The sequence below is a fragment of the Aptenodytes patagonicus genome, chromosome 1 (genome assembly GCF_965638725.1).
Source record: "Aptenodytes patagonicus chromosome 1, bAptPat1.pri.cur, whole genome shotgun sequence".
NCBI lineage: Eukaryota > Metazoa > Chordata > Aves > Sphenisciformes > Spheniscidae > Aptenodytes > Aptenodytes patagonicus.
In genome coordinates this window covers 221,694,377-222,847,809 of record NC_134949.1, presented here as the reverse complement: position 1 = coordinate 222,847,809, position 1,153,433 = coordinate 221,694,377, and the positions used below count along the sequence as shown (strand labels likewise).

The following is a 1,153,433-nucleotide window of genomic DNA, read 5'->3' as shown; positions in this document are numbered from 1 at the left end:
TAACTTCTGAATACATTATTTTTGTCCCTTAGACCTTGCATTGGTGACTGCATTTTATGGTTGGGCTAGTCTTAAAGTGGATGGGTTTTTACTTGGGATAAAGTTGTGTCAAAAACGTGTTTGCCAGAGCTTTGGGAAAGCCTCGCATGCGGGAACCTGTGCCACATATTGCAAAAGAATAGATTCATGCAATTCAAGCATTCCCAGATATCTACTTTGGTTAGAAATAACTTTTTATAGCATTTGAGCTTTTTCAGGCTTGCTCAAATCTGGGAATTACAGAACTGTGGAAATATCATATTATTGCATATAAGACCATTTGAATTAGAGTCCTGCTGTGTTAGGCATTGCACACAAATTACATCCAGATTGCCCTTTAGCCCTAATTGCTCTCAGTTTTTATTTATAGGTTTAAAAGAAAAGACAATCAGCCATACCAAGTTCTAGTCTTCCTTAATAATTACTTACAGATACATCCCACTGAGAACAAAACCAGCTGCCGTTTTCCATTATCTGTGACAATCGTTCACAAAAGAATAGAAAGCCACCCTCTTAAAATAGTACCTCTGACCTTCAGAGAAAGCGGAGATTTGCACCAACAGCTTAAAATAAAAACTAATGTAGCCAACTGGAGTCCAAGAAGAAGTGAAAGTGAGTTTTGAGTCATAACTAAGCAATAAAATCATAACTTTTGCCATGAATTTCAATACTTACAGCAACATAACTACACGAAACCTTAAGATTTGTTGTATGGAATGTGTTTATTGATTATTTTGCACTGAATTCTCAGGACTTACAGGTAACGCTCTACTGAATATGTCTTGTTTTGCCATGTGGACAAGAACAGAAGGTAGAGCACGGTTGGGAAAATGGATAGATAACTCTACATCATGATATCACTGCTAAAAGAAACATTTTCTATGATAAGTGGCTGCTTAGAAATGTGATTTTGACTGGAACTCCGTTTAGAGTTAGATGATGTAAATTTTATGGAGATTTTTCTTAAATTAAAAAGTCAATAACATGTGACTTCAGAGAGTCTAAAAGGCAGTTCAGTTGACTGGCCAGTAAAGACTCAGCCCAGTTGCCTTAGCATGCTGGTCCTCTGCCATTAAAAACATAATAGGGTAACCCCCCTTGCCTTCAGCTGCTGTTCCTAAAGAGCATGTCTCTCAGAGATCCTGCATCATATCTCCCAACATCATGTGAACAGCCTGGATGTACCTGCAGTATCTCTGGAAGGGCAGTACACTCCCTTATTCAGGCCTCTATATCATGCCCTAAATGTCTATTTTAGGGAGAGCTGAATAGTTTAGAATCACATGACTGCATTGATTAGAGGTGGGATCCAGATGCCCAGTCATAGGTAGATAAGAGATGTCTAAGCACATTCTACTTGGCTTCCAGATGCTGTTCCAGAAGGCTGTAGGCCTTCTGAGAATGTCCTGGATATAGTTAGGTGAGTCAAATGGTACTAGAAACCTGGGTTTAGGCAACTGAACTGAACCATTGATCTCCTCTGTGTTGGGAGCTTAGACATGTAGCTCACAAGTAGATACTCATAAGTAGGCACACGCATCTGATATATAGGTATCTAAACATGAAACTAAATCCCACTTGGAGAGCTTGACTCAAGTTTGGCTTAATAAAAACACCTAGAATCAAACGAGAGATTTTAGAGTATCTAGTAAACCTACAGATGTGGCAGATACCACACGGGACGTATAGAAAAACATCCTTTGGCAAGGCAACTGAGGGCCAAGGCACCTCACACGGTCGGGGCACCCTTGGACAACTACATCAAACTTTCACATCGACATCAAAGATGTACCTTAAACCAAAAGAGATGATTTCCACACTTTGAAACAGTCTTTACTGAAAAAAAGCTGAGCTGAAAAGACAAAGAGAAGCAACATATTTACTTTCCCACAAGGAGTCAATGATGATGTTTGCTAAAAAGGCATCCTTTTTTTCAGATTCTAAGCATTTATCCAACAGGGATTAGCCCGCTTTTCATGGTGATGGACAGACTGTATTTCTCCTTCCTGAACCAAGGTAAAAAAACCCAACAAACAACTTGCCAGAAGAAACTGAGTAGGATATTGAAGATGCTGTATTTCAAAGAAATAAGGTGGTGCTGTTCAAAAATCTATTGCCTCAAAGTATAGCGAAACTCCTGGTTATACTGAGTTTGCAACTTGGTGAAAGGTTTTCCCAGAGCGCCTTAATTTGGAGGAGCATGCTGGGTTTCCTGCCTGTGTTGTCTTTGAGAATTGTACTGTAATTTGTTACCAGTTTTTAAGACATATCAGACCTTTATACTGTTTATCTAGGATGGGGTTAACAATCTCAGGCATCAAGATGTCTCAGGATTTACAAGTACTATTGCAATGTATAACACTTAAATATTCACAATGACTAGTTAGAGAAGTAACTAGTGGAAATCAGAAAAATATTGTAAGCAGAACAGAGCAAGGCAAATTGCGTGGTCACTGCTCCTCAGTAAGCTGTAAAGATCTCTTCTACGACAAAAGCCGAGCTAATACAGCTTTGAGCAACATCAGAGATACAGCTGATACTTGATAAATCAGGCCTGCTTGCAGAAGATGTCAGTTCTCATTTTCCTTCCTGTAACCTTTAAATAAAAATAAGTGACATTCTGACTTGTACCAGAATCTCTAATGAAACTGAAAGGCTGTTGAAATAATTACCTGGCAAATCAACATGCGTATATATATAGATCATTCTCCTGCACCTTCTCACTTAGGCACCTAATTTCTCCTATCCATTTTGTTATTAAGTCACACACGTGGAAGAGGAAAAAAAGGAAGATAGACTAGGAGCACAGCATGAAAGACGTTAGAGCTTTAAAGCAGATGTAATGAAATGAAAACCTTGAATTTTCTTCCACACAACTATCTGTTGTCATTCAAGTTACTCTAGGGACCGAGGTCACCCACACTTTGATTCCTCTTCAGATTTTTTGGCTGACAAAAGAAGTATTAGAACTCTATGTACTTCAAAATGAATTTATATTTACATCCATTTTGCCTGTGTATTACATTAAGTATGATATGAAGGAGCAGCCTCTGTTTAAAGACCTAACAGTAGGTATTTACACGTATTACTTTGATATATCTCACAGAGGGATATTCACAAAGGCTAACTTAAGACTTGGACAACTAATTTCCTCAGGCTTCCATTATAGTCAGTTCAGGGAAGGGATCCTCCAGGGAGTGATTCAGATTAGGAGACTAACTTTTGTTAGTTTTACTGACTGTCCCCCAAAGAGTATCATCTTATGACTAATTGACATCCTCAGTCAATTCTTTTGCAAACAAACATCTACCTCAAACATACAGACTGCATAAAATTGGTCTCTTGCTGGCATTCTCAGTGTTGTTTCACAGTAGCATCCATTCCTCTCAAGTTATTACAATTATATTGCAAAATACCACTTTAACAGCAGGGTTGCTGTATTAAGCATCACTCAGCACTTGAATCATCACTGCATCACTTTTTTCAGCATCACTACATTGAAACGTCAAACCATGCTCCACCTACTCGTCTAGGTGACCCACATTTAGAGATCTCTAAGTCTGATCAAAGGCCAGGTTAGGGATGAGGCTTCTTGAGCTAACACTGCACGGAAGAAAAGATCTTAAAAAAGCTGTAGAAAAAAAAAAGGCGACTGGACAACTCTAATAAATAAGCACTTACTTGCATTCACACATCCAAATGAAGATCCAAAAAAGGGTGATCCTTAGACAGTGAAGAGCAATGCACCTGTACTCTGTGAAACTTCTTCACTCTGCTGTTGCTGCTCCTTTATGTGAAAAAGAAGTTTTTTCCTCTGAGTTTCATATAGCATGGCAAAATGCTCATGAAACCACCTCTGCTAAGACAGCTCAAAACCTGTTATCTAGTAATGTGAAGAATCATGTATTCATTTCCAGGATTCATCTGTGCTTTAAACAGAAAGTCTTGAGCTCCTTGTCAGCAGCTCAGATCTCCTTGTGAAAGCCATATAGATTTTATGGGAAGAGAGGGACTGACAAACTGCATGTGGTGATGTATCTGGTCACTGTAATGACTCAGTTATGTATTACTAACTGGCACTGCTACTGTCAGTTAACACCAATCCATTCATAAAATGTATTTACTGGCAACTAGTCTCTGGTTTACAATAGAAATCTGTCACTCATGCTGCAAAGAGAAGGAAAGCAAGCTTCTCTTCTTATGTGTTACATATTTACAAAATGAAATCCAATGTCCTACATTTCTTAAGTTCATAATCATATTTTTTGTTGTTTTCTGTATTATTTTCCTGAAAATAGACTAAAGCTCTGTGCTTTATGTTTGTACGAAAATTAGTCCAACAGGCCAAGTTTTAACTTGGAAGAAATGGCAACATAAGATTTTAAGTATTTTAAAATATTAGTAAAAGGAGAAGGACGCCTATGAACACAATGGAAACTGAACTGAAACCTTCTGTGATTTGAGAAAATATGGGCAACTTTACATCCCTCTCTGGGCATCTTTGTATTTTATATCATCCCAGGCATTGAAAGTGGGAACAAATGAGTGTTGTTATAAAATGAGATTATATACAACTCATGAAAAAGAGCTCAGGATTCCTGAGTAGGGCAATAGTGTAAAAGTCTACGGCAGTGTGGTTTCCAGCTCAAAAGTTCTTTCATCACTCCTCACAAATGCTTGAAATGGCAAAAGTTTTATAATGGTTTAAAGCCATAAAGATATCAGGCTTCCTGCAAGGCCTATTTCCAAAAGTTTGCAATCTGAAGAAGGCTTATTTCTACAGTTAACAAGGAGGGACACCAGAGACCCTAGGGAGAGATTCATCACACCTAAGTTAGACATCTGCATCTGAGCTAGTCACCCTAGGCTCCCTTTCCAGTCAACAAGAGTGAATAGCACTGTTACAATATGAGACATCTGTCTCTTTTAGACCTCTTTTTTAAGATGACATGTTTTTCACCCTAAAATCCACTGTTTCTCTTCTTTGATTACAACTGGAGTTTGGATAACTAGCTCAGATAGTAAATGTCTAAAATCAGATATGGAAATCCTGTCTCTGCTACGTCCAAACCCTTCCAGAGTGGGCATGGTGTACATGTGAACGCGGGCTACATTTCTCTTATCGGCTGCCATGCTGAGCATACAGTAATATATCACTGAAGTCGAACTTTCTTACAACATTTAAGAAAAGCAAAGAGGTTGAGCTCAATGCAACTGACTGCTTAATAATAATATTTAGCTAAATAAATGAAATTCATTTTTCTTGTCACATTTGCTAATGGTTCTGATGAATAGACACTTAAGGGACTTGATCTTTTACAGTTTTTTTGGAGAGCTCATGTAATGGACCAGAAAAATATCTACTGTTAAGTAGAAGATATATGTCAAGACTCCTAATGTTTATTCCTCAGTGACTACCTTCATATCTACAACTCACAGTAGGGAGATTTTCCCTCTCCCTGTTTTGCATGATGTTAGTGGGTCAACCCTTTTGAACACATGTGAGTTCTTAAAATGTCTCCTTATTACCCCTTATACATGTTGTTATTCTGCAGCTAGATTGCTCACAATTATATTTCTTTTTAAGAAATGTTATTTTACATCCAAACCTTCATAAGACAAAAAAGATTATGTATTCTGTACATACCCTAAAGAGACAAGAAAAATACTCCTTGAAGAAGCATTAGGAAAAAGCATCTTTTGTGATTAATTAGATAGTAACTAAACTAAACAGATTCAGGAAATCCCCTCAGCTGAAGATGGTTAGAGGGAAAGTATTAGGTGGAAGCGTCAAATATGCATGTTTGGTTCATCCTTTTCTCCTGCAGTCTGCTTACAGCCACTGCTGGAGAAGGGGCACCGTGCTAGATAGGCCCAGACCCAGCTCAGCCCTTCTTAACATAAATTGAAAAGCTGAGGACGTACTATATGAAACGGTGACAAAATAACACAGAACACTCTTGTGAGCTCTAATCCAACTCCTGCGTCTAATCCAAACATTAGCGTTATTGCTTTCTAACATTGCATCGGATGTTCTTCAGGTGCATACTTAAATAGCAATGAAATAAAAATATTGGAAGTTCTATTCATGTCTACATATCCCAGTTCAGGTCTGGCCTTTTTTAAAATGTTTGTGACTCATTAAGTGGAATCAATAACGTTATTTAGTATGCGATTGTTAAGAAAGGCTAAGTCCTTGAACATTTTATATAGCATCTCTAAAAACTGAGTTAGATGCATCAGTTCCTGTATCTACAAAATAGACCTAAAGAAGATTGCTTGTTTCTGTGTGCAGGTGAGTATCTAAACTCTATCCTTTCTGAGAGAAATCAGGAGCCAGTAAATTAAGTGGGCAGAATGTTTGTGTATCGATCGAGCTAAACTAAAAAACGTTGTATTGTATTCTTCAACAGAAAGATTAGGATGGATTCTGATGGATATCCTTGTAGGAAGAAAAGACCTACCATCTCTTTTCTTCTTTCACCCAAACAGACATTGTAAATAAAAAGCAAGAAAAGCTTCTGATTTCTAATTCCATTGATTCAGTCTTCAGTCTCAGACTGTGTATTCATCCAGCATTTCCAACACTAATCTCATGAGTCTTTTTTTTTTTTTTTTTTTTTTTTTTTAAGATTAGATAGATTAGAAAAAAGGAAGAAGAAAAAATACAGATTTACAGATCCTGGCCTTGTAATAAAAACCTCAATCATTACTTTTGGTGTCGAATCTACAGTTTTCAATGACATTTTTTTCCTCGGTCGGAAAAAAGGAAAACATGGTAGGGATTACAGTGTAAGACATAGCAAGAGTGTCCAGAGCTGAATTCAGCAATGAATCAAGTGGCAGTGGGAAATCAATGTTGGTGGTTTCCTCCATTCATCCTCTGTATTGTGAAGACTTGTATATCTATCTTACACGCTGGAGAGTCATTACAAGAACAGACTTAATTCTAGTGTTCCAGATAACCGTCTTGAAACCTGTGTTAGAAAGCAAGCTCAGAAGGGTAGAAATATGTCACCTCTTTTGTCCGGCATACTTTGTCTTACACTGGTGATCTTTCACAAAACTCTTGCTACAGTCTCATTATGTGCAAAAATCTGGGGAGTTTCTGAATAATGTAAAGGAATGTATTCAACGTTTGCCTAGTCTCGTAGATTTAAAGTCAGAACAGACCATTAAAATGCCTGTCTGATCTCCGGGCAAGCACATGACAAAGAACTTCACTCACTAATTCCTGTATCAAATTTACAGCTTCTGTTTGAACTATCACAAATTTAATTGCAGGATATCCAGTCTCAACTTTTAGACTTCAGGTGCTGAGGAATCCATCATACACCTAGAAAAGCTTTTCCAACACATAATTAGCTTTACTTAGTATATGTATGTACCTTGTTTCTAGTCTGGGTTTATCTAGCATCAGCTTCTACCCACTGAACCTCATTATGACTTTCCAGTAAATTAAAAAGCCATTACCATCAGATGGCTTTCCTCACTTAAGGGTTGTAGACCATGATGAAATCACCTCTTAAACTTCATTATAAAATAAATTGATTGAGAATTTTTACTATATCTACTTAAAATACATTAACTGCTTGTTGAAGTTATTAGGTAGCAAATATACCGCTATGTTCTCTAAAGACTTTCATAGCCTCTCTAGTGCATCATAAACCCAATATTCCTGAATGGTAGTTCTTTCTTGAAACACGGGATAACACAGAGTGAAAGCAGAAATATGCACTGAAATACTGTCTCACACACCTTGTCAGTGTACACAGGGACTTTCTCAGTCTGCAGTACATTTCAGAAAAGAGAGGCATGCTTTTACATTCTTCAGCTGTAAACTTCTTCCTCTCTTTCTGCCTCCCAAGCCTACCAGGTTGTTTTCCAAAAGCTCCCAAATGCACCAGTTCTTGTCTTTTTGAGAACAGAAGCAGTTAGGCTCTCTCAAAGAGTTTTGAAAATCCTGCTCAGGAAATCCATTCTGTGGCTCCCTTCCAGCTAGTAATGTTCAGTCTTCTGTTAATAAGGGAATTTCCCCTTCTAGTTTTATAGATAGGAAACATATCGTCTAAATACTAAAGGTTTGACACATCTATATGTGAAAAGAAACCAACTCCCTCACTCTGCAAATTGTTATCCTCTCTTGTTATCCAAAGCAAGTCAGATATATAAACCTTTTCTGTTCTTTTCTCTTATGGACTTAGGCAGAACCTCAGTGTTATACAATTAGCTAAGAGCTACAGTTGTCTTCAATAAGCCCTATAGACTCTTTCAGCTCTCTCTCAATCCATACATTGTTGTAAAACTTGTTATTTGGGAATGTCTCCTCCAGCAAGAGCATGGTTCAGCAGTGAAAAATAGTTGTCACTAGTTTTGAGATCAATTCATGGCAGCAACAACTTATTCCAGCTTTGAACAGTGTTCAGCTAAGGCTACCCCTTGCTTCCAACGCCTGCTACTAAAAGTGTTTGCTATACATCTGATTTGGATTGATCTGGCTTGGACTGCAAAATTCTTTCGTATATATCTATAGCAGTATTTTGTGCCACTTTCTGTAAGAAAGAAGGGGATCGATATATCTTTCTCCTTTGTGATGGTATAGCTCAATGGTGGCTAGCTTACAACAGTCATGGTTTGACTGCTGTTAGCTGTTGCTGAGGATTATAAACCTATCACTCTATGGTTAATGTTGTACACCTGGGAAAAAAACTTAATTCTGGGCAACCCTGGCTAACTTCTATGGGTGGGGTTGAGAATATCAGGTCTGAAAAAAAGGAAAAGTTCCATAATCTGGAAGGTATTTTCATTTTAGCACTTTATTATCTTTCAATATGTTTTAAGATGGCTCTGAAATATGAAGCCGGAATTGCACCAACCCCTGCCTTGGTTCCAGAGTGGAGGTGGTGCAGTGCAGGTTTCAGACTGGTGCAGTCGTATCAGGGTATGAGGTTTCTAGGTCCAGAGGTATAAAATAACTTGCCTTTCAATGCGTTGTGCTGTCTTGGCATTTTGATATACATGTAGTTCCTATCCAATAGGTTTGGATAGGTACCAGCTTCAATTCCTCCTTCAAACCTGATGGAAATTTCAAAAGTTGTGTTATGATGTCTTGGATTGACACCATCTCACAGCTAAATGGAGTGAATTTTATTTGTATAGGGGTATCCAAATATTTAGTGTGTTCACCTTGTCCCTCATCCTTGCTTTAGATTTGTTTGCTAGGTTATTATGTAATACATCTATTCATGCAGGCATGAGAATGGTAGCACAAATAGTTACTTGTGCCGATTTGACATGACAATCTTTCTTGCTTCCTTTTTTCTAGTACTTTTTTTTTTTTTTTTTTTAACTGTTTCTCTTGACAGAGCTCCAGCTACTTCTCTCAGCTTCTAAGTCCCAAAGCTACCATCTGGCCTGTATCTTGGAAAAGTTGTTCTCAATGTAGAATCTCCCTTATTTGACACTCCAGCTAAGACTTCTTATACTCTCTACTCCCACTATCTTAAGCATGCTAATAAAAAACAACAAATATTACTAAATGAAACTGAAGTGAAACTTTTATGGCAGGAAAATAATTCATGCCAAAGATGCTGAACAATTTTGAATTTACTTCAAATACTAACAATCTTCCTACTTGGAATTAAAAAGAAAAACAAAAAACCAAAAAAGACCTCCACCCCAAACACCAAAAATCCCACCTCACGTGATTCTGCAGTGGATGCTATGGGAAGAAATACCCACTCCATCGTGGCACTAGAATACTTGAGCCGACATTCTACTTCCTGCTGTTATACTACTAGAGAGTATGACAAAAGGACCAATCAGTCTTTCCATTTCTTACATGAGGCAATAAAGCTCATGAATTTTTCTTTAGAACATTTGTATTTGTATTATAGCATATTAAAATATCACCCTTAGCTTCATTTTTTTCTCATGATTTTAAGGACCGTGAGTGAATCATTATCACTTAGAAAGAGGTAATGCAATATACAATACTAATTGTACAATTTTCCCCCAAGTGAACATTTTCCAAATCTGATTTGCAATACTCATACCCTGATCTCTGATTTGTCAAGAGCTAACTGCACAGTAGTACAATAGCAAGCAGGGGCAGAGAAGCAAATCACATTAATTCAATTGTGACAGAGACTGGTTGTAGTATTTTGAAAAAAAATGACTCTCACAAATTGAAACTTTATGGTGAAGATTAGTTTCACAGAATTCTGCAAGAAGAAACCAAATCTGAACATTAACTGTGGCTTGAGAAAAAAAAAATGCAAGCTGAATGCTTTTTACTCTAGCATTTTACTTTAGTTTTTTAAATAGTTCTGCGTGTGATCTATGGATTAGAAAACATATAGTTCCAGAGATCAAAGTCTATTGAAAAGCCCCCTAAATCATCACACAGAGACAAGAATTTCTTAGAAAGTCATACTGGGTCACTGATTAATGCTCTTGTGTTCAGAGACTTCTGGAGAACTGGTCAGCACCAGATAAATAAAAGAATATGTAAACCTCACAATAATGGGTGTTGCAGGGTCAAAGAGTTGTGATCAACAGCATGAAATCCAACAAACTGCTGATTGCTAGTGGCATTCCTCAGGGTTCAGTCCCGAAGCCAATTCTACTTAAAGTTAGTTAAAGATCTGGGCAGTAGGACAGAGTGCACCTCAGCAAGGTTTTGGATGAAACTAAATTGATGGGGGGAGCACTCAATAAGCTCGAGGGCAGGGTTGTCATTCAGAGGGAACTCAAATGGCTGGAGATACGGACTCAAAGGAACTTCATGACGTTCACCAAAAAAGTAAATGCACAGTCCTGGAGCTGAGATGGAATAACCCCACGCAATAACACAGGCTGGGATCTGGTTGTGTAGAAAGCAACTTTGCAGAAAAGGACCTGGGAATCCTGGTGGACAAAGTTGAATGTGAGCCCTTGTGTTGAAGAAGACCAGTCACATCACATCACATCACATCCCAGGCTGTATTAACAAGAGTGTAGCCAGAAGGCCAAGGGAAATGAATCTTCCCCTCTATTCAGCATATGTGGGACCAGACCTGGAGAACCATGTCCAGTTCTGAGCTTCCCCATACAAGAAAGACATTTACAGTATCTAGGCCACGAAAGGGCAATCGAGATGGCAAGGGGGTTGGCTCACATGGTATATAAGGAGAGGTTGAGAGAACTGGATTTCCTCAATCTGGAGAACAGAAAGCTAAAGGGAGACCTTACTATTGTTTATAATTATCCAATCAAAGAGAATAAAGTGGATGAAACCAGACACTTCTTAGCGATACAGAGCAGAACAACAAATGCCAAAGGACAAGTTGCAGCATGGGAAATTCTGCTCATATATTAGGAGAAACATTCATAAGAAAGGTAATAAAACATTGGAGACAGTGGTGTGAAGAGGTTGTGCAATCTCCGTCCTTGATACATTAAGAATCCAAATGGAAAAGACTCCAAGAATTCTGATTTAAGTCGGCCATGCTTTGAGGTGCAGACTGGACAAAATGGTCTTCAGAGATCCCTTCCAACTTACATTACTCTATGACATCACGTCTTAGTGATTTAAAGCCTAAAAAAATGCTGTAATTTTATTTTCTTATAAATTCTTCTTCTACTTTAACTATCATCTCTGGATATTCTTGTTGGCAATAAATGCAGCTTAATTCTTCTCTCCAGTCACTTGATAACAGCATTCTACTTATGTCTAGAACAAGTTTTCACTTGGATGTTCAATCTGATTGATCTGATATCCCATTACACATTCAAATGTCTATTTGTTTTATTTGATTTTACTGCGCAGTGGTATCTTTTTCTATGGCAGAAATTTTACTTTTTTGTTTGAGTTTTTCCATGTTGCTCATTTCTTCTAAATCTCTGCTTCTGTAATATACAATGTGAGACTAGTGGTATCCTCTACGTATAAGATGGGACAGCACTGGTATGTAGAATGGCATAATCTATGTCATGCTGTTGTCCATTCCTTTCCTTATTTAGTCAAAAATCTTTTGCTTTTTAACAGCAGCTGCACCTTAAGGAAAAGGTGCTATGCATAAATATGCTATGCATAAATAAAATATATTAAGGCTGGATTTCTAAGAGTAGAGACTTCCATTAGGGATAACAGGCAATAAGGGGGGAAAAAAAAAAGAAAAAAAAAGAAGATCTCAATTGCAAGGTCCATCTGTTACCTACAGGAAAAAATAACATCACTTTCCTGTGGAAATAATTCCTGGCTGAGAAAGAGTGTGCAAAGCCACAGCATAGTCTCTGCTAACTGAAGGTTCATTCTGCTTAGTATGAAGATGTATGAATGTAAATCTGACTGACTGCTTGGGCTTTAGCGGTGATCTTGTTTCCAGGCTAAATGGGAAGTGTTATTCTGTGGTTATTCTGTTCTTGTCTCCAGTATGTTAATTTCTCCTAGACTACAATCCTTATCTTTCTATTAATCTTGTTAGGAATCCATTTCATGAAGAAAGAGACAGGGTATAAGTCTTAATATCTTAATATCTAATTTGGATTTCCAAGAGACTTTGAGTCCTGATCAACACCAGCTAAAATACATTTGCTTTATGTGAGCTTCTTAGGGCTGGCCACACCTCCAGCTAGAACATGGTTGTTAGGTGGCTTTGTCCTGGTTTCGGCTGGGATAGAGTTAATTTCCTTCCTAGCAGCTGGTACAGTGCTGTGTTTTGGATTTAGGGTGAGAACAAAGTTGATAACACACCGATGTTTTAGTTGTTGCTGAGCAGTGCTTACACTAGTCAAGGACTTTTCAGCTTCCCATGCTCTACCGACTGAGAAGGCTGGAGGGGCACAAGAAGTCGGGAGGGGGCACAGCCAAACTGGCCAAAGGGACATTCCATACCATGTGACGTCATGCTCAGTACATAAACTGGGGAAAGCTGGCCGGGGGGGCCGCTGCTTGGGGACTGGCTGGGCATCGGTCGGCGGGTGGTGAGCAATTGTACTGTGCATCACTTGCTTTGTGTATTATTATTATTATCATTATTATTATTATTACTATTTTACTTTATTTTATTTCAATTATGAAACTGTTCTTATCTCAACCCAGGAGTTTTCTCACTTTTACTCTTCCGATTCTCTCCCCCATCCCACCGGAGGGGGCAGGGAGTGAGTGAGCGGCTGGGTGGTGCTCAGTTGCCGGCTGGGGTTAAACCACAACAGGCTTATATTGCATAAACTTTGACAACCCAGCAACTCTATCAATTGAATCAAATCACATTTATCTTAATAGTTTGAGCTCTGCAGTTCATAGATCTGTATGAAAGAGTTTTTGGGAGACTGTCAAATAAAATAATCACATTTGCTTGACCATGGGCTTGGTAACTACCACTACCTTTGCTGGGTTAATACCCATAGCTCCAGTACTCATGTCGGACCACCTCTGTGAGCTCCACAGCGTGCAAGGCTCACCAAAGTAAGGGATACAATGCAGATATCCAGAAACTAAAGCCACTGGAGCTGCTGTGCCGCATGATGCAGTGTGAAGAGGGTCTAGCCTGAGTTTTGAAAGTGAGATTACCGTACTCAGACCACTGCTATATCAGAGAAAAAAAAATCCATTGAGAACAGAAGGCATGAAGCCCTGTTATCTTATTCCCCTCTGAAGCTGCTCATGGGTTAGAAAAATAAGGCTAAAATTGCTCAGCGGATCATTTTTAAAGACAGATTGGAGGCTGTCACTGCGAATTTTATACATTTATATGTATATGTACATATGTAAAATATTAATTTATGTTTCTTAAATTCCTTTTTTTCTACAGATTACACAAAATAGTACACAATTGTTGTGCATGAGGGCACAATATTACATAGGCTGCAAATTTAACAGAAAGAGACTATTAGTACAATGTCATAGTTCTTTGACAAGCACATACTTTTGCAATGTATTAAAGCAAGGTCAACTCAAACTTTACATTGCTTTTCCTGGAAAATGCCAAGAAGCAAGAAAGTGTAACATAACATCTCTGTTGATTTTCTATCCAGGCTCTCATAGAAGGAAAGGGAATTAAGCACTGAGTGCAAAATGTTACCATAAATATGTATGTATAATTTCTATTCATTGAGAACTATCTAAGGAAAACTTGATTCCCAAGTCGTAAACTTCCGTTTGCCTTTATAATTAGGTGTTCATGTCCACATAGTAATAAATCAGCACACAGTATTTTAGCATCAACACACCTGAAATTATTTATGGAAGAAAACATTGCCTTGTTTCACTGAAACTCACATCAATTAAAAACAATCAAAGCTACAAAAAAAATAGAGCTGTCCTTTGCCCTTCCACCTCTCCTTTTTTGTAATGTTATTTTATCATTTGGGTCTCACTGAGGTTAGCTACTCCAGACCAATATCTTGATTTGTTTCAGAAGTCCGCTGTGAATATCTTGGTGCATTAAATTATCGAGCTGGTGTATTTTGAGAAGTTTAGTCCCTTCAGCTGGGGTGCTGTGAATGACCATACATCATGTAGTTGGTGATGAGAAGTATGCAGAGTTATTTCAATAATCTCCAGCAGTCGTGAAAGGAGGTATCAAGGCAGCTTTTGAGGAAATATGGAGAACCCTGCTCTAGTCATGTTGATCCTGAAGTGGCCACTACAGACACAACAACAGGACAAGCTGGTGGGATTTTATTTGGACAAACAAGCATAAATCTGAGTCTGTCATTTCGCAGCACAGTGGGAGGCAAATTTATATTTAATGACATTACTCAGAAGAAAGTGTAGGAGAAAAGAAGGGATGCAAAATAGAGCCTTGCAGATGACTAGATGAAAAAGAAAAAAAAAGTTGGGAATAAACCCCAAAAAACTCAGCAATGTGGTGAAAACAGTTAAAGACCAATCAAGTGAATGAGTACTTCAGTGAGGGGGGAATTAAAACTGAACATCAAAAGAAGACAAGAAACAAGTAGGTGGTGGCTGATCACAGTAAGGAAGCTGAACACATTGCAATTAAACATTGAGTATAAAAAGTGGGATTCAGAGGAGAAGGTTTTGCCCCTAAATAATAGTTCATATGTGCATTCATAGACAAAAGAGTTTTTAATGAGACATTCCTTCAACTCCTTTCATTAGGAAATGACAAGTTTCATTAGAGAAATATTTGGTGATATTTTTTCTTCTCTCCCTCCCTTTGGTAATTCAGTCCCACTGATGTCAGATTCCATTTTTGTCTTTGGTGAATTTTCCTGTTTATCACAAAAGGAGCAAGACATCAGGTCTTGGTAACAGAAGAAAGTTGATAGGATGGAAGTGGGGGAAGAGAGCTTGTTAATATGGAGGGAAAGAGCAAGAAAGAGTTAATGAAACTTCACTCAAAAGAGGAGAAAGCCCAGGAGGGGGAAAACAGCTAGGATTAGAGACCTAGGGTGTTCGAGGGCTAATAAGCAAGAATTCTACTCAGTTTGGGGGGGAGTTTGTTTTCTGGTTTTTGTTTGGATTTTTTTTGCAAATGTTTCCGTTTGCAGAGGACATATATGCTAAAATATATTTTTTAAAAGGTCATTGTTTGATATTTTTACAGACAAAATGTAAAAGAAGTGAAAATATAATTTTTGAGCTGGAAAGGGCCACTGAGGTCAGTGATCAGAGAGTGAACATATGATAATATAGCAAATAAGCTAAGAAGTTAGAGCTAGACTGCTATTATTTCTACATTAAAGACTCAGATATCCGGCAAGCAACATTTATATCGAAACAGTATATTGCAATGCAATACAGGCTGCTGTACATGATGAGATCCTGTGGAGTTTTGGGTTTTTTTTTGTTTGTTTGTTTGTTTTCTCTCTTCTCTCCACAGACTTTATCTTGCACATTGCCAGGTACAAGAGAGAAAGGTAACCCACAGAGGACCCCATGAGAAAGCCAGCTGGTGCTGGCCTGGGCACAGTGACTCTGGTCACACTGAAGACGGCACCTCAGCAGCTAATGTAAAGGTTAGGAGAATAAGGTGGTAGCACTAGTCAAAGGGGTGGCAGGGCTTGCATAAAATTAAAATCAACTTATATACGGTATTTTAAATTTATCTTTGTAAACTGAGTTGAGAATGATAAATCCAGGCTGAAAGAAAAAGGGAAACTCTACAAGCATTAAAGGAAAAAGACACTAAGAGTGATTTGCAGTTATGTTAATCTGTTTATGATTTTTAATTGAACTATTATTTATAAGGTAATAGTACCTAGTGACCACATTTTTCCTTGGAACGTGTTGAACTACACAAGACAAAAAGAGTGCCTGCCTCATCGGCCAGATGCAATTTTGGATGATTTCTCTGTTCCTGATCTAATCCTGATCAATAATAGCTCACTGAATTCCTACAGCATCTGCATAGGAAAAAGTGAAAATATCGAGTACCACTGTGTCTTATGACGAAAAAAACCTGGATGGGCAATCATTGCAACTAATATTTTTATATTGTTTAGTCAATTATAAATCCTATGTCTTATATTTTACAAGTTGGTGTTTTAAAAAAAAAAGAAATAAAGTCACAATACTTAAGTGAATATCCCAGAATAATTTTAAAAGGCATTATCAGAGCTACCTTTCAAACTCCAAATTCCCAACTCTTCGTCTACCCACTGGAACTGCAACTGGCTAAGTGGCATAGCTTTCACTAAAATAGCAGCATTTGAACAGTATTTCAAAAAATGGCTACACAGCTTTTTTGGGGAAACAAATGAATTATGCATCTTAAATATCAACAAATGTTTATACAGCTAACAATCTGCAGCTTAAGTGGTCTCTAGAAATTTAAAGAAAGGGCATATTGTAGTTCTCCATGATAAACTCAATAATAATTAGAATTCCTACCAGGCTGTTAACTAAAGCAGACATATTAAAGCATATTTTTAGCCGAGCTTATTATGTTCTAATAAAATTTAAAGAAGCATAGCTGAAGGGTAAGAAGCAGCAGCATCTGGTCTATTACCAGCTCTACATTGTGCTGTGCCATTTAGATACTGCCAGTGTGTATGTTTTTGAAATGCTGAAATGAAGTCCTAGATTGATCCGCTAATACTGCTTTAAAAATAGTCTGTGTATAAGCCTCTGCTTTTAAATTCTGTGATACAGCTTTTTTGGAGGGATGCAATCCCAAAAGTAGCAGCCTAAAGTATGGACCCAACTCAGCAGAAGTAATGGCACTTGATCCTCAGGGCAGCCTGCTCAGAAACCAGCTTCCACCACGCCAATCGCTGAGTATAGCTGTGGCCCTCTCTTTGACGTCCAGGCTCATTAAAAGCAGATTTTTTTTTTTTTTTTTAACAATAGTTTTTTACATCTAACCTCTAACCGCTGCATGACAGATGTCCATTTCATGGCTGGGAATCTTCACTGCTAAATGGAAATGGCACAAATGTTAAATGGAAGACGACTAGTTTTGCTGTTACTGATGTTTCTTAAGTGGTACAGATTGCTCTGAAGGACAAAAAATTTCAAGGCAAAGAAAAATTTGGGCCTTTACATATAATTTTGGGGAATTATTGTTGCATGGAAAAACAATTCTTGAACTCTTTGCAAACATATAAGTGATTTGCATGCTTTCAGTCCTCCCCGACATCTGCTTGCAGGCTGATAGAGTCAGGGAGTCTTGTCAATGGCACATCTAAATTTTGATGGGCTTATTCTCATCTCTCTGGGCATCACCAGTGCTTGACAAGGTGTGAGATCTGAGGGCGCACCGTCAGTGTGGAGCACGTTGAGCGCCTCGGACAGTGTCATTCAGACACCTTGAAGAATGTCTTCCCTGGGCTATTTCACAGAAATGGTGTTATAATCTGAGAATTTGTTCCACCAGATTTTATTTCCTTTAGGAATCAGGAAGAAACAGTATCTAGTTGACTTCAGGCAACAGTGCAAAAATCTTCAAAGAGTTCTCACAAATAAGGAAGACAAAAAGAAACAGTAGTCCTATTTACCGAGTATTGCTTGATTTAGGGAGCAAGGTAACATGAGAAGGGGTCTAGTCACTTTTGGGAAGGCACATGCACAAGAACCAGTTTAATGATTTGCAAAGTACTAAAAATAAATAGTTTCAATTTGTTTTCTTTTCTAATGTCAATTATATTTAATCTACAACGTGGCCCTGTTAATGCAGCCCTTTTTCCTGAAATATGTTCTCTAGGGATGTCAGTACATGAGCATTCTTTATTACTATGTAATTTGCGTACAATAGGAAAAGGGAGGGGAGGGGAGGGGAGGGAAGGGAAGGGAAGGGAAGGGAAGGGAAGGGAAGGGAAGGGAAGGGAAGGGAAGGGAAGGGAAGGGAAGGGAAGGGAAGGGAAGGGAAGGGAAGGGAAGGGAAGGGAAGGGAAGGGAAGGGAAGGGAAGGGAAGGGAAGGGAAGGGAAGGGAAGGGAAGGGAAGGGAAGGGAAGGGAAGGGAAGGGGAGGACAGATGACCCAGTGCAACAATCATCAAGTTACAACCAGGGATTGAACAGGGCACCTCCAAAACAAAGCTGGGAATCCCGTTCGTTCTGAGAATGACTGACCATTAGAGACTGCTCAGGGGGACATAAAACACACACACAAATGTGGATTATTAGGGGAGCCGCTTGTCAGTGCCGGGTCAGGATAAAACTTGTTGAGCTCTCTTTGTAAGACTGTTTTGAAAGCCTGACCAAGCAGAGCATCCTAAGTCATCATTAATACAAATAAATAAAAGCCTAGCAGGAACGTGATCCATGTCATAATGGAACTAATGGGTGCCTAGAGACAAGAGAGTGTTTGAGTCAGAAAATAAATGAGAAGGTTACTGATGACTCCCTTTTCTCCAGAGAAATGATCTTCAACACCTTTTAGTTTTCAACACCTTGCTCATTTTTCCAGCAGGGATATGGGTCCTCTATAGTAAAGTTAAGCCTAGTGCTGACAGCTTTGCTTTTTAATTGCCTTTCACAGGGGCTTTAATAGGAGTGCAGAGATCACAGGAGACCCCCAAGAGCACAGGATGAAGAGCACTGAGGTAGCGCTGTCTGCCCACAGATGACACTAAGAGAGCAAATATCCCATATAAGAAATCCAAGAAAGATTACACCACACTTACAGTTTCTTAATACCATTACACTGCTACTCAGTGCAAGAAAGTAATTCCATGACTATTAGCTCTTAAGTGAGAGCACCTCTCCCAAGGCACTCTAATTTCCCTTTACTCGTCCTCCTCCTGTGCTGATTTCTCTCCATGTCCACTACCCACTTTCAGTGGTGCATCCTTTCTCAGCAGGCACAGCTGTTATCTGCATGAAACAACTAATTTTTTCATTTTCCATGTTTATATAATAATGCAGACAATTATTTTTTTTTTTTTTTTTTTTTTTAGTTTAGTGGAAAAGTTGAACTCTAGTTTCTATGCGGCTACACAAAATGACAAGTAATATGTAGGTGTAATAAATTATTTTGTATTTCTCAAGCAAATGTTTATGTAGAGATTTAGAGCTTACAGTGTACTTTATAAACAAGTTTACTGTTTGCGCTCTTATTTTTTATTTATTCTAGGTATTTATACAATTTCTATAATACCTCAGGGCCTCAAAACCCTTTGAAACACTTTGTAACTCTGGAGAAGAAAACAGTAGTACTATTATACTTAGCTAACAAAGGAGGATCAGAAGCCCAAGATCCTCTGACATATGTATCTGCATCTCAGTTGCAGTTCTGTGCATTTACACCTATAAGGATCTACAAGAGCAAGTGGAGGCTGATGTTTTCAGGGTATCTGAACAGCAGACTATGCATCTCAGAGCTTGAAGGAATTTTCAGAAACTACTACACTGGTTTAAATCGGTGACGACCATCGATTTCAGAGACCAGAGCTGCTTAAAAAGTGCCCACCAAGGCTTTCTCTGTAGCTCCAATTTCCTAACAACTTTAGAAAAATCAAGCCCTTTTTGGCTTTTTTAAAGACTTGCAGAAATCTTAGGTCAAACAGTTAACGCTGGTTTTCTGCTTTCTAGACTGCTGGGCTGTACCTCCTAGTACAATATTCACAATTCTTTGAATGTGCTTATTTTTCTTTGTCTGAGAGAATTTTAACCAGTCTCAGAACTTCCAGAGATCCAGAGAACATCATTTCCCCCTGAATGCTAATTAGCTTGATAGCTTTGTTTATTTAAAGCTTATTAAGGAACCTGATAAATTAATACGTAGCATCATAACATGTCTTTCAGGTTTCCTGCAGCTGATTACTTGGAAGGTTGTTTAACAGAGAAGCCGTGGCTGACGGAATGATAGTCTTCTGGGATTTGCAAATTACTGAGGGAGCAGGTTTTTTTGCACAAGTTGTATCTGTGGCTCACTGAATTGTGTTAGAAGCAAGGTGTTAATTGTGTCGATAAACATAACCATAGTGCCTTTCACAGGCCCCACGATAGCCACTTTTGCCTCAGCTGGGGTTCTTAAAATGTTCTTGGACTGTGTTTTTCCACAGTTGACTTGTACCACACAGCTAGTATTTCTCCCTGAGTCATGCACCAATAAATTGAAACTGCTGGTGAAACATCCACAAGGCCCACTCTGCACCAGGCATATAAGGGGTTTCAAAAGAAAAACAATAAATTATTCCCACAGACCACCGATCAGTAATAAAATGGCATTTTCATCAGTAATAACATGACATTTTTGCATTCAGGCAAACCCCACCTTCATTGCAAATTCATTTGGATCTGCTAGTCCTTGTTAAAATATTTTTAAAATTGTAAAACTGGATTCCAATTTGCACAGCCTCAGATTTATGATTGGGGGGAAAAGGCAAAGGGGTACAGGCAGTTCTGCACATATGTAAGGTTTTATGAGGAGTTCCTCTTGAAATGAACTCTGAAATACTCTGTGTTTTGCATTATGCTCTTTAGCACTCCATTACTGTTTCAACCACTTCCAAGATCTCCCATAATTAGTTATATTGAATCAAGGATATATTTCAGAAGAGCTTAACTTCATATCTCAGATTTTAGGGAAAGCACTTTAATAAGCGGGATCTGAGTGGAAATACTGTTGGTTATTGTAGAGAACACTCTAAATACTTACAAAGGTCATTTTTCAGTCTTTTGTTACACAGCAATTAACACGAAATTGGAACAGATTCTATGCAGTACATCTTATCATTTTATAGCTGGTTAGGTAATGGTAAAATATCTACATAGCAACAAAGTTTATAAAACATTATACAGAAAAAAAAAAAATCATTATTAATAGAGTGCTGAATAAGAGCTAAATTCTTCTCAGTCACCAGCATAATGCAGAGATTAATAAACCAGGTGAATCAGATATCAGATGAAGAAGCCACTACAATCCTTTCTATTACCTAGAAATTCAGTGGTTCTTCTTTTTGTTTTCTTTTTTTTCCCCCCTACTTTAAGAAATTGTGTTGATACTTAGCACAACCTGGTATATGCCACTCACTCACTCACTCACAAGGGCTTTTAAAAATTATTATTTTTTTAATTGATGTTTAATCAGCCAGAGTAAAGAAGGCAGCGTGGCCATCCTGGAGCCTAGAATATTTGCCCACATATGAACCTGGGATGAAGTAAGATGGTTAAGCAAAGCCCTGGTTTTCCCGGTCTAGTCTTGGCCATGGTCCTCTCTGAGCTCAGAGATGTTATCCAGATGTTACCAGTTATCCTCAGGGTACTTGGCCCCCCGAGCTGGAAGACGGGGACGGCGAGCAGGATGAACCCCCCGTAATCCGAGAGGAAGCAGTCAATGACCTGCTACGCCACCTGGACGCTCACAAGTCTATGGGGCCGGATGGGATCCACCCGAGAGTGCTGAGGGAGCTGGCGGAGGTGCTCGCCAAGCCACTCTCCATCATTTATCAGCAGTCCTGGTTAACGGGGGAGGTCCCGGATGACTGGAGGCTTGCCAATGTGACGCCCATCTACAAGAAGGGCCGGAAGGAGGATCCGGGGAACTACAGGCCTGTCAGCCTGACCTCGGTGCCAGGGAAGATTATGGAGCGGCTCATCTTGAGGGCGCTCACAAGGCATGAGCGGGACAACCAGGGGATCCGGCCTAGCCAGCACGGGTTCATGAGAGGCAGGTCCTGCTTGACCAACCTGATCTGCTTCTATGACCAGGTGACCCGCCGAGTGGACGAGGGAAAGGCTGTGGATGTGGTCTACCTGGACTTCAGCAAGGCCTTTGATACTGTCTCCCACAGCATTCTCCTCGAGAAGCTGGCGGCTCACGGCTTAGACAGGTGGACTCTGCGCTGGGTCAAAAACTGGCTGGACGGCCGGGCCCAGAGAGTTGTGGTGAATGGAGTTCAATCCAGTTGGCGGCCAGTCACGAGCGGTGTTCCCCAGGGCTCAGTACTGGGGCCGGTCTTGTTTAATATCTTTATTGATGATTTGGATGAGGGGATTGAGTGCACCCTCAGTAAGTTTGCAGACGACACCAAGTTGGGTGGGAGTGTTGATCTGCTTGAGGGTAGGAAGGCTCTGCAGAGGGACCTGGACAGGCTGGATCGATGGGCCAAGGCCAACTGTATGAGGTTCAACAAGGACAAGTGCCGGGTCCTGCACTTGGGCCACAACAACCCCATGCAGCGCTACAGGCTTGGGCAAGAGTGGCTGGAAAGCTGCCCAGCAGAGAAGGACCTGGGGGTGTTGGTCGACAGCCGGCTGAACATGAGCCGGCAGTGTGCCCAGGCGGCCAAGAAGGCCCATGGCATCCTGGCCTGTATCAGAAATAGTGTGGCCAGCAGGAGTAGGGAAGTGATCGTGCCCCTGTACTCGGCACTGGTGAGGCCGCACCTCGAATACTGTGTTCAGTTTTGGGCCCCTCACTCCAAGAAGGACGTTGAGGTGCTGGAGCGTGTCCAGAGAAGGGCAACGAGGCTGGTGAGGGGTCTGGAGAACAAGTCTTATGAGGAGCGGCTGAGGGAACTGGGACTGTTCAGCCTGGAGAAAAGGAGGCTGAGGGGAGACCTCATCGCTCTCTACAACTCCCTGAAAGGAGGTTGTAGCGAGGTGGGTGTTGGTCTTTTCTCCGAAGTAACAAGCGATAGGACGAGAGGAAATGGCCTCAAGTTGCGGCAGGGGAGGTTTAGATTGGATGTAAGGAAAAATTTCTTTACTGAAAGAGTGGTGAAACATTGGAAGAGGCTGCCCAGGGAAGTGGTGGAGTCCCCATCCCTGGAGGTTTTTAAAAGACGTGTAGATGACGCGCTTAGGGACATGGTTTAGTGGGCATGGTGGTGTTGGGTTGACGGTTGGACTCGATGATCTTAGAGGTCTTTTCCAACCTCAATGATTCTATGATTCTATGATTCTATGGTTTCCACAGGTCCCTTCCAACTGTCCCTCCTATGACCCTCTGATGCTGTGACAGGAGGGGGAATAACCCACATTTAAAATCTTGGGCTTTATGCAACTGGTTTTGCATTGTTTATCTTTTTTATTTATTTTATAATCCCCCTTCAGTCTCTTTGCTGATATTACCCATCAGTTATCACCTACCAGAGAACCGTGTCAGTCCTCCCAGCGTGCAAACTCAATAGCTTTTCTGCATGGCTTCTCCGATGTCAGAACAAAAAGGAATTAATCTGTTAAAAATACAGTCAATTGAAAAGCAGGTTGATTATTTTGAGTTCAGTATTTTTTTTTTCCTAATGCTACACAAGTCAGGGTAGGAGTCATGGTTTAATTCTTTCTGGATTACAGTCCAATCAGGACTTGTTTAAATTGCTCCCATGTGGAAGAATAATCCATAAACCAAGAAAAAGAGGAGTTGAGCCTGCATTTCAAGGACACCCCCCACTACTTTGAAAACCAAGGTAAAAAAAAAATAAATTTGTTTTTCTTTTCATCAGTAGGAAAGGTTGTAACATACATAAGCAATGCACAACTTGGAGAAAGTCTGTTCAAATGGCATTATGAATACTACGCTGAACCAAAAAGACAACTGTTGTGTTTTTTGTTTTTCTCTCCCCCCTTCCCCTTCCCCCTTAAGGAAGGCTTGCAATGTATGGTATAATGAAGAACTTAGAAAAAGTCTGTTCAAATGGTATGAATACTGCGCTAACAGAGAATCCACTTTCCATGCCTACACGGAAATAAACCAGCTGCTTTCACTAGAAATGGATGGGGTTTATTGTTATTCTATCTCGATTCAGAAAATCCTGACATTTCCCTTATGGTAGAATTTCAAATATATATTCTGGGGGGAAAAAAAAAAAAAAGAAAAAAAGAAAAAAACTTTTTATTTTTTCAAAAAAACTTACATAAAGAAAGTAGAAATTCCTTTGCTTTTCTTCCAAAACCTGTTCCTCACAGACAGATATAAACCCGACTATTCAGTGCAGCCCTGGACACCTGATGATATTTAATATAACAGAAAACATTTGTGTTCTGCTCAAAAAGAGAAGCCATCTCCATGTGGGCTTGAAGACAAATACCAATTAACATGACAGGCAGAAACAAACACATGCTATGCTGTATGCTAATGTGTCCTAATTCCCTCTTCATCTAAAATGATGGATATTCAAAAGATCACAGAAATCTATACTGTTTTTTAATTATAAACATAGGTCTTAGGTTATTCCAGAAGTGTGCACTTCAGTGACTGGTGCATTTAGTAAATGGACAGATAATTAAATGATGAATTTTAATTTGCTCAGATTATATGCAGTCTGTTCCATTTTATATAATGCTGTAAGTTTACCGACTGTAATAAGCAATATATACTGCTCAGCAGTTCCTATTTTTCACTTCAACTGAGCTTCTGTGATATTAGCAATTTCTAGGTGTTCACATTCTAGTACCCTCTCCAGGTATCAGTGTACCAAATTAGCTCAAAAATATAAAATAAATCCATCCATAAACTATACACACCCTGGAAAAGCTCACATAGGCTGAAAATCCAGATATTATGAGACATTTAGGTAGAGCATAATAGCGACAAACACTGCAATTCTGTTCCTAATGAACACTATGGGCGTTCTGTCAACGACTTCTGTAAGAATAGGACTTTGCATAAGAAAGACACCATTGTACGGTCACCCACTATAATCTGCATAAACACGCCATAGAAATCAATCTAGTAATATCTTCATTGAGTCACTTCTCGTTATACTGGAGTATAACCTTTAAATCCAGTTTGGGCATAACATTGTTAGAATAATAAATTCAATTCCATGTTAAATATATTTTATTTGTTTCTACTTTGAATTTGTGTACTTTCAACTTCCAGGCACTTGATCCACCTGTAATACTCTTCTGCCACAAGAAACCTTCCAGTCTGACACCACAATTTCTGTCTTATAATCTTCTCTAGGATATATTTGCTAAAGTGAGATGGCTTGGTGTAAATCAGCTTCTTTTCCGTCCTTAAGGCTGATTCTTAATTGCATTATATCTTCCTTTCAACAGCTGGGTAACACAAAGGGATTTTAAGGGTAACAACCACACTTATGGTCCCGTCCCCCCGTCCCCGTCCCCCCCCCCCAAGAATATGTTTATTATCTAGGTACACTTAGAGAAAATTACAGGAAATGCTGGTTTTCCATGTGAATTAAACTCAGTGGATTTCAGTAAGTAAGCTCTCCCTTCCTTCTCCCATATGCCAGAAAGACATTCCTAAGCTAAGGAGATCCACAAAAAATAGCACTACGTGTAGTTGTAGGTCTTGGTATAAGCCATTCTGCAAAACACCTCACCTAATGTGAGGTGTGTGCGGCGGATATAGCTGCATTTGAGCCAGTAACCCCAGACGGCCTTTCCCATCAGTGAGAAAACCAGACCCTGCTAAAGTTCAATTCGTCTCTCCTAAAACAGACATCTGAACTCAGGCAGATGAATCGTGCCCTAAAAGCACCTCCATTGACTGTAAATGGAAGCCAGGGCAATAACCTCAGATGGAGACATCTATAGAGGGGGTGCATACAGTTATGTCAAATTAACTCCACCCTCAATGTACTGCTTTTGAAGAGAAAGATTTGGTTTAGAAAAAAAACTACCAAAATCCTGAATGCATTTCTCATGTGGAGAACGGGGATGTTTAATCAAGAGTCCCCGATACTTGAGGAAACAAATGAAACTCCTGGTTTCTCAACAGATCTTGTTGGAGGGAATAGCACATCTCAGCGTTTGCACAGGGAATTCATAATGGCATAAAGGGTCAAGATGCTAACATGACTAGATCCTGTAAAAAATATTTTTTCTAGGTGAAATTATATAGAATTATCAGAATTATTAAAAATGTGATCCACTCACTAATAAGTGTTTTCTTCTTTATGTGGGATTCCTTTAGCATTAGCAATAATTAGATTCAGCCAATGGAGTATGAATATGGATGAAATACCTAAGTATTTAGGATTCTGAAAGTAATTTGCTTTAATCCCTGGGTTTTGCAGAAAATCTGTTTTCATAGGTAAAAATGTTTTCCTAGATACAAACATCTCATATCAAAATCTTACAGAATCTTATAGTTTGTTTTGTTTTGTTTTGTTTTTTAGTTCTTTCAATATTTCATTTTCATTTTAGGAGTCATTTTTCAGAGTTAGTTTACGCAACTAGGTTTTAAGGTATTTGTTTCCAAGACAAAACAATGAACAAGTAAAAGAAAATACTTTTCCTCACAGGACCAGTAGAATACCTGGGTTAGGTATATTTAGAGTTATTGTAAGATTTATTTAAAGACAATAACAATTTTATATAATCAACACATTAGCTTAGAAGTCAAGTAAAAAAGAAGCAAAATGGCACTTAGAATGGAACAGATCTTCTAATTATGCTCTTTCCTTATAAATGGGAAAGATATAAATCCAAATCAGAAAAAAAATACTGTATTGCAGTGAACCTATACAAAGTAATTGAACGACAGATGCAGAACTGAACCAATAAATAAATTATTAAAAACCCACAACCCCAAACGAACAACTAATTGGCATCTGTTGTAGAAAGTGGATTTTGTCATCATACTTAGATGTCGGTTTTGGTGAGTTTGATTGGTAGAGAAATACTGTTAATGTAATATATTGGACTTCTACAAGACATTTGACCTGGTATCATGAGAGATCCCATTTAAAAAAACTCTAACAACAATAAAACCCCCACAACCTATAATATGCACATTGTATTAAAAACTCCTTAAACTATCTGTCTGAAAACATCATTACTAATATGGAATTGTATCTGAGTACCTGTGTTTCCCCTGGGTTTATCAGAGAACCTTCTTGCTCCAAGTTATTTGGAATTTTTAAGAACAACTGGGAAAATTATATTATCACTGAGAAAAATCTGTGGGTGACGTGACAGGAGGGAGACTGGTTAATGACAAATGATATAGAGAGTTTGGTTTCAGTCAAACAATACTTATTTCAATATGGCCAAGGGCCATGTATATAAGAATAGAGAATGCAAGCTACAATAATGGTATGGGTTTGCTACCTGGGAAATAGTGACTCTAAAAAGTACTTAGGGACATGGTGGATAATCAACTAATAATGAGATCCCAGGTGACACCGCAGTCAAAAGGAATAATGGATAGAAATATGGAATAGTGAGTAGGAGTTGTGAGGTTACAATAAATCTGCTTTTGACGATAATGAAACCATTCCCAGAATATTTTGTCCATTTCTGGTATCAGTGCGTTAAGAGAGATGCTAAAAACCTGGAAGGGATTGAGAGGGGAGCAGGAGGAGTGACTGAAACCTGGACAGCAGTGTGGTGTCCTGGGGGACAGGAGGTACTCCATCTTTTCAGGGAGAAAGCTACAAGGTGACTTGATCGTGTGTCTCAGTATCCCTGCGTACCATAGAAATTCAATAGAAGTCCTTTCAATCTAGAATACCAAGGCAGAAAAAAAAATAGTATTGGAAAGCCAAGATGACTTAAATCCAGCAGAAAAAAAAGGAAAAATTAATGAAGAGGGTTAATCAGTGGAACCACTTTCTAACTTTTGTGGTGAATTTTTCATCGTCAGAAACTGTAAAGCCAGGACTGGATGTTTGTTTCATAAGACACCACACGCTTTACTTCAGCTCTGGCTATTGCACTTCAGGGAGGAATTAGTGCATGCCACTCCTATGGTTTGAACTTGTCATAAAATCAGAGTGTTCCCTTAAGCCCACCAAAATCCATGAACGGTGTTTATTGATACAGAGAAAATTAGCTGGCACTTCCAGATTTAATTTGGAAGATTGCCTCCCATTGTGAACAAAAAAATCCTTTGAACATTTATTAAAGACTCCAGTTTACAGCTTACATATGCTTAGCTTAAGATATGATTACCTGGAGGTCGAGGTCTCTCAGCTGCAGGCAGTAGATCCTGGGCGTGACTTGAACTTACAGATGCTACACACGTGGACGCACACATCAAACTGAGAGCATGGTAGAGCTGCACATGCCCTCAGCTTGGAGGGTGCAAAATTTGAGCAGTTCTGGTCCTGATGTCCTGTGCTCACACTGGGAGGAAACTCTGCCTAAGCCTAGGACTTTTTAAACAAGAATATTGATGTGGAAACTGCTGCGTGGTATAACCAATGGGCAGTTTTTGGCACAGACCTCAACAGTCTAGGAAGACACTGAGGCTGGTGACTTTACTCAGAAGACCGTCACCTGGTTCCCCTTACTCTACAGACATACTAAGTAACAGTACTTTTAACTAGGACAGACTCGAATGTCTTCTGCTCTTGCCCACTGGGGTGCAGAATCTGGCCCCTTTGTAGGAGTCCACAGTCCACAATAAAGAAGATGACAGCAAATGCAGCTTTGAAGGAGAATACTGCTACTTTAAGCCATGGCCATTTAAAAAGACCAGTCTGATTTCATAAGATATTGTTCTACTTCTTCCTTGCCACGCCAGTGGTTTGTTTCCAATGCCTGTCCCCATGAGGCTGAGCCTGAATTGTATTCCAGGGGCAATTCAGAAACTAGAAGGCAACCTGGGTCTTATTTCTGAAAATTAACATTTAACTTTAATTGTTCCTTCCCACACTTCTTTGGAAATTATTCCTCTGTGCAAACTGAATGAGAATGAAAAAGGTCATGTTCAATTGTAGATTTTAAAAACCCCTGAACCAGTTTAGCTCTAGTTTACCACCTTGTCTTCATCTTAAAAATAGCAATAAAACCAAAACAAAACTTGTCTGCATGCCTGCTTTACATTAGAACCTTACGAGGAAAGTTATAATGTTGTCTGTTGCTCTGCTGAAAAGAAAAATAACCAATTTACTCTTGTGTGGTTCAGGGGAAAATAGCCTTGAGAAAATGTTATTGATGTAGTGTATTTATGTAGGGTTGCAAGACGAATTATGCCATCAGCAAATAAGGTCAGAGTAGCAGAGTGAATTACTGGCAAAAATAGGTTGCTTGCAAAGGACAAAGGTTGTTTTAACTGCATGTAAACCTTGAAGCCAGATGAGAAGAAATAATAACAGACTCAGTGTGGAATGTAATATTTTAAAGATCCCCAAAATTTTTTGTGGATGACTATTACCTTTTTAGGAAGGATGAAGAGGGCTGCATGACAGAATATCTGCCTGTGATTATCGGGAGCCAGTTTAAGGGCCTCTTGTGAAGTACAGTGTAGCTGCTTCAGTCAGCAGACTTTGGACCCTGCCTTTGGAGATGAAAATGCTGCACTTAGGGATCTGCTTTCCCATGCAGTCCTAAAGAAGTTAATGTAGTTTTCTACAGCGGGGAAGAAGGAACACATCAATAGGCGCTGAATAATCTGCTTAACCACAAGTACATACAGGAGTACACCGCATAGAGGAGCACACTATTTAGTTTTTAACGGAGCAGAATTCTGTTTTACAGTTCTGGATACTTTATGTAATTCCTCATCTGTTTGAAACATGTTTAACACAGGTTCTGCTTTATCCAGGGCTGACAATGAATGCCAGAAATTGCTAATTTATTCCTAGCACACTTCAAGATTTTCAGTCGTTCATAAAAATGAGCTTTGAAGGTTTATTTCTGGACTGTTTCTGGGGTAGCCAAATTATAGCATCAGTTATTTAAGAAAAAAAAAAAAATAGTCATATTAGTTTGATAAATAAACTTTAGATAAAGCATCATTAAGCATGTCAATATTGCTTTGCAGTTTTAATTGGCATTGCTTGTATTTTTCAAAAGAGCAAGCACGTGGCTAGATACACCCTGGGCATTAATTGCTCTCATGCTATGCATTTCACACTAGTCGTTAGTGACAATGCAACTTTTTGGAGAAGAGATCAGAGTGGAGATCTTCCCCTTTTTAGGGGTGCCCTAACTGCTGGTATAGAGCAACACACAGGATGAGTGCACAGGTACAGCCAAAGCCATGGCTGTACTTACACCACTCACACCATGACTCAAGACCATCTGCCTGCAGCGAGCACCACCTCAATAGGACTTATCCTGAAAAGGGTGAATTGGAGTGGCCCAGAGCTGAGCCTGGGAATGAGCTATCATCATCTGTGCAGGTGGTGAAGGTCCCCTGGTCAAGCTCAATCCTAAGCCCATCCCTGACCGGCAGCAAACCCCATGGTTGCTTGTGTAGAGCTGTTCCACCACACGCAGGCTTGAACCCTGGCATGCAACAAACTCTTCTGTTCTCAGCATGGTCCCCATGCAATGTTCCCAGGCAACAAACAGGCACTGCTCATGGTCAAGTACAGTCCAAGGACCGTTCCTGATAGGCGGTTTGGGTATCAACAGCTTATTTTCAGGACTTAAGAGATTTGTCTGGACATCACTGGGCTGCGTCTGAGCCTGGCTGGGTGTGATGGGATGAGCCCTGGCTGGTGAGACCCTGCTCAGCTGTCCCTGAGTGGATCCCTGTGTCTTCTGTCACCCCAGGAGCCACCAACCCTCTTGCCCCCAACTCCTACTGTGGATGGCCATAGTCTCAGTGGGCAGTTTGGAAACATAAACAATTAACAACTATTCTTTCCAAATAAGAATTTTCTCATTTGAAACCTTTAAATATCACTGCTGAGCTAATCTATCATGACAGTAAATCCTACAATATGGTCACTGATGTTAAACTGACAGTTACAGCTGCTTTCTCATGCTTTACACTGCTCATTTTTAGCTTTCCAAAAGTTTACTTTGTAATATCACCTCTTACTTCCTGGGCATGTACAAAACATTGTCACTGTGCTTCTGCTTTCCCAAATGTTACTTGCCGAATAATACGAAAGAACATTTGTGTCCCTCGGTTGGTGGTTTAAGAAAAAAAATCTGTGAAACAGGTTTCTACAACAAAAAAGTAGAAAAGGACTTTAAACAGTGTGACTGAGAAGGAATTATCTTCTTTACACAGGAGGTAGATGCTTAGATATATATACTTCATAATTATAATCAAGGAAATAGACCCGGAGAGTTCTGTTGTGGATCAGTGGTTAAAGTAATAGCCTGTGAGACTGGATTCCTTGATTATAATCCTGATCTATCAGCAGCTTCTAGGTTAGTGGCAAGTAAGCTCTTTTTGGGCCTGATTCCAACATCTTTTAAAGGTTCTTTATGCTGATGTAACTCAATTGATTCTAATGGAGTCACTTTCACTTTACGTCAATGAAAATGAAATCAGGATATGATTACAGTCTCAGTTAACTCACCTACCAAGTAGATTCAGTCTATTGATTAGGGCTAGGGGAGAGTTTAGAGCTGGAATTTTTATTTTCTTTTTATAAAAATACAGCTTTTTGCAATTAAAAAATCGGTAGAAGACATGACATTGCTGTTACTTGAAAGGACGTGACTTGAAAAGGAATGTATTGGACTCTTGGACTGACAAAATGCATCATTTTGAGTCCATGGGTCTTCAAACTAGATACCATGTAGTTGCCTGCCCTTAATTTGGGTCCACCTGTGATGCCGTGGGCCTGGTTGGTTGGCTGGGTTACACCTCAAATGCAGAGCTAAATGGTCTCAGGCCAGGCAGCACTGTCCATCGCACTGCGTACAGAGGAGCACTGCAAGACGTTGAGTAGCTGCTATGTTAATCTTGCATGGAAGACAGAGTCAACAGGCAACCCAAATTAAAATGCAAGTGCAGCTGAAATGAAACATTTTGGATCAGTTAAACAGAAATTTAGCGTTTTAATTCAGTAATGCCAAGCTATTGCCTTTCAATATGAATTCAATTCTGCAGATTGCAAAAGACAATAGAAAAAAAAAAACTGCTTATGGGACACAGAACAAACAAAGCACCATTTTCTAGAGGTTTGTTTCTTAAGTTCACTGCCTAAAAAAGTCCTTAACACCTTCCTCACTCCGTAATTTCCTCAAATATACACACCTTCACCTTCCCCTGTGATTATTAATTTAATGTCTATGTTGTAAAATGCCGTCGTTTTCGAAAAAGGCACAAGCTGCCTGGCCAGCAAGGACCAGTGTCTGATTAACCAGGGGATGCCAAAGGAACAGATGACTGCTGAGTCCATGCTGCAGTTCATGTTCTCATTGGGACATTCATTTAAATTCTTTCTGTAAATCTGAATTAAACCTATGGGAACTTAAAGTCTCTGAAATCTTTGGCTGTATTAGCTGAGGGATTCAAAACTGCTTTGGGGAGGAGGAAGGAAAGGTGGATGGAGGAGCAGACTGATTTTCTGACTACCCAAGACTTTTCTTCCAAAAGCAGGCAAGGAAATGTGGCAGGAAATCACACATTTTACAAATTGTGATTTTTTAGAACTTTCTGTTCCTTGCGAATTTTGTTTGTTTGTTTCAGCTCACATTTCAAGATGAGAACAAATACTGAAATATCAAAATTCTCCTCAAGGCAAAATTTTTTATGTTATTTTCATCTCTAGCGCTTATTTATTTACTTTACAGAGGTGTTTGGAGGCTCAATTTAGGTCTAAAAAAAATTAAGAAATCTTTGGGTAAAAAGAACTTAAAAAGAGTTAAGCCTGTATTGTATTACAACCTCCACTAAACACCAGTTACCCACGTTCACCCTTCCAGCTTTCTTGACTGCTCATGGGACCTATTTCTAGCATGTTCCTACCCCCTTTAGGCTGCATGCTTGCTTCAAAAGTGTTATATACATCGTGACACGGAATCCGGCTTTTCTGGAGAAAAAGGCAGTCGAGGTAGGAGGCGGGCTTTGACCTTTCAGCATGGCTGCGGTTGTGCCTCTCCCGCAGCATGCTGTTATTACAGCTTCGTGCCTGCCCCAGCCTCGAGCGTGCTGCAGGGCTGCAGCCTGGCCATGCCAGGAAGAGCCTGTCATCGCTGCGTAGCGGAGAAACGCGCTCCTGTCAAAGGATATTTCTGCGGGGAACACAAGTTAACAGAGCGGGAAAACCTAATGCAACATGTGCTGCGTTTGACTTGTTTGCAGACATCTAAAACAAAAATCTGCAGTTTTCTGCCTGGAATGCTCTGTGTTGATTTTTGTTCTTTTAACTTCCCTAAGCAAGGTGTAAATTTTTACATCTCCACCCCAGCTGCAGGAAGAGTTGGAAGCAGTTTGGGTTTCTCTCTTAATGCTAAAGAGGAAAGGACTAGCATACATATCTTGATGTGAAAGGGACTATCTCATTTGCATTCTTAGTTATAAGAACTTGTCATTGTGGTATATAAAAACACTATTTAATATATTTACTCTCCAGGGAAGTAGATAAGTACTTTATCCCTGTTCTACATATGGCAAAGGAAAAACAGACAGACTGTAAGCTAGATATTTAGAATTTTGAATGACTAATTTTCAGAAAGCCGAGCTCAGGTGTCTGCTAAAATTAGCCTTGTTTAGGTTTATTATTATCATTATTAGGATGATAATGACTGGACACCTGCCCAAGCAGCAGGTTAAATTGTATTAGTCAGTGTCTAAATATACACAGAAAAGAAAATAATCTTCTGATTATAGTGCTTATCAACTCAGGATGAAACAAGAAACCAAACTGAGATATGGACAGACTGAAGAGCTACAGAGGAGTGAGACCCAGAACTACACAATGTTTCCAATCCAACACCCTCAACAGGCATCAGAGAAATTTTATGAGTTATTTGTGCAATCAATCTGAGATTCCTATTATATTAAATATATTTATATATTTATAGATGAGTGTACATGCACATAAAAATATGCATTATGCAATTTCACAGAGGTTTGCAGGAAGCTCTTTCCACTCATGAAAAACACCAGATGAAAAGCACAAAGGTGTCTTTTTGAAAGTACGGCATGTAACCGCTGAGGGTGGACATTTCTAGCTGGTAAATAAGAGACGGTGGGTTGGTGATAGGTCATGACGATCCTTGAATCTGAAGACTGACGGCTTTGTTTAATGCTATGCAGAAGCAAATGAAGGAGTGTCTGTAAGGAAACTGAGACTATAAGGAAAAAAAACATTTCAGGAGAAGGCTAAGGGTAGCAATATCCTTAACGAAAGCAAAAGTTATCAGATTGTACTTCACACGACCAAAAAGGTGGCTATGAAATAAATGAGATGTTGCTTGACCACAGCAGGCAAAATTCAACTAATGTGAATGGAAGATACTGAAAAAGGCCTAGGGGTTGTCGTGGACACCAGGCTGAGCATGAGTATTTGCATCAGATACAGCAAAACTGCATAATGGGCTCCATTAGGACAGCAAATTAAAAGAAGTTAGTATCTTCCTTTACTTAGCCCCAGTGAGGCCACACCTGGAATAATGGATCCAGTTTTGGACCTCCCTAATTCAAGGGGAGAAATTGGAGGGGATGCTGCAGAGAGCTGCCAAGATTATTACTGGCCAGGGCAAGTGAGTTGTGAGGAGGGTTTGAGAGAACCGGGCTTGTTTAGTCTGACAGAGAGGAGGCAAAAGAGAGATTCAGTAGCAGCCTACAGCTTTTTGAAAGGGATGGGGGAAAAAAAGTAGTTACCCAGAGTGGATATGGAATCCCAATCCTTGGAGATTTTCTAGACTTGCCTAAAGTCACGGCTGACTTGATCTGATGTTGGTGATAGTCCCAGTCTGGGTGGGAAGACACTCCAGAGGTGTCTTTCAAACAACATTTCTAGGAAGACAGAGCAGTAGCTATTTTGCTGTCAGTGGTTCATCTTTTCCAGGGAGCCAGAGAAAGCTGTCTGACCTGGACATCTACATGTAAGAACAGTTCTGTTCAAGGGCTAAAAATTATGAAAACCATAGGACTGGTGTTTATTAAAAGATTCTAAAACATCACTTCATCACATAGCATTCATGTGTTGAAAGGGTACGTTACTGCTGTGCCACAAACCCCACAGTAACATTATTATTGAATTGCCTGTCAGGTATGGGTCAAGTCACCAGAGAAAGCGCATGGGCTTTTAAGGACAATGGTACCCACCTAATTACTAAGAATTCCTGACCAGTTCTGTTAGGAGCAACACCTACCAATAGAATGCAAAGAGAAGACCATATGTGTTCCTGCACAAGTTTAAAATACTGGAGACTTGCAAAACATCAGTGCAGGGAACTTAAATCTGCATTCACTCAAAGTGGAAGTTTGGGAGACTGAGTAATCATAAAAGCAATGAAGAAGTTGATTCTTTATGTCTGGGAGGTTTAAAATATGATTGAACATCTTTGTGGGAGATACTAATGAAACACTCAGTGACATATTTACAAAGGAAAATGGACAGGAGGGTCGTACAGGAGGACGTCTTATGATGATTCCTTCAGGGCTTGTATATGTGCAAAACTATTAGGGACATGTCTAATAAAACGTACAGCATCAATTAGCCATGCAGCCCAATTCAAGATCTGGCTGCCAGCCTAAAGTCAGTCCCACACAGTGACAAACAATACACAAGGAAAGTGAAAAAGTGGAGCACAGAAGTTGAAAATGAAACCTCAAAAATGTGAGAACAATCCTCTGACATAAAGAAAGCTGAGGTTTGGCTTCCCGCATTACCCAAGGAGCATGATGGCCTCTCAGAGATCTCTTTCCCCAGAGGCACAGGTTTCAATTTGCACCAAGCTTCCAGAAACAATTCAGTAAAATATCACAAAGCTACTAAATCCTCCAGGGCTGAACCAGGCCCCCATTTAACTCCCACTGGGTACAGGGAAAAAGAAAGTGATAATTAAAAAAGAATGTGGGAAACAAATGGACATCTATTTAAAATGTTGCCTGGTGTTTGGAAAAGAGGTGTGTTAATGGCCAAAAAATATATGAAATAATACCAATGGTAATAATGGTCTTCACCAGAAGGTACTCTTAAAGGACAGCTCTCATCCAGAATTAAATGGAATGATTTACCTCTAATGCCAATTGCCAATGTTAATTAGCACAGTCCTTAAAAATCTGTTCCTTGAAGAAGCCCTTTAGATGATGTAACATGCCAATATGATTCAAAGCCCTTACTTTTTCATGCTGCAGATTTTTAAAACATCCACCCTCTGTTCAGTGCTGGCATTGCCAGGAAGAGTTGGAGCACCAGCTCATGTAGGTACAATCTCTCTGTAGCAATTAATCAAAGGTTGGTAAGAGGAAAGGAACAGCCTTTTGAAATAATAATAATAACAACAGTAATAATAACCGTGGTGGTGATGATGATGATGATGGTGATAAGAGATGTACTAAACTACAGAAAAAAGTTCAAGTAATGAAATCTACCAAGGCAATAATAAAGAAACTGAAGAAACTATAGAAACTCGTTGAGGTGGCAAAAACGTCTAGGCAACAAACTACTTTGTCTAATTCAGACTTCAGGAATGGCTTCTCAGTCTTGAACCGTTTCTTCATGCAGACGACCACCGGCTTCAGTGGAAAGTTTATGTATCCATGTGGGCACGTTCCTTGCAGGTGTCTATAGATGCTGTATTTGTGTTCAGAGAAGTGATGGCAATGTTTGGAAAAATTGATGCTTTAGGGATGAGTCAGTTTTACAGTACTTGTGCTACTGAACTGTGCATACAGGGGAAAATTTCACTTCTTGGATGTGGCAAAGTAACTTTGCTAAAACCTGCACAGTAAGTGGGATGCCTCCAGGAAGCACCACACTTGCTGTGTGCACACAAACTGTACGGTTGATCTCTACACAGTAAGAGCAGGTAAACTTTTAGCTGTCTGGCAGCTTAGCCAGAACTTTAGTGGATTGCCAGTCACCTGTAAAGCGTAAATACCTGTAAAATACCTGTAAAAACCTGTAAAATACATCTAAAAAAAGTGATGTTCTTTCAGGTCTGAAGTTTGTCTCAGTGACAGAAGAGGACTTCTGTGAAGTCTCTCCTATGAAGAAAGGCTGAGACAGTTGGGGTTGTTTAGCCTGGAGAAGAGAAGGCCCCGGGGAGAATTTATTGCAGCGTATCAGTACTTAAAGAGGGCTTATAAAAAAGATGGCAGCAAACTTTTTAGCAGGGCCTGTTGCAACAGGACAAGGGGGAATGGCTTTAAACTAAAGGGGGGTAGATTTAGACTAGATCTAAGGAAGAAATTTTTTACACTGAAGGTGGTGAAACCTTGGCCCAGGTTGCCCAGAGAGGTGGTGGATGCCCCATCCCTGGAAACCTTCCAGGTCAGGTTGGACGGGGCTCTGAGCAACCTGATCTAGTTGAAGATGTCCCTGCCCACGGCAGGGGGGTTGGACTAGATGACCTTTAGAGGTCCCTTCCAACCCAAAATATTCTATGATTCTATGACTTGCCTATTGACACCTGAATGATTGCAGTCTATATTTGTGTTTTTGAGCCCTCGTCTTCTGCACATTTATTATTTAAAATTAAAAACAGGAGTATTAAAAACATCCAATTACTGTAAGGCTACAACTAGTAACCTATGGGTACAGAAGTACCTGCAAAGGTAGGTTTAGTTGCTGAAATCTTATATTTCCCTAAAGGTAGACAGAGGTGCAAAGAAAAGCAAGACAGAAAGCCAGAGAACGGAGAACCTATTTTATGAGAAGGGACTAAAACAGTTTATTTGCTTAACAAGATGAAGGTAGATATGGGATATGATTGCTGCATGTACAAAATATCCTTTCCCCTTCTTGCTCTTTATAATTATTCAAGCAAAATACAATCCTAACACAAATAAACTGGTCATCCACATCTTTGGAGTGGATACTGGTCAGATATTCATTGGTTCGGGAGCAGGGTGACACAATAGCTCTCCAATAAAAAGACTAGGGAAGGGAACAGACACTAGCAAGGAACTAAGATCTCTAGGAGTGAGCATACTGCAAAATCCAAGGCAGCTTTAGGATGGAACTTGACCACTGTGACAGGACATCCATTTCTGCATTCTGCCAAAATATTGTTGAATCCTGAGATTTCCAAGGAACTAGCTTTTCTGGCTTGACACGTTCTGGTTCGAGGTTGCGCTAGAGCAGGGAGATGATCTAGTTTTAAACATAACACCAGAGAGCAGCAAATAGACTATGGGGTCCTGCAGAACCTGGGTAGGCTTAGCTCAGCTATCATGTTTTCTTCCATCCCTTGGATGGCTGTTGGATGACATTACTGGTCTTCTTTCCAAGCCAGCGCCATTCCAAAGTGAACTCATAGCTCTTCACAAGCTCTCCTAGTTTGTTCGAGAAATATTTTTTTCCAAGTGGCAATGCTTATTATTACTGAACTTTCCAAGTGCTTCCCCTTTGGTGTCTTTTGCTTCTGCTGTCTCTCTCATTTTTAACATGATACCCAGAACCTCACACTTTCAGGAGTTGTTTTTCAGATAAACTTCATATAGCAGTGCCCAAAGCCTGGAAGCTCTTCAGAACTCACCAGCTGAGATTTCTCTTGGCATTATAACATCTCTCGCTGGCATGCAGTCAATGAACCCTGCTAATATACCATCAATCCTGTCTGGCCCTGGAGAAAGGAGAGTGCCGGGACTTGGCCAGAATACTACTGTGTTTGGCTTATTCCCAACTGGAGTTCTTTAAAACAGTCCCCAGGCTGCTTTAACGCATGCCAAAGACAGCTTGAAAATCAGCAAGCTGACTGCCTGAGCCACCCCATTTCCTGCACCTTCTGTGCCTGATGGTCTCTGGGCACATCAGGCAACAGGGGCCAGGCAGCTCCTCTGATCCACTGCCACTGACAAACTTCAATATCATCAAAGCTTCTCAGCATACCTATCACTCTGTCAAGTAGCTAAGCATTACTGCACACGAGTAGACTGAATTCTACAGAAACTGTGAGACAACCTTGAGTTTAAACTTCCAGATATGCAAAACACTGTCTTTGTACCATTACGCTTTAGAACGCTGTGAAATAAAATTATACCCTGGACTCCACACACTGCTGGTGCATGTGTGTATATAAACCACAAACTCCCCTTTCTTCAGATGCATTAATTGCCCCTCAGTAATTTTTCTCTGCCTGCAATAAAACAGAGGTGTGTGCATTTGCAGAAACATTGGCTATTATCTTCTGTAAGTCCCCTGGCTATTTTTTCAAAGATGAGTTATCATGGAATCGGTGGAAAAATTCAGCCTGTGGAGTTTGAACCTTGTTCCTTGTTACCTTGGCTTTGTAGAGATATTTTAGAAAGGTGCAAAACGAGTGTAAAAAGCTGTTGTTACTATCTGTGAGCATTTTACACTCCCTGTGCACTCTCCACATGGATGTAAGGGATGATATAAGGTAACAAGGTGTCCTGGCTGAAACTTAGCAACAGAATATATTAAAAAGTCATTCATTCCCCTCAACTAAACTCATCTGATTTATTCCTTAGATCTGCTGAAATCAATATGAAAGGGCTAACTTTTAAATGGAAAAAGTTCTTTTTTCAGACACCGAGCCATCACCATGACAGTGTCCATTTTCCATGCTCGGTTGAACCTGTACATGCCTGCCTGGCATCTTCACTGACTTAGCATGGGCTGGGAACGTGCACTTAGCATTGCTGGGAATGTTTATTCTGAACATCATTGCGTTTCTTTTTTTTTGCCAAAGAACACAGGAGGGCTTGTTTTTCCTGAAATTCAACCTGCCACTCTTTGAACTCACGGATTAACCTTATTTTGCCAGTGGGTTTTGGCAGCTGTAGCTGGTAATTCTGTAGCTTTTTTTTTTTTTTTTTAATAAAACCACAACAATGTCTGTCTTGGTACTCTAATTCAGGTCTTATCCTATGAATAAACCTATTTAAAGATAGTACCGTGGTGTGCTAGCTAATAGTGCTGGAGATGTTGGAAGCTGACTAGTTCTGTGATGTGTTCTCTGTACTCTGCCCCGAGACCGTAAACTCTTCAGGGCGTGGACCTTATCTTCTCCTATTTGGTTTTTCGAATTCTGTACACACCTATAATGTTAGGAATAAACACTGGCTTTGGGCAAATGCCATTCAATATTCAACAAAGTGTTAAATTCAAATATCCAGCAATATATCCAAATCTGCTTCTACCAGCCTAATCACCATTAAAATATCAAATCCCTTGAATAAGCTATTTGATTATCCATTGGAACTGCAGTAATCTTTTTAAAAACTATTTTTAAAAATTCTTTATCAAATTCTCTTTCATTACATAGATGTGCTTTTATTATGGTTATGTCTTTTTTCTACTAACCTTCCTTTTTTTTCCTTATTTCATTCCTCTACCTGCAAGAAACATTTTCGAGCTCTGACCATCGTTTACTTTTGAATCCTTGGGTAAACCATTTGCCATGCATACACCTTAAACACAAATATACACTGAATGCTCTGACATAATAGCACTTTCCAGAAGGACAAATAAGCTAACGAACAAAAATTTAAAGAGGGTTAATCAAACACATGGGCATTTGCCTCTTAATGACCTAAGCCTTAATTCAGTGTTGGCACAGCATCATATATTTACATACCACAATCTGCACAAAAAGATTCAAAATAATTTTACAACAAACAGTCATCTGAAATGCAAGACTCTCGACGTTTGGGGGTGAGTGCAATACTTTAGAGCCAATTACTAAATAAAATAATGAAAAGGAATGTCCACAGAAGACTCTTCCTCTTGTTTGCAGTGAGTGAGCAGCACAGAATAAACTTTTAAGCCAGAACATAAGCGGTCTGCTGAGACCTGACAAGCCTCCCTAGCAATTCGAGCCTGTAGTCCTGAAAAGTTTATAACAGGCAGCAGAGGACTTGTCAGGTGCCATCTACTTTCTGTGACAGACAGAAACCTAACTTAGATTGCAAAAGACACAACTAAAGATTGGAGATAGGTCTGAGAGGAGTCTTGAACTGGCTATACATCTGCATATATATTATTCTCCTTTTGTTATCTGTGCCGTCCTGAAATTCCTCATGTTGTTATCTGGTGAGAGGAGCCACAAGTCAGGATAAGCCTGGCTGTACACATACCTTAACAGACACAGTCAAAACCAAGGCAGGATCTGTGGGGCGAGCAAGAGGAATAATTATGAAATCATACATAAATACATCGCTTTCGGTACAAAGGAGTTTCTGCTCTGGGTCAGACCAGTGACTCATTATATTCAGAATGCAGTCTCTGGCAATAGCAGACACACACTGCTTTTGAGGAAAATATAAGAAGTCTCTGACAGTACAACTCCCTTCATTCTAACAGCTAATGCATAAGCTTATGCCCTAAAGCAGAAGTTTTGTGTCCAAAAAGAAGGGAGGTGTGCATGCAGCTCGGTCTCGTCCCAGCACACATTCAGAAGGTGGCTAAGGCACGCACCCAGCCAGGGAGCCAGGCTTTATACCCAGTCCCAAAGGTGTTCTTCTGGCAATGTGTTTCACAGGCTACGTATGCTCCTTATACCACATGCTTTCTGCCTCCTTTTCATTTCATAGTTTGCTTCTTTATTTCTTTTTTATGTGATGAGATATTTTGAAATGTGTTTTACTTTCCCTGTGCCATTCATTGTTTTATGCTTGCAGCCTGTATTGTACATCTCTGAAAACATATCCTACCAAACCTTGCCATTTCTTGAGTCTTATTGTTTTCACATCCAAGTAAAAAAGTTAAAATTTGCTTATACTGTGTTTTTAAATCACAAGTCAGGTGAGGTGGGTGAAAGCTTCCATGCGGCATAGGAAATAATAAGAAATCACCTCTTGCAAATAATTAAACATAGCCATGAAGTGTGGCTGTGCTTCTTTTCAGAGAAAAAGGCCATAGAGAAACGTGAGTTTGTGGGAGTCAGAGTCACACAATCTATGTCTGGCATTTGATGGATTACCTATTATGCTCATTTGAATAAAATTGATAAGTTGTGTTTAAGAAATCCTTCCAAAACTACTTCTGCTTGAACTAGAGAATAAGAAGACATAGCAACCAAAAGCTGAAACTATTTTGTTTTGGCAGCCGCGAAGCCAGAAGACTTGTGAGCAGAAGCCAACGGACAAGGAACATAAAACACGGAAAGACAGCGATCGTCTTACAGAGCCGCCGTTGTGCACGGGAATATCTTGCGGGGTCAACCGTGGCCTGCACACGCAGCAATGCCTTTAGTACCACAGGCAGGCGTATGGGCAAGACACGGGCAGCACTGAGGAATACCATACTGGGAAAAATAAATGCAGGCTTCAAAGGGAGTCTTGTAAGGGAGACAGAAAGAATGATTCAGGAGGAAACCCAAATGCATACCTTCTTATTCAGCAGGGTCTTTTAAAGTAAATAAATAAATAAATGCATATATAAATAAAATGTATAGAAGGAAGCTGGACAAGATAAAGCAGGCTCTCTGCTTCAGCTCTCTGTTTTATCACACACAGCCTACATGTGAGTAAGTCTGTAACTAGCTTGGTTCATATTGTAAAAAGCAAAGCACTTCCATTTCAAAAGCCTTGCAAAGACAGTCTACAAGGAAATCATCCTTGGGGGAATGCAGGCTAAAGCTGACTTGCTTTCAAATACTGCATTTTGGGTTTGCTTATGGCTCCTAAGGTCATTGCTTTGGGCAACTGGGACCCTCCGCAGCCTTTTGGCACTGATTTATAGCCTGTCAGCGCAGGATCCCTCAGCCTCCTTTCTGAGCTCCCTGCTGGGGACATCGGTTGCCACCCCCCATGTTCTCCAACAAAGCTTCGGAGTGGTGGTCTCTGAGACACTCCCTGAATCTCTTGCACTATCACCTCCATGATCAAAACGTTTGGTGCTCACCAGTGATACAAAACTAGGCTGCAAGGTTGCAATTGCTTGCACTTTGAGGAGAGACAAAGGTAAAATAGGTCCTAAAAGAATAAACCTTATCAGAACACAGTGATTGCTTTCTGGATAGCTGCAATGTAGTTTAAAGATTGTAGCAATGAAAGTACCATCAAGTGCCTCAGAGCCGGGGTTTGTTTGCTAACTACCAAGGGTTTGGACATAATGAAGTGAATACAAGTGCCTTTTAGACCAGAAATCTCAGTTCTGTCTGCTGCCAGCTAGCCTATCACCCATGCAGACTGGACAGTTATAATACCAGTAACACATGCTTTATGTCAGATGCATCACATGTAAAACCTAAGAACACCAATGCGCTCTCTAGATCAGATATTCTTTCACATCAAAATAATAGTAGCCTACGTTTCATGTGACACTCATTGCAATTTCCAATTTACTGAATTTTAATTTCCCTCTTGCGTTGCACTTTTCTTATGACTAAGTCCTAAATTCCTGCCTGCATCTGTATGGTTTGGTACTTCGCTTCTATAGATTTTCTGCCAGCTTTCTTTTTTCATTTTATGTGGTATTCATTTTATGAGATTTCCTATGTTTTAGCCGCTATCTGCAAGCCAGGAACATCAAAAACCACCTCGATTCTTTGCAATATAACAGAACCTTGAGCAGATAATGATGAGATATCTCCAAGTAAAAGAGAGAGGGAAAGAAGTAAAAATTCCCTTATTTATTCAGAAGCCTCTGGGCCATCCTGTCCAAACAGAATTGCTGGCCAAAGCTCACAAGAAAAAGAAAGAGAGCTAAGAAGTCTCTCAAGGGTTTTCCAAGGTGGACAGGATTCAGGCAGTTTCCTTGAGGCTCTGGGGTTCATATCTTTTTCTAAAGGGCTGGTCAAGGCCTCTGCATGAATTGTCCCTGCCTGTTGCTGATTGTGTCCCTAGATGATTAAATCACTTCACTGCTTCAGTTGCCCAGGCAGTTTTATAGATGCAGCTGTCAACCCCAATACAGGAAAGGTACCAGCACGCTCTCCTTCAAGCCAAATATTAAGTATATGCTACGAGCCCCGAGGTGCTGAAATGCACACTCAAACACCATCCTGCAGAAGCTCAGGGGATGGTTGAAGAGCTCATTCTTGTGGTCAGAGCACTCAGCTGAGGCTTTATGAGCAAGCAGTAGGAAGGGTGAAGGGTATCCTCTGTGGAAGGCTCACTTCATCCATCTCCTGTGATGGTGTGTTCATTTTTCTTCAAAAAGTAAAGCAAAATCAACTTGCAGAGAGTCCTTAGGTCACATTGCTTCTTGGATTAGCCTTCACCAGGGTGCACGAATGAGCTCTGTGTCTGTTGCTCCCGTTCAGACTGAAGGCAAAGACACCCATGCTCGTATCTTTTTCATACCAGTACATGTTCATGCAGAGCACTGTAGCTAAAGATTTTTCTGTGCCACATTGACATGGAAGAGTGCATTAGCAGTTAGGAGCAGCAGACAGCTTCCAGATAGTTATTGTCGCTTGTTTCTCTGCGCTCAGTGAGATTCTCGTACCAATGGTCTGTCTGCAGCCTCAGATGTTGTCCAGTTTTCCAGGAATGAGGCATTTTTCATCCTGAATTTCCCTTATCACTGCTGCTCATTCAGCTGCATAATCCTCTCCTGTTTTGCCTTGTACTCAGAACCAGCAACCGACAATCTGCAGCTGGTCCCAGACTAAGCCTTTCTCAATTACTATCAGGATATTTCTTCTGGCAGCTTGCAGGCGTGGGGAAGGGAGGCAACATAGCTTTGCAAACGCTGTGTAACACAGCATCTCAGGTCCAAACCCAGTGCCAGTGCTGCAGCAATGCTCCCTGCTGCTGCTCGCTGGTGGCAGAAGTCAGGGAAGTTCCATGTAGTTGCAAGGAATCAAATACATTTTAAAAAAAAAAAAAAAAAATCATATATATATATATATAAAAATTGCCATATTGACAGGTGTGTAGCAAGCTGGGGAAATTTAGAGTGAAATAGCTTCCTGATAATGGGAGAAAGTCCAAGAAAGATGGTGTTCTGAGCACTGGGGGGGAGTGAGTCATATACAGTGAAGCTGGAGCCTTCTGGGATTGAAAGAAGATGCCCATAGTGCATCCAACATTGCCCTCAATGAAATGCCTCAAAAGACACTCTTTACTAGGTAAAAAACTAACTGGATGGCTGGGCCCAAAAAGGTGTGGTGGAGTTAAATCCAATTGGCAGCTGGTCACAAGTGCTGTTCCCCAGGGCTCAGCACTGGGGCCAGTTCTGGTTAATATCTTTATCAATGGTCTGGACGAAGGGGATCGAGTGCACCCTCAGTCAGTTTGCAGATGACACCAAGTTGGGCGGGAGTGTTGATCTGCTCGAGGGTAGGAAGGCTCTGCAGAGGGATCTGGACAGGCTGGATCGATGGGCCGAGGCCAACTGCATGAGGTTCAACAAGGCCAAGTGCCGGGTCCTGCACTTGGGCCACAACAACCCCATGCAGCGCTACAGGCTTGGGGAAGAGTGGCTGGAAAGCTGCCTGTTGGAAAAGGACCTGGGGGTGCTGGTCGACAGCCGGCTGAACATGAGCCGGCAGTGTGCCCAGGCGGCCAAGAAGGCCCATGGCATCCTGGCCTGGATCAGAAATAGTGTGGCCAGTAGGAGTAGGGAAGTGATCGTGCCCCTGTACTCGGCCCTGGTGAGGCCGCACCTCGACTACTGTGTTCAGTTTTGGGCCCCTCACTCCAAGAAGGACGTTGAGGGGCTGGAGCGTGTCCAGAGAAGGGCAACGAGGCTGGTGAGGGGTCTGGAGAACAAGTCTGATGAGGAGCGGCTGAGGGAACTGGGACTGTTCAGCCTGGAGAAAAGGAGGCTGAGGGGAGACCTCATCGCTCTCTACAACTCCCTGAAAGGAGGTTGTAGCGAGGTGGTGTCGGTCTCTTCTCCCAAGCAACAAGTGATAGGATGAGAGGAAACGGCCTCAAGTTGCACCAGGGGAGGTTTAGATTGGATATTAGGAAAAATGTCTTCCCCTTAAGGGTTATCAAGCCTTGGACCAGGCTCCCCAGGGAAGTGGTTGAGTCCCCATCCTTGGACGTATTTAAAAGACATGTAGATGTGGTACTTAGGGACATGGTTTAGTGGTGGACTTGGCAGTGTTAGGTTAACGGTTGGACTTGATGATCTTAAAGGTCTTTTCCAACCTAAATAATTCTATGATTCGATGATTCTAACAGTCCATTTTTCTTTTTCCCTCTCCCTTTCACTTGTTGAAGTAACTTGTAAGAAATATTGGCACGTTGTTACGCTGATGACCACTGAGCAGTGACTGCCTGTTTCATCTGTGGCTGTCACACTCCAGTTTGGTACCATAGGAGTATTTGTGCCTGGTTTTATGATGTTTTAGTAGTATATTAGCAATAAAATAGGTTATCCCTATTCCACAGGGGTTGATACATGTGAGAGTTAACAAACACACAACGGTATCTCTGGAGTAACAGATTGCCTATAATCATATCTCTAAAAGGAGACATTAAAGTTAGTGCAATTCACAAACTCTCCACTGCTCAGATGCTCCCTGAGGCATGTGCTGCCAAGATTTACCTTGACATGCAGCCATTTTAAACTTTGCCCTGTAAGGACATGAGAAACCCATACTGGGAATAGCTGCCAATTTTCCAGAAACCAGATGGTGCCCTTGCACCCTGTTACAGGTAACCTTAATCTTTAACAACATACCCTCTCTCTCATGGAGAGGTCAAAGGATGCACAAAACTGTTGTGTCTCTGTCTTCCCCTGAATATTCTGGCCAGAGAGCAAACCTGGAGCAAATAAAAATAAGAGTGGAAATGTTAGGTATTTTGGAAGTTAGCCACAGCACAAAGACCTTTTCTTGCAGCAGAGTGCCAAAAGCTTGGGGTGTCAGTTTTAAATCTTATCGAAACGATAAGGGAATATCTTCCTGGAGCAGAGTAGTACAGATTGGAGATTCAGGGACGACGGGGAAAACTGAAAAAGCTGAGACATGATTTTGGATTTTAGGTATCACTTGAATTTCAGTTTCTTACCATTTCTGTCCTCCTCCTAACTGTTTTTTACAAGTTGTGCACTGATATTTTTGTTCTTTTCTGCTCTACCCATCTCCCCTCCCATTCAGCCAGTAGAGTTTATCACTAAGATTTAGAGTTTTATGAGTTTATGACTTCCTGGCAGAGGGGAAACCTTGCAGCAATAAATTCCACAAAAAGGCCCAAACATGGCTAGTTTTGGTTTTCAGCTGGAAACTGGTCACCACTTTATGAAACCTCTCCTTAGCCATCCCACGTCAATCACTCCTTTTCCTACTTTCCCTTTACCCGGTTAATACAGCTTGACCTGCACACTGAGCTCCTTCACAGCATCTGTTCCCCTCTTTATAGGTTTAATCTTTGCCTTTCTTGATCGCCCGTAATTTCTAAACAAGTACACATTTTCCTCTATAAATACCTCCCTGGTAAATCCTTCCTCTCTTAGTACAGAAAAAGGAGAAGGCATTTTTCTCTTATCTTCTTAGGCAACCACACATGATGTATCTTTCCTCCGGGAAAGCGCAAGAGCCAAGGTTTGGGGCAACACATTGAAGAAGGTGGTTTGAGCACGTCTCAGGGGAGGTAACACATAAGGAAGCTCTTCCACATGCTTCTGGCTGTGTGCTAGCCATCAAGGCACAGCAAGGTTATCCATTAAGGGGTTTAATGCAGAAGAAACCTCCAGTGTGGTAAGACCAGAAGCGCTTTACATTGTTAACCACTGTATTGCACAAAAAAAAACCAGTAAAGGAGACATTTTATCTCCCTGTGCTGAATAAATGCAAAGAAAAAAAAAACAGATTTTTTTTTTTTTTTAATGTAAATGCCAATACTAGCGATGACATCATCTGCATCTAGGATCATCCACTAGGTCACACAGAACATTTTGGGAGGTGGAAGCAAACATTTTCTTCTATATTAGACAGCAGTTTGTGCCCACACAGCCTCATGAATTTAATGGAAGCATATTACGGGTGTTCCAAAAGAGGTTAATTAAGCATTTTATTCTAGGATTATAGAGGTCAAACAAAACACATACCAAGCTTTAAACGTACACAGAACTTCATGGAAATCGGACTTAGTTTACTATAGGTTTTGCTTCTTTGCCAGACAAAAAAAAAAAGCAAAAACTGAAATGTTCAAGTCAGATACAGCCTGCTTATAGGCAGTAAAGATAATTACATGGTGCGAATGTAGCCATCCATATTACAGTGAGAGGAAAACAGACACACAGAACGTTTAATAAAGAAAACCCTTTAAGGTTTCAACTCACAGCCTCCCAAACCTAAGGCAGGCAATTTATCTCCCAGGATACACATTCTGCTTAAACTCTATGGGAATCTGAAACTAAGAACTGCAAGTGTTAAATTAGCTAAAAACAGGAGTGGGATTTTTTGTCTCCATGTAAAAAGACTTATGAGCAACCAGAACATACTAAGAATTGTAAGAAGGAGTCACATATGAAGGGACTTGAGTGACTCAAACTAATAATTTCACAGTTTGTATCAACAGCTCTATGGCAATATAAGCTATGATCGGTTATTTTAATCCTTTAATATTAATTATAAAAGCTGTGCACAAAAGAAAGTGGTAATGTATTCTGTATTTTTTCATGTTGAGGTTAAATATTCAAATAATTAACCAGGCGATGTTATGGTCAATTATATACATGGGGCGAGGGGGGGAAGTCTTAACACTTGTTCTTGTCATGAGTAAAACTCATTAAGCCAGAAGGTTTGGTACTGTTCCTTTTCACTAATTTGGCTTGATCTGCTGCGGTGACACTGTTCTGTTATGTAAATTCTGCACAGGATAATTAACTGTGTACATTTTTAATAAGGTAGGGTACACTTTTCTAAGTCAGGCTTTGAGTCGCTAGAAGATTGAGAAAGTAATTTGTTTTTAAATAATGGTGGGGCAAGGAAATAACATAAGTTCTGGGACTTACAGGCTGTTTGCACAGTGTTATTATTGTACTGTGTACATTATGGCTTCTACAGCACTGTCTATAAGTGAGAGTAGAAAAAAGGAAAACTGCCAGCTATTACACACATACCCTGAAAGCATTCTGTTCGAAATCACCTTGTTAACTCACTAAATGAAAACAAATTAAACCTATTATGGAAACTTCTAAGGAGATTTCCTTCTGTCTGGGTTCTTGCAATAATAAACAGAAGAAATAAAAATTCATGAAAATTCATGAAAAAAACCCAACCATATTTCTTGAAGGTTTCCAGGTAGATCTTTCAGATATAAAAGGTTTCTGAGAGCTAAACCCCCCTATTTTGGTTGTTGTGTGCTTTCTGGCATCAAACGCTCAAGCTTATTTGCTTGTTTGTTCGTTTATAGAGGGTGTACGTAATAGTTTTGTTGGATTCAGTTTATGTCAGCTGAGGGAAAACAATTAGGAACCATTTTTACTCAGGAACATCCCCGAGAAGGAGTTGTCTAAAATGGTATTTTTGATGTGTATAAACTCAATTGTTATATTTTTAACTATTGTTCACCCAAGGATTTCAAGAAGACTTTACACACATCCCTTAATTAAGCCTCACAGTGAGTGCTCTTGGGTGAGCAGGCAGGTACTATCAGAGGAGTTTTGTGTGTGAGGGACCCGAACCAGAAGGAAGATGGACAGGCAAGATGGCAATCAGGTCTAGTGACCACCTATCCTGCGGCTCGAAGGCACAGCAATCCTGTGGCTTGAAGGCACAACAATCTTTTCCAAGTATTTCATTTAGGGAGAATCATTTTCCTGACATAGCAAAGCTAGAGAAACCACTGGAGTTCCCAGGCCACTTCTTGCAAAGCCTGTGTTTTAATTAACATTTAGCTAAGGGAACTTGTGCAAGTATTTTTATGGGCATAGCTAGAATCCTCCTGCCTGATGACTGACGATATTACATCCCTCTTCAGCAGATGGATTAAATGGGAGGTATATTGGGATTCAAATGACGATCTTGGCTTCAGAGTATTAACTATTTCATACCTAATACAAACACTATATCACTTCACTTCCCACTGTCTCTGTTACAGAAAACAATAGGTGGACATATAGGTGGGTTTTTTTTTGGGGGGAAGAGCTTTGAATGGATAGATCGTGAGAAGAGGTACAACCAAATACATTGGTCCTGTTGGATCTGTCTCCTGCAGTTTGTATGTCTGAATATAAGATTGATAGCGCTACAGGGACTGGCTTATACTCAAAATTTAATACCAACTCCTCCAAGATTATAATGCTATTAAGGGATTAGAGCCTAAAAGCTACCTACAAAAGTGGCAGGCAATATTTTTGTCTGAAGTGTGCAGATTCAGGTTGGTCAGAACATTTCCAAATTTACTTACCCATTTCCGCTAAAACCTAACCTCACCCAAACTAAAAAGCTCTATAAAAGCATTTTTTTAAATGCTCTTTTTCAACATTAAAACAATATGTTCTGACTGTCCATTTCCAAAAGATGTTTCTTGCCAAAATTCAGTTCAATTTCTTAAAGAGAGTTTAAAAAAAGGTGAAGGGAGCTTGAAATGAAAGGTGATGTGACAGGTCAAACAAAAAGATTTTTTTCTGTCTGAAATGCTTTTTCTCAAGTTGCTGGAACCACCAAAGAACCAAATCTGCATTTTTTTATACCCAAATCTACTCTACAAAATACATAGTCTGTAAATATCAAAGGGCTGATTCTGGCAAGTTACAAAAGGCATGTGATAGCCCATTGACTTCAGCGGGATTTGGCAGCATTCAGTGTCCCACTGGAGGACAGAAAGAGTGAGAGAAAGTGTTTGGGGAGGAGGTCACACAGAGAGAGAGTATTTTTTTTTTTAAACTGACCTGAGGGAAAACTTCATATTCTGAGAAATCTGTCAGACTGTGACCTTTCACCATGGCATTTAAAACTAAAATGTATAAAGGACTGGAAAAATATAATACGTGGATCAATCCTGCAGTAGGAGGTGATGAGGCTTGAGAATAAAAGACTTCTCGAGCTTTGCTTTCTAAACCACTGTATACCGTACACAAATTAAATAAAGCATTCATTTCCATCCTATTTCTGTAGTTGTTCCTATCACCATAAAATTGAGCACCATCCAGGAATACAACAATAATAAGTCTGGCATCTTAATTTTGTCACGGCATTAAATAAAAAGTCTGGGATTCATGGCGTCTATGTAAGATATCCGTCTCTAGGCTAGTGACCCTAAATTCAGTCTTTGTAAAAGGAATCAGCACCATCATGAGACAATTCTTCCAATCAAATGTAGAAATCCTATGAAATGCACCTTTTATTCTTTTAAGTGTATTGATGTAACTTGCTCAGGTGAAGTTAACGTGAAGTATTGCTTCGTCTTATTAATACTTGTCAGCCGTAGGAATGCTTTGCCAAGTCAATAAAATTGTTATATTGACCATTAAAGCATGCCAGCTATGTTTAATCAACAGTCTTGTACTCTGTGCTGATAAAATAAAATTGTCTGCCTCTGGATAAAACAAAGTATAGCAGGAGAAGGATCCTTTTGCCAGCAAAACCTGTGGCTGTTGCTGGTGCTTCTGCCATTGTGGTTGTGTCAATCAGGGATTGAACACCTGTACATCCTTGTCTGACACAGCTATGCTGATAGAAATCTGCAGCCCACAACTGACTTGCAATATAGAAATAACTGCATTAGGTGCGTGGTTGTCCCAAGCAGAAGCTGTTTCTATGTTGGATAATTCCTATTGCCTTCTAACTTGGCCTGCTAACCCCGAGCACTTAGGATCCTGGAGAATTGCCCTGGTTTCTCTGCCCTAAACCTAGCTCTGCAACATGGCATTAGTAAATACAGACCATCCCTCTGCAAAGATGGTCACAGTAGTCCCTTTAAATCTACTCAGCTATAAACTTCTTGTACCTGTGCCAAACCCTGCTGTTTAAGGAGATGTAAAAAGGCACAATTAAAACAATGTAATTGAATTAAATATAGGAAAGAATTAGGTTGAATACATGGGAAAACTTTCTAGTGGCAAGAAACTGACTTCAGAGGGGTTGCACATGGGTGTAGAGTTTGAGGCACTGGAGAACTGGGTCCTCAGGTAGAGGAAAATGGAAGAGGGCAAAATAAAGTCAAGTCTAATTAGCTTACAGAGTCACATGGGAGGCAGCCATATGGGTCTGTGCAGCTACAGCTCTTTGAAGTGAATTAATTGCTTTGACCTGGTGCTGATTACAGCTTGTAGAGAAGGTAGGATAAGTCTGGCTTTTGGGGAAGCGGCTTAAAGGAGGAAAATGCCGAACCCTGAAAAACGAAGTGACCACAGGAGTCCTGGGGAAGAGAGCAACTTGAAAAGCAACACATCTTTAAATCCTTAGTACAAAACACCTTTAATAATTCAGTAATTAGGCTGGATGGTGACATATCATAATCCGTTCTCTTACCTCAATTATCTAACCTACCTTCAGCCAGAGCATCCCAACTCAGAATGATGCTATAACTGCTGTGTCATCGAGGACTTAACTGTGTACTAGTCTTTACAAACTTCTCACTAAAATAAACCTTCATACACCTTTGTAACTCTCTATTTGCTTAACATAAGTAGACACCGCCTCAGTAACAAAGACTGCCTCAGTTTCACATAACAAGGTTTAGCTTATGGTAGTTTTATTACTCCCAGCTCTGCCCAAGATCAATTTGACCAAGCTGGTGTCTCTAGGACGTTCTCCTAAATGAGATGCATATCTCATTTTCCCCAGTGGCAAAATAAACAGGCTTCTCTCAAGTGAAGTTTGGAACAAAGCATCTTGATTGTTTTTGTGAAGTGGGGAAAACCCTGATGAGCTGGGACTATCGCACATGCTCTGCTTTGTGACAAAGTGTATTAGCTTCACAACATGAGATCTAATGCTCCCCAGAGGTAGCTGGCTCGGTCACCTGGGGAAATGTAAACACCATTTTATCCTTGTCATTATATCCCTCTTGTTCTTTAAGCAAAATGGAAATGCCCATTGATACTGCTATGTTACCACCAGTTCTTCCTCCATCTTCCCTGGCCAGACTGAGACTTAAGTAAATTGGGGGGGCAGAAATCAGAAAAAAAACCCACCCAACAATCCAGAGACAATTTCCTTACCAAATTTACTCCTTCTCAGTTGCTGGGGTCATTCTACTGTCGTATCTAGCAAAATCAGGAGTGGATCAAACATTGATTGGAACAAGAATATTGTTTAAAATTAGAATCAAAACACTGGCAAATTCACTACTGCATCAGGGTATCTGAAACCAGCTTAGTGATTTCCTTTAAAAACTACAAGGAATGCAATGATTCCTATTAGCAGCTGATCAAGATGAAAAATCAATTATGAAGAGCTTTCATGGATGTTTTTTACCAGGTGCCTATTTTTTTTTTCCAGTGAATGAACCCCACTATAAAAGGGTAGATTCACATCATCTTTTGTGAAAGCACGCCTGAGGAAGGAAAAATCTACAATTAAAGAGCTTAAGTTAACACTTGCCTATGCTTTCATGCATATTTAAGGCTCAAACTAATCTTGAGCACAGCCTAATTCTATGGCTAGTTTGGTGGATTATAACACAATTTCTTGAAGGGGTTGGTTGTGTACCCCCAGTGATAAGACTTAGCCTTTCTGTTGTGTTACAAGACCGCCAAAAACTGCTTCTCAGACCCTGTTCCCCCCTGATTTCAGCTTGGTTTGGGATCATCCAACTCAGAAGAGATTTCTCAATCCAGCTGTGGGCCTCTGCTAATGCACAGTTTCATAAAAGTACCTTATGAATAGGTGATTCTTTAAGGATACTGCTGCAAACAAAGTGCACTTCTCAGTTTACTATTTCTAGGAAATCGTTTACTCAGAACGACATACAAGTTAATTAAAATATCACCTCAAATAGGATTAAGTTAACCTTCCTTTGCATCCATACTTTTTTTCTCTTATCTATTTCTACTGTCAGCTCCAGGGCACAGCAGGGCTGCCTTCCCCTTCTAAGCTTCCCAGCAAGGTGAGGTCCCAAATTCAGTGGGGTCCCCCATATTGCTGGAGGAAAAATCAGTGTGTAATTAGTAAAATACAGGCCCGGAGAGGTGAGGAGGCCACTCTCTGCCAGGAGGGGGAAGTCAGATTCGTTCCACAGTGAAAGCTGAGTGGGCTCACAGGACATGATTCCTGTAGCTGCAGTTCATGTACCCAAATTCCTTAAATCATATTTGTTTCTCTGTTATAGGCAGGATAATAAAATCTCAAATCAGGATGCTAATGTTTAACAACTCTTGTGGTTTCTTTTATTACTATATATTTGTGTTGGGGGGTTTTTTTGCTTGTTTTTTTTGCCAGCAATTTTTTATTAAGAACTTCACTTCTGTAAAAAAAAAAAAAAAGAAAAAAACACCTAAGAAAAAATATATATAGAAACTAGAAATGTATTTGCTTTGGATAAAGGGGTTTTTTTGACGCTTTTAAAAAGAATATTTATCTAAATCTTCTATCTGGAGTTAGGTAAAGTAGAAGACCAGGCAGCAGTTCAAGAGTTACAAGCATGGCAGAGACTTGACATATCCCAGGGCACATGTACCTTCAAAACCTACCACAAATTTCATGTACCTATTGTGCGAAAGGTGTATAAACACTGTATTTTTTTTTTTGCCACTAATCTACCTGCTCCTTGTCCTACTGAGACTATACTACACTGTGACATTTTTGAGCTAATTCCCAGAGTGTATAGTTCTATCACATGCTCTACAAAAAAAAAAAAAAATCCTGCCTGCTTTTTTCCTTGTTGCTTACTTTTCCAGCAGGCAGTACATTTCTAAGGTTTGGGTTCCAATTCTGTAATTCCCATGACTGCTCTTATTTCGTCCCCACCTGCTTTTGGCGCATCATCCAGACCTGTTTCCACAGACCTGTTAAGATATATGGAAGAAATATTTGCAAGTGTTGCAAGGCTCATAGTGAGAATATAAAGCATATTGAAGGTCATGCAATTGTAACAGATAAGAGCAACCAGCACCTAAACCAGGCAAGGACGGGTCTGCGGAGATGCTCTTCTGGGCTCAGCTGAATCCAGCCTTCAGCAGGACAAGACCTGATGCGATCAATAAAGGTGCTGGGAGGCAAGGGGTTGCACAGGATAGGAACTTCATGGCACATCTAGGAGAAGGATGTGGCATCCGTTATCCGGATACTTGTCCTTGCTCTTTCTTAGTGGCCAGTTTGGTGTTTGTCAAATCCCTGCAGTGGCTGCAACTACCGTAATAAAGTGGGAACTGCTAGAAAGAAGGAACTGACTTCTTCAGGTTGCAAGGCTATGTTTGCATGGTTGTCATAACCAAATTGTAAAGCAGAGGACTTGGGTTTACAGCTTGTGCTGGTAAACCATCATTGTTACTGACCTAGTTAGACTAACGTATATTCATGTTGTCATTCCGCTATTTAATTATACGATCTCTGTTGAAATAACACGTCAACTAGGAAGACATTTCAATGGTATATATAACAGGACTGTAGAAGGCAAAGATAACTGCAAAATGAAAAGTGACCTCACTGAACACTTGCAAATGGACAGTAAAAGAAGGACCTCTTCTCATATATTGCTAAGTAAGAGTTAGAGATAGCTATTTGTCCAAGCTAAGCACTATAAAAAAATGAAGCTTGATTAAACATAGCATAAATCGGGGGAAAAAAAGCCTGACTGAGACACATCACCCCAGACATGAATATATCAGTCTTCTCCCTAGGGAAGAAAGCCGATGTTTAAGCTTAACATTCTGCTAGTAATTTAATGGAAAATCGTAAAAAAAAAAAAAAAAAAAAATCCTTTATGCTATTTAGGGCAAAGAGCCAAGTCTTTATTTAAAAAGAAATATATAACAATTATAATTCACAAGAGGCTGTTTTTATATACTTGTTCAGCACAATGCTTAAAGCAGCCCTCAGGAAAAAAAAAAAAAAAAAAAAAAAGAGCATCCTTAACAGTTTTTAGAGCTTGTTTTCTTCTTTCTTCTCTTTCTCTGAGAAGGGGCTACTTTCAATTCTGCAGGAGGGACCCAATCCAGAAACCTCTGATAGAGTGGGAGCCTTTCCATTGATTCCCACTAGGCATCGGGAGGTGGATCTGGTCCTCAAGTCAGTGAATCCAAGAGCGTCATCCAGCCATAGCAGCCACCACACAATGAATCCCATCGTGTCAGACTAGTACCTGTATTTGCTCTTTGAAGCAAACACATCATAATTGACAAGAAATCCCCCACTAAACACTGAGGCGTGCATCAAACCCTCTCTTGGGCCAGAAACTTATAGCTGCTGGAATGGATATTTTATGTGAAAGAGTCAACCACCAAGTCTGGGTTTAGTGATGTGCAACCTGCTTGATTTGGAAGGGATAATCCAAGCCTTCCATGAAAAAATACCACATAAGTTGAGATCATTAATCTGTCTTCCACTATTCCCACATCTTATAAGCAAGGTAACTGATGATCTAAAACTTCAACCTTGCAAGTTACCCTGAACAAAGGAACCTGTTTTTTTTCAAAGGCACCTAAAACCAGTAAACACTGTGCAGCTTTCAAAGACCATCTCTCTCAAAATCCCGTTCTTTAACTGTGTAATTTAAACACAGTGGAAAGTAAAGATGCAATTGGCTATTGCTAGCAAGTATAGGCAGATACCTTGTGCAACACTTTCTTACCTCCCCGGTGAATTCCTACCTGCAGTGGTAGGTTCTGGCTTCATTAAATTGGAGTGCCAAAACAAAAAGGACAAAGTTCACGTAATTAAAAGCCCTGCACTTCCTTTGGTGAGTGATTTGCACTATCCTTGATCTCACTGACACAAATGGAAGAAGAAAATCTCAGATTCAGTGAGAGTAAACAAAACAACCTTTGTGAAATCTCTGCATCATCAGTCAGCTGCTGTAGTCCATCTCTCCGTTGGATTTATGTCTGCCATCCACCCCGTGTTCAGAAGTGTTATCTCCTTCCCTTTTGGCAAATTTCCAGAGCACAGCAAAGAAAATGCCTCAACAGACGGAGAAAAGAGGTATCTCCTCATCTGTAGGAAGCATTTTTGCTCACTGATAGCAAAGAGGTAAAAAAGGGAAACTTTTGTAGAATAAAGCACAAGAGTTAGTGATGAAGGATGAGGAAGAATGAAACCTACTGAGAGGACTAGTTTCTTAATGAGAATTTGTTGGGTTTTTGCTGTTTATTATTGGTATACATGACTTCTTGCTTTACAAAAGACACGATCTGCGGGTACAAATGATTTATGCTGTATACTTAATGGATGACTGGAGCTTTTTATTTATGGACTAAACAACTGTTAGTTAGTTAATGAGCTGTAGTAACCTCAGACAGTTAACACTGCGTGTTCAACATTATTAAGTTTGGTACTGTAGGTTAAGCCTTGAGTTTTGCAGTGAAACACAAAAGTGGCTACAATGAGCTCACTCCAGCTAATGTCAAGGTGGCTCTAAGATTTTGGGGACTTCAGAAAGGCTTATTTACTATGCAGTTTATTAAGCCTGAAGACCAATTTTACGCTTTCAAGTTTCAAAGTTATGGTTTTGGGTAACCACAGCAAGCACCTCTCCCAGCCTGGCAGAAGTAGGCGTGTGAACCCTCACACCCGTGCTATGAGTGTGTACAGGTTCACGGCACTTGATTTCCTGCGCAGCAGCAGCTAGTTCACAGCATGCCCAGAGGAACTGTGGAGTGGAGACCCCCTTGCTTGCTCCATTTCATGTCTGTTCTTCAAACTACTTAAACCTCATTGGTGGAGAACAAGTCTTTAACCCATCTTCTCCAACCAAAGCCAAAAAAGACTCTGTTTTTGCTCTTACTTAGACACATCATGCTAGATAAATATCATTGGCCATAAATAGATAATGCATGGTCAAAGGCTCTTTTCACATACTACAACAGTGATGGAGGTTGGGTTTAACACTGACCAGAGGAGACTTGCAGACTTCAGGTTTTTCAGGAGGTTGGAGTTTCCTTCAAGTTATCTGAGATCTGCCTTCATACCTTTGTCCTTCACACACTTCCCAGACATTGGCCCAGTAATACACTGAGGAGGGATTTGCAAACCCAAGCTCTAGGCTTTCATTTATGAGACTAAAAAGAGAAAACTTGCACCAAAATATTTAACATTAATCTTTGTGCAGCTGGGCAATCAGATGAACCAAGGAACAGGTTAATTTTTTTTTTTTATTATTATTTTTATTTTCTCTCCAGATTAATGTCAGGTTAGAGGACTGTGCCAGGACAGAAAGGGAGAAAACACAAGGCATGGAAAGAACAAGACTGCCTATTTCAATAGCAGTGCTGGTTTCTCTATTTTAACATGATTATGAATCTATAAGACACCACTAGAATGACCTAGTTGAGTGACTACAGGATTAAATCGCACAGGTAGGCCATCCAGCAAAATATGTCACTCCTGCAAGAAAGACAGTAGCTTCAAAATGGACACTTCCTCAGCAGGCTGAAGATGTCACCAAACAGTACTCGCTGGTGGTGTAAAATCTGATCAGAATCTCCTATTCCTTGCCCCTTTTTCCTGTCATCTCTTTGTATCTTGATCCTGCGTATTCATCTTGATTATTCATTTTTATCATTTTCTATCATCAGACTGGCTCTTTTATTTTCCCTTTCATTATTTACATGAATAACTCTGTCAGTTGCTGTGGATGTTGCATAGTATATATTACAGCCTATTGCAAGGACAGAAAATAACCCTGAAATTTGAGCAGATGTCTGAGAGACTCACTGTTTTTATTGGTAGCTTGAAATAACACTACTGGCCTCAGTTTTTCTTCTTTCGTATTATATATGAATCTACAAAAATAAGCAATACAACATTCAGGCTGTATGGAAGACAGACTGAGCCCTTCAATGAAAAAAACCACTGCAAGTACTCAGCCATTTTTTAAGTTTCTTGGGGTTCTGCTATGCTGTTTGAAAGCTGCTTTTCAGGTCAGTCCAGCCACGACACAGGACCTGGTTATACACTGCATTGCATTCTCCATAACTTGCAGGAAATGTTAAACCTCAGATGGTGCACATATGTCTTCAACTCTGGATTTTATGGGTTTAGTAGTTGTTACTGGTGCATTCCCTAGAGTTGCAGCAATAATTCTACTCTGTTGGACTAGACATCCTCTCAAACCCATGGGTATGCTTTAAATTTAGAGCACTGTGCTGTTGGATGTTGAAGGCAGGATTAGGCAAAATTCTGAAGGATTGTTCCTATTGCTTTTCATCGAGGTGCTCTACCTATTCTTTTATATTAAAAATGGCCAAACAATTTTTCTTTCCTGTTTTTGGCACATGAATCACTGAACCCAGGACTTACAGAGTTAAGCAGCCATCCACAAACATGTTTTCCGAGTGTACTAATTTGAGCTGCAAATGACACAAAACTATTCCTCTGTATTTAAAAACAATAAATTTGGAGGAAAATAAACAAGACTTTCTCTACTGACCGTGTAAGTAAGTAATTATGCAATAGAAAATATTTTACAAAGTGAATGGAAAATGCATTTGACTTATTTAAGCCTATTTCAGAGAAAAAGCTAAATACATATTTTTGGAAAAAAGGCTTTCATCAGAAGTAGTAGACTCTACAACAAAGTGTGCTGTTAACTTGTAAGCCTTTATACATAGGTACAATGTGATTCTGATTTATTTATTTATTTAGAGCTTCTAGATGCCTTTGTAACAAATAATGATAATAATAGTCTTGGTCATGCACTATTGAAGCTAATGGTACAGATCCCATTACTGTTAATAGCAAAAAATCAGGCGCTCTACTATTTCCATTGCAAAAGTATAAAGAAATGCATAACTACACAACAGAGTACACATATATAAAATTACTTTTAAGAAAGAGTTGGAATATGATATTTCAAAATCAGTATTTGCCACTTAATATTTTCTATATTATTCAAGTTTATCTAATTTCAAATGAGTTCACGCTTTACATGTACTTCTGTCCCTAAATAGATACTTGTATTTTCTTCCTGTATGATGGTTCCAATATAAACATGTTTGTTCCAAACAAAAGCACAAAATTTCTATAGTCTTAGAAGTCAGTTTTTTCTTCTACTCTCAAAAAATGTGATCATCAACATTCATTTTATTTGCTCTGAATAAATTATTCAGATCTTATTTACCATATTATTAAATTTTAATTGTTCCATTGCATTTTCTCAAATGTAAACAAACCTGTACGAGAACAAAACACTGCTTAATTATGGCAGCTTCAATTGCTCAACAAAAGAGACATTTCAGAGAGGAATTTTTAGATTGTCTAATTCTTCCCTAAAGGCAAACTCAGCTTTCTTAAAGATATTACCTACCCATTTTATTACATAACCACAAAGGTAAATTTTCTAAAGAAGATCTTACAAAAAAGAGCATTTAAACTCTTGAATATTTTTTTCAGTGAAGATAATTGCATATTAGTAGAATCTTCCTTTGTTTAGCACTGCCCAGAAACCTGTATTAAAAATGATGAGACATCCATGTAAGCCAGTATCAAAAAGAAAGAACACAAGAAAACCCCAAAACGCTGGAACAGGCTGGTTTGCACTGGCTGATGTGGATTTTGACTGGTGTCTCCACTTGTGTATCTCTAGTTACTCCACTGTCTGGGGAGAGAAAACAACGGTTTGCAAACCTCTCTACTTCTTTACAGTGGCTGCGTTGGGATACTCCAGCAATGTGGGAATAGAAATGATCACCAGGCTAGCAGTGGAACAGAAAATAGCTGCGTTTTGGCTCTGACAACGACTGAAGGCATGCAGACCTCATATGCTCCCTGATACGAAAATTGAAGTCATGGCACAGTAAGGACTGGTTATAAGATTGACACCGTATCCAATGTACTAAATCCATTCCCATGCTGGAACAAAGCACAAGCCTCACTGAAGTTACACTCACAGGGTTTATTGGAAGGCAAAGCTTTACACACGTAGCCCATACCCAGCAAATCAAGCCTGCATTTCACCTTAACGCCCATAACACATGGTTGTGTGCTTTTCCAGGGGCTTCAGACAAGTAAGATGGTGCATGCGAGTGGTCTTGCAGCCCTGTAAGATGAAGCAATGACCATTTATTTATTTTTGCATTGCTTCCAGTAACAAAACTCTAATGACTGAGGAGTGAAAGCTGGTCCCAGCTATATGTCAGTGAAGGAAAACTCTGCCTGCCCCAGTGGAGTCAGTCACGTTAGTGTAGCACTCTCCAATGGTGGAACAAGAGCCAGCAGAAGTCTGGGTTTGGCTTAGGTGTGTAATTACAGAATGTGCATTGACGGGTAAGTCCTCTGAAAGCACTATAAACAACAGTGAGACCACAGTGGGACTCATTAGTGAGTCACAGACCTAAGTCCATGTGTTCAAACAGTTTCTGGGCTGGGTTGGACCACAGGAGGAACTGTCACGCAGTTGTCCATCCTCAGCTCTTGCTGACATGCCTGTAGAAGTCCTACTTGCATGGACTACCAATGACTTAGGGCCCTGGGGTGTCGACAGGTCAGTTGGAATTTTTTGTTATTAATGTTGAGAAACATGGGGAAAATAGGTGAATACTTCAGGGACAGAGCAGGAGGATTTTGTATATGGGGAAAATGAACAGCATGCTACTGGAACAGGGACTCCAACCCCTACAACATTGTTTTTTCGCTTAGTGTGTTATACTCTCATTTCATATGCCTCAAATTATGGACAATGGAGCAAATTTTTGTTCATATTTAGCAATGATTGTAGAGGGAAGAAAAAAGCTAAAGATGCTGTCAGCAAAATCCAGCTGTAATCTTGCAATCACAGCTTCTCAGAAATAGTCTCTTGCACTATCAGAAAATACATGTGTGGTCTGATCATAGCCAGAATGTTTGTCTGGAATTTCTCCGCTGTTCTCATCTATGGCTAATGTTTATGACTGCTTTTGCAGAGCCTTGGGGGCCCTCTGTCCTACCAAGTATGCCTTTTTCATGATGGTAAGCTAAAGGACTCTAGCTGTAACCAAGTGGTCCGGTATCCCACTTTACTATTGGTGTGCAATGTCTTTCTGATACAGAAAATAGACCCGATGTTCAGCAAAAATGTGTTTTCCCTAAATTTGTTAAAGAAATAGCAGAAGGCTAACAGAGCTGCAGATAGCTGTCTGCTGAACATTCAGACCTCAGTGAATGGGTGCCTGCAATTCTGTGTCGTTCTGATCTCCTGCCTCTGTAACTCGCCTGGTTGTGTCAGCATCAAACAATAGGTCTGGGGAAAAAAAATAATGTACTTCAGGGCTGGATCCTCAGGTACAAGCTAAGAGAGAAGTACTGCAAGACTCTAAATGAGAGCTCAAGGCTGCAAAGTATTTAGCAGAAATAATCTAACAACAGCCACTGAGAGCGTCCAGGAGGTGACACCCTGCAGAGCTGCCAGAGCCCTCAGGTGAGTCCAGAAAGCAGATTACTGCCTTTTTGTGATCTACCCCAGTCTGTGCATGTACAAATTAAAGTAATATCACTAATCAAAAGAGAAATTTCTACCCCTGCTGCCTGGGATCAGCCCCTCACCACAGAGTAACACTTGCTGTTCTTTTCTGGATTACCAAGAAGACACAAGAAATGAGAAGAAACAGTAGAATTAAACCTTCTTACAATAATTTTGAGGGGCTTGTTCTAGTTTGTCGGTTTTGCTTTGGCCGTCTAAGGCCCAGGGGAAGTAGGGTGAGGAACTTAGAAAGCAGAGCGACCTATGACCATCAGTGGCGCCACTCCCTAAAAAAAAGGATTCAAGAATGTCCCTGCTACCCCATGGACACTGCGCGGTGCTCTGCTGATGGGCTTAAGTCCCAGCTCCATAAGGTGTCAATACAACCGTACAAAAGATTAGTTCAAATACTGGGGAAAAAAAAAATCTCCTTTTGCTAGGCAGTGTACCAGGGCTAAACAAGAGGTCTGTACTGTCATTTGAACTTTGACGTTTCCATATGGTCTTGGGCAATGCAAATTTTTAATGGAAATTTCACAGCTAATAAATGGCTAACAAGCAGAGCCGCCATGTCAGTGGGAAGAGGTGAAGACCTCCACTTTTTTTACAGCTCTAATTATAACATGTGCAGTACCTTCAAACCTAGATAAGAAATATTCATTTCAGCCCCACTGCCAGCCTGGAATAATCAAAATAGCTGCTCTCTGTCTGTTGTAGTTGCAAATCTAAATATGCTGCACAAGCCCATGGGGTTTGAATTGCATCTGAAGAGGAACCCAAACCCGACCTCAGACCTTAGCCCTTCTGTAATTTTATTTTGGAGTTGGGAATTTGTGTCTGGACGATTCCAAATACAAATGACCTTTCCCTGAAATTCTTTTCCCAGTCATTTAAATAAGAATGGCCCTAAAATTCAAGTAATAAACAGACCTGCATGACTGCTGCATTTCTGAGGCTTGGCCATTGAAAGAAATGAAAAAGCTAAGATGAGAGTAGAGCTTAAAGTATATTATTTTCTATATATATTTTTCTCCCAAATATTTTGCTTTTTTTGGGGGAAAACTTCATATATTTCATTTTTAATTCAGGTGGAACGCTCTATTTTATTGCCATAATATTTGTCATTTAAAATTTTCCTCTACCTTTCTTTTTTCCAGCGTAGGTCTTTTTAAAGAAATGTGGGAATATCTAGAAAAAATATTCCTAATAACTTCTTACTTAATCAAACTTGAACCAAATTTGCAGATACTTCTTCCTTCCAAACTTCTATTTTCAAAGAAATCTCATATTTGTCAAAAATGTTCCCCAGAGCTAGCCACATGCACCTGCCAGACTGACTTTTTTATTTAAAGCTTGCAATTTTAATCCCATGTGCTCGATAACACTGACCTCAGATCATAATTTATGTTGCTAATAATGAGCTCCTGTAAAAAAAATACAAGGTGAGGTTGAAGGAAATGTTTGCTTGTCAGATGCCACAGCAGCAAGCGGAGTTTGACAGCAGGGAGCACGGGGTGAAGAGAAAAGAGCCGGCTGTTATTATGTGTTGTGTTCCTCCGTGAAAGGGGGAAGATGGACCAACTCCTGCAGTTTCAGCTATTTCCCCTCCAGCCAGGGTGCTTCTCCTTGAACTGTGACACCGAGCCGAGAAGTAATGACGTTATTTTGCAGGCTGGAAGCTCAACAGGGCAGGGACTGTCTCTTTATTTGTACTCACACGGCACTCAGCACAACGGAGGCTTGATGGAGACTGTGGCCTCGGGACAGTGCAAACTCCACATACGCAGGAAAGCCGAGCTGGAAAGTTTAATTGCTGTGACAGTACCAACATCTCCTCTGGTAAAATCTTACTTAAATTCCAACACTGCATTAGCAATCTGGGATGATTCTCCTTGCACGTTGGCATCTAAAGTATATTTTACATGGCCTAAAAAAAACCCCCTTGCTGTCAAGTATTTCAGCTTTGCTACTATCTAACATTTTTATTCTAAACACACGTTTTTAAGTGCAGCTGGGTCTAAGTGACCAGCAAATCTGATTACCGTGAGCATACAATGCCTGACACCGTTAATGGACTTGATTTTTGACTCAACACAGTGGGGGCTAACGGGAGTTGTGAGGCTAATGCCCTGTGTAGCAGGTTGAGAGCATGGCTCTGAAAATTAACATCGGAGGCTTTCCATCTTCATAAGGCTGCTTTGCTGGCAATGACAGTGATGGGTGGTGTGTAATATCAGGAAAGATCAGACCATGGCACAGGCAGAAATCCTGTGACACCAATGTAGAGGTTCTTAAGGACTTCAGCTGTTGTGAAGAGGACTTGAAGTCTGACTACTTTCTCAGGAAATAAATTAAATATTATCTGTAAAAAATTACACTGATTAAAAAGAGGTGACAGAGAATTACCATAACAAAAGAAGTTTTTCTTTTATTCATCACAAAAAGGATGGCTGTGGGGGTAAAACAATACACGGGGAGCTAGAAGATTTATTCTCTGGGCTTTCCACAGATTCTAATAATCTTAAGGACAGCCACATTTCTTCTGTCTCACCCTACTGCAGGATCCAGTTAATTTATAAATTCTTCAGGGAAGGGGTGATCCCTTGTTAAGTGTCTGGCACAGTGGCACCCTGGCCCATGAACATAAGCTGGTATTTTTAATAGTTCCACTGTGAGATTTGTTGTAAGAATGACTCGGTGAGAATATAATGCTTGCACTGTGTGGGAGGTCAGACTAGATAATTTTAATAGGTCCTCCTAAACATGAAATATATTCTCAGACAAAAACACAGTGATAGAGGCAGCAATAATTTTCATAATGAGAACTGGTGATTGTGTGGACAGCATTGAGTAAAAATAAATGAGACCTGGAGACTAATAAGAGGCTTCTGTAACACTAAGAGGAACAAATATTCCTGTAAACAGAATTAGTGTTGCTAATACTTCATATTCACACAGCATTTCGCAGAGCTGTCACCTCTATTTTGCAGAAGGAGCAAGCAGGGAACAGAGGTGAAGTGGTTGCCCAACACCACGCAGTGATGCACTGGGTAAAGACTGCTGGACCACCTCTGTCGGCCTGTCTTCCCCTCCTCCGACCTCTTGCACATCTGGAAATGCCAACGTACGCAGCACCGATGAGGTGCCCCTCTCCTGACCCATGCTGCTCACACTCTCTTGATCCTGGTTGACACCCTGGGTACCTCTGACAGTCACTTTCCTTCCCATCAGTCCCTCCAGCTCCTGCTGGCCCCATTTCAGGTGTGGGGTCTTCTTGGGGCAGGTCGGACAGAGGGAGCCTCGTGGGCTTCAAATTAAGCATGTGATGACCTTTACCTGCAGCTCCATCTTGTCTCTGAATGCACCCTTTGACAAGCCCTCTCTCAGAAATTACCAACACTGGTACACACTTGGGGGTGTGAGGGTGTGATTGTGCATGTCTGCATGTGAAGAGATAGGAGAATGACTCAAAAATACATTTTTATTGCCCTAATTTTTGTCTTGCTCTTTCCTCCCTGACCTTAACTGAGTTTACACTGACTTCTTTTACTTGGAAAGCTTGTTGCTTCTTTGATTTTGGATTATTATTTTTTGCCTTTCGTTGCACACATCCTCACTGGGTAGATTTTCAGTTACCCTCACTGGCAACTTGAGACTAATTTGCAGACATTACATACAGTGCCTATAAGGCCAGGAGCCAAGTTCCCAGCAGATGTAAATAAGGATTTGTATCAATTTACATCAGCAGATTATCTGCTATGACACTAAATTTCTCCTTCCTCCTGTCCCCGATACAGGATGCTCTGTCTAGCACATGCAATAACAGTAAAATGCTGGTAAGATTAAAGGCCCATTCTAGTAATCTTTTACAATCTGATTTACTAATTGGGCCATGGGACTCACAAAGCGGTGTGATTCTACCTCAGCTACTAATTATCTGGCACTCAAATCCCAAATTAAAGACCTTATGCAGTCGATTGGAGTCTTAGGGGGATGTGATTCTCTCCTGTCATTTTAAGGAGACAGATTCTCATATACTTATGTACAAAAATGGGAAGAAAATGACAGGAGCAATTTTGTTTCCTTGCTATTAACATTCATGACACCCATGCTATCTGGAAAAAAAAAAAAAAGAAAAAAGGATTATACTACAATAGCGATGTTTTGGCAGTCTGTGAACAACTGCACTTATAAAGGGCTATTAATAGATTAAGATCGTGTCTACTGTACTCCCAACAGTTACCTAAGGATCTTGAAGTGTACTCGTAATAATAGCAATGCTCAGTACTTATAGAGTTTTACATCTTCAAAGTACTGTACAAACATTAACTAATTGATCATCAGCACCACAATGATCTGTCAACATTAATCAGAAATGCCTTTTGAAAAAAGACCAACCCTGTATTTAATTTGTTCAGGTGGCAGGTCTATTCTGTAGAGGGCCTTACACTCTAGAGGCTGAGTGCCTTCCTACTGTAAAATTAAGCGTTACAAGGAACACCTGTCATGGATGCTCTATTTTCTCATTTTGACCTCATGGGAAGAAACGTTAGAAAGTGGAACATTTCCTCGGTAGAGGTTTTTCTATTGCGTATGAAGGTATTATTTGCGGTTTTAAAATATATGCACTCGTATAAATCTATAATAAAGACAACACTGACAAAAATTTATATAGTGTGCTTTTTGGTAATTCTTGTTTTGTGGATGAACATCCTTCAGCCATGTTCTTAGATGATTGCATTGTCCTAAGAGAACAAAGTTCTTCACTATTTGGTGCCTTTACACCTTTCCCTTTGATTATTAAAATTAAGTGGACCCAGAAATAGGAAATATACTTTTCTTCTTTTCTTATTTTTGATGTGCCATGATGTCATTTCACTGAGATACCAGAGGGAGACAATTCTCAGTTTGCCTTGTGCGGTTTCTAACATTTAAGTGGTTGTGGAGATGCCTTTTTAGCACAAGACCAAGCTGTTGCATCTGTCTCTCCATACCAAAGCTGATGTAAAAGGCTGCCACAGGAACCATCTGCAGTTGTTGAAATAGGTCATATATCCTAAATAACATGGGAAACAAGCTACAAAGCACTATCTATTAATGCTGAACTTAGCAACTACTCGTAATACATACACACACCCCGACACAAGCAGAGGTAGTTATCCGTCCTCTGCATCCCAAGCTCCACTGAAAGAATAATATTAACGAACAGAAGGTCAAGCTCTCCAGAGAATTTTAGTTGCTTGTGTCCCCTTAAATAAACTTATATATGTATATACAGGTCTTTAATTATGTGATCATATAGTTTTTTTCTGAATGACTTGGTCTCATTTGGCCCAGAAATGCAATGATACAGTATGTCGTTTCCTCTTTCTTATGCAGTATGTGGCTTTTTTTTTTTTTTTCCCCTGAACAGTATCTAGCCAAGCTTTTCTGTTCATTTCCATATGGGATTTTCTGTCATCCTAAGTGCTTCAAAAATATTAATGAACTCCAGCTGTATTCCAGTGCAGGGTGGAGGGCGAGAAAAGAATAAGATGATTTAAGGTTTCTTGTGTATTTAACTATTGCATGTCTGATTTTTGTAATCTTCTTATAATTATGTTTTTAAGGAGGATTTTCACATGCAATTTACTACATTTTCAAGAATGAAATTAATAAAAAACAAAATCTCATTCCTTGGCATAGTATATTAAAACCCGCATGTTTCGTTGGTAACATTGGAAAGCTTAGTTACATTTCACAGACTCCTGTCACTAGAATAACAGCAACAGCAGAGAAGCTCGTCTTAAGGGGTGGTTGGCACACGTTTTGCAAGCCTCATGAGGCTCTATGCTGCAAATGTGGCTTGCAGAGTTCCCACTGGTGGAGTCTCTGCAGGATGCGAAAAGGAAGGAGCAACATGCCAGTAAACCAGCTGCTCATGGGTGTGCAGACTATCAGCGTGGGCTGATAGTACCAAGCACTGCCTGATTCCCCATTCAGACACCACCACTGCTATGAGCAGGTTGGCTGGATGACCAAAAATATCAGCCTTTCTGAACTGCTGTTCATTTTTCCCTATTTATTATGACTCTACCAACGCAAGGGTCTTGTTCCAGTCTTTCCTAATGCTGCTCCTAGACTTCTAGCCCAGAGAGCCTCTTTCTGCCCTCCTATTCTCAGCCTTCCACTTTCCTCCTTTCTTATTCAATTTCAATATCTCCTCTTGAAACCTCTTTTTTCCCCTTCAGTAACTCCAGATTTGCTTTCACACGCTTCTCATTAATCCTAATCCCATCCGACCAATTTTGTTCTCCCAGTCCATCTTGTTCCCTCTTGCTTGTTATCTGACCTCAGTTTCCTCACCAACCTATGGTCCCACAGTGTTGTTATACCCTTCTTCTGGGTCCCACACCTCTGCGATGCTCACAGAGTACCAGGCTCGCTTACCTCCCTATACCCAATCTCAATCTATACTCTCAGTCTCCTGTTTCCAGGGCTACTGCTCTTCCTTTGTGTTTTAATTCCCTAAACTGTCCTCTTTCCAATCTGTTTTTGAATCAAATAGATAACTCTTCCTTCCAGCTTGGCTATCAGTAGAGAGAGAGAAAAAGAAGTTTTTCACTTGATTGCAGAGCATGGATCATACCAGGCTAGGAACAGATAGACATGTCCGTAGAGGACTATCTAGTTTACACCTCAAGGGCTGTGGAAATTCAGAGTACGCTTGCTCTGTGTTATGGGCATGATGAAGAACTCCTCAGGCTGACTCTAGAACTGAAAGCAGTATGACAGCCTCAGCAAGGTGCTGATGTGGAGGGTTACCACCTTAAGCCCCTGTGTTGTTTCGGTATAACTACTCTTTCCGACATTCGTTTTCTCCCCACCTAACTCAGAACACGCTTAGGTTTCCCCAACACGTCACTGAATCATTGTCGTGGTTTAACCTCAGCCGGCAACTAAGCACCACGCAGCCGCTCGCTCACTCCCCCCCGGTGGGATGGGGGAGAGAATCGGAAGGGTAAAAGTGAGAAAACTCGTGGGTTGAGATAAAGGCAGTTTAATAGGTAAAGCAAAAGCCACACACGCAAGCAAAGCAAAACAAGGAATTCATTCACTCCTTCCCATGGGCAGGCAGGTGTTCAGCCATCTCCAGGAAAGCAGGGCTCCATCACGCGTAACGGTTACTTGGGAAGACAAACGCCATCACTCCAAACGTCCCCCCCTTCCTCCTTCTTCCCCCAGCTTTATATACTGAGCATGACGTCCCATGGTATGGAATATCCCTTTGGCCAGTTGGGGTCAGCTGTCCTGGCTGTGCCCCCTCCCAGCTTCTTGTGCACCTCCAGCCTTCTCAGTCAGTAGAGCATGGGAAACTGAAAAGTCCTTGACTAGTGTAAGCACTACCTAGCAACAACTAAAACATGGGTGTGTTATCAACATTGTTCTCTCCCTAAATCCAAAACACAGCACTGTACCAGCTACTAGGAAGGAAATTAACTCTATCCCTGCCGAAACCAGGACAATCATCATGTTCAGAATTGCCCTCATCATTCAGTGGAGGGTGAGCTACTTCTCATCAGCCCAGGGAATGGTGGGCATCAGTGAGACACCTGAGGAAGGTGTTTGGCTCTTCAAAGAATCAGGTAACTTTTAAATTACTTGTACTTTTAAGTTACATGCAACTTTCAAGCACGTGTTTTGACCAAGTCTGGGTATGTACTTGCATACTGATGCCACAAAGAATGAAAGGCTACCTGTCGTGCTTTAACCCCAGTTGGCAACTGAGCACTACACAGCCTTTTGCTCACTCTGCCCCCCCGCAGTGGGATGGGGGAGAGAATATGAAGAGCAAAAGTGAGAAAACTCATGGGTTGAGGTGACAACAGTTTAACACTTGAAATAATAGAATAATGACAATAATGGTAATAATGATATTATGATGATAATGATAATGATAATGATAATAATAATAATAATAAAAATGTAATGGAAAGTAAAACAACGAGAGAGAGAGAGAGATAAAACCAAAAACCCAGGGAAAGGGGGAAAAAAAAAATGATGCAACCGCTCACCACCTGCCAACCGACGCCCAGCCGGTCCCCGAGCAGCGATGGCTGCCCCCCGGCCAACTCCCGCCAGCTTATATACTGAGCATGACATCACATGGCATGGAATGTCCCTTTGGCCAGTTTGGGTCAGCTGTCCTGGCTGTGCCCCCTCCCAGCTTCTCGCTGGCAGGGCATGGGAAGCTGAAAAGTCCTTGACTTAGTATAAGCACTGCTTAGCAACAACTAAAACATCGGTGTGTTATTACATTACTCTCATCCTAAATCCAAAACACAGCACTGTACCAGCTACTAGGAAGAAAATTAACTCTATCCCAGCCAAAACTAGGACAGTGCCCAAAAGCTTGGAGTCAGTAAGAATTATCAGGCATCTCATGAAGCTCTCTCTTGCTCGCTATGTAGCCAAATAATCAGTGATATTCAGATAGGCTTCCAAGAGCTGAGCCTCTCCTGTGGAGCACATCCAAACATCCCAACTCTGCAGAAATCTCAGGAGAAAGTGAAATTCCTGACAGTCACGTAAATCCCAGTTTCAAGCAATACAAGATGATCTTTTTTCTAATCCCAGATGGAGTCTGAGAGTGAAAATGAAAAGAAAAACTTTCTGTTGGATACTAGGGGTGGCTGTAAGCCTTAAACACCCTTGGAGAGGCTATTTCTTATTTAAATATGTATTATGCCATTCTATTGGGAACTGTCTCGGTATCACTTGAAAATTCTGGTTTGATTCTAGGAGCTGTCTGTATATTTCTACCTTTGTGTTGTCTCTTGGTGTATTTGTTAGATGAAATCACACCAAGTCTGTAGCTGAAGGGGAAAATGAGTACAGATCTTCTGAAGCCCAGGTCAGACCTCTTTCCATTAGACAGCCTCTCCACACACTGCCAGTAAAAGTGGATTTTTTTGCTTGATATGATGTCAAAATACAGGTCACTTCAATGAAACAAAACCAAAACTTTATGGTTTTAGCTTTGAAATTTCTCAGCATTCATAAATTAAATGGATATTATGAAACTATTTTGTTTACAATCCTGTACTGTGGCAAAAAAAATAGCTTAGTGAATTTTCACAGAGAAAATGCAGCCTCTTTCTTCTTTGTTTTAACTGAGTGCAAAATGCAACAGAAGCACTTTTTTATTTAACGTAGTTTAATGATTGGCTAATCTTAGACTCTGGGATTAAAAAAAAAAAAAACAAAACCAACATCCAAGAACCTGTAGAGAAACAAGTATTTTCCTAGGAAATAGGCTTCCTGCCAGACAGATCTTTCTGTGTGGATAACTCCTGTTTTTAGGGGAAAGAAACTCTAGGATATAAAGAAAAAAACACCATAAGGTTTTTTTTTTTTCCTCTGGAAAACATCTTTTTTTTTCTGACTACTTAGTGTCCGTCCTCCCTCCCTCCCTCCCTCCCTCCCTTCCTTCCTTCCTTCCTTCCTTCCTTCCTTCCTTCCTTCCTTCCTTCCTTCCTTCCTTCCTTCCTTCCATTTGAAACACATTTCCAGTTGGTAGGTGGTTGTAAAGAGCAAATTAGACACAAGTTCGCAGTGGCAGCACAAAATACCTGGGTAATTTCAGAAAAGTTTACCTTTAACCTCCAAAGGAGCAGCATTGCGATGCAGAAAATTGCTACACATAAATTCCTGTTTGATCTCTATAACCAATGCAGACACAGAAGTAAATGTATTTTAAATGGGGCTACTTCCAAGCTGCTATAATGGATATTTTATCATGGTTTCCATTGTAGAAAATGCTGAGAATGGAGCACGAGGATGGGACTGGCAGTGCAGAAGCACTGTGTTGTTTATACCCTGTTAGGGAGGGGCGTGAGGTGACCTGTGTATAGGACTGGGAGTAAGGAATTGCGAGCCGGCTTTTGTGCTGATTTCCCTGACGTTTAAGGCAGGAAACAGGTTTCATTTTCTGCCTTAATTATTCTTATTTGTAAAATGAGCGTGAAAATGTTTTTCTGCTTTAGAGGATAGATATGAGGGTTAAGAGCGAAAACTAAAGACTGAAAAGCTGAGACTGAAGATACGGTAAGGAGAAATATCACTGTCCTGCCTCAAGCATTCTATTGCACTCTTTATATGTTTACAAGTTACCTTTGATCACGTCTAAGTGCGTATCTCAACACAGGTTGCACTTTGCATGACACAATCTTAAAAGATGCTGAGATTTGAAGGTAGAGCTCGTGGCTGGGCTCCCAGTGACCAGGAGGAGCAACTCTCAGACCTCAGGATCCCACCAGGATCTTTTCCAGTGAACCCAACCACATGCTCTGTTTCTGGCATGTGTTTGAAGTACACAGCTCTGCTGAACGCCAGCTCTGCTAATCTTCTGTTAGGGACTCAGCTGACTCCAATGTAAAAACACTGTGGCTCCTTGTAAAATGTTTGCTGTGTTTCAGCTGTTACGGTAACTAAGTAAATCAAATCTCTGTTCTTGGATGCTTTCCCCCTCTCTATCCCAAACTACTCTTTCAACTCACTGTCCCTCAAGGATTCTAATATTTTATGCATTTAACGATGATAAATAAAAAATACAAACATGGAACATGAATGCATTCCTGAAGGATAAAATAACACTATGAAACCTCAATTTTGCTTCAATTTTGACAAACTATTTCTTAAGAGGATAAAAGGTGTACCTAAGGAAATGCCTGCCAGCCAAAAGTTTAAATGAAAAACAGAACAAGAAAACACGCAAAGCTTTAAAGTTTTAACTAACTTTGTACAAAAGCTACCTTGGGGAAGTGAAAGTAAGACTGGTATGTGTCCATCAAAAGATGCACATGTAACCCTTGACTTCTTTTTTGCAGAGGATTTTGAGATGATAGGAAGATGTTAAGAAAATGGGATTACATCAGCCATACAGGGATTGGGGGAGAAGTCAGTCACTGGAAACACTTGTCTCATTTTTTCTCCAAGATGTTTCAAGTGCTCTGAATCTAGTAAACTGATGCATTAAAAAAGTCTCAAAATAGTAACCACTGATATATTTGAAGATTTTATTTTGGATGCAAGAGGATATCCCGGCAGTGTCACATTTCTTGTCAGAGAGATTCTGCAAATATAAAAAAAAAATAAAATTGGGGAAAATAAAAGTTGCAGAAAATATCCAGAACACTTTACATACTGTGTGGGAGGGAGGGAACAGAGAAACGGTGCAGAAAGGTCTCTGCAGCCTGGTCTCTTCATTCCCTGTGAGCTAACAAAAGCTCTTGGCTCTCTGGTGGAAAACTTCCAGTTCTTTAGAGGCGTGATGGAGCCAGACTTCTAGTCCAGGTTTAGTGCCAGTGTGAGATATTAATGCCACCTGATGCTTCACTCTGCCTATTGCATGTCTTCCTTCCATCATTTCACAGATGTTAAAGTCTGCTATTTGTCCTCCTCTAGAAGGTGAGCAGCCAGTAGTAACAACGGAGCCCATATCCCACAGTACGGTGTCGTTCCTAACTTGCCGTAGACTTGTTTTAGCAAAGGAAGAAAAAAATCCTAATCCTGAGATATTATGAATTTTGAATAACAAAGTCCCACCTAGGACTCTGTAACTAATACTAAAGCCGGACGGAGACCTTGCATTTTACATTATAAATTGGCACAAATGGTGCCACTTACAGCACCGTGTCAGGCTTCAGCAGGAGGTTTACAAATGCCACTTGTAATTAATAAAAACTCCGCTTTCGAATACATTTCGCAGTTCATTCCAAGGGAGAAGTGCTTCGCACTTTTTGAACTTTCAGGCTGATGGGCTGAGCGCACAATTGGTGCAGTTGCTTTTCAAGTGGATAATCCAGTACACGGCTGAGCAAATGACAAGCCAGATGCAGAATGAAAGGTACCCCTCGGGGCTCGGAGAACCAGAGAAACAATGGAATCCGCAGGACATTTCTAGTGAATCAGACCCTTGTTCTCCTCCACAAAGGAGGAGGAAAAAACCCACAGTGACACATAAAACATGTGGCAACAAATTGATGGCAACTTCTACGAAATGGGAACATGAACTACATGGCATGTGGATAAAAGAGAAAGCATCTGCAAAACATGTGAGGAAAATTGTGAATATAATTCTAGCAATTATGATTATAGTGTTGTATACGCTACTGCACTTAATTACAATTCTCTGTTCTTTTCATGCTATGGAAATGGCCTAAATGGACTACAAAATATATCTCAAAAGACAAGCAATCTGTGGCATGAATAGGAACCTCCTTTATCTTAATACAATGAGGCCTACATTTCACAAACATGGCAGCGTCTCTGTGATAATTCTTCAGAGCAGAATTTTGATTACAAAAAGAACATTGTGAAAAAAATTAGCAGCCTTTATTATTTCATCTGGGAACATGAATAGGATTATTAGAAGTATTAAGAAGAGTGTTTTTTTTTTTAAAAAAAAAAAAGTAGTTTACTTTAGGAGCTACATTAAAATGGTAATCTTTCCTTTTCTTAAAAAATCCAATGTTATTTTATTGAAAGAAAAAGAGGGGTGATTTTAAAAAAAAAATCTTCATTTGTATGCTTAGAGCTTTCCTCATTTTTTTTTTTTAATTGGAATGAGAAGGTGTGCAAGTTTTGTAGTACACACATACTCAGTTAAAAGTTAAAACAACAGTCATAATCATTAATCTTAAACTGGGAACCAGAACGGTTTGTCTGTGTAGATCTGTGAAATATTTTGCAAATAATGAATTCTATTTAGGAACATTGATCTAGAAGGGACCCCTCGGGGAACTGAATTAATTTGAAGGGTTTTTTTTTGTATGCATTTTAAAATGTACACTCATGTTTTAAGTGTCGGTTTCGGGCTGTTCAGATGCTCCACTGAATTAAATGAGCCAGTGCAGATTTACAGGGCCTGAAGAAGTAAGCCATTATACGTATTGATAGGAGGAGTTATATGAAAGCATGGTGTTGTACAGCATAAGGTTTTCAGTGGATGGATTTGGGACAACAGCATACTTGGGAATAGTAAAGCCGCGAGTTACACGGTTCTCTGTAAAGATGCACTGATAAAACTTGACAGTTCATTGCCCCATCATGTATACTGCAAGCCTCATTCATTTTATAGATTTTTTTTTTTTGAGTGTTTAAGAGTGCAATGAGTTGGATAACTTGCCTCTAAATGACTCAGGAATTCTGGTTGTGTTTTTGGAGACGAAGACTTTGCTGCAAAGGAAAGCTGCTGGAGGCTGTCAGGGCTGTGCCGTGTGACTCCAGGGTCAGGAAAAATGTTGGTGAGCCTGGATGACTCTCATTTGGGTGGGATTAGACTGAACAGTGAGATGGGTGGGGACTGAGGCAGAAGGAGGCTGAATCTGAACCCTGACATTTCAGCAGTGGCAGAACAAACTGCAGTATTGGTACAGCTCTTGGCAAATGCAAAGGCTGTGAAAGTATGTGTGTGTTTGGGGAGCTGGGGGAACCAGAAGATGCAAGACCGTAAGGTGAGAAGGAAGAAGGCACCAGGAAGTGTCAAAGTTTGGACAGTTTGGTTTATCTAAAGGGGAAACCCAGGAAGGAAGGGAGTGGCTATGAAGAAGGAAGAGCGAGGTGTGAGCAAAGCAGAGAGAACACACAGTTTAGAGGAGAAGATGGATATAATTGCAGGGCCATAGCAGCCTACCGGGCCATACTGGCCATACTGAACATTCCCAGACCTACCACCTGGGAACACTCAGGAGAGTGAAGAAACTGAGCCAGAGATATGCACATAACCCATCCCTGGAGGTATTTAAAAGACGAGTAGATGAGACACTTAGGGACATGGTTTAGTGGACATGGTGGTGTTGGGTCGACGGTTGGACTCGATGATCTTAGAGGTCTTTTCCAACCTCAGTGATTCTATGATTCTATAAGTGTGCTTGTTATGTCATCTAATCATGGATTTTTTTTTTTTTTCCTGCTCAGAAAGACGTATGAAGGCTGGAGGGAGAGTTACTTTCAAGTAAACTTTTCTTCAGGATTCATTCTGGAGCCACAGACTTGCCTCCTACATGCTTAATCTAATGGGATTGAGCTCTGTAAAAGTCTTAAGGTCCATGGACAAGTGGGATCATGCTCTCTGAAGTACAACATGTAAGGGTACCAAAGCCAGCAAGCACCCATGTCTAGTGATCAACCATTCAAACACATCTGGACAGCTATTCAGTGTCCACCCAACAAAAGCTCTATGTAGGCTGCGTTTGAGTTGGTAAAACCTGGGCTGAATTTATTTCTTAAACACTTTTCATTATAAATTTAAATTCCAGGTTTTCTATAGAGTTCAACTAGACTTCTCTTGATTTACACCATCTACTATAAGTCATTGGTAAAGCCAGTACTCCTGTATATGACATACAGTAGGAGAAAATTAACCCTTCTTCTTCTGGCTGAATTCGTGCTAATTTTGACCATTGCAAATGTCCAATATTTACATTGAAAAATTAATTAACATTCAGATTTCCTGCCTGCCACTTGCTGTTTATTTATCAGCACTTTCTTCTTTAGTCTTCCTTCTCTGACCATCTCACTTATGAGCGAACTGGTTCCTATTGCTACAGATCTTACAAAAGCTAACGTCCTTGCTTGAGGACATCTAGCTGAGCATTTCTTTCACCCCCTACTGCCTTCCACAGAGGCTTTGTCTAGACTTAGAAACACAAGATAACTGAGATTGATTTATCCCAGTCTGGACAAGCTGTACAGCTCTCAATCTCGAATTTGATCTCTTCCTGTCTGTATTTTATTGGACTCGTCATAACCCTCCCTCTGTAATCAAGATACCCATGTTTCAGTACTGAATAGCAGGACTCCAGAACCTACCACACCTTTTTCACTCTTTGACTAAACTTGTGTTTCACCAACAGTCTGAAAAGGACTTGTCTCCAGAGGCTTTTTCTTTTTGTGCATTTTGTTAATATTTTTTTCAGGAAGATAAAATTCTTCCTCTGCAGTACTTAGTCCTTGATAAGAAACAAAAGATGGTGCCTTTTTTTTTTTTTTTTTTTTGCCATGGACAGCCACATCTAGGAAAAAGCTGACTCCTAAAAAGTTAGTTTGAACATATATAATCAGATTACAATAATTTAATTAAAGCCCATTTAAAAATCTAATGTTTATTATTAGCTTGTATACTTCCTAATTATTTTATAGGCTTTTATTTTTTATGGCAAGAATCCAATCATTACAAAGCTGTGGAACTTGATACATATACAAGCAAAGAAATGCATTTGCAAACTGTTTAAAGAGAGAATTGTCAGAAATGTCAGAACATAACAGTTCACAAAAAGAAGAATAACTTTGCTTTTAATGATGTAGTGCTTCTCTTCCTTGTTAATATATTAAAGACTACATCACCAATTTTGGAGGGCAAGAGGGGAAAAGGCACTGCACTTAGAAAGCATAGGGCTGTGTAATGTCATCAACACCAAGAGATTAAGAAGTAAAATCAGTATGTCAGTGTTCACCCAATGCGTTGTCTTTTCCAATTTTTCTTGTGGACATCAGAAATAGATTCTGATCTCAGCCGAATCCTGATCCTGGAAACACTATCCTTACCCACAAAGAAAAACAATTTAACTGATTTTGAATGAATAGCAGTTTATAAAACGGGACTCCTGAATACAAACATTTTTCTAAAGACTTTCTGGGACAACTCTGTGTACTTAATTAGGTAATATCTTTCTATCTGAATTAATGAATTTATTACATAGAACCCTGACAAATACAGTAATGTCAGCTAAAAAGGAATCAGCCCTGTCAATACAAAATTTTAATTCCATTAGTTCTGATTTCTGTAGAGCTCCTGATATCTTGATATCATCCTTGTTCCCTCAGAAATCAATGGAATTCTTGCAATGATTTTAAGAGGCATGGAATGTCAGAAATAAGCATTTTCTACTGGTTTTGGGTTAGGAATTAAAAACGAGTGTAACACATATATAGCTTATACAGCTTTAAATCAGGCTTTTGTAGTCTGAAAATCAAATGCAGGCACTGTAAAAATAATGATACTATAGTTACCTGGGGAATTCAACCCAAATGGAATCAATTTTATTGTAAAGATCATGCTTTTAATCCACCTCTACCTGAGTGCCAGATGGTCAAACAAAAAATCAACATATTAAACAGATGGACTTGATATCTGATTCCCAATTACTAGAATTGCTTCAGGTGGAAGGTTACTTCTACTGATCAGAGAAATGATTTGTCCCCAGATGGTGGCAAAAAATTGCTCACTCTGCTCTTTTAGTATTAAAGTTTCCCACTTATCTTTCAAAGTTAGGGAGTAGCATTAAAGATTTGATCTAAGGTTTTCAGAAGGTAGCTATTCAGGTTAGTAGGTTTTGGATCAAGCCTTAAAGGTGAGCAATAAAAACTTAGGGACAAGAAGTTGTTAAGGTATGCAAGCCAGGTGACTAGCCTCTGCCCTAAAGTTGAGCAAGAAAAAACACTGGACGTGACACAAGAAACCACAGGACATAACAAACTACAGTGTGAGAACTCAGCCAAAGCTTGCAGGGGTGGATGGATTTCATGGTTGGTTGAAGAGGAGTTAGGTGAGAGGCAGCCAGACCCCACAAATACATGGAGAGAGGTGCTGAGGGCCTTTTGTGGAGCAGAGTCTTGTGAGGGCTACACATAGTGCCCACATAGCAGCAGCAGTAAGAGCAGATAGGGCTGAGATTACATGAGTAACCATACCAGAAATATCGTATTTGGGTTCAGATTTGGCAAAACTGGGGCCAATAGGAAGAAACAATTAGGTGCGGATTGTTTATTTGTGAAGAGACAAGGGCAGAGAAAGGGTGGATGGAGGAAGAACCGGCACAAAGAAATGGAGAAGCAGTGGGATATGAAATGGGGGTAAACTTGAAGCCTGACCAGCTGGAAAGGAAAGCACAGGATGGGGCCATCGATGTTATTGAAGTCCATGTGACATTTTGCTGCTTCTATTTCTGCAGGTGTTGGTAAAGGTGTGGTTCCCTGATTGTGCTGATCCGAACGACCAGCTGTGTTCATCTCCAATGTGTGCATTGGGATTACGCATTCAACGTCATTGATGGCTGGACCCCAAAATGGGAAAAGCAACAGCCTCACATCTAGCAGGCCAGGAGAGGAGGAATCCTCAGGTCTCAAAGACCAGCAGATGTGTCTTTCCTTTAACAAAAGTGTCAAAAGTATTTAAAATAATCTTAGTAGATAATAGAGGACAATAGACCTGAAAACAATAGAGCTCTGTGAAAAGCAATAAAGCTCCATTAAACCTTGTTCAGGCTTCTACAGACAACCATGCATTAGTTACCAGCTGTACATAACTATTTAGTCAAAGCGTCTATTTCAGTGACAATTCCCCATCAAAGGGATAAATGGAAGTATTGTTGTGACGGATTCAACAAGTTGGCTCTGTAGATTTCTGTGCATCCAGAGGTGAGAAGTGGGTATTGTTCTGAACATAGCTCATGCCTTCCCAAAGCTGACACAATCGAACCGGATTCCCACGTCCCTTCCCCCATCTCATGTGCTCATGACATTTACATCAACCCACAGCTAGAAATGAGAGACTATTTGTCTTGATACCCAAAATAAAATAAGTAAATAAATAAATAAATATTATTTTTTAATATAAATAAAAAATTTATATATATACATATCTATAAACACTATATATTCTTTTTGGGTCAAACCAAAATGCACACTTCTTTTGAAAGTGCACATTTCCTTTGAAAAGAGCATTCAGGCCAATAAAAATCATTTAATTTAACTGAAAATTATGCTGTTCATTTTAACGTTGTTTCTCCATTTCAAACACTGTCAAGGTTATGAAATTGTTAATTTCTGAAACAAAATTCCTATTGCAAAACAAAGAATTAAAAAACTTGTACTGAACATCAATCTTTGGTACTTGTAAAGGTTTTCCTCTTCTTGTTTTCGGCTATGGTTATTCCCTCAAATAGTGAATCTTGTGAATATAGGCTCAGTCCCTCGCAAATTCTCTCTCCCCACTCCCAAATCTCCCTCTAACCTCAAAAAACCACCCTCTGTACCACCTGTTTATCTGCAATTATCTGCAGGGGAACAAAGATGAAAACTTCCACGACTGCTGGAGAGCGCAGATCATTTGACATCAGGCGGATGCACGATACACTGCACATCATGCTTCGGGGTTTTTTATAAATCGCAATGAAATTTTACTCCCCAGCCCAACTGCTAAACTTGGTCCAGTTGTAATTAAATCCAACCTTTTGTTGTTAAAACAGGTCAGGTTTCTAACCTACATCAGCTTCATGGACTGATATTTCTCTTCAGTGACCAGGTTTAGACAGGCAGGAACCGCTGCTTCTCTTCACCCTAAGGGACTACTTTAGTTTCATACAAACACGGCCTGTGAAAGTAAAGGATAAAATAACCTTTTTGCCAGAAAAGGCTGGAGAAAGTCAATTCCCCTTTGTAAATAAAGGGTAAAGACCAGGTTATTTAGTTCTTCTGAGGAACAGTTTGTATCTGTTTCAGTTGCATCTGCCAGCAGAGAGAATTTTAAACGCAAGCACTTTGCAACTTTGACAGTGATATTAGTTAGAAAATGCTGGAACACAAACACGACAATAGATTGGAAAATCTGAAAGGAAATTGCAGTGATCAAGAATGGAAGAAAAATATTTCTTTATTGCAGATGTGTGTTTTCTTTGGCTAAATATCCTGTTGAAATTGTCTTAGCTCAGTAACCAGTGCCCGTTTGTATTGAAAGGGAGGCAATAAAGAATTTAAATAGTAAAGATAACACAATTCTTCTTTAAATGTAAACTGCTTTAGAGTAGAAATAATGAAGACTTTTCTTACACAGAATAGTTGTCTGGGGAGGCAGTGAGGGTACAGGGCAATGCTACAGCTGCGTGATGGAGATGGCATCGCCTTGCAGATTTACTGCACTGCATCATAAACAGATCGAGGAGAAATGCAAACGGCTTTTTAGGTGAGCAGGTGAGACATGACATTGACCAGACACTTTAAAGATAGTTTACCAAAAGAGAGAGGATTGGTATGACCTTCTCCTGACTCTCACGTTATTTATCCTATAACGACAGGTTAGTGATTCTCCATGGCAATGACCCCAGATTGGTTCAGGAGTATCCGTGGCTCCCCAGAGACTTGCTTGAAACAACCCCTCTTTCTACGCAATCGTTCACTGCATCTCAGAGTGGTGTAAGAAGTAAGGCTATGAGGTAGGCTATAGAATAAATATGATAGAAACTTTATTGCTGATATCTTCATTCCCAGGTAGACCTGACTCCTTGGGATACGGGAGAAGCAGCAATGGGAAGGCGAAGGAGACCAAGAGCTGACAGGCAAAGGAAGGGGAGGCAAGGAGCAGAAGCAGTGGAGTGGCAAATGGAGATATTTATAGTGGCTTTATGGCCTCCTGCTTCAGGGGGCAATTTTCTCTGTGGGTCTGGAAAGTGTCTCTGATGAGTCCCAGAGTCAGCCAGGGCTTGGAGCGGGGTTTGTCTGCACGTCCTCCTTAAACAGAGGGCCCCAAAAAACACCAAAAGGGCTTGACAAACCTAGAGCTAAGTTTTATAAGGATATAAAGGAGATTCTCAAACTTTGTAAAACAGAGAAACCACAGCACATGTTTAGTAAAAAAGCAAAAGGGTTTGAAACAAATCCCCTCCTGTCCAGTCTCTCTCACAAAAGAGGCCCCTTTCTTCCCACATTCTCTCTACGAGCTCTGCGTCAAGAGCCTTCTCATTCTCTCCATCACTCCAAACCCTGGTTTTGTGTTTGCTCCGCTGGCTCCCAGTGCTTGCAGCAGCCCATCTCTCTCCCCGTTTGCCCCATCCTGCTCTGTCACTCTTCTGGAAGAAACAACCTCACCCCGGTCTGGGGTGCAGCATCCTCCTGTCCTGCTTCTCAGCCACGTTCAGTGAAAGGACATAACAGACAAACACTGACCCCAACGTCCTCTGCATCTGCTGTCTCGGCTGCAGGGATTCCTGGCAGGGTGCTGGGCAAGGGATGCCTCCCTATATAGTCACATGGAAGACACGATGCAGGAGACCCTGACCCTTATAGAGCAGGGGCTTGGGTCCAGCTGGGATAAGCTGCACGGCTAACGTATCACCAGCCACCTATATAGCAGTAACTAAATCCCGCCCTTCTGGCAATGATTAAGTAATACGAGTAAGGCATTTTCTTTCCCTGCATTTGCTCTACCCAGTTGATTACAGTTGGATAAAAAAAGTTTCAGCCTGTGGATTTTATTTTCTTGGTCCTTTGCATAAGTTTTTCTGCAGTGTTAATGCATTTGGAGAAACTGCTGTTGCAGAACTTTTCCAGAGGTATGACCATGTCTATGTATTTTAAATAAAGTGTTTGCAAGGCAAGAAGGACTTCTTTAGTTGTAGACTCTGCCTCCATACTTAGGATAGGCCAATGATTTGAAGAGAAGAAACTGTATATATAAAACCCAACGCGTTATTTTAGAAGACATCCATTAAAAATGAGAGTGCTATGGAAATATTAAGTGCAAATAATTTACAAGAGCACATGCACATAAAATCAGATAAGGATTTGAAACCTTTCTTATCATGTCCTTCATCATCTCATGCAGTGGAACAAAAGGAAAAGTTTGAAATTTTCACTTTCTGGCATAAGGTATTTGGCAGTGCTGACTCTCCAGCACCGAAAGGTCTCTTACCACAGGAGCAAAGCCTATCAGCACTGAATCATGAGAGGCAGTTTGGTTGCTTGTCCAAATTTGGATACAAATTAAGATCATCATAAAAGATTTTCATCCCTTCCCATCCATTGAAAAAAACATCCATGGGCATATTCAAACCATTCACTGCTTTGACTATGCCCCAGCCAGAAGAAATTGTTAAATTCATTGTTACTAGGCTGGACTTCCTATCTATCACAGGCCATGAAATGTCACCTTATGCACTTCTAAATTGATCTTAGAGTCAGTCACCAAGTGATCAATATGTTGTTTAGGACAAACATGATCCAAATACAACCCACTGCATATGGGGAAGGAAGGACAATTTTATCTTCCTGATCCCTAGCTGAGGTCCAAAGCATGTGATTACTCTTGCAATACTTCAAGTACTATAAAACTTATAAGGACAAAATTTCCTGGTTTAACCCCCGCTCTTAAAGGAAGGTAATCACTAAGGATGCTCTGAAAACCTACATTTCTCTGCACACAGTAGCATATAAATATGTATATGAAAAACCTCAAATGCCTCTCTCAGAAACTTTGTACGTGAGCAGTCAGCCATAAAACAAGGACAAAAGTGAGAGTGAACTTTATATGACAGTTCAAGTATGACTGCAAGTTGCTTGTATGGTGGTACAAAATCCTTGTCTGATTTTTTTTTTTAAATTTCAAGCCTCTCTTCAAAAGAAAAGACACCAGCAACAACAGCCAGTTTCCTGTCACATGGATGAACTGTGTAAAAACAATTAGAAAGACACCAGGTTTTTTCATATTCATGGGGTGTGCTCCAAGCTCTGAAACAGCTCGGAGGTGGACAGAGGGACTGTAGCTGCCCAGGGTTCAGGGCTTGCAGATAAACATTGAGATTATCACATCTTAGAATTTCTTCTTCCCACCCTCTATAAATATGTGCTTCTCACCATTCAGTTTATAAATTGCCTTGTTGATAAGGATGCTGTTGACTGGAAAGAGGGGAAAGGATTCAATTGCCTAAATACTGAAGTGGCACTTTAGACACACCAGGGTATCCAAAACATCCCCATGGAGCTGGTAGATATGACTGGGCATCTTCTGGAACAGCAACTCGAGACCAAATGGGATATGCCAAGGAATTTTCAATAATACTAAACAATTAAGTTTAAGCAACTGAATCCCATCCTGTGGGACATGGGTGAGAAAGGTACAAAGTGCTTTATCAGACATGCCTCAAATGTTGCACCAGGTTTGGCTAGCTGCAAAACTCTCTTTAGCACAAGCAGTAACTTCACACATTTTTTGGAAGATATTTGATACTGAAAAGAGATAAGATTTTTTTTTTTTCTTTTATTTGAAATAATCATGTCTGGAAAATGTTGGATGAAATATATTCTTTGTGGAAGGAGACAGTATCCTCCAGGAGGTGAGTCAGTACCTTTAAGATTTAATTTGTCTTTCAAAGGGAGTCAAGGGTGAGAATATTACCAAATGAAATGCTGCAGGCAATGCCAACAGTGAAGTTGTGGGAATTCAAGACTTAATGTTTCACCAAGGTTCACTAAAAAAATAGGATTGGATTTAGCAGGCTGAAGCATGCATTTCTTCTTCTCAGAGAGAAGATACTTTGAGAGAAAAAGGACAATATCAGTGCAGGGCGGGAGCACGTAAGTTGTTGTTGCTTTGGTGTGTTTCAGACAAGGTTGCCATCTTTCTTTTCTTTCAATTGAAGGAATTAATTTTGGTCACTCTCTCCTCCCTCCATTCTTTAAATGTGCCCCAGGAATACATCAGTAATCCCCATGTCTCCCGAGCAGATATTTTGTCTGAAACACAGTAAAGTAGGGGGCAGGAGTGCTTCACTGATATTAAAAAGCAAATCTATAAAAATTGATTAAATGGCTAATTAAAACTTTTCTGAAATTGATGGTAACTACACAGTTTGCCTGGTAAATGGTAAGACACATGCACTGCCTGAGCACAATGTTCCCACTTAGGCACAACAACAAGCCATTAATTGATAGATTGCTGGTAGTTGTATTAAAGATTCTGTTGCTGTTGATAAAGTCTTTATAAAATTATGTTCTGTGAATATATAAATCCAAGTTTAAATGTTTAAATCCAAGTTTAAATGTTTCAGACAGAAATCTCATCTTCAGTTTGCAACTTGATTAATTATATTCTGGTAAAGGAACAACACAATCAGAAGAGCATGTTTTTACACTTCTCCTCTCTATTTGCCTTTGGCTATCAACCCAAGATACTGACAAGGCAGGAAGTTCAGTTTTATTTCTCTTTCCCCTTCTAATTCTTTTTCCCAGTGGTAAATCTAAAAAAGATATAAGCTTAAAAGAAACTACTAAATATCTGGTAATACTTAGGTATCATGTAGTGCATACAAAAGCTTCTCAGAACTGGCAGTGACTTCCTGACTTGTATCTGGCACTGTTACTGAGGTTTTGGTTTATACTTTTTTTGTTTTCTAATGCTACTTAGCACTTAAGAAAGGCCAAAGAACTTCTTACATAGTTTTGGATCAACTTTATAGCAGGGATCAAGGCTGTATATGAGACTAAGAGTCAATGTGTTCAGATCTCCCAAACAGTCCTTTTTTGAAATGGCCTCAAGTTGTGCCGGGGGAGGTTTAGAATGGTCATGAGGAAAAATTTCTTTACGGAAGGAGTGGTGAAACATTGGAACAGGCTGCCCAGGGAAGTGGTGGAGTCACCATCCCTGGAGGTATTTAAAAGACGTGTAGATGAGGCGCTTAGGGGCATGGTTTAGTGGACATGGTGGTGTTGGGTTGACGGTTGGACTCGACGATCTTAGAGGTCTTTTCCAACCTTAATGATTCTATGATTCTATGAATGAAAACTCCATTCAGCCTGGCCACTCCATGAAAAGGTGATTATATATAAATTTATCAATTTTGCTTTGAAATACACAGAATGGCCAAAGTATCAAAGTTACAGCAGAATTACTGCATAGGTACTGTGTAGCTGATCTGTATATGCACAGCAAATCTTGATGTGTCAGACATGGGATTTTCCCAGTTTTCCCAGATGCAAAATATGATCCTTTATAAGAGTGATCTACAGATATAGTGTACAGATTTAACACGTACTGTTTCTTAGAAACTTATCTTCTGCAGCCCACATGGCATACTGCAAGGTGCAACCACAAGCTATTGCATGATCTTTTAGTTTATGGGCAGAAGACAACAGTGGCATGTGAAGGGTAACAAGTAATGTCGTCAGCATTGTGGTGGTTGTTTTGATACAGGGCCATTAAGAGCTGAATAATAATGGTAAATGATTACATTTTAGGCAGTACTTAGTAACAGCTCACCTGTGCTAAGCAAAGTTTGAATAGAAGACCCTGCAGCATGAGACTTTTTTGGTCTGTCTTAAAGTCCATCCTGATTGGAAACTGGAAACAATTCCTTGTTCATATTTTTGTTCCCATTGCAGAAATACTAAATGACCATCTGCAACTTTTCCACAGTATAAACTCACTTAATTACTTCTGAATAAGGAATCACTATCCTTGGTTAATGAGATGTTTTACAGACCACAACTGCAGGGTGTTCATTTCTGTAAGGAAGACAGAAAGCACTGTAAAAAAAATATAGAATTTGACTTCAGACACACTGAACAGTTCAGTTTGGGTGATTGAAGATGAAAGGCTGAGACTGCTGTCTTCTGTCTGTATCCATCTGGGGTGCATCTGCACCTTAGCTGATTACCGAAGCTCCCTTTTTTGTCACTGGAGAGAGATATTTCTATGCTGTGATTCATCTGACCTTTCTTGGATGTCTGTGATGAGATGAATTGAACCTTTGGAGGGCCCATATGTGGTGAAATGAGCCTAATGTGACGGGTGCAGGAGCGGACACCAACACTCTGAGTGCCTGCATCAGTCATGTGAATTCCTCCCTTTGCAATAATTACTTTGCTGGTGGCCCTGTTCCTAAATCCGCTGTGGGGTCTCTAGTGTCCCAGCTGGCCTGACACTACCATAACAGCTAGACTTGTCTGGTGATAAAGAGGACCAGATCTTCTCTTATTTCCTCTTCCTGCTCTCAGTTTTCCCTCTTTGTTTTATATTCCCTGGTGTCTTCAGAGGCAGGGGCTGTCCCTCCTATTGTCACCTGACAACAAAATTTAAGCTGAAGATTTTAAAAATACATTTAATAAATAAATCCCTAGATTTTTTGAAATTTCACCTTCTTAAAGGTAAATGTCTGGACTCCGAGTCAGAAAATGTGGATTCATGTCCCTCAGGCTTCCTTTTGCCCAAGGGGTAGCTCAGCACAGTGGAAGGAGATGTGCCTGTTTCACTCGGTTCTGCAATAAGCATATGAGAAACAAAATTAAAAAGCAGAAGCCTGGAGGCAATGCTGCTTGAATACTGCAATTTGTCTAGGTACAGATCTTAGAATCGATGCTCAAATCCCCTCTAAATGGTCAGAGCCATTGACATAAGTTGTCCCAAGAATGCTACTGATGGTAGAATGACACTAAAAAGAGAGAGTTTTGTCTTTTAATTAATTTTATTCTGATTTATAAACTGTGTGGCTTAAAAATTCCCATCTTTTATTTTAATTGAAAGTTCTCTTGTTATATAAATTTGTGGGAAACAAAAATCAGAACAACAACAAAAAAAGACACTTTCTTTTAAGGACTTACACAAAAAAAAAAAGTTCCTAAACTTCATCAAGTTGGAAATTTTTTGTTGAATACTGGAAATTTTCTGTGTTTAGATTTTTCATCTCAAAATACCTTTTTGGGATTTTGCTCTTTATATACAGACTGGAATTTTCAATGGAAACACCTCTGACTACATCTATTCTTAAGACTTTTGGGCATGGCTTTTCACAGCACCAAAGAGAACTGTCACTTCTGGAAGTCTCATGGCTCATCTCTACAGCAAAAATCAGGAAAACTTATCCAAATTACATAACTATATGGATGTAAAGTGATTTAAAGTAAGCTAAATTATATCCATATTGATTTCCTAATAATATGTTTTTACATTGCTTCCTTAAACCATTAAAAATTAATTTGGAATTATTTTCCTGCAATCTGTGCAAACAAATTCTTACAGAAAGAGGTGATTGCTCCTCTTTGGGTTGGCATGTATCTAAGCTATCTGCCTAGATATTTAGCATGCACTCACTCATGACAGATTAAAAACTTTAAAAAGATACATGGACAAAAGCAGTGAAGATATGAGTTTTATCTGCCTGTGGTCTGTATAAGAGTAATATTCCAGTGCTTGCCACAGTACAGTAAGTACTTGCTAAGTCCTACGGAGAGGTGGTGTGGTCATGGGTCACCTCTGTCCATGCTCTAAGCTGCAAAGCGTGTAAAGTTCATTTAGGGGAACTGGCCCAGGGTCTGTCCTACACTAAGTTTTCTCAGACTTTTTACTATTTTTAGTAACGTCAAAACAGATTCTAGCCTTGAAATAGTTCACTTTCTTATAGACAGTGGGTGGAGGCAGTTTATTCCTGTCCGAACCTAGCAGCAGATGCATTATATTAATTTGAACTTGAAGTTATATCTACCTGACCATGCAGTTTTTGGTCTGCCTGTAAATAAGCAGTGCGTGTTTGCCTCTGCGCTCGGTGTGTTGTGAAACACACACAAGTGGGGGATTTAGGCGAGGGAGAACTGCAGCTAAATGGCCAACAGGTAGCAGGCAAAGCAGAGTTGCTCAAAGACTTGAAGGGAGCACAAGGAACCTGAACAGGTGTGAAGTACAGCCATAGGCATGGTGCAAGAGAAGGCAGAAGGCCAGTAAAGTGGGAAATGCAAGAGCTGAAGTGAGAGATGATGAAAATCTGTACAACCATGCTGGAGTTTTAAAGGGGAGAAACACAGGTCTGAACAATGCTTTGGCCTTGCACATTTGATAGGAAGGTCAATGCTAAAAGAAGTCAAATGAAAGGGTTTTTTTTTTTCAATTGAAACCAACCCTTCCCCTTCCTTCCTTCCTTCCTTCCTTCCTTCCTTCCTTCCTTCCTTCCTTCCTTCCTTCCTTCCTTCCTTCCTTCCTTCCTTCCTTCCTTCCTTCCTTCCTTCCTTCCTTCCTTCCTTCCTTCCTTCCTTCCTTCCTTCCTTCCTTCCTCCCCTTCTTTCCCCCTGTTCTACAGGAAAATTTCACACCTAGGGCTCAACCTCTACTAAAATTGCAGAACTGAATTAAGCGGTGGAAATCACCTGGCTTTGCTGATGTACCTTTTTTCCTATGACCACTCCTTTGCCCAGTAATAATTAAATACTGGAAGTGACACTGGAAACAGCATTGCTCACTGTTGCACTTGAGAAAGTGTAACAATATTTTACATTTCCTGTTGCTTCCCAGAAAAGACATCTCTCCATGGAAGGCAGGGCACCATTGCCCTGTTCCTCTGGACAGCCGTGCCTTGCAAGCTGTGAGAGCAACCCAGCATTTCATGGAGGGTGGTGCAAGCAATATTTTAACTAGTCATCTTGTGTTCTCTGAATGGAGGATCATTGCCTTGGTAAATTGCCTTCTGTGCTACCATTTGTTCTTCTTGCTGAAAGGAGAGGCAGTCTTGGGGCTTCAGAGGGCAAGCAGCAAGAACCAGTTTCTTTCTCCTGTGTTATAGTTTCTCAGGCAAAATGTGCAATACACTTTTATTGTCATAATAGGTTATATACTTTCCTCGCTGCCGAGAAGAATGAAATCATCACTGATTGCTTTTCTAAGATTGCCTCCTCAAAGATGTATGTAAGTATTGATTTGGAGCATCCCAGTGCAGAACAAGGTATAGGATCATCAGAAACGTCACTTGATTTTGGAGGTCCTTGTGCCTAGGGTACCAGCAACTAGAGCGAGAGCAAGTGCAGACGGCAGTGTGTCATCGCCAGCAAATATCAAGCCGGACTAGCTGGTGAGTAGGGTGAAGTGGCCGGGAGCCAACGGGGTGTGTGTGTTACTGGGAGTGAGACAGCTGGAGGACTTGGCTACCAGAGGGACTGGGGGTCCAGGCCAACTGCTGGAGAGTTGACCGAGATAGCAGCTTGTATGTGTGCGTGTCTCTAAAGAGGGAAAGTGGGAGACTGGTGAGCCGGGGCAGCTACCAGGCAGACTGAGGCCACTTACTGGACAGATCCACATTGTACATATCTATGTATATAGATTTTTTCTGACTAATGGCCTTTCCCCTAGCTAGAGAACAAGATGAGGCCATTGGTGTTGTTTGTGTTCATGTGAATGCTGAGTCTGCCTGACTGTGTTGTTTCATGTGGCCAGGCACGTGCTTACTGGGAACACATGCCCAGACTCAGTCCTGGCTGGACCTGGGGACGTGGAGCTGCAGCTGTCTCACCTCTATTGGGTTATCGATCTCAGCAACCCCTGCCAGCATGCACGTAAAGTTGGGTGAAACAGGCCATCCAGAGTGCACTTTTCAGGTGCTTCTCCCTTGTGATGGACAGGCAGTTCTCAAAAGCAGAATGAGTCTACTCTATTTTCTACGACTTTGACTGTAGCAGTGGTGATGTTTCCTAAGATGCCTCTCTCTCCTTACAGCTGTGCCCTCGCGGGCAGCAGAGCAGAGAGGGAATGCTAAACATTTTCCAAGCTGTCAGAAACTGGCTTGGGTATCTCATTCGGTTCTCCTTGGCCTGTTATCCATTTTCAGCACATGTGAAGATTTTTTTTTACCCTTCATTGGCTTTGATGATTCCCAATTCCCTTTGTTCTGTTCTTTCCACGTATCCTCCAAAGGACCTTCCTCATTCTGGATCAGCTCAGATCTACTGCCTAGTGTCCAGTCACCATCAGCCCCCTTCCAGACATGTAAAAGATATTTTTGTGACCCCTACCACACAGCCTCCTTGGCTGATGAGGGCCCTGCAAAATCTTCCACAAAGCACTACGTTCTTGCAAATCCCTTATGAAGCTCTTTACCATTAAGTCTGCTGAGAAAAAAAAAACAACCTTGAGAAATTGGCCGATGTTTATCAGACTGACCAAGAAAGAAAGTTTCCTTGTGTTGTCCTGTCTATTTGCATGAGGCTGTTTTTTCTTGCCTTACACTTTGCATACAAGCTCTCAGAGACAGAGACTGTCATTTTAATCTGTATTTTTCAGTGCTTAACACAATAGTTCATGACGAGGCCTCTGGGCATTACAGTAATATAAACAGCAGTAACAAAATACATACAACGGCTATTCCGAAGGCGTGGCTTGAAAAAACTGCCTGGTCGCTTCACTTGTCTGGACCTTTGTTCATTCAAGGTCAAAGAGGTGTAAGAGCAGAGCTTTCTCACTAAAATCTCTCAACCTTTCCTAACCCAAGTAATTTCTGCAAGTTCTTTTTATTGTTACTTGTCACATTACAGTTCCGCACAGTTAAAAAATATCGTAGAAGCTACAGTTATTATAGTTATTAACATTTTATGGCCTTGTTATTCATACCTTAAGCTCCTTAAAATGAAGTGGTGCATTTTAAGAGAGCAGCATGTATTTAATTGATTCCACTGTAAAAAGATTGCCCTACTTCAATGGTTTCCAATCTTTTTCCTTGGGTTTTGCTTCTATTAATGATGACAAAATCAATTTTATCTCTTTAAAAGAAGTGATACAAAGCAGCTCAAATTTTCTTACTGTGCTCTATATCTGTGCTTGGTTTAAACATTTTTCCCTCTTTCATAATTAAATACCGTGGAAAGATTTGCAGTGCTCTGAGCTACCCGTTCATGCCCATATCTTCCTCCACTTTGGAGTACAATGTCATTGATTCATTGGCAGTATAATTAATCTTGAATTATACACATTTGTTATGGTGTAAATGCATATCCTTGGAGAGCTACCAGCAAGTTGCTGATCTCCGTGGGAGGAGTTTATGTCACCTAACTTCAGATATCTGTAGAGTAGATGCCTATAGCTACATCAACTTATTTAGAATCCACTTCCAATCGCCGTAGAGATACAGGACTGCTCACTTGAACAACCTTAGGAATACATTGCACCATAAGATCAGTCTCCCTCTAGACAGGCCCCCTTTTCTCCCTTGATTGTGTGGGAATCCTAGAGTAAAATAGTTGAGGAGATAAGCCATGATCACAGTTAGCTCTTGTGTGGTGGCAGCTTCTTTGTATGCCAAAGTTTCTCCATGTTGAGCCCCAAACTCTAAATATTTAGCACACATTTCCCTTCTGTTTTGTACATCTTCTCTACCAAGAGACAGGGACAACCTTACTCTAAGTGCTTATACAGATGGAAGCACAGGGGTCTTTATTCAGCACAGGGGATTGTAATCACTGGAACATAAAACTAAACAATTCTGGTCACTCAGGAGTACTGAAAAACAGCTTCCTTATCTTTTCTGACTGAAAGAACTTCAGACACCTGCATTTGGACAATGTAAGCTTGTATTTCTATGAGATCAGGAAGGTCAAACCCAAAGAGAATGAAAAAAACATAGGCAACTGAATTACAGAGCAGTGATAAAGTCAAAATAGTGTATGTTCACATTATCTTTCCCAGACTGCATGAGTCATTACAATTTTGATACTTTAGTGTCCTGGCAAAGACTGATGGAATAGGAAATGGCCACTCATAAATTCATTGTCATAAAAGAGGGTAATGAGAAAGGAAAGCAGTACAAATGTAAACCATTCTTCTCTGCATCACATACCCATACACCTGGCACGTTTCTGCTCCATTGGCAGCTTCTGCTCTGAAGAGAGCCAGGAACTGAATGTGGCATGGCTGTTGCCAAACACACTGAACAGGACAGAGGTGTATTGTAACTTACACAGCACAGGCAGCACGCCAGGACAGTGTCTGGAAGCTCATGTAACATCTGCCTGTATGTTTCAGTTAATCTGAAACCCCCAAATATGCTTAAAGTATATATATTTTTGTTTTTCTATTTTTAAGACTTAAAAAAAGAAAGGAAAAGTGGAAACAGTTCAAAACTTAGTAACTAATTGTGATGGCACGATAACAATACAGTATACAAGGCTTGCTGGACCACTAATCTGAAAATCTTAAGGTACTTTCAAATACAGATTAATTCTCTTTGCAAGTAGGTGGATTTTTTTCTCCTTATTTTACACACACACACAAAACAAAACGGAGAAAAAAATAAACTGCTGTACCTGAGTTGTGTTGCATTTCTAGGCCTGAGCTAGGTAACCTGTTGACCTGACTTGCTCAACCCAAGTCAGAGGACGACGCTTTTGTTCAATGGGAAGAAAACTCACCTAAGTAGTCTTCTCCTGAGTTTACTAATATAATGAGTAGTCTAAAAAGGGATACAAAAAACACAAGGGAAGTTATGAAGAACCTAGAGTATTTAGATCACAAGATCATAGAATCATAGAATAATTTGGGTTGGAAGGGACCTTTAAAGGTCATCTAGTCCAACCCCTCCTTGCAATGAGCAGGGACATCTTCAACTAGATCAGGTTGCTCAGAGCCCTGTCCAACCTGACCTTGAATGTTTCCAGGGATGCAAAACATCCAAGATCTTGTAGCTGTTCTTTGATTATCTCTGTTTATTAAATGAAGCATCTCTATTCTGATTATGGTCTTAGTATTGCTGCCTACATAAGATAACAGTGAGAGATTCACAAATGAAGGCATTGAGAGGTGGGAGAGAGACACATGCTGACCACTACTTTTGGCCTCTCTTTCCACCACCTGCTTGGCTACTGCTTGGTGCCTGCAATCCTCTCAGGTGTGGGGCTCAGCCCTTGGCCAGCAATCACTGTCAATGCTACTGATCCATCAGTAACTCATCTACTCATGTTCCCAAAGAAGCCAAGAGGCTCAGGCAGGTAGAACAGAACCAGACCTCAAGCATCATAAGCAAATCAGTTGGTAGTTAGAAGCTAGTAGTGGAAGAAGGCTTTCTGAGCGTTCGGTCCTCCATGCCACCTCTCCACCACTGTAAAATTGGTCTCCTTAAAATATTAATTTTGCTGCAATGGTCCTAAATTCACCATGAGTGTAGTGTGCACCTGTCGTGGTTTAACCTCAGCTGGCAACTAAGCACCACACAGCCTTAACTAACCACATTAACTCTATCCCTGCCGAAACCAGGACAGCACCACAGATTACAGCGCTGCAAAATTGGTGGTGACTTTTCTGGTGGGAATTCATTGCACCTGACTTTACCCGACCAAAAGTCAGGCCTCTATTCCCACCTTGTCATCTGGGTCCTTTGCTAAAGGTAATAGGTCCCTTTGCATGATTACTGCCTTTAATTAGAGAGGTAATCCCTTCCTAATAATGAAATTATCACCATGACAGTTCTTTCTGCCTGTTTTGGGCTAGCATGAACAGCCCTGACTTCTTGCACAGATTATTGAAGAAAAGTAGAGGACTAGCTAAGGACTGGTTTGGATTACCAAAGGTAAATAAACTGAAGTCATCTCTGAGAGGTGTCAGTGTTCAGGAGTGTCTCTGTCCCTCAGCTTAAATGAGAATGTAACCCCATTAATCTTTCCCCATAAACTGTTCCCCCTGGCCCTCAGATTTCTTCATCTGTTCTTCTTTGCTGTTCTTGATTTGCTCTTACTCTATGCGAAAAAGTGAATATGGAAGGCCACATTTTTTACTAATATTTGCAAGAAAACTATATTAATATCTTTTTTTTTCAAATGATATAGCATAGAACATCATGAGATTGAAAACTCACATAATTTCTCTGTACTTTAATATTTCCTCTTACTCCTTTCTTTCATTGGACTATTCCCTGTACATAAATTACTTTACTTCTCCCAAAATGTGAATCTCATTGTTTGCTGGTTTCTGCCTATGCTTCTAACCCTTGTTGGTCCTTTTATCTTTCTATTTCTTTTTTCTTGTTTTCACAACTTCCTCCCATATCTGTGAATTTAGTCCCTGTTCATCATCATTAATGAACATATTAATTAAAATACTGACACACTTTTTGAGAAGCTTGTTTGACACCTCTGCTGTATCTAGTATGCGCTGTTACTGACTTTGATGTTGACAAACGCAGTACTTTTATAATAGCTAAAATATTGTATTGTTCATACAGTTGTAGTTTTTACAGGAAAAGTTAAATAATTTAACATTATTTTACCACTTGTGCTCTTTCCCTGAAAATAAACAAAATGACATTATTAACTCCAACTGAAGTATTATTATATTTTCTTGGTTCCTCCTCAAGGGTATTGCATAAGCACATGGGGGTCAAAGAAGAGAGCTGCTAGGAAGAAAAGAAAAGTGTCTGCCAAATATTGTTGAGCAATGTATTAACATTATTTAAATTCCTTTTAAAGAGCAGTCCTTCCGCCCACAGTTTCTTCTTGACAGGTGTCAGTTGATGAAGAGATGAGTGCGGGGGTGGGTGTTCTTATCTAAAAGGATTTTAAATAATGCTACTGACATTATTTGAATCAAAATTACTGCCTAAGTAATGTTATAAGGAGTTTTGTCTTTTAAAGGATATTCAATTATGTTACATTTCTCAGTAGCCCTACCTTTCAAATTCCCTTCCTCCCCGTGTGGGACTTACGTGTTTGCATTTTCTTTGGGTGTATGATGCCATAATGGCACATGATCGGTCACAGTTATTAATTGAACATTTCACAAATATTGGTCTAAGGAGGCACAAGTGAGCTTCAAGGGTTTGAGGTGCTGACTCGGTTTGCTGCGAACCTGTGGCAGTTCAGCAATTCTGCAGCTGTGGAGTGATGAGGGTCCTGAGGCATTGGGTATGAGTGATTGGGTATGCACTGTGCTTTAAGAACAGCTGAAAAATAGCAGAGGATCTCTAGCTGAGAATTTTAAGTAAACTTAAGAGAGCTATAGTTCTTCTCTGTGCCCTTTCTCCCCTTGTTTTTCTTTCTGATCTATTAAAAAAAAAAAACCCACAGTGTTTTTCAGCCTCTTTGCATGAGTGGCCCTCTTTGAAGTAAAACTAATAGCATGTTTTTTCCTTAAACTTGCTCTAAAAGTAGGAATAATAAATCCGTGATGTATCCATTGAACTTATTTGCGCATATCATTTGAGATGTCAGCAAAGAGGCTGGCATAAAGAGTGGCAGATGATGTGTTTGAGGAAAAGTTTACATTTTAATAACTGTGTCCAAAACTAGCTGCTGTTATTGATAAACATGAGAATTGTGTTCTTCTCAATACATTACACAGAATAATTAACAGGTGAAATGGTGAAACTAAGAATAAGATTTCTTTTAATTCTACGCCTGCTTCTGTTGGTAACTCATTACAGAATAGCGCACCATAGAATAGGTTAGGTCTTGTTCCCATAACCTCTGTGAACTGGTGTAGCAGGGTTAGAGGTGCTTGGAGGAAGACCCCAAGGTAAGGTTAAAATATCTTTCCTAATAAGGGTTTCCAAAATTTGAAATGCTGAGGAATTGCGGGTGTTTTTCAGAAATTATTAATGTCCTGTATATATAGGGGAAAACAAGCATTAAATAGTGCTAAACTGAGAGAGTATCAATAGAGTTTAGGGTTATCATATCATACCTATCAACTAATATGCAAACCATATAGTCATATAACTATAATGGTTCATGACTGACAACAGTTGTTAGCTGAACAGCTGAGAAATGTTGGTATGAGTAGATGTAACTTAACAAACTAAAACAAAAGTTAAACAAAATTCTTCCCCAATAATAAAAATTCAGAGAACCACTGAAAACCTAAGATGTTAAAAAAAAAAGTTTCCCTAGTAAAGTCTCATCTTCGTATAAGATGGTTCCCTATGGCAAATTTCCTAGATGTGTAAAAGAATCCTCCAACCCCTCCAAAAGGAATTCTATACATTATGTATTTCTTTTCCCTATATTGAATGAATCCGGAAAGAAAAACAGTTAGTACACTTTCCCTTCCATAAGCCGAATTTCAGGGAGGCTTAGAGATGTTGTTCAACCTGATTATGCGATTTGCAGTATCCTGGCTGACTGCATAAACAGATCAAAAATTATTTCTATGTTTTGCGTGATTTAGAGATTTCATTTTTAATACATATGTAAATATTTATCCTATAAATGTGGGGAAAAAAAGTTCCTAGAGCTGCTGTGATTTTCTATTAGACAAATAACCACCTAGGCAGATAAATATGCTATGACATGGCCAAGTAAGGAAGGCAGTAAACAAAGCAATAAGCAGAATCTGGAACTTGGTGTTTGAAAGAAGCAGACCTAATGCCCATTTTTCTTCTATTTCTCCAGAAAGGTCCATAGGGAATAAGTTTTTCTAGATGGGTGAGAAAGCTGAGCTGATCACAGCATGCTTTAAAATGTAGAATTATTTTGGAGAATTTTACTTCTCCTCCTCATCCTCACTAATAACTATTTATATAGCATCCTATGTTTATGAGGTTCTCTTCAGAAATTATGAAAAAGACACAATGTCTGGCTCAAAGTAGAGAAGCAAGGATCATAACAAGAGATGAAGGAAAGTGGGTGGGAGGAAGAAGGTTTATAACAAGTAAAGGTAATTGGGTCGTAATTGCAGATAGATTTCAGCATTTAAACTTAGAATCAGGACAGAGAGAAAAAGAGGAGTAGCTTGAGTTGAGTGCTAAAAATTACAGCTCTGGAGAAGGCATTTGAAAGCGGGGAAAGTAACCCCCAGCTCAATAGAAAAGAGTGAGATACAAAAATGTATATGGAAAAAAGTGGAAGAATTGGGACTGTGAGTTTCTAATGGTCTGCACATCTCAGTAGGCCAGAAAATTGTCAGAAGACTGGGGTAAAAGACGGGACTTAAGATCTTTAAGTCCTTCCCTTATATTTTCCTCCACTCCACTGATATGTTTATATGTCTTGCTTGGTATCTAGCACCTGGAAATGCAAAAGATTGCCAGCAAGACAGTGTCTAAGTTGTGGGGCTGTAATAATTTACATGTTTTTGACCCTGGCAGATCCCAAAGAATACAAGGAAGGCAAATGCTCTTCTCTGAAATCCGTCACACACACGAGGGACCCATGCCAAACTGTCCTCCACACCGCCTTCCTGCAGAGAAAGTTACTAGCAAGAGATCAGCTGAAAAATTAGGCTTTCATTCAGTGTAAATTTGGAAGAAAAGTTTAGGAATGTGTAACGGAGAGGAATCTCTTTAGTCAGCGTATCCAGTACTCTGCACACTCTATCTCATAGGATCCCTTTTGTGAATATAAGCTACATCTTGAAATTAGCTCAGAGGTTATTTCTCCCCTACTGTTCTGGCTCCATATTTGCTCTAGTGTTTAGGTTTTCTTCATAGTTCCTAATTAAAACACATTTATGACCACTTTATGACCCGTTCGACCTTGTACTTCTAGTTCTTTTTCTTCTTCTCTGATACTTTCCCATCCAGTGTATTTATAAATACACTGGTCTCCTGCCTTAATAAAAGCTTCTCATTTTCTAGACTTCCAAAGCAGACCTCTTGTGCACCAGACTATGCACATGCTCCTGCTCAAGTTCATATTTGCAGGTAAGACCTTTCAAAGACTTTTTCCGTAGCACAAACACTTTCTTACCGTTGCAACACATACCTTTCTCTAAGTATCATATTATTCATCCTATCTTCTTGTACTTCCAGCACCTGAGAATCTTTTCCTCACTCTCCCACAGAAGAATGTAGTTATGGTGACATGTGCATTTTTCACCTCTACACTGCACTGCTGTTTTTCATTGCATATATTGCTGAATGGAAGAAAATAATGTACAGTCTCAGCTGGTTACTGACCTCCCCCATGTATCAAGATGAGCCATAAACATATCTGTTGCTCCCTTGGCTGTTGGTGAACTCTGCTCATCAAAGCAATTAATAAATAAGGCTGCAAATACCTTAGAGATTCTCCTTCTAGGTGCCTCAGCAACTGCTGGAATAATTTTTAACTATTTAAGCATAAATCATACAGCAGACAGAAAAAAAAATAATTTCACTGGAGATGAACAGGTTGACTAAGATTCCAGAAAACATCAGCACTGAATCGAACCACTTGTTGACCGCATCAAGAGATTTCCCTGTTTGATCAAATCTTATCATAATAAACAGAATGAAATTTGTGACAACTATCCCCATACGAAAATGACCTTACCCTGAACGGAACTTTGCCCATCTATTATCTGCTAAACACTCAGATATTCTAACAATGGTAACCAAAACAAAGGCCATAGAAATGTAATATAGACTCTACTCACGGCAAGCAAGTCACGGTATTTCTGCTTTTCAGATCAGTATATTTTATTTCACAAGCAGAAAGAATATGAATATTATTGTAGTCCATGACATTTGCAGGGGTGTCCAAAATGGATATTTATTAAAATCAAAATAAAGCTTCTCTGGAGTCCAGGTGGTGTTTACTAAGCTCTTCCTTTAAAAAAATTACTTGGACCTTTTCTTGTGTTTACAAGATGAAAAAGAATGAAGATATGTAGCCAAGCAGGAAGCAAAGAGAAAAGCAATTCAGAAATTCTTGTATTAAAAAAAATATGTTTTTTGAAAGAATTTTTCCCTTTTTGTTAAACCAAGATTTTTTCTGTACACTGAGGTCTCACAGGGTGATATTTGGAGTGAATTTCAGGGAATTTTAAAGAAAGTGTTGTGTATCTTTCTTTGATTATACTTAACAAAAGATGAAAAAGTAAATAACTAACCAGTAATTATCATGTGGAGCTCACTGCCACAAAATAGCTGAGCCAAGCACTTAGCAGGATTCCCAGGGATACGCACAGTACTGCAACATACAGCAGTGGAAGAGTCAACAAGTGTGCACGTATATTTGCAGGAATGGGTGGTAAAAGTGGATCATGCTGCCTACAACCTAACAAAATAAATGAAAGATAAGGGCAATACTGTTCCCTTCCTATCCCGCAGTGTGGGGGAAGCAAGGAGAGACCCACACCCGCTGTGTGCAGATGTCAATGCGCACAGCTGAGCATTAGGGGACTGTAGGTACTAGTGTGGGTACCCACAGGGGTACAGTCTTCATGTCTCCAAGAGAAGGGGTGTGAAAATGGGGCAAACAGCTCTGAGAATCATAGAATCATAGAATCATAGAATCATTAAGGTTGTAAAAGACCTCCAAGATCATCGAGTCCAACCGTCAACCCAACACCACCATGTCAACTAAACCATGTCCCTAAGCACCACATCTACACGTCTTTTAAAAACTTCCAGGGATGGGGACTCCACCACTTCCCTGGGCAGCCTGGTCCAATGTTTCACCACTCTTTCAGTAAAGACATTTTTCCCTAATATCCAATCTAAACCTCCCCTGGCGCAACTTGAGGCCATTTCCTCTCGTCCTGTCACTAGTTACTTGGGAGAAGAGACCGACACCCACCTCGCTACAACCTCCTTTCAGGTAGTTGTAGAGAGCGATGAGGTCTCCCCTCAGCCTCCTTTTCTCCAGGCTAAACAACCCCAGTTCCCTCAGCCGCTCCTCATAACACTTGTTCTCCAGACCCCTCACCAGCCTCGTTGCCCTTCTCTGGACATGCTCCAGCACCTCAACGTCCTTCTTGGAGTGAGGGGCCCAAAACTGAACACAGGATTCGAGGTGCGGCCTCACCAGGGCCGAGTACAGGGGCACGATCACTTCCCTGCTCCTGCTGGCCACACTATTTCTGATCCAGGCCAGGATGCCATTGGCCTTCTTGGCCGCCTGGGCACACTGCCGGCTCATGTTCAGCCGGCTGTCGACCAACACCCCCAGGTCCTTTTCCACCAGGCAGCTTTCCAGCCACTCTTCCCCAAGCCTGTAGCACTGCATGGGGTTGTTGTGGCCCAAGTGCAGGACCCGGCACTTGGCCTTGTTGAACCTCATACAGTTGGCCTGGGCCCATCGATCCAGCCTGTCCAGGTCCCTCTGCAGAGCCTTCCTACCCTCCAGCAGATCAACACTCCCGCCCAGCTTGGTGTTGTCTGCAAACTTACTGAGGGTGCACTCGATCCCCTCATCCAGACCATTGATAAAGATCTTGAACAAGACCGGCCCCAAAACTGAGCCCTGGGGAACACCGCTCGTGACTGGCCGCCAACTGGATTTAACTCCATTCACCAAGAGGTATGTGTGCTTGTAACCCCCATGTCCCTGGTGGGAGTTTTGTGCAGTCAGCGTTGTGTGTCTGCGTGGGTGCATGTGGATGTGATTACAACTTTTGGGGATTAGTTACAGGAGGATGTCTTGAAATGCGTAGGCGTTCGTTAGCATTTTGCAAGTGTCTAATGTTGTGGTTTATTTTTTTTATTGCTGAATTGATCCTGACTGTATAGCTCATTGATTGCAAGATAATGATGTGTCGCTAATGAATCGACGTACCTCCTTGATACTGATTTGATTCAAACCACATGAATTGAACAGGTTTTTTTACCCCTGCAACACCTAGGAATGGAGGCACTGGTTTTAAGGCACAGTGATAAGCTACACTCTTGGGCCACAAATCAAATATAAAGGGAACTTTTGGGGGCATATTTGTAAATAAGATTTTTTAAAAATTATGATTTATAGTCATTGCACTAATCTTTAAAGTAATACCATATGACAGGACGCTTCCAGACCTTTTCAGCTGAACTAAAACAGAAAGCCTCTCAGAAGTGGCTTTCTCAGGACATTTCTAACTCAGTATCGTAGAGACAATTCTGAATTTCAAAGGGCTCAGCTAAGCTTCTGCACTTCTTGTTTGGTAAATCACCCTGGCCTCCTAGCTGGAGAAATCCAGACCAGACTTTGGATCAATACTCCATTTCATGATTTTAAGTTTATCTCCAGCTGAACTTCAGAAGCATATATTGCACAAAGGATAATTAGTAGAGATCAACAAAAAGATAGACACTGATAAACTTAAATATGAACAAAAGCTTCTGCAGTGATGCTTTTCTGCACATAAAGTAAATGAAGGTGGCAAGCTGTGAGATACCCACAAAATGGACTACCCAGTAAGTACCGGAATGAAAAGGACAGCCAGAGGTGGTGGTGCTGTCAGAGGAGAGCTGTGGGAAACAAATAAGCAGAAATATAAATATATATATATATATATATATTGGGGGTAGAGAGAGTAAAAGAAGCTGAGAATTCAGAAATATACCAGAACACCCACTGAGTTTGTTTTGAACTAATCCAATCCATTTTTATTTTTATTTTATTATTTTTTTTGTGTCTGAAAACTAAAACCACTGATTCTTTCCTGCTGGTCTCTATGCCTCCTTTAGCTACTTAAAAAAAAAAAAAAAAAAAAAATCAAAGAATTACGGCACAGCACCATCTATGGTTACTAAAACTCCTCAGAACCACAGCATTAGAGGCGCTGGGCTGTGTTCGGCAGAAAATGGGCTGTTATTTAAAAATATATCAAAGAAGAGCTGAAGCAGCAGTAGTGGCGGGGGGGGTGGGTGGGTGGGTGGGTGGTGTCTCCTGTGTAAAACGTGGGTTACAAAATTATTCTCTGATGTTATTTGGGACACATCCCAGGAAGGTGAGATAGAACTTCACAAAAAATGTAACCAAGTGCAGTTTATTTAAAGAAAAGGAGGAAGAAAATATTTCACTGACACAGGGAAAGAGTGAATGCAATACTAGTATGAGCAGTCTGGTAGCTACAATAAATGATCTGGAGTCAAGATATCGTTTCACTGTGTCACCTTAAAAAAGACCATCTTCAGCAAGCCTTGTAACCTCTAGCTATAAGCAGAGATCCTCTATATTTTTGGAGGTTTCAGTGAGACCATTAATTTCTTAGAAGAAAGGTTATTAATATGCAATAAGCTCAAAAATGGTAAGACCAAAGCATTAGGTTACCTAACTGAAAAATAAAATTAGAAAGCAACAGTTTCTGAAACATACAGATAATATTCTTGGCCAACTTCTTCCTATGTGACACACTTTTTTCTGCTTTTTCCTTTTCTCCTTAACCTTTTCATTCATGTCTTTAAGTGGATGTATACATGTCATGCCTGATATACCTGTCGTAGTAGTTGCTCGCTTTAAAAAAAAGACTTAATTCTGCTCTTGCACAAAGAGTTATTTCTTGGTTCACTGAATTACACCTGCTTTGCTTCAGTGTGAATGAAAGGAGTTTTAAACTGCTTCTCAGGACACCACAGAGGCAATAACAAACTCCTGCAACGGGGTCTACATCAGGCAGACAGACGAGATGTCAATCCACAGATTCTGGCAGAGGAGGTTCCCATGGAATCACAGATACTTCCTAGATGTGAAAAATGCTATTTTGATGTCTTTTGAATTGGATAAGGAAATATTTGTCAGTAAGGCTGGGATTTACCTCATCAAAGTTTAGCTCTCTAAAGTTAGGCATTATTTAGGTCCTGTCTATGGTCAGTAGGAAAACAGGGGCCTCCTCAGAAGGTATGGTCACACTCATTATCATGAATACTCAGGTTAGGATGGTTTTCTAAGTGGCATCTCTCTCCACTGAGTACAGAAGGAACCCCAGCTTAGCCTACATACCTATTTTTTCACAGTCTAAATTTCAGTGAAATGGATTTCACGTTTCACCTTATTTTAGGAGGGAATTAATTAGTGTTGTAGGTGCTTAACCTCTGAAGGCTAGAATACAGCAAAATGGACTTCCTTGGGTCTCAGATAATCTGTATGAGGAGAGACTCCACTCATTAGTGACTGGGTGGGAACTCCAGACTTAAACACCCTGTGTAAGTGAAAAGTAACAGCATCTCAAGATTAACGCAGGATTCTAAAAAACTGAACCTCCCATTCACAAGGTGTAACAGGATTTGGGTAAAATGTTCTCTTACGTTATTTTGAAAATTGTCCTTAAAGACAACTCACAAACATCCTCAAAAATTAATCATGATCACATACCAAACAGTAGAATGGCAAACTAATCTCTCTTTCAATTTTGGGCTATATTAATAATATGCTTCAGCATCAAATTTGTTTTCAGACAATTGGTTTAAATGTAACTCATCTCAGAGGCAACTAAAGTTTGTCATGGAAGTATCGGTTCAGTTTCAGGAGTGTATAACCTCTGATCATGACTGCTGTAGTTTAACTGTGGGCAAAAATATTTGACTACTTTTGATCAGACTAAAAATACAGAAAAATCCAGGGAAGGCGACAGCCTTGTTCATCAAGACACACAGTCTTCATTTCAGTTAACGATGCCAAGTAATGGCATGCAGAAGATCATTTCAGCGACACAGAAAGAAGAGAGAGAATACTTCTGTTGTTAATTACAACAATTAATTTCTGATGGATAGAACATTTAATGGAACAAAATAATTACAGGAGGATTGCCTAACTTAGTTATTTGATTATTCACAATTTTGAGAGAGAAGCTTTTCTGCTCTGCACGGTGCACAGGCCTGCTCCCATGGATTTCCAAGCTCTGCTCACAAAGCTGAACAAACTGGAGATTTGGCTCTCCTAAGGTACTTGAAAACAGGAAAGTTCTCCTGAATCAGGGCCTTGTGTCTAGCTAAAAACCACGGGCAGTACTTTTTGAAATTCCCAACCACTACAAGATGGGAAATGCCTAATTCCAAAAAGCATCCTCTTGTGGTGGGAGGACCCTTTGAGATCCAACAGTAAGAAGGGGTGTAGGAAATGGCTGCCGAGTTATAGCTCCAGTCTGAAAAAAGCAATTCAACAGGATTTTTCTGTAGGCAATCTTTTCACAAGATGAGAAACTGGAAAAAAAAATAAATAGCCTCTCACCAATAAGTGTAGTCACCTCAGCTAAACAGAGTCAAAATCTAGAAAGTGTACTCTGCAAAAGTGATAATCATATTGTGTTTCTTTATAAGCTTCTCTGAAGCTTTTAGGAGGCTAAGCTTGACATTACTAAAAAAAAAAAATAAAGAAAAAAAATCAAAAGAAACCAAGTAGCCAGAGTTTACATCAGGGAACAAAGTGAAATCTTTCCTGAACAAGCGATTATCAAATTACAAACCTGTCACTACAGTTTCCTGCAAAGGGTCAGCACCTTCTCTTTTCCTGACAGACAAAGAAAGTGTGACAGGCTTGATCAATATTTCAGTTAACTAAACAGCTGGCTAGTAACAGGACTTGTGACAGACAAAAGTTCATTTCAAAACAATAAAATAAATGTCTTCTCAAAGCTGTGTTTTAATTTTGTCTTGTTTTCCTTTTCTTGCTTGTTGAACAGCTTGCGTTAATCTGAATTTTCCCTCTTCAAGCTTGTGATTTGTGTGATCGAAAAGAAATTTGCAACGAATCTTAGATGTGGAAAAAAATAATCAGAAGGCCATGTAAATTAAAACAAGAACATTTTTGGTTATCTGTCAGTTGTAAAAGGACAGCTATGTTGAAAGGGATTTTTAGCACATTAAATGCATTTTCATGTCACTCTCATGTGATGAGCCCTCTCCTGTTTTCCCATCTGACTCATACCAAGGAAAGCCTGGGGGTTACAGGGCCACGCAGGCAGATCTGTCTGGCAGAAGAGAAGACAATATCCATTGTTATTTTCCTTGCATTAGTGCTGTCTGAATTCCAGCTGATGAAACTCCACGGAAACTTGAGTGATTTTACAATACTTTTACGTCTTGCAGTAACATTTTTTAACCTAGCAGCACCCTACTTTAGAAACCCAAGCCCTTTCCCATGGGTTTCCAGGGACCTCCGATGGGAGTGAATTTCAGTTCAAGGCAAATGCGATGGGGTCTGATCATGCAACTTTCTCCCTTTGGAAGCAAAATATGTTCATTGCAAGGAGAGTGTGTGTTTAAAATGGAAACGTGTGCGTGCGTCAATGGTGCACCGTAATAAGAGGAATGCTGAGAACAAAAGCCGTGCAGAGCTCGATGATATCCTAAGCTCTGCCTTTGCAAACTATTTCCCTTAACTGCTGCCCTTACCAGCATTTGTTCTTCGGTTGGTCACAGCCGGATTTAGAGGACAGCATCAGAGCTCCCGCCTATTCTGCCGTGCACAAAGAATTCTGAAAAGGATTATATTGCAGATTTCTCCTTCTGTATAGTCATAACATTTAAAATGCCATTAAACCTTTGCTTTTGCTGCTCTGTAGGTTCCTGTACCCTACAGCTTACCACATTTCAGAGTCTGCAGGGGTTCATATTGTACTCCAAGCTTTGTATAATGTTGTAACGTTTCTATAAAGCCATTATGTGGAAGAATGTTGCAAGCTTTGTTTCTTATTTTTCTACGGCATTTTTGTGTGACACTTATTTATATACCTTATTATGTATTGTAGTCCCTAGTGATCATTTTTCATAGTGATCTAACTTGTCTGGTATTCTTTCCCTAAAGGCCCTAAACACAGTGGCTTTATATAATCTCAAGGCTTTAAAGCCGAGCTGTTCTGATGCTGCGTTCAGCAGCTAAAGCTTTCCACTTGAGCTATCATTTTTGTGTGCAGAGTGTCAGCTGCATCTGATACGACTCACCCCTTCGTGTGACAAAAGCTGCACTTCTGGAAAGAAGAACCACCCCAAAAGGTGCCTCTTGGCAATGGCACGCATTGATCCGGCCGAACGCACCAGGTCTGTGCAGGGGGACAGATAGACTTCCCACCACCTCAGCTCCAACCTGCCAGAGATGAGCTACAGCCTTTGTTTTGTCAGAGACTGCTAAACCTGAGTTACACTGATGTGGCCAAAACCACGGTGTTCAAATAGGGGTTTAGTCCCATTTGAAAATATCTGTGTCCAAGCTTGCTACACGTAGATGGAGTATTACCTTAACAAGTGCTCCGTCATAGAAACTTTCTCTCCAAGATGACCAGTCTATATTTCTTCTTTTTTTTACCATACATTATGATGCTAAGCACCTCATGACAAACTGATGCTGGGGAGAAGGAAGAGAGCTGAGAGGGAAGGGAAAACTGGAGTTTACGTTGCAGTGGCTTCTGTTTGTGTTTATGTTCCCACCCCCCATGGGCTTTACTTAATGCCTCGAGAAACCTTTTATCAAGCCAGAAGAGTGCCAGCCCCAGCGGGTTATGGTAGGGCTTATGCTTCTTGATTCAGACTCTCATGCTGATTCAAATTACTTTCTATCACACATCAAAGAAACCTCTAAAATTTGGCATGTTCAAATTACTGCACTATTTCTGGGTGTTGTTTATTACCATTAAACACTCAAAGCCTCCAGGCTCAATTAGCTGTTTCATTTTATAACAGCCTTTAACATCCGTGCATTCATGCATGAATCCATCCCTCCGTCATTGTAGGTTCTGAAGGCTTTTTTCGCGAAGGCTCCTTCTGAAACTTATAGCCTTTCAACATCCCAAGTGGACAGGGCTTTCTACGAGGCAAATCTCTCAGCGGATGCTAAGGTGTTCTGATAATCACCAGAACTCACATAGGTGAGGTGGAATCTCAATCTCTCCTTGAAAGCCAATCTGCCTCAACTGCCATTTATTCTGCTTAACTTTGGTCATAAAAAATTTGGGCAGCTAATGTAACGGAGTTGCTTAAATTCCCCATGAATGCAATGAAGAGATACAGGCATCAGTACTGAGCAATTCATTCCTTTCAAGGGTAGATGTCTGCGATATGTAGGATGGATTGCCCATGGAGGTGCTACATTCTCTGCGTTGGCTGTAGATAATTACCTTTGATGACTAACTTTCATATGGATAAAATTAGACGATGTGATGATAGAATGACCTTGCACATCAATGGCTCCCAGTACAGGCAATTTTTAAAGCCTATGAGCATTTTGTTATACAAACGCTGAGATATAAACATGAGATGATAGTAATAACGGTGGTATTTGCATACTTCATATTTTTCAGACCACTTGAAAACATCTAACAGTTGTTGAGTTTTATGTTTTGGTTTGTTTTTTTTTTTTCTTAAAGTTCAGGCTTATCGGAAGAAATAGACTGAATCCAATGGCTACATCTCCAGGTCCACATTACCCACATATGTGCAGTTTTTCATAAATTATGTTTGAGACAAAGGACTGTTAAGACCTTGAGTCGGGCAGAGATCTGAGAAAGATCTGCTACATGTTTTCCTTAGAATGAGCATTCAAAAAACACCACAAAGACTTTAGTATTCTGAAGCGATTTTTTTCATTTGAAAACCTAGTAGAACAGTGAGGTTTAGAAGTGGAGAAATTCAGACAGTCCATAAAAGAGAAATGGTTTGAATACAAGTCTGCTCCCTGCTCATTGTGCCCTCTCCTCCCTTTCCACTTGCTTATTATCAAACAATATCTGGCTTTGGGGCGTGTAATAACCTCCAATAAACTCCACACATTCCCCTTGAGGCCAGAGGTCCATAAATGCTCCTTTCTCTTTGTGGGAGAGAAGAAGATGGGAACCCCATCTCAGGTTAAATTTATGGAGCACTTGCTGCTCCCCAGCTGTTTCCCAAAGCCTGACGCTTCCCAGCGGTCTTGGCATTTCAACTCTTCTAGAGCGCACAGCTAGCACTAAGGAAAAAAGACATCCAGTAAAATCCCTTTAAATGAATATTATTGACCGTTGGAATACTATTGCCTTAATCTCACCTGGTAATAGACACAGTTCAGAATTTGTTGAGCATTTGGTAGATTTTTGAAGAAAACAAATGCTGATTTCTTATCTTCTGCTGCCAATAACTATCTAATTCAAAGAAAAAGAATAGCAGTATAAAATAGGTGTATAATGGCTAAAAAATGGTCATGTTGTGAGTAGCTAGAAACCCTGTCTTGCCTGTCTGAAATGCAGATTCAGAAACACCAAGGAATCCCACCAATGTGGAATTCCAGCAGAACTTAGGAGGAAAATTAATGTTTGTCCCTGACCTAGCTGAGCTATGAGCAAACTTCACGGAAAAGAAAGAATAAGTGAATGAAAAGGGGAAAGCATCCTCAAGTGACAACAGGTATCAGGACTTTTCTCTTAGGTTAAGTTTCCCCACACCAAAAAACTTATGAAGCCCCTGCCTGCTCCTGGATCACTAACCGACAGCAATGTCAAAGACTTCACTATATTTTGTCAGGTTTGTTAGCCTGTCTTTCCTGGCCCCCATTGCAAAGACACATATTTGGCTTTGTGATGAATTGGGAGGATGTGAACCGCCTGGCATTTGATCTAAGACACAGTATGTGATGAATGCATGGGTATCAAATAGCCTATGACAGATGTGAAGCATCTGAGAGGGAGAAAAAGATGTTCCATATCAAGAGAAAGGAAGTTTCTGTGTTATTTCTCTTTTTATGTTTTCATATCCCATCTTCAAAATCTCGTGTTTCTCATTGGATGTTTGATGCCATATTCAGGTACTAGCAAACTGCAAGAGGAAGAATCTCATTGATGAAGGCAATCTGATCTGAAAACAAAACCGGTGTTAGCAGGCAGCAGTGAGGGGTATGTTTGCTCAATATCAAAGTGGAAGAGTGGGTTTTATGAATGACTGCAGAAAGCCAAGTAACCTCTCAGGGAGAAAGAATAATCTGAAAAATTCCTAATAGAAAATTATAAGAGAGACTTTCAGCTGGTGTGCAATGGCAGAGAACCATTAACACTGCTGCTAATATTTAGCAGCACTAAATATTACTTAATATTAATATTAATTACTTAATATTAAGCACTGCTCAAGCATTCAAAGGCTGTGCACATTTGTGAGGTTTGTTCTCAGAGGTTAAGCTTCAGATTTTCCTAAGGTTTCATAAAATATGCACCTATTTACTCTCAGAAATAAAACAATGGAATTAATATTAAGAATATTGGTATAATTGTTCTTATTTAAGATGAAAAAGTGCTTCACCATTTTTGGTCTTTTACAGATAATGTTTTTCTGTATTTAATTCAAGTACGATGTAATCACATAACTTCAACACTGGCTGTCCAGAGCCCCTGGTGTTAGGTGAGACACAGACAAAAGACTTGGTAAATACCTTAGCTTTTCTGTGCTTCTATTTTTTCCTGACATATAAAATGGAGCAACAGCAATTTCTTATCTTCTTAGTAGGATGCTGTGAGTAAAAACTAACAAATGCCTGCAAGGTTCTAAGAACTTTAATCCTATTTACTGGAGAGGTCAAACTCTTGTGCTTCCAAGAGGAAAGAAAGATTTTATAATGTGAAAAAACAGAGGTTTGTTCCAGTGCATGCATTAGTCCTGAAGAGAGCCAGGTATCCTTCCAAGCTCATGGCAAAGAGCTGGAATGTGTGGTAGATAACTCGATACATCTTTCTGTGAATTAAGATCATGCAGGTTTTGTTTCCAAACCATTTGTTATTCAAACCGATGCTTTGTTGCAAGGCTATGCATGTCTATATGTCTTTGCTCCAAGGCAATTCAATAAGAGTAAACTCAGATCTGAAGGTGCTTCTGCTCTCAGTGAGGACTACTTTATTCCCTGGAGAAAGACAGCCTGGTCTGTCAGACCACCTTACACAGAAGTGTATATATATAAAAGGAAAAGGGCCATGCAGTCATGTTCAAGTGCTGTTATTTAGACTGTAGATATGTCTGGATGCATCTTAGATATTTTGAGGACCTCTGTTTGAAGTTTAACATGGTGTTGTTATTCACATGCAGCCCTCATTCATGCACATGATAACTTTACTCTTTGTGCTAGCCGGTTTTAACTTTTCTGGAGGGGCAATAAAAAAAAAAAGGTCCCAGAGGGTCATGTGAGAGCGTATTGTTTATTAGCTCTGAAGCAGAGACCAATCCTCTTGCATAACCCCTTCTAATGGCAAAATAACAAAAAGGAGGTTTGTGATGGAGGTAGGAAGTACAAACGACTGACTACCTGAGAGTAGCATGCTTAGTAGTGACGGTGCTGTCAGTCGAGAGACTTTGAATGAAGAAAGTGTCCCAAGTCCTGCAACCTTTGCCCTTACACTCAAACTCCAGAAAACCCCTCCAAGTTAAAGTCCGTAATGAATTCAATGCACTCAAGCTATAGAGGAGCTATATGCAACTTAATGCAATAATTAGATTACACAACTCTTACTTACAAAAGTAATATTTAATCTGAGCTGCCTGAAAACGCATTGGTAAGATGGTAGACTGTATTATTTCCTAGATATTTAGAACAGTTGTTGTAAACTGTCATCTTTGATAACCAATAACCATCACTTTGGGTTATTTTAGGTTGCCCATCGGAAATGAAGGGTAAAAACCCAGTCTGAAAGCAGTGTATTTTTTACATCGTTGTCATATTACATTGTGTCATTTCATTTGATATTAAGAGTTGTCACATCATATTATGCTGTAGGTCAAGTAAATGGTAATATGATGGGACACACCAGATACAGATAACAGGAGCCCAATCGGAATTAATTTGCATATCCTCATCGACTTCATTAGCTGGTTGGTATCTCAACATGATCACAGTACTTTTCAGAAAAATAGAAATATTTTGTCTAAGTACATGTACTCCAAGTAGGAGTACTGAGAAGTTCATGATTAAAGGGAGATTTAGGTTACATATTGTGAAAAGATGCTAGTTTTAGATAAGTATATATAAATATATTACACGCACACACACTTACATGGAAAATCTTATGCTGTGAGAGAAATTTTTTAAATAATACTGGCCCTAAGATAGCTTTTCATGTTCAATAACTCTAAGGTCTTTTAGCTTAGGAAACAGTTTTCCAGCAGAGTCTCATCAGTGGAATCCTATAAAACTTGATGAAAAAGGCATTTATGAAAAGACTGAATGTAAATACATTGAGATTTTCAGTGTCATCTAACATATTTTAAATTCTATTCTCAGGCTAGATAATACATCTGTTGGGTTTTGGCTGGTTTTTGTTTTGTTTTGTTTTGTTTTGTTTTTTTTTAAGGGATGGTACACTTAATAAACATTAAGTCTTTATATGCCCGTCCCAGGACCAGTGTTTATGATAAATACACCAGAATTTCTTAAATTCTGTCAGTTCCCTTCTATGGCTTAAATACTGAAGATAATCTTATGTCCAGAGAGTTTAAATCCATTCTCAACTCTGAGTTGACAATCAAGATCAAGAAGATTCATGAAACACTTAAGCATGTGCTTAACTTCCAAAGAAAACAGGAGGCATGAGATACTTTTTTAAAATAAAACTTCAAATAACTTGTAGCTTTAGCTATGAGTCATCAGTAGAAATAATATCATAAAAAAAGAAGGGCCTAATACATCTGGCTAATATTTAAAATAAATTATATTGCATACGATGCTCTTTTCTGACTGGCAGTCTCAGAAAGAAAAGCATTAAAGGGGCCTGCATATCTGCTTACATTTCTGGTTTCCAAAAAGACAGGAATTTAGTGAGTCTAGGATGTGTCTCCCTTACCATGCACTTTGAGCCATGTTGATTTGTGCATTTTATAGACTAACTCTGCAATGTCTGTACAGTGAATACAATATTTCCAGGACCAGCTAGGCCACTGTACATGTGACATAATGTCACCATTTCCCTTAAGAGATTTCTGAAGCAAACAATATCCAGCAGCAAAGAATAATTGCCAATCAGGTCTTCTGACAAGATTGATGGCAAGTCAGAGAAGACATTAAGGATACGGAAAGGGGCTATAGAAGATTCACAAAAATGGAAAACATGTTAGATATGGGCTTATTTATACAAGGTTTTTAGCTATAGCTGACATGCTACGATGGGGTTACACAGTCAGATTTAGGTTTCTTTAAGCACTAAGCCTGTAGATCTTCTTCCTACCAAACTAAAAATGTTTGATGCTTAGCCAAATTACAGTTTCACATTTTATGTTTGATGATACAGCAATGCATACAACCTTATACACATAAAGCATCTGACACTGTAGAGCCATAATCTTGGTTCAGTTCAGTAATTTACCATTAAATAAACAATAATAGTAATAGGAGAATATTGTAGTAGTTATCAAAACACCATGTTTCTCTAATTTGTAATGTAATTTTAAGGTTAGTTTGAGTCTCTTGGAAGGTTACTTCAGATACATAAGATCTTTGGCTGTCAAATTCAGCAGTTAATCATTCCCATATTTATTTATTTTTTCAAATCTGGCCTGCCATAGCATAGATAACGCTATTTTTTTGTTACATAAAAATAGAAATCCTCTGAAAACCAGCTTCTGTCTGAAACTTTGTTTAGCTACTGCATAACTTGATATTATGACTTAAACTTGAGCCATTGTGGAAATTTAAGCATGTCATGCGCTTAATTTATCCTGGCTACCACCTCTGTAACCTGGAGAGTGTTAATAACATTAGGCCTTCAGTGGAGCTCTTTTCCATACCTGCTGGTCCTGAGCAGTTTCTTTACTCTCATGTAGAGTAGCATTGGTAAAGTACCCCAGCATGATAAAATTGTGCCCTCCCTAACTCCCTCCCTGACTGATTGGGGTTCTGGCTCTAGAGCTTTGCATTCATGATTGACTAAGGTCCAGTTTGAGCCGGAATGAAGCAGACTTCCCACCTAACGTCAGCCGGCTACAACCGATACCTGAAATTGAAGCTTTTGGCATGAATTCCTTCCATCTCAGAAAAGTAGCGAACACAAGTCGCCAGCCTCCTGGATCACCCATTTCCCCTCTAGATTACTGTGCAAAAAGAAATAATATTTCTGAATAAAAGCAAGCTGTTGGTTCTTCTAGACTTACTGTTATTTCCATTTGGTTTAGCCATCTCTTCAGTGAGTTTTGGTGCCTCTCTGCCTCAACTCTGTATTGCAAGCACAAGAGAGAGAAGGTGATCGACCTAAGAGTGAGCTGTGCTGTACCTGTGTGCCATAAAGTGGTTGCTTACAGAGTTTAGTACCTGATGTAGGTCAGGTTTTCCTTTCTTTCTTTTTTTTTTAATTCTTTTTATTCTTTTTATGTGTGTAAATGTGTCCTCAGGCCCCATTTTAGCAGCAAGTTTTGATTTCGATAGGTTGTCAACAGAAATTAAAAGGTTTTCCTACCCTGTTGGAAGCTCTAGTTTTGCAAAACACCCAGATGCTAAAATTTCAGGACAAGATCGGTTCCACTGACGTGGGTGCTTACGCACATTTCTGCATCAGGTCTGAGGTGGATCAGGTACTACAGGAAAACAAAACCACCCACTCCACCCCCAAAGCTGTGCTGAGGTGCCCAAAGCAGGATTGTTTTTCTTGTTGTTTCAACTGTTGGCAAAATGACTGACAAGAAGGTTTGTCATGTTTCTTGAGCAAGTTGATCAGTGACTAATGGTCCCCTTGATAATCACTGAAATACTGCACCAAAACAATTTAGCTGTTAATTTGTCAGATCTGAGCATTCTTCTGAGTCATAAGGCAAATTCATTTTATTTGAACATCAATTAATAAAACAAGGAGAGAAAAGAGATTTAAGCTTGATAAAATATCTCATTAGTCTATTTATATTACTGTAAATAGACATTTTTCCTCTTCTATTGTTTAAATTTCTTTGCTATATTACAAGGCTTCTTTAATAAGGGAGTTTATCTTAAAGAAAACCCCACAAAACACAACAACTCTTGTTGTTGAAAAGTTTTTTTTTCTTTCTTTCTTTCTTTCTTTCTTTCTTTCTTTCTTTCTTTCTTTCTTTCTTTCTTTCTTTCTTTCTTTCTTTCTTTCTTTCTTTCTTTCTTTCTTTCGTTCATTCATTCTGTAAATGATGTTAACAGGCAGCTAATGAATGCTTCAATAAGCAGATGTGTTGCTTAGCATGCTCGGTGTGGATACATACAGCCAGCCCTCAAAATGACCTCACCACACTGAGCTCTGTTATTTCTCAGCAGCAGCAGCTCTATGCCATGTCCCGCCGGTTCTTTCTCATTGTGTATCCCAAGTGCATGTCTACGTGTGATGTTTGTAAATAAAAATGACCCAAGAGGCTCCTAACTTACCCTGTAGATATGGAATATCCAATCTGGGCATGTAACTCCTGGTTATTCAGCTCTAGTAATGGGGTTGCCCCTTAAAGGACCGGAGGAGAAGTAGATCCTGCAATAACGGAGGGAGCGGTTGTCTGTGCTACATATCTTAGACCCAATTAACTGCGTGGCAAGCACACCTTGCTTTATCAGACGTGTCTCTTTATACTGCCCGAGAGCTCTCAAAGATAATTGATTCTGGCACTTCTATTACTACCCAGAAAAACAAGGGCATATTTTTTACAGTCGCTCAGGCAGTAGTTTGAGAAGAACGGTTTTCCTACAGGATATTGCTTACACTACCTATTTGTGCCTTCACTGAGACTGTGTGCAGACTTGGCACTCTCATACCACGGTGATGAGCATAACATAAAAGTGATAGATTCAGGATGCTTTTTGTTGCAACTTTTTTTATTTTTTATATGTCCATCTGTGCTCTGTGTTCGGTCAATGAGACAGCCTTTAAATTAAAGAAATTCCTAATACTCCAGCATCTAGAAAAAAGGGATCTGTTATTTATCTGATATCTTCTTCTTTTTTTTTGCCCTTTCTGCACTTTTCATGTTTGTAACTAAACATGGAATAGAACTTGCTCTCCAGTTACAAAATGTCATAGATTTCACAGAGAAATAAATACAATTACGTATGTGCATTCATGAGTGGTTTCATCACAGAATACTTGTGGCATGCAGAGATAAAAAATGTACACACAAAAACTATATATTTGGTATTATCATTCCTGGTTGCCGTGTCCAACTGTGTGCTTGTACACAGAGAAAGGATTGTGCTGTGAGAATTCAAGAAAAGGGGAAGAACTAGAAGGAATGTACCTTCAGTGACTACGTATAGGTAAGCGTCCCAGCATGTACTTAATTTTCCTTCCAGTACCTTAAGACACAGAACTTATGAATATAAATTTTATCAGTGGATTTTCCATGAAGTAGTGGAAAGAAGAAATAACTGCATTACATTTGAGCAATGCAAACCTAAATCAAAAATTAGTTTTCAAAGCTGATCGGCCAAATATTCACAAAAGGTCTTATTAAATTACAACTGAAAATCTACACGCAGACAATGAACTGCATATGTGTCCACAAAAACTCACTTATACTCAGTTTCTCCTATTAACTGTAGGCATGAGCCTGTTTGCTCATAAATAATTGAATCTGGGTCAAATTTACTGCAGGAGGAATGTGACCATACTGATAGATTTAGTGCTTGCTGAGAGCCGCTGCCTTGTGCCTCCGTCTGAGCTTAGCACAGACTGCTCTTTCAATACTTCACTTTGGTGGGGGGTGAGTTCAGACCCTTGCAACTCAGATTTACTTAGGGGCAGAGGACTGGGAAGAGTTTGGCTAGTGGAAATGGCCACTGACTCCTCCTTATTAGCTGCCCAAACAGGCTGAGTGATAACTAATTTTTGAAAACACATCTGGATGAAGCAAGCCCTTTTGGTGTTTCAGGAGCATAAAGCTCAGAAACTACTTGAAAAATATTGGTCCATCTCAGAAAGATGGGCTAAAGTATACTTTCTTGTGCTGCCAGAGGTCTTGCAGTGGAGTTGTTTGAAATATGGGATCAGTAAGATCAGAGGCACGTGGAAGATACTATAAAGCATTTGAGTAGGTGCTTCGCTATGACTGGGGCTAATCGTATGAATGTCGCCCTTCCCCTGCTGTCTTAGCCTCACAGACTGTCTTGTCTCTACCTGTTGTCCCTCAGAGGTTATGGTAGAAGAAGATGCAACAGTAGCATCAGTATTGCCAGGGGATGGGGCCATAAAGGGAGCCGTGCACAGGGACCATGGGCAGCAACACAATGCTGTACAAAGCTTCCTCATCACTTTTTTTTTTCCTCCTTTCCACCATCCCTGAACTCTGACACCCACACACACGCCTGCTGTGCAGGGATCAAAGGAAGCAAATCTCAGCTAACAGTGAGACATGAGAAAATTATACATGCACTGTATGCATGTACTCATTTTGTTGGGTGGTTTTTTTTTTTAATATTGAGGGCATTTATATCTGTTGATAATTAGAGATGTTTATGACATGCATTAACAGTAACTCTCCATGCTACCTTTTTGGAAACATGTGACTTCATGTTAATGGCTTGAGTTTGCTAACAATTTACAGGCAGACACTTACCACTCTAATACGCCACTTACTCATTGTTCTTCATATTTTTAATTTTATGTATAACCCTGCCTGAGCTCCAGAAATTATTTACTCCATCACCCACAGTGCTTCTCCTACTTAAAGATGTAAATGGGTCCCAATTGTACAAGAAATTTAGCATATGCTTAATTTTAAGCACATGAATACTCCCACTGAGGTAGAAGGGACTGCATACTTAGAGTTAGGTTCACACTTAAATTGCTCATTCAGAGGTGAAAAAAAATCGCATACTTGGCTTCCTGATTCCTGCACAGTCCAATGTTACCCCAGGATTCTGTTGTGTTTTGTGACTTAGTGGCGTGTGTTTTTTTGTAAATCCTCCACTGAACAGTCATCCTGCTAGGATCTCTCTCTTCTCTCTTTCTTTGCTGAGGTGTCAAACATCTCGTTCCCCTGCTTGCAAGTTCTTTTCTCTAACGCAGCTCTGAGTGAAGAATCATTCCCGGAGAGCCCAGACTGGCACCCAGCTGCAGGAGCACGGCATTAGCTGTTGTTACAGGTGTTATCCTCAATGTACAATGCACATTGGTTTTTACGCAGTGAAGTGCAATCTACCAAAACGGTGTTTTTCTCTGCTTTTCACGCTTTTTCCAACCAGTGGATGCTTTGGATGATGGCTTTAAGAACAGTGAGGTCAGCAATGCAGTCTGTGCATATCTTAAGTGTTCTGCACATAAACACACCTGAGGTCTTGAAAAATGCACTCAGACAACACAATCCTTATTTCAGGAAACTTGACTCCAAACTGCTTTCTAATTCCCCAGAGACTTACCCTTTAGGAAACCTGACTCTGTTCAGAGATCCAGGGAGAAAGAGCTCTCCTATTACCCTTAATGTTTGTTCTCTGAGGATCAAAGTGCTTATATACACTCTTGTACAACCCTGATAATACAGAAAGATTTCTAAAAAAAAAAAGCCTGGCCATTTATTCACAGCTTAAAATCCAAAATATAATCTGAACATTTGAAAGACTATTTGTCTAGCCCTTCTATTTTTTCCTTTATACTTTTCAGTTCTATTCTCTTTTCAATTTTTAGAGTAGGGAATTCTCCTTTATTGTGTTTTCATAGAGAACAGATAATAGGAGCTCTCTTTTAAATAGGAGCTCTCTCTTCTATATATGATCATAATACGTGGGTCTTAACACAAACTGAAAACAATTACAGCTGCACATGCATTTTATTTTTTTACAGCTTTTCACATGTGCTTCTAGAGTGCTATGCAGGAATAATTCTTACTATAATATTCACAAAATTATGTTACTTAATGTACCTGTCTGTTAAAAAGTCTTTGATAAAAGCAAAAGATTCAACGTTGCTAAGGAAAAAAAATACAAATTTCACAATGTCCTAATGTACTAAAAATAAATTTTCATTGGAAAAAAGAAGACAGCTTGGAGGTAATGTTAAAAGATAAGGAGGAAGGATTATCAGGTAATATATTAATGTCTGAAAGCATCAGTCCTTGTTTTAGTTCTGCAGATAATCTTTTATATGAAATAGTATTTTAGTGGTTTTTACATTTTCTTTTGAACTGTTTTTGAAAGACTATTAACAAAGTAAAGAAAACAACATTTTTCAAACTGCTCCACATGTTAAGTAGGAATGGAAACCAAACAGAAAAAAAACCTACTTTTTGTTCAATGGGAAACTCTACTGTTAAGGCAGATTTTTGGAAGGAAAATCTTATTTGGAATAACAGTCATCAATCCCTCCAAACTCTACACTGAGATCCCACAGCCCAAAGACATCCAGGCAGGCAGAGAAACAGGATAAATGGAGGAAACCAAACATGACTGAAGAAAACCTCATTTTTACAAATGATAGTTGTAAACTATCCAAACTGTTCTATGATTCTATTATAAAAAAGATGGCGGCAAACTTTTTAGCAGGGCCTGTGGTGACAGGACAAGGGGGAACGGCTTTAAACTAAAGGGGGGTAGATTTAGACTAGATATAAGGAAGAAACGTTTTATGCTGAGGGTGGTGAAGCACTGGCCCAGGTTGCCCAGAGAGGTGGTGGATGCCCCAACCCTGGAAACATTCCAGGTCAGGCTGGAGGGGGCTCTGAGCAACCTGCTCTAGTTGAAGATGTCCCTGCCCATGACAGGGGGGTTGGACTAGATGACCTTTAGAGGTCCCTTCCAACCCAAACTATTCTATGATTCTATGATTCTATAGTCATAGAATGGTTTAACCTTAAAACAAGTACAGGTTTCTTGAAGCTCTGTGGAAGTCAGAGGTATCAAGCATATTTGAAGTTGAATTTTTTGAAAGTCAAATCACTTATTATCTTCACACTTTAGTCTAAAAATCAGTCCCTCCACCACTTATTCTATTGACCGTGTTTAACTTAAACTATGTGCGGATGGACACAATTCAAAGTCACAGTAAGACAAATTGTGTAATAGTAATATGTTCAATATCTGGATAGATGCCTATCTGATGTATGAAAACATCGCTTAGTGTGTTGTTTGCAGGTTCAAATTTCAGCAGAAATGCATAAATGCATCAATAATATTGCTTTTTTACTTACATATATACAAAGGGATCATTCATTGCAACAACAGAGAATATGCGTTATTCCTTTACCGCATATCTTCTCTGGAAACACTCTGCTTAACTGGTGAAGAATTCAGGGTCTGTATTTATTGTTCAAGATAGCCGTTTCTTTACAGCAAATGGATTCTGGGAAAATACCTCCTTAGGATTTAACTGCTGGCTACAGGTTACTCTGAGAAATAAGATGATGTATCTTTTTGAGTACTTCACCTGCCATAAACAACCTTCAGATGTGTAGATAAAAACTATTATCTTAGCGTATTTGATTTACAGAGCTATTAGAAGTGGTTCTGTATTTAGCAGAAGGCCCTCTTTGCAGCACAAGAACCTGCTTCACCTGCCTGACATCGATCAGAGGGAGCTAATAATGATCGTAATGCCGTTGTAGTGACTCGGAGGATGGTGGTGTGGTCAAACCCTGGGAAGACAATGGGTTCATGATCTTCACTCTTTCATTCTCCCACTCCTGTCAATGAAACTCATCTTTTAGTGAAGTATATTCCCTTTTTACGTAATAGGTGCTAAAAATGGAGATGAACAACAGTGGAATGATGATTAGCAGCCTGCAGCTCATTCATACAGCACACGATTCCTATTCTTCCTCCTTAGAAAAGGAATTTACAGAGTCTGATTTATCTGCGGGTTGAGGCTTGCAGCTGTGACAGGTACAGCCCACTCACTGAAATGGGTATGAACATAACATATCAGGTTTGCAAGAACAAGACCTATAAATTGGCTTTTATGGGTGTTTCTTACTTGATTGTGTTCTCCTCATACACAATTAGCCACAGCTTTAAAATAAATAAATAGAGAAAGGCAAGCACCCCCCATTATAGCCATTAAAATAAATTGTTTAACTCTCCTTAATCACTGACAAAACTCTAATCAATTACTGGATTCTTATTCCAATTCTGTGTGTCACTAAACCCCTTGGCAGAAGATCCATTGGCCCAGCTGAAAGCCACATTGAACAGCTCTATCATGATCAGAAGCAGTTGAACTCTAGCAATCATGGGATATGCAAGAAAATAAATTCCACAGGTGAGGGATCTGTACCCAAAATATTTGTCTACTCAACTCCAGGAATGACCGAACACAGACTAAAATTTTGGAGAGTAGTGTATGTCAAAAACCAGAGTCTAAAAACTATTGGAAAATGTCAGAATAACTTGTGTGAGAGAAGAAAAGATTCTGAGTGTGAAAAAAATGTGGTTTTCCAATGCATTGATTCTGTTTTGGTTTTTTTTTATGTCTGCACATTTCTGTTTGCACTGCATGTAGGATAAGCAGTCAAATATTTACCAAAAATGAATGTTAAAATTGTACATGGAACCATAGTGATAAACACTCATGCAAATGTGTTTGTGGTTGAATAGATTGTGCCTTTTTGCTGTTAACCACAAAAGCAAACCCCTGTGACTGATTTAATAAATCTCTGCTAGGCATCTAGCTGGAGTTTCGCGCAGTGAACACAGGACATTTGAGGCTTGCCTTTGTATATAGACAGGAAAAAAACCCTAAGTATATGTGAAAAAATATGCGAGTAAACTCATCTATTGGAGGGTACTATTGTATGAATGGAAAGAGAAGATAAATTTGTCAGATAAAATATTTATTGAGACTTTAAAAAAAAAAAAAATTATTTTCAGCCTGGCCAAAGGAGATCATAACTGAACTGTGTGCAGCTGAGACATAATGAAATGGCTTTCGTTAGATATCCAAAACTTATACAAACTTATTTAATATTTTATAGTCCCAGTATGACATTTCATGAGATCAGACTGACTGCCTTTGACAGTATCAAGCATACTGCAAGAACAAACACAGACCAAACAAAAAATGCACTGAAGAAACCAGGAAAAGTTCTGGAAGTAAAAATAGTATAGCTTTCCTATTAATTGATTTTGTTTGAACACATAGAAAAGACAAATAGTTAAATGAAGATGTCAACCAAAGTTAATCATGTTTCAAAGGAGGACGGTACCTGATCTTAGCAAAGATTGAAATAAGTTTGCATATCGTCTAAATCAGTTCATTCCTTGATAATAGGAGTAAACCACACCAAGAATAATAAAAAGAATTCCCTACTCTATTCTAACAGAACTTCATAATGTGTCTTTCAAAATGAAATAATAGCTGATTTTTCAGTAACATGAAACTACATAGCTCTAGGATAATATTCTTGTATTATCCTACTGGCTAGACATTATGAAGAACTTCTCAGTGCATATTGATGAACTCTGATTCAGGTGTGATCAAAACTCAGCTGCTTCTCTGGAATCATGGATTCTTAAAAGGTTTAAAAAATAATTTTTTATATACATATATATAAAAGAGATTCTGATGAGAAAATAACAGAAACCACGATGTGTGGCTTCTTCTGCCTTAAGAAAGAAGAACATTAGTATTCTACTAATAGATAAAATGTCACCAGAAAGTTCACCTTTCTTCATAATACTGTAATTAGTATTTCATATACTATAATTTTACTCTTGATGAGATAAGCACTTTCTGAGGAAATTTCAATATCTATATTGCCAGTGTTGGCAAAAAGGCAATTTAAAATGACAAATTTTAATACCTAATGGCCGTCTGAACCTTTTGATATAGTGGCATGAATATCAAATATTTTAGGTACCTTCAAGGTTTTAGTGACTTTATAGCACTGCAAACATGCCATGCTCAGCCCTTCCTAATTTTCCTCTATTTTCCCTATTTCTTTTTGTTGAAGTCATCCTTCCGTGTGGCTCAGCTTTGCAGAAAAACTCTATTTTCTCTACCCTAGTCTGAAAGACTGAGTGTCAGTTTTGTTCTGATCTAAAGAAATCTGAGACCATCACTCAGAGATCCCTTTCATCAGCAGGTGCCAACTGAGCAGAAAGGAAATGCTACAGAAAACCTTCAAAAATCCAGGGTGCATATTTGTGTAAGAAGTTGCAGCCAAAAACAATATATTTCCTCTTATCTTGTTGACTTGCAGGGACCTGTGTCTGTAATTCCCAGACATGCTAATTCTGTTCCTAAATACCAGCTCATAATGACTGAATCATACCCCAAGGCATTTTTAAAGGACTTGGTTTACTCTGGTACTTTGCAAGGCCTAATTAAGTTGCCATAAATTTAAAAAAAAAAAGGAAAAAAAAAAAGACAGACAAAGAACGATTAAAACATATATTTTTAAAAACATATTGGAGATCAGAAAAGTATTATTACTTCATCTTTGAAAAATTCCCTCAAGGCAGCCAGAAGCCATGAAAACTTCATGGGACTGGGTTCTGTTATGGATCAACCCAAACTCACCACAAGGGAAACAAGAGCTCTGCAAATATTTCAATTAAATCTGGGCCTCTGTTTTAGCTTAACCTGAGACAAGCTTCTGGGTTTCATGTCCAAACCAGGAGGAGCTGGGTGCTTTTTAACTGAGAGTATTATGAGGTTCATCATTGGTTCAAAGCCAAAACCCAAAGTTAACAGGTGTTGACCTACATGACTCAAAGGCAAAATACATTTTTGCTTTGTCACAATGAAGATAAATGCCCAAATTTTACAGTGCTGGAGTGGTAAATGTCAGATCTTTGCTCTTGTGAAACACAAAACAGACAGAAACAGAACGGCACTTTCCTGCTGGCTAGGCGTATCAGCTGTATTTCTCAATGGAAAATGTGGTCTTTGATTCCTAATTCACTCCAGCAACAGCTTCCACCCTCAGTGAGGGGCACTGGGTGACAAAGGACCTCTCTAATGGGGTGCAATGTCCCATGCTTTGCTCTGAAAATAGGGCTCTGCTCCCACCACTGCAGAACAAGCTCATTTATTTTGAATACAAGCCTTCGCAGGGGTACAGGTGGCCAGCAGCGGGGAGCAAGGGGGCAATGCCTTAGGGACAGGGAGTGATAATCCACCAAATTGGGCAAATCTGGGTTGTACAACTTGAGTAAGGGGTGTGGTACAGTGCTTACAGATCCCAAAAGCTTTGTGCCAAAAAATCCTGTTGCTAGTATAGCCAAGAGAAAGTTCTTTAGTTGGCTTCAGTGAAACCAGCACGTGTTGTTTTACCCAGTTCAGCCACAATATGCTATAATAAAGATAACGTGGAGATATAACGCTTCCTGACACAACTTGTAAAACTCAGAAAAATAACGTCATATGAAACTTGAACAAGTTTAGTGACAATCTGAGCTGACCTAAACTTCCTAAACCTCTCCTTTTTCTTTTTTTTTTTTTTTTTTTGTTTTAAGAGAAATTACATGTGACAAGTTAATGAAACTGATATCAAGGACTATGAAAAATGACCCTCTACAGATATGACTCATTTTAAAAATCAGCAGTGTAACATGCTGTCCTAGTTTCGGTAGGGATAGCATTAATTTTCTTCCTGGTAGCTGGTGCAGTGCTGTGTTTTGGATTTAGGGTGAGAACAATGTTGATAACACACCGATGTTCTAGTTGTTGCTAGGTAGTGCTTACGCTAGTCAAGGACTTTTCAGCTTCCCATGCTCTACCGACTGAGAAGGCTGGAGGGGCACAAGAAGCTGGGAGGGGGCACAGCCAAACTGGCCAAAGGGACATTCCATACCATGGGACGTCATGCTCAGTACATAAACTGGGGAAAGCTGGCCGGGGGGGCCGCTGCTCGGGGACTGGCTGGGCATCAGTCGGCGGGTGGTGAGCAATTGCACTGTGCATCACTTGCTTTGTATATTTTTATTATTATTATTATTATTATTATTGCTCTTTTATTTTATTTCAATTATGAAACTGTTCTTATCTCAACCCATGAATTTCCTCATTTTTACTCTTCCAGTTCTCTCCCCCATCCCACCGCGGGGCAGGGGTGAGTGAGCGAGTGGCTGGGTGGTGCTCAGTTGCCAGCTGAGGTTAAACCACGACACAGGCAGAAAACAAAATGGAGACACATTTTCTTTTTATGTATCAAACATCTCTGGAACTGTGTGTCCTGCAACTGCTTAGAAACATCTTCAAGCCTAGAGCAGGAAATTAGTCATTATACTTGGCTAAAACTGGCCCACGTTTTACCAAAAATATGATTGAAAAATTAGTTTTGGGGCTATTTAAATTCTTTGTGAATTCATGAAATACTTTTATGAATAGATACAGATGATAAAAGGTGGCCATTTCAGAAACATTAGTTTTATATTGGAATAAAAAAAAAAAGACAAGTTATATTTATTTTAAAAGAAAACAGACTTTTAAAAAGCATCCAAAATAGCCTCACAACCCACAATACATATGGTCAATCAGATATGAAATTGCTAAGTTTTTCTTCATTCATCAAAACAACCAAGCACTCCCCAAAACTCAGTGATGAACATTGTAACAGGATTCCCTGAAAAAATTTCTTAACAAATGGAAAAAAAAAAAGTTACTGACATGTTTTTACCCAAAGCTCTTATATGACCAACTGTGCCACGGACATCCACGGAGAGAAGTTATGCTGTTAAGACATGTTAACTCGTGTCTGTTAAAACCCTAATGTAGACAAAGCATTTATATTCTCCTTAGGAGAGTCAGAATTTTTCCAGAGGTCAGAAAATGTTAATCCGTCCAACTAAAAATGTTCTGTAAGAATGTGTCTATGTCTGCATGAGTAGCTTCACTTCGAGTTTAATTCCCCTAACTGCCTAAATGCTCCAGCAATCACCTGTAAAAATCTATTGCGGGGTAAATTCGAGTTACGTTGGTTCACTCCTTGTTTGAAATGTACCAGCAGGGTTCCACACTGGCAGGAAATGCTGTTTAAGAGCATTTTTCCTGGGCTGCCAATCGGAGACACGCTCGGAAAGATGGGAGCATGGGGAGGAATTGCTATTTAACAGCAATTTCACTGTGTTCACCTGTTAGTAGTAGATTGGCAGAGTCCAACATCAGAGGGGAATCAGCGGATGTTATTTAAAAACACTTTTATTCCCTGCCTGGGTAAACATAGAAATAGCCATTGCTGATCCATCTCTAAAAGGTGGGTAGAGTGAAAGTACTTTTAAATAGCGTAATTTCACAGCAACTAAATCCATGCTCTGAACCAACATTTCAGACTAACTTTTATAAGAAAGTGTTGGTGTAAAAGACTTTCTACACTTTTTACCTCTTCTGCATTTTAAAATCATTGAATAGAATCTGTGTTTGAAATTTACTGAGATATATAGCTGTACAGATGTATACTGGGATACACAGTTGTAGATGTGGAGGGGAACAGTTAGGTCTAGCACATTAACTGTTGCCCGTACAGTTTAATGCATGCTAAAAAGCCAGGATTAGGCATAGATTTGGAGTTTTTCATTGTGCACTGATTGTGGTCATGCGGAGGCAAGTGTGTGTTTAACTCCTAGCGCTGACATCTTGCTTGCCTGCCGTGGTAGGGCAGCACTTCATCCAGGAGTTGGGGCTCTAGGGATCATTGTTCAAAGAAACATAAAATGACTTACTTATGGGAATGCCTCAGCATTTTGGAAGCCTTGACATTGTCTAGGAAGACCTAGTTTTAAATTGTTTATCAGTGGATTCAGCCATGCACTCTTTGGTGGTTGCCTACTTGAAAAAGTTTTTTTCCTTATTTAGAATCATAGAATCATTAAGGTTGGAAAAGACCTCTAAGATCATTGAGTCCAACCGTCGACCCAACACCACCAGGCCCACTAAACCATGTCCCTAAGTGCCTCATCTACTCGTCTTTTAAATACCTCCAGGGATGGGGACTCCACCACTTCCCTGGGCAGACTGTTCCAATGTTTCACCACTCTTTCAGTAAAGACATTTTTCCTCACGTCCAGTCTAAACCTCCCCTGGTGCAACTTGAGGCCATTTCCTCTCGTCCTGTCACTAGTTACTTGGGAGAAGAGACCGACCCCCACCTCGCTACAACCTCCTTTCAGGTGGTTGTAGAGAGAGATGAGGTCTCCCCTCAGCCTCCTTTTCTCCAGGCTAAACAACCCCAGTTCCCTCAGCCGCTCCTCAGAAGACTTGTTCTCCAGACCCCTCACCAGCCTCGTTGCCCTTCTCTGGACACGCTCCAGCACCTCAACGTCCTTCTTGTAGTGAGGGGCCCAAAACTGAACACAGTATTCGAGGTGCGGCCTCACCAGGGCCGAGTACAGGGGCACGATCACTTCCCTACTCCTGCTGGCCGCACTCTTTCTGATCCAGGCCAGGATGCCATTGGCCTTCTTGGCCGCCTGGGCACACTGCCGGCTCATGTTCAGCCGGCTGTCGACCAACACCCCCAGGTCCTTTTCCACCAGGCAGCTTTCCAGCCACTCTTCCCCAAGCCTGTAGCGCTGCATGGGGTTGTTGTGGCCGAAGTGCAGGACCCGGCACTTGTCCTTGTTGAACCTCATACAACTGGTCTTGGCCCATCAATCCAGCCTGTCCAGATCCCTCTGCAGAGCCTTCCTACCCTCGAGCAGATCAACACTCCCGCCCAACTTGGTGTCATCTGCAAACTTACTGAGGGTGCACTCAATCCCCTCATCCAGATCATCAATAAAGATATTGAACAAGACCGGCCCCAAAACTGAGCCCTGGGGAACACCGCTCGTGACCGGCCGCCAACTGGATTTAACTCCATTCACCACAACCCTCTGGGCCTGGCTGTCCAGCCAGTTTTTGACCCAGCGCAGAGTCCACCTGTCTAAGCTGTGAGCCACCAGCTTCTCGAGGAGAATGCTGTGGGAGACAGTGTCAAAGGCCTTAGTGAAGTCCAGCTCCATGAATATACTATATTGTCCTGACTGTATTTCATAGAGTTACATGAAGCAAAACAGTCCCCTCAGTGTGCGCATAGATGTCTGGGACTATATATCGTTCTTTTTTCATGTTAACAGTCAAGATGGTATAAAACAGCAGTGTAACTAGACAGAAAAGGATTGTACCTTTTCACAGTTGTGCAAAGCCTCTGTGAGAAAGATCTTATTAAACATCTTTTAAATAGTAAAAACATCCTGGGCTGTGAGTTAGGACAGTGTAAGGCAAGAAGGCTGATGGACTGGATTAGACAGATGCCTCTTCTGGGAGATTTCTGGGGATTAGAGGCCGGTGTGGCAGAAAGAGTGGGAGGTTGTGCCTTCAGGACTGTGTGGAGTTCCAGAGAGAGAAGAAGTGGAGTGAAGGAGGAACACTAAATCCCGGCCCAACCCAGCCTGTACACATCTCACCACAACCTTGATATGGAAATAAGGATATATGTATAAAATGTTCCCAACTGTAGTCCTATCTGAAGCAAACTCTTATCTGTCTTTTTCTTCATTACACTGAAATTTAAGGTAAGAATTAATTGCAGGGACTGAGTCCCCTAGTTGAACTTAGGAGAAGCTACAAACACATAGCCCAGCCTTCAGATACTAAGAGCTAGTCTCAGTCTGAAGTCACAAAAAAAGAAGTCCAGGAAGGATAAAACTTCAATTTCACAATGAGAAGTGTTTTTTAATTATTAATTTGTTGGTTTTTTCATTGATGCACGCCCACCTATAATCGTGACCATACCATCGATGCCTGCAAGTAAGTACATGCCATATAGAAACATGTGGCATGCCAAGTACACAAGAATAGCATCCTACTACCACTGGGGAACTGCACATCCCCTGCTTTGTGTGAATATTGTCTGTGTATATGACGTGCATAAACTTGCACTGCTACTTTTACATAAAAAAAACCCCCATGATAAGATGACAAAAAGAAAAATAAATTACAAAGACATAATTTTAGTAACTTCTTGACAAGCACTTAATGTCTTCCAGTCAAGCAAGAACAGAAAATATGTTAGTGGCTTTTTAAACTATTATTCCAATAAAAAGTAATTATAGTGATTAATTGCATAATGATTACTGTAATCACAGCCTATTCTTAGTTGATTAAGAAAGACAGAAGCAGCTCACAGAAAGCTTTCCACTAAAACTATCTGTGTTTATTTTATATGCCCTTTGCTAATTTTCTTATCAGAACCCATGAATGGTGGTATTTCAAAGACAACCTTGCCTGTTGCTTTGAGACTAGTCCACTGTCTGTTGATTAAAACTCCCTTTAAGAGATTGACAAATGTCTTAAGTGCTATTATGGAGGCAAGAAATTCTTTGATCTTAACCATTGCTGGGTTTTTTTGTTGCTATTACATTTTTTTCCTGCTTTTTAATTGGGTACTTCTGCCTCACTAGAAGATTTTGAAAGAATTTGCATGTACTTTTAAATACATATAATTTTTAGCATAATACATACCTGAAGAAGGTGTATGAACGCTCTGAAGAGATGATAGTGGGGTGACAGATGTGGGATTTTATTTTGGGGGGGTGGAAATCTTGGATGCATCAGCTGGGGAAAACCTTCACATTTCTATCAGCTTGGATGGAGTTGTCATAAGTGATACCATTTAAGACTCCGCTCTGTCATGTTGTTCTTCCTCACAGTCCATTGGGACACTGGCTTTTGTTTATTTGGTGTGTAATGAGATCAAATACTACTATGACAGTCAGCATCATAAAACCCTAAATAGAGAGGCAGAGTGATGGACAGAGATCTCAAAATATTATCTACTTTTGACTGTTATTGGGAAATTGGAAGAAGAAAGCAGCTAATAGGCAAAGCAGTCGCTTTAGTTAAAACTTGTCAACTGCAAGAAGACTCAATAACACCTAAGTCCCATCCGTAAGCTTGATGTTGCTACACTCCTCTGTTGATTGTAATTGAGATTTTTTGGGCATGGAAGTACAGAATGGGGATGTGTTCCAAGGATAAATGGATGGGGTGCTGAAAACCTTTGTGACAAGTATCTTAAAAAGGCTGGAGATGCAAAACAAACAGAGAAGGAGCTATGATAAAAGAGGACCAAACTGCCTAGAAGGGAGTCAGCTCATTCCTCGGTGCAGTTTAGCAACACGAACTTGACTCTGTGAAAGCCCTGCTGAGTTGAGGGTGCTGCTCAGATGCAGCGTCAGCAACACAGCAAGATCCTCTGTGAAACTGCCCGAAGATGTTTCCCCAAGATCATACAAGTCTGTAACAACCACAAAATGAACTCATCTCTCCTAAGTTTCATCCCAACCCTTCAACCAGCACTGTCAGATATCCTCTCCACGATGATGCATTTCAAGACAAGCTATGGGGCCTTCGCCAACTTTTCATATGCTGACTACAGTCAGGAATGCTAAAATCTGTTCAGATAAATGTCAATGCACACCACAGCTATTACAAAGGGAAAACACATTCTTCTGTATAATTCCTCCACCTGGTGGCCAGGTCAGGGATTTGGCTAGCCCACGTAATGGACACAGGGCAGGCCAGTTCCCAGCTCAGTCATACTTGCCCTTCTTGCTTAAGGTGCTAGTTGCAATTAGGCTGGGCAACCAGGTAAAGATCAAAAGGTTATTACTCACCTGGGGGGCCAGATCTTTTGGGTTCTGACCCAATTGGCCAGGCACGTGCTTTACTGATATAGAATATCATCATCTTCCAGAAATGCTTTATCCTTTTTTCTCCCCTCCCTACCCCTGAAAATAACGATTTTCTTCAAAAGTGAAACCATTTGCAAAAAGGCACCTGTTGTGAAAAATACCACATTTCAATTTTAAAGAATATATATCATGGTTTGCAATTGTCAAAATGCTCCGTTTTGACATTTGAAAATGAAAATAAAAGAAACTTTGAAAGGTCACTATCAAAACAAAATGCTTACCAATTTTTAAGTGAATTCTTAACTCGATTTCTTCCAAAGGGTTCTTTTTTATTGTTTTTTTCTCTTGGTTTTTCTCTCCTCCTTATTTCCCAGATATTCAGTACTGGAACATCTGTAAGGCAGAGACATATTTAGACATCCTGTAGACCTTTCAAATGTACCAGGATGCATAACTGTTTTCATAACTAATGAGAGCAAGGAGCTTTACATCCTACATCTCTAAATCCTGAAAGTACTTGCAAAACGGAAGACCTGCTTCCCACCTGGCACTCATGCGTATATTCCATCACGCTATTTTATGGCCCTCTTGAGTTAAAAGACATGCAATTATAACAACTGCCTGTTATTATAAATTCATACACGAATTAGAGGTGCATTTCTCTCTGTCTCACTCTTTTCCCTTTAGCTGTAGCTTTTCAGTTTGTTCTCTATTACTTATGATTCCTCTAAATATATCCTTTGCAGCAAGGATATATTGAACCTGTCAGGTTTGTTTAAAGAAAAGTTAAACTGGGGAAAAATCAGGAGTATGTTGCCTGGCCAGGGATGGTAAGGTATTCAAGACAAGGCCTCGCTCCACTTAGCAGACTACAAATCCTCCAGATGTCGAGGGAAGCACAGAAAAGCAGATGATAAATGGCAAGTGAGAAACTGTACATTGATAAATGAGACTGCAAAGGAAGAATACATCTCCAGCAAATCCTTCATTGTTGCCTGCAACTCTGTTGAATTGCAGAGTGATATTTATATAATCAAACCTGCCAGTAATCAGTCAACGGGAGGCATGGTCCTACATTTGTATGACTCCAGAAAGTGAAAGGAAATTGTAACAGAGAGCAGGGAAAATAATCAGGTTGTTCCCGTCCCCCAGCAGATGCACATGTTCCTTGTTAACTGTGGACTGAGTGTCCTTTAGGGAAGGGACAGGAACGATAAACCCTGAGATGAGAACAATCAAGGGGAAGGTGTTTTGAGGACTCTAGTACCAGCTGCCTGTTGACGTATAAAATGTTATTGAAGAAATGAGTCAAAGACTTCCTCCATAATTATATGATACTTGTTATTACTTGGTGTGTGGTCTATTGAAGGAGGTGTTCATGTCATAGACAGGCTAAAAACAGGTTTCAAGAATTGGGTTGTCTTTCAGACTAAGTCAGTATCCTTCAGTGGGCCTTCTCTATTAATTTATTCCCCAGACACAATCACATTTGAGTGTTTAAGAGGAAGATGCAGTCAGCAGAGAGCTATACCATGACTTAAAGAAAATCAGTAACTGGAATTTGTGTGGGTTTTTTGGAGGACATCCGTTCTTTGGAGTCAAAATCTGAGGAGAACCAGACATTCAGGATTTGGACTGCACAAACGCTTCAAATGGCCCAAAAGTCCAATCTGAACATAAATTAGCAACTGCAGTTTCTTCCTCAGAGACAGAAATCTGATCTCAGCTCCCTCCACTTAAACATAGTCACTTTGAGTAAAACTTTGTCATTCATGAGTGTGATTTTTGACCAATAGATTGATGCAACCCCTGCAATGGGCAAGTTATGGAGCTACAGAAGTACTTTGTATTGGTGTATCTTACATTCTTTATAAGGGAAGGGGTCATTTTGGTACAGGTGCATTTATACCAATATAAGTATATCCTCACTTGCGTGACTGAAGGGCTTCAACTATACGGGATAGTTAAAGCGGTTCAATCGGGACACATAGACAGCTTTGTTCTATTGTCTATAGATATCTCTGCCCACAGCCACTCCATACTGAATGCATCCAACATAGAGGCTCCTGTACCTTGCTGATAACTGTGCGAGGAGCACATGAAAATCTCAGGTGCTATAGGACCAAGCCAAAAATATTAGTCAACATGAAACCATAAAACCCAAGTGAGTGGAAAGATTTCAATGAACTCCATTGCCATGGCTGAACAGCTGGATAGGAATTCAAAAGGAACAAAAAATAGACATCTCTTTGTATCTGCACATGTTCACAAGTCATACCCATATTTGTATAGATATACGAGACGTTTCATAATATGATACTCTGAGGTCTTAAAAATTGAATGATACGGTTCCTTGTTTGTAATCCAGTTGCTGAAAGAACCTCAACTTGCCATACAGAATGTTCATTCCTTCTTTTATAATTCAATTTTAAATACCTTCAGGAAGTTTAAACTCACACATAATATGCAAATTATAGGTACTCTGAAACGTCACATTGATTTACATTGTAATTGTTCCATTAGTGATGGTAATGGAAGTTGCATGTCCACGAGTACTTATTCTTATTAGGCAGGAACTCTGCAAAATAGGCTGACATTGCCTCGCTTTTGCAGCAGTTATTATAATGTGAATGGAAGAATCATAACATCCCAGCCATATTGTAAGATATTGAAAAGTATCCTGGAGATAGTGATATTTCTCAGAGGTTTATTGTTAGGAAAAAAAAAAAAAAACAAAATAACAAAAAAACCCACCTCATCTATTCTTGACTTCATGGCTACAACTACAAATACAATAGTAAATATTAAAATACTAGTGATATGGTTGATGTGATGAAAATTCATACTTAATAGCAGCAAAGCTATGGAAAATAGTGATGGGGAAAAAAAATTACATCTAACCTAGGTCTAACTAGTTCTGACAGTGCTGCCTATGTTAATCTAGGACAAAATGATTCATGGAATGGAATTTTTTTGCTTTCTCTTTCTTTCTTTGCTCTTTCTTCCACCATTTTGCTGCCCTTCCTTCCCCTCAGTGAATGTAAGACTGTCCGATAACGTTACAGATGGACCAAATATAGGCAATATATTTTGCACCCATTCTGGGTGTAGAATCTCCGATGAAGAAATAAGTGAAAAATGAGATCAGAAGAAACAGCAAAGATACACAATTTAACTTATGACATTGTTAACACAGCTCAAGGAAAAATATTTTTGCTTTAGTATCAGTAGTATGCATGCTAAAGAGGAAGTAAAAGCCAAGATACAACAGTACAGAATTTCTTCTTTTCATTTGATAAATTTGAAGCTAACTTTTATTTTTAAGGTGTGTGAAACTCAGTAGAAGCCTTTTATTGTGATCACCTGATATTTGTAATCACATCATTTCTATTTGAGGGTCAGGTGGAAATGAATATAGCCTACATATCGTGGTTTCTGTATTCAGGGGCAATGTGATGATGACCTTTGGAGGATGACCTCTGAACTACTCTGAATGATGACTCAAAGATTGAGTCCATTGTGGTCTCAGCCAATTCCTTCGATTTCTATGTGTCTCAAAGACACATAGTTAATATTTGTACATAAGACGAAGATGTTATTTTCATAGAATCATAGAATAGAATCATTTAGGTTGGAAAAGTTCCTTAAGATTATTGAGTCCAACCGTTAACCTAGCACTGCCAAGTCCACCACTAAACCGTGTCCCTAAGTGCCACATCTACAAGTCTTTTAAATACCTCCAGGGATGGGGACTCCACCACTGCCCTGGGCAGCCTGTTCCAATGCTTGACAACCCTTTTGGGGAAGTAATACTTCCTAATATCCAATCTAAACCTCCCCGGCGCAACCTGAGGCCATTTCCTCTCGTCCTATCGCTTGTTACTTGGGAGAAGAGACCGACACCCACCTCGCTACAACCTCCTTTCAGGGAGTTGTAGAAAGTGATAAGGTCTCCCCTCAGCCTCCTTTTCTCCAGGCTGAACAACCCCAGTTCCCTCAGCCGCTCCTCATCAGACTTGTTCTCCAGACCCCTCACCAGCCTCGTTGCCCTTCTCTGGACACGCTCCAGCACCTCAACGTCCTTCTTGGAGTGAGGGGCCCAAAACTGAACACAGGATTCGAGGTGCGGCCTCACCAGGGCCGAGTACAGGGGCACGATCACTTCCCTGCTCCTGCTGGCCACACCATTTCTGACACAGGCCAGGATGCCATTGGCCTTCTTGGCTGCCTGGGCACACTGCCGGCTCATGTTCAGCCGGCTGTCGACCAGCACCCCCAGGTCCTTTTCCGACAGGCAGCTTTCCAGCCCCTCTTCCCCAAGCCTGTAGCGCTGCATGGGGTTGTTGTGGCCCAAGTGCAGGACCCGGCACTTGGCCTTGTTGAACCTCATACAGTTGGCCTGGGCCCATCGATCCAGCCTGTCCAGGTCCCTCTGCAGAGCCTTCCTACCCTCGAGCAGATCAACACTCCCGCCCAACTTGGTGTTGTCTGCAAACTGACTGGGGGTATACTTGATCCCCTCATCCAGACCATTGATAAAGATCTTGAACAAGACCGGCCCCAATACTGAGCCCTGGGGAACAGCACTTGTGACCGGACGCCAACTGGATTGAACGCCATTCACCACAACTCTCTGGGCCCGGCCGTCCAGCCAGTTTTTTACCCAGCAAAGAGTGTGCATGTCCAAGCCAAGAGCAGCCAGTTTCTCCAGGAGAATGCTGTGGGAAACAGTGTCGAAGGTTTCACTAAAGTCCAAGTAAACAGCATCCACAGCCTTTCCCTCATCCACTAAGCGTGTCACCTTGTCATAAAAGGAGATCAGGTTAATCAAGTAAAAAAAATTATTTTAACAATTCATTTAAAATCAGACAGCTCCAGCATTTTTTTAGTTTCGTGGTTTTTGGAAGTTTTAGAGTACCTCCACAACCACAATGCCTTGTGACGGTCATCCCCTCCTACATGTGACATGAACACAATTAACTACAAAGCTTCAGTTTTCTGTAACTATTTCAGATCCAAAAAGGAGCCATGTGTGTAAAAAATCATCTCTCCCTCCCTGTGCCTCCACCCCCAAGATACTATCAGTTAGTCTAATAAAAAATACTATTTTTCACTAGAAACCTTGTCTCATAATCTTACAACATCACAAACACAACACCACTACTAATAAATTTGTTTACATACAGTATTGGTAACTCATATTGCTAGTGGAGTAACTCACATTGCTGATAGGTTACTCACATTGCTAATGCAGATACATTTGCACTTGCGCCTTTCTGTGACACACACTGCTTCAGGGATTCCTGCTATTAATGTGTGATGAAGCTGCTATGGAAGTTGAATTCTTCTTGCTTTATTTTAGGCGTCTAAAAGTTAGGCATCTTGTCTACGCCATCTGAATAGATTCTCTCTCTATTCAGTGAAGGAGGTTACTCATCCCAGCCAAACCCAGGTAACTAAGGAAGGGTCAATGAATCTTGCTGAGGAGCTCAAACTAAATGCCTAGTTTCTGTTAGGTGCAATGAGTTCCCTCTTCTTGTTAGAGTCTACTTTGTACTTCACTAATACAGGTACATACAAGGGATCTTGACCCACTACTAATGGTTTAGAAACAATTTAACTGTGGAGGAGGCTTACAGAAAACCTGAATCTGCCCAAACCTTCTAATTTTTCAAGCACTATCCTGAGAGCCGCAGGAACACAGAGGTGATGCTCTCCAGGTTGAAAATATAAAATAAATGTGTCTATGTGTATGTGCATGTTTGTATGCAAATAAATCCGTGTTTCTACTCTCTCATTAGGTGTTCTTTTGATTAAAAAAGTCTATAATTAGGAAGTATAAATCCTTAGCCAGGTAAACTATAATCACACACTAGCAGCTTCTGTCAGACTTCTGTAACTCAGCTAATAAGGCTTAGATATTATATACATGTGATGGGTTGACCCTGGCTGGATGCCAGGTGTCCACCAAAGCTGCTCTATCACTCCCCCTCTTCAGCTGGACAGGGGAGAGAAAATATAACGAAAGGCTCATGGGTCGAGATAAGGACAGGGAGAGATCACTCACCAATTGCCGTCATGGGAAACACTCGACTTGGGGAAATTAATTTAATTTATTACTAATCATATCAGAGTAGGGTAATAAGAAAATAAAAACTAAATCTTAAAACACCTCCCCCCCTCACCTCCCTTCTTCCCAGGCTCAACTTCACTCCCGATTTTCTCTACCTCCTCCCCCCCGGCGGCACAGGGGGACGGGGAATGGGGGTTGTGGTCAGTTCATCACACATTGTCTCTGCCGCTCCTTCCTCCTCAGGGGGAGGACTCCTCACACTCTTCCCCTGCTCCAGCGTGGGGTCCCTCCCACAGGAGACATTCCTCCAGGAACTTCTCCAACATGAGTTCTTCCCACGGGCTGCAGTTCTTCATGAACTGCTCCAGCATGGGTCCCTTCCACGGGGTGCAGTCCTTCAGGGACAGACTGCTCCAGCGTGGACTCCTCTCTCCATGGGTCCACAGGTCCAGCCTGCTCCAGTGTGGGCTTCCCATGGGGTCCCAGACTTCTTTAGGCGCATCCACCTGCTCCGGCGTGGGGTCCTCCATGGGCTGCAGGTGGATATCTGCTCCACTGCTAACCTCCATGGGCTGCAGGAGGACAGCCTGCCTCACCATGGTCTTCACCACGGGCTGCAGGGGAACCTCTGCTCCGGCGCCTGGAGCACCTCCTCCCCCTCCTTCTTCACTGACCTTGGTGTCTGCAGAGTTGTTTCCTCTCACATAATCTCTCTCCTCCCTCCCTCTGCTGTTGTTCCGCGCAGGTTTTTTCCCCCCCTTCTTAAATATGTTATCACAGAGGTGCTACCACCGTCAGTGATGGGCTCAGCCTTGGCCAGCGGTGGGTCCGTCTTGGAGCTGGCTGGCATCGGTGCTATCGGGAAGCTTCTAGCAGCTTCTCACAGAAGCCACCGCTGTAGTCCCCCCGCTAGCAAAACCTTGCCATGCAAACCCAATACAATACATTTTTGCTGGATCTACTTTCGACCAGGATCATACCTGTAAAGAAAATCCTGACTTCTCTCATGGCTTCAATAAAGCTTCTGCTCACAGAAAAGGAAAGAAACTTCCCCAGTTTATGATGTAGAACAGGGTTTCCCTGGGTTATTTGTGCTCTGAATACGTAAATCTAGTCTATGTATTTTCATTTCTTTATGAATTAGCAATGGAATTTGCTGGGGGGTTTCCGTTGTTCTATAACATCAAGCATTTTTTCTGTCACTTTTTTTTCTTTCTTTTGGGGAGCAGGGTCCCCATAGGATGTGATCCTCAACATATGATCCTAATCTGAATAATTGAGAAAAGAAAGGAAAAGACGATTTCCCACAGAACCTGCAAGAATGCAGGATTTTTTAAAAATGTCTATGTGCTTCACACAATCTGCTATTTATTTTTGCCTTAGTTAGTGGTAATTCGTTACAAATATATGTGATGATAAGAGAAATTAGTTTGAATAGAAGAGGCCTCTCAAGTCACTCCTGCCTCTTGCTGCATTTGTTTGTGTTTATGTAAGCAAAAAAATGGCATGCATTATCTTTTTATGAGCCTTGTGATTTATTCTGTTTTGTTGTCAGGCCTTTGGGAATGCATTCTATAAACTTTATTGAGACAAGATATCTAGAGGCGTTTGCATATTTGTGAGCTCAGCACAATATTACTTTTTAATGTACTTTTGACTTTGCATGGAGAAAATGGAGTAAGAAAATGTAAACCAGCAATATTTCAGGTGGCTTTGTTTTTATTACCTGTTTTTTGTTTCCCTAGGTTAAAAACAAATAAAGACTCAATCATTTAAATGTAATAAACACTGAGATCCAGTAGTTTAACTTCTGACTATTTCTGTGGCTAAAAATTCAAATTACTAACTGAGGCCTCCACTCAAAAAGCTATTAAGGATACTGCTAGCTCAAGCACGTATTTAAGTATGAAGTTAAACTGGCATGCTTCTTGAATTAGGCTTTATGACACATGTCTGTTTCCAATAAAAAACTTGTAAATTTTTTGTTGTGATTTTAATTCCCTATGTTCTACCTGAATTTTACTAAAATTGCCATGAGCTCACCTGCAGTACCGTGCTCAGTTGTGCACAGGTATTGATATACAGAAGCAAGTCCAGTGGTAGACTATGAAGATGGTCCAGGGCTGGAGCATGTGTGCTGTACAAACGGAGGCTGAAAGAATTGTTTATGAACAGCCTTAAAAAGAGGAAGTGAAGGGAGATCTTTTTGTGGCCTTCAGCTACCTAATGGGAGGGTTTGGAGAAGATATAGCCAGGCCCTTCTCAAAAGGATCCAGAAGGACAAGGGGAAGATGCAACAAGGGAAAGTCTGATTAGATATAAGGCAAAACCTTTTCACTGGGAGGGTAGACAAACACTTGAAAAGGTGCCCAAAGAAGCTGTGTCTTCTCAATCCCTGGGAATAAGGTCTTTAGCAATCTGATCTAGTTGACCCTGGTCTGATCAGAAGGTTGGACTGCATGACCTCCAGAGGTCCCTTGTAACCTGAATTACTCTAAGAGTCAGTGACTATATATATTTCTATTGAGTGTCAGTGGTATATAACTTACCCCTGTGCTTTTGACAGTTTCAGCCTCAAATACTGGCTAGAAATTTTACGAAATCAACGTAAATTCATGTATTGATTACAGCAAGGTTGAGGTAATCTATCATACCCCCTTAATTGATGGAATATTAAGTCTTTTTTAAAGTAGATCTTAAATTATCTATACCTATTTTATTTTAGATACTTTATTTACATGAGTCGTTTATCACTGTCAGAAGAACAGGCCTGGACTGTCAGGTTTAGATACTAAGCATAATTAAACATGTATTTGTTTTATTTCCATTCTTTGCGCTTCAGTCTGTGCTGACACTCAGAACCCTCCAAGGATGTCAAGGGTTTAAAGAAGGGAAGAATTTGCTCTTTCTGGTTTCCTTCAAAGGACATCACTGGGAAATGACTGTGGAGTCAAAGTCCCACTGGCTTCCATCTTTCTCTTTCTTGTCAGCTCATTTCTCTGTCATGATTTGTGCCTTTTTTCACCTCAACTGTCCCTTAGTAAGTTAGAACTTATGAGAAGTCTTAAAAATAAAAAAAGAAAAAAAAAAAAAAAAAACAAGATCAGATTAGAGAGTATTTATTGAAAACATCCTTCTATCATACAGAAACACTTGTGATAGAATCTGGAGAATGAAAAGTTCCAGCTATCATTTCTACTCTTTCTGGAAAGATTTCTGACTTGTTACGTTTCCCTTCCCTGATGAATCACTTGATGTTGAAATAACATCTTCGCTGACAACTTGGGTAAGTGACACAAAGCATCCTCTGTTCCCCACGGTGTAGAGGTTTCTCTGAACAATTTCAAAAGAAATAAAGGTTTTTTCTTTGTTTTCTGTTCTAAAAGAGCATAATGACTTTCCTGCTCTCTCCCTGCACTGACACCCTTCTCTTTCCTCAATTTGCCAAAAGGGTTGACTTAACAGATGGGCATTCCTGTAGTTGTGGTATTGGACCATGTTGTGACACAAGCTGTGCACCTGTTGTAAACTCATTTCATTATGCACACTGAGGAACTTTAAAAAAAAAAAAAAAAGTAAATGATCGGTTTTCCCATTTAGGCCTTAATTCAGCAGTGCACTAAAATGCATACATCATCATTATTCAAGAAAACATGCAAAGAACGTGCTGATGGATGTGCTTAGGTGTTATGTTGAATTAGGGACTTAATTACAAAAGACAAGCAGTAGAGCTGAACAGCTCATATTTGGAGAATCATGTCCCCATAGACCTCAAATGTTAACGATAAGTATATACTGACATCATAGGGAAAAAAAAAAAAAAAGAAAAGAAAAAGATAAATAGATTTTGAGAAAACTGCAATATATGTTGCAACTTTGCAAATGATCATAATCCCTAGAAAGGTTCAGACTTTGTTATGAATATTAAAATCCCTGGATTTTGTTGAGGGTAAAAACACATATGAGGGAAGCAATAACGTGCTGGAGCTTGTTGCCAGAAGAGATTGTGGAGACATAGAGTATCAGGAGGTTCAAAAAGGATTAGAGAAATTAGGCAGACAAATTAGACGAGACAAATTAGATATTAAACGAACAAAGTCAATACTACACTATTGAGTGACTGACAAAACAAATAAAAAGGTCTCAGTCTAGAGGGATTTTGATGAACTGTAAGGTTGAGTGAACAGAAACTTTATGGAGTTTGACAAGGAGAAGAGCAAAGTCCTGCACATGAGCAGAATAAAGCCATTTATCGTAACCAACAGGCTGTATAGGAGTTCTGCTGAAAAGGACCTGAGCATAGTGGGTGTACACTGAGTTTACCAGGAGCCAGGAGCACTCTCACTGTGAATAAGGCATGTTCCATATTTGCATACAGTAGGAGGAGCATGGCAAGAAGACTGAGAATTGGTATCATTCTCCTTACCAGTGCAGGTGAAGTTACATCTGGAACAGTGTTCAGTCTTCGACCCCTCAAATTCAAGAAGCATGTGGAGAAACCAGAGGCAGCAAAGAGCGACCAATGTGATTCAGGGTTTGGAGTACACAAAGTAGAGGGTTCAAGGGAGATGGGGTGTTTAGTGTGACTAAGATGAGTGAAATAAGGAGTCTAATGACAACCTGCAATTACTTCAAGAGGAGTTACAAAGATGATGGGGTCCAATTCTCCTTAGTAGTGGCAGATGGTAAATCAAAGTGGAATGGACACAAGCTGTGGCTTGGGAGGTTCAAACTAGATATTAGAAAGATCTTTTTCACTGAGAGGGTTGCACAACACTGGAGTGGGAGGAAAGGAGGCTGTGGAATCTCCATCCTTAGAGGTTTTCCAGATGTTAAACAGTCACTGCTAACCTGATCTAGCTTTAGCAACATTCATGCTCTGAGCAGAAGGTTGGCTAGATGACCTCTAGAGGTCTCTTCCATCCAGCGTTTCTATTTTTCCATTAAATGGACAACAGGAAGGGTTAAACGGATACAAAAGGGAATATGGAAGTATGTACCCTCTAACTTTCCTAATGCAATAACTGTGGAAGGAGTCATCTGCATATAAGGGTTAGACTTGCATACCCTCCCTAAACAGCCTTTTCTACTGCTACTCTCAGAGAAAAAATAAGTGTTGGAACTATTGGTAGGGCATTTCTTGTGTTTAAGAAGCTGACTAAAAGATGGTGCCTCCCTCTCTGCACACCTCCTCTCTTCCAGGCATAACACATATTTCTGGTCAACTATGTGTACACTGTTTAGTATTGCATGAAGAAGACCATTTTCAACATATCTGAACACCACTTTCACGGCAGATGCGGCTTACTGACTCCTTTTGCTGTATGCCTGTGTAAAATCACATTTATGCCAAGGGAAGTATTTTTCTTTCCTACCCATACTACATATATTTCTTTTTCATTCTGTTTTACCTGGGGCACTATTAGGAATAAACAAATAGGGAAGAGGAAATGGAATTGTTCAAGGTGCATCAGTGTTATTGTTTTTCTTCTGCATCTGATGAGAGCCCAACACGTCTGGAAGAAGCTACTGCCATCTTAAAACTTATTCTGTTAAGGTTCTCTTTGCCTCATAACATGTAAAGGAAAGTGAAATCTATGGTATTTGCCCAAAGCAACATTTAGCCCAGGTCTAATGACATCACATAGGAAAAGACATTATCATACCATGGACCTCTTCCTTGCCTACTGATGTCTTCCCTTACAGTGTATTGATGTATTATATGTAGCAAAAAAATCAGCTTGTTAGCGGAAAATAATAGCCTCCCGAGCAAAGCATGAAGAAAAGACATTTGCAAAGGACCTTGAGGAATTCAGGATATGGAAACCTAACAAAATTATCTATAATACCAGTAAACATACAACCATACCTGCAACCATCTATACTATTTCAACCATCAGAAGCAAAAATCTATGTAATCTGTTTTTTGCCTTCTGTCTACAGAGGTTCCAGAATAAGTCTGAGCAGGACAAAGCTCATGGATAGAGGTAATTTTTTATTTTGGTTTGTTTTTAGACAAAGTAACATAGCTGGAAAAAACCAAAATTTTTCAGGCTTATAAACTTCAAGTCCCTGTATCCACAGTGTCAGATGTGTGTCCGTAGGTTATCCCAGATGCAACCTACCAGAGTAACTATAAAAGAATCTAAAGATTTTCATTTTGATTCTAGAGATGGTGGCAGAAGTCTTGGAACACTAGGAGTCTTTGCAAATGATGGGTTTGCTGTATATCTTTGATTTTTGGTAGACATATCTTTTCTGTCCATTAATCTCCTTCCCTCTCCCCTTGAAGGATCTTCAAGACCCCTTCTTGCTGATCTGGCACTCCATGCAAGAGCAGTGCGTCAGTACAAAATAGGACGGAGCTTTATCTACTGTTTACATGATAAAAATAATTCTATTCCACTAGTAAATCACTATTACAATGGAGGTTCAATTCACTTATCAAGCCACGCTAGGCCGGTGCTGTGACTGCGCAGGTATAATGCTATCAGTGTGATTGCCTAGGGAGTATAAATGCATTAACAACTAATAGGATTATTGACCTCATGTCACAGGAATGAAATAATTTCAATTTTGCAATTCCGCTCTAATTGCTGTAATTAAGAACTCTTTCCCTCCTTCCTTGACTTTCACAGCGAGCAGGTGTATGTACTGAAGAGAAAGATGTGTATATAATTGCTTCATAAGGCTGGATGGGTACCAATAAGAATATAGCAAGTTGGCAACTGGTATGTACGCTATATTTTTGAGAGTATTTCATGAGCAGTGAGTAATTCACCAGTATATTTTTTCATATAAGAAAGCAAGTTTAAGAAGTTCCCTTCCTGCTTTGTCTGTGGTAATGTATCTCCGCCTTCACGCCAGTGCTCACTACCCTCCTCTGTTGCACTGACAAAAATACCTGTGGATCCCACAAGGTAATATGGGCCAGAGAAAGGATTCATGTAATGAAAAACATTATTTTTATACTTTTGTTTTTCTTTTCAACTTCACTCATTTCAGTTTCACTTGTTAGACCTGTTTTATAAGGCTTAAAAACATTATTTAAAAAAATAATATGAAAATATAAAAATAACAGTAAGGATCTGACATACTAGTTGTAAACTATGAATACATGTCTGTTGTTTGCCGTGTTGGCTTGGATCAAGATGAATTTTTCTGGCTTGCTTGAGTTTTAGGGTTAGAACAAATGTATGGAGATCTTTGTATGGAGATTTTATATACATAAGAAAACATACTTGTTTCTTCCTTGGTTGCTGAACAGAGATCCCTTATTATTTAACCTCATATAGTAATACAGACCCATTTTTTAGTAACTGGGTTCTACCTTGGCAATTAACGGCTGAGTCCTTTCAAAGAAGATGTTCATCATGAGTCATCTTCCAATGTGCTTATTAAGATTTTTTTACAGCCAACTTCACAGCTGACTTCAGAATTTACTCCTGTGTTATACCACAGGCTGAATTTGGCCTGGAGCTGCTCAGCAGGACCTGTGAAAAAGACTTTTTTTTATGAAGAGGCTTTTTAACTGCAGGGATGATGTTCCACGTGATACACTGGAAAGAGCTGATATATTTGCCACTTTGTTTTTTCATGCAACTAATGGATTTATACAGTCATAAAAATCCTGAACAAATCAGAAACTTCACAAATGTGGATGGAAGGCAGGTTTACATGGGTGTTCCCCCCTGCCCATTTCTCCAAAAGCAAAGGGCAAGGGAAGAGCGAATGGGACGGAAAGAAGTTCCTTTTCTCCATTTTGGAAATCACAGAATCATAGAATCATAGACTCATAGAATGACACCATTAGCCTAGAGTAGTCCTACAATTAACACTTTATTTGAGATCTCCTTCAACCTCAATCAGGAGATAAGTCTCATTTTATGATTACTGTCATCCACTGGCTGTTTCCAGTGCCCAAAAGACTTTTGAAGCTGAAAGTGGGCTGTTCAAATGCAGAAGAGTGTCACTGAAGAAACCTAGACACCTGCTGTGGGGATGACATGGACATAAGATCCTCTCCAATTATAAATAACAAGATCATTTCTCATGTTTTAAGAAGGCAGAAGCAGATATACTTGAATCAGGGGGATGGCTGTGAGAGAAGAAATAAGAAAGGTGTTTTTCCTTCTTTTCTGATTCTCTTTTATTGCAATGGTCTTGTTCATGTGAGCCAGATAACATGTAACCTGGCGGAGGCAGCACCTCTGCCCAGGACCCCAGTAATGTAGGTGAAGCCAATTCTGTAACGCAGTTTACCATATCTCAAAGGTGATGAATGGGGGATGATTTATTAAGTCACCCAGTCTGTTCCCCGCTACCCCAGGGTTAGTTCCAATGATGTTTCTGTGTGCTTAATGGATTAATACAGTTCACTGAAGTTTATTCATGAAAGAGAAACCAGGCTCAGCATTTTCTCCAAGTAAAGTGTGCGAAAAACCCTGCATAACAGAATTCAGATTTTCTTTGGCAGGAAGGGGACCCAAGAGGACTAATTCACTAACCTTTACAGCACACCTTTCCTTTAGCACAAGTGACAGAAATGAGATACTTAATGCAACTCTTGTTTTTTAACAATGCAAAAAGGGCCAATTTTAGTCACAACTGCATGTCCCAGACCAGCACTTATGATACAATAAATATTGATTTAAAAAGTTTTAGAAATGTACACTTCATTTTTGGAGCAGGAAAGGTGGAAAAAACAACCAAAACCTGAAACTAAAAATAAGTATATTTTCTGGGTATATGCTGACACAACAGAGCTTTGCAGTAAAAGTTTATAGGCTGCTGTGTTTTGCTTCCTTCGGTGTAAAAGATGCCAAACAAAAATCAAAATTCATAGACCTGAATGTTTATCCTCAGAATGGCGGATCTTGAGGGAATGCAACTGATGATTGAAAAGATCTTTTTAAAATGTTTAAATTTAAAGGATTTTTCTAAGTGTGGAAAAATGGAATAACTAAAATAAAATTAAAAATCTGTCTCAGTGGAGTTATTATTAAAGCATGTAAACATTTCAGTATCTGCTACACAGAAAATAAAACTGTTAGAAGAAAAACACTGGATCATTATATAAAATGAACTGATGAGACACATCAGATAAGAGCAAGTGGGAAACACATTAAAAGCATAAAAAGGAAATCCCCTTCTTATCTCATTTCTTTGCTTCTAGTACTTAATGAAAGAAAGAACTTTTCCTTCAGATTTGCAAACCAAAGGGATTTCAATAAGTTCTGGATCAGTATTGTTTCAGGTGTGTAGCATGAATAAATCTGAAGGTTAGGCTTAGGATACCTGTAAGTACTGGTTTGTATTCCTAATTCTGTTTTTTATTGATTGTTAATCATGAAACAATCAAAATAATGATAAGGACTTATTCCATAACTAGTAATTTCTTAAGTGTTGTATTGCTTTACAAAGTATTTTAAGGTCATAAAGGGATGGAAAATAAATGAAACTTGGGATTCTTTCTCCTTTTCTAATCTTCCTGAACTCTCAAATTTTAACCCTATAGGTGTTTGGAGAGATGATACATCTGATTGTCAGCCCTCCTTGTTCATCAAGAGGGAGCAGCATTTTTATTGTCTCCAGAGCCTTCCTCTACACGCTCATATACAATGAAAAGACAATTATTTTTTCATGCTCTATGACATGTAGCACTCTTTATACAACAGCCGTGCCATCTAACTTTGGTGTGCAAAGAACAGTATGACCAAATCACAGAACAGAGTATGTCTTCAGCAGGTATACTTCAAATTTATCTTGTGAAGGAGACACCTGACACCAAAGTAAGGTCATTCACTGCAGAAACCAAGAAGTTTCTACCTGTCAGTAGTGTTACTTATTCTAAATAATGTATTGCTTATAATATCATTATTCCCATTGGTTATAATATTAACTACTGAGTATGCGCTCTGTGCTGCTGTTAGGGACCAATCAAGAATACTTAACACAACACATCGCTTAAGTCAGACGGACACAAAGTAGACAATTTTTCAAAAGGATGCAAATTAGAAAATCATTCTGGAAATCCAGAGACGGAAACCATCCATTGAAGTCACAGCTTCTGCATTTAATCCAGCTCGGTTTCTTCATTCTTGCCAGTAAGAATGTCACCCATTTATCCCCTGAAGAACAGAGAAGATCACGGGGAAGGGGAGTTAAAAGTGGGTTGTTCCTGCAAGTAAGAATGAATGAACACGGGAGCTGATGAGTGTGGAAAGTACAGGGAGTTGCCCCAAAGACATTACTTCATCATCTTGCATGGCGTAGACCTTAGTTCAGTGCACAGCCAGAACGCTGTACTGGGGAATGTCCTGAGACACCTGAGCTAGGACAAGAGAGGTTGCCTTACTCCTTTAACTTATCTTGTCCCATTCCCTTTTATTCTGTTTTTATTATTCCGCCTTGCATCTCCAATAAGTTTGAAAGGACTCTGAACAAGTAAGGGGATCACCAAGAAGGCAGAGAAATGTCTTGATTTTCTCAGGGTTGCATATAGGAAACTAAACTCCAGGAGAAGTCCTGCGTCCATCCTTCAGGCCAGCTGGCTTTGTGGCACTCAATCACATGTCAAATGCATAGATAGTCCGTAGCATCTCAGTGATTTTTAGTGCAATGGGACTAGAAGCAAAGATTACAGAAGAAACATCACAGCATGCAGCGGGAGGAGCGAGCACCAAAATGTGTGGATTTCTTGTTTTACAAGGCGGTGTGTCTGGGCCATCTCAGCTAATTCAAGGGATGTTGTCTACAGTTTGGAATGCTAAAAAGGAGGAAAAGTAAATAACATATTCCATTTCAGACACCCATTTGTAGTGTAGCATGGAATAATATTTTTTGTTCCATGTGTTGACATCTATTTGACATATGAAGATTTGATATGTATATATACATTTGTTATTCATCACTGCAAAAGATAGTTGAATAAATACGAATAAAAGAAATACACAAACCAATTTCCTCTTAAAATAGTTCTGTCTAGATGGGATTTTGCATCTTCAATATATCCTTTTGCTATCTTTTGGATTAATAACTCGGTTGTAGAACTAGTAAATCTACAGCTTTAAAGAATGATTTTTTTTGTTCTTTTCCATACTGAAAGGAACATAATGGAGGAAATAATGTAGGAAACAATTTTTGTTTCACTCATGGAGTTACACTGAAAAAATACAAAAAGTTTGATGGTTATGAGTATTAGCATTTCTTGTTTGGGCATTAAGTATTCTTACCCTGTCAATCTTATAGAAATGAAAAAGGTGTGAAATAGGTGTTGAAATTAAAGCCATTTCATGTAATTATTGAATGTGCCACTCCATTCTGAAAAGGGTGTAGCATTAAATGGGCTTTGTTTGATATTAATCAAACTTCCCTACCTGAAATACCTTCTAAATTTAATTACTCTGGTCTCAGTCAATATCAGCTGTCTTTCAAATTCAGTCTATGGGTGGATATGTCTTTTTTTTTTTTTTTTTTTTTACTATATGATTACTGTACACAGAGCCAGAGAAAGTTTCACAGAAATAAAAAGTAATAGTATGAGGTGAAAGACAGAATAAAACTGTTGGAGAGAATAAAGGTATATCATTCGATATCTCATATGTTCTCTGTCATGGAAGTGTTTTCTGCATTTGAAAGAATGATTTACTGAGTGTTACATTCTTCCTTTGCTATAACAGTATTGTACTCTTACTGTGCATGTCATGTAGCTGAGGCTCAGCAAAAAGAGAAAACAAAAAGGAACAAAAGTCTCAATGGCAGAATCTCTTCTATGTCGCTTTAACAGGATGCTGCATGAAAGTCTACATTGCAAAAGATGTGTCCTTTACAAAAATCAAGCATCTAAAAATGTGAAGAAGTTGTTATAAATCATCAGATTTTTATTGAAGTTAAGTTTTCACAGGAAGGAAAATGTTAGATAATGCAAGTGAAGTGAATTTTGCTGATTTACATCCTCTGAGAATCACAGAGAAACAAATTATGGCAATGGGTTAGCTCTACATACCACAGGGAATTTTTTGTTCTCTTTCTGATTTTTCCCATCTCAGTGAAACTGAGCAAAAATCTGCCAATTTTCTTCGCTTCCCCTGACCAAAAGTAAATATAAGGGGCAAGATCAAACAAAACCAATACAGATTTGATTTGCCTTTTCCTGGAGAAGGAGAGAGAAACTCTTTTTCTACCTACTGATCTAAAACCAACCTGACACTCCTGGGGTGGGGGTGTGCGAATGAGTCATAGAAATGGAGCACATACAAATGAAGCAACTCTTCAGTTAAGAGAGCAAGTGTGGGCTTTGTCCTTCAATTGCAGAGGTGAAGCTGATAATTCACATGCTATTTCTTTGCGGTTGTCCTCCATTTCAGAGTTCATATCCTTTTACCCAGCTCTGTGCTCTCTAAAATTATTTTAATTCATCGAATTCTTGTCTTTGGTCAGTAAGTTGGTCAGGGACAACTGGCGCCGTAGCATCTACGTTAGTGCCGCTCCCTACGGTGTACAAGTTCTGGCTCGCAGGATGCAGAAATGACCAGTCCCCCTCCTGCCATATTCACAGCATGGCTTGAATTTTTATATTAAAGTTCCATTTATAAAATTAATTAAAGTTATAACTCTAGCACAGGAAATTGAGGTTGTTAATAAAAGAGCTGGCTGGAAAAATTCCATGCAAATAGTTTTCTCTCATTCAGTGCTATTCAGAGAAAACCAGTTCAATTTTTTTTAATGTGAAATGATGTCAGCTTGGACAGAATTGTATTGTATGGTATTGTACAGAAAATAAAACACTTTGAAAATGTTATAACATGACTTTTTGATTTCTTGGAACAAAAACTTGCATAATTTTGAAACATTTTTGTTTCAAGATGAATATTACATAACAAGTGAAGAAATATTAAAATGATAAAATATCTAAAAGACATTATTAAACCAATCTAATAAAGCCATAGAGGAATTTTACTCTAATTTCAGCTGAATGTATTTTGACACCCTAATGTTTTTCTAGTGAACAAAAATCCATTCTTTTTCCATGTCTAGTTGTCTCTCACCAAGCTATTAAAATTTAACTCGCCATTTTAACTTGACTTTATGAACATATGGGAAATGTCGTATACCCTGATTATATTAGACCTGTTGGTAGGATTCCCTGTCCTGGAAGTTTATCCTCCTACTGATCTTTTCTTCATAGTCTCCACAATTTTCCAGTCACCTTCTCACTGTCTCCCCTTACCTTTCTATCCCTGCTCTTCTGCCCTGTTTCCTGGCTCTCTTTTTAACACCATCATTGCTTCTGTGTTTCATTTTGTGACTGTCTTTCCCAAATAAATGTAGAATTAATGCAGTAGTTTCCAAACCATTTTTCCATACATATGCTATGTAATATTCCATATTTTCCATTAATCTTTTGCCTGCTTTTCTGTTTAGATTGTAAGAAATTTAGGGCATGACTGTAAATCATTCTCTCTTCCCAGTGCCCAGGACAGCAGAACTATATACATGTCTGGTTGCTCCAGAAGTTACTCTGTAGTAAACATTATAATAAACAATGTCAACTCTCTACACCATTTTATCATTGCTTATTGAAGGTTAATTAGCAGTAATTTTATGTAGATATTTTAAAACAAAGTTTCTATACATGAGAAATCCTTTCTTCCTTTTAAAATTATAATTCCCATTCCAAAAATAAGGATAATTGAGTTTTTTGGTAAGGGAAGTGCTTTGGAAAGGTATACATTAACGGTAAGCAGTAGGACAACTGCAAAAGAATAAATGCTGTGATGCACTCACAGCTGAAGTTTTCACGTCTGTATTTACTTCCCCCCCCCCATTGCATTGGTCTTTTATGTCTCTTCCAGTTTTCCATCCTAACATTCCTCCAAATTTTGCATCAACTTTGCAGACTATCTCAAGAGATGCATTGTCGTAATGAGATTAACAGCCTTTCCCCTCTGCTACACCAGTTCAAATGCAGTTAAGGTCAATAACGACAGAATGTGGTTGTCGTTTTCTAATAGCTTTGGACTAAATGAAATGAGCCAGTGGTCCCAAGGCAGTTCCTATCAGTTGAGTGGGCATATAAATACAGTGAACATCACTGCTGTCAGTCTCAGGAGACAGAAGTATGAATGGACCAACATGAGGAATGACTTATTCCTTCACTTTCATGAGAAAGCCCTCCAGGTGTGGGACAAGGTATGGAGAAGCGGGAGAGCCATGCCTCTTGTTCACCTGTGCGTAAACCCCTCTGTGGAGCAGCTCAGTTTTCAGTCATACAGATGTGATAACTTAAACATTTTACAAGGAAAAGAGATCAGAAGGAAAATAACAGGTAAACCAATCCATGAAGTGTTACTTCATTTTAATGGTTAAAAAAGCCAGAAATTTGTAGATTGTTTAATTGTGTGTTTGTACATGGAAATTCAAGACAAGTCGTAGCCAAAAAGTTCAACCATGGGACTGAAATTCCAAAATCTTAACAAGTGTTTGGATCTCTGAGTATGGGTTGAGTTTATTCCTAGTAGAAAATAAATATGCTTTTAAAAAAAACCCATACCAAACAACTTTAACATGACAGCCAGACTTTGTGGCAATCAGAACATGGTCTAAATACTTTTCTGGGAGACTTTCTCAAATTACCATCAGAAGATCATGGCAAAACAACAATCTAGAAAAAAAAATTATTTCCTTTTGGACAACAATCTTGCTTTTTCATTCTCCTTTGATCATAGTCCACTTTACATGTACGGAATATACACCTGGACTGGGGACAGGAACATTTCCATCAGTCGTAATTCTCTCACTAGTTTAAGGCATGGGAATGTCAAACTGAGGGTTACTACTGCTGTGGAGATACCATCACAATAAAAATATTTGTCTTATTCAGCTAAGTTATGTAGTTTGGTTAGCTTAGTTGGTCTTATCCAAAGAGAATTAATAGATAGGGTGATAAACCACAAAATGTCTAGTCTGATCTGCCCTTTGCAAGATACCTGCTTTTCTTAACAAAGGAAGTGCAATAGATCTAATTGAGGCTTCAGTGATGTATCTTATAAACTGTCATGTGTGTAATTTATGTAGAAATTAGAAAAAAATTAGGATTGGTAAAATATTTTTAAAGGTAAGCAAAGGGCTTGATAAACAGAATATGGTACGGAAAACAGGAAAGAGTCTCAAGAACTGATCTGGATAAAAGTCTTATGAAAGCTTTGTTAATGATCTTGGCATCAGAGGTTAAAAGTGAGTTCATAGAATTTACTGATGATTCAAAGCTGGACAGCACCGCAGGAATAAAATCTAAGTATCATGGAAGAATTATTATATTAAAGGAGGAAAAGAATAGAAATGACAAAAAAAATAGGATGCCAATTAGTCAGGGATAAGTAATCAAAATTTCTCAAATGAGCTAGAAGCTTTTTGCTCAGAAATGGCATGGGAAGAAGACCTTAATCCACCATAGGATGTCTGAAAGACGTCACTATAAGGCCATCAAGAAAAAGGCAAATGTGAAACTAAGTGCATTAAGCAACACATTTTCAGTAGAAATCAGAAAGTAAATTCAGGGAAAATAGAATGGTTTAAGAAAAATAACAGATTATTTTACCACAGGAGACTAAAATTATTTTCTCATTTTGTCAGGCTAAGTAAAGCCTGAGTAGGGAATGTGATTTCTTTTTGTAAGGACATCATGAGTGAAAATAATTATCTCAGCTGAAGAGTGAGGTTGGCTAAAGAATAAAAGTATAAATTTCCCATAAAGTTGGGTGAGTTCAGTTCTTTTTTCTTTTTTTCTTTTTTTTTTTTTTTTTTAATTTAATCCACTTAGGTTTCTACGCTGATTTGGTAAAACATACAGAAAAGACACTACTAAGTGCAAGTTTTAAGAATAACACTGCAGCAGATATAAATTCTGTTGCTATTTCTGCCTCTGAACTGCATATTCATCATGTTTTGAGATTCTCTTTATTTCCCACCATCTAGATGCCACTTAATTAATGCCACTTAATTAAAACACCTAATTTAAAGAGACTCCTAGTTTACTAATATTTTATGCATATTAATATTGAATCCTAAATTTGATAAAAAATTTTAAAAGTCAGAAAAAATTGGGATGCCATGATTTCATAAGGGACTAACACTTAAGGTGATCCTGTTTTCAGTTGCAAAATACTGGACATATTAAAAATCTTACATTTAAGAAACACTGAGCATGCTATCCTGTGACTTGGTCTTTTCAGATGTATCCTGGGCTAATTTTCAAAATTAGCATCTTTTTTGAAAATCTTTTCAAATGTTATTCTTATGGGGTTGTTATCATTTCTATATTTAAAATAAGGAGGAGTTGAGGTATAGAGATGTCCCTGCAAGTTAATCCATTCCTTCTCCTCCCAACCTTTCCAAAACCCAGGAGAGGACATTCCTTTATTTCTTTTCCTTAGTGAAACATTAGGAGTAGCTCCTAAAAAAACCTATCAGGATATTTTTTTCTATTTTAATGAATCCTCAGACTTATTTTGAAAAGTGAATTAAACAGACATGGATAATATAATCACTCATGCTGTTTTCCAAATGGTTCAGTTGCAGGTAGAACTCTCATGGGAGACAACATTTACATTCAGTGATGACTCTGATAATTATTTTCACATTTTGGTTGAATAACATAATAATTTCTGTATTTCATGGGGACATCTGAAAGAAGACAATAATTGGTATAGCATTATTGTCTTGTCCTTTATATCCTTGATCTTAAAGAATAAATGTCCCTTAAAATGTGATTGAACGAAGAATCATTAATGGAAGTTATGAGAGCTAATCAGACTGTCAGTCTGCATTTTTTGGTGTCCGGAAAATGAAAAGCAAGCAAGACACTTACTAGAACAAGTGAGACATGCTTTTTACTGTGATAAAGATGCAGTCCAATACAAATCTACTGAATGTCATCTTCTCTTGGAGTCAGAATGACATCTCTATTCTCCACACTTTTAATCCTGAGGCACCTCACAGCAGCAACTGTCAAACTAGTGCTAATTCAAAAAAAGCCCTGGAGGTGAAAACGTTTGACAGTCTCTCTGTTATCCAAATGAAAAATCAGGTTATTTTCCTTCACCATCCTTCTTCTCCACTTCTGTACACACGTCCTTTAATTTGCCTTTCATTTTCTTTGTCATTGGCCCCCCAAAATTCTTAAGATTCCTCTTCCTCTGCTGTTAATGATTCAAATATAATTATCTGCAGTACAACTCCAAGAAAAGGTGTGAATCACCTTGTACAACAGGTGAAGGTACTTTGGTTTTAAGCTGTAGACCTGATCTGAAAAGAAGAAAACAGCCTCAGCCTTATTTTTGTTTCGCAGGAGGTCTCCCTGCTTTCTGAATATGTTAATTTACATAATTAACATTACAGTAAAAGTTAAATAAAGATTAAGTAGAAAGAGTTGTTAGTGCCAGAGAAACTTGGAAATAATCTTAAAGATCTTTTGCTGGTCTTGGGTTCTAACTAATTCTGTATTGGCTTTCTATTAACTGTTATAAAGATGTGAAATCTGGACTAGTCCTTTAAATATCATGCATTTATGATCATTTTGCATCTCTGTTGCTATGAACACCATTAATTTTATAGTATGCAGAATAGGCAGAAATTAAATATGCAGAATAATTGCTTAATCATTCCACAGTATTTAAGGTCATTAGGTCACAAGGTCACTCCTTTGGTAAATTACAAGTCATTGAGTCTCACTCAAAGACCCAGAGACTCTCATTATGGAGATGTCAACGTCAGGAAACGTGGGATGGCATGGAGAGCCCCAAGCAAATTTTAACTGAATTAGCGTGGCTGTGACATGTGGAGCACCGCAATGCAGGCATTCTAAGGTGGGTCCCAAAACCAGTGTGTATGAGATGAACTCAGGGTGAACCTAAATTAAAAAGTCAGCCAGCAAAAAATTTGGCGTATGGCTGCAGTCCTATTTTTTGAGATGGCTCAGGCATCCCATCAGTGTGGAACGTGTTCTTGTTCTCATGGACTAGGTGTGAATAGCCACACAGCAAGAGAGACCAAAGTGCTATCTAAACTTAAGGTCCCTGTCATGGCTGGGATCTGATTTGAATGGGTGCCTGGGTGACAGTCATATCCCAAGGTTCCACAATCTAAAAATTAAATTATTTTATATCAAAATCTTTCTATTTATCAGTAGAAATAATTGCTTTCAGAAGCCTGCAAACAACATAAGACCTGGAAAGCAAGTGACTTTCTGTATTTCTCTTGCATCTTAACCAACAATCAAGATTCAATGGGCCAAATTTTGGCCAAATTGCCCCACTGCTGGGCAAACTCTGACAACTACAAAAGATATGGTTGTATTTGTGTGTATTCCCTGAAGACTTAGGGAAGAATCTCATGTCTAGAAAGTCCCTTGTTGGGGATGATAAGAAAGAAGCAAACTGTACATTTTTCCACAAAAAAATGCTGATTTCTTGTTCTTTTGTGAATATTTTGTACTCATAACCTGATTAGATTGACTATGGAGGAATTAAATTGCTAACACAATGCTCCACATTACTGTTTTCAGAAGATCCCTTAAAGAACTTTCATCCAAAGATCACTGACATCAATGGGAGTGAGATTTTCCATTAAGCTCAGTGAGCTCTGGATCATTTTCCATGTGTACAAGTGATTTCCGTGTTATTTTTTAAATTGTTGAAGCTTGTTTGTAAGGTTGACATTAAGCTGTGAAGAGCAGGACTAAATTCACCATCTTAGAGCCAGTAGGTTATCTCCAAAAGGATGTCATGGCTCTGATTCATTCATGAAACAAGGTTCACACAATCTGTTATGTATCACAGTTCGCCTGGCTAGATTTTCTTATTTGTATCATGGCCAAGACATGTTCCTTTGAGACCCTCTGGTTAAGTTGTGGGTGATTTCCAATGCAGAAAATTATTACTGTAATTAATTAATTGCCAACCAACTCTTTGTTAATAAACCCACCACTGAAATTCTAAGTTTTGGTATGGGGGCTTTCACTTAAGTTTTATTTTCTAAAGTATTTTTTAATTGTGCATGAAAAAAAGAAAATGTCAGGGTTAATTTTGCTTCTTGCACGTTGCTCCTCTGGACCTACCATAGGAAATAAATAGGAATAAGAAAGGGAGGATAGTGGTTTTCTGAAGTAGTCTCACTCCAGACAACCTTCAGACCAAGGAAATGATATATTTTGTCGATCAGCAGTGAAATTCTTGGTTTCATATCCCTACAGTAGTGCACGAGGGAATGTTCCCATTGGGTGTACCACTACTCCTTCGCTGACATGGTTATTTACTTTCCATTTGTTGTTTTCAAGAGAAGGATGAATTAATCTTTTCATCTTTTAAAACAGGCTGCTGGGAAGATGCAGCATTCTGCATAGAGGATTCTTGCCTTTGTAAATCAAACTGTTTTTTTAAGAAGGCATTCTAAAAAAATCTGCCTTCCTGTGTGTGAGGCTGTGTGTGCAATGCATTCATGGCATGCATGAGTGGTATACTAACATTTATGAGGAGTTTAACTCCCTTTTTAACTGCCAGAACCATAAAGTTCTTTGATTCAGTGCCATTCTTGAATTTCAAGGGGTGGTAGAGTCCCTGAGGAGACCATTCTTGCTGAGCCCTTGTGCAGAGGAGCAGTATTATCGCACATCATCCTGTACCTGCAATCTTAATCCCCTCCTCTTGACGTCAGGGCGATTACCAGTTCTGTGTAAATGAAAATCCATAAGGATTTATCATTTGCCTGGAAATGTATATTTTGGCCTCAGACAACTAAGCACAGAATCTTGATTTTTTTCAAAAATAACATGATTTGAAGAACAACCAGGATAAATAGTGCTGATTTTCTCATTTTATTTTATAAATACCTCAGAAATGTCACATTCCTGATCTGCATGTACTATCAGTTTTGAAATTCAAATGTTAGAACTCTTAGAGGAATAAAAAAAAAATCTAATTCTACTCAATACACAAGCCTAACACCACCCCAGCTACCAAAGGACAATATAATTTATTTTTTTTTCTGCATAATTCTGTTATATCATTCTTCAGGCAGGTTTGCACAGAGAGAGTAGAAGCAAAGCTGTCAAACTCCTTCTTCAGCACTGGCACCCAAACTGGGACCGGAGCCCAAATAATGTCATGGCACTTACAACTGGGTCCATAAATCTAGGACGAATTTGACCGTAGAAGTGAGGTTAATCACCAGAATTGCAACTGCAACTGAGAGTATAATTGAGGAATCACCCTACTTTAGGAAGGGACGTTTTAAATTTTCTTCCTTAGAGGTGTTGTGTGGCTATATTGACAGATAACCTGGAGTTGTGGTAAGAAGTAGTTATTTGACCATTTAGGAGTTTTCCCCTGGTTAGAAGTCGCTAGTAGCCTTGCTTCATGCATTGCTGTTCCTTACACACTGTTATAGACGTATTCTTCACAATTCCTGGCTGAAGAGCACTTAATATCTTGGTTTTGATAATTAAAATATGAAATAATGGAAAAGACTTGGTAGTTTTCTAAGGACCTCTCTCAGCATCAGAGTGTCTGGCCCACAGTCTTACAAAGGTAATACTCTGGGCTTTTAGTTAATTTAGGACCTTGCAGTAGTTATTTGCCTCAGCAACATCTAACTCTTATCAGCTGAAATAGTCTTTTAAGAATAACTTAACTGAGACAGAATTTAAATGATGATTCATAGATTTAGGAAAATGACTTCGAGCATAATGAGCAAAATGAAGCAGCACTAACGGTAAGGGGGAAGGTTGTCTTTGTCTTGCTTCTGGTATGACAGAGGCAGCAGGTGTGGGCTGAAGAAATCCAGACCAGAAACATCAGAACAACTCAAATTATTTCACTGTGAGCATTTCTATCAATGGGGCTTACTCAGTTTATTGATACATATGAAACTGGGCCCTGACTCATGACATTGCCTACATTGCAATGACAGTGCAAAATTATTTATTTTGCCTAAAATAAATCTTCTTCTCCACTTTCCTTAGCTACAACTTCCAGTTATCTGCTTCTATAATTATAGGGTATAATGTCTTTAAAATAAAGATCATCCATTTTAGTGAAGTCTAATCTCAAACTACATTGTCAAACACCCTCCATCCTAAAGCTTATTTGCTGATCAACTGTATAAAATAATTACTGGTTTAGTAGCGTGTTTTACTTTTCTTTCAGGCAGTTCAGATATTCATTGCCAGTGAAGCTGCTTAAAACTATAGAATCCTTATGGGGTTTATTCATCACTGAAGTCTTATTTTCTGAAGTAAATTAATGATTTGCTATTCCTGGAGACTTTACTCTGCTTATCATTGTATTAACTTGCATCAAAATATCACACTAAGCCATTTTTCAAACCTTGACAAAAAATAGCCTAGAGACATTCTGGTGAATGAAGGTCTTGAGGGGGAAAAAAGCAGGTATATTTTGAATAATGGAAATGTACTCAGTTAACATCAGGTATAGCTGTCAGAGGTTATTACTAACATTCAGAATCAGCTCTCCTTTCTATGGACAATATGTCAGAACACAGTGAGAGATGACGTTGGGAGGATCTGCATAAAGAAAAGCTGTGTTTAGCTGTTAAGATTTTGGCTTAGCTGTGAAAATTACCTGGGTGCCAATTCACATTGGCATTGTGTAGCTGACACTTGGAGACAGTTCTAAGAAATCCAGCAAATGCTTGCAACAGGCGAGATAGTAACATCTCAGAGAAACATCTCTAACAGAGAAAAGAGTGTAAATGAGAGAAAAGTTTTTGAAATGAACAGGTATTTGGTTAATGAAAACAGAACCTGGAAAAAAAGCAAAAATGAAGGACAGTGTTGAACAATTATCTGCCCCCCCAAAAAAGAAAAAGGTATCTTTTTTCACGGAAAAGGGATATTATATCATCTTTTTTCTTCCATGAGGTAGTAGTTAAAAGCCACACTAAAAGAGATCTCTGACAAACTAATATCCTTGGAGGTATTTTTCCAGTGGAAACCAGCACTGTGATGGGTATTAGCAAGAGTCAAAGAACTGAACTGGGAAGAACAGGTGGTTTGAAGACCACTTCTTTAATTTGAAGGTTCCTAGGAAAAAAATCTTTGATCAACTGATCTTTAATTTCATATAGTCCCCATCTGTCAACATCCTCCTTCTTACTTGGTCGGCCAAAGAAATTTCCATTTTGCATAACAGATTAAATGGGCAGGTTCAGTTTAGCCACCAGAAAATCCTTCACTTGGAGACTGAAGCACTGGGGTCATAGCTGCTGTTATTTGTTCTGTGGGACAGCGCAAAGACTCCTGCCACATGGACATGGACAGACACTGAGCAAAACAGCGATACCCTGCTGCCAGGAGCTTACAATCTGAATTGAAAAAATGGGCAACTACAAAAGAGCAACCACAGGACATTGAGTCTTGAGGGATTTGGAAAGAAACTGAAGCTGGCTAAAGACTTCTATGATTTTTAGATAACTTTTTCCTCTCCACAATCTTCTACCTCTTCTCTTGCATTTCATCTAACAGGCCTATGTATACTGAAAGCTCCTTGTAACAAAAACTCTTGTTACGTGTGTGTTTGGTAGGTAGTACAACACCTGGCATCTTTGGGCTGTACTGTAATGGAAAGATTAATCACTGAGCTACCACATATCAGAGACAGTGAAATAAGCAGCAGCTCATAGAGACTGGCAAGGACATGCAAATTCCAAGACATGTGGACAGTTACAAAGTTGTAAGATTGGCACAAAATAGAAAAAGGGGTGAATTCATACTTGGACTTCACCTATCACGCTTATGCAGATTGTGATGTACCCACCTAGCACTAGCTGAAAAACATCAAAGAAAAAGTCAGAGAACTACTTGAAAATAAGTAGGAAAAAAACAGTCCTTCTGACACCTCTGGCATCTTTTCGTAAGAAATTTAAATAAGCATCAGAAATTAGGTGCCAAATATTATGATGTAATACAACAGACAATAGGTCAAACACATCCTCCCTCAAACGTTCTTGTAACTGTACTACAGGGATGGTGCTTAATTTGCTGTTTGGCTGTTACCAAAGATCCAGTTAAAGTGAGATTTCTTTCCTATTTCACAGTTTACTTGAATCGTATGCTGGGAAGAAGAGTTGGGTCTAAGGAATTTGTTAAATTTGGAAATGACAGTGTTCTGTGTAAGAAGAAATAAATAGTATGTTTAGTACTATCCCTGATTCTTACAGGTTTTATCATTATGTTTTATCATTATGTTTTCTTTCTGTTGGCTATTGTGGTCAGTGAACTGAGAATATCATAAAAATCCACTGAAATGGAAATAAATTATTCAAATAACTGTGAACAAATACTGTAATTCAGATTTATTTTAGTACGTGATCTGGTTGGTTTGTTCTTTTTTTGATGATATTTACAATAAATTTTCAGGCGGCTCTGGTTTCAACAGTGCAGTTTGGATTTACTGCAAGAACGATTGAAGAGACTAAATGTATTCTGTTCCTCAAATCAAGTTAAATATATCCAGAAATTAAGACTGAAAAGATAATAATCATGTGTTCCGAGAGTCTAACTGGAACACTGAAAAATGAAATGGTCTAACTCATGTGTCTCTTATGGTTTATAGCATTTAATGTTTCCCTTCTAAGTTAATTAGTGATATTTGGAATAGAACACAATTAGAAATACAACCTAAAATGCAAAGAAATGCCCATATGATTGCTTTACAATTCAGTGACTTATCCCCGTAATCCCTTGTCTATGATTTTCACCCTTGTGGCTTGATAAATAATTTCTTTTTCATTTCATATACCTGCCCTGATTAACAGAGAGTTCATTATTTCCTAAAACAGTTTTGTAATTAATACCAAAGTCACACTCCATCCCCCTTGTTGATCCTTGCCTCTATATGTTTCTGATAAAATATAATTGTCTTAATTCTCTCTGGATTGATTAGATATAATGTGCAAAGGGAAATCTATTTTATTACTGACCTAACATACCTTTGCTAGTATGAATTTTTTTTTACCGCACTTCAAAGATGAAAGTTTCTTAATTAACAGCAGAAGCTTTACTGAACCAAGTCTATTACAGTCACATCACCATTTCCTGGGGCTCTATTATTTTCTTTATTAACAAAATCCATTGGAGATAAAGGTCTGAAAATAATATTTAGACACAATGAAAAATGTACGGCTCTGAACACTGCTAATACTTTTTAAAATCAAAGTTTAAGAACTAGAGGTTTTGTGTAATGAAGAACATTTAAAATCTGTACTTGGAGTGGAGTTCACCACTTAACTTCCATTTGGAGGATTTAAATGGGATTCGAGTGGTGCACATGCCTTCAGATCTGCGGGGGGCAAATTTCACCCTTAATCAAGGCAGTTTTTACTATGCTATTTGGAAAGTGACATTTGCTAGCTCTGAAATTCCTCTCAGTATTTTTGTTTAGTCAATAATGTGCTATTCTTAAGTTTACATTTTTGGTAGTCAAGGTCAAGAAAAATATTTGCCAGGAAGAAACCTATGCTGTAACCATTCCAGCCACTATATTTTAACAGTCAAATAAAACATTTCATACAGTATGCCACAATACTCTGTTTAAGTCATCTACACGGAAAGGCTGGCCAGAGGCCCTTCAAATAACTTTTATTTATCCATATTGATATTGACTTGGCCATTTGTGGTATCTGAAGAGTACATAAGCATTAATGGCCCATCTTTAACTACTGCTCTTTTAACATTGTCAGTGCCTACTATTAAATAAGAAAATAAAAGAAATAAAAAAAGGAATGACATTCTTTGTGTTTATCTGTTGACATAGGAATATTGGATTTTAAGTTTTCCGCAGTGACCCTAAGGTTAAAAAATCTAGTCATTTAAGGATAGGAAAAATTTTGACAAATTTAACACTCTGGTACTCAGTTTCTTATAAAGAAGATCAAGTATTGTGAGAGTAATGAAAAATATAGGTGGAGTTGACAACACTGGTTCTTCCAATGAAAGAAAAAAAGAAAAGTGTAAAAAAAAAAGAAAAAAAAAAGAAAAAAAAGGCATTGCTAAAGAGACATGTGAAACATTGCACTCTGAAACAAACTACCGTAAAATTGAAGCCTGGGTATTAGAGACATGAAGTAAAGTCCCAGACTGTAGTATCTGTTTTTCAGTAAGCAATACTGGCAGCTCTACACATTCATGATAATATTAATTAGGCCTAGAAAAAATTGCAAGTATTATCATTAGCATGTTGTGACATTTAAGCCATCTCAAATTTGAAGACTGACATTGACCTCTAAAACGCATAGAATTTATTCAAATTATGATCTCCCAGTTCAATATGTAAAGATGAGGGAGAGAAAACTGGAATTCTCAGGACTGAAGTAGTTAAGGGTTTAGTAATTTTGCTCTGATATTGTTGAAAGAGTTGCCAACAGTTTTTTAAAAGTTCCCCTTCCTGGAACATAAAGAAGAGACAGCTGCTTTAAAATGGATTTTTATTATTTTAAGAAGAGGACTGATGAGCTTGCCTGAGAGAACCTAAGAGATCCTTTATTGTTGTACATTTCTATGATAGCCTACCTTTTTATACATCTTTTTTGCTTGGAGAGCATTAAAAAGCAAGGGAAGAAAGCAAATATTCACTGAAAAGAGCTGTAATCTACTAGTTATCACATAGATTGTATACATTTTAACTAGGAATGTATGTTGGATATTTACAAAAATCAAAGGAAATCCTGGAAGAATAGAATACGTTTGGAATGTCAGTAAAATCATTCAGATAAATAAGAAAAAAAGTATAAAAATTCCTCTGTTTTTGGAAATGGAAAATCTTTTGAGAGTATTAAAGATACAGACATATGCATTATTCATATGTAGTTTGGTCACAGTATTTGTCTTCTTTTATCTCTCAGAATACATGTTAGTACGGAAAATCACTTTGTTCCAGTTTGTCGTCTTCTTCTGGGGTTTTGAGTTTCAACTACCTACATATCACTGGTACATTTTAATTTAGATACCACATGCCCAAATACAAAATGGAAAAAGTTTGGGTAGACAGCAGCTCACCAGAAAAGGTACTGGAGATTAAGAAAGACTGCTAAGCACAACGATATGCTGTCACACACACACACACACACACACACACAAAAATGTAACTTCAGACCAAAGTCATAAACAGGAGTGTTAGAGTTAAACGACATGAAGCAACCTTCAGTTCCAGTCAACTGTCAGAAAGTTGCACTGGTCTGGTATATTCCGTTATGAGTGCTGTGTTCCAAGAAAACTTTAAAACACTTAGGTAGGATCCAGAAAAGAAAAACAAATTAAAGGAATAAAACCCTTGACTTATAAGGAAAGTCTACAAAAATCAGCATGGTTGAATGTATGTGAGGAAACTCGCATGGAGACATCCTAATGATCTTCAAATATTTTAAAGGTTCCACAGAGAAAGAGATAATAAAATATTCCACATACCTATTGGGGAGAGAAAAGTTGCAATGGGGTTAAACTGCAGCAGAGGAGATCTATGTCAGATAGTAGGAAGAAATCTTTTTAATTATTCTTAAATAATTAAGCACTGGAATATCCAAGGATGGCAGTGGAATTCCTATCACTTGGGTTTTCCAAAGAGGGATAGAAAGGTATCAGATGATAACAGGTCAGTATGACTCTACCCTGGGGCCACGGAGAGATAAAATGATTATTGGAGTTCCCTTCTACATGTATCTGAACTCTACTAGTTTGATCTTAGAGGTCTTTTCCAACCTTAATGATTCTATGAGTCTATGATTCTACGATACTAATCTAGGATACTACCTCTGTGACTTTATAGGCATCAGTTTTTGTGAAGATGTTCATTAACAAAATTAAAACACAGGACGTGAAACTATTTCTGTTGCTGATGTATTTTTGAGAGACAACTAAACAATAAGAACTCCTTGTATGTATCTCTTCAGGCAGCGATAGAAAGGTAAGGACACTGTAGACAGTAGCAGTACGGCAATTTTCTTAGGTCTCTGAAAAGACAGAAAGTCAGAATGTATGTTTTTCTTGTCTTGAAACCATTCATCAGCCAGTGGCTGTACAGAAGATAATCTACTCTTAGACGTGACAAGACATCAGATTGAAAATAATCTTCCCATTGTTTGTTTGTTTGTTTGTTTGTTTTCCCTATAGAAACAACTGAATACTTTGGTGGTAAGTGCAGGAAAGCAGCAGATTTGTTCAGTGCATTTAATGAATTCTGGGGAGACCATCTGATGGCCTCATTAGAAAAGGGAAGGTCACCAAGAAGAGAAACTATTCAGAAATGCTGAAGTCAGGATCATCAGCGTTACTCCTTACTAGGTAGGTAATTTGGAGCTATTGCTCGGAAAAGTTGGTATTCAAGCTTTTGACCAAGGACTCTACCATAAATTAATAAAGATATACGTTATTAGAATTTAATTTTAGAAGTTATTAACAACTAAAGGTTGCTGCTGACCACTCAATAACTGTAGGAGATGCAGAATGTAATTCACTTGCTGTGAGTAATTAATCATAAGAACAATATTACATCTATCTTTTTAAGATGAAATAGGTTTTCAGGTACAAAACACAGAATTTTAAAATCTAAAGCTCAAAGGTTTATTTGGGTTTAACAAGCTATAGAGACATGAAAGATACCTATTCATTGCCATTTTGATTCAATGTCTTTTCAACGAATTGTAAATACTTCACCATCTCAGGCTCAACTATGACAGACAAAATCTCTTTCCATATTGAGACTGACATGACCACTATTGCTTCCAGTCCCTTCAGGTCAAGTCCAAATGTGACCACGTTCGTTTTAAATGTTGAGGTGGGACTCATCTCGCTTAAGCTCAAGTGTCTATAAAGCAATTCCTAAGCCCCCAATTCCTAGGTCCACATTTTAGTCCGTGGTGAGATAATCAATACAGTAAATGGAGTCCAGAGAGGGATTCGGCTGACCTACTAGTAGGGGCTTGATTCCGTTGCCTTATCGCAGACAACAGTACCATTTGAGATGCCTTAGGGTGTCCCATCTGACCTCCAGCTGCAAGTCCAGAAAGGCAGGGGTCTCCTCTAGGTTCTGCATCATGGCTGTCACCTCTCTAGATGTCTTGAATAGCTTAGGGTATCTTAAAGGGCCTATGTTTAAGCAACCAAATTGAGAATTGGGTGTTTAGTTTATGAAGAGATAAACTGCTTTCTGGAGTCAACTGACTAGATCTCCACTGACTGTAACGGGAGCTTAGACATGTACCTTCTCTGCAGGCACCTCTACTGTTGGAACCCACAGATAGGTGAAACTATTTTCACATTTCGTATATTAATTCTAAGCTCACAATGGTTGAGAACAAATTTCCTGGAAGTTCTTCTATTTTTGATTTTTTTTCCCCTGTTAAGAGTCAGTATAGGCTAAATCTGTTGACCCTCTGGGCACATTGAAAAACCCCTGATTGAGGCTTTTGCCTTAGGGGAGAGACAGGGCATTGGGCAAGGGCTGTATTGTATTGTGCAGCTGAGTCTCTTTCAAGTTAGTTTTACATCAGTCAACCATTAGTCATTGCTCTTAATAATTTACATGTGCACCCAGAGAGATTGTGATGAGCATAATTTTTTTAAAAAATGAATAATTAAGTGAAATAAAGAAAGAAGTAAATGAATGAGGATGTCATACTGAAAATGATCTATTGAGGATGATGTATATCACAACGGGAAAATCAGATACTGTGTTCTTATATTGTTAAAACAAAATGATGCTTCCCTAGTGATGTAAAGTAATCTGAGGCTTTAGAAGCCTGAACTTAACATGTGAGGGTTTTCTTCATTCTCGTTTAGGTTGAATAAGAGAAAATATTTCCACTGACGAATCTGTAGCATCCTCTCTGTCAACAGATATAACAGGAGTCCTGTCACAAGGATTATCACAGGTATTGTCACAAAGATTACTTGAAATTGTGTCAGTCAAAGCATCGCTGAATATACTACATGCAAAAAATGTGCACCAGTGAATCATGATAAATAATTCCTTTTTCAGGTAAGTATCGTTCACTCAGGACCCAACAGTATTGCAAACACCTGAACATGCTTATCATTCTGTGCCCTCAGTAGCCCTGCTGAGATTCAGCACATATGTAACTTTTCAAGATCAATGAATTTTAAGTTGAAAAACTGAGAACAAGACAATGATAAAACAGAAACAAGAAATGGGGAGAACCAAAGGAAGGAAATAATAGTACAAAACAAAGATGTTATGTGTTTTGTATCAGTTCATACATGTCTTCGTGATTCATTAATTTTATAAGCATATTCATCTTCATATATATATAGTTTTTCTTTAAGCAGAATATATTTTAATTGCTTTTGGTGTGCGTCAGTAAATATTATTAAAGCATGATTGTTGCAGGTTCAAACTATTTCACCGCAACTCTTGACTGACTTTACTGTCATACTACTGCTCGCCCTATGGGCTTCATTCTTTATCATCTAGTTTTTCACTATTTATCATTTTACAGCTTCACTTGTGAACAACAGTTCTTACATATTCCTCTTTCTGTCTTGTCCCTATGTTTTTTTCCTATTCATGCATGTGTAAGATGAAAAACTGAGCAAGACAGAAAAAACAGTGTATAAAATTACTATGTCCTAAGAGGAGAACCAAAGTATATGGATATACAGGTAGGTATGCACATATTTATATATATGATCATTGTACAGGAATACAAGTACTTATATAAAGAGGAATATTCCTTAAATTAATCTCAACATCATATTGTAAATATGTATATATACATACAATGTAAATATTGTAAAATATTACATTGGTGATATGGGAAAACTCCACCTCAACAGTAAGGGAAGAATTGACCTCTTCCAATTTCTAGTCTGTCTTCTGGAAACAATTATTTCCAGCGTGCACAGGCAATAAGGGAACTCAAGCACTAAGCAGTGTGCCACATTGCACAAGGCTGGAGGATAATCACCCCATGTATTCTCTTCTTAATTATTAGTATTGCACATTAGAACCGACTCATATAACTTTGTAATGACGGAAGTCAGGAAGGGGAGAGAGCAAACATAAAAAGTCTTAATATTCTGTAGATTTCTCATACAACAGCATATATTTTTTTTTATATATATATATATAAAATCATGATTTAAAAACTTATTTCAAGCTGTAACTTTGGGGATTAGTGATGTTCAAATCTTTTATAGATTTATAATTCACGCATATTAAAATAGTCAGAAGAGGCAATAAAACCCTTAGGGAATCATCCATGCAGTGACCATTGCCCCAAATTGACACAGTCCTTTCTACAAACCCCCTTATTATGGACATCAAGCATCCGCTGGTTTATCCCATCTTCAATCCCAGATGCTTTGTGTTAATCAAGATTCTATGAAGTGAATCTACACCCACAATTTCTTAAAAATTTAAAATATTAAGCCCTGTGTGTTACGGGTATCAACTGTGTCCTTCGGAGAGGTTAACAGGGCTAGTAAACTGTCACTCCTCGTAGCTGTGAATGCATTAAAGAGGGGGAATATTTTGTACTGTAGTGCAACAGGAGTGCATGTATGCTTTATACTACATTTTGGATTCAAATGACCAGAAGAGGCTCAAAAGTAATAGAGTTCCAAAACGCAGTAATGTTTTGCACAATTGTTTGTTTTCTAAAGGGTCATGTAGCACAGGATAACTGGGGTGATGAAAGGCTGGAATGCCTGCACCGTTGACACTGGATGGCAGACCAATGTCTTGGAAACACCCTTGAAGTTGATGCCTAGGACAGAAGTTGATGCCTAGGACAGCTTTCCGTGAAACATGTGGGGTGTGAGGTGGTCACATCAGGTGAGATAATGTCTAGAATACAATTCTGCCATTTCTGGGCTGAGCACCTGACTCACTCAACTGCTATATGATAAAATACATAGACATGTCATAATAAGGTTTTTAAAATTCCTCGGGGGTCTGGGGGACAGAAAAGTACTCGCCCACTCAATACGGAGTTTCAACAGCCCTGCAAGCAGAAATCATGCATTTTGGAGCACTAACTGCCCACTAAACTAGAATGTTGAAAGAGGGTTTGTGCGTCAAATTTAGGTACCTTTGCAATTAGGTAGTCCTAGAACGTGAGCAGACCAGATTGTTTGCCGATTGTAGGTACCCTTAGATGTTTAGATCTTATTTTAGGTGTAAACAAGGTGTGCTGCATCCCAGACCATGAAAATTTAGGAGAAAATAGAATCATAGAATCATAGAATCATTAAGGTTGGAAAAGACCTCTAAGATCATCGAGTCCAACTGTTAACCTAGCACTGCCAAGTCCACCATTAAACCATGTCCCTAAGGACCACATCTACACGTCTTTTAAATGCCTCCAGGGATGGGGACTCCACCACTTCCCTGGGCAGACTGTTCCAATGTTTAACCACTCTTTCAGGAAAGACATTTTTCCTAATACCCAATCTAAACCTCCCCTGCCGCAACTTGAGGCCATTTCCTCTCGTCCTATCGCTTGTTACTTGGGAGAAGAGACCGACACCCACCTCACTACAACCTCCTTTCAGGGAGTTGTAGAGAGCGATGAGGTCTCCCCTCAGCCTCCTTTTCTCCAGGCTAAACAACCCCAGTTCCCTCAGCCGCTCCTCATAAGGCTTGTGCTCTAGACACATTCCAGGCAGTTTCAGAATTGAAACAAAACCTCCATTTCCAGCTGTCCCCCTTCCCAATTACCTGTTCATATCCCATGAGGTGTTATGTTATAACATAACAGAGAGACATGTTTCTACGCTATGAAAGAATGCTGGATGAAAAGTAGACCTTATGTAGGGAATAAGCATCAAGTGCAGTAGACAAATGCTCTACTCTAACATTATCAGCTCATTAAAGTTTGATGTGAAAGTTTACAGAATGTAAAGGTTATACTTCAGACGAAACTAAGAAATAATCAAATTAACATTACGGCAGAGATAAACCATTTAAACTTGTTCGTATGCCTGTGATACATAAGCAGATGTAAGCTCTTTTTGTTAAAAAAAAAAAAAAAAAGGAAAAAAGTGAATAGATGAGAACTGCTTCTTCCTGGTGCAAATAAATGACTTGCTGTGGGCTGCTGTGCTATGGGCTGTGCATGTACGTAGCCTGGTATGAAATCCTTACAGGGGTTTTTGGCTCATTTCCTGCACAAAGTTTTCAAAATTTCCCCACTATATTGGCATCTTCCGGAACTTTCTTGTTCATTTTTCGTTTCAGTTTGGATCTGGTTCTTTATTTTTTTCCTTTAGTATTCTCATTTTCCTTTGTTGTTCTCATTATTAATATTTTAAGGTTTATTTAAATTATAGATGTTTTCCTTTTGTGAGGTGCAAAGAACATTATTAGAACAGTGCATGAAGGGGAAATCCTGCCTGGCCAAGCTGACAGCCTCCCATAATGGGATGACTGGCTCAGGGGATGAAGGGAGAGCAATGGATATTGTTTCTCTCACACTTCAACGAGGTGTTCTGCCCTGTCTCCCACAACAACCTCATGGACGAACTGAGGATGTACAGCCTAGAAAAATGGACAGTCACTGAAAACTGGATGAATTGCCAGGCTCAGAGGGAAGTGATTAGTGGAGCAAAGTCCACTGGAGCCCAGCCACCAGTAGTGAACAACAGAGGTGAATACTGGGGTCAGTACTATTTAATATTTTCACTAGTGACCTAGATTGTGGGACAGGCTGCACCCTCAGCATGTTTGCAGATGGGTCAAAGCTGGGAGGAAAAGTTACACACCAGATGGGAATGCCACCATTCAGAGGGACCTTGACAGGTTGAAGAAGTGGGCAAAAAAGAATCTCATGAAGGTCAACAAAAGGAAATGCTAAGTCCTAACCCTGGGGAGGAATAACATTAGGCACCAGGACAGGCTGGGAGCCAAGCAGCTGGAGAGCAGCTTTGCAGAAGTGGACCTGGTGGTACTGATAGATACCAGTTAAACATGAGCCAGCAATGAGTCCTGATGGGAAAGAAAGCCAAGAGCCTCCCGGTCTGTACTGAGGAGCATTGCCAGCAGGTAGAGGGAGATGACCTTTCCCCTCTGTGCAGCCCTAGTGAGAGACATCTAGGGGACTATGTCGAGTTCTGGACTTTTTTACTATGACGGAGGTCAACCGCTGGAACAGAAAGATTGTGGATTCTCTATCCTTTGAGATATCCAAAAGGCAACTAGACACAGCCTTGGGTATCTTGGGTATCCTGCTCTACGTGATTCTCTTTAGTAGGGGATTGGGCCATGGACTTCCTGAGGTACTTTCCAACAAGTCTGTGATCCTACGCTCAGCTCTTTACTTGTGCTGACCCAGATTAATTACTAGAGTAAGTTCAAATGAGTGAGAAGTTTTTATCTTAACATTCAAGATGCAGAACATCAAAGGCTCCGGAGACCGAGAAATGCAATACAAGGTGAAAGGCACTCGGAATCTAGGCTATGTAAAGGCTTTTATGCTGGGACTGAAAACACACTAAGAAGTATTGGTAGGTCTTTCCTTTCCCGGAGCAAATCGTGCTGACACACCCTCCCATTTAATTCTTTCCTAAAATCTTATTTTATCATTCAGGATCTGCTGAAAGTCTGGTAACAGTTTTCAGGAAATATCCTATATTTTATATTTTCTGCACTAGGTCAAATGGATGAGCAGTTTCATATATGCTTATTAATATCTTGGACACTGAATAACAACAAATCTAGAAATAAATTATTGTTAGCAAAGTCCTTGATATATTGCTTCAGGAAATAATCATTTGTTATGTCAGTTGTTCCACATGCCATCAGCCAATATCTCAAAGGTTTCTCCATAATTATTAGGGAGGCTAAAATCACCCATAATCACAATCTTACCTGTCTCCCTTATCTGATCATATAGTATTTCATTCTCCTGCCTTTCCTGTCATGTTGGTCTCTTGCAGTCCCCTGCTATTAGGCCTTAAAATACTATCTATGAGCTCAATCCAATTGATTCTCTGGAGTTACAGTTCTTTTATGTGTTTCCTCGACAGATAAGGGCAAATCTTCCATTTCAGATCTTTTCTTTGAAACATCCCATAATCATGTATTCAACATTAAACCTTATTTTCAGGGGGAAAAAAAATAAAAAAATAAAAAAAACCAAGGCCCTCGCTGTACTGTCATTTCCATGCATTTTCATACACATTTCTGATTGTGAATTGTTAATAAAATGTTCTTCATCAGAGCATGTTTACATCAGCAGCTTATTTTTACATTTTAACATGTTCCACATCATGCAGTTTTAGCCTGGTTCTATAAGCTTACGCAATCCTAATGGGATATGTACGCGCCTATGTGTGCTTGTCTGGGTGTCTGCATGTTTGCATGACTGCCAATTCTTTAAATTGTTTTGAGCCATCTTGCTGATTTCAAAGTGAGTTCAACAATTATTAAGAGCTCTGAAAAATAGGAATTTTCTTCATATTTCATGAAACTATGAAGGGGTAGAGAGATATCCTTTCTAATGCTTTTACTCAAAATTGAATAAGCTTAAGCTATTAAATAGCAAAGAATCTACAAGGGGGAGATACCATGGAAACGTGCACTAAAGTGGCGTAGCTTCTGCTGCCCATGTTTAGTACTTCTGTGTTGATTATCATACTTTGCTTTCTTTTCGTTACCAGATTTCACTCCCCTTCCTCCTTCCCTTCTTTTATTTGTTTTCGTTTATTTGCTAGAAATAGATTTAAAAAATTGAGAACAAATATAAAGAACATTGGAACAGAAATGTTAAATATGTTTTCCCCAGGACTTTTTAAGGGAAAAAACCAACAACAAAATAAATTCTTTTTTATTCCCCCTTATTCCACCATCACTGTTTTGCAGTTTTTTCTAACAAGGACACAGACAGTCCTTTCTGATGCTGGCAGCTTTTAAGCTGCATGCAAGCAATGTAATGCATTCGCTGAGGAAGGCTATGGCAAAGCACTGCCAATCACTTTAAACTTAGCTCAGTTGTATGCTTTAGATAATGACAGAAAGCAATAATCTAACACAGAGGTGATGTGTGAGACAATGCCATTTTAGCTGTACTTGGACTGTAGTACTTGATCTCCTCCTAACATATGAGATCTATGGATAGAAAAGACATTATACATTCCATGTGTTGTCTCCTGCACACTTTTGAGAGATCCCGTGTTTCCTACTATCCTGCTAAGTTAACACTCTTGGCATGGCACACAGCTATGACTTCTCCCTTGAAGGTGCTTTTTAGGGCTTCACTGGCTCCTCAGACCTTCTCTGAAGTCCTTCAAAGATATGTGAAATAGCAATGGGTGTATGGAGAGCTGACATAGTGTTGGGTGAGTCAGTTTGCTTCTGGCAGCAATATAGCGAGATTCTCAAAGTGTTGTCTATGCTCAGACACCCTGTTCCTCAGTTACTTCATCCACCTCTTGCCACAATGCACTGTGTGGGCCAAGTGCCTTGGGTCAGCTTTACATCTGGGGCTTCTATCTACCACGCATGGTTTATACACTCTTGGAACCCTTCCAGAGAATTCGTTCACATAGTGTATAAATGTCAACCGAAGTCAGCCTAAGGCTGCTATATGGCATTTAAATCTACATATAAACAAGATAGAGACACAGCCAGGAGAGGGTGCCTAGTTTAGGTTTTCTGCAGATTTGTGTTAATCTCTGAGTTTGGTCATAAAAAACTGCATCTCAAAAATTCAGTTGAGCTTCCACGTTGCCACATGTCCTCCTTTCCTTTGAATGTTACTTTATCACACCAACTATGTGACCAAGGCACATGACTTGATCTGTTCGGTAGCTAAGCAATTTGGCTGACCTTATCATCCTCGTATCAAACACCATCAAGAGAAACTGCTTACCTTTGCTTAAGTAAAAAAGAAACTTTTTGTCTCTTGAAAGGTATTAAATGTAAAATTATAAAACATCACTAGAAAACTGAGATTGTCTGTCTCCTGTGGCTTCTTTTTTCTATTGCTATAGAGAAAAATAATCAATGAACAACTTGAACCTGATATTGTTCTGCCAGTCTTGGAAAAATCCAGAAAGCCCAGAACTACATGCAAATTAATTATTAAAAGCAATACTATACAGTACTGTCATTATGTTTCATGTTGTAGAATATTTTTCAGACAAACTATGTCTTGAAAAGCTTTTTGAGGTTGTAATATACACCTTAGAGATCCAAATAATAGCAATTCAAAAGAGATAGCAAAAGGGCAAGAGAAAACCAGTGAAGAAGAAATGTTTTCAGATGTGGTTTGCAAGTGGATGGAAAAGCAGAGTGTGATGCAAAGAGCGTTTGAAACAACAGGAGCAAAAAAATGCAGTGACAAAGTTATAGAACGACACCAGAGGCAGGCGCTACATGAATGAAAAGGGAGGACACTGGGGAGGTTGCTAAAGTCCTGTGATATCAATAAAGAGTTAGACTGATCCCTACTGGGCTTTCTCTTTCAACAGTGCTGGAAATGTGCAAGTAATTTTGTTGGAAACACATCTGCCACCTAAATAGTAAATATTTTTCATATTCCCCCAAATTGTAACAGTTTTTCATAGTTGGTTTATAGCAATACATACTGATGGAAAGCTTTCCTTACAAAAAGAAAAAAAAAAAAACAAACATTAAATCTATTGAAATCCAGATTTTTGCTAAGCATTTTTTTATTACGTTAGTTTATAATAATGCAATAAAAAATAGTTCCACATGTTGTGAAATTCATGAAGACCAGGATAAGAGTTATCTCACCTAACTCAGGCATTTACAGTGGAGATTCTGACATCCGAGCTAGCCACCCAGGGGTCCTTTTATAGTCACTGAAGAGACACGGACAATTTTGGGTCATGGTTCGTCTCTCTCTGGACATCTAAAATAGGTCAGATGAATGGTGCCCTGCAGTGATTCTTCTTCCCTGTACAGAGGGCTGAGGACAATTCATTCAGACTTCAGCACCTACTCTGAAAACCTCTGTAGGTAGATGAGATGAAACTTCTGCTAGGCACCACAGGCTCCACAAACCATCGGATTGCTTATTTCCCTCAGTATATACTGCCTGAAATAGTCAAATTTCTAGCTGGGCTGTCTCGTATTTGACCCCATGGTTGGGCAGGATTCAGGTCCTAATGTGTCGTAGGGGCTGGCAAAGGAAAAACGTGTCTTGGATGAGTTTTAGTACCATGCTTTTAACATGATTTTCAAGGAAAAAAAAGGTTGCCTGACTCTCACACATAGGCTTGACTAACGGTCTACAGATCTGAATTTTTAATTTTAACCCAAACTGCTTTCCTATCACAGTACAATATCTGATCATTGCTGAGCTTAATTTGACAGCTCTGCTGACAGTCACAGCTCTGAAGTTAACAGCAGCGTGTATGAGAAAAGACCCATTAGCAGAATCTGTAGTTAGGATAAAATAGTTATAGGTGACAGACATTTTCATTTTAATCTGTGGCCTATTGCCTTGACACTGACTTTCTCAGGTTCAATTGTCAATTAATAAAGTCAGGGTGATTTTTTTTAAAGATGTTTTGAATGGTTTAAATTACGCTCATTTTCCTAGGTTTTCACAGTGACTATAAACGGAATATTCTTGATACAATCTCTTTTTTTTTAGGATTGGACACATTTAATCCTGAGACTGCTTGAATATACTTCGTTATAATTGTCTTATATTCATTAGATATATGCAGTAAAGGGAGGACTGACATTCAGAACCTCCATCTGAAATGACTTAATCAAACTTTAAGACAATGATTTCTGACAAGAGATTTGTCTTTTCAGGTATGGACTGTTATACTCTCTATTTGCATACGGAAAACTGCTTTGGGATGTTGGTAAAGTTGCATATAAATATACAATAATTAGTGATAAAGCTAGACAATGTAGCACCCATGAATCCAAGACAGTCTCCGCATCTTCCTATCATTACACTGATAAGCTTTGTACTATATGCCACAGGAATATTTTACAGCTGAAAACCTACAGACATTTTTGTAAAATTGGTTTCCACCATCACTCCCGCTCCACACATATGCCTGTACTGTCTTTAATTTTATGTTTATTATCTCCAGGACATTCCTTGAAACAAAAAGAAGGATGAAATCTGCCTAGCTTGAGCGTGACAGACCTCTTCATCTGGAACAAGCTAGTTTTATTAGTATTCTGTCAGAAAATGGAAAATAAAAGAATATTCTTGGTGATAGATTGGAATAAAATTTACGATACACATACAAATTTGTTTTGTTTCATACACCAGCATCTGATTCTGCTTCATAAGAATATTGAACTTTTCCTTGTGTGGGAGTTCCTTACCAAAATGCAGAAAGGCCACATAATCCAAAACGATCATCCAAAATGCTGCTGTGCATATTAAGAGCATTTATTGCTCATTAGATGCATATGATGACCCAGGTAAGAGTCCTGTTCTGCAGTGTTTGGTGCTCTAGCCAGGGTGACTTGGGGTGATCTGTGCCTTCCTTTGCCCGGCACACCAAGGGAAGTAATTTGTGGGTTTGGGTGTATTTCAGTGCCCTTCTTCCTTCAAATTAACCATTCAGATGGGAGTATTCACTCAGTCCATCCCTATATTGGGCAAATATTCTTTAGGATGAAATGATAAGCTCCTGTTTGGCATGTGAAGAGCACGACCCTGACTGCCATCAGTGAGGACATGAGATAGACTTCATCTCGGTTCGTCTTGAGTGTATTTTGCCTGTGATTTCCCTCATCACCAGTGAACATCAAATTAAGGGCATATAGAGGGGATTTAGATAGAATTCTGATATTTATCAATTGTCAATTCAACTTCTACTGCAGAGAAACTAATGCCACACGTAGGCACAACCACCACTAGACTCTCAGTTTGACTTTTTAGAGAGAACTTTATGGATTTTGTGATTTAAATTTCCTTTGACATTTTTTATTATACGGCTTTGAAAAAATGCCAAAAGGTAAAAAGAGAACAATGAGTAATATCAGAAAAATGGAGAATGTCACGAAAGAGGCAGACTTTTGGGTTTCAAAGGAAAAAAAAAAAATCTCTGCCATTTTTATATAAACAGATAATAGGTATTAGAATGGTCTGCATTAAACGTTACTTAATGGGAAAATAAACAAGGTTACAAAAATGTTATTAAGGTTGCAAAACTGAGCAACTGTCAATGATTGCCCTTGCAAACTTAATTCTGTGTCTCAGTTCACTAAATGTGGTAGGGACCCCCTGTGATTTTGTAAAAAATGTCTGTGTGACAGTTAATTGAATGGTCTTACTGCTTCTCAGAGCAGTATGGAATACCTCATGATGAAATGTGTTAGGCAACCTAAATGTACTGATTGCTGCCAGCTTCCCCTACAACTGATTATATTTGTGCGATTGTTAGAATATGGCTTATAATGAGAAATCAGCTCAACCCTGACAACAGAAAGATGTTAGTTTCTCTTTAGTTAACCTCTGAATGTTATAAATTATTATATAGAGATTCAATCGTAATGCATGCGGATCAAACCCTTGTTTCTATTATTTTGTCAGTCATTTACAGCACATCAACTTTATACCTATCAGGGGTTTTTAAACTATTGTTTGAATAATTATATCATACTGCCTCCCCTGTACATCCATTCAGGACTGAGTAACAACAGTGTGTTTTCCCAACGTTTGCTGTATAATACATATTATTTCCAAAGATTCTTTAAGCAACATAGTTCTGCTCAAAGAGTTTCTTACAAGTTTTTTTTCAAGCTCGTCCTATTTTCCGTGGCAAGGCAATGCATTTTATAATGCGTAACAATGTGTAGCTGGTATTTTAATATACAAACAGAAGCTTTGCTGCAGAAGTTTCTTCATTACCCAGTTTTTGAAAGGTAGCTATTTTGTAATTTGAGGTTTTGTGCATTTCACAGGCTAGAAGTGTGAAACTGTTGCAAAACTAGATGTGTTTCGTGTGTAGATTTCTGCCTGGAATCACTGATTTTTCACCCAACAGGGACTTTTTTCTCAAGGTTAAGAAAATCTTTCAAAAAAATAAAAGTTTTTTAACCAAACCTATAAAGAACACCTTATCAACAGCAAAACTACCTTTATTTACTGTGCAACATAGGTTGTACAATTTACACACCGTCATTTCTAAGTCATGCTGTTCAACTACCAGATAATACCAAAATCTGAAAGATGCTCTTGTAATATGTGGGCCTCAACGTTGCAGCACTGTGGGAGGCTATCACTTCAGTCAGTGGTAAACACCTCAAGAGGATAGTTGCAGCAATGAGATTTACAGTCCTTATCTAGAAATCTGCTGTTGATGATGTTAGACCTCCACTGAATTGTTGCTTTTGTTCCGACTTAATTGCATCAATACAGGAATTTTAAGGCTGAGGACATTACAGCGGTTTAACTGAGAAAATATATGTTAGGCCCACCTCTTAAAACTGAGCAATGAAAAGCAAGAAAGAGAAGAAAAATTGAAAAGGAACTTCAAATGTAATTTTTTTTTCAAATACCTTGACAAATTCAGTGTTATTTTTTCATTGTCCTCATGCCACTCACTGAAAGTTAATGTTAATAACAGTTTTAAAAAAAAAACAAGCTGAAACTATAATGTTGTGTGTTCATATGTTCTGAAGATTTTGCTTATCTGGGTGGGAGTAGAGACAAATTAATGACTGAGTTGTGGTGGTCTCCTTCATCCAGGAGTTTCAGTGGTAGTCAAATAGATCAGATGCCAATGGCAAAAAGTCTTTTCAGCACTGAGTATCACACTTTCTTGTCCTTGTTTTTATTACTGCTATAGCAGCTTAGTATTTCATTGAACACCCATGCAAATTTATTCAATAAATAATAATCAGCCAATCTGCAAGTCAATTTAAAGTATTAAGATGGTAAACTTTCATATTGGGTCAAAAATCCTCCCCCCACAAAAAGAAGAGAACCCAAACTCAACTTTATTGAAAAAAACCTGTGAAGAGCTCCCTCTCATAGCAACACTAGTGGGTGCAATTGTAATATTAATGAGCTTTGGGAATTGATGATTTTAGAATTCCTAGCCTCTCAGCTTTGATCCATTAGTGGGTATAGATTCAGTGGGAGTTAGCACAATTGGGCGAACGCTGCCTAAGTGGAAAATTGATCCTGGTAAGTGCTAGCTTACTTGTTTGACACATTAATGTTTCCCGTTTTAGTGCTTTGAACTTTTGCTCTGTGATAATGTGAGTTCAAGTCCCACTTGGGATGTTGAACTTTCAGTAAAGACTTAGAGTGAGCATGGGGGATCTGTCATTCCTTTACGTTTTAATTAAAAAGATAAGTTGAAACTAATGGAGAAAATATAATGAAATTACCATCATCATCATCTAGCTCTGGAACTGGGAAATAGACCTTTTCTGTCACTTAGTCAAGGGAATGGTTGACTGGGGAGTTAAAGCAGGTACTGACAAGTATTGAAAGGTGCTATATTCAAAGTCTGAGCTCTTTAGTCACTGTCTCACTTTTCACCCAGCTTGCTGGAAGAAAAAAAAAGTAAGAAAGAAAAAAAAAGATAAATCCAATGACTTTGAACGGAGTTTGCACCTCGAGCACTTTTTAATCAGACATAATATAAATAAAATGAAATAAATGGATAGTTTCAAGAGCACCTTACAGCCTAATTAAATGGTTCTGTGAGAACTCTTGGGAGATGGGCAATTAAGTAATTTCCCAAACAGATAATTTAGAAAAGTCTGGTAGAGAGATGAACTAGGGAAAGGCACCCAGGGAGTCAAAGTTAATGATAAAGTGGAACTTCCCCAGGTCCCATCCTGAGCTTAGATTAGTTGAATGTGACTGAATCTACAGAGAAAAACTGCATTTACCTAAGTTATTAAACAAGGATTTTACAAGGAGGAAAATAGTATCATATTTAACAAGATTTAGACATTCCCCTGCCCCCAATCCATTTCTAACCTCAGTATAACACAAAATTTAGCCCTTTAATAGCAGAAAGCTTCGAACCCTCTCTGAGGTTAGTACTGATCACTGTGCAGGTACCATTTGAGGAGTTTAGTGCGGAAGCACAAGATATATTTGTGTCCCTGCATAAGCTTTCAAATTTGGTCTGTTACAAAAATTTATGCGTATGAAAACCTTCTCCTTGAAAACCTTACCTAAATTTCAGGACAAAAAGGTACAAAGTTTCCAAATTATTTCTTAAGATCAATTTGAACTTCTATTTCTCAGTTGCTAAGGAAGGCACCAGAAATCTCCAACCAAGAGACTTCTGGTTTCTTTTGTTTTGCAGACTCCCTAGCTGTGGATAAGCCTTTGAAATTTTGGATGTTTATCCAAGCTGAACTTGAGGTTTATCCATACCTCATAGACGTGCTATTGCATAAAAAAGGACAACAATTTTGAATCTGCTGGCCACTGGTATCTAGTATTTTTATTTGTAAAATGGTCCGTGTTGAATGATTACAACTTAGTAACGTAAGCGCTGGTACTTAGGTTGGTCATCTTCCTGGAAAGATGACTAGGGCAAATGAAAAAATTATATGTGATTACCTCTGGCATTTAGATGTCAATGCCACAGCTACTGATAGGTAGACACCACAAAAGAAAAGTCTCCACTGCATAGCACTTGGCATAGCAGCAATTCCAAAAAGACAAATAAAACCCTCTACGGTTTGAAGGATTTTCCACATTTTTAATGTCATTTTTTCTTCTGAAATAACATCTTTCAGCAGACAGACATAACTGTTTATGTGCTGTTCTCCTCACAACTGCTTTTCCCACACTGAGTCCAAGAGCTCAGAAACAGGTTCTAATTAGATTTTTTTCATATTTTTAACCACCTTCCAGAGTTGTCTTATCTGATAATCTGTTGCCAAGCTCATAAAATTCATTTGATCCCCATTGGTCTAGAAATTGGTGGATGTTGTAAGCAAAAATGACAAATTAGTTGGATCCCAGGAAAAGTGTCTGGGCGAAAAATTATGGGAGGAAAACAAACAAAAATCCCTTCCTTTCTTTATTTTAATGCTTGATCCCAGAGCAGTATGAGTTCAACCATGCTACCAATAGGGTGGAAGGGCTGGAAGAGGCGTCATGTACTGTGGGGCTAACCTGTAGCTATTGGCTTCTTGGTCATATCAGCTTGGCATGGCTTGATTTTTAGCCCGTGTGAAGTCCCATCAAACTCAATGAGAAATGGCTCACAATTACATGGAGCACTGCCTCAACGCTAAAGCTGGCTTCCCGCTACCACTCAAGCCCTCTTCCTAGACATTGCTCCAGTGACACACATAAATACCAAGGATTATCACCAGTTTGGCCAGCTCAACTGTTTATCTAGTATTTATTATCAAGGAGGTTTTTGGGGGCATGGGGAAGAGTTCACTCCAATCATTCCAGAGATCCTGCTAAAGAGACAACACCACCAAATGTTTAATCTATAACCACTCAGTAGAATAATTTGTACCTTTAAGGATATGATCAAAACTAAGCTAGCATTTATAATTTTTGCTAAGCTGTGCTAAGATTGGATATATAACTAGTGTTAAATGTCCAGGTAAATACTTTCCCAATGACAACCCTCTGGTGCTGTTTCCAGTGACACTTAGGCAAAGCCAGACATCTGCTTTGCATCAGGTGGTGCACATCTGAAAAGTAAACCGGGCTACCAAATAGTGGATTTAGAACATCCCAGAGGAGAACTGAGCCCGCAGCATTACGAATTGTGATCAGACGCATCCTTTCATTCCTCCTTTTCATCCCAGAACTTAACACAGGCCTGTTTAAGTGAAACAAAATAAATAAATAATAGAAAACAATCTGGATGCCCTCTGCCCTCCACTCCCAGCCAATATTTACTCACATTACCTGACAGAAAGGCCAAATACAGAGAAAATGAATTCCTGGTATCTGATAAGTAAGTGGGATTTATTTACACAAATTTGTTTAATTCTGATCCCCTGCTTGTCTGCTAGTTCATCTGCTCTATTTCACTCATTTCATGCAGCAGAGGGTTTTTCAATTATAAATCCAGGCAGCACAGTATATCTGAGCATTCTGTCAGCTTGATTTGTTTTTACACCCGTAATGAATTTTAAACTCTCTCCTCAAAAGTCATCACATACGATTTGGAAATAGAACTTCTCTGTTGTTTGGTGGGATTACAAATAACTGGATAAATGGGAAAAGTCGGAAGATAACTAAATCAACCCTGCAGGAGCCAGTGATGAATCCTGAGAGACTGAGAAGAGCAGGGAGTTCCTTCTCATGCTCTTTATTTTACTCTCTATCCTCCTTAGTTTCCTCCTTCTCTTTCTTATTTAATCCATTTTATTTATTAATCAGTCTTTGATCATTGTTTATATGCTACACTGAATACGACACTTGCTGCTCTGTGAAAAGATAAGCAACAATTGGCTTAAATAGTTACAAATTCCAGGCTTGATTATTTCAGTCATTGGAAATCAGGCTACAGGGTTCCCCTTTGGCAACAAAATCACCCGTGGGAAAGAGCAGGGCAAAGCGTCTACAACTTTGACTGGGCAAAGTGCCCTCATGTAGGATGAAGCTATCCCAAGCTGAGAAGGTGACAGCGTCAGGGCTGAGCAGTCTTTCCTGGAGGAGACCAGGATGGGGCTCTCCTAAGGAAATTGGGATTTTTCCCCTGGTCATTTCTCTCACCTCAAGACGTAGGAGGAATGGAAGGTGCAGGTATGCAACTGCATGTGTGTGCACACACATATTTTTATAAAACTATTCCCTGCACCTGTAAGGATTACTCAAGATCTAAAGTTGTATTTACAATATCTGTGGCAAAGCTGTCAAAGAACCGAAGCAAAAAGCTTCATCAAAGGCAAATAATTAAAGCACAGCATCTAAGCAATGTTTATGCTGCCTCTGAAGTCTTTTAGCTTCCTGTGCAAATCTCTCTGGTATCCTATAAGAATATAGTCTCCTCAAACACTAAAATTCCCCTGAGGTATGTGCAGCATTTCACTGATGAGCCTTCTATAAGGTGAAGGCTAGAGGTATGAAATGCTAGTGAATATTCAGGGCAATCTGACCCATTAAATCTCACAGTGGCAACCTGACGACGTCCTTGTGTTCCCTGTGCCTGACAAACAAGGATGTGTTTCTTGCTAGACCTGTTAAATTTATTGACAACCTTAAGCAGTAGAAAACACACTGCTATTTTGAAAGTTGGGACATTCCCAGGACAATCATCAGTAAGTGGCTAGCAACCTGAATGGCAAGACAAGTCTGTAAGAAATCAGAGATCACCAAACGTTCAATACTTACTGGCTGGAAAGTGGATAGCTAAGAGCTTTGAGAAATCAGGTAATTAACCTGAAATTCTCTCTTGTCAATAAAAAGTACTTGTGATGACAAGATACTTTGCTACATGCTAATGCTGTTATACCTTTAGTGTTGGTCAAAAATCAGTAGCTTCTTTCTTCATTGTGACAGAGAGAACTGCAATCTCCTTAAATCTGTGCCTTTTTTTGGTGGTTTACTGTGCACATACTAAAAATACTGACATCTTTGCAATCTGTGTTTTTCCATGTAACTTCAAGTTTCTGAATGTACATTTGAGTGACTGAAAGCAAACTTTTCAGTTTATTGAGCTCTGAAGGCTTTATTTTATTTTCCTGAGTCGAGCCATAACTTTAGCCTTTATAGGAGTCCTCAATATAATTCTTACTGTAACCACGGAAAGAGTTTGCTGGCTCTCTGATGGACCTAGAATGAGCCTTGCTCATGCTACGATCTTCTTTCCTGCCCCTGCCAGCAGCCCCTCATGTTTCTTGCTGCTCCAGTTAAAGCGATGGTCACAGGGAAATGGTGAGGGAAACCAAAATTCTCCGGTGGGTTGGAGGAAGTGAGAAAGGCAGGAATTTGGGACTGGTGAGCTGAGTTAACACTTTCTGACTGCTGCATCACTGATGTCCTCCAGCTAAGCCAGGAAGGAAAATATTACAGAGGCCTGTCCATCTTGGGTATGTGCCACTTTTCACAAAGAGGAGAGGAAGGCACCTTTCACAGTCTGAAAATCCCTGGATTGCTAAAAGAGCATAGGTGGCTTAACTGATAGCATTAGATGATTAAGTTTGAGGTAAAGGTACATGACTGGAATCCCACTGTTACCGAATGAGCAAACTCAGGTCAGGAGAGCATGGTGTGAGTGAAGGCCTGCTTCAACAGACCCTTGTTTGCATATAGGACTTTCATTTACCTTGAGAACAGATGAAAGGAGTAAGTTTTAAGCCTGCCAGAGGAAGAAAGAGCCTGTCAGCAAATGTGCAGATAAAAGCGTAGATGCATCCTGACAGCAAGAGATAAGTGACCTTGTCACTCTTGGATTTTTTCACTAAAATACTTTTCAAATATATTCAGAATAGAAACACTTATTCTGTAGGACAAGATAGCGCTCTACCTGCAAAAACAAACGTAGGACATGTATGATGCTGCAGAAGCATCCTCTGTAGATGTGATAACACATGGATGAAAGGCAGATGGACCAACCCCCCCCAAAATGAATCAACACAAGGTAAGTGGGAGGCTCACAAAATAAAATACAACTGAGCCAACACAACATGGGGCAAGGTGCTTGGATGAGAAACGAGACACAGCTCAGGACAGGAACAAGTTTTGCAAAACATCCAAGGAGGCAGTGAGATGAACAGAAGCAGAAAATTCACTTTATATGGCAGAAGAAGCCTTCCCCTCCCATTCTTCAAGGTTTTGAACTCCAGGCTGGATCCCAAAATTTTGCTCTGTGCGTATTGTTCAAATGAGAAATTCCTTCATTTGGTCCTTCTGCATATTTCTTCAGCTGCCCAGTTGTATGCGTGCTTTGGCAGGTGCTCTAGCTCTGCTCTCAACACATGCCCAAAGTGCTCATATCATTTTCTCTGGATGACTTGTGGAAACAGGGGTCAATGAACCATCTGATAAAACCTGGCATGTTGTATACATTCAATCCATTTAGTGCCTCATTTTGCTGAGGAACTGGCTTTGGAGTGCATTTAGGCACCTGCCTGTACTTTGGGTAAGTTTCCAGCTTTAATGTTCTTATATTAAGGTGGAAATAACATTTGTATTGAAATGTTAGTTATTCTGATGACAAAATCTTACCTAAGTTGGTTGAATACAGCTACTGCTTTATCTTTTTATGGCATTATTTTCTTCCAAAACTCTTATGGCATTATACAGCACTATTGAAATATGTGAACTCATGTCACTCATGTCTTGTTGCTCAGGTCTGAGGTGGGATCTGCTGGGTTTCTTATTAGATTTGTCTTCTATTCGTCTATTTAACTGAAGTTTCGCTATGATGTTGGGCTGTAGTTCATGTCAAAACTCATTTGGTAAGCAGGAGAGATCTCCGTAGATGTCTGCGCCAGAGCTAATCATGCTCGACACCTTTTATGATTAAGAGAGAGAAACAGGCACTTGAAGGGCATGACTCATCACATCCAGAACAGGTGAGCTAACCTGAGCCATAAGAGACCCTATTTCTGTTCATGACCCTGAGAAGAGCCTAGCTCAGCTGCAGACATCCACATTGCTGACATCTATGAGTAACTGTGAGTAATCCCACAGCTACCCTTCAGTAGCCACACTGTGGCCTGCAGAAATGACTTTAAAATATTTTCTAATTTTCCTAAATGATGAAATTAAGACCTGATTTATAGGGTCAAATCAAAGGTCCAGTTGGCTCCATATTCTTCTTTGTGACCAGGATACTTTTATTGCTTCCTATGCATATTTGTTAGTTTTGAAGTTAGAATTCCTAAAGGTATAAAGCTGTTGGAACTTTCACAGCTGAAATGTCTTCAATGAACGTAGTCAAGAAGACGGATGTTTTAATCTTAAATGGAGAGTATGGATTCGTTTTTCTTATCTCTATTACTGAAAGTGCTATGAGTGGATTTTCCAGAATGGTGCTATAAAAACAAAGGTTGATTGATTAATTCTAAACCTACAGCTAGGAAATGTTTTCCAGGAATACTTAGAGGAAATGCACAATAGTCTACGAATAGAAGCAATTTACTGCGTGCACGCTGACGGCCAAATTTACAGGGATCTGATACATTTGGCTGTGGCAATGACAAATATGATGAAATAGTGACATTTTTCTATACTTATTCCTTCCTGTTATGCTGAATCAGAAGATGAGGATATCAGAATTACAGACTGTCTTAGTGAGATTCCCTAATTATACCTTTCAAACATTTAAGTCTATAGGAAACATGTGAGTGTACAGGTAAAAATACATACAAAGGTTGACTTCACATTGCAGCAAGCTCAGTAAAAACTAGCCCTGCTAAAATGAAAATACCTATCAGTCATACCTATCTTACGCTGCAAGAACAGTAACCACAGGGAGGGCTTTTTTGCCAAAACTTAATGAAAGCAATGAAAGTTTGGCCTTTGACTTCGGAGGTCTTTGAATCAGGCTGTACCTGTTTCTAAAACAATTTGCGGATAAGCAAAACAAGAAAGGAGTGTTAATGGTTTTGTATCATATACCTAAGAAGTCGGTTAGACATGAAATGCTAACAAAACAAGAAACTGCAGGGAATTTACCTGGGAAAAAAATGATAAAGATGAAACAAAAACCTCCCTGAATTGTTCTTTTCCTGGTGTGGTCGTGCTACTCAGGATATTTTTCCTGCATCTGCATTTTTTACTCTTCCACCAATCTATTTACTTCAGTCGGTAGGTTTAGATGTGTCCAGCATGTTTCTCATGAACCATTTTTACTAACTTTTTTTGTAATTGGAGTTAGACCATTAGTTATTTTCCTGAATCATAGCAACTTGCTTCTAATGTAAAAGGTTGTCCCTTTTGACCTTGCTGAGATATAGAAGAGGACAACTGGCTCGCTGACTTCACCCTCCCACTATCAAAAGCATAACCAATTTTGATGTCTTTTAGAAATATATTGAACTTGATTTAATTTTGCTCAGTGATGACACTACAGCTCCGGAACCTCACCCTTCTAAAGGCTAGACACCAGCTTTGAATTACCAGCTGAAATTTATTAATGATCAATTTATACCAAGGTATTTTTTGTGTCAGTTAAACAGCTCCTCTTCCTTCCTAACATAAACACAGTTTTGATGTATTTAAAAGGCTATACCACCAGTTTAGCTATCTGAATTCAAACTTATGTGTGTACTGTAATGAATATAATTATTCCAAATGTTTGTAAGGCATGAGAGAATATTCATTGTAATTTCCAGTGAACAGAGAAATAAAAATATTTTTAGTTAGATCCCATGTGAAGAAAAAGATATATCTATTAAATCAAAATTCCAGGAGAAAGAAACAAAAAATAACACATGAAGCCATTTATTCTTTAGTGTACTTCTCTCTAGAGGAAAACTCTTTCTCAGGTTTATTGATATGGGTGAATAAAGGTTTAAGAACAAACATTCGCTTCTGGTATGACATTATTTCATGGTTAGTTAACAACATGATGGGCATCGAGAAAAGAGTAGCATATACAGCCATCTAAAAAAAATGTAATGAATCTGCTCCTCTAATACAAATACATAATACAGTTCTCTTCCCCATCTTCATAAAATTATTGTTTTCTCATTTGTGCTATAGTTTCTTTGTTTGCTTTCTTGGTAGTGCTGTAGATGTATGGATGTGAAACACACATCAGAATTTTTTTATTTCCCTTTTTATGATAAAATGTGCTAACTTTAAATTGAAGTTTGTCATAATGAGGAATAGGAAATCACCAGTCCCCGGTGCCGGTATTACTGTGTCTGTAATTCTTTGAATTACTGTCTGTTCCTGAGGCAAAATGTCTTAATCTGATTATTTAAAATTACATCATTGATTAGCTGTGAACGAAGAGGCTCATGAAATGAAAGGATATACAACATGTCATGATGAGATTTTCAGATGCTCCTGGCAGCATGCAGGTTTAAAACTTCTTGCATCTTCCCCCGGCCCCCCCCCCCCCCCCCCCCACACACACTTTAAGAGATATAGTGTAGTTCTACTGGAATCCAATGTAACAGATGCTTAACAAAGATGTCTTAGGCTACTTTTATAAAAAGAAAATCCATTACAGTAAAGCACAAATCAGGACTTTAAAATAGCTACTGAAAATCTGATTTTGATAAAAATAAAGATAACACCTAGGCGAGGCTCCTTCTGAAAATACTGCTTAACATGTTAACCAGGATTACTTCACTTCTTCCTACTCCTCTCCTATGCATGTATTTCACTTGATGCACCTATAATCTATGTTTTAGGTTTTAAACACGTTCTAGACAAGGCTTGTACTTTGTTTTATGTACAGCACTTAGCACATTTGGGGAATAATAATAGGAAACATAAGGATGAATCTTACTGAAAATAGGACATCGGACTTCAATTTTCCTTGTGCCTATATATTTGAAAATAAAAAAATGTTTCAGAACAAGTTTAAACATGTCCTTCTGAATAAAGGGGAATGTTTCATATCATTGGCAAAGTCATAAATACTCATATTCTGTTATTACATCATCCATATAAAATCCAACGATATAGATGGTATGCGCTGAGAATACAAAAAGCCTGTGCTTCTTCACAACCCTTGTACGTACATATTTCTTGTGCAGGCATATTATACTGCTTGGGTTGTGGGTCAGGTGCCAATGGCTATGAGGAAGAAGAGCACAGAGGCTGATGTGGAGGGGAAAACTGGTTTTTGGCACCCACCAGGTTTGGAAGTCAGCAGGCACTGGGAAAACCAACCCTGGAAGGTACGAGGGAGTTTAAGCTACTCAAGTGTTCCCTCTACAGAAAATGAAGCAAGGAAATGCATGTCATCCCATCTTAGGTATCTAAAGTTAGGAAAGTTGAAACCAAACCTTAGTTTTTAACTCAGAAAGGAGAGAAAGTCTGGAATACTGCACCAGAAAGCTTCTTAACCCCAGATCTAAATGATATCTTACTGGTTTATGGGCAAACTTTAATTATATAAATAAATATACATATATATATATATAGTTATTTATTTATTTCCATTCAGATATTGTTTACAAATTATAAACATACTATTACAGAATATAACAATTGTCTTTAAGGAATTCTCAATTTAAATTAGTTAGTGAAATGGTGCTATGTCAGTATTTTATGTAAGATTTTTATACGAAATAAATGTAAGAGCAGAAAAATTGCATTTAACCAGGTCATGTGCTTTATTGTTATTCAAGGTAAAACTTAGAAGCTGCAAGGTTAATTACTATAATTTGGAAAAAGACAGTATTAAGTAAAATGCAGATGCTGTAATATCTATGTAATTAACTTGTAATTGCAGCATAATTGCACAGTGGTTTTACTTTGCAGTAGATTGCTAAACTGGATTCATACGCTTACTTATGAATGGGTTAATTATACAAATCTTGACATCATATTAAATTTATTTTTGTGACAAAATTCCTTCAAATTATCAAATAGGGAGTGTATATTTTTTTTCAATTTCCTCCTCAGAAGAACATTTAACTGTATTTGCATGTTATATGTAGACAGCATGCAAAAGTTGTAACAAGTTAAACATGAATCCTAAAAGCCTTTACTTTATACATTATTCATTTTTTCTCATAACACATAGCTCATAAAAAATACATATCACTTGGGCTGATAAAGCTGTAAGCAAAAGAAGGAAGACTGAAACCTAAAGGCAAAAATATGCTAATGAAATGTAATTAAATACACAATAGAAATAAAAATCAAGTCATTTTAGAGAAATAGTGGAAGTGACAGAGTCATCCACTTTCTCATGTGATCTCCTGATAGCCAGTTACAGAGAATGATGGACAGCTGCATCACTAAGTGGAAGTACCTTGTACTACAGAGGAAACAAACTCTTCTGAGCAATTTTTCTTGATAGTTGTAATAGTCAGGGAAGAAGGAAAGGAGAGAAGAACTCTTCAGAGCATGCCATCCCTTGAGCAAATAACAAAACCTACAAGGTGGTTTCAGAATCTTGGTGAAATGTTGGAGCAGCTAAGAAGAAGTTTTAGTATTAGTTAATGTTTTATTCGTGCAATTAGTTGTTTATTCAATGTTTTGGGCTAAATATTCTTTTAACCTCTGTGGAGCAATACAGCTGATTCTGATCACAGTCTTTTGCCATGGCTGTGGTGAGTCCTAAAACTGGACTCCTTCCAAAATAGCTGACAATGCAATTCTCCAGGGTGTTCCGAAGGTAACGGTGTTGTGCTTCTAACTTTAGAAGGCTAATTAGAGAAATTATAACACAGACATCTGAGGGCATATGCTGGTTAGCCTCAAAGGTCTCTGGCATGTGTCAATGCATCAAAGAGCAAGCACGAGCATCAGGGCCATGCATATCTATACTGGTAACCTGAATGTGCCCAGCACTATCCTTGGGTAGAGGCTAGCTAGCATGAAGCAACCTGCTGCCTTGCCATTAAACCTAGCTAGCCTCCTGCATCCAAACTGCATGCAGGGAATCATCCTTAGCTGTGCTAATTTCCTAACACTGCCTGAAAGTTGTTTGACACAGTGTGATTTGGCCAGCCGAAAACCAACCAGGGTGTCCGAACTCTTTCCTGGCAAGCATTGCTATTATCTTTATATTCATTTCATTGTATTTACACCATAAATGTTTTTTATTATAAAGAACTTCCATGTTCTGGGACACAAAGCACAACAATGTAAGTGTGATGTGTAATCTTAGTTAATTATAATTAAGGAAACAATTCTTTAACACTTTAATTGATAGATACTGAAGATGCCACAAGTAAGAGTGAACAGTTCAAGCAGGTATTTGCATAGGAAATTCACAAATCAAATAATATAATGGTAACATCCTAAAAACTTTTTTTACTAGAAGAAGAATAAAAAACCAATCCTCTCAAATTAAGCACCAGTTCACTCAAGTGGATTAAGGCATCTGTGTAAATCATTTACACTGGCATTTAATAGAAGCTTAGATTAGCAAATTTTTTGAATTTTGCTTGAACACTAAGTGCATCTGCAACAGCAATGAGAATCTGGTGGGCGCCAACAAACAACACATCAGGCACTGATGCACAGGGGAACTCATGATGCAGTTTCAGCCAGCAGCTTTGGCAAGGTATTGACATAATGAGGTTTTAAGAGAAATAGTCCACAGAAATTAAAAAGAAAAAAATGAAGGAGAAAGCTCAGTGGAGACTTCCATGCATTTTTAATTATTGTTCCCAGGGTTTCCATCTAAATTTTTCATAGGAATTCAGCACAAAGCCAGTTATCCCAAATGTTTGAGCCCACTATCAAGCTGAGCTTGAACTTTTAGCTATCTTGAAAATACCTTTGGAATACCTTGCTTTGGAGTAAGCAAGGCCTCTTGAAACACTCCATCTGTCAGAGTGAAGTTATAGGTCCTCTGTGCCATCATGTAAGTATTTTAAAAAATAAAGAAATCTGAAAATCAGAGACTCATGAAGAAGCTGCCCTTTGAAGAAAGGTAAAAGCAGACAGGGAAGACATTATTGCTGAACAAACTATATTTATGAACAGCACTGTAACTGATGTCTCCCTTTAACGGCAGTCATCACCACCTCCTGTCACATCACAGAGACACAAGAAAACAGGCCTTAGAAACCTGATTTTCTATCAGGCAGTAATAGCATAAGCCACCTTTAAGCATTTTCTCTTTTGTAGCAGAAGATTCAGTAAATTCTTATAAATTTTTACCAAAATTAAAATTCTATCAAACAGGGCTTCATTTGCCAAGAAGAAGTAGCAATATCCGTTAAATATCTGTTAGACTGGTATGCTGCTGGAATTCAGAAGGAAGAACTGATATTATTTGCCCCACAGCTCAATAATGTCCTAGTGGTTAGACACTCAGTTATCCTGGTTAACTTTATCATAGCACTAATTTACCAACCACACCATGAAAATACCAGCATTTCCTGACAATCATACAATGAAACCACATCATGAAAATACCCAAATTCTTGTCAGGAAGATAGGATGTATAAGCACTAGAAAAAGCTGATTTTACATCCTAACCTCAGGATCTGTCCCAAAATACCCTATTTCATGAACTTTACGGACTTGAGAAAGTAGAAATTTGGCAAAAGAGCTGTCGCCTTTAGCTCTTTCTCTCTCTTTCAATCTCTCTTTTTTTTTTTCTTTTTCTTTTTTTTTTTGTGGGTGCACACATAATGAATTTGGTTCCAGATATTGACCTGATACTGCCATTCTCCATATGTACTTAAGTACAGAAAATTATGACTAAAGCTGTCATTAGAATTAAATGGAGTATGAAGAAAGATTATGAAAAGAAAGCACAACAAAAATTCTCTTGGAAAATAAACTAAGAAGGCTTTTGAATTACACATGCATCAATGGAAGGAATAAGAATATAGCACATCTTGGTATAATATAATCATATGTCTCTTATCTATATAAAATTTCATGCAAAATGCAAGGAAGCCAATGGCATTGTACATATACTGTGATTTGATATATTAGCGGAGATATATCTAGTATAAAATACCAATTATCATAATTAAGTTTGTTTATACATATTATTTATATAAATAATATATTATTTATATAAATAATATAAATATTATTTATAATTATATAAATAATATATAATTATATAAATAAATATTATTTATAATTATAATATAATTCATAAACTGCCGTATAATGAATATAGGAAGCTAGAAAGGACTAACTTGGTCACAAAGTCCAATTCTAGATACTGTCAGAAAATCATGATGTAGATGTTTAGCAGTGGAAAAAATAATGATAGACCTGCTACAGTGAGGCTGATAAAGAAACCAGTCAGCTGGATTGGTGATCTGCTAGTTGCTATGACATGCTCTCTGATTTTGTCACACCACCAATAAACAATGTTGTTTTTCTAGGGCAATGTCTTGTTTTAGTTCGGTTCTAAAAGCCCTGTAGCTAGTTCATTGCCCTGCCATAGCTGAAATCATCTTTTCTGATAATAGCCACCAAATTAAATAACAAAAAAAAGAAGAAAAAAAAAAAACCCAAGACAAACCCAAAAACCCACCATAAACCCCCAAACCCTTTACTTATCCTATTTGGAAGTTGGCTGCCATCCCCCAAGTTGTAGGTCACTAATCCCTCCTTATTCAGCAAGAAACATAAAGATAAATTTGACTCCCTTACAATGTGCTTGAAGGATTGCTGAACAAGGGATTGGCTGGATCATCTGCCTCGATGTTTTTCTGAAATTACTGTCCTGCATAGAATCTAATATTTTAGCACACTGAAGGCCTGAACTCTCCCTCTGGTCACCTCAGGAAGAGCCCAAGGAAGCCAGCTTCTTCGTACAAGACCATAAACTGGTTGGGTTAAGTCTGGTTTCCAGTCATGCAAAAGCCAGTCCTCCAAAACTGGTCATCTTCTAGGGCATCCTGGTGCCTCTTTAACCGGCAAGAGAATCACTTGCGACCAACACAGAAAAAGGAAATCTGAACTTTCAGCTCTATTGGTAAAACCGTTGTTGAACAGAGTTGAATGCAGAACAAATTCTCAAAGAGATTTGTTATATTTTTCTTAATTCTGACTAGAAATAAAGAAAAAAAAAAAGATCAAATTGTTACAGAAAGAATGCTGAGGGCACCTCAACTTCAGTCAAAATGACTTCTTTTGCCAAAACAACTTGTTTCATTCAGTACTGCATATATTTTCATTCCCAGAAAATTATATTCCCTCTCTTAATGTCTAAAATTATTTCGAAGCCAAAATAAATATGATTTTTCTAAGCTTCTGGGTTTCACATAAAGCGTACTTTCTCATGGAAAACAGTTCCATCTACTTTTTCTTTGCCAAGTCATCACGATGTTGTCAGTATGCACAGTCACAACTGTAGCCTGGTGTGGGAAGGACCATGACTCCGGATCCTGCCCATTCCCTTTGGGTCAAGCCTTTGGAAAAGCTTTGAAAAAGCAGCTGCTTAATTTCACAGAGCACAATGACCACAAACGTTGTTGGCCTTAACATGAGGAGTACATTCAGGGGAGACTCCTTGCATCTGGCAAGTAAAATCCATAACATGACCCTAAATAATATGAATGTGAGAACAACTTGTTCTTGATAAACAGATAATGATTACAGAAGGATAACTTATTGTACAGCAAACAAAGCTGAGTTGGATAGTTACACATACACTAAGGCAAGTTCTTTTCTTGCCTTAGAGCTTAGCTAAAACATAGCCAAAGTCAGAAGACACTGTGAAGACACGGCTTTTGTTGTTACTGGGTTCCAAATATCAAACAGGCTGTGGTTTAGGGTGATTTAACTCACAGAACAGGAGATCACCTTTGGAGAAAGGTATCCTTGAATAACCTGTGCATCCAATAGATCCCTTTCCTCCTTCATATTGTCTCATTCTGTCAATGGCTACGTTCTTAGGAAGAACTACGAACAGTTATCTCTGAAGTGCAACACGGTTTGTTTTGTAACGGACCAGATGGCATCCAGTGACAGATATATTCAAACAATACATTCCCAGAAGAGGACACTTCTGTTCCTCTGACAGTACCTGAATGACATATACTATCTATAGCTTCACTAAAATATCCAGAGATTCTCTAACAGTTACATGCAAAACTGTTTGCTTCTGTTCAATAAAAAAGCACGTTGTTTGGTGGTATGCTTTTCCTTTTTTTCCTTTTTTTTTGTTTTTATTTGTTTGGGTTTTTTGTTGTTGTTGTCCTAAGAGGGAAGAGGATAAACAGATTGTTGTTCCTTTCACTGGCAGGAGCACCAATAAAGTCACTTACATCTTCCATCTAACAGTCTGAAACAGCCTGGATGTATAATAATACAATTAGGCTTCATTTGATGATTCAACTTTTTTTAAAAAAAAGTCAGGTGATATGTTTACGTGTATACTATATTTAGTGACATCTGAGTGGGGTCTGTGTGACAAAGTCTGTGTTCTCTTGCCTTGTCTTGCCTCAAACAACAATCAAAGTGCCATCATTCACAGTTATGGTTGGGATTCAGGGTCTCTAGAAGTCTGGCAATAAAGCATATTGAGGCTTGAATACATTCCTTCCATTTGTGGCTGAATGCCTTCTAATCACTAAAAATCTTCTAATTAGTCGCTGCCAGAATAAAATAAGGTTTTGTTTAAAGTCTGAAATGTTTTTTTTTTTATTTTAAGAATCATGTGTTATTTTAGTTCCATAGTTCTGATTCTGTTCCATATTCAGCAGCAATTTATTTCTTAAGGAAGGTCTAACTTAAGCTCTGGGTTTAGGAAAATAATCAGCTGCAGTTTGTATGATTCTGCTGTACGCTATTTCAGGTGGGCAGGCAGGGACTATGCTCAAACCCCAGAGGTTACATCCATTTTACAGAGATTACTTTCTAACCACTCTTTGAAAGCAGCATCTTATAAATCTCTGATGTTTCACTAGCTCACCCAGCTAACAAGGAGGATTGTGTTTTTGTAAAAATGAAATTCTTCCAATTCTTATCCTACAATTAAAAACACATTTTGTTCTATTCTCATACTTCCAGAAGGTCTCATTCTAGATCCTGCTAAATATGAACTTACAAACTTAGCCTTTTCTCTCTTTCATGATAAAAACAGTTTGCCACCCAAACTTCTGGCTACAGAAACAGCCAGAAGTTACTTGAATGTTACTTGAAAGAAATAAACTGGTATGTTTTAGAAACAGTGGATTTAAATCTTAATTTTAGTAATATAAGTCCAATAAGTTGATAGTAAATTGATGTAAAGATTATATAATGAACATAAAAATCAAGCAAAATAGCACTTTGATATGTTTACACTCAAAACCACATTTCCAGTTTCACACATTACATATAAATTATCAGATATCACAATGCTGCTAAGAACTGATAATTCAGAAGCTGTGGATTTAGTTCAACAAGGAATGATAGTTTGTGTTCTCACACAGGAATATAGAAACATCATCTGAAGTGTAGATATATGCTTCGAAGGACAGACTAAGAGCAAAAGATTCTCAGCATCTTCTAACAACTGTTGGGATGCTTGGGTTAGATCATGGATATAATCTGTCAAATTGCATCAATCAAGTTAATTTACATTTCAAGATGTAATGAAATGTGACCAACACAATTAAACACAATAAAATAATATAGCAGAAAAAATGCATTCTTGATGATAGTGGGTAAAGAAATTGCAGTTTTGGTTGAACTCAGAAAATATTGCTTGATTTTTTGGAGTATTTTTAGGATACAACATGTTCTTTGCTGAAGGTTTTTGGCCGTTCTCATAGAAATTTAAAAGGGCATGACATTCACATTTGGTGAATGGAGTTACATCCAGTTGGCAGCCGGTCACGAGCGGTGTTCCCCAGGGCTCAGTACTGGGGCCGGTCTTGTTTAATATCTTTATTGATGATCTGGATGAGGGGATCGAGTGCACCCTCAGTCAGTTTGCAGACAACACCAAGCTGGGCGGGAGTGTTGATCTGCTTGAGGGTAGGAAGGCTCTGCAGGGGGACCTGGACAGGCTGGATCGATGGGCCCAGGCCAACTGTATGAGGTTCAACAAGGACAAGTGCCGGGTCCTGCACTTGGGCCACAACAACCCCATGCAGCGCTACAGGCTTGGGGAAGAGTGGCTGGAAAGCTGCCCAGCAGAGAAGGACCTGGGGGTGTTGGTCGACAGCCGGCTGAACATGAGCCGGCAGTGTGCCCAGGCGGCCAAGAAGGCCCATGGCATCCTGGCCTGTATCAGAAATAGTGTGGCCAGCAGGAGTAGGGAAGTGATCGTGCCCCTGTACTTGGCACTGGTGAGGCCGCACCTCGACTACTGTGTTCAGTTTTGGGCCCCTCACTCCAAGAAGGACGTTGAGGTGCTGGAGCGTGTCCAGAGAAGGGCAACGAGGCTGGTGAGGGATCTGGAGAAGAAGTCTTATGAGGAGTGGCTGAGGGAACTGGGGTTGTTTAGCCTGGAGAAAAGGAGGCTGAGGGGAGACCTCATCGCTCTCTACAACTCCCTGAAAGGAAGTTGTAGCAAGGTGGGTGTTGGTCTTTTCTCCGAAGTAACAAGCGATAGGACGAGAGGAAATGGACTCAAGTTGCGGCAGGGGAGGTTTAGATTGGACATGAGGAAAAATTTCTTGACTGAAAGAGTGGTGAAACATTGGACCAGGCTGCCCAGGGAAGTGGTGGAGTCCCCATCCCTGGAGGTATTTAAAAGATGTGTAGATGAGGCGCTTGGGGACATGGTTTAGTGGGCATGGTGGTGTTGGGTTGACGGTTGGACTCGATGATCTTAGAGGTCTTTTCCAACCTCAATGATTCTATGATTCTATGATTCTATGACTAGGGCATTTCTAGCTATGGCACTACTGAGGATTTAATTTGCAATTAAATAAGGAAAAAGAAACTGATCATCTGCAACTTTCTGTAAACAATATGTTCTACCATCCTGTTAATACAGATTGCAACCTAAAGACTGTATAGAGGGTGTGTAGTATTGCTCACATTTAAACATATTTACACATACGTAACCTTAGACAGTTTTCTTATCGATTATAATTGAACAATGACGACAGACTTCTTGACCAAACTTTCACAAAAGCTTCATTGCTTTATTCTGCAGCCAAACCCTTAATGAACTTGTGACTGGACATTGGTTAATATAGTAATGATAACCATGCCAACACCACCTGGAGAAGATGATCCCAGACAACAGCAGCCAGCAAAACACTGCTCTCATGAATTCATCTGTAAAAAGGTTAAATCTACAAGATTCACTTGAAAACAGACAAGTCTTGTGTGTGACAGAAATGATCTGTCAAGATTGGGTCACACCTTATGTATCTCCATATATGTATTTTGTTCAGTAGATACCACTGATTTTTTGTTATTATGTGTATGTATATTTATGTATAATCCTTAAAAAGTTTATTTAGGACATCTGAACAGTGTTTCAGTTGTATTGCTTAATAATCAGCTCATTTCCTGATCAGTAAATAAGTGACTGATATAAAGAAAAGCAACACTCTTACGTCTTCTTTCTCATACCCGTGCACTGCAAGCCACACATGTGATGAGCTACACATAAGACTGAGCAGGCTGCTAGACCAACTCCATGCTGTACATGCTGGTGGTAATCCCACCACACAAAGCGTTAAGAGGTTGGTAAATCCATTTGTTTCTGAGTTCTGGACTCCCATCAATCCTGTGTTTATCTCAGTTTAATAATTTGATTTGATTCACAACGCTGCTTATAGCAAGGATTTGCAAAAGCGCTTACAAGAGAGAGCCAGATCCGCTCCCGCTGGCTTTTGTTAGTATTTGTGCACTCCACTCCTTTAAAGTGCTGCAACTTTATGTTTGTGATGCCATGCCTCCAGAAAGAAGTGTATAATTTTATCTCGATACATGAACATTGCCTATTCAAATCCGAGATGTACAAGAAAATGCACCTCAGCAGAAAACAATGCAACCTAGAGATCAATCCTTAAATTAGTTGTTGGGGAGCGGGGGGATCAAAAGCTTGTAAATCCCATGTCTTATTTTCTTTGAGTGGGAGTTAAGGGTCCTAGTTTATATAGCTGTTTTTCAAATTTTATGCCAATTGTAGAGTGTTCAAAATCCAGATTTAGATCCTCAGGCCTTAAAATTCCTGCAGGGTGAATTTCTTTACAAAAAGAATTATTTTCTGTAGAAAGGTAATCTCTTCCCGCAGGCTGGTAAAATTTAAATCTGCGATGGCATCTCTAACAACAAACCCAAAAAGCCCACAGGTGCTGTTATAGCTAAATAAGCTGCTGTAACAACAAAGTCTTTATGGCATTAAAAATGCAACGAACTAACTTGAAAGTCTAAATGAAATATAAATAAATAAGTACAGAAAGAGAATTTCAGGCACCACTTCTCGAGCCATGAGAGGCTGCAAGACTATGAAATTGTACAAAATTTGAAGTTACCTCTTTCTTACCTTAGTTACAGCTTTTCATTAATGTCCCAGAAGCAGAGAACATCCCATGTTTCAAAACAAAGAAATATATCCATCCTACAAAAAATAAAAAAAAAAAGAAATTGGAAAAAGGCCTACAATTTCAGAAAGTTTGTTTCTCTTGTACCATACTGGAATTAGAAAGTAATACTGAAGTCCTGTTCAGCGCCAGAAGAAAGGAAGTTTAATTATATTTGCCATGAGGAGATCATAGCCATGTGAAACATTTAATGAGTGTTAAACTGAGAAGACAGCGCAACAGGACTGACGGCCCTTCTTGTGTCACTGATTCAAACAGCTTTTAGAAAGTCACCATCTTTTTATATCATTGATTTATACAGCAGATTTTCTGACCTGTTATTCACACAACACAATTTAGTGCACTTTTTTTTTTAAACATAGTATGTTACACTATAAACCAAATGGATATATTTGCCTGTAGTAAGGTCTGTGAGCCCCTACTCATTGGCGAAAACAGAATTAGTGTTATATACATTCAAAGGAAAAACCTGGTCCAGGTATACATAACTGTATTAAAACATATATCTAAAAATACGTCTGTTCACCTTTGCTATCCATCCCGTTTCTCACCAGGCCAGCAAAAATACTCCATCCACTTAAGGAGGTAATACTTAATATTCAGCACACACACATGTATATACACATATACATATAATTATAAATATATACATATATCTATTTAAGATGGTGATATGGAGTGGGAATGTAAAGCCAAAATATTTAACTTCAAGCCAGGACTCTTCTGATATCATTGCATCTTAGAATCATAGAATCATAGAATCATTGAGGTTGGAAAAGACCTCTAAGATCATCGAGTCCAACCGTCAACCCAACACCACCAGGCCCACTAAACCATGTCCCTAAGCGCCTCATCTACACGTCTTTTAAATACCTCCAGGGATGGGGACTCCACCACTTCCCTGGGCAGCCTGGTCCAATGTTTCACCACTCTTTCAGTAAAGACATTTTTCCTCATGTCCAATCTAAACCTCCCCCGGTGCAACTTGGGGCCATTTCCTCTCGTCCTATCGCTTGTTACTTCGGAGAAAAGACCAACACCACCTCACTACAACCTCCTTTCAGGGAGTTGTAGAGAGCGATGAGGTCTCCCCTCAGCCTCCTTTTCTCCAGGCTAAACAACCCCAGTTCCCTCAGCCGCTCCTCATCAGACTTGTTCTCCAGACACCTCACCAGCCTCGCTGCCCTTCTCTGGACACGCTCCAGCACCTCAACGTCCTTCTTGGAGTGAGGGGCCCAAAACTGAACACAGGATTTGAGGTGCGGCCTCACCAGGGCCGAGTACAGGGGCACGATCACTTCCCTGCTCCTGCTGGCCACACTATTTCTGATCCAGGCCAGGATGCCATTGGCCTTCTTGGCCGCCTGGGCACACTGCCGGCTCATGGTCAGCCGGCTGTCGACCACCACCCCCAGGTCCTTTTCTGCCCGGCAGCTTTCCAGCCACTCTTCCCCAAGCCTGTAGCGCTGCATGGGGCTGTTGTGGCCCAAGTGCAGGACCCGGCACTTGTCCTTGTTGAACCTCATACAGTTGGCCTTGGCCCATCGATGCAGCCTGTCCAGGTCCCTCTGCAGAGCCTTCCTACCCTCGAGCAGATCAACGCTCCCGCCCAACTTGGTGTCGTCTGCAAAAAAAAATCTTCACAAACTGTTAAACCACCATAGGAGGTGGTCTTGATACGGGAAGAGAACAGAACAGAAGATCTGATACATCATTTTCCCAGATCTTTTTGGTAATATGTATGAGTGCAAAGGAGGGTGGAACCTGGACAATCCTCCAGCTTCTTTTTCTGCTGAATAGACATAAATCAATGGGTAATCAACTGCTGGCTCTAGGACCGCAGAGGTGAAGAGGACAACAAACTCACCTGCCTACAGACTCACCTGTTTTTAACTGTTCTTCCCATATTCTAGTCAACTGTATTAAACACACTGACCATTTTTTCTTTTGTGGAGCAGAAGAGTATTTGCTGTTTTCCCTGAAATTCTCAGAGCAGAACCTGGTCCTTTAGTTTTGGCTATTTGTAAAGTCAAAACCACAAGAACTCTTAGCTTCCTAAAAAGTCCCAGAAATGACACTAGGTCATCTGATCACCAGATGCTGCTCTCATTTGAGACTGAAATGGGAGATTTTGATGCTGCTGACTCTGAACCTAAATCTGATCTGGGACTTGGCCTCAAACCTAACCACCCCAGTGCCTGAGCTTTTGTGCTTATCTAAAAGCAACCAAGCCCTCTCAGTAGCTGACGTTCAGTCACCACTGTCATAGCAATGCTGGTCACACAAAATAAATTCACAGGTAAAGGAGACCTCTGCAAGTAGTTGGCTCCTGCTTGTTCTGTCCCTGTTTCCCAGCTGTTATGCTTTAAGCAGCAGGCTATTGAAACCCAGCAGTGACAGCGAAAAAAAAATGACAAACTGCCTGAAAAAACCCCAGAAGCGGCAATTTACAGTGACAATATTTGTCACTGAAGTTTTGTGGATTGTCCTTCACACTTAAAGGGGCAAGCCTACGTGTTGCCTTTGCCTATGATAGGAAGGTGATGAAGGTAATAAAGATGAACCAGAAGAGAAAATGTGTCTAGAAAAAGGTTTCTTTTACAGAAAAATTGCAAAACTTTGTTTTTCTTCTTATAATTTGTGCATTTATCTGATCAAAATTTTATTTATTTGAAGTTTTTTATGCTGAGTTCTTCCTATTTGCACTACATATATGAATCATGACTATGTCAAGTGATTACTTCTCCCTCAAATTAATAGTCTGGAGATCAGGGTTGGCTGAGTAGACTCAAAAAAAGAGAAACCCTGATATAGCCACATGCTAAGATACTACTAACACATAGTATATACCAATACATCCCCATAGAAACCCTCTTTCTTGAAGGCATTTGGCCCCAATTTCCTCCTACCAGCATTTACATAGTTACCGACTTTTATTCTTTTATTCATTACCTGAAAAGATGCAATGTAACATTTAGGAAAATGTATAAGCAAGAAAACCTTCTCAATAAATGTATTATTTATCTTGCCCTAACATAAATCTTAGACAAGAACAAGGATAAGAATGCACACTTATGAATATGATAGAGTTATAATGATTTAATGAATTACAGCTTATCAGCTGAGTTGCTATGAGTTACTGTTTGCATGATTTTCAGCTCTCCTCTCCTTGCAGGTTAATGTAAAACTTCAAATGTAAGAAAAGATGCTTTAACTAAAATAGCTTGACTTTGTATTCAGTATGGTTACAGGTGAACATGCTGGCAGTTATGGGGGCTTAGCAAAGAGAAAGGTATATTTTGTTCAGCCAGTGTAACTGAAGTCTGTACCTAAAGGAAACAGATTTTTTTTTTTTTTCCCATGGTGGATTTTAGTAAAATGACAATAGCTTGCACTAATATGAATGAAAGAATTGGATAAAAATGACTTATGAAATCTAGGGGGTTTTCCTTCTTTAATTTCTACCATTACATTTTCTTCTCTCTAATTTCTGCTACTCTGACAGTGCTTTTCTTTTTTTTGACTTGCTCTTAAAAGTTGACCTTAGTTGCTTCTCACACTGCGGGGACTACATGGCTGTGCACCAGTTTAATGTTAATGAGTAAAAAGCTCTAAAGTCTAACAGTAATTAAATGGGCACTTGCACTTGATGAGCACTTGGGGGAGAATGCTGATCTTTAACTCAGAGAAAAATCAAATTCTTGACCTGGGTTTGGAGCAGGAAAAAATAAAAAATAAAATGAGAAAAAAATGTCTATCAGAGCCGCTGAGAAAAAAACCCAAACAACTAAATATAGTAATTTCAAAAACTGCTGCTTAAACTTCTTGTTTTACTTTCAGTTGTGGAGTCCTCCCTGGAACACAAGATAGTCCTTCCAAGAATTTGCATTCACAGAGTATATCAGAGTTAAAAGGGAGACGAAGCATTAATTATATATATAAGAACAAGCATGCCAGAAGAACCCTATCTTTGCGGGAAAAAAGCTACATACGGTGTTGAATTCAATTACTCAAAAACATGGCAAACACCTGTACCCTGTCTCTGATCTCATTCTAGCCTTTTTGCTTCTTCTGATCCCCCTTTTAGGGCAGCCCTTTCCTTCGTAAGGCTTCTTGTCTTGTGGTGAGGAGTAATTGCCAGGGAAATCGTGGTGAGACTGGACTAAGCAAACTGGATTTTGGTCTTTCCCCTCCTTTCCCCCGGGTAAACTTCCTGTAGGGCATAAAAAAGTGACTTTGCTGATATATCTTTAACTTCCTTTGTACAACAGGAAAATATATGAATTGCCCTACCTTATACTGAGTTTTACAAATCAGAGAACATAGGGTGCTCACCCAACATAGACTGCAGTACCTATCCGCTCTCATGAGCCCTGTAACATACACTTGTGAGAAAAAGAAACAAATGCGTCATGTTTCATGCTCTATGCGTGAAGTTTTTGTTTGATGATCCCTTTCCATGACTCCCAGATCACACTTTTTCAACACAGTTGAATCCTGTGATTAATTAACGAACAAACTGTGCCTGCCACGAGGTCTTGGTGCAAAACAGAAGCTCCAGCATTGCACAGCAGCCAGGGAGTGCCTACCCCAGGTTGCTCACCACGGCTGCAACCCTGGTTGATGAACCTTCCTGACTGTATGACTTATGTTAGCATGTCAACAGGGGGAAAATCCTATCTTCTCATCAGCTGCCCTGTGGTACAGTACGACACCATTGCTCCATGCTCAGAAATCTTTATCTAACAAAAAACATTGACAAGTTTGCTTGATACTACAGGGCAAATTACTCCGAAAAATATTTCAAGTTCTTTCCCCATAAGCCTCAGCTATACAGGAAAATTCATCCAACTAGCTATGAGAGGAGTCTGGAAGACATTCAAGATGCCATTTTTTGCATCATGATATTGGATAAATGGCAAATACCAGCCCCAGGCAACCACAGTGCTTGTAAGAAGTACATTTTCCTGGTCTGCTTTCCAATTTTTTTTTTTTTCCTAATTCTCTTTGGAAAATTGAATGGATCTTACATCTCTAGGGAGCAACTTTCTCTTGCTGAGTCGTATGTTGACGTCAGAGCCCATCTATTTTTCTGTTATCTCTGCTATGATGTTTTCAGATTGACAGACTATAAATAAAATTAGACTGGACCACTCTAGAACATCCGACATGATTTTGCCCATAATGCAGATTTAAAAAGATCATAACTTTTTATCTGATTGTTGTGTAAACTAAAATAATCTATTTACTAAACTTTCTTCTGCAATTTATTTTTCTTCGTAGTCAGATCAACATTTGCTATTGCGTTGCAGTTCTCCACTACATTATACTCTTGCTGCTCCAGTTTAGTTACAATCATTAGTGGATAAACTCCATTACAGATGCTTCTATAAGCATCTCAGTGGTGAAGCTGAAAATCTAGGTCAATTTTTTCACCGAAAAGTGAATCAAATTTCTTTCTGATGATATTGGAAAGTGTGATAGGGAAAAACTCTACTGTATACCTTGGTAAACTTCAATAGACTCCTAAACCTTGATCAGCATTATTAACCAATAGCATGAAATCACACAATTCTGTGTGCAGCAGCTACTAATAAATGCGCATCCAGCTAATGCTTCATTACAGGTTGGGGCTTAGCAACTCTAGGAACCACACGCCACTCTCATTTTCTTCTGTGTACTTCCAAATTCTCTCATCTGTATGACAGCGTGACCAGGCAGGAATGTGAGGACAGAATTTAGCCCCATGAGTCTATCTCATGGGGGTATTACATAAGTAAATGAATATCACTGAAAACACGGATTAAAAGAATCCTAAATAAGGTGTTATAAATCCCCTGCTCTCCTCTGCAGTTTCAGCACCTTCCCTCTTTTATACTCGTAGTCTGACTATCTTAACAAATATAACATTCCTATGAGGCCACTGTGTTTCTGGACATAAAATCACTATCTAGTGGTTATAGTGCTTTATGGAGGGAAGCAGAATAGGGTTTGGATTTCACTAATTTCACTTTTAATACTACTATCTTGCCAAGCAGCTTGGTGAGTTGTGCGGGCCAGCACTGTTCTGCCTTACATTTGCAACCTTTTAATCCTCAGTCAGTCCCATAGGAGCAAATGGACGTGTGTGAAACGGTTGCTATTACTCAAAGTGAAGATGGGTTACGCAATCAGAATTACTGATGCATCTGGTGCTGTCTAGCTTTTAGGACAATCTTCTGGTCAAGTAGAATGGTTTTCTCCTATTTCTGCCCTCACTGATGGTGTGGTGTTAGGCAAGGAGCACAACATCACTGTACCTGGGCTTCTTCCTTCGTAAAATGGGTATAAGGCAATCTCCCTGCTACCCTTTGTGCCGTTCTTTGAGGTCTTCTGATGAAAGGTGCTAAAATAAGCACTATGTATTATTCATATATTAATTCGCCCTGGCATATTGGTTTCAGGAAACTTCATTTAAGTGCACTGGGAAATCAACATCAAAGAAATGCAGAGTTACACAGAGTGAATGCACTCAGCAGTGGAGCAGACCAGGCTTGACACAGCTCCGAAAAGCAAATAAAAACTGAGCATAGAAACTCTGTAATCTCCTTCTGCCCAGAAAAAGAACAAAAAAAAAGGCCCTATAATAACTTTTCTACAGCTTTTGGGGCAGTCTTGTACAGCCTAGTAGTGAATTAGACCCTGTTAATAGAATTTTTTAGGGCAGCCCAAAATATTTATGGAGATAATTTAATTAAGGAAATGATGGTCCTGGACAAAACATTAAGTGATTAAGAGCCCCTGGGTTCCTTGGCTTTCAGCCTGATTTTTTAGGGGGAATTATTAGGCGAGTTATATATTATTATTATATAAATATTATTATTATTATAATATAAGAATCTAAGGGGAACTCTTAGAGAGTTTTGAGATGCTGCCGTTATCTTTCAGTCTTCAAAATATCTTGTGTGGGACACCCAAGAGCTGACTATTCCAAAGACCAACATCACTTCTGAGATTGTGGAACAAACTACCAGCACAAGAATTTAAAAAAAAAAAAACCTCTTCCGTATTCGTTCACCAGGGTTTTTCCTTAAGAGCATTTACTTAACCATTTTCAAAAACAAATTAATATATATATATGGCAATATTTTTTTTGTTTTTCCTCACTTCTCTCCATCACTTTGAAAGACTGTTTTCATATATGTATATAAAATGAAACACTCTGAACTGTGGGGTAAAAGTAGAATTTCACCAGGCAGCACCAAGATGTTCCCAAAAAACTTTATAGCATAATTTCTTATAATGAACCTTGACGCTTAAACTCTCAGTTCCGTAAACAAAGGCAGTATATGTGCACTGAGGGAAGACAACTCATGGTAATTTTGTCAGCAAAATTGTTACAGTAAAGGCCTAAGAAACACTTCATCTACCTGTCACTTGTCTTGAAAGGGCAGATTACTTTTTCCTCAATCTTGGCACATCCAATTAAGGTAGACTTACAAGCCAGGCAGGTGTAAAGTGCAAGCCAGCACTTGTTCACATTAGCAATTATCAATGGAAAAAATACATAAGTACTGAGGCTTGGCACAACAGTTACCCTGGCAACCGTTAGCACTCAGAGCCTCAGCAGAGACTAACATGACAGTTTGACATCTTTTCCCATAAAAAAGATGATTGCATTCTCTCTTTCACTCTCTGTTTTTTCCCTTCCCCTGTTTTTGTGCTGTTTTTCTAAAGCTCTCCGCAGTAACCCTGCCTTGTTTAACTCTAGCTGCTCACCTACCAGGGTGTAAGGCGTAGAACTGAACTCCCCTGTTTTGCCAGCCATTAGAGCATCCTCTATGGAAACCAAATGTGTTTACCGTTTACCTGGCCAAGCCTGAAGAGCAGGAAGGAAAGGCGGAGAAGCCTCATTAGTGCTATTGACCCAAGATAGCCAGACACCTGCTGGCCATGTCAAGTTTACTCCTTGTTATCCTTTTTTTTATGCTGATATTCTGGAATATCCAATAAGGGTTATCATTCATCCGTGGCAACTCGCCTCAAGACACTGTCCCCTCTCGCTTATGCATGGACCTTTGCAAACAGTTCTCTCTCTGTTCACCAACTTCCCAAAAAGGAAGAGAAAGTCAACCAGAAGGAAAGTATATGTATTTTGTGCACAGGGAAAAAAAAAACCTCATCCTCAGTTCCACCAAGAAACTCAGTCCAAGCGAGCTCTGCAGAAAGTACAACTTCAGAACATACCCAATTGCCCAGCCCTTGAGGACAGAAAAGCTAGAAGAAGGCTAAGCATCTCTTTGGATTAGGCTTTGCTCTGTGGGACGCTTGTGGACTAAGTTGTTTGAACTTGTTGATTGTGTTAGCTGCCAATTCTGTTATTTCTATTTGGCATTTTTATGTCAAATAAATTTAAAGAGTGATATGCCTACATCAAAATTTTGTTAATTAGTGACTGTTTCAGTTAAAGTTTACCTGACTTTCCCTTTGCTGTTCCTCAGGAGCCATTTCCTTTCTCTGTTTTTTGATGTCCCTTTTCTAGGCAGTCTTTCGACATCCATTGTTTTCCTTCAGTCTTACTTTCTCTTTAATTTTGTTCACATCTTTCAATTTTAAAAAGTTAAATTAAAATCTTAAAGATCTAGATCTCATTTAGTTTTATTTTCAATGGTTTATTTTCTTCCCTCTTTCTCCCCTGATGTATGTTATTCCTGTCCTTCAGCTCTTTGTATTCTCACTCACTGTCATCTCCAAATGGAGAAGAGTGGAAGGACTGGGGATAGTCGTCTTCTTTTCTGGGTGGAGGAAGAAAACATTTGAGAAGCTGTGTATACAAGAAAAGGTTTCATGGTGAAATCGAGCTGATCGTCTGGTCCTTACTCTTAAATTCTAGACAAACTGAATACATACTCTGAAAGATATGCAGAAAATCAAAGTAAACATCTCCCAGTGTTTACAAGAAAATTCTGCATTTGCTTATTATTGCATATGCTGCACCCTTAGACCTCACAGATTTCAAAAGAGTAGGTTTTGGCTGTGGAATAACATTGTCCTGAAAATTCAAGATGCGGAGCCAAATCTTACTGCCTGTGTTCCTGTGATCTGTTCCCATGGGCAAACAGAATCTGTGGTGTAACTTTAATTCTGTCAGCAGGATGAAGGCATAATAAATAAAAGTAATAAACATTTTACAACATTAAACAATCTTTCACAGCTAGTCAATTTGACAATTTTGACCAGCATTAAATTTACTGGAATGTTTCTAATCATGAACAAGAAACAGTCATACTTCCTCTGGTACAGTTGCACTGATTAGAAGAGTGAACCAATAAACATTATTACTACTTTCAGATTCTGGGACTAACAGAAACTTGTTCCTTTCCCTGCTATTCTGTGGACTGCATTGCAATGTCTTCCACAACAACACAATTTAATTTAAAAATCATGATGCTATAAGTACTTGAGAAGCAGCTACAGCCATTCAGTCAGAGAAAGGTCATGTTAACATAAATATTGAAAAGAATGATAATTAAGCAAGAAAAACAGCAAAACACATTAAGGAGAAATGAGGCAATTTTTAAATGTTAACATCTCAATTCAGAAATGTTTACACTACATTTAATGATTCCATTTTCAATGAGTATTCCAATAAAAGAAATTACTGAGCAAAATTATGGAAGAGAATTACAACTAAAAATGACATTGTATACATTTTATCATCTTGAGAGAAAATGAATTGTCTGAACCTTGTTAAACACAACAGAATTCAAATACTCCAAGCATGACTTACTGCAGAATAAAGCAAAGTACTCTCTTATTAAGAGGAAAGTACTTAATCTTTTGATGATAGTTTGTAATTTAAAATTCTGAATATTTGAAGTAGTTGCAAAGTATTTAATTGTTACTATAAATTATCCAACCCATATAGGGTTAGATAAAGGTAAGAATGTCACAGCAATGTTAGCAATTTCATAGCCTGAAATACACTGTGGCTGTTTGTATTGTTTTGTATTGCTTTTCACATAATCAAGCCTTGATATCAGGAAACACACACTTAATGACACACTAAAAACTCCCAAACAGGCTAAGCTTATTGCTGTTTCAGGGGGACCTCCAACTTACAGTATATGCTTTTCAAGTTTAATTTTGGGGATGGTTTTATCTTAATTAAAAATAATACAGGAAAGCTTAAAACTTTTATCAAAAGATACCTGGATTTTACATAAGTTCAGTTGATATTTTTTTCTTTTCCTCTCATTTATAGCTGTTACCATTCGAATATGTTCATTTTAAAAGAACTTTTAAAGTAAAAAGCTAAAATTCCCTCCCAGGAAAATGTGAATTGTTTTCCAGTTAGGTTTGTGTAATCTACCTAGACACCACAACCTGAGTCAGAGTGCCATGATAATGCAGCAGTAGCACGATACAGTCCCCAAATCAAGGTCGTTACGATACAGCTAAACCAGGCTGAAAAAGTAAAAGGATAGACAGAGGCACAGAGCAATAAAGAAATGGTCTTGTAACTTAACTTTTTTTTATTTTATTCTCGGTGTATTTGCCACAATATAAAGCCACACAGTTTAATCTGCACTTTTATCAGGTCAAGGAAATACTTTTTTTTTGTTTATTTTCGAGTCAAAGGGAAGGAGGGATTGGTAACACAGGAGTCAGAGATTAGGAAGAAGTGATTAAGACACTGTGAGAAGGGACGAATTTAACTAAGAATTCCTTCTTTAATTACAACCTCCTACACCCTTCTTTAAAATGCAAATGAATCTACTTAAGTGAATTTACTTTAAAAGGGCTGTCATGTGAGACGACCTTTATTTGCAGAGACCTGAGAACCTGAAATTTAAAGGAGAAGAGCAGAAGAGATTTCAGAGAGCTAAGAGCTTTAAGTGTATATAAAATGTCTTGACAAAAATATGTTCCTGTGGTTTTCATTCCCAGGGGCCAGGCTCTCTTGCCCTCATGAAGCGTATCTGCCAGCAATGTAATGTCAACACACATCAGTATGGGCATCACAACAGGAGCACGAGAAAGTTGCTTGCCATTGTAAACAGCAGGCCGTGATTCTAGCAAGGAAAATCCTGGATATCAGAAAGTCCAGCTACCTGTAACACTTCTTTACCACTTTTGTCTCTAAGCTCTTACATCTGAATTTTATCCAAAAAAAGGATAGACAAAAGGTGCACAAAATTATAACAAACCTACGTGAAGGAACAGCAGCAGAAGCAACAAAAGCCATATCAAACTATCGCTGTATTTTTCTGCTCTTTGGTACAAATACACCTATTTACCCAGCATTCATCACTGACAGTATTGTTGCGTCAATTTTCAGGATACCTAAAGGCAGAACTGCTGTGATTTCTGTAAATAGGCTATTAGTTTACAAGCAAAAAGCTGATTTTTGGTTTTGACTGGATTATGTCTCATGACAGCATCTATCTGCAGAAAGTTTAATAAAAATTTACTTCTACGAAAGAAATTCAATCCCAAATTTCTCAGCATTACTGGTACTGGGAAATAGAGTATGGAAAGTTTGTCCCTGGGAAAAACTGAAAAAGTAGAGCTTAGTAGAAAATAGTGTAAAAAAAAGCAGTGTCAAGAAATTATTCCTTGGTAACGTACACAAAGGATGCAAAAAACCCCTTCCTGGTCCATGTTTTGGGTCTTTCTGTAAACCTCTCTGGGGGAGATGTCACAGCCTCCCAAGCAACCTCGTCCTCTGTTTTGCTTTCCTGTTAGAAAGTTCTCCCAGAAGTTTCACCCAGACCTCTCCGATGCAGTTGAAGCCTTTGCTTCTTACTCTATTCAATGAGGACAAAGAGAATGTTTTATTCCTTTTCCCTTTGAAGGTCTTTTCTGCATATTTGGAGATGATTATCCTGTCTTCCTTCAATCTTCTCATCTCTAGACTAAACAGCCTCAGCTCTTTCAAGGATTACACTGATTTCATAATGTCTGGTTGCCATTTTTGGAATTTGAACAAACTCAACAGATGTATAATGATCCTAGGTTGACCCAACAGAATCTTTAAAATGTAAATATGCTTTACACACTAGTATTTGTTGATTCTTGTAGAGGAAATTGCTGTTGACTAATACTGATAAAAATAGCAGGGAACAAATTGTGTGAACTGACATGACTAACACTGCCCAGTGATTTACCATATCAAATGGTGAGTCAGAACTACTTTTATTACTTATCACAGGTCAGCCTTTTGGGTGCTATCATTCCTTAGCTCAAAACCTTTTGACGACCAATATACATGTGATTTTCAAAAAAGGAACTGTTCTATATCATTCTTTTGTGTGTTCATCTATTTCTGGTATAACAACCATCGGAAAAAACTCTTGAAGGGAAGATTTTGTCAATGGCATATAACTGCCTCCTGAGAACTGGGCTGGAGTGATGATATGGACCCTTAAAACCTTAGCTTTTACGCTTATTTTAAAATCAGGATTTGGTGTCTGCACAAGCCATTTGATACGGGGAAGCAGCCTTTTTCCAAGGGGATTGACTATGCACGCAACAACTTAAATCTGTGAAAATGAATCAACTGAGTCAGCTGCCGATGACTGCAAAAATGGCTTGGATGCCATTTACTGTTACCTTTTCAAGCAGGAGCTTGAAATTAGGAGAATTATAGCAAAACTGTCATTGAGGAGAGATCAACTGCCTGGAATTTGCAACGCAAACCTATTCTTATCCGTTATGCAGGAGAAAGATAAGTGGGGGGAAAAAAAATTAACAGCCATAAGAGTTCTCTCCCAGCTGCAGTTTCATCTTATTTATTGTTGCTATTTATTTATATATATATTTAAAAGCTTAAATGATTTGTTAGCTGTGCATCAAGCTAACCCATATAAATACATGTTTTACTGCAGCTGCTACAGCTTTTAATATTGTTTATTATTATTCTCTTAGCACCTAGAAACTAGTATCAAGGTTTAAGGCCCCACTGTGCAAGTCTCTGTATGAGCAAGTCAGACAAGAGCAGTTGCTGCCCCAGGGTGCTCACAGCGTAGGATTTTGAAAAGATGAAGCACATGACCAGACAGACATCAAGCGGGACAGGTGGGGTGACAAGGTGATGTAAAAGTCAATATATTTACTTGGAGAAGCAAGCTTTGCTGCAGAGATAGGTGTGTCACTGCAGAATAGAGTACAAGGAGAAGTCTTTCTCTTCCTCTGCTTCTTTCTGTTTTGTGTCACGCCTGCTTCTTGCTTTGTGGCTTCAGGTAAAGCCCTATCCTGTGACTGGCTCTTCCTGGGCTCCTCACTACATCTGCATGGAGCCTGCGATGGAACGAGGGCAAATTACTTTCAATAGAGACAAGCTCTGGGTTTACCTAGCACCACCAGGGAGTCTTTTGTACAGCCAGAGGAAAACATTGATACAAATACCTTAGATTAAAATTACCAGCATCCATCTTGTGCTGTGAGCATCTACTCCCTAAATGAAAAAATATAACATCGGCAAAGGACTACAAAACCTCCAAAGCCTTAAAAGATCAAAGAAAAAAAAAAAAAAAAAGAGACATCTAGCTGGTTAACAAATGCAGGCTGGAAAAGCAAGCGCTCTAGCTGAAACAGCTCATAGAAAATGCCTGTCATCTGTTCCATTTTTTTCACACTGTGGAAGTTCTAGCCTGGATTCCTCCTTCAAGTTTGTCATGACAGAAGAAGAGATGATTTATTAGCTATTCGTGACCTTTCTGAGTCTTTGTAGGTTAAAGCTAGCGTCCTGGTTTCCAATGACTTTCGCAGAAATGTGCATTCCCTGTTTTATAGTTTCTGATGTAAAGTCTAGTCCCATGGCAGATCTGCTGGTTGCTGTTCAGCGTTTTATTCAAAAGGATGTTGTATATGCCTATGCATATTCTGAAATCATCTACTACCTCAATAAGCCATCCCAGGGTCTGAGATCAACTGGAGTAGTTTCAGAAGTAGTTGATGGACAGAAAAACATAATGAGTGCTGGTACATTGTGTTCTCAATGGGTGGGCTCCCAGCTATGCAATTTAATCCACTTTGTCACCCCTCTCACCTCTCCCTAGCACCCAGAAAAGGTTCTGATTCAACAAAATAACAAAACATCTACTGAAGTGCCGCTTAATTACACCCATAGTATGCTAACTTTTAGGATCCATTATTAAGGTCATCTGTTCAATGAGAGAGAAGGCAACATGAAAAAACAGGTCAATGAGATCTCACTGGGGAGCAATTAAACTTTAACAATATCATCTGTGGTCCTGAAGGTTAGTATATGCACTTGGCTGAATAGCACAAACTACGGATAGAATCAGTAAGTTTTGATCTGGGTTTTTTTCCCCACAGGAAATATTTGGCCAACATACTCTATCGAAAATAGTGTGCTGCAAGTGGTAGTTGGGATTTTCCGTCTTACTGATCATGCTGCTGCTAGAAGCCAAAAGTACAGGGGCTGCCAAGACTTGCATTTGTTATCATATAGATGCTTATCATATTGAAATATGCACTTTTGCAGGTTTATAGAGCTGAGGTAGTGAAAAAGGCACACTGCATATTACTATTTGATTTTGCTTAAGTCAAAAGAGCCCATGTTAGTCTGAAAACTAGAGGTGAATTTCAGATATCCAAAGTTAGGTGTTCAGATGTAGCATCTAAATGTAGACACGGTGTCTAATCCATATTCTCTGGAGATCAAGGCAATACACTCTGTAGAATTGGCATTCATCTCCTAAAGCACAGTCCAAACCGTGTCTACAAGATAATACCCTGGATACCTCGACACTCAAATTAGTCGCTGTAACTTAGTCACCTAGTGCCATTTGAGATGGCTATCCCACCTGATCTCAAGCAGCCACTTCAGAAAGGAGATCTTCCATACACCCTGTGACAGGCAGACGATTTCAATATCACAAATTGTGTTGATAGCTGCATATAGACACCTGAATTGTGTCTTGTCGAATCTATTGACTCTGTCTCCACTGACTGAAATGGTAACTTAAATACCTAACATACAGGTAGATCCTTGCCTGTAGTGTAGGTACATAACAGACACTTGAAAGCAGTAGGATGAATCTGAAGCTACATTAGGTGATAAGCAGAAACTGCTTTAGTTTATTGTTGGAAAAGAGCCTCCACTTCAGTGAAATGGACAGCTGTTTATCAGCTGAACAGTTGAACAACAACTGAAACTAAGTGATAACACAGAAATTAAAAATATGTCAGCGCAATGCAAAAGGCAGGTAGGCTTGGATGATATCTATGAACGACTTTATCACAGCACCAGCGTTAACCTGTGTCCTGGTTTCGGCAGGGATAGAGTTAATTTCCTTCCTAGTACGTGGTACAGTGTTTTGGATTTAGGGTGAGAACAATGTTGATAACACACCGATGTTTTAGTTGTTGCTAAGCAGTGTTTACACTAGCCAAGGACTTTTCAGCTCCCCATGCTCTACCGACTGAGAAGGCTGGAGGGGCACAAGAAGCTGGGAGGGGGCACAGCCAAACTGGCCAAAGGGACATTCCATACCATGGGACGTCATGCTCAGTGTATAAAGCTGGGGGAAGAAGAAGGAAGGGGGACACGTTTGGAGTGATGGCGTTTGTCTTCCCAAGTAACCGTTCCGCGTGATGGAGCCCTGCTTTCCTGGAGATGGCTGGACACCTGCCTGCCCATGGGAAGGAGTGAATGAATCATCTTGAGGGCGCTCACAAGGCATGAGCGGGACAACCAGGGGATCCGGCCTAGCCAGCACGGGTTCATGAGAGGCAGGTCCTGCTTGACCAACCTGATCTCCTTCTATGACCAGGTGACCCGCCTAGTGGATGAGGGAAAGACTGTGGATGTGGTCTACCTGGACTTCAGTAAGGCCTTTGACACCGTCTCCCACAGCATTCTCCTCGAGAAGCTGGCGGCTCACGGCTTAGACAGGTGGACTCTGCGCTGGGTCAAAAACTGGCTGGATGGCCGGGCCCAGAGAGTTGTGGTGAATGGAGTTACATCCAGTTGGCGGCCGGTCACGAGTGGTGTTCCCCAGGGCTCAGTACTGGGGCCGGTCTTGTTTAATATCTTTATTGATGATCTGGATGAGGGGATCGAGTGCACCCTCAGTAAGTTTGCAGACGACACCAAGTTGGGTGGGAGTGTTGATCTGCTCGAGGGTAGGAAGGCTCTGCAGAGGGACCTGGACAGGCTGGATGGATGGGCCCAGGCCAACTGTATGAGGTTCAACAAGGCCAAGTGCCGGGTCCTGCACTTGGGCCACAACAACCCCATGCAGCGCTACAGGCTTGGGGAAGAGTGGCTGGAAAGCTGCCTGGCAGAAAAGGACCTGGGGGTGTTGGTCGACAGCCGGCTGAACATGAGCCGGCAGTGTGCCCAGGCGGCCAAGAAGGCCAATGGCATCCTGGCCTGTATCAGAAATAGTGTGGCCAGTAGGAGTAGGGAAGTGATCGTGCCCCTGTACTCGGCCCTGGTGAGGCCGCACCTCAAATACTGTGTTCAGTTTTGGGCCCCTCACTACAAGAAGGACGTTGAGGTGCTGGAGCGTGTCCAGAGAAGGGCAACGAGGCTGGTGAGGGGTCTGGAGAACAAGTCTTCTGAGGAGCGGCTGACGGAACTGGGACTGTTCAGCCTGGAGAAAAGGAGGCTGAGGGGAGACCTCATCGCTCTCTACAACTCCCTGAAAGGAGGTTGTAGCGAGGTGGGGGTCGGTCTCTTTTCCTAAGTAACAAGCGACAGGACGAGAGGAAATGGCCTCAAGTTGCACCAGGGGAGGTTTAGATTGGATGTAAGGAAAAATGTCTTTCCTGAAAGAGTGGTGAAACATTGGACCAGGCTGCCCAGGGAAGTGGTTGAGTCCCCATCCCTGGAGGTATTTAAAAGACGTGTAGATGAGGCGCTTAGGGACATGGTTTAGTGGGCCTGGTGGTGTTGGGTTGACGGTTGGACTCGATGATCTTAGAGGTCTTTTCCAACCTCAATGATTCTATGATTCTATGATTCTATGATTCTATGAATTCCTTGTTTTGCTTTGCTTGCGTGCGCAACTTTTGCTTTACCTATTAAACTGTCTTGATCTCAACCCACGAGTTTTCTCACTTTTACCCTTCCGATTCTCTCCCCCATCCCACCAGGGGGGAGTGAGCAAGCGGCTGCGTGGTGCTCAGTTGCCGACTGAGGTTAAACCACGACGGTCCTTTTTGGTGCCCAACGTGGGGCTCGAAGGGTTCAAGATAATGACAGGTTTGATTGGAATGTGCTAGATCGAATTTTTACCTGTTATAGCTGTTTAGCTATTAATTGGCAGGCTCCTGTGCTTGCCATGGGGCTTGCTTGCCTTGCTGTATATTAGAGTCTAGTGCTCGTTAGTGGCTGCTTTTTGCTTTCACTGCTTGCTGTACTGCTGTACTGCTGATCATGGCCTTACTCTGCTGCGCCTGGGAACATTTTGATAACAGCAATGGCGATGTGCCTGGGCTGGCAGATGGCCAGGGCATCGCTGCTGTTTCTGTGCTGCTGTACTGGACAGGCTGGAACTCCAGTGTGAACTCGAGTCGAAGGGACTGTGACCTGTGGATGAGTCCATGCGGGAGCAGGACACCCCAAAGCATCTGTGGCCGTGGATAAGCCCATGCCAGAGCAGGTACATCTTGAAGCATCTGTGGCCGCAGTTATGTTTGTGCTACAGCAGGTTTACTTCTGAAGGGACTGTGGCTGTGGGTAAGGCCACGCTGGAGCAGGTATAGCCCTGAAGGCATTGTGGCCCATGGAGAAGGCCACGCTGGAACAGGTGCACCTCAAAGTGACTGTGGCTGTGGATAAGTCTATGCCGCAGCAGGTATACCCCTGAGGAGACTGTGGCGCATAGATAAGGCTCCACTTGGAGCAGGTACTACCCTAAGGGACTGCAGTCTGTGGATAAGTCCAAGCCGGAGCAGGGGCAAGGGGAGGAGTTCATTGCAATGTTAAACCCTATGGTTTGATCCGAAGGGACCAGGGGTGGAGATTGTAATAAAAATACCTTTAAATTGTTGTAACCCATGATTTGAGTTGCATGTTATAGGAATTACTATAGCAGAAACCCCTTGTTGCTAGCCAAGCTAGGAGCAAGGGGAGGAGTTCATTGCAATGTTAAACCCTATAACCTGGCCCAAAGGGACCAGGGGTGGAGATTGTAAGGGAAATACCTTTAAATTGTTGTAACCCATGATTTGAGTTGCATGTTATAGAAATTGCTATAGCAGGAACCACCCGAACGAGTGGAGGACAAGCCTTACAAGAAGCAGTGCAAGTGCAGCAGTGACCTGACCTGAGCTGGCTTTGGTGCCCAGTAACTCCACACAACACACCACCTCTCCTGGCCTGAGTGACCACCATCACAGATGGAGCCCAAAGTCACGGACTAAATGAACTCAATGGATATTTCATGGACATTTCTGGACGTTTTACAGACATTCCACAAGGGTGGCCCATAGACTAAGGGAATGATATCTGTGTGTTATATCAAAGGATGGAAAGCGAGGCGGGTGATTAATGAAGTTGTACCGGAAAATATGGGACTTGAGCATGACGTAGATGGTATAGAATAAGGGGTGGATACTGTCCTGGTTTCGGCAGGGATAGAGTTAATTTCCTTCCTAGTAGCTGGTACAGTGCTGTGTTTTGGATTTAGGGTGAGAACAATGTTGATAACACACCGATGTTTTAGTTGTTGCTAGGTAATGCTTACACTAGTCAAGGACTTTTCAGCTTCCCATGCTCTACCGACTGAGAAGGCTGGAGGGGCACAAGAAGCTGGGAGGGGGCACAGCCAGGACAGCTGACCCCAACTGGCCAAAGGGACATTCCATACCATGGGACGTCATGCTCAGTATATATAAAGCTGGTGGAAGAAGAAGGAAGGGGGGGACGTTCAGAGTGATGGCGTTTGTCCTCCCAAGTCACCGTTACGCGTGGTGGAGCCCTGCTTTCCTGGAGATGGCTGAACACCTGCCTGCCCATGGGAAGGAGTGAATGAATTCCTTGTTTTGCTTTGCTTGCGTGCGCAGCTTTTGCTTTACCTATTAAACTGTCTTGATCTCAACCCACGAGTTTTCTCACTTTTACCCTTCCGATTCTCTCCCCCATCCCACCAGGGGGGCAGTGAGCGAGCGGCTGCGTGGTGCTTAGTTGCCGACTGAGGTTAAACCACGACAACCTGAGATACTTAAAATTAAACCAGAACGTAAACCACTATGACAAGTCCGGAGACAAAAAGGCACCCAAAGCCAAATGAAAAGAATGCTATTGACCATGAAACAGAAATTCTTAGATGCTGCCTAGAGAAATAGTTACTTGGACTGACCCTGCTGTGTCCTTGAAAATAACTGACTTTGCAGCAGATGATGACAAAAAAGCTGTCTGGGATGAAGACAGGATTAAACTCCTTGAACGCTCAACCCATAGAAAGCCTTGCCGCCAGATGAATGTCTAAGTTTCTTTAGAAAGGCATCTTTTTAGAACAATTACGATTTTTGTCTTTTCAGTGTATAGCTGAATTATCTTGGACAATAGAGAGATTGTAGATAACTAGCTTAGGCTGGGTGCCTAAGGGCAAGATGAATCTCACCCTAAATTGGAGACTTGGATTTAATTTTCTCCCTGTGCTGAGAGCATCTAACTTAGGGCTGGATCCTCATTTCAGTGGATAACGAGTGTGTTAACACCTTTGGAAATTTAGGTGTCTGCTCCTTTGTGCTGCAGTTCGTTGTCTGTCCAGCATGGGTAATCTGTCAGATAAAACTGTCTCTACCCTGCAATGGTATTGTAACGGATAAATATGAAAACATTGTTAAATGCATAAAGATTAAGGTAATAGAGACTACCTTAGCACATTAGCCAGGTGGCATCATGAATGAATACAAAAATCAATGCAAATTTAGGCTTGCCAATGTGACGCCCATCTACAAGAAGGGCCGGAAGGAGGATCTGGGGAACTACAGGCCTGTCAGCCTGACCTCGGTGCCGGGGAAGATTATGGAGCGGTTCATCTTGAGGGCGCTCACAAGGCATGAAAGGAAAAAAAGGAGAGTTTACCGCTTGTGGAAGAAGGGGCAGGCGACTCAAGAAGAGTACCGGGATCTCGTTAGGTCGTGCAGAGAAGAAATGAGAAAGGCAAAAGCCCAGCTAGAACGCAATCTGGCCGCTGTCGTTAAAGACAACAAAAAAAAGCTTTTACAAATATATTAATGACAAGAAGAGAGCCAAGGAGAATCTCCATCCCTTATTGGATGCGGGGGGGAACATTGTCACCGAGGATGAGGAAAAGGCTGAGGTACTCAATGCCTTCTTTGCCTCAGTCTTTAACAGGCAGACCAGTTATCCTCAGGGTACTCGGCCCCCCAAGCTGGAAGACAGGGATGGCGAGCAGGATAAACCCCCCGTAATCCAAGAGGAAGCAGTCAATGACCTGCTACGCCACCTGGATGCTCACAAGTCTATGGGGCCGGATGGGATCCACCCGAGGGTGCTGAGGGAGCTGGTGGAGGAGCTCGCCAAGCCGCTCTCCATCATTTATCAGCAGTCCTGGTTAACAGGGGAGGTCCCGGACGACTGGAGGCTTGCCAATGTGACGCCCATCTACAAGAAGGGCTGGAAGGAGGATCCGGGGAACTACAGGCCTGTCAGCCTGGCCTCGGTGCCGGGGAAGATTATGGAGTGGTTCATCTTGAGGGCGCTCACAAGGCATGAGCGGGACAACCAGGGGATCCGGCCTAGCCAGCACGGATTCATGAAAGGCAGGTCCTTCTTGACCAACCTGATCTGCTTCTATGACCAGGTGACCCGCCGAGTGGACGAGGGAAAGGCTGTGGATGTGGTCTACCTGGACTTCAGCAAGGCCTTTGACACCGTCTCCCACAGCATTCTCCTCGAGAAGCTGGCGGCTCACGGCTTAGACAGGTGGACTCTGCGCTGGGTCAAAAACTGGCTGGACGGCAGGGCCCAGAGAGTTGTGGTGAATGGAGTTACATCCAGTTGGCAGCCGGTCACGAGCGGTGTTCCCCAGGGCTCAGTACTGGGGCCGGTCTTGTTCAATATCTTTATCAATGATCTGGACAAGGGGATCGAGTGCACCCTCAGTCAGTTTGCAGACAACACCAAGTTGGGCGGGAGTGTTGGTCTGCTTGAGGGTAGGAAGGCTCTGCAGAGGGACCTGGACAGGCTGGATCGATGGGCCCAGGCCAACTGTATGAGGTTCAACAAGGCCAAGTGCCGGGTCCTGCACTTCGGCCACAACAACCCCATGCAGCGCTACAGGCTTGGGGAAGAGGGGCTGGAAAGCTGCCCAGCAGAGAAGGACCTGGGGGTGTTGGTCATCAGCCGGCTGAACATGAGCCGGCAGTGTGTCCAGGCGGCCAAGAAGGCCAATGGCATCCTGGCCTGTATCAGAAATAGTGTGGCCAGCAGGAGTAGGGAAGTGATCGTGCCCCTGTACTCGGCCCTGGTGAGGCCGCACCTCAAATCCTGTGTTCAGTTTTGGGCCCCTCACTCCAAGAAGGACGTTGAGGTGCTGGAGTGTGTCCAAAGAAGGCCAACGAAGGTGGTGAGGGGTCTGGAGAAGAAGTCTTATGAGGAGCAGCTGAGGGAACTGGGGTTGTTTAGCCTGGAGAAAAGGAGGCTGAGGGGAGACCTCATCGCTCTCTACAACTCCCTGAAAGGAGGTTGTAGCGAGGTGGGGGTCGGTCTCTTCTCCCAAGTAACAAGCGACAGGACAAGAGGAAATGGCCTCAAGTTGTGCCAGGGGAGGTTTAGATTGGACGTGAGGAAAAATGTCTTTAGTGAAAGAGTGGTGAAACATTGGAACAGGCTGCCCAGGGAAGTGGTTGAGTCCCCATCCCTGGAGGTATTTAAAAGACGTGTAGATGAGGCACTTAGGGACATGGTTTAGTGGGCATGGTGGTGTTGGGTTGACGGTTGGACTCGATGATCTTAGAGGTCTTTTCCAACCTCAATGATTCTATGATTCTATGATTCTATGAAATATAAAAATAGAGTATGTTTTCAACTGGCATGTTATTTGACTTCTGCTGGCTACGGTAGGACACAGAGATATGCCATAACTGTTTATTTTCATCATCTTGGTCTTTTTTGCACACTCTATTCTCATTACTGTAAAAACTCAGCAACAATTTTGGATTTGCTGTCCACTTAAACTCCTCTGTGTAGCTAATCATTTGAAACTCCTGTCATTTTTGCTACATTTTTTTCTTGCCTTAATTCTGGGTCATCTGTCATTTTTGAAGGATCTGAGGGAGACTGGAAGGGAAGGAATATTGCATTTTCTAAGACCAGGCCCACAACCATATCTAGAGATCTGTATTATCTTGTAACTTTAATGAAGGAGTTCCATTATCTACTCTCTTTAGTCCTCCGTATCCTTAGTGAGCCATACAAATGTTTGCCAAAGGGCTTTCCTATTTTCTCTGCTACTTTCCTTAGAATTAGTGTCTAACACATTTGAGATCCAGTACTTCAACAGTTTTTAATAGTTCTAATTACCTTGTTATCTGATCTTGGGGAACAGGAGATTTTTTTAACTTCTTCATATCCCTCCAGAAAAATCTGCCTTTCTCTCAGATGCGTTATCATAACTTGGCCCTCCTTTGTGAGTACTGATAAATAGCGGAGGCCCTCAGTGACATCAAGCTCAATTTTATTTGTGTCCTTTAGAGGTAGGGCAGAACAGGATTTCACACTATTTGACTGATAAGAGATGGCATCTCATAGAGATGCCATTCTTCTAGTTTCCATCTGGAAAGTCTGGGAATATACATAGTATTCTAGTACATATTTGTACTTACTCACCTGAGTAGGCTATATTGGACAGAGACATACATGAGGCTCACAATGAAAGAAATCTATATTCTCTCCTATATCATTTTATGTTTGGAAATCAGTCAACACAGACATCCCAGAAGCTGGCACACAAGTCCGTACATTTTTTGATCATCCCATGACACCCTGTTCAAAAAATGCCTGAAACTATACACATGCTAGAGACGACAAATTTTCTCTTTTAGCTGATTAGTGGTGCAAATTTAAAGCACACTGCCATAAATCACCATCACCCATGTATTTTCTGGAATTATGTTTCTGGGAATGGTTTCAACAAAAAGGCAGCAATCTTGCATACAGCTAAAAAGCACACAAAAAGAGAAGAAGAGGAAAAAAAAAACCCACAACAATAAAAATATCCCCAACCCCGATGCATTTGTCAACATTGTTTTCCAAAAAATTATTATAATCTGTTTTAATTTTGTCTTGGAAAGTGTTGGACTTGAGCTTGATAGACCCAGCTCAATTCCCAGCCCTTCCAGTGTCATCATGTGTAACAGGGTTGTGGGACCTCCTCAATCTTCTGCTGTGGGAAGGTCTTTCCTTTAAAGCAATGTTCTGGAGGGACATAAAGGGAGGGTTGTAATACACCATAAGAATAGGAGCCACAGCTAATTGAGGTAGACAAATGCACACTTCGGTGGTCATTTTCTTTTTCTTTTCTTCCAGTCAGCAGGGTGTTCCAAAATTTGAGAGATTTTAAATTTAACAACTTTCATAGTGGATTTTCAAGACTTGTTTCTGTGAGTGGCAGAGCTCACAAAGATTGGTTCCTTGGGGATTTCATCTTGTGGTAGGTCTGTTTTCCAACAAAATCACTGTGCTGCTGCCATGTGAGCTTGTCTTACTGCCCCCCAGGGAACCCTCATGGAAGAGAGGTTTGCCTAATGCCTTGGCAATGGGAAAATCTTCATTTGATGTTCATGACTTATTAGGCACCAGAAAATTCACTCTGAAATCAGTGAGGTGCATGCTCTCTGCTGTCTGCTGGAGCGTGGATTGAGGCTGATGGTCTTCCTGCGATTAGGGTATTCATGATGCCTTCTCTGTGTGAATCCTCTGGTCTCTAATAAGGGTTGCAGTACTTGCCTAAGGACTTGAGGTTGTCAAGGTTCATAGTCTATTTTGTTAGTTCAAATGATACTGTTAGAAAGACCAAAAAGTTAGCTTTCAAATTGCATGCACTCTCTTTAGATCCGATACAGAGGAAGCCAACTTCAAAAAAAGTACAGGTAAAGATAATTAACGATTAAGCACAGTGATTGTAATCTGTTAAATAGTCTGAGGAAAAAAAGTGAGTCCTGCCTGTGGAAAGCAATGAGAGCAGGAAGGAAAGGGAAGATGCCAACTACTGATAAAAATCAATAAAATCAGGTATCATATGGGAAAGAATAAGTGGATGATGACTTTTGATTATTTCTTCCAACAGGGGAACGAAAGTGGGGCCAATGACAGGAAGAGACACCAGGTTTAAAAGAAAGCAAGAGGAAATACTTATGCATGTAACATACAGTTACAATTTAAAGCTCTGTTACGGCAGGGCAAAAGCATAACTGAGTTAAGACACAGACCAGAGATATTCATGTAGCTCTGAGAGATCACAGTTTGGACATGATCTCTTGCTTTGGAAGTTTCTAGATGCTGACAGCCAGAAGCTGGGAAGGTAATAATCCCTCTATACATGCCCTGTTTCTCATATTCGTCTTTAGGTGACTGTCACTGCCTGCTTCTAGAGACAGGATTTTGGCTTGGTGGGCCCCGTGGTTTGACACAGGGTGATGGCTGTCATGTTCTTCCGTTAGCAGTTTCAGTTAGCAAAACAGTGAGAACATTGACAATTTCCAGCTCCAAAGTGCTCTTTGTGAGTGTGAAATGTTATAATTTAATGTGCACTCTCGTTTTAGCTGGGCCATGCAACAGTACTGGCAAGCTCTCTCACAGCTAGGGGGAACTCGAATACGTAGAAAAGTCAATTGGTGTAGTTATTAATTTTGCTTTCATCTTCTTGGGCTTCTAATGCCTACTTCTGTCAGTTTGGTTAAATGTGCATTTAACAGACATATCCTAAGTTAGCCGGAGAAGATGAATGACCCCTTCAAAGAGAAATTCTCCGTAGGTGGTCTGCCATTTTGCAAAATGCAATTAGCTGAACATCTCCACCATGTGAAATCAGCATATCACCAACAGTAGAGGCACGTCAGCAGCTGAGCAAAGGAGAAAGGATGTCTCTTCCCAAGGGGCAGGCAAGGTGGAAAAACAATAGGAAGATGAGCGTACACCACCAGTGAAGGGAAAAAAAAAAAAGTCTTTAGTGATAGTAATGAAAAAGGGCTGAAATGATTTTCCATCAAACTACACGCCCAACTGCAATGAGGTAGCCTGCCACCCGCCTTTCTGCCTCCCTTATTTCCTCCCACGCACTGAGGTCAGTCTGCTCCTTGTGAGAGCTGCAGGTAGCAGGGCTGAAGCTTATCTCTAATTTCTTGGTCACCCCTTTTGGCCCTTGTTGCTGTAGCTTTAACGACACATGTTCCCCTCCTTCAAGTCTTTCTACTACCTCGACAAGTGCTCTTCCTAAATGAAGTTTACAAATGTATTTAGCTACCAGCTACACACCATTTCCTTTTTTACTGAATCTGCAGTCTTACTCCAATTTTATAATTGGAGAATTTGTGAGAAATTTGTTTAAACTTCTTTTCATTAACATTTTTCAATCTGGAAATTATGAGTAACGCTTTCCGAGATACTTTTCGGTAATGGAGCAGTGAATAATGAGAATTTATTTCCCTTTTCAAAAGTAATTAATAAACAAAGAGAAGATACTGCTTCCCTACGAAATCAATAGATTCGTAGAACATTTTCTTCCTGGCAGCTATAAAAGAAATGTGACTTAATGTAATGTTAATTCTCAGAAAATAATAAAAAAACTATTACAGTCACTTGAACTAATGTTACATGTACAATAGAGAACTGGGAGCAACTCCTGAACTCTCTACAGGAAAACAATAGGTGTTGTGGTAATGGAGAGGTGCCTTTGCTTTTTAAAGAATATTTTAAGAAATATATCAGTGTTTGAAACGTGCTTGCTAACTGTGTAAGCAATTGGCTTTAATGGTCGTCAGAAAAAGCCATCTTATACTTTCTGTGGTTCAGCTGATGGAAACAGAAGTTGAGGCAGGGATAAACAGTCAAGCAATATATTTTTTGAGAACTGGAGGCTCTTCAGAGTATTTGCTGTGATTCTAGGTGAAGTGCATGGCAGAGGCAGTGCAGCAGGGGAGTTAGGGTCTGGGAAGCATGAGGACAAAGACAGTTCAGGAAGAAAGGAGATAACAGAATCAGATTTTAGATATTCAGTGACCAGACTTTGATGTTAAAGTGCATCAGAAAGAGGGTTTGAAATGAGAAAAAATGTGTTTGCATGGAAAATCTACTGCCATAGTGCTGAGAAGTGTTAAAGAGCAAGAGGGAGAGAATACAGTCTCTCCAGTCAAAATTGGAATGTAGAAGCAATAACAGAAGGCAATCATGTTCAGTAAACAATTAGGGACAGGACTAAAGACAGGCTAAAAACAATTTACAAGCCATATGAACTAGAAAGTAGGAATACAAAGTGGAGTAAGAAGCAAAAGCAAATGATTAGTTGTGTCCAGAAGAAAGAAAAATATTAAATAATATAAATACAGCAACAAAAGTGTGTTGAGATATTTAGATTATGATTTATTTTTTTTTTTTTCTCCTTTTGAAATCCATTGCATAGAGTGAGAACAGTTCACATGTTCAGGTAATCAAAAATATTCCTAAGCAGAGTAGCTAAGAGCTTGGTCTAAATTAACTATCAAAACTTGACAAAGGGACAGAGACCATGCAGACAGGTCCAGAAAATGCTGTAATCAGTATGCGGCTGTGCTACAAAGGCTGGCACACTGTTACTATGCAAAGGTGGAAGAATCAGATTCCCATTTGATGTGAGTATAAAGGAGAAAAGCAAAGCAAGAATTCTGCAATTTGGATTTTTGTTTTTGGAAGACTAAATGTTTCAAAACCTTCTTGAATTCCAATGTAGGAACAATGACAATAAAAATCAGATATCAGATGAGTAGAAATGTTTCAGTAAAAAAAAAGAAGATATAATGCTACACTGATTTCAATCTGTTTTCATTGTATATTAAAGCACAAAGTTAAACTGGGGAAGTGAAAAAAAAAAACCCAACATATTTTGAAGTGGAAAAATTTAAGCACTCCAATAGTCAAGCTGAAACCTTTGCACTTGCCAGTGTACCTCTCCCTCTGTGCACTGCCCCTGCTCTCAGCCCTAACCTCCCAATGCTTATTTCAGAGCAAAACATCAAAGGCAATAGGATTTCCTCTTGAAAAGCGCGAAGCATCTCCCCGCTCGTTTCTCAATGTCTCCAACCCCACCTGGAGGCATCAAACCTTCTCTGGTCATGCCATCAGAAACCCACACAACTAGTCAAAGCTTTTTGGTTCTGCCCCTGTTCCCAGATGCCTGGATACCCTTGAGCCTTAGCCTCAAATAGCGTCATGGGTGTCACCCTCTATGTCAATGACCAGGTGGAGTGCATGGAGCTCTGCCTGGGGATGGATGAGGAGCCGACCGAGAGCTTATGGGTCAGGATTAAAGGGAGGGCAGGGACAGGTGACATTACAGTGCGGGTCTGCTACAGGCCACCCGACCAGGAAGACCGAGCGGAGGAGGCCCTCTATAGGCAGATAGGAGCAGCCTCACACTCACAAGCCCTGGTCCTCATGGGGGACTTCAACCACCCCGATATCTGTTAGAGGGACAACATGGCAGGGCATAAGCAATCCGAGAGGTTCCTGGAATGTGTCAATGATAACTTCCTTCTCTAAGTGGTAGAAGAGCCAACGAGGAGAGATGTTATGCTGGACTTTGTTCTCACCAACAAGGAGGGGCTGGTGGGGAATGTGAAGCTCAAGGGCAGCCTGGGCTGCAGTGACCATGAAATGGTGGAGTTCAAGATCCTTAGAGCACCGAGGAGGGCACACAGCAAGCTCACTACCCTGGACTTGAGGAGAGCAGACTTTGGCCTCTTCAGGGATCCGCTTGGTAGAGTGCCATGGGACAAATCCCTGGAGGGAAGAGGGGCCCAAGAAAGCTGAGTAATATTCAAGGATCACCTCCTCCAAGCTCAGGAGCGATGCATCCCAACAAAGAGGAAGTCAGGCAAAAACACCAGGAGGCCTGCATGGAGGAACAAGGAGCTCCTGGACAAACTCAAACAAAAAAAGGAAGCCTACAGAGGGTGGAAGCAAGGACAGGCAGCCTGGGAGGAATACAGAGAAATTGTCCGAGCAGCCAGGGATCAGGTTAGGAAAGCTAAAGCCCTGATAGAATTAAATCTGGCCAGGGACATCAAGGGCAACAAGAAAAGATTCTGTAGGTGCATTGGGGATAAAAGGAAGAAGAGGGAAAATGTGGGCCCTCTCCAGAATGAAATGGGAGACCTGGTTACCTGGGACATGGAGAAGGCAGAGGTACTCAATGACTTTTTTGCTTCAGTCTCCACTGGCAAGTGCTCCAGCCACAGCGCCCAAGTCACAGAAGGCAAAAGCAGGGACTGGGAGAATGAAGAACCACCCACGCAGGAGAAGATCAGGCTCGAGACCACCTAAGGCACCTGAAGGTGCACAAGTCTATGGGACATGATGAGATGCATCTGAGGGTCCTGAGGGAATCAGAATCATAGAACCATAGAATCATAGAATCATAGAATCATTAAGGTTGGAAAAGACCTCTAAGATCATCGAGTCCAACCGTTAACCCAACACCACCATGCCCACTAAACCATGTCCCTAAGTGCCTCATCTACACGTCTTTTAAATACTTCCAGGGATGGGGACTCCACCACTGCCCTGGGCAGCCTGGTCCAATGTTTAACCACTCTTTCGGTAAAGAAATTTTTCCTCACGTCCAATCTAAACCTCCCCTGGCACAACTTGAGGCCATTTCCTCTTGTCCTATCGCTAGTTACTTAGGAAAAGAGACTGACCCCCACCTCGCTACAACTTCCTTTCAGGGAGTTGTAGAGAGCGATGAGGTCTCCCCTCAGCCTCCTTTTCTCCAGGCTAAATAGTCCCAGTTCCCTCAGCCGCTCCTCATCAGACTTGTTCTCCAGACCCCTCACCAGCCTCGCTGCCCTTCTCTGGACACGCTCCAGCACCTCGACGTCCTTCTTGTAGTGAGGGGCCCAAAACTGAACACAGTATTCGAGGTGCGGCCTCACCAGGGCCGAGTACAGGGGCACGATCACTTCCCTACTCCTGCTGGCCACACTATTTCTGATACAGGCCAGGATGCCATGGGCCTTCTTGGCTGCCTGGGCACACTGCCGGCTCATGTTCAGCCGGCTGTCGACCAGCACCCCCAGGTCCTTCTCTGCTGGGCAGCTTTCCAGCCCCTCTTCCCCAAGCCTGTAGCGCTGCATGGGGTTGTTGTGGCCGAAGTACAGGACCCGGCACTTGGCCTTGTTGAACCTCATACAGTTGGCCTGGGCCCATCGATCCAGCCTGTCCAGGTCCCTCTGCAGAGCCTTCCTACCCTTGAGTAGATCCACACTCCCGCCCAACTTGGTGTCGTCTGCAAACTTACTGAGGGTGCACTCAATCCCCTCATCCAGATCATTGATAAAGATCTTGAACAAGACCGGCCCCAAAACTGAGCCCTGGGGAACACCGCTTGTGACCGGCCGCCAACTGGATGTAACTCCATTCACCACAACCCTCTGGGCCTGGCTGTCCAGCCAGTTTTTGACCCAGCGCAGAGTCCACCTGTCTAAGCTGTGAGCCACCAGCTTCTCTAGGAGAATGCTGTGGGAGACAGTGTCAAAGGCCTTACTGAAGTCCAGGTAGACCACATCCACAGCCTTTCCCTCATCCACTAGGCGGGTCACCTGGTCATAAAAGGAGATCAGGTTGGTCAAGAAGGACCTGCCTCTCATGAACCTGTGCCGGCTGGGCTGGATCTCCTGGTTGTCCCGCTCATGCCTTGTGAGCGCCCTCAAGATGAACCGCTCCATAATCTTCCCCGGCACCGAGGTCAGGCTGACAGGCCTGTAGTTCCCCGGATCCTCCTTCCGGCCCTTCTTGTAGATGGGCGTCACACTGGCAAGCCTCCAGTCGTCCGGGACCTCCCCCGTTAACCAGGACTGCTGATAAATGATGGAGAGCGGCTTGGCGAGCTCCTCCACCAGCTCCCTCAGCACCCTTGGGTGGATCCCATCCGGCCCCATAGACTTGTGAGCATCCAGGTGGCGTAGCAGGTCGTTAACTGTTTCCTTTTGGATTATGGGGGGTTCATCCTGCTCGCCGTCCCTGTCTTCCAGCTCAGGGGGCTGAATACCCTGAGGATAAGGCTATTCAGGAACTGGTGGATGAAGTTGCTAAGCCACTAACCATTATATTTGAGAAGTCGTGGCAGTCCGGTGAAGTTCCCACTGACTAGAAAAGGGGGAACATAACCTCCATTTTTAAAAAGGGAAGAAAGGAAGACCTGGGGAACTACAGGCCAGTCAGTCTCACCTCTGTGCCTAGGAAGATCATGGAACAGATCCTCCTGGAAGCTATGCTAAGGCACGTGGAGGACAGGGAGGTGATTCAAGACAGCCAGCATGGCTTCACCAAGGGCAAGTCCTGCCTGACCAACCTAGTGGCCTTCTACGATGGAGTGACTACATAAGTGGACAAGGGAAGGGCTACAGATGTCGTCTATCTGAAATTCTGTAAGGCCTTTGACATGGTCTCCCACAACATCCTTCTCTCTAAACTGGAGAGATACAGTTTTGATGGGTGGACTGTCTGGTGGGTGAAGAATTGGTTAGACGGTCACATCCAGAGGGTAGTGGTAAACAGCTTAATGTCCAGATGGAGGTTGGTGACGAGTGGCGTCCCGCAAGGGTCTGTATTGGAACCAGTACTGTTCAATATCTTCATCAATGACATAGACAGTGGGATCGAGTGCACCCTCAGCAAGTTTGCAGATGTCACCAAGCTGAGTGGTGCGGTCGACACGCCAGAGGGATGGGATGCCATCCAGAGGGACCTGGACAAGCTCGAGAAGTGGGCCCATGTGAACCTCATGAGGTTCAACAAGGCCAAGGACAAGGTCCTGCCCCTGGGTCGGGGCAACCCCCGATATCAACACAGGCTGGGGGATGAAGGGATGGAGAGCAGCCCTGCCGAGAAGGACTTGCGGGTACTGGTGGATGAAAAGCTGGACATGAGCCAGCAACGTGCGCTCACAGCCCAGAAGGCCAATCGTATCCTGGGCTGTATCCAAAGAAGCGTGGCCAGTAGGTTGAGGGAGGTGATTCTTCCCCTCTGCTCTGCTCTGGTGAGACCCCCCTGGAGCACTGCATCCAGCTCTGGAGCCCTCAACACAAGAAAGACACGGACCTGTTGGAGCGGGTCCAGAGGAGGGCCACGAAAATCATCAGGGGGATGGAACACCTCTGCTATGAGGACAGACTGAGAGAGTTGGGGTTGTTCAGCCTGGAGAAGAGGAGGCTTTGGGGAGACCTTCTTGCAGCCTGTCAGTACTTAAAGGGGGCTTATAAAAAAGATGGGGGCAAACTTTTTAGCAGGGCCTGTTGCGACAGGACAAGGGGGAATGGCTTTGAACTAAAGGGGGGTAGATTTAGACTGGATATAAGGAAGGAAGTTTTTACGCTGAGGGTGGTGAAACCCTGGCCCAGGTTTCCCAGAGAGGTGGTGGATGCCCCATCCCTGGGAACATTCCAGGTCAGGTTGGAGGGGGCTCTGAGCAGCCTGATCTAGTTGGAGATGTCCCTGCCCATGGCAGGGGGGTTGGACTAGATGGCCTTTAGAGGTCCCTTCCAACCCACACTATTCTATGATTCTATGATTCTATGATATCATGTTTCTCTTTACCTTCCTGTAAAATGGGTCTTTCATAACCCACATGTAAAATGCCTGTGAAGGGAGAAGATCTCTATTCTTGTGCAGTCTTCTCAGATTAGATGTTTTGTAGGAGTAAAACATGATATGTACATTTACGTGCACATGTGCATGTTGGACTAAATGTATATATACACTGCAGTCATTGTGTACCATCATAAAATGCTAGAAGTAATGGCTAAATGAAAAGAAAGAGGGAATATCACTTAAAGGTTCCTTTTTGGAGACGACCATACTAATAAGTAACTGCACAAATCAGTGTTGGCTCTTGGACGTGATTGTCTAGGTGTCAAATCTAACTTCTTCCGCAGTTAGAAAATCATGTTAAATGGGATGTGGAGTAATGTGGGTGAAGACCAAAGAACCAAGATTACTTTATTGACTGCCCTAACAAAAACCAGTAACAATTATGACGTTTTCTGTTAAAAAGGCATAAGTTTTATAGTAAAATTAAAAAGAAAAAAGACAGACAGACAGACAAAGTATGTAAATTAAGACTTACTTTAGCCAACTGACCAAGAAAAAGATTTGAGAATTATTGCAAAAAAGTCTCTAAAGCCTCAGCTCACTGAAAACTGCAGTGGAAAAGCAAACAGTGTGCAGGGCCACGACAGAAATCAGAGAAGATAGTGGTTCTGCTACGATAATAATTCAACACTAGTTTCCTGATCAACCCAAGCTTTATCCATAATCAGTTGCCTCAACTTATACAAAAAGATGAGAAGCATTTCTAAAAGGAGACAGTGTAGAGCAGGAACAATTTCAGTCAAAAAATTATGTTTTAGAGAACCCAAATTACAGTGAAATATGTACAAGCACTGTCCCCATCCTGTTCCGGCTGAGGGAACTAAGGAGAGATTTATCTGTAAAATGCTGATGAAGGAGATTGATAAGCATGCACTTGGGAAGAAAAAATGCAAATTAAATCACCAGTAAGCTGCAGTCAAACCAGCCGGGGCTGTGCAGCTATGGGTGCTGCTCTCAGCAGCACTTACTTTGCAGCCACACCAGCTCCCTGATGTAGTTCACTGCGTGTCCCCAAACTGCTGGACCGACAGCACTGGAAGCAGGCTGGGGACAGGCATGAGAGAGACAGCAGAACCTGGTGCCAATTTTTCCCAAAAAAGGCAGCAGAAGGAAATAACTTGATAGAAACATGAAAACAACCTGCAGGTAAAGACAGTGACTGCAGAAGTTGCAACTTATCTACTTTCTATCTGCTCTTTCCATCACCACATCATTTGTTTAAGTCTGCTCAGGACACTTGCAGGTCCTCACTTGAATTAAGATCTCCCTGGTTCGGAAAGCACAGGTGACCAGCTTGCAACAGGATAAATCAGGATATGAGGCATGGACTAGTCTATACCGTGAACTTGAGCTGATCAACAGAGGTGGGGGGTTACAGTAGTGTGTGTATGTGTGTATATCTGGAGGAAAAGATACTCAAAACCCATTTTTTTAAATAAAAACAAGAAAAAATATTCATGCAAACACTTGTTATTTAGCAACAATGAGCCCAAAAAATTATAGAATAGGAAATTTTAAATATCAAAACGTTGCCAGCAAATTCACACTGATAGAAGAGATGATCAGCTGGATGCTAAACAATACTAATCTAAAATGTGGAACAGGTTTTGTTTTATTCTTTTGGCAGTATGTTCCCCTGTTTCCATTTTATTATTTTCCATTTCATATGTTTGTGCTTAAAATAATTCAGCAATTCTTTTTTTCTTCCCTCCTGCATAAAATTCTACTGACTTTACAAATGCAAGTAGAAAATTCAGTTTTGTTCACTCTCAGCTTTCAGAGTAACAGTAATTAGACACAATCAGGAATGATACAGTTAGGATAACTACTTCTTTGGGTATTTTTATTTGTCCCTTACATCACAATATTACTCTTCACAGTTTCAGGACATTGTGGCAATAATGAAAAGTATTGGTTCATCCGTAGCTCATCGGACTGCGAATCCAAAATCCCACTATCAACAAGATGGGGGGAATCCTCCCACTTGCAAGCTCACTCATATCACATTACTTACAGGATCCTCTGCCCACCATTTCAAAGCAGCCATCTACCCAGGAGGGCTGAAAAGCGGTTTCACAGTGCAAATCAACAGCTTCCAGCACTGCAGGGCAGGATATAGACGCTATCATCTATAGCATTTCATAAAGAATTTAGGAAAGAACATTATTTTTTTATTGTTTTAAAAAGTCTGTATTATGAGTGCATCTAATTTTTTGACTGATATCATTTGAGAATGATGAGCTCAACCTTGCTATTTCCTACAGAAAAATGTATTTTTTTCATACAGCTAATACAAGCTCCATTGTTATGTTATCTCCTACACTTTGCAGAAAGTGAACCACAGCCCTGCAGAACCAAAATGGCTCAGTCCCTACGGCGCGAGTATGAATGTAAGCATAAATGATCAGAAATACAGCTCTTCATGCAGCCTCCGTGGTCTGCTTGTGGCGCTGCTGACTGTAGGGATGGCATTTGTTCTGAAGGTATTTTTGTTATGCTATTTCAAACACTGTGTTCATTTTGTGATCTGAAGTGGGTAATGTATATCAGACATAGTCTGCTCTCTCTTACCTGGTCTGGTGCATGAGAGACACTTGTTGCAATAGTTTGATTCACAGATCTCAAAGCAATATACAGATATTAATGAAACCACAGCACATCCAAATAAAGTACTTTAATATTTCAATACCATTAGAAATGGGGCATGCACAACTCAAACACGTTATGCTTAGCACAACATTTTCCTGCCTAATTAAAAGGGAACAAAGGAAAAACACGGCAAAGATTATTGCCATGAAGTAATAGCTCGTCAGCTTAAGGGAAAGGGCTTCTTTCAAAGTCTGTGCTTCATTTCTTAGGAGCAAAATCCAGACCAACTTAAGGCTGTGTTTAGCTTTAAGCATGTCTTACTAATTCAGATACTTCATTCCTATAGTGAACAGGACCTAATGTTGCTTTAATTAAGTGCCTTGCCCTCCTCCCAAATAATGTTAGACCTTGGTTAGCCTGGAAAAAAAGGAAAAAAAAAACAAACCACCCCAAAACTACATTCATTTTCTTTATGCCTCCCCATTTCATTTACAGTGTCATTTGTCTCTGTGATGATGCAGCAAAAATAAAGCCTTGCTCGGCTAGTTTGCATTCCACCTCGCTGCGCCGCTCCAACTCTCCATGCTTTCCTCCTGATTTACAGTATCTCGGCTCATCCCACCACATCAATCACCGCATCGCTCATCATTGAAGGAACAGTAAGGAGGAAGATGCAAAAGCGGAGGTGGGGGAGGAGGGGAACCCGGCACAGAAATGCCGTGTAAAGAATGGCTGGTGTTAAATTTCTGTCTGCAGAGACAGGGAGATAAAATCTGGCATGTGAGGCATCTTAGCTGCGAATGACTGTTCTAACTTCATTAAACTGCGATTACTAGATTCAGGGGGGAAATGATGCCTCCTTTAAGGGAACATATAATCACTAACACAGCTTTTTCCCTAAAGGGAAATCTGTATGACAAATAGCTTGCAAGATAAGTGTGGTATTTCTGTAGTAATTCTATGTTGTCCTCGACAGTCCAAAGGCAAATGCAGGTAACTGTGAGGTAGATGAAATATAAGCCTGACATTTCAGCATGTTATTAGCTACGTGCGGGATATGCAGAACATCCCTGAAATACAGATGGTCCCTGCTTCTATGGGTTTGCAAATTACCAGTTCTCATCCCAGCATGGAAGTACAGACCGAATGTTGCTCTCGAGCTATGACTTACATTTTAAGACAGCTTTCCTCTCTCACTGTGGTATTGCCATTTCCAATTAAAGGCACTTTATGCTAAAACATCGATTTTTTCAGTTTCTGTTCTCTGCCAATCACTTTCCTCTCATAACAGTTAACATCTGTTTTCTTTCTGCGTTGCTTTCTTAAAAACTAATCACGGGTTTGGACAATATTCCCAGTGCAGATATCTTTTCCCATCTGAAACATAGTGGAAATGCAACTCCTGCTCAGAGCTTTGGAGCTCAGATTTCTCTATTATGATAGGAAAAGTGGAAAGTCAAGACATAAACATGCCTGAACTTCAAGTGCATTTTGTTTTCCCAGCGTTGTTCTTGGTCTTACATGATTTTAAATCTGCTGATTCCAGTAGAATTATTCCTGGCTTAGACTATCATAAGGGAAAGGGGGAATAAAGATTAATGTAAAAAGCATTTAAAAAAAATAAAAATCCAAGAGACTTTGCTACCTGTGTGGTCAAATCTTGGAATCTTTTCTTGATACTTAGTAATGCAATATTTTATTGAAATGATATACTGCTTTGGATCAAGTAAAAATTAAATAAAGGATTCCAAAATTTGGATATATACATGCAGTCTGGACAAGGTTTTTCTCCCTGCCTACAAGAAAAACAAAATCTGAATTATTTTTTCAACTTTTTTGTTTTCCCCAGCTCTTATATTCTTTTAAATTGACATTTCCAATATGTTACTTAGAAATTTAAAAATTGTTAAAAGAAAACTGTTAACTCTTCTTTAGTCTCTCTTTCTCTTCCTCTCTCACATGCTTATGTGCAGATACATAGGACATCTCAGATGTGTGAGGAGCCAGCCCAATTAGGATTATGGAATAAACTTAATCTACCAAAAGGATGTCAAAATTCATAGCAGGCAGAAATTCTAGGCCAAATTTAATGATGGTAAGTCTTTCTATCTTCTACCTGAATAAAGTTTTGTCATTTAAGTGTCATCACTGCTCCCCTTTAGGATGCTACCAGAGAGTCAGGAGGATGCACAGACAACACACCAGCTCTGGACTGATTATGTGTCCTAACATTTCACCTTCTGCATATTTCTCTTTTGCTTAGTAAAATATACAAGTGCCCTTTCTGGATGTAACCCACATTATATTTTGTTTAAGAAACTCAGGTTACTTTCTCCATGCTTAGACAATTTCCTGTGTGATTTTTAGGTGTCATTTATGAGAAGAAATTGGCACAGTGTCCTCTAATACTAAGAAGTGGGAACTTATCTTCATAATTTGTGGAAATAATACTATGTATTATTAGTCTCTCTTTCTATATTTAGTCTCTCTTTCTCTTCCTCTCTCACATGCTTATGTGCAGATACATAGGACATTTCAGATGTGTGAGGAGCCAGCCCAATTAGGAATATGGAATAAACTTAATCTACCAAAAGGATGTCAAAATTCATAGCAGGCAGAAATTCTAGGCCAAATTTATACTATGTATTATTTGGCTTAGAATAACGACCCATATCTGACCCCAAACCCGGGGTTTCTGAGCTCAGGTGATGGGATCACAACAGTAAGTGAAACAGCTAAAGCAAAACACTGGCTTAACCAGAATTTCAGGATCACCACTTGCACTGCTAAATGATGAGGGCCCTGGGACCAAACAGCTTTGACTGGCTTGTGTCCACACTGCTCGGGAGTAGTCCCCTCCAGAGGAGATTTTTATTGGCTAGCGTTAATTGGAGCAGAGCAAAGAGCCTGGGAGAAAGCTAACAGTTTTGCAGTTTGTAGATTGAAGGTCCAGGCTTGCTCCCTGGCTTTCTGGAGAGGGGTTCAGAGTTAGCCTTCCAGAATGGTTCCTTCCAACGAGCAAATCACAGTGACTCCACTAACAAACAAAAAGGGAAAATAGCATCTGTACCTCCCATGTTGCACTTGGCAAGGCTGTATACCCCAAAATGATCTGACTGGAGTATTGCCAGACAAGGAACTGGAAAGAATAGTTGACTCATTAACAGAGAATGTGTGATTTATATGCAGCCAACCCAATATTAACAAAAATGAGAGCTCAACAATTTGAAAACTTCGGGGAAAAAAGGGAAAGGGCAAAAAGAGTGGGGCACATGTCAATCAAAAGCACAAGAGGTGAGCAATCAGGGTAGATGTTGTGGTAGATGAGACCCTGTGACCAGACAAAGAGAAATTCACCTTGCAGAGCAACTCAGGATCTGTAGAAGATAAGAAGATATATACTTAGAAAGCCTACAGATGGGTGAGAGGGAAAACAGAGAAGAAAACAAAAGAAAGGAGATTCATTACACCAAAAACATAATCTATGTCCATGCTGTACATGTTGTGACTGGAAAAGGGCTTCAGGCTGTCGTTTCATAGCACTTCTCTCTGCCACTAAACTCACAATGCTGACAGCTGTGGTTTTTGATCCATTTGACCCTGAGCTTGTAGAAAGATTTGGATTGTGCTTGTGCTAAAATGAGATTTCCCTTCCTAAAGCTTAGGTTTAAACCTTAACTCAGTTTGTTTGACATTCAAATGCTTTCTGTGAATTTCTGCCTCCAAGGCTTAACCTTCCTTCTCAGGACAGTTCTCTTAAGCAGCTGATTTGTGGAGACTTGGGAGCTGTGAAGCAGAAGGTTGGAATCGGACATAGCGACACTCACACGAGTTCAGAGCAAATCCCTTAAACCCCATTCTCGGTGAATCCACGTCTTAGACCTAACCCACCACCATGTCCCTCCTGTTCTACATGACTGTAACCTTAATGACATCCGTGGGGAGCCGCTGATGGAAAAAGGGATTCATGCAGTTGAATTTCAGGCTGCAGACTATTGCGCTTATGATGTATGCCAGAGTCATCATGAAAATGATGAATTGTGACTGATCCTTGGGAAACTTTGGTATTCATAGTCCTCCAGCCACATATTTCCTCTTATACTCAGTTAAAATTGCATGTGTTCTCCCTCTAAGTAAAACATACTAATGTCTGCCTGTAATTTCACTAGGATAAGCAGGGTGTTATCCCTGTACTTAGGTGGAGTAGCATGTGTCAAACAGAGTAATACCTGCGTGCTGTTGATCATACAAAGGTGTTTTAATGTCTGTAATGGTGTGAACAGGAAGATATTGTGCCCTGAGAAGTGCAGTTGGTTGGAATCCTTGCTAGCTGAAATAACAGAACACAAATAGGGTTGCCTTGACATGGCAGAAGGTGGGTTTTTTTATAAAATATGGCATCATGTGTATGTTTTCTGGATTACAGCATGATTAGGAGATTCTTTAGTAACAATTTGTCAGGCAGCTTGAATAAGATATTTGGATTATCCAGAGATGGGTAAGTCAGGTCATTAAGTGTAGAGTCAACTCTAGACTGTAGACACCTACATTTGGATGTCTCAATATGCCTACAGGGGAGCTAGATTCCTAATTTTTCATTATACTCAGCAGTAACCAACACAATGAAAGGAGTTCAGAGAATTGCTCAGCTCACTCTAATATAGACACATTCAGCTAGGCTCCACTGACTGCATTAACTAGCTCCCAATTAGCTAGAAAAGTGAATTAGGTGTCTAGTTCAACACTTGCTCGTAGATGTCTACAATCCAGAGCTAAATCCCAGGCCAATGGTGTGATGCTGCAATTAAAGTGACATAAATGCACTGTTGTTTAATCAGTGGGATAATCAGTGAGATAGTCATGTTTTCTCAAGCCAAAGAGGTTGTGCATATAGAAGGGATGTCAAATTATTAGCAAGGTTTTCCATTGCAAGACTGCCTTTCTAACACCAATCAAGAATGGTAATTACATGTTCTTGATTTCTGCCCAAGTAAGCCTAGGACTTGCTATAATAACTGTAATAGGACTGGTCAGCATTTAACCTAGTAGAAGTAACAAGTGCTAAATTAAGGCTTGAGCAAATCTGATCATCAGCACAACTGGCCTGTCGAGGGAAGAATGAAGATTATGGTCCACAGTGTAGACATCCATGCCTGAAATACTGGTTAGACACTAACTGCTATAGTGATTATATGTATTAATCCAGTTATTATTTCAATTCACCCACTAACATTGTAATACATCTCAGTTTGCCCTGGGGAATTTGGTACATAACACCTCGTTACCTATTGATTCTCTGAGAAAAGAAAAAAGCTGGCTTTCAACTAATCTAATATTATGTTTAAAATCCCAGATATGAATTATCGGGAATCTTTAAAGGGAAAAACTTACGTAATTTAGTTCTAATAAGCAGACTATTTGTACTAAAGATAACATATATATATGCAGTGTTGCAGATATTTTTAAAATGGGATGCAGAAAAGAAAAAATAAAAAATAGTTTTGACTTAAAAATAACATTGAATTAATTCACAGAAGGTGTTTGTTTCATTTAACTTTCTTTGGAGTTCTTCTATATTTCTAGAAAGAATCCGAGACTCTCCTTTGCCTACATCCTAGTCTGTACATCAACTGTTATTTTCTTTTTGGCATGTTCATGGCAAGAAAAGATTTAGCATTTATGATCTTTGTGTAAGCAGGAAATATATTTTTGTCCTGAAGGCCGAAGGAGGAATTGGGAAATTTTTCACAGCCATAAATATTTATTTTGGGGCAAATTTCAGTATTGTGACAGATGAGCCTGGGACTGCGCATTTGCTCATGCAGGACAGAATCAGCTCTTTAGCTTTGAGTTTCTCTCTTTCGTGATCAGTGGCTGAAGACACTCAAGCATTGAAGTACAAAACAGGAAAATAAACTTGACAAATTTGGAATGGAAAATTAGAAAGAGGGATGTACATCTGGGAATGAAAGGAACTCTCTAGCATACAATTCCATGATCATTTAGGCTTTCAATGATAGAAAAGAAACTAGCACAGACCTGGAATAAAATATAAAAAAAAAAAAGAATATCGGTTAGAAGTTGTCCTTAGACTGCTTAGACTATGGAAGATTTTCATTGGAATTTTAAAGTCTTGATCAAAACCACTAAAATATCTCTGGATTTTTCACTTTACAGTTTCAGTTAATGTGTTCCTATAAAAACTGATTATTTTCCAGGGAGCTAAGGTAAATAATGAAAATAAAATCAAACAAAGAACGCAAAAGGGATCACACAGACAATCAGTAGCATTTTCAGTGCAACTTCTGTTTCATTTTAGTCAGCTTGTGGACAAAATTAACATATCTAAGACAAAGGGAGGGCGGGAAGGTACATCTATCTGCTCCTCCTCCGCGCTGGTGACAGGATTTAACAGCTAAATCATGACTTCACTCGTTCTGGTTGTGGTAGACTAAAAGTGGTCACCTGGAGGTCACTTATTTGTAAGCTGGCTGGCAGTTAATAATAAAATCCAATGCAGAGCCTGGTCGTGATAATGACTGGCAAAAACAGAAGGATGAACCACGAACACTTTTTTTCTTTTTTTTTCCCAAATCAATTTACCAAGAATCAAAATTTAAAACAAAACAAGGTACCAGAACTGCAGTTTGGTGCAACTGAAGAGGGGATGCAGAGAGAGGCAGGAGGAATATAATAACCAGGACTGTGAGTTCAGAGTATTTATATCAGAACTACTTCACGGGGGCAGCAGAGCAACAGGAGAGTGTGGTATCATAACCATTTTTGGTTCAGGACCCTTAAATAAGCAAGAATAAGTAACGTGAGGCCTCCCAGGCTGGGTCAAGCACCAACATAAAAGGTTCATTAGTATGGATGTAAGAAATTCTCTCAGGGAATTGGTCTTTATTTTAAAAAACGAATATTGAAAACTATTTCTAAGCCTAGGTCAAGCTTCGCAAATAGAAAATACAAGTGGGAAAAAGAAACTGTCACAGGCTACATAATTAGGCACTGAACTGGGGTGTAAGTGGTGAGGTTCAAGGACCTTCAGCTGCTTCATTGGGAACAAAGACGTGAGCTAAATTCATGTCCCCCTTGGGAATGAGGGTGGCAGTTCTGAGGTGCTTTGTAGTGAGAAACTCAGGTCCTCAGAGTTGTATTAAATATCAATATTTATATTATATATAATATATTATAGTATAGTAAATGTAGTATATATAATATATAAAATACCTAATTAAATATAGAATCATAGAATAGTTTGGGTTGGAAGGGACCTCTAAAGGCCATCTAGTCCAACCCCCCTGCCATGGGCAGGGACATCTTCAACTAGATCAGGTTGCTCAGAGCCCCCTCCAACCTGACCTTGAATGTTTCCAGGGATGGGGCATCCACCACCTCTCGGGGCAACCTGGGCCAGTGCTTCACCACACTCAGCATAAAAACTTCCTTCCTTATATCCAGTCTAAATCTACCCCCCTTTAGTTTAAAGCCATTCCCCCTTGTCCTGTTGCAACAGGCCCTGCTAAAAAGTTTGCCCCCATCTTTTTTATAAGCCCCCTTTAAGTACTGAGAGGCTGCAATAAGGTCTCCCCAAAGCCTCCTCTTCTCCAGGCTGAACAACCCCAACTCTCTCAGCCTTTCTCCACAGCAGAGGTGTTCCATCCCCCTGATCATTTTCGTGGCCCTCTTCTGGACCCGCTCCAACAGGTCCGTGTCTTTCTTGTGCTGAGGGCTCCAGAGCTGGATGCAGTACTCCATGTGGGATCTCCCCAGAGCAGAGCAGAGGGGCAGAATCCCCTCCCTTGACCTGCTGGCCACGCTGCTTTGGATGCAGCCCAGGATACACTTGGCCGTCTGGGCTGTGAGTGCACATTGCTGGCTCATGTCCAGCTTTTCATCCACCAGTACCCGCAAGTCCTTCTCGGCAGGGCTGCTCTCCATCCCTTCATCCCCCAGCCTGTGTTGATATCGGGGGTTGCCCTGACCCAGGGGCAGGACCTTGCCCTTGGCCTTGTTGAACCTCATGAGGTTCACATGGGCCCACTTCTCGAGCTTGTCCAGGTCCCTCTGGATGGCATCCCGTCCCTCTGGCGTGTCGACCGCACCACTCAGCTTGGTGTCATCTGCAAACTTGCTGAGGGTGCACTCGATCCCACTGTCTGTGTCATTGATGAAGATATTGAACAGTACTGATCCCAATACGGACCCTTGCGGGACGCCACTCGTCACCAACCTCCATCTGGACATTGAGCTGTTGACCACTACCCTCTGGATGTGACCATCTAACCAATTCTTCACCCACTGGACACTCCACCCACCAAATCCATACCTCTCCAGTTGAGAGAGAAGGATGTTGTGGGGGATCGTGTCAAAGGCCTCACAGACGTCCAGATAGATGACATCTGTAGCCCCTAGTACTTACTGTGCTAAGAAAGATAAATGAAAAGGTTATTTTTTGTTAAGCCCCTTTACTTCAGAGAGGAGATTCATCACTGCGAGTCCCCTTATGCAGCGAAACACTTCATACAGCAAGAAACACCGTCAACAGCAACAGGCGAAAGCAGTCCTCATCTGAACACCACACAGCTCAAACCAGGCTGGTGCACATCCCTTCTTGCAGACAAGAAAATCAAACCAGTGGTTCACTTGTTTTTACAGATTACATTTTATCAGACCAGAATACAACTAAGCAATCAAAGGGAGAAAAAATCCAGAATCCTAAATGTTGTTATTTTGGTGTCACTTTGCAGAGTGTAATCTCATTTAAGAATTTGCAACAATTCCTGTTATTGTTGTATTGCATGCAACTCCTACTTTGTGCTGTATAAAGACATATTTCTGTGTTATGCAGCTGTCTAAAATCTGCTTTTGCTTTAAAGACAGATGCAAACAGCTGTTTAATGAATCTGTCATTTCCTTATCTTCTCCATTTCTGCAGTCTGATTATTTCTAAGTGCTGCACTGTCTTTTAGAGACATTTCTTGTAGGAAGAATAAGTCACATTTTCTTCTGTATTTCTAATATTTATGTCAACTTGGGAAAAATATCCTCTCAACATTAAATCTTAGAACTAAAAAAAAACCCCAAAGTGAGGGAATAAGTTGATACATTAGACATTAAATCTGATGTGATGTTTTACAAGTTTGATCTCACAAGGAGCATGTTGTCAAAGGAAATTCTTCAGCTTGTTCACATGCTTGTGAACTGAATGCCATTTCGCTGCTTGATGGAAGTAATTTAGAATAATATGTTAAAATGCCATATATCATAGGCAAGCAGTTTTCTCTGAGACCTGCTGCATACAGTCTAGACTGATTTTTAAAAATCCTGTCAGTTACTGCTATAGTCTAGTACTCCTCAAGTTGACATATTCTGAATGGCAGATTGAGGATAAGAGTGAAATACATTTAAATGTGAAGATAAAGGAAAAGGAGAAAAAAAAATGAAATTGCAGAAAGATTCAGGGAATATCTAAAAAGCATTCAGGTCTACAAATTGCAATCAGGATGAGAACTGTAAGAAGCGTACTAAAGCACGGCCTGATAAATTATATGTAAAAACCCTGTGTGAGTGATATGTGCACGCCATCTTCTTTCAAAAAGGTATAGCTGAACATCTTAAAGAAAGTGAGCTATAATGCAAGAAAGTGATAAAGTTTGATTTTCAGTTTAGGATTAGTGTCGAGGTTTTTTTTCTATTGTGGAAATGTGAGCCCAAGGTTTGAAATTCCATTTTACTGTAAGCTGGACTCACAATGTGTTTCTATCTCTAAGAATTGTATTTGAATTACGAGCTTTGGAACAGAAATGAGCCAGAGAAAACACACACATGAAAACTGGATCCATTCTGACTAAGTAATCAATGGTTCCCTGATTAGATGCAGCCTGGTTATTTTTTGGGTGGCCACAACCACACCGTCATTGGGTGCTGTCTTCTAGCGAGATGAATCAATAATACAGTGATGCCTCTACCTCCGAGCGCTCCCCGGGGTTGTAGATGCACTGCCTGCCACTAGCATGTCCTGGGTCACTCAGACATTCCAGAGTACTCATAGATTAATTAAAAAAAAAAAAAAAATTTTCCACCTTTCCTATACTTCAGCTGACCTCCACATCAATACATGGGGAAGTTCTGGTAGGATACATTCTCCTACGTTTTCCCATCATGAGTGCAGGCAGGCTGCAGTGGAAAAGCGTCTCCCCTTCCAGCTCCTTCTCAGCTGTTGCCAAATCCCTGCCCTCCCTTGGCCAATGTGCTCTTTTCTGATTTACATGGGATTTGCACATTCTTGAATACTAGTTTTACCTGTAATATCAGTAATTCTTATTATTCTCCTGCTTATCTTTCAAATGAATATTTCAATCTTGCAATATAGCGAATGCTTGTAATCCCAGTGAAGATACTGAGATTACTCACAGGGGAGTGGTTACAAGGGGGTCTTATCTTCCTTTTTTTCTTTATATGTAAACTTGATGCCAATCTAATTTGCAGATAATCCTTCCCCATTGAAAAACCAGAACAACAAAACCAACCTCTTAAGTAGTACAAAAATATTGAGTAAAAAAGTGTACATGTACACACTGGCATACATTATTGGAAAACATCTAAAGTAACTAGAAATCCAAATATTTCACTGTCTTTTTTTGTGGCTGAGAACCTGTTTTGATGAGACTAGGAAGGATGCTGTGAAACAATACACAGTTAGTGACTAGCACAAACAAGAGATGTTTGCCCACCGAATGAACTGGGAGTCGTTTGGCTTGTACATGGTTAACTGCTTCTACACATCAGGGCTGGAATTCCTTTGTCTCAGCTTGCAAGTCTAGGAAGTAGATATCTGAAGCGATGATAATCCACTCCCCCGTCTCCCTTGTAGTCAGTGGAGATAAGGAGTCACTTTCAGAGTGTGATCTGTCTGACCTATTTTGGACATCTGTTTTGGATGAGATACTTTAAAAGTGCTTGTCCTTTCCCTTGGACTTTAAAGGCAACCTGAGTGACCAGCTCAGATGCAAGCGTCTCTAGGTTGTTCAGATGACTTTTATTGCAGGTCATCATCTAGGTTAATGTTACTGCAAACCAAAGTCCTTATTAATGGAGATATTAAAGATCTTATACAAGGAAGAGCATGACTTGCAATTTCTTAGACAAATTTGATTTAACTGACTGGTATGACAGCATCAAAGAATTATATATAAGACCTGATCAGAAATATATATATATTTCTATGAGCATTTTTAATAAATTGTTCCCTGTATTACCTTTTTTTTCAGAAGTTTTATAATTCTTATTAAAATATTAAGTACCATTTTATTTTCTTTAACTATTCAGCATATTTTAAAATGGAATCTCTAAATTTTACATGGAAGTAAGGAGGGAGTAAAAAAAGTTATTGATAACAGAGTTTTCCCTCAGAACTTTTTCAGTAACTGCATAGTACTCAGCATAATACTTTTACATGGTAGGCTACGAAGCAAAAAAAACCTCAAGTGAAATCCCATACACAGAAATAAATGACGACAATCCCACAGACAGCCACTGAGTCAGGACTTTATCCCCAGCTCACAGTGAAGCACTTACACCCTTAAGCATGCAATTATGTCATCATAGCAGACTCCTTAACCTCCTCCCCATTATTAAATGCCTCCCAAATTTCGCTTAGCAGTATTTTGCTGAACATGGTGAATTAAATGGTCTTTTCTCTATGACTTATCTGTATATAATTTTCTATATGTTTCATTAGGTTTGAGAAATTTTTTGAAATTAAATTATGAAATTAATGGAACTTATGAAAGTAACAGTAAGCTAGAAGAAGAAAAAATACAGTTTTTACAAGGCAAACTGAAGCACAAGAAAGGTGTTGTTAATGGAAAGAGAGGATTTGTGGCTAAGGCCTTTTTTCAGAGGCTCAAATGTATACTGACGCTCACTAACCTATAAGGGGTTGTCCTGGTTTTGGCAGGGATAGAGTTAATTTCCTTCCTAGTAGCTGGTACAGTGCTGTGTTTTGGATTTAGGGTGAGAACAATGTTGATAACACACCGATGTTTTAGTTGTTGCTAGGTAGTGCTTACACTAGCCAAGGACTTTTCAGCTTCCCATGCTCTACCGACTGAGAAGGCTGGAGGGGCACAAGAAGCTGGGAGGGGGCACAGCCAGGACAGCTGACCCCAACTGGCCAAAGGGACATTCCATACCATGTGACGTCATGCTCAGTATATATAAAGCTGGGGGAAGAAGAAGGAAGGGGGGGACGTTCAGAGTGATGGCGTTTGTCTTCCCAAGTCACCGTTACGCGTGGTGGAGCCCTGCTTTCCTGGAGATGGCTGAACACCTGCCTGCCCATGGGAAGGAGTGAATGGATTCCTTGTTTTGCTTTGCTTGCGTGCGCGGCTTTTGCTTTACCTATTAAACTGTCTTGATCTCAACCCACGAGTTTTCTCACTTTTACCCTTCCAAATCTCTCCCCCATCCCACGGGGGGGAGTGAGCGAGCGGCTGCGTGGTGCTTAGTTGCCGGCTGAGGTTAAACCACGACAACCTATTAAACTGTCTTGATCTCAACCCACGAGTTTTCTCACTTTTACCCTTCCGATTCTCTCCCCCATCCCACCGGGTGGGGGGGAGTGAGCAAGTGGCTGCGTGGTGCTCAGTTGCTGTCTGAGACTAAACCACGACAGGGGTCTGGCCTATATTCTCAGTAGGTTTGTTCTCATCTGTACCATATGTTTCTTGGAAGACTTTCAACAGAGTGTTTCATGCCTTGATTTCCACTCTGGGTTTTCTTGGTGGTGCTGTTAGGCGCAACTCACGTGCATTTCTGGAGAATTTGGTTGCTACATTCACAAAAGATTTGGAAATGGATAATCCTTGTGAACTACCTAGGAAGGGATGTACAGAGATGTACATCCAGACTCTGATGTTATTCTACCAGTTATAGCCCCGCTCAGCCCCCAGTAGACTCATTTTAGCTGAGAGCTTATTTCAAATAAGTAAAGAGACTAAAAAAAATGACTGGATTAAAAGACAGTATTTAAATTATTTTTCATCCTGCTTTCATTGATCAGAAGGAGTCTCTTACTAGAAATATTCCTACTGGGAAATGAATGTGGTTAAGTTATTTGTTCATAAATGTGCTGCAATAAAAGGAAGGAAATGATATTTTTAAGTCCTTTGAAGATGCTGACATATCTAAAGAGTGGGAATTGCTCAGCAGGGGAGTTTAGGGAATACATCTATGAGTATCCCCAATAATACGTACAACAGCTTTCAACGATATGCTACATTTGCTGTTTTATTAGTCATTGTTCTTATATGTCAGAAACTTATAACATTTTAGTTACCACTTAAGTATTCAAAACTTGCAGTTGTGCAAATTTCTGTTGCCTATTTTCACAGTCGTCGGTTTTATTGTTTGCAGGGCTGGGGCGCAGTTTATAATAGGTCACTATAAACATTTCAGTACAGAAATAAACTACATTTCTACACTCTGCCAAATTAGCACAAGAGCATCTTTTAAACTGTAGTTTTTGGGAAAACATATAAAATTGTGGTTTTAATATTTGTTCTACTTCAGGTAAAATCTGGAAAGGGGAAATATATGTGACTTTGTGCCGATTAGACTTATATCAACTTAAATCCTTGGCTTCCCCGCTAAGGGTGCTAAAACAAAGATCAGTTCTATTTTGGTTTACGAGAACTAAGGAAAAGCAAAGCCCACACGGCCTGCCAGGTAGCTAAAACGAAATGGCAAACACAAGATGAAAGAGTTGCCCTGCATGATCTCAGCTCCCGTCTGTGGGAAGCACCTCTCAACTTCTTCCTTAGACTTCTTTAGTCGCTGATCAAGATAACTCTTGGAAACCAACAGTCCCAACGTCGGTAAAAAATTAGATACTGCACAACTTTGAAAAAGGGCACATCAGTAACTCAAATCTCTCAGCCCCTTACTCAAGCTGGGAAAGTGGTTTCATTATGGCTTCAATTTTTTTACTCACACAAATCTTGGTAAGGACTTGGCTGGACAGTACTCCAACTCTTACAGTTTTAGAAAGGAAACTATCTATCTTATTACTTCTAGTCACTCTTGAATCCAGGACTGTACTTTATGTAGAACCAAGAGGCAGATTTTCACAGGGTTTCACAGGTGGACACCTGATTCCTGGCTGCTGTCGGTACCGTGGGTTTAGCAAGTAAGCCTTAAGGCTTCTTCTGCATTTGTTTCATGACCAGCTGATCCGTTGCAATGGCTCGTCTCATCATTTCCCATCTGGTATATATTTTCTTGGCTAGTTGAGACAGCATGTGGTTTACTTTTGCACATGTTCCTTGTTCTTTTTATATCAGTAATGACACTGTGTCATAATAATAGGAATAAAAAATAACTGCAATTCTCCCAAAAGTGAGAGCACTGATCTCTTAACTAAGAGATATTATTGGCTTAATTTGCCTAAGACACTCTGCGGTTTGGTCCTGCTGACAGTGCTGGAGATTTTCCAGATGCAGAGGATTATGAAGTCTTGGACAGCATTGCCATTTCCTGCAGTTTTTACTAGGAAACTTACAGAACTGACATCACTAAACAGCCCAGGTCTTGGAGTCATGTGAAAATCTATTCTTCCATTTAAAAAAAAATAGTTTCAGCTGTGGAGTAAACATGCAGTACCTCTTAAGGGCTTTCTAAATAGCTCAGAAAGCAGAGGGTCCAAAAGGCACTATCACTATGACAATTGCAAACAATGATACTACTTATGTTAAGCTGGCTCCGCAACTTTCCTTCCCTTTCTTTTTTTTTCTGATAGAAACCAAAAAATCTTCCTGTAAAAAATTATTGTTATTCTCTGTTCCTTCATCAACCAGATTCACTGTAGTCACCACGTTGGCTCAGACTCCTCATCCATGTTAGTTCTGCATCCCAAGTTCAGCACTAGCCAGTGCTACAGTTAACTGGGCAATGATTTAGATTCTGACATCCATCAAAAAGAAAAACAGAACAAAAAACCCAAACCCAACAAACAAATAAAAAACCCAAGGAAAAAAAAAACAACAACCCCATAAAAAACTGTTTTCTTTAAAAATAATTGAGGCTTCAGTCAAAATATGGTAATTTAATTTTTTTTTCAGACTTTCTGAAACTCATGAGCACGTATGTTACCTTGAGTCACCATGGGAAAAAAAAGGACAAAAGAACAATTTTGTTGAAAAATATGAGTGATATAGTAAAAAATAAAAAAGCCATGTTAATGTCCATCTTGCTAAAAAAGTTCCATGTATTTTTATTAGCTTGTATCTCTCACTCCAGGGGAAGGTACAAGGAATCCAGAAGCAGTCATATGCAGGACCCAAGAAGCACTGTAACAAGTTTTGGCTCTATAATCTCTTAAATTGTGATGGCTTTTATTTCCAGTAAGTTTTGAAGACAGAACTGCAGCTGGTGAACATTTGTTCTCTGCAATCTTTGGAAATATAAATAAAAAATAACAAACTGCTTGGCTGAAACCTCAAATGCCAAGAGAGGATGGCAGACGTTTCAAAGTAGTATTTACAATACTAATGAGGCAGCAATGACTAATAGCTCAAGGAAGCTTATTTAAGAGTCAGTTCACAGCTGGTAATGAAAGCTTATAACAAAAAAACAATTACGAAAATTATGAACATAAAAATCAAAATTTAGTAGAAAACTCCTAACATTAATGTTTTACAAACTTCTCAAGAAGGACTCTGTTCTCAAATTTTTTTTTCTAAAGTGAGTGCTGGTTTTTTTGTACTTTGTTTCTTGGGCATCCAGATTTGTCCAAACTAAAAATCAGGTCTTAATATGGTGTTGAAGTTGAGTATGTAAAAATCAAACCATGCAATGTCACTTCTGAAAACAGAACTATTGTAGAGGAGTAACAGATTTTACTTCTGACTTTGTTACAGGTTTTCAAAAGTTGAAGCTGGTCTCATAATTATAAAAACCATCCTTCCTCACCTGCTCACAGTTAGTTCCTTCACTTTATATTTGCAATTTATTTTCAAGAAGTCATGCTAACATAATCATGTCCAGTAAATAACAGCTAAAAGGAAGCAGGTGCCATGCATAATGAACTTCCAGTCTCACAGTAGCTGAACTAGAAATGTTTTTGGTCAGGATATTTAAATAAGTTGAGAGGAGATAAAGTGGAGATAAAGCAGTCATTTTCAGTAAAACCTTTCCAGATCCACTTTGGAATCTCTCAAACAGCTGAAATATTCTCCTCTTTCCCTCTCTTCCTGCTATTTCTTTCATCATTATCTGTGTAAAATAATATTTGATACGTGAGAACATGGATGAAATAAACTATTTTCTTTCATGCTTGAGAATGATGCCAGAAGAACATCCGTGGAAACTAATACTTTATTAATCCACACAGCAGATGCAGACAGGCTGAAATAGGAAACTTACTTTAGTCTCTTGCTGTGCCTTGCAAGGGATTAAGATTAAGTAATTAAAAAAAAAAAGCAAACAAAAAATACCAAAACAAACGGAACCCCAAGAACATCTTATCCAGACGTTTAGAGTTTTAGGTTTGTACAAGAATTTATGAAGTTTTGGGGTTTTTATTTTTCGAAGCTCTTTTTTCTGGCTCGACAATAAACCTAAACAGAATTCTTCAGAGCAACCAGACTTAGTTGATATTCTCTTTCAGACACACTAAAAAACATTATAATTCTACCCTCTAAGGAGTCAAGCTGTGAGCAATATAATTTTCAAAATGGGAAAGAAGGATATACATTGGTTATGGGCAATCTGTTCTTGTCACTTCTGTAATCAGCCAAGATGATGAGCTATGGCCTTCCTCATTATAACAGAAAATCAGATTTACCTCTGCCAAAAGAAATAGTAACACTTAGCATTTATATAGCTCTTTATCTCTTAAAGCTTTTTAGAAATATTAACTAATTACAGGCAGAGTTTTGAATTTTCCTGAAAAAAATGCCACAACCTAAAATTTTATGAAGGGAAGTAAAATTCCTACAGGGAAAAGGATCCTGGAAATGCATTTATACTTATAATATTACTTGCAGAGAAAAAAAAAATCAACAGCATTAACATCAATCCTGTTACAACATTGTATTTAGTGTTTGCAATTGCTCTGTAATTATTTTTAGTCAAAAAATTTTAGTCATGAGGTTATCAGAAGGATGACCTGGTGCCTTTACCATACAAAACTTGATTTGGTCACTCAGTATGTTTTTTTTTCCAAGTCTGTGTTGCATTATTTATGTGTGAGACATTTGGTCTAGTGAAGAGCTATGATTTAACTAGTACAGCTTAACGGTGTAACTGCTCTTTTAAATCATTAGTATGGTTTAATGTTCCAGGATGGACAAGCCTTTCAAGCAGAAGTATTAAAGGCAGATGTAAAAATGTTAGGGTAATAATCTTTGATAAAAATTTGTAAGGTATTCAAGGTACCTGAGCTATTTTACAGCCGACAAATGGCATCCTTTGGAAATTTTCCAAATGATGATTTGGAAAGGTCATTTATAAGGAAATTCTGGGGTTGGGAGGGAATTCGTTGTGGTTACTTTTTCTTTTACATGTAGGTAGATTTATACTTCTTATCAGTGTCTTATTCAGTAATATGCACCATCTACCTGCTAAGGGGTTCTGTAATGAAACAGCTGTCATTTCTTTTCTGTTTGTATAGTAGAGTGTTAGAATTCTTTTTTTTTTTTAATTATTTATGCCCTTATGCCTGTTAACATCTTTGAAAGCAGACCAAAGAAATACCACTTACATTTATACTTCTTCCTCAACTCTCCCACTACAGTACTCTCATACTTATGATAAAAATATGTCTATGTGTAAAAAAAAAAGATTCCATTCCATATGACAAGTCCATAAGACTTGTCAATCATAGTCTTCATCCTAGACCTTTAGGTGTTACAGCATAGCTGGGCATTTTGTACTCGAAGTAGGTTCTTCAGGTACTTCATGCTTAACTCCAGCATTGCTGTAGTTCACGTGGATGGGAATAGCAGTATTTATGGCTTGGGTCAGGCTAGCATCCAGCTAGAAGGAAGTCATTTTCTAACCTGACAGATGTCTTATTCATATATATTGTTATATGAGAGAGCAGCGTCTGTATCCAGAAACATTTCTAAGACATTATTTCATTGCAAGCCTGTGTCTTCAGCCAAAATAAACTATTACTTTCCTGAAATTTCCTTTGCTTGTCACATTAATCTCTCACTTGCTTAGGTTCACCCAAATATTATTCTCTTATAAATCGGTCTCATCTGAGCATTACTTCGGGTTGGTTATGATGGTATGGTTGTATCTGCTAAAAGACTGGGAGTCACTTTATGTGCTTCCTTCTGATATGTTTGTCTGTGCATCCAAGGAGGTACTTGGTCCATTTTCATAAAGCCAGTGTAGGTCTAGCTAACCTTAGGTACTGCAAGAGGAATGACATTTATTAACCTTTAGCATCAGCAGAAACCACAATGCCAAAGTGCAACAAAACACAACGCACAATCTATTGGCCTCTTTTCCTTGAATCAGGACAAAAAACCCCAATCATCAAAACTGTAATGTGCTAGTGATACAATGCCATTACAATTGCTATCCAGACAAAAGAAAGGAAAGGTCTTAGGAAATAAAGGAAGATTTTGTTCTTCCTTTTTTCCCCAATTTCTTGGATACAAGCTCTGTGCGGGAAGTTATGCAAATTCTTGGAAATTAGGTGCCGCCAGTGTTTCTGAACATCCTGCAGATGTTACTAGTTCAGCTGTTCTCAAAGATACTCATGAAGTGAAATTCCATAAATTCTCATGAAGTTCTGTTTCCATAATTCTATAGATTACATCTCCTTGTAAATGGAAAGTAGAAAGATGGGAACAATGTAAAATAAACCCCATTAACCTTACAGTTGGGTTACCTTACTGCAGGCCTACGCTTTTCTTTCAAATCGCATAAACCTTCCGCACCAAATTATCATCGTTACCCCTCTACAGAAAATCTAGTAGGTTTTTTTTTCTCCCAGAAAGGTTTAAATTTATCTCCAAGCCATTGACACAGTTGCTCAGAGTTGAATCTACACCAAAGAAACAGAATATAAGGACATGGAACAGCTGCACCAGGCTTTATTTGTTCTTGATTTAGTAATTGCAGCGGTGCTACTGGAAACCAAAAAAATCCTGAATTCGACTGCGAGCTGCAGGAATTATCCCAGCATGAAGCCTGACAGATGCTTCATCTCTTGGTCAGAAACACATCTATGGTCTTCAGTTTGAGAAACACTATATTTTGACACTATGTAAGTGCTATTCCCATATTCTCAACAGCGAGCTGCATTAGCAGAGGGCTGCAGTGTGTTTTAGTATGCATTCTTGACCATTGTTCTTTATGCTAAAATACTTTATGGGTCCCATGAAATGTTGATACATGATCAAAATTTGGGAAAAAATATTTTTTAACTAAAAAATTTAACAGAAAACATATTTCTCTCACAATTTTCCAGTTTGAACACAAAATGGCAAAAAATCTATTTCTCAGTGTAATATTTCCTTCAGATTCAGAAAAACACAGGAAATATATGCATGCAGAAAAATGAGAAAAAGTGGTTATTTGCATTAATTCCATGGTACCGTTAATTAATTCCATGGTGCCATGAATACCATTAATTAAATGGTACAACTTTTTCACCATAAATAGTTGTTAACAAGTGCTTTCCAGCTTCCAATAAAGCTCAAAGCCACTTCTCTTTGTGTGATCTTCATCTACGATATACAGGGGGGAAAAAAAAAATCAGAAGAAACTATGAGAAAGAACAAGATATGCCATGCAGGTAATTTTCTCAATCTGACTTAACAACTTAAGTCATAATGTTAATCAGGCCATGCTAGTGCCATTGAAGATAATATCCTTCGCGGTATTAAGTGGAGAATCCCCCTCCTTTTTCCAGTTTGCTCTTTGCACAGCCTTCTTTTGACTTTACTGAACACAGGGAAGAAAAATAGACAGATCACCTCATCTGCTGCTGAGAGCTAATCACCTGTAAAATACTTAAAATTCACTGTTATGTAGTTACCATCAGCTCTCAAAGGACTTAAAGCTGGTTTTAAAAGCTGAAATTGTGTGTTCTCTAATCTAGGATGACAGAGGACTTTTGGCATGATCCCGTATGACTCAACCCAGTGGGAGTTTCAGCTCTGATTTAAATGGAATGGGATCCATGAAACCAAGTTAGAAAATCACTTCAGTACAGCTTTAGCCTCCCTCTGGTTAAGAAACAATGCAATTAAACGTTGCTCCTCCTTCTGTGAGGGTAGTCGTCCTGATTTGGGGTCTATCTGTTCACACTAGTAATACCATAACAGCCAGAAACTCTCATCAGTTCATGTCAGATTATATGGGGTGTTCTAGAAACACACAACCCCCCCCCCCCAAAGCCAAACCCACACACCTGAGTGCCTGTCCTCAGACTTTTACAGGATTTCCCTTTATGCTGTACATACCCTTGTACAATGTCTCCAGCACATTACTGATGTTAGAGATTGAGGGTATATACACCTATGAGAGTTCTCAATCTACAAATGCCTATTTTTTATTTTCTTTTTCCACTGGGGCTAGGAGCAAAGCTTATCGTGATTTAAACAATGAAAGCCTACAGAGAAAGCTGCAAGGAAAATCAATTTAAATCCCAAAAGTCTGAACAGACTGCAACACACAGAAAAGGAAAGAAAAAGGGAGGAAAATAAAGAGGTCCTAGTCTGGTTTATGTTATCTGTTTGATAATGCTGCTATCCAGGTACCATACTCTTCACACAGTATCAAAAACCTACTGATTATTGGGGAGATTGGCATTTTACAGAAATAACACAAACCAACCCTGCCACATCGACTGTGCTGCTGCAATTAACCGTTTCCAAACAATACACTTCACTGAACAACTTCTGCAAAGACTAAATGGCCCTTTCTGTCCCCACCCATCTTTTTTCTTCTTCCTTATGTTCTGTTATGTCATGCTATGTTCTGTTATGTTCTGTTACGTTGTTATGTTATGTTATTTTCTACGCTTGTAGCCCTTTGGGGATGTATAATGAGAATAGCAGCACAAATGAGAAAGCAGAAAATACAAAGCAGTGAGCGTAGGTTTAGGTAAAGTGACAGCTGCCATTAGAGATAAGGTAATTCTACTAAAAGGCTCCAGCAGAGATTAAAAATTAGCCCACACTGCCAAGCTGACAAAGAAAGAAAAGAGCTTGTTTCTAGGTCTTTTTTTCTGCTGTTGTTTCTTTTTTTTTTTGGTGGGAGGAGGGAGGGCTGGTGAAATTTGTAAGGAATTTATCCTCATCTTTCACTTATATCCTCCTACTAATAGCTGGGGGGGGTGGATAAAAACATCCTCTTTTCCTTTAAAGAATATAGTTTTCTTTTTCTACGGACGTTGTTCTCCAAGCCCAGCCAGCTCCTGCCTTTTCTTGTCATGCCCCACGGAAAAAGAAAGACAGCACAAGAAAGGAAGAAATGTGGCACACAAACATGGTGAAATTTAAAATGCACATTCAGCCTTTTGTGAGCGTTTGAAAAAAATCCATGAAAAAATTCCCTGCTCATTATTCCATATTTGCATGAATTAATGACTCCCCCTTCAGTCTCCCTTACCTTCCGAATAAAATAAGAAAATTTTAAACAACCAAAAATTACACAGTTAGGAAAGTACAGTTATAAGTTTCTTGCCCAGCTTGCTCTTCTTACAGAACAGCCTGAATCATACAACCTGCCTTGATGGTTGGTAGTTAAAGGTGTAATATTGGTCAAGAAAAGACAGTCCAAGGATGAGATTTGAGAACATAGCATTTCTTGTGAGATCTTGGGTAAATGTGTTATCCCCATCTATCTCCATCTTTCCATTTGTAAAATCAAGATAAAATACCCCTGCCTGGACTATTCTCTGCTGTGTAGATTGATTTTTAGAAGGGGAAAAAAAAAAAAGGTGACTCATAAAACATACTGATGACAAAGTTCCCGCTTACTGAATATATATTTACAACTCCTGCAGGCAGTTCACTGCTAGCCATCTCCAGGCTTTTTGCAATGCTCCCGCTATAGTAGATCCAGTAGCCTTGCACCTCTATACTCCCTGCTAGCCAGTGACTAATGCATCCTTAACGGGGATTAATAACCTAGAAGTGCAAGCTGCAGCAGATAAATATGAGGAAAAGAGCAAACTGATTAAGTTAATTGGAGCTGATCTACCCATCAGTGTAATTGGCTAGGATTTTCACTTTAAAGATGGAAACTTTAAGCAGCCACCTTAAAACAATGCCTTGTTTTTTATTGTACCTTGGAACAATAATTTCTAAGAATGCTTAAAACACGATAAAATCCAGCTTTGATCCGATTTGAATACTGTGAAGTTTGACTTTGATAGGAAGGAGCAATTAATACACACTCTAAGGGGCAAGCTCGAGGCAGTGAAGATGACTGTGCTGCCTGGAATCCTCTTAATTTAAAATCCTTACATATTATTACCTCATAAAGCTCCTGGTTTTGTTTTGTTGGTTTTTTTTCCTATGCTTTTCTATTATTCAGACATTTTACTATTATCTTACCTTCTATGTGTGCTCTAGTACACTTTTGACAAAGAAGTTCGTGTACTTCATCTACCCATCACAGATAAATGCCATGACTGTGAAATTAATGCTTTTCTGTAGTTTTTTGGTACAGAATTTTACTACAAGAAAGGTGTATGTATGTGACCATGAGGGATCTCATCCACAGGGAACACTAACCTGGAGTACTCCTCAGTTGGAAACTTTGACCCGTTAGCCAAATAAGCACATCCCTTGCATATTCCCTGCAGTGTTGGCCAAGGTGGACATCACATATACCTGTATATACACTCGGAGGTATAATCGACTGAAAAGCATTTGTAAAAGGTCATTTTTTTGGTGATGTAAACAAAAAAACAAAATTCAAGGAAATGGAGCTCTTAACTGAAGAGACCGATTTAGTACTCTTGCACTTCAGCAAATTAGCCGCTCTATTGCAGTCATTGGAGTAGTTTTCAAGTGGGCAAACACCTGGCTGGCACATTTAGAAGGCAAATTTAACCATGTTTAGCTGTCACATCTCTAAACCCAAGTATTTTCCTTTTTTTTTTTTTTTAAATAATTGAGGATATTACTGAAATGACTTCTATGCCTACCTTAATTCATCTAATGTCAGAGTCACCACATTACAGAGCAAGCTTGTGCTTAAAACAATATATATATATATATATATATATAATTTAATCTGATTCTTAACATCACAAGTCTAAATCATGTGTTTGGTGATGGGACAGTCCCTTCTTTTCAAACTTTAGGGAAATGTAGAAGATGGAAAAAAGCTGCTATGGGCAATATCTTCCACTGAGACACATGATTAGACATCTGACAGACTTGAACTGGAATAGTATCCCCAGGCAACCAAACCTATTAACCTTTTTCCAGCAGCTGGCTAAATCTAAAAAGCTCAGCAGTATCAATTTATACATCTGTACAGTCCTCGATGAAATGGAAGTGGAGTGATTCAAAAGGAAAACCATGTGCTGATCTACAATGTAATATTAATAGCCAAGCTTGGGAGAAAATTGTGCAGAAATATCAGCATGACTACCCGGAATTAGGCATTTGAAGATAATTAAGCCACACATAGTATTTACAGATTGCTGGACATCCTCTCAGATGATGTGAATGTGTATAGATGGTGGAAGTACGATAAAGAAAGAAGAGATGTAACCAGATGTTTCAGGAATGGAAACACAGACAAAGTAGGTAAGAAACTAAGGCAGTGTAACTCTATATATAGAAAACACGTAGTTCAGAAGTTCTCGACCATTAGATTTAATGACGTACAAGTCAGCATTTTAAAAAGGGCTTTACATACTGCAATGACATGACTACAATTAGGAAACAGTTTGATTCATGTGCCAAAGGACAATGCCTGGCCCAATTTTTTTATATTATCATCATGTCACGTCACACATGCAAACAAGGGGAAATGTCAGTGAAACGAACGGAAGATCGTACGTATTCAAAATTGAAGAGTGGTTTCATACTAAGCTTTTTTTGCGTACAATTAACTGCTGATAAGAAAGAAATCCATATATGGTTTTGTTTTCCTTCCTGTTTCCAAGCTTTCCCTTTCCCTTCCCTTCTTCATTCCTTGCATACACCTCTGAAAATAAGTCATAAAGTTGAATAAATCCAGCAAAGAACAAACAACTGTCAGTCAAACTAGTCACGCTGCTGGTATTTTTGAGCAAATTTTTTTTTTTTTTTTGGTTTTTATTCTTTTTTTTTTATGACAGCTGATTATCAGCTCTGATTATCATTTGTATTCTTTGCTGCTAACAGCTGTCAGGCTTCTTATTCTCAGTATGGATGATCTCAAATAGCTAGAAAAGGCCTATCAAATCAGTTTTTGAAGTCTGAAGAGCAAGAGATCTGCATGTGGCACTCACATTTGCAGACGTCTGAATACAGAAATTGATATTTTTAAGAATCCAAGCAAGCTGGTAGGCAAAGCTGAGCAGCCACCATGCCCACCAGAGAGTGAGCTCTTTCTGCCTTTCCACCCCAGCGCCAGGACACCAGCCCAACTTTTTTGGACCCTCATGCAGTCATGAGCACTGCAGCAAAAGTGCTATTATTTAACTATATAATCCACAGGATATGTAAGATAAAAACACTGTAAAGAGTCAGTCTGAGCCCGAGTTCCTTAAAAAAGGAGAACCTGGGAAAAAGCATCAGAAAGAAATGATGGCCTGGGGACAATAAATTCCCTTCCTGCTATCTTACTGCTCACAAAGGGAAACATGCCTCTGATAATTCATACAGAGGAAAACTATGAGAGTTACAACTTCTATTATAGCAAGTCTGTTGTATATTAACAGATGTGGTGTCGCTAAGTAGCGCAGAGACCACAGAGCTGCTGTATGTTGTACAGCCGGTGAAATCTATACTGTGTCCTGCCGTTAGCGCCCTTCGGTAGCACCGCGCACACCGAAGCCTGGTTCACATCCCTGTTCACTACAGACAGAGACGTAGTTACGCTGACTGGTTAAAGGTGGTGCAGGGATGCTCCAGCCAGCTCTGGTCATTCCAGTTCTTGAAGAAAAACAAATGTGTCAAAGCAGCATTGACTTCATAGTTTGGCCCAGTACCAAAGCTGTCCTAGGGTACAAAATCTGTTATATTATACATTCAGGATGGAGACCAGTGTTTTTACACACAGTGACAATAAGAAAGCTAAGCATGAAGTTATGGTATAAACATTATACAATATATAAACTTTAGGTTTAGCTTAGCAATAACCTGGCAACTGTATTGATGTTTATTGCATTGGGTGGACATGGACAACCATGTTTTTCCTTTCCTATACACTTTCAGCATTGAGTGTATATAATAGATAGAGTAAGCAGCTTAGACATAGATGTCCACATTTGCTCTAATGACTCCCATAAGTCACCTCGTACACGTGATGTATATGAAGTCCTACAGCAAATCAAAATCAGTATGAGATGTCAGGTGTTTTCTGTCGCTGTTCCCACATCTAACCCAATAGATCACTGTGACCTTAGACAAGTCATTTAATCTCTGTTTCTATTTCATGTTCACACATTAATGGACCTGAATGAAACTGCAGTGAAATAGAAAATAGTTTGCTATTATTCTGAAATATTCCTGCATTAAAAACATTTAACATAATGATGCCATAAAAGAACTGATGTAGGACTGCTGCGAAGCTGGAACACAGATTTTTGTGATCGCATTGCCTATATCACTTAGATGATACCTTGAGGGTGCTTCCTGTTTATGAGGTGATAACCATTTCCTAAGCTATATAACTCCCAGGTTTATTATGCAAGGACACAAATATTCCAGCGTAACAGCAAGAGCTCTTAAGGCATTACATAAAAAATTGGTCCTTCTTTTCATGATCAGTCATACCCTTCTTGATTCCCACATCACCGCAACAGACATTGTGTCCCTATTGTTCAGGAAAGTTAAGCGACACAGAAAGAAAGGGACAGATTTTACTTTGAGGTCCATGGAACAAGTTGCATAATGTTGCAGCATATACAAGGTTTGCTGGCAGAAGAAAACCTGTGAATAAAGCCATATATTACTGAGTACAGACATTTACAAATTCAGGAATAAAAGGACCTGATCCTTTAGCGTGAGGGATATTTGAAAAAAATGGCTTTTATGCAGCCTAAGTAGGTAGGACTGATTACAACTCTCCAGTCCGCATCTGCATTTAAGTCATTGCATGATGAGTCAAAGTTCAATATAATTTTTATAAAATAATTTTATCTGGTGGAGACTATGATGATTCTGGACTGGAGAAAAAGATGTCTTCCAGAGAGCAACCCTGATTTATCTTTGTAACTTGAGTACACTAAAGTACACTTTCCTATGGTTAATCCTTTTTCTGCTGAAACTAGGGAAGTAAGGAAAAACTTCAATATGATAAAAGAAGAGAAATAATTCCAAACAAAGGTGTGATAGGGAATTTTTCACCTATGTGTACTTTTAAAAAAAACCAGTTTGTACACTTTCTGTCAAAAAAAAAAAAAAAATTGACAAAACTTCAGAAGTTCCATGAAAAAGAATGTTTTAATCAGTCTCAGGAGTTCTTTACCTTTATGTATTTATCAGCCTTCCAGGAAATACGTATTTAATATGCCTAATTTCAGCGTGCCTGGTTATTCCTTTTTGAAAAGTATCTTACTTTCTAACTTCAGGTGGGAACACTGAAACCAGCTTGCTGGACAGCCAATACCAGGGGCAATATCGAACCCCGTCTTTACTGGACTTCAGACAAAGGACCTGAAAACATCACAGGATGTTTTCAATGGCTGCTGATCTGAAATCCTGCAGGCTGAGGACTCACGAGGCCACATCATCCCACGTCCTCTGCTGTCTGCTTTTCTGCCCACAGAAAGGTCTGGATAGGAGACTTTTTCATGCCCTATTTGTAAAGGGATCAGATGCCAAATGCCATTCTTGCTTTGGAGGCTCTGTTGTAGTTCTCCCATAGACAAGCACGACACAAGATACAGAGCTCAGCTGCGGCCTGTCAGCTCACTTTAGTACTTAATGTCAAGAACTTAAACCGTGTTTTTCATGTCTAGTACCATGTAAAATTATTCAGCCTTTCACTGTGCCTACTTTACAGAAAAAAAAATATAATTCTCTCTCCTTCACCATAGTATGTATTGCAGTCTTTTAAGTTATGCCAGTCCAGGAAGCATTTTTTTTCTTTCCTTCTTTCTTTAAGAATGCAGAAGTTAAAGTTTACTCCTCCCACCTTTTTAAGTTGAAGGACATGAAAATTTAGTGCAGATATTTGTTCCCATGGTAGACTTCCTTCTCAGCATGCAGTAATGTGAAACCGAACGCTCATTTGATTATAAATTCACTAGAAGGAATTGCAAAAATAATTCCCCACAGCAAATGTCTGGAAAGCTCAAGCTGGCTTAAATTGAAACCTAAATCATTCTCTGTTAACAATAGTTTTCCCTTGAGAAATACACCTGCCGGGTTAGCTTGCATGTGGGGGATGAGACCTGAAGACCAGCAGCAATAAAGTCACACTCAGCTGCATTGGCTGCTCTGCTCCTTTGCTTCCTAAGTAAGTGGACTGCCAAGACACTTCAGCATCAGACACAGGATCTGAATCTAAGGCAGGCAGGTAAAATTTCAATTCCAACTGTCAATGCCGATAGAGAAAAACAGCAAAAAAGGCATAAAAGATATTCCATTAAAACAGGAACTTGTCCTGATAAAATATGAATTTATCCCGGTGACCATCTGTTTTGTGTTTAAGCTGTTTTGGCAAGCCTGAAAGAAATGGTAGTGTTTCCAAATTTCCTATAGCGAACTTTGATATTATATGCTAACTTACAAGAAAGAGGGGGTTTAAATCCAGAAGGCTTTCGAGCTGCAGGACAGCCTGAGTTCTGTGTCATCAGCTCTGAGCACCATTACACTGAAACAAATAAGGGTAAAATTTCATATAGTTCTAGCACCCAGTCTGGGAATTTTGTTGCAGAGAAGTCTAGTGATGTTCAGGCCCTGCCTGTCAGACTGATGCCTGTTTTTGAGAGCTGGATTAATAAAGAAAATAGAAAGAAATTAAGGAAGCTTCACAGAGAGGTAAATAATCATTGTGCTTACATTCCAAGACATAAACTAACCTGGACAAGAGCATAAACTAAGATAGAGTTAACAAATCCACAGCAATAAGGTGGAATTATCTGATGTAATGAGTTAATGGACCGAAGAAGAAACTTTTAAGGTGTGATTCATCTAATCATTGTACGCATGTTTACAAAAGGTCAGAGAAATTACCCTAAAGTGCCCATTTTTCTCCAGAGATGATAAATACAACCTAATGGCATTACTGCAAATGTAATCATCTCCAGTAAATATAATGAACACCAGCATTGGTATCTACACTGTAAAATGCAATGATTTACAGGTTTGGTTTACAGGTATTTGGGCAATTTTTTTTCTTCACTTTCCAACAATTTTATTAGATTATTTAAGAACGATTTGATTTATAGATTCATGGGATAAAATTCCTCAAACCTCTAAATAAAAAACAGTTGGGTTTGTGAATGAAAAATAGGTATCAATTACTTCCCAAAGCTAAAGTAGACTCATTTAAAATAAAAAAAATACACATGCAATACCTGGCTAAGTTGTGAGTAGACAACAGGTCCCAGTACTATGAAAGAAAAAAGAAAAAATAGACTTCCTAGCTACAGTTGCAGGGACTCTAAACCCACAGGAAGGAAATATGAAAGTGTGCAATTTACTTCAGAAAAGGCATGACAGGAAAAATAACAAAAGTGTACAAAATAATTAGTCAAAGAAATTGCATAAGGCTTTTTTTCGTCCTTTTTTCCCCCCACCTTAATAACAGACAAAAACTCAGTGCAGCTTCAGGGTGGCAAATGGGAACTGATGGAGGAGATGTTTTCACATAACTCAGCATTAACCTCTGGTATCAACAGGTCATACCCCTTATAAAAGAGAAATACAAAAAAAGTTTGGCCAAAATAATCATCCTGAGTTGTAGCAATAAGTGCAAGCAAAAAAGCATTTTGATAGGCACATTAACCTTCAACCTTCAGGATTTAGGTCAATTGTGTTGGTGTGGTCAGCTGTTAACAATTAAGAGCAAGGACTAAATACTTCTTTGAGGCAGTTTTTCTCCAGGAGTGTCTGGGTAGTCGTGATGAAAGGTCTCCTGTGGTAGATCCGGACAGTCACATGCCTCATCCAGGTGGTCATATGCCAACTCCAGCCCAAGACAAGGCAACAGCTATGCAGTGTCATTAGCTTGCCACTGAGCTCACGATGTGGGACAGCTAATATAACCTGCTTTTGTGGGCTGATGTAACTTGGTTGGATCTCTTTGGTCCAACGTGCGCAAAGCAGGCAGTCACCAGACAGTGCATGACTGCATGCATATGCAGGCATATAGTAGCATCAGATATTGACCATAAACAGTAAAACTTTTCAACTATCCTGGATGTAGGATGGACCATTCCTATTTTCCTGTCCCTTTCCTTCCTCACTCACTAGCAATACCAATGAGAACTGCTGGATATATCAAGGGTATATTCAGCCAGTTATTAAGCCCCAGGCAGCAGCAGGAAGGTGGTTATAAATCAAAGAGTCTTCTGGAAAGTCAAAACATGCTTTGGTAAAAGAGAGGAACTTACACTGCTGCGTAAGGAAGCAGATGTGTACATTGCTGTGACACCAGAGAAATCAACTGCCTATAGATATTGCTATATCACACAGTAGCCAAAGAGGCTCAGTGGCTGGATTAACCTTGACCCAGATTAGTCTTGGTTAACCTCAGCTGCAGGAGGGTCTAAGCCTCTGTCAGACTGTTCTGCAGACACCACCATTGCTGTCAGGGTGTTATAAGTGAACGTCCATGTGAAGGACTTCTAAGGAAATGTTAGCTGAAGGCCTCCAATAGCTGTCAGAGGGCTCAAGACCCCTTCTGACTTGCACACAGACAGCAAGGCTACAATTAGCAGTTAGTTTTCCCCAAATTGCCCATTTGGCTTAGGAGGCCAAGACCCCTTTTGACAACTGGTATCTACAAAATTGAATGTAGAGTTGGGCTTTCTCTGCCAACTCTTCCACTTGCCTGGATGCAAGTCAGAGGCACGCTAAGCACAGAGCTACAGCTCTGCATCTGCATCATGTGGTGTTTCAGCTGAGAATTTCTACCAAAGAGCCAGCTGTGTCAGCAGGGGCACTATGTTGGGCTGGTGCAGTTACTGGAAACATCAGCCTTGTCCCTGGCAAGCTTGAAGCATGTGGAAAGGCATTCTTGTAGGGAACTGTAGACATACTCATTGGTAGTTTGATGCCTAATTACTAAAGATTCTTCTGACTCAGTGTGGAGATCTACAAGGTGGAGAGGTATATCTAATAAAGATGTCCCATATAGTCAGAGAAGAGATGTAGAAACTTTTAGGGTGCCCAGAATTGGTCAAATGAACTACACTGAGGCCTCTTTTTTTCCCTTGACTGTACATGGAGCCAAAGGCGACCACATTGCAGAGGTCTAAAATATCGCTGGAAATATCCCACATCAGCAATTTTTGAAAGCAGGACTCTGAATTTCTTTTTGTCTGTCTTAGAAGCATTGAGAATATAATCCTGGGACTACTTAGGTTACTTTATTTTCTTTCTAATGGGCTTCATTTTCTGAAATGTACTTTCAAATCCATTTCTGTCATTAGTCCTTTAAAGTAAATATAATATTTGTAGAAAATAATTATTCATTGTTGGTAAAACACATGTATATGATCACTCTTTTGTTTAAATTAGATTTTAAATTATTTGTTAACTGAGTGATTGCACAGTATTACTGGCTAATGACCTTAAAGAAGTCAGGTTTCTGTTTCAAGCGACAAAATCATAGGCAGTTATAGTCAAGGCAGCAGAGAAGGTGGCTATCTTCCTCCAAAACAGGGTCAAAGGAAGACCTATAAGCACTAGTTAATGTACTACTGATTAATATTAGGGCCTAACATCTTCATATATTTGTCAAAATAAACAGAGCGGATTCAACCATTTTTCTATGATTAACTCTATTCTAACAAACCTTTACTACTTTTTCCTGTTGTTGTTGGCCACTTAGTGTACTGGTTTTGGCTGGGATAGAGTTAATTTTCTTCATAATAGCTTGTATGGGGCTATGTTTTGGGTTTGTGCTGAAACCACGTGTATTGGGTTTGCGTGGCAAGGTTTTGGTAGCAGGGGGGCTACAGGGGTAGCTTCTGTGAGAAGCTGCTAGAACCTTCCCCTATGTCCAATAGAGCCAATGCCAGCCGGCTCCAAGATGGACCCACCGCTGGCCAAAGCCGAGCTAATCAGCGACGGTGGTAGCACCTCTGTGATAACATATTTAAGAAGGGGATAAAAAAGCCTGCATGGAACAACAGCAAAGGGAGAGAGGAGTGAGAATATGTGAGAGAAACAACTCTGCAGACACCAGGGTCAGTGAAGAAGGAGGGGGAGGAGGTGCTCCAGGCGCTGGAGCAGAGATTGCCCTGCAGCCCGTGATGAAGACCATGGTGAGGCAGGCTGTCCCCCTGCAGCCCATGGAGGTTAGCAGTGGAGCAGATATCCACCTGCAGCCCATGGAGTACCCCATGCTGGAGCAGGTGGAAAGAGGCTGTGACCCTGTGGAGCATCTGTGCTGGAGCAGGCTCCTGGCAGGACCTGTGGACCCGTGGAGAGAGGAGCCCATGCTGGAGCAGGTTTGCTGGCAGGACTTGTGACCCCGCGGGGGACCCGCACTGGAGCAGTCTGTCCCTGAAGGACTGCACCCCATGGAAGGGACCCACACTGCAGCAGTTCGTGAAGAACTGCAGCCCGTGGGAAGGACTCACGTCGGAGAAGTTCCTGGAGAACTGTCTCCTGTGGGAGGGACCCCACGCTGGAGCAGGAGAAGAGTGTGAGGAGTCCTCCCCCTGAGGAGGAAGGAGCGGCAGAAACAACGTGTGATGAACTGACCACAACCCCTATTCCCCATCCCCCTGTGCCGCTGGGGGGGAGGAGGTAGAGAAAATCGGGCGTGAAGTTGAGCCCGGGAAGAAGGGAGGTGAGGGGGGGAGGTGTCTTAAGATTTAGTTTTTATTTTCTTATTACCCTACTCTGATTTGATTGGTAATAAATTAAATTAATTCCTTGAATCGGATCTGTTTTGCCCGTGACGGTAATTGGTGAGTGATCTCTCCCTGTCCTTATCTCAACCCACGAGCCTTTCGTCATATTTTTCTTCCCCTGTCAAGCCGAGGAGGTGGAATGGTAAACTGGTTTGGTGGGCACCTGGCATCTACCCAGGGTCAACCCACTACATCGTGACACTTAGGAAAGTTGTTTTTTTCCAAAGATTTTGCAAAAGCCTTCAAACAAGGACAGTTGTGTAAATACCCACGTAGCTCTTAGGTATATTTCAATACCTTTATTATAAGTCATGGCATAGCACAATTGCTTGAGAGACAAAAAGTCCTTGATCGAGCATGTCCACCTAATCCTATTTGATGATATAAATTAAACCTGAGCAATTTTTTTTTTTTTCCAAGCCAGGAGGTATCTGAAGCTCATAGACTTCAGGACAGCAGACTTGTTCAGTTGTCTGCCTGGAAGAATCCTATGGGATATGGTCCCAGAGGGAAGATGGATCCAGAATAGCCGGTTGATTTTCAACGAACACTTCCTCCAAGCTCAAGAAGGGTCCATCCCAATAAGTAGGAAGTCAAGCAAAGTGATAGAAGGCTTTCATGGATGAACAAAGGAGTTCCTGATTAACCTCAAACATAAGAAGCACTCAATAGGTAGAAGCAGGGACAGGTCATTCAGGATAAATATGCTATTTAAGTGTGCATGGTTGGGGTTAGGAAAACCAAAGCTGACCTGAAGTTTAATCTGGTGAGGGATTTAAAGGGCAACAAGCAGGGTTTCTATAAGTATTTCAACAACAAAGGGAAAAGAAAGGAAAATATATACCTACTGCTGAATAGGGCAGGGGACCTGGTGGCAAAGGAGATAGAAAAATCCAGTGTACTCAATGCCTTCTCTTTGCTAAGGCTTGCCTCAGGAATCCCAGGTCCCTCAGACAAGCGGAAAATTCTGGAGCAAGGAAGACTTATCCTCAGGTTATGGAACATTTAAAGGAACTGGACATGCTCAAGTTCATGAGTGGTGAGGGACTGGGCCAATGTCATTGCAAGGGCACTCTAGACTGTCTTTGTAGGGTTGGCAATCAGGAGATGTTCCTCAGGATGGGAAGAAAGCAAATGTATCTGAATAGCGGTTTCAAAACAGAACAGTGATTTGTAACGCTGATTCCTAATCTGTTTCACAATACCAGTCACCTATACATTTGCAAAAGGCTGAGCAGGCATTTCAAAAATTTTGAACATCCCTTTTGACATCACTCAGTATATCTCATTGAGATACTCTTAATCACATCCAAAACTTTGTTTAGAAAGAGAAACAAATGACCCAAGGAAGTTCCTACACTGATTATAATCAAGCTGCTTTCCCAACATGATTCAAAGCCAGAAATAAGGGAGAACGTGTCATGTGACATACACAAAACAAACTATGCTTGTCTTTGTATGGAAGCTACAAAAGTGGCGGTAGTCACCAGGTATTTTCACAGTCTGGAAGGCACGATAGGCTGGAACAGCTTCCTTTTATTGAGAAAATTAGTAATCTTTATAAGATTGCTCCCATAAATAAAGTAAATAATTTGGTGGCATTTTCACAGCTTTTTGACAAGGAATAGTAAGTAAATCATAAATATTTGTTTTAAGAAATTGTACTTTTGTATTTACTTTCAAGGTTTTGATGTCTTAAATTTATTTTTTGTTTTTTCTTGAAACAAAAATGTTTTCAATTAATCACAAAATATATCACCAGAAGCAGTGCTAAAGGCTGGTTTCTTCCCTACATTTGTTCAAACTTACTTGAAAAGAATGCCATTTTTTAGTGATTTTTTCTTCTTATTGTCGAGTTTGTCCTCTATATCATGATGCATGACACTGAAACAGCATGTTTCTTTTAAATTTAAGTTACAACTCAGAAAATATATTATAACATAACACAATATCCTTGTAAAAGAAAAAAAAAAATGCTATTTCTGTTTCCATCCCATCAAAGACAAAACAAGAAGCAGTGCAGAAGTGAGCAATTAACAATCTAACCTGGCCATTGTAATCTAATAGAACGAATTAATTTTTAACATGTCTGGTTTCCTTCTAATATAAATAGGTATTTTAAGATGAATGATGAAAAATCACTAGGTATCAGTATCATACTGATACTGCATCAGTATGCAGTAAATCACTATTTACTGCATAAGTGACATTAACATACCTCTTTCTTCTCTCCCCTTCTGCCTTTGATTTAAAAGGAAACAGGTGAATGAATGAGGCAAAGAAAGTGCAGTACGTATCAGCTTAGATTCTGATGTTTCCACTCACAGCTCGTTACTCAGAGAGTAACCCTGTTTATTTGTATAAGAATGCTTAAAGAATAAGATAGAGTCATGACTAAGGATGGAAGATTGTATCTTCCAGTGGCCAACCAAGAAATAATACCAACGTATTTTTTTCTGCATAAAGTCATCTGCTCATAAGTTTTTCTTATGAAGCACCTGTCATAGCCCATTTTCTGGCATGTAGCTCATTCAGCATTACATTTTGGCTTCAAGGTCATTCTGTTATTGCTAACTATATCATCTTCTGTACTGAAAATATATTCTTTTCACACAGTTTAACCCCCCTGTAACCAAGGCTTACTGGATAGCCTCAGATACTCAAAGATTATTTCAGTTAATGGCAGTCAAAATTTGCTTTTCTCCTTCTCTGAATGAGGAACCCTTAATGGCTATTTACTGAGAGAGTTGGATATTTTCAGCTGGGCATTTGGAAACATAAGCTATCCTCAACTCAATAATCAGGTTTGGAACATTTAATAGGGTTTTGAATGTGCGTCCAAAGAATGACCGATTCTCTGTTCTGCTGATTAAGTTGCATATGACAGGTCACTCAAAGCAATGAAGTTATGAGATAAAAGCATGTTGCAACACTGAAGAAGTCCTATCTTCCACCAAGCTGGTAATTTTAGCTCATGTCATAAATTTTCAAGAGTAGCAAAGTTTGTTGGCATTGATTCTGCATATCTGCCATTATTATATCATCCTACTGATCGATCTTTTATTTCCCCTGAGACTTTCTGGACTGTTTCATTTTCAGGATCAGGTATTTTTCTTGAGGCCATTTAACTCACAGTTCTCTCTATTTTATTTGGAAAACATTTTCTCTCCCAATTGCTGTAAGATGACATTTGTTTCAGAATGTATCATCTTAGTAGAGACAATTCTTGATGGTTATTTGATAGACTGCTGTGTGATGACACTAATAAGAACAACGGGGTTAGGTAACTGCTGACAGCTTATGCACCAGAAGAAAAGATCACGGAGTATAATACTGGCTGTAGGACAAACCAAAGGAATTTAGCAATTCTGTAGTTAGTAGCAATACAGAACTCTTGGACAGACTAGATGGGTAGAGTCCAGACAACATTTTTTCCAGCGTATCTCACCATTCACACTAACAGATTACAACAGAGACATTTAAGTCCCCACTAAAATTTCTTGTAATTTAAATTTCACCTGACATTTATATTCCAAACATTCTTTCTTATTTCAATACTGCTTCCTACTAATTTCCTTTGTCACTTAGATCAGCAGTAGTCCTGCCTGCCTTTAATAGCAGTTGGGGATGAAAGCTTTGAAATGTTTCTGAGGAAAAGAAAAAAAAAAAAAAAAGATGAAATAAAACTGAAAACCATTGTGAAATGTTTTAAAGAAAACTGTGAATGAGAACAGGCAGCTTTAATTTAATCACAGATATTAAAAGACGATCACATAAAAAGTCCAGCCTGATTTTTAACTGGGCAGCTGCAGGTATTTCTGTGGAAAAGGCTGGACCACTTCGGTAATTCATAAATGTAGGCCTGGCCGTATGGCTAAGATTACAAATTACCCTTTCTCTTCTGATGTCAATAGAAGCCGGGGGCGGGGGGAAGAGGCTAAAATATAGCATTTATGCTGTTGTTCAGCTATTAGCTATTATCACTGATTCCCAACTTTCCTGGTACTTTATTGACCTATTAAGTATTACTTGGAAAAAAAAAACATGATAAACTGATCTCAAGGCTAGAAAAGACCTTCATGATTCTTCAGTCTGGTTGCCTGAAGAACACAGACCATAAAAATTCATGGACTAAGCTGAGACTCGTGATATCACTGTGTTCTCTGCTTTTATTCATCTCTCTCTTCACGTCTTCTCTGATTCTCTCTTTCCTCCCTTCTGTTACCCCCATGACTTCTCCTCATTCTATTTACTTATTTCATTCCTTCGGTCAGACACTACACCAAATAAAAATGATCAGCAGTTCAGTAATAAATGATGACATCTGTGTGCAAGTGCCAAACAGAATTAGCACATGAAGGAGAATACAGGGTCAAGGAGAATCACAGATACTGGGGCCATAGCTCTTGGTTGCTGGTAGACCCAGGATGACAGCACTGCAGTGACTACATTCATTTTCCTTTAAAATAATCAGAGCTGGAATGCTTTCAATTTATTGATTATTTTTTAATTTTTATTTTAAACATAATGAAAGCTGTATATGTCACCTGGGCCACTGAAAAAGCTCAGATGAAGTTAATGCCTGACCTACCTGTTCTGCAGCGTTCAGTTAGAACAGATGGGTCTCATGTCCAGCTCACTTAAATTTCTGTGACCGTGTTGATGACAAAAATGGTCAAAAATGATGAAAAACACGTCAAAACTGGCCAAGAATCAGACCTATTTTTCCTAAGACATCATAGCATCCTCCATAGTGGTATCAGTGTCCCAAAACACTAACACATACCTCCACAAATAACTTCCTGCTGGAGACAAAATAAGTTTTTGGCCAAGTATTCTTAGGTGAAACCAACCAGACTGTCTTTTCTTTCTCCTCCTCGTTTTTTGGTCATCATATATCCTACTGAATCTAAGGTTATCTTACTAATAACAAAGGAGTGGTGATCTCATCCTCTGCTAGTCCAGAGGAGCAGAACTGTACTGGTGTGTCTGAGTCTTATAAGAGAAGTGGAGTAACGTTCTTCTGAGAAAGGAGATAGGCTGGTACGTAGGTAAGTAGATAGCTCGATAGAAAGTTTGTTTAGAAAATAATAAAAAATAATACAACAGAGCCATATTTTACCACATCTTCACCTTTCCAAACTACCCACAAGATCACCTGTTTATATCAGTTCTCTCTTTCTTGGCCAGGACAAAATAGGAAAAAAAAAGGAAACACTGTGGCAGAAGAAATACAATGGTTACAAACCTTTATGATCCTTAAAACAGCCGCCACCACCTTCAGTATTTGTCGGCCCTAGCGCTAGAATACTATTTAAATTTAAGTAGTTTTGTTGCTTGCTTGCAGAACACAGGGCACTGTGAAAATAATACTTTCAATGATATATTACAAGACCAGAAATATTGTTGTAGGGGCAAAAAAGAAAAGAAAAAAAAAAAGACCTGATTTTTCCATAAGAGACAAGTCTCCTGCTGGTATCTTCATCCTCATTCCATTTAAAGCTGCCTGCGGCTTTCAGGTGTCAAGGAATCTGTTTGTTACTTTTTTGTTGGTTTGTTATTTTTTTTAAATCAGTGATTATATCTGAATAGTCTATTTCAAAAGGCAATTCCTCTACGTATCTTCTCTGTTTACTTATACGATGTGCCAAGGGATACATTTTTTTGTTTTTGATGGTTTTTTTTAAAACACCCTGAACAGTGAAGTAACTGGAAATTGAAATAATAAAAAACTGTAATGAAAACATTAATGTTTGGTGAAGAAGGAACTTAAAATCTGCAAAATCACTTGAGTGGCAGTGGACCCAACCACAAGTGACTTGGGCAGAAAGCCCATAAAGTTTCTGGACTTGTAACATAGACAGAGGCCACTGTATGCTGGCTCCACCTGAGACAACATTAGGTCTGCAAAAGTGGCAAGGATTTGCTGGAGGACTTAGGATGCAGCCTGACCCTGAAAAACTAGTTGAAGTCTGAACAACAGGTATCTGCCAGAAGATGTTCTGGATACATACTGGCGAATTTACTCAAAAGTTCCTATGGATTTACTGTGTTGGGTCAGCATCGGTTCAGTATACGTTGTAGATACATTCATTAGCTCCAAAATCCTTTAAAACAAACATTGTTTATGTTTCTGAGTCACTTCAGGCAATTTTGAAAATGGTTGTGAAAAACTGAACAGTTTGATTGTTCAATTGTTAGACTCTTCCCTGACGTGGTTTTGGACTATGCCAGCTCCCTCTCAAAGAGTTTCCAGACAGTTCAGGAACTAGAATAGGCCAGGGGCCATTCCCAAGAGGTAGTCTGAATGTAGTTTTGGAATACAAAGGCACATTTAATGTGTTATTATAGATGTAAGTTATTTGACCTTGGTCAAACCCCTTGCTTCTTCCAGTTTCCTTTCTGTAAAATGGAATAATAAGATTCTTCCAACTCTCCAAAATATATAGATGCATCCCTAAACAGCTGGCTGATACATAGCTATGAGGGTGGAAATGGGAAAGTGAGGGTGATTTGTATCTGTTAAACATATGGGTTTTCAAATGAACTGCTTGAAATCCCACATTTGAATGCAGGGAAGAGCTAAGCATTGCTGAAGATTGCATCCTTTTTCATGTTTGTTAGTCTTCTAACATCAACAAGGACACAGTGGCACCAACATTTTTCTTTCAGCTACTTCCACTAACAGAGCTGCCGAATCAATAGCTGGGGGAGTCTGTGGGTGTTTTGGAAGGCACTGAGGAATTCCAAACTTTGCTATGAATAATAGAGAACTATTCATATGTTGCCTGCTGCTGGCTTCTTCTGAGGTCTGGGTATCATGCTTCCTTAACAAGATTAAAAAGGATGGCTTGTTTATAAAATAAGCTTGTCCCACATGACAGGTTCTCAACCAGCAGGGCTAAAGATAAACAGTCTGGGCTCAATCTAGAGAAAAGAAGCACCAAGAAGTGTGTTTCCTGAAGGTTTGTTCCACAGCTGCCCACCCCTTTCTCCTTGCATATGCTACAGGCAAACCCAGAAAAACGAGCAAACCCAAATGTAGTTCTGGGCACCCCTGACACATACAACACAACACAAAGGTAGCTGTTTGAACACTTCTGGATATTTCTAGATTGGCTTTTATTGTCATTTATTAAAATATATACATTTTATGCAAATTCCCTTTTACATACACTCCAGCTCACCCATTGCCCATCTGGATATAAGCTGGTGGAAGAGGGGCTGCTGCTCACTCTGCACAGATCCCAGGACTCTCCTGGCCATTTCTCATGCTACATTAATGGCTAGTGGTTAATAAAAGCAAGCCACCACCTTTCAACCCACTGAACAAGAAGCAGTGTCCACTGGTGCTAGCAGCCTTTTTCAAATTTATATTGTTACGTTATACACACGTCTTGGTTATTACAGGCTCCCTGCTCCCATCAACAACAGTAATTGCAACCTATTTCTATAAAGTCCATTGAATTGGTACATTTCAGCAATGCCCCAGAAAGAAGGCTACTCCAACTACTGTATGTATTTCTATGGCTTATGAATCAACTTTATGATTTTAATTTTGAAACTGTTATTAAAGAGACAGATTGCATTTAATAACAATTTTAGTATTGCCTGCTGCTCTAACCAGCAAGCAATAAAGCAAACTAAAATTAAAACAGGAATCCACTGCTAGGAGGCAAGCCCATACAGAAGGTGGCGGTTTGTTGTTCTAACCTCCATAAAATATCGGCAGGCATAGTATTTCTGTCATTGTGGTGCTTATTCTCATGGCTGCAAAAACAAGCTGCATGTCCTGGGAGTCATTTTCCAATTTAAAACAAAAAACCCTTTCTCTGGCTCTGTCCAACACTTAGGCTTATCATGTAGACTAGCTGCATGAATTATGTACACTCAGGTCCATGCATGCCCAAACCGTCTTTGCTATTTTTGCATGTGTTTTTTGCTCATTATTCAGCAGCAATACAGAATTTACTACAAAATGAATTTCTGAGTGCCTGGTGCTATAGATAGTGACTCCCTGTCAATCATAGAGTTTCTGAATTAACACTTCTGAACTGGTCATAACTCAGTACTAAATGATACAGTGGAAAAGGTTTTTCAGAGAACATTCTATTGTCAAAAATCATTTCACTGCTCAAGCCCTATGCAAGCACTAATTTCCTGGTACATTAGAATGAAACCACTGATAACGTCTATCTTTATGTGGCAAAATGTTTAATAATCTTCAAGAGGCTTGGTTTACCTGGAATATATTGGGATTAGTGGACCTCCTGTATCAAAAAGTTGAGATGAAAGATCTCATGGGAACAGAGTCCCTCAAGATTACCGCTGTGTTGCTATCAGGCTGAGGGTAAGAACTATGGGGTCCAATTCAATGTGATCTTATGTTTGGTTTCACGCCAGGGTAGAACTGAGCAATGATATGGTTTTGGCCGAAGTCAACTCATAATCTCCCAAGCAGTTTCCAAAAATGGCTGGGGAGTTAGCATGGATAAGGACCAATTCCAAAAGTCAGTTGCTGTGTTAATACCTTGTTTGGAGTGTGAAAGCATTTGACAGCATGGATAAAGGCCATTCTGTATGTATTGGTTACAGCACCAGAGGATGGTCCTGAGGATATTTTAATGGATAGAAATTAAATTCTTCAGACACACAGTCTTTCATATGGTATTGTCCCATTAAAGCCTCACTTATTTCATGCCTTTTGGGAGTAGTAAAAAAGTCAGTTTGTAATCACTGGGAAATAAGAAATGAGTCTGGCTAAGCTCTGCATTATGCAAGTCCTAAAAGGTGAGCTAAGGAAATATAGCTCTTTGTTGTTTTTTTAATCCCTATAGAACCCTAATCATCACTGCCCTGTGGACAACTAAAGCACTACAGAAAGGCTCAAGCTTAACTGTTTCTCAGTGTTCAGTGCTACCCACAACCATAGGAAATTAAAAACTTCTGGATAGTACACTACTGATAGTCATGACTGGGGACCACCGCTCTTGGGGTGAGGCAGCTTGATCTTCACACAATTTCAAGCAGCTCTGGGGATTCGGTGAGTTCTGGAAGCCTCAAAAGGATTTGGGGTGAAAGGGAAACTGGCTCATAAGTGATACAGCTAAAAGGACTTCTTTTGTAGTTGGAAGCATGAGCAAAGAATGGCAGAAAGGTGCAGCTGAGGTTAACCAGAATCTCCTTTCTCCATTTGTGACCTCAGTCCCTTGCTTTATTTAGGAAAGACACAGTGTTTCATAACTGCTGCCACAATGGAGAATTCTGAAACTTGAGTTGCAATGTTACAGAATGATTCACGCAGGAAAGAGCTGCTCCTTTAGAGCAAGGCGCTAATCTCCAGTGCCTCTGTATATGCATAAATATTACTTTTAGTTTCCCACTTTCTGTTTGCTTATAATAAAATTTCAGTTAGAGAAAAAGGGAGAAAGGTTCTGTTTGCACGCATACTCGAGCAATTAGTGACAACAGGAAGGGGATGCCAGATAGTTTAATAGGGGTTTTAGCAAAATATTATTTTCTCTCAGTTTGCCTGAGAATACCAATAATTCTTTAAGTAAATATGAATTATTATACATGAATCATTTGTGTACAATTTTCTTTGTGAGTCAGGATTAAAATATATAAATATTCTAGATGTCACTCTTCAAAAGAGAGTAACTTGCATTCACAGAAGCCCTTTATTCAATTGGAAATTGAGATGACACAATATGGCACAACAATAGGAACTTGCAGTGCTGCAGTTGCTTAAAATAGAAAGGCAGAAAAGAAATGTGCTTTTTGATTCTTGTGTTGCTCTGGTTCTTCCTGATAACAGGACATTTTTCCTTTGTGTGGGAAAAGCTAGGGTGACTCTTATGTCCTACTTGGCACCCCTTTGTTCAGGGGCTTGTGCTGTTCTCAGGGCAGAGGTAATTCCAAAAAGTAAAAGAGATGGATCCACTAACGGCTGAAATCAATGGGAGTTCCTTAAATTGACATCTGTGAGCACTGGATCAAATCCTATTTTAAATGAGCGGCTGAGCCATTGCCAGGCAAATCCTAGAATCAATAGGTTGTGGTGTAAAGCCAGCTTTGGCAGTCTCTTGAAGAAGTGCATCTACTGGGGTCAGCAGGGGATATCTCCACATGCCAAATTCAGCAGTTGGCAGAGTGAGCTTGGTTGAGTGAACATTGAAATGTCCAGCAGAATAGTATAGAGACAAACTAGATTTACTGAAGATCCTTGAAAGCAAAGGTTTTGTGCTTTTTTCACTTATTGTTTTCCAGTAAAGCTGATGAGACCCTTACCAAACAAAGCCCATGTAGGAGGAAAGGAAGGACTGCAATATAAAATTGCTACTTACAGCATCAAAACATTTCCAATCCAAATTGTGCAATAAAGATACATTGCACTGAAGCATTGAAACAGTAGGGAAATGTTCAGTGAAGCTACTCGTGCAGTCCTGATTGCTCATTCTACTTCTTTCTCCGCCTGCATGTCCAAGTTCCCTTCCAAAGGAAACTAGTCTGGAAGGAGATGATACAACAAGTCTCTGTCTTATACCCGTTATTCACCCAGGCTGTACTTCCAGACCCAAGAAATGCTTCCAGCTCCAATACTGTAAATATGACAGTAATATTGCTCTCACCCAACCATGGGAAGTCAATAAATGATATAGGGAATATCCTTCCATTTTTCAACTATTTTCTGGGCTGAATATGGTACCGTGCATTAATCAGCTCAATCCACCAACAAGCACTTCACTAAATACTTCAGAAAAAAACGTGTTCTTCAGTCAGTAAACTGCGGTGACAACTTGGGCCACGTCTGCGAACAGAATCCTTTAAATTACAGACAAGTCTCACTACTGCATTGCAAAGGAAGATGGACGCAAACTGCTCACATATTCAATGCTAAAGTAACTCTGTTCCTAGCAGACTGAAAAGGGAGTTCCCTAGGGATTGCAATAAGGTACCAGTAAAATGTTGGGTTTGGGGTTTTTTTTGAGATTCACCTTTATAAATATGCCTTTTCCTTTTAAAGGAGAGAAACCAGGTATTGTGTTGAATAGGGGCAATGAGGTTAAACTGTTCATTCCTCAGTCAGAGAAACAAACTCTGTTGATGGGTCCCATTAACATCTTAGAGTGTTTGTTCTTTCCAAACAAGGTACAGTGTAGCTTCAGTGTCAGGTGAAGTTGTGCTGCTAAGGTAAAAATATCTCCAAATCAGAGTTTCTGCATAACGCTGATGGCTACATTAGACATGTGGACCATCTCATGGAGATAGAATAGAAATCTAGGAACTCTCTACTCTTTCAACATGTTATTTCACTCATCATTTCATGATAGTAACACCAGAGTGATAGTGTTATCCATTGACTGCAACCATCAGATGCTGAGCAATAAAAAAAATGAAGTCCATGGCCTGGCACTGAGAGAATTAAGGTCTGCCTAAGAACAAGAAATCAAACACATTCAAATAATATTGCCTAAAATCCATCCATGAGCAGTTTGGTTGGGAAAAATCTGCAATTTGCTGGGATAGCAAGCTGTGGGAGAAACAAGTCATATCTCTGTATCTTGCTAACAGAACAGCGCTGCAGCAAAGAGCTTCACTAGCTGAGATACTGATTAACAGGTGACTCACAAACAGGTGACGTACAAAAACACCTCTCAATGCTAATACCAAAAGATACCAAATACCCTTGGGCAAGACAAGACATTCACACGGTAGGTGCATAATGTGTCATTCTTGTGACTGGTCTGTGTAAGGGTTTCACAGAGAGTTAAACATGGTGACACGCCTTCATGCTCAAAGCTCAAGTGGCAAATAAACCCCAGCCTTTCTGGAGTAAATAGGGTAAATACTCTGTGTTTAAACAAAATTGAAAAACCATGGCATAAAATACTCAAGACAGGGTAGGAGATAGAAAGAAAGAGAGAAAGAGAGAAAGAGAGAAAGAGAGAAAGAGAGAAAGAGAGAAAGAAAGAAAGAAAGAAAGAAAGAAAGAAAGAAAGAAAGAAAGAAAGAAAGAAAGAAAAGAAAGAGAGATAAAGAGAGAGAAAGAAAAAGAAAAAGAAAGAAAGAAAAGAGAGAGAAAGAAAAAGAAGAAAGAAAGAAAGAAAAGAAAGAGAAAGAAAGAAAGAGAGAGAGAGAGAAAGAGAGAGAGAAAGAAAGAGAAAGAAAGAAAGAAAGAAAGAAAGAAAGAAAGAAAGAAAGAAAGAAAGAAAGAAAGAGAAAAGAAAGAAAGAAAAGAAGGAAAAAGAAAGGAAGGAAGAAAAGGAAGGAAGGAAGGAAGGAAGGAAGGAAGGAAGGAAGGAAGGAAGGAAGGAAGGAAGGAAGAATTTTCTGACAGATTTATATAGAATTTGATACAGGTATTGTATAAAGAATGGAAACATGAATAATTTAGGACTTTAAATGGTGAGAAATACTACAGTTTTTAGATGGAGAGCTTGAGTCATGTTGATTTGAGAAAGGAGACATACAACAATTGAAAGTGGCAATTCTCATTGGTTTCAAAGAACCCCAACAAAAAAGCCAATCATTTCCAGAAATCTGGATCTTTAAGCCTTAAAATTCTGTCATTGTCTCTGCATAGCACTCCAAACACAAGAAATAAAAGATACCCTGCAGGTCATGTAAAGCTTTGCAGCTCCAGGGCTGCATCTCTTAAACTGCTGGATGAAACAAAGTGAAAGAGACAAAGAGAAGTTATAAAAGAAGTCAAAAAATCCTGCAGAAAATACAGTCTACAAATCACTAAGGTGCAGAGACTATAAACAATGATAAATACAGTGTACCAGGGAGACAAGCAGGTAAAGCACTATAAGAATCGTGACATCTGCTAGGAGAATCACTGGAGAACAACCTGAGCTGATAACACAAGTCATGTTGCTCTGTTACCAGTTATTTTTTAGATCTGATATTATACATGTTACTGGTAAGTATGAGCTGGAAGCCTCTTAGTGATAACACTATCACTCTGGTGTTACTATCATGAAATGATGAGTGAAATAACATGTTGAAAGAGTGGAGAGTTCCTAGATTTCTATTCTATCTCCATGAGATGGTCCACATGTCTAATGTAGCCACCAGTGTTATGCAGAAACTCTGATTTGGAGATATTTTTACCTTAGCAGCACAACTTCACCTGACACTGAAGCTACACTGTACCTTGTTTGGAAAGAACAAATACTCTTTAAGATGTTAATGGGACCCAACAACAGAGTCTGTTCCTCTCACTGAGGAATGAACAGTTTAACCTCATGATTCTCATCCTCTTGAAGATCCTTTACTCACCTCCTTCACTCCAGATTTAGACTCAATCAGTTTTCTCCTCCATTATCCTAGATTTGTACACCAGCACCACTCCTACCCCTGATGGTTTGGGTGTTGTTGGGACTGATCTTTCCCAGCCTGGCCACCACCAAGAATACCAATGCAATAAATGCATGACACTGGTCATGGAGGTCTTACCTTCTCATCCTCCTCATTTTCTTAGGTATTCTTCCATCAAGATACAGTCATCAAAAACTGTGATGCCTTTCAGTACTCTTTTGTGATTGTGTGTCACTATCTTGAATGAATGTAGGACTTTCTTGGAGTTCCTCTCCAGAGTGATTTTTCTGGTGCATATAGCCTATAAATTACATCAAGCTTTCTTTAGTGAAGAATTTATCCGTAAAGAGGTAGAGTGCCTCTTCAGATGAATTCAAGAGTTTTGACTGTGTGAGGAAGAAAACTCAACCAAACCAATCCTTACCCCACTATATCAAAATGGTGCTGCTCAGTCCACGGAGAAAGCCTGTTTGACTTTCCTACTTTACTGTTGAGGCCAGGATATCCAGGCAACTCCACCATAGTGTCAGTAAACAAGACAATCAAAAATAAGATCATATCTTCTATGTCATGTTTCTGTTATACTGTGAAGCTGATAAAGCAGCAAGCTATTATCCACCTTTCATCAGCTCTGAGTGTCATGGATGATCTCAGTCACAATGGTTTTCAAATTGCAAGTAGATGATTCAGTTTCCAATGTCACTTTCAAGATTGAAGATATCCCAACACTGAACTCTTTACTTCAGACTCTAGTAGGAATTGCCCACTCTTATTTTCAAAGTAGTCTGAACCCAGATTTTTCAATGAACACCTTCCTGGACATGACAGAGATTTGCCATAGATTCTCCTTCCAGACCCTCTAATTGTTGGCAAATTTTAAGAACTGTGAGTAGTTGAGGAGCCTGATCACTTTTTATGACTAATACATTTGCAGCGGTCTTTGGAGCAAATAGTGAATAAGTCCTCTCCTCCCCTTCGCCCATTCGTCTCTCATGCAAGATTTAATGGTGCAGTATTGAAACACAACTTTATATTCAGATCATGGCATTCTGTATCTCCCAGGTTGCAAGAATGGCTCCCCTCATTGAGGAGAGCTTGCTTTTCACCAGAAGGAAGAAGGTTCTGTGGTAGTCATGGAAATGTTATTTTTGTCTTGATACTCATTTGAGCCTCTCCTCCTATTAAAAGCACCTATTCCAAACATATTTTTACATTAAATGGGACTAAATATCTTAAACTGAGGTTCATCCCTATCACAATGAAGTCAAGGCTACAGTGACTTCTGTGCAAAGACTGGAATAGGAAAACATGCAATGCACAAAATCTGCTAAAAACAAGACACTTCCTTTTAGTCAGGGCACTGGAGTTGCAATAATATTGAAAAGTCTGATCAAAAATGTTTTCAGCCCGAACGTTTGAAGGGAAGCCATAAGAAATTCTATTAATATATTAACAAAGACCAACCAAAGTCCAACTCATGATACTGCCTTTAGCAGGGCAATGTTGAGGGTGCTGTTTGCATCAAGGACCCAAGACCCACTTCCCATAAAGGAGATTTGGGGAGATAACTGCCAGGTGTTATCAACAGTTAGAAAGGGCATACGGACTATGACTTAAAAAGCAGGATAGTTATCAGTGATCTGAAGTCTTTGAGCTGTATTTTCCACATATCCATTTAACAATTATTCCTCCTTCCTGCATTGTTCCTCATAGTCTTCACATCTTCAGGTTAGAGATTGACTGTGACCAACTGTAGGGCAGAGAAGAGGATGGGTGGAGATGCTAAGGCACTTAGAACAGTTGATTTTAGAATACCTATAGTACACAAAACTGGTGTAGAATACGCAGCTCAAAGGGTTGTTGAGATGGATAAGCAATATCATCTTTTTTTTCCCATAGTGGAAGGAAAAAACTAAAACGTTTTCAGGAGCATGAGAACTGCCATGAAACAGTATCATTATTGCTCGGACAGTTCTTCAGGAGACCTCTCACAGATCTCTGGGGTGTCCGTGCACTTGTACTGACACCTGGTGGCAAAAAACGAATAAGAAGAAATTGAATAAAGATGGCTGAAAATTTGTTTTCTCTGGGATTGTAAAATCAACCAGTTTCCAGGTTAACTTACATGTCCATGCTGAAAACGATGTTGATGAAATGCATTCTGGCATCTACTCTTTCTGAAGCTTGCGTTGAGTTCCTTTAAAAGTCATTTGGCAAGACAAACGTATTTTTTGAGCAGAACCCTGAGAATGTTGGTTATGTTTCTCATTTTCCATGTTATCAAATTACAAATGCTTGTGATCAAGGTGTGATGAATTGCAACAGTACTGATCAACAGACTCAGTGCCACATTTTTCTGCTGCTGGTACGCTTAGCAGTATTTACAATGTCATGTTTGTAGAGCAACCTTGCTGGAATATTTCCATGGTTTTCCAAGGGCTGAATCCCAAATCTTGGTCACAGGTTAGATGCTGTAATCTCTATTTCTTTTTTTGTCTTTCTTATAATTAAATTTAAAACCAACTCAGGATTCTAGGACTGATGTTATTCTTCTTATGGGAGAAGCAGCAAAATGGTACCTAGGAATATGCCAAGGGTAGTTTGTTATATGCTGACACTGGGGCTGGAACAAACCCAGTCATAAAGTGCTTGCAAATTTTCAGTGCTTCCAGAAATCTCACATACCCACCATTGTTTCCTAGGAAGCTACTTCATCCTAAAACCTAATTCCATGTGTAGAGGAATAAATAAGGGCCGCTGTCCATGAAATCCCATAGCTGGGAGCCATAGCCCGAGCAAAATTAACCATCTCTCTTCCTTCCAAATGTGAAAGATGTGCCTCAGTCAGTAACTTCTGCCACCGTTACAGAAGCCTCTAACTCTTGTTAACTAATTCATTTCAGCTTGCTCCAACAGTGGCTATTTAATGTAGCGTGTGTTATGCAAGTATAAGAAATGCGATCTGTCTCTCCTGTTTGGAAAAAAAATCCAGCATAACTAACAATTAGCTGCAACTTCATCAGCACTGTCAAAACTGAAGGACAGGCATGAATTTGAACCACTCCTGAACAATGTTTGTTTCTGAGCTGAGATATATTTTATAGAGTACGAGTATAAGCTCTGTGTAGAAAGGAGTATTTTCTGAATGAAGTTTGTGAAATGGTTATTTACTTGGTGTCTGAACGGTGTAAGGCATTACTGCTGAACATGTAAATAACTTTTAATAAACTATGTTCTGTCCCAGGTAACAGCAGAGTCCATTTGGAGGTAACCTTATTTTCTGCTGTATACATCATCCAGGTCTATAAAGAATTGGATCCAATGTCATTTCTTCTAATGAGTTGAAACTGTAATTGATTAAATCTACTAACTTAGTACCTTTCCCAAGAAATCTACGCACATAAAATGTTAAAGGAAACAGGAAAAAACACACCTCTCATTGTAAATGAACGAACAAAAAGGCAGTCTCAAACTACACTTTGACCAAGGAATCACAAACCAGATTATATTTCCCAACTGAAACCCTTATCACAAAAGCTCAATGCAACTATCTTCTTGTTTACTCTGTGTTTCCCCAGGGAAAATGAGGGATGATAAACAGTGATGTGACCCAAATGACAAGGAATTTCAGCTAACAGATTTACCTTGTTTTGCTTCTCCCCACCCCACCCATTTTCAGGCTGCAAGAATAACACCAAGAAATGAAATAATTTGTGACCTAGATTGAAATGCTGACATTAAACACAATAATTTTTTGTTTCAAGTAATTTTTGCTTTCGGAATTAACTGTTAACCAATACATAGCAGAGAAGGTTGCAATTACAAAAGCATCTGAAGACTAAGAATTTGTTCATGTTTGGAGTTGTATGTATAGGCAGATAGATACAAATCCTTTAATGAAAACAATACAAGTGGAAGGTCTAAATTCCACATATTACAGGCCTCAATCACACACGTGGACCTCTCCTACAGCCCTGTTGATAATCTTCATCAGCAACAGTTTTAGCTACTCCTAACTCCGTAGAGCCAATGATCTGAGTCACTGCTCCATCTGTACCATCCTTGTGGAAATGTCAGTGGCAGATGCTGCTAGTTAAACAGGATTTAAGTTAAAGGAGACAGAACAAGATGTCAAAATACTCGACAGGGATTTCAGCTGGCTCCTACTCTCCTTGGAGTACTATATTTTGGAGTTACCCCAGAATACAGTTTTACTTATGTCACCTGTGGGAAACACAAAGCTCCTATCAATCCTGGTAGGACAAAAGGTTGACACTTAGAGACACTTGCATACTTGCTGGTCTATACCCTGTATTAGGGCTTCAGTCATTGCAAATTGAACATGAAACACAACTGCTGGGAACGATATAACCTCCTCCAACACTTGGAAAGGGACTCCTAGAGAAAAGAGGTGGCTGGTTTTGGACAGAATCACCACTGAGCAGTAGCGTTCTCTTGTGAACAAACTTAGGGGAGAACATAGCCTCTGGGCCTATGCATTGGATAGCACTGGGGACATCCCTACAATCTGTCTGAGTCCAGCAGTCTCCACTAAACAAGCCCTCTGAGTTTCCTCTAACTCTTTTGGGATGCAGTGAGGGTTTTTGCTGTTGTGACGGGAGAGAGGACTTTTTATATTGGTTTTGCAGGTTTGAGTCAAGCTAAGCTAGCCATAAATTTGACCTGAAATCCTTAAATACTTTAATTTAAATAGAAGTTGAAGGAAAGGAAGAATAAGAAATGCTGAAACAGTTATTTTTTTGCATTTTACAGAATAAAATCTGTTACTTTGTAGGAGGTTTGCTTTGCAGTAGGATATAGGCACCCTTCACAGGAAAGGAGCTGATGGTCATTAAGCCTTTTCCTACGAATCCCGTAGGAAAGAACACTCTCCTGGAAGGAAGAAAGAAAATTATTTAAACGTGCAAACTGGACAAGTACTCTAGCACTGGGCTATAGGATTTAAGAGGAAAATGAAGGATACCACCGCCTATCTCATTATTGATTTTTCTTCAGTCTCCTTATCAGTCTAACTTGAAGACAAAGAAATCTTGGAAAGCTACTTCCTTTTTTTATTCTCCTCTCCCACAGTATTTTAAACAGTTTATTTGGTATGTTCCAGCATTAAATATTCTTGGGAATCATATTTGCAGTATAAGGTAGGAAACATGCACGGAAGACTTTAAGTTACACTCCACATCCTCCTAGTTAGGACTTTATTCATCCAGAGGCTGGAAACACAAAGTCAGATTCTCTCTTATCACATGAGGATCCCAACCACTACCTCTGTGGTGTTTTTCCCTGTCATTCTTCTCTGCTGAGGCTGCTCTAGTTTGTCAAAATGAGATCTCAATATGCAGGGGAACAGCAGGGGGAATCCAGAAACCCTACTCTTGCAGGCATCAGGCATCAGGGCACAAAACTCACTCACTCACTCACTCACTCACTCACTCTCTTTTCTGCTGACCCAATAAATACTAAACTAGTCTAGCTCTGTATTCCCAGGTTGTTCTAAAACTTTATTTGTTCAGCGATGCATACGTGAAGAAGCCTGCTTCTGAGGAGAAAGTTTAAGGACCTTCCCATAGCTACCAGAAAAAAAAACCCCACCAACCAACCTATAGTATCACTCTTGTACATTTTACTGCCAACCACATTCTGAAGGTACATACTTATTGTTGCATAAAAGTCTATAGGCAGTTACACACTGCAGTCAAGCTATTTCAATTGGCTTCCCCATTGCTGACAGCAATCGTTGGATCACCAGGTTCTTTCACATCACACATATGCCTAAAGAGATTGAAATCTCTTTAAAGTCCAGAGGCTTTTTGTACAATATATCTAACAGGCACACAGATGCTAGAGTTGTGTTGTTATGGCTCTTTGAGCAAGATACAGATGCCTGGATGGGATATTCCCTAAACACAGTCAGTGTGAATTAGCACAAGACTGGGAGTCAAGAACTATATGATCCTGAAGAGGTTATTTAAAATCTTTGTGTTGTTTTCCCATCTGGAAAATTGTCTTCCTAGTTACAAAGATGTTTCTTTCAAAAGTGTTAAGCACTTATCTAGAAAGCACTTTAGGTTCCTTCAAATTTAATGAATTCTCTTTCACCTTTACAATACCTAAAGGCTCTGCAACTTTCTTTTTGGTGCTAACCCTGGCTCTTGTTAAATCTGTGGTGTAATCTGCTTTAAAACTATGGACAAGATTCTTTTAAGAAAAAGGATTTTCAGAAAGTGGTATTAATAAGATACTTGTAGGAATTCATTATTTCTTCAACTACACTTGAGTTACTTGTGTTTCAGAGTGATAAGATGTACTTTCACTGATATTCCCTTGGTATGACCCTATGTTTTTATCTATTGAAAATGCTGCAAGCCAGAGCTCTCCAGAAAGAGAGCTGAATATGTCAGGTTGTTTATATTATGATGAATGTAACAAGGCTCTTTTCTCTCCTAAATGTAAGTACATGATTCCCCTCACTAATAGAAATGGCACATACACATCAAGGAGCAGAACACAAGCTTGTAACATTAATATGGTCTTATATAAACGGATTTTACCTGTAAAGAATCCCTAAAGTTTTATAAAGTCCCCATATTATTTATTCAATAACCATTATTGATAGACCAGGCAGGAAGACCAGACAATATTTAATTACTCCTAGTAGGATTTGACAAAGGTATCAGAGCTCATAGCTTTACCCTTTCTTATGAAGTGCTCAGTTCACAGGAAGTATATGTAAAATCATTCCAATAGGGTTATAATTATTGTCCTTTTGCTTCTAGTTGTAAAGAAAAATACTAGCCCAGAGAAGGCTGGCTACTTTAAAATATCATTTACAAGGTTTCCCTTCCCTTCTAAGGGGAAGAAGTGAGAAAATCACACTTGTGCACATTCACATTATCATCAGTGATTCTTTCATTCATTTGTCCAAATGGAACAGTTTGGGGAGGAAAGATTAAGGGTTTCCCTCAGAATTCTGTATAGCTCAATGGGCAGGATGATTTGTCGCAAGGCAGGACTTTGAGTGTCAACAAATTCAGAAGAGCCTAAAATCTACAAGTCTGCACACGAGCATAAGTACCCATAAGACAGGGCCATCGTGCAAAGATGGAGCTCCTCTTGCAATGGTCCTCTGTTCAGCACGCTCTGAGCATGCACACTACACCACAATCCCTCAGCTGAAACGCATGTTCTTTTCGATCCTAACGTGACTGAGGCGTGAGGTATGAGATGCTTGGCAGCATGAAGCAGAATATAGGAAACAGAAGTGTCTGTGAGCTTTACAGGACTCCGGGTTTAAGGGCAACTCTGCTGCCGTTCTTAGGAGTTTTGGGAATCACTCTCCTGAAATGAAAGTTAGGCAAGACTTGCTCACAAAAGTCTTTTTTGTGAATCCAACCACAACTGCTCAAAGCTGGATTTTCACCTCAGAGGACTGGAGACAGAGGTTTTGGAGATGAACACAAATAAATACCTGTCTGATTTATCTGATCTTACAGGGAAAAGGCAGTGTTTGATACGGCCTTATAGAGGTTCAGAGAGTGGATATTTTTAAAGCCAGTACAAATACCTGCATTGCCTTGACTACGGTCTAGAGATTTCTGCTTCAGCAACTGAAGACCAGTCAGCTGTTAATTCAAAGTTAATTCAAACAGCCAGAGCCCTGACTGTTTACTGAAAGGGGTCTGAAACAGTTGGAGCAGGACTGAGATTCTTCTTAGAGCTTTGCACCACCCATGAGACACACACTACACATAACAGCCATGTCACACAAGCTTAGATTCATCTCAGAAAAGATCAGAAAAAGCCATGTTTCTACGTGTCTCAAATTATAGAAATGTCACTTTCCCACTGGAGCCTTAGGTTTAAACATGAACAGAGACAAAATAAAATGAGAAAAGAGGAAAAAGCTAGAAGAAAACCACCAGTTGGTTGAGATTTTAATATTTTTTGTTTACAATTGTGGATGGCTTTTCAAATACCATTTATAATATCATCGGCTATTTACAGTGCTGAGTGAATTAAAATTTTGTTTTAATTGTACTTGCTTTGCAAATTGACAATTGTAGTTGACATTTGCAAATATATGGCTATTTGTATGGTGACTTACTTATAAAATAGCCCTGTGGTTTATGTGACATTTTGCTACAGCCTTGATTGTTTAAGAGGGCTTTTGTGCCTGAAAGCTTGTCAGATTTTTCCCAAACATACCAGTCAGTTTAATAAAAGATCACAGATTTTTTTTTTTTTTTTTTTAGAATAGCTGAGGTTGGAGAGACCTCTGAAGATCTTCTAGTCCAACCCAGTGCACAAAGCAGGGTCAGCTAGAACAGGTTGCTCAGGGCTGTGTGCAGTCGGGTTTTGAATATCTCCAGGAATGGAGGCTCCATAATTTCTTTGGGAAACTTGTTCCAGTGTTTTACTACCCTCACAGTGAAAAAGTTTTTTTCTTATGTTTAATGGAAGTGTCCCGTGTTTCAGTTTGTGCCCATTGATTCTTGTCCTGTCACTGGACACCACTGAGAAGAGTCTGGCTCTGTCTCTGTTACTCCCTCCATTAGGTGTGTATATACATTGATAAGATCCTCCTGAACTGTTTCTTCTCTGGGCTGAACAGTTCCAGCTCTATCAACCTCTCCCTGTATGTCAGATACTCCAGAACCTTAATGTTCTTCAGGATCCTTGGCTGGCCTCACTGCAGATGTGCCTCACCAGGGCTGAGCAGAGGGGAAAGATCATAGAATCATAGAATCATTGAGGTTGGAAAAGACCTCTAAGATCATCGAGTCCAACCGTCAACCCAACACCACCATGCCCACTAAACCATGTCCCTAAGTGACCCATCTACACGTCTTTTAAATACCTCCAGGGATGGGGACTCCACCACTTCCCTGGGCAGCCTGGTCCAATGTTTCACCACTCTTTCAGGAAAGACATTTTTCCTTACATCCAATCTAAACCTCCCCTGCCGCAACTTGAGGCCATTTCCTCTCGTCCTATCGCTTGTTACTTCAGAGAAAAGACCAACACCCACCTCGCTACAACCTCCTTTCAGGTAGTTGTAGAGAGCGATGAGGTCTCCCCTCAGCCTCCTTTTCTCCAGGCTAAACAGTCCCAGTTCCCTCAGCCGCTCCTCAGCAGACTTGTTCTCCAGACCCCTCACCAGCCTCGTTGCCCTTCTCTGGACACGCTCCAGCACCTCCACGTCCTTCTTGGAGTGAGGGGCCCAAAACTGAACACAGTATTCGAGGTGCGGCCTCACCAGGGCCGAGGACAGGGGCACGATCACTTCCCTACTCCTGCTGGCCACACTATTTCTGATCCAGGCCAGGATGCCATTGGCCTTCTTGGCCGCCTGGGCACACTGCCGGCTCATGTTCAGCCGGCTGTCAACCAACACCCCCAGGTCCTTCTCTGCTGGGCAGATCACCTCGCTTGAACTGCCAGCAACACTCTGCCTAATGCTGCCCAGGAGGCTGCTGGCTTTCTTTACCATGAGTGCGACATGGACAACTTGGTGTCCACCTGGACCCCCAGGTCCTCTTCTGCACAACTGTAGGTGCTTCGAAGAGGTGCTTCTGATTTCACAGATGTTGGAAGCTTCTTTGTCATGTTGTCCTGTCCACACTTTTTAATGTGCATGTGCTTGAAATGGGCCCCCTTCAGCCCCATTTTGCTGATTACAAAGTTTTCCTTGTCCACACCACTATTCACCCTTTGCTTTCCAGCCCAATCCATCACTTTCTCACTTGACTGTTCATCATCTCCCTCCCTTGCTGTTCATAGTTTGACCCACCCTCACCAGCGTGGCAAGACTGTTGGCAGAGATGTTGCCCTGCTTAGTAAGGTGGTTCCCTCCTTAGCTTTCCTCTGCTCTAACCGCAATGCTGGATCTATAATTCAAAGAATATTTTCTTAAAAGATAAACCCTGAATGATGCTGAAGAATAAACTAATCTGAGGCACGAGAGGATGGGGTCGTAATAGTTATGCATAACTAATGGAAATTCAGTGGGAGGGATTTTTAATGAATCTGTAAATTCAAGGAGTAATACACTGCCTGAAGAACAAGAAACACAATGGGCTACACAAAAAGGGAAAATAAAGGTGATCCCTGCAATTACAGGACTCTAAATTTGACTTAAATGCTTTGTAAAGTATTATAACAGTTCTTGAAAGAAAGAATAATTAAGGACACAGAGACAAAGGAAAGTGAGTAAATTGCCCACATGGTTTTATCAAAGGTGTCAGCCTAATCTAATACCTGTATTTTTTTAAGCACTGATATCTTAGATAAGGTGATGCAGTGGATTTAATACATGTAGATTAAAAAAAAAAAAAAAGAAAAATAAAGAACCAACCCCAAACACTAGATATGGTTTCCCACAGGAAATTACTGCTCAAGGAGGAGATGATGAACATTAATATAAGAATAGTAAGCCAATAAAGAGCTGGCTAAAGAAGAGACTGTAATAGCTTATATTAAAAGGGGTGAACCGGACTGCAGAAGGACTGCTACTTGTATTCTTCAGTCATCAGTCTAAGACTGGTTCCACTTAGTTTACCAGTGACCTGGAGATAAGAAGTAGGTATGTGTTCATCAAAACTTTTGGCTGGCAAAATTAGAACTCACTGCCAAAATTAGGGAGGACTGAATCATCATTTAAAGAAAATTGGTGAAGGCTGTTGAAAAGTTTAGATGTGGGATGACATTTAAGAATGCAGGTAGAAAAGTCATGAACTTTGGTATAAACAGGAAAGACACTACTTGAAGGTAGAAGATAAACCACCTGCAGGTCGATGTCCTGCCCTGTCCTTACCCTGTCCCCATCGCCATGGACGTGCCTGATGCCCACGGCTGGGGGGGCGCAGCTTGCCCCCTGGCTGCCCTCCTCCTGACTGGAGTGTGGTGGGACAGGCCCTGGCTATGAGGCCCTGTTCTGTCCCCCATCACATCCCCCAGGAAGCCGCTGGCCCTCATGGCACCCTGATGCTGACTTGAAGTATTGCACATAATTCTGGTCCATTACGATCATTACATCAGCTTTGTCAGTAAACTGCATGTTTACATCTTTTTGCAAGTTTTGATATTTGTTAAGCATGCAAAATTACAACAAATGTTGTATCCTTGATTCCTTGGAGGTGATTTCAAAATTAAATAAGTCTGCGATAACAATTAAAGAGGGTTTTTTTAGTATACATTCAGGTTTTAGTTGTCTCCCCTTTCCATCCCTTTTCTGCAATGGTAAGGGCTAAAGCTGCATTTGAAAATTAATCTTGAGCTGATCAATATCTACAGTCCAACACTTGTGGTTCTAGCAAAAAGAAGAGCGAAATATCACAAAACTCTGGATAAGAACCATAAGAATTGGTCACATAACATTTTTCACTTGTTTAATCTGAGACCTAATCCTCAAGTCCAATGGCTCAGTCTCACCCAGTACAGCACTGAAATGTGTGCATATACCAGGGAATAGCACCTGTTCTACGGGTGATAATATCAGGGTCTTACTTGAAATGTATAAACTTAAGTATGCAATCAGGCTCAGCCTCTGAAGAAAAGTGAGATTAAATTTTAAATAACTATACAGGTAGACCATGTGAGACAAGCTGCCAATTTACACATTTGAAGGCATCAGAGGGAAAATTTGCACAACTTTCCATTTTTCACTCTAGGCAAAAATGAGAAAGGTCAGGTATGGAAGATCCAAATCACCTTGAGATTTCAGCCAGCTTTCATGAGCATTTCAGCCAATTTTTATACTCAAGATATTTCAATAATATCAGAGATGCTTATCCTACAGAATCATTTTGAGCTGTATCTTGATTTTTCCTTGGTTCAAAACTCATTCCCATGTCCACTAGGGATCAGAATGTGTGTCGATAATGAAGGCTGTTTGTTAAAACCACAAGTAAAGTTGTGCATCAGTGAAAATTATGTAAATGTCTTACAGTTTGAATACTCATCCTCTAAAACCTGCTTTGCATATGCCAAACTCATTTCACCTCTGAAAAATCATTGGATTTTAATCAAACTTTACTCCTCAATCCTCAGTTGGATTTGAACCATGAAACTAAGTTGCAAGCTTTGTATCTTGTATTAGACCCCAGGACATATCCAGTCCAAAGCATTCTCTCCTGTCAAAGCATGGAATTTTGTAACGGGATCTGGAAAAGGCATGACAATCTTTACTCACAAACCAAATTTGGCATTGAAATGCCTGGCGGAGGCTATATAACACAACTCCATGCTGCACTGGTTTAACCTTTGTGTTACTTTGTGTGCCGATCTTTCTTTTCGTCTTCATTTACACCTCTCTCAAGTCAAAGAGGCTGAAGAGCTAGGGAGGGTGCACAAATCAATTTACAGAGCCCTGTAAAGGTCAGCTTTGTATGCTTGCCCATTACCTTCTCTAAAATATACAAGGGATTTAAATTGTGGCACCTAATTCTAATGAAGATTGCAATGCAAAGAGGAAATGAACAATATGAATTTCTTCTCATGACAAGGATAATAATGAGAGCAGAAAATAGTACAAATACACTGTAGAGTCATTACAATTTTAAATCTCCAGTCGCATGGTCTACATAAAGTGTACTGTGGTGGGCATGGTATTTTATATCATCAAGTCCATTTAATTTGCTTTAGAATATAAATACACAATTCAGGATTAATTCAAATTCTGAAGGAATTGTTGACTCTTGATTATGATTTCAATTACCTGCATTTCCTAACTGTTGATTTGTACTTATTGCTATCAAGTTCTTTGCTTTTTTATTCATTACATATAATTGCTACTTTCACTTTTTCTCTTATCATTAATCACTCTATAATTACTCTGTGATTGTGTGTTTGTGGAGAGGGTATGTTTCAGGCATTTCCTAGGGGAAAAAAACCATAGTTTTAATCCATTGGTCATTCTGAAATAAATTTGACATATACATAAAGGTTTCAGTGTTACTATGTTCCCATAAGTTTTATGAAATAGAAATTTGCGTAGAAGCTAGGACCTCATTAAGAGAAAAATTGCTTTGTGAGTTCATTTTTTTATTAGATACCAGAAAATCTCCTTTGGAGAACACTTTTCTGAATAACCTGGGAGAAAAGCTTCAATCAGAGATCACACGGTATTTGATATAATGTCCTAGAGAAGCCAAGTTTCATCAGTTCAACTGCTTTTAGCTGAGGAAAACTTCTGTTGGAGCTGCAGAAACTTACAGGGGTTTTTGCAGTGTATATGAGAGAAAAGCTTTCAATACCTCTTCCACATTTTATAATAAGTCTTATCTTGTCTAACTCTATCCCATATCACACCATGACAGCTACCACTGTAGCTTTGGAGCCAGAGACCATCTCCAGATACATTCTAACAGAAACTTCTCAGTCAGCACATATTAAACTTATAAAGCCTGTATATCTGCATTTTTTAGACTGGAAGAGCAGCTTACAAATACTCAATTCCACTGCATGCCCTTGTATTGGCTTTATGGGGCAAGGTTTTGGTAGTCAGGGGGGCTGCAGGGGTGGCCTCTGAGAGAAGAGACCAGGAGTTGCCCCCATGTCGGACAAAGTCAGTTCCCACCGGCTCCAAGATGGACCCACCACTGCCCAAATCTAAGCCCATCAGCAGCCCTGGTGACACCTCTGTGATAACATGTTGAAGACAGGATAAAAAATGCTGTGCAGCATCTGTGAAAAAATGTGAGAGAAACAACCCTGCAGACACCAAGGTCAGCGAAGAAGGAGGGGGAGGAGGTGCTCCAGATGCCGGAGCAGAGATTCCCCTGCAACCAGTGGAGAAGACCATGGTGAAGCAGGCTGTCCCCCTGCAGCCCATGGAGGTCCACGGTGGAGCAGATATCCACCTGCACTCCATGGAGGACCCCACAGCAGAGCAGGTGGATATGCCCTGAAGGAGGCTGCCACCTGTGGAGAGGAGCCCATGCAGGAGCAGGTTTTCTGACAGGAACTCTGGCCCATGGGGGACCCATGCTGGAGCAGTCTGTTCCTGAAGGACTGCACCCTGTGGAAAGGACCCACGCTGGAGCAGTTCTTGAACTGCAGCCTGTGGGAAGGACCCACACTGGAGGAGTTCATGGAGGACTGTATCTCCTGGGAGGAATCCCACGCTGGAGCAGGGGAAGAGCATGAGGAGGAAGGAACGGACAAGATGAAGTGTTATGGACTGCAACCCTTGTTCCCCATCCTCCTGTGCCACTTGGAGGGGATGAGGTAGAAGTGAAAATGAGCCTGGGAAGTACAGGGGGTGGGGGGAAGGTGTTTTTAGTTTTGTTTTTGTTTCCCACTATCCTACTCTGTTATTAATTGGCAATAAGTTAAATTAATCTTTTCCAAGTCAAGTTTGTTTTGCCTGTCTTGGGAATTGGTGAGCAATCTCAAGGTCCTTCTCTTGTTCCACAAGTTTTTTCATGTGATTTTCTCCCCATGTCCTGCTGAGGAAGGGGAGTGAGACAGCAGCTTGGTAGGCACCTGGCAGCCCGCCAAGGTTAACCCACCACAACCCTTCCCTATCATGGTCAATGTGGCAGAAATTCTTCTTTCTAGGAAGTGTTCATACACACCCCAAATGGCAAAGTATGAAACACCCCAGTCAGCCCTGAGATGCTCAGGTTTATGCCCTTCCTATCCCCAGCCCCACCAATCTTGCGAAATCTTATGTTTAAATATATATATGAACTGCTTGCGCCTTTTTAATATAGGCTTCTCAAAGTAAAGACTGATTTAGTTTATGTATAGTGGTTCTATATATGTAGTAATAAATACAATTACATTGCTGAACTCTTCGATTCTAATAGACAAAGGTAAAGATTCGACACGTGTAATTAAGCCAAGTCCCTCTATAGGCTCTTCTACAAGTGTTCATCCAACTCTAGTATCTTTAACTTGTTGCTACAAACACAGTATCTTCTGTATTGACCAGTGGGAGGAATTGCATTTGGTCACATCAGCACGGCAGAACAGGAGATAATAAATCTCAGAGGTAGGATGTTTACTCTGTTACACAAGAGTGCATCACTACATTCCTTTACATTGATTAAGTCTAGTAACATCGGACAGGAAAGGAGGTCCTGGGCCACCAAATCCAGTTTTTCTGCCATTATCATGGAGAACTGCATCACATAGTTTTTTGGGGTTTTGTTTTTGGTTTGGGTTGGGTTGGGTTTTTATGCTTTTCACTCTCCATCCTAAAACTAGTAAAAATTTTGTTCCCACTACTCTGAACAAAATTCTGCCCTATTGACATCAGTGCTAGTACTACCGTTGACTTCAGTGGATCACTTCTAGATTCAGAAAGGCATGGAGAAATAATAGGAGTGAGGTAGGAAAAATGGTATTTATTACTGCAAAACCTTTTCAAAAATAACCAATAAATATAAATGGGAACTTCAAGAACACATAAAAAATGAACAGATGAATTGATAAGAAATGTCAAATCTATTTTTATATTATTGTTCTTAGTAATACATAGAGAAGGAAGAGAAATGGTGAAAAATGGTATTTGAACAGAATTATTTTTCAGGTGTTCTTAAAACCCTAACCAAAGCAGACACAAAATAAGCTTTAGAATTACCATAATGAAAATTACTTGTTTTGCCAAGTATAATTATGATCCTATCCCTGAACTCAGAAGACAAACAAATACAGAAGAGACCTAGAATGTATAAGAGAGATTTTAAACACAAAATATGATATTGTTTAAACATTTCATTTAAAGATGATACTTGATCACATTCAGAAATGCGATTACTTCCTTACTTGGAAATTGATAATGGCCTTTGCTCAGCAAGCTGTACCTCAAGAAGAAATAGGAATTATAAATGGCTTTACTCTCATGACTTAATAAGAGTAAAATATGTAGTACACCTATTGGTTGGCAACTGCCCTCCGTGGATAAAGTGACTGAATCTTCTTCATCATATTCCTTCTCTCACAGAAATTCAAGTTCTGACCCTGAAATAAGATTGTAGCTCCTAAGGTTGCCTGGATTTATATTTATTAGCTGAAGAGCATGCTTCAAACATTTTTCAGAAGCTTTCCTTGTTTGTTTTTTTGTTTGTTTGTTTGTTTTTCTTTCCGTTGTTTTTGCTTTGTTATTAATTAAAAGAGAGGCTTCTAACTTAAAACCAAATATAAACAGTTCTATAGAGCATTAATCTAATCTACATAGCCACCCTGCAAGTTTGCAGGTTCCTCATCCTATCAACGTTCTCATGATGTATGGAAGTAAGATAACTCTTTTTCAGGGATAAGGAACCGATGTACAGAGAACAGCATCTAAAAATCTGTCTGCCCAAGGTCGGTACAGCATGATGAAGGTAGTCAGGCACTCAGGAATTGCTAGCCACACCTGCGGTAGGATACAAAAAGGAAGCAACAGGGAAGAGAGAGAACAAAGACTGTGGGCCCTCTGAGATGAGTATCTTACCTGTTCATCCGCAAAGCTGCACTCATTCTTATTTTCATTCTCTGGCCCAACAAATATTCCAAAAAAAGTAGAAGACTTTAGGAAGATCACAAAGCTCATTTATCCTATATCATTCTTTAATCCAAAGGCATCAACAGGCACCAGCCATGCAGTACAAACTATGTAAGAACCTTTTCTCAAGATGGACATTGTTGGAATGAAATAATGAGGTTTCCAACTCTCCTAAATAAACCACTAGATCAGAAAGCAGTTGTTTTCCTACAAAGGCATAAGCACAGATCCTCCACTCCCTTCTCCAAGAGCATATATCGAGCAGAGGGCCACTGGGTTCAGCTGCCTGGAGGCACAAGGGAGGTGCAATGTGAGATCACTGTAGTAAGCAGTATGCTTCAGTCACTTGTTGCAGCCTTTGCAAGCGAGTGCAATTTGTGGGTGCCTGGAGGCTATTGTAACTGGGGGAACATAACCAGCACACCTTGGAGGGGTATACAAAAGCGTCTTTAAACTACACTCCTCTTATCTGCTACACTAGGGTTTTTTTTCCACGCTTGTAATAAACAAAACCAGCCCTGCTTACCTCTTACTTTTATCCATTAGACCCAAGTAAAATACCTAATTTAAGGTAACCGAGAGAGAATCAGACCCACTATAAGCTCCATAATTCCCCAGAAACCCAAGCAAAGTGTAATTTAGTGCAAAACTAGGCCTACTACAATTGCAGACCAAGTTTTATACAATTCAAGACCCTGATTCCCTAGTGCATTACTCAGCAGTACTGCTGTCAAACAGCAGGAGCACAGCTGAGAGTCATTCCCTAGGTGTTGTGTTAGCTCCATAAAACATGCCTTAACAACTCAGTCCACAATGGTTTCATACACCATGTGCGCAAAGTGGAGACACGGAGGGCCAGAAGGTCAGCATTAATCATTTCCTCATGGACAACATTATGAAGTGATACCACTGATATTAATTAAATAGCTCACAGAAATAACCAGTATAACAGAGGAGTTTCCCCAGCATTAGACCAGGTACTTTAATGGAACTGTCAAACATTTTGTCTGACTCTTTGCTGCCTGGCACCTTGACTAGCCATTTACGCATGAGCTTAGGGACTGTAAACAGCCATAAAATCAGACCTCGCCATTCATACAGGATTAACATTTTATATCAGTAACTGCGGTGGAAAGAGCTGCAGATTCAGAGGTTATGAACTTATGCAATCTTTTCCTTTTACCTACAAGATAATTAGAAGAATAGAGCAGAACCATTTGTGTTTAATCATATCAGAGCCACTGTAGCTCTCTAATGATTTAACTCCTCCCTTCTAAGCAACCGGTGTTGAACATATGCTAAATCTGCAACGTCACTGATGCCGTTCTTAATAGTCTCCTCTGTTACTAAAAAGTCTCTTTAGGAGCATTGCTGTGTGTACAAGGACTCAGACTCTCAAGCCCCATGCTGGGCTATTCCACTACCTGTTTATTACATGTAATTAGAGAATGCGACACTGACTTGAAAGTGCTGGATTGCCTTGAAAAGCATAAATATATTACTTCTCTGTTTCTGAGCACATAGGCAGTAAGCTCTATAATTTTCTTAATTGTCTTAGACCTTTTTTGTTGTTGTTGATTCTTTTTCTCCAGCAAATGAACATAAATCTCCTACAGAAATAAGAAATGCCAGCTTTATGCTTGAGCTTTCAATTCTCTTTTCTAGTAGAAAGCTAGCAGGAAAATACCACACTTGTGAGAATAAGTGTACAAAAGCACACATATATTCCTATATTTTATTTTGTTTGGAGCAAATATAATAAGAACAAATACATAAGAGAATGTAATGAGTTAGGCAGGCTTGCAGGGTTTCTAAGAACATTTCTCTTTTTTGTTTTAGATCACCTAGAAGTATGTTTAAAACTTCACAAGGGTACGGAGTTGCAAGAGCTCCAGAAGACTTTTAGTATAAAAGCCAAGTTTATATACTTTGGTATGACAGTGTCAGCCTAAAGGTCAATGCACACGTAATCCTGATGACTTTATGACCTACTTACATTTTCATAATAGTGTAAAGGACGTTTACTATACATGACAGTCAGTCTCTGAGATCTCTGCACATGTACCTATGTTTATGTCTGCGAATGTGAAGACAGAAGATGAATATTTTCAGTGGAACTCTGTGGGGATATATGGATACATCTGATGGAAGGATACCCCCAACAAAAGTCTCTAGGAGCAGGACCTATATAGTGATGCATAACTTAGACAGTCAAGGGCAGGAAGGCGAGGAGACATGAATGTCACAGGACCAGAACAACTGGTTACTCACTTATAGAAGGACACGGTCTTTCAGACACTTAAACCCCCCCCGATAACGAATATAAGCAGTGTTGCTCTTAAATGAGGCCAATTTTCAACATTTTTTTCTGAGTGTGGAGAGTTCATGTGCACACACATGATTTTCTGATACCATTCCTTACTTTCTAGCACAGGTACCAAGATGCCAGATGGAGCCTCTGTGTTCTTTGGTCATCAGTATTTGCCCTGTGGTTGGTAGCAGTGATTGATTCCTAATGTTATGAGACAAATGTTGTAGAAGGTCCTTTCAGAAACTAGAAAGCAACAGCACGCACAAAGCTATGCATCAAGCACTGTCAGAAACCTAAGATGGCAGAAATAAATGAGGTCCAAAAAAGCCTTTACAAGCACATGGAGCTACAGTCCCCTTACACAGGTGATACATAGGATATTACTCCAAAAGCAGGAGACTCTTGAAAATGTTGTACTTCAGTAAAATTATCTTAGCTCCAGAAAACAGGAGCCTCGCTGTAGGTCCAAACTCTTCTGTCCCTTTCATCTCAAGGGTGTCTAGTTCACATATAGACGTGTGAATCACAGGTGTCTAATATGGCAGAAGAATTCCACCTTTGATGTCACTAAGTGATACCATCTTCATTACTGAAATTTTGATGCCCAGTTCATATAATGACCTGGACATGATAGGGTACCACACAGGGCACAAATTCCATGTTTGGTTCTTTCCTTTTGCTATGACTTTATATTGTCTATATAGGGATTTCAACCTCACAGCTCCTGTGAAAGAGTCACCCCATATACCTTCAGCTCATATATCCAAACTCACTACGAGTCACAACCCTCCGTCCATCTATGATTCTATTTTCTGCTCATCACAACACAATCCAAGGCCTGAGCAGGTAAATCATGACATCTGCAGTTTTCCCATATAGAATAGCATTACAGCTTTCTCCGTTCTCATTGCTTGTTACTTATAACTCTGAATAACTACTTTGGATGAGAATCAGGTTTCAGATTAAGGAAAGCACCTTCTAACACTGAGCATTTTTATAGGGTTATGGCTAATGGTGAACAAAAAGCGAGAGATAATGGAAAGACTTCAACATACGTGACCCCTCCCTGCCACTAGAATGATATTATTTCCATGACGTTATTTTTCTATATTACATAATTTGTAGCTGAGGAATCTATAAAAATATAAGGAGGGAGGAAACATCATGGAGGTGAATGAAAATGCCAAACACAGAATATATATTCTTGTTCCAATTATTGAAATTTTGTTTGGGGGGGTATATCAAAAAGTTGGTTAAAGAAATAAACTTTCACAGACACTGTTCCATCAAAAGAAACATTACATCTTCTTGCTCTCACGACTGAGAATCCATATTGGCTAATGCAACCTCTCTCTTTCCAGTCAGCTCTTAGAAAATGTTTGAAAATGTTTTAAAATATTTTAAAACATTCCCCCTGTACTCGGCACTGGTGAGGCCGCACCCCGAATACTGTGTTCAGTTTTGGGCCCCTCACTACAAGAAAGACATTGAGGTGTTGGAACCTGTCCAGAGAAGGGCAACGAAGCTGGTGAAGGGTCTGGAGAACAAGTCTTATGAGGAGCAGCTGAGGGAACTGGGGTTGTTTAGTCTGGAGAAGAGGAGGCTGAGGGGAGACCTCATCGCTCTCTACAACTCCCTGAAAGGAGGTTGTAGCGAGGTGGGGGTGGGTCTCTTTTCCCAAGTAGCAAGTGACAGGATGAGAGGAAACGGCCTCAAGTTTCACCAGGGGAGGTTTCAATTGGATATTAGGAAAATCTTCTTCCCTGAAAGGGTTGCCAAGCATTGGAACAGGCTGCCCAGGGAAGTGGTTGGAGTCACCATCTCTGGAGGTATTTAAAAGACGTGTAGATGTGGTGCTTAGGGACATGGTTTAGTGGTGGACTTGGTAGTGCTAGGTTAACGGTTGGACTTGATGATCTTAAAGGTCTTTTCCAACCTCAATGATTCTATGATTCTATGATTCTAAAAATGAAGATATTTAGTTTGGGGCCTGGTCCTGCACTCACCTTCCCTAACCTTCCCCTTTCACGATCTGAGGTATTAACTGTGTTTAATTTTCAAAATTAAAGAAAAAATAAAAATCAAAACCTGGGAAAGGTTGCCTAGATATGCATCTCATTAGTGTCTAAACATAAGCCAGATTTTAAAATTCAGCGTAAGCCAAGTTTTGAAGAGGAAACGGTCAAATTAAGTTCAGCAATGAATCTAAGCTAAAAGGCTGGTTTTGCTGGACTTCAAGCAAAGCAAAGAAAAATACTTGACAGTTTCAGATGAGTTTTTATTTAAATTTGAGCTCTTTAAAGTTCACATCACATTGATGACTAAGTGGTGGAAGGTTGATTTGCAGTCTTTGCAGCTGCCAATTTTTTCCCTCAAGAGGTTTTTTTTCTGTTTCTTTCTTTCCTTCTTTCTTTTTGCTTTTTTTTTTTCCCCCCCTCCCTGCCGGATTGTACAAATCAGTGCTTATTCCAAACATGAAAAGCATTGTTTTGAAAACCAGTTAAGGTTGCCAAGGAAACTACAGTGTTGTCACTCTCACATCATTTACAAAACCTATGCACTTTATGGCAAGGAAATGAATAGTTAAAGGCATTATAAATCTTATACTGACAAAACAATGAACACATGCATTATTTTCCTTGGGAATACAGAAATGGAAAGATAAGACCTCTGATCCTAAGAATCCAAGAACATGGGGTTTCCCCTTGCAAGTTAATAGTAAATTCCTTTTAGCGATAAACTATGAATAGATGCTTTTTCGAAGTTTCAGCCAGCCAGAAATATGTTCAGAAGAACTTACAAATTCAATGTTTTAAAAAAATGACCACCCAGCTAGAGAGAGGCCGTCTTTGCTTTGTTCAGGAATGCTGTGAAAATGCTTTGATTATGAAAATTAAGCCCAAGACATCTCAAGCTGTGCAGCCAAATTTGGCTGCCCATGTTTGGCTTAAATTAGAGCCCACACTTGAAAATATTGATAATTGTGCCTGATCTTGTTCCCACTCAAGTAGATGGTGAAAGAAAAATCCAATTGACTTCAAAGAGAGAAATGTTATGCCCACACTTCCTACCAAAATCTGTGACAGCAAGATTACTTCAAAATGCCGCAGCATTTTCCATTGCTGTGGGGCAGTAATTAAACCACTGTGATTGTCTAAGACAATGTTGTAGGAGGAGAAGAAAATCACATTTTAACCAGTGCTGCATTTATCAAAGGGCTAATGCCTTTCCATTATAGCTCTGAAGAATATGCACAACCCTCAAAGTCTTTGTTACACCATTTCCCTTGTTTCACAGATGTTTGACGAGTGAAAAAACAGTATTCGTATGAACTTCTCCCTGATACTTACCCATATTTCATTCCTGTATCCCAATCTTGGTTGAAATATTTAAATAATTTTCAACTTCAGCTCTTTCTTATATGATATTTATTTCCATTCAGTCTCAGCTGCTGACCTCTTCTGCTTCTATTCTTATTCCTTTAATCTCTTTCCCCTGCATTTAGTTTTGGTTTTTAACCTCAGATCCAAAGAACCAAGATTTTACCCCACCTTTTGCTCTATTCCCCTTTCAGCTTTAACATCCTTCAAAGACTTATTAGAAAATAGATTCCACCCACCTTTTACCAAGTCAGAGATCCTACTTCTTGGACTGTTTGACATGACTGGCAATTTGTGTGATGACAATACCATGTAGAGCTTGCACACGATAAGCTGATGTGAGGAGTAGTGACATCTGTGCTACCCTAAATATCAGCTGCACTTTAGTTCCATGTCTCATTCCATCCTTAAATTTCTCCTTCGGTTTGCTTTTATATCTGACTTTCCTAGGACTTCCATGGGTTCTTCCAAACATTACTAGTATTTCTACCTAAGCAGAGGTAGGACCATCTTTTTCTTATGTTTTAAGGAGGCATACCAATATGCATCGGCAGTAGTGCTGGACAAATGTACACAACAGACTCCTGTGGGTTTAAATTTCTGTTGTAACGGAGGTCAACAGCAGAGCCCTCCATCACAACGTTGTATTATAATTTGTTTATGACTCTGCTCCCTTCTTTTTTAAAATACTCTCTTGCATTTCGTGTGCTAGGGGGTTGCTGAGTGGTGGCAGCCTGCAAAAGAAGCACTTCCTGGAGTCAGAAGGGCTGAGGCCATTGGAGTTAGATCAGATAATTCTGGCGGTTTAAATGAGGCAGTCATTTTCATGTTGTTTTTATTTAGGTTTGTTCTTTTTTTTAAGTATTATTGCCAAAGTAACTCAGAATGTTAAAAAAAAAACAACAACAAAACTTTAATTTGTTACTTTAGAGCATTTGTAGGCAGCCACAAATGTGTCAAAGACCTTTGTTTAAGAAGTATACACAGTACATTTCTAGCCTAGAGCAAGACCTGAAGCTAATGACACATTATTTTTCATCGGTTTATTTGAACTTTTGGCTTGGCAGTTAGCATCACAAAAGACAATGTTGCTTACCAGATATGGTAAATAAACTGTGTGTTGACCCAAACCTGCAATGCATTAAGAGAATGATGCTATTTTCCTATCTTTGAAGTGTCTTCATAAATAATGCTCTTGCTTGTGCTTAACCTCCACCCCAAACAGCCAAACAGAAGTCAAACTTATGCTTACTGTTCGTTCAACTCTTCAGTAGTTTTTGGAAGGAGATCAGGACATCTCTGCAGGAAGATGCTTTAGCAGTACTTTCTACCCTGTGCCAATATACATAACACTTAGATCACAAATAGTAAAATAAAATAAGCTGTTAATGATGGACTTTTCAATAAGACAATGAGGATTACAGATCACAATAATTGAGTTCTGGTGAATTAGTAGAATGAGAATATAAAACAGGATAACTAAGAACAAATGATGTTGAAAAAAGCTTAGTGCTGAAAAAATAAAGCAATTAAAATGACTGGATGCAAAGCATAAATGGCAAAGAAACTAACTGGAAATACACTGTCCTTCTGAATGCGAAATCATAGAATCATGGAATGGTTTGGGTTGGAAGGGACCTCTAAAGCTCATCTAGTCCAACCCCCCTGCCACAGGCAGGGACATCTTCAACTAGAGCAGGTTGCTCAGAGCCCCGTCCAACCTGACCTGGAATGTTTCCAGGGATGGGGCATCCACCACCTCTCTGGGCAACCTGTGCCAGTGCTTCACCACCCTCAGCATAAAAAATTTCTTCCTTAGATCTAGTCTGAGCACCACTACTGAAAAGTTTAGTTACAGCTCATGTATCCTGCTCCACAAGAACAGAAACATATCTACTCGACATGTTTCTACATCCAGCAGATGCATCCAGTAGTTGCACCAATTCATATATCTCAAATGTACACAGATTTCTGGTTATGAAATGCTATCACCTGTACCAGGATATTCTTTTCCTTAAGTTGCATTAAAAAAACCCCATCAAGTCTCCAGCTTGGAACATGAATTTAAGAGACAAGAAATTCCTGAGTTATTCTAAAAGTACATCTACTCAGATGGAGTCTTGACACATGGAGCTATCGAATGAATTATCTATAGCACTTTACATTCATTCACTCTAGATTTGTTTGATCAATGCAGATGAAGTGCTGCATTGTGTAAAAGGCAATGCAGCTGTCAATAGTGATGCATTTAGTAGGGGAAAGTCAATAGAGATATGTGAAATGTTACTGATTGATATATATTTCACCAGGCTCTTGAGTTGTTCGATCTGTACTTTATACACAGGCACTGTATATCTCAAAAAGGTGGTCCTGAGGGTAAGGTGTTGAGCTGGGACTGAAGGAGATCTGACTTCAGCTGCTAGTTTTGCTGCAATACTCTTTGTGCATGCGTGTATCTTTGTGTGGATGATTCAGGCCTAGATCCACAAAGAAGCTTTTTATGTCTCAGACTCCCTGAGTTGTATAAATATTACCATAATATAAATATTGCAAGTTACATATCGGAAAGTGTATGTGGTTCACCTCAATTTTTTCTCTTTTCTTTCTCTACTGTACACTACATTGAGCATTTCATATTACATATTTTTTTTCCAACTGTTTAATTTTATTTCTCAATATTTGCTTTTGAAAGTAGTTGGAAGAGCTTTCTGTGGAACTTCGTGTAGACAGAATCGACAGCAAAAAAGTACATGAGGTTGCTGTGAATTAAGCACTTAAAACTGATACGTAACTAAGGGGATTGAAAGACAGCTATAAACATCTCTTTCCAACATACAGTTCCATGTTGTCTCAAAGAGGAAGCTTTGCACTTCGAGTAAGTAAAGCGTAATGATGCTAAAAATGCAAATAGAGACATGTGCTCTGGGTTAGCTGTTGGAATTTACAAAAGCTTGTAACTAAACCAAAGTGCAAGCACCTAACCCCGCATTCTGCACAGGAAGCCTGCGTGTCCTGCCAGGTGTTTGCAAGGTCTCTGCAGAAAGAGGGCAACATTTTAGGTTGTCATTTGTGGAATGGACAATATTGCTTTTCTTAGTATTTACTGAGGAGACCTAAAATAAGTTATAATCTTGGCTTCCTGTAGAGTGTGTATAGAAAGTTGACACGTGGAGAAGCTGCTTCATTTAATCTTACAGTAAGTCTTTGATTGATGGAATAGATTGTGTTATTTCTTCCCATTGAGTGATGAGTGAGTCTGGGCAGCTGCCTTACAATAGATGTCTAAAGGTATATGGGAAGGCTCCTGGCACAGAAAAGTTTACCAATGTTAAAACTTCAATGTATTTCATTTAGTACTAGTGAAAGAGGAGTGTAATTGTCTCAGTGTATATGAAAAATATTTAATTGATCATCATAAAGGGTAAAGGACAGCTGTTGAAAATTATGAAAGTGATGTAGAGAAAATGTATGAACTTCATTATACAGGATTTTAAATACAATAATATCCCTGGTGGCATGAGTTCTGTATTGTTATCCAAAATATACATTGCAATTTTCAACAATTTAAGTTAATTTGTACCACTTTTTCTTATAAAAGTAAGGATACTTTAAATTAAGGAAATGAAAATGCAATAAATTTTATAAACACCTCAAGAGAAGATGAATAAGAATGCCACAGAAAATGTCATGGGGTAAGAGAAATGCTGTGTGAACCAACATTTTGTCATAAAAATCGCCATTATGAATACAAAAATGTTTTGTAATGCCTGCTATATCTGTTGTAGTAACAGATGTGAATTTACTGAAGGAATTTAGAGTGATTGATCTTTTAAATTCTCCTGTTGTCACTGGTGTGGTGGTATTCACTCCCATATCGAGTGATGCAACAGCAGCTGCATGCTACTGCTGCTCAGTAGGTCCATTTGGCGCTTTGGTCTTCTGTAAGTAACATGGCGCCCACCCTTAGAATAAACTCAGTCTATATTTTACCTGCTTGAAAGCACACTAAAACTGGTGGAAGCTCATTGGTAATGTAAATATTTGTCTACTACGCTTTGACCATCCATTCAGCTTCCATGAAGAATTAAAGAAATACACCTACTACGCTCAGTGTTAGAGAATTTTATCTTATGCCGGCTTTAGCAAAATGCCAAATATTCTAGCTGTATTTGGTCTCTTCAGCACAACCCAGTTAAATATACATTTGACACGGTACCCATTAATCTTACAAAGCACAGTCTTGAGTTACTCAGTCTTGTGACATAATGGATTCCTTTCCTACACCTTGGATGAGCAATCAAACGGAGATTGACTTTCTTCATTTAGTCAAATAGATTTATCTAAGCCATGTTTCAAATGACTAGATTAAGTAGGGCAATGTGGGGTTTTTATGTCTGAAGAAAAATCCATTTAATAGAACTGTTCCTTTGATTTTAGAGTGAGCATTACTATCAAAACACTGGACTCCTTCCTCTGTAGTTTTTTGTTATAATGATCTAGACAGTCTTATCTGCCTGTACAGCAATTGAGGGTATTAATACTCCTGTGACACGTCTGCAGTGAAGTATGTTCCTGGACAGAAGAGACAAAGAGACTCCCCACATGAGGCCATTTATGTACTACGGTATGTGTGGTGATGAGGACAGTGAACAAATGTCCTTTTGTTATTATGTCACAGAAATGATTTTCATGAAGGATTAATTCATTAAAAACAACAAAAGGACATTTTCTTTTCCCGCTCATAATTAATTATGGGAGGACAAAGGTTCTGTGCAATAGAGAAGCGTAATTAGTTTTCAGCAGGGAATTTAACCACTCCATTGCACTGTGGAGGTGATAAAGACAGAAATTCCCCAGCCTGTGTGTATTCTGGAGCCCTCTGCTGAACTGAAGGAAAACATCTCAACTCTGTCAAGACCCTATTATGGTAATGGACAACTCAACAGCATTTTATCGTGAGAAAAATCTCAAGGGCAAGAAAAAGAAAATTCCTTGAGATTTTCCCTGAGCCTTTCACAGAAGAGTAGGGAAATATGTATTTATTAATTCAAGATGAGTCTAATATGCTTCATTTCAGATTATAGGTGAATTTTGATTTGAAACATGATCACTGGAGATATTCTGCATTGTATAAAAGGAATCTATTACAGTCTTATCTAATACAATTTGAACACTAACAGAAGTTACTTTTCCTAAGATTATAACAACTTTTCCGTGAATTCAACATTCCAAGCAGACAATACTAAAACATGTTTGAATTTTTTTTGTTGTTCATAATGTTAAAACAGGAAAAACAATCTGTTTCTCATCCAACATTACAGAATGACCTTAGAGCAGTAAACAGAGTACTCAGCTGAGAGTTAGGAGTTTCCTGAGCTCTGACCCCTGCTCTTGTTGAAACTTTGGTTTGTGCAGAAGGTAGATTCCCACACTAAAATGGGATGGGCTTCTAGTCCATCTTTTAGTTTAGTGTTAGAGAAGCACATTGCCTGACGTGGTAGACGTGAGAACACTTAAAGGACTGTTCAGACATAAAATTGGGACTTTAGGGCTGTGTAGCACATGAGAAGACTGGAAGTGCTGAACATTTCTGCATCCTATTCCTTATGATTTTCTCTTGCCTTTCTAAATCTTGGAACTCTAAAGAAGACTTTCTGTGGGATCTCTGGGAGGAAGGTGGTTAGCAGATTGTCATATCCACACGGGCTGGAGAAAATACAGAAGGAAGCAGTCAATCCATGACCATCTAGAAGAATGGTTCCTGAATCAAGAGACCACAAATAATTACCTATTCTGACATAAAATGTGACTCCAAATGAATTCATAACATCTGAGCGTTAGTACAGTTGCCCCCAAAAAAGCAGTGTCTGCAGCTTAGTGGAGTCCCTGCTCTTCCTGACTGAGCAGAGCCCACGTTTCCATAACTTCCAGGATGTTCCACACATCCATGGGAAAGACCAGTTCTGCATGGTAATATTGGTGTGTCTTGATTCCAAGTACAAAATAATCAGAAATTCCACAGAACTCCAAAAACAGAGTGAAGGAATTGTTTCTAAAACAGCCAGGTTTTGTTTCCTGACTTGTTAAATTATATTAATATTTTGGTGTAGTATAGGTCAGATATTAAGTCATTAAGTCAGATATTAAGTCTCATTCACAATTTCTTAGATGGAAGCTACAACCATAATACCATATTCTAAAACAGCACAAAAAATATTCCCTTGTAATATTTTATTCATTATTGGGAGAATGTTATTTACTAGTAGGATATAAAGTGCCAAATGACACTTGGTTTTCTTCAAATCTTACAAAATTAAGTTGATAAAGAACAAATTGAATAAATGGTTTATGCTTCCAGTGAAGAAAAGCTCCAGTAACATAAGCCTAGAAACATATTAGAAAATCATCATTGCTACACCATCATCAAGATTTCTTTTTGTCTTCTTTTAAAGTATTGACAAGATCTAAACCTACTTGGTTGATAAAATCTGATAGGTTCATATGCTTTCTGGAAGCCTGGTTTTTGGAAACAATGGATGAAACAGCTGTTGTAGTCAGGAAGGCATAATTATATCTTAGACACATATGAAGTGCTTAATCTAAAGGTGGTGTTAAAATTAATCTAAAAGTGTCTCCAAGTACTTCGAAACTGTGGCTTCTTCAGGAATGTAGATTCAACAGAGTGACATCATAACCCAAACCTATTTGTCAGTGGAAAATAACAAGAAGTCCATATTACAGGTGCCCTACTGTGCAGGTCATTGTACAGCACCAGCACATCAGAAGTACAGTGATTTACATCCAGTGATGATCTGACCCACATAATCAAATGAAATTGTAATGTTAGCAATTGAAATGTAATAATAAAGCTGAAGATCAGGAAAACTGAAAACTATTCATTTAAATCTAAACCTTGGAAATTACAAGATAGTGTGCATTTTTTTTTTTTTTTTTTTTTTAGAAGCAGCAGCTTATATGATCTGGGATGAGCAATAAATAGATGGTTTGAATGACAGCTGAGGCATAGTTAATATTATCTCAGTTAATGACACTCGTGATTTGAAAGAAAAACACACTTTGAACATGACTGACCATGAAGGTATCCTCACAGCTGCAACGGCTGACCAAAGAAGGCAGCTTTGTCTTGTTCACATATTTCCTTTCTGTACTGCACAACCCTTTTCTTATTTACATTTGAGATCTAATACAGCTGGTTTGGGTTAAAAAAATAACACAGACTAATGCTGAACTAAATATGAAGGCTTTGGAAAAAAGACTATAGTTCTACAAGCTTTCCCCTCCCAGAGCAGCAAAACGCCATAACAGGGGATTTCACTAGTCCAGCAATAGCATTTTCTTTTGCCAAGACCTGTGCTGCTGTTTCACAAGGCCCTGTGCTAAAAAAAAAAAAAAAAAAAAAAACATAGACACTGCTTGATAATAGCCTTCATAATGTCGACCCAAATAAAATGAGATATATTTTCTTTTCTTTAAAGGATGTACACCAGTCTCTAAGGTTTATTGTTCAACACTATCCTGTTCTAAGGTAAACCTCAAATGTAAGATACCACCAGAATGAGGTACTAAATCAGTGGTGCCTTTTCCAGTAGCCCTGGGGATCAACAACAGTGGAGCACAAAAGAAAAAAAAAAAAAAGTAAAACTGGATGACACAACCTACTAAACAATCAAAAGATACCTTATTTTAATGTCCACAGACAACTCCTTCAGCTGCTTTTTTTCATGAAGACTGATTCATCATAAAGCATTCAGTTATAAAATGGAGAACATAATATTGTTGACCACTAGTCTGATATGATTTTCTGCTACAGCATATGTAGAAAGATAATTTTAAGATTTGATTGTACTTTCCTCAAATTAGACACTTAACTAATAAGAAGTGCAGTTGTTTTTGTTTTTTTTTTTTCTTTTTTTTTAATGACTGGAAGGACACTTCTAAAGAGCACTTCAGATTTTCATGAAGATGGATGCCATGGTTTAACCTCAGTCGGCAACGGAGCACCACGCAGCCGCTTGCTCACTCCCCCCCGCCCCGGTGGGATGGGGGAGAGAATTGGAAGAGCACAAGTGAGAAAAACTCGTGGGTTGAGATAAAAACAGTTTAATAATTGAAATAAAATGATAATAATAATAATATGATGATAATAATAATAATACACAAAGCAAGTGATGCACAGTACAATTGCTCACCACCCGCCGACCGATGCCCAGCCAGTCCCCGAGCAGCGGTGCCCCTGGCCAGCTTTCCCCAGTTTATGTACTGAGCATGGTATGGAATGCCCCTGTGGCCAGTTGGGGTCAGCTGTCCTGGCTGTGCCCCCTCCCAGCTTCTTGTGCCCCTCCAGCCTTCTCAGTCGGTAGAGCATGGGAAGCTGGAAAGCCCTTGACTAGTGTAAGCACTGCTCTGCAACAACTAAAATATCGGTGTGTTATCAACTTTGTTCTCATCCTAAATCCAAAACACAGCACTGTACCAGCTACTAGGAAGGAAATTAACTCTATCCCTGCCGAAACCAGGACAATGGATCACCCTTGGAAGTTTCTCTCTTTTACCGCTGATTGAACAGCTTGCAAAATCTCCATTCTTGGAGGTACTCAGAACTTGACTGGACAAGACTCTGATCAACACAATCCAATTTCAAACTGAGATCCAGCTTTGAAAGAGGACCTGGTCTGACTGGTTTTGGAAAGGGTTTGATCAGATGACCTCCAGAGGCCCCTTCCAGTTTAAACTGTGATTCTGTTTTCCTTTCTTTGGCACTTCTGTAAGTATCTAAGGACAGGCAGGCTGAACCTGAGCCTGTGAGTGGAACATATAGCCCAGAAACCTAAACCTGCTGGAAAAGGAAGAATGTAATTTTTTTCCTTAATAGGCAATACTTTATTACTGTCACATAACTGTAGTTAGGGGGGACAAGTCTTTCAATCATACAGTAAAGTGCTCTTAGCATCACAATAGGATATGTGGTCAGAAAGATCGTATACTACCTTTCCTTTGCAATGGTAATGAGAATTCTTTTTCAGAGAACACTATTGTCCGTATGAATTATTCACCAGCAGAATAGGCTGTATATAGATTTCTTCAAAGTAATATTTCATTAATATGACAAATTACATCTTTAGCCATGAAATGCTTAGTTACCTCCATTAATTTAGTTGGAAAAGACACACCGTCTTATATTTCACACTATGGCAGTGTATTCAGTAGAACTATTTAAAACCCCTTGAATCAAACATCCTGGGGTCCAAGCATGTATTGTCCAAGCATTAATTAATTTAATTTTATTGTACTACTAGTTTTACTGTCATATAATAAATACAGATAAATGTCTGTTGGTTTCACTTCATTTCCTTTCATTTTTTTTAATACAAATGGACTTACTCTGATGTTTAGATCAGAATGTAGGGGTCATTGACTGTATTTACTACTTCGATACTAACTTGATATGAAAAAAGATAATTAGATTTAAAAAAAAAGTCTCAAATTGCTGCTTTATATGTGACTATTATTTCCCAGCCCACTTTAAACATGTGGACTTCTGACAATGCCCTGATTTTCTTAGTGATCTGCTTGTAGCACCAACTGTGGATGGAACAGTGGCATTCTTGGAACCTTGATGACTTTAATTCTTCAGAAATCAAATGTTTCATTTTAAAAATTTTTTCTTGATTAGGATATTTTAAACTGTACGTAGTTCGCGTATCCATAAACCAGCACAGCTGTGGCAATTTACCACGTGTGTATTCTCAGTTCCTCCAAGTGTGAAGGAAACCCCATTAACGGAAAACATCTTTTTTTGAGGTTTAAGCCAACACATTTGGGGGGGGCTTAGATCATACGTCAGCATATAAGTCAGTTTCAATGACAATTAAAAAATGGTAGCTGTGCACACTGCCATATTCAGCCTGCATGTAGCCCTATGCTTATCTCCTCAGTTTATATCAGTACAGCAGAATACTGACAGTTTTCTAAAGGTTAACCAACCAATGCTTCCTAGGCATTTGGAGATGTTAGATGAAACATGGAACATTAATGGAAGGAGCTTTTACTACTACTACTAAATTCAGTTTCATTTGCTTTTTTAAAGGCATTTTAAGAGTGTTATGTATATTCTGATTTAAGGAACTCTCAGCGTTCAAGCATTTTTATCATGCAGCTTTTGTGAAAAGGTTTGCCATCTTTTTGAAAAGGTTTGCTGCTTCTCATCTAGTGCAGCGTTGTTCACTTCCACCTGACACACTGCTAATTTAAATATTTTAACCATGAGATGCAGGTCAAGGTGTACTGTTAATTACAAAACTCCCATTGTTGTTTCCTTTGAAAAAGCTCTATAATAGAAAAAAAGATGAAAGGCAATGCAGTTGGCAGTGAAATAGCACGAAAACACTGCTTTCCTTCTTCAAAGGCCTTGTTTACAAAATGTAAGGTCACTTTCGTTGGAATTGAAAATACAAGCACAATAAGGCAGCTCCAAGGAATCACTCTGAAGGCAAACTAAACTTCAATTAAATGCCTTTTTTTTTTTCCTTTTTTTTTTCCTGGAATGAGAGCAATTGGAAAACTTGCTGAACAAAACTAAACTTCACATCCACTTTTAAGGTGTTTTGTGTAGATACATACACAATGAATTACAGTTATCAGTTAGGAAAAAAACAGTGACAAGGTTTTTTTACCGTGAGTTTCGCCTCACATACTTGCTTCAAATCTGATGGCACAATAGTTTGAAAGCCTTCAGATTTGTTTGCCTGTATCGGGTGAACTCTAAAAGAATATCAGTATTCTAATTATACAGCGAGTTAAATTATCTGTTAGAGCTAAACACTCACCAAATAATCAACCTACTTTTTGTTTTGATTGGCCATACCAGCAGATTAAGCTGCTAATATAGAAAAAGACAGATGTCAATCACTGCAGCATCTCAGCGATCTGCTAATGACTAAGCTTATGCACTTTAATAATCCTGCTTATTTTAATGGCAAGGGGTGGAAAAGCTGAAAGAAAAACTGATTAGAGCAATGAATTGCTTATTTTGAAAGATGTGATTTTAGCATAAATCTATTTTTTAAACCATCTTATCCTTGATTGCATATCATTTTTGTTACCAGTGTGGTATTAGTAGTAATTTTACTTAAAAAAAAAACCAAAAAACCCAAACCACAGCAAAGGTAAAAAAACAAACCAAACCAAAACGAAAATGAAAAGGAACTTTTTGAAATATAGTAGATACAACTCAGCTGTTTAAGAAAACATAGTTCTGTCTTGTCTACTTGTTATGATTTGTAAAGTAAAGAGAAGCACTGGGGTAAAGACAGAGCTTCCACTTTTGATGCTCAGCATAGGTGTTTTAGTACCAAAAGTGTACACGTGCCCCTAGCAGAGTGATTATTCTGGGTGCCACTCAGGTAGCTAGGCTTCTTATACATGTGATGGGCACATCAAAACTGGAAAGGCAATTTCAAGGCATCATTTTTTTTCTTTTTTTTTTTCTTCTTTTTTTTTTGGATCCAAGGTGAAGTATAGCAGCTAGGATGTTGGAAGCAGCGATGCCATTAACTCCACACTCCCGTAATGTAGAGTTGCAGCAATAGCAAGCCATTAGTCACTTCCTTCTGTACATTTTACAGACTTTTCCTGCAGTACCACAGATGCTCAGATCTATCACCACATTACACGCGAGTATTTAGACATGCGTGTACTGGCATTATGCAGGGCTCTGCAGCCAGTTAGTAGGAAATATTGCCTGACAAGGGAGGCTTGAACCTCACTGAAGCACAGGGGTCTGACTGAGGGCTGTGTACGGGCTAGCTCTATCTGCTCTTATTCCAGAGAACCGAGTCCTCTTCTGAGGGTATGTGCTGAACGGAGCTAGCCTTGCTGGCTAGCCTGGAGGTCGTTCATCTACTCTGCAAAGGGCAGGAAGCAGTTCCAATCTCTGATCTGATGATTATTTCTGTGAAATGACTTCCAAGCAAAACCCATAAATTATCCGAAGAAGGTGGATCAGAACACTGGACTCCTGCTCACAGCTGAGTGGCTTAATCATTTCATAATGTGGCCTCCTTCTGTTTGAACAGAAATTCAGAGGAAAGTCGCTGACATATTCTTTTCATTCATGGGTCTCAATTCCATTCCATCCTCCTTTTAGGTGGTAGGATCACTCTACATAAGTAATCTGTATAAAGTACCTATCCCTCTACAGATTATCTTAAATATTTATATGGCTCCAACTAATTGTACTCAGAAAGAGAAAGGTAATAAACCAAACTAGAATAAATTACTTCCATACCTCTAAACACAAACTTTCCCAAGCTCAGGGGATCTGAAGTCCGAGATAAGTGCCTAAAATGCTTCTAAAAATCTGAGTCTTATGACTCGTCTCCCTGAGGTCATACAAGAGTCCTCCTCCCCTGGAGCCCTCAGCATAAGAAAGACATGGACCTGTTGGAGCGGGTCCAGAGGATTTTGTGATCATCACAAAAAATGATCAGGGGGATGGAACACCTCTCCTGTGAAGAAAGGCTGAGAGAGTTGGGGTTGTTCAGCCTAGAGAAGAGAAGGCTTCGGGGAGACCTTATTGCAGCCTGTCAGTACTTCAAGGGGGGTATAAGAAAGATGGGGACAGACTTTTTAGTAAGGCCTGTTGCGACAGGACAAGGGGGAATGGTTTTAAACTAAAAGAGGGTAGATTTAGACTAGATATAAGGAAGAAATTTTTCACAATGAGGGTGGTGAAGCACTGGCCCAGGTTGCCCAGAGAGGTGGTGGATGCCCCATCCCTGGAAACATTCCAGGTCAGGTTGGACGGGGCTCTGAGCAACCTGCTCTAGTTGAAGATGTCCCTGCCTGTGGCAGGGGGGTTGGACTAGATGACCTTTAGAGGTCCCTTCCGATCCAAACTCTTCTATGATTCTATGGTTCTAAGAGTGTACATCAAAATAGGGAATTGCACACAATGGAGCCACTTAAGGCCCATATAAGTGTTCTTAATGCTATTTTTCCCCTCATCCCCAAACTTTTGCAATTAAGAAAGGGAAAAAACACAGAGATGTCACTAAACTCTAGTGGGGTGCCTTAACCGCACTGTTTAGCTTTTTCTCCTTGGTGAGGTAGATGGAGTAGCAAACTGGCTGTCTTGGACAAGGTGTTAATTAAGGAGAGTCTGGGTTTCTGTATGTCCCAGTTTTCTTTTCTCTAAGCTCATGACCCCCATCTACAGTCATATTCCTATTCTACAGCCTCATCATGCAAGGATAGGGTCATTTTGAGTATTCACCTGGGTTATAAACATTATCTGATCACCTCACAAACATTAACTCATGTAAAGCTTTTCTTGGAGGCAATTTTCAACCAGAAATACAATTGGATAAATATTTATCCAATTATATATACCCAATCTATATGTATACATATATAAATATATGTATGCGTGTGCATACTCTTTTTACAAAGAAAGCCAAAACTTAATATATTTACAAGATTTACCAAAACTAATGAAAATGTTATGGAAACAGGATCAAAATAAGGTTTTTTTTTCCTGTGTCCTGGTCCAATACAGAAGTGAAAAAGCTTGCTTTCTTTTTCTTGTGGGAGCAAGGAGCTCTACTTTCACTGCCTGCCTCACAGAGAATGAGCCAATTCCCTGCCAAATGACTGTAAATATCGGATTTTGGCAGTGAAGCTAGGATGCAGGAAGACATGAATTTGTCTAGAAACTCCTTTTACACAGAAAGACAGGGTTGTAGGAAAGTCAAAGTAACAACAGCATACTATCAGAAAGTGGGAAGAGCAAAGCTGAAATGAAAAGATGTGACAAACATAAGATTAGACTGGCAACACATTTCCCAAGATAACAGAATCATCAAACCTGGAAAGGTAATTTCAAGACATCAGGGTTTGTTGTTGTTGTTGATTTTTTTCACCCGAGGTGAAGTGTAGCAGGTAGGAGGTTGGAAGCAGTGATGCCGTTAACTCTAAATTTCTTTAAGGCAGAAATAACAACCAATTAGCCCCCTCATTCTGTACCTTTTACCAACTTTCCCCATAGTATCACAGATGCTCGGATGTTCATATCTCACCAAATTCCTCATGAGTATTTAGACAGATGTTTATTGGTATTGAATCTCCCAGACATTGCCTGCAGCCCCAGTTGCCACCAGGTCACTCCACAGCTTGATTCTGTCTATCTGCTCGCTTCCCTCCCAGATCAGTATCATCTGTAGACTTGCTGGCAATTGAATTGACATAGGAGGAACATCCTTGCCAAAGAACAGCATGAAAAAAGGCTGCCTTAAGGGACCAAGTTGGTCTAAATGTCACGGAGGAACTCCAAGAACCTCCAGTTTATCTCAACAGCCTTATTTTTTTGCTGAGAGCATTTCCTTTTGAATGGTGATAAACTCAGCATCGGTGACCACAGCTGAAAAACCTGATGGAGGTAGCTATCAGTTATTGCCAACTGCGCAGCCTGGTTCACACCTGTGCTGCGTTCATCGTGCCTCAGAGTGAGTCAGTGATGTTTTCAGCTATAAAAAATGAAGCGAGGTGGGAATCGGAGAGCCCTCTGACTTTTTAGATTGTGTTATACTGCTCTGTCTCTTAATTACTAGTTAAGCAGAAGCTGATTAATGCTGTGAAATCTGAAGCTTAATAGAGATAAAGCAAATGTTATGCATAAAATGAAAAAGCAGCGAAAGTTTGAAAATGCACTAAATCTTCTTTGTTACCAATAAGTAACCTCAACCCCTGTGTAATCATTAAGTGTCCCTAAGGATTTCAACACTAATTTGTTTGACTTTTAGTTAAAATTATGCAATCAATTTCTTCCCCTAGGTAGTTGCTTAAGGCCACTCTCATTGTACATCCAATTTGCTCAACTTCTGTGAAGAGAACTTTAACAAATTAACATGAGTTAGATGTTGGGCCTGTTAGATTTGGAAATTACGGTTCTTTCCTTATTTACTCTGAATTTAACACTTTCAGATGGGCACGTTGATGTTTCATGTCTGCATATGTTTATTTATTTTTTACAAGATGAAATATCAGTTATTGGGCTTAAAACTCGAGTATGTGGGTTGTATCATCTGGCTTTCGCTATACAGGAAATCAGATTAGGTGATGGCAATTTTTATCTTTACAAGCTACAAATATTTGGAATATCTTCCCTTGCAACAACTCAGAAACTATTACTAAATGTCTGCAAACATAATTCCTTCCATTTGAACAAAGATACATGCAAAACAAATTCAGATTCCTCATGCCTTTCTGAACACTCCTACCTGGAAAGCTGGAATTCATCCGTTGACCTCAAGTATTTTTACTTATTCGTATGTTCTCTCAAACACAGGACACAGAAATAAATAAGCAGTTAGAGCAGATAACTTTCATCCCTTGAAGACTCAACCTTTTATTAATTGCAGGAATGGTTTCACTGAACGCAGCTAAAATACTGACTGCGTGAAGAATTCAGGGTCAAACTCTAATGCTATTTAGCTGACATTTATTTCTCTTATTTCTAAGTTCACATTAAGTAATTAACTGCTTAAATAATTGCTTGATTTGAATACTTGCATTTTAATATTAATCAATTCAGTCATTTTTAAGGAGTATAGTACTCAAAATGAGTTTCAAACATGACACCAAAGCAATTTATTAAGTAATTAAAATTACTTTTAGATGTGACAAATTACGCACTTTAAATAATTCAATTAAAATGTGATTACTGCCTCAGTCTAAAGTTTTAAACTACTGTAGACACTCTGCCATTAAGTGATAAATAAATAACCCCCCAAAAGATGACCATAAAAGTTTGTGTTCTTTCTTCCTTTTGCCATTGGTGCTAAGAGTTTGAGGATTTATTTTATTACCATGGGTTTCACTTCTTTGAGACTGCAAGGTATTCTGCTGGTTAACAATGGCAAAGCAAACAGCATTTCAAATGGGAAATAGCGAGATGCTCCAATAGCTTCTTTGCTCCAGCCTGTTGCTTCCCTAATGGGACATGTTGTGTTGCGGATCACAAAATGGATTGGTACCCAGACCGCTGATTCCATGAGTCGGAGCCTTAGAAAAATGAGCAAAACTAACAGACCATGGGGGATAAGGACAAAATTTCACATATCTTTATTTATCACTAATCACTATTGAAATGAGCCACTTGGTTTGCGTGACTTACAGATGTGAGAAGTAGTCGTGGGGCTACTTGCAGCAGAAAGGCAAGCTTCGCAGTAAGCACTTTCTGCAGCATCTCCACTCCTGGCTGTACTGCTGGGAGGTTAATGATCTGGAGTCTGAGCTGCCTCCTCAGCTGCTAGCTGAACTGATCACGGCTGAGATACACAAACAGGTAGATTTGACTGGAGAGAGATTTTCATAACAGCTGCTATGCATGTGAATACACCGGGTGGGATTCAGCTCACTGAACTTTAGCCATTGCAAATAAACTTTCTTTAAAACTATTATATGGGTTTTCTCAATGTTCAAAAGAGCTGGACAAGGACACCCGGGACATGATTGGTCCCATCTTGCAATAGCATACAACTACAAGTACAGTGATGATGGCAAACAAAGCAGATCCCTAGTTTGCTCCCTGATTGTACACTGTGTTTATTACTTCCCAGAATATTATTCCCAGGATAACTTTTTTGAGTAAAGTAACTAAGTCTACCTAAGAAGAAGCCTGGATATGGTTTTACAGAGAGTTTTCCATAAGTCTTGCACCCTAGAGGTAGCTAAGACAGGTTTACCTTGTGCACTCAACTGATTCCTCAACCCTTGTCCAGTAGCCCGTGCACATCTGTGCCAAGTCAGGACACTCTCCAAGGCATGTAACACAAGTCCGAGCATCAGGCTGTAAAAACATCACTCTGGCAGACTAAGAAATAGCCCTCCTTGTCTTTCAGGCACATGCACGTTTTGGGGTGGAGGGTTTAGAGCTGCAGGGAAGGCCCAGGTCACAGGCATGTTGCCAGTCTGTTAGCTAGCTCTACACAGTGTGAATACCAGGCTCTTTACGACCTGGCCTTGGAGTCAGGAATTACCCCATCTGGGCAATGAGCATAGATTCAGAGACAAGAGAGGTCTTTCTCTGAACAGAGTTTAGAAAACTAAGCTAGGTTAGATGCCCAACCTCTAAATAATCTCATTAAAAGCAGTGCTTCTTACCTTGGCAACCAGAGGACACTTGATAATAAACCTCAGATTTTTTCCTCCCTTTAAATTAGTTCACAAAGGATGACAAAAAACCTCCCCACAAATATTGTTAGCTGGGTCACATAGCATGCAGGTCAGGAATCATTTCACACTAAAGTGTCCAACAATGGTCTGCTGCATTTATCATCTGACCAGTAACTGCTCAGAACTGCAGAAAATGAAGCACTACAAAAAGTAAAGTGCAGTTCAATTTGCATTTTAATCTGCAGCTCTAGAAACAAGCCAGATCTTCAGATTTTGAGATAGACAATATAAACTTTGTGCATGTATATAAATGTATATATGAATACATATATAGTCCAAATTCTACATATATACTTGTCTGCATATATATACATATACATATATGCATATATATAATTATATATATAGGTTTAAATAAATATATTTGATTTTGTTTTTTTTTTTTTTCAGAGGAATTCTTCCATTGCCCTACAACTAGCATTGGTGTCTACTTTCTGCATGTCTTAAATAAAAGTAAGGAAACAGATGCTGCTCTTATTCTACTGGAAAATTCTATGGGAAATGGCAAGAAATTACAGAAAACATTCAAATTCTTTGAAATCTATGGATTTCAGCTGGATTTCCAAGGTTGCCTGATCGTATCTCAAGTACCAGCTTTAGTTGGGATTTCATCACTGCAAATGATTTCAGAATTGGATGCATTGTCTTCCATCTATCTCCATTTTCAAATACTTGTCATAATACCTAGGTACATGGAGGAGACTCCCAGTGCTCTGAAGCAGCATTCAAGAAATATGTTTTAGTAGTGAGAAGGAAAAGACCATCTGGAAGGGTCTTGCCAGATGAAGAATCTCTTTGTTCATTGCACGGGTAACATCACATTAAAAGATGTAGCTGCTTACCTTAAATCTTTATAAGAAAATATTTCCCCAAGAGGTATTTATATTTACTTTCTGGGGAAAAGAACTGTGAAAAAGACAGAAGGTTCTTGCTTTACAAAAATCCTTTATTCAAGTAATTGCTGTTTACATAGAGACCAAGCTTGTGGTTGTTCTTTTGCTTGACAGCCTTCCATTTAAATGCATGACTGTGTGTCAACACCTTTAGGAATTTCTAAATAGCTTTATTTTCACATAATAACAATAATAATTTCTTTCTCTTAGGCTCTGCTTCTCTTCTCACATGCATCAGCTTTCCTCCATTGAGGAGCTGAGGTTAGTCCTACGTTGAATGATCTCAGTAAAGGAGAAATCGCCATCGCTACTCTGTCCTGATTGCAACACCATTGAACAGATGCTTATATTGAAATTCTGACTTACTGCAGCATAAGTAATATCAGAGTGAGTCCACTATACTAGTCATAATATATTGAGCCATTGTTAGGTATACCGGCATAGGGCAACAAAACACTTTGGTAAAGATCTCTGAGCTAACTCTGAGCATGTTAAAATATTTCTATGAGTCTGTAGTTCTAGCTCAGACCCCGAAAACAAAATACCAAGGCAGTGTGGTACAGAACTAACTAATGTAATAATCCCTACCTCTCAGCAGAGATAATGACTTCAGGTGCAACTGTGCCAACACAACCATAAATGCTTTTGGTTCCAAGCCTAGATCTCCTTGAGGCAAATCCTATGTATGACAGAGACATTCCTGGTGATGTCAGGGTGTTGGTGGAGCTTATTTACATTGCATCTGCAGTAATAAATAGAATTAGATTCAAAGCATTTATATGATTCACGGGAGATTATTCCCACCAAATTTCCTGCTCTACACTCTGGTTTTAGGGTGAAGATCCCTTTGGAATCATGCTAAAACATTCATTTGAGTTTGAGAGGCCAGAGTTTCACCTGGAGCTCCAATATTTTCTGTATTTACTTCCAAAACTTTTGTATGGAAAGGTAGCAATAAATAAAAACTTCTAGAGCATATATTAAGAACATCTTTCTATTTAACTATTTATGTAAAATTAATAATTCTGAATTCAGCCCAACCTTAGATTCAATTTATTGCTGAAAGAAGAATTATGTGGTATCCAAGCTATGATGCTGGAGTAGTTACAACAGTGTAATTGTGGCATCAGTGAAGCATGAATGCTGTTTAATTATCATAATTGAAGCTCTTGCAATTATGCTGTCAGTTCATTCATATTAACACATTTGGTCGAGGTACCAAGGTATCCAGGTTCTATAGATTAAATCAAGATTTACTTTTCTGCGTTCACTTCAATAAACCATACACTTTGCCACATACTTGAGATTTAATTGTGATTAGTGAGTGTTTTGCACAGACGGGAGGCGTTCTGCAGGAATGGTGACAACAGCATTTTGAAATTTAGTCAGGTCCTCATTCTCTGAGATATGTCATAACAATAAGTCTAGAAGATGCTTTCCCACCCCTTTGGTTGATTTAGATTACGAATACGCCCTTTTGCCTACACATTGTAGCAACGCAAAATCATATAAAGCTTGTTCATACCAGTAGCAACTAAACCTTATTATTATCTCAGCACTGATTACTATGGAATGAGTGTGTTATCCAGAACTCTAGTTAAGTGCTGTCCTATGAAAAAACACCATCACAGAAAACGTTAACTTGGTGCTTATTTGATGGCTTGTAGACAGGTGGCTTTGCTTTTAATGAGGTAAAAGCAGTTATTGTGCTCAGGTCACAAATCGAAACTGAAAGGTTAATTTTTAGAGGATGTTTCTAGATTTTTCTGCTGAGGTATTGGAGCTGTGACCTTTTCCGGGATGGCTATAAAATGCAGGTATGCTAATGAGTATTGTCCCACTGTTTTCTTGTTCTCTAGTCATCCTTTTCTCTCTGTCTCTGTGGCTTCTTGTTGCCTTTTTCTGTTGGCTCTGAAACAAATAATAACTCTTCGTTATAGGTTTTATACAAAGCTGAGCACATAGGATCTCTGATCCCTGGCTGCAGTTCCTAGGTAGTACCACCACAAAATACTTCGGCAGATGAAAGCATTCATGTTTTCAATATACCCCGTTTCATCTTCAAAATAAGCCTGTGCACCTTTGGAAAGCTGCTCTTAATAGGGGTGTAGTGCTTGTTGCTCACCGTCGTTATCTGCGTCAAAGTGTGATGCAGTTAATAAGAGTTACTGGGGATCAGGAGACGCCTACTAATTGGATTAACGATGGTAAATTGACTGTATTCTTGAGCTCTAACTTCAGGCAAGCTGAGGCTGTCTTCATTGTTACACCATTTTTCAGGATGGTGGAATTTGTTTTCCGATGTCGTGAGAGCTGTAAATTGTTGCTGGAAATACAGAGCGAGAGTTTATGCAGACCTAAGAGTTATGACATCAGAGGGAAGAACAAGACGAGGTCAGAAAATAAAAGATTCCTGCAAGTAAAGGCATCTCAAAATCTCAACTTAAATTTAGGAACCCTTAATAAATTAAGGAAAGAAAAGAAGAGAACATCAAAAACTAATGTCAAATGTAAATGTTATGATCTCAAACTATATTCCTTCTTCAGTGTGGAAGTGGTATCTAGAAAATGGAATCTTTACTATTTCAGATGCATTTGCCTAAGGTCAGTGTTATGAAGCTGAACCCAATTAAAATCTTCTGACTAGAAGTCTATTGTCTTAGCCACACAGTGCTCATTCCAGTTCTTGGACCACTAAAAAAGCAATTTAATTTTTTATACCTACCCAATAACAGGAGGTAACACCGGGATAAGACTAATCCAAATAATGTAAAAGTCTACAGTACAGTTCATCTCATCCTAAATCAGATATCTTAATGAAGTCAAGCTGGACGTGCCTCTAATTGTTCCTATTCTCTCCACTGATTCTGATGAGACAGTAGGAAGTAAGAGAGGTGAGATGAAAGTCACCCAACATATTGCTAGAGAAACACAGAAAATAAAAAAATCCTGATGGCATTTCTATATTTGATTTAGAGCAAGGATCCTAGAAATTTAAGTGATAATTTTAGAAATGCTGTTTCTAAGGTAAGAGGAATATGTCCCCAAGATGCTCTTTTATCATATACAAGTTGATTTCTGCTCAGGTTTACAAAATATAGGCTGGCTGGATTAGTAGCTGACCAAAAAAGCTGAAATTTAAGGACGGATAGTCAGAAGTGCCAGAGGTTTTAGGTTTTAAGTGAAGTAGCTGTGAAGGAAGATGGAAGAATATGTAAATAAGGGTTAAAAAGAAGAAAAGAAGAGAAAAAAATGCCCAAGGTGAAATGACCTGACTTAGCCAAACAGTGATTCAATGCAGAAGAGTGTAAATGACTGATCCTTGTGTCAGATGGCGGAAAGCAAAGGAATTTTAAAGCTTATGTGAGGAAAAAAGTATATTGGTTAAACTAGGATATTCTGCTAACAAAAGCAAGGAAAGAAGCAGGAACTCTCTGTTTGTTAAAAGCACTAATGCCACACAAATTCAACGATAGCTGAAGGATGGGAAACAGGCACATTTTCCATTTCTATGGTTTGCAAGTGTTAGAAAACAAACCGGCTCTGAAGTAGTACCTGTCAGAACAGGACTCATGTACTAGCCCTGCACACAGACTGCAGAGTACTTTCTGATATTTTTCTTTCTTTTTTGGGGGAGGAGGGAGATTTTCGCATTGCTTTTCCAGCTGTGTTTTTAAAGGTGTCTTAGCAATTGAATTTGTTAGCTCGAATGATCACAAAGACTAAATCCTAAACTTGAATATGCCTGAAAAGTAAATGATGAAATTTTTAAGTAAAGACGCTTCAGATTTCAATTCATTCATATGACATTCAAAGATGAATACAAGATTGTTAGCCCAATCAGGGAGCAAAACTCATGCCTAATAATCTGACTCTAAGAAAGCAGAGCATTTCTTGTAGATCTGAAATATCTTCATTGCAGCTGTATGCAAATACTCACCTACCAATAACTATTTTTTCAAGCAAACTGTAAGCATGTGTTATAAAAAGGACGTGTAAGCATTTCAAACAAATATTCTTGGAGAAGTTTAGGAACAGAATAATGGGACTGTGTAGAATATAAAGTTTATTGAGCATTCATTATAATACCACTAAGCATTTATTTATTTTTGTTGGCAAAATAGCTTTTTTTTTTTTTTTTAATGCAAATGCCAGCATGTTCCCATACCAAAAAAACAGAAAATTCTGGATCTCAGGAAGATTTGAATCTCCCATGTGCTCCGTAAACCTCTGACAAGGTCTGCATGATATAGAGTCCAAGAGTCATGTGTTCCACCCAAAGGCCAGCCAGGGGCTAAAATGCAGCACAGGATTTCTGGCTCATAGGAAAGACAGTAACATGAATTAGACAAAGTTGCTTGTGATTCCCATTGATTTGTCTGGTCGATGCGAACGTGGGCAACTCCTGACTTGCTCGGTTACTTGTTCCTGCAGCAGGGTGAGCTATCAAAGTAGTAACCAATAAGCACAAGCATAACTCAGGGCTATACATAGCATATATTATACAGGAACACTGCAGTGGAGGAGAAAAGGCAGAAGGGGGGAGTTTTGTGCACAACACAGTGGGGAGCAGGCGCTGAATAGTAGGAGGGTGGCAGCAGTGGAGATGGAGCTTGGGTTATTACCCAGCCTGTGATAGATCTGGGAGTAGTTTCATGGGTGTGTGGGGAGTACTGAGGGAAGATGGGAGAAAATATAGATGCTGATGAGAAAAGATAGGCGCCGTCAGAAGGTTTGGGGTTACTGTCCATGAGGAGGGTGTTGAGCCTGGGACATCTAGGAAACAAGGAAAAGCTAGGGATGTAAGAGAGCCAGAAATAAATCATAATAATAAAAATGAGAGAGAGAGAGGCTCAGTGTGGTTATTGTCCCACTTACTCGTTTGAGTTGGAAGTCACTGCTGTACACAGAAAGTCTCTGAAATTCTCCTTTTGAAGATGTTCCAACTGACGCAGTTGCTTAGACAGTCCTCAAGCATGAATGAAGGACCCAATACTGAAGGCTTCTTTCTTAACACTTGGTCTCCATTGTATGGGGGTCTTCTGTGTCTATAGGCTGACTTAAGGAGAAATACCCTGTGCCATAGAATTTGAGCAGACCACGCCTTCCAGGGATCAATATTTTAATTTCCCAAAAGTCAGGATGGAGGGTCATTCATCCTTCAGTATGTCCCAATCTTGCTATATCCCCATCTTACTATGTACCAGAATTTTCTGGTTAACATCACCTCTAATATCTATTAAAGAGTAATGAACTACGTACATTAGTCTCTTTGACATGTTTGTGATAAATTTAATAGACCATGTATATATTTGTATGAAATTGTGGGGGTTTTTAATGTGCATAAAAGTCACATACTGAAGTTCATCTCAGATCTTCCAGTCTGTTGGAGATATTTCATGTGTAGTGTGTACCCAGTTTGTTCAGTCAATTTAAAGACAAAGATAGATTTAAAGGGTTCTTTTTTTCCTTCCATTTTCTTTTCTTTTTCTTTTTGCTGCATGGTCAGGAGATGATTGTGCCTCAAGACATTAACATTTCTAAAGCTGGGCTTTGGCAACTGTTCAGGAAAAAAAAAAAGAAGTTGTTAAAAACAAGATTCTTGATGAAATATTGAGTTTAGGAAGAAACAGATGAAGAAAAGAAAAAATCAGTGGTAGCCTTAGGGAGAAAAGGAGTACCTATGCCTTGTGTAGCTCTAGCTTGAGACTAGATCTGATTCAGTGATCCAAAACAAAATCTTGACTAAAGACCGGGTTGTTGTACTCTCATGAAAGCTGTGTACAGGTTCTGATTGTGTTTTAGCTGGATGAATTGCAGACAGACAATCTCTTGGAAAGTTCAGATTTCTCTAGGTGTAGTTTTCTCTTTGTACACCGGTCTCTAAGAAGAGTAACTGTTTTATTAATCCTTGTACTGCTATTATTTTACTTTTGCTTCAAGGTTTTCCAATTTTTGAGAGATTTTTGAATGCTGGTGAGACATTATTTCATTTGTGAAGCTGGGAATTCATTCAAAAAAGAAGAAGTGGTATAGTTCCGAAGTTCACAACACCTCATACCAAATTAGGGAAACCCAGGAGTAGGCAGAAGGCTTTACCACCAAGCTGTATGAGCTGCTGATAGCAGTAGACATCTTCTAGTGACAAGTGTTAATGAATGGCTTTTTGTCACGCAGTGTGCGTTGTGCCTGAAACTCAACAGCTGCTATCAAATTGTAATAAATGGATGTAAAATAACATATTTAAGTCCTGACCTTGAATCTGGACCACCTGAGTGGTCCATCTGAGTTGAACCACCTTGAGTGGTTCTTGTCACCAGGCTGACCCCAGCCCTCAGGAAGATCCTACAGAACTTTTTTAAATGTGAAAAGATTTTTTTTTTTTTTTTTTGACAAAGGAGTTCATTCCAAATACACAATTAATCCAGAAGATACCAGTCAAGCATTTTGACAACACAGAGCTTTCTGTACAGTAATGAAACCTTCAGTATCACCACTCCAGCAGGTTACTGTACTTGAAGAGGGTCAATAAATAGACAGATAAGCTACTGATTAATAAGACAGTAAAAAAGGAAGGTATAATGCTATGTAACGGACAGCCTTAATTTTCACTTTAGGAATAAAAGGACCAAATCTTGCCCTCACAGTAATAGAAAGCCATAGAAATCCTCTGCTTTGTGTTACTCTTCATTTAAGGATATACCTGAAGCTGCTTTATGTTTATTTTGTTTCTAACTGTCTTAAGTAGAAGTTGATCTTTCATGAACAATTGTTGCCTAGCAATGACACTTCCCCTGTAATTTAGTGAGTACGCAGGTTCTTAATTATGCACAAATTATTTTTGAGTTCTTGTGTTGTTTCTTTTTATCATCATCTCTTCATTAATAGCAGGCCTAAATTGGGATGCAAGCCAACTTTCTACCCTCTTTTTCAGTGTAGTAATAAGTAGAATTAGGACTCAAATATCTGCCACAAGAACACAGCTAGTTTGGTAAAATTCTCATTGATCTTGGTCAGTCAGAATTCAGTTTTCTACCAAGGAGCTACAGGGTCATCAAAGCTGTCTGTCTTCCTAGAAATGGTGACAAGGTACTTGCTGGATCCATGGTGTCTTAGGTTTTTCACTCTTTGGGAAGAGTTAGTCTTCTGCCACCGAAGGGTCAACATGGCAGTTCATTAACATCTAGAAGTCAAGGTATGCGGGTATAGAAAGAAGATAAAATCATATTTATCTTGCTTCTCTTGGAACCTGGACAATCGTTATCCTATGGGATAGTCGCAGCACATGGTGTGCGTGTATATGTACACCTCACCCAGCGTTAGGTGTTTAAAGAGGTTTAAATAGGCTGTCATCCCCAGCAACAAAGGTATGAAATGCCCTAAAAACTGCCCTTCCTCGACTGGATATAGAAAGGGAGAAAAGACAGCAGCGTCCTTCAACATTCAGGATCTGTTCTTATGGAGCTCACCAACCCACAGGTCTTGTGGATAAGATAAGAGAACTTAATGCAAGCACTATCTCTGTCTTCTTGAGGTGCATCACATGTACTGCACCTGTCGTGGTTTAAGCCCAGTAGGCAGCTAACCCCCACACAGCTGCTTTCTCCCTGGTGGATTGGGGGAGAGAATCGGAAGGGTAAAAGTGAGAAAACTTGTGGGTTGAGATAAGGACAGTTTAAGAGGTAAAGCAAAAGCTGCGCACGCAAGCAAAGCAAAACAAGGAATTCATTCACTCCTTCCCATTGGCAGGCAGGTGTTCAGCCATCTCCAGGAAAGCAGGGCTCCATCACACGCAACAGCTACTTGGGAAGACAAACACCATAACTCCAAACGTCCCCCCTCTTCCTTCTTCTTCCCCCAGCTTTTATTGCTAAGCATGACATCATATGGTTTGGGATATATACACATATACGATCTGACCCCTTTGGTCAGTTGTAGTCAGCTGTCCCGGCTATGTCCCCTCCCAACTTCTTGTGCATCCCCAGCCTACTCACTGGTGGGGCGGTGTGAGAAGCAGAAAACACCTTGATGTTGTGTAAGCACTGCTCAGCAATAGCTAGAACATCTCTGTATTATCAACACTGTTTTCCACACAAAACCAAACCAAAACACCATACGAGCTGCAGTGATGAAAACTAACTTTATCCCAGCCAAAACCAGTGTAGTACCTCAAAAAAAAAAAAAAAAAAAAAAAGAAGAAAGAAATGAACCCTTAGCCTTTCAATTCTGCGTCTCTGAAGGCTTAATAGGATAAAAATCACCGCCTGAATTTAGTGAACTGTTCAGAACTGTGCAGTAAGGATATGCAGTTAGTCCAAGAATGTCCCAAATTTCTAAACTATTATTATGCCATTATATAAATTGATGGCACGTCCTCCCTTGAATCTTGTACTCAATTCCGGTCATACCATCTCAAAGAAAGAGATAACAGAAGTAGAAAAGGTCTGTAGTAGGGCAATGAAAATTATTAGAGGCATGAAAATACTGCCGTGTGAGGAGAGATGAAAAAGATCAAGGCTGTTTAATTTCAGAGTTAAGTAAGAATTGATGTCACAGGGGCTTATTAAATCAGAGATGTCATGCAAGTCAACTGATGATTGTTTCTATTTACTCCTTCATATAATATCAAAGGGAAATATAAAGGAAAAAAAAAAATCCATCATCTGAAAGGAAATATAAATTTTGTACAACACAGTTCAGAAAGAAACCGAGGAACTCACTGTAACAAGCTACCAAATGACTCAGAAACAGAGCCTCCAGTACTCTGAGAAATTATGATGATATCTTTAGCTACATTGGATGGAATATAAAACTGGAAAGAGTAAGAAGGACCAGAGAAAATATAAGACTGAGTCAATCATGGCCCTTCCTGAGGTTCCCCAAGGCTTCAGGGGCTGTACCGCACCTTCTCTCACCCACATGCATGGTGTGTACGAGTTGTTCCTTGTTGTTTAGGCTTTTCAGATATTTGCACACAATTAGAGGGTGCATCTGGTGAAGGTAAACCACAGATGTTTAGTTCTATTATTTTTGCCTCTTAAGTCATTGCCATCATACTAATAAGTCTGTTGCTGCTCTTTATATATTCTCTAACCAGTTAGAGCTATTATCTCAGGGATATCACCTCCATATCATCTTCTGTTTCACATTTGCCATCCCAGCTTACTCAAACTGCTTGCCAAAATTTGCTTCTAAATCTCTTTAAAATAGAAAACCCCTTTCAAACAGATTTAGTCCAACTCAAACAAAGCAGCAGGAATTCTCTTATGCAAGGATTCCCTAGTTACACTTCTCTTGAAAATGAAGGTACATGTACGTTAGAGCATGTTGAAAAAAGAACAATTTTGAGGCTGCTGTCACATGTCAGAGATTCAATGAAACTATTGTGGCCTAACTGCATTCATACCATTCTCTTGGAATAGGGTAAGAGCTCCCTGTACCAAAAGAGATTCGCAACTCATTAACTCAATATTGTAACATTGCTTCAACTGAGCAAAACAAAATGATTGAGAGAAGAGGGAATGGTGACTTGAGTGTAAGCTATAACTATATAAAAGAAGATGAATGTCAGGCATGCATCTTCCCACTATTTACCCAAATCTTACAAATGAACTCAGATACCATCTATCATATTTATTGTCGCTATTTTCATTTCCAAAATCTGGTGAAGGTTAAAACTCAAGTTCAGTCTTGAGGAATCACTGCACTGGGTTTTGTACAGAGGCAGACAAATATGCAGAGCCCTAACATGAACAGCTCCAGCAAGATGCTTATTATTCCCAGATGTGATTTTATAACTGAAAGGTGCACGTTCCAACTTTCAGTTTGTTCTTTTATCTTATTTTTCCCCTAATAACTAATTTACTTATCTTAATTTACTACATTTGGAAAGTTGTTATATAAACATTAGTTGTTGTGTTTCATATGAAATATTTAATAGAATGTTTTTGTTGCAAGTAGAAAACACACTGCAAATGACAAGTCATAAAGCACAAGGCCGGATTAGTCAGAAGTCAACTGCGCTACACGGAAGAAAAAGGTACATCTCTAATGTGGAATACTAATTAAAATAGAGAACATCTTAGAATAGAAAACAGGAACAGTGAAAAAATAAATTTGTTTTACTTTTCTGTGCTAGAAAAACACTGACTTTAAGGGCAAGATCACTCTCAGCATACCACGAGGGGAAGTATTGATGACAAACTAGCTCTGATAGAGAAAGTATTATAGCCATTAGCCCAAGTGCAGCACGGCACACACGTGGTATCCTACTCTGAGACATGAACATCCCTCTGTGGCACAGTTACACAGTGTCTAGCAGGTTATTAGGAGCTAGGGCAGGGATCTCACATTGCAAGAGAGAAAGCAAGAGAAAGCAGCCTTCCAGTAAATGAAGAAAACCTCTAAAATACCAGTCGGATCAGTGGGAGAAAGTTCGTTGAGCACTACCAATGAATTAAGTTTAGTTATTTTACTAGGATAATGCAATGTTATTGTATTTTGCAGTAGCTTTTGTATATAGATGAAAGTTAGAATGATTAGAAAAAGACCTGAGTTCTCATCAGTATACCTTTGCTCTCACTCAGTAGACTATTATATTCTTGTCAGTAACTAAGGTACTGGCTTTGCTTTAATAGGATTTGGGATTGTTCACTAGTGTCCATGTATAAACTATTAATGTTTTTAACAACCCTGGGCCAAAAATGTTTCATGTGGCCATTGAGCTGTTTGTGGAATACTGAAGTAGTACCCCCAAATAACTTTAGGAATAAATTACTAACACTTAGAATTTACAACCACACTCAGAGGTGCAATTTCTGTTAATAGCTTTTTACAAAGCAGCATATAAAAGCAATTGCAGATGATGTAACCATTTGTAGCTGAGCTTAGAATCATAGAATCATAGAATCATAGAATCATTAAGGTTGGAAAAGACCTCTAAGAACATTGAGTCCAACCGTCAACCCAACACCACCATGCCCACTAAACCATGTCCCTAAGCGCCTCATCTACTCGTCTTTTAAATACTTTCAGGGATGGGGACTCCACCGCTTCCCTGGGCAGCTTGTTCCAATGTTTAGCCACTCTTTCAGTAAGGAAATTTTTCCTCATGTCCAATCTAAACCTCCCCTGGCGCAACTTGAGGCCATTTCCTCTCATCTTATCATTAGTTACTTGGGAGAAGAACAGAAGAACAGCTTCCTACAGAGGAAGAATCACTATAATTGGGGAATTCTGCCTATTCAAATGTTCATTTAGTTTTCATACATTTAAAGCCTGTCTACCACTTTCAGAGAAAGCTGACTGAATGGATGACAAGTCAAAGATAATCAGGAGCTATGGGAGAAGAAAGAGACCTGAAAGTGGTCAAGCTGAGGCCAAGGCAGCAGCCTGAGACTATTAGACTCCAGAGCATCCACAGCAGCACAAGCCCTTACAAATATGCCAGCTTCAGATGCTTCAGAGTTCACTCCTTACTGAAAAAATAATTTTAAAATGAGTCATCAAGCAATGGGATATCAGGGTACCTTCATGAATTTTGGTGCTCATTCTACTACTTGCTTTTTTATTTTTTTCTGTTTTGCTGCATTTCATTCTCTTTTTTTTAATTTTAGGTTTTTTTTTCTATTCCCAATATCAACTACTAGATCATTTCTCTCCACCATTTAGTTATGTTTACATACCATGCAATCCTGCCTACAAATATTCACTAATGAGACATTAATAATGAGGCACTGATAGCGTTTCATGGACTGATTCACCATTCCTCAGCTGAAGCATTTCAATAACCAGAGAGTTATTAGGAAGGAAAAAAAAAAAAAATCAAAGATCAAATATGACAAAAGATTTGCTGAAGGAGCTCTTCAGGAGGCAAAATGGATCATGCAAGTAAGGCACATTATGAACTTCTAAGTTATCTTATTAAAGAAAGAACAAACAAGTGACTGCCGTAGCACAGCACAAATCACACCATACAGGCTGGCTTAGTGCACTGTAGAATTTCTGAGCTGTAATAAAATGTGGGGGCTTAGGTACATTTTTCTCCTCATTGATTTTACAAGAAATGTATAACAAATAATCCCCAGATTTGACTTTTAAAACAGCAGGTTAGCTCAGGGAAATGTTTTTGTGAGAAACTGGAGGAAGCAGAGTTGCAATTGACATTGCCTGCCCTCTCAAAACTTTTCTGGGTTTATATTAAAGGCGTAGAAATCTAGTAGCTGCAAGGAAGACTTTGCTTTGGGTTATTTTTTGTTTTGTTTTGTTTTGGGTTTTGTTTTTGTTGTTTTTTTTTTTTTTCTTAATGTTATATGATGTTTCTCAGAACGATTTAATGCATTGCAAGATGTTTCCATCATATGCATTGCCTTACATTGTTGCACCCTTTATGTTCACTGAAGGGAGAACCTACAGCTGTTGTTTTAAAATGCAGAAGAAAGACACATATCTGGCAGTCAGCATTACAGCTTTTTCCAGGAGGGATTTGCACTGCCTTGTATGCTGAATTAATAGGTGGTTTTGTGAAGGTATTCCATACAAGCTGGTAATGGGGGCTTTGGAGGATGAATGAAAGAGGGAGTTTAGAAAATCTCTTGAAGCTGGTTAGAAAGGACTTTTTCACACAAATGCCTATTGCTTCAGTAGAAAAAAAAATGAAAAACATTCATCAAGATTTCATTCTGCGGTTAATGCACTTCATGGCCCAACGTGTTACCTTATAATCTTGGCTTTCTCTGGCAGAATTTGCCTCTGGCTCCAGGCTTTTGCAGGGGTAAAACTGATATATGACTATGAACATTTGGCCTTACCTGACTGTACCATGTCAAACACTGCAATTTGTGTGAGTGTGTGTGTGCATGCGTGACTCATTGTGTGTGTAAACTACCACATATTATATTTGTCCTGAAGATAAAGAGAAGAACTGGAACAAAAGTTAAGTAGTAAAAAAAATCTAATGAGGAAGTGTCATGCTAGACTGAAAGTGTTCTTAAGTCGTTACTGCTGTAGCTGTAATTACTATCAGTTTCTTCAAGTACCATGATTTGACTTCTAATTTCTTCTTCTGAACAAAGGTCCAAGTAATATATAATCAGTTAAAAACCCTTGAAGGAAACTGAGGCCATCATGAGCTCAATTAATCTTCATGTTCCTTGCACTCTTGAGAAGTTTATATTTCCTACTAAAACCCCCACACATCAAACTCCTGTAGTTTCTGATTCATTGTTTATTTTCTTTGCATGGGATTTAAACCTCTGCAAAGGCCCATTTATATCTTAAGAACCATTTAACCCCACCAGGGTAAATCTTACCCTTAAGGCATGAGATATAAATAAAACTATCTTTTCCTTGTTCAGTTTTTCACTTAGATCCATTGGAGTTATAGTACTAGCTCTGTCTTTCCAAATGTTAATCAACTTTAGGTACAGAGTCCAGGAAATTCAACAAAAGGCATGGACTTTTCCTTTCTTCAATTTTAGGAAGTTTTCACACCATCTACCTCTAGGTTTCTAATATAGGAGGCTACTCAAAGTTAGATGATTCTCTGCACGGCCAGTGGAAAAACGTGCTTCTCTAGGTCCTGGTTTGGAGCACCTATCTGAAGCTCCCACAGTTTTGGACAAGTCCTAGTGTTCAACTAACATTGAGCATCATCAAGAAAGGTGTTGCAAGCAGAAGAGAAAGCATCCTTTGATGCAATATAAAAGCCTTATGTACCCACACCTTGAAGTGCTATGTGCTGATCTGTTCTCCTCATCTCAAGAGGGATGTTGTGGAGTTAGAAACAGGTTCAGAGTAGCTTAATCACAATGACCAAGTGAATGGAGCAGCTGTCCTGGAAGGAGAGTGGGGCTCTGGACAGGAGAAGGCTGAGGAGGGATATGATCATGGTTTACAAAGTCAAAAGGGAGAAGATAAGGGGAATGCAGAACTGTTTGTTTGTTTTTTCACCCAAAACTCACAATACAAGAAAGATGGGACACTGCAGCCAGCTTGCAGGAGATGAGTTTAAAACAGATAACGGAAACTCCTCTTTACACAATGAAAAGTGAACCTCCAAAACCTGATGTTAAGAGAAACTGGTATAAAAAAAGTTTAAAAAATTCAGACAGTAGACCCATCAAAAGAAACTGAACGGGCAAGGATGTAATCTCTATCTCAAAAACAACAGTTCTGGATGCTGGAGGAATGCAAGAGAAGTGCACTGCAGGTAGTGGTCAGGATTTGATGCTTTCCATAGGCAGCTTCTCTTATTACCCCTCCTGGAGGCCAAATACAGGGCTAGATGGTCCCTGCCAACAGGGCATTTCTTATATTCTTTTAAATACTGAAATTGAAATTATTTCAGAAATAAAAATGAAGTATGCTTATTAATGACCTGGCAACTGAGTAAAATAAAGTTCCTTGACAGCAGTTTTGCCTCTTACCTTTCCTTTAAAGAGTCCTAAAGGAATGTGTGAGAGAAATGAATGGTTATATTTAGATTTCTGGTTGGATCCCAGTGGTTTCACATCAGGGGTCAAAAGGTCATGTGAAAAAAAATGTTACAGTAAGTATCCTGCTAGGACATTTCTGTAGATTTATTGCACGGCATTGGCAGTTAACACTGTTTTATGACTGTCCTGGTTTTGGCAGGGATAGAGTTAATTTCCTTTCTAGTAGCTGGTACAGTGTTTTGGATTTAGGATGAGAACAAAGTTGATAACGCACCGGTGTTTTAGTTGTTGCTAGGAAATGCTTACACCAGTCAAGGACTTTTCAGCTTCCCATGCTCTACCGACTGAGAAGGCTGGAGGGGCACAAGAAGCTGGGAGGGGGCACAGCCAAACTGGCCAAAGGGACATTCCATACCATGGGACGTCATGCTCAGTACAGAAACTGGGAAAGCTGGCCGGGGGGGCCGCTGCTCGGGGACTGGCTGGGCATCGGTCAGCGGGTGGTGAGCAATTGTACTGTGCATCACTTGTTTTGTGTATTATTATTATTATTATCATATTATTATTATCATTTTATTTCAACTATTAAACTGTTTTTATCTCAACCCACGAGTCTTTCTAACTTGTGCTCTTCCAATTCTCTCCCCCATCCCACCGGGTGGGGGGGAGTGAGCGAGCGGCTGCGTGGTGCTTAATTGCCGACTGAGATTAAACCACGACAATGACATAATGCATTTTAGATATCTACCTTAAGATGCACTGAATCACAGCCTGAAAGTGCCTATTTGTCTCTATTGAGAATAAGGTGTGGATTACTAGCTCTGATGTAGACATTCACACTGGAGATTTCTGCAGTGAGGTGAGATGAATCATGACAATTCAGTTTAAACAGATGCTGATTTAACTGGATAGACTGTCCTTGCTTTGGAAAATATGTTTTGTTTATTTAGTTACAAGAAATTACACAAGAATAGGAAAAAAAAAAAATCATATTGAGTCAAACCAAATTCCCATCAAGCCCAGAAATCCATCTCCAAAAGAGCTATTAGTAGATGGCCAGAGTACAACAACCACCATTTCCAATAGCGTGTCTTGGAGAACACCTTGAGGACCTTGTGAATCAGAAGTGTTATTTTTGTGCTCAATAGCCCTGGACAGTTTGCAACTATGAATTAGACCACAGAAACATCCACCCATCACCGTAAGAGTTAATGTAAAGCATGTAATATAAGAATGCAGTCTATACTGTACCCCGATGTAGGGTCTGGTACTATTGCAGCTTTCTGGAGCGCCTTGAACTCTCTGCCCTGGTCAAAACACAAGTTATGGTCTTTAAGCCAAAGAAAGCATTTATCAGGCTTTAGTATAACTTCATTGATGGTTTCGATTTTTATTTTTCTGATCCAAGAGGTTTAGTAAAGAAGCAGATAGCATAGAAAATCCAGCTTGCTTGCTTTCTTCTTTAATCAAACATGTTTATTTTCGGGTAGTCAACACTGATAACTGAAAAAAAAATTGAGTCCTGAAAAAACCGTAAGTAAATTACAGGTTTGCAGGTTTTAGCTGTCTACACTTCATCTTTTTTTGTCAAGAGACAAATATCAGTTTAATTTATAAAATTACCATGAACTTATTTTCGCTAGTTCCTTATACATATTCTCATGTCCAAAGTAGGTAATATTCATCTAGCAATTACCTTTGACAAATTCTCTGATTTTACTACTAGGAAATTGAAACAAATTAAGCTGTTTTCCAACCCCATGGCTACACAAATGAATGTGTATATGATCTTAATTAAATATATACCTTTACATTTGAACTCTGCATTTTTTCCTTCCTTTTATTGATGCTGGAGACCGCTCACTCATACAACTATTTTAAAGAGTGAGTGAGGTTATTCATGTAAACAGCAGCTCACCAATATAAGTAAAGATTTCACATAAGGTCAATACTATTATATTTTAAAATAATGCAAGGCAAATCCTGGGTGGGTTGCATTTTCTTGTGTATTTAAACATCTTGAGCACCATAAAATGTATCACTATAACATTATCACAACCGGTACACTTGTTCAGTATCCAAGCCCTTCATCAATTTTTCAGTTCTTTTGTGAAGCCTCTATTAAGAAGAAAATATTTCAGACTGTTCAGATATTTTCTGGATCAGTGAACTACAAAGTATACAATATGATATAGGATTCAAAAGCTGTTATCTTTGCTGACTGTTATTCCATTGAACAATGTAGAAAAAAATTAATTTGTAAAAATCAGAAAAGGTAAAAGAAAAAAAGTGAGGTCATGACACTTCCTGTTTTTCTTGCTTTTCTTGGGACAAAAATGCCATGAAATAAGCTGATTTAATATTTGGTTTGGGTCAGAATTGGAAAGCACAACAGAAAAAAAACCACTAAATTGAATAATGACAACTTTTTGAGACAAGGTTCAGGCCTGAGAGATTTAATAGACATATCAGTTGAAGTAGCAGTAGCTTTTTGGCTTGCTTTTCCCATCCCAAGTCAGTGCTCCTTTATTATTTATCACTTTGTTATTATTTATAACAAATGATTATGAATAGGAACACCTGTTTCACTATGTCTAAACATAGTCCTTCTGATTCTGTTCTGCTCCCATTACTTTGAAGTTACTTGGTTAAATCATTATTGCCCGCTGGCCTGAAAAAGGCTGAATTAAATAAGTTAGCTTTATGAAGTGCTATGTTCTTTAACAAGAATTACTCAAACACAAAGAGGTGTTAATGGGTCCCAATGTACATATCTGCTAATCGACATTTAAATTATCGTGATCTGCCCATAGTCATACTGGAGAAGAAATAAGTAGGCTCCTCAAAGCTCTCCTACTGGATCAGCAAAATTGCCTCTGACTATAGAAAAAGGAGAAAAAATGTCAGGGCAAGGCAGAGATCCAGAAGGACACAGTGTCCTGCTTACTACCTGAGTTAGCTGAGCATACACAGGACAGCAAACCTGTCTGTTTACAAAAGAAGGTTGATGAAACTAAGCTGATGGGGGAGTGTGGGAGGAACTATGACCTCTGAATGGCAATTAATTTGTCTTGATCCTGTGATAGTGCAACAGGCATACTAGCATTGTAACGTAGACATTGACGTTGATTGAAAGTGGAAAGCATAGACATCATAGACATCGTACCTCATATTGGATATTTTCACCCATTGCCATGGAAGATCTGCCTTGATGTGGTCTCTAAATGACTGCCATGTCCGTTCTCAATTAATAGAAATGATGAGACGGTCTTAGAGCATATGAAAAGCTTCTGATTAGTATGCATAGGATGAAGGGTACGCTGATGGTAGACATCATGATTAGTATGTATTCTTGAAATATGAATCATCTGGCTGAATTTTTGAATTCATGGTTTGGGTTTATGCTAGGTCAGCATTGAGATTCATATTGGTCTCTTAAAAGGTATGAATCCATGACAATGGGTGTTTGCAAAAATCTCCATTTAATAGAAGTCCATTGTCTGCACACGTCACAGGCACAACATGTGATGAGATGTGTCAGGATGTTAAAAAAAAAAACAAAAACAAACCAAGAGAAAAAAGGAGACTGAGAATCCTATTTTAGATTTTAAAAGAATAAATTATTTTTAAGCAATGAGTACGTATTTGTCACAAAGCCATTTTAGAAGTTATGAGGAGAGTAGACACAATATGGAGTAAAATAATGAGGGGAAAAAGCATCTGTGCTCCTGCAGTAGGTAAAAGTGTTCAGCCGTTTAAGTATATTATATATGAGTAGAAAAATATAAACACCCATTGAAATCTCATATAGCTCTTTTAGCAGAGTATGGATGGTAGCTAGAGCTGTTATTGCCTCAATACAATATTTGTTAAATGTTGTCCTTTTTTGGTCTCCATGACCTAATCATGAGTCTGTTGTCTTATATGCAGGCATATTCATCATTTAACAAATGAATCTGCAAGTACATGAAACCTGCACGTGCAGACAGATATAATTCTAACAAAGTTGTGTAAAAATTATCCTGTGAAATTTGGAATGTAAGCTTATTTCCCAAAAATGAAGAAAAATTGAGTGAAAATGTTGGAAAAATAAATTAAAAAACCAAACAAACTGGGATTTGTAACAATTTTTACAGCAGCTAAGTACATGAGAGCTACACGACAATAGGCCAAATCTCGTCCAATAGCTTCTTTCCAGCCACGATGAGGAGCTGAAGCTTAGGAAATGATCATTTCCTAAGCAAAAAGAGATAATAACTGATTCTTTCTACAACATGCTCTTCTACATTCCAGAAGTAAACAGTTTAGACTTCTTGGGAACTGTAAGTTTTAATATCCCCCAATGGAATTTGTCTACTCACAATTTCAAGGGTGAAGGGTAGACTGAGAAGTGATAAATTTCCTTTTTCCACTGTTCTGTGGACCTCATTTATGATCCTACCAAACACCTTTCACTCATGTCTTTTTCAAACTGAAGAATCCTTCATGCAAGCTATTCCATTCCTCTGATCCTCCATGTCATTATTCTCAGTACTCTTCTATTTCTTCTAATTTGTGTTGTGGTAGTAGTACGACTAGTACATGTGCCATTAAAAATTCATACAAGGAACCATCCAATGAAATAGAGATGTTCTTTTGTTCTTTACCCCTTTTCTAATTGTAGCTCAATATTCTGTTTGTCTTCTGACCATACCAAGGACTGACCTTAGTCTTTCAAAGAAATACCTATAGCAATTCCAAGATCTCTTTCCTGAGTATTAACAACTAATTTAGAGGTCCTTATTATATACATACTGTTATAGGGACCTTTTTTTTTTCCCCTGTGTGTTTCAACAAAAAACAGTCAAAAAGCCATCAAAATTTGAAATCTACAAAACAGCATAATACACTTAACGCAAATTTGGGAACAATTCATAAAACCTGAAAAATGAAGCAGTAAGCAATTATTCTTGAGGTGTAGAACCTGGTAGTGTAAGCTAAAGGCAAGAAAATAAAATCTGTGGTTTAGAAGAACGTGTTCAGTATATGTTGAGGAAAAAAAAAATCTACTGTTTACTAAGTGGATAATACTGTTAATAACAAGGTAGATAAGTCAGAATTGTTTGATAAATATTTTTGTTCTCTATTTGGAAAAAGAAAATCAGGATAAAATGCTACAACACAATGTAATGCTTTCCACTCCATTAATAACCAAGGAAGATGTTAAAATTCTATTATTAATACATATTTGTTACCAGAAAGCTTGGATAACAATTTACATCTGAATTTTGCAGAAAGGAACACTTTTAGTTAGTGTCCTGAGACATAAGTAAGCTCCTAATGACATTTTGAAAATGCTTAGGAGCTGAAGTCATTCTCATTTTATTGGAGATAGGTGCCTATGTATTTAAAAAAAATAATCTGATGAGCATCTACCTACATTTTACACACCTAAATACTTTATAATTCTAATTAAAAATCTTTTACAACTAATAATTACACCATTAACTCATCCCTTCTGGTGGCTAAATTGAACACCTGCCTTTAATTATGATGACTTGGAAAAGAGAAGCAGCCTGAAGATTACAGGATTGTAGAATCGGAAATGCAGTGTTACACGAGTACATTTTGTTTAAATAAAACCATCTTATCAGACAAGTGCCCAATTATCATTTGTATCAGAAAATATTTAATTTTACTCTTATTAGCTTTCAGCAAACATTAATTTCAGCGCATGTAATGGGGAAAAGCAATGATCCTGAAAGCAGAAATCTCAGTTAGAGATGATTTAGAAGCTTTTGGGGAATCAAAATTACTTCTCTTCTGATTGAAATGATTTCTGTTTTCTGATTATGCTCGTAGACTATGGGCAAATGCTCAACAACATCAGCCTGTATTAATCTGTGAGCAAGGCAGCTTAGTGAGAAGCATACTACAGAATAGAAACGTTATAACAGAACAAAGCAACTTGATCCCAGACAGTGTTGTGTAAATCTGAGTAAAAAGTACTCTCAACATTTGGCCAATGGAGCTGTCATTTTAATCTATCCTGGAAAGTTTAAATTATACCTGAACTTTTGGCAATCAAAAATATCCCCACAACGTGGGTGAAGAGTGCTATCAAACTGAAATCACTTACTCCTTCTATATGGATTGATGCCTTGTATTAAAGAAGCAGGCCAAATACGTTCGTTATACCATGAACATTGCTGCTTTTTAATAAGAATGTATAAGAATGACCTGAAAAACTGTATCTCAGCTTAAATTATGTGCATTACTAGTGATTGTCATAGGCTGGCAGAATTATAGGCTACATCTGTAACATCTGTAAGAGGAAACTAGATGGTGTCAGGGCTCAAACTTAGCACTGGCAAACAACCATGTACATGATTGCAGACCTCAGGCTGCAGGGAGTGCCTAGACCTCTCTCCTGGGGCAGGGACAGGCAGCAGACCTGCCTGCAAAAGGTGTGCCCAGGTGGAGGACCTCCTGCAGCAGGTGGCTGAGCTGCAGGAGGCGGTGAGAAGGCTGCGTAACATCAGGAGGCGGAGAAGGAGCTAGAGAGCTGGTTCCAAGCGCAGTCTGCAGTGGACCCGCAGCCCACGGCCAAACAGCCAAAAACTTCCCCACCGGCACACACAGAAGGGAGCGGGGGTCAATAACGCAGAAGAATGGACGGTTGCAAAGGCAAGGACCAGCAGGAGGAAGACACTTCCCCCGAAGCCTGAGGTGCCCTTGCAGAACCACTTCACCGCTCTGCAGGCCGAAGAGGACAGTCCTGTCACACTGGGAGAAGCGCTGGAGCTGAGTAATGCAGCTCCGTCTGCCGCCCGTATAACAACCAGCGCCACTAAGAAAAGGTGACAGGTGATAGCAGTAGGCGACTCTCTTCTGAGAGTACGGAGGCACCCATTTGCCGACCTGACGCACCCTCTAGAGAGGTGTGCTGCTTACCGGGGGCTCGCATCAGGGATGTCACCGAGACGCTACCAAGCCTCGTACAGTCCACTGACTATTACCTGCTGCTGCTGTTTCACGTGGGCACCAGCGACACAGCCAGGAGCAGTCTGAGGACTATCAAGAAGGACTACAGAGCCCTGGGAGCAGCAGTGAGGGACTCGGGAGCGCAGGTAGTTTTTTCATCAATCCTGCCGGTCAAAGGGAAGGGGTTTGAAAGGGCCAGTCAAATCTGGCGAGTCAACAAATGGTTACGGGACTGGTGCCACAGCCAGGGGTTCGACTACTTAGACCATGGGACTCGCTTTGAGAGACCTGGTCTACTGGGGGCTGATGGGGTCCATCTGTCAGAGAAGGGGAAGAGCATCTTGGGTCATAGGCTTGCCAAGCTGGTGAAGAGGGCTTTAAACTAGAGATGCCGGGGGAGGGGAACCTCAGTCCATCCCACTCCTACCAGTTTGATGCCAGGGCCAGCAATACATGCCCAGAGCCTGGAGAAGGATCACAGGTCAGCAGGAGAGCTCCTGAAGAGCAGCACAAAGGAACTCCAGCCAGTAAGACAGCTTCATTGGGGGCCCAACTCAAATGCCTCTATGCGAACACACGTAGCATGGGGAATAAACAAGAGGAGTTAGAGACGTGCACACGCCTGCAGGGCTACGACCTTATTGGCATCACAGAGACATGGTGGGATGGCTCCTATGGTTGGAGTGTTGGGATGTAGGGATACAGGCTCTTTAGGAAGAACAGGCAGGGGAGACGAGGAGGGAGTGTTGCCCTCAATGTCAATGACCAGCTGGAGTGCATGGAGCTCTGCCTGGGGATGGATGAGGAGCCGACCGAGAGCTTATGGGTCACAATTAAAGGGAAGGCAGGGACAGGTGACATTGCAGTGGGGGTCTGCTACAGGCCACCTGACCAGGAAGACCGAGCAGATGAGGCCCTCTGTAGACAGATAGGAGCAGCCTCACACTCACACGCCCTGGTCGTCATGGGGGACTTCAACCACCCCGATATCTGTTAGAGGGACAACATGGCAGGGCATAAGCAATCTGGGAGGTTCCTGGAATGTGTCAATGATAACTTCCTTCTCCAAGTGGTAGAGGAGCCAACGAGGAGAGGTGCTATGCTGGAGCTTGTTCTCACCAACAAGGAGGGGCTGGTGGGGAATGTGAAGCTCAAGGGCAGCCTGGGCTGCAGCGGCCATGAAATGGTGGAGTTCAAGATCCTTAGAGCACCGAGGAGGGCGCACAGCAAGCTCACTACCCTGGACTTCAGGAGAGCAGACTTTGGCCTCTTCAGGGATCTGCTTGGTAGAGTGCCATGGGACAAATCCCTGGAGGGAAGAGGGGCCCAAGAAAGCTGAGTAATATTCAAGGATCACCTCCTCCAAGCTCAGGAGCGATGCATCCCAACAAAGAGGAAGTCCGGCAAAAACACCAGGAGGCCTGCAGGGACGAACAAGGAGTTCCTGGACAAACTCAAACAAAAAAAGGAAGCCTACAGAGGGTGGAAGCAAGGACAGGTAGCCTGGGAGGAATACAGAGAAATTGTCCGAGCAGCCAGGGATCAGGTTGGGAAAGCTAAAACCCTGATAGAATTAAATCTGGCCAGGGACATCAAGGGCAACAAGAAAAGATTCTGTAGGTGCATTGGGGATAAAAGGAAGAAGAGGGAAAATGTGGACCCTTTCTGGAACAAAGCGGGAGACCTGCTTACCCGGGATACAGACAAGGTGGAGGTACTCGATGACTTTTTTGCCTCGGTCTTCACCGGCAAGTGCTCGAGCCTCACCGCCCAAGCCACAGAAGGCAAAGGTGGGGACTGGGAGAATGAAGAGCCGCCCACTGTGGGAGAACATCAGGTTCGAGACCATCTAAGGCACCCGAACACGCACAAGTCCATGGGACCTGATAAGATCCATCTGCAGGTCCTGAAGGAACTGGCAGACAAAGTTACCAAGCCAATATCTATTGTATTTGAGAAGTCGTGGCAGTCCAGAGAAGTTCCCGCTGACTGGAAAAGGGGAAACATAACCCCCATTTGTAAAAAGGGAAAAAAGGAAGACCCGGGGAACTACAGGCCAGTCGGTCTCACCTCTGTGCCTGGGAAGATCATGGAACAGATCCTCCTGGAAGCTATGCTAAGGCACGTGGAGGACAGGGAGGTGATTCGAGACAGCCAGCATGGCTTCACCAAGGGCAAGTCCTGCCTGACCAACCTAGTGGCCTTCTATGATGGAGGGACTACATCAGTGGACATGGGAAGGGCTACAGGTGTCGTCTCTCTGGACCTCTGTAAGGCCTTTGACACGGTCCCCCACAACATCCTTCTCTCTCAACTGGAGAGGTATGGATTTGATGGGTGGACTGTCTGGTGGGTGAGGAATTGGTTAGATGGTCACATCCAGAGGGTAGTGGTCAACGGCTCAATGTCCAGATGGAGGTTGGTGATGAGTGGCGTTCCGCAGGGGTCCATATTGGGACCGGTACTGTTTAATATTGTCATCAATGACATAGTGGGATCGAATGCACCCTCAGCAAGTTTGCAGATGACATCAAGCTGAGTTGTGCGGTCGACACGCCAGAGGGGCAGGATGCCATCCAGAGGGACCTGGACAAGCTGGAGAAGCGGGCCCGTGTGAACCTCATGAGGTTTAATCAGGCCAAGGGCAAGGTCCTGCACCTGGGTCAGGGCAACCCCCAGTATCAATACAGGCTGGGGGATGAAGGGGTTGAGAGCAGCCCTGCCAAGAAGAACTTGGGGGTACTGGTGGGTGAAAAGCTGGACATGAGCCAGCAATGTGCGCTCGAAGCCCAGAAGGCCAAGCGTATCCTGGGCTGCATCAGAAGAAGCATGGCCAGCAGGTCGAGGGAGGTCGATTCTGCCCCTCTACTCCACTCTTGTGAGACCCTTCTTGGAGTACTGCATCCAGCTCTGGAGCCCTCAGCACAGGAAAGACACGGACCTGTTGGAGCGGGTCCAGAAGAGGGCCATGAAAATGATGAGGGGGATGGAAAACCTCTGCTATGAAGAAAGGCTGAGAGAGTTGGGGTTGTTCAGTCTGGAGAAGAGAAGGCTCCGAGAAGACCTTATTGCAGCCTATCAGTACTTCAAGGGGGCTTATAAAAAAGATGGTGGCAAACTTTTTAACAGGGCCTGTTGTGACAGGACAAGGGGGAATGGCTTTAAACTAAAGGGGGGTAGATTTAGACTGGATATAAGGAAGAAATGCTTTATGCTGAGTGTGGTGAACCACTAGCACAGGTTACCCAGAGAGGTGGTGGATGCCCCATCCCTGGGAACATTCCAGGTCAGGTTGGACTGGGCTCTGAGCAACCTGATCTAGTTGAAGATGTCCCTGCCCACGGCAGGGGGGTTGGACTAGATGACCTTTAGAGGTCCCTTCCAACCCAAACTATTCTATGATTCTATGATTCTATATGATTATGTTGTTAATACAGACCCTCTCATAAAACATAAAACAACAGATTGGAAGAGACCTCTGGAGCTTGTCTGGTCCAACTTCCCACTCAAAGAAGTGCCAGTTTATATGTTAAAACACTTTGCTTGGGGCCTCATCCAGTTCAGTTTTGAAAACCAGCAAGGCTGAAGATTGCACAACTTCTCTGGGTTCCTGGTTTGGTGCTCAGTCACTCTCATTGTGATTTTTTCCCCTTTCTCCTTATATTTAACCCAAATTTTCCTTTTTGCAGCCTGTTTTCACAGCCTCTTGCGCTTTACTGTGCACGACTGAGAAGAGCCTGGCTTTGTCATCTCTATAGTTCTCTGTTAAGTAGCTGAAGACAAAAGTCTCCTCCTTGTCATTCTCCGCTCACAGCTGAATTAAAAAACTCCTTCAGCCTCTCCTTGTATTTCTTAAATCCTTTTATTTTCCTTGGCATATTGAATTACATTTACTGATGTAGGCCATCACTTGTGTGATAGGTTCTCTAGCCATCATGCTCTCAGCTGTGACTAACATCCAAGCATCCTTCACTCTGGAAATTTTGCAATTCAGATACAAGACAACCCTTTATTATTGTGAAATCCTATTAGAACATCTGAAAAAGAGCAGAAAAATATTTTTGTTGCTTCTAGTATAAAATCATCTGAATTTCACCTCAGACTGGATATTTTAGCTTTGAAATACTATGCATTATTAAGCTGTGTAAATGTCCTTTGCAGTGTTCAGCTTTGCTTCTGTGTCAGCTGTCTCGTAATTTCTCCATAACTCTGCTCTCTATTCAGCCATGGAGTTCTTGCTTTATTGTTCAGTGCTTTGATTGCTATTGCTATGAACCCTCTATTCCCTCCACTTGTGCTTCCTTCTCCTAGAAAGCTTGGAATACTGAATCAAGGGTTATAAACTCAATATAAAAAATATCTTGCAGGGTTTTTATATATTTCAATAATTCACTACTGCCATGGAAATGAGGAATAGTCTACAAAAATAATATTAAAAACAGAAGCAAAGGCAAAAGAATATTGGAACCAAGGGTGAAGCCATCATATTTCACCAGTTGATGTTATTTTGATAAAACAGCTGATCTGCACAATAAACACAAAACATAAAACAGATGCTTCATCCATCCCTTCAAATCTTTAGGACTAGCTAACCAAAACCTGAATTCAGATTTGAATTTGACCATTGTTTCACATTTTCTCAAGTAATGATAACAAAGTGCTGGATGCCAACATCTTTAACTGTGGAAGATTCAAAATCAGGGCCATGATCACGTCTCAGAGACACTTCTAGAAAATAAGTTGAATTTTGGTTCATATTTTTTTCTTTAGCTTACTGTGACTGTGTTAAAGGTAGCATACCTGGCCCTGTGCAGATGTCCCTCAGCACTAAAGAATCCTTGGATGATGAGGAATGATTGAAAAGACACTTTTAATTAGTTATTCCCCATGAGAGGGAGGATGATTGTCCTCAAACCCAGGAAATTCCAGCTGTCGGCATGAAGGGATTATTTGAAAAAAGTACATATTAGACAGCTGTTAAGACCCAAGTTTACTCCTGAGCTGCATATTTAATATGTTTACAACATAAATAAAGATTTATCCTGTTCTCTTTCTGCAATCTCATATTTCAGTGATGACCCAGAGAGCTGTCACCTGAGCCCAAAGAAATAGACAATCAAAAGCACTCAAAAAACCAGTTTGGAAGGATGTGACAGGAGATCTGTTTGTGATGTGAGACCTCACTCCTCTTGGAACGTCAAATTTGCTGGGGTAAATTCCTTGGCTCTTTTTGGTTTGTGCTGTACCTTCCTCAGACACACCACCCCCTTTCACAAGGTCACTTTGAAATGAGCCACAAGGAAACTGCAGTTAGAGAAATTGGAGGAAAGTAAGAAACTCATGCAACGCTCCTTGACCTATAGAAAGTGATGGGTATTGCAGTGGTGACAGTAGAGTGAGCTTGATGGGAAGTTTCAGTAGAGAGGCCCACAAGGAAATATAAGAAAATTTATACATATTGGAAAACTCCAGGTGTAAAATATTGCTCTTCCTTCAAAGAAAAGCACAGCGCACTATGAAAGAAATTCCAATTCTTACATCTAATTACAAAGAAGTGTGAATCACCATAGGTTTTTATTTCTAAATCCAAACTCTAATAAAAAGAATAATTAACATCTACACAGAATATTCTGGTGCAGCCTACCTGAAACATTACATTGATTTCCAGAGTATCATATAGCCTGGCAGAAATTAATTTTCAGTAAGAAGCTTAGAGAGAAGAAACTGAAAATATGAGAGGGCTACCAATATTTATTTGTGAAATGTCCCAATTATGTATAGCTTCATTCAAAGGATAAAAGCTTTTCCTCTAATATTTCCTCCCAATAAGGTTAAGGCCTTGAATCAGCAGTGCACTTAAAAGCAGTTTTAAAATTTCTTTGCAGCATAGGGACGGATTTTAGCTTGTGTTTCTGCATTTTGCTGAATTAAAAAGAAAATTACAAGAGTACTTAAGAATGTATAAAGTTATGAAGGGGTCAGAGTGCCATGGGGTACCACGGAGGAAATATTTAGGATGTTAAATAAAATTTATAAAGGAAGGAAAAAATGCTGAATATAGAAAAAGATCATGGAAAAATCCAAAAGAAAAGACATAGTATTTCATAATCTTTAAAGCAGGATATTAAGGCACTGGGAAATATTTTATTCTGTCTGGAAAAGTAATGATCTAATACTAAATCTTTTCTTTCCTTCAGATGCAATGATATATAATTAGATGTAGTGATATACATCTTATTATAGACAACATCTAATTCATGAATGTTTATATTAATTGAATAGGAGCTGCTATACTCTGGAATTTACTCTGAAGACTGAATACTAATAGAAGGTTAAACAGGCACACATCTGGGAGGTTGTAATGAGACCCCTTGTAAATATACAGAAGGGTGAATTTTCACACTGAAACACTGAGTATTGAGTCAATCTAATCTAACTCTTCCTAACCTGATGCAGCTCCATCTCAAAACCACATGGTTATAGCTGCTAGCTAGTGTTTTTTGTACCCTTACTACTCCAAGAAGACTGTTCCCCACTTCACTGCTAAAATGATTGGTAATCTCCTAATTTCCATATACCTTCAGGGTCAGAATTACTGACAGCTAAACACTATTCAGAGATGCCTTGGGGCTTCCTGAAAGGCACCAGAAGCTAAACCACTTCCAGCTTACCCAGAAATTGTTTTTCCATAGTTATTTATGCTTCCCTTCTCTATCTAGCATATCACAGATACTCCTTGTTTTAAACGCACAGTGAGCAAGCAGTTTTGGCAGTAAGATTTTTAGAGGGAGATTGTAGTAGGCTCTGTGAGCCCACGTAAAAAGGGCTGACGTAATGTGCAATTACAGTTGTAAGTGATTAACACAATGGAAAGGTTCTGCCCTATAACTCTTAAATGACCTTCAGCTCTGATATGTAAATGTGTAGCAAAGCGGATCAAGGAGAATTTGTATGGCTAAGAAGGAAATTCTCTTTCACACAGAACATATAAATTATTCAAGCATTGCTTATATCTGTATTTACCACTCAGCTATCTCGGCCTTCTTCCCCCACGGGTTTTGTTTTCTGCTTCTTTTGAAGGCATTGCTCTTTCTTTCTGAGGTAGTAAGGAGAAGCTGTATCCCTGTTTCCAACAAGACATGCAGATTTCATTTTTTGAATTCTCTGTAATCTGCCACTGAAGTTTGATGATGGCTTTACCGCAGCAAATACCTTTGATTTTGGATGTTTTAAAGAGGAAAACCCTTTCCTTCCTTCCTTCCCTTTCCATTTCTATCAACAGAAGATCCCAGTTCAGCCAAGTACATAAATATATATGTAATTTTACACACCTGAGTGCTGATGCTGACATCATTTACCACGTTTTAAAACTGGTGCAGAGGACAGTAGTACTCTCCTTGACTTCTTTTTCAAATGGGCATGTGGATTTGATTTTTTCTAGCAGGCGGGTTAGGCGTAAACCCCCACAGCAACTCAGCAATTTTGGCATCCTCTTATGGCTCCCTACTTTCTGAGGAGCCCTACAACTAATGTCTAATGCACATACATATCTAATGTATGTGCATTAGATCATGTAAACACTGACCTGAAGGTGATATGAAAAAGCAGTCACAGGCAAGGCTGTGGCATGAAGCCCTTGAATGGGTCCATGGACGTTCCCACTGTATTGAAGCCAAGCAACTTACATTCAAAATCAGAATTTTCTATAACAAAATGTTAGCTAGGTGGGTGCGAAAAGATTAACTGCTGGATTAAAATGGATGCAAACAGTGGATTCAGTGTATAAAGGTAAATTCAGATTTCATTAAAGTGATCAGGAAAATATTGCCTCTAACATGATCAGGATGTGGTCTGGGCTGAATTTGGACAATGAAATTTGTCTATTTAAGCTGTGCAGAGCAACAGACATTTAAGTGCATTGTAATGTTAAAAATACCTTCACTTCTATGGTGATTTTAATCTTACTAGAAATGTGTTCAGTAAAAGCATGAGTTCAGTTAAACAGCTATTCCTTCTCCTTCACTTTTATCACCACTGATAGAATAATAATAATCAGGAAGCAGATACAAAGGTAAAGCCAAGCTGTTATGAAGCTAAACCACACAAAATAACAGTGCTTTCTGTGGCTGTACTTTTCTTCATATTTTCTACTAAAATTTTTTATTATCCATAAACAACAGTACTTCTGAAGAAATAAGTAAATCTTGTGAAGATGTTTCCATAAACATTCATTTACCATATGAAATGTATTCATGCTATTATTTCTTGCCCTGGTGGATGTGCTTTCACAGACAACTGTATATTAGTATAATGCTGGAGGAAAGAGAATTTTAAGCTTCCTCGATTTCCCTGAGAAAAAAAAAAAGAATTTAAAAGAAATCACACAGCTTTCTCACAAGCTTATTGACCACTTAGTAATGACAAAATTATCAGGTGATTTATGTAATAACTCATAAGTATGTATAGACATACACAGTGAAACGCACACGAACAAAGTACACTTGGCTAAGCAATAAATAAAGGAAAATAACAACCTGCTTGATGTCATCCTTATTCTTATATTCAAATTCAGCTATGCTGTTTTCAGGCAACAAAAATATCAAACACAACAGAAGTGGATTTGTATTGAAAGGAGTCATCATGGTATTTATGATGAATGAAAATTAAGAGCAAGAGACCAAGGCAAAACCCCCACAGGTGGAATGACAATACATTGAGCCCAAAGAAGCCTCAGGCCCTATAACCTGTCACAGAATAAAAATTGTTTACTTGCTTTGTCCCTTTACGTGCAGGACGCGATCAGCTGTGACTGTCTCCCTGTCCCCAGGGTACAAGGGTGAGGATCATCCCTGCTCCAAGTACAGCGGGAGGAAATTCAGGGGCTGTAACATGCCCTCTCTGATTAGTTCCCAAAACATGGATGCTCATCTCCACAAGCCTGGCTTTCACAATGCTAAAAGTAAGCCACTGCGATGAGAGGACATCGAAAGCCAGATTTGGTAGGGGGAGCCTTTGAAATCAGAAGCTTTGGGACAGCGTAGCACATCCAAGCATTTTCAGACCTGTTTTTCCAAAGGCACAGCTAGGTTTATTCAGACCATCCCACTTTAGACCATGGGAGGTGCTCCAAATCCTACGCTACAAGTGTCAGTCTCCCCAGAGTGACTTGATGGGGAGCCAGCAGAAGCCACATCCCTTATTTGAAACTTAGCTGCCTAATAGTTGAGTAGCATATCTAGTTTCCCAAGAGAGCGACTATGAATTTAATAGCACAACAATTTATGACACTATAAACATTCCACCTGGTCAAAAGTGGTGTCTGGTTTGAACCCAAATAAAGTCACTTAGGAAGCTAAGTAATCAATCAGCAGTCCTTCCTCCTTTCATCAGCTGCACTTTAGCTTCAACATAAAAACTCGCTGTGATGGACCAGCAAGGACAGGAAACGTTTGCATTAGGATTCAAAGCGGATACTTTCAGATAAAGCATCAGGGCAGAAATTTAATCCTCATGCAAACTGCTAAGCTGGATATTCCTCAGCCAATTCCCATGCCAAAGAAGTCTCGCAGTCAACTATGTCAAACACAGAGTGGTGATGCTCTGGCAGCTTTCAGTGTGTGCTGTCCAGGACTGAGATTCTGGCACTCCAGTGTGAAATCTGGAAGCACACTGGCTAAATAACAAGTTCAAACATCTCAATAGGCCCCTCAGCCCTCTGTTTCACTCCTCTTTTCTTCCTCGTTGCTTATATGCTATTATTTCTATTCCCAAGTTCATGTTTTTAAAAAAACAGTGTGGTAAGTACTACCTCTATTCCTGGTTTAACCTAATTGAAGTTAATAATAATATTAAAGCAAGCACGCATTTTCTTCACAGTGTCTTGGCTTTTTGCAGTGTCTTAGCTTTCTACATAATTTTGTAATTTATTCTAAAAATCCACTAAAAGCTTAGTAATTGGCAATGAGAACATTATCATGAATATTCCTGTACCTAAAACCTTTAAAATAGAATAGGTAAGAGGGAAAAACAAAACTAGCAGATGATTGTTGCAGATGATTGTTGCAGATGATTGTTGCAGCTGGACCCTAATATCTGCTTATAATTCTTCTGATGTTATTAATTCTATCACTTTAATTCTACTGATATGATTTCACTAGGAAATTCAAGAAGGTCACACCTCAAATATTTTCTTTCTTATTAGCGACTACAGAAATATTGCAGGATTTATGGAGTTTTTTGGGCTTTGAGGCAGTAACTACTGATGGATGAAATGTTTTATGTATTGGAAATGGAAGGGAAACAGACAAAACAGAGCAATGCATTTCTGCACAGTCTCTTGAGAGGAAAGCATAAATGTCTGGTTATTATTTCTGATTTGCTTTTAACTTTTCAACTCAAGTTTAAAGATGCTACAAAAAGATTAAGCCTTAGAATTGTCTGCCTCAGATGTTATAGATGTAAATGTATTTCATTAAAAGAGGAATGTGTTTAAATAAGAAAAGTAATCAAGTGAAATCTCAGCTCATAGACATCAATGGAAGCTTTCACATTGCTTTCAGTGGAGCCAGCTTTTCACCAAGACATTTAATTTAAAAATCAAGTCAAAACCTCTTTCTTTTTCTTCACGTCTCTGAATTTCAGAAAAAAATGAGTCACTGAAGCTCACTGAACAAAGAAATATCAAAATTCCAAATGAATCTTATTCAACCATGTAGCTGTGCCAGTGAGGCAGAAAAATGGTTTTGGAAATTTCCCTACACGTTAACACTATTATTACCTGTAGCCCCTAGGTGGTGCTGCTACAAACAGTCTTGCAAGTCAACGAAACATATAGGCAATTAGCTCTAGGAAAAACTATTTATCAGTTGTGGTGAAGTTTACACCAACATTTACCTTGTTCTTTACCTGAAAATCTGTCCTTAATATTTGGTTTTTTTTTTTTTCAGTGTATAACTAGTGTGCAAAAGTCATATTCATGAAAATAATATTAAATGATGTTAATGATGTCAAACTTCACACTAGAAATGTGAAAATATCTGCATCATCTTATGAACCCCATTTAGTGTCACAAGATGGTTATGAGGCATAATTGGCTAAAAGCTCCCATTGCAGTTTTTTCTAAGGGTAGGATTGATCTCATCTAACTTTCAGGATGGGGTTCAGGTCTGTATTCATACACCAGGGTTTATATATCTCTATGTAAACTATGTGAACTTGTCTTTCAGCTAGTGCTCCAATGGGATACAAATCTCCTGTGTTATATCCGTGACCCCCATGAGGATGTCTCAGGTGTATCAGGATATCTCAAACAGTACAAGAAACCTGTATATAGACAGCTGAATCCTGATCCTGACATTAGGTTAAATGAATTCCACATGTAATTTAAAGAGAGTGAGGAACTGAATAACCAATGCTGTGCTGGAGAGCTTGGAAATCAATGGCATAAGATAGTAAAAACGTGCTCATGCTTATCCTAAAAACAAAGTACTTCATATTTCATAGAAACACATTATACAGCAATACAAAGCCATCAGCTTTGATTGTCTCTCTACCTCTTTCCCACCTCCTAAACTATAAGAACCAAGCTCAAGAGACAAGCTGACTTTAAAATCTAGCTATTAAATTTGCTTGCAATCATCTGGAAAGGGAATAGCATGCAAAGAAACCAAATTATAAACACATTCCCTGTAGACAATTTTAGGATAGGACATTGTCACTGCCACAGAAAGCTAAAGAAAGGAGAGATCTCTGCATTGCAGAAGACAACTCCTTTCCCATGGCTGGCCATAAGATTAGATGGATTAGGTAACAAACAAAGTGTAAAGGAAGGAGTGTGTTAGCATTTGCCAACAATAATTGTGCCCTGCTGAAAGTGTAACTTGGAAAGAATGCTCAGCTGAATTCCTCAATGGGAGGTGATGACACACATATGCTTATGTCTACCCTAGAAAATAGCGTTAGCCAATGTTGGTTTTGGACATCATAAATTTGTGTCAGAAAAAGCTACTCAGAGGAAGTCCAACTGATAACCCATTGGTCTGTACATTATTCGCCTGCCTATAGTGAATGCAAAACAGATTGAAAATATTCCTCTTTCTCAGTTGTAACATTTTTATAGCTATTTTGCTTGAGTATCCTTACACAAGGTTTTGGGGATAAAATGGTCTACTGAATTTATGGCAACGTAAGGCTTCAGGTCCATCTTCCACAGGATCTTTATTTTATAGCATTGTGTCAGAACACCAGAGGCTGTAAGACATAGTTGTCATCAGTCTCTTAGAGCACCTGACAGGTTTTCCTGTTCTTTCTCCAATGACATTTTGACATTTTGGAATTTTTGTTCTGATCTGTGAGAGTGTAGGTGAATGAGTAGCTCATGTGTAAGTCTTGAGACAAGACTGAGCAGCAAGAGCAAAGGCCAGCAGTGGTACCAGAGATGAGCCCCCTCCCTCCAAGCTAAAAATGCATAAAGCAGTCTGAGGATGAGTAGGTAACATGCCTACTATATAAAATACAAAAATGTACCAATAGCTACCACATCTCTACCTAGATAACCCCATTTCCTATATAGCTGAGAAGAAAAAAACAGCTAACATTAAAAAGCACAGATTTTTTGAATGACAGTCATATTAAAAGAAAAAGAAACATCATCAAGAAAAAGACTAGCTTGGGAAGCAGGTCTGAGAAGTCTGAACATGTCATGCATAACAATAAATGCAAGTGGCATCAAGTGCCAAAGGAAGGAAAATGTCTAAGAAATCTACACAAATGTCACATTTTTATAGGCTGAGCTAAAAGAAAACTATTATGTCATAGAGTCCATCTCTACCAAACCCACCCATATGAATAAGGATCCATTTTGGGAAAAAAGAATAAAATAAAAATTAAAGTATCTGTAAAATTTTGTTGCTATTTTGTACATCCTGATGTGATTTCGATGATTTTGGGTATTTTTACCTTTGCTTTTTCTTTAATTTGCCATGACAAACCTGCAGCCCCACTTAGAATGGAAGTGAAAGACAGGAGATATACGTAAAAGTGACAGGGACATGCCAAAACTCAAAGGATACTTCATACAGCACCCAGACAAAGGTTTTTAAAACATTTTCTAAAGGCTAACCTGTCTCTAGTCCCTTCTCCCACAATGACTGTAATGTTATCCAAATGAAGGTCATTCTGGTTGAGCAAAGGGCAAAGCACCACAAATATTTCTTTGCAGTATGACGGGTAACATAGATCAGAAATGTTTTCCATGTATCACTTGTGCAGGATCTATTGTGTGAGATTAGGATGTAACAATATATACCCAGGCAACCTCCAAGGTAGAGCGACGTTACAGCCACCCTCAGGGAAGCTCCCTCCAAAGAACATGGAGAAGGTGTCCTGGCTATGACTCCTGGTACGGGCTGGACCGCATGCCAGAGTCAGAGCCAGAGCACCAGCAAGCACATTAACCGCACTGAGCAGTAAAGTTTAACATTTCCAGCCTACAGCCCCCAAAACCTGTTGTTACCACTATTGCTTTGAGATAACACCACACCGCACAAGGAAAACTCAGCCCGGCTCACAGTTAATCCATGCCAATGCAGAGATGCCGATAATTCGCCCTCTACAAGCTGCCTTGAGAAGGCAGAAGACGGGACAGAGCACAGCTGACCATCCTGTAATCCCGTCTCTTACATTTTGCAGAAACGAGGCCCACGTGCGCAGCATAGCTTAGTACTGCACTCCCATAGTGTCAAATCTGCGAACACAAGGATGAGATGTGGCCACAGTCAGTTGGTGGTTTTCACCCCTTGAGCCCTTCCCGTTTTACATATAAAATATAAATTTTATATATAAAAATATAAATTTTATATATAAAATATAACATGCTATAAAGCATGCTCTTTCTTTGGGGTTAACCAGATTAGACTTCAGCGCTAATGCTACAGCTGTTGGCCGTGCTGCAGAGAGGGTGCAGTGTGGGTGAGTTACAGCACGAGAGGGCTGTACAGCACTTCAGGTCAGAGATCCGCCTTCCCCTGTGTTGCTGCTTCAGCTAGGGCCAGCGTTGAATATGTAGAGAGAAGTAAAAGAAATAGGTCTGTTATAAAGTGATCCTCTTTCTATACCTCTCACATTCTGGGAATCAGTTTAGGATTCCCGAGGTGAGAGGTAAGGCCTCTCCTATAAGGATAACTGGCAGTTTGAGATACTTTTTGTCTGCTAGCTCTTTGGCAGAGATTATAGTTCATGTTAGTGATATGACGGAATTAAATGTGGGTGTATCTCCCATCATTAGGAAGCTTGTCTTCCCATATTAATTTTTGAGACTATAGGAAGCCTTTTTTCCCATATTCATTTCTGAGGCTATAGTGTGACTTTGACTCCTTTTTAATGACTGGAAAAAGGATGTTACACACCTGGCCAGTCACTCGAGGAGAAGAGTGTGAACATGTGCATAAAAAAAAGCAAATTTTCAGGGTGGGACTATCTGGTGGAAGGTTTTGACAGCCAGCTACAAATATTATTTCAGATCCAAGCACCTTACAATGCTCCACATTGTGTAACACTGATCAGATGAAGCTCCGTGTCCACAGTTGTATTTTCTTTCTGTCTGTTAGGATTATTAAGCATTTGTCCTACCTTCTGGTATTACTCAGCTGCCAAAGCTGAAAATAACTTCTGTGAGTCATACAGCTAACACTTTGATACCTGTATACTCAGCCTCCACAATGCTGTTAGCCAAAACCTACAGATGCTTAAAGAGAGGCTCATGAGATGTTGGCATTCTCAAAAAAAAAAAAAAAAAAGAAAAAAAGAGCTGTTCCCACAAACATTGACTGTGGTCCCAAAGCAGTACGCGGTTCCTTTTACAGGAATCCCACCTGAGCTAAGCTGAGATAAAGATACCGTGTTTGTTCTGATGTGAGCGGTTCACTCTGTGTACAGAAACACATGGCATGCTAAGTTCAAAGCCAGGACTATGATTTTACCAGAACACACTAAGGAAGGATTAGTGTCGGAGTTTGTGTTTCTGAAAGCATTTATAAAATGAAATCAAATCGTTACACTTGGTGTTTGTAGAGTACAAAGGAAAACGTATTGGGTTTTAAAGTGATGGGGTCAGACTTTTAAATACAGACATCTAAATTGCACATTACACTACAAAAACCCCATTAGTTTATGCAATCTGAATAAATGAATGTATGTATTTTTTGCAATCTTATTTAGATATGGACAGTTTTCTTTAGGATTATACATGTTATGGACTCAGAAGATACCCTTCCGTCATCTGTCTAGGTATTGTACTGCACTTATCCTCTGCTACATGTTGAAGGATATCATAGGATAGAATCATAGGATCATTAAAGTTGGAAAAGACCTCTAAGATCATCGAGTCCAAGCGTCAACCCAACACCACCATGCCCACTAAACCATGTCCCTAAGCGCCTCATCTACACGTCCTTTAAATACCTCCAGGGATGGGGACTCAACCGCTTCCCTGGGCAGCCTGGTCCAATGTTTAAACACTCTTTCAGTAAGGAAATTTTTCCTCATGTCCAATCTAAACCTCCCCTGGCACAACTTGAAGCCATTTCCTCTCGTCCTATCACTTGTTACTTGGGAGAAGAGACCGACCCCACCTCGCTACAACCTCCTTTCAGGGAGTTGTAGAGAGCGATGAGGTCTCCCCTCAGCCTCCTTTTCTCCAGGCTAAACAACCCCAGTTCCCTCAGCCGCTCCTCATCAGACTTGTTCTCCGGACCCCTCACCAGCCTGTGATATCAGTATCACTGCTCTTTGTTCTGCTGGCTCCTCTCTGACAAGACCATATGAAGCCCCTCAACCACTTAAACGGTAACCCTAAAGCTCAGATGCATATGAAAGTAAGAAGGAAAGAATAACTCCCCTAGCTCATACTGTACAATGTGGTCATTCAGAAAAAAATGTGCTTTGTCTCTCCCAAAACCCCAAATGGGTATCCTGTCTTAAAGGGCTGAATGTTCCTCCTCATTTTGTAGGCCTGGTAGATCATGAGGATGCTAGATTTGAGTACCAGAAGGTAATTCAGACTTGCAACCTGTCCAGTCAGGTTGAAGAACGTGTGAAAAGAAATAGGAACTCCAAATCCAGTATCAAGATAGTGTCTAATAGCTAGATTCCCAGTACTCCCTTGGCTTATACAATATGAAAATAATTTCGCCATAATTGCAGTAAAGGACATCAGGAGTCTGATGCAATTTAGAATAATAAGACGGCCTCAATGCGTAGGAATGTATAAGATTCTGCTACTTTAACTCACAAATTATGCCTACTTAGTGTGGCTGTAAAATAAAGAATTCACTTTAGATAGAAGGAAACTAGAAGAACTTTCAAAAAAGAGTTAACAAGATATTTTAGTAAGTCCAGGTTGGAATACCCTATAAGACAATTCATAACATCAGCACTCAAATCTTTGGTTTAATTTATTAGTGGAAAATTGCAAATTACTCCAGAAATATAATCCTAGAGGTTATTAATACAAAACTGGAGTAAATAGAATATGAGATCTATTTCTTGTGGTCAAAGCCTTCGAGGAAAATAGTACAAGAGAACAACTTATCAGCATGTCCTAAAGAGGATGATGAATATACATTCAAGTAGCACGTATGACACCAGCTTTTAGTGTCCAATACTTTAATGTAATGGATGTCACTTTACACTACAGGCAATAGGCACACCTGATGTTTTAAAATCCGATTCTCTTCAGCTTGTTTACCTATTAGTAACATCTAACTTGGAACAGTACAGAGACTAAAACAATGAATATAAAGATTTCCTTAAACCTGGGTGATCGAAAGGTTTTGATAAACTGGATTACATTAAATTGGTGTTATTATTGCATGCCCGAAAGCAAATCTGCAGCTGGTTTAAATGGGCCTGTGCTAACAGACGCCACTGGAAGATTCGGTAGACAGATTCTGTGCAAATGAGAACAGCCCTTGTTGCTCTTAATCTTCAGTAAATGTGCTAAATAAACAAGTAGCAACTGTTTAATATATAATAACTTTCTTTTTGCTGTCTTTTAAAATCAACTTGAATGCTCATTAGGGAACCTGTACTGAGATGTGTTAATAGGGGTGTCACATTTTCAGGCGACAACCCCAACCATTAGCACGTGTCACTGATACAAATTTATTTGTTAAACTACATTATAATTCTGAAAGAACTTGTAACCATAACAGCAATAAGCCTTCTTGTAAATAAGCTGCTTGTTTATGTCTGGGGAGAACAGGGGGATACAAACCATGCCTTGTTAGCATTATTTTGGAATTTTTTATTATTTTCTGAAATTTAAAATATCCCAGGATTACGTGTTCTGGGATATTTAGCATTTTTTAGTCCAACAAATATATTGTGAGAGCAGCTGTTAGTACAAATTTAATACAAACGATCATGCTTCATTTTCTGTGCCGGTGGACTCGCAGAAGGGCTAACCTCAATTAAGGGTGTAAGCTTCTAAAACAATATTGGAGGAGACATCAAGGCAGCCAGATCCCTAACTGAATGCCCATTCCTGAATCTCAAACCACTACCTTTCAAATGAGACTTTATCTTATGGAACTCCAACAAGTGGGTACACGAACACATTCTTCTGAAACTCCCTAACTTTCTGTTCCCAACCATATACATTTAATGATATGTTTTAAATGAAAGGACTTCTGGTGTGGAATGTAAAATTTGCCCACCAACCAAGAGTCCTTTTGGTTTGCTGGCAGGAGTGATACCAATATGAAATAAAGAAAAAAAAGTCTATAATTAATTAAATTTACATTAATCAAGCCCTATGTCAGGACCCTGAGAACAATAATTAACCTTAATTGCCCTGACCAGCCTCACCTGGGGCCTTCGCCTACCCTCTTGGCACAGGGTTCTTAGTCCCTTTCTGAGCTACGCCATGGGTGCGCCTGCCTTCAGCCCTGTCCTGGCCGGACCTTGGACCTATGGTTTAGGTAGTCTATCTCCAGTCTTTGGTCCCAGCTGCTGGATGGACCTCTGGCCTACCGTGCAGCCTTGTCTTGTGCTGCTCCTGACAACTCCTTAGAAAGACCCTGGACCTAGTTATAATTATGTATATATATATGCCATGAATATGTAAAATGTATGTATAAAACCACGTCTGACTGCACCTATCCATCACTTCCCTCCCCAAGTTCACTGATTGGCATAAAGGTGAAAAAAAAAAAAAAAGAGAAAAAGAGAAGATGAGAAGAAATATCTAAAATTAATTAGTTTCATTTATATGGGTTTATGGAATATACACTGAAAACACATAATTCTCCTTTCCAAACTTTTTTATAGCTTCTTACAGGGCAAGGGCCATGGCTTCCTGTGTGTTAATTATATTCCATCCATTCCAAAGATTTTTGCAGTTCTCCAAGGCCTCTTTATTTCCTACGGAAGGAACAAATTTGCCTGAGGTTGGGGTCAAGGAGTGGACACAAAGAATAATCTCCCTTATAGGAGAGCAAAAAGAAGATCATGTGAAGACTAAAATCCAGTTGTTTGACTCCTAGATGATTTTAAGTCCATAAAAGCCACTTGCTTTAACATGGGAGCTCATATATCTTCTCTCTCCTGTGCTTGAGTCAAGGCTCTGTTGAGCTTGACAAACCATAACAAGTTTCTAAGTCAAAATTCTTTTCTTCCCATCCTTTTGTACAAACCAAGATCCTCCCATTGCCACCCAGGTTTCCAGTTTTACTTGTACACCTCACTGCATTGACAGTCTTGTGGGAGGACATGCGATGCAAGAGTGACGTGTTTATTTATGTGCTTCATCTGGGAATATTATGTGACAAGTGGAAGGGATGTAATCCCCCTGCTACATGCCTTCCACTGAAGCAGTCTGGTTTGTGTGTCAGCTCTTTATTATAAGGCACAACATGCTGTACTTACTGCATTTTCATTCTGTTTGAGCATCTCCTCATCTTACAATGCGTTAACTGTAATTTGTGAATTAATTCTACTTTTTGGAATACTTTGAATTCCGTGTAAATTCGCTGCAAAATTATTCATGTGTCACAACGCGCAATGGCTTGAGGCTTTTTTCTCAGACTCTCTAGGCTTTGGATAGAGGGTGAATGTAACTTCAGTTTAAATCACTGTATTGATTAAAAAGAACGTTTGGTTATTTTTAACTTCAGCTGTTTACATGCCACTGGACAGCTCAAGTGGCCATTCTGCAGCTAGAAACAGCTCTGGTTTTTGAGAAACAATTGTTGCACTGGACAGCCAGGCCAATACTTCTCATAGCCGTGAAACAGGCTGAAGCAGTGATACACGATTCGTAACTGGGGCATTTAGCTACATCTTTCTTTGCATCATTTCTTCTTAAACTAAGTGTTGGGTAGATATGATTTTTTTTCAAATAAAATATTGTGGTTCTACAGATACATAAACATGTACAGATCAGTCTGTTTGCAGAAGAAAAACACACAATATCTCCATTTAAAAGAAAAAAGAAGAAAGATAAACAAGTTAACTCTTCTTTCAAAGACATTTCTCTGCATCCAGCCACTTCAGAGCACCGCTGTACGAAATGTCCGCAGGGAGCTCTGACTCTTGAGGGAACTTACAGAGAGAAACAAGATGATTTAACAAGTTGAAATTCAGCCTTGTACCATACGGTCAGAGGGACAAAATAAAAGACAACAACCCCTTTTAAGCAGCCTGCTCCTCTTGTTTTCCTGCTGCAGTAATATATGTTTGGTGGTTACATTATTCTCTTACATCTGTGATACAACTGGGGCAGTTTCAGCATGTTTTGGTTGGGTTTTGGCTTGTTGTTTGTTTGTTTTTAATCCACACAAATATTATTAAAGGGATGGAAAATTTATCTGCACGGCTTTCTGCTTTTTCTTTCCTCTTCATTAATTCATCTTACCTCCAGGGACTATCAAAGAGTAGCTAGAACTGAGATGTTGTAAAAGACCCCTGGAAAGTTCTCACGTTTCCTAACACCGCTGTACAAATATTTTCTTTTGCGTCCGTTTCCTGCAATGATTCTATTTATTCTTTTCACCATCAGCAATACACATTATCAATTAATATCCTGTGTGCCTTTTTGCCAGCCAGCCATCAGGTTGGGATAAATGAACTCCTTGACCTTATGTTAGGAAACATTCAACCATAATTTAGGATATCCAGACCCATTCCGTCCCCCTGCCTTCTCCTTTCCCTTTCAATCCTCACAACGCTTCTGAAAGCAAACGTGTTGGAGAAATCTTTTTCTCAGGGACTGATGCCATCTCAAAGGTTCAGAAGGGCTGGAAACTACAATCAGCATTTGGCTTTCATGAACCCCTGGAGAGCTATTTCTGTCACACATGAAATGCACAACAAATAGCACAATCTCTGGTCTTAGAGTAGTCTTTGTGGAGGTGACAAGTCTATTGCAACAATGTAGGGTAACCAGCATGGGTATTCTTCCTTGAAGTGCTATTTTAATTCTCTGTTGGTAAAAATCAGCATTGTTGTTCTGACTTCAGTGGAGCTATTCCTGCTGACAGCTGCTGAGCTTCTGGCCAGCAGTTTCCAATTGCTTGATTTTATGGTAATTTCTGAATCAGAGAGGTACACGGATGGTCCCAGACTGCAGAGCTTTCCCTTCCATTTTAGTAAATCTTTTAGTAAATCTAAATAGAGTTTGTGGAAAAACAAGAATTCGGTACTGAGTGTTGCTGTCCTGCAGATTTCCATAGGAACACAATGAGTTATCTCCCTGGGTAGTCATTTGATACAGTTACGAAGTAATGCACCCTAGAAATATCTTTTTTTGTCATATTTATAGCAATTATGTCAAATAGTGAGTTTAAATAATTTGAGTTGATTACTGCTGGTTTGTGAAAACACACAGTTTGACGTATTCACAAGTTTCAATTACCATATGTGGAATGTAATTGTGTGGAATACAAAGCTCCAGGGGAAGCTCTGTTTGCTAGATGCACCTTGTCTGAAATGTAATGATTTTTACTTTTTTTTCCCCAAAAAATTTGAAAATACCATAAATTTTGTTCATGGCTGATCATCTAGCAGATCCCACTTTTCAAAGCTGAGTAGACTGAGTGCAAAGAGAAAATAAAAATCGTCAGCAACTTATCTGCTATGTGAACATATAAATGCAATAATTCTTTAATTTTGTTTTATATTTTTCTGGCCACTGTTCAAGACCCCCCCAAGTTCTGTTTTCACTCAGTGAAAGCTTAGAGTGTGACTTCATTTGTTTCAAAATAAGTCTTTGTAACAAGAAACTTGGTAATTTATCAGCTGATTCATTAAGGGTTCTTTAGGAGTCATTTTCTTAGAGGTGTTGTAACACTTTTAGTGGCCAACAGTTCCTTAAGAAAAAAAGACTGGAATGATCATCTGATCATCAAATCCTGTCACCGGTGATTGAAGGAAACATACAGCAAATGTCCTGTCTTCCACATATATCCTCCCAAATCCCACTCCGCTCAGAACTTCCAAAAAAATCATGGCTATAATGTGCTACAGAAAAGGAGCAGGAGGGCTGAGGTCTATGGAAGGCGGCAGGGGATGGAAGTCAGCATCTTGCCATGGTACTGATCCCCGTGTTTATAGCAGCTTTCCTTTTTGTCCTTGTGAGACGTTTCTTGTTAGCCCCGGTGCCGCAAATGCTGCCATAAGCGGTTGTATTTCTGTGAGCTCCACAGCCCCATCCACAGAACTCCCCATATGGAAATGCCGATTAAAATTTATATGATGGTTTTAAACATACAAAGTTTTAGAGTTGTTAAATTTGATCTTCTCTAAAGCATCTGTGCATTTCATTTACATCTCACAAAAACAGATCGACATTAAAATCCATTTTATTTGGGTTGCTGTGTAACCCCAAATAACCCTAAACTACTTCTGTTCATATTTACTCACATTCATGGCTTTGGAAACTCCTTATCCTTCTGATGCCTTTATTTTCCTTGCTAGTGAAGCTGGTTTCATATCTAGCAGGGGATGCATATCTGTTTATTTTATTTTTGACAAATAGTGCAACCGACATGAAGGAAGCCATTGACGATTATTCTTTCTCCTTAAACAATTACGTGCCCTTTCTATTGTGTCATTTATCAAAACAATTCCAATTATTATCATTAAAATTTCAAATTTCCTTCTTCCTAAAGAGCTGAAAAATATGCTTTTGACAGGTTTGACAGTGGTCGGATTTGAACTTCTGCTTTAAAGGACCGATAAAAGCCTTTTTTAATATCTGGGTAAATAGGACTTTCATACCCACAATAGGACAATTTATTTCTGATTATCTGGAAATGAGCAGGGTAAGAAGTGAGGGAAAGCTTTCTTTTTGAAGTAAATTACGTACCCCCTGGGTGTACTCAATTACAATTTTGCTTTGACACAAGACAGCACTTTCCTATTGTCCTTCATTACTAAACATTTTATTGCTGTATCCTCAGCTGATATATACTCTTAGAAAGGAATCAGGGCGGCATGTCACTTTCCAATGTGACCACTGTGCCCCAGTATAATTCTGAAAGAACATTGCTCTCGTGTTCTGCTCACATTGGTGTTATGTTTTGAAAAAGATCATCACAATAGAAAATCAAAAATGAAAAAGTGAAATCTATAATAATACCATTTATCTTCAAGAGCCCTTGAATTAGATGAAAAATATGGCTAGAAACAATGTCTTCCCTATTGACCATTTTCTACATAACAACTTGGTTTATTGCCATTTTTTTAAATATAGTTATATGAATTTCTAGAAAAGAGGAGTCTATATAAATGGGAATATATTTCCTTGCCTGAAGATGCGAGCAAGGTTTACATAAAAGTATATTTCCTTGTTCAGACATTTGGAAATTATAGAAATCTAGAATTATCTGTATGAATAGACAAGGAACTGGTGCCACTTTCATTTATACAGCATATTAGTCCAAATAATGCAGTTAGTGCAAATAATGACCTGACTACACGATCTTCACACTCACCTTCTCACATGATAGTATTTTTCCACTGATTTCAATTGCTGACCAATTAGTTAAAAACTCAGCAATGAATATATAAGATGTGTATTTCTGGGTTTCTAAAAAAGCAAATGAACAAACTGGTACATGAGAATTAACCATAGAGAAAAAAATTTGTGATGATGCACTGGCCACAAATGCATGTATGGTCCAAACACAGTATGTGTTGTTGATATCGCTATTAGCCAAAGAAGAGATATCAGAAATAAACATGGATATATACAAATAAATGAGTGCTACAGGGAAAACAAAGCAGGTGCTCTGCCACGGGGACCTTTGGTGAAACTGGGATAGTTCAGGGAAACAGCAAACCAGAATGTCAGCATATTAGGGGCTGCTAGGGCATCATGACCTAGGAAGAGGTCAGCGATGACAGTAATTTCCTGCATCTATTGAAGTCTTCTTGAAGTCTGCTGGTCCAAAGACTGCATCGTAACTGATTTTTCCTCCAAATATTGTTAGATCTCTTTTGCAGAAGTGTTCTTTATCATATCCTCCAAGGCAACATAAATACCAAGTGTGTCTAAAAACCAAAAATAATTCTTTGCCTTGGGAAAATCTCGGATTCCTGGCTGAGTGGAAATAGCTGCAGTTCACCACACTGGCACCCACTGTCAATAATCCCAGCAGCAAGACTCTTCAGGCAGCGAGGCACAGATGAAGAAGCGTTTTCATCCCAGGACTTCCAGTAGGGCTCTAACTACAAGTTACTTCAATCAAACACATTCATTATAGACCTATATACTGTACATTTCTAAATTAAAACCAACCCAGCTCAGGTTAATTCAGGTTACCTGTTACTTTTCGCTCTTGTGTTAGAAAAGAAGTAGGGGTTTTTTTCAGAGCAGTGGTACAAAACACTGATTTATCTGCCTGTATGGTTAAGAAAAAATTCCTCACATATTTCATCTGTGCTGCCAGGAGTCACCTTTTCCCTTTATACAAGCTCCTTCTCTTTATGAGTGTGGACACAGATCTTAAATGTAATAATTTGCCCTCCTCTCCTGTCTTGCAATCCTTACGAGCAGCTAGATAGCCTGACTCCTCAGTAACGGATGCACTCTTTCTGTTTCATTTGATTATTACATGTTATGGTAGTTGGTGTGGAACAACAGCATCAAATATAACACTATAGGAAGGTCATATCTTGGCTTTTACTTTAAAGGATCTAATGAATTAGTTTAGCACCAATATCAAATACTATGCCAACTGCACCTTTTAATTAACAAGAAAAGTGTATTATAATGAATAAATTATCTTAGAGGCATAAATCATTTAATGACTTGAAGGTTAGAGATCAGTATACACAAAAAGAGATGTAGGCGTGGAAAGCATATCAAAGGTTTAATAACATTTTTCTTTTCACATATATGGAATAAATTCATATTTAACCTCCCTGAGAGGTAAAAGCACTTCTGCCACAGGATAACTGGGCTGTTCATGTGAAATGAATTGATAAACCCTGTCTACCTTACTGGATCCTTGGATTAGTGAATGGTTTTCAAGTGATTTCTGTTCAGCAAAGGAAAGGTTTAAAGGAATTGAATAGCTGGAACATCTTCAGTGAACATAACTGTTACTAAAATTTCTGTTCAAAAAAGTGAAAATAAGGCTAGGTATTGCAACAATCAGTAGATGTGCACTAGGTTTCAAGGATAACAGTTGTTTCATCTTAGAATCCTGCTTCATTTGAATTTCAGCCAAAACCTACTGAAGCTACTAGAAGTTTTGAATTTGCACTATGAACTTTATAGCATGCCCCTGAACCATCCTCTCAGGCCTAAATTAATTTCACCTAATTTAAGGCAGCTGAGATGCCCGTACCTGGAGCCAAGTTACAAACTGCTACAGAGAATGATTTCTTTTTTTTTTTTTTTTTTTTTTTTTTATGGTAGAGCCATGACATTTCTAAATAATCCTAATGACAAGTGTGAATCCCCCACAGACTTGCAGAAAATTGTGATTTATAGGATAAACTTAGCTACCTAGATCTTTTCACTGCTGCTACAAGACAGTTCAAAGGGAGACATTATTCAATTAATACAGAATAATACAGTGCAGTCACAGGCTATCAAAGAAAGAAAGAAGATGAACACTTGAAAGAAGAAAGGAAATATTTTAGGTTATTTACTCAAAGTAACAATATTTAACATAATACAGCACCAACTATTAACAAAACTGGAGAGCATTTCAAGTGAAGAATTGAAGGGGAGGAGTGGGGTTGTAACTACTTTTTCAAAATCTGGCTGCCTCAGTTTAAAGGCCAAATTTCTCTGCGAAGTCCCGAGTAGAAAAGCTGAGATTCTTTTCAGCAGGACAATTTAAAATGTTTACAGCAAGAGCCTAGGTCTCCTGTTTGATCAACAAGAAAAGTGTCTCATCTATGGTTTTTCTGCACCCACCTTTACTGGTCTCTGTAACAAGTTAGGATGTCTACACATCAAACTTAGTAAAAATCATCCCTTTTTTTACCTATTGGAGCTCCAGAAGTAGAAGCAAAGATGCTACCATAAACAGGGAGAATCTAGACCAGATGTCATAGACACTTGAGGCTGTGCCCACTCTGAGGAGGGCAGCAGAATGGGAACAGATGATGTTCCAACAATGCAGCAAGTGGAGACAAATGGGAAATGTTCATCCTGGTATGAAATAGAATCAGGATTTTAAGGTCCCAATTCACTGTAAATTAATCAGAAACTCTAGATTCACACCGCACAAAATTTGAAACATCTAATGGAAATCTCTCCAAGTGAAGTTGAGCAGTTTTCAAGGTCAGGCTAGGTCAGGCAAGGTTTCTTTATTTGTATAAATAAGGTAACACATTTGAATTTGAAAGTTTTGGTTTTGTCATCAAAAGGTGAATACACTTGATAATGAAAGTGCAAATCCAGTCCTGAAATGCAAATTCATGAACAGGGAGACAAAGAGGTTTGAAATCTTTCCATTTTATTTTAGATCATTTCAGAATTGTGTTCAACATTTTAATTCTAGGGCAAGAGTTTAAAGAGCTGCTCTTGTTAGTTCTGACTTTGGATGCTTTCTGGCATACCCAGTGGCAAATGATCTCTTCCTCTCTCCTTTGGGCTGAACTTGAACGTGGGTTTTGGCACCGTAAGTCAGCAGCAGACCAAAGACTTTCCCCCTTGCCCTGCAGCTCATCTCCCACTTAGTCCCAGAGCCCAGTAAGTGACCTGATTTAATCTGAGTGGAAGTACCAGCCGCTAACAGGCAAGTAGGAACAGTACTTGTTACGTTGCCTCAAAGCTGCAAGACACCTCCTGTTTAAAGATTATGGTAGTAGCGGGCCAGCATGTCTCAGCAACCTCAGAGTACAGGGGCCTGCCCTGATGTGGTCTGGTCTATGAATGAGGTTTTAACAACAAGGAATGAGTTAGAATTTAAACCCTGACTCTGGCACAGGTTAAATATAAATGCGTGTATAGGCAGGTCTGGCCCAAGTCAAATATAAGCAACCACCCTTCTTGTATGAATTAGAACATCTTCCAGTCCACGCTAATTTACACCGGCCATGACATAAATTATCTGTCCAACATAGGTTCACTCTTTTGGTGGAGAATAGTTTTTGATTAGAAATCTTTAGGTGAAATTCAGAAGATCTCGTCCCCTGCTTTAAAATAAATAATTTCTAAATTTTTCAGCATAGAAATGAGTATTCACATTTAGGCACCGGAATGGTGATCAAAGATGTTTCTGTTTAGGATGATCTCTGGCCTGAGATTTTTCACAAACTTTACCTCTGGTTCCCAAATGAGCTCAGCTTAATCAGTGGCTTATTAGAAAGCTTCGAGAAACAACATGTCTTCTCCATCTGCCTACAAGGTCAAAAAAAACTTCCAGCAGGATTTAATATACGTACACAAGGTTGAAGGATTGAAGTGCTGCATTTTTTTACAATGCTAACAGTTTGATGAGAATATCAATTAAACATGACTGTGTAGTTAAGATTTCCATCTCCAAATGCAGCTGCAGCAAGTAACCAGACTGCTAATCAAAGCAGTGTTACAATTTAGCACTGATGAGGAAAGTGGTAGCCATCAGAAGGGAATGACAGAAAGGAGGCAGCTGCTTTCATATCATTTTAGTGTCCATTTCTTTAATGAGCCTGAGGAGACAATTCCCGGCTGACTATTCATTAATTAATGGAATTTATGAGAGAAGAGCTATCAGCATGAAAACAAGTAGAGAACAGGTGATGATGGTCATCTGCTTGCAGGGAACGAGCATACTGAGGAAAGGAAGCTTTTGAATAAAGTAAATGATCTGAGAGGGATATTTAACAAAATGTTAAGTTCTCAGTTCTTCAGTGTGGCAGCAGCATTGTGGCTTACAGCTTAACAGAGGTATATTATTAAACTCAACTTCTGAAATATCCATGGTCAGATCAGGAAGAAAGGAGGAAGCGACCCAGAGTATTCAGCAGATGGCTTTTTTCCATTCTGAGTGAATACCAACATTTTGCCCTAACTTGATTAAATTAATGAACGGATGGATAGATCCTGCTAGGAAACACTGTTTCCTTCCAGGTTGGTCTTTCAAAGTTAACCCAGTGGCTTGCCCTCTGCTTAGGAAGTCTGAGATGCCTTGAGTGAGTTTTGCAAGGAAAACCAAACTCTTTCCCAGCCATAAAGATCTCAGGGTGCAGAGCAGATTGTGCCAAAACCAACCTGCGGAGATTAATAGAGAGAAGACAATATCACAGTGCTGGGCATCAGCCACCCTTCTGTCAGGCTGGAGACCCTTTGCATATGTATGGCATCGTAGGGTAGCTGAGATTACACAATTGGTTGTAGTCTCATGGTATCAGTTCACAAAGGGATTCTTTGAGCCTCTTTGCACAACTTGAATTCATGTAATATTAAACACTTTCAGGCCAGATTCCAATTTGTTCTCTTTGTTCTGATCAGAAAGTGTAAAGTAGCTGGATTTAGACACATTTGTACTGAAGAAAACTGCCGATAATGCTGATTCTGTCCATTTTCTACCAGGGGCACTTCGTGTAGGATGCGTGAGGAACATGGTGGAGCTCAGTTCTGCAAGTGCAAGCTCCTTAAAGACTTAATTTTAGCAGCATATGTCAGAGCAGCCACGAGTCTGCTGTAAACAGGATGGGCTGAGGCAGCAAAGACTGGACATGCGAGATCGACTCCAATAGTAAAAGCTCCAAACGGTATCCCATCGTGTTTTGGGGATTTACATTAGAAAGGCCATAGTGACAATCACACTCATACAATATGCCACTCTTAGAAGTCTGTTCCACAGGATCTTGCATCTCTTGCATATGCAGTAGCCAAACACAAGGATTTCATTCTTGACACTATATACTGACACAAACTGCTCCACATATGTTTGCAGGGTGGGTAGCTATAGCACGTTCTTTTTCTACTGAAGTTTCTAAATGTCAGGAATGTTACACATTTTTCTCACTGGCTCTTCTATCGGGTGGATGATGGAGAAATAAACAAACAACAAAAAGAACTGAGCAATTTTATCCAAGGTCATAAGCAATGACAATGCAAAACATGTCTGGAATGCATCATAAAAATAAAGCAAGCATGGCAATTAATATGAGAAAATACGGAACACAGGAAGCGCCCCTCCCTTTATATTATATTGTTTTATCAAATGTGTAATATCTTAGGGGGAAGAGGGAGGAGGATTTCAATAACATCGTGAAGACTTGGGTAACTGGGGATAAAGCATAGATAATAAATAAATATAACTCTTTGATTCCATCATAAGTATATATGAAATTAGGTTTTAAATTTGTCTATTAAATATTCTTAATTTTATTGCACTGCTCACATCTCTGCATTTTTTTCTAAAATCTGTATCTCCAAGAGTCCTATGAAAACCTCATTTTATATTATAACATAAGTTATAATTAAAAAAACCCAACACCAAACCAAACCTATCTTTTTGATAGGATAGAAAGATGAAAGTAAAAATGTTCATTTTAAAACATTGTCTTAATGTTTAAACCAGTCTTGGGTTTCTGTTTGATTTCTTTTGTATTGTGAGGGGTAATCTGCTCAACGCCTCTTCCCGGCTCCTTGGAATGACAGTACCAGCTTTCTGGGGGAAAGGACTGTAGTTATACAACATCTTTCTGCCTGTGTGAAATTCATTCATCGGCTCCGGCCCGGTTCGAGACTTCAAAATAATTTCAGTACAAACATGAAAAACCAGAAAGTAATAAGAGTAATTAACAAGTAAGCAAATTATAGTAGTCCCCTTCTCGCTACATTCATGCAGGACTTTGTGGTAGAGAGTGGAAACCTGTCTTGTTTCACTGCAGAATATTTCATTGACTTGTAATAATATGCAGCTTTTTGGCCCAGCCCTTTCATTAGTAAGAATGAACTGTAAACCCCCTTGAGATTAAACCACATACTGTTAATTACAAACAGGCATTCAGATTTGAACTTTGGCTTCTGCATTTTGATGAGAAAGGTTGAAAGTTTTGACCATTTATCTCCTTTCATGGCTAGAAATATATGTCTCATGTCATCTCTAATCCAGCCACCAGTGAAAATATCACACACGGGAATCCATACATCTTTTAAATTAGCTGACATGAGTATTACAGCAATGGTGTCTATCAGAAAGGACAAGTAATTGTAGACAGCTGGATTGCCCAAGGTAGCACACGCCGGACCCTGGTGCCAGGCTGTCAAACCATTACAAATATTTCCCCATACCTGAAATGGCAAAACTAGCAGAACTTGAGAGTGATGGTTTCCAGAGGAACCTGGGACAAATCTGTTTGCAAGTCAAAAGGATTCTGCCACTCTTAAGTTATAACCAAAAACCATATCAAGGCTAATAAGGAAGAAGGGAGAGACATTGTTTTCAAGGGGAGAAAGAAAAAGAAACAAAATCACTGTTTTCCACCTTTTTCTCTGTTTTACCATTGACATCACCAGTTGAGCAGCTCTTTCACACCTGCATGGCATGACTGTGCTGAGCACCAACAATCTGGTCAAGACAATAGGAATGGAGCAGCCATCAAAATACAAATGGCAGGTGGATATGGAAACCCTGTCCTTCCCTCTCTTGTACTTGGCGGGTGCACAGAGTACAGACACCCCGACGCTTGGTGCAGGAGCCATGCAGCTGGCGCACGTAACGGTGACTCAGACCTCCAAAAACATCTCACCTGCTTGTGACACATTACAGCATAATATTAATAGCCTTATCCACTCCTTTCATTTGGCAACACTTTTTCCTCTGACACCACCTGCTTCTCCCACATAACAAAATCTCCAACATCATCCGTAAACAATGAATTCTTAATTGATTTTATACTCAGTTGTACATCAAAGTTGATGACAGGTGTTTTTAAAGTACACAGAGTCCACATCTAGTACTCTTACCTTAATAATGGCAGCAGGACGTCTGAACAAATCCAGTGGAAATGCAGCCAACTTCCTAAGAAAAAGAAAAAAAAAAATATATATATGTAAAAATAAAGACTGTAATCATAGAATCATAGAATAGTTTGGGTTGGAAGGGATCTGTAAAGGTCATCTAGTCCTTATCAAAACTATGACTGTGACATATATGAAGATAGCCAGTCTGGTGAGAACTTTGTATGCCAGCAATACATGAAGATAGACATCCTGCTCCCCTCCCCAGTCTTTGGTTAACCTCAATTGTAGATGAACATTTAAACATATTTGCTGCTAATATTAATTTTCTTGTCCCAGGTCTGATCAGCATATGAAACCTGCCTATATATTACATCAGAAATAATAGAGGAAATTAATAGTGGTTGAAATGCTTTCTGGTCTTATCTTTTATGATATAAGTAATAGGACAACTAATCTCAAAAAAAAAGCTGAATATTCTCTCCGGATTTCTGGAAGATTTTTTTTAGTTCCACAGTTTTTTCATCATTCTTGAGGGTTATAATTATTTTCTTTTTATATTTAATGAAGGCCTAAGACTAATGAAACTAAAAATTTCAGATTCTTAGAGGCTAAAATAAAAATTACTATTAGTTTAAGTTAAAAGTATTAAAAATAATCATATCATCTTACTGTTCTTCATGCAATTTTAAGACAATAAGTAAAAAATAAGGGCATATAACTCCAAGAGTGATGAAAAGATCAGACTGTTGGCATTACTACTCAGGTTTTAGTCATGATATAAAAGCAAGAGGAAACTGAATTGAAGGAAAGAAAATGTAAAGCTTGTTAAGAAACACATTTCTTCGTAAGATTCTTATTGAGCTTCTAAAACCCATTGCTACCAGATATCTCTGAAACCAGAAGTGAAAGAGGCCTCATCTCTGATTTCACAGAAAAGTAAAAATTAGTGTGCTTTAAGTCCTGCCTCTGCTCTCTGACAAATTCTTTCAGTTCTGATTGGAGAACTTCTCACTCAAATACCTTGGCCTCTGTGTTTCTGTGATGAAAGGACCAAATGAAGTATTATAAGGACAGGTTTTGGCAGTTTTTCAATGGCTCAGACATGCATCACTAATTGTTCTGAGATGGATGAAAAAGCCTAAAAGTGAGAAGCTGAATTATCACTGATTTACCTTCAGTTTCCTTACACCGATATGTCCTAAAAGGTTGAGAGTATGAGTCCATAAATGCAACCTGTATTTCAGTGCAATTGTACTTCCCACCCCAGTTATTACAGAATAAGCACCTAAGTGACAGCACCCGTTTTAAGACCCTTTTAGGATATATTTTTCCTGGTAACTCAACTAATAGCCAAATATAAAGTTCAATCTAGATCTTCTCAAATTTGCTGCCCACAGAGATAGATCTCCTTGTTTCAGATCCAAGTTCCTGCTTCCCTTTTTGCACCTCATTTTGCTTTGATTTAATTGCATAATTAAGAAATACCTTTACAGCACCTTTTTGCAGAGTTGAAGACCCCAGTCAAGAGATTTCTCTGATGACATCCCATGCCTTCCTACACAGGCTTGTAATGCCTACTTTCCACTTACAGATTGTTTGCAAATGTATTAAGGCATTGACTTCTGCCAGCTATACCATGGAGAAATAGTACATAAAGGGAACATGTGCAAAGAGGACATTAAAGCTGCAGCTGGAACCCATAAAATATCTTGAGGAAGGAAGTTGTGGGGAAAGTACAGGCATTAGGTTTTCTGAAAGCTGCAGACTGATGTGACCTTCACCAGGAAAGTTTCTCCAGCTATATTAACAGCAGGAGGAGACAAGACCGGGACTGGGGTATTTGAAACAGATGTGGATGGGAATGAAGCTCTAAATTCATCTCTAGGGAGTAAAGATGGGGTTGACCATGTTTTCTGTATTTTATCTAAGGCTGGCTGCATTTTTTGTTTTGTTTTTCAGTTTCTGTATTTTTCCATTTTCAGATTCTAAAGAAAGATAGGAGGCTGTCAAACAAACAAGCAAACAATACACTTTTTCTATCATTCCTTTTTAAAATTCCTGTTATTAGAATTGTAAATCCTGGAGGTCCATTCACTCAGAAGGAAGGATCAGCAGGTGTTTTACATATGAAATCTGCAAAGCTTTTGTTTGATTTTCAACAGAAAAAAAAAAGTAATTTAGTGTAGATCACAGAGTTAACCAGTAAAAAATGAAAAATAGTCCAATCAATCCTCCAACACTGCAGTGCTGTATTCGGTGACTGAATAACCAGATCCTTCAGACTCCTCGCTAAATTTTACTCTACAATTTACACCGGAGTATAAACTCCAGGTCCCTGTCCACCCCCATTTGCTTAAGTTTAATGTTAGCATGGCTATAATATTATGACAATGTCAAAATAAATTCTGAAGTCACGTGGCACATGTGAATAGAATTTATGAATCAGATTTGGGAGGCAACGAGCATGCGTATTCCTCACTCGCATTTCCCTGCGCAATATTTCCCTCGGATGTTGAGGTCTTTCCACTTAATCCAGTCTTTTTGTTGATTGTAAGTAACAGGCCAAGCCTATCCAGAAAACTATAATTTCCACTTCCTGACACGTGTTTATACATGTTTATATGTGTTTTAACCAACACGTTTATATCCAGTAGACTCGATGATCCTAGTATTTACTGTAGCTTTACACTGTTGTGCATTTATTGATTTCAGTTGTATTTACTCCAGTTCACCTTGACATTACTGGGAAGAGAGTCATGCTCACAGGCTTTTTGATGATTTGGGATCTTTTCAAATAGATGTGAAGCAAAACACTGCTGTGAGCAATTTGGCATAATTTATGCCAGATATTACTTTACTTTATTTTCCATCTATTACAAATGCACATGACTTATTGGGGATGTTGGTTCTTGCAGAGAAAAAACCCTCATAAATTCCACCGAGTAACAAACTATTTTAAGTGGCTGTATATTTGAGTAGCTCATAAATATGCCTGATTTCAGCACTGGATTTATTATATTTTTAATTTTACAACAGATTGGCCATGGTTTTAAAGGTTTCATCTGAAGCCGTCTGGTCTATTTAAAGGGCACAATGTGCTTAACTATTCAAAAGGCACTTGATCCCATGAATGCACTTTGCTAGTAATGGGATAGCCATTTTCCAGGCCAGTAAAAAGCTATTACTCACTGGAACACAAACAGACTGTGAGAGGGAACGCTCATGCTGATGGCTGGCAGCCTGAAAAAGGGAAAAGGGAAATATGGCCCTTTCCTGAATTAAGTTGCATTGACTCTATCTGTTCCAAACATTTGACTCAATTCCTTTCTTCTCATGATACTTATGACAATAATAGGATAACAGATTTATGACATGAAGGCACTGACCTTTGTCAGAGGGAACATTTTGACAGGAAAAGATGTGATATGCTGCTACGCTCTATAATTTTGACAATGACTGACAGTGTGGCTGTATGTCGACATGGCAAAGCTTATGCTTGTGTTTTTACATTGTCATGCTTGGATTAACTCCCATTTTTTTTAGTGTCTTTGATCACATAAACCTCTTCTAATGAAATTGCTAGATGGAGCCAAATCATGTTGCCTGGAAGCCTTGATTCACCCCACACCCATAGAAGTAACTTGTGCTCTAGGGAAAGATGGGTTTTGGGTAAAGTGACAGGTAAACCTAGTGAACACTGATGCTTCTTCTGTTCCTTCACTCCAGGGTGAGGATACTCTCAGCTTAAGAAAGTCCAGTTTATATTGCCTGCTTTATTGTTGAATGTTGTATGAACATTTGATTCTGCTCATTTTTCCATTGAAGACATGGATTTGATGGAATGTGAGCAAATTTTAACTTTAAGAAAAGAGGTGTTACTGCATGGAATTTGAATACTTAGGATATAATCAATACATTAATGAAATAATTTTTCTTTGTCTTCAGGATTGGTGGATAGAGGCAATCCATCACCATAGTAGCGAAGGATCCCATCCATAAGAAAAAGCTATATATCCAGGTCGTTAGACATGGTGAAAAGGAAAGAGACACAGAAAAAAACATTTGTCCAAAGATAGGGTGCGAATGTTCAGTATCTTTTTTGGAATTAGAAATAATAACTTCCAATTTACAGTCCAGTAGTCAAACTGAACTGTTTATACTGCCTGTTTTTCCTACCTGAGTAATGACCTCTTATTTTGGGGGTATTGCAGTATAGCAATGTGGTATGGCATACAGTGTTCAACTCTTTTTTTTTTTTTTTTTTTTTAGTGTAGCATGAAGAATGTCTTCAGTGCTGTGCAGTGCAAGCAAAATTGACAGCCTCTGCCCTAGAGGATCTTATCTTGCAAACTCTTACACATGAGTAATTTCATTCACTTGGAGTTTATTTCTGTTCCCAGTGAAATCACTGGTGAAATTCCCAGTAACTCCAGCAGAGCAGGGTCAAGACCAAGAATATTAACATTGACTTATGTGAGAACTCTCAGAGAACAAATCAAACCGGAATACAATCAAAGCAATGAAAACTTGTTTTCCGTCTTTCACCTTTCATGATTTAGGTATAAAATTGCCTAGATGTAGCATCACTTTTCATTCAGCTCTCTGAGTGACATATAATGAGGTTTCATTGTTCACTATGACACTTTGACAAATGTTGTTTTACTATTGCTCTTAAGAGTGGCTGTACAAAACATCCCCACTCTGGAAGCGTAGTGCAAGTATAGTGAGAACCCAAATGAATTATGCATGAAACATGAGAAAGGAAGCAAATGTTAACTAATTTCAAAATGGGTCAAAATCATGACAATTTAGTTAGGGACAAGTGAAGTCATTTTTCTAAAATATTAACCAACTGTGTCCCTTCTGCTAGACTGATTTGCAGAGCAGAAAAGGTCATTTTCCAGGCAGATGGGGAATTTCCCAAGCAGAGGGGAATTCAGCTTCAACATGCCAGATATAATGAGAACCAATAAATTAGGTAAAGCTCCTGTTTACCTAAGCTGAAATATTGATGGCCAAGCCCACGAGAATGCTAATGTCTACATTCATCATTTTTTTAAAGTCTTGAGATTTAGAGCACAGTAGCACATGTTGTGATAGATCTATATATCATAGATACAGTAACATTAGAAAAGGTACCAACCATAGAATACAAATATAATGCAACTGAATAATTTCACTTTCTTCCACACAAATTTCACTTTTATCAGCTAAAATGAACTGGGATGTAAAGCAGTACTAAGAATAAAATGTATGGCTTGAAGTACTGATAGCAGATTAGAAGATCTTTTCACTTTTATGTTACCAGTGACTGTAAGCTGGTATGCAAGCTACGTGACATGATCTGGTGGTCTTCATCCAGTTCCCAGATTGTGACACCATATGGCTCCTTCATATGTCAGTGTAATCCAGGCACAAGGATTGTAACAAACCTTTCAAGACAGAAAGGTACCATATGACTGGAGAACAGCAAGTTTAATAGCTTAAGTTAAGAGAAAAAAAGTAGTCCATATAACTAAAGGCCTTTAACACCAACTTCTGAAGAATGAATTCTGAAGGAGAGAATTAAAGGCATGAAAACAAGTGGAAAATAGGTTAAAATACAAAAGTCATTTACCACCAGAACATTACATGACAATAACTGGGTAATTTAGACAAATGAAATGGCCTGTAAGAAACTGTAGGCCCATCTCAAGGGCGTGTCAACATGTGCAGGGGAAATCAGAGAGGAAGTTTTTCTAAAATTTTGTGCATAACTGCACAGCTATGCAATCATTGGCAGGAGAGCTTGTAAAACCAGAGTGTGGTGATGGAGTGTGGTGGTGGATGGATACAAGGATGGATGCACATGTGGAAGACGTATGGATGGACAGCATGTGTATGGATAACACATATGGAGTTCTGCAAAAGAACAGGCCATAAGGCCTGTTGAGACCGTATGGGTCAGGATCAGAGGGGAGGTCACGAGAAAAAAAGGAAGTTGTGTCAGGCATTTGCTGGACACTGCCTGATCAAAAACAGACAATGAATGAAGCTCCTTGAAATCTCCTGATCACTAGTCTTAGTTCTCATGGAAGACTTTAACCATATTTGCTAGGAGGGTCACAAAGTAGGGCACAAGCAATGCCAGAAATTTCCACACTGTATTGACACAGCTGCTGGTGGGTTGAATGGAGTAGCTTTTGCTGCACACAACTGTATGTGGCATGGGAAATAAATGGGATCCGGATCTGCTACTCATGAACGTAATACGGATTCAGGGATGTAATGTAATGAATGTAATACAATTCAGGGATGTGATAGTTGGCTGCAGTGACCTTGAGATTGTAACATTTAAAATCCTGAGAGAACTGAAGAAGGTAAGTAGCAAAACGAAGACATTCAGGACTTCAGGAGATCAAACTACAGTTTTTCAGAGAACTGTTAGGTGGCATCCGATGGGAAATTGCCCTGAAGGGCAAAGAGGCTTAGGAAGCCTGGCTGATCTTATGAGGTACAACAAGGCCATGTGCAAGGTCCTGCACTTGGGTTGGGGCAACCCCCAGCATCAATACAGGCTGGGGGATGAAGGGATGGAGAGCAGCCCTGCCGAGAAGGACTTGGGGGTACTGGTGGGTGAAAAGCTGGACATGAGCCGGCAATGTGTGCTTGCAGCCCTGTCGTGGTTTAACCCCAGTCGGCAACTGAGCACCACCCAGCCACTCGCTCACTCCCCCCCCCCCCCCGGTGGGATGGGGGAGAGAATCAGAAGAGTAAAAGTGAGAAAACTCGTGGGTTTTCAGTTTCGTAATTGAAATAAAATAAAATACTACCACCAATAATAATAATAGTAATAATAAGAAGAAGAATAGACAAAGCAAGTGATGCATGATGCAATTGCTCACCACCCGCCGACCGATGCCCAGCCAGTCCCCGAGCAGCGGCCCCCCCGGCCAGCTTTCCCCCAGTTTATGTACTGAGCATGACGTCCCATGGTATGGAATGTCCCTTTGGCCAGTTGGGGTCAGCTGTCCTGGCTGTGCCCCCTCCAAGCTTCTTGTGCACCTCCAGCCTTCTCAGTCGGTAGAGCATGGGAAGCTGAAAAGTCCTTGACTAGTGTAAGCACTGCTCAGCAACAACTAAAACATCGGTGTGTTATCAACATTATTGTCATCCTAAATCCAAAACACAGCACTGTACCAGCTACTAGGAAGGAAATTAACTCTATCCCTGATGAAACCAGGACAAGCCCAGAAAGCCAACCATATCCTGGGCTGCATCCAAAGAAGCGTGGCCAGCAGGTCGAGGGAGGCGATTCTCCCCCTCTACTCCACTCTTGTGAGACCCTTCTTGGAGTACTGCATCCAGCTCTGGAGCCCTCAGCACAGGAAAGACACGGACCTGTTGGTGCGGGTCCAGAAGAGGGCCACGAAAATGATCAGGGGGATGGAACATCTCTCCTATGAAGAAAGGCTGAGAGAGTTGGGGTTGTTCAGCCTGGAGAAGAGGAGGCTTCAGGGAGACCTTATTGCAGCCTTTCAGTACTTAAAGGGGGCTTGTAAGAAAGATGGAACAACTCTATGCAACAACAGTCTGAGGACCAACACTGAGGAGCATCTTTGCAGGAACAGATGTAATGCCCTGATGGGCAGTAAGTTGAACACCACTATCTGCAGCATGTCCTTGCAAGCACTTCTGGGGCTGCATCAACAGTCAGCTGAGGAAAGCGATGACTCCCCCAAATGAGCTACCATAAGACCATATCCAGAGTACTATGGCTAGTTTTGGGTTCCCCAATATGAGAGTGACAAGCTGAGGAAAGTCCAGCAGAAGGCACCAAGAAGATCAGTGGTTGCAGCACATGGCATACAAGGAGGGATGGAGAGAGCTGGAGTTGTTTAGCTGAGGGAAGTCCTCAGCTACAAAAAAAGGGTGATAGAGGACATAAGCAGGTTCATCTCTGAGGTCCAGAGTAAAAATACAAGAGGCACCAAGGGAAATTCAGTTTGGATATTAGGGTAATAGCTTTTGTGATGAGAGTAATTAAGCACTGGAGCAGGCTGCTCAGAGAGGCTATGGAATCCCCATCCTTGGGGAGGATCCCTGTGCATCCCTGAGAAACCTGGTCTAATTTTGAAGCTGGTCCTGTAGAGGAACTGAAGAAGGTTGGACTAGGTAATCTCAGAGAGCCTTTCCAACCTTAATTACTCTGTGATTCTTTGACTTCAAGTATATAACGAAGAACGGATGAGTGAGTAGTGAACCATAACATCCTGGCAAAAAATCTGTCCCAGCAGAAAGAGGTTACCAGGACAATTTTCTTAAAAAATTCCCATTGAAGTTTTGGTAGAACAGTACCTGGAAGCTGTGGTACGGTGATTTACTGCTTTCTGACATGTAAAAAGACGGTTTCAACTGGAACCTCATCCTGAAACAACATTCTGAAACCTTCAGCCAGTATTAAAATGGAAAATTCTTCTCTACCTATTTTTTTTTTTGGGGAAAAAAACCCAAACAAACCAAAAAACTGAAAAGCAGAAAACTTGAGAAAACAATTTGCAAGTAGAATTGAATCTGGTGTAATATGATGGGATACAAGCTATTTTGATCCAAATTTTTGGCTCCTGGTACAGCTCCTTTGCACTGATCTGTTGTCTTAATGCTAAGCTAGTAAAACTCCTGGGAATTCTCCTTCTGTAAGAAATATCCTAGCTGTCAGAGAAAGCAAGTATAGCTGGCTTTGCTCCAGGCTACTGAAAAGAAGGCCATTTCCAGGGCAGGGGTGGGAAGCTAAAATAGCTCATTATAATGGATACTGGTTTTGACAGTAATGAAGAAGACTATCACCTCTCCATACAAGTACCTCAATATGTTGGGTAATGAGACTACCAAAAATAGATATGCATTCCACATAGTTTGGGGCAAAAGTTTCACCTTTTTTTAAAACAACAACAACAACAACAACAAAAAAGCTCAGAATAATTGATTTTTAGAAGCCTTTAAATTTATTAAAATAAATTAATAGGATAAAATAATGCTAGAGGAAAAAAATACCTATATTACTTACTATTGGAATTATTTCTTCTGCGAGACTTACATTGTTTTCCATAGCAATAATTGAAATGTGATGCTGGATTCTGATTTTTCTTCTAACTATATAAATCCAAAGTAGCATAATTATTAAAGTATTTGTTATGAATATTTACACGGTTTTCTGAGAGCAGACTTAGTTCATACATTTCCAGTCTTCAATCATCTTTTTTACAGCAAGGGATAACTGACTGCAGCACAGAAAGAAACAATATAATCAGCATTTTAAAACACACTCCCTTTGAAATTATAGCCTTCTAACCATTTAGAATCACATTTCATGAAACACACGAAAGAACTTATTTGCTGAGACTAATGAGAAAAACATCAAAACTGTATAAGCCATATATTTGTATTTTCTTAGGACACGCTGCTGAATTCTAGACAAACCTGTCCTGCTAATAAATTTCATTTATGAATAATGTCAGGCTACAAAACACTGCACAATTTTCAGTACAGCCCAGAGACTAAAAAGTCTTCCTCTGCCATTCACATTCAGTGTGGTTCTGGATTCCAGACGAAATTCCAGACAGGAAGATTTATGCAATGTGCACAGAGTGCATTAATCCACTGCACTGCAAAGTCCATTAATTTTGAATACTGCTATCAATTGCACTACATGACATGGTGATAACTACATTATTACCTTTATAAAAATGCCTTTCCTGATATTGAGGGCCTCGTTTCTACTCTCTGGATACTTTGTGCAGTTTTGTACGTGCACATGTGTAGGCAGAAATCTCAAACACATATGCATATATGTTAAGTATTCACATTAATATTTATTACATCTTTAGTATCATAATATCAGGATGCTCATTTAATTAAATTAGAGACCCATCATCATTTTTATTTGTTTATTTTTATTGTTGAAAATTGTAAATTAAATTATCCATAAATGGAAAATAATGAAGTTAAAGGCCAACAATAGAAAGTAAAACCAACTATTCCATCCCATTTTTTTGATTTATTGCTCCTTTAACCTCCACACAAACAAAACAAAACCAAACCCTCTTTTCTGTCAAAAAATGGTCCCAATTAAAAATTTAAGAATGGATGTGTAATAACAAGAACAATCCTTCCTCAATCAAATGATGAACTGAATTCTGCTTTTGTAGACAGAGTATCTGTTTCGTATGGTGCTGAAAGTGGTGTTTTTAACCGTGCTTAAGAAAGAAGCTACATAAAAGCCATGTGGTATAAACCTAATGTCAAGCAGCACTGACATATTTAGTCTGATGAGGGTGAGGAAAACAAACTACCGGCAAAATATCAGAGCAGATGGCCTTTTGCCTCCCACATGTCAAGCTTCTCGTACACCAACTGCCATGGTGCCATTTGTCTTTGTTAGTAGGACCCTAGGTTAAGTAAGCATCAGGTTAAGAAAAGAGATTTTTCTACGTGAATTAATTCCCGAAAGCGGAGATTACATCCTTGGGGCCATTTATAGATTTGTTATCCGTATTGTAGGTTACTGCTTACAAACCACTTACAGCAGCTGCTGGGGCCAAAAGTCCCATCACACTCTCCATTCCGTGAGCACAAATAGCTGATACGTAAATATTTCATTGGCCTGCAATTATAGACTGTATTTTTCTTTGATATGGCCTAAATATGAGTTTTATGTGTGTATGAGCTAAAGAAAGCTCCAAAACTATTTTCACAAAGAAGTTTGAACCTTCAAAGAGTGATTTATAAGCTTATTTTTATTTCTGTGAGTAATCTCACTGAAGTTAATTCATTAAGCACTAGGTAAATTCAGAGGGGTTAGTGAGACTGGCGCTTTAGTGGTTAACCTTGGTGTGTTAAAAATCTTATATTGGGTCATGAGGGGGTGATGAGGAGAATAGAACAGAAAATTAAAGATTTTTCCTTCTGTTTAAATATAACATTTCTTTTTGATTGTGTTTGTCTCTTATTTTTCAGCTTTAATGGTCTTAACTGCAGGCTTTCTGATGGATCGAGCTCCAGCACAGTGAAATAAAGTCAGGGTAACAAAAGTTGAATTCTTTTAGTGTAAATATATATAAAAACACCCTAGGAATGGGTAGCACTCCCCATTCTCTGTCTCTCAACATTCTTTGTACATTGGGTTCAAATATCCAAAAATACTCCCTGCCTGAGCTTTGATTTTTAAAGCATCTTTACTGTCACTGTTCTGATACTGCATCCGCAGTCAAGGGAACTGCTGCCTAATGGTGGCTGCACAAAATGACTCGTAGCTCTTATACGTGGTCCATTCTCTCACCCCCTTCCAGGGCAGACATACAAGCATTCTTTTTAAATTCTTTATTTTTTAACACTTTATTTAGGCTTTTTTTTTCCCCCTTATTTTTATTGACTTCTATAAAGTGAGATGATACATTTTAAACCTAAACCACCTCTCAGCTTAGCTTGTTCTTATAAGGTATCTGCAAAATATTTTTTCCCTCTGGATCACCAGTGTCCTGGTTTCGGCAGGGATAGTTAATTTCCTTCCTGGTAGCTGGTACAGTGCTGTGTTTTGGATTTAGGGTGAGAACAATGTTGATAACACACCCATGTTTTAGTTGTTGCTAGGCAGTGATTACACCAGTTAAGGACTTTTCATCTTCCCATGCTCTACCGACTGAGAAGGCTGGAGGTGCACAAGAAGCTGGGAGGGGGCACAGCCAGGACAGCTGACCCCAACTGGCCCAAGGGACATTCCATACCATGGGACGTCATGCTCAGTACATAAACTGGGGAAAGCTGGCCGGGGGGGGCCACTGCTCGGGGACTGGCTGGGCATCGGTCAGTGGGTGGTGAGCAATTGCACTGTGCATTACTTGCTTTGTGTATTATTATTACCATTATTACATTATTACTGTTATTATTGTTTTATTTCAATTATTAAACTGTTTTTATCTCAACCCACGAGTTTTCTCACTTGTGCTCTTCCAATTCTCTCCCCCATCCAACCAGGGGGAGGGGGGAGAAGCGAGCGAGTGGCTGTGTGGTGCTCAGTTGCCGACTGAGGTTAAACCACAACAGTCCTTTTTGGCGCCCAACGTGGGGCACGAAGGGTTTGAGATAATAACAGATTAACTGGAGTGTATTAAGGAATTTATATCTGTTAACAGTGGTGGGTCACAATGTTGGTTCCTCTGTTCTCGATATTGATTTGTCTAATCTGCATTGTGCTCGTTTTTTTGCTGTACATGTTAAAGATTGGTGTTGTTTTTTGCAGTTTGCTGTGGTCTGCAGTGATTGGTGACATTCCACTTGGGATGTTTATTTTTAAAACATTGACCTTAGGCTTCATTCAGTATGTGAGTTTCATAATGAAGCCATTACTATACTACAGATACCACTTCGTGGAGACAACTAGCAATTACAGTTCTTCCTCTGAGAGTATTTTTATTGAGGAAATACAGAATGGCAGTGTCACTACCTTCTGCTATGGTGTTTCCTCCTTCATTACAGTAACTTTTCAGTATTTTGAACAGCCTTGGGTAGTTAAGATACTTCTGTTGGTACTTCTTGGGAATATTGTTTCGGTTTTGTCTAAAGTTGGTAAGCAATTTAAGAATATCATCCAGAGATCTGCCCCAAGGCTGAATAATTATGAGTGGCAGGGTGTGTGGGAGAAGATGGGCAAGTACCTAGGCCAATGGGCACCCCCAGTGTTTTGGAACTTCACCCCTGAGGAAGTGCAGAATCCTGAAAAGTTAGTAGAACATTTGGACAAGGTATGTTGTCGCCCTGGCAACTCCAGAGAGATGCAGATCATTGCAACGTGCTGGGGCCTGGCCCATGCCTACCAAGCCCTGTTCAACACCATTCAGTGCCCTCAAAGGGAAGAGAAGGTCTCTGGCTCTGACAGTAAAATGACACGCACTGCGGCCACTCCGACCCCGGCGACATGCCCTGTGGCTAAACCAAAAAGCCAACCTGTGCTGGTATCAGTCGCCCCTGTACACAAGAAGAAATCTTGGAAGCGTAAGTCGGCTCGTTTAGTAAGGGAGGAAGAAGCTTCTTCTAAAACGGAGCCAGAGGAAGAAGTGGAAGAGGCAGACTACCCTGGAGAAGGGCCATCACGAGAACAGGAGGAGGAGGACCAGCAACTGCTCGGGGAGGAAGAAGAGGAAGAACTCATAAATGAGGCAGTGACCACCCGATCTCTATCCCTGAGTGAGCTGCGAGATATACGGAAAGATTTCAGCCGTCGTCCAGGCGAGCATATTGTCACCTGGCTGCTCCGATGCTGGGATAATGGGGCCAGTAGCCTGGAATTAGAGGGTAGGGAAGCCAAGCAGCTGGGATCCCTTTCTAGGGAAGGGGGCATTGACAAAGCGATTGGAAAAGGGACACGAGTCCTCAGCCTTTGGAGGCGACTCTTGTCAAGCGTGAAGAAAAGGTATCCCTTTAAGGAAGATGTCATATGCCGCCCAGGCAAGTGGAGAAGGGTCTCTAGTTCCTGAGAGAATTAGCTGTGCTGGAGGTGATTTATAGTGACCTGAACAATGAACAACTATCCAAAAATCCAGATGACGTCAAGTGCACATGACCCATGTGGCGGAAGTTTATAAGGAGCTCACCATCATCATACGCCAATTCATTGGCAGTAATAACCTGGAAAGATGGAAAGGAACAAATAGTGGATGAATTGGCTAGTCAACTCCGGCAATACAAAGAAAGTCCCTCTTCCTCCCTCGTCTCGGCTGTGGAGAAACTGTCCTGGGAGTTCCAGCAGTTCAAAGAGGATAGGTCCTACTCCCCACCTGTATGGACCAATATCTCAGCTATTAGGAGTCAGCGTTCTTTTGCTCAAGAGAGATAGTATAAAGGGTACACACCACGGGGCACCCTATGGTTTTATCTGTGTGATCACAGAGAGGACATGAGGAAGTGGGATGGGAAACCTACTGCAGCCCTAGGGGCGCGGGTACGTGAGTTGCAAGGGAAAACAATCACAGAAAGAGGTTCTTCCAGGAAAATTGCTGCTCCAGTTTCCAGCGGGCAGTTCCCCAGAGAGAGTAGAAGGGCTGATCTTACTTCTGATCTTAATGAAGAAACTTCTGACCCGTACGTACAAGAAATGAGAAATGAGTACTGTGATGAGGATTAGAGGGGCCCTGCCTCCAGCCAGGGGGAGGAAAGGGACAACCGGGTTTACTGGACTGTGTGGATTCGATGGCCTGGCACATCAGACCCACAGAAGTATAAGGCTCTGGTAGACACCGGTGCACAGTGTACCCTAATGCCATCAAGCTATATAGGGGCAGAACCCATCTGTATTTCTGGGGTGATGGAGGGATCCCAACAGCTAACTGTATTGGAGGCCGAAGTGAGTTTAACTGGGAACGGGTGGCAGAAGCACCCCATTGTGACTGGCCCAGAGGCTCCGTGCATCCTTGGCATAGACTACCTCAGGAGAGGGTATTTCAAGGACCCAAAAGGGTACCGGTGGGCTTTTGGTATAGCTGCCTTGGAGATGGAGGAAATTAAACAGCTGTCCACCTTGCCTGGTCTCTCGGAGGACCCCTCTGTTGTGGGGTTGCTGAAGGTCGAAGACCAACAAGTGCCAATCGCTACCACCACGGTGCACCGGCGGCAATATTGCACCAACCGAGACTCCTTGATTCCCATCCATGAGCTGATTCGTCGACTGGAGAGCCAAGGAGTGATCAGCAAGACTCGTTCACCCTTTAACAGTCCCATATGGCCAGTGCGGCAGTCTAATGGAGAGTGGAGACTAACAGTAGACTATCGTGGCCTAAATGAAGTCATGCCACCGCTGAGTGCTGCTGTGCCAGACATGCTAGAACTTCAATACGAACTGGAGTCAAAGGCAGCCAAGTGGTATGCCACAGCTGATATTGCTAATGTGTTTTTCTCAATCCCTTTGGCAGCAGAGTGCAGGCCACAATTTGCTTTCACTTGGAGGGGCGTCCAGTACACCTGGAACCGACTGCCCCAGGGGTGGAAACACAGCCCCACCATTTGCCATGGACTGATCCAGACTGCACTGGAACAGGGTGGAGCTCCAGAACACCTGCAATACATTGATGATATCATCGTGTGGGGCAACACAGCAGGAGAAGTTTTTGAAAAAGGGAAGGAAATAGTCCGAATCCTGCTGAAGGCTGGTTTTGCCATAAAACAAAGTAAGGTCAAGGGACCTGCACAGGAGATCCAGTTTTTAGGAATAAAATGGCAAGATGGACATCGTCAGATCCCAATGGATGTGATCAACAAAATAACAGCCATGTCTCCACCAACTAGCAAAAAGGAAACACAAGCTTTCTTAGGCGTGGTGGGTTTTTGGAGAATGCACATTCCAAATTATAGTCTGATTGTAAACCCTCTCTATCAAGTGACCCAAAAGAAGAACGATTTCAAATGGGGCCCTGAGCAACGACAAGCTTTTGAACAAATTAAAGAGGAGATAGTTCACGCAGTAGCCCTGGGGCCAGTCCGGGCAGGACAAGATATAAAAAATGTGCTCTATACCGCAGCCGGGGAGAACGGCCCTACCTGGAGCCTCTGGCAGAAAGCACCAGGGGAGACTCGAGGTCGACCCCAAGGGTTTTGGAGTCGGGGATACAGAGGATCCGAGGCCCGCTATACTCCAACTGAAAAACGGATATTGGCAGCGTATGAAGGGGTTCGAGGTGCTTCGGAAGTGATCGGCACTGAAGCACAGCTCCTCCTGGCACCCCGACTGCCGGTGCTAGGCTGGATGTTCAGAGGGAGGGTCCCCTGGACACATCATGCAACTGATGCTACATGGAGTAAATGGGTCGCACTGATCACACAACGGGCTCGAATAGGAAACCCCAGTCGCCCAGGAGTCCTGGAAGTGATCATGGACTGGCCAGAGGGCAAAGATTTTGCAATATCGCCAGAGGAAGAGGTTACACATGCTGAGGAGGCCCCAATGTATAATGAACTACCAGAAAATGAGAAGCAATATGCCCTGTTCACTGATGGGTCCTGTCGTCTTGTGGGAAAGCATCGGAGGTGGAAAGCTGCTGTATGGAGTCCTATGCGACAAGTTGTAGAAACGGCTGAAGGAGAAGGTGAATCGAGCCAATTTGCAGAAGTAAAGGCCATCCAGCTGGCTTTAGACATTGCTGACCGAGAAAAGTGGCCAGTGCTCTGTCTCCACACTGACTCATGGATGGTGGCAAATGCCCTGTGGGGGTGGTTGCAGCAATGGAAGCAGAGCAACTGGCAGTGCAGAGGCAAGCCCATCTGGGCTGCCGCATTGTGGCAAGATATTGCTGCCCGGGTGGAGAACCTGGTTGTAAAAGTCCGTCACGTAGATGCTCACGTACACAAGAGTCGGGCCACTGAAGAACATCAAAACAACCAGCGGGTGGATCAGGCTGCTAAGATTGAAGTGGCTTAGGTGGATCTGGACTGGCAACATAAGGGTGAATTATTTCTAGCTCGGTGGGCCCATGACACCTCAGGTCACCAAGGAAGAGATGCAACATACAGATGGGCTCGTGATCGAAGGGTGGACTTGACCATGGACACTATTGCGCAGGTTATCCATGAATGCGAAACATGTGCTGCAATCAAACAAGCCAAACGGTTAAAGCCTTTTTGGTATGGAGGACGATGGCTGAAATAGAAATATGGGGAGGCCTGGCGGATCGATTATATCACACTCCCACAAACCCGCCAAGGCAAGCGCCACGTGCTTACAATGGTGGAGGCAACCACCGGATGGCTGGAAACATATCCCGTGCCCCATGCCACCGCCCGAAACACTATCCTGGGCCTTGAAAAGCAAGTCCTATGGCGACATGGCACCCCAGAAAGAATTGAGTCAGACAACGGGACTCATTTCCGAAACAACCTCATAGACACCTGGGCCAGAGAGCACGGCATTGAGTGGGTGTATCACATCCCCTGTCATGCACCAGCCTCTGGGAGAACTGAACAATACAATGGGCTGTTACAGACTACACTGAGAGCAATGGGTGGCGGGACGTTCAAACATTGGGATACGCATTTAGCAAAGGCCACCTGGTTAGTCAACACTCGAGCAGGCCCTGCCCAGTCAGAACTTTTACGTACTGTAGATGGGAATAAAGTCCCTGTAGTGCACATAAAAAATATGCTGTGGAAGACAGTTTGGGTTATTCCTGCCTCGGGCAAAGGCAAACCCAGCCGTGGGATTGCTTTTGCTCAAGGACCTGGGTGCACTTGGTGTGTGATGTGGGAGGATGGGGAAGTCCGATGTGTACCTCAAAGGGATTTGATTTTGGGTGAGAATAGCCAATGATCTGAATTATGTGATGTTAAGTGCTACATAATATTATATGCCATACTAATGATATTACAACAAGAATAAGCCAGATTAGTGAAGAATAAACTTTGATGAAACCAAGCAAAGCACAGTGATGATGGTACCAGAACTGACTTCAACATGAAACAATCCAAAGCCACATACCGTCTCCATCTTTCCTGCTCTGGATGATTATTACAACAGATGGAGCCCGAAGTCATGGACTAAATGAACTCACCGAACATTTTAGAGGGGTGGCCCATAGACTAAGGGAATGATATCTGTGTGTGTATATATATATATTAAAAAACAAACAAACAAACAAAACACAACAGGAAAAGGAGTGCTGATTAATGGAAATGTACTGGAAAATATGAGACTTGAGCATGACGTAGATGGTATAGAATAAGGGGTGGATACTGTCCTGGTTTCGGCAGGGATAGAGTTAATTTCCTTCCTAGTAGCTGGTACAGTGCTGTGTTTTGGATTTAGGGTGAGAATAATGGTTATTACACACCGATGTTTTAGTTGTTGCTGAGCAGTGCTTACACTAGTCAAGGACTTTTCAGCTTCCCATGCTCTACCGACTGAGAAGGCTGGAGGGGCACAAGAAGCTGGGAGGGGGCACAGCCAGGACAGCTGACCCCAACTGGCCCAAGGGACATTCCATACCATGGGACGTCATGCTCAGTACATAAACTGGGGAAAGCTGGCCGGGGGGGCCGCTGCTCGGGGACTGGCTGGGCATCGGTCGGCGGGTGGTGAGCAACTGCACTGTGCATCACTTGCTTTGTGTATTATTATTATTATTAGTAGTAGTAGTATTACATTATTATTGTTATTATTATTTTATTTCAATTATTAAACTGTTTTTATCTCAACCCACGAGTTTTTCTCACTTTTACTCTTCCAGTTCTCTCCCCCATCCCACCGGGGGGAGGGGGGAGGGGAGTGAGCAAGCGGCTGTGTGGTGCTCAGTTGCTGACTGAGGTTAAACCATGACAACCAGACATTTTCAAGCTCCTAAATAAGGGAAATACAAAATATATAACATACATATCTAAATTTCTAAGTCGATGCTTAGCCAGTCTAATGAACAATTCTATGGGACATTCTATGGGACTTGGGACATCTTATATCTTGGATTGTATCTACACAAGGGTAAAAGCAGCACGGGAATTTTTTAATCTTTCTCACTGTTTCTCGTGACCTTTCAAAAGTGTGATCCCTCCTGACTCACATGTTTTCAGGCAATCCTAAATAATCCACCAGTCCCTAACTGTTTTTTAAGGTGTTGGGGAATGCTTACCTGTGCAACAGCTATATCTTCAATTGCAATGTAGACATACCCATACTGTGCTACTAGCAGCCCTTCGGTGTTACCAACAGTACACATGAGTACAGAATAATGCTTTTCAAAATGATCAGCAGACATGAAGGGAGAGATTCAGTAGGAGCGGAGAAATCAACTACAGTTCTGCACTCTAAAAATATATTCAAGTGACTGCAGAAGAGTCATCTGGCAGAAGATTCTCTGATTTAAAAGTGACTTTCCAGCCACCAGTGACGAGTTGTTATGCAATAACTACTGGACATTGGCTGGGGGTCTGTGGTGCACTGACAGCAGGATGTTACACTAAATTACAATAATCTCCCTGTTAAATGTCCTTCCCATTTTTCCATTTGCTGTAGCTACACACCTTTTCCTCATGTGACTAAAACTGTGAGGTAGGAATTCTTTTTTCCTTATGGCTGGGTACAATTCCCAGTGCAAGGAGCACAGATCTCTAAATGCAGTTTCTAAGTGTTATAATAATATAAATCAGTGTCACAATAAATGCGTTGATGATTGTGCAAATAGTTCAACAATCAGTTGATACAGTTTGATACAGTATTGGATTTTCATCTGTGAACTCCGTGAATTAATTACACCTCTCAGTTTTAATGTAGATTGGTAAAAATTGTCCTATTTCATATATCAATTGCACAGTAAAAAAAATTACCATAAAAAAACTTACTTTGGGGCAGTGCGACCCCACCACATGAAGTGAGACAGAATTATGCAATTAAACTGTAACTGGAGAATATTATGGATTTACATCACAGGATAATCAGGATCGGAAAACATTATGCACATTCAGAAACCTTTCCTGCCAGTATGTGCAGCGTGACTCAAACATATTGATAGTGAAAATGGTGACAACATTATCCAAATCCCACACAGATTTCCACTGTTGTGAGAGTGCTCCCAGGATGCATTTAAGGGTAATCAAGAGTAGCACACAGAGTAAACTGAAACATATTGCTCACTGCTTTTTGCTTCCACTTGTGGGCCTACAATTACTTCCCCTTGTTTTATATTCTGCATTATGTGGAATGACATCATTGAGTAGACTTACAGTTTATACTGCTGGAAATGGTAAACTGTGCCGGAGATAAACTAGATTGTTGCCTTGTCACAATAAAGGTCACATCTTTCATCGTAAAGGCTCCAAATTGTCCCCCAAGAAAGGAAATACGGGCAGTGATAATTTAGAAAAGGACATTATTAAAGAAACAAGGTAGAGGAACTCTATTCAGTCCTTCCAAGTCCGAAGCCGTTTGGTTTTCATCACCCAGTGTTTGCTGGCCACGCTCTGTTATCAAATTGGCACAAATCTCACTGAATTGATTCAGTTCAATGGCACACTATAAAGTGTGCAGGTTATGGCTCACATTATTCTCCTCAAAGAATACTACTTTTATGTCGCAGTCCCTCATCCTCCAGCTTTGCTTCTCAATAGCCTCCATACCATCATGACTGTTTTTGCCCAAGCAAAATTAAAACAGGAGAACATATCTGTTTTGTAGTAGCTTCAGGATATTTGTATAAAATTCTATCTGAAACATCAGAAAATCTAATGATAGAATAAAGATGATATTTGTCCTTCCTGCAGGACTTTTCTTAGTTGGATTTCTTCTTTTTTTATTTTTTTATTGAGACCTTCTCTACTGTATGTTAAGTAATATTCCTTCTAAAGTCCGTTCCACAGTTCATTGCATTCATTAAGCCTTCCACTACAAAGAATACTAGAATATGGTGTAAGGAGATATAAAAATGTGACCCACACCACCGACAATCATTTCAGTTCCTGTTGTACTTTTATTAGCACTGAGGTTTTAACTTCAGTATCCTTCTCACATTTCCTTTTGTATATTTGTGTTCTTCTACAAAAATGAAATCTGCAGGTTTTTCTCCTCCCTTCTATACTTAAACTGTATCATAGATTTGCTGTGACCTCTTTGGCATATTTAAAGTGAATGAAAAGCTTTCTGTCTATTGAACAGAGTAGTGAAAAAAAAAAAAAAAGCAATATATTTAGATCATGGCTGAAGGGGCTTCCTTCATATTGCTTCTACTAATAATATGAATTTTAATATCAAGTTTATTTGCATTTATAGCAGTATGAACTTGATGCAATGCCAATGACTTCAGTGAATTTACCGTGGACTTTCAGTTAGTAGAGGCTCTGACCCTTGGAGATCATTGAAGTTGCTCTGGATTTACCTCACAGTAATATATCAGAGAATGAATCTGAGTTTTGTTTACAGGAGTATAAAAGGGTAAGTTTGCAGAGGACAATACAAGGACCAATTTAATTAACATCAGCAGCATCCCTAAGAAACTGTTGGCTTGCCTTTTATTTGCTGAGAACATTTTCTGTACAAGCTGGATGGATTCTTGGAAGAAACAAGAGAGCGCAAAATCCCATTTACAAACACTAACAGTCCATTGTCATATCTCTGACACATTTCTATTAAAGTATTAAATACAGCTCAGCCTTAATGACTCTTTCAACAAAGAACTGGCAGTCCAAATAGCCATCTTTAGGGTCTTGTGTATTACTATTTTTTTTTCCTGAGCTATCTCCCATGGCATAAAACATTACTTATCATGTAGCAACCTGAACAGCTATTAAAAACCCATCTGAAACAAAGAACGAAATGAGGCAGCTACACCTGTTTATTATGTCCATTTCCATATGGCATCGGCTACCAAACACACCCAGTCTTGGGGGCAGAAATAAATCTTGTTAATTTAATGACTGGACAATAAAAGAATATGTCCTGCTCATTTTTAATAGTGTAACATCTAATAAAATACCCTCTAAGCTCTGGCTTGGAGGGAGAAATTTATTTTCCTATTCTTCACAGTGAATTGTTCTTGATATTAATTACACAACAGCAATGATATTGGATCCATTGCTCTTTAGGGCCCATTGTACCCAGTAGTCTGACTGGTTTTCCTTTTGTTTTCACAATGTCTCAGGGAAAATATGATAGTTATAATACAGAGCAGGACACGTACAAGCAGAAACGATCTGAAGTAATCCCTAAGAACATCTACTGAGCTACAACGAATGATGCTGTGTTCAAGGAGACTACCAACGGATGAAATGGAAACAAATCTAAATGTTGATAACGCAAGAGAAATTAAGGAACTGACACAGAAAAGCCCTCGATAGCTGCATTCTGCCTTAAACTTGTGGTTTAATTTTTCTATCTAGTCTCATTTATGGTTTCTTAAAGCCAGGGTGACAGTTCCATTGTCCTGCTGGGATCAGTGGTATTTTCTATCAAAGTAAGTTTGGTATAGTTCTTAACTTATAGTAGATGCTGTAAACTGAGCATAGTTAAAAAGAAAACAAAAAAACACCCAAAACAATGTTCAGTCCTTACTTAGTAAAGAAACTGGTTTTGACAGCTCTTGAATAATAAGAGGCTGGCGGGGTGAGAGATTTAGAAAAAAAAAACCTGGGAAGATGGATAATTTGAAGAGTTCTTAAAACAAGTTGAGAAAAAGCTTGAAGGTAGAAATAAAGGAAGAAAGGATGAGAAATTTCAGAAAACACTTAAAAGAAATTGAAGAAGCAATTTGCCTACTTATAAATGATAGCAAGTTTTTTATAACATAGATAAGAAAGGAGTTTTCTATTAATTTGTTTCTGACTTCGGCAAAAAAGTTCTGCCCAAGTGAGGAATCCTTTCAAAGAAAGACAAATGAAGTCCTTGGTACTTCGCTGTGAAAAAAATTGTACGCAATTAAAGTGGGTGAATCAGCACCGTCTAGAAAGAGCTACTCTAAATTATACACACTGACAATCAATTCACATATATAACTAAGATATAGAAAATTCCAGTAAAAATTTCCCTATATTGTGAAACAGAAACAGTTTGTGTTTGGTTTTTTTTTTATATCTGAGAAAACCCTCCCCATTTAGATAGCATGAGGTAAGAGGAATCACAATATAGAAAAGCCACAGAGAGCATGAAGATTCATGAAAAGTCTCACATTTTGAGGCAGATAGATTTCAGGTGTGCACTCTAAAAATGGCCCACAATCCTTACACAGTGATACGAAAATTGCAGGTTTCTGGTTAAAAAAATTCTCAGAGATGTTTCTATCTGTTGATTAGACATCATAATCAACCTATGTTGCTGCATTCTGGAACTTAAACGTCACAATTTACTGAGAATGTGAACTGTCAGGACTTGGCTTTGAGTTTTCTCTCTTATGTACGCACTTATAACAGTAAGGAAGATGAATCTTTTAAATGGAGATAACACCTGTCATCCCACTAATCATACATGTGGAAAATTTAGACAAGCTACTGGACAACCATGTCCCTCTTCCAAGCATCAAACTTCAAAGCTAAGAAAAGCTAAGGTTAAGAAAATACGCTCAGTTTACTTAGGTATAGGTTAGGCCATCCCTGAAATCGGTGTAGATCTGAGAGGACGTTAGTAGGGACATAAGATAATTATCTCTCATGAGAAACAGGAAGACAGGTAGTCATTGTCTGTGGTTAGTGTAAGGGAAGGATATTATAATGTGTGAAAAGATTAATATCTCTACTTAGCTCATTGTTTCTGGTATTCAATAGAATTAGGAATTTTCCAGACTCTTCATTTCAAAGTGGTTTTTAAGTCTTTATTGAGAATCAGGAGCGGGATTGACTGTTTTGTAAGAAGTGTTCCTTTATTGTCAGTGGGGTGTTTCTGCTCTTTATTGATTGTGTGAGTTCATCCTGCTGTATAATTGTTGCTTGGCTTATCCTATGTTGCTACCATGAGGACACCGCTACCCAGAAGGAAATGTCCATCCCAGGACATGCAGATGCAAGATCCATGAATGCTGACATTTCTATTGTGGGGTTATTTACTGTGGCTGTGGTGGAGATCTGTTGGCATTAAGCTCTATGTTACACAAGTTACAAACAACTTGTCTCCTTTCTCCTAGGAAATAACTACTTTATCAACTTAGTAACATCACATAGCCACCAGCTTCTTTTTCCTTCAAGGTAGTCCAACTGATACACGTGTAATTAAACCATGACCAATTGTTCCCAGCTTGAATTTAGGTTTGAAGTTTCTTGTTACTCCTACAGATACAAAGAAGGGCTCATGTGCCTGACAACTCAACCGATGTTTCACTTCTAACAACTGGTCTAGTAAAAGATAAGACCTCTATCTGCAAACCTTATCTCACTACTAGCCTTGAACTTGCATCCAGAGGAGGGCAACAAATCTGGTGAAAGGGCTGGAAGGCATGTCCTGTGAGGAACAGATAAGGACTTTGGGCTCATCTTCTTTGGAGAAAAGGAGGCTGAGGGGCAACCTCATTGCTCTCTACAGCTTCCTGAGGAGGGGAAGAGGAGAGGGAGGTGCTGATCTCTTCTCCCTGGTATCCAGTGATAGGACACGTGGGAATGGTTCAAAGCTGCACCAGGGGAGGTTTAGACTGGACGTTAGGAAGCATTTCTTTACCGAGAGGGTGGTCAAACACTGGAACAGGCTTCCTGGAGAGGTGGTCGATGCCCCAAGCCTGTCAGTGTTTAAGAGGCATTTGAACAATGCCCTTAATAACATGCTTTAACTTTTGGTCAGCCCTGAAGTGGTCTGGCAGTTGGACTAGATGATGCTTGTAGGACCCTTCCAACTGAAACAGAAGAATAGAATTCTATTCTATTCTATTCTATTCTATTCTATTCTATTCTATTCTATTCTATTCTATTCTATTCTATTCTATGATGTAACTATCATGGTTGTTACTAAATGTATTCAGACACCATTCCGCAAATTTCCAGCACCTTATTCTTGTCCTAGCCTGTTACAGTGGTCATATTCCTGTTTGCCTACACCCTTTTCCTCTACTGTCCCCAAGAGACACCCAGAAGTTTGTATATATTCACCAATTTCCAGACAGAAACCCGTGTTACTGAAACAAAGTTCAGAAGCTAAGTTAATTCCCATAAACTATATATGCTTCACTAGTAAAGAAAATGTGTTTGCTTTTTTGGGGGTCTCTGAGATTTCCTCTCTCCTCATCCAAAAACCCTGCAGCACATTCCAATTTGTTATTCTTAAAAAGGTCCTATGTCAGTGTGCTTAAATCCTGCTTTTCCTGTGCAATACATATAATACAGCAGCACATCCATTTCCAGTTTCTCAGCTATGCTTTAAAAAAATGAGATTCTTGTAAAAGATATGCCTTTAATTATTTTAAAACTTTAAAATATATTAGGGGTTTTCAGTCTACCTTTTTCTCTTGGCTGTCAGAGCTGCTTTCAGAGCTGCTTTTGTCAAAAAAATGTGATTTGATATAATAAACATAATATTATTTTCCTTATTGATATATTTTGTTTGAGAGCTGGATTAAGACACTTGCAATTCCTACTCCCAGACTAACATAACCTGAGTGATCTTCCACAGATTTCAGGGCTCAAAGGTATCCTAAAATTTTTAGTGACATGTTTTTATACAGTGTTTAATTAATTGGAGTTTTTAGTTATAGATTAAAAAAAATATTAAGAGAGCAGAAAAGTGGTCTGGTTTACAGGTATCAAATTATGCCATTGAGAAACCCAGACAAATCAGTCACTGATATGAGTATTATTAAGTTTACCCTATTATGCTTTAGTTACTTAAAGCATAAGTGTTTATGATCTTTAATAAGATATTTTTATCTATTGCATTAAAAATCTCCTATCATACAATTTCAAAAGAATAGAAAGACAATGGGAAATGCTACATGTTAATTAAAAATGTGGTTCAACATTAAACAATATATAGATTTTTACTAACCTATATTGTTTGCTTTAGCCAGCAGTGTTCAAAAAACCTTTTAAAACTCCACAATCACAGGAACAAATGTGTTATTCTTCTATACTGATCTCACATGTTTATATGCCAGTTTCAGAATAAATATGTGTTTCCTGGAAATCCAGTTGTGATTTCTGTAAAATTAGACTTGGGGCATAGTCCCTTTCCAGGGATCTTAATCTGACACATAAAATAGGTCAGATCAATTTTATCCTGACAGTGTTGCTTTCTTTCCAAGACTTCTGAAGGAGCCCAGATTGACGAGCGAGGGTAGAACGTCTGCGTTGTGGGGAAGTGGATTGGATGTGACGCATTTCCACAAGCCATTTGCTAAGGACAAGTTAGGAGTCCTGTGTCTACTTTTCAGAGGAGACAAATAGTTGTGGATCCCTTGGGTTCTTGGTACTTAATCTCAAAAAAAATCCCTGATTCTACTCTCTGAGGTAATCATTCCACTCCCTAAGTATATCGGGTGCCTGCAAACCTGCCTCCTGAAACTATTGTTATTTTGAGTAATGCTTTAAAGAGACACAGTATCAGATGGTGGTGACACCTTCTTCATGCAGAAGAAATGAGAACTTTTTAAGGGTCTTTAATATTCAGAAGGTGCAAACACCTAAGGAAAAAAGCACATTTGTCAGAGTGAAGAAATACATTCAGCTAGAAGTAATGAGCAAAGAGATAGGGCTGATTCTTTCTCCAGTATATGTCAGATATATTTATCAACTTGTAGTTTATTGTGCCTAAGAGTCAACCTTAAAAAGAAAAATTTTAGCAAACAAGAAAAGTTTTATCACAAAAAGATCTGTTGAGCTTTGGAAAGCATTTTTGTTTGCCAGTCAACAACTGCATTAATTTTAACAATGCAACCTTTGTAAAAGATCAATTTTGCTTTAGCAAATGAAGAGACAGGTTCTGTAATGTTAATGACTGACTTTGAACCCATCAAACAGGCTTTAAAGTGCCATTACTTCACTGCAGTGTCATTAGAAATTTGTGCAGAAGGAAACTGGTGTAAGGTGAGTTTGTCATTTGTATTCAGTATAAAAGAAAGTAGCAGAACAGCCAGCGATACTTTCATTTTGTCAGGTCTCTTCCCTAATTCGTCATAGGCTATTTTTGAAAACTTACAAATATTTCAATCCAAACTGCTGTCACATTTTAGTACCTGAAAGATAAGATCAAAGACTATCTGATGGAGAAATGTTAGCTGAGTACCATCTGCTTGTATGTAAAACGAGACATCAAAATTCTGTGCTCTACCTTGGTTAAGCAGGGTACAAGCAGCCTCACTCTTTCCTTCTGGAGTGGACACACCACCTATTGAGACCCAAGTACTGGAAGTAGCTAAGAGGTTTCTGAATTAAAATCCCTATCTCCTCTATATTTAATTGTGCGCAGTAGATCATTAACAGAGTTGCATTACCCAGGGAGAGGTAGTGTTGTGTCATTTCCATACCCAACTCCACATCATGTTGTATTGTTGCTTTCAGTAGTGAATTGAAGAAGTGGACAGTACAGCCAGGGCTCCCTGCTCGTCTGAAAGGAGTTAAATCTTTTAAAACTAATGCTGTCGGAAGTATTTATTTTTGTCCTTTTGAACTAGTTTAGTTGAGTCAGTTAATTATGCTTTAGTTTTATAGTTAACAGATGTGCTAAGAGTTTTGCTTTATCAGTTACAGATTATAAGAATTAATGCCATTTCTCACATATATAGAGAGACTTGAACTGGTTCAACTGTGAATACGTGTGAAGCTGAAAATATGATTGAAATGGGCTAATTATTAATCACAGAATTGTTGAGAATGGAAGGAATATCTTGAGATCATCTAGTCTGACCTCACTACTGAGGCGGGGTCGGATAGAGCAGGTTGCCTGGGACCGTGTCCAGTTGAGTTTTGGATATCTCCACAGATGGAAATGCTATTTTTTGGCATTGGTCGTGGATCTGATGTGCTTGGTGGGCCACACACTACTACTTATATATACTGCTATATAGTGTCTAGATTTATCTCAATGGTTTGCAGATGGGAAGGAGAAGAAAGGCTCATGGTAGCTGTCTGTGAACAAGCACTGAAGAATTGCTGAAAACTAGTAGCAGAACAAGCTGCTTTGAACCCTGCTTAGTCTGTAGTACTCCAGCATAATTGCCATTATTGGGAATGATCCCATTCTCAGAAATATGTAAGACAAAAATAAAGCCAAACAAATCAGGGAAGTTTTGAGGGGCAATGAAAAGTAGAAGAAAGCCAGACAGTGGTCAAGGAGACCTGAGTATCTGTCAGTTCCAAAGGATGATAGGATTTTAGCAGATGGATACGCTTGTCTGCTCTTTTGAAACTATGTTTATTTTTCTGATGCTGTACTTTAATTACTGAATAGGAAAAGAAAATAAATTATTAACAAGAGGTGATTTGACCAGTATATACCATCCTTCATCCCTCCCCAAAGGGAAGGACTGCAAATACTCAGATTGTCTCAGATACAAGGAAGCTGCTAACACAGAGGGCAGTATAGCTCAGATGTCAAAAAGCAGAGAGGGCTTTGATCTAGGAAAGCACTTTTTATCATAGAATCGTTAAGGTTGGAAAAGACCTCTAAGAACATCGAGTCCAACCGTCAACCCAACACCACCATGCCCACTAAACCATGTCCCTAAGCGCCTCATCTACACGTCTTTTAAATACTTGCAGGGATGGGGACTCAACCGCTTCCCGGGGCAGCCTGTTCCAATGTTTAACCACTCTTTCAGTAAAGAAATTTTTCCTCATGTCCAATCTAAACCTCCCCTGGCGCAACCTGAGGCCATTTCCTCTCGTCCTATCGCTTGTTACTTGGGAGAAGAGACCGACCCCACCTCGCTACAACCTCCTTTCAGGGAGTTGTAGAGAGCGATGAGGTCTCCCCTCAGCCTCCTCTTCTCCAGGCTAAACAACCCCAGTTCCCTCAGCCGCTCCACTTAAGCATGCAGTCTAAATTTGACTAAATGAACTACTGAAAGTCTATTAAAATCAGTGGGGATTATAGGTGTACCTGATTTCTGATGTGCTTAAATACATGCTAAGCACTGAGGTGTTGTTCCCAGTCAGTGAACACTGAAACATCCGAGGGACCTTACAAAAATGCAGCGGTCCACTCACAGGCAACCTCTCCACTGGGGACTTCTCTCTCCTTACTAAGTCAGTATCTTTTGTAAACTGGGGATGACAGTATTGCCCATTTTCCAACCTTTGTCTAAAATCAAGGTTTCTCAGGACAACAGTACCTCTCAAGCACATAACCTCTGCATAACACCAAACAGAATGGGTATAGTCTCTGCATGGGGATTCTCAATGCTTAAGGAAACATAACTCCAAGCAGCTGTTAGCAAAAAAAACTCCCTGTAGCTCTAATACACCAACATTTTATTCTCTTACTGAAGTTGGATACTCTTTAACTTATTGTGCTGGTTTTTTTGTAGTGTATGGAGAATTTTGAATGTAAATGCGATCTTCACCTTTGCTTTCACATGGCTTCAATAATAACTGCTAAACTGTAAATTGAGTGTACATAGGAATCAATTCTTATATCCTCACAGAAGTGACTATAAAATAAGGAACATAAAATTACACAGCTAGATACTCAGTAATTACAAATAATTCATCTTCACCTTCAGCCTTCACAACAAAAGCGTTAGTTTGGGTTTAAGGAGCTGAGGTAGATCAGTAGCTGAGAGAGATTTGAGCCCTTCTTGCCTCTTTTGTTCATGCTTCCATCAGTCTAAACCAGTAAGTCATTTCTAATTGCATAAATAAAACACACTTCCATTGTTAATAGTCCAAGTTCATTTCTAACAAATAAAATACAGAGACATTTTAAAATATTCACCGATAGCTGGCTGAACTGAGCAACTTTCTCTAGTTTTTTTGAGTACTACTCAGCAAGGATAAATATAAAGGTACATCCTCAAACAGAAACCAAGGACAGACTGAAATATCCTACTAATCTACCTCAGGCAAAAGCCTGTCTGAACAGATGGGCTTTTCTCTATGCCTTCAGGTTTTGCTGCATTACTGGTGGAAATTAGTTCCAGAGGGGAGAGCCTTCTCTCGAGAATTTGTCATCACCTGTCCCGAGATGTTAAACTCAGTAGCACAGAAGGAGAGAAGCTTTTCCCCAGAAAACTGGGACCAAAAGCATCGTAGAGAGTAGCATGAGTTTATTGGCATGTAGTTTGCAGGGGACTCTTTTGAGCTGTAATGACAGCTTGTGCTGTCCACAGCTAATTCTTCCTTTGCAAGCAGTGTGGGAGAAGCTGTCCTGAGCAATGTGCTCACAATTGTTCTATATTTGCAGTGTCATACTCCGGACCGGCCAGAATTACCAAAACAGACTACTAGGAAACTTATGAATTTTCAGCAGCTGAGAAATCTGGATACGAAGACTGGAAATTAGGTTCAGAGAAGTTGCATACTGCCATAAAGCAAGAGAGTAACTAATTTCTGTAAAACAAAAAATATTTTTAGTGTTCCAACTGTCTGTAAGTTTTAATAATTGGTGTTGTATATAGCACCCATTTGACATAGCCTTTGATTCTGTGAAGACTCATGGGATTTGGTTATTTGCTTAAAGACAAATATAGGTGGAAGTTGCTGTTGGCCTTTTATGCGCATCTGCCTGACACATTTATGTTTAAGCAGAATTATTTATTTCTTCCTTTTATTTTTTAATCAAAGTGTTCATTATAAAACCACGGTCCTACTGTTCATTTTATATACAAGTTATTCTGAGTGTGATGTCATTTTAATTAATATTTTTCACAAAAAGGAAGACCATAATCAATTAGGGCTATATAAAAAAGCATTTTAAAGCAAATACAATCAACAGAACTTTTCAGAAAATCAACTCCTTTTCAGTAAATGGCGTATTGATTTTACAGCTTCGCATGCGTATTGTGTCACTTAGAGAAAATGTCTATTCCAAGTGTCTGCCTACTCCTTGCGAACACGCGTCTGAAAACCTAAATAGTTTGCCAAGGTCTGGTCTAATTTATTTATATTACACATTGCCAACAGCAGTAGGTGGCAATCACCATGGGACCAAAAAAAAAGGCACTTTGAGAGCAAATATAAAATGGTGAATGAAGATGGTGCTTGCATACAAGATGGGATTGATTCTGACTTTTACTGGGTCATTATGAGGGTGAAAAAGTATTTTCAGTCTTAGTGAGTTCACTAATTTAGGAAGGCTATGGAATTTAAGGGAGAATGGTGCTTTTTTAAGATAATATGAACTCTGTGGTCTGGTTGCCTAAGGAATGGACAGCTTGCCATTCTCAGTGACGGGCACAGAAAGGTCTACATTGGCATGCAATGGTGAGGTGGGGCTGTCAAGGTGTGGGTGCAGTCCTATACTGTGACATCAAGGAGCGTCTGGGCGATGCTCTTAGTCATATGGTTTAGTTTTAGGTAGTCCTGCGAGGAGCAGGGAGTTGGACTCGATGATCCTTATGGGTCCTTCCCAACTTGAGATGTTCTATGATTCTGTGATTAGGGCATCTGAGCCAGACTGACAATGAGGATGACAGGGCACGACCAGTGGTACTGTTGCACTTGGCTAAGTACCAGATTTCACAGCGGCAGAAGTTATTGAGACTTCAGAAATGTGTCTATGCTGCATGGGGTCAAACCCAGGACTTTGAATTGTCTTATATGAGTAGAAAAAGCACAGTGCCCACGTGATGAGGATAAGCACTTAGAATGGCAGAAACCACGATACAAATATCTGCTGTACCTAACTGGGATCAGGGATGTGAAAGTGGGGCATATCCCACGTGCTGGTTAAGGATTCAGGCATCTAAGCTGTCAGCTATGCTGAAGTGGGATATTTTTATCTTATTCTGACTTGTCATTTCTCTTCTGGACCTAAGGAGCTATCCTAGTCTTTTGGTGTTGGTAGATATTTCTCTGAGGACATTTTAAGTCAGGCAAAGCTGAAGAGTGAAGCAGGGTAGATGAGGTGCTCCAAAGGGAAACTCCCTAGTTTCACAACCAGTGGATAAGATGTCAGAAAGAAAATGTGCATAATTGACCCTTTTTCTGCATACCAAATCAGGTGGGAGCACTAAGATATATTCTGAAGATATGTTTCTATCATATTCTGTGGGTTAAAAAATAAAAAAAAAAAAAGAAGCAGTGAACTCTTGTGAGCTCTCCCTGTTCTCTCTGTAAGGGACAGAGCTGCAGACTCAAAGCAAGGCTTAACTTAGTGTCACGTTAAAGAACTATCTCATTTTAAAACTAGGAAATAGAGAGTTGTTTTTTTCCCCTAACATGTAGTTTTGAAACCATACCACTCAATTTCCATGGTCTTTTTTTTCTCTCTCTTAACCTCACAATATAAGCTTTATTCTTTTCTCACTTTTTTATCTGCTTTAAAACAAAATGTAACTCCGCTGACTTTGGCGGACTCATTCCTGAGCTATACCCTGGGGTAATGAAGTGAATGACAACCCAATATGAAACATATGATTGTGCAGAGTGAATTCCATATTGGCCTGTACCCTGCATAATTGCATTGAAGTCAATCTAAGCTGTGTAAGTTATTGCAGATTTTTTTGCATGCAAGAAAAAAAATAAAATAAAATGAAAGAGCCCATGCCTAGCCTTGTGTTTTATCCTAAGCCAAATGGGTAGACAGCTTGCATTTGCCAGCCTTCTCAGAAAGAGCCTAAAGGGACCTGTTTGCCAATATTTGATTCTCTGGCAGCAAGTTTTTGTACTTCTGTTAATTAGCCAGCACAGGGTGTTTTCTGTTTCTCTGGAATACTCTAGCCAAGGGCAGACTCTATGGACACACATCAGAAAACAGCCACTGACTCTACAGAAATCCACCGAAGAATCCCGTACTCATTGCTTGGAGGATTGGAACAGATGCACGAAAGAGAGGAGTCCAGGAACACAGATTTTTATGTATGGTTTTATCAGAGTTTAACAATCCTATAGTGGCATTCGTTTGACTTGCCAAGCAGAAGGCAATGGTTTCATCTGTATCAGGCACTCAGGCAGAGCAGCTTGTTAGATATTATAAACAAATATGCTACAATGAAAGCAGACTTTAATTTGTTAGAAGCAGAGCTAATTTTGTACCAGAGCAGTCTGAAATATCAGCACTTATTTAATGGATATATAGATGCCTAAGCACACACATTTTGAGATGCAGGCACCTCCTTCAACACAAAATTACCTGAACTACTGAACTACTACCCAATAGTACTCTGCTGTTCGTGACACGGAAATTTAAACATCCTGTCTAATAATCACAGTGGCTTAAAGAACACAAGCTGTGGCAAAAACATAAATATATTTAAGCAAAAATAAATAAAAAAAAAAAGAGATATGCAACTTCTTTTTTATTTATCAGAAATCACAACTGTAGTACATGAAAATATGATCTCAGTATGTTGAAACATAGAAAGCAATATATATGGAATAAAACTTGACACAAATGTATTGCACAACAGCCAAAATGCCTGCTAAGCTTTCTCCAAGATTCAGACACTTAAAAGTGACCAAATCAAGCAAGCCCACTAAATCCACTAAATTTCCCCCAAAATGAGGAAAGTTCAGTGGATTGCAGGAAAATAGTAAATTGCTTTCTACACAGTGAAAGCACACCTGCTAACAGTATTGATGTGTCAGTGCTATCTGGTTTTCAATGACTGTTATCTGAACAGCAATGTTCTCTTCAGAGGAATAAATAGAGAGAAAAGAACATCTTGAAAGATTCAGAATCTCTTTAAAAATAATTAGAAGGAAATGGAAGTTTCTAAAAGATTCATTTAAAACGATCATAAAAAAAGAAAACTTATTCTGGTCCAGGTCTTCCCAGTGGTCCTGTGAGAAAAGGATGTGCTTAGTATTCCATATTTCTGACTCCAAAGGAGAAAAAGATCTACTTACTTTTTAATAAAATCCACTTTCCTCTGTATGCACACTTTCAAATACCTGCCATTTTTTCTAGTAATTAGACATTCAATCTGAAGCTACTTTTCACCACATCAAACACAGAGGAGCAGATCATCACTTGGTGTAAACTGTTCCAATTTGATGCAAACTTGCCTCTGGAACTGTTGCAATCTTGATGCCATTGTTTCAGTAATTATCGTATTCTAATGCATTTACTCCAGCTGAGGACTGGTTTCCTGCAAAATTTTAAGGAATTTTGCAGACAGGAGTGAATTTCAGCCACAACAAATGACCGCATAACTTTGTGAGAACAGTAATTTTCTGAAAAATAGAGATTGTGATATATACAAATGTACTTAGCCCTATGTCAAATGGAAGGAGATACATTATTTCATCTTATTGTACAGCTGTCTGAGAGCTAGAGGTGAAAAGCAATATACAGAAGCATACACCATAACAAGCCAATGGACCAACTAATATTTTGACTTTGACAGTGACCTGTAAAAGTGCTTCAGAAGGGGATCTGAGATCTTTGTGACACACTTAGTGAAATAACATGTCCACAAAAGGAGAATTTCCCCTATTCTCATCATACTGCTGGTTGAAAAGTATGATTTTTAGGTAAAGCAGTTGCATCAAATCAATAGAGAACAATTAACTTAAGAACCATCCAAAACCTTTGCAAAAGAAAGCACAAAAATTAATTTTGCCCTTGATTTATAAGTAATTTGTGTCAAATAAAAAAAAAATAATATGAATTTCACAGCTTTCAAATAGACTATTTCTACAAAAGCAAAGAGAAAAAAAATGTTATTAAACTTTATAACAGTCACTTAACCCTACGTATTCTGTGTCTTTCTACACTTAATTTTCCTTCCCCTTGAACATGCTGTATCAGCAACACTGTCCATTGGTGACTACCAGATCCCTGTCCCTGGAGTCCAGCTGAGGTTGCAGAAACTTTCAGCAAGTTCAGGGACAATGGCCTGAGAGAAACCACACTGGCTTTTTTCTTTTTTAATTTTGCTTCTTTTTTTTATTAAGATTTAACTGAGCTTTGTTTCAGACTAGTAGACTGTGAAACTAGGATAGGAAGATTAGACTTTGCTGGGAAAAAGTTATGTATGAAATATTACTATGACAAGGTTGTGTGGATAGTTTGTGATGTGTGAAATGAAATCCCTACTCAATGTGCCTAGGCAATGCAATTAGTGCTATCCTGGTCAGGGATTTCTTTTTAGAACTGAAAAGATTTGTCCTGAAAACCAAGTACCCAATATATACTTATTTAAAGCCCCAACTTAGGAAAGAAAAAAAAAAAATCTTAAGATATCCGCTCTGATTTATCAATTTTATGCATCTATAATAGGTTAAAGTGAAGGGTCCTTTGCAAGAAACTTTGGTGGCTAAGTTCTGAATATCTGGCAAATTCTTGATCCGAATAGTAAATACAGAAGATAATGAACTTTGTCTGGGATTCAGTCACTTTGCAGAGGTGGGGAAACTCAAGCTGACTAGGAGATTCCCATTCAATTCACTTTCAATAGAATGTGCCATCTTAAGAAAAAAAAATCAATGATTTCTACAGATTTTTTTTTTTTTCTGAAAAAAAAAAAGCCCAACAAAAAACAAAACCCAAACCAAACAAACCAAAATAACAACCTTGAACTTTCTCCCAGGAAAATTGAAACACTGGGTACTAGACAGAAATTACTTTTTCCTGGAGAGGGAAGACAAAACTGACAAAAGTTTTTCCCAGCTGAAAATATGAATTTTGTTTCTTCCTTTCTGATAATGAAATGTAATCTTTTTTTTTCCTGTTTTCTTCCAATTCGTAACAAAAGAAAATCTTTTCAAAGGCGGCACTGGTGGAAAACAAATGCATATCTTCCAGCTAAGCATAGCTATCAGAAACCATACAAACTGCTCACCGAGACTGAAGTGGACAGGCTGCTTCAGCAGTTAGTCTTTCTCGTAACCTTAAAATTATTTAGGATAGAGCTACTTATTCCTGGCTTCAGGGCTTGAGTGGTTCATAAAGTTTTGTTCTGACCCTGTGCACAGAGATTAAACCCATATTTACGTTATGATGTCCTTGCTGTAAGGACAGTTTAGAACAATGAGATAAAAATATTAAAAGCTTCTAATAATTTAAGCCTGTGTCAGAAATGTGGCTGAACTAATTTTCAGATGAAAACAGAACAAAGACTGCAGACAGTAGTAAATCACGTGGGCTCAGGAAGGTTCCTGGGCACTGGAGTGTGTTTGCTAGGTCATTAAGCTGTTAATATGTTCTTTGGCATGAATTTCGCCAGTCTTTTTGTACAGTTGCCTGATACAGTTTGGCTGTCAAAATATTCTAAAGGTGCTTCCCAATAGCCAGTTTCTACACAGCCACCTTGTATCGAAAGCCAAGACATGGTACTTGGCCTCAGTGCCTGGAAACATTTCTGCTCATGTTCAATTTACTAGTAGCCAAAATGTCCTGGCTTTTGGCTGTCCAGATGTGTGTGTTCCCTGCCTGTGTCCATAAGGGTAGGCAGAAAACACAAGTTTACTATGATTATCTCTGACTGAAAACATAAAGGGGGTAGAAAAGATGTTTAAAAAAAAAAAAATCTTTAAAAACTGAAAGCAGGGTTGAAATCAAGGTCTCCAAATTCTGAATCTCTAGTCATTGCAACGTAATCCCGTGACTCAGTCCTTAGTGCAGCCTGGAGTGGCACAGTCAGAGAAATATCCATAACCAAAGAAGTAAAACAGAAATCCGTGTGGGAACAGGTCTGGAAAGGAGCTATGTATTCCATGTTCGTCAAAACATTTTGAAATGAGATCTGAAATGAATAATTTAATTCAGAGGGTTAAGGTTAGATGGAAAGGACGTGTACTTTGGTCAGAATAAAGGTTAAATTTTTGTCCTGTGTAAGTGATGTATTTATGTGCCTATATCTTTGTATTATTGTCAATGATATTTAATAAAAAAATAACCAACCAGGAAAGCCGTTTCATAACACAGATTCTCAGAAAGATAAACAAAATTCCCTTTATTTGCATACTTTTAAATACAGTATCATCCTACCTGTTTCTTTTTTTTTAAAGATAAAGTTTTAAGTTATCTACCAATAAGCATGTTTTCCTTACTGTACATTGCCTAGCTCAGGAGAGCTCTGATTCTTATTAAAATCTACAGGTGGATTGCTGATATTAATAATTCTAATTTACTACAAGTTTAAAGAGTAGTGCTATCTTCAAATTAAGACAACTGCTTTTTCTGTTTGGACTCTTCGAATCAGGAACTAGAACTCAGAGACTGTGTTCAGCCTAACACAAACTGGTTCTCATCTTGGTTGGATTTTCGAGATGCTATCAAAATATGTATTCTCAGGAAGTAAAAATTGACAATATTTCTTAGTTTTGATGACATTGAAGACAAAACATGAGACAGGTACATATAAAGGGGAGTCTGGCTAAATGAAAATGGGAATGTTGAAAGAGAGATGCTGGAGAGCAGTAAGTCTCTGATGACTCGCTGGGAATAACCCTGCATTCCAAAACAGGGGGAAATGCAGTTCAAAGCAATTTCAAAACTAGAAAATGAGTAAACATTCAGAAGAATCTTGCTTTGGGAATTAATCACACAGTTCTTTGCCAGAAGTAATCCTACTGAAACTACTACTGTGGAATGGTAATATTTATAAAGAGGAATAGGTGGTTGAGATGAGATTACAAACCTTAATCTAACACAGGTTCCTACTGTGGCATATTTACCAGGTAGTTGAACAAATCTTTTATAAGGAACTATTTGCAAGCTTGTGACCTTTTCCTTCTTTTCATTCCCATTTCACTTAAATTATCACTCTAAATATATCAAAGGGACTCTCAGCAATCTGACAGGCTAGAACTACATATTGAATAGAGGAAGCATTGATTTGAAAAGAAAAAGAAAAGTAATTTCTTAGAAGTTCTTCTCTGCAAGGATTTTGCGTCTGCCAAGAGTTTAAGAATTGATACATACTCAATGGAAATAGTGATTATGCAAAGAATAAAGATTCTATCAACAGTTTGTTGTTTGTATGCTAATTATGGTTTTCATACTTTGAAAATGCTTTACAAACAAAGATTTTGAATATGCAAACTAGGGCTAGCTGAAATGCTTTTTCATTCAAGTGATATTCAACAGAATTGAGTACTAAATAAAAGCTTTCTGTTTGCTTTTTTTTTTTTTTCCCTAAAAAAAATTATCAACCTTTCTTAGGAAAAAAAAAAAATCATCCCAAATGGCTAAAAATTGAAAAAAATTGATTTTTCAAGACCTGAAATGGTTTTGATTGAGTGTCTTTACTGTATCTCAGGGAACTCACCATTCAAGCCATCACTCTTGTAGGACCATTTCCTGCAAAATGCCTAACAGTCCTGTGACTAACACTGAATGCAATTCGTTCTTTCACTGCCTCTTGATCTTTTCCATATACTTTCTCTCCTGTAGCCTCTGTTGGAGGCTTTCACCTCAATGAGTCATATGGGAAAACCTGGTTGGGTAGACTGCATGTGCTAAACCCCATATAAACAACCCTTAACTTCAACAGTTAAGATGTCACTAGAAGATACCACAAGTACTGTATGTATAGCTGACTACTGAAATTGTCTGCAGGTCCCATCACCTGAATAATGTATGTGACGAACAGACTTCAATGTCTTCACTAAATCACAAATTGTCTTCTGTTTTATGAACTTTATCTGCAGTTGTAGAAATCACTATGAATTATACAAATAGCAACAGAAAAGAACACTGCTTTTGCTGCAGAAGAACTTAGTTTGGAAGGGACCTCAGCACATGATCTAGTCCAAACCTCTGCTTAAAGCAGGGCCAACTTTGAAAATGTTGCTCAGGGCCTTGTTTGGTCAAGTTTGAAAATCTCTGAGGATGGAGATTCCACAAAATCTCATCGTTGAACCGTTTCCCTAATACTTAATCAGAATTTCCCTTGTTGCAGCCTGTGCCCATTGCCTTTCATGTACACCTCTGAGAACAGCCTGGCTCTATCTTCTCTATATCTTCCCATTTGATAGATAAGGACGGCAATAAAATCCCCCCTCGGCCTTTGAACTGAAGAAGCTGAACTGAACAAACCCAGTTCTCTCAGCCTCTCCTTGTACATAAGTAGTAGTGTTTGTGTCTCAAAAGTCATGACAAAGAAATCAAAGGAGCATCAGAGCCTTAAGAATTTTACTCATTTCTTCAGCAGACCCTTATGCTTTGTTTTTTTTTTTTTTTTCCCCTGTAAAAAGCTGTTTAAGGAGAAAAAGTTGGAATTCTACATTTCCTGAGGAGCTGTACATCTCAAAAAGAAGTTAGAAACATTTTAAACAAGAAGACTTCTCCAAGCCAAAACTATCACCAAAATTAAATAAAAATAAAAATAATAATAATAATAATAAATAAATAAATAAATAAATAAATATAATAGAAAGAGGGAGGGCAGGGGCAAGGGCAGGGATGATATAATTCAGTCCTAAGAATTCTCCTGTGCTACTTATGTATAAAGAATATACACATAATGAAATACATTACAAGGCCTATGACACCGTATGTATCTAGCCTATCTCTGAAGAGTCAAAATATGAACCAGAGGAAGTCTGCTAAATGAGCTGGAGAGTTGTAGGAGGATAAACAGGATTCTGGAGCTCCATGTCCTTCCTCAGAGATGCAGAGAGGATACTTGCACTTCAGAAAGATGGTTTGGAAGTTAAAAAAGGTTTGAGCTTCCCAGGCTTAACTGATTGCAAGGAAATCTTAAGGTGTGTCTGGTTAATTTACTCTATTCTTCTGCCAGAGCTACAAGCAAACCATAATACTGTATTGTAAACCCTTTTTATAAACCCTACTGAATTAGTGTAACTTGACAACTTGATGTACTTTCAGTTTGTCCTGTGTGTTCATTAGAATGGCTTGAATGTGAAAACATGATTTGTTGAGGTCTTTTTTATGATTCCTGGTGCGGAATTTGGTGTCAAACTGTGCTAGCTGTGTTTCATAGTTTTTTAACGAGTACTGAGTATTAAAAAAATATGTATGTAAAGCCTGTAATTTTCACCCCTTTCATTTCAAATAAAAGTGTCCTCATCATGTGAGTTGGAGAAAAGATTATTTGTTTTCTTTCGGTACTTTCCCGTGTAAATAATCTGAATTTCCTGAAATGGCCATCAGAAAAAAAGGGGGGGGAAAGATGTTAATACAACAGGAATGACAAGTGGACCACTGATAGGAAAAAATGGCATGTTAATAACTTGTGAAATGTATGTTTGCAAATGAAGCATTTGTAGGCAACAAGTCCATGAAAAAACTTAAAAATGTGCATTGGGCAATGCCCATGTTCTTAAAGGAAAACTCACACTCTAGTAAGATAGAATAAAGTAGGTACGCTCATGTGTGTGAGTTTTTCATCAAGTGAGGCTAGAGAACGTTTCAGAATTGAGTTCGTTGAGTGGGGCTTATATCATCTAAAATGCAAACATCACCAATGCAGACAGCTGGGGCTCAATGCAGTTGACCCACGCGTACAGCTAGAGCCAACTGACACGTCCCGAGGAGACCCTTCCCAGCTCCCAGCTACCGCTCCAAATAGGCATGTTCTCACAGAGGTCCTGGCTCACCTCTGCCATGTTTTGCAGATGCCTTTGGGCATTTCAAATGGCTCTAGGGGCAAATCCCTTGTCAATGCCATCAAACAAGTCCATGCATCAATTCAGCTAATCACGTGTAGGTGTCTGCTTCAAGGAGAGAAGCATAGTTCTCTGACCCGGGGATACTGGTTACACTAGAAACCTGGCTCACATCAGGTACTTAATGAAGACAGTGGCATTGAGATGTCCTGATCTGTGAAGTGAACTTCACCTATGGTCCAACAGAGTTGTCAAGTTTCCTTCTACCTTTTTTTTTTTGAAAAGGACAGTACTTCCAGAGAGCAATTCACCCTGCCTCTTTCAGAGTCCCATTTTAGGATGGAATTAATCAGTTTCTGAAGATGTTGCTCTTTTCCGTCAGTTGTAAAGACTAGTTTAGAGTAGATGTCCCATTTTTATACAGCTGAAATTAAATGAGGTTTATTCCATCTCCAGTCTATGTTGTTCGTTAAAACAACTAGTAGTGTGGGTTTGTTGTGGTTGCGAATAGTACAACACAAAAATCTGAGGTTGTTCTAACTTATGCTAATGGATTGGTTAATTAAACTAATCCCTAGTTCTGGGGGAGCCCAGGCTGAAGGGAGAAAGCAAAGCTGCTGAACTAAACCTCTGGATCTGTGATAACAGAGAAAGAGAGAGAGGGAACAGACTTTTATTTTTATTTTATATAGGTCACTGCCTTTATATTATAAATTCCTGAGGTCACTGACAATGTGGGACATATCTTAAGTCATGCTAAGAGGTTTAACATCTCAATTCCACTACCCTGGGCCTCACTACTTTTAGCTTTTTAGCATTCAGGCTTTGGGTTTTTGCTTGTTACTTTTTTTTCATATTTGTTTATTAGCATTGCAAATGTGTTTATAGTACAAAGCTTACTATTCCTTTCACTGTGTTTCAGGATTGTCTCTAAGGTGTCTGTAATTATATGAAAACAAACTTCTTGTCACAATTCTTGTTTCAAAAACATACAACATTTTCTGAAACTGAAGGTTCCAAAGCAACTAGTGTTTTCTGAGTGATAAATTACATTACTTTTGCATTATACATTTTTCACCATACCTTGTTTTGTGTTGCTGAAAGATAAGATTGTCTTCTCATTTAAAATATATATGTTTTTAAGATGGGTGAATACATAAGGGAAGAACATAGGTTTGGCATAATTATCTGCTGTTTTAAGTTGTGCCCATGTCTCATTTTTAAAAACTGTTGAAAGATTATTTCCCATGGCATGTTGCCTGAAGTACATTTTATTTTAAATGCAGATTTAAATAAACAGCTGGTTTTTTCTCTTGTAGTCTTTTAAGAAGCTGCCAGAGTGCCTAACAAAATGTCTTCACCTGGGCCTAAAGCTGTAAATATTTAGGGAGCAGCCAAAATAGCAGTAGAACATTTACTGCAGTAAACATAAGCTGAAGCATTATTATAAATGGAAAAATACTTATTAAAAGGTCGGACTAAATTAAATGGTCATGCTGTAAAAGTTAGATTTCATCTAAAAAAAAAATTTTCTAAATATCATTATGGGCCCTGTAAAGAAAGAAAACTTGGCTGTGGGGAAAAAAATAAATTGGCAAATTATACCTTCAAAAATGAAATGATGGTATTCATCTGAAGATAAAGAGTGGATGGATGGTCCAGGTATATCTGACCTACCCACTGTTGTTGTATTACCTGCCTACTTAGAAAAAAACTAAAATACATAAAATATATATGGCAATTTGGTTTGGTAGATGGTGTTTGCCTGCTCAGTCAGGGGCTATTTATTTAAAGGTCCCTCAAGACTGGAGCATTGGAGCATTTTCTGAAAAAGTAGATTAGAAATAGCAGTGGGTCTCTCTCTCCCTCATGTATCCTGCTTTTATCAGCAAAGCTTTGATCAGATTAAAATGTTTGTGTGTTTTTTAAAATTATTCAAGAAAAATAAATAACTTACATTTCTGAGATCTGATCCAAAATTCATTAAAGCCCCTGAAAAGATTTAAATGATCTTTGGGTGAGGCAATAGCTGTTAATATGGTTATTTCAGTGACTGATCCAGTCTATCTAATCCTACAGACTAATTCTGCTTACTCCACCTACCATCTGTTTTCCTTTCCAATAGCTGGAGTTTGCATAATTAGAGCTGAAGGTAGCCATAATGACAAATTATGAAATTTCCTTGAAAGTCTTGAACTGAGCTTTGTAATTCACTAAGAATAGAAGTTTGGAATGTTCATACTGAGAAATTTCATGCTAACACTATAGACTACTGCATTTTATAGTCATGATGATGGATGGCTTCTTTTGTAAAATATTAAATTACTATGATATTAGTGCACAAAACCCTTATATATCACACTATACGAAAAAAACCCCAAATCCTCCAAACCTTCTCAAAACCCAACAAAAAACCTCAAAACAAACAAACAAACAAAACCCAAAACCCAATAGCTTCTCAATATTCACAACATGCAGCAACGTGCTTAAAATGACTGCTGTACTTTTCTTCTGGGTGATGTTAAGAGAAACACTTTCCTGCTAGTTTAGTTATAACCACATCTCCAGAAAAAAATCTTTCTGGATTTTCTCTGTCAGAATTATTCCCAGCAGGACACTAAATATGAGAAACAACAGTGCAAGTCAACACATGAACTCTGGAGACACTCTTTTGAGTACTGTAGTAAGAGAACACTAAGAAATTGGTATAAATCTGAGGTTAACCACAATCATTAAAGAAATCAATTTTATAATTTTCAGTGGTATCACTGACAAGTTTAAGGAAAGGTTTTTAAACAAGATAGTCCATATTTTAAATTTGGAATTACCAACATTTTACTGGTGTCTTAGATGATATGCATAATTTTTGATGTTCAGAAGTTGTAAATCAAAATTCAGGTCTGAGAGCACCTTAGACTAACATAAAAAGCCGTCAACATAATATAATGAAATTATTTCTTGTTTGAGTGGACATAATGTGAATAACAAGAAAATCATAAAGCTGATAATGCTTTAAGGCCTTTGCTTGCTTTTTTTGTGAATAATTATTCTTTTAATGACACCAAGAACTCATGTGTCTCTCTGTCCTTTATCTACACGTGCAGGGTTTTTTTTTCTTTTTATGTTCCTACCTTCGTTTTTATTGGTGATTATTTTAATTAATTACTGTTTGGACAAAAATAACACTGTTACATCATCCCAAGAAGAACACTAAGCTTATTTTTGGCATAAGAATGAACATAAGATTCAGATCACATGCTGTATGGTTCCAGAAGGGCAACCAGGAGGACAGAAAAAGCTTCTTTTCCTAACTCTACTGCTCCTCTGCTTACACTAAGCTAAGACAGACCTTCTAGTGGCACCCACCACAGCCAGACTGTTGTGATTTTTTTTTCTCCATGTAGACAGTGGAAAACCTGGCATCCTTCTGTTTTTTCAGTAATTTGGTGTTAAACTGTCCTTCACAGAATCACAGAATGGACTGGATGGAAAGGTACCTCTGGAAATCATCTAGTCTAACCTCCTGCTCAGTAGGAGGTTAGATACTCAGGCAGTATCTAGTCAGGTTTTGAATATTTCCAAGGATGGAAATACAACCTCTCTTGGCAACCTGTTCCAGTGTTGACCACCTTCACACATCAAAAAAAAAAGAAAAAAAAATCTCATGTTTAAGTGGAATTTCCTGTATTTCAAATTGTTCCCATCCCCTCTTGTCTGCCCACTTGGTACCACTGAGAAGCTTCTGGCTCCATCTTCTTTATTCCTCCCCACCAAGTACTTAAACACATGGATACAATCTGCCTGAGCCTTCCCTTCTCCAGGTTAAACAACCCCAGTTCTCTCAGCCTCTCCTCATAAGAAAGATGCTCCAATCCCTAAATCATCCTTGCTGCCCTTTGCTGGACTTGCTCCAGTATGTCCATGTCCGTCTTGTACAGGGGAGCTCAGAAAGGGACACAACACTCCAGATATGTCTCACCAGGGCTGAGCAGCGGGGAAGGATCACCTCCCTCAACCTGCTGGCACCTTTCTGCCTAATGCAATCCAGGAAGCTGATGTCTTCCTTTGCCACAAGGGGCAAAGCTCATGTTCAAGTTGGCATCCACCAGGAGCCCCAGGTCCATCTCTTCCAAGCTGCTTTGCAGTTGGTTGGTCCTCAACCTGTGCTGGTACATGAGGCTGATCTTCCTCATGGCCAGGATTTAACTTTTTCCCCTTGGTGAACTTGAGGTCCAATTGAGACTGTTTCTGTAGCCTGCCAGCTCCTTTTGATTGAGAGCACAACCATCTGGTTTATCAACCACTTCTCCCAACTTTTTATCATCCACAAACTTGCTAAGGGTGTTAGCACACACTGCTGATGTGCCCCATCATCCAGGTCATGAATGAAAATGGAATACCGGCTCCAGTACCAACCCCTGGGGTATACCAGTCATGACAGATCTCCAGCTGGACTTTGCACCAGTGATAACAACCCTTTAAGGCCAGCAATTCAGCCAGTTTTCAGTCCACTTCATGGTTCACTTATCTGGTCCGTACTTCATCAGTTTGTCTGTGAGGATGCTACGGAAGGCAGTGTGGAAAACATTGCTAAAGTCAAGACGAACTGTATCCATGCTGTCTCCTTTTCCCGTCATCTAGATTCAAGACTGCTAAACTGAATTCCTGGCTATGCCATGTATTTGTGGTCTTGTCAAGATAACTATTTAAGAAAATTAAATATTTTGTTGATGTAAGACATATAAGTGCCCAAAAAAGTATTTTGCAGGTTATCTGGATTGCATGAAGAATATATGTTTTCAATATATATCTACAAAGGTTTAAGAAGAGAGATTCAAGACGCTTTATCAATGCATATGCTGCTTTGATCACTATTCATACTGGTTTGAGGGTAAATATCTCACTGTGATGAGTTGACAGACTTCTTAATGTGTGCTTTTTAGGGAAACAAATTTCTGTAAGATAGATATCTCTATAAACCTACCATTATGAATGTGCACTAACGTATACAGCAGGATGAATACATTAAGAACAAAAATCTGCCACTCGTACCCCTCTGTCTCTTTTTTCACTTTCCTTTTTAGCATGGCAGGGCAACCAGATTGAATAGCCCTGTAACTCTGTTCCCTTGTGTGATCTTGTTTTTTATTTTCACATACATTTTACTTGAGATTGCTCATAATTACAGTGCTAGAAAAATTTTTCTTCTTCTGAAAATGTGCTGTATTATAAAGCAGTGTGGAAATGCGTAACAAGAAGAGTTGAGTGCTACAGAAAATAAAAATGACTGTCAATAGTGATAGTATTAGCCACAACCCTTTTTCTCTGAACATCTTTGATTATTCTTGTTTGAAGAGCAGTCAAGATACAGAAGATCAAAATCTGGTCTTAGTTACACTGATTTAAATGCAGGGTAACTGCACTGCATTTAAGTGTTCCTAACAAAAGAACTGAATTTTAATTTGGTTTCTAAATACAAAAAGTGTATTTCACTAGCAACCTGCTAGGGTGAGGCTTTGGGATTTTTTTTTTTTTTTCTTCCTTCTTAACTCCTTTGATTCATTCCTTCAAAGTATGTTTATTTACGCATTCTTTTATAAACGCAATCACAGCTCATTTTGCATTTCTCATTGGGATATCATTTAAGCATAAGTCAAGCTCTGCCACGTACAGTCAGATGGTTTAATAGAAAAGATTACTTAAATACCAGAAGAACTGATTAAAACAAAGCCCTGGTGGATTCCTCGGTAAATATTTTTAGAATATTATACATACCTTATAATGTTTTGTTAAAAACTGTAGGCATTATCTGGGCCGTGGGACAGATTAAGGTCAGCAATCCAGGCGCAAAACTGCGGACAAAGTAAATTCCTGAACCCAGCTGTCTGTTTACGTAGACTGGAGCCTTTGTTCTCTTAGCCATCATTGGCAGGACCTGGAATATCACTTCATTTTTTTGTTCCTTTCTGAATATGGGAATTTCTGCTTCTCCAGGTGATGGACCAAATCCGAGCCCATGAACTAGCACAGCCAGAGAACTGCAAACTTGCGCTACTGGTTCTAGCTCTAGGGAAGAGCAAAATTCATATTGTGGCTGTGTGTCACAAGGTGGCTGGTAAGAACACAGGCAGCTGCAGAGCAGGGTTATACAAGACGTGTAGGTACTTTGGTTGGTTTCAACAGTACTCCCACCTAGTAACACCATCTGCAGCCAGCCCAGAAGGAAATTATCGAGCAGTGTTATCCACACTGACTTCAGTGCTGGTGCGTGCACTTTTCAGAACACATGACTTATTGAGCCTTTTGCTGGAAAACTTGTCAAAATATACCCTCGCTCTTCATCTTCTGAGGTTTCTCTTCAATTCTTCTATCATCTTTTATGTACAAAAATTACTATGGACATAGATTTCAAACCAGAAGGAAAGGAGGATGGGTCAAGACCTATACCCATTTAGGACATTGTTAGATTATAAGGAAGGTGGTATAAAAAGAGACCTAATCTTCTTTACCTCTTCAAAGTATCTGAGATTTCTATTCCCTCCAGGTGATACCTAACCATATGCTTTTGGTGACGAGACTTAAAGACTACTTGATCACTACTTTTTTTTTTATTTTGGTGTGTCAATACAGCCTCCCAACATCTCCCATATCCTTGGAGACTGCAGTGACTTCGCAATGATTTGCAGAAGTACACTTGGAAGTTCACATTGCAGTGGAGACCTCTAGAGCAAAGAGCTCTATTTCTCTAGAAAGCAAGAGAAATGAGAATTCAATGACTATGTGAAGGCAAGATGTAAAATCATGACAGCCTTTATAACTGGCTGATGAAGTTTGGAAATCTTCTTATGAAAACAGACATCATCATGTATGCATGAAGGAAGAACAACAGAAAATAAAAGCTTCTAGGTTTTTGTACAAACTTTGTAGACATAAACAGCTCACAGAACATTGAAGTCTTCTCTTATCTTTAGACCTTGTGACTTGAAGGAGGAGAAAGGGAGACACACAGTTACCAAGAAAATACGGTTATTGCTGATAATACCGGATGATATCTCATCAAAATTTTGCCTTCCAAAAAAATATAGGAGAACAAATTATTTTTTCTGATGATATTTTTCTGTTGGTTATTTTTATGATGGTACAAACTTGTAGCTCACGCAGTACCCTATCCTCTTTAAAAATTGAACTTTTACTTAGTTTACAAAAAACTGGGTCTACGAAATCTGCTTGGCATGAATGAAAAAACTGTGTATGTGTTGATGTATAAAAACTAGACTATTACCTGCAAGGACTACATTAATGTTCCTGATTGAGTTAATGGAGGGGTAAAACTATAATGCTATAGATAAGTGAGAATATTTGGATTGCTTGTTTCTATTAGCAATGTGACATAAGGTATTGTCATAGTTATACAACAATAGTAATCCAATAATAAGGCCTGATATAAACTTGATATAAATGAGTAATTTGAATAACAGAAAAGTTCTGGTCTTTGAGGTATTACTCAAATATAGCTTAGAAATTCTTTGTAAAAAGAATTAATAAATACAGTCAAAACATTAAAAAAATAAATAAGCAAAGTTCTTTGAAGTTTCCCTCAAGGCTATGTTTAATAAATCAGACTGTTAATATGAATATAGTTAGCAGAGTTATAGTAATTTTGTCCCGGTTTTCCCTATTTTATGTCTTTATTGGATACATCAGATTTGATTTTATACAAAAGCACTCATCGATTGTTTACTGAAGTCACTTTTTGACTTCCTATAATAACTCCCACATAACTGGTTAGACATTCATTTTGCTAAGTAGTAAGTGCTTAATTGGCTTTATCCAAATGTAATCAGACAGTCAACAGAGCAGGGGACCCTCTTAACCAAAAGGTCACCTAAAGAAGAGATTGTCTGTGCTTCAGTGGCAGCTTCATTAGGGTTGCCATAAGAAGATTTCGTAGTGTGGAAAGGGACTTCTGGTTAGTGAAGAAAATCAGAGAAAACATTTTAAAAACTGTCTGCCATGAGATTAGAAAATAAGTGTCCCTGAGCTGAAGGATGTATGGCTGCAGTCACAGCCAAATAAACTGTTACAGAAGTCGCAATCATGTTTCCTATAGACAGAGCAAGTCATTTAAAGTACCTTTGGATACTGGTTTCACTCGGAGTTGTTTTGTGGCTTTGGACCAGGAGAAATCTTATTTTCTCCAGTACGCATTTCTAGAGAAAAAATCCCTTATTCTAGTCGAACTTTTTCCATTTCACTAGGAATGGTGTATTTTTTTAGGCTCTAGCTACTTAACAACTATGTTATAAAATGAAAACTCACAGTTAGAGTGGAGGACTAGATTCTAATGCAGGAACACAACAGACTCGTCTTCTGACAGCACCAGTGGCAGCAGAAGTAGTAATCTGAGCAGGTCAGGGAACAAGGCTATCTCAACCATGTTAAACTGTCACATTTATCTTCATACTGTCCTCTTTCAATGAAAGAATCATCTTTATTGCATGCAGAATTGAAACAAGTTATGGGAAGACGGTGGACAAAAAAATGATACAATACTTGTATTAGATTGCATTCCATTGAATCTAACATAGCAAGAACACAGAAACTGAGCAGAAATCAGTTCTGGAGTGATGCATGTGTTATTCCTTGTTCTGTGAGAACAAGAAGCGAATTTGGATTTGACAGTACCATTCTAGGTTCGGTCGTGAACCTCTCAAAGTCTTCACCTGAGATGATAACCAACTAAATGCTTCTATAGTTCTTGAATATGCAAGACCTGAATTTCTGAATGCAAAACTTCCAGTCCTGGTGGTACTTGGCAGGGATAACTGATCTGCATTTTCCCATCTCTCTAGGAAAGACACTACGTTAGTATTATCCATTTAGCCTGAGTATTCAGTTCTTTGACATAAGAGAAGAGGAATGAAATTTCAAAATCCTCAAAACTTCTGAAATGCTTTAGACTCCTGTGAAATATTCATTGCTACCTTACACAAGCTTGTTCACAATGTGTTAAGCTCTGAATACTGAACAATGAATCTCCAACCCTCCCCAGGACAATATTAAATAAAATATTAACAAATCCCTAGGATAATAAATACATAAAAATAAAGAGAAGTACTAATTTGCTTAAAAGTTTTTTACCTGATACTGTACAACCGTGCAGAGCTCCAATTTGCTAGAAAAGTGGTGTGAGGGAAGTCAGTAAAATGTGAGAGCACAGGAATGTCCTTTCCAAACAGGATCAGAAGTTTGTATATTTGTGTATTCTGTTTTACTGTGTCAAATGGCAGGAAACTGCAAAAAAGCTTAAGAATAAGACACAGATATGACAGTGTTTTCACAGTATATTTCCCAGGTGAATTCAAATAATCTATAGCTTGGAGAGTTTTTGAGCTAGTGTTATCTTTTATTTATTAGGTCTGGAAAGATTTCGTTTCTTATTAATCTAATCGCTTTTTCAACACACGTAAGCTACTGGCACAAGTTTCTGTGGCACTGAGTTCCACAGCTACACTATATTTTTTCATAACAGCACATCTGGTTTGCTTTAACTTGGCTACTGAGTAAGATCATGTAGATTTAGTTATTTCACATCCACTTTTCTATATTCGTTATGATTTCTTGGTACTTTATCATGCACATACTCCATGGACTCATCCAGTCTGGAAAACTGTGATCGGTTTAGTCCCTTTTGACTATTCACTACTTACAGTTGGAAGCTGTTCAGTACTTAGGATTGACTCAGTCCCCTTTAGCTTTATCTGAATTTACAAGGAGACACGGAGCATTTGCAATATCTGTCTCATAACTGAGTTCAGTAAGGCACAAGCAATCAGGGAATATTCTGAAACTGGGAGATGCATAAATATAGATATAATGTATAAAATACACAAAAACGTACACACACCTAAAGATTTTGCTAGTAGATGAAATGGGACTTTGAAATGCATCACATAGTTCCTAGGTTTTGTAAGACCAACCAGACCTTCTGGTCTGCACTGCAAATAGCTTTCTCTTTGTAGTGCCTTAAAACAGTTCATATTGGTTAAAATACAGAGACGCCTTAGCTTGAGAGACAAATCATTTCACTGTGATGTTTCTTATTTAAATAAGGGACACTGAAGGATGGAATTCAAATGTTTTTATGACCAGCTTTGGATCTGAATTTAGACTAGTTCTTAGAGGAAAACGATGACTTTAACTCCTTATTCATCTTGCAGGTTCATGGAATGAAATTCAAGAGCAATGGAAGTATGTTTACAGCTTTCAATAGATTGAAAAATAATGCATGTTTGCCTTCTTCTGTACTGCTCCTAACCAGGTCATTCAAACATGGACTCTCTCAATTTTGAGCCATGCGGTTAGGCACTTATGAGATACTTGGATTATGTTGAAGTTCACTGAGAGAATTTACCATGGTTGATGCAGTCATGTAAAATGTGCCACCTGGTTGAACTCAGTATGAACTTGGAGCTCTTTACTAAATCTTCGCTTTGGGGAAAAATCAGAGATGTAAAACTTGAAAAGGATTTATAAATCATAACAAATTTAAATATGACAGAAGGATTTATAAACTTTATTATTATGGCAGGATTTCAGAACCCATTAATAGCCTAAATCAGATATATCTCAAGAGTAAAATAAAGTGAGGTAGCTGAAATCTTTCTATTTAGGGATGTTTTACATGATTTGTAGATCTGTCATTGAATTTGTCTATCTTACTTGAGAAGCCAAAGAATAGCAGATGAGTCTGGATTTTTAAATCCACTTTGGAATGAGTTACAAGCTTTTATTTTAAAGATCATATTTACTTAAAATAATTTCTGAAAGCTTGTAAAGTAAAACACACTCCTGCAGATTTATTCAGAAGATTTATAAATCAGAACTAAGGAAATCTTTAGGAAAAACATGCCCTGAAAACATTTAATGCTTAAATGTTCTTATGTTTAAAACTGTTTTGTTTCTCCAATCATCTCTTAGTTCGAGACAGAAATAAATCCTCTGAAAGACTGAGCGTTTCTGAAACATGTATGGATTCACTCCAGCTACAGCCTAAACCATGAATCCCAGCTTCAACACAAACGAAAGTATGCATTAGGACACTAATTCATTTAACATTAACCGAGGTCCTGGAATACTAGGGTAGAGAGACTAAATATTTTCTGACCACTTGTGCAAACGCTTCATGCTGCCATTCCTATACAGGCGTGTAGGCTTTGCATATAACACATCTTCTTACCCTATTTTCAGTATTGGTTCTTTCTTATGAAGGCGATGGACCCTATTCTCCGACAGTTTAAGTTCAAGTCTCAACAGAGTTATGATGAGGTGAGTGGCCTAAGGAAAGCTTATGGCACCTCGTACTAATTCTAATTAATCTGCTGTGGCACTCTGGTCAAGTCACTTTCTCTGTACCACTGTTGATCTTCTAATTTTTTCTTTCTTTCATCTATTTGAATAAAAAAACCTCTCCCTCTTTAGGGCAGAGACTGTCTTTCATGCAGATCTTGTCAGGACAGAAATGTTCATACACAAAACAAAAATAAATAATTGTATTAAACACTTTGTATTCAACTGAACTTTGAAATGGGTCACAATCTTTGTCTGAGGAATTAGTCTGCTACCGATAAGCTCACTTTCTGCAACAGCAGATAATTCTTATCTTGAACAAGTTGTAATGTCAGCCAATATTATCATTATCACACTTCAAAAACAGGAGATAGATGAAAGAAAGTAATTTAAAAACAAATAAACTGAACTCAAAAAGTGTGGCAGCAGCCTGAAAGAGTAATTATGGGGCTCTACAGTCGATATTGCCTCTGTATATCTCAGCTGATTGATTGACTGGCAAAAATATTTTTAGCTACTTCTGTCATTTTAAATTCAGAAATATTTTTCTTTCTTAATATACTTGGAATTGCTCCTTTTGTGTTTCAAATCATCTTTCTTCTACCGAGATCCTAATTTGGCAAAATAATTAATTGTAGACCAAGGATTAAGCAGAATATTCTTTTTTCTCTTTGTTAATAAGGCACAAAACCACTTCTGTGAAGCTGGTTGTGAGCAGAACAGGGTGGGAAATAGTTTCAAACAATAATCCATGTAGCCAGCTAGTCTGGGCTCAAGGCAAAACCCAAAGCTTTCAGGGCTGTCAGCAGACATACAAAAATAATCTTGATTTCAGTGACACAGGCTCCCATGTTAGAGGTATCAGATATGGGTTCAAATCCTTGATTAAATGAAAAAAAAAAAAAAAAAGAAAAAAAAAAAAGAAAAGCAGCCCTTGAACGTGAGGTTCCCTTCCTAGTCATGCAACCTAATTATACAGATGTCTGGAACGGGATGGGGCAGTGGAGTGTTATTTCTTTGAGAATAACTTCAAAAAAAACCCAAATTTAAAAAAAAAAAAACTTTAACTGAAATTGGCATTCTTCTTTAAAAAAAAAAAAAAAAAAGAGTAGTTTCAATAGACTTCCATTTAAAGCAGCATTTCAGAGCTTTTATTCAGCCTGAACATATATGAACTAGGAAAATGATAATAAAATTAGTACATAGTCCCAGGCAAGTATCCTATTTTATATTTTATTACCATAAAACAGTATTGAAAACTTTGAGACATTGATTTATTCTTGACCATCAATAGAAACCAAAATAATATCTACCTATATATAAATACTTGGACTGAGACAGGGATCTCATTACTACTTGGCAACGGATGAACTGATGTCTCAAGAACTGGGTTTTAAAATTTTATATAAATATATATGAAATCCAGTCACTAGGCACAAGGCAATGACCATTCAGAATTGTTTCAGTAGTTATGTCAGTGAGAGAGTCTTTATTACTTAAATAAATAAGAGAAATGCCAAGCAGTTTCTCTTTTTCAAGAGTGTTTTTAAAGGGTTAAGATAAGGCAATTTTAATAAAAGATTGTTCTTGCCTTATACTGCATAATTCCTTGGAGATCTTCATACCTCTAGAAAAATAACACAACACCTTATTTTTTCATACAATGCTCTCCACTGATTTTATCAGTTGCAATTGATGTGCAACAGAGTGGCATTTAGTAGGGTAAAATCACTGACAGAAAACTTGACTGTGTTGAATATCTTTTTCACAGGACATTCTGGCTACTCTGGCATCGCAGGTGGACCAGGTATAAGCCAGGGCTGAGTCTTCTCAGTAGTGAAAACAGTCCCTTTGTTGTAGGGACTCAGAGAGCAGAAATCTCTTACTCTGAGATTCATCTCACCCAATTTTAACTATCTACATTGTACGTATGTAGATCTGAATTAATTGTCTGAATTCTTTCTAAAGGTAATTGAGAGAAAAAGGCATTCATAGAGCACATTTTTTCTCCTCTCAAGGTAGATAATTAAAACAAAATATATAAATTGCACTTCCAAAACGCCTTTTTTCTTTCCAGCAGCTGTAGAGTCTGGACATCTGATTCAGGTGCAGATACCTACATTTAAAGGCAGGCAAGATTACTCCAGGTCCTCTGTGTATCACTCCCTCAGTGACTTAGTTCAGTAATTCGTTACCAACTTCCACAGCTGCCACACGGTCATGACAGTTTGCCCCACCTGAGTTTTATGAGAATTAGTACCTTTTTCTAAAGGCTAATACAAATCTCAGGAAAGTGATAATGATTTTACAGTACCCATAATCAGATTTCGGAGTCTGACCGTGCTGAGCACTTTGCAAGCAGCCTCAGTGATCTCAGGAAAAAAAGCGCCTGGGTAAGAATCAGAAAAGCGACTTCCAGGTATGTGCTAAATTCACAGGGTGAGCGGCCCTTCTGCTCGCAGAGGCAGCCAAATATCTGCTCCCAATGGTTCTTTCTACACTGTTTGTAGGGCTGAGTCAGGGAGCTGTACTGCCCTGCCTCTGCGCTGCGATGGATGGTTATGGGACATCAGTCTGTAACTCCTAAATATTCAGGAGAAGAAGCTTTTGTTTATAAAGATGTTTTGGTACTAACAAAATAATAATGTAAAGGAATTAAAAAATGGAAAAATATTTGCTTGTAAAAATCTATGGCACAAAAGAAGGTACCCAGCAAAGAAGGAAGAAATCACAGCAACTCTGTTTGAAATTAATTTTGTGGGATTATTCTCTATCTTAAATTTTATCTAAAGATTTATGTAAAATTGTTAATTTACAGATTTACAGAAAACCCATGAAGAAACTCTTTACCTACTTCAAATAGTAATTCTGCAACATAAAATCCAAATAATTCTGTGTTGAAAGACTTAAAGAATTACAGACAGGTGGAATTTTGGCAAAAGCCAGAAAGAACTTTAGCTGAAGAAACGGTATCATACTACATGAGCCTGCCCCTCTTTCAGTTAAAAATATATGAACCACATCTGTATAGGTGTTTACAAAGCTCCGTCCCCTGATAAACATAATGCCCCAGGTGGTACATGCATCCCTTTAACTAATGGGGCTTTAGAAAAAGATCTTCATGAAATGTTTTGCGACCAAGTGTATTAAAGTTTGATATGAGGAAGGACAATGCAAAAAAAATCTCTACTAGCTTCACCCTGAGTAACAGTAGCAGAATAGCAGTATTAGTACTTGTCATTCAAAGCTTCCATGGGTGGCTCTGCAGTAGGATCTTCCTTTCTACTAACGTGTCTACCTTGACTATGGCTGAGAGTGAGGAAGGAGACCTTATTCCATAAAGACAAAGAGCAGTTGTGTTAGGGGTCTTTGGTGCTTTGTTTGTTTGTTGTTGTTTCTTTTTAATCATCTTGTTTGTTGGTTCTTTGTTTTTTTTAATTACCTAAAATGAGACAATTCTTTTTACCATAATTGTACTACAGATGTAATATTCTATGTTTGTTTTCCTTAGAATCCAAGGCTTCATGAGTAAGCCATTTTTAACAGAGTATAATAAGCTACAAAGTTTTAGCTCTGTTGATTGGGATAAGGCGGGGGGGAAGGGGGAGCAACTCAAAAATTTGTCCTGAGCGAGTCGTAATGTCTCAAACACCAGAAAGAATTTTCAAAATCCCAATAACATAAATATGCATGAGAACTAGCAACAGTTGCCCAGCAAAAGAGATATCAGTATGGAGTAGTTTAACCTTGCAGAACCAGTTTTCTTTTATTTTCTAACTTCATGAGGCTTCAGCCTCATACCTATAAGCAGACTTAGCAAGACACAAGGTAAATTAATGAAAAAAACTACCAAAGAATCTACATTTTCATACTTTTCATGCCTGTGTAATATTTGTGCATGTGCAAATGAATCTATCAACAACTGCAAGCAAAAAAAATCTCTGCTGGAAAAGTAAAACTTGCATTAGCTGTGTCTCTTTTGGTGCTAGTTGCTCTGCCAGGATACAGAAAGATCAAATCCTGCTCAGGGCGGCTTTTACATGAGGATGGAAACAAACTCAGACCCAAACAGATAGCAGAAAAGAAAAGGACTGACGTAAAGAAAGTGAACTGGGTCATGATCTGGATAGGTTTTTGTACAAAGTTAAAAACTTACAAAGCTATGCCAATGTAGTTTAGTTTATAAAGTAAACATTAACCACACACATATTAACTTTAATGAAATAAATGTTGATTGATTTAAAGTGTATTTTTCGCCTTTTCCTCTCTTCCTGTCCCTCTTTTTTCCATTGTTTCTTTGCCACTCAGCCTTCTTTTTCTTATGACATTTTGGGTGTTCTGTTTAAATATGTCATAAATTACACAATTTACTTGGAATTATTTGTAAATGGTTTTAAAATATTTGGGGTTTAATATTTTTTACATTAACTCCCTGATTGCTATTGTCTATTTGTGAGCAATATCAAACACTCACAATATTGATTTGCTGCCACTTTCTTCACATTCTTTTCATTAATTATCAGTAAATGTACCCAATTATCTCAGACTGAAAAACTGAATTTAGTCCTATCACTTGCAATTACGAGTCACAAAGTCTGAGTCTGTAGAAGACTCTTCTCTTTGAAAAATAAGGTCCACCACAAGAGTTACCTATAGCATATCTTGCAAAAGCAGCATGAGAGCAGAAGATGAGGAAAGCTCCCATTTTTCCAACTAGGTGAAACCTAAAAATTATCAAGGAATATAAACAAAAAACAATATGAAAGCAGGTTTTTTTCTTCTTTTTTTCCCCCTTCTTTTCACCTCAGCTAAAGGTGTTAGTTGAATGTGACTTAATCATCAAATTTCCAGGTGTAACACAAAACCTCTTGCAAAGATTCATCCACAAAGAGAGATTAAGAAGTTCAGGTTGTCCCAGTGATGCCAGTGCATTTAGTTTTGGAAAGGAGTTCTTCTCACAAACCTTGTGAGGGGAAAAAGTAAGAAAACTAAAGTGCCCCATTGCTTCATGCACTCTCCTGGGATGCAGAGAAGTCCCAGTGTCGTGGTTTAACCTCAGCCGGCAACTGAGCACCACCCAGCCGCTCACTCACTCCCCCCCCCAGCCCCCGGTGGGATGGGGGAGAGAATCAGAAGAGTAGAAGTGAGAAAACTCATGGGTTGGGATAAAAACAGTTTAATAATTGAAATAAAATAATTAATAATAATAATATACAAAGCAAGTGATGCACGATGCAATTGCTCACCATCTGACCGATGCCCAGCCAGTCCCCGAGCAGCGGCCCCCCCGGCCAGCTTTCCCCAGTTTATGTACTGAGCATGACGTCCCATGGTATGGAATGTCCCTTTGGCCAGTTTGGCTGTGCCCCCTCCCAGCTTCTTGTGCCCCTCCAGCCTTCTCAGTCGGTAGAGCATGGGAAGATGAAAAGTCCTTGACTGGTGTAAGCACTATCTAGCAACAACTAAAACATCGGTGTGTTATCAACATTGTTCTCATCCTAAATCCAAAACACAGCACTGCACCAGCTACTAGGAAGGAAATTAACTCTATCCCTGCCGAAACCAGGACACCCAGATAACCCCTATTCAGAGAAAGAGCTTGGATCCCTCGTATGCAGGTAGATGACTGTTGTGTGTGCATATGATTGACAGCTATTTTGTGATTACCTCTTCCATGGCCTTTACCAAAAAAGTGATTCTGAACTGTAAACTATTTCCCAGTCAACGCCTCATCCAAAGAGGACAGGCAAAGAAAAATATCTGAGTAGGTAAGTCATGTTTTCTATTAACAGTAACAATAACAAAATCTGTGGGAAAATTCTAAGTATCTTTTTTTCAGTAGTGGCCCAAAATGTGATTGACTTCATTCTGTAAGGAAATTATATGCACAAAAATCAACAATAAAGTAGACAACAGAATGTCACAGACAATCTAAAATTATTGTAGCAGTCAGTAACCAATGACAGATAATTTTCTACAAAATTAGTTTCCGATCTCTTGGTCCTAATCCTCAAAGGAGACTGAAAAATTTCTTGAAAAGAGGAGCTTGAGAGCAAGTAATCATAATTTTGATACTAACCATCATGAAGTGAATAAATATATTTGTATGTGTATGACATATTACAGTTTAGCCAAGTCCCTCGCTGCTAGGTATTCTCTCTTCCACAGATACTAATTTTCTTTTTTTTTTTTAGCAGGATCTGTATTGTGGATGCGGTTGTTTCAATTTGTAAGACACAGCATTTGCAAAATGTTGCCCATGCTGATAGGTGTGATTGTACTGTTAGGGGTGGAAATTTTGGAGGTTATGGTAGTCAAAGAGAACTAATGACCTAATAGATGAGTAGGAATCAAAATATAATTTGACTGTGCTTCCAAGCTGATATGGGGTTGTGGAAGGGGTTTGGTTTTTTTTTTTCCTTTTTTTTTTTTTTTTTTCTTTATTTTCCTATGACAAGCAGCATTAGCTTAATCTGACGACATGGGAAGTGGATACAATTCAGTGGCAATATCCACAGAGAAAGTGTAAATGTCCTTAGCTGATAGATGTTCTCCACTGGTTTGTGAAGCACAGCTGGTGTGTTTAAGTCTTTGGTTCATCGGCTTGCAGACCCGTGACTCTCAGCATGCCCCGGGTCTGTCAGCTGCAGACTTGAGCCCATTAGAAATTCCCACTGCATGCACACACCGTACAGCAGACCACCGGAATGAGCTGTGATGTTGATTTGTTCTAACGGAGCAAGTGCTCCCGCAGAGGGGACTGTCCAGTGGTTATCACTGAACTACATCGGTAAATTATAATCTTGGTGAGAACACTGATTTACACCTCAAAAGATAGCTTACGGAAGGGGATTTGCTCCACCTGTGCACTTGTGTTTTGCTTGTTTGTTCTTCTCTTTTCAATAATGTTAAAATGCACTGAAGGAAATTCAATAACAGGAGTTATACTTTTTGCAAGGCCTGGTGGCCTTGCTCTTTGGTTACAGGCAGTATGAAGTGTAATAAAATAACTAGAAAAATCTGTCAGATAATTGAAAAAGACTTTCTAAAATGTTGAGAAAGTCTGATTGGGAAGGCCACATAAAAAAAAAGTTTGTTAAATAGTAATGAAATGCAGAATATGCATTCTATACTGCAAGTTATTATTTTCTAAATTTCAAAAATGTTTTTCAACTTCTCTAATGTTGTAAAAGTAGTGACAACTCATCTTACAGAAATTGTGAATGTCAAGTATTTCTCACAGCTCCCTGTGTAACTTTCAGATAGTGAGTATCTCCAGACCAATCCACAGTTATTCATTCTTCCTCACACCTCTGTAGAATAAAGTAAAACTCACTTCTGCCTTTTACAGAATGGAAAACAAAGGAACTGGGACTATTTATCTAACACTACAGATCTTTTGCCAATGAGACATTTCAGAATGTGGGAGAAAAAGCTTCTATTCTCTGAGAGGGTAGCAGACACCTTAAATTAAGAAAATAAATTAAAAAAAAAAAGAAGCATGCATGGACATCAGAGAGAAAAGGAACAAAAGCAAAATAGCACGGTCTTTATCTATTAGAAGGTGTGGACTGTACAATTAAATAAGAAAACTGTCACTGAACTTTGTCATTGAGGCTACATCTCATACACAAAGATAAGTGAATAACCATGAAACATGATAGCTGCAATCTCTGTCTTGGTTTGCATTCTCAGCATAAAAAGTGTTTATTACAAATGAACACATTAGGATCCAAATGAACTTGTATGAATTTGAGTGACATTACTGGTGTCAAAGCGTGATGTTACTGGCATCAGACACAATTCAAGGGCAAGTGCAACCTACTTAGTAAATTATGTGACTACCTTTTCTACACAGCATTACTATTAAATGGTTGGATGAGAAGTAAATTGAAAACTAAATTTTTTCATAATCTTGAAAATATAAAATCTTTGTCTGGAAATATATATGTGGTGATTGTTAATCAACAAATCAGATATTTCTCAGACAGGTGTGAGCCAATGCCATTGCAGCTTCATATCACAATCTTCTGCTCTGCAAAACTTTTTTGTAAGTGTTGTAGGAATAAGCATTATTCTGAGTTTCCGTTATTCTTTAATTTTGGTCAGACTAAAAATAACTCCGAGAAAGAGCTGCTTGCAATATGTCAACGCGTTTTTAGTCCACCATAGAAACAAGGATCACAATGGTGAAAAAAAAAAAAAAAAAAGACAGATATCTCTAAAAAGCTAATGCAACTATTATCAGTAAAGTTCTTTAACGCAAAAGATTTTTTTTTAAATTAGTTGAATGTCTACACTAGTTATTTTTTATGGTAGAACAAGTTTTTTTCTCTCTTAATCGATTATAATAATTATTATCATTACTCATTTCCATTACAGGAAGCACCTAGCTGGTCAATAAAAGATCAGGCTTTATTATTTTCAGCACAGAGAAGTAATAAGACAAGACTGTTGCTTTCCAGAGAGCTTGTAATATGAGTGACAGAAACTAAATCTATACTAATAAATTAAAAAGCACCAAGAAATATTCCCAAGCACTGGAATTTAATGGCTTATGCTGTGAAATTGTCAGAGTGGTCTTTAGTATGTTTCTGGACTACAGAAACAGGTCCAGGTAGCACTTTTCAAAATGATCCTGAAGTATGGATCAGGAGGTGGTATGAACCAGAGACAATTCCCAGTCTACGTTTTGAATTCAGCCACCTTTTATTTTATTTTATTTTATTTTATTTTATTTTATTTTATTTTACTTATTTTGCAAGCATGAACAGGATGCTGAGAGTCAGAGAAAGCCTTGCATATGTTTAGAATGCTAACGTGGATGTAGACAGAGAGGACTCAATACTTCGGCGAAAGAGACAAATGGACGTGAGACTTAGAAGAGAAATACAACGTAACAGAATTTAGGCTAAAGAGCTCTTCACAGAGCATGAACAGAAATTTCACAGCACTGAGGATCTATGCACTGTCCAGGCTCTGTTCCCCTTGAAAGACCTTCAGAGTGAGATAGTCCAAAAATGTCCCTTCGAAGTCTTTACCCTTCAGTTAGCTTGAGACATCCAAGAAAACCTTTTCACTTTTTGTAATTGAAATCTGGGACAATAAAGTACCATTTTTTTTCTAGCGTTCCAAATGATTCACTTCCAAATTGCTACCATAATTCTCAGCTTGTCCATGAAGTAGAAAAATCTCATTATTATCATGCCCTTGCTCTCCTCCTCATCTGGGCACAGCAGGAACAAGACTCCATGGGCTCTACCAATCTCATAGTTTGCGGGGGACCAGTAGTATCTCAGGGAGCCATGCATTCACAGTCATCCTCCGGGTTGCTGCCTTCACTTCCCTGAAGTTCACAATTAGGAGGATACAATTTTGGCGGTTTCTATTCTTAGCATACACCAGTGCTTTTTACCTAGACAATTACACCTCTCTCTGTGCCTCTGCTCAAGCTTGTAATCCAACTTAGAAATGTGTTTTTCAAAGGCACTTCTGCAATGGCAGTGCAGGAACATAGTTAAACATGGATTCTTCTTTAATGCTATGATTTATTTCCATTTAAATAGTCCTGCTGAACTCACTAGACCTCCTCATGCTCTAAAACTGAGGAAATTTTTCTGTAAAGGGAGAAAGAGGGCAAATCTTGTAGCCTTTATCTAAATACTTGATGGTGAAGTAGGTTACAAAGTTTGTTACACTTTATATGCTTTAGGTGGTTTTTTTTTTTCATTTTCTCACTTAGCTTAGTATGGCATGCCTACTTTGGGATTGCCTGCAGTAGAGAGCAAACTTCTTCCCTTTCTATTTTATTGGTTAAGGCAGTAATGGTGGATTTACCACCTGAAAAGTGGGTAATCTCTGTGGATGAGACACGGATAATAATACATGTTCTGAAGTTGCTAACATAAAATCCACTTGCGTGATTAATATAAAATAATGCATATTTCTTAGCATTAGAGACACAAGAAGAGATTTAACTTATTAAACTGTAACGAGATGAAGTTTCATTTTCATCTGCCATTTCTTAGTTATAACAGGTAATAGCGGGAAAACCAATTTAATTAAACTTCAAGAAAGGCTAATCCAATAATGTTGTGAAGTGGATTTACCTTGACTACATGTCAGAAATCTTCTCCCAGCCTGCTCCTCTGAAATGAATCTGATCTTAATGTTTCTACAAATTCTCTCACTGGAGTCATGCAGGATTCAGACTGGAGGGTCCTGCTGATACATCAGTTTTTATGGAGGTACACCTGTGACTTCTCAAGGCCATGTGAATGGGTGAAACGGGACAATCCTTCCAGCCCAGAAAATTATAGAGACCCTGTGACTTTTATAGGCTCTGAAGTTTTATTTCTAGACAGATCCACATCCTCTTTTTGTTCCTCTAGATTACATTGCATCTCTCTGTGACATCTGTAGCTTATTATAAAAGTAGCTTTGTTGTGTCTGGAACGAGTTTCTCTACATGTAAAAGATTTTATAAACTGAGAACTTACAGTAAGTATTTGAAATATGAGTAATAGGAATAGAGAGGTTGCAGTTACTGCATTTTCACTGATCAAAACTGGTTGTATTTCTTATCATTGTTACATATTTTATGGTAACTTTAATACACATAAATCTATTAACTGGAAAAACAAAACAAAACAAACCCCAAACCACGTTTAAAACATGATTATTTCTTAGTAACTAAAGGAAAGCAGGAAACAAAACCAATGTGTGTTCCCACACCACTAGTTCATGCATTTACTAAATCAGAAAGCTTAAAATTACAAAAAATGGTGCTTTTTGCCCAATAAGTTTGACAACTCCAAGTGAATGTTATGGCTCTGCATAGAGGACATGGATTCCACCCAGCACTAACAAGGTTAAAATCAGTCACGGTATACCTATTTTGTTTGTATAACTTATCTCAGTCTTTTAATGCCTGCAAAGCATTTTTGAAATCCAATCATTGCAAACACAACATGGGAATAACCTCGCTGGTTCTTCTAGCGGTATTAAAAAAAATTGTGTCCTTTCTCTGACCCATTATGAATGCCATAGTACTCAAATGAGAAGAAAGAACTGGCAGGCAGCTTTGGAGGCACTGACGTAAGGACAGTGGATAAGCACCGGCAAATAGATATTTAGGCTTGTATCGCCTGGTATGTCAAACCATGAGGAGAAGGAGAAAAAAATCATATTGAACCACTGAGAATGTGGGAGCAGAGCAGCAGCAAGTCCCCACTGATGGGTTACAAGGATAGATAGGATGCGATATTACCAACAGGAACTAAAAAGAGAGAGAAAGAGAGAGAAGAGGAAAAGAAGAGGCAGAAAAGAGAGAGAAGAGTAAAATAGATTTGGAGAAAGTATTGAGTATTGTTTAACCTTATTCCAATTACCTTGCTACTCAGAAAAAGAGGGATTTATCTAAAGAGGCAAAGGAGAGCTTAGAGGGAAAGAAACAGAAAAAGGTTTTTTTTGCCATTTATCGTTATAAAAGGCAATTTTTTTACTTTTAATTTCTTAAAAGAAAGCTAAAACAGAGATTCAGATAAGATTAAGTTTACAAATGCTTGCAGATTATCCAATGGGTTTCATTCACAGTGAATCAGCTAAATAAATTAGGGTGGGATTAAATCACCTAAAACAACAACTATGAACACATTTTCAAAGCTATACGACAAGGTGCATTTGCATCCAGCAGTTCCATTTATGATACTATTATTCAAAAATAGCTGCAGACCAGAAGCACTTGGATTCTGGAAGGAGAGCTTATCAAACTTATTTAAAATAAAATAAAATTAAATTAAATTAAAATGTACAAGCCTGGTAGGTACAGTATAGTTGAATTTATATGAAGAAGTTAGCACAGTATCACATAGCATCATGATTAAAAGTTAAATTTTATGTGAGACAGATGGATTAAGTCCTGTGATAGAGGGATTAAATCTGCTTTACTAACAGATTGCAAAAATGCAATTGTTAATTTTGTGCAAGAAGAACTCATTACACAAGGTCACCCAATAATAGCACTCTTGTTTCACTGCTATTTAATATTCCTAGTCTTGATTTGGATGACAATATAAAGGTATTTCTGATTAAGTGAATGGATAAAACAAAAAAACAGTGGGACTGTAAAACATGAAGGACACTTGGTTGCTGTTATGAGACAATCTGAACTGCCAAGCTTAATGATCACAGTCCAAGGAAACATGATGATAAAGGTTTGGATAAAGAAATAAATTGGGAAACAAAGGAAAGTATCTATCCAGCTGGGAGATTATGGCTTGGACCCAAAATATTCTGCAGGAAAACAGCATGCAATCATGACTGGAGACGACCTGAAGTGCTGGTAGCTGGTGCACCCAAAGGACTGCTTGATGAACACCTCATTGTGTGCAGATCAGACTCCACTATAAGAACCAGGCTTTAACCCAGATATTTACCCTGTATCAAGTTAAATTACATGACCACAATGATTTGAGTTTAGAGTGGGCTTCCTGTAACCTAGAGATTAGATGTCACCTAGAGGTTAACCAGCTAGTTTCCCAATTCCCTCAGCAGTTAATGGAGACAGTAAATCTGCCTCCAGATTTGTCCAATGAGGACTTCTGAATAATCCTGAGCTTCACTGTTTGAAACCAATAAACCTTGTATAAGTAGTATGTTCTCTCTTTGTGCATAAGAAAATGTAACATGAACTTGTTTGGCTTTCTTCATTTGTTGATTAGGTTGTAGGAAATATTTCTGTGATGATTGTCAGCTTATTCACAACTGCCCACCAGATGGGGGACCTTCCAGAGGGTCTTGATACATAAAAGGATGTATTTGCAGCTTGAGATGTAAAAAGCAAGTTCCCTAAAGAGCTGCTAAGACTCAAAATCCTTATGTCAGGGAACAGAGGGAATTGCAACGCAGAGATGAAGTAACAGTGTTTTTCTTTCCACTTGTAAGGAGTACATAGAAACCTGTGTGCATAGAAACTTCATTTTGAAATATGCATCCTGTACAGTTCTGATTATAACCTCCTCTGAAATGTTTAAAACTTACAGTCTTTCAATACTTATCTTTCACATTTTGTGAATAAGCTCCTTTGCAAAAAGTCCTTCTAAAAGAAAAAAAAAAAATGGGGGGGGGGGGGGAAGAGGGTGTTTTTCTTCTAAATCACTTATCTTTGACTTCTGTTAAAAAGAAATTCTAGATTTCAAATAACCGTGTAATGTCCTCTGTTGAATAAAGGAATTCTTTCTATCTGGAGGCTTTAATGATGAGTTTAAGGATTTCATTTCATAGAAATAAAGCACCTTGTTTCCCTGAAACCTTTTCTTGAACTGACATCCTCTTATTCAATAATGCTTTCTACAGCTGCACTAAAATAAGTATTTTTATTAACCATAGGTAACCTTGAAATATGGTGAGCAGCTTTAGAGTACCATAGATTAATGTTTTTTATTTGACTTTTATTTGAGAATTCAAATCATATAGTGTAAAGTTCTTGTTATTTATTTACTGAATGTATCTTTCATTGTACTGAAATGCTTTTTAGCTCGTGTGTCCTGATACTCACACATTCTTAAGGATGATGACAACCATAAGGTTGAAATACTGAAGGCCATCAAACAAGCAAATGTGAAATGCTCGTATCTTCAAGCACTTAGAGCATAGGAGGCATCAAACAAGTAATAGGAAAGCAAACAGATGCATCTCCGTGAATGAGACTGAAAACAGCACTGCAGCTTACAAACAGAGGAAAATTTGGGCACTGAATGCAGCTAAGCTGTTTTTTACTGAAACTATGTGTTTTAATGGAACAGAGTGATTTGTAGAAAGCAGGACGTCGTTTTTGCAATAATTTTTTTCAGGCACATATCAGTTTACAAAAAAGGTCTGGTGGGACTTCCTTTGGGAAGTGGGAGACCGATCTTTCAACTCCCAAACAAATTACAGCATTAATGTAGATGAATACTTTAACCATGTGCTTGCCAATGTCCTTTTTAATATGTACCTTAGGTACCTGCCTTCCATAAGGCATTAGCTTTTGGTTTACTGATTAACTGTTTTACTTTGTGTTTCCAAGAACATTTCCTCATGTTGTTAAGTGTCTTGAACACCATCAAGATAACTACATGCCTCTGATACAGACCCATCAGTTGCCATCTACGTGGGGCAGATGTCATAGGAAGTGTCACCATTCAGACATGAATGTCTCAGGGCTCAAAACTCATTTATGAGAGCAAGCTGCTGATAATAATTTTCCGAGGGTAAGTTTTGTCTATCAATGCTAAGACAAGTTATTAAACAATATTAAACCTAAACTACCTCAGTCTGCTCAGTTCTGCTCTGCAGGCAAGAAATTATTTGCGTATGAGACCATTACAGATCTTTGGGTTACTGAGTACACACAGATAAGGGACATCCAAATAGATGTCTTCACTGTTGAATGACACCTGTAAAGAAAGGTTAGAGCTGTCGGGGGAACCTAATCATTTGAAAATGGAAACCTTTTGCACTCACAAACCACATCAAATTCCAGTTACTGTAATGAATACAAACAGCTGTGAACGTGGTCCACATGGAAGTTTTTGAGTCAAGTGCCCTATGACTGAAGTTCATTTATGATCACTGTGAAAGTCTTCTAGAAGATCCTGAACCGCTACCAATACCTTCAGGCTGGCACCAGTGCCGCTAAGTTGGAAAAATAATAGAAAATCACAGGACACTAGTTAAGCAAGTTCTTGGCTGTGGAGTAATTCTAAAGTCTCTGGCAAACTAAATGCCATCATACCTTACTGGCAGATCTCTCAAAAATAACCTTGTTCTTTCTTCATCTCTGTTCAGAAGATAAAGATATAAATTCCTGATGTTCAGAATTTCCTCTGTACCTGAGACCTTCTTCAAGAGGACGAGACATGTGAGGGTTAGGAAGGATAGTCCAGGACAACTTGTTCCACAGTCCTATAATTTCAAAGCTCAATAGCTATTTGCAAAAGTATTTGTAATGTTTTGACTAACCCCGAACCTGGCTAACTGTGAGATTAGAGAGGATGTCAAAGTGTTAACAGTGTCCATATCTTAAAAGCACTTTGGTCCAGAGAAAATTTATTCCAAACATGAAAAAAGAAAATCCAGTCATTTTCCACGTAAATAAGGACTTCTGAGGTTTCATTGCAGGCGTTTCTGTATTGTCGGGCAAGCACCAATACCTGTCTCCTCACTGAAACATGCTGACAGCTTCTCAATGCATTTGTAAAGGTTCCTGTGGTAAAGTGCTCATTTACTATTTTCCATAAACGTCTTTCACAAAGAGAAGATAATAAAATATAACCAAATAAATGATTAGACTCATAAAACTGGTCATGACCTCATTACCAACTATAGGACAGAAACTGGAAGACAGTTGTCAGCTCAGAAAATCACCAGCTTGCCCAGTAAAGCCAGTGTTAGTTTTGCCAGAGAGAGAGTGCCTTAACTTTGCAATGTACTTGAAATACAGAGAAGGATTTATGCTGTGAGACAGGTTTCTAATTATTGGGATGTTCATTCTGAGAGCACATAGGATACAGTTCTTTGAAGGTTATGGGCCAGACCTCAAGATGTTGCCAAGTACCAAACAGTTATTTTCCATGCAGCCTTGGCTGGAAGTCCTCCCTCTCCAAGAGATAAAGTTGAAGTTTTTGCACGCTTATTTTATAGAATCATAGGATCATTAAGGTTGTAAAAGACCTCTAAGATCATCGAGTCCAACCGTCAACCCAACACCACCATGCCCACTAAACCATGTCCCTCAGTGACCCATCTACACGTCTTTTAAATACCTCCAGGGATGGGGACTCCACCACTTCCCTGGGCAGCCTGTTCCAATGTTTCACCACTCTTTCAGTAAAGACATTTTTCCTCACGTCCAATCTAAACCTCCCATGGCGCAACTTGAGGCCATTTCCTCTCATCCTATCGCTTGTTACTTGGGAGAAGAGACCGACCCCCACCTCGCTACAACCTCCTTTCAGGTAGTTGTAGAGAGCGATGAGGTCTCCCCTCAGCCTCCTTTTCTCCAGGCTAAACAACCCCAGTTCCCTCAGCCGCTCCTCATCAGACTTGTTCTCCAGACCCCTCACCAGCCTCGTTGCCCTTCTCTGGACACGCTCCAGCACCTCAACGTCCTTCTTGGAGTGAGGGGCCCAAAACTGAACACAGGATTCGAGGTGCGGCCTCACCAGGGCCGAGGACAGGGGCACGATCACTTCCCTCCTCCTGCTGGCCACACTAGTTCTGATACAGGCCAGGATGCCATTGGCCTTCTTGGCCACCTGGGCACACTGCCGGCCATGTTCAGCCGGCTGTCGACCAGCACCCCCAGGTCCTTCTCTGCTGGGCAGCTTTCCAGCCACTCTTCCCCAAGCCTGTAGCGCTGCATGGGGTTGTTGTGGCCGAAGTGCAGGACCCGGCACTTGGCCTTGTTGAACCTCATACAGTTGGCCTTGACCCATTGATCCAGCCTGTCCAGGTCCCTCTGCAGAGCCTTCCTACCCTCGAGCAGATCAACACTCCCGCCCAACTTGGTGTCGTCTGCAAACTTACTGAGGGAGCACTCGATCCCCTCATCCAGATCATCGATAAAGATATTGAACAAGACCGGCCCCAAAACTGAGCCCTGGGGAACACCGCTCGTGACTGGCCGCCAACTGGATTGAACTCCATTCACCACAACTCTCTGGGCCCGGCCGTCCAGCCAGTTTTTGACCCAGCGCAGAGTCCACCTGTCTAAGCCGTGAGCCGCCAGCTTCTCTAGGAGAATGCTGTGGGAGACAGTGTCAAAGGCCTTACTGAAGTCCAGGTAGACCACATCCACAGCCTTTCCCTCATCCACTAGGCGGGTCACCTGGTCATAGAAGGAGATCAGGTTGGTGAAGCAGGACCTGCCTCTCATGAACCCGTGCTGGCTGGGCCTGATCCCCTGGTTGTCCCACAAATTACAACCTAAAGGGAGATTAGGGATTTGTGGAAACAAAACTAAAGCTCCCATGAAGAAGCCAGGCAATGATTTAAAATAGAAATATCTTTCCCCTAATCAAAATATTTCGGGTTTGAACCTTCATTTTCTACACAGTGGTTGATTACCAGAAAACCTCCAGGAAATTGAAAACTCATTTTTCCTTTAAAAAAAGCAGGAAAACATTTGACCAGCTAATTCTGGCTTGTGCAGCTATTCATAATGTTTATGGCAAGCCATAGCTAATGCAAACGGAGAAATGATTATGAAGCTCATTTTGTATTTGAATGCTAAATTAAGACACATTATGTAGAAATAATGGCATAGTAAGCTACAGGTGCGTAAAAGCATGGGTCCATTCCTCCCAAATATAAGTCATAAAAAGCACAGCAACACAGAACCTGCTCTCTGCCAGACCTGTAAATGAAGACATGACAAAAAGCAGAGGCACCATGCCATGAGTGATGTCTCCTAAAGTCCTGCATAGCAATTCTGCAGACAATAGGCTGCCCTCTCGGTGGTAGAATCTAACTGATTCATCCCTTGAAAGTCAAGTATGGATTATTTCAAATAAAACTGACAGCATCAGCCATCTGTGAACAATCCAGCTACGTCTAACTCCTCTGACCTTTTCTCGCAGTACCAACTGCCTTGGCAACTCTAGTCAAACCTCAGTAGAGCCTTTACTCAGCTCCTGCACATGCTCTAAATCAATCAAATACTGTAAGGACAACACCAGCCTATTTGTTTCCTTCTCTGATGCTCTAGCTTCTTCTTTGGGCACTTCATCCATCATTAATGCATACATTGCAGAGGAGATTGGGTAGCTCTGAAGGTTATTAATGGGCAACTGAACTTTTTAGGTCAGATAATACGACAGATTTTCAGAACAAATTAGTGATTGTGGCAGTTCAGCTACAGACAATGGAAAGTGCTGCTCTCCAGATCAAGAATATTCCGTGGTTTTTTGCAACGTAGAGTCCTCCCAGGGGTCTTAAAGTAGGTGAGGCAAGGCTGGCAGGAAGAAGCTGTGTTTTCTTGTAGAATAACTAATAAGTTTGGGAATAACAGACAGGTCTTAAGAAGCAGCTCTTCAGGGGCAGGTTTCCATTAGTCATTTTGTAAAACACAGGTGACTGTTGTTTACACCTTCCTATATTCTCTTTTCATACAGCCTTCTCCAGCAGAGTGCATGGTTTGATTACAGACTGAGAGATATAGTTATGAAATAGGAACAATAAATGTATTAGGGTCACTTATCTAAAACTAGATGTCACTAATTGGTGACTGTTTTGTGCCCAAATGATAGTATCAAATTTGAAGAGGAGCCTCTCATTCATTTGCCCACACAAATGTAATGCTTTTATTTATACAACAATGGACTTGAACAACATGCTTGTAAAACAGGAGTGGAGTGCACTCCTGGAGAAACCTAGAGAAAATCTGGATTAATGTCATTTGCAAAATATCTGTTTGAAAAAAAAATGTCTAGATATAATAAGTTTTGGCTTTTTTTTTTGTTAAAAGCTGTGGTAATTCTTGTTACTGGATGTAGTTGATTTTTATATTTCATTTTGAGAAATACTCATCAGTAAAATATTTTAGGAATACTATAAAAATGCAGGTTATATTTGATGCATGAGTGAATGCACTTTCACACACATGAAAGTCATTGTATATAAGGTATGTGTGTAAATCTACATTCTCACGCACATAAATAAGCATACATGCCCTGTACAATTCTGTATCTGTGTGCTTATGTGTTTGTTAGTAAATGTGAAAATATTCCTCTGAAATACATGTTTATCTGGACAAGAAATATGCAAATTTACCCATGACCTGGTGAATCTGGAGGTGACCACTCAGGCATTTCCCCTCCCTCTGGGCAGATCCAGATGTGCTCCAGTTTACAAATTTGCCCTTTCATTCTCCATTCACTTGACTTTTATGCAAACATTGGGGAAATGTGGATAGGATAACAAGGCACACACGCACATAAAGGAAAATTGTCAAAAATGTTATATAATTAGGTGGTTTTGTGTGGAGATTTATGATGACAGTAAGGATTGGGATAATGAATTGTTTCCCTACACTTTTGTATGTAGAGAACAAAGGAAAACAGACATAGACATTCCAGGGTTTCTCCTACAGTGCAGAAATTTTTTCCAGAACAGGTTATTTTCAACTTTCCCTCCTCCCATGTGGTTTACAATTTGCAAAAAACCAAAACAAAACCCCCCAAAAAACCCCCAAACCCCAATGCTGTTTAGTTTAACTTCAGTATGACTCTCCCTACCCAAATTAATGCCATTATTCAAAGCCTGAACTGAGTGAGAAACTATTAATTGTTTCAGTGGTGCTTCTCTAGTATCTCAGCCTAACAAACATTAATAAATCTATCTTCCTAATGCCCTTATGAGATAGTAACTGTACAGAAGAAAAAGAAATAAGTAAATAAAGCCCCTTCATTATAAAAGCATCTTTTGAAAAGGTCTTTACTCATTTAGAGTTAAGGATATAAATCACAAGCATCCACCTGTTTCCTAAAAAGCAGTGACTCTAATAATGACACATGGTCATTAAATATCTGGTGAAGGCCTTTGATTTATTCATCCACATTAGCCCTCTACAATACAGAGGTGCTACTGTTCCTATTTTATGCAGTTTTTAAGTGGTTGGTTCAAGGTGACCCAGGAAACCACTATGCCACCTTTACCAAAGATGGCTTAACAGATCCCTTAAAAGAGGGAATATGGAGCAGTTTTGAGGAGATGGTGCATGAAATCATAACTGAAACATTACTTCCGATAATGGTACTGACCTTTTGTAAGTGCTGTGATAAAACTGAACAGGATCTGGAAAATATCTATGAGAATCGCAAGTCACCTTGAGAATGCCTCTTCTAGATGCCCATTATCTATATTCTAATGTATGTCCTCATTCAGCACAAGCTGTCCCCAGAAGAGGATACAGTGAAGAGTATGACAAGTATGGAAATGTGCTGATTTAGTATTATGACTATGCAGCCTTTGTGTGAATTATTCCTCTGGATCCCCTAAAGATGCTCATCTTGCTCTGTTATTTCTGCTTGGAGGCTGCTGAAAAAATTGCTTTGAACAGTATATAGCAAATAAAAGCCCAGAAAGGCAGACTGTGCCCAGTGATGTAGTTCTGGACCTATGATATTGTGCTCCGCTTTTTTATGACAAACATGAGAGGACTAATGTGGGATTTTTTTGTTGGTTTTTTGTTTTGTTTTGTTCTGTTCTATTGGGGTTTGGGGGTTGTTTTTTCCCCCTTAAGTATATCTTACTCCTATTAGTTCTTGCCCCTTCCTTATAAAACAGGAGAAATCTTTCCTTGAGCTTGTCCTAGGCTTTATAAGCTCAAGAGCACAGAAAGAGCAAGGAGACAAAGGCGATTTTGTGGTTGCACAAGGTACACTCTTTATAGCACCTCATTCTTGCTGCTATAAAAGGGTTGTTGGGCTTTTTTTTAGCATTGCCACTATAAAATGTTATTTGAATGGTTTAATGCAGCAGACATTTTAAGTCACTCCAAGCAGAATTTCTTATATGTCTTATTCAATCAACACCACAGTTATTTTTCTCAAAGTCTACTGTACTCTATGGAAGTGAAACTTTTCTTAGAATGATTTTGGAAATGACTAAAGGTAACTTTTTCTTCTCCCTCTGAGAACAGTGTGCCTGTTTCAGACACCCATTTTCTCTAAAATAGGTAAAATATACTCAATTAGAGCAGAAACCACAAATTAATATTCTCTCTTCCTCTCCTCTCTAGCATCTTCACTGTGTGGAGGTTTTCTCTGCTTTGGACAATGTACGGAATACATACAACAGAAAAGATGGAGAGATGTCTACCATAACCTACCTGGAAGAATTGGTGTTACCTTCTGAGATAAAAGGTTATTATTTCAATATCTGGCTCTGTGCAAGGGGGTATGAAACCTAGTTCCAGACATCCTGTGTGAGGACACGGACTGTTGGAGAGGATCGATTACTTCCTAACATATAAGTTCATATAAAGCCTTTTAAAATATAGTTAATTTCCAATTTAATGAATATTTGATTTGCCCAACATATAATTATTTTGTAATTCACTGAAAGCTCTGAAGAATTTGGTCTGGGGACAACTTTGTTACTTAAATTTGCAGTTTTCTCAGTCAGTAACAAAATCCACGTTACGTTTTACATCCTGGGCGATAACTAGTTTACAAAGTAGACTTACAAACTTCCTCGGCAGCTTGTCTCTAACGCTTTGGTAATCTAACACTGCACAGATCGACAAAGTACTGCATTTCCAATAGGATTATGAAAAATTAGACTGAGCTGCATATTTAAGGGGGCAATTTTAAATAAACGATGAGTTAAAAGTAGCTTTGAGGTGCTGCACATTCCTCCTTGCTCTTTGCTCTCCTGCCAGTTTTCCATGCATTGCCCAAGAGAGTCACAGAACAGCAGGACCTGAATCTACAACACTCACCACATTTTTATTTTCAAGCAAGAAAGAAGCCCTGTTGTGTCAAGAGGGCTCCTAGTATGCTAACCATTCAGAGTTGGTGTGGTTTGTACGCGTGCTTGTGATTATTTACTGGATTGGAGCTAGGCAAAGGAAAGAATAAATCTAACAATTAAAAAGTTTAGTCAGATGCATGAAGTACACTTGCTAAACTCATACTTAGATTTATTTTTCCTTTATTCATTTAAGAGGGAAACATCTTAAGAACTACTATATCATTAAACAGTAGAAATATAAAAACAAACTGACAGCATCTTTTTAAAAGACCCTGGTTTGGAATTTAAGATTTTATGCCAGAATGCAAGTTTTCCTCTGTACATCAAAATGGCTAACACTTTCAGTGTCAGATTTTACCTTCATGACCTTCTAATTCGTATAGAGCTAATTCCCTTTCTGAGTTAATTTTTTTATTTGCACACAAGACTGGGCTATAGATTTCATTAATGAGGCCTGAGAACTTCTGTTATTGTGAAAGGGAAAATACTGGAAAGAGCTTGGACATTGGAACATGACATATAACTGCTGTGTGCAAAATCTTCGGTGCGTTTTTATCCTTGAAATGATTCTCTCTGTGCTCTCAAGGAGCTACAAATTCATAGTCTGACAGCCTAATATCAGCCGTGATAGCCTTCATTCTGCCACACTCTCTTGGACAGGGTAATTAATGTAAGCATATGAGAAACCATAACTGACATTCTGATCAATAAAGGTCTGCTTGGCAAACTTGCAAACGACATTGAAGTGGGTTTCCAGGAGCTATTCAAATGTCAGCAGAGGGGTACATCACGTGAACGCCTTCAGCTGCTCTGCGTATAAGCATAGCATAAGCTATGGTGCAGTAGGTCATTAAGACTCAAACATTTTTATCATCTCCTTCTCACAGCAATAGCTGCAGTGGGTTTCTACCTGAAGAAAACAGCTCACACAAGTTCTTTTTTCAAAATAACATGCAGACATACAGTAGTATAATGAAATGGGGCGTGCTTGTCATTTAACATTGGGTTACAGCAGCCAAATTATAAAACAAAAACATTAAAAGAAGAAAGCACTCTGCTCTTCTATCTGATGAGATAAATCTTTTCTCCCCTGGCAGATTGAAATTCCCGAATACTACAGCCACTGTATCCCACAGAGCACCTATTTCAACCTTGACTCTGACCACAAGAAGTTAAAATAAAGGCACAAATGTCTGTTTTTAAGATCTAAGGGAGACGCATAACTGTTATATGTATTTTTGATCACAGTTTTAATTTAGTTTTAAAAGGGACCATCTATTTTTTGTGTTGCTAACAAAAAGGATTTGGGGAAGGGTGAGCTTAAAAGATGAAAGAAAAATGTTTAGCCGTGCACATGCAAACTTGAGTAAACCCTGGTATAGCAGCATTAACTAATACAATACTGATTTTTCTTGGTAAATGGAAAGGCAACCAGCAGATTTCAAATTCTCATCACTGTTAACCAGGCACATATCCAGCACAACTCCAGTGTCTTTAATGAAGTTATGATGAAAAAATTCAAAACATGCTGTATTATGCAACTTTCTTGGGATTATGACTTCAGCAAAACACGTAGGTGTGTGATTAGACCTGCCTTGGGAAGTGTACCGAAATGTTTGTTGAATCAGGGCCCTGACTGATTTGCTCAAGATCACACTGTGAATAAATACTCAGCAGGGAACCCAGACAGAACAATAACTTAATTGCACCTGAAACAAATGAATAAAGCTATATATATTCTTCTCTATTGTAGAACCTGCACCTTAAATCAACCAGCTGTGTATAAGCAGGAATAGAGAGAGACCTCTTTTCTACAGCACACAGTGACACAGATAGCAGCTGCATAATTTGCTGGATAGAGGTTTTGTTCTCTTAGTCTGTAATTCCAACACTTAACAACATGCAGGATTTGTGTGTGCGTGTGTGTGTGTATTCCGGGAACAGGTGGGTTTTTTCCAAGACATAAAGGGAAACTCAGTAAATACACCACGTAATAAATGACAAATCCCAGGTTGCTTTTTAGCAGCAGGACAGGCTGAGGGCATAAGTGTGATGAAAGCTGTGCACAGCAGAGAGGTGTTCATGACTTGCACAGGTTACAGTCTCAGCAGCTCGCTCTGCTGAGATTCCTTTGCCTGCCCTTGCTGTCTGCTTTCCATAGAACCTCAACCCCAGCCTGGTGGCAAACATGAAAATGGTCGAGGAAGCAGTTGTTTTGGGCATGGTGTAATCACAGAGGATGCAAATAACAAGCAAACGGATGGAAAATACACAGAAGGAGATTTGATTAAAGGTACAAGCTTGCTTTGAAGCAGTCTGGAGAGGTATGGGGACAGGGGAATATAGAGCCACAGCTGACGAGGGACTGGGGGATACCTCCGAGTGATGCACTCGGGACAATACGGGCTCTAAGGGTTAAAGAGGTAGTTGCAGAAAGGCAAATGAAGAAACCACACAGAACAGAGAAAAGGAAAGCAGAGATACTTACTAGGCATAAATCAATGTCTTAGAAGGTCTGCTGGCCTTCCTGGGACGGGGAAATCGAGAGTTTCCTTTCCTTCAGATTATTACTGCGAAATGGCTGGTGTCTCAACCTTTACAGGGCCGCTAAATCCCACTCCCTGAGTCTGCTGCCTGAGCTCTTAAATTCCAATAAATCAAGAAAATTGACATTTCTAAAAATAGCCCTTTTACCTATCCTGAGATAATTACAGCCCAGGAGAATTAGAAGCATTAAGCATACATGAAGCCTCATGAAGCCCCTGGGGTATGATTCATCTCACAATAACCACACCTCTCACCTGTCTCATCCCGGCTAATCATCAAATATCTCCCCGTTTCTCCGCCTCCCTATTCTTTACCCCTCTTCTCCTCCCTGTAGAGGATACCTACGAAACTGAAAGCTCATACAAAGAAATGGGAACAATAGCTCAAAAATTTCCATTGTTCCATTTCTGGTGGAACAGTTTCTGGGTCCTGTAGAGCGAGAGAAAGAAAATCCCCAAACAATTCTCTGGCTCCTTGTTATCAATCTCACTGCACTGACATAATTTAGGCATGGCTGGGAGTAAATACAGAAAATGGTAACAAATGAAGGATTGAAAAATGGAAATGTAATGGATGGAGAAAACTAGCTGGAGTTTCATTTTGTGGAGGGATGAGTGCTGACTCCAATAGGAAGCTGTGGGAATAAACACTTTTTAAATGAATCCGGCCTGTAGAGGTGCTGAGTTTCTTCTGAAATTGAAGACTTCCTAGGAAGTAGATGATATTTTTACTTCTCTTACCTGACGGAAGCCTATAGCCTTGGTGTTTCAGTACAGAAGACAACTTCTAAAATACGGAAGCTGGTCTTTAAGGGCAGTCCCTCTATATGCTGGCACATGGCACAGTATAGTTAGAGCATCTTATACCACAAGGGCACGTATGGCTGAGAGCGAAATGAATTGCAGTGATTTTTGTGACTACCAGTTCCACTTACAAAGTTAAGGAATAGAAAGACATGATATGACTTTTCACTACTGGCTGGGAACATAACTGGTCAGCAGCATCAGCAATCAGTTAACATGTATTTCTCCAAATTCTTTCAGAGAGTTGTTCAATTGTTTATTTATGAAGCAGACTGTAATGCTACCTGCCATAAAGCAAAACTCACTTCGAATGTAACCTAATTCTGAAAGGATAAGAGGAGAAAAAAGTGCATTTACACCATGTAGGATAAAGATTTAAGGACAGCCAGCCTTATCTTCAAGACAGCAGTGAATCTCCTTGATATATGTCCTCACCTGGAAATCCACAGTTGTCTGTTACGGTACTTGCCTCTGAACTAGCTGCCAGTGGCCATGGCTGGAGGCCAGATACTGCATTAGATAAACCTGTCATCTGATCGACAATGACGATAGTTTTCCTAAGAAAACTGAGTTTTGTACATATTCATCAGTTCAGCTGGCTGCAAGAACTTAACTTATTATTACTGTAATATTAAAAGATATCTAATTAATTCCATCCACTCTCTTTAATATCACATATAATAATTACTTTAGTGTTGCATAAAATTGTTACATTTCTGAATGTTAATTCAAGAACTAACTTTTGTCTTCCCCGCCTCATTCTCATCCTCACCCACATGTTTATGAAGAAGTATTGGCAAAGTGTTTTTCTAAGTTGTTAATTAGACCACTGTGTACAGAATATAATTCCTTCATTACAGGAAATTACAAGTACGTTCTTTTCCAGCAGAGACAGAAGAGTGACTTCAATGCACACTTTCCTTTCTCATTTGCTCTAGGAATAGTTTTCAAAACCCACAGGAACCAGGAAGCAGTAACATTGATAACGCAATGACTTCTTTGCAGTTGGACCTGAATAATCAAAAAGCTATTACTGAACTCAAGCTGAGACTTAGCCAAATTTGTTCAATAGCCACACGTCGGATGATTAACTTCATATTACCAGTTTAGATGCTCTGACTTTCAACCAGAACGGTTGAATAATGCCACTTCATTAAATTAGGAAGAAGATAGCCCATTCCTATTTCTGGATCCTCTTGCAAGCCTTTGTGAATAAGGCTGGGAGTAAGATAACAGCTCTGAGATATTGGCATTTAAACTAACTTCAGTATCTAAAGGCGAACTGTCTAGTGCAAGTGAGGCTCCCTTTACAAACAATGGAAAAGACAGTAAACAAATTCCCTATCTATAAAACCATAGATGAGAAAAGGTATTCAGTACAAAGGGATTCTCTTCACGGGCCTTTTTTTTTCTTTTCTTTTCTTTTTTTTTCCCTGTTTACTATTTCCTATGCAGCTGGCATTATCTAAACTTTTAATACATTAGTAGTAAAATTCAGAACATTGTACTGATGGCATATTTTATACACCGTTGTACTTACAAGAGGTAAGTAAATGTGAACTCTAGATACTGAAAGTATAGAAACTACTGTAAATGTCCGTAAATGGTATTTGGATATCAGTGTTGACTCTTTTAGCTATATTCCTGCTCTTATTTTGGTGCTTTTTTTCTGAAGATACCAGCTTATGGAATCAAGTGAGCTCTGCATCTATACACAGATTTAAAACTAGTTAATAGATAAGGTCCCATTAAATAACATTCCTCAATATGTGGCCCAGTCTGAGTTTGTGAGGATGTGCCAGAAATGTTGTGCCCCACAAGAACTTCCTCTCCATGTCCATTTATGTCAACATTTCCTTTCACATGACTTTTTTTTCCCCACCAAGAAAGTTGAGATGAAGTGGTGAAACACTTGGAAAATGACTTGAAGGTTCATGAACTAGAATACAAAATTAAAATAGATCAGAATAACACGGACTTTGGAAGGGCTGAGTTTCATCTAGTGTATTCTTGTATTTTATGATACTGGTGCATGATACTCAGACTGGAATAACGTTTGCTGCCACTGCTTACTTAAAGTCATGAATTTCATGGTCGGGAGGATGTCTGAAACACGTGGATAGACAGACATAAATTCAGGTGTGCTTTTATATATATCCCTTTTCCCTTCTGGAAAAATAAATACAGGCATTACTGTACTTAGCTATTTTGATTCAATTCAAAAGTTATCTTTGAAGAGTTTTCAGTGAAGTTGAACTTTATTGTGGAGCTTTTCATTTGGAAGACCCCATTGGAGACAGTCAAAAAATCCAGGAAGGTGTAGAACAAACCTACCAGCTGAAATGTTATGAAAAAACATATAAGCAATGGCAAGAACTGAGATGAATTCTTAAAATGGTGGTAGGGAAAATGAAATCAGTAGTTACTTTAGAGGTCAGCCATGCAAGTCTAAATTTCAGTGCGAGAAGTGACTTTTATTATCAACATGACGGACAACTTCTGCATCAAAAGTGAAAGTAGAGAGCGCAAAACAAGTAATTCCCCTGCGATGGAGACCTTTTTTAAAAAGGAACTGAATTTTATTTCTTGGGGGGTACAGAGACAGGAGGGATATCTTTTCAATAATGTCAGGCGGGTTTCCTGTCCTGAATCCCCAAGATGCCTCAGCATCCCCAGAAGCTTATAAAATCCTTCCCAGTGACTTGTGTGGATGTTGGATCGGTCCAACAGACAGGAACGTGCAGGGGATAATGGCATTGGGCAAAAAAGTCCAAAAAGGTTTCTAATGACTCTCTTATGAACCTGGGGATAGTTATATTAATTTAATAAAGGGTGGGACAAAGTTTATTTTATGCATTGTAAAATGACTCTCCAAGCCTCAACGTGTTTTTGTAGGATCACATGCTAATTAAGTAGTTACTTGAAGCTGTGCTCTCTGACTTTTCCCTAAAATATCTTTTTCTGTACATTTTTATGTTCAAACATTTTATTAGAGATTAAACAAGTTACCAATTGGAAAAGAGAAAATCAGTACACGATCAGGAATAATTAATAATATATAAACAGGGTTACCTTGAGTAACCAGAATCAGCACTCCTAGTTCAGGGAACCCTCTGTATGCCTCATACATTCAAATGTTAAGTCTACCTCAGCAGGAGAAAAAAAAAATTAGTACTGTATCAGTCTGTACAAACTGCCAAGTGCAGCTGAAGAGAGCCTTTGAAGAGAAAAACAATGTCATGAATTGCTAAATTTCAGAGCTACCTCTTATTTTAGGTATGTTAGCTGCGCACAAAGATTAGAGTTTTAGGAAGGATTTTACAAAGCCCAGAGTTGTTCAGATCCATTGGCTGCTCTTGAAAATCTCAGCCATAACTGTTTCTTTTTCAGCAGGGTTGTGTGCTATGCTCTGTTTACATTCTGAAATCAATGATGGAAAAACATTGTTTATTTTGGGCCAGAGTTAAGGCTGTAGTAGTGTGATGAAATATGTATTTCCATCTGTTTGATCAGAATAATCCTCTTACATCTATAATGTATTCAGCATAAGCATTATGATATCTTTAGCCATTAATTCTCCTGACATTAAGTGTTTGGGATTTAAATATGAGGCAGCAAATTAATGCATGGTTGCACTTAGCAACTACACTTAGTTTTCAGCAAAAATTATTTGTTTGTTTTTTTTTTCTTGGAATTTCCCGGGTTTTGTTTCTTTCCTTAAATAAAAGAATGATGAACCAATTTATTGAATCAAAAACCCTGACAAAACAGTGATGATAAAGCATATTTTATTTCCTTTTCTAATTTTGAGGTCACCCCTGGAGGAGTCCGTGGGTTAAAAGGCACTGCCTGCAAGTATAAAACCAGCACGCTTTTCAGAAAGTTTGCACCGACAGGACTACAATACCGAGAAACAATTCATCCCCCAGGTACCTCACCTTTCACTTTTGATAGATTTCATCAATAGCAGAATCTCTTTTCCATTGCTACCTTTATAAAACTTTGGTGCAGACATGTGACAGTACCTTCCCATCTCACCTGTCCCAAACTCCTTAATGATGTCTTTGCTCTCTCACTCTAGGAGCCACCTTCCTTCCTAGGAGAGGAACTAACGGCTCATTTAACTTTTTAATATTTATTTTAGAGCTGCTGTCATAAAACAGGGTGTCAGTACTTTCCTGATTTATTGACTCAGTTTTCTTCACTGTCTTTCTTTCCATTTCTTCACTGCATTGCAATCAAACTCTACACATCTTTGAACTCACAACTTTGAACTTGCATGAGCAGCTCTGCCATAATTTTCTCCTCATTCTCCATTTTCTTCTATTTCTCCTAATCTCTTTTCTTGATTCTCCTGCTGTCCTGATTTTTTTTTTTTTTCCTGTTGGTATCCTTCATCTCACATAATGTTTAATGCCTTCCAACGAAAAATCTGTCCTGTTACAGGCCAAAATCTTGTGCAATAGATTCTTTTGTTACCAAACATAGGACAGGAATGAATTATCAAAGTCCAACTATACCACTGACTCTAACTTCCACATGTTCACAGAAAAGTTCTGAGGTTTGTTTCTGAAAAAACCCCACCTATCACTCAAAGGCCTTTTCCCCAGGAATAATTCAGTCTCTGCATTCAAGGACATAAGAGAGTCACGTAACAATTACATGATTTCTTGAAATCTATGTCATTCTTGCATTAATTTTAGTCACTAGAGGGATTCTCAGGGAGTTCTCCAGTTTTGGATCATGTTCTTAGCATGGTCATGACAAAAATAAGAAGAAGCTATATAATTCATAGGTAGGGTTTTTTTATTTCTTTTTACCACAGTGTAAATGAAGCCTTTTGAGATTTTAACAACCCATCTGCTCCTTGCCAGAGGAGATGAGACTGCAGTGAGACTGGCCCCAGAAACAAGTTGCAATTCCCTTTTTAGTCTACCTGAAACATTGATAGCATTATCAATAATGTCAGCACAGTAATGGGCTTTGTTAGTTAACTTGTGGTTCTCTGCAAGCTGACTGGCTATGAACTGGGAAAAGATCTTAGCATTGCCAATAAAGAACAGCTATTAAAAAAATACTTTGTTGACAGTATTAGTATTTGAAATGAAGAAAGATAAACCTTATCAGAACAAAATGCTCATTCATATCCTGTCCTGCCTCCGGAAGATAATCCTGTCTTAAACAATTACTTTAATGTAGCTCCCAAGATTTCCACTGTAGTCTTCTATGGATTTAGTTAAAGGTCATATGCGGTAGGTGACCAGTTTTTACTGATTTCTTGGGTAGTGGCTTGAGACAGGATTCACTCTGTCACACTAGGTCGGTCAGACGTTCGGGGTCAAAGATAACTGCTAGTCTCCTTTGAAAGAGGAGCACTACCAAGGAAAAATGGTAGGTTTGTGAACATAGCTAAGAGACAACATACTAATTGTCCGTTATTCAAGCTAAAGCATGTTGCTTGCTCATTCAGTACACACTGAATTAACAAAATGGAGGGTCAGAAATTTAACAACCCTCCCTCTCAAATAGTATGTCACAACATTTTATTTGCTTAGTCTACAAAAGCAACTCAATAATCTAAATGCAACTCCTCTTTAAAAACACCACTTTACAAAATCCTAATTATTCCTGTGAAGGCAAAATAAACTAGTCTAGTTACATATGATTATTAAGATACTGGACCAGATAATATCTATTATTATTGTGTCAATCTTCTCAGCAAAAACTAGATAGGTGTATATTTTGCCTAGGCATGTAAATTTTCATAACAATCTCTGCAGCATGGATTTTTGTGTATAAAGGCTAAATATTAGGTGTTTCTTATATACTTCTGAGAAGTTAAAAGACTTTTTGCCTCTCATTTTCTACTTCTATCCCTTTCTTATCTTCTCTTTTTATGCTATTGGTAAGAACTGAAATACTATGAAAAAATATTTTGGTATAATGTGTCTGCTCAGATAGAACCCTCTTAGTAATATATATATGGGGATATTCCTTCCCAAAATCAGCTACAATTAATTTACCACTTTTTTTGCAATGGATGTTGGGAAATTAGATTTGATTTTGTTTTATTCACTGTGCTCAGCATATACACAACTTATCATTTCCTTCATCCAAACTGTCCTTACACTCTTAGCCTGAAATGAAGACTTTTTTTTTTTTTTAGTGTTGTGATAACAGAGCTGCTCTTAAGGCATACAATAAGATTTTACAATACTTCCATTTTTTACAGCATCTATCAAGTCTCTTTAAATGGATCCTCTACTCTGTGTCAAGCATGATTCCAGAAGATTACACAAGCATCCGTATTTTTCTATTGCTCCTCTGTAGGTTTGTAGGTTAAACTAAGAACTAATAATTAACATTTTATGCTCCTTGTAAACAATATTCTATCAAACCAATAAAGAGTTGTGCATAAAAGAAATACTGTTAAGATGTGTAGTAATACCTTCTTCACCATGAAACGATACTATTTTGAATCATTAGCAACCTAATTAGGAAAAAAGCTTGGCACAAAGTAATTTGTAAATATACTTCAATATCAAAGGTTTGGGGATGATTTGGAAATCTTGATAAATAGAAAATGTGCTTGTGGATCTGAAATTCAAATTTGCATTAAGATTTCATCATGAATCACTGACTAAAAGACAAATGGTTTGAATTTCTATCCACCCCTACCAATTTTTTTTTTGCAGTGTAACGATATTCACTATGGTTACTTTATTTTTTTTTTCTCTTGAAATAAGGGAAACATTCGGTTCTTAAAATGTCTCCTCATAGTGTTTGAATCAGATTACAAAGTTTTGAGGTTTTTACTTAAAAATATAAAAAATAATGCAATGAATCAAACAACCGACAGCAGCTAATAGTAATGTTCCTATAAAAGGATAAGAAGGACAGAAGCAGACTGATGATTTTCTTGGCATATTTCTCCAGCCTGCAGCAGTTTGGAAGTTTCTGCAACAGAGTTTGCACTTAGATCATCTTGTTTAATAGTCACTGCTGGACCTATCTCCCATGAATTTTCTAATTCATCTGGAACCTATTTATGTTCCTGGTTTCCCCAATATCCTGTTGCACAATTTAATTATGTAGCATCTGACAAATAACTTTATTTGGTTTGAAACTTTCTTCTTGAATTTTAATCATATTCTTATTAAAATAGTGAATATGCATTCCTTAGTGACCTTTCAGTATCTCTCATGATATCTTTTTTTTCCTCTGATACTGCTAAAAGAGACACACAGTGGGCAGACCGAAACCCAGAGAACCCTCATCAGTGCCCTGAACATTTCAGGGACTCCTCAGGAGGTTTTCTAAGATCTGGTAGCTCTCACATTTGATGTATGATACTGAAATTGGTGTGAATAGTGTAAAAAGCTCATGAAACCTGGATGTATTGGAAAATTACATGGACAGAAAAAGCTGGTGTGAAAGAAATAATGTTTCCAGATTTCCTCAATCTTGAAATTATTTGACAAATCAAAAGTGACTAATGTTATTTATCAACAACAGAAAAAAAGACTCTCAAAGAAAAGCATCAGAACATCTCATCAGCTGACTGGTGTGCCGAGTCACAACAAGCTGCATCTCTGAATTAATAATTTCTTTTAGACTTGTACGAAGAAAGCTAACAGTGGGATACTTTTGCAAAATAAACAAGTTTCAGCCTCGCAGACATTTTTCATTCAACTGCAGTAGTTTTGCCTTCCAAGCTTGGTGCCTAGTTCAACTGCAGTTTTCCCCAGCAGAAAGTGAGGAACAGGGAGGGAAAGGGAGACACCCCTTCCCCTGTCCTTAAATAATTTTAATAGGAAAATTATTTTTATGCTTTTCTGTGAAAGATGGAAACATTTTCCATGAACACATTGGCAATTGCCTAAAATTCAGTTTTCATTGAAAGGATGAAAGAAATCAGCATATCATGGACGCAGACATGACAATCCAGACTCTGTCATGGACTGACTAAAGAAAACACTAAAATCCCTCTATCACAGCTATCCATCTGGGAAAAAGGAGTATCATGGATCTAGCATGCAGATTCACTAGAGTTTAACTGGATATTAGGGTTCAGCAGAAGATGATAACTGTATTACGAAATCATGAGGAAACGCCTATAACATCCACATAAGTTATGATTAATGAAATGTAGTTGAATTATGAAAGTCAAATAACTTGTAGTCAAATCTTTGAGAAGAAATGCCTTCTCTCTTGATTTAAGTCTTAAAACTCCATCTAAATGTCACTTTATTCACGTATGCTCTATCTAGCATCTCACCTTGAGCTTCTAAAAAACTTCAGAGCATTTACATAACGTGTTTCACTGGCACCTGATACATCCTCTCCTTTGCCGGCCAGTGTTGGTGTCTGACTTGCTTTTGCAGGCTTGTTTCATGCACTCAACACTCTTTATAGAGCTTCTGTTCAATGAACGAAATAAATGCTTGAGTCTCAATGGAAACACCGACACATATCACAAGAGAACAGTTACTGACAGAGCAGTAATGTGTGGAGCAATGCTAGAGGCGGCTGGCTTCTGACATCCTTTATTTTATTCTCAGAATGAGAACTAAACCACTGGCAAAGTCATCTGGTTGGTGAAGGAGCCAACTTGGAACATTTCTCTATCTGAAACATGTTGCTTACAGCATGAAACAGGAAAGCTGAGCAACCGGTCTGCACTACAATTAAGTTTGAACAATAACCAGTCATGGCTTGATCACCAGCTTATTTTGTCCAGCCTGGAATTTGCCATAAACTCAAAAGCCTTCCAGTATTGCTTCAGCTGTGAGGAGTATGTTTTGTTCTGTTGGAAAATAAGAACCTCTGGTCTAAAAATAGCAGGTCAAATTCCCTGCTGGCATAACTCCATTAATTTCAGGGAAGTAGCACTGGAAGAGAACTTGGCCAAGAAGGCCTAAATGAAAATCTAAATTACATGTGAGACATCAGTAAAGCTTTCTACCTTCCCCCCCCCCCCCGCCCAGCATCACTCTCCAGGGACCAGATCCTCAGCAGGTATAAATTGCTATAGTTGCACTAATTTCCAACTGAGCCATGACAATTTGCACAGATTGAGGATGTAACACGATGTAGCAATATTCTTTTCCAGGAGTGAATAGAGGAACACTCCACAGTGCTGTCAGAAGAGGTTGCATTTAGTTAATGTGAGATATAGAGAACCATAGGACAGATAGTGCCACAATGCTATCAGTTAATAATAACCTTTAAATAATTTGAAAATTAATCTCATTTCAGGGAAATGAAATGGTCTTTTGATTTCCCATAAATGGCCTTCCTAGGTAAGGTCACAAGTCTGCCTAGTCCAGTATCCTGTTTCAAACTATAATGAAAAGTGAAGATGTGGTGAAGAATTGGAACAACAGGGTAAACATGTAGCAATCCTTCCCCAGAACGATTCTACAGACTCAAATAATTTGGGGTCAGAGGAGGTACACTGTAAGCCAGTGGAATCATGGTAGTTGTAAGTGAAAAACTCAAGCCATGTTCAGGATGAATATATAATTCATTCTCTAAAATTCAGCCACTGCAGAATTCAGATTTTATTGCATGTTTTCAACAGAGTTGCTTATTTTTATGTCTTACAGTTTTTTCCAGATATAATGTTATAACAGAAAATAGCATTTGGCATGAGTGTGTAATCAAAAGCGATTGATGCAATTAATTGATGTTACTGAAATACTTAAACCAAAGTAAAAATTCAAACCAAGTTAATACAATGCAAGATTGATGATGAAGTCCTTTCTCTCTATTTCAATGTGATTACCATTTTATACTAACAAACACTCTTTAGGTAACATGTATTAAACAGTTAACACGCAGTGTATCTCAAGCTGTTTAATTCGAAAATCACCTAAAATTCTGGGGAGAAAAAAAAAAAGAAAGAAAAAACCCCCAAACATCCAGTATGCTTGAAAGTGGTGAACTCAGGTAATTAATATATGTAGAAGGCTTAATGTTTCCTCTGATGATTCTGTCATGTGGTCTGTATCTTGTGACCTTGCTAAGGCATACTTTTACAAAGCTTTCAGGTTTGGAAATCCATCATGCCCTTTGTGGGTTCTACTTTTGGGGGTTTAGCAGACAGAAGTGGCCCATGAACAACAGGATGACTAACATCTCTCCAGATTAGTGAAAATTAAATATACATATGATTGTAAAATCTGAGAAATCCTGTAACGATATATAAACAATAAGTGGAAAAGAGTGGGCAAAATGAACTAGTGGGGGGTTTGGTTTTTTTGGGGGGCGATTCTTTGTGGGTTTTGTTTGTTTTTTTTTTTTAATTTTACATGGCAAGCTCACTTGCAACATCACAATAAATTTATGAAGGTTAGAGTGAAAACGTTGTCCATAACAAGAAAAACAAAGTCAGTAATGGTAGATGGCTTTGGAACAAAACTTGAAGGCCACTGTTGTTCACAGCTAAGAAGTGCATCGCTGTGGAGGGCGGTGAGATAGTGAGAAGCGTGAGAACTGGTTGTCTGAATTCATTCCATCAATTTTAACCATTTAACATTGTGCCATTTTTTTTCTTTCCTTTGAAAAATAAGAAAATACTTATTCGTTAGAAACAGGTTACTTTATTCACTTTCCATTCGACATCCCAACAGATGTATTTAAACAATACAAAACTCAATGAAACCGGAGAGAAAAATAATATACAGACCCTCGTATGCTGATAATAAATGAGAGACTAGAAAAGTTTGTTGGCTGTGTTAATATTGCTCTAAGAGTTAACATCAGCAGGGCTGGACAAACTTTTGAAAGGCTACAGTCAAAAAAAAAAGTTACTTCCATTAAGGAATGCACAGCTTGCTTAAAAATATAATAAAATAGATGTAAGTGAAAGTAAAGAAGGAAAATATTGTATCTGATGCTGCACGACATTCGGTGAAGATGCTCACGTTTGCTTTAAAATATTTTAGCAAGATAATATTCTGTATTTTCTGATATACTTTTAGGAAAGTACTTTTGAATTAAGATCTTGCTGTGCTGTTTCAGCTATTTGAGTTTCCATACAATTTTAGGCTAAATGTCTGGGATTCATTATATAGATAGTATTATATCTATAATGCCTTACCCCCTTGCTCAGAAATAAATTCCTTCTCGGCAAGTATAATTTGTCTTTGGGCTATTATTTCCATCAGTTATTTTCCTATTGAAATAAAAGTTCACTGCTGACTGGAAGGACCTTACATTTAGAAGGTCTTCAGCAGCATTGGCGAATAAAATAGCTTTCACTGGAAGGCTGCTAAAAGGAGCAGAGAAATAAACATGATGCTTGCTGTAATATTCAGTATTATTTGTATGTCTAGGGCTGTACATCATAGTACAAAAATATTGTATTTAAGCATGCAAAATATAATTTAAATTGGTTTAATTAAAGAATACAATTATACTTGCTCATGTTCAAAAGGGAAAATAAATAAAATGAACCATTGTAGAGGCCTCATTGATTTGCACAATGACAGAAGTCATTAACTGAGCTATGGTTAAATGGCACTCATCTGCTTCCAGAGGAAATGGGCCTGTGCTGTAAGTCTGTGATATATTTCAAAGTATTTTGCTTTTCATGCATGATATGTATGAAATGTGCATTCTGTTGACTGGTAGCACAATCAGCAGGACATATTTTGACAGCTAAATGGCAAATTTAAATGTGACTTTCTTTTTAGTGCTCTGGATTTTTTTTTTCTTTTTTTTCCCCCCCCCCTGTATGTGTAATATAGCCCTGCTGAAGGTTTTAAATATCTCACGCGGCTTACCCATAATGTATCACTCCCTGCATCTAGATAAGTGTCATCATGTCCATTAAGCGTAAGTTGAACGTGCTGCTCTGTTATGATGTATTGTCTCAGGAATGTCTTCAGACTTCATCGCACGGTAACTGTCGTACCGATTACCGCTGGAATGCGTAGACGAAGCAAATTCAAAGGACTAAGGAGTTTTCCTTATCTGAGAGAACAGAGCATATTTTATGTTTAAATGGCAAAGTCAGTTAAAATGCTTAACTTTGCATGAAATTTTGTTTGGGGGAAGATCTAACTCTACAGTTTTAGTGGCTAATTAAGAAAAATCTGTTAGAAGATACTGCTTTGCAGTTTTATAGTGCTCATTACTGAAGGGTTTCAAAGCACTTTACAACTACTGGACTGGTTCCTCAGCTAGCAGGAACTGCTTTCATGCACAGATTTCATGAAATTATTTTAATGGAGTTATAACATGTTCAAGAAACTATCCTGATGTCAGTGTGCTTGGTATCATTACATCCATTTTACAGAAGAGTGGAATGAGGGAGAAAGAGATTAAAAAGCAATACTAATCTCACCTGGGTTTAGGGGTGGGATTCAGTTTAAGATTAAAACATCTAAATTTAATGATAGTCCAACATGGGGCTTAGATACACACATGTAAGAGGGCTTATAATGCCCTAGGATATCAGACATCGGCACGGAGCTGGTGCAGGAATTACAAGAGAGTTATCTGTTTGAATGGTACCTAATCATGATGAATCTCAAAGGTACTAGACATGTATGTTTGTGATATGATTTTCACCACAGATATCTTCTGTAGACTGAGCTGAATTAGCCTCTGGGTGCCACTGACCATGTGCTCAATGCAGTTGCCCAAATGCATGTGTCTGGTGCCAGTTAGGTTGCCCTAGGGGCTTCCGTCTGGCATGCAGCTGCCACTCTGCAAAGTCTAAATCTCCGTCGGTCTCTGTCATTTCTGACAGCTCCATACAGGTTTCCTGGGCACCCTAAGGCAATTCAATTGGTCATTTTGCATTTTGGAGTTGACACCTAACTTACATGCAGACATCTATGTTTAGTATCTGGAGCTTAATCCCATCCTAGATGTTTATATCTGAGGCAGCCAATTTGAGGTCACTTTGCAGTTAATGGAGAGGAATAATCACTTTTGGGATATGAATCATCTGTCCAGTTTGTGCATCTACCATAGGATGAGAAGTGTCTAAAATCAAGTCCTATGAATTCTGTCCCACTTGACTAAAATAGCATCACAATTCTCCCTGAAAGCTAAACATCATCTCTGCGTGACCTGGTATTTGAAGTGAAGATATGTCTACTGCAAACCATACAGTAACTGCAAAAGAGGACAACAAAACCAAAGAGAACCTATAAGGGTCCTGCTAAAAGCAGGTGAAAGGAAACTGAACACATAAGTATGTGTGGCTGCAGCATGGCTGAGGAAATGAGAACAGACTTTAGAATAGTACAGCGACTGTGAATACAGCTAAATAATTCTATATACAGGTTCAGAAGTTGCTACCTGCATTTCAAAACTAAAGAGGGGTTTGTCTGTCTGTGCCCCCTCCCAGCTTCTTGTGCCCCTCCAGCCTTCTCAGTCAGTAGAGCATGGGAAGCTGAAAAGTCCTTGGCTAGTGTAAGCACTACCTAGTAACAACTAAAACATCGGTGTGTTATCAACTTTGTTCTCATCCTAAATCCAAAACACAGCACTGTACCAGCTACTAGAAAGGAAATTAACTCTATCCCTGCCGAAACCAGGACATGACCTAGTAAAATATATCAGGTTTCCCTATAATCTTTGTCTCACTGAATAGTTCTTCAATCAGTACAAGGTCTTATACCTAAGAAAACAAAACATTACAGAGTGGTCAGTCAGATGTGGTGTAACCTTCACAGCTAGCCTCTCTGAAGGTTTAAACCCTACCTGCTTTTGTATGTTAACCAGGTACTTCCTGAAAAAGATAGATGAGTAAAACTATTCAATTCTATTTATTCCCTAATACACGTCTATTAAAGTGCAGTACAAAGGTGTCTCAGTCTTGCAAGGAAAAGTGTTACCTGAGCCGTAAGAAACAAAATTAAACTGAAGACAGGTGGAAAGGTAACCTTTTTGTTGTTCTGACTGCAGGGTTAGGTAGGATGCTTGGGATGCTTGTGAGCTCCAAAATGAGAGTGACTGAATTCTTGATGACATTTGCCTAGGTCTGTCTTGTCATGATGTGGATATGATTACATTATTTATTGGTCATTACCTCCTTGTTTACACAATAAAAAGCTGGAAAGTAGATAGCATGTAAAGACAAAAATACCAATGCTTTATAACACTACAGAAAGAGACATACTGTCCTTAATTATAATTTATATCTCGGACTTCCCAGCATTTGGAGGAGGTGAGAGATTAGGAAGGAGAGTTAGGAGGGAGCATAAGTTTTGAAATTAATACCAGTCCCAGTCAGGAAAATGGGGTATCCTTTTCTCAAATCAGACCTCTCTGTTCACATCAAAGTAATAGTAATTACATTCTTTTCCACGTAATTCAAAGCACTGTCTTGTTCTTACAACACAGTACACCTTAAAATACCCATTGTAGAGTTTATGTGAGGTTTGACTCTAAGACTGGAAAAACTACAGAACATTTCTTTAAGGAAATTAAAAACCGTGTTTATTGACATCTTGGCAGAAAAATATCTCCAAAGGCTTGCAGCTGATCTACTACTATGTACTAAATCACACTGAATTTGCTTATACTTCAGTTATGTTCTCTCTCTTCAGAAGTGAAATGCATATTTCCAGATCTTTAATGATGCTTTACCTCTCAGCTCAGAAATTACTCAGCACTGAAGACTATGCAATAAGGTTGTGGTACGAAACTTTCTAGTAAGTAATGAAAAGATGGTGATACATTCAGACTTGCCTTTTCATTTGGAGGATAATAATTTAAAGATTATTTCAGCATGCCCAGCATTTTCTTTTTATATTTTATAGGTAAGTAGAAATTCCCTTGAACATACAAATAAACAAAGTCTTGGTGCTGTCTCGGAAGGAAAAAATTGGACAGGCTTGAACTACGTTAAAGAAGATTAAAATTATATTGAAGACACACAGGAAGATAAACTTTCATGATTATTACTTCAGGTTGCTTAGGATATGTATTAAGGGGAAAGCCAGAGGTAGGAAGCCCAAAATGTATATATGTAAATGCCCAGATAAATCTATTGTTTGGGCACATTTTCATGTCTGTGTTCTGGTGGATGCTGTTTCCACTTCATCTTCTAAATCTTTTCCCTACCACAGAAAGCCAGGCTGGGAATTATCTTGTCTAGTTTTAAGCATCAATGTTACAGACATCTACAAGTGAGCCATCACATGCTGAGGGTGACTGACTTGCTGTAGTCATCTACATGTATTGCCGCCTTTGACTTTAAGGGGAGTACAGAGTGATTAACATACATAGTACACGTTTAAATTTCATCACATGGATCTCGCTCTAAATAATGACAAAGGCAGTCACCGCAGTACATATATAATACCCAATTTATGAAAAGCATCAAAATCACTGAAATGAAAAGCTATAGGTGTTCCTATTTGGAAAATAAACCTATGTACAACTTAAACACCTGTTCAAAGCAGTGTATGCTGTGCAATTGTGTCAAACTGAAAAAACCTATTAGCTTGTGGGTTTATTTGCCCATGCTGTTGTTTCTGTTGTTTGCATGATATCGAGAAAAAATTCAGTAGAAATCCCTAGCAACCAAAGGCAAGCAAACCTTGATGGAACAGGCGGCAATCAGGGGACAGTATCTGCCAGCTACTAAGAACTCATTTAGACCCGTAAAAGTTTAAAGCACGCAGGGTTAGTGCTTCAGTACCCAGCATCTAGTGCATGATCAGCAGAGACGGTCTAATAAGGAAGAGTGTAATAATTCGAGCCTGTTACAAGCCAGTAATGGTCCAGAATTATTCTCTCACTACTGCTATTTTATATCTTGGGTTCTGACCTGTAAGCATCAGCCTAATTTGAGTTTGACTAATTTATCTTTTCCAGTTATTAGTAGTCCAGCAACCATGCCAAGTAGATTTACAAAGAAGTTTGCTCTTTTCCTTGTTCTTTAGGAAGGACTGAAAGCAGTACAATGATGAAGCAATTAACAAGGAAGAAAGAAAGCAGTGTGTTTTCTTTGTCTCCCAAACAGTTACAAAATTATATCATATAAAACTAGGATCAGGGGAGAAAAGATAGTTTCAAAGGGAGATTCAAGAAAATTGCTAATCCCCACCCTATTCCTAGGGGGAAAAAGAAATCAAATAAGTAAGCAGGTCATTGCAGGCCACAAGGAAATTCTCTCAAGCATTGGAATTCATTACTTTCAGTTTAACATTTTGTATTTTTTTCTTTCATTCTAACTACAAAACACTTAAAAATCTGCAACAACAAACATAAAATGGTTTCAGAAACCATGGAAATTCTGAAGCTGTGCTTTCCCAGCAGCACAGTACCTTCATAATGACTTAAATGAATTTGACCTTCTTGTTATGCTTACTGTGGAAGTTCTCAAGAATGACAATTGCTTTAACTACCTCGTGAAGGTTCAAGTCTTTATAGTTAATCAGGATGACATATGAGTTTGGTTTCAAAGTTTACAGACCCTTTGTTCCATGACCATTTGGGGATACCAGGACAACAAACATTGTTGAACTCAAAAAGTGGGAAAATGAGGGCTCTGGTAACTGGCACGTCTCCAAAGCTTTCAGATTTGCCAGGCACGTAACATAGCCTTCTGGTAAAGACGTGAAAAGAGGCCCTCTGAAAATATAGGCTCTGGAAACTCTAGGTTCCTGGTTCTAAGTTTATAGAGACTATTTAAAACCCAACCACTTCAGTATCTCATCAGGAAACTGGGCAAGTTTCAGTGGAATTCAGCCTGTAATTCAGTCAGGGTTTTGTCAAGCTCAAGATATTTAGTAGAAACATCTAGAGCTAATAAAATCAATGGGTTTTGATCAAACTTCCCTTTGTAAGAAAAATTCTGATCTTCTTAATAACTGGAAGTTTTATAACACTTTGCTATTTTTAATTATGCAAGTGTCAAATACCAGTATGAAATTATGGGTTTCTTATAAAATAATGGAGAATTTAGTTACAGTGCATAACCAGTATTCACAAAACCAGAAAAAAATTCATACCATAGAGGCTTATTTCCCTTAACTTTTGGTAAGATTCAGATACATGATCAGAGTTATCAGTGAATAGCAGAAATAATTTTTATGTTTTAATATTTTTATGTTTTCTCTTAGCTAACAATTTATGCAGGATTATAAAAGTAGTTCAATTTACTTGAAATTTATAGGCATTTGGCCATTAGAGAGATGATCAAAATATCTACTCCCATCTACTGTCCATTATAAAAATATCTCTGTCTCTGCTCTGAACTGGCATAGACACATTTCTGGATGGTTCTTAAAACACTTTGAATCCAAGCATGGATGGTACTTTAAAGTTTTTTGCTTGATCCCATCAGCTTATCTAATATCACTCAATCAGTTTATCTGACAAATGATAACTTGTTAATCACCATAATTTTGTCATGCACCTGAGACTTAACTCTCCCAAATGCATAGGACACTTTTGAAAATATTACATTTATGTCCCTATGGCTCTGAATGTGGGTATTGGCCACTTGTTTCTCTACGTAAAAGCAAGTCTGAGAGAGAAAGAAACAAGAAGAATACGATACTAAAATAAAAAGTGTATATCTCTAAAATATATAAATACATATAAAATAAATATAAATTAATATTAAAATATAATGCTCTGTGAACATCAGATGAAATGCTCAAGAACATCAGGAATTACTAGCCTCCTTAATGAGTCTGGTATTGTATTTTAAAAGAATCTTACAAGCTGGTAGTGATATATTTAAAATTGTCTGTTCTGCTAATCTGGGTTGTTTGTTTCTGCTAAGAAATGGGTAATTAGTAAGCAAAAACCTTCTACCTCCTTATGGATATTCCCATTAAACGGAACTCTGCAGAGTTACTGTTCCTAAAATGTCATATATTTACATCAGCATCTTGATGACACAATCCTGTATTTTTTGCTTTACTGTTAAAAGACTGCTATGAAGCAGTCAGATACAGTGATGATGAACTAGAATAAATAACTAGCTTGCTAGCTATAAATGCCTCTTATTGCCATCACTTTAATATTCACTTTTATATGCTTCAAGGAGGATAATGTATTTTCTAATAAGAAAGTATAAAATGAAGGTCTCATTACTGTAATGCAGTAAAATGTAATGCCAATAAACATATGAAAATGCTAAGAACAAGGAAGTTCTTCCAATAGCTTTACTTCAAAGTCAATGGAAAAGGTTCTTATCTAAGCACAGCATGATCTTTTTTCACAACTGGTACTGCCACATGCAGAGAAAAAGAACAACTCATGAAAGATTGGTAGCCTTCTTACTATGAAATGTAAAGTAGTTCCATTTATTTTCCTTAAAACCCCACACCTTTACATCTCTCTTCCTCCAAATTTGAGTGCCAAATTAATCTTTGGAACACATACATTTTCTCGTTTTCAAAGACTGAGTGACAATTTCTTTCCCTCTGGTAGGCAGAGGAAAATCTCCTGTTAGCTTTCAGGACTTTGGGATAGAAGAACCAATGCTTTTGGTGATGGAAATCACCCCTCAAAGTCCTTACACTAAGAAATTCAGGAGTCAATCCCCACTAATATCTCACCCTAGGACGTCAGAGCAGAGCTGATTTTAGTTCTCAGCTGTACCAGAAGATCTGCAGTTTCTCAACATTTATAGACAATAAATGCCGAAAGCCCTTCCAGCAGCCTTGTGGCACTGGTGTTACCCAGGCCCTTGCAATCTACTTCTGGAGCAGCGCTCCATCAGTTCTTCTATAAGCAGAAGGCTTCAGAAACTGTCACTCAAGACAGCACTTCTGTTTTATCTCGCTCTTAATTTAACCCTGCAAATGATAAATCAGCTAAAGAGGTATAAATGAAGGCAGATTAACCTTTGAAACTGCTACTAGGAGCTGCTGATTACCTTATTCAAGTCAATGAATCTTCACTAGAATCTGCATTACACATACAAAGCTTTTAATACCAATATATCGAATACGCACATATTGTTACATGCCTGCACCATCACAATCTTTTTTCAATATTTTCTTCAAATTTTAAAAAGACTCTTTTTTTTTGGCATTGTTTTCTTATTTCTTTTATTTCAATTTACTGGGGGAGGGGGCTTGAGAGACAACACATTTTCTTTTCTTTAAGGTATAAATACCCCCTCGGTAATCATATGGACAATATCTTGTGCAACAATATTATAATATACATGTATCTTTTTTTTCTGCTTCTGTGAGGTCTGCAAAATATCAGTATTTATGTTGTACCCTTCCTAGTGACATCTATGTCAAATTACTTCCTTTAGCTTAACAGGAATGAAACTGAAGTGCTGATTATTAGCCCTCATACTAAATTGCTGCGGACTGACTTTCCTTTTCAATCAGCCTTTTCTCTTAAAGAGCTGCTGATGAAGCCTGACTGAAGAACTTGACAGCTATTCTATTTAAAAACAATTCTATTTATATACCATATGATTACATTTATGGATACACGTGACAGAACCTGGTTACTTATGATTAGAGAACCTTGTATGAGAACAGGACTTTGCTATTTCTATATTTTCCTTTCAGTGAAATGTCAGATACAAAACACAGATCTCTCCCTCTCTGAAACCATCATTATTTCAAATGCTTCAGTAAGAGAGAATGGAACATGAACTGCAGGCCCCATAGTGATAACTACCTGTGGGGATGGAGGCAGAAAAAATAGTAGTTTAGACATACAGGGCAAAAAAAGGGGGCAAAAAAAAATAGTGTTTTGAGATCTGGCAATTATTCTGTAGCACATATCTCCTCAGTAATATGAAAGAAGGCAAGATCGTAGGGTTTGTTAGTTATTTCTTAGGTTATTTTTGAAAATGTAACTTGGGTTTCTACTTCGCATGGGATTTGGTCTATGAGATTTGTATAGTGATACTGAAGACCATTATACTAGGTTTTAGACTCTGGCTCAGAAATTAAATTCATAGCCCTTAGTTTGGCAACGATGTTCCCTGTACAGTGTATGTAGGAAGTTAGAGGCCAAAAAAAAAGAATTCCCAACAAGCAGCTCAACTAAACCAGCCAGAAAGAAATGTTTAAGAATTGGAAATGTTTAAGAATTGGCTATTTCTTCCCAGATTTGAGAGAGAGAGATATATATGCACCAGATTTGAGAGCCTTTTTGAGACTGTCACTCACAATCCCAAACCTCTTTTAGCTTAAAGTCAATTCTTTTTTAAGTACAATGAGCTCCTTCACTTCACTTTACCAGAATGAAGAAGGAGCAATCACAATCTGGAGATGACAACACTTTCCAAGGAGCTCAGAAATCTGGTTCATCTGCGTGATGGGCCTTCAGAAATGAAAATATGTACCTTTACCATGCCAGGACAATATCTTAAATCAGTATTAATAGTCACTTAATCATCCTTACTCTGAAATAAATCCATTAAAAATGGATTTATACTGGAAGCTGAACTTTATAAAATCAAGAACAGACTTAAAATAAACTGAACTAGGTGACTGAGGAAAAGGCTGTAGAAGTTGTTTACCTGGATTTTAGTAAAGCCTTCAACACTGTTTCCCACAGCATTCTCCTGGAGAAACTGGCTGCTTATGGCTTGGACATGCACACTCTTTGCTGGGTAAAAAACTGGCTGGACGGCCGGGCCCAGAGAGTTGTGGTGAATGGAGTTAAATCCAGTTGGCGGCCAGTCACAAGTGCTGTTCCCCAGGGCTCAGTTTTGGGGCCAGTTCTGGTTAACATCTTTATCAATGATCTGGACGAGGGGATCGAGTGCACCCTCAGTTAAGTTTGCAGACAACACCAAGCTGGGCGGGAGTGTTGATCTGCTTGAGCGGCTGAGTGAACTGGGGTTGTTTAGCCTGCAGAAAAGGAGGCTGAGGGGAGACCTCATCGCTCTCTACAACTCCCTGAAAGGAGGATGTAGCGAGGTGGGTGTCGGTCTCTTCTCCCAAGTAACTAGCGATAGGATGAGAGGAAATGGCCTCAAGTTTCACCAGGGGAGGTTTAGATTAGATATTAGGAAATATTACTTCCCTGAAAGGGTTGTCAAGCATTGGACCAGGCTGCCCAGGGAAGTGGTGGAGTCCCCATCCCTGGAGGTATTTAAAAAACTTGTAGATGTGGCGCTTAGGGATATGGTTTAATCCAATGTAGCAGTGTTAGGTTAACGATTGGACTCAATGATCTTAAGGGTCTTTTCCAACCTAAATGATTCTGTGACTGTATCATTCTATGATTCTATGATTCATAATTTACAGTAGAGGATACACTACAGAGTTTTGGTGCTGTTGTTCTCTGGGTGTAGGTCTGAGTTCAAAAGCATTATTGTACAGCTTATTTTCTATTAAGCAATTTCTAAAATGAAAAATTGCTTTAGCTGCTCTCTGTGCTCATCCCAGATTCATTGGATTTCATAGGATTTTTTTTTTTTTTTTCCCCAGCAGAATATTCTCCCCCATGGGCAATAGCAATCATAAATAGTTCTGTGGTAACATATGGGCAATTGAGACCCTTATGACTCAAACACTCATCTAAGGAAAAGACGGAAAGTTGGTCCCTACATAAGGTGGTTCATAATATCTGGCAAGTTATGTGAATCACACTGTAGAGAAAATATTTCTCAAAATTATTGAGAAACTGAGATATAAATGAATGAGATGCGTAAGTATCTCTCTGGGGATACAATTTCCTGTAGTAAAAGGTCTTTAATATAGCAAAAACAAAAGAAAAATAATCCCTAAATGCCAATAGCAAGATTTAACATGCAGATTATGAAGGTAGAAATATTCAAATGAGGAATAAATAGCAGTACTGTAAAACTAATTATAATTAACCAGGAAAATAACTTAATCTAAGAGGTGGTGTCTTCTCTGTCACTTGGAAGTCTTGAGATCAAGTTTAGATGTCTTTCTAAGGGATAGGTCCATCAAGAACCTCCAGACTAAAACCTACTACGTGGGTGGTCGAACTGCTCTGCCTTAATGTCTTACATGTTTGGGCTGAATTTCAGCCTTTCTGAACTCAATGGAAGAATTTTGTTTAATGCACTGGGGCCAGTGTTAATTCTGTAAATTATGAAGACTCCTGTGCCTGCATAGACTTCTGCTGAATAGAGAATATTAATTACAGCTAATTAGATAAAGACAGGAGAGAAGGGAACATGGGTGCAAGGCAGTAGAAATTATCATGATTAGAAAAAATTGAAACCACAAAACAGTTAGTGCTTCATGCTAAGATACTTAGTGCTGTTAAAGCATTTTGAGAGCATCACACAAAGCCATATTCTGAGAAGAGAAATTAGAAAGAAATTACATTCATACTTTCACAAAATGGTGAAGAAAGCTCCTTTTCATATGTGCTACTATGGAAAAAATTGCATAATGATTGAGGGAAAATGGATTGATTTAGTGATATAAAGTAGAATGTGATTTTCATTTGGTCACTCTTCAATTTTACATCAAAAAGGTTCAAAGATGGTTGGTATACTACTAAATAATATTTAAGTTTAAAGAGTATTTGAGTAGGTTTTCATTTTGAAACACAATATATAAATATGCAGGGTGATAGTACTATGACTAGTTGCAGGGTGATAGTAGTAGGCAACTCTCTTCTGAGAGGTACTGAGGCACCCATTTGCCGACCTGACGCACTCTCTAGAGAGGTGTGCTGCTTACCGGGGGCTCGCATCAGGGATGTCACCGAGAGGCTGCCAAGCCTCGTACAGTCCACTGACTATTATCCACTGCTGCTGTTTCACGTGGGCACCAGTGACACAGCCAGGAGCAGTCTGAGGACTATCAAGAAGGACTACAGAGCCCTGGGAGCGGTGGTGAGGGACTCGGGAGCGCAGGTAGTTTTTTCATCAATCCTGCCAGTCAAAGGGAAGGGGTTTGAAAGGGCCAATCCAATCTGGCGAGTCAACAAATGGTTACGGGACTGGTGCCACAGCCAGGGGTTCAATTACTTAGACCATGGGATTCGCTTTGAGAGACCTGGTCTACTGGAGGCTGATGGGGTCCATCTGTCAGAGAAGGGGAAGAGCATCTTGGGTCATAGGCTTGCCAAGCTGGTGAAGAGGGCTTTAAACTAGAGATGCTGGGGGAGGGGAACCTCAATCCATCCCACTCCTACTAGTTTGATGCCAGGGCCAGCAATAGATGCCCAGAGCCTGGAGAAGGATCACAGGTCAGCAGGAGAGCGCCTGAAGAGCGGCACAAAGGAACTCCAGCCAGTAAGACAGCTTCATTGGGGGCCCAACTCAAATGCCTCTATGCGAACACACGTAGCATGGGGAATAAACAAGAGGAGTTAGAGACGTGCGCACGCCTGCAGGGCTACGACCTTATTGGCATCATGGAGACATGGTGGGATGGCTCCTATGATTGGAGCGTTGGGATGGAGGGATACAGGCTCTTTAGGAAGAACAGGCAGGGGAGACGAGGAGGGAGTGTTGCCCTCTATGTCAATGACCAGCTGGAGTGCATGGAGCTCTGCCTGGGGAGGGATGAGGAGCCGACCGAGAGCTTATGGGTCAGGATTAAAGGGAGGGCAGGGACAGGTGACGTTATGGTGGGGGTTTGCTACACACCACCCGACCAGGAGGACCTAGTGGATGAGGCCCTCTATAGACAGACAGGAGCAACCTCATGTTCACAAGCCCTGGTCGTCATGGGGGACTTCAACCACCCCGATATCTGTTGGAGGGACAACACGGCAGGGCATAACCAATCCAGAGGTTCCTGGAATGCGTCGATGATAACTTCCTTCTCTAAGTGGTAGAAAAGCCAATGAGGAGAGGTGCTATGCTGGACCTTGTTCTCACCAACAAGGAGAGGCTGGTGGGGAATGTGAAGCTCAAGGGCAGCCTGGGCTGCAGTGACCATGAAATGGTGGAGTTCAAGATCCTTAGAGCACCGAGGAGGGCGCACAGCAAGCTCACTACCCTGGACTTGAGGAGAGCAGACTTTGGCCTCTTCAGGGATCCGCTTGGTAGAGTGCCATGGGATAAATCCCTGGAGGGAAGAGGGGCCCAAGAAAGCTGGTTAATATTCAAGGATCACCTCCTCCAAGCTCAGAAGCGATGCATCCCAACAAAGAGGAAGTCAGGCAAAAACTCCAGGAGGCCTTCATGGATGAACAAAGAGTTCCTGGACAAACTCAAACAAAAAAAGGAAGCCTACAGAGGGTGGAAGCAAGGACAGGCAGCCTGGGAGGAATACAGAGAAATTGTCCGAGCAGCCAGGGATCAGGTTGGGAAAGCTAAAACCCTGACAGAATTAAATCTGTCCAGGGATGTCAAGGGCAACAAGAAAAGATTCTGTAGGTATGTTGGGGATAAAAGGAAGAAGAGGGAAAATGTGGGCCCTCTCCGGAATGAAGCAGGAGGCCTGGTTACCTGGGATATGGAGAAGGCTGAGGTACTCAATGACTTTTTTGTCTCGGTTTTTACCAACAAGTGCTCAAGACACACCACCCAAGTTGCAAAAGGCAAAGGCGGGGACTGGGAGAATGAAGAACTGCCCACTGTAGGAGAAGATCGGATTCGAGACCATCTAAGGCACCTGAAGGTGTACAAGTCCATGGGACCCAATGAGATGCATCCGCGGGTCCTGAGGGAACTGGCGGATGAAGTTGCTAAGCCACTATCCATCATATTTGAGAAGTCGTGGCAGTCCAGTGAAGTTCCCGCTGATAGGAAAAGGGGAAACATAACCCCCATTTTTAAAAAGGGAAAAAAGGAAGACCCGGGGAACTACAGGCCAGTCAGTCTCACCTCTGTGCCTGGGAAGATCATGGAGCAGATCTTCCTGGAAGCTATGCTAAGGCATGTGGAAAATATGGAGGTGATTGGCGACAGCCAACATGGCTTCACTAAGGGCAAATCATGCCTGACAAATTTGGTGGCCTTCTACCAACAGTGTTGGTAGATAAGGGAAGAGCAACTGACGTCATCTACCTGGACTTGTGCAAAGCATTTGACACTGTCCCACATGACATCCTTGCCTCTAAAATGGAGAGACATGGATTTGATGGATGGACCACTCGGTAAATAAGGAATTGGCTGGATGATCGCACTCAAAGAGTTGCAGTCAACAGTTCAATGTCCAAATGGAGACCAGTGATGAGTGGCATTCCTCAGGGGTTGGTATTGGGACTGATACTGTTTAACATCTTTGTTGGCGACATGGACAGTGGGATCGAGTGCACCCTCAGCAACTTTACCGGTGACACCAAGCTGTGTGGTGCAGTCAACACGCTGGAGGGAAGGGATGCCATCCAGAGGGACCTGGACTGGCTTGAGAGATGGGCCTGTGCAAACATCAGGAAGTTCAACAGGGCCAAGTGCAAGGTCCTGCACCTGGGTCAGGACAATTCCAAGCACAAATACAGGGTGGGCAGAGAATGGATTGATAGCAGCCCTGCCAAGAAGGACTTGGGGGTGTTGGTTGATGAGAAGCTCAACATGACCCGGCAATGTACGCTTGCAACCCAGAAAGCCAATTGTATCCTGGGCTGCATCAAAAGAAGCGTGACCAGCAGGTCGAGGGAGGTGATTCTCCCCCTCTACTCCACCCTCGTGAGACCCCACCTGCAGTACTACGTCCAGCTCTGGGGCCCCCAACATAAGAAGGTCATGGACCTGTTGGAGTGAGTCCAGAGGAGGGCCATGAAGCTGATGAGAGGTCTGTAGCACCTGTCCTATGAAGGCAGGCTGAAAGAGTTACAGTTGTTCAGCCTGGAGAAGAGAACGCTCCAGGAAGACCTTATAGCAGCCTTCCAGTACCTGAAGGGGGCCTACAAGAAATCTGGAGAGGGACTTTTTACAAGGGCATGTAGCAATAGGACAAGGGGTAATGGCTTTAAACCGAAAGAGGGTAGATTTAGATTAGATGTAAGGAAGAAATTCTTCACTATGAGGGTGGTGAGGCACTGGAACAGGTTGCCCACAGAAGCTGGGGATACCCCATCCCTGGAAATATTCAAGGCCAGGTTGGTTGGGGCTTTGAGCAACCTGGTCTAGTGCAAGGTGCCCCTGCCCAGGGCAGGGGGGGTTGGAACTAGCTGATATTTAAGGTCCCTTCCAACCCAAACCATTCTATGATTCTATGATTCTACAATTCTATGAAATAAAGCCGTCCTCCATGAACAGAGATTGTGAAGAATAGTGTTATTTCCTGGAGAAATTAAACAAACAAGAGGGGACATAATAAAGTGTTAAAAACTAAATGTTGTGTGGCAGGAGGAATGGGGACTACTATTCCCCCTAGCATAAAGGAGACCTTCAATCAAACAAGAAGGGACAATTGCTGATTATTTCTAGACAATGAATAATTAAGCTGCGCAATACACAGCTGCATGATACAAAGGGAGACTGGACAGTTATATGACTAACAACACTACTGACTTAATGATCCAAGTTTTGGGTGGGGACATAAAACCCCATAATTTAAACCAGTGTCTGTTAGCTATTAATAGCAAGTCTTTTGGAAGTAAGCAGTCTTTTTTATCTTTTTCAGCACGTATTTTTTTGTAGCTACTTCTCTGCAGCTACTATTGAAGACAATAGAAGATGTGATGAACCATGGATTTGATACCTTATGACTTGTACCATACCCCCATGAAATGCTACAGCATATTTCACCACAGTATGTGATAGACTTCTAATTTTGGGTACTGTTCATTGCAAATATATTGCCCTGGGAACAAGATGTAAAATGATCTAGTTCTTGTAGAATTATGCAGAATTTAATAATCTCCTATTAAGTCTCACACTCAAACTCTTAACTGCTCATCCAGCATCACAGACATGAATATCTTCAGAAGTAGCACTTTCTGTCATAAATTTCATAACTAACAGGGAGTGCATGTGCTAGAGATACAGAAATCAAGCCTTAAACATTTCCACAGTCCTCTTCTTTCAGCTTAATAGGCTGACACTTCTACATTGCTCAGCTGGATGACGGTACCTCTGTCCTGATCTGACCTCCAGGACACTGCAGTCAGCTTCTGATTTGCCTTCTGGTGTTGTTCAGAAAAAGTCAACTTCTGTATTGCATGTACACCTCAGACACGCTGCACAGAGAGTTAATGTGGGTGGGCTGAGCACAGTTTTAATAAACTCTGCTATTTTTCCTGTTGCTGATATTTCCATGGTCCAGCAGTTCCAGGAACTGAATTTCACATACCAATTCACTTCATGGTTTGGCTTTTCCCAAATACTTCTGTTTCTGCAACTCTTCTTGTTCAGCAGAAATTTATGAGTCAGAAAGCATCCAGGAGATGCAGAGCAGAAGATTTGACATTTTAGGGATAAACATTACCATTCACGAGTCATGCACTTGCTAGACAACTGTCATGCTGCCACTGCTTGCTTGAAAGCAATAGAGCAGTCTAGATCCCTGAGGATTAGTAGGACCTTTGGATAATGAAGCACTTATTAAATTGGCAGGACTGTACACCATGCTGGCTTTAACTCTGTAGAAGTCCAGTGAGCATCACTCCTGTAGAGTTAATCAGCTGGCGAGCTTTCACAGTGCTCTTGTCCTTGAGTAACCTGAAATGCTGTTTTTTGGCCCTATTCCTCAAAGCAGTCTTATCACGGGGAAAGATTTGAACCTCTTTTTCCTAAGTGCAGAGAGAATTAGCTCTCTACCTCAGCATGTGGGTGGGGGTTCAGTAAGGAGACCACTATCACCTCAAGGGACATAGCAGAGTGGCTGAAGCAGAGTTTATTAGGGTTTTATTACAGGTCATATTTTTAATCCTTCCTGGTCCAGGGAGAGCTCGCTGAAATGTCACAGAAAGTGCAAGCGTGTTAACATCCATTACCTCCTCTATATAACACCTTTGGTCAGCACTGCACAATGTTAATCACCTAGGTTGCCCAGGGAGGTTGTGGAGTCTCCCTCATTGGAAATATTCAAAAGCTGTCTGGACATGGTCTTGCGCAACCAGCTTTAGGTGGCCCTGCCTGTGGGTGGGGGGACAGGATGGGTTGGACAAGATGACCTCCAGAGGTCCCTTCCAGCTTCAACCATTCTGTGATTCTATAAAAGCAATGACAGGGCAGTTAATTCTAATAGTTTACTTACAATCAGCTTTTCTTGTGGAAAAATACTTTGGTTTTTTATCATCACCATTTACTATCTATGTTATGATAGTCCCAAGATTAGAGCCCAATGTCAGAGACAGCATCAAGACCCCACAGTCTTGTAACACTAAGGCCAGGCTAGTGAGGCTGACCATTGCCTCTCTGCCGCACTGGTGGTTATAAGAGCAGGGGAGAACCACGCCCTACAGCCCCTTCCACATCAGCTGATTGCACATGCATTACCATTCAGTGGTACAATGCTCCTACATGAAGCCAACATTTTCCCCACCATGAGACAGGTAAAAACGTCTCAGTAGCTGGGAACCTGCTCTTTCCACTGTTGACTTCTTCCCAGAAGAAAAAGGGCTGCAGGAAGGAGACACAATTACTCCTCAGACTGATGACTTCCAATTCAACTTCTTCAGACACAAGCTAGTAAACTAAGTGTGTAGCCCTGAACAACTCAACCCTGAGGGCAAGTAAATCTTCATATAATGGCACAAAAATTACCACAAGAGAGTAATACTGCATCAAAATGGTATTTGCTCCAGCATCAGGTCTTAGAAAACTACCACCCTACACAGTTACCTAGCACATAACACTGGAAACAATACTGTTTTATAATGGCAACTTCCAAATTGCACTCTTTAACCAGTAATTAACCTTTCAAAAACAGAAAGCATGTACAGAAGATGGAATGCTTTCATTTGCTCTAATCAAAACCACATTTTCATACATCTATATACATACAAACAAATGAATGAGATCTCTTAGGAACACATCCTGGATATTATGCAAAAACAATATTTTTTAGTACAAAATATTTGCAATGAAATTCTCATTTAATTGCAGTCATCTGGGCCAAATTTGTTTTGAAAGGATGAAATGTACAGGTTTCCTTGTTGGGAATTTCTCTCTCAGTATTTTGATGCAGGATTGGAATATCTGATTACTACTTTGTTGAGTTGTTTTGCAACGATGAAAAGCTACACTGAATACAGTGTAATCTGGTGTTCTGGGCTGGGGATCAGACAGCCTGGATTCACTCTTTCTATGTCTTTTGACCTGCTATGTGATCCTAAACAAGACGCTTCACTTCCCCATGCCTCTCCTTCTAGACATCCTTCCATGTCATTGTATTTTTTGTTCAATTTCTCATCTATCCCATATGCTGGTTGTTTCAGTTGCCATACATCCAGTATTTATAGTATACATATTAGACACCATTGCTTTTAGGCTATAAATTCTTTGTCTTTTACCAAGTAAACATAGTCCTGATAGAAGAGCTCTAAAGCCCATTATTGATGATCCATCATGAATCACAAAATATACACTTAAAGAGGAATATGCATAGTATAAATTGGGGGGGGGGGGGGGGGGAGTGGTGTACTTTCAGGGGCAAGCTGGGGGGGGGGAGGCGGGGGGGAAGGAGGGGAGAGGAAGCCATGTGCTTCTTCCAAGCCTTATGAGAAGATTTCATAATGAACTATAAATGAGTCCCTTATTTCAGTGGGAATTTCTGGGTGCTATTGTAATACAAATAGTAAGTACCATTGGATATACAATCTCAAGTTACGTTCCAGGTTTAGTATTTTTAGGTTACAAATGTGGCCCTGATAATTTTTCCTCCACTGATTTTTAGAGCATTTATAATTAGCTGCCAGAGCAGTTTTAGCCACTGACTGGAAATCTCCCAGCAAGGTCCCTATAAATAAACGGTTCAATAAATCATGGGATCATCTCTCCATGGAAAGATCTGCTATTATGAGAAGCAATGACAGTAGCAAATAATTAGAAAAATTACATTTATTATTTATTAAATACAAAGAAGACAAAAAAAGTATTTAAGACATTATACTTGCTTAAACCTTACCAATTTTTTATTCATGATCCCTTCTTCTATACAAAATTATAGCTTTTCTTGGACATTTGTATTATATTGATTTTATATTGATTATTATTTTTTATCATGTTTATGACATTAAACGATGTTCAGAGCACAAACATGGCTCTGTATCCAGGGCTTAAAATGCTTATTGCAGGTATGCACAAGTACTACTCTAGGCTATCTTAAAGCACATCTGCCTCAGAAAGATCAATACCACAGAGGAAAATAATAGTGGGTTGTTTTTTTTGTGTCATGTCTAGGTAGGTCAGCAAAGATGGGATTTCAAGGATCATGGTGAAAAGCGTTTCCCATGTCCAAGAAAAAATGTACTGCAGCACAAACATTGAAGAGTTGTGAAAAGCCTGCATTTTTTTCCCAGCTTATTAAAGTAAGTGATGATACAAATTAAGTAGTAGTGAGGAAAAAGCAGCAGGCTTATAATCTGTAACAAGCTCTCACCAGGCCTACTCATAGTAGAAGCATCTTTATAATGCAAAGGCCTCTTAACATGCCTGAAAAGCATTCAGTATGACTGACACAGTGAAATGTGTTGTAAAAGCACAATTATCTGTGAACATATCAAGTCTGATCAAGCTCTTTTCATCCTTGTTTCTGAATACAAGGAATTGTTTGTCTACACACCTTTTCATGCTGTTCATTCTTTCCCAGAAATACATCCTTTTCACAAAAGCACATGTCAAAACACACATATCCACAACAAGTGTATGCACACATGTTTAAAAAAGCTGGGCTACAAGACCCTTTGTGGCAGGGAATTTGGGGCCATGGAGCAGGGGGACATGAATTGGGTGTTTCAGTCAAAACCTAGGCATTAGGTCAGGGCAGATTTTTTTATCAGAGCTGAACAGACAAAGTGGTGGTGGTGAGGGACCATTGAACCAGAGCTCTTGTTTGACTGCAGAAGGGGAAAGAGAAAGTTTCCTTGGCCAAAGTGGAGGAGGCTGGATTTTGCCCTACAGTACCTAATTAACCATCACCGCCTCTCTGGCTTTTATCCAGCCTCACAGTGAGCTCTGGCAGCAGCTAATACAGGACTTATCATTCTTCCATTCACCCATAGCCCCTGCTAACCCCACCTTCACCTGAAGAAGTGAAGAGCTAGCAAATCTCCTCTTCTGTCCCCCTCTCACCAGCAGAAATCTACATTGCAGCTCACAAGCCACATTTCTCTCTAATAAACTGTTCAGCCTATGAGATATCCTGAGGGGTGCTGAAGCAGCAAATGCAGGAAGCCCAGCAGCACGCAACAAGGTCAAAAAGGGCACAAACAGCAAGGGAAGACACATTCAGCATAACCACACTTGTCCAAAAGACATTATGGATTGAACACCTCTAGAAGGAAAGGGAAAGGTAAAGAGATAGACATAAAACCTGTTGTTTTTTATCCCTTCAGTGCCATCTGCCATCCCACCAAGTCTGCTTCTTGCTCCTCGGTGGGAAGCCTGGTGATCATTTCCCTCTGCATTGAAGGCAAAGATGACATGGGTACTAGCTGGCAACATTTGGGAACTGTGATGAGGACTGTTCATGCAGTTGCTGAAGATACTGGTCCTTACTCTTCCAGTTCGGATGGAAGAACCCTCCTGCAATCTCACAGAAGTTTTGCAGGGAACAGCCAGCACCCTCTACTCAGAGGGCATTTGTGACAGCGGTGACCAACCACCCACGTGCAGTAAGCTTATCAACTACGTATTTCCACACGGCATGCAAAAGAACAGAGGCAAACCGTGTATGCACTCCTGTGCTGACCAGGTACGGTAGCATTACCCAGCAGCACAGGGGTAGGCAGCCTTTCTGACAACACAAACAGGTACCCAAATGCCATAAAAGACTCTGTCCTGGCATGGAAACAAGCAATCACTTCAGGCTGGAAATCAGAGCAATTGGGCATTGCATGTTCTCCTGCAAAACCTCCCTAGATATCTGTAAACCTGCCTAAGTGTTTCACCAAGGCCCACAGAACAAACTACAAGGCTTGCACTGAAATGAAGTCACAGCTGCACTGGACTGTACTGGAGATCATGCCAAGCAGTGCTCATACACTTCAGGGATGGACACAAAGTAAAGGCTAGGTGGCTTTGTATAAGAGGGAGGTGGATGTTGGCAATCAAAGGGACAGTGTTTGGATGATGGCTAAGGAGACCTCAACCATCTCGAGCACAGCCAACTTGCCAGTCTCAAACTAGCTAATCGTTAACCAGTAGGTGTCAGAGACCACAGCTTGGGAATCTGTGAAAATCGTGTTCTTTAGCTTAAGTATGGGCTCCCAAAACTTTGCTCAGCTATTGCAAAGTTGTGGTGACAGCTTATAGCAGAGGGCCTGCCTCTCTGCCCCTTCCCATTCTGCACTGAGGACGCTACATTTCCACTAGCCTAAGCTCAGCTCCTATATCCATAAACTTCCTCTGTCTGGGACAGAGCAGTGCTATTGAGAAGGTGCAAGAAAATGAGCCGTAAAGAAGTTTAGGAACATTGGTCACAGGTCATCAAGAGTTTCCTCCAAACCATATTCTGCAGACATATGAGTTACCCCTCACTGCTGGACCTGCCTGTGTCCAATGACCAAACCAGGAGCTTGGCAGAAGAGGGGAATTAGGTGACAGTGTCATGGTATTGCTCATGAATCAGGAAGAACAAGACAGCTAGGATCTGGAACAGAAATAGGCCATGACGTTAGCCAGGAGTAGAAATGGAGCTTGATTCCATCTTCTAAAGGGGATGACACCAGAAAGAAAAAAAAAAAAACAAACTCCCACCGTCACCTCCATAAGACAGATGAAAGGGCAGCATGGCACTGCTGAGGATGGTCTGCTGACAGCTCTCCTGTTCTGAGAGAGGATATTCAGGGACATAATTTCATTTTGGGCAGCTTCAGGCTACATGTTTATTGGGGATATTTTGCCCGCAAACCAGACTAGAGCTAATCTAAGGTAAAACACCTGAAATGTCTGAAGCACATACATTAAATTTTTGGCATCACCTGCTTCAATGGACTTGATCTGCTCTTGCTGTGTTAATGAAAGCAAAGCCTGGCCATCAGTCTAAGACCCTGGACATCACTCTCTGCATATTGGTTAGCTCGCAGGCTTAGGTTTTGAAGGAACCAACTAGTTCCCTCTGAGGATAAAAAAGACAGGAGAAGTGTTTCAGATGGTCCTCTTTCCCTCCCACACTCCTAAGGAGTGATCCATGGTGCTTTTTCCTCTCAACGATCCGATTCATCTGCTGCCACAATCCAAAGCATACAAACATTTGGCTTTTGCCAAGTCTGGCACTTCTGGCAAGTTGTGGCAGAGGACTTAGCCTTTTTGGGTGCACTTTGAGCTGAAAAAGTATAAAGATATGCCCTCCAGGTGCACTTACTAGGACCTGGAGGAGATCCAGGCCAGGTGCTCTATGGTGTGAGTATACACTTTGTGCTCCGTAAGGAGCTAGTCCTGAGCAGTGTGGGTAGAGTGTGCAGTTCTGCACCATGGCCTGAATAGCTCAGTTGCAGACACCTTTAGCATTGCCAAAGTCTTCTGTTTTCTTGCGATTATTGTCTGCATCTTCCTACTTAAACAATTGCAACAACACCAAACAAAGCCTGCACACCCACAAAGAAAAATTTCTAAATATCTGAGTTTCAGGAAATGGCTCCAGCGATCTGTTTCAAAATGATTAATCATTTCCCTTAGTTTCCAGTCTGGGGAGGAGGGACAGTTTTCACATTAATTGGCACAACTAACATTTCAGCAACTCTACACACCAAGCTTCAATGAATTTTAACTCAGTTCCTATTATAAAAGATTCACATTGTCTAGGAAGGCCCTCCACAAAAGGCTTAAGTGTGTGTTGTAAATATATATTTTATATAAGGTAGACATTACATATTTTTATCCATGTACACTGCCCACGCAGAACTTAACTTACCAGTATGATTCTTTTGTTGAGTCTACTCATGTTTAACCAACTATGTGCAAGAAATCAAAACAGACACAGCAAAACCATTACTCTGGCAGGGATCTCTTCTCTAATCATTTCCCAGGAGCCCATGCTTTTCATCCACATTAATGGTCACTCAATAGGCAAGTGAAAAAGCAGGGAAACCTCTTGAGAAAAAAGTGTAATTTGAGTGCCAACATCTCTCCTAATAAGTACATAGCAATTTTACACAGAAACTGGGCACTGTAATGAATGTCCAATAAAACAAAATTGTTGTATAAAGTGCACAAGCAGGCATTTGAAGAGGCTCTGAGTGGATGGATACTAGCCAAGAGCAAGTAACAGGGGAAACAAAACACCCAATGATACTTAAGTGATGTGTTTCCATGGGGTTGGACTGTTAAGTCTGTGCTCTTTTGTGCACTGAAAGATCTGCTATTTTGTTGAACTTGCTGCAGCTGCATGACCTGATGGCAGGAGGAGGTACTCTGCATGCCCAGTGTTGATTCCCTCAGCTCCAGCTGATTACTTTGCCAATCAGTCAGATGCAATTTACAATCAGTTTTAAGATTGCTCATCATTTCCTACGACTGGCATGCTGACTCTTTGACAGAACAACAAATTATGGCCCATACCAATCAACAGCATAAACTGGTTTCAAGCCTTCTCCCTTTGTTAAGCAGTGGTGTATATCTCCCTTTCTCTTCTGGATAAGTTGGCCACCCTTTGTCAGTGGAAATGGACACAATAGAAGTTCATACACACTGATAGCATGAATTATTGAATGCGTATACACTTACCACACTGTCTACATTTAAGGTAACAGCGATAAATCGAAACTTCCTAAACAAGTTCTGTTGTTTCCCAATACAATTAATAGAAAAATAGCAAACTGCTATAAGCAGCAGCTTGAGAGGCAATAGTGGGGTTTCTCTCTGATTCCCCTGGTTGGATGCCACAGTCTTGGGTAGAAGAGTATTTCAATTTTCTTTAATCTCTTGATCTCATATACCATATGTCCTGGTTTCGGCTGGCATAGAGTTAATTTCCTTCCTAGTAGCTGGTACAGTGCTGTGTTTTGGATTTAGGGTGAGAACAATGTTGATAACACACCGATGTTTTAGTTGTTGGTAGGTAGTGCTTACACCAGTCAAGGACTTTTCAGCTTCCCATGCTCTACCGACTGAGAAGGCTGGAGGGGCACAAGAAGCTGGGAGGGGGCACAGCCAGGACAGCTGACCCCAACTGGCCAAAGGGACATTCCATACCGTGTGACGTCATGCTCAGTATATAAACTGGGGGAGTTGGCTGGGGGCAGCGATCGCTGCTTGGGGACTGGCTGGGCATTGGTCAGCAGGTGGTGAGAGGTTGCATCACCTGGTTCCTCCCCCCTCCCGGGCTTTGTTCCCCTCCCCCCCCGTTGTTTTATTTTCCATTACAATTTATTATTATTATTAATTATTATTTAAAGTATTAAACTCTTATCTCAACCCACGAGTTTTCTTACTTTTGCTTTTCCGATTCTCTCCCCCATCCCAGCGGGGGGGAGCGAACAAGTGGCTGTGTGGTGCTCAGTTGCCGTCAGGGGTTAAACCACGACACTGTAGTATCCAGTAATGGTCATGATGGATGCTATTAAGTGCATGATCTGCTGCATTCAGAAAATCTAACCTGAAACTTCACGGAGGAGAGGCCTGACGGTCACACCCTCATCACTTTTAGCAAAACTACTAGTATGCCCCTACAGCAAGGATTAAAATATTAACATCTTGGGTACAACTTACTGCATTAAGCGCTGTCATTCCTTACAATAGCATACTCTCAGCTGCAAACGGCCCATGAAACAATAGCAACCTGAAGAGGTTATCCTGCCAGCAAAGAGCTGGCAAACTCTCATTAGAAGTGGACAACAATTGTGAGAAGGTGCTTGTATATTTGACCAAGATAGACCCTTCTTTTAGGACTTGAAATAGTTTTGTATCTCCATAGTGAAAAATTTTCTACTGCATTTGAACTGTTGGTCATTCACTGAGTGAGGGGGTTGCACCCTTTAAGAGGGGATTTTCATCTGAACTGTTGGGTAAAGAACACACAAACATCTCTGCTATTTTCTTCTAGCTTCTTATCCTTTTTTTTTTCTGATTCTTCATTTGCTCTGCTTAGGAATCATTTTCCAAGCACTAATGATTTAGACTACCTTAACTGGTATTTTCTTCTTTTGAAGGGAATCAAGGCTCTGATAGATAAGGCAGATGATTCAAATCATTTACTGAATTGTACCTCAGTCCCCTGATCTGTTTTCAGAATTGCCTGGCAATGCAGGAAATGCCTGGTACAACGAACCTCAGGAGTTAAGTTGCAGACTATCCTAAATCAGTCGGACTTGAGCCAAAAACTTATTCAGGGGCATTAAAACAATTCAATGCACTGGTAAGTATTTGGGACATCTGTTTTATTTGCTGCAGGTGCTTCAAGCTGGAGGTATGCCAGGTAGAGATCTCTTATAACACTCCTTCACCCTATGTAAGCAAGGACACACTCCTTCAATACATATAAGGGTTGGGAGAATCAGAGCATCAGGATGCTTCAAATACTGAGGGAAGCTCCAGTGACTCCAGCCTTCCTGATCATCAGCAATAGCAACAGCAGCTGTGGCTGTGGTCAATAAGACATTTGTCTAACAGAATGTTAAGCTGCTTTCCTTTATAATCATTATGCAGTTGACTGATTCAGATGTTCTCGTATAATTGTCTTGCTTGATGAGGAGTTCATTCTTGTCTCCTCATTTAAGATAATTTCTCTGACAACCATATGGGCAGGATTTGTTTGTTAAAAAGCCCACCCCTACCGTGAAATGTTTTTTGGAAACAGGAACCTTTTTTGTTTGTTTGTTTGAAGAAGAGGTGGAGTAGGAGAGGAAAACCTCCTTTGTTGTTTATCTGTAGTTTGACTAGATATTTTGGTCAGTTTTGTCTGTTGGCTTAACCTGGGCTGGAGATTTTGGATAGAATTATGCAAAAATAACATGATGCTTTGAAAATCAGTGTACTCTAAAAACAAAAAAAATCACACCTAAAAAATTTCCTGCAAGAATGGGAATCTTGCTACTGTAGACAAATATTCAAAACAAAGCATTCAAGCCCCTGTGACAAGGCTTCTAAATCTATATGGTAAAGAAAGTCTATAATGACATAACCTAGACAGGATAAAACAAAAGAAAGCATGGAAAGGAGATGTTGTCACAGGGTAAAGCCTCTATTATTTTTGTAACAGCCCTTAAAAATGTTCACAGTATTTACAAAGAGGTTTGGTATTTAAAGGAGAGCTTGGAAAGTCAAGGTGGTTGAATTATTTTCCTATCCTTCGTATTCCTTTGTGATATGATCTTGGGCAAGTCAGTCAGCATTTCTGTGTCTCAGCTTCCTATGGGTAGGACAGAAATGTTTCTCTCACAACTAAGTATAAAAAAGCCACATACACCTAAAACATATCAGAAGAGGAGCAGGAGTAAAATCTCTATCAATATAACATCATCTAACCTGTCAATTTAAGCTAGGTAAGGGCTTAGCTGACCTTGCCTCAGTCATAATGTGGAAGATGCATGTACCTGTAAAGAGAACACCTTTTCAGTCACATCAGTTGCCTCATTTAAAACAACTGTTCGGAGGGGAAGTGAAAAATAGTGTTTCTTATATTTGAGTGTCAAGAGTATTTGCCTGCTGTTTTCCAAGGATCCATTTTTGCAATATCGAGAAAATACCATGCAGGATGCATCTTTTCTGTGTATTGTATACAGGCAGCCTTCTGTCCTGCCCCCTCTCAGAAAAGGCAAAAGTTGTATATAAGTATTAAAGAATATTAAAGTGCTAAAGAGTTTTCTAATTTTATGTGTGTGTCTTAAATGCAATGACATAACCAGGGTGTGGGCTTATGCCAAATTTCCATAACAACGAGTATTCTTGTTTCTGCATAAGTAGTAGTTATAGCATGAAAATCAACATTAAAATACATTACAACTTCTCAGTCAAAGTTTCTTCCTGTATTACTGTACAACAGGACAAAGTAAACCCATACATACTTCACATGCAAATCACCGTGGAGTACTATCTCCTAACTCTGCAGTTTACTGTACAAGTGTTTTAACATGGAAGACAATTTTTTTCTGACCCTACAGATGAGTTCCTTCTCTCCCCAGCCTTCCCAAGGAGGATCAGCTCTGATACAGCATCTACATAATTTTCCAGAAGAACACAATCCTATTTATTATTTCTATTGCAACTAATGTCATAGCCAAGCCAAGAAAATATTGACACCAGTAATAATTCTACATCTCCCACACTCTGCACTAGAAAACTCTTTCCACCTTAAAGCTTTTTATGTGATTTATTTTCCTTCAACGTATTCTTTCCTTCCCTGTTCCCCTGAGGCACCAGGTAAGCACTTCTTGAAAGTTACTCCAGGATCACCTCGATGCTAAAGCACCATTTTACCCTCAGCCATCCAACCCTCAGCTCCTTGCAATTAAAGTCTGAACCAGAAGGCATTCAGCTTCCACTTTACTCTCTCAAGCATGAACAAGTGCAATCACTTCAGGAAGCTGAGCATCCTTGTCAGAAGCAGTAGGAACCTCTGTCCTTAAAATGTTACTGTCATGACACTGTCACTTACCCTGGACTCCAACATGCCATGATGGGGTGTCTGGTGTCCTGGGAATCTGTCCCAGTCATATTCAGCAAGGCTAAGAAAAGACTTTGCCTATTAAAAAATTTCCTTCTAAATGGTGAGTCTTGGCTCATCTGCTGTTGGACTTGGTGTACTTGACTGTAGTTAAGAATTTGGGGCAGCATTCTGTTATCAAATATATCTTTTCAATGCTTCTCATCTAAACACACATTCTTTTCCACCAGCTTATACATAAACCCCCTGATTTAGCATGTTCCTTAACATTCACCACAACACTTATCATTTATTGTGTAACGGATAAGGTTTTTATTGGTGGGATAAAATGAAAGAAGATCTGGTCATCTTTTCTATGAAGACTGAGAATTTACTTAGATCTCAGAGATATAAATCAGGATGAGACATCCATCCTTCTAAGCTCCAGAAAACACTAGATTTCCCCCACCTTGAACAGTTCCTTTCTTTGAGATTTTTATGTGTTCGGCATTTGACCAAATGTTGCTCAGGTGTTCTTTTTAAACAAAATTCATTGCAGTTTGCTCATTGGAGAGAAGGATCCCGAATGCAAAGCGGACTTTTCCATTGGCACTCGCTAAAATGCCAATCATTCCTGGCAAGCTTTTTTGCTTATTATAAGATTAAAAAATGTTATTTGAAAAAAAAAAAAAAATAGTTCTATCTACTGAATTTTAGCCAACAAAATTTTAAAAGGTATTTGTGTAGCGCACAGGAAATTCTACAGATAATTTTAATAGTTTGAAGTCTTGGCTGAGGTTCAGTTCACATTTTGATGCAGATTGTCTGAATGATTTTATGCTGTTTTGTCCAGAATAAAGTCTTTTAGGCAACTAAATATATAAGGCTTGTAGTTGGAATTCCTCAATATTCACATCACTGAAAATATTTGCTAAGTTACAGATGATATTATGAACCACTCAAAACAGTAGCAGCAACCACGTGAGTATCTTAAAGAACAGTAATCCACCCTAATGATGATCAACATTAGATGTGTCCATTACATCATAGATGTGTCCTTTAATGTCATAGGCGTCGGTCCAAGGACATAGTTTGCACTGTATTTCCAAAATTCTTGACACAATGAGGCTCCCAATTTGGTGAAGCCTGCAGTCACTACTGCAAAGCAAAATAATAAACAGAAGAAGAATGGAGATCAAGAAACAAGTAAAGCTGGAAAAAAAACCCTTAGAAAGATGCATGAGGTCAAAAATCAATTAATGGAGCTGAGATTTTCCCAGAAATCTTCAGTTCAAGAAGAAATCACTTATTTTTTTCCCCAAAGTGCAGTTCCAACACACTGAAGTCAGGAAGACAGTTTTCTACTGACAACTTGCTCAAAAGAAGGTGACTCACACAGGGGAGGAAGCAATAATAAAACCAAATAAGTCCTTTGCAGATAAATGTATAAACAAAACAACTTAAAGCTAGAGGTAAATCTGATAGAAATTAAAACTAGTCAGAAAGAAACATTAATTGGAATCAATATGTGGTTGTGAAAATGTTTGAAAGACCTAAATAATTACAGCACTTAATGCTGTTGTCTTAAAGGAAAGTAGAAAGGTCAGCTAATTAAATTGTCTTAATGTGAACAATAAGGAGTAAAAGCTGCAGCTTTTAAACATGTTGGAGTAGTACACAGACAAGTGTGAGAAAGTAAATTATTCAATGCCAAGAAAATTAAACTCAGAAAAGAGAACCCTACATAAATTGACATTTCTTGAAGCACTTAATGTAAACCCCTAACAAAGCAAATTACCGATAAAATGAAAATTGATAATTTGCTTGGCTCAAGTGATTTGCAGTTCTTCACATATCGTGGAAAATTGTATCCTAATTCACAAGAGCACTGGCAATTACCAAAGACACAAGACATACTGCACCACGTAGGGAAAAATGCTGCTTACTCCCTAGTGAGGTAAAGGAGATCCTTTCATTTGTAGTTTCCCAGTCAGTTTTGGATAAAGCACAAACAGTTGGAGATAAAGGAGGGTGAGATTTAGTTTTCTCTCTGGCAGGCAGAAATACTAGGGAGAAGAAATGTAATCACCCTTTAAGAGGGCTTTTGCTTTTCATTGTCTAGCCGCCTTCTAATATTCAGCCATGTGCACACCAACCCATCCCATCTACCACATTCTCATCCTCAGATGGATTAGTGTACTCCTGGGAATAAGAGACTTAATTGAAAATAACAGAATGTCATCATTAGTTTTAATGGCTTAAGCTGGTACAACCTCTGTTCAAAGGATTCAACCAAAAGACTCTGCTACATTCAAAGAAGTCTTGCTGGAACTGTGTAAAAAAAAAAAAAATCATCTCAGTTTTGTACCAGTTTCCCACACACACACGAGTCTTCTGGCCAGACTGTGCTGCAGCTTCTGCTACCTGGTATCATTTAGCAAAAAACATTGAGAAGTAGTGACTTGGAAAACTGTGTCTTTCTTTGAAGAAAGATTGTTTAGACTCAGCCAGTGAAGTCCTTGGTACATCTACATCGAGATATAAGGAAGAAATTTTTTATGCTGAGGGTGGTGAACCACTGGCCCAGGTTGTCCAGAGAGGTGGTGGATGCCCCATCCCTGGAAACATTCCAGGTCAGGTTGGAGGGGGCTCTGAGCAGCCTGCTCTAGTTGAAGATGTCCCTGTCCACGGCAGGGGGTTGGACTAGATGACCTTTAGAGGTCCCTTCCAACCCAAACTATTCTATGATTCTATGATCTGAGCTTCACTTAGAAGTGAGGCTTATGAATACCTGGTTAGTACACGGAATAAATCAAAACCATTAACGTTCTGTAGTAAAATAAAATTAAAAAAAAAAAAAAACAAAAACAAAAACCAACAAAATCCATGTTTGTTTCACAAGGTGTATATATATATATTTTAAATGCAAAAAAAATCCCTTTAGCTGGAGATTATGGGCACTTACTACATATATGCTGTGGAAAAACATTATATCGGCTACAGCTCATAAAACACCCATGTATATAAGGAGTGAAGGTAAGGATACTTACGCTACATTTAGAGAGCATGGAAGGTGAATTCAGTAGTCTGCCCTGGTGTTCTACATACCAGTCACTCCCACTGAAGGAGCTCTTGGAATGCTTCAGGGCTCTCATTTTTTCCCCACATCTTGACCCCAGAAGGTCTAGACTCAGCAGCTGGGAAGCACCCCATGTCAAAAACCTGGTGTTGCTTCCTTGTCATGAATTTCAACATTTAATTCTGCTGCTGCAAGACTGGGTAAGACAGTTTGTTACTCTAACTTCAAGTCTTGATTAAAAACAGGTACTCTTACTTTAAAAAAGAGGAAATTCAGCACCAAACAGTGGTCAGACTTGCAGATATTTTCTCTCCTGGATCTCTTGAATTGTCACACAGCATCTTATTGACCAGTATGTCAAAATGACAATTTCTTGCTTGGAATGTTGGAACTAAAAAAGCAAATCAATACCAGGAAATGTCACTCTTTCGATTAAATAGTTATAGTTCCTTACAGAGTGTGGGAAAGAATTAATTACAACAATGAAATTAATGTAGGGCTTTTTTGTTCAGAAAACAGTTAATTTACTCCTTAAGAAGTCCTACATTTGAGCTATTAAAAAAAAATAGAGGCTTCCTTTCATTTCTAAAATAATTTTCTTTAAACAAAATTATGAGAGCTGCTAATTTGTGGGGAGAGGGGGAGTCTTTTTAAATACTTTACTCAGCTCCGGTCAAAGCATTCCAACAGTCTCTAGTTTTGAGCAATGATACAATAAAGTGTTCATTTATACCAGATTTCTGCCTTCACATGGAGAGTGTTTTATGAGATATAATTTAAGAGGATGTTCCCTCTGTGCAAGTGCCACAGAATTGATCTATATGCTGTTAAAAATCTCCTGACCAAGAGAATAAGAGATTTAAGGATAAATTAGAAAACAAAGCAAAAAAACCCAACAAAACAACCAACTTGGCAGAAACAAAAAGTAATTTTATCTCTCAGAATGATTCAATGCAAGAGAACCCAGGATAGCGTGATGCAAAAGAAAACCAGACAACCAAAGTGACATTGGTCTTTTCTTCCCAAAGTGGGAAATGAGGACACTTGGATTCTCACTACTTGAGGTTTAATTTTGGACAAGCCACTTTTAACTAATCCTGCCACAAACCCCAGTTGTGTCTCATTTGCCTCTTCTCTTAATGGTCTGCTTGTCTTTTGCCCTCTTTATAGCAGAGGGATGGAACACCTCTCGTATGAAGAAAGGCTGAGAGAATTGGGTTTGTTCATCCTGGAGCAGTCTCCGTGGAGACTTTATTGCAGCCTTTCAATATATAAAGAGGGCTTATAAGAAAGATGGAGAGAGACTTTTTACCAAGGCCTGTAATGACAGGACAAGGGGCAACAGTTTTAAATTGAAAGAGGGTAGGTTTGGATTGGACATAAGGAAGAAATTTTTTATGGTGAGGTTGGTGAGACACTGGAAGATGTTGCCCAGAAAAGTTGTGGATGACCCCTCCCTAGAAGTGTTCAAAGGGGCTTTGAGCAACCTGATCTAGTGAAAGTAGTGACAGATGGAGTTGGACCGGACGATCTTTAAAGGTTCCTTCCAACCCAAACCATTCTATGATTCTGTACTCCCTGGTATATGTGGCTTGGTATGAGGTGATGTTGTACTTCATCATGATAGCAAAATGAAGAGGGAAACAAACTCCTCAGAGGCAGACAATATAATTAGGTTCAAAAAACAATTAGACAACTTCATGGACAGCAGGGATTAGGGGTGCACATCTATAAGCCCCCAACTCTAAAGCTGGGGATTGGAGGAAGCCGGTGGCCAGGCTGGTATACGCTGCCTGTGTGATGTCTCGTACCATCTCCTGGGGGGGCAGTGACCCAGATGCACCATTGTGCAGATTCTAGGTGCTTTATATGTGTCATACGGTGAAATTCTCACCCTAAAGTTTTTGGGGTCAAAGGCTCTCTGTTATGGTATATGTATATACATGTCAGCCAGAATACAGCACCAGTTCTAATTCAGCCTCTTTAATTACTAGACAATGCAAATAGTGGATGTGATCTCCAGCTAGCAGACAAAATCTGATCCCTCTGTTGCATCTAATATTTGCTGCAACCTTCTTCCTCCCCTGAAGAAGGTATCAAATTTAGCTGGAACTGACTGACGGTTTCTAAAGTCACTGGACAGAAGTGGGAAAAATTCACATGGCTTCCTCATGACTCTTTTCCTCAAGAAAAGAGGGCAATCTCCCATCACATCCCCCCTTGTCAAGAAACTACCCAGCAATCAGGAATATCTGGAAAGAGATGAAACACCACATAACAAAATGGAGGTGTGGGGGGGAAGCCAACAGCAAATATTTGAAAATCATAAAATGACATATCATGAAGGAATAACAGCTTGATTTTTGATGTGCCAAAGCACTCTCAAAGCCACAAAGGAACTGTGTATACCAAGTTAATAAATACAGAAAACAGGTTTATACTTTATTATATCTTCCTGAAAATTATGTATATATGGGGGAGGGGTTTTTTTTAGGTCTATTTTCAGGCACATTTAGGTGTTTAATATCAACTCTGTTTCTTTGTGCTCACTGCTACATATCTTAGCACTTTAGGACTCTGAGAAGCAAGCCCTACATATTGATTCTGTGACTATTTCCTAATAAATAATTATGCATCATAAAGCCATTGCTCATGCAGAAGTAATACGATATAAATATAAGTTACCAAGTCTGTTAGAGTTCAGCAAGATTCTGAAAGATGGTAAAGTTACATCCAGGAAAGTTTACCTGTATTTCAAAAAGCACTGAAACAGATTTTTTCCTAAGTAAAAATGACAGAAGTCTATCAAACTTTTCAGGCTTATTATGTAAAAAGTCAGAGATGTCAATCACAAACTCCAGAAGACAATCTTTTTTTATTCCAGCAAAACTTCCTACCCAGAAGCCAAGCTTCTTGTTACCTCTTATCCTTCATCTGTTACTTCTAAGCATGCAGTAATCCTAATTTCAGTGGGAAAGCTGTCAACATAGTCACAAAGCTTCAAGAGTGGGGTTCCTCCACAAGGAAGGGCAAGGCATGAGCGGTCGGTGACTACAACCCAGGCAGCAGTGACAACCTGACCGCCAAGGATGCCGTCCCAGCATACCTGAGCAAAATGATCCAAGCCTGGCTCTGCAGAGCTGCCAAGGGGCAGGTTCCACCAAGAGCCCAACCATCATCACGCAAATGAGAGGGCGCAAGGCATGCCTGAAATCAACTCATCAAGTCAGGACTGGCAAAAGCCAGAACTGAAATCAGGTACATCTATAACAGCTGAGGTCCCACAGCTGAGCTTAACCAAGACTCCTGAGCAATGGGAAGAGGGTACCTGGGTGGGGGTCCCAGATGAGCCTGGTCAGGTCAATGAAGGTCCATGAAAACACAATTCAGGGCCCTTGAAAACACAACACCTAGCTCAGATGCAACAGGCTCAAATCAGTATACGCAGGAGGCAGCTTGCTCTGTGGTATACCAGATGGATAACCTTAACTGCGGGTCTATCTCGCTCTGTATAGATGCATTATCTATCATTATTTATTATTGTTCCACAAAACCTTGCATGTTGGCTTCTCAGATTCCAACTACCCGCATACTTATGGGCAGGAATATTTAGCACAACTTCACTCTCAGCATCTGTAGATAAACATATGTAATGCAGCATTTTGGCATAATGATTCCAATAAACAAGGGCAATGTTATTTCATTCTGTTTTCTCAGTCTAATTGCACAACGCCTCAGACACTAGTTTTAAAATGCAAAAACACAGCAACTTATGGAACATTTAATAAAAAGAAAACTTATTTAGTTATTTATCACCCTACTGAAGACACTGGCATTGCAATTGCATAACAGTCTTAAAAATTTATTATGCCTTTGCCTCTTTTTAGGTTTTGAACTGTTTCTAAGAAAAGAAAAATTATATACTGTTTTCATTTAAGCTACTTCAATCTCCTGTTCTTTCATTACAGATATGTTTCCTGTTTTGTTCATATCCAGGAAAGCTGTGACTGATTGGAGGATGCTATCTTTATTCTCAACCCTTAGGATAATTAACCCTGAAACACACAATCAAGACATTCCCATCAGTATGTTATACCATAGGTTTGTATTTCTGAAAATGCTGTACACATTACCCTACAGTCATCTTTGACATTTCGTTAACAGTAGGCAGAAATGTATACAGGGTGAGAAAGAGCTTGCTATAGACTTTTTTACCAAAAGATCCCATTCTTTAAATTTCAGCCCAGCCCATTTTAGGAATCATCGTTTGGCGCATTTTGGCTTGTCTACCCGAACAGCAGCAGACAGCCGCCGGTTTGATACCTGCCTCTGAAGGGCACGGTTGCGAGCCAGCCTTGTCTGGAAGTCACACATCACTGAAGCAGAGCTCTATGCCTCTGATGCCCTTAAAAGAAAAAGGCGCATAGGTGCACTAACGTGCATACGCAGCTCCCTGCTCGCATCCGGCTGACGTCTGGCCATAAGCCATATCTCTGTGGTATATAATACCCAGTAATCGGACTCTGTTCTGGGATCCGGGGGTCTAACAGACGGGTCAATGGTGAACACCGTAACCCCTAAGACTCAGGAGACTGAGGTTTGGCTGTTACCCTGCACTGATGTGCTAAAGCACTGATGACGTCAGGCAAGCAAGGAAAGAGTTCATAACCTCTAGGAGAAATGTTGATTCTTTACAGAAAGTAGCTGGTGATACGATGTTCTGCAGGATAGCTAAACCATTGTGAAAAGGAGGAAGTTTGGGGGTTTGGGTATCTTTTTTAATTTTTTTTTTTTTTTTTTTCAACCTACACTGTGATAACAGCAGGACTAATCACTGGCTTAGTATGTTATTGCTTTGGAAAGCTCAGTGTATACATTTGCAATTCTGAACAGCTTGCAGTGGTCTAACTATGAAATTCACAGAGATCCTGTCAGGTTTGGTGAAGGTTAAAATGAAAAAAATGTATAATAATGAGAAGCCTGCTTTTTCTGTCACTTCCGTGTGTTTCAGGCTTGTTCCATGCACACTAAAGGTGGACAGTCTAGTTTATTCTTAAAACTGAAGCTATTTATTAATATTAATAGTTATTACAAGACTATGTCTAGAATGAGGGACCCTGTTGTTACTTTTCTGAATCTCTTATTTTTATTAAACTTCCCAAAGAAAGATGGCATTAGAAACCAGTCATACACCATTAGCTTCTTGGTATAGTGATTTCTCATAGGAAAATACTCTTATTATAGTAATGGGAATTAACATATTAGAGTACAGCATAGGTGAAACACTTGTTTATACTGCAGAAGGACTCCGGTGGGTGTAACAGTTCCCCTTTTGCACATTTAAAGTTTGCATAATGAGTTGGCATGGTGGGAGCCCAAAATGAAGACGAGAAGAAGCAGAGTAACTGGACAAGGAGCATGAAGGGAAATCATGCAGATCAGACACAGACAACCTGTAACCAAACAGAGCTCCATCCCTCTTTTTGTTTTTGAAATACATTTTATAGAGCTTGGTAGACTAAAATGCCTTATCTATAACCATCCTACAATGCCAATCTGCTCTTCTACCTCTTTCCAAAATTTTTTTTCAGATACGTTTGTATTTTTTGGATACACATGGACAATGAAAGGACATGCTTGTCCATTAAATTATTTTTGTTTAACAAACCATTTATTATATTTTTTATAAAGATGATTTATATTTCAATTTATTCAGTGCTTCTCTAAAAGCTGGAGCTAGCACATTCTTCATGGTCATGAGGAATGAAGGCTCCCCTTGAAATTTGTGTTCTAAAGGACAGAAGGAGAAGAAAAAAAAAGAAGAAAAAAAAAAGAAAGGGTGTGCAAAACCCATAAAATATAATTCCTATACCAACCACCTTGACAGAGCTGAGGATCAAAAGGGACTTTCATGAAACATAAATGTGAACAGGGCAAGGGGCTGTGTCTGACCTCATGAAAGCTGTGCAATGCTTAAGAGCGTTAATAGGGGCCTCAGGAGCTGCTGAACTTTGGGATGAAATGTTGGGAAAAAAGGAAGTTTAAAGAAGTAGGATAGCCAGCCAGTCAATGCTTCAATGGGAACGATGAAAGACATCATGGTAGTAGCAACTTCTGATGTTAGACCAAAGCAAATTGGACTGGCAAAATAGCAGGACAATTTGCAGGTGTCCTTACAGACCAAGAGCTATTTTGTTTGTCAGTTCTCTAGACAAATAATTTTTAATAGTAGAAGAAGCTTACTTACTTACGCCTCTTAGAAGGCAGCCAACACATTAAAGAAACTCTAGCTCTGATTTGTCATTTTCTGTCCATTTTCATGAGAAAGTCAGTATAATGGAAACTGATACGAGAGCCAAGTTACTAATATATGAAAATCACAGAATTAGCATTTATCCTGATTCCTTGGCTGAGGCTGTCAAGAAAAGAGCTTGTGCTGATCACAGAATGTTATTTAGTTTATTTTAGTTATTTTAGTTAACAAACTGCTGCAGTTTGTTCATTTTCATTAACTCTCAAGGCTTAGCTCTAAAAAAAAGTTAAATCACACCAATTTTAGACAACCTTCTTTAATATTGATGAAATTAGGCTCGTATGCTTATCTTCAAATGTTCTTATAGCATTGGATTTTGCCCCGCTTTATACATTGCACGGTTATGTGACATTTAAGTGTCTTCAGATTTAAGGGTTAAAGGAATTTCATTCACACTTCATTCTGGGAGAACAGTCATTATCAAGGTGCTTAATACTTCTAATGTGTACTACACCATGTCATGGCTTCTCTAGTACATCTGGTATTAACACATCCCAATTCACTTTTCGCCTTTCAAATTGTTTGTGTTTATATTGATTTTGCAAGTACTTTACCAATAATTTCTCATCTGAAGACCTCAGGAGGTATTAAAAAATATTTCTGAGAGAACAACACATCTAGCTCATATTAAGCGATGTATTCACGTTTTTGCTTTGTTTGAAGGGATTCTGTGCTGTTTTATGGAAAAGCAGGTAATGCAGATTAACAGGAAATTTAAACCAAGCTAGCAAGTCATGCTGGGAACTACTAAAGTTGTTAATATTTGAGAATATACTGAAAGATAAGATAATTTCCACGAAAACTCTGCAAAGGATTTTCGGAACCAGGCATTTTAATCTATGTTAATCACAGTGATACTTGAAATCCTGTTTTATAAGGTTTGATAAGTCTTTGGAGATATTGAGAACAATATATTTAACATCCATTGAATCGCATGTGTGATTCATCATCTGTAAAAATTAGGGGGAACCTTTTTGTGGACTGCAAGCAATGATGTTTCAGCCCTCAGCCAGCTTCAGAGGCACTCATCTCTGGAGACGCAAGGACTATAAAATCAGAATGGAAATGAGACATACATAGAGCCAATGGAAAGAAAACTAGGCAAGGCAGCACTAGAGGAGGATAATGGAAAGCGGGTTTGCAAATGCAGAAGTTTGAAGGAGTCCTTTGCATAATACCTAGAGACAAAGTCTGTCTCAGATATAGGAGATCCCTGAAGGATTTAACCACCTAAAGTATATATTTCATTCCTTGGTGCATGATAACTCTAGGATTGAAGATATTGGACAGCGTGTAGCAAGGAGATCTGAGGTCCCTCAAGGCAATCCAAACCAAGTCTAGAAGCACTATGGGCAAATCTGCATGTGACTAAATCTTACTAGTAAGTACATGAACATGGCTTTACCATTTCTGGAATTAAACTGTCCTTTGAGCTGCAGCACTTGGATGGACCAGCTCAGGTCTCTGCCGAGACATTCCTGTGATGCTGCTCTTCAGACCTCCTCCTCAAATGCACAGTCATTGAACCCCTTCCCCACCGCCCCCCCAAAAAAATCCAGAGTAATACTGCTTTGTTATTTTAGTAGATTATTGCAGATCAGAGCCAACAGATGATGGAGATGTCTAATCATATTTTTTTCAAAATATGAATTGAACATATGAATTGACATATGAGAAAATGTTTCAGGCATGGCTCTCTTCTGATTGCATCCTAATCAGTTTATCTATCCCATTGCACACATTAAAAAGCATCACATGTGCTAGGAGTGCTCTTCTGTGCTGTCACATACCTCCTCTGTCACTGTGGGGATGCTGACCTGGCTGAAAGGTCTTAGTAGAGGCATCTCCACACAAAATATCCCTTCTACTAGACAAAACCTTTGGTGGAAATCAGTCCTTATATTTCTACATCTCACTTCTACTTTTATTTGCTTGTAGACTTAGACGTTTGTAAAGCAGAATACTGAAAATCCATCAATTACATAAAGGGTTTGTGTGGCCAGGCCCAATGGTGTGACTCAGCATGTTAATGCTTTACATGCATTTAATAAAAAGTCTTCAGTTGCTATGGTCTTCTCTCAAGGCAAAACATTTTAGAATAAAATAATTAAGCTGGAAATTCATGGCAATGGAAACACATGAGAGTGGTTAATTTATAGCTTGGCTACAAGTAATTCATGTATTGTTCTTCTCTATTGTTTTTTCTTATTTACCTCTTAAAACAGAATGTCATATCATTAAATCTGGTCCATTAGTATTTGCCATCTTAACAGCATGTTAGCCTGTATTTTTATGAAGTAAATGTGAAGCTTTTAATTTTCTATTCTTCACTGCATTTACTACTCTCACAGGACCATCCCGTCTCATCCTTTTCCAAGTAGAGCAGTAACTTACCTTAACTTATCCTGAAAATGTTTTTTTTTTAATTTATTTTTTATAAGAGATTTCAGCAGCATAAACTATTGCTTTATAAAAGAAAGGATAGAGAAGTTTGGCCTAGGTGCATGAAAATCAGTTTTTCTTTTTCAATAAAGACAATTTGCATTTTTCAGAGGGTTGGTTTTTTAGGGGGTTTTGTGGTTTTTGGTGGGTTTTTTTTCTGTCAGAGAACTATTTAAAAAATCAAGTTAGAAGTTGCTGAAAACTTTTCAGAAGAACAGTCTTCAGTTAAAAAGACTGCACAGCTTTTCCTGAATCAAAACATTTTATTTCAACATTTCCCTTCAATGACATTTTCAATTTTGAGTGTCATTGTTTGCAGTCTGTGCTGACACAGTAAGATGGTTTATTTTAACTTCATAATTTCAATACCTTTTTGTTCTGTTTTTTATAGTATGAAATCTTTAATTGCAATGTTATATATGGTGTTTCTTTGACCACTCCGTTTTGCCTTACAGAAGTCCTGCACCTAGAAAAAGGAACAGCAAAGCCGAGAAGAAATAGTCACCATCACTGCTAATAAAGCAAAACATTTCAATGACGAGAAATGTTGAAAGAGAGAGAGCAAAGTAAGCTGAGACAGTCAAGGTCACATCCCCTGCCAAGGTTCAAAGCTACGATCTGAAGGTCATCTCTGATGTGAAGAAATTTTGTGGAAAAGGGATGCCTTTTAAAGGTCTATGAAAGAAACCCTGGCTGGTGTGATTGCTGTGACAGACCAGTAAAATGTTCTTGCTGATGAATGAATTAATAGTGACATACAACATTAAAAAGATGTCAGTATGATCTCACATGACAAGGTCAGGAGATGACTAGCTTTCTGCGACCCAGTCAAATCAATTACCACAGCCCACTTCAGAGGTCAACTCGTTGCCCTCACCATCATCCAGGTCTACACTGCAATACTACACACGGGGGAACTAAGGGATCTGTGACCGGCATGAATATCGCCTAAACAACACTATGAACACAGACATCAGTGTGGCACCAGGCAACACAACGCCGGGGCTGGAGAGCACAAAATTAATGGGGAGGCACCAGAAATGGATGAGTGGAATGGCTCTTCGTCTTCTCCAGATCCCACATTATATGTGTGCATGATACAGTCATCAACTACAATTCTTAAATATTAATTTGTCTTCACAAACTAATACTTTAGCACTTCAACTTCATCACATTTTTTATCAGGTTTCAGCCATCTCCTCTGAGATATGCTCCCCAGATACCTTTGAATTATTAAAGGTAGAAAACAGATAGATAGGAGTCTTGCAATGCTATAGGCGTCCTCCCATACCATTTCTAACTTAGAAATGGACTGAGCTTGCTTGGCATGCTTGCTGGTGGGGCAAGTTGGTATTTTCCTAGCCAGATCTTTGATCCTTTCAAAGGAAAAGAGAGCCCTGAGTTTTAGCTGAAGCTCATTTCTAAAACTTTTGCTACTAAAGCAGTGTGCATGTTAAAGTACTGCAAATGCTCAATAATATTGAAGTAATCTGGAATTTCAGAAGCTGTTCCTGATTCATGCTGTATGAAAACTCTGTCATGCATGGCTATTGTAACCAGGTTTAAAGCATAAAGAGCTGAGGAATATATGTGTAATTTGCGTGTCCACTGTGTCTGCCAGGATTTAGAAGTGCCATGTTAAAAACAAACTACTGTCTCGCCCAAGGATGTATATGTTGAATTATTAATAACACAAATGCTTCCCTGCACTATTATTTTATTTCAGCACTTTTGCATAATTATCACAGCTCTTTCAACACACTGTCAGTTTTTTAAAGCACAGCCATGATGCATTATAAGCAAATAAAAGATTATAAATGTAGTCTTTGTGAATACAAATTGTGAGCACTGTGTATTTACCGACACACAGCTGAAAAATCTGTCTAGATGTGATAGTATTGATAGATAAAAGCTACCATGCAATGAAATAAGACAATCCCAATCTTCAATTCTTTAATAAAAAGTATGTACTAAGGCATATTTTTATGTACAGATTTAAAAATGCAGTATTCATTCATGTATTAATGTATAAAAAGTAAGGTATAACTCCTGTAAAGTACTTCTGAAGTACACACAGTATATTTACTGGATAATGAAGCTATCCATAGTGTAACTAGGAAATACATTCTGGGATGATCTGTAAACCTGCATTGATTTTTCTCTCTTCTCTTAACTACCTTCACCGCCATTTACCATAACAATGGAAAAGGCATTTAAACTAGAAGGAACTTCTCCCTGTCGCTCAGTTTATCTCTCAGCTTAGTGTATTTAATATTTTCTTTCCTTACTTAAACTGAGATGAACCTGAAGGACAAACTGTAGCCTCACATTCCTGATTTCATCAGGTTACGTACCTACGAGAGTAAGAACAAATGTTAAAAAAAGACTGAAATGGCACAAAAGCAGCCTGTGATGACTTGGTTAGCAGGGACACACTAATCATCCACATGGCACAACAGCATTAAACTGAAGTATCAGGTACCATCTTCCCTTTGCGCCAAGCTCAGCATCAAGTGTTATCCGCTTGCTGCTTGCTTGGTCAGGCAGCTCATTTGCTCATTAATGTGGCTACATTTTATATGGTCTACATTTTTCCCTACCTTCTTAAAATAAATAGGATGTAAAAATCCCAATAAAATACTAAGCATTTGGATTGCATTGTTTTTTATATCTTCACAACCTCAAATAATCAATATATACTTAAAGTAGCTCGGTGGCTTAAGTATCATTCTTTGGATGAAAAGAAAACTAAACCATTGAGAAAAAATGTGAATTCCCTGGGGCAAAGTTTGTCAGCTTCAGCTAGGTCACGACGAGCTGGGTGCGCTCAGCCCTTCCTGAGCTTCAACACTGTAGATACAACCTGGTCCTGCAAACATCGTCTTCCTCCCAGAGCTGTAGTTCCGAGAGAACCAAGGGAAGGAATGCAGTCGGGGTATGCAGAATACACATAAGCGGATGAACCATTTCGATATTTTAACTATGTCATTTACAATTTCCATCCTCCGTTCCAAATCATCCGTCAGACATTTTTTTAGTTCTTTCAGACACTCAGTTTGTGGAAATACAAATCGCACTGGGACAGGAAAAAAATGCTGGAATAATGGGTACATTTTAATTTTGTTTTCCATGAGTTACAACAATTGTAACTCAGTGGCACTCCAGTGAAAGCCATATGCATCTAAACACAGTGTCTGTGGAAAACAAATTAAAAACTAAATAAGCCATAGACTGAAAAAGGAATCAAACAGATTTGGAAAGCAGAAAGGAACGCTGACGAACCGCATGCGGCTTTTCCCTTGTAAAACCGAGTGCTGTGTTTGAATGCTGGCCAAACGCACTCTTTGTGTTTCAGTTGATCCTCACACCTTAAGATCATGTGTTATTTTTAAAAACTTTAAGTTTGCATCTGTTCAGCAATACACATTCCTCAGCACAAAAAGAGGACAGGTATGAGATGCTCCTGGTGACTTAAAGATCAGTAGGATTTTTCTTTCTGCTCCTTGAATTCAGAACCTGGCTGAATAAATACAAATCCTGAGTTTGTATCCAGATGACTGTTACTTATTTCCTCAAAGTATTTAAAAACACACATTTCAGCTAATATAAAATAAGTAAGGAGAATGTTCATGTCCTAGATATTTAAAGAGTTGATCCGTTGTTGAAACTTCATGATACAAATCTCCCAAAGTCATCATATACTGCAAAAAACCTGTTGTGGTTGATCACATAGATGTCCACAAACTGTATGAGAAACTTCCTTGAAGTAGAGGTGTAACTTTTGAAACTGTTTTGTGAGCTTGGCTGCTGAATACAGATTTGTGTAATGCTCCTAATTAAAAAAAAAAACCAAAATACAATCAATTTCTCTCAAGCATCCATCTCTCAAAGCTAATGAAACTAAATGAACGCTGCAAAACCTTTAGAGATGCCTCAGGATACCTTAGGGCCTTATGCACCTTTCATCATAATACAGTGATTAGAGAGCATGTGAAAACATTATAAACTTGCAGTTCTTTTCTTTCTTTTTCTCTTTTCTCTCTCTCTCTCTTTTTTTTTTTTTTTTTTAAATGCTGTGGATCATTTTAATCTTCTGAATGTAAAAAGAAACAGCCCACTAATCTAAATGAAAAAATCTGTGGAAGGTATTTGGGTTGGCACTTCATTTACACAAGATTTTCTTTACAGAAAACTCCTAAAGTAAGTCTTTGACTTTTTCACCTTTTTTTGCCATAAATGTCTATTTGAAAACAAATCTGGAACTGTTGTTCCAGTGTTACTTAGTGGCAGAAAGTCTTATTAGTGTTTTGTGAAGATGCACTGCCTGGAACCGCAGTATCCTTCTCCAACATTACAATACTACCTTCTTCCTAGAACTCAGAAAAAAAGTTTTATTTGGTGGGGATAAACAGATGTTGTCAATGAATCATTCATTAAATAAAATGTTGGGCTAAATCTGAAATCTTTTATGAATTCAGACTGAATTTGATAGATAAATCATTAGAGGACTGGGGAAAAAGAAATCCCAAACAAACAAACAAAACCCAACCCAACCCTTCCAAAGTTAATTTACAGAATTAGCAAGGTTCATCCAGTAGCCTATTGAACAAGACACTTACTTGTGCCTGCAAGAGATATATGTTCTAACCCTAAATGTCTTGAACCTACACTTGGCATTACTTTATGTGAAATTCTGGATAGGGCAGCTCCTATTTCTTTCCTTGAAGCTATCTAAATTCAGTATGACTTGAGACAGATGTAATAATCTGATAACAAGTATACAAGTATGGAAGTGGGGATACCTAGGTTTGAGTATCTCCTTTCTTCTATGGATTTTTTTTTTTTTTTTTTTTTTCTGAAAATGACATGGTACTTCCATTCAGGCTGCACCACTTTCTTTACTACAATAATTTTGTTCAGTTCCATAAAATTCTGAATAATTAAAAATCCAGGTATTAAATTTTCTAAGGACACACCCTAAACGGAAAAACAGCATGTTGCTTATTTCTGTCTTTTCAATCTGAAGTCCATAATCCAATCGGGTATAAGACTTCAAATCTAATGATAATTTTTTGGTCAGGGACTGTGATTTCTTTGGGGTTTTTATATGCCTGTAAAGCGCAAAGAATGCTTTAGAAAACAGGAAACCGACCAAAATGTACCCAATATATTTTGCTGCAATATAGGATACACAGATACCTGGCACAGCTAATATTGATTTCCAGACAGCATTGTCTTGATGAAGAGTTGACAGTAATTCTGCCTCCCTTACCTGGTGCTGGAAAGCTCTTGAAACCAAAAAGACCGACTTCAGATTAATCTTTCTAATTAATCTGAGTGGTGAACAAAGGCTGCTATTGCCCCTCTTGCTGTTAAGTCAAGGCTTGGATACTTGCCGGTTGCTCGGTTCAATGAATACTTCATGGAAAACTTAATTTTTGTATCTTTGAGTTTGCAAAGAGGTAGATTAAGAAAAAGATGGAAACAATTCTGCTGCCTCATCATTAGAATAAGTTACGTGGGTGCAAGAAATGGGTTTTTCGTTGGAAGGAATAGCCAAGCTGGAATGTGTGGGAAACTTGGTAGAAGTTTGGAAGGCTATGTCCATTTTAAATACAATTTATGAGAAAAACTGTGAAAAAGGACAGTTTCAATTGCTCTCATTACAACTTTTTATCACGCCGTTATAGTACTTTTGGTTCTGATTTGATGTGAAATGAAATCAAAACTCTTGCTCCACTAAAGCAGAAATTCCAATTTTTAAAAAGCTTGAGTTAATGATGTTGTTTAAAAAGAAAAAAAAAAGTTTCTCTTCCCAGCTTTCTGTGGCCTCTCTGTATTTCTAGACTAGTAATTAATTAACTTGGTTCCATTCTCCATCTGTAAAATGGGGTGGATTGCAGTAACCTGATGCAAGAGATGCTCACAAACAGCACGGCGAGGGAAGTCACCTAAGTACACAAATAGCTAGGTACACTGCACTCACCAAAGCATTTAATGGGAAACCTAAATCCAATCTAAGAAATTGGACTTCTGAGTTCAAAAAGCTAATTAATCTTTGTATTCATAACTGTTCAGAGGCCCCAAGGGGCTGATGTATTTTTAACAGTGCTGGGGGATGGCAGGTGGTAGTTTTCACCACTGTTATTGGCTGTGATCTTGAACATTGACAGGCACTTTCTGTAGGCTATTTTCCCCCTTTTATTAATTACTCAGGCTTTGTGAAGTGGCCTTTTTTCTTTAAGCAGTCGAGGGGTATTTTTAATAGAAAACCGACATACATTGGTATAGGCTGCAGGAAAAAGAAACAGCACAAAACAGTTCTTAATATATCACATAGAACTGTTCTCAGAAATCTTTAAGAATTAAGAAAAAAAAGCGAAAGATAGGGAACAAAGAGAACATGGAGATAGGAAAAGTTTAGGCAGGATGTCCTTCTGGGGGTGATGATATATATCCTCATCTATCAACCCTCTGATCAGCCTTACTTTTCTTCCCCTTCTCCCTGGGGGGAAATAGGATATTTGCTCTGCTAAACCCAGTGTGTTTCACCGATAAGCAATGCTTACCTTGCCAGTGTCTCACTGCTTACTGCTCTTGCGGCTTTAATGGCGCAGCTATTTGTTCTGCTTTCACTGCAGGGAAACAAAGGCTTTAGCTAAATTTCCTTTGATGTCCTGATTTAATCACCTTGCATTGAACTGTTGCATTTTGTAAGCAAAATAGAAATCACCAACGAAGTGCATTTTCTCTTTACCATGTCAATGCACAAGTAAGAAATCTCTTTGTAAAACAGGTATTTCTTTCACAATTAGAAAGAATCTACCTGTTCTCTGGTTGACTTACCAGCAGAATAAGTAGCTGAATGTAATGCTACGTACAGGCATAATTTTTTAATTTCCTTCCAGCATAGCCTATGAGTGTTAGAGAGAACAGGGAGGGCATTTTCCAATCCTTTCAACTACTTCTTTCTTATAATACAGAAATTATAAAATGTGAACGCAACTTCCAAACCAAAAGTCAAGCTTTTCCAAGGCTGAGGCATTTTCTTGTAATTTTACTTTTCATTGTGCTTTTTCTCTAATAGTTATGCATATGTTTCGTAATTCAAAAGGAAGTACTCAACAATCAACTCTTTATTCTTCGTTATGAAATCTACGTCCCATCGATGGCAGCACACAACATTTGTCACCATACATATTTGTGGTTTATTTCCATTCAAAGACACAGGTTTCTCATGTCTCGTTTTCAAATTTATTGTAACATCATTATGCTTTACCAGGGGCAAAGACTACAAATCACACTGAAATATGAAATAAGTTTTTATGTGACTTTTATTGAACAGGTTAATGGATAATAATTAAAGTGCCACAAACTTGTCTCAAGCAAGGCAATAATAATAATAGAGTACAAACTCTCAAAAATGATGCATGGAAGGACTAACTTTTTAAAAAACAAACAAAACTAAGTGTTCTTTGTGTTTTATTTCCTCGAGCTGCAACTACTTTGCTAAGTCGAAGAACAGAAAAGACACCGATGTTGAAGTTATGAGATTTTAAACAGAGATGATCACGCTCAGCCTTGCTCCTGGTTGGATGGGGGGACATGGGCCTGCGGCAGCCCCAGCTCTATGGGGCTGCCAGATGCAGTAGCTCCTAACAATCTGCCTTAGTTTTGGTGGTCTACTGGTTCTTTTGAAGACTGGTCCCCAGCAGGGGTTTTCAGAGACTCTGGCCCACCAGAGCTTCCCAGAGCTTGCTGGGAAGTGGGTGCTCAAACGCAGCTTAGGGAAATCCAACTTCACCAGTAACAAACAGCAGAGCAGTGCAATGGGGTCTGTTTTTTCGTGTGAAGAAACAACCAAACAACAACAGCAAAATTGTGTATGATTCAATATTTCCATAACACAATCTTCCCCTAAGAATTTCATTTCCACCAGCAGCTTTAAGACCTGTAGCCTTCTAATCTAATTCGCAAGGAAAAAATTGCTTCTAAATATCGCAGTTCTGCAGGGAGTCTCTGTATTTGTTTAAACTGCTTTTGAAACTCCCCACTTTTCAGTATCCTCAGCTCCCTGAGAAAGATCCAAAGGTTATTCGAAATGATAGTGGATTCCCTGAACCTACTTATGGTCCTTTGTAAGCCAGTCTTGTGGTTTGGTTTTTTTTTTTTTTCACCTCCTTAGGCACTGGCCAAGAGGCTCCTTATACGCAGAGGCAAAACATATCCCTCTAAAAAACAGAGTTTAAGAAGTGAAGCAGTACAAAGACACAATCTGACTTTTTTTTTTTTTTTTATACCAAGGCCCTATCCTGGCCCTTAGCTATTACATGATTTTTACTGAGTTGTAAATGTGTGGGGTTAAGAAATGTATTTATGTAATGGGTACAAGTCACTCTTGGGGAGGTTCCGATTGGACACAAGAGGAAAATTTTTCACAATGAGAACAATCAGCCATTGGAATAATCTCCCCAGGGAAGTGGCGGATTCCCCAACGTTGGACATTTTTAAGATTCGGCTGGACAGGGTGCTGGGCCATCTTGTCCGTGCTTTTGCCAGGAAAGGTTGGACCAGATGATCCTTGAGTTCCCTTCCAACCTGGTATTCTATGATTCTATGATATGATTCTATTTGTTGAAAAAACAGAATATTAAGAAAAAAAAGTTTTAAGGAGGATAATTTATCTATAAATGTAGAAAGGAAAATTAAATTCAGTGGGGAAAAAAGCTATCAAATGAATATAAAATTATTTCAGGAGGAAATAATTTGATAGGAGCTCTTTATTTTAATTAAAAAATCTTCCTTGTGATAAAGACTGATGTAAACCCCAGGATTCTTGATTTTTTGCTTATTTGTGAGGAATAAGACAAAACCTTAAGTATGTTGAATTTTGACTTTTTCTTCCGATAACTACTGAACTAACAAGATATTTATTTTATTATATGGGGCATTACTCAAACTAATTAACTTTCTTGGAACGGTACAGTTGAGCAAAGACCTTGTAGGAACAGTCTGTCTCTCAGCACTTCTTTTCATGACTTGTAAAACCATACAAAAACTGCAAATAATGAAGAGAATAGTTGTTTCAGTCTTTTAACATCATCACACAAGTTTGTATGTATACGGATTCAGTATGTCCTTCAGACTATATGTACACCAACGTAATTGTTCCTAGACAAACATGAAGGCAGATAACGCCAGCCCTTGAGAGATTTCAGTATAAATTAAACTGTTATAACTCAGATGACAGGGGATAATGTGTGAGACTAAATGTAAACAGTATTGGTAAAGAAGTGGCTTTTGGATGATAGCATGACTTTTACTGTTAGAAACTGCATTTTTAATCATAGATTATAGAACAGCCAAGGTTGGAAGTGACCTCGAAAGATCATCTGGTCCAAATTTTGTTGGAAAGGCAGCCTAGATGAGATCAACTAGCACCTATTTGTTTCAACCAAAACAATTTTTTTCTTTCTAGAAGAATTAAAATCATTCAATGACAACTCCGAGATAGATCAACAGCTGGTCTGGAATAATTCAGTACTCTGGATATTTCATTATACAACTTAAGAAGTGAGCATGAAACTAGAACACTTTAAAATGAAATGCTGTAGGGAGTCTAATAAAGTCTACATAATTTCAACCATCACTATGATACTGCCTCACAAACACCGGTTTTGTTATTTGCAAAGAGGACAGACTTTCGATTTCAACAATAACAAAAATTCCCAGAACACGTATTCAGGTATTTTGGGGGGAGAAGTTAGTTTATTAAATTTTAAATCACAATTTTCATGCCATGTTATTGTGTTTATTATTCCTTTAACTGTTGTGCTTCTTAGAGCTGTACAGAACTGTCATACCTTTCATTAAAGCTGCAGCTTAATTGCCCTTAAAATATTTAAGATGAATAAAAACATCCTTGGCAATGAAAATGATTGGAAATGAAAAATTAATTTAAATAGTCTTGGATGCGAACAGTGTATTACATGGACTGAAGACTGGAAAAAGGACAAAAACAAAGGATGCTTAAATGGCACTATTACTTCTTAAAAGTTTGTGTGTCAGCACTTTACATCAGGGATTGTGTTAAGCTGCCTCTGCTGGTTTGATCAAAATCAAAAATCATTTGATGCCAGCAATTATGTCTTCAATGACCTACATGGGTTTTATATCAGAACTTTGTTTATCTTCATTACTTAGTAATGAACATGGGCATAAATATCACTGAAATTTAACTGACAGCATTAAATTGTGAATTTTGCATTTAGCAGTGAGGACAGGTGGGTAATACGAAAAGGTCCAGATAGGTCCAGGTAAATCAGGAAATGTCCTGATGATACCTCAATATTTGGGGCCCAGGGAAATGTTCCTTCTGGTTTAAAGTTTCTGTGAGTCAGACAGACTGTAATACCTTGCTAAACATGCAGCGTCTGCTTTTAACATTTCAGCACTAACCACGTGAAGAAATTGCAAAACTCTATTTGCAAAAGATGATCACTTGTACCTGATGAAGATACACCAGTACTTGCACCCCTGGATAGAGTTTATGCAGAATACCAGATGACTTTGTAAAGGCATCTTGAAGACACAGTGCAGGCAAATGATGCTCATGTTCCTATAAAAGCTTCAACTGGACTTCTAAATATCAATTAGTCCAAAATTCTTGTTGGGCACTGCCTGTAGTTAAATATAATGAGATAATAATCTTATCTGGTTTTATCTGTCTAAGAGTTAATCCTCTAGTCCAAGTTGTTCACGTAAAGGCCTTTTATTCTTAATGGTATAGGAGTTACAGGGCCCTTCAAGGAGTGATATGTCCCATCATGAGACAGATGCTCTACACGACAGGAGTGGCTCACCCACTACAGGGGTCAATGTCTCTCTGTTGATCTGAGTGGGAATTTCTAGTATATGGCAGCATGCTGTGCTTAATAATAGGTATATTTGTTATTATGCAAAAGCAAATAAATACATTTAGCTATTTAATAAGTATACCTAGAAGTACTTTGTATTTATATAGCACATTTCTCAAAGGAGAAAGGAAGGGTGGCTAATTTAAATAAGCAACTACTGTAGATATTTCTCCCAAATTACTTCTATGCCTTCAAAATTAAAAAACAAAAAAACAAACACATCTCTCTGACTAATACTCTGGCTTGATGATTTTGCCTAATTACTCAAAGGAAATGTCTTTTGTTTTTCTTCCCAGAGGATAGGAGTCTGACTCAGGGTTGCAGGACAAATTCTCCCATGTTCAGTCCAGTCCTGAAAAAAAATGTTTCTTTACTTTAAAAAGATTGGTCTTTTTATTTTTTTATTTTTTTTTTTTCCCCCTTAATAATGAAAAGGGGATGTATGGGTTCATGGAGAAAGAGAAAAAAATGAATATATTATTTTTTAGTTTGGTGGGTCACTTAGGAGAAAGGAACAGAATAAGACTAGGTCCTTTATTTAAGGATGCTTAAGGATTTTATCCACTGATCATTTAATGGAAAATACATAAACATTCTTTGAAGCACTTACAGTTACTTAGTTTTCTGCTCTAACTTCTAAGTCAAGAAGACACTATCCACTTGCTTATTTCAGACTCAAGTATGTACTGTAACCATTAGGAATATTCACAATAAAAAATGTGAATAGCTGCTCATACTCCATCCACGCTCTTTGACAGCCAGGCAATGAATGAGCATGAACTAAATTCAGAGCCAGGGTATAACAGTACTGTCACTGGAGATGGAGGAAAAAGCTCAGTGACTGAGTCACCAAACCCGGAGCAGTCCCCTGCCCAAGAGGATGTATCGTGAGGATATATCAGATATTAAATTGCTGATTTGATTCCGGCCAGGTTTCAGCTTTGTTTGTCTCATGACATTTTCAGGTGAACCTTTGCTGAGCTGTTTACCCTTCTCAAGGCAAACCACCCTTGGAGCAACACAGTCTGTCCCTGCTGAGGGGAAATGAAGATTTTTTTCCTCATGTAAGACAAAGAGCAGCAACGTCTCCGACCCGTCCTCCCCATCCTGGGAAACAAAGCAATCATTTTTGCTATTACACTTGCTATCAGCATAGCGCAAGTCTGCCAGCTTCCCCTTTTCACCTCTCCCAGCTTTCTAGTTTCTTGTCTGAATGCACTTCATCATTTTCAAATTTTCCTTTTGGCGGATTCAATACTCAAATAACTATTACTTTGCAATGCACACACAGTAACCCCAATTTTCCATTCACTGGATTTTCTTCATTTTCTGAGGAAAAAATAGTACTTCATTACATATCTATTCATCTATGTGCTTGGTGAAACGCAACATTATTCCAGGCATAATCTGGGCTATTTATTTATTTATTTGTTTGTTGGAGAGAAAAAGAGGAGATAGACGGGTGATTAGAAGGGTATTAAAGCACAGGATTTTTGGAAGGAGGGCTTAATATGTCATTATTAGAATCCGTTTAAATGTACACCTTACATCTCCAATGCAAAATTTATATTATATGATACAGACTTTTTAACAGCAATTAAGGGTTATATTAAAAATCATAGTTAAATAGTGTTTAAAAGCGTTTAGGTGAAAAGCTAACTCAAAGTTCAAAACTGCAAGATGATGCTTGGTTTTTTTAACCCGTAAACCCCCTTCCTTGACATTAAGGGTTTTCGTGTTGTAAAACTGGTGATATAAAGTAATTTAAAGTTTTGCACTAATTATTCTTTTTGTTGTTGTTTTTTTTTTCAGAAAGAATAAAGCAAGGCTTTCTGACACCAAAATGTTGTCTCTGCTCTCGTATCAGGGACCACGCTGTTGCCTAAGGCAGCCTCACCACTAGTTGACAACAGAAATGAGGAATGAGGGTAACAGGAGAGAGAAACTACCTTTGGTCAGGACACGTTTAGAATCACTGTCATGGAGGACAAGAGGAGACCACAGACATTTTCAAGGTCAAATTTCCATTCAGGAATTCTTTGCAGTAGATATCACTCCACCACTTATACTGAAATAAAACCCCAATTGCCTCCTGCAAAAAGTTGATTCAACCTCACGGCTAATGTCCTGACGTGCAGGGTGCAAATTGTAGGAGCCACTGGAGATGCTGGGGTGTGTGAGCAGGAAGGAGAAGGAACCAGGCTATGCCTAAGATAAGTAAAAAATCATCAGAATTGGCTAGTTTCCTCTGAGGATGCTTTGTGGTTTTGTAGGAAAACTACAATAAATAATGGAGTTGATCACATAGATAAATAAATAAATAAATAAATAAAGCTAGGAAAAAAAGAGGTAATATATCCTTAACATATCTTCAGGTCTTTGGAAGAATCCTATTGTAACTTCAGCTGTCTTTGGTTTAGGGTGCTATTAATGTTTATTATATTTAGATAAGGTTTGAAATACACAGCCCTGAAGATGAATCCATTGGTAATAAAGAAGTAAAGTTATATTCTTACAGGTATTTATAGGATGTTGTAATTTAACAAAAAATATTTCTGAAGATGAAAGCAAATTTCCAAGGTTTCTGATGAAAGGAGATTTTTAATATTGTTTTTGAAAGCTTCTTTACAGAAGGAATTTTAAGTTCACTTTCAGAATAAAATACTAGTTCCAAAATCTTATTTTTTGGTTTCATACTAGATTTATACTCTGTTAGTTCATGAAATGTAAGAGTTTTTTTTTAAAAAGCAACAATCTCATACTAATTGAAATCACATTTCTAGATGTTGAAAAAACATATATTACGCTGTGGAAGAGCAGCAATTAACCAAGATGCTTTTGTTAGCTTACACGTTTTCATGACATGGCTGCATCCTTGTTTTGGAGTGAGAGCACAGCTGCATGGCCAATTATGCGTTGCAGGATTACAAGCGTGTGTTCCAGTTTGGGAGGATGAGTAAGGACCCTAATAAAAGGGACCATGGGTCAAGAGGGAGATTCGCACCTCTCCTTTCAAGATATGCACCTCATTTTCTCAGATTGTTGTTGGCTTCCCTCCCTGCCCCATAGGTACCAGGGGATAACAGTCTGTATTTATGTATAAGTCAGTATAAGTAAATACTATTATAAATAATAATAATGCTATAAAGGGTAGACAGAGGTTATTTCCAATACATTAAGTTGGCTGCACTATGGTATTAATACTCTCACACACATACAAGGAAAAACAAAAGAAAATAAAATGGTATTTGTGGGAGAAGGGAATGGAAAAAAGATCAGGGAAACTACAAAACACTAATATTTCTCAAAAACTTGTTGCTTACTGTATGAAATAATTGCAATCATTTTACATTCTGATATGCTGGCTTTTATTTGTTGTTTAAAAATGTAGTTGATGTAGTCATGTAATTAAAAATAAACCGTTCATAGTATTATCAGTGAAATTAATGTTAATATGACACAATGGCAAATTACTGCTAAAATAAAATGTTTTTCGTATTAACATGATAATGACATTTCTGATTATACTGAACATCATGAAATGTTGCATATAACAACAGAATCTTAAAGTCTCTCTAGGTTCATTTGTGTGTGTGTGTGTGTTTACACAAAAGAGGAAGATTTTCCCATCATTTCCACATTTTCTCTTGGAAGTTTCTGGCTCTCTGTGTCTGACCCTTTCAAAAAGATATTCCAACGTGCATTAAAAAAAAAGAAAGGAAAAAAAAAAGTCTTATTTCAACAAATGGATTGACTCCTCCTATATAAAGACTTTTGAAGTCTTTCTGGAGCTGCGATCTTGTGGTCAGCATTTGTGTCAGACATGAGAGGCAACAGATGTGGTTGCCTCTGTGGATGAGTATCCCTACCCCTCCTTTCTTTTTTCATTCCTTCCAATTTTCTTTTCTCATTTCCCTTTCCTTTTTTTTTTTTTTCTTTTTCTTTTCCTTTTTTTCTTGGTTTTGTTTTTTTTTTCCAATTAGTCAGAACTAAATGGTTATATTTGAAACAACCAATGGAGCTTAAAGCTGGCGTCTTTCAAGGGAGCCTTAATTCCTTTCCCTGTAAGTCCCTTTTTCCCTCTGCGCCCAGGCGGAGGGTAAACATATGCTCCTGGGGTAAACAGACGCTGGCAAAATGGCAGGGTTCCTACCATTGAGCAAACCCGGGGTTCCCTTTTGGAGTACTTGAATTTGAATTCTTTTAAGATCTACAGCTATTAGAAAATATTATGGCAGAATCTGAAATGGCACTTGCTTGTTGGCCCTCAGGTTCTGCTATAAAGTTGGAGTACAAGTTGGTTCACTCCAAAAGTAAAGACAGGCAAGGAATTTGGTCCACCAAGGCCATTCATTTCTACACAGAAGATCCCAGCTACAGTTTCGGTTCTTCCCTCCATCTCTATTTTCCAAGTCGTCTCTGAAATAGGTGAAATCTCCTTAGATTCAGAGATCTCTGTTTCAAAAATATTTTCCAAGATGCAGGAAATTTTTTTGGTTACTTAGAATTTGTCTGAAATAATTCATACAGCTGGAATATCTGAACCTCTGTCTTTCATCTGTAAGAGGATGCAGCTACTTTCATATCCCAAGCATACTATTTACGCCTAAATATGCATATGTTATTTGGTCACAGACACTACTCTATACAGAGGCGAACAGAGCAAGCCAAATTTCTTTATGAGAATCACGTAACAGCCAGCGACTGAATAACTCATTTCCTACTTTTAGGATTGTGGCATTATTTATTACCTCAAACCACAACTAAGGAGAAGAAATTAACCTAAATTGTAGCCACTGACTTTTCTTTGGTAGTCACTCAATAATTTTTTCACCACAAACATCAGAAATGTGAAAACACTGATTTTTCCATAAAAGAACTTCAATAAAATCCTCTTCTTCTGAGCTTCTCCCAGGTATAAAATCTCTGCTGAGCAGAGTTGCGTAGCTCAATTTGCCTCTGGGTTTTCCTCACGTGCATTTTATTTCTGGAAGTCTGGGTTGGTGCATGCAAAGCAGTGGTTCTCCTTCATCTAAGTTAACTGAGTAAGATCTAGTAAAATAAATTTGCTTAAAAAACAATGTTATAATAGTTATCTGGGTGAGCTAATGAATGCTTAGTATATATAGTAAAGATATGGAAGAGGAAGCAAATTAAGGTTGACACAGAAACTCAATATCTCTAATGTAAAATGGTCTACGAAGATTGCTTTTACTGTACTTTCATCAACTCTTTCAGGAGAGATTACAAAATTGAACAGAGGCTTACAAAAGGTGCTACTTTATCTGATGGCATCCAAAAATGAATCCTCATAAGCAGCCCTGTTTCAGGCCATTTGTTTCCTTTGAAAATGCTGTAACATTTCAGTCAGATACATTTAGATTTACTAAAGGTCTATTAAACCAGACTGGCCTTGTACCTTTCTTGGATACAGTGCTTTACTATATTTTTAGGTTAAAGGACATAAGTAATATCTCACCTGCCTGGAATTTATGACAGCATCTGAAAGACTGCCAAACTTTGCTGTTAATTAAAATGGCAAAGATGGGATTAACAGAAATATTATAAGATGGAGAAGGAATTAAAGAGAAGGGAAAATGGAAGCTACTGGGTTGGAAAGAACTTGTTGGAATACCTCAAGGACCAGTCTAGAAATAACCTAATTTAGCATTTGTAATCATGGCATGACCTACAGTAGTTTATTAGTCATATTCGCAAATGATGCAAAGTGGGAAGGCATCATCAGTACAGAGAAGGAGGAACATTGTGCGAGATGAACTGAATTGTAAAGCCTGGAATAAGAGAAATGGGGTGAAATTTAACAGTATAAATAACAAGGTTATGCTTTTGGATAGAAAATGAAGTAGAGGACGTAACACTGAGGGAAAACCCTGAGATCCTGAATACGGTATGGTATTCCCATTGCTCATGTTTAGGAACAAATAATTCAAACCAGAATAAATACAGGAAGAGACTACTAGGATAGATAGGGGGAAAATGAACATTTATAAAATGGAACAGAGAGTCATGAAATAGAAGCTTCTGAGAGGACATGATGCTTTGTCATATAAACAAATGTGTCAGGGGAATAGACACCAGAGATGTAAAATGACTATTTTCCTTAAAGGCCAAGAGCAAGATTTGGCACAGAAAGAAGATGGATATAAACAGCCTGAGTAAATTTAGGGCAGAAATTAGAAGAAGGCTTCAACCTATCAAGGGAACAAAGTTTTAGGAGAGTTTTCCAACAGTACAAGAGGAGAGAAGCAAACCTAATCAACTTTACAAAAGATTTCACAATGCAGATAATTGGTTTATGACTGCATGATGTGATCACCTGACACGATACAGGACTGGACTTGTAGTCCTATTGCCTGCGTTGCTGGAGTTCTTGTGTTTGTAGCAACATCAGATTTATTGTCTTTCCATAGCTATTCTCTAGTAACTACAGCTATTAACAAAGAAGGGATAGGATAATTATTTGAATAATTTCTTACAGAAAATGTTCTGTATATTCGTGTAACCATCCGTGTTAAAAATGTCACATTATTTCATATAAATATTTTTAAAACTAGAAAATTACTAGGCTACTGAAAAACTACATATGAAAGAGTACAGCTTCAAACAATGTATGGGAATAAATTTGTATGGCTTTTATGCTTTTAAGGGATTCATATTGAGCTAACTCTCACTCCCATCTCTTCATAGTTATCTCCAAAATAACTCAGCTAAAAAAAAAACTTAAAAAATTACACCAACAACAAAATCTGCTTCAGGGACTGAACTATAACTCACAAATTTTCATTCTTCTTCCTGGAGAATTAGACTTCCACTGAAGCCAGTGGAAATTTCTCATTCACTACATTTGTCTTTTTGTGCATATTGAGTTTATAGGACTGACCCCAAAAACAAATGCTAAGAAACATGAAGTAACTGCAACAGTTTTTTTAATCAAAGCTAGTAAGGGCTAGAGCTCTACTATAAGGAAAGTGCGTCTTATAAAAGCTTTAAAACAGACAAATGACCATAATAAACATTGAATAAAGGATTTAGAATAAACTGCTGAAAATCAACAAAGATAAATACCCAAATCCCACTGCTGTTACATGTCTCAGCTGAGTTGTTCTTCTCAGATACCCTAAATATTGAAATTACCTGTTGTAAGATGGGTGCTGTTTCTCAAGAGCAAGCACTGTGAAATGTGTCAACAGTGCAGGGAACCAGAGATGTCGTTAAGGCAGGGTCTCCATCAGGTAGTGGAGCCAACATGTCCCCCAGAAATCAAGGAGTCATAATTGACCAATTATTACATGGGGAGTAAGACTCAGTCCCAAGTCCAAATAATTTATCCTCTTTAAAGAAGATGTGCATGGTTACATTAAACTTCCACGACAGCTATGAGCTGTCATCAGCCAGTTCTGGTGTTGGGAAGAGGGCGAGTATGGCTTTCCTCTTGGCTCTGGTGGTCCTTTTTACCCCTGTATTTGCTTCTTCATTCATGAGAGCACAAGCACTCAGATCAGTGTGCAGTGAAATAGGCTGTTGAACCAACCTGGACTAAAATTAGCCAGATCTGAGTGTGTTTGTGTATGTGCGTTTAACTGGGATCAGTTCCCCAGAAGAACACTATACTATCTAATTATTCAAGTGTTTGCCAACTTCTGGCAAATGAAATTGCTTGTGGAGCTACTGAGCTAGATTATATTTGCAGTTCTGTTGTCCAATTTCTTTCAGAAGCGGTTAATTTACCAAAAATAATTTCAGGTTAATATAGGTTGCTTTACACTGTATCTAACCAACTCAGTTTATTTCGCACAAAACTCTTCTTGAATAGTGCCTGAAAATCAGAATGTCATTATATTTGGAAACGAACTGCCAACTGCTCTAACCCAATGCTTTCAGTTCTGAGTCTCAAGAGCTTGCAGCATTTGAGGTTGAGATATGGTGTCAACATGGTCAACAATGAATAAATAAATGAAAAAAAATGGTATTTTAATGTTATGGCATGATGAGACCTACTGAGAGTGACCAGCCAGGACCTTGTTAAAGTTGTACTGGGCTCGATTAATGAAATCAAATGTTTTATCAGCAAACTCTGCAATGTGGTTGGTGGGCAAGCCTAGCTGGACCAACAGTATGTCAGCTATTTTTCAAAATGACAGAAATAGTAATGAGTCATCTGGAACACTATTATTTAGTGCTAATGAATGATTGTTTGGTGATGGAACAAAAATCAATTATGACAGCTGTGAGAGATGCTGCCCCCATTCCATTATTCCAAAAATAAATAGCAAAGCTGCCTGCTAAGGTAGGAAATAAGCTAGCATTCCCTGTGAGAGCAAAAGTTATAGGCAAAGAAGCAACTGGAACTTGTGTTTACCACATGTAAATGTTGATGGGGCCCCAAGGTAGAAGAAGTCCTTGAACTACTGAAAAAAACCACAACTTTTTCCTACTTACATTGCAAGAGATCAACATGTTTTCTCTCTCCAGACAGTTGGACAACTTTTCCTTGAGCATCAAACTCTGGTTTTTTTGGGAAAGCTTCATGCCTGATCCAAGACAGACAGTGACTGAGAGGAGATGATGGGTGAGAGACCATTATATTTGGTCTCTCACAGGAACAACAAGGGTTTAAAAAACAGCAAGAAGAACCATCATTTAAATAAAAAAGTCATTCCATTAAAAAACTAGCAGAAAGGCACATGTTGGCCAGCTTAGACAGAGCCCAAATAGGATTGTTCTCACTCTGAGGCTAGATAATTGTTGCTTGGGGCAGGAACTCTGTGCAACTAAACGAAGTTAAAGGCCAAATGAGAAATACAATTTCAGCAAAGATAGTACGCGGCGTGTTGCTCCCTTCTAAAAAAGCTATAGTTAATGCAAACTATTTAAGACTCCTATGGATTTTTATGTGTATCAATATACATACAGATAGATATTGATAGATAGGTAGGTGATATAGATATATAGATATACATAGATATGTAGATATAGACATGGATATATAGATACCAGAGTCATCTGACATCTCAGTTGAATGTTGCCATCCCAGTACAAAATTGATTTCCAAGGAAGATCTCAATTTCCATCTGCTTCCCAGGAATGAGGGAGCCCTCGTTCCCTTCCTGAGATCAGAACGAAATGTGACGATGAAGCTGTAGAGTTGGATTGTGTCAAAGCTCACAGCTGAGTGCTGAGAGCCAGTTACCTCCTCATTGCCTCCTCAGCCCCAGCTCTTACGGACCAGACCCAGGGGACTATTGTCTTGTTCAGTAGCAGCATGCTGTTGCCTGTGCTTCACTCCTCTTTTTCTGTCCCACCAGTGCAGAGGAAGAGGAGGAGGACAAGGCATGAAAGGGATGGATTGAGTGTGCAGGCAATCAGACAATGTCCAGTTATGCATAGGCCACTTCTCTGGCAGTCTGCAGCTATAAGCAGCTGTCTTCTGTGTGTAATGCCAGCCATGCATGAACTTCTTTGAGGAGCAGAACAGATATGTATGGTCAGAACCTCGACAGACTGATCTAGCATCCACTGATTCAGCTGAAACCTTCCTCTTCACATCAACAGACTTTGACCAGGGTCTGAACATATTGTGCAGACATGAGAAAACATATTGCAGCAGAAGTCTCATCTTTAGGATACCTAACCTTACAGGTGTCTGCTGACAAACAGTGAAGAAATAGAACAGGGAAGAGAGAATATGTTAAAAATAAGAAGTTTATAAAATTTTATGAAATGAAGCGAGTTTAATTTGTGAATTCATTACTCTAGTGACAAGTTGCTAAAACATTGGTTGTACTAATGTGTCACAAAACTAGAGACTAAACTTTCCATCATCTGAAACTCCCTTGGTAATGGAACGTGATTATTAAAGAGTTACTAATATGTTTTGCTATGAATTTACCTGGAAACTAATACCTTTGATTACCAATTGAAATTAGTGTTTTAGTTATTTTAGCTCAATTCTATGTGACAGCACAGCCAAAGGGAGATTTGCCACTAAAGTCAAGGGCAGCAGGAGAAGGATATTCATTGATCTATGGGACCTTTTGAGGGAGCTATTACAAACTTTAATGAGCATAACATATAAGATAATGCTGGGAAAAGAATTCTGGAAGGATACAAAAACTCATGGTGCAGTTATCACAACAATCTCTTCAGAAAAAGATGAAACAATGCCAGGGAACCGACTATCCAACATCTGCCAAATCTGCAACTACCTATGTCTTTCTGGGAAACTAACCTAAGTGACAGATTATTTGGGGGGCAGGCAGGTGTAATCTAGCCTCGTCATTCTTAGGCACAGCAGGCGGTGATAACTAGCTCTTTATATGCAAATAAAGTTGTTACAAAATATGAAAGTTGGGGCTTTTCCCTGCCCTTAGTCATGGAAAACATAAAGTTTTTTTTTTTTTCCCATAGATATTTTCCACGGTATAAAACTATGTAATGTTTTTGCAAGGTGGAAAGAGAAATGTTAGAGCATTTTATTTCTTTGGCAGGAGACCAATATGGATTATGGTATCCAAAGTAAAACAAAATAATTTTCTCACTGATCTTGGATCCTTCTGGTGGCCCTAAGCTCTGAGTGCCCTATGACAGAGCCCTGTGAAAGCTCACCATAGAAACCCAATGACAATGCAGACAGGAGAATTTGACAAAGAAGATGGGGGAATATGCAATAAAGCTTCATAGCCAGAAAAAAATATTTTTCAGACCTGCTGAGGTTACCATTGGACAGCTTCGAAGATATACAATTAATAATTGAGGACAACGGCAGATCTCTTGCAAGCCTTCAGTTCCAGATAGGATGAAAGATCAATCTCCTTCTTCAATATAATTTTGTTGCTGCTAACTTTCTTTGAAGTTATTTGTCATGCTGTGACAAGCTATAAATAGGTTTCTGAGGACTTATTATTTTTTCAGATAAATATAATTATGGTAAGTATAGTCCAGGTTTTCTTATAGCAACTACAAGATAATTGTCTTCTGGCTTGAATATTGCTTAAAATGGATTTTATTTTGTTTTTTTGATCCCCTAGCTGAACCGATGACAATTAAAAATAATCTACTTTGGGGTTAATTTACTGTATTTTCCATTTTCAATCAAATCAAAAGTTTTACTCAACACAAAGCAGCCTGCCTTACTTTTGGTGTTTTAATGTTTGCATTAAAAATACCTATTGGCTAGATTTGGAAAAGAAATCATTTTTAAGCTATAACAAATTGAAATGTTGAAAATGTTGAACTGCAGCAAAACTGTAAAATGAAGCAGCCTTCCCCCTTGTTCATCTGTTCATTGGAATTAATGCACAGTTGCAAATACCTTGGTGAATTTTTTCAGTGAATAAAATAAGTAGACAACAATTTTGAGGTGTTTGTAATTTCTGTAAGCATTACCCATGTCTATAATGTGGTTTATTAGTACTGTGTGTCTCAGTGGTCTGGTGAGAAACAGATTCAATGTTATTGCATTTCAATGCCGTTCCTATTCCTAGCTCCTCATCTAGGGTGAGCTTTTGGGACTGGATTAATCCCATCTGACTTTAGAGACCTGATTGATTTGCTATCATCGACACATATTCATCTCATATGCATAACTCAACAGAAGGACACAGGAATGTCCTGAAGATCTCAAGCAGACTATCTGGGCTCAAAACAAGAAAGAGCAGGTAGAACACAGGATCTAATACACAAGCTAAAGGTCTTGGCAGAAAAAAAAGTTTGGGGAAACGGCAAAACAATGGCCCAAAAAAGTATGTGTCATTAGTTCTCACTATTATATTGAGTTTTATGTTATCTGGAGCATTTTAATATCTGCAATTTCTGGGAGGAAATGGTTAGAAGAGAACCTGCTCATTACATTCAAAACAAATTAAAAAAAAACCAAAATGAAACAGAAAGAAGTCTGGTCTTATTGCTGGGGGAAAAAAAAGCTGGAAATATTAAACTTAAAGGATTAACAGCCAGAAAGAAATTAAAGAATCAGATGTCTACATTTAGAAGTAGCAACACTGATAAACTGTTATGGATTGAAAAAGAACTGATACAACAATGAAGTACGGAAAAGAGTATGCAAAATTAGAGGCAACATTTGCAAACAAGGGTTTAAAAGGAAATTTTAATGACAAGCAGAAATGCCCTAAATCAGCTGTTGATAAAGGTACATTAGTGAAACACCCTTCTTGGGTCTGCCCCTCTAAACACCACATGGAATTCGTGGTAAATACTATGCTGCATACTTGCATAGTACACATAAATAAGATGTAAAGCTTCACCCTTCTTTTTGCTAAAGTCGGGCAAGCATTCCTCGAACAAAGCAAAACCTTGAACAATTTCTTATGCTCAAAATCCCTTAGATTGGCAGAAGCAAGCTGTTAGGAAAACAATTTCAAAACATACATATTCATTTATGGATATATATAGAGAATACGTTAGAATATCATATGCTACTGGCTAAGAATTACATTTACGTCACATCAACATTAATGAGGGTTTGAGGGTCACCGAAGTATCATTATCAGAGCTTGGCCTTGCAAGTATCTAAAAATGTTTGGTGTCAGTACAGCTTGATTTCATAGACGTTTTATAAGAATACTTGATGCTAAAACATCCTTATTACGCACTCTATGCACATTTCCAATCTAACAAATCAACACATTACAGGGCTTATTGCCTTATTACCCATTTACAAAATCATGATCCTTCTTCTATGTTCAAGGTAAACCCTGACATGACATCTTACATATAATTATGGTATATAAATGATAAAACTCTTAATCAGCTAGGTCTCTCAAGAGCCTGATTGCTTCTGCCTACTTAACGAGAAGCTTTAATAGAGGGAACAAAGCAGTGTGTCTAAATATACACCCTTAAGGAAGAATATTTTTCCATACATTTTTAGTGCAGACATCCCAAGGGTTTTGATCACAGTTTATCTCCAACAAATTTTCAGTGGCCATAGACAGGATGGAGAAAGGTACGTTTGTTTCAGGAGTTAATTTGAAACTTGGACATTTGATTTCTCATCTAATACTGAGTGAAAGCCAAAACTAATTTACAATTCAAATGTTCCAAGTGAACAAGTTGGCTACAAGATTAACGTGAAACTGTGGGGATGGAAAACCTGAGGGGCCCAAGATATAGTTAATGCTTTCTTTCTGTTTTCACTCTCCTTAGATCCTGAAAGTCTTTTTGTCCCTGCACCTGAAAGTACATATCATGGTAACTGTGTTTTACTAAAACCCTGCTGGGTGGACAACTGATCAGTCGTGTGGACAGCTTATAGGATATTTTGTTTAAATTTGCCTCTTCAATCTTGGTGAAGTCATGCTGCTTCTCCTAAGAGTAATCAGAAAAATCTGAGTTTTTAAAGATGTATTGGAGTTTTTCCACTTTAACAACAAGAAAATGTGATCCATATGGCGTCTTCAAACTCTTTAAACTGTTTGCATGTTCCTTTTGAAAACTGTAGAAATCCTGGGCATGGTGTATCTCGTTTGAATCCAGGGGGGCCTGGGAATGATCCAGGGGTTCAGAGTTATCACCGCCTGTAGAGCTGCTCAGTCACTTGTACATGGAGTGGACAGAGTTCCACTGTTTAGACAAACCTGCACACTACGCTGCACTGCTGGAGCAAACTGGCATTGCTCGCTGGCAGTCTTTATGAAGACAAAACTGAAAGTTAGCCTGGTTTCATCTGCAATATGGTTTCTTCTGCAAATTAACATTTAAATAACTTGTATGATTGATTTGTGCAAATACCCTTTTTTTTTTTTTGTCTTTCCTCTATCTAGAAACAGGTAAGATTCACTCAATTAATCTCTCTAATGTGAAGACTGGGCCATATTAGTTTAATAATGAAAGGACAAGGTTTTGAAAGCAGCTTTGGGAAGCTCCTCCTGTTGCCATCTGTGCTCCTTTTTGCTTTTTCAGTATTTGAGATGTTTTGATCTAGATATTTTGTTTGTTTCCATTTCTGAGTTCTGACCTTACTCAGGATTGTTTTTCTGATACATTGTGAAAACCCAGATCCATTAAAGCCATTTTAACTACTTTAGGAGGAGGAGCGGGAAAAAGGGAGAAAGAATAGCAAAGAAAGAAAGAAAAATTAATCAGATCACAATCTACATCAAAAACTTTTTTTTCTTTTTCTGAAAAAGAGCAGAAGGATCAAATGTTACAAGCTTCCAAGAATAATCTCATGATTGATAGGGGTATAAGTTGATGGTTGTCAGTCTTAATGAGGAGGCAGCAAGATTGCTGTGTTTCATAGCCAAAGCTTCTATTGCAAAAAAGCAATTGTAATTGGGTTTATAAATAAGAGTACAGCATGCAAGGCACGTGTCATTACCTTTGCCATAGAATCATGGAATAGAATAGTTTGGGTCGGAAGGGACCTCTAGAGGTCATCTAGTCCAACCCCCCTGCCGTGGGCAGGGACATCTTCAACTAGATCAGGTTGCTCAGAGCCCCCTCCAACCTGACCTGGAATGTTTCCAGGGATGGGGCATCCACCACCTCTCTGGGCAACCTGGGCCAGTGGTTCACCACCCTCAGCATAAAAAATTTCTTCCTTATATCCAGTCTAAATCTACCCCCCTTTAGTTTAAAGCCATTCCCCCTTGTCCTGTTGCAACAGGCCCTGCTAAAAAGTTTGTCTCCACCTTTTTTATAAGCCCCCTTTAAGTACTGACAGGCTGCAATAAGGTCTCCCTGAAGCCTTCTCTTCTCTAGGATGCACAACCCCAACTCTCTCAGACTTTCTCCACAGCAGAGGTGTTCCATCCCCCTGATCATTTTCATGGCCCTCTTCTGGACCCACTCCAACAGGTCCATGTCTTTCTTATGCTGAGGGCTCCAGAGCTGGATGCAGTCCTCCAGGTGGGGTCTCCCCAGAGCAGAGCAGAGGGGCAGAATCCCCTCCCTCGACCTGCTGGCCACGCTGCTTTGGATGCAGCCCAGGATACGCTTGGCCTTCTGGGCTGTGAGCGCACATTGCTGGCTCATGTCCAGCTTTTCATCCACCAGTACCCCCAAGTCCTTCTCGGCAGGGCTGCTCTCCATCCCTTCATTCCCCAGCCTGTATTGATACCGGGGGTTGCCCCGACCCAGGTGGAGGACCTTGCCCTTGACCTTGTTAAACCTCATGAGGTTCACACGGGCCCACTTCTCCAGCTTGTCCAGGTCCCTGTGGATAGCATCCTGTCCCTCCAGTGTGTCGACTGCACCACTCAGTTTTCATTAAGTCAGCTTTGGAAGGTGACAAATGCAGAAAACGTAATAGTGATTCCTTGCTATTTCTTTTAGCTGGGTCTAAAATTTAACTTTTCAAAGGGACAGGAACAAATCAAATCACTTTTTTGCCTTGTTTTTTCAACTATTCTTAAAACTTTAAAGAAAAAACTTGAGATAGAATTCCAGGAAGAGCTTTCCCAATTATTTCTACATTATGGTTTAAAACACTTATTAATTTAGTTTTTCCTCAGGTGTTATAAGCAGTTATCTATTTATTTGGTTCTTCATGCAGCAACAGAGAGAGAAAAGAAATTCTAAAATGGGAAATGAATAAATGACCCTACGCAGTTAGCCTCCATTTAGAAATGCTTGCTCACTTGAGTAGTCCTCCTGAGCTCAGAATCAACATGCAACCTCAGAGAGAGAATCATAATTACAATTCCAGTTATATCACAAGGTATACAGAATAAGCACATAAAATTACAGAAGGTAGGAACAGAAGAAATGTCATATAGTCTATTCTCCATCAAAAACAAGGACTGCAGCTCTACCGTTTGTGTCTAATCTGGTCTTCCATGACGGATGATGGAATGATGGAATCTCTGTATCCCTGGACAAACTGTCCCACTGTTTAGTGAGTCTTAATATTCAGAAAGTTTCTCCAATATAATTCTTTCCAACCTGTTTCAATTTTATTGTATTATTTCCTTTACTTTTCACTGAAGAGAAAATTCATCATTCATTTCCTCATGAGAGAAGCATTGCATACATCAGAAGGCTATTATCAGTCTAGACTTTTTCTAGGCTAAACAAAACATTTCAAGTAATTTCAAATTCCTCAAAGAATATGGTCTATAAATGTCTGATCAGTCTCACTCTACTCTGGGCTCTGCATGATCTGTACATGTATAGACTGAGTTTTGTTACTCCAGCTGCCATTACCAACACTAATGAGAGGACAATACAGGCTGGGGGATGAAGTATCAATACAGGCTGGGGGACGAAGGGATGGAGAGCAGCCCTGCCGAGAAGGACTTGCGGGTACTGGTGGATGAAAAGCTGGACATGAACCAGCAATGTGCACTCACAGCCCAGAAGGCCAAGCGTATCCTGGGCTGCATCCAAAGCAGCGTGGCCAGCAGGTTGAGGGAGGTGATTGTGCCCCTCTACTCTGCTCTGGTGAGACCCCACCTGCAGTACTGTGTCCAGCTCTGGAGCCCTCAGCACAGGAAAGACATGGACCTGTTGGAATGGGTCTAGAAGAGGGCCACGGAAATGATCAGGGGGATGAAGGGATAGAAGAAGCAGTTAACGACCTGCTATGCCACCTGGACGCTCACAAGTCTATGGGGCCAGATGGGATCCACCCGAGGGTGCTGAGGGAGCTGGCAGAGGAGCTCACCAAGCCGCTCTCCATCATTTATCAGCAGTCCTGGTTAACGGGGGAGGTCCCGGACGACTGGAGGCTTGCCAATGTGACGCCCATCCACAAGAAGGGCCGGAAGGAGGATCCGGGGAACTACAGGCCTGTCAGCCTGACCTCGGTGCCGGGGAAGATTATGGAGCGGTTCATCTTGAGGGCGCTCACAAGGCAGGACAACCAGGGGATCCGGCCTAGCCAGCACGGATTCATGAGAGGCAGGTCCTTCTTGACCAACCTGATCTCCTTCTATGACCAGGTGACCTGCCTAGTGGACAAGGGAAAGGCTGTGGATGTGGTCTACCTGGACTTCAGTAAGGCCTTTGACACCGTCTCCCATAGCATTCTCCTCGAGAAGCTGGCGGCTCACGGCTTAGACAGGTGGACTCTGCGCTGGGTCAAAAACTGGCTGGACGGCCGGGCCCAGAGAGTGGTGGTGAATGGAGTTCAATCTAATTGGCGGCCGGTCACAAGCGGTGTTCCCCAGGGCTCAGTACTGGGGCCGGTCTTGTTCAATATCTTTATCAATGATCTGGATGAGGGGAACTGAGTGCACCCTCAGTAAGTTTGCAGAAGACACCAAGTTGGGCGGGAGTGTTGATCTGCTGGAGGGTAGGAAGGCTCTGCAGAGGGACCTGGACAGGCTGGATTTTGTTTAGATTCAGCCAGTGAAGTCCTTGGTACATCTACATCTAGATATAAGGAGGAAATTTTTCATGCTGAGGGTGGTGTAACACTGGCATAGGTTGCCCAGAGAGGTGGTGGATGCCCCATCCCTGGAAACCTTCAAGGTCAGGTTGGACGGGGCTCTGAGCAACCTGATCTAGTTGAAGATGTCCCTGCCCACGGCAGGGGGGTTGGACTAGATGACCTTTAGAGGTCCCTTCCAACCCAAACTATTCTATGATTCTATGATTCCGTCCCTGTAGGATATCAGCCCCATCCTAAGGATCTTTTCAAATGTATGTATGAGAAAATAAATAATCTGTAAGACTGCATTTCTTTCAGGATTAATACTAGAAACCTGAATGCCTTTATTGTGCCCCTAGAATGCTGAAAAAAATGCAGATGTAAACCTTCTCTTCTCTCTCTACTCTGGCTGCAGCCAGAGAGGTCCAAGCAATTTAAAATACAGAGGCTGTGGACATGCCTACGGTGTTTTCATGGTGTTTTTGTCGGAGGCATGGGGATCCAGCAGTGCAGCTTCACCCATGTCTTCTGCTAGTTTAACTCTGTTGTGGTTTAACCCTGGTCAGCAGTACAAACCCATAGACAAATTGGTTAGGAGGTGCCACTCCCAGTCTTATTTGCTGACAATGTATTTCATCATATAAATAATTCCATTTCCAGAGAGGGATTGTTTCAAACACTGTTCAGTCTAGTTTGAAATATTTTGCAACAATGAGAATCCCCTGGAAGGAAGATTTCACAGGCTAATAATTTTCCTGGTGTGTGTAAGTCACCAGGTATTCCAATTGCATTTTTCTTTTCTCAGTTCTACATCTCTTAAACAATGTCTAATAGGCAGTGCTGCTCTGACGTACAGTAATTTGCATCATGGGATCTCGAAGAGCTGAAACAAACATTAACTAGTTTGCAAGACCTCAGTGGAGCTGGAATTTAAATATAGTAATTGAGTGAGATGAATGGATAAGACAGTTTTAAGGGCGGCTAGCAAGAAAATACTCACAGAAAACATGCTAGAAACTATGAACAAATATCCTTTTTTTGTTGTTAAAAATGTTTCTCTCGGGGGTTTTGATCAAAATATCCACAGTGTGTGCAAACAGTGGATGCTTAGAGTTGGGAGAATTTCACATACGTGTGTTTCTGTAGAGAAAAATAGATGTAATGTAATTTTGATATAAAATTTTAACATTAAAAAGTCCCAGTAATCCTGAGGTTAGGTGAGTCCCCAAACACAGGAAGAGCATGTGTGCACAGTGGAGGCTAAGATGCCAAAGCTGGCTTTGTGTCCACTAATGCTAGAAAGGAAGAGAATGAGCCACAAGAACCAATTAGCTTAATGACACATAAAGGTACCTTCCAGACCTGGTGCACCTTCTACATGGTATGAAGTGCACTGGATGGATGCGTTGGGTAAGAGCAACGCCAACTCAGGGGTCTCGGCTCTGCATTCACCAGTATAGTGTTGGAATACCCAGAAGAACTTGGTAACATAACTGGCAGTAAAGTTTGGAAAGGGGTGAAGATGTCCTCATTTTAATTAACACTGGGTTAAGCTCTTCCCTAGTGGAGCAGTAGAAGGTTTGAGGAAGAAAAGAAATGACAATGCTGGTAGCCTGGATATTACACCAGTCAATACAGATGTGTTGGAAGACTTAAATATCCTCTTTTCTTCCCATTACTTCTGGAATGGTCTCTCCAGTATTCACACCTCCAGGAGATAACATTCCAAGCTCTCTGCAGACTCAGCAAGATAGCATTAAACTGGGGTGAAATTTCCCAATTTACCTTCTTAATTTTGTATAGAAGCTTTGTCTTATTGATAAAATAGAAACTGAAGTTTGGAGGTCACCCCTCTGCTGCAGAAGTGGGCACCCCAGGTATGAAGTTCAGCTGTCAGTGCAACTCCTTTGCAGAAGACCTTCTTTTACAGAAGCTGATTGCTCCCAAACCCTGCAAGCAAAGGCTCAATTCTTTAGTGAGCTATCTAACCCCTGGGATTACCTGTTTAGGCTTCAGGACATAAAACTGTTAGCACTACCTCTGACCATAAATGTCATTAACTTTAATTAAAAAAAAAAAAAAAATACAAAAAGGATCTCAGTAATGAACTGTAGTGCTTCAGTTAATAAAATAGATTATATCTTTCTCTGTACTGCTGCTTCCATGAAGTAATTTCATTTCTATTTAAAGCATAGATTACAGATTAGAAAAGAAGATAAGGAAACTATTTTGCTTGTATAGATAAAGTTCAGATGTCACCCATCTTTTCTCCTTTACTTCTCCTAGACGTCCGAATAGAGAATATGGCAGAGTATTCAGCAGCGATGATGCATTGCAGGTAATTTCCCTCTCATCAAATTACACTTCACAGGATATTAAAGTTCCACGTAATTAGACTTGTTTCTCAGAGAAACAGTTCTATTGCTCTGCACATTATTTCTATCTCTTCACCTGTTGCTACACCTCAAACTAGTGCTGATCATTCCACAGATCTTGTAAACCCCTCTATGACATTATTTTTTTTCTTTTTCTGGAGTCCACACATGCCAACGAGAGTTTCCATTGGCCTCCGTAAACCCCAAATCAGTTTTCGTGATCAAATTCTAGTCTTTTAATCATTTTAATTAATAACTAATTAAAACAGGTACAGTAGAGAATGAATCAGATGTTCATTTATTCTTCCTACAGCAAATGTTCAAACTTTCACACACATTTTAGAGTGAGTAATTAAAAAAAAAAAAAAAAGGAAAAAACATGTCTGTCAACATGATTTTTAAGTGCAGCCTTAAAAAGGATCAGAGTGTTTATTTCTTACTGAAAAAGAAATATTTCTTCTCCATGAGTAATCAGGGCAGCTATTAAACAGAAACTGCTAAACGTTTTTAAATTAAACAATCCAAATATCTCAATTCAACAATGATAAAATTTGTGACAAACAGAACTCTCTGAACCTGTACTGCTGATTTTTAACAGGTAGTGGAACAATACCGAAAGATCTGAGAGGAGCAGAGATAAACTGGTATTGTGGCAGTATCTAAGAAAAGATAAATAAAGAATAATTAGGCCATTTAGTTTCAATACAACCTCAAGCACAATCATATAAAACAATATGGGATGCCAGCCACAAGAGCTCATATTGATAACGAAATCAAAGCCACGCAAATGGTTTTATGGATGTTACATATTGTCACAAAATATTATTGTTTTTTATGAGATCAAAAGTTTGGTTTATACAGAAATGCTGGGTAAAATCCCAAGTGATGTTCAAGCAAAGCTTAATATAAAATAAAATAATATAAATGACAAAATATAAAATCAAGCGGAACACATCATTAGATTTCAGAATGTCACCTAAAATGGAGAACCATCAGCCAGTGAGAGTGCTTTAAGTGGGATATCTCAGAGGTTTTGTCTCAGCTTAATGTTATTCAATAAGCTTAGAAATTGTGTGTAATAAAATATAAAAGAACTGTTAGTAAAATTTGTAGATGAATAAGTAATTAAAGATTGGCAAGTGGGGATTATTTCTACGTAGTGCATTTCTGAGGCATATGAAAAATTGATCCTTTATGAACAATTAATATTAGCCACATTCTCAAGCTAAGCAAGATCCCAGCATTCTCATATCTAGTGACTTCAAAAGGTAACTAGTCTTCAAAAAAAATTGTAGACCCTGATATATAATCTGTTAAATTCTGCCATGTATACTTGAAAAAGAAAGCTAAACATTTGAAAAGGGTTGAGAGAAAAAAGAAAAACACAAAGCAAAACACACACCACTCCCCCGTGGACTGATGGACACACCTTATAATGAGTAACTAAAACCCTCTGCCTATTTAATAGTTAAACTCCATCTATCTAGTAGTCTGTGATCTGCTAACAAATATGTGTACAGTGAAGAGATTTCTGACAGCTGATTATTCTTTAATTTAGGAGAAAAAAGAAAATATTTGTAAAATCTACCAGTTGGAAACGGAAGTTAAACACACTCATATGAGAGACAGGGTACACATTTTCTAACAAAAGTAAATAGCACCTGGGACTCCCTGTTTAATAATGTCAATGCCTGTATATCTTTCAAAAAGATATAATCTACCTCAAATAAATGTACAGGCTTGATTCAGAAAAGCTTGGGTAAGACATTTAGGCACATTAATGAAAGGATCAGATCAGGTGTTTGTGAGGGTCCTTCCCAGCCTGAGATTTACTAGTCTATATAAACAGGGTGGTTTGACTGATGTCTTGAGTCCTCCCAAATTCGATATGAAGGTTTAGGGGGAAAAAAATCATATGAGGTTTTCTGAGAAAGTTGTCTGTTCTAAGGTAGATCTCTGTCTCTGAACTGTTCATCCTGCATCTTCTTAGACTAAATAAAAGAAACAAGAACATCAAGACACGATTCATCTCAGTCTCTCTGTGGATGATGAAAGAAGGCTGAGGCATCTAGCCCAGCTGTAGAGGTCTGCACTGTAGATACATACAAAATTGTTAAATGAAGCAACCCTTCCTATCAGAGGGATTAACCTCCATGGTGGAAAGACAAATGGGATAAAAACAGGACTCAGGACCAAGGTTTCAGGAAGAAACTGTTCACTGAATAAAAATATGTTGGCCTCCAATAGTTGTGATGTCAGTTCTCAAAAATTTCCTCACGGGGACAGTATCCCAGAAAATATTCCAGTGCCTTCCAAATATATTGTTTTATGCTTGTTTGAAGCATCAAGATACTGACCTTAACATTATGCTTGCTCATTGTTTTTAAGGTTATCTCATTGACTTTCAGTGCAGAAAACTGTTTTAAAGGAACTTCAGTTCCTGGCGCATAATTTTGCAACATGAAGTAGAATCTACACAGCCTCATCATTATATTGGTTCATAAAAGTAATTTAAGACTTGAAATGACAGGGTTTCAAAATGCACAAAGAATCAATACTCCCAGGGACCTCTCCTGTCTTCTGAAAGAGGTGTTTATTTATGTGAGGCTTGTGTGTTTCATGAGTGATAGATCCATGAGTTCATCTTTCATTCTTCCAGTCTCTCAAGAAGGTGATATTTACACAGACTAATTGGCAAAGCCACAGCAGTAAAATGATGTCAGTCTAATGTTCTCATGCAGTTTCATAGTTGGCCTTTCTCTTATGACAAGTTGCCATGCTTAAGGATAATGAGACAATTCTTTTCAAGTTGCATATCAAGCACTTGGAAAAGCCGAAGTTACTGTAACTTAACATTTACGCATCACACACGTTGTACAGCTCTCTTCATTGTGAACTAGCAAATTTATATAAAGTTATCCAGTTGTGAAATACAGTAAACTTTTCTGAGGTTTCCCTAAGGAAATGTGGTCTATGTGGTCCATGTGGATGAGGTAAACAATTACAACTCATAGAAACGCACACAAAAATAAGAAAAAAATCCCTAAGTATGACTCCAGACAACTAAATTAATTGAACGTGGCCATGATCCAAATTCAGGCCTTTGCTAAGGTTACCCAAAGTATTCAGACACCAACATCACACTAAATTTATTTAATGGACAGTGATAAACCTTAGCCCTGCCTTTCCATCAGAATATTCAGAATAGCCATGAAATCCTGGAGAAATGAAAATGTATTTCTAACATTGATAATTGTTTATAAAAATCTTCCTTGCTCACATTTGTGCACACAAAGAAATCCGACAATATGACACATAGTTCTAGACAAATTGTAGTCGCTTTTCATGGAGCTTGATGATTTGCTGGACCAGTAATTATGCAAAGCCCATTACAGACAGAGAAAATGTCTAAACATACACAAAATGCCACACTATGCATCAAATCATATGCATTTTCATTCAGTCACAGTAAAATGATTTTAAAAAGGAAGAATCTTCAATTTTGAATAAATATATATTTTATGACTTATTAAATTATAATTTATAGTATAAAATTATATACAGCAGGGGTTAAAGTTTGTCACTGGATTTTGAATCTGGATTTAAAATACGAATAAGAACACTGGGGTAGAAATGCACCCATATGTGTGCTGTCATTGGAAATGTTTCTGTTTGTGCTACATTTATGTGTGGGCTTTGTTGTTGCAACACCTTTAGTCATTAATTTATTATTTTTATTCCTATTAATTTATTCATTAATTTATTCTTGTGGTGTTTCATCTCTGTAGTGTCAAAATCACACCGGAAAGCATAATTTAGGCTATAAGGTTCTGTCATTTTTTTTATTTTACTGCAGATATATGAAGGCAAATACAGTGCGCCAGTAATTAAAAGTAGGTAATGTTTTCATTAAGTTTGAGAAGTTTATCATGAACTAATCAAACATTAAGTAGAAAAAGAACTCTGTTTCTTTGTACTTAAATTGTACAAGTACAATTTGTTAAGGTCAAGTACTAATTTTCAGGTTTTTGGATTACCTTCTGTGCTGTATCTCCTGGTACACTGTGGTAGGATGGAGACAAAGTGGAATCATAGAATCAGGGAGTAATTTAGGTTTGGAGGTCACTTGGTCCAATGTCTTCACTGTATTGAAAATCCCCAAACTGGACATATTTTGTGACATGTCCTCTCACAAGTGTTGAATAGTAGGAAACAGCCACTTGCCGTGCCCTGCTGGATATGCTCGTACTGCAGCCCACGGTTTTGTTGGCCTTCACTGCTGTGAGGACACACTGAGGGCTGGTGAATTCTCCACTGCAACTGTCCGGTCCTCTTCTGCAAAGCCGTGTTTTCTCCAGTCAGTTCCTAACTTGCATGGGTGTATGGGGTTATTCAATCTCAGGTGCATGACTCTGCATTTACCTTTGCTGAATTTCATGAGGTTTCTCCCGGCCTGTTAAGGTTCCTCTGGATGGCAGCCCTCCAGAACATCGGTTGCTCCCTCCAGCTTGGTGCAGGGAGGTTAACAGGTCATTCAGGTTGTTAACAAAGGCAAGAATAAGTTCACAAGCAGAAACTTTTTGATACTCTCAAAAGTAATCTTTTGGACGACCTAAGCTCCAGCTGCCTTTTGGAGGGCCACAAGGGCACATCTACCCAACAGAGTCACAGTCCAGAGCCAGGACACCTGAGGCTTGCCCATACTCTCTGGAGACAATGCTAGAGTATTAAAAAGATATGCAACTGCTTAGCACACAGTGTAGCACGCTGTTAGTACTAGTTATTGTAAGAAAAATGATTAGGAAGAAAGAAGGAGAGAAAAAAAGTGAAGAGACATACCTCACGTTCAGGATGTCTGAGGACATTGCTTTTGGGAAAGGTCAACACTTGTTTTTTGAAAAGGCAACTCACAAGTTGTACATTAAGAAATGAAGAGGAACAAGGATGACTGAAGGCTTTGAGAAGGGCTTTGGAAATAATGCCTCACAACACAGTAAAGTACAAGGTTCCTAAATGATAGCAGGGACAAGAAGGAAAAAATCCTGAAAGCTACACTAAACCAGAGGCCATAAACCAAAGGGGACATCCATAAAAATAAATGGCTGAAAAAAGAGAAGATATTAAGGATATGATTTCAGAACATTACTGAAAAGCCCTGATAGCATGGTAGTATGGTTTCAGAGGACAGAAATTTGTCACACATACTTGAAATACTCCATCAGGTTAGCAGTCTAGAAGCGAGGAGCCTGTTTTAGGTTTTCTTAAGTCAGGGAGAGCAGGAAAATCCTTCAGATAATGATTGAAAAGTTGATGTCTGGAGGCAAGTCAAGGGAGACTATACTCCTAACATGAGTGTCTCAATCAAATTAGGCCTGGGATCATGTAACCTAAGCACCTAAATCACCTTTTCACAATTATTCAGCTATTTCCACTCATGGCCTCCTATGTGGGTTCATGCCCTAAAGGTAGGAAGTATGCCTTCTTTACAACTGTTTTAAAAGAACTGAATTTTAAAACTCACTCCATGTAGCAGCCACAGATATAACAAATGTGCAGCTTCAACCAACATAAAAGATACAGGAGCTAGCATCTCCATGCTTCTTCTGAAATCCTGCTACGAAAATTAAGCTTCTGTATTTTTTAACAGTAATTTCTACTTTATTTAAAAGTAAGTAGCAATGGGATTTATAAGATTAGGCAATCAAGATTTTAAGTGGTGTTTATATATTATTGTTTTTTATTCTGGGTATCATCTTTAAAATTAAATTTTTAATAACCTTTCAAACTTATAGCCTTAGGGAAATAATGTCTGTAACTAGTTCAAAGGTTTAATGTCACAGTAAAGGCTTTGAAATATGATGTGATCCCTTTCATTCTAGAAAATTAACGTGTTTTAAAAAATAATATATCAAAGTAAAAACACTAATGAGGAAAAGATATGGAGCCCAGCTCCAAAAGGAGGGTGGGGAAATAAACTCAGCTATGACAATGCTTTTGTGAGATTTCCTCCTGTGTTTTCTAAACTGTAACAGTTCCAAAATCTTCACAATCAGGCTGCATAAATTTATGATTTAGGGTTGTGAGAGGGGGCAGTGCCTCTGAACTTCACCTCCAAGTGAAGGCTGGACACACCTTTGACCTTGGGAGCATTCTCCCTCCCCTCCATCCCATGGCCGACGACCAGCCCAGATCTATTATGGTGGAAATCCGTTAGTGAATATGGAAATAAGCTCAATGATGAGATAGATTAGCGTTTTGGGAATGATATATCCCATTCAAAGTAATACAGTTGGTCTGACCCTGAAGCCTCTGCCTAACACTAAGGTGCTACCGATTTTTTCAGTGGTTGCTTGTTTGATCAAATTTCAGCAGATACTCAGATACCAATGGTAGCTCTGGCTTTCAAACGCTGCCTTTATTTCTCAGGATAAGGTTACTGTTATTTGTGAAAGTAGGACAATTATTTTGTGTTTCAAACTCCTTTCCAGAAAATTACTGAACCACTTGGATTGAAAATGTCTATAGGAGTATACATTCTTTGTCAGTTTTTTATATCTTTTTTTTTTTCAAAACAGAAAAATAGTCCCACTAATTAAAGTTTTCTCATGTTGTAAATAAATGAAAACAGACTTTTAAAAGATTTATCTGGCAACTTCTTTAATTGTTTTCAGCTGACCTATAAACATTTAGACAGTCCATTCCAGAGCTGATCTGCATTCCTGAATGACAGTAAATAGACTTCCGTTATCATGATACTGCTCACATTCTTGTGAAGCAGGTTGGATGATAGTATATTGCCCAAAATAATAATGATGGCATGAAAATGATAATGCTAAAAAAGTCAGCCACCTGCTTCAAGTAGAGTTGAATGCTGAAATATTAAACGTATGCTCAGCAAGAAGACAGAAAACATGAATTGTCCTTCATATTTTCCTGTCTCATATATACTGTTGCATAATTTTAAGTAATAATTTTGCAACAAACTGGGATGCCAACAAAGATTTCACGATGTTCATGGCAGTGCTAGTGGTTATACAACAAAAGTCAGCATATTGCTATTTAATTTTAAGGTTTATGTATGGTCTGGGTTTTTTTTCCTTCACTTTCCACATTGCAAATAACTGACTCTTTAATATGGATTATACACAAATCTGTTATCACAAAAACAGCAGGAATGGCTGAAAAACAAGAAGTGTAAATTCTCGAGAGTCTGCCACCTGTCTTCTTTACTTGAACTGCTAGGAAAAGCTATTAAATAGTGCTAAATAAATGAAAGATTTCAAATCCTATTCAGAGCTAAAACCAGTAGACAAACAGATGGTTAGAGACAGGAAGAGGAGTCCGAGGAAAAAAATGAAATCATATTGGTCAGTTGGATTCATACTGTTCCCAGGAAAGGACTGCATAACCAAAGATCAACAAAAATAATACTAAAAAATATATTAATACCAGGCTAACACATAGCCTAATATATGAGATTATTATATTTTCTGATTTACTGTCTAAATTTTTGCACATTAAACAGAATTCATTGTTTTCAGTGAAGTTGGGCTACTCCATCTACCAAGGAATAAATAAAGAACTTGGCCTCTGGGCCAAATGGGAGGAAAACAGGTGTAATCTACAAACAAACCAACAAGATTCTGCTTTTTCAGCATGCTGAATGTTGATGGAAATATGACACAAGAAAGAGGAAAAATATTTGCTGCTTTATTTTCCAAATTAAAATAGTTAAGTCCTTTGAGGTTCCTTCAGAACAGTTTTACTTTCTTTTTTCTTTCTTTTTTTCCTTTTTTTTCTTTTTTCTTCCCCCCCCCCCCCAATATAAAATAACCAAGGAGACGAAGGGACAAAGAGGAAGAAAGAGGGATGAAAGAGAAAAAGAGAGCACAAGAACAAGAGAGCTAGAGACAGACCCATTCCATCTCTTTTGGAATTAGAAGGAACAATCTGTGCTTCTATTCAGAAGTCAGGAAACTTCCTGTCTAAAATCCCGTATTATTTCTGTGGACATTTTTTTTCCATAGAAAAGCAATGTTAACAAAATTTTTTCCTTTTTCTTTTTTTTTTCACAGTAAAAGTTTCTTGTTCTTTTTAAGCAAGTTATTAGACCTGTTAGAAACAATGCAATACTTAAACCTCTTTTCATTTTTCAGCATGTTTATTCCCATGACAAAAATTAAAAGCGACTAAATATTTGGTTTGCTAACAAAAACAAAGTGAAAATAGATTTTCAATGCAAACTTTTCTTGATGGAAAATTATCAACAATTTTTTCTGCTTTCAATTAACAGGCCTTTTTCATCCTGTGTACCCCCCTGGGTCTCTTCCAGATGGAAACAAGTGGAATAATCAATAAATGAAACTGCTCAGCATGGTTGCCAAATTTTAAATATTAAAATCCATGCCCAAAGAGGGAAATCATGCATGCACATGTAAGTGTGCATGAATAAGTCAGTCCAATGTCTCAGACTCATTGCCCGGGCCATCTAGTGCTACTTTATGCCTGAACATTATGCAGCACACCTGGCATTGGACCTAGTGCATACTTGTGATTTATCTGCTTGTCTGCTATAGCCACTTTCGTGGTTGACATCATCCTGTAAAGATACAAATTTACTCTCCGTGACTGCAACCAGTTGCTGCCAAAAAATTTTGGGGAAAAAGGTTATGTAGTGAAAGCATAGCTAGTATGGGGTCTGACTGTATAAAGCAGGATAGCCCAGATTACATTAAGAGTTTTGGCACCTCTCCCATTCAGCTCTCTGCTAGTAAGCATCATCTGGTATGGGGGCCATAAGCAACTGATTAAGAGCTTGCTTTCTCATACCAATCTTTCACTAAAAATATCTATGAGTATCTATTTTATGTTGAAGGAGAAATTCCAAGATATCTTGTGTAAGTCAATGAAATTCATTGCACGAGTTTTGGAGTAGAAAAAAAAAAACCCTGAAGACAAGCCAAATTATGATCTCAGAAGACTCTGCATAAAGGTTAATGGCTTCTCTGGAATAACCTCAAGTTTATGAGTGTCACATAGATCAGAATTTCATATTAGATCTGACATTTTTCAACACAAAATCATCCAAGAAGAAAAAAAATCTATTTATGTTGATCACCCCCCACACAAACACAAACTGTATTATGATTTTACAAGCTCATCTCAGCTCTGCATCCTCTTTTGCAAGGCCATAGGGAAGGATGGGTTGGATAATTTGCTCCAGCATCGAATGGCTTTAGCGTGCAAAACAAAACGGGATAGATGCACTTCTTCCTAGACCTCTCCCATGCTGTTTCACATGACTATGTTTAAAGAATGAAGAAAATAAACAGCAAAAGATGTGTTTCTGGCTCACTGAGATTAACCAAATTTAATTATTCTGCCCACCATAGTTTGGGGAATGCACTAAAAACAAGAGCATAAAATACACACACTTCACCAAGGGTACGGCATATAGTCACTCAGCATCCTGCTTTTAGTCATTCTAACTACAAGTAATCTACCAGCACAGATTGTAATAACAAGGTAATTTTTTACTATCTTTTTCCCAGTGCAGAAGTTCATGCTTCTCTGATCATCTTACAAAAGGGCAAGATTGCCTGCAAAGAAGGTCAAGTCTGTGTCTTTTTCAAGCACAGGTACTGTAATGCTTTGACCATTCAGCACAGAATTTAAACTAAGTCACCAGATTTAAAGACAAGCATGTGTCTTTACTCTTCCACTGCTGTATGCATAATGGCTCTTCATTGTACTCAGGATCACAGCATGGTCACCATTTAACCTCATTACTTTCTCAAGCATTTTGAGAGATGCTCCGGGCTCAGAATGGTGCTATATAAAACTATCTCCCCACTCTAAGGGTAGCCGGCAATTTAAGCAATATAGGATGAGTGTTGTATATTAAAAGAAAGATAAATCGGTGGTTAGAAGGAGAAGCCAGCAGAGGGGATTGTGCAGTCTCTTCTCAGATTTCCTTCTGCCTTGGTGGCTGACTGCAAGGAATTTGTATGTAGGTCTGATGGAAAAAATTAGTTGTGGTTTCAAAAGTGAAAGACTTCAAAATATGTCCCTTCACTTTGGCTTGTATCACCTAAAGAGCTCATTGGATTTTTCTGAATTGTCAGAGCAAAGGGGAGAAATATAGTTCCTCCCCCCCAGTGAAAGCATCAGCTAGTAGACACTATGCCACAGTACCTCCCCAGTGTCCTTCATCCTCCCGCACTGCTCAGCACCTAAAGTTCAGATATTCTGCATTGGAAATCTGTGCCCCTGGAGGTTCATCTTGAGGATCACCATAAAGTAATCAACAGATTTCTTTCCACGCTTATTTCCTTGGCCCTACGCAATCTCTGTGAGGTAAAAGGCAAATCTGAACCCACTTTTGTATGGTCTTTCATCCCCCTATTGCTCCCCCCATGTATCCTTCGGACTTTTAAGAATGAAGATGATATGCATCAGATTCCCTCAGTAACACCTTAGAGCTTAGAATACAAAGGCAAAATTAGAGGATTACGGTAATGCCACATATTCCGCACTGTTCTTCTGCAAAGGAATGCATCTCTCTCATTATATAAAATAAAGCAAGTCCTTATTAAGTGAAAATAAAATGCAATCCATGTCCATGGAGGAAGAGAGGATTAAAGATGTAAGAACACTACCGCAACTTTAACTGAGACGTGGAAAGCCCACAGAGCAAAACCAAAAAACAAGAAACAGAAAACACCAAACAAAAGTCTCCAGTGTAAGAGATTTATTTTTTTTCCCCTAGCAGCAAAGGAGATTATGTGTGCTGGAGAGAGATGCAGTTTCAGCTTTACTTCAGTAGCTGTAGCCTCATCTTTGACAAATTCAAGAAACATAAACCAACAGTGGTGACATTGTAAGGGTGAAATTACAGAGCATAAAACAGAGCCATGACATCGGAATGAATATTGTTCCCGACTTGCATCGGAGTAATGAAGGTGTAAAAAAAAGGTTACAGTTTGCCTAGTGCCTGACATTTTTCTCCCTTTGGGACATCCTCATCACCAGTTACAGTGCAATGACCTTGTAGGAGAATTTTTCGTAGAATGGTGGAGTCAAAGGGTGGAGTGTTCAAATGCGGTTATAAGTCAGGTACATATGCTTGCGTTCACCTAGCTTGCTTCATCAATGTTCACGTTAATTGTATTCACAAGCTGCCTTCCTTATATTTTTTTTTTACCTACTTGAAAAGAGCAGAAATCTTCCTGATATATGAGTCACTACTATACACTGTCAGCTCTCAAAAGACAAGGAAAGAAAAAAAAAAAGAAAAAGAAAAAGAAATGTTGCTTCGCTTCAGCTCTGGATTAGTTCCAGACCTCCCAATTAACACTATTGTCATTTAAGTAAATGCCAGCTTCTGCGAAGATTTTTATTTATTAGCCTCTTGCTCATTTCAATATTCATTTATAAGTTAATGTATAAAGTGTGACAGAGAGTAAGTGGCAAAACATAGCACCAACACGAAAATTATTTCAAAAATTAACCTGCAGGAAATTGGACATTAACCTCCTTCACAAATACTGTGTATAATAACACATATTTCTCTAGCAACTTGCATCTGATTTAAAGCGTTCAGCTTCAGCTGTTGTTTTAGAAGTGTGAAACATCCATTGTTGAAACTGTTAAGATAATTTTGTTGAATTTCTAGGGAAAAAAAATCCACAGATCACAAGTCATGTCTATAAGTCTTGGCCAGAACAGCTACCCCTTTTCAAATGCATGATATTGCTCCCTTTTGCCTTGACTTCACTTAGCTTCTCTTTTTGCTATTCCAGCTCCTTTTCAGCCCTGTATTCTCATTATATCTCTAGCTATGGTCATTTATTTAGTGATTGCAGTAATCCAACCTTACTATATTGAATGCAATCACTGAATCAAAGACTCTTCTTTTCTCCTGAGGTAACATCTCTTAATAAGAGGGCAGCTTGCCCTTCTGGATAATCTGGATACTTTGACAGCATGTCACCTTTTATTTACTCTCATTTTGTTAATCTGTGGTGATGATGGCATAGAAGTCTATGCCTTTAGTTTGAAAATTTTTCTGCAGTCCTGTGTTATGATTTTATGATTGTTACCGATGATATTTTATAATTACAAACCAAGTTAAAAGTAAGAATAAATTAGGATAAACACAGAAGGTCAATCAGGAACTGAGCTAAAAATTTTGATGGTTTTCATTTTATTTTTTTAGACACTAATCTTTAATTTAGCATCGTACTTTGTTTTAATATGTTTAATTGATATTAAAAGAGTTTGACTGCATCAACATGCAGTGCACAAATTAACACTAATTAGTTTTCTTCCATTTACAACTAAGAAAATCTTTCCCACCCTTAATAAAGTTGGAAAACTAGTTGGAAGTCCAGGAACTGTATTTTGTGATAGATACTTAATTATTAGTACAGCTAAATGTTCCTTTCTATCATACAACACAGAGTCCCAATATGTTTTTAATCTCAAATCCAAGATTCTGGCTATAGTAGAACATCTTTTTTGTCAGTGGTCCACAAGGATGGTTATAGTCCTCAGAAATAAATTGACAAGTCCAATGCGCATGGCTAAAAAGCAAAAGAAGATCAATACCGACTTCCCGAGAATTCACAGTACTTTGGATCGTGCTTCCAGCATAGGTCCTGCTCCTAAGGAAACATCTCTTGGCCACAAGCCTTTTACCAAGGAAAGCACCAAAATACCTCTTAAGAAGATGCCACTCACTGTGCAAATAGAATTTGTCTAGTAACCGTTAGCCTCTACAGAAATAGGAAGTAGTAAACTTTTTTAACAAGAGAAGTTGTCATTTTTCTTGCATTACTCTTTCAGGAACTACATTCCTTTCCAGGTTTGTGTACCACGGGATACTGGTGATCACAGTGACTAACTCGTAAGTAGGAGTCCAGTCATAATCATGAGCACACTACTACACAGAGGCAAGGAGCATGGAAGGATGACCCATCTATAACTACCTGTAAGACGTCTCTGTATTAGAAACAACATGATGCCATAACAAAGAGTTATTACTACTTTGGCACCGCTCTTTTTATACATGTAGATAAAAAGAAGTGCTGGGGTTTGTTCGTCATGTTCTGTTTAGGACAGAGATGTGATGTGACAAAGTAAGAAGCAACTTATCTGACATCTTTTGATTCATAAACTCACTCCCAGTTGGAGTAATTTTCTATGTTTCCCTCAAGGCAGATTACAAGGTACTGTCCTAGATCACATTAGGATAAACATTTCTTCTTCATTAAGTTTTCTAGTTAGAAATGTGTTCTTTAACTACAGATAAAAGCTTTAAAGTACTAAAAGCAGAAGAGGTACTGATCAGTGGCTTCATTAGGAATGACTGGCTTCTCTGGCCGTCAAAATGTCAAGTTACTTGCATTAAAGAAACATAGATTTCTGCTTGCCATGTCGTTAGCAGAGACATGAGCTAATTTGAAGAATAAATATTTCCTTTGCACATTTTACTTGTTAATCTTTCAAGTTCATTTCAGGTACTTATCCTGTTGCTCATCTTCATTCAAGCTGGAATGGAGCCAAGTGACTCATTTGTGCCTAGTTTCAGAATTTTTTTTCTTTTGAATATGAAAAGCCAAGAAATATTATTTCTAAAAACATAGAAGAGCTTTAAAAATTCTAAATTCTGATTTCACAACTAACTTGGTCCTAGAACACAATGAATTTTACATTTTATAGTAATTCTGGTGAATTGAAATTATATCTTTAAGAAAAAAAGTCTGCAAAATACAGAACGTTTTATTTTTCATTTCAGGAAAAAAAAAAACAAGCAAACACACAAAACCACAAAAAGCAAAATAGTTAACAATTTGCTTCTTCCCTCCCTTTGAAGATACTTCTGATTCAAAATTGACCTTATCTGGAGTGGTTCAGATCAGATAACATCCATGGGTACCTTCCAACCAAATCCACTCTAAGATTCTATGATTTACATGCTCTAAGTATGAAACAAGTCTACATTTAATTATTCATTCACCAGAAACTAAATGGCTTGATATATTTTCAAATTTCAGCAGATGAAATAACTGAATTTTTCCCCCAAATATATAAACCTCCATAATTTATGAACAAGAACCAACCTTTATTAACTGACAGAATACACAAAATGCTTATGTTAATGAAAAAATAAACTTATAGCACACAAGGTAATACCAGAAGATGTATATTCATGAACCTGAGATAATATCCTGAAAGTTATTAAAAATGTTGTCTAGTATTTGTCTGATTTAAAAGATAAAGAATTATTTTGACAATTTTATAAGAATGATTAGAATTAATAATTTAAATAATGAGTAGAAAATTACAATGCTGGTTAGATAACTCTCTTTGCATCATGTTTATCATCTTGGTCTAAATCTTGGAAGATATTTTTCTATGTCAGCATTGTTTTACTTTCTCAGAAAAAAAACCCAGAGGTGAATTCCAAATTCTTTGATTTAGCTCAGAGAGATAAAGAGTTGCAAAACACTTGAAGAAAGTGAACTGGAAACTGAATTTGTCCTCATTCCCAAATTAGTCATACTGGAAAACTCTTGAATGCTGCATCTCCACCCCACTAGTGCCTCTGGTTTTCCTTGTCGTGGACAGATGGTGCTACCAAAAACTTGCCTTCACGTAGCAGAGAAAGGGTTGAGAATGCACACAGGACACCTAATGTGAGCTCCAAAGCTCTAGCAAAGAAAATTATATTTGCACTAAGGAATGAGAAAAAAATCCCCAAAAGCAAAAACCAAAATCTCAGCAACAGGTCCAGGGCTCAAACACTCAGTTTCCCAGCTGTTAATGCACTTTTGAGCGAACAGATTATGCTGCACAGTCTGCGAGAAGCTGGTCACTTCTGATAAGGTTCCCTCTCCAAGGACCAGAGCATAATGCACTCAGCCAAAGCAGGGCAAATATTGCCAAATATCTACTACAAAATTCTTCTGAAAGAGAGAGGTCCTTGATCCCTCAAGGACTGCTAGTGGCAACACTGCATTTGCTAGGATGAATTTGTAGGGCAAGACTGCAGCATTCTGCATTATGCTGGAATGTGTTTCATGTGCAAGATTAACAGACTCCTTCCTAAAAAGATACTGATATGTCAGAAGGACTGAAAATGCAGTTAAAAGCTTCTAGATTTTGCCACTTTGTATAGCCACGATCTGCAATGCAAGTCATCATTACAGCTCAGATACTCTGTGCCTGATTTTTATTTGTATGTCTGATGCATGGAAAATAGCAGAAAGATAAAAAACCCAACAGCCAAAGGGGTGAGAAGAGGAGACGGTCACAAACGTTTGCTTTAGCTCCAGGAGGCTGAACAGCCCTGAGTTTAATTGTGGCCAATGGAGAAAGATCAACATCTCCAAAGGACAATGCCCAAAATCAAGCTCCTGCTCTGAAACTTTCCCCATTTCACAGAGGAATCTGCCTCCATCCGCTAACTAGACCAGTACTCATGGGAATATGGTGTCATTACTTTTGGGGAATATCACTGAAAGAGGTCATTCAGAATTCAGTAAACATACGTCTGCAATGACTGTGCAGACAGGCGTGTCTCCACCTTCAGGGACTTTCTCTCTTCTTTTGGTTGAGCAGTCTTTTTGTTTGTTTGCTTTTTTCTAGATCACTTTTGAGAGCTATTGATATACTGTATTGGGTTTGCATGGCAAGGTTTTGCTAGTGGGGGGGCTACAGGAGTGGCTTCTGTGAGAAGCTGCTAAGAGCTTCCCCCATGTCTGATAGAGGCAATGCCAGCCAGCTCCAAGATGGACCCATCACTGGCCAAGGCCGAGCCCATCAGTGATGGTGGTAGCACCTCTGCGATAACATACTTGAGAAGCCAGAAGAGAGGAGTGAGAATATGTGAGAAACAACTCTGCAGACACCAAGGTCAGTGAAGAAGGAGGGGGAGGTGGTGCTCCAAGTGCCGGAGCAGAAATTCCCCTGCAGCCCGTGATGAAGATCATGGTGAGGCAGGCTGTCCCCCTGCAGCCCATGGAGGTCCACGGTGGAGCAGATATCCACCTGCAGCCCATGGAGGACCCCACGCCGGAGCAGGTGGATGCACCCAAAGGAGGCTGTGACCCCATGGGAAGCCTGTGCTGGAGCAGGTTTGCTGGCAGGACTTGTGACCCTGTGGAAGGGACCCACGCTGGAGCAGTTTGTGAAGAACTGCAGCCCGTGGGAAGCACCCACACTGGAGAAGTTCATGGAGGACTGTCTCCCATGGGAGGGACCCCACGCTGGAACAGAGGAAGAGTATGAGGAGTCCTCCCCCTGAGGAGGAAGGAGCGGCAGAGACAACGTGTGATGAACTGACTGCAACCCCCATTCCCCACTGCAGGGGAAGGGGATAGAGAAAATCGGGAGTGAAGTTGAGCTCGGGAAGAAGGAAAGGGTGGGGGGAAGGTGTTTTAAGATTTGGGTTTATTTCTCATTACCCTATGCTGAATTCGAGTGGCAATAAATTAAATTAATCTCTGCAAGTTGAGTCTGTTTTGCCTGTGACAGTGATTGCTGAATGATCTCCTTGTCCTTATCTCAACCCACGAGCCTTTCGTCGTATTTTTCTTCCCCTGCCCAGCTGAGGAGGTGGAGTGATAGAGTGGCTTGGTGGGCACCTGGCGTCCAGCCAAGGTCAACCCACCACATATACAATAACAGCATTTAGGCTGACAACATTTCTGCATGCACCAGACACAGACTGAAGATATTGGTACGTTCAATATAGGATAAACTGTTCCGCTAGATGCAGTAATGACATAGCTGGAGCCATGTAATAAATAATATGATAGATTAGGATCCCAACAAGGCAGTGGAAAGGAGAATGAGATCATTATGCAGTTACACATTTTACCGTAGCCTATGGGATGCCTTTCATACTGTTTCCCTCAGTGGGGTTAATTTGTAAATACAGCTTGCCTTCTCTCTGTGCTCACTTAACCCTTCTGACAGGAGCTTTACATGCCAGTAAACTTTTCCTGTTCCCTATCTTTTCTTTTTGTGCTGTGCCCATAATTTTAAGATGACTCCATCTGTACTGCTTATAGAGATGTGTTCCAATGCTGTCAGTGAATTAGGTCACGTTTTGACCATGCAAAAATGATTTTTTCTCTATTACATTGTTGAATAAGTTAAAATCTCAGTGCAGTCAAATCATATGAATTGTTCCTTTTAACTTTTGATATAGTGCCTGTGAAGGGCCTTGAAATGCAGAACCAGATCGCAGCGTAACAGTGATAGACTAAAGGTATCCCTTTGGTTTTACATTTATCTTTCTCCCCCCACCACCTCTGCAAAACTCATTTAAGAAGTACTTATCTGCTTGTTCCAATTACTTCAGTACTTAAGTGCAGGATATAAGGCATATTTTTCTAGGAGGAATAGTGTAAAAGTTTATTAGTGAACCCAACAGCATTTTAGAGGTAGAAACACAATACTTCAGAATTTCAAAGCTGAGCCTTGTTTGTGTCTTTACATCTGTGTCACTCCCACTGCTGGTTTTGGAACAAGAGAAGACAATCACTTCATTGATATCTTTCTGAAAATTCTACGCAACAGCAGAAGAGAATTCAATATAAAATCCTTGAGAGAAGTGGAAGGAGACATGCTGCTATCCATTTCAGTAAGAAATACAAAAGAGAAATCAACCCAAGATGGATTAGAGATAACAACCCAACATTTGGTAAAAATTATTTAGTAAAATTTATCGAACCAGATATTTTTGCTTAATTAAAAAGTATTTTTAAAAAGCTAAAAAGGAGAGAGATTTATCTAAAAATTAAAAAGGGAAAAATCATTAGAACAAATGGGTGTCTCAATGGACTTTGTATCCCATGCCTCAGAAGTTAGAATTGTTTTGTGGTCCCACTCTAGGTACAACTAGGCATTTCAGCAAGAAAGGTTTGAAAAGAAAAGAAGAGCTTACCTATGTCATCAATTTCCGTAACTGCATCAATCACTTCTTCACTTCAGAGTCATCGATAGATGAATGTTGTCTGGAGGACTACCGTGTCCTGTAATGACAAGTTATAAATCACATGAAAAAGGAATCTATCACGCTCAGACAATAATAGTATAGAATAGCCCATACTGGGATCCAGCACATCGTGTTCACCTACCGTTTCTACACAGATGCCTACAAGGCATATAGTACTTTTTGGATGTTGTATCTACATAACCAAGAAGTGGGAAAAAAAATTACATTGTAATATGGGTAAAATATATTCATAGGTTAAGTTTTAACCCTGACACTAAATTGCTGTTATTATTAATATTTTTTTTTTACAGGAGCGAAAGGAAGAGGAATAATCCAATTAACACATTATAATATCCCTAACTATCTAGAATATACTTTACATGTCATGTCATAATTTTGAGGTCAAATATCTTGCAGTCTTCCTGTCATTTTGATATAAAGTCAAAATTCTTCTCCTGCCATGGTAGTATATAAAGATAATTCCTCACTTCTAATATCAAGAGATACCAAACATAGGTAGGAAAGGACTGGATTTAAAAAAAAAAAAAAAAAAAAAAAATCCAGTTTTACTACTGGAAAAAAAATAGCATGAGCCTGAAGAGAAAAAAGAAAAGGGAATAGATCTATGCAATGGTTAAAGTGATATAGGGGACTAACGTTCTCTTCTTTTTAATTCACATCTGAGACTTCAGTATTGGTCTTTGACAGTTATGTTAAGTGCTCCAACAGTGAGTTTATTAACTATTCTGGGCTGAAATTCAGCAGTTCATCTGTCTCTCTTACACCTATATATGGAAATTCAATTCTGGAGTGAAGAAACCTTCCAGGATAAAAGTTTTGTTAGAGTTGGTGTATTTCAATAGAGAACTTTGTTTTAGTGGAAATTAATTTTCTTCAATGGGAAAATTGTCAGAAAATTTACAACCAGCATTAAAAATGAAGTTTTGACTTCTACTGGTTGCAAACCACAAGGCATTCTAATTAAAATTCAAGTCACTGGAATTAAGATTTGCCAAGAACTCTACATTCATGACAAGTGTAAACAAAGTACTTCTTTTTGGATTTCCAGAACAATCATGGGGATACAGACCCCCCTGTATTTTGCTGAATGATCAGTTGGTAATTTCAAATCTCCACTGCTTTTAACATCTTGTTGCCTACCTTGGAGTCTTTAATATTCTCAGACCAACCCTGCAAGACCAGAATTACAAAGTCATAGAACATTTTAGGTTGGAGGGGACCTCTGGAGGTCATCTAGTCCAACCTCAGATCACGTCCTGCTTCCAAATCTTTTTCGATCCCAGTTTCTTTTATGGTACACCACTCTACAAATTTCATGAACTGTTCATTTACACTGTGCACACAATTGCATCGTGGAGCACACACCCTATTTTACTATTTTGCAGGTATACTGCATCGCAGGATTAAGAGAAAAATGAGATCAGGTACTGAAGCACAGAAGGTAATATTAGAAACCAAGGAGCAGAATTATTTTAACCTTTAAAAGTTGAATAAAAATTATCTTGGGACTCATGAAACACTCTCCAAGTCTAGTGAAAGTTTCCAAATAAGATCTCTTTTTCAAAATAAAGTATGTTTTTCCCACGTTTCCACCAAGTGATTTAGATCATTGGTTGGCTTGTTGCCTTCCTGTCAATACCTGCCTCTCGGTTTTGACTATATAGAGATGCTAGGGCTGTTATGCCCCTATATATCTTCAGCACCTTCAATGTATACCTTTAATTAGAAAGGATAAACCTGGGCCTTATGTCTTCATGCACACTTGTATTCCTTCTTATTTCATAGGATAATAAAGCCGGATATATTTCACATAAATAATCTTTTTTTCTTCCAGGTATTTTTACCATTGTACAGGTTTGGAATACTCCCAACTATGCAGATTAAGTTTTGCAGTGTATTTTCATATGTTATGTCACTGCCAGTTACTAAATATGTGTATTTTTATCAAATAACAGATTAAGTCAGCATTCTATTTGAAACAAAAAAAAATATTTAAAAAATGTAAAGTATCAGCTTCCAGAGGAAAAAATTGGAGCACTTTGATTAACAAGATGAAAAGTGAATTTGGGCAACACCAATAAGTGGATTCTACATGTTGTATTATTTTCCACTGAGTAAAGAGGACATGCACAAAATAAAAAACTAGAAAAATTGTTTGGTACTATTCTAGAAATTATATGACTGGTGTTTCTTCTCCAGTGTTCTGACATTTTGGAAAGAAGCTTATTTTCCTTCTTTCCATAATCATTGAAATAACTCTAAACAAACTGCTGTGCATCGCATCACTCACTGTTGTAATTTGCAGGCATTTACAACCACTAAAAACAGTGCCACCCACCGAGAAGACTGTTGTTGAATTATGCAAGAGCGAGCCACATATTTCAGCCTGAATGAGGAAAGTAAGAGCCATGTTGGATATTAAGAAAACATATCAAGTTCAGAGGTCTGTAATTAATCTTGTCAGCGCATGAAGCAGGCTAACCTGTGCGCAGGAACACAACATCTTGGCACATTTCTCTTCTATGAACGCAGAGCCAACCATGGACGTCTGGGATTTGAATCCATTAAAGTGATTGGACATAGTCTTGGTCAAGTTCTTGAATATTATGCTGCATTCTTAGAAGTAGTAAATATTTACATCATCGATTCATACATGTTGTACAGAAAACAGGTAAATGGAATGCATTTTTATTAGCTAGCTTACAAGGAATAATACAGATATTTCTAGAAGAGAGTTCCATCCTGCTATCAGTGGAAGCAGAGAAATCTGTTCTGCGGTTGATCACAGTCTGTCTGATTGATGGATAGAAAAGTCAATATAGCGCCCATAAATACATTTTTAAAATATTGTCCTTGTTTTATACAACCAGTGCAACAGCATAGTTGAATACATTTACTTCTAGAACCTGTTAACACTCAAGATACATGTAGTGAAATTAACTGAAAATAAATTAAAATACATTAGTTTCTTTAATTGACCCTGACAAATGTACAAATGCCATACATGAACATTATGATGGTTCTTATACAAAGAAAAACTGTAACCAAGCGTGCTGCAAAGGCCACTGCCATTAGCAGGGCTCTCTGCATTGATTGCATGGAGCGTTCATTGAGAAGTCCAACAGTAGGCATTTTTTAAGGAAACTGATTGTAATGATTAAAGATACCTAAATTTCCCTTTGATGTTTCACAAAAAGAATATTCTGACTGCAAATACAAACATCTAGTTTAAGTAAGTTCCTTAACGGGAACAAATAGGTACCTCAAGAGGACCATTCGTACTTATGATTTTTTATTGATTTAAGTGGTCTACATCAGAGGGAACATAAAAGATACGGTTAGGGAAGGCATCTAATTTTTGGTGACTGAAGGCAGATGTGAGAAATGCCATCTGTGCTACTTATGCTTGGCATGCAGGGAGCTTTCTGGTGTTAGAAAGCTCTTTCAGTAGAGAGTATTACAAAAAAAAGAAAAAAGAAACTGTGTACACAAAACTGAAGTACTGTGTGCATAACGCTGTGCAGTTTCATAGGAAAAAATGAACTGTACCACTGTTACATTCACAAGTAGAGAATTGTACCGACTTTTCTATGAAGTTATATTTAAAATGATACAGCTTGCATGTATCAGTAAGGTTGGTTGTTCGTTGTTTTGTTGGTTTTTGATTGTTTTTTTTTTTCCCCTAGAGAGGAATAAAATACAAAAAAAGGAAAGAAAGAAATGTTCCTGGAGATAATTAATCTGGAAGTGAAGTTTGTGCAAAAAATCTCCAAAAATCCTAAATATTTTCATCAAAAGTTCTACTTCTACTAGGAAAAAAAGAAAATTTGAAAAAGAAAAGCCAAAAAAAAAGTTGAAAAGCATATTTGGAAATGAACATTCTGTTTCTCACATTCTTTAATACTTTACATTCTAGTATAAAATAAACTATCACAACAATATGTGCAAATTTTGTCAGATTATAATATTTTGATTGAGTCTTTTGTCTTCCTTCTGAAATCAAATACAGTTTACAAGTCTTGAAATCGTTGCCAAAGCTCTAACTTTCACAGTACATCAGGATATCCTGTGACGATGTTCTGGACGTGGCTGGAAGGTGGACTTCTTAGTGTTGTGTCATTTTTCAGTGTCTCAGCACTGAAAGAGCTGATGATCTTAAGACATTCAGCTCCCACATGACGATATGCATGGTACACCTGAGTTTTTACCCATACATGGATCCAGTGAACCAGTATAAGCATCTATTCAGACAGTCAAGAATTGTGTAAAGTAGCAAAGTAATTTTTTTTTTTTTTTTTAATTAGTCACCAAGATGGTAGAATCCGACTTTCCCAGTCCACTAAAATTTCATACAAAGTTAACATTTGTAGCTGATCCTGCTGATAACTGTAGCCTTTGAGCACTTAATAAGTCATCTGAGACAAAATCAATCTTTTTACAAAAGTCTCCTATGAGCTCCATCCTTCAGGATTGCCAACCTTGTAGAACAGATTTCTATTTAAATTTCTCCTCTGCTTTCAAAACACTGAATATGAACAAGATCAGAAACATATGTTCTCAGGTGCCCATTTCCCCAGCTCTAATAGAGATAATAAAGTGAAAAGTGAAAAGATAAGGTAATTACCACTACCTTTTCTTAGCCTTTAGAGCAGGTTATGAAAGTATGATTTACTGCCTGTTCCAATTATTTGAGTGACTCTCTAGAATCTAAGAAGAAGCCTATGTTTCTTGCACATACAAATATTTAGATTAATTCCATAATTTTTGGAAGCAATGATACAGTTCATAAGCAATGATACATTTCTACATTAAGATTAGAACTGAACCTTGAGTTGATTCTCTTGCTTGCTCCCAGTGATTTCGGTGGGACTGCAATTTCAGTTTCCTTGACACATTGGTCTGGACAGCCACATTTGCTCAGTAAAAGCAGAGGAAAGCTAAGGGCATGAGTAAGGAAAATATCAGTTTCTTAAATCAGACACTTTCAGTTGTCATCAAGTGGGATCAGTGCATTTGGGACTGGAAAAGGGGCAAGGAAAGAGGGAGATGGGACAGCTGAGGAGCAACCCAGATCCTGTGATCGAAGAGGTGTGGAGGATGTAGTAAAGTTTTTGTTCAGCAAAGCCATCAGTTTGCCAATCACTCCTGCACATAGTTAGTAGTGCTCTCGAGTTCAAAAGGGAAAATAGGCATATAGAAAGTTATCCAAGTATTAAAGTGATGTCAGAGACCCCACATTTGTTTGAGCTCTAAGCTGCCCAAATGTCGTATCAAAAACTCTCCAAGCCTTGAAACCACTTTTTTATTTTGTGGGAAAGGAAAGATTTTAATGGCCCAATTTCTTGCTTCCACAAACATGTTTAATAGCTTCTGAGTTTCTGAACACAGAAAAATATACTTAATGACCTAAGACAGCAATTTAAATAACAGTTTTAAACTTTAGCCTGCTCTGTAATGTGTCTTAGTAATTTAATTGAAGCCTTTTTACCTCATTAATTATTAAATGAATGTATTTTCTTTACAACTTGGAATCTTACTGACCCAGTCTAAGTGGAATCTAAAAGTTGCAGCTACCTTGCACATAGTGATAAAAAGAAGTGATAAAGTGCAGAGCTGACTAGTTGTTTTAAAGTACAAGCATTTCCAAGTGAGATTGCTTGGTCACCTCTGGTGATCAAGGAGCTCCAATAGCACGGGTGGGGTGAGTCTTGATTTAAGGAACTGCAGTTCTTTAATCAGTGCATGAAGTAGACCCTTAGCACAAGCAAGAGGAAAAGCTAAATATGTGTTCAGCGTGATAATTGAAAGCTAAATATATGAAACAACTTAATTTCTGAGGCTGACAACAGTCCTTTGCATTGTATTCACTACAGTGCAGGCGTATTGCAGAGAAATGGACCTCAAAGTCATCATATGGCGAACACATTTTCAAACAGAATAATTGTAAAATGGATCTAGACATAGTTTAGTAGAGCTGTACTGTGTTTTTGCGGAGTGAATCTGTTTCTCTGCTCAGTGCTATAGTTTCGAGCACTTTCACTGAAGTTGGGTAAGCTGCTGAAACAAAATCGTTCAACCAGCTCTTTAGATTCCAATTTTTTCATTTACATGATGTGTTTTTTCTAGGAAACAAGTAACGGGGGAAACAGGAAAATCTCTACAGATTATGTTCTTCACAGGCTTGCCACTTACTCATGCGAATGACTGGCTGGTTTAGGCACAGATTTGCTGGGAAAAGAGAACAAAAGAGAAGCCAGAGCTAAGAGGACGTGGTTTCTTCATCAGCTTCCAAAGTCCTGGTGCAACTATGCTGGTTTAGAGACACATAAAACTTGGAGTCAGGCACCTCTGTAAGAACTGTATATTCAGCAGAGTGTTATACACTGAACCTATCCTTTTTTTCTTTTTTTTTTTTTTTCCCCAGAAATAATTCTTTAGCCAAAATGAAGGATAAAGATTGGAGAAAAGACATATTAAAAAAAAAAATATATATCTTATGCCGTTGTGTCCTCTCCTGGCAACTGATCTTCCTATCCCCAATTCCTCATTTAGCAAAATGAGCTATATCATGGCAAAAAAAATTCCCCCTAGGAATCAAAAAGGCAGGAAAAAATCTGAACTCCCTAAACAACGGTTAACTATGTATTTTCTTCTCATAACAGACTTAGGAATTCCCAGGCCACTGTATACAGCTTTGCCTAAGGGACACGAACTAACTTTTATACTTTAATATTGTCCTAAGCACCCTTTGAGATCGCAGCTCCACTCTGCCAGGCACTGAACAAATACACAGGTGGAGATCCTTCCTGCCTCAGAGACCATATTCTCCAAATGGAAGGAGAAATGAGAGCAATAATACATAATACTATGGTTATTGCCACATAGTAACTCACCTGTGGAATCGGAACAAAACCCAGTTGTATCAGGTCAGATCAAAAGACATATACCCTACTAGGACAGGTAATAAACAACATATACTAGAAATCAGTCTAAACTAGTGCAGCTATACAGCAATACTTCTCTCTACACACAGTCATCCACCCTCCTGTGCATCAAGGACTTCCTGAGCCACAGGTGGTGTCTTTGTGTTTAATATTCCTGGATTAATTTTTTTCTTCAATAAATTAGTCCAAATGAATTATTTTAAAGCCTATGTAACCTTTAGAAATGCATGTTCCTGATACCTGGATGAGTACTACATAAGCTAACCAACACTGCTGTAGAAATTAGTTCTATATCACCCTGGGATTTCAGTACCTTAAAGACTGAGGAACAGGACTCTGTCTGCTGGGAACTGACAATTTTTCCTTTCCCTCAAGTGTCTGAATTCCTCATCACTATGTTATGCAAATCACCTCTTTGGTAGTACTTGATGTGATGATACAGTCAAGGATCACACTTTTACTGTAGCTGGTGTTGAACCTTTTGGTATTTAAAGAGTATCTGGAATACTTCCCAGTCTATACATCTGCCCATCTAATTTAGATTTCAGCAAATAAGGTTTCACTGGGATGCTACAAGGATGATTAAGAATCTTAGTACCAATACTACACCACTTTCACTCTCTGTCAAACCACCATGGGCCGTACTTCAAAGAAAATCAGGCAGATGGCTGGATGGTCAACAAATATGCGACAAAACACTTCTTCTAGATATTTGCAGTTTAACATGTGCTAGTGTTTATCCATCTGTAGAACAAACCACCTGCCAGTTGTCTGAGTGATATGACTAGCTAAACATTGCTAAGCACTCTGTAATAACAACAACAATAATACTGCCCCCCCCCCAAAAAAAAGTTGTATACAAGGTATCTTGTGTACTGATGGCTTTTGTAGACAAAAAGCACAAATTAAGACTCAGAAGAAAGCAATCTTATGTTGCCAAAATATTTATTCATGGCATGCATTATCTGCACAATTCAGAAACACGTACAGCATTACCATATTACAAAATTTGCTGACAAGATGTAGAAAAGGCTATAACGCTACAGCATCTCTGCCCTTTCTTCGTTACTATGCTGAGGTAGAAGTACATGCATACGTTTTCAAAACTAGTTATATAGCTGATTGTCAGCAATTCATTCTCTGGCATTTCTGTTCCATATCCTTCATTCAATTAACCCCAGAGCCATCAACATTTGGAGGCAAATGTGAAAACAAAATCTTTGCAGCATGCAATGGAAGGAGACATCATTTAGTAATACAAGTGTCTATGGCAGTAACGATACCTCACTAGAAAAATCAACTGGCCTCAAATCATAAATGGACTTGTGACATTAGATAATTCTCCTTGTTCTATTACAGATTAGGTGTCTGTACAAAGCTTTAAAAATTATCCCAGTTCCTGTTTCGGAGATAATTCAGCAAATTCTCTCCATGGTCTATTTGAATGCACTTTGAAACTTTAAACGTGTGAACCGTTTCTATTTGTGTTAATACAATTTGGTATCTGTATTCATAAGAGCAGAAGCTTTTTTATTTTTAGTCATTTTTCCTCAACTTTTCAGCATTACCAGTGATATTATTGGATCCTAGTTGTTATGCAATACCTAAGCGATGTGTAATCAAGGAAATTTTTGGAGTTGGTGGTGTATAGTGTCATTAACAGCTTCCTTTCAAGGGTAAGCAAGGTATACTAGCTTGAGTAGGTAAAGCACTGACGCCTTCTTCTGAAACCCTAGCTAGTTTGAATATATCTCTTGGGATGCTATGTCCCATAGCATAGTCTAAGATCCCTTGTGCTAGAGTACACAAGAATTAAATATTCTTTTGTATAGGCTTTTTTGGCACTCACAACACATGCAAGTATTAATGGGCTCATGCTCAGTGACAAACTTGGGACACTTATCCCTATTTCTTTTCAGATTACATTGATAGATAAAATGAACACTGTCCATCTCCATCTACTCTTTCCTTAAAATAAGGAGGATTACAGACAGAAAAATTCCTAAGAGACGTGTATTGCTAAAAGCTGAATTCTTCCACAGTACTCTGCAAAACAGATATTAAGGTTTCTCCAGCGACATCAAATCAAACACGGTGCATACAGGTTCATTTAGATCTGCATTCCCATATTCTTTGTTTGATACAAATGCCTTGTGCCAAGAATGCAAACTGTTCAGCTGCCAAAAGCAGGCACCCACAACACGTTCAAATGAAATCTTGAGAAGCATAGGAAAACTAAAAAGTTATGTCCAGGCATACAGAAGCTTCGTTATTATTATAAGCTCTGCCCACTCTTGCAGAGAACCTTCTTAGCTGTAAATCTCTATCAATAGTTTCCTTTCTAAACCCTATTATATATTATTCATTACTAGACTCAAAGTCACCAGTCAGGATGTTACTATGTTTTAGAACTATGCTGATGATTTTCCTCAACTCTCTGAATTCGGAGGTACAGGGGGAAAAGACTTGATTGCATTGCCAAGTTTATTGCAGTGTAGAGGGTTGTGAGGCACAGAAAGGATACAGCTGCTTTATTTCTTTTCCTCCCAGTTTTGGACCTTTCCTGCCAAACTGAGAGCAGGATTATGCAGCTGCTAGAGCTCCCCAGTCAGAAGGAAGGCGCTCTGCATTTTCATTCTGCACATTTCTGTTAACAGATGCTTGGCTTGGTACATTTTATGCTGTGCAGATCAAACCACAACAAACAGGTCTTGAATAGAATTACCAGTTTTGCAACTCCACTGGAGAGGTCTTGGGTTACTAGCAATTTTCACATTTGGTAGCTCTACCCAGTCATAACAGACTCCTCCAAATAAAGAGAGGATTACCCAATATTGATCTGTTGCCTGCCAAACTCTAGCCCAGGTCAGACTGAAATAGCGGAGATGTAGTTCTCTGAAATTGGGGTCTTAAAATGAATTTGCGATAATACTAATTTGCTAAAATGATATTATATATGCATTAGAAACAGAGCAACAATCTGAAAAATTAGCATAAAAAACTGGAATCTGGTACAGCACAGGAGCACACTGGTCAAAGGCTGAAAACATCTACGCTTTCAATTTTTGCATTAAAGATGTTGGGAAAAACCTTCAGTTTTTGCAAGGTCTTGCCCAACTCAAATAAATTAATATTCAAGTAAGATTCTTCAATATACCTACCCCGTACATAATGAACACAAAAGCACCTCAATGAATGAATTTTACTTTAGTATCATTCTCTCCTGCTGACACAAAAGGAATTTAATTTGCATTGGGGATGGGTGTCCTTTGCTTGGGCTGGTGCCGGACCTTATGGATTCTAGGGTGGCTCTTATGTCTAGTCTGAAATCAAGACTTTATACATATACAAAGTTTACCTCATTGTCTGTGAGACATGAACAAAACGTGATTGTGCTCTGAAGTTTGTTTAACTCTAGGAATGTATGGGGTCTGAGAGCAGGGAATATAATGAATTGAAAATTTGCATAAAGGGAAGAGTGTTGGGAGTGAAGGGTGAGGAAGACGACTGCGTTCGCAGAACACGATATGTCCACCTGTACAGGGTCTAGGGCAGGTTAGACTTGCCTTGTGCTATCTGAGCCTAAACAGAGCATTTCCTGTACGGAAAATTTCACCTATATCTCCTCTGTGGGTGTTTCCAAAATAAGCTATTCCACAAATGAGGTTTAGGGATCAAGGGAAGAAACAATTATTGTACCTTATAAGCTGCTTTCTACAACGGGTTGCAGTCATGTTGTTTGTGTTGAAATAGGGGTTTGGAAAAAAACAAACAAACAAGCAAACAAACAAACAAACAAACAAAAACCCTCAATCCTCTTTCCCCCAAATATTTAAGGCTAGAGAAAAAAAAAAAAAAAAAAATCCTTTGTTAATGTTTATGACAAATGGAGAAGAGAGGAGACTCAGAAAGATTTCTGAGACTTGAAGTGCCTATTTTGTTTTTGCAATAAAGTTGGCAAAATACAGTAGGAGACACAACTATTTAGTTCTTAATACATTTTTACAAACAGATAACATCAAAGGCAAAAAAAAGGAAGCACAGTGGAAAAGAAGAGGTTTTGAGCCAGAAGGAAATTTAGCAGAAGGAGCAGTAGTATGGCTCCTTCACCGGTACAAGAGGACCCTCTGAACAATGAACTGGTGTCAATAAGGTAGCAACTAATAAGGAAGCACATGTAAGGAGCAGGAGTTCAGTTTAATTTGGGAAAAGGAAGATTACCATAAGAGTGGCTGCAGCTTTTGCATTAGGTGTTTTAAAGCAGACAGTGGTGGGAAGCATGGAGAGACATAAGCAAACCAGGAAGGAAGAGACGCAGAATTTTTTCATATGTCTAAAGACACTCTGGGGGCCAACACCAAGAAAAACAAATCCAATTTGTATTATGGAAAAGTCAATGACAGCTGAAAGTTATTAGGAAAAGGCTGTCTGGTGAAATCACTATGGATATGGGTATCCAGGTGTACCCATTTGGGGCCTTGGTATATAAATCTATATACCTAAACGAAACAAAAAAGGGGCAGAGGCTCTGTAATGGTCCAACCATCAGATTGTTAATGTAGTTCCTGCAGTTTTATCCCAAGATGAATACCAGTCTTCCAAACAGTGTCTGGGGATGGTCTGAGGTTGGCCCGGGCCAGGGACATTTGGAAATGCCCAACAGAGGCAATAGAGGCCCCCCACCCCAGTACGGATCCCCCAGGAGCTGGCCTTGGACACACAGTCCATCCAATAGCTGCTCCTGGATCCTCACTCTCCCCAGATACCTCACCCCTAGAGACACCCACATACACACACACTCTTACTCACTCACACACAAATGCAGCTTGATGAGTGTCACACCTGGACAATGCTCATACTCTTGTTATCTAGTGCAGTGCAATTTGCTAAGTAAATGTGAAAAGGATATGTTTTGTGCATATACCAACAAACAGAATCAGATTTCAAGTCAGAAACATCAGCTATGGAGGAAAAAAAAAGCAGATAATATTAGTATGGGCGTCTGAATTCGTTTCAGACTCAGAGAGCTGCTATTAAGGTTCTTCAAGAAAGTAAAGTATTTAAGATAATGAAAAACATATTGCAAATGTTCTTACTTTCATTTGTTTACTGCTTTCACAAACTACTCCAAAGAACTCGTTAATGGAAACTAATTGGAACAGGTTCCGTGTCCATGTCCAGTTTCTTTTATAATTGCCAAAGTCACTGATTTGGCATGAAACAGCTCCTATTTAATCTGTCTGATTAAAAAAGGCACTTTCTCTTGCTTTACTCATTGGAGTGGAAATGAATTGTTCACTGTCATGCACCAGGCTGTTCCCTTCATTTGATAAACCAAAGTATTAGGCAAATTTAGTCAAGGAGTCTTGAGGACTCTTCCTTCTCTCTATTCCCTTCGTAACATGAGGTGAAACACTGTACTGATTATGAGACCTCTTTTTAATTTTTAGATTACATGAATTAATTGAACTGTCAGACTGGACTGAATTTATCCCAGTCGATTCTTCAGTAAATTATTTTCACGTAACGATGTTCCTTATTTGAAAGGAGAATGCAAATTCCTTTGTCTTAAAGAAAAGCTCAGTACAGAATGCAAGAAAGTGTTTCATTTATGGATATCCCTTCTGTCATGATGAAAATGGAAAGTGTGGGGTTGGAGACCCCTGGTCTGCTACTGCCTGACAAATTATTTAAATATTAACAACTGTGTGAAGTGGGAGAAAACTGCTGGGTTTATCTGGCAGTGCATCGTACCAATGGCATTGGCTGCAAAACTGGGAGGAAGCGTGGAGAGGTCAGGCCTGAAAAAGTTGTGACGTTATCATCAGGGCAATTCAGAAAACCTACAACACAGTGATCAAGCAAACTCGGGCTTCAGGTGTGCTATTTATACACAAAGGCCATGTGTTGCAAAGCACTTAGGGGAGGAAAAACCTTTTACACAAAGTTCTGCAGCAGGATGCACCAGAGACTTTATAATAAACCTGCTTCTAGTACCTGCGCGCTTTTGGGATGCTCTTGGGACTCTCCAGCCAACTTGTCTCTGTGTCCTCACAGCTCTGCCCTGTGCCATCCTCCCACCTCCTGCGCTATGTTACCGCCTTGGAAACACAAACTGCAAGGCTGAGGCTGCACCGCAGCTTTCAGCACGACTCAAAACCTAGGAGAGGAACCTACAAAAAATAACTACCTTTAACATGAGTGGGTAAATGTATGGCATTACATCACAGCGATCACTGCTTGTGCACATCACCTCTGAAATATGGAATAGGTGATTAAGCAGTGCCGAGAGAAAAAGAAGAAAGAAAAAAATTTCATCATTTTTTTCCCCCTGAAGACCAAAGGAAAAAAGGTGAGTGGAATTCCAAAACTATAACAGTTTCAACTAACTTTAGGTGTCACAAAAAGAAATAATTTTTTTTTTTTTTTGCTTGTTTGTTTGCTTTTCCCCCACTAAAGATCCACAAAAGATCCCCCTGCTGGTAAATTAATAGGTGTTTTCTTCTAGGAAACAGACACAAACTACATTTTCTGGAATGAAAAACTTCCTCCTCATTGTTTCCACTTCCCAAAAAAGAAGCAAGTCCTGACTTCCATGCATAAAAATCACAGCAGCTGCAGGTGCAAGAAGCATGGACACTTGCAGAAGCAGCTAGAAGTCCACGCAAAGCAAGCATAATGTAATTTTAAGAGGTGAGTTGCCTGTTGCAGAGATATGGGACCTACCAGTTAACATGCCAAGTACGAATTAGAAAGCAGTTAATGTTATTTTTGGCAGAATGCCTTAGCCTCAGCATGATTTGATAAATCACTTGCTCCCCTTAAAATAAAAGGCCTTATCTTAACTTTAAAGACTCAATTTACTCCAGTGTGTCAAATGTACTTAGAATATCACCTCTCCTCTTTCAAGCAGCTTATCAGCGTCCCAGACACTGACTCCTGGAGACAAGAAGTCTGCAATATTCAAGCTGACTCGTTTCTGAACAGGACTAAAATTCAAGCTTTCGAGGAACTGCAGGTGCTTTTGTTTCCTTGGAGACAGAGCGACCACTAGACCACTGAGCTGAGCTCCTGTGATCCCAATCTAAACAACTGTCACACTTTCCAGCAAAAAGGGGCTGGAAGCAGAGAGACAGATGTAGTAAAGCAACCCCATTCTTTTCCAAACACTTGTGATGTTTTTCATCCCTTGGCAGGAAATTTGGTCAAAAAATGGTCTGATGCTTTGTGTTTTGTTCTGCATTATTTGCAGAATAACTTGATTGCATACACAAGTCCTGACAACCAGGGACTGTTTCGTTAGATGTGTTTGGCTACTGTTATCCAGCCTTCGTTCCCTTGGGACGCCATCTCAAGTGTGATCATGCTCCTCCTTGCAAAGTTTTTTGCGTAAATTCATCTTCCGTGATTTTAGCCAATCACAGTTTATTTGCAGGATTAGATTAAAAAGAGAGGACCTCCTCTCTTATACTCTCCCCAAAAACGGCTTTTCCCTTTGTCCTGAAAGTATGAACAGAAGCTAGACCGTAACCAGTTTGCCTGTTCAATATTTGGAGGTATCAATTCTGCAATGCTTCATCTGCTAGTGAGATTCTTTCTGAGAGCACCATTAACAGTTTTCTGTCCCTGTCCTTGTTTCTCTCCAATCCCGCCAAATTCTCTCATGAGCAATTCTTCTCCTATTTGTGCTCTTCGGATCCCTAAGGAAATAGGGAGCAGAACCCCAACAGCGTGTCGGGCCATGCATGAAGGTCATGCTTAGTATTTCCAGCTGGGTGTTTGTAGGTACCTCTGGACAGCCACAGCTCTTATTCACGTGAGATGGAATAGCTACAGCTTTTAAACGGTTTGTATACTTCTATTCCAAATCAAGGAAATGCTCATGACTCTTAAACCCCTAAAAAGAAACCATGCCTCGATGCAATCACAAGCCAAACTTTGCAACATTAGCAACAAGCTGTGATATTGTATAACTTAAAGTGCACTGGTGCTACCTTATTCCTTAGTTGCAGGAGGGACTTTTTCTAACAGGGCCCTCCCTGCTCACCCTTGCGGGCAATAAAGCTGAGTGAGTTTTCAGTAATAAGCCAGCGGGCTACAGTTTGTGTCGCACTGAATGTCTCTTGCATTTTTTTTATCTGTTCTTAGGGCAAATTTGACTCTTAGACCTTCTGTAATTCCACCAAAATCAATTGGACTGCCTGATGAGCAATTCAGAGCTGAATTTAAACCTCTGAGACACAAGTGATCCCTAACTAATTAACCTACAAACATTATTGTGCACTGACAATTTGCCAAGGTATAGTCTGTATTAAAGACCCAAATCCATCAACATTTATGAAGTTTTCTCTTTCTTGGTTAAAACTGTATTCTCAGGTACAAGCCTTCTCCTAAAATCAGCGCTGAAGCGAACCAGCATACACCACTGAAAAGCAAATATTTGCCCCATGAAACGTCCAATGGCAGAATGGCAACTGCCAAAGGAGTTAATAAACAGAACCACTGAGGCTTTCTTTTCCTTGCCACGGTTCATAATACGTAATAATGGCAAATCCGAGAGAGTTACTATTCTGAAAATAGCACTTATCACTTAGCAGGGGGAGTTCCGTGTTCACGGCATTGCAATGCCTTACAGCTTGAGCAGCTTTGACCCCCACCACTCCTGAAAACTTCTTATAAACTTTGACAGCAGACCTGCCTTATCTCTGCACATGCACCATATATAGCAATAAGGCAGTGAAGAGTAATATATATCCCCAGACTCCTCTGTTTAACACTGACCACACCACCAGCAAGACCAGTGAAACCCCATGAGAAACCTCAGCGATTTGAGGAAGGATCACTGAGAGCATCAGTCAAAGGCAATGCTGCTGCAGGAAGCATTTTCACGGGCAAAACCTGATTCTGAAAAAGGATCCCCTTTTCACCCTTATGGACTGAAATAAATTTGTGTAAGTGTTTAAAAGGTAGAGGAGGGGAAAAGGAAACAGCACTTTCAAAATGATAAAGTTAGACATTTATTATGGCACACGGTATGAGGCAACAAGCACTTTCTTAGTAAAACCATTTTCAGTGACTGCTCTTTTGAAATGGTGTGAAAAAAATAGCTGTAAAACACTACACTAGTTTTTTTATAATATTGATAATTCTTCTTTACATGAAGACCTCACTTCTTTTAAAGTGCTACGTACTTGTTCTTCAAACTACTTGAGTACTACTCACTTCAACCATTTGAGCAATTCCCTTCAACACAAGCCCGTTTCCAGTTTCCAGCATTCACATTCAGATCCATAACTCACTTTTTTCCAGTTTTGACTCTGCTGTTCAAAACAGAATTATTATATTTTAATTGACAGAGATGAGGATACCGTTTGCGGCTGCTAAATATTCTGTCAGTGCTCAGTATGTAAACTGAACACCAGTAAACTATGTTCTTGGTATATTTAATTTCTCAAGTTGTCTTTGGGTATGAACAATGCAAAATTATTCCACTCTTCCTATTCAGCAGCTTTGAACAAAATCCCATTATCTGGAAATTCAAAACTTTTAAACATTTGAGAAATCTAATAAATTTGTATCCATTTTTTTCTGTAACTCAATTTTTTATTTTCCTCATAAATAACAATTTACTGAAAGTTCTCCCAGTTCTCAGCTGTGACTTTTTATTTATTTAATTGGCAAGTGAACAAAAAAAGCCATTCTGATTTAAACTCCGATTTCACATGTACCCTGTGTCATACCTCATGTCAAATCAGTCTAAAAATCTATCTTTTTTTTTTTCCCCCCCCTAAGGAAAACAACAGACAATAAGAATAGAGGAAATATGAATAGTTAGTCCAATTCAGACGTAATGCTATGGTTCAGAGCTTGTCCAGCTGTTCTTGTCTAGAATTTACAATAGGAGGGATAGGTCAGAACAGACAACAAAGGGATGCCATTTTTTCTTTAAAATATCATTTTTAAAACAGATAACTGTTTTGGCAAGGCCTGAAGCTTGACAATTTTAGACCTCAATTTGCATAACTGAAAGCAGTCTGAATTTTGGTACTATCTGAAAACAATAGATTAAAATGATTTCATCATCTCTTATCATTGCACTGATAAACAATAAAATGTTTTTTAGTATCGTTGATCTACATTTATCTTACATGCCTAACCTTGAAGTGATCTACCTGTATAATAGTTTATTAGTGCATCTTTATCCCAGGTTTTCTGATGCAAGTCCCACTAATGCCAAATGTAGCCATTTTAAATATTTATACAAATTCCACTGTGAATTAGCATGTTTTGCCCCCAGACTTGGGGAGCTGAGAAAAGAAAAAGAAAACAGACAATAATAATCAGGGGAGGACTGTTAATACAGTTTTACAAGAGTATTAAATTCAAATAAAATATTTCCAGAGGATAAGCAATGCTTTTGGTACACTATGCAATTTACATTACAAGTAGGAGCAACTAATCTTCCACATATTCTGGTTTATAATAGCGAAGCATGCACACACCAATGGAAGGGAACAGAATTTTCATTAACAAGCTATTTAAAAATAAATGTGTGAATATAAATGATCTATTTGTATCCAAGCTCCAGTAGATCTAAAATGAAAGTAAAAAGCAAGATGGTGTTGAACAATATTGCTTTCAAAGACTGATTTATGTTGGGGTTTGGTACTAGAGTTATTCCCATCTTATGAGTCCTGCATAACAACAGTCTCAACCTAACGATGAAGATTTCTGCTTACTTAAATGCCTACTTACTTAATTCTCTTTTTAACAGTGTTGCTGATACCAATTAAACACAAGTGCACATTAACTGCTATATAGATGCTATTAGTTTTTTTCTTTTCCAGTTGGTAGCTCAAGACAAATAGCCAGGCTACTGTTGTAAAGATTACTGTGTGAGTACATGATTTTTCAGTTTGCTGACAATTTGCAGCAAGTGAGAATAAAATTATTTCAGTTGGCGTAAACATATGGTAAACTGATATACATATTTTGCCAAACACCAAATTTAAAAATAAAGCTTCTCACAAATATCAATACATTTTCAAATGGACACAATTTCTCTTTGACCTGAGAAATGTTGATTTTAAGCAATCCTCAATTTAGGAAAAAAAAAGAAAATTAAAAACTCTAAAAAAATAAACATTCTAGAACAAGAGGAACCATTTCAAGTACAAAAATAGACATGCCCACGTCTATCCAGTTTTTCCATATTTCTCTTGATTTTACACCAACAAAATAATAGAATCATAGAATGCTTTGGTATGGAAGGGACCTTTAAAGATCATCTAGTCCAACCCCCCCTTGCCATGGACAGGGACATCTTTTGCTAGACCACATAAAATCATAATAAAATTAAGAAGAAATTAAAAATATTTTAGAAATCAACAAAGCCTTATTTTTTTAATTAAATTTCACAGTACGGTATGTCTCCAGCTCTAGCTACAAGCATACATGTACACTAGTGATTGCACAGAATATACACAAATTTATACATGTACAGATACACGCATATATTTTACATGTATTTATACATATATATTTACCACATATATTTATACTATAAGTTTCTGTTATGTTATAAATGTCATACAGTCTATGTTTCTACATCTAAAAATGCCCGTTTTAGTTTGTCTTCTCTTGCTTGAGTGAAAAGAGCAGTCAACCTGGCTTTCGCTGCTGCTTTTACAGAGCAAGGGTCCAGGACCCCACAGTTAAGAACATTTTCTTTGCCAAATTAATTCTCTCTACTCAATGGGATTGTCCCAAGCAATTTCCTTTTTGAGTGTTTATGCAATAGGGCAGGGAAATTGTACTGTTGATGATACAGTGTAAAGTTTTAATATTTTCTTTAGTTGATCCAGATTCAAACTGCTGGAAGCTACCCAGGGTCTCAGCAGGTTCACTGCTTTGCTGTGGTTTAAGCCTACCGTCATTTTACCAAAAGACTGCTCTTGCACGGCACTGACCCAGCTGTCTACCTGAAGATCTTCACAATCACAGGTGTGAGCCTCTAACATTTGACCTAACAACCACTTTCCAAATATCGCCTTGGCTCTAAAGGCAGCCCGAAGTGGGCAACAGTGGCATTTTTCTTATGTTATAGTAAGTTAGCTTTTCCTTTGTTTGAGCCAGCTTATAGAAATTCTCCTAGCCTTGATTTAAACTTACCTCCCTCAAATATCTGCAGAAGATGATCAAAATCACTACTTGCCTACTTCAGCCAATATTTTTGACTTATTTATTTATTTATTTTGTAAATGCAAAAGCTGCTAGATCTTTAATAAACATTTCCAGTTTGAACCCTTTACCAGTGTGGCTAGTAAAGCTGCTCAGAAAGGGAGCTTTATAAGCTCTCACTTCAATGCCTTCTCACTCCACTCAATGGAAAAGTAAGACTTTTTATGAAAAAAAAGCAATGAGATTTTTTTCTTTTTTTTTTGTCTGAAATATCATTTATCATAGAAAAAGATGTTTCCCTTAGCCAGAACTGGCTGTTCTTTCCCAAGTATTTATTATTCAAGTTTTGTGCACTAAACTCCACAAAGTTCTGTGAATAACAATATCCTACTGGGAAGAGCCTGCTCCAGAATGTCCCTAGCACCATCAAACCAGCACATTTTCCAATCCATCTGTAGTCAGGGGTACTTTCCCACACTACGAGTTGTCCTTTATGAAGACGGAGTTACAGGGAACACTTTATTGAAAGAGCTTTTTTCTTTTTTTCCCCAGTGTATACATAAGTGCCTAACGTTCGCTGCCAATTAAAATAATAAACAAACAGCATAAACTGTATGGATTAGAAAAGGGTATAGTTGCCCTTTTTAGTCATATAAATGAGTGGTTGTCTTGCTACAGGGAAGAGATAAACTAGACAGGAAGAGACAAACTAGACTGGAATTCATTTTCACCTCCCATGGTGAAATCTTTTATTGTTGTTTTTCTCTGCTACAATGGTGGAATACAAAGCCGAAGTCACAACAAAGCAATAAAGCCGCATTGATGTGTTCCCAGAATTGAAGCCATAGGCAAGCGACACTACTTACTGCCAGGCCCCAATTCAAGTCTCCTTACAGCCCTCTGGGCATTTCCAGACTAAATAGCTTTGAAAAGGGGAACGGCACATTAGCAGCCCCTCTGAGACAATCTGAGCAGAGTTACTGCATAAAAACCCAGTTTAAATTATGTTAATAGAGCTGCAAGCTGCAAAGAAATTATTTATCAGAACTAGTGCAAGACCCTGGAGTTTATGCATTTTTTACACCAGACTTCCATTCCCTCACTGCAGTCCTGGGTCTCTCCAGCAAACCTTTATATGCCACCAGCAAAGGGGAATCTCTGGTTTATATCTTCTGTGCTTTGACCAGCTGCGGTCTTTAATGCCATTCATACCATGGCTTCTCTGTGTCTGTTCCCTAGAGTGCACCAAACCACTCTTTGTGCCCCAGAGTTCATCAAAGCCCTCAGTGCAATCCCAGCATGGCCGTGACAACAGCGCGCGGCAGATGGCACAGACCATGTCCGTCCTCACTGCTGAGACATGCAAGGTAAAGTGCTTCAAAGGAATTGCTGCGGTTGCCTAAATGGGTATCATGTAAATTGGGAAAATAATTCTTAAATATTTGGGAACAAGGACTACCTTTTCACTGCATGTTAATAATTAAGACCTTGGCCTTGGAGCACCAACTACAGTATGAAATGACATTTGGCCAAGCCCAGGCTTCTCCCAGTGAATGTATATGTATCAGCAACCTTCATGGATCGGACAAACAAATTAACAAAACCAAGAACAGAGTGGGGAGGGGGGAAAGATATGTATAATGTATCCAAAGTGACCCCAAAAAGGTTAATTGGTTTGGTTCTGGGACAACTATGTACCAGTCTTACTGATTATGAAGGTGTTCACCAGAGGATGCTTCTGCTGGCAACGACCTGTGCTTTTAAAAAAAAAAAAAAAAATTAGATTGTCTCCAGCCCCAATTTCATCCTTTCTGATTTCACAGTGCACTCAGTTGCTTGAAGGAGGGAGAATTGCTCAACAGAATGCCATCTGAGATGACTGAATGGCATTGCTACAATAGGAAGAGGTTTGCATTCAAAATTTCATCAGGAGAGACACCGCTGCAAGGCAGGACCTGATTCCTGTCTCACTAACACCAGCTCAAATCAGCAGGAAGCCAATAAAGTCAATAGACTACCAAGAGCAATGGGGTTAGACCCACACTAAATGTGTGTGAAAATCAGTGGGAAGAGATAACAGCTCAACATATCTGTATGTACATTTAAACTCACAATTTGTGAAAATACCAAGCATGAGAAAAACCAAAGGTAATCTTGGACTATAAATGGGTCATTTAGTTTTGACATTAAAAGGTGGGTGTCATCTTCCTGGCTTTTAGGTCTCTAATCATTTCATTCTGCTTTTCCATAATTCATAGCCTTTCACAGTTTATTGAATCGTTTAAGACTACTCACCCTTTCTTTTTCATCTTTTTATTTTAGTTCTAAAATCTGTGTGTGCGTACATGCTTAGGAAGAAATGTGAAAGAGTTACTTAGCATTTGAAGGAGTGTGGCAAACAGTTATTTCAAACCTTTTGTTCTAAAATAAAATAAAAAGCCAAGGGAGGAGATTTTTCAAATTTGTCTCAGAAGAGTTTTTATTGCTCAGGTTTAAGAGAAAGATTTTTCCCCTGGCATAAGCCATCATCAATCTATGGCGCTGCTCTAATTTACAGCACCTGAGGACTGAAAGTAACATAAAGTGAGCAGCTAAAAAGAAAGACACCACACGTGACTAACATCTGTCATATCGCTTAATATACTGTTGCGCAAGGAATGAGGTGACAAGAATTGGTATAGTGCCAAAAAACAGAGCGGAAGAAAAGCTTCAACTTCATAACTTACTGCAAGTTTTCATTACTCCTACAATTACTTTAAAAATGCAGCAAATAGAAATACAGAAATACCTGTTAATACTAGCAGAAAATGGTTGGACAGTTTTATCATATCTTTAAAGATGAGCTGCTACAGGTGAGTTTGCAGAATCGCTTCTGCAATTTTATGCAGCCCAAGGATCTCTTGTAGGATCTTTCTCATGGAAAACTTGTAGTATCTTCTATTGACTCACAGAGTAAAGAGACTCTGCAAAACCAAGTGTTGGATACAATGAGAGCATGGGGACAGTGCACACATGCAATGGCATGCAGAACAGGAGTCTCACAAGCAAAACTCACTTTCTTTTCAGAAAAAAGTGTCTTGGGGAAGCTGCAGGCAGAAGGCAGTCTCAGGGTCCATATGCCAATAACGACCTTTGCTTGGGAGACCTTGTGCATTGCTTTGGAAATGAGACCCTAACCTTATGGATACTACAAGAAAAGGATTATAGGAGTATAAAAGATATTTCAGAAGAAATCTGGAGGCAGGCAGAAGTGAATGTGTTGGTCAGTTAAAGCATTCCTCTCCTAATTTCAACATCTGCAGTACCATGCTTAGTCTTCATACTTTGTTAACAGAAAATTACTAGTTATGAATGTAATACTACATGGTACAATTTCTCATAAAACAATGCATGAAGCTGTACAGTATGTCTTCTTAAAGTTCTAATAGAAGCAAGAAGACTGAAGCAGAAAATATGTAATTATGATTGCTGGTAGTTGTACTAATAAAAGAACCTGGGGGATGAGGAGACAAGGTAAAACTCCCATCACGCCATCACGGTAGCAGAAATCTCAGTCACAGGAACAGGGAATGACTAAGGGGCAGCAGAGAAGAGTCCCTTCCAAGCATCTTTCACACCCCTTGGAAATAAGGGGAAGAGAATAGGGATGGAGGGCAGGGAGGACAGCAGCAGTCATCTTAAGCAGAGAAACATTTTCTAAGAGGAGAGTTGGAGAGTTCAATTTACTGTAAGAGAAAGACAGATAAAGAGCTGACATATTGAAACAGCCAATATCATATCTAGATGATGAGTACAACTTAGTAATTAAATAATTATTAAAAGATAACTAATCAAACATAACCTTAATAATGTTAACAGAACTTAGTACTTTGCTTTATTTATACATGTATGCATGTATTTATTTTTCTAATGCCCTGTATTGTAAATTTATGTTTTGAAGTAGACATATTCTTTTAGCCTTAAATCTTCTCCAGGATGGAAGATGCCCCTGACTGACCTGACACACAATCCCATATCCATTGATGTAGGGAGTCTTAAAAATAATTTAAATGGTCATCTTGGCAAGGGCCCAGCTGCTTAGCATATACTACAAGGGTGAGCGGTGTGTGCCACCACAGGAGGGTTGTATAGATTGGTTTGATGTCTGGTGCCACAAAAGTAGGAGAAGAGGGGTCCTCTGGGGATCAGTGACAACCGGGAAAATTTTCTGCACCATGGGCAGGGAATGAGGATCAAGCTTGAATCTGAGGGACTGAGAGAGAGTTTACAGCAAGAGGCCAAATTCTTTTATTGGGGTACTTCTTTTCTTTCTTTTTTTTCTTTTTTTATTTTCCTTTTTTTTTTCTTTTGCCTTTTTTTTCTTTTTTCCAGGAGGAGGAAGGGAAAGGGGAGAGGAAGAGAGTATGCTCAGCACAAGGGGAATAGACAATCCTTGCAAGCTGTTAACCCAAAAGAAGATGATGCCTGGGTTTCTGCATTTTAAATTCTGCATCAGCAGAGAGAGAACAAAGGATCTGTGTGCGTGTGTGTGTTGTTATTTACTCTTAGAAGAGCACTCAGACACTTTCTGTATTTCAGCAACACCAACCCATCAATAAACCGTAACGAAAATAAGAGCGTGTATAAATGTTCCTGGGGGACAACTCCTTGTTTGATTGATAGAAAGTATCCATCTTTTATACATCATAGGGTAATATTTTCTTCATGCATGATATGAAAAATAATGCAAAGAAAACCTAGTTAGCATTACTGTGACAAAAGCCAGAAGGTATGCAATATACATTTTTTCCCCAAATCATTTAATTTTGGAGAAAAACCTAAAACCTATTTGCCCATAGTTGAGTGAAGCCAGGGAGCATTATTAATTACAGGGTCAAGTCAGCCACAACAATCTCATCTTTCTTATAATGCCGCAAAAATGTTTAAAGTACTCAGAGATCTTGACTGAAAACCTCAAGACAACTTTGGGTTGGATGACACCCATATTTGTCTGGTCATACGCCTGCTCTGAAAAGAGAACTATATAACCATGTCTTTTACTACTCCAAAGTCCATGACACCCTGTCCATGTCCAAAGTATTTAGGCTCAGAGCTGGTTATTACCAGTTTTTCAGAAGAGTGGGCAAACCCTGGTCCCTTCTGTGTTTGAACCATGTAGACGAAGTTGGAGAATCATTTGGGTTTTCAAGCAATGCTGCACATTACCCCCTCCTTCTCCCAGAAAACAGGCCTCTAAAAATATCTTCATCTAGTTGCAAATATCATATCTAGATGACCAGTTGCACTAGAAAATGTTAGTCTTATTGAAAATGAGTATCAAAGCTTTCTTAATTGCTACTGTCTTGGTTTATTTCCTTACATGCCTCAAGTGTCCATAAATAACACATTATTTTGATAGTCTAGAGTGATTAACTACAGCAAGAGAAAATGAAAGAAGCAGATTGGTGTGACAGCACATGGACTATAAGAGCTGTATGGGTCACACCAGAGGTTCAATTAGGCCACTGGTTCAGGTGATCAGTAGTGGAGACTCAGGAAAGTAGAAGAAGTGGCCACAGTTAGAGGATCGTACACTCTCAGCAATATCCTCCCACCTTCTGTGAATCTGTCACCTTCTTGGTGTCTTGAGCTGGTGGTTGTATCTTTAAATTTATCATCTAGAATCACTTGTACTTTACTTATCATTCCTATGAGGATAGAAAAACAGCTACATTAATGGAATTCAAAATAATTTATATGGAAAGGACCTTTGGAGGTCATCTGAATTAAGTCCCTGTTCAAAGCAGGGTCAGCATTGGAATATTTCCAGAATACCTGATGTCTGTAGCAATTTTCAATACCTGATGTCTGCAGCAATTTTCAATCACAAGAGTTAAAAAACAAACAAACAACCCCCCCGCCCCCCCAATAATTAGGCACCAGTGAATTCCTGCTGTAGTCCACAGTTTTCAAACTTTTCAGAACTGTCTTCCCTATGCATGGGCTACATTATATAAATGTATATAAATGTATGTGTTTATATAAATATAAACTATATAAGTTTCAAATGTACATTATACTCTAAAGCCAAATCACAGAGCTAACATGATGGGCAGACCTGAAAACAGATAGTATGTTGAAAGTAAATATACAGAGAAAGAGAAATAAGCCAATACATAAGAATAAATTATCTTAGTCTGACACACATATTGTTGAGCATCGTTTATCAGCTGTATAGCACATTACAGTCCTGTTAAAGCACCAGTTACTTCAGGAAAAAAACTCCCCAGATCTTCAGAGGTATGCTGGGTCCCCGACAAAGTGCTACAGTGTGCTTTGTCCTGTATCCCCTGGTCACCCATGCTGTATTCATGGCTTCACAGATCCCAGGCTTACCCAAACTCATGGAAAGACACCCACACCGGCAAAATACAGGCATGTATTACACGTAGCAATTTCCCTCTAAACAACCCACAATTGTGCAACGCTATTTTGAAATGCTTCTTTTATAACGTAGTATGGGTGCCCTTCTCCGGGCTATTCTGACCAGACTGTTCAGCAGATGGCAAGGAAAAGTCATGTATCTCCTCAGCAGCTAACCCATATGCGGCTTGAAAAGAAAATGCAGAAAGCTACAGTAACATGACAGAATCCATTACTGGCTTTTAAGCCTGATAGTGATGCAGAGATGAGCCAGGAGCACAGCTGTATGTGCCTTCAGGAGAACACTTTGCCCAGCTCTGGTTCAGAAACAGATCATTAGAAGTAAATCAATACAACCTGTCATTCTTCTTCACTCTGTCCTCTTTCAGAAAACTAATCAGCAGCACAGCACTGGATATTGAGAGCTATATTCTGGCTGAACCAATTCACATCAGACTGAAAACCAGAGGAAACCAGCAGCAGCGAAAAAGGGAGGGTTTATTCTTTCTAAAGAAAAGTGAGGCTAAAAAGTCACTTGCAAAGAAAATTATCATGCTGTTTCTAGGCTATGAAAACCATGATGTGACACCCTGCATCGGTAATTTTTGTGCAGGAAGAAAGAGCCAGGGCTAGATTTTATTTTGCCAGTTCAAGCGTTTGAAGTGTGCATGTAATATTGCATGATTCCATGTTTGTGTGTTATTAGTAATATGCTGTGTCCTAACCATCATTTGTGATGCACAGTAAATGAGCGCTGTCATAAATAACTTTTAAATATATTTTCTTTTGCCTGCTTTGTTTCACAAGGGGAAAAAAAAAAAGTATGAAGACACTAGGTGGCTTGTGTAAGGCCGTGCAAAATACCTGTCTGACAGTGCTGTGCTGAATTATGGAGCCCTGAATGCCAAGCCCTTGCCTTAACCATAGCACTATCCTTATCTTTCTGATCTTGTGATCCTACAAAGGTCTCCATGGCTCTGAGATAGACATTTTTGCCTTCTGGGAGAAAGATGCTTTAGCAGAAAATTTACTAAACTTTCAAAGTTACACATTGAACAAGCTCTGAAGTTCTCAAGAGCCCCACCAGCCCTACTGGAAGAGCTAGCCAGGAAACAGAATTTCACTTCTGTGAAAAATGTCACAGTTGAGGGAAAAATAATCAAAAAACAAGAATAAAATTGCTTGGCAAATATATATAGAAAGGAAATTCAATGATATGTCTTGATGTTCCCGAGAACAAGCTTCTGTATCCCGAAATATATTCCTGGCAGCCCTGCCCAGGTGAGTGTATTTCCACTCTGGGTTCCTGGAGGGTCTCGCCCTCAGCTCATCTGCAGTCTGCTTGATGATCTTCTGCAGACACACACCAGTATCTGGAGGCATTTTGCCTAAGACAGAAAGTTTCTTGGAAGGCAGATTGGTGGGTGAGCTGGCAGGAAACCAGGCAGGTTTGCTGTCAGCCTCGCTCCTCTTGGAATCGACATGCTCCCGGGGAACGTTTCACTTTGACAAATCGGCATTTTTCCAATGGAAAACATTCTGTCAGAACATTTCTGCCCACTTCTGCTGCGTCTTCATCCTTGTCACCCTCTGCCCCAATGGGAAAATTTGACTGTTGAGATTAGCGCAGATTGGCCGCCCTTCTCTCCAGGCAAGATGTTGAACTTGCTCATCCCCCATCCCTTCCCCTTGGGCAATGTCAGTAGGATGTGCTCCTTCTCTGTCACCTTCCTTTTACACTACCCTGCCAGAATGTTGGCTACAGAAAAAGCACACAAGTTGTGTTTTGTTCCTTAATAATGTTTATGAGCTTTTTTGTAAGAGAGCAGAGGTTGGGGGTGATATTTGTTTACAGTCTCTAGTATAACACGCTATCGCTTGCATGTAATGAAATGCGAGTGCATTATTTTTAAATACTGCAGCAGATTTAATTACTGCTACTTGCAAAAATAAACGCCACTTGTTGCCACAATTACCGGGTACAATAGCAGACATCAAGCACTCTGCTGTTTGCACAGTTTTAATGAGAAGCAGTCACTTCATTCAGGTTCCCTTTTTCCTCCAAAATGCAATTAACAAACAGTGATTAGTTGAGCCAATTCCAAATTGTATACAAATGAAAGCAATTTGGCTAGTTTGTACGTCCAATAGGTGATACTTTCTGAAGTCCCTAAAAGAATTAATTGCATGTTTCCACCCAAACGTGTTCTAGGGAGGGGAAAGATAAAAGTTCTCTTTGATACAAAGGCTTTGTTTTTGACAGTGCAAGTCATTTTTCTATAAAAGCATATCATTTGGACCAGCCTACAAGACTGCCTGAGCAATTTGTATCTGCACCAGAACTTTCTCTTCTTTGGAGAAAGTATTGTCCCTTAAAGTGCAAAACGTTCCTCTTCAGCACAACCGCACATCTGAAACCCTCCAGCTGCTGCCATTTTAACAAACTTCACATAAATAAAGATGTTTTTAATAGTGGTTTCTAATTTATGTCCAAATCCTGAAAGCAAACATTCAGATGTGTGCTAATAACTTCTAGCAACTGATAAATCAGTGACGTGTTTATACTGATATGATTTTCTCATCTTCTTTGCAAAGCACTTGGTCAGAGATCTCACCTTCACAGTAAATACAGAACATCACTGCAGTTTAATTTTCAAACAAGTTCAGACCCAGAAGCTGTGGCAGCATAACGACAATTCTGATGGCAGGATTGGTTTCAGCTCCTACCCAGAGCAAGCAGCAAGCTTTCTATTTATAACTGCATTATTTCCATATCATTTATTATTTCTCAGGTATCCCAAGAGTTAAAAGTCTGAAAAAGAAAGTGCAAAGTACAAGTAACCAGGAATGCAAGGACTTCAAAATGCTAAGATCAGTAACTCCTCCAAATCTCCCACGGACTATTTCCACAAACCTAATGGGGTCGATAAAAATCCCATTGTATTTTATGCAAGAATAAGACTGTTTTCTTTGGAGTCCTGGCCAAATTCTAATTACCTTCAGCCTACCTAGAATTCGCCCTGAAGTATTAATGGGATGTGGTTTTCTTCACTTTCTGACCTAAATTGTTGTAAAGTGCTCTATTAAACAGCTGCCCAAACCTGGCTATGTTTTACCAGGGAGCAAAATAATAATGGATTTATACACAGCACACATACACAGGCAGTAGGCATGCTACACAGGTGCTAAAAACACTGCCATCAAGGATGTCATTAGCTGTGTGGACTGACCACCAGCTGTCTCAAAACAGATACAATAAGAGTTAATAATAAATGCAAGATTTTATTTGTGATTAAGGACATTTTACTGGTTTGCATTGAAATTTATCCCAGGATTTGCTTGTGACTCTGCTTGCATGACAACTAAGTCAGTAAAGGTTCACTGAAGTTAAAAATGGGTCTGTTATTCCATGTTTTTCCCTTGCATAGAGCTGCAGGAGTAGCTGATCTGCATTCGGTCCCCAGTGAGAATGAAACTCATTGCACATAGATGAAAATTGCTGCATAAAAATATTATTTTTTGATAGTATTCTCACTGGATTGTTCCTGTGTTGTAATTAAGGTTACGGACAGAATTGCAATAACCAAACCAAGTCTGAGAGTACTGTTTTTCCTCGACATATCCACTCATCTCTTAACTTTCTTGGACTCCCACTCTCAGTCACGCCTCAGGTTTTGAAATTCACACAGATGTATGGGATAAAGGCCCATCAAATGCTCAGAGATTTGCCTTTTGTCTTTCTAGTCCTCATCACTCATTAATGACGCTCGCAGACATGGCTTTGACTGTTTTCATTTTTTTCTCCTCCACTCCCCCTATTTCATGTTGCACAAAGAGCTGTGAAACAAAGACTCATCAAAGTCATCATTACACTACATTTATCTGCACAGAACTGCCTTTCTCATCTATTAGCCTTTTAAAATGTTCCAAGTCCTTCTGTGGCTGGATTCCCTCTCATTATTTTGGCTTCCTTGTCACCCATTGCTGACTATTTCTGCAATTGCCCTCCTCCTCATTTCCCCTTCTCATTTTTTTCTGGGCCAAATACCATTATGCATAATCTTCCATTTGTTTGAATTCAAACAAAATAGCACTTTTTGTTATTGTTAGCAAAATTAAAATTTTAAATGAGTTATTGTTTGCACTGATTTTCATCTGTAGAACTTATTAGTCCCTTTTTTTTCACTTTCAAAGAGTGAAAAATCTTTGCTGGTCAACTATTTATATATATTTTAATAAAGTGAAAATATGAAACAACCAGATAACTTGATTTATTTGCATCAGATTAACTGCAGAAATCCCTTTACAGAAGTCTTTTGTAATAGATCATAGGTTTTTATAGATGAAGAGCAATAAATAAAGAGTGAAAAAAGAAAAATAAAATATATATATATACGATGGTACTGTTACCCACAATTCTCTCATGGCCCATCCAAAAGAGAATGTCCCAAAATTATTCCTCTGCCCCATGACTGCACAGCCATTCCATGAGATGGTGACTCAATGGCTTTTGACAAGCTGCCTTTCAGACTTTCTCATCCACAGGTGTCCTGCTAACTGGGAGGTTTTCCCTGGCTCCACCTTCTTTGCTCCCTGCTATTGGATATTTATACACATTGATAAAATCCCCCTTGAGCTTTCTTTTCTGCAGGGTGATCAGTCACAACCCTCAGCCTCTCCTTATATGTCAAATGCTCCAGTGCCTTAGTCATCTTCATGGCCCTTCCCTGGACATGCTCTGATATGTCCATGTCTCCCTTGTACTTGGGAGCCTAGCATTGGGCTCAGCATCCCAGATGTGTCTCACAAGAGCTGAGCAGAGGAGAAGGAACGCCTCGCTCAACCTGCTGGCAATGCTCTGCCTAATGCAGCCCAGGAGGCCGGTGGCTGCCTTTGCCATGAGTGCACATTCCTCGCTCATGGTCAGCTTGGTGTCCTCCTGGACTCCCAGGGCCTTCTCTGCCAAGATGCTTTCCAGCTGGTTAGTCCACAGGTTGTCCTGGTGCCTGGGGTTATTCCTTCCCACAGACAGGAATTGGCATTTCCCTTTGTTGGACTTCATGAGGTGGTAGAAAGCCATCAGCAACATATTGGCAATGTTAGACTCTGACACAGCCTCTTCAGTAAAACACATTGGAGTAAATTCTACTTCCATGAAAAAAAAAAAAAAATGTCCAGCTACAACAGCAGAATCTGTGGCTTTAAAGTTAACATATAGAATTAAAGCAGTGTATAATAGGATTGTGACTGGTCGCTTCTGGTCTAACATAACATAGGTGCCACATTGTATTCTCCACAAGACAAGGGAGATATATTTCGGGAAGCTTTACTGAAAAGGTTTGTGAACATCAAGAATTTTTTTGAGGTATCTACTGGTGTAGTGATGTCAGTAATGTAAGGCTGAGATGTACTACTTGAAACAGAACAGCCACAATAAAAATACAAACTACCTCTGACTTGGAGCAAGGTTGTCCTAAAAATCTGTTATCGCCTTCCAAAAGATCCTTTCACAGCGTCGGTTTAATGCAAGGCTCTGAGCCTCATCAGTGATTTCCATCTGAAGCCAAAAGCACAGGTCAGTTACTGTTACATGCTGATGCTTCCTTGTAAAAAAGAAAAGGCTACAAACCTAGGATGCTGGAATAACAATCTGAGCAGGAAAAATAGAATGTAATTATTTCCTGCTACTGATCTGTTCACATTTGCTGCACTGCTTTGTAATCTACAGACACTCAAAATGTGCAGGATTGACATCGTCTGCATACCTAGTGGAAGTCCCATGGGTTTTCCCTTTATCTGTACGGATGACAGGAATCCCAGGCCACTACCGTAGCTGGTACAGACTGCTAGGCTTCCCTTGCTGCAGCCCTGGGGAAGCTACAGCACCCTTTCACCTGCGCCTGCTCTAGCATGCTGCAGTTCGAGTAAGATGGTTTTTTCCAGCATTATATGAATACGGAGCATGTGGTAGGAGCAGAATTATGCCTAAAAGGAAGATGTTTTGTATGTGTATCCAACTTGCTCTTAAATAATTAAACATATATTTATAAGCTAACCCATTTCATTTGCTAACATTGAGTCAAAAAACATGAATGTTTCTAAAATGTTTGTAAATTTTTCGTGCTACTCTATTTTTTGCACATTGCTTAATAAAGCTTAATAGCTCTTCTCAAATTAAGCTAAATTAATATGCCAGCTGTACCCAGTTTTGAGCACACAAAGCCCCCAATGGTTTATAATAAATTAATACATATGGTTACGGTACATCTTAACATGAAACTCTCATCTGCATGTTGGATGCCAGAATCAATTAGTTTTGCTTCATAGTTCTTACATTAAGTTTATCTCAAGACATCACTCTCCCTGACGATAAGTACAATTAACTACATATTAATTTACCATAAGTGGATTTTTGTATTCTGGTTTGTAACCAATGGATGCATGTTTACTGAAGAACTGTTCTAAATTCTAATATTTTCTTATTGCCCCACTAAACTTGTAATCCCTCTCCCCTGTGGGTTTCCATTATCCAGCTGTGACTTGCGTTGATTATTTTTTCAGTGTAGGACCTCTAACAGTTAATACAGGCACCGTTGCTTTAAATGGGCATTGGTTCAGTTGTCACATGGATTCCAGGCTCGACTACAATTAAGTGTGTACATAAGTGTTTCCAGAATCAGCATCTCAGCAGCAACCTCTCTTTTTCATTTGTCATCCACTAAAAAAGAAATACTGGAAGCACAGATACTTTCAACCATTTATTGAGCTTTAAGTTCTAGCAGAGACCAGACATGAAGGCATCATGATTACTTACAGTGCAGATGTCTTCCAAGATTAGGAAGAAAAAGTCCGATCCTCTGTAGTGTTTAGTATTTCAGTTTTGGGTTCCATTTCAAATATGGATGTCTAGGGCAGTTTGAAATATTGTAAAATATCCTATTTGGCTTTCAGCTTCTGGTCTAAAAGGGTGCAGTCTCCCATAGATCCAGTGTCATATCTGCCTGACTTGCATGGATGTCTCTCATGTTCTCTGTCAATTCAGATGACACTAAGCGCTCATGTGTGGGTAATTGAGAGTAGCCATCAGTGGGTAAAAGCGGGGTTAAGGGCAAAATTCAGCCTGAGACAGACAACTCCATTTAGGTGTTCTCAAATGAGTGAAATGTCCAAGTTCCCACTACAATCAAAAGAGAGTTATTCAACAGAGAGATTCATTTGTCTAAAAGTAGGTCACTAATGTTATTTTAGAAATAGTGGGCTAACCTCCCTGACCTCTGCCTGCTACCCCAGATGATCATTCAGCGTAACATCTACCAGCCATCTAAGTTGCATCTAAACAAGCATCTATCCAGCTTGGATAACTACGGGAATCCAACATGACTGTTATGTTCATGCATCTGAATCCCAGCCGCTGATCCTGTTCAGCTCTAAGCTCCACTGGCTACAGTGATGTATTGGGCCTGGCTGGGGTGGAGTTAACTTTCCCCGTAGCAGCCCTTATAGTGCTGTGCTTTGTATTTGTAGCTAGAACGGTGTTGATGACACACCGGTGTTTTGGCAACTGCTGAGCAGTGCTTGCACAGCATCAAGGCTGTCTCTCCAACCCCCTCACCCCAAACGGCCAGTAGGATGGGGATGGATGAGAGGTTGGGAGGGGACATAGCCAGGCAGCTGACCCAAACTGACCAAAGGGATATTCCATATCATATGACATTGTGCTCAGCAATAAAAGCTAAGAGAAGGGAGCAGGAGCAGGGGCATTCGTTATTTAGGCGCTTGTCTTCCAATGCAACCACTACATATACTGAGGCCCTGCTTCCCAGAAAGTGGCTGGACATTACCTGCTGATGGGAAGTAGAGAATAAATCTTTTTTGCTTTGCTTTGCTTTCATGTGTGGCCTTTGCTTTTCTTTATTAAATTGCCTTTATCATGATCCATGAGTTTTTAACCTTATTTTCTCCCCCTGTCCTGCTGAGGAAGAGGAGTGATAGAGCAGCTTGGTGGGCACCTGGAGGCCAGCCAAGGTCAACCCACCACAACTGAGTGCATACTGACTTGTAGAAATCTAAATGCAAGCATCCCATCCTAGGGGTCCAAAAACTTTCAAAGATTTAGCTAAAAGCTGTATGTGCTACATGTGCTAAGGGTATATGCATTAAAGGTCTATAAATACATATATATACACACATACACACTTATAGGTATAGGCATATATATGTATATACGTATCAATAATGAAATAAAGCTTTAAAGTAACCAGAAGCATACATGCCTAGAAATGTCCATTTTGATAGAACAGTGCTAATAAAAATACTCCCCACATACCATATTTATGCTATACTCATATGTAGTATTTGGGGATCCATGCAGAATACTAGCAGAGTATTGTCACCTTTCCTAAATAAATTTTCTAAACAGAATAGAGAGAGGATTTTTGTGAAGCTCAACTCTTATCAATTTCAAATATGTCCCACTTCCTTTACAGACAGAGGTTAAGATATTCCTATATCCATCAGCTGTCTTTGAAAGTTTCATGACAGCTATAAAAGATAGGGGCAGTTAAACAAATTAAATATAATTAGTCTATTTTTGTGAGTATTAGCTTTCAGTGACAGTGAATTTGTCACTATATCATTATTGGGAAAAGTATCCAGAACATAGTTACAACACTGTTACTCCTTTTTATGGGAAAGAGAAAAAACATTAAGTCAAAACTTAACCGTATGGATTTGCCCAAGATATAACTGTGATTAAGACATATTAGACACTTCATGAGAAGTAATGCCTAATTCATTAGCCAATTAGACAGACTAATACTTGTTCCCAATATTGCATCATATCTCTAATGATTTACTAATTTACAGCATCAAGATCAGCAGCTTTCTCCCCTACAGAGAGCTCAAGGTAAGTCTTCTGGAAGAATAGGCATGTCTGCAGGATTCCCTGAAGACTTCAGGAGAAGCTATGCCTTTTTTGGGAGCCAGCAAGCCACAAGGTATTAAACGTGCAATTCCACAGCTGAAATTGCAAAATTGTTGAACGGAAACATTGTAACAACTATTTTGCCTATTTAACATTTTCATATGGTGGGTTGTATTTAGAGGAACCGGGGTTTATTCTACCCATCTGTAGAGAATGAAACTGGACCGTTTAATGAATGGGACCAACACCGAAGCCACATCACTGGCCTGATGAACAACCTAACAAATTTGGAAATGATCCAATAAAATCTTTGTTTCTGTTCCCTGATCCAGCGATTACTTATGTATTTACTTGAGAGAGTCATCAAGTAAAATAACATTGGAAGAAGCCACTGGGACCAAGACTCTTCCTTTCCAAGGGAATGACTTCCAAACCAGACTCCAGGTTCCCTCACTTCTCCTGATCTCATGAATCTTGCTTTCCATTCTGGCTGTGGCCAGATTCATAAGGGCTATAGAGAATGCTATCACCACTTGCAGCTTTCGGATAGGCACTCTACAGGCAGATATGAATCTTCTGAGACCGAGAAGGATATTGGATCATGATACTTTAGTTCCTTCCAATAAGTGTAAAGAGGTGGATATTGATGCCTTTGCTGAGCTTTAGAATTCTTGAAGATTTTTCCTTAAATTACTATCATGTTGCCTTCAGGGAGTTAAACTGACCAACACACCTCAAGGCTCTGACTATCATGACAGTTAATCTGAATAACCTTCCCAAGCACCACACTTAATTCCGTTCAGCTCTGGTGAGCAAGCTGAGCTCTTCTTATTCAAAATAATTGTTGAGAAGTATTGGCCAAAGACCAAGAAAAAAGGAACAAACTGGAGGTTACCATGAAAACTGGTAACTGTGGCTTTGCTTGCATCAGTGCACAAGGGTATTCAGAAACTCTATGGTCCTTCTAGAAATGGTCTTGTTTTCTACCACCCCTCTGTTTGGTAACTGTCATGGTTTAACCTCAGTCGGTGACTGAGCACCACACAGCCACTCGCTCACTCCCCGCCCCCCTGGTGGGATGGGGGAGAGAATTGGAAGAGCACAAGTGAGAAAAACTCGTGGGTTGAGATAAAAACAGTTTCATAATTGAAATAAAATGATGATAATAATAATAATATGATAATAGTGATAATACACAAAGCAAGTGATGCACAGTGCAGCTGCTCATCACCCGCTGACTGATGCCCAGCCAGGCCCCGAGCAGCGGCCCCCCCGGCCAGCTTTCCCCAGTTTATGTACTGAGCATGACGTCCCATGGTATGGAATGTCCCTTGGGCCAGTTGGGGTCAGCTGTCCTGGCTGTGCCCCTCCCAGCTTCTTGTGCACCTCCAGCCTTCTCAGTCGGTAGAGCGTGGAAAACTAAAAAGTCCTTGGCTAGTGTAAGCACTGCCTACCAACAACTAAAACATCGGTGTGTTATCAACATTGTTCTCATCCTAAATCCAAAACACAGCACTGTACCAGCTACTAGGAAGGAAATTAACTCTATCCCTGCCGAAACCAGGACAGTAACCTTAGCATCAGTGTCTCAGGTGAGGGCAGCTGGGAGATGTCATCACCTCAGGAACACTGGCCAAGAATGAATTACAGGTGATGGGAGGATGGGAAAATGCAACACTTTTTGGCAGGCTCACTTACCCAAGTAAAAGCCAGAACTTTTGGTGGAAGCTCATCAGGTTTTTCTAAGACTTACAAAGAAAGAAGTAGTTATACTTGGGCAGTTGCTACATTGTGAGATTTCCTGCTGTTCTTCTAACAGCAGCAACCATCGAAAAGGACCATTCACTTTTTGTATCTATCTCCTGTAAATGCTCAAAGGTCTCCAAGATGGAGGTAATATATCCCTTCTAAAACTACATTAGCTGTTGTGAGCTGGATACCCTATTGGTGTTATTCTTCCCTTAATGATTGTTTTCCCACAAACATCTGGGTTTTGTAGCAATCCCATTAACAGCAAATCTTTTGAGGTCCAGGTGGTTGAGGTGTTAAGCTCTTCAAGCAGTCATTGTAATTCTAAAAGTTAGGAGATCTATATGCTGTTAGCTGTGTTGCAAAATAGCTACTGGGTAATGAAGCCATCCAGTAGACACTTCTCTGAGGTGGATATCTGGTAAGTCAGGAGATATAGTTTGAGAGAGCGAGGAGATTTTCAGAAGGACAGCAATATTTTATGGATCATACAGACATCATTATGAAATTTAGAGGATGACAGAGGATATTTTAAGGGACTCCCTTTCTAAGCCCTGACAGCAGATGACTGCAGCAGTTCTTTATTCTGCAACATCTGTTCATTCTGTGAAGTTAATATATATACAAATGGATCTTTTGAAAATCAGAATGGAAATTGAGTCACATGCCTTCTAAATTTCACGTTTTGACATGACAAAAGTGAATAAAGAACAGTCTCTGTTTGTTATAGCCATACAAATGTTAGTGTATCTAAATTGTACACAGCAAATATATAGAGTTGTAGCTAGCAGGTATGACAACGAAGTTTAGTAACCTTTTAGCCTATGTTCTTTGCCATTAGCATGATTCAAGGAATGCATAGTACTGCATATAAAAATAAATTGCTGTCTCTATTAGAATGGAATAGCTAAAGTGAAAGGTTTTCCAAAAAATACTGATGGCCTACCTGTGATAGAGCCGGTATAACTGGCCTTGTTCCAGCATTTTTTACAGTTTGAGTTTTACCCTAAACTGCCAAATTTCATCTGAATAATCATGACTCTTTCAACACCAGAAATGTGATTTTTAAGACTTCCACCGTTTCTCTAGGGAACAAAAACACTTCACATGCCATGCGCCTAAATACAACAGTTTGAATTTTAAGCAACCAGCATTTGCAAGGAAATGAAATGCAATCTAAAGACCAGGACTTTTTCAAAGCAGTTATTTGCAGAATAATAAGGCTTACTGGGAACTGCAATGTGCTCTGGGAAAACCTTCAAGTAGTAGAGAAATTCACTGAATGGAATATTCATTATTTGCCTAGCTCTAGTCACTACCTCTCAAATGTTTCCACTACACAAGGGAAGCACTGTTTAGTGTCCAATAACATTAGACAAACCCCAATAACACAACAAACCTTCAGTTTTAAGTACACTTCATAGACAAACACAGGATTTAGGTTCGCGTGTGAGACACCCTTCAGAGTTACGGTTTCCAGCTTTGTATCTCCTGTGACAAAGAGGACCATGATTAATGCAGCATCTTCCACAATCTGACTGCTCAAAAGAGACAGAAAAAACTAAGTAATTTCCTGGTCCAATGGAATTTTTATTAGTCCCCATCCTATCTCTCTTTATTTTCTGATCAAGCTGAGCATTTTAAGATCAGTTTTCCAACTATTGCTATTAGAAAGCTGCTCCAGAATTCAACTCCTCTAATGAAGAGAAGTCACCTTCCAACTTTCTTTTTTCTTTTCTTTTTTCTTTTTTTTTCATGGGCCATTTGTATCCATTTGTTCTTATTCCAGTGTTGTCCTTTAGTTTAGCTTACACTTTTCTTGCTGTCCTTAACTTCTTGATGCATTTACACTCTGCTATGTAGGGCTGAGCACAGTCAAATCCTAAGGCTTCAAATTAGCTAAGCATTCAAATCTGCATTTAATTTTAATGTGTGTGTAAGAGACTTGTCTAAGTTAGAATTTAAGTACATAAGGCTTCATACAGATAAACTGAAATATGTTTTTAGGGCAAAATATTTATCTGACAGTCATGCCTTTTCAAACATCTGTTTAATCCACACTGCAAACTGGTGTCAATACCCACACAGTTACAAAGAGAAATAATTTACAAGGACGAGATTTTATTTTATGGATATTTTTATAATGTTATGCATTTGGGCTAAATTTTCCCATCAGGTTATGTGACTAAAGGATCACGTCCATGAACACAAAGGAGCACAGAGGAACGGTGACAGGCACAGGGTGGTTCCCAATAGCCCCATCAGAGACATGAGCCCCTGACCTGGTCCCTCCTGGGGCTGTTTCAGGGTACCCTCAGCCCCGTGGGCTGGGGGTGACACCAGTGAGAGAGCACCTTACAGACTGGTGGGGTCACTGTCTGTGGGAGTTGTGGGATGAAGTGGAACAAGATTTGGGGATTGCACAAGACTTATTATGGGATGTCTAAGGGAGAAACCAGAGGTGGGGACAAGAAGGGATCAAGGTAAACAAATGTGGGAAAACAGAGATAAGGGGACAAAAAGGGCCAGTAGTCTGTAAACAGCACGTGTGTGGCCATACCCCACACCTCATGGACACAGTCTGTCCTGTCTTCTCATTTAATTCCATTTCTTTGGTGAGGGGCTCTCTATTCTGCCTATGTGCATGTGCACGGGCTCTGAGTGCCAGCAAATGGGGTGGGACCAGGGGTCACAGGGGCCCATGTGTCCGTGGTGCCAACTGGAGTGACCAGAGCAAGTGCACCTTGCGTGGGTGTGTTTGTCAGTGGGTGATCGCTAGCAAACATCAAGCCAGACTAGGTGGCAAGTAGGATTTGACACTTGGAAGCCAGGTATTGGGGCAGCCGTAAGACTGGATTGGATACAGGAGGGACCCAAGGGGCTGTGGGTTGGCTGCTGGAGGGACCAGGGGGTCCCGTCTAAGAGGTCACAGCCATAGATCTGAACCAGCTACTGGAGAGACCCATTGCACACGTGTGCGTGTGAGTGAAGTGGTCTCGACCAGCAGCTGGAGTGGGGCTGTGGCCTCAGGGTCTCTTGTGTCCAGGTGCCAGCAACTGGGGAGACTGGGATCCAGGGGCACGTACTGGGCAGACTGAGGGTCTGATCCTAGCTGCTGGGGGGATCCACACTGCACATACGTGTGTGTGTGTGTATATATATATTTATATCTGACTAGCAGACCTTCATCCTAATGAGCCAGAGGATGAGGCTATTTGCGCTGATTGTGTTTGTGTGAGTGCTGTGTTTTCTTTATGTGTTGATAAGTGCAACCAGGCATATGCATGTGTATAAATGTATTGAATATGCATATGTCTCTGTGTGTGTGTGTGTGTGCGTCTATATGGAATACACGTTCAGTCTCACTCCTGGCTGGACCTGGGAACAGAGCTGCGGCAGCCTCACCTCTGTCAGGCTACTGCATTAGGAAACTCATAACATCGTCCACAGGTCTTTTATTTACCTTCGATAAACAGGCAAAATAATCAAAATTTAAAAAGTATTTCTCAAATCTGAGTTGGGGAAAAAATATGTGAGATCTTCAAGGCCTGGGGAAGGCATTAGAGAAAGGCAAATTGGCTTTTGTTTGAGACATTTGCTTTGACATTGTTTTAAAAAAGTAGTTAGTTAAATTTGCCCAACATTATCTGTCCAAAAGCCAAACAAACTCAGCATTTTCCTCAAAGGAGACTGAGCACAATATGTATGTACGCATACAAACAGAGAGGCTAAAGCAAATTTGCACAGGGTTGTACACACATCTATCTGATGGGTGCTGGGAAAAGCAGGAGCGAGCGTTCTTGCAGTGCATGACCCTGAATATGTGCAAGACTGGACGTAGGGGTAATTATAGCCCCTGCAGCCCCTTGAGCAAATCTGCACCTACAGGCACCAATTCATTCCTGACCCACCTGAGCTTTTAAAGACGTGGCTTGGCAAGAATAGCAGCAATTGTATCATATGCAGCACTTTACTAAAATGAAGAGATGCTACAGAGGCCGTTAGGCACACACCAGGTTGCTATATATTAAACATGCATGCAACGTGTGCAAGGAAGCTACGTCGCTACTGCAATTTTGCAGTGACAAAAGTTGTCACGTATCAAGTAGGAGATAATATGTGAAAAGCATTAGTAATGGTGCCATCTTGTGTTTGAAATCTGAAAATGTTGCATAACTTTTCATTGCGATAATCCGTTTGTAATCAACTTTATGAAGCCAGAGTGTACAAGAGACTTCAGCCTAAATTTAAGTTGCTAGTCAGAGAAGAAATCAGGTTTTGAACCTTTATTCTGCAAACCAGTTTGTGTTTAAACATACAGGATTGTGTTTTAAATGAATGTTAGGGATGATTAATCTAAAAGAAATAAAATAGCACTAGCAGTGATCTTCTCAGTCTCCCAGTTAAGAAGTCTTTACACATTGCCTTTTTTTTGTGTATTTTAAACTGTGTATAGCATTCCAAATCTAAACTCCATAGAAATTTTACTGCAAGGGATTGCTTTAAAATTTTCAAAAGAGAAAGCCAAGTAAAGAGAAAGAAAAGAGAAAGAAAAGAGAAAGTAAAGAGAAAGAAAAGAGAAAGCCAAGACTAAGCTGGTCTTTTCCAACCTCAATGATTCTATGATTCTATGATTCTATAAATGCAAAATCTTAGGAACACCAAGGAGGACCTGCAAATCGCACAAGTGTTTCCCAGCTATTTCCTCATACCTAAAGTGACATAAAAAGGCAAGAAAAATACAACCTTTTACAAACAGAAATAAAACTAACAAGCCAGCACCAGGGCCATCTGGCTGCAAACACACAGAAAGTCACAAACAGTACTTGTTTTTAGTGAAGGTGATTTACTTTGACGATAGGCTTACAAGATGCAAACTGTGCAAAGAACTATGAAAACATCTTGACACCCAGATAAGCTCCATCATATATGCAAAAACCCCAAAGATATTTCAATGCACACACATATCACCAGAATACTTAGAGATCTGGCCAAAGTAAAAGTACACTTTTTTTGGGTTTACATTTTCAATGATTTTTATCTAACGGCAAACAGTCCTGGAATGTGAAGTATTTTGCATTTGAACATTCATTTCATAATTTGTACTTACCTTGGGCATGCAGATATCAGCTTCAGAAACTCAAAGCATATGTACAGCTTGACCCTAAATATGAACTTAACCTGATTTGAATGGAAACAGCTCGAGGTCCGTGTTACTTCGATGTCTATTATTCCATGCAATATTTCAGTTATATCAAGTAATTAATCGCACTGTGTGACAGAAAAGGCTGCACCAGCTACTGAAAAAAAACACCACCACCAAAATCAGCTTTCCTTAAGACCTTAAAATAAATAGTTACTTGCTAAAATTTATAATGACACAAATTTGTTGCATACAGATTGCTGATGGATTCAGGGAAAGAAAGAACAGCTTATATAGCTTATTTTTTATGTTAGCTGTTGATGTTTGAATTGCAAATCTCTGGATGCAAAATGTTTTACAATAACTGCTGAGCTGCAACATATCCTAAAGGAGGCTTTCAGTGTGGCAATAAGCAGAGTATGTTATCCTTGATCTGACCATATACTCCTGTTGGACAGAGTTCAATAGCACTTGGCTGGGCAATATTCTCATTTTGCACGGAGTAAAACGTGACCACTTGCAAACCACAGGCTTTAATTTAGCTCTTTTCTAATGTTGCTAGAATCGTTTGGTGTATCCTTGCCATCAACTTTTTATTTAAATATGCATTATAAAACCCAATCCACATTTCTATTAATATTAATAAGAATGTGATTGCAACAACTATGGAATAATCTGCACAAGTTGGTTTCAGTGACAGCAGCCTTGATCAACTGCTTCTCCATCACTCTCACAAATGCTTCTGGGTATTTTTTCCATAATGCTCTCAGGGCATGGGGAAAAAACTGTCTTGCAAGTGATTAACCTGATATTTTCCCTTTTTTTAAAGCTGTCATAACATCTACAGATTACTTCATCATGGCAGTGGGTAGAAAACTGATGAGTTTCAGTCCAGCACTTACTGCAAATGTTACTCCTTATTCCCAAATCCCTTCACTCCCCCCCCCCCCCCCCCCCCCCCCCCCGCCCAGTTTGTCCCAGTAGCCACCAGGGCCCAGCTCCACAAATTCCTTTAGTCCCTTCATCTGCCCATAGAGGGACTGTGTTTGCACTGTGTTATTCTTTACAGTGTTGTTAACACTCTCAGTTAAAAGTGTAAATTAAGAAGGAGCAGTGGAGTTTCTTTTTCTTTTTCTTTTTTTTTTTTCTTTTGTTTTTTTTTTTGAGGGGTTGCTGTTGTTTTCTTTTTAAGGGCCCCTCAAGCTCTACCACACGTCTGAATTTTTAGCAGCTTTCATGGATATTCCTCTTGGATTCTTGGTCTACTCCCAGCTCTACTCTCTAACAGTTTTTTATTTATCTGCCTCAGATTTATTTAGATAGGTTTACCCACACTGGTACCTAGTAGAATATATTCAGGGGATCTGCTTATATTTATGACCTATTTCCAGACCAGGCACACAAAACAAAGTGGTCATATTTTTATGCAACTAAGTTTACTTTCAATAAACTATAAATAAGAACTTTGAGAACTTTCTGTGAGGAAAAAAACAAGAAGGAAAAAAACCAACAAACCACACTGTACCAAGAAGTAGAAAGATCACTTCAGTGCTATGGTATGATGGAATTTGTTAACTAACTGTTAACATTTATGAAATATTGAGTGAAGAATCTGTCTACTGACCTGAAAATCAAATGAAAAAGCTATAGACAATGCAACAAAGTATTTAAAACAACCTGGCACAGAGGGGGGAAAAAAAACAAAACAAAAAAAAACAACCAACCAAAAAAACCTCAAACCAGCAACATCAACAAAACTCTTCTGTTCTTTAGAATAAAAGGACTACTGCACTACCTGGGGGGGACTATGAAGTGATAAATCCAGGCTCACTGATCTGCGTTACAGATTGTGACCTGGAGGAAGCCACTTAGATTCAGAGACTCAAAAGATATGCAAGTTCTGCACTACGTGGTGCTTCAAGACCAGTATGATTTCAGTAGGTCGGACATCTTTAGAAATGATAGGAGCCTGGAGGTCTGTAGTCCTTCAGTAGCTCTCCAGCATCTCTAAGACAAAGCAGAGGTTATATAAATATGTTTGATACTCAGATGTTGCTGCCTGCTGAAACACACCTCAACATAGATCTAAATGTTTTTGTAAAGATTACAAAGAATGACCTAGAAGGTTTGGGTTTTTTAAGCTGTCTTGCAAAATTCAATCGAGGAAAAAGAACTTAAAAAATCAGTATTTGAATGTGGATATGCATATGAAAAGATATTTTCACAACATCTTCTACAAGTGGACCTCAAAACATTCCCCAGGAGGAACGATGCATGTCTACGAGCTTGTGACGTAACCCAAGGAGTGAGAATGTTTAGGATCATGCACTAACCTCCCTCTATACTTCACTGCAGCCCCAAAAGTCCACATTTTCTATACCAGCTTCCTCAAGCTGGAGCTCCAAAGGAATTTAATTCAGTGGCTTTGCAAGTGATAGACACTACAAAACCAGCTCTTTTTGTTAACATTAGTCATCATCTCCTAAAAACGAAAAAAAATTCCAGCAAACAGAGAGATATCAGCTAGGGAAATGCATTAGCAGAAATTCTGCTCTGCAGATATTTGAAATGCTTGTATTTCTCTTCTTCTTAAGCCCAGGTGGGACATAACTCCTCATGACTGGGCAAAACCAAAATCTATGAATTTTACAGTAGCAGAAGAAATAACATGATTGTTCTTTATGTGATTAAAGTCAGTTAGAGAGACAAACCAACCCATCGGTTTGGGAATGGGGAGTTTCCATTAGAGAAACACTGAGGATACTGGGCATATGGTGAGAAGACCGAAGAGGAGAAAATGGAGGTATGTGCAGGAGCAGTAATGTATCTTGGTTCTCAAAGTCTTCTGCATTTAAAGAACAAATTCTGGCAACCCTCATTGCCGCTAAACTATTGGAGGATGCAAGCTCTCGACACGATGAAATGTGTTAAAGTAACAGCCTGCTGACTCATGACTACATTGCATTGAAAGGATCTAAATATTTTATGAAGCATAAAACGAGCAATGAACTGTGTAGCGTTTCTACACTTGCTTACAATTCCAGCAATTACAAACTAAAGCACAGTGAGTCTTTAAAAGGGGAGAGGGAGGGAGAGAAAGAAGAAACACCCTAAAACCCAGTGCCGCTGGCTAATAGCTTTTACAAAGAATTCTGATTCAGTCCATATAGGAGCAAACCCTAGAGGGTGATATGAAGAGGTTACAAAGTGGCCCAAGAACCTCACATCAGAACAGCAGCACAAAACAAAGGAAAACAAGTGTACTTGTTTAGGGCAGGTTTTGTGTCATCAAATTGCAATTCCACCAAGTCTTAGGGTGATGTATAACAGGGGTGCCACAGGCAACTCTGGTGGTGGTTTGGTGCAATGCACATAACAGGATCCTTTGGACAACAAATCCATGCCATAAGCCATAAAGCTTCATGTTGCTTTCTTTGATCCCCATCACTATGATGGCTGAGACAGGACTACCAGCAGTGATCAATATAGAATCATAGAATCATAGAATCATTAAGGTTGGAAAAGACCTCTAAGATCATCGAGTCCAACCGTCGACCCAACACCACCATGCCCAATAAACCATGTCCCTAAGTGCCTCATCTACTCGTCTTTTAAATACTTCCAGGGATGGGGACAAGCAGCACTTCATAAATGAGTTTTTTATCTTAATCTACTTGAGAAACATACTGAAGCATGATTTTGGATCTGTTTTTCCCTTCTGATGCTTCTGACGGGTCCTTTTGTTTCAGTAAGTGAATAAATAAAACCGCTCTGTGTCTGACATTTCTAATACAGTCCAAAATTCCTATTTTTCATTGTGTGCTTCAGCCAAATATTCCACTAATCTCTGCAGCTCTGTGGCAAATTAGGATCACATCATCCACCTGAGTCTCAATTACCAACTCTGTTCCAATTAGTCACAAAATTCTTTAGTCAAAATCACACCAAATGACTCCAGACAGTACCACCTGCCTAAATCTGGGTCTGGTAAGGACTTTTTCCTAACTATGCTTTTGACATTGTCTGCAGAACTTGATTATAAATAAAAAAAAAACAACCCTGGACTTAGAAACATAGACTAATTTAATTTGGAAAAGGGCATTGCCTAGTGCAACCTCCAGATGAAAGAAGGGCCAACTTCAAAATTGGATCTAACTCTGAAGTTAGATCATGTTTTTTGACTGTCCTGAAATGGTGACTTTTTTTTTTCCCCTTATATCTAATTGGATTCTTCCTTACTGCAACATGTGCACATTGCCTCCAGTTCTTTCCTTGTTCACTCTGAGAAGAGTCTGTCTCTTAGTCTCTACATGCTCCCAGTAGGAAGCTGCAGACAGCAAGAAGGTTCCTCCTCTTCTCTAGCCTGAACAACCCAGCTCTCAGCCTCTCCTCCCACATCCTGGCCAGCTGGGTGGCCCTTTGCTGGACTCTCGCCAATATATTGATGTCTGTCTTGTACTATAGAGCCCAAAAGTGAGGAAAATACTGGAGATGAAGTCTGAGAAGGGCTAGGTGGAAGGAACTGCAAGCATAAAAAGAATGGCTATCCACCAAAGAATCACAAAAACAGCCAAAACGAAATGGCCTTAAAAAAAGAAGCTTGAAGCTTTAGTTCTTCTACGGTTGTAGGTAACCACAACTTACTTCCTTACAGGAAGCACAGAATGAAATTTCTGACCAGCAACACAAAAGTAAAAATAAGTAAATTAATAAATAAATATTTAAAAAAAAAAAAAAAGGTATTTACATCCAACACTCTGATCGTGGGACACCTGGGAAAGGAGGATGAATGTGCAAGAAGAGCCGCTGTAAATACATCAGGGCTCAACTCCTGACTCTCACCGCAACAGCTGGCAATAACAGACCTTTCCTGGTTCTGCTTACCTGCAGTCCATTTGGCTGCAGAAATCCTGTTGTAGCCGATATTTCTGTTGACATCAGAAGATTGGTTTGGCTCTAGGTGAGTAAGGTGTCTCTCAGACTTCCTCCTCACTTGGCGTGTTGGAGCTGCAGTATGACAAACTAGCCCATCCTTTAGAATATTTTCATATTTCTGTCTTGTGTTTGCTTTGCAGTTGTGTACAGACATGCACTGTGTACGGCCAGTGATGGGGATATGAATTATTCTCTGAGGAAGAATACACTTTATATTTTATATATTATTTTTCCTTCATATTTTGGATTTCAATACAAACAAAACAGATGTGGATCAGTTAGGTCTGTAGCAGGTTAAAGGGCTGCACTCTACTGTTCAAAAATGATACTGCACAATGTCTCTAAAATCAATCCATTCTTGAACGCTTCCTTTCTTTATGCAACTAAATTTGCATATCCTGCAGCTGAAAAAGGCATAATTAGTAATTTGTGATTAATTTAAGCGGGAGCAGCTATAAAAATCTTAGGTATTTACATAGTTCTCATAAATTAGAGTCACAAACTGTAATTTGTTAAATTGAAATTCTGCTAAAAGCTTGCATTTACATAGATGTTCAGATGTTAAAGTGTTGACATGCATTTTAAAATCAACACTGCTGGCACATTCATAATTCATGCCAATGAGCTGGAAGGTTTATTTGGGAAGTTATTTGGACAGTAAAATACGATGGCCAGTAAGAAACTGCAATTGTAACCACTCTCAACCAATGAAAACATGCTGCTTCTTTATTAAGAGTTGAAGATGTTTCTACAGAAGATCTGTATGCATGATCATTGCCAAAAACGGAGTTACACTGATTGATGTAGTATAATATCTTGGGCTAATCCCACGGTCCTGCTTCATATTCACTATTTGCAAGAAAAAAGATCAGGAAATGGGCTGCACAAACCTGTCTGGACAAGTCAACCTTTGGTACTTGATGAAAGTTTGCAGATGAAGACACAAAACAAGGTGTTCACTGCAAGAATGGAATATGAAAAATGTAAAAAGTCAAAACTGTCTCATTTTAAGATCTGTGTCAGTGCATCTGAATTCAAAATGGAAAGGTCATGTTAAGGCCTGGAAAAGCTCTTTTCTATAATGTTGCAACTGTCAGTGGTACTAATGCAAATAGTGAGATGGTTAATGGACTGAAAGAGAAACATCAATGCCAGGTCACCCATTAGCTGACACGAGTCAGCAAGATCTACAGAGGCATAGCTAGCTTTATGTCCTCTGAGAATCTGTCATATAATGTACTAAAAAAAAAAAAAATAAATTTTACTTCTTAGTGCTGAAGAAGCAATGTTCTAGTATTTTAAAATACTAATATCAAGAGTCTTCTGGGTAGATCAGTGATTTTATTTTTGTTTTCAAATAACACCCTGTGTAACCAGATATGACTAACTTATGACTAAGTGGCTACGCACACAAACATTTGTACATCTGTAGAGAAGTAAAATACTATAGAATTTCCTTCTAAAAGGTCAACATGGCTTCGTAAGAGCAGAAATGGATAAAATAGTATTGAAATATGCCTGTTGTATAGATATGCCAACTGTGGCAAAAGATGGAAAAGTAAAATGCCCAGTCAGCGTTCAGTGATGGTGTCAGGTGGGATGTTCTCCCAACCATCTTCAGAAATCTCTAGGAAAACATTTTTTTTCTGGCACTGCTATTTATCCACACAGAACTAGTGAGGCAACATCCTCTCTCTTGACTCAGCAGAGGATTTGAACAGTTGCCCAGATTCATCTCACTTGGTCTGAAGTGCCGACACTAGGAATAGTTTGTTCTTAATGCAGGGAAGGGTAAAGACAGACCACTCCAGGCCCAGGTAAGATCATAGGTGGGCTGAAACTCCCTCTGAAGACATCTGGCTCCTTTCTCTCTCTCTTTCACTTGCAGAGAATCAGGTCTTTTCCCATCCAGGTGCCTAAAGGTTGGTGAGATGGTTCAACACCATTGCATTTCAAAGGAAAACAAGAAGTATGAACTCTTGCCCTATTTTCTAAAACTTTCTTTTAGTTTTTTCACTCCTCTTTGATCTTGTTCCTTGTTGGAAAACTGCATACGCACATCTCCATATACTCTAGCCTTTTACCCACAGAGATGCTGTACAAATTTACATCTATCTCTCATTTTATTAGATTGCCCAACCCCAGCTTGATGACATTCTGCTAACATTGCACTCGTCCATGCCTATATCCAGAGGCAATCTTCCGCTAGGACAGTCTTCTCTCTCTTGGGTTCCCTTTCTGCCCAACTGCCCTGCCAGAGCCTTTGCAACCTCTAGTAGCTGCACAGTGATCTATCCCTTGTTAAGTCAGATCCTTAGTGAATGCAATACGAGTTTGTGCCAGCCTTTTATCCCAAAACGCACTGAAACAGTTGGTTGCATACTAGAGTCCCATCAATGTTGACTTGAACCTGATTCCCTTTAGCATTAGATCACAGGTGTGAGATAAGACAGTGCCCTGGAAACTGGCTGTAACTGTAAACTCCTAATGGGTCCAACAGTATGGAAGAATATCGTCTGATCAGCCAGAGCCGACGTGCAGTCTGGTGCCTTGCACTGCGATACTTATCATGGGGTTAGGTTATCCATAAGGTCTAACAGATGTATGTGACAGCAGCCAAGCTGCCGACTGTAGGTGTTGAGAAGACTTGTCAATGAAAGCAAAAATTCAATAGAATGAAAAAAAAATTACATCATATATAATTTTCAAAGTAATAATTGTCTATTTGTATTTGATTTGTTTTATGAAGTATTACATTTCCTTTCTTACTCCGTAGCACTTTACTTGAGATTGAGTCCCACGATCTAGTCTACTGTAAGCTCCTTAGAGAACAGAAAATTATGTTATCAGTGCTTAATTTTCGTGCACAGCTTGCCACAGTGACTAGCCCTCCTTAGAAGAGAAGCTGAGTTATTTGTCACTGCAAAGCATGCTGCTAATAATAAGATTAGAGGTGATGCATGCTCGTATTTTCACCATTACCAATAAAGCCTAGCTCCCATGTGTTTAACTGTTCAAATCTTCACAGTGATCTGCTTTATAAAATGCCAGGCACCCAGGAGTTTCCACAGAAGTCAGCGGAAACAGTACTCAGCAGCTTTGAAAATAGATTTTGAAACCAGAATAATTGTATAATCTAGCATTTTTCATCTTGTTGGCCCCATAAAATATATTTAGATGCCTACATAAGTTTGTAGAGACTTTCTTATAGACAGCTGTATCTTAAAAGAAATTAACATTGTCTCTGGTTTTTAGTATTGGTACTTCTAAATACTGCTACATTGTTCGAGGGACATTTTAAAATTTTTACCTATATTTCTTGGAGGAGGCATTAGATTAATTGGCTTTTGCATTATCTGAGTTGTGAGCTTCACATAATAAACCAGTATAAATTTACCTCCATTTTTGAGTTTTTATCTTGTTACTTAAATACAATGCTGAAAAACTGCTTGCCAGAGATTAAATAGTGTTTTTATAAGATGTTAGGAGTTTTGGAAATGTTTGTTGTAAAGAAAAGAACATATGGCATACAGTGTACAGTGACAGACTTGTTATTCAGTCTAAGAAATTTACAGTAGACCCATCACCATGGGTGAAATGGTCAACACTCAATGAGAGCGAAATAATCTTCTTTTTAATTTAATTTTATTTTATTTTTTAATTGCATGCCCATATATCATTGCATCATATCTATTGTTAAGTCACTGAAATAGTTTATCTGGGGGATCATCAAATGCCTGTCAGTAAATACTGTGAGAAGGAGATTAGCCAAACCTCTGTCAGGAATGGTTTAGGCTGAGGTGATCTAGGGAGGGAAAGAAGGTAGATATAGGAAGAAATGGTCACTGGAAGTCCACTGCTTCTATTAATATATTTTAATAAAGAGAAAGATCAGCTTATGAATACCATGCTAACATATGCAGTTCCTTACATGTCCCCCTCTACATATGAGATTTTTTGCTTCTCTATAGTGAAGGGAAAAGGCAGATGGTTTCAAAGAGAAATTTAGATTAATGTTTTAATCCCCAACTGGTAAGAACTGGCACTTGCAGTTGGAGCTGGTGGCAAGGATTAACGTATAGGACCACACAGCAGATTGCAGAAGTGCCTAAAACATATTAATTGATACTCCCACCTGCTCGCAATCCATTTCACTATCGCACTGTCAATACCTAGCTTTGTTTCTTGTCTCTGGCACAGATTACACTGACAGCCTCAATTCATATTCTTCTGTCTCTAGTACCTTTGATGAACAAGCACGGAATAAAATTGTACTGTTGAAATACAACAGGGATTTGACTACGGTGAATGTGCCAGATGCAGATCAGTCACCAAGACCTGACTGTCTTAAGCAAACACACTCTTTGGAAAGTATCTTCTTAACTCCACCCAGTTTAGTGCACACACATGTAAATAGAAAACTAGGAGAATAATTTGGCCAGGCCTTTGTCCCTATCCCAGAGTATAACTCAGCTGCAGATGAAGAGAAAAGCTACCAATTTTCAAAAATGCTTAAATTCTGAAGTGTGATAGACACTGTCTAGTGTTTTCAAGGATATTTTAACATATTTGTAGATGCCTGAGGTTTCCAAAAGGTCCAATCCAGCAAGGGATTTCTGAAAGTACCTTGCCAAGAATTATTACCAACAGATCTCCCATAAAACACAAATATACCTGTTTTCTTTCCAGGGTGGTGATGGTGTTGCCCCCTCTACCCTCAGGTTGCTCAACCAGGACACAGGAGGTGTAGGTTCAACCAGTCAGAGCCTCCAGGAATTTAAAACCAATTTGCAGGAGAATTCACAAATCAGCAAACCAGAGATTTGGCTTAGAGTAGGGAAGTTGCCATTTCTTTCTGCTGAATTCTTGCTCCTGAGCAGAAAGGAATGAAGAATTCAAGTGGCCAGAAAAATAAAGGATAGACGGACTCAGCAGCTGAATAATTATAAAAGTCTTTGGAGATCAGGGAATTTTGAGAGTTTGCTTCTGTTCCTAGGACTGTTCAAATTTTTCTGTTAAACTGAAATTATATGGGGAGCAAGGAAGATAAGTACTGACTAAAATCCATCATATACAGAGCCAGAAGAATTTTCTCCAACTTACTGGTTAAAGTAGAATCCACACCACAGAGAAATATCTGAGCTTTTGTGGGATTATGTGACTCAAATAAGCCTTTTGGGGCCATATCTGGTGAAATGCACTAACAGTGTGGTGTCAGCATCTAAGTAAGGCAAAGAAAAACACTCCAGCTTGTGTCTGGTTCAAGAACTAAACCAAATTTTAGAAAGCTCTGCAGCATTCTTAGAGGCGGTGGAGGTTCATAGGGGTAGTTGTAACAGTTTTCAGACTAAGGTGTATGCACAGATACCACCACACTTAATTCGTGCATGATACTTGCAAATCTAAATCAAGATCCAAATCCAATCACTGCAGCAGTAGCTTGCTCAGCCCCTAACCAGAAACCTTCAGTAATGATTCAGTCTTCCCACTCAGGATGCCATATCTTAAGTAATGGACACAGTAACCATACCCTCCTTCAGTATGCTTAATTTTTTTAATTTAATTTTGTTATTTTTTAAATAACAGTGAAAAATAATCTTGTCTGGTCTGTCCCTAGATTTAATTAATGCTGTCACCCCCCACCTCTGAAGAGCCATTCCTCTAACATTGTCCCAGGCCTAGCGAAGATTCTAGTTACAATTTTTTTATCTCCAGACTCCGGCTCTCTGCACAGTTGTTCCTGCTCTTGGGAACATTAGAAAATCTCTCCCTAATTGGTCATATGCTATCTTTTAAATGTCATACCCATGATTCTTCTTACTCAGTTGAGAGCAATTCTTTTAAAGGGCAGGCCTGGGTGCAGATTTATAATCATGTTCCTATATTGCTGCTGGATGGAAAACAAGAAAAAACGTAAGCAATCCTATAGGGAAGTCAGCTGTCATAAGATTTCCAATCCATAAGACTCTCAACTGAGTTCCAGCAAGTTTTTCAGAAAAGGATCCAAACTCCTAAATTTTTCTCCATGCTGTGAAACTTTGGACATTTATGTCTAGGCACATGAATTCACTTTTATAAAAGTGATATTACATCCCAGAGCTGACTTCTTATCTGTCAATCAAGAAGTTCTTTTAATAATATTTGAAAATACTAAAGGGCATTTATTTATCCTTTGAAAGAAGCAATTTAGGTCTCAGCAGGTAATTTGCATATGTCACTAGTTTAACTAAGCAAGGATTAGCAAATTAAAATGTAATTAGGTTTTTTTGCATAATTTGTCAAAATTATATGCTTTGTGTGAGTGACAGGTGGGTGGTAAAGCTTTTAATATAAAGTGTATTCCAAAAATTTCCCTGACTTTGTAGGGACTTCAGCGGAAAAGTAACTATTTATTTCATTATTTTATTTTAGTGAATAGGGCTCTATCACAAACTCCTGGTTAATGTAAAGGAATTAGACAATACTTTATAATGCTTGTCCAAATTGTAAGACAATTTACTTTTCTTTTTCATAAACTCCAGGAGCACTTTAGGATCCTACCCAGAAAAGCTTAGAGTCTCATCAGGCTAGACAGCTTGTCAGACAAACAACAAAAGAAATGTAATTACCATTTTACTAGTGGAAAACCGTAGCCCAAAGGGATTATGCGACTTGTTCAAAGTCATGTAACAAAAACCAGGAGATGGAACTGGATTTTCTGGGTCTCGGAGCAGCTCCTTCACTCTAGTCAGTGCGTTCAAAATCGCCTCAGACTGGCTTTCTCCCAATCACTGCAACACACTCAGGTTCATGCCACATTCAAAACTATGCAAAGAGGTGATTCAGGCTACGTAACCTGAACAAGTGAGTGCAGTATTAAGGAGATATACATTTATAATTTTGCATATTAATCCCATGGAATGCCAAAATAATGGAGCATCAGAGAAATGTTTTGGTAAAACTTATGTGAATTGTCTATATTTGGTTACCCTTCATGAAACTGCTTCATCTCATAGATGTGTATTTTCTATTTAATATGCAGACATGAGATACTGTAAAAAGGCGTAACCGTGAGACAGCCAAAAGGAGAAGGCTCCTGACTCTTATTAGTCACACAGTCTTAGAGCATTTCCTACATTGTAGAACAACATAATATAGGGTACTTGTGCAGAGGCCTCTTAAATTTGACTAATGAACTGCCACGCACAAGAACTTGCACATTAACAGCATCTACTCATTAGTCAGCTGAGCCACCTGAAAATGAAGGTATACTTGGAATCAGGGTTCTTAAAGCATCAAAAGTTGAATGCATTCCAAAGTGGTCCAGAGAGGCCTCCTTAACATATGCGGTCTTTAGTGCACTCTAAAATGTTTATTGTTAACAGCAGTGTATCTACTCAATGCTTGCATGGCATCATTTTGAGAGCGCAGGGAGGAACCCCTGTTGCCTTTGCAGAAGGAAAGAATACATGGAAAATCAGCTTGGGCTCATGGCCTGATCCAAAATGCATCCAGGGTCGCTGGAGAATGCACTGATTTTCGTGGATTTAGGCTGCATCCTGTGATGAAAAGAGCAAGGGACTACTCTACAGAAACAATCCTGAACATTACTGATTTCAACACAGGGAGAAGTACAAGGGTAATGCTGAAGGCTCATTTTCTTTCTTCACTGCCATCATGTCTCCGCTAGGAAGGGTTGTTGCATTAATTCAACTCAACTTCTACAAATAACACAGCTGATACATAAATGTCAAAAAAGTTTCAATGTTTTGCACTGGTTAACAACCACAAGGGACGTCCTGAGATCTGGCCGTCTACCTAGGTACGGGAGTGGGAGGACACCAGCCACAGTTACTGTATGTTCACACTGTGGTCCAGCCAGCAGCTGTAGGCAGGCAGGTATTCCTACCTGTTTGAAACCGATAAAAGTAAAACAATGGCCTTTTTTTGGAATACATGATATTATTTTATTACCTGAGGTAGATTTGCTAATCCAGGAAGCCACCTTTGACCCTAAATATCAGTGTAGAGTAAATAGCTTAGACTCATACATAGGTTTTGGCTGATTGAAGTATGAGGAAGTTTCAAGAAGTGTTTGCAATGTGGCGGTAGGGTACCACGAAAATGCCTTGTATGTGGCTAGAAGTAAAATTTAGATTTATACAGACTAGAAGCATGAGATATATCTCCTAAAATAGCTATTCACTTGTAAGGGTTCCACCGAGGCTTGAAGGATGACAGAATGCCATTATAAATAAGCTGTTGTCTGCTCAGCTTTGGATGACAAATCCAGGTGCTATAATGCTTTGCCTTTTGCAATACATCATTTTCTTAAAGCATGCAGTGGTTTAGGCAAAACTCCGCTCAGGTGCTAAAAATTCACAGAAGGACAATTAGCAGAAGTAGGATGATTGTATCTGACAGTTCTATAATACAAACCCTGTTGAGTTGCCCAAAATAATAGTGGCAAGTAAACCAGAGCCATAGTATATGTTTAGTCTTTTGTCTATAATTTAAAGGATAACTTGCATCTCCTGCTGTGTGATAGCACAATTAATCATATTTTCCCACAGGTGCCTATTTTTCGTGTTGGAAAGGAATAAGGAAGTTGTGATTGGAGAAGAAAAAAAAAGTTGTTTGTTTTTTTCTTTTTTAAAAAGCACCAGAGACGGTAGTGTTGTGTGGTTAATATGGCTCCTTGTGCAAGAAATGGTAGTGTGGCCACTTTCCAGCAGATCACCAGTTCTCACTTAGATTAACATCAGCTACCTCTGCACGTGGCAGTTGATCTCTAGTGCAGCTTTATTCATATCTAGTTGCAAGAATTAAATGGCTTAAAATTAATAAATTAAACTACATAAATAAAATTTTAAAAAATCATACCCCTTCTCCCCACTAATTCTCCAAGGAGCTTCATCAGTTGTCCTCAGAACAAACACCTACACAAGATGCAGGGGCTGCCAGAACTTCTAAAATATTTTCCACTCTGGAATAAAATACACAAGCAATCCTCTCTTTTCCTCTCCCTTATGCTCACTAACCTTGCATACAAGAGACCGAGATACTGTATGAAGTTGCTGCACTCTAAAAAAAAACCATAAACACTTTAAAGGAAAGGAATAGGCACGTACCTGGAGCTGGTGGCTCAGGGCTGTCTGTTCTGATGGGCAAACGCATACCCCTGCAACCCGGAGGGGTGCAGCTCGGTTCAAGGCTTATGCTTTTAGCATTTCTCTATGGCTAACACGAAGCAGCTATAGACCAAGTACTTTGACTTTAAGTGACAGGTTACTTAATGTCCTGCTTTAAGCCTTATTCTGAAGTACCCACTTCTCATGTACTACTGCAGAAATAACATTTGCACAAGGATCACAAGAGGTCAGGGTCCTTAGAGTTACGCAAGTCCTTTATTGCACCTACATACCTATTAAAGAACTCTGGATTTGTGTGAATGATCATTCAGTGGTTCCTGTCCACCCAGAAGGGATACAAATTATTCTACTTACCCTGTCCATTTACACACCATCTCCACATCCACAGTCAAAGACATGCTTAAAGTCCTGTTTCTCAAGGAAATATTTGACGCAATAAGATTCCGGTGTTTCTACAATGTTGTTTCAGAAGTTTAAAGCATAGAAAAACAGGTAAACAGATACAAAGTTTGGAAAGGGAAGGGAAGGGAAGGGAAGGGAAGGGAAGGGAAGGGAAGGGAAGGGAAGGGAAGGGAAGGGAAGGGAAGGGAAGGGAAGGGAAGGGAAGGGAAGGGAAGGGAAAGGAGAGGAGAGGAGAGGAGAGGAGAGGAGAGGAGAGGAGAGGAGAGGAGAGGAGAGGAGAGGAGAGGAGAGGAGAGGAGAGGAGAGGAGAGGAGAGGAGAGGAGAGGAGAGGAGAGGAGAGGAGAGGAGAGGAGAGGAGAGGAGAGGAGAGGAGAGGAGAGAAGAGGAAAGAGAAGAGGAGAGAAGAGGAGAGAAGAGAAAAGAGAAGAGAAGAGAAAAGAGAAGAGAAGAGAAGAGAAGAGAAGAGAAGAGAAGAGAAGAGAAGAGAAGAGAAGAGAAGAGAAGAGAAGAGAAGAGAAGAGAAGAGAAGAGAAGAGAAGAGAAGAGAAGAGAAGAGAAGAGAAGAGAAGAGAAGAGAAGAGAGAGAGATACTGGAAGATATTGTTTTAAATTCATGTATCAGAAGGGATGTCTGAAACTGGTGAAGGGCAGCCAATCCATAGCATTTTACTATCAGTTTATAAATATATTGGAAGGACAGAGTAGCTTATATACTTTGAGGAATGCACACATTTAAAAAAAAACCCAAACTTTACAGTCAAACCAGATATATAACTTGACTGATCAAGAATTAGTACAGACATCTTTTTGCACTGAAATCCCAAGAATGTATAACAATACTTCATTACTAGGATGAAAAAGGTTCTGGTAAAATGGTAATAGACTAAGAAATGTTAGAGTTGTGAGGACAGGAAACACAATAAAAATAAAAGACTACAATTATCCTCATTAACTATGTAAATGTCACATGACAGTGTGATGGTGAAACTCCATCTTAGGTATCATAAGTGCCTTCCTCATGGATCAGGTAGCTAAAGATACCAAAGGGAAGAAGCAGCTCTTGAATTGACCCAGGGTAGAAAAAAGGAGCTGATTTAAAATTTTATTATTAAAGAACATTTCTGTTACAGTACATGTAAGATGTTTAGAGTTAACAATCCTCATAAGTGAATCAAGAACCAAAATCTACTACAAAAGCTTTTAATTTCAAAAAGGGTGACTAGTGCATAAGCTTCTTACAAAGGAACTAAGAGCTAAAAGGTTTAAATGTTTGCAGGTGTTATAGATATTAAGGACATTACTGTAGGTACTCTAAGCAAGTGTATGTCAGTCAGAAAGTTGTATGGCAACCAAAAACCACTACAGAAAGACGAGAAAAGGAAAAGAAAAAGAAAGAAAAAGAAAGAGAAAAAGAAAAAGAAAAAGAAAAAGAAAAAAGGCAGTAGGACTGGACAGGAGGACAAAGGAGGCTATTAAAAATATGACATTCCTTAAGAACGCTATACTCATGTTCAACCAAGGAAAACAGAAAAGGACATAAATATTAGCAGGAAAAATATATAAGGCAGGCCAAACCAATTCTGAAAAAGAACTTGCTAAAGGCATAAAAACTGATGTGGTTTGGTTGTTTGGGTTTGCTTTTTTTTTTCCAAACACACCCAAAGCAGAAAGTTCTCCTGCTAGCTGGTAGAGCCAGTATGCATTTAAGACATCAAAGAAGCACAGATTGGTTGAAAGTATAATACTGACCAGAGCTAGTGAATAACTCTGGAATATGATCAATACTGGGTAACAGGAAACAGAGAATATGCCAAAGGCAGGCATGTGTTACAATCCACTTGCAGTTCTCTGAAGGTACCAAGAAGCATGTTGCTAAAAAAGAGTCGATTGCTATTGTTTGTCTCTTTGATGGCAAAGGCTTTTCATAAATCTCCCACTAATGATTCCCATAGAAACTAAGCTTCTGTAGGACAGGAAGAAATTTATCTTCTAAATTAATATAAATAGGTGACAATACAGAAAATAAAGTTTAGGAATAGATTGTCAGTTTTGAGAGTGTTAGGAAGATTACTACTGAAGTCCCACAGAGACTAGAGACCACTAGAATGTTGGAGACTTGTGCTAGTAACTGATACTGGCTGACATCTTCATAAATTACCTAGAAAACAAGTTAATAGAATCACAGAATCATAGAATCATAGAATAGTTTGGGTTGGAACCCCCCTGCTGTGGGCAGGGACATCTTTCACTAGATCAGGTTGCTCAAAGCCCCATTCAACTTGGCCTTAACAATTCCAGGGACGGGGCATCCACAACTTCTCTGGTCAACTTGTTCCAGTGCCTCACCACCCTCATAGTGAAGAATTTCTTCCTTATATCTAGTCTAAATCTACCCTCTTTTAGTTTAAAACCACTACCTCTTGTCCTACTGCTACAGGCCCTACTAAAAAGTCTGTCCCCATCTTTCTTACAAGCCCCCTTTAAGTATTGAAAGGCTGCTATAAGGTCTCCCCGAAGCCTTCTCTTCTCCAGGCTGAACAACCCCAGCTCTCTCAGCCTTTCTTCACAGGAGAGGTGTTCCATCCCCCTGATCATCTTCGTGGCCCTCCTCTGGACCCGCTCCAACAGGTCCATGTCCTTCTTATGTTGGGAAGGAGTAAGCTGAACACAGTACTCCAGGAGGGGTCTCACAAGACCGGAGTGAGGTAATAAAGCTTGCTGATCAAACTAACCCATTTAGAGCAATAAAACTAAAACACTAGTTGAGAAGAACTGCAGAAAAACCTCACGATACCGAGAGTGCCATTCATCTGACCAAATCTGTGCATCTGCAATGCAGAGAGGCCTTTGCTCCCTTTTTACAATCAGTGGAAGGAAATAGGTACTTTCATGGAGTGACTTATCTCACTGTAACGCAGGGTGGGATAAATCATCCCTTAAACACGCCAGTTTGTTTCCATTGATTATAAAGGGAGCCAAAGGCAAAGAGCTGAGATGTCACCAGATGAATCTCACCCTGAAAGATTTGGACATAAAATGTCAGATGAAATTTGATACAGCTATTTACAAAGAGGGGTATAGGATAAACAATCCTAACTTTGCATACACGATATGGAGTATCAACTAGCTATTACCAGTCAGGAAAGAGATCTTAATATTATAGTCCATAATTCCATGCAGTGTCATTTCAGTGCTCAAGGGCAGTCAAAACCAAATCAAATGTCAATTATTAGACAAAGATAGAGAATACAACAGAAATCATCATGCCACTGTGTAACCTCAGCAACTTGAATATCATCTTTGGTTGTGTTCCTTTCTTTCCAAGAAGTGTAGATTATAAATAGAAAATATTCAGAAAAAGTGACAGAGATGATCAAGCTACAGAATGAGACCAGGAGGCTCCAGTCTGAAAAAAAGAGGGTGGAGGGGACTGTGATAGTAACCTATGAAATAGAGAGTGACATAAAAAAAGTGAAAAGACAGTTATCATTCACTGTATTTTTTTTTTACTGCACAGCCAGGTACATTAAATGAATTTACTAGAATGAAAAGTGTAGCAGAAACAAAGGTAACAGCTTTTCCACACAGCTGGAGTTAAGGTGGGGAGTCCATTGCTGCAGAAAGCTGTGGACCGCAAACGTTTCTATCAATTCAAAGAGCAATCTGAAAAATTAATGGAAAAAAAAAAGACACAAGTGCTGCTAAAAACAAAAATACCCTTCTTGATTTTGCTCCAGAAGTCTGTAAGATGCAGAATTCAGGTTGCTGGGAGGATATAGTGGAAGAAGTGTACCTGTGTGTTTGCCCTGTTATTATATTTAGTCATTTTTTCTAGGTCACTGCCATAGACGGTGCACTAGAACTAAATGAACTAAAGTCTGACATAGGAAACCTGTTCTCACATTCTTATGTAAACCTTTTGACCTATTATTTCCTAATACATTTTTCAAGTTAGATATAGGTCCTTGAAACCCATTAACAGAGACTTTCCTTTTACAGTTACTTTTTTCATAAGCTGAGCTGAAATAAGGCAATGATTTGCTATTAAAATATAATCATTGATTCTGTCAGTGGTATGGATGGTGTATAGAACCAAAGGTGAAAAATGAGATTGTTGTAAAAGTGTTGTCATTATAAATTTTAACACATAAAAAAGAAACAGTGCCCACTATGTATTCTCAGATTCAAACTTTTCATTAAAGCTGCCCTAGCAGTATTCTGAGCTGCCTGAAGTACTGATTATAATACGCTAAATAACAGTCCTCATAGCATAACGAGCTAAGCTTCATCTATTCATTCTTACTGAAATCCAAGGGTTCTGAACGAATGCAACACCTGGCAAGATCAGGCTAAAAAATAAGTTACCAGAGGCACAGGTTCACTATTGCTTTGGTTGAGAGTGATTTGAAGAGGAATTCTACTCGAACATGAGCACTTAATAATTCTGTAGATCCCATAAGGTTTACTAGAGCTCTATTCATAGAGGTTAATATCATATTGCTTGCTAGAAGTGTTTTGTGTACACCTTGCACCTCACAGCACTGACTAACTCCATGATCAGACGTTTCCATTTCCTAGAATATTTTTTTTACTGGCCAGACAAGAGATCACATACTAAGGGGTCTTCCCTTGCTGCTCTGCTCCTGGCAGGGGGGATTAGATGGAGATAAATCCCTGTATCTCCTGCTGGCAGAGATTGTATTACCCACAGGTTGACAGAAATCTGCACGGAGCCCCCAGAAGTGATATGCACTTACAACTGACCCTTGTCACATGTAGGGCAGCAGTCAGACATCACGATGCTCTTGCTGTGGAGGGAGCAATATTAATGGGTTATCAGCTCAGTAGGCAAAGAGCATTCAACAGATGAGCAGAAGCAGAAGGGAGCAGATAAAAGGAAAGGAATCTGTATTCTGTTTATTGAACATTGTGCTTCCTCCAGAGTAACAGCAATGTCTTTTCCTTTTAATTTTTCCATTTGAGTTTGATCACAACCCGTGCAGAGGTTGTTTCATGCTTCAGGTGTTTAAACCGACTAATTTTAAGGATGTCCGTGGGGCATGCATCTTTTAGCACTCTGAGCAGCTTTTCACACTTCTGCTCTCTATAGGCTTTGGGAAATATTGCTTTACACTTGAAGACACTTTTGTTAAGTGGCCTGGAAGCAGGACTTCTGTCCTGTCATTTTAGCAAATTTAGACTTAAGCTGAAAATAAGGAAGCCTTAAGAAAGTCAGTTTTTCCCATTTTTGAAACCTATCAAATATTTCCTCTCTGGTTAGTTAACATGAACAGCATGACAACTCACAATTGAACTGTATATGTTAAAAGCCCTTTCATCAAACTACATTTATGGAAGCAATTACCTTAGTGAAAGACAGGAAAAAAAAAAACACACATTATCAGGACACAATCAGAAGGAACTAAGGCTCTTACACTGAAACAAAACAGAGATGTACTAAATTTTATGACCATGTGGAAGAATCCAAATAAATTTCAATGGTGGTCTTAACTAAAAATAATATATACTATACCAGTAATAATTGTACATATAAAAAAGAAGTCCAGAAGAAATCTCAAGTGAGTGGAGATAATCAATTTGGGGTCAGAAAATGACTGATATGCAGCTGGAGACTGAACTGGCTGTGACTTAAACAGCAACTCTGAAGTTGAGAGCAGTTCTGAAAGATGCTGGTACTTGAGTTTGCCGGACATACTGTTTATATATGAATACAATCTGTCATAGGAATAAAGGAACAACAACTTAAAAGTCAACAGCTGCTGGTGGGAAAGAGAAGGTGGAATCAAGATTCAATTTCTCTTTTCAGTCTTAAATTTCTCTATGCCTCTGCTTGGGAAATTCACTTACACCAAATCTTCAAAATAAGCAAGTACTTCTGCTTTGGGTTGTAGCTTGCGACATGCAGAGCCTGATTTCCAGGCTTGTGGATTTTGCTGCTGTCATTGATTTCATGGCCCCAATGTATTATTGATCCAAATCTCAGTATTCCTCACAACTACTTACACCTTCTGAAGGATTGCTTAAGAGTCCATTAATTCCCAGCTAAATTATCTTTAACTACTTTATACTTTAACTATCCATCATAGGGCTGGATAATCTGCAGTACAGTCAGTCCAGTACCTTGTACTGAGTAGGAACAAGTATATAAAAACTTCCTTGACAATTATATGTCACACCTATTAAAAATCTCTAATGAAGAAAGTTCTTCAATGTTGTGATACCAGCTATCCATTAGTCCAATACATTCCTTTATCATTAAAATTCCTGTAAAAAAAAAAATAGTTTTTTCCTCTTTTTCTCCTTTGCAACATGGAGAACAATTTATTCCTCTCTTCAACAGAAAAACTTTGTTTAATAATGGACTTAAATTATGCTTACTTACTCTTTACTTTTCAGGAAAAAAAGAAATGCAATTCACTTCAGTGTTTCTCGTTAGGTCGTGTTTTCTGATTTGCTGATCATTGGTGGTTTCCTCTGTTTTCTCTATTACTTGTCTTCATCTGTGTTAAGATATGTTTCCCAACATTTGACACAGTATTCAAGTGCCAAATGAAGCAGAATAATTACTTTAGACCTCTCTGGCAGTCCTATAATTTTATTTTTAAATGTATTTCAGCTTATTCGCAGAGATATCCCATTAAATAAAAGCAGAATAATTACCTTTGACCTCCTGACATTCCTATTAATATATTTGTACCCACAACTCACCTTTTTTGCAATGATAACACACCAAATAATCTATATCAATATTTTAGTTTGGATGATGAATTTTGAAGTGGATTTCCAAGCATTTCCATCTATCATGCTTTTTTTATCGTCAGAGCGTGGTCTCAGAGTAGACACACTGAGGGAAGTGATCGTGCCTCTCTACTCGGCACTGGTGAGGCCGCACCTCAAATACTGTGTTCAGTTTTGGGCCCCTCACTACAAGAAGGACGTTGAGGTGCTGGAGCGTGTCCAGAGAAGGGCAACGAGGCTGGTGAGGGGTCTGGAGAACAAGTCTGATGAGGAGCGGCTGAGGGAACTGGGGTTGTTTAGCCTGGAGAAAAGGAGGCTGAGGGGAGACCTCATCGCTCTCTACAACTACCTGAAAGGAGGTTGTAGCGAGGTGGGGGTCGGTCTCTTCTCCCAAGTAACAAGCGATAGGACGAGAGGAAATGGCCTCAAGTTGCGGCAGGGGAGGTTTAGATTGGACATGAGGAAAAATGTCTTTACTGAAAGAGTGGTGAAACATTGGACCAGGCTGCCCAGGGAAGTGGTTGAGTCCCCATCCCTGGAAGTATTTGAAAGACGTGTAGATGAGGCGCTTAGGGACATGGTTTATTGGGCATGGTGGTGTTGGGTTGACGGTTGGACTCGATGATCTTAGAGGTCTTTTCCAACCTTAATGATTGTATGATTCTATGAATTTTTTAGGATGAAACTCGCCTGGAAGCTGTGCCCAGGAGCACATGTGAGCCCAAGTGCTTCAGCTACTACCTGGCTTTAAGATCACAGGAAGGACCAATCTAGCTGTAATCTGAATTTACCCCCTCCTGGAAGCACTTTTTGCTTTGATTTTGTGTTTTCGACATTTTTTCTCTATAAAAAGTCCTTTATTCTGGGCTGCACTACTTGCTAATGTAAACACAGCTATTTTGGACTTTCACTTGTTTCAGGCTTATAGGCACATTTGTACCAGCATCCTCTCCAGCCTGAAATAATCCTACATCAAAGCTCTTCTAGGGATTCAAGTTTAAGTGACTTAGTGTTACAATGGAAGTTGATAGCAGAATGGAGAATTGAACACAAATAACCAAACCATAAGCCACTAGCTCATCCTTCCCTCTATCACATTAGCAAAGGGGACTTGTGACGTTTTTGTTTTGTTTTGTTTTTTCTCCCCTAATGCTGTCAGATGAAATCAAGTAGGCATATTCCATATGACGATCTGCTATTGCAGGGAATATGCCTCGATGGAAATAAGTTTTTTCTTATTAGCTTTATCTCATGCTTTCTCAGTGCTGAGGTGAACTTTTCCCCCCATTTTTCACGTATTAGTAATTTTGGTAGACTTTCTGTATCAGGATACCAAGATTCAGCACCAGCAAGTGTTATTTGAAATAATATTTTAATCAAGAATCTTCCATATGCATACTGTAGTTGTACTGGACCACTTTTTATTAGTCAAGTACCATTAGGCTATTGCAACAGTAATCTGATTTTACAATATAATATAAGCTGGATGAAAAGAAACATTAAGTGTTATTTGTCAAGAAGAGTGATCTTTATTACATCTGACCTTTCTCTAAGCCAACACAATAGAAAGGTGAGTGTCATTTTTATACTTGCAAAGATTAGTTTTGCTTACAGTAAGCAAAAGATGAGTCTCTCAGGGGGCTTAAAATTCTCATTGGAAATAATTGAATCTCATTACCAAGCATGCACTATGAAGCTCTTACGATTTACCCCAAACAACTATTAAAAGCATGTTCCTACTCAGAGCACTACCTTTCCAACCACTGCTGCTACATAGTATAGTACTAGCAAACTGACCTTTTACAAAGACTTAAAGCACCATGTAATTAACTTTTTCTATGTACAGAGTTAAGACTTAATGAAACTGTGAGGTTAAATGTCAATACATCCTTTGCAAGCATTTTTTATGTTACAGTTCTTGGCTTTCAGATGTTAATGATACACTTTCTGTACCCATTTTGGTTTTCAGAAAACAACTGCAAATTTGTACTGCAGTGCACAACGCAGTCCAATTTCACTGTTTGAGCAACCCCAGTCAATGAAGAATAGTTCTGAAATGAAAAGCAATAAGCCGTGTTGGAGATTATTTTATGATCCTGATCCAAAATCCGTTGAAGTGGATGGAAAAGTATTGTACTCGAGGTTGCATGGTTTTTACATATCTAGTTCTGTACAGTTTCACTTTAACATCCAAAGCAGCCCTGTATAAGGCCTCTAGATGGTCATCACAATCTTTTTGCAAGACCAGTAGTTGATTTGCACACCTCTGAACCAAAGTGATTACCCTAGAAATAGGCATGCATAGATAGCAATTTTATTAGTGGTTTAAAAGTCTTAGAATCATAGAATCATAGAATAGTTTGGGTTGGAAGGGACCTTTAAAGGTCATCTAGTCCAACCCCCCTGCCACGGGCAGGGACATCTTCAACTAGAGCAGGTTGCTCAGAGCCCCGTCCAGCCTGACCTGGAATGTTTCCAGGGATGGGGCATCCACCACCTCTCTGGGCAACCTGGGCCAGTGGTTCACCACCCTCGTTGTGAAACATTTCTTCCTTATATCTAGTCTAAACCTACCTCCCTTTAGTTTAAAGCCATTCCCCCTTGTCCTGTTGCAACAGGCCCTGCTAAAAAGTTTGCCACCATCTTTTTTATAAGCCCCCTTTCAGTACTGATAGGCTGCAATAAGGTCTCCCCAAAGCCTTCTCTTCTCTAGGCTGAACAACCCCAACTCTCTCAGCCTTTCTCCACAGCAGAGGTTTTCCATCCCCCTGATCATTTTTGTGGCCCTCTTCTGGACCCGCTCCAACAGGTCTGTGTCTTTCTTGTTCTGAGGGCTCCAGAGCTGGATGCAGTACTCCAGGTGGGGTCTCACCAGAGCAGAGGAGAGGGGCAGAATCCCCTCCCTCGACCTGCTGGCCACGCTGCTTTGGATGCAGCCCAGGATACGCTTGGCCTTCTGGGCTGTGAGAGCACATTGTCGGCTCATGTCCAGCTTTTCACCCACCAGTACCCCCAAGTCCTTCTCGGCAGGGCTGCTCTCCATCCCTTCATCCTCCAGCCTGTATTGATACCAGGAGTTGCCCTGACCCAGGTGGAGGACCTTGCCCTTGGCCTTGTTAAACCTCATGAGGTTCACACGGGCCCACTTCTCAAGCTTGTCCAGGTCCCTCCATGTCCCTCTGGATGGCATCCCATCCCTCTGGCATGTCGACCGCACCGCTCAGCTTGGTGTCATCTGCAAACTTGCTGAGGGTGCACTCGATCCCACTATGTCATTGATGAAGATATTAAACAGTACCGGTCCCAATACGGACCCCTGCGGGACGCCACTCATCACCAACCTCCATCTGGACATTGAGCTGTTGACCACTACCCTCTGGATGCGACCATCTAACCAATTCCTCACCCACCGGACAGTCCACCCATGAAATCCATACCTCTCCAGTTGAGAGAGAAGGATGTTGTGGGGGACCGTGTCAAAGGCCTTACAGAGGTCCAGACAGACGACATCTGTAGCCCTTCCCACGTCCACTGATGTAGTCACTCCATTAACTTATTAAAGGGATGAGTGAGTATTGTTTTCCCTATATCTTAATGATACTTGAAATGCAGAGAAGAGAATCTCCCATTTATCACTTCAGTTTTTTCCATTCGCAGTTCAAGATCTTTCACTGACTGTGAATGGGTCTTCTCATATATTTACCCGAGCACTCTGGATTCAACTAGGAACACGTTGCAGTATACCAGACACTGTAAGAGTTGTTTCCTCTTGTCTACCACAGAAGCTGAATGTATTTCTTGATTGAATTAGACCCATAAATATTAGCTCCTAAACTGCAGCTATTATTGTGTCTCAGTGTCATATCAAATTAATAAACTCTTAGTACCCAGACTGTAATCTGCCTAAGTTGACATGCACTGTGTTTAATAGGTAATTAATACTAATTAAGACAATTAAGAAAGATCATGTTTCTAGGGCAATTTTACATTTTTTTTTTAAACACCATTGACTAATACATTTAAAGCAGTTCCAAAATCCATACACAACTGGATGAGCTCTGGAATTTATAAAAGCCACACTTCTATCTTATCAGCTGGTTCCCCTCATATATTTTATGATATATACCAGTGATTTTCATTCACATCTCTCTGAAAAAAAAAAAAAAAAACCATGCTACAGATCTTGTCAGACCAGAGCCCAAACCAGTTTTTCCTATGCATCAGGACAGCAGTTGAAAGTGTATATATCACCCATGAACAGTGAGTTGTCATAAGGAACTATTTAAAGCCAGCCAGGAGGCAACAGGCTATAGGCCAGAAAATGAAGGATAGACAATAATCTGCTGAATCCCCTTGACTCAAAAAAAAAAAAAAAAAAGAGGAAACAGATTTCTGAAACAGCTAGAAAGGAAATCTTAAATTGCATGGAAACTGTGTTTCAAACATTGTCTAGCCCATAGTGCCACAACATGTGAAAAGGCCAATTGCTTCAAAATCTATCCCTTCAGGTTTTCAGGGAAAAATATCTTTTATTGTAACAAGCAGTGGAGAAGTGCTTTGGGGAAGCTTTACAATACCGGTAGTCACACACCTGTCTCCAGCACAGGAATCGGGTCCCAACAGACAATTACAAAATATTAGGGAAAGAATGTTGTAAATTATAGCTAATACAGTGCTTAAGGACTCCTGGAAGCTGCAGCAAATTACTCCTGAGTTAGAAGACTCTGGACATCCAGCACTGTGTATGAGGCAGAACACAACTACATCATGTAAGAGGGATCCTAGGGGAAAAAACAACCTATGCCCTTTTTTCTGTCTTTCAGAGACGTGTCCCTCCAGTTTGCAGCTTAGCACTTTCTTCTGACATTGAGTTTGCTATATTAAATGGTTTGGCTAGTAATCTACATATTACCTGTGCATTTCTCCCTCTTCTATACAAATAACCATGGCAATGGGGAGAGTTAGAGAACATTAAGGACATAGGCCTTCTGTAATCTGATATTTTAGGCCAAAATCTCAGGAGATCTTCCAGTGCTACTTAAAGGATCTGATGGAGACTTCAGCTGCATTAGTACAAAACTCTGAGTCTAATTAACAATTGGAGAATTCCTTTCCATTCTTCCCTGACTCCATTCCCCAAGGCTGAGGTGTGGCTTTTATATTCAGTCTAATTTCATTCAATCCGAAGTTAAATACAAGGTCCTCCTAAGCCAGGTGACAGTGGTGAGGTTAGAAATTCTGGGATAGGTGGCATCTGCTAACTTTCACAATAAAATGACAGTGTCCAGAAGGGGCAGTTAGTTACACAAAAATAAAAAGAGTGCTTTTGTGGCAATGATGAATGCTGCATCTTTAGATGTAATGTAAAGGAAATTTCTCAAATAACAGCAGAAAGAAGATTCTGAATTTCTGAAAGTTTTTGGGTTTGTTTTGTTTTGTTTTGTTTTAAGCAAGCAAAAAGTGCTTGTAATAAAGACACCATTTAAAGAAATTTTTTAAAGTCCAAATGAAAGAAAAATCTTCTTCAAGCATTTCTATCTATTGCACTTTCTCAGAAGAGACATATGAATATTATTTAACCTTCTAGCATTTAAGAAAAGTGTATAAGCAGAAAGTGCCTATAAGCATAGTATATATACATAGGCATAGTATTTATAGACATCCTAGGCTCAGACTGCAAAGCAGACTCAGGGCCGGGTCAGATATAACATAGGCACAGCCAAGAAAGCTCCCAACAGAGACTATAGCCTGGCCTTTTTATATTCCCATCTACTTACTGAAGATTTAAACTTTTACATAAGTTATCCCATAAACTCTTCCAATTGTTCACCCATAAAACAAACTTTATTCTCAGAACCGTTTTGCTTTAGGATCACGTTGCATCAACACAAACAAAGGAACATTCTTATTATTTCTCTGCTCCTTAAGGAAAACTGCTGTAGCATACTGTACCGTATTTTCTTTATTAATTTAATGGAAATCTTCAAGATCTTGTTTAGAATGTCACTAATTCCTGATTTGAATATGAATTATAAATGACTAATAAATCTGTTGGAAGTTAACTTAAAAACCCAACTCGATATTCGTATCCCAGAAGAGAAACAAGAAAGCCAGGCAGGGAAAAATTATACCAAACATTGTTTCTGACAGAGCAATTTTCGTCTTTACATGTGAAAATGCATTACAAAGGAAGTTAATTATCATTATTATCACTTTCCTTTCAGATTGGTAAGCTTAGTCAGAAAGAGATTATATAACTCAACAGAGATCCAAACTGAAAAGTGAGGGAAAGAACCTGTATCTCCCTGAATACCTGCCTGTTTGTTTGCAACTTAGCCAACCGTGAAATAAGGGAAAAAGATTTAAGGCAATGGAAATGTAGCAATCAGCACATCACAGCAAACGTATCAAAATATGTCCAAAGTGGCCACCTTTGGTTAGATCTCTCCATTTTTCCTAGGTCTGAAGTGTCAGCTGAAAGAGGAGGACATGAGGGCCAGTTTACAGTATTATACTTGGACCAGCTTTTGATAAAACTGCCAAGATTATATTCAGCAATGGCATAAAAAAACCTGGTCTTGGAATAAAAAATCCCTATGGTGTGATAAGAGTATATTACTTATTTCCTTTGTATTATATATAGCTTCCCTTTTTATTTCATTTGTAATGTGGAAGATATTCTTGATCATGATTTTAAATCAGTTGCTGCATCTCTCTAATTTCATCTGCACAATTACATGGTGTTGCATACCTTAAGAGTGTAAAAGCTACATATAAAAGGATAGAAGAAACCTATTGGCTTTTTTCCTGCAAGTTCAGCAGTAATACCTTTTCTTGATGCTGTTCTTTAGACCAAAGAATTGTTTCTTCTGAGATTAATAGCACCCAATAACACAAAGCCACAGGTACAGGCAATATTAAAAACTGCAGACTCCAAAAACATCCTGGTTCTATGCATTTAGGCTGCCTCCTTTACTTTTAACTGCCTTTTGTAGACTGTGAATTGTTCATAGTCTAGTTACAAAGGCAGCTTTCCTTCTGCAAAGACATGAAATGCTGCAGTCTTCAATCTAAAAACTCTATGAAACCATTCAGCAAGAGCTGTGATAACGGGGGGTTTTTTCCATAAAAATATGGTTTCAATAAAAATTTTACAATTAAACATCAACTTGCAAGTAGATCTTGATGATGTCTGTGTAGGTCTGCCTGTGGGTAGAGAGGCACCGTGGAAGAGAGTTTCATTAACCACAATTTTTTCTCTTACTAGATCTCTCTAGAAGAAATCTCTTTGCTTCACTTGGTGTCCCTTCCTGAGGGACTTTTCCCTCTTTCCTTCTTTCTCTGGTTTCCCTCCTTTTTCTTTTCACCTATTTTTCATATCTTTTTTGTCCCACCATTTTCTCTTCCTCTCATTCATCTTACTGATGTTTTTTTTATTAACCTCACACTACACGGACTGTCAGATGGCACGTTACCACTGCAAGTCATACCATCAAAGCAGTAGCAATACTCTGACCTTTGTTTTCTGTAAAAACTGTAAAAAAAAAAAAGAAAAAGTTTTCATGTTCTGAGGGAATCAAATTGTTCTGTAAACTCTGATTATCATGGCTTGTGCTCTTTGATATTTATGTTTGCTGATACTAATAATATTTGTAAACAACACAAGATGCTGTTGCAGATTCAGATCTTGGGACAATCCTGGAATTGTTCACTGTGTGAGCATGAATGTTCCATATTGATGTTAGTGCCATGGAGATCACTTGGGCTCCTGATCTTCTCAGCACACTCTTATAATCCAGACATTTTTTGAAGAAGCAATGAAAAATTATCAAAATACTCACACTAGCTCATGACAAGAAGCTGAACAGCTCAAGTTCACATCGCATCAGCTGAACACCCAGGTACTTTCATCATCAGACTAAAACTAAGCTTTACTTGATCCTCTGTTAACAACATTTGTAAGCTCCTTAAACACTCTGAGGTGTACAACAGAGTATGATTTTGCAAAAGGCACTTTTCAAATTGTGCCTAACTCTATGAATCAAGCAGCTTATGATGGATTCAGTAATGACCTCTGGTTGTCAATAAATTGCTCTTGTGAGCAAAGACTTTGATTAGAAAGCCTTATTACTGGGGGAAACATCTAGTCCTGAGAGCAACTCAGGTTTCAGAAACAAATACTACAAAAAGTAATAATATATAAAAGTTACATTATTCAAGAATTAACAACAAGAAGCTCTTTCATTTCATTGTATTTCTCTGCCTTGACCCAGGTACATACAAGCTCAGCGGTTTGCTCTCTGATGGTGTAAGAAGCTGACATTTCAAGAATAACCTGTGAAATTAGTGCACTCCTGCTGACCCCTACCAGCACTTCCTATAGGTCATCCAAAATGAGAGGAATTTTGAGGGGTCTTTTTAGTTCAGTTTTATTCTGGAGCTTATCCTGTAGCTCTTCAAAAACCAAATCAGGGAAAAAAAACCCTACTTAAATAAAAAAGGTTATGTCATTCATCAGTTTAACACTGGGAAAGTTTTAAGTTAGGGTAAAATTATACCTTTCTATAATTTTTTTTTTTCCTCATCTTTTTCCATTGTTATAATCCTGTTTAGTTTATTGTTTGGTTTCTTTTTACTTATCATCAGCCCCAGTTTTCATCACATCCACTAACACACCAGTTCTCTGCCTGTGAGATATGCAGAACTGAAGTTTGGTCATAAAATGGAGTGAAGATGGAGATTCCAGCTCCTGTAGCCCTAAGGGATTTCCTTCACTGGTACTTTGACTTCACACCAACGCTGGTTCCTTTTCCGGTGAGGCACTCTTGCCTCTGGGTTGATGTTCCCACCTAAGTAATGCAGTACTTCAAAAATAGGCTGCACTGGGAAGAAGTATTGGAAACATCTTCACTAACATATTTTATTAAAAAGTACCATCTCATATACTCTAGCTTCCACTAGCTAACATTTGTGGAGCATATATCTGCTGTAAAGAAGGGAGCACGCAATAGTCACAGAGCAGTGACATGGTATTGAAGAATTTGGGGTAAAAGTGGATGTTTGCTGCTTTTAAAAAGCAAGATAATCACTTAAAGGATATCTAAGTTAATGAATGTACCATGTGGGGGAAAAAATAAACACAAGGAAAACCATATGGATAATTATAAATGAGATTCAAATACTAATTATAGTAACAGAAGTTCACTTAAAACTCACGATCAATTTTATTGAGCCTTTGTGAAGAAGAAACATAGGCTGCAGTTTTAAAACATGATAGCATTGGCAGCAAAGCTATTGCAAGAAGTTCACAACCCCAGTCCAGCCCTCACTGTTCACTGCTTGTAATTTGATCATTCCAGTGAGGCAGTTAACCACAAACCCACAAGCAGCTGCACTAGCACAGGAGAGACCGAGTCAAACAGCGTTGCTGGAAGACAGGACTGTAGAAATATCCTAAGCTGCCTTTGTATGCCAAGCAAGCGTCTTGTGAAACTATACCCTAAAGGTAGATCCATAGAGGAGTTTAAGATATGGTGATAAATTATCTTTACTAATACTTCTTGGCTGCCTGCATCCTGATGTGAAGCCTGTAACATTGAGTTAGCTCAGCATCTCAGAGTCAGATTCAGAAAAGCCAAATGTTAACCAGAGGAGCGTATGATAAACCCTCCACTTCACTGTCCCCTGAGCACGTCCTGGGGCTCTACTTATGTGTACTGGTCTGCCTGAGATCGAGTTAATTTTCTTCATAGCAGCCCGTATGGTGCTGTGTTTTGGATTTGTGACCAAAATGACCAAAGGGATATCCCATACCATATGACATTGTGCTCAGCAATGAAAGCTGAGGGAAGGAGGAGGAAAGGGGGGGACGTTCGCAGTGATGGCGGTTGTCTTCCCAAGTAACCGTTACACGTGAGGAAGCCCTGCTTTCCTGGAAGTGGCTGAACACCTGCCTGCCCATGGGAAGTAGCGAATAAATTCCTTAGTTTGTTTTGCTTTATGTATTGAACTGTCTTTACCTCAACCCACAAGTTTTCTCACTTTTACCCCTCTGATCCTCTCCCCATCCCACTGGGACAGAGCAAGCTGCTGTGTGGGGCTTAGCTGCCTACTGGGGTTGACCCACAACATTATGTCAGATTAATTTACTCAGGACTCTATTCTCTCTGAAGAGTGCCCTAATCATTGGTCATGGTCCCTCTTCCAATCTCTCTCTCTCCCTTCTGGTTCAGTTAATCTTGAATTAATTTACTGATAAGAAGAATTTAAGAAAAAAAACTAGTTTTCCCACTCTGTTTTGTGCATGCACTCCATGTCTCTGTCTGATTACTCAAACTCTCCGTTTGCAGAAGGACTCATGGGAAAGTTCCTCTGAACGGTGATCTTCCACAGCAAGTGCATTGTTGTGCAAGAAGACCTGGGCAGGAGCTCTGAAACTTTCAGACTGAGAAAGGCAGAGTGCTTTTCTGCAAAGCAACCGTTTTATAAAGGAGGGCACCATACTCCTTTTTTGATATTTTCAAGTGACAGTCACCTTGGTACTATGATCTGCAGAGAGCTTAGGCCTTCCAGTGATGAGGTTAGGTTTGCTTTGGTAGACTTCCTCCAAGGCTCTTCATGCAAGGGAGTGGCTCAGCTGATGTTTCCATATGGGCTAAGGTTGGCTGTAATCATTCACTTCCTTACCTAGTTAAACCAGTGAATACCCACAGAAAGATAGATAAGCACAAATGCACAGAGACAGGTGCCTACTGACTGCAGGAGTAGGGTCTATTTGCTCACATGTAGGCATCTATAAGGAAAATAATCATCTTAGGCTCCCATACAGCCCAAAGAGGTCATGGATAATTTATCACATACTGACATAGATGTTTAAAAGAGACCAGGTGAAAAATATTTTTAAAATTCTTCCTAAACTTGAGGCAGAATAATATGAGGCATTAATATCCCTTTTTTTGGATCTGGCCTCAACTTAGGTGTATGAAGGCTGTATTTTGTGACATTCGGAAGACATCTTTATATATAAATGATGCCACCGATCACCATTAAAAAGAGCCCCAAAGCAAGTCTACTTGAAATTTGGAGGTATTTTAATTCCAGATAATGAACTACATTGGATGAGTGTCTGCATTTTATTTACTGAGAGGATCAAATTATTTGGCTGAACTTTAAGTGCAAAGCCATATTTAATAGCTTGTTTTAGGGGCCTTACCCAGCACAGCATTTAAGCTTTAAAGAACTGAAGGCCTTCTCTAATGTCCCTGGGACTTCAGTTTACAGCATACTGAATTGTTGGCTTAAACAGTGATGTTTTTTGGAACTGCAAGCTGAAATGCAAGTGCTCCTTTAGGATCCACGTCTCCCTCATGCAATGTATCAGCACTCCTGTTCAAAATCAGCAATAGCTTAGTATACAGTAGCAAGGGCAATATTGACCCTTTGTATGACAGTTGTGAATCATATTTACTGTAATGTGCACTGATAAAAATAGTAAGGTAAACATTCCATTATCAGAAGAATCTGAAACACATTTCTGAATATTTATTAACACACTAGATCTTTGTATCTTGTGCAAAACCAGCATGGCACTAGCTCACACACAATGTTCAAACTTCACTGTTTTATTATTCAACCACTGTATGCAGTTATATTTCTAACCTACTCTCTTTCATCTGTATACACACATCAAGAGAAGAGTATCTCGGGATCATGAGGGAATTGTATTTATTTTAAAAGCAAATATTTCCCACAGAAAATAAAATGAAAACAAACCAAAAACTTCTAAACACTTTTAATAGACAAAGTAGCTATGCGGCATTTTCTGAATAATTGGCACTGAAAATCCCCTAACAAGCTTCAAAACAAGCCAAGATTTTTATGTGAAGTTCCCCCTTTTTTAATGCAGCAGTGTCAGAGTGTCAGGTATTCTGTCACATATTCTGAAGTTCCAGAGAAGGTTTCACAGGTTAGAGGGTAGAGGGGTTAATGGTTTCTGATAAGGTGTTATTACAGTACAATGAGATTTTGTTTCTGATTTTTTTCAAACCAGCTCAAACAAAATCACATAAAATGCGTGGTTTGTATCTTAACCAACTCACTGTTTTTGAGATGTTTTGATGAGAGTGGCTGGCTCTTTGATTTTTTAAAAAATACTGACATTAATATGACAATCTCACCACTGTCTTCCTCTTACCATTTCCTTGAGTCATGATTAGTTTTAATTTATTTTGTTTCATTACTGAACCACAGGGTTTAAAGGGGATATTGCCAACAATTCACCTCTGTGTTGGTCTGGGTCCTCTCAGAATTTCTCCATTTCTGTGCAAATATCCCAAGTGACAGAAACACTTTCACCTTCTCTCAAAGTCTCTGCCAGTGACTCCTTATCATCACCTTTAGAAAATGCATTTTATGTATAGTTTGGATTTATATAGCTTTCAACTCCCAAACATGGGATTAGTAATCCTTCAGTCTCTTAAAGGACTTCTGTTGTCTTCTTCTCTGAAGATCAGCCTGGGGAACCGATATTCTATCTATCTACTCTGTCAAAAAGGCTTTTATTTTTCATCTAGCATGTCAAAAATTTCTTTACATTTATGGTGCCATGTAAATACCTGCCAGTGATAAAGAGAAATGGTGGCCTGATCATGGCTAGTAAAAGTCTACTCGGGGAAAATACATTTTATAACAAAGTTTTTTTTAATCTAAGAAGGAGAAGACATAACAAGATCCAGAGGTGAAAATTAAATCTACGTAAACTAATTTCAGGCTAGAAATAATGAAGACAATTTACCATTAAGGCAATTAATAAAAGCACATCATGCATTCTTCAGCACTTGAGATCAAGACTGAATACCTACTTCAACACATGGAAGTGCACTTTGCTAAACTATGGGCTTGAAACAGGAATGATTGGATGGACATCTGTTCCTGTGGTGTCATGGAAGCAAGTTCAATAAATAGGCCGGCCCCTTTTGGTCTCCAGTTGTTCAAAGAAAAGAACTACAGTAAGAGAGGATAAAACTGGATGGCAATGTAACCTACAAATAACCCTGTCACAATTTTAATTTGTCAAATTTGTTTTCTCTTTTCCCAATAAAACAGGTATCTTTAGTCACAAAATGGTCAAAGAGAGAAACAAACAGCATCGTTTTATGGTACAATTAATTTTGAGTTGTATTGTTAAATTACATAGGTCTGGATAGCTACTGGTAATCCCATATATCTGTTACTGCGAGCGCAATATTGACTTTATCTTTTTTACACCAATAAGGGTGAAAGCTTAAAAATACAAAACATTGAATACCAGTTTATACTGGAGAATACCCCACTGTCAGCTCTGTGAGGGACATTTCGTTGCAGTTTTGGGAAGGCTGGTGGAAAAAAAGAGCTAGGGAAAAGCTCTGTAGAACATTTCTCTTTGATAGATGATTTTTGTAGAATTACTTAAAGTGTGCATGCTACTGAATCAAAGAAGGGTTCTAGAAATCCACAGGAACTTATTTTTAAATCTGATGGGCTTTCTTGGAAGAGGAAACAATCTGGTTATTTCTACACAGTTCTGTTAATTTATATTTGTTTAGTCCCTTTTCGGTTCCTCTCACTAAAGGAACCTCAGGAAGAGCTGCCATCCAGTGCTGCTGAGGTCTATGGTGCTCAGAAAAGAAAGTTTGTTTTGACGCCTGAGGGTAGAGAGAGCACAGTGCTGCTGTAGCTTCTACACGTTGCTAACATACATCCTCTGACAGCTCACAGGAGTGAGGTCCCAAGCTAAACTATACAGAGCACCAAAACAGAACATCTGGAGCATGTACGACAGATCTACAGATTCACTCCTGTTACGATTTTGAATTTGATTGAAGCATTAACCTTCTGAGACCTTCTCCTATTTCTACCCATGCAAGCATGAGAAGGGTATCATTAGCCACCTGATTTCATACTGGTTTCCATTACTGTTCCTTAAATGTTTCATACGGTACGACTGAATGGACAGAGGTATCCAAGATTGGCACCTGGTCCTGTGTGAAACGGAGAAGAGGAGAAAATCTTAACACTCCAGCGCACAGACTAGGTTTTACCAAGACTACCCAGCTTCTATCATCTCCAGAAGAAAGTTACAGTCTTGTGAAAAGCTATGTCAAAAATGTATTATATATGGAAGTAACTTTTAACTTTACAGGCAAGTTTAAAATTATATATACACTGGGGAAATTAATGTGGAAATGACTCATTTACAGAAGCAATGTTTGATCGTGAACCTTGAGTTTTACATTCTGCTGATATCTAGCATCAGCCAGGTGAGAAAGCACATCTTTAAATTATTAATATGTGTTCTGTCATGATCAGTGCAGACATAAACAGCTCTTAAAATAGCCAAACAACCGATAACTTGTTTAAAAGGACCAAAATCTCCAGTCAGTTCTCTTGCTTTGGACCTCTTCTGTTAGCTTGATGTGATAAAGCAGGGTGGGATGTTGCTGCACAGAACAAAGAGTGCAGGTCCCTATGCAGTGATTCATCTCACTTATTTATTATGGAACAGTTTAAAGAAAAGAAAGATCACTGAACTCTGTGTGTCATCTATCTCAGTTCACATCTCAAGAGGATAATAATTACGGGTTCATATTTATCCTTCCTTCACGTGATACAAAAACTCCAGTGTTTTAGGGAAAGATCAGAGATTCAGGCAGGAATCCTTCTTTGAATGAAAAATCTCATTTTTATAAACACAGAGGAAAAGATATTACCTAAAAACTCTGATATTATACTGACATTAAAAACTCCCCAAAACATAGAATTTATTGCATAAATATGCCTAAATGAAAAGTATTTTGAAGGGAATTTCTTCCCCAGTGCTAGTAAACTCAGAGTTAACAGATATGAGGACTGTTACTTATAGCAACATAAAAAGAATATTCCTGAAGGGTCTGGTTCTCCCATCCCTCTGATCAGTCCTCTCTAAATGCAACACTTGATTTCACAGGTAAAACTAGTTTAAAGTTTTTAAAGTTTTCAAGGTTTTCAGAAGAATAAGAAGCTTTCAAAAGGTTGCAAATAACAACTGAAAGTAATCTTATATTACTATGAGTTTTATATACTTAAAAGTTTTCTAGGCACTTGGAATAACAGTTATAAATATTGAAGGGGAAAATATTGAAAAAAAAAAAAATCTGCCATAGGCAGGGCAAGAAATAATTTCACAAACCACCAGTTCAATATTTGAAAACAAAAATGACAATACCAAATCTGCACTATGAATTTGCTTCTGAATAAATTTACACCAAAGTGAATCAAGAGGAAATCCAAAGGAGCATGTTTAACATGCAGACACAGAGGAGGGGACTATTTCATCTGAGTTCCTGAAACAGAATTTATGATAGGGGACTTCTAACCTTTTCATTTTAAATAACTGCTTTCTTCTTTTCCTTATTAAAACAGCAGGTTTCTACTAGGTCTTTCATCATCCACTCAGCTCAGAAGTTTGTGTATGTAAACACAGAGAGAGGCATAGATATCTATGCATACGTTTTCTGAAAATAGGTAATAGAAGGACTGATGCCATTACCTCTCTCCTATATTTTTGCCATTGTTTAAACATCACAATATAATCTGGGTATTCAAAAGCTTTTTGTAAAGAATTGCATACATTGGAGCCTTTACCATACAGATACTCTACATCTTGGAACTCGGAGACTAAGGGATTTTTTGATGCAAAGACAAACTCCGCTTGCAGGAACAGAAGAGAGAATTGCTGAAACTATTACATTTGTGAAGCATTTTTAGTAGAGAATCTGATTTGTGATTCAATCTCTGCCAAAAAAAAGATTTTTTTTTTTCCCCTTTTCCTAGAGAACCTTGCACGCTTTTCATTTCTGACTAAAACCACAATCTTTTTGCTTTCCTATTACTACTTCATGGTTCCACATCTTAATTTGCTAACCATATGCTCCTCTGATCAAATCAGCAGATGTTTCTTCTCTTGAGCTCAGCCGGCAAATATCTCAGCAGTGTCAAAAAAGCTATATCCCAGAAATGTTAACTAAACTAAACACGTAATAGAAACAGATAAAACCTTTATCGGCCAAATTCCTAGGTTATTTTTATTATCATTTCATAGCTATCATTAATCTGATCAAAAATATAACTGTGGCTTCAGAATTTGAAATTCTCTTTGTTCTCAGCATCAATGCATCGGAATTCATCTTTGGGATGTGATCCTGTTTATTATCTAAGACACTTTAAAAACAAAAAAAAAGCAGTGTTTCCTAACAGGTGACTGGCCAGAGTCAGGCTCAGCACACTGCCTGCGGGTATTCTTTTTTACATAATTTCTGACCTTGTATACTAGGCCTGTCAGATCTTTCCTATCCCTATCAATACGCTAAAGTATGTATTTAACATTTCAACCCTCTTTCCCTCCACCCTGTTTTATTCCCTTTGAGCTAACAATCTGCATGTAGCTGTAGTAGCTGGTGAAAGAAGTTCACTACATTATTTAGTTTTGTTTGCTTTGTCTGAGTGCTGGAGAGAATACTGATGTACATGGCTGTCTTATTCATAGTACTAATTCATAAGTCATATCTCTTCATGTACATATTTTACAGTTAGTGACTATGTCCTTAGGGATTTTTAAGTAATATTGTTTTCCAAAATGCTATTCTTTTTTAGGCAAACCACAAATGAGTCTATGAAACAGTAGAATCATAGAATCATAGAATCATTGAGGTTGGAAAAGACCTCTAAGATCATCGAGTCCAACCATCGACCCAACACCACCAGGCCCAATAAACCATGTCCCTAAGCGCCGCATCTACATGTCTTTTAAATACCTCCAGGGATGGGGACTCCACCACTTCCCTGGGCAGCCTGGTCCAATGTTTAACCACTCTTTCAGTAAAGAAATTTTTCCTTACATCCAATCTAAACCTCCCCTGCCGCAACTTGAGGCCATTTCCTCTCGTCCTATCGCTTGTTACTTGGGAGAAGAGACCGACCCCACCTCGCTACAACCTCCTTTCAGGGAGTTGTAGAGAGCGATGGGGTCTCCCCTCAGCCTCCTTTTCTCCAGGCTAAACAATCCCAGTTCCCTCAGCCGCTCCTCATCAGACTTGTCCTCCAGAGCCCTCACCAGCCTCGCTGCCCTTCTCTGGACACGCTCCAGCACCTCAACGTCCTTCTTGGAGTGAGGGGCCCAAAACTGAACACAGTATTCGAGGTGCGGCCTCACCAGGGCCGAGTACAGGGGCACGATCACTTCCCTCCTCCTGCTGGCCACACTATTTCTGATCCAGGCCAGGATGCCATTGGCCTTCTTGGCCGCCTGGGCACACTGCCGGCTCATGTTCAGCCGGCTGTCGACCAACACCCCCAGGTCCTTTTCCGACAGGCAGCTTTCCAGCCACTCTTCCCCAAGCCTGTAGCGCTGCATGGGGTTGTTGTGGCCAAAGTGCAGGACCCGGCACTTGGCCTTGTTGAACCTCATACAGTTGGCCTGGGCCCACCGATCCAGCCTGTCCAGGTCCCTCTGCAGAGCCTTCCTACCCTCGAGCAGATCAACACTCCTGCCCAACTTGGTGTCACGTGCAAACTTACTGAGGGTGCACTCAATCCCCTCATCCAGATCATCGATAAAGATATTGAACAAGACCGGCCCCAAAACTGAGCCCTGGGGAACACCGCTCATGACCGGCCGCCAACTGGATGTAACTCCATTCACCACAACTCTCTGGGCCCGGCCGTCCAGCCAGTTTTCTACCCAGTAGTTCATATACTTACCTGCAAATGAAGAAAAGTATGATGGATGATTTGGACCTTCAAACATCTTCACTTTCGTCTTGAGATACTGACATGCAGTAAGAAACATCTTATCCAAAATTCACTGAGGCTTTGAATTTTATTTCTTTGCATTTTGAACACAACTGTACTGATGGTCCTATGCTACAAATTCTCACTTCAAGAAAGCCATATTTACTTCTATTTCTAGAAACACTCTGATCTGCGTGACCATGAGGGGTGTACTACTGATAATATGTTTATGTCTACGATTCTCTGGAAGACTGGATTCTCCAGCTGCTATAAGGGATGCTGAGTCCCTTCCATCACCTATATCATAACCTGCCAGGTACGCTTGATCATAAGTGATATCGTTCTGTCATGGTCCTTTTAATCACTTCTAAGGTCCTACCTGCAGCTCTGTTTACTTTAAAATGTGCATGGCAGATGGCAAGGGTAACCTCAAAAATTACATGAATCACGATGCTTTAATCTATGCCATAGTCCTAAGGTTTGTTTGGCATAAAAAGTAAAATAATTCTAATATATCCAGAATCTAGTCTCAAATACATTTGACTTTCTTTAATAGTTCGGGAAGATTGTAATATGGTGGATGGGAAGGAAAAAAAGACAGAAGGACCTTTATGAATGCGGAGGAGGACAACTAAGTAATGTTCCATAGAACCAGGTAGAAATACTATATTCTAAAAGTGGAGACACCTTATTCACCTCATTCATCAGTAATCCTGTTGCTTTTGTTCTCATTTAAATGCCTCTTCTGAGTACCTATAGCACAACATAGGTCAGTTTTATGCTAGCCTTTTCCTGGTCATTTAGTTGCTAAGTTAGCCATATCTGCACAGAAAAACAAGCTAACCCACCAGTGAGCATTTCTCTCTTCTAAGTATCTGTTGTTGTTTTGTTGTTGTTGTTGTTTGGTTGTGCATTGTTGGTTTTTTTTCTTTTAAATTCTATTAATCAGACAAACACAAATGAAGCTGCCACTATTTGGTCTTTGAGAACCAAGTAGATGGTAGATAACTATGTTAAATCAATGATACTAACTTAAGGGATCAGCTTGTCAGAAAAAAAAAAAACTTGGCAAAGGCTCTGTTTTAGAGTCAGAACATGTCCTTCAAATCCTGATGTACATCTGACATTTTTCATTGGTCGGGAATTGAAGGCATCCAGCTCTGACTGGGGAAAAACAATTGTGTATGCCGAAAGATATATTCATATATCTTTCCTAAACTTCTAGCAATTCTAAGTTTCAAGAAAAAACTCTTCTACTGGGTCACTATCTTATTTCATTGGATGTTGTGTTAGGCTAAGCTGAGAACAGTTGAGCTTAAGAAAGAAGTCTGAAAATCTTAATGAAAAGGCACTTTTTTCCCTGCACCTTTAGGCACCTAACAAAACAGAGCTCTGATCAATAATTAAGGATATAGGAATAGATCTGGCAGAACTAGTAAACAGCACTCATGTGAAAGGTGCTGCATAAGATACTGTTTTTTCTTCCTGGAGTCATTAATGACCACAGACTTTCCTCCTCATTCATGAGACGTACATCGATAATCAACTCACTCATGAAAAGAAAACAACAAAGCCCAATATACAGTTAAATACACAATATTTCTTCTATCACAAAAGATGCACTTTGCTAGGAAGAGAAACCATCAGCAAGCTCAGAAATGACAAATACAATTCAGTTTATTCACAGTAAGATGAGCAGTTCACTTTTGGCAGTTTCAGGTTATTGAACTGAAGAAAATGGATGCAGTTCCTTTCAAAGCTAAGAAATGCTCTTTGACAGGTGATTAATATGACAATCAAAATAAGCACATTAAAAAAACCAAAAACACAAAAATTGGGATTGGATGGGTCAAAACTTTTATGCTACTTCTAACCCTGTAAGTCAAGGGTCAGAGCTTGCAGTCCACTGGGTTTAAAATGGGTGACAAAGATCTAAAGTGAATAACAATGAAAAATAATGGGGGAAGGAAGGTTTGGTCAGCATGAGATTAATTCCTTTGACAAGTATAATGTTTTCTATAACCTCAGTTTCATGGTCGAGCATTTTTAGTGTAATTAACTTTCTGTAATAAATGTCGAGGAACTCCCAGACCATGTGTGGTAGAAATAAAATTTGATAAAATGCATACTTCACCTCATAATCAGAGGCAATTAAGAGGTCAACTATTTTAATACACAGGGGCTTACACATATTCAATACCCTAAATGTAAATAAACCCAAATAAGAATTTTTAATCTATTTTTGGTTTTCTTCTGGGTCTCTTGAGAGATGATGATATACACTTCTTTAAGGGTAGAAATTGGAGGTTTCTAATGATAATTTTATATCCTGTTGTGACTATTTTGGCTCTTTAATGACTTGACCACAATGTAATTAATGCTAACTAAAATAGATCCCTCTAGCATTTTACTTATTAGCTGTAGACTGAAAATAAGATCAAAAGGGTGACACTGGCTGACATACTGGGAGTATGACCTTGACCCTAATAAGTGCCATTATGTATTATCCACCAGCACCTACATCTGATAACAAATCTGACTTTTTTGTTTACTTATTTTTTTATTACCTGGGTCTTCATCTTCTGACGTTCACTCACCCTATGGCTTGACTATAATCTAACTGCTCAGTAGTTGGGTTACCTGCATCCTATTAACTGGCATCTCAGTTTACTCTGCTGGGGTCTAAGATGGAAATATTAATGACAAGAAGAGAGACTCACCACGCTTCTATTTCTACACTACAAGACAAATAACAAATAAGATAAGAAAGCTGAAGGCAACTGCACATAGATAAAATTATAGAACTATTGATACAACTGGAACCTTACCAGAAGGCAAAAGAGTGTTAATAATATATTTTGTTCCTATGAAGAGTTTTAGAGAGGTTAAATAATTTTGTATATAATAATGTCACATTCTCACCCAGTACCATGAGTCAATGGGAGCGCACCTTACAGACTGGGACGGAGGGTGTTCACTACCTATAGGGGTGGGGCACATTGTGGGGGGCTGGAAAAACAGTCTTTGGCTTGTACAAAACTTATCATGGGATATTTAGGAGAGCAATTAAAGGTGGGGGAAGAGAGGGATCAAGGTAAACACATGTGGGGAAGTAGAGGGAGAAGAGGGATAAGGGCTGGTTGCATATGAACAGGCTGCTAGTCGGTGTGCTTGTCTGGCTATGCCCTGCAGCTGGTAGGTGCAGTCATCCTGTCTTCTCACTGAACTCCATTTCTAGTTATTTTCTTGGGTGAGGGGCTTTCTGTTCTGCATGCATGCATGTGCATAGGGCTTTGAGTGCCAGCAAATGGGATGGGACCAGGGGTCATAGAGGCCCATGTGTCTGTGGTGCCAACTGGAGTGACTGGAGCACATGCACATCACGTGGGTGTGTACGTCAGCGGGTGATCGCTAGCAAACATCAAGGCAGATTAGCCAACAAGTAGGACTAGGCGCTTGGGAGCCAAGTGTTGCGGTGGCCATAAGTCTGGGCTGGATACAGGAGGGACGCAAGGGGCTGCGAGTTGGATGCTGGAGGGGTCCCAGCCTGTGACCATGGTATCTGAGGACCAAATGGAAGACCCGTTTGCAAGCTTATATCCCTGTGCATGAGGCAACTGGAGAAAAGAGGATCCAGGGAAAACTACTTTGTAGCCTCATCTAATGTAATTTACTGGAGAGACCCACAGCACACTCGTGCACATGCGTGTGTGTGTGTGCATGAGTGAAGGGGTCTCTACCAACAGCTGGACTGGGGCTGCAGCCTCAGAATCTCATCTGTTCAGGTGCCAGCAACTGAGGAGACTGGGATCTAAGGGCAGCTACTGGGCTGACAGAGGGTCTGAGCCCAGCTGCTGGGGGGATCCACATTGCACATAAGTATGTACATGGATATATTTCCCACTAACAGACCTTGATCCTGATGAACCAGATGAAGGAACAGGATGAGACTGTGGATGGTGTTTGTGTTTGTGTCAGTGCTGAGTGTTTGCTTGTGTGCCTGGTCATGTGTATGTGTACATATGTGTATTGTATATATGTGTTTGTGTGTGTACCTGTAGGGAATACATGCTCAGCTTGATTCCTCGCTAGAGTTGGGAACAGGAAGCTGTGGCATCCTCGCATCTGCTGGTTTCACAGATTTCACAATTGCTAATAGAGAGTCTGGCTCATCCAGAGCTACAAAACAGATTTAAAAAAGAATATAGAACAATATCAAAACTTGTATTCCATTATCTATTCACTAGGGTTTTTTTCTTCCTTATATAACATGGAAGTTTATGCTCTGGATGGTTTAGATGATTATTAGTTCTTTAAGAGTAGAGATGTTTCTATATAAATTAGCTATGGAAAACAGTTGTTGATAGTTCTTGGAGCCCTGTAGCTCCATAGTACAGCACTTCCATTCTTCATAAGAGGCCATAAGCTTTGTGCTGAGCTTACAAGGCCGCAGGACTGAGACTTGTCAGGCTTGCTCTGACCGAACTTTTGCCAACTTGCTTAAGCTTCACTTTACTTGGTTTAGCTGTGTCAGCAATTTCTCTAGTAGACCAGGTGTCTGTCTCTATGTAATTTGTAATACTTTATCTTTATACGGTGCAATTGTAGTTTTATATAAACAGAAATAACGACCAATTATTCCATGTAGAATGAGATATTTACGATTCTAACACAATGATGTAGTGTAGAGAAATACAGGCCTGGTAGGATAACAGAGGCCTTGAGAAGGGGAGACACAGGACATGGCACAGAGGATTACAGACAGGGGATGATAAGAGGTGGGGCACAGGCTGGCATTAGAGGCACATCACCCATGGTCAGTTAAAGAAATGCAGACCTGGAGCTGGACAAAACTGAGTTTAGGGGTAACAAAGAGAATGAAATCATATCTGACATAGATACCATACACAGTAAATTTGGATGTAAAGTGGAGCTGCAGACAAATGAAGAACTAGGTAAAATCATGTGAGCAAACAGATGTTTACTAACATCTGCTAACATCTGAAAATGGACCCCAGGTGGATCCTAGGGCAAGGAAGAGGAAACCATCAACATGAACGTTGTATTCCGCTACACTGCAGTCTAGTGATTGACTCCAGATGCTGACTATTTGCTGTAACACCCTCCCAAACAACCACAAGCATGAAACTGCCAACCTTGGGACCCAGAGGAGCAGGGGAAGGGTGAGACCACCACCAGGACAAGGGGTAGAGAATGAGAGGTGTGTGTTTGTTTTAACTGCATAATTCCTTCTTTTTCTGTAACATTTAGATCTCAATAAATAATGATTCCAGGACTTGAGGGGTGAGATTTCACTTATACAAACAATAAATTCTTGGGTTTATACATATATATAAAAAAGCATGCTTACTCTTTTCCCATAAACAAGATTTTGAGTGTAACATTCTCACATGAAAGTTACTGAAATAACTGAATTATACTGGCTGGAATGAAATCTGTATTGTGCCCAAAACAATAATGCATGATCTCCAAAAAACTTAACAAAAGAATGAAAGAAAATTAATCTTTTAAAAGCCCCGCGAGACATATAATAGGAACTACAGAAGCACTCTAAGAGCAATATTTCTCACGTGGTGCATCACTGATTTTAAATTTCATCTAGAGGTAAGATTTTCAACTCATCTTTAACTAGGCATCAATTTTATACACATAATTTTGTAGACAAAAATAACTACAGACACATTTTATGCTTGCTGTGATACAAAGAACCAAAATCAACTAAGTAGCTCATGTAAAGCATAGCAAAAAAAATACAAATATAAATGGAGAAGACAATAACCACTGGGCGATGGAAAACCACAAGTTTAGCTCATTCAGACATTTTAACAGTGTGTACTTTCACCTGAAGACAAAAGCTGCCAGTGTTTTGCTCCCACTTCTGAAAATAACTGTTGGTGGCAGGAGATTTAAGTCACCATTCCTTATTTGAAATGCAGGCACTAATCATGTGTGCACTCTCCATCTATTGTAGCACAAAGTAAAATGGGTAAGTGAAATGCAGAAAGCAATGATAATTTCTTTAGACTAATATATTTCAATTCATATTTCAGTTCATTAAGGGCATGCCAAAAAGAGTTATTCAGGCTTAGCTGAAGGTTGGTAACATTTTGTGAAAAGAGGAAATTGCTTCCTTGAATGTCCCTGCTTGACCACTTCTCCCCACCTGATCATGTCCTTAATATTTATTACCACTTAATAGGTCTCTGTGTAAGTGGCAGCAACTGATATGCTCATCTCAAAACAGCTCACCTGTTCAGTCCCAGTCCAGAATACTTTTTTTTTTCTTTTTTTCTTTTTTTTTTTTTTTGTGTCAGGACATGGTCTGAAGAAGGAAGAAGTAATTTAGGGATTTGGTTGATTTGCCTGTGTAAACACAGGCATCTCCTGCCATTTGAGATGCTCTTGCTTCCAGCTGTCACTTAGGGGATGCATAAAGGGTCTTCCCTAAATCCCACGTTTTGTCTGCCAGCCCCTGTGAATGCCTCAGATACACCAGGATACCTCTTAACATACCTAAAAATGTCATTACGTACCTCTGTTTAGGCGCCTGAATTACTCCCACAGGGTCTCAAATCACTTAAAGCGGGAATGAATGACAACTGACAGTGTCAGAGTAAGTCCTTTAGTAAGTTATTATTTCTGGAGCTGAATCCTAATTGGGTTCTCATCTAAAACTCCATGCATTAGGAAAGATGCCAGTGAAATCACCAAAATTATGTCAATAAGACCAAGATCATACCTTGGAACACTAAAAATTTATTTTCAGGATGTTTTCCTTCATGGGCTACTTCAGTTTTTGTGTTTCTGAATGTCAGTCAGCACATTGCTCTGAGTCATAAGTCCTTTAAATGTCTTTTTCTTGCAAAGCTTTCAAACAAACAAGTTCTTTTTCCTGCTTTCTTTCTCTCCAGAAGTACATCTACATATATTTTCCAAGGCTATTATCTGCCTCTTTGCTTTCAGAGGCCTGTGAATCTTTTTTTGCTATTGAACTTGCTCTCTTCAAAAGTGGCCTCTGCAGGATATTACACAACAAAAGAAAAAAGAAAACTCACATCACATATAGTTACCTACCAGTAGGAAAAATGTGCGTGTCATCAACTCGCCGAGTGCTCTTTATCAGGCAGCTTTTACTACACTAGGTGATGCCAGTGTCAACAACTCATAACTTGTATGCGGGTGTTCAGGTGAACATAAATATGTTTTTATAGCTTTCCACTGCAAGCTCAAAGGAATCACCCTAGATGTGGACTGTAAGTCTGAAATTTCTGTATGGGTGCCTATTCTTGCTCTAGTGCTGAGACAAGGGTTAAACAGACATGAGATGCAAGTATTGTGTTCTTTTTTGTATTATTATCAATGTTATTATTATTATACCTACTCTAATAATCCCTCAAAGTAGCAAGGAAAAATCAAGACTGAGTTTTATACCAGTCTACTTATGCAAATAAGACCCAAGTTTCCAAAATAAGACTCGTTTCCAAACCTTATCCTTGAAAAAGTTAAGAGAGAAAAATGTGTCAAAAAGAAAACATTATGAATTCCCTTCATATTCTGCAGTCAGCAACAAAGAATCTCAGAGTTTAAGGATGTGAAAAAAGTGTGGAAAAAAAATCTGAAATATATGTGAAAAAATATATAACATGGTTGGGAAATGAACACAGTTCTATCAATCCGGCATAGATTAAGATGAGACAAACCTCATATCCATTACAACAGCCAAAACTGCATTGTTAGATCAAAAATATTTTATTTTATTTTATTTTATTTTATTTTATTTTATTTTATTTTGATTAATCTCTCAGCAGGAACCTGGACATGAGAGTTCTCACCCATCTGGTCTAAAAACCAAGTGTTTCCTCCCTGAGGTATAAACACTTAAACCACTCCTTTTTTCTCCATTTTTGCCTGAGGCCATGAACTGTGATAAAGTACACAGAAAAAGGATTTTGTCTTTTCTTTTTCAAGTGTGGCAGACTGACACTAACAACATGTACACCCTAGTCCATGTGGATGGATTCATGTAAATGTTCATACATTAATCTCATTAGTAACTAACTCGATAGCAAAAGTCATAACAATTTTCAGCGGTGTAAAATGCCTGGAAAAACTGAATGTTGAGCAAAAATAGACCAAACAAAAGACAACTTCATGTATCAGTCAAGTTAACGAAAATACGGTATTTGTCCTAGTCTGCACTGAAAGCAGTAGCTGATCTTCTGCCAAAGTCAACACGGTGACAATTTTGCTTGCAGCTGACATTGCGTTGCTATCTAATCCTTATTTTGCCACCCCTATCCCTTTTCATTCATGAGGTGTTACACTGGAATTATTCCTCCCTAAATCTTTTGTAAAATATTTTGGTGTTATTTATTGAGTAATGGTTGGTCATTACGTTGAAATCATGAATTGTGATTGTCTGGAAGGGAATCATCATTTTTTCACTTGTTCTGTTTTTCATTCTAGCGATACATGTCTCTCCATGTACCCCAGGAAACTGCTCTTCAGGAAATCTCAGCACAACCTCTATCTCATTCCAAAACAGGGAAGTGGTGGTTCTTTTGGCTATCTGTCCTAGAGCCTCAGATAAAACTTTTGACTGCTCTGTCAAGACATGCCAAAGAGCCTTGTAAGTGTGTTTGATTCTTTCTAAATGTCATAGCACACCTGGATGGGCCAGATTCTCAGCTGGCACCGGCAACCTTAATTCTCCTGAAATCAATGAACCTGTATTCATCTGTGCCAACTAGGAATTAGAAAACCACTCCTTCTAACAGTACGGATTTGAGAACTGCAACATCAACTGAAACAGATATTTTTATGTATCTTAAATAAGTTCTCTGTATTAAAAACATATTTTGCTGATTGTATTAAATGTAGGAATGTATTTTAGCCTTATCACACAACTGCTTTAACCAACAACAGGTGAGAGTCCATACTGGATATGAGTCTACCGCATAAAAGATGTTTTAAAAAAGAAAAAGTGGTGCAGACTGTTGTGAGCCAATATCTTTCAAGAATAAGTTTGTATGTGCCTTCTAAAGTAACCACCTCAATCTATATGTAAACCTTGGACTACTTTTTTTTTTAATGGATTTTAGGCAAATTCTTCTTTGAGGGGAAAAAAAATGCTTCTCTTGAAAAGAAGTGTACAAATTTAGATAGAAAAAGGGTGACAAATGCTTTTAATGGCAGTGAAGCTGGCTTAGGGACATCTTGTCCCTTGCACCAAGCATGTGCTAAGTGGTTTCAAGTCAGTCACTCTGACCAGGAAAGAGAGTCTGGAGTCAAGAAGGAAAAGAAGGAAATTATATGGTGAGAAAAGTATCCCAAAAGCACTTGAAAATGATGTAAATTAATGCTGAAAGCTTCAGTAATAACCCAGGCCAACATATCCTTCCACTCAGCTACTCAGAAGAGAGGGGAAGTTTTTTCATCGCCAGGCTTTTTTAAATGTCACATTTGATAATAATAAGGAGGCGTGATTTACTGAAAATACATAAATTACATCTCAGCTGTGTAGAGGACTATGGACTTCTTCTGAACTGCGTCCTGCAAGGACCATATCAGTGTAAATTGTGCAAAATGCTTAAATTAAGCACAGTTGTGGGGCCTGATCTTTAAAGCCCCTGAATGCTTCAGAAGAGATCCTGAACAGTTTTAATCATCACTAACTCTGAAGTATGTGCAAATAGAGGAGGCGAAACCGGCATCTGCCCCCTGACACCTGTCTAGGTAGCACAACACAGTGCCAGGCAAAGGTATCTGAGTGCTTTCTGAAGTAGCTCAGCCAGAAGGAGCAATAGGATATTGGTGTGATACCTCACCCAGAGAAATTAAAGCCTGCAAAATCGTTTTGGGACATGGGATTATTTAATTCCGTTAAACTGCCTCTGGCATCCCAGCTAGCAAAACAGGACAATTTGTGTTTGGACTAACAATAGTTCTCAGTGTTTCAATTATCTCATATTATGTTCAGAGTCCCAAATGCATATTCACTACCAAACTGTACATTAAGCTGTCTCAACTCTTTTTCTGGTTCAAGTGTATTGCTTATGTCTAGTACTTACAGCATATTATGTACAGACAGCTCCAGATTGAAAGAAAAATTACTTTTTTTTTTTTCCCAAATATCTATCTAATAAAATAAAACTTGAGTAAAATTATACAAATTATGGGGGAAAAAAAATGTTAACATATTCAACAACCCAAATAGTTTTTCTCAGCATAGCCTCAGTGCCCATTTCTACAATCTAAATGGAAAATCTGTAATATCAAAGTCTCATCTGTTATCACCAATAAGCATAGTTCATAAGAAGCTAACGAGAATAAACATACTCTAAAACGAAAGTGGGAATTCATTTTTCTTTCCCTGATTCGACATCAGAAACCAGTATTGTTAAAGCTCTTCATTTTCTTTATAAATGGAAATAAAAATGACATAATGGAAAACCAAGTTTTTTAAGTATTTATTTTTCTTGTTCTCCTGGAACAGCTGGAGGTGAGCCTGGCCTTGAGGAGCTTCTCTGGGGGAAGCACTGTTGGCCAGGGTGGCCACTGCTGAACCAGAGCCGGTGAACTCAGCAAGCACCCAGGAAAGTTGATGACTGTGGTGTGGGAGCAGATAAAACACAAAACTCAGAGAGGCAATGGTTATTGGAGGCTGGTGAGGCCAGGAAGATCAGCAACCAGTGAGGCTGGTACAAAATTGGGTCTAAAAAATCTCAAAATGTGAAAAATAAAATACTCCAATTATGGAGAGCAGATTAATATGCTTAAGAGTTAGACTTTTCTGAGCATGGACAAGAAACTAAGAGTGGACTGAAACTGAAGCAAGGGGAAGTTACAGAATGAGACAGTGTTTAAAAAAAATTTGGTGGCAACCCCAAGCAACAGAAAAAATTTGTGCTGTTGTGAATTGAGCCCCAGAGGAAGGGTCAGGTTCCTTACATATTCTGCACAAGGAAGGGGTAGAACAGGTTTATATTAAAACCAGGAGGTCGAGATGCTACAGTTAAGGTATATTGGTATCCAGTTATTTCAATACAGTAAGACAACCCTGCCCCATATATTAATGTGCTAATAATATAGAGAATGATCATTTCCACTTTGCAACAAGAGAGCAGAAACAGTGAAGTTAAGCACCCAGATTCACACCAATAACCATATCCAGACTGCTAGTCTCTTAATGACAAGACCAATGCCGTAATCACTTTTCTTCCCTGATTTCCATTTCTCCATGTGTCGCATTTTATGACCATAATCAAGTCCCTTGACTTATGTGTATCATCATTTAACCATCCATCATTTAAAATATTTGCCTCACAAAGGCTGCCGGAGACAAACATTCCATGAATCATTAAATACTTTCATTGAAAATCACTCCAAACATGACTATTATTATTAGCTGTATTAATAATAATTAGTAATGGCCATTAGATCAGATGTTTGTAGTGCTCATGATTCTTTTCACAAAAAAGCATCTGTCTTTTAGAGAACAACTGTTAAAAGTTAATTGTCAGGTGGTCTTAATGACATACATTTATACTGAGGTTATAATGGACCATAAAGTGAAGTTCCCTAAGATGCTAAATCTTCAGTCTAAAATGTTACACTTACATGAGCTTTGTATTTCCAAGACATGTTTAAGACAGTAAAAATAAGTGCTTAATAAGTGATAAGCATATAAATTTGTTTCTTGCTTTCTGAAAACCTATAGGAATGTATCACTCATTAAAACTAAATCAGTAATGTGTAATAAATGAAGCTCAGGTACTAGATAAGTTATAAGAGATATCATAAAAGATTTTTCTCCTGAGACATGGGCACAGAGCACTGAACAGCAATAGAAATACACAGAGGGATTAGAATGTAATTGTCCTATGGAGCAGGACTTGTTTTCTTAATACGATTTCCAATTTTGCATTGCAGCAAGCAAACTTCTCCTTTAAGCACCACAAAGAAAACTTCCAGCTGACCTTTTCACGCCTTCTATAAGGAAGCTAAATGTTACTGGCTTTTCACATTCAATAAAAACTATTACTGTGTTCTAGTTCAATGCATATCTGTGTCATCATGGGGGAAAGTCACTTTGCACTACGTGTTAATCTTGCTTTTAAAGTTCATTTACGAGCTTTCGGGTTGCTAAATGTGTCGCCTTGGTTTATTCATGAGCCCCACGCGGTATGTGACAAAGTAACTTGAAGTTCATCTGAAGGTCTTCAGATGTTTGGGCCTTCAGATCTATTTGTCACAGGTTTTCCATTTTTAAAAAATAACCAAAAGCAACCAGAGGATATTCTGCATTTAGCCTCATGCCAGACAGAATAGCATTGAGTTTCAAACAAATTGATGGTTATTCTGGCCAGAATTTCAACTGGTGCGAAGTGATACAGTAGCACTGTCTTCAGTAGAGCTGTATTCCCCAGCTAAGAATAACTGGATACTTCTGATGTGTCTCTGAGTAATGATCCCGGTCAATATTTTCAGTAACTGGTGTCAAGTTATGAAGTTTGAAACTTCCTCAGATAACCTCACCAACGGTATCTTCCTCAACAGATTTTCTTTAGCTGAGATCCTCTATTAGCCTCCTGAGGTCTTAATAAGTAACAACTTACATGTGAGCATCTTTCTAAGAAGAATACTCATGGATATAAGAACACTGCTGAATTATTTATTTTTTTTGTCCAGGCAGCGAGCCATAGCAAACTATGGCTGAAGGCACAAAGAGTTAAAAACTAAATCATAGAATCACAAAATCATAGAATATTTTGGGTTGGAAAGGACCCTTAAAGATCACCTAGTCCCACCCCCCTGCCATGGGCAGGGACATCTTTCAGTAGTCCAGGTTACTCAAAGCCCCATCCAATCTGACTTTGAACACTTCCAGTGATGGGGCATCCACAACTTCTCTGGGCAACCTGTTCCAGTGTCTCACAATCCTTGTAATAAAAAAAATAATTTCTTCCTTATATCTACCTTCTTTCACCTAAAAACTGTTGCCCCTTCTCCTGTCACTACAGACCTTGGTAAAAAGTCTCTCTCCGTCTCTCTTATAAGCTCCCTTTATATATTGAAAGGACACAGTAAGGACTCCCTGGAGCCCCACAGGGGCAAGGTAAACAAAGCTTTTACATTCGCTGGAGCCAGGATTCCTCTCATATGGATCATTAGGCTGTGGATACCTACTTTTCAGCCGGTTGCCCTATATTCCCTTTATACCAATGAAAAGAAATAGGTGTCTTTAAACATATCTAGTTTTGATGTGTATTTTTGGCTGAGATAAATCATACTCTAGAAGTGCCTATATCTTTCAAGGACTATAAAAGAAACCATTATAACTAGCTCCCACCCTGGAAGCTCTTTCTTTTCATCTTTTAGTCCTCGAAGGTAGGTTTCAGAAAAGTTAGAAACTATGGAAAAGCCCCTTCTTTACTGGAGGTGTCAGAATCCTCCTCCTGCTCTATAGCAGGAAGTCTTTTAGAGATGTTTGCTCTAAGTTTGCTATAAGGAGGCCTTTGACAATTTTTGTGCAATTACAATATTGCTCAGAAGGTGTTGTGCATTAAAATCACTCACGTAAGCACTGAGAATTCATATTTCAGCTTCTTAAGACTCTAACAGTGCAGAGACATCCTAGCTTATATTCTCCTAAAGTACCACCCCAATGTCGTTCTTTGAAGCATTTGGAAATCGTTTCTACGATACATGACATAAAATGAAAGATATGAAGAAACTCTAAAAATTTCTTAGAAGTACAAACCGGGAGTAGTTAGTGTCCCAGGTGTTTGCATTTCAGTTGGTTAGTCTCAGTGATCTTAAATACCCTGAGATATCCTGAAAGCTGTAAAAGAGAGTGTGTCCCAAGCAGAAGTATAAAACAACATAAATCTTGCAAAATATCTAAACCTATGTGAATGCATATGAAATAAGAACTAGATTTCCAGAGATTTTTGGAGTCTCTGTTAGCACGGTGAAACAAGAACAGATTTCCCAATACTTGCTTTCACCTGTGATAATTAATTTAAATTTAATTATGCTGATTACTGGACTTGAACCTGAGTTGCAAAGGGTACACTGCTTCAGTAGGCTCCGTCCAACATCACCTCCATGTCATCAAGATCCTTCTTGGCATCTGACGCTCACCTTCACCCAGTAAGGCCAAGGTACTCACGAGACAGTGGATCCAGCCCATGTGTGGAGAAAGCAGGTGAGACAGACTATGTGCATTTGTAGAGAATCTTGGTGAAACTTGAGACGGGATTAATAAGGAGAGGCATAAAAACTTCAGTATATATGTGTGTGGATGGAAGATTAAGATTTCAAATAGCTAATCAGTTCTTTATATTTTTCTCATTTACATTCTTGATTCCGATTGGAAGTAAAAATAAACAGCCTTGTTCTCTGTCACTGGCTAGAAATGTCAATGTTTCCTTCTGCAAAGGCTACCTGTGCCTTGACATTTACTCCATGTGCCCAAACATGGATGACATGCACCTTAGGAAAAGTCAGTTAAAGAAAAGGGAGAAAGGCAGGATCAGAAAATATTGTATTAGTGTGTACCACTGCCTCCTGGTACAAAATAAAACTCTGAGTACATCAAGTTTGTGAGGAACGCTCTCCCTTTGGTTCAGCTAGATCTTCAGAAGAGCAGTACCTGGCTTCTCTTGTACACAGCTTTCCCCTCTTTGTACGAACCTGAAAACCTGGTTGATTAGCAGGTGGCCTCAAGGTCAATATCAAAAAGCAAGCACCAGAGTTCTGCCAAATGTCCTAAATCTAGGATTTTTTTTTTTTTTTAGTTTACTACACAAAGTGCTGAACAAACCTAACTACTCAAAACTGGTGTTCAGATAAATTATTAGAAATATGAGCACCTCTCATACGTATGATGAAAGGGTTTTTTTCTTCTTTTTTTTTTTTTCTTTTCACAGAAGACTAATGGCTGGTAACTTAAGAAATAGTAACCAGGATTACACTGCAATCATGTTTTCATCAACATCAGTATTAGTTTGCTAGTAAAATGCTGGACAAAGTCAAAAGGAATCTTTTAATTATTTCAGAGTGTTCAGTCTGATTCTGATGAATGTCAGCAAAACCATCATGTAAGACTAAAATTTACTTCTGTGTTTTTAGCAGCACGTGCGGTGTAGAAAGAAAATTCTCTCAGCTCATGTTATATAGTATTATATAAATAAATAATAGTAGTTTCTCCCCAGCAGACTAAGTCAGCTTATGCAACTGAAGTTGACAACTTAACATGAGATGTCTCAATCCAAAATTTCATCCAGGTGCTCTGAAAAGGGCAATTTCAAGTTAAAACACAAATGGCCAGATCTGGATGGGATTTCCAACAAATCCATCCAGTCTTAATGGTGATGTTTTGGAAAATCCTTGGCTATTTACTCTTCTCTGTAGCTCAAATCTTCATTCTTTTCTTTTCTTCCTTTCCTCACCTCATTTTAAAAGGGGCTTGTTTAAAATGCTGCATCACCAGTGTCTTACATTTTCCATCCTCTTTACCTCCCCTGGTTTTAATCAGAATAAACCTTGAGTACTGTTCTATAAAAATACATCAGCCTCTATTTTTCTGTGACATTAGTCAGAGTGGTTGCAGTGAGCTTGTGCCAAGTTTTCAGGGTCAACTCCCTCTTCTTGTACCACGAGGAGGTAGGCACTGTGGTAATACCATGTTTCAGCCTCTCTGCTTTTTCTGAGTACCAGTTTAACTGTTTCAACCACAGGGGGAAAAAGGTGCTTTAACTTCAGTATTATCCACAAAACAGTATACAGATTTAAATAACAAACCCATGCTCTGTGAGTCCTCAAAACTACTTATAAGCAACAGCTTCCAGAGAGCACCACAGACAGAAAAAATCTTCATGTACAGAAAACACTCTAATAGTATTAAAAATACTTAAAAGTTGTTAAAGCAACCAGTCATGTGTGATGTGTATCAGTCACGGAGAGGTTTATCCTGCTTAAACATAGACATCTGAAAGGTGGGTGTCTCTGCCTAACATGGTCACCAGATGCTCCTTTTATCATCAATGGGGAAAAGTAGGTTCTTCCAGTGTGTAATCTGGCCAACTTTTTCAGACATACTCCAGGATGAGACGAAGCATATCATAGGACTGCTGCGTTTTTCAACTGATAAAAAGGCATATGGAGATGTCAGCGTTTGGTCGACTTAAATCTTCAGAGGTTGAGAAGAAGGGAAACGCCTCCATTCCCCCCAAAAAAACACCACAGTCCCAAAAGAATAGGTTTAGGACCTTAACATGGCCTCCCTCTAACTTATGGATGGAAAGCTGTCAATTCAACAAGAGTCATTGAAACAAAATCTATATATTGTATCATGAATGACGCATACACCGAGACACAGGACTCAGTGCACACACAAGCCTTGTTCATGTACTACCCATCAGCTGAATCTACATGACTGTCTTTAACTTCTATATTTACATCTTTCTTCCTCTTGCATTGATTAGGTCATCTCACAGATGCAGAATGCAGAGTTTTCATTCCCTTTCACTGAGCCTCAGAAATAAAAACAAAGAAGTGCAACAAGTTACAAGTGCAACACTTGCAAGTGTATTTTTGGTCACTTATTCTCATAACACTTACAAATGCACAGCTGAATATGAACAAAAGACTGCAAATGTTGCAATGTTTTGCATATTTCCCGACATATTTCTACCATAATAAAACTGTGTTAAGATTTTACTGATCACCATCGAACTTTTGAGCATCTTCTGGAGGCAAATGAAAAGCAAAGCAAAACCGGGTGAACATCTGGTTGCGAACATCATCCAGAGTTTGCTGCACATCTTCACACATCTGGAATTTATTCAGTTGGGTGCAACTGAATAAACTCTCCAACTCTCAGTTGGGAGTGTAACATTTTAATATGAATTTGATTTCCTATATAGCATTAACACTTTGCCGACAGACATCAGACTTATCAAAGAAATATTTATAATGTTTTCAGGGTTTCACTTTAACGTCCTGTAGCCCCACTGACAGCGCAGTAAAGTGCAGTGCAAAGAATCAGTAAAATGAGTTCCTCAACAACTAAAGAATTACATCCTTTTTCCCACAACCCCATTCCTAATCATTCAGGACAGTTGGAAAAATAGCTGTACTTCAGAAACAACAGATAGAGAAAAAGCCTAAAGTGTCATTCAACTTGCTTACTTCACATTATTCAAAGTGGCTTAGAGGACAAAGCAGCAATTCCTTTCCCAGTGGTGCTCACTACTGCAGTTGCAGAATGCAATGCAAACAGTAATGAAAATATTTCCACAGCTCATCTTGACTGGTGGCATATTAAAAAAAAAAAAAAAAGAAAAAAGAAAAAGCCCAAGATCAAAATTGCCAATTTATGTTCTTTATCTGGATTTTGTTTGGGTTTAGGCTATTCCACTCATTTTATTGCTTTATACATTCATGGCAGCAATCCTAAAGACTTCAGCAGCAGTTGTGAATGATCAGCACTTCCATAAATCACAACTAAAACTTTCAGTCAGGCATCCCATCCCAACCCTGGCCGCATCCACATCTGCGTGAGCCACATGTTTGGCTTTAATTCTAGATTTTCTTCTGCGCTCATAGCAGATTTGATTCTTTTTCCATGCTGCCACCCTAAAGGCAGACATAGGACAATGAGCACAGGATTAGCAAATCCCCTGTTGCAGCCTAAAGCAGGGGTTTCCCTGAATGTTCTCTACTTTTTGGAAAGGACTGTACTCAACTGAGACATAATTGAAAAAAAAAAAACCACACCAAAACATCATGAACTGCATCAGATTTCTACTGAACACGATAAACTGAGATTTCTGCACATAAAAAGTTCATAGCAGATGTCCAGCATGGAGAATCTCAAGTACAGGCAAACAGCATTTGAGAAAATAAGTAATAATTGAAACCAGAAAATTAAAGTGAGAAATTTCATATAACCTTCTATTATGACTATGTTACCAGCTGCATCAATAAACAGAAAATCCCTCTGCTGAAGTTAACAGCATAATACATTTTGATCTGCAATTATCTCACATGAAAACTGTCAGCAGGTCCCCAGAAGATACTTTCTGAAGTAGTACATTTATTAATGTTAAAGACTTACAGCATAGATTTTCATCTCTTTTTATTAAGATTTTTTTTTTAATTTATTTTCCCATAGTATTAGAAATCTTGCATTTAAAGACACTTTATACAATCACAAGTCAAGATGTCTCTGGTGGATCTCATCATTTTACACAAGATCTTCATCTGTCAGAGTAAATAGATAAGCTACTAATCTCTATTTTTTCAATTAGTAAAAATAAGCCATTCAAAGACATCTCTAAAGAGATTTTCCATTGTACTGATACTTAGCAGAGTTACAACAATGTTCTTCAAGCTCTTATAAATTATTCTTATAAATTACTAAAGCCCTACAACAAAATTGTTGTGAAGCCTGAAGTGTTTATTTTAGTCATATCAAGAAGTTACAACTGAATACAAATTTACTCATAAATAAAATGTCAAATAAAATTTGGCTAATACTTTAACATTTTATCTTGATGATGCTTCCCATTAAAAACATATAACCTTTAAAAATATACCAAGATCCACCAGTTTTAGCGATCAGTGTCAAATTTTTGGTAATAGGAATGCCCGTTATTAGAGTATGAGACCATTATCCACATTTTCAAGCCAATGTACTGTCATCTCTGAACAGCACAATGCAGGACAGACCATGAAAACAGGGATGTTTGCCATCTTTGTAAAACAATTTGAGATCCCGGGACAAATATCAGCTATATAGTAGTTATGGCTACTGTTATTTCTGTTGGTTTATTCCAAGCCTGCAGGACAGTTCTCAAGAAGGTATGAGGTGATCTCACAGAGAAGTGGTAAAGAAGAGCTTTATCCATTTCTTTCTTTCAATCCTTGTGACTGACCAATAAACCCCTACGGTGGAGGAGGGCTCAGTGGAGATGGGCCAGGGCGATGTGCCCATGAAGGTCGGGGAATGGTGCAGGCTGTAGCTGACCACAGCTGTTGCGGAGATGCTGCCTTTGTGTTGGCACAGAGGGGACTGGAGGGTGGCCTTTGTTTTAGGTGGACATCTGTTTGCCGTTGAGTGGATCAACTGGTGGTGTTTCTCCTTGAGTTCGTTAAAAATGTGAATGTCTCCATGAGTTAGGCAGACCAACATGGGGAGAGTGAATATGTGGCTCAGCCCCGAGTAGAGTATGGAGGCTGAACAACTGGCAGGGGACTTGCGGGGAGAACAGCAGGCTTGGGCTGGCTTCAACCCACGTGTTCCTTCCCAGTGATTGGGGATGCCCAGAATTGTAACGGTGAACAGATAATAAAGACTGGTAACGGGAATCACATTGGTATTATGATCAAACTGTGTTTTGCAATTGCTATATATATTTTGCTAAGTGTAACTTACATTTGTATTATGGTATGCGATACATTTTGTATCACTCTGCTAAATCAGAAACCCTGTGTAACATCAACTATCTTTAAATAAATAAATTTGATATTAAACACTACACCCTCCATGTGTACAATATCGAAAAGAACCTGGGCAGAACGTATTGGACTCTAGCAAGCCTTAAGTGCCAGTCCTTCACTCCAAGTATGTTGCAATAATTCAAATAGCTCAAATAAAATCCACAAAATATATGGTGAGTGCTCAGAATATTTCACAATAATTCTTGCCTGAGTATTAAAATAACCCTAACTGCCTCTATATTTGACCATTTATCTAAAGATAGCCATTCTTAGACTCTCAGAAGGGAAAGGGATCCAATATTGTGGGACCCACAGAGGTTCCATGTACCGCCGCACCTATACTGAGACCCCGTTTTGTAAACAGCAACAGAACACTCTCAAGTAATGTAACAACATGCAATACTTTCTCTTCATCAAAGTCATTTATCTTACAACATTTCCCCCAAAACATGGAAAATGGCAGTTCTGAGCAACGACAGTGCCCGTATTTTCACCTAGCCTCTGACTATCCACTAAGTACACAAATTCTCCTCTTTGGTTGCAATCTGCCTGGAGCATCCAGATGATCTCCGGTGCTTCAGCGAGTGGCAAGGCTAAAAATGGGAGAGGAAATAATGAATGAAACACAGCTGAAGGTCAGCCTGTATACAATTGTCCGTGGTAGTGGCTGCTGGAGGACACAGTTCAGAAGTTTCCAGGAGCAGTCAAACATGGTATCGTGGTTTAACCTCAGCCAGCAACTGAGCACCACACAGCCGCTTGCTCACTCCCCCCCACCCCCCGGTGGGATGGGGGAGAAAATCGGAAGAGTAAAAGTGAGAAAACTCATGGGTTGAGATAAAAACAGTTTCATAATTAAAATAATAATAATACACAAAGCAAGTGATGCACAGTACATTTGCTCACCACCCGCCGACCGATGCCCAGCCAGTCCCCGAGCAGCGGCCCCCCCGGCCAGCTTTCCCCAGTTTCTGTACTGAGCATGACGTCCCATGGTATGGAATGTCCCTTTGGCCAGTTGGGGTCAGCTGTCCTGGCTGTGCCCCCTCCCAGCTTCTTGTGCCCCTCCAGCCTTCTCAGTCGGTAGAGCATGGGAAGCTGAAAAGTCCTTGACTAGTGCAAGCACTACCTAGCAACAACTAAAACATCGGTGTGTTATCAACTTTGTTCTCACCCTAAATCCAAAACACAGCACTCTACCAGCTACTAGGAAGGAAATTAACTCTATCCCTGCCGAAACCAGGACACATGGTAGTTGCACAAACTTACACAAAATGATTACAACAAGCAAACATTTCTCAAGAGTTCTGCCATTTCTGCTGATTATCTCTTTCCTTAGACAACACTGAGTTTTCACTGCTAAAAATGTTCTTAGACTCCTTGAACAGACCTGACCCTCCCCTTCATTAGATTGCTTTCACACCAGTATTATTTAGTTCAGCATCGTGCTTCTACAGATTTCAATTATTTTTTTTCCAAGACCCCTCTGTGCTCAAGAGATTATAAGAAAGGAATATAAACATGCAATTATAATGCTGGATGAATGGGACCTGTTTCAATATTTTGGCCCAAATGACCCTTCATTGCAATTGTTCCAGGGAATGAACTGCCTCTTAATGTTTGTTAAATGCCACTGATAGAAGACCATATCGGTAACTGTATATAACAGAGTGCGAAAATGATTTAATGTTTCAAAACTATCTGGAACTCATACTGTGGCTGACTTTCTCAAATCGATTTTTGACAAAGTAATTCAAAGTTATGTGCTAAAACTGTATTATGCCACTTGCTCTGCAGTCTGCCATTGTTCACTGGTTCTGCTGCATGCTCGCAGACGACGACACATACCAGATCTCATCAGCTACACAATTTTCTGTGCAACAGGAAGATTTAAAAAACAAACAAATTGAAGATGAACAAGTATCAAAAGAGACAAAGCTGGTGGAAGGCATTATTTAGCCTTGAAGATAATAATAACAGCAAAGATTTAGATGTCAGATAAGCTGTTAACACAGATGATCTGGATTGATAAAAGATATTTATGACAGGCTGAAACACAGTATGAAAGGCCTGAATTGTATTCACTTGTGCGTTTGGGCAGAACAAGAATGAGTTTGCTGAAGTCTATTAATGTTAACATTACTGAAATGGGAACTTGGATTCACATCTGTTTCTAACAACGTATGTAGTGCATCTTACATATCTTTCCCTCAGAGTTATCAAAAACTTTTCTTTTACATCTGATTCTTAACAGATACTTCTATAATTATGTTTGCAAACAGCGAATAAGTATGAAATCATTGTTCTTTTTAAAAAGCATTTAATCAAGCCAAGACGTGAGACACCCACCATAAATGAGTTTGTTCTACTACAGTAAATTTTATCCTGCTGTACAGGCTATATATCTTACTCACTATTTCACATTCATAGTGACAATGTGAACAATTTTTTTATTAACTGTGGTGGTAAAGACCCCAGCAGACAATGAACCCTTGAGCTCTGTGAAAACTTGGACAGATTAAAGAGACTTAGACAGGAGGACAAACATAAATCTATGACGGTGAAGTCGCTTGTCCAACAGATGCCAACATCAGATTAACTCCACAAGAGACCTGGAACTGAACTGGAGAGCCCTCTCCAAGTACTTTTTCCTCCCTTTTAGTATCAGACTTGATTTTTTCCCCCATCTCATTTGCAAACAGGGGAATACGAGTATTCAGTCTTCAATGTAGCTCAAAAGTACCTTGGGATACATGAATTTAGGAAAAAAATCTTCTAAACAACAAACCGCTGCCTTGATGTAAGACTGAATTCCTCACACAATTAATAGCTACAATACTAAAACAACATCGCACCAGTTTACGGATATATAGTGCCTATAATCCTTCATCAAGAATAGCTTGCATCTTAACCTGTTTTCACAAATCTGGCTTTCTATACAGAAGACAATGTTATGTGACGACATAAAAGTTTTATTACAACAAATTTGGAATGGCCAAGTGAATTACACTGGCCAGGCCACACTTCTTCCAATAAAAAGCTTTATAACTCCATCCTGTATTTTGCTTAAGCCTCACATTTTATAGAAAAGCTATTTTACAATTTCTTTTATTGAGTCTTTAAAAAATGTATTGGCACCATAATTTATATTTCTATGCCTGTAAAATCCCGGTTACCTTGATATCATGTATTTAACTATATTGTCAATAAGAAAGAAAAAAAAAGGCATTGATTCTTTTAAAACCCATAGAAAATGTTTAAAACCATTTAGGCCAGATTCTGTGTTATCTTTCTGGTGAAAATAGAGAAGTAATGCTTCTCATGTCGACAGAAAGATACTGGTGAAGAATGGGAAACAGAGAAGGATCAGTCCTTTTTAATATAAATCAAAATGTCACTCCTGTTTTAAGGTTCAATATTTCATCATCTGCCAGGTTTCTAAATAAATGCTGCATAACACTTGATATAGCTGAAAAACTGAAATTCCCAGCTCTCCAATGAAACAGAAAGCCTATTTCTAACCCTGACAATTCTCAGGAGATTGAACCTTAAAATTAGCAGTAGAACAGGGCTGAATACTGCATTAATAGAACTTTTAGCAATATAATTGCCAAGCTCTACTTTTAGTAGACCCACCACTGAGGAAAGAAAAGGGGAGCAAGGGAAAGAGATGGGTAAAAAGGACTAAGAAAAAAATCCACCACCACCACCCCCATATTAAAATGTCAAGAGATATGTTTTGAAAATCTGAATTATATTGGTGCACATACATATATGATACTTCTTAATAGGGGAGGTACATTCGCAGACAAAGGGGCAGAAATTGTGTAGGTTGTTAGATGTAACATTATCTGTTGGTTTTTTTTAGTGTTCAGGTACTAAAATAAGCAAAGTGCTATGTTACAAATAGATGGTTGTACATTATAGCACAAGAATGAGTTGAACAGAAGGCAAAGAAGGTGGAAAATAATTACAATTTATTTAATGTTCCTTTGATATGGTTTTTGCCAGCTAGTCTTTTACATTTAGTTACACATCTCTATTCAGCCAAGTTTTAGGGTAGGATCCCCTCCCCACACATTTATTTCAGTGCTGGGTTGAGGGTTTTTTTAGTTTCTTTTTCTAAGATCATGGGGAAAGATGTGGTTTGGGCAGGTCCAGAACTTCTCTCGGCCTGAAGGCAGAACCATGACATTCTCCTGTGGAGCCATGACATTAGTACGCTGTACATTGTAGTATATGAGTGCATTGTATTCTACAGTGTTTCGCCTTATTCTTTTTCTTCAGGAGGCCCCAGGGGTTTTATCACACAATGCTGTTTGTAGCCTACCATTATTCCAATTAGAAACACATAAGACAGTGCATAAATACCTAAGATGCTACAAAGGAATGAAGTTGAGAAGACACCAGCAGCAGGTGCAGTGACCCAGCAGATCCCTAATCTAATTCCTGAAACTGAGGTCACATCATGTTCTCCAAAACACAGGACTCAATGTTTCAGGCATGTGACCTGAAACACGGGACTGAAATCAAAGTACCTTGATTCCAGGGTGTACTAGAGTCTCGCTTTCAATGTAACTCTGATATCTGTGGGCATGGCTATATGATCTGGTATAAGCTTTTGCCTATACTCAACAGCTATACTCCACACATGGCAGCAGTATAGTGTTATTATCCCGGTGCTGAGCGCACAACAAAATGCCCTATGGAAGCACTGTGGGGCAAGATATATATCATCATGCCAACATTACAGATGTCACGTCAAAAAACAGAAGAGAACTATTTAAAATGCCTTTATTTAAATATCTAAGATCCTATCTGTCAGAAAAGTGGTTCCCTGCCTTTGATTTTGTTAGGCTGTCTCTTTGAGATATTTCTTCATGCATGAGTAATTTTATGAATCTAGATAAAGATGATCTAAACTTTGCATTAAGTCCAGATAAAATGTATATATCTGCATTAATATAGAGGAAAAGAGAGACACCAGGCAAAGACTGCAATGACTTTGTAAAAAACCAAAAAGGTGACCAGTTAATGAAATAAAAATGTTGATAATTTGCCCTTAGACACAACATTAGGTGTGTGTATATATATAAACATGGAAAGCATCTGTAAGAGTAGGCTCTGCCACCTAAGCTGAAGTCTGTGTTCACACTGAACAAGCAGATAGCCAGTCATCACAGATCAGTTTTTTTGGGACAAAACCAGAAAAGAAAGGGGGTAGCTCAACACTCCTGAGAATTTAGTCAGACAATATATACTTTTGTTTAGAGTGCAACATATGCAATTAACAGTACCAGCAGACGCAGTATTTGCAGTTTTAGATGACTGTTGCAAATGCCATGCTACGGAAGCACTCCAAGTCCCAGTTGGTTATGTGTTTATGAATTCAGCAGTACAAGCTACTTAGCAAAATAAAAACAAAATTAAAAAAAAAGGGGAAATGTAATCACGAAAACAAGCTAAAACTGTTTATTGCTGATCAGAAGTGCATTAATTCAAATGAAAATGTATTATATTACAGGCACTAAACAAAGACTATCAACATCCTGGAGGTTTTTCTGCATTAACAAACTAAGCCACAAAAATCACGTACCGGTGGAGAATGCATCTGGTTTGTAGCTAGCTCTTAAATTAATAAATCAACTGTCACATAATTGTGACTTCTACCTGAATGACAGCTCCAATTAATTTTGTATTGGTTCTCAGTGCAGAGGTGAGGTCAAGGTATCTTTTGGCTGCATTCCTAAATTTAAACACCAGACAATCTCATCCTTCTGGTTAAAAGTAATCAATATTAGCAATTTATCATAATTTGGTTTGCAGTGCACACTTGTGCTGTTTAATCAAGTGTCCTGCCTGATTTGTTTGTTCACAGATGCGTGAAAGACATCCACTGAGCATGCCCAATAAATATTTCTTTTCCTCACAGCACCACTACAGTGCCTATTGCCCCTTGATTCATGGTCTGCGTGAGTTGCTGGATGATTTATAAAGATTGGCAGGGACTAGAAATGAGACACCGCTCTGAAGATCTCATGATAAATGAATTATTCTTGGCAACAGGTTCCCCAATGAAAAAAACAAACAAACAAACAAAAAAACCCCAAAAAAACCCACAACAACAAAAAAAAAAACACACACAAACAAACCAACCCAAAACCAAGCAAACAAAAAGCAACACCCCAAAAACCCCAGGAGTTTGATTAGAAACTTTCTTATCTTAAATGTAGGTGAATCTTCAATGAGATTTAATGGTAGAATAGCAGACGCTGTCAAAGTTATCAGTTGTGACCTTTTACAGTCAAAGTGCAAATACAACATTTCTTGTTAGGAGATATTCAGTTCACTGTAATGGAGTATATAGACTCTTTAAGGATCAGGAAAGCAGCTGGCTCAGCTCTTTAATGAAATGGCCAAAGGGCATGATTTCCAACTCAGGAATTTAACTACCTGCATCCCAGCCCGGAGTGAAGGAGTTAGATGAGGCACAGCATGACCTATTTCATCGCATTTCTCTTGAAGAAGTGCCCCAAAAGTAGGTCTATATCAGGGATACCTGGGAGACACACTGGGGCACGCCCTGGGTTGCTGTCCACTTTGAAGCCCTGCTGGGGGATGATAATTCTCTGGTATGTCTTTTGGGTCTAGACTTCTTTGGTTTGGAAACCGAAGCATGGGGAAAGGAAGAAGGGTGGATGCTCTGGTATTGCCCTGATATTAAGTCTGGGCATAGGTAGGATGTATCCCTAGATCTAGGAACTGGTAAGAAGAACTACCAGGTTCAGTTAAAGATATAGCTAGAAGACTTCTTGGGTGAAACAGCTCTGTCCTAACTAACTGAAGAGCCATCAACTCCCAGAAGAGTTGTTGTTACCCTTTTGTATGAAAGGCAGGTGTGACGATGTGCTCCCCCGCCCAACCTGACCTTTATCTCCTGTAACCCTGCTTAAGTGATAACTACCAGGGGCAGTCGTTAATGGATGCTGATACTTCGTCCATCAACGAAGTGGATTCAGGAGCCAGATAACAACACAATAGCCCTTGGTTATTGTGAGAAATATGCCCACCTAACCACAGTTATCAGTATGTAAATATGACTATGAGTCAATCATCTTACCCCTATAAATAGCGAGCATCCCAAGAGCCCTTTGAGCTTTCCTGCATGGCAGTGGGCTGCATGCCAGGATTGCCCCTTGAGTAGGGATGCCTCTCAAGGTTACTCCTCAAGGTTGAGAGATTCCTTGCTGTGACAGATACTCAGTAAGTGACTAATAGCATGCTAAACTTTGAAATCTTAGTTAAGTGATATAAAGGATTGATTGTGCATATATAATCCTTTAGACATAAACTGTTGACCAAGACTGGAACTAGGATTGGATCCAGCTGCACCTAAACTCCTCTCTGAGAAGTTTAGAAAGCAAGGGGATCCTTTCTGAACCTCGTGACTCAAAGGGAGGGTCTCCCTGACAGTAATGTCTGACCCTGTCCTCTATGCAGTAAATAATCAAGTGTACCTTGCCATCAAATCTTGTTCACTGTTGCATTTACCATTGAACTTTGTTAATTCACACTTTAACTCACTGTTTTCTATCAATAAAGTATTGTTGCTTCTCTCTTATGAGTGAAGTGCAGTCTCACTCCATCCGCGACAGCAGGCTTGCCTGACCTTTTATCGTTAGTCTGTTAAATGTGATTTGATTGAAGTACTTTTTCATTAGAGTGGCAGTAAGCATCCTTGCCTGTGTCCTAAAGGAAGAATAGTCTAGATTCACTCAGTTGAAGCCCGAGTAACTGAGGTTTTGTAGTGGAATAGAAGCTATTTGTTTAGGGGGCTTCTTCCTAAGGGCAGTATGAAGTGTAGTGTCTTGTGTTGCAGTTTGCCCCTGCATTGAGAGCTGTGCTACACGTCCAGGAATTGAGGCAGCTGCGGTGGTGGTGGATGGGATATACAAAAATATCTTGTAGTGTGAATTGGTTTCTCCAGCACAGGAGTACCAGTGTTGGTGGTCATGTAGGTATGTGACTACAAAATACCCCCCCAAAATGGGATTGTACCTCCATGACTAGGGATCTCTGCTGTTACTGTAATCCAGATTGCTAGTACAGTCTTCAAGCACACTAGGAAAGTGGGGCAAGAGAAGCAGGGAGCAAAAATGTTAGCAGGAACCCATCAAAATCCAGCTGCTTTTGTATTTTTATCTAAAATTGTACATTTTCCCTATTTACCACTGTATCTTTCTCTAGACTGTTTTTCTGGTCGGGGGGGGGGGGAGGGGAGGTGTTGGTGTGGGGTTTTAAACTCTCTCTCTTGTGGATTTCAAAGTCAGAGTGGGTTTCATATTTTTGAAAAAGCAGGAGTTAAAACGAGGTAAAACCTCTGTAGATACCACTCCGGTTTATGCATCCCTCTGTGAAGGCATTTTTCCAAGTTTCCAGTGTTCCCTTGCTGTAGAGGAGGATGATTGTCCGTGGCACTGTGCCATCAATGTCTTGAGTCTGAAAGCCATCCAAGGTCAATACTGTTCTATTCTGGAAAAAATTATGTGCTATTTTTTACCCTCCAAAGCTAATTTGCACAAACTACTAATACTGTAAGTTAGGGCAGATAGTCTGGAAAGCATCTGTGAGCATCTGAGCAGATACAGCTTTACTAAAAGCAGTGTAATATAGTAGATAAGCATGGTGAAAGTTTGCTTTCATTAAACTATGTGTCTGTTTATCCCCTGCTTTAAATGCTACACTAAAGCCAAAAAAAACATCAGCTATACCCCTAGCTGGGAACTAGAAAAGATAATAATTTGCAGGACATTGCACTTAAATCTTCTTTCCATTCCATCATTTGTCACTCAGATCCCAAACTACTGTAAATCATTCAAGTTCTTTTGGCTGCATCTAAAGATGAATTTTAATCAAAAAGTTTCCAGAAGTACTATTCTAGGTTTATCGTACCTGTGGAAAGCTTTATAAAATATACCTCTAATGCCAATAGTTTTTGGGAAATTCATGGTTTGCATGCCTGAACAGACCTTGTAGCAACCCGCTGTTTTCCATCACAACTATGTGATGTCTCTAAGACCAGGGGTAATGAGAGGGTATTAAGCCATAATGACTCCTCAGGAGCACTCTGGGACAACAAATTGGGTGAATTCCATGTAAAAATATGAAAGCTGAGTCCATCTAAAAGGGCCAGAAAGTGGAAAAATCCCCTTATTAAAGCACAAGGAAATGTTATATATATATATTAGATCTTAAAATTCTGAGGTTGAGCAGTGAAAAGAAAGCTCAGAACTACTCACAAATACATGAAAAAAATACTTAGGATGGAGGAATATAAGGATGTTTTTACAGATTAGGCTTCTATTTTATTATAAGATTAGCTGAGAAAAACTGAGTACTATATCTATGAGAAGGAGATAGCATCCACGATTTGGAGGAGTATCCATTTGCATAATGCAAAATTGGAGATTGCTTGTTGCGTTGTGGTCACAGTCACTGAAGACTTCACAGCAGTGAGGAAATTAAGGCGGGGAACTGCAGGCAAGGTTATTAATTTGTCCAGATCTGTACATCTTTTCTGATACCTTTAAAGTAAAGAAGAGCTTTGTTCAGAAAACTTTACAAAATCTTTCTGTCCTTTCCATTTCAGCTGTTCGGAGCTGAAGTGGAAAACCAAAGCATTAGAGACTTGGAGATTCAGTAAAACTCCTGTCCAGACTCGGTGGTCGTTTCTAGGCATGAGACATTTGTGGGCTGGGTGGTAGCATCTCAGTTTCATGCAGAAGTAGCATCCTGAGTTTCTACCCAAAACAGGCTGCAGATCAGAGATGGTCACTGGAAGCTGCTGAGGTCCAGAGAATGTAATAGCTACAAACACAATGGACTGAGGTCCAAACACAGCAGTTTGGTCAGCCTCCATCCTGGAGGAGTTAATCTGCGGTAGACCTTTCAGGGAAAAATTCTTTACCTTTTAGTGCATTTTCCACCCTATCAGTTAAAACCTGCAGAGGAGACGAACTTCAACTGGTGTACATCTTGAATGAGAGCCAACCATGTCATTTCTGCTAGTGAAGCTAACTCACAGGAACGCACAGGTATTTCAGAGGGTCTGTGCTTCAGAGAAGGCGCAGCCAAGCAGTTTGTACCAATAAACCTGCAGTGATGGGCAAAGGTTTTCAGGCTGTACTAGCAAAGGAGCAGTTTCTGTAAACAGCTTTTTTGCAGCCTTTTCCATTCCACATACCTTTGCCCAAACCAGCAACAGCAAACAGGTTCATCACGTAAATAAAACAGGGCAGCATATATAATTTTAATTTGAAACCCACATCTATGTTTGAAAATGGAGATACAATCTGGAATTGTGGACTTTTTAAATCTGCACAAAAATGAGCATATAAAGACATTTTCCTTTGTAGTTGCTTTTCTTTTTGTAGATATAAGATGTGTCTGAAGCCAAGTGAGAGTTTTTCCATTTCAGTGGGTTTTAGATTATATCCATAATACACAGAGGGAACATATGCACTTTATAATAGAGGAATAAAAACTACATCTGCAGAGCAAGATGACAGGGCACGACTGCTGGTATCTTTGTGCAAGAAAATGCATATTACACTCTTCACTACTACTTCATGATTCTTATAATCAGAACTGCAGATGATATGGAAAAGACATTGTTTTCACTGAGGACAAAGCAATTCTAAACATAAAATCAGAGGACAATAGCTTTACAAAAAATTAAAAATGCCCTATACTACACCGAAGAGGAAAGATAGGTTCAAAAATTTCTCATTGTAGATATGTTTCTTCATCTAGGTTTGAACACTAAATCACAAGATTCACAAACCGAGGCTGCATCTGATTATTAACAATCAGGAGAACATGAAATACAGTGGATTTCTGTACGAAAGCACTCAGCAGTGTTTCTGTCTGAGCCATTAACCTGCTGAACATGATTGTATTATTAATACTACATATTTCTCTCAATGTTGCTTGCAGCCCTGAGACATAAATTACACCATACAGGTTTCTAAGAACTTCAGTGCTTTGGAGGTGAAAATCATATTGAAGGAATGTGTCACAGAAAACACAGGAAGAAATTTGGAAGCAAATGCAAAAGATTAGTTACTGGGTAAACAGAGGGAAGCCATTTCAGAAGCCATGTTATCAGGAGACTGAATAGCTCTAGCTACTGCAATACAGATTCAAGCAGAGTGGTTCAAAAAAGCCAAGTGCAAGGTCCTGCACCTGGGTCGGGGCAACCCCCGGTATCAATCCAGGCTGGGGGATGAAGGGATGGAGAGCAGCCCTGCCGAGAAGGACTTGGGGACACTGGTGGATGAAAAGCTGGACATGAGCCGGCAATGTGCGCTCGCAGCCCAGAAGGCCAATCGTCTCCTGGGCTGCATCCAAAGCAGCGTGGCCAGCAGGTCGAGGGAGGGGATTCTGCCCCTCTGCTCTGCTCTGGGGAGACCCCACCTGGAGTACTGCGTCCAGCTCTGGGGTCCTCAGCACAGGAAAGACATGGACCTGTTGGAGTGGGTCTAGAAGAGGGCCACGAAAATGATCAGGGGGATGGAAAACCTCTTCTGTGAAGAAAGGCTGAGAGAGTTGGGGTTGTTCAGCCTGGAGAAGAGAAAGCTCTGGGGAGACCTTATGGTGGCCTTTCAATACTTAAAGAGGGCTTGTAAGAAAGATGGGGACAGACTTTTTAGCAGGGCCTGTTGCGACAGGACAAGGGGGAATGGCTTTAAACTAAAGGGGGGTAGATTTAGACTAGGTATAAGGAAGAAATGTTTCACAACGAGGGTGGTGAAGCACTGGCCCAGGTTGCCCAGAGAGGTGGTGGACGCCCCATCCCTGGAAACCTTCAAGGTCAGGTTGGACGGGGCTCTGAGCAGCCTGATCTAGTTGAAGATGCCTCTGCTCATTGCAGGGGGGTTGGACTAGATGACCTTTAGAGGTCCCTTCCAACCCAAACTATTCTATGATTCTGTGAAATAATTTTTTACTTTTGTTCTAATTATTCCTCAAGTTCATCAACTGAATATTTGCCATGTGAGCAGTGGGATGTAAACATTTTTTGAAATGACAAATTACATAGTGTTTCTGTGTCTGTGTTGTGAAAAATGCTGGGTTGCTAGATCATCTGTTCAAATCATGTCCTTGATCATCATATCCGTAGCCTCTGATGTTTTTAAGAGTTTATCCTCATGCTCCCATAATTTGATTTTTTTTGTTGTTTTGTTTTGTTTTGTTTTTTTTAACTTTTAACCTTATCTTTTTACATTTCCAAGGCATTAACATAAAACCACTGTTGGTGACTGAATGCTTGTAGAAGTGGATTATCTCACATCCATTGGGTCAGTATCAGGTGAGGGTGATGTGCTCTTCTATTGCTTTTCAAATATTTTTGCAAAGAGCACTTTTTAATCTGTGCCATTCTCATATTCACTTCTGCAGAGTGGACAAGCATCCCTTGCAAGGTGCTTTGATACGTGTCTCTTGTAGAATAGAATAGTTCCAGTTAGAAGGGACATACGACGATCATCTAGTCCAACCACCTGACCACTTCAGGGCTGACTAAAAGTTAAAGCATGTTATTAAGGTCATTGTCCAAATGCCTCTTAAACACCAACAGGCATGCAGCATTGACCAGCTCTCTAGGAAGCCTGTTCGAGTGTTTGACCACCCTCTCGCTAAAGAAACATTTCCTAATGTCTAGTCTGAACCTCCCCTGATGCAGCTTTGAGCCATTCCCACAGATCCTATCACTGGATACCAGGGAGAAGAGCTCAGCACCTCCCTCTCCACTTCTTCCTCGAGACCACCCTTCAGCCTCCTTTTCTCCAAACTAGACAAACCCAGAATCCTTAGCTGCTCCTCACGGGACATGCCTTCCAGCACTTTCACCAGCTTTGTGGCCCTCCTTCGGACACATTCAAGGACCTTCACATCCTTCTTAAATTGTGAGGCCCAGAACTGCACACAGTACTTCAGGTGAGGCTGCAGCAAAGCTAAATACAGCAGGATAATCACCTCTTTTGACCGGCTGATTATACTGTGTTTGATGTACCCCAGGATGCGGTTTGTCCTTTTGGCTGCCAGGGCACACTGCTGACTCACATTGAACCTGCTGTCAACCAGCAGCTCAACTCCTCTCCCAATTTATGCTTGTGCCTGGTGTTACTCCATCCCAGGTGCAGAATCCAGCATTTGTTCTTGTTAAATTTCATGCCACTGATAATTGCCCAATGCTCCAGTCTATCTAGATCCCTCTGCAAGGCTTCTTGTTCCTCAAGAGAGTCAACAGCACCTCCCAGTTTGGTATCATCAGAAAATTTGCTAATGGCGCATTCAACTCCTGCATCCAGCCCGTTGATAAAAATATTGAACAGAACTGGCCCTAGTATTGAGCCCTGAGGAACACCGCTGGTGACCGGTCACCAGCCAGATGTAGCCCCATTCATTACAACCCTTTGAGCCCTGCCCTTCAGCCAGTTCTTCACCCAGCACATGGTGAACCCGCTCATCCCACAGTTGGACAACTTGTCCAGAAGGATGCTGTGAGGGACTGTATCAAAAAGCCTTACTAAAATCCAGAAAACCTACACCCACGGTAGCTTACTCTGAACTGGAATTCATTTAACCTTGGCCAATACAGCACTGAGTCTGAAATAATAAACTTGTTGAAAGTGAGTACATTAGCTTTGCTCTCCAGTGCCATAATATACTTGCTTAGTTTTGGGCCAACTTGAGGAGAGCGAAAAGAGAAAGCCCATGTTTGCCTAGAAAAGGCTTGCACAGCCATAACTCAATATGCCCAAGACTTAGTTGCGAGGACAGGCCAACCTGGTGTAGAGAAGAGCTGCCCTGTTGAAGCATGGTTGATACAGACCTCGGCTTTGGGGAGGCAGCTGCATCCCCATGTACAGTGATGCTGCCTCTTCTGTACACTGCAGTATGATACTGCAGCAACTTCCTCAAATGGGAACATGGACGTGAATCTGATCCTTCTTCTGTCTAAAGGTCTCTCTCTTTTGGCACTGAGGAAGAAATTCCCTTAGGACACGTGTTTGTATAAAAGATCTTTGCAACAGTTAAATATCATTTATAGCTCATGGTCTGTATCATGTCTTCAGGACATTTCTTTGCAAAACAGATCAGCTCTTGTGTACAGGAATTTATTTGTTTGTGTTTGCTTTAAATAGCTTCTGTATCTGGTCACTGCTTGTGTTTTCTGACTTTCTTCTTTTTCCTTGGCAATTCTTAACACCACTTTATTAAACTTACTGAATGCACTAATTGTTTCTTTAAATAAGAAGTTCCTACACCAAGTGTCAGATCCAATTTGGTATCTTCATTCATTCTTTATCCCCTTTTTCTTACTATTTACATTCTAGTACTGACATCAAGCAGTCTGGTTGGATTTTTCTTTGAGCTCCAGGTGGTTTGCCTTTGTACTCTTGGGCAAGTACATAATTTAACGAGCAATTCTAGCCCCTCACATACAAAATTGCTTGTATGCAAGAACCTCAGATTTTCCAAATCTTGACTTTTGCTTAATTTTTTGTCCTTTATTTCCAGTCTTTCACTGCAAAATATATGAGATTTATAAGTCTTGACACTGACATAACAAAGATTCAACGCCTTGCATCAATTCTTTCCTGAATGCTCTCAGTTAGGCATCAACCCCACACTTGAAAGTAGTTCTCAGTGACTGTTTGGCAGCAGCTAAAACCTGCCAAAAGCCAAGCTGATGTGATAAGTGAGAATTTCAGGGACAAGTGACAGGGTCTGCAATAGGAACTGGGACTAGTGTAAAACAGTGGGTCTGAATTATTTCAGGATCAGCACTGAGCTGTGCAATTCACAGATATTTGCCAAAAAAGAATCTAAAACTGAAAAAAAAAACCAAACCCAAACCCTCCTAAACTAACGTTAAGGCATATTCTTACAGAGTAGAAATGGAGATAATTACACTCTTCCAGATTCCTCCTTGTTTACTAGGAAGTTGCTGGAAGTTGCCTCTTAAAACTCAGTAAGACAAATGTCTTGGAAATGAGTGGTGAAAAGTAGAATAAAGGAAAATACTTGTTCCTTGTCCGACTCTGAGTGCGACGTAGCTCGTAATGACCAAATCTTTGAAGTCGACATGAAAAAGAAAATGGGTAAAAATAGCTACAGGGGATGGACAAACTAGTCAAGGATTTGCTACTGTGCACCACATTTCATAAGGAAATGTGACTTGTGCAATTGCACTGTCTGTTCAGTGTCAGTCTTCTCCCTAGGATTATTCAGTCTCAAAGCGGAGAGCTCGTACATATTTAAGTCTGGGGAAAATGCGCCGCTGAGAAGAAAGGCACAAGTTCATGCTCATTTACCTCAATTTTTGTACCTCCCAAAATGACTGCAACGAGGGAAAAGTTGCAAAAGGAGCTCAATGTTTAGATATTTTGTTTGTCTGCTATCAAGCCAGCCAATACATTTATATAAGCTGACCGTTATTGCTTTCGCTGCACCACTGCACAAGGGGCATTGCAGAGGAGCAGAGGTATTCAGGGAACGATGGGCTGGACTGATAACATAATAGAGAAGGAAGGTGCTGGGAAAGCTGAGGATGTTGTAGTTAGGATGGGAAAATCAAGTAATTCATGACATAATTCCACCTGAAATCATGTTTTATTAGTTCTGCTGCTCGTGTACGTTCTGAACAAATTCTCACTAGTGTTGGCATGAAATTGTCACAATAGTTCTTTCACAAAGAAGTTGGAAAAAAAAAAATCTTGTAATTAAGATGAAACAAGGGAAATTAAGACACTTGAATTCTTATTCAGATTCTGTCTCTATCTGCTTTGGGAAAATTATGTGCCACCTTTTGAAGACATTGAATGACTTCAGTGAGGAAGTACCACTGTGTTAATATACCCCATCATTTTCCTTTGGAGTATTTAGGAAATCCCTGGGAATACAGGGGAGTGCTGGAGTACAGCACTTTTATAACACAGTTTGCATGTCGCTGTGGTTACTGTGGGCTTTTTCAGAGCAAAGCTGCAAGTTATTCATGTGCTGATGTTTTTAAGGAAGTTTTGTGTTGCAGAGACTGCTCTGCGGGAAATATGATTTATCCTGTGGCTGTATGAATTCTTCTCTGCTGGATACGCTCTGGGATGGGTGGGAACCTGCAGTGTTTGCTGCAGCACAGACAAATATATGCTTCACAATGATGTTGATGCATTAATGATTTGTATATGAAACTTAGGAAATATGTAAGAGAAATTTGTAGCAAACATGAAGAAAGCTGCTAGAAGAAAATGCTAATTCTGTTAGACTTCCAAGGTTGCCCTTAGGGAAACAGACAATATATTCAGGAGATGTATTATCTTGGAAGTTTAAGGCCATTAGCCTGAACACTGTCCAAAACAACTAATTGTCCAGGACAGTGAAACAAATTTGCCATGACGGACGAAAAGATAATACTTTGCTTACTAAAGTTTGGAAGTTTACATTGAATGAATTGCCAGATGAATAAGAAATAAATCAGGCAGGAAGAGCTTATTGTGGTATGATGGATGCCTCCTGTAGGGCATAAGCACCATCATCTGGAAAAGTGCTGTCTTCAGGCTTTATGAGAACTTGGGAAAAAACATCTATAGATAGTTTTTATGCCATAGTCAGCGTGCCTGGCAGTCAGGCACGTACAAAGCTTTATAACTGGAAGACTTCTCAGTTTGTCCCCAGACACTGACATAGTAGCAAATCCCTGGATAAATGTATTTGCCAGTGGCAGCAACTTTTTATTCATTTTCATAACTCTTCCTGAGGTGCTAAGTTTCTGTTACTGTTGCAGATAACTTCTGGTCAGCTTTTCTGTCAACCCATTCAGTATCGCTGAGAATTTTATGCCATGTGTTGTGACTCTTCAATTGCTAGAAAGATTAAGCTCTGATAACTGATCACTGTGCCTACTGAAGAAAAAAAAAAAAAAAAAAAGAGGTGCTGTCAGATAAGCCATTATCTATAACTTCTTTTACCTGACCAAAGCAGTAGGACTCTACCAGGGAAACCTGATGTTTTGTGGATATGTTTTTAAAGATCATGCAGGACTTCCTGATATCATTTTAAACGAAACAAACAAACAAACAAAAAGTGTCTTTACAAAGATCTGACTCAAGGGAAGACAGGTATGGGGAAATATTGTTCCTCACAAATTATTTTCTGTATGTCACTCTGATTCCCAGCCCCATCACAGTCTTATGGTGTGATAACCTTCACACCTTTGCTGTAGGTTTCAGGTTCCTATTATATAGGAATATAAAGGCAATGAATATTGCATAATTACATGGATGTACTTGAAGATATGGGAAATATTCACAACATTCAAGTTGAAGGATCTAATTTAGCTACGCTGCCTGCCGAATATTCCTACAGTTTATAGTCAACAGGGGATTCAGAGTCTTCCAGATTCAGCATCCAAAATTTAGCTCAATGAATTGCTCTGGTAAATCCTGCCTCTCTTCACCAGTAAGATAGAGCTCAGGGAGACAAGCCAGCTGAATTACCTGGCTAAGTTGGTCACCTAGAGGTGGCTGAATATGCCTCTAGGAGACTTTGTCTAACCAACAGTGATAAAAGCCAAAAGCAAAACAGACAACAACCATTGAGGTGTTGGTTAAAACAAGCAGCTGGGGGACACCTAGTCCAGCCTCCCAATAAAAGCAGGGCTATTCCCAACACTAGACTGGGTAAGCATGTTTCCATCCAGCCAAGTCTTGAAAATATCCAATAATGATGATTCCACAGAGGAAAACCCTGTACCCTGCTGAGAAGATATACATGCTGGGAGTGACAAACAACCTGTCTGTACATTATTCTGAAAAATGGCAGTTGTTGTTGGTCTGAAACAACTGTACTACCTGCTACATAACACAGAAATAAATCTAAGGCCAAAGAACCAAAACCATTGACACCAGTAAAGAAATTATTAAAGGGATTTTCATCTAAAGCTTTGTAATGATGATAAGAGTTTATTCAAACAATGAACAAGTGAGCATCCGAGGAAGGTGTTTGTGAGGGAGAGAGACGAATCTCTGTGTTTCTTTTCAGGCTGCCAACATTTATGAAGTTAGGTAAACTTTTAAAGACATTTAAAACCAACTTTCAAATACTGTAATAGCCATATATTTTAAGGTCAACATCATGGTCTGGCAGAGTCACATATTCTTACAATAACTCTTAAGTCCATGAGAAATTATTGCCTCCAGTCAATGTATGTACTGAAAATGTCATAGGAAAATATAGGGTGGAAAAAATTAATACAGTAGTTTGGGGATATTACAATTCCACATACTTTAGTGAGAATCTACTTTCTTCATCATTTTGATTATAAGGATCCCTAAGCATGTGATAAATGACTCTAAGCAGAAACCTGGTTTTCAGAAAGACATATGATTCACCATTGTACTTGAACAATTTCTTTTCTAATTTGAGCTCAAATGTAATAGCTGAGTACACTCCTGTCCTATCTCTATTTCAAATGTCCTCTCACTTTCCTATAGCCTCATTCTGAGAAAGTGAAGGCATTTGCTAAACTGCTTTTCCTAAAATACTTAGGGAAAGACTGAAGAAGGCTTTCAATACAATTTCCCTGAAATTTATCCACATTCTTTACAAAGTTAAAAGTAGAGATAACAATATCTCTTGCCCTATAAAGCAACTTTACTTACCAGTGTGAATTTGCAGGAAATAGTCTAGATACTTCCATATGTGTTTGGTTTTGCAACACCCAGAGTTACTGGCTGACAGTTAAAACACATAACTAAAACTAAAATACATACAATAGAAAAGAGAAAAGCACTGTTCTGGTTTACTTTGATTTATTGTATGTAGTTTGAGATTCATATGCACTCTATACTTGGAGATTTTCAGAAATGCGTCTTTACTGTTTACTCTTAAAAACAGTGGATATTGTAATCGTATTTTGGATGGCTCAAACTCATGAGGCATCTTCAGACACTTCTTAACAGTGGAGAGCTGGAAAAGCAATAAAGATGAGGGTGAGATGAGGTTAAAAAAAAAAAAAAATTCCTTTCTGGAAAATGCAGGTTTTTGAAATGAAAGGTTTAAATCTAGTATGCCAGTTTTAATGTGACTGTATTAAAAAAAAAAAAAAATCAAATGAAATGTTTCAGTAATGCAGATTCTTTTATGTTGTTAGAACAGAACCATCAACACTCACTTCCCCTTGCTGTTCGATGAGGTACGAGAAACTGGCCCTGCTTTGTCACATGGCTTGTTCCTGCCTTCAGCCACATCTCCATGAGTACATCCGCATTAGCTTTTGTGAGCAGGCAGAGACTGGTTCAGGCTTTTCACTGAGGTGACCGGAAGGTGTGTAGTCAACGCAAAACTATGCTTAAGCTAAAAAAAGCAGCACACTGCTATTGCTGTAAATTATACATCCATTCTAAGTAAGGGCACAATGTCTTTTTTTTGTGCTCATGGAAGTCTGCAAAGCCACACCTACAGCCTGGTGCTCGAAATATCCAATTCGTCGATTTTGCAGTACTTAATTGGATATTGTTTGCCATGTTCTTTGGGGGGGGGGGGGGAGAAAAAAAAAAAGATACTATAATTAATGCAGGGGACCCTTGAGAGACCCTTGATTTTTACTGTAAGATCCCGTTATAAAACTTTTTTCAAAGTGCAAAGTTTCATACAGTCACTAAGCATGCATTACCTCATGGTTTTCAAGGCCATTGGCTTAGATTATGACAGTGAACAACATTCATGACAGTTCACAGAGGAGTTTCGTATAGAGGTGTTCAGACAGATTTATTCTGCACTCATTCAAACTTGAAATAAACCATATCAAGCACACACAAAGTAATATATTGTCTCCTCATGGCTAAAGGTCACTGGTGCACCTCCGTTAAGATGTCTGAAGCAATCCTAACAAAGTTGTCATACTTTCAAGTCATATTTACTGGACCTAATCTTCTTTGAACCGTGTCACTGCTGCTGGAATAAACAGGGACATGGTTGTCAAGGACTTTTAATTTTCAGTGACAGCTGTCAAAGGATCTTTCTTAGACACCAGTCATATTTTAGATAAGAAAATAGAGTTTCAGGCTGCATGCCGGCCACAGAACATGAGCAGTTGTGATTGCATACAGTCTCATTTCCCCAGTTTAATTTGAAATCACAAACGGTAAATTGGATTTTATGTTTCAAATAAGATAGAAACAGAGACCAATTATCTCCAGTTTATTTATTACTTTTATCAATCAGTGTTTGTTTTATAAATTAACTGACAAGTTGTCCTAGCTCAAAGCAGTGAGATTGGACATTTTTTTATAACCTGAATCTCATATGCACTTTTTAAAAAGAACAATGGACTACGCAAAATCAAAGCCAAGGCTGTGGCATATCAGTTGGGTTGGTAGGGACTCCCCAAGGCAGTGATTCATGGTGCATGGAAATAAAGTTACAGATGACCACTGACCTTGAAGGGGTTTTTTTATGGTCCTAGAAATGTTTCCATGAACCACAGGGAAGATGCACAACACAGGATTTTGCTACAGGCTCAAAGATCGGTGCATGTAACTAGGGAAAGCATAGTGCTTTCGATTATGTCCCTCTTGAGCTCATTCATCTTCTAACCTTAATAAGGGAAATATAGGAAGTGGAGCCATGTGCAAACAAAAATTGGAAAAAAGGAAAATTCAAATGAGTTACTACAAGAAAGACTTTTGAGATTTAGGAAACTGAGTTTTTTATTCTCATCCCTCACCTTCTGCCTCTTGCAATTCCTTTTTCTCCCTTGCAGTCTACTGCATCACTCCTAGATTTTCAAAGGAATTACCAGTTTCTGAAGGACTCCAGAGTTGCATCACAGAGGCAAAGATTTAGGAAATACTGAAAGACACCAATGGCGCAGGCCTGAAGGAAGGTTGGACACAGTTACTTTCTACACCTCAGAGTTAATTGTTCTGGGAGAAGAGAAGGCAGCATTATCCACAGGCTCAGAGTGTTCCTCAAAGCACATCTTCAATAAAAATTCTCCTTTCTACAGAAGACCTTCTTGGCTATGGTTCCAGTGACCTTATACTGGAGCAGGCAAATATTCACATCTACATTCATTCCACAGCTTAGTTCTTCCCTTTACATTTTAATGAAAAAGTACCTCTGAGCCTCAACGGGAGCTTTGGAAACCCTGGTCTCAGAAGAATCACCAAGAAGTTACAGTGCCCAGCCTAGAATAAAAAGAGACAAACCTCCTAACAGACATGACTGACTATAATTTCTAAGTCATGCTACAGGTTGGTCAAGATGAGAATTTGCAGATATGCAACCGAACAAAGTCATATATTTGAAATGCAAGTTATAAACCCATCTTTAAAGGCAAAATTATTCTTTAACAGTCTAGAAATATAGTAAAATAAAAGCTTCTAAGGGCAAATATAGAGGATATATATTTTAGCTGAGACATTGACTAAAACTATAATAAGAAAATCAAAGTTCAAGTTTGGTCTGTTTTCCCAGAAGTTCTGTTTACAAAGATCGGAAGGAGACTTCAGTCCAATAAGGGTCTAAGAACATTGTTACACTTATTGTAAAAAACGATGAAAAAACAAATATTAAAGATTTTTTTTTTTTTTTTTTTTAATCAGGGATGTAGTTTCAGGTTTCAGATCTTAGACTGATTTCTCAGTATTAAAAGGGGTCTTCTCCATGGCGCAGATAACATAGATAAACCTGGTTTAGGACTCTTACACCCTCCTCTAAAGCTTCACCTATTAGCCACTCTTTGAGACAAAATGCATGACTGGAAGGAGGGTGCAATTTGATGTCTAACTTTTTTATCATTAATTAGGAATGTCATGGTTTAACCTCAGCTGGTAACTGAGCACCACGCAGCCACTCGCTCACTCCCCCCAGGACACCCTCCCCCCCCCCCCGCCCCCGCCCCGCGGTGGGATGGGGGAGAGAATCAGAAGAGTAAAAGTGAGAAAACTCATGGGTTGAGATAAGAACAGTTTCATAATTGAAACAAAATAAAATAATAACGATAATAATAATAATAATAATAATAATAATAATAATAATAATAATAAAAATATACAAAGCAAGTGATGCACAGTACAATTGCTCACCACCTGCCGACCGATGCCCAGCCAGTCCCCGAGCAGAGGCCCCCCCGGCCAGCTTTCCCCAGTTTGTGCACTGAGTGTGACGTCCCGTGGTATGGAATGTCCCTTTGGCCAGTTGGGGTCAGCTGTCCTGGCTGTGCCCCCTCCCAGCTTCTTGTGCCCCTCCAGCCTTCTCAGTCGGTAGAGCACGGGAAACTGAAAAGTCCTTGGCTGGTGTAAGCACGACTTAGCAATAACTAAAACATCGGTGTGTTATCAACATTGTTCTCATCCTAAATCCAAAACACAGCACTGTACCAGCTACCAGGAAGAAAATTAACTCTATCTCAGCTGAAACCAGGACAAGGAAGAACACAGATAATTATCCATCTTATCTGATATCAGCTGTCTGAAGTTCAGTGTCCTGCCCAGGTTAGTCACTGAGGCTCCCTTTAAATTGAAGAGAAAGTTAGAAACAACTCCAGAGAGTTATTCATTTCATTCTGAGACTGGTATTTGAGGTGAATGGGATGACCTGTTTCCTGGATGCAGCTGTTTCTTTCACTGACATACAGGAGTTCAACGACCAGGCTAGCCCAGATACCGATCTTTTATATCCAAGGTGAGACAAGACCTGATGAACAGCACAGAGATGCCCAGTGCTGAGGGGTCGAGTGATTAAACCTATTCTCTCTATTTGTCCCCGCTTCACTATATAGCTACTGACTAGAACCATTCCCAGGCTGCTTATTGCCTACTAAGCCAATTTTTGTAATAAAGAGCAAAACAGCTGCTGACACCATGATAGCAGAAAGCATGCTATCACAAGTCACTTCAGTAAACTCCACCAATTTTTCACATTCTGCAGAAGGTATATTTTGCTATTCGTTACGTACTAGGGAGGAATGCATTTGACTGTACGGAACTGATCTGGTCCCTTAGGACAAAGCTGAACTTCTCCGGTTTAGTTTCACAGGGCTGACTGAGGTGTCTTCATTTTGTGGGTTTCAATTCAATTTGGCTGTTAATTGCACATATGCATTCAGAGACCCAAATCCCATAGTATATTTAGCGTTCTTAAACCTGTTAACGATGGAGACCAGAATCTCTTTGTAACCTAGATTAGCTCTTGCCCAGGGGAAGATATTACTATCTCAAAGCTCTCATTTGCTTATCTTTTCCTCGTTTTGTGTTTTGTTTTGGGTGTTTTTGTTTTGTTTTGCTTGCTTCAGTAAGATAACCTGCTCTCTCATAAGGCTTTGATCTCTTCCCATTCACACACAGCCACAAGCTGGAAGAAGGGAAGATGACATTTGCTTCCTGAATTGTTATACTTTTAGTAGCTTTATTATTATTAGAGGGTAAGGCTAGTGTTTGGTATGCAGATCGCCTCATGTTTTCAGTTCTTTCTGCAGTTTTACTGGAACAATTTGGAGTAAATTTTCTCAGGAGGAAAGATAAAGACCCTTAAAGGATAGTCTTTTAAGAATGGTCCTAATGATTCTAAAGTATAATCCTTAATGAGATCATTACATGTTACATTCAGTGACTGATTGACTGTCTATGTCCATATTTATACATGGCAAAAAAGGTTTCTGTATGCCAAAACATTAGACTATTTTGCAGATGAATGAGGTCAAAGGTATATTCTGCATACACATCAAGTTCTTTTGGCATTGTTTAGAGCATTTTCCAGATATTTAGGATGCAAATAACATATTAAGCCTCTTGTTCGCCTTTACCTGTGCATATTTCAGAACAACTGGTAAGGAAAAACATATTTTATTCTTCTGGGACAGTCATGTTGAATTACTGTCACACTCTGCAGCACCCCGATATAACACACCAGGGTATTAAAAGGTAAGGAGTGCTCTTTAGCTATTCACAGAAGTTTAGGAGCTGGTAATAAATAGGTCAGCGTAGGAAAAGTATATTGCTATGAACTACCATAACCAGGAGCTGTTTGGTATGCAGTATGCTACAAAGGTGTCTGAAACCCAGCAGATTCCCAGCAGATCTCCTACACTTTATAATACAGGCAACCACTGTAATTACACTACTGAAAAGTGTAAGAGATATACTATTATACCTTTTTGATAATGACCCTACAGAGTCAGTTTGTGAAGACAGAAAGAAAACTTCTGAGAAAGCACAGTGTAAATTAAAGGGTGTAAACTCAATCCTCCTGATTATATGAATTACTACTAATCACTTTTCATAAAGAATCATTGTATTGTTATAATACTTTTATAGCAACACAACTGCAAAACAATTATAATTGTGCTAAAAGTATGTTAAAAGAATACCATTAAATCCACCAAGGAAAGCACTTAGAAATTACCATTTGCTACACTACTATAAATTTTGCCTCTTTGCACATATAAGTCACAATAGGCCTAGTTTATGTGATCTCAACCACTTTTCCCCAGAAGCCTGGCATTTATCCATGCACAGATGTCCTGGTTTCAGCAGGGATAGAGTTAACTTTCTTCCTAGTAGCTGGCACAGTGCTGTGTTTTGGATTTAGGGTGAGAACAATGTTGATAACACACCGATGTTTTAGTTGTTGTTACGTAGTGCTTACACCAGTCAAGGACTTTTCAGCTTCCCATGCTCTACCGACTGAGAAGGCTGGAGGGGCACAAGAAGCTGGGAGGGGGCACAGCCAGGACAGCTGACCCCAACTGGCCAAAGGGACATTCCATACCATGGGACGTCATGCTCAGTACATAAACTGGGGAAAGCTGGCCGGGGGGGCCGCTGCTCGGGGACTGGCTGGGCATCAGTCGGCGGGTGGTGAGCAACTGCATTGTGCATCACTTGCTTTGTATATTCTATTATTATCATCATTATTATTATTATTATTATTATTATTATTATTATTATATTTCAATTATGAAACTGTTCTTATCTCAACCCATGAGTTTTCTCACTTGTGCTCTTCCAATTCTCTCCCCCATCCCACCGGGGGGGAGGAGAGTGAGCGAGCGGCTGTGTGGTGCTCAGTTGCTGGCTGATGTTAAACCACGACAGTCTTTTTTGGCGCCCAACGTGGGGCAGATCTCTGGATGATATTCTTAAATTGCTTCTTAACCTTAGACAAAACTAAAGCAATATTCCCAAGAAATACCAATAGAAGTATCTTAACTACCCAAGGATGTTCAAGATACTGAAAAGTTACGGTAATGAAGGAGGAAACATCATAGAATAAGGTAGCAATGCTGCCATTCTGTATTTCCTCTGTAAAAAATCTCTCAAAGAAAGAACTATGATTGCTAATTGTCTCCACGAAGTGGTACCCAAAGTACGGTAATTGCTTCAGTACAAAGCTCAAATACCAAATAAAGCTCAAGGCCAGTGTTTTAATAACAAATCTCCCAGGCACTAATCACTGCAGACCACAGCAAACTGCAAAACCCAACACTAATCTTTAACACGTACAGCAAAAAAAAGAGCATAATGCAGATCAGATAAAAGACTGTCTAACTCTATCCCAGCTGAAACCAGGACAGCATTGGTCAGCGGGTGGTGAGCAATTGCATTGTGCATCACTTATTTTTTTATATTCTTTTATAATTTTTATTATTTTCCCTTCCTTTTCTGTCCTATTAAACTGTCCTTATCACAACCCACAAATTTTACTCTTTTGTTTCCAGTTGTCTCCCCCATCCCACTGAGGGGGTGGGGGAGTGAGCGAACACCTGTGTGGTGTTTAGCTGCCTTCTGGGTTAAACCACAACAACAGTTTAGGCAGTTCTCAATTAACACAAAGGCCTAAGCAACCTAAGATAACTTTGAAATCGGCCTTGTTTTGAACAGGGAATTAGACTACATGATGTCCCAAGATTTCTTCCAATTTAAATTATGCTATCATTCTTTGCAGTACTTTTTCTCCATTCTCATTGCTGATTATATAGCTCTAGATTTTGTTATAAAGTAATAAAACCCCATTTAAAATAACCAAGCTTCCTATCATGACACCACCGTTATTCTACTTTTATAAATGGGAGACCAAAAATGGAAACACATCCAAGGCCAAACAGGAAATATACAGGATAAGGCAGGGAATTAATTCAAGTCTCAAGGTAATATCATACCTACTGTTTCAACCACACTCAGGTCCAGTACAGTTTTAAAAATAGCCTTAAAACCAGCTCCGCTTTTAAAAACTGAAGCAACTGAATGGCCCCAGAGTCCTCCTTTGGAAGATAACAGCATGCCTTTAGAGATCTGTTAAACTTCTGAAAATTGTCTTCCATACAGTTATGCAGTGGTCAGAGCTTCCAATTCACAGTGCCAAGAAGCTCCAGTTTCTTCCTTTCACTTATTTCCTGGCAGCTGCATCCCTACATCACTGTATTCCCCTAGCCCAGCCAAATCAAACCTTAAGCTCTGATGTAAGATACATTTCAGCTAGATAAAAGAATCGTTAGAGTGAGCCGTCAGATTTGTATTGTTAGGAGTCAAATGCCAAACACTAGACAACTTTAAGTGAGGGAACTTGCCAAGAAAGTCAGCTTCCAACTCTGTTTCCAACATCCTCTTGACAGAATTCTTTGCCTCTTTTGCTCTTAACTATTCTTATAAAAACTTGAAAATTTAGTTCAGAATTAACATCTCCATGCATTTGCATGAGTGCATTATCTACATATATATTATTTATTTTTTTTTTTCCGAAAAATCTTAATTCCAATTATTATTAAAGCCACATTGAGAAAAGCCAACTACAACTGGAACTTCATTTTTCAAGGCTGTGTGAAGGCACATAATAATGGAAAGGCAGTTTCTGCCTTTATTGTCTCATGGCCCCCACCAACGAGAGAGCACTGGCCCGTTGAAGTGGCCTACCCTGCATCGGTGCCACCCACTCCTCAGGTTTCTGAGGAGCAAAGTTGCCCCACATACTTTAGCACTTGGATCTGACCTCCTTTTAACTTCATACTAGAGGTTTGTAGCCTAACTGAAAATAATTTTTTTTTGATAATTCTATTCTAAGTCCTCAGAGCAATGAAATGGCACTCTTGCATTTGCTTCATTGATGTTTTGTTGCATGACGCTGAAGGTGTGGTTCATTACCTTCTCATGCTAGGAAAGCATGTTGAATATTTAAGTGTCCGTGGCCTGCTGGGATAGAGCCGGAGGACTCTTGTGTGAAGGGAGTGAAATGTAGTACAGTCCTCATCCAGCCTGTTTAGCTGGAGAGGTTCTTTGAAGAAATGGCTGAGTTTGTGTGTCTTTATGGAATGAATGAGCTGGCTTACTCCAGAATTGACCATGGCAGCCAACCAGGAAGAAGCTTGCTATGTGGATAATCAGAGGACAAGGGATCTGGAACAAGGCAGGGAAAGAAACAAATCATCTATTCAGATCTTGCAGTTGAATAAATTTGTTCTAGAAATGAAAATAACTGTAACTGTGAGATCCTTTATGCACTACTGAGCTTTATTAATTACAGAAGAAGAGTTTAAACCAAGTAACCTGAAAGTATTTTAGAGATTTCCACTGACATAACAATGTCTGGCTCAGGTCTAACTGTACACCAGAAACCTAGTTTTACCATCACAGAATTTACTTAATTTTTTACAAGCCTGATTTGGTTATAGTCAGTAAAAAAGATTCACCAGGATATACAAGTACATGCAGAATATCATGTTCCGTAAATCAATGGATCCCAAGTAAAACATGACTTCCCCACAGAAAGGTTTATGAATGTTTCATAAGAGAGGGCCAAATGTTATCATAACTCATTTTGCTTATGGGCAATATGAGAAATATTTATGTCATGCTGCAAAAGGCATAGAGAAATGAATAAGCATGTGTTACGTGTTGTACCATATGTTGTACTGTCTTAAATGACTTCTCATGTGACTTAAGAGCCTACTCTAGCTTCCCTTTCATCATAGCATCAAAAATTACTCTTTCATTTGCACAAATCTGAGAGTTTGTTAATCTAGTGACCAGATGAAATTTATTTGTTTTAGCTAAGCCCTACCCATTTAACTATATTTTTATTAAGAATTTATCTGTATACTCACCTTACCTTCACAAGAAAAGTATTAACTCTTTACAGCTGGGAGGGTTCACTAGCTATGTAGGGCCCTTCATCAGAACACATACACCCTCCACTCTAAATTGTTCTCATTCCCTCAAAATGTGCCTAATGTTCTTCACCATTAACCCAAAGAATTCACAGATCCTAATTTAGCATCTTGTATTATAGACATTAATTATGTATTTGTATCCAAGACATTTCTGTATGTGGTTAATAATTCAATATAAGAACAAGCTTAGCAGCTTGCAAATGAACAAGGAGGTCAGTGTTCAAAAAGCTAGTAGCAACTTCAACGAACAGGAGACCCCCACCTGGAGTACTGCGTCCAGCTCTGGAGCTCTCAGCATAAGAACAACATAGACCTGTTGGAGTGGGTCCAGAGGAGGGCCACAAAAATGGTCAGGGGGATGGAACACCTCTCCTGTGAAGAAAGGCTGAGAGAGTTGGGGTTGTTCAGCCTGGAGAAGAGAAGGCTTCGGGGAGACCTTATTGCGGCCTTTCAGTACTTCAAGGGGGTTTATAAGAAAGATGGGGACAGACTTTTTAGCAGGGCCTGTTGTGACAGGACAAGGGGGAATGGTTTTAAACTAAAGGGAGGTAGATTTAGACTAGATATCAGGAAGAAATTTTTTACGCTGAGAGTGGTAAAACACTGGCACAGGTTGCCCAGAGAGGTGGTGGATGGAAACATTCCAAGAATGTTTACTTGGAAACATTTGAGGTCAGGTTGGACGGGGCTCTGAGCAAGTCCCTTCTGACCTTAAATACTGTGCAAGTAAGAAACACTTTGAGATTAAACTGTGTGCTGTCTTCATCTCAGATGTCTTTCAAATCAGGATTAGTCAATTTCACCTGAAAGTTGCTCCTGATTTCCAAAACCAAAAATTAGGCTAATTTTGGAAGCACGAATGTATGCCTCTGATCCACCCCCCTCTTTTTCTACCTATGATAGGGAACTTCCTTAAAAGAACAGTCTTGTAGCATTCCTTGGATCAGGCCTCTGATGGCTTAAAAAAAAAAAAAAAAAAAGAAAAACAAATACAAGCAAAACAAAACAAAAAAACCCAAAACTTTGTAATGACATATTTAGATTACATTATCTTTTGTGTTTCTAATTATTTAATTATTTTAAAGCTCTTGACATATGTCATTAGCACAATGTATGTCAATAGTTTGCAATGGATAGTGCTCAGTGAAGAAAATGAAGTTCCACAATCTCTATCTGAATAGGGCTGCTAAGCCTTTTGCATGTAGAATCATAAAATAGTTTGGGTTGGAAGGGACCTCTAAAGGTCATCTAGTCCAACCCCCCTGCCGTGGGCAGGGACATCTTCAACTAGATCAGGTTGCTCAGAGCCCCCTCCAACCTGACCTTGAAGGTTTCCAGGGATGGGGCATCCACCACCTCTCTGGGCAATCTCTTCCAGTGTTTCACCACCCTGAGCATAAAAACTTCCTTCCTTATATCTAGTCTAAATCTACCCTCCTTTAGTGTAAAACCATTCCCTCTTGTCCTGTCACAACAGGCCCTACTAAAAAGTCTTTCTCCATCTTTCTTATCAGCCCCCTTTAAGTACTGACAGGCTGCAATAAGGTCTCCCTGAAGCCTTCTCTTCTCCAGGCTGAACAACCCCAACTCTCTCAGACTTTCTCCACAGCAGAGGTGTTCCATCCCCCTCATCATTTTCGTGGCCCTCTTCTAGACCCATTCCAACAGGTCCATGTCTTTCTTATGCTGAGGACCCCAGAGCTGGACGCAGTGCTCCAGGTGGGGTCTCCGCAGAGCAGAGCAGAGGGGCAGAATCCCCTCCCTTGACCTGCTGGCCACGCTGCTTTGGATGCAGCCCAGGAGACGATTGGCCTTCTGGGCTGTGAGCGCACATTGCTGGCTCATGTCCAGCTTTTCATCCACCAGTGTCCCCAAGTCCTTCTCGGCAGGGCTGCTCTCCATCCCTTCATCCCCCAGCCTGTACTGATACCGGGGGTTGCCCCGACCCAGGTGCAGGACTTTGCCCTTGGCCTTGTTAAACCTCATGAGGTTCACATGGGCTCACTTCTCGAGCTTGTCCATGTCCCTCTGGGTGGCACCCCGTCCCTCAGGCTTCATGCATGCCCAGATTTTTCACTTATTTTGCTTTTATGCCAAGTTTAATCTGCTGATGCAGCAGTTCCTCTTGACTGACACCGGCAATGAGTACAAGAGGAATTAGTCCTGCTCTCCACAGTTAGTGAAACAAAATAAGTATCAAGAGTAGTAAATAAAGTTTCACAAATATTTGCTCTTTATTCATTTTCAAAACACTTCCCTTTCTGCTTTGGTTTTGGCCAAACTAGGGGCCAGTAAAGCCATCTGCCTCTAATTACGTTCAGGGGTTTTGGAGAGGATAAAGCCCTATGGCTTCTACAGGAACACAGAAATGGATTTTTCCATCTATAAAGTCTATTAGACCCTACCCTCTTTCCAGGTCTTTTCTAATTTCCAACCAATTTCCAGGGCGTTTTAAGACCGAACCTTTTAATTCTCTTCATTACCACACCACCACCACCCCAGTTATTTCTAAGCAAGCTCCAAAGGGATGGCTATATTTTTATTAATTTAAATTATTGTATTGATAATAATATAAATAAAATAACATTAAAAACATCTTTATTGTTAGTCTATAGAATAAATTTAACATGGGTTTCATGTGCCTCTGAAGGTATTTTAGAGAGCAGCATGCCAACTGTATAAAGGTCTAAGTTGAACGGCTTAATTATTTATGCTCAACCCTCTTCCAGAAAGGGAAAACCAGAATGAACCAGGAGGAAAAAAAAAAAGGAAAAATAAATAGCATTTATTACTTTGTTACTTTGAGTCTATATTGCTGACAGTCTTCAACTAACAGACTGTCCTTAGACCTGCTGGCCCCATAACAAAGTGAATTTGTTGTGATTTCAGAAATACACTTTGTTATAAAGCACACCAAGCCTTCCTGCCTCCTCCTCTCCTACTCCCCAAAGGGAGCTGGTAACTGTAGCTCTTTGTGTTATGCTTCAGTGATTCACACAGAATTTTAATTCCTTTGGTCTTGCAAAGAAAGTCCCTACATGTATTTTATTGAAGGATGGGAGCAGGAGACTGAAAAAAATATAAAAAATGGTTGAAGGGAAAAGGGAACAATAATTAGAATAACCTTCTAGAAAAAGCAAATATCATTTAAAAAAGACACTACAACTGGGAGGCCAGGGAGAGGAACAGTTTACTATTATTAACAATCAATAAAATGTTGGTTATTATAAAAATATCTTTAGTATAAGCTGGAAATTTCTAGACCCTTAGTAGAAAGCTCATTTAGGCCTCCTGGTATTTGTGCACAAAAGAGTAACTACTATTCTATACTATACTATATATATATACACACTATACTATAATACTATAACTGCCCAGGCGGCCAAGAAGGCCAATGGCATCCTGGCCTGGATCAGAAATAGTGTGGCCAGCAGGAGGAGGGAAGTGATCGTGCCCCTGTACTCGGCCCTGGTGAGGCCACACCTCGAATACTGTGTTCAGTTTTGGGCCCCTCACTCCAAGAAGGACGTTGAGGTGCTGGAGCGTGTCCAGAGAAGGGCAACGAGGCTGGTGAGGGGTCTGGAGAACAAGTCTGATGAGGAGCGGCTGAGGGAACTGGGGTTGTTTAGCCTGGAGAAAAGGAGGCTGAGGGGAGACCTCATCGCTCTCTACAACTACCTGAAAGGAGGTTGTAGCGAGGTGGGCGTTGGTCTCTTCTCCCAAGTAACTAGCGATAGGACGAGAGGAAATGGCCTCAAGTTGTGCCAGGGGATGTTTAGATTGGACGTGAGGAAAAATTTCTTTACTGAAAGAGTGGTGAAACATTGGACCAGGCTGCCCAGGGAAGTGGTGGAGTCCCCATCCCTGGAGGTATTTAAAAGACGTGTAGATGAGGCGCTTAGGGACATGGTTTAGTGGGCATGGTGGTGTTGGGTTGACGGTTGGACTCGATGATCTTAGCGGTCTTTTCCAACCTCAATGATTCTATGATTCTATGATTCTCCTGTCCCATTAGGCAAAATGGCCACCAAACCTGGAGGAGAGCACATCCATTACCACACCCATTTTCTTTTGGCAGTGCTCGAATACAGTCCATGTCCAATTCTTAGGACCTCTCTTGGTAGGCAATGGACAATATTGACATTTGCTAACAACCTCCATGTTATGCAATCGAATCGTACACATGCACAAATGTCCTAGCTTCATTCAGCCTAAACACATGAAACACAAATGAAACAAGATTAATATTACAAACACAAGACGGGAACACAAGGTAATTCTGAGTTATGATTATCTCAATGAACAGTGACCAGAGTCCATTACAGTCGGAAATTTTGCAGGATCTGTGAGAATTGATTCAAAGGGAATATTCCAAGAAGGGTAATACATTGATATTGGATATTTTTACTATGTATCTGCTTCTAGGAGAAAATTATCTTGTTTTGGCATTTGGAGAAAACAATAAAATATTTAATTTAACCTTGTCTTTCTGTTAACGTAACAGTGCAAAGCTATAAAATGAGATCTAGGAAAGTCAATTTTCGTACAACAGAATGACACTTAATAGGCATGAAAATTACCTGTATAATCTACTAAGTGTGTACGGTCTAGTTATTAAGTTTCCAAGTCAATATGTGTAAAAAAATGCTTATCTTTTTATAATGAGGAATCAATTTTTTTGTGTGTGTGCTCTGTGCCCTCAGAGGTTAATTAGAAAGTGGAAGGAACGAAAACTAAGACTCTATTTTTTTATGAGAATGTGTTATTGTTTTTCACGGGGAATATTTAGCAATGCATCTCAAACTAGCTTGTTTAAAGACCACATCTGTGAACAACAGAACTATAAGCACCAAAAACAATCTTAGGAAAATAGGACAGCTCATAACTTGGGTAGAGCCAGAACTGGTGTAGTCAAAAATGCAGATTAGGTGTGAATTTACAGAAAAGATAAAGGTTGCTAACAAGTTAAATACTTTCTGATCTCAGTTCTGTCCCTGACAACTTAAGAAAGCATGTTTCTTTTTAATATGAAAACTAAATGTTTTCTACAGCTGAAAGTATTGCAGGAAGGTTAATTAATCCTTCTACAGTTGGCCTCTCTAAAAATCAACTGAAATCATGTATCTTAGTAAATAAAAAGGGATGCAATTTTTTAAAGAGAAAACACATCCAAAGAAAAACTGGAAAGACAGCCAGATCCTCTGGGTGTTAATACTGATGGCCTGCAGCCATACTACCTTGGGTTATGATCTTAGAGTCTCATAGGACAAGCAAGGTCAGACTTGGTCAATACTCAAACAGGACACCTACAAAGTAAATCCAGGTGCTGCAAGTCATGGTGTTGTCTATTCAGTAGCAAGTACTTTTCTTCTGTCTTGAGCATTTAATCACTGCTGCAGGCATGGTCATAGAGGTCATTCTACTCCTGGAAGTGCTGCCTTCTGAACGGTTATAAAATTGCAGTCCTGACCACTTGAGCACATTAAGAAAATCATGTCACTAAAAAGCAGAGGCATTAACCTTACTAGCCTGTCCAGATTTCAGTCAGGTACTAAATATTTCAGGCTGTTTTCACTGATTAAGTAGGTATTCTTTTCACCTCTTTTCTAAAGCAGAGCTTTATTGTTGCTCTGTTCTTTTACATGCACACACACTTAGTTACAAACATACTTTGGGCATTGTCTGGTTTAAAGGTTCTTTGTAAGTAAAAACCAACATATTTTGGTCAGACGACTAAAAAAAAATCACTAATTATATTCCAGGTTTACCACAATTTTCACTGCAGAATTTTATTTGTTGTTTTACTCTATTAATATTTTTCAGTGGTGCTTTGAAAATGCAAATGATTACTATAGTACTGTCTTAGCATGTTCTTTGACTCACTTTTTAATCTTCTTTCGATGGTATTTCCTACATTTGGAGTCCTTTTGCTTTCCAAATACAGTGGGGACCTTTTTCAGATCTGTCTTCAGAAATCACTTCCTTTCTGAGAATTACCAATGGTCATATTTTGACTAGCTCTACTTAAATCTTATGGGACTGGTTCCCAAAAGTCCCAGAATGGCTTTGTCCTGTTTCCTTACAGTAAGGCTCAGGTTTCCAAATGCTAAGCAGCCTGAATTCAGATTGCTTATTACACTACCTAATTTAGGCATCAGAATTGCTAGGGTTTCCAAGTTCAAAGTAGTAATAAGCAATTTCTACAGCTCCAGAAACAGGCAAAGTGGCCTGGTCCTAGCTCAAGGATCATGTTCAGTTATACAAATATGATGCCAAGCAAAGTCAGGAAAACTACCTAGTCAGAACCTACTGTTAGATGGTTATGGTTAAATAAGAGGAATCTTAGACCTACTACATATTTCGAGTATTATGAGGGACCATTACAGAGCTTAAATGTCTTTTGAATTAAACTTAACATCAGTTAATTGCACACTGTGACTCTATGTGGTTTCTTCACAGTTTCTAACCTAATACTGAATATAGAAGATGAAGAGGCGGGGACCATACTTCAGAGCTGTTATGCATAAGGCAAGTCCTTTCCTTTTTACAATTCTCTTACTTTGTATGGTCTTTTCTATAAATAACAGTCATTCCCCCACTGCAGTTGAATTTTTCTGCAGAAGTCTAATTTTCCAGACCGGTAAGCTTTTTTTTTTTTTCCCTTTTCCAAATGATCCTCAGCTAATTTTCTTGTAGAATCATTGGTTTATCTGTGACTACTTCAGGAGAATATCATGTGAAACAATGTCAAATGACTCATTATAGTCAAAAGATACGACATCTACTATTTCTGCCCTATATATAAGACCTGTTGCCCTATCACAGAAAGGAAGCAGACTGTTTTTACAGTATTTGTTCTTGACAAATCCATACTGGCTGTTTGTCCTCTCCTTGTTTCCTTTTGTTGTTGTAGTTGCGTTTTCTTCTTTTTTCTTTTCTTTTTTTTCCCCCCCTTAGGCGTTTCCAAATAATTTGTTTTGTTCCATATCTCAGTCATTTTGCAGGAATCAAGAACTGAGCCGCTGTGAACTCTCATTCCGAGCGTGGTTCCTTCTTGTTGAAGTCAACAGAACCAAAACAGGTGCGTAAGTGCTTTTCTGAGTAGGAATGGACAATGACAACAGAGCAAGTGTCTGTACAAGTACTTAGGGGGAAATGTCAATATGTTAGGCTTTTTCTCATGGGACTCCCTGTCTGGTGGCTAATACAAAACCATTTCCCATATTCACCAGCAGCTAAGAAGAAGTACTGTCTTTATGGACCAGTGTTTAAATATTGTTGGAATAGAAAAATAATAAGGAAGAAAAGCTACTGTCATAGTGAGAGTTGTAGTCCAACAAAATATTTTATAAATCAAGAAAATGTATCTGGGAATAACAAAGGCTGTGTCTACATATAGAACTCTGTTTTCAAAAGCAGTGACTCAGAGATGCATTTTGGGTCATAATGCTTCACCAGGAACACACAGGAAACAGTATGATCCTTGGATATATAAAAAGTAGCAGAATATCACCCCTCTGATAGTTGGAAACTTAGATCTAATTTCCTGTCTAAATTTATCCGTAGCTAGGATTTGTGCTAGTAGACTTTTCAGCTCTGCTGACAATACATAAGATATTCCAGTGTTTGGTTTTTGTTTGGTTTTTTTTTTCCTCTTTCTAAATGAGACAAATTGACACTTGAAAGAATACACCATACTAGGCAGCAGTGATAAATAAACACTAGAAAAGTTTATTGGAAAAGTGGTGGACGCTTCTCCCACCACTTAGCATTTTAAAAATGAAATTATAGTATCTGCCTTAAAACCGCGTTTTAACCTAGTGTCTGTGTGCATGAAGAAAGAGAGGGCTAAACAGATGGATGTGATGATCACTTTGGCTAAGGAATTTCTTAACTTATCAATTTTCTTATTACTCACTGCTTTCCGGAGTCTCAGGGAAAACAGAATCTTCTGTGCTGCCTTCATCACACATATAAAACTGGAAGATCTGCACAACTCTTTTTTCAGAGGCTTCCTACCAGGATTATGACACTTATTTCTTTCTTTCTCCCTCCAAATTTAAAATATACATATTTGGAGGTTGATCTCTCTGCCAGCTCTGGAAATTGGCTTGTGTTAGAGGCACCACATCAGCAAGTGAAGGCTCACTCTTTTGTGGCACTGAAAACTGACTTTTTCAGGTGTTTGGCTACTGTCACTCTGTGTGGGCCAAGCTGACATACTGGATCCAGAAAATGTCTACTGTCAATTCTGGGGAAGTTTGTTGGCAGAAAGGGGAAGGGGGGTTGCTTTCCTTTGTAACTTGGAGACGATACCAGCTGCTATGGGCAGACCATACCTGACATCCTCATCTGTTCCAAAAATTTCAGGTACTGTAACATTTAAGGCCTACCTGAATCCTGTCTGTAACATGCATTTTTTGGCTCTAAAGACTCAAATTATTAAGTCTAAATTAAATCTCTTGCTTGGTGTATTGTATTTTGATGAACTTGCCAAGAATAAAACATCTGGGAAGGAAGCCGCCTACCCTTTAACTCAGCAAAAATGAGTTAAAAATACTGTGTAGAGCTACACAGCTGATTTTTGTCTTTGGGTTTGATAAGCAACCTGACTAAATCCATCTTTTGTTTAAAATAACAGGAAATATCATGTCACCTGACTAACACACTTTGCAGAATAGGTGCAGTCCAGCCCAACTAGTAGAGGAAATTTGTGGGAGGTTCCCTTGAGTGCTATAGTCCCATCCTGAGTGTATGCAATACATCACACAAATGTGTCTTAGTGAAAAACTGGAAGCTCCACATTACTATTCTTTACATATGAAAAGTTAATATATGATGAAGTGTCAGGAGCCCTGTTTAATAATCTGAAAGACACTGAAAACGTTTCTGATTTTTTTTTTTTTTAATATAATTCAGGTTCCTCCTTCCTTTGGCTAATCAAAAGGAAAAAAACAAACAACCCAACAACACAAATTATTTGCATTTCTATAAATAATGTGTGTTTAGATTTCCAGGTGCTGTATATCAACTGATTTCAATGGAGCCATGATAATTTACACCATGCTAAGAATCTGGCTTCCTTTGCCCTAAATGGTCTGCTCTACCATGTTAGTCCTGCAGTCAGATTTGATAGCCAGGTCTTATGGTCATCTTATTCCACACCGTAGAAAAGCTCTGCCAACACAGATCCATTCAGATTCTCAAATGACCATTTAATAGTGGTCATTTCTTTATCATAAATTTGTTATAACAGACCTAATGTTGGAGTAGAAGTCTGCTAATCTGAACAGTATCGTGAAATAAATTGTCATTCTTCGGGAAAAGAAAAGAAAGTTGAAAATGAGATACTTTATGATTGCTAGTTTTAATGAAAATGAGTATCAAAGGGATACCCATAAAACTATAAATACATCTGCCTGTAATATCCCAGCACTGTGAGAAGTAAAGAGAGAGAAACAGGGAGGAAAAGAGAGGAAGATGAAGGAAAGCGAGAGAGGGAGAGAAGGAGAAGGGAAGAAAGGACCAGAAAGGAGACTGCCTTTATTGGTATCCCACAGAAGATAACTGAAATACATACTGAATTGTTAAAAATATTGAAATAGATTATGCTGTACTAAAAAAATCCAAAGACCTAATGGAGGAAGTGTTAACATTTCATGTTGCCCCATCTTTCTAGCTCTAGAGAAGGTTTCAGTTTCCTACTTCATTTTTTCCCAAATTGGTGTGAGATCTCATACTTTATGGGCTAAAGATTAACACTGTTTTTAGCCTGAATTTATAATAAACTAGCAGTGCAAATATCTACTTATACAATGCATTGTGGACCAGAAGGGTGAGTGCAAATTACAGCATTTCACAATCAATATTTGACTTTAGTTGACACAGGGAAACCTCAGATTTTTTACATGCCACAAAGCTAACCAAGTGAGAAAAAAACTGGCTTTGGAATACTATGATCCTGATAAAGTTCCATCTCTTATTTTGCACTTTTTTTTTTTTCTTCTTTATCTTCCCTACCTCTGTACAATTTTTTATCTGAAAACACATAGTTTCTATTAGGACATATTGCTGGCAAATGTGTTGATAGTCTGAATGATGAAGACAAAAGCATAAAGAAGCCAGGAATTTTAGATTTGTTTTTGCACCTGTTGTTTTTGCAGCAAACACTCCACCTGGGACTGATGCTATTACTTTTTCTCTTGAAGTTGGGTTACTCTGATGTGCTTGTAGAGGCTGGAGGAGGAGGAAGCTGGCAATATTTATTTCACTCAGGTTTCTGAAGCTACAAGATCGTCATCCGTGTTAAGCAGGTTTCCAGTACCTTACATAGTCAAGAACAAGACAAGCATGGCCAGTGTCATTATGCCCTGCCGGATGGGTTTCTAAGAAATCAGATATGAATTTCTCTCTGAATATCCTTAGCCCTTTAGCTTTGACTGGACACCCACATTTTACATGGTGAAAGTTGGCTGAGATAAATCTCACTCAAAATATTTATCTTCATTAAGCCAGATCTTTGGATATGTGTTATCCTGACATAGCACCACTGAACTGTACTTAGCTTCCTTTGTTAAAAACATCTAAGAATCTTTCAGAATTTTAGTAGCAAACATTGAATTTTGCTGAACATAGTCCCGTGTCTTAAATATTAGACCTCTCAGAATTATTATTTGCAAACTGAGAGATTAGAAAATTCCCAAACTAGAATGCATGAACCTAAACATATCCTGCTCCTTGCAAAGAAAGAAAAGCCAGATCCTGGTGCTTCTAATCATCATGGGGAATGTTGTCATTACCCTAAGAGTTAAAGAAGTCAGCATAAATACTTATGGAGTAAAATAGAGCTGAGTGACAGAACAAGAAAGCAGAATCTGGACTTTGGGATTTAAAACGGAAACCTCAAAACTGAGAGCCTGTGATATTTGAGCAATGAAAAGTTCACAGCAAATCATGGAGCAGTCAGAGCCAACACCTCCTAGTAGGAATGCTCCAGTACAAAATAATTTTTTCCTATTTGCAAGAGTTCACTGTCTCATGGTGCTTAGGAGCTTGCTATTTTTCTCATCCACCAAGAACGTACAATGAGTTACAGGTAAACTGCTTTGGGTCACCTCTTTTGAAGTGCCAGGTACCCTCAGCCTTGTTTTGTAATGAGCAGAACCTGACTAGAATATGAACATGGTATTTTTTTATGCTCTCTGTGCAGTTTGGAAAACAACAACATGGTCCCCAAACAGATTGGCAGATAAATGGCACCAGAGCATTCTCTTGGCAATGCGTATCTCTGTTAGGGCCTGAAACTCTTTGAGCAATTTCAGCTGTCAGGTTGCAGCAGACGAGCCAACCGTTATCCTGCTCAAACCCACAGGCCTGATTAGCACCTGCACTGTCACTCTTATATCCGCAAGGAAGTAACAAACCTGTTCAACAGCTGCGTAGGTGAAAGCATACCCTGTGGTATATCTCAGCATCCTGCTATTATAGGGAGCAGTACTCAGCGAGCACAGTGCAAATCTAATGAACTGCTTAATGTTTCTGTCTTTGGAGATGACTTTGTGGTGTCTACAAGAACTTCCAAGGTATTTCTTCCCCACGGGATGCAGTGACGTAGGATGGGTCCTTCACTTAGCTCTGAATGGGTTTGAACTGGAGTCACAGGACATACACCTGACTTACAAACAGCACCAGGTTAAATTAGGCAAGACTTGTTAACACGCATGCAATGCTATAATGATATGGCATATACCTTCTGAAAAACAGATTGATGTCTGCATGTGGTAATACAGTGAACTCTAGATACAGCAACCCAATTTCTTACAGCAAAATATTACTGTACTGTAGGCAGTTAAGGAGTTTCACGGTTACAGCTACACAGAACAATTTGAAAATAAGAAACCTCACTGGAGAGCCTTCAGTGTGGCATCTTCTTCGGGTAGTGCTCATATCTCTTCACTGACTGAAGACAGAATTCGATTCACCTCCCTAAATTAGCTGCTTCAGAAAAATATTTAAAGATTTGGTAAAATGAAATCTATGCATAGATTTTAATATAGTCCAAATAAATAACAACATTCTGTGAATAACTGTTATGATTAACTTAACTATACTATAGCAATTAGGTTGTGTAAGTTGACTGGTTTGTGGCTTTCCTTAAGAAAATAGTTCATATATTTCTTACAAAACTCTACTCATGACAATGATGTACTGATATGTTTGTAAACGAGTTTACAAAATGTGTTAAAGGTTTTTTTCTTTAAAAAATAATCCACAAATAATGTCTTCTCCATGAGGTTATACAAATTTTTGGTTTGTTTCATGGGGAAAAAAAAAACACACCTGCAGAAGGTGAAAGAAATATTCACATATAATGTAAATTGCTCATTCAGAGTTTTCAGCTCAGATTTTCTCTAAATTGCTCTGCAGCAAAAGCTATGCAAGGCCATGGAAATGCCATTTCCATTAGATGTGCAGGAAAGTCTCAGATGAGAACAGAAAATTACTGTACAGTGTCTTTTTTGTGAGCTAAGTTCCTAACAGTGACCCTTATTTGATTTCTTTTGTGGTAATTTTAACATTGCTATTATACTAATTTCTGGAATAGGTAACTCATAGTCCCTACATGTCAGAGAGAATTGTTCTTTATGTTACTCTGGAAAACAGGAACAGCCCGAGAAGTTTAACCATTCCATTTACTTATATGCTGCAATCCTCTATAATTCAATAAGGGATTTACCATCTTTGGACTCACACTAAGGAACACATAAATGCCTGATCAGAAACTCTGGATCCTAGAAATGGTGAATTTAGGAAGCAATGGTTATACAACTTTCAGATGCATAAGGCTGTTTTCACAAAGAACAGTGGAAATGTTTTTAAGAGAAGCAGATATATTTTATACTCCTTTACTGTTTTCTACATTGAAAAGACATGAGTCTCATCACCTCTGTAAAGTTGTAAGATGTAACTCTGTTACTCTCAAGTCTTCCCTAATTTATTCTATATCAAATCAATCCATGTTTATTTTTATAGCATATTGGAAAGCTGTGCATAGGTATTTGTGTTGCAATTCTGACACTATATAGAATAGTTTCAGAAATAATGTGCAAGATTGTAGTGCTCTACGAAAATCTCACTAATGGTCTTTCCTATAGTTGTAAACTTAAATTGGCAAAGAATACTAATATTTAATTTATGCTAAAAGAAATTTGCATATAGCAAATGACATTTTTCCTATTACTTAGTAAATTGCACAGTGTGTCTGAAGCCAGCCATAAGCAAAACACACTTTAATTGTCAATTTAAGTGGGATTACTGTGATATTGTTTTTAAAACTCAATGTAGACCTTCCTAATAGGATTCATAACAGCGCAGACATACTTTCTTATTTGAGATGAAATTGCCTGCAAAGTATTCTGCTCCAAACAAAAGGTTTCTATTTAAGTTACTCGGTTACTTGAACAATGGTGGAACAATCTGGAAGTCTAGCAAACTTATCTCCTAACATGTATTAGGATTTTCCATCTTTACAAGCATTAATCTCTAGAATAGGCACATGCACTGTTTTAAACTGTGGTTTTCTTTCTCACATCTCATGGTGATATGTATAAACAACAGCCTTTGTGATCTCCAGCAGATTTTTCATAAAGCTTCTCACAAGCTTTATTGATGTTGTGGAGATTCATCTATGACATTCTCCACATAGACCTTAAATCCAGTCCTTTTTAAAGGATTTTAATAATTAGCACAAGATTCAGTAAACCACGTATTTGAGTCAGAATCACAGAATTATAGTCTCATTTAGGTTGGAAAAGACCTTTAAGATCATCAAGTCCAACCGCAAACCTAGCACTGCCAAGTCCACCACTAAACCATGTCCCTAAGCACCACATCTACAGGTCTTTTAAATACCTCCAGGGATGGGGACTCAACCACTTCCCTGGGCAGCCTGGTCCAATGCTTGACAACCCTTTCAGGGAAGACATTTTTCCTCATGTCCAATCTAAACCTCCCCTGCCACAACTTGAGGCCATTTCCTCTCGTCCTATCGCTTGTTACTTGGGAGAAGAGGCCGACACCCACCTCGCTACAACCTCCTTTCAGGGAGTTGTAGAGAGCGATGAGGTCTCCCCTCAGCCGCCTTTTCTCCAGGCTAAACAGTCCCAGTTCCCTCAGACGCTCCTCAGAAGACTTGTTCTCCAGACCCTTCACTAGCTTTGTTGTCCTTCTCTGGACACGCTCCAGCACCTCAGTGTCCTTCTTGTAGTGAAGGGCCCAAAACTGAACACAGTATTCGAGGTGCGGCCTCACCAGGGCCGAGTACAGGGGCACGATCACTCCCCTACTCCTGCTGGCCACACTAGTTCTGACACAGGCCAGGATGCCATTGGCCTTCTTGGCCGCCTGGGCACACTGCCGGCTCATGTTCAGCCGGCTGTCGACCAGCACCCCCAGGTCCTTTTCCAACAGGCAGCTTTCCAGCCCCTCTTCCCCAAGCCTGTAGCGCTGCATGGGGTTGTTGTGGCCCAAGTGCAGGACCCGGCACTTGGCCTTGTTGAACCTCATACAGTTGGCCTGGGCCCATCGATCCAGCCTGTCCAGGTCCCTCTGCAGAGCCTTCCTACCCTCGAGCAGATCAACACTCCTGCCCAGCTTGGTGTCGTCTGCAAACTTACTGAGGGTGCACTCAATTCCCTTCATCCAGACCATTGATAAAGATATTAACCAGAACTGGCCCCAATACTGAGCCCTGGGGAACAGCACTTGTGACCAGCTGCCAAGTGGATTTAACTCCACTCACCACAACTCTTCGGGCCCAGTTTTTTACCCAGTGAAGAGTATGCCCGTCCAAGCCAAGAGCAGCCAGTTTCTCCAGGAGAACGCTGTGGGAAAAGTTTTGACGTTGAAGGTTCATTTAAGTACATGCGTATATATTTTTGAGGTAGTGGACATGATAGTACAGACAAATCTCAAGTGTCATTTTTCATTCTTTCCATTAGCTCAACAATTCCAGGTTCATCACAGTGTTGCAACAAGAATTTCATTACTGTTCTCCACATGGAATAATTCTGAAGTTCCTGAACACCAGGGACCTCAAGGCAAAGCCTATTACCACTAACTGATCTCAACAAAAGATTCTACATCTGAGAACCACTTACTGGCTAGTGTCAGAAAGAACAATAAAATAGTGATTCCCAAACTTTTCAAAAAGATAAGACACTCCCAATAACATGGCACTTCTCTGCAAAAAACATATTCAGATATGAACAATATTTTGAAACACAGTCAGTGATAATGACTACAGTCAAAGCAGTAAACTACAGCGAAACACTTACATTGTGTGGTGCTTAGAAAAACCACGTCACTCACCCTTAGACTGCACAAAAGATCTACAGCACTAAATGAATGCAATCTCTCTCTCAGAAAGGCTTCTTAAGCTCTTCTCCCACCACATATCTCTGCTCAAACTCAATAGAGTTCTCTGAACTGGTTTCACATGAGAACATAGAGAGTTCAGGCCCCCTGCTAGCAGAACAATATTTCATATTGTTCTTTATTAACCTCTTTGATCTTCGAAGTTCTAGATTCTACATCTCAATATGTGAAACAATAAGAGAAGATCTTATGTTGAAGAGGCAGAGAAAAAGAGACAGGAAAAAAGTTCTTCAGAATGGTTTTAAGGAACACTAACGTAACTGAAAATCAAGTCCTTCAGAGTCAGGTAATGGGGTCATTTACAGTAATATGGTATAAACAGCCAAAGGATTAAGATAAATGGTTAAAACAAACACAAAGCATGAGCTCTCCCAGCATGGACTATTAGAATTTATCATACACAGTTCATTTACAGTGTGCTGGAGGAAAAGGGGAAACACATGGTTCTCTAAGGGCTTCCCATAAATTGCATAAATGTTTCAGACCAGTTTTTTTTGTTGTTTGTTCTTTTTTTAAATCCAGAACTCTTTGAAAATGTTTTCTTTCCAAGGGATTCTAATTCCTTTTTCATATTGTTAGTGTGGCAGTACAGAACAGCCAGCAATGGGAAGAATCATAATGCAGCTACAATTACACCTGAACAAAGTGTATGCTGCTGTTAACCGTGTTTCCTCTTCCTTCCTAGTTAAATCTGTTAACATGATCTACTCTCAGGGAAATAGGAAAGTGCAGGTTAAAGAATTAACTAATTTCCTGTTAGTATTTTGTAAAAGTAAATTGTTCGGTATGAAACTGAATGTTAATTTAAAAAAAACAGAAAACCCAAAAAACCTGCAATTCTTCTCAAACATGTCATAAGATCTCCATCTTTTTGCAAACAGCAGAGCCTTGCAACTTTCGTCAGTGTCTGGATCACAGGTCTGAGAATTAGGGCTTGATTTTTCTTCTAATTCCATCACTTTATAACGTTGAGTGGCTCTCTCAAACCAAAAAGTTCACAGTTTTGAATATAAAGGAAGTTGAGCAAGGGAAAGGATGTTGGTGTCTTTGCAGTCGGGTGTTCAGGAGAGCTCTGATCAGTTCTCTGCTCCACCACACATTAACTGGAAGATCTCAGTGAGCTCCTCAGGGCTGGACCCACCAAATTTCTCAGACATCACACTGTACTTCTTTTCCCAGCATCTGCTGCAGCACAGCTCAGAGCTCTTAACTGGTGCCCCAGCTCCCATCCAGTCCATAGGAAGATGGAGGATGATACAATGCCTTAGACTGGGACCTATAAATCTGTACTGCACCAGATGTGGGTTAGTTGCAAACCAACCAGTTAGAAGCAACTACAGACTTTTGCAGATCCTTCTTTCAGGCAAACATGCAACACGACTGAAGACAGCCAGCAGTGCAAACAAACATAAGAAAAATAAGACGCTTTTCTGGAAGCACCTTTCCTGTGCTTTCAAATGCAAACATCACTGTGCTGTGCTTGCCCTGGACCATGCCTCTACATGGTGAGACTGCCTCAGACACCATCAGATGATTTTGATGGGAACAAGTGTTGTAAGGATATCTAGAGAGGCATCAGGCAGGTGTCAAGCTGCTAAGTGCAGGCAAGCTGGCAGCAGCTCTGGATAAAATCTGCAGCAGAAATTGAAATGGTGGTAGCTTCAATACAGAAAACATGCCTTTTTGTTGTGTAGCTCAGTAAACACTTCCCTGCACACCCCGTAACTAGTGAAAGGCCAAAGGCTTTGTATTGACCTAACAGTGCAGAGTCTAGGGATCTGTCTGTACTTGTCTTGCGTTGAGATGATTTGGGTTGGTTTAGCTGTGATAACGGTTGCCTAGCGGTCAGGTGAGTATTGTCAAACTTGTTTTTAGCTTAGTTCTCTGAATACTGTATCTGATAAAGGTCTAACCCATATAGTCCCTGAGGAACCAACACGAAACCTTCATTTAAGTTAGGTCTGGGGGAGGATATCATGGTGGTTTAGCTAATAGCTAGTGGGTGAACATAGCCAAACTTCGAAGAAAGGACACGTAAGCAGAAAGTGTTAGAAAATATACTCAAACTGGGAGAAGGAAGAGATTTGTACTATCAATACCAAACTCCTCCCAGGAGAAAGCGCAGGATGCTGCTGACTTGCTGCAGTTCCCTCTGCTTGCCCAAGGCAGGTACTGCCAACTGAGGATCCCAGGGAGGACGATGGGTGAGCACAGCACCAGTTAAAAGGGGTGCAAACTGGAAAGTTTTCATATAACAATTCTAATACCATTAGGATTACTCTTTAATAACCAGATTATTTGGAATATTAGTGGTAGTATCATTATAACTGTACTGCTACAAGTAGGTGTTGTATGCTGCTTAGGCTATAACAAAAGCATGTGTGCAACTGCTGGCTTCAGATGTCTAAGTAGATAGTTTGCGGTTTTCAGGATAGCACACTGGTAACAAGAGAAAACTGTTAATATCTCATTTTAAGTGCTTCAGTGCTTTGCGTGATCCGGGTGTAATTTTTCTTGCCACGCCAACAGTTTTTGTCAACCATGTTAGCTGCCAATTTCTGGGGACATTTGCTTTCACATTGCCAGAGATGTTGGGTTCATGCTTCAGTCAATCCCGTCCTATGCCCGAGTTTCCTGGCCGGCTGAGGCGGTTTAGCTCACTCCAGACTCCAGCTAAACTGTAGATTATAGGGATGCAGGGAAGTCTGAGCTCAAGCTACAGAGAGAAAATAAAGGGATGCCTTTTAGTCCCAGTTCTCCCTAGTATTAGAGCAGTACTTAAATATCTTTCAGGGGTGATATGGAAAAAAATTACTTTAAAGACTGTGATGTGACCTGGTAATTAATAATTAAGATTCTATGAATAACAAGAAAATATTTAAACAAATGAACTTCCCTTACAGGATACTAAGTTTTTAATTAAAGTGTGTGTGGTGGGGAAACAAACCTGTACCATTCTTAATGTTTGCAGGAAAAAAAATCCCTCCCTTCTGTTTTTAAAAAGCAAACATGGAGTCTGAGGTCTCAAAAGACCTGAGAAGGAGGAAGAGGAAAGAATAGGAACTCTATTAATATCTCCAGATATTTGCTGGTCAGCTTTTAGAAATCAAGCCAGATTGCCACTCTTGGAGAAATTGGGTGTCAAAGACAACTAGGTAAAAAATCACATATACATTTAGCAGAGATTTGAGTGACCCTTTACAGCAGATTTAGCTCTTACAGAATGCCAGTGCTCTCCACCTGACCCAAGCGTAACAAACCCCACACATCTGCCTCAGGTTTGGGGGTCTATCACAAGGAACTGCCTAATTTCAGGCAAGGTGGCAAGATAGACAGAAACCATATCATGCTCTGTTACTTCAGCCATACTCCATGACCAGGTTGTTACTATACTTGGAATTGAAACTCAGAGATATATCTTACCATGAAGCAGGAAATATTGGATTTCCCATGGTTACAGCTGTCAGCCATACTAATTTCAAGATGTTCAGTATTTAGTGAATGTGGCACTGACTTATTATTATTTAAAGGATCGAGTTTATAGCATTAAAAAGTACACAGAGCAATAAAATTGCTTTTGAGGTTGATTAAATACCTCAGCAGAATAGATGTTCATTCCCCTGAGAACTTGTACAAAGAGACCAAGACTAGATGAAAAGAAAGAGAGGATTTAACCAATATTATTTCAGGATAGGAGCTAATTTCCTACAGGGACCGATCCCTTTCATACTATCAGTACATTTCCTTTGCGTAGAAACTTTTCATATCATTCACATAATCTTTTCATCTATGAAATTTCACTGTCATAAGAAAGACCCAGAGAGAAACCTCTGAGTTTTGGGTTTTTTCTCCTCTCTCTCTTTCTTTCTCTCTTCTAATTCATTCAAACACTTTTGACTTTAGCAGTTCTGAAGAAATTTATTAAGAAATTGTTGCATTTTGAAGGAACACTAAATGCAGGTTAAGGATGTTTGTTCTGAGGAGATAAAAGAACCCCAAGAGAATCTTTCAAAATTTAATATTTTGGGGAAAAAAAGACTTTTAAACTCAGAAGCCTTGCGTCTTTTAGAATGGCTGGAATTGAGTAGAGAGTTGAAATGGGAAGGCACTTGTTTTATTTGCCTACCCTTAATGTTGACATTTCTCCAAGGCAGATGTTTTGAACAGACAAGGGGGGAAAAAGCAGATGAGAAATTAAATTGTTCAGCTAAAGAACTATAGAATTTAGGAACTGTGAGTTGAATTCTGCGTTTTCTTAAAATCTCTCAGATGTTACCACTGTACATGATCCAGCTATAAGTCAAACTGGTAGAGCGATGTCGTCTCTTGCTTGCAGTTTCCCAGGAAGCTGTGCCCATCTCTCTCAAAAATGGCTGCAAGTACCAGTCTCCCTGCCATTTTGTAACTACATTTCAGGTTCTAAAACTGAACTTCGGTACTGGATATTGACTTTGAACACTGCATACACACTGCAGAGTGTGCAACACATGACACGGAAGCAAAGCATAAAGTATTTCACACATGCTCCGCTGGTTCTCAATTAAAAAGGTTCAAACCCAATTCAGTGCGCCTGTTTTAATCTCCAAGGCTGAGGTACCAAGAATTCACTCCTTCCTTTGTGAGCCACCTAGACCGATGGAAGACAGGGCACAACTGTGAATGAGAAATGGCTTAGTGGAGGAATACAGAGAGTGTAACTCCTTATCACAAGAAAACAGTCAGCCTCAGCCTGGCAATCTTTGGAGCAGAACACTCCTCCTCCTCCCCCCCTTGAACAAATTATGCCACAATAATCAAGGCTAGCTGTGTGACAAGGGAAGGGACATAATGGAGAGGGAGGGGAAAAGCACCTGAATAAAAATCACTGAATCAAATAAAAGGACAATATGGTTCTTTTCTGGCAGCTTCTGCGCAGTTCTTAATTTTGTTGTGGTGGTTTAGTAATGTGGTGACGAAGGAGGTCTTAAAGAAACTAGACCAGATGTGCACAGCTTATCTGAACACCATAGTTGATAGATAGGAACAGAAAAAATGTATATAGTAAATGAGCAAGGATTTTTCTTTCCTACACTGCAAATGTAAGAGGTTCTCAGTGCCTCGCTGATTCTACCAGATCTTTGGCACTGTGGGTTACAAGATCTCATACTCCTATTATCTAGTGAAAAAGGAGTTTTGTTCAGTTTAAGGATCAAATTATGCAAAAGGATTCTAGTGACTATCTATTTGACTCACAAAGAATTGTAGTTTGATCAAGACAAATTTATGAGCTTCCAAATAAATAATTAAAAATATCTTGCTGTGAATCTTAAGATATTCTTGAACCAAAGCAGCAAATAGTAATATATTAAATATAATTATACTTCTAAATTACATCTTAAATTATTGATGGAATATTGACCCACATAGTGTACCTCTAATAACAAATTCCTAGCATCTACACTTACATGTTAATACACTCTAACAATGTATTAACAGAAGAATAGATGAAACTATAAATTCAATCTTTTTATCATCCTATATTTTATTAAAATCCATTAGATTATTTTGCCGTGTACAAGGTCAAACCTAAAAGTTATTCAACATTAGTTTAGCCAAGTTAGAGCACATAGAAGAGTTTATCAGACCATCTTCAACTTTAAAAAATTTAGTCTCAACAAATCTATCAGAATTAAGAAAAATAGTTTGTTGTGGTCTTGACTGAGTTACATGTACCACAAAATTGATAAGATTAGTGAAATGAACACAACACTAACCAATTCTGATGACTATATTTCTTTAGCATAAGACCTACTAAAATGAATAAGAAACGTATCTTTACTTTTTTTGTTTTCCCTCCTATGCCAGCAAGGAACTAAATTTTGTTTAATTTTATTGACATATAAACATCACAAAATCACAATAACTGTTTCATTAACATCTCCTGAGCAGATCCTGATCTGAGCTTGCAGGGTTGCCAACTGGGAAAAACAAAACAAAAGTAAAATCAACTATTCACTAAGAAACACCAAAAACCCTGCAACATTCCAGTGTTAAAACCTACTTTTTGATTTATAAATTAACAAATTACTCTGGAGTCAGTGAAGAATAATAAATATGAACACAGTATAAAGTACTGTGCAAATGTGATAATAACTTGCAGACACCAAAGCACTTTAATTAATATACAGCTGTGAATGTTACTGAAGAATGTGCTTTCATATCTCTGCCTTTGCAAATATTTATATAGTTTTGCATATACATACACACATGTATAGAACTTACTTTATGTGGATACCTTATTTGGAAAATTTTTATTGTATAACCTATTTATATAGCTAGGTTATTTGCGTACGTTAATGCATTAGGAGCATTTAATATTCTGTACTCTAATTGTGGCTCTATTTTTTGAGGTATGATAAAATTGTATAGTGGCAGGTCATTAATACTCCGGAGACCTTACAGCTCAAAGAATACAAAGACATAAATTCAAGAGGTAAAAATGTCACAGAGAGAAGCAGCTTATGAGACTTCACACCACCAATGAATGTGACATGGACCTAGGTGACACTGGCTGTGCCTTACCCAAGAGAATTGGTTTCCAATCCCCGAGTCCCTTTTTTTTTTTTTTTTTTTTTTTTAAATCACAACACTCCTCAGGTTATGTTTTAAACAGAACTGATTGGAAAAATTCTGACAAGACACATTTACTCTGGAATTTCTCAATATGGTATCACTGGAATATTTAACAGTCCTTGCTTGATTTTGATGAGGGTGCAATGGGCTTCAGACAAGAGTTTATTTGCAATCCAGTGGTTGTGTGTAGGTCCTTTCCAGCTCACCACTGCAGCTACCAAGGCTTTCTGACTGTAAGACCAACAGTGCAATGGGATTGCAAAAGTCCTGGGAGCCACAGACTGAAACAAACATTTTTTTTCTCCACTTTATAACTTTCCTTCTTTGGATAGCAGTAGTGAAACTGTGCGAGCGGACTTTTGGCCACTCCATAAGAGCCTGATCAGTTTTAGTTTTCATATTCTCTGATGGGCTGAAGTGAAATTGGTGAGATTCAGGACAATTCAGTCAGCAGCTGTTGGGATTTTGAGGTCCACAGCCGTGATGCAGTGTATTAGAGCATGAGCAAAGATTATGGGGATTACCTGCCCTTTCAGAAAAGCCACAATTTCTTGTGGCTAATACTGAAATAAAGTGAAACGTCACCAGTATGACAATTTTCAACTTTTTGGTCTATTTGATGAAAAATGGGGGAAAAGGTATTTCCAAAGGCAAAAAGGCTTACTGAAAGAAATTAGGCTTCCTAGCCATTGTGAATGTCGAGTAGTTTACTGCCTGCATCTCCACCAATAAACTATACATTGTAAATTTTGTGTTCACAGGAACAGAAGTTATACTCCTTACTCAAAAATTCTGTCTCTACAATTCAACTTGTTCTATGTGTATGTTAAACGTGAAGGCTGTTAGAAAACACAATCTGTAATTATGATTTATATTTCAGTCAAACCAATCAGGAGTGACCATACATTTTCTATTCAATAAATATCTAAGACTAAATTAATTTTTGTTAGGGTAAAAAAAATCTCTTTTCATGTGGTCTACATTGCTGTCATGGAAAATGTTCTGAGGGTTACCTTATTTCTAATTAAATAGAGTAAATGAGACAGAATTAAACCTTTATGGGAGATAAAAAATAGTCCCATAACCCAAAAAGGAGTATACAATCCAAAGTAAGGACACTTCATTTGTATTATTTATGTATTCTCCAGAATATTTTGTAAAAGTCTTTGAGCATCCTGAGACTTCTCCATCTGAAACACTTACACACCTGTTTATTTTAAACAATCAGTGGGTTTTATCAAATGTTTAAAGTTAATTACATACTGAAATATTTTACTAGACTGGGGCAAAAGATATTAAAAAAATTAAGACTCATTCCTAAGATTTGAAAACCAAATGTGAAAAGCAAAAGAAGTCATTAAAAGTTCAAATTAAAATGGCATTTTTCAATTCCAAACTTGCAATGAATTCATGTTTCCTTAAGCGTTGGTCCTGTTGGAAAGGCTGGGAGAGGATTTTATTTACCTTTATGACACTCTTCACAGAAGCTGTCACGTAATGAAGTCTCAACTTTATGTTTTTGGTGTTTGTTCAACTAGCGACTGAACTTTACAGAACTGCCTGTTTATCACTGTGGTGTTTTCTCAGTGTTTAGGAGAGCATTCTCCATCTTTAAGACTCAGGTAAATGATGGGATTCACCACAAAAATCTCACTGGCATTCACTGGGGGAGGCAGATAAAGTACACAGATGAAATATTTCTGCACAAATAGCAAAACACATCATCATCCCAAAGTTCATCTCATGTGTATGCTGCAATATTTTATCAGTTCTCAGGCACAAGTCTAAATGCTTGTTTCTCCTCCAGTTGTAGATTTTCCCCTTGGAACTATTATCCATAATTTCAGAAAAAGCATCCATCATCTAAAACAACGTAAGATGAAGAAGCTGACGAATGTAACATAAATCTCTATAACACTTTGTTCATATAAGTGCGTGCACAAACGCACACAGAGGGTTTGGCCAAACTGTGTAATACATTCCTTCAGGATCAAACAGATGTCTGTATAACAACTCTATGCTTTTCTGATCCTCAGGGCTGCCTGAGCGCTGTATTGTTCCTACTGAAGTTAAAGTAACTTCTGACATTCAGCATCACAGTATCATAGAATCATAGAATAGTTTGGGTTGGAAGGGACCTCTAAAGGTCATCTAGTCCAACCCCCCTGCCACGGGCAGGGACATCTTCAACTAGATCAGGTTGCTCAGAGCCCCCTCCAACCTGACCTTGAAGGTTTCCAGGGATGGGGCATCCACCACCTCTCTGGGCAACCTGGGCCAGTGCTTCACCACCCTCAACATAAAACATTTCTTCCTTCTATCTAGTCTAAATCTACCTCCCTTTAGTTTAAAGCCATTCCCCCTTGTCTTGTTGCAACTGGCCCTGCTAAAAAGGTTGCCGCCATCTTTCTTATCAGCCCCCTTTCAGTACTGATAGGCTGCAATAAGGTCTCCCCAAAGCCTTCTGTTCTCTAGGCTGAACAACCCCAACTCTCTCAGACTTTCTTCATAGGAGAGGTGTTCCATCCCCCTCATCATTTTTGTGGCCCTCCTCTGGACCCACTCCAACAGGTCTATGTTTTTCTTATGCTGAGGGCTCCAGAGCTGGACGCAGTACTGCAGGTGGGGTCTCCCCAGAGCAGAGGAGAGAGGCAGAATCACCTCCCTCGACCTGCTGGCCACACTTCTTTGGATGCAGCCCAGGATATGATTGGCTTTCTGGGCTACGAGTGCACATTGCTGGCTCATATCCAGCTTTTCATCCACCAGTACCCCCAAGTCCTTCTCGGCAGGGCTGCTCTCCATCCCTTCATCCCCCAGCCTGTATTGATACCGGGGGTTGCCCCGACCCAGGTGCAGGACCTTGCCCTTGGCCTTGTTAAACCTCATGAGGTTCACACAGGCCCACTACTAGTTGTTCTACTTTCCTATAAGAATCCATATAAACAGATAGAGATGGTGGTGACAGTATAGGAAAAATACTCAGTTGGTTTCTTTTAACAGGTTCAAGTCCTTTGCATTGTGATACAGTTTAACCTGGTGTTATTATAAGAACTGAATTAACCTGGGACAGATTCTGGCTTGTTGAGTAGCACAGAAATAAGAACTAATTATTCTTTAATTTTTATGAGTGTTAGTTCCCAAAAGTTAGCATTTGTCTCAATCTCCCTTTCAGATAACTGTAAAAAGTTGTCACTTCTTATTTTGAAGGCGATGCAAATAATTTATAGTAATGTTTGAAACAGATAAATTACAATAGCACTTGGTTTAAAGAAAATAAACCACTAAACCAATAAATATTGAGAGCTGTCCAAGGCATTTCCAAAGAAGGGTATCTTGCAGTTAAATTTCTCCAGTGACCTTCTACAGTAAAGTTCCATGCTATATAAATCAAAAGAAATCACTTGGATATAAAGAGGAAGGGTGTGATATATTGTAACTAGAAAAATTATTTGTAAAGAGAGCCATCTGGAAAACTGTCTTCTGCATGTTTTCCTATAAATAACGCAGAAATTTTGCATCATGAAGACAAATAAAGACTGACATTCTCAGTCAGAGTTCTCGGACTCAAGATCTCTGTCAACCTCTTCATTTTATAACAATGAATTGATTTTCAATTAGAAATGAACAGCGTTCCTTCACCTTGATTTAAGTAGTGTGACAAAATCAGAAAACTCAGAAAGTTCTCCTGAGTTTTAAAGTAAATAGTATGATTTATAGCTTTTGAGGCTATCCACAGAAACTTATTCCCATAACTGCCATAATTTTACACATATTTATATAATGTTGGAGTGGGAGAGTCTTCCAAGGTATTCACTACTCTGCTAATTTGGCTGTCTCTCACTGTATTTTCCTGATGTATTTTAGAAGTTAAATTCCTGACAACAGAATTAAACCAAAAGGGAGGGCTTCAGAAATCCTGGACTGCAGAAAGGGACTTCAGATAACTGTATATTTATTGCTGGCTGCTGAAATCAAGAGAATTTGAACCCTGTATCCAAATATAAACAGGCTAGATACTTCCTAAGCTATTGTTCTGATAGGGACCGTGGAAGGAAAATAATTCTTTTATAAATGCTTTTTTTTGTTGGCTTCTCTACTAAGAGGAGGCTGATTTTATGTTAGGATTGTAATTATCATGGCACAGGCGTTTAAAAGAAGGACCATTCCTATGCATCTGGGCACAATTAATTACTGCTCCAGGCATAGAAAAATGAATATTCCAAATTGCTTCATGTGATTACAAACCAGAGACAAGAATTTAATCTTGTCTATAGAATAAATAACAGGAGTCATCAGAGTTGGAAGTTAATAAAACAGAGAAGTTCAACAAAACACTGCACAATTTTGTTGGTTGTATCAAATTAGTTGACTAGATACCTCTAGCTATCTCAGTTTAAAATTTTATAAGATACAAAGAGAAGGCAGTTCCTTCCTTGATGTTGCTAGTCCAGATCAGTTCTGTACTTTCCATATAGATTTAATTTTAGTGAGTTACGCTGAAGCAAAAATTGCCTCTGTCTCTAAAAGCATTTTGCAGTGTGATACATATTTCAAGCCAAAAGTAACCTTTCCCCAAAAGCCCCCACCCACCTAGTTTGCAGACGGAGGAAGCCACGGGTTACAACACAAGAGGTTATTACTGCTGAGACTGGGGCTATTTGTCTACGTGGATAGATATGAACCTACGAAAGCAACTGCTGGATGCCCTGTTTCCATGCAAATGTCCCCAGCAATAATGGATTGTGCAGCAGATCCTTGGCCAAGGCACAAAGATGTACCACAAATCCCCCGCTCTTCTATCATGCTGACACCTGAAGCACCCAGCAGAGAAAAAGAGAATGTGTCTTGTAAACAAATTACTTCTTCATTTATTATCTGGGAAAAACTGTAATAGATGAGAGAAGGAAAGAAATATTCCATAGTATTTTGGGGCCAGCTGTCGCTGTCGTGTGAGGCTTGGCTGATGCTGAGTGAGATACAGAGCAAGAGCTCAGTTCTTGCCCTACAGTTACTTCCCTCACGCTGTTTTTAGTTTTCTATGAAAACAATACTGGGGCGGGGGGGAAGCAGGGTGTTGAGTACAACCTGAGCCCTGACTTTCCAAGGGGATAGTGACACCCTTCTCTTGGGATGGGTCCCAGTTAAGGGAACAATGGCAAGTGGTGTTTGCTGCTCACTGCTCTGGTTGGAAGGTGTTTCGTGGTGCTCCCGTCCCCTGGGGAATAGCTGGCAGTAGTAGCTGGAAGGGTAGTTGCGGGGGTTCAGCCTTCAGCAAGCTGGGCACAGGTGGAGGGTTAACACTGCGGCTGCCTGCACACAACAATACCCCTTATAAACCCGGTCAGATGGTCTGTGCAGAAACGGGCCATGGGCAGTCAAAAGCACCTTCAGTCAACCCTTTTCCTTCAGGTCCTCATTGAGCTTCCAACATGCACATCCAAGTGATGTTATTTCACACACACCATTTCTACTCTTAAATTGCTGATTCTTTCGGGCAGAGATTTGTATTCATAGTTCAGAGCTGTGCCAGACCATGTGTGCTGTCCATAAGGTGGCTTTGAAACATACAGGTGTGCTTTCAATCTGAAAAAAGAAAAAGGCTGTTTACAAAGTTCCCAAACTCTCTAAGAGAGCGGTACAAGCGTGAGTGCATTTTAAGCACTATGAAAGCTTACATGGACCACAAGCCACGTGAACTACGGCATTGCTTTGAGCATTACACAAAAGGGCCAATTTACATCAGCAAAACGTATAGCCCAAAAGTTAAATCAGGCAAACGTTGCCTGTGGGGTGGGAGACTGCTCCTGCCTCAGCTTTCTGTGTGATGGCTCCACCGTTGTGAAAGCACACAGTATTCAAAAACATACGAAACAACACCCGATATGAGATATTTGCTGGCACTTATGCAAGAATAACTGCTGTCCTTGTAATCAAGGAAGCCTCCTAAGTTCAAACACCCTTATATCATACCATTAACTTTGTGCCTAATTTCATAAAGAGGAAAGCAGCCTCATGAGGGGAACTCACTGCTGAATTAAAGCTCAAACTCTTGTCCATTGTTCTTTTGCTACAGTACGTAGGTTCCTGGTGACATTCAGCTAATGAATTTTCTTGATGATTAACTACCCGTTACATGTAGCCATTGTAATGGAAAGGTATTAGCTCCTGCTGCAAGTGGGGTGGTTGTGTCACTACAAGTGAGCTGATTTTGTCATTTTTTTCTCCTCCTCCTTTTTCTTTTATGAAGTCAAAGCAAAACAAAGCTTGGGAAAAAAATCATTAAAATTCAACAATCTGCTGAAAAGAAAACACCGCTCTGCTGAGCAATAAAATGTATTTAGATGCAGCTTTTTCATTAGCTGTTGAATTAGAAGAAAAGTGAAATGCAGACATGGATATAAACCAGCTCCTATTTAGAGTTTTTACATGTATTTTCATTATAATTGTAATTATACAGAGGATGATCCAGAAGTCAGTCAAAAAGAAAAAAATAGAAATAAAAAGACCACATATACATTGTAGGCATTTTTCTTTGAGAACAGGTCTTATAGTTAACTGTGGATGTTCTCTTTCTTTTTCTTTGCCCATTTTCAATGCAGTTCACATTCTGAGAGTGCTCTGCTGTTGCTTAAACTGCACTGACATCTTGTGGCACTGAATTAGTAGGATCCTAAAAATAAAATTGTAAACCTTCATAAAACACGGGTTGCCTTGTTTGCCTTCGTGCAAGTGCTGCCCTCTTTAACTCTGGAACTGGTTAGCGTTTACTTGCTTGCTTGCAATCAGAGGAGGTGTGTGTAATGTACGCAGGGCAGTCTAGTGCATGAACACCGTAGCATATGTTTTAAAAATGTATTTACCGTTGCAAATGTAGGTATTAATGTGAGAAGTCCTTTACAGTTTTGTGCCACTACTCAGGAGCATTCACCAGGACAGTGAAGCTGCTTTAAGGCTGGGGCTAATCTGACAAGAACTACCTAAAATTTTGAGACGTCATGACAGAAAAAGACTTTATCCTATAAAATTGAATGTATGTGAAGCCTGTTGACTAAAAAGCCCATGTGGGTGAGCACGCACACTCACACCCTCTCTCACATACACACCCCAAGAGAGAATACCATTAATTTCCTAGCTGGTGTTTTATCACCTTGGCAACAGCAAAGCATTTAGAATAATTTCAGGCCTTTTCAGCACTGAAAATGAAGACAAGATACTGGCAGCAATCATCAGCTGAATAAAGATCTCCTAGTGGAAGTCCATACACAAAATAGAGTATTCAGCAGCAAATTAGGCTCCTGAATATAGTAAACTCCAAAGGAATATATTTTTCATCTTTTCAAAAGGCGAGGAAATAGTTTGTGATGATCCATTGGAGACAAAGTGAAAAGCAAACTACTGTTATGTAAAAAGAAGGTTTCAAGGGGCGGTAGCCGCAGCAGTTTTTTATCTGTCATTGTATTCTTACCCCACTGAATGTTCCTAAATCCTGTGAGTATTATCAGAGGTTATATACGCTCACAAAGGAAACGACATCTCCCTACGAAACCACAAGAAAATAGGCATACACTTAAACACTTAAGATGAAGCAGAGTTTCTATCACACTCATGTTTGTGTTATCCATTGCCGCAGCATCTGAAAATCTCTTGTAATTTTTCTTTTTTTTTTTAGCTGCCCAAGACCCTTTTGAGATAGAGAAACATTATTATACTTATTTTACAGATGGAGAATTGAAACAGAGGAAGATTAAGTTGGTTGTCTAACAGGAGAGAAAAAGGATGTGAAGTGAGGAATTTAAATGAAGGCATCAAATGAAGGTGAACTAGCCAGTCTCTGAATTATCTGGCACATCGTTGTCCAGCTCAGTTTTTTTCCTTCCATTGATTCTTCATATAAGCTGTCTAATATATCTGATCAGGTGGCATGTTCTGTGGGGTTTGCACAGATCCTGAAAAATGGAATCAAAAGGAATTCCCACTGGGAGACTAAGAAAAAAAAAAAAAAGGAATACCGACTGACTAAAGTAAAACACAATAGCCTGATTTCTGAAAGTACTTGGCTTTGGGAAAAGTCAATGTGGTTTTTTAAACACATTTTCTGACTTTTACTTACAGTTCTGCTTGCATCAACTGTATTTGAACTTTTGTGTGAGGTTTCTGTGTTACAGAACCTCTGCTTTATTTCCATGTGTGCTTGCAGAAAGCCAATAATGATGAGTAATGGACTTTATCAAACCAGGGGACTGAAATTTTAACAAATAATCAGTCACATCCATGATGTCAAATACTGATTATTTGTGCATGGGTCTTTTCCTTCCCTGAACGTACAATATACCTATACTGCTAGGAAAAGGAAATTTAGAGCGGTCCAGTTACTTTCTTGATTTTTGCCATGCTCCGTTTTTAGGTTTGATTGGCTTTTTTGCTTCCATATTCTAGACAAAGCAGCCAGTGAAAGCATGCCTGAGCATCTCTGAGAGCCAGCTTAATGGGACTTGTGGTATTTAATACAGGATGAGCAATTTTCTAATACGACTCATCCAAGCAGTTGATAAAGTGTATCTATTATTGCATGAGAATATGGCATCATTGGAATATGTCTTATAAAACAAGACCTTCTATTAAGTAAAAATCCTCCAGGCTACTAGGTTTTCCTTTCCCAAGGATGAAATCAGGAAAATTCTATAAAGATCCTGGATGGTATTTCAACAATGAAATATTGAAATGCTGATAATCTTCATATATTGTTGTGTTGACTTCCAGAAGTCTGACACTCCAAGAATCTTCTCCCAAGATGCTATTATATTACTTCTTGATTTCTCCTCTAATGTTTTCATTCCTTTCTGCCACTAAATGTTCTTTATTTCACTCTATTATTTTTACTTCACCTCTGTCTTCCACTTAAAAACTCACCAATGATAATAAGAAACAATGAGATAAAGCGGCACTATATAATCTGCTTTAACAGATTTAACTAAAGTGATAACACAACTTTAAGTTAATAACAGAAAAGCTTTACTATTTACAGAAGAGCTTTGACCACTCCCATATATTTAACCATTTGCCTGGACAAATGCAAAGTCCTGCATGTGAGAGACTTTAACACCCCCCACTCCCAAATATTATCGGTTGGGGACTGACGGTGTAACAGTTCTGCAGAAAAGTCTTGCAGCATGAGCCAGCAGTGTGCCCTGGCAGCAAAGAAGGGCAGCAGCATCCTGGGCTTTAAGAGCAGGAGCAGATCCAGAAGATCCAGGGAAGAAATAGTCACTACTTGTGACACCACGCGTAGACACTGCATCCACTTTTGGGCACCCCAGTGCAGGAAAGACACTGACAAATTAGAGTGAGTTCATTCAAGGACCGCCAAGATGGTTGGGGCTGGAGCACTCGCCTTGTGTGGAGATGCCATAGGAGGTGCGCTTGTTCAGCCTGGAGAAGAGACAGCTTTGGGGGCACCTAACAGCAACACCCCAGTGCCTACAGGGAGGTCATCAAGAAGACAAGACAAGCTCTTTGAGGCATTGCAGTGTGGGGACATGAGAAATCAGCTTGACTTCATGATGAGGATTAAAAGATTGAGCAGGTTGCCCAGAGGAGCTGTGAGACCTCCATCCCAGGAGGTTTTCAAAACCCAACTGCACAATGCTGTAAGTAACCTGCTCCAAATTCAGTCTTGACCTTGTTTTGAGTGGAATGTTGAAACAGAGATTGCCCAAGGTCCATTCCAAACTGAATGACTCTGTGATTCTATAGATATTTTTTACTTACCTTTCATTAATTGCTTAAAAAATTGTCCTGGTTTCAGCAGGGATAGAGTTAATTTCCTTCCTAGTAGCTGGTACAGTGCTGTGTTTTGGATTTAGTAGGAGAATAATGTTGATAACACGCCAATGTGTTAGTTATTGCTAAGTCATGCTTACACTAGCCAAGGACTTTTCAGCTCCCCATGCTCTACCGACTGAGAAGGCTGGAGGGGCACAAGAAGCTGGGAGGGGGCACAGCCAGGACAGCTGACCCCAACTGGCCAAAGGGACATTCCATACCATGTGATGTCACACTCAGTACATAAACTGGGGAAAGCTGGCTGGGGGAGCCGCTGCTCGGGGACTGGCTGGGCATCGGTCAGTGGGTGGTGAGCAATTGCACTGTGCATCACTTGCTTTGTGTATTATTATTATTTAGGACGAGAGGAAATGGCCTCAAGTTGTGCCAGGGGAGGTTTAGATTGGTTGTAAGGAAAAATTTCTTTACTGAAAGAGTGGTGAAACATTGGACCAGGCTGCCCAGGGAAGTGGTTGAGTCACCATCCCTCAAGATGTTTAAAAGACGAGTAGATGAGGCACTTATGGACATGGTTTAGTGGGCATGGTGGTGTTGGGTTGACGGTTGGACTTGATGATCTTAGAGGTCTTTTCCAACCTCAATGATTCTATGATTCTATGATTCTATGATTCTATTATCATCATTATAATTATTATATTATAATTATTATTATTATTTTATTTCAATTATTAAAGTGTTTTTATCTCAACCCACGAGTTTTTCTTACTTCTACTCTTCCAGTTCTCTCCCCCATCCCACCGGGGGTTGGGGGGGAGGAGTGAGCGAGCGGCTGTGTGGTGCTCAGTTGCCGGCTGAGGTTAAACCAGGACAAAAATCTATTATGCAATAACATTCAGTATCCACATTTATAACTGCTTGTTGGTATTGTTAAACAGAAATATGTTGAATTGTTCTATAAAAGCCAATATATTGAAAAGAAGCACCGATGTTTTGGGTAATATTCACCAAAGTAACTACACATGTCAGCACTGATTTTGTAGCAAGTAACAAATTTTCAGGTAGCTGGGCCTCTCCAGAAGGTAATGCCTTCTTATGGTGACTTAAATTACTGATAAGTTTAGAAAGTGTAAGGAGATAGAGGCAACTGTCTACTTTGATTTTGGTTTGGGTTGTTCGTTTTGTTTTTTTTTTTCATTAATGACATGATCGTATTCCAGCAACTGTCCTAAGGAATTATAAAAATCAGAGAAAATTCATTCATTTTGGACCTCCCCTATCTCTTCTTGCAGAAATACAGAAGTAACCAGGCTATAAAAGCAGGGGTGGTAAACTAACTACAAAGCTATTCATGCAGAAGAGATTTCAAGGGACTATGATTTATTTATAGTTAGAGCTTTCTGACTGAAAAGATCCCTTCTGCAAGAAAAGAGATGCCAAAAGCCCAGAAGGAAGGTTGATTCTGCATTGCAAAGCAACCCTAACCAACCTACTTAAGTTCATCTTGGGTCTTGGAAGCCTGTGTTCTTCAACGTGTTTGATGTAGATTCTTGGGAAAATAATAAAATCTGTGTTGAGGGGAAACCTCATCTACTTTAGACTTCTACTGAGGTCTGAAATCATTATTTCTTATCCTTCTTTATTTAACGCTGGGTAAAATTTTTACATATTTCTGACTTTCACTACAAATACTTTTGGAGTGTACTTATTTCATGTTACATTGGGCAATTGTTAGAGGTACCGCTGCTCTGCACAGACTGACTTCTCTTTTGTGCTAATTTAACATAATCCTGTATTTACACCACTGCCACTCACAACAAGACAGCTCCTACGAGTTACTTAAAGTGCCTTTAATTCAGCATGCCTCCAAAATGTCATAATATATGACATTCTATTTTCAAAGTAAGAGATGAAATCAGGTTATTAAATATATATGATATTTGCCATGTACCTTTTCTCTATTTTAACAACATTAATGGCATTAATGTTTCTGTTTGCTACTACTAAAGAGCTTTAAGTGCTATTATAAGGATGTTTCTAAGAAATGTAAAGTCAACATAAGTTCATAACAAACTGAAAGGGCATGCATTAGGATCTTAATTTATGCCAATTAATATAATATTTCAGGTTTACAGTTAAAATAGCAGGGGAAACTAATTTGTTTATGTAAAAACTTCTTGTGTTGGGAATACAAATATTAATGGTTTTTGGAGATGTAGTTTTAATATTTTTTGCGTTTTTCACAAAACATTGATTTTATTCTCATTCCACTCAATCAAAAACTGATTTACTTTGGAATGAAGGCCACAGGCTTTGGCAGTTGTGTTTTATTTGTTACTGCCTCAAAGACAAAGATTCAAACCTCCAGAGGTCTGATATCCTGAGGAAACGGTTCAAACATTTATAGTAACGTGTCCCTGGAGAGACCTTTTAGAATAAGCTTTTTAAAAAGTTTTCGCTTTCCCAGTTTGCCACAGTCCAGCTTGGTGCACTACCGCCAATTGATTCTATGGAAGTCTCCTTCAGCACATTTGAATAAAATATGGAGTATTTTTATAAACGAGAAAAAATATTCTGACAAAAATTATATTTGGGAAGATAATGACTCAAAAAAAAACCCAGGGGTGCAAGAAAACAAAATACAGAAAAACATATATGCTTACTGTACTGATTCTCAAGATTTGTCTTATCACAATGGACACATCACTTCCATCATATTCAAAGACAACTTCTTAGAAGTTGGGAGGAACTTGATGAATTTGGTTAAAATAGACTGTTTTTGCAGGCATGCATGTTTCTTGTCTATTGTGATGTCTTAGAAACAGAAGTGTAATTTCATCTGCTTGTTTTCCTGTGAAGAATATTTTCCTTTGACAGTCATTTTTCCTAAATTAAAGTGTTCTGTGTTGGAAAACGCTTTTAAGCAGCACTCCTAAAACAACGGAACTTTTACAGTGACTAAACTGCATCAATTTTTTAATGTTTTAGTTACATCATCTTATCCTTTGGAATTATAAAACGCAGTGGATAGGGAGGTTGTTTTGAGACTAGCCGATGGTATAGAAACTTTTGGTTGATAAGGGTTTTGGAGTGGGGTTTTTTGTTTTGGATTTTTGGTGGGTTTTGGTTGTTGGTGGTTTTTTGAGCTATTAGGACAGTTTCTCAAAATATTACAGTCTGCAAGAGGCAGCCATGCAATTTCACACAGGTAATGGCAGTAGGCACCAGCCAAGCAAGAATCCAATTTGTAAAAACCTTCACTTTATCACACCAAGGATGCTCTAGGTAGTAACTACATGAGCCATTCATAATAAATGACCCCGAGGGAAAAGCGATTAATCATATTTGCAGTTGTTAGTTTAGCAAGATGAAACACATTCCAGTGGAAGAAGATTGCCTTACTGATACATATTTAGAGTCATGAATTCAGTGGCCAAAGTAGATGGGCATAAAACTAGAAGTATGCAATTTATTTCAAGAAACTTCTTTGTTAAAGGAAGGCTGTGGAGACTTCTTTTTAATGCACAATCAAATGAGCATTGGAAAAGAGTGATCTCTTCTGGCACATACATGGACTGGTCATATGGTTGATCTGTGCAACAAGCATAGGATCACGCTAAACAGATGGCACACAAAACACTTCCTTTTTTGCTCTACTTCCCAAAAGAGAAAACAATTGACACACAAGATATGCCATGACATATTGTCACAGTCTGCTCTGCATTTAGCTGTAAAATTTCATAATACTGTTTTTTTTGAAATGGGATGTTATAAAACAGTCTTGGTCTCAAAGGTCTCCCCACCAAAGTTTCTTAGGTTTCTCTTTGTTTCCTGTCTTCTTATAGCAATTTAATAATTTTGGCCAAAGTTTTTACTGCTGTCAACTCAGATATCAGCGGATACTGCATGAGCATCACGGTTACTCTTTCCCAGCAGCCTTTTGCAGTGGTTCATCACCACTCAACTCATGCAACGGAAGCATAACATGGGACACAAATTTATTTGTGTATTTAATTCTAAGTAATTAGTGAGACATAGATAACATGTCTGCAACCAGGCCTTCTATTACATATAGTGACGGGAACTGTTCAGAATGAGATCTGAGCACCATGACAGTCAACCTGTGCTACCAGCTTCAGTGGGAACTGGATTTCCACCTGGTATTTCTGGAAATGTCATATAACTTTTTTCATATAGAGGAAGTGGTTGCGGGGAACGAGTATTGATTTTGTTTCTCATCTAGCATAAGCACAATGAATGACTCAGTAATATTCATGGGCACTCCATGATAATTTAAGTATTACAGCAAATGTGTTTAATCTTCTGGTGAGATGAGTTTCTGCCAAAGTTCCCATGAGCTTCTAAGAGAAACCACATGCTGATTTTCCCTTCCCAGGGCTATGGAGTATCATTTAAGATGCCTGAATGTATTAGATAATATACTGAATATTAGCCAGTTATCATACAGGTTTTTAAAAGTATCCCATAAACAATTTTTAACAATGTAATTGTTCCTCTAGGGTCTTTAACAAATGAACAGTTTATACAGTTTCATCAAAAAGAAAATATCACGATCCTCACAGTCTGTTTCCTTACAATTGAGCATTTCTATCTGTGCAGGTTCTGCCCTGAAGTCCTGTATACTGAGATACTGTATTTTGCTATAGCTTATCGAATACCTCCATCTACATTCCCACCTCATTGAAACTTAATGTGTTTGGTATTTATAGCTTATGCTTGTCTTACTGCATTATGATATTACTGTTGTTGTTATTAGTCCTTTCATCATGTAACAGTAATATGTGATACATCAAAGTCCTCTGTTACCAGTCTGTAATTGTTACTCCCTAAAGTGCTGCCTTTTACCTCTGATAAAAATCCTGCCTTAAATTTTCTTCTAATAAGGTCCTTTAGTTTGACTAAAGAGTGCTGCAAACGACCAATGAAGAGATTTTTCTGGTTTAATCCAAGCCATCAATCCCATATCTGTAAGTAGGCAGCTTTTCTATTTTCATTGTAAGTCTGTTTAAAGTGTTACAAATACACGGGATGAGCACTGACTGGACTTTTTCTTTTCCTTTCCTTTGCATTAAAGCACTTCTGAATGTACAATGAGATTATTTGTTCAATTTCCAACTTTGTAATTTCAGTGAAAGGAGTGTGGTTTTGGATGAAGACACTAATAAGAGGATTTCAAGATACTACCTACATGATCTTAGTCATACTATTTATTGTCTTTCTGAGGTGTTTTGGGTTTTTTTTCCCCAATTAAAAATGGAGACAGAAATGGATTTTTTTCCCCAACTTTAGTCTGACTTTTCTATTTAGACTAGGAGGTCTTTGTGAGTAGGAGCTCATTATTACACCTAGATATTTTAGGTCTCTTATCTCCACTGGGACCCTTACAGATTTTCTTGATATAAATATATGATATTAATAATACAAAACCAGAGAGAAAATGCATCATCACTTAAAATGCAGGATGTAACAGTGGAATAGATGCAGTTTTATCATTATCTGGCTAGTGTCTGTAGAAATTCTTGATTAAAGCCAATTAATAGAAATTATAATCTTGCCATTTCTTCATGCCATCAAAGTAAAGTCAGCAAAGTCAGCATAACTAAAGAATAAATTTTAATAATTTTACAAATAAAACATATTGAAAGTCATTGGAAATAGGATTAAGACATGGCTAAAGAACATCAAAACAGCCATTTAAACATCAAGTTCAAACTTCTTGCCTTTGCTTTCAAGGTCCTGCATAGGTTATTCAGCTTATTAAAGAGAAGGTTGAAAGGTGACCTGATAATTGTTGAAGTACATTAATAATGCACAATAATAATGATACTTATGTTGGGGAAGTTCTGCTTGACAAATGCCTAACAAAACCATTTCTGAAAGTGGAAGCTGGAAAATTAACATTTGAGGTATTTTACGTCAGTAAAGTGAAGTTCTGAGGAGTGAAAGAATTAAAATACTTAATATTTGACCAAGATAACTTGAGATGGAGACCTCACGATCCTATTTTTTTCTACAAAAAAATTAAAGGCAAATGCTGCACCCAGCTTTAAAAAAGGTTGAAAAGACAATGCAGGGAACCACAAACTGGTCAGCCTCACCCCAGTCCCTGGGAAAACCATGGAGGTGAGTCTTCCTGGAACACATTTCAGTGTACGTGAAAGGAGGAGGTGATCAGGAGCAGTCAGCATAGATTTGCCAAGGATAACTCACAGTTGACCCAACTGATTGATTGTCTGGATCTGGACAAAAATGGCTGGATCTCTGGATGAGGAGGGAGCAGTGGCTGTCATTTACCTTGTCTTCAGCAAGGCTTTTGGCCCTATCTCCCTCTTTGAAGTCTTTCAAGTCTCTTCCTGAGTGTAGTTTGAATTCAGGGTTGACCATGCTTTGAAGAGGAGATTGGACTAGAGACCTCCTGAGCTCCCTTCCAGCCTGAGCTATCCTGTGATCCTCAGAAGGATCTTGTCCCACAAGAGGACTGAGATCTAACATGGGCTGAATCACCCTTCTCCAATGCTTGTAAAGAGAGTCACTACAGTCTTAATTTAAAGGATCCCAATGTAGTGCCTAAAATTAAGTGGGATGTACCCAGGCAAATTGAGGTAGTGTGGTTACCATTATCTGGAGTCCCTAAGAATGGATTAGAGTATGTTATGCTTTTCTCCAGCTACTAGTAAATTTTCTATAGTTTATGAGGGATGAGGGTCAAACTAGACTGTGATGAGTGCTCATTCTGGACTTCGTTAATTATAACTCCTTTTGTGCATGGCTACCTGTGGACCAGGATTTCTGAGTTACTTTTAAAGCACTGATGCTACTCACAAATCAGTTCTAGTTCAAATCTCACAGGGTGGAGAATGACCACAAGGGAAGACTTAAAAATAGACCAGTGAAAAAAAAAACCTCTTTCCTAGTTTTATTTCCATATTAGAGGTGTAACATTATGTACTAAATGATTTTAAGCACAGACAAAATATAAATGATTATTACTGGGATTATATTTTCCAATATCTTGTTGCTTTTTTAAACAGACATGAAAGACGTTATGGATAGAACACCAGGAAAAACCCACACAAATCTTATATCAAAATGTCTTGTGGGTCTATCATTTCAATTTAGCTTTGTTCTTTCATAACACAGGACAATCATATCAGATTAGGATTTGTCGTCACAAACACTGTATGAGCTGCACCACAATTACCTTGTTACACGAGCAACACAAGGATTGTTGGTGCCTTAGGCAAGAATCCTTCGTGCTGTGTCATTGTGCCTTATCATAAATTATACTCATTAACAGTGTATGAATAATGGTGGCTTGCAGCGATGACAAAAGACCCAGATGATTTTCCTTTTTATTTAAAACCTTATTGTGTGGACACCTACCCCCTGCTGGACATCAAAGTCCTAATGAATCACATTAAATGGTTTATTTTTCAGTTTGTAGCTGTTCCTAACTCTGATGCCTGTTTTACAAATCCTTCCCCAACGTATTAGAGGCATAAGTCATGAAAAGTCCTGGTCACGGAACTGAAAGTGAAGCAGCGTGAAAGGCAACAGTAGCTGGGACTAGGACTCAGGAGTTCTGAGCATTTTCTTCTAGTCTCTATCCTATTAATCTCAGGCAAGTCATTCTGTCTTTGTGTTCCCACTGGTCCTCCCCTCTGGAGAATGAATTACTTAATGAGATATTGGGACCTTAAATTCAGGTAGGACTTCTGTAATACAATATTATATACTCCTGATTTACAGTTTCCTAGACAACAACCTGCTGAGAGGGAAAAAAAGGAAATGAAAAACACCCAACCAACCAAACAACACACCCCAAAAAACACCCCAAGCAACAACCAGGATTTCCAAGTATTAAGAACTTATTTCTTGCAAAGGTTTTCCAAGTATTAAGAACTTATTTCTTGCAAAGGTTTATGTCTTATCTCAGCAATTCAGATATAGTGATCAACTGCAGGACAGATTAGGCAAAACTGTATCGTTTTTCTGGACCTCAGTGTGCATACTGAGTTCTGAATACAGAACTGCAGCTTGATTTTAAACATTCTTTGTATTGTCTTCCCAGTATAATGTTAAATTCCCATCTCAAATTAAATATATATACATAGTAAACAGTAGCTGTTTTATAGAATGTTACTGGACTAGATTCTTGCTTATAAATCCAGCAATATTATTTACATTTACATTTTAAGTTACTTACAGAAAAAGAACAAGACATTTATAAAGCACACTGGGCACCCAACTTCTTTCAAACTAGAATAGATTCTGGACAAATCTCAGTCATCCAGACTGATATCCAGCCAGATACATTTTCTGATTTCACAATGTTTAAAGAGACCAGACTTGTCTCTAAAAATCCTGTCAGATGGGATTTTTCAGGTTAGTTAGAAAGGCAGAAAATACGGGTTATTTGACAACTTCTACAAAGGCAGAGAAAGCATGATTTAGCGTTCAGGAGCATTTACCTCAAATGGCATACTCATTATCCACCTTGTCAAACTGAGGTGCAAAGGACCCATCTTGGGGTCTTTATGATGACTGCAGTCCTGGCAAGCTGGGAGAGAGCCACTATCTCAGAGACCTCTGTCCCAAAAATGACTGTGAAGTTTTAGTAGACCATCACGTTATCCAAATGAGGTTTGCATCTACACATCAACTACCCTTGCTTCTTTAAAATTAGTGGAAATAAGTACACCAGATAAAGTTGGTATTGTCTCTTTTCCAAAGTATATTATTCCACTTTGCACTGTAAACACTATTTCGTATAAATTGATCGATAAACTTGTTTGCCGTTGCTTTTCATTGGTAAGACTCAGCACTCATCAGCTGCGCCTTGCACTTTTTAGGTCAGATACGGCTAACAACTATTCTTCTTTTCACTAGTGTTTGTGGATGTGACAAAGAAGCAGCAGGATATAAAATCTATTTCCACTGCTAACATAGATTTACAAAGGCACACTCAGCACTGAACTTGTCTCTTCTGAATTGCCACTGATATATTACATTATTTTCCTTCTTGAATGCACTGTGTAGGGTAGGCAACTGTTTTATAAAATCATCTTGAGTATCAGAAAGTTGTGTATCATAACATTGATTTGATCCTTTTTTAATGTTGCTTTTTTAGCAGGTTAAACTAATATGTCTCATCATCTTCCCTAATCTAGTTTGGATCACTCATGAATCCTGTTCACAGATGCTTGCAGATGTATCAGAAAATCACTTCATTCCATTTATAAATAAAACCTCTGCGTATATATCTTATTATAAGAAACAGCATTTTTTGCTGGCAAAAGCATTCCAAAGCTGGTTGTGATAACTATTGTGGTATCTAGGTTATAGAGAATGGGAGTAGAACTTACTGCGTTTATAAAGAAGGTGGAGTCAGATTCCACATAGAGATGCACAGTAAAAGGGCAAGCGGCAATGCAGACAAGTTGAAGCGAGAGAAATTTCAACTAGCTCTAAGGAAAAAATGAGAGTGGTGAAACACTGGAAAAGGTTGCCCAGGTCAGATGTGATATCTCCATCCCTGAAGATATGCAAAACTCACCTCAACAAGGCATTGAGCAACCAGATCTATCTTTGAAGTTAGTCTTGAGCTGAGAAGAACTTTGGAACAAATGATCTCCAGAAGTCCCTGCCCACCTACACTTTTGAAATCAGGTGCCTGAGTTTCATTTACTCATCTGGGAATTGCCCACCCTAAAATTTTATTGGTTTGAACTGTTAGCAATGAAACTGTTCAAAGCATTTACTGAAGGGACAAAAGCTTAACAAATGATTGACAAATGTTAGTAATAGATGGAGATGTAGAATATATTTTAGTAATAAAATATATAGGATGAAAATAAGTTAAAAAACCCAGAAAACTGGACTTGGATGGTCCGAGGTTAATACTAGAAAACTAGAACTCATCATGATCACAAAAATAATTCCCTCTGTTTTTGAAAAATATCACAGAAGGCTAGAAAAGTCCTAAGTCTCACAGTAGAAATAGTTTCAAATCTTAGTGTTTTCTTTTTATGCAAATATTTTCTAATATTTTAAGCTGAAATGCTATCAGTGATGTATCAAAAACTTTAATTTTACTCTTTTTGGCTTACACATGGTGAATTGCTATAGTATGATATTCAAAATTGCTTGGCAGAGGTTAAGCCATCTGAAGAGAACACGATCACTAACGCTTTACACAAAATAAGGAAATAAATATAATTCTTGAAAGTCAATCTATTTTGAGAAACAGTGCAAGTTTCTGTTCTAACATGAATTTACAAATGCCTAAAGGAAGATGCGCAAAGCTGGTGATGTTCAAATAGAAACTAAGAGAAACTGAAAGTGTATGAATATACTGACATGATTAAAAACAGCAGATCACTGTGTCCTGTTTATGAGCAGTTCTAACAGAATGGAGTATTCGGAATTGTCCTATTTATCTGAGGTATCAGTGGGGAGAGAGAGACCATTCCAGTGAGCCGTTCACATCAGAGGTGGAATGAATTGCCCTCTGGAGATGGTTCTTTAACCCTACTAGCTAAGAAAAGAGCTTACTCCTCACTTAGGATTTCCATGTTAACTGAGATGAAGCAAGGCTTAATTTATCATATGGAATAGCCTTTTCCTAGTTCAAGAAGTGAAATGAGCAGAACAAGTATAAAGCAACTTTACAAATTCTAATGGGATAAAAGCTGAAACGGTTACCTAGTTACACAAAAATTATTGGCAGAGGCACAACATTATTTAACAGAATTATACCATTAAAACTTGAGTACAGCTATAACAAAAATGTGAGACACAGCAAGGGCTAGAACCTGGACCTGACCCTTTATCTAAGTCCATACCTGTGGGTACCTCTCCACTGGTAAATGCAACGGATCAAGGGCCGTTCTCCACTACGGAGGACAAGCCCCACAGCACACTTCTCCGTGCAGCTGAATTCTTTTCTTTAATAAAATAGGATGATTTCTACCATGCTGCCAGCTGAGAGCAGCCTGTGGTACGTGATATTCTTCAGCCCATGGTGGACATTTGTTGGGAGCACACAACGCACAACAAAGCATATGCCAGAGCCCAGGCCCTTTCTAGCTTAGTAATACAGATGGATCACAAAATCCAGTTTGACAGCAAGTGCTTGCGTAGAGGTTGTAGAATTGGGATGTTGTACTGCCACAGATTTCTCTAAATTATGCTGGATGAAATCAAGGTTAAGCAAGATGATCTGTGGCATCTAGCTTTGGACACCTCCCTAATCAGGTCCTAGACGCTGTTCAACTAGATAGTAAGATGTAAGGCTTACTGTCCTTATATAAATACCACTTTTTCAAAGGAACTGTCTTATTCTGGTTTTGGCAAAATTTCTGTTCCTTCCTAAAGTCTTTTGTAAGCTGTTTTCCAGGGGAATAGTTTCCTCATATAAAGGTACTGCAGCTGCACTGGGACTCAGTACCTGCCTATAAAGTGGAGGCGAACACAGTGTAGGCTGGAGAGGCAGAGACCAAGCCAATAACATTACATTATTCACTGCTTGATTTGATTTCTGGTCAGTGGTATGATTTCCCCAAAATGAACTGTGACATTTCCTATAGCTGCCTCCTCAGCATATAAAATAAGATTCTGCTAACCTGGGACTGCCACAAGGGAAAAGGTTTGCCAGCTCTAGCTCTGTACACAATGTAAGAAAAAAAAATATTCAATTCAACTATGTGATGCAGTTCAATCATAATGATTCCCTTTTAGGAAAACAGAAAGAACAAAGCGTTTAAAAATGCATGGTGAGGACCCATTCTTGATATCATTCAATAATTTGATATAAACATAATCCTTTCTCAATATGAGTTTAAGATTACAATCTTACTTTGTACAGATGCTGAACTTAATAGAAAAAAAGGTTAAAACCAGCATCTTCTTGATGGCATTTCATGTATGTGTTTTAATAGAGCCACCTGTGTTACCTTCCTTTTTCACTTTATTTTTTAACAGGCATATAAATTTATTCCTTTGATTTGGTTGACTGGCTTCATCAATTATTTCACTAGTAAAAGAGCTCTAAAAAGATGAATAAAACAATAGAAATTTCAAATATAGATGCTCCCTAATTGAGGCAATTTCATAGAAGTAGATCTATGTTTTTTGAAGAGCATGTTGCACCTGTTTTGTTTCTCTGACATTCACTTACTACAGAGTACATTTTTCACTGCAAAGTCACATAATGCTATTGTACGCAAATATTTTGTCAAGAATCCATAGGCAAGCTGATTTGATGGTCTCTCTTTACATAACATGTTAAACTTTGTTGAATAAACATATTGCAATGACAGATAGCTCACGTTATAGGTGCAAGAAAGAGCAGCTTAAAATAACTATTTTTGTACCCTGGTATGGTAACATACAGTATTCTATATTAAACTGCAGAAACAACTTGGTGCATACCTGTGCAGTTTCGAATTTATTGTTATTTCTTTTGCTAGGCTTTTAAAAAATTGTTTCTGTCGAATAATAAGATAAAAATTTGATGGTCTATATTTTACTTTCCATTACATCAACATACAACAAAACACAGTAAAAACAGTAGAGTGATAAATGGCTAAATCCCTCAGTGCTAAACCCAGTAGAAAATTTCTATTGGGGATAACAGGAATCATTCCAGTATAATAAATAAATCCATTAACACTCAGCAAATTTTGTGTCGACTTTAAGACAGAATGAGCCAGATACCACTGAAGTGGACAGAAAGCTTTCCCTTGTCTTGGATGGAAGACAACCTGGTCCTGAAAAACACCCTGACACCTCGACAACATCTCTAAAATACATCGGATTTGGAATTCTGTGTATGTACCATAGCGCTGATACCACATATATTCCTGCCAGTACAGAGTATGAGTTTTAGGAATGACGGATGAACTGCACCACTGAGAGAACTTAGGCGGCCTCATTTCCACTATGTTCAGAGACATGTTCAATTGACTTAAAACTGAGGTATGTTGGAAAGGAAGAAGGCAAAAGCTAAACCGTTTTCCTCCCGCGTGGACACCCATTTGCAAGGGCAAAGATTTGTTTTTGAAACCATGACTGAATGTTATGCTGGTATTGCATTGAATTTTGAATTATCGCTTGAATTAAATGTTATGATGGTATTAAAAGAACAACCCAAGAAAAACAAACATTCAAACATAACAAGTTGAAAATATTAAACTCTAATAACTTAAAACAAAAGGACTTACCAATCTATCAGTAATATTTTAACGCCAGTTTTCTGAACAGCGATTGGAGCCTGGGGAAAGAGGAAGCAGAGAGATTTGTCTCAGTGGCTTTAAACAGCAGGGCAGGAGGCAGAGGAGGGTTCCAGTGGATCAGAGGCCTCAGGTCAGTGGAGTCACCTCCAGCACATCAGTGCAGCTTCCCAAGTCCTCTGTGATGACACAGATTTACACCAGAAGGGCATCCAAGAGCAAGTATTACTGCAGATACTCATGTTTTTGCAGTCTTATCTTTTCTATAGTTGTGTTTAAAATGCGTAAGCTATCCATAATCTACTATGAAACTGCAGTAAAGTACCCAAAATTAGATTTCTTAAATTTCTATGATACAGTGAAACACACTGGCATGTAAAGAGAGAAATCCATATACATACATACATGCATGCATGCATAAATATATGCATTAACTTATATTTATATATGTATGTGGTCATTTATATATGGATAGATATCAGTTTACATATATTTACATAAATATACATTAGCCAATATGAAGTGTTTACCTTAAAAAAAGTCCAAAAATGTAACTTCTGACTTAAAGCATACTTTAAGCATTTGAAAATACATTGAAAACAGGCCATCTGAGTAGAAACGTTGCAGCACATTTTTTAATTTTAAACTCACAAATTAATTACAAAAAAATAAATCAACTCAGGGGTTAAAGAATGAAAGTCACTAAACTGATATAAAAGTTTATAAAAAAAATTCCCACTGACTTTAACAATTGAAGATCCAAGTCCTCTTTTTAGGAAAAATAGACAATATTTAAACTGCAAGTTCTTTAGGAAAAATAAAATTTTTACTGTAGATGGAATTTTACCATAAATGAGGAGCCAGGATATTTTAATGAATGTCATACTGTATTCACTGATCACAACACATGAAAACTAGATTTTTAACTCTTCTGAAATGTGGCATATATGGTCATAATTAAATTGTGACCAAAAAATAGTGTTTATAGTAACAGAGTGAGACATTCCTGGCTTATAGGATATATGCAAAGCTACTGGGTCTAAACTCTCCACAAAGCTGTTGGGAGTCTGGTAATTCTCTTCATTGGAAAATGAATTATGATAATAATAAAAATAAGATTCCAAGATGTTAGTGGGCATTAGTGCATTAATAATGCACAGACATCCCAGAGAGAATCAAGCTGTTTCTCTGTTTTCTCAGAAGATCTTCTATTAAAAAACTGCTCAGCTTAAGCAAAATTGATGTGTCAGATAAGAAACCACAGCTAAACTCAACATAGCTTTAGGCTGCACTGAAATACTTAAATTAACTGAAACAAAATTAATGAGGCCAGTGAAGATTTGAAATGTTATCAGACTAAAATGTCAATTATTTGTAAACGCAATGGTCAAATAAGCTTCTTCAAACCCACTATTTCAGTGTATAAAGGCTGTTAAATGAGAAGATTAAATGTTCTATATGGGGGGGGGGGGCGCTTAAGCAACTGTCACTAAAATAATTATGATACTTTAAACAGTGACAACAATAAAAAATGGCATTCCACCCAATGTAATCTCAGCTCTGATTTCCTTTAATACCACTCACTGCATTGGGCTGTACTCTGTGTAGAGAGGCTTAATACCTTATCTGAAGAAATCCCACTCAGTCTCCTTCACAAGCAGATAATGTCGGGAAATATTCCTAACAGCATTAGTCATTCACAAACACGGGTAAGTACTATGGGATTTTACTCCAACATCATTTTATGCTTCTGTGGTTCAGAACTTTAATGAATTAGATTGCATTTCTAGTAGGAAGCTCTATGGGATAAGAATGTCAAATAAATATCTACTTAAACTGTATGTTTTCAAGCTCTTTACAAATTCTTTCCTTCAAACAAGCTGATCACATCATAAAAACAGACAGGTAAACATAACAAATTCATGTAAATAATAAGTTTTTTTCCTGGCTACTTACCAACTTAAGAGCTAAACTTTGATTAATTATTACTAGTGATGGTTTATTCTCATCAGGATCAGAGACACTAAATTTAAGGACAACATCAGTCTGAGGAGGTTTTTATGTTGCTGTTTGGTTTATTCCTACTATCCATTATGTTTTGATTTGAAAACCTACTCTGAAGCTGCATCTGCTTACGAGATGGTTGTGGATGTGTGTCATTATTAGTCTGAATTTCTCTGCAACTCACACTAAGCGATTCTCTCCATTTTTACCCCCACATAGTTATTTACAAAGCAAATCCACTTATTTTCATCACGGCTAACCACACACTGAAACTAATGGGGTAGGAGTAGCATCAAACAGGAAAGAACCACCTAATACAACAGAAAAGCTTTGAATGGAGGCATGAAAGGCACAAAGATAGAACCTACACAAAAATTAAGTATTGATGGACAGCTGGTTTATGTTGTGCAATATTTCCCAAAAGGCAGCTTGGAATTTCTTGGAAAATTCCAGCACATGGAATTTTTGAAAGCAGGGCAGAAAAATGTAATACAAGGTTTTATGGAACAGTCTTGTTCCCCAAGAAATGGCCTAAATGTCTAAACAGTGTTTTCTGTCTCTGACTCTTTTGATCTATTATGAACGTAATTAGGGCTAAGAAATAGAAAATCTTTTGACTGGGAGAATTAGCTCCTGCTGTCGGATCATGAAGTGTCTGTGTTTAGGTGAGTATCTGGTAAGCCCATGGAAAGGGTGGTTTCTGAAGCACCTTGTGATTATTATTATAATTAAATGTAACTCAGAGAAAACAAGATGTGAATTCCCACCATTCTGCCTTTTCTTTCAGCTTTGGTATTGTGTCTCACATTTAGCTGTTAGTAGTAACTGTTATCCTGTCTATTCATACAGACATATTTTCCCAATAAGCATTACTGAGATATTCAAGTCAAACTTTGCCACCTCTTTCACCTTCCTCTGCAAAAGCAAATGTTGGTATTTGTCGTGGTTTAATCTCAGTCGGCAACTGAGCACCACGCAGCCGCTCTCTTACTCCCCCCCACCCGGTGGGATGGGGGAGAGAATTGGAAGAACACAAGTGAGAAAAAACTTGTGGGTTGAGATAAAAAACAGTTTAATAATTGATATAAAAAGATAATAATAATAATATGATAATAATAATAATACACAAAGCAAGTGATGCACAATGCAATTGCTCATCACCTGCCGACCGATGCCCAGCCAGTCCCCGAGCAGCGGCCCCCCCGGCCAGCTTTCCCCAGTTTATGTACTGAGCATGACGTCCCATGGTATGGAATGTCCCTTTGGCCAGTTGGGGTCAGCTGTCCTGGCTGTGCCCCCTCCCAGCTTCTTGTGCCCCTCCAGCCTTCTCAGTCGGTAGAGCATGGGAAGATGAAAAGTCCTTGGCTAGTGTAAGCACTACCTAGCAACAACTAAAACATCGGTGCGTTATCAACTTTGTTCTCATCCTAAATCCAAAACACAGCACTGTACCAGCTACTAGGAAGGAAATTAACTCTATCCCTGCCGAAACCAGGACAGTATTTAACCAAGAATGATGAAAACGATGCTCTTCCTGCAAATTTACTATTACTAAAATAGTTTCTGTTAAAGCCAAATAAGATTTAGGACTGAGTTATATATTGATGACACACAAGTTGCTTAGATAAAATAGTAGACACATCAAAAATGTGTTATGAAGAAGGTCCAAATAGAGGAAGTTACATTCGACCCATTGCAATGACGAGGAAACAGCCAGCTGGCTGGAGTGAGCACACTTGAGATTAAGAAATCACAAAGAAGGATGTTTTGGGGGAATCTGCCATATGCAAGAGAGTCTGTTGAAAAGGCAGGAGTACACCACCAGCCCCAAACGGTGTGTCAGTCATGCAGCAATACTAGTTCTGCTTCAAAATCTGTATTATTGTATCAGCAGCACCACAGCTTAAATTAATTAGCGACACATAAGAAACATTTAAGTTGAGAAACTGGGGATTTTACAGTTAGAATATGCTATATTTATTTTAATGCTATATTGCCTATACAGCCTTGAATCAGTCTCCTTGTGCACACATATTATGAAAGTCCTTAATTACACTACCTGAGCCTCATTCTGTTCACAGAACAAACAACAAGGATAAGAAAGTACAATTACTTTTGTATAGGCAGGTTTTTTCTGCATAAACTGATTATTGATTTTTTCAGATCACTCCTCCACCACATTGCTATGCAGACATAAGAATACATGGTCTGTTCATCTGGTTATTCTGAAATTCCAAGAAATTTTGGTGATGGTGGGAAAGCTCTAAGTAGTCATTCACTTCTTAAACTATGTAATCCAGAGATTATCCACTTGCAGTCGGAAGACCACAGGGCTGGGATTCATTTCACCTACCTTTAGCCACATAAAACTTAGGCTCTTAGTCTAAACCAGACTTCTAATTTCTTTCTATAAGCAATGGAGAGAGACAACCACTTCCAGATTCATTCAGTCCTGAAATAGACAACTAGGATTGATGAAAGACTGTCTGAACAATCCTGTCTCACTTAACTGACCTCATGACTGGCTCAGACAAGACCCCTAACATTTATATGGTTAATAAGACATGATTGATTCTACCTCAGAATACACAGATCTCACTTTCCTTCCATGTTCTACCATGTGTTCGTAAGGGAGCATTAAGTGTCCTGATGAAAATAAATTGCAGGCATTTTCATAAGGATAGTGCAATAGATGTGCTCATAAAACCATGCAGGAAAAGTGAGGAAGTCCTGGTCCATTTGTCAGCGAGGGACATGGCTATTCCATTATAACAGTTATTTGGTCTTAGAATTAAGACTGAATAATCATCTCTGCTGAACAGAATATGTAATTATTACTAATCAGACAGTCAATGATCCTGATGTAAGCCTATTGTAGGCTCTCAGTGCTATAGAAGCACACATATGTAAAATTAAAATGCAAATATATCAAAGCATAGTAAGTAAAAGGAGGGTTTCTGCATATTACTTCTAATATACATAAGTAACTGGCAGCCCATTACTAGCTAATTAGGAATAATGATAAACCGTTTAACAAAAACAAACCTCGGATTTCAGAGGGGGAAAAAAACATGTCTAGCTGTGAGTTTTGCGAAAACCTCAGTCGGTTTCCAAAGATACAGGTCAAAAAGCATGCCGATTAAATCAGGCTATTCACGCATAACCTCAGTCCCGTGCTACTAAGCTGCTTCACAGGGCACTGGAGTTGGCAGCTGTGGCTGTGCCACCACTCAGCAGCCCTCAGGAGAGGCCAGTATAGCTACAGGGACAGGCTTCCAACATTTTGCCACATCCAAGAAGGTGATACATATACCTTCAGTATGACTGTTTTGACAAAACTGTGCCTGAGTAAAGCAAAAGCTATTTCTTAGACGCCTGAGATCCGTATACTGGCAATAACCAAAGTGGCATTTGAGAAACTTCTGCATTAAGTCTCCATTTATAAGTGAAAGTTATATAGTGTGGGGATGCACCTGACCAAACCCAGATATTGCATTGAATGTATGAAGTATTTAAAAGACGTGTAGATGAGGCGCTTATGGACATGGTTTAGTGGGCATGGTGGTGTTGGGTTGACGGTTGGACTCGATGACCTTAGAGGTCTCTTCCAACCTTAATGATTCGATGATTCTATGTGGCGTAGTGGCTTTTTCAGTCTTTTGAAGCATATTGCAAGTTTTCATGTGATTTAATCACCAGCAGGCCTTGTTCTTCAAATCAAAATATTGGCCTAGAAACATCCCAGCCAGAAAGGTGTAAAAGAAGGAAATTATAAAAAGTATGTTATTTGCATTTAGTAATACAGGAGTAACAGATTTTAAATTGAGGAGGTTTGAAGACTACAGCAAGAATGAGGAAATGCAAAATGAAAATCAGCTGTCCACAACAGGTATGGTAAAATATCTGATTTGATGCAAGAAATTATTTCTGCTTAGCACCTATGAGCTCATAAGGAATAGCTTACGTAAACAGGACAGTGGAGGAAAAAAGCTAAATAACATATTCTGACGTACCATTAAGGAACAGCACCTTATCAAGGCACAACACAAGATCCTAAGAACACAGAAACTCAGATTTTCTTAAGTCGACACGTCACATCTGATTAAATCTCACTTATAGTTTTTCTTATGTGCTGGTTTGCAAATATTTGTAGGCACGTATCTCCAAGCAGAGATTCCCTTCCCCTTCTCCATTGAACCGGTAAGCGGGAAGAAATGGTTCCCCTGCCACCGGGGCTGATAACGGAGTGGCAGCAGCCCCCGGTTGACGTGGAGCAGGTGTAACAGCCACTTCTGCAATGTGCTATGACGCATACGGTGGGACTTATCTCACTTAGCTTTTGATGTCCTCAGAGAAGACACCTGCATTTGGGACAATCACCTGGGCCTCCACCACTGGCAGTGGAGAGAAATAGGCACTTTCAGAGCTTGACTACCTGATCCTTAAATGGACATTTCTCACCTTGGGCTTATACAGATCTGCCCCCACTTTTATTTTGAATCTCTCTACCATGTTTCCCAGTCTAGAAGAGCAGCTGCTCCTCCTGCAAGGCAGCGGACACAAATAGATGCAGACTGCCAAAAGGTTGCTACTGTCTTACATTTATTTGTTTTTTCTCCACAAAAAAACACCCTGGTTTTTTTATCCTCAGAAACTTTGTCACGTTTCTTTTTTGCAGGCCTTAATTCAGTAATCAACTATGATCCTACAGCAGGCACTTTTATATTTTTCGTGACAGCCGCTTCAGCAAAAGTAACTCTCATTATCAAAAACATTGTTAAAGGACTTAAAATGGAGCTTTACACTGAATTTTCATCCTTTTTCTGGTTGTTTCATTAGACCTTTAGTTCTTTCAGGCACTAAATCTGGTTTTGTGCCTTGAAGCAGTGATGTTATCTTGCCAATGGAAATGTTGCTTACAACTTTTTCCTCCTCTTTTAGAACCATTCAAGGAAAAGATACAAATAGCTTAAAAAGAAAATGTTTACTCAGCACTAAGGCCTGGTTCATGCAGTGGTTTTTTTCAGAGTTAGATTAATTTTCCAACCCGGGGATTTCTGGAGGTTGCTTCTTATGGTTGTATAAACTTTTAAACAGATGTGTTTGTTGCTTTGATGGCTTTGATCTTTATTTTTTTTAAGTATTTTTCTTTCCTGATGCTTTGGAATAAACATCTAATTGATATTTTATGTTTTTCACACAGGCTTGCGGGTGCTGAGTGCATTATATCCTTGTTTCCAGGGGTGGGTAACTCACTGCAGGGCCCTGAGGATCCCAAGATTTGACTCACTCTGTAAGCTCTTATGCTCTGCCTCTGGAGCTTGCTTATTTTATTGTAAGAAATAGAAAATAACTGGTCCTTTTTGATATTTTCCCCACACCATGAAATATACATACCCATCTTTTTGCTTCTGTAAGAGGATTATTTATTTTTATTGGCCTAATCATCCTTCTCCTCGTTATCATCATGGTAGCTGGAGGTTTTTGCTGAAATGTCTGTGCATAACCAGTTTACAGCCAGAAGAGAAGAGAAAAATTCTTACCCTGAATATTTTGTAGTCTTCTAAGAAAAAGCAGGGGAGGAATTGGAGGGAACAGGAGTCCTGAGGCATGTTTCGACTAAAGATCCAGTGTAGCACAGGAAGATGTGAGCTTGCCTTAAACAAGCTGTCTCAGGTACCAGAGCAGTCTGGCCCCAAGCACCCGGAGAAGGCCATGGGCTAATTTTTGAGAAGCAAAGCAAGTTAACCCATGTGTTGCTCACTGCTTCCTTGGCTCAACTGTTCCCAGTATGTGAGCTAGGGACAGGTATCGATGTGCAGCATTGCAGCACCGAGAAAGCTTACTGCCAATAGAAAATCACATATATCCCAGCACAGCTAGGAACAAAACCTAATGCTGCATCCCGTTTCCTTAGTGGCAAATGTTCACAAGGAACCATCAGGCTGCAGGGTTCTGAAGAACAAATGAAATTAATGTGTTAAGAAATGCCTTTGCCCTCGGGGTTCTCCAGGACCTGACCCTGCAGCAAGCTCCACATGGTTCCCCCCCGTTACAGGATCCAAGTTAAGGCAGCGAGTGCTTTCAGCAGGAAAAGCACAGGTGTATCGTGAATTTATGCTAAAGGTGCCCATCTGCCAAACAGCTGTTTGAAGTTGAAAAAACCAGGAGAAAGCCATGCAGCTTTTGCCGATCTTTAGTGTTGCAGTTTTAAGAATTAAGTCTTTGGGCAGCTCCATAACTACACTCAACTGTTGTTTTCTCTCTAGCTGCTGTAATTGATAAGCCTCCCCGTTATCTCTGGATCTTGAGTTATTACTTCTTGATTAACAAAAAATGAGGGAAAAAAAAGGATTTTCTATTTCAAAGTTAAAGCCATTTTTGTATGTTTAAGAAGTAAGCTATGAAATGTGTTCAACATCACTGATTAGCTGTCCTCTCTCAGAAAATGGCCCCTACCTTATCAATGCACAGGCATAATAATGTATCTCTTTCAGACCTTATCTTTCAAGGTAATATTTAAACAATAAATGACCGTCTTAAAGGATTCATAAATTTTAAGTCTGAAAGGAACCGTTGAACCATGATGTCTAAATGCCACAGTTTCACCCAGTAAGCTTGTATGGAGCCTCATTAATTGTGTTTAGCAAAATCATTATACCAGAAAGGCATCCATTCTTGATTTAAAAACAGTGAGATGGAGAGGATTTACCACCTATCTCAACACTTTTTTTTTAGTGCCTTATGGCAGTCACTTGTAAATGTGTACAACTAAATTCCAGTTCTACCTTGTGCAGCATCATCTTCTGTATATTGTTTCCCTTTATACATCTCGAGTACATTGCATTGCCAATCAAGCAAAAGTTTAGTGTTAAGACTGTAAGGAACTTTCCTGTCCCCAGTTTCATAAACACAGTAAAAATGGGACTATGGAAGTGTTGATGATTTTCATTTTTAATTTTTAAAGTCATTACTGGTTGTTGATTTTTTTCCCCAGGGTTGTTCAAAATTTCTCCTTTATAATTCCACTCTTGAGAAAATGAAAGCTGCTGATAGCAGAGGTTCCTATAGAAAAGCCACAGAGGGGAGAATTCTTATGAGATGCCTGAAGCATTACTAGCAGAACCAGTGGGATGTTTTTCTTATCTCTCTCTACTCTCTACCATACCCTTCCATTCAGGTTTAGGAAAACAAAAAGATTCCTGTAAAATAATCTCCTTTACTTATGTACAGTCAGTAGCCTATACTCTGATAATATTAGCATGTTTACTCATTTATTATTCACAGTATTCATGAATAGAGCCCAGGGGTCACTTTTAAGAACAGTGATGCCCTATGTTTCATTTTCTGTCACAGATGGTACAAAGCTTCTCTTGCTAAAGAGCCTTTATCTAGATACGCAAGACAAAACTGAGATGTGTTATCTACATTTTGGAAGAATGGACAATGAGGGAATTAAGCAACTCACCCACTTCACACTGAAGCAGGGCGAGTCACTTTTTTTTTGTATTCTCCTGCCTCACTGCTGTAGCATTTGAGCACATTACAATCTTTAGATATGGTTACCTATCTACTCAGTTCACGTGCTTGGTGGAGATGTACAATTGTCCTCATTTTTACAGAGAAAGAAAAGAGGGAGAGAGCAAAAACAGCGAGAGAAAGTCAGGACCAGTTGTCTGAAGAAGAAGCTGCTTTATGAGATATAAATTTATGGTTAGTGTCTATAGTGACCTTAAAAAAAAAAAAATCCATTACTGAGCTGCTCCAGGTTATTAGCTATTACAGTATGTAATACACATCACAAGATTGGAACAAATATCTTTTTCATTTGCTTTGCATTACACCCACTGTTAAAAACTGGCAGTGGTATTACAAACATTTTTTAGTTTCTTCATTTGTAGCTAAATTCATAAATCTCAGTAACTATAAATGTATCTCAAGGTCAGAGTTACTACAATAACCCATTCATTTTGTTTTCCTTTCACTAAATCCATTATCTGAACAAATCATTAGGTGACCTTTTTAGTTACAGCAATTCAATAAAACTTACATTAGATGGAGTTTCGGGAACATTAGTCTAATGTGCTTTAAAAGATCACCTTCTCTGAGCAATATAATAAGTTTGTGTGAAAAGCATAAAGCATGTAATATGTAATAAAATCTGGCCTTTAATGAACCATCTAGAAAAACTGACTTGTGTTACAACCCAACAGAAAACCTCCCTTAATTAATGGATAAGAAGCCAACAGTAGCTGCTGAATGCTACTTTTGATTATAGATTCAGCTTGTTTTTCTTTTTTAAATGTATGCTCCTGATTTATGCTGCTCAAGAAATTACAGTTTAAATGACCTTGGTTACAGGAGTAATACACTATGAAAAGCCATACTTAGAGCTAATTAAAAGGGCTCTCTGATTACCAGTTAACACCAATTGCATTAAGATACTGGATAATTTTCCAAAGTGGTAGTCAGGATTGTAAATTTAATAAACTCGATTAGATGTTTGATGGATGCTGATTTCCTTCAATAGATGCAAGACTAGAAAATACCTTGTGGCCAGGCAGGTAAACAACAGATAAAACATAGGCCCAACTATCAAGCAGGAAATTTGTGTAAGGGAAGATTGCACAGGCTCACTAAAATCCATGATTTCCATTAAGAATATACACATTACATCTGATTCTCCTTGCATCTACTTCAAAACCAGCTGGAATTATCTACCTCTTGTGCTTCCAGACTGTTGTCAAGAAGAAAGCCAGCTTAACTTTCGTTTCTAATCAGTCTAGAAAGGTCTGTACGCAGAAAGAGAAGCAATAATAACTTTCCACCAGTCCAGCATCAGCAATCAGTCATTTCTCCTGCAGATGTATGCACACAGGAACATAAGCCAATTTGAGTAAAGGTCAGGACACATCAAAATATCGAACTGAGTAAGTTCTTATTGCTAGCAGGGTTTACTGAGCAGACTTGCATTCATTCAGTCTGTGGGCATTTCATTTAGCTCCATATTTTTCCAAGTACTTGTGTGCCTGTCGCCCACTGAACCAACTGGATGCCTACAAACTTTTCAGGATTTACTCTAGGTTCCTCATCCACAGAATAACGGTAGTAATTATTTCCTTTTCCCAATCGCTACTTCTACCACTCATCTGAGATAGATCCTATGAAGGTATGCACAAAATTATGGGATATGTTAAGGAACTGTTTCATAATTTACAAATAAAAACAATTTTTAATTGCACTTTTACAATTAATTTAATCAACAATAGATAGATGGCATGTAAAGAAATAGTCTAAATATGACAACTAAATACTCAAGTTATTTTTCAGGTTGCACCTTTAGTTAGTAGATTTGGTAAACTACACTATAAATTTAAGTATACCGTGGGGTCGTATTGCTTCCAACAACAGACACGCATTTTTTTGGTAAATGCTGTGGTAAAGCCAATTATATAATTTATATGTCATCATCTGACCTCACCCATAGGCCACTTCCAAAATACCAAACAGTGCATTTAGATAGCAATGTTATAACCCTTTGAAGACCTTATCAATAAGTTCATAGTGCTTTTCTGCTAAATTTTTATATACCAGATTCCTCTGAAAATCCTAAGAATGAGAAGAACATGGGTTCTTCTTATGCATGGGCTTGATGGTCCAAATCAAAGAATCACCTAGTTAATTTTCCTACATATTTCAGTAGCCAGTAGCTATTAATTAAAAGAAGTATAAGGAATGCTCTTCGGTTAGAGATCTGGTTCATAATCTTCTATTGCCCTGAGAAAACTTTGATGTCTGGCTTCTCAGATACCCTTTTATGGCATTTTTCCCCTGTAGATACTGTGCTTTTCTTGTAGGTTTATTTGTTATTATCATGCAAATTATTGAAATGTGTTAAATGATCTGTTAATTTTACCTTGCTGTTCTGTGTAATTTAAGAGTTTTAAATAATTAATTATTAAAGAACTGCTTAAAATATACTGCATTGCATGTTGATAGAGATCAGCCAGTGACGTATGGTTATTTTTCTTGAATGAAGAATTACCAAATCACGTACGTAATCCAAAAAGCATTTGCTTTATCAGCTGCTTCCTATATATTTTCCCAGATCATAGACAACACAGCATAAGATTAATTTCCAGTGCCTTATCTATGCTGTCTCTATTTTCCATTAATGCCTAAAACATTCATATAATTGCATATCTATCCCTTTTAACTCATTAGAGAATTAATACTTCATAGTCAAAAGTTGTGGGTTTTTTTTTCCTCCTTGTTCCTAATAATATCAATTTAAATTAGAGAAATAATGGTCTCTTTTAACTATTTTCTAAGTCAACCATTTTTCCCTTGCTAGATAAATTCTTTAGGATTATTAATTTGTGCAGACAACAAAAATGAAAATCTGCACCATTTTAATTATATTTATTCTCCTAGGCAACTAGGCAGTTAATTGTTTGAATTACTAAGTTAAAAAGAAACGTTAAGTAACAGGAATGCCAGCATTGCCAATGACTTCAGTGGGAGCAGTACTGAGTTCATAATTGGCTCTTTAATTGCAAAATTCACTCACAAGGCCTGCGAGCTTTTTAAATTCCACTTAAGTCTTTAAGAGTGTTTAATGGGTCTTACGCATTGTACAGGCTTTGAGGTGGCCTTCCAAATTTCCCCCACATAAAGTGTATTTGACACGATTCAAAAAATGTTTTTATGCTGCTTTTGGTGGAATAGACGTTCTCCTGCTGCGTTCCTGAAAGCTGGGAAACACACTGGGCATTCATAAGCACTGCGACGTATTGCAGATTGGTGATGGTAACTGGTTAACGGTACAAACAGCTTTCCCGTCTTCATGTCGCTGAGACAGACTGCAACATGACATATGCTTTTGTACTCCGCTATCTAGGAATTTTCGAGGTAGTTGCCACACAGCAATAATTCAGGGCTAGATTTGCAATTCTTTATATTCATTCATAATACTTTTTTTTTTTTTTTTTTTTTTAATTGTAGGATCTTCTCCCACATTCTCTCAGCAAACTGAGCCTGTGCCCCCCCGAAAAAATAAAAAAAGCTTCTTTACTGGTATCATCGAATAATTATTAAGATAACTGCAGTGGTACTTGTGTACTTATGCTTTGTGTTAACTTGTCCACAGGATTGAGCTGCCATTAGCTTTGGAAACCACAGGTGCTTTTGGGCACAGGTCAACCATTTGGTATTTCTTCATTCAGTTCCTTGTAGAAGCTGGTTGGAAATTCTTTACAACCAACTCTTCCTTTAGAAAACTCCGATCGTCAAAATGAACATTTTACAATAACATTTTTATCCTTTTTGGTTTAATCGTTTTTCATCAGAGATTTTCTCTGGCTACGGTGGAATTTCTGTTAAAAAATAGGAAAGTCAGAGAATAACATCCTAGTTTCCCAATAATTTAGTAATTTTGCACCAATGAGAAATAGATTCACAAAACTCTCATATTCCCTGATATAAATTTGACAAACTGGATTCCTGATATCCTAGGCAAGTATTGTGGACAAGAGGTTACTAAGAAGGTATTCTGCTCTTTAGTTTTCCCAGAAAACAAAAACAAACAAACAAATTAGAAGGTCTTAAATATTTCACACTGGAAATTAAGAAAAATTACAAAATTTCAAAGACAAGTGAGGTAAAAAATCATATATCCACTTATAGTTCAATTGCAATAACTTCATATCTTGACTGAAATAAATCAGGATTAATACAGTATAAATCATCAATAACAGCCATCACTTTAACAACTAACTTTAAAGGCTGTATCTTTTAAAAATATTCTTGAAGGAAAAAATAAGATATTAGCTTTCAACTGCAACCAAACTCCCCAGGAATAACCATGATGTTTGTCCAATATGAACACAACCTGCTAAAAATTTCTAAAATATTTTTCCTCAAACCCTATTTTTGTCATTGGAATAAATTAGACAGACACGTTTTTCAGAATGCATTGATAATTTAAGTGCTACAAATAGTTGTATATGTAACAGAGATGCCAAGGAAACAAATGTTACAATGCTCAAAGACTTTGCAATTGTTGATCCAAAATGCAAAGTGCTTGGCAACTTAAAGGATGAAGCTGTGTTTACTAATTTTCTAGCTGGGAGGTTAAATAGGAAGGAATCAGCTCCCAAACATATGCGAGCAGTCTGGCTTACCCACTTTTGTAAGTCCCCAAACAGTTGGTGTGGAGGAAACCTACTGTTGTGTGTTGCTGAGCCACTGATGGGGATGAGGAGAAACAAAGTCAGTAATAGTTTTCAAAGATCTCTCTTGTAACTGTATGAAATCAAGCTCTTCAGGAAAAATCTCCGTGTGGTCTGGCTTTTTACTGGAAACAAGAATGATTAGGGTTTTTAACATATGCCATAGTGACTAACTATCCATACAGGCTGATGGAAATTAATTTCTGAAGTTCATGTTAATAAGGGAATAGGCTTTAGAGGGGCTGAGAACACCCATTTATATGGACATCAAAGAAAGAGAAAAGCCTGGTGTAACTGGCAGAGAAAAAAAGAAGCATGAAGAGAAGATTGTGATGGATATGTAGGGAGAATATATATAATTTACAACTTTGAAGGCAAACAAGGGGAGTTGGGATTTGATATATATATCAATTGTATGTTTAGAGACAAGCACATGGAAGAAACAGGAGGCACCACAGTACGGTGACAGTCATTTGACTGATCTGGTCAAGGTCGAGCCAGTAACAAAGGACATAAGTATTGACACAGATGAGGCAGGAGACAGGAATATACAGCAGAGACCCAGTCCCTCTCTCTCTAGCAGCATGGAGGTTTACTTCAGAAAAAAAAGATCTTAACACACGCCAGTCTAATTCATGAGAAGACCTCCGCCAAAGATCAGTGCAGGGAAGGCCAGACCCTGAAGGTTTTGAGCCATCTGTGCTTTGTTACACAATCCTAATGAAGACAAATACAGACAAGTTTTATGCACTGAGACCAATTGCACATCTGAATCACTGGAAAAGTACTAGTGGTTTGGGGTTTTTGGGGGGGTTTGGGTTTTTGGGGATTTTTGTTGTTGATGTTGGGATTTAAAAAAAAATAAATAAATAAACAACAAACAACAGCTGCAAAGTAGCAATTTCACTTCTGTGACCTCCATTCCAGACCCTCTGGCTAAAGTTATACCACCCAGATCAAAAGGTCAACTCCTGCAATTTATTTCCCACCTACACTCTCAATGCATTCTGTAGCATGCAGCGATGAAAACAATTTTTTATGTAACACTCTGTTAGATTCAACAGTGTCCTCCTTTATGCTTGCCAAATGGTACGTTCTTCCTTCTTGCTTCCCTCCTACCTTTCTCTCTAGCTGCTCCTCCCTACCTTCATGTCCCCACTGACAGTTTGCTGTCCATGCATGCTTTGGTTATGATAATTCCTATGATTCTGTTCATTTTTTGGACCTTACTAAAACATTAGCTATTGACAATTAGTCAAAGATCACTGTCATTACCTCATAGTGGGTATGTATGTCCAGAGTCTGCTGATTTTGATACCTTCCCTATCTCCTGAGGTTTTCAAGAAAACAGAATTAAACAAGAAACATCAGAGACAAGACGTTTACAAAGTATTTCTCCCACTCAAGATATACTTCATAGTTTTGCTCTTCAGTTATCACTGTCTAGAGAATCATGTCTTCCCGAATTCACTTGCTCAAATACAAATACCAAGGTTTCTAAAATGTCAGGACAGGACTGGCTATTTTATTACTGACAGCATATAAGTGCTTATTTCTTAGCTTATAGCAGTATTTCCACGCCTGAATTTAATACCGATGGCTAAAGCAGCAACAAAGCCTTTAATTCACAAGTTTGAGAATGCTGTTTGAACGAGGTGTATCTGAATTAGGTAAAATAACAGATTAATATCGATTGGTAGGAAACTATAATGTCAACTATTCCAACCTTTGCTCAAAGCAGGGTTAACTTCAATGTTAGATGGAGTTGCTCAGGGCCTTTTCCACTTCAGTTCTGAATTATTTCCACAGCTGGAGATGCACAACCTCTGTGGGCAATTCTTCCTTCCTTTTTCCCTTGCTGTGATTTGTGCCTATTGCTTCTTATCCATTCACTGTGCCTCTCTGGGAGTCTGGCTCTGTTTTCTCTCTGACCCCCCATTAGGTATTTGAAGACAGTGATAAAACTCCCCTTCTACCATCTGTTTTTCAGACTGAACAAACCCAGCTCCCTCAGCCACTCCTTGTACATCATGTACTCCAGCCCTCCAGCCAACTGGACTTGCACCAGTTTGTCAATCTGTTCTGCTGGGAAGCCCAAACACGGGCAGTACTCCAGGTGCGGCCTCACAAGTATCAAACAGAAAAAAACCAATAATTTCCTGCAACCAGCTGGCTATACTTTTGCTAATACAGACCGCCATGGAGTTAGCCTTCATCACCAAGGGCCCAGTGTGACTTGTATTCAGTTTGTTGTCCACAAGAATCCCCAGGACCTTTTAGTAGAGCTGCTTTCTAGCGAGTTGTCCCCCAGCCTGTATTGTTGTACGGGGTTAACTCCATCCCAGGTACAGGACTTCACATTTACTTTTGTTAAACTTCATGACATTTCTGTCAGCCCATTCCTAAAGCTTGTCAAGATCCATCTGAAGAGCAGCCCTGCCCTCCAGCGTATTAACTATTCTCCCCAGTTTGACATTGTCCACGAGCTTGCTGAGACCGCATTCTGTCCCATGGCCCAGGTCACTGATGATGAGTGGCAGACCAATATTAGCCCCTGAAGACTGCCACTTGTAACTGGCCACCAGCAAGACTTTGAAGCCCGAATTACTACCCTCTATCCAACCTGCTTTTCAACACTTGGTCACTTGCTCATCAGGACATGCAAAATGGCTCTGAGTTGCTATAATTGCTTTTTTGATTGTATCTATATAGATCTTTCTTGCTTTATGTCTGGATTGCTATTTACCTGGGGCATAATTCTGACTTCTAACTAGAGTTTTAAATTCCTGACATATATTTAAATGTTTATGTCTATGTGAAAGGTAGGAAAAACAGAAAGTTCCATCTTACTAATTGGTTCCTGAACAAACATCACTTTGCACTTTCCTCTTTCCCACTTCTTAATGCTAATGTCTTATCCCTAAGAGTTTCCGCTGTTTTCTCTGTAGCTCCGGCAATGCCTTGTTTACCTGCTTCATAATGATTACCTGCTGCTTTTTTTCATCAGATTGTCTCATCTGGAACACAGCACACGTAATGCTTATTTTAATTAAGGATAACTGAAGTACTATGCATTTTCTATTTGATCCAATCTGGTAACAATCAGCACAATTGACCCCGCAGTTGCGTACCAGGTACGGCACTGCTTCAGGGCAGCACATCTGCCTCCAAAGGTGAGGCAAAAGACAGCTCTGAGACAGAGGGAGGAATGGCGTCAGTGTGGAATGAAAAATTATGGGAGTGGATAAACAATGTCATGCTAGACCATCACACATTTTTAGAAAGCTTTACATGAACAGTCAGGTATTAATGTTTTAATTCAAAAGATGCTGCGTTACAGCTCCTGAGCTTAGTAGTAAATAACTTTTTCATCCAAAGACACAAAGCTTTTATTTTTCCTTTTGTACTCCATCCAGAGAGATTCAAGGTCCATTTCTTGAATTGCAGCATGAAAGACATTAGATTATCAGTGAAAGCGAACAGTCTGTACACTGAAAGTTACATTTTTCAGGAAGGGATGTTACATGAGGTAAGAAATTTCTTTGAATGCTCTTTTATGCATGCCCATGCAAATTTTCAATGTCCACAAAGGGTTTTACAAAGCTGCTGACTAAAAACGTGAAAATAAAATCTGCCAAATCTTCCAATCCCTGGAAGATGAATACATCAGTGTTATGAAGAGGTCAAAGGAAAGCCACAAAAAGTGGTTCAGGAATTGGAAAGCAGCCAGTTAGAAAGTGAAATTTCAGGAGTACGTCTTATTAAGGTAGGAAGTGAATCAGTCATTGCACAGTGTTAGTGTTTAAAAAGATATCTGATAATGGTGACAGATCTTTCAGTCTTGCTGACAAAACTGTAATGAGGGTCAATAATTAAAAGATGAAATTTTTCTAGCAGTGAAAATACTTAGATCAGGTTATCAGGAAAGCGTTGGCCTTGGCTTTTCCTGGAATTATTAAAGTCAGGTGAATTATGTTCCTAAAAGGAATATAGAGATTATAGAAACTGGATTAAAACATACAGCCCGTGTAAATGACAGATGGATGATATCTTGGCCAAAGATCATACCTAATCTTGAATATATGAATTGTAAGAGTCTTGTGCATTTGTTGCACGTCATCGCTTTTTGTTCCAGTTTTCTACAGGATGTATGCAACTCTTTAGCCTATGGTGGACAGACGTGGTTTTGTTCGCTCCTAATTATTGTACTCCATGTAGTTTAAATTAGATTAAGTTGAATGTGGATTACAGCTGAACCTTAAAATTCATAAATAGCTGATAATTAGAAGGGTATTTAATCAGGGGACTATCTTCAAGAACATATTTGAGTTCAGAATTAGTCTGGAGGTAATATTAGAAAATTCAGAGATAGTCAGAGATAGTCAGGCTCTTGGCTCAAATAGTGATATTAACAGTGACAGGATGACATTTCAGTTTGAGCCATTACCCAGTCTTGGACAAGGGAAAATCATTAGGGGATGAAAAGCAAAAGAAACCTCAATGGGAAATACATAGGTCTCCCTCTTTTTCATCAGAAACAATTTCAAAACAACCAAAAAAAGACAGTGATGTCTGGGCTTAACTGGTAATACTTTTTCCCTAATCTAAGATGTGAAACAAAACTGTTATCTGCAGTCTCATAATAAATCAACTAAATATACTAGAAGTTTTTGTTTTGGGCTTCCCCCCCCTGTATTTTTCAGTCAGGTATTACCCTTGAAGGTTTTGTTAAAGCATAATGACATAACCATTTTGGATATGATGCAAGATGTCACCAAGCCATGCCGTTCATCAGCATCTGTCAGACAGGTTCCTGTTCTCCAGCCACACTGCATGTGTGTGTTCATGCAAGTACTATTTAATCTGCACTAGTCCAAATCCAGTTACTGCCAGCTACCTTCAACAGTGGTGGAAAATACAGCATAGAAGCAGTCTAAGAATATTTGTGTTGTCCAGCGTTGCTCTTTGGCTGGAAAGTCTGTAAGGTATTCAACTCCTTCAGCCAAATGCGCAAAGAAGCGTCAAACTACCTGTTTAGCCAGCTGAATGTAGAAACAAGGCTTTCATATGATTTGATAGCCACTAACTTGCATTAATTTAAGGAGCGAAAGCTAGCAATTTACACTACCAAACATTAGGACAGGGATGATGAATAATCTGACTTCAGTTCTAAAGGGAATTTCTCCATTCGGAAAAAAATAATTATTCACACCAGAATTTGGCAGGACATTAGAGTTAATCACCACTATTCTTCATATAATCTTTAATGATCACAAACAGTCAGGACCTCCAATTTACATCTCATTTACAAGATGGCATCTTTTAGCAGCATGGGACTTCCTAACACGCTCTCAACTACTAAATGATTAAAGACTTATTCTTGCAGTACCTAGATTTTCTCAATCTAACCTCACTTACATCTGCTGCAATTACAACATGAAGACGCTTAGCCTGTACTTACAGAAAAACAAGGATGCGTTTACACTTCATGATTTTTTTCCTTCAAGAGACCAAAACTGAACCTTATGAGGGAGAAGAGCATCCTCTGCTTTCCTTCTAGTAAAATATGACAAAAACCACTGTGCTAGTTTCTGTCTACGAAGCACTCTCCAAAGAAGCAGATGAACAGACCAGATGTACACAGCTTGTCTGATACCTTGCTGCTTCAATAATTTTCATTACAGTAATTGTTGCTTAATGCTGATATAATTTGTTGCTCAAAGGAAATAATTTTTGTTTCCTTTAATGCCGTTACAATGATGCCTGCTCTTTTCCTGAACGACCCAGGACCTCTCCTACCCACAGAGCAGCTTGGAGGTGAAGCTGACTTTACAACCCTGAGCGAAAGCAGAAGGCCAGGGACGTCTGAGCATGGGGTCACTGTGAAAAGCCATGAAAGCATGGATAGCTGCAAGCCTGCATGGCTCGTGCTGTGCATTAGCAGACATCAGCAACTGGCAACTGTTGGAGCAGCAGTCATATATTTACATGGCATGTGACTCCTTTACATTGACAGCTCAATTTGATTAATGGTAGCAAGTGGTTGAAATGTTATTTGCATAAAATACACTTTGCACTAAAAGTAATTTTATGTACAAGACACACATACTTTGGAAATATTGCTTGTAAGGCTATTTTTCTTAGGAAAGAATATACAAATAAAAGTAAAAATATACACATATAGAGTGTGTGTGTGTGTATATATCCTCCCTCCCATTTAAGCTCTTCTCAGATGTTCAAAGGCCATCTTGTCACTACTGAAGTCTTCCGTTTCAGGTGATGGCATGAGGATTTTTAAGAAGATTCTAGTCTCAGCGGTTGTGTGATTTGACGACCAAGTAGGATTTCTTTTCTGGTTTGGAAAACTCACCTGCAAGGTTCAGGGCTTTGTCACTCCACAACATCCCCCAGAGTTTGTCTGTCGCAGCACAGAACCAGTGTTTGTTGCGGACAAAGGCTAGTGCGACTAACCCCAAAAATGAAGGAATCCCTCAATATGCTTATGTGGCTTTTTTTTCCTAATAGTCATTGCAGGCTGGGGCATCTCTTACATCCTCTGTCTGTCTTGGATGGAAGATCCTCTTTTGAGCAACAGAGTCTCCCCTCAAAACTACACCTGTATCTCTATGTATTATATATATTAGATATATATTATATAGTATATATATTATACATACATATATATCTATATATATCTGTACATATTTACTAAATATACAAATATACTAAATTTACTAATATACGTTTCCTAAATATACTAAACCTGTATCTTATATCTATTTATAGCCCAGTACAATGGCCTTTCCCTCTCTTACCACTGTGCTCCTGTAACACACCATTGCAGAGGAGGTAAAGGTGAGCACGAGAGAGGAAACGTATTTAGTCAGCAAGAGCATTATTTGTTGGAAAGCTTCTTTGCTGTACGCTAGTGCAACAGCTCTCCCTTTGCACCAACTAGACACCGGCCTATAGGGCAAAAGGGAAATCTGAGTTTATCAGGTGAGAAAATTGGACACAGGAGAAGGGAAAAGCAAAAAGGCAGGTCCTCAAAAGGAAGTGTTGTCTGAGACAACCACTTCTGGGGACAGCCCTGAGAAGCATGACGTGCTTCCTGCTAATGGGCAGGTTTCATCTTTTTTTTTTTTCAAGCTCAGAACGTTATTAAATGCTTTAGTGGCAAAAAGGTCGACAAGCAATTATTAAACGTGATGGTCTGGATACAGTTTCCAAAGTCTTGTTGTTCACTGCCAAGATACAGTATGGGGATGAGATAGACCTCCGATCATTTTAGTGCCTGACTGTGTAGGGATTCAAATGTTCTCATTAGGAAGGAAAACTCATCCCAAAATTGGAGATAAACGCTTTGACACTTTGTTTGATCTTCACCAAGAAATTGGCCCACAAAGCACCAATTTTACTAAGGTGTTGTCTTGGCAAGCAGTATTCTTGAACAATGTAAAAACCCTACAACTCAGAATGCAGAAGAAATGAAAACTAATAAAATATATTATACTGAATTAAACTGTTGCTGCCACATGAATGAACAATCATATATACAGGCTCAAATAATGGGGTTTGGGTCATTTGAGATCTCTCATACGAAATATTTTCTTTGCTGTTAACCAGATGTATGTTTACTTTAATGCTTTCCTGTGCACCAGATTAACTACATGAGAATGATATATATGAATGTTATTTTAAAAGATTAATCTCTTCAACCTATAAAAGCCATGAACTTCAAACTTAATACAGGTTTGACAATCTGTCACTTACAGGCTTGCCCTTTCCCCCATTCCCAAAAGAAGAGTGCTGTCTCACATTTAGATATGGGATTTATCTGGCTTTCTTAAAGTGTTGGGAGAATATTTCCATTCTATAAATAGCATTCTCCTATACAAATATTGGTCATTCCTTGGTTCAGTGCCCAGAAAAGATATCCCCTGTAGCTCTCTGATCTGCTTAACAGGTGCTCTTTTAAGCACACTGCCCTCTTTCATCACGCAGTAACCTTCAGTAAATCAGGATAATTTACAATGTAAGTTCTGTTCTCAGAAACCTGCTGCTGTAACAGAAAATTCCAACGCGATGTGGGGAAATTCTGTTAACTGCAGTGCAACAATGTGAATCACCAAATTTGAAATGAATGAGCCTTGTAATGCCTCAGGCATAACATTTTAGTGGCTGAAGAATTTGACATTACATGCATTTTGAATATCTATAATCCTATAGTTATCCTGACAGCAAAGAACCTCTTCTCAATAACAGCATCTACACGGAGGAAATTATTAAAATACATTGCATATATACAGCAAGAAAAGTATTGGATCTCTCTATTACACACCTGTAACATGTAACTGATGGAATCAGTTTTTAGGTGACCCATTTATTATGTATTTTCCTCCTAAGACCCTCAACAGCTTTCATATTTAAGTATCTCAGCTCTTCAAGAAATGAGAAGGACTCCATGAGGTTGGGTATTCTTTCAGACATGCAGGTTCCTGGGAGGAACAGGTACACTGAAGTCATTGGAGTTGGAGCTGGTATAAATGAAATCACCATAAGGCAATTAAATTCCATGAAGAGTGGAAATTATTTTGTCTAAAGGACAACTGGGAAATTTCCATCAGTTTTGTAACCTATACAGAGCTCAGCTCTTGCCTATTCTCCCATGAAATAACTTTAGCCCACAGTTTCTCTGGGCAATATCATTCCACTGATGTGAAGTTTGTATTTAAGGACAAAACAGAATTGTACCACCTTAGAAGACGCCCAAGGCACAGTTAGAATTATTAACATTTTTACCTTCAGAACAACTGTGGAGTAACAGAAATGTTTTTATCCCCATACATGGTGTTTGGATTTGGAATCTAATAGCCAAATCCCAGCTAAATTCAAAGAACTGTCTGAAGTACCTAAGGCAACCTTGACCAAGCTACAGTCAGCCTAGAGAATCAGTCACAGTCAAATAAGGGATTCAGCCCCCATCTATTCTCTCTGCTAATTGCAGAACGAGTGTAGAGCGACTGCATGCCGTATGAGATTTCTCAGTTTGTGGAGCTAGTGGTGTTTTCATACTCAGAGAAAGCTCTTGGCTCTCAGAATTGAGTTAGGCAGATGTAGACTTCAAAGGTCCAAAACTGAGATCAGAAATGTACTATGCAGTGGTCATCCAATGATAGCAACACCAACAATGCTTGGTGAGAAATTTTTCTTAGGTTAAGTTTAGGTGAATAGGTAAGAGGGAGGAAAGAGCAGCTGTCCTCCAAGTTGCATAACCTGCCTCGTTTCCATTCTTAACAAAAATTTTCTTTATCCTGTTGGCTTAAAAGAGCTAACGCAAAGCATATGGCAAGCAAAGCCTGTTTAAATTTGTTTTAGCTCTCAGCAGTATGCTAAAAATACACCTCTTTTGCCTAACAGTACATTAATAGGGACACCTCAGCATAACTTTTTATTTCCCCAAATAAAATTAATCCTGCATAGTCTACTTCTTCCTAAAACAGAACTGGGCTGAGCGGACTAAGCCAACCCTAAAAATGAGTGCACTCTGAACTCAGTGGTGTCCCTGCTGGTGTAATAGGGATTCATTCCCTATTTCATTGCACTTTCTCACTGATAGTTGGAAGACACCATATGCGTAAAAAATTGTGAAAATGAAGTGGAAGATGACAAATATCAGATACAGTGCAACTAATGCACAAGACAAGAATTCCAACATCATTTCCACCCAGGATAAAATACCAGAACTGAAAAAAAAAGACTTGTTGCAGGTAAAAAGCAACAACTACACAATAGGAATTGTCCTTGCTCACCTTCTCCATGAATGGAGACTCAAAATAGCTACAGCCATTGGGTGGATTACATGAGGAATGAGAAGAAAGGGTCTGCTGGTTTTGGCTGGGGTAGAGTTAATTTTCTTTAACAAAATATATACAAATAAATGAAAGAACCCTACCAAAGAAATAGTAACAGAAACATTTCTTTTGAAAGAAAATACAGGAACATATAGAAATACCAGTAGGAAGAAAGACCACTGGGCTCTGATCCAAGATAATTTTATTGTTATGGTTGAGAGTTTCCTGTTTTTACTCATGAAGGAAGACAATGGCTATTCTTTCACTTACATATTCTTGGTGGGTTTTGCCTGATGATTCACCTGCACAGATGGATCTCAGAGCAGTATAAACTGCTTCTGTGCTGAGCAATAGCCAGGAAGCCAGCTTCGATTAAAGTTCTCCTTCAGTACTGAAGGCTCCATTGCATCTCATTTCTTGTTGTTTTGCCCCCACATACTGCTAAGAGTGTATAAATAAGGACTAGTTTATAACTGCTATTTCATAGAACCATTATTTTAAAAAAAAAGTAAAAAAAAAAAAAATTGCATATTTAACCAGTGTTAACAAATGTTCAAATATTTTGAGTTTGAACTGAGTGACCCATTTTTCAACTGTTCACAAATTCAGTGTTATGTTTCAGATGCCTGAAGAGATTCCTCAAAGCTGTTTTGTAGCTAGGTCCCAGTACTAACCATGCAATTTCAATTATTAAATTAAAATAAATGCTTACAAAACAAGTGAATAAATGATAGAAGAAGTCCCACACCATCTGAGTCTCTGGAAACTCTAGCTGTACACAGTGGGTGTTTGATCAGGACCCAGATCAATTAACATCACAACTCCCAAATCAGCATAGAAACTTCACAGAAGAAGATGCACAGCAGGCAATATTTGTGTCAGACATCTGTATTCACCTGCTGACTCTTCTTAGCTCTACTATTTTTTATACATGATTTACATTAAGTCACATCATTGGAAACTAATCAGCTTGGTGTATTTTCACCTTAAGTTCCCTCTTTCCTCAAAAACCCTGCACTGCACACAGAGAACATCATAGGCAGCCTACTAGCCATCCCAGTGCCAGCAATAAGGAGAGATGGATGACTTTTATACTCCTGAAGAGGGCCCGTCTATGACCCAGCTGCCTGGTGCCATTGTCTTTAGTGTTGAGAATTGCTGTTTATCTGATGATTTTTCTGAAAGTGCTCTTTGATCTTGACAGATAGACTAAGCTCACAGGCACTGACCTCTGCGCTGGGTCAAAAACTGGCTGGACGGCCGGGCCCAGAGAGTTGTGGTGAATGGAGTTCCATCCAGTTGGCGGCCAGTCATGAGAGGTATTCCCCAGGGCTCAGTTTTGGGGCCAGTCTTGTTCAATATCTTTATCGATGATCTGGATGAGGGGATTGAGTGCACCCTCAGTCAGTTTGCAGACGACACCAAGTTGGGTGGGAGTGTTGATCTGCTCGAGGGTAGGAAGGCTCTGCAGAGGGACCTGGACAGGCTGGATCGATGGGCCCAGGCCAACTGTATGAGGTTCAACAAGGCCAAGTGCCGGGTCCTGCACTTCGGCCACAACAACCCCATGCAGCGCTACAGGCTTGGGGAAGAGTGGCTGGAAAGCTGCCTGGCGGAAAAGGACCTGGGGGTGTTGGTCGACAGCCGGCTGAACATGAGCCGGCAGTGTGCCCAGGCGGCTAAGAAGGCCAATGGCATCCTGGCTTGTATCAGAAATAGTGTGGCCAGTAGGAGTAGGGAAGTGATCATGCCCCTGTACTCGGCCCTGGTGAGGCCGCACCTCAAATACTGTGTTCAGTTTTGGGACCCTCACTCCAAGAAGGACGTTGAGGTGCTGGAGCGTGTCCAGAGAAGGGCAACGAGGCTGGTGAGGGGTCTGGAGAACAAGTCTTCTGAGGAGCGGCTGAGGGAACTGGGGTTGTTTAGCCTGGAGAAAAGGAGGCTGAGGGGAGACCTCATCGCTCTCTACAACTCCCTGAAAGGAGGTTGTAGCGAGGTGGGTGTTGGTCTCTTCTCCCAAGTAACGAGCGATAGGACGAGAGGAAATGGCGTCAAGTTGCGCCAGGGGAGGTTTAGATTGGACGTGAGGAAAAATTTCTTTACTGAAAGAGTGGTGAAACATTGGAACAGGCTGCCCAGGGAAGTGGTGGAGTCCCCATCCCTGGAGGTTTTTAAAAGACGTGTAGATGTGGTGCTTAGGGACATGGTTTAGTGGGCATGGTGGTGTTGGGTTGACGGTTGGACTCGATGATCTTAGAGGTCTTTTCCAACCTCAATGATTCTATGATTCTATGATCTGCTTATTGGTAAACTTTTTCAAACTCCATAGTTTATAGAGGTTACACTTACAGGCAGGGACTTACTAGGAAAACCAGTCCCCATGCACACTTGCTGTAACACAGTGATAACGCTTCCCTCTTCCTCCCCACCATGTCCTCTCAGGGGGGTTTCAGTCAGAATAAAGTCATACCAAAGGATAGTAGTGAGTGAATTCAAAGAGCTTGTACAGATGAGAGACCAGGCTCTAAAAGCACATACTGACTATGCTTGACATACTGTTGTGGCTTGAGCTGCGGCAGTGCTTTACGGTGAAAACTATTTTATTTCACTCATATCTACTAAATCCTTACAACTATGAGCGGCAAACTGTAAACACTCTGCCATCTTTCATCTTCAACCAAGACACAGACACCAATTTGAGGACTAATAAATTTTAACATTGGTCATTTGAAAATGTATACATATTTACAGATATTTCAATATCGACTTCTGCAACTAATTTGGAAAAAAAATATACAGAATTGCGTAGTGGTTTTTTTTTTTTCTAGTATAGAATCAGATTTCATGAGTGTTATACAGCTAGTGACTTACCTAACAAGACCGCTAGATGGTGCTAAAACATACTTGTTGCAATACAGTTTTACCACTGGTTACACATTTTGAAACAGGGTGTTTTATCTCCATGAATGCCTATAACTACAATATTTATGTACACTTTCATCCAGCAACTCCCTGAAAAAAATTCCTGGTGAGTCCGGAAAACTTTTTTTATTCCTATACTAAAAATGAGATATTTGAGATGGAGAAGTAAAGGGACTTAGATCAATCAAAAGATTTCTTTAGTCACAGATGAGTATGTTAGCTACAGGACTATCTGTCCTTTCTGAAGTTCTCCACCACTGAAATATATCTGCCTCTGGAGTGAAATCTGTCAGTTTACCCATGAAGCATGCTAAACAGAAATGTAGATCTGAAGAAAATGGAAATTCAGGAATTAAATTGATTGCATGCTATAAAAATCTAGGCATCTGAAATATATAGTAACCAAATTATGCATATTTTATGAATAATAAATAAATATTTTAAATAAAAAATAATAACAATAAAAAATATCTCACCTTTTTTTAATTCTGTACCTATTTAAGGGAGAAGTGGAGAATGAGTTTGTAAAGAATCTCAGATTAATTACAGACAACATTGTCTTTTCGATACTCAACTTTCCTTGTTGAAATTTTACCAACTAAATAAAGAAGTTTAATTTTGTCCCCAGTAGAGGCTTTCTCGGGGAAGGCTGCTTACAGTGTAAATTAAGTAATTAACCGGAAAGTGAGAAATAGTTGAAACAATCAAATAAATTTATTTGTATACACTGCATTCATGCTTGTCGGGAATATCCTTTGCTAAATCCATAATAATCTGCTCCTCATGGCCACTAAATTAAGTCAGTCTCGGTACTTACATCACCTGCTGCAAAGCTGCTCTACATTAATGAATTAAGCCCATTTTCTTTCTTCAGTATTTTCAAATGTCTTTCGTTATAAACAAGAACACAAAAATTTGCTATTTAAGAGAACTCAGTTGACTTTGAGAGCAACCCAAAAAAGGGACCAAAACTTCAAAGGCTCATCTGGGGTGTGCAGCATGAAAACCAGCCCAGGTGACCTGCTCTGAGCAGCAATCTTTTCCACGTGTGATTCCCATCTGCGGCTGTTGAATACGTGAAAGATTGCGTCTGGAAATTCATGGATGTGCACGTTCCACACTGCTCTTGTCTGCAGCCCTACCCGTTTTAAGTGAGGGCTGGAGGTGTGAGACGTAAGAGCAGCTTGCTGCTCCTACGTAACCTACCGAGCTTGAGACTGCAGAGTCCCGCACAGTGGTCTCTGGCTGCAAAACGTGCTCTGAGGACTGCAGACAGCCTGTCATTTTGAGCAAGGACTTTTTTTACCCGGTTGTACTATTCATGTTTTCGGTAACAGACAAGCTTTTATTTGTCAGACCAGGGAGGAAATGCCCCCAAACCTACAATACTACCTTGCCTGACCCCTAATTCTTGAAAGAAATAGCTGTTTTCAGAAAGAATATGCTTATACTGAACTGACTTCTGTTCCAATCTACCAAGGTAGGGGTGGAGCAGATGGCTCCCAGGAGACCAGCTAAGGAATTTACATATCGTTCTTAACACATGGGCAGTTTGATGAGCATCTACCCAACTTTGGGGGCAGAACACCTTTCACAGAGAGCCCTTTTTCCCGTATTTTGTGTTTTTGGACTTTTACTTGCTTGAAGTGCAGGGACTGTGCACTTCATCGCAATAACACTCTTGAATCTGCTCTTCTGCTTTCCTTTGTGCTTGTGAGGATCTACAAGGCTGCTTGTACATCTCATTCAGTACAAACACTACGGTGACCAGCGACCTGGACCACTTGCTCAGTGTCAACACAGGCAGAGAGGAAGAAAAGCACACAGCACAACAGACTGCTGAGGAAGGATTTGCTCTTACTCTCTCTTAATAAGATGTGAAATTCCCTTTCTATTTATCTTGCTTTTCACACACACTGGTACCTGTGAAGATGAAAGAGCTTACAACCAACAGAGAAGGGGACACAGCAATTTCTAGACCATCTAGTGAAGTATTCTCACTTTGTCAGTGGATAATAGTAGATGCTTCAGGGGAAGATGCTAGTGCGGTATGAAATGATGAAACCTCTCCCATTAGGAAGAGCGTATGTTATCTTTCAGACTTTCTTGTTTTGTTTTTTGGTTGTTTTTTTTTTTCCCTTTTTTTTTAAGTCCTTGTTTCACTTTCCCATAAAAATGTCTAAACCTTTACAGTGACCTGTTAAACTATTCAGGTCTCTGGACATGTTCCTACAGCGAGGTGCAGACAGCTGCTTCCCAGGTTCACCCGTGCTCCTTGCCAGAGATGTATGAACAAGTTCCAACCCAGAGACCTTTCAAACACGCTTAATGACCTTGCTCTCTCAGCAGGGCTCATTAGCATCGCTGCAGCCTGGCTGCTGGACCAGAATGGCCTTGTGCCTGGCCAGGCTGGACGATGGACAGAGCAGAGTGTCTCAATTTGACCAAAACAACAGGTAAAGTTTCCTACGCTTTCCCTTATGGAGCAGACATTTTCCTTCATGGGTGCTGCCAAATGCCACCTTCAGGGCAGAAAACAAGGTTAACAAATAAAACCCAGGGAATTTTTCAATGAGGGCATCCACTCAATCACCTGAGTTTTGAACAGAAGGGACTGGAAATACAGATGGTGATTTCTCCTTTCAGTTCCTGCAGAGATTTGGGCTCCAGGCTATGGATTTCAGAATGCAATTTCCACAGGTGGTGAAATGTTTTCCTTGTCAAAACAAGACTTTTTTTTTCACAGATGATTAGCTGGCAATTTGGCTAACAGATGCTGAGTGATAGAATCTCACAAATCAGCAAATCCTGCCTTCCCCCCAATCCACACCTGTTTTACTATCACCATGATGACTGCTAAACCTGAATGTGATTAAATTTAAATACCTCCCTCAGGTGCTTATGAAAAAAAAAAAGAAAAACAAAACAACACAATTTTGGAGAAGTAATGCTCTGGCTCAGAAAGGGGCAAATTGAGCTGTAGGAAAACAGCATCTTGGCTTTTTAAAAGTTCATTTGCTCCTGCTGTTTATGCTCTACCTGAAGCTACATCACCCTGGGTTTCTGACATCTCAGTTGGTGATTTTTTAAAAGATTATGATATTGGACGGAATATAAGCTGCGATTTTTGTGTTTTCATATAAGCTTGCCCCTAGCAAGAAAGGAAGGACACAAGCCCTATTGCCCTTTAGAACATAAACAGCAAACGGAACTCCTGTTTTCCAAACATTTACATAGCTATCAAGTTGTTTTCCTATTAAAGGCTTATTTTGAAAAGAACCAAATTCAGATATTTTTGTCCACAGATACTAACATTTTATTGCAAATTTTGAATTGCAATTGCACCAAAAAATGCCTGTTATTCAATAACATACAAATTTAAACTTATCAGCATGGCTTTCCCCATACCTATTTCAGAGAAGCATATGGACTTGGAAGCCATATCATAGCTCCCAAATCCTAGCAGTGTACTTGGCAAAAGTATCTCAGTTCCTTTACATGTTGCTAATGTGGTATCATTAATTACTGAAGTGACTTCAAGCTACCCTATAATAAACAATAAATATGTGTTTGCCATGTTTCACTCTGGATCTGTTTTATTTACCTGGAAAGTTTATGTCTATGAAATGAAAAGGATCGGGAAAACTTACAGAAGTTTGAGTTAAAGAGATCAAAAATACGCCATTTTTTTTCCTCCTAAGCAAATATAACAAGTCCGTTCTCCTCTGCTCTCCTGATTTCATTACAGAGATATCAGTGGAGTTACAGTGGTATTAGACTGGAGTAACCAAGTGGTGAATTAGGTCCTGTACATTTCATTACAGCAGCATAAAGCAGATGCAATGTTCATATGGCTCTCTGATAATATGATCACTGAACGAGAAAATATATTCATCCTAATAGTTTAAAAATATCTAACTAGAGAAAGCAGTGCCATATTTATTTCCCATCAGAGGCATCTATATACACCTTGTATATGAGAAATAAAAAATACAGTCTGTAAAACTGCCATCACGGTGAGCTCACTCTGTGGCGTGATTTATATCGCGGTGTTTTCAGATGACACTGTACTGCATTAGCTTAAGGCATACCATGAAAACATGCTTCAATTGGAATATTGAAAAAAACAATTTGCTCAACTTTTAGGTGAGCTCAGTGCTGGACTCATATGTATGTGCAAATTCATTTGCACCTTCAAATTTGTCCACATGTGCAGATGAATTCTTCTCCTGCTTTATCAGGAATCACACATAAACTTGTATGACAAACACTGGTGAAACCCCCTGCTTGCCAAAACTCAGGCCATGAACTCGGTGCTTATCCTTCCTTTCTGCTAACTGCTTTTTTGGTCCTGTGGATTACAATGCATCTCCTGTCATTTTGTAACCATGCCAGAGCTTACATGGTTCTGATCATCTCCTGACTTTACATTCTTCATCACTAGTTTCTCCTTGAGAGTTCAAGGGATTTTTCTCCTATCCTCTCCTGTATTTTGCAATTTTGATTGCATCTTGTACTTTCACAATTTTCGTTAGTATTTTTATACCAAGGTCTCACTAACTTACTTACATACTCCTGGCTGGAGGCAGATGTGTGAACTCCATGAGGCAAGTGGCTGCATTTTCTCAATCTGAAATTTCTGCAAACTGCATGACACCTCTTTGTGACTCCAGGCACAAGAGAAAGTCAGGATAAAGAACGATGGCTAAGAACAAGAGTATGACTCTTTATGTAAGAGTTATTTGACTGGAGAGTTGCAGATAAGTAAAAATGTTTCATAGTGAAAGAATGATTAAAATTCTTACAGTAATGTGTTTATAAATTTCTATCTAAATATTTGTAAAATGCTCAGTAAACAAATTGTCTGATAGAAATAAATAAGCAAATAACAAAGCTGCTTGGAAATTTTCCATCAGTGAAAAATGCAGCTTCTATACAGTAGCCGTTTCTGTGGAAAAAATGCCTGTGAAATTGGCATTTTCCATCAGGAAAGAATCTAAAGTTCTGTTTATTAAACCAACTGAAATATTTTTGAATCAGTAAATAAATGAATTAAGTAAATAGATATCTACCAGTATCATGGTCTACTGATCTGAAGTTCAAGATGAGGTAATCAGTAGAATAAAGATAATGCTTTTTTCTTTTTTATAATGTAATGCCTAAAATAGGTGAAGGGTGGAGAGGGAAGAATATATAATATCTTTGAATGAATTGCTGGGCTGAGCTGTCTGATCAATGCACAAAAACTGGGTCTGTATTTTCCTGTTGCCTCTTTTTCCTCATTCCACATCGTCTCCAGAAATCCAGAAAAAAAGCCATGTAACCAGTAGAGAATGTCACACCTGGAAACCTTTACCTAGGCTTTTCTACAATCCAAAACAACTATGTATTGCACATACTTCTTCACAATGCCACATTGAGGCATTAAAAGAAATTAAGAAAAATCTTTATGGAGTAGTTAAGGGAGCTTTGTAAATTCATTGCAGACAGACTCAGGCTCTTTTTGCCATTGTCCCAAGCCAGCTGGGCGGCAGCCAGATCTAGAAACCACACCTGCAACAGTGTGATGCTGTGTTTGAGCTAATAAACTTTCTCTCTAAGCAAGATAAATTAGCCTAAACACAGCTCTCTACTAAGTTATCTGTACAACATCTACATAGCTGAACTGGATCCATCTGCAATGAAAACCCGGCCCTTGGGTAAGCATGGGTTAAAACATAACTAATTATGGATTCCCCTGTCTTAAACCACTGGCCCCTGGTGAGAGAAGCCTGAAAACAAAGACAGTTTTCACCTTGGAGACGGTGGTATCCATATCCACCAGAAATTTAACACATACACCCCAGGGAAAAACTTTCTGAACATTATTTCCCTCTGGCATAAAGCATAGACAGTGCTCATACCATCACCAAGCCTGGCTACACAGCACACTGGACCAGGAAACACACACTAGAACATGATATATGCTGTGCCTGTCCTTGGACATCCCACTGGGTAAAAGGTATTGCAGCTGTCAGTGCCTGGGAGACATATAAGCCTTCTTCATCCCTGCTTTAACGTTTCTTAAAGGTTCTTTATATTTATAAGCTCCTGGTTCAAGGTTATTGTTAATTGCCATGCAAGAACACAATAGCTTCTGGTTATCTTGAAACACAGGCAGAAAGAGATCACATCTGCCTGTGGTTAACTTTGTAAGCAAAACTCAAAGTTGCTGTGCACAAACATACGTAAGCAGAAGCTCGAAAGAGTGAGGAAAGGAAGCTGTCCTAGCTGTCCTACAGCCAATGCCATCCGTGTTTTCTCCCATTGGCATACGACTCCAGCACTCCATGGAGCATACATAATTGCCTTTACTCTTTCCTTCTCAGTCTACTCCTCTTCCTGCACTCCTTTACCAAACAGACATCCCCCTCCAGCAGCCAGTAACGAGCAGTGTTTAACGAGTTGCATGGTAATCATCAGGACAGGCAGTGATAGAGGCCTGTCATGTCCGGAGACCACAGCTGCAAAATATTCTTCTAGCAAGAAATCAGAGAGATGTGGGAGGGGAAAGCATCTTCCTTTACCCCATAGCACATTTGTTAATTTTTGAACAACAGGAGACTAAAGCATTGTTGACAGCTCAGCAACCTGCTCTTTTCTTAGCATTTTGTTTCGGTAAACCAGTTATTTACAGTGTTTGTACAGACAGAATGTGGTTTTTTTCCCGGATAATAAATACACAAAGTAACACTCTCTCATCAATCTGGCTAAGTCTGCTCATCCTGCTTTCAGCTGCACAATGACCTTTTCATGGTGACTGAGTAATGTGTCCCTTACATGGTTTGTAACAGATATAGATTGCTTACCTTCCCTTTCTGCTTGATGACATGCTGATTAATAGCACCACGAGAACTAGCTCCTTGTGATCAATTAATCATCTGTCATAATTGTTCAGTAGCTAAATAATTATTAATTTTGGGTGCTTGTGATAGTGAAGGTTGACAGTGTTAGAAAGGAGAACATGTTCTCTTTGCTTCGCTGGGGACTTGGGTCTAAAAACCCCATAGAAATAGATACGTGTCAAGGCATTTTATCTTTCTGTAATTTGGATTCTAATAACTCTTTTCAGGGAATATATCAAAGTATTCATTAGATGTCAGTTGCCAAGGGAAATTGATAATGGGAAAGCAATGCCATCCTTGGGAATATTGATGGTTTGAAGGCTGTCCCAGCCAACCCCAGCTCTGCTGCCCTACTTCAATAGTAGGATTCATGAGTAAAATTATTTATCTTCACTGACTATTCAATGACCTATGTGCAAAGAATTAATCAGATTTATTATCTCTTGTTAGTTATCAGCGAACACAGATCAGTATTTGAAAACACCAAACACATCAGAGGTAACAAAGGTGAATTAGATCTTGACATAACCCTCCACTCCAACACTAAGCTCTTGGCCGGCAGGGAGTCTCACCTGGGAATGTGGGAGGAGGGCTCAACGGCTGCCTTTTTCCCTCTAGATGTATAATTTGACCTGTCAGTGGATAGCATGTTAGGGAGTTCATAAAAAAGGAGAATTCTGGTTCAGCATTATTACATAGCTAAGTGCTCAGAAGACAATAGTCAAACACGGTATGAATTAATGGAGAAGCATGCCGGAGGAAAACTGACTTTACCACATTTTGCTAACTCTTAGAATCCAGACCTGTCTAAAAATGTGATAGTACTATGTAAATATAATGATATCTGAAACAATAACACTACGTGTTATTTGTGCCGAAACCAGGACAACCTTAAAGTTTTAAACCCACCAAAATTATTTCCATATAGCGAGGTTTTACATTTAAAGGTTTCCTTTAGAACTCGCGAAAGCTAAGACTATTTTTCTGTTCTTCCAATTTGTTAAAAAAATCCCAAGCAAACCCAAACATAAAACCTAAAATTGACTTAATAGGAAAAGCCATTACACCACTACCTCTTCACTCCTTGTTTGAATATATATCCCAAGTGCAGGGTTTGCAAGCAGAGGCAAGTAGGGTTTCCGAATAAGTAAGCATTGTGGTGATGCAGGTTCTGAAGATGGTATTCTTAGTCCTGACTCCTAATGCTATTCCAAAGGACTGCTAATCCTTTGAATGTTAGGGTATAGCAATATTAGATTTTGGAGGTGGTTGCAGTTTCCTTACTTCCCTACTCTGCGTTCCCAACAAGAAAAGTAAGATTCATGACACACAACCTAGACCTTCAGAGCAAAGTTACAGGATGACACATCTAGAGTGGAAACAATGTTCAGCTAGTAGTTTTCTGATATGAAAGAGGTGTTTCATAAAATGAAGGAATAAGTGATCTGTGATTAAGAGATCTTGATCTCTAATTCACAAGACCCCTAGTTTCTTCAGTGTTCTTCCCCAATTGCTGGAGAAAAGACTTATGTTGAAACTTGGACATTTTGGGTTTGGTTTGGGCATTGACATTGGACTAAACAGTCTTAAGAATATATCAGGTAAGCAATCTTTTATTTTTCTTTTTTTTTTTCAATTAAAAGAAGTGCTAAATACCTCTGTAAAACATACACAAAAACACAATAGAAGAGAGGTAAAGCAAATATCGTAATATTCATGAATGCTGTCCCTAAACTTTGGAAAGACAGAGAAACATTCTTGGGCACATATAGCAACGTTCCATTGCTTCCCAAATTCTCACGATTAATCTTCAGCAGTTGTACTTTCAAATAAGAATTTAGTTATCCCAAGGATAACCAATTCTTTATGTCTTCCTGCATTTGCAGAGTTTTTCACATGAAAACTCAGAGGCCTGTAGTGGCAATTTAAATGAAACCATGATTGCACAGTTGCATGAGCAATAGTATTGAAAAAGAATCATACTATGGAGCTCTTTGAATGACCAGTCCATTTGGGTAGGCATCTAATTACATAAAACAGGGTCCCAGAAGGTGCAGTGGTTTCCATTCTCTTGAATGAGAACCCTTGGCTCTCAAGACCTTGGGAAATGCAGCATTAATGAATGCTACTACAGAAGAAATCAGCTCTTTTCTGAAAATCTAATAGATTATTATTATTTCAGTACAAACATCTAGCATGACTTTTATATTATTTCCTTAGTAAATTATGTGAGTTGGAAAATAGCTGCTTTATGAGAAATGAGTAACACTGTTGTTAAACTACCCTCTCAAATGATAGTGGTTAATTTTGTATTTAATGATAACACTTGAATGTAAAAGCAACGTGGAAGCCAAATATTTACGTTATGTTGTGTTGCCTCTTGAATAAATGGCTGTTCATAAAGATCATCTTGAGGATTACATGTATGCAGATGTCAAGCTTTACCAAAAATAATTCAGCATGATTAATGGTCTTTGACCAAATAAGTTAATGATATGTTTTCATAAAAGGTTAACTCTCAGGAACTGTGGGTCTAGATATCTGAGGTTCTTTCTTTTCTGTATATTTATCTCTGATAGCTGACATTTCTATTACCACACATTACTACAGAATGGATTCCCATGCAAAATATGAAACTGGAGTCAAAATCGTATCATAATTCCTCTGTATTTTGGGCAATCTCCAAATTCACTCAGATTTAGACCAATCTCTGGATTTTATTACAGCAACTTCCTCCTTTTTCCTCTGAATTCCTTTCTTCTTTTTCTCCCAATTGTTTTCACCTATAAATTTACAGGCAGATGTTAGTACGTTATGCTGAAACTATGTAAAAGAATTAGTAAATTAGGCTACATTTGCTGAGACTAGATAAGCTGTCACAACAAAAATCTCCTACTGGTCTGCAGAATTTATAGAAGGAGGAAGGAAAAAAAAAAGAAAAAAGAAAAAAAATCTTCCTACAGAAAGTTTCTATACAGCCTTAAAATAAATGGATTGTAAGTCATGCTACCCCTCTTTATCTTCAGAATTTGCTTCATCTTTATTAAAAAGTAAACCAAAGCCAGCCTCAAATCCTGAGGATTTTAGGCTTTTTGGACCTTGCAGAACATTGTATCTCTTAGACTAGTAATGTGCTCATAAGCAAGATTTTCAGTTTTCCATTTCTGTTCTTCCTTTGACCTGTATAACTTGGAAGAAATCCTAGGAAGGGAAGGAAGATACTCAGAACAGTTAGAAGATTCGTCTCATCTACTCTTATAGGTGCAGAGGCATTTTAAATACCACTTACTAGGAAAGAGTGAAAAGTTGAGTTGTACCCTGGAAATGCTCCCTTTTGATCACTTTACTTCAGACTTAAATATATGTATTGGGTAATTTCACTCCCCTTCATTATAATGTCATTCTCTCCCAACATTTGGGATAATAGTTAACTGCTCAGAAGCATGCAGAAGTTTGCTTAAATACATGGAACATCTTTACATGTTTCACCCAAGTAGCTTCAGTGCATGTCCCTTTTTCTCTGTTAAATATGGTTTAATGCATAAGCTCAAAATGCCAGATAAATTTCACTTCTTTAAACTGTTTTCCAATATATATTAATAACTGATTATTATAGTTGATGCTGGCTGTAAATTATATTGATTTTTTCAAGGGAAAATTTTCCTGGATGATATTTTCTTTTTTCCTGGAAAATGAGGGTATTGTTTACTACAAGTTTCAGGTCACTCTTTCTTACCAAACTGGTGTTCAGTGACATGGTGCTGTGTGGTATTCTGAGGTGAAGTATGGGAATAACAAGGTCCACCTAATCTAAAACTCAGTAGTTTGATAGGAAATTGTTTTGTTGTATTTGCCATAATGGACCATCAAATCACATTAAAGTGATTTTGTAACAACTCCTGCGTTGCTGCTGGCAGCTAATTTTTTTATAGATAAGTTTATGGGTCACTTAAACATTCCCATAGCCTAGTCTTCATAGACTGTTGGGATTCCATTTCAAGGTAGAATTATGCTATATTGCTTGTGCCATAGAGATAAAATCCTTTTAAACTTTCTCAGATACTTGATGCCGTGGATTATTGATTGATTGATTGATTGATTGATTGTCAGTTAGGATCTTTTCAAGCTTACTTGTTCTGGACAATTTACCCATCTGTATGAATGCTGTTGGTCATAATTATTATTCTTACTATGTATTTTGATAGCTAATCCTAAGACCTTCTTTTCATGTGAATTGTGGTAACAGGGAAATATCAAGTATTTCTCATTTCTCAAGGTCAGAACTCACATTCTGTCTCCAGGGTAAGGTTTACAGTGAGGGGTAATATCTTTTAGTAGATATATATGGAAGAGACAGACTAGAACTTGGACACACAAGTCATTCTTCAGAGAACTGTGACCGTCACAACACCATGTTCCACTTGAAAAAAGTCACAATTGTTCATCAAAATGTACTATGCAGATATGTCCATTAAGTTTTCAGTACGGGCAGGGCAGAATTCCCAGAATTAATTCTCTCAGGAAAACTTGTTCCCATTGTTATTTACAGAGCTTGAGCTTCCTGCATATCTTCTTGCCAATAAAAACATTTTCGCCAGAAAGCTAGCATAATGACAACAAACAAGGTTGGAAAGTACATTAAAAAAACAGCTCAAACTTCTATTTACCCAGCATTAATAAATGCCCAGGTGGTTTGAATCCCCTTTGCATCGCTAAATCAGTGCAGCAAATGACAGAGGACAAGAGGGAAAAATGAAAGACATTTCTACAGAAGTAAAAGAGTACACAAGACATAATTATCTCCCAACAAGTGGACATGACTAGATAACTGTATTGTGTAATGTTACAGGTCTGCAGCACTGTCAAGACTAATTCCACATTTTACTCTTTCTTCAGTCATATTTTAAGCATTTGTGGAAGTGGGTTGTAGAAAGTAAGTAGTCCTACTTAAGATCTTCATGAATAAAGAGAGAACTCCAGACGCAAAAACAGTCTCGGGCATCTCTTTGGAACTTAGGTGGGTTGTAGCCACTTATGTTTAAATCTGCAATCCCAAGCCCTTTGAATAGGTATTGCCCAACCCTGGAGATCCCCATGTTTCACAGACCCATAAGTCACCTGCTCTTTAAACATATGCAAAAATACCATGCTTTTTACAGGACTGAATTTGACACTCGTTTTGCATGAGTTTCGTGATTGATTATAAGCACTGGATTATTAAAAAAAAAAAAAAAAAAAGAAAAAAAAGGAACACAAAATGTTGTATTAGAACAACCCTTATGAGGAGCGGCTGAGGGAACTGGGACTGTTCAGCCTGGAGAAAAGGAGGCTGAGGGGAGACCTCATCGCTCTCTACAACTACCTGAAAGGAGGTTGTAGCGAGGTGGGTGTTGGTCTTTTCTCCGAAGTAACAAGCGATAGGACGAGAGGAAATGGCCTCAAGTTGTGCCAGGGGAGGTTTAGATTGGATGTAAGGAAAAATTTCTTTACTGAAAGAGTGGTGAAACATTGGACCAGGCTGCCCAGGGAAGTGGTTGAGTCACCATCCCTGGAGGTATTTAAAAGACGTGTAGATGAGGCGCTTAGGGACATGGTTTAGTGGGCATGGTGGTGTTGGGTTGACGGTTGGACTCGATGATCTTAGAGGTCTTTTCCAACCTCAATGATTCTATGATTCTATGATTCTATGATTCTATGATTCTATGATTCTATGATTCTATTATCAAAGCTCAGAGAAGGCACAAAAGTGTGAAATACTATTTCCCAGCTGAAAATAACAGGGCTTTTTGTTTGGTTTTTTTTTGAAACCTTACATTCATATCTCTTTATTCATCAAGAATACAAGTATTCCGATTTTGCTCAAACAATTTAAAAGTAAAACAGGTCTTCCCGGATGATCACATAATGATTATGTGTTAAAACCTCCATTCTAATGATCTCATTCATGCTAGTATTATTGTCTAACAACAATATTCAATATTTTGTACTACTGATATAATGAGATATTTCTGACAATCTGGACTATCTGAAGGAAAAACTACACAATAAAAACCTTTCAAACTTTGCTATAATGTATTGTATAATAACAGGTGGTCTATACTATCACCTTTAATTAGTTTAGCTTGGTTATTGCCTCCTCAAGTCAGTCAGCTAGAAGTCGACGTTAACATTTCAGAAATACTGAATGAACTGATGACAAAATACGGAAGTGAAGCAGGCTCCAACCGAGTTGTACACAAGAGGCTGACAGGCTGTCAGAATCTGTCAGATTTAGACTTCTAACAAATAAAGAACATTTCTAGATAGTTTTATAAGGGGTTAGTTCATCTCAAAAGGGATGGATGGTATCACAAGTGCTCTCAGCATTCACCATGAATCCATGCATCAAATAGGTGCATATGAAGCTTTATTATATCTGATGCAGTTGATTGAATAACAGTCTAGATAGGCTTCGGGTTTGGATGAGGGCTAGTTGGCTGCAATCCAATCTAGATAAGTATAGATAAGTATAGATATAGATATAAGATATATTGGTGGCTGGAGAGGAGGCAGTAGGAGAGCAGCTGAAGATCACCATATTCTCACTCTTCACTGAAAGCCTATGACTACCGCCTAGAATACAAAGGGCTAACCCCAAGGTCATGGACATCAATGGAATTTTTTTCATTGTCTTTTTTTATGGATTTAAGCAGACACCCAACCTGCAGTCTTATCTATTAGTATTTTTTTTTTAATCTAAAAATAGTTTTGACCAGAGTAAAAAAGTTCTAAAAAAGCCAGTGATTTTTGCTTCACAAAATAGTGTGATATCACAAGTCTAAAGAAGATCTAACTTTACAGATAATGTGATTACCCCTTGGATTAGAATGCTATTGAGTGTGCTTATTTTAAGATTTCTAGGGTACTGAAAGTATAATATGTTTTCCATCATCCTTATTAATTGTGTATTTATTGGGTTGAGATGATTCATTAAGTCGGTTGTTGCCCCAAAAATAATTGAGCTGAAGGGATGGCTCTTTGTTGAGCTAAGGATGATCATCTTGGGACTGACATTATTAAATATGTTCTTGTGTCCATGACACATTAGTTTTCTTGTGAGTCTTTACTAATGAAAAAAAATGGAAATCCACTGTCAATTCAGTAGAATATGTCAACTAGGAAGAACTGGGTGATCACAGAGCCACCATGTGGTTGAGGTTGAAGGGACCTCTGGAGATCTAGTCCAGTCTCCCTGCTCAAATGAGGGTGAGCTACAGCAGGTTGCTCAGGGCTGGGTCCTGTTGGGTTTTAAATATATCCAGGGACGGAGACTCCACAACCTCTCTGGTCAACCCTGAAGGAAAAGAGTTTTTATCTTATACTTAAGTTGAATTTCCTGTACTTTATGCTTATTGCCTCTTGTGCTGTCACTAGGCACCACTGAGAGAAGTCTGGTGCCATCTTCTCTACTCCTCCCCATCAGGTATTTATACACATTCATAAGATCCTGTCATGGTTTAATCTCAGTCGGCAACTAAGCACCACGCAGCCGCTCGCTCACTCCCCCCCGTGGGATGGGGGAGAGAATCGGGAGGGTAAAAGTGAGAAAAACTCGTGGGTTGAGATCAAGACAGTTTAATAGGTAAAGCAAAAGTTGCGCACGCAAGCAAAGCAAAACAAGGAATTCATTCACTCCTTCCCATCGGCAAGCAGGTGTTCAGCCATCTCCAGGAAAGCAGGGCTCCATCACACGTAACGGTGACTTGGGAAGACAAACGCCATCACTCCAAACGTCCCCCCCTTCCTTCTTCTTCCCCCAGCTTTATATATACTGAGCATGACGTCCCATGGTATGGAATGTCCCTTTGGCCAGTTGGGGTCAGCTGTCCTGGCTGTGCCCCCTCCCAGCTTCTTGTGCCCCTCCAGCCTTCTCAGTCGGTAGAGCATGGGAAGCTGAAAAGTCTTTGGCTAGTGTAAGCACTATCTAGCAACAACTAAAACATCGGTGTGTTATCAACATTGTTCTCACCCTAAATCCAAAACACAGCACTGTACCAGCTACTAGGAAGGAAATTAACTCTATCCCTGCCGAAACCAGGACAGATCCCCCTTGAGCTTTCTCTTCTCCAGACTGAAGAGTCTCAGCTCTCTCAGCCTGATACTGCATGAAAGATGTTCCAATCCCTGAATCATCTCTCCATCCTTTGACAGACTTATTCTAGTGTGTCCATGTCTGTCTTGTACAGGGGAACCCAGAAAGGGACACAGCACTCCAGATGTGTCTCACCAGGGCTGAGCAGAGGGGAAGGATCACTGCCCTTGACCTGCTGGCAATGCTCTTCCTAGTGCAGCCCAAGAAGCTGACGGCCCTCTTTGCTGCGAGGACACATTGCTGGCTAATCGTCAACTTGGTGATCACCAGGACCCCCAAGTCCTTTTCTGCCAAACTGCTTTCTAGATGGTCAGCCTCCAGCCTGTGGGAGTGGTTAGGGTTATTCCTCCCCAGGGGCAAGACTTGGCATTTCCCTTTGTTGAACTTCTGAGTTTTCTGTCAGCTCATTTCTCCAGCCTGTGCCGGTCCCTCTGGATGACAGCACAACCCTCTGGTATATCAACCACTCCTCCCATGTTTGTATCATCTGCAAACTTGCAGAGGGTGCATTCTATCCCATTGTCTGGGTCACAACTTGAGGATTATTAGATTGATAGCAATGGCAAAACTTGATAGCGCAATTTCCAAGGACGGTCAGTGAATGAGAAACAATGTTTTATTTTGTTTGTTTTTCTATCTGCTCACCAACTGCAAAGGAGAATAAAATGGTCATACTAACTAGTAAGAGAAAATTTATAGATTGCCAATGAAACAAGGTTAGGAAAAGGCAGATGTAACTGAAGACAAATCAAACAAGGTGTCTGTCATAGCTATTCTCCTCATAGGTAAGATCCTGATCATCATCTTCCAGAAAAAAGTGTAAAAAGAGAGAAATAGCATAGGCCAGGGTTGGGAAGCCTCTTGAATATTACTAAAAAGGATTGTTTTGTTCAGCAAACAGAAGGCAAAGTGGAGCTATAATTCCTCTCTACAGATATTTCAATGGGATAAACCACAGGGAGGGACATGAGATATGTGAGATGAAAAAAAAACAAACCCTCATATAAGAAGAAATCACTATAAAATGACTATAAATAAATACACGCTGAAAATTAGGCAGTCTAAGCATTGAACACTGTGATTTTCAAACAAGCTTCCAATCATGGTATTAGAAGTAAAAATAAAATTAGCAAGGTTTAAAATGGAGCTCGATTAGTTTATATAGAGCATGGTACAGTCCAAGGTGGTAAGGAATAGGACCCTGACTTATTAATTTCTTCTCAGCCCTATGTTTCTAAATTACAACCTCTTAAAACTTAAAGGGTAGAGAAAAACACTTCCTCCCTGTCCATCCCGTGATTCAATTTGAGATGTCTCCTATACGTTGAGATGGGAGAGAAAACTACTTCCTATGAGTGTCTCTTGAGAGATCCCAAAATGATGGTCCCACCAGTCCCTGTGGTCTGAAGTTAGAAACTCATCTAAAAGAAAACCAACAGAATTAAAGCTCAAAGCCCCAAATCTGACTGAAGTTGCAAAGGTGTTTTGGGTTTTTTGTTTGTTTTGGTTTATTTTTTCAGTCTGAAGTGGATATACTCTAGGGAAAGAGGGAGGAGTAGAAAGGAGGAAAAGGAACATGGTAAGAGATAGGTACTGCTTGTAACTTTACAGACATTTTATGTGGTACTAGCTTGCAGGCTATAAACCTGCAAGTTTTACTCTACTATAGGACAGACTATATGTAATCTGCACATATAGATTTTGTATGATTGTTAAACTTGTTCTACTGTTAGATTGAAAGAAGTGCCAATAGCTTCCTTCAGCTTTCTCCACCACTGTCTGAATTCCTTTCCTAGTTATGCCACACTGCAGCGGGGTTTGGTTGTTATTGTGCATACCCTCTTGTACGTGAAGGATATATGCAAATAACTTAGCCTGGAGGAAAGGAGGCTCAGGGGAGACCTCTTCGCTCTCTACAACTCCCTGAAAGGAGGTTGTAGCGAGGTGGGTGTCGGTCTCTTCTCCCAAGTAACAAGCGATAGGACGAGAGGAAATGGCCTCAAGTTGTGCCAGGGGAGGTTTAGATTGGACGTAAGGAAAAATGTCTTTCCTGAAAGAGTGGTTAAACATTGGACCAGGCTGCCCAGGGAAGTGGTGGAGTCCCCATCCCTGGAGGTATTTAAAAGACGAGTAGATGAGGCACTTAGGGACATGGTTTAGTGGGCATGGTGGTGTTGGGTCGACGGTTGGACTCGATGATCTTAGAGGTCTTTTCCAACCTCAATGATTCTATGATTCTATGAACTAGGAAAGGCTTTTATCAGTTGCTTTGAGATAAGCTGGTTTTGTCACAATGATAAGATTAAAAATAATATGGATACAAAACATGGTTGCAAAACATCCTGACCCTTCACTGGCAGCTGCAATTGCTGTTCCTGGACAAATGAAGCATAGTAACTTTTACTCACCGTAATTACAAGGAAACCAACAGCCTCCCAAACAGCTGCAACAACAAAAAGGAAGGAAATTGCACCCAGTGAAGTTTGATTATGCTCCTGGCTTAAAGCCCTGTCACACGCTTTATAACACTGCGCCCCTCAGAAGACATGCTAACTGGAAGAATATTCCTATGCCTCCCATGTCGAAAAGCTCTTGTCACTGCCTTGGCAAAGTCAGACACCCAGCCCTTGCAGGAGCACTAGTACCTTCCACAGATCAAAACTTCTCCTGACTGACTGATTTTCCTGAAGAGTTTAAGGTAATAGGCAGGTATCGTACAGCTGCCATGGCAGTCTGCATTCAACTTCTTGCTCCAAATTTTACTTTAGGAAGGAAATGAACCTTGGTGAAACAGCATTTGGTTCATTGTACCTGTGTCCAATTTTGTCGTGGTTTAACCTCAGTCGGCAACTGAGCACCACGCAGCCGCTCGCTCACTCCCCCCCGGTGGGATGGGGGAGAGAATCGGGAGGGTAAAAGTGAGAAAAACTCGTGGGTTGAGACAAAGACAGTTTAATAGGTAAAGCAAAAGCCACGCACACAAGCAAAGCAAAACAAGGAATCCATTCACTGCTTCCCATCGGCAGGCAGGTGTTCAGCCATCTCCAGGAAAGCAGGGCTCCATCACGCGTAACGGTTACGTGGGAAGACAAACGCCATCACTCCAAACATCCCCCCTTCCTTCTTCTTCCCCCAGTTTTATATACTGAGCATGACGTCCCATGGTATGGAATGTCCCTCTGGCCAGTTGGGGTCAGCTGTCCTGGCTGTGCCCCCTCCCAGCTTCTTGTGCCCCTCCAGCCTTCTCAGTTGGTAGAGCATGGGAAGCTGAAAAGTCCTTGACTGGTGTAAGCATTACCTAGCAACAACTAAAACATCGGTGTGTTATCAACATTGTTCTCACCCTAAATCCAAAACACAGCACTGTACCAGCTACTAGGAAGGAAATTAACTCTATCCCTGCTGAAACCAGGACAAATTTCAAGTACAGGTTTGCCTTGTCATGATCACATTGGATTAAATCAATTTATTCAATACAGTCACATGCTTTTTGGGTTTAAAACCATGGTGGTTATATCTTGCACATGTACATATAAAATATGCCAGTTTAAAAACAACAAAAAAGAAAATATATCTAATAATATTTTATAGACTGCCAGGTGAATATATGATGTTACTGAAAGGTTTTTAGTTGATGTTGATTGACTAAGGAGGAAAATATAGCTATTTGTTCTTCCCTTCCCTTCCCTTCCCTTCCCTTCCCTTCCCTTCCCTTCCCTTCCCTTCCCTTCCCTTCCCTTCCCTTCCCTTCCCTTCCCTTCCCTTCCCTTCCCTTCCCTTCCCTTCCCTTCCCTTCTTTTTATAATATAATTTCAAGAAATATTTTCATTTTAAAATCTGCCTCACTTTTAAGACTTAGAGAAACATTTATGGAAGTTACTATTTACTAGGGAGGATGAAAAGGTAGAATAAACGAGGGGCAAATTAAACTTAGTGGGTTTATTGGCAGGCAGGTTTCAGGTCCTGAATAAGACCTGTTTAGGTATTTACATGTGAGGTAGGTTTCAATGTTCCTTTTCCAATCAATGGAGATCAAGAATATACTCCATATTCAGTTAACTAAACACTAAGTGTCAATTTGGGGTGAACAGAATTACTTTCCAAGGATCATTTAATTTATTGGCTAGATCCCTGTAACTTACATGTCGATACCTAATTGTACATGTCTTAACCTGAACCTGAATCCCACACAAAGTTTCTTTTGGAAAACTATTTGTCCATAATGAACCTAAATTCATGGGTGATAACACCAGAAGTCAGGAAGACCAGCAGATTTAATCACATGCTGCTTCTCTTCCTCCTCAGACTGCACCTCAAGACTGCTGAGATTTCTGGGAGAAGTGAAGTGTATCTCCAGACAGGTGGAAAAGAGGTGGTGGGTCAGCAACCAGTAAATGAAATTGGATAAGGAAGAAACATCAGAACATAAAAGAGACCTTGATGGAAGAAAATTTTTAAACTACTGAGTTCAAACCTAAGGACTTTCCCAATATAATCATCTTAGGATCAAGGAGAGCTTTCCAGATTTTGGATATCAGGCATTGTTCTTTCAGTAGTGGGGAGAAAGTTGAAAGGTGAGGCTGTCCATAAGAAAAAACTGCAGACCTAAGTAGGGTGGGAGAAAAGCTCTCCTGGAGGATGAAGTGGATGGATTCACATTCATGTGTTTCCTCTTTCTGCATTAGCAGTCCAGTACCCCCCACAGTGGCTGACCCAGGGAAAGTTTTTCCTTTGTTGGTTATGTGAGAGCATTCCTAACAGTTTCAAACTATATACTGTGTACTACATAATTCCCCATTATCACGTAAATTAACTCCTTGGTTTACTCTTGGGTCATTGCCCACATTGCCTTATTTCAGTTCCAGGCTCTCTTTTGGAGTGGACTGACTAGTTCTTTCTGGAATAACACCTGGATGAGATTCTAGAAATAGTTTTCCCCAAAGACCACCCTTAATAGACAATATGAATGAGACCACATCCTACCCAGACTTACTCATCCTGAAACAGTGCAGCAGGTTTTATATCCTTAAACATCCCTACACAGCTTTATATCATGCAACACATATCCTTGGCATCACGCTAGGTCGCAACACAGCCCTCATTTTATTTCAAGGACTTACCAACATAAACATGCATGAAAGGAGACACCTGAGCAAAGAGCTTTGCAGATTGGACATGACCATCCTGCTTTATAAGAATGTACCCCTGAGTGGCGTCAATGCAAGCTACTCTCCACTTTGTTTATAGCAGCACTACTTCATGGAGTGGGTGAAAAGAAGAAATATCCATTTTATTTAGGGCAGCAGGTACTGAGCCTCCAAAGTCCTTTTTTTCATTGTTGTTTAGTAACACTCTGCAGCAAAATCTTAGTCCAAGACCTTGACATGACCCATGATGTGTTCATGAGGTGTGTGTGATTTTTTGGACTGCCTTCAGGGCTGAGCTGCATGGCTTTTAATCGGGTCAAGACAGACTTATAATAGACTTTAATGTCTTTTCTATTTTGTTCTTATTGCCATGATAGTGGCTCAGTTTGATAACACAATTTCAGAGCATTATCATGTAAGTAGCTTTCATATTGAATTAGCAAACTATGTAACAACAGGATAAGAAAACTAATGCATGCTAGACAGCGCTTACAATAAGCTTCTGCATCTTTTCACCACAAAACGACATCTGTGACCTTTCTCTTCCCCTTTCAGTACAGTCAGTATGAAAAGCTCTGCTCTACTGTTAAAAATAGAGCACCCCACGTATTAAATGTTGTTCAGCAGAACATTTGAGTCAGCCTTGCAGCAAAAAAAGAAGGTAACAATAGTCACTTATCTTGCATTTGTTTTCTTCAAAATATGTACGGAATTATACAGGCAAATATATTTCTGTGTTCATGTTGTCTGCGTTAGCTTGACATTTTGGATCCGTAATGATTAATAGTAGATCTGTGCTCTGCCACAACACACACAGCAGCACTGCTTGCTCCAGATCTGAACCACGCACTTGACTGCCTTTGTCAAATTAGCACCCGATACAGGATTTATGTCTCCTTTGTGTTGGCTGAAAGACAACAGGGAATATCTATTCCGGTAAGAAGCTGCACGGTAGAATTTATCCTGCAGGTATTTTTTTAAGGGGCAGACTGAGTTTAATCCAGAGCTGTACTGGACGCTCCATGCAGGGCTGCTTTTAAGTGTGTACTGATGCCAGATTTCCTGTATTCTTCAGCGAACAACTCAAGCGCTCGCCTATCCTGAACTGATGTTTAAAGATGCTTTCACCAACTTGACCTATGAGTTAGGTCATCTGCATGCAATCACTTAAAGTTCTTCCTCAAAATTCATCTGTGATGAGGACAGGAAAATAGCTAGCAATGGTACTCAGGTGTCCCAAGTATCTTCCTCTGTCTCCAGAGAAACAAAATCCAATGTACTCTGAACATGCAGGTATTGAAGCCTAGAGTTAGAGCCAGGCTGACTGGAAGATTAACCCGTTCAGGGAAGAGTCAAATCTCCTTCCTTTGCACGATAAATGAGCTATCTCAAAACCTATTCAGCTTTCTCACTTGTCTGTGAGTACATACACATTTATTTTAAGAATGGCATGCTATTTTTTTTAATCAATTAATAAGCCATTTTATAACTGTATCTGCACATTTCTTCATCTTCCATATCTCTCAACCAAACACTTTGTAGTTATGAAATTTTTTCACTTACAGGTGTGAAAATTTCTCAGAGGGACACCTCTTTATGTGCTGACAATATTACTTTATTATCTATTTTATTAGATTAATTACTAAATTAATTATCTATTATAGTATTTGCTGAATACTTTTGATGACCAGACATCTTTCAAGGATTTGTCTATGTTTAATTTCTGATTCAGTGTGATGCCTGTCATGTATGGCGTGTACTTTGGCTAAAGATTATTGACAGACTGTTGGCTACTGTGATTTGTCACAGCTCCAGTAGTTTGCATAGAGTCATTTGCACAGAATATAAGTGACACTAATTGAGTTTGTGTGATATGCTCACAAGTGTAAAAGTAATGGCATTTTATAAAGAAAAATATGGTTTTGTTGGTAATGGCCGCACAATGTAATGTCTTGGGTTCTCTAACGTTTATGGCAAAAATACCACTTCCTTCCCCAATGTCAGGACTTTCAAGTTATTTTTCTGTCTGTTGAATCTGGTAAGTAGTAAATGATCTCACTACAGTGTTGCTCGCTGAGATATGGTCACATTGTACAAAAAATGGAAAAGGAACAGTAACTGTCAAATGTAGATGTAAGCCACATTACAAGTATAGCAAGAAAAAAAAATAAGTTAACTATCCGGTATGCATCGGAACAAGGAAAAAGAAAGAATCTGATACTTTCATAAGTGGTTGTTCATTCATAAAGGACAGAACTTTTTTGTACTTCACCCACCACCACCTGCTTTTCTGTTCCTTTACCTTTGAAGGCTTGTGCCCCGTGCTGCTGTGGGTGCTGATAGCGTAATCACAGCACATTGTGCTTCAGGTTCATTTTCCAAACAAAACAAGCAGGGGCAGCAACACCGCATTGGTTTGATGTGCCTGGGCAAATCTAGAAAATATTAACCGGAGCTCAAGAAACCTGGGAATAGATGCTTTCTGTCTCTACAGGATCTGACCCCACCCTGAAGACTCCATTCAAAGGTAGAGAAGTACTATAGTCCCCTTTTACAGACAGAAAAAAAATCAGGAAAAAGATTTCTAAGTTTTTCTACTGCCAAGATACCACTGGATGGGAATTTGCATATGGATAACCATAAAAAAGGATTGTAAACAGCCCACTGCAACATGAGAAGTCTGTGACAAAGTCACACTAAAATTCAGTGCCTTAACCACACGGTCATCTTCTCTCTGAGAAGTACCAGCCTCAGTCATCTGAGGTCGTCTGAGAAGTCTCGGCCTCATTTTCAAACCATAGGCACAAGCACTAAACTCACAGCACCAATCTCCACGGCAGGCAGAGTTGCAAACCTTAAATCATCTGAATGATACAGAAAGCACACGTTTAATCCTTGGAGGGTAGGGTTTCTCCATACAGGTATTATTTACATTTGGCTCTCAAAGATGGGGAATGAAGGAATTAACGGGTTATAAAAAGGAAAAGGAGTGAATGCTCGGGATGTTATGTTCAATGCCTTGATCCCCAAATCCCCAGCTATATCCAGAAGGAAAGGAACTATAATGAGAGTCTGTCTGTGATGCTGTTGAGAGAGCCTGAATTTTTGAAGACATAACCTGACTGTTACTTATTTGTCTTGCTCTGTGTTCACTGAAATAGAAGCAAGCAAAATACAGATCAAGAATGGATTTTGTAATAAGCTCTTAACAATAGAGATACTTCTTTGCATTTCCTCCTTGGAGAACCTGGCAAACAAAGAAAGGTATTATGAAATGGTAAACTGATTTAAGTAGCTTCTGAAGCTAAGCAGTAGAGTTTTGCCATCTGAACCTGTTGTACAGGGAGAGCAGCTGTAATTTAATGGATTAAACTTGAGCCTAGGAGATTGCAAGCTCTGGCTTGCTGAGTGAATCTGCCCCTTGGCAATGATGTGAGTTTGCGCTGGAGGATGGAGCCTCTCTGAACCTCAGTGACCTGGCTTATCTGTACAACATGGAAAGCAAAGCTGTTATCTAAAAGCTCAACAGGTGTACGAGGCAATAGGAAATCTAAACTATTAATAAACTGGATTTGGTCAGAGATTTTCCTTATCACATCTTTCTCTCCCCTCCTGTATTTGAATATATGATAGATGCATTTAATGGGGGAGGGGGGCGGGGGGGGGGGGAATACTTATACTAGAACACAGAATTTTGGTTTGAAGATTCTTGGGGTTTTTAACCATTTTTTGATTTGACCTGAAAGACAAATAGGAGTTCAGGACTTCCCCAGGGAGCTGCTACTTAGGTACATTCCTCTCTGTTTTGTTTGAATTTTGTTTTCACAGAAGTCAACCTTTCACTTAGAATCCCTACTTTTCCACTCAGTTTTTAGCCTGCCCTATTACTGCTCCAGGTTTTCAAAGAACCTTTTGCTTCCCAAAACTCTCTCTTAACAATTAATTCCCAAAATTCACACTTAACAACAAAGGAGAGACTTTGCTTGTAGATCACTTTAGCAATTATAATTAAGAATAATTACACAATATCAACAATATCGGAGATTCTCATTTACTCCACAGTACTAAGCCTCAGCATATTTTATGTATCCCTACTATAGCACTTTTCTTCAAGGCTGTACTAAACACCCACATTTCTTTGCAGGCTCATGGAAAATTTTGCCTTGTATTAGCTGACCTAAAGTCTATGGCTTCTCAACTTCTCTTTCAGTAATAATAACAAATAACTGTTGTGGATTAAGTAAAAATATAATCTAGGCTGTTTGGGTTTTTTTTTCAGAATCACCAGAGAGAATTGGACCCCCAAAAATAAAAAAGGTATTCAGATGGAAAGAAAGAAGATTGTTGTGTCCTTCTATCTCTAATCCCCCACAAATCCATTTGTATCACACTCACTTTCTCACTCTATATAACCATCTTCTTGCAAAACTACCTATAACTCCACTGACTTAAAAAAAAAAAAAAAAAGCTGCACACCAGAGTACAAGAGGAATGGATGTTGCTCACCAGGTAAGAAATTAGCCCGTGCATGACTAATCTTGTGACCACGTAGGATCCTACTGTGCATGTTGAGTTTGACTCTGGGGAACAAGAACTTATTTCTCAGAGACTGAGAGCTGGAACGGTGAGTGGAGTTTCCATCAGTGTATGTGGCCATATGGACAAACGAGTCTGTTCCTCTGCATGTCACTTGGAGCAGAATTTCAGTAAGGCACACCTGTATCAAAAATACAACCTCATGCTGAGTTATAGCATAGCTTAAAAGACCTCAGATGGTAGTTAAACCATCACAACTTAATGTACTTTGCTCCAGGGTGTTAGTTATACTTGCAGATAAAATAAGGACCTTATTCTTAGTTTAATTTTGTCTTTCTTCACCTCCTAGGTACTGTATCTTATTGCTCTTCTCTCTACTAGTTTAAAGAGCCTTTTCCTACCGGAGAACTTCTCCCTGTGCACAGGATGCTCTTGACTTTCTTTTTGATAAGATTCATTTTCTCAGTTACTTCAGTCTTTCAGTGTTCTACCAAAATGTTCCAGTTCCTGATGTTTAGTCAAGCGGCCTCCTTTTTGAACCTTTCCTCTCCCTGGTCCTTCCACCCCAAAATAATTCCAAACAAAGTGAGACATCTTCAGAGCACAACAGAAGTCATCAGAGAACCATGGGGAACAGTAATTTACCACCACCACTCTTAGGTACCATCATTCCACCTGTTTATCATGTTCTCATCCTAGTTTTCCCGTCTTTGGACATCTGAAACTTCACAGATGGAAAAGAGCTGATTGAAGGGAAACCTCACAAGCTTTTCACATTTTTATTTTACAATTTGAATTTTCTTGTGCATGTTTTTGCCAAAAAGTTGGCATATGAAAATATACAGCACATCCAGGCTGAGACATATAGCTGAAGAGTATAGGGTTTATTTATTTGCTTTTTTTTAAGCTGCCTGATATATGTAGAAAATACTCAGAAGAAGTTTCTCTCTCAAAAGGCTCTTTGGGGACTTTGTTGAAAGGCAAGAAAATCAATTGTTTATATAGCAACATCACTTCATTCCAGGCATGGGCTGAAGCACACACTTATTTAACAATAAATCTGTTTCTATGAAATGTAGGTGAACAAAATAAAAATAAGTAATAAAATATTCTGTATCTATACAGCAAATTCTATGCACTGCTTTCAAACAACTTTAGAGTGGTGGATAAAGAGCTTTTTATTATTGCAGGACAATGAAACACACAGATGGTTAATGAATTATCAGAAGCCCCCCATTTACACTGCTTTTTCACAGAACCTACTAAACCTTGTGAGGATCAGAGCTAGTTTAATTCCTTTTAAATTCATTCTGGAAAGAAGTTATTCCATAGCAACATTTGTTGAATAATGTATTTGGATGAAGACAGCTCAGCCAGCCCTATGAATGTACAATGCTTGAAACCGCATGTGAAAATATATTGTAAGAAGCTCAAGTGCTAGAAGCAGTTAATGCGCTGTTCACAGCAAGCAATCAGTTATCAAGCAACATGACAGCAAGCTATGTGATCACAACACCAGTTCAATGCAAAAAGTGATTTTCTCAAGAAATCATGAAAGTTGGTTTATAGACAACTCTACTGCTTTGGCTGCCAACTTTAAAATAATGAGCTATAATACCAAAAAAACCCAACACACTGGTGGGAAAAAGTGTCTTGAGTGAGCTATTTGACTCCTCATACTTTGATATGAGATTTAGCAATTTAACTTTTGAAAGCTCAAGAGCTTTCAGCCTGTTCAGTTGGAAACTTAAAGGATACAGCGGACTTCATCACCAAACTAAAGTATAGAATTATATTTAGTTAATGCCTCAGAAATTAGTGAGGAAAATATGCTGCATATTCACTAATTTTAAACTATTCATACTTTGTGTCACTAAATTTTGCCTCAAAGTATGGGTGTATAAGAACAAGGTTAGCACCAGAGGCTTTCCTACTATTTGTGTTTGCCCTAGTGTGTGTCTCATTCTTCTTAGGATTCACCCCTCAAAATGAGGAAGGCACTGGACAAGAATTTCCTGCACTAGGGTGACCTAAGGGAAGACATGCAACACTCTGGATCAATGATTCGTTTTAGATTTGTTTCAAACTGAGTGTGGAGTATTCAAACAAGAAGCAGCGATCCCTAAAGACAATGCAGGTAAACTTGGAGGTTTAGCTGCTGCAGTTGAATAACAGCAGTGTGATCTTAAATAGAAAACTAAGAACGTACAATGAAAGGGAAAAAGCCGGAAATTGAATTATATTTGCATGCACATGTGTCCTGGAATTGCTGGAGTTGAAGGCTTTTTCTCTCCTCCTGGTAAGTTTGAAGACAGAGATCATTAACTGAGTAGATGACATCAAAATGGGATGATGAAAGGGAAGAACATCCCAGTGTTCAGCAGACTGATATGGAGAGCTGAGAAACCTCAGCACCTGCCACCTTGAAGTCTGTGAGATGATTCGTTACTGAAGTAAAAAAGTAAAAGCTAAAGTAAGCCAAAGTATAATGAGAAGAAATGACAGAAGAGACCAGAAATGCTCCCAGGGGTAATCTGGGAATCAGCCAAGGGTTCTCAGTTTTGCTCAAAACAGCAGTTTGGAGCTAGAGATGTTCACACAGGTGAAGATGTTTAAACAGAAGGTGAACCAAAGACTGTTAAGCATCTTGTCCCTTAACCTGGTAATGCATGCAGGCTTTTTTCTACAGTCAGCAAGAAAAGCAAAATATTTCTGAAAGCTTCCACAGGACCAGGACTTGATTTGCTTGTAACCTTTTCCCACCGACTTTGGAAAGCAAATCAAGTCACCTCCATGCCAATGAGATGCAGTAGGCCAAGGGACTGGGAAAAAGGAGAAGTATAAATAGATTTCTGAGTTTTCATTCACTTTGAAAAAGCTGAACTCTCTTTTGAGAGAATGTGCTTCAGAGCTGATTTTTGGAATAATTGCAGATGCTGTAGTAAGTGCCAGGAGGCAGGGGACCTAAGATCTTACCTCATCACAGCTTCAGGGAATTTGAGCCAAGAGATATTATATCTCAGCATAATCTCTTGCAGGGGATACTTTTGGGAAAATTTCTCTCTATTCCTCTTGCTTGAGCAGAGCCATTGCACAAGAAAAATGCACAAGCTCATGCAGTTGTAAAAAAAGAATGAAAAAGGAGACTGGCTGCAGCTGTGGTCCAAATGTGACTTAGGAATCAAATAAAGTTTTTATACTACATCTTCTCTCCATTCTTCCTGAATTTAGCTGAGAGATAGGTACCTAATTATTCAGCAAGGACAGGTATGTTGCTCTACATGTCCAATAACAGTACTTCAGATTCCTAGAGGAAGTCTTGGGTATCTCAATCAGGAGAAGCATGACTTTTTTTGTCCATTGATGCTCAAATTATACCTATATGGTATGTTAGGGGTCTGCACCTCTGTTGGTTGAACACTTGTATAAAATTTCATAACGCATTTCTTATGATTTACCAAATGAGGTCAACAAATACATATTCACAATTCCTATTATACATCTTTCTTGGGGGGATTCAGAAGTTCCTCAGGAAAAAGTTGATTTCCTTCTGCTCTGATAGTGAGAGTTAATTATAACAGATAGACTTCTGTTGTCTTCTTTAAGAGAGTGAGCAAGTCTATAAATACCTACTTTTTTTCTGATGTTTCTTAGGATGCAAGTATTTCAAATCATTTTAGTCTTAAGCATACATCTTATACATACAGTGTTTGAATAATCTTCCACATTGCTGTTTGCATACGTGCAGCTACATTTTATTTCCTCTCTTCAATTCTTATCTTAATCCTAGGCAATGAAAATATTTGGATGGTCATCTCTTCTCTGGAAGGGAAACAAACAGTGTAAATATAGAAACGAACGAGAATGAGGGACTAACAGGTGAGGATTAAAACCAAAGAGAGGAAGCAGAAAGAAAAAAGAATTTAAGAACAATCTTAAAGGAGACAGGAAAAAATGAGAAAGAAAATAGAAAGACAGCAGTCTGTAAAAGAAAAATGGATTGGCATGTGTGGTAAGAGAAAACAAGTGACGGGGAAAGGACAACAAAGCAGAACTGACTGAAGAGGGATTTGAAAGGGAAACTTCAAATATCTCAAGGTCTCAGCATGTGGGCTTTTTTTTTTTTTTTTAAACACCTTCACAAGGAAAGGGAGGAATTTTTTTTTTCAATGTTGTCACAAAGGAAAAAGTATAAATCTGCCAAAACCAATAAGCTGTCTTGTAATGTGCGCTTATTAGAATAAAGTAAATATGGGAATGAACCCAGCTTGATTTCATTAGTATGCATTTGCAATAACAGCAACAACAGCAGCAAAAAGCAGCCAAGATTTTTAGAGGAAGTTGTAAGAAAACAGGGTGATAAATGAAGAACTAAAGATTTTTTTTTCTAGAAAGGAAGAAAGACTCCAAAAGAGAGGGGAAAAAAAAAAAAGAACATATAAAGTTAGAAAAAAATGAAATGCAAATATGATACTGGGGCAAAGGGGAGGGAGGGGATGGAAAAGGATAAAAAATCTAATCTAATCACCTACCAATCCATTTTTTAATTTATGAATTCGCTCATCCATCTTAATCTCATCACCATATCACATCTGAGTGCCTAAAGGCCAGAAAGAGTTTAATTTCACTCCTCCTCCCCAACAGGCAACCGAGGGATGATGATATCAAATCATTATTCCTGTTTAACAGTTTGCCACTGCTTTTCCTGTGATAGCGAAAAAACTGATCTGCAATGGAGCATTCAGTGCGTGGATCTCAGTTCAGCAATATCTGCTTTTGGAAGGGTGCACCGTTGCCCTGGGTTGTTTACCTGCACTGTGAAAAGACACCAGCCAAAGTAGATGGCATGGATCTGTGCAGCTTCTCCTCGCTTCTCTCCCTTCTCAAAAGCCCACCTAAATCACATTGTAGACACCATCTGTACTGATGCTTTGTTTTCTAAGAAAATGTTGTCCCTGTCTTTTCACAGGCAGATAGGCTGAATACTAGTGTGGCCTCTCAGGATGGAGACGAGCAAAGTTTTAAGAATGAGACAAGACCCTCTGGCCTCTGAAATGTTTATGAGTTTCAGGAACTTTGGTTTTAAGAATGTCCATGATCTTTTCCATCGTACCTTGCCCAATAATTGCTATTCAATATGATTACTTTGGCCAACGTAAAGTTCTTTTGAGTCATTGCAAAAGCATAGGCCTTGGGAAGGAGAAATGGTAATTTGAAAATAATGAAGCATTCAGCTAAAAAGTGATATTAACATGCAGCTAATTTATATTTTTAATATTCACGGATAGTCAAAACCAGTTGCACATTCCTTCAGAAACCAAACGGGTTGTTTTTGGTTTTTTTTTTCTTTTTTTTTCTTTTTTTTTTTCTTTTTTTTCTTTTTTTTTCTTTTTTTAATAAACCTTAAGTGCCATGTTTCTATGAAGGGTTTGTCTGACAGCTTCACGAACAGTATTATTTATACACCTAACTAAGCTCCAATGACCTCCCATACAGACGTCCTCAAACAAGAAACAAACAGGATAACAAATATTGAGGGGAAGAGGGATTAGCTTTGAGAAGTATTTCATAACATTGAAGAAACTGTCCTTGTGATATTAATGAAATGAAGGCTGAGCATTACAATAAGGAAGACAATAAATAAATAGAGATAAAACTAATCCCAGGTTATAATCCTATTATAAATTCTTCCAGAAGGTAGAACTCTTCTCCAGACCTTGCAGGAAGGTGGGAAGTCATATTTCAAGAAAAGATAGGTACGGTGTGGCATCTTCATTGACACATTTTATTTTTGAGATTAACCAGAATTAATCAGAATAAATTAGCACCATGGTGCTGTCAGATGCAAAGAAGGTCAAAGGTTTCATGATCACTGCTAGAAAACTGGCAACAGAGAAAATTAGAACTTTAGTGGCATTTACAAGAACATCTGTTCTGGGATCCCTGGCGCTGGCAGTTTTTCCTTGTGTATTACCTCTGCAGAGAGGTAATTAGCACCATGGAGGACACAAAAATATCAGAAAGAAGAAGGAAGACTCCATGGTTAGCAGAAGAGAGATATTAATATTAGAGATATCAGAGTTTATATCCACCACCCAGCTGCTGACCGAATGGTCAGGTACAGCCTGTGATTAATCCAGGCAAAAGGAAAGACATGACAAAGCAGAGCAGCAGTTGGAACCCAGAATGTCTGTGGTAGCTCTCCTTTCTGATTCACATGCTAGAAGACTGGTAGGGAGAAAATTGCCAGCTTCATGAAGATGCCACTGAGATTACAATCAGAAGTCCCTTAATTTCTGCACAACAAAATACTGCTTTTCCTGGAAAGAGAACTGTGATGAATTCTGACCTAGAAAAGCAAGCACCGTGGCACTAAAAAAAGGAAAAGTTGGAGGAGAGAAGGCTTGGTTTGTATTTAGTTGGTATGAACAACTGCACTAATCACCTTTTTCATCATCTTGACAACGATCTTGGTGCCACCATAGCTACTGCCTTATATGAACTGCAGATGGTATTTTCCCATTCATGTTGTCTACATTTCATGTCATTTGCAAAGTTCCATGGAATTGTACTGGTGAGCTGAGTCTTATTTTTAATCACCATATAAACACTTCTTAGACAATGAAATCTCAACAATGTTATTTTTAATTTTTTTTTTGTGTAAAAATAGTAATTGCCAAAACATTCATCAGATTTATTTATCTGCTTTGTGGCATAAACTAGATATAGAAACAAGCCTGCTATAATTTGGTGCATGATATTTTGTTGTAAAATAATAATCAGAAAGCTTTTTTTTAAAATGTACCAGAAAAAGAAGTCTAGATCTGCAGAGAATACAAATAATGATTTTAGGAAGGGAAAGGTTGAAATCCAAAGAGCAGGGCAAGATCAGAAAATAAATGGGAAACTGTATCTACTGTGGAAGAAGACATGAAAATAAATTGAATCTTGGGGGAAAGATGGAAAGAGAAAGGACAAAACTAATAATTTATTTACCAATTCAGTCATTTAAAATTCTAATTTATGTACCTATCTATCCCACTCTATGCTGTGTGTAACAAAACTTTCTTCAATACAATATAAAGACATCAAGTGCTTGAGCTTTGTCCTCCTTTCCCCTGGAAGCACTGAAGGATATTTTATTAATCACTGCACCTGCTTCAGATCTCCCCCTTCTGAAGATGAGGAGGCAGTGAAAAAGCTGAGCAGGGGTCGTTATTTCCATACTTGGCTCTGATCCCTTTCCTTCAGACTGCCACCAGAAATGGGTTTGGAGACACCTAAAGAGAAGTGAGCTCTATGGGGAAATTAATTTTACCAGAACTTCTCGATCAGGTTAAAATAAAACAAACACCATTACCGCCCCTGCCCCCCCCCCAAAAAAAAAAAAACCCAAACAAACAACAAACAACAAATGCACCAAAGAATCCCTCATTTCCTTCAGGAAGCTTTCTTTTCATGATGTTGCCAGGTGGAAAAAGGATCAAAAGAGCTATCGCTGTGTGACTCTTCTAATCTTGGTCCATGTTGGCAGGGCACGCAGCTGCAGAGCAAGGTGGTGCTGCAGCGTGAGCAGGGCAGTTCCCATCTGCTGCCCTGCAGAACTACACAGGCAGGGCTCTGGAGGGACTTTTGGGTCTCTCTTGATGTAGCATGCACAGCACTGGACATTACGGTAGTCTCAGTTTTACAGTACGCTGTACTGTGCCTCCAAACTCTCTGTTGATGAATCTAACCATCTTCCTTTCCTGCTATGCAGTTTGACCCCACTGTTTACACATACTAATAATCATATCACTTCATATGCATGCATTTATGCCTCCTATTAACATATATTTCATTGTAAACAGTATTTTAAGACACCAGTTAAAAACATTATGTTCATTCTTTGTCTAATATTGTTAAATAGTGATTTCAAAGCATTTTACTCCAATGTTTCAAACACTGAAGCCGACACACTCCAACACTAAGTGAATCACCCTCTTCATTAGTTTTATAGATGAGACTGAAACTCTCACCATAGTGATTTATAATCTAGCGTTATCTAAATGCCTGCAGAGAGGATATACAGCATAAAAATACTTGAGCTGAGCTGAGAATTTCAGAGTAGAATCATCTAACACATTATTTGATAAAACATGACAGGATTTGTTGAGGAACATATTTCATCAACTGCATGTAAAACTTCATACTAGCATAAAATATTAAAAGAGAACAACCTTAGAAACAACTCACAACTACTCAAAGCAACAGCAAATCATGTAAAAAGGCAAATTTGTGATCAGAACAGTCAACTCAACAAGAAGGTTTTCTACAGTGGACAGGTAGATCTATGTACCTACATCTGTTTACATTGTAATCACCACCTTAGCAAACCACTTTAAAGAAAACAAAATGAATGAGCATAAAATATGTTTTGAGAAAAAGGATCTGTTTTAAAGAGGTATTTAACCACTAAATTGTTATATATGTACTGGAATCCTAACACAAATAAATCTGATTCAGAATATAATTTGATTACATTAATTGGCTGTATGTTTCCATATCTTAATTTTCCCTCAGGTTATCATTTAGGTAGTTTTTCATGTTTTGAAGCATATTCTGTTTGTATGTCACACCAGCTATGGCTTGTACAGCATGTGCTTCATCAAATTTTAAGCTTCTCATGTGAAATATCCTTTAGCAGAGAACTGATATTTGTGAGCTCTGTAAATTTTGTTTCTGTTTTAGCCCCATTTTCTTCAATTCAAATGTATCATAAAACTCAGTCTTTGTGCTGGTTTTGGCTGGGATAAAGTTAATTTTCTATGTAGTAGCTGAGAATCTGAAATCACAAAGCATCCTGTACTTGATTCATTATTTAAGTGCATTGTTTCCTTTCAGTGCATTCTTATTCTCACTCTTTATTTAATAAGATTGAGGGAGCAAGACTGGTGTAGAACAAAAGGTAAAAATGCATGTTAATTCAGACGTTCTCAAATGTTAAGGAGGTCTAATCACAGAAATCTCTGAAAGATGAAAGTTACTAAGAAAAAAGACAATGAAACAATAAATGCATAGATGTCTTGATTCCAGATCTGTTACTTCAGAGTGTTTCTCTTAAGCTATAATATGAGGCATAAAGTCATATTTTCCAAATGGCACTTAAGATGCTGGCACAGCATCCTGAATGCCAATTTCAGTTTTGAATTGATTATGATCAGGATAATAGAGTGTATGGAAGGATACGCCCCAGCTACATCTAAGGATACTGCAACTTTCACAACATCTTTACTTTGAGAAGTTGACGATATCAACAGAATTTGAGCTACAAAACTGGAAATATACAAGATCAAGAAAGAAATAATGGATTTAATGGAAGTTAGGTGAACAACTATCAAAGGATCCCTGAATGTATCTACATAACATTGCATCTTCTTTGTGTGTTTCCATAGAGAAGTAACTAATAGGGCTGAGGTTACCACAGATACTACTAGAGGAAAAAAGCAGCCTACAAAGTAAAGAAGAAGCAGATAGAGATGTGAACTGTCCCAGTCAGTGATACGTGCTGTGCTATTTTCTCTACAGTTCCCCGTGGAGCTGCAGAGGTAAGCGCTGGGTGTAATCCATATCAAAGGAAGAGAAGTCACAGAAGAGATCACCAACGATCCTAGAAGCAGCCATGGGAGCATCCCAGTTATTCTGAGCCTGATTTGCAGCAACAGCCATTGGGTGACATTGATTATTTTTACACAGTAGAGTACCTAGAGCCAGGTACTGAACCACAAACTGGCATGGTTTACAAACATCCATACAGCACCAAAAGCTTTGTACACAGAAGCTAACTTAAACACATCCACAAAGTAGACACTATGAATGTGCATCAGTATGGTCACCTGCAAGATAAATCTTGATGTGCTCAGAAAGATCAGGATCATATCAGCGGAAGAAATTTTTTTGCTTTTGATCCAGTTAATGGTATTAACAGCTGTAATAAATCCATTTCCAATAAGTCCAACAACAACTTCAATAGCTACAATACTTATTGAAATGATAAGAACTGGTGGCAACATCTTGCTGTTTTGGTCACCTCTGCCTGATTAACTTGTGGAGCTGTGCGAGAAGTTGGGCAGACCTGATGGTAACTGACTAGCCCAAGCCCCAGTTTGCTCACCTTTTATCTAGGAACAAAAAGACATCTGGAAATGATAGTGGAAAATGATTGTTGATGTTCTTCCTGAATGTGCAAATCAGAGAAGGATTTAATAATTCCAACCTTTTACATGCATAAGATTTGCCTATGCTTTTTCCTAGGGATGTGGAATAGCCAGCTGTATTAACCTCCTCATCTTTTGTCCAATTCTTTATATTCCTACCTAGAATGACAGAAAGCTCTGTGGCTCTCTGGTTACAGCTGTACCTGACAATGTGGAAGGGGATGCATCATGCAACCCAACACAATCAGCAGCATACGTCAAGAGACAGCAAGAGGTCTTATATTGTAACTATTACCTTTCACACTGCTCTGAAGGTCTATCAATTATAACTAGACCAATTAGTTGCAACCATTTTAACATGGAGAAAACTCTATAGCCTCCAGCCCTATTTTAGGGGAGCACACCAGACAACAAAGCTGTATTTACCCAAGGGATATTGCTCCTTATAGCTGGCTACTACTGATATGTTAGATCTCGTGTTGGTCACATACATGGGATGAAAAGATGACAGTAACCACTTGTATAATGGGGGGAGCAGTGACAACAGGCTAGTGAAGCAGAGCAGTCGACCTAGCAGAACCCTGTTAAAAGTCCCACCTTCTCCAGCTGCTTTCCCTGTCCTGGCCTCTATCCCACCTGCATGCTCCAAAGCAGTTTCTTCCTCTAGACCGTAGATCTAGACCTGTTCTGCTTTCTGGAGTGAAAGTCTGTCATCCATCTGCATACCTATGTCAGCTTTGGCTAGATGCTGTAACGAGCATAGCAGTCCGGAGCAGCGTGGGACCCACTACTCTGCATCCTGCATTAGTGCTTATTTATAAAGAAATATGTCTGGATTTACAGAACAATGTGTCCTCACCTTCTCAACCCCAGGCCCATTAATGCAATCTGTGAATACAGTATTGGCACATTAATATTGTCAATATATTCTTTCTTGAATTAGAGAAATATGAAACAAAATGTGAAGAGTTTGACAACAGGATAAGAAGCAGCTGAGATCATTTAGCCAATGGAAAAAGACTGGGAGCTCTTTAGCAGTAAAATATTTATTGTTTTTGTGGGAAGGTTGACATATACTTCTGGAGTCCATTTCTCAACAGAGTAAAATGCCTAAAAGTAAAAGATAGGCCAAGCTTCTAATCTGAATGTGGTAAAAACTGCCCATTAGATTAACTGTTTACCATTACATCCAGGCTTCAAAGTTTTGTTGAATTGTTCAGCAGAAAAAAAGTTAACTTAGATTGGTATCAGTACATTTCTTCATTAACTTAGTGAAATGAAATTTAAAATCTTGATAGCTTTTGTTTCTGTCAATACTTCATTCATATTAAATTTACCTTTCAGTTTAGGTTCTAGTAATCACAAGGACTAATAGCTTTTTTTCTTAAAAAGTGAGCATACTTTATTCATCACAACAATGTAAATTTAACAAAAAAATTGAGACACATTTACAAAACATTATATATCAGTTCCAGATTTTAAAAAGCCCAAGGGAAAAAACAAGCAAACATACAAATCTAAACTAAAACTGCATTGGCATGTTTACTTTTTCTATCACGTTCTTCACCAAAAGTATTCAAAATAGTGGAAAAGTCACATCTCACTAAGGAAAAAAATGATAAAGGAAGTGTAACTCAATGCCTACAGTGTATTTTAAAGTTATATGCATAAATCTTCCTGTACACAAAATATGCATTATATAATTACAGTAATCAGTTTACCTCAAAAATGTAGTCATTAAGTAAGTTACTCAAGGGAACATGATAATAACACTTTATTTTTATGCACTTATAAAAAACAGCACTGCAATTATAAAGTAGAAGAAACTACTGTGGAAGATACAATCTAGAAAAATGCATGACTAAAATGGATTCTTAGCTGTTCCAACAGTTACAAAATTCTATTCTATCTTCATATACACTATCAAAACAGAGAATTTTAAAGAAAACCATTTCTAATCTTTACCTACCCATTTCGTTTTCCTCTAAGCAAGGCCAAAAATGGGAATAACTACTTGAGACACAAAAGAACATTCCTGCCTTGAGGACTCCCACCAGTTCCTCAAGAAAGAAGCCATCACACAACCTGTGCACCCTGGTAGTGTTTAATTCTTCATGACTCAGGTAAACCAAATAGCCTGTCCCTCAGTGCTCTGTCAGTGACCTATGCCTAACGTGCTCTGCTCCCAGGAATGGCTTCTATATAAATATTTCTCTTGCTTTTGTCTCCTAGTAGCTCAAGAGCTTCCTGGTGGACTGTACTGGTACTGTCATCTTCAGAGGTTCTCCAGAGGATAATGAGTTTATTCATGGATGCTGTGACACATACCTGCAAGCACCAAGATACAAAAGGCCAGTTTATGGGTAACAGCAACCAGGACATGAACACATCTGATGCTGGCTCCAATTTAGCCCCAAACAGAGTAACCAGGTTGTCCACTGGAGTTCACCATAGTCTCACCTTCTGGTATGCAGCTCCTTGACTTCTCTTGTTCCCCTTCTTGACCTTTCCTAACCTCAGAATTTAGTTGCAACATGCTTTTGCAGAAAGCTGAGTGAGGATACTGAAGGGCGGTGGCAGTCTGAGCATCCCATATAAGTGAGCCATGGCTATAGGGCATGTACACTGCAGATAAGCCAGACCAGAAGGTTTTTATTGAGTGCCAGAAATATGTGTGCTTTAGGTGTCATGCCCAATATGCCGAGCTGTGGTGACAGTGTAAAATGAGACAGGAATGGGTCACTGTGTAAATGTGCATAGCACCCTTCAGTCTGGGGACCTTCTCTGAGGAAATCCTTGACAGCAACCTGAGGGAGATGTAGAAGTGATCTCATGGATTATCCACACAGTGCTGGAAAGAAAAAAAAAGACTACAAGGTCTGTTGTTTCCTCTCCATTCCAAGAAGTCTAAAATTCCCAAATTTATAACAGTGATTTACAAATGTACAGATTTGGAGGTGAATGGAGTGTATAGTTCAGAAGGATGCTGTATGTCAAGAACTTTGTGCTGTGGTCACAGAAGTTTTGGTTCTCAGACAGTATTTGATATCGTGAAGAATCCTCAGCTTAATCTATTTCCATTTGCAATAAATTATATTAGCATGACACAAATAGTAAATACTGGGGAGAAGTGTCTGAATTTATACAATATTTTCCATGGCAAGATAAATCTCACTGTACTCAGAGAAGTCAGGTTCAGCTCACAGGATAAGAGCTTTCCTCTTGATTCATGCATTCCAATTAACAACGGTAATAAATACACTTTGCACAATCCCCTTAATTGTTGAAGTAGTTAGAGACATTATTACAGCAGAGCAAACAGTTTCCATCTCTTGTAAAACACTGCCTGTTCAGCTCATACAGAGATCCACGAAGCACCAATTAACTGGTATCTGGTTAATCTTTCGGCATTTTACTGTGAGCAAGAAGTGTATGAATATGATACTGGAAGATTTATTTCTGGTATTGTTCAGGAAGATGCATATCTTGGAAATGTCACTGATGAATCATGCAACTGCAGCCACTGTTTCACAATTTTTAATGAAAAGTAATTGTCTATGGCTGGATTGGGGATAGGAAAAATTAGAACATGTTCCATAGGACCGGCTTTTTCTTCTCATAAAGTTGTTGCTATTATTTTTTGAAGCAAGAGCTTTGATTTTGGTGTGACATAACAGGTAGTTAGACTGCTACCATCCCTCATTATCCTCACTCATCTCTCTGCATGCTGAAATGTGTCTTTTGGTGCCCTCATCAACACCAATCCTAATTTGGATCAAATTTCAAAATTTAAAGCTTTGTAATGTGATAGCTCCAGCACATTCAGAAAATAAAGAAAAAAACCCAAACAACCAAAAACCCCAACATGTTAGAGATGGACATATAGAAAGTCTGTGCATCTGAACTCCCTTCCAACCTGAGAGCCAGGGTTCCCATCTCATGGAGACATGGACGTGTAAAGGTTAGTCCATGACCCAGAGTAAAATGAGGTTAGGGTTCTTATCTAAACATGAGTGTGGGGAAGCAGCCCCAATCCTGACAATTTAAATTTAACCTGTCTCCTGTCTAAAAGCAAAAGAATACGCAACTGTAATCCTGGAATTTCATTTTGGGATTATATGCAGAGAGAAAAATCTTGGAAGAATTTCAACTTTTTACCCACATCCTACTGATATTATAGTTTTGTGTTTGACAAGTGTTAACCATTTGTTGACTGCCAGTGTGTTATCTACCACAACTAAATTGGAGGACTTGCAAAACAGTCCAAGAACGCAAGAATGAATATTACCATGATGGTAAACATTCAGTTTCCTAATAAAAGGAGACAAGGAGATGATAATAACTTATTATTGTTTGCTCATACTGTGTGACAGAAAAAAATAAAGAAAAATGTTTTATTTCAAGTTGGAGGAAGAACACCGCTTTACAGGCAATCATTTAATTCCAGCGGAGTAAGTGGCTACAGGAGCCTCATGACATTTGTTCACCATCATGAGCTCCTTAGCAAATAAACTTTTTACAGCCCATAGTAAATTGCACACAACATTTATAACACATCGTATCATAAAGTCCAGCTCTGATTGAAATCTCTGAGCACTGGCGTAAGACAGTGAAATACTACTACTACTAAGATCCTTATAATAAAATAATTGAATAAAACAAAGCATGGGACAATACTTCTTGTATAAGATGCAGAAACAGGCCTACAAAAGAAAACTTGCAAAGAAAATTGTATAGGAGAGCCATCAATATCTGGGTTTAAGAAACATGCCCAGAAGCAGCGTTCTTGGCTCTATTACTGGCTGTTTGCATCTGTGACACTTTCCAAAATGGTTTATCAAGTGTTCCTCACATATTTGACAAGATATAGAAGGCTTGTGAACTTTAATAAAATATCCTGTATCTGGTAAACAACAATAAATTATGCTGCCATTTAACACATTCCTGACTTTATATTGTACAAAGAAATAATGTTGCAAAATATCTCGAAAATGTGTGTGAAGGGGTGATAATCTATTTTACCATTAATTTACAAGTTGTCATGCTGCCGTCATTGTGGTACTGGAGATAATGCACTGTTAATTTCAGTACAACACATTTTTTTTTTTCTTTTCAGAAAGACATTGTCAAAATAGAAGACCCATCAGACACAACTAATGGAAAGAGTCCTCTGGAATACTTGCAAGAGGTCAAGAGGATCAAACAATGTAACACAGATGAAAAGGAAGATGTAACTACAATGTTAAGGAAGTAAGAAAGCGCGTACACCCCAAAAGGAAGGAGCAGGCGATAGCAACAAACTAATGACGATTATCAGTTGTTCCTTGCCATGAACTAAAAGAGTTTAATATACACCTTCATTAACTCAAGGCAGTATTTGTAAAGATGACTTTGTGGTTTATACCATTCAAAGTATGAAAGGAAATGTGTTCATTTCCCAAGTAATAGCTGGATGCTACCTGCACCACTTCCTCTCACTTCCTCCTTTCATTCCCCTCTAGTTTATGTCTTCCACTGCCTAAGAGGACCACCTTCCATACACTGGAGATGGATATAACTCCCTCCCAAATCCACTTTTCTACAGAGCCTTACCAAAACCTTGCCCCATATCAGTTTGAGAGACCAGAAGATTGCTCATCTTTCCCCTGCCTAAATTCAATTCATGAAGGAACTAGCTTCTCACCTCTACTTATGCCTTCCTCAGTCCCAAATAAAGGGCTACTCAAAGCTTTCTCTACTGTTCCTAGGGATGAATATTGTGTTAGCTGGGTCAACAATAAAGGCTTTTGTTTTCATATTCATATCAACATTGTGAATTATCACTGTCTGCAGCCATAGTTACATCTTTATCTGATCTTTGTTACTACAGCTGGAAGAGCTCCTCTGGGCTGAGTTTGTTTCATTGTGTATTGCACAGCATCAGTCAGAAAGCTTAAGTTATAATAAACATTGCTCTTCAGGGAAAGCTTTTCAATGAAAGCATATTGACCCTCAGTTTTTGGTTTCAATAGCGTATGTATTTTTCTTGCCCTTGTTAAAATAAATAAAGACTTTTAAGCATGAATGAATAATTTAAACTTCTTAGTTTGTCATTTTCATGGAGGTTTCCCTCGCACTCAGCTGAAGACTTGTAAAAATTTCAGTGATCATACACAACACCTAGAAGAAAAATCTCTAATTACATCAGTCAGAGCAATAGACCTTGGTAACCTGCATTGCCCAGGGGACACGATGACATTTTATGCTTTGAAAAACCCAGCGTTGAATCACCAGGAGGACTGCAACTTAAATGTCTTTTTCTTGTTAAGCAAGGGAAGTAAGGGTGGGGAAAAAGCTAATGATGTCAGGAAGTTGATAGAAAAAGCAAATCATAAGCAAGCTAAGGTGTGTTCAATAGTCCCCTTTTTAGGTTACCAGCGATAAAGTTAAATGTCTGGATCACAGGGTACAACAAAAAAAGGTGCATGTACAGAAATAGGCAAGCCCCAAACTGTTTTTCAAAGATGTAATAAACCCAATTTTAGCACATGAGGTCTAGGAAGATCAGACATCTCAAGAAACAACTTTGCAGTCCATTCAGGGGCTTGCAGAGCTATAACTGCTCCTTGTCTCACATGCATGGACAGCCTTTCACAACATCAGAAGTCACCTTACCACCACTCTTACTGCTTGTCACAAACACTTTGGAAGACCACTTATCCATATCCTAGTGTCACGAGACTATAAAATAACCACTGACCAGTATCTACTTTCCAGGAATCTGCTACTGATGTTGGTTGGTAGACCTTCCCTGACCATGCCATTTCCTGCTATTCAGAGACTCACTACATCCAAAGGAATGGAGTTTTTTACCGAGTCAGATACTCAACGATCACACTTTCTATAAAACAAGATTAAAGAAAGATAATGCATTTGGTTTATTAAGGAAAAGGTTAAAATATTACAATAAAATGAGACACAAAGTTGTAAAATTATAGAATATTTCTCAAGCTTGCATTTGACAATATACTCTCCTTGATTGGTCCAGCTTCTCAACGGATTTAGGAGAGTTTCCTTTCCTCTCTCTCTTCCTCCAGGGATGCTTTATCCTAAAGTCTGTCTAGCTACTCTGTTGTTAAAATTGGAATTGCTTTTCATGTGTTTCTTAACAAGCCCGAAGGGTTAGAAAACTGCTTCTCACCTCTTTCCCCAAACCATAGCTGCGAGAACAGCTCTCTTATTTTCCATGTCCCTTACACTTTATGGTAAGTGTATTCCTTTCCACACAGCTGGATTTTCCTTTTCACAAAGTTGTCAATGACTACAGTGAAACTTCATGCAAAGTGATCATTGCACCAGGCTCAGCACTTACAATTTGTGCTTAGCTTCACCCAGAGAATAAATACACATTTCTAGCACAGGTACCAGGCTTGTACATTGGAGCATATTTTCTGAGTCAACTTCCCTTATTCTATCTTGTGTTAGATTTCAGATATCCCGCTATCACCAGCAGTTATCCATTTCATGACCCCAGTTCAGAACTATCATTCTTAAAAGTTGTCCTTATTCATGACAGCCTTTTTAGCACACACCTGATGCTAAGATTGCTTATAGACTACCAAGATTAAAGATAAACACAATCCTTATGATGGATTTTTATTACGAGTTGAGCTATTTTACTTAATCACAGTCCATGGAGATAAAAGTGCATGAAACAGAACCCGTCTCTTCACTTTCCCTACCATTCCAACTCTCTTCCTTCACTATCCCCAAATCATGAAAAAAGCACTCAGGAGTGACTGCAATAAAAATAACATTATTTAAAAGAAGATACATCTATAGTGCTAAAAAATACCTTCAGCTTCTTACAGTGCAGTGGTGGACTGAACAAAGGAGACGTTGAAGAGTTAAATCACCTTCTAAAATACCAAAAAAAAAAAAAAAAATTATTGAATAACATGTAGTTTTCTTAAATATGCTTTTTATTGTGGGAACAGTGGGCACTGAATCAAGTTAGTAACTACCATTTAGGATAGGACTGAGTTTCAATGTCAATGTCTACATATGACTAAATGCCTCAGTGCCTAAATCATAGAATCATTTAGGTTAGAAAAGACCTTTAGGATCATGGAGTCCAACCATAAACTTAACACTACCAAGTCCCACTAAATGTCGATGTCTACATCTGTGTTGTTGTCTACTGTCTCACAGCAGACAAAGATCTGGTCAGCATAGTCACTGGAGCCTGTAGAGAGATTCAGTTCACCTGAAGTAGGCACCTAAAGGCAGATCAGCAGAGACCTTCTGCACAGTCCATTAACTGTTATGACTAAAGGCAGAAGAGATGTCTACTGCCACCAACAGTGCCCAGGGATATCCAAGACATCTGCACAGTGCAGGCAGATATGCTACAGGACTTCACAAAGATCCATCTCTTTTTGCTGCAGCAGCTGGAAGCGACACAAGATGCTTTCATATGTAGGCATTTAAATTAACTCCTGCTCTGAGACTAAAGTCTGAGGTGACCTCCAGTAGCTGCCAGGTCTCTGTCAAGTTCTGAGGCATATCTGCCAGCTCTCTACTGATGCCTAGAAATATCTGTGGCTGATAGCACCAGATTACTACATTTGGCCAGTGAAGGAAGCCCTAATGCCCAGAAATAAATCACTTTTATCTTGTCATTGGATGTATTTGAACCCCAGATGGACTCAGGAACCAAGAATTAGAAAAGCTACCAAAATAAAAAAAATGAAATCCACTCTTAGGTAAACTATATTAAATAATGTATCTAAGAAACAAAGCTTATCCATAACCTGGGGTTATTTTTTTTTCTTCCTTTCTTTTTCATAATACTGGATTTTAAATATTTAAAATACATATGTTAATATTAGAAAGTTGTCCTCAGTTTCCAAATGCATCTGGAATACCAATTTACCACATGACAATACTTTTTAATGTTTAGGTGGAGTAATTTCATTTAAACTGCTTTATATATCATTTTCCATTTTAAAAAGTTGTCTTTGCAATCCTTTTAGGAATGTTCCTGTACTCTTTGTAAGCCATAACTGAAATTCAGCAAATAGAAATCTCTGTGTTTCCTGTTGCAATGAATCTATCAGATGGAAGCATTCAGTGAAAAAAACTTTATGTGGTGATATCGTTAAAGATTGTAACATCAAGATGCTGCATAGGCAGCCTTAAATAAATATTTTTTAATTATGAAATTTTAAGTGCCTACTTTTGCCAACTCTATACCTTTAATGTAAATGTGCTTTTTAGTGCGTAAAAGTATTAAGACCATATTACCATTTGCAGGCCATCACCATTTCAGCACCATTAGCAAACAGCCTCACACTGATATGATGCTGGATTCACTCGTGTTTGTACAACCAGTGTGCCATTTTGACAGCCGACTGCAATTCAAATCCCTTTGTCAATACTCTACACCACCTGTGATGCAAATTTAAATTAATCCTGATTTTCATTGCTTACTTACACTTCTTGAGTAATGTAAGTGACACATGTCACAGCAAATCCTACTCACCACGGAAGTCAGCAGTATTTCTGGCACTGCCTCTAGGACAGAGAAAATGTTGTCTGTTCAGAAAGATTCACACCGGAGTCTCTCCTTGCACTTCTTCATAGCCAGTATGAAGAACGCAAAAGTCTGTATTCTGATAATCTTTTTTTGATGCACACCATTTAAGTTACAGCTTCTGTACAATGTTGGAGTTGGGTTCACTTGGCTTTTTTAGTCTGGGTTCCCAGCCGTAAGGAAAATTAATAAATAATCTCCAGTTCAATCTCTTATTTATTTTGCAGTAAGTAGGTGTCACGTTGGTGTGAGCATCACTTGGGGTAGCACAGTACAATGAAATCCATTACCATCATGCCTGGGTCCAGATATTATTTCTCAATATCCAATCAGCTTTTTAACTTTGCATTAATGAAATGTTACTTTGTGTGATTACTATAGCAAGTGGTGAATGATGCATGAAATAAAAAGCTGCCAAATCCTTGAGAAAGTGTTCAGCACAATGACACATGTCTGCTTACTGTATTCAAAGAGTTCAAATGATATTCGTCTCAAGTGAGAAGCACTGAAACAAATGACGGTCACTTCATAAGATTGACTTGGAACACATTGAAAATCACAAAGTTCTTGTGCATTTTTTTCCTATTTTTATGCTAAAATGAAAGAAACACAACCTCAATTTATCCTTTTATGAATTAATTTCTGCATACGGATGTTTCCTGGGACAGCTGTAGTCAGGCTTCCATAAAATGAAGTACTGACTAAACTCTTCAGGGTGGGAAAATAGACAATTCTGAAGGATACAACCTGTAGGTACATAAAAATCTCTTACATGAAGAACATGAATAAAGTTGATGATTTACTGTCTTTTCCAGTAAATGAAAGAGGAGTTAAAAGCAAACAAAAGAAGGTGTTTTGCCACATAACACATAGGGAAGATGTGAGACTCCTTGTCAGAAGATACTGCCAGTGCTAAAAGGCTGCATGGATTCAAAGGATGAATGGACAAGCCCATAGGAATGAAATCAATTGGGTGTTACTTAAATACATAAAAACCATTTCTGGTTCACATAGTCCCTGTAAAAGTTTAATGCTTGGGAGAGTATCAGGAGAAAGTAGAATTCATGTTTGCCCCGTTTGCACAATCTTCCCTAGGCTCTCTGCTGCCATCAAAGGGAGGCCACTGGACAGACAGACCTTTGGTCCCAACCAGTATGACTGAATTAATGTTAGTGAGTTACGGTGCCTCACGATGTCTTTTCACCGTACATTTTATGAATTATGATAATTCTTTCATGGTTTCAATTATGTCCAACTACAAAATATAGCCCCCGTGCCACAGCTGTAATTATTTGTATTAGTGAAGTACCTGGATCCCAGAAAAGAAGTGAATCTCATTGTGCCAAAGGCTGTAAATACACACACAACAATAAGAGCAATTTTGTCCCACGTAGCATAAGGAGAAAATTAGTTCCAAACACAATTTTATTGGATCCAGAATGGCCTCCCAAATGAAACAATGATGCCTGTTCAGAAGGATTCACATTGCTGTTTCAACTCATAAATCTTCATATCCAGTAATAAAGCAGAAACACAAATTCTGATTCAGTTGTATCACGTTCACATGACTAACAGTAAAATACAGTGGAATTATTCTTGGTTTACAGTGTAGTAAACAAGAGAATAAAGCTCATTTCAGAAATGGCAATTAGTTATTCACTTCACTCCCACTTAGAAATAACTGTTATAAGTGGTTTTATTGCAGAACACCTCATTTTTGTTTTAGATCCTGACTATTATTTCCAGTGATGTTCATTGCATATTTTGCATTTAGCTTTACTATGCAGATCTGACTAAATCCAAGAAGGTGAAGTTTGGCTTTCCCTGGAAGAAGCAGAACACTTAAAAATCTCTCCAGGATCTTTGCTACAGATTTTTTTTTACCTGACTTCAACTTTTCAAAATTATTATTATTTGGGATGAGGAGAAAGGAAGAACACCCCAAAAATATTGACAGTTTTTGTCAAATTCTGAATATCAAAAACTGTAACTAGCTTTAATGAATGGACAGGTCTGATTGTCAAGATCTTCTCAGTGACATAGGTTACATATCAATGATTCATTAATTTAAAGTGGAATAAGGGCACATTTCAGTGATACAGCTGAGACAATGCAATGTCTCCCTGTGGCAGAGAACGGGCCATCCTGCTCCTACCAGCTGCTGGTGGTTTGCTTGTGCCAGATCTGGTGCCCAACGGCCTCCATCATGAGTTTTTTTGTTTCACTGAACTGACAGAAAATTAACACACCAAAACAAGCATGTGTATTCTGCAAACTTAGCAAATTAAATCAGCTCAGTGGAAGCATGAAGATGAGTGCCAGAGGCAGATCCTATGTGGCACAGGTGGGAGAAGAGTTGGGGAGGGTCTGGGAGGAAGGAGGGCAAAATGGGGCTGCTCTTTACATTCACAGCAAATTATTAGATAGACACAACCGTACCACACAAATATACGAAAATATGGTTCTCACAGCTTGCAACACAATCCTCACAATGTTTCTGTCCTGATTTCAGCTGGGATAGAGTTGATTTTCTTCCTGGTAGCTGGTACAGTGCTGTGTTTTGGATTTAGGATGACAATGATGTTGATAACACACCAATGTTTTAGTTGTTGCTAAGTCGTGCTTACACTAGCCAAGGACTTTTCAGCTTCCCATGCTCTACCGACTGAGAAGGCTGAAGGGGCACAAGAAGCTGGGAGGGGGCACAGCCAGGACAGCTGACCCCAACTGGCCAAAGGGACATTCCATACCATGGGACGTCACGCTCAGTACAGAAACTGGGGAAAGCTGGCCGGGGGGGCCGCTGCTCGGGGACTGGCTGGGCATCAGTCAGCAGGTGGTGAGCAACTGCATTGTGCATCACTGACTTTGTATATTCTTTATTATTATTATTATTATTATTATTATTATTATTATTATTATTATTATTATTATTATCCCTTCCTTTTCTGTCCTATTAAACTGTCTTTATCTCAACCCACAAATTTTACTTTTTTTTTCCGATTCTCTCCCACGTAGGGAACAGGACATCCAGAAGCATCTGTGACCATGAAAAAGTCCATGCCAGAGCAGGTACATCTCAAAGCATCTGTGGCCATGGTTATGTCTGTGCCACAGCAGGTATACCTCTGAAGGGATTGTGGCCCAAGGATAAGTCCATGCTGCAGCAGGTGCACCTTGAAGCATCAGTGGCTGTGCATGAGGGCATGCTGGGGCACCTCAAAGTGTGTGGCCATGGATAAGCCCACGACAGAGCAGGTACACCCCTGGAGGGACTGCAGCCATGGGTAAGGCCATGTTGGAGCAGGTTTACTTCTGAAGGGACTGTGGCTGTGGGTAAGGCCACGCTGGAGCAGGTATAGCCCTGAAGGCATTGTGGCCCATGGAGAAGGCCATGCTGGAACAGGTGCACCTCAAAGCAACTATGGCTGTGGATAAGTCTATGCTGCAGCAGGTATAGCCCTGAGGAGACTGTGGCACATAGATAAGGCTTCACTTGGAGCTGGTATACCCAGGCAAGTGGACATTTGTGGACATTTATGGACAGTTTATGGACATTTTACAGGGGGGGGTCCATAGACTAGGGGAATGATATCTGTGTATTACATCAAAGGATGGGAAAGGTGGTTAATGAGGTTGTATTGGATAGTGTGGGACCTGAGCATGGTGTAAATGGTATGGAATAAGGGGTGGAGAATGTGCTGGGTTTGGCTGGGATAGAGTTGATTTTCTTCACAGTAGCTAGTATGGGGCTGTGTTTTGGATTTGTGGTGGAAACAGTGTTGATAACACAGGGATGTTTTCGTTATTGCTGAGCAGTGCTTACACAGAGTCAAGGCCTTTGCTGCCTCTCACCCCACCCCACCAGTGAGTAAGCTGGGGGTGCACAAGAAGTTGGGAGGGGACACAGCCAGGACAGCTGACCCCAACTAACCAAAGGGATATACCATATCCATACCTTATGACATCATGCTCAGCTTATAAAGCTGGGGGAAGAAGAAGGAAGCGGGGGACGTTTGGAGTGATGGTGTTTGTCTTCCCAAGTCACTGTTACACGTGATGGAGCCCTGCTTTCCTGGAGATGGCTGAACACCTGCCTGCCGATGGGCAGTAGTGAATGAATTCCTTGTTTTGCTTTGCTTGCGTGTGCCTCTTGCTTTCCCTATTAAACTGTTTCTATCTCAACCCACGAGTTTTCTCGCTTTTACCCTTATTATTCTCTCCCTCATCCCACTGCAAGAGGAGTGAGCAAGCGGCTGTGTGGTGTTTAGTTGCCGGCTGGGATTAAACCACGACAATTTCATAAACAATTTCACACATTAATTAACTATTTTATCTTAGGATCCCATGGGGCCCAGAGAAGAAAGATGCTCCGTGGTATAGATGCAGCCAATCTGTTCTGGATGAAGACACCAGGTTGTTTTGGTTATTTTGCAGTAAGGCCAGGGATCCATCCGTGTACTAGGTAGCTTAAGCCAATATATTCATATTCTGGATGGATTAAAAATAACTTCCTCTGTAAAGAAGCTTTTAAATGCTGTTTTAAGTCTAACCCTCAGCAGTCTGTTATCACAGATTCATCTCCCATCTACTCTACGATCAAAGCTGGTCAAATACGGGGTCCAAATTTAAAAGCTTATTTATACAGGTTTTAAAACAGTGTTATTTCACCAATTCAGTAGTTTAATATTGTCTTCTGTTAACAAAATATATATCAGAAGTTACAAAAATGCTGTTTCTCCCCTTCTTTCTGTCACTTTTAGACAGACATGGAGTGATTTAAGGGGTAACTTTTCTATGTGTGTTGTGCCGAGATTTGGATCAACTCAAAATTTATGGACTGAGAGCTTCTAGACTTGTTTTGTGAGAGACTAACAGCATTTCTGATATAAGCTATAGATGTCACAAATCCAGAGGTTTGTTTGAAACTCAGACAGCCAGTACATTATATTTATTTTTCCCCCCCCCTTTCTGCACCTTGATCATGAATATGATTCTATCATGTCTCCTTCATTCAGGAAGAGCTTGTGTCTGACTATATTGTAGTTGGCATCGCTGATCGAATCACAGCAGCAGCTACATTCTCCTTTTCAACTCCCACTCCCCTCTCTGGCTGAGCCAGAGAGTCAATATGATGACTAAGGGCAGTAAAACTCAATTTCTCATTCTGCTGTGCTTCACCAGGCTGCCTTCTCATTTTTAAGTCTCTCCTCCATATGGTGACATGTTCTTGTTCCCATATTTCACTGTCTTCCAGGGGAACATCCATCCACTTATCTGATACCACGTTGCCCCCTAGTGACAAATACTTCACTTCTCTCAGCTTCACTCCACTCCATCCAGCTCCTGCAGCGCTGACTTCTTTTCCTGCAGCATTCCCAGTTATTTGGTCCGGGTTTTTTGTTTTGTTTCAGTTTGGTTTTAGAACATGCCCTTTTCTATGCTGGAAAAAAAGTTTCTTAATCCTGTCCCTCTGAGATATTAGTTGAGTCAAGCTCATTTTGACTTCAGTCTGCAAGAAGAGCCCAAGTTTCTGTGCTGCTCTCAACCACAGATATTTATATCCGGGCTGAGTTCACCCAGGCAGGATTTCTGCCACAGGGCTTAGTTATTGCAGAAATCAGTAGTGACTTTGCCTCCATCAGCACGACGGCAGGTGGCCAATGATACCTGTTATGTAGAAAATTCATTGGAAAATGGGAGGCACAGCAAGGGTTTTGGGGAAAGATGCTAATCTAATCCCACTCTCTAAATGGCCCCCTCTGCCTTGCTTTCCTAATATCGGTGCTGCAGAGGTTATTGGCAAGACATTCCTCCACACACTAAAAGAAGGGTTTGGAAATGAGAATCAAGCCACTCTCTTGAGGGTTTGGGGAGAGGAACTCTCACCCTAAGAGCTCGGTGGGTATCCGATGCTGCAAAGAGTCTCCTGAGCAGAACAAAGGGAAGAAGGTGGATGAGCAATTTTATTTAGGCAAGCAAAAGGATTTTTAGTCCTGGACATACTTACAGCACTAAGCCTGAAGAGGAGGAGGCAGCTGCAAACTCCTCACCTCTTCCCTTGCAGCTAAAGGACAATGTCCCATACGCTCCTCATGCTCCTCAGTACATCTGACTTTCAGTGCCACTCTCACCCTGTCTCTGGAGGGAGAAGGGAAGGCCCCAGCATGCTACCATGGCACCTAAAAATTATTTCTGTGTTTAAAAAGGCATGTATAAACTAGCAGACACTGGAGGCAGAGAGGAGAGTGTCACCTGTAGCTGCTGACAAACTTACTGGGATGGTTCAGACTCTGACTTTGGCCTTAACCGAATTCATCCAGGCCCTTTCCTCTTAATGTCCATATAACAGACTTTTATAAAAACAGCAGAGAGATCTCCTGTGTTCATGGGAAATGCTGTGGCAGGAGCTGATTGCTATTCCTTCCACATAAAGAAATAATTCTGATTTTACACTAAGGTGGGCATTTGAACTGCTTCTTTCACTCAGGGCTCTAATTCAGCATAACTGCACATTAAGATAATTGTCTTTGCTTTGGTTTTGCTTAGGCACTAACTTCTAGTGAGACCTCCAGAAGCCACGTCACCAGTACATGAAATGTCTCTGGACTACACAATCCCTCCAAAAAATGGTTATGTGGGCTCTGGGCAGGTCCAGATCTGCCAAAGTTGATGGGAAAACCTAGATGACAGAGAAGCTCATTGACTAAAAATGTTTTTATCATGGTAACTGATTATTAAGCACCCTTAAAACAGAGGCAACACTATAAAAGCCTGTCTTTGATTAATACCAACACTACAAATATAACAACATTAGATATTTATTCCAAACTGTGCCATTCAGTTAATGAGATAGCATTTGTTCTTGCTTGGCTTGGACTCACTGTTTTCCTTCTGTTCTGTAATCACCTTTTAGACCCACTGTGATATGAAAGTGCTTCATAAGTTGTGAGGATAGTGGTGAGCATTACCAGACATCAGTATATACATTAACATACCAGTCCCGTACTAGTGAGGAATCAGCACGATGGACAGCACATGAATTTCCAAATACTGAAGAAGATGGTGAGCGAGGTGTCCCCAGATTTTCAGGAATAGGCTCTGGAGTTTTTCATATGACGCAACAAGCAATCATCTCAGTGATCTGTCCCAAGGTAGTCTTCACTAACAGCTACTGGGTTTTGGGGCTTGTTTGTTTTGGGTTTTTTTTTTTCCAAAAAATAAATTTCTTAGTGTCTGATTGGTTTGTTATTCTGAGGGAAAATGACAGATATATAGTCAAGCTAAGACTTTCTGGGACTGTGGAAGAGTTGCTTAAATGTACTAATAATCTGAAGTCGCCACCTGATTCAAATGGACAGTACCCTTTCCCGTCAGCGGAGGACAAGGAACAGCTGCCCTGCACATGTGGGCTTGAAATCCATATACAGTGTGCTTGTTAAGCGAAGTTTGCCTACAGTATAGAACGGCTTTATGCACAGCCTCACTGCTCCTTGTTACTTCTCTTCGTTACAACACTAATGTCACTTTCTCCAAGTAATCTGGGCAGCCTTCTGGTTTCGGAAATCTAATATACAACTGTATTGTTTCTAAGATAAAAGGTACAAATAACAGCCCTGATAAAGATATGCAACTGAAAACAACGTAAGCTGTTGCCAATTTCTAAATCTCTCTGCTGGTTCACTGCATACCATTATTCTCTGTGCCGCGACATTTACTGTTGCTCCTGAAGGAGATGCTGCATGGGGTTGCCAAAGATGCTATCAGAGAACAGCACCTTTAGCCACTCCACATGGATGTGACCAGACAAGTAATTCAACATTTTGCAGTCACCAGACCACAGTTCTTGGAAGAGAACTGGATGGTGGCAACAGCAAAGAAACAAATGAAAAAAAAAAAAAAAAAAAAAATCCCAGCCCTCTGCCTGGAAAGGAGACAAACATTTTCACAAACACTGGAATTAATATGGAAGTTTTGCAGAACTGGGGTTTAGGCAGATTTGTTTTCCCAAACAGATTCATCCATCCTTAATCAGCAGCCCCAGCTGTCCCTGCTGGGGACGTCTGCATCTCTTTTTCTGCTTGTCCCTGGCTGTGCTGAACTGGCATTTCCAAAAGTAATTACTTCACAAAGTGTAGCTGAATAGAAATACTAAGAACTGCTAATTCAGTGCCAGCTACGCTGATTCCCCAAGCTGAAAGTGCCGGTTCAGCTCAGCAAGAGTCGTGGGGTGACAAGGGAAGCCAGGACTTCACCAAAGGGACAGGCTACTCTGCAGCTGGATGGGGAAGGGGTGGCTGGATGCTTATGAAATGCAGATCAAAGACACTGCCTCAAGCTACACATTAGAGAAGTGCAATATAAAAGAAAGCAAACTTTGTATGTGTGTGTGTGTGTGTGTATGTGCATGGACAATGATAGCTATGGACACACCTCATCATGTAACATAGCACTAAGCAGCTGAACAATTAATGCTTTTATTCACTGCAAATTATTTTTAGTGGCAGTACTCTAATATTTCTTAAAATAATAAGGTGATTTGCTGTCAGCGGCCTTGATTAATTTTACCTATAGTTCAGAAGGAGTGATATATTAGAGTAAGAAAGTAGTTTGCAATGCTAAAATCAATTTGCATTACAACCAAAGGGTCTGTAATCATGAAATTAAAATACTGTCTCCTTTCCACGGTACTTTACCATTACAAGAAGTCACCTCTATTCTTTGCAATAAGCTATTTCAAAATGGCCCATTGCAACTGATAAACATACAAGTCCTCTCACAGTGACTTCATATCTGTTCTTCTATTGTTGCTTCCTGTATATTAAGATCAAAATAATCCATAGATGAAGTACTATTGATGTCTACTCTTTGCCTAACATTATGCGCAACACTAAGATACATTACCTTTCATCTTGAAGGATCTCAAAGTGCCTATGCATTATTATTTTATTAAGATTGAACTGGGTAAGCACTAATACCTTAGGCAAAAATCAGATATCCTTTTATTCATTAAGAGTGAGTCATTTTGTGTTCCTATTACCAACATCTTTTCAGCACTTAAATGTGGCTAACAACTGCAAAGTGTGGCTTCACAGTGCATCTAATGTTGAAAAGGCAGTAGAATAGAACATTTGTACAGTTGTGCCTCAGATATCCTTGTGTTAGATCCAGTTCCACAAGCAGAGTACATTAATTTTGTCAAGTGAATTAATACACACATCAGTTAAGCTGAGTATCTCCTCTTTTCTGCTTGAGGGGCTTCTGGGAGCAGTCCTACGGTGAAAGCAGGCTGGGAGAGCCATCCCAGCTCTATAATTGTGGACATCATGGCACACAGCCAACTTATCCTCTCCTTTGCATCTGCATGGTGGGATTTACACATCTGTAAAGTGGGCATAAAACACTGAAAAATCATTTTGTCTAGGTGAAATGACTAAATAAAATGCAAGAATACAGTCTACTCAGTATCCCAGCTAATTGTAGCTAATACATGTAAGGCAGTTTTGCTTTCATCTACATCCACTGAATATCATTAATCTCAAGGGAAAATTGGCAGTATTGCCTGTGAGGTTTATATGGCCACAGCAGGCAAATACATTAAATCAAACTGCAGCTCAGAAATATGATGGTATCGTCTGCTCTTATTTCTATTGTTCAAGCGTGATCTGCACAGTTATTATCACCTCACAGAGACTCACGCACCACGTTGTGAAATTTGCATGAAAACAACAGCTGTCAAACAACAGTAATTGCAAGAAAGTACCAGGGTGAAAAGAGGCAGCTATGAATTCTCTTTGGCAAAATTAGCGAATTCATCAGAATTAGCTTCTGCATGACCAAATGGGATAGAATCACGTCTACAAGCATGTGGGTCCTCCAAGTACATAAAAGTTAGCATTAATTAAAATGCTTATTTTCCATCTGCACATTGCAATCTATTTCTATCCAGTCTGCTCTATGTGTGCACTCCAGCAGAAACTTTGTAATCCTGGCATTTCCATTAAGATCCTCTTTTTCAATAGCAGGATGTGACACACAAAGAACAGTCACAGCTGGGAGCAGGGGAGATCATCGCGGTGGGTGCAAGCAGCCGCTTGCATGCCTCCAAGCCAGTTACGTGGAGGATCAGCTAAAATACCTCAAGGACCACTGAACTCTTGGCAGTGGTTATTGGGGATGTTATGCACATATGATCAGTCACGGAGGAAGCCGTCCTTGGTGCCCCCAGAAAAGCAGAGCAAACAAAGTATGTACAAACAGAGACTTGCAGCCATTCCCTGGTGTTCTGCACCTGTGCTGGTAACTTCAGTGAAACAACAGATGTGGCCAGATGGGCATGGATTTCTTTCATCACACCTTTAGCACATAACCATTTATTTATTTATTTATTTATTCACAATTTAGGTACCTCCATTACAATTCATCAGTGAGATCGGGCCTCAGTGGATAATATCAAGTTGTTTTGGGTGTGGTGGATTTTTTTTTCAATTTGCATGGCTTATAATACTTACATGTTTATAATATTTACGTTTATAGTGGATCGGGATCTAAACACAACATTTAAACAAAACACACTAGGATGTTGGAGGAGGTGAAAGGCAACAATTTAAAATGGATATCTAATAGCAGCAAGAAAAATTTGGAATATCTCTGATAATCCTTTTATACTAAAATCTGCATCTGCTATTGCTTCATTATGCTTATCGAATATCCTTTTATTCCTATTTAGTTTCTCTTTATAATTCTAGTTTATTATATGTATTACATTTATTATCTTCCAATACTATAGAATCATATCAATAACAATTTTCAAATAGTTCAATAGTCCCGACCACCCTGGGGACCAACACCCGAAGTCCCTACTTAAGCCTAAATTCAGGCTGCCATCTTCTTTTCTGGCTGGAAATATTTGAGTCCTCCAAGGCAAGACAATGGATAATTGTATCTTCCTGGTGTGACCGCCACAAAGAGAGATGGCATAGGTGGAGGTGGCAACAAGTGCTAAGTTCCTCCATCTGGCAGAGCAGCACATATGGAGGCTACTCTAGAGGAGAAGGTGCCCATCCAGACTTGAGGCAGTTGTGCCCCAGACCCAGTTACAGGTATTGCTTGCAGTATGACAGATATGACTTCAAGACTTCAAGAAAATTCTGGATAAACCATGCACAGCAATTGAGATACAGCAATAAATCTGGGTACTGTAGAAGCATCACACAAAAACGGTGCCCTCACTGGCTGTATTTAGAGGACTGAAAGACTGAACTACAACGTATTAACTACCTCCATCAGCTAAATCATGGTAGCTGAGCTTGTGGATACTACTAGACTTCTGTTTTGTGGGGTAAAACACATTAGCTCAAACCTCTGTCATTGGCAGAGCAGTATCGTCAGACCAGGGTGAACTCAGAGTACATGCTCAAATAGTTTCTGCTGCAGTGTGTTGCTCATCCAGCACCCAATGACCCACCAGGCTTCTGAGCCTTATGTCAATTCACAAGATAGTGTTCCTTTACAGGACACAATCTTTATGTCAATTTAAAGCCTATGTGCACAAAAAGGTGGGATTTTCATTGCTGGTGGGCAGTTTTGTGCATCTGTCAACAGTGTATGTCCCTTGCTACACATACACATACAGCCACCCTCCTCAGGGCACAAGTGTAGTGCATCCTTACCCTCTTTCCATGACCCTCAGATGTTGCTATTCTGCCCTTCAATTCTTTTCCAGACTCCTGCTATCAACTGGATTTAACTCCACAGATTATTTAAGCTTGATAAAGTTTGTTTTTGCCAGGCAAACAGGTCTCGGACCCAGAATTTAGTCAGGACCTAAAGGCAACACAAGCTTTCATTCCTCAAAAGGCTGGTGTCCTTCTGGAATGGCTGAGCTCATTCCCATCTTAGTGAAATCCCATAAAACTGATCTAATAGCTTTCATCTAAATACTGTCACATGAAGCAGTTTGCACCAAACAACTGAACTTCCACAGACAACATATGGTCAGTGTATAGGAAAGGAAAGGAAAGGAAAGGAAAGGAAAGGAAAGGAAAGGAAAGGAAAGGAAAGGAAAGGAAAGGAAAGGAAAGGAAAGGAAAGGAAAGGAAAGGAAAGGAAAGGAAAGGAAAGGAAAGGAAAGGAAAGGAAAGGAAAGGAAAGGAAAGGAAAGGAAAGGAAAGGAAAGGAAAGGAAAGGAAAGGAAAGGAAAGGAAAGGAAAGGAAAGGAAAGGATCATAAAACTGTATTTTAAGACTTAGTACACCTAAAAAGTCTTCCTGAATTCCCTATCAACAGCAGCAGCTGTTTCCATGCCTGAAATTCAGTACACCAGATTTGTTTAAAACCCATCCAAATTTAAATCCTTTTACTTACAATATTCTAATCTTCCCTGTTTTATACAGTCCTGCTTTCTCTTATGTTTTAATTGTTCCTCTTCTGTGCAATAACAAATGCTTAACAAAGTTAAGCTCCCATGTCTACCTCTGCTAATCCAGCAGCCAGCCTGTAATTTCAGTGAGCCCTACATACCTGTCTCCTAGGGCTCAAATTAATTTCTCTTTCACTTAACACCAAGGGGAAAAAACACAGTCCTCATGCCCAGGCCGAGCTGGCACAATCAGTCTCAAGAAAACTCATTTTATCTTTATTGTTGTTTACTTCAGACAGCAAGTACTCGAACCAAAGCTATGATCCTCGATGCCAAAGGCTGACACACAGCTCTAGCAAGCACTGAGATGCTCAGTATCTGTGCCAGCTATGAATGATACATGTGTGAGGAGTAAGGTTGTTCTGTGAGCAACGTTAAAGTGGGTTTTGATCATCTGATCAAAAAGTGCTGTAAATCAACGTAGGCTTTAATGTAGTGAATATAAAGTTTAATTCCTTCATGAACAGAAGTGACTTGCTATATTTAGGGCAAGGCTGTTTATAACATACAGCGCAGCATTTGATTTGTCATTTTGCACTCTGTGCTGGGATGCTTCAAAACAGTGAAAAAACACTTGCAAATAAATTTTAAAATATTCTTTCAACTGTGAGGGAGCTGTCTGATTTAGATGCTTAGGTAGGAATGAGAAGTTTGTGTTTTGACAACTAAAATATTAAGCTTTAGTTTTGATAAGATATAGTTTTTCATTGACCTCAGCCGATGTATTTAGGAGACCCTCATAACATGTGAGGTCCATTTAAGCACCTATAGACTTCTAGGAAGAGGCTATCTCATCTCTGCTGATCATCTAGGTCAAGAGAGCTTGCTGTTTTCTATGGTAGACCTCTAAGATACATTGCAGGAATTGGACACTACAAATGCCTTCCTCTCCCTCTTGACTAAAGGAGAAGGTTATAGTGACCAGCGTAGAGTAGATAGAGCTGCCACGTTTAGCCGCGTTTGACCTCCTCAGAGTGCATGAGTCTGGCTGCTAACGTAGCCAGGGGAGGTGGATATCAAAGAGTGAGAGGTGTGAGTCTCCAGGGATGACTACTGTTCCATGTCAGTGTGTCCCAGAGCTGGCTGCCAGGGCCTCGTTTAGATTCAGAGCAGGGTTTAGCATGGGACAATTTGCCCATGCACATGCAGAGCACCTTAATATTGCAGAGGAACCACACATACAAATTTCTTATGTTAGTTGTCATGACTAGCAGGTTACATAAACCCTTAATGTGACACACCATGCTCACATGCGCTCTGCCTTTCTAATTCAACTTGAATCCTGCAACACAACAAAATGCAATCAGGCTCCATGAAAGAAAACCATGTTTAGGTTCCCCATACAGGCCTTCACTTTGCTCCATAGCATGACAATTGTGCATGAAGCACAATGTGCGAGGGGTCTAATTCACAGTGTTATGACCAAGGTCTCTCTCAGTCCATGCATGAATTATCCAGAGCATTTCAGCTGCCTTACTACTGTTCTACCGCTGTTAATGCCTGTGGGAGCAATCGTTTGGAAAAGCAGAGCATAAAAACGTTTTTGCTTTTAATGTAGCAAAAAATAATTCTAAAAGGTGAATGACACAAACTCCATATACAGAATAGAGAGGTGGACTATCAAGCAAAAGGAACAGAAAAACGATCTGGACACTAAGATTCAAACAAAATCAGTGAATCCCTATACTGAACATAAGCTGTTTATTGCAGCAGAGTTTACTTTGATATTAAACTGTCTTCAGGTCATGCATGTGTGAATGAAATGAAACAGAAAAAAACTACCCAAAAACCAAACACAGCTTAATATCTGTTCTTGGAATGAACTTCTCAAATCCCCATGTGCTATTTCCACTTCTAAAGAGCCAGAAGAACATGGATCATTTTAGAAATCTCAGTAGATAACCAAATGAAAACCAAGATGAAGACACACACACAAAAAAAAGGTTTTACATTGTACTTTGTGTAACTATAGCCTAACTTTGCAGCTCTAATTTTGATGGTCTTACTAAGATTTATAATTTATATAAAAAATCCATGGCCATGATTTTTACCAAGTGGCTAGTAATCTGAGGTGTTCAGAAAGGACTAGCAGCAAAGCACCCCTTTACTGAAAATTAGTCACATCATGGGAAAAGAGTGTGCTCCGTTATGTGAATCCAGCATGTACATTTGCATCTGCAGACTCTAAGCCCCACCAACTTTCAATGTATTTACCTCTAATGTGCCAGACAGTAAGGAAATGGAATCAGTTTTTCTTTAAGTGTGCAAAAGTGAGTTCTGAATAATATGCCTGTGAGTAGAACAAAAAAGTGTGTGCTGAGTTAGTAACGGATGCCACTTCCTTAAATATCGACTCTAGCTTTAAACATCTGTGGATGTGCACATAACTGGAGTTTCTCAGAAGCCAAAGCCCTCTGATTTAGTTTGAAGGTCCAGTCACTTTATCTAATGCACAAATAAACCACATCTTAATGGCCTATTAGTGACTGTGTACTTAGCCTGGATCAGCTCCAGAATTTGCTTATCTAATTATTGTGGCCAAACTAAAGTGTGAATACAAGCCTTACAATAATTCATTATGGATCCATTCCAGCTTCTCCTGAAGTCAGTGACTCACTTTTCGATTGACTCTCACTAGTCCTAAATTAGCATGTAGGACAAATACAGTAAGAACAAAACAGGAGAAACAATTACTTACATTTCTTCTAAGGTTTGCAAACACTTTTGGCAAGTTGTTATTTTTCAGTGAAAAGTTTTTCATTAAAAGTACTCCTGACCATCCCTCTTGGTGTGGCAAGAGATGTGGAGTTTAAGTTATAAATGGGATATGAGGATGAAATTCAAGTTTGGCCTATCGTTATAATTGTGGTGTAACTGTGTATGGGGGCTGTCCCTGTGCATAAATCTGGTTAGTTATCTCATTGATGGTGCAATGAGCAATTTAAACAGCGGACCAACTTGAGACAAGGGGTGGACTGAACCTCTAGCCACTGTCTTCAAAAAGCACGTGACTAACTGTTACAGGAGCTCTCCTAGTGGCAATTTTGGGCAGGCACAACAAATCCCCTTGGCAGCTCATGTCGGTGCCTCAACCAATTTGTTTCTTTCCAGCGTGTTGATTCATATCCCACGTGAAGAAAATGCCATCCCTGAGACTCCCCAGGGTGTTCCTACTCTAGAGCTCACCAACCTGTGTATAGACAAGTTACCTATAAATACTCAGCAGGAACTTCTAAATATGCAGAAATCTTCGTGCAGGATAGTCTCTTGTGCACAGTTAAGATCATTAGGAGCTGGTTGGTAGATAATTTAAGACAATCAACAGGAATGGATTAGGCACGTGATGAAATGATCACACAGGACCTCAGGCCAGTTGGATATAGGAATTCAGCAGAACAATGTTTTGGGGAGTCTTGTCCAACCCTGCTTCAGATACCATTACAAAGACACTTGCAACAGAGGTTCTCATCACCACCCAGATAGTGGCTGACCATCCTGTTCAAGAGATTTTATTCCTCATGCAAGCATTATCCTGTGCAAAGATCCCAGTATATTAGGGGTTTTTTTAGCAACATTCTCTCCACGAGTGTCTGTGCAACATCTAACCACAGTTACTTTTGTCTTGAGGTACATGCCTTCAATATGTGTCATGTACAGACACATCAGCCTGTGTTCAGTCATGTGGGAAGCTACATTTTGCTTGCTCGATAGTGTTTCTTTTACAGAAACCCATACAAAAGCTCAGGTGAAGTGCAATAATCTCTCTCAGTCAGCCTTGCTGTGAAATCAAAAGCAGAGGCACAGAAGAGCTGTGAACAACTTTCATTCCCTCTGTTTTCAAATACATGGGGTTTCTTTTAATTCCTTACTCACCAATTGCTTTAAGTATCTCACCACACTTTTTTAAAATGAATTAACTGCAGTATTGCTATAGAGTACTAGAATAAAGAGCATTTTTGTCTATTTTTGTCTTCGAGTTTCAAGGATAGACACAATACAAAATATTAGCAGAATCAAGGTGGGAGAATTTGCCTGTTAATGTCTTTTTAGATGGCATTAACAAGACTCTAGACCTGCAGATGGAAGAGTAGAATAGAGGCTTACTGCTGTAACCCAGGACTAGATTGCTTAAGTGGACAGTTCATAGTTGGTTAAAAAAGTGAATGAGAATATGGCCTTTTTGAAACACCAGAAGAAAATTGGGAGCTTTATTTTTATCAGTTTCATTTGGTTAATTTTATATTGGACTTAATTATCTAATTTAATATGAATCTGATGTATTCTGTATTAACTGATTTTTTTAGTAGTTTGGTACATGAGCAACATTTTAATGAGTTTTAGCAGAAGTTGTCTTAGGTCCATAATGACTACATAGTATTGACTTAATGCAAAGTATTACAAAGCATAAGTGACCATGTGCAATACCTACAGTGAATAAGAGCCTCTAAACCTTGCAAGATTGGTCCAAATGATTTTTCTGTATTCAATATTAATTGGTTTTTTTCTTGATTTTTAGCTAATTGGACAGGGACTCATTAACAATTTTTTTTTCCTGTGGAGCCTATTTACTGTTCAGTATTGTGTGTTTTATAGAATCATATAAAACATGTTAAAGTTTTCCTATAAGGGAAATGGACATCATTAATACAATGGACATCCACAGAATATTGTTCACAGAAGACATACAAATTAAATGCCATAAATGTTAAACAATTAACAATGAGGGAAAACAATGGCCTCTTTTTTTCTCAGCCTTCTATCAGATGCTGATAAGAGGTAGGCAATGAATTCAAAGAACAAAAGACCGATTTAGAAAATGTCCTGGCACCCACCGTCTTGAGATTATGACTGGGACAAATCAATGCAGAGGTACACAAAAGGACAATTAGATAATGGTCAAGCAACCAGGTTTTTTCTATAAATACAGAAAATGACCACATATTGGGACTACTAAGAACTTCTGAAAACAACTACAGCCTTGTTGTTTTCTGATATACGGAACACCAGCTCCCTGTTTAATAAATAAAACTGCCTTCCCTAGTCTCTTGGAAGAAAATCGCACAAAACACCTTCCATTTCATGCACGTCAGAAATAAAAAATGTATCAGTCATGCAGGCTTAATGATGACTTCCCCAACCCTTCTGCATGGTAGTGCTGCTTTGATTATGGCTCTAACTACAGCAAAAAGCAAACTCTGAACCCTCCTTTGCAGGGAAGTGGGAAATTAAAATTCTACAGCACCATCTCCCCTGGGTTGGCCAGGATGGCTGGCTGGTTGGAAGGGAGGGTTATACTTTCATGTGATAATACTTCTCCAGTTTCTGTCAACCAGAATGCTGATGTCAAGACGATCTATCCCTCTAAGTTGCAGTATCATTTGATGTTACTCCTGGGATAAAATATTTTAACCTCACCCTTTTCTCTAGACTGTGACTAAAGGCCTAAGGTAGCGCTCGGTAAATATGGCACAATATTTGTGATTTAGGAGTTTTAAAGCACACACTGCAAAGTGTAAACCCAGCTCCAGAACCAGTGGCAGCACAGCCATGCCAGTGGGATACTACGCCTTGGGTGTTAAGTATGACTCAAAGGCCAGAGTTCGTTGGCACATACAGCACCACACTAACGTGGTTGTTCCTTGTCTAGTCCCAGGGCTAGCCATCTAGCAACACCCAGGTTAATATTTTTACGGCTTTGTGTTGTTCCCTGATTCCTGATAAAACAATCCATTCAGAGTTCAGAACTGCGTGTTTCAATCTGATGTCTTAGACATATGATTAAACTACACCATATAAAAAATTAATACAAAAAACCTCTAGGGAAATATGCATTAATATTATGGCACCAATGCTATATTTCTTCTGAATTCCAACTACCTGAAACATACCTTTAAAACAATTACTATGTGTATGCACTAATATATACAGAAACAAAATGTTATATATAAATAAAGTACAATGCAGTGTATATAGGCAATATACACAAACATATTCTCTATTCAGAATTTTAGTGCATTTGTATGACATATATTTAGGGAGGTTTTGGTGAAGAAAGCAACAAAGAATTTTCAGTCAATCTAGACATTTCCTAGCTTTACATATATACCACTTTATATCACTTTAGGTGGGACTGGCTAGTTCCACATACATATATATTTATTTAGTTACTTATTTAAAGCAGAAAATGAAGCTTGCTGTGGACATGCACATATATAAATAGGAATTTGCATTACAATCTGCGCATGGAAACTGGTACAGAGAGTTTCCTACATTTCATGGTCTGGATCATTGCAGGTGATGGGAAGTGTCAGCTGTGCATGTGGAGATTTTCTGCATCTACATCTGTTCGATCCACTATCTGTTCCTTCATGAGGCTGAAGTTGTGGACACAGCCGTAGCTGTTTTCCCTCTACAGCCCCTGGGTATGAATTCATGAAGCATTCTCCATTGCACAGATTGGCTGCTCAGATTGTTCTCTCCGGACAGGATTTAGACTCAGCTGAACTTTTCATGCAGTGTGCAATTTATAAAAAATAATTGGTTTTCAAAATAAATTATGGCTGTATGTTAGAAAAATAGAAATATGGTTAGCTCCTATCTACCTGGCCTGCCTATGTATTGACATGGCCTCTCTGGGTATTTATCCTGGATTAACTGGCCCTGTGTTTGCAAAATGCTGGGATAGATATTACAAGTGAGAGGTACGTTATATTTAGTAAGAGACAGGAAATCTGATTATGATGGAGACAGAAACACATATAAGGGGGACCAAGAAAAACTGCATGCAAAAGTTATACACAGTGCTCTTGTCTAACATGGGAAGTTTGACTTTCCCACTTAGAAAACTATTGTTTTTCTCAAAATCAATGATGAAAAAATCTTAAAACAGTTGTCTTATCCTAGCAATACATATATAAAAGTATAGGATACTTTTACACTGTTAAATTGTTTAGGGCAGGGACTCTTTTAGCCCTGAGACCTGTTGCATAGACTAGCCACATCCATAATAGGAATCACAGGAATGATAGAATCATTAAGGTTGGAAAAGACCTCTAAGATCATCGAGTCCAACCGTCAACCCAACACCACCATGCCCACTAAACCATGTCCCTAAGCGCCGCATCTACACGTCTTTTAAATACTTCCAGGGATGGTGACTCAACCGCTTCCCTGGGCAGCCTGTTCCAATGTTTAACCACTCTTTCAGTACAGAAATTTTTCCTTTCCTAATACATAATTATTCCTTTCCTTTCCTAATACATAACATTTGGCCCTGGATCTCCTCTAAGCTCATTTTGTAGGATTGTTCAAAGTATTTGAAATAATCTGAGAGTGCTGCTGGAGCCCATACGGGTGGGATTTTCATCATATGAATCTGGGGCCATGCATTGTGTGCTCTGAGGAGGAGGCTGGACTAGATGACCTGAAGATAATTCCAATTTGAGTTGTCCTATGATCTTATGATGCTATGAGGTGTGCCAGGATGACCTTGGGATGTTTGAAAATAGAAGGAAAGATTGGGTAGGATGAAGGGAGACAAATTTAGTGCAGGTTTGTTTTGATGTTTTTCCCAGATTGCTTTTGGAAATGGTTGTTGGTGCATCTTATTCTATGAATAATGTCTTAGCATTGTCTTGGACAGGCTGGTAGGCATCTCTGTGCCAGAGAGACCTAACAATTAAGTACTAGGGCTGATCAGGGATTCAATGTTTGAGTTAGCATCTTTACTCTTTACTTAGCATGGTACATTCAGGCATGGAGACTACTTCTTTATTTAGCTAAAAAAAAAAAAAAAAAGAGCAGCAATATAAATAATAGTGTTCTCAGTGTAATGTTCTTGGTGAAATGTACACTTTACAGCACCAAAAGAAGCAAGATAATCTAATGGTTTGTTCTGGACTGTAATACTACAAAGCTATTGATGGAAAATTTAATATACAGAATGTGCAAAGTAGTTAAAATTATGTTACTATATTATTTTGTTCTCATATGACACCGAATATGCTATACTGCCAGTTCTTTGATGACCACAAATTTTGGGTACTTCAAAGAAAAACAAGTCATTGCTACCATCATTTTGGTCCTGTTCTTATTTTCATTTATCCACTCTTTTTTTTTTTTTTTTAAATTAATGTACTTTTTTTTTTCTACCAGTGTTTGTCAAAAGATGGCACCTTTGGCTGAAAAGAAGATGAAGTACAAGAGAAGATGCTGTTGAAAACTTTGTTATAAACAATACAAAGAAGACAGAAACGTTCAACAGATAATTTTACTTATTATCTGTAAAAAACCAGGAAGGAAAAATTATCCATTTGAAGGATAAGAAAGAGAGTTTCTCAGTTCTGAGAAAAGACCATAAGCATTTTCAACACAATCAGCTGACTTACAAGCAAAAGTCCTAAGAGAACTAGTTGAAGGAGATTTCTGAAATCAAGTTGTTCATTTGTAATGACATATTGGTAAATTTTAGTTGGTAAACTGGTAAACTGGAAATACCTCCAGGGACTGCACAAGTCCATGGGACCCGATGAGATCCATCCACGGGTCCTGAAGGAACTGGCAGATGAAGTTGCTAAGCCAATATCCATCGTATTTGAGAAGTCGTGGCAGTCCAGTGAAGTTCCCACTGACTGGAAAAGGGGAAACATAACCCCCACTTTTAAAAAGGGAAAAAAGGAAGACCCGGGGAACTACAGGCCAGTCAGTCTCACCTCTGTGCCTGGGAAGATCATGGAAGAGACCCTCCTGGAAGCTATGCTAAGGCACATGGAGGACAGGGAGGTGATTTGAGACAGCCAGCATGGCTTCACCAAGGGCAAGTCCTGCCTGAATAACCTCGTGGCCTTCTGTGATGGAGTGACTACATCAGTGGACATGGGAAGGGCTACAGGTGTTGTCTCTCTGGACCTCTGTAAGGCCTTTGACACAGTCCCCCACAACATCCTTCTCTCTCAACTGGAGAGGTATGGATTTGGTGGGTGGAGTGTCCAGTGGGTGAGGAATTGGTTAGATGGTTGCATACAGTGGGTAGCGGTCAACGGCTCAATGTCCAGATGGAGATCGGTGACGAGTGGCGTCCCGCAGGGGTCCGTATTGGGACCGGTACTGTTTAATATCTTCATCAATGACATAGACAGTGGGATCGAGTGCACCCTCAGCAAGTTTGCAGATGACAGCAACCTGAGTGGTGCAGTTGACACGCCAGAGGGACAGGATGCCATCCAGAGGGACCTGGACAAGCTTGAGAAGTGGGCCCGTGTGAACCTCATGAGGTTTAACGAGGCCAAGGGCAAGGTCCTGCACCTGGGTCAGGGCAACCCCCGGTATCAATACAGGCTGGGGGATGAAGGGATTGAGAGCAGCCCTGCCGAGAAGGACCTGGGGGTACTGGTGGATGAAAAGCTGGACATGAGCCAGCAATGTGCACTCGCAGCCCAGAAAGCCAATCATATCCTGGGCTGCATCCAAAGCAGCGTGGCCAGCAGGTCGAGGGAGGGGATTCTGCCCCTCTCCTCTGCTCTGGGGAGACCCCACCTGGAGTACTGCTTCCAGCTCTGGAGCCCTCAGCACAAGAAAGACACAGACCTGTTGGAGCGGGTCCAGAAGAGGGCCACAAAAATGATCAGGGGGATGGAACACCTCTCCTGTGGAGAAAGGCTGAGAGAGTTGGGGTTGTTCAGCCTGGAGAAGAGAAGGCTTTGGGGAGACCTTATTGCAGCCTGTCAGTACTTAGAGGGGGCTTATAAAAAAGATGGCAGCAAACTTTTTAGCAGGGCCTGTTGCGACAGGACAAGAGGGAATGGCTTTAAACTAAAGGGGGGTAGATTCAGACTAGATATAAGGAAGATGTTTTGTACGCTGAGGGTGGTGAAACCTTGGCACAGGTTGCCCAGAGAGGTGGTGGATGCCCCATCCCTGGAAACTTTCCAGGTCAGGTTGGACGGGGCTCTGAGCAACCTGATCTAGTTCAAGATGTCCCTGCTCATTACAGAGGGATTTGGACTAGATGACCTTTAACGTTCCCTTCCAACCAAAACTATTCTATGATTCTATGATTCTATGATTCTATGACTGATAATAATCAATATAATTACCTTGTCTGAAGATAAGTAAATCAGAGAACTATTAACTTGTTTAACTGGTATCAATACAGTGAATAAAGTTGTGCTTAATTCATGATTCTATCAATAAAGAACTAAAGGTTTAAAAAATTCTTAATGCTTGTGAGCATTATGAACAGCATCTGTCATGGAGGAGATGTTTTGTTGCATCAATCTGTTAGAGATCTGGTTGAGTAAATAAACCGTTTTAATTTTCTGTACTTGTGTTTCTCTGCAGCTTTCAGATAATATCACATGACATTTGTATTTAAAAATTAAAAAAGAACCCAAACTGTAGTATATTTAGGAAATTACTCACCACATAATAGATCAACATTGCTTATCCAACCGTTATATTGATTCCCGCTTCCACTTGTCAAGTGCAACTTTGACAGAACAGACTTTCTGTAAGGTGTACCAAGACAGTTTTAGCAGGTCTTCTAAATAGTTGGGATTTAGTCCAACCATGTGGAACATTTTGTGTCAACAGCCCATCAACAGAAAAGGTAACCTTTACTGATGACATATGCAGGGCTTGTATATCTTTGTAAAACAATTGAAAGAAGGGCAGATGACTGTTTCAGAGAGTTAAATGATATACTCCCAGTTCAGTGAAGCATGGTTTAATTTACATAAGTGAATAGGGACTGAAAAAAAAACCAAAACTGGGGAGTTGTGGAAGAAACGTATTCATAAAAGTCCTATCTAAGACATGCAGTGAACAGTGGTAGGAAGCTTAAGCTAAAAAACTTCACTCTTGCTATTAAGCACAATTTCTTATCAATGTGGGAAAACGGTTACAATGGGTAGATGCTGATCTTACTTTCAGTCAGCAACCCATACATCGAAATGATGTATCTTTGGCCAACACATGCTTTAACTTGGCTTGGTCATGCCGTTTTTTTCAGAGATCTGTTAATTTCTATATGGGCTCGCTGAGATTGCAACTGCCTTTCTCACCTCTTAATTCTCACACTGTCTTTACGAAAACACTAATTACCTTTATACTGCCTGCTCCCAGTGTCACACGCAAAGTCCAGACTCTTTACCAGATCACACTGCAGTTGGTTAGATTTACTCTATACCTTCAGGGCTTTGTGGTAAGGAGTGTTTGAGTGGAATAGAAACATTCAGTATTGGTTGTAGCTGATGGAATGGGGTTTTGTTTAGTTCTGTATATTTTAACAAAAAAACCCAACAGCTTCTTTTGTTGATGACTATGTCTTCTGCAGATGTCTTCGGTCAGAATAACAGCCTGATTTGGGATCAGGAAGGATCTTCTTCCTGATCAAAATGTCCAAAATCCTAAACATTTTTGTTGCAGGGCACTTTGCTTGCTAGGACCTGCTAATGTCTTTGTCATTATGAATTCCTCAACCATCATGGAAACTTCAGAGCAGGAACTGATGGGAACATGCCCAAGCAAGTCCTCCGCTTCTACAGCCAGAAACCATACAATACCTTTCATACACTTATCAGGCTTTACCTGCAAACCTGTTGTGTTTTGTGCCACTTTTAGTGTCCCTAGACTGTCAAAAATATCCTTCTCTGAAGAAGCCATAGTTAGAATCATAGAATAATAGACAATTTAAAGTTGGAGAGGATATTTGGAGGTCATCTCATCCAATTCCTGATCAGGCTCAATGAGATCAGGTTGCTCAGATCTTTGTCTAGTCAGGCTTTGAATATCTCAAGGATGAAGATCCCACAGGCTCTCTCAGCCACTGTTCAAATGTTTGAACATTGTAATGATGAAAAAACCCCAAATCTTTATATAGTTTAATACATCTTTCTTGAACAAATATCACCAGAATTATACTCTGTACTTGAGATTAAATCTCCTTAGAGTCTTGTACAATTAGTCTTGTGCAATCTATGTTAAAAATTACCTGTATGTCCTAGGAGCATGTTTGACTTTTTCACAGTTGGATCATATTGAAACTTAATAGCCTTTCATTGATGAACTCCTATGACCAAGGCCTTCTCTTCCAGCTCTTTCTAACTAATGTATTCCTAGACAATAGTGGACAGGTTTGAAACTAGGCTTCCAAGTTTATTTTATACTATCCCCTTGCACTTTATGAATTTCATCCTGTTCTTATTACTTCTGCTCTCAAGGTCATTTAGTTCTTTCACTATGATGAAGCAATACTTTTCTGTCCTCCAAATGATGTTTTCCAATTTTTGCTTCTATGCTAGGATCATAAATAAAAACATTAAACACGACTGTTCTCAAAATTGATTTTTGAGAAATTTCAGTAGCAACCTCCTTCTAGGCTAATGCTTCCCCTTCAGTTGAGCTTGCTGTCAACTCCCCACTTTTATAATTTCAGCACTAACACTATCACCTTGATCTTAAATAATAGTTTTAAATGTGCTTCAGTGCCAAATTCTTTTCTGTATTTAGCAGTATATTTCTTTTGCTTATTAATTATTTTTCAGTAAAAGCCATCTAGTGTGATGGAATCTACCCCCAATAAGCTCATATTGCATTGGCTTTCATTTTTTTTTTCTACGCAATGTCAGTATTTTTTCCTTCAAATTGATTGAATTGGTGTCTCACTGGCTTTGTATATTATTAGCTTATTATAGTATGGAAAAGCTGTAATTAAAAAAAAGTCCGTGGACCCAATATGCAGGTATTTGACATATCAGAAGTAAAACTACTGATTCAGTAGTGGCTTCCAGCCTAAATTCTGTGAAAGTGTGAAAGAAAAGCCAAGAAAGAATTTGGAAAGATGCTGAAGGCATGGTTAAGCCTTCTTACGCAAAACAAAACAGGAGAAGAGGTTTTGTGCCTCCTGAAAACTTCATTTGCAAATTAGCAGATATTCGTATCTGAGTGCATTTTAAAGAAAAAAAGTTAAAGAAAACTTCAAGAGAAGACTGGGTTTCTTTCTCAAATGTTCTGGTTGGCCTTAGCTTTCACTGCTTCCTGATCATTCTGTATTCCAGCTTCAGAGCATACCTACGCTTCTTCCACAGCTCAGCAAAATAAACCTGCCAAAATACAGTCACAAAATATTTGAACAAACAAAAAATACCTTCCTGTTGCACTTTGTCTGTTTCAGAAAACAGATTAATGTCAGTTGAACAGAATCAGTGTTAGATGAGTGAGCGAAAGGACTGGGTTTCTTTTACATTCTCAAGACCATTACTTTGTAAGGTTGACATGCTAACATTTTGCCCCAGTTTATTGTACGCGCTGTTAACATTCCCTGCTGAATCTTCAAGATGAAGAGGTACAGATGTAAAAGGAAAGGAAACACTTTTTCTTGCCACATCTACACCTCTGTTTCATATATTCAAGTATAACGAAGTGAATAAGCAACAGAAATTAAATCACCAGAATAATTTTCCTTTTATTCTGATTGTGACATTCCCATGATCAGATTGTAAGTCTTGGAAACGTGTATGCTTAACTTTAAACTGTTTAAGAGTCCCAGTGAAGTCAGCAGAGCTATTTACAATACTTTGGACTAAATGTGTGTGTGCTTCTCTGGAGATCTGTTACAGGAAGGAGTTAAAATGTCTTTGGTGTAGAATTCCTGTTCACTAAATTGCCTACTAAATTCAACAACATAGCTCATGCTATTGTTACACCAAATGACCTACATGCATAGCCAGTGTCGCTTTAATTGCAAATCACATATTTTCCTCCAAAATACTCCAATTTGTGATTAAGATTGTGCTCATTTGCTATGTAAGTAATCACAGTCTGAATCTATTTCTGATAATTTAACTCATAAATAACTAGATAACTACATAAACTCCACAGTAGGCAGAAACTGTCACGCATATATATAGCATATATACACCCTGCAAGGAATCTGGCCTTCAGTGCAATGAAAGTACATGAAGTGCAAACCCCACTAAGTCGTAAGGCTGATCTGTATCCCAAGAAGAGAAGAATACCAACCGACTCACACACTAAAGTGATATGGTACAGATTACGCCTGAGGGACTGCGAATGCAAATATTGGAATTTGCTATTTGAACATTCAAATACTATATTCACTTTCTCATGTATCCCGCTATTAAACTCTTACTCCCAGAACAGTCCTGGAAAGGGAACTGAGATTGCCTTTTGAATTTGAAGAACGTTCCCTCCCCATATTCTCTCTAAAACACACCCTCATCTCCATCACTTATTTTCCACTCAGTCCTAATTATTCTTTTTCTGTGACCAAAGCGAGGGCAGCAGGTGCTTCCCACATCCCTTTCTTCTGAAGTAGTACGTTTTGCTTCACTTCTCACCGAAGGAAAGAGAGAGAGAGAGAGACAATTTCAAGGAGATAATGCATTTGACCTCTCTGTTAATATTCAAAATGCTGGTCAGGAAGGTTAGGAGCAAACATCAGCTTTCTTTCACACCTCTTAGCTCATTCCACAAATTAATAATATCATACTGGGAGCAGCCTAGACCCTGAGTAATGAATGTTAGCCGTAGTTCCTGCTGGCTGCTTCCAAGGATGCATTTATTTTTCTCATTATCTTACACACAATCTCCCAGCTATTGTCTGCTACCCCTGCTCACTCAGGAAACCTCAGAAAGTGCTAAAGATGTCAAGAAGCAATAAGCCTCATTTATTTTTATGGCCTTCATCAGCACTTTCTTTTTTGCTTAAAGGCCTATAATAGAATCCACTGATTAGAATCAGCACCATATCAGAATATAGATATGATAGCCCTTTTCTGAAGGTGAATGGGCTCCTGAAGGACACTTTCTCCATTTGATACTTCTAGAGGATACTGAAGCTAAACAAAATTAATTGTGTTATTTCTTCTCTTCTTTTCTTTCTCCTTCTTGCTACTTTCCCAGACATTTGGAAATTGATTAACTAAAACGTTAAGGAAGATGATCATAAAAAGTCCAACTAATTAAAAGAAAATTATTCAACTGAAACAATATGACAAAGTAAGCAGTTGGATTTGATAGATATTAATAAAATGGTACAAATGAACAGAGAAACTCCCATTTGTTAAGTATCATATTTACCACAAAACTAAACCAAGAAGCAAATAATTTATTTCTGTTAGACGTTTTTCACTTTAATTTTATCCACGTAATAGTTACAGGCCAAGTATGATAAATAGGTTCTCTGTTCTCTTCCCTGCATAAGTCTGACCTGAAAAATGTTCTATTTTCAAAACCCAGGTATATAAATCTCATATAAACATTTAAAAAAGAAGAATTACTTTCTCCTTAGTGCACATCTATTCTCCGTAGACAATCATAACAAGTGAAGGTTAGCAGACTTCTAGCCCAGTTCTAGTCAACAATTTCAGTTTATTAGAAACTTAACAGTAACTTTTGCATTAGAATTATTAGCACAAGAAGAAGGACAGAGGTAAGACTGCAGAAAAAGGATGTGGGGGATGCTGACAGTGCAACCACTATTCTTTACAAAATTATTGCATTCTTACACCTATATGTAATTTAAAATGATTGTTTTATATCTATAAAGAAAATTCACCCAAAGACTTCCTCAATGTTAGACAGCAATATCCACACAAGCTCTTTATATGGAACAGGCAGCGTACTTTCAGTACACTCTTCTTATTCTGCTTTAACTTTCTTTGAGGGGCAATGCATCCAGGTCATGTTGTTTCCAAGCTGTTCTGAGTAAATCTGTGGTGTGCAGATTTACTGGCAGCATAAGAAAGTTACTGCTTTTGAGTATTGTCTCATTTCTGAAGAAGTAAGGTTCAGGCTAGTACAGGGAATAATATTTTAAGAATAAGGTTTCTCTTCTTCAAAGAAAGAAGGCACTCTGGACATGAAAAATGGAAAAGAAATCTTCCATGCTAGGAGGACCCATGTAGAGGTGTACAAAAACTATTCTCTTTCACTGAAACTGAAAATCTGGTGGGCTATTTAAGTATGCCACTTGCCTTTCATATATACAGCACTGTATAGTGTACGTTCATGGTCATGAAGTGTCATTTTGTCTGGGTGATCAGGGTAAGAGGAAAAGTTGCTGCAGAAGAATAATGAAACAGCAATCTTATGTGACATGAACAGATTTAGTGTACTTTCATTGAGATTGCTTCACATTAAGACCAAGATTCAGAAATTATACAGAAATCACATTCACAAAAGAGAAAACTCACATACATACATCCTAAATCCATCACACTGAAAAACAGAAGAAAAATATGTTACTCTACTTGGATCACTTAGTGTAAGTTTTCATTCAGACAGAACTAATCATCTATGAAAAGAAAGAAAAAAACTGATTCTTGGTGCCCAGGACTGTTTTTTTAAAAAACAGTGGGTTATAATCAGGATTTGTTGTACTAAAATTCAGCTCTAGCTGGAATGGGTTTTCATAATTTTCCTGTGTTCATTATAGGTAACCAGGTTTGCCCTTTCTAGATGTGACTCGGGATATGTATGACTAATTACATGTAAAAAGTTAGTAAAATACTATGTAAAAACTTACTAAAATAGTGCTGAGCTGAAACAAACAGTAAAGAAAAAAGGGAAATCGGTAAATGCAATCACTCTTCATGAAAGATGTAAGAGGAAGCTGTACTGAGCACAATAGCACAAGGGGACCATTTCTCTCAAAATCTTGTTTATCCTCCGCAACAACTTTCACAAAGGGATACGGAATATTTACAGACGGCTAATGGAAGTGGTCAAGCATACATGATTTCCTGTTTCCAAGGAATCAGCCCATAAAAAGGTCTGCCCACATCCTTGGCATGGAGATAAGCAGACTAGGTAAAAGACTCTAAACATCATGTTTTGGACGCCTCAGCTGTCAGATGAACCTGTAGAAATGCAAACCTACATGCATGCATGCACACACACAGACAGCGTTACTGTGCATACACAACGATGAAAAAATACAGTCCGTTGCTATAGCAGGATAGGTTTTCAGGGGTTATTATCCATGACCAAACTGAGCCCTTTAGCAAGGGCTAAAATCTCCTGCCTTGCCACATTACCAAGCCTTGCTTCTAGAAGTAGCTCCTATTTCCTTGCTGAGCTGTGTCACTCAGGTCTGCTGAGTCTACTGAACTCTGGCCATCAGCTGACTGTTTCTTCTGGCCTTTTATTCTGTTTTTTGGTATGGTCTATACTTCTGCTGGTGCTCTCCAGCATGAGATTTTTGAAGATGTTGGCAGAGCTGATGTTTATGTCTAATGAGCGGTGATTCTCCCCTTTCTTCCCAATCTCGCAGCTGTAGTGTTGGCCACTTGGAAACTGCAGATCGCGTTCTTCCAGGTTCATTGTCTGTTAGTACAACCAAGTGGGTCTTGAAAGCAACCCCAAAGCACTCCTCAAAAGACAACACCACACGGTGTAACTGGTTGGAACAGTGAATTCAACCTTATCATGCACATGTGGTCCATTTGGGGGAATTTTAAGAGAAAAAAAACTTTGTCCCCTGCTCTCTTACATACATGGTCACACTAGAAGTACGCTGTTGTTGTAACCAATCTGCTTGAGTTCACAGCAAAATTTAAATGCAGACTTTGGGTGCTAAAACCGCTCACCTTTCCTGAACGAGCTACAGTTCATTAGTTGGGAGTATTAAGAAGCTCGTAAACATCCTACATGGATGAGCCACCTAATGGAAACACTCAGCCAACTTCTCAGTGTGAGATATTATTTTACTGGGAAAAACAAGCATTGCAGCGTGATACACTGCAATAGTGCTAAATAGAAACCTCTTTGAGCACTTCTGACCAGTAATTTTCTAATTCTCTTTAAGGATGTTATTCATGCTTGTCACAAAATTTGCAAAGCTTTGGATAATTTATGTTTAAATGGGACGGGTTTTTTTGCTTCTTTACAAGTTTCATTCTAGATAGATAATTGGGGAAGAATCATAAACACACACTGGGCAGAATTTACAGTTTTACAAGTCAGGGATAAAAAACTCACTAAATTCTTACTACTCCTACTTAGCGAATGCTTTCCTAGGCAGACAGATAGACAGACAGATAAAAAGACAGCTTTCCTGATACATTTAAGCTAATAATAAATTAAACAGATTGAATATTTTAAAATACAAATGCAGGTGAAATAAAACTGATTAAAATATGGTATATTCCAAGTGCCTCATAAAGTATAAGCAAGAGATTTTCAGTCTGTAAAATAGGCCCTGTGGTTCCACACTCTTGAAGGAAAATTAATAAATAAAGGTGTGAGATTCAGGAGCAGTAATTTTTAAAAACTGTACAAAGGCCCAGATTGCATGTAAATCACCTGAAAACACAGAGCACTACAATTGATGTCAGCCATCTCTTTCGTATTCAGAATCATTAATCTCTTGGACATGACAAATCTTTTTAGCAGAAGGGAATAAATGTGAGATAATAAGTTTTAAAGTAATGAATAACTCTTGTCTATGAAGTGCTTTAATGACTCTCCTTGTCAGAATTCAGATTTTATTATTAACTCTACAGAATGGCAGCAGCCTGAAGAGATACAGTTACAAATCAATTTCACTGCTCTTTCATAACGAGTCACTAATTGACCTCAGTTTCTGATGGAGTCACATATTTCCTCCCATACTTTATTTTAATGATGTGTATATCAAGGATTTAGCGACCGGTCATAAAGGAATTTATTTTAACACTGTGTTGCCTTGTATAGGCTTTTAATGGCAGAAATATAAATCATTTTGAAAGCATTAACTTTAATGCTTGGGATGTATTTTTGAAACCCTTTTATAGTTAAGATGATCATCATTTTGTTAAAATATGTGCTTGATTTATCTACTCTAAAATATGAAAGAATTATAGCGAAGAAAGAACATTCAGATTCTCCATATAACACTAATGATTACAGACTGTAAAATATTTTACTTAGCTTTCATGGGGTCTTAAAAAGAAATTACATTAAAATTAACAAATGGCTTTGGTAAAACACTGTTTACTACATCCTGTGTAATTATGAAGTACATCCTTACAAAGTTTCAAGGTATTTGGGTAATGAATAGCCAAAATATATTTTAAAAAATCCATTGCATCAGATTTTTTTCTGATTTTTTTGTCTGCCAGAAGCTCAAACACTTTTCCACATGTCACTGGATGTTTGGCATACTATAAAATGAGAATATCTGACCTTTCCTAAACCAAAGTCTAATGCAAATCCAGATGTTTTAAATAGAATTATTTTACCTGTCATGTCTAAGGATTTGCCTGGACGCTGAAGTGCCCCAACTTCAGCTTCCCTTAGCAGAGAGTACAGCTGAAGCGTGTGTTATGAGACTGGAGCTAAAATATCCTTGCGAGAAGCTGTTTGCTTGCACTTGTTATACATTGTGTCATGTAAAGAAAGCAAGAAAAGCAAAATTGCACTAAATACATTCAAGCCTAACTTCTGAACACATATCAAATACTCTAATTCAGCCATGAACTTTCAGAGCTGATAATTTTTTACTTCTATTGCTAGGAAAGACCAATTCTACGGATCATAAAAAATTCAATCCTATGTTACATGAAGTCAGACATATAAGAATATATTTTAACTGTCAAATCTACGCAATTTATGTTGCAACTCAGTTGTTTTGACTGTGTAAGTGTAACGAGGAATAACCGATTCCTAAAAAGAGGGGGGGGGGAAACCCAACACACCACAAAACACCTCCAAAGCCAAATGCAAATATAACTGCCATACAGGCATCTTAAGAAAAAAATATTAACCTCTTCAATATCCTATCATCTCATAGTGACACCAAAGCATATCTTAGTATTATCCAGATAAACAAAACCATATTTGTTCACATAAAAACTCAGAGGGCTGTCCTTTTGTTGTCTTTACTTGCCACAGTCCTTTTATCATGTTTTTTTTCCGTATTTGTCCATGTTTTAACTCTGATTTCAGTGACGGCAGTAAACAGTGGGGAAGGAAGTAAATCAGATTCCTTACTTCACTTGTGAAGTACATAATATTGCTGTGTGTGTTGGTACAAAGATGCCTGTCTTTTTCTAAGAATTAAAAAAAAAAAAAAAGTAACATTACCTAATAGACTGGGAGATAATTCAGGCTTGACTGTCATATGGATGGGTTTAACATGCAGTACCTTAGTGAAAAATGGGAAAATTTAATGTAAAGAAAAAGAAAGAATAAGAAAGACATATAAAGCACTCATTATTTGTGCCAGAACTTCTAGTCCTAAATTAATACAAGTTGGTGTGAAATAATGCAACAGCTGCAGCAGAAGAACATGGGGAAAAGCTAAGAACTGCCACCGGAGAAAAGGAAGAAAGAAATATAAAAGCTTTTTGACTTTAAAGAATCCTATGAGAATAAAAACTCTACTCACTAAAAATTATTGGGACATTTTCACATAAATGCTTCTATTTTTTACAGGACAAAGCACAGAAAAAAACAGTTTTCTCAAGCGTAGTAAAACCTCTTCTCACTTTTTCTTATGATACTGTGTCAAAGGGGACCCCACTTCACACACCGCTGGGAAAGCAGGGAAAAATAAAATCATGGCTCTGTTGCCTTACACTGATGTCTGGCAATGTGAAGGAACGGTCATGATTTAACCCAACACAAGCAAACTAATGTCAAGAGCTGGCCTGTACTGAATCTTGTAATCATGTTTTGGCTAAGCTATTTAAATTCTTAAACGGAATTGGTATTTGCTCCTAGCTGTATTAAACTCCAGCTTAGATCTCTCGCTGTGCAATATGCACCATTAAAAACCATAGAAACGTGCCAAGCTTTTCCCAGGTTGCAGCCAGCCTGGAGCAACCACTTATGTTCTTTCATCACTGGAATTTAAAACGCTTTTGACATGTCACATCTCTACTGAAAGTTATAGTGCAATCAAACCCTAATTGTGAAGAAAAGCAGGTCCGAAGTGTGTCATTTCACAGCTTTAAGTATCTTCTAAAGATGCTTCAAGGGCCTACAATTAACCTGAGATGCAGTCAGGTGAGGCTGATATTTAGGTAACTATTATGTTAATTATATATTCATATACATACATCTATGTACCTACATCACTAAATGCTCTTCACGTTGCTTTTCTTCTGTAGAGGTAAACTCTTTATTTTCCCTTTTTTTTCTGTACCACCTTGCCAATATAAAGGAAAAGAAAATAGGGTGTTTGAACAACAGTTTCATACCCATATCACATATAAATATGTGTGTTTGTGTGTGTGTGTGTGTGTTCAAAAAAATCAAGTGGGGCACACCTTGTCTGAGGCATTCTTGGGTGCTACATCTTTAACAAGAATATAGGCTGTATTATGCAAAAAGCGGTAGTTTGCTTTTGCTCCACACTCCATTTTTCTTCCTTATATATTAAAAATGTATTAAAAGGTTTAAATTGCGAAGTCAAATCACAGAAATAAAGTATAACATAAACTTCCGCTCAGCTTCCATAAGTGTGTGCATTTGCATGATCTCAAGTTATACATTCAGAGATTTATTACCCATAGGATTCTGCCTCATTTAAATAACAGCCGGTTATTCCCAGTTTCTCTGTGTATCTCATTTTGTATATGCGCCAGACATTATTTAACACAAACAATTTAAATCTTGCAGCAGTTCAGCATCATTAGTTTCTTAATGGGTGCAGGGGTGGATGACAGACAGCAGGAGAAAGGAATGGTATAGGCAGGGTGATGCTAGCGGGGCCAAAGTGATGGAGGGAGAGAAGAACACTGATGGGAGCATGAGGGGCTTCATGTGAATAGAATCGAATCGAATCGAATCGAATCGAATCGAATCAAATAGAATAGAATAGAATAGAATAGAATAGAATAGTTCAGTTGGAAGGGACCTACAAGGATCATCTAGTCCAACTACCTGACCAAGGCTGACCAAAAGTTAGAGCATGTTGTTAAGGGCATTGTCCAAATGCCTCTTAAACACTGACAGGCTTGGGGCATCGACCACCTCTCTAGGAAGCCTGTTCCAGTGTTTGACCACCCTCATGGTAAAGAAATGCTTCCTAATGGCCAGTCTAAACCTCCCCGGGCACAGCTTTGAACCATTCCCATGTGTCCCACCACTGGATACTGGGGAGAAGAGATCAGCATCTCCCTCTCCTCTTCCCCTCCTCAGGAAGCTGCAGGGAGCAATGAGGTCACCCCTCAGAGCAGATCCTGGCTGAAGCAGAGAGCAACAGGAAAAACAGCTCCTAAAAACAGCCAGGTGGAGAGATCTATTGTTTCCTCTGTGTTTGAAGATGGCTTTGGACCCTTGAAAGTTCATACACGCTTCAGTGAAGACATTTTCCCTTTAAGCAGTTTTAAACACACATACACACAAATGGATACTCACATAAAGTTGCAACATACATTCTATGTGTTTATTTTAGGGTGTGATTTCAGAACTTGTGGATTTTGAAGGCCTGAATCATGATTTTTGAATACATGGAGGTTACTTGCTGTGAGGTATGTGCTTTCTGCTCACATCAGTTCAGATGACAAATTGACATCAGCAGTTTCTGTAGCACTGGAATTGTCCATGACCAGAGTGCCTGGCACAAAAATCATATGTTCATTTAAACACCACTGTTCTCAATTATTTAAGACTCATTAATACCAAGCAAAATAGTTATGTCAAGCACAGCTGAACATATTTAAATTAAGTAAAATGTGAGTTTATACCTATAAATTATAACCTCAAGTAAAATACTTTCTAGAGATCTTTTAATATTTTATTTCTTAATTACATGAGGAATTAAATTATCTCTTTCTTTTTTTTTTTTTCTTTTTTCCCCTAAATCCTATATTCCAAAATTAGGGTAATCCACTTTTCATCTCTTCTCTTGCTGTCCCTTTCCTAAGGATTTGCAACTATTTAGGGGTCTTAGTTAACATGTTTGGGATTTTGGTGTGTGTTTGTTTGATTGTTTTTTAATTTGGCTAATCCTCAGAGGCAGTATTTTTGTGGCATTTTTTCCCAGTGTCCTTCTACAGTACATTCTTTGATATACATCATGTCAATGTCATTTGTATTGAAATAGAAGTCTTTCATAACTTTGATATTTTCCCCAAAATCAAGAAAATATAATTTGAGAGGGAAATATAAGATATGGGATATCCACAGCCTTTTAAACAAATCTCTGCTGACTTGGAGCTCATGATTAGTCTGGCCAAACAGCCTATAAGCACAGCAGATGGGATTCATCTCAGTTTTAGACACCTACAACATACTTCTTGAAGCCTTCTTCCATCATCAGTACAGTGAAACAGGCACTTGTAGAATGTGTTTCACTTGTCTTCTGCAGACAGCTACATTAGGACGAGCTGAAGCACGTCTTACAGAGCCTACTTCCCTCCACAAAAGAAGATATTCCTGGGAGACTGCCTGAGATGTAAACATCTGCATTATGGTTAGATAAGATGAATTCCACCCAGCACCCCCAGAGTGCTTTTGGATCTTTAAGATTTCTTGTTGCTAAACAAAAAAAAAACCTAATTAAAAAAAAAAACAAAACAAACCACTGAGTTTCCCAACCACAGGCACTTGGGAAATTTTCCAGTGTAACTTCTAATTTTCAGATGCAACCCATGGCATGAATTAGAAATGAATCACCTGTCAGTGTGCACAGGAGCATTTTGGATCGATTGATATATCAACTTATATTTAAAAGGCAGTACTAAGCATCTGGATCCACAGAAAGCTACACTAACCATTAGACCTTCCCTTAAAGCCTCTGGCTCTAGTATTGATAACGGATATGAACCTTGTGCTAGAGAACCATTCGGTTCGGTAGTTCAGTAACCCCATGCAAATTTAGAGCCAGCTGGACTTCCTTTGGTTTGTGGAGCTACTATTTGCATCAGCTCACAAGGGAGCTGCCTGGTGTTCTGGTTCTCTGCGAAAAACACTGCTTGATACAACCAGAGAGGTGAGATCGTCCTGTGGGGAAGGAAGGGCACTTCCATGAAGGTGCTCCTCTGGAGACTTTTCTGATTTTTTGTAAGCCACATCACCAGAGACCACCCCCAGGGTATTTACTGAAGACACCATTCATTTGTCTTTCCAAAATATTGCTATTGTCAGATGAAACACACAAAGGAACTGGAGAGGGTTAGGGCAGAGAGAGAGAAAGCACGCCTTCTCATTCATAGCCCCTGATTATGGTGTCTTGGTTGTACATCGGCCATCTTGAAATCTCTTGAAGTCTCTTGAAAACATCCCTGGACAGAAGCAAGGTATGAAGGCAATACCTGCTCCCACAAATATTGTTTCAAGAACACATCGTGTGTAAGCAGACTTCGGACATGGATAAGCAATCCTACCTAGGTGGAGAAACTAAAATCTTCACACAAAAAAATGAATCCCTACAATCACACACTGACAGGATGAAAAATAAATCCAGTTAATCTTTAAACATAGTCTTTAGCTGTGCATCACTGAGAAATCTAGCTGCAACATACGTGTTTAGGTTTCTGCCAAATGTTGGCCACAGGTGTTATACAAATTTCCTAGTTTAGCCAAACAGGTCACAAGAAAAGAATGGCCTCACATGTCAAAGGTACTAAAGACTATTTGATTCTACCTACAAAGAAACCCATGGGCACTTTTTATATCTACCTCTTCAGGTATGGCAGACATGCCTGGGAACATGCCTGGCACTGAGGCCGGCTGACACAGAAGAGCCCAGATTTTACTGCTCTAGTAAAATCCCAGCCTGCGGACAGAAAGTCTGCATGGAAAGTGCCTCCTGGGTAAGGTCCCTGAAAGGATCCTGCTTCCAAACTGAGCTCAGGAGCTATTTAAGGGAGCACAAGCTGGCAAGGGCAAAAAGCCTGCGAGGAACTGCTTGAGCAATTTTGCAGTCCGCACAGTCATGTTCCAGTGCCCAGCAATGTTCTCTAGCGCTGTTTAATTTACTGCCGTAGATACAGCCAGAGCATCTTTCATCCTAAAAGGTGAATCAATCTTCCATCATTGTGGTGTTCCTGTCATACAGAGAGAGGAGGTTAGAGGATGTATGCTCTGTAAAGCATAAAAGCAACGAAGAGGAAGAGCCCTCGCCAGGACTTTCTGCAATGGAAGCTTTACTGAAGGCAGTAACCAGCATTGTCTTAATGTTCATTGCTCAATCTGATTAGGAAAAAAACCAAGATGATATCTTGCAGACACCTGTATAGCTGGAAATGCTACCCAGACTGTATTACATCTTCATTAAAATTTGTATCATGCCTAACACCTAGCTCAGCCCTATGGTACTTTAAGAGGAGAGACTTTAGTGGCATCTCCAAAACAGCATATTCTGTAAGTAACATACTCATACCAAAGGCCTAAAAGGTCATGCCAATATAACAATCACTGTCATCTCATATTCACCCATCACACTTATGCTTATCACAGAGAAGAAGGAAAAGAAAATCATTTTTTATAGTACTTCCTGAGGGTTAAAACATTGGTTTATATACAGAAGAAGAGGGAAAAGATGGAGTTTCAAAGTTACAGGGCAACAAAGGAGAACCCTTTATACGCACTGACAACTCCTTTATATAAAGGAGTTCAGCACATGCCTCAGCTGGTCATATCTCCAGGAACAGCGTAAGAAATATATATATATATTTTTAGTTAGCTTACTTAACATAAAAACTGTGCAGATTCATTTGGTCTGCACAAAATGGATTCTAAAATTTATTTGATGCAATAATTTCTGAAGAAGTTGCATGCTCTCCAGTACTCCCACAGGCCCCATCACTTTTCATCCATCATATTTCTCAGTTTAAGTTTTCTTTCATAATGTTTTTGTGTGAACAGGAAAAAAATTCCCATGAACTTTTTACTATTAGTGTGAAATCAGACTTGTAAGACATGATTTCTATCTTGTTAGACAGCAGCTATTCTAAAGTAAAATCCAGCAATTGCTTCATTGTCTCTGCAAGAAACTGAAAGTTTAAAAAAAGATAATGAACATTAGAAACAAAACAAAAACAAAACATAGGGATGATGTACTGCATCGTCTATTCCATCTCCATGTCTGAAAATAATGATGATAATAATTCTGTGCAGATTAGTTTCTGCAATACCAATCCCCACCCTTTCCCCTCCCTTCCTTCCTTCCTTTTAAAATGTAGTTATAGAATTAAATGCTGAAATTATAGGAAGAAATATACCGAGTGACCAAAAACAATTGGTTGATGGATGTTTGAAGATCTCAACAAAATTAGTGTTCAATAGGAGAGATGAGTATATCCAGGTGCATTATTTTCTTGCTGAGCAGCACTGGTTTATTTCAATGTGGGTAATAAAATAGCACAGATGATTTTCCTGTACAACAGGGCTGACCTATCACAAAAGGAATCTTAACGCAATTGTATTTGTTCTGCTGAGGCAGAAAACTTCATTGGGAAGCGGAGAGGGAAAGTCAGGATGCAAAAAGTCTTGGTTTGAACTGTGAGGCCCAGAAGTGCTCCCCACCTCCCGGGGCTGGATGTATAGCTGGTTACCTCCAGCTGACATGCTGGGGACATGGAGGATGCAGGCCAATCTCTCCTCTCTCCATCCTCCTCTGTCCCACCAGCTTTCCATCAGAATGTGGCTTGGGCACATGAGACATGCAGGAGGTGAGAGCACACCAAAAAGGCCCCCGAGCTGGGCAGCTGAGGCCAACACCAAACACACACCACAGAGCACGTCTTCCCCATGCTACTGTATTGGGTTTGCATGGCAAGGTTTTGGCAGCAGGGTGGCTACAAGGGTAGCTTCTGTGAGAAGCTGCTAGAAGCTTCCCCCATGTCTGACAGAGCCAATGTCAGCCAGCTCCAAGACAGACCTGCCGCTGGCCGAGGCCGAGCCCATCAGTGACGGTGGTAGCACCTCTGGGATAACATATTTAAGAAGGAGATAAAAAACCTGCGCAATTGCAGCTGGGAGAGAGGAGTGAGAATATGTGAGGGAAACAACTCTGCAGACACCAAGGTCAGTGAAGAAGGAGGGGGAGGAGGTGCTCCAGGCGCCGGAGCAGAGATTCCCCTGCAGCCCATGCTGAAGACCATGGTGAGGCAGGCTGTCCCCCTGCAGCCCATAGAGGTCCATGGTGGAGCAGATATCCACCTGCAGCCCGTGGAGGACCCCACGCTGGAGCAGGTGGATGCACCCGAAGGAGGCTGTGACCCCATGGGAAGCCTGTGCTGGAGCAGGCTCCTGGCAAGACCTGTGGACCTGTGGAGAGAGGAGCCCATGCTGGAGCAGGTTTGCTGGCAGAACTCGTGACTGCTGGAGCAGTCTGTCCCTGAAGGACTGCACCCTGTGGAAGGACCCACGCTGGAGCAGTTCGTGAACTGCAGCCCGTGGGAAGGACTCACATTGGAGAAGTTCGTGGATGACTGTCTCCCATGGGACGGACCCCACACTGGAGCAGGGGAAGAGTGTGAGGAGTCCTCCCCCTGAGGAGGAAGGAGCGGCAGAGACAATGTGTGATGAACTGACCACAACCCCCATTCCCCAGCCCCTTGCGCCGCTGGGTGGGAGGTGGTAGAGAATTCAGGAGTAAAGTTAAGTCTGGGAAGAAGGGAGGGGTGGGGGGAAGGTGTTTTAACATTTAATTTTTATTTCTCATTATCCTAGTCTGATTTGATTGGTAATAAATTAAATTAATTTTCCTCAAGTCAAGTCTGTTTTGCCCGTGACCATAATTGCTAAATACTTTCTCCTTGTCCTTATCTTGACCCACGAGCCTTTCGTTATATGTTCTTTCCCCTGTCCAGTTGAGGACGGGGAGTAATAGAGCAGCTTTGGTGGACACCTGGCATCCAGCCAAGGTCAACCCACCACAGCTACATTCTGTGTTTGAAAGAGTCTTTCCTCCTGAACATCAAATAACTATTCTATTCTCTTCATTCTGGTTACTTTACTCTCTATGACAGTCTTACTCCATGAACACTGGATTGAGAGCCCAATAATGAGATTTAAATAGTCACATATGTCTTATCTTCTCCATTGTCAGACACAACCTTGTACTCTCTCATATAACTGTTTGTCTGACTTTGGTCTGGATCTCCAGCACAAGTGGTTAAATCTTTCAGTAAAGAGTATTTGTCTTCTCTTCAATATGCTATCCTAATTGCATTACTAGTCCTCTAAAAACAGTAACTTTGTCTTTGCAGGCTTTTTGGACATTAAAACTGGAAAGGGATGGTTTGGATTATCAAAGGATCAAAACATTTTCATTCACTTGTGGAACAAGATTACCCATCAATGCAAAAGAAAAGAGGCTGTGCCCAAACTGCGCTACATCTAGAAATGAAACAAGCTTGTAACACTGATGAAAATAAAGCTTCAGATGAAGACATGATGAAGCTTGTAGGATGCTTAACAAGAGTGAGACCCTCTTACATGCCATGACTCCAGAAGACCTCGTCATTGAAGTTTTAAGCATCTTTTTTGCCTGTTTTTTCAAATGTGTGACATGGAGCAGGCACAAAGTTTTAATACATAACAGTGCATAAATGATAAGAAAACAATAAAGAATGCTTATTACTTTATTTCTTTAATAATTAAGACTGCTAAGGAAGATTACACTTTTATTAATTTTGCAATACAGGTTTTGTAGCAATCTAAAAAAAACCTGTTTTGACTTTTGAGTACAGGAAAAAATCCTCCAACTAAAATTTTTAATAGCTGCATTTTGGCAGGTGTCTTTTCAGACTGTATTACTACAACATGTCAGCTACGGGCAGGTCTCATTACCCGAGAGTACAAGAGATTATTTGAATAGCAACCTCCATGTCTGAAATGTCTCCCTGTTTGAATTTCAGGCACGCAGGAAAGTATAAACTTCTGTGGTCTCCTGATGACTGAGCAGAGTGATCAGATTTAAAATTGCCATCCAAAGTTTCAGCCTGCATTACGAGAGAGCACTGGCCAGATCTGGAGGCGAGATGTTTGACAGAGTTGTGCGGCAGGCTCGTTGCGAGCAGCTTTGCAGAAACTGCCTGCTGCCACCTCCCTGCTGCTCTCTGGATAATTTTCAGGGCTGTCAGTCGGCATCCTCATTTGCATTACTCACAGATGTCCCTGAAAAGCCATGTGTCCTGGGACCATTTTTATGACACAGGATGTGAAATGAATGTTCTGTAATTTTAAATTAAACATCTGCAGATTTTCTTAGTTATCTAGATTTCAAGAAATCCTGCTTCCATTTACAAGTTAATTCAGTTCAGTTCATTCAAATTCTACAAGAGTATTGGAGATCTTTATATCTTGCAAGAATATAAAACACCATAAATCAAGTGGAACATGCAACTCATGTCTCTTGCCAGATTGAAGATCAGGAATACCAGGAGAGAAATGAGAAGAATTATTTCAATATGTTCTGATAAAAGCAGAAACAGAACAGCCCTATAGTTTTCAAATTACTATATAGATTTATTAGACTTAATTTTTGTTGTCTTTGTAGCAAATTCTAATGTTTAAATTTCCTAGTTTCTCTCTTAATTAACATGAGTACAGTTTCTATATCTTCAGATAGGAAACAGGCCTAAATTTATCCTTAATATATGGAGTCAAGTAATCAATGTCGGTACATTCATGTCAGTGTCTCTGGAGAAGCAAAACTCACCTGGGTCCACATACTTTGTCTTAAACTATATATTTTAAAGGCAAGTCCTCAAAAATTTCCCCATTTTCCTTCCAGATTCCCTGCTCATGTTTATGTATTCAGATTATACCAAGATTTATTTTTTTTATAGTTCAATAAACTTCCAATATTCAGCAATATGTTGCAATGGGGCTTAAAGATTGTATTATTCATATTATTTGTAGTTATGCATGATACTTAGTAAAGTAAAACTCGAGGCACATTAGTGCTGCTTTGTTATGCCAAAAAAAGCTCTGGTGACTGCCCTAATTTGACTATAGGTGTAAGAACCACTCATTAATATCTAATGTCAGACTCAAAGCTAGCACAAACTTCCATTATGCAAACATGAAAGTGACTGGAAGGGCTAATGAGGGTAGAAAGATACCCCAGATGTCAGTAGAAAACAATCTACTTCTAATACAGCCCTTCTTCTGGGAATTTCCCCCATCTACAATAAAGATTTTGTTTGCTGATATCCTAGAATATAGTGAATCTCAGACATAACGTATTTCTTAATTTAATGATAAATTTAACTCAGTGATTGCTACTGTCCTTGTTCTTCCCAAATTGAACACTCAGGTTTAGCCAGTATTTTATAGTCATTGTATACTAAGAAATGACAGAGGAAGGGAAACTGATAGATGGATTTAATGTTCCTTTCATATGACTGATTTACATTCCACAGAATTAATACTTCTGCTATCTTTAAATGCAGTCATAGTTTAAATAAACATCCATTAAAAAAAAAGATGAAGTAGGGGCAGATGAGAGTGGTATTCCCAGCTCTGCTCTTTGCCTGCTGATGACCTTAAACCAATCGTCTCGCCTCCAAATTATCAATTTTTATGGGTACGATGCAAATATAGCCAAGTAAGTACAGAAACGACCTCAGGAGATCACCTTGTTCATCCTTCCATTTTGAGAAAAATTTAATTATACTTAGAAAGTCTCCAAGAGATGTTTACCTAAACTGTTCTTTATCCTCCAGAGTTAAAAGCTTCTAAAACCTACTTTGATGATCTGGTGATGACGGGACTTATTGCCTACTAGTAAAAGTGGGTTGAAAGTTACTAATTAAAATAACTCTATAATCTTAAGTGTAATGATAAAGTTTATATTATAAACTTTAAGTTTATAAATAAATAAAGTATATATTATAAAGTGTACTGACCCAAGCGACAACTGTTGGATGTCAGAAAGATCAAAGACTTTGGAACAGAATCCCAAAGTATTCATTATCAGCTGCAGACTTTATTATCTTGTTTTTATTCTTCCTCAGTCGCTGGAAAAACTGAGGAAAATAACAAATTAAATGACATGGTGAGTTTCAGAGTAACATCAGTTTATTCCACTACAGATTGTGATCTTGGCAATAAGGCGTCACTAATCCACATCTGTTCAGGATAGGAATATAATGATGATGAAAATGCTTTGCTCATGTCTCTGTTTGATATTTGCCTTGGGAATGTGAGAATACATTTGCATATTCTAGGAGGACCATAATGTGAATAAAGAATAGTTTTCCACTAAACAGAGTTGTAAAATAAAGCTTAATAAGGGGAAGGCATTTCCTAGTCGTGGTACCTATCAGCATGCAAGTGAGCTACTCTTTAAAGGAAAGGTGTACAACACGTGTTCAAGCTATCAAACTATCACATGTTTAATGTGAAACTTTATTACAAATCTGGTGTAAATTGCTTTTCTGATGAGATAAGGCATGACCTCCATCTCCTGAGAGCCCAAAATGAATTCATGGACAGCCATATACCTTCCAATTATCGCTGTAAGAGGCTGTAATTTAGGGAGCATTACATTTTGTGATAGTCAGCATGAAAAATTAATCTGAGCTTTTAAACAAGATTTAAGATAAATCAGTGCAGAACCAAAATATTAAAAAATACCAATACTGCTTTCTTAAGGATATTTGCCAATTATTACAGGGATTTCACAAAATAGTGATGCTTTTCATTGGTTTTGCAAACACATCTGAATACTGTGAAAAAAGGATAGCATGAGACACAAAACCGAAAGCCAAGAATACCTGATGCTTCTTCTAGTGCTGAATTTCTCTGTGGCCTTTATGTAAGTCACAGTTTGATGAATAGTTAAACACTGTCTGATGGCATGGAAGAATTAAACTAAAATCATTTGCCAAAGCACTAGGGTCTACCTCCTTCACTCTAATTACAGCAGCTTTATTATGAATATCTGCAGAATCAATATGAAAGTACACCCCTATGTGACATTAAATGTCAGCTTTTCCCATAAACTAAAATTTAAGTCTCAGTTTAGTAAAGTACTTAAGCATATACATATCTTTAAGCAAGAGTAGTCCCACTGACTACATAGCAAGAGGCAAGCTAATCAAGTTTAAATATTAACTAAAACCTGTCCTGAAATGGGTAATAATAGATTGCATAACTTGCACAGTAGATTTTTAATTGGTAATCTCTAGTCACTTTGCAAAAGAGAAAAGTACAATTATGAGTGTTACAGATGAGAAAAGTCACACAAAGAGACAAAGTGATTTGGCCAAGGTTATTTCTAGATCACTAGCAGAATTGTGGAGGAATGTCAGACCAATGCGTAAGGCCCAGGTCAGTTCTCCACCCAGCAGACCATAATGCTTAACAAAATTATAACAAAAGCAGCATTACGTGTCTCTTATTTTATCCTAAAATTACCTTTTTGGTAGATTACTACATTGTGAGGAGAATATTTCAGCTAAGGGCAAGAATATACATCAGATGTAACCATACTTTGTCTACTACATATAGAAATATAACTTCTGGTTAGTGATTATGTATATTAAATATAACCCCTAAACTATGACAGTTTTTATCAATATCTCAGTAAGGATACAGGAAACCCAAATAGGCTGAAGATCTAGTTAAAACAGATTTCTTGCCCTTATTATCCTATCCTTTTTAGCTGTCTAGGCTCTCAAAATCCCAGTGAGATAGAGAAATAGTGTTATCATTTTTAAAATACACAGTTATTTAATTTTTACAGAAAACAACTAAGATACTTAGGAAGAAAGAATCCAAAAAACCTGGTGTCCTAGAAATTCAGTGGAGGAAATGTAGACCTCTGTAACTGCTCTCCTCCTGCTAGACTTCTTTTGGATTTCATGGAGGAAGAATAGTACTCTATGGCACAGTGTGTCCCATCCTAAAATCAGTCAGAGGGATTGACCCATAAAAGGACTTTCACCAGCTGAACACAAAGCTAGCTTAAGGTGAAAATGTAGAAACCTGTGCTGTATAAATCTAAATGTATGGCTGATAACACATCTGACTGCTACAGCTAGATCAGACAAAGATGCAATCTCAAGGGTTTTCCATAACTACTCAGAGGTTTCTGAAAAGCACACTAGACTTTCATCTGCATTGGCAATAGGTTTATAGATTCATTTATAGGAATGTATAAAGTCACACAGGAACTTTGAGATAGAACAGAAGACTCTAAGTCCCAGGCTAATATCACCATCTTTGCCACAAGATGAACCCAACACCTGTGTCCTCCCATAGAAAACAACCTTTTCTCTCTCTACAGCCCTATTTGAAATGCAGTAGGTTGAAGGTCCTTGTTTAATTTTCTGCTCAGGTTTTGACTTCGACTACAGAGCTTGCTAATTATACCATTAGCAGGTTCATACAGTGATGGCTTGAAGTGAAGAAGAATGAAAAAACCCTAATTCATCTAATCCTCCAAAATCAATGGCCAAAGTAGTTGACCAGGATCACAAAATAAAGGAAGAAGGAGACTTACCCCTTTCTCAATGGAAGGTTGAGAAGTCAGTAACTGTGAACTTCTGCACTGAACTTTACTCTCTGTGCATGGAGTGGTAGAGCTCCATACTTACCATTAATTCACTAGAGTAGTTTTTTACTTAATTCCCAGGATGAGGGGGAAAAGATGATGACACAACCCAATATATCTGCTGAAGTCTACATAACAAATACATTCAATCATTCCAGAATGTGAATATTAACCTGGAAAGCACAGGTGGCCTGTATCTGATGGACTAGTTAAATAGGGTTTGAGCCTGGATCTTAGCAGGCTTGTGTCTAGCTCCCAGGTCCACTACAATCATGTGTCTGACACTTTAGGAATGTATTAAGGATGCATCAGCACTACACAATAGAGCACGATGCAAAATGCATCTTTATACTACTAAAGAGAAACCCAGATGATACCATTTTTTACCTTAGTCTCACATTCTGCCACATGGTTTCTCTTAGCAAGGTTTATCAGGACACTGTGTGTCCTGAGTAGAAGACAGACAACTTGAATGACTCTAATTTCATTAGCAGACATTATACACAAGCTGGAATAACCATCTTGGTCTTAGATCTAAGGTCGTCTCACTGGCACTTGTGCAACAGGATCTGCACACTCGTTCATTTGTCCTAGAAATGCCATTTGACTTTCTTCACTTCAGCTCTCCAGACTGCTTGTAAAAGGATAGTATCTGAGCATCCAAAAAGTATTGTCAAAATAAACTTGGAGGGTTAGGTGCACTTAGGAACTGTGATAATGGAGGCAATATAAATATCTAAAATAAATACTTGAAAAATAAATTTTAATCTCTTACAGTAAATGTTATCAAAGTAAAAACTGTACTTACATTTACCAGGAGTTACTTTAATCCATTCCTTCAAAAAATTTATGTCATTTTTACGTAGTTCAGAGAAACCATCTGCTTGTAAAGATTCCCTAACACAAATTATTGAAGAAAAAGGAGTTAACTGATTTTTAAATCAATGCATAATCAAATCAACTCAAATTCAAAAGATATAAGTGTGGACGTAATGCAATCCCTGGAAACTGTTATTTGGTTAATTAAAATCCTTCAGCCACCCCCAGAGATTGTCTATCACTCTTAAAAAATTCTGAAGGTGAAAAGTGCTTTCATTGACATTTTTTCCTGAAAAGTCTGACTTTAAAAATAAAACATTAACTATATAGCTATGTATACAGATTAGAAATTAAAAATTTTGTTTTAAATGACAAAACAGATTAAAAACTCTTACTGGAACTGTGTTTCAGATTTTTCCTTCTCTCTACAGGACATGTCACAATATATTATCACAAATACTGAAGCTGTTTGGGATTTTTGCTGAAAAGCCAGTGTTTTCTCCCACTTTTGTAAATATTACTAAAACAAGTGGGGAGGGGAGAAATCAGCTTTGGTTTCACAGTGAGACTGGATAAACTCTGGAACAGTTCCTAGGGAGGTTGTGGAAGCTACACCCTTGGAGATTTTCAGTATTTGACTAGATGTGTCCCTGAGAAACCTGATTTAACTCTGAAAGTAACTCTGCTTTGAAAAGGAGCTTAGACAGAGTGTTTTCCAGAGGTTCCTTCCATCCTAAATTACTCTATGATTATTATTCTATGATTGTCCCCCTGACAGTCAGATTCAATACTTCTTAACACTTTGTAATCAAACCAATAAATTTAAAATAACTGTAATTGAGAATCATGTTTCTAATAGCCTCTAAAGGCAGAAAAGATCCATGAAGAATTTTTTTAAAAGGGGAGAAACAAAACATACACACACACAAACAAAGGTGGAAAATAAAGGAAAAGAGCACAGAGGATGAGAGTGAAGATGGCAGTTGTAGTTGTAAGGGTGTGTGGCATGGAAAGATGTGTGGATATCCTGAACATAAGGACATCCAGTCAGTGAGGTTGACAACCATTTAACATGAAACAAAACTAAAAAGAAAAGACAAGAAGAATAATAAATTAAACACTCAAGTGTTTGAACCATGACAACATTGAGGCAATGGAGACAGTACGAAGGACAAGAGCTCTCAGGTCATGGATGGATGGGCCAGTAAAGGATCCTCTCAAGTGTAGCTTGACTACCATGGGTCTTGTGGGAAAAAGCAAGCTTTATTGGGATATAATCCCAAACTATTATTGGATGTTTGATGAGGTTGATGGGATAGTGTAAAATTTGTTATAGGATGTTTTGGGACTGTGGTAATGTGCAAAAATTCTGGGATGTTTAGGGGAAGAGCCAAATGTGGGTAAAGGATTGGATCAAAGACAATTGGGTAGGAACAACCATGGAAAAAATGGAGGAAAAAGGGATTAAAGGAGTAAGCTGTATGTAAACAAGCTGCAGATCAGGCCAAGCCCCACACCTGATTACTGCCACCTGAATGATCATATTTTCTAGATGACCTTGCTCTCTATTACATGTGTGGGTATGTAGGATGACTCGCCAGTGAAGTTAAGCAGGATTAGTTAGCGGGTAGGTGGAGACCAGTCTTAGGAAACTCGCAAGACCATAGCTGAGGGCTGGAAAAGGGTCACAGAGTCCGGGCATGGATTCAGAAAGGACTTGATGTGGTCTGCTTTCAAGGGACCTGTGGACACGCATGTGGCTGTGGGTCAGGAGACTGAGGATGTGTGCATGTCGTAAATTTTGATCAGCCAGAGAGGAGTAATAGGGTCAGCCATCTGCCTTGTCCATGTCTGTGAAAGTGTCGTAGGTGTTTATGTGGGTGACAATAAAGGCACCGTTCCCTGTCTGTGTTGGTCTGTGTGGCTGGACGTGTGTGTATTGCACATCTTGGCATCTTTAGAGTAGACTCAGCCTTGCTTGTGTCCAAACCTGCAAACAGATGCCGTAGTATTAAAGACTGAGGTGGAAAAATCCCTTGGGTCTTAGAAGTCCTCAGATTTGCCTTCCCTTAGCAACAGTGCTAGGAAATAGAAGGAAGACCTTTTTTTTTTTTTTTTTGACTAATACAAAATTCTGATAGAAAATTATGCAGCCTTTTAAAAGCAGTAGCATGCATGCTATGTATATTCCAGTAGTCTTGCCTACATCTTTGATGAGACCTGACGTTTTCACAGTGTGGCCTACGGTGGCAACTCCAACTTGTCTTTGTCCTTTTAGCAAGACACCTGAATGACATCACTTACAGCCAGAGTCAATATTCAAGGTCTTACAAGTTGCTTCTGTTAGCAAGAAAACACACTCCAATGACTGTTAAAACTAATGAAGCTTACCTTCCTCAAGACTTGTCTCCTATATTCCTATATTTCTTCCAAGACATTTCAAACTTCCCACATTTTCTCAAGAACCTATGTACTCCAATACCTCCAAGTTTATCCTGGAGTCCAGCACGTCTAATAGCTTCAGTCCTCACCTCGGCCCCATGCCAATACAGAACTGCATTAACACTGATTTGCTATCTGGACCTTGCCAAATATATATGTATGTGTGTTTGGTTGATTTCTTACTACTTTTTGCTCAATGGGGCCATGAGACAGTCTCCTATTTGACTGCTGATTTTCATGAAACTGGTAAAAATCACTATCTTAATGAACTTTAACTTTCTATTAAATTTATTTGAAAATGACCAAAAAGCTGAGAAATTACTGAGGTGAGACAAAGGGAGACAAAAAGGCAAACACACAGAAAAATTACATGGTTTGTTGGTTTGGGTTTTTTTTTTCCCTAAAAAAAATATGGCAAAAAAAACCCCAGTGCTAATACAGTCAGGTAGTTCTTTTATGCAATCCTATTTACAGATTAAAAATGTCCACAAAATTCTTCTTATGGAAACAAATGAGGGTTTCTTTCAGTTTCAAGTATCTTTTCAGGCCTCTCTTCCCCCAAAACTTTAGACTCAGATCTGCCCTAGTTAATATTTTACATATATACAATCTCATAAGCAAGTTTTTTCATAACTGTGAATTCACCTAGACTTCTCTTACCTGTAGGATGGCATTATGGAAGTTTTAATCACCCATTTGGATAGCAAGGGATTACTTTCTCCTACAGAGTTCAGCAATTCATCCAGCCTACAATACCTGGTGTAGTATCTTTGCATGCACTGACCTTTGAGACATGGGCTGAAAGAAATTTCTGAGCAGAGGAAGGGAATGCTGTGTTTTCTACACTGTACTTTCCCAAGCAACATTGAAAGTTATTACTTAGGGACCTCACAAGTCAGAATACATCACAATCCATAGACATACACATTGTGTTGTTACTTCACAAACACTGTCAGATGAATTCACACACCAAATTAGTGATGCCATAATCTTTGCTACCAAAGCACTGATCTCCTCTTACTTACAGACAAATATCCCATTTCTGGTAAAACACCTGCTATTGAAAGTTAATGAGTTTGAACCTACTTACTGAAAATTTATTGATACAGTCACAGGAGGTGATATTATAATGTTTAGTTTTTAATTTGTGTTTTAGGTAGATGGGAAAGTGTTTACCTTCTTCATATAAAGAAGAGGTGCCTTTTATTGTTAATATATACATTGAGTGAAGTTTGGAAAGAGGCTGTGGAAGATAGTAATGTGCTTCGTTAACTCCATTAGGAAGCAATATTGAGACAATTCCTTATGACCGTAAATCAAATATTCTGGAAGAAGGCATGGCTGCCTCAGTTCTCGGATATGCATGCAGATAAGAAAGTAAGTTACATTTCAAACTTAACTGGAGACTCTAACCAGCCCAGTATCTGCTGAAATGACAACACATGGAAAAAAAAAAAACAATCCGAGAGGTTTCTGGTGTACATTGATGAAAAGTGCCTAACATAGGGGATCAAGGAGCTGATGAGGAGAGGTGTTCTACAAGACTTCATACCTACAGTCAGGAAGAACTGGTTGGGAATGTGAAGGCTGGGGCAGCTCTGGCTGCAGTGACTGTGAGATGGTGGTGTTCAGGATCCTGAGAAGAGGGACCAAGGCAAATAGTAAGATCATGGCCCTGGGCTTCAGGAAAACAGACTTTGGACTATTCCAAGAACTGCTTCAAAGAATCCCATGAGATACAATCCTGGAGAGAAGAAGGATCCAGGAAAGTTGGTTAATATTCAAGGATCCACTCCAAGCTCGAGCAGTCCATCCCAACAAGCAGGAGGTCAAGCAAAGGCAGCAGGAGGCCTTCATGAATGAACAAGTTGCTCCTGGACTCAAGGACTAAACTTCTGCATAAAAGGGAAGTTTACAAGAGATGGAAACAGGAGCAAGTGACCCAGGAGGAATATGGAAACACTGTCTCAGCACACAGGAACGTGGTTGGGAAAGCCAGAGCTCACCTGGAGTTGAGTCTGGTGAGAGACATGAATGGCAACAAAAATGACTTCTACAGCTATAGCAGCAGCAAAAGGAAGACTAGGGAAAATGTGGGCCAGCTGCTGAATGGAGAAAAACACCTTATATAAAACAGAACAAAACAAAATAGAACAGCATATTTTCAGTTGGAGGGGACCTACAGGGATCATCTAGTCTAACTGCCTGACCACTTCAGGGCTGACCAAAAGTTAAAGCATGTTGTTAAGGGCATTGTCCAAATGCCTTTTAAACACTGACAGGCTTGGGGCATCGACCACCTCTCTAGGAAGCCTGTTCCAGTGTTTGACCACCCTCACAGTAAAGAATGATTCCTAACGTCCAGTCTAAACCTCCCCTGGTGCAGCTTTGAACCATTCCCACATGTCCTACCACTGGATACCAGGGAGAAGAGATCAGCCCTTCCCTCTCCTCTTCTGCTTAGGAAGCTGTAGAGAACAATGTGGTCGCCCCTCAGCCTCTTTTTCTCCAAACTAGACAAACCCAAAGTCCTTAGCCACTCCTCATAGGAAGTCCCTTCCAGCCCTTTCACCAGCTTTGTTGCCCTTCTCTGGAGGAGGACCTTCACATCCTTCTTAAATTGTGGGGCCCAGAACTGCACACAGTACTCAAGGTGAGGCCACACCAATACTGAATACAGTGGGATAATCACCTCTTTTGACCGGCTGGTTATGCTGCGTTTGATGCACCCCAGGATGCGGTTTGCCCTCTTGGCTGCCAGGGCACACTGCTGACTCATATTAAGCCTGCTGTCAACCAACACCCCCAGGTCACTTTCTGCAGGGCTGCTCTCCAGCCATTCCTCCTCTCTCACTTGGTGAGAAAGGACACTGAAAAGGCCAAAGAAAAGGCCATGCCTTCTTTGCCTTGGTCTGTACTAGTAAGACCAGCCTTCAGGAAGGAAAGTCTGGAACGAGGAAGACTTACCTTTGTTGGAGAACAATCAGGTTAGGGAATATTTAAATTAACAGGACATGCACAAGACCGTGGAACCTGATGAGGTGCACCCACAAGTGCTGATGGAGCTGGTCGGTGCCATTGCAAAGCTACTTTTTACTGTCTTTGAAAGGTCATGACAAATGGAGGAGGTTCCCGAAGACTGGAAGAAAGCAAATACCACCCTGTCTCTCACCTTTGAGACTTTGCATGGGTCTGATCACATGGAGGTCACTCATTCATTCCTTTCTGACCCACACAGAAAGCTGAGCCCCCTATGAAAGAGGAGATTACAGAGAAGATTTTTTTTGGGGGAGCAAAAAGTCAGTGTCTGCACCCATGTAGTTACCCCCTACCACTAACTGAGGCAGCTCTTAAAACTGCAATTTAGCCCTTTGTAGCTTCTTGTAAACCACTTCCTGTTTGAATACGTTTTCTCTCCTTTGATTTTTACCTTGCCGTTATGTTTTATCTTATGCTTTCTTTTCAGTTAGAAGGGGAAAAGAGGAACGATCACTCTAGTGCTCATTCCAAGGAACACTATTATCAATGTGAAAGGGATTTTGATGCACACAGCTGCAGAAAATCATTATATACCTTCTCCATTGTCCACATTGCAGTTATTCAGTACGCAGAGAAACCTGCCAAGATGTAATGAGGTGACCTTCAAGGTCTTCATCTTCATTACAACAGAACTGCCCAGTTTTCACCCACACATATAGACATACAGCTTTGCATGGAGGTATTTTCTTAAAAATGCACCCATTGCAGAAGAGAGGGGTGGGATTTGGGGGATTGTTTTGTTTTGGTTTGTTTTCTTTTAGAGATTCGCTTCCATCATAATTTACCCTATGAAGGAACTCCAGAGTGACTAAACATACAGTGGAGCTAGCAGGTTGAGAAATGCAACGCACACAAAAAAACATTTTGTCAAGAAATCAGCCTCTGCTCCTTAGATACTCAAAGGGGCAGAATGGTAGTCCCTGTACATCTGGACAATTCTTTATTGTAGCTGCCAGAGCTACTGGGTACAGGGCAGAAGATGCTCCAGTTAAAAAGTTAGTGGAAATATGGCTGTAGAATATGTCTAATCACTCCCCTTCTCCCTCATGCAGACTGCAGCAAAGCCCATTTACCATCCAAAAAAGAAAGAAAAAAGACACAAACAAACAAGCAAAGCTAAACACAGCCGTACAATTTGGTCCTTAGGTAGAGAAATTGTATTAGCACTATATTACCATGCCATTGCATACATAATTCAAGTGTGAAATGCCTTTAAATGCAATTTAATTAACCATGCTACAGCTTAAGGTTGCTTGGTACATAACAAAGTCAGGCAGCTTCAGAATTTCCAAGTCCCTAGGTATTGCCTCCACCAAGCCTGAAACAATTCACTTGTCATAGAAAATCACATACCATAGCGGATGCTAAATAGATATTCAGAGGCATTATTACACCAGATATTGTAAAGGAAAAAAAGAGGTAAAGGGGGAATTTGCATGAGGGAATGAAATTTGTCATTTTTTGCAGAATGTCTGTTATTGTTCAGAGAGCTTAGCATTTTGTCTGCTGCTTTTTTGTGCATCTCACCTAGTGTGAATCCTGCTAAATGAATTTTGTTAAATAGCCTTTTATGCTGTCTCAGAAATCCCCCAAACAAAACAAAGGCAAACATCTGCTTTGGGAAACAAATAAGATACCAAGCAACTTTCCAAAAATTGACTTTTTGGTTCTCATTAGTGCTTTAACATAATACGTACATGTATGTATACATATATACACACTCTTTTTTTTTTATTATTTTATGTCCTGACACATTTAGCAAGAATTTTATACAATATAGAGTCCTTTTTAATAAATTGTAAAGTTTTATTGACATGTATTCCAGTGTAATGAGGTTTCCCTTTATGGGAAAATGCCATCAGTTCGTTCTTTCTTGGCAGGAAAATATCCCCTGAGATACATTGCCAACAAAAGCCCATGGGTTAACTTTACTTAGAAATTAAAAAAAAAATAAAAAATAAAAATTGCTTAATAAAGAAAAAACCCATGACTAAGTAATGACAGCAAGGTCTTACTATATAATGAAAAATAATTATAAAAAAAAAAAAAAACAAACAACCAACCCCTGCATTTTCACCTTGTTAGTTTTAATAATTTCCATTTTCCTGGTGACACTATGCTGTCACCTACTGGTTACAGAGTCACTTTTTAAAGTATAGTCATTTGAAGAAAAATAAGCAATAGGGTTTGCTTTGGAAGATCTGGAACAACTTTTCAGCTAGTGAAAATTCATACAATTTTCCTTAAAGTCAGTGGAATTTGGCTGGTTTACAGCAGCTGAGTGGCTAATGCTGGCTGCGAGAGAGAAGCTTTGGTCTACTCTACCACTAAAGCCCTTGCAGTGTGTCTCATCTTAAGATCCATCATGGGGTATAAGCTTTCATATTAAAATGGCTTGCATCCACAGATTTTTCCTGCTGTGAATCACTATTGCTTTAACGCGTGGAATAAAGCCCTCCTTGGGACTGCTTACTGAAGTGCTGGCTCTATTCACCAACAGCAGAGTTAAAGGCTAAAACTTCTGCACACTTTTTTCACAGTTACTCCACTGTTTTGCCAACCACCTTGCTTTTCTTTTCTTTTTATTTGTGCGTCCTCTACTATGTAGGGTCATCCTGACGGGCTGTCACCTACTTATTTCAACCCTGACATTCAGCCAAGAGCTCTCCTTTGCTGGTTCAGCTCATGGGGCGATTGCATGCTTGTGCCATATGCTTCTGGTTACCGGGCAGTCATGCCTCATGTTCAGCATGGTCCTGTGCTGATGGTCTGGACTCGCTGCCCTCTGGGAAGAGGACTGTGAATCAGCCCATATAAATTCCTGTCGCTGCAGTGTTTTCATGTACATGGGACTCCCTGAACAAGACAAGGGGAAGGGGTTCAGCCAAAGCTCCAGACTGTGGCAACAGGAAAGAAAAACAAAAGTCGCATGGTCAATAACAGGTGAATGATTGCAGAGTTTGCAACTACTCTGAGAAGCCGGATCGTATATTTGCTGTAAATGATCCTGCTCAGCTGCCGTACGTTGTGACCCACATCTCTGACCACCTGCCATTACAAAAAAAAAACCCTAGAGGAGACTGATCCTGAAGTCACCTTGTGGAATCACAAGTGTCAATCCTCCTATCTTCTGTTATCACCCCAGCCGCTCTCTCCTCCTCCTGTTACTTGTTTCTCAAAAAGACATTTGCACTGGAATGTAGGAAAGGGACATTCCTTTTTCTTTTCATAAACATAAAGCCATCACTACAGATTTTTTTATCCCATCCTGCACTTCCCTACCACAGTGTTTATCATCTTCTTGGCTTCCTGGCCATTTCTCCAGCAAGCTGCTTTCCAGCTGCCCTGTACTGATGTCAGTACCACACATGGAGAGTAGCTGAAGAAACAGCATTTTCAACATAGCAGCAGGGCAAAAAAGATGCAGCATTAGAATAGTTTATCCGGCTCTCAGCTTCATTAACATGATAAGCTTTGAGCCAACACAAGATACTAGGTACATTTGCCAAGTCACGCACACTTCCAAAAGAAAAATATTTAAAGCATTAAAATAATTCATCTCCCTTTGTGTTACTAAAAAATTCTATTTATTTTTCAGCGCACTTCATGTTACTCCTAAGGTGTGATAAAAGAAAACTTAAGCCCAAAATAGACCTATAATCCGCACAGAAATTGCATGGTAATGAATCTCATTCATCAGCCAAATACCTGTGGTTCGTTACCTTTTTTTTTACCATCTGGGGTATGATTTCCTGATTTACACATTTAAACAGAATCTGTCTCTGTCTTTGGGGACACAACTTAGGGTACCACTTCTTTAAAGTAGTGACAGAAATGTACACACAATTGTAACAATTTTTAGATAAAACATCGGTGCTTATTGTCTGCATGTCCAGTCTGTGAAGGAAGCAAAGGAACACAGCTTGTGGCTTGATGTATAACAGGTTATCCTACCTTTCAAGTGTGTACAATGGGTTAACGTTTGGAAAAGGAGGAGGAGAAAAAATCTGGAAAGCAGAAAGTGATCGAAGTTCCTGGGGAGTCACTTGGCCTGGACAAACTAGAGATTTCTTGGGTGAGGACCATGCTCTAATTTGCATTTGTGGTGTTGCCTTATTTTGCATTCTGGCTCATATCTTTCATTGCAACATGTTAAAAAAAAAAAAAAAAAAAATTAAGAAAAGGTGGCCAGTCTGCTATTCCCCTTCCATAATTCACCCTTAAGACATATTTCTTTGCTAAAAAACTTTATGAAATGCATCCTCCAACCTTGAAATTGGGGTCTTCCATCTATCCTCGTTCTCTATTCTTCAAGAGTACCAAGAAATCAGTCTACAAGTATTTTGCAAAGAGAAAGGCTAAAAAAAGGGTTGATCTATCCGAGGGAGAAAAACAACTACTGACAAGAGATGCTTGAAAGGCTAAGATGTTTGATCAAGATCTCTAGGGAGAGGCAATCTCTTCTCTAGTACCAATGGATGAAGCGATCTGAACCGATGATTATACAGTTTTTTGTATTTTTATTTCCATTTCTCTTCTCAAGTCAGCTACAATCCAGAGGCTGTCACAATTAACAGTAATGACAAAGAGCCAGGACCCTGAATATGAAAGGAACAGGTTTTGGTGTGGCTAAACATGTTGGGTGATTTCAGGCCAATTATTCCTGGTATATTTAATGATCTTAGCTGATGGCATCTCAGAGCTTTTGAGAATTTAGCAAAGCTAGGATAAGCACTGGAGTACTGGAAAAGGGTAAGCATGGTCCCTAGCTTCAAAAAGGGAAGAAAACTGGAAAAGTCAGAAAAAATGCAAAACTCACAGCTTACCTTCAAGTCACATAAAATATTTGCACAAAGAGAATTTCCACTTTGTTTTGATGAGGTCTTGAATAGAAGCCAAGGATTAGGCCCATGAATGACTTCAAGACAAATCAGAAAGCACAACTGTGCAAATTCATTAACGAGATTCAGTTGCATTCCCAGGCTTATATCCTAAGTGAAGCATACCTGGCTATATATACCTCAATAAAATAGCTAACCTGTTTGTGAATACGATCTGGGACGCTATCCTAATTCTACCCATGACTTTGGGAAGGTAACAACTCCTTTTTTCTCTATGTTCTGTGCTTGGAGCTTTGTAAGAGGGAGACCTAGCAGCTCATCTAGCAGTTCTTCACTTCTGCTCAGCAGAAGGGAAAAGCCTCTACCTATCAGCATCTTACATGTGTCAGCTAATCCCAGAATGCCTTGAGAAACTCTGGTCTTTATTTTGACATAACAATATTTGTATCAGTTTTGTTGTGAATCCAGAAATGAACATCCTACAAAAGGAATAATAAAAACATTATTTCCATCTTCATTCCATCTCTTTTGTCTACACAATAAAAAGAAAATTACATCAATCAATCAATCAAATGCTTTGTAACAGAAAAGATACAGAGTTATTATTTTGTTAAAAATACAATACATGTATCGATTGCATTTACAGCAGAGTAAAAATAGTTGAAGGGCAATAAATGGTCAATTCATACCCACAAATTCTACTAACCAAACCAGAGCTATTAATAATGGTATATGTGATAGACAGACTCTGTCTTCCTCTGTCAGAGGACAACACTTACTGTAGAGACTACCACAACTCACAGGGTTGTGCTGATTCTCAATAAAAAATGGAAAATGCACACCACATTGAATTTTGTGCAAATGTTTTATAGGGATCAAGATGGACTTCAAATTTCAAAACAAGCCCTACATCTTGGAAAGACATAGACCCATTCTTTCAACACAGGATATCATTTTGAAATGCTTGCTCTGAACAGCAAGCTTTTTCTGTTTACGCATTTTACCAACATTTCTTTAAATGGAATATCAATTTTCTGAACACAGTGCCAGATTGCAATGGTGGGTGGTTTTAGGGCATCTATTGCCCCGCTACATAATTTCTAATGGCTTTACATCAAACTGTCCTAATAAGAGACAAAAACCTGTTATTCCTGATTTTCAGATGAAGATTTGAAGTTCCAAAAGGCAAAATGCTAGATCTAGCAAAACAGTCAGCAAATGCAAAATTTTTCTTCAGGTGCCCTGTTCCTGGAGCAGAATCTCTGGAGTATCAGTCATGCAAACCCCCTAAACTATGCATTAGAGATGTTAAATTCTCCATAACAGAGCTCACAGCCCCCAGCATACTCAAGGTACTTAATATGCTAGCCTAAAACCAGCTTACTCATGGGCCAGCTAAAATCTACAGCTATTCGATAGGGAAAGGTTGAAAAAAAATGAACAAGTCTTAAATGCCATTTTTCTGGAGCCATAATCTGATCAAGTTGTTAAACTTCATGGAAGAAGTACTGGATGAAGTACTACAGTCTCTTTTACTGAGGAACTCAAAACTAGATCACCTTAATGGGTACTTTTGGCTTTTATAGTCCATAAATCTGTTATATGAGAACAAAAAGGTTTTAGCTCACATCACCTGATAAAATACTGAAGTCCTTCTATTAACTCAGAGACTTTGGACCAGGAGTTTTCGTGAGAGAAATGAAAGATGGATGGATTTTTACTGAGGTGATGACCAGGTTTAAAACTAAAGAAATATTTATGTTTGAGACAGGTAATGTGAATCAGGGTTTAGCCTTTAAAGTGTAAAGCTCAAAGTTCTGTGTATAAGGGATAGAAAATAGCTATACTTTCATTTTGAAGTTATGGCATACTGTACTTTTGGGAAAAAATTAGAGGGAAAAAAAAGACAGCATTTAATAATTTATAGGTTATTTTAAAAGAAACTGATATGCAGGTATGAACCTTTAAGAAAGAAAAGTGAAGAAATTTGTTATTGGAGAGCTGCAAAACTATTGTAATAATGAGTCTGAAAGGCTTTAGTTGAGAGAATGTTGTAGCTATGAAAAATCCAAATGTCTTCACCATTGTATTGCCAGCTAAGCATAAAGCTCAGAATTGCCGATTTACTGAGAGCAGGTCACTGGGAGAAATAGTGGCTGCTTTGTTGTACTGACCCAAACCCAAGATTTCTGATTCACAGAATGTATTGAGGTTTGAAATTTGAGAAGGCTTTATTCACATTTGCAAGAAAACAGGCTGTTGAACAACAAGAAAGAGAGAGACAGGGAGGCCCCGGAATGGACTATATTCAGCAGCAGAGCCCCAAGGTACAGTTTCTACACTGTGTGATCCAGGGCAAGGCTTGGTCTTGCACACATGCAAAGTCCCACGTGAACTCTATTATCTGGAATATGTTTTGGTGGTAGATCTACCTATGTTTCTCTTCTTCCACAGGGCAGATATTCTGCCCTTGATTTCAGAATGGAAAAAATTATCTGAACAAACACACACTCACAAAGTGTCCAGTCCAACAAAACTCTTTTTTTTATGTCTGTGGGGGAGTCTGAACAATCCTGTCTTGGCAAAATGGCTTGGATAACAACAGATGATATGATAAGACTGTGCGTGTACACAGCATATATGAATGTAATATCTGAAACTGCCTGACAAAGTGTTTTCCACAAAAATGGTAACACTGAGAAGAAATTAAAATGACAAAGTTTGCATAAATCAACCGCCAACCATACTAAACCAGATTACCAAGGGACTCTCTAAGCAACGAAGGACCCCGCTTGAAAAGAAGTGTAAAAGAAGCATGAAAATTTGTGACCGTGGGGAGATACATTAGAGTATGAACAGAGTGGCGGTCAAGCCTAGATTGATACTTTCAGAAGTTATGCCATTGGCACCATGACCTCTAACCAAGGCCTGATGGAGCATCCTCCCTGACAGATGCTGTCAAAAACCTGCACCTTGCTGATGGGTTGACAGGCCAGAGGCAACAAGCAGGGACCCACACCTGGGGTGTGATGGTGTCAGTGCACGAAGGGGGCCTTTCTTATCGGCAGGTAGATTAGCAGATTGTTGTAGTTTCACAGGTGCACGTGAAGATGGAGCACCCACCACTCCTACAGGAGGGGTGAGCAAGTAGGAGGCGTGCTTCCAGTGTGTGCTTGCAGCCTGCACTTTTGGTGGGGCAGCGTGGACATAACTCTGCGTGTGTGTGATCACAATTTATGGGAATTAGTTATAGAATGATGTTTTGAAATTCGTAGGTGCTTATTAACATTTTGTAAGCACCTGGTAACATGGTTTATCTGTTGTATTGCTGATATTGCTCCTGAATGTATAGCTCACTGATTGCCAGTAAATTACATGTTGCTAATATATTGATACAGCGCTTTGATCCTGGTTTAATACAAACCACGAGTTGAGCAGTTTTGACTGCATCACCAATCTTTGAATTGCACAGAGCAGTCAGTGCTGTGACAGCCTCAACAATCTGCTTCCCCCACAGCTGCAGTTTTGATCTCTTCCAGGAGGTTAAATGTACTTATCTTTGTTGTTAAAAAAATGATCGCTGGTTTACTTGCCTGTCTTAAGTCCTTTGGCAAGGACCTCTATTTCAGAAAAAGGTATTTCAGCCCTTTTTTGAAAGTCATAACACCCTAAACCAGATCTGGTTTGGTCTTTTTCTTCCCTTCCAATGGTACAACACCAAATAAGACACTTTTTTGGGAAATTCAGAACACTGTACAAGTAGTGTGCAGTTTGCCATAACCTTACAAGAAAAGCTAGCCCACTCCAGCAGACAACGTAACATACGTTTCTCATCTGGAAATTACTCTTCACATAGTTTCCACCATCTTCTCTTTCAGAACCTGAAGTTCCACTTCCAGCAATGTTGAGACCAGTCAAGAGTAAACACACTCATGTGGAGAGCTGCTGAGCACCTGCATCTCTTTCAAAGGATCTGTGGGAACTCAGTATTACAGGAATAGAGGACTCTTCTTTAGGGTATTAATTTAAGCTAGTCGAGTTCATTAAAAGTATTGGCTATAATTTTCTATCTGCTACAGATCAAAGGGGTAGCTCTTTTAAAAAAAATTGATACTGGAGTCCATGTGTCTGTTTAATTCTGTTGGCTTGGGCCCAACTGATAGTCTGTTTTTCTGGCACCACACCATTTTTCTGTAAGCAAAATATAAAGATGTAGATCTGTGCACAAAGAAATGGCAGCTTTCTGACAGCAGTTTTCATTCTCCGCACCAGATCTACTGCACTCAGCACTTCCCGTGGAAAAGAGCAGGCGGTCAAAGTGTTGATGCACAGAGAACTGACACTATTTGCTAAAGGCTCTGAATTAATAAAACCTTAATATTCTTCAATGAATCTAATGCTCTGATTGCAATATTACTTCTAGTGTTCTTTTTTGTTCAGTTGCTTCATTGCACATCATCATTGGTCTAATATCAAATCTCTGAGTTCATAACAATTTAGCTGGGCTGCCAGAACTAGAACTAAAATATGAAATGAACATTTTCTTGCACTTATGAATCTCTGAGATTGGAGCTTGCCCTTGCCATTCCCTGTGTTTTTTTCCTGACTTGACAAACTTGAACTATTAAAGCAGCAAAAAACTTTGTGACCTGAACTGAACTGTCTGTGAAGAAGCTACGTGTCAGGGAAGAGTGAAGACAGTAATGTACATCAGTCTCACAACTGCTTCATTAGCTTCTTACTTGAACTGATAACAGTTAACATATAATATATCCAGCAAGGCTACATTACAGAATACAATTAAGCATGTGCCTGTCTCCTTTGTAAAAATGAAACATAAGGTACTACAGACTGAGGGTTGAAAGATTTCTGTTGCCCACAGTTTCCAAATATTTTAAATTTATCATATAAGTAGTGTATGTGTTCATATTTCTTATTTTCATAGTTTTTTTATTATTATGCCATTACTGTAATTATCTAACAAACTTTAAAAAAAAAAAAAAGTAATTTCATGCATGTTCAATTTTATCTGTGATCTACCTAAGGAATATATTAACTTGGGGAAAAAAGATTAATGGATACTCTAGAAGCATGATCTGTTTCCGTATTTAACATTAATTCTCGACAGATTATGGAAATGTTAAAATTTAGAGAATCATGATGGCCTTAATGCAATGTACAAGCTGTTTTGAAAAATTACACTTTTTTGTGTCAACGTTATGCCATACTCTTTGGAGTAGCTTCAGCTGCAAATTATTGAAAATAAAGACATTATGCATCACAGGTTATGAAGTTAGGCGCATTCTGGAGTCCTACCCCCTGAAGAGGCATCCATCCTCTCCTTTCAAGGATGTCCTTTTTTCATCCCAGATCTGGAGTTGCTCTGTAGTCAGGCACAGTTGGTCTTGGTTGAGGTTCCCCTGTAATTGCACAACCTGCTGTTCCTTGGCACCCAATGTGTCTTTCAACATGATGTTTGATGACAGAATAAATTGGTTGTCACAGCCATGAGTGTGAAGGAAAGAGGTATAGGTGGCTGGTTTACACTCCCACCAGACCATTCTGCAATTTTAGGCTGCTGGCGTGGTCCACTGTGTAGTCTAGTAAACAAAACTTTTTTTTTTTTAATTACTAGCAAAAGGCCACACAATTTGCATTAACCTGACAGTGCAGGTTCTCAGGACTTTCTGGGCTTTGTCTTAGTCTTGACTGTTTTTAATTTGTTTAGCTGTGACAGCAATTGTTTAGCTGTCAGGTTTAGGCACGGTTGGCTTTAGTTCACAGTGATAAGAAGTAGTTATTCTCTGTAGATTGAATTACCTAAGATCCTAGAATAAAATATGGTTTTCAAGACCATAAAATCAAGATGTTACCAAAGGTCTCAGACTGTTAATACAAATCACAGTGGTCAACGAGTAGCCCCTACAGGAGCACAGTCTTATTAAACTGGCTTAGACCTAACAAAAAGAACAAAAAACTGAATAACTGAGATTAAATGCTATGACGTGCTACGCCACCTGGATGCTCACAAGTCTATGGGGCCAGAGGGGATCCACCCGAGAGTGCTGAGGGAGCTGGCAGAGGAGCTCGCCAAGCCACTCTCCATCATTTATCAGCAGTCCTGGTTAACGGGGGAGGTCCCGGACGACTGGAGGCTTGTCAATGTGACGCCCATCTACAAGAAGGGCCGGAAGGAGGATCCGGGGAACTACAGGCCTGTCAGCCTGACCTCAGTGCTGGGGAAGATTATGGAGCGGTTCATCTTGAGGGCGCTCACAAGGCATGTGCGGGTCAACCAGGGCATCAGGCCCAGCCAGCACGGATTCATGAGAGGCAGGTCCTGCTTGACCAGCGTGATCTCCTTCTGTGACCAGGTGACCCACCTAGTGGATGAGGGAAAGGCTGTGGATGTGGTCTACCTGGACTTCAGTAAGGCCTTTGACACCGTCTCCCACAGCATTCTCCTAGAGAAGCTAGCAATAGGACGAGAGGAGATGGCCTCAAGTTGCGCCAGGGGAGGTTTAGATTGGACGTGAGGAAAAATGTCTTTACTGAAAGAGTGGTTAAACATTGGAACAAGCTGCCCAGGGAAGTGGTTGAGTCACCATCCCTGGAATTATTTAAAAGACGTGTAGATGAGGCGCTTAGGGACATGGTTTAGTGGGCATGGTGGTGTTGGGTCGATGGTTGGACTCGATGATCTTAGAGGTCTTTTCCAACCTTAATGATTCTATGATTCTATGAAATGAAGAGAAAGCTCACATATGCGGAATATGTTAGGAAAATGATAAAAATAAACTCAAGTTTATTTCCTCAAGATGGAGGATGAAGGGACACCCCACTGCAGTCATCAAAATCCTCCCAACAAATAGGTTGGGTTGAAGGCAACTTGCTCAAACCCCGTCCCACCTCTGGCTCCATCATCTTTGGGTCTCAGAGGGACACTGTGAGGGTGTGAATAACACCAGAGAAAAGGGGTGGGTACTAAGAAGGTTTTAATGTATAACTGTTTTACTTGTATTATTGAGGCTTTTCTGTATTATTTTGGACTATGAATGGTAGCATTATTATGGCTGGACTAACAACAACTCTTTACTGGATTTGAATTAGACCGACAAATTAAACTAACAATAAACTCTTGGCTCCACATATATATGGTACATTCCCTTTTGCCACAATAAAATTTTTGAGTGTAGCAACTGATGGTGGTGAGGAGAGGCAAAAGGGGCTAAATCTGGTGCATGGGGAATACCCTTTACACGACAGATCTGGGGGCTGCTAATGCTGGAGAAAACTTCTGTCCTGCTTTTCCTGTGTGTGCCCCAAGCACATGGGTCCCCGCACCCTGTCCCGAGCAGCTTAACGTTGATCAGTCAGGACCACTGTGAACTAGTCACTGAATAGACCAGAATTCAGAGGATGCAGAAGTGGATTGGATCTTCTTTCTTGCCTGCGTTGAGCTGTACCTTCTGTTATAACTTCTGCAAAATGCAGCGCAGAAGTTGTCCCTTCCTTGGCAGCAGCTCTTCTAAGAAAGTCAAGGAAAGGACAGCCTGAACTGGAACCAACAGGAGCTGCACTGGGTTCACTGGAGTTTGCAAGTGTTTCTAGAGTTCATTATCAAACCAGTGCAAGTGCCAACTGAAGAGAGGACAGAAGGAAGAAAGGACAAAAAATAGTAAAGGGGATTAAACTCCCTCAGAAAAATGAACTTTTGTTCTGGAGTAAAATGGCCACAACCTGAAATATTTGCACTGCAGTTCCTCTATTTTAAACTCACACTTATTTTAATCTGTACTGAGTCCCATGTCATGACTAACCTTTTTTTTTTTTTTTTTTTTGAATAAGAAGATTAGAAAGCTGCTTAGCAACAGGGTGCACAGCTCTTATCTCTGTGCCTTAAGAAAGGAAAGGCGGTGATCTCAACTACCATAAACCTATGAATTTGACATCAGTAGCATGCAAGATAGCAGAATACTTTCTGAAGAGATAATGATTACAGACAAGGTAATGAATGAGAAATAGGCTTGCCAAAAGCAGATTGTACAGACTTAATCAATATCATGGATAAATACCATATTTTTGAAATATATTTTGTATAATATTTTGACAAAGGAAGTGCAGTAGATCTAGACTCTTTGAAAACAGTTAACAGAAAAAACCATTTATTAAAACAGGACAAAATGGAACTCTTAGTCATAGGAAGAGCCGATTGCAAAGAAGACTAGAAAAATGATGCTGAAAAGGTAACCTTGGTAAAAGGGAGATTACCAGAGAAGCTCTTCAAGGCTCAGTTTTTCGTGGTGATATGGGTACAAAATGCCAGAGTTACAAAAAAAATTTGCAGATGATGCCAAACTGTATATCAGTATTTCTCTATAAGGGGAAAAAATGACAAATGCTAGAGAAAGTATTGAAGTTTAAGGATTAGCTTGGCATGAGAACTCATTTAATAAATTTAAGCTGGAAATGAGAGATTTATATCCCGTGGAACATGAAACTGAAACAGATCACCTCTTTCTACAGTGTACAGAACCGACTGAGCCCATCACACATCACACATCAGAGGAAGGGGAAAAAAAGTAGCAATTGTATTTTAAGTTTTCAAAACTTCAGCTGCAGCAATAATGCATCATTAGCACTAAGCATCAGACTCTGAAACTGCCAACCACTGATTAAACCACTTGGGTCATTAATAACCTGCAGAATGTAAGACATGTTTCCCCATTGGGCTGTGATTAGGAAGCACCTGTGCTTGCATAGTTCAAATTAAGTTCATAATTTTGAACTAGCACAATTGCAACAAATTACACAATGGGTTAAAAAAAAAAGTCTTTATTCCCTGTTATACTCTGACATGATTTCAAAGATTGTTTTCTTTTTTTCCCCCCTGCTTACATGTAAACAGAGCTCACAGAAGAGGAAGAAAATATTCATTGATCTACAAGGATCATCACAATAACATAAAGATCTCTGAAAGGGAAGAAGAGTATACAATATCATGAGATTCAATGGCCTAATCCACCTCCCTGGATTATCCCATGAGCATAAAGAGCAATGGAACCCCTACCCTAACACTGCAAGAACATTATAAGCTCAATTTTATTACCTAAGTATATTCATTGCATATTATTGAGGTACACTTTGGTATGTGGAACATCAATTCCACAGGCTGAGGCGTACAACCCAGGACCTACAAATGAACTCTGCCCTGAAGGACTGGCACTTGTGGGTGAGATGGGATAGCCCAGAGGATCTCAAATAATAAGAGATAACTTTGGACAACTGGATCCATCCTCAGATGTCTGTTATCCTCCCTGAGCACTATCACAGTTCCTGGAAGACAGCCCTGTGTGTTACAACACTGTGCTCCTCCAAAAGCTGTGGGTAACAGAGTTCAGCTACGTGCTTTATGAAACTGTCCAGTGACTTTTATTACTATTTTCCTGGGTTTGTCTTGTTTATACAGAACATAAGTTCCTTGGAGGTTTTCAAATAAAATAGTAGGTGACTAGATAAATGAAATCTCTCTCAAAGTGCATATGTCAGGACATAAATTGTATGGGAAACTTTCATTGTGGTGTTCCCCAAGTTTTTTGTTCTTCATGTTGTATTCTTAATAATGTTAAATATTGTTTTATAGGCATTGTTTCCCGTTTTCTCGTCACATCCTAGTGTCTTTGCTTTGCCAGTCTTGTCTCCCATCTGGTTTCTCCTCTGGCTTTTGGTCTATACTCTGTTTCTAGTTCCCAGTTTCAGTTTCCAATTCTTCTTTTCCTCTTCTCTTTATTTTTTAATTTCTCTTCAAATATCTAATAATGTATTTCTAACTGAGAGTTTCTGCTTTTATTGTCTGGCTAGACATAGTCAGATGGGACAACATCTCTGTGCAGGTCTCATTCCCTCTTCATTCAGATGAGCCCTCCAGACAGTTAATGATAAATTAGGTCCTATAGTTTCCTTGCTCCATCTTCTGCTTTTTTAATCCAGACTAGGCAGTGCCCCAAGTGCCTAGACATGACATCTGGATTAATTTTCAGGGAATTAGCTGTAAAGCTTTACCAGGTATCTCTGAAAATGGTTTTAATCTGGTTTTACATTTAACCAGTTTTGCTCAGATTTTCTTGGGTGCAACCAATTCCCTTTTATCCTCCCAGATTTAAAATACTTGCACTAAAGCACTTAAAAAAAGAAAGGGAGAAAAAAAAAAAGAGACAAATGTTTGAAAATTTATAATCCATTCTCCCCTAATCGTGTTCCTGTAAACAGTCTGATTAATTTTTAAAAATAATATTAAATGGTTAATAAACATTGATCTTGGAGAGAAAAATGTCAGGCAATCTAAAAATCTGTCATGCTATTAAACGCTATTACTAACCAGCATTGAAACAATGAGGTGTGGAATGTGTCCTGGTGGGATTAAACAAAACAAACAAACAAACAAACAAAACCAAAAGTAATCTTGTTTCCATTTGTAGATAATTTGGGGGGGGGGGGGGGAGAAAAAAAAAAAAACAACAAAAGAATGAAAATCCATATATTCAGCACCCTCTGGATTGTTCTAGCAACTTCAGGTCCTTGGAAAAGAGTTAATATTTATCAGCTCTGCATTGCACTGTGCTCTGACTTCATATTTCTTGTGCTGCTCTTCTCATTTTCTCCTTACCGATCTCAGTGAAATAACATGAAAGGCAAAAGGGTAACGACCCTTCATAGCCATTTCCTCTCTTTTTTATCTTGGAATACTTGCTTTCTCATGATCTTTATATCCCTTCCTGTTGCTCAGCCATGTAAAGGATACATAAAAATGCCAAACACTTGAATATAACCTCTACCAGATAAAGGAGTAAACAAACACATCTCCTCACACCCCTGTAGTATGTGATTCCGCACCACTTCCCTGATGATAAATTACACTACAATGGACTTAGGGCAAGAGTTAACTGCAAGGCTTACATCTGAAGTTCAAGTTTCGAATTAACGTTTAAAAGATGCTCATATGAATTATCAAGTCTTTTGAATTTGCAATCCTCAACCTGGCAATCTTGTAAGAAATGAATCACTGATAAAATTTCTTGCATTTCCATTTTTAGTCACAGCTGGAAGCTTAACAAGAGTAGCATCTCCTACCAAGTTATTTTAACGTGTTGTCCTGCCTAGACACTGAAATTAAAAAAAAAAAAATATATACTGCATTTCAGTATCAGCTTAAAAGTGTTTTTTTAAAGATAATTCTAAAGCTGGACAAACTTTTGATTATTTTTTTTCTTGGGTTTCATTTTCATTTATTTAAACAAGTCAATAGAAACAAACTCTTAACACCATAGGGGTGGAGGAGACATTCCAGGGGAAGCAAATCCAGGGAAATCTTACACAGGAATCTAGACTTCATATTTCTCCAGTCCAGTGCAGGAGATGCCACATGGCAGCTCAAGCAAGGAGGCACTGGGGCATACAACAGAGATGTGGCAGCTCTCTCCTCATCTGAAAGTGCCTGGCATAGGCACTCAGGAGAAAGTACCTTCCAGCAGTCCATTTTGTGTGTGGGTGTCCCTCCAGGACACCGGCTTCAATGTAGAGCTCTGTTGTTATCGCCCATGGACTCCCTCATGCAAGGTCTACCACAACATGCAGCAGGACAGAAACTGCAGTCCATGCAACAAAACACTATATATTTGGGTCCCTAGAGCATGCAGCACCCTCGTAGCATTGAGGAAAACTGCAAGCGACATCATCTCATACCAGTTTCCTCTTTCAATGCATGAAAATTAGGAAACTAACTGTAAATGTAGAACCTGAAATCTGATCCATTTATCAAATGGCTTTTTTTACCAAAGTCATTCTCCTTCAGTGGTAGCCTTGTATAGCTGTGTGTGCATGCATACACGCATTATATTCTATGTACGCACATGCAAGGTTCAGAATAAACTTTTTGGTTTTAACATGAGCATCAATAACTCAGAGGATCACTGGATAATCTAATTGTAAGATGTTATATAAGATGTGAGACATGCATAGTACTGGAAAGGTGCTGTAAAATATTATAAACATAATTGTATAAATTATTTCGAAGATATGAAGATCCAGTCAAACTAATTTTAGTGGGATCAGAATTTCCAATTCCCTTAAACATTTAGGAGGATTAATGGGAAAGTTGATTCTGATGGCAATGAGGATCTCGCAGCTTTGAGGGAGAAGAAGGGTGGAATGGGAGAATGAAAGAATTTTTTTTTTTTCCAATTTAACTACAATGGTAATGTGTAAAAGTTTGAGAATTCTGCTTCTTTCATTGAGAGACCAATATTTTCAAATAAAGGGTTATGCTTCTACATAGGGAGTTTAGTTTATTTGAGTCAAGATTTTGCCCATTATGTTACCTGAAATGCATTCTAGGTTAAAAAAAAAAAAAAAAAGTACATCCCCCTAATCCATTTGCAATTCAAATGTGAAACTTCCAACAAAACTGCAGTGCATCAACCCAGAACAAACAACTCATCAAACCCCATAAACATGGCATGATCCCAGTAATGAAAAATGAGCTTTGCAACAGCCTGTAATTAGCATGGGAATGACAGGCACATTCTAAACCTTTCCGAACATATGGGTAATTATTGAAGAGCTATGACAGTAATGCATCAACAAGCCTATCCCGTCTTACTGCGGTTCTACGTTCTGGCTGCCTCTCAGTGGATCTTAACATGCCATTCAGTAATTTGGTGGAAACCTCATTACCCAAGAGCAATGATAGGGTTCCACCCATAATGAGAAGGAAAATTAAAAGAATCATCACTTAAAAGGAGTGTTGAGATTCCAGATAAGCACCCTAAAACATCTTATATTTCCAACCTGCAATCTTTCCAACCTTATAATTTGCTGGTGGGATTTTTCAAATTTCTGCAATAACGGGTATTTGCCTATAATTCTGTAATAAGAAAGTGGAGGAGGAGAAAGAAGGAAGACCTGTACAAAATAGGTCAAAGGAAGATGACTGTGGACTTCATCAAGAGCTTTACAGTTGTAAACTTATTGCCCCAGAAGCATTCAGATCCCCAAAAGATGAAAATTATTATTAATACCTTGTATTATGGTAGTATCATGAGGCTTTCCTATGGGGAAAGAAGAAACCTCATTGACAGGTGTGTTGCCCAGAAAGGTAAATAATAAACAGAGAAAGCCAGTTTGGAAGCTCTGAATGAACCAAATAAATAGCATCTAGTAGAAAAGCGCAGCCGCTATCACTACCTATTTAGAAAAGGAAAACTGGAGTATAGGAGGAGGAATAGTCATTGGTCTGTTTATTAATGGTTACAGAAAGAATCTTATCCTGCCATCAACACTCAAATTTTTATTTATACTTAACAGCTAAGTAGGTTTTTTTTTTTCCTTACAATGGTATTGGAAGACAGAGATGAAACTGGATACTGGAACAAGAATCCCTAAGTCTAATTAATCAGGCTTTTCACCCTAAAAACTTCTTTCTACAACCAGTAAAGCTTGAAAATGGCTTTCACTTTGACTTTCATTTTAGATATATAGAAATGGGGGTGGGGACAGAGGGGGAGTGAAAAGAGAAGGAGAAAGGCTGGGGATAATATTCACCTTCACACTGAACCACTTCTCCCAACCTAAGTTATATAGCAGAAAGAAAGACAGGAGTGAACTGACATCAATCATCCTTATGGATCTTTACTTTTTGTGCATTGTTCTATTGATCTCTTTTAGCATTATTTCATAGGTAGATTGCAATAAAAGTCATTTCTTATTATGTCTCCATTTTAACTCATAAAGCATATGACACAATAGTTTTTGAATGAAGGACAGGTTCCCTAAGGGAAAGAACAAAATCCTGGGTAAAAGCACAGATTTATTGATCTCTCCTTCAATAATGATAAGTAAAATCTAACCAAGCACTATTGCCTTAATAAATTATTCAGCTCTCTTTCCCTCTTTCACATTCCAACTGGATGCACTCCAAAAAAAGAAAAGTTCGATCACAAAATGCTGAAAATACTCTTCTTCACGCAGTGAGCCATGACAATGTTAAAAACACACTAAATAACAACATCTTACAGATAAGAAATACTTTGGCCCAAAGCCTAGCTGACCAGCAACTGGGGAAAGAAAACAACATATATCCTGGGAAGGAGGAGAAAAGATTTTGTCAGCTCTTTCCATTTTCTAGGCAAATTTAAGGGCACGATTTTCCCTACTCAGCCATGTTTTCTCTTGCGATGGAGCAATGAGGACTGTCCCCTTAACCATAACTCGCTTTTCTATATGAGAATACATCCCCTGTGGGTTAAGCTGGAGGCTTATACTCATCTATCAAGTGTTTTCACTTCACCCCAAATCTCAGGAATGTTTCATTGTCAAGGCATTTCTGCCTAGGACTGCTCCTGGGACATCCAGCCCTGAAGCAGAGATTTCCAGAACAGGACATGCTGTTCACTGAAATAAAGCTGGCAAAGGATACGATTCACTGGTTAGCTTAAAATCTTGTCCCTTCATTTTAATTAAAACTTCCATGCTGAAGTTTCATGCAGAGTTCCTGGTGAGATTAACATATATTGTATGTTCACAAAGAATGAAATATAAGCTGCAGAAAGTAAGTCTTCATACTCAGTATGCTTATACATCTGAATATTTCCTCCTTTTGAATAAAAACTTGATGAAAAAGTAGGAAGACCAGCATAAAAATGATAACATTTCTAGACAGTGATGATGCATTAAAAAGAAATGTTCCATATAACCACTCGTAAATTAACCTCTATACCACAACTATAGTACATAATTATGTATCCGGATTGCTAGGGAAACACTTGTCTATCAAGATGACACTGGCTATGGATAGGAGTGGATAGAGGTGTCAGTCATTTAAAATAAGAGTAATGATTTAAACTATAGAGATCTCACATTAGCTTTCCAGAAAAGTCAAAAGAATCATATAAGTAACCATTTTCTCTTGTGATTATAATTCATGTAGTTTTCAATAAAGGACAATGTTTAAAAGCATTCATGCCTAGTTTGATATAACCTGATAATGAATTTTTTAATAAGAGCAGTTTTTTATAAAAGAAGTTGCCTAGCTTTATGGAAAGAATTAGCTGGGATATTTGATATATTAACCAGATGAGATGATGTTTATACAAACTGCTACCCTCTGTTCAAGGGTAGGAAGGTTCTGCAGAGGGACCTGGACAGGCTGGATCGATGGGCCGAGGCCAACTGTATGAGGTTCAACAAGGCCAAGTGCTGGGTCCTGCACTTGGGCCACAACAACCCCATGCAGCGCTACAGGCTTGGGGAAGAGTGGCTGGAAAGCTGCCTGGTGGAAAAGGACCTGGGGGTGTTGGTTGACAGCCGGCTGAACGTGAGCCGGCAGTGTGCCCAGGCGGCCAAGAAGGCCAATGGCATCCTGGCCTGTATCAGAAATAGTGTGGCCAGCAGGAGTAGGGAAGTGATCGTGCCCCTGTACTCGGCACTGGTGAGGCCGCACCTCGAATACTGTGTTCAGTGTTGGGCCCCTCACTACAAGAAGGACGTTGAGGTGCTGGAGCGTGTCCAGAGAAGGGCAACGAGGCTGGTGAGGGGTCTGGAGAACAAGTCTGATGAGGAGCGGCTGAGGGAACTGGGGTTGTTTAGCCTGGAGAAAAGGAGGCTGAGGGGAGACCTCATCGCTCTCTACAACTCCCTGAAAGGAGGTTGTAGCGAGGTGGGTGTTGGTCTCTTCTCCCAAGTAACAAGCAATAGGACGAGAGGAAATGGCCTCAGGTTGCGCCAGGGGAGGTTTAGATTGGATATTAGGAAAAATGTCGTCACCGAAAGGGTTGTCAAGCATTGGACCAGGCTGCCCAGGGAAGTGGTGGAGTCCCCATCCCTGGAAGTATTTAAAAGACGAGTAGATGAGGTGCTTAGGGACATGGTTTAGTGGGCATGGTGGTGTTGGGTTGATGGTTGGACTCAATGATCTTAGAGGGCTTTTCCAACCTTTATGATTCTATGATTCTAAAACACAAAAGACAGGACCAACTCTAATTCAGTATAGTATATTGTCCTTTTAGCTGGAGACAGGTACTAGATGACCAAACCAGGTTAGTCTGGTAGACTGTTAGTCTGCCTGCATGCAATTAATTTGCCCCAACACCTTCCTATCTTGCCCCATATAAATGCCATGTCTGATTGAAATAAAATGTGCTACAACCGTTCCGAAGGTGCTCTCCAGCTTCACTTCTCCTGGTGGGGACTGCCAGGAAGAAGCGATGACTTTCCACATTTATTATGTTAAAAACTGGAAGGAAAAAAGAAAAAAAAAATTTCTCAATACAGTTGTTCCTTTCTGCAAATGTAACCCCCTTTGAATTTGCAGATGTTTTCCCATATTCCAACCAAGACCAAGTGTCTTTGCAATGCAATTGTTACTGTTTTTTTGTGACAGTCTTTCTCATATTCAGAGTAGGAGGAAGAAAACCTCTGACTGTCAGATGCTATAGAAATCGTAATTAATCGGTGCGTGGATTATATATATCATATGTTTTAAGACATATGAAATGTTTGCCTCTCCTGGAGCAAGCAACAGCTTCAATATATGATTCAAAAAAACAGAAGGCTTAGCCATCAGAGCAGTGAGGATCCATTTTTGCAGTAGTGAGGGCAGGAAAAAATCCAATATGATCTAAATGTTCTAAATCTTATAGTGTTATAAATACATGAAATTATTTTCATTTATGAATATCAATATAGGGTGTGGTGGCCTGTGATACCAGGGAACTGAATTTGTTGTCTTGTAAGGTTTCTTCCCTAAAAATGACAGCTCTGTTATTGGCTCTGAATGTACCTGTTGTGTATCACATATTTTTTGCTGCAACCCAAAGAAGATTATTTATTATGAATCATGGCATATTCGAAATTTTGCAAGCCCTGAATAAATTATTCAGATTGACACTCCACATTTTATTTAGAAAAGGATGCCAACATATCCACATCCAGTTAGAATTGACACTTAGATGAAGACTTTCCAGTACGAATTCAAAATGACAAACCTGCTGTGTGAATCCTCCATAGTGAAGATGGTAACATTACAAAGCTGGCTACTTCTACACCTAGTTTTATATCTGTTATACAATATTACCTCATCCCCCGGGATAGTCGTTCAAAGCCAGTTCTAAAATGCATAAAACTGCATCTTCGATATTCTGAGCACTGAAATACAAAATACAGCCATGGAGAGATACTGGCTGGGGGATTCCTCAGGGAGAGTGTGCAATTATCCAGAGTGAAAAGCAGGATAGGAAGATATTGACAGACCTGGACTGTTGAGTTTAGGAGTAACTGGGCAGACAATTATATTGACTCCCAATAAAGTTTTCACTCAGGGCAAAAGAAAACCAATCTTAATGTAAAGGCATGATTTAATTGTTTGCCCAACAGAAAACCTCACGGAACAAGAAATAAAGTGAACATCCTAAGCTTCAATGAACAAGCACAGATTCAAGGTTAGAGTCACTATCTGTTACTCTTTCTCTCTCACATACCTTCTCAGTATATCTGTCTTTCTGCCCAGCAATTAGGCCATAGAATTGCAAATGGGACTCTGATTTCTACATACACCTCACAGTAAATATTCCATATTTTGCATATATCTGTTTCTAAGAGAAAGGATTTAATAAACCAGTATTTTAGAACTGAAATATGTAGTTGCAAAGCCACTATCCATGATATTTGAGAAGTCGTGGCAGTCAGGTGAAGTCCCCGGTGATTAGAAAAAGGGAAACATTGCACCCATTTTTTAAAAAGGGTAGAAAGGAGGACCCTGGGAACTACCAACCTGTCAGCCTCGCCTCTGTGCCTGGGAAGATCATGGAACAGATCATCCTGGAAGCTATGCTAAGGCACATGGAGGACAGGGAGGTGATTCGAGACAGCCAGCATGGCTTCACCAAGGGCAAGTCCTGCCTGACCCACCTAGTGGCCTTCTATGATGGAATGACTACAGCAGTGGACAAGGGAAGAGCTGCGGATGTTGTCTATCTGGACTTCTGTAAGGCCTTTGACACGGTCCCCCACAACATCCTTCTCTCTCAACTGGAGAGGTATGGATTTGATGGGTGGACTGTCCAGTGGGTGAGGAATTGGTTAGATGGTCACATCCAGAGGGTAGTGGTCAACGGCTCAATGTCCAGACGGAGATCAGTGAGTGATGAGTGGCGTCCCACAGAGGTCTGTATTGCAACCAGTACTGTTTAATACCTTCATCGATGACATAGTGGGATCGAGTGCACCCTCAGCAAGTTTGCAGACGACACCAAGCTGAGTGGTGCCGTCGACACGCCAGAGGGACGGGATGCCATCCAGAGGGACCTGGACAAGCTCGAGAAAACTTGTGTGAACCTCATGAGGTTTAACAAAGCCAAGTGCAAAGTCCTGCACCTGGGTCAGGGCAACCCCCGGTATCAATCCAGGCTGGGGGATGAAGGGATTGAGAGCAGCCCTGACAAGAAGGACTTGGGGGTACTGGTGGATGAAAAGCTGGACATGAGCCGGCAATGTGTGCTCGCAGCCCAGAAGGCCAAGCGTATCCTGGGCTGCATCCAAAGAAGCGTGGCCAGCAGGTCAAGGGAGGGGATTCTGCCCCTCTGCTCCACTCTCATGAGACCCCCCCTGGAGTACTGCATCCAGCTCTGGGGTCCTCAGTACAGGAAAGACATGAACCTGTTAGAGCGGGTCCAGAGGAGGCCCACAAAAATGATCAGGGGGATGGAACACCTCTCCTGTGAAGAAAGGCTGAGAGAGTTGGGGTTGTTCAGCCTAGAGAAGAGAAGGCTTTGGGGAGACCTTATTGCAGCTTATCAGTACTTCAAGGGGGCTTATAAGAAAGATGGGGACAGACTTTTTAGCAGGGCCTGTTGTGACAGGACAAGGGGGAATGGCTTTAAACTAAAGGGGGGTAGATTTAGACTAGATAGAAGGAAGAAATGTTTTACGCTGAGGGTGATGAAACACTGGCACAGGTTGCCCAGAGAGGTGGTGGATGCCCCATCCCTGGAAACCTTCAAGGTCAGGTTGGAGGGGTCTCTGAGCAACCTGCTCTAGTTGAAGATGTCCCTGCTCATTACAGAGGGATTTGAACTAGATGACCTTTAGAGGTCCTTTCCAACCCAAACCATTCTATGATTCTATGATTCTATGTATCAGGTTTTAGCACATTTTACCAGTAAAATTGAAATTCTTTTTAAGAGGAAACATTGGTTATCCCATACTGGAAAAGACTGCAAATCAAAGCAAAGTTCCTTGTCCTGCTTAATCCTGCAGGCTTGCAATCGTGCTAGGAATGGACAACAGACATTCCAACCCAACCCAACCCTACCATCGTCTCTGCCTCCCAGAAAGGGCCAAGCTTCAGAAGAGTTTTTCCCCTAAAGCCACACAACATTTTGCACACAAAAATCACATTTGACAATACTCATAAAATTTGAAATTACAGATTTACACATAGCATATGGCATTATAAAGTATTTGCAAAAATGAGCGATCAATAAATGCAATTTTCGGACAACTAGAAAATCCTGAGGTTTTCACTTCGCCTGTGTGGCATTGGTGTGCACTACCTAAGAGAAAAGGGACAAGAAGGCATTATTAGCAGAGCACACTGTTCCTCTAGATTTTGAAAGGGGAGAGTCAAGTGCCCAGATACTGAGTGGAGGCACACCTAGTCGAAGAAAGAATGCCAAAGAAGGCGTAGAATCCAAAATGTCGTCTTTGTATTATGTAGTAGCTCTAAGGCAAAAGCAGATGTCCCTGAAGCAGCAAGTTAGCGTCTATGGATCCTGTCCTTAGGTACCCCATCTTCTTCATTAACACTGTAGAGAATTTAAGCTACCTTGGACACGTGTCTTTCTAACATGCAACAAGACTTCAGTGCTTAGATCTCCTTGTAAATCTGGGGTAAAATGTTTGGCTTAATGTTACACAAGAAAATTGAGGAAAGGCAAAGCCTTGGAACAAATGATGAAGAATCATCATCTGAATGGGTAGCTGTGTATTGCCAAATTGTTGGACCAGCTCTTCTTTTTCCACAGATTATTTCAGAAGATGGGCAATAGTCGATAAAGTTCCACAGTCAGCTGTGTTAGAATATATAATCTGTTTTTTTTTTCCTTGTTACAATTCAGAAAGGAGAACTGAAAGGTTATTGGGAATTGTTTTGGAAATTTCAGTTATTTATAAACCACCAGTGTAAGGAATCTGGATTTATTATGGAAATCTAGGTTGGTTTGTTCCTACCCAGAACAAAGCCCTATTTAATGTCCAGGAAAATTCAGCTTGAGACTTGGAACCCTTGTAAACTGTTTATTCAAAAAATGTTTATTCACAAAGACATGTTGTATGCCCATGAATGCCTACCAGTGCAAAAGCCTAATTCCAAAAAAGGAAAAAATTATTTTCTGGCAAAAAAATTGCTTACATTTGAAAAGCATCATGAAAAAGATATCTTGCAGTGAGTAAATACAGTAGGTTTCCAAGACAGCAGCATGCCTAATGTTTTTCAAGAATTAGTTTTGTTTTATTTAACTGAAGTAGAATTTTATGACATTAAATTCAATAGAATCATGGAGAACAATAACGGTATACACACAACCTCATCATCCAAAGACTTGTCTTCTCCTAGCTGTCTCATTTTAAGAAATAGCTGTCTGGGATTGCAAGGAACCAAAGCAGTTCAGTGAAGAAATGTAATCTTTACTCAGTCGACTAAATTTGAAAAAAAGATCTAGAAGACCTGATTGAAGTGTTAAAGATGACACAGACAAGAATTAAAAGGGATCATCTTATCCACTTTTTACAGTCTAGTAAACAAAATAATTTTGCATTATCTATCTGGACTTCTGTAAGGCCTTTGACACGGTCCCCCACAACATCCTTCTCTCTAAACTGGAGAGGCATGGATTTGATGGATGGACTGTCCAGTACCACTGTGGTAAATTTACAGTAAATCAGAGGAAATAATTATTGAGAATATATATAAGAAATATACTGAGAATTTGGTCACCTTGGGGACTTGCTATTTAGACTGGTCAGAAACAAATGCTGCACATGGATTGAAAATGTGGGTAGCTGAAGAGGTGTGAACAAGATTTTTATATTTTATGCATTCACTAGATGAAATTTCGGGCACAGACTGACTCCTAAGGGATTCAAGAAGAGTGTCTTCTTTCATGAATACTCCTACTCCTTTCTTCTGCTCCTTGTGTTCCTCAATGAGTCTTCACAGACAGATAAGAACCAGCTGCCACTGCCAAAAGCTGGTATCCCAGTTGCAGTCGTTTATAATAACATGATTCAGGTCTAGCTAGGTGCAGTACCGAATGTCTGAGCTACATGCTCAGATTTGGATATTTTTTAAAATGTGCTTCTGCCTTTGAGGTTCCATATGCAGCAGAGCTGAACCACCTCAGGTTTGTTTGCACATTACAGGGTACGTATACCTCTGAAAAGCTGTTAAAATTGTGCCACGCGTATCCCTTTCCATGCCAGAGTCTCTGCTAAAAAAAATTTTCAGAATATACTTCTAGCTCTTAACAGCAATTGAGCAGGGTTTAATAGTACAGCCTCTCTTCCTTTCCTGCATGTCCTGGTTTCGGCAGGGACAGAGTTAATTTCCTTCCTAGTAGCTGGTACAGTGTTTTGGATTTAGGATGAGAACAAAGTTGATAACGCACCGATGTTTTAGTTGTTGCTAGGTAATGCTTACACTAGTCAAGGACTTTTTAGTTTCCCATGCTCTACCGACTGAGAAGGCTGGAGGGGCACAAGAAGCTGGGAGGGGGCACAGCCAGGACAGCTGACCCCAACTGGCCAAAGGGACATTCCATACCATGGGACGTCATGCTCAGTACATAAACTGGGGAAAGCTGGCCGGGGGGGCTGCTGCTCGGGGACTGGCTGGGCATCGGTCAGTGGGTGGTGAGCAATTGTACTGTGCATCACTTGCTTTGTGTATTATTATTATTATTTTATTTCAATTATTAAACTGTTTTTATCTCAACCCATGACTTTTTCTAACTTGTGCTCTTCCAATTCTCTCCCCCATCCCACCGGGGAAGGGGGGGGGGAGTGAGCGAGTGGCTGCGTGGTGCTTAGTTGCCGACTGAGGTTAAACCACGACACTACATCAGAAAATATTACAAACATTTGGCCACATTTTGGAATTCCTGAGCATATAGAGGAGGTTTGAATGCAGTTCTGTTCAGGTATAGCAGGAAGCAACTAGAAGAAAGAAATAACTTTCAGGAGAAAATATAATTAGACTTGACTGGAAAATGGAAGTCCCATTTCAAAGACAGTTTCTTCCTGAAATTCTTTTCATTCATTCACTCCATTACAGAGACCACTGTTATGAGCAAAGTCTCACATTTCAAGCTTCTTCTAAGAGAAATTTGCCACTTCAATGCTTTCTAAATCTAAAAAGTTCCAATGTTGGCTTCAAATACCATTTACCTGAAATTTGTGTTATTCTATTTTATGCAGTTGTTAAAAATATATTGAAGAGTCAATTTTTGAAATGAAATCTTTTTATTTGATCCTTTTTTTATTTCCTTCATGTTTAGGTTCATAGTGATTTTTAAGATGGAAACCATGAAAATTCTTTAAGTATGAGAAAACTTTATCTTAACAAGAGATTAGAATAGTTTAGAAAAGTGATGACTCTCTCTTGAACAGTGCAGTTGTCCCCAGAGTTGTATTTACCCCCAACACACCATTTTTATTCTTGATGCAATCCTAATTTTTTGGAAGATATTTTCAACTGTATGTTCATACTATATATTGATCCAGAGAAATGACCAGTTAGATGTATTGCTTTCCATTTATGCACATACATAACTTCTTTTCATATAATTGCAAATTAAATATTAACAGCATTTTTACCTTAGGGAGTCAACAGCATCATGTAAACAAATTCAGATTTTAGAAACTACTAGTGTGTTTAACATAAATAATCAGTCTTGTTTAACACTAGCTATGACCTGCAATTTGGAATTCAGAACAATAATCTGTTCTTTTTTTTGTGGGACAGTTCTTTATTGTGTAGAAAAAATTTCTGTAATTATTTCTATTTTTACAAGGGCTACCGAGAAACTAAATAAAATAAAACGAAACTGTACAGGTACAAATGATGACACAACAGCAAAGTCATGAAGAATGAAGCCTGTGGCATCTCTAAAAGACTAATTTAACTTGCCCATCCAAATGGAACCTTCCAAAGAAATTCTGCTCATGTTCCTTTTCTGTGTAAAATTCACTTGACTGATAATTTAATCTTTGGCAAACCCAGATCGTTTGTAATTCAGTATCTTAGGTTTATGCCATATTAGTTGGTTTCTCTGTGATTTGTGTATTGCAAGTAAAATCATGGCTTTTCCGTCTGAATAGAGGTAGGAAGATTTAGGATTGTTTGTTTTCACACTGGAGAGTTGGGGTGTTGGTTTGTTTGCTTTTCACATGTGTATAAGACTTTACTATTTGAGCTGTGGTTATCCAAACAGAACTTTGGCATTGATATTTGGCTATGCCCAATACTCCAGAACAACCTATGAGTGTGGAGGATTGTTAACAGTGAGGCATCCCTGCATGGCAAGCCTTGAAATCTTTTGCTTGAATGCATAATGCCAGTCATTTCTTTTCATTTTCTTCCAGCTGAGATTATGATAGTTAGCACGAAGTGAAATCAGAAGGTCAACTTCTGCTGGTCGTAAGCCTGGAAGCAGCTCTCCCATCACAAACACTGCAGGATATTATCTTAATCTTTAGCAATTAGTCATCAGATAATATACAGATAATTTGTATAGTGTCTGTCACACTGTGACACTTTTCTCAAAGAAAAAAAAGCTCACATGCTGTCAGCTCTGGCTTCCTTAGCCCTTAGGAATCTGGCTAGTTTCCATGTCCAACACAGAAGAACACAAGGACTATGCAAGACGTCAGTTTTTTCTAATATGGGGGTAAATTTACTTCACGCTCCCTCCAGTATGCTCCACTCAGAAAATGTGCATTGTTTGGCTAATGTTGGCTGCCTTTATGTTCTCCCCTTTCAAAGCCCTGGAAATTATTGTGCTGTAGGCTCTAACTATTCTTACCGCATGGTCAGTGAGGTGCTTTTATCCCTCTCTTTTTACAGATGAACATTAGAGTTTAGAGGTTTTAATGAAAAATGACCAAACGTGTCAACCTTCTTGGGTTACGAACTGACATTTACATATTTACTTTTTCAACAAATGTAGCCTTTTTGCAGTATGACTTCTGTTCAGAGCACTATTCCAACCACCTCTAGATGCAGTTGTGAGTACACTACCAACAGACCCAGAATGTCAGACTGGGTGCCTGGAAAAGGAAAACTGTCCTTGTAATAGCAAACTTAGATGGTTTAAAAATTTTATCAGTAACCCATGGAATATTTACTTCAGCTCGGAACAGAAACTGACTCTTTAGATTGTAATCTGTCCTTCTACTCTTCTTTCCTTCATTTACTATATGTCTTTTAACCTCTGGATGAATAAAGCTGGGATTTTGTAAAGAATAGGCTTGTCTGATCACCTCAGATCATCTACAGAGCAGAGGTAGCCTGTAAACCAAGCTGTGCTAAGACAGGGCAAAAGAAAGGTGAGAAATTATTATCTCACAATGCAAACACCCAATGGTTCTGAAAAGAGCACTCAGTTACACATCCAAGTTAAAAAAAGAGTTATCAAATCGTCATGTAACAGCTCTGTGCCTGTGAAATCTTCCCAGATGAGATGTAACATGACTGTCCTTAAACCTTTTTCATCACAGACTGGGCCAAACTGGATTACTTCACATTTGTCAGGGGCTAACATCGTGTGTGCAGACTGTAGCAAGAGGTAATAAGATATATGGTAACCCATTAAGATGATTAGGACATCCTTACTTGAGCATGTGTCTAAGCTGGTTGCACAAGAAATCTTAAGTATTGCATATCTTGGCTTTGGAGAGCGTGGTGTTTTTTCTGAGTTGACAAAAATATATATTATATATACACACACTCATTTTATTATTGCTGATCAAATGGCAACACTTATGAGAAGCAAAGCAAATCAAACACAATTTGAGAACTCATCTATTTCTACTCCACTCAAACCAAATCAGCCTGTTGAGAATTGCAGGATCGTATGTGTAATTAGCATTGTGATTGTTATATTTGTTTCTTTATGAGACTTTAATGTGTTATTTGTTTCTCCCCCTCTTCTTCTTTCCCTCTTGATATTTTAATATGAATTATTTAGTCAAAAATACTTTAGTGAATCTGTGAGAGTAAATGAATTGTAAACTATCCACCCACATTGTCCCTTTGTCTGTATTGTTAGCTATGACTGTATTCGTTAATACAGATTGTTTCTCTGTGAAGGAGAATGACTGATGTTGCAGTACCATCTGTAGACACTGAAAAGGTTTTAGTGCAATATAGAAGGTGGATCCCACCCCAGAGGAGCTTCTAGTGAAAAGTATAAAGCCAAGGCAAATTGTGTATGCCACACAAGATTCTCACCAGGATTTTTTTTTTTTTCTTTCAGAGTTTCTGGTGTTAACATCATTTCAGTCAGGAAGAATTTGGATGGCTTATCCTCTCGACTCACTGCAAAAGAACTAGTTCATCACGTGAAAAGTCTTCACTTCCCCAGAACATCTTTCCATAGTTCAAAAGTTGTTAAGCGATTTTTCTTAATATTTTTGCAAACAAAGTTTAATTATAGGATGATATCGTACAAGTGTACAACTTTCAGGAAAGTGTGAGAATATGAAGACAGATAGTTCTAGTGGAATTTGTTTCCGAGAGAGACAAAGGACTCTGGTTTTGCACTGTGAAGCCCATGTGTTCCTCACTGCTTCTGTTCTGGAATATGGTTGAAGCATAAGGATAAGTAAGTGAGGCAGTAACACAAAAGTTTACTCAGTCAGGTATTTCTTTTTCATGCTGAATGAGCTTCTCTGGCTACTATTATTTCAATTTAGCAAAGGTTTTAAGTTTGAGCTCAATTACAAGACTGAATTCAAGTTCCATTTCACGTCTCAAACATACTCTGTATTTAAATCTATCTGTAGAAAGACAGAAAAAATGGCCACCCTTGACTTTAAGCATATTCTTACATCTTATCAATTGAGATGAAATTTGGGAGTAAGTTCATATGCTGTTAGAATCATAGAATCATAGAATCATAGAATCATTGAGGTTGGAAAAGACCTCTAAGATCATCGAGTCCAACCGTCAACCCAACACCACCATGCCCACTAAACCATGTCCCTAAGTGCCTCATCTACTCGTCTTTTAAATACTTCCAGGGATGGGGACTCCACCACTTCCCTGGGCAGCCTGGTCCAATGTTTCACCACTCTTTCAGTAAAGACATTTTTCCTTACATCCAATCTAAACCTCCCCTGGCGCAACTTGAGGCCATTTCCTCTCGTCCTATCGCTAGTTACTTGGGAGAAGAGACCGACACCCACCTCGCTACAACCTCCTTTCAGGGAGTTGTAGAGAGCGATGAGGTCTCCCCTCAGCCTCCTTTTCTCCAGGCTAAACAACCCCAGTTCCCTCAACCGCTCCTCATAAGACTTGTTCTCCAGACCCCTCACCAGCCTCGCTGCCCTTCTCTGGACACGCCCCAGCACCTCAATGTCTTTCTTGTAGTGAGGGGCCCAAAACTGAACACAGTATTCGAGGTGCAGCCTCACCAGGGCCGAGTACAGGGGCACGATCACTTCCCTCCTCCTGCTGGCCACACTATTGCTGATCCAGGCCAGGATGCCATTGGCCTTCTTGGCCGCCTGGGCACACTGCTGGCTCATGTTCAGTCGGCTGTCGACCAGCACCCCCAGGTCCTTTTCCACCAGGCAGCTTTCCAGCCACTCTTCCCCAAGCCTGTAGCGCTGCATGGGGTTGTTGTGGCCCAAGTGGAGGACCCGGCACTTGTCCTTGTTGAACCTCATACAGTTGGCCTCGGCCCATCGATCCAGCCTGTCCAGGGTCAGTGATACTCCTTTTCAGACAAAAACCTACTGGAAGGAATGGATTGCAGAGTCTTGGGTTCTGGCCACCTCTGAAAGCTCAGACATTTCAAATGTATGTACTGAAATGCTTGATCTTTGTGGATATTTGACACAGCTTTTTTAAAATGTGTGAAAGTACCTGAAGAACTTATGTCTACTCCCAAAAACATAAGTAAATGATGCAGTCCCCATTGGATTTGAATTACTCTGTTCTATCTTGACAAGATTATGAGCTGACAGGAAAACTTATAAGCTTAAAATTAATCTTTTTATTCCCCCCCCAAATTTTTTTGAGGTTCATGACATTACATTTCGTTATGACTCTTGCGATACTGAAAGAAGTCTGGAAGAAGCAAGCACCTTATGGTATGGGATATTTATGTCCCTTCAGTGCCAACACTTACAAACTAACTTTTGGTGGATATTATAAAATATCAAAATGAAGAGTTTTTGTTGCATACTTTAAAAAAAAAGTTTTGAATTTATGTCAGCAATAAAAACAATATAAAAGTAACAAGATGAAGAAAAAATTCACATTTTTCATACGTTCACATCATATTTTAAAGATCTAACCATTCTGTTGCACAATTAACTTCTGGCTATACAAAGACCACCAATAGTTCCACATGGCAACAGGGCAACAGCAGCAGTAATAAAGCTGCATGTTTTTGTTCAGAAGATGAGATGCTCCTTTCCAGGATCATACAGAAGAAAACAGAACTGATCAAATGCATAAATGATAAAATTCCACACAACCCCCACAAAAAGGACAATAAAAACCCAACAACCAACAATAAAACAAATGGCTTTTTGTCAAAGGCAAAGCAAGATATAGAGGTTGATTGAAGAATTAATTCATAAAAGTCTGAAAATCAAATATAGATATAAACCAAGACTCCTAATTCAAACAGACTTTGTATCCTAAAAGAGAGAAAAGACACTGTAGGAACTTGGCAGTTTATCTCTGTAGGAGCTGTTCATATCTTACAGTCAAAGCAAGCAACATAAAAACCTAAGAGAGGAACTCAGGGTTTAAGCTGTGCTACAGTCAGCCCTGCCAAGCCCCATGCATGGCTCATTCAGCTCATTCACACTTCCACAGATAAGCTCTGACGCTTCCAGTCACTACTCCAAATGTTCCTCTTTTTTTTTTTTTTCACATGCTCACATAAATAGTACTATTCGCAGGAGTTCAGTTAAATAAACAAAACGCTCACAGCACTGAAGCCTAAAACAGTTTTCATTGAGGATGCTGCTACAGGGTCCCGTAACACCTCATGTATAGTAACAGCTTTGTAATGGTTTGAGAACTTTTTTCTGTTCTGCTATTGACCCTGAAAATTATTCTAGCTCCTCAATATCTGCAGCTCCACACCATGTGTAGATTTAATGGTGGTCTTTCTTGGACAAAAATATAAATGTGCCCCTCGTTACAAGTCTTTCTTCTTTGTGTTTCTTTCCTGTTTGCACCACTGCTGTCTTTTTTTTCTGATTTTACCGTTCTTCTTGTGGCCTCTAAATGTAACGGGTCTGACCGCAGTAAGAAAACTTGATGCATAAGTATATCAAAAAAGCTAATCACTGCCTTGGCGCAGAAGCCTATTGACCTATCAATCTACCAATCTGGAATGATAGGACTGCATTTTCTGTAGCCACGCAATTTCATCGCTATGTTCCTTAATAGCTAGCTGTACAGTACCATAAAAAGCAGTCCAATGAATTTTGGTGAAATGCACTATAATGGGGCCAATAATCATATGAACTCTAAGCATGTACTAGGTAGCATTTATTTGATTTTTACAGCAAGGAAATGGGGAAAAAAAGTTACAGAAGCCAGAAAAATGTAAAGGAGGTTTTCATGTCTCAGCAATTGCGTAGAGGTAAAATGTAAATTCCCCTTAATACAGAAAAAGTCTGGACATAATAGACATCACTCTGTCATCCCATCCTAACTACATTAATTATTCTTACAATGTTTTTTGACCACCATATCTTAGTTTATGCCAAATTTTTAAGATGCAGATAGAATTGCTGTTTATGTTAAGCTCAAAACATTGGAAAACCCTCTTGTAGTTCTCACTCCGACAACTACAGAAAGCTTTGATCCTACAAGCTTTTGCTCATATAAGTGCACAGAGCACCTTTATCATAACCAAATATTAGACTAAGATCTCCAAAGCAGAAAGCAGGAGCCTCTTCAGTGTGACTGATGTAATAAATGTCCAGACTCACAGAAGGAGAGCTAAAACAATGCCAAAGCCTCCGGCAATTACCGTCTGCTGCCTTGTGGAATCCACTGGCAAGTTGAGCAAGGATGAACCAGCTCAAAATGCTTAGGAGACAACAGTCTCTCCTATGTGCTCTGTCATCTGGATTCACAACCATCAGGTTTCCCTTGGAGACAGGAATATAAACCAGTCCTTCCTTACAGATCATATCTGGAAGATAAGAAGGTAGCCATTTCACCCAAACTGATAGTCCGCAGATCACCTTGGTTGCATGTCTAATAGCTATCTATGAGCTAGATTATTCTAAAATACTTCCTGTCCTAGCCACCTTCTACAGGTTTTTTTGTTTTGGAAGAAGTAAGTATTCCATGAGAGACAGAAGAATAGAAGAATCCAGGAAATATCAGATATTTGTAGATTTATATTAAGTATTTACTGAACCTGAACTGACCTCTAGATCTCTTCTTTCCTATATGCTTTAACTAAAAGTCTACAGAATTAACTACACTGCCACATTTTCTCTCTTCCTAGATGTGAATATTTACTGCTTATCCCAGGCAATGTTTTCATTTGGAAGGAATGAGCAATCCAAATATCAGAATACTCAGTAGACTACTGATTAAAGCTTTTACCTGGTTGATAGCAGATACAAACACAACAGATACAAAAAATACCTCAGGTGGAACTAAGAGCTGGTTCTCCAGCGTCTCAGGTGAATCACCAATCTCTAGGACACTGGATGGTGGGTATGAGAAAGCCTCTGCTTGTGGTTTACCAGGGTTCAATCCAGAAGATGCACCATGATGCCAGCTGGTTTGCATCCTCCAAGTACAACAGCTGAAGAAACATCTACTGTATGAATGCCCAGAGAACACCAGCTAGGCTTCTCAGTGCTGGTGTAAGCGTTAGACATCTCAGGGCCTGCCCAAAACAGACCCATAGGAAGCCAAGGAGACTGACTGGTAAAGATATATCTCCCTGGAGACACCATCTGCTTCCGGTTTTAGAGTATGGGAATGGGAGAGGACCAAAATTTTGGCTTTGTCATCCATGGGTACAGGTAGACAAGATGCTGCCAACTGTGGTGCTAACAAACCTCAGTTCTGTAGCTAATAGCAGAGTCTGAGCACCAAGGTGGAAGGTTACACCTTGGCTGGATGAGATGCTATGTTTAACATGGGTCAGCCAAGTCTGTGGTCTTCTTCTGAGGTCTGTGACCATGGAGTAGAGATGCTCAACTGATGCTTCCTGCCTTAACTCTCTACACAAAACTATATATAAAACTATATATGAAACAGTATGACTCCGTGGCTGTATGAGGAGTTTCAATACTTTTCATGTAGCTGCTCACAGCAGTAAGAATGAAAGTTCTGAACTGAGAATTTTCAAACCCATTCCCTGTCTTCCCCAAAACAACTTGAATTACAATGGCAAAAGGCTAGACACCTCTTCACCTTGAAATGTAGATCACAGCTATGAAATTTAATGGAAAGATTCCTATTGTTTTCAACAATTCACTTGGGACTTCAAGGTTCTTTGAGCAGTTCTACCTTTAATATATTCATAACAGTAACTGCAAAAGATTCTTAATCATGATTATCAATTTTTGTTGAGGAAAAAACAAAAGCTTGCATGAACTACAACATAAACCTTCTTGGAGCTGTATTAGCTTTTTGATATTATCATTGATTTGAATCAAACAGCAAAAGACATTTACATTTCCCTATCAGTTATATGTTCCAATCACTTGAAAAGAAAAAAGTTGGGTTTACTTAAAAAAAAAAAAAAAAAAAAAGGGAGAAAGAATTACTAGCTTTAATTGTCACAACTTTGATGCTGGGCTTATTATATCACAGATTCCTTAATAATTTGAATTAAAGGAGGGACAGCAGTAAGTATGCCTTCTAACTCTAATGACAAATAATAACGTGCTTCCTCTTAGCTCAATTAATATGAATAAGAATTTAAAGGACTACTAAAGTGTCTTTTTGAAATCATTACCCTGATTAGCATACCATTAGCTCACACACAACTTCAAAAATAAAATAAGCATAAATGCTTGGTCAAAGAAAAGCCTACATTTCTGAATAATAATGAAAGAAATAATCGACAGCTGCAGCAGTCAGGTTTATTTGCTAAATGCATAGATTATAAAACTCACATGACCTTAGCTACTTTGTCTGCAATAATCTTGTAGTCTTTTGTCATTGTGCTGGTTTTGGCTGGGATAGAGTTAATTTTCTTCACAGTAGCTAGTAAGGGACTTCCGATTCTCCCCCACCACCACCACCACCACCCACCATCCCCCCACCCCCCCCACCCCCCACCCCCGATCCCACTGGAGGGGAGTGAGTGAGTGGCTGTGTGGTGCTTAGTTGCCAGCTGGGGTCAAACCACGACAGTCCTTTTTGGCACCCAACATGGGTCTCGAAGGGTTTGAGATAATGACAGGTTTGACTGGAATGTGCTAGATTGAATTTATAGCTGTTATTGCTGTTTAGTTATTAATCGGCAGGCTCCTGTGCTTGCCATGGGGCTTGCTTGCCTTACTGTATATTAGAGTCTAGTGCTCGTTAGTGGCTGCTTTTTGCTTTCGCTGCTTGCTGTACTGCTGTACTGCTGATCATAGCCTTACTCTGCTGCGCCTGGGAACATTTTGATAACAGCAATGGCGATGTGCCTGGGCTGGCAGATGGCCAGGGCATCGCTGCTGTTTCTGTGCTGCTGTACTGGACAGGCTGGAACTCGAGCCAAAGGGACTGTGACCTGTGGATGAGTCCATGTGGGAGCAGGACACCATGAAGCATCTGTGTCTGTGAATAAGTCCCACACCAGAGCAGGTACATCTTGAAGCGTCTGTGGCCGTGGTTATGTCTGTGCCACAGCAGGTATGCCTCTGAAGGGATTGTGGCCCAAGGATAAGTCCATGCTGCAGCAGGTGCACCTTGAAGCATCAGTGGCTGTGCATGAGGGCATGCTGGGGCACCTCCAAGCATGTGGCCGTGGATAAGCCCACGACAGAGCAGGTACACCCCTGGAGGGACTGCAGCCATGGGTAAGGCCATGTTGGAGCAGGTTTACTTCTGAAGGGACTGTGGCTGTGGGTAAGGCCACGCTGGAGCAGGTATAGCCCTGAAGGCATTGTGGCCCATGGAGAAGGCCACACTGGAACAGGTGCACCTCAAAGCGACTATGGCTGTGGATAAGTCTATGCCACAGCAGGTATACCCCTGAGGAGACTGTGGCTCATAGATAAGGCTCCACTTGGAGCCGGTACGCCCCTAAGGGACTGCAGCCTGTGGATAAGTCCAAGCCGGAGCAGGGGCAAGGGGAAGAGTTCTTTGCACTGTTAAACCCGATGGTCTGGCCCAAAGGGATCAGGGGCAGGGATTGTAATGGAAATACGTTTAAATTGTTGTAACCTGGGATTTGAGTTGCATGTTGTGGGAATTACTATAGTAGGAACCCCTTGTTGCTAGCCAGGCTAGGAGCAAGGGGAGGAGTTCATTGCAATGTTAAACCCGATGGTCTGGTCCAAAGGGACCAGGGGTGGAGATTGTAATGGTTCTACCATTAAATTGTTGTAACCCATGATTTGAGTTGCACGTCATAGGAATTATTATAGCAGGAACCACCTGAACCAATGGAGGACAAGCCTTACAAGAAGCAGTGCAAGTGCAGCAGCAAACTGACCTGAGCTGGTTTTGGTGCCCAGTAACTCCATGCGACACACCATCATCGCTCCTCTCCTGAGTGACCACCATAACAGACGGAGCCCAAAGTCATGGACTAAATGAACTCAGTGGACATTTTGTGGGAATTTGTGGACATTTTATGGACATTTTACAGGGGTGGTCCACAGACTAAGGGAATGATATCAGTGTATTACATCAAAGGATGGGAAGAGTGGTGGTGGTTAATGAGGTTGCATTGGACAATGTGGTACCTGAGCATGATGTAAATGGTATGGAATAAGGGGTGGAGAATGTGCTGGGTTTGGCTGGGATAGAGTTAATTTTCTTCACAGTAGCTAGTATGGGGCTGTGTTTTGGATTTGTGCTGAAACAGTGTTGATAACACAGGGGTGTTTTCGTTATTGCTGAGCAGGGCTTACACAGGGTCAAGGCCTTTGCTGCTTCTCACCGCACCCTACCAGCGAGGAGGCTGGGGGTGCACAAGAAGTTGGGAGGGGACACAGCTGGGACAGCTGACCCCAACTGGCCAAAGGGATATTCCACACTATATGATGTCATGCTCAGCATATAAAGCTGGTGGAAGAAGAAGGAAGCAGGAGGACGTTTGGAGTGATGATGTTTGTCTTCCCAAGTCACCGTTACGCGTGATGGAGCCCTGCTTTCCTGGAGATGGCTCAACGCCTGCCTGCCGATGGGAAAGAGTGAATTAATTCCTTGTTTTGCTTTGCTTGTGTGTGCCTCTTGCTTTCCCATTTAAACTGTCTTTATCTCAACCCACGAGTTTTCTCACTTTTATTTATCCGATTCTCTCCCCCATCCCGTGGAGGGGGAGTGAGTGAGCGGCTGTGCGGTGCTTAGTTGCCAGCTGGGGTTAAACCATGACAATCATGTAAAAATTTTCACTCGGAAAAGCCTTATGCATATCAGAAATGAAATTTTATAGTTTTTAAGCCTTCAGATTTTTGGGGGTGAAAAATCTTGGAGATTGTGATGGTCTTTTTGTTACATGAGGTGGACAATACTTAGTGTAATGTGGCACTGATCTCCAGCTGAAATCTACACGTACTGTTATAACAGAGGTCAAAGATCATTTATTTTGCATAAAAACAAATTTCAGTAGTAAAATGTGTGCTAGAAAGAAGGTGAAATGAATGGTTGTGGAGATAAAATTAATATAATCAAAGTGTAGCCCAGTTGTTTGCAAAAATGTAGCCCAGCTGGTTTCCCTTCTTCATAAAAATGAAAACTGCTCGTGTGATTTGTTTACTATCTTTTCCAGCACTAAATGACTGCTTTTCAGCAATGTATGATTTATCATGCATTTAAATAGACAAACTGTATGAACCACTAGAGATTAGTTCAGGGTCTGTTCAACAGAGCATAGCTGTTAAACAATGTTTTGAATAGGAACTTGGGTTTATTTCTTTGAAATATACCTTTTGCTCCTAGTGAAATTTGAAGCCTATTTTTCTCCTGCTGACTAACTAATTATCCTTTTCTAATTTTGTCAACAAATCAACTTAATAATAGGCTCAGCTGTTTGCCAAACCAAGGATGTGGTTCAACAAAGTCTCTTAAATGGTGCTCAACTTGGAACATGTGAATAACGAGGATCTTAAGCATTGTTTTATGAGAAAATAAATTTGGTAGGTAAGAAAGAGAACATGAAATTTTGCATGAAAGCAGAGAAGGATGAATTTTATCTCTCAGAGGAAATAAACAACGTGCTTAATATATAAACAGGGTCAGTCTCATGTTTTCTTTTGATGAAACTAGAGGAAGTAACGACAAAAGAAACAGTCAAATATGTCCTTTGCATTGGTTTTGCTGAATTATGAAAGTACTGATGCGCTAACATGTTAAACCTGTTCTCAGGACCTTTCCTTCCAGTTAGTGTGATATATTTCACAGAACCACGTGGGTTGGCAGAGAACCCCAGCGGTCATCTAGTTCAAATTCATGCCCAAAGTAAGTCCATTTAGGGTTGCTCAGGACCTTGTCCACGCTAATTCAGGATATCTTCAAGAAAGGAGATGCCATAGCCTTAGTCATATGAGTTAATATTTTTGGGTCTGAAGGGTGGGATTCACTTCATCTCACATACATGTGAGCTAGTTAACGAGAACCTATAATCAGTACAGAGGATTAATAACTCTAGCGTTTTACTCTTCTTATGTTAAGAAAAAAATCTGCAGTGTATCTGATGAGTTACGCTCTGGATTTGCCCTCTCTTCACTGACCATAAAGCCATCTCAGGTTACTGGTTCAGATGGAATGGCTATACCATAAAAATCTAAAGTCAGGTAGGATGACTCTTATGCAAATAGAAGTAAATAAAAATAAGTATCTCCAGATTTTTCTAGGAATGCAAAAGTACAGTTTTAAGAAAAATCACCATGCTGAAATTACTGTCAATTACTAAATCTGGAAGAAACATTTTCACTGATACACTAATAAAAGAGTCATGGTAATTCCCAAACTTACTCCAGCTGCTTTAAAGAACATAAAGCTGACAATTATATTGTGTTGTCTCCAGGGCAACAATCAACTTTGATACTGAATTAATCATATGAACTTAAATAAATTAATCATGGAGGAGATCCAATCATGTTTGACCACGTAGTCACTGCAGGTTTGACCTTCGTTATCCATTTCTCAGTGCCGTGACTGCTGCAGTTTACTCACATGTTGACCCCCTGGGTTTCCACCACTTTCCTTAGGAAATACCACTGGGAAGATTTTCTTTTGAACAAAGGTCCTCTCTCTTTTCTTCCAACTACAGCTCTCATATAAAAATCTCTTTTTTTGCTTATAGTTCATAAATGTCAAAATAATATCTGGTAAGGTGATGGTAAAGATAATGGTAAATATCCTTCTCCTGAGGACTGATACATCTTCCTTCACATTTAATGATGAAACTCTCATTGACCTCCATCATCAAAATTAAATGTTTAGTCATAAATTAGCCTTTTAATTATTCCTCATTATTCAGTCATTTCAGCCCCTTAATCATGAACTCTTTCCAGCCCCTTCCATGAACAGCTGCTAACTTGATTAAGGGTTTTTTTTTTGTTGTTTGGTTCCCCCACTGATTATTGACAGGAACAGTCTATACACAGTATTTCAGATGCGAAGTACCACACAGAGAAACCCAAAGAAACCTGATCAAGGACGTGACACTTCTATATAAACAGCTTTCAATCATGTTTTCTGTAGTGTCACACTACAAGCTACTGCTCAATCTAATTTACTGCTGATGCCTTTTGGTCTCCCTTGGCAGTACTATGGCATCTAGATTTCTTTTTGTCCCTTATGTACCTTAGGGGTTTTTTTGACAGACCTATTATTATCTGTTTTTCCAAACTAAAGACACCAATTTACGAGACAGCTAAGGAGTTGCACACATGAGCAGAGATCTCACCTCTCAGCATGAACTTCAAGCAAATGCCACCACACCGTTCACATATGCTGATTAAAGTTTAATAAAATTTGTCATGATCCAGCCTTTCTGGCCACTTTTAGGGCTGGGCTAAATTGCATTTAGGATTCTGTCATGTGTTTGCAAGGAAGGCAAATACCCGATTTATTATTTTTATTCACTTTTTTTTTGCCATGGTGTTACCACATTGTCTGCCCAGAGTTCAGATGATTTAAATTAGAAATACAAGCCAGAATTACACCTGGAGGCTTAGGAGGCTGCTTAAGCTCTTTTTTCCTCACTGGCACACATTCTGTTTTTCATGGTCTGACGGAGTTTTTTAATTCATGTCATGTTTTATTTTATTAGCTTGTTGGAAAAGAAGTCGATCCTAATTAACTGGAATTTTCCCCTTTTCATTTTGCATTGGTGGCCCCCTGTCCTTCCCATCCCATTCTTCAAAATGTCAATGAACGTGTCCTTAGAACAGTGAAAATGGGACTGTTCTCATGTTAAGAACTTTTATCCCAAACATAAAGACTTATGTCTCCCTGAAATGGCAGTACCTTATCCATAAACAGTGAACCTACATGACAGGTTAGTGCAGCGAGTTAAGGATATTATATCCAATTGAAACCACAGGTGAAATATAGATCAGTAAAATGTAATTCTCTGAACCGAAGCTCTTCCAGGACACCTGGGTTATCTCCTGTTCTTACAGAGGCTGGTGTGGGATCATTAGTGACCACATGTAGTCAGAACCTCATTTTCCATCTCATCTGAAAGACATCACCTCCAGCAGTACAATAGCCAACACACATGCTGGGGCACAAATTGAGAGACAGTCTATTAACGGAAATGTTGACAGTACCTCTCATAGCACCTTGCTGTTTGTTGGGTGCCTCTTCCAGCATGACCCTGATTATGTGGCTGCAGGTAAATAATTTATGTTCTTCACTGGATTTCTGGGCCTGTGCCTACAGCAGCTTCTGACTTTTCTCTTAAAATAACACCTCTTCCTTAAACCCATTCCCTCTGCTCTGTGAGTTCTCTATCCCGCACTGAAGGAAAAGAGGAATCTGATCATGACAAAGAACCTTACATGAACTCCTGCCATGTAAAGACATTTTATAAATTATTCTGCAGTCATAAAAATGTGGCCAAAATTGCATGGTGTTGCTAGAACATTATCATTCATTTCAAGGCTGTCTTTAATCAATAGATAATCCATATTCCCACTCTTCCAGTAGATTCCATATCCACTGGCAATCAAGTAGTTAAACATAAAAATTAAGGCTAGTTTTTTTCAGTCGTCATAGCCCTGTGAATTCCTGATTTCAGGCTATGACTGTACCCAGTTACTTGACAAATCATACATTCCACAGTGTGGTGTTTAATTAGAGCTATTCAAGCTATTAGTTATTTGCACTGGTAGAGAAAGAGGAAGATTAAAATACAAAAAAAGCCCATGCAATCCCCAAGGCAAGTTGAAAGGATTGAATGAAGCACATATTTTTCCTTACACACTCCTGTGCTCCTGTGAATTTGATGCAGTTGTCAAACAATGTCACATTGACACATGGTAGCACGAGATAATCAGATTACAATGAAAAACAATAAAAAGGAAATTGAGCTGGGTCATTCTTGACCCACTCTGTCATTCACCCTGGGGATCTTTCAAAGGTATCTGATGACAGTACAGCCAGAGGGCGATGTCCTTGAATAACTCGGCAGCTGCATCAAATAAAAGTCAGCTCTGTTTTCCTTCCATTGCAGTATTTTCCATGCAGATCTCATGTCTGCTGCATATTTGTCCTCTGACACTTACCTTCTGTTAGCCTTAAAGGGGAGAAAAACTATAAATGTGAAAGTGCAAAAAACATTCTCATCACTGTGAAAATGCAAGAGGGTTTCACTTGCCTTAATAACTGGGTATCAGTCTTTAGGTTATTGGACAAAATTCAAGACACCTTTGCTAATTCTGGACTTGATAAGGCCTGTGTTTTTCTCTCAGCAGTATAAAGAATTGCTACCTCATTGGGTATGCAACCAAGGTGGGGTATTTTGCATTGTTTCTTAAGAAGTGAACTTGGGTTCTTTTTAAGATGTCAATTAAATCTCATTCCCAAACCTGGAATTTTTCAAGTAGTTTTGCTTGGAGCCCCACACCTCCCACAGGTAACACATCCGAAACCCAGCGTCCAGCTATCTGCACAAAACCCCGCTCTGCTCCTACCTTCAGCTGCCTATGTGAAAGTCATCCTTATATCTGAGGTTTTTACATAGTCAAGCACCTAACTCTCCATCCATAAAGCCACAGGCATGTTGAAATGGCTGCTACTGCACATGTCCAGAAAACCAGAATTATTTATCCAAGCAACATTGAGGCCCGGTCTCTGGGGTAATGCCCTTACTGCACCGTCGTTTCTTCTGTCCCACTCCTGAGTCTCTCAGAACTGCCTGTTTTAACCTCAGGTTGAAATTCCCTAAAGCAATTTGGGATGATCCTTGGATTTTCAGTATAGTCAACACTTTGTAAAAAAGGATAAACTTACAAAGCTCTGAATGATCTAGGATCACAGGACTGCAAGAAAAGACAAGAAAAAGAGAACATGTACTGTATTCCCCAGACAACACTGAATTGTTCTCTCTGGTCTATGACCTTAAGGCCTTGTTTTTCTAGTTTGAACTAGTTAAATTAAGAGTGCTCTCCTCCGCCCTATTATATTTCATTATTAATGAAATTTTTTTTTTTTCTATTCTTCCTGCCATCAATGTTTCCTCTTTTCTCTGTCACCTTAACTTTCATTGCAACTCTTTTTGTCACTTTAACATTCTTACTTCTAGGTGGCCAGTAAGACATGCCAGGTGTCCCACCACCTCTTCTCTTGTTTCTAAATACCTTTTATTCCATTCATATAGATGTTCACAGCTGATTCCATAACCATTGTCTCAGTTTTCTGTGACAACAGTTTGTTGACCATGACACCATTAATAACACATAATATGTCCCCACACAGGCACTTAACCCCTAGCTATGTCACAAGAAAGTACATAAAACATATATCTGAACCTCTGTGTCTTGTTAATCACGTGAATGAATAAAGAGAAACAAAGTGGCTGTTGCATCAAAGACTTACTTCCTAGGTTTCCAGATAAGCATGTCCAATTTTTGTAGATGCTACAGCTGACTGATAGCTTTCAAAGGAAAATATTGTTTGGAAAATAGTTTTATTTCTCACTTCAATACTTTAGTAAGATTTTTTCTTTAATAAATTTTGTTTGGTTGTTTTCTTCTTAATTATTTTTTTTCTACATCGTTCTGGCAAGTACAGAGCTTATGTTTTGCTGGCAAGGAGCACTTCCAAGTCCCCACTGTTTCCTACCCAATTCTCTTGTGCACTTCATAAAGGCAGCTCTTCCATGCATAGCATACCTGGGAGATGCTTCAGGTGAGCCTCTTCTATTTAAAGATTACTGAGGGAAAAAATGTTGGATACACCAGGAGGGATTTAGCAGCCCCTGGAGAGAATCATAGAATCATAGAATCATTAAGAGATGCCTTAATAGCATTTTAGTTCTTGTTCAGATTGGAAACCAATAAAATTTTTCAGGAGTTAGGTATTTGGTCAAGCCTCGCAAATTTCTAATTTTCCCTTTCTCAGCTTATTTAATGAGGATATCTTTATACATAACTAATGACTAACTTTCAGTTGGATTAATTTAAAAATACAATGCAAACTGTAGATCACTAGAGACTGACTCTCCTTCATGGAGAGATGTCAGTCATATTGGGACACAACCAGGCCTTGCATATGAAGTTGTGCCCTTGTGATGGGTGCACTCGACCACTGACCAGTCTGGAGGTAGTTTGGTGCAGGCTTCGGAAGGGATAAAGGCCTGAGCCATAGCCAGGCATGAACTCCCCTAGTTCCAATCTGTTTTCTGAAAACCCACAAAGGAGCAGAGTGACCCAGTGAGCATCGATGCATAGGAGCTTGGAACGCCTATAATGCGATCGACACATGAATAGCGGGTGGCTTTTCCAAGACTCATTTATCAAGGAACAATGAATGTTGTGGGTACCAGGAGTCGCATGCATACCTTTTCCATCACATGTAATCTGACTACGAGCCAACCACTTTACCCCATAAATATGGCAGCTTAGGTGAGCCTTCTTTGACCTCTCCCTGCTAGGCAGTGTGGCTGCATGGCGGTGATCTCCCCTTGAGCTGCGACACCTCTCAAGGTTGCTCCTCGAGGTAGAGAGACCTTTTACCAACGACAGATCTTTGGTAAGCAACCGATATCGCGCATAACCTTGTAGTATGGTAACTTCGGTTTTGTCTTGGTAACTTTGATTGCATGCTGAATTGATGCTAATGAAACATTACATATACAATTCCTTAGACGTAAACCGTTGACCAAGTCTGAGACTAGGTTTCGACCTAGTCGCACCTAGACTCCTCTCTGAGAAGGAATTTAGAAAGCAAAGGGGTCTGCTCTGAACGTCGTGACTCAACGGGAGGGTCTTCCTCACCCTTTGTGTCTCTGGTCTCTCTGTGGATCATTCTAACTCGAGTGTAACTCAATTTTCCTTTGTACGTTTCTTCCATGCAGTAATTAATAGAGTGAACCTTGCCATTGAACTTTGTTAAGTCGCACTTTTACAACAGCATATTGAAGCCACTTTTGCTAATATCTTTGATGGTGATTCTTTAAGTGATCTATGTCACTCATTCTGTGACAGCTCTGTGCTCAGCACACATGCTGACTAAGGGACAGCTTCTGGCCAACATTAGATCCTCTCGGAGGCACTTATAAAAGTTGGTACTGGATAGGAGGGGAACTATCCAGAGGGTCCTTGACAGGCTTGAGGAGTGGGCCCATGAGAAGCTCATGAAGTTCAACAATGCCAAGTGCAAGGTCCTGCATCTGGGTTAGGGGAATCCCCAATATCAATACAGACTAGGGGATGAATGGATCAAGAAAAGCAATATGGAGAAGGACTTGGAGATACTGGTGGATGAAAAATTGAACATGAGTTGTCAAAGTGCTCTTGCAGCCCAGCAAGCCAATCGTATCCTGGGCTGTATCAAAAGACGTGTGGCTGGCAGGTCAAGGGAGGTGATTCTACCCCTCTACTCTGCTCTCGTGAGACTCCACCTGGAGTACTACGTCCAGCTCTGAGGTCCCCAGTACAAGAAAGTCATGGACCTGTCAGAGCAGATCCAGAGGAGGGCCACAAAAATGATCAGAGGACTGGAACATCTCTCCTATGAGGAAAGGCTGAGAGAGTTGGGGTGGTTCAGCCTAGAGAAGAGAAGGTTTCGGGGAGACCTTATTGCGGCCTTTCAGTACTTCAAGGGGGCTTATAAGAAAGATGGAGAGGAACTTTTTACCAAGGCCTGTAGTGACAGGACAAGGGGCATCAGTTTTAAACTGGAAGAGGGTAGGTTTAGATTGGGCATAAGGAAGGCATTTTTTATGGTGAAGGTGGTGAGACACTGGCACAGGTTGCCCAGAGAAGTTGTGGATGCCCCATCATTGGAAGTTTTCAAGGTCAGGTTGGATGGGGCTTTGAGCAACCTGATCTAGTTGAAGTTGTCCGTGTCTGTGGGAGGATGGTTGGACTAGACAATCTTTAAAGGTCCCTTCCAACACAAACCATTCTATGATTCTATGATTCTATTAGTCTCACTACTCTAACTAGTCTAAAGGCTTCTGCAGTTGATAAGATTTATTCATTTTCATATGTAGTCACCAAACACATTGTAACTTCTTCCTGCTGTAGTGTTTGGTTGTTCTCAGAATTTCTCCATCTTAGCCCTAGTTACCAAATATCTTTGTGCATTTGTGTTTCTTCAGCCATTTTCCACTGCCCACCCTAAAGAGCTCAAATTACCTCCTTTACATTCTCCTGTTATTTGCACTTAGCATCCTGTTACACAGAGAAGTTTTGAATGCAATTCATTTTTTATTCCAATTTATCTGCAAGTAACATAAACCTTTTCAGTCATCTTTTAAAGTGTTTTTTCTTGCTGTTCTCTGCCACATGAACGTCAGTCCTAGTACTTGCACACTGAAAACAACTAGTGCTTTATAAGAATTGTTATAATGAAAAAGGGAAGTAATTTCATGTTTTGTGGTGCTTTAACATCTTATCTCCTCTCTTTCATAAATTGGTTCAGGAAAAATTCAAAATAAATTAATGCATAAGCCTATTCACACACATTCAAAAAGCAATTCAGGAAAGTTTAAAGTGAAATGAATCCCATGTGGCAGAATTATATCATGGTTGACCTAATAGAGTCTAGTGTTTCCTAGGAAGCTTTTATGTTTTATTATGCAAATCTACAGGAACATGAATTGTTGACCAAATAGACTCTTTTGAAGCTGCTATCAAGTCAATGAGTACTTAGGATCTATTCACCATACACATGACTGACGAAGCAGACAATAAGAGCTTCTTGGGAATACTATTGTCTATTGTGCCAAGGGATCCTGGTGCTCATACATGCATAAGTTATCTTTTTAATTTGCTCATAAATTCATATGCTATCTTTTCTTTGAATTTTGTTTTTCCTTTCAATAATCTAATAACTCAATCCACTTTCATTTGTTTCTTGTAAACTATCAACAAAGGAATGGCTTGATACAACTCCATTTAAACAAAAACACTCTCAGAAATAATGACGACTCACTTTTTTCACAGCAAAATCAAGAAGTTTTAAAGTATGTACTCCAAGAGGCCCGGAGATGATTAGATGATAAGTATTATACTTCAACATCACAAATTATCCAAGTATACACTCAAAGTATTCAGCATGCTGTGTCAGAGGTGTCAAAGGCATTACTTCTTTCTCATATAGCATCCTGAAACGTTTATATTCATTTGCTCTTTGCTGCAAACAGTGTAACATGTTGTGTTAAGAAGAAGGTCTTGCCATCAGACTGTGACTGGGCAGCAAAGAACTGTCTGCTTTCTCTCAGCTGCTTCTCTCTGGGCCAGATAGAGGGACTGAAGAGAGGAACCTTCCTCCTCTTCATAAAGGCAACAGAAGATGCCCGGGTCGGGGAGGATCTCTGGAAGGTAGAGCTTGGGAAAATATAGTAAGGAGGAAGGTGATAGTATGAACAGAGATCAGGAATTCCTGACAGGACTAGGCTTCATATGGGCTAAAAAGTAAAAGGTTCTCCCTAAGGTTGCAGAGGGAATTGTTAAGACTTTATTGCAAGAGTTTGAGCCCCAGAAAGCGGTTGGTTTGAGAACAAGCCTGAAGAGAAGAACCCACTTTTCATCATTTGTGCATGGGCAAAAATTGAAATACAAGAAACATGTTTAAACATATGAAAAAACATTTTTTTTTATTGCAAGGGTGATTGACCATTGGAACAGATTTCCCAGCAAGGTTGTGGGGTCTCCATCCTTGGAGACAAACGAAGCCTGACTGCACATGGGCCTGGGCAACCTGCTCTAGCTGAGTGTGCTTTGAGTATGGGTTTGGACTGGATGATCTCCAAAGGTGCCCTCCACCCTTAACTATTCTGTGATTCTGTGATTAGCACAGCAAACTGAGGCAAAACATTTTCCCTTGAATATTAACCAGTCCCTGTCCTATTTCCTCTATGTCAAGGATTTGTGTCTAGTTTGTGTTCCAGTAATACTTAGTTTTAGAGATTCCCAGCCCTCTTGGGAACAGTTATGCTAATTTATGGAGATCTTATACTATTGTTTAGAATATTTTTGTTAAATTCTGCTTCAGGGTTATGCAGATATGTTTTAAAGACCTGCTTTCTCATTTTAAACATTTTTGTACAGTGCAGCTGTATATTCTAGGACTGTAATAGAAAACAGCAACAGATCTTTAAGTGCATCAACATTATCCGGCACCTATAATTAGCTACCACAGGGAGCTAACAGCATTATCATTACTCTAATTAATAAACTATGTTTTCCTACCTGAGCCACAATGTCCATTTGCTAATGCCAGTACAGCTAATCTGTGACGGCCACCCTAGTGTTCTTTCAATATCTATTGTAGCAAAGCTCTGCTCTGAAGCCTGCTGTGATTGTTGACGTGCATTATGATGCCAGCTAAATTACTAAACTACTAAAGTGTACATGCTCATATATGCTTACAACTCTGAAGTGCTTCTTTTAGGTAACTGATAGCAACATAAACCAAATGCTTAATATGTACTACCAAGAGAGAGGAAGGAGGAAATTTGAAGTTTTCCTTTCAGTCACTTTCTAGCTTTTGATGGGATATTTTACACTATGAACTCTAATTTTGGAGTAGATGAGACATTTTTTCAAGATAAATGAATACTTCACTTAGGAATTGCTGTTACAAGTCCCCTTCTTTCTCCTCCGTTTCCACATTTCCACATTTTAGTGATAGATATATCAGCTGGCAAATCCAGATAGGAAAGTCAGATGTTACCTGTTGTTCATAATATTATCATTAATATGTTAGAAACAAAACAAAGAGCACTTTACTGGTAATGCTTATTTCATCTAATAATTTTCAGTTATTTACTCATGAGTCCTTAATTGCAATTGGAGTAGCAGTGCCATAAAACTGTGAATCCTACTACTTATAAATGTATTTTTTTAATCACACTACCACTATTTGGAAACTCACTCTTTCCCTTTGTGTTAGAAGAATTTCAAATTTTAAGTGCAGCATTAAGTGCTGAATCTCAAACTGTATAAACTCAGCAAAGCCATGTTTGGTAAAGTAACTTAAAGAAATGTAACAGCAGACTGAACATAATTTTGGCTTTTCACCTTTACTATTAAATTCCCATTTGCTTCACTGGAAATTCTGATGAATCACACTAATGCCGAAGAACCACCAGCTAACACCAGTTCACAATTATGTATAGACAACTAAACCCAGAGGTTAAAAACACATACAGAATTGTTTTCTTCACCTCTGAATGCTCAAATGTTGAAAAGCATTAGTCAAGTATGTTTCTTAATAAGACATTAACAAATCTGAACACTGTCAAAATATTAAAAAATGAGAACTGTTTTTTTTTCTTCCAAATACTCTCTTATTCTAAGAAAAGAACTGAACCTTAGGCAATCATTTCATTATAGGTTTTATAAAAACAAATGTAACTTGATTACTTTGAAACAACCACCTAAGTCATGTGGTACTGCAATTTATACCTTCAGAGACTACCATCTGGTGTTAAAAGTCCAATACTGCAAAGACTGACACCACTTTCATCTGGTTAAATGCCTTCAAGATTTGTGAGTTTTTTTCTGATTAAACCTTTCTCTTTTTCTGGGCTACTGATGATGACAACTTCCTTCTGTCTCTTGCAAGGAAAATGATTTCATGGAGAAAGTAATACATATGCACACAGTGGTGGTGTAAGAGCCTGGAAGAGTCTGATTAAAACCAGGAAGAGATATATCAACATAAGTCTATTTCTGGAATAGTCAAGAATAATTAGGGAGATCCTATTTCAAAATTTTTAGGCTTTTTTATTATTATTATTTAATGGGAATAGAAATTGTTATTTCAAATTATAGCCGTTACCACAGTTGTTAAACTTTGTTGAACTTACCATGGTTTTGTTGGTCTTGGTTTCATTTGAGAACTCTCACTGACATGACTGTGAAATACATAGTGAATTTCAAGTTTCTTTTTGTCTTCTCTGTCTCTCATCATTCTCCCTCAAATCACAATGATAGCACACTGTGCAGGATGCTACTGTACAGGAGTGCTACAAACTCCATTGATTAGGAGCATCCCAGGCTGCTTTGGCAGGTACAAGTGGTTATCACAATTTGGCTGTTCAGAACATGAAGCCCACAACTCTACAGACCTAACCTGATGGCTGTTCTACACTCACATGGTTGGGAGCAATCACACCAAGCAAAGTAATTACTGAAGGTTGTGTTCAGAACATGCAGTGCAGGGTTGTGCTCACACACTTCCAATAGATGTTATTTTTTGCTTCTAAAATGGGTCCATGTCATCAAGCTTGCTGAGTAGGACAGCTTGCTACATGCTGTGCTCTCTGACAGTAGCACTGCTGTAAGGTGTTTATCTGCACCCTTCATTCACTGGTACTAAAGGAAATGGGGCGACATCAGTGCACGTCTGTATAAATGTAATTATTACACCTCCGGTCACGGTTTGGCAGTTTAGGACAGGTTTCTGCTCAGGAGGAAGGGTGCTTTTGCTTTTTGAAAATAACATTATCAACCACTACAATTGATTTGTTGCTCTGTCCTGTCCACTCAGGAATTTGGAGACCAACCTTGCTCTGGCTCCTAACAGAATATGTATACAGGGATGACACTCATCTCACTAACTATGGGTACTTGCCTACTCTTTTTCTTCTATTAGATAATGAAGACATCTAAGGCACAGTGCATATGAGTGAATTATATTTTTCCACTGAGAATGACTCTAGCTCAGGTAGAGATGTCTGCAACAGTAGCCTCTATATTTCCTACCCGTGTTGTCACTGAATCATTAGGCACCAAGTTTTTCTTCTGTTTGTTACTTTCCAAGATGGGTATAACAGATGGTATTATTTTTTGTCTGTGTTATGTGCCTATTCTATTCCTGTTGATATGCACAGTTATGAATGAATTTCAGCCTGTCAGCCTTGCAGAACAGTCTGAGAAGAACATGAGTATTGCAAATAGGTACTGATACACATTGGCATCATTTCTTCATTTTTCTCAAAGCAATCATAGTGCGTTCAGCTAACGTGTACATACATACCAAATTAATAGGCAGCCTGCCACACATCAATCAAAACTTTAATATATTGTTCCCTCTCAGCTATTCCACTCTCCCACAAATCTGTTCCCTCACTTAAATCAACTCATACCACAGACACTTCGTGGAAATGCATTTAAAAGTGAACTTAGTGTTTGAAGATCTGTGTTGCATTAAAGTCATTTTACATCATGCTAAGATTAGTTTTTTTCTGATTCTTAGGACCCGCTCAGCAAGAAATCCTTTTGCTGTGCAGTAAGGACCAATGCTCGTTTGAAAGGCAACTGTCTGTTCAACAGTATAATCATGTTTTGTTTATGAACATACTCCTTCTGAATATTTTATTTCTTTTGCACTTAGCTGAGAAAACAGATATAGTTATACAGAACAAGCCTTCCCTAAAGGCATGTACGAATAACCAAAGCTCCAGTTGTTGAACTGCTTTCTGCAGTTCTAGGAGCAGGACTGTGTTGCTGATCTACCTCCTACTTTCCCCTACTATTTCTTAGTAGCTTTCCCAGGAGGGAACTACAACTCAAAGAATTATTGAACATTTAATTTTCCTCTCTATTTGTTTCACATGTCCCTGCTCAGTGGGAATTTTTTTTTTTTTTTCCTGATCAGATGATGAGTCGAAGTTATTACTCTTACACTTGGAAGTCAAGGATCTTCCTATTCACCATCCCTAATACATATCTCTTCCAAAAGAAAAGTACACAGATATGCATCATACTGGCTGTAAAGGATTTAAGTACAAGACTCTTACTCTTCCTTGTGGTCTTGCAGGAAAATTCTAGTGCCAGAGTGGTTTTGATTTTGCTCCAGATACTTTTGAAAGGCTGTTTGGCCATCTGGCATAACATCAACCCAAAATTCAGGAGACATCTAATGGGATTTAGCTAATCAGGTACAGAATTATACATCTTAGTTATCACCTTTTTATTGTCCCTAGGGAGAAATGGGCAATTCTGTGCTAAAATTAACCTTATCTCTCTAAAGCAGATATTTAAAAATCTCTTCATCGACCGTGGAGATCTACAAGAACAGGCAACAGGGGCTGACTCACATATAGTCACAACTTTGTAATATAAATCCCAAACCTACTATATTTTCTTAGTTTTGCCTTTAGCCAGTTGCTTTGCCCCTGAATTTCCCTTGCAAAATTTTTGCCTTGTAATTTGTAACAGCATTTTTGCTCAATGCAAGATCTCTGTTCCTCTGAATTTTCAACTAATAGCACCTTCAGTGGCCTTAATCTGGCCATGCCTTGTGGAACAGTATATATTTTTGTTTATAATTACTATTTCTTTAATTTACTTTAACAAGGGTCCTCTGAGGGTGGTGAGGCACTGGAACAGGTTGCCCAGAGAAGCTGTGGATGCCCCATCATTGGAAATGTTCAAGGCCAGGTTGGATGGGGCTTTGAACAACCTGGTCTAGTGGAAGGTGTCCCTGCCCATGGCAGGGGAGTTAGAACAAAAATCTTAAAGGTCCCTTCCAACCCAAACCATTCTATGATTCTATGATTGTTTCTTTACTTGGTTTTGCTGTTACAGGATACTTTGTTCTGGTGGTAGGTAAGTTTTGTGCATCCTCCTGGCTCAAAAGCCTCTTCTGTAGCCAGATTCTCTTGCAAGGAGTTGAATGACTTGGCATGTCTTCTTCGATTATTTTCTTCCTATAGGGTGCAGCTTCAGGCATTATTCTAAGGCCTTATTCTAAGACAATTGCTAAAATAATAATAGAACAGCTTCTTATGTCACTTTTCCTCATCTCTATTAAAATGTCATCCAAAACCATATGCTTTTCCCCCCTTGCCTATCCCGCTTAATTTTTCTCTATTTTTTACCTTATGACTAAATACTTAATTAATTCTGGGTACATTGTGTTTACACATTGTTTTTGTTTCATGTTGCCGTCTGTCTCGTTCTGCTGGGTAAAGCACTTGGGGATAAGAGTTTCTATCAGAATCCACTGTTTAGAAAAGGCTGTGTTGTGCTGGTGCAATATGCAGCTTGTAAAATATAGTATTCTACAGAAGTTATACACATACCAGGAAAACAGAGACATAGACACTGGTTGGCAAAAAAAAAAAAAAAAATCATATCAGTGTGTCTGTTGCAGGGAAGAGCAGGAAGCTGAAAAACCCCTAGGTCTCTTGTCTATTTTTTAGGCCATTAACTAAAGTAAGATTTTTAAAGAGCATTGTAAATATGACTGAACAGGTTCAAGGTTCTAAATAAGCCTCCTTTTGTTACTAACTTTTAACCTTTAATAATTTTGTCAAGTTTTTGCATGACATGACAACTGTTTCCCCCTACCTTTTCAGATGCTTCTCCCTTTCTATGTTTGCTCATGATTGCACTGCTGACCTTTAAAAAGAGCTGGGTTACAGGAGTGCATTAACAGCTTATGTAAAGATGTACTGTCATTCAATTGTATGCATTTCTAGTTCTTTAGGAAGCCATGTGTAATGAAATATGTGCTGGATTAATATTGCTGATGAAACAGTTTAAAGAATTCTCTCTTTCTCTTTCATGCCCTGTTTTCCCTTATAAAAATGCAAAGAAGGAAAAGCTTTAGTAGGATATCATTCTGTCACCACTGAGAGGAGAGAAGTTTGACCTAAGGTTGATTTCTTTACAGTCAGAAGTCCGTCTGCCTGGTCTGACCTTCTGAGCTACATATGAGCAATCACCCATGTGGAGAAAGAGGCCCCCATGCTCAGGTCTCCAGAAGGAAGCTTTGTTTGGGAGAAACAGCAGGACTAAGCTTCACAAAACCTGGGTTCCCTTCTTGCCACTGGACAGTAGGGTAACCTCAGGGAAAACACCTCAATTCTCAAAATTTTTGCTTGCACTCCAGTTACACTGTAAATCCTTTTAAGCAGGCGGTAGTCCTTTATATAGCCTTTCCATTATACATGTTTGGGTGATACTTCTGTGACACTACTGGCAGTAGGATAATTCAAATGACAACCGAAAAGAGCACATATATTTCAATTTTATTTTCTCTTTAAAATCTCAAAAACCTCAAGGGGCAGTTAACTATTGTTTTTATTTGTTCTTTAGATAGTGTTCAGATTGATAACTGCCATACTCACGTGTCATTATAGAAAACTAACATGACAGTTAATTAGCTTTGTGAAGCTCTCCCAAGTTTTTCATCATTTAAAGCTATTTGTGTGTTTCATGTTTTGCACCTGGAGCCTGGAGATATTTGCCTGAAGTGTTTGGGGAGTTGGAAGCTGAGGAAAAATTAAATTTGTAACCAAATGCCAGCGGGTTTAGTCTTTTTCATCATTGCTGTTTGACTGTAGTTGTAGGTAGGAGGAAAGAAACCAGGCATGGGATAGAGTGTGCAGATGGGCTAGTGCAACTGCAGCCTGGAACCGATGAGACTACTCATAGTCCTCTTGCAGTCATTAGGACAGGGTTGAACGAGGTGTTTCAAGGAAATTGGTCAGAATCAGAACAAACCTTCCAAGGGATAGAACTGAAACCTGTCTGTCCCATAGCCTGAGCAATTTTAAGTAGTGCAGGAGTGTTCATGTAAAGAAATACAGTGGGGCGGGGAAGAGAGAATAGGCAGGTTCTGCTGAAGAATACCAGGATCAAGAGAAGTTGTCTGAAGCAAAGAGACAGTCTTTCAGACACTAGCAGATGGTATTTGTGGCTGAGTTACCGCAGCAGAGAATAAAGTGCTGTTGGGGATTAGGAAATGTGTAAATCAGAACGGAAACAGGCAGCTCAAGGGACCGGAGATAACTGCAGCTTAAAATGCGAATAGCTAAAGAGAAATCTTTCAGGGAGACCATTTTTGTAGGGCACTCACAGGCTGTCTGCACTGGTGTATTAAACAAGATCAGGGCACAGACCTAAGCGCTGATACGTTATTGCATGTACCCAGATCTATTTTTATTTAAGGACAAAGAGGATAGCCAGCATGTTCAGAGTAATGATTAATGTTTTTAATGGTGATCTGATAAAGAATTAGAAAATAATTTCAATCAGAATTTTCAAATATTAAAAGCAGAAAGGACCAGTCACCTATGTGGAGGAATTGGGATGAGCTGATAAATCAAATACCACTATTTTAATCTATCTGAATTGAAGAAAGTCAATTCACTAAGAACACTAAGAGGAAGATACATAAGGCATCTTTGCCAAAAAAGTAATGTTGTGGAAGGCAATGACTGGTATCTAAGAAACTAATATGGTTTCCTTCTGTATTGCTGTAACAATCAGAGCTAATGCATTTCTTGGAAATATGAACAGGATTTGACACAAAGATTTGGGCGTACTGGTGGATGAAAAGCTGGACATGAGCCAGCAATGTGCACTCGCAGCCCAGAAAACCAACTGTATCCTGGGCTGCATCAAAAGCAGCGTGGCCAGAAGGTCGAGGGAGGTGATTCTGCCCCTCTCCTCTGCTCTGGTGAGACCCCACCTGGAGCACTGCGTCCAGCTCTGGGAACCTCAACACAGGAAAGACATGGACCTGTTGGAGCGGGTCCAGAGGAGGGCCACAAAAATGATCAGGGGGATGGAACACCTCTCCTGTGAGGACAGACTGAGTTGGGGTTGTTCAGCCTAGAGAAGAGAAGGCTTCGGGGAGACCTTATTGCAGCCTATCAGTACTTCAAGGGGGCTTATAAAAAAGATGGCAGCAGACTTTTTAGCAGGGCCTGTTGCGACAGGACAAAGGGGAATGGCTTTAAACTAAAGGGGGGTAGATTTAGACTAGATAGAAGGAAGAAATGTTTTATGCTGAGGGTGGTGAAGCACTGGCCCAGGTTGCCCAGAGAGGTGGTGGATGCCCCATCCCTGGAAACTTTCCAGGTCAGGTTGGAGGGGGCTCTGAGCAACCTGATCTAGTTGAAGATGTCCCTGCTCATTGCGGGGGGGTTGGACCAGGCGACCTTTAAAGGTCCCTTCCAACCCAAACTATTCTATGATTCTATGTTTTATTGTAAGAATCAATAATACCAAAGGAAACTTTGCCAACAAAGCTCTTCAAAGAAGTATTCTAATTTGATAACATAATTTTTTTGTCCTTTACACACTGAGGTCAAAATACATTTTTGCACAGCTGCCTGGTGAATAATCAAAGTTAGAGCTATTCCACACACTGATTTCTATGGTAAACATCCTTCAGCCAAACATCAGGGTTTTTTTCAGTAAAACATGCAAGCTTTAGTGTTGATATACTACACTGAGGTGATGGAGAGGAGTTAATCCTGAAGAATGCTGTTACAGCAGTAGTTCTTGGTAAAATGTTATGATATGAGAAAATCAATGCATGGGAATAAATATGAATTGTTATCCAGTTGGAAAGCAATTTTATTTATGGATAGTAGTAGGACCCAGGACACAGAAAGATGTGTACTCCTTTTTCCTTTTACAAGAGGAGGATGCATAATCAACAGAATGGTTGTAACATACACAACCAAAAGAAAGCTGAAGCAAAAGGAGAGGCCAACAAATAGTTAAATCACGTCTCAGTTACCAGCAAACAAAATATGGCGAACTGTAGCTTGGATTTTACACTCATTGTTGGGAGTTAATTATTTTCTGATGAGCTGGGGTCTTAGTCTGAGAGTAGATTTATAACATGTTGAGCTTAGGAAAACTCAAGCATCAGTGTCTAGTGAATATGATTGAAAACCTTGGCTTTAACTTCTTGGTGCCCTGTTCATTCCCACCAGAGCTTTACAGCCCTTGGTAAAATCTTTATGAGTCTTATTTCCCTCCTGCACTAAGCAGAAGCAGCACAACTCCTAGCATCAAGCCCAGTACCACAATATACCCCTGCAGGAAGAATACACTAGAGCAGAACTTCTGCTGCATTTGCAGAGTAGTCCTCAATGGGGATTTCGCTGGTTATCCCCAAAGTTGCAGAGAGGCATGCAGCAATTCAAGCTGAACACAAAAAACAGCACACAGGAGTCCTGACATTCAGGTCCTCTGTGATTTCATTCATGAGTTGAGTGGGGAGAAATTATCGTGAACTATGTGCTCCAACTCTTCTTTTCACTTTGGAGTTGTTTGAAGCAGATTTTTTTGGGCTGGAAAAACACGTTCAGTGAATGTGTTGCAGAGGTCTTGTGTACTAATGTACCTATGCAGTGGTGGTCAGTGAGGATTTCACTTGCTATCCTCAAGCACGCGGAGGTGGTTGCGTGGCAGCTTGGCTGAACATAAAAAGGGATGCTACAAACTCTTTTATAAGGTTATAACTTTTCTTTGCGCCTATATTTCCCAACACATACTAGCAAGATGAGAACATTTAGTTCTTACTATCGTTGTAATGGATAACCTATACTGTTCTCTTTGTTGCTACCCTCCCTAGATGAACAGTAGTGCTGATGCAGTACAGAATTGACACTGTCAAAGCACTGTTTTATTGCTAAATATTAATGATGTCTGTAATCCTCCTAACTAATCACATGAATCTGTAACCATAAACAGCATTAGGTCTTTTTCTGTTACAGCATCGTTTATAAAATACTTCTGAATTTTCTTTCCTTCTAAACTTTGCTGTTTTGGGTCAGCTAATCTCTTCCTATATACGAGTATAGTTTCATTGAGTTCATTGGAATTCCATCAAATCCTGTCATCAGAGAATCTGGCTATGCATTTGGCTTTCATTCAGTCTGGCTAGGCAGTCTAGTTTTCATTGACTCCAGCTCATTTTATGTAGGGCTCTGGCATTAGCACGGTTAAGCATTTACACCTTGCTCCCTTGAAACCTCTGCTGGTTTCTCAAAGGTTTATCTGACTCCCAGACTGTGATAGGTACAGTATTTTATGCTTAGCATCTCTACAGATGTTATGAACTCAATAATGTGAGATCAAATAATTCAGTATTTAAACAGATTTCACTAGTCAATTGCCCAATAAACATGTGGATTTACATTCATGCTGGAACGTGTTCTATCGATGCAGAATTACCTGTGTGCATAACAGATGATTGAAACCATTAGAAAAATATAAATATAAAATTCTTTCTTCATAAGTTTAAGACCAGAAATCTTTGTGAGAAAAGAGAAAGAACTGGGATGAGATTATGCATTTCAAAACGCTTTAAAATAAGATAGAATATGCTAATGATATTGAACAGTATTTCACCCAATTAAGGTTGCTTCCACGCAGTAGACACCAAAGGGTGTCTTTGTTTCAATTCTACCAGATTATTAAACATTTTCTACACAAAGGGAAAACATAGCCCAAGATAAACCAAACTGCTCTCTACTTTTCCTGTGGTCTCCTTGGAATCACATCAAAGCAAACTTTTCTTTTGCTACCCTTTGGATATGAGCAACACAGTACTTTTTTTTTTTTTTTTAACGGCATGCAATCTGTTCCTTTTAAATGACCCTTTTTTGGGGAACGCCCATTTTATTAAATAAATCGGAATTTAGCTGCAGTCATTATAATCTCCTTAGATTCTTAATAGTTTAATTTATGTTTGTGCATGCAGCTGTTGGGATTGACTGAAAAAGTACAAACCCACATGGCCTTACACAGCATTCTCTTGATTAAGAACCGATGTCTCCTAAAGTAACAATAATGGATGAAGCTGGGGGCATCTACAGAGAAAAGGCCATATGCCTGAGATGGAGGCAATGCTCAGAAGACACCAGAAAGGTTTCTAAAGTAATGAAGGAACAGCTCTTTTGGCAAGTAATTGCTTCAGAGAGATGAAAACAAATTCATGTTACTGAAGCAAGTCAGTCACTCGTGCGACTAAGTAGGTGTAGCAGACATGCCATCTTTGCTTATGCTTTTTAACAGCAAGGGAAAAAAAAAGTCCTTTACACTGTGACAAATCACTATGAAGCATAGAAAAGATAAAAGAAAAAGTAGCAAGTGGCATATGCAGTGTAATTAGGAAAAGTTCACGTTGTACAGACAGTAAGCCAAGTTCTACCCTTAGTGACAGTCATGAAACTCCTCTGGAGGGTAGCCAACAGTAAATTTTTAATGCCTCTAACCTCTACCTCCTGTCTCAGTCTGCAGTACTGCTTAGCCATGCTAATTTCTCCCAAAACATTTTTGTCTTTTAAATGAATGTATTCTTGGACCTTTCATTCTGGACTCTGCTTTCTACTGTCTCCTTGTTATCCAACATCCTGCCTTCTATTGGCAAGCTCTCCAGACTTCTCTGCCTTTTCACCTCCCTGAGAGACCTAAACAATAAATTCACATTATTTACAGTGGGTTTAATAGTATTTTCTTAAATATATCAAGGCCTAACTGCTACTGAAATAAAAGTGAGTCAAGTAATTGATGGCCTTAAAGAACTGTGGGTTCTTCTCTGATCCAGAGAAGATCTGGATCAAAACACATACTTGACTCTTTCTGTCTTCCCTCAGCTGCTTTAAAGCCCTTAATATTCTGGGTCAGTTTTTCTCCTAAAGTAAACTGATGGGATCTCCTACAATCATCCTGAGTGACCTCTTTGCAGAGCATACTTCTTTGTGACCCTACTTTTACGTTACTTCTGATTACGAAAATGGGATGGTTAAACAGTCAATAATAATTATAGTCTACAAGACTTTGAAAATCACTTTACATGTCTATGTGCTTCCTTAGAAGCATAAAATAATCCCAGCTGAGGTCGCAGGGGAAATGGAGAGGCAAAGCAAAGCCGTGAAATTAGATGTTCTTCATCCACTGGCCAGTAGCTCAAAACTGTGTTTCTTCACTTGTGTGCCAGGCTCATTAGCCCTTCTTTCTGCCTGTATCACCTTTTGATTTTTATCACTAGCCCTCAGGAATCATCTCTTGCTCAAAGACCTTGTTTTCTGAAATACTGTCCACCGGTGCAGTAGCACTCTCTTCTGATAACATAGTTTCAAGTACTATTTAGGTTAAATCTCTTCAACTTCTCCCGCTTCTTTTCTTGACAGTCTTTCAAGGTGAGTTCCTTTTATTTTTCCCCCATTTCCACTGTTTCTATAACTCCACCAACCTCTCTCTTTCAACAGACATACAGTTCTGGTGTCATTTGTGATACCTCTCTCTCCTCCCTACACTGATGCTGTCATTACCTCCTTATGTTTCTCTCTCCCCCCCCCCCCTCTAGATCATCTCCAAAATGCGTATGTTCCAACTGTTAATCCTTGAGCATTTTCAGCCATGAAATCTGTGATAGAATTGTGAGATCTGACAACCTCATGTGCCTATAGATTTATACTGAAAACCTGACCTGGTTCAGTATGTCTTTCAGCCCGAAATTCCTCTATCATTGACCATGTCCTCTTTCAATATTTGCCACAAAAAATACTTTGGCTGGTAATCATCAAAGTGCACTGTAAATGTGTGACAGGCTTCCACATGTGAACCTTAATTCAATGTGAAGAACGAAAGAATGGGAAGGAAAGGTAGCTCCATACAGCATAAGAGTGAGTGTTGATAAGTAGCCATCAAATTACTTCTGCTTGGCAGGAAGGGTACTACAAGGTGATATTTAAAGTGCTCCATTAACATGAATGCTCCGTTAACATGAACTTACACAATTCCACTTCCTACTCCACTCTTCAGTCTCCTCCCTTCCTTATATCATAGTACTGATTGTGGGATCAGATGCTGAGTAATACTTAACTCCCATTAAAATCACAAATCTTTGAAAATCTGGATCTCAGCAGAGAATTCCTAAATTTCTGCTCACTGGTAAACTTCAGCCGATCCCGTATACAGGAGAGCTTTGAAGATTGCCCAGACAGCAGATGGATTTGCCAAGGCAACCCCTCCAAGTGTGGGTTATTATTTTGTTGTTTTGAATGAGTATATTCTCTTAAAGTTCTATAGGACTCCACAAAACCATAACAATGTATGTTCTTTTTATGATTCGTGTGTTAATTAAACATTTCCAGCTCAATGAATGAATTCTGTATAATGTCTCTAGACAATTGAGCTCTGCATCCTTAATTGCTGTGCCATAGGTCAAGCAGATGATAACGTATTTGCTCTAGTGGAAATAAAGAATTTACTCCTTGTTCTAAGCATTCAGCTCCTCTTCATATACAAGTGTAAAAATCTCCACAGTATTAAAACAGTATAATTAGATAATTGTTATATTCAAAGCTATTTGCCTCAGATTAAATAAAATCCTAAATAATTTCCAAACCTAAATAGTTTCTGCCCCTGCCAATTAGCAAGTTTTTTGTGTGTTTCATTTAAACATAATGCTAGGACTAATTCAGTACTTTCACCTTTGGGACTCCATTTGTTATGTACTGGTTCCTTAGAGACCTAAAGCAATTAAAATTAAATTGAATTTATAGCTTAATCCTTCCCTGAGAACTACAGGACAAAAATTATTAGAGCTTTCCAGAGGTTTTCTTTTTTTAGAACAATCCTGTTCACCGACTCAAACAAAACTCTGCCTACTTGCACCAGCAGTAAATTCACTTCTCTCAGCATAAATAAGTAATTTTTTTTCTTTCTTATTGTCAACTTTGCACAAATCAGCCTACCAATACTTCATGTTTAAACACTGACTTTGAAGAGTACAATAAAAGTGACTATATTATATATATGCATATTCATTCTATTCATGTTTTAAGTGCACTTTACGGTGATCAGTCATGGCCTCCTAGAGTTTAGAGTATCTGCACTGAATTTTTAGATTTTAAAATGAGCTATTTTTTTCCTTTGACGATTTGTGGTAGATGAATGTATAAAAAGGGTAAGATTCACATGAAATACAATCTTGTCAGCCATCTTGGTCTCCCTTTACAATCAATGTAGAATAAATAAGCAAATTAAGTCACAATTCATCTGGCCTAATTTACATGCCAACATCAGGATGAGATCAACCATGACCTAGCGGAAACAGCTGTTTCACGGCCTGGTATCTCTGGATCTTTTGCTTATGTCTGTGCTTGGCAAAATGAATGCCATTCATAAACTTTCAAAGTGCAGCACATGGAAGTGGAAATGTTATTTTTCTTCTTGTTCTAAATGTAGCTTCCACCTAAGAAGCATATAAAAGCAAGGGATGTAGGATGTCCTTGTTACACAGTCTCTTGGTCAGAATTGAAGTAAAGATGTGTTTATGTGTGACTGTCCCACTCTAAGAGGGTCCTACTCTCTTTTATAATTTCTAAAAATTATTAAATTCCTAATTAAAATTTTAATAATTTATATGAATGTAGGCACTAAAAAATGCTTTAATAAATGCTCTAATGAAACAGTTACAGAAAAGGCTATGCTGTTTGAGGTGTTACCTATCCTTCAGAGGGAATTACTGAAATCACGTTGAAATAGGGGGAAAAGATGGGAGTTGATCACACTGAACTATATATGAAAAGTTAAGCAATGCAGGGAATTTATACAGAATATGAATAATATCTCTGAAAAAGTCCATAATGAATCATGTGATAAAGAATAAAATGTCCATCTTTTAACTGTAACAGGAGCAAAATTAACGCTAGTGATGCCTTACATTAATTACATTCATTGAGGGGGATAAGACAATGAGAAGGTAAAAACATTCTTTTCATTGTGTGTTTGACACAACGTATTCAGCAGGAGGGTGGATAAGGATTTCATACAGGTTGAATCATTTAATTTTGTTCCAGTGTTAGCTAAAGAAAACACTAAAAGATACCTGCTAATGTTATACACTGTAAAACTGGCTTTACAGATAGCTAGAAACCAATAATTTTTTTAAAGAATTTGAAACTGTAATGCTACTTTATTGATATGAATTGAAAGAAAAACAACTTTCTATATATTTTTAAAAGATCAAGTGGGATGATTTGAGCAATTACAGGCTGACTTGCCTAAAACGCTTTCTAAAAAAAGAAGTCATTGGAACAGAAATCTTGTCTAGTCAATGTCAGTCTGCATAATATGCTAGAAAATAAGTCATCAAGCAAACTTCACAGGGCTTTTGGAAATGTGATTGATAAAGATAATTGTAGTGATATATTTAGATTTCTCTGTTGGATTTAAGTAACGTATCCTTTTGTAGCATCACAATGCCATTAAACAGATAAAAATATAAAAGGCTACTTAAGAGACCATTAGTGATTAATAAGGAAGACATTGAATTAGATGTGTTCCTGTGTATGAGCTGGCAGAAGATAGTGTAAGCTGTGATCATGATAACATACATGAATTTAATTCTTCACACAAAGCTTCACCTACTTCACTATGCATGAATATAGAGAATATCCACACTAAAATTGCAGTGTGTGTTCTCTGAACACTGGATGGGCCTCCTGAGAATTTAAAAACACAAATCCTAATTAGTTTATAAATTAAAATTATTTTTAACCAGGTCTTTAAAGAACTGTTTTCCTGTGTCAGACAATTTTGTCCTCAACTGTTTTAGGCTAGCCTGGTGGAGCAAAGAACCATAAATAAGATCTCCAAGGATGATATATTTCTAAAATAAATTAGTTAGATGAAGGGTTTGTTCCAATTTCATTCTTCACTACTGAATTGCTCCTTTGATAGAGGTTAAAATTTTGTCCCATTCAACAAAACTCAAGGAGGCGGCTTTCTCTGAAAATAACTGCCCTCCCCCATTATTCTTAATGTACTGAATCCATTGGCAATAAAGGTGGCTTCTTTCTTGATTTAAGCCCCTTTGGCATTTTCCTCTGCTGCTTAAAATCAGTAGTCTCCGTGTTCTCTAAAGCAAGTTGATTTCATTCCTGCTGGTTGCATTTGAAAGTAAAAGATAGCTTTTCTAGAAACTGCTTCTGGTCATGTTCCCAGTCAGAATAATGGATAATAGCTGCCGTTTCTACCAGACCAAAGCCTCAACAGCCATTTATGCTTGCTTGCTGTATGTATAAATAAGAACACTCAATTTATAGAAGGTCCTGTGTGAGCTTTTTACTAGTCACCAATTATAATGTTAATGCTCTTGAACTAGCAGAAAGTTGTACTCCTTGGAAAAAAAATGCAACTAAAGGATTCCTTTCCCACAAAATAGTCACAAGTATTTATATCAAAACAGCAGATAATTTAAGTGCTGGAGCACCTACCTTTTTTCTATTCGTGTCTCCCTCATGTCTCTCGTTGGTGGCTGTCTTCCTCTCCACAATTTAGTTCTGTTTCCAAATCTTTATGCAGATTCTGGCATAATTAATGTGGTGGCTCGTTAATGCCATGAAAACATGAATTGTTTGCTGTCTGGTCACTTTGTCTCTGATGTACAAACTTTTCCCATGTCTTGTGCAGTTGAGATAGTCCCCTGAACAACTTTGTTTAATTTTTTTAAAGCTTCATGGTTAAAATCAAGGGCCTGCACAAATCTCCTTGGCCATGATTCTCACATGGTTAGGCCAGGCCAGTTTCTATAGGCAATATCCTACCAAGGGTCACATACCGAACATCTCATTATTCCAGCTTTTAACTGTTACCCAGATGACCGATTACTAATTTTGTGTTGTCACCTGGCTGACTCCCGTGCATTTTGGGTCAGCGTTAGAGCTGTCCCACGACACACCCTAAAGCATGGACATGTGCTGTCACAGTCTCCTCTACTGGAAATTCTTTGACTTCATCAGAGAAAATGGGTAGATTTCGGCTGGCCTCCAAGAAAAGGGAAATTCATTTTTACCAATGGATCAAACAAGAGATTCAGCTTTACTGAATTGTAATTATTTTTCCAATTCTGCTTTCAGTTGTGCTTCCTTTTATGCTAGATCTTACTTCTATCTAGAAGAATGATGCTATGTAAGTTCATTTGTCCATGTCAGGGTGCACCAAGGGCTGGCAGGGCATGGATCTCACCAGCCAGGGCCCATCCCAGCCCCCAGCAAGTTAGTAGGGTATATTTGAAGATGTTACCAGGTCCAACCAAGAACCCAGGCAAGTTCATGCTGATGAGGCAGGTCCAAGATCAGGCCATGAAGTCAATCCACAGGTCAGAGTCCAGATCAGCTGGGTCCATGGCCAGGCATGGGCACAGCTGTGAGGGATCTGGACACAGGCATACCTACAACAAACTTCTGGCAGGGACTGGCAGAGATGATGTGGGGCTTCTGGGACCATGGGCAAGGTGTGTGGGTGGCCCCAATGAAGCTGATCAGGGCCAGTAAGGGCTATTAGTACCCATTAGTGGACATAATCTGTGTGATGAATCCTTTACCTATATATTCACCTTGACTACTTCCTTACTGATTTCTCTGAATGACAGAATTCTTCAAATGACAAATTTTCTGAAACTACCCAGAATTCACAGTGAGGAGGAAATTGTTTAACAGAAGCATCAGGCCTTAGTAATAACACGCCTAGGCCCAATGTACTGGGCTTGTTTAACCTGGAGAAGACAGGGTTGGATGGAACCTAATCACAACCCTTCAGCACCAAAGAGAAGGTTACTGAAAAAGCAAAGCCAGCCTCTACACTAAGTTGAAGGAGAAGAGAATTAATAGTCCTAAATTAAAAAAGGGACGTTCTAGTGGGGTATGAGGAAAGGAATTTTTACTATAAGGATAATTAAGCCCTGGAACAGTTGCCTAGAGAAGTTGTATGATCTCCATCCTTGAATATTTTCAAGTTCCAACCAGACAAAGCTTTGAGCATCCTGGTCTAGATGACCCTTCTCTGAGCAGGGGGCTCAACTAGAGACCTCCTGAGGTGCCTTCAAATCTGAGTGATTCCATGATCCTACACCATCCACATGAACAAATGCCACTGTTTCTCTTCTCTAGCTGCATAAAATTCACCACTCTGAAACTGTTTTAACTTCACATTTCTTTGCTCCCTGTGACGGACGCACTCAACCCCTTAACCAAACTAGCAGTAGTTTGGTACAGGCTCCAAAGGAGGTAAAGGCCTGAGCCATAGCCAGGCCAAGAACCCCTCTAGTTCGAATCTGTTCTCTGAAAACCCACAAAGGAGCAGAGTGACCCAGTGAGCATCGATGCATAGGAGCTTGGAACGTCTATAATGCGATCGACACATGAATAGCGGGTGGCTTTTCCAAGACTCATTTATCAAGGAACAATGAATGTTGTGGGTACCAGGAGTCGCATGCATACCTTTTCCATCACATGTAATCTGACTATGAGCCAACCACTTTACCCCATAAATATGGCAGCTTAGGTGAGCCTTCTTTGACCTCTCCCTGCTAGGCAGCGTGGCTGCATGGCGGTGATCTCCCCTTGAGCTGGGACACCTCTCAAGGTTGCTCCTCGAGGCAGAGAGACCTTTTACCAACGACAGATCTTTGGTAAGCAACCGATATCGCGCATAACCTTGTAGTATGGCAACTTCGTTTTTGTCTTGGTAACTTTGATTGCATGCTGAATTGATGCTAATGAAACATTACATATACAATTCCTTAGACATAAACCGTTGACCAAGTCTGAGACTAGCTTTGCACCTAACCATACCTAGACTCCTCTCTGAGAAGGAATTTAGAAAGCAAGGGGGTCCGCTCGAACTTCATGACTCAACGGGAGGGTCTTCCTCACCCTTTGTGTCTCTGGTCTCTCTGTGGATCATTCTAACTCGAGTATAACTCAATTTTCCTTTGTACGTTTCTTCCATGCAGTAATTAATAGAGTGAACCTTGCCATTGAACTTTGTTAAGTCACACTTTTACAACAGCATATTGAAGCCACTTTTGCTAATATCTTTGATGGTGATTCTTTAAGTGATCTATGTCACTCATTCTGCGACAAATTGTAGTTGGCAGGACTCAAAATCAGGATTCACGACACTCCCTTGCCCTTACCCATAATATCATACACTTTAGATACCATGTCTGCTCCATATTAAATATAGGATAGGTCAAGGAAAAGAAAAGAATGTGTACAGGGATTCAGGAGAAAGTGGGAACTACTAGTAGGAGGAGAACTGTGTTTAATATCTTTTTTTCTTTTTAGTTGCCCTAGCAAACAAGTAAAGAAAATCAGGGTTTATGAGGTAACCAACACCAAGATAGCAAATTCCTTTAGAATCAGGCTTTACTTGATAGTAATGCTCTGTTCCTAGTGAGGTAATGTTTTTGTTTAACAGAGCTTAACCAGAACTGAGCCCCAAAACCATCATTAGTGAAATACTTTGGACTGTTTCCATTTCATTGTATGTGAAGTACCTGTGATGTCATGAACATGGAGTGTTCACAACATCGTCTCAAAAAAGTTGCAAATTGCCAATTTTGATGTTATCTACAGAGCAAACAAGTGCCAGGAAGAATAAAATGATCCCTTCTACTACATATTCTCTTGGCCATTACACAACCTATTTATTAATTATGATACATTTAAACTATGACTAAAAGAAGTATCCGATGCAAATCATCATAGGCTGCACAATTCTGATTTGTGAATGGAGAGATTAGGTGGATGAGAGATGCTGTGAATACAGGTAGGGAGCCTTGTCTTTGTCTTCTGGACAGTTATTATTCTATAATCTAGGCTGTAAAATCTTTGCTGTAAAGGTGAAATCACATACCAAGTCCAAATATCTCTCTTCCCTCCTCTTTTTTCTCTCTGTCCCTCACAATCTATTTGTCTGTTCCGGTTTATTTACATTACAAATAATTTAGAGAGTGAAAATGGCAAGGAGCATGAGCAATCCTTGCCTGGAGGGCTTGAGAGTCTTCCTATGAGTGATGCATGAGCAGGCAGGAGGTTTCTTCAGAGTGGATGGCATATCAAAGATTTCTTTCCTCTGCAGTAAGATAGCACTCATTATCAAAAGAGACATGAAACATGGACTGCTTCCCATTTGTGCTGTTAGGCAGATGAATCCAACCAGTTATTCTACTCTTTCTTCAAGATTAAAGGGAAATAGAATAATATAAAAAGATGATAATGTGTATTCTTTCATAAAGAACCGATTATGGGTGCATAGAACATTTTACAAAGACTTTTGTGGATGGTTGTTTCTTTAGGTCACTGTACAGTTTCCCAAGATTAAGAAATGGTAAAGTAACATATGCAAGAACTCAGCAATAACTTTGTGTTAGAACTATGTTTGAATATCTTCAAAATCCACATTTGATAAACCAATGTTTTAAGATTGAAGTCATCATTGAGGAGGCTATGTGTCATTATATATTATTATTTTGTGGTCTTTATGTAAAGTAATAGGACTTTGTATTTTGAAAAACACTAGCAACAAGCAGATTTGAGTTTTGTATGATCATAGCCCACAATTCCATAAATTTCCATGGAAATATCATAATGGATTTTGTGCTATGTTGTGCCATGTACTTTAGAAAAAAGATCAGCTTTTTCTACCTTCTGGTACTCTTGATGCCATGATTTCAGAAAGACGCATCACTATGCAATGATACAGTCTGAAGTCCAGCAGACACCTTTCCCTTCTCCCAATACATCTCACCTTCTTGACTTATATATGACAGGTTACAGATTAACATACAGTTCTTATGACATGTTTTTTTTTTAATGTGCAAAATCAGGCTGTTTACATATTTAAGCATAAATCCATGCTTTATTTCTAATCAATCAGCTTAGCGATGAAGACAGGAATTAATGAAGTTTTCTAGTTCACTCACTAAGCTCACCAAGGGTTTTGCCACCCTATGATTACTGTTTGTGCTATTCCTATCGAATCTGGGAATTTCAGGTGGTCCCACTGAATTATGGAATAGAACTGGATCCTACTTAGCTTCTAACATCAGTCAAGACAGTTTTGGTCAAAGTAATGCAACCGCACACAGAGCTCTACAAAAAATGATTTGCTTTCTTCTTTAAAATAATTTAAATGCCTCTGTTTGAATTCTGCAGATGTCAAAACTTTTTTTTTTTTTTTATTTTTTTTATTTTGCTAGTCAACACAGTGTGACCTTACTGGAACTTACAGAATTTGTCTAGGTATTTCAATTAAAAACATCTAATTTGTTGTAAGCACTACTGTTTATCTGACTAAGTGAGGGTTTGAAAAGAAAACAGACAAATTTTATCCTTTTGATTGTCTTTGTTTTGGTATATTTGCACGCCAGGAGAAATTTATTTCAATTTATTTTATTAACAACTGGGTAATTATCAGTAATTTCTAGTAAGGTTGGGCATGTTCGTGGATTATTTCTTTCTTATTTAAACCTCTAACCCCTGGAAGCCCTCAAAGTCTGATGTAAATCACCTTTTATTGTTTTCATGGTCCAAGTATAGCACACACAGCAAAAATATCACCTATGCTTTTATTTACATACTATACACTTCAGTGGAACATAGCACTGTATTTTGGTCAATGCTATATTTGGAATTCATACAAATTTATCTTCATTGAAAGTCTTCTCTTTACGTTCACTTTTTTTAGTATTGAAAATATGAGTAAGAGAGTAAATGCCAGAAGCTGTGATTTTCAAAAGAGCCAAGAACTGGCCTAGTTTGTTCACTTCAGTGTCAGCAGGATGTTTCTTACTGATTTAAACAAAAGGTGAGTTAAATCAGTGGTGACTGCTCCCCCGAAAAAGCAATGCAGTGTCTTTTTTTTTTTTTTTTTTTTGCCATGGAGCAAAAACCTATGGTACATTTTGGACTCTACATATCAAATTTCACATATGAAGTCCAGTCTACTGGTCAGTTTGCTACCTTCTGTTTTCTGATCAAAAATATGCACTTCTAAATTTTGAAAAAAAAATATTTGCAACTAGAGAAAATAGAGGGAAGATATTTTATTGGACTTGTTGTGAAAAAACATAATGAAACATAAAAGAATATTGCATGCAGTATATGTATTTGCCAGCAGGCATGCAGTCTTGTATTAAACTCTCCAAATACATTTTATGTAGATGGCAATACAATGGAGCAGGCTTGATGAAAAGGAACTTCCTCTGAGAAGTGGGAGGTGGAAGCTCTGATTTAATTCATTGAACAAAACAAAGACTTTTTTCCAGATCAGATATCTAAAATCTGATATGACAGGTAAAGTTATCCTGAACTTATTTTCAAAATAGCACCCATTTTCTTTGTCTGACAACAAAAATTCTATGGATTTATTAGCCAGATGTGTATTAAAACTGTAATGTTATTTATTTTTTATTATTTTAGGTTAATAATCTTATGCACTAATGGCCTTCTGGAGGTTTCATGAAATACATAGCCAGATCGTCCAGCACAAGGGGTGATCTTTAAGTCAGATGAGTTAAGGCCTAGTGCAGAAAATTTCTTTAGCAACTAAAAGAAACTTTTCTGTCACTGTTTTGGTTTGTTAGTTTGTTTGGTTGGTTGGGTTTTACTTCATAGCATTTTCTAGCAAGCAGAATTCAGATGGCTACAGTTGTATTTCCCAGTTATGAGGTAGCTTCTAGTCTACCACACCTCTTTTCTCCAGTTTTATAATAGCTATGGTAACATTTGTCTTCTTTTTCAGCTATTTTGAGGTCTATGGATGCTGATGAATGGTACTGTACAGGAAGTGAATATTATTGCAGAGTAAATTGCTGGGTAACAGGACTGTGTGGTGAATACTTGCAAATATTCTATGCACCTCGTTGTTCTCTGTCAAGAAGAATTAATGGTAAAAAGTTATGAGTTAGCTAATCTATCCTCAGGGAGAGAAAGTTTGAGAGCACAGTTAGTATCTGACAACTTTCAAAGCCAACACGTTTCTGCTTTGTGGGTAGGTATGATTTTATTGCTCTACAAGTGCTGATGTTCTAGATCTATGCCAATGTATTATCTCTTTGTCACTGTTTAGCGTTCAGTTTTACTTCACTCTGCTTTGCAAATAAAAGTTCTTGCACATATAGCCCATCACGAACCACTCTCACATGAAAAGAATCGCTTGATCCAGAATTTTTCTTGAGCTTATTTGGAAAACGGCCATTCAAAATTTGTCATTGATAAAACATTGCAAACATTGAATTAGACCCCGTCTTCCTCTGTGACTGAAAAGGGCCATGTACAGGTGGCCTAAACTTCCTCTTAAACTCCTGTACTCAGTTTTTCTTATGGACAGGTGCTTGGTAGCTTCCCACTCATTGTCTAAAGAAGTCTTTATATTTTACCATTCAGTAGCTTGGAGATTTTGGTGCAATTTATCTCCCTGTACAGATAGGTATCTAACAGACCACAAATATCTGCAAAGCTTCTGTGAGTGCCAACCTGAGGTTCTCCTGGCATTTCCCACATAGCAGTAAATATAGCTTAATTTGTAGCATGCTCTGGAAACTTCTAAAAAAAAGACAAAAAAAAAAAAAAGACAAAAATGAAATTCCAGAAGAGTAAGAATAGTAACGGAGTTTTCTGTACTCCAGCAGTTCTCAACAGGGGAATCCCTGGCTCTTGTGTCTTTGTGTGTAGCTATTGAGAGGTTGTTCTAAATTAAATCATAAGCTGCCATAAGAAACCTAAGGCCAAATTTTCAGAAGTTTTACACTTCTGTTAAGTTTGAAGAATATGGGAGAGAGGGACATCATCTCTGATAACTGATCTCCTTTTTAGCTCAGAAACTGAGTCATACTTTTGGAAATCTGACCTTAAATAATTCCTCAATTAAACGCCATTAAAGCCATTGTTACAGACAAACTCAATAGCAAGCATGCATTGATTTTTTCCCAAAGTACACTGCTTAAACTGTCAAGACTCTTCTCTGCCACATTTTTAGACTACATTTCTTGCCTTATCTGACAATATTATGATGTAACAATACTGATATCAAAGCCTTATGATAGATCTAGTATATTTTTAGTTCCTACTCATGGAAATGAAATGCAGATTCTTCACGAAAGAGGATGATGCACAATATATTTAATGAAATATATAAACTCTCAAGATCAATGAAAGAGCATTGGCTGGTTTGTCAAAGGACCTGAACAGGAATGTATGGTGCACTCAGCATACAGACAGTAATATCAGCTTTTGTCATGTAAATTAACAACAATAACATAGAACTTCTACTGTTTTGCAATAAAGAGTAGAGGGAATCTTTTATTGTGGAAACTTAATGTCTCATAAGCATCATGCTTCAGCTTCTTCATCAACAATTCTGTGGCAGAGAGCTAAAAGGAAATGCAAGGAAGGAGGCAGGTACTTCAGGCATACTGTGTATAGACAAAATGACCATAATATTCATTAGGAATAACTAATTTGTGGAATGTTGTTTTGCAGTCAAGCATTAATCATAAAAATATCAACAGAAACCTCAGAACCTGTAACAACAGGAAAAAAGAAAAAAAAGCTACCAAAACCCCAGAATTTTTGTGGTTCAAGTATGTTTCCATCCACTCTACCTGATCAAAACAACCTCACCCACATAGTGTAATTAATGGAGGATGGGAGGAGATGATAGAGTGAATCGAGCTCACTTGGTCATCAGCATATTGGAGAGTTCCTGTGAGTGGCCAATATGAGACCAGGACAGAAATTGGAAGAAATGTTAGCTAAATTTTTAGATATCAAGCTGAACTTGCAAAATGAGTTGTTAAAGACTAAAGGCAGCTTTTCAAGCATGATGTAAAAATACAACATCTGTTGTACTGAGAAGTTTAATTTTCAGATCCTGCTATAGCTTCATGGTTTGTTGTTGGGTTTTTTGGGGGAACAACATTATCTTCAGCATGAGATTTCAAGAGTAACATTAAATTTCTGATTTTAAAATAATTGTGGCTGAAATGTCAAAAATCCATACTATAGAATGTATTTGTGGAGTAGTGCACAACGCTGGGCAACCTGCTCTAGCTGACATTGCTTTGAGCAGGAGGGTTGGACTAGATGATCTCCAGCAGTCCCCTCCAATCTCAACTGTTCTGTCATTCTGTGATTTAACTTTTTTGGCTTGATGACAGACTCTAAAACATAAATTTTATAATGACAAACATGAACTTTACAATGATTTCAGCCATACTAATTTAGAAATCTTCCTAATCATATGAGAATATTAGATTTTCATATCTCCAGGTTTTTCATATAGGTGTAGAACTGATATAGAATATCAAGATTTGGTAATGCTGTGAGAGTTGATATGAATGCCATTTACTCACAATTCAAATCACCAAGACCATCACAGCTATATTAAAAAGTATTTATTTGGATCTGTTGAACACAGAAGGGAAAGGTGTATATTGGTATATTTTACAGATAGTGTTGTAGATAAACTGAAGGCAGAAAAGGAAAATATCTTCCCCTTACCTTCGTATTTCTATGCTTTTAAGATTGTGGGTGAAAGTCAATTTTGTTTGAAAAATGTATCACAGTCAGGATTTTTAAAAAAGGAGGGGTGATAGTTCCAACAGTAAGGTTTTTCATAATCAATACTTAGACACATTCACAGATTGGTTTTATTCATATTCTCTCTGCGTGTCTAAATGTGAATTTAAAAGACTGATTAAATATCCATTTTTTCAAGTGAAGAAACTTCTTAATACAACATTATTGTGGAGCAGTTTTCAGAGATTGGTATGAGTAGAGTGGAAGAGTGAAAAGAACAACATTCCACAGCTATAAAATGTCCTTGAGTTTTTTATCAGGTGTTGCCCATGTTTTCATCTATTTAAGTTCCACGTTGGTAGCTCATAATCCTGTAAAGGCACTCTACCTTGAAAAAAAGTTGTCTGAAAACCTGCACAAAACCAGACATAGAATAAAGAGGAGGGGAGGAAACAGCAAAAGAGGGTTACTGAGAGAAGTGGAGCAAACCATAGGGAGTTCGTAGCAGAAAAGATGCTGTGGGAACTGGGGGTAGGGTGTACAATTTTCCTTTGGGTGTAGGTCATGCTTCTGCTACATCTCATTTTTGTTTTGTTTTTAAAGATGACCTGTAGGTTATATGCATGGAAATATAGTATCTATAGTAACATTCCACAGAGACTTACTAACCACACACACAGATTCTGCATCATGATTATGGAGTTAGCTACAACCATCTGTTTCAGGTTCCTTCAAAACTGAAAAAGAAAAAAAAAGAAGAACAGAAACGGGTATGTTGAGAAAAAGTGGGAGAGTCACAAACATCATCTGTGGCAGTTTCTGCTTCGGAAAAATATGTGCTGGTTGATTAGAGGCTTCTATATAATATGGGATGGTAATCAGTTATTAATATGTTTAAAATTTCAGAACAAAAATCGCATGATAAAATGGATTGTTTAGAGGGTTACACACTACACACTTTTGATTTTTAATCCTTCCAATGGCACTTATCTTCCTTGAGATCCTAAGCTGTTCCTTAATTTATCCCCAATTGCCAGAAATTGACATTTGCCCACTTATGTGACTTCTGAGACAAATTCTGTGTTAGCTTTTGTGGTCTCAGCTTCCTTGGGTTTTGTAAAACTGCAACAAAAAGTAAATTTGGTTCCATATCTGTAAGTGCACATAAAAATAAAAAATGGGCACACATTATAAATGGTGGAACTGGAGCAATTAGTACAGAAAAGCCTTTTTTTTTTTTTTCTTCCAGTTGTATCTTGATTCAAATGCTATCTGATCACTTTACAGATAAGTATGGTATAGATAATAAATGTGCTGCTCAGCAAAATAGTCCATTCCTACAATATGCTATGTATTGTACCAATAAAAGTGTGTCCTGTGGGTTGGAGGCCATAAATACTTCTGTCAAAAGAAAAAACTACCAAAAGTTCTCGGTTTGGTTCATGGAAGTAATACTGTGTTCTCTACTGTGGGCAATCCAGTGGTCTGGGAGAAAAAAAAAAACAAACAGATCCCACTCAGAAACCCCTTGCAGTAGAGCAGCTCTGTTCCTGATAGAATCACTACTACATTGCACCAGATTAAAAACAAAGAAACAAACAAACATAATATTTCATCACTGTTCCTACTACACTGTCATGTGCTTTTCTTCCCCCTAATTCCCTTTTCCTGTCACACTTGATTAGCAAGATCAATCTGTAAATAAAAGCTTTCTTTCTTAACATGCTCTCTATTCAAAACTCATTCTGATGGATCACAACTGGGGATTGATATTGGTCTTATCACCATGGGATCAACTCTGATGTCATACACAGCTCCCACTGCATCCCACTCATTGTGTTCCTGGAGTACAAGGATGCTGCTGAGTTGTAAGGGTTCTGTTGTGCTGTAAGTATCGAGGGGAAAAAAAAAGAAATGGGAAAGTCTATAAGTATTTATTTAGACTGATCAAAGAAAACAAACCAAGGCAGCCACTATGGATGTGAAAGAGCCACAAACTCAAATAGAACAATCAACACCAGTGGTGACGTTGAGAAAATGTAAGGTTTTTTTTTTTATTTTTCTAATGAAAAGAGCAGTTTAGCAATCAATAATTCTTCAAAAAACTGAAGCATAGATTGTGCCAGGTTTATCTACAAAAATTACAAAGAATCCTTGCTCTATAACATCAGAGTGAGATTCATCTGATGAAACTTTGGGATTGGATTCACCTCCTCTGTCTTTAGAATTCTACGCTATACATATCTGCATCTGAGTTATTTAACTCAGTTTGAACCACTGGAGTGAAATAGGAATGACTCATTTGAGTTATCTTAGTTGTCTACTTTAAGATGAGATGGCTTCTACCTAAATTTCCTAGCTTTTCCTCCACTGAAACGGAAGACAGTCCAAGATGAATAGCGCAAAGTATATACTACAGATATACAAAGTATAGGTGAATTGAATCCCCCCCGTAGCTGGATAAATTTTACGTATTTAACCCGAGGTTGACTGTCCAGAATCTAGGCTTGTTGTCTAGGATTTCATTGTCAGTGGAGAAGGGGAAAGGTATTTTTTAAAAAGTTATTCTTCCAACTTTTCTTAAGTTGCTGATCTGATGATAAAGCACATTCTGAAGTTGCCTAACTCTCTCCGCTAGGTACAGAGGGGAAAAAATGGAGAATGTAGGCTGGATGTCGATCTCTCAGGTGACTAAGATTAGAGCAGCATCCACTTTTGCTTTCTGATAAGGAAAACTTAACAATGGGCTACAGCCTTGTGTCATCTTTCAGCAAAAGTTAAGCAGAAATGGAGAAGCTATACATTAGTCCTAAGCTGCAAGAATGTTGTCATAGCTAATGAGCTGCAGGGCCTTCAGTTTCTGGTTCAACTTCAAGCTAAATGTACTGTATGAGATTCAACAAGGCCAAGTGCCGGGTCCTGCACTTCGGCCACAACAACCCCATGCAGCACTACAGGCTTGGGGAAGAGTGGCTGGAAAGCTGCCCAGCAGAGAAGGACCTGGGGGTGCTGGTCGACAGCCGGCTGAACATGAGCCGGCAGTGTGTCCAGGCGGCCAAGAAGGCCAATGGCATCCTGGCCTGGATCAGAAATAGTGTGGCCAGCAGGAGGAGGGAAGTGATCGTGCCCCTGTACTCGGCCCTGGTGAGGCCGCACCTCGACTACTGTGTTCAGTTTTGGGCCCCTCACTACAAGAAGGACGTTGAGGTGCTGGGGCGTGTCCAGAGAAGGGCAACGAACCACTGAAAGAGTGGTTAAACATTGGAACAGGCTGCCCTGGGAAGTGGTGGAGTCACCATCCCTGGAAGTATTTAAAAGACGAGTAGATGAGGCGCTTAGGGACATGGTTTAGTGGGCATGGTGGTGTTGGGTTGATGGTTGGACTCGATGACTTAGAAGTCTTTTCCAACCTTAATGATTCTATGATTCTATGATTCTAAAGGTGCTGAGAATTGTCAAAGAAGAACAAAGCTGGTGTTAAAAAGTTGGAGTTCAGAAAAAAAGATAAAGATGGAGTTCTGCAGAAACTCCACCTTTGGACTCTGTCACCAACGTTCATCCCCTTTCTCCTTGTCCCATAACAAGAGTGAGCCTTTCCCTTTGGACCAATGCTTTGGCTGGAGGAAACATGCCCTTCTAATCCTCACAGCAGTGGCACAGGGAGACCGGCAGAAGGAGGGTGGGACCGACTGTGGATGGCAATGATATGGGCACGAAGCATCCAGAGAAACATCCACACATACTCACTGACCAAAAGCAGCTTGGTAAAGCTACTGAAAAGCAACTTGGCAGAAAAAGCCCTGGGGGTTCTGGTGGACACCATGTTGACCACGTCATACTGGAGAGAGCCCCCCAGTGCCTCCCCCAGTGCGGCTGCTGGCATCAGAATGGGATGCTCTGTTGACCCAGTGCTGGCCCAGCAATGGCCCCACTGCCTGCAGGGATGGCACTGTGCCGGCCTGGAGAGGCACTGGAGAGAGGCAGGCTCTGGCTGAGCAACACTGCCCGGCACCGGGACCCCCCTTCGCAGCCTCGCTCGGGCCAGCTGAGCATTGCCAGCGTGTCCCGTGCAATACTTCTCCTGGCCTCGGTGGAACGGGCCAGGTGAACTGCTGCCACGGCTCCAGGTGGGCTCCCCCCACGGCTCAGGGACACCCCAGCACAGCCGGGTGCCACAGCAGCTGCCTTTATCATGCCTGATGCTGTCTGCTCTGCAGGGACAACCCTGACTCCATGCAGCAGTGCACACCTGTCCCAGCATCACCTGAGCCGCTGCTCCATGAGCATGTGCATGTGACCCAGGGCAGCGCGATGAGGAAGAGGGACCTCCTCCTCTTCAGCAATGCCTTGGTCTTCACCAAGCTCAAGTAAGACTCGCAGACCCCAGCTGCCTTTCCTCCCAAGCCCTGGCCCTGGCACCAGGGCAGGGACACCCAAGGAGCAGCCTGTGGCCCCTGGGATCCTGGTGCTGGATGCACTCATGTCTGTGCTCATGGCAGGCATACGGTAGAGGCGAGCCATCGGGCTTGGCCACCTCGAGGTCACTCCCTGCCGCTCCCCTCTGCAGACATGGTACCGCCTTGTGACCACAGCTTCACCTGGCCCTGGGCCAGCTGCAGGTAGTGAGCAGCGGGAAGGGAGCAGCCAGGGTTGGAGAGGAGGAGGAAGGTGGCAAGCACACCAACTCCTTTGTCCTCATCTGGCCTGCGGCTCCTGCATTGTCACTTTCTGGTGAGTCTTAGCGCCACATCCCACAGTAGGGCTGGGCAGCACCTCTGTCCTGCCCCACGGGGCTTTGTCCTGTCTCTGTGGCCATCCCCATGGCGCAGGGCTGTGCTGGCACCCGTGTCTGCTTGCAGGCTGGGGAGCAGTGGGGACTCAGGCTGTTTCTCCTCTCTTTATGCAGGTCCCGGGTGGTGAAGGAGCTCTGGGTCAGCACACTCCTTGGGTAAGTCCTGCCTGGCAGTTCAGCCTGGGGGGCCTGTGCTCACAGTGGGGGGGATGCTCTAGTTGCTGCTGTATGAGGAAACACTGCTCCTGAGGTGGGGAGAAGTGCCCCCATGGCTGCGGGCAGCTCTTGGGCAGAGCTGGCAGAGCTGCTTCACCCAGCTCTGTCCAGCGAACACCTGCTCAGCCCTGTCCTCACCACTGCTGCTGTTCTCTGCTCGACTGCTGGGCGGTATCTGGGTATTTCAGGGACACTTGGAAGTGCTCCCTGGGGTGGCAGGAGAAAGAAAATGTGGCTTGGGTCTCACACAGCTCTTTCTCTGCCCCTTCCCTGTACACAGGCAACTAGAAGGAGCAGAGGAAGCCTGGGTGACCCAGCTGCCCTCCATCAAGCTCCTACTGCCTGGGCAGTTGGGCTCTGGCAGCAGGGAGGCTCTTTTCAGCTATCCCCTGGCAGCTCTCTGCGGTGAGGACAGCACACAGCCCCAGCTCATCCAGGTAAGCAAGCCTGGCCAGGGGGTCTCCATCCCTCTGGCTTCTCTGGAGAGGTGGTGTCCCCAGCAGAGGGATCCTGGATGGAGCTTGGGTAAAAAAACAGCTCCTCCCCACATCACCCACTTGCAGCCTCCCCCCTGTCCTTCCCCAGTGAAAGCAGAGCTGTCCACACTTGCTTCTTTCCATGAGGAAGGTTCACCTGCTCCAGGGCCTGTCTTCAGCAAAGCAACTGTCCTCCTCTGTCCCCTGCAGGACCTGCTGGCTCTCTTGCAAGAGCAAGGATCATCCAGAGGGGAATTTCCAGCTTGCGGCTGGCGAGCACGCCTCCCAGGAGCTGAGGGAGGCCCGTGACAGTGGAGTGGAGCTCCACCTGGAAAGCCTGCCTACGCGCCTGCTGGCCATCATCTTGAAGGTGAACCCTGCTGATCTGGAGCCCTGCAGCTCCCAGTTCTGTCAGTGCTGGTGGGTACCTGCAAGAGTAGGAGTCAAAATCCAGCCAACTCCGCATGAGCCAGAGTGCCAGGGATGCTGCCTGTGCTCCTTGTTAGAGTGTTCAAAGCCTCACCTGGAGCCCTTGACATTGCAGGACTTCCTCCGAAACATCCCCTCCAAGCTCCTCAATGTTGACCTCTATGAGGAGTGGATGAGCGCCCTGCAGAAGACCAGCAGACAGGAGAAGGTGGCAGGACTGAAAGAGTAATTGTGGCAACCAGCGTTCCTGCTCCGCAGGGACCGACAGAGGCCAGGGACTTGCCTGCAATGCGACAGCCTCCCTGAAAATGCTGTGTTTTCTGCCAGCCACCTCTTGCTGCTGTGGGGTCAGATTTTGGGGCAAAGTGGCACAGAAAAGCATTTCTCCCCTTGGAGCACTTCTTGAAGGCATTAGAAGTCACTCCACGAACAGACTTTCGCTAGATAGGCAGGGAGTTGAGGTGGCAGGATCTCAGTGAAGGCAGTCCCTCTGCTGTAAACCAAGCGTGGCCAGGGAGCCTTCCCTCGGGTGGGCTTGGGTGAGATCAGCCTGGGCGACCTGTGTTGACATCATCTACTTTATTAACTTTTTGTTCCTGTTCCCTCAGGAACAGGAACAGGTCAACAAGTTGCCCAATACCAACCTCCTGCTGCTCAAGTGTTTGCTGTTCCTGCTTTTCAACATCACTAAAAATGCTGACAGCGCCAGGATGACTGCCAGCATCCTGACCATCTCTATGGGCCAAACCTTCTGAGCCCAGCTGGAGGAGCATATGCTCCCCCTGGAAGTCCCGGTGCAGGTGACTGAGAAGGTATGTTGTATTTATCAGAAGCAGAAACAGCAGAGGTATGTCAGGTCCACAGACATCATGACAACAAAAGCCTCCCACCTCAGAAGTTAGGACTGCTGCTGTGCAGATAAACAAGGTCATCCACCAGCCTGCATCTCTGCAAAAGTGCAGAGTAAGGCTGATGCAGGTTGGCCATTGCACTTTGTGCGATCATCCCATCAGAATTGGCTCAGCTGAGCTGAGCAAACCTGTTCAAAAGATCTGTCTTTAAGAGCTAAGGTAGCAATTGGGCAAACCATCGCTTCCTGCTCCAGGTTGGCCCTTGCCACCTGCTAACTTCTACATTTCCATTGTAGGTGCCTCCAGTCGCTCCAGAAAGTGAACAACTGAAGAGATTGGCTGGGGAAAGAAGATAAAATGAGTTAGCTTTGATTAAGAGAAGAATAGATTCAAGTTTATCATGGCTTTACCTTTCTCACAATACTATTGAATGGAAAGGTTTCCAGGATCTTCAAAGTAAAAGGAAGAACAAACAAACAGAAAGAGAAAACCAGGCTGTGAAGAGGAGGGTGAAAGCCAACCACACAAGAAAAGGAGCAAGCTGGAAACAGAGCTCTCAGGGATGGGCAACTGAGAAAACCCAAACAGGCCAGGAAGAAGAAGACCAAGTGTGTAGTAGACTCTGGTGTCCATCTTTCAAAACACATAGGAAACATTTCCATGCTGCACAGAGATGGTCCCAGACAGGAAGCATGCACCTGCCTTTGGGAGAACATTTATGTCAGGAGAAAAATACCACTCCAATGTCTACAGTTTTCATTTTGCACTTGTTGAAGTCCTGTTTGTGCAAGGCTAAGCAGACACCTTGGCAATCCTAATGCTGGCCGGCATTGTCTGAACGCTAAATACATAGCAAGGATTTGTTCTGAGTAGCTTTAGACGCTAAGATATTGGCACTTCTTAAAAAGCTTATATTTCACCTGAGGTAATTGAGAGAAAAAAATGAAATAAAAAAAACCCCAAAATTAAAAAAAAAAAAGACAAACCATCTAGGCCCTGCACAGAAGGGATCTAGCCTGGTGCCTTTACGTTTTTTCCCCTGCACTGCCTACCAGAGAGCAAAGCAGTCCAGGATGGCCCAAGACAGCTCAGCACAGTGTTTTGCAGAATGAGGGGCTGAGCCCTGGAAGCAGCGTAGTCCCAGCCCGCTCAGCGGCTCTGCCCGAGGGAGCATGTTTTGCCTGCAAACCTGTGTTGTTAGCAAGGGACAGGGAGGGATGGTGCTACCTGGTTTTGGAAAAGACTACATCACAGCTCCCCGTGGGCTCCCTGTCGAGCCCTACTGCCTGGCAAAGGGGCACTACACGTCTCTGTAAACTTGCAGTGCTCTGAGGGTATCACATTTGTTGAGAAGGGGCCAAAGCAATACTCTAGTCACTGCCAGTATGGTTCTCTCTCCTGTGCCAGGAACAACCACTTTTACATTGTACTTCCCAAAGAAAAGGGGACAAAATCATGCCTGTTCCTGCCTTTATGGTTCCACCAGTGCTTTATGACTCTGTCGGTGTGTGGCAGGTGCACACGCCCCGATAAAGACTGGGAGCTTTAAGACTGCTGCATCCTTACTTTTCGCACCTTTATGGTGGCAAGTGCTGACCATCATGTACACACTTTGGGCCAATAATTATGGTCATGTATAGACCTCGGGTGAGGAGTAAGAAGGTAAGGCCTTCAGTCAATTAGAATAGACCACAGATCAGATTCAACTAGGGTGTAAATGGAGCCCCACTGGAGGGCAAGTGGAGTCGGTCCTCGGAGCAGCGGGTCTGCAGTCGGGGACTGTCCCCTTGGGTCGGGACGCCACCCAAGGAAACTCCTCGAGGTTGAGAGCCCTCATCCTATAGGTGAGTGATTGTGCACATTTTGGATCCTCATTTCTAAAGCCAGCTGTGCAGTATTAATTCCTCATACACCATCCTGAACCTGTGGTTTACTGATCTTGTTGGAGTGTTGAAAAACTTTGATGAGCCTCATTTCTAGTTAGCTTTCTGCTAAACAATCTTGGTTTAAATAAAGTCTATCACTGGCCTAATTTGATTTCATGAGCCTCTGTGACATGGTGTATGTGCCCTGCTGCTCTGGCCAGCAGATTTCCTCACATACCCGCTCCTGAGCCGGAGCGAGAAAGGACAACACAGGGCATCTGCCTACCAGGCACCGGGGCCAAGCATTCCGCTGCTGCCACCACTCCAGGATGGCCCTGCACTGCCCTTATACTCATCCCATCAAAATTGATGGGATCACATAAAAATCACATAAAAATTTGAGCTGAAATTTTCTGTGAATCACAGGTCATTTACCAGGTATAGTACAAAGAAGATACTGGTCTTACACCCAGAAAGTAGAAATCCACAGCTTGATAGTCTTATTGAGTTAACTTATTAGTCTGAAATAGAAATTACTTCTTTAGGTCATGGTGGAAGCCCTTAGATATCAGCATCACTAAATAATGCGTCCAGTTCATCTGCCTATATTTTCTAATGTTTGTGGGTTTTGGGGATTTTTTGGTTTTTGCATATAATATAAAATCAATGGTTTGAGAAATTCAGTAATCCAGCACATTATAACCACAGGACATGAATGCTTAATGTCAGTTACCTAAGCCCACTTGAAATTTAGGGGTTTTAAAGCAGATCATAAGAGCGAGGTATCCAGTTCTCACTCAATTATGAATAGCGACTGGATGTTTAACTTTCTGAATTACAAAATTAATGAATGGCTTGTTGTCTCACACTGATGGGCTGCCATACCCTTTATGGACTTCTGTGGTAGCTGAAGTTTCCAGGTATCTCCAAGATGGCATTCAACTCTGCATGAAAAATGAAGTTGCAAGAATGACACTAGCTTGTTCTTTTTAAACCTATATACAACCTCTGTTTCAGGAAGGGAGCTTGAAATTAAATGTAGGATTGTATGCCAAAGGCTTTTCCTCTTTATTTATTACCACTACATATGATAGCAATGTAATGTCAATGCAAAGAGATTGCAGAATATACCAGTCCACTAATTATGATAGCTGAGATACTGTAAACAAATAGGAACCATCTAATGTAAAACCAGACCATGAGTGATAACATGACTAACAAGAGAGAAGGCTTCAGAGCTACAAATAATCTCTCTAAATAAAGTTTTTTTAAAAAATAAGGTTTTTTACTTAGTTTTACTTGGGCTCCTCCATTATAAAGACATTTATATTGAGTCAGCTGGCTGTTAATGCTCTTGGAATTTGGAAGTAAAAACCCACTAAAAGAAGCACTGAGCAGAAGTACTGCAGTGTCACAGAATAGTTGAGGTTGACAGGAACCTCCAGAGATCACCTAGTCCAATACCCCTGATCAAAGCAGGGTCAAATAGAACAGGTTGCTCAAGATGGGAAATGAAGACCGGAGAACCATGCCGAAAATTACAGAAATCCTCCTTTAGGATTGGAGATTTGGCCAGCAATAGTACCTGTGACATATACTTTTTTATTTTGTGTTCAGTCTGCTAATAAATCAGCGTGTCCAGAATGGGAGGAATGTTCTGGGGCTCTGTCCACCTGTATTTTTTGATGGACAATAATAACAACATAACTGTAGACTTAACTATTTGTTCTTGATAGTTTAATGAACTCTGTTTTAAATTATGTGAAAACCTCAGCAGGTGTAGATAGTTATGTCAGTTGTAATGAAAGAATATATAACACTTTTCAACATCTGAATATCAATCTTATTTTTTTTCTTTATCCATGATCCACAGAGAACTGAAACCCACTGGGACAGTGCCTTGAAGTGCGGTATGCAACTGTCACATTAATTAGAAACTGAGCTTCAAAATATGCCTTGCTGAACCCAAACAAGTCTAAACAGATCATTTGGCTTTGTGTTCCTGAAGTGTGTCAGGATGCTTCTGGTTTCATTCAAAAGAGAAAGGAAAGATGTTAATTACATGTCCTTTTGTATCTGTTGATATTAAAAAGATGTGAAGCAATCCTGAAAATATTATTAGACCTATGGCAGACAGCATTATACTTTTTTTTATCTTTTAGAAGGGTGTAATTTAGGGGAAAAAAATAGTTTCTTTTAATATTTTCTTCTATTAATTTGGTCTATCCGGAATATTTTGTTATCAATATCAGTTTTCTATTGTTCAAGACATGTCACACTTACACAATTGTTATGGTGCCAACATATAAGCCCTAAAAAAGTGAGCAAATGTGAAAGAAGCTTTGTTTTATGGAAACATCTAATATTTCAGGTTTCAGATTCTTTTCTGATTCTGTGCATAATCTAAGAAATTCAAGAGGCAGCAATTACAAGTGTGAAAAATTTTGTTCCAAACTGTTGTCAGTGGTACTTGCAGACCACAGAGAATTTACAATAGACTTTTCTTCACATATTATTTGTATAATTTCATATTACACTGCAGCAATAGTTGTACTACAGCTACTCGCTAGGACTCATAATTTCTGCCTCTACCTTAGAAGTTATACTGAAAAAAAAATCTAATTCTTGAATATCATCAGAGTCCAACTTGAAACAGTTGTGGTGCATTCTGCACGCTGACACTCTGTTCCTTCATATTTATTTGCTTTTTGGTGTTTAGCCCCCTAATTCAGCTTGAGATTGGAGCTGCTTCAGTTTAGTTCCATGAACGTGCTATGGCCACCGCTGCTGAAGGCAGAGGCCCATCTTGTCCCTATCTCTGGTTGTTCCTTCCCTTCCATGTGCTGCTTTCTCCTTTGTTTGTGCAAAAAGGCTTGTGCTTGCCTCATGAAAGACCTTGTTGGAGGAACTGATTCTGGTAAAAACCTAGCCAAAAGAAAAAAAGACAAAAAAAAAAATGTTTTAACTGGGTTCAATGGCTGTTTGGTTCATTACTGACTTTAGCCATTGAATTAGAGCTGTAGAAGACCCATTCCAAAAGGATCGATAATCGCATGTTATAGGAGCTTGGACTATGGAGAAAGTCAAATCAAGATGCCTTCTTACTTCTGTGGCAATATGGCCCAGTCAAAAATTTTAGGTTTTTTTCTGATGTATTTCCTATTTACTAGCTTTTTTTTTTTTTTTTAAAAAAAAAAAAAGGGTCTTTAGCTGGAAAAATCCACCAGCTGTATTTCAAGCTTCATTTTACTTTCAGACACACTGGTGTGTGCCACATGCATACTGATGTAAACAAAGTCAGGCTCAAGTTCTAGATCAATAGTGTTTTCTATTAAATGTATTCTTCCTGTCCTCTTGCTCTGCTGTGTGTATAAAACAGACTTCAAAACACGAACTGAAGAGTTTTTGCTTTCCAGCTACAGTGTTTTATAATCCACTGTTGCTACTCTAGTAGAAAGTCTAATGCGTCATAACATACATATTTATGTATATATAAAAATATATATGTGTGCATGTGCATGCGCAAACTCAAATACTTTGTTCTGTCTGGTCCCCACATTTCTCTGCTTGTTGTGAAACATCTGTATATAAAATTTAAATTTGTATGATCTGTTTCAAACATATCTAATATGATGTCTTTTGTGGTTGCCATCTGTCATACTGCAACAAAAGTGATTTTTCCCCCCCAACAGAAAGAAAAAAACATGCATAATATTAACAAAGATCTTTTAAAAAATGTTAAAAGAGCCACAATAAACACATTCAGTATAAGTCTCAAAGGAGGTATGATTCTTTCTGAATCTCCATATAAAAAGGCTTCTAAAGTTTACCATCATTTGATGTGAATTATTTAGCTTAAGCTAAACTGATACATTATTCATGTTAAGTGAAGCACATAAATAATGCCAACTTTATCTCCAAAAATATTTTAAAAGCTAACTTGAATGCACCTTGCAATTTATAGCTGAGGCTTTACTAACTCATTAAAGCAAAACTGGGTAAGAAATTTTTTACCCAGTTCAACAGAAAATAAGTTGACAAGTTATTGTATGTGAAGGTGACGGCTAAATATATCCCCTGAACTTTAAGTATAGCCACCTCAAAAATGCGGTCTGTGAACACATGTATCCACAAGTACACATGCTCTTCCATCAACAAGTTCTGTAGCCTGAAGTAGTAGATGAATTTCATCCAAGGACTTCAATGTCATTGAACCATTTTCAACAGAAGTTGTAAGTTTGGGTCTCTGTCATCACCTTTTAAACTATTTAGAAATATACCCATAATTCATGAAAGCGTGTAAGAGATACTGTTGTCATTGCAGTACTAAACATGAACAGGTTGGGACAGCCTATTAATGGGGAAATCATTCTAAAGGTAGAAAATTATAGTTCTGCTCATTAACATGCAGTATGGATCAAGGAATTAATTGTTGTTTTGAGCCTTCAGTCCAAAATCTGAGAACCGGACACTTTTGTCATTCAGGACTAATCCAGCTCTTATGTAGGGCAGTGGGAATGTGCTAGACATTGTCTACTTCAATTTCTTTCTATGTAAAATCAGGGAATATTACCTCTGCAGTGCTGTTGTGAAGCAATAAAGTTACCACTGACTGATGCTGTTGTTATTTCTGTTTTAGCTCGTTTCCTATTGGCCAAATCAACCGATTTCATCTCTGCGTTTCAGATAGTTTCCTCAGAATTACCTAGGCAAAAGTCATGGTTGTTTCCTTAATTTAAAGTCCCTAAAGACTCATCAATTGCCCTTTTAGCCTCTTCTTTCCTTTTGTCCCTATTTGATTACCAGTGCTGACAGAGATGACAAGAAACTATCTAACTTGTCTCTTCATTGCATGGATTGTGGTATCTTTACTCCCCTTCCTCACTCTGACAGAGCATACAGCCATGTCTGTTGTCTCCAACTTTTCTTTCCTCTTGTTTTCTCTCAGATTGTGGTGATGATTTCTGTGATACAGATTTATCAGTACCTTTTCCCCTTATCACCTATGCTAAGCCAAACTTGTCCTCTACAAACCTTTACAGCCCCTTGTGAAGGGCCCTATTCATCAACGCATTAAAGGATAAAGTTAAACACCTGTTTAATTACATATCTGGTGTGGAGTATATTTGTCATTTCTTTATCGTACTTCTATAACTAATTCTACTTTCCATTGCATTGATTTAACAAACCTTGGCATCATGGTCATTTAATTGCAAATTCTGTTCATGTATTTAATCTTTTTATTTATGTCAATAACAGACCTAGTCCATACAAAACAAGATTCCTTCCAATCACTTGCAAGAAATAGAAAATAGTACAAACCTTTTCCAAGTTTTACATGAGATAGACTGGAAAGTTCAATATAAGCAAAAACATGTCAGTCTTGTATACATTTGCTTATCTGGACTCTGTTAGGTACTGGATAAGCAATTCAGTGTCTTGAAAGAATGACTGTTCTTATACTATTGCCCAACTGTAAGGAAGAAGCAGCAGAAGTCTGGTATGAAAGCCTGTACTTTCACAATATTCAGTATAATTTTATATTTTCAAAAGCTTGAGTAGCTCTGACCCATATAATTCAATGGTCAAAATAATTCTGCAATTCTGGGAATGTTTTCCAGGCTCAAGTGTTAAGTCTAGACATATTGCAGATCAGTTAATTGTATCTCTCAGCTATATAAAACTGGCTTATAAATCTCAGAATATGTTCCCCAGTAACTATATGAAAACATATTGGCCATTCCGACAAGAGACAGACACATTTTTGTCAGCACTACCACGTGTGGACTGGATCCAGCAGGATGCAGCTGGGATAAACAAAGCTTTTTGGCAAACCATTATTAACAGAGGACTGATCCTGTGAAGACCATGAGAACAATCTAGGAGCTCTTCTGCTATAAAAGATGTCTCGGAGGCTAAATTTATGTTGTATGAACAGAGACTTAAAAGCCATCTTCTCTTTCCCTTTCCCTTTCCCTTTCCCTTTCCCTTTCCCTTTCCCTTTCCCTTTCCCTTTCCCTTTCTTTCTCATTCTTGTTCTCCTTCCTTCCTTCCTTCCTTCCTTCCTTCCTTCCTTCCTTCCTTCCTTCCTTCCTTCCTTCCTTCCCTTCTCTGTCCCTCTCTCCCTCCTTCCCTCTCTTCCCTTCCTCTCTCCCTTTCTTTTTCCCAGAACATTTCAAATTCCACATGGGAAGAAGGAGGTCGGAGGAAGTCTGAGTATTATGCAAGTTTAAAGATGGAATAAGTAATTTTTTTTTTACATTTTTAGGCAACTATTGAACCTTCCAGTGTGTGCAGAAATTATAAACATTTTCAAGCTAGAAGTACATTGAAATCATACAGTTTGAAGGACAGTTTAGCTTGAAAGGAGGGGAAGCAAAGGAATGCAAGGATTGTCATATTCGACACCAACATCCTCTGGAGATGTCTGCAAGGTACGTTAAATTACTTCGTGGACCTCTCAAATGATGGTCTGTTGTTCAATGTCCCTGTCCTACCTGCCCCAGCTGCAATGCTGCGCTGACACAACTGTTGTTTGTTGTTATCAGATGTGTCCTGTGCACTGTCCAACGTACCCCAGAGTAATCAGCAAAACGTGTAACAGAAATTAAAGTTGAACTGGAGCAGGAAAAAGTGAGGACAGGCATTTTTGCAGTTAAAGAGCAGGACAAAAATAATCACATGATAAACATCTCCATATTTAACCATAAACACAGGTAGACCAGAATGTCTGGCACTGGTAAAAATACAGCCATCCAGAAGGAATCCACAAGTGCTGCTCTGAGATGCTCTGTGACACCTTTACACTGAGCAAGATGCAGGTTGAGGATATTTAAACATCAGGCTCCAGCATTTCTGTTGTAACAGTAATTCATCAGCACTCAGTGTTTCACTATTCATCGATGTCAAACAGCAGCTTCACAGAATGATCAGACTGTCTATAGGAGATTATTAAGGGGGGAAAAATCTTAAAGTCCTTCTCTTTTCCATTGAAATGCTTCTTTCTAGCTGTGATGGCTTTTCCACCTCAGTGCATCATTAATGGATATTTTTGATAATCCTTGAGAAAGGTGGAGGAATTAAAAAAAAATTAAAAATAGACAGTCCTAGTATTTGAAAACATTTTGGGATTATTATTTAAAATCCTTCAAGGAGAAAACATTTATTTGAAGAAGATCCTAGTTTTCTTAAAAAAAAGCGCATATTCTTTTAAAAGTATCTGAAAGTTGATGTGTGTGAGAAAGAGTGACTCATTTTTTTCCAAAGGACTCTAGGAAAGCTTTCAGGGAGAGGGGCAGATAAACTGTATAATAATAAAAGTGTTGAGAGAGAAATGCTTCAGTATCTCCTTTATAAAAATTGAGTACTTCTGTGGGGTTTCTTCTACTCTTGGTAGATTTTTTATGGTGTCTCTTTCTTTGGACTTTAGGCATCTGAACAGCACAAAGCAAACTCTGCAGCACAGAGGAGGTCATCCTCTGCATGAGCGAAGGTGTACCGTGATATTTCATTCTGTGCTCCTTTCAGAGTTAGCTCTAAGAGCTTCACAAAGTCTTTACAGGCAATGTCAAGAAGAAAGGGGAGAAACAGGTGAAATGGAGAGAAAAGAAATTTGGAAAGCTCTCCTGGAGTATATTAAACACATTTATCTCTAGGACCAACATCCCAAAACTGCCCTTCAAGGGTGTCATATGCACTTGCAAAGCGAAGAATGTATTTAAACATTTCAGATGATGTATGCAAACTGAAAGGCAGCTTTTCCTTAGGAACCATAAATACAGGACTACCTGTACCCTCCCAGCTGGAATTCTCTCAGCAAGTGCATATAGAAACAATGCAAGTAGCCATTCTGTCCTTAACGGCTGTGTGAAACATCTGAGTTGGGAGAATGACCAGAGCCTGTAGACAGCAATCTGTCCAAGCTGAAAACAGCTGTCAGGCTCTTCTGCATGCTCCCAAGTGTGGAGGAAATATCAGCTGAGCCACAGCTCATCCAGTGTGCGCCTGGGGCCAGTCCCTGCCGCAAAGCCCCTCTTGGATGGAGCAGCCATGGCATTTAACCCTCCCACTCAAACAGAGGGGCTGTAGGAAAGATGTCTATTTGGAAAGTTTCCCTGGCCCTTGCTAACTCCCAAATCCTTGTCCTGAGGACTATTTGGAAAAGGTCTATTTGGCATAGCCCAGTGCCATCCAAGGGACCATTGGAGTAACTGAGCAGAATCAGCACCGGGTTTCCAGAGCCAGGACCAAGCCCGGTTTAGTTCATCTGTCCATAAAAATAACAACCACCTCCTCATCCCTTCTGCTTCCTTTAACAGCTTCTTAGCTGGTGTCTGTATTCCCTAGAGCTAACTTCACTCTCTCTAACCTTAGTACAAGTTGCAAAACCTAATTCCTTCACCTTGAATTCACTGGTATGAAGCCATTGAGACTCCATTTTGTGCATTCTCCAGCACATCATTGATCAGGAGCTCCTTGTTAACTAAACTGCTGCCTGCTTTTGTGTTTCTCATCTGCTCAGCTAACTATGCATCTCTGAACCTGAATTTCCCTATACAGCTATCTCCTGCAGAGACAGACACTGCTCAGCCCAGGGAACAGCTGATATTTTCAAGGAACCAGGGAGAAACCAGCAATAAAAATTTCTGTGTGCAGTTTTTTCAATACTTGCATCTCAGTTGGACCTATTTCACAAAGTTTCTGCTCTGTACTTCAAACGTAGCTTTCCAGGGCTTCCCTGAACTTATAATTCCCTTTCAGCTACTGAGACACCTCCTTGCTTACATTGTCCTCTCTTAATTTAAGGCATCAGAGTAAATATAGTAAGGACTTAGAGTCTCGGAGCTTTGGCATGTGTAAGTGCCTATGGTAATACTATCCCCATAGGTATTTGTGAAAGATGATCTTTGTGATGAACATAATATGGCAACCTAAATTTATACAGCTTTAAGAACCAAAGCTCTACCCAAGGGGCGGTAAGTACTTGTCCTGGTTTCAGCAGGGATAGAGTTAACTTTCTTCCTAGTAGCTGGTACAGTGCTGTGTTTTGGATTTAGGATGACAATAATGTTGATAACACACCGATGTTTTAGTTGTTGCTAGGTAGTGCTTACACCAGTCAAGGACTTTTCAGCTTCCCATGTTCTACCGACTGAGAAGGCTGGAGGGGCACAAGAAGCTGGGAGGGGGCACAGCCAGGACAGCTGACCCCAACTGGCCAAAGGGACATTCCATACCATGGACGTCATGCTCAGTACATAAACTGGGGAAAGCTGGCCGGGGGGGCCGCTGCTTGGGGACTGGCTGGGCATCGGTCAGCGGGTGGTGAGCAATTGCATCATGCATCACTTGTTTTGTATATTCATTTATTTTTATTGTTATTATTATTACTGTTTTATTTTATTTCAATTATGAAACCGTTCTTATCTCAACCCATGAGTTTTCTCACTTTTATTCTTCCAATTCTCTCCCCCATCTCACCGTGGGGGAGGGGAGTGAGCAAGCGGCTGTGTGGTGCTCAGTTACCGGCTGAGGTTAAACCACGACAGTACTGATCCCATTTTGTGTCTATAGAATTCGATGGTTTATATAGTGCATGTGTGTGGAGGGAATGTGTTAAAGACAGAGAACACCTAATCTTAATTTCTCATTATCTATTTATGCCTTGCTGAGACATGAGGAATTTGCCAGTATTGTAAATGTTTTGGGCATCCATCCTGTCTCAAATCATCTCCCAGAGTTCATTGTTGAAGAAATCAGCCAACAGAAGAATAGAGATAATTGCAAGGCATCTTCTTCTGGGGTTGTTAGGTGATAGGTATGACTTTTCCCATTAAGTAGGATGAGTTGATCGGGATTTTTTTTTTTTGGGGGGGGGGGGCACCATGTTAGTAATTAGCCCAGAGATACAGAGCCTAACTGATCCAACATCTACTGGAGTGCCAGAAGGAAAGACATAGTTCTCTATAGACTAGTTTCCAGCCTAAGACCATTCCGTAAGAGAATGATAAAAAACTTTCCTTGGCTTTCAACTGTCCTAATGCTGGGAGAGAACCTGACAGGGCTGCAAATGAAGCAGACAGGAAATATGCTGTTTATTTTTGTTCTGATTTGATTTTTTACTTTGTGTTGATGTGTAAGATACACTAACAATGTGATCTTTCCTCATCTATGAAAGGAGAAATGAAGCTTTTATCACACACCTCAGAAAGAAGCACTGTGTTTGAGTAAGCTAAACCTATTGCTCTGGACTGTCCTGTGACACAGCTCCTGTCATTATCCGTTCATATCCAATACTAGAGAGTAAGCCTTCCATAGAACTCTTTATCTTCAAATCTTCAGAAGCCTGGGAGTAAATACAATTCTTTCATTTTATAGATTAAGTCAGCAAGGGATGAGGGGCAGATGTGAAGGACTGTGTGCAGTAAAATGGGGCAATATGACTAAAATTTAAGAAATTACTGTTACAGATTATTGTCTACATTTTCCTGTCTCATCAGACAGCTTACAATAGAAATGCATTTTTAAGCAGAATAACTATATGTATTTCTTTGTAATTTTGTTTAGAGAAATGGCTGTACAATTTTTGAGAAAACACTACAAAATAATCTGGATCAATCTCTCAATTACAAATTCAGCCGCAACTAAAAGGCTGCATTTAACCACTAAAAACATGCATTTAAATTGAGATGTGATAGACCAACTTAACTGTAAGCAATGCAATCAAGATTTTCTCCAGCAACAATTAATCTTGCCCTTGAGAAATCAAGTAAATGAGGGTTCTGTTAGAATTACTGGAATGACTATGTTTCACAGGAGTGATGCTGCTTTACTCAGCTGGTAGTATTGTCCAATCATTCAGGAACATTTGTTATCAATTTCTTGTACAAATACTACCATCATAATAAGGTAATGCTGCCATCAATAGAAGTAGCATTGTCACATAGCCTCATCATTGCTCTTTGGGGGAACATTAGCTCATGTTCTGCCTCTCAGTAAAATCTCTGTCCTTCAGCCTGCTGACAAAAGCTTTTTCCTGCAACAGAGCCAGAACTCCTATTTGTCAACAGCAATTAGTAAGAAGAGAACATACGTGTGTATAAATATACAAATACAAAATTGCCTAGGGACAATCCAATGCTCCTAAAATGACAGTTTGCTGTGTTTTATGTCCCAGTTTATGTAAGATTTTCTACCTAAGCTAGTATTCCTTCATTGTGTTAAGGTCTGATCCTTCCAAAACAAAGCTTGAGATGTCTGCAGAAGGACACTTCAGTTCCTGTTTTCCCCTTAAAGCTCCTCTCAAGTTTTATGAAGGAGTTAAATACGACCTGGGATGAATCTGATATTATCCAGAATGGCCACACCTAATTTAAGACACTAAAGTAGATGAACCAATGTCTAAATGCACTTAAGTATTACATTAAATGCAACGGGAATGAAGAACAAATAGCACTTCATTTAGGTTCGCCTTGTGGGAACCATCAGGAATATCCAAGGAAGAAGTGTGTCATTGCATTTATATTCCTAGGGGTGATAGATGAGTGATAAAAGGTAGGACCATGTGATCTTGTAGTGTGTACTCGTGTCAGGCGGCTCTTATTTTCACTGAGTAAAGAGCAGCAGCTTGCAAAAGTCATTAAAAAGCCATCTTTTCTATTGAGCTAACTGCAACATTAGTCCTAACCTATGTGACATAAGCTTATTTTGTGGGGATATCAATTGTTTTCACTCATGGGTGATATTTAGCAGTGATGCCCTGTAGCTAAGTTATATAAAAAGGTGTCCTGGTTTCGGCTGGGATAGAGTTAATTTTCCTCCTAGTAGCTGGTACAGTGCTGTGTTTTGGATTTAGGATGAGAATAATATGCTAACACACTGATGTTTTAGTTGTTGCTAAGCAATGTTTATACTAAGTCAAGGACTTTTCAGCTTCCCATACTCTGCCAGCGAGGAGATGCACAAGAGCTGGGAGGGGGCACAGCCAGGACAGCTGATACAAACTGGCCAACGGGATATTCCATAGCATATGATGTCATGCTCAGTATATAAACTGTGGGGAGTTGGCCGGAGGGCTGTGACCATTGCTTGAGGACTGGTGATCAGAGGGTGGTGAGCGGTTGCATCACTTCTTTTTCCTGGGTTTTGTTCCTTTCCTCTATCTCTGTTGGTTTCCTTTTCATTACAATATTTTACTATTATTATATTATTATTATTCTTTCAATTATTAAACTGTTCTTATCTCAACCCATGGGTTTTCTTACTTTTGCTCTTCTGATTCTCTCCCCCAACCCACTGGGGGCGGGGAGGGGAGGGTGAGCAAGCAGCTGTGTGGTGCTTGGTTGCCAGCTGGGGTTAAACCATGACACAGGGAAGAGCTAGTCATTGCACCTGGGAAAATTCCCTTGTAACTTGCTTCCTTTCTGCTTGCTTTAATCCCCATGACCAGTGTTTCATTTATGAATGGATCTTTCAGCACACAGTGTTGTTAAAATTTCCTCCTGAGTAAAAGTCACCTTAAAATCTTCCCAAGCATTTCCACAAATGTAAGAAAAAGGGAGAACTATGGAGATGTGTATTGTCTTCAGTGACCAGGCTCCTAATTTAAGATCTTTAGTTGCCTAAGTAGGTGAGATGAATCTAAGTGCACTGAAGTACTACTAGACTGGAATTAAAAATGAATAGCATCTAATCTGGGTGCACAGTGATGGGAATTGTCAGGTATACAAGGAAGAATTGTCATTACAGGTCTCATGTAGAACAGGAGTCTATATGCACTAAGTAGCATTTCATTTTCTTAAAGAGGTTTTTACTCCTACTTTCTCAAGGGAAATATATCTCCAAACTGCTTTCTAAAGGCCTGCTCCAAAGTCTACACTGGGCAGGATCTTTCCTCTACCTGTAAACTTTATCCATAGGTAGTCTGGCTTTTGCAAGACTTTATTAAGTTTGAAACATATGCACAAAGACTATTTAAATGAGTTGTTAATTAGTCAGTGCTTAAACAACAACACATTTTCTCTAGTGTACTAGATACTAATAACTCATGCTCTTACCATCTGTTTGAATCCACCTGTTATTATAATTTTAAACCTACAATGAAAAGTCTTCGATGAAGGAACCAATTTCATAGTATATGTTCATACCCAGAAACAATGAAAAAAATTGAAATTCACACCAGAAATGAGACAAGGATGCTTTGGGGGAAAGAGGATTTTACATTTTTGAGGGGGAAGAGATACTGGAAAGAAAAATACATAATATTTCCACATGACCACGTTTTTATTAAATTAATGCTTTTTCACATATTTCACTAAATAAGACTCAGCATAACTTACACCGACAACATGAGATTAAACTTTTGGGTATCTGAGCATCTTCCATATTATATTCTTAAATGTCCTGGATGCAGAAACCTGCAGATGTTTTCATTCTTAGTAAGCATTTTTCCTGAGGAAAGTGATTTAAGACAGGGAAAACCAGGTAACCTGGGGCAATGAAAACCATTGTCCTGAGCCAGTATTATTGATCTACAGCCTGTTGATATGTCTTAATTCATCCCTGTTATATTTGTCCTTCCATTTCCCAAAATAATAGCAAACATTTTTGTTTCAACATTTCCAATTGGAGATAGTTTTTAGTTTGTAATTTCTGGCATTTATAGGATTTTTTTTTCTTGCAAACCACAAAGAGACCTCAGTGGGAGACACAGTAGAATAAATGAATCAAGTATTTATGTGCACACACTTGTGCAATCAAGAAATAAAGGAAAAAGCACCTGGCAATAAATCACAGCTTGTACTATTTTAAAGAAAATCATACTCTACAACCCCAATCAAACTAATTAAAAAAAAAAAAAAAACAGTGGAGATGGGGAGAACTTTTTAAAAGAAATATCAGGTATATAAAAATACACTTTAGTGTATAGGTCTGTGTCAGGGGAGATATGCCTCAATGGAGATCTATGACTTTATTCGGTTTTCTACGCACAGGTATCCAGCAACATCTGAGATGTACCCACTACCCTTGGGGCCTCCAGGTTCTGACCTCTCTCTCCTGCACGTGGTGTGCCCTATCTCTCAGGCACTGAGTGGCTGTCTCAGTCTGAGGGATCTCTGACACCAGACACCTGCGTACTGAACCATAGCCCTGGTCAACAAAGCAACAGGAAACTAAGGAAGGGTTCCGTTGACCAAATGTAGGTGTCTAACACAAGCTTAATCTTTCAGCAATGGCTATGACCCTACTAGAAGTGTGCAGCTATTCCCTCCAGTGCTCTGGCATAGCATGTATGCCAGTCTAGAGGAGATTTGGAGATCTGCAAATTGGTGAGTGGACTGTAAAGGGTAGGCTTGGAGCACTTAATCAACTCTGACTGGTGCTGAACACGTTAGTTAGCAGCATAAAAATGGAAAGTGAAATGTGTTACGACTGTTTGCATTAAAGCAGGTGTAATAAAGGAAATATTAGCAGTCATAACCTAATTTACTTGACTAAAACTGAAAACAGAATTTTGCTCTAAGATACTAAATGGCCTTTTTCAAGGTTCAGTGGCACAAGATACCAGATAACTGAGATCCTACTTATACTATTATCCTCTTCCCTTTCCCAGCAAGAGCAAAGCATATGAGAACATATACCCACAAGATAAGTGTCTTACATATAAACAATGCATATAAATAAACAGGCACAAAGCTGATCTGTGCCTGGAGCCAGGGCTGTTAGAACAGTATTCACAGAAGGAAGACAACAATCCCACATGCACATGTTCTTACAGTCTGCTCTGGTGGCCAACAGCAGAGAGCTATGAGCTGCTGCCAAATGAACTCCACGCAAAGTTGTTCCTCCATGTGAATACCAGAAAACATCCAGATCTATGTAATCAACACAAAGAAATTTCAGTTTGTTGTTGTAAATCTGACCGGGAGCTTGTACATTTTGTTAAGATGTTGAACCACTACTGTTACACTCCTGCCTCTATAAACAAGCACATGCTACCATTTTGCAGAAACTGAACATAAGGAGTCATGAATGAAGCCAAATCTTGCCTTTATAATTCAAGAAGGAGCTTTCGATCTCATGGCCTGCAGAGGTCAAATGCCATCTCAGCCTCCATTTCTGAGTGTTATTTCCCATCAAATTATGATCCAATTTCTTTGGAGGGGTTACTCAAGATTTTTGTGTGAGAGAAAGTTAATATTCCTTTCCTTTATTGCAGGTGCTATCCACACACGTCTGTAGTATTCCTGTTCTGAAAAAAACATGTTTCTAGAGTGAGAAATCTAATCATTTCATATGTTTCCAATTCTTTAATATCACTTGCAACTGATGCCACAATCACAGACTGTACATTTGGCAAAGTCTGATCAGTGCATATTGAGCAGTATCAAAAATGATTCCATCATTTGGTAGTAAGGATGTAATGTGGCATGTCATTCAGTGTCACTAGAGACCTGTCATATGCTGCCGTTCCCGTTTCAGGATCACTCTGGACTAACCACTGTGGTGCACTTCCCACTTTGCAGAGACAGCTTTTTCATTTCCCTGGCAAGCCACATGGGATAAAGATGCAGTTCTACCCAGGCAAATTTTTATAAGCAATTTCCAGATAATAGTGTTGTTTTCTCCAGAGATTTAAAAAGCAGCTAATCAGAATGAAGAACATTTCCAGCCTCCATCAGTAATTTTCATTTGATTTTACAGAATTACCATAATTAACCAAAGACCACAGATTCTCCTATTTCTGTCTAACCTGCAATAGGACCAAGGATCCAAACACTGTCATATACAGAATACGCCCTGCCCCAAGGACTTTGCACCTGAGACTGAGACAGCGTGCAGGTAGGAACAAATAGCAGGGAGGAGTAAAGATGTACGTAAAGGTAGTCAGATTGAGCAGAAAGTGCACATTTTGACAAGCTAAGCTGTTAAATGCACTACTCAGAGAATAGTCAAGCTGCATGAATAGTAGGAGTATTTGTTGTGTTTGCTATGTTAGTATATTTACAGGGGTGATCTGGCATTTAAGGAAAGGTTAAGCTGAACTGAAGATGCTGTAGGTGTATATGGCACAGTGTAGTCTTGTCTGACTAAGAACTAGATTGAGTGTAGGAATAGAGGCTGTAGGAGTTACTCCAACCTGGGAGTAGTCCTGAAAGGTATATTAGCTCCAAGAAATACCTTTTGAAGTTAAAATCTGTGCCTGATCTTCTTGGCACTGGGGAATTACGACTTTCCTCAATGGGAATGTAGTATCACTCTAAGTATCTGGGAAGCAGATCCATGCAAGTCTCCTCTCACCTTTCCTCTTGTTTGGCTTGCCACTTTCTGGTTGTAGGAATAAACTGAGAACAGGCCTTGCTCTCCAAACTGTACTTGAACCCAAAATAGGCAAAAATGTAATGTGTCCTACTAGTAAGACAGAATAACACACTATTGAGTCTCTCCTCCACCTCCATTTTCAAAACCACTAGATTTCAAGGAGGTGAAATCTAGTGGTACCATAATGGTACTCATAGTGGTACCAAGGAAAAAGTCCTGAAAGTGTCTTCTACTGCATGGAGTTCAGCTAAATTTTAGCCTGCCTTATTCTGCCACATAAACATGTGTCTGGGATTAAATAAAAAGAAGGAGAATAACTCCACATAAATATTTCTGATTCAGTACAATCAAGGATTGCATTAAATTAACTCTTCTGCTGAACAGGTCTTTAACTTTGTTAAAGTTTAACTTAAAGTTAAAGTTAATCAAAGTTTAACTTTGATTTTAAAATAGGCTCTTATACAGTGCAATAGTTCTACAAAATATTCTCCAGGTGACTACCAAATGTTTAGAGCATCATCTAGCACTTTTTATAAATCACAGCTCATTCCTGCTTCCGTATGGCAGGTACTTATTATTCACTGTAATACATTTAAAATATAAATTTGGTTTTGTTTTTGGGACAAGTCCTGAGAGGTGTCAATGGCCCACGACTTGCAGAGTGCTGAGCACCAACTGGCATTTGGGCTCATGCTAATTACTTTGTTACAAAATATCAGAGACGTTGTCACTCTTCATTAGTCACACAGAGAGAAATGTTGTTGCTCTATTTTGCTTTGTGCATTGTGGTTTCATGAGGCAAGTTGTTTTATATATAAAGTATGTATTCATATCTTTTGTGTGTGTATATAGATTTATCATACGAAAATGAGATAGATTTTTCTGAGAAATGTTTTATTTTTGGCACGTAAACATGAAGTTCTCCAATTAAAACTCACACACTTTTTAGGCTCTCCAAACCTACATCTGAGCAGCACTTGACACAACATTTGTAAATTATACTTACAGCTATCTGGTACACTACCTCTTCCTATGACTTTTATTCTCTGCTTGCCACCAGCACACCTCTATTTGTCTGTTATGTCCACTATTTCATCTTATCCTGTACGCCCTGGATATAAACATGTTTGTGCATTTGTACACACATCATTAAATAAATTCCCTAGTATTTTCGGGATCAAGACTGTAAATTTTTTAGGGTAGACTTTCTTACTTGTATGGGACAATGACTGGCATTATGGGATTCTACACACTCGTGAAGTTACTGGAAACCAGTGAAATATATGAACAACGAAGGAAGAAAATCTGAGAATATGTGGACTTTAAATGTTAGTCTTGCTCCCTTAAGAAAACTGATTATTACTGGTCACCACAGTGAGCTCCCTTGAGAATTAGATGTTCTTCTCAATGAGTTTACATTAAAAAAGGAAAAATTGTGTGCTGATTCCATTAAAGGTAGCAGAGTGTGGACTGTACCACTTAATCCTGCTCCCCATGAAATCAGTGTTGAAACTCTGACCAAGGCAATACCACTGGCACAACTCACTTTAGATCCTGTGAACAGGCAGTTTGTACATCCCTCTGTCCTCTAAGCTCAAACATATAGCTCAGACTCAGCCTCTAGAAAGGTTTTTTGGAGAGCTTAGGACTTTTTTGCCTCAACTCAGTTTTGGGTACAGGTTAGAGGGAAAAAGGTATCACTTACGTTTGATAGAGCTATATCTGCTGAGAAACACCAAGCTACAGCTTGTGATTTTGAAATCCCATCCTTAAGTTCAGAATGCCCTGTACTTTATATAACAGCTACTGAAAAAAATTACCTAGAAGAAAATTATTTTGTTTTAAGCAACTCCATTTCTCCTCTTCATCCATCTAAGGGTGCTAACTTATTACTGAAATTGTTTCCTAGATTTCTTGGAGTATTCTCCTTACACAAAAGGAAAAGTTTGCCTTAATTTTTCTTGAGGACAGTGGGGGGGTTTAGTCAGACCAGTTCAAAACAGAAATGTTTGTACACCGTGTTTGAACAGCAACATATGAGAAGCTTGCAGACATGGCAGTAGATATTTGTAAAATGAAGAAAAGAATCAATATGGATTTGATTTAAAAGTTTTTGTTTTCATTTTCTCTCTAAGGAAAATGGTTTCTTAGCTGGAAATCATATGGGAATTTAATTAGCTAAAGTCTTATTAAATTCCTTTTTAGCCCAGTCACTTCAATAAATATTAATTATGAGACATGAAAAGACATATAGAAAATGTTTTACAAAGAGCATAATGGGAAAAATGTAAAGGTTTGTGGGTGTTTTTTTTTTCTTCCTTTTTTTTTTTTTTGTATGCTTGCAAAAATACAGAACACAGTGAAGCTGTTTTACATTATACTTTGAGGTGGCAATGGTGCATTTTAAAACAGAATGTGTCATGGGATATGCTCCAGTAAATTTTGGGCAAACAAAATGTTTGATGACTCTGACAGAGTACTGTAGCTTCTAAAAGACCATTCCACTTCAGAAATATTGATGATGAGCATGTTGCTGGGAAAGCACGGAAGGTACAGAAACATTTTACAAAATCTCATTTACACAGCTTCTCAAAGCACCTGTCCTTTCCAGCCCAAACTTTCCTGTAGTCTGCTTATTTAAATTACCTTACCCCATTCACCACAACCTTTTATAGTAACTCTGTAAAGCAGGGGAAAGCAGTCATCTCTATTTTATAGATAGATGGAAATCCAGGTAGACTTCCAGTGAAGTGAAGGTCATGTAGGAAGACTCTGGCCAATAAAGTACCTAATCCAGGACGCTTAAATTTGAAAGCAATTACCTCAGTCTCTTAATCATTCATTTTTCTTCATTCCAGTAAAGTAACGGCTAGGAACTCTTGATGAAGAAAATAACCTCTTTAATAAATAAAATTGAAAAAAATAAAAATCAAGGTTTGTCTGAGTTTAATATCATAAGCACAATAAGTAATAATTCTACCCTATTCTTTATTAAGAACAATATTATACGGCACTAATAATCAAAGCGTGATATTCAATCACCAGTTGACCACTTGATCAGTTAACCAGTTTGGGGGCCTAAATTTCAGAAAGAGATTTTGAAAGCACTTATTTTCACATGTCACTTAATCTCTAGAGAAGCCTAAAATTGACCAATTGCCTCTCTGTGTTTCAGGCTACAGCATTCCATAGGTGCCTGTGCATACATAACTTCCTTGGTATAAGGAGCACCCAGACCTGAAGAAGTGGGCAGAATTTAGGCACCTGAGCACCATTGCAATTTTGAAATGAGCAACAAGACATCAAAACTCCACCTAAGCCCTTGTTAGGTGTGTTCTGAGTATACGTGATTTACTTGGCCAGCTTGAGTTTTCCTCCAGAGCGAGTTGCCAGGTGCAATAGAGGTGGTGCCATGCACTTTCTGAAAACTAAGTTAGTACAGATATGCTTGACCATATGAGCTGAATATCAGCCTCAAGACCCATACTATGAACATAAGAAGATGGAGGCAGCCTTATAAGTGATTCAGGGTAGTGAATGGAGCATCTCCACAAAGCCCTAGCTCTCCATTGCTGGATAGGGCTGGACTGCATATGCAGGATGGTCTCAAGAGATGCTGGACACTCCAACCCCCTTATGCCTTGCTGGCCTGTTTCATTCTTTGGTGACAGTTTTGGACTAACCAGCACCTTCTTCACAGCACAGTTCCTCTACCTATGCAGACACATGTGGACTTCTTACAAACCACATGTAATTCAGGTGCTACAAACTAGTGAGTCCCAAAGACCACTTGAGAAGGACACAGGAAACCTGGATGTCTGCATACTTCTCAGCCCAAGAGAAGTAATCCTGGGCTTTTCAAGAGTATGCTCTGATTGTTACTTGGTGGTCAGATTTGGGACCTTCAAATTGTCCCTGGATTATTAGGTTTTTTATTTCAATAATCATCCACAGCAAAATGACACACACACACATGGAATAATTACTGCAGGAACTCTTAGAGCAGAAAATTAACAGAAAAAATAAAAACAAACGACAAACAAAAAACCAGTAAGCACACTTTCTCTTCCACTGAGGGGAATATCCCAGTTACTTCCACCTAAAGTCAAGATCCTGCTTGGGTTGAGTTGTTTCTAACATTATGGGTTTTTCCTGATGCTTCAGCAGCAGAGGAGGAAGGTGTCCCTTTATACCATGTCTATTGTTAAGCACCTGCCCACAAAGGATTATCAATATCCACTTTGTCATAACCGACATCCACAGAGCCATTTCCTTTGTTAGATCTCAAAACTGAACTAAAATTCAGGCTGTAACTAAGGGAAATGCCAGTTTCAGAAGTCTAGAAATGTTTCTAAAGATCACTAAATCATTTAGCCATATGAGAACCAATTCCAGTGTGTGTAAAGCAACTAGCAGTAACATAGCCTGTAAGTATACATTGCATTCAGTTTTATCCCTCTGCATGACTCAACACCCATTTTTCTTGTGTGTCCTGATTGATATTCAGGCAGCAGATAGCTTTGCTACAGATATCAAAGCACACAGTCTGGATTTCTAAAGATCAGGCTAGGATTTGGTTCAACCTCCTTTAAAACAAAGCCCCTTCCCCTGTGCCGTAGGTGCAATTTTTCAAGTATTATGTATGCCATGAGGAACTTTGAAGTTAATAAATATTATTGTGTCAAATAAAATAAAATAAAACCTTCTCAGTGAGACAAAGATCAACTTCAGTACGATATAATATATGGCTTTAGCCCCTGGCAGCGAGTTCTGGGAGCTAACAGCGGTTGAGAAATTTGAGTGCACAGCAGTGGGTTTGGATTACAGAGTATCTAAGCTACAAGAGAAAATTATCTTTCCAAAAAAAAGGGTTTATGAGGTGAAAGAGTTATGTAAATGGTCTTTTAAAACTTGTAAGAAGATAAAGTTGTAGTGCATCAAAACTCTTGGAAAAACAGAGGGACAATTTTTTGTGTACTTTAACTTTATATTTTTTTTTTTTTCTTTTTTTGTCCAATAAAACACATAAAACATGGAAAAGCTTTAATTCTTAATTACATGTGATAAATTTCCATCAAGTTCATAAGTCCTCTTTTTGCTGCCTATTGCTGTAAAAGTGAAAGCTGGCAACCTCTGCTTTCACACCATAACCTTGCTCAACGTGTGAAAGGAGTATTCCTAAGGAAAATAAAGCTGCTTTGGAAGTATCATGGCTCCCTGTGAAGCAACAGCTAAAAAAGGCAACACAGCTGAGCATCATCAGGAAGGGTACTGAGAACAGAAAAGAAGGTACCATTTGCAACTGCATAAAGCCTCGGCTACCATGCAGAGCAGGACTGACATATTAGAGTTAAAGAAGGTACGGAGCAGAGCTACTAAAATGACAAAGGGGACAGAACCATGGCTCTATCGGGAAAGACTAAAGAGGTTTGGATTCTTCAGTTTAAGAAGAAGAAAACTGAAGGAGATGTGTTAAAGGTTTACATCCTGAAGGTGGTGTAAAAAATAAAATATAACATATAAATACAATTTAAAATATAAAATGAGTGCAGAAGCATTAATTGCCACCCATACAGTACTGCATACACTCAGGGGGCACTTTGTGGAACTGGCTTAAAACAGATAAAAGTAGCCCTTTTCTACACAGTACTTAGTGAACTTCTGGAATCTGTTTCTACAGAAGATTGTGAGGCAGGCCCTACCAGCAGGTTCAAAAATAAAGCAGAGGAGACATTAATGAACAGCAGGTCCATAAATCATTGTTAAAGGGGATTGGCAGGGATTTCCCTTCTAATATCACTATTCCAGTGACTGGTCAAGAATGAAGATAATGGGCTTCATATGCTTTTCCTAAACTGTGTCTCCTACTGCCACTATCAAAGACAGACTGCCAGGCTAGATGGACTATAGGTTAGTCTGATAAACTAGGTTAATTCTTATATTCTCTTTTTCTAATGGAAAGTCAGGAATTTGTCTCCTGATTCCTAAGGAGATATCCTAAAGCAAATTGAAAGACAAAGTTGTAGTTCTGGTCAGAGTTACAGGATGGAGTAAAATGTATGCACTGGAATGTGTGTCCTTGCACGTGTAGGAGATGTAAAGGAAACAAGAACGCCCCACCTCACCCAACAGCAACAGGGATCCAGACAAAGGAAGTGTTTTTGAACAGTCAGTGAACTAGGCATGCCTTTTTGTGTGTGTGGTTTTAGATGAGTAGAATAAATTACAGCAATTCAGGGAGACCCTGTAATTTCTCCTGTGAGTGCAATGAAAGAGGCAAGAAATACCTACAAAGGCAAAATACTGCACTAAGAACATTTTCCAAATAGGGGTGGGATGAAATAAATTAATCTGCCTTCCAGTTATTGTAGCTATCTCAAAATGTTTTGCGGTAATGATCTACAATGCACACTTTAAATGTGTTATATGGAAATGAATTTTTGGTGGTCTGAAACCCCTCACTTGTGGCTGACGTTGCCTCAGTTGAAGTCATATCTTCTGGTTGCAGAAACACTGCTCTCCTGGAAGGTGCTCAGATACTACAGAGCTGCATGGTAAAAGAAGCTGGATAGATGAGAAATGAGTAAGATAGTTTTCCATATAATTGGGCAAGGGTGATGAGGCAGTGGTCGAATTATTTGAGTAATTTGGCAAGACCATAATACCTTATGATAAGAGCATGAGTCCTTATATACAAAGGCTGATGGCAAGCGTTAAAAGAAATTTTGTCTTATTTCAGTATTTGTAGATCTGTATGGAGGAGAAATGAGTTGAGGAAAGGGGAGGAGAAGTGTCCTTGGGGAATCCTGTGGCTGCCTCTAAAACCTTTTAGCTTGGCTCCCAGCTTGCCTGTCTGTGCAAGTTTCTGAGTGCCATCGTCCGAAGGACTTCCCACCCCAAACTGCCCTGAGTTCACAGAAGAGGATTGCTTCCCCTATGTCCCTGGCTGACTGAAATTCTCTTGAAAAACTTGTGGGGAAGTGATCATTCAGATGAAAACAAGACAATTCTGTCTAATCTGGAGAAGGATGTCACTGGATTTTTTGAAATCACAGATTAAGCTGGACAAGCATGGAAAAAGTTTCTTCTCTTTACACTTCACCCAATATCTGCTTGAATTTGGCAGGCAGTGGCATAGCACAGTCATTATTTTCTGTAGTTCTTTAGAAAATCATCTTGTTTGGACAAAGTATAAAGTAAAAATAAGTGCCTCCTAGTAATGAACAGTTTTTATTGCTAAGTTTTCTTTTTCCATTTGTCTGAGGCATGGTATACCATTCCGTCGGAAGAAAAAAATATCAACAAACAAGCCAAGCTTAAGCATAACATATGCATGTGTAAGGGAGGGAAGCCAAAAGGAAAATATTAAGGCACTGCATGTTTCCAGACACAGTGTGAGGCCTCTCCATATATCACATTTCTCTCTACCAACATATCATCCTTATCTATCATTTAACATAACTTAGGTGGTGTTCTGTACCATTGATACAGTGCCCATGGAAGTCACAGAAATCTTATATAGGATGCAAGAACAAGTTCAGACACATATCTTTCTCCTAAATTTGAGGTATCTAGTAAACAGATCTAAAGCAAATGCCTATGTTATCCAAATAGCCAACAAATAGCGTAGAAACTTTGAAAATCTGCAAGAGATCTTGTCTGCCTACTGTAGGTACCTAAGTTTAGGTCAATAGTATCTCATCCAGAAAGCCCTTTCTGTGTGCCTGATTTTCCTCATCATAAATAAAGAATTAAGACACAATGGTAGGACTTTTTCACCAGATAGTGCCTTTGCTTCCCCTGGTTCATGCCTTTCACCTGAAAAATTCCTCTGCTCTTTGATACTATGTCATTCAGCTTCAACTATTTGCTGGGTCTAGTTAATATCTGTACCACAGGTGTGTTTTTTTAACTGCAGTACCACAAATTCTTTTTCATATTTCAAAAATGCAATAAAATGCAGGAGTAAAACCCCATGAATTGTTGTTTCTCACCTATAATACGTTCAGAATTTTTTGGGGATGAAAATTGTTACATAAACTACATAAGCACATAGCAGACATCAATCTCAGTAAAACTTTGGATATTTTTCCTACAAAAACTTCTAGATGTTCACATATTCAATGTTCAAATGTTAAGATGTCATCTTGAGTTTATGCAAAGATTAAAATTAAAATCAGTGGATCTTTAATTGTCCAGATCCAGAGTGGATTTAAAGATCCAGAGTGGATCTTTAACTGTCGCATGAACTGTTTTGCACTATGTGTTCTTACATTGCTAGGTTTCAGGGTTTTTTTCTTTTTTTTTTCCTGTGGAAAGTAGAGCAGGATGTTAAGGCTCCAAGCAAATGTTCTAAAGAGAAGATGAGAGACAGAGAGGTGGGGGATTTCAGGATTAACAACATTTATTCTGAAAAAATATCTTTGTTTAGCAGTGAAGAAAATGGAATGCAATTCTTTCAGTCTTACAATTTTATTAAATGATATTAAAATAGAAAAAAAAGCCACACACTTCATTGGTACTCTGAACTGCTCCAATAAATGTTTCATGTGTAACGGCAATAATTTCTACATGTGCAAATGAGAGACTAATTACTAACTTGTTCAAATTTCTTTTTTCCTATATTATCTAGGTCTCTACTTGCCTCCTCAAAAAGATTTATCAGAAATATCTCCAAATGACAATTCGAGGCTATTCAGAGGCATTCAATATTAGTTTAAGGTGAACACAAACAAAATGTGAACCAAATTAACTGAGTTCAGCAAAGCCCATCCTGTTTTTGCGATTCCCTCCAACAGGCATACAAGTGATTGAAATCCGTCTCCCTGAAGGCTTGCAAAAATGTGAAACGTACATGCCTGAGCCTTCTAAATAGGCATTTGAGAGATTAATCATATTTGATGCAAGGTAGGAGACACAGGAAGGGCAGAATGTTCTCCAAACCCTCCGCCATATCTTTTATATGTGAGCAATTAAACGAGGGCCAGGAATATTCCTGCAATGGCTTTTACAAAGTGCTGGCTGATATGTTTTATACTAAATTGAGGTTCAATAGACTTATGTTTAGCTAAGGTCTCTTCTGAGCAGAAATATTTTTTTCTCGTCTTCAAGAATTAAACTGCTACCAACTTCTTCAAATGCACTTTGTGATTACAAAAGAATTGCTCTAGTCTAACAGGGGAAGGGAAATGAAAAGATTCAACTGAGTAGTTGCTACTTCCCAGTGTTATTCAAGTTTTGAGCAAGTACAGAACATTGCCAAAGGGCATTCGTAAACAATATTTTAACCCTTTTAACCTGCTGTTAAAATAAAATAAAATTAAAAAAAAAAAGATAAACTGTGCATAATGGAAATTACAGGTTGCGCTCCAACAAAATTTGCGACCTCTGTTTTGTTGCGTAACGAATCCTTGTATCCTGTCAATACAACGTGCCACAGCAGTGTATGAGACAAAGGAAACCATGAATCAAATGAAATGGAAGATACATACAGTAACTGCTCTTGAAATATATACCCAGTCTATCATTTTAAACATCTTGTTCAGTAACATTGTATGCTACAAGATTAGTGCCCTAAATTCAGCATGTGTCATTAGGCATCTACCATCTCTTGCACCGGTACTGACCATTTAATTTAAGAAAAGTCAGATGGGCATCCACATACTCATGAAACCATTTCAGAAATATACTGTGATTTTATACCTTTCTGAAAACATTTTTTAACTGGAAACAGAAAGAAATAAAGCAGGCCCATGTTACATCAGTCCCTGCTCCACAAGTAAATCACAGTAGGAAGCACTCAAGTTGGATGGACCCTGAATGTCTAGCAGCAGATGGAGGAAAAATAAAAAGGCAAGCAACATTTCTTAACAGCAGTCATTGAGATAGAACTCTTTCTGAAATCCATTCAAATGTCATTTCAAACATGAGAACAATAACATAAATGGCTATAGAGTCTACAGCGGTCTAGCCTATACACTCTGAGATTCAGCTAATTTAGAAGAAGAGGGTCCGTGGATTCCTGTTTCTTATTTCATTCCGTTTTCTGCTTTCTCATGCCTATTAGCATGTGAGAAAGCATTGATTTCTTTAACAGTTCCTTACCTTCAAATATTCGTGCTGAATTTTAAAGCATTTTCTGACAATTAAACATTATAACAATTTCGTTTGGTCCTGCATAAAAAAGAATTTAACATCAACATCAAATAACTGGCAGAATCAGTAAGAAAATGTAGACTCCAAATTCCAGTTCTGCCTCTAGTCAGAAAACACTTCCTCATTTTTTTAAACAACAATAATAGTAATAACAACCTAATAACTAACAATATTTGCTTATTAAGAAAAAAAATCTTACTGTTTTTGCAATCCGGTTAGTGGCAGAATAGTGCCAGTTCCCTATTATTCTGGAATTTATGGTTAGACTATGGGGGAATCAGCACCATACTTTACTGAAGAAGAAAAATCGTGTTGCTTGAAAGTTAAAACTGATGCTGTCAGAGACACAACCTTTTCTTCTGTTGTAGTTAGTGCTACCACAAGAGCTACAATGTTGGCTGTCAAGAAGCAGACATACTTCATCCAAAGTTTAAAACACAAGTTCCTTCCAGACTGCGCTATATAACCAACTGTACTGGTAAATTACTAGGTGGATAAAATAGAATCATTACTAACAATAAAGATGGACAGACATTTTCCAGTAAATATTTCTATATTGGAAAGGAGAGTTAATAATCTAGCCATAAAATGTAAAGTGAATGAAAAACTATTGACTCCAACCATAACTAATAGTAATATTTAGCAACAGTTAGTAAAACTACAGATTTTAGGATAAGCAAATCCAGATAATACTCATCTAAGAACTTAAAGCATACAGCCAAAAAATTCTCTGGATCACAAATGCCAACTTTTCAATATACTCTGGAGATCTGGAGATGTTCCAGAATAAAGCCATGCTTTGAAAATATATAAGAAACAATATTTTTTTTTTCACATGGAAACCTATAGATCTGCAGATACAACAGCATCCCAGACAAAATCGTAGAATGGCTAATATAAAACTCAACCAATAAGAATTAAAACAATGCAGTACTATTAATGCTATTCTACATTTGTTGAAAATTAAAGTATATTGGCAACATTTTGTTATGTTTACAACTTTTTGTGATGAAAATAATGATGTTGCTGCAATAGATTTCTGTAATACGCTTGACTTGAGACCGCATGACATCTTGAGTGATAAAGCTTGAACAATTTAACATTCACATATTAAATGAATTAAAAACTTGTTAAATAATAAGATTCAGAACACAATCCTAAATCAGAATCATTGTCAACCAGCTGCATTTCAGGTAGAAACCCACTGAGATTTTTTAGTTCTTTTTGGCTCTGTATATCTTAATCTTATCATCAATGGTTTAGGAATAAATACATACACAATAAAACCACATGTACAAAAGACAACGATTTTGTTGATGACTAAATGCCTAGGGAGTAGTAAATAAAGGAGGAGGACAGGTCATCCCTATAGCCTGTAAGCAAACCGTATGTGTTTCAAATCTAAAAACACACATCAAAGGCAAGAATATAGGCCATGGCAATGCAATGGCAGATTAGTTGAAGGTGTCACTGCCCACGGCAGGGGGGTTGGACTAGATGACCTTTAAATGTCCCTTCCAACCAAAACTATTTTATGATTCTATGATTCTATGATTCTGTGATTCTATCTTGAACGCTGTGATTCTGAAATGGTTTTAGGATGACAAAGTGGAATAAACTGAGAGTAACTTCCCAGTACAACTTTGTAACCAAAGAGTTAATATGATCCTAGGATTATAAACATGGAAATATTCCGCAGGACAAAAAAACCCAAACCCTATGTTTGTCAAAGTTATAACTCCTGCTGTAATTCTGGCCACAGTTCTGGTCTCCATATGTTAAGAAGGATACTAGCACCCTTGGAAAGGTTTCAGAAAAGAACCACTGAATGACTGATGGACTAGAAAATATGTATAACAGTGAAAAAATGGATGAGATCCATCCGGTTAGCTTATCATATGGACCACAGGGGAGAGACTGGATCACACGCCATAAGCACCTATAAGAGAAACAGAACTTTGACAATAGATCTTCGGTCTAGAAGGTAAATATATTAAAAAGTTCATTTGGAAAATAGATAAACTCAGAATAGAAATAAAGTAAAAAAAATTAACAAGGCCAATATTGGCATAGATGATGGATGTTCATTGTCATTAAAACCAATTACAATTGCAGTGCTTATTCAGTGACTTTTTAATACAAAACATTACTGGCATTGCATCTAGAAAGATGGGGACTGTTACTGTTAACAGCACGCTGTACCTGGAAAATGAAAGTCTCATAACATGTAACTTCCAGGGGTATTAATTTATGCACTGTGTGACAGCAATTTGTAGTCTTCAGGGCTTGCAGAGACCCCTGGAACTGTCCCTTCCCGTTCTTTACCAAAGGAATTTTTAACATAGATTCCTATTTTACCCATTTTATGCTCTTCTGTGTGTAAACAGTTTGTCTTGTCATGAATACACGAAGTTATCCAGCCAGGCTTACCTGTCCTGAACAAGGACATCTTTTCCTATCTGTTGCCCTTATGATTGGTGCAGAACTTATCAGTATGATCAAAATAAAGTAATTCTGAGGAAAATTGACATTCCCACAACTCACTGACTCTGAGGATTTTACAAGGTGCTATAATATATAGAGTGAGACAAATTGGCATACCAGGCCATGCAAAAAATTATATATATTAAAAAAAATAGAAATCTTCTATTTGAATTCGTACAACTTCATGTAACTTACCAGAATATTTAGCACTATCAAGTCTGCCAGACAGACTATGTCAGAAAGTGAGTATTGGTCATTTCTACTTAGATAATAAGACCTGTTTTCTGATGTTCACTCAAGATAAACTAAATTTGTAGGGTATTCCACTTGTGTAAAAGGCAAAGTCTATTCTGGTCATTATTTTGCTTTCAGTCTTCTGGCAAATGGATCCAGCAGTGCAGAACTGCAGATTAGAAAGTCATTTCCAGTAAATTCCAGTTTCCTGATCTACAAGAGAAGGAAGATGAATGTAGCACCTGTCAGAAGAAGGGCTCTGATGGGCAACATCAAGTCAAATCCTTTAGAGTACTGAAAACATTTTTGGATAAAATATTATTAAAAAAAAAGCGTAAGAACACGTACATGCCGAAACATCTTACATGTTACCCTACTAGTCAGATTCATTCACTTGAACCAGCAATATACTGTAATCATCTATTGCATCTCTTACCAGCTTTGTGAGTCTGAAACTACACATACCATCAGCCCACACAAAACACCAGTTGCCTGAGAAGATACCAGGTAGAAAGATGGTCTCTCACTTAATTATTACAGCATGTATGACATATGGTAGAAAACAAAACCACCATGAAAATAATCTGCATCAGAGTTTGAAAATTGAGACAGAGATTCTTGAGCTTCTTCCCAGTCTTTCCACACATGCAGACAAAGCTTCTCCCTTTTGTTCCTCTCCCAGATTATAATGGAATAATGTTATATTTCATTTCATGGCCTCATACAGCTAAAAAACAAATCCAAAGCCCTAATAGATAAAAGCTGTGTAGTGCCTCTTGACTAAACTTGGCTGCTACGAATATCTGTTCCTCTCTACATAAAATGGTTTTCAAACCCAACCTTGGGGCAGCAATTTTCCTGATACCCTCAAAACTAATAGGAATTCTCACCTGTCCAAAAATTCTGCTCTAATTGCAGTAAGGTTAAACCTGACCATTTAAAAAATTGTACATTATTTTGCCCTGATTATCACAAAACCAGTTCTGAATGGAACTATTTTTTATTTGCTTCATTGTCTCTTTTGTGGAAGCAGACTTTTAAACTGGTATTTTACTTTCCAATTGTGAGTTTTGGCCATATAGAAGGATCATATTTTCAAGCTTTGTCTGAAAGCTCTGAAGGCTGCAAGCATTTTTGCCCAATGAAACTTGTGATTCATATGTAATGACTTGCCTCCAGGAGTGAATGCTTTAAGTACATGCTCATATATCATGAAACATGGAGTGTCTGATGAGTTAACTCTTGGGAGAAAGGATGTTGACTGTTCTTATGCTTAGAAATGAGCTTAATGACATCCCCACTTGGTTTCAAGTAGCTTGGAGAATTCTCAACAACCATCAGTTCTTCACTCACACATTTTAGCTATTTCTGAACATTATTGTTGTTTTTTTAATGCCCGGGATCAGTCCTCACAGATTTTATCCTCTTTAACAAAAGCTCACTGTCTTCCAGTCATGCAAAATCATGTATAGGTCAAATGAAGCTTTGCTCCTTGTGCCACCCCCAGGTCTAGCAAAAGCAATGCTGAAGTGTCATTCCCTGCAATAACACACAGGTAAGGACTCAGCATCCTGCCGCCGAGAAATGTTGCTCTTGCTGAAAATCCTGATCAGAATGATTAAATCTGGTCGTCTACGTACACTTGCTTTCCAGTGTTTGAAAAGCTGCAGCTCTAACTGTAGTTGCTTAACTATATGGAACTTTAGGTACCTTTGGATCAATTCGGATACTTAATTAAAAAAGGTCAAGGTGCCTGAGTAGATATAGCAGCAAATTAGCATCTGGCACTCGTGGACCCTGCTCCTCCTCATGCCACAACCAGACAGGGTTTCTTTGCAAAATCTCCCACCCTACCATTCACTTTGCTCTGATGTAAAGTGGAGCTATTAAAGAGTGGCATCTCCTGCAAAGCACCCTGAGACCTCTCAGTAAATATCAAAGTGGAACTTCTATATATTCATTAATTATTTTAGATACCCAAAAGTAAACATATTAGTTTAAATTCACAAGTGTACAAGTTAAGGGTAATGAAAATAGTGGAGTGGAATCTGTCTCTTCAGAAAACATCTAGTTTATACCTGGGATAAGATCCAAGTTCATCGGAATGAACAGATATGGGCCCAGTGCTTCCCTCAGACGTTTGTACTACAATGACTGCACAGGCAAACGTATCAGCCGTTATTTCCTCAGCAACAGTTTAAAAGCAGCCCCAGCTTCATCCAATACTAGATTTGCCTGATTTTCTCTCTCTTTGGGATGTCATCATGGAAACAGTCTTGCTTTCTTAATGTTCCTTAAAATGGTACTAGCTTAGCTAATCAATGTTATTCTGTTGTTAAGCAGGATATTTTTCCTTTCTGAAACAATATTGATTACCTAATTATTGCCATTAAAAGCACCCAAAACCAACACACATTTAAGCCAGTGATGTCACGGCTGCTATTAAAGCTCTCACCAGTAATACTATTCTATTTCTACTCAGTTTGCATAGCTTCCCTGTTTTTGAATGTCTTCAACTCTCTTACTGTCCTAATATTTAGCAACTCTCCCCCCCTCCCACAGCTTCCACCAGCAGACAGTACAAAATTAATGACAGATGATGGGATCCAACAGATTGTTCCAGAAAGCAGTGATACAAGACACAAAGAAAGGGATATGGCAGCAGATATAGACGTCGCACCTGTTTCTAATTTTTAAAAGTTAAAATTTAATTCCACCTCATTCAAACTTATTTTAGAAGCAATTGACAACAGGAAAAATTATAAAATTGGCAGGAAACTAGGACTTGGGTGTTGAGAATTAAGAACTTCAAACTGTGAATTAGAATATATATGTGTATCTATATATATTGCTATTGCATCATTAGGAGAATTTGGCTCCACAGCTGTATTCATGATTATTGAAGGATTCTTCTGTTTATATTTAGCCATAAAATTACACCTACTTAAAAGCTCTGATACCTCTTTTAAAAGGCAGCAGCCAACCTGTCTGTCTCTGTAGTCATGGGGTGTTTTAACCTGATACTCAAAACGTTTTGTGGTACTTGCCCTAGATGACAAATCACTCCCTTTTTCTGTCTTTTCACTGTGGGTTGTGTTTTGTGAATCCTGAATAGTATATATGATTGCATATATATTTGTGTGTGTGTGCATTCCTTCATGCGCAATGTCAGTATTATACATACACTCTTTTGCAATATCTATATATAGACAATGGAGTTATGGTATCTTTTTTTAGTTGGTGCATAGCATATATTATAAACAGTGGGGTCACACTGCAGATACATTATGAATAAAACATATACTGTATAACATCAGAGGAGTTTTTTAAGCCCCAGCTGTGCAAATGATGCCATATAGGTAGCCCATATCAGCCTCGTGAAAGCCCCGTAACTTTTAAAAAAGGGGAAGGTGATGATCTGTGAAGAAGCTAGAGTAATAAGGTCTTTAGGCTGCAACATCACTGGAAAAGGTAAGTGAGTCCGATACTTTCTTGGTGAGGTCTGACGTGCTTTCAGGGGTGTGCAACTTCATGGTGAGATATGTCAGAAAGGACTTTAAGTATGCAAAAACAGAGTCACAGAAACAGGTTTTCCCCCTAGGTGGCCTGATATGTGGAAGGTGGAGTGAATTCATGGACGCACCTCAGAGCATGTCAACTAGGGCCCCAGTTGTACAAATATATTGCAACTGACGGTCCTTACCTATGCAGCTACAGACTAAGAGCTGCACTAAGTTTTTGTGCCTGAAGGAGACAGAAAGCCCTGCCTACATCATTCTTGTTCTGCTCTCTCAGTCTCACGCACTTCAGCAAGAGGGACAGATGAGACAGACATATTCAGACTTGTAAGCAGTCTGAATACAGCCCTGAAGGACAAGGTGGAACACAAAAATATAACAAAACAGGTGTGAAGAGAACAAAAATGGAAAGATTTGCAGCCAGGCAGTGCTCATAATTATAAGACTTGTCCTAACAAGCCTCAGCAACAGCTTTCTATATATTCAGTGGAACTGGCTGGTTGATAAGCAATGTGAAAGTCAGTAAATTGAATTAAATTTTACTTGAATTGATTTAAATTCAAATAAATGCTTTTGATTTTTGAGTTTCGTTTCTGCTGGAAGAACAGATTGAGCAAAAACATTAATCTACCATAACATGACAGTGTTCTCCTATGATAACCCTAAAAATGCTCACATTGCTACTGACACTGAACAACCCACGGAACCAACAGGGTACCAGAAAAGGGAATGGGGGGAAAGGAGAACAAAGAAAGGGGAAACTGTTACATTTCTCTCTCCTTGGTACAGTTTTTCTTGCCAAGAATGGACTTAAACTCGAGTTGCTTCTTGCTATGGGACCTGGCATACAGCCACATACGTGTTCCTGCTCACTAGCAGCATCAGCTTGCTGGCCACAATCTACTTCAAAAACAAATGAGGTCCCAAAATATCCTCCTCTCTAAACAGGTTGTGTGTGTGTGTGCATGCTTGCATGTGTGATTTATGCAAAAATTCTGTCAAAATATTCTGGTTCATCAAAAGTCTAATTTACATACATTTTTGGGACACTGTAGAGGCTGATTAATATGACGTATCACAATTCAGAAGGAATGTTGACTGAAGCATTTTAGGAGCCTGGGATGCAGGAGCACGAGGTAGATAAGCATATGGAGCTCAGTGAATGAAACAGGAGGCTGCCTATTCTGCTATGATTTATGTTCTTCAACATGTGAGAACTTGATGGCTTTCTGAGATAAGAAATTTTGTTTAGAAAAATCTAGTACAATGAAAAAATCATTATAGAGCTTGCTTTATTCATTTTTGATATGCCCAGCTACATCTTCCATCACCTTGTACAGACACCAGGATTTGGGTTTTATTAAAGAGAAAAATGGTCAGCACTATAGCCTCATTTATAAATAGTAAGTTAAAATATTTAATCAAAAGCATTTAGAAATTATTTTTTATCACCTGGATTTAAAGAAACCATAGCAACATTCATCCTGCAAAATAAAATTGAACGACATTTTATATTAGGTCTTTTAAATTTATGTGATAACTTACCCATGCATCTGAAACTAGATTAATTTTACATTTTCTCATTATTTATTTAATTCCTTTTATTTAATTGGATACTGACATTTCTCCAGAGTCTTAGAATATGAGAGAATCACATAATTGTTCCCTAACTGCCTTCTGTATCACCAAAACAATGTAAATACCATTCTCTTGCCAAGTCCAAATCTCCAACTAGTGGAAATGTTTGCTAGTAGCCTTGCTGAAAGGAAATCACCTCATGCATTATTCACATCGCCATAGCTCTGCTTAGTAACCTTACAGCAAAAAACTTTATTACACCACAATGAATTGCTCCTCCTCATCCCCAGCAACGTCCACTACAGGTTATTGGTTTGCACGGGCTGATAGTCCAGAGCACAGGAGACAAAGAGGAAAGTACTCACCGTCCCAGTGTCAAATTATCAGCTGATGGGAGACAGAATTTCACATTATTATGACATATGGGGTTGCTTATTGTTTTATAAACAGTATATTTATTCGGGGTCCAAGGGAAAATGTATTCAGCCTAAGCTGACCTTCATGCCTAATAGAGAAGGGCTGAATCTTTGCAAGAAGCATCTCGTGGCAGCAGCTACTCTCTCCATTTTTATGTGATCAAGCATTAGGGCTTTCTATTCTTAATAGAATTATTATTCTAATAAACCACACATTTATTCTACATTAAGCATTTCTACTGCTTAATGTAGAATTCGGTGTTATCCAAGGTGCTGCAGGATGCTCTCTGTGCCCTCAAATTTCCACTGCAGAAGGACCCACATCTCCCATAGGTGCTGAATTATATCATCCCTATGTCTACCTTGCTCTAGAAGACTAAACTCCTATTCTAACCAATAATGATCTGGTCAATACGGTCAGAAGAGCCTAAAAAAGTATTTAGCTGACTAGACAGATGTTTATTTTTAGGATTAATCTGGAGCTGAATCTCACATTTGGCTTCTGGTTATAAGTTACACTATCATAAAGGTAGCCCAAAGGAACTTTCAGGCTAAGCAGGGAGACATATAATGATTTTTGTCATCAGCTTAGGCAGTGCTAAGTGGCAGATAAACTGTATCACAGTCTGGGACTTGGATGAGTTTTTTTGATTCCCATTTCAGCAGGTTTTGGATATACCATTACATGAGATAAAGAAAAGGAGTGGGACTTGCTGTTCATTCCTATATGTGTACAGGTTATAAACCCACTTGCAAAGTGGTATAAACTCGGCCAAAATGATCAAGAGATGTTCTGGAGACACTTTACTTAAATAATATTTCTTTTTAGTAATTTGCATTCAATCTGTGTCAGGTAGTGACAGAATTTGAGAGTAAAAGGAAGGAGTCACAAGCGTTGTGCTGTCTGAGGCTGACTTTCTGACAAGACTTCTGCTGAGAAAGAAGCAGACCTTTACTTGCTAAAGGACAGTATTGTGGCTAGTCTCTGGATGTGATATGAACTTAATACTGCTAGCAGCTGCTGGAGTGTTTCCTTAGACCATGCAGTAGATGTATTTCTCCATGAATACAAGTCTCCATGTCTCCATCTCACAAGAGGCATAGCAGGGATGAGTACAGATTGGGAGGGGCACTCATTGCAGGTGGATGGCAGCACTTTTGCTATCTAGGGTGGACAGGAGGTGAAAGGTCCTGATAAATTATTAAGCTCACGGGATGGCACTCTTATTTATCCCCCCCCAGTCTGCAGGAAGGCACCCAGGAGGTCCCACCGGCCGGCTCACCGTTGCTCACTGCCACCACTGGGTGTCTCACCGACCAGCTTTTTGAAGAAGATGACAGTGATGATCCTTGCTGTGGCTGCACAAGGATGGAAGAACAAATTCTAGCACCAATGGCACCTTATGAGAAGATAGGACTGGACAGTTACAGGGGGAAACACAACTACCCGACCTCCAGCCTCAGAAAACGTTGGCATGTGGGCAACACCAACCCGGGGTTTGAAACTTCCTTGCGGACAATTTCAGCCACTACTGCAGCTGCATTACCAAAAATGATTTCTGACTAGAGATATAGCCCAGAACAGTGAAAACCTGTTCTGCCTCCAACAGGTTAATTCTCTTCCTTTGTATGTAAATCATCTTGGTTTCACGCTTTGCATGGCACTGTGAATGCATGTGGAATATTCCCTGTTCCACTTAGAGTCCAAATTGATGCTGCTGATCGTGCAATCAGTTAATTAGCTCTGAAGGGGTTAACAGAGATGAAGGAAAGTTCTCCTGAGCGCAGACTATGCCTGAAACCACACATTTTTATGGCATTACCTTGCAAAAAAGCATCACACTGAAATAGCATTAAGGAAAGACAAATTAAACAGGAGAGTAGTAGCCAGGGGAGTCTTAAAGTTAATCCAGCATATTGCTGTAAAAAGGCTTGCCATCTGGATCCTAGTTTGCTACAATATTGAAGCTTCATGGCATTTTCTTCCCTTCATCTTCTTTTTCAGCTATCATTCATGAGAGAGCTGAAAAACCTGTGCAGTACTCCAGTGTTGCAGCGTGTGTGATATAAGAAGCTTTCAGAAATCCCTGTTAAAGTGTGTAAACAGATAATTGCCTTCTACAACAACTCTGCAGCTGTTTGTATGTCAGTAGCCTCTGATAGACCCACAGCCATGGAGCAGTGGTAATCGTAGAAGTGTTGGCGCTCCAAAAGTACACAAAAGCAGGCTCCCAGTTTTTCCGGGCAGAAGGGTGGATGCTGTGTCGCCTTTGCCAATCACTCCAGATTCGAATAACTCCCCTAAGCTTATGTGAGCTGTTTCAAATCCCCCTCTTCACCTCTGGTAAAGACAAGCAACAGCTAAAGGGACCTCTTTGCATAAAATACCTCAAAACACTAGAGGGCCGATTGGCTTGGTAAGCATAGCGCTGGGGCTGAGAGACTGTAACTTAACAAAACAGGTCTGAGGCTCCGGATGCTGGCTTTGACTAGCAAGGCAGAAGAGAAACGCATCAGCGATTGCATTTTATATGATCGACAAATCTGCTTTGAAGAGGCGCGCGGGTGAGGTGGCCGAGAGGGCAAAATGAATTACCTCTCACCTCCTCCGATGCGGTGGTGGAGGTCGGGAAGGAGCCGTGGCACACATTAAAGCAGAAGAGGAGGCCTTATATGTCTTAAAGGGAATAAAACAGAGAGTTTTAGGAGGGTGGTTTTTTGTTGTTTCTTGGGTGGTTTTTTTCCCCCTTTGGTGAGGGGAAAGAGAAAAGGTGTTTGCTCTCAGATACGTGCAGTTGTCACCACACACAGGCAGGTTTTCGTTCCTAGTGAATGAAAAGACAAATTCTCCATTTTGGCTACTTTTCCTGGAATAAAACCAAGCTTTAAAGGAACGGAGCCAGGTCGTCGGGTCACAGAAATTCAAACAGCACCGTTTTACACCAGTTTGCACCCGTGTAAACAACTTCTGTACGTGTAAACAGCTTCCTACCGATTTCAGGAGGGTAGACTGACTTCCTCTCCCTGGAAACAGAATCTGACCCATCAAATTGTTTTTCTCATATGTATTTAAACATATTTTATGCCTGCAGTCCCTGCATATCACGAGCCGCAGCATGCTATGACTACGGGGGCGGGCAACAGAAAGTTTACACCTAAGCACCAGGCTGATTCAGCTGTCATTAGAAATGAAGACAGATGAAAGGGACAAAGAGTTTTTCCCTGTCCCCTGAGGAGGAGACACTGAGTGACAGCCCACTGCAGGCTGAGGGCTGGAGCAGCCGGGAGACACAGCTCGCCGGCCAGGCTGACCTTGCTACCGGTGAGCAGCACAGCCCAGCCCGAGTGAGGACAGACTGCCAAAGAGGTGCCCCTGGATATTAAGAAGCTTAAATTCACTTTGAGCACGCACGGATAGCTCCACTTGTCACACTTTTGAGAGGCAGGTACCCCCCAGCTCCCGGCGCTTCCCAGATGCTGGGAGGATTTTTAAAGAAATAATCACAACCAGCCTCCAGAGGGTTTCTGAGGTGTTTTTATATGACACAATTCCTGTCTGGATGTTTTATTCTGCCGTGTAGTTACGGAGATCTGCAGTATGACCCATTAATAGGATATTCTTTAGTCATACAGAAGTCATTGAGATCTACAGGCAGCTAGGATTATTTAAGTTTTTCAGATGAATTATCTCTAGAGACACATGCCCATGCACACACGCTACCTCTGTATTTTCAAAACCATTCTACTTCTACCTGCAGGGGAAGACCATCTCTGCTGCTTGTACAATTTTGATAAATTACGAACAGGGGAATTTTCCTAGGGGGAGATTAGTCAAATCACTTTCCATCCTTAAAGTGCACTGAGCTTGCAGTGGGTTTCTCCATCCTTAGCAATATCCCAAAAGAAGTTTTCAGTCAGTGCAAATACAGGATGTACCAAGTTAAAATTTAATCATCATAACATTACCAATGTCTTGGATAAGCTCAGAAGAAACTGTATAACATTAGGGAAATAACGTCCCATGAGAGAGCAGTACCTGAACTGTACTTCATTTTCATTGCTGATGACCTGTTAGCAAAAGAATCCACAAGTATAAGCAACAGATCAAGTTGGCTGTGAGTAAATAAGAGGTACAGTCAGCAATTTACTGCAGTACATGCTTATCTATATTGTGTTTATTTGAGGAAACACTTATACGTTGCTTGTCACAGTATTTCAACCTGCAGAATTCTTTGATCTAAGATCCCATCCCCTTAAAAAGTCAGAATTATCATAAAAATCTTTGGAGCAAAAATCCAAACACTATGAATATTCATTCTCTTCACAGCTGTTACATTTATGGAAATGCAATAACAGCAAACTTCTTGGATTTGGCAAAGACTTTTTACCAGATGAATACGTGCCAGTAAAAGAACTTAAGTGAAATGAAAAGCCTGGCTCACTCCTGTTTTCTATAGAAGTGTGCTGCAGTCCAGAGCATTTTGAAAGTTAATGAAAGAGCCTTTTTTTCAAATTTCAAAACACGTATGCAAATTTCAACTGGCAGTGCATGCACAGACCGTATTTAATAAACATATCAATTTGAAAGCAATGTTCCATGTCCACAGTTAAACAGCCGATGAATGGAAATTTTGCCCTGATAGAAATAACAGCAGTCTATTTGCTCGTGACACAAAATGCAGTCAGAGTTGTCATCTTCCCAGAAAGTTTAATCCAGTCATATAATTTTACCCCTTAATAAACAATCTGCATGGCTAACTGAGGGGGGGGGGGGGGGGACCAAAAAAGAGGTACCTGTCCATTTATTTCTATTGCTATGATTTGCTAAAGCCCTGCTCCAGCAGCTCTCAGTGGAAAACTGCATAGACCAGGAATGTCTGCAAGTGAGATGCACAGATATAAACATTCAGCACAAGATGTAAGGTAAAGAAGACTGCAACATACCTTCAGCAGTGTGCTCATTCCTTCCCAGCCAGCCAGTTCTCAAGAACGTACACTACTGATGGGACTAGGAAAGTAATTGTAAATGGACTACTAATAAGTAGATTCATGAAACCAGATGTGACAGCAGGGTGTCACTAGGTCCTTTTTAAACTTGCCTCCAATGCTGTCTCCTAGTTCCTCCAGACAGAATTAGACAGTTGCTGCTAGGATCAGAGCTGAAGAAGCAAGGGTGCTTTTTGACTGCAGTTGCTAATGCTCCACTTTCAGGGAAAGCGCAGAAGTATGTGTGTGCCTGCACTAACTGCACACACTCATCAGCCTGCTACAAGCAGGGAGATGTGATATGCATACTGAAAGAGCTGTGCAGGGAGGAGTAGTTCAGAAGCACAGCCAAGCCTGCTCTGCTAGTAATTGCACCCTACTGACCTCCCTGGGCTGGATCACTGCTGTATAATTCATCAATAAGTGTATCAGTCAATAAGCAATGGATCTGAAATAGTGCATAAGGGAAGGGGAGAGGAGGGGACAAATACAGCTTCAAGCCTTCAAACAGCAAACTTTCAAGGTAGCTGTTTTACATTTCTCTGCCCTTAACGTTCCCGCTGCAAATGTCATGGTCCATAGGTGAAGGCCATTGGATTTCATTTTAATTAATAATCTGAAAGAGGATTTCTTTAGCCATGATAAAGCACATTTTTAACAGGAGTCTTTAATGAGAACGATTATTATTCCAGGAGTTATAGGAGTACCAACAGATGCCAGCTGTGAAGATGGCCCCACAGAGCAAGGTGGTGTACTGACTCACTCTAAAAACCGGAACTCACAGTTAGATTGGATATCACAAATGCAAGAAATATCAGTATCTTTACTTTTCATGGGAGAAAATAAGCTTCAGAGAGGGAAGGAAGAGGTATGCCCAAGGTCACACATGGAATTTGAACCCAGATCTCCTACATCCTATTCCAGTTTCTTACAAATAAAACCAGACTGCTTCTGTAGACACAAATCACCAAAACATGAAGCAGCCCAGGCTGCCACTAGCAACAATCTTTGGTATGAACCAAAGTGGCAACTGTCCATCTTCTATCCTCATGTCTTCTTTTTAAATGCAATGTTTTCACATGAATTTGACCATACAAACTTGACAGGTAATTCTGCTGGACCGTGCTCTAACCTTCTCCTGGAAAAGTGAGCTGTCACGTTATCTTGCACACCTTTTTAAGAAAAGCTGTAGGATTAAAATTGTTTTGGCTGGTCAAGCTCTACTCTCTTTATATTGAAAGATCCTCTTCTAGGTCCCACAGTGGGGCATTAGCTTCAGAATGGGTTGATGGGGGGAAAAAAAAACATATAATGAATAATCAGCACCAGGGTCTAACAGCCCTGGAGTGGTTCTGGAGATCATTCATCCCAGGACTGATTGTATCTTGCTTTATTTGTGAGGTGTGATAAGATCACAGCTCAAGGTGGTGTGGCTGCAGGCCATAAAGACAAACAGTAGGACATGAAAAATCTTCAGAGACTCCTCCAGAGTAGCAGCATGTCTGCAGGGAATATTTTCTGAGTTAAGGGAAGAGTTTCTTTTTGGCTGTTGTTATTTACAGACTACTGGACAGAGCAAACAGCCTCGAGTCCATTGTGTTTGCAGCCTTAATGAACAAACAATACAAGCCAGGCACATTGTAGCAGAGCTTGCAAAATGCAGTAATACTGAAAAAAATGCACTAAAAAAATACACTAAAACCCCCTACATCTCTTTTTTTTAAATGTGTTTTTCTTATAATACTATTATTTTATCTCAGTAAAATCACTCAGTATTATCTTAGTTCAAGCCTACATTGACATTAATGAGAATTTTCCATCAGGAAGAAGAATTTGGTCACTGAAAAACAGTTTTGGAAACCCAACAGGAATAGTTCTGTGGAGTATTTTCAGAGATGCTAAATATGGTTAATTTAATTTGATTTTCTATCAGACTTAGCTGCAGGCAAACACTTCAGCTCTTACCCTGCATCAGACCTGGACATTCTAGGCAGTCCTATTTTTTTTTTTTCCCCCCTACTCCAGAAAAGGAAGCACCTAAGAAAGCTCCAAGCCCACAAACATTTAATCAAACAGGCAATACACAAAACCAGACAGCCAAACAGGACTAGTCCTGGGAGCAAAATCACTCCTCATATGGTGTGAGCTTTTACGGATATCTGAAATGCTGACATTATATAGGATTGTCCTTATCTAAAGACTGGCATTTACTAAAGACGCTAGAGATGCAAATAAGTGTTGGAAAGAGTGAAATGGACAATTCCATAGGTGAGGAAAGACCTGTGGAGAAGCATTTTGGGCACCTGGGAATGATGCAAGGAGCTAGGATCATAAAGAATGAGAATATTGTGGGTGGAATAAGAGATGCTCACAACTCCTTTGGCATGTGCTACGTGGATAGGAGTATGTCTACACGGAGCACAATGATAAGACATGGATCTCTCTGTCCTCCACCCTGCCCAGAAGTCATGTGAAAGGTGGAAGTCCTGTTTTCCCTCTGAGCCTATTAGCATCTCCAGGAAAATCCATTCCCAATTAGTGCTGCTAGTCCTGCCTGAACTCAGGAGTTGACTTAAATTTATGTGGATATTGTCAGCAAGGCACCATGCTCAGGGCAGTTAATGCTGCCTCTCAGTAGTGTAGACTCACCTAGGCTCGGTGCCAGGCTAATCACGTCATGGATCATTGTTGTTCTGGTTATTGTTACATATTTATTGTTACAGCTTAAAAAAAAAAAAAAAAAGGAATAAAGGAGAAAAAAATCTGAGAATGGGTTTTATTGCATGTTAACTTGGGTTCAGAAAGGATTCTATGAGTTCTGGGATTTTTGCCAAATCTTTAAGAATCTGACAATACTTACAAGTCATATTAAACAGTAAATAAACTACTAGTGATTGGAAAAAAAAAAAATAGCACCAAATCTAAACATTCTTTGAATCAATATCTCTTTACAGAATAAGCAAACCCTCTAAAAAAATTCTTCTTTTTTACTGCAAGATAGGCACTTTTTATGAAAAGGAACAAATATCCTCCTACTCTAGAACAAAACCAAGTATGATGCATATTGCACTGTGATATGGAAAGCTCTCCACAGAATATTTAGCAAACCAGTGACAACAGCAACTCCCTACAATCTTCCTTCAAAGGACATTGCATTTTTCTCTGCAAATAGATGATCTGAGATGAGTAAAAGAAAAACCATTTGTTCTCATTGTTTTTAAATGAAAAAACAAACACATCAAAAGGCCAAATCATTTGGTCCAGGTTTTCTTTTCAACACTTATTTCTTTTGGGTGCCTAATTTTAAATGATTTTTTGAAACATGATTTTACAGAAACAACACCTGCCCTGGAAATCAAACTCTTTCAAAACAGTGCAAATAGGGCACCCAAAGACAACATTGGTCTTGAAAATCTTAACTTTTATACTTGTTATGTTGGACAATTTAAAAATATTTAAGAAGATAAACACCATTCTATGGCTAAATCAACTGTCTTTTCTCAAATCTCCTTCATTAAGGAGATAAAGATCTGGATTTTACATAGGAAGCAAAATAACAAGGTATCTCCACTCCTGATTTTTCACTAACATTAGGCTAAGTCAATCCTCAAATGAGAGTGTTAGGAAATAGACTTGAGCCTAAAATAAATTAATAATTAAAAAAGGGTGGATTAAAGGTGGCTAGTACTGTTTAATGCCAACTTAGGTGTAGGTTAGTCTACAGTGAGAACCCAAGAAAAGACAAGAAATGATTGTTAACTGTAATTCAGGGCTTATTTTGTTTCATTTGAAAGATTCAAGGCTAAGGTAGACTTGAAAGATTGTATAGCAACAAACTATTGTCAAAAGACTGAAGAAGGAATAAGACAAACCCTTGAAGCTGTAGGTAACTGGAAGTAGGGTTCAAATAAAATTATTATAAGATCCACAAAATCCAGAGTCTATTGTTTCCCAAGATTAAGAGACTATTATAAAAAGTCTGGGTGAAAGGCAGCAGTGATCGCTTCTATTCCCAATGAATTCATTATGTCTGCACATAACTTTCATGCCTTTCATGTGCACAGAGCCCTGAGGCTACTTACAGGTACACAGAAGTCAACAGAGTGCTGCCCCTATGGGTAGCCTTACAGCTACCAAGGTGCTGGTGTATTCCCAGGGAACAGGCTGTCTAGAAAATAGCATTCAGGAAAGAAATCTCCAAAAAACAGTCTGAAGAAGAAATTAGGGATTGCCCTTTTTTACAGTTATTCCCTAATTGGTTATTCCGTGGGCTGTGTAAGCATTCTCCTAGCATAAATCAAAAGCGGTAATGTTTTTGAAAACAATGTGGGAAGTAGGTAATCTCCAGTTTAAAATATTTTGGTTTTTGAATGGTCTTTACTTTAATCAGTCTCTTTCTGTCTGTATGAAGCTCTTTCTCCCTTCCATTCAAACCAGACCCTTCCATCCTTTCATCTCCCTCGAAAATCCCAGACATAATGTTTAGTTAGTACCTATCAGTGGAACCACACAGGTTCAACAAAAAAAAAAATGGAAAATATTCAAGCCCTCCAGCTAGGAATTTCTCCTCCTTCAACAACAAATCTACACATGTCTATACAAACAAATTTTACAATATTTGTTAAATATATAATGCATAAAGGAGAGCCCTGACACCTTCCCTAGGTCATAGACATTTTCTGCAACGATGCAATGATTCCCAGAGCAAACAAGCTCAGGGCAGAGCCCAAAGCAACAGCAGTCACTTTAGGTGGTAAAGCACCTGGAAATCACATCTCCCTTAAGGGTAGGAGAAAAACTGTTCTATATAGTGCATCCACTTCATGTGTTTGTGTGTATACATAGGTGTATGCATAATATTAATGATCCATTACAAACATTCCAGAAGATCAGGCATGAGTATATATAGCTATGTATACATATATACATGTGTGTATATATAAAATATTTGTTTATAAATATCTTACATGTGTACATGTATGTTTATGTATGCAAGTGCATGTATATAACATATGAGTGTATGTATTCAAACTCCTGTACTGACGTTTTGGTATTTGTTAACTTGCCTCACAGCAATATGGAAATATTATTGCCTGAGAATAGATGGTATTTAGGAACTTAAAGCCCATATCTTGACACTATATTGCTGTTAGCATTCCACATTTCACATTCGAAAGATATTGACTTTTTTCTCCTCATACTTTCAGAGCGAGGGTATATGAATGTCATTCAAGCAAGGCTGTGTATTTAACCTAGAAGACACATTTTTTCTTTAACACTGAACATTAATAATTTACCCTCTAAGATATTAGAATAGCATCAAATTCCACTCATATTTTTACAAGATTTGTATGTGACAGCTAGTCTTCCAGGTTCTTTTCGTGAGCAAAGTTCTTTGAACATGGTCTATACATAAGAAACCATGCTTTCTTAAGTTATGAATAATAAGTGGTTTTAATACTGTATTTGAAGTAACTTTTGTATTTATTAAAATTAGTGGCTGACAAAGACCTGTGAATTGGAATTCACACCAAAAGTCAAACATTTAAAAAAAAAAAAAGATGTGGAGAGAATGTGATGTGACTGCTTGATTACTTTGTAATTTTTTTCTCTATGCTTATGATCTATTTTGCAGTCACCATTTTAAAGTCATGATGAAAGTCAGTTCAGACTGAATTCACAAGGATAAAGAGGCTGTAATTCAGAGGACTGATTCTGATCTCATTCACAACCATCTTCACAGCGGAAAAATTCTTCAGCTTTCCTATACGACACTGTCTTCTCCAGCAAGAACTGGTGAAAGATCAGGTCCCATTGATTACTATGAAGGTGGGTCATAGTCCTAAAGTAGTGGTCCATTTACAAATATCTTCTACATGTTCTTATTCCTGATTTAAAGTCGTGTCTCTGAAATACCAACTGCAAGGGATTTTGTTTCCCCATTTGCCCTAGCTAACATGTGCATCAACATATGTTTTCCTTAGTAAGGCAGCCATCAGAGGCATAAATGTCAGACATGAAGAAGATACGAGGTCATACATTCTCTTCAACAGCCATGTGCATACCCCTCTGTCCCTTAAATCTCTCTGTGAACCTGTTACTGTGCTTTTGAGAAGGAAACTGGACTGCATTACTATTGAAGCATTACTGTATTGGGCTGTGAAATCCCACGTGTCTATATGTTTAATGAAAAATGTTTAGATAGGAAGGATATGAGGAGCTTTGGTGTATGTGTAAACTTTCAAAAAAGACTTTCAAAAAACTTCATTGATTTGGGAGCAGAGAACCCACTGACATGTAAGGAGTTGTGTTCTTAAGTGATGTGGGCTCTATAATATGCACGTATTAATTACCCACGCTTAAACCAATTATTAAACTAATTATTAAACGGAGATTAAATTTGAACCCTGGCCAGAGTACATGATCTTTCAAAAATATTTTCTTCCATATAAATCATTCCAACAAAAAATTTTAAAGCCTTTCTCTCAAATAACTTTGTGAGAAGGAAAATGTAAGTAAAAGTTTTCCTCCTTATCCATAATAGTCAGAAAGCACTACTGTCTCCAGCCACACTAATTCAGATAAAAGCAAGCAGATTTTAGTGAACAACAGCCTTTACTGCCAATTCTAACTTTTCACTGGAGGTGTATGTCTGTGTTTGGGGAGGGGAGGTTCTCCTGACCCAATTTAACTTTGAAAAGTTGGATGAGATCACAACCCCAGGCTTTAAGTAATTCAATATGCTACAGAGCTAAAACCACTTGATCTGTGTCTGCCTTGAACTGTAAATAAAAGGTTCACCATATTTATTCTCTAACTTTGTTTTTCAGTAGTGTCCCATGATTCCTTAATCTAATGGACATTTTCATCCCAAAGAAAAAAAACATTTAACCTCCTCTTAAAAAGCAGTAACCAAGCTCATGGAAACTGCTGTTGGAACAGAAATATGGAAATCCTGGCATTCAAACTCATGGTATGAAGCCTATCGATCCTATTGCCCCAGTCTGAAAAGCAGCAGTAGAATATCTCACACGTTGAGAATTTCATACATTGAGAAGGGTCAGTATGGCATACTATTGTAAACTGGGCTATTTCACTGCAATATAAAGAACAAAAAGTTATTTCATATTCACCATCATTTATGTACTCAGTACAAATATGTCCAGCACCAATGGATAACCATAGTGTGCTATTTTATTGCTGGGCATTTTAGATCTGGATTCAGCAAAAAATTGTTATGCAATTGTTTTCCTTTACGTGAGAAAGTATTCCCATCACCTTCAGTGGATGAGGGGAGTATCAATAGGAAGCATAACTAAGCTGGTGTAAATACTGCTGGGTCAGAGGAAAGAGGCAGCCGCAGCATAGTTAGTGAGGTGCTAATTGGATAATGTGGTGAGAAACAGAGCTAAGTACAGAGGAAGGGCAGGAGGCTTAGATAACTAGAACAAATGTGAGTGCTGAGCTCTAGGAACAGATATAAGAGGGAAAAAAATGGACTCAAAGTTTGTTTGATGTAGTAAATCGTTACGCTGGAAGAGTCAAAAGAAACAGAAAAGACTGAGTGCTGTAGACTAGTGCAGAAACTCCCAGGCTGGACTCAGCTGATGACTCCTTTATTAAAGCCCAGAGAAAAACAACTATAAGGCTCTTCCAAAAAGCCAGCCAAGAAAACCAAGCCTAGTTATTTCGTTGCCTAAATGTGACTCATGAACTGTTTGATGCTTCTTACTAAACAATGCCCTTTTGTTGTGTCATTGGTATTGATAATTGCTGTTATAAAGATGCCAGAGCCAGCCCAGTCCCTGCTGTTTAAACATGATGCTTAGCCTCCCTGGCTGGGCTTCATACTCCCCTCTATCAGGGAACTGGGCAACCAGAGTGCTGCCATGCAGAGCATAAAGCCATTCCCAGTGTGCCCATGGCTCACAACCCAGCAGGTGGGAGGCAGGCTTGGGGTAAAATTTTCAGAAGTGGCTCATGGTGGGGCTTATACTCCATGTCGTGCAGGTATTTCTTCCTTTCTTTTAACTTTGGAATACAAATGTAGATCTCAGTCAAAAGACTTCAAAAAAATAAAGGAAAATATTATGTAAACACTTCTTTTTTTCTTTTTTTTTTTTTCCCCTGAGAGTTTGGTAAGACTGTGGATTGTCTCCAGAGAAGAAATATGGAGGCTTCACTGGTCTGAGACACTTCAAACAGAGCTGAAAAGACATGACCGGGAGTGTTTCTTCAGCCGCAGGGGGAGGGCTGGGTAACCGGGTAGGTACTGCCAATCTCCAGTTCCTGTAAGTTTATTTGAAAATATCCATGTTCATGAAGATTCATGCCCTGTTGCTAAGCAGTAAATCTGTGCATTCCTGGCTCACCCTTGTCTCGGGAAGGACCAGAGTGGTGCCTTGTTTGCTATCAAGGAACTCCAGAGATCAATTAGCTTTCCGGACTGTCCTAGGTATAACTTTACAACGCTCAAAGCTACAAGCATATCCATGAAATCAGACACTTGTTCCTATTTGTTTCTACTTGGCAAACAGAGAAGGAAAAAAAAAGTTAGAGAAGTGGTGACAGGGGAGGGTTCTTATTCTTCAGGATGTCACTGTATCTGTCCCTCAGATTATTTTGTTTTCCTGTGAATTGCAAAAGGAGGTTGCTGAAAGCTATTTCATGAATAGGAAGAGGTCCCCTGTTGGACACACTATGGAGTAGGAGCATAGGCAGTGTCGTGTTGAAAATTTCTTTCTGCCACGGAGGTAGAAGGGGCAGCCAGGGTCCTATCCCATTTCCACAGGGAGCAGAGGACAAATGCTGACTCTGCCCAGCAGAATCCATCACCGGACTCTCATGTTTCAAGTGCTTACCATTGCATCTGAGACTGGGACTGCTTCTTCAAGGTAAAAGTTTTAAGACTTTCATTCAATAACTACATGAAAAAATGGACAGTGTTTTGTCAGAGTTTCTGGAGGCATTGCCAAAACAGTATCCTTACAGTTTCTACTTTATGCCTGTCTTTTTCTGAGAAATGTTAAAAGGAAACCCAAATACTCCCCAACAAGTAAATATTCATGTGTTACTCACTCCAAATTCACCTCTGTATTACCAGGATTCATTCTCTGCATGGCTCTCCATGAAACTGCCCTCTAAGAGGTTTTTAAGGATCTTTTCCTATCAATGAAAAGCACCAACAAGAGCTCACTGTATTTGTCTGAGAAAAGGAAAAGAGAGAGTGGTATAAAAACAAGGTAGCTTGCAGAAGAAAGAAAATAATCCCATAAATTTCCAGATATTGCCAGTCTCATCTGAAGCTCCCAGAAAAGCTCTTAGGTCAGTGATCACAAATAGCAGCATTTGCATCTGTAAAAACTGGCAAAGAGAAAAAGGAGAAATATTTTTTTTTTCATAAGAATAGGAACTAATGAAGTCTGGTTTTCCACCAACTTGTGTCTGGTTGTCAATTGCTAGACCTGACTGGAGGGTATTTTCCACGGCTGGTCATTTACATGGGCTCTCACTCATTTTGATATCTGCTGTTCAGTAACACATGAGCTGATGCTGAAGTCCTTCCCTCAGCCGGGTATGTATAGGGAGCATTTGTAAAATTTCTCTTCCCTATTCACATACCCATCTTTACAAAACTTGTAATGACTTCATCACCTTTGATCCCTTCGAAACCACTATCAAATCTGTCTAAAAATAAGCCAATGAATTTACAACCCGCTCAAACACAGATGTTCGTACATAGGCACAAATATACTATGTGAAGAGTAAGAAAATCTTAAGGGAGCAGTGGAGGAGGAGGAGGTGACAAAGACTGCATGTCCCCACTTGCCCATGAAAGTGAGGATGTCCAGGTCTGAGACTGATCATATGAGAGGCTGAGGATCCATCAGGCTATCCAGGACAGTCTTATCCAGACAGTGGTTTAACCCCAGCCGGCAACTAAGCACCACACAGCAGCTCGATCACTCCCCCCTGGTGGGATGGCGGAGAGAATTGGAAGGGTAAATAGGTGGGAATGACAGAAAAAACAGCAGTTCTTAACAGCAGTTTCTATCAAACAAGACAACGTGGCCCTGACTCATATATGCAGAATAGGAGTCCATAAGCCTTGTTTTCTTGGAAAACAATATTTAAAACTATGAAAAGATTTCAATCAGACACAGACATTTCATATTAGCTACCTTCATGTGGTACAAATAGGAGACCCAGACACTTATAGTTCATATTTGTCTTATAAAAAAGTATGTGTCTGAAAAGTTTAAGGGTTTTTTTCCCATTTTTCTTCCAGAAGAGAAAAATGGACTAGAGCTTCCAACCGGCAAAAATGCCAAGTTATACTTGAGCCAGTGGAATCTTATCACCCAGAGAACAGTCAAAGCTGGGAAAACTATACAGCCATCCACTCTTAGACTTGGATGCTGGGTCACTGCTAGTTGCTGTTTCTCTCTGTGCCTAAAGCACTGGAGGAAAGGGGAAAACAGGCAATTTCCCAGACAGAAGGATAAATCCAATCAGTGTGGGGAGGAGTGTGGAGCGAATGTAAGCATTTCTGCATCTGGGAAGACAGAAGGGCTCCTAGGACCTGGGAGTGATATAATAATAACAACATTGGACAACAGGGAGATATGTTACATCCAGGTTACCAGAAAGGAAGTTTTTTGGCTGCTTTATGCCCAGAAGGATGCACAGTATGTTCTATATAACATTGCGTCCTGCCTGGCTGCACCATGTGCTCAGGGCTGAGGCTTCTTGCAAGCCCACGCTTGCCTGCCTATGCAGATGGGGTAGTTACTATAGAAGACCTTGCAAGTATGGTTTATTGAAAGGGTTTTACTAGGCATAAGAAATGTTCTTATATATTGTGCTTTGTAGCACCATTTCCTTCTGTTCTATGTTTGTGTTTGGTCAGGGGTTGAATCTCTATGACTTCACATGGGAGCCTAGCTTGATGTTACTATTACACTAATGCCTAAAGATGTTGGCCATGGTGTACAGGTTTTGCAGTGGGATATTCATATAATTTATTTTACTTAACCAAGGTGCCTAGGAGCTCTCAAAGCTCTGTAGTTTCTCTCTATAGCCAACAGAAAGAGAAAGTTTCCTTGAGAGGCTGATTCAGAGTGGATAAATCACACATTCGTCAAGACCTCAGCTGGAGTGCTCTGAATTCTTCCCTGAGAGAAAAGAAGTTTCTGAAAAATTTGGACTCTTGTCAAAAGAGAGGGGGAAGGGCTCAAAACGTCGCTGCCTGGCTGAGAGGGTTGGATGGAAAAAAAAAGAAAACACAAAAGAAAACAACAAAAAAATTTACCAAAAAACCCACCCAAAAAACGACCTTCCACAAGAATGGAATTTCAATGACAAATCAAACCATTTCTGCTCAAGCTCCTGAATGTTTTGACTCCAAACAAACCTATTTCATTCCAAATTATATATTTGCAGTGTCTTGCAGGAGCCATGGTTCAGGCACTTCACATCCCTAATTTCATTTTTGGGATGAATTCCCTGAAATAATGCATTAGAGTTCTCAGTCTTTGTAGGAGGAGGTAATGCATCAAATATGAGCTTAACATCTGTCATGTATTAGGGGAGATGAATTCCTGGACATCTTCCTGGCTGTATAATAGAAAGAGACCAAAAGTCGCAGGAGCTAAACTTCCTATGACAGATAGGGCTGGATTCATTTAACCTAATTTTAGAGATCTGCAGTGTAGATGGCCACATTTGAACTAACCATCTAGACTCTATTTATAGCCAATGGCACAGAAACAAGCACTTTTAGAGTGAGATTCATTTCATTATAGACATCTATAACTGGTCAGGTGATTCCTCTATTTCCCTTTATTGATTGTAAGGAAAAGCAAAGGGACTTTGGACTAAATGACTACACGGTAGGGACATAATTAGGCGAAGTGACCCTCATTCATTGGAACAACATTCACAGGAGAATATTTTCTTTTCTTTTTCAGAATTGTTCTCTCTGGGAGTAATTTTGTAAAGGAAAAGCAGAAACTTTCTCTGCAAATAACATTCTTTTCAGGAAGAAGTGCATCTAATCATAGACCAACATTTCCATCAGAAAGAATTTTAACAGAAAAATTCTAGTCAACCCTATTCCTTAGTCTTATACATCTACAAGTGAAAACATGAGATTTTTTTTTTTTTTTCTCCTAACTGCCAAGCCTACAAACACACACTGGGTTATGAGAGTCATGCAGTGTTCTTTCCAGATTGTGCGTTATTATTATTAGAAAAAAAAGGGGATTCTATTTATTTTGTCATTTTACCAGATGTCCTGGTCAAATATTCTCACTGTAGGACAGAACTATCTCATCTGTGGCAATGGTTTGGCAGTTCAATTGTCTGTTTATCCCTAGCCCATGGAAAAGACAATGGGAAAGACCCTTTTCTTTCATGTAGGTAATCACCTTTATATGGTTATCCTCAATATTTGCCTAATTTCTGGGACAGCAGATACTTGACAAGTCATCGATAGGTTCTGTGATCTTAAATAAGCCATTCATTTTCATCATGGTCTATGTCTGAAGAGAGCTAGCTGTCTGAAGGCTAATTTGAGGATAAATCTAGCAATATTTATTCTATAGCTATTCTATTCTATTCTATTCTATTCTATTCTATTCTATTTGAAGGCAGACCCTGGGTTTTTATAAGAAAAATATTTCCTATATCATAATACAGATCCAAAGCAAAATTTCCCAGGATTTAGTGTCAATTTTTCTCAGAAACAATCAATTTCTAAATGCCCCTTATTATAAATTCTCTTAAACCTTAAGTTTATTTAAATTCAAGTGAAACAAGATCCAAAGAGGTGGTCATTGCAATTCAAGAGAAGAGGTCTGTATCCTGTGTACTTCTGTTTCTTCTTACATCTATACCTATTTATCTAATTTCAGAACCCCAGGCCCCTTTCAGGGATAATGAGCCTCCCTTGCATTAGGGCAAATACGCTTCAGTATTGTGCCTTTACCCATGATTTTAGAGTTGCAGCATATAGTGAGAAGCTGTAGAAGGCAAAATAATCTTAGAAGCTGGAGCGACAAGCTGTGAGTCCACTTCACTTTTGGTATCAGAAGTAGTCCCGGTTCAAAATAATTACAAATTCATAAAGTTACAATTATACTGATCTGATTTACAGTCCTCAAGCCAGAGATCTCATGACACCTCAGCCCCTCTGCTTCTGCAGTGTTTTTTCCCATACATTGATTTTGGGTTAAAGCACTAAACAAATCTTGAAAGAATCACTAAATAAATCTGACATTAGACTTTTCTTTATTAATGTATAAATCAATAAGCATAAAGGAACACATTCAATAAGAACAGGAAAAAATGTTATAAAGCAGATATCTTAATTACAACCTCAATTAAAATTATCCTTCAGCTCTGGATGACCTCTTGCATGTAAATCACCAGATTAACTTTATCCTTCTATAACTCAGAAAAAGCACAAGTCCTTAAAATTACCAGTAATGAGACTGGTATTTTCCATAATCTCTCTGACATACTATCTAGAAGTGAAGGCCATAGAACTGGAAGGGACATCTGAGCCATAAGTTCAGCGTCTTGATATTGCAGTAACCATGCTGTACAAACCTTGCGTAAAATTAGTAAGATGTGTCGTAAAACTAGCTAAGCTTTGCCCATATCACAAAGCTTTTCAGGCTCTAGCTGCTCTGTTTCATGTCAGGCTATGTCTATTTATTTTTGTTTCAGACCAGTATTGAGATCTTGGTCTTAAATCATTTGCCTTCCCTTGTTCTTATTCCTCTGGTATATTCAAATGATTTTCCCAATCTGAAATCAGCCAATACAGCTGTTACCAAATATCTATGTCTTTGTCCTGTGCTATTAATTTTATCATCACAGGAACTTGTAAGAACAGGCTCTTTCTCTTTGAGACCCTCTCCACAGGGTTTGCTTTCTTTCTGTTGATGTTTGTTGGTATCCTTCCATCATTCGTTCACAGCCACATGCAAAGCTAGTCTAGTCAAGTCTTGGACTCTTTTATATTCTTTCCTTTGTTAATCTTTACTAGGAGATTTATTTGGACATGTTGATCTAGGTGTTGCAATAAACACTTTTTATAGAATACTCACAGGGAATAAATGAAGAGAAAGTTGTGGCTACAGGTATTGTAGCACAGTATTAACTCTGCAGGTTTAGAACACCACACAACCAGCTGTGAAGGCATCTTCCTCTTTCCAGAGCTCAACAATATTCAGTGCACCTGCAGGGTGCCAGGTTAAAAGTAATATACTGTTGATTCGTGCCACTTAAACTTTATTTCAACTTTGGTAATGAACGGTATGCATGTGTGTAGGAGATGAGATAAGCTAAGCGTCAGAATACAAACTTGTGTTATTTATGCATTTATTGCAGGAGTATCTCAGAACTCCAGTGTTTTAGAAGCTGTATGAACTAAGAAAAACAAAGTGACAAAAAAAAGGAACTCACACAGAAATGTTTCTATATATCTAAGTATGGCAATCACAAGGAAATGGTAAGGCAAATTAGGTAATATGCCAGCCTGTGGGCTCTGCTCATTTGCTCTTTGACAGATCTTGATTTTGATGTAGGCATCGTTCTAAAAAAAGATTGGAGGAGCATAATAAAATTGACTTCATGAGCATAATGAGGCAAACAGGAGAAAACACAAGAATATTTTTGGGGAACCAGAGTCAGTTTTCTCTTCCCCAGGTTTGCAGGTCCAAGGGCTGGAACTTTGGTTCAGTTACCTCCCCACACTGTGTTCATTGCTACATGAAAATCGTACACAGACTTGTGTATTACATGCAGTTGTTTAAGTCCTTTGAAATGAAAATGCAACAGTATACATTGTGCAGCCCTATTTATTAATATTGTATCTAACCCTCTGGGAGCTCTTAGCACTCAGTGTTGCTTGTATTATTATGTAGTCTTCTTTACAGAACTGCTTTTTTCCTTGCTGCTCAACTTTTCTCATCATTCTTGTAATTAAAATCTCTTTTGATTCCATTTGGCATTTCACCATCTGGACACAAGGAAATACCTTGGAACTGGCCTGCCTGTGACTTCACACTGTCCGCTAATTAAACTGGGTTTTAATCGGAGATTCTTAATCACCCTTAATTTTCTGACCACAAGGTGGTTGTGTCTGCACACATTTCCCCAGTGACTTCTTAAAGGATGGATGTACAAATGAAAACTGACTGTACAAATGGGATTGCAGGGTTCCATATTTATTCCTTCTCAATGATTCCTGATCAGATTTGCTCCACTTACAAGAACAGTCATTATTTTTCTGGCTGCTACTTGGGCAAATTTTATCTGGAATCCAGAATTCAAGCTGTGTCCTTTGCATATGCACTTTCCATATAGAAAAACAGGAAGCAAGAAAACCAAACCAAAACAAACCAAAACAAGCCAAACCAAACCAAAACCAAACCCTCTTCAAGACAGGTTGTGGGTAGAAAAAAACTTGTTCCAGTTTTTGTGTTAACATGAAAGTTTTTGACAAAAATGTTCTGGATTTCAGCAGAACCCCCCTGCAAACTTCTCTTGGTCTTTTGTAGACTGAAAACTTTAAATCAAAAAGCTGAAAAGTGACACTGAAAAATGTTGTCATAAAATTTTTTTTTTAAAACATTAGCTCCTGAAAAGACATTTTTCCCAAGTACCTCCTTTTTATTTACAAGATTTAGAGTTTAATCCACTGAAGTGCGGGCAACTTTATATTGTATTAAGAAGGTTCCTTGACAGATTATTTGATCAGGGTGGAATCTTACTGTAGCTGTTTTAATGTTACAGACAAGGGAAAATTATAAAAGGAATAGTACATTGGGTATGTTCTTGGTTGAGAGGTATCAGTAGCCAAAGAAAACACTGCACACTTGAGTTGTCTTCTCAACCGTGTGATGCTGAATAAATCATTTCCATTCTATTCCCACTCTTTTTCCCCTTTCTGCCCTGCCTTCATCTTGTATTTTGGAGTGTGGGCTCCTCAGTGTGAGTAGTTTCTTTTAGCTTGTTTACACATTTGGTTTATCATAATGAGACACAACTCATTATTCAAGTTGTTAGTAACTGCTGTATGGTAAATAATTAATTTCTGTTTCCATTTCTTTCTACAACTGCATTTTAAAGGGCTATAAATAAAATAAAATTCTAAGAATGTCTAAACCACTTTATAATTGATTATATTGTCCATCTATACTCTTCTGGCTCATTTGTCCGTGTAAGAACTCTCGGTATATTTAAAAGTTATTTGCCATCTCTTTCCAGTACACTGCATGATCAATGTATAGGCAGATCATACCCCAATTTTTTCAGTATTCACTGTTTTCATGAGTGATGGAGTGCATTACAGTCCTCTTGATGAGAGTTTCAGAGATTCTGTCCTGAAAAGACATTATTCAACCTTCCCACCTCTTCTTTGTAATGGAGCCTTGTCTGATGCCAACGGATGAGAGAAGTGTATTTCCCTCTCCTGACCTTTACTTCATGCCTGGGATACTAGCTGTTATATTCCAGCTAACTCTTGTTTTCATTCTAACTGCCAGTGGGAAAATGCTGAAATCCACCCCCTCTACGTTATACACAACATGATATTAAAGACACAGTAAATACCAGCAATCTGATCATTGAGGCTCAGCATCCTTCTTTCAGTCCCAAAGGTCCTGCATTTGAAACTCTGGTAGTGATAGTATAAAATCTTCAACTCATATATTTGAGCAAGTCAGACTCAAGGATAAGAAAGAGATAATGTTCTTAGGATTTCAGGGACTTGGATTCAATCTCTTGTCATGCCCCAAACTTCACTTGTGAGACATACTTGTGTCACACTTGTGACAAAGAAGGGGTCAGGACAGTCTGCTTGTGTCTATGCTGGTTAAATAAGTAATCACAGAATCAAAAAATCATAGAATAATCCAGGTTGGAAGGGACCTTGAAAGATCAGCTGGTCCAAACTTTCATGGTAAAGGAAGCCTAGATGAGATTATCTATCAACCTTTCCAATTGCATCTTGAAAACCTCCAGTGATGGCGACTCCACCATGTCCCTAGGGAGGTTATTCCAGTGAATGATTGTCCTTACTGTAAAAAAAAGTCTTTCTTACGTTAAGGTGAAACTTCTCCTGGTGCAACTTGTACTCATTGCCCCTTGTCCTCTCCACGTGATTCTTTGTGAAGAGAGAGACTCCATCCTCTTTGTAGCCTCCCTTTATGTACTGGAATACTGTGGTGAGGTCCCCCTGAGCCTTCTTTTCTCCAGGGAGAAAAGACTTAAGTCTTTCAGCCTTTCCTTGTAAGCAGTCATCCTGTATCTTCTCTGTACCAGGCAGTCATGGGACTAAATACATTCCTAATTACAAAGTGCTTGAGTACTACTCTAGAAAGCATGAGATGAAAGACCTCAGTTAAACTCTTGTCCTAGCTGCTGTGTCTGGCAAGACACTTGTATCATGCAGCAGCCTTGCACTTCAACTACATCCGAGATACCTCCTCCTTAATCTCCCTCCACTCTGGTGTATTCTTCAGGGTTATCAATTATTGACTATGGATTAACAGTTGGAGGTCAGGACCCTTATTAGGTGGGGCATGAACTTTATAAGAGCTGCCTCCTGTGGTGCCCTGAGCTGTCAGGGGGGAGGAAGGTGTGTAAGGAATGCTCATTTCATTACCACATTGCTGTAGGTGGTGGGATAAAAGACATGCATTGACACAGCCTTGTATCAGCACACTTAATGGGGGGCAGCTGGAAAAACAAAAAAAAGCAAGTTCAAAAACAGTGGGAATTATACAGATGTCAGAAAAAATCTGCCCTTACGCTGTCCGTGGACAGGAGATGTGAAATGTGGGTAACACAGCTTATTGCACATGTCAGCGGCAGAATTAACACTGAACTGCACATCATAAAGATACAGATTGCTGGCAGGATACTCAAAGAATACTGGTGGCTTTATTGATGTCATTGTTCTCCTCCTCCTATTTCCCCAATGTCTAAACCCAGGAATATCTCATTAAACCAAGACTTTTCAGGGAACGCTGGGGAGTATGGGAGTACAAAAAATTGCTAGTAAAACAAGAACTGCCAACTGAAACCATCAAGATCATTATCAGGAAAGGCTTCAAATGCTGCAAGTATAACAGGGATGGTTGTGAGTGCTAATGAGCATCCAGATAGGACTGGCATTTTCTCGCCCCCTGAGGAAGGGTCAAAACTAATCTGACAAACTCAGTGTGCCTCAGCATTGGAGGAAGAATACTCATGAAAAGGTCCACAGGTGTCAGAGAAAGAAAATCTTTAAAAGTACGCTTAGATCAGAGAAATTGGATAAAGGCAGGTCTAGGGCAAGAATACATACACACGCATGCACATATATGTGTATGTATGCATGTATATGTATCCATACAGAAATGCAGTATAAATTTGTGCAGACTGTTTTGTGTAGTACACATGAAAAAGACCACAATTGATAATCCAATATTTTAAGGGGATTATATGAGAAGAGCAAAAATAAAAAATACATTCCCTTCCACTGCTGACAGCCTACTCGTAACTTCTACTTCCATGTTGTCAATACTTACTGATTGCATTATCATACCATGGGAATCATCTGCCCAAACATGTCTGTTCACTATATTCATGTCAGTTTAGCAGTCGCAGCCATTAGACCCCATCTCCCTTGCAGGATCTTCCCATTCTCTTATTGCAGAGACTTCCCTGCAATAGGACTCAACTCAGCAAAACAAAAACCCTGTGGAGAGTCATCTCCCACTACAGCAAAGGCTCCTTTCTCTCCTCTACCACCTATTATTTTTCGTCCTGCTGCTGTGGCTTTTGCCATCTGACATTCCCACTTGGTGACTAAAGCTGTTGACTCTTGGCCATCTTTTCTCAAGATGGTCCTTCATCATGAAGCCACAAGGCCTGTATGTCCTTAGGAAAATCTTCTTCCCAGTGTTGTGCTCAGAGAAGACTCTTGAGGACAGTTGTGTCTCCGCACTACCTTCCATTCACCTTCCTACTTCTCTGCCCCTACACACACATACACACCCTCTGATATGGGTTTTATAGTGGAGCAGCGTACACTACAACATCTCTAAGCATCTTCCACCCGCTTCACCCCATTCCATCACCCTCCATTTTCCTCTCTGCAGCTTGTGCAGGCTGGGATCAGCAGTGACTGCTTCACTTGCACTGAAGTCACAGGTGCTGTCACTATCTTTGTACCCCAGTCCTCTTAATTACTCCCATCCTAATCATAAAGACACAAAGAAAATGTGTAGACATATGATTGACCTGGCATTTCTACCAGGAACATGTACCACTACCCAATATACTGACAGTGACCCACAGACTTCTAAGGATCAAATAGTCCTGCTCAAATTAAAAAAAAAAGGTTTATTCACATGCTTTGGATTTCCAAAGCTTTTTTATATGCTGTTTTTTATTAGGACCATATTCCTGATTCTTATGACTTAAAAAGCAGCTTCTCCCCAAACTTTATGGCATGCTGAAATTTCCTTAAGGGGGGGGGGGGGGGGAGGGGGGAACAAACAAAAAAGACCACCACAAAAAAACCACCCTAAGTAAAAAGAAAGAAAACCAGACAAGATTTGGGAACTGAACACAGTGAACATGTTCTCAAATACGTTTATCTGGTATTCACCCATTTCCCATACCAACAGGGAAAAATACCTACTTCCATTACAAAATGTAGTATATAAACACCAGCTCTCCTAGTACTTGAAGAACAGATTTTATTTCAGAGAATAAAGAAGCTCTGTTAGAACTATTAGCTATAGTTAAACCTACTTTACTCAAACACTACTATAGATAAAAGGATAACTTCTAAATAGTATATTCTCTTAGCCAGTATCTTCCCAGCTGATAGTTCACATAAATCTGCTTGTCAAAACTACTTGGCTTCATCTAAAGAGGATTGGTGTAAACCCCAGAAAGATACTCCTCAAAACCTTTGCTTTTGCCATCCATTTTATAAACTATTATCATCGTCTATAAAGAATAAGTGTAATTCCTGTAATTCCTTGTAAGATAGTCTTCCCATTTGCAGGAGAATATGTGGTGTCTTTGAAAAATTTTTGCTATATGTGCTTGTCCAAATATTAAATTATTTTGGAAACAAGCCTCTTTACGCTGCTCCAATATGTTTAGCAATTATAACACAGATGCTTTCTACAATTACTTTATTAAGATGTAAGATCTGGTTGAAATGGGTATAATTTCCAGTATTTCTTTGCTCTTTTCTTAAGTCCAAATTATTCTTATTGTTGATTCATGCTTTTATAACAGCAAATTGTGAGTTGAAATCAGGGGATGTTTTTCCAAGGAGCGAGTTTTCTCAGAAGGGTCACTTTGATCTTATGTCTGATGGATTTGTGTCTCAAAGTGGCCAGGAAAAATGCATTTTCTTTCAATTTTATAATGAAGTCACAGACTGAAATTAGTTTCTCATGTTGCTTATGACAGTCAACATTTAAGCACCATGAACAACAAAGGGACTGGCAGATTTGCACAACATAGGTATGGAAAACATGTTGACAAAGCAAAGTTTTCCATTTTTTGACTTGAAAACTGCACTGCAACGGTTGCAGCCACCAACCAGAAATCTTGTGCAACCCGCTCTAAGTGTTCATGTATTATTTGTGCCTGTCATGTTCCATCAGACATTTTAGCTGATGTTGATGCACCAAATGTTGTGTACCTAAGATCGGGTTCATGTCTTCATATGTATCTTGCTCTTTTTATTAGTACATCTTAACACATACAGAACTCCATGAGTCTTTATCTTTCTCCTGGTTTCGGCAGGGATAGAGTTAATTTCCTTCCTAGCAGCTGGTACAGTGCTGTGTTTTGGATTTAGGATGAGAACAAAGTTGATAACGCACCGATGTTTTAGTTGTTGCTAAGTAGTGCTTACACTAGCCAAGGACTTTTCAGCTTCCCATGCTCTACCGACTGAGAAGGCTGGAGGTGCACAAGAAGCTGGGAGGGGGCACAGCCAGGACAGCTGACCCCAACTGGCCAAAGGGATATCCCACACCATATGGTGTCATGCTCAGCATATAAAGCTGGGGGAAGAAGAAGGAAGGGGGGGACGTTTGGAGTGATGGCGTTTGTCTTCCCAAGCAACCGTTACACGTGATGGAGCCCTGCTTTCCTGGAGATGGCTGAACACCTGCCTGCCGATGGGAAGGAGTGAATGAATTCTTTGTTTTGCTTTGCTTGCATGCGCGGCTTTTGCTTTCCCTATTAAACTGTCTTTATCTCAACCCATGAGTTTTCTCACTTTTACCCTTCCGATTCTCTCCCCCATCCCACCGGGGGGGAGGGGGAGGAGTGAGCGAGTGGCTGTGTGGTACTCAGTTGCCAACTGAAGTTAAACCACAACAATCTTGTCATGCAACTGCTTGATTTTTACTAAACTTGTCTTCCCGTGCAGAAGTTTTGATATATGTTTCTCTCCTGGCAGTAAGGTCACTGTTTTTCTGCCTTATTATACTGTTGGTAACACTTTTTCAAGCATGGCTTTTCTTTCAGTCAAAAAAGGCTGACCTCTCTATTTTCACAGCCCTGTTCTTGCATCTAAGTGTCAGAACAGTGGAAGGGTACTCCTGCTTATGAAAGGGAATCAGAATATAGTCTTCTAAATTCTACAAAAGACTGAAAGTGCACCATAAACAGGGATGAAGCATCCCTCGATGCCACCTCCAAGAGTGCACTTCACTGGCATCAAACTTCACTGGACCCACAGTGCCTTAACGGTGGTAAATAAACTTGTGCCATTATGCTGTGAGGAACAGAAACTCAGAGTGCTTAAGTAGCTGCACAGGAACTCTGCCCCAGTGTTAAAAATTGAAGCCATGATTTCTACATGACAGTCAATGGCATCAGGCGTACAAGATTGTTTTCTTCTCCCATGCAGCAGGATAAACTGCTTTCGCTGTCTGCAAGGTAGATGCCACGTAGAATTAAAAAGATTGGTAGCGAGGTATAAAATTCCTATCCCAGAAACTCAGAGTACTTCTCCACAGTTTTTAGGAGCAGGGGAAACAGGGAATAACTGGGAGTTTTAGTGGACGATACTGACAGTACCTGGTAAAGGGGGAAACGATGCTCTGAATTTGGATGCCGCCCGAGAGTGAAGGGGTCTCGGTATCAAGTGATAGACAAACCGGAGTGGTGCAAAAGCGACACAGTAATGAAAAGTTGCTTACCTGGTGAGTGATCTCACCAGGAGACACATGGTTATGCTGTGACAAAAAGGCTGGAATTCTTTAATCACTCTCTCCTCCTGTTTCTCCTTCCTCTTTACCCCTCATCTCCTTTTACCTCAAAAGTCCTTTTTGGTTTTTTTTTCCTCCCTCCCTCAAGAAAAAACACATAGAAATGCCAAGGGTGTAATTAAGAGAAACTCTGAATCTTAACAAGTGTTCTAGATATAAAATATTTGCTTTCCAATTAGATCTTCACTTTTTAATAAAAATAATTGAAGTGGAAGCAACACTATTTACCCAGAAAGAGTGGTGAAGAATAGGAAATGAAAACAAAAAACCTACTTGAGCTGACATTTGATGTGTGAAAAACTGCAGATACTCCTGTCCGTTGGATAAGAAGTACCATGCAGGGAAAGAGATCCCTTGCAGAATCATTCCCCACAACATGCTGTTGCGATGCTAAAGCAGATGCCCACCTCGGAGGAGATACCAAACCTGCCTCCGTTCGTTCCTAAAGACAGAATAACCACCAGGAGCGATAAAGCAGTATTAAGACAGGACTGCATGAACCCAGCTCAGTGTAAAAGTGTTCAAAGAACACAACAATCCAAGCAAATTTCATGAAATTAAGAAACTACCAGTCTGATCCAAACTGGTTTGAAGTCAGTACAAATCTCTGTAGTGACTTGAAAGGGCTGAGGACAAAGCCCTCAATGTATCATTTCTGCTGGAGGCATTTGAAGATTTAGGAGCTCTGTAGGGAAGACAAGGCTGAAAAGAATCTCTTAGGTCATCAAGTCCAGTCATACATTATTTCTGATATCTCATCATATACTCCCTTTCATTACCGTATCAGCCTCCATCTGTGAATGTCAGAACAAAGGTGCAACAGTCCGATATACCTCAGATGAAGACAAAAAAGCACAAGATATAATAGAATTAGATGCTTAAAAACCTGAAGTTAAATATTTAACCTACAGTGAAATTGAAAACGAAATGCTTATGATCACTCCTATGAGGCACATTGTATTCATATTAAGCCCCTAGTGACAGTTGGGAAACCTGGAAAAGGAAGATATTTGCACTGAATTTACTGATGGAAACTTAGTAAATAATTACACAACTCAGGATGCAAAAGACAGAAGACACAAAAGATCAATCTTTCTTGTCAGTGCTGCACAGTTAAAAGATATGAAAAGCAAGGGAAAATGTATCCCAAGTCAGCTGATTTGACTCTGAACTCGGAAAAGGAGATAGGACTGCTGAGTAAGAAGGACCTATTTTTACAGTCCTTTTTTCGCTGTAGAACTATAAGTTAAAGGACTTGAGCAAAGATTAAGTGCATATAAGTGTTATTTTCAGCTTAATGTCATCTCATTAAAAAAAATACAAACCAATGGCTAATTTATGTTATTTGATGTATCTATTAGTGGAGAAATCTAATCCCCATTCTAAGAACAAAAGCATAATTTAACACATCGTACTTCAAAAAGAATATATTCTGTATGGAGGGGTGTTTTTTTAAAAAACCCTCTTTTTCTCCAGTAGGTTTCCTTTTTCTATAACTCTCATCTGTTCTTTGAATAGATATTACTGACCTAAAAGAAGGCAAATGAAAGATTCATAACTGGTCATTTATAGAACCACATTTTCTTCTTCTTCGTTTTGCAGTTATATATGAAACTTCATTTTGTCAATTTTCACGGAAAATTCTTGGGAAGGTATTTTGTTTGTTTGCCAGATCTATCATGCAGATATCTGGCACTTAAAATTCATGTTCTGATGGCAAGTGACAAGACTGTATCCTGTCACTGAAGCAATGAAGCTCTGAGAGCTGGATTTTCCAGTGTATAACTACTAATTGAAAATTTGCCCATTACCAATATATTTATTCTATCCAGGCATTTTGGCAAATGTTCTTGTAACATTTTGGGGAGTCACCAGATGGCACTAAAACATTGTAAGGTGCCAAAAATCATTACATTTCTTGCCAACAAATGCATTACTTTGCAATAATATCATTTTCTCTCTACTTCAGCTGCAGCTTGGACTAATCTCTCCTTTAAATTCCACCGAACTAGAGGCACTGGCATTTGCTCATTGAGCCAGAGAGCAGCAGGAGGAACTTGAAGACATAGGTACATCAACCAAAGCCATTACACCACCAAGAATATTATTATCATAATTTTAACCTTGAGATTATGTTCCTTTTCTGGAAATCTGAGTCTATCCAAGAAAATTTTAGAGGGCCTGCTTACTACATCAGTACAGATTCAACCTGTTCCTAAGAAAGCTCTAGCCCTTTCCTTGTTGACACCAGTTTCAAATCTATTTTTCTTTCTCATCTCCACTGTGCAAGGAAGGCATTGAATACTTGAGATACTGCTATCATATTTAACATGAAACTGTATTCTGCTTTATATGCATAGTTCTCAATGACTGACCAAAAATTTCTCTGTCCCAGTTTCCTGTATTAAACAGCGACCAAAATCCCCTATATAAAGATGAATATAAGAAAAAATAAAACAATTGAAGTTCTAGTTAGATATCTTAGAATATTCCAGAAGTCTTTGGCAAAACATTACATTTTAAATTTATCTAATGTAATTTGGTATATCTATCCTATGCTGTAATTTATTTACTGTTTTGCAAACCCTTTCACTGGCATATAATTTTAAATATTTTCCTATCTGGATTCATATCTTACCCTCCCCATGTTAAGAAAAACTGATATTTACATCATTTTCTTATTCTCCAAATTGATGTAACTGGTCATAGTCTTTTTTTAATCAATGACTGGAACCTTGACAAATGAGTTTTATGAATATTGAAAGAATCTGTCCAGGTCTACTTCAGAGGACAATACTCAGGTTGAGGAACTATATCATGTGTATATAGTCCTCCTAGGGTAACTCGGAGAACAAGTGCAGTAGCATAAGTCATATTAAAATTTAGGAAAAAAATCTAAAAGCCTAAAAATCTTTACTGTATTACAGACCCAACCAAATCACCATGATGTTTGGAAAGAAAAATGTCCTATTCATCTATTCACTGCTTTTAAATAGAGACAGTTAATATGAAGAGTTTTCATGGAAATTTTGACAAAATAAAAGGTACACTTCTTTGAAAGCTACCGGCAGACTGGACCAACTCCATTTGGCATGCTGAAGTCTGCCAGCTAAATAACATTCATTTTGATAAAGTATTTGCTTTACCTTCTTCCCTTCTGAGCATGGGAAGGACAGAGCAGAGAGTAGAACAAGCACAGTAGTTCATCCTAAGGTCCTTGTTTTGAGAGTTTAAAGTGGGGAGAAGAAGGTTTTTTGAGTTAATAACATTTTTTCACTGAAACCTGCCTAAAAACAATTTCAATGTGGAGATTTTTCAAAAGGCAAGGAAAGTAGTCTGAATAGTATTGCTGCAATTGTTGTTTTTGACTCTGTGTGGGTCAAAGTACTCCAAAGGTTCAAGGGACATGCTTGAAATAATGGCCTGGAGATAGTAACAGTGCCCCTGAAACAACTAACTTTAGCGGGCAATGAGTGGCTACCTATAGGGAAATTTCGTCTTTATGATTCACGCCAGCATGAGCCCTGCCCTGGAGCTCACAGCTGCACTTGCTCAGAAACTGTTCCATAAAGCCGAAGTGTCCCAGAGCCGTTCCCTGATCCCGCTCTTCTCATCTCAGGGTGAATACAAGGCCATAATCTGGCCACACTCTGTTATCCATTCATCACATTCTGAGTTTCTGCATTAGCTTATGAGCAAAGTAAGGAGGCAACATATTTTTCTCCAGAGAAAATCCACTGTGTGATAGATGAAGCTTCACAAATACACGCTCCAGAAAGCATCCAATCATTTAAAGAACTCCCATGACCAACCACGGTAACCTTGAAATATTTTGGAATATTTGATAAATCTCTCTCCCACCCTAAGCTTATTTCTTTTTCAGGAAAAATCATGACTAAACACTTTGGTTAAAGTTGGGTAAATGCTTTGCAGACCTTCCATCATGTACTTCTAAGTTTCTGTTAGCCTGGATTTCTCTAGAGCAGAGATTGCCTTTGAAGGGCTGTCACCTCCAGCGATGTTTTTGCAGTGTGGAAAAACACCTCCTAGGAGAAACCCACTCTGTGGCCCTCTGTTTCATCTTCCCAATTGTGCTTTCTATTGCAGGTGGGATTACCGATTGCTGTTTTGCTCCTACAGATGCAACTCTAACAGTCTAAATATGGCAGCACTGAAGCAGTTCATAAACATTAATTAATGTATCCTCATTACATCCCTCTGAGGAGAGTGATGATAGAGCGGTGAAGGTGTCTTGGTATGGATCCAGAGGTGTGAGTTCATGCCTCTCCCTGGACTCATTCCAAGCATCACTCCCAGTCAGCTCGGCTATAAATGAGTACCACAGCACTGGGGCTGAGGAAATCAAAGGATCTGGAAGGGATATTAGCCACATCACTCCCCTGTGGGAGGTTAGCAACAGAAACTGTTGTCCTTGCCCAGATGAGCACAATTAGCCCTTGTGATGGTTTGCTACCACTACATATAGAGGTGCTGCTACCACCTCTCTGACGCGAACAACTGGGGCAGAGAGGGACGAAGACCCAGATCTTCAAAGATGTTTGAAGCTCTAAATCCCTGTAAACTCAGTGGGCATTAGTCACACAAACACTTTGACTATTTGAGTCTAAGTGATTTGTCTCGGTTTTGCGGCCGAACAGAAAATTGACCCTGATTCATAAGTCCAGTCAATTGGGATATTTGTTTTCTCTTCTGCAAATCTTTGCTGGTAAAAGTAATAATTAGTCAAGAGATTCATCCCACTGTGTTAAAGAAGAATGTCTTGAAAATACATATGCATTGTCACACAACTGGGAATAAAGTTTGTTTAGTCATATGAGATGAAAGCTAATAAATACTGCTTTGCATTCACTGCCTGTCATATTCATTATTCCTATTAGAAAAGCCAACATTGTTTTCAGCATGGGACAAAACAATCACTGCCTTGAAGAGCTTATATAAAACTTTTCATTCAAGAAACTCACAGGGCGTTTATAAACAGTAATTAATTAAATCATTGGAAATTATAATATGTCTTTACAGATGGGAAACTGAGGTACAGAACTCACTGTACCACTGAGAGCATCACTTAACTGATGCCCAGATGGAAATAAAAAGCAGTATTACTGATTTCTTGTCCTGTACTTTAATCACCAAACCCATTTCCTCCTAATAAATAATTTAAATTGTTTTTATTTTAATGAACTATAAAGAAATAAAATTTTGTTTAGATTGCCCCAAGGTGAGTGAAGATAAAAAGTCAATGCAGATACACAGCCTCCTGCTTTTCCTCTAAGCACTTCATTGTATTGTACAAACAATACAATGAAAATTTTGAAAATTAAATGCTCCATCATTAGCTAAATAGGCAGAAGCAACTGTCTAAGTGATAAATAACAGGCTCATGCGGCATCATTTAAAGACCAAACTACACTGAAAAGTATCCCCTTTTATCAGATATTTTTTGGACTCTACCAGATGTACTGGAACCAGTGAAGCAATAAATACATCAAAATATGGAGGTAAACAAAATCATAAAACATCCAACATGACAACATGAAACACCCACGAATACATAAATATTTATGAAGCAAGAGGTATTTCTGAAACACCCAGCAGGTTTGATTGGATTGAACAGTCCAATCAAAGCATTGTGTGTTCACATGATGGAGGAAATAGGAATTACATGGCAGGGAAAGGAAACGGTGGTTTTGCAATGTATTTTGAGTAGCTTAACTGTTTTTAAACTGCCCAGTGCCAAAAAAAAGATAGACTTCACTGTGATTTGAACATGGAACTCCCCGTTTCCAGGCATAGATTATTCCAAAGGAAATTTCAGGCAACCCAATACACTTCTGAATGTGTCATCTAAAATGTTTATTCACATTTATAATATTTTTTTCTAGCTTACACTCCCTAGATAAATCTGTGCTTTGAGGCTACGGCCCTGAACATGATGTTTTTGAATGGCAGCAGCCAAAGCCCTCAAACAAAAGTAACTCACATGCACTCTTTCAAGGTCATCCTTTTTTAGCTGTGGCTCAAATAAGAGCCATCCATAGCATTCATTTGGCATTCATGGCTTTGTCCATCTGGATGGAGGTCCTCAATCTCTTCTCTCTACCAGACGTTTGTGTAGGTAGTCTGAAGATACGGAGCTCGGAACTCTTGCCCTCGTTGTGTATAAAATAAGACACAGCAGCAGTCTGTAAACTTTTGAAGGCTTTATATAATCAGATTCCTATGGGATAGACATGAAAGCTGAACAGAATAGACTAGACCTGTATGCTTCCTTTCATCATTTTCTGAACATTTTCTACTTTTCCTAATTTAAAGACCAGAAGGTTCATTAAATCAGACTATCTAGTAGGATCTTGTATGTATTATGCATACAAAATATTATACATCCTCTCTCTGGTGACCAGCACTAGAACACGAGGAAATGGAATGAAGCTGCATCAGGGGAAGTTCAGATTGGACATTAGGAAAAGGTTCTTCATGAGAGGGTGATTGGTCACTGGAACAGGCTCCCCAGGGAAGTGGTCGCAGCACCAAGACTGTCAGAGTTCAAGGAGCGTCTGGGTGATGCTCTTAGTCATATGGTTTAGTTCTAGGTAGTCCTGCGAGGAGCAGGGAGTTGGACGCAATGATCCTTATGGGTCCCTTCCAACTGGAGATACTCTACACGTCTATGATTCTATGATACACTGTCCTGTAAAGAACCGAGCATCTTGTGTCTAAAGCACATCTTTCTGAAAGTTACTCAGCCTTATTCAAAAGTACTAAAAATTGAAGAATTCAGTACTTTCCCTTGTAGCTTGACGTCATCAAACTAAAATTAGTCATCTCTTTAAGTGCCCCCTCAGAAGCAGGAACAATGCTGTTGAGGGCTGTCTAAGGAACTGAACAAAGTAGAATAAAGCAGTGAAAAATTGATATGGCTCCTGTATTTCTGCACTTTTTGAATTAGCCTTCCTAAAATATACTCCTTAGTGTTAATAATAATGTTCTTTCTTAGGAGCTAAAGCTGTTTACTAAGAATATGAGGCCAGATATTTTGGTGCAGACCTGTAACTTCAGGGCTGGAGCAGATTTTACATGTAATAGGTATTACGATAAAAGCATGAAAAGCTAGTTGGGCTACACAGGTTGAGATCTACTGATCTTTCCCTCTCCTCAAAATCACTGGGACCTGGCATTGTGATTCAAGATTTCTAAATCCTATATCTATGTATGCAACTGAGCTACTTTTGACGTATCCTGTTCCAGCCAAGGGTCTCAAAGGAAGCATCACTCCTAAAATTAGCTGTAATCAATGCACATTGTGGCACTGTGTAAATGTCTAATGCTTTCTCACCAATGTGGAATGCATTTAGAGTTACACACATAGTTTTCATTCAGAATTCATTTCCATCATAGGAATCAGCTAAAATACAGTAGGAGATTTCCTTGTGTGAAACGACAAGCTTTACTTATTTTTCTGATGAATGTTAATTCCATTTCTAGATAAAACACACAACAGATAACTAGTCTTACTACATTTTGCCTGAATGGACAAATTATTTGATGAATAAGAGCAAAATTTGTGGATTAGTTTTCTCTGGTATCCAATCAGCTCTTTCATGTGAGATCTGAATATAAATATAAGGACAGAGTCTGCAGCCTTTATTTGTACCATGTAGCCTTTGCAGAACTAGTATTGGCATTGGGTCTTTCTATGACGTCCCAATGGCCTTATCTGTACACTCATTCCAGTATAATCTGGGCATCATTTCAATGAAATCAAGGGAAGGAACCTGTCGTCGTTATAGTTCTCCACTTTACTAAAGAGAGAACATCATGAATAAAATTGGCAGATTCTAGTACTTTTTATAGATTTCAGAATTTGGACCAAAATTGTGAATCAAACTGAGCCATCACGTGAAATTAACCCTTCTCCAGGCCTTTTTGTCTCAGCAGATTGGTTCTGAGCTTTTATTCTCTCCACATACTCTGCAGAATACTTCACCTTGGATCATTTTGTTTTGAAGGGCTCTAGTTCCTATGTCACCACGGGTTTAGCTAAACACTATCTTTAGTCCTGTAGATCACTTGCAGCAACAGGAGGCCTCCATGCTCCCCAGCCTGGTTGAACACAGTATTTTTAACATTTCAGCAAGCACTTCAAGGAGACTTACAAAGGCAAACAAACTAGTGTGGGAGATGAGAGCACTAAATGCAAGTGTCTGTAGTAATAAACTATGCTTCCATGGGGCTGATCCTGCCTGGTACCGAGCACCTGAAAATAAATTTTAGGGTGTTCAGGCGGGTCATAGTGTGTCTCTGTACAGAAGCTAAGAAGCAAACTACTGATGTATGTGACTCCCATTATAATTATCCCTTTAAGTTAAGTATTGTCTAAGAGACTCACCATGTCTGTCAGCTCCTGTGAACTTCACTAAACGAAGGACTGCAGAAGAAGGTTAGGTTCAGGACCTCCATGTGTAGACTTATTGTTGGATAAATTACATGGCCAAATGTTGCTCATCTCTTCCTAGGTTGTGTAACCATCAAGAAAAAATAACTTGTCTCTATAGCTGCAAGTGTGTAGATCAGCAGAGCTGCAGGTCTTGTTGACCTGACCTTGGCTGGAACAATGGCAGGCGCTAAATTCCATCAAAGGGCTGTAAATGGAGGACAGAGGAAACAGCTTCCATCCCACACATCTGCATTGCACAGCACGTTTGCCTGGGCTACACAGAGAGGGGGTCTGCATACCAGGGATTGCTCACAGACTGTAATTCCCAAAAAGAGTATCAGTGGAGTCAAATTTCTGGAAGCACAATGATGTTTAGAATAGAATAAGATAGAATAGAATAGAATAGAACAGAATAGGATAGAATAGGATAGAATAGGATAGAATAGGATAGAATAGGATAGAATAGGATAGGTTTGACATACAGAATCAGAGAATCATAGAATCATAGAATAATAGAATAGTTTAGGTTGGAAGGGACCTTTAAAGGTCATCTAGCCCACCCACCCCTGAAATGATCAGGGACATCTTCAACTAGATCAGGTTGCTCAGAGCTCCCATCCAACCTGACCTTGAATGTTTCCAGGGATGGGGCATCCACCACCTCTCTGGGCAACCTGTGCCAGCGGTTCACCACCCCCATTGAAAAAATTTCTTCCTTATAGCTAGTCTAAATCTACCCTCTTTTAGTTTAAAACCACTCCCTCTTGTCCTACCACAACAGGCCCTGCTAAAAAGTTTGTCCCCATCTTTCTTATAAGCCCCCTTGAAGTACTGATGGGCTGCAATAAGGTCTCCCCAAAGTCTTCTGTTCTCTAGGCTGAACAACCCCAACTCTCTCAGCCTTTCTTCATAGCAGAGGTGTTCCATCCCCCTGATCATTTTCATGGCCCTCTTCTGGACCTGCTCCAACAGGTCCGTGTCTTTCTTATGCTGAGGGCTCCAGAGCTGGACGCAGTACTCCAGAGGGGGTCTCACCAGAGCAGAGGAGAGAGGCAGAATCCCCTCCCTCAACCTGCTGCCCACGCTTCTTTGGATGCAGCCCAGGATACGCTTGGCCTTCTGGGCTGTGAGTGGACATTGCTGGCTCATGTCCAGCTTTTCATCCACCAGTGTCCCCAAGTCCTTCTCGGCAGGGCTGCTCTCCATCCCTTCATCCCCCAGCCTGTATTGATACTGGGGGTTGCCCTGACCCAGGTGCAGGACCTTGCCCTTGGCCTTGTTAAACCTCATGAGGTTCACATGGTCCCACTTCTCGAGCTTATCCAGGTCCATCTGGATGGCATCTTGTCCCTCAGGCATGTCAAGGGTCCTGCACTGGCCTATATGTGTCTTCATTAAAAAAGCTGGCCCACATCTTTCTGGAAGAATATGTCATCTTCATAGCCTTTTCTTTTTCCTAGAGAAAACCACCAGAAAATCATCTTTCCTTTCAGATATAAAAATGTAATCTGTCAATCCACTAAAATCTGTCTGCCCTACCACAGCTCCTGTTTTACACATTTACAGCTCTGATCACCTCCCTCTGAACAGCAGCCCCTCTGTGTGAAGCTCAGGATGCTTGGCTTGAGAGAATGGGGTTATAAAAAAGAGGGCAGTGTTCTTTGTATTTGTTACTGTTGCCTTTTTTTTTTTTTTTTTAATCATGCAGTGACAGGAATGACATCCAGCCGAATATCAAATGAAACACCCAGGGATACAAATTGTTTGCAAGTAAAATCTTTGGGGGAGGGAGAAAAAGGGGTCCGCAGGGACTTGCTTGTTTATATAAGCAGTGACTCCTTTAAGTCAGTGTCATCTCAACCATGGAATGTAAAATGGAAGTACTGCTTCATGGTTATATATACAGCTCAAATGTCACCTTTTATTCATCGTGCTTATTTTACATCTAAACTAGTACTAGGTCTTCTGCATAAAGGGAAAAAAAAAGCATTTAAAAAAGGAAAGTTTGGGGCTACATGTTGACAGATTACATGGAGAATGAGTAAATATTCTTTGCCAGAGTATGTACTTGATCTTACTAGAATCTTATAGTAATAAAGCACTTCTATTCTGGGAGCTCCTTCAACATCCTTTGTCTAGAAAGAAGGTTAAATTATAGTACACTGAAGCTGCATCTGAGAAGGTAAGATGAATGTACAGTTGCTTCAGGATTAATACAGCTTTTAAAACAATTTACAGTCCAAGAAACTATTAACACACACTAAAGATTCTATTAAAAACTAAACACGACAGTAATATCATACAGAGTACAAAGGAAAACAAGACCTTTCTCTTCTTTGAAGAGAAAAGCAGTTCTGGGTTTTTAATAAAAAAAATGTTTTGAAGCAGTGATTTCCAGATTGTTGAACTTTTGCAAGATCTTGATAGTCTATCCAATCATGCTTAGGACCTTCTTGGTTTCCTGGGTCATCAGTATAGCAACAATGTTGTAATGCAGTGGCCTTCTTCACACCGTCTAGGGTCTCTGCTGGACTATAAAGACCTCAAACAGTATATGTTGGTCCATAGTAAACTTAGGAATAGTGGTCTATTGACCTCAAAATAAAAAAAAAAAAAAATCTTATCCTAGATGATGGCCTCAAGTTGCGCCAGGGGAGGTTTAGATTGGACGTGAGGAAAAATTTCTTTACTGAAAGAGTGGTGAAACATTGGAACAGGCTGCCCAGGGAAGTGGTTGAGTCCCCATCCCTGGAAGTATTTAAAAGACGAGTAGATGAGACGCTTAGGGACATGGTTTAGTGGGCATGGTGGTGTTGGGTTGACGGTTGGACTCAATGATCTTAGAAGTCTTTTCCAACCTTAATGATTCTATGATTCTATGATTCTATGATGACATATAACGAAGGTAACAGTTAAAAAATACAATGTACTCTTTACTTAATAGGTATATTCTGTTCAGCATTTGAAGAAGAGGGAACTTGCAGGGGGTTCCATATCACCTAAATATGAGATTCGTGCAGTGTAGACAGCCAGTTGGTCTCACCTCCCTTTGCATTCAGAGAAAAGAAATGTGTACGAATGGAATGGCCCACTTGGATGTCAATTTTAGAATGAGACAAAAAGTGTGTCAGAGATCCTCCGTGGACTATATTGGGCATCCAGACAACTAGCTCAGTTGTACAGCTATGACTTCCAACCTAAATGTATCTACAATGAATCTAAAGAAATTTTTCTAAGCCCTCTACTATAAATCTAGCCAACCAGCCTGCCGTCCTGTTATTTGTATCTGGCTATGAGTCATAAAGATTTTTTACAATACAGCAAGGAAGATAGCTCAGTCAGTATTCACCTCTATCTCCTATGATATTAGAAGTACCTCAAACACCTTATTCATAATATTTAAATTAGTCATTTCAGATAACAGTAAAGTACAGGAGGAAATTCCATGGAACTGATGGAAATTTATTTAAAATATTGCATAATAGGAAATATTTTGTGTTCTCCTAGATAGAAATTTTATCTGTACTTACAAAAAAAAAAAAAAGCTAATCCTTTAATATTTAACTAAATAAGTCATTGATCGTTTTTCTCACAAGCTGGAATTCACTGGTCATGTTTCTCAATTATAAACTAGATTATACCGGTCAGTCTGTAATACTCAGCACTCAGAAGTCGAGAAAAGTAAAACTTATGGCTGAACAAACAGCCAAAATCTGTAATGATTCAAGACCCAGGTCATTACTGCTGCTGTAGCTTTAGGTCTTATTACACAGATGGTTAACTGGCTAACAAGCAGGGAACAGAGTGGGAGTGAGCAAATGCTTTTCTACGTAGCTCACTATCCCATCTGAGCAAGGCTGTCATCGATACATTGATTGATCTAGGACATCTGGCTGCAAGTGTCCACACATCTGAAGGGCTCTTCCCCTTCTGCCCACAGATTTCCTTTCCCCTTACAATAGGTTGGGTCAAGGCCAACACAACTAGGAAGTGCTCCGCAGCTGGTATCTCTGCCTAGTACTGGTGACATGACAGTACTACAGGGACAGATGGGTTACACCATCACTGCAGGGCTGATCATGTCATGCCTGACCTGTCCTTATTGCTGGTAGGTGCATGCTGGGATCCTCACTCAGAGGTTACATGGATCCAGACTTTCTCTGCTGGTGTGCTACTCAGCTAATTTCAAGGTTGCACCTTAATATGACCTTGTGTTCATCATCTGTACTCATGAAAGGAGTATTTGGGATGCAGCAAAGGCCCAGGAAACCCTTTTAGAATACACACTTATCTACTGAAAATGCCAAACAACTACAGTAACATTAGCTAAGGTGAAAATTAACATTAATAACCATCTCATGATTTTGGTGATTGGGAGTGAAAGGGATCTCACTTGTGGGACAGTAAGTCTATTATGAAATAGCTTTCAATTTCCTCAAAACCGTACGGTGTTGACCATTGCATGAGAGAAGATGCTGGGGCAGATACTGCCTGATATGACACCTCCAGTGGACTTGCTGTGTAGAACATGACTGTGCATTATTTCTCAAATGAAGACTGCACCAATTTTTCCGTACCCTCTGATAAGGCTGATTTGTATTGTTGATACTTTTTTACATGGCAGATCAGAATCCCCCAATCAAGATCTCATAACTGGACCTTCTGCCATTTGTCTGTACCTCATTTCACTCAGTTAAATTCAGGACCAGTTTCATATTGCTTCTGCTGTCTTTGTTATACATACAAAACCTCATGCACATTTTTCTCTCTAGTATGTGTTTCTGTGAGTTTCATTGTAACCATGGTCCACTATCTGAGAATTGGCTCAGACGTTTATTTGATAAAGTCTTTTCTCTCCGAGGTATTTAATTCAATAATTTCATTGGCACCTTCATGCTACACATTTATTAGGATTTTATTGCCCCCAAGAACACAGCCTCTTCTCTAAGCAGTAATTTGTTGCTGTAGTAGTTTATCAGAGAGATATGCCCAAAAACTTCTAACAGTGCATGTTTTGTATGGCAGTTCCATGCAGAGACTCGAGGAGAAAGAATCGAGGAGAAAGCTAGATTTTACACAGCTATACATGAGCAAATAAGTGGATTAATAGAAAAGAATTACAACTGCTAGATTTCAACCCACTCTTTGTAGCTTAATGGAAAGGTTTAATGAGGAACCAAGGAATGTGGGGAAGCTGCGCCCCATCTAATATTTCATTTGGGCTGATTCATGGTTCCAAGTGGAGCATGGAGTTAATGGTTAATAGTTAATGGTTATCAGTGGGTGCTAACTTTTAGCAGCTTATGTAGCCACATTACAAATATGGTGTTCTTTAAAAACAAAATTATCCTAAGTCTGAGGATAATCACAGGATCTATTTGCTTCTTAGAGTCCTCACCACAGGTATTTTCTCTGCATGTGTCCCTCTTTCTGTCTGTATCTCCGTGGATTTTTGTTTCAAAATTTTATGCAATAGTTTTTCAACCTTGCAAGCTTCACCATCATGCTGTAGCAAGGATTTCCACAGCTTGATTCCAAGCTATGCAAAGAGCTATCTGCTTTTATTAATTTTGAACCTGCCACTTGCTACCCTATTTCATGTCCCAAGTTCTTATAGTGGAAGAGACAACGAGCAGTCATCTCCCTGTTACCTCCCCTTGATTTTGTAGACCTGACATACTCTCTCAAAGATCTCATTCCCAGGCTGAAGAGTCCAAGTGTACTTGGCCATCCCTCATACAGAAGTTGTTTCACTCCTTTGATAATCTGAGAAGGAAACCCTTTCTTAAAACCTTTTTCAGCTTTACCAAATCCTTGGCAAATAATTTTTCATTTATCTTCTTTGAAAATGAGGAGGGGGAAAGGGGGAATAACTTTACGTGGTGTTTTCATACACAAATGCATCATGGATTTCCACATTTATCTTGTTCCCTGTTCCTTTCCTAGCTTTCAATTTGACAGTTAACAGCTGAAATTTGCATAGAAATACTTGTCTATTTTAACTCCAAGGTCTCACTCCTGAATGATAATCACCAGCTGTAGCCCATTACCATGGGTATAAAGTTAGAATTGTTTTCGTTGGTTGACTTATTTTACATCTACCTACATTGAAATTTATCTACCACATCACTACTCTTGCAACACTTAACAGTTGGCCTTGAATAATTTAGGATTGCCAGCTAGCTTTATCACCTCACTTTTCACCCTTTTCCAAATCACTCACTAACTTGTTGAACAGCAGGGTCCCTGCACAGCTTCTTTTGGCCATGCAGTCATCTGCTCCCACCTTCCTTGTCCTTTTAACCATTTCTTTACTCATGCAAGGGCCTTCTCTGTCTCCCTGGTTTCTCTGAACACCTCTGGCAAGGGACCTTGTTGACAAGTCATCTGGAAATCCACCTAAGCTGCAGACAGCTACTACTGCATATGAAGCCTATTAGTAGGATTTAATAGTTGCGCAGGACTTCACATAATTCCGGTTCTAGGGGATGCTGAGCTCACAGCTACTACACATATAGTATAAACAATCTTATCACACTTACTGTTTATTAGCGCCTTGCCATTTTATTTATGTTGAAGAAGACAAAACACCTATTTCAATGAAGTAATTCCTAATACAGGTGTTGACCCTGCAGAGATACTGACAAGGAAGTCTTCATTTACTTTCTAGAGCATTCTTAACCTAGAGTATTCATAAAATACAGCAATTCTAGTTTTAAAAGCCCATATGCATAACAGTTTGACTAAAGCTCACCTTATATGAAATCAATCCCGGCTCTGGGTATGCCCCAGTAGGATATACAGAGCAGTATGCTTTCAAGGGTAAAATAGGTGGCTCCTGGCCCCAGGAGCCCGTAAAGGTCTAGCTCACATCTGCCAGGATAGGTCCTCATCACACCACCCTGGTCTGTGCATATGATCTTTGGATCATCTGGCTACACACCACTGCCAGCTGGGAAGGAAGAAGGTGCTGGCCTCAAGACATCCACCAGAACATCCACCTGGCTGTCAAGTTCCTTCTCTTCATTACAAGGCTGAGATTACATTGCAAGGACAAGATGAAACACAGCGTGTAGTTCTGAGCACCTACCCCACTCCCTTGTGGACTGTTAAAAAATGAAATAGATACGTTTCAGTACTATGTAAAAGCCAAGGTTCTGCAGTCTGTATTCCTCTGACAGCCTAGAATGAATGTTTTGATCAACAAATTTTATTTCAATTCTCATACTTAAAAATTTCACTGGTTTCACCAATGCAGAATGTACATGAGACAGCAATCAGTAAACTTAAATGCAATAAACATACAGTAAAAGACCTCACAATACGAGCATCCCTGCAAGTGTATTGATTTTACAATAATAGAAAAAAGGTGCAGCATTTGCTGGGGCTGTATTGAGAATAGTGGATCCAGACAACTCCTGTCTCTCTCCTTTCCCAATTTTATCCAGTTCTATGCTGACCGTTACTGTGAACTCTTCACTACAGTCACTCTGTCTTATCCAGATGATGGACACGTATTCTGTTCTTTTACAGTAGAAAGATCTTCATAAGAAAAGAGAACACTCAGTGTTATGTACAAAATAAGGGCAACTCTTCTCACCTCTTTCAACACCATCAAAAGAAACATTAAAGATAATAATATAAATCTTTTTATTTTTTCTCCTTCTGCAATGCAAGAATAAAATATATTCTTTGGGTTTCTCTTTCTGTTTCATTGTAAAGAGAAATTGCCCATGGTTCAAACTAGGGTGTAGCTAAGTTTGAATAAGAATTCAAACTTCAGAGAAATGAATTGGAAATTAAAATGAATTAGAGGTAAGCTAACATATGTTATTCTCCCAGTATGGTTTAAAATGGCAAAAAATTTTCTTGTGATCACTGTGGAAGTGTAACTTGTCATTCATGTCTGGTTTCGGCACACAGTAACTGGATTATGAAATCACTCCTGGCTGATACAGATTTACAAAGGGTATATATTCAAGACTGGTGGGGCTTGTTTGGCTTTTTGAAGGCTCATGAATATGGATTAGCCCTAAGCCCTTTAGAATCTTTGGAGTTAGTGGATTCTTTGTCCACCATATTAAGCAAAAAGTCATTAGCTTTCATACGAGAAGGTAGGCAATAAACAGAGATTTGATGGTAACCTCACAGGAAAAGGACAGAACCTAAAGAGGAAGGAACAGGGCAGAAGAACATTTAGAGGGTAAATGCTAACTGGGGGGATTTTTAGTAGGAGAAGACAGTATGAGATGAACAGAAGGTCTACATTCCTCTTGGTGCATGTCACCAGAAAAACTTGGAGTTACGCCCAGAAATCCTGAATCTTTCCCACATTTTCATGAAAAAAAAAAAAAAAAAAAAAGAGATCCTGGAGAAGAAGACAATATGTGATCAGGAAATTAAAACTGTATCAGAACATACATACATATAAGTTTGCAATATATCTTTATGGATTTTGTTTATATTTCAGCTTTCTTGAGAGGAAATGAGGAAAGATGACAAAAACATAAGAAAAAGATGATTTGCAGAAGTTTCTGTTCTCTATGATCGATACAAGAATAAGGGGATATCTGATTATAATATTGTGAGAAATGTCTATTCACCATGGTCCTAGACTGCAGAAATTGTTTCTACAGGACATTGCTGAGGCCAAGGCTTTAGCACATCCCAAAGAAGGCTGTATTTTTCAATAGATTTTGGAAGAACACTCAAGCACTTCAAGAATGCACAAGAAATAAATAAGTATTCCTCAAGCAATCCCTCCGGGTCTTAGCTCTCGCTATGTAATTAACGTCATATTTACTTCCTGCGGAACTCCATCTTTCTTTCCTTCTTCCCCTTGATGCTGGCCACTACCAACGGGAAATAGTTTACTTTCTTATAAATAATTAGACAAATTATTTTTGTATTTGGCCAGCTGGTATAACTGGAAAATTTTACCAAAATTAGTGCAATGAGTCAAAACTCAAAATTTCCCTTTCAGAGGAATTGATGACCTTTCCTTTTTTTAATTAATACTTTGAATTATAACAAATAAAAAAAAATAAAATTTCTTATGGAAAAATATCAAGAAACAAAATAATTTGGTTTGATTCTTACTGCAAATTTTACCTTATTTTGTAATCTATGAAATATATAAAAATGTTAATGTTTTTACTATTATGTCACTGTATGGTTTGCATAATTGGATATGAAATAATATCCACTGTGCTAATAATTGTTATTCTAAATGGTAATTAGTTTTGAAATTGGTATTCTGGTGGATGAATTGGTGTTCTACCTGGTCATTTGTCATTGGTTTTAGTATCCAATGGTTCCATATCATGAGCAGTATAAAAAAAAAAACACAAGAAAATAATATTTTTAAACTTAAAGAATGAAACCTTTTAACTTTTTTTGTCATAACTGCTTTTTTTTTAAATACATTTTTGGCAAAATTAATTTGTTAATGTTGATGAACCAACAATTTCTATTTATAAAATTGTTCCATTGTCTAGTTCAGCTGCAGTTGCCAAGTTACAAATATAATATACTGAAGTAATTTCTGCTGTTGCAAAAACGGTATTGAAGATAAGTTTTGATGGGAAGTTTTAAATTAATAATAGGAGTAATAAAAGTCCACTCTCTCAATAAAATTGTATAACATAGCCATGTAAGTCCAGGATAACTTTGCTGATTTTTTTTCCAAACCTTTTTCTTCTCTAAGCATAGTTATTTGCTTTATGTGGACTGATAGCTACAGGGTTACAAATTGTAGTATCAGAGTTAACAAAACTAGTAGGACTATACACATGTATTAGTGAAGGCTTTATTGTAACTGTCACTGAAATCCTCATCTTAGAACATTTTTTGTGCAAATGAGCGACAGTTAGCCATCGTGTCAAAGGACAGATAACCGAATAACCCTTTGTCATAAGTCTTCCAACTGTAACTTTGAATAATTGGCACATATAGAGAAGTTGGAGGAGAAAAATGGAACTTGAAAAACATTGGAGATACAGAGTTATCACAGCAAAAGGGGTACCCATGGTAGCTACAGTGCTTGTTAATTTAAACGAATGTTCTAATTTAGGTGGCAGAGCACCTAAGATAGATATAGATATAGGATGAAGTATAACAAAGGGAATGCTTCAGTATTGTTATGTACAGGGTATCATCACAGACACATTTTATAAGAACAAATGTGAGTGGTTAGTGATATGGGAATTTGAGAAAGGAAATCCCTGAAATTAACACCAATTCTTGCTGTCTCAACTACTCTCATCTTCCCAAAAGAGATCATGTAAATAGTTCAAGCTTTCTGTTGTTTCTCTGCCTTTTGTCAAATCAAGATTTTTGTTGTTTTGCATGGCTTTAAAATAAAAAAAAATAAAGTTATATTATCAAGGTTTTTATTGATGTAATAACATCTGCTACAAACCATAATAAGAAAGCTGAACCTACCAGACCACAGCTTATTAATTCTAGTATTACAGCCTAATTAATGCATGTCAGATAAGACTGCACAAACACGTTTTTTTGTTGTTTAAATGGTGTCATCATGAATTATAAAAAAATACTTATTCTTTTTCCCAGTTTATTAAGGTAGAATCCACTTATAAAGATACTAAAAAGATATTTGATGTCATATACTAGCAATTAATTCTCTCATCCTCTACTACCCAAAATAGATAGAACAGAAATTCTCTCACACCACCATTCAACAATATGAATCCCCAGATGTGTGTATCATCCCATCAGAGTTTGATTCAGTTATTACCTGCCAGGAATACATTCATTCTGTATTATCTACCAGCATTAACATAAGTAGAGCCCCTTCCGACGTATATGAAAGCCACAGACTATCCATCTCTCCATTCCCTTCCTTCTCCTTCTGTTTCCAGTGATCTACTACTTAACACATCATGTTCTTCATCCACATTGCCAAGCTTAGCCTTTTTCCCAGGTCTTATTATTTTACGAGGTAGAAATTTCTCTCTACTCCACTTCATGTATTTGTTTGAGAAATTTCATTATATTCACCTTTCCTACAATTGGGATAATATTCTACATCAATAGCTTGTATTAACATTTGGGAAAGAACTGGGGCTGATTTTGCATCTCCCGTGGAAATTATATGGACTTGAGGTAATTCTTATACCACTCTGTAGGTCCACTGACCTCAATGGAGATACATAAGATTTACATCATTGCTAAATTTCTGGGTCCCACAAAGAAGCAAGGCCAGGCAGTTAATTATACGGAAGAAGTAGACTGTTAATAAACACGGACTTAAGCAAGCTTATGTTGTTAAGACTCAGTTGAGTCAATCTCCTTGAGCAAAAAGGTTAAAAGGAATTAATGTGATTCCTCTCCATTTGAGTTAGAAACTCTCTCTCTGAACAAGTAATAGCAAATAAGATGTTCCTTTTTTTTTTCACACAGTTTCTCACATTCTCTATTTCATTTTCTTTAAAACACAACAAAGAAAATGAAAAATAAAGCAGAATCTGTCAAATTTCCTTTGTCATGTACACGCAATTTTTACAGTAGTTGCTGTTAATAGCTATTGATAGTGTTGAACCAGTACAAGGAGAGAGCTCGTTTGTAATGTTTCTGTTTTTAAATGTTACAGGTATTGCAGATAGTCATTGACAAGAACAGGAATTAAATTGTTGTGTTAATAGGCATGATGGGACAAAATAGGCACAGGACTCTTCATAAAAAGACATTTTTTATTGTGCTTCAGTCTTTACCAAAAGCAGTTCTCACCAGAAAACAAGGTCAATGCAAAGCTGAGGACAAGTTAAAGGAGATGTATTATGGAATTAAAAAGTACTGCAGTATGAGAGTTCTTAAGGTGACAGTTTACTCTGGGTGCTAAGTTTATGATATTATTTATTTATGTTACTTATGATGTTAAAGAGAGATCCACACTGATCCTGTCACTGAGTTACGTATTAGCTCTTACTTTTATAATTTCTGATGGTATGGACTTTGGTTCACAACCCTAATTGGGATGTATAAAGATCTCAAATACATGGATTCCTGGAGCATAATGGTTAAAACCAACAGATGGAGCGAGAGTGAGTCAATGAACTTCTTATGAAGAAGTCATTGCATGGTCTCTCTTCCATCCTCAGCCCTTTAATCCTTGTTAATTCACCTGTTGTACTGAAATCTTACTGGAGTTTCAAGGTCCTGTCTCAAAGTTGCCAATAATCTGCATTGAAGGGAAGACCTGTGAAAATATCCAAAAATGTCCCAAGTTTGTCCAGCAAATGCCACTCTCCATTTCCCAGCGTTGTATTTGAATCACCTGTCCTTTCCCTCAGCATGGGACCAGAGACTTGGGTTACAACAGGGTCCTGGCTCCTCTCTCCTGATTTTCCTTATTCCAAGCAAATAAAACATTGCCATTCAAGGTATGCCATTACCCATTACACCATAACCCACAAGCACAATGGGGACAGAACAGGGATCTGTTTAATAGGAACAACTGAGTTATAGGTAAGATCCTAGGCATGTCTTATTTATGTAACTGAATTTTGCATTTATAGTTTAGAACAAATATTTCCAGAATTATATCCAGTTTTCATCCAGTTAATAAAAAATGTGGAGCCTGTTTTTGTGGCTGCGTAACATCTAATCATCAGGGTTTTACACAGAGCAGCTGTGATGTCTAATCCTGTGTAATACTTTGTGAAAACTTGGGAGAACACACAACCACGCTTGCACAAAAAGTTAAATAGAGGACCAGGAGTGTTGTACCCGGTGTGTTTGACAGATATAGCTAACATTGTCTCAGCATATTCTCAGACCCGAACAGTGAGAGCTCGCAACCCCAACCAGAACAGAATGGAACCTGGTAGTTCTGTTTATGTTCCATGTAATTCAGTGTAACTTTAAGCTCCATCACAAAGCACAATCGTGCTCTGTTCTTCTGCTCCAAGCTGCAGGTAGTGTGGGATTTAATAGCTGTTCAGCTGCAAGGTGAGTCAGTTGAGCTTGATGCTCAAACACAAAACCTATTTTTGATTGATTATTTTTTCATCATATCAGTGAGTTGAAGTATATTATTGCATGATTGCTAAATACAGTGCCAGAGAAGTGGCTAAAACATGCACATGGGGGAGAGGGAAGGGGGTTAGAAGAAGCCTGCTTCTGAAGTGCAGGAGATTAAGTATAACACGAACCTACCCACTGAGTGGCATTCATCAGTTGCTAACCTGTGCAGTGCAGAGCCAAATCCCTGTAGCACTTTGTATCTGCTTGTCCTCTTACACTTTCCTATATTGCCCATGATTTCTCTGGACAGCCATCTTTTCTTTCCATTTTACTTATTCCTAGTTTCTCGAGCAGAATTCAGCCACCAGCTCAGATCAGCCACTGACGTTCAAAATCTGCATTCATAGGTAGCTTATGGTATGTCACGTGTCCTGGTTTCGGCTGGGATAATTTTCTACCTCGTAGCTGGTACAGTGCTGTGTTTTGGATTTAGGATGAGAACAATGTGATAACACACCAATGTTTTAGTTGTTGCTAGGTAGTGCTTACACTAGCCAAGGACTTTTCAGCTTCCCATGCTCTACCGACTGAGAAGGCTGGAGGTGCACAAGAAGCTGGGAGGGGGCACAGCCAGGACAGCTGACCCCAACTGGCCAGAGGGACATTCCATACCATGGGACGTCATGCTCAGTACAGAAACTGGGGAAAGCTGGCCGGGGGGGCCGCTGCTCGGGGACTGGCTGGGCATCGGTCGGCGGGTGGTGAGCAACTGCACTGTGTATCACTTGCTTTGTATATTCTATTATTATTATTATTATTATTATTATTATTATTATTATTATTACTATTTTACTTTATTTCAACTATTAAACTGTTCTTATCTCAACCCAGGAGTTTTCTCACTTCTGCTCTTCCAATTGTCTCCCCCACCCCACCGGGTGGGGGAGAGTAAGCGAGCGGCTGGGTGGTGTTCAGTTGCCGGCTGGTGTTAAACCACGACACACGTTAACGTTAAGTCACCCGGAAACTTAACCGTGAGTCACTGTTGTAGAGCCTGGTGTGTTGGTTGTTAAGCAATTTCCCTTTTGTGCTAGGAAAGAGACTCCAGTGATAAGAAGCAAAATTAATCCTTTGCATGATTCTGCCTGTCAATGACCTGAAAAAAAAAGAGTTTGTACTTTTTTTTGCATTCTTTACATTTTCTTTCTCTTTGTAGCTGTTTTGCTGTCCTGTACAGTTTTTTCACTTGATATTTAACTCCCATGTGGAATGGATCTTAGTTCCATGCTAAAACTTGAAGTTGTGGTCTTAAAGAAAAGGATGAAGCCTGAACAGTTAAGGCAGAAAGAGATTTCTTATGACAGGCTATATAAGCTACTTTCCATTTTTTATTGTATGCCTTTGCTATTTAATTTTATTGACTAATTAACCTTAATGAAAAGGGGATACTTTCCTAAAGATGCACACACCTTACTATTGCAAATGAGGGCAATTAGCTACAGTGCTTTGAAATCTATGAAATATACTGCACAAGCAATAAGGTCCGCATTCTCAGAGGCATTTAGGCATCTAGACATGCAAAATTGTCACTCAGGAGGATAGTTTGTAAGTGCTGAGGCAGTTAACTTTCTTTGATTTAAGTGGCAGTTAAGCACTGGGCTGTCTGAATCCTTTATTTCCATTTAGCAGTCAAATGAAAAATTTCATGGGAAAACAGGTTCAAATCAACCTGAATTTTAGAAAAAAAAAATCCATTTCAATAAAATTTTTAAAACACCTTTGTATTTTTGGCACTTGGAGAGAAGGGGGGGAGGAGGGAACAGGAGGCATCTCTTTCTACCTAAAATCCCAATGGTCTGAGCATTATTCAGAGTGTGAAAGGCTTAACCACAGTTCCCACATCTGGCTGAGGTGTTTGTGTACACACCTCCACAGCTGCCCAAATTTCTCAGCACTCTAAACCTTTGAATAATGGTTTTCCTTAATCCCTCCTTTTGGATCATTTACAGTTTGCATGGATTATGTGAAATTACTGGAACCAAAGATCAAGATAATTCACCAGCTCAGAGGTCAAGGCTTTCAGCTAGTGAGAGAAATGCCTGGATTCTCACCCCTTCTTGCATCAACCAGAGGCTGAAATTTTTCACCCCTCTCTTTTTCTTTCAAACACTAGCCTTCTCCTTCAGACTGATCTTCTGGGATGCCGGGGATAAAGATTTCTCAGATCTCCGCATACAGAGGTAGAAACAGATTTGAGGTTTTCCACAGCCCAGACCAGTCTTTTAATTATGAAATGTCAGTCAAAATGGACTGTTAGTACCTCATCTACTGCATTTTGTAAACCTAGCCCTCCATTTAAAATAAAATAAAATAAAATAAAATAAATAAAATAAAATAAAATAAAATAAAATAAAATAAAATAAAATAAAACAAGCCAATCCTGTTTAACAAGAGTCCCAAAGCATCCTTAAGTAGTGGGTTTGGCTGATAAAAACCATTTCTCTCTGGAGGTAATGTAAAGGTCTTATTTCTCTGTCTCTAAACATAGAAGGATCACAATGCTGGCACATCTGAAATGTCACTGCAAAGCAAAAATCAAGTCAGTACAAAATTTAAAAGCACTGCATTTCATTTCAGCTACTTTGCCTGCAGCTTGGCTCATGTGTCCCACAGCAGGACTCAGGAGTAAAGCAAACCTAGAGGAGACCTGCCACCTTGCAAAACCTGTCCTTTGCCCGTTTGGCTTCAAGGTCTAGTTTTTGGTTTCAATAATCATTATAAAAATTTATCTCTGATTCCTTGAACTAATTGCTAATAGATAACAGTTGATTTTTCCCCAAATCACATAAAGAACTAAGACAAGAGAAAGACTGACATTTTCAGGGAACAGAAAAAAAAAAAAAGACAAGACAGGACAAGGAAGGACATGGCAAGATGAGGCAGGAGAACTTTCCCTGATCCACTTGTATCAAATCCCCTTATTCCCTCATACCACCTGGAGCTTTCTTCTTGCAGCAATCCCTGCAAGAACTGGTGAGCCCCAAGTCACTATTTTTTCTTATTGGTAAGCTTTCTACTGTCAGATTAGTTAGGTACTTAGTACTTCATATTTAGGTACTTTGGCAAAGCCTCCTAGGCTTTCACCTGCACCTTCAAGCACCCAACCACCTGTAATGATCAGACTCCCTGGGGCTCAGGTGGCCAGTAAGTCACTTGAAACCCTGAGCAAAGCTTGGAAGTTTATAGACGGCATTCTTAATATTTCTGAGGTAGCAAAAGAAGAAAATTGTTCTGACTTTTCACATACATCAAAAGTAAGCAAAAGGAAAAGTATGATATGTATAAATTGTATGCAGTGTGAAGTTGTTGCCAACAGCAGTGAGGGCAAATGACCTAGAAAGGTTAGACATATAACCAGAAAACCTCAAAATGAAATGTCATGGGGAAATGCAAGCTAATAAATGCAGAAGGGGGGGGAAATAATACCAGAACACACATTCAATAGAAAGAGAAAATCCAGAGGAGTAGTGCTAAAAGTGACTTACTGAAGACAGAAATTAGCCAGTAAGACCTGAAATTGCAATGTGATATGACAGCAAAAAGCCAATACAATTTTGGCTCTCTGATGTACAGCTACTCTTGAAAGGGGCACAGATGTGATAATCCATCTCTGTACAATGCTGTAAAAACTGTGTGGGCAGCCTTTCTCTCAAAAAAAATGGAAGGGAACACGTGCAGTGTCCCTCAAAAGTCTCTGTGTCACCTGCTAAGTTTTAATTGTCTTACCTAACTTTTTTAGCTTTTTTTTTTTTTTAAATGCCTCATTTTTATATAGATCCTCCTTCTGAAGTTTAGTACAACTGCAGTGTTGTTGGTTTTTTTTAACTTTGTTGTTTATCTCGGGAGTCCTGACTGTCCTGAAATACATTTTCAGCAATTTTTTTCCAGAAAATATTTTTATTGTTATGGGGAAAAAAAAAAAGTTTTAATGATCTGCCTGCAAGAGCTCAGGGAGAAGTGGCAATGACAGACTTCAGCAAGCTAACTAGGGAAGGGGAAGAATGAAGGAGGGTTAAAAAGTACACAAACACACACAGCAGGCAAAGGCAAGAGCAGATGGATGGAGATACCTGTAACACCCTGTGGACCAGAGGATGAGTGAAACAGGAGTTCCTACCCTTCAAATATCAAACCTGGAAACAAAGCTATTATGTGAGTACTGTGTATAAAAAAGAGAGAAAAGAGTCCTGTTGAGTCCCTGAGAGCTCTGTTGCCCCACAGAAACCACCCCTTTTTTCATTCAATCTTATCCTTGCCACAGAGAAGCAACCTATTTTTCAGCATGCCAAGTCCACACCCTGTTGATATTGATCAATCTGTTGTCTGTCTTATCCTTAGATTATCAACCTTTTTACCAGGGATTGTTGCTTTTTAAAATGTTTTTAAAATATTTTTAATATTTCTGTTGCAAGGAACCAGGTCACGACTGAAGTTAGCAGGCACTACTGTAATAATATAAATATTCCTAAAATGGGCCAGATGTGGGTCTCCTGAGGTGTGGGCCCCAACTGCTCTCTGGAGCTTTCTTTGATATATATATTTTTGCTTTTATCCTTTCTTCAAAGAAGAGGACCCATACGTAATGTAAGTCAATTTTTCGCTATAAGGAAAATCTTGACTCCACACCACCTGTATCTCCCCACAAAGTCCTGAGTAACAGCTTCCACTTCAACAAAAGGGGAACAAATGTGGTTAAAAGCTGTATTACTATAATACACAATCATGGCACTAAGTATTATTCCTTCCACTTTCGGTAAGCCAAAATCATCTGTGCTCCAGATGTGTTCCCTTTCAGAAGACTGTAACGGGCTCCAGTTCCATCTGTTCCTGCTACTGTGGATGTAAAACCCATTTTAGTGATGAAAACATAGCTCAGCATAAAAAGCAAAATACAGAGTACAAAAAAAAATTGTTTGGCCTTAAAGGAACTGTCTCTTCTTTGAAAACCTCATACTGAGCAAACAAAAGCAAAAGTATCTGTTGATGTAATATTTATCACTCAAATCAGTAATGTTGCAATGATCAAAGAAAATATATTTACCAGTAGGGTGCTGGGTATACATGTTGTTATAGTCTGAAAGCAGGAACAGTAAAATATTGAATCCTGAATACAATTTTAATACATTAAAGACTTTTGACAACAGCTCTGCCCTGTTATAATTCTAGTAGAAATGAAAATATTAACGTAAGGACCAAAAGAATAACTTCTAAAAGAATATTCTTTTCTAAAAAAGAGGAGATAAGGCTTTGCAATATTATGTTTTCATGAAAATTCAGCATTTCTTGTGCTATGACAAAACAACAAAAAAGAAATATATTGTCTTTGAGCTTTTGCTTTCATTTATGCAATCAAAATATATCAACATTTGGTAAAGAACAAGGAATGCTTTCTGAAGGACGCATTCAGTTTCTGACTCACCATGGTAGATAAGCCTCAACCAACTCTTGATTTAGTTTTTTCTCTGCTTCAAACACCTTTTCCAGAGAGGGTAAGTGAATATTCATTTACAGCAGCATTTACATTGCTGGATATGAGGCCTTGATGGTAAAGAAAACTTGAGGAGCCAAAGGGAAATAGCACGTTTGGCTCTATTTATCTTGAAGTATTTATCCCAAAGATTTCTCCAAACCTACAGTTCTGATTTTGTTTCAGCTAAATTGTTTATAAGCTTAAAGCTAGTATTCAGCGAGAATAAGAGAGGCAGAAGCTGTGGAGAATGTGAACTTGCTCTGAATAATATTTATTGTTCTTTTTGCCCACTAATAAATAGATTTTGTAGGGAATCCTATTATTATTTTGACTACCTTCACCTCTACTTGAACCCAAATAATAAACTGAGAATGTCTCCTCTGAATCATTATTTTCAAGCTGACACTGCCCGTCTTTCCAGCTTCATGTCATGCAGTCATTGTGCTTTAATCTTTTCAGAGGTTTTAACTTCGTAAATGTAGTGGGATTCTCTTGTTTCAGCCTTCGAGTTGCCATTGTCCTGTTTCTCTGAGTTTGATCATTGAATGGAACAAGTATTGCATTCATTTGATAGAGATCGATTACATTTTTTTCACAGTACATTGATGTCCTAGAATCATAACCTTACAGAGCAAATCTGGGGGGAGATTTGACCCTCAGGGTCCAGGCCACAAATTGAAAATATTGAGACAGCTGCAGTGGAAACACCCAGAGGTCCTGACTGTGAACAGTTTGTATTTTCTGCAGTTCCAGCAGGAATGACAGAAGCTTACCAGCTGCAACGCTGAATGACCCAATGTCTCCTCTTCACACTTCCATTTACACAGGTTGTAATGAAGTTAGGTGCTAGTTCAGTGCTGCGAAGACCTCAGCCTAGATCTCAGGAGTTTTTGAATCAGAGAATAACCTATCATCATGACACATCTCATGTTTTTTTCCTAGTTCCAGTAAGTCAATAATTTATTACTGAATTTCATTAGCAGCAAACTAGTTTTATTATTACTGCCACTTATGCCACTGAGTCAAGACAGCCAGAGTCAGGGATTTGGCCACATTTTGTCTCTTATTCTCATTTCAGATAAACAGTAAGGATGCTGGTACACTTGCCAAACAGGGACCTAAGAGTCATGCAGGATTTTTACAGAGTTCTTTTTCCCTCTGGTTTCCTTGACAGAGTTTATTTCTCCAGTCACAAGCAAGCCTGGAGTATCCAAGCTTCAGTGCAACTTTCCCATAGCCCATCGATTCCATCATTAGTGAAAAAGTTATATGACTTCCATTGAAAATGCCATCCCAACCCAGAGGATTTGAAACAATTCCACCTCCTTCTAGAACAGAAACTCAGTTAATTTATCCTGGTTTTACATGTTCAATATAACTTTATCCTTTACCCTAATAATTGTATCTAGATGGTGCCACCTCTCTTTGGATGAATCAGAGCCTTTTTTTCAAGTTTTTGAAAGCACTAGTGTGTCTTGTAATTGTTCCTAAGTCTTAATCCTTCTACTCCTTTCCTCTGTCTTCCAGATAATTCCAGAAATTAATGTTTGACCATGCATTGATTGTACAAAGAAGATTAATTTCCCTACACAGTGAGAGTAAAATATTCTTATTCTGCTTTCAGTTCATTTCACCCCCGTTGTTCTTTGGGCAGAAAATCTGTCATTGACTTCATCCACTGTAATTACATGAAAATAACAGTAATAGCCATAGTACCATAGCCATGGTATATCTTTTTATTTTTCTTTAAATACTCCTGAGGAACAGCATTGCCTTCAGTTTATGGAGGCACCACTACTGAAAACCTAAACTCTCTCCCAACATTACACAGGAAGCCTATGGTACAGCACATACTTTATCACTTAAATCCTAAGCCTGAATTAGAAACCCAGCCATCCTTTCTATCATAGCATACATGGCATGGCTAAGGAAAATGATCTGTCATGAAATTTCCAAGCTTACAACAAATAATGTTATTGTTAAGTGTGTGTGTGCGTGTGTATAATTTCAATTTCTTCTTTAAGACCAAGACCATGAGACTCTTAACCTTACTGTAATTAAGGAATGGATAAGTAGATGAGCCACAAGATATGAAAGAGGGAGAAAAACACTATTGGGTCACTCCAGGAGCAAGGTCATTCCTTCGTAGTGACGGGGAGATAGAGCCAAGCCTATTTGTCCCTCCTCAGCGTTTGATGACCGCATCCACTATAATTGCGGTGGATGGCAGGAATTTATGGGGAGTTCCTTGTAGCTGGCATCAAGTCCTCTACAGTTTGTTGCCTTCTTATGGGAAGGCTTCCCTTCGTCCAAGAAAACAAACCCCTTGCATATGGTTTTAAGGGACCTTGGATGCCATTGTGTCTCCAGGAAAGGCACTTAAAACAAAGATACTTTTTTATCTGAACACTTCCTAATGTCACAGCACTCACACTGGGGATATGATTACATGCCTTCTGTTCACCTCCCCAGGAATGACGGGAAGACTCACACTGTCTTCTCATCACAGCAATCATGGCATTTCTTCCACAATGCACAGTAGATGCTGCCTTGCCCAGCACCTAGGTGGTGTGATTGCTGTTTAATTTGGTAGCCTACTGTGGACCACTCCCACCGTTGCCTTGGCTGAAGTCTATGAAGGATGCATTTTGCCAAAGTTAAAGAAAGTGGCAATCTCAGCCTCACAGGTAGGGCTCTGTTATCTCCAATCTCTATCACAGCAGTTAAGCTAACTATCAGCTTTCTTTTTTTTTCTCTTTAAGAAAAAAAAAAAATATTAAGAGTACCATGCTGTTAGAATGAACACAAAAGTTCAATGAAATGTTCACAGGCAGAGTACACAATTTGCTCTTCCAGCTCTTGCTGTTTTAAAAATAAAATGTGTGTTCAGGTATAACATGTTTAATATTATGTTAAACTTAACACTACTTCTAAGTGTCAGCTTGGCAAAACCATACAAACTTTTAAAATAAAATAAGAGTGGAATTGAGCAGGATCATAATCAAAAAGCTTAACATATTTATTTGTAAATACACATTTTTTGTATGATTTTCCATAGCTAGACAGTAGCCATTTCAATCATCAAGATGGAACAGAATTTGTTATTCTGTTATGCTGTTATCTCCTGTTATGCTATAATGCTCCAAGTCTAATGAAGAGTCCTGAGCATCCTTGAGCAGTTTGGTTTCCATGTTTCCACATTGTACTCACAGCAGGTCTTCAAAAGCTTATGGCCATCACTGGCTTGTCTACAGTTCCTGCTGTTGTTATCGCTCACGTAGCTGGAACCACAGTTTTTGGGAGAAGCTGCAGTGAAACAAACCAAATGCAGAATTTGCGTGGAGATACCCTGAAGTGCAATGCCTGATGTGTTACTGGTTCACATTGTCTGCTGAGGCACCAGAGAAGAGCTATCTGCATTTATCCAGGATGCAGGAGCACAGTAATGGGTAGGTATCATACTACGTGCAGATACACTGTTATGCAGCTGCCTTTTTGAAAAACACAGCTATAGTCATGGGGTTTTGCTTTTTAACTACCTGGTTTTTCTTTTTATTTCTTCTTAATGTTACCACGAGTTTATTAGAAATTGGTTACTCATCTTTAAAAGTCATTTTTATTTATGATATGAATTTTCAGTGCTTTGAGATAACTACCACAAGAGCATCCAGGCGAGTTCTGAAGCAATGTCTACTTGCTTTCAAGTAGACAGAAAGAGCTTCTTGCTTTTTCATATGGTTATTGATGGTTTCAATTTATTTATTTCTTCTCCTATATCACGTTCAACAAGTAAAATCCCATTCCTAAAATGTTGTTAAATGAAAGAACTGGAAGTCTAAGAAGGCTGAGAATCTGAAAAATGCGAGAACAGTCAGCGGCATTTAGCTAATGTCTTCAAAAGAGAAGCACAAGACAATGAAGAAAGAATCTACTTACTGGACGGTTCTTTGAAAGGGACCTCAGTACCCCCTTTCCCAGCCAGCAAGCTCTGCCAATGCATGGAAAAGAGTTTTAAGAATGTATCATAATGCATATATACAAAGGGATAAGTGTTCCTTTAATGACCTATAGTAGTGACAAATTACTTCATGCTCCTGCCTAAGCTCCAACTCAGCTTTAGCAGTTGCCGCATTGGAGAATATCATCAAAGCTTCAGGCGTTTCATGATGTACACTTCACCGCTGAGGAAGCAGTGGCCTTTTGAAAACCATGTTCCCCCTTGATCTCTGATATCCAAAAAGGGAACATTTTATAAATCCCTGAGCAGGCATTAGAATAAGGCAGGGAGTAAAAAAAGGTCTCCTATCTTTTTATCCTCCAAAAATGCAAGTTAAGATTGAATAGAACTTGTCACGAATCACAAATTTTAGTGATGGGATGTGAAATTTTACAAATGACCCACTTGAATTTCTTTTTTAAGAGAAAATTTTATTTTAAAACTGAATTCATTCACTGTAAATGATGCAAAAAGCATAAAAAAAAAAAAAAAGAACAAGAGATTCTTTGTGTTTTGATGAGTTAAACTGAAAAAAAAATCATTTGGGGTCAACTAGAAATAATTTTTAATATTTTGGTCTGTTTCCCATCTCTGTCTCTCATAAACACAAAAGACTAATGAGTGCAATAATTTTTGTGTTGTACAGGTTATGGCCTCAGCTTCTTTTCTCTCCCTTTTTTTATTTCCTTCCATTTTACTATATTTCTTCCAGACTTGGCTCTTTTGCTGCTTTTGCTGCTTACACACACACACACTCTTTCTGCTTTTTCTATGCACATAGAAACTAAGCAATGCCTCAGTCCAACTTTTTGAACTCTCTCTCAGTTCAGTCTAGGCTAGATATCAGGAAAAATAAGCCCTCCACCCCATCCCTCTTCAAGCACTGCGCTGCTGCTGCAGTACAATTACATTATATAACTGAGGTTGGCAAAAAGCAGTTAACACTGGAAAAGAAGTTTCTGAATAATAACACAGACATAATAACATTGTGCTGACAGATCCTGATTGATAGAAAGAGACAGGTCTTCCCATTAAAAGAAAACATGAAAGCTAGTGAGGATGACAGTGATAATAATACTGTAAAGCTCAGCTTCTGGCCTTTTGCATTTTAGAGATGATAAAATTCTGTGAGTTTTGTGTATATATATATATATATTTCAGAGTTGAAACACTTAATCTAATTAACTGCTTACCCTCAGAGGAACTCACTTAGCATTTTTAGTAAAGCTTTTTCACTCCATTTTCACCTGCTTTTCTGGAGTATCAGAAGATTCTGGGAAGAGGCAAAGGACAAGAAAGCCCTTGATAGTCTTCCAGCATCAAAGCCGGACTTCCTACGTGGCCTCAAAAGAAACCTAACAGGACAAATATCAAGAAGCCCAAACCAAGACTAGTGCAAAATGCTTTAAGTAGACATCTATACATGTATATACACATATAGATAAATGAGTATCATGTCTCTGATCAGTTGTATGCTTACATTTGCATGTAAATTGTTGTCTTCGTGTACTCATATCTACTGATGATAGGTGGAAATGGTTACCTGCTGGAAAAATGCCATTTTTCCACTTCCTAAATGAAACATTTAGATTTTTTGTGTTGAAGCAACACTTCATTCCTAAATTGAGCTAATTTTAGACAACAAATTGACAAATTGGATGCCCTCTGCACTCTATTTACAGATTGCATTCACACCTGCCCACATTTTATGCACAGTATTATTTTTGTCAAGGCATGGAGGCGTTACATTGTATTAAATAGTGTCTTTAGGCTGGTTGTAGACACACGGGGATCCAATCCTCGCTCTATCCACACCAGAACTAGCACGTTATTCCTTTCTGCCTCAGTTTCCCCTTTCCCTATTCAGAGTATGCCCCTGAGAGCACAGATTAACTCTCAATATGTATTTGAATAACACCTGTCACCAAAATGGCTCACTTTCAGCTGACCCACTACTTCCTGGTATCGTCAGAATGTTCTGATATCCTTGAATATTCTGAATCTCCAAAATACAGCTATTGACAACTGGGCTTCAAATACTTATTCCACAAATCAAAATCATAACATAAGCAAAGGGCTTGCCATAAATATACTCATCTCTGCCTCCCTCCTTCCTCAACAAAAGATGAGGGGAGAAAAGATTGTCTTTGCAGTATGCTCAGAGGGCAAATAAATCTGGGTTATGCAGTTCCAGCTGGGCTCTGAATTACAAACCTGAAAATGTCCCTCCAACAGCTGCATCTTGCTAGTACTGATGGAGCATCAACATTTCCTTGATCTTCGCTGGCCCCTCATGCAACTGCAGCTGAGCATCTCTTGCTGTGATGCTTTTAATTGCGCTTGCAGAACTCTCTTAAGCGAGGTACAGTCCTCCGTTTTTCTGCAGAGGCTCTAAAGAATTAGAAAGATTAGTCTGAAACCTGGCTTGCAGAGTGGGATCTGGTGCTCTGTGTTAGTGCTTGGTAATTCACACCACCCAAGTTTTGCCCTCAAATTGTTTCTGAGCACATTTTGAGTTTAACCCCTCTCCTGGCAGATTTAACGGCGCCCCTGAAGGTATCCAGGAAACAGTCTAAAGGCCAAAATCAGGAGCTCCTCTCTCCAGTGATGCCATAGGTCACCTAAGTGCATCAATTAGACGTTTGTGTGGCAGTGCAGTCACTCCATCCCTGATACAAGAGGTGGGCTCTGGGCCTCATCCATCCAACATCCCATGAAAGGAGGCACACTTTTCATTAGCAAATCTTTACACATTTTTATTATTCATAAGATTAAATCAGAAGAAAACAAAGCCAGGAGCAGAACAACAGTTTGGTTTCTCCATAAAGAAGTATCCAGACCGCAAGACTAGAGTCTTTTATCTCCTGTACTACCCAGAGTCTCTCATTGTTAACTGCAATTCTTCAACATGAAAGATTATAAAGGGTGCCTCAAATAAAACCCGGTGATTAGGAAACTCTCTTGGGATATGGAGCTCTAGATTCAAATCCCCCTCACTGTGAAGGGCTCACACCTTCTTCTACATGGGCAAATACCCAGGGACATTGCCTAATATGAGGAGCAAATGGCCCACTAGGTATTTGGATAATTCCAACATGCCCTGACAAGAGATAAGCAGAGATTGAGCACAGGACACCTTAAAGGCTTTTTCAATGTGCTAGATGAAGTTTAAATGCACTTCAGGCCAGAGGATTTATGACACTTTGTTTAGGGCTGAAGAGACTGAAGTCCAAGCAGAGAATATATTCATCATTAAAGAATAACTGATATTGGAAATGTTTTCCGAGACATAAATACTTCACAGACTTTTCTCTTAAAACAAACAGGGCTCATGTTTGCTTTTAAACTGTGGCTGGAGTCATCAGAGCTGTAAGACCTTCATAGCTTGTACTGACCTGGAGATAAAATCATGGTTCTTCAGACACCGACAGGAGCTTGGACTTCTCATTGTATGACTGAATGAAGACCTCCCAGGTAGGGAGACAAAGGGTAGAGACAAGGCATGACCCTACAAAGAGCAGAGAGCTTGTAAAATACACATGGCACAGCCATATGTGTCTGCATTGGGATATCTGAGGTACATCCCTTTGAGGCAATGCAGCAGTGTTGGTAAAGAATTCATTTATTTTCCCTAAATATTATCAAAACTTATCTCTCAGATCTCTTGGAGTGGAAAGAAGTGCTTGCCACTCACAAAGGCCTTCCAAGCCTGATCTACTAGACAATTTTCCCTCTCTTTTTCAATTTGTCCAGTATCAACTTAAAGGAGGAAAAAAAACCCCAAACCCTTAATTAGTCACCTCCTCCTTGTTGCAACAGGAGTCACCAAACCTAAAGAACACATTTTGGCTCCCTCCCTTGGCTCCCTCCCTTGTGGGTATTTCAGGGCGGAATTGGCAGCAAATAATTGATAGCTACTGGTATAAATACAGCTACTGCTTCTAATCAGGAACTTGAAGTTCCTCCAGGAACTTGTGCTGGATTCCTGACAATGAATTTGTTATTCAGTGACAAATTTGGGATAAAGGAAAAATGAGCATACAAAATGTTTTTGGAATTTACCGCATTCTGTTCTCCATTGTCATCAAAATGTTACTTCATCTGTTCAGGTTCATAAACTTATTTTGAGGGGCTGAAGGACTGTAGTGCTAGCTCCCAAATTCAAGGGATTAAATGTATTAGAATCTTTCAGGGAGGTTGAACATCTTGACTATGAAACATAGTTCAGTATGTTTCACAAGATTAATACGAATTTAATTGAACCAGCAGAAGATATGGCAGAAGAATAATGCACAGAATGGCACAGCTGGTAATTCTTACTCTTCTGAGCCTGATCCAATTCTCACTCAAAAGGAGTCTTTCCAATTAGTTTAACAGAAGATGCATTGGACTCACAGCGTTGATCCAAATTGCAATGAAGTGCCCAGGAAACATTTGCTAATTTCTGTGAGCAGTAAAGAAGCTTTTTTATTTAATATAAATAAAATTGATACTGAAATGGATTGAAGTAGTGGACAAGCTTTCTGTTAGTTTTTGGAGAAAAATGAATTTTATTCTAGATTTCTCTTTCCAGATTGATCAGAGTTACATGAAAACAAGCATCATTATTCAGAAGTCAATGCATTTTGTAGCAAAACCTAGCAAAGATTATATTTTTTTCAGAAAGAAAATCCATTTTCCAAGTTCAAAAGAGTAAAATGTTCCAATAATTACACAGATTGATGAAAATATAAATGAAAAATTCTCAATGAAACTTCCCTTATATATCCATCAGTCTAAAATTAATTAAAGAAACTATGTTTTGCCTCTCTACTTTTTACCTAGGATAACCTAGAATAAAATTGTTTAACAGAAGAATAAAAGAGGATGATGCCAGTTGGAAGGATCAGTGGGTGGAAAGCTGCACTCCGATCTCATCTGTGTCTTTGATTCATAAAACCTTTAGCAAGAATCAGTCTGTAACAGACTTAAATGTCTACAGATGTCTATGTGTGTCTTCATGGGTCTATTTGCCTAGATTCTTTTTATCAGCAGTGGAAAGACAGAGGAATTTGTGCAACATTGGTCATTTGACCTATTTTTTACATTTACCTTAGAAAGAGCTGAGTCGTATCTCCAAAGTGCCTAATCGTCTTTAATGACTATAAAGACTTTCTAGACAAGCAGCTTAGGTTTAGACATCCACATATGCATGTGTAAACCCTACTCAGGGTAGACTCCTCCACCTTTTTTTTCTGTTCAAGACAAGAACATACTTAGTTGAAGAGAAACTTTGTCTCGCTGAACATTATAGAGGCAATATTCATATACTTCATGCAGAGAGACTCAGTGGAAGTGTTAGTTCTTTCTGTGCTGGTTTTGGCGGGAGTAGAGTTGATTTTCTTCACAGTAGCTAGTATGGGGCTATGTTTTGGATTTGTGCTGGAAATAGCATTGATAATACAGGGATGTTTTCATTATTGCTGAGCAGTGCTCACACAGAGTCAAGGCCTTTGCTGCTTCTCACCCCACCCCACCAGCGAGCAGGCTGGGGGTGCACAAGAAGTTGGGAGGGGACACAGCCGGGACAGCTGACCCCAACTGATCAAAGGGATATTCCACACCATATGATGTCATGCTCAGCATATAAAGCTGGTGGAAGAAGAAGGAAAGGGGGGACATTTGGAGTGATGGCGTTTTGGTTTCCCGAGTAACTGTTACACGTGATGGAGCCCTGCTTTCCTGGGGATGGCTGAACACCTGCCTGACGATGGGAAGGAGTGAATGAATTCCTTGGTTTGCTTTGCTTGTGTGCACAGTTTTTGCTTTACCTGTTAAATTGTCTTTATCTCAACTCACGAGTTTTCTCACTTTTACTCTTCCGATTCTCTCCCCCATCCTGCTGGGGGGGAGTGAGTGAGAGGCTGTGTGGTTCTTAGTTGCCAGCTGGGGTTAAACCATGACACTTTCTGCAAGGGATATTCCACAGTTGTTCCAGTTGTGTCACTTGGATACAGCTATTGCTAGATTTTAGGCTTTCCTCTAACTTTACTATGATCAGAGAATTATGCTGCTTTTCCTCATGATTCAGTCATATTGGGGTTGTCCATCTTTGCTCTGTTGCCCTCCTGGAATTGTACAACTGAGCTCTGCCCCTAAATTATCTAAAAGCTATTAGGAAGTATGTAACCTCTCATGGTCAGTGCATTTGTCCTTTTGTTCCCCTTTCCAGAGTGCTCACGTCAGCTGAGCTCTTCTGCTGGTGGAAAGAGACTGTGCCATTCAACTTCTCAGCTACCTCTGCCTCCATTGGCCTATATTGCACTTGTTTTTTGTTTCCCAAGTCTTTATCAAAGTAGTTCCAGCAATCCCTTCAAAGCGCAAGAGTGTTAATATATATGAAGAATGCCTCATTAAGGATCAGCTGTGTACAGTACAAAGCCACATATGGGAGAATGTACCTCCTGAAGCATTCTTATTTCTTAGCTCTGGATGGTTGCAGCATGCTACGTACCATATACTGTGTCATAAAAAGGTATAGAACACCCCTGCACCATTAAGGTTTGCTTGCTTCCTTCCGGCAAAAGCAGCTAAATCCCTGGTCCCTCTGGCTTTTTACCCAAACTCATCTTTATCTTAAGTTTTACAGTAAAAGTCTTCTTCATTGATAATTAAGTCTGAATCAGTGATATTGCCTACAAGTTAGAGATGACAATGATGTAGATTGTGCAAGTGTCTGCTTGTGTTGTATATGTGATTAACTGTTACGGTGAGGAAAGAGTTATTCTTACATCTCCCTCTCTATCAAACCATTTTATAGGAACAGAATCTATTTCTTCAGTGTCTTTCACACCACATCAATTTAAGCCTTCCCTGACCACGTAATAGATCTTTTCCACCTCTAATTTCTCAGATTTATTTGCTGATGCCTATGGCAAAGGAGGAGCAAAGCAGTAAGAACAATATATGACTGTTAAATAGCTGGATTTCAATGCTAGTCATGTTTGAGCATTTTACTGCTGGAGAGTAATAACTTTTTTATGAATGTTTGGAGATAACATATGTCTAATCACCCTGCTCCTCACAGGGTGGAACTGTAAACAAAATATTTTATATGAGTACTTGCTATAAAATTTAAAATAAATCAAGTTCCTCTCTTACCCTGGTTAAACATATCCTCGCCACAGGTTGGTTTCAGTGCTCCAGGATGAAGATCCCAGATCAGCTGCCAGTTGCATAGAGTTCACACCCAGTCTTGGCCCTATATTGTAAAAAGTGTGCGGCCTTAAAGCTGCTGAGAGTTGTCTTGGGAAGTAAGGTTTTTTAAGGCAGGCACAGAAATGTACTAACGTATAGCTCTTGCACTGTAGATGGCTTAGAGCATGGGCAAAGAGGCTCTTATCTGTTTGCACCTGCCTGAGTAGCCATCTGTGATCAGAATTCATTTTCTGGCCTGGCCGTCAGGTGGTGGAGCAAAGCAAATTCAATCTCAAGGCAATTACAAGATGCCAGTGTAGCCAAAAGATCCTGATCCAAAGCTCTTTGAAGTCCAAATTCAGCCTCTCTTGGCTTTGATGGCATCTTAACAAAGTTCTATTTCACTGCTTTTACTTATCCCAATTTCCCTTGGATCCTGAATTTAACTCCGTGAAAATGCAGATATAGACAAATACATGATTCACCTCTACTAGTGCTAACTCTGGTTCCTACTTAGAAACACATCTAAATGATTTTGACTGACCTCTTTGAGCTGGAAAGGTAAGAGTTGACTGAGGGCTGCCACATTGGCCCCAAATCCAAGAGGGACAGATGTATCTTGATTTAGTTTGTGCAAAGTCAATACTTGAAAGTTCTTAAATTAAAGTTTCTGCTGGCTCAGATTCAACCTATTTAACTTTAGGTGTGTATCTAAGAAGCCTGATTGCTATAGGTTCCACACATAAGCAATTGATAAATACAAGTCTCTCTAGAGGGCAATGAAGACCTGTTAAGATACTAATTGCCTACTGAAGGTTCCTATCCGCCTATATTAACTATATGAAGTTAATAGAGTGATGACACTTCTTAATGTAAGCGCTTCAAGCTGATGCCCAAATTTTTGTGGGACAATCCTTGTAATTTTAGACTTGCCATCAGCAGACATTAGTCAGGATTCAAGCTGCTTCTGTTCTGAGGGAGCAGCAACAAGGGTTTGGATTGAAAAAACCCTACAAAATCAAGTAACAATTGAGACATTCCTTCAGAACACTAGAAAATATTTCTGGCTAAATATCTTCTATCCTAAAACAACCTCCCAGGGAGCTCCACAACCAGGGACTCCCACACAGAATCCTGAACTGTCAATAGTGGAAGAGAAGGTAGAGCGTCATAGCATACATATTGTCTGAGAATAAGGCCTGCAGAGAAGGTCCTGGCTGCAACTCACAGGAAGCTCAACAGGACAATTTAACAATGGGTTTTTTTCAATTTTTATATCTTATATTTTGTTATTTCTCTCAGATGTGAAATATTCTGCCACTTTTTCATTTTATTTTTGTTCTTGCCGTGAGCCGTATGTCTATGCTGAGAGAATCCTTGCTGTCGATTTCGTCAAAAGGATTTCTGTAGCAAAAGAAACATTTCTGTTGTCCCTTACTCCCACTCAGAGCATTAACAAGAGCAGGATAATGGATTCCTATGTACGTGCAATGCCATTCTTCCTATAAAAATGCATATACAATACAGTGCTTCTAGCTTGCTAACAGCTACAAACTGTTTTTATATTGATATCCTAATATATCCTCAGCATTTGTCATCAATTCTCGACAACAAGCTGTGTCTTACACTGATGTTGTTACGTTTTAATCTCCACTGGGAGCAGAGTAATGTGATGTGCAAAGATGTAAGGCCTCTGCTATGTCCATTTTTACATTAAAATCCCATTGTAATGCTGCCAAAAATCTAAGAAAATTGTGGGAAGCTATATACTGAAAGACTGAAAATTCAAGGACAACGGAGGGGCAGGGAGAGAAACTGCAGGTTTCCTGAACTTCATTCTTAGTTCTTTTCCTTAATCATACCTAGAATTCTGGTATTTGTGATGTTTTGATGTTGCATGTAGGTTAATTGTAGGAAATTCAAGACCAAATCTATCAGGGTAAGAACATGTGGATATGCTATTTATTTAAGCCTCAGCTGTGCGATTTGGAACCAGTAAAACATTCAAGAATGCCTATCAAAATTAATATCAGTAAGTGTTCACTAATGTGAAGTAAAGATGGCAAAATCTGCATCTCATTTTCTTTGCTCACTAGATACAGAATCATAAAACCAAGGAACTCAGAGTGAGAAAACACCAAATTGATTTTCTTAGTCATTTCCTATGGCATCCCACAGTCTGTTCGCTAAAGGTTTCTAAAGCCACCATAAACTTATAACCCCCTCAGATAGGCTAATCTGCTGGAAAACAAAACCTCTCCCTGTGGCTGGTAACCCTGTCCTGGGTAACATCTGACGTACTCTGAGGAGCTTTACATTTTCCCCACTGAATTCTTCCATTTGCCCAAAGCTTCCCCAGTTTTACCCCCATTTAATTGTTATAATGAGACTACTTGAAGTGGAAGGAAGAAACAACCCCCTAATATGTTTGCCTAAAATATTTGCTCTACTCTTCCCAAAAGTTTTGAATTTTTTTTTCATAGTGAGCATCAGCGTCTCTTCATCGTGCTGCTAAGTATATACATTAAAATACATTAAATACATGAAAATACATTAAAAACTACACATTTAGGAAACGAGTGATAATGTGATAAAAAAGATTTTCAAGAAATGTAAGGCAGACTAGCTTCACTGACATCAGTGCTACTGTACTGATTTATATCAGCTAAGGGACTGGACCAATATGGTAAGTCCAAACATGACACAAATTTAATATGTATGTGGTCAAAACATTACCCTGTACCACCACAGTGCTTGTACTCCAGCATATACATATGTAGTTCTTATTTGATTGCACAACAGTCATAGCAGCTCACAATATTTCAGCAGACTATTATTTGATGCCTATCATGAATCTGAAACTATAAGCAGTATGTTTGAGTTACAAGTTGCTGATGATTCAGCTCAGGTTTTCTACTTCTATTGCTGTTGCAAGAGGAATGACAGAAAAATCAACAGAGCTTATTTCAGAAGGAAACAGAAATATCTTTACTGCTCACTAAACTGTGCTTATATGAACTGTCTGATATGGCTGTGAAGCTTATAACTGATCATAATAAGCAACCTTTGTTGCTAGAATTCCGCATCAAAGTCAAAGAATAGAATTCATGAAGCTAACAATTTTCAGATCGCTCCATCCCCTCCTGGATGAATGGTATAAATGACCTTTCAGGGAGACTCCTGTGACTCTGTGACAATCACACCAGCTAAAGAACATTTCTCCTGTATTTGAGTTGAGCAATATCAGGTTACTGCCTAATCCTGACCTATCATTAATCACCGCAGAGCCAGCCACAGAAAAAAATATTAGCAATCGGATAGAAAAGTCTGGAAGGAAAGAGGTTTCATTGCCTGACAGAGGCAGAAGTAAGTGCTCTGGCAGGCTGTTCATATTTGGAAAGCCCTCTTTGTCTAGCCACGCTCACACAGCAAAGAGGATCAATAGAAAAAAAATCAAATGCATTATCTTTGTTTACATCCTAGGCACAACAGTGTGAAAATCCTCACCAGGCTAAGGAGCCTGATGGCGTGAGGGATGCCCTGTTTGAATGATGCCTTTGAAAGCTTTCACAATGCTCTGACAGAGGACTCACTGGAGAATAAATGACTTTCCTTTAAATTACAAGAGCCTAGGTTGAGAAGACAGACAGTGTGAATGTCACATTATAAATTCAATCTATTCCACTGCTTCTGGTGCTAAAGAGCAATTGTTAGTGATGAAAACACATCCAAGATTGTCTTTGACCCAAGGAAGTTTTGGTTATCAGTAATGAGAAAACTACAACATTTTATTTTGAATTATTTTTTCTACTTACAGAATATGCTTGCAATAAACAACAGAAATGTGCTTGAGGCTTGAATTTGCTATGCTAGCAATCTATATAAAAATAATACATAAAAATCCAATGGAAGCACTCAAGTGTGCATTGTGTATTATTCTTAAGTGCATACTGAGAGTGTACCAGTATAGCTATTTGGTATATTAAGTGTGTTATGAAGCTTTGGAATAATAGGTGAAATATCTGGAGATGGCAATATTACATAAACATAGCCTCTCCTTAGATAAAGTACCTATATTTCATGCAAAGTATGTGAGGTTATTGGTAAAGAAAAGTTTAATCTTTTTGTAAAATGTGCACACTCATGCTCTTCCTTATATATTACCAAGTTAAGAGTAAAGAAAACCTCTCTGGAATAAAGTAGATGGACTGGCAGAAACACTCACTCTTGTGGGTCTCCAGTGGATAAGTAAACCCATGCTAAGGAAGCAAAGCTCATTCACCTCCAGGCTGGACCTAGATACACCTGCATTCAAATTACTAGATGCCACACCTAGAAAACGATTTTCAAGAGATTTCAGCCACCATGTACACATCAAAATAAAAAGCCTATTTAGGAGCTGAGCCCTAAACGTAAAGCTTTTTGTAACATATTTATGCTCTCTGCTGAGATGACTACATACTTCTCAAAGATGCTATACTGAACAACCGCAGTGGAAACAATGTCTCATGCTATAGTGGCTTGCCAAAGAGCAGACTCAGCAAAGGACTGTGAAGGACCTCATTATGGAGAAGGCAGCAAGTCAGATGGGAATTACTTACTTTCAGGACTCCCTAAACTCTCTAGGAGCTCTTACTTTTTTTACCATTAAAGCAATCCGTATTTTCAAATTCCTACAGCTTTTTGCTACAGGTAGCTTGCTAGTAGCTTGCTTAACTGAAAGATCTAGAAGTTCTTCTAGAGCACCATAATCTGTGCAACAAATATCTACATGCCATATCTACCATGTATCACTCTGATTGCCATTTTATAATAAGGGAAACTGAGGAATAAAGACACTGAGAACTTGCAGGCATTACATAAAATCAGAAAATACTAGTTCAAAATGTGAAACAAAAATTAATTACACCCATGGGTAGATCATTCAGCACTAAGGTGACCTTATGCCTTCGTAATCTGCTGGAAATAGGAACAAACTACAATGACCTGGAGTTGCTTTAGTGCCAAATTACAATGTGCAAACCCAGGTTTCTGTGTTCACTTCTTGTTGGATTTTCACTGATTGCCCAAATGAGTTGATGAGAGTCACCACAGGAAGATGTCATAACAGGAAACGCAAAAGGGGGGGACTTTCTTTTTTTTCTTTTTTTCCTTTCTTTTTTCCCCCTTCAGTGTCATGGAGTTTGATAAAAAACCACTTTGTTTAGAATTTGGCTAAAGAATGCCAAGGTGCTCTATGGAAAATGAGTATTAGGTACGCAAGAAAGATGAAGATTCAGCCTTTCCCTTGACCTGCCCTTTACTTCCCTCCTCTTACTCTTTGGGAGACTTCCAGGTGTCTGCTCTCTGTGCAATCTTCTTCTCTGCATGGAAAAGAAGTGCTCTGAGTTGCCTGGGTGAGATTCACAGAGCCCCTTCTGCTGTACTGGTTTTTGTAATCTGTAATTTTGAATAATGGCTGGTATAAACTAACTGAATTTAATTCAGTTTACACATTCTTTGGCCAGTAATCAAATTTGCCCTGAGAAAAAGACTTAGTAAATGAGAGGGTGTTTTGTTTTTTTTTTCTAATCACTTTGTACCTTGCCTGAAACAACACAAGCAAAAATAAAAACGTTTAGTGGATTTTGGAGATACTATGAATATACCCAAAAATCTCTGACTCTCTTTGAAAATATCAGTCTAAGTGGGTAAAACCTCAGTTCATCATAAAGCTCACAAGCAATGGTCAGTCATTAACTTTATATATGTTAATAATCTTATTTTTGTTCAGTTATGCATGTCAGGGTGCACTTTAATTAAGTTCAGAAATTCACCTCAGCCAAACAGATGCCCTGAAGACCAGAAATGTTTTCCTGAACTTCGATTTTCACTTAGGTCACAGGATGGACCTGATCCTGAATTTTAAATTCTCTATTGGACCTCACAGCCCACTTTAGAGTTAACATCAGCATTCTCAGCCTGTATATGAATAAGCCTAACTACATGATGTGCTGACTCTGGCAACCCTTTATACCTTGCTATTCCGATGGAGTTATTGAAAATGGAATTGGGCCGTCTCCACTTTAATCAAGGGTAAAAGCAAGACAAGTTGGAAAGGAGTGGGAATGAGCTGTGCAATTTGTTGACTACTGCAAATCCTGCTCCATAATTATATTTATTTCTATGGTAGTTATTTGAATTCACTTAGTAGTCAGAGCACATCATTTAGGGGAAAAAAAAAAAAAAAGAAAAGAAATTTACAATTAAAGGTAATGGGGTGTTAATAAAATATAAATCTGCTGGCTGTTGAGGCTCATGGATAGTAAAACAGAGAATTATTGCTCTGAATGTTTCACTGAAAAATAAAAAGCTGTTGCCTTTGGAAGTATTTGCTTAAACCATATTATTTGGTTTGCACAAAATTTGCAGACCTTTGTTGTTGTAAAAGGTTTTTTTGCAGCAGAGAATTGAAAAGGTTTGAGTCCTGAATTACAGGAGAGGAAAAAAAAGACCCCAATCAAGCAATGCAGTTTAATGATCTTAGATGACAGTCTGCCTATATAGTATGTCTTTTCTAGCTCTCTGTGATGTTGTGATCATAGTTGTGTTAGCCAGTAAGTACCTTTGCAAACGTTTCTGAAAATTTAAGTGTGGGATTAATGAAAAAGTGAGGAAATGGAGGTTACCAGTAAGGTGTTTGGTGTCAGGTTTTTTTTCTCATCAACTGGCCAGAACAATGTCAGCAAGGCATGTGGTATTTCGTGTTGAGAAACTGAGCAATGCTTGGACCTGAGGATGTCGCCCATGACTTTCTCTCCCAGCCATCAGGGAGCCCTTGTATGATCTTACGGAATTCTTCAGTCCTTCACCCTATTTGTACCACGTTGGCAACTTGAATTTTCACTCAAATTTGTTTCAAAGTGTGTTAAAGCCACCACAAACTGAAAAAGCAGATGTATTTCTTCATACACAATTGGTAGCCCTAGTTTGCTTAAAATAATCTCTAAAAATAATCTTTTCAAACTCAGTATTTGAGAACGAGGAGCCATGCCAAGGGTATTTCTACCCTGAGAATTCTTGTATACTGCTGTTTCTGTGTATATTAACAAGTATAACAGAAAGGATTTATCATAAGAGTGTGTAAAAGTGCTACACTGTCAAATGTTTTATGGAGTATGAAATTGTAAGTGTCAACACAATAATAGTAAGAGGGGGATTGTAGTATAGTTAAGAGTGATCAAAATCAATAAATATACACAACTGTCTGGATGCATCATAAAAGCAGGGAGTTCATAATGATTGCCTCTGCACGCCAAAATGAAAATAAACCAGAGAACAGAAGATGAACAGCTATGATATTTTAGGGTCTAGCATCAACATCCAAGCAATGTGCTTCAGTATTGGAGAGTTGCTTACAGCAAAGCTCAGACTAAAAGCTCTTTAAAGACAATGGGATTCATTCTTTTGGCCTATGTGATTAAAAAGAAAAACAAAATGTGAGACAGACTACACCAATTTCACTCTAAGTCAGTCTTAAAATTCGGTCTCATTCTATGTTGCATTTACCAACCCACAGAAACAGTGGAGCCAAAACAAGTCTTTGTTTCCTCCCTAATTAAATACTGGTTGTGTCTGTGGCACCGCAGTGCATTGTCATGGCACAAAGCATTAACATTGCAAAGTGCAGAGGAACTGTTGAAAACATTTTCATGATTAGCCTTTATTAATTGCATGATGCAGGTCTTTAAGAAAAGTGATTTATAATCCCAAAAAGCTAAATTTGAAAAAATTTAAGTCTAGATCTCTGCAATGGAGAAGCAACAGTTAAAAAGCTCCCACAAGCATGACAGTGTATATAATATTTTTGTAATATGTGTAATTTTTACATATGCAATATATGTTTTATATATATTTGTAATATATGCAACGTGATATTTTTGAAACAAAAAGTGACATCCCATGCTTCCATTTTTACACGCCCAGTTTCAGATGGCCAAAATACAGGTCTTGAAGTGTAACGACTTCTTGTGAAAATGCTGCTTGTTAGGACCCCTACCAGCAACACTTTTTAGCACAAATTTAATTCAAATGCAGGAGCAATGTCAGTATTTGCTAAGTCAAAGTTGGATATACACACAAATATTTTGCTGAATATGTGCCACATTCTTCAGTTCTCCACCAGGGATGTAACACACATACAGAGGATATAATATCCTAAGGTGGGCAATGGTCCAAACAAACTTTTCATTTTACCAGGGTATATTCATGTACTTAACTTTAAACAAATCTCACCCCAGGAGTGAGGTCTTGTAGAAAAATGACTTCAATGGGTTAATCTTAGAATAACAGGAGCTAAAGATATCTTCAATGTGCAGGGGCCCATTTCTTAAAGTGGGATGGTTATAATTAAACTTCCATAGGCAATTGTTTCATTCCATTTCCTCCATCTCACTACTGCCCTTAGATAAATTGAAGGTCTCTTTGCGTATGAGTTTAGAATTCAAACATGGTGTAAGTTGAGAAATCTTCTTTCCCCTCTGGTGCATAAAAACGGAGGAATGATATTCATCCATTGCCTTCAACAGAATTAATTTTAGGATTAATTTAGAACACAGAAACTCAAATCTTTTTTTCCATATATGTCACATTGTTGACTCTGGTTTCCTAAAATCTGTGCAGAAAAATTCTTCTTATGCAGAACTGCTGCAAAAAATCACATTCACAGCTATTCCACTTATAGTGCCAAAATAAATAACAAATATTTTCCTCACTAAAGAATTCAAAGCAGAATTGCAAATATCCTGTACAGAACTGTACAAATGAAAATGTTCAATTCAAAGTTTACCACTGGTAATTTCTGTCTTTGCATCTGGGCAGGAGCTGTTAAGGTTTGTTTAAATATTACTTACATTATAATATAGTCCACAGAGAAAAATTAATTGCAAAATGTATCCATCTTACAGGGAAAGTAATATCAGCTAGGATAAAAGCTGAAGCTTTTCCAATTAAAGCTGCTGTCAGTAAAGTGCAGAATGTGATTGCAAATGCAAAAAAGCAGTTTAACTTTAGCTCTCCTGCAAATACACCATGGATTGGGTATGTGAACACCATCTGTCCAAATACTGGCCAAACTGATCTTTTTAATAATTATATAGATTCAAACACAGCCACCATGACATGCAGTGTAATCTAGCTTCAAGGTTCTTTGAAGACAAGCAAAGTCTCTGTTTATCCGTGGAGGACTAAGTCATGAGTCACTTTCTGAGTATTTATTCTGCCCACTTTCATTGCACGCGTTAGTTGCACGGCTGAATATGGACTCAATAGAGTTGAGGTCAGAAGAGGAGCAGAGTTATATCTGCAATCCTGTTAAACAGTAATCCCATTTTAATCCCACGAAAAAAACAGGCTCCATGTTTAACTGGTATTAATTGTCTGTCCTGGTTTCAGCTGGGATAGAGTTAATTTTCTTCCTAGTAGCTGGTACAGTGCTGTGTTTTGGATTTAGGATGAGAATAATGTTGGTAACACACCGATGTTTTAGTTGTTGCTAAGCAGTGCTTACACTAGCCAAGGACTTTTCAGCTTCCCATGCCCTGCCAGTGAGATGCTGGGAGGGGGCACAGGCAGGACAGCTGACCCAAACTGGCCAAAGGGATATTCCATACTACAAGATGTCATGCTCAGTATATAAACTGGGAGGAGTTGGCTGGGGGGCAGTGACCACTGCTCGGAAACTGGTTGGGCATTGGTTGGTAGGTGGTGAAAAATTGCATTGTGCATCACTTATTTTATACAAACTTTTATAATTATTGTTATTATATTATTATTATTATTATTATTATTATTATTATTATTATTATTATTATTATTATTATTACTACCACCATTATTTTCCCTTCCTTTTCTGTCCTATTCAACTGTCTTTATCTCAACCCACAAATTTTGCTCTTTTTTTTCCCAATTCTCTCCCCCATCCCGCTGTGGGGGGTGGGGAGTGAGCGAAGAGCTGTGTGGTGTTTAGCTGCTTGCTGGGTTAAGCCACAACAGTCCTTTTGGTGCCCAATGTGGGGCATGAAGGGTTGAGATAATGACAGATCTGACCAGAGCTTGTTAAGGCAAATTTGTTATAAGCATTCACCATATTGGTTTAACAGTCGCTGGTCACAATGTTAATTTATTTGCTCTCAAAGTTGTCGTGCTTGCTCTCAAAGTTGTGTTACGTAACACCTTACTTGCTGTATGTGTTCCCTGTTGTGCTGTCTATCACCTCTGGGAGCTGGATCAAGGATAACATTTTGCTGCACTGTGTAACACTGGTTTATGAGATGATAAAATTATTGGTCGTGAGACTAATTTTTTTATTTGTACTCAGCATTGCCGTCATCTCTGTACCTTGGGAGCCACCTCTCATAAACTATTAATAATTACACCTTTTACCTTTTCTCCTCAGACAACCAATCTATGGGGGAGACAGGGGGGGACACTTTCCCCCACTCCTTCACCTTCCCTTTCTCCTTCAGGCGAGTTACAACAGCTCTTGAGAATTTTGAATATCCTTGGGATGTTCAAACCAGCCTGTTCCTATTGCTCTGTCTCCTGAATGTGGTTCAGGTTTTGTTTAAGGTTAAACAATTATTTAAGAATACCATCCAGAGATCAACCCCAGTGACAGGCATTGTGGCTGCTCAAACCCCGGCGACAGACACTGCGGCTACTCCAATCCATGCGACAGGCACTGTGGCTGAACCAGAGAACCAACCCGTGCTGGTATCAATCGCCCCTATATACAAGAAGAAACACACAAGAATATCAACTCGTTTAGTAAGGGATGAAGGTGAACCAGAACCATCACGACAACAGAAGGAGGAAGAGGCAGAACCCATAAATGAGTTGGTAACCACTCGATCCCTATCCCTGAGTGAGCTGCGAGATATACGAAAAGATTTCAGTCATCATCCAGGCAAGCATGTTGTCACCTGGCTGCTCCGGTGCTGGGATAACGGGGCCAGTAGCCTGGAATTAGAGGGTAGGGAAGCCAAGCAGCTGGCATCCCTTTCCAGGGAAGGGGGCATTGACAAAGTGATTGGAAAAGGGGCACAAGCCCTCAGCCTCTGGAGGCGACTCCTGCCAGCTGTGAAGGAAAGGTATCCCTTCAAGGAAGATGTTATATGTCACCCAGGCAAGTGGACCACCATGGAGAGAGGTATCCAGTACCTGGGGGAATTAGCCATGCTGGAGGTGATTTATGGTGACCTGGACAAGGAGCAGTTATCCAAAGATCCAGATGAAGTCAGGTGAACACAACTCATGTGGCGGAAGTTTGTATGGAGTGCACCATCTTCATATGCCAACTCATTGGCAGTAATGACCTGGAAAAACAGAGAGGAACAAACAGTGGATTAATTGACTGGTCAACTCTGGCAATATGGAGAAAGTCTCTCTTCCTCCCTGATCTCAGCTGTTGAGAAACTGTCCCAGGAGGTCCAGCAACTCAAAGAGGATATGTCTTATTCCCCACCTGTACGGACCAGTATCTCAGCCATTAGGAGTAAGCGTCCCTCTGCTCAAGAGAGAGAATATAAAGGGTACACACCACGGGCCACCCTGTGGTTTTACCTGCATGACCACGGAGAGGACATGAGGAAGTGGGATGGAAAATCTACCTCGACCCTAGATGCACGGGTACGTGAGTTGCAAGGGAAAACAATCACAAAAGGGGGTTCTTCCAAGAAAATTGCTGCTCCAGTTTCCAGTGAGCAGTTCCTCAGAGTAGAAGGGCTGATCTTACTTCCGATCTTAATAAAAGGACTTTTGATTTGCATTTATAAGAAATGAGTAGCGAATACTATGACCAGGACTAGAGGGGCCCTGCCTCCAGCCAGGTGGAGGAAAGGGACAACCGGGTTTACTGGACTGTGGATTCGATGGCCTGGCACATCAGACCCACAGAAGTATAAGGCTCTAGTAGACACCAGTGCACAGGGTACCTTAATGCCATCAAGCTATATAGGGGCAGAACCCATCTGTATTTCTGGAGTGACAGGGGGATCCCAACAGCTAACTGTATTGGAGGCCGAAGTGAGTCTAACTGGGAATGGGTGGCAGAAGCACCCCATTGTGACTGGCCCAGAGGCTCCGTGCATCCTTGGCATAGACTACCTCAGGAGAGGGTATTTCAAGGACCCAAACAGGTACTGGTGGGCTTTTGGTATAGCTGCCTTGGAGATGGAGGAAATTAAACAGCTGTCCACCTTGCCTGGTCTCTCGGAGGACCCCTCTGTTGTGGGGTTGCTGAAGGTCGAAGACCAACAGGTGCCAATCGCTACCACCACAGTGCACCGGCGGCAATATCGCACCAACCGAGACTCCTTGATGTGTGGGACATCATTAACCCACGACACTGCCCAATCAGCGACCGGCTCTCCTCCTGCTGTTCTCGTGATGGCCCTTCTCCAGGGTCGTCTGTCTCGTACACTTCTTCCTCCAGCTCCCTTTTAGAAGAAGCTTCTTCCTCCCTTACTGAACGAGCCGACTTCCGCTTCCAAGATTTCTTCTTGTGTACAGGGGCGACTGATACCGGCACAGGCTGGTTCTTTGGTTCAGCCACAGGGGGTGTCGCTGGGGTCTGAGTAGCCGCAAAGCATGTCACTGGGGTCGGAGTGGCCGCAGGGCGCGTTGCCCGGGCCTGAGTGGCCGCAGTGTGTGTTGTTTTACCGTCAGATCCAGAGACCTTCTCTTCCCTTTGAGGGTACTGAGTGGTGTTGAACAGGGCTCGGTAGGCATGGGCCAGGCCCCAGCACGTTGCAATGAGCTGCATCTCTCTGGAGTTGCCAGGGTGACAGCATACTTTTTCCAAATATTCTACTAACTTTTCAGGATTCTGCACTTGCTCAGGGGTGAAGTTCCAAAACACTGGGGGTGCCCATTGGCCTAGGTACTTGCCCATCTTGTCCCACACACCCTGCCACTCATAATTATTCAGCCTTGGGGCAGATCTCTGGATGATATTCTTAAATTGCTTACCAACTTTAGACAAAACCGAAACAGTATTCCCAAGAAGTATTAATAGAAGTATCTTAACTGCCCAAGGATGTTCAAAATACTGAAAAGTTACTGTAATGAAGGAGGAAACATCACAGAAGAAGGTAGTGACCCTGCCATTCTGTATTTCCTCCGAAAAAAACCTCTCAGAAAAGTTACTGCAATTGCTAGTTGTCTCCGTGGTACAGTAACGGCTTCGTTGCGAAGTTTACATACCACACTAACGTCAAGGTCAATGTTCTAAAAACAAACCTCACAAGCGAGACATTACTATTCACTGCAGACCACAGCAAACTGCAAAACCCAACACCAATCTTTAACATGTACAGCAGGAAAAAGAGCGTGATGCAGATTATACAAATCAATATCGAGAACAGAGAAACCAACATTGTGACCCACAACTACTAACAGATATAAGTTCTTTAATACACTCCGGTTAACCTGTTATTATCTCAAACCCTTCGAGCCCCACGTTGGGCGCCAAAAAGGACTGTCGTGGTTTAACCTCAGTCGGCAACTGAGCACCACGCAGCCGCTCGCTCACTCCCCGCCACCCGGTGGGATGGGGGAGAGAATTGGAAGAGCACAAGTGAGAAAAACTCGTGGGTTGAGATAAAAACAGTTTCATAATTGAAATAAAATGATGATAATAATAATAATATGATAATAGTGATAATACACAAAGCAAGTGATGCACAGTGCAGCTGCTCATCACCCGCTGACTGATGCCCAGCCAGTCCCCGAGCAGCGGCCCCCCCGGCCAGCTTTCCCCAGTTTATGTACTGAGCATGACGTCCCATGGTATGGAATGTCCCTTTGGCCAGTTGGGGTCAGCTGTCCTGGCTGTGTCCCCTCCCAGCTTCTTGTGCCCCTCCAGCCTTCTCAGTTGGTAGAGCATGGGAAGCTGAAAAGTCCTTGGCTGGTGTAAGCACTACCTAGCAACAACTAAAACATCGGTGTGTTATCAACTTTGTTCTCACACTAAATGCAAAACACAGCACTGTACCAGCTGCTAGGAAGGAAATTAACTCTATCCCTGCTGAAACCAGGACACCTGCCCAGTCAGAACTTCTACGTACTGTAGAAGGGGATAAAAACCCTGTAGTGCACATTAAAAACATGCTGGGAAAGACAGTTTGGGTTATTCCTGCCTTGGGCAAAGGCAAACCCATCTGTGGGATTGCTTTTGCTCAAGGACCTGGGTGCACTTGGTGGGTGATGTGGGAGGATGGGGAAGTCCGATGTGTACCTCAAGGGGATTTGATTTTGGGTGAGAATAGCCAATAGATTATATTGTATGATGTTAATTTCTATATAATACTGTATATCATCACTTCTATGGTGGTTATATGCCATGTCAATGGTATTACAGTAAGAATCACCCAGATTAATGAAGAATGAAGATGAAACCAAGCAAAGGACAATGATGATACAACCGGACAAGCGCAATGATAATGGATCCAAAACTGGCTTCACCATGGTGGATCACTCAGCTCGTGCATCAGCATGCAACAATCCAAAACCACACACCATCTCTCCTGCCCTGAAGGACTGTTATGACAGATGGAGCCCAAAGTCGTGGACTAAATGAACTCAGCAAACATTTTATAGGGATGACCCAAGACTAAGGGAATGTTATCTGTGTTTATAAATCAAAAGACAGGAAAAGTGGTGGTGATTAATCAGAATGTATTGGAAAGTGTGGGACCTGGACATGACATAGATAATATAGAATAAGGGGTGGATACTGTCCTGATTTCAGCTGGGATAGAGTTAATTTTCTTTCTGGTAGCCAGTACAGTGCTGTGTTTTGGATTTAGTATAAGAATAATGTTGATAACGCACCGATGTTTTAGTTGTTGCTGAGCAGTGCTTACACTAGCCAAGGGCTTTTCAGCTTCTCATGCCCTGCCAGTAAGAAGCTGGGAGGGGGCACAGCCAGGACAGTTGACTCAAACTGGCCAAAGGGATATTCCATACCATGTGACGTCATGCTCAGTATATAAACTGGGGGGAGTTAGCTGGGGGCAGGTGGTGACTGCTGCTCGGGGATTGGCTGGGCATCGGTCATCGGTGGTGAGCAATTGCATTATGCATCACTTATTTTGTATATTCTTTTATCATCACCATTATTATTATTCTTATTTTCCCTTCCTTTTCTGTCCTATTAAACTGTCTTTATCTCAACCCACAATTTTTTTTCCCAATTCTCTCCCCCATCCCACTGTGGGGGGGAGTGAGCGAATGGCTGCGTGGTGTTTAGCTGCCTGCCAGGTTAAACCACAACATTGCCCTAGCTCCCATGTTGCCATTTTGACATTATAAATATGGCATGATTAATTAGTTAGCAGTTTTATTAGTTTTTAAACAATTGTCTCCTAAGGAAAGCAAGCTACAGGACCAAATCGAAGGTTGTTGCCTAGTTTAACCCAAAAATTATTCAGAAATGGTCATGAAAAGTAGGCCTGGCTTTTTTAGAAAATTAACAAGCTGATTACTGCTATTACTTTTAAAAATCTTCTGCTGTTGATTAAGAAAAGAGTTTTAAAGGTATGCTGGATAGAATACAGGCATGTGTTTAATTGCTTTTCTGAATATGGACCTTATTGTTGCTAAATGACCTGACTTTTGGTTGTGTAGGAGTCAGCTGTAATTAATGAATGTTTCTAGTAGGTGAGCATTTCTAGATGGGAAATCTTGTTCCTGTGTAAGTTTTGCTGACCCGGGACTTAGAATCATAGAATCATAGAATCATTGAGGTTGGAAAAGACCTCTAAGATCATAGAGTCCAACCGTCAACCCAACACCACCACCCACTAAGCCATGTCCCTAAGTGCCTCATCTACTTGTCTTTTAAATACTTCCAGGGATGGGGACTCCACCACTTCCCTGGGCAGCCTGTTCCAATGTTTCACCACTCTTTCAGTAAAGACATTTTTCCTTACATCCAATCTAAACCTCCCCTGGTGCAACTTGAGGCCATTTCCTCTCGTCCTGTCACTAGTTACTTGGGAGAAGAGACCAACACCCACCTCGCTACAACCTCCTTTCAGGGAGTTGTAGAGAGCGATGAGGTCTCCCCTCAGCCTCCTTTTCTCCAGGCTAAACAACCCCAGTTCCCTCAGCCGCTCCTCATCAGACTTGTTCTCCAGACCCTTTACCAGCCTCATTGCCCTTCTCTGGACACGCTCCAGCACCTCAATGTCCTTCTTGTAGTGAGGGGCCCAAAACTGAACACAGTATTCGAGGTGCGGCCTCACCAGGGCCGAGTATGCAACTTTTTGAAGTATGGAGCTAGGGGTGAATCAGATAGCACATGCAACACAATATTTTAAGTCATAGCTGGAAGTTTTATAGAAAAGATGCAGGATTTCCAGCTTGGATCCACTACTCCAAGCCTCATTCCTCTATCAAGCAAAATATTGTCAAGCTCAGATCACAAAGAGGAGGTATGCTTTCATTCACACAGAGTTATTGTGTCAATTCACCTATTAAGCAGAGGGTTTTTTGCAAAAAATATGAGTTTGAGTTTAGTGTCATACACTTTGTGCTATTCCATTTCATTTCAAACCACAGCAGTATCTAAAGAATTCAAAGTTATTTTGTACCAGCTGAAGTTCTACACCACCAGGTTTGTAAAAACTTTAGTTTTTGAAAAGAAAGCATAGTTTTATTGGCATTTTACCAATGGAAACAGCTAAAGTTGGGACTCAAAAGATACATTGCAATGCTATCAGGAGTCATTTCCACCTCATACTAGATTCACACACACTTCATTAGAGCTAAGTTCACGTAATCACAAAGAGGGTGAGAGTAATGCCAAAGACAATCCTGATATAAAACCCATATCAGCCTCCACCACAGAGATATGGAGTCTAAGACTACAAAGGCTGCCATAGTAGGTAGGAACCAAAGGCCCCTCTAGCCCAGTCATCCTTCCAACAATGGCCAAACCCAACAACTATTGTTATGGAGATGGTGTAATAAAAAAAGGCATAATAAAATACTTCCTCAGAATACTCTTCCAACTCCAACAAACTGTGGCTCAGGGAAGTCCTGACCAGAGATATTATCTTCCTGCTCAATACCTTGTGACGGATTTTTCTTCCATGAGTTTCTCCAGTGACTTTTTTAATTCATATAAACTTAATACCCACAGACATGAATTTCACAGCCTATCTACATGCTGTATAAATATTATTTTATGAACTTGCCAGGTACTATTGATAACAAATGCTGGAAGCTCAATACCGTAGGTTCCCTTATCCATTAGGTTTCTTTGAGAAGTCAGTACTTAAGAGACGTAGAAGAAGCAGAGATCTCTTCCTGGAGCTCCTTTAGTATTTATCAACTGCATGTAGGTTGCCCATTCCAATTAAAAGACACCTGCACAATACCTCAATCTTCTTTACAAACTCAATGGTATAAATTTCAAAACAAATGCATTTTAATGAAAGAGAGACATTTCAGGCACACCTCTGATTTGTGTACAATTGTAAATGGTCAACTAGGAGAAAAATGATTGGTATCACTCTTTAAGGTGGGAGCAGCAACTTTGGATTAAGATAGTCCTTATTCAAAGGATCATTTTTAAATAGAAAAATGAGGAAAAAGGAGAGTGAAAACCTGAAGTTGTTACTAACCTGCCTGCTGCCTTCATATATCCTTTAATGAGAAAACGATAAAGCTGTTGCAGTAAGAAATCTTCCTTTGCTAATGCTGTAAATCCAGGAAATGTACCTGTTAAAAGAGTATTCTTTTGTATAAAATCAAGGGAATGTAAGTAATCTGACATCATCATTTGTCTGGTGAGGCCATTATCCAGTTGCAAAAAGCAGCTGTGTTATCTCTTGATCATACTGTAGAATAAGGAAAGAAAAGGTTTCTGAAGGACTTCACATCGTTTACTACTTGCTGTTCATCCGTTATCTTGATGACATTATTAAAATGATCATGATGTAATGCTGAGATTACTTTTTGTTCACCAACAGTTTAAGGCTTACAGTGTATACATTGCTCTTCTGTATTATCGTGGTGTTTAAGTAGTATTGTACATCTTCCTTCCCAATACCACTATGCTGTTTTGTGGAAATAAATTAACAAAAATGGCCTGGGCATAACCTCCATTCTTATGCATAATTTATATGGCTCCATAATTAATAGTTGTGTCTGAGACACAAATTAGTCATTCTAAGTAATGAGACTTTTCTTAAGAAAAATGTGTTTCATCCCACACCAATGCATGGGTTATTTGGAGGTATTTATTCCTTTTAAATGACGAGTATGTAAAAATATTTCACATGCACCATCACTTTTTTATCCTTTTAAGATTATTTTTATATACTTGTTTTCATGTGTGATGGTTCCATTTTTCTTTTGTGGATTATTCTCTCTTTTATTGCAAATAAAAATATGTTTGGATAAATTGCACATAAAGTTGTTTATTGCTGCTTAAATCTGCTGGAGGTTTAAAAAGAACATACTCTGCAACAATTCTTATTCAAATTGGGTGAAGATCCCACCTCTTGTTAAATTTTGTGCTTTATTTCTTCCACACCAGCATCCTGCAGCACAGACAATAAACAGAATGACCCTGGAACTCAGGAGAGGTTTTGCTGTACTGTAGGTGGTGGTCATTGACATAGATCCAGCAAGCATGAAACTGTGTTTGTTTACAGGTCATGAGGGCTGAAGACACTGCTGAATTCTTTATTTTCAGCTCCTTTTTTCATTTACAATTCCTGATATAAAAATGCCCCCTGGAATTGTACATGCCTGAGGCACAGGGGCAATATATAGGCTAGTAAATAAAGCAAGCTGCAGACAGTCCTTTGACCTGAGGCCACTTGGTGTGGTATAGCTTATGTACATTTATCTAAAAACAGGGAGGCTTCTTTCCTCACTTATGGGAAAAGTTGTTGCCCCTGGATTGTGCCTGAAAAAGTGGTGAGAGACTATTAGCCATCATCAGCTAAAACCATGCCAGAGAGCATGCTAATAATTAAACAGTATGGACAATCGCAGGCCAGTGCTCACCCCCCCACTCGTGTTTTATTAATTAGTATAGAAGTTAGTCAAAGATTTTGGGTTAGGAACCTGACTGACATGCTAGTGTAGCAAGAGCAATTCCAGCTCCAAAGAGCATAAGGCTGAATGTGAATGCAGTTGGTTTCCCAGAGCAGGAGCTGCAGGTCCTTCTTCGCTTGCAGGAGTGAGAAAAGGCAGGAATGCATATTCTCTCTGCTGAGGAAGTTTAAGCCCCATGTCTCCAGAGGTAATTACATGTGTTCTTGAATGGAATATATTACATACATTCTTGAACAGAACAGTTTAGTTAGTGCAAATTTTGTTTTATGAGAAGTGGAGTATACACACATTCTACATTTTGTCATCTCCAAAGGCACATCTGAGAAAACTTTTCTGCTTGGAAACAAGCATAACTACGGTTACGGTGGATCGATCTCTGGTCTCTGTCACTACTTACAAAATACTGTTTTAGCTCATAGAAAATGGCAAAATTTTATGACTAATGATCGGGGTTAGTTTCTGGGTGCACACCACAAATACATGAACATATAAGCACTTTCTGAAAAGTAAATCATGCCCGTGAGAAGTGGCTGAGCTGGGTCACTGAAATCACCAATCACTTTGGAAAACATCAGACAATAATTAGAGCTAACTAACACTAAATATTTGTACATAACCATTTGGTGACCCACCACCAAATACCTTGTTCTGCAACTCCTGACTGGTAAAAAGTCAGCGATGTCAAACAAACAAAATAACATCTTTCAAGAGGTTTTTCTATCACGCCTGATTTTTTGCCCATTGAAGTCAATGGCAAAATTATCTTGGATTTAAAGGGCACAGGATTAGGTCATTAGTGTCTCCTAATCCATTTGTCCTAAACCTCCTAGAGAGCGACAAGCGCTGTAACTGTAGAAGGGAAGACATTTGTTTTAATTTTGCTTATTTGAGGTAACAAAATCTGGCACCAAATGCATTTGTGTGTCTGGGTGTAATTATTCTCCTTTCAAAGAACTGCTATTTCTCTCTCGCCTCAGGACCATTAAGGTGTTAAGTACAAAGACACCGCTTGATGGAAGTAGGCTCCAGACAGTCTGAGATGTGAAGAATCAGCATGGTGAGAGTTACCACATCAGACTGTTGATTAAACAAAGGTAACTCAGAAACGTATCACCAACAGGGAGTGCGAGGAGGGGTGGGAGGCAGAGAAAAAAAAAAAGATTACGAGAGTGGAAAGAGGCAGAAAATCCTGCCCCTCCTATTCTTCACAAAATTGCTTCCCATTCATTTTCTTCTCCCTTAACTGCTCTCAAGTCTGAAGTTTAATATTTCTGTTGAACGTATTCACAGCTTTGTTGGCTGCAACAATTTATAAGATGGAGATAGGCAAAGACAGAAGCTGGTGGCAAAGGTTTCCATATCAATAGCTGCTCTGTAAGTGTGATCATGTGTTTGCAGCACTCCTGCCCACTCCCTCTACCTACTCTCCCAGTAGTTGACAAGGGCAATCAGTCATCTCATCACAGAAACAGACTCAAGAAAGATGCCTCTGTCTTCACAATAAATTAACCTGGATATTAAAATGCAAATTCATCATCATAAACCTCTGGAAATCCACTTGGATAATAACAACAAATGTGAAGCTAGCTTAAGTCTTTGAGTAACGACTTTGGAAATAATTTTTTAAAAAGGTTTTTTCCCCCTTGTTTACCTGCTTTCCATTAATTTCATGAACCTAGCGTTTTTGTGTATTCTCCAACAACATCTGCAGACTAACTTGTGGCAAGTGAGAGGAAAGAATTGAAACAGTCAGATGTTCTGGGGCTGTAAATCAGCATATGACCAGATGGGTGCAATTGGAGCAGTCTAACTTGACCTTGCTTGCTCATACTGGACATTTGCACTGTCACCTCCAGTCGTATCTTACCTGGGGTGTTTTTCTGGCTTGGACATTGCAGTATGCACAGCTGAACCTGTATGATGCCTGATGCAGCCCAGCTGTCAGCTCTGGAAGGTCTCGGGCAGTCTGAACAGGTCTAAAAGGAAGTGTTTAAGATATATTGAACTGAAAGGAAAATTTTAGATTTCCCCTTGGGCTTTTGTCTTAGAAAGAAAAATCCATAATTTGAAAAGACAGGCTTTTTACTTATATATATCAGGGATGATACAGGTTTTGAGACATTATGCTAAGATTAATAAAGCTTTGTCTCAGACATACTCTGGGAGGGGATTCAGTCATCTTTCATGGTGGAGCTTGTTTGCTGTTTTGTGTGTGTGTGGTCACAAAAAGTTATTTTTGGCTTAAATATGGCTGTGGTTGTGAGGGGTCGGTGATAAGCAGCTGTGTCTCTTCCTTTACAGGGAACTGATAAAAGAGAAAGCACATATCTGTGGAGGTCACAAGGCTATTGCCAAGATCATGTTAGAGCTTCTGTTAAAAAGCTTATAACCTAGATAAAATCTATTTTTGCCATGATAAAACCCAGCCAGACAGATCTCATACCTACAGCTCCTTTCTGATAACTGTTGGAAAAAGCTTTCCATCTGGAATAATTTTAGCAGGCATGGAATACTGCAAGAATCCACATCCATGGAGTGGCTTTCAGGATCTGTCTCTAATAATCAAGTTCTTTTGATTCCTTCTCTTTTTCACTAGAAACTGTATTACAGCCAACAATTCAATAAATTCTGAAGGCACATCAAGAGATAAGTAACCCCTTTCTGGTTGTTTTTCACATCAGTGTTGCAGATCCACAATTTCTTATTAATCGTGGTATGTAGAAGCCCCATCAGTAATGGTGCAAGATACCATGCAAACAGAAACTCTGCATTCTAACAATGTAACAGAATAGATCATTCACTGTAGCAACTCACACCTTTACTTCATCAGATTATAATTTCTCCTAATTCAGGGACACTCCTAGAAGTAAGCAAATAAAAGAATGGCCCAGGCGTAACAAAGAGTATGTGTGAAATATCCACTGTGAGAACGGAAGCAGGAAGCATCCTCCGATGTCACTACCTTTCCAATTGACCCCACTGAGCCTCCAAAAATATCTAACATCTTCCTTGCAGTTACATAGTTTTCTTGCCAAAGGAAGCAAAGTGGGGATTTATGGGAAAAATATGGACCTGAAGAAACATGAGATCAGGATGGGAGGGAGAGAGGAAGTGAAGGATAAGGCAGGGAGGCAGCTCTGGCATGTAAATGTTATTTCAGAAATTTGGGCCTTGACCGTGATTGGCAGAAACAAATATTATCATTCTCAACCAGCAGTTCCCTGTTCTTTTTAACAGCAAGTTTGAAAGAAGGAAAACAATAAAGATTTTACTTACAAAATTTTATTCTCCTTGATACATCAGGAAAGCAACTCTACAAACAGTTTTCATAGTTTCCCAGATGAAAATAGGTCTCTGTAGGTTTTTATCAAGTAAAAATCATCTTTTCTCCTTAGCACTCTACATCACTAAATCATCAGCCCATCATAACAAAGACAATGCGAAGTGCTGAAATGATGGAATGCAGGCTGGGACCCCACAAACAAGAGATGTATTCTCAACGTGCCGTTCAGTGAGCCAGTGGAGCAAATACTGGCAGCATACCTGTCCTGCTGAAAGCTGATTGATAACAGGTGTAGATTATTTATAGCAAGCTTTATGATATGACTTTTTATAGAACTTCATGCCGGAGAGTACGAACTCAGCTCATTATTTTTTCTCATCCTGAACCGAGGCTCCACATCTAAAATGCTATTGTTAGTGCAGATAAAGACCTGTATTCTGAAGAATTAACATCCTCTCACAAACCTGTTTCTCCCTCTGCAGGTGAGACTTGTGAAGACTCACCAGTGCCCAATCTGTTATTTTAAATTTGATAAGGACACACAGCTCTGCCAATCCAGCAAATGTACAGAGTTTGACCCAGTATAAATACAATAGCTGCAATCTTAGCTGACATCCTGGAGACTTAAGGACTGGAGAAAAGGTGAATTTCTATAGCCTACGCTAAGCAAAAAAGATAACTAGGTAAAGTTTGACAAAGGTTGGAAAGAGTAGTCAGAAGGCTATTTTATGATTCCCTGATTGCTAACAGCATCTCCTGAGTTATGTGTGCAAATATTTGAAGAGATTTAAACATTTGTTGCTGGACCAGGTTGTTAAGGACCTAAGAAGTTTTTTTTCAGAATCTTGGAAACTGGGCAGGAGTGAATTGAAGAAGGCCTTAAGTACCAAGGATCTGGCCAAAGGTATCTGCCTAGTAGAGAGGAGCAGAAGTAATAACCTTTATGAGTAAATTAGAATAGAATAGAATAGAATAGAATAGAATAGAATAGAATAGAATAGAATAGAATAGAATAGAATATTTCATTTGGAAGGGACCTACAAGGATCATCTAGTCCAACTGCCTTGACCAATTCAGGGCTGACCAAAAGTTAAAGCATGTTGTTAAGGGCATTGTCCAAATGCCTCTTAAACCCTGACAGGCTTGGGACATCGACCACCTCTCTAGGAAGCCTGTTCCAGTGTTTGACCACCCTCACGGTAAAGAAATGCTTCCTAATGTCCAGTCTAAACCTCCCCTGGTGCAGCTTTGAACCATTCCCACATGTCCTATCACTGGATACCAGGGAGAAGAGCTCAGCATCTCCCTCTCCACTCCCCGTCCTCAGGAAGCTGTAGAGAACAGGTCAGATAACTAAATAGGTAACTACCAGATTAGATAACTAAATAAAGCCCCAAGCTTCTAAATGTAACTTGCTTAACTCATGCATTTGCTTTCAGTGCTTCCTACAGGTATAACCTAATGTGTATGGCTCACCTCCAGAGCAATGCAAAACCATGCTCATAAAGACAACTTCCTGAATAATTACAACAAGCAAAAATACTGAATATCTTAATTCTTATGGACATATACAGCTAGGTTATCCTTTTTTTCTTGGTCCTGGTATAAGCACAGGGACACACAAAGGTTTAAGAAATCTAGTCCTCCTTTCCCTTTTCTCTACTAGTCCACTGCCTGTTTGCAGGAAAAGAATTTAAAAAAATAATATTTCAGTGTAAAAAGTATGTGATTAGTAAAAATAATGAGAAAGAGAAGGAAGACTCTGAAATCAAACCTTATGTTTTGTATTTGACTTTAAACTAAAGGGGGGTAGATTTAGACTAGATATAAGGAAGGAAGTTTTCATGCTGAGGGTGGTGAAACACTGGCACAGGTTGCCCAGAGAGGTGGTGGATGCCCCATCCCTGGAAACATTCAAGGTCAGGTTGGAGGGGGCTCTGAGCAACCTGATCTAGTTGAAGATGTCCCTGCTCATGGCAGGGGGGTTGGACTAGATGACCTTTAGAGGTCCCTTCCAACCCAAACTATGTTATGATTCTATGATTCTATGATTTCCTTTCAAGCAGTGTGAGTTTTATGAACTTTACAGTACATGCAGATGGGGTCATTTGTAGTAAGCTGTTCTGCCATTCAGCCTCCCTGGGTGCATCGCCACTTCTCTTCCCAAACTGTGCGTGTCTATGCATGTAGAATTTATATAGAATAGGTGGCACCAGTATTCTTTCTGCATGAATTACAGTGGGGTTGTTCTGCTCCCAAAAAGTGATTGTTCTAGACAGTGTACAATGTCATGATGGATTCACCTGAAGATAGGCAGGTAATAGAAAGATTTGAAGACAGAAAGATTTGTTGGCAGCATATTTAGAAGTCAGTCACAAAGCCATGAGGAGAGTAAGTGATTTGGCCAAGTTTACCCAGGGAACCTAGGGTAGAGCTGGGAGCTGAATCCCAGAGCTGAGACCTGTATCTAGATCCTGAGTTTGGGAAATGCTTTCATCCTAAAGTCCATCTCTATTTCTTTCATGTCTGTCTAAACTTCTGTACCATTGGTTAGTTTATGTGAAAATAGCTAATCAAGTTTTGAAAGGTGTCTTGGCCTACTGAGCTGACACCACTGCAGTTATTAGGTTGATGTTAGAGGCCTGCAGTTTGACTTTCAGAATGTCGTTATGTTAGGGATGTAACTATTATTAGATAAAGCACAATTACACAGCCATTATTAAAAAACAAACAAACAATCAAACAAAAAAAACTTAGGAAAAAAAAAGGAAAAAAAACTAAAAAAAGCCCAAACCCAAACACATAACTGGTAGAAATAGGAGAATTAAAATGGTACAAGAATACTTGCCCAGTAACTCATTACACTAATCAATGAGTGACACCTCGGGGCCATCCACCAACCAGTAAAAATCAAACAATTCAGAAGATGCTCTCCAACTCATACACCTCATCCACCTTTGCCCAAGGCAGTGGTGGCATGACCCTACCTTTGGGGACACCTGACCATGGAGAACGTCCAGGGACTCCTGGGACCAAGTTTGCATCGTCAGAGCTGACAAGCTCAGCACCCTGCTCCTCCTGACCTCCAACAACCACCACTCCAGCAAACCAGGAAAAGGGAATTAGAGGTAACCACGTTTCTGCAACTGTGCATTGTTCTACACCTTAATAATCGCTCTGTCACAGAGGCAATAAATACTCAAAAACTCCTTCACATGGATCCTGTTATTGCACAGTAATAAATGCATGTGCTTAGTCTGTCCTGACCTAACCCCATGACAAAAGGATGTGAGTGATCAAAATTTGGACTGGCTTTCAGCATTTCTCACCAAAGATATGCACAAATGTTCAATTAAATACTGAAATTAAATTAAGGAATTAGAACATATCACCTGAGGAACACAGCATCAGTCATAAATGGAGATTTCATTCTGAAACAACCATATGTCTGATTATTGAAAACCGTAAGAAAGGGAGGAAAAACAAGATTTTAGAAAAAAAAACTATTGCCCCATAAAAACTGTGAGGCATTAATACCATTTTTGGACAAAAAAAGATCAGTTGGTGTGCTTTGTCAGATGTTTTAAATTACATCCATTTTTCTTGAACTGATCTAATTGGACTTAACCAGATATCCATGCCTAGCAATTAAATCTATAATGGCTCTATGTTGTATAGAACCTTCTCTCTAGCACTCACAAATCTCAAGTATTTTTACCAATATTTTGTCCAATATTGCTGAATATTTTATGTAACAGCATTTGGCAATCTAGAGAAAGTTTGGTGGTTTTTTATTAGTAGATCTAGCCTTTACTCTCATGGATGAAACACTGCATAAGAGAGAGGAGCAAGAGGCTCTCTCTGCAGTGAGGCCTCAGTTTGAATAAACCTGGATAATGAATCAACCTTTTTCCCTTCAGGAGGTTCTTCTCTGCAAGTTGCCTGTCCAAAAACGGTACCTTCTGATTCATCAGGAAGACGTTCTTTATATTCACATGAAGGGCTCAGAGCACATAAATCATCCAAGACTGAAAATGTCACCTAACTTTGGCTACTTAAGAGTTCAACACTAAGTCTAAGACAATGAGCTAAGCTCTTCCAAAAGTTAGTAGCAAGGCCAAGGCACTTCTGAAGGATGCTTCACACCTTGCTAAAATAGGTATGCAACTCTGGAAGTACTTTCATTGATAAGGACTAGTCTATGGACCTATCTAGGTAGTAAACCTATAGCTGAAGTCAGGTGTAACAATTCTACACTTAAAACGATTTAAAAATCCTACCTGCAGACCTCTACTGCTGGGAATTATTAATGGCATAAAAACATAATTCTCAGGATCTCTGGTGGTGTCTGAAGAGCTGTCATTTGGAAAACTAACAAGCATCTTTTACTTGAAAACTGAATGTGTTTGATATGTAAATTATTGACAACAGACTTTCTCATTGCCATTTTTACAGAGTAACATTTTCAAAGCAGACCGCGCTTTAGTATTAGCTTTTCCAAGTAAATAGATTACAGGCTGAAATTAAAGACGTAGCAGATACATTTGTACACAAAAAAGCCTGATAAGCCTGAAGATATAGGGTTTGGGGCCTGCAGGTATTTTGATAAGCACATCTTCGCCTTCACAAAATAGTATCAACTTGCTTTTCTAGTTAACATTCTTTGGAGAACAAGTCTTATGAGGAGCGGCTGAGGGAACTGGGGTTGTTTAGCCTGGAGAAAAGGAGGCTGAGGGGAGACCTCATTGCTCTCTACAACTCCCTGAAAGGAGGTTGTAGCGAGGTGGGTGTCGGTCTTTTCTCCGAAGTAACAAGCGATAGGACGAGAGGAAATGGCCTCAAGTTGCGCCAGGGGAGGTTTAGATTGGATGTAAGGAAAAATTTCTTTACTGAAAGAGTGGTGAAACATTGGACCAGGCTGCCCAGGGAAGTGGTGGAGTCCCCATCCCTGGAGGTATTTAAAAGACGAGTAGATGAGGCGCTTAGGGACATGGTTTAGTGGGCATGGTGGTGTTGGGTCAACGGTTGGACTCGATGATCTTAGAGGTCTTTTTCAACCTCAGTGATTCTATGATTCTATGATAACTCTTTCAAATATTACCTCTCCTATTTAGAAATAATACTAGAAAATATTTAGAAATAATATTTAGAAATAATCCTGTTTAGAAATAATACTATGTCAGTACCACAGTAGCCTTATTGAGAGAGGTGCAAATAAAAAATTCTTATTATGAGGGAATCAGCCCAAATGATGCTGAGTTCTGAATCATCAGTCAACTGCTTCAGCAGTCTGCAAAAACTGAAGGCACTTCCTAGTGGTTAAATTCTTTTTACAAAGCAAAGAAGCAAAAACTTCACTGCTGTCATGAATACAACTGCTTCAATGTGAACATCTGCCATTTGCACAACTGTTTCTGAAGGCCACCATTAGCTTAAGGCTTCTTAGAAAGGTAAAGGCACTTTTGCTGCCCTAAGAACGAGGGCCTGAGGTAAAGCTGCCTTTGTCAGCAGAACTGGGTAAGAAAGGACAAAGTTGGGGTAGAAAGACATGGGAAAAGCCAGTCCAGGAAAATCTTGCTTGGACCACCTCTCCACTGACAGGGTGATCAGGAAGACAGTGGAGGGAAAGGTGAGGGACACAACAGCTGAGAGAAGATGTAGTCAGATTTCCTTGTTTCTAAGGTTTGGACATCTTTGAACTAGCCTCTGATACTGAATCTTCTCAAAAGTAGGAGAAAGTGGATACCTTCTGGAAGGTTTCTATCTGGGCATGGAGAATGTGCTGTCAGACACTCTGGAATCCTGTCTCTCCTAGTGACTCCACAACTTTTAACATTAAATTAGCATGGATTGAGACCACATTAAAAACTATGTAGATAGCAAACAGAATACTGTCCAAAAGCTAATTCCATGAAAATACCTATATTTGAGTGGATCACTAAATGTATCAGTCTGCTGGGCTTGTGTGCTAAGTAAATTAAGATCCTTTTTAAATATATAGCCCTTTAAATATACAGCTATAAGAGGTAGCTGATGTTCGGTAATCTTTTTATAAAAATAATGTCTTGGGATTTATAACAAAATTTAGCTCAGTTGTTGATATTTGTAGGCATGATTAAAAGTTTGAGATTACAAACATCTTTACAAATTTAATAGAGTTCACTCCCAGGCTTAACACAATTGCAAGTCTTAACCCCAAAACACCTACTGAAATCCCTGCCATAAGTTAGTACAAAATCAGTGTAACTAAAAGTAACTAAGAAGAATTTTAGCATAAAGTCTGCACAAGCATTAAAATTGATGCTAGAGCTTCAACATTAATTGTATTGGTAGAAATGAAAATCTATAGGTCACAAGTGATGAAAATAACTGAAGGAGTTTATATAATTTTGCTGGCTGCATACATATTTTAAAAGTGCTCTGTATATAAAGCTGGATGATACATGGCACTAAATCTAACAGCATCATCTCATTTTTCATAACCAATTTGGAGTTAATGTGATAAGTAATATGTACATATTCAAATCAGAGCTCTTATAAATGAAAAAATACACAATAATCTTTACTTAAACAAGTTAAAAAAAAAAAAAACTCATGCTGTTTTCGTACACATATTTTGCTGCAAGTAAAATTAGACAAATAAGATGTTTCCACTAGCACTGCATTTCACAGATAATTTGTTTTCCAAGCGTTAGTGCCAAGCCCCAGCAAGATCTCTTAGATGGTATGTTATCCATTGTCATTTCTATTCAGTTTTTTTCCTCTTACTGCAATATCTTAATCATGAAGAATGCTTCCCCCCCTCCCCGAGTTATTATTGAATTTGTATATAAATGTTCCAAAGTATTTAGTCAATCACATATAAGCTGCCATTTTAATAGGTTTGCAACAGTTATATGTCCTTATTGATCTCTCATGATACTAACAGTGTATTTAAATCCATTATTTCTTCAGTATTCACAGTAGGCACTCATTATCTAACTTATCATTCTGGAATATCAGCATCAAGAGGCATGTCAAATGATGACAAAACATACCAAGAAATAAAACTACTAGAAAGTGTCATTGAGATGAAGGGGTAAAGCTTTCCATTAAACAATCTAAAAAAAAAAAAAAAATGCCCATTTGCTGAACCTGAAACATTTCATTTCATTTGACATATCTAGGTTTTGACAGACTTTCACTGAGTTCAAAACAGAGCATGGAGGGAGTTCTTTCTGCCTTCCTGGGCTCTCTGTTCCAGCACTTGAAGACCTTGAAACTCTTTTAACATTGATATTCTTGTCAATTGCTCAAGCTGTGAAATTTGTGATGAAAAAATCAATTTTCCTGAAGAGCTGCAGGATCCAGGATGTTTCTAATTCACCACAAATTTAACAGATATTCCAATCCAGACTGAAACTGAACCAAAACCAAATATATATTTTTTGGCAGACTGGAAATCATAGAATCATAGAATACCAGGTTGGAAGGAACCTTAAGGATCATCTGGCCCAACCTTTCTTGGCAAAAACACGGTCTAGACAAGATGGCCCAGCACCCTGTCCAGCTGAATCTTAAAAGTGTCCAACATTGGGGAATCCACCACTTCCCTGGGGAAATTATTCCAATGGCTGATTGTTCTCATTGTGAAAAATTTTCCTTTTATGTCCAATTGGAATCTCCCCAGGAGTAACTTGTACCCATTGCCCCTTGTCTTTTCCATGTGACTCCTTGTAAAAAGGGAGTTTCCATCTTCTTTGCAGCCACCCTTTAAATACTGGAACATGGTGATAAGGTCTCCCCTAAGCCTTCTTTTCTCAAGGCTGTACAAACCCTGTTCTCTCAGCCTTTCTAATCATATGGCAGGCTTCCCAGTCCTTTGATCATCTTTGTGGCCTTTCTCTGGACCCTCTCCAGCCTGTCCACACCTTTTTTGTATGGAGGGGACCAAAACTGAACACAATATTCCAGGTGTGGCCTGTCAAGCACTAAGTAGAGTGGGATAATGACTTCTTTATTATGAAGATATTATTTAGATATGACTTTATCTAAAAGCTGGTGATGCCCTTGTTGATGTACCCCAGCATCCTGATGGCTTTCTTTGCCACAGCAGCACACTGTTCACTCATATTGAGATTCTTGTCCACCAGGACCCTTTCCACAGAGCTGCTCACCAGACAGGTGGATCTAGATTGAGAAATCTAGATCCTCATCCCATTCTCATTTGAGAAGAAAAAGAATTGTGCAATAGTGTTCAGCTGAAGAAACTTTGGAAATCTTGCAATAGCGTTTGGAACCATAGCATTCGATAGAGGCTGCAGAGAAATAAATAGGAAGAAAGAATTAGATGAAAGGCAAGGAGATGGTTTTATTGATTTTCCCCATAGCCCTTTAAACAGAAAGAAAAGCAGAGGTACTACCAGGACATATACTCTACTAGATTATGTAAGAAGGAAAGGCTGTAGATAAAAAAATCTGGGTCTGATATAAAGACGTAATAGGTGGGGCTGATATAAATGATTAAAGCCTTTAAAAGCAAAGACAAAAGGCATAGTAGAGTATGGTGATGATGACAATAACATACTCTGTACTGACGACTTGAGGGAGGAAATGTTGAAATGGACAAATTGAGGGAGATGATCCATTCATACAAAAGTAGATCATTCTGCAATAGCAGTCAGATAAGAAAGGTTTATATGAAAAAGGTGAAAAGCAGGCATAAAGAAAGATTTTATTCCATTTTCAAAACCTGGTGACTCTATGAAGAATGCTAACACAATGTTTCAGAAACATGGCTCTGAAATGTACTTCAAGGTGTAAAAGAACAGTCTCAAAAACAGAATACTTTTACATATGATCAAAGTGAAGCAGTGTGTGAGCTAATAGCATCCTTGCAATGAAGAAACAGAGTATCAGATCTCAGTCAGTCAAAATCCTGGCCCAGATTATGCATTCACATAAACTGGTCTAGCCAAGGAGGGTGCAATCGCTTACCCTCTCTGGGTCAGTTATCCATTCTGGTAAGCTGTTATAGAAGTGAATATATGTGAAATGTCTTAAAAGATTCAAGGTACTCCTTCACATCTTTCATACATGTTCTAGTTACATTATCCGCTTTAAATATTAATATTGGCAGTGACTACGAGATATAAAATGCAGGAAAATCATCTTAATTATAAGACTTTGGAAATATTTTATGAGATAGTCCCATGAACCACTGCTGTAACATTGGCTTTTCTGTACTTAATGAGGTTAGGTTATTTTTCTAGTGTGAGATAGGAAGTGTTGTCTAAGGAAAGAAGGAAAAATCTCTTGAATGTTTTAAATTAAAGACATAAAGATATGGAGAAAATGATTGAGAAATGGTGGTTTATTAAGTTTACATTTAACAACTGAACCTCCATTACTTTACTGCATGTGCTTTTATGGACTACTCCACTACTGAGGTAAAGAGGTTTAAGCTCATGTATTTTACCTTGCAACTGAGTTTCCTTAAGTACAAAGATAATTACAATGATTCATCCAATGGGGGATAATCTAGCACGTCACCATAGCTGTATCAGTTTAGACTTCTATATTATTTAATGAGCATTCCTGTAATAAAAGGAAAAATAAACAGATAAAAGGTCTGTTACTCCATTCATCATAGATCCATATTGTTCTAGTTCTAGGGAAGGAATCACAGTTTGATGTCTTGTGTAATAACCCCTAGCATCTCAACTAATGAACCTCTGAAGTGGCAGAACCATTTATTTAATGTGCCGTTGATCATTCTTGAACTTTTGTTAGCTCCATACATAATTTGTGTGTCCCTTTTGCAAAGTCAGTTTCCTTAATTTTAAATTCTTCTAGTTAATTCCTCCTTCCCTCTTAATGCTTCCTTCGTATGTTGACATTAGTAAAGAAATGTGAGCATGAAACTGGAGTAGCAGAGTATCGAATTAAAGCCCACTGAAGACCAACTGAAGAGCAATTATACACGTTTTACTAGGCTGAAACTTGTGTGAGCCAAAAACGCAAAATCAGTCAATTTCCCTGGAAGACACTTTATTATACACAGTAGATAAGCAGGTTCTGATTATTGTGTTTGGATAGGATTTTCACGTACACTTTCCACATATTACTTCTCAAAACTTTATCTAACTGAGGCACATAATTGTATTCAATAGGCATCTGGAAAATGTATATAGGAGTTAAAGTTTGTCTAAGTGAAAAATTGATTATTCCTCCAGAAGAAGGTTTCACTTTTTTTTTCTCTGAGTCTTCATAGTAAAATCTCTCAGGACAGCTGATAAAAAGAACTTGAAGTGTCTAATCTATAGACATATAAAGAACTGCAAATAACCTGTACAAGAAGTCGTATCTCACAGAGGACAAAGAAAATGGTCTACATTTCAAGTAATGAATCAGGACTTTCTCTTTTTTTATTTTAACTTTTATTTAAGTTTGGCAGGTTTACAGGGGTTTGAAACATTGCACAAATGATTTGGTCTTTTTATTTAATTTTCTTTTATTTTTTAGAAATTGTGATTTAGTCTAATATATTGCCATGGTCCCCAGCAGAATGATATATGTCCATTACTGCTTCTCCATAATGTTCAATAGCGGGGGGTCATTTATTTTCAAAAGATGGCAAGACGTTGCAGAAAGGAATAGAGTCTCTTCCATTCCATGATTTTATTCAACATTTCTTTAGGTTTCTTCTCTTCTGTTCAAGGCATTGACTTCTGAAACAATTGTGCTTTCAGTCACCAGCAACATTTATTTTTGTGAATCCGTACGATTCATTTTCATGGCTCACAGTGTCAGCTTAGGTCCAGATTTTCCAAAAGACTTGTTCAGATACCATGACACTTAACATTGCCACACTAGATTTTAGACACTCAGCTCTGGAAATGGAATTCATAAACTCAAGTGGAAACCTCAGTTCCTTATATACAGGAGTCAGGTAGAGTTCAGTGCTTAGTTTCACAACCCCCTATGCACTGAACCAACCGACAACACCCAACAGTAAACACTGAGAGGAAAGTTTTGCTTGGCAGTCAACACCACTCCCAACTTGGTGGCTCAGGCAAGGACCATCGTTCCATTACCCCACAAAAACACAACATTTCTTTTTGAACAGATGACTGACTCATGTCGTCATCATCATCACCTCGGTGCCCCTGAGTTCTCACCCTGGAGTTGGCAACACAGATTCAGTTCCCTCTGCAGCCTGAGGTGGTTTGATCCATACATCCTCTCTTTCTACAAGTTTATTTATCACACCTAGTTAGACCATACTGGGAGAGTGAAATTTCTATCCTTCTTGACATTCTAAAGCCATAACAATCATCTGGAGCAAGCAAGAAATTTGACAAGATAGACTCATATGAGAAATAGGTAACAAGACATTGACCATCTTAACTTCCAGTAAAACATCAGATACTGAGATGTAGCTCCATCATTCCTTGTTTTCATTTGACCTATGCTGCAAAAAAAAAGCAGCATAGCCTAATAAGAATCTTTATATTCATATCTTGTATACATACATTTTGAGTTTGAATATATATATTCTGAACTTGATCCAATGTCCTGTAAATGTGATTTTACATTGACTTCCAGTGCCATAAAAAACAGATTCAGAACACTTCTGGCATTTGTCTTTCCAACCCAAAGCATTCTCTTTTTATGGTATGTTTTGGGGAGATTTGCTGGTTAGGATTTCTTTTTGCTTATGTCTACAATATGACTTTGCCGGCATCCTGCAGGCTTGTCTCAAATAGTTAACTCCTAGTCAAATAATATCCTGCTCTCAAAGCCTTTGATATGCTAATACAGCAATGTAAATTTCAGACTTGAATTCAGATTAATGTACAGTAATTACCCACAAACACAGGTGAGGCTCTTTCAGTTTTACTGCCCCTATTTACAGATCAAAGACACGGCTCAGCCCTGACATCAAAGATGTGATTTAACCTTTTGAATTTTATCACAAAGAACAAACCTAAGTTACAATTAAAATCATTTTTAATTGTCAATTAAATAAAACCAAAAACGTCATGTTCAAGTAGTCAAAGGCAGCAACTCTGCAGATTAGAAGTCGCAACAAGAGTAAATCCTGGCCTACAAGTAGGAAAACACAAGCTAGATTCTTAGTAGAGCTAGCCATAAGCTCCACTACGGGTGGTGGACTAAATTCTCAGACCTGTATCATAAAGAGTTCCCCAGTAAACAAATCCACTGATATAAAGAGTTCCCACTTCAGAGGAAAGAATTTTCTACTGTAATGCTGGCAGAACCCCATCTAGAATTTATTATTTTAGGGTATGACCTTGAACAGTTTTATGGATACACGTTACTATGCTAAAGAGCATTTTCATAGGAATCAATGGAGATTACTCTTGAGTAATACTGTACAAGGTGTAAATGCAAGACCAGAGACTTGGTTCCTATTTCAAGTTAATAAGAAATTCAAGAACAAGTCCTGTGTTCTGTATATATGCTAACCAGTCTTCAGTAATGGGTAAATAGTTTCAAGAAATAATCCTCTTTGCGTCTCCATCAATCCTTCCCTTAAAATGTTCAGCACTTATATTCATATTGCATATAGTCACACAGCAACACCATATTGTTTCTATTCTTCAGTCAGGTCTCAAAGGCTTTAAAGAAAAAAACAATGAATTGTCAGTAAAAATTATTAATTTGCAGCAGGCTTCAAATACATTTGAATAAGTATTTGAATAAGTATTATTCAAGATAAAAACCCATTACCTCAATCATGAACAACAAATAATGCTACAACAGATTTACCCCTCTCTTGCAGGTCGTTCTGGCTTACAAACTGGGGCATTTTACTCTACTTTTTATGTCTTGTTCCTCATACCCACATAAAATGTAAGTTTTGCAGATTCTTTCTGCATGGCATGGGGCCTGAGAGTGCAAAAGAATACACAGAGCACCTTTTGTCTCCCACCCCATCAGCCAGCAATATCCAGTACAGAGCGTACACATCAAGCCACATGGCTGGGTTGCAGTCAGATGTCTACCAACTCTCTATCCAGCTGAAATTGTGTCCTCCTGCCTTGACCTTTCCCATCCTAATCACACATATAAAACATTCAGGAAGTTATCATCAACTCACATTTTGATCACTGCAACCTCCTTTTCTTTTGCCCTTGAAGGTCTTTAAGAAGGCTGAAAAAAAGATTCATTTTCTTAGCTTGTTTCTTTGATGAAGCAACCCCTTTACACAACTCTATCAATTTCAATTTTCCATCACAGCAAACAGCAGTTACTTTCATCCTATTCAGAGTTTCTCATCTTTTAGCCCACTCACTTTTGCTTTAATCCCTCAGGTGGTATTGCACTGTCAGCTCCCATCACTCCGTCACTCCCGTCACATGGCCAATGATGTCAGCCTCTGACGTTTTCTTTCCATGTCTTTGCATTTTTCTCCTCTTAGCATTCATCCATACCTTTCCAGCAACTAAATCCTGATGCCTTCAAACTCCTTCCAGATAATGATCTTTAATTCTATGTGGTATAATGAACAGTTGCACTGCTTTGCATAGGCTGCCCCATCTCTGTTCACCCATGCATTTTCTCCTGCCCTACACTGTGAGCCAGTTGTGATGAAGAGGAATTGCTTGATCTTTTTTTTAACTAGACCTAATGCAGTGAGGTCCTGATCAATGACTAAGACCCTGGCACACTGCCACACTAACTGTAATGCATTCTGGTAACCAGTCATAACATTTGGAGCTATTAGAGAGCTATGCTTTATTTTCAAAGCCAAAGGACTAAGTTCTGCTTCCACCACAGTTAGTAGCTTTGGGTATCATATGACAGAGCTGTTTGCTTTATCTGAGCCAGTTTCTGTTCCTGCTTTGGGAATATTTCACACATAATATGAGCATTTCTTCAGTCTCATTGCCTTGCAAAAGCCCTTATTTGTTTGCAAGGAAATAGTTTTGAAATCTTTCTTTTTGCAGGACAAATGTTTTTTTTATTTCACCCTAGAAATATATAGTAAATAGCATGCCCAAGTCATCTAGGCAAGGCATCATTTTTACTTCTGTCATTCATAGAGGAACTAGAAAGCCAGTACATATTTGCATTCAGCTTGTGTCAAAGATATTGGCATTGCAACAGAAGATGCCAGCCACTGTTTGTTGCTTTGGCATTCAGAGTAATAACACTGGTTGTGATGAACTCAGTTTGTATGGCCATATTATCCTCTGTGTGCACTTTACTCGGAAGATTTGTACAGTAATATTATCTGTCATGTTCCCCATTTCTGGCTGCAGTTAATATCAATGAACAAGAAGAATACCGCAACTTAAACTCAGCAAGTCAGAAAAGACACCAAGATTATTTAAGTTTATATTTCCAAGTAAAAGAATACCTTTCACTAATGCAAAACCTGCTAGATGAAATTCCATCTTCTATTCAAAAGAAATCTCTTGATCCTTCAGTGGAATTCAATGGGATCTTCAGTTGTTGAGACACACATTTTGTGTACAGGACCTCAAGCTTCAAAGTGGCACTCTCCTATCACCTATGGGAATCTGTGCGTAGTCTTTGCATAAGGCAACTAGTAAGGTCTAGATTGAAGTTTATCTCTGCATTCTAGGGCAAGCTTTTAAATAACAAAATGAAGCCTTCTTCTAACATGAGGGTGTCGACCCTGCACTGCCGAAGTGTGTACCAAACCAGTGAAGACTGATGCAGAACTGAAAACAGAGGTAAGCTCAGACAACACGCTGCAGGAAATCTCTATTAGGGCAAGAATCTTTACCAGGATGGCAATGGGAATTCACCACTGACAAAATTCGGAGCTGGATCAACCCTTTTTGTATAAGGGCCAGCTGAATTCCTGGTCACCCAAATCTATACTGTAAGGAGCCCTCTGAAACAGCTCTATACTGCTTAGTATGTTTTCCAGGAGAGGGGGATGATTAATACTGGTAATTCCAGTGTTCCCCTATGTCAGAATATGCTGGCGTGACCTAAAAAGCATCAGTCCATTATGTAATTTTGAATTCTCAGAGGTTGAAAGAATGTTTGCTGAAAGTATGGAGTCTGGTTAGCACTCTGTGGCAAACCACAGCAGAGCAACAATTTGGTAAACGTTGAGCTGAAACCCTGAGAGACATTCTCACCAGCACTATGGGTTATTCAGCTCCCATATGCAAGCCCTGGCAGGTGCCATTAAAAAAAAAAAAAATAATAATTTGTCAAAATTGGATTTCATTCATCTCTATTCTAACCCCCCTCCAAAGAGGGACACAGTCACACAGGCTGGAAATAACTCTTCAGTTGTACAGGCTTTATATGCAAGGGAAAAAATAATTACATTGCAATGGGCATAAAATAGAGGCGAAAACTTTTTCCATAAAGTTGAGAATTTCTGCAAATCAAATGCCAAATGTTCCTTGGGGACACACTGTAGGATGATTTCCTACCAGGAAGGAGATGAGAGGCATGACACATGGATTAATCTGAATAAGAAAATATCCACCCTGCTAAAGGAAACAATGGAAGTAAGTATGAGCATGACTGGTTTTGCCATACTTCTTTTGTGGTCCAGTTTTCTCTAATGCAATGCATGTATGTTATTAATGCTTGTTTTCTTGTCCAGTTGAACATGCTAATACAAACGTCTTCTAATTAGTGCACACTTATGAAAGGTAATCTAATTTAACAGATTAAGCAATTTAGCAGATCATAAAAATAACCAGACTTTCTTCATATGCCTCTTAAGCTCTTAAGCACCAAGATTTCATACCCTGATGAGACTTCAGAAGAAGAAGAATATTTGTGGTCATTTAAGAACAGCATTTGTAATAAAGTTTAGGCCCAAAACTTTTACTATATATTTATTTAGTGAAATCTTATACAAGACAAGATAATAATATCCAGCCAAAAAAAAAAAAAGTTAAAGCCCCTAAGGACTGGCAAGAAAAAAACCTCTTCGGAGATACAGGAATACAGGGGATGTATCAAGTCTGGTTTCTAGTTTTAGGTTACAGTGCCTGTGGCTTGTATTTGTCACACGGAGTTTGCATAAAATGTAAAACTCATCAATGTAAAGAACCACTCACAGTAGAAAAAATAATATCATCCCACCAAGTATGAAAACCGTCTCCATTATAACATGTGATAGCCCCAACGAGCCATCAAGGAGACTGCAGTTTCATTCTACAGCAGCAGTTGCTCACAAGTGAGTTTGATAGCATAAACTGGATCTGAAGAGTACATTATTTTTAGACCACGTGTCAAATCAACCAGCTCAGATACAGTGGAGACATACGACTGGGAAGGATCCAAACCTAAATCAATTGCTCAGTGATTAATATCACTTAACCTATGTACCTCTTCTCTCCCAGCTGAACGTGAACCAGCTTATCTTCCTATTTCTGTTTTTAGGCCAGCTCTACCCAGAGCTATAGTATGTAGGGTAGCAACAACCCTGTTCACTCCTAATCCATCTCCACCTACTTTGCACCGGCTTGCAGGCCTGAAGAAATTAGCCAAACCTTTCTTGTGAGCTACGCTATGCTATATATGTCCTATATAAACACTTTGACCACAGCAAATGCAAGGTCATTTGACTTAACCCAGGAGACTTACTTAAACTAAACTGGTATGATACAAGATGCATAATGTTAGTCAGATATCTATATCACTGTCACATATGGACTTCTATGAGACTTAGCACTTATTCCATGGAACGCAAAAGACTGGATTATGTCCCACACCTCTTGGTAGAGCAGTGAGAAGGGAGAAGACCGTTCTGCTTCTTTCCACGTATGAGTTCAGGTACAATCTAGTGCATTTCTAACAACATCAAAAAAAAGCAATGCCAGTAATAGAAAGAAAAAAAACCTCTTCACTACATTTCCTAGTATGCTTCCAGTTTCTTGTGTGACCTTCAGCAATTTCAGCCTCCCTCAGTTTCTCCTCAATTTCACCTCAGTTTTCATCTATAAAAATAGCATTAAATCTTCACAGAAGCATGGTAAGACTTCTAAAACAGATAGAAAGCATTAGATAAAAAGTGGCAGAAACATGCAAATTACTGTTAGCAGAGCTGTTTTCATTTCTATCTCCCCTCCCCTTCACTGCTTCTGCCATTGTTTTCTGTTTTCCTCATCAGAATGAAACTACGGAACACAAGAAGAAATGTTCCCTCGCCAGTTACATCTCATGACTTTGCAGTGTTTCATTTGTTTGCTTATTCACTTGTGCAGAGTCTTTCTGATGGAAATCAAGTCCAGGCTTTTCCTCCTAGACAAGGTAGCTCTGCAGTGCATTTTTTAGTGTCTTTGTTATGCAAGAAAGGTGGGCTTGAAAAGAGCTGCCATTGGGCTGATTGAATTGTCTGGGAGAGAGTTAAAATGTGTCCTGAGCTGATTAGGCCAGCCAGTGTCAATGACAGCGAAAGAGCACAAGATTTAGCATCAGAGAAATTGCAAGGTTTATCTGGGAGGAGAAGTGGAGAGCTCAGCACTATTTGCTTTTAAGCAACAAATATTTTGCTCTAACACTGCTGAGCACATCATACATTTACGGTTGTACTATGCTGGTGCATGCACATGTATTTTTCATGCTGCACGCTCTGACTGACTTGCAATGTTTGTAGTAACCTGAATTTTCTGGCTAGATTGAAACAAAGCCACGAGATTGAAAACTAGACAGCCCAGCAAAAGAATAGCTTATGGAGCAGTCCTGGAATAAGTTCTGTCCTCACAGAGGTCAGCAGTCTCAAAGGACAAAATCTCAGACCATCCCTTGGGCAGGACATAGTAAGAAACCCTATGACAGTAAAGAAAACCATATTTATGCCATAATGCAATAATAGCTCAGACAAATGCCCCTGAGTCTGCAGAGTTCACTCAAAACTTTAATGCTAAGCAGAAAGCAGACACAACAGGGAGTATTCTCACTGTCAAACTTTAGGTTCCTAGAGTCATTGGGGAAGGTTAGACTCCTTATCTATGTGCTCTAAATCATGCTCTGGAGGACAGTACCATTGGCTCTAGAGGGATCATAGAGTATCTTCTTGGGCATTTTGCTAGGATGGCGATTTTTAATGGAATTCGTATCCATGAAATGGATGTCAACAATTTACCTCAGAAATGCTTGCTTTTTTATACATCTAGTAGTTAAGACAGCCACAGGAATTTCACCTCTGCACCATTGCAGAGGCATTGCAGCAGGCTGCCTGTGAAGATCCAGCTCACAGCAACAGGAACCAAGAGGCCTGTGGGACAATACACGCAATCACATAACATTCAACAGTGGGACAATGACACAGCCACCCTTAGGGCTCCCGCGTTGCTGGTGTCTCTTCTCCCAGTTACCTCCTTTCCCAGAGCTAATTTGAGGCTTTTTACACATGAACGCAAAAGCAAATTTCAGGTCCTCAGGATTGCTCAAGGTGACTGAACTTACCAGCCAAGGGGCAAGACTGCTGAGAGTGCTAGTTGTGCAGTCCACTACCACAGACTGATGGCAAATACAAGTGAACAAGAGAGGGACGATTACTTACAGTCACTATGAGCATTCATTAGAAGTCTGTGTGTGGTCAGTGACCAGAATCACTTATGATACTGTAGGCAAGCAAGAAGGCAGAGTCATAAGGACAAGGTGGTTATGACAGAGAAAGTATCACTTCCAGATGTAGGAACACTTAACTCGGACTCCTTCAGCCCATCTCCTCTTTTAGCTTTACCACTGCACATGTGGTAAAATTATTCCACTAGCACTGAAGTTGGAAGATGGTTTGGTCAATAATCATGTACTTCTTTTCATTATGTAATGATCTTCCTTGTGATGGATTGTACTCTCTGTTGTTATTACAAAAATAATTTGAAAGGTACCACCACACTTCTCTTCCTTTAATCATACACCATTTCTGGTTCCTTGTTTTTCTCAGGACTCAAATTTCATAATAGCAAAGGCAGAAAAGTGATATTTTCAGGGTAAAGTTGATAGAGACACGAGTCCCTTCTTAGCAACATTTGCTATTGATTGAAAACAATGGCGTTCTCGATCCCTGCTCTTATCTTGTGACACATTCTAGGTTATGTTTTTTGGTGCTGTATTATCAACTTAGAGTTTGTCATAGGGTGATGGAAAGTACTTTGCATTCTCTGGTGCAGAACAGACATCCTGTGGCTCCTCCTAGACTATTATTCCTACCCTATTGAGGGTAGGAAGGCTCTGCAGAGGGACCTGGACAGGCTGGATCGATGGGCCCAGGCCAACTGTATGAGGTTCAAGAAGGCCAAGTGCCGGGTCCTGCACTTGGGTCACAACAACCCCGTGCAGCGCTACAGGCTTGGGGAAGAGGGGCTGGAAAGCTGCCCAGCAGAAAAGGACCTGGGGGTGCTGGTCGACAGCCGGCTGAACATGAGCCGGCAGTGTGCCCAGGCATCCAAGAAGGCCAATGGCATCCTGGCCTGGATCAGAAAGAGTGTGGCCAGCAGGATCAGGGAAGTGATCGTGCCCCTGTACTCGGCCCTGGTGAGGCCGCACCTCAAATACTGTGTTCAGTTTTGGGCCCCTCACTCCAAGAAGGACGTGGAGGTGCTGGAGCATGTCCAGAGAAGGGCAACGAGGCTGGTGAGGGGTCTGGAGAACAAGTCTGATGAGGAGCGGCTGAGGGAACTGGGGTTGTTTAGCCTGGAGAAAAGGAGGCTGAGGGGAGACCTCATCGCTCTCTACAACTCCCTGAAAGGAGGTTGTAGCGAGGTGGGGGTCGGTCTCTTTTCCCAAGTAACAAGTGATAGGATGAGAGGAAATGGCCTCAAGTTGCACCAGGGGAGGTTTAGATTGGATGTAAGGAAAAATGTCTTTACTGAAAGAGTGGTGAAACATTGGACCAGGCTGCCCAGGGAAGTGGTTGAGTCCCCATCCCTGGAGGTATTTAAAAGACGTGTAGATGCGGCGCTTAGGGACATGGTTTAGTGGGCATGGTGGTGTTGGGTCGATGGTTGGACTCGATGATCTTGGAGGTCTTTTCCAACCTTAATGATTCTATGATTCTGTGATGTGACATGGTGAGCTAGGCTTAAGTATTGTCAAACTCCATTTCACAAATGTGCATAGATTTGACAAATATTTAGAAAATACCATATCTCTGTTCAAAAACATTTGCATGAAAATAACTTACCTTATCACAGCATTCCTGACTTTTAGTATAGGCAGACCATAGAATTTCTAATTACAACTTTCACAATTAGTGTTATGTGCACCTGTGATTGTTGGGTTTAATGGTATTGCATTAATACATAGCAAGGGGACAGCATACTTCACTTCTGCGAGATTTAAATGAAAAGACTGCAGCTGAGAGTCAGACTGAAGACTGAATTTCATTAGTTATGGTATAATTCATAATATCCCGGATAGTTAACAACTTAAATGGACAGGACATTGGACCCGGAACAAAACAGGAGACCTGGTTACCCAGGACACAAAGAAGGCGGAGGTACTCAATGACTTTTTGCCTCGGTCTTCACCAGCAAGTGCTCGAGCCTCACCACCCAAGCTGCAGAAGGCACCCAAAGGCAGGCACTGGGAGAATGAAGAGCTGCCCGATGTGGGGGAACATCAGGTTCAAGACCATCTAAGGCACCTGAAGGTGCACAAGTCCATGGGACCCGATGAGATCCATCCGCGGGTCCTGAAGGAACTGGCAGATGAAGTTGCTAAGCCAATATCCGTCGTATTTGAGGAGTCATGGCAGTCCAGTGAAGTTCCCACTGACTGGAAAAGGGGAAACATAACCCCCACTTTTAAAAAGGGGAAAAAAGAAGACCCAGGGAACTACAGGCCAGTCAGCCTCGCCTCTGTGCCTGGGAAGATCATGGAACAGATCCTCCTGGAAGCTATGCTATGGCACATGGAGGACAGGGAGGTGATTTGAGACAGCCAGCATGGCTTCACCAAGGGCAAGTCCTGCCTGACTAACCTCGTGGCCTTCTGTGATGGAGTGACTACAGCAGTGGACATGGGAAGGGCTACAGGTGTCGTCTCTCTGGACCTCTGTAAGGCCTTTGACACAGTCCCCCGCAACATCCTTCTCTCTCAACTGGAGAGGTATGGATTTGATGGGTGGACTGTCCAGTGGGTCAGGAATTGGTTAGGTGGTCACATCCAGAAGGCAGTGGTTAATGGCTCAATGTCCAGATGGAGGTTGGTGATGAGTGGCATCCCGCAGGGGTCCGTATTGGGACTGGTACTGTTCAATATCTTCATCAATGACACAGACAGTGGGATCGAGTGCACCCTCAGCAAGTTTGCAGATGACAGCAACCTGAGTGGTGCGGTTGACACGCCAGAGGGATGGGATGCCATCCAGAGGGACCTGGACAAGCTGGAGAACTGGGCCCGTGTGAACCTCATGAGGTTTAACAAGGCTAAGGGCAAAGTCCTGCACATGGGTCAGGGCAACCCCCGGTATCAGTACAGGCTGGGGGATGAAGGGATGGAGAGCAGCCCTGCCGAGAAGGACTTGGCAGTACTGGTGGATGAAAAACTGGACATGAGCCGGCAATGTGCGCTCGCAGCCCAGAAGGCCGAGCGTATCCTGGGCTGCATCAGAAGAAGCATGGCCAGCAGGTCGAGGGAGGTGATTCTGCCCCTCTCCTCTGCTCTGGTGAGACCCCCTCTGGAGTACTGCGTCCAGCTCTGGAGCCCTCAGCATAAGAAAGACATGGACTTGTTGGAGCGGGTCCAGAGGAGGGCCACAAAAACGGTCAGGGGGAAGGAACACCTCTGCTCTGGAGAAAGGCTGAGAGAGTTGGGGTTGTTCAGCCTGGAGAAGAGAAGGCTTTGGGGAGACCTTATTGCAGCCTATCAGTACTTCAAGGGGGCTTATAAAAAAGATGGCGGAAAAGTTTTTAGCAGGGCCTGTTGCAACAGGACAAGGGGGAATGGCTTTAAACTAAAGGGGGGTAGATTTAGACTAGATAGAAGGAAGGAAGTTTTTACGCTGAGGGTGGTGAAACACTGGCACAGGTTGCCCAGAGAGGTGGTGGATGCCCCATCCCTGGAAACATTCCAGGTCAGGTTGGACGGGGGCTCTGAGCGACCTGATCTAGTTGAAGATGTCCCTGCCCATGGCAGGGGGGTTGGACTAGATGACCTTTAGAGGTCCCTTCCAACCCAAACTGTTCTATGATTCTGTGATTCTAGGACAAACCAAGGATAGGATAATAGCTATCACAGAGAGATGAAATGTGTTGTTCAAAGTGATGCATAAGGTTAGTGGCTGAGCCAGAAATAGAACTCAGGTGCAGACCTACTTGGAGAAGGCCATGGGATGACAGAGCCTATAACCCCTTCTTCTCCCTGATGCCTTTAGGACTGTTCAGCACAACATACCATAGCAGCTTCCCAGTTTCCCTTCATCCCAAATTTAGATTGAAAAGAAGGTCTTAAGTGCTCCAGATCAGTCTCCCATTATGCATTATCCCCAATGTCTCAACTCACATCAGTATCATCATGTCATAAAATTGCGCAGAAAGTAGATAAATCACAGAGTTGCAAATCTGTGAAACCAGCTCTATTTACAGACTAAATATTGATTGTTCCATTTCCATAACAGCCTGCATGGAAGCATCATGAATATATTAGGGATGGTACTTGGGTTAAGGTGTTGTATTAAGACATTTGGACTGCTCCCCGGTACGTAAGCTAGCTTGAGAAAACCGCACAGTACTGACACTGTGCTGCACACATATCCTAAATAACAACACTGAGATGTGCTTGAAATTAAGAGTGACAGAATAATTTAGTAGCAATGTGGGATGCAATTAACTGTAATGAGATGACACTGACCAAAATGAAATTCTGAATTGAATTATTTCCTAATAACAGCAAGGCTATTTGAATGCAGGACAAACCCTCCATATGAAATGCTTTACTTTTTGAGTCATTTATCTCATTGCAATCACCTGAATGAAAGTTGGGGCAGGGCTAGAGATTGCAAAAGGAGAGTTTGCTGGTGTGCGGATGGCTGGTATGCACAGTGAAGAGACTGAATGTCTTAAATAATTGTTTTAATAAATAACCAACATGTCTTTAAAAACATGGTGCCTTCTTATTACCCAGCCATACAATTCATAAAATGCAGTGGCAGCAGCCAGTCTGGCGAGACTCACGGGAGGTAAGTGAGAACAAACAAACAAAAACAGCGGCAAACAGAAACCTCTCACATAGATAGAACCCAGGAATTGCAACCAAGTTTTATTTTCAAAAATGGATCTTCAATAATAATGAACACAAGGCAAAGAGAGTGAATGGGGTGGTACTGTCTGCAAAAATGGCAAAATTCCTAGAACAGTGATGAGGGGTGCCTGATGGCTCTTATGGATGACAGTATGAGATTTCAAAGAGATATACTGTGGGTCTTCTTCATTCCAGAACTAAAAGCAAATGAAGGAACTTGAAACTCTAACATCTACATGTAAATTTGGAAACGCTAGAGATTCTCCATTAATTGACAGGATGGCCTGTGGGATGTCCGACCCTACATGACTGGAGAGACTGCTGAGAGAAAGACTTCACCCTGAAGAAATGCATCTTAGTAGTAAGGACAGTAAAACTGACCAGGGAAAAGCTCCAAACAATGCCAATCATTGGTTCAGACCAAATACGGTCAAACAAAAGGTCGGAGACAAACTAACAAGCAGAAGCAGACTGACCAAGAGGACGGATGTCCAGTTCATGTATAATGGAAAGAAATACAAAGACAGAGAGTGTCCAGATAGAGGGCAGCCATGGGAGGGAATGGGCCACGGCAGCCCGGACAAACAAAGCAGAGCATGTCGCAGTTCAGAATTAAAAGCTTCCTGGAGAACAAGAGGATGGTGTCAGTGTATCATGGAGTGCTTGCTACTGTGGGATGAGATGGATGGTGAGTTTGACTCACAGAAGATATTAGAAATGAGAGCAACATTACAGATGGAAATGCAGCAATATTTTTTAGGAGAAATCTGACTAGTTGTTATTGACCTACTGAAAAGCTTTCTGAGAAAACAGGTAAATTTGAAAACAGAAGAAGTTAGTAAAACTAGCTTTTTTTCCCCCATTTTCTTTTAAAGAGTAATGGAGTAATGAAAACTGATTCACAGTGTCTGCAGGGCAACAACTGAAATATGCCTATTCAGCTTCTTTTGACACAAAGAGGTTGATATGGTCTACTCTGAAATCTTAATGACCACTAAGGGTTGGTGAATTTGGGCTAATAATGCTAGACCAAAAATTTTTTTTTCTGGAAACCTAGGAAAGAAATGAAAGAATGAGTTTGAAAATGTAGGAGAATCTAGGAGGAGATACTTCTGTTTTAGCACAGAAGATTGAAAAATTAGTTAAAAGTAAATAAAATATCTGATCCCAGCATTCATAGAATCATAGAATCATAGAATCATTGAGGTTGGAAAAGACCTCTAAGATCATCGAGTCCAACCGTCAACCCAACACCACCACCCACTAAACCATGTCCCTAAGTGCCTCATCTACTCATCTTTTAAATACCTCCAGGGATGGGGACTCAACCACTTCCCTGGGCAGCCTGGTCCAATGTTTCACCACTCTTTCAGTAAAGACATTTTTCCTCACGTCCAATCTAAACATCCCCTGGCACAACTTGAGGCCATTTCCTCTCGTCCTATCGCTTGTTACTTGGGAGAAGAGACCGACCCCCACCTCGCTACAACCTCCTTTCAGGGAGTTGTAGAGAGCGATGAGGTCTCCCCTCAGCCTCCTTTTCTCCAGGCTAAACAACCCCAGTTCCCTCAGACGCTCCTCATCAGACTTGTTCTTCAGACCCTTCACCAGCCTCCTTGCCCTTCTCTGGACACGCTCCAGCACCTCAACGTCCTTCTTGGAGTGAGGGGCCCAAAACTCAACACAGTATTCGAGGTGCGGCCTCACCAGGGCCGAGTACAGGGGCACGATCACTTCCCTACTCCTGCTGGCCACACTAGTTCTGATACAGGCCAGGATGCCATTGGCCTTCTTGGCCGCCTGGGCACACTGCCGGCTCATGGTCAGCTGCCTGTTAACCAACACCCCCAGGTCCTTCTCTGCTGGGCAGCTTTCCAGCCCTGTAGCACTGCATGGGGTTGTTGTGGCCAAAGTGCAGGACCCGGCACTTGGCCTTGTTCAATCTCATACAGTTGGCTTCGGCCCATCGATCCAGCCTGTCCAGGTCCCTCTGCAGAGCCTTCCTACCCTCGAGCAGATCAACACTCCCGCCCAACTTGGTGTCATCTGCAAACTGACTGAGGGTGCACTCAATCCCCTCATCCAAATCATCAATAAAGATATTAAACAGAGCTGGCCCCAAAACTGAGCCCTGGGGAACACCGCTCGTGACCAGCCGCCAACTGGATGTAACTCCATTCACCACAACTCTCTGGGCCCGGCCGTCCAGCCAGTTTTTGACCCAGCGCAGAGTCCACCTGTCTAAGCCGTGAGCCGCCAGCTTCTTGAGGAGAATGCTGTGGGAGACGGTGTCAAAGGCCTTACTGAAGTCTATGTAGAGCACATCCACAGCCTTTCAATGTGCTTTCCTTAGATAGAAAAATATTTAGAGGGGCATCTGAAGCATCACCTGCTATATTTTGTACTTGTTAAATTGAAAAAGCAAACCATTTCTACCGTCAAATAGAGAGTTGAAAAAGAGAGAAAGAGCAAAGAATGATGAAAGTATTTACTGATGAAACAGGTTCAGCTTAAACCTAAAAATGTCAGTACTCTGTGTTAATTAAATCCTTAAAAGTAATTTGTTTCTAAAGACAATATTAATTAGAGAACCCTCATGAGAGAAGACACTAAGAGTTGTACCTCAAATGATAGAGGTTTTCATTGTACAGCTGATTCTCAGATTTCACTGACACAATGAACCCAAGGCAAAACATTCTCAAAAACAGCTTTACTCCACAGTCCTCATTAAAAACAGGGACACAGTTTCTCAAATTACATATACAGGATTGGAGGAGTGGGAAGATGGGAAAGGCGGAGAAAGAAAGTGCCACATAATTTCACTGTGCCCGTCAACCTGGCTTTCCAGGATTCTACTATCACAGACATACATCCAGGATTATTGAGCTGCTGCAGGCAACCTGCTGCTGTAGGCTCCTGTCTACGTGACCTGTATTTACAGCTCCTTCTCCTGTTTTCCTTTTTCCCTTTTCCTGTTTTATCTAACCTTGTGTAAGCAGTTGTAACCTGTAGTTTTTTTCACACATCATTCCCACTGAAGGACAATACTATCTGCTGCCTCATATTTTTTCCCACACAGGCATTTTTTGCTCCCAGTGGTGATGTCTTAGGCTTCTTGTATTAGTAGACACAATTATGCAAGTGTGAGCTTTACATATTTGCTTACACATGGCCTTTATATCTGACATCTTGAGCTGAGTAGGTCATGTAGGTAAGAGTTTGTGCTATGTCTATCCTTCACGAGTAGTTTGCAGACCTCCTGGGAATTTTGGTTTGTCTACTGCTGAGAGGATGCCTTTGCTACAAAACATTTTGGAAATTGCTTTTGGATTAGGCAATCTTATTTCTCCAGAAAATTCCATGTAAACACAACACAACAATTCCTATTTACTTATGCTGTTCTTTTCCATAGCGTTTCCTTTTTTTAATTTTTTTTTTTTTTTTTTTTTACTGCAGGATTAAAACTGGTTTTGGAGAGGATACAGTATTCTTTCTCCTTTTTCTTTTTAAATTTTCCAGGACATAAGAAACAATGCCCTACAGCACTATTGATCCTTACTATCAGCGTAGTCTTTCTTGTCACTCTCAATATATTTTTTGTTCTTGTGGTGACAAATTTATTTTCACCCTTGGTAACTCCTGTACAACTGACATTTAGTCCATCACAGAAAGCACCGTCCACCCTTAGCACAGTGGCTCCAAGGAAAATTCATTAAAAAGAGGTCACCCAGATTCAATTCGGACACAAAGTCTTCTGGTGCCCAGGCACACTTCCATTTCTTTAGATTTAGAAGGTAATTTTTTTCATATGAATGATTCAACACATGTTAGCAATTCAACATATCTAGCTGGGATGAAATTACTCGTGATCCTCCTTTACATCTCTGGAAAGGCATTCATTTAAATAATTTTTGAATTAGCAATGGAAGACACATTAATGTGAAGAAAATTGTATACTCCTCCTCCTGAAAACACATAGCTAGACCTTTAGATCGCGATCTTCCAAGATACTTAGAATCATAGAATCATAGAATTATAGAATCATAGAAACATTTATGTTGGAAAAGACCCTTAAGATTGTCGAGTCCAAACGTTAATTTAACACTGCCAAGTCCACCAGTAAACCATGTCCCTACATGCCACATCTACACGTCTTTTAAATACCTCCAGGGATGGGGACTCCACCACTTCCCTGGGCAGCCTGTTCCCTTTAGGTGAAGACATTTTTCCTAATATCCAATCTAAACCTCCCCTGGTGCAACTTGAGGCCATTTCCTCTTGTCCTATCACTTGTTACTTGGGAGAAGAGACCGACACCCACCTCGCTACAACCTCCTTTCAGGGAGTTGTAGAGAGCGATAAGGTCTCCCCTCAGCCGCCTTTTCTCCAGGCTAAACAACCCCAGTTCCCTCAGACGCTCCTCATCAGACTTGTTCTCCAGACCCTTCACCAGCCTCATTGCCCTTCTCTGGACACGCTCCAGCACCTCAACGTGCTTCTTGGAGTGAGGGGCCCAAAACTGAACACAGTATTCGAGGTGCGGCCTCACCAGTGCCGAGTACAGGGACATGATCACGTCTCTAGTCCTGCTGTCCACGCTATTTCTGATACAAGCCAGGATGCTATTGGCCCTCTTGGCCACCTGGGTACACTGCTGGCTCATATTTAGCTGGCTGTCGACCAACACCCCCTGGCTTTTGAGCCACTGTTCTCCAAGCCTGCAGTCTTGCATGGGATTGTTGTGACCCAAGTGCAGAACCTGGCATTTAGCATTGCTGAACCTCATACAATTGGCCTCAGCCCACCGATCCAGCCTGTCCAGATCTCCCTGTGGAGCTTTTCTAAGTCCTTTTAGACTTATTCCTACTAAGGATAATTTGAATTTTTAGCTTAACCAACTTTCAAAACCTTCAGTGTTTCTTTCAGAGGAATGGAGATGCCTGAACGGGATACAAGTACCTAAGAGTCTTCTGAGAACTTGGAGTTTAAACTTTGTTTCTCGCTTATCCATTGTCCTGGTTTCAGCTGGGATAGAGTTAATTTCCTTCCTAGTAGCTGGTACAGTGCTGTGTTTTGGATTTAGGATGACAATAATGTTGATAACACACCGATGTTTTAGTTGTTGCTAGGTAATGCTTACACTAGTCAAGGACTTTTTAGTTTTCCATGCTCTACTGACTGAGAAGGCTGGAGGTGCACAAGAAGCTGGGAGGGGGCACAGCCAGGACAGCTGACCCCAACTGGCCAAAGGGACATTCCATACCATGGGACGTCATGCTCAGTACATAAATTGGGGAAAGCTGGCCGGGGGGGCCGCTGCTCGGGGACTGGCTGGGCATCAGTCAGCGGGTGGTGAGCAATTGTACTGTGCATCACTTGCCTTGTATATTCTATTATTATTATTATTATTATTATTATTATTATTATTATTTTATTTCAATTATTAAACCGTTCTTATCTCAACCCATGAGTTTTCTCACTTTTATTCTTCCGATTCTCTCCCCCATCCCACCATGGGGGAGGGGAGAGTGAGCGAGTGGCTGCGTGGTGCTCAGTTGACAGCTGAGGTTAAACCACGACATCCATCTATAAAATGGGCACAATATTACATTATTATAGTATGCTAAGTTACAAAAGGTTTAAGAGGTGTTCAGGTATAGCATGTATTGGGATTCAATAAATAAGTAGCAGTGAAACTCACTCAGAGTCTGTAGACAGGCTTCAGTTGACTTTAGTAGGGATTACAGCTGTGAACAGCTTTTGTCTCCTATGAACAGGCTTTGAGTTTGTTCTCCTACAAAAGCCCTAGACATGTTTACTGCCACTAACCCACAATTTGCTAATCAAGTGATGCATGCTGTCTACCGCCTTATTTGTACACAATACTTACACTTTTCCTTTACATATACATCAAAAGGCCTTTGCTTGGAACACAAACCAAGTACTAGCAATTTTCAAAGGACCTTTTTTTTCACTCTGAGATTTTGGAGATTTTTGGAGAATTTACCTTAACAGAAAGCCAGACAATGAAAACTCATTGGTGGGGGAAGAAAAAAAAAGACAAGACCAGAGCTGGAGATGGATAAGACCTCAGATTTTATGTTTAAAAATTTCTTTTCACCGATCTCAGAAATTATGCAATGATTATTTCAATATGAAATCAGTTTTAATCAAGACATTATAGCACCTTCAAAAGGAAAGTCTATAATGATTTGACTGGCAGACCTTTAACATGGCAAAGCAGATGGGTGTCCCTGAAATATATTTTTGCTTAGGTGGAAGGTAAAATGGTCACAATTGCTTTCCAGCAGCCCCTCTAATTTACATATTTGTTTACTGCATTTTAATTTTCCTGCTGTTTCATAGGTCTAATTTCACACTTGCCTCCATCAGCTTTGTGCTCTGCTTGTAATTTGAAATTCCAGTAATCTGTTTTTCTACTTCCTTCCTTGGGTACCAATAAAACCTCCATCTGTGTTAAAAAATTAATATTGATGTGCAGATTGAGTATAAAAATGTACCTAGACCAGCTTCAAAGAAGTCCTGGTGATTTCATTAAATCTTTTTAATAGTCACTGTCAGTGGGAACTCTGTGTTCTCAGAGAAAATGACTTGTTGTATTTCTTCCAAATCATTATTTGATTTTTAAAGCACAACAGCCCCAAGCTAAAATAATAGACAATTAGTTTGCCCACAGTCAAATTAAGATTTGTCAGCTAAGATCCTTTATGGGACATACAGTAGATGTAGCGAGTTTTACTTTAAAACAAGAAATTCTACTTTGTAGGTTAGTTTTACTGATCGTCCTATTACAAGAGACTTGTATATTAACTGGTTCAGTTATTGCTTTAACAGTTTTATCTCGGAGTGAGAAAGGGATTATTCTGGTCCAAGGACTTTTACAGCTCCTTTTTTTAGATTATTAGGAATACTAACTGAACTGTGATTACAGCAATCAAACATTACAAACACAGTAGCTGGGCCACCATAACATGTAATCTGGAAAACTCTCATGATTTATTCAGGGTGCTTCCCACGATCTGTGCATTTGATTGAGAGATAAATTCAGATTGCTTCCTCTCCATTTCAAATTGGGAAATATATGTGATAGATTCCAGTAAAGAAGTGAATAAGTAATATATCAGACTGCAGGTCAGGTAGAAAATTCATAAAGTTTCCTCAGAAGTTTTCAGGATAACACAAACACACAAATGCATTCTTTTCCTCACTACTAATGGGGAAGCTCTCTCTCAGTTAGGACTGTATACATAAGCTATCATGAGATGAAGTAAGGTGTGGCTTTATAAGTATATCAGCTGCTCTGTGAGCCACAGTTCCCTGAAAGAACACTTTTATCCTGCAATAAGCCCGCACGGCTTGCCCCTCAGAGAAAGTGAGAGGTTGCTCAGGGTCATTGTCATGGAGTAAATCCCCTGGCTTTCTTCATGGCAGCTTGTTTGGGTTGCTACATGCCAATTTACCAATTAAAAACAGTAGGCATAATTTTTTTACTTGTTTCTACTGATTTTATTTCAGGCAACTCCTTTCACTTCAATAAAGCCTCTTTGGTGAATATATCTTTTTTTTTCAACTGACTCATCATAGATTTAATGCCAAGCATATGTTTAGGTCTTGTTAAGTCTTGTGCTGAACACATTGCTAAAAGTAAGAATCATCTCACCTAATTTTAATTATTTACAAGTAAGGCATCCTGTTTAAACCAGTCACCAAGGATCCTTGCATTATCAGTAGACGAGTGACATCCCATAACAGGTCATAACAAAACTCCGTCTACCTTAGTATCTTAGCTTTACCAGTGCTTACAGCAGAGTAATATAAATAGAGGGAACTTGTAGCAACATTTCCCCAGAATATTCTCCCACTTTCCAATCCTTTCTGGCTCAGTGGCTGATGTCTTTGTATTTATATCCTGCATAGGGTTTTCTTCCAGGAATATGTCCAGTATGCCCTTGACCCCACATCAACTTTTAGCATCCCAAATGTCACATGGGGCAGAGTTCCTGTGTGTAACCACCTCTCGTGTGAAGAATCAAAATCTCCACGTCATAGAGGTCAAAGACTCGCTAAGGCATCTCTTTTCCTGGCCTGATATGCTTAGCTCTTCCATCAGTGGAAGCCACTCCATACCTCCATCCAACATCCACATTGTCCTTCTCTGAACTTTCCCCAGTTCTCTCATATCTGTGTTGAGATAGGAAACAAAACTATAAACAAGATAGAGATGAACAGTGGATTCATACAGTAAATAACTGAACCATCTGTCTGTCAAAACATTATCTCAGTTATTGTGTTTCTAAAGTACATGATGCAATCAGGCTCTGATCTACCTTCTGACAACACATGCTATTGTTATATAAGTAATAATAATAAAATGCAACATGGTTCTGATGATACACACCTCAAAAAGGGTGCTCTGGTACTGAAATTAGATTTGTAAACATCTATGAAAATATTAGATAGATATATTGTGAAAGGCACATGCATTTTAATTAACATATATTGCAAGTGGTTGGCCGTGTTTATGAACACTACTTTTATCAGTTTCAAAGGATTATTTTAAAGGGATTTCTGCTACTGAAGGGATTATTTTTGTTTTTTATTCCTAGCTATGCAAGTGGCAGATGAATCTGTCTCAGGACTGCAAAGGAGTTTTGCAGTCACCTCTCCAGTACAGGACCCGGTTATTCCTGAGGGCCCTCTGTGGCAGCATAATAGAAACCACAACTGTCAATACATCATTGATAATGCATAGAATCCAAGGGTAAGCCTGAAGGTTTTGTAGCTTGAAGAGCACAATAAATTGGCACTGTGTATGTGCATGAGTGCACCTGGCTTCTCTTAGACACGTCTCTGCAAGATTTGCTTGTGAATTGGCATGATAATAAGAAGGATAGAACTGATACACAAAATCCACCAGTTCATTCATGAGAGTTTAACAGTGCTCTGAAGTTAAAGCAAAATGCTTAATCTATTCAGAAATACTAGCATCATCGAGCCATGAAAAACTGAAGCATAAGTATACTGAGAAATATGGCAGCTATAATAAAACTGAAAGTGGAATATCAGAAAGGAGAAAGATGGAAGCATTGAAATCTTCATACATTGCTGGCTGAGAATGTTGCATCATTTTTGAGGGCTGGTCAAGAAATGTATTTGCTGCACTTCTGCCAGGAAAAATATGTCACTTTTGAAACAGTGAAGAACACATTACTGAAACAGCAAAAATCTCATTTAGACATGATTTAAAATTATAGACAATTTGAAAAGTGTCCCTCTTTCAGTTCTGACAAACAGGCACACCTACAGGTGCTCTCCAAGAATATATTACAGATGCATTTATACACATATATTGCTCCATAGCAGACAGCTTTTCTTTTATTTAGGTTGGTTACTGAAGTAACTTACTAGGTACAGTTTGCAATTTGTGTGCCGCTCTTCAGCAGCGACAGGGTTGTTGAAAAGTTGCAAGGGTTAATTCCAGTAGAACACATGCTTGGAGAGAATATTTATTGTGCACTTGCCAGTGTTTTATTGTCTAGTGATGTTGGAAAAAACTTATCACTTAGGCAGCCAAGGGAGCTCCTTCATTGCCTCGGAAAAAAAAAAAAAAAGGCTCATATTTTATAACAAATATCATAATGAGTGTTCCACATTTTATCACTGCATTATACACCAGGGAGCATTCTGCTCCAAGCTATCACATCTGTCTCCCATGTTGGCTGTCCTTACTCAGCAGGCTGAATTCATCTGCAAGAGCTTGTTCTTTCCACACTGAGCTTTTCAAATCTTTCTTCAGGAACTTGATGCGACCCATCGTGATATTTTTCTACATGATAATGTGAGATGATCGAGAAAGGAGGGAGAGCTAAAATGTTCCTCTGGATGGGAGTACACACTGAAGGGTACCTGTCCAAACAACAATATCCATTCACAACAAAATCTCTTCATGGATTTCAAAGAACTAATGTGAAACACCAATTTTTAGAGATGCTTTTGGTCAACCGAATTATGCTAATTCTACAGTCACAGAAGAACATGCCCAAGTTTTATGAAGTTCATGAGTTCTTGTGCAGTTAAGCATTTCTTAGTAAGCAGAAGAGAATGACTTTTTTTTTCCCAGTGTGGCTCCTCTCTTTCCAAAAGAATAATTTGAAATCTTTTAAGATTCCTCTAAGAATCTGAATTCAAATGTGCAGACTTATTTTATCTATTTAATGGAGGTAAGTTAGTTTCAGAAGTTGATAATAATTATTTTCCAGCTACAGTGGGAAGCGAGTGTTTATACCTAAGGCTTAATAATGGATGACTGAAAAAGAAATCTGAAAAAAATCAGCAATAACCAATTTACAAGGAAGTGTGGAACAACTGGCTACAGTTGTCTTTTTTACGAGTGAGCTGAATAAAGAGGGAACTGGAGAAAGACTCCTTTGCCAATATACATAAACTGGGAAATGCAGTGTGTGTTTAATTCTTCATATTTATTTCAAAATTGCCTAATAATTGCAAGAACTCATTAAACAACATGCTTTCCCTAGCCTCCTGCTAATCCGAAGTACCATTTTTCATATGAAATCTCTGAATTTGGAAAAAAATGCACACGATAAGCACTCAAAGCTATGCTTAAAATGCAAGAAACTATTGAAATAAACTATAATTCTAAGTTGGAAAAAAAAAATCTATCTAGGAGTGTAAAATAACTAAGCTTAATGAAAACTGAAAAAGATAGAGACTTGCATTCTTTCAGTCACTACTCATATAACTTGCAATCCACCAGAAAAAATAGTTTACAGTCCTTATACAGTCACTGGAGTCTCCTTCCCAGACAGGTACTTTAGTAAACATTTAATTTAGTGTACAATGAATCTCAGTAACTCACAGAGTTCAGGTGCAGCGTGACTGTTGCTGAACTGGAATCTGGGACAATTCACAGCGATAATGAATGTAATATTAAAGGAAATATATCCATGCATTCATGATTTGGCAGTTCATACTTTTGATTAATTTATCGCATTATAATCTCATTCCTTTATTAGCACCAGGAAAGTAAGAAATTCAAAACTTTATTGAAAGGTGCTCTATTCTGACTGCTCCATAGAGAATGGACATTGTTAGATGTCTTATATGAATTTTCTTCTACTAAAAGCAAATTGAAATTAAGAGCAAATTTTATTCCTTTATTAGAAACAATTATCTTCTCACAATACCTGCCATATCAACTACAAATTCAGTGCTGCACCTTCTTTCAGGTATATGACTTGGTATGATTTAGTGAACTCAGTCAATCAGGAAATAAACATTGTTTCATATAAAAGAGATGGGAATTTATCACAGCTTTTTAGTTCAGCAACACAGATTGTTAAATCTACTTGTCACAGCCAGAATACAAATCGCGTGCTGCAAGTCACCAAGACTCATCCAAGTAGACATCTGGTAGATAGTTCTTTCTTAGTATATAAACATTTTCTTATTTATCTCTCTACACCACCCCACCACCACCACCCCAATCTTCTTTAAGCATCTTTGAGGAAAAAGTATTGTAACATTTTTCTGTCATTTTTTTCCCAAGCATATTGGACATCCATTTTTACTCACAACCAGTTGTGGGGGACATTTGGAGACGCTCTTATGAAGTGAGCTATAAAGTCAAGGAAATAACTTCCTTACCTAGGCTTCCAGCATGGCATACCAGGAGGAAAGTAGTCAACAATAGGCTTTAAGTCTTATGCATATGATTAGAAAGAAATCCATATACAATGAAAGTTGATGGAGATTACTCACCTCCCCTAATCCTAAAGAAGAGATGAACAGGAAGGCTGTCCAACCAAGGTAAAATTGTAATTTTAAGAGGCTATGTTAAACAGCAAGAAGGTAACTGTAACTGGCAGCCTTTGTACTTTACCAGGTCTAATAAATTGCACTTACTGTATCCACCCATATATATATATGAATTATATACATATTAAAATATTTTATTTTAGGATATGTATCTATAAGTAAATGTAAAGGTTCAAATTCACAGATAACTTCCTCAGAGGAGTCCCATTCTGCAGGACATTGCACAAACTTCTAACAAGAGACTGACCATGCCACAGGGAGCTTATATTTTAAACAAACAAGACAGACTGTGTTAGAGTAAAGAAGACACAGTGACTTCCCTCTTATCTTTCAGTATAGCAGGAGTAGGTCTAAGAATAACACCCAGGACATCTGGAAGGACATATTTCAACTGCTGCTATTCCATAGCTCCAAATACATCTACTATGCCGGTACTCAAGATCTTCCTTCCCCATTTTACTTCTGCTACGGCATTCATTGTTTAATACAGAGGAGAAGATTAAGACCTTTCCTAGTGTTACCAGGGTGGCTTTTTGTCTGGATTGGTTTAGTTTATTTAAATGATGCTTACAGTACAAGAAAGAAACCATTTAGCCTGGAAACAAGAAACTTAAATAATATTTGTACAGGAGATTTAAGGTGACAGACTGAAACAACAAGCTTTGCTGTCTAATACCCTTCTATTTATCTAGTCTTTAATAGAACATACAAAGGCATTATTGCAACCCAAATGAAAAACTCTTGGAGTCACCATGAGCCCTCAGTAATCAGTAGAACATTATTGCTTTGTTGAAGCTCCCAGTCAGGGTCAAAATTTAATATGAAAACTAAAAGTGAAAATTAGTCTTTTTTTCTCTCTCTAAGCAACAGAGTAGAGGAAAACCACTCCGGCTAGAAATTTCAGCACTTTTTGCGCTCCATTCAGCCAAGTCTTCAGTCACCTTAGGACCTATGACCAAACTTGAAATCCAAAGCAACATTAAAGCAAGAATTTTCTATATTTCAAGAAGGGAATAGATAATTTTGTCAGCAGGCAGTAGTAAAGTACATTTAGAAGCTGTTCGATAAATATAAAATTATCTAACTGGCATAAGGGCCTCATTTATGTATTCGCTTAAAACTTCTTCCTTAGACCTTTGTTTTTACTAGAAAGCACAAAAGTTATTACAGGCAATCTTCAGCTGAGCATCAAGATCTTTTCAATTTCTTATTTTCATATTTATCTTTCCTGGAATTTAGCCTGAAATTATTTTTTTTTCTTGTTTTTAATTTGAAAAAGCAAGTAATTCTGCCTGCCTTTCATAATTGGATTATTTTAGCTATGCCATCTGAGAGATTTTATTTTCCAGAGAGTAAGTGTTTAATTTACTCGTAGCACAATTTAATTTCTTATAAATCCTTGAGGATCTAGTGCTTTTATGAATCTTATCTAAAGAAGATACATCAATCAATATGGCATCACTAACTAGACTATGATATTTTCAAAAAATTATTAGCGGTCAGGGAAATCAAATGCTCTCTATCTTTTTGAGGCGATCCTGTCTTCTATTAGGAGTATCATTAGGTTTATTAAATGGCTTCTCCAAACTTTTGACGTGAAGAATGTCCTTCATTAAGAAAGGGTCAGAGTGTCCTTTATCAGAGGAAGCACAGTCTTGCTGATTATATGATAAAAATTGCATGTGATCTGACCATGTTGAATGATCAAAATCTTCCTTGGTTTAAAGACATGAATTTTTTTATAACTAAGAAATAATCTGTTCATAGGCAAACATTAGGGGTTTGATTCAGTGGTGTTGCAATGGAGTCACGTTAGCATAAAACCGACATACAGAAATGGTATCTCTACTCCCAGGAAGTATAGCATATGGTAAACAAAATGTTCCCTTTAAGGAAATTTGCATGAAAATTCAGTAAAGCTGAGATTTGACCATCAATGTTTCATACTGGAGAGACAACTACAACTTCTAATAAGGTTTATACAAAAACGGCTTTTCAAATTGGAAGAAAACCTGTTTCTGAATTATTACCTAGTATATTCCATGTTTGTCCAATGTTTTCTTAACATAAAATATATAATCATTTTGGAGAGTTCCTGGTCAGCACGTCAAAATGCTTTATAGTCTCTCACTCAAAATTATTTCCTCTGCGTCATACAGGAAGGTCCCACTCAGGCATCAGGGAATTAAACTCTGTTTCCAAACTCAAGACAAGCACTTGTGTTATTGAACTAGGAACCTGACCCTCAAAATCAGGTTTCTTCAGGGACATTTATCTCAGTAACTTTAGCAACAGGTAATGCAGATGTCTACATTTAAGATAGTCACTCTGGGCTCCTCCAGGAGAGGAGGAGAATCAAAATGCTTTAAAAACATGATTCATTTGAACCATTTTACACATTTCTATTTGGGTAAGTGAAAACACATTCTGCAAGTGCTCATTTGTTCTCCATTGACTGTAAAGTAGTCCTACTTATTTCAGTTCTTGCAAGCTGAATAAACATCTAACAACAGATGCCTACATTTTCCCATAGGATTTACAGGAGGAGCATCAAATTTTTTTCATTCTCATACAGTGTTTGTTTGGTAGTAGGGCAGGTTTGAAATACCATTTGTATAAATTCATATCTCACATTCTCACCTGCAGATTTGTAATTTGCAGAAATGTGTGAGGAAATTCTCAACAGACAAATCCAGGCAAAGACTTGATGGACATCCCTGTTCAAATTCAAAAAACAGTATTGCTACATCAGACACTCATAGCACAATCTTTACATTTCCAGTAATGTCACAGGAAGGAGGAAAGGAACAGCAGGAAGCCAAACACAAATTCCTTATGTATCTTAATGTAGTTAATTAGTTAACCTGGATACTTAAGTCATTTTCCATGTAAATATGGGTATTCATTAAGTAGGTAAAACAGAAGTAATGCAGGAAGCAGGGGTAGAACTAATCCTTAATTGTTTGGCCCTGTCAAAAATACAGAATCTTTTTCAAGATGGCATAAAATTAGGAGGTCAGTATTAGGTGGGCCCTGGGTTTTCTCATAGAGACGAGGTAGTTACAAAGATAGATGTTTTTTTCCTGAATTAAGTGGTCTTTTCATTTCACCCAGAATATCCCCCATCTTTTAAATTAATTTATTGTCACTGATGTTGATTTCTGCATGCTGAAGTTTTTGTTTTAGTTTTGCTTCTCTTTGGAACACAAAATTTCCTATTCTTCCACCAGTTAACAAGAATTGGCTTTGAAACAATTGCACAAAAAAATCCAGGCTATTGAAAAGAAGCATCTTAAATGCAAAAGTTCTACAAAGAAGGATCTCTGATAATGGAAACAAGCACTGCAAGCGATTAAAAGCTGAAAGCATCTGGGAAAAAGCAAATTAACTGAGCTTCTGGAGTGAACAGACGTGATCTTTAGAGTTTAGAAATATGATTTCCCCTTTCTCATTCCCTAATGAAACACAGAGGCAGGACACTATAGCCTACTTTATTTTTCACATCTTTTATTCTGAGGTACAGTTACTTCTTTCTGGGGTTTATATTAAAGATATCCAAGGCCTCATCCAGAAAAAAATAGACTGTTCTGAATACCCTTGACATGGTTAGGACTAAAACCCAAGAGAAAATAATTTGTTTTGTTCAATCATTATGATTGATTAAAAATAAAATATAATTATTAGAGAGAGAGCGTACAAAAGTGGAGAATGACATTAACTCAGTGGAAGTATTTTCACTGGCTGCTCAGCTATAATATTGTCATCAAACAATTTCATCAACAGAAGGGGTTTAGCCGGCTCATCTTCTGTAAGCCTTATAGCAAATTCTGATCTGAAACCAAAGAGAAAAAGGGATGGAACTTCTTAGCCTGGAGGTAGAGATTGTTTATATTATTGCTTTTATTATTGCCTTCAGTTAAGCTTGAACAATTCACTATGTAGTACAAGCTCAGACCAAGAGGTCATGTTAACCCCCAGATCTTACTAGCCTATATTTGCAAAGAGACAAAAGTGAACACTCAGGAAGTTAAAAGTTCTAAAAACTAAGCTAGGTCAAGGTTATATGTCCAGTAAAGTATAATTTGAAATAAGTTTATATTTTATTATTCTCAGCCTATTAATATATATTATAGCAGCTCTGCTGAAAAGGACCTGGAAGTCCTGGAGGACAGAAGGTTAACCATGAGCCAACCCTGTGCCCTGACAGTGGTGATGGCCAACAGCATCCTGGGCTGTAGCAGCAGGAACAGAGCCAGGAAACTGAGTAAAGTCACCATCTCCCTTTACTCAGCACTTGTTAGACCATATTGTATCCAGCTTTGGGACTGCAGTACAAAAAGGATGGTGATAAACAACAAGGAGAACGTGGGGGACTGGAACACTTGCAACTGTGAGGAGAGGGATCTGGGATGATTAAGCTGGGAGGCACCTAACGGCAGCCCCCCAACACTTATGGGTAGGCTATCAAGGAAACAGGTCCAGGCTCTTCACCATGGTGTATAGTGGGAGGATAGGAGACAGCGTGCATAATTTGAAACAATGGAGGTTCAGGCTGCATAGAAGGACAACTTTTCACTCTGAGAACAGTCAGATATTGGAACAGGTTGCCCAGAGAAGTTGTGTGATCTCCATCATTGGAGATTTTCAAGACCAGACTGCGTAAAACCCTGAGCTACCTGGTCTGATCTTACCTCTGACCCTGCTTGGAAAAAGAGATTGGACTATAGACCTCCTGAGCTCCCTTCCCATATGAGTTTTCCTGTGATGCCATGACCCTAGAAGAAAAAAAAAGATTTGGGGTTAAGTTCTGAATGTGATGTGTAAGCAAAGAGAATTTCTCCCTCAATTTGTTCTTTATTATGTTTTTGGAAATAGGTCTTATTTTACATTCACTTTGAGTAGCAACATTGCATCAAAGAAATGCTTTTGTGACATTCAGTCCTTAACAGAAACAGTCTTCAAGATGTTGAGGTGTAGTTAGTCATCAATACCAAAAATAAGAATGAAAATATTTAAATATTAAGTTCTAGAATAATCTTTATACCTAGGATAATCTTTATACACTAGTATAAAGCTTTAACACTTGTTTGTAAACATGGTAATTTATGATCTGTGATTTTCCCTGTGATCTGTCCTGACCACAGTATGCAACATTTGTTTTCTAGGGTAGGATCAGCTTACCAAATGTAAATGTCTCTCAGTGAGATAATCATCCCAGGCTGCTTTCTCATTGAAAAGAAATTGGCACCTTTAACTTAGAAGCCTTTACATTCCATGTCTGAAATAAATCAACACTTTCACACTCTAAAACTGCTAATTATTTTTTCTCTATTGACTATAAAAGGAATTTCTCTGAACTTAGGTGACATAAGTCTTCTTTGTGGTCCCCTCTCCAGTTGCTGGTACTTAGACCTCCATCTACACATGTGCACTACATAGGTAATCCCTTACCCAGAAAAAGAGTTAGAAATGGATTTTAATGAGAAGACAGGACAGACTATGCTCACAGGCAGAAAGCATGGCCAAATGCACACACTGACCACCCCTGTTTACGTGCAACCCTCCCCTTTTATCCCCTTATCTGCTCTCCCATGCTTGTTCCTCCCCCAACCACCTTGATCCCTCCCTTTTGCCACCTTTGGTTCATTCCCCAAACGTTTCATAGCAAGTGTGTAACCCTGAAATGCTTTTCCCAGCACCACACAACGTCTCTCACCCCCATAAGCAGTGACTCCCCCAGTCTGTAAGGTGCTGGGTGTCACCCCTGGCCCATGGGCCTGAAGCTCCTCTAGGACAGCCTTGGGAGGGACCGTGCCTCTGAAGGGGTAATTGGGACTCCCTCACCTGCCCTTGTGCCTCTGTACTCTTTCATGTGTACAGAGATGGGCCTTTTATCTTGTAACCTAACAATACATATTTGCAACAATGAAAGCTAGAAGTGCACAATTTATCATCCAAATTTTGCAGGCTTTTCCAAAACAACACTAAAATCTTAGGGCTGAATCCCAGGCTAATACAAATCAGAGCAGCTCTCATCTGGCCTTTAATGATTTCAGTGTATCATCACTTTAAGTGTGCCTTTTCTTCAGCTTTACCACACTATGAAACTTTCATTTTATATTCCATTTTTCAGGCATTAGACATGGCTACATGCCATTATTATCAATATATATAAAACTATACGAAAGTTATTTCTTTTCAACTCAATTGTTAAAAACTTTCTGGAATACTGCATGCGAGAACAGTTACATGAATGTCAGGTTAGATATGTTATGTTGGCATGTGGCATCCATAAAGTCTTCACAAGTTTTTAACCAATTAACCAATTTTTCCCCAATATTTCACAATAAAAAATACTCTATTGTTTCAGATTCCCATGAGGTCATAAAAAAAAAAAAAGAGAAAAAACCATGCTTTTTATGAAAAGACAACTAAATGGGTCTGGGAAGCTTTAAACTTCACTATTTTTTGGCAGCTTTTCTTTTCTTTTTTCCATCCATTTACAACCAGTTCAATACATCACTTCTGAAGATGACATTTCTTTTTTCTCCACCAAACAAAACCAGAAAACTCCAAGCACCTAGATCATAAATTTATTTTTCTCTTTATCTTGAACTCTACTTGAAACTTTGTTGTCTGACAGTTGCATCTCCCTCATTACCAATGATTTTGTGGTATTGCTTTACAGCTGACTTTGTTCTGACACTTAAGATCAGAAAAGCTTGAGCCTAAATGCCTGAGTCATAAATTTTAACTGTCCTTCGGTTTAAATGTTTCCTGAAGACTGTTCTCCACTTGGTGATTTGTAGATGCCGTTTTTTCCCCCCACTGTTATTACATTGCCCTCTAGAAATGCTGACAAAGATTGGCTGCATGAGTTCACCCTGTGTCAGCCTTTCATACTCTTCCAAGTTGAAATGTTCCTATTGTCATTACCAAGAAAGATTCAACATATGTAAATGCATATTCTACACACTATTATGCTTCCAGCAGCCAAATCATTTCTTCTGTCATGCTGTCAGCTTTCTCAAGGCCACTAGGAAGCGCCAGTCTTCGCGTGTAAGACCCAACTCACCGTGTGTGAAATAGAGGCTGTAGGAAACGCAGTTACTGGGGTGTCAGTAGGCAGCTGTTGACCTCTAGACACTGCATGGAACAGGGAAAAGGGATCCCCAAACCCCAGAGTGTTCATGATTTCTGAGTATCTATTGGTCACATTTTATGAAATGTGGGTGTTGACGAGTATGCTGTGTAAATTCCCCAATTTTTCAGCTGGTAAGACGCTTATATGCTACATGCAAGGCATGACTGCAAAAAAACACCCCAATGAAACAGGCTTTCAAAGTTTCTAAACACATCAATGACATCTTCTTCTCAGATTTGTCTAGGATCATGCTCATGCTGAGATGTGCATCAAGAGAAAGAGGATAGGCAAAAAGGCAGTCTGAGCCTCTTTTTCTGCCCAAACCAAGCAAACTCTGTGAATAGGACATGGGGCTATCATGGTGAACCTATGCAGAAGATGGATCTAGGGCAAAAGGCAGCTGCTTCTGACTGAGTAGTCTCATGGCAGGAACCTACTGTGCTAAGGATCAATACTTCCTTTCATTATCCTTCTGGGAGGAAATCTGGGTTAGTCCAGGGTTAGACCTTTGTAGAGCTTCCTTAATTCAGTGGCATATGTGGTGGGAAGTGCCATCTACTGTGTTCTTGATTCTGTTGTGGGATTAACTTATATCAGGACAATAATAACTTATATACAGGACAAAATAAATGCAACAATCATAGCATCATTAAGGTTGGAAAAGACCTCTAAGATCATCGAGTCCAACCATCGACCCAACACCACCATGTCCCTAAGCGCCTCATCTACACGTCTTTTAAATACTTCCAGGGATGGTGACTCCACCACTTCCCTGGGCAGCCTGTTCCAATGTTTAACCACTCTTTCAGTAAAGACATTTTTCCTCACGTCCAATCTAAACCTCCCCTGGCGCAACTTGAGGCCATTTCCTCTCGTCCTATCGCTTGTTACTTGGGAGAAGAGACCGACACCCACCTCGCTACAACCTCCTTTCAGGGAGTTGTAGAGAGCGATGAGGTCTCCCCTCAGCCTCCTTTCCTCCAGGCTAAACAGCCCCAGTTCCCTCAGTCACTCCTCAGAAGACTTGTTCTCCAGACCCTTCACCAGCTTCGTTGCCCTTCTCTGGACACGCTCCAGCACCTCAACGTCCTTCTTGGACAAATTACTCTTTAAGGTGATAAGGTAGGGACAGGAGGAGATAGCCAGAGACAAGTTAGCAGGGCTCATTGAAAGAGCTTTAAACTAGATTTGAAGGGGGAAAGGGATAAAACTAGGCTAGCTAGAGATAAGCCTGGGGGTGGCACACCAATGTTTGAGGGACAATGTGCTAGCGAGGTCCTTCAGTCTGCCATCTCAGAGGAGGTAGGGGATAAGAGATCCATGTAACACCAAAGACGCAAGGGTTATGGATGTGTTAGAAACCACAGAAATGTCTGAGAATTGTCGTGTAGGAATTAGGGTTTCTCCTCGCAAAAAGATGGCAGGATCAATAGCCCAACTGAAGTGCATCTACACCAATGCACGCAGCACAGGCAGCAAACAGGAGGAGCTGGATGACATTTTGCAGCAGGAAAACTATGATATAGTTGCCATCATGGAAACATGGTGGGATGACTCACACAACTGGAGTGCTGCAGTGGATGGCTATAAACTCTTCAGAAGGGATAGGCAAGGAAGGAGAGGCGGTGGGGTAGCCCTGTACATTAGGGAGTGGTTTGATTGTCTAGATCTTAATGATGGTGACAATAGGGTTGAGTGTTTATGGCTAAGAATCAGGGGGAATGACAACAAGGCAAATATCATGGTGGGAGTCTGTTATAGACCACGCAACCAGGATGAAGAGGCAGCTGGAATATTCTATAAGCAGCTAGGAGAGGTCTCACAATCACTAGCCCTTGTTCTTGTGGGGGACTTCAACTTACCAGATGTCTGCTGGAAATAGAATACAGCAGAGAGGAAACAGTCTAGGAGGTTCCTGGAGTGTGTGGAAGAACTTCCTGACACAGCTGGTGAGTGACCCAACTAGGGAAGGTGTCTGCTGGATCTGTTGTTTATGAACAGAGAAGGACTTGTGGGTGATGTGATGGTTGGAGGCTGTCTTGGGCATAGCAATCATGAAATGATAGAGTTTTTGATTCTTGGAGAAGTAAGGAGGGGGTCAGCAGAACTGCTACCTTGGACTTCTGGAGGGCAGACATTGGCCTGTTTAGGAGACTGGTTGACAGAGTCCCCTGGGAGGCAGTCCTGAAGGGCAAAGGAGTCCAGGAAGGCTGGACATTCTTCAAAAAAGAAATCTTAAAGTCACAGGAGCAGGTCATCCCCATGTGCCGAAAGACGAGCTGGTGGGGAAGAAGACCGGTCTGGCTGAACAGAGAGCTTTGGCTGGAACTCAGGAAAAAAAGGAGAATTTATGACTTTTGGAGGAAGGGGCAGGCAACTCAGGAGGACTACAAGGATGTCGTGAGGTTATGCAGGGAGAAAGTTAGAAGGGCCAAAGCCCAACCAGAACTTAATCTGGCTACTGCCGTGAAAGACAATAACAAATGTTTCTATAAATACATTAGCAACCAAAGGAGGGCTAAGGAGAGTCTCCATCCTTTATTGGATGCATGGGGAAACATAGTGACAAAAGATGAGGACAAGGCTGAGGTACTTAATGCCTTCTTTGCCTCAGTCTTTAATAGTAAGACCAGCTGTTCTCCGGGTACCCAGCCCCCTGAGCTGGAAGACAGGGATGGGGAGCAGAATGAAGCCCCCATAATCCAAGGGGAAATGGTTAGCGACCTGCTACACCACTTAGACACACACAAGTCTATGGGGCTGGATGGGATCCACCCGAGAATGCTGAGGGAGCTGGCGGAAGTGCTCACCAAGCCACTTTCCATCATTTATCAGCAGTCCTGGTTAACTGGGGAGGTCCCAGTTGACTGGAAGTTAGCAAATGTGACGCCCATCTACAAGAAGGGCCAGAATGAGGATCCAGGGAACTACAGGCCTGTCAGTCTGACCTCAGTGCTGGGGAAGGTTATGGAGCAGATCATCCTGAGTGCCATCACACGCCACATACCGGACAACCAGGGGATCAGGCCCAGTCAGCATGGGTTTATGAAAGGCAGGTCCTGCTTGACTCACCTGATCTCCTTCCATGACAAGGTGACCTGCTTAGTGGATGAGGGAAAGGCTGTGGATGTTGTCTACCTAGACTTTGACACCGTTTCCCACAGCATTGTCCTGGAGAAACTGGCTGCTCATGGCTTGCATGGGTGTACTCTTCACTGGGTCAAAAACTGGCTGGGTGGCCGGGCCCAGAGAGTTGTGGTGAATGAAGTTCAATCCAGTTGGCGGCCGGTCACGAGTGGTGTTCCCCAGGGCTCAGTATTGGGGCCAGTTCTGTTTAATATCTTTATCAATGATCTGGACAAGGGCATTGAGTGCACCCTCAGTCAGTTTGCAGACGACACCAAGTTGGGCGGGAGTGTTGATCTGCTCGAGGGTAGGAAGGCTCTGCAGTGGGACCTGGACAGGCTGGATCGATGGGCCCAGGCCAACTGTATGAGGTTCAACAAGGCCAAGTGCCGGGTCCTGCACTTGGGCCACAACAACCCCATGCAGCGCTACAGGCTTGGGGAAGAGTGGCTGGAAAGCTGCCTGTTGGAAAAGGACCTGGTGGTGTTGGTGGACAGCTGGCTGAACATGAGCCGGCAGTGTGCCCAGGCGGCCAAGAAGGCCCATGGCATCCTGGCCTGTATCAGAAAGAGTGTGGCCAGCAGGAGGAGGGAAGTGATCGTGCCCCTGTACTCGGCCCTGGTGAGGCCGCACCTCGAATACTGTGTTCAGTTTTGGGCCCCTCACTCCAAGAAGGACGTTGAGGTGCTGGAGCGTGTCCAGAGAAGGGCAATGAGGCTGGTGAGGGGTCTGGAGAACAAGTCTGATGAGGAGTGACTGAGGGAACTGGGGTTGTTTAGCCTGGAGAAAAGGAGGCTGAGGGGAGACCTCGTCGCTCTCTACAACTCCCTGAAAGGAGGTTGTAGCGAGGTGGGTGTCGGTCTCTTCTCCCAAGTAACTAGCGATAGGACGAGAGGAAATGGCCTCAGGTTGCTCCAGGGGAGGTTTAGATTGGATATTAGGAAAAATGTCGTCACCGAAAGGGTTGTCAAGCATTGGACCAGGCTGCCCAGGGAAGTGGTGGAGTCCCCATCCCTGGAGGTATTTAAAAGACGTGTAGATGTGGCATGTAGGGACGTGGTTTAGTGGTGGACTTGGTAGTGCTAGGTTAACAGTTGGACTTGATGATCTTAAAGGTCTTTTCCAACCTAAACGATTCTATGTACAGGAATGATGGGGGTAGTGGGGATATTTGAGAGAGGGGTGTTTAGACAATGAAAATTTTCAGGATGAAAATTAGGAACAAGAATAGTAAAGGTCACCAGTATGGACAGCAAGGGTTAAGGACATATGAGAGAATCAGAGATGGGGCGCAAGGAGATCAACAGGAGTCCTTAACTTGGTAAAAAAATGAATAGAAAAGGAAGACAAGGAGAGGCAAGTAAAGAGAAATGATGACTGCAGCCATAGCTCAGATATAGTAACACTTATCTGCCTTTGTGAAATATATTTTGCAGAGTAGGGAAATGGTGGCTGTGGAATGCAGAAATGGTCTCCCAGCCAACTAGTAAGAGTAGTGTTAATATGAATATTGTAACTATTTGTGATGTGGTAGCAGGCAAGAGCATCACTGAGAAACAGTGACTATCTGATGCTATGAGTAATGCACATAAAGTAACAAAACAGGCACTACTGCCATAGATAGCTCCTGGCTGGCACAGATACAGCAGACACCAAGATAACATAACAAATAAAACTAGGAGAACTGAGCAGAAAAGCAGCAGTCACCGCTACTTACGGCTCCAGTGACTCAGAAGCAAATTCTGCTCACTCTAGAAAACTTTCACAAGGAGGTGTATAAATGGACATTGTGTTTCCTTATCCCTATTACTTCACAAAGAGTATCATCGTACTGGGCTACCTCCCCACCTCCTACTCTTCTCAGACCTACAGACAATCTTCAAATTATTGGTAATGTTTCTATTTAACCTATTAGTAATTTCTGACCTGTAACTGAAAAGAGCAAGAACTTTTGACATCTCTGCAACAACCCAGCTGACTTCCAAAGCAGGTTCTGCCCTGCCATCTCTGACATGGATTTTGCTACCCGTTGAAGTTCTCGTGGTGCTACAAGCTACATGAAATTAATTTCCTGCAATGGGAAATATGGAAAAATAATGTTCCTTATACTCCTGCAGGAGTAGAAATGAATGACATATTAGGCAGTTTCAGCCCCATACAAAAACTCCTGGGTTTGCATATATCTGAAGTTGGAAAATATTTGCATTAGCCCAGTTCATGTAGAAAGAGTATAAAATATTGACAAGTTTTATAGCATTCTACTTTTAATTTAAGAAAAGGGCTTTCTCTGCGCCCCCCCCCCCCCCCCCCCCCCTGCCCCCAGTGCAATAGTTGAAATGATAGAGGGGAAAAATTATCCCCTTTGAACGCCACAAATAAAGTCCCTCTACTCACCCACATGTTATTAGCCATTAAAAGCAATAAACTAAAATCAGAGCAGTACTTTACAAGAGGGAGATACTGCTTCCGTTGTTACCTAATGTACCATTTAAACCAACTAATTCTTACCACCGCTTATCATATTGCCTCTGAACAAATGATCCCCGTGCCTGAATTTACAACCAGGCACATTAGCCTTAGACCTCATCTTACCTCAGAGAACCTTCTTCATTTCCTCTAAAAAGCACAGAAACCTTTCAAGGACACTTATAATGTCACTTTCCATTGTAAAGTTAGCTGCATGAAAATGGTTTTTACTAGAGAGAATTAGATGCCTTTTTGACTTTTTGCAATGATTTGGTATCATGCAAAGCTCATGGAGATCAATGGCTTTTCCTTAGAAAAGTGCATTAAGGCAGATTCTCAGCTGATGTAAAGTGACAATTTGAATGTCAAGGTTTACCACTTGTAGAGCTGGTCAAGTAGCCCTCATTTCTATCAGATACATTATTTAATGAAGAAAGGCTGTCAGCCCTAACTATAAATATTTACAGGGTGTTTATCACCAGGAATCTGAAACAACTAACTGCCTGGTTTACATATTCAGAAACACAAGTCTTCAGTTTCCTGAGACCTGAAGCACTGCTTTCAGGTGAGCTTCTTTGGTATCATACAGTGTCCTGTCCTTATACAAAACTTACACAGGTCTAATTTCCTTATTTGTCTATTAAAGCAATCTGGCAGGTTTTCAGGATATGTTGTGATATAAACAGACATCCCAGTTAGGGATGAAGCCATGTGACAGAAAGGGTCCTGTGATGAATGAAAAAGCATATATTTCATGTGGATTAACATGATGCACTTGCGAAGTGACAGATTAGGATCTTGTCCAGAGAGTGATGCAGAAGGTTAACTTTTCCTGGTGAAAAGTTATATAAGAAAAGCTGGTGTAAGACAAGATGTGAGTAGTTCTTTGAAATAAGAGGTTGGATATAAGCAGGTTTGAACTAAAAAAAATGAAAATATGAGCTTTCATCCATCCCCTAATATTCAGACCTGAGATTAGGTGCCTAAATTAGTATCATGCATGTCCCAAGCTCCTTCTAGAGACCAGGGGAAGAGACAGGCACCTCCAGGACTGATCCAATCCACTTCTCTTCGCAGCTCTGGGTAAGTGAGGTCTCAGGTCTCAGCTAGGATCAGAGGAACAATGATTTCATGTTTGCAGAATCTCCCTGTGCTGTTGCTGAAGGAAGATGAAAACCGCATGGTGACAAAGGATCACATTCCCTGAGCTGAGTAGAGATCATGCAGTGCAGTCCTAGCAGCTTGCATTATTACCCCAGAAATCTGACATTTCACCCCATCTGATATCTCTTTTAAATAGACGTCTAGGACTGGAAAACCATCTTGTTTCCCTATTCCTATATCACCTTATCCTGAGTTAGGTGTCTCAATTAAATGTCTAGTACAGTAAGTGTTATCCAAGAGGCAGAAAGCATGAGGTGTGTTCTTCGTTAAACCAAGTACAAACCTAACTTTGTTTCTAAAGGCAGAAATTCAGTGCTATCAAAACACCACTGTGTTTAGGTTTTCAAGCACAGTGGTACTTAATACTCACCTTTGTGAAGTTGCATCTACATAATATAGGGTTTCCTAATTGCCTCCCTAACTCAAGGGGTAGGTGCAAGGAGGATATAACCCCAGGCACTCTGTCAAAACCACAGGGGCCAAACAGAGCATCATAGTAAAATGTAGGCAGTGGTATTTGTTCCTATACATTCACTTCCCCTAACTGAACCTCAGTTGTAGGGTATGTTGACACCTTTCAACTAACATTCAGCTAACTAGGGCTGCCTTACATTTCTGTGTGTGCTTTGGAAATATACACTGAAATATGAAGATGCCATCCCTCATACAAAAGAAATAATCATCTTATTAATCCAGTGAAACAGTTCCCTATTTAGAAGAAAGCTCTAAGGTCAAGTACTGATGTCTTTCATCAAAGCAAATTTCCATGGAAGTCAAGGGAAATTCTGCCAGATGAAGGACCAAATAAAAAACTTAGGTTCTGACCCCTACTGCTCATAACTTGTGATTTATGCACTGTTTTTACCAAATGTTGCACTTCATGGATTCTTTGATTCAATACTGCATGCCATCTTATTCCAGTTATTTTAAGAAGTGATCTGTGTAATGTTAGCATGAGGAACCTAAATTGCAAAAAAAACCTGGCTGTCTGCCAAGAATTTGAAGAGGGAGACACTCATTTTCAGAAGTGCTTGACAGCAACTAGATTTTTCTAAGTATCCCTGAAGGGCCATGTGTGCCCTGGCTTTAAGACTGGGAGTGAAGTGGGGCTAAAAGGCAAAAGGTTCACTCTCATCAGAATATGCTCTACATGAGGAAAATGTCCAAAGGTCTCAAGGTGACTTAGGACGTGTTTGAGAATTGTCTCCTTACATCTTAGACATCTACTGTTTTAATCGGATCTGTCCTGGTTTCGGCAGGGATAGAGTTAATTTCTTTTCTAGTAGCTGGTACAGTGTTTTGGATTTAGGATGAGAACAAAGTTGATAACGCACCGATGTTTTAGTTGTTGCTAGGTAATGCTTACACTAGCCAAGGACTTTTCAGCTTCCCATGTTCTACCGACTGAGAAGGCTGAAGGTGCACAAGAAGCTGGGAGGGGGCACAGCCAAACTGGCCAAAGGGACATTCCATACCATGTGACGTCATGCTCAGTACATAAACTGGGGAAAGCTGGCCGGGGGGGCCGCTGCTCGGGGACTGGCTGGGCATCGGTCGGCGGGTGGTGAGCGATTGTACTGTGCATCACTTGCTTTGTGTATTATTATTATCATATTATTATTATTATCATTTTATTTCAATTATTAAACTGTTTTTATCTCAACCCACGAGTTTTTCTAACTTGTGCTCTTCCAATTCTCTCCCCCATCCCACCGGGTGGGGGGGAGTGAGCGAGCGGCTGCGTGGTGCTTAGTTGCTGACTGAAGTTAAACCACGACAGTCCTTTTTGGTGCCCAACGTGGGGCTCGAAGGGTTTGAGATAATAACAGGTTAACCGGAGCGTATTAAAGAACTTATATCTGTTAGTAGTTGTGGGTCACAATGTTGGTTTCTCTGTTCTCAATATTGATTTGTATAATCTGCATCGCGCTCTTTTTCCTGCTGTACATGTTAAAGACTGGTGTTGGGTTTTGCAGTTTGCTGTGGTCTGCAGTGAATAGTAATGTCTCGCTTGTGAGGTTTGTTTTTAGAACATTGACCTTGACATTAGTGTGGTATGTAAACTTCGCAATGAAGCCGTTACTGTACCACGGAGATCATTTCGTGGAGACAACTAGCAATTGCAGTAACTTTTCTGAGAGTTTTTTTTCGGAGGAAATACAGAATGGCAGGGTCACTACCTTCTTCTATAATGTTTCCTCCTTCATTACAGTAACTTTTCAGTATTTTTAACATCCTTGGGCAGTTAAGATACTTCTATTAATACTTCTTGGGAATACTGTTTCGGTTTTGTCTAAAGTTGGTAAGCAATTTAAGAATATCATCCAGAGATCTGCCCCAAGGCTGAATAATTATGAGTGGCAGGGTGTGTGGGACAAGATGGGCAAGTACCTAGGCCAATGGGCACCCCCAGTGTTTTGGAACTTCACCCCTGAGCAAGTGCAGAATCCTGAAAAGTTAGTAGAATATTTGGAAAAAGTATGCTGTCACCCTGGCAACTCCAGAGAGATGCAGCTCATTGCAACGTGCTGGGGCCTGGCCCATGCCTACCGAGCCCTGTTCAACACCATTCAGTACCCTCAAAGGGAAGGGAAGGTCTCTGGCTCTGACAGTAAAACGACACGCACTGCGGCCACTCAGACCCGGGCAACGCGCCCTGCGGCCACTCCGACCCCAGCGACAGGCCGTGCAGCCACTCAGACCCCGGCAACAGGCCCTGCGGCCACTCAAACCCGGGCAACACGCACTACGGCCACTCCAACCCCAGCGACATGCACTACAGCCACTCAGACCCCGGCGACATGCACTGCGGCCACTCAGACCCTGGCGACATGCACTGCGGCCACTCCAATCCCGGCGACATGCACTGCAGCCACTCAGACCCCGGCGACATGCACTGCGGCCACTCAGACCCCAGCGACATGCACTGCGGCCACTCCAATCCCGGCGACATGCACTGCAGCCACTCAGACCCCGGCGACATGCACTGCGGCCACTCAGACCCCAGCGACATGCACTGCAGCCACTCAGACCCCGGCGACATGCACTGCGGCCACTCCAATCCCGGCGACATGCACTGAGGCCACTCAGACCCCGGCGACATGCACTGCGGTCACTCAGACCCCGGCAACAGGCCCTGCGGCCACTCAGGCTCCGGTGACATGCACGTGCACTGTGGCCACTCCAACCCCGGCAACAGGCCCTGCGGCCACTCAGACTCCGGTGACATGCACGTGCACTGTGGCCACTCCAACCTCGGCGACAGGCCCTGCGGCCACTCAGACTCCAGTGACATGCACTTGCACTGTGGCCACTCCAACCCCGGCGACAGGCCCTGCGGCCACTCAGACTCCAGTGACATGCACTTGCACTGTGGCCACTCCAACCCCGGCGACAGGCCCTGCGGCCACTCAGACTCCGGTGACATGCACTTGCACTGCAGTCACTCAGACCCCGGCAACAGGCCCTGCGGCTACTCGGACTCCGGTGACATGCACTTGCACTGCGGCCACTCCAACCCCGGCAACAGGCCCTGTGGCTGAACCAAAGAACGAGCCTGTGCCGGTATCAGTCGCCCCTGTACACAAGAAGAAATTTTGGAAGCGGAAGTCGGCTCGTTTAGTAAGGGAGGAAGAAGCTTCTTCTAAAAGGGAACCGGAGGAAGAACTGTACGAGTACCCTGGAGAAGGGCCATCACGAGAACGGGAGGAGGAGACCCGGCCGCTGATCGGGGAGGAGGAAGAGGAAGAACTCATAAACGAGGCAGTGACCACCCGATCTCTATCCCTGAGTGAGCTGCGAGATATACGAAAAGATTTCAGCCGTCGTCCAGGTGAGCATATTGTCACCTGGCTGCTCCGATGCTGGGATAATGGGGCCAGTAGCCTGGAATTAGAGGGTAGGGAAGCCAAGCAGCTGGGATCCCTTTCTAGGGAAGGGGGCATTGATAAAGCAATTGGAAAAGGGACACGTATCCTCAGCCTTTGGAGGCGACTCTTGTCAAGCGTGAAGGAAAGGTATCCCTTTAAGGAAGATGTCATATGTCGCCCAAGCAAGTGGGCCACCATGGAGAAGGGTATCCAGTTTCTGAGAGAATTAGCTGTGCTGGAGGTGATTTATGGTGACCTGAACAATAAACAACTATCCAAAGATCCAGACGAAGTCAAGTGCACACGACCCATGTGGCGGAAGTTTATAAGGAGCTCACCATCGTCATACGCCAATTCATTGGCAGTGATGACCTGGAAAGATGGAGAGGAACAAACAGTGGATGAATTGGCTAGTCAACTCCGGCAATACGAGGAAAGTCTTTCTTCCTCCATCGTCTCGGCTGTGGAGAAACTGTCCGAAAAACTGTCCCGGGAGATCCAGCAACTCAGAGAGGATAGGTCCTACTCCTCACCTGTACGGACCAGTATCTCGGCTATTAGAAGTAAGCGTTCTTTTGCTCAAGAGAGAGAATATAAAGGGTACACACCACGGGGCACCCTATGGTTTTACCTGCGTGACCACGGAGAGGACATGAGGAAGTGGGATGGGAAACCTACCGCAGCCCTAGGGGCACGGGTACGCGAATTGCAAGGGAAAACAATCACAGAAAGAGGTTCTTCCAGGAAAATTGCTGCTCCAGTTTCCAGCGGGCAGTTCCCCAGAGAGAGTAGAAGGGCTGATCTTACTCTTGATCTTAATGAAGAAACTTCTGACCCATACGTACAAGAAATGAGAAACGAGTACTGTGATGAGGATTAGAGGGGCCCTGCCTCCAGCCAGGGGGAGGAAAGGGACAACCGGGTTTACTGGACTGTGTGGATTCGGTGGCCTGGCACGTCAGACCCACAGAAGTATAAGGCTCTGGTAGACACCGGTGCACAGTGTACCCTAATGCCATCAAGCTATATAGGGGCAGAACCCATCTGTATTTCTGGGGTGACGGGGGGATCCCAACAGCTAACTGTATTGGAAGCCGAAGTGAGTTTAACTGGGAACGGGTGGCAGAAGCACCCCATTGTGACTGGCCCAGATGCTCCGTGCATCCTTGGCATAGACTACCTCAGGAGAGGGTATTTCAAGGACCCAAAAGGGTACCGGTGGGCTTTTGGTATAGCTGCCTTGGAGATGGAAGAAATTAAACAGCTGTCCACCTTGCCTGGTCTTTCGGAGGACCCCTCTGTTGTGGGGTTGCTGAAGGTCGAAGACCAACAGGTGCCAATCGCTACCACCACAGTGCACCGGCGGCAATATCGCACCAACCGAGACTCCCTGATTCCCATCCATAAGCTGATTCGTCGACTGGAGAGCCAAGGAGTGATCAGCAAGACCCGCTCACCCTTTAACAGTCCCATATGGCCAGTGCGGAAGTCTAATGGAGAGTGGAGACTAACAGTAGACTATCGTGGCCTAAATGAAGTCACGCCACCGCTGAGTGCTGCTGTGCCAGACGTGCTAGAACTTCAATACGAACTGGAGTCAAAGGCAGCCAAGTGGTATGCCACAGTTGATATTGCTAATGCGTTTTTCTCAATCCCTTTGGCAGCAGAGTGCAGGCCACAGTTTGCTTTCACTTGGAGGGGCGTTCAGTACACCTGGAACCGACTGCCCCAGGGGTGGAAACACAGCCCCACCATTTGCCATGGACTAATCCAGACTGCACTAGAACAGGGTGGAGCTCCAGAACACCTGCAATACATTGATGATATCATCGTGTGGGGCAACACAGCAGGAGAAGTTTTTGAAAAAGGGAAGGAAATAGTCCAAATCCTGCTGAAGGCCGGTTTTGCCATAAAACAAAGTAAGGTCAAGGGACCTGCGCAGGAGATCCAATTTTTAGGAATAAAATGGCAAGATGGACGTCGTCAGATCCTAATGGATGTGATCAACAAAATAACAGCCATGTCTCCACCAACTAGCAAAAAGGAAACACAAGCTTTCTTAGGCGTCGTGGGTTTTTGGAGAATGCACATTCCAAATTACAGTCTGATTGTAAACCCTCTCTATCAAGTGACCCGGAAGAAGAACAATTTCAAATGGGACCCTGAGCAACGACAAGCTTTTGAACAAATTAAACGGGAGATAGTTCATGCAGTAGCCCTGGGGCCAGTCCGGGCAGGGCAAGAGGTAAAAAATGTGCTCTATACCGCAGCCGGGGAGAACGGCCCTACCTGGAGCCTCTGGCAGAAAGCACCAGGGGAGACTCGAGGTCGACCCCTAGGGTTTTGGAGTCGGGGATACAGAGGATCCGAGGCCCGCTATACTCCAACTGAAAAAGAGATATTGGCAGCATATGAAGGGGTTCGAGCTGCTTCAGAAGTGATCGGCACTGAAGCGCAGCTCCTCCTGGCACCCCGACTGCCGGTGCTAGGCTGGATGTTCAGAGGGAGGGTCCCCTGTACACATCATGCAACTGATGCTACATGGAGTAAGTGGGTCGCACTGATCACACAACGGGCTCGAATAGGAAACCCCAGTCACCCAGGAATCCTGGAAGTGATCATGGATTGGCCAGAGGGCAAAGATTTTGGAATATTGCCAGAGGAGGAGGTAACGCGTGCTGAAGAGGCCCCAATGTATAATGAACTACCAGAAAATGAGAAGCAATATGCCCTGTTCACTGATGGGTCCTGTCGTCTTGTGGGAAAGCATCGGAGGTGGAAAGCTGCTGTATGGAGTCCTATGCGACAAGTTGTAGAAACTGCTGAAGGAGAAGGTGAATCGAGCCAATTTGCAGAAGTAAAGGCCATCCAGCTGGCTTTAGACATTGCTGACCGAGAAAAGTGGCCAGTTCTCTATCTCTATACTGACTCATGGATGGTGGCAAATGCCCTGTGGGGGTGGTTGCAGTAATGGAAGCAGAGCAACTGGCAGCGCAGAGGCAAACCCATCTGGGCTGCCGCATTGTGGCAAGATATTGCTGCCCGGGTGGAGAACCTGCTTGTAAAAGTCCGTCACGTAGATGCTCACGTACCCAAGAGTCGGGCCACTGAAGAACATCAAAATAACCAGCAGGTGGATCAGGCTGCTAAGATTGAAGTGGCTCAGGTGGATCTGGACTGGCAACATAAGGGTGAATTATTTCTAGCTCGGTGGGCCCATGACACCTCAGGCCACCAAGGAAGAGATGCAACATATAGATGGGCTCGTGATCGAGGGGTGGACTTGACCATGGACACTATAGCCCAGGTTATCCATGAATGCGAAACATGCGCTGCAATCAAACAAGCCAAGCGGTTAAAGCCTTTTTGGTATGGAGGACGATGGTTGAAATATAAATATGGGGAGGCCTGGCAGATCGATTATATCACACTCCCACAAACCCGCCAAGGCAAGCGCCACGTGCTTACAATGGTGGAGGCAACCACCGGCTGGCTGGAAACATATCCTGTGCCCCATGCCACCGCCCGGAACACTATCCTGGGCCTTGAAAAGCAAGTCCTATGGCGACATGGCACCCCAGAAAGAATTGAGTCAGACAATGGGACTCATTTCCGAAACAACCTCATAGACACCTGGGCCAAAGAGCACGGCATTGAGTGGGTGTATCACATCCCCTATCATGCACCAGCCTCCGGGAAAATTGAACGATACAATGGGCTGTTAAAGACTACACTGAGAGCAATGGGTGGCGGGACGTTCAAACATTGGGATACGCATTTAGCAAAGGCCACCTGGTTAGTCAACACTAGGGGATCTGCCAATCGAGCAGGCCCTGCCCAGTCAGAACTTTTACGTACTGTAGATGGGAATAAAGTTCCTGTAGTGCACATAAAAAATATGCTGTGGAAGACAGTCTGGGTTATTCCTGCCTCAGGCAAAGGCAAACCCATCCATGGGATTGCTTTTGCTCAAGGACCTGGGTGCACTTGGTGGATAATGCGGGAGGATGGGGAAGTCCGATGTGTACCTCAAGGGGATTTGATTTTGGGTGAGAATAGCCAATGATCTGAATTATGTGATGTTAAGTACTAATTATAGTTATAATAGTTATACTAATAATACACAGATATACTAATAATACTAATAATATTATATGCCATACTAATGTTATTACAATAAGAATCACCCAGACTAATGAAGAATAACTTCAGTGAAACCAAGCAAAGCACAGTGATGATGGTACCAGAACTGACTTCAACATGGAACAATCCAACACCACATACCATCTCCATTTTTCCTGCCCTGAAAGATTATTATGACAGATGGAGCCCGAAGTCATGGACTAAATGAACTCACCGAACATTTTAGAGGGATGGCCCACAGACGAAGGGAATGATATCTCTGTGTGTGTATATATATATATATATATATAAAGGGGTGGTGATTAATGAAAATGTACTGGAAAATATGAGACTTGAGCATGACGCAGATGGTATAGAATAAGGGGTGGATACTGTCCTGGTTTCGGCAGGGATAGAGTTAATTTCTTTTCTAGTAGCTGGTACAGTGTTTTGGATTTAGGATGAGAACAAAGTTGATAACGCACCGATGTTTTAGTTGTTGCTAGGTAATGCTTACACTAGCCAAGGACTTTTCAGCTTCCCATGTTCTACCGACTGAGAAGGCTGAAGGTGCACAAGAAGCTGGGAGGGGGCACAGCCAAACTGGCCAAAGGGACATTCCATACCATGTGACGTCATGCTCAGTACATAAACTGGGGAAAGCTGGCCGGGGGGGCCGCTGCTCGGGGACTGGCTGGGCATCGGTCGGCGGGTGGTGAGCGATTGTACTGTGCATCACTTGCTTTGTGTATTATTATTATCATATTATTATTATTATCATTTTATTTCAATTATTAAACTGTTTTTATCTCAACCCACGAGTTTTTCTCACTTGTGCTCTGCCAATTCTCTCCCCCATCCCACCGGGTGGGGGGGAGTGAGCGAGCGGCTGCGTGGTGCTTAGTTGCTGACTGAAGTTAAACCACGACAGGATCTCTGGGTTTCTCAGAAGGGTTCAGTTCAGCAGAAATAAAAATTAATCTAAAGAGAAATATATCCAGTTACTTGAAAGCAGTTTCTAACTAGTTCTCAGTTTCCATCAGCCCACGTTTAGAAAGCCATCAAAAGTCACATGTTGTGTATTTTCATTTTGGTATGATACACCTCAGTCTGGTTGGTAGGGGCCTGAGTATCCAGAGGTCCCCTTGGAATTCCTATGACTGGCTGGGGAGCAGGGTATCTCACTGTTTTTCATTTCAACACTTTGGAAGAATTTTTCTTACTAGGAGCATTATTCTGTAGCTTCCAACTTCTAAATACCTCGTTCTTTCCTCTGAAGGATCTACTACTACATGTAGTATTGGCTAGTGTTGGAGAAAGGTTGCTAGAGTTGGCCGTGGGTCTGATCCAGCCTGGCAGTTTCTGTGGTCCTACTAAAGAAATAAGGATATATTTGAAAATCTGGCACTTGAGTTCATCTCATTTCAGGCTGTGTCATTTTTAGCTGAAGGTGAGTATTATAAGAGCAGTTCTCTCACTAGTGGTCATCCAGGAGATTTCAGACTGTGACATGCAACTTCACTTTTTTGTTGGTTTGTTGTTTTGTTTTGTTTTGTTTTTTTTTTTAAGTTAACATTTAGGAAAATTTAGCATCCATAGGATCTGATTTTTACAAAAAAAAATGAAAAAAAACAAATTGTTGCATTAGGACCTCAAGTTCCTCTTTTGAGTAGTTAAGAATGCTGAAAAAAGTGCTCTTTTGAAAATCTTACATTATACTGTCTGTATAAAAAAAAATATTATATAATACATGCAAGCATACATTTCCTTTGATTCTTTTTAGACCTAAAAAGGGAACATCTTATATAACATATATATCTGCAGAAGTAGATTATCCTCTTTTTTTTTTCTCATAGGCTTTTTGGAGGAGAGCTCCCTTTTCATCATAATTAACTACTGAAAAGTGGAACACTAGATGATTAAAAACATTTCTTTCTTTTTTATAAAATTATTTCTCCCAAGAGGCTAAACGGAACATGATCTGTATATACAGATTTTTCTGCAGATCATGTTTACATTTTATGTATAGATTCCATGTGACTGATCTAGCCAGGAAGAACACTCTGATCAGAGGTATGTGGCAAAGGACAATCTCAGAATTAAACACTTGTCGAGCCTGAATCTTCTTATTCATTTTCTAAATGACGTTACTGAAGATTGTCCTGCTATTCTATAAGTCAGAATATTTTAAAATTTAAATCTCCTCACTATCTCCTCTAGATTATTAAAAGTTGATGCCAATCTAGACGGTGTACTTTCTTAATAAAAATTCAAGCACATGTAGCTATAGCTTGTCTTCCTTTTTAAACTAGGACAAAAACAATTGATGTAAACTACATAAACTATTTAATTCTTCAACATTACACATTCTTGTAAGGATTCATAGACAGCTAATGACACTGATCTTTAGTATTATTTTGATAAAGGAAATGTCTTCCCTCATAGCAAGTAGTTAGTAGGCGACTCTCTTCTGAGAGGCACAGAGGTACCCATTTGCTGACCGGACGCACTCTCTAGAGAGGTGTGCTGCTTACCGGGGGCTCATATCAGGGATGTCACCGAGAGGCTGCCAAGCCTCGTACAGTCCACTGACTATTATCCGCTGCTGCTGCTTCACGTGGGCACCAGTGACACAGCCAGGAGCAGTCTGAGGACTATCAAGAAGGACTACAGAGCCCTGGGAGCGGTGGTGAGGGACTTGGGAGCACAGGTAGTTTTTTCATCAATCCTGCCAGTCAAAGGGAAGGGAGTTGAAAGGGCCAGTTGAATCTGGCGAGTCAACAAATGGTTACGGGACTGGTGCCGCAGCCAGGGGATCAGCTACTTAGACCATGGGACTCGCTTTGAGAAACCTGGTCTACTGGGGGCTGATGGGGTCCATCTGTCAGAGAAGGGGAAGAGCATCTTGGGTCATGGGCTTGCCAAGCTGGTGAAGAGGGCTTTAAACTAGAGATGCTGGGGGAGGGGAACCTCAATCCATCCCACTCCTACTAGTTTGATGCCAGGGCCAGCAATAGATGCCCAGAGCCTGGAGAACAATCACAGGTCAGCAGGAGAGTGCCTGAAGAGCAGCACAAGGGAACTCCAGCCAGTAAGTCAGAAGGAGAGACGGTGGGGTGGCCCTGTATGTTAGGGAGTGTTTTGATTGTATAGAGCTCAACGATTGTGATGATGATACGGTCGAGTGTTTATGGGTAAGGATGAGGGGGAAGGCCAACGAGGCAGATATCCTGCTGGGAGTCTGTTATAGACCACCCAACCAGGATGAAGGGGCGGATGAAGCGTTCTACAAGTGGCTGGCAGAAGTCTCTCAATCACTAGCCCTTGTTCTCGTGGGGGACTTCAACTTCCCGGACGTCTGCTGGAAATACAACACGGCAGAGAGGAAGCAGTCTAGGAGGTTCCTGGAGTGTGTGGAAGACAACTTCCTGACACAGCTGGTAAGTGAGCCTACCAGGGGAGGTGCCTCGCTCGACCTGCTGTTTACAAACAGAGAAGGACTGGTGGGAGATGTGGTGGTCGGAGGCCGTCTTGGGCTTAGCGACCATGAAATGGTAGAATTGTCCATTCTTGGTGAAGTAAGGAAGGGGGGCAGCAAAACCGCAACCATGGACTTCCGGAGGGCAGACTTTGGCCTGTTCAGGACGCTGGTTGAGAGGGTCCCGTGGGAGACAGTCCTGAAGGGCAAAGGGGTCCAGGAAGGCTGGACGATCTTCAAGAAGGAAGTCTTAAAGGCGCAGGAGCAGGCTGTCCCTGTACGCCGTAAGAAGAATGGGCGGGGAAGACGACCGGCCTGGCTGAACGGGGAGCTCTTGCTGGGACTCAGGAAAAAAAGGAGAGTTTACCGCTTGTGGAAGAAGGGGCAGGCAACTCAAGAAGAGTACAGGGATCTCGTTAGGTTGTGCAGAGAAGAAATGAGAAAGGCAAAAGCCCAGCTAGAACGCAATCTGGCTGCTGTCGTTAGAGACAACAAAAAAAGTTTTTACAAATATATTAACGACAAGAAGAGAGCCAAGGAGAATCTCCATCCTTTATTGGATGCAAGGGGGAACATTGTCACCGAGGATGAGAAAAAGGCTGAGGTACTCAATGCCTTCTTTGCCTCAGTCTTTAACAGGCAGACCAGTTATCCTCAGCGTACTCGGCCCCCTGAGCTGGAAGACGGGGACGGCGAGCAGGATGAACCCCCCGTAATCCAGGAGGAAGCAGTCAATGACCTGCTATGCCACCTGGACACTCACAAGTCTATGGGGCCGGATGGGATCCACCCGAGAGTGCTGAGGGAGCTGGCGGAGGTGCTCGCCAAGCCGCTCTCCATCATTTATCAGCAGTCCTGGTTAACGGGGGAGGTCCTGGATGACTGGAGGCTTGCCAATGTGACGCCCATCCACAAGAAGGGCCGGAAGGAGGATCCGGGGAACTACAGGCCTGTCAGCCTGACCTCGATGCCGGGGAAGATTATGGAGCGGTTCATCTTGAGGGCACTCACAAGGCATGAGCGGGACAACCAGGGGATCCGGCCTAGCCAGCACGGATTCATGAAAGGCAGGTCCTGCTTGACCAACCTGATCTCCTTCTATGACCAGGTGACCCGCCTAGTGGATGAGGGAAAGGCTGTGGATGTGGTCTACCTGGACTTCAGCAAGGCCTTTGACACTGTCTCCCACAGCATTCTCCTAGAGAAGCTGGCGGCTCACGGCTTAGAGAGGTGGACTCTGCGCTGGGTCAAAAACTGGCTGGACGGCCGGGCCCAGAGAGTTGTGGTGAATGGAGTTACATCCAGTTGGTGGCCGGTCACGAGTGGTGTTCCCCAGGGCTCAGTACTGGGGCCGGTCTTGTTCAATATCTTTATTGATGATCTGGATGAGGGGATCGAGTGCACCCTCAGTCAGTTTGCAGACGACACCAAGCTGGGTGGGAGTGTTGATCTGCTCGAGGGTAGGAAGGCTCTGCAGAGGGACCTGGACAGGCTGGATCGATGGGCCCAGGCCAACTGTATGAGGTTCAACAAGGCCAAGTGCCGGGTCCTGCACTTGGGCCACAACAACCCCATGCAGCGCTACAGGCTTGGGGAAGAGGGGCTGGAAAGCTTCCCAGCAGAGAAGGACCTGGGGGTGTTGGTCGACAGCCGGCTGAACATGAGCCGGCAGTGTGCCCAGGCGGCCAAGAAGGCCAATGGCATCCTGGCCTGTATCAGAAATAGTGTGGCCAGCAGGAGTAGGGAAGTGATCGTGCCCCTGTACTCGGCCCTGGTGAGGCCGCACCTCAAATACTGTGTTCAGTTTTGGGCCCCTCACTCCAAGAAGGACGTTGAGGTGCTGGAGCATGTCCAGAGAAGGGCAACGAGGCTGGTGAGGGGTCTGGAGAACAAGTCTGCTGAGGAGCGGCTGAGGGAACTGGGGTTGTTTAGCCTGGAGAAGAGGAGGCTGAGGGGAGACCTCATCGCTCTCTACAACTCCCTGAAAGGAGGTTGTAGTGAGGTGGGTGTTGGTCTCTTCTCCCAAGTAACAAGCGATAGGACGAGAGGAAATGGCCTCAAGTTGCGGCAGGGGAGGTTTAGATTGGATGTAAGGAAAAATGTCTTTACTGAATGAGTGGTTAAACATTGGACCAGGCTTCCCAGGGAAGTGGTTGAGTCCCCATCCCTGGAGGTATTTAAAAGACGTGTAGATGAGGCGCTTAGGGACATGGTTTAGTGGGCATGGTGGTGTTGGGTTGACGGTTGGACTCGATGATCTTAGAGGTCTTTTCCAACCTCAATGATTCTATGATTCTATGATTCTATGATTCTAATTGGAAAAACTGGGAAAACAAAAATATTGACTTTGTTTCCTCTTAGTGTAATTTTAGGCAGACATAGATTCCATATTTTGTTTAACTCCAAATACAGACAAAATATTATGTTACCATAAATAATTAATATGTAACTGTTGTGGTTAACCCGGCAGGTAGCTAAACACCACACAGCCGTTCGTTCACTCCCCCCCAAGTAGGCTGGGGGAGAGAATTGAACATTAAAAAAAAAAAGGTAAAACTCATGGGTTGAGGTAAAGACAATTTAACAGGACAGAAAATAAAGGGAAAATAATAATAATGATAAAAGAATATACAAAACAAGTGATGCACAATGCAATTGCTCACCACCTGCGGACCGATGCCCAGCCAGTTCCTGAGCAGTGGACCCCTGGCCAGCTTTTCCCCTAGTTTATATACTGAGCATGACGTCATACGGTGTGGAATACCCCTTTGGTCAGTTGGGGTCAGCTGTCCCGGCTGTGTCCCCTCCCAACTTCTTGTGCACCTCCAGCCTGCTCGCTGGTGGGGCGGTGTGGGAAGCAGAAAAGGCCTTGACCCTGTGTAAGAACTGCTCAGCAGAAACTAAAACATCAGTGCGTTATCAACATTGTTCTCATGTTAAATCCAAAACACAGCACTGTACCAGCTACTGTGAAGAAAATTAACTCTATCCCAGCTGAAACCAGGACAGTAACAAACGACATATTAATAATATTTACTGGTTTTGAAGGCTAAAATCAACTCCATCTTATTAAAAAAATGTTAATAGTTATTTAGGTAATATTTTGATAACATTTTTATTTCTTTTAAAATACCATAGAATTACAAAACCTAAAACATTTTGTAAAACAAAAAACCCACATATAACATTCTTTCTGTAACATTACAATAAGATTTTTGTCACCAATAACATGAAAAGGTGTCATCCAGTTCAAATAGGCAAGATTATTATGAGTTAAAATAATGAACTGGAAGAGACAGTGACCTGAGATATAAGACAGCCAACAGGATCTGGATTCACATCTGGCTGTTTTATTTAACTGGGCAACCTTGAGTAAGACAGTTCTCCCACCTTTCTCCATCTGCAATGAAGGGATAGTGATGCTGACCTTCATTTTAAAGTGCCTTTTAATTTACAGAGAAGACACGCTGTACAAGGCTTAAAGTTTGGGGGTGTCCCCTTTTGGGTCAAATTCCAATGACAACGGACACACAGGACCCCCCTGAGGTCATTAATGTTAATTTTTAAAGCTATTTGTAGAATATGCATGAGATACCAGAATCTGCCCCATAGCAACACTAAGCAATAAATTACATAAATATAATACTGCTTTCCTACGATTGGTGTAAATGTTATTTTAAGAGCAATATACACAATGTTCCTTTAGAGCTTTGAAAGAATAGTCCATTGAAATTATTCTCCATTTACCACTGAGAGTTTTACCCAGTCCTATTGTTACATCTTCATGAGAAGATTTAAATAAAATGGCTGACTAGAATAATGAATTTCTCTGAATACATTGACATTTCATAAATGTGACCTATGCTAAAATCAAGACAGTGTCCGGAGAACTGAAATGACATTAGAAATTGTAGTCTTTTTTCTATAGAGAGACAGAAGACATGTTAAAAAACTGCTTTTAACTAGCACCAGTTATATACCAACTTTTTTAGAGCTTGCTGACATTAACGAAAAAATTATGCTTGGTCTTCTTCTAGGGCAAACGAAAAAATAAAATCATTTGCCACTGTGATGCAATAAGGGAGATGAAGTGTAGGGAAAAGCTACCAGATCTGCAGGAGGTCCTTGAACAAGCAATTATAAAAAATGCACTAAACTCCCAGTAGTTCTGGAAGGAGAACACATATTTAGAGTAGCAGATGACTAAACAGCTACACTTCTCTTGGAAAACCATTCCAATCGCTTTCAAAACCATGGCCAACAAACAAGAAAACAGAAGGACAATACTGAGCAAACCCTAGGAGCCTAATTAATGTAAGTCATGAAGAATGAGAAAAAACTGCTCTTTTCAGAAAAAAAACTGTGCCAGGTTTTGAGAGTGGACAATTTGAGAGTCTGAGATGCTAATATTACTATTACAGGCAGCTAATCAGTTACTGCCATCTACAGAGCTAATTACACAGATCTACATTGACAAGGAAGTTTTATGTATATAGTGTCACAGGCGTACTCTGCAGGTCAGATCTTGTTCCCTCTAATACCAGAGGGAATCTTACCACTGACTTTAACAAATGCAGGAACATTCTGCCAAATTTATGACCCGTTAGTTTGGCCCTGCACAGGAGAGTTAACCTGCCATATTATTATTATTCCTGTGCCAGAGTCCATTGAGAAAAGCTAAAAAGTACTTTTCACATTTATATAAATATTTATTTTAGTTTAATAAAGGACTAGCTGAAGTTGAAAGAACTTTTTTTTCCCCCACAGTTTTTCTTCAGTATTAACTTTCTTTTTAAAATAGAAAGAACTCTAGGAATCACATTTGCAAATAACATCTTCCAAAAATATCCACACACCAACAATGAAGTCTGCTTGAATTTTCAGAGAGCCTGAAACAACAGGTCTGTTGACTAGCTGTTTGTGTCAGTAGTAGTGACAATAACATCAACATCATTGTTACAGCTCATTACAGCATGCAAGAAAGGACTAAGAAGTTCTAAATTTGCATGTTTAGTATTTTAGGCAAAATTGTTTGGGGAGGGAAAACAAAGAATACCTTTCTCACAGATGATGTAGAAATAAAATTGGATAATAACACCCCTGAATAAATACTGAAGGTTTGAAGACAGAGAGACAGCATAATCATTTTCATTTTCCTCAAAGGGGCATATTCAAATTTTTGTTAAAGGAATTCCAACCAATATTAAATGCCTACAATATATTTTCCCAGATGCTTGTAGTATATTGAAATACATGGCACAGAAATATAACCATGTTTGGAGAGGAGCTGTCTGAGTACAGCTACACCCTACAATGGAATTTTCTTCTCAGAAGTGGACATGAAGTATTTCTTTTCTGACAACTAAGACCTCTGACTACAGCAAGGTTGGGAAATGTGCCATATAACTTCCAAAGCAGATATTTGATTAGGATACTAGATCTGATGTTGCTGGAAAGTACTTTGTCAATTTAAGTCACAGAGCAAAAGACTCTTGTATTGTTCCCTCTAGCCAGGAAAATGCACTTCAGCACAAAACAAAGGCAGAAACTGTTGCCAGTTCAATCAGGGGATACTGAGCTTCACAGCGGCACCTGAAAACACAGCAGAGCCACACACCCCACCAAACTGAGCTGTAGAAAAGGCAAGGAGATGAAGGGCTACAGTCCCCTTAACGTCCAGTTGTAAATCTGTTTGCATAACCAAACCCAAAAATAATAACATTTCTTCCCAAGAGTGAACAGTCATTTGCACACTAAGGAAAAACAGCGTGAAAGATATGTATACCAGCACCATCTAGTGATGTCTGCCAAATCATTGATTCCTTGATATTCAGGACCCAGAAGAAAGCTCCCTAGCTGTATGCACACCTACACCAGCATGCCCATGTACACCACTGTATGATCTTTGAGATGTCTTTGAATTTTGTGTCAAAATCTCATTTTTATACATTGCAGGCTTGCATGGTTTCAGTGAAGATCTTTCATCAAAATACAGGCAAAAATATCTGAACTTACTGAAACATATGTGATTGACAAGAGTACAGCTTGAAGTGGTGTAGCATTGTACTATCTCAATAATTTAAAAGTGTTGGCTCTGTATCTCAGAGGATTTTGTCTGGAAGCAAGTTGTTGAACCACTTATTCACTAATTATTAATTAGTAAAACCTGATGATGACATTGAAAGATGTTTCAGGTTTATGAAGACCTTGAGCATTCACACTGATCAATAACGAAATTTTGGACTTTTATATTGATTCACCTGAATTTTCTGTTACAAACGCAGCTGTGTTATTATCTGGAGCAACCTTCATTTATTTTTATCCAACAGTGACATTACATGAAAAGAATAGCCAGGCCCCATTTGCTGGGGACAGAAATATATGAAGTTCATGAATCTAAAAGCATTGCCTCATAATACACAAAGACGCTGTATTCCACATTTCAGGAGGCTCAACAGGCATGATGCCAACAGAAGAGGTAACATATGTAGATCAGAGCTGATACATCAAAGCAAACATTGCAAGCAAAATTCTTCTGAAGACTTTGGAATGCCAGCCTGCTAGAGACAAGCATTCAAATATGAGAAGTTTTCTTCAGGTATGAAAGAGTGTTGCAAGTGGAAGAACACTGCAATAGCAGATGAAATACAAAGCATTTCTTAATAGCATGATGAAGAAGCAGCTAGCCCAAACAAAAGACTTAACAAGATGACAGCAGCACAGAAGAGAAAATAATAATATTTAAACCAATATGGTGCCAAATCCTAATTTACTTTAGGCTGCACTCATTGCAAGAGTAAAGAGATCAAATAGCTGTTGGTTGACTTGGAAGAAGCGTAAAGCAAGCTCACACACAGCCACAGGGTAGGTCACGCTTGTGGACACATGACCACAACTTCTCATATTACATGGCTACAAAAAGAGGATGTGGAGACTGAAGTAATTCCCTGCTTTTTGGGAAGACAATTACTTATGGCTCTAACATATTAATCTACACACTTTGCATTCACTCAGGATTGTTGATTTCACTGAAGATCCTTCTATCTTCTAATGTGCTCCTTGTATAGGAATTTTGGCTTTGATTTTCTGCTATTTTTGAACACGGATATATACATGGATATGATCTATTTTGGCAGATGGCTAAAGCTGCTGCTACACATACATTAAAACTAACATTTTTCAACTTTGGTCCTTAAAAGTCTCAAAACCGAGTCATAGCCTAAGCTCACAATATCCACTGAAATCATGAAGAGAAGGAAGGCTTTGTAATGTATTGTCCTTGGCAATGCACCTTCTTTCTGTGTCCACATCTCTACTGTCCCAGACTGCCTAGAATTCCTGTGATATATGAATGCTTTACCGAAATCCACCAGCTGGTTGTTTGGTGTATTGATTACGTACCTATCATGTAAGATCTTAGCAGATCAGTCTTACATCACAAGTATCTTTCCAGATGCTGCAAGATATCCAGCACATGATTTATACTGAAGAAAAAACTGACAGCAACAGCAGCTACGTCCCCTGTTCAGAAACACCTATTAATCATTTCTTCTTTTTATCTCATGCTCAGAGTTCTACTTAATGAAGTTTAGCTTGGCTTGAGTTGGATAAGCTATGGGCACTGGTGCCACAGGTATCGATACATCAGATAAAGTATATAGCATACATGGAATGTCAAGCTTGAATTATTGCTATTCATTGCTCCAAGGGTACCTAAAACGTAAGATGAGCACAGTGACCCCAGACAGCAGTATGCTGGTTGGTTCTTTTCTTAAAGATGAATATGAGGAGGTAAAATAACAGAGGGAGCCAGAACTATTAGGATATTTTTTGCACATTCCAGTCTGAAACCACCGTTACAGCCTCAGTAACTCAGTAACTGTGCTACCCACTAGCATTCTCTTCACTAAAGGTGATTTACCATCACAGCTTTTTCTTTGGAGTGTATTGGTCTAGAGCAATCCACATGGTCAGTTAAAGAGAGAAAAATCTGTGTTTGCACCTAAGTATTCAAGCCATCACAATTTAAATGCCAAAGTTATCCTGCTGAGGTCTGTAGCTCCCTGTACAATCAATGATGAGAGATACGTTCCTCTGGAAGATGATTCAGAAGATGTAAATTAACTAGCTATAATATGAACCTAAATGCAGTTGGAGAAGATGAATGTCTGTCTCTATTAAACAGCTGCTACTGGAAAATACTGAATCCATCTGAAGGGCAAGTCTTACTCTCCAAATGGCTATAGGGCAAAAACTTGAGACCAATCTTTGAAGGTTAAGGGCAGTGCTATCGAAAGTTGAAGATTTCACCTTTTCTTTACATGTATGTTCATATAAATTGTTATGTACCCATGGCTCCCTCGGCTGGCCTGAGGTATCACGAAGAATAAGGCTGTATCCCATTGCTCGCCCTACCCACATTTGTGTCTGCCGTGGAGCACAGGCTCTGTTCTTCCAAAGAAGTGAGCAGGAAAGGGAAGCAAATATTGGGGTTACCCTAATGTTGTGGTTTAACCTCAGTTGGCAACTGAGTACCACACAGCTGCTTGCTCACTCCTCCCCCCCCCCCCCCCCCCCCCCGGCCCGGTGGGATAGGAGAGAGAATTCATAGAATCATAGAATCATTAAGGTTGGAAAAGACCTCTAAGATCATCGAGTCCAACCATCGACCCAACACCACCATGCCCACTAAACCATGTCCTAAGCGCCTCATCTACTCGTCTTTTAAATACCTCCAGGGATGGGGACTCCACCACTTCCCTGGGCAGCCTGGTCCAATGTTTCACCACTCTTTCAGGAAAGAAATTTTTCCTCATGTCCAATCTAAACATCCCCTGGCGCAGCTTGAGGCCATTTCCTCTCCTCCTATCACTCGTTACTTGGGAGAAGAGACCAACACCCACCTCGCTACAACCTCCTTTCAGGTAGTTGTAGAGAGCGATGAGGTCTCCCCTCAGCCTCCTTTTCTCCAGGCTAAACAACCCCAGTTCCCTCAGCCACTCCTCATAAGACTTGTTCTCCAGACCCCTCACCAGCCTCGTTGCCCTTCTCTGGACACGCTCCAGCACCTCCACGTCCTTCTTGGAGTGAGGGGCCCAAAACTGAACACAGTATTCGAGGTGCGGCCTCACCAGGGCCGAGTACAGGGGCACGATCACTTCCCTACTCCTGCTGGCCACACTAGTTCTGACACAGGCCAGGATGCCATGGGCCTTCTTGGCCGCCTGGGCACACTGCCGGCTCATGTTCAGCCGGCTGTCGACCAGCACCCCCAGGTCCTTTTCTGCCAGGCAGCTTTCCAGCCACTCTTCCCCAAGCCTGTAGCGCTGCATGGGGTTGTTGTGGCCGAAGTGCAGGACCCGGCACTTGGCCTTGTTGAACCTCATACAGTTGGCCTGGGCCCATCGATCCAGCCTGTCCAGGTCCCTCTGCAGAGCCTTCCTACCCTCGAGCAGATCAACACTCCCACCCAGGTTGGTGTCTTCTGCAAACTGACTGAGGGTGCACTCGATCCCCTCATCCAGATCATCGATAAAGATATTGAACAAGACCGGCCCCAGTACTGAGCCCTGGGGAACACCGCTCGTGACCGGCTGACAACTGGATTTGACTCCATTCACCACAACTCTCTGGGCCCGGCCGTCCAGCCGGTTTTTGACCCAGCGCAGAGTACACCTGTCTAAGCCGTGAGCCGCCAGCTTCTCGAGGAGAATGCTGTGGGAGACAGTGTCAAAGGCCTTGCTGAAGTCCAGGTAGACCACATCCACAGCCTTTCCCTCATCCACTAGGCGGGTCACCTGGTCATAGAAGGAGATCAGGTTGGTCAAGCAGGACCTGCCTCTCATGAATCTGTGCTGACTGGGCCTGATGTCCTGGTTGTCCCGCTCATGCCTTGTGAGCGCCCTCAAGATGAACCTCTCCATAATCTTCCCTGGCACCGAGGTCAGAAGATTGGAAGAGTAGAAGTGAGAAAAACTCGTGGCTTGAGATAAAAACAGTTTAATAATTGAATTAAAATAATAATAATAATAATAATAATAATAATAATAATAATAATACACAAAGTAAGTGATGCACAGTACAATTGCTCATCACCCGCCGACCGATGCCCAGCCAGTCCCCGAGCAGCGGCCCCCCCGGCCAGCTTTCCCCAGTTTATGTACTGAGCATGATGTCCCATGGTATGGAATGTCCCTTTGGCCAGTTGGGGTCAGCTGTCCTGGCTGTGCCCCCTCCCACCTTCTTGTGCCCCTCCAGCCTTCTCAGTCGGTAGAGCATGGGAAGCTGAAAAGTCCTTGACTAGTGTAAGCACTACCTAGCAACAACTAAAACATCGGTGTGTTATCAACTTTGTTCTCACACTAAATCCAAAACACAGCACTGTACCAGCTACTAGGAAGGAAATAAACTCTATCCCTGATGAAACCAGGACACCTAACTTTTACTCTCCTATGCAATGAGCATTATTATTGTTGTTGTTGTTGTTGTTGTTGTTATTCAGATGGGAAGGAGTGAATTTCACCTTTGCACCTGTGTCAACATAGCACTTCTCCCCAGATACCTGCATAACTTGGGAGGCGAAGGGTTCTGGAAGGGAGCAGTATCACTACATCCTTAATATTATTTGCTATGCATCTAGCCACATTTGCAGACATGACAATGGGCTAGGTGGACAAGCGGTCTGATCCTGTAGACCTGCTCTCATCATCACACAATCCCTAGCCTTTCTCTCTGAGTCTCTTGCCCTTTTGTCCTGCATAAGGGAGAAGAGGGTCACCAAAGAATAGCACTTCTGCCTATATACCCACGTACAGGTTTTTTCAACAGCAGAGAGGAGAGGACAGCTTTTGGGATGTTTCACTTTTTTTTCCATTCTTTCTGTGAAAGTAACTTGAAACCAGATGGGATCATAAAGATAAAAGAAGTTCCATTAAGTACCAGCAGAGATGCTATTAATATGCTAATGGACAGATGTTTTCTTAAAGAAGAGATAAAAGATATAAAAGGTGTCAGGAGAATAAATAGATCTTTTTTTTCAATGTAGAATCCAACACAGAAATGACCAATAGGATAAAGAAATTCAGCAAAGGAAGAAGTTTATAAAGTCATTTTAGAAGTCTTGGCAACATTGGGTCAGGGATTTAAAAAAGTTGCTATTAAGAGTTTCTTTAATAGCCCTATATATACTGGTGTCCCTGAATGAAGAAGAGATGTTAGCTAGATAATGGCTTTTCACGATATAAGTATGCTCAAAAATTACACCCAGTAAAGCAGTTTCCAGAAAAATAAAGTGCCACAATACTTTATGTATGTTCAATCAGTAGAAAACAAATCTAGTCACTAATATCTTAAACCAGCTACTTAAGTTATGAATAACAAATAAGCCTTTTTAAAAAGAAGTTCCTTTAGCCACATATGCATTTATTTATTTTAATCTAGATATATGTCAGAAAACCATTATCATGTGCATACCTCAAGTCCTGAAGTACTATCTGATTTTTTTGTTTGTTTTTAATTAAATCTATTCAGGTCTGAACTTGAGAAAAGAAGTCTTATTACCACACAAAGGAGCCTCCTATCTATGAGGTGATAACTGTAGCAAGATGAAAACACTCAGAGGATTTATAGTTTATAAACCATAGCATTATTACACTGTATGAAAAACAAAAGTGGTTTTTTTTGTCCTTGAGAAAACAAGAAACACCTTGTAACCAAATGTGTTGCACCACGTAGCTGCCTGGCTTTGATTCTGACTCTGCAGATGCAGAATGCACATTTGCTTTATTCAGGGAAATAGCTCCACTGATACTACCCATAGGAAGAGAGAGACCGACATGCTATGTCATTTACAAAATCACTGTAAGTAAGTAAGTAAGCAGTGATACTCTGTTGACATGTACCTAAATCCTGTAAGTAGGTCAGCAAATGTAAAAACTGCACAGGAATTTGTGGTTGTGGATTTTACAAACTAATGGTCAGGGTTTCTAAGGCAAGGTAGTACATTGGGCTGGCCCCTGGAAAGTCATAGAGATGTATTACAATTTTGTTTGAAAAGCACATTGCATAACTTATGTGCTGATCTTCAAACATTGTCTTTGCAACACCTGTAAACCATTAACAATGAAATCAATTTCAATTTTTCAGCACAATGTGTATACTCACATTGCTTCATGGAATATAACTCCTGGGAACATTTTATTTGAATGTGCTCAAAAAAGTAAGACTGGAGTTCAGCAGATTTTATTGGATAAGCTTTGGATACAACTAGCATTGCCAAAATCATTTAGTCAATGGACTAAACTTGCCTTATTTAGGAAACTCCTTTGACTGCAGTCTGCAACTGTCACTGGAAACAAGAGGAAAATTCAGGGAAAAAAGTCCTCTAAAAACTCTGGAAAGTTCTCATTTCTGTTGAATTCTATTGAATTTGCTACCTGTGCTTATGATCCATGGGGTGGAGTCTCAGGCAGTCACTTTGTGCCACTCACTGCAAACATGATGGGCAGTTTTACAGGAGAAATACTCCCCTGGTGCAGAGCTCTCAGAGACTCCAGACTTGATCTTTCTGCCAGCTACATCACAAGAAAAAAGAAGGGTCAAGTGAGGGACACTATGGAAGGAAAAAAAAAAAGGTATAGAGACTTTTTAAGCTACATTTCAACCATTGCTAGAATTGTGGCACTGATACCAGAGCTAAAATATTATTGCTATTTGAAACTCCACTGGCCAGCGTAGGAAAAAATCTATATTCCCATTGTAGCAGCTTTGGCTGTCTGCTATGCAAAAAAACAAAAAAAACCGTGCCTCCCTGATTTGATGGAGAACCATCGCCAGTGGAATTAGAGCATTTCTTTAATAAAGGAGAACTTTGTCTAGTCCACTTCTTATACTAGTTTGCATGAGGGAGGTATATGAACACAAAAGAGACCAGCAAAAAGAAAGTTGGAAGAAACTGGTGTTCCTCTTTGGAATGCAGAGATAGATGATGAAACAGCTGTTGAAGTGAATGAAAAAGGAGAGAAGAACAACACAGTGAGGTGAAACAGCTCAGCTTGAAAAAAAGAACAAAAACAGTGGTATAACATCAGTTTTGCTTTATGTACTGACACTATTCACAGGCAGAAATCAAGGGAAGGTAGGGCTTCCATGCAGAGATAAAAGGAGATGCTGATGCCAGGGAATGATCAACAAAAGGATACCCTTACCCATCCCGAGAAAAAAGGAACTGACCTGGTACACATCACCGTGTACCAACGTGTACTGGTTCATTGCAAAGGAGCTAGAACAGGAACATGACTGAAAGATGTGTGTTATTTCTGTGATACTACTTAAAGATACCCAATACCACTTCTAAAGTGAGTTCAATATGAGGAAGAAAATTCTAAAAGCTGAAATTTCAACCCTGATGTCAATAGAACAGGGAGCTACGTCTGATTTATCATTAGTGAGTGCTGTGAGCATAATACCAAATGGGACATAATTAAGACAGGGGTTTCATCTAATAGTAAATATTGTCTCATTCATCAGGCAGCTGCAGCATACTGGGAGACACGTTAGCCCTTCTCTGTTCTAGAGCACATGCAGTGCAATCAAAAGTCTGTAAAAATATGTCCTATGAGAAAATAGTGGAAGAAATGGAGTTATTTAACTCAGAGAATAGTGTGGAGCCCCCAAGTTAGAAGTCTTCAAATACACAAAGGGCTTCCTCAGGTTGTTCTCTGTGCCTAGGACAAGGAATGATGTTAATGTGTTTCAGCCTCAGAAACTTAGACCAGAATAATAGCAAAAAATAATTCAAACAATAAAATAGTTAGGAGGATTGTGCAAGTCTCCATCATAGGAGGTTTCTAAAGACAGGTATGCAACTGAATGTTCCTAAAAAGGTATGGTGGTTCTGATGATCCCTCAAGGTCGTTCCAGCTATATTTTGTTAAATGTTACGTCTGCCTACAGGAACACAGAGGTGTAACGCGCATTGCTTGTCCCTTCTGTGTCTTGTCCATAAAGGTTAGGACTCTTTCTATAACAAAGATTCTATAACAAAATTGCCAACCGGACCCGTCCCACAGGGAAGTCTGCTGCCTCCCTGAGGCCCGGGTCAGAGACATCACTAGGAAGCTCCCTGGTCTGGTTCGGTCTTCCGATTACTACCCACTGTTGGTTATACAGGCTGGCAGTGATGAGGTTGCAGAGAGAAGTCCTGCAGTGATCAAAAGGGACTTCAGGGCACTGGGGCGACTGGTTCAAGGATCGGGAGCACAGATAGTGTTTTCCTCTATCCCTGCAGTGGCAGGGAAGGATACTGAAAGGAGCAGGAAAACACACCTGATCAACACGTGGCTCAGGGGCTGGTGCCATCGGAAGAATTTTGGCTTTTTTGATCACGGGGAGGTTTACATGGCACTGGGCCTGCTGGCGGCAGATGGAGTCCAGCTGACTCACAGGGGGAAAAGGATCATGGCTCATGAATTGGCAGGGCTTATTGAGAGGGCTTTAAACTAGAGGTTCGAAGGGGGAAGGGGATAAAACCAGGCTCACTAGAGATGAGCCTAGGGGTGGCGTGCCGATGCTGGGGGCGAAATCGATAGCCCAGCTCAAGTGCATCTACACCAATGTACGCAGCATGGGCAGCAAACAGGAGGAGCTGGAAGCCATTGTGCAGCAGGAGAGATATGACTTAGTCGCCATCACAGAAACATGGTGGGGCGGCTCTCATGATTGGAGTGCTGCAATGGATGGCTATAGACTCTTCAGAAGGGACAGGCGAGGAAGGAGAGGCGGTGGGGTGGCCCTGTATGTTAGGGAGTGTTTCGATTGTATAGAGCTCAACAATTGTGATGATGGTACGGTCGAGTGTTTATGGGTAAGGATGAGGGGGAAGGCCAACGAGGCAGATATCCTGCTGGGAGTCTGTTATAGACCACCCAACCAGGATGAAGGGGCGGATGAAGCGTTCTATAAGCGGCTGGCAGAAGTCTCTCAATCACTAGCCCTTGTTCTCGTGGGGGACTTCAACTTCCCAAACATCTGCTGGAAATACAACACGGCAGAGAGGAAGCAGTCTAGGAGGTTCCTGGAGTGTGTGGAAGACAACTTCCTGACACAGCTGGTAAGGGAGCCTGCCAGAGGAGGTGCCTCGCTCAACCTGCTGTTTACAAACAGAGAAGGACTGGTGGGAGATGTGGTGGTCGGAGGCCGTCTTGGGCTTAGTGACCATGAAATGGTAGAATTCTCGCTTCTTGGTGAATTAAGGAAGGGGTGCAGCAAAACCGCAACCATGGACTTCCGGAGGGCGGACTTTGGCCTGTTCAGGACGCTGGTTGAGAGGGTCCCGTGGGAGACAGTCCTGAAGGGCAAAGGGGTCCAGGAAGGCTGGACGATCTTCAAGAAGGAAGTCTTAAAGGCGCAGGAGCAGGCTGTCCCCATGTGCCGTAAGAAGAACAGGCGGGGAAGACGACCGGCCTGGCTGAACGGGGAGCTCTTGCTGGGACTCACGAAAAAAAGGAGAGTTTACCGCTTGTGGAAGAAGGGGCAGGCGACTCAAGAAGAGTACAGGGATCTCGTTAGGTTGTGCAGAGAAGAAATGAGAAAGGCAAAAGCCCAGCTAGAACGCAATCTGGCCGCTGTCGTTAAAGACAACAAGAAAAGTTTATACAAATATATTAATGACAAGAAGAGAGCCAAGGAGAATCTCCATCCTTTATTGGATGCAAGGGGGAACATTGTCACTGAGGATGAGGAAAAGGCTGAGGTACTCAATGCCTTCTTTGCCTCAGTCTTTAACAGGCAGACCAGTTATCCTCAGGGTACGCGGCCCCCTGAGCTGGAAGACGGGGATGGCGAGCAGGATGAACCCCCCATAATCCAAGAGGAAGCAGTCAATGACCTGCTATGCCACCTGGACACTCACAAGTCTATGGGGCCGGATGGGATCCACCCGAGAGTGCTGAGGGAGCTGGCGGAGGAGCTCGCCAAGCCGCTCTCCATCATTTATCAGCAGTCCTGGTTAACGGGGGAGGTCCCAGATGACTGGAGGCTTGCCAGTGTGACGCCCATCCACAAGAAGGGCCGGAAGGAGGATCCGGGCAACTACAGGCCTGTCAGCCTGACCTCGGTGCCGGGGAAGATTATGGAGCGGCTCATCTTGAGGGCGCTCACAAGGCATGAGCAGGACAACCAGGGGATCCGGCCTAGCCAGCACGGATTCATGAAAGGCAGGTCCTGCTTAACCAACCTGATCTCCTTCTATGACCAGGTGACCCGCCTAGTGGATGAGGGAAAGGCTGTGGATGTGGTCTACCTGGACTTCAGCAAGGCCTTTGACACCGTCTCCCACAGCATTCTCCTAGAGAAGCTGGCGGCTCACGGCTTAGACAGGTGGACTCTGCGCTGGGTCAAAAACCGGCTGGACGGCCGGGCCCAGAGAGTTGTGGTGAATGGAGTTCAATCCAGTTGGCAGCCGGTCACGAGCGGTGTTCCCCAGGGCTCAGTACTGGGGCCGGTCTTGTTCAATATCTTTATCGATGATCTGGATGAGGGGATCGAGTGCACCCTCAGTCAGTTTGCAGACGACACCAAGCTGGGTGGGAGTGTTGATCTGCTCGAGGGTAGGAAGGCTCTGCAGAGGGACCTGGACAGGCTGGATCGATGGGCCAAGGCCAACTGTATGAGGTTCAACAAGGCCAAGTGCCGGGTCCTGCACTTGGGCCACAACAACCCCATGCAGCGCTACAGGCTTGGGGAAGAGTGGCTGGAAAGCTGCCTGTCGGAAAAGGACCTGGGGGTGCTGGTTGACAGCTGGCTGAACATGAGCCGGCAGTGTGCCCAGGCGGCCAAGAAGGCCCATGGCATCCTGGCCTGTGTCAGAACTAGTGTGGCCAGCAGGAGTAGGGAAGTGATCGTGCCCCTGTACTCGGCCCTGGTGAGGCCGCACCTCGAATACTGTGTTCAGTTTTGGGCCCCTCACTCCAAGAAGGACATCGAGGTGCTGGAGCGTGTCCAGAGAAGGGCAACGAGGCTGGTGAGGGGTCTGGAGAACAAGTCTTATGAGGAGCGGCTGAGGGAACTGGGGTTGTTTAGCCTGGAGAAGAGGAGGCTGAGGGGAGACCTCATCGCTCTCTACAACTCCCTGAAAGGAGGTTGTAGCGAGGTGGTGTCAGTCTCTTCTCCCAAGTAACTAGTGATAGGACGAGATGAGATGGCCTCAAGTTGCGCCAGGGGATGTTTAGATTGGACGTGAGGAAAAATGTCTTTACTGAAAGAGTGGTGAAACATTGGACCAGGCTGCCCAGGGAAGTGGTGGAGTCCCCATGCCTGGAGGTATTTAAAAGACGTGTAGATGAGGCGCTTAGGACATGGTTTAGTGGACATGGTGGTGTTGGGTCGACGGTTGGATTTGATGATCTTGGAGGTCTTTTCCAACCTCAATGATTCTATGATTCTATAAATACTAAGTTCTAGCCAATCAAGTTTTTGGTTTGTTTTTTTTTTTTGTCATGATTACTATGCAATGTCAGGCATGGACTGAATTGTACCAACTTAAAGACCAGTCAGCTCTGACTCTGAAACAGGTAAATGCATGCATGAGATAAATGCTATGGCAGCTCAATGAAATATTGAAACAACCACTTACAACATAGTGGTAACTGTTCCTGCTTGGTGGAGAAGATAGGAACTACAAATTTTGATGCCAGTTTGTCATGGTTTAACTCCAATCGGCAACAAAGCACCACACAGACACTCGCTCACTCTCCCCTCCCCCTGGTGGGATGGGGGAGAGAATCGGAAGAGTAAAAGTAAGAAAACTCGTGGGTTGAGATAAAAACAGTTTAACAATTGAAATAAAATATAATAATAACAATATTAATAATAATATTAATGATAATAATAAAAAATTGTAATGAAAAGGAAAACAACAACAGAGAGAGAGGAACAAAACCCAGGAAAAGCAAGTGATGCAACCACTCACCACCCCCCGACTGACACCCAGCCAGTCCCTGAGCAGTGGTCACTGCCCCTGGCCAAATCCCCCCAGTTTATATACTGAGCATGACGTCACATGGTATGGAATATCCCTTTGGCCAGTTGGGGTCAGCTGTCCTGGCTGTGCCCCCTCCCAGCTTCTTGTGCACGTCCTCACCTGCAGAGTATAGGAAGCTGAAAAGTCTTTGACTTAGTATAAACATTGCTTAGCAACAATTAAAACATCAGTGTGTTATCACATTATTCTCATCCTAAATCCAAAACACAGCACGGTACCAGCTACTAGGAAGAAAATTAACTCTATCCTAGCCGAAACCAGGACACAGTTTTACACTAGTAAAACAATCAGAACCAGAAAACATTCCTGGGTGCTAGTATTCAATCTTCTGGGTCATAAAACTTAGAATGATTTCTCCATGGTCTTGATCATGGTTCATCAGTTTAAAAAATTGAGCTATATTAATAGGAGCATAGGAAATGACGATGTAGTAGAGCCTATATTCTCAACAGGCTAGTATTTTGTCTAGGAAGACAGAAAAATCATCTTGGGAGTGAAATTTCATTTCCGCTCAAACATATAGCTATTAATTTCACTATTATGATTCCAAATATTCCTGTGGATCATATAAATGTCCAACCCCTTAAAAGTCTTATCTGGGTCTAGAAATGGATATGGTCCATTTCTCCAGAAATGGAACTAGCCTTCTTTATAAGATATTCTTTCTGTCTTATCCTAAGGTACCCTTTCAAAAAAAAAAAAAATTTTTTTCTTTAATCTACAATCTGGCACTCATTGTTAGAATCCTGGAAAAGCATCTTTTTGCAAGTCTTTCTTCAAAGGAATCTGGATCAAAATATACCAGGTACTGTACAAACACAAAATTACGCACAGTCCTTGTCTCAGAGAGCCTGTGAGAGTCAGGCTGCAAAACCTGGATGCAGGGTCCTCACAGCTGAGTTAGCAGTATTACCAAGGTTATGGGTTTGCGGGCAGACAGGATAGTGGTGGTGTCAATAGATTGCTAATATCCACAGCGAAAAATAATCTAATATGTCTTCTAATAAAAGATTAGCAACTATTTATAATGCATAGTTAACAAGTCTGCTTGCAATAGTTATCAATAATTTATGAATCCTTCATAATTCTTATATAAAGGAAATCTTAAATAAAAAGTTACCTGTTTCTCTGTTAAAGAACATCAAGAGGCCCTGAAGTGAAATCAGGTTCTTAGCGTGGTGTTAAACAAGCACACGGGGACAGCTTTTGTATCAGAAGTTTGTCACATACTTACTAAAAAACATGTATTTTTTTAATCTCTGTTTCCCAGATGGAGAACTGAGGTGCAGAGAGATGCAGATTGCCTCTTCTGTGTACCTGTTTGGACATTCCAGTGCCTAAAAGCTAGACCTCACTGAGTTAGACCATCAGGTCTTTCCAAAGAGCCATTTAAATCTCCCGGACATGTGTCAGGAACAAGCCTTTCTTAAAGAGGAAGGAATAATGGGTTTGATTTCTACTCCTAATATTGGACATCATACCCAACCTCAATTAAATGCAAAGTGCACAAATAAATCAGTGTAGAGCAAAATCCAGGATTTCCCTCATTTTCTATTCCACTTTGTTGGATCTTTGGCTTATGACCTTTGCATTCCTTACTCAACAGCCTCCCAGCTTCCACTGAAAGCATCGAGAGCTCCCTTTCACCTTGCTGTTCCATCGCAGCCTGCTAGTCTAGTGACCAAGGCATTCCCCTGAAGAAATGTGGCTTTAATCCCACTCTGTCTCATGAGGCACCTAAGCTCATGTCTCTCGCTTCTTTGGTAGCAACTGCAACCCAGAGGTACCAGCAGCAATGATCTGGGCAGCAGACTGCCAGATTTACTAACAAACGGCTGCTGAACTCATGACAGGGGAGCCTGCTGCTTCTGGACCCGACCGTATTGACAGGTCCGCTCTAACAAGTAGATATTATGCAAATCAGGGTCGCCGGTAACACCACTTTCCCTCACTGTGCATTTTTGAATGAAAATGACCGTGACTGATGTGTTTTGTGTTGAACTTGATGCTTCTCCAGTGGATTAGACATGGTCTGAGCATATACTTGATGAATCAGGACTTTTTGGGCACCTTCCCTCTCTGACTCATGACAAAATTTGGCATTCGTGGTGCTTGCACTAGAATACCTCTGAGCATGCCTGGATTCCTTCCTAATGCCTAATTCCCTTAGGCACTGAATTACCACCGAATGACGTGGTCCTGCGTGGAACCACTGCTTGGTGTTAGGTGCTGGTCCTGTTACGCTGAATTGGAAATGTTCTTTCAGTGTTCTTAAATATTCTTGTTGCTTTTCTAATATACCAGCCAAAAGTACATTTAAATCAGATGAAATCCAGGCAGTCTTAATGACAGATGCAATGGTCAGACCGCATATCTACATCCATAGCTTTGAGCCTTAACTGTGAAGCCATTCTTCAGTGTACCTTGGTATACTATCTCACCTTACTACCTCACCAATAAAGTACCACACACTACCAAATGGATAAAAGGCTATGGGAACGTTTGAAAGCATTCATCTATGGTTTAACTTTTGATAAACTGAATTAGTTGTTAGCTTCATTCTGGTTCTGCGTAATCTACCTGTTATTTTCTAATAAAACTGTATTGTAAGTTTGATACCATAAAGTTTATAATTTATCTTCAGGAGAAAGTGATATGTATATATAGTGAAAAAAAGTGAGGAAAATCTTCTGTTCAGAATAGATGAGAAATAGATAAGTAGATAAACTTTAAATTGCCTGAGCTCCAAGTGAGAAGACTGTGTTTACCTTTGTTTACCTTCAGCTATAACTCTGGGGCAGAACTGCACCTATTATAAATTAGCTCACCCAATCTGAAACCAGTGAAGCTAAGCAGATTTATTCTAGGTGAGGTTTCTATCTTTTATATCCTTCATTCCAAGCACTAACTCCACAGGGTTGTGTAGAAGTCTCATATGCTACTGACAGTGAATTTGTCTTGGTATTTTGGAACAAAAGGGTAGAGGCAGACAAAAGTAACCTTTAGATCACTGAATGCAAAGTTGTATTTACTCTGTTCTTCCCTGCTCCTAAATTTTAAAAACAATTTTCATTTACCAGACTGACCAACACAAGCTTCTTCAAATGGCCATATCTCAAAAACAGAAAAGAAAAAAATCAGAGCTTTGTGAACAATTAGTTGGGGGACAGTTGCTGCTAGACCACCCACTAAAATATGGGCGAATGACTTTGCATTAGGTAAATGTTCTGTTTCACTCCAAATGAAATGTGGGGATGTATTTTAGGTGGTTTTACTGTGATTTAGATAACTGAAATTCAATATGTAATTTGAAATTAAAAATAAACATATTTCTTACAATGTCCAGATGAAATGGTATAACCTTTCTATGAAAAAGCTGGTTTTCAGGTGACACTCACAGCTGCTCTTGAACTTTTTTGGCAAATAAAATATTTTATAAAAAGAAAAGATCACTTAGCTCCCAATATGAGATATAATTTTATAAGAAGAAAAATTATTTGATGACTTATTGTTTATTCCTCAAAAACTGCCCTACGTATCATGAGATGGTACTGGTGAGAAGCGTGGAGTGCAGAGAGTGCTAAAATAGAGCCATACTAGACTCATACTCACACTGTACTAATGTCCTAATCTCTGAATCATTAGGTAAAGCAAACAACATTCAGTTTTCCAACTGTGTTTCCTAGTTTTTTACTCCAAATGCCTCAAAAAAAAAAAAAAAAAATCATTCCATTATGGGTCAAATGGTGAATTAGTTTAAATCAGTTCTACATAAAACCTAACTTGCATTCTACGTGTTTTCTATGACCAGGACACCATGGAGCTAGTTAAGCGCTATTTCAGAGGTAAGAACAAAAGTAAATATACTTCTCTTCTTCCTTGACACATATCAGAAAGGCTCATGTCAGAAAGACCAATGTCATTTTTGTACCATGAGCTGCTATTTGTTCTTTAGCAATTTTCCTATTGTTCATTTCATAATGTACTTGGAATACCTGCAATTTAGGAAGTATTCATGATGCTCTTTTTCCCCCCTTTCACCTATTTGCAAGGCAAAAGTGAACAGTATATTAGCTTTGTTTTTGAGTCCTCAGCATAACCTAAACCTTTCAGATTATATTTGGTTACTTTGTTAGAGATTAGTGTGTTCTGGTTAATATCAGATGCTCAAACCTATTATTACATTTGAAACATAACTATCAGAATGTTACTGCTTTTTTATTTTGGTTTGATGTTGTTTGTTTTCTTCAGGCGTAGAACTCTGAGAAGTTTTAGATCAGTCTTTGAAAGTAAAATCATAGAGGTGGATTTTTTCAAAGTATGAATAATAATTCACTTTTACCAAGGCTTTATTTTTTCAAGCTCCAGACATACAGGATTCTCCATCAGACTGAACCTAAAGCAATATTGAGTCTACTGTTAAAGGTAAGCAACAGCTTGAATAGAATGATGGTTATGATGAAGTTGTGGGATGACACCTTTTCCTCTGCATTGCACAAGAGGTCAGACTTATTTTATGCTATCAAAATCTTCTGGAACTCTGTAAGCTCTGTGTCATCCCAGCTTCAACATTCATCTATTGATGAATCTTGGTAGTCATGCTGCTTATCACAGACAAAATACTTGCAGCCTTCACTGCAACAGAAGGCACTGAAAGTAAAAAAATGCAAGGAAAGTGTAGATAGTGCCGTGTCATTTCTGTGTTTAGTAGCAGCAAAAAGAGAAGATATGGACATTTTTTCCTAATACACTGTGGATGGTGAAATTAAAAAATTATTAGCTCTTTAAAAAACCAACCAAACAAACAGGTAAATGTCATAAAATTTGTTTTGTTTAAAAAAAATCCCACCGGTATACTGGAGCTATTGCATCAAATGTGATTTATGTACATGCATGACTCAGTTGAAAACATTCATATTTCAGTACCAAAGATAACAAGTATTGACATCACAATCAATGGTCCAGTTTACCAAGAAGTACAGGGCCATTTGTCTGCAAGAAGAATTTTTAAAACGTGGTAATACTGAAAAGAAAGCAGTGGGATATCACAAAGAACCTGGACTAGGCAAGAGTCTGAGAATCAGTGGGAATCAGGAGATCCTCTTTCCAGCAGACCTTCCAAACTATTAAAAATAGACACAGGAAGGTAGAGCATATTAAGAGATCCTTCCAAATTTAGATTTGTTTTGTATCATAACTTAGCTGCCTGTAGCATCAGGGAACTAATTCCCCACGCAGAAGTTGTGTTCATGTTAATTTGTAAGTTTCCCTTTTCATTAAAGTTCCTGTTTGACAGGACATTTCAACATCCCTGTATTGAAATCACTTAAGGTTCTGCTTAAGTTTAAGCGTATGCTTAAGTCGTGTTAAAAGCTAGGAAGATTTAGATGTGAGCATAACTCATTGTTACACTGATATAGACCTAGTGGACCACAAGACTTATCTAAAGTGGATTAAGTCGATAGAAAGACCTCTGTTGATTGAAATGGTTTGTAGGTCAGGGTCTAGACACATCGTGATTTTTCTTCACTTTTTATAGACACTGCAGTACTTCTTAATTTTGCCAAATGCGTTTTACATGCTTCCTTGTCGAATGGGTACTTTAATTCAGAATACCTAATCAGGTGCTCTTTTTGCCAGTGTCCTGGTTTCGGCAGGGACAGAGTTAATTTCCTTTCTAGTAGCTGGTACAGTGTTTTGGATTTAGGATGAGAACAAAGTTGATAACACACCGATGTTTTAGTTGTTGCTAGGTAGTGCTTGCACTAGCCAAGGACTTTTCAGCTTCCCATGCTCTACCGACTGAGAAGGCTGGAGGGGCACAAGAAGCTGGGAGGGGGCACAGCCAGGACAGCTGACCCCAACTGGCCAAAGGGACATTCCATACTGTCATGGTTTAATCTCAGTCAGCAATTAAGCACCACGCAGCCGCTCGCTCACTCCCCCCCCCCCCCCCCCCCAGTGGGATGGGGGAGAGAATTGGAAGAGCACAAGTTAGAAAGACTCGTGGGTTGAGATAAAAACAGTTTAATAATTGAAATAAAATGATAATAATAATATGATAATAATAATAATAATAATACACAAAACAAGTGATGCACAGCACAATTGCTCACCACCTGCTGACCGATGCCCAGCCAGTCCCCGAGCAGCGGCCCCCCCGGCCAGCTTTTCCCAGTTTATGTACTGAGCATGACGTCCCATGGTATGGAATGTCCCTTTGGCCAGTTTGGCTGTGCCCCCTCCCAGCTTCTTGTGCACCTCCAGCCTCCTCAGTCAGTAGAGCATGGGAAGCTGAAAAGTCCTTGGCTAGTGTAAGCATTACCTAGCAACAACTAAAACACCGGTGTGTTATCAACTTTGTTCTCATCCTAAATCCAAAACACTGTACCAGCTACTAGAAAGGAAATTAACTCTACCCCTGCCGAAACCAGGACAATATCCACCCCTTATTCTATACCATTTGCATCATGCTCAAGTCTCACATTTTCCAGTACATTTTCATTAATCACCACCCCCTTTTATATATATATATACACACATACACAGATATCATTCCCTTCATCTGTGGGCCATCCCTCTAAAATGTTCGGTGAGTTCATTTAGTCCATGACTTCAGGCTCCATCTGTCATAATAATCTTTCAGGGCAGGAAAAATGGAGATGGTATGTGGTGTTGGATTGTTTCAGGTTGAAGTCAGTTCTGGTACCATCATCACTGTGCTTTGCTTGGTTTCACTGAAGTTATTCTTCATTAATCTGGGTGATTCTTATTATAATAACATTAGTATGGCATATAATATTATTAGTATTATTAGTATATCTGTGTATTATTAGTATAACTATTATAACTATAATTAGTACTTAACATCACATAATTCAGATCATTGGCTATTCTCACCCAAAATCAAATCCCCTTGAGGCACACATCGGACTTCCCCATCCTTCCGCATTATCCACCAAGTGCACCCAGGTCCTTGAGCAAAAGCAATCCCACGGATGGGTCTGCCTCTGCCCGAGGCAGGAATAACCCAGACTGTCTTCCCCAGCATATTTTTTATGTGCACTACAGGGACTTTATTCCCATCTACAGTACGTAAAAGTTCTGACTGGGCAGGGCCTGCTCGATTGGCAGATCCCCGAGTGTTGACTAACCAGGTGGCCTTTGCTAAATGCGTATCCCAATGTTTAAACGTCCCACCACCCATTGCTCTCAGCGTAGTCTTTAACAGTCCATTGTATCGTTCAATTTTCCCAGAAGCTGGTGCATGACAGGGGATGTGATACACCCACTCAATGCCGTGCTCTTTGGCCCAGGTGTCTATGAGGTTGTTTCGGAAATGAGTCCCGTTGTCTGACTCAATTCTTTCTGGGGTGCCATGTCACCATAGGACTTGCTTTTCAAGGCCCAGGATAGTGTTCCGGGCAGTGGCATGGGGCACGGGATATGTTTCCAGCCATCCGGTGGTTGCCTCCACCGTTGTAAGAACGTGGCGCTTGCCTTGGTGGGTTTGTGGGAGTGTGATATAATCGATCTGCCAGGCCTCCCCATATTTATATTTCAACCATCGTCCTCCATACCAAAAAGGCTTTAACCGTTTGGCTTGCTTGATTGCAGCACATGTTTCGCATTCATGGATAACCTGGGCTATAGTGTCCATGGTCAAGTCCACCCCTCGATCACGAGCCCATCTGTATGTTGCATCTCTTCCTTGGTGGCCTGAGGTGTCATGGGCCCACCGAGCTAGAAATAATTCACCCTTATGTTGCCAGTCCAGATCCACCTGAGCCACTTCAATCTTAGCAGCTTGATCCACCTGCTGGTTGTTTTGATGTTCTTCAGTGGCCCGACTCTTGGGTACGTGAGCATCTACGTGACGGACTTTTACAAGCAGGTTCTCCACCCGGGCAGCAATATCTTGCCACAATGCGGCAGCCCAGATGGGTTTGCCTCTGCGCTGCCAGTTGCTCTGCTTCCATTGCTGCAACCACCCCCACAGGGCATTTGCCACCATCCATGAGTCAGTGCAGAGATAGAGCACTGGCCACTTTTCTCGGTCAGCAATGTCTAAAGCCAGCTGGATGGCCTTTACTTCTGCAAATTGGCTCGATTCACCTTCTCCTTCAGCCGTTTCTACAACTTGTCGCATAGGACTCCATACAGCAGCTTTCCACCTCCGATGTTTTCCCACAAGATGACAGGACCCATCAGTGAACAGGGCATATTGCTTCTCATTTTCTGGTAGTTCATTATACATTGGGGCCTCTTCAGCACGCGTTACCTCCTCCTCTGGCAATATTCCAAAATCTTTGCCCTCTGGCCAATCCATGATCACTTCCAGAATTCCTGGGCGACTGGGGTTTCCTATTCAAGCCCGTTGTGTGATTAGTGCGACCCACTTACTCCATGTAGCATCAGTTGCATGATGTGTACAGGAGACCCTCCCTCTAAACATCCAGCCCAGCACTGGCAGTCGGGGTGCCAGGAGGAGCTGTGCTTCAGTGCCGATCACTTCTGAAGCAGCTCGAACCCCTTCATACGTTGCCAATATCTGTTTTTCAGTTGGAGTATAGCGGGCCTCGGATCCTCTGTATCCCCGACTCCAAAACCCTAGGGGTCGACCTCGAGTCTCCCCTGGTGCTTTCTGCCAGAGGCTCCAGGTAGGGCCATTCTCCCCGGCTGCGGTGTAGAGCACATTTTTTACATCTTGCCCTGCCCGGACTGGCCCCAGGGCTACTGCATGAACTATCTCCCGTTTAATTTGTTCAAAAGCTTGTCGTTGCTCAGGGCCCCATTTGAAATCGTTCTTCTTCCGGGTCACTTGATAGAGAGGGTTTACAATCAGACTGTAATTTGGAATGTGCATTCTCCAAAAACCCACCACGCCTAAGAAAGCTTGTGTTTCTTTTTTGCTAGTTGGTGGAGACATGGCTGTTATTTTGTTGATCACATCTATTGGGATCTGACGACGTCCATCTTGCCATTTTATTCCTAAAAACTGGATCTCCTGTGCAGGTCCCTTGACCTTACTTTGTTTTATGGCAAAACCGGCCTTCAGCAGGATTTGGACTATTTCCTTCCCTTTTTCAAAAACTTCTCCTGCTGTGTTGCCCCACACGATGATATCATCAATGTATTGCAGGTGTTCTGGAGCTCCACCCTGTTCTAATGCAGTCTGGATCAGTCCATGGCAAATGGTAGGGCTGTGTTTCCACCCCTGGGGCAGTCGGTTCCAGGTGTACTGGACGCCCCTCCAAGTGAAAGCAAATTGTGGCCTGCACTCTGCTGCCAAAGGGATTGAGAAAAATGCATTAGCAATATCAATTGTGGCATACCACTTGGCTGCCTTTGATTCCAATTCGTATTGAAGTTCTAGCATGTCTGGCACAGCAGCACTCAGCGGTGGCGTGACTTCATTTAGGCCACGATAGTCTACTGTTAGTCTCCACTCTCCATTAGACTGCCGCACTGGCCATATGGGACTGTTAAAGGGTGAGTGGGTCTTGCTGATCACTCCTTGGCTCTCCAGTCGACGAATCAGCTCATGAATGGGAATCAGGGAGTCTCGGTTGGTGCGATATTGCCGCCGGTGCACTGTGGTGGTAGCGATTGGCACTTGTTGGTCTTCGACCTTCAGCAACCCCACAACAGAAGGGTCCTCTGAGAGACCAGGCAAGGTGGACAGCTGTTTAATTTCCTCCATCTCCAAGGCAGCTATACCAAAAGCCCACCAGTACCTGTTTGGGTCCTTGAAATACCCTCTCCTGAGGTAGTCTATGCCAAGGATGCACGGAGCATCTGGGCCAGTCACAATGGGGTGCTTCTGCCACCCATTCCCAGTTAGACTCACTTCGGCTTCCAATACAGATAGCTGTTGGGATCCCCCCGTCACCCCAGAAATATAGATGGGTTCTGTTCCTATATAGCTTGATGGCATTAGGGTACACTGTGCACCGGTGTCTACCAGAGCCTTATACTTCTGTGGGTCTGATGTGCCAGGCCACCGAATCCACACAGTCCAGTAAACCCGGTTGTCCCTTTCCTCCCCCTGGCTGGAGGCAGGGCCCCTCTAATCCTCATCACAGTACTCGTTTCTCATTTCTTGTACGTATGAGTCAGAAGTTTCTTCATTAAGATCAAGAGTAAGATCAGCCCTTCTACTCTCTCTGGGGAACTGCCCGCTGGAAACTGGAGCAGCAATTTTTCTGGAAGAACCTCTTTCTGTGATTGTTTTCCCTTGCAATTCACGTACCCGTGCCCCTAGGGCTGCAGTAGGTTTTCCATCCCACTTCCTCATGTCCTCTCCGTGGTCACGCAGGTAAAACCATAGGGTGCCCCGTGGTGTGTATCCTTTATATTCTCTCTCTTGAGCAAAAGAACACTTACTTCTAATAGCCGAGATACTGGTCCGTATAGGTGAGGAGTAGGACCTATCCTCTCTGAGTTGCTGGATCTCCCGGGACAGTTTCTCCACAGCCGAGATGATGGAGGAAGAAAGACTTTCCTCGTATTGCCGGAGTTGACTAGCCAATTCATCCACTGTTTGTTCCTCTCCATCTTTCCAGGTCATCACTGCCAATGAATTGGCGTATGACGATGGTGAGCTCCTTATAAACTTCCGCCACATGGGTCGTGTGCACTTGACTTCGTCTGGATCTTTGGATAGTTGTTCATTGTTCAGGTCATCATAAATCACCTCCAGCACAGCTAATTCTCTCAGAAACTGGATACCCTTCTCCATGGTGGCCCACTTGCTTGGGCGACATATGACATCTTCCTTAAAGGGATACCTTTCCTTCACGCTTGACAGGAGTCGCCTCCAAAGGCTGAGGATACGTGTCCCTTTTCCAATTGCTTTGTCAATGCCCCCTTCCCTAGAAAGGGATCCCAGCTGCTTGGCTTCCCTACCCTCTAATTCCAGGCTACTGGCCCCATTATCCCAGCATCGGAGCAGCCAGGTGACAATATGCTCACCTGGACGGCGGCTGAAATCTTTTCGTATATCTCGCAGCTCACTCAGGGATAGAGATCGGGTGGTCACTGTCTCGTTTATGAGTTCTTCCTCTTCCTCCTCCCCGATCAGCGGCCGGCTTTCCTCCTCCCGTTCTCGTGATGGTCCTTCTCTAGGGTCATCTGTCTCGTATACTTCTTCCTCCGGTTCCCTTTTAGAAGAAGCTTCTTCCTCCCTTACTAAACGAGCTGACTTCCGCTTCCAAGATTTCTTCTTGTGTACAGGGGCGACTGATACTGGCACAGGCTCGTTCTTTGGTTCAGCCGCAGGGCCTGTTGCCGGGGTTGGAGTGGCCGCAGTGCATGTCGCTGGGGTTGGAGTGGCCGCAGTGCATGTCGCCGGGGTTGGAGTGGCCGCAGTGCAAGTGCATGTCACCGGAGTCTGAGTGGCCGCAGGGCCTGTTGCTGGGGTTGGAGTGGCCGCAGTGCAAGTGCATGTCACCGGAGTCTGAGTGGCCGCAGGGCCTGTCGCCGGGGTTGGAGTGGCCACAGTGCATGTCGCCGGGGTTGGAGTGGCCGCAGGGCCTGTCGCCGGGGTCTGAGTGGCCGCAGGGCCTGTCGCCGGGGTCTGAGTGGCCGTAGTGCGTGTTGCCCGGGTTTGAGTGGCTGCACGGCCTGTTGCCCGGGTCTGAGTGGCCACAGTGCGTGTCGTTTTACTGTCAGATCCAGAGACCTTCTCTTCCCTTTGAGGGCACTGAATGGTGTTGAACAGGGCTCGGTAGGCATGGGCCAGGCCCCAGCACGTTGCAATGAGTTGCATCTCTCTAGAGTTGCCAGGGTGACAGCATACTTTTTCCAAATATTCTACTAACTTTTCAGGATTCTGCATTTGCTCAGGGGTGAAGTTCCAAAACACTGGGGGTGCCCATTGGCCTAGGTACTTGCCCATCTTGTCCCACACACCCTGCCACTCATAATTATTCAGCCTTGGGGCAGATCTCTGGATGATATTCTTAAATTGCTTACCAACTTTAGACAAAACCGAAACAATATTCCCAAGAAGTATTAATAGAAGTATCTTAACTGCCCAAGGATGCTCAAAATACTGAAAAATTACTGTAATGAAGGAGGAAACATCATAGAAGAAGGTAGTGACACTGCCATTCTGTATTTCCTCCGTAAAAAAACTCTCAGAAAAGTTACTGCAATTGCTAGTTGTCTCCACGATATGGTATCCATGGTACAGTAACGGCTTCATTGCGAAGTTTACATACCACACTAACGTCAAGGTCAATGTTCTAAAAACAAACCTCACAAGCGAGACATTACTATTCACTGCAGACCACAGCAAACTGCAAAACCCAACACCAATCTTTAACATGTACAGCAGGAAAAAGAGCGCGATGCAGATTATACAAATCAATATCGAGAACAGAGAAACCAACATTGTGACCCTCAACTATTAACAGATATAAGTTCCTTAATACACTCCGGTTAATCTGTTATTATCTCAAACCCTTCGTGCCCCACGTTGGGCGCCAAAAAGGACTGTCGTGGTTTAATCTCAGTCAGCAATTAAGCACCACACAGCCGCTCGCTCACTCCCCCCCCCCCCCCCCAGTGGGATGGGGGAGAGAATTGGAAGAGCACAAGTTAGAAAGACTCGTGGGTTGAGATAAAAACAGTTTAATAATTGAAATAAAATGATAATAATAATATGATAATAATAATAATAATAATAATAATACACAAAACAAGTGATGCACAGCACAATTGCTCACCACCTGCTGACCGATGCCCAGCCAGTCCCCGAGCAGCGGCCCCCCCGGCCAGCTTTTCCCAGTTTATGTACTGAGCATGACGTCCCATGGTATGGAATGTCCCTTTGGCCAGTTTGGCTGTGCCCCCTCCCAGCTTCTTGTGCACCTCCAGCCTCCTCAGTCAGTAGAGCATGGGAAGCTGAAAAGTCCTTGGCTAGTGTAAGCATTACCTAGCAACAACTAAAACACCGGTGTGTTATCAACTTTGTTCTCATCCTAAATCCAAAACACTGTACCAGCTACTAGAAAGGAAATTAACTCTATCCCTGCCGAAACCAGGACACATACCATGGGACGTCACGCTCAGTACATAAACTGGAGAAAGCTGGCCGGGGGGGCCACTGCTCGGGGACTGGCTGGGCATCGGTCGGCGGGTGGTGAGCAATTGCACTGTGCATCACTTGTTTTGTGTATTATTATTATTATCATCATATTATTATTATCATTTTATTTCAATTATTAAACTGTTTTTATCTCAACCCATGAGTTTTTCTCACTTGTGCTCTTCCAATTCTCTCCCCCATCCCACTGGGTGGGGGGGAGTGAGCGAGCGGCTGTGTGGTGCTTAGTTGCCGACTAAAATTAAACCACGACAGCCAGGAAAGTCTCCAAGTACCACAGCACAGGACTGAAAATGTTAAATTCTTGTCAAAATAAAATGAAACATATTAGCAGTTTGGGCTGAAGTTCCTTTCTACCAGTCTCCAGAAATTACTGGTTCAGGTACAGAAGGAAGTGTTTTCAACCTGAATATTCTATTCCATCCCTCTCTTTAAACTAACCTGTTTAACATTATTAAAGAGGTATAGAAGTACTTAACATTATAAGATAGCTACTTACTGGACACTTACCTATAACTTACCTATGTACTAACCGATGATGTGCCTTTGTGGTAAAAGGTGTTTTTATAAAGGCTGCAGACATGAAAAGGTAGCCTATATTTTAATAATAAATTAAAATGCAAGATAAACTTCTATTTACTGATTACATTTTAGTTTCATTTAGTAATATTTTACTGCCCATTCCATATGAAAAATTGAAGCCAACAGTAATTCCACAGAAAAAGGAAAGGTCTGAAACAAAAGGTCTTAAAATTGCTAGACCATTTTCCCTACTGAATGGGTTTTGGGTGAAGTTCTTAGTGCTGGATGTGCAATTGAATTCTGCACTGCAGAGGAGAGATTTGCATCCACAGACAGATTGAAAAAGAATGTTTTGGCATGAGTTTCTAATTAGTTCTCCTTGGGCCAAATTTGTTCTCACTTGCCCTGGTCATCAATTTTGCTATTCTCAGTTTATACTGAGGAAAGTGAAAGAGAAAATCTGTTCTCCTAATCCTGTCCTCATTTTCATACTTTATTGACAAATAACCTGCAACAATCTAGATGTTATTGAGCTTCCCCTGCCTCTGATTTCCTGAGTTTTATTAGTAGCATTTTTTTGGAGGAGTAGATTTGATTTCTTTCAGCATAAGCCTACCACTCTCAAATTCTAGGAGGGAAGGAAATCCACACTGAAGCACTCGTTAGCTGATGCTGAGTTCCCACGGTGATTTGAGAACATATTTTCATTTTAGCCTTGCAGCTCTTTGTCTCCTTGGGGTTCAGAAAATATAGCAGGCTTCCACTAGAACTCTGCAACACTGAAACTTGCAGCATGATTTAAGAACAGTTTTCATTTTAGGCCTGCAGACTTAAGACTCCCAGGAATTGGAAAATATGGCAGGCTTAGCTGTATGGCTGCAGCTCCAATTCCCAGGATTATTTCTGGTTTGTTTGTTTGTTTTAGAGAAGCTTTTCATTTCTATTTTTCTTGCAGTTAAGATTAAAAAAAAAAAAATCAAACACACAAACCTCCAGTAAATGCTTGCATACTCATAATTCCCCCAGTGGTGGAATCAGAGCTTTCCTTCTAATTCCAAGGTCTGGCGATTTGCAGGGCATCAGAACAGAAAAGCACAATGTATATTTTGAAAAAATAATGTACTAAGTGGATCATGACACCCACAGGCAAACAAAGGAAAGTGAAGAAAATGTCACAAGTGACAAACTTTGGGTGCAAGTAGAGAGGAAAATGGAAGTCCAAGTTAAACAGTTGGAAGAGTTAAAGAATCAGACGAGGTAAGGGGAGTGGTTCTTAGGATTTTATACAGTTAGGATCTGATGATGTACTCTTACTCAGTAGAGTGAACAGCATTGTACTTCTGATGGCAGGGAGCAAAATATGTGGAGCTTGAGTTCAGTTCAAGTAGAAACCCAAGAATATGGTTAGGCCTGCCTACAAATAACACACAGAAGTTAAACTCTTGCACACAACTGAGGAGGAATGCCCAGACTAGAAAGGGAAATGTCCCTTCAGCCTTCTCCTCTCTGAACTGAGTGAATCTAACTCCCGTCACACGCCATGTGCTCTTGTTCCCTAACCATCTTTTTTGACGCTCCTCTGGATTCCCTCCAGTACGTCAGTGTCTTTCTCATACTGCTGAGTCCAAACCCAGATATAATGCTTCCCATGTGTTCGTACAAGGGCCAAATAGAGGAAATAACCATTTCCCTCAACTTGCCGGCTATGATGCTACTAATGCTGCTAGTAATGCAACCTGGTATGTGGTTAGCCCTCATTGTCTCAGAGGCACACTGCTGACTCATGTTCAACTTGTTCAGCATGAGGACCTCCAGGTCATTTTCCACAAAGCTGCTTTCTAGCCAGCCAGCCCCCAGACTGTGCTTTTGCGTGGGCTTATTCTGCATCAGATGTGGATCTTCACTGGGTTTTTTTGGCCAAATTTCATGCGGTTTGTGGCAGCCCATTTCTCCAGCACATTGAGATCCCTCTAAAAAGCAGCCCTGCCCTCCAGCAAATTGATCGTTCCTCTCCACTTTGAATTTGTCTTTGGTTCACTCATCTCAAACTCCAAGTCATTACTTATATGAAAAAGCATCAAAGCAGTACTGGCCCCAGGGAAATGTCACTCATAACTGGCCACCAGTGAGATTTCAAACCACTGACCACTACTCTTTGAGCCTGGCAGTCCAGACATTTTGCTACACAGTTTGTAGTCAACACATCTAGTATATTGACTAGATTTGACCATCTGACTACAATAATATGGAAAATCAGGTTGAAAGCCTTGCTAAAATCAAGCTACATCCACTGGTCTCCCATCACCTGCACAGTCAGTTGTCTCACTGTAGAAGGCACAACTTGCCTTTGGTCAGCCCATGCTGACTGTTCATAGTCACTTTACCATCCTTCACGTGACTGGATGCAGCTTTCAGGAGGATTTGCTCCACAACCTTTCCAGGCACTAAAGTGAGACTTATAGTTTCCCAGATCCTCCTTTTTGTCCTTTTTGACAAATGGCATTATATTTGCCTGTTTCCAGTTCTCACAAATCTGCCCTATTTTGACCATTCAAAGATGATAAAGAGTGGCCTTGCAATGACATTGGTCAGCTCCCTCAGCACTCTTGGATGCCTGCACCTCATCTGGTCCAATTATCTGGTTAATTTGAAGTCCTGAACTGGGATGCAGAGACTAATATCAGATTGACATTTTCCTCAGTAGACCCACATTTATAAATTTACCATATGACCTCAGCCTTCACCACATTGCTCTTCCTAAGCTGTGTCTGTTCCATCCTATTAACAAGTTTCAATTTCTGTTTCTCTAGCTGTTTGCATTTCTTCAAAACTGCCATTACCTGACCTCTTGTGTAGAGCCAGTATTAATCTCCAGGCTTCAGAAATGTGCAACTGATATGAAAATTTGACTCAAAAATTCTGTATTCCCCCTTCTACATCACAGAGAAGCTGCACGCTTGTAAATAAAATAAACTGCAGCTAAACCTCTTTCTCCTCCCCAGTCATACGGCCATGTCCTTTCTTGTCCTCTGAGGCCCACAAACATCATCTCATCTATAGTCCACTAAGCCATTAAACTCCACAATTAGTGGGGCTCTGATTCTTTCCTTCCTTTCCTTTTTTTTTAACTGTTAATGCCACACCACAAGTACACTTGCATTAGAGTTGTTTATTCTCTGAACTGAAAAATCGATGTGTTCACATCTAATTGACAAGCTTAATTTGAGCAATTGCATATTACATAGTAAGACCACTTTTCATACAGTGTTTTCCACACCTGAATCTCAGATTACTCCCAGAAGAAATCAGTGTCATTATCTTTAGCTTTCAGATAGCTAACATGAGCCACAGATGCTTACTGAAGTATATCAACAGGCCAGAAGCAGAGCGAGGATGGTAGCACAGCTCGACTAAATACTCAACCCAATGCTGTTTCCCTAGGCTGCCTTAAAGCAACCCTCCTTAAAAGCTCGCCAAGGCACGTTAAAAGTTTTAACTTTGAATATTTAACCTGGACACCATGAAACACATGCACTTCTGTCACTCTATATCGATTGCCAAAACTGCCATTTGAAAGTTATTTTAGGCAGAGAAACTCTCTTCCTACTGTTTCTGAAGCATCTAGATTATCACTGGGCATTATACAATAATCTAGATGTGATAGAAATAATACTTCCTTGACAGGATTTCTTCCATTACCAGTGTCAACCAGAATGAGGGGAAAAAAAAAAAAACAAACCTAGAACAAAACATTAACCAGCAAATATGTGTCATTATTTTAACCACATTAGCCAAAAAATGACAATTGTTTCTATGCCTGAAGGAATGTTTCCTTTTCTGCCAGTATAGGGAACATGCAAAACAAATGAACCTTACTTTACATTACATTGCACACTAGACTGCAGATAAATGTTCTATGATTTCCACTGAGGTTACTCTGCACTCAACTGTCAGCTATGGAGGTAGGTAATCAACACACCAAGAAAACTCCATGACTCTGAACATGAGCAGCGGCTCCATAAAATCCATACCTTTCCTGTAATCAGCTGGTCACATACCAGCAGCTGTGACACACAGGTGATCAACATAAAAACTATACAGAACATTGTCTACATATAATTTTAGGACCAGATAAGAACAATGGAGAGGTCAGAGATAAGCCAATGAAACATTACTAAGACCTGCTCGAGGCAACACTCTACATGGAAAAGCTAGAGACCACGCAATGTGGCAGCTGTTGTGTGCTGTTAGCAAAGCCGAGGAGAAAAAATGGATTGAAATCACCCATCGGAAAAAGTAGAAAAAGCAAAATGCACTGGAAATGGAAGTTTTATGTTACATTATTAGTAATATTACAGCAGAATCCATAATTATTAAACTTCAAGAGTAAAAAATAAAGTTCCTCCCATGCTGCCTTCTCACGAGCTTGCATGACAATATAAATTGTCATTTTGCATATTTCGTTTTGTGCCTCAGCTACCTCCAGCTCAAGGCCACTGATTCTTTTTGTACATCTTAGACACATATCATGCCTTTTCTTATTTGAATCATTTCTAAGAAAAAGAATCCAAACATTTTCAAACTAAGTAGGATGGAATAGATAAGTAAAAAAAATGTTCACTCGTACAAAAACTGAGGACCTTTCTCAGTGCAACCAAATCTGTTCATCCTTACTTACTGCAAAATATAACGCTCCTGAAGATATGAAGAACTTTATGAGGGTTTTGGGTTTTTTTCCCTTTTTTCCATTTTATTTAGTGACTCATAAGCAGGAATTGGACAGATATGAAAATATACTTTACAAATTAGAGATGTTAAAGGCCACTTACTGGCTGGCCAGCCTGTGTCTTTATTTGAATGTTCATTCCCACTCATCTTACAATCACAGAGCACGTGAATTACTTTTGGAAGAGTTTATTGTGGAAGGTAACAAGACTATAAATCTGCAAGCTGTTTGCTAAGATTCCTGGACAAAAAGGACTCAAGCAACTGTCACTCTGACTGTGCCACAGAAAAAGGCCAAACCTTTGTCTTTTGGATTACATATCTGATTATGCCATAGCTATTTATGAGCCTGATCCTACTCGTTATAAATTTGCAAAGTTTATTTAAATTTTTAATGAGAAATCTTAATGAGAAATTATGTCTCATTCTTACTTAATTTATATGCAACTTAAAAATTCTTTCTTCCCACTGAATACCATTAATGCTTCTTTCAAATAGAAATGCCCTTGACTGGACCATTAGATTTTTACTTACACTAGGTTAAAATTGGTGTATTCCCTATGCCAAAATCATCATTTACAAAGAAAAGGAAACAGTCCACTTTTCACCCTTCTAACTTCTATTATATTTCTAAGAGTTTTATTTGCTCCACTGAAAGTGCAGCTGACTCAGGAAGAGAGATGTTTTTGTAGGAGTTCAGAGACTAGAGCCCTCTCTTTGGATATGTCAAGCTTTTCTTCCAGAGCACCTGGGCTCCGTAACCATTTATTGGAGATCTTGTACACAATGAAGGCATAATTGTTACAGAAGGAAACCCACAGAAAGGAGATAAGTTTATTATCAAATTAGGTAATAGAACACAGACCTATACTGTAGGAAAATGGTGCTGCAAGGACACATAACTTCTGGGCTGAAAAGTAATCTGTTTCTTGCCAAACTAATGTTTAGTACTGTTGTCAAGGTTTATATAAGCATTAACGGTCCAGTATCTGTATAACCTTTCTCTATTCATTCCTGCAGTTGATATCTCAGGACCCTTAGTGGATTGTGTTCCAGCGATGGCAGCCTAGACAAGGAGAACAGTCTCAGAATAGTCCTGTAGTCTTTCAGCTCAGACTATATCTAGTTTGGGTGATTTTTTCACACTTCACAAAGATATCCCAGAAGTCACTAGCCCTCAGGAATCCAATTCATTTAAGAAACTGATTAAGGTTTCAGTCTAAGTTGCTATCACACACATGAAGCATCTTCTTAATTTCACCTTCAAAACCACTTCAGCTCAAATTCAACCTGGATCAGAGGGGAGGAAAGAATCTTAGTTTTTTGTTATGACTTCATTTGCCCTCCCTGTCTCTGGCCTGACAATACAACCAGGCTTTCAACAAGGTCTTGGTTCCATTTCACTGGAGAAGTCAAGGACTGAAAACAAAGACCAGACTTACTTCTCACTTTTGGTCATCCCTTCCAGATCTGTGCTGTGACACAATGACTAGAAAGATGAAGAACTTCTACCGCCTTTGTTTGCATCGCTCTGTGGATAAAGAAATAATCTTGTTTTCCTATACTCTATTACTCCTGTAGTGGAGTACCAAATTAACTTCAGAGTAGTGTAAGACAAACTTTTGGATACCACCTTCCTAACAACACTTCTATTCTCACAATCTATGTGCACATACAATATTCTGAAAATAAAATTTTTGATGTTAAAGTACAACGTAAGTATATAAAACAGAGCATGTAGGGCATGATCTGATTTGAGGGGGCTAATCAGCTACATATCCTTCAGGGAACATAGCATAACAGTCAGTTATAAAAATGAGTTGGGGAGAGAGGAAAGGAAGAACTTTCTAGCTTCAGTAGTCTTCAAACAAAGAAAAAAAATGCCTATGAATCTTTCAGATCTGTAAAAACAGTCATCTACTATTCTAGTCATCAATCAGACAGAACATTATCACTGAAACTTGTTTCCAACTTTTTTTCCTCTACACATTTAGCATTATGTCTTCACAACATAGTAAGTCAGTAGATTCTAAATCCATTAAACTGGATAAACGAAACGAAATAAATCTGAGCTTATTTGACAGGCTTTATCAGTACTGCAGGTGACATTCACGTACCTGTTCAGGTCCTGTGTTCAGCCACACTATAGCATGATCCCATATAAACACCTTTTCATTTTTGAAAAGAGATATGAAATATTTGAGTCAATATACTTTAAAAATGCCCACAGGTATCCAGTAAATGTATTTAATAAGGTAAAGCCTGACGTTTTACTTCCTTACAGTCTCAGCAATTCATGATGCAGTTAGCTCATTTTGAGGAATAAAGAAGTAGAAGGCATCCCCTGACTGCAGATTATTTAGTGGTTATGGCAATGCGTGTAAACAGAAATGGCAATATCTGAGCGGTCAGTGGATAAGACCTTTCTGTGTACTGGCCACTAGTGACACACAGATGTACAAGGAGAAATAAACTGTTCCTGAAAGGATGGCAGAGCTTACCTGATCCCTTTTCTGCATCCCTTCCGTACTGCAGGACTGCTCAGGATGTAGTGTAAGGTGCAGCTCAGAACTACACACACGGATCATGAAGAGCTGCAAGAGAGCAGCAAGTGTCAGGTGCTGTACAGCCTCAGTTTCAGGTCTGTGAGTAATTCCCAACAAAAACCTCTAGAAATGTTTTGAATATTAACCTTTAAAGAAAAAACCCTTAACATCATTGATCAAAAATCAGAGGGGATGCAATAAGCAGAGAATGAGCATTTCAGGAAGGCTTACGATCGTAGAGGAAAGTAACCTTCTTCTCAGAGGCATATTTCTGCAGAGTGAAGCATCCCTGCAATTCATGACTACTTCTTCATGCTTTTAATCCAGTGTTTCCACCTTCCTTATAGATTTCATGTGTAGCAGTAACACAAAAATTTATTCTTAATGCACAACCAGGTGCTCAGGAACACTTCAGCTACTCTGAAATTGTCACGGTTACCTATCCAGCTAACGCGAAAAATGTGTTTGACAACCACTGCTTTGACCCCTTTCTGCTAATTAGGCCTTACTGGATTTCCAGCTGGATTCCCCAGCTGGTAAGAATTGAGGAAGCCAAGAGAAAGAAAGCAAAAAAAAAAGCTAAAAAAGCAAACTTAATAATAAAGGTCAAAATCATCATCAGTTACATTTTTCTCATATTATCATAGAATAACAGTGAAAAGATCTTATATTTTCATTTTTACCCAAATACAATGAAGATGCAATAACACTTGTGTTATTTGGAAGCTCATTCTTTACTGTTACAGCAACTTTTGTGTAAACCTTTGGTAAAGAGATTGAAGAAGCAACAGTAATCATGGTACACTTGGAAGTTGCTGTGGTGTTTATTTCTTCCTTGATGAACAGCTGTTATAGCACTTTGCACCATTAAAATTGTTTAGTTAGTTTCTTAAATGCTAAAAGCAATTTCTGCAGGGAATTAATTGCCTCTCTAAAAGCTTTAATGATTTTTTTCTTATTTTCCATTTCAGAAATATTTTCACCAGCTATAGATTGAAGACCAATTCTTATAGTATCAAAATTATGCATTGACAATGACAGGTCACTAAAATTCTGCTTATCCAGCAGGATGAATTTCATTGCAATAGTTGAAATTCCTGTTAAAGGCATGCCTCTCTCTGCAGGCAGGAGAGTAATCAAGGCAGGAGTGGGGGGAGAAATCCAACCCTGCCATCTGGTTGAAGAAATTTACCTTTCTGAAGAGAAAGGACAGGATGATCAGCACAGCTTTTGCTATGAGATGAACCCATGAACAATTCATTAGCTGTGTGCTCTATGTTGAAGGATATCTCAAAATCTCTGCCGTGATATATCCTCAGACTAAAAATGCTAGGGTGTGCTTTTCTGGATCAAATGGAATCACAGCTTTGACCGGCTTTATTTCAGCAGAAACTTCTGTCTCATGCTTGAAAGAGTGTAATGATAAACACTCCTTCCATTTAGCACAGATCTTGGCAAGTTCACAGCAGTCCTCAAGGTCTTTTTATTAATTATCTGAGCTGCAGCTAACATTTCCCTAGGAACCAAGCTGGAAGAAACATCTGACAAAATGACAAAAACACAGATAAACCCAAACCAAAGTTCATATTTGGTTCCATAGTTATTTGTATTACAGTAGTATAGGACTTCAGAACTGACATTAGGTATTATGACCCTCTTGTGAAAGGTGTTCAAATATATTTCCTATTCTTCAATGCTTTAGAAATACATACTCAAAAAAACAAGATGGATGCAGACAGGAGGACATGTTGGAAGAAGAACCTCAATGGATGGCACAGTAGGTAACATTCTCCAAGTGTCAGTGGTACAACTATAAAGTAGTCAATGATTTTGTAGCTATACTATCAAAGAAATTCCTTTACAGAAGATTCAACATAAGCAAATACTTAACTTTGCAATACCACCTTCCCCAAGCATGAGAGAAACCATAAACACCTTTTTTGGAAGAGATAATAAACTAAAGGTGAGAAATAGCATTATGGGAAAAAAAAGAGAAAATTCAAATTTAAACAGCAAATCAGATCAAAAGAAATAAGTATTGCCTATGAAGGGATCTGTGCAAGGACAGGTCTGCAGTCCAGTATTAGAATAAAGACTATAGTTTAAAGCACTCAAGCCTTTTGTAATAAAAGCTATAGACCATTGGTTTGTGGCACAGAAAATATTGTCTGTTAAAAAACTAAAACAGGATAGGTTCAAAAGGTATACTTGCAACAATTGGGAGGGAAGAATTAAATTCTAGTGGCAAATTCCTCTAAATTTAACCTAGTGGAACACTTCTGGTTTTATAGCATAATTTTTCTTACAATTTTCATATATTATTTTGCAGTTGGCTGCCTACTCTTAAATATGTTTTCAGAATTTCACCATACTTACTACACTAGCTAAATAAACCTCTTAATAACCCTTTGAAAAAGGAAGAACTTGTATTCATCAATACAGTCAGGTTGGACAGAGAGAGAGATGAAGAGCAAAGTTTGGCTTACTTTTAAGAGATCCAAACATAGCTGCCGGGATGTGTAAGACATCCCTTAATTCCCACTATCATCAATGGAGATCTCAGTGCAGTCCTGGAATCTAGAGAGCTGAACAGCTGACAGGGACAGGACTCATTTTCTTATCTATAGGCACCTTAGATAATCTAGATCACCTTGGTCAGCCTAGATACCTTAGAGTATCTAAGATGCTTCAACAAGCTGGCAAATATGGCATAGGACTTCTGGGAGACCCATATTCTTTCTGATGCAGCAGCTGCATAGCAGGTAAGAAGTCCCAGAGTACCTATAATATAACTAAACATCTATGTTTAGGCAATGAATCCTACTCTAGGTTTCCACTTCGGGAGCTGGATTGCTCTTAAGGCTTTGCTGACTGTATCAACAGGTAAGAGTCGGATTACTGACCTGAATGACACATCTGAGGTGTTTGCTTAAGTGAAACCAGAAGCTCTAAAAGTCAAACAGCAGGCTGATGGTAGTGACTCTACTGACATAAAACCTCCCTTGATTTTCTTCTCCTGTTGTTTCTTTCCACCTTCAACTGGACAAGGGTGACCATTTAACAAATTCAAATTCCCAGTGTTAAAAGCAAAGCTATAGAATCAGTTCAGGAGAATTATTTCTGCACAATTACATGCTGTGCAGCCATTTGTGAAAGTGTAAAGTCAGCTTAAAGCAGAGAAATTGATATGTCACCATCTATTGATAGTGGTCCTAATAGAAGGCAAAGGACAAAAATCAGATTTATGTAAATGTTACTGTTATTCTCCAAGCTAAAAAGTGAAACTGGCACAGCTCTATTTTTTATACTGGGCAAAATACTTGCATCTCATATGTTATAGATGGAAGTCCAGTTTAGGAATGACAGAAATAAGATGGCAACTTCAGAAAAAATATCTGTGGATTATTCAATTCATGCAATATTATAAATTGGCAGAGCAATACATAAAACTGATACGTTCTTGCTATCTCAGTGAATCAAAGCAATTAGATTCCAGATTACCCTTTTTGTTAATTTCTTCAATGATGAAATGATTTACTTATGCCTCCCAATTGACTTGCAGTTTGTCTCCGTAGGATCCTTTGACCTCTTTTTTCACCTTGAAGATTATATTACTTTGTAAGTAGTCCAGTGAAATAGAGGAATATATGGCAGACAATGATACACACATCATAACTTTGTCTATAATAAACATGTACAGTATCCTGCAATTTCTTTTAGCAACCAGCACCCTGAAAACATTGTTCTCCAGAGGGGTGAAACACACCCCAATGTGAAACAGCAGAACAAGGTCTGAAAGTCACTTAAGTTCTTATTTCATGACACTCATTTTCTCTGTTAATCTTACATCCCAAGGTGTCATGGTTTAACCCCAGCCGGCAACTAAGCACCACACAGCCACTCACTCACTCCCCCTCCACGGGATGGGGGAGAGAATTGGAAGAGTAAAAGTGAGAAAACTCATGGGTTGAGATAAAGACAGTTTAATAGGTAAAGCAAAAGCCGCACTCCCAAGCAAAGCAAAACAAGGAATTCATTCACTCCTTCCCATCGGCAGGCAGGCGTTGAGCCATCTCCAGGAAAGCAGGGCTCCATCACGCATAACGGTTACTCGGGAAACCAAAACGCCATCACTCCAAATGTCCCCCCTTTCCTTCTTCTTCCACCAGCTTTATATGCTGAGCATGACGTCATATGGTGTGGAATATCCCTTTGGTCAGTTGGGGTCAGCTGTCCCAGCTGTGTCCCCTCCCAACTTCTTGTGCACCCCCAGCCTACTCGCTGGTAGGGTGGGGTGAGAAGCAGCAATGGCCTTGACTGTGTGCAAGCACTGCTCAGCAGTAACGAAAACATCCCTGTGTTATCAACACTGTTTCCACCACAAATCCAAAACACAGCCCCATACCAGCTACTGTGAAGAAAATCAACTCTACCCCAGCCAAACCCAGCACATTCTTCACCCCTTATTCCATACCATTTATGTCATGCTCAGGTACCACATTGTCCAATGCAACCTCATTAACCACCACCACTCTTCCCATCCTTTGATGTAATACACTGATATCATTCCCTTAGTCTGTGGACCACCCCTGTAAAATGCCCGTAAAACGTCCACAAATTCCCACAAAATGTCCACTGAGTTCATTTAGTCCATGACTTTGGGCTCCATCTGTTATGGTGGTCACTCAGGACAGGAGAGATGGTGTGTTGCGTGGAGTTACTGGGCACCAAAACCAGCTCAGGTTGGGTCGCTGCTGCACTTGCACTGCTTCTTGTAAGGCTTGTTCTCCATTGGTGCGGGTGGTTCCTGCTATAGTAATTCCCACAACATGCAACTCAAATCCCAGGTTACAACAATTTAAAGGTAAAACCATTACAATCTCCACCCCTGGTCCCTTTGGACCAGACCATCGGGTTTAACAGTGCAAAGAACTCCTCCCCTTGCCGCTGCTCCAGCTTGGACTTATCCACAGGCTGCAGTCCCTTAGGGGAGTACCGGCTCCAAGTGGAGCCTTATCTATGAGCCACAGTCTCCTCAGGGGTATACCTGCTGTGGCATAGACTTATCCACAGCCACAGTCACTTTGAGGTGCACCTGTTCCAGTGTGGCCTTCTCCATGGGCCACAATGCCTTCAGGGCTATACCTGCTCCAGCGTGGCCTTACCCACAGCCACAGTCCCTTCAGAAGTAAACCTGCTCCAACATGGCCTTACCCATGGCTGCAGTCCCTCCAGGGGTGTACCTGCTCTGTCGTGGGCTTATCCACGGCCACATACTTGGAGGTCCCCCAGCATGCCCTCATGCACAGCCACTGATGCTTCAAGGTGCACCTGCTGCAGCATGGACTTATCCTTGGGCCACAATCCCTTCAGAGGCATACCTGCTGTGGCACAGACATAACCACGGCCACAGACGCTTCAAGATGTACCTGCTCTGGTGTGGGACTTATTCACAGACACAGATGCTTCGTGGTGTCCTGCTCCCACGTGGACTCATCCACAGGTCACAGTCCCTTTGGCTCGAGTTCCAGCCTGTCCAGTACAGCAGCACAGAAACAGCAGCGATGCCCTGGCCATCTGCCAGCCCAGGCGCATTGCCATTGCTGTTATCAAAATGTTCCCAGGCGCAGCAGAGTAAGGCCATGATCAGCAGTACGGCAGTACAGCAAGCAGCGAAAGCAAAAAGCAGCCACTAACGAGCACTAGACTCTAATATACAGTAAGGCAAGCAAGCCCCATGGCAAGCACAGGAGCCTGCCGATTAATAACTAAACAGCAATAACAGCTATAAATTCAATCTAGCACATTCCAGTCAAACCTGTCGTTATCTTGAATCCTTCAAGCCCCACGTTGGGTGCCAAATAGGACTGTTGTGGTTTAACCCCAGCCGGCAACTAAGCACCACACAGCCGCTCACTCACTCCCCCCAGCAGGATGGGGGAGAGAATCGGAAGAGTAAAAGTGAGAAAACTCGTGAGTTGAGATAAAGACAATTTAACAGGTAAAGCAAAAACTGTGCACACAAGCAAAGCAAGACAAGGACTCATTCACAAGTGCCCATCGTCAGGCAGGTGTTCAGCCATGTCCAGGAAAGCAGGACTCCATCACGCATAACGGTTACTTGGGAAGACAAATGCTATAATTCCGCACATCCCTCTTCCTTCTTCTTCCCCCAGCTTTATATGCTGAGCATGACGTCATATGGTGTGGAATATCCCTTTGGTCAGTTGGGGTCAGCTGTCCCGGCTGTGTCCCCTCCCAACTTCTTGTGCACCCCCAGCCTGCTCACTGGTGGGGTGGGGTGAGAAGCAGCAAAGGCCTTGACCCTGTGTAAGCACTGCTCAGCAATAACGAAAACTTCCCTGTGTTATCAACACTGTTTCCAGCACAAATCTAAACCACAGCCCCATACTAGCTACTGTGAAGAAAATTAACTCTATCCCAGCCAAAACCAGCACACAAGCAAATATTCTCTTTTATCTAAAGGATAAGAAAGGCATGAACAGCAGCTACTAAAATTTCAGCACATTTGTCTGTAAATTTAATGTAAAGCTGCCTTGAGGAAAGTAAGTTATCTAGTTCTCTTCCACCGAAGCCCATGGCAAAAAAAAACTATAATGTTTTTCTTAGCAGATGTTTGCCTAAATCATTCTTTAAATGATGCAGATTTTGCTACTTCTATTGACATTCCTTAGCTAGTCTACTAGAAATGTTTTCCTAATGCCCTGTCTAAATTGCTCTTTGTGAATATTAAGCCTATTCTTGTCTTGGATGATGGAATAGGGAATACAGTTATTAAACATGAAAATGTCAATACAAAGCTTGAAGGAACTGTAAATGTTTTGGAACCCAGAGAACAATTTACTAATTTCTATTTTGCAGCTTATCTGAAAATGGTTGCCATGTCTGCCTGCAGTCTCTCTTTTCCTAAACTAAATTCCACGTCTTTCCATATTTCTTCATTTTGCAAGATATCTAATCATGTTCTGTACTCTTGCTAGGTGGCACACATTTTTGAGATTGGAGTGCCTCAAGTTCCAAGTAAAGGGATTAGTATTACCAGGTAAAGCGGAACGATTAATCCATGTGTCTATTGCAAGATACACTTTTACTTAATACAATGC

General features: G+C 39.6%; 1 protein-coding gene and 1 long non-coding RNA gene across 2 annotated transcripts; both read right to left on the bottom strand.

The window, feature by feature from the left end:
• Window positions 1-197,266: 197,266 nt before the first annotated feature.
• On the bottom strand, window positions 197,267-964,292 carry LOC143156844 (uncharacterized). Its single transcript, XR_012994698.1, has 5 exons — window positions 964,049-964,292; window positions 718,008-718,057; window positions 544,730-544,817; window positions 369,467-369,521; window positions 197,267-197,335 (listed from the first exon to the last, which is right to left on the bottom strand). It is a non-coding gene; the product is annotated as an uncharacterized LOC143156844 (long non-coding RNA).
• Window positions 778,829-779,776, bottom strand: LOC143155591 (taste receptor type 2 member 40-like). The gene is given in 1 exon segment (XM_076328562.1): window positions 778,829-779,776. A coding segment is annotated over 1 exon segment (948 nt).
• Window positions 964,293-1,153,433: the final 189,141 nt, after the last annotated feature.